Source organism: Oryctolagus cuniculus, chromosome 7, assembly GCF_964237555.1.
Source record: "Oryctolagus cuniculus chromosome 7, mOryCun1.1, whole genome shotgun sequence".
Classification (NCBI taxonomy): Eukaryota; Metazoa; Chordata; class Mammalia; order Lagomorpha; family Leporidae; genus Oryctolagus; species Oryctolagus cuniculus.
In genome coordinates, this window is record NC_091438.1 from 46495019 (window position 1) to 47618910 (window position 1123892).

The window sequence follows — 1123892 nt, forward strand, 5'->3', positions numbered from 1 at the left end:
GTAGCAGGCCAGCTCGAATCCAAACACAGAGAGATATAAAACAGACAGAAAGGTTACAAAGCTCCCACAGGCATAGGCAAGTTTGGGCCTGGAATCCCAGTGAGAGGGAGGAAAGAGCTGGGCACGCAATCAGGCCCAAGTGGTAGATTAAGTCATGAGGACTCCTGGCTTCCTTTGTCCTGCGGTATGAAACCCGGCCACCAAAACCCCGTCAGGACGTTCATTACCCTGGCATGAGCTCTCCCTGGTCCCAGGTCCCAGAGGGTGCCAGGGGAAGAGGATTTTGGCAGAAAAGTCACAGGCACTGTAGAGTTCAAAGTCGCTCTCACTGCCAACCCACAGAACATGCTAAACCAGAAATTACTCACCTTTAAGGAACACCTCTTTCATCCTCAGCCTGGAGAAAGAGGGGCTAGCAAATATTTAGGTCTCTGGCATTTGAATTTCAAGGGTATGGAGCTTAGAACTGGGACAGGCAAGACGGAAAACAATTTCTCCTTGCACAGCTCAAGTTCCACACCGGGGCATGGAAAAGAGGCCAAGGGCCCTAGGCAAGCGTCTGCTGGGGGGTCGCAGCCTGAGCGAGCTCAGGCCAAGCCCAGATCGCCCGACTCTGAGGAAGGAGGGAGCACAGGGGGTGGTTGGAGGCCCCCCGAGAGGAGGGAGCTCTGCTTTCCAAGGCAAAGCGCGCGCCCCTCCCCTCCTCGGTCAGCACAGAGCGTCTTTCCAAAGTGGAAACATCTCGCAGTGAAAGGTCCTTTGGAGCAGAGGTGGAAGCGATCCAATCTGTTTTTGGCCTTAGAAACTTAGTCTCAAAACAGCTCCCGGGAACCATTTGGTCCCAGTGCCACGTCACTGCTGGGCTAGTTTCTGCGCAGGAACCAATGAAGGCAGCTGTCCAGGAGGCAAGGAGGCCGCTGCGGCTTTGCTCCCCTCGTCGGGCCAACGCTCTGCTGCGTGTCCGGGCAGCTCTACATGGCCAGCTCACAGACGTGGGCCTGCGTGGCTGAGGTCCCGGGGAGCCGACACAACCCTCCTTCCAGCAAGCATGAGAGCAGCGCAGAGGAGCTGGCCTCGCAGGGACAAAACACACGACCAGGCTGGGGAAGCCAGGCCCTGTGTGCTGTCCCCCTCCTCCATCTCTAATTGAAGACATGGTCAAGATGTCAGCTGCTTGTTCCCCAGTGACTTCGCGTCCCAGGGAGCTCCTTCACCCCTGGGCCGGGCCCCTGTTCCTTTTGGCAGTGGCATAATTGAACTCTGGGAAACAGAACCAGAGGCATTTGTTTGTCCAAAGCATTTCTTGGAACCAGGGTCCCAGGCTCGGGAAAGCCTCCAGACCATCTCACTACCTCCACCCCAAGTCTCCGCCACCCCTCCATTCCTCCCCCCGCCCCAAGCCCAGGAGGCCCCACAGCACAGCCTCCCACTCCCAGGCTCCTGCAGCCTAGCCAGTGTTCTTGGCACCTGAGCCAACCCCACCCTCCTTCCATCCTGCCAACAAGCAGTCTAGATCTCCCCAGGCCAAGGGAGCCTGCCAAGCGAGCAAGGAGGGGATCCCAGTGACAAATCCCAAAGACAAATCCAGGTCCAGAGCGGAAGGAGGGCCTCGATGCATCGTGAAGCCCGCAGTGCGCATGAGCCGAGCAGCAGCAGGGGGATGACAACGGATACGAGAAAGCGCCACGCTTAACTGGAGAGGAACTAGGAAGCAAGCAGGGCCGGGGCTGAGGGGCTGCCTCGCCGTTGGCCCGGGAAGGTCGTGCAGATCAGCTCCTCCTCCTCTGGCTCTGGAGTCAACTGCCTTCTTGGCAGAAAGGAAAAGGGGGAAAAAACCCTCACTGCACTCATTGAATGACGCCTGGAGAGTCAGAGACTAGATCCTTGAACCGGCACAGTCAGCACTCCAGTGCCTTTCATCCCTGCCAAGGGCGCGAGTTACACCCCTCCAGTGCAGACTGGCACCTCCCCACGGGGTCACGGGACCTCTGCCCTTTACAAATGAAGACACTCCCCCAGGCAGGGCTGGAGCTCAAGGCAGGGGCCACCTCCTACCACAGGGACTCAGTTCACGGAGCTGTGCTGCTCCTGACCGCCCGGAACGCCACCAAGGCCTCCTATCACGGTGGCCCATGCCTCCCAGATGTGGCCAATCAGGAGGCTCCACTCAAATTACGTTTTTTCATCCTCCCCAAAAGTGAAAGGAAAGCAGGCCAGGAGGTCAGAGAGACACATAATCATAATTTATTAAATCCACCATACAAAGAGCGGCCAGAGAACACATCAGGACCAGAAGGGGTGAGGAGGCCATCTGGTCTGACTGCCCCAAGTGCGAGAAGGGCAGCGTGGACGAGGCCAGGACGAGAGTCCAGTCCTGATACCCAGAAACGCACGGACCCGAGGCTTCTGGTTGTGAGCCAAGGAGAGCCTGAACACTTAATCCATGATTATTTCTAATCCCTCTGCTTCCTTTGGTACCACACTCTGATGCTTATCTACTTCTTGAGGCTGCAGGAAGAGCCCTAAAGAAAACCTGACGAGCTACAGTATAAAGAGCCCCTTTCGAAGGCGAGTTCACAGGGCTCAGGGGAAGAACCCAGCCCTGGCCCCGGCACGAGAGGTCCGACTGCCCTCTTCCCCCAAACAACACACCCTCAGACCCCACTGCCCAGGGCACTGCACCTGCCCTTCCGAGGCACACAGCAAGTCTCGGGCAGGAAGGGGGAAGCAGCAGGTAGAGGAAAGGGAGAGAAAGATGCATCACGAAGTTGCTCTGAAGTCAAGTTCAACGGAAACACTTTTCCCAGAGTCGGGCAAACCTGTGGGGCTCTGCTGGGAGCCCTCTAGAGATGAAAGCAAAACACCAATAACTTAGCAAAATAAATACACTGAGGGTTCTCCCAGGACTCAGGAGACCCACTGGAAAGGTTCTAGGCTCTGGGACAAGAAGGCTGAGGTTGTGCCTTGTGAGGCACCTTAGGGGAAAACCCTATGAGATTCTAGAAGCTTCCATGGCAAAGAGAAGTCACACCTGACTATCTGTGGCCCTGGAGAGTCTTTCTGCTAAAAGCTGTTCCCTGAATGCACATCCCCTTCTCCCCAGAAGGACGAGGCCGTGCAGTCCAAGTTCAGGTTCAGGTTCACGGACTGACCAGGCCTCAACGGGAAGCCCTTATTGACTGCCCACAGGAGGCCCAGGTCAGCACAGGCAGAGGGTGGAGCAGGGAGAAAAACAGCCCATGGCTAAGAACCGAGCCGTCTGCAGAAGGAACTTCATTCCCCTAGGACACACTGGCATCCCCCTGGACATCCGTGCCAATCTCACCCCTCCAGCTCTGACGAGGGCCTGCCTCTCAGGCAGCTGGACTCCCCCATGCAACATAAGAGAGGCTCTGCCACAGGGAGAAGAGTGGACGATGGGAATCAGGATGCTGCCCTGGCTCCTGCTGGCAGATCCGGCCTCCCACAGGGCCACAGTGTCCAGAGGAGGTGCTCGTGCTCCGTCTGCCCAGCAGAGGCCGCAAGCCCTGGGTGCAGCCGGGAACAGCGAGGAAGTTAAAGTCAGTGCTAACAGCCTACAGGGGTGGTGGGCTCTCCCCAGCAACTGCGGCGTCCGTCTCCCGGCAGCTCAGGTTTCCACCACGCGGATGAGAGGCATGGGCTTGGGGCTGGGGGGCTTGGATATCCTGACGCTGGAAAGGAAGGTGGAAGGATTGAGTGCTGTGGTGTCGCCCTCCCTTCCCACAGCCTCCCCTCCACACCTGCCTTTGGAATCTCACACGTCAGTGCCAGCTGGCCTCCAGGCCCTGGAGCAGCAATAGCCAGGGACAACTAAGAGAAGCCTGGGGAGCGGGGATGGACACTTGTGTCTGGTGGCAGGGGTGGTGAAAAGGAAGGGGCAGTTAAGTAACCAAGAGTGCACAGAGCTGTGATTCTTGACCTTTTCCAAGTTTTTGTGCCTTCTGTGAGTCTCCTGGAAGCAACAGAACCTCTCTCTAAGGATGGGCAATACATACACACACATTTATGTAATATGCATGTAGTACAAAATGCAGTGTGCATGTAATTTCAGGCCAGTCATACAGCTCTATGAGCCATTCACGGGGCCCCCTCGAGCTCATGGTTATCAGGCTCTACTCTCGGTGAGAAAATGGTTCTGGGGGAGAAAGGGTCAGACTGCAGCTCGGGAAAGGCCAGCTGGGTTTCAAAGAGCCCCGCCCTTAGTTTAGCATGAAAGGTTTCACAAGCTCTGTCTCTCCCCCCTGCCCCTCCTACCTGGGACCACTCGATACAGGTACACTCACCTGCCCAGGTTCTCTGTCTTGGCCCGGGTCTGGGTGCTGAAGTTGCCATGACTGACTTGTTTTTCTATGAGGTGTTCTATCCGGTCATGCATCTCTAAATTCTGAAACACAGGGTTAGGAGGGGCCTTATTCCAGCCTGCCCACCTGTCACGTTTAGCTGGCTCCCTCCAGGCTCTCCAGCTGTGTATGCCGCTCTTGCTCCCACCATCCGGGTGCCCTCTCCCCTCGTTTTCATCACGACAGACTGCTTGCTTGCTCTCTTTCTCCAATCCCTACTCCTCAACAACTCTGGGTAACACTGATCATTTCCCATATATAATTTCTTGTCATCGGCTGAGCTATCCACTTGCCTTGGTCAATATGCTATTGTATAAAGCATCCTTAGGTCTTCCTTTCTTTCTTTTTTTAATGTGTGCTATCGCTAACCCTGGACTGCAAACTCCCTGAAGATAAGCAACCCTGTTTCTCCTTTATCTCCTGCACTGCAAGGGGTCTTTGCACGCATTCTCTGCACAGTCATTGGGCAGGAATGCCCTGCAGCAGAGTGGACCTTAGACCAGGCAGACAACTCATTAGCTAACCGTGCCCATCCCCGTGGCCATCACGCCGCCTCCTGCTCCAAAGTCCCCAGCCCCCTTGTCAGCCAGCTCCTGGGCAAAGCTCTCCCTCAGGTCAGAACGCAGAGCTGGCCTCTGTGCTGCCCAGGTATGCGGCTTGCACCAGGATGACCCGGGCAGGTTTCACCATTGTTAGCAACTCCCTGGGGTTCTCAGAAAATGTTTACCCAGCCGAAGCGAGTATCAAACAACTATCCCAGAGCCTGCCTCCCGAGCAGCAGCAGGATCAAGACACCCTCTGCCCGCCAGGACTCCCCCTCCAGCACACACACCTCTGCCTCCAGGTAGGCGACTTTCTCCTTGAGCTCCTGGATGGTGGTGTCCTTGGACTGGATCACAGCTTTTGAATTCTGGAGCTGCAAAAATGTAGTAGGAGATGCTGGCGCTCATTCTGCAGTGGCTCATTGCACACTGGCCAAGCTTTGCCCCAGCTGCTGGGGAAGCGGTTGGCGAAAGGTAGCACCTGCAACTCTCAGGGACCTGATGAGCTTTTCTACGGAAGCTTCACTTTTTTTTTTTTTTTTTTAATTTATTTGAAAGGCAGAGTTATAGAGAGACAGAGGGAGAGAAAGACAGACAGACACGGATTTTCTATCCATTGGTTCACTGCCCAAGTGGCCACAATGGCTAGGGCTGGGCCAAGATAAAGCCAGGAGCCTGGAGCCTGGAGCCTCTCCCACGTGGATGCAGGGGCCCAAGCACTTTGGGCCACCTTCTGCTCTGCTGCTTTCCCAGGCACGTTAGCAGGGAGCTGGAGCAGAAGTGGGGTAGCCAGGTCTTGAACCAGAACTCATATGGGATGGCGGCATTGCAGGTGATGGCGTAACCTGCTACGCCACAGTGCCAGCCCCAGAAGCTTCACTTGAACTAATATTAAACTCTGGATTGTCCTGGGGCTGGGGTGGGGAAGGGTGAGGAGAACACCACCTTGAACATCCAAAATACATAATGGATGATCCAAAACCATTGCAGTCGGCTTAAGAAAATACAAATTATTTATTGATTCAAGAAATATCAAATGTGGACTCTATGACAGATCCCACTGTAGAGAATGGGAATGAGCAGTAAAAAAAACAGATAGAAATGGGACTGACATGAAGCAACAGGCCCTTCCCATAGTGGGCCTTACATTCTCCAAACAGTTCTGCAGACCGGCACATCCTGAGTCTCCTATCCTAAAGCTCAGGCGCGAAAAGTCAGGACACCTGCTACGCGGCACAAAGACCGATAATCTGCGCCTCAATAATTCATTCACCAACACTCGCCACAGAGTCTGCAGGAGACTAATCTCTTCCTTCCTTTTCCATTGGCAAGTAAACGCCAAAAAGAGTGGGAGAAAGATGGGAGATAAGCAAATCCCCTAAGCAAAGACCCCTAGTATTTGGTAACTGCAAATGTTTTCCAGGAGACACGAGGCTCTAAGCTAAGCTCCTCAGGAGGACAGATAAGTGAGGCATGGACCTGGGCTAACAACCCGGGCCGGCTGAGAGCCCACGCTGCTCACCTGCTCTATCATCTGCCGGACCTTCCGCTGCTGGCTCTTGAGCATGTCATCCAGGTGGTGGATCTTCTCCCGTAGCCCAGCGACTTCCTTTTCCAGGCTGGCAGCCCTGGGGAGAGAACCAGGGGGCTGAGGCCACACCAGTCACAGCAGGGCCCCGGGCATGGGAGGGTCTCACCAGGGGTGACTCCCTCAGCACGACTCTCCAGGGGACCTCAGAGCATCCTGAGATCATCTAGTGCAAAGAAGGAAACCAAGGCTCTAGAGGGTAAATCAGAACCAGTGGGTGGTGGTTCCAGGGGTCTGAATCATCAAGGCAAGACTTCCTCAGTAATAAAGTTACCAGAAAGAGGGCTGCTGCCTGTGTGATGAGCTCATTACCTGAAAAATTCCAGAAGAAGCTGGGATTGCTACCTCCAACACCATCGAGACGCTGCAGGCATTTTACAATGATGGGGAAGGAGACAGGATTTGAGGAGCCCTAAAGCTTCTTCACACAGTTCTGTTTCTAAGTCTCCTGATTCTCAAACCACTGCTGCTTCCTTGCATCTTCCAAGCAAACTGAGCCAAGATACCCAATGGCCAGTGTGACATAACACAACGTGGGTATTTGGTCCCTGTCCCAGTTTCCAACACACAGCTTCTAAGACCCTTGCAAACTCTTGGGTTCAGGGGTGACAGAAGGGGTTCAGAGAGCATCCAGGCTGGTGAATGCGTCCGCATGCCAAGGGAGTGGCACACCCCAACTCCACGGCACAGAAGCTCCTGCACCCTTCTGCACCTGGTCCTATGTAGCCCTTCATCTGTTCACCTGAATTCTTTAGGATTTTTTAATAATGAACCAGTAATAGTAAATAAAGTATTCCCTGGGACCTAGAAGCCATTAGAGCAAATTACCAAACCTGAGTAGGAGGCTGTGGGAACCCCCGGTTTGCAGCCAGTTGGACAGCGGTGCAGGTACCCCTCGACCCAGTACTTAACAACTTGTGTCTGATATGGGAACGGTCTCTGAGTAGTCTCAGGACTGAACCAAATTGTAGGATACCAGTTGATGGCAATAGAGAATTATTTTTTAAAATTAATTTATTTAAAGATTTATTTATTTGAAAGCCAGAGTTACAGTGAGAGAGGGAGAGACAGAGAGAGAGAGGGGAGAGGGATCCTCCATCTGCTGGCCCACTCCCCAGATGGCCGCCCATGTGGGTGGCAGGGGCACAAGCACTTGGGCCATCCTCTGCTGCTTTCCCAGGCACATTAGCAGGGAGCTGGATTGGAAGTGGAGCAGCCAGGACTTGAACTGGTGCCCATATGGGATGCTGGCACTGCAGATGGTAGTTTAAACTGCTGAGTCCAGTGCCAGTCCGAAAGATTGTTTGGTGTGGAAAAGCCACACATTTGGTGTCAGAGGAGCTGGAGTAGAGGACACTTTTCCTTTGGGAGGGATTCCAGGAGTTTGGACCCGGGGAAAACTGCTGGTACCAACCTTTCCACAGCTCTGCCTGGAAGATGACAACTGAACTGAAAGAGGATGGGTGGGGCTGGGGTGCAGTGGGCTACCATTTAATCTGAGCCACCTCATATACTCCCAGAACTTCAAACATGCTGTTTCTGGGGCTGGGGCTGCGGTATAGTGGCTGAGGCTCCTCCTGCAGCACCGGCATCCCACATGGGCACCAGTTCATGTCCCGGCTGCTCCTCTTCCAATCCAGCTCCCTGCTGATGGCCTGAGAAAGCAGTAGAAGATGGCCCAAGTCCTTGGGCCCCTATACCTGCGTGGGAGACCCAGAAGAAGCTCCTGGCTCCTGGCTTCAGACTGGCCCAGCTCCAGCCATTAGGGCCATTTGGGGGAGTGAACCAGCGGATGGAAGACAGGACTCTCTCTCTCCCTCTCTCTGTTACTATGCTTCTCAAGTAAATAAATCGTAAGAAAAAAAAGTATTTATGATGCATAGCTGTCAGCTGGCAGTCCCAAGCCTGGGTTCCGGATTATCTAGTCCTTTTTGTCTCCCTTGCTCCTCCCCTTGCTCTGCCACGAGTACCTCCTCCACCACAGAGGAAGAAGGGGCGGTGAGCAAGGTCCTTCCCCGCACTCAGGTGGTGCGGGGGTTGGTTTCAGGTCTGCTCACCCTGTGGATACAGAAATCCACCTGTGCACAAGTCCAGTGCCCACAACAGCCTGCGCTGGGCCAAGCTGAAGTCAGGAGCCCAGAATTCCACCTGGGCCTCCCACGTGGGTGGCAGGGTCCTAAGCAGTTGGGCGGTCATCTGTTGCCAACCAGGGTGCACATTAGCAGGAAGCTGGATTCAAAGGGGAGTAGTGGGGACTTGAACTGGCACTCTGACATGGGAGGCAGGTGTCCCAAGCAGCTTAACTGGCTGCACCACGGTGCTCTCCCTCCTCTTATATGTGAATCATCTCTAGACTACTTGTGTTAGCTAATACGGTGCAATTGCTATGTAAAGCGTTGTTAGGTTGTATCATTTAGAGCATCATGACAAGAAAAAGAAGTCTGTGCACATTTGGTCAGACGTAATTTTTTGTTTTCCAAATATTTGATTCTCAGTTGGCTGGATGAATCTGTGGATACAGAACCCACAGATATGGCGGGCCAAGTGGAACTTAAAAGTGATTCTGCTATGACGTCAGATCAGAAAGAGAGCTCTCCTAAGATGTCGGCACCTTTCTTTCATGCCTGGCAGGTCAAATCCAGGTTCTCCTAAAAGACAGAACACACCCCAGCAGAGGGCTCCTGACAGGCAAGGACTGTGCCTGTTAACCCAGCAATTCCTTAGATGGCCCATCAGGTAATGGCTGTTGAACTAAAAAAAAGAAAGTTCAACTTATGCATTCAGTGGAGATTAGACCCCATATGCTGATGTTAAATTTGGTTTACCACTGGAGGACTTTTTTATTAGTGGCCAACAGCATAAAGAATTTCCAAATTCCTGAGGAGCCAGCAGGTGCCATTTTTTTTTTCCTGCAGGTTTCACTGGTCTGGGGCCTCTGACCCCTGCTGGCCACAAGGAATCGGCATGACTCTAACTGTGGAAGTGAAAAGGAGTATAGTGCTTCTCAGCTTCTACCTGAATCACTTCAGGAAAAGGAGGATCAGCGTCTCGCAGGCAACCCACACTGAGTTCCCACCGGCCCACTTGAGGTCGCCAGTGGGTGTCACCCACAGGTAGATTAGAGTCGGGATTTTTGGTAGGGGGAGGGCTTGGGGTGGAAACTGGGGTAATATGATGGTATTTTTTTTACATGATTGAGGTTTTATATTTTTTCCCCAGAAACCTTTTATTTAAGGAATACATACTTCATGATTTTCATAAATACAATTTTAGGAATATAGTGATTCTTCCCACCATACCCACCCTACCACCTACACTCCCACCCCTCTTCCTCCTTCCTCTCCTATTCCCATTCTTATTTTTTACTAAGATCTATTTTTAATTAACTTTATACACATACGATTAACCCTATACTAAGTAAAGAGTTCCACAAATTGTATGAAAAAAAAAAAAAACTGTTCCTCAACAATCAAGACAAGGGCTGTTCAAAGTCATTGCTTCTTGAAGTGTTAATTTGACTTCCACAATTTACTTTTGGGGTGTTCTATTAGTTATCACAGATCAGGGAGAACATATGATATTTGTCCTTTTGGGACTGGCTTATTTCACTAAGTATGTTTTCCAGTTTCATCCATTTTTTTGTTGCCAAAAAAAAGGATTTCGTCATATTTTTTTTTTAGTGCTATGTAGTATTCCGTGGTATCTACATACCATGATTTCTTTATGCAGTCTTCAGTTGACAGGCATTTGGGTTGATTCCATATCTTAGCTATTGTGAGCTGCAGTAAATAGGGGGTGCAGATAGCTCTTTCGTATGCTGATTTCATTTCCCTTGGGTAAATTTATAAGAGTGGGATGGCTGGGTCATATGGTAGGTCTATATTCAGATTTCTGAGGTGTCTCCATACTGTCTTTACCAGTTTACATTCCCACCAACAGTGGATTAGGGTATCAAAAAACACCACATCCTCGCCAGCATTTATTGTTTGTTGACTTCTGTATGAAAGCCATTCTCATAGGGTGTGTGTATCTGTGTGTGTGTATGTGGCAAAACCTCATTGTGGGCCGGTGCCATGGCTTAATAGCCTAATCCTCTGCCTGCGGCACCAGCACACTGGGTTCTAGTCCCAGTCAGGGTGCCAGATTCTGTCCCGGTTGCCCCTCTTCCAGTCCAGCTCTCTGCTGTGGCCCGGAATTGCAGTGGAGGATGGCCCAAGTGCTTGGGCCCTGCATCTGCATGGGAGACCAGGAGAAGCACCTGGCTCCTGACTTCGGATCAGCGCAGTGTGCCGGCCACAGTGCGCCAGCTGCAGCGGCCATTAGAAGGTGAACCAACAGTAAAGGAAGACCTTTCTCTCTGTCTCTCTCACTGTCCACTCTGTCTGTCAAAAATAATAAAAATTAAAAAAAAAAACCTCATTGTGGCTTTGATTTGCATTTCCTAAGGGCTAGTGATCATGAGCATTTTTTCATGTCTCTGTTGGCCATTTGGATATCCTCTTCTGAAAAATGCCAGCTTAAGCCCTTTGCCCATTTCTTGACTGGATTGTTTGCTTTGTTGTTGAGTTTCTTGATCTCTTTATATATATATATATATATATATATATATATATATATATATATATTCTGGTTATTAACCCTCTATCAATTGCATAGTTTGCAAATAATTTCTCCCATTCTGTCATTGCCTCTTCACTTTGCTGAGTGTTTCTTTTGCAGAGCAGAAGCTTCTCACTTTGATGTAATCCCATTTGTCAATTTTGGCTTTGGTTACCTGTGCCTCTGGGATCTTTTCCAAGAACTCTTTGCCTAGGCCAATGCCTTTCAGGTTTTCCACAATTTTCTCTAATAATTTGATAGTATTGGGTAATTTATTTAGGTCTTTAATCCATTTTGAGTGATGTTTGTGTAAGGTGTTAGGTAGGGGTCTTGCTTCATACTTCTGCATGTGGAGATCCAGTTTTCCCAGAACCATTTGCTGAAGAGACTGTCCTTGCTCCAGGGATTGATTTTAGCTCCTTTGTCAAAAATAAGTTGGTTGTAGATGTTTGGGTTGATTTCTATTCTGTTCTATTGGTCTATTCATCTGTTTTTGTACCAGTACCAGGCTGCCCTGTAGTATGTCTTGAAATATGATATTGTTATGCCTCTGGCTTTGTTTTTGTTATTTAAAGTTGCTTTAGGTATTTGGCATCTCTTACATTTCCATATGAATTTCAGCATCATTTTTTCTAGATCTGAGAATGTCCTGGGTATTTTGATTGGTATCGCACTGAATCTGTAAATTCCTTTAGGTAGTATGGACATTTTGATGATATTGATTCTTCCAATCCATGAACATGGAAGATTTTTCTTTTCTTTTTTTTTTTTTTGTATCTTCTATTTCTTTAATATTTTGCAATTCTCACTGTAGAGATCTTTGACCTCTTTTGTTAAATTTATTCCAAGGTATTTGATTTTTCTTTTGGTAGTTATTGTGAATGGGATTGATCTTAGAAGTTCATCTCAGCTATGACATTGTTTGTGTATACAAAGCTGTTGTTTTTTGTGTGTTGATTTTATATACTGCCACTTAACCAAATTCTTTCATTAGTTCCAATAGTCTCTTAGTGGAGTCTTTTGGATCCCCTAAAGCTTCCAGGACTATATTGAATAGAATGGTGAATGTGGGCTTCCTTGTCTGGTTTCAGATCTCAGTGGGAATGCATTCAACTTTTCCCCATTCTACAGGACACTGGCTGTAGATTTGTCATAAACTGTCAGGATTGTTTTGAGGAATGTTCCTTCTATACACAATTTGCTTAAAGTCTTTATCATGAAACGGTGTTATATTTTATCAGATACTTTCTCTGCATCTATTGAGATAATCATATGGTTTTTGTTCTTCAGTTTGTTAATATGATGTGTCACATTGATTAATTTGTGAATGTTGAACCATCCCTGCATACCAGGAATAAATCCAACTTGGTCTGGGTAATATTATGGCATTTCAAAAGGTTCATGGAGGGGCCAGTGCTGTGGAGTAGTCGGTAAAGCAGCTGCCTGCTGTGCAGCATCCCATTAGGGCACTGTTTCAAGTCCTGGCTGCTCCACTTCCGATCTAGCTCTCTGCTATCGCCAGGGAAAGTAGTGGAGGATGGCCCAAGTGCTTGGGTCCCTGGGCCCACATAGGAGACCTGGAGTAGGCTCTGGGTTCCTGGCTTTGGATCAGCCTAGCTCCTCTGTCTTTTTTTTTTTTTTTTTAAAGATTTATTTATTTATTTGAAAGGCAGATTTACAGAAAGGCAGAGACAGAGAGAGGTCTTCCACCCACTGGTTCACTCCCCATATGGCTGCAATGGCTGGGGTTGCACCAATCTGAAGCCAGGATCCAAGAGCTTTTTCTGGATCTCCCATACGGGTGCAGGGGCCCAAGGACTTGGGCCATCTTCTGCTGCTTTCCCAGGCCATAACAAAGAGCTGGATTGGAAGTGGAGCAGCCAGGACTCAAACTGGCACTCCTATGGTATACCAGCACTGCAGGTGGCAGCCTTAACTGCTACGCCACAGCACTGGCACCCTCTGCCTTTCAAATAAAGAAATAATAATAAAAGGTTCTTAGAAAATGGAATTAAAAGATAAGTTAATTTTGGTGCACCAAGTGTTGAAATCCCTGCCGTTTTTCCTATGTGCACTTTCCACGAACTTTGTGAAGTCCCCTCGCACATGCATGGTGGCCCTCTGGGGGAGGACAGGCTGCAACAGTGGATCTTGGCCACCCTCACCTGATATTGGCTCCAAAACCAGAAAAGCCTTCTCGCTAGGTTAGCACCCTGTGGAAAATGAGCTCCCCGGAGACGGCAGCCTCGTCCCTGGGCAGGGCTCCTACCTGAGCAAGCGCCTTGTGAGTCAGCGCTGTAAGATCTGACATCAGCACCAGCTTCCTCCCAGGCCTGGCCACCACAGGAGCTGCAGGCTGCACCCCGAGTTCACAGTGAACAGGGCCCTTACTTGTCTCGTTCCGCTTGACAGTCAGTGTTCTTGCTCCGAAGTTCCTCCAGGGCCATCTCCCCTTCCCCGACTTTTGCCAGCAAAGCCTGGTGCTCCTGGGTGGGCCAAGGGAAAGGAGATCACGGCTGAGAAGATGGCAGGAGCGTCTGGGTTTGGAGCGAGATGGGCACTCGGGCTGGGACTCAGTCCCTGCTGGGCCTGGGACAGCTGCCAAAGAGCAGCAGGCCAAGCTGGTTTGATGGGCGCCCTCCACTGTCAGGGATTGCCCTTCCCACCCTCGGCACAGACACTTCCCAGCCTCACCCAGCTGCAGGGAGGGAGGACCTGGTCCACCTGCAGGCACGGCCGCCAGGCCCTGCAAAACCAGCTCAGGTAGCTTCTTAGGAGCAGTCTGCAAAAGGCCCAAACGGGTACCTGCACGTGAACCTCAGGAGGTGGCAGTGGGCTCCACTCCGGTTAGGAGCAGACCAAAGTTAAATGGAAGACCTTTCCATTCCTTAAAGGCTAAAAGGTTTTCAAGGCGCCTTCCCTCGAGAGGCAGCTGTTGCGTGTGCCTGTGCGGAGCTGCTGGCAGGGGCAGCCTGGGCAGCTATGTTCAGCATGTGTCTCCTTCCGGGGCAGGGGCCCGGGCCCCAGTAAGCAGGACACCACCCCCCCACCCAGTAATCACCGTCTCCATCCCCAGCAAGCGCCTCTGCAGCTCTCCGATCTCTGCCTCTTTCTGCGCCACTCTGTCCTCCTCTCTCTGAAGGGCCAGGTTACTCTGTTCTGCTTCTCGCTGGTACCGGCTGAGTGTGACCTATGACACAGGATGCAGAAAAATTCAATGACGGTGGAAAAAAAGAGCTAGTGTGGACAAAAACCATAGAAAAGAACCCTGGGCTTCTGGTGGGAAAAGGAGGCAACTCTGACGAGTACGTGGTCCCCTCCCTTCCTGTGCGGGAATCCAGCAGACCAAACATTTCCAAGGTAACTGGCACATAGTTGATTACTCCACTTTAAATTTTTGCTGACCGATTTATTTATCTTCATTGTTTATTTGATAGCAGAGAGACAGAGAGATGAACAGAAAGAGATCTTCCATCCACTGGTTCACTCCTCAAATGCCTGCAACAGCCAGGGCTTGACCAAGCTGAAGTCAGGAGTCTGAAACTCCATCTGAGTCTCTCATGTGGGTGGCAGAGACCCAGGTGCTTGAGCCACCATCTGCTCCCTCCCAGGATGCTTATTAGCAGGAAGCTGGATTGAAATTGGAGGCGGCACTCGAACCCAGGTCCTCTGACATGGGACGTGGCGATCTAACCACTGCGCCAAATGCCCACCCTGCTTGCTCCACTTTGGAAGCCACCAGCACTGCTTTTCGGTTGGGCTGGCTGACTTCAACCCTGCCTGAATCCTCCAGTGCCACTCACGCTCAGCCCAGGTTGTGGCTTTCCTAATGGTGCAGCAGTAAGCAGTTGATGAAGAGATACGGCCTTCCTCCCCCTTCCTCTTGTTTTCCCTACTCCTCCTCACTTTCTTGAGAGCCCACATACAAAGGCCAAAGGGGCACCCGGCAGAGCTACTGAGCCCTAGGAAGAATTTGTCTTTTATCAAAGCTAAGAGACCACTTTGGAAAGGAAGTTGAGAACCTGAACATGAGAAAGTCAAGTTAAGAACTTGCCTCACTCCTTTCTCCCACCTACCTTGGGACCACTCCTACTAATTCTTCAGGTCTCTTTCAGTCTCCCCTACTCCCAGGGAGCAGGGGAGCCCTGGGAGCCTTGGCAGGAACCCCCAGAGGACTCACAGCCCATCCGTCTTGCAGCACGGAGCAGATTTTGCCCAGGCACTGTGTGCAGCCAGACCAGTGCCGCCTGCCGGCTTCACTATGGCGTAGACCTTGAGTGCCATTGCATTCCAGCTGTCTGCACGGGACCGAACTCTCAGTAACTGTCAGATAGAATCACCAACGGAGCTGATGTACATCTAGTCCAGACCTTTCCTCTCACAAGCGGCTCAACTGAGCTCTTCAAGGTTTGATGGCTGGTGAATGACAGAGCCGGTCCTGGGACTCAGCCACTCGCCCTCTGTTCCAGGGCTCCCCTGCTTCCCACGCTGACTCACTGCATACAGGGCAGGAGGGTGTGTTTAGCAGTTAGGATGCCTGCAACCCACGTCGGATGTTCTAACTGTTTAACTCCTGATCCCAGCGCCCTGCGAATGCAGACCCTGTGAGAGGCAGCAGCGATGGCTCAGGTAACTGGGTCTCTGCCACTCACCAGGGAGATCTGCATTGAGTTCCTGGCTTCTGGCCCCGGCCAGTCCTGGCTATTGTGACGAGTGGATGAGGGTGCTCTCTGTCTCTGTCTCTCTAATAAATTTTAAAAAAATAATTTTTAAGCATTAAAAAATAAATTCAGGAGGGGAGCTGCACAGTGCTGTGACCCAGATGATAATCAAAGGGAAAGGAGCCACTGCTGCTGCAGAAAACTAAAAAAAAAAAAAAAAAAAAAAAAAGTGGTGGAGAAGCAGTCACTTGTGGAATGCTTAGCCAGGCCTGGGAAGCAGAAGGCAGCTGCCAGTTCGTCTAGCTCCTCCGGAAGCCAGACTCAGGGAGGAGAAGCACCACACAGGGTGGCGTGTGCCAGGACGTGTCCGCAGCAAACTCACTGCAAGTCCTCCCTGACAGCAAGCAGCCGGTCCAACAGGAAACCCACGCTAATGGCAGGTTGTTTTCATGGTAACTGACAACCCTGCCCTTCCTCTCCCACATTCAGAAAGGTGGACCGCAGAGTCCAGCTCACCAGGAGAGACAGAGAACTGCACTAAGTGACCCACGCTGGCCTGAAACGGACCAGTTCCATGGGCGGGAAGTTAAAAGCAAGGGCCCTCACTTTCTGGACATAAACACCATGGCCAGCTGACGTGTGCTCAGAACTTGTCTTAACAAAAACATGGTCCAGTGCTCGAAACCCTCTCCCTGCTCCTATCTTCCCACTCCGCCGGAGAATCATAAACCTCAGGAGAAAACAAAATAAACTCCCTTTTCACATCAGTCCCTGTAGCTCCAGCCAGTCTGGCCACCAAAGGAACTCCTTAACTGTGCGAGGGGGTGCCATCCAATCCAGCAGTGGGGACAGCCCTGTGGGCACTCCCTATGGCCGGTGGATGCGGGCCATGTTCTCTAACCATGGGGTTAAAGAGAACAACCCCTTCTGCAGATTTTTTTTTTTTTTTAAGATTTATTTACTTATTTGAGAGGCAGAAAAACAGACAATGCTCCCAGGGACTGGTCCACACTACAAATGCCCACAATGGCCAGGGCTGGGCTGAGGCCAAAGCCCGGAGCCAGGAGCCTAACCTCAGTGTTCCATGTGGGTGGCAGGAACCCAATCATTCGAGCCATCCTTGCTGCTCCCCAGGGTTTGCGGTAGTAGGAAGCAGGGGTCAGGAGCCGCAGGCTGGCACTGAACCCCGGCACTCTGCCATGGGATATAGGTGTCTGACGTCCACCCCGAGAAGAGCCCCCTTCTAAGCCATGGGCAGTGGGGGACAGCTGTCAGGAGCCTTCCAGGCCTATGACTTAGGGCATTTTTGCTCAGGCTCTGGAATCCAGAGCAGTGGATCAGATCCCTCAAGCCCTTTGTGTGTGGTCAAAACCAGAAAGTATTTCTGGAATTTCTGCTACTTCATAATGCCTGGAAATGCAGATTTCTTTGCAGTATTCACAACCTAGTCAGTGCTATAGCCTCTGGCCTCACCCGCCCCTTCCTCCTGCTTTGTTCCTAACGTGTGGGAACCGCTGATGACCAAACTGATACATCACCAACCAAATCATCCAAACTGTGGATGCAGTGGGGCCGGCACTGTGGCCTAGCAGGTTAGGCTGCCCCCTGCAGTGCTGGCATCCCATATGGGTTTGAGATCCGGCTGCTCCACTTCTGATCCAGCTCTCTGCTATCACCTGGGAAAGCAGTGGAAGATGGCCCAAGTGCTTCGGCACTTGCATCCATGTGGGAGACCCAGAAGCTCCTGGCTCCTGGCTTCAGAGTGGCCTGGTTCTGGCCATTGTGGCCATTTCAGGAATAAACCAGCGGGTAAAAGACCTCTCTCTCTCTCTCTCTCTCTCTCTCTCTCTCTCCCTCTCTCCCCTCCAGCCTCTATAATGCTACCTTCCAAATAAATAAATAAATCTTTAAAAAGAAATAGATGTAACTCTTTACTACATAGCTACTTTGGGCTAAATCCACAAACTAACCTTAGTATTACCCTCAGTCTAAAACACATACAATAGGAGAAGCTACTCATTAAACTGATCAGAAAACATACAATAACTTATATTTGTAAAATCTTTTAGTCATAAAGTGCTCTCGCATTCTCCCCTCAGTCCAAGTGTGATGTGTATTTCATGTTTTTTTGCAAAAGTTGAAACCAATGCTTAGGTTAAATCGCTGAAATAAGACTTTACCCTGGACACAGTTTTATCATTCGCAGTGCCTTTCTCCATCACTCCCCTCTTCTCAGAATGTTCCAGGGCGAAGTAGAGCTCAGGTTGACCTTCCTCTTCCACTGGCTCCTAGCATGCCTAGGCAGCACTCAATGCTCCCATAACATAATTATGACATCAAAAACACCGCACTGTGAATGAACAACAGCAGGTAACCGATGGCTAATCTCACGTAGCGTAGTTAGAAAACTGCCTCGCAGGGACAGTGACATGGTGTAGTGGGTAAAGCCACAGCCTGCCATGCTGGCATTCCATATGGGCGCTGGTTCGAGTCCTGAATGCTCCACTTCCTATCTGGCTCCATGCTAATGCACCTGGGAAAGCAGTAGAGGGTGGCCCAAGAACATGGGCCTCTGCCACCCACACAGGAAATCCGGAAGAGGCTCCTGGCTCCTGACTTTGGACCAGCCCAGCTCCAGCTGTTGTGGTCATTTGGGGAGTGAACCAGTGAATGGAAGACCTCTCTCTCTCTCTCTAAATTCTGCCTTTCAAATGAAAAAGTCTTAAAAAAAAAAACTGCCAGTGTACTTCATTTTATACTGAAATAATTTTCTAGAAAGTATGGAAGACCTCAAATACTTTTAATAGTAGGGAGCTTCTATTCTCTAATTATAAATTTGTATTTTTAAAAAAATTTCCATAATAACATAGTCTCAAAAAAAATCAGTTACTTTTATAACACTATCACAGACCTCCACATAGTGAGGCTAAGTCCTCTGATTCCTTGACCGCCCTTCTTTCTACAGCACAGATTCATTCATTGTACAGTTCACGCTTAGGAAGCAGCAGACACTGCGAAGTCAGTGGTGACGACAGCCAACGTCCTTGCCCGCATGGAGCCTTAGAGCTCACACAGAAAGGACTTCTGAACACCTGCTGTGCCAGACCAGTGCTACCTGTCAACTTCAGTAGAGCAGAGAATCAAGAGCTGATCTTTGGGGCCGGTGTTGTGGCACAGCGGGTTAAATGGCCACCTGTAGTGCTGGCATCCTGTATGGGCACTGGTTCGTGTTCCATGTGCTCCACTTCCCATCCAGCTCCCTGTTAACGGCCTGGGAAAGCAGCAGATGATGGACCAAGTACTTGAACCCTTGCACTCAAGTGGGAGACCCAGATGAAGCTCCTGGCTCCTGGTTTTGGCCTGGTTCAGCTCTAGCTGTTGAGGCCATTTTTGGGAGTGAACCAGAGGATAGAGGATCCCTCTCTTTCTTTCTCTCTCTGCCTCTCCCTGTCTCTCTCTGTAACTCTGCCTTTCAAATAAATAAAAAATCTTTATTAAAAAAAAAATAGAGAGAGCTCATCTTTGAACTGTGGGCCAGACACAGACCGCACACACTATAAATGTCCAGGAGAGAAAAAAGCAGACAGGAAGAGCTGTGGGCCTCAAAGCTTTGCCTTTGCAGACGGTGGCTCCCAGCTAGAAAGACAAGAATTCCACTCTGGGAAAGTCACTGGCACCTGCCTCCAGTAGCCCATCCCCTGGGGCACCCCCTCCCTGCGCCCCAGACCTCACCTCAAAAGCCACGCGGTCTGCCTGGTGCTGCCGCTCAGCCTCCTGCAGCTTGGCATTCAAGTCCCGCACGCTCCTCCTCAAGCTCTCGACGCCTTCGTTTGTGTAGGGGTCCGCCTCCAACCAGAAAAGAACAGGGGAGGTGAGGCCACCCTATCTGTGACACTGTAAGACAAGGTCCCCTCCCCAGCACGCCGTGGTTGGCGCCACTTGCACAAGGAGAGGGTGAGTCTGAAGCAGCCAAGAAACCTGAGTTACTCAAGTGCAGAACATTCTCCCTCCCCAAGGACAGAACTTAGCTAGCCTCAAGTCACCCAGCCGACTCAGGACATGCTCAGCATCTCTCACGCCTACCACCCAAAGGGTTTCGTAACAGGCGCGTGTCTCCGCCTTGGCTGTCCTGTTGCCTTCCCTCCATCAGACTGGTGGAAGCGGGTTCTCCAAGGACAGGGCCTGGGCCACACCCGTCACAGAGGAGCAGCCTCCAGCCACGTACATAAAGGCTACTCAGCCCGCAGCAGGGAGACCGGCATATTAAGGGTTACTGACGGACGGACAAGTTTAGGGCCAAAGGACCCAAGGGAGTGCAGGGATCCAGCTGTGGAAAAAGGTGTCTCATCGAGGTTACTGCTCCGTCTCTCTCCCAGACACACCCAACCGTGGGCTGGTGCTTAGGGCTCCGCTGACGTGTAGGGGCTTGCCCCACCTCTGCTGCACAGGCCCCAGACTCCCTGCGAGTCTGCCAGAAAAATCTCTCCCTGTCTCGCACAGCAGGGAGAAGCAGCACCTCCAACGCAGAGTCGGAGGGGGCTGGCAGGGTCCCCGTGGCTGCACTCCCGGGTGCTGTGGGCCTGGCTTTCCCTTCCTCATGGAAACAGTGAGAAGATGCCCCACGGGCAGCCCCAGAAACAGGCAAGATAACATCAGGTGGAGCTTTGAGCTCTGAGAAGAAAGGCTGGAAGGATTTCACCAGTTATTATTATAATTTGTTGCCAACGATGTATTTGCCAAATACGGTGATTCAAAGGAAAGGAAACATTGAAACTGCACATCCAGAACAAGTAGCTTGAATCACCTTTTAAGTCTAGATGTCAGTAAGTTATCTGGTTAATTACCTATATCCTCACCAAGGCTGCTGAGGTGGTTTTTTTTTTTTTTTTTTTTTTTTTTACAAAGGTTCCTGGAACCATAAATATTTATTTCAAATAGTGTTCTCATTAGACTATGTAATGGCATGGAAATTTTTTGATGAAAATATAATCTCACGATATGAAGGAAAAGGAATTATAACTTTTTACATGTAGGACATAGAAACAATAAACTAGATTTGCATTTAGCAATGAAGATAGATGCTGAAAGCATACTGTTGGGGAGAAAAAAATGCAGCACGGTCCCTCACATGAACTGCAGCCAGGGAAAGCTCTGGGAGGGCCTGGGGGGACTCGCGGTGACGCTGGGCCAGGACTCATGGAAGTCAAAAACACCGGCCCCCAGATACCCAACCAAAGGGAACAGAAAGCAAATGCTATGTAGAGGACAATCTCAATGTTGCCAAATTGGCTATTTTTCTAGGTAGATTAAAATTGGTATTTTTTTATTCTTTCACTTTTTGTGTTTCTGAATTTCTCAATAATAATAATTTCCCTAATAATACACATGTCTTATTATATCAGCATAAGAAATAAAACAAACATCATTTTTAAAAGTCTCGGCTGCTCTACTTCCAATCCAGCTCTCTGCTATGGCCTGGGAAAGCAGAAGATGGCCCAGGTCCTTGGGCCCCTGCACCCATGTAGGAGACCCGGAAGAAACTCCTGGCTCCTGGATTTGGACAGGCGCAGCTCCAGCCGTCATGGCCAATTGGGGAGTGAACCAGCAGATGGAAGACCTCTCTCTCTCTGCCTCTCTGTCTCTCTCTGTGTGTAATTCTGACTTTCAAATACATAAATAAATTTTTAAAAAAGACTATATATGATACACTCTTCATTTAAAAAAAAATTAAAACAAGCAAGGAATAATGTATTCACCATGACCCTGTGTCTGTGAAAAGTACGTACACATTACATACATTTATATATATGGCATGCTTAATACATTGTATTTAACATATAATATTCAGGGGCTGGTGCCGTGGCTCACTTGGTTAATCCTCCACCTGCAGCACCAGCATCCCATATGGGCACCGGGTTCTAGTCCCAGTTGCTCCTCTTCCAGTCCAGCTCTCTGCTGTGGCCCAGGAGAGCAGTGGAGGATGGCCCAAGTGCTTGGGTCCTGCACCCCCATGGGAGATGGAAGCACCTGGCTCCTGGCTTTGGATTGGCGCAGCGCGCCGGCCATAGCAGCCATTTGGGGGGTGAACCAATGGAAGAAAGACCTTTCTCTCTGTCTCTCTCTCTCACTGTCTAACTCTGCCTGTCAAAAAAAAATAATAATAATAATGCACAGGGACAGCCGCTGTGGCATAGCGGGTAAAGCTGCCACCTGCGGTGCCAGCATCCCATATGGGTGCCAGTTCGAGTCCCAGCTGCTCCACTTCCGATCACACTCTCTGTTATGGCCTGGGAAGGCAGTGGAAGATGGCCCAAGTCTTTGAGCCCCTGCACCCAGATGGTAGACCCAGAAGAAGCTCCTGGCTCCTGGCTTTGGATCGGTGCAGCTCTGGCCATTGTGGCCAACTGGGGAGTGAACCAGTGGATGGAAGACCTCTCTCTCTGCCTCTCCTCTTTCTGTGTAACTCTGACTTTCAAATAAATAAATAAATCTTAAAAAAAATAGTGCACATTTTTCACATACTGTATGAAGTACTTAGTGATGAGAGGGAGAGGGAGGGAGGGGACAGAGGTCAGGGAGGAGGTCCTGCCCCCGGCCAGGCAGCAGTCACCAGAGTCCACTCTGCGGCCTACCTCAGCTGGGCTGCTGCACGGGGCCGTGGGGCTCTGACTCAAGCCGTTTGGCTTGTCCAGCACCACCTGTTCAGAGAAAAACAAAACTGGTAGTTAAAACAGACCAGCGTGATCAACTCGGAAACATTATTTTCCCAAGACCTCACATCTTAGAAGCAGGAGGGATGAAGGAAGGGAGGGGGTAAGGACCCCCAGTGCTCCATGGAAAGACAGTAGCCAGGAGGGGTGGAGGATGCCTGCACGTGTGGCCTGGGGAGGGAGGAGGAAGGCAACCCTCAGGCTACAACTTTTCCAGTAGACCATTCCCGGAAAAATTCACCGGAGGAGCACAGGCAGCTGCTTGCCGTCTGCCTTGCCCTCGGGGATCCTGACAAGGTTTGACAAAGCCTAGACCAAAAGCGGAAGTGCTCTGGTTACAGTTCTTTCCACCCCATGCTGCTGATCTGGGCAAACAAGGGGCCCCTCTCTGAGCAGTCACCTGACAAAGCACCTCCCTGCCTTCCTTTGGAAAAGCAGGACGACTTGGAGAACGTTGGCCGCACAAGCCCGGCGCATGCCCAGGACAGAGAGGAACTTGTTTGGTCCCAAGTGCAGGACACCGTCTCCCTGCAGGGGATTCTGGGGTGAGCCTACTGTGAAAACATGACTGTACCCTAACCAAAAGGTAAATGACGGAGGCACAGCCGGGAACCTAAGGAGGATGAGGGGAAGTCACAGAGGGCGTGCTTCTCTCCTAAGGACGCTCCTGTCCTCCACTTTTGTCAAAGCCGAGAGGCAGGATGCCAGGATGCCAGGATTATCCAGCTCTGGAAGGACTTTTCCAATCTGTCCAGTCTGACAGGTGTTTATCTATATCTTCTGTATCCTAGACCCGGGGCCAGGTGTGGGGATACAGAGATGGTGGCGGGCTGGGAGGTAGGGGTGAACCCTAAGCTCTGTCCCAGGCTAGGGACAGCCATGGGCACCTGCTAGAAGCCAGGCTCCAAATTAAGCAAGAGCAACTTACAGGAAGTTCGGATTTACAGGGGACTGTCTGTTTTAGAAGGCTGTATTACAAGAAGATTGATCACAGATTCCTTATAGAGAAGATGCTTTGCCAATAACTCACAAGAATTTAATTCATATCAATTCAAAGTTTCTACAGTGTTTTAGGAGCAGGTTGACAAATGTAAGTGCGAGTGCCTGTCTGCTGGACAGCCCTAACTAGATGGTGAGCGCTCAGAACAGCCAGCATCACGCGCATCCTCTCCCTTCCAGGCAGTGGGGGCGGAGCTGGCACACAGCAGTGAGACACAAACGGGACTGCCTGGTGCACTCCCCGCTCTTCAGAGGCAGCCAGCCAGGACCACGGCCTATTACCTGGATCTCCTGTCGGTGGACAGTGTCTCCGGGATCCCTGTCCAGCTTGCTGCTTATATCCTCCCGGAGCTTCTGCAGACAGTTCCTGGCCTGGGAGGGAGGACAAGAGCCTTGAGTTTTAGGGGAGGGACAGAGGACACCAACTCATGCCCACCTATACCTCTTCCATAAACAGCAAAGTAAACAAAACCCCTGCCCTGCCGGTGTGAATGTTCTAGCTGGGGAGACACACTCACATAAGACACGAGTAAAATGTGTAGTGCCTTACATCCTGATATGGTGCTATGTGCCAAGGAGACACATGAGCCTGCCAGAGGGTTAGGGAGTGCTGGGGAGAGTGGCTGACAGTCTGATTGGATGGCTGGGAGATGGTGCTAGGCAGGTGCTACTTTATGAGTATTTGTTGATTTGGGTTACACCGAAAGGGTAAAAAATGGGAGCTAGGAGCCAGTGTCGTGGCACAGTGGGTTAAGCTGTCCCTTACGACACTAGCATCCCACTGGAATGCTGGCTCGAATCCTGGCTGCTCCACTTCCGATCCAGCTCCCTGCTAATGCAGATGGCCCAAATTCTTGGATCCCTGCCACCCATGAGGGAGACCAGGATGTAGTTCCTGACTCCTCGTTTTGGCCTGGCACAACCCTGGCTGCTGTGGCCATTTGGGGGCAAACCAGCGGATAGAAGATCTCTGTTTCTCTTTCTCTCTCTTTTTCTGCCTTTCAAGTAAATAAATCTTAAACAAAAAAAAAAAAAAGGAAGCCCAAAAACTATGAGATTTACAGAAATGGTGTGGATGCCCCTCCAAGGCAGGGACGCCTACCTCCTGGATATACTGGACCTCACTCTTGAGCTGATTAACACTCTTCTCATGGGTCATCTTGTCTCCAGACCGCCCCTTCAAGTACACCTGGAATAAGGAAGGCAACTCCATGTAGTTCAGGAACCACCAGTCAAATTAATTTCATACAAACACACTGCTGGTAGCAGGTAAACTATTACCACCAGTTTACTAGGTGACAGTGCAGTGATTCAGATTAGAAGGCTGAAAATATAAAATGCTAACTTTTTGACCGTATCAAAGCTACTTCTGGAAACTTCCAATGAATACATTTAGCTCAAGGATACACAGCTATACTGGCACAAGTAGGCAGAGCGCAGGTAAAACCACGGAAAGGGGAGGACACTCCAAGGCACTGCTCCTTCTCCTGCAGCAAGGGCTCTAACTGGGGATTCAAATACTCTGCTCTAACTGCTTGAATCTCTTACAGTTGAGAAAATATTCCTGTCATTTATATTTTAAAGCACACACACAATTTAGTATTCAGCAGAATATCACATATTCTGCAAAAAGTGAAAACAGACAAAATGTTCGACAACGGGTGAATAATTAAACAAATTATGGTAAGTCTAGAATAGAATAGAAAGGAGCATATTAAAATGCCAAATCTTTACATGTGTAGACACAGAAGACATTATAATTAAAGGGTGTGTTTGTGGGGAGTAGGTTGTAGAACAGACTGAATGATAAAAGTTTTTTTAAAAATACATACGTATGAAGGTGGGAGGATATAGGCAAATATGTTAACAATGCTACATTGATAGCAAGATGGGTTAGTTTTATTTTCTTCCGGGATATGCAACGACTTTGAGTAACAAAAATTAATTGTTTAAAGGCATTCAGACAGGAAAGAAGCAAAACTATCTCCATTTGCAGATGACCTAATCTTGTATTCATATATAGAACATCCTAAGAAATCCACTAAAAATCTATAAAGTTAGTAAACAAATTCATTAAGGTTGAAGGGCACAATATTAATATAAAAACTGAGTCACATTTCTGTATACTAGCAAGGAACAGTCCAAAAATGAAATTAAGAAACTGATTCTATTTACAATAGCACCAAAAAGAAAACTTAGAAACAAATTTAACAAAAGTCCAAGGTGTGTACTCCAAACATTAAAAGAAAACTGTTGAAAGAAATAAAAGACAGAGAGAGAGAGAGACCATCCTGGGGCCGGTGCTGTGGTGTAGCAGGTAAAGCTGCCATCTGTAGTGCCAGCATCCCATATGGGAGCCAGTTCGAGTCCTGACTGCTCCTCCTCCAATTCAGCTCTCTGCTATGGCCTGGGAAAGCAGTAGAGGATGGCCCAAGTCCTTGGGCCCCTGCACCCACATGGGAGAAGCTCCTGGCTCCTGGCTTTGGCTCTACCCATTGTGGCCACTTGGGGAGTGAACCAGTGGTTGGAAGACTTTTTTCTCTCTCACTCTTTCTGCCTCTGCTTCTCTAAAACTCTGCCTTTCAAATAAATAAATCTTCAAAAAATAAATAAAATAAATCCTTAAAAAAAAAAAAAAGAAAGAAAGAAAAGGGGCCGGCACCATGGTGCACTAGATTAATCCTCCGCCTGTGGCGCCAGTGTTCCATTTGGGCGCTGGATTCTGTCCTGGTTGCTCCTCTTCCAGTCCAGCTCTCTGCTGTGGCCTGGGAGGGCAGTGGAGGATGGTCCAGGTGCTTGGGCCCTGCACCCACATGGGAGACCGGAAGAAGCTCTTGGCTCCTGGCTTTGGATCAGCACAGCGTCAGCCGTAGCGGCCATTTGGGGGGTGAACCAACGGCAAAAGGAAGACCTTTCTCTTTGTCTCTCTCTCTCACTGTCTAACTCTGCCTGTCAAATAAATACATAAAAATCTTTAAAAAAAAATAGAAAGAAAGAAAGCATCCCACTTCAATAGACTGGAAGACTCAGTGTCGAGATGGCACTATTCCCCACACTGACTGATGAGATACAACATAATTCTTATCAAAATGCAAGCTGGCTTCTTTGAAAAAATTGATTCCAAAATTCATGTGAAAAATGAAGGGAACCCTGAATAGCCAAAAAAAGCTTGAAAAAGAACAAAGTTGAAAGACTCCCATTTCCCAGTTTCAAACTAATTCAAAGCTAAGGGGATCAAAATAGTGTGGTAACCACGTAAGGACATAGTGGGGGTAGGGGAAGGAGGGACTTGTCTTTTCCAAAAAATGTGCTAGAACTACTGGGTATCCAGAAGCCAAAGAACAAAGCTGAACCCCTTCTCATTCCATCCCCAAAACTTAATTGAAACTGGATTATAGACCTATTCATAAGAGCTAAAACTATAACTCCATGAAGAAAATACAGGAATAACTCTTTGTGACCTTAGGTTAGACAAAGCCTTAGATATGACACTAAAACAAAATCAATAAAAGAAAAAATAAACTGAACATTGTTAGAATTAAAAACTTTTGGAGGCCAGCACTATGGTACAAAATCCCATTTTGGAGAGCTGCTTTTGAGACCTGGCTGCTCCACTTCTGATCCAGTTCCCTGCCTATGTGCCTGGGAAAGCAGTGGAAGATGACCCAAGTACTTGAGCCCCTGCCACCCACGTGGGAAACCCAGATGGATGGAGTTCCAGACTCTTGGCTTTGGCCTGGCCCAGCCTCATAAAATATTTGCAAAGTATATCTAATGTGTCTTATATCCAGAACATATTAAGAAATCTTGGGGCCGGTGCTGTGGCATAGTAGGCTAAGCCTCCGCCTACAGCATGAGCACCCCATATGGGCAGCAGTTTGTTGCAGCTGCTCCTCTTCCGATCTAGCTTTTTTTTTTTTTTTTTTTTTGACAGGCAGAATGGACAGTGAGAGAGAGAGACAGAGAGAAAGGTCTTCCTTTGCCGTTGGTTCACCCTCCAATGGCCGCCGCGGCCGGCGCGCTGTGGCTCCGATGGCAGGAGCCAGGAGCCAGGTGCTTTTCCTGGTCTCCCATGGTGTGCAGGGCCCAAGCACCTGGGCCATCCTCCACTGCACTCCCTGGCCACAGCAGAGGGCTGGCCTGGAAGAGGGGCAACCGGGACAGAATCCGGCACCCCGACCGGGACTAGAACCTGGTGTGCCGGCGCCGCTAGGCGGAGGATTAGCCTAGTGAGCCGCGGCGCCGGCCCCGATCTAGCTTTCTGCTATGGCCTGGAAAAGCAGTAGGAGCCCCTGCACCATGTGGGAGACCAGGAAAAAGCTCCCAGCTCCTGGCTTCGGATCGGCTCAGCTCCAGCTGTTTCTCCCTCTCTTTGTAACCCTACCTCTCAAATAAGTAAATAAATAAATAAATAAATAAATAATCTTAAAAAAATCTTTCTAACTCAGAAATTAAAAGACAACTGGATTTTTTTTAATGAGCAAAGGATTTTAGTAAATCCAAGAAGACACACAAATGGACAATAAGCATGTAAGAATATGCTCATTATTTTTGATTATGAAAATTATAAAACACAAATTTAAACCACAACAAGATACCACTCCACACCCATTAGAATGGCTATAATCAAGAAGACAGGTGATAACAAGTGTGTTGGCCAGGATGTGGAGGAATTTCAACCTCATACATTGCTGGTTGAAATGTAAAATGCAGCTGCTCCATTGGAAGACAGTCTGGCAGTTTCTCAAAAGATTAAATAAAAAGTTACCATATGGGGCCAGCACTGTGGCGCAGCAGGTTAGCTGCCATCTTAAGCGCCAGCATCCCATATGAGTGTTGGTTCAAGTCCCAACTGTTCCGCTTCCAATCCAGCTCCCTGAATTGGTATATGCGGTTATATAGAAAAGAGTAAGTACTAGCACACTATACCACGTGGATGAACTCTAGAAATATGCTAGGTGAAAGAAACCAGACACAAAGAGTTATATGCTGTATGATTCTGTTTATAGGAAACTTCCAGAAAGTCAAGAAAGGCAGAAGCCAGGAGCTGGGAGGAGTCACTGACATGGTCTGGAATTAATAATGGTGATGGTTTCACAACTCTGCAATTCAACCTCTGAACTGTATATGTTAACTGTGTCAACTGTGAATATATCTCAAAAAGCTGTTTATTTAAAAAAAAATGAAGAGCAGGCATTTGGCACAGCAGTTAATGGCTGTTTGGGATGCCTGCACTCTGGCTGGTTTGCAGCTCAGCTCTTCTACTTCCAATCCAGCTTCCTGCTAATGTGCACCCTTGGGGCAGCAAATGATGGCTCAAGTATTTAGGTCCCTCCACCCAGGTGACAGACCTGGATTAAATTCTGGGCTCTTGGCTTTGCCCTGTTCTAAACCTGGCTGTGGCAAGCATTTGGGGCATGCACCAGTGATGGAAGATTTCTTTTTCTTTCAAATAAAATGAAAATCAAAATAAAAAAAATGAAGTACAGGTGTTCAGCTGGGCAGTTAAGATGCCCATGTCTTGGGGCTGGCACTGTGGTGTAGTGGATAGGGCTACTACCTGCAACACCAGCATCCCATGTGGGCATGGGTTCGAGTCCCGGCTGCTCTACTTCCAATCTGGTTCCCTACTAATGAACCTAGGAAAGCAGCAGAAGATAGTCCAAGTGCCTGGGGCCTTGCACCTATATGGGAGACCTGGATGAAACTCCTGGCCCTGGCTGTTGTGGCTGTTTGGAGAGTGAGACAATAGATGGAGGACTTCTCTCTCTGCCTCTACCTCTCGTTCTCTATAATTCTGACTTTCAATAAAGAAATAAATCTTAAAAAAAAAAAAAAAAAGATGCCCACATGGCCTTGGTTCCTGAATCCACCTTCCTGCTAATTCAGATCCCAGGAGGTAGCAGTAATGATAGCTCAAGTAACTGGGTTCCTGCCACCCATTTGGAAGACCCAGTGCGAGTGCCTGGCCCAGGCATGGCTACTGCAAGCACTTGGGGAGTAAACCAGCAAACAGGAGTTCAGTTTCTCTCTCCCTCTGCCTCATAAATAAATAAAATAATGAAAAACTCTTAATGTATTTTATTTGAAAGGCGGAGAGACAGAAACAGACAGAGATCTTCTGGCCTCTGGTTCACCAAACAACCACAAAGCTGGGGCTGGGCCAGGCCACAGCCAGGAGTCAGGAACTCTATCCAGGTCTCCCGCATGGGGAGCAAGGACCCAAGTACTTGAGCTGTCACGACTGCCTCCCAGGGTCTGCATCAGCAGGAAGCCAGAATCAGAAGCAGAGCCAAGACTCGGTCTTAGGCAACTCCCATATGGGATGAAGGGATTCCAAGCAGCATCTTAACCACTGTGCCAAACACTTACCCCAGTTGCGTTCTTTTTTTTTTTTTTTTTAATTTATTTGACAGAGTTAGACAGTGAGAGAGAGACAGACAGACAGAAAGGTCTTCCTTCCATTGGTTCACCACTCAAATGGCCGATACAGCCAGAATGCTGCGTCGATCCGAAGCCAGGAGCCAGGTGCTTCCTCCTGGTCTCCCATGCAGGTGCAGGGGCCCAAGCACTCGGGCCATCCTCCACTGCCTTTCCCGGGCCACAGCAGAGAGCTGGACTGGAAGAGGAGCAACCAGGACTAGAACCCAGCACCCACATGTGATGCCAGCCCCGCAGGCAGAGGATTAACCAAGTGACCCACTGCGGCAGCCCCTGTGTTCAGTATTTTTTTTAAAAAGTTCTATAAACAGACCTCCTACCTGTCTCCATAACCTCTAGAAGCAGAGCCTGGACCATGGGCAGGCACCTGAAAGACTCGTCCCAGCCCCCCCTCCTCCCGCCTCCGCAGCCAGGGCCAGGGTGCACCAGGCCCCTACAGGCAGACTGTGGTCTGCAGGAGGTAGGCAGGGCCTACCCTCTCAGGGCTAGTTCTTCCCGTCACACCGCTAGTGCCCTGTGGCACTGTCAGCTGCTCCCTCTCCGGCACCTGCAGGGACAGAGGCAGGAGAGAGAAGAGGTAGAGGTGAGGCACGCTTACCTTAATGATCTCCTCATGCCCATCGTTGGACTCCACCAGTTCTGAGGCCAGAGAACGACCGGCCGCGTGGCTGGACACCATGGCGTAGGTCTTCCTGCCCGCCTGCCAGAGACACACACACAGAAGTGGCTCAGAAACCACAGGGCGAGCCTGCGACGCACCCCCCTCAGCCGGTACAAAAGTCCTGCTCCTCCAAAGATGGTTAGTCTGATTTTCCACTCCAGGAATTCATCTCCACAGAAGCCGCACCACCGCGAGAACCCCAGATGGAGAAAATGAAGAGACACCGCAGGTTAGTTTCATTTTAGTGGGCGCCTGTCTCCCCTCCCATGAAGCAGCGCGAGCTGCGGAGGGCAGCTGGACGTGTCACGGGGAGACGCCCCCAAGCTTGCAGCAGCGGAGGTGGCCCCAGGCAGCACGGGGGCGGGGGTCGCCAGCAGGAAAGGAGGGCAGGCAGCGCGGAGGAGACCTCGCCCCGTCCGCAACCTCAGTACCTTCTGGGCTATGTGCTCAAGTTCCTCTCCTGTCAGTTCGCTCTGCAGAGTCAGCCTGAGAACATCCACGTCGCCCTAGTAATGACAATGACAGCGAGGATAGCCCCCGCCCTCCACAGACCACAGCGCCAAAGCACTGGCACCCAGACAGCTGTTGCCACCCTGTGGGGTGGGCCTCATTACCACCCCCTACAGACAAGGAAAACGAAGACGTGCCAGCAGCTTGCCCAGCATCAGGGCACTCCTGGACGCCGGTGTCTCTGGGAACGCCTGACCGTTCTCTCCCCAGGGCCCGGCGGCGGTGACTGCAGCTCAGGGCTCCACGCAGCCCTGGTTCTCAGATTACAGGGAGCACAGGGCACTGGCTGCCCTCACCCCAGGCGTGGAGTGTGGAGCCGCCCTCTCTGGAACACCTGCTCTAGCCACCAGCCAGGAAGCGCTGGATGCACTTTCCAAGACTGGGCACACCTGCAGGCAGGTACTGGAACCCAAATCCCCATTTCTGTGAGGCACGCAGGAAATTATCCAAATGGGAGCAGGTCAGAGAGCGTGCGTTCGTCTGGAGCGCAGTGCAATTTCCAAGAATGAAGCAGGTTTTGTATCACAACTCAAAGAAGGTTAAAAAAAAAAAATACCAGTTTGTGGGGAACACTAAAAACTTGAAGGGAAAAGCATGTAGTGAGAGGGAAGGGTAAGGGGCTGGAGATTTGGGAAGACGACAGCGTTGAGACACAGCGAGAGGGCCTGCAAAGCAGAGGGGCTCCGCCTCCGCCAATAGCCTGTTCTGTGCGGAGGACGAGGCACCCGGCCACCGTGATGAGGCCCACGCCGGGGAGCCCGGGGCTTCCTCACTGCGACAGCGCGAGGGGAGTGGGCAGGAAAGGCGGGTGGGTGTTGGGCTATCCTCAGATGAAAGTGACCTTGAGGCGGCCCTGGTCAGTCTCGCCGAAGGCCCAGTAGCATAAATGTCATCTTACCCTAGCAGGTTTTTAAGGAACCCTAGGAACCTCCCGAATAGCTGGAGAAGACAGCCTTCCTACTTGGGGGAGAAGATTCCAGTCTTTAGTCACATACACAACTCTAGGTGTTCTCACCTGTGAAACGGGATACAGCCATCTTGGCTGAAGATTAACTGAAAACCTATTCAGGGGGCTCTCTTGCCCGTAAGAGGGAGGCACTCAAACATCATTAGCCTCTTCCTGCTTCCTGGACCGAGTTCAAATGTAAGACAGACAGAAGACTCTGTCACGTGGCCCTAAAGCCTTCCCAATTGTGGCCAAGCAGCTGGTTTTACAACAGCAAATGAAAGCCAGATCCTTCGTATGACACACACGGCTCTCCTCGGGCTGGGTCAGCCTGCTTCTCCCACAGTGTCCCTCAGTGTCCCTGCCCGATAGCTGCATTCCTTCCCACCTCAGTGCCATCACTCCCCTCATTTCCTTTCTCTTCCGTATCTTTCCTTCCAGTTTTCACCAGAGAAATCTGTAGGTCTCTCCACGTTCACGTTCAAATGCCACATCCTGCACGATGCTCCCCTGCCTGCTACGGGAACGCCTTCCTCAGGATCACGAGGCCCCTGTGTCTCAGGAGGAATTGCCCCTTCTAACTGCTAACTCCCCGAGGGCTGGCGTCTGCCACAGCCCTGAGCACAGTGAACGTCTGTGAATGTGCAGTGAGTGTTCCGTGACATCCAGGTCAACAGAGCATTACAAAACAGAGAGGAGGAATTGGTTTTCAGAGTAGCTGCCAGTTCTTTTTCCCCAGAATGCAGGTGTGCACTTGGACTGAAACACCATCTCCTGCACCTGCAGACAGCTAGGGAGAGCCAGAGCACCCTTAGTCAGAACAAAGGGGTTGCCACCAGTGAAGATCATCCAGTCCAATTTATTTTACAAGCCAGGTGTCCTGATTGTAAGAACACAGAGAAGTAGGCTGGGTTGGGGCCATGAGAGATAACCCTATCTACTCTTGTTATCAGAATCCCAGAGAGAAATGAGGAAGGGCAAGTTATGAGTTGAATAGGTATGGTGTGGGGGTGGGGGGTGGGTGCTGGCATAGCAAGTTAAGCCACCACCTGTAATGCTGGCATCCCATATGGGTATTGGCTCAAGTCCCAGCTGCTCCTCTTCCAATCCAGCTCACTGATGCATCTGGGAAAGCAGCAGAAGATGGCCCAAGTGCTCCCTGGCTCCTGGCTTCAGCATGGCTAAGCTCCACTCCCCAACCCCATTCTAGTAATCTGGAGAGTGAAGAGCCGACGGAATGTCTCTGCGTCCATCTTGCCCTCTCCCTCTCTGTAACTCTGCCTTTCAGATAAGTAAATAAATCCAAAAGAAGAGATGAAACACAGGAGCATGTATTTGGTGCAATGGGTTAAGTCATTGCTTTGGATGTCCACATCCCATATTAGGGTGCCTGGGGGCACTAGTGCTGTGGTGCGGTGGGTTAAAGCCCCAGCCTACAGCACCAGCATCCCATGTGGGCACTGGTTCTAGTCCTGGCTGCTCCACTTCTAACCAGCTCCCTGCTAATGTGCCTGGGAAAGCAGCAGAGAATGGCCCAAGCCCCTGGGCCTCTGCACCCATGTGGGAGACCTGGAAGAAGCTCCTGGCTCCTGGCTTTTGCCTGGCCCAGTCCTGGCCATTGTGGCCATCTGGGGAATGATCCAGCAGATGGAAGATCTCTGTATGTTTCTTCCTCTAACTCTGATTTTCAAATAAATACATCTTTTTTTTTTTTAAAGTTTATCTAAACAGAAAGGAAATAAAAAATGAAGCCAGGAACATTAAAACAAAAAGAGACATGGACAGGAAAAAATATGGGTAAAATCAATAGAGTTTCCTTCCCCTGTTAGGTTTTCTGAATTATGTTTGATGAGTGAAGCTAAAATTATAACACTGGGGCTGGCACTGTGGCATAATGGGTAAACCCATGCCATGCAGCACCGGCATCCCATATGGGTGCTAGTTCAAGTCCCAGCTGCTCCACTTCCAATCCAGCTCTCTGCTATGGCCTAGGAAAGCAGTAGAAGATGGCCCAACTCCTTGGGCCCCTGTATCCATGTGGGAGACCAGGAGGAAGCTCCTGGCTCCTGCCTTCAGATCAGCATAGCTCCAGCCATTATGGCCATCTGGGGATTGAACCAGCGGATGAAAGACTTCTCTCTCTCTCTCTCTCTCTCTCTCTCCTTCTGCCTCTCTCTAATTCTGCCTTTAAAATAAATAAATAAATTTTTAAAAATTATAACACTGATGTGGTCTCATCAGTGTATGCAGAGGAAATTTTAAATTAATATCATGAACATGAGAGTGATGAGATGTGAAGGAAGAAAAGATTTCTTCACTCAAATGTGGTAAAATAACTACCAGTGGACTATGCTAAGTTATGCGTATATATAGTAGAATACCACTAAAAAGGCCGTAGACAGGGATAACACCCAAACACTTTGCAAGAATCAAAATGGAATTCCAAAAAGTCTTCAAGTGACTCATAGGAAACCAGCAGAAAAACAGAGAATTAACAAATAGGACACACAAAATACAAAAAACAAATGGTGATTTACACACCAGTAATTACATTAAATGTAAGGCGTCTAAACATACCAATTAAAAAAGAGATTGGGAAAATAGATTCTTAAAAAATGACCCATTCTCACCACAAAAATGATAACTATGTGAGGCAGTGTATATGTTGATTAGATTTAGACATTCCACAATGACCAAAACAGTATATTGTGCATGCTAAATAAATGATCCAATAACCTCATATGCTATCAACAAGAAACACCTTTTCAAAGATAAAGACCTAGGCACTTTGAAAGGATAGTTAAAGACGTATCATGTGAACATCAAAGTGGCTGAATTATTCTCAGGTAACTTTAGAACAATGACTACCAGTGACAGAGAGGGACATTATGTAATGATAAAGGGTCACTTCACACACACAAAAATAGCAATTGCAAATGGATATGGGGCAAACCACAAAGCTGGAAAATGTGACACAAAACTGGAGAGAACTGAACGGACCAGAGCACAAACCCACAATTATAGCTGGGACTTCAGCTCTCATCTCTTAGGAACTGACAGAACTAGACAAAAAAAAAAAAAATCAGCAAGAATATATAAGAATTCAACATCGCCACCACCGACAGGATCTAAACAACATTTATAGAACACTCCACCCAAAACCAGCAGAAAATACATCTTTTCATGTGCCTGTGAAGCACAAACTGGGCCATGAAACGAACCTCAATAAATTTAAAAGAATTGAAATCATAAACAGTATATTATCTGATCCAGTGGAATCAAACTAGAAACCAACAGCAGAAAAGTAACAGGAAAATCTGCAAATACTGTAAATACAGCACACTTTTAAAAAAAATATTTATTTATTTATTTCAAAGTCAAAGTTACATAGAGAAGGGGGGAGAGAGAGAGAGAGATCTTTCATCCGCTGATTCACTCCCCAATTGACTGCAATGGCCGGAGCTGTGCCGGTCCAAAGTCGGGAGCCAGGATCTTCTTCCGGGTTTCCCGCATGGGTGCAGGGGCCCAAGGGCTTGGGCCATCTTCTACTGCTTTCCCAGGCCATAGCAGAGAGCTGGATCGGAAGTGGAGCAGTTGGGACTTGAACCAGCGCCCATATGGGATGGCAGCACTGCAGGCAGAGGCTTTACCCGCTATGCCACAGCGCCAGCCCCACAACACACTTTTAAATAATCTTTGGGTCAAAGAAGACTTCTCAAGGAAATTTTTAAAATAATTGAATGGAGGGGCTTGGCTCTGTGGCGCATAAGGTTAAGCCACTGTCTGCAGCACCTCCGTCCCATATGGGCGCCAGTTTGAGTCCCAGCTGCTCTGCTTCTGATCCAGCTCCCTGCTAATGCTCCTGGGGAAGCAGCAGAAGATGCCTCAGGTGCTTGGGCCCCTGCATGCACATGTGAGACCTGGAAGAAGCTCCTGGCCCAGCCCTGGTCATTGCAGTCATTTAGGGAGTGAACAGCGGATGGAAGATCTCTCTCCTCTCTCTCTCTGTAACTCTGCCTTTCAAACAAATAAGCAAATATTTAAAAAATAATTGCATGGAATGAAAATACACAACATCGAATGTTGTAGTACACAGTAAAAGCGGTTCTCTGTGAGGAATTCATAGCACTAAATGCCCACAGAGGAAGACAGAGGTGGGCACTGGTGCAGGGGGTTAAGCCGTTGCTTGAGATATCAGTGTCTCATACAGGAGCACCAGTCTGAGTCCAGCTCCTCCGCTTCTGATTCAGCTTCCTGCAAATGCACCTAGGAGGCAGCAGATGACTGCCCAATAACTGAGCCCTTGCCGCCCCTGTGGGAGACCCAGACGGAGCTGCCGGTTTCAGCCTGGCCCAGCCCTGGCTGTTGCAGGCATTTAGGGAGTGAACCAGCAGATGGAAGCTGGCTTGTCTGTCTCTGTCTCTATCTCTTTCCATCTCCCTTTCTTTCTCCCTCCACTTCCTTCCTTGTCATACTTTCAAATAAATAAATAAATTCTTAAAAAAGAGGAAAATTGCTAGTCAATAATTTAGGTCCTCACTACAAGGGTTTAGAACAAAAAAAAAAAAAAAAAAAGTAAACCCAAAGCAAGTAGAAGAATGTAATGATGAGAAGAAATTAGCACTGTTTAACAGAGAAAACCAACAGAGAAGAATCAATGGAAAAGATAAACAAGGCTTTATAAGACTGGCCAAAAAATAAGAGACACACACATTCTACCAATATCTGCAATGGAACAGGGTGTTTTTTCACCGACCCTGTAAATATCAGAAAGATAAGGTAATACTATGAACAATTCTATGAACATAAATTTGATACTTTACATTAAATGGCCTAATTTCTAGAAAAACACAAACTACTACAACTCCCCTATTACGAAATGGGTAACCTGAATAGTCTTGTAAGTATTAAGGAAATTAAATTCATAATTTTAAAACTCTCAGAAAACAAACCTCCATGCCCAAATGGCTCCACTGAAGAATTTTACCAATGTTTCAAGATTTAACACCAATTCTACATAATCTCATCCAGAAAATAGAAGAGGTGGGAACACGTCCCAGTTCATTTTGTGAAGCTACTCTAACTCTGGTACCAAAACCAAAGACAGTACAAAAAGAGAATGGGGAGAGAGAGGGAGGAGGAGAGGAGGGAAGAAGGGAGAGAGGGGAGAGAGGGAGGGAAGGAGAGAGAAGAAGAGAGGGCAATTACCAATTACTACTGAGTAATATTTCGCACAAATACACATTCTATTCCTTATTGTCTTGTTATACCATGAAGAGGTATTTCACAGAAGAAGATGCATAGATGGGGGCCAGCACTGTATTGTAGCGGGTAAAGTCGCCACCTGCAACACCGGTATCCCATATGGACACAGGTTTGAGTCTCAGCTGCTCCACTTCCAAACCAGCTCCCTGTTAATGACCTGGGAAAGCAGTAGAAGATGGCCCAAGTTTTTGGGCCCCTGCACCCACATGGGGGATCCAGAAGAAGGTCCTGGCTCCTGGCTTCAATCTGGCCCAGCCCTGGCCATTGTGGTCATTTGGGGAGTGATTTCTCTCTCTCTGTCTCTCCCTCTGTAACTCTGCCTTTCAAATAAATAAAATAAATCTTTAAAAAAAAACACACACAAAGAAGTCACATAGATGGCAAATAAGCACACAAAAATATGTTCAGTAGCACCAGCCTTCTAAGAGATGTAAATTAAAACCACAGCGAGACACCACGGTGACACACGGATCAGAATGGCTAAAACAAAAATCTGTGACAAGACTGTGTGCTACACAGGATATGGAGAAACTGGATCGGTCACACATTGCTGGTGAAAATATAAAATGATATACCTTAATTTTGGAAGACAGGCAGTTTCTTTAAAAATGAAATGAGCAACCACAACAGCAATCGCACTCCTGGGCATCCAGAGAAATGAAGACAGGTTCACACAAAAAACAAGCAGATGCCTAAACGTGAATATTCATAGCAACTTCGTAATAGCTGAGACCTGGACAGCCCGAGTGCCCTTTTTTTTTTTTTTTTTTTTGACAAGCAGAGTGGACAGTGAGAGAGAGAGACAGAGAAAGAAAGGTCTTCCTTTACCATTGGTTCACCCTCCAATGGCTGCTGTGGCCGGCACACTGCGGCCGGTGCACCGTGCTGATCTGAAGCCAGGAGCCAGGTGCTTCTCCTGGTCTCCCATGGAGGTGCAGGAGCCAAGGACTTGGGCCATCCTCCACTGCACTCCCGGGCCACAGCAGAGAGCTGGACTGGAAGAGGGGCAACCGGTACAGAATCCAGTGCCCCAACCGGGACTAGAACCCGGTGTGCCGGCGCCGCAGGTGGAGGATTAGCCTAGTGAGCCGCGGCGCCAGCCCCAAGTGCCCTTCAATAGGGCAGGTGCTGTGCTCAGTGGGTTAAGCCGCTGCCTCTGATGCCAGATCCCATGTGAGCACTGGTTTGAGTCCAGGTTGCCCTGCTCCTGATCCACCTCCCCACTAACATGCTTGGGAAAGCAGAAGAAGATGGCCCAAGTACTTGGACCCCTTCCAGCCATGAGGGAGCCCTGGATGTTGTTCCTGGCTCCTGGTTTCAGTCTGACCCAGTCCCGACCTTCCTGCCCATTTGGGGAATGAACTAGCAGGTGGAAGATCTCTTTCTTTCTGTCTCTGTCATCGTGCCTTTCAAATAATTAAATATTTTGGTAAAAATCTGTGACATCCATTATTGTAGAATGCTGCTCAGCAACAAAAAGGCACAAACCACAGGGACACGCAACAACAATCTCCAACCACGGGGACACGCGACAACAATCTCCAACCATGGGGACATGTGACAATCTCCAGGCTTGCGCTGAGTGAAAACAGCCAGCCACACAAGGTTACCTATTCTGTGGTTGTTTACATAACAGTCCTTGAATGACAAAATAAGAGAAATGGAGATTAGGGATTGCCAGGTGGAGGCCATGGCAGCAGTGGTGCAAGGAGATGGGGTGGCAGGGCCAGGGCACCTCTCTGGAAGGCCCAACAGAGGTATGAGGAACATAGCGCGTTGTCTGCAGAACATTGTAGCAATTGCCAATGAGAAGCCATATCACTGTGGAAAACTGTAGAATTTGTCAGGATTGGTTCAAAGGAAGAGTCTTCCTACTGCTTGAAAAGGAGCATATGCTTCACTAGGCTAATCCTCTGCCTTGCGGCGCCAGCACACCGGGTTCTAGTCCGGGTCAGGGCGCCGGCTTCTGTCCCAGTTGCCCCTCTTCCATGCCAGCTCTCTGCTGTGGCCCGGGCAGGCAGTGGAGGATGGCCCAAGTGCTTGGGCCCTGCACCCCTTGGGAGACCAGGAGAAGCACCTGGCTCCTGCCATCAAATCAGTGCGTGAGCCGGCCGCAGCATGCCAGCCGCAGCGGCCATTGGAGGGAGAACCAATGGCAAAGGAAGACCTTTCTCTCTGTCTCTCTCTCACTATCCACTCTGCCTGTCAAAAAATACAAAAAATAAAAATAAAAAAATTTTTAAAAAAGGAGCATATGCCTACCTATGAGTCCTCACAGAAAACACGAGGGTATCCTCGCAGAACTGTCCAGTGTTTTGGAGGTGCTGTCGCTCAAGTCTTGCCAGGCGGAGCCCTCAATGGTGATGCCATTGTGAAGAAACATGGCCACTGAGTCTGCCACTCAGGTATGCCCACAGCCCTGGGACAGTGGGGTGATGCGGGGCACAGACTCCAATGCCCTCAAGCATCCTGCAATGGCTGTGATGGATGGGCCACAGTCCAGTTCCATGCCTTAGGCATGATGTGTGAGACCATTGAAGCCTACAACACAGCTCACACTGGAGGATGCAGAGTTTCATGGAGTCAGCAGCGACCAAACTATACTTCCCTGGAAAACTCAGCATTTCCTTCGTAGTCTATTGTCATAATGCATCGTGACCTGTGCATTAGACTTTATGTGTTTTGTACTAGTATCACAGCGTAAAATCAGTTATATTACAAGTACTTAAGAATTCAGAATCTCTGGGCCAGCACTGTGGCACAGCGGGTTAACACCCTGGCCTGAAGCACCGGCATCCCTTATGGCTGCTCCACTTCCAATCCAGCTCTCTGCTGTGGCCTGGGAAAGCAGTGGAAGATGGCTCAAGTTCTTGGGCCCCTGCACCTGTGTGGGAGACCTGGAAGAAGCTCTTGGCTCCTGGCTTCAGATCAGCGCAGCTCTGGTCACTGCGGCCAATTGGCAAGTGAACTAGACCTCTCTCTCTCTCTCTCTCTCTCTCTCTCTCTCTGCCTTTCCTCTCTCTGTGTAACTCTGACTTTCAAATAAATAAATAAATCTTTTAAAAAAAGAATTCAGAATCTCTTTAAAACAATGATAGTTCTATATTGATTGAAAGCCACAGAACTTGCATTTTGATTGAAATTCCATTAGTGTCAGTTATTTAGAAACAACAGTGTTTGCCAGCGGTATTGACATTCACACGATTATGTAATATTTTCATGGTTCTTTAAGAGGCACTATGCACAGAAGTTTATTTCTAGTTCTTGATAGAACTGTACTCGATCCTCAGTATATTTTAAGTTATTGTCACAATTTATCTACATTTATAACCACATTATTGTATTCAAATTAGTGATCTATTTTATTATACAACCGAAACAGAATAACCAATTAACAATCAACTAAGATAAGGTTTTAGACAATATGAAATAAGAAACACTTCCACTAGTCATGGGTTTGCCTCATAAACCAAAACAAATTAGATTTTCTAAATCTCAGTAGTATTCTTGACTTTAAAGGCTATGTAACAATAAACTCTGCCTAATTGTTAAAATTCAATTATATATGTTTTAGAATTTCCTAAGATGGTCCTTTGGGGTCTATACATTAATTCTGATGTAATAACGGTTAATAAAACCATACTGAAACCAGACAAGAAGATGAGGCAGGAAGGAGTGAGTGTGGCTCTAATGGGCGACAGTGATGCAGATGTCCCGTGTCGTCTCCTAACAAGGCCAACACCCGGCCGTGATAGTGTGCTGCGGTGTTGCAAGCTGTCACCCCCGGGGGAACTCAGTGAGGGGTGCAGCAGATTTCTACTATCTCTTGTGACTGCATGTGAATCTACAAAAATCTTTTTAAAAAACAAATTCAGGCCTTCATGCATTTTTCAGAGAGAAAAATTAAAGAATATAATGAAGAAAATAAGCTTTAGTAATCCTACCACCTGGACATTGCCTCAATTAAAATGTTTATGTATCTCTTATCATTTTAACGCATATTTTTAACATATACCATTATATACAGTTTTACATATATATGCTTTTTCCCCTTTAACATTTCATTTTTAATTTCTATCATATTAAATATTTCTCAAAATTGGCTTTTAATGGCTAGGAGACTCTACTCCATAGATTAAACTAATGTGTTCATTTAACCCCTATGTCAAGTTACCAATTTCTTTTTATTTCATGTATGTGTGTGTAAAATGTATAGCATCAAAAGGCACCTTTCATTTCAATACTGTGCAGGAGAGGACACACAGCGGAACCCAAGGAACCACCAGACCTCCTCCCTGCTTCACCGTCCCTCAAGCCCAGCCTGAACCACTCTCCTTTGCAGGAAACAAAATGGCATTTGGCACACTTAACCCTTGGTTCAAACAGGCTCTGGTTTTCATTTGTTGTGTGTTTTGACCTTACTCTCCTTTCGCCTTAGGTTTTTAGTTGGTAGGGTGGATAGTATGATGCTTAAGTGACAATAAAGGGACTAATATAAGCAGATATGCAAAATTGTCAATTCTTAAAAAATTTTTTTTCAAAGCACAAAGCATTTCAACTTTAATTTCTTTTCACTTTTGCTTTTTTTAAATTTTTTAAAATTTTGTTTTTGACAGGCTGAGTTAGACAGTGAGAGAGAGAGAGAGAGAGAGAGGAAGGTCTTCCTTCCGTTGGTTCACCCCCAAATGGCCACTATGATTGGCGCGCTGCATCGATCCGAAGCCAGGAGCCAGGTGCTTCCTCCTGGTCTCCCATGCGGATGCAGGGCCCAAGGACTTGGGCCATCCTCCACTGCACTCCTGGGCCACAGCAGAGAGCTGGACTGGAAGAGGAGCAACCGGGACAGAATCCGGCGCCCCAACCGGGACTAGAACCTGGGGTGCCGGCGCTGCAGGTGGAGGATTAGCCTAATGAGCCGCGGCGCAGGCCTCTTTTCACTTTTGAATTAAAAAAATCAGAGAAACAGAGATCTTCCATCCACTGGTTCATTCCCCACATGCCCACAAAAACCAGGGCTAGGCCAAGTCAAAGCCAGGAGCCCAGAATTCAATCCAGGTCTTCTGCAACGGTGGCAAGGATCCAAATACTTGGGCTGTCACTCTGCCTCCCGTGGTGTGCATTATCAGGAAGTTGGATTGGAAGTGGAGTAGCTAGGACTCAAATGAGGCACCCCAATAAGGGACACAGGCATCCTACGCAATATCTTAACTACTGTGTCCAAATGTGCATCCCTGGCTCCGGTGCTGTGGCGTAGCAGGTAAAGCTGCCTCCTGCAGTGCTGGCAACCCATATGGGCACCAGTTCTATTCCCGGCTGCTCCACTTCCAATCCAGCTCTCTGCTATGGCCTGGGAAAGCAGTAGAAGATGGCTCAAGTCCTTGGGCCCCTGCACTCCTGTGGGAGATCTAGAAGAAGCTCCTGGCTCCTGGCTTCAGACTGGCCCAGCTCCAGCCATTGTGGCTATCTGGGGAATGAACCAGTGGGTAGAAGATCTCTCTCTCTGTCTCTGTGTCTCTCTCCCCCTCCCTCCGTCCCTCCCCCTCTCCCTCTCCCTCTCTCCGTAACTCTTTCAAATAAAAGAAACAAATCCTTAAAAAAAATGCCCATCCCTAATCCTCCAAATTTGACAGGCTGCTCCTCTTCAAACATTTTATTAACTCTATATGCTTAAAGTAAAAAGTCCTCATTTTGGAAAGAGATGTATATAAGTCCTACATCACACTTTACACAGACATCTATTCTAGGTGGACTGCAGATCGGATGTAAAAAGCAAAACAACAAATGTTTTATAGGAAAATATCTTTACAACTTTGGCAAAAGCAAAACTTTTCTTAAACATGGCTCAAGAAAATTCTCCCTATAAAATTAAAAATTGATAAACTGGACTATAGGAAAATTTAGAACTCTTATTCATTAAAAGACACCATTACAAAAGCACACAGCAGGGCCAGCACATGGTACAGAGGATTAAGCTGCCCCCTATGGTCCCAGCATCCCATGTCAGAGAGCCAGTTAGGTCCCAGGTGCTCTGCTTCCAATCTAGCTGCTTGCTAACCTGCCTCAAAGGCAGAAGAGAAGACCAGCACCGAGCCTCTGGGTCCTGGCTTCAGCCTAGGTCATTTGGGAAGTGAATCAACAGATGCAAAATCTCTCTCTCCTCTCTCTCTCTCTCTCTCTCTCTCTCTGCCTTTCAAACAAATAAATAATTCTTTTTTTAAAATATAAGTACAATAACCCACAGAAGAAATTTCCTATACGTGTGTCTAACAAAGGATAACCAGAATATATAAAAATTCCTACAAAATAAAAAGAATAAACACAACATGGAATCCTAGACTGAGAAAAGAACACCAGTGGAGAAACTTAAATCCAAATAAGGCCGATCATTTAGCTAATACCAATGTGTCAACACTGATTCCTTAGGTGTGACAAATGTGCCACGGTAATGTAAGATGTTAACGTTGAGGAAAACTGGGTGAGGGGCACGTGAGAGCTTTCTGTACTATCCTTTCAACTTTTCTGTAGATCTAATATCCTTCCAAAATAAATGATTAAAGGCAGAGTCCAATAGAAAAATGGGCAGAAGATTTTAACAGACACACATGTAAATGGTAAATAAACATATGAAAAGGATTCAATTTCATGGATAGTGACAAATGGAAAAGACAAATATCCACCTGCAACCATGTATCTCAGGTGTCGGGGGAGGCAGGACGGTAACTCTCGTATGCAGATGAGGGGAGCACTCCCACACTCTAGGACACAGCGGTTCTACTCGTTATCCTCTCCAACAGCTCATTCTCCTTAGAAATATCCACCACAGTGTTCACAGCAGCACTCTCATAATAGTCAGAAGCTAGAAATTATCCGAATGTTCATCAGGAGGAGAATGGCTAGATTGTGATAGATTCATCCAAGAAAACACTGTTCAACAAAGAAAAAGAATTACGTGTGTGCAACATTAGTCAGCTGCACAAAAATGTTAAGCAAAAGACACTGGACAGAAAAATATACTATATGTTCCATTTACATAAAAAATGCAACAACGAGCACAACTAGCACGCACTGAGGCAGTTGGGATAGCGGTGACCCGTGGGTGGAGGGAGCTTGTGAACAGGAGGGGACTTGAGGTTCTGCAGTGCCTGTGATGATGTGCTTCATGATTTGGGTGCTGGTTACAGAGTGTGTCCAGTTTATGAAAATTACTTGACTGTGCATTTATGATATATGTACTTTTGAGTGTGTATGTTACTATCAACTAAAATGCTTTTTAAAACAAAAACTTCGAACTTCCTTATCATGGCATGTATGTCCTTCTATGGTAAGGCGTCTCACTGTCCCCACCACATAAGGTTTTGGCTCGCACCCTGCACTCTATCCCACCCTATCTTTCCTGGTCCAATTCTAGCAAGGCACCCAAATCCAAATCCACTTTTGTGGATGAGTCTTCCAATGCAATACGTGCTCCGTCTCCCCACAGAATGCATGCACTGTTTTCTCCCCTCCCTTGTATTCCTGGAGAGTTCCCACTCAACCTTCCTTGTCTTTCTGCAGGTCCTATTCCAGCACCCCTCCCTCAGCCACAGTCTACCTCCTGTGCCTACGCGGCAACACTGACACCATTCATTGTAACTGCGTCTTCATTCACCTTCCCCAATGCTATGGTTTGAGCTTAAAAGAAATGAAGAGTGACAGAGAGAGGAAGAGAAACATGTACACAGAGAGAGAGAGAGAGAGAGAGAGAGAGAGAACACAAAATTAATGTCACATTTAAAAATTAGCTTCAAAATACAAATATGCAGATAGTTTAAAACATGCCAAACTAGGGAATATATCATTTGAGCATATAATAAAAGTATAATACAAAACAAGGAAATCAACACAAAGTTCAGGACAGAGACCTCCTTAATGATCCAGAAAGGATCCTGGAGGTTTCAAAAGTATTGATAAGGTTTTTTTTGTTTTTGTTTTTAGCTAAATATTCTACACACACATGTCCATTTTATTACTATGCTTTAGAATTACATGAAGGGGTAGCGGGGCGGTGTTGTGGTGTAGTAGGTGAAGCCGCCCCCTGCAGTGCCGGCATCCCATGTAGGTGCAGGTTCAGGTCTTGGCTGCTCCACTTCCAATCCAGCTCTGCTGTGGCCTGGGAAAGCAGTGGAGGATGGCCCAGGTGTTTGGCCCCTGCACCCACATGGGAGATGCGGAGGCAGCTCCTGGCTCCTGGCTTCAGATCAGTGCAGCTCCGGCCGTTGCGGCCAACTGGGGAGTGAACTAGCGATGGGGTCCTCTCTGTCTCTGTCTCTGTCTCTGCCTCTGCCTCTCTGTAACTCTGCCTTTCAAATAAATAAATAGATCTTAAAAAAAAAAAAAAAAAGAATTACATGGGGGACCCGGAAGAAGCTCCTAGCTCCTGGCTTTGGATCGGTGCTGCTCTGGCCGTTGCGGCCATCCAGGGAGTGAACGAGGAAGGCTTTTCTCCCTTTTTCTCTATAACTCTGCTTTTCAAATAAATAAAATAAATCCTTAAAAAATAAATAAAATAAGCCAAAAGAGTCCACATTCGTCATAAATCCTTTGATCTAGTAATTGTATTTTTAGGAGTATGCCCTATGGAAATCCATGTTCATGTGACCAAAGATATGTGAATAACGGTTGATTGCAATACTATTTATAGTCATGAAAACTGGAAGCGACATGGACCTTCTCTGGAAGGTTAAGGAGTGAGCAGAGTAAGATGGATGGTAACTTTCATAACATGAATTACTGCACTACCAATAAACCTCCAAAAACTCTCCACGTCATATTAACTGGGGAGAAAAAGCCAATCAGACACTAATTCATAAGCCTTCTCATTTATTTAAGTGTACACATGCGGGTTCACAGTACAGCATTAGTAAGTGCCCAACCTTACCTATATGTAGTAATTGCTTCTTGGAAGGCCCTGCTGGGCCCTGTTCCAAGTGTATTAACTCATTTAATCCTCACAACAATACTGTATAGTGGGTAGCATAATCAACATTCCCATTTTCCTTTTTTTTCTGTTTTATTTATTTAAAAGAGAAAGAGCAGCTGGCACTGTGGCACAGGAGGTTAAGCCACTGCCTGCAGGGCCAGTGTTGTGGTGTAGTGGGTTAAGCTGCCAACTGTAGCACCAGCATCCCATATGGGTGTTGGTTCTAATACTGCTGCTCCACTTCCAACCTAGCTCCCTGCTAATGCGCCTGAAAGCCGCGGAGGATGGTTCAAGTCCTTGGGCCCCCGTACCCACTTGGGAGACCCAAAAGAAGCTCCTGTCTCCTGGCTTCCAGTCCTGGCTGTTGGGGTCATTTGGGGAGTAAGCCAGAGGATGGAAGATCTCAATCTCTCTCTCTCTCTCTCTAACTTTCCCTTTCTCTGTAACTCTGACTTTCAAGTAAATAAAGTAAATCTTAAAAAAAAAAAAAAATCACTACCTACAATGTCAACATCCCATATGAGCTCTGGTTTGAGTCCTGGCTGCTCCACTTCTGATTCAGCTCCTTGCTAATGCACCTGGGAAAGCAGCAGAAGATGGCTCAGGTGCTTGGGCCTCTGTACCCACGTGGGAGACCTGGATGGAGTTTCAGGCTCCTGGCTTTGGACTGGTCCAGCTCTGGATGTTATGTCCATTTGGGGAATGAACAAGCAGATGGATCTCATTTCTCTCTGTCTCTCTGTCTCTCTGTCTCTGTCTCTCTCTCTCTGTAACTCTTCCTTTCAAATAAATAAATACATCTGAAGGAAAGAGAAAGTAAAATCCTCTGGTTTACTCCCCAAAGACCTACAACAACTGGGGCTGGGACAGGCTGATGCCAGGAGCCAGGAACTCAATTATCTGAGCCATCATCACTGCCTCCCAGGGTACACAACGGCAGGAAGCCAGAGCTGTGACTTGAACCCAGGCACTCTGATAGGGCAGGCATCCCATGATGAGTCTTAATTGCTGCACCAACTGCCCGCCCCAACATCCCCCTTTTATACATGAGAAGACTAAGGCACAGAATAACTTGTCTGAGGTCGCACAATTAGTGAGGGGAAAGCCAGGATTCAAACCCAGGCCCTGCAGAGCCAGGATTCAAACCCAGGCCCTGCAGCCCCAGTCTGGGCTCCTAACCACCATGCTGCAGAGTACTTCTTGGAAGCAACCCCTAAGAAAAGCACTGAATTCATGCACGCTAAAACTTTAGCAACAAAAATGTATGTGTGCAACACTCCCGTCATCAAGCATCTACATAAAGAGAAGGAAAGCAACAGTACTGAACTTGGAGTCTGAGGCCTGACCGACACCCGTTAATCCTTCAGCAAACACTTGGCTTGTGTGTGCCTCAGTTTTCTATGTGTAAAATGGGCGCGATGATACCCAGCTGCCACTTTAGGCGGGGAGGCAGACACAGCAACACGTCACTTCCCAAAGGCGAGCCAGCATCACTCTCCCAGGTAACTCTGGAAAGTCTGCAAGGAGGGGGGGCGAGGGGAGCAAACTGTAGAAATGGAGCCAACGAAAAACCCTGGGGCTCTGGGGGGCACCTCATCCTCCAGAACCAGAGAACGCTGTGCTGCATACACGGGCACAGACCTCACCTTGCAACCGAACCCAGAGCCAGGGAGCGCAAATTTGGGGCTCCTCTCTGCTTGGTGCAATTAGTTGTTTTTAGGAGCTGCAGTTGGGGCCTCCGGCAGGCTCCAGGGAGCTTCACAGGCACACCCCTGAAGCCTCTGGCGGGGTGGTCCCCACTAGAGACCCTGAAGGGGAGGATGGGCAGTGGAGCCTTCTCTAGGGAAAAAGGAGCAGCGCTAATCACAAGGCAAGCGGCCTCTAACCTCATAAACATTCTCAGGGAGAAGCAAACCACCTCCCAATTAGGGCGGCCTCTCTGCTCTGTTCAAACAAATCTGCTGCAGTGACTCACTCCTCCGAGCAGGGAGGGGTAAACACGTAGCTGAGGGGTTAGAGATCAAGACGCTGAGGAGAGATAGGGAGATAGGCAGGGATGCCCCAGGGGTTCTCACACCACGGGCTCCTGTGAGTTGGGGGAGACCCCTGTTTCCCCAGCTCCTACTCCCCAGGCTTCTGGGGGGGGGATCACTAGGACTGGGTAAGGGGTGGAAGCCAAGGTAAGGATCTTCCTGGAAGGAGTAAGGGCAGAAAAATTGCCCCCAAGCTGGAAACCAGCATCCGGAAATGCATCTCCCACCCTGTACCTTACTCCTCCATCACTTTGTCCTGGAATGGGTAGGGTCGGGTAAGCTGCCCCAGTAGGGGCCACCTCAATTTCCCCACTCGAATAGCCAGCCCCTTGTACACGGTAACTCCCAGGAGGCTGGGGGATGAGGAAAGCCCCAGGAAATCAAAGAGGGGACAGGTGTTGGGTGTGATCCTCTCCTGGGTTTGGGTACTTCCAGGCTCTTTAGGCCAGAGATAGCCCTTTATTGCACCTGACACAAAGAATCACTCCCTTTCTTCCTCCCCACAGATTAGCTAACAAAATAGGTGTTTGCTTTTGATCTGGCTACCTACCCAGAGGCAGGGGCTGGACAAGATCTCTGCAGAGGGCTGACCTGGAGTGACCAGGAGGTGAAATGAGAAAGAGGGGTTTAGGGTGCCACCTTCTCATTACCTGGAGCCCCACAGAAGGAAACACAGGTGCCTAAGTGTGAGAAGGAGACACCGTGTCCCTGAGCCAGGCTCTCCCCAGGACACCTGCCTAGTGCCCAGCCAGTGTCCCCTCCCCTCCAAGGACTGGTGCAGGTGAACCTGCCCTCTGCAGCCTCAGACTACCTTACCTGTGATGCTTGCCTTCGTGCCCCAGGCCTCAGAACGCCACTGTCTTTTTCTTCCTTCATCTACTCAGCCCCACCCTACCCTATCCTACACTCTACTCTGGTCTCCTCTTGCCTCTGCTTCAGTCTGGTCCTGCCTCTGCTGGCCAGGCTTAAATCTGGGCCACCTGCCTTCAGGGTACATACCTGTTCCCCCGACTAACCGCTCCCACTCCCAGGAAGCAAAGGTATTTCACAAGACTCTGCATTTGACCCAAAGAGACAGGTACCATAATTACCAGGCGGTGGGGAAGCTCGTCCCACCTGCTGTGAGCACATGTGTCTAGAATCGAAACCATCTGGGTGCACACCCCCCTCCGCCCCAGAGAAATATGGGTGAACGTTGGTGCCCAGCACCTGGTGACTCCTCTCTCAGATCCTCCCCTTGCTCCTCCTCCCGCAAAGCCCAGCATTCCCCAAATTCCCAGCATCTTGGAGACATCCGCTGTGCTGCTCCTGAAAGTGAGAACCTGGCTCTGAATGGGGGAGACAGAGGGCGTGTGGAGGAGTTTATGGCTGGTGTGGGGCCAGTCTCGTGAGCGGAAGGGGCAAGCCTGAAAGGCCTCTCTGCCCTCCCCGGTGTCACAGAGTCAGGACTTCCACCATTTTAGAATCCTTCCACTCCTTTGGAGTAAGCAGCAATGACTCCAGATGAATCCTCTTATAAAATGCAACGATTCGGCGGGCGCTGCGGCTCACTAGGCTAATCCTCCGTCTTGCGGCACTGGCACACCAGGTTCTAGTCCCGGTTGGGCGCCGGATTCTGTCCCGGTTGCCCCTCTTCCAGGCCAGCTCTCTGCTGTGGCCAGGGAAGTGCAGTGGAGGATGGCCCAAGTGCTTGGGCCCTGCACCCCATGGGAGACCAGGAGAAGCACCTGGCTCCTGCCTTCAGAACAGCGTGGCGCGCTGGCCACAGCGCGCCAGCCACAACAGCTATTGGAGGGTGCACCAATGGCAAAGGAAGACCTTTCTCTCTGTCTCTCTCTCTCACTATCCATTCTGCCTGTCAAAAAAAAAAAAAAAAAAATGCAACGATTGTGATGCAGCAGTTCCATGCCAAGGCATTTCTCTCCAAGAGAAATGAAAGCATTGGTCCACATAAAAGCTGGCCAAGTGCATGACAGCATTACCCAACACAGCCAAATAGTAGAAATAACCCAAGTGGCCTCCAACGCTTGCCCAGGAACATGTCTGTGACAAACAATCCATTCAGTAGAGTATTACACAGCCGTAAAAAGGAATGCAGTACGATTTGTGTCCTAATGTGCATAAACCTTACCAAGTCACGCTCACTGAAAGATGCCAGTCACAGATCAGGTATCATATGATTACATTTATGTAAGATGCTCGGAACTGGTAGGTCTATAGAGAAAGAAAGCAGACTAGAGGTTGCCTAGGGCTGGGGAGATTAAGGAGGAATGTGAAGTGACTGCTAATGGTTGGGATTTTTTTATGGGCTGATGAGAACATTCTAAAATTCATGTAGTGATGACTGCACAACTCTGAATACATATTAAAGTGAGCTGTACACTTTACATGGGTGAATTGAATGATATATAAATTATATCTCAAAGCTGTTATAAAAATACATTAAGTTCAGGGGCCAAAACTGGAGTTCCAGGGGTTAGGCTGCTGCCTGTGACCCCAGCATCCTGTATCAGTGCTGGTTCAAGTCCTGGCTGCTCCACTTCTGATCCAGCTCCCTGCTAATGCACCTGGGAAAGCAGCAGAAGATGGCCCAAGTTGCTTGGGCCCCTGTACCCACGTGGGAGACCCAGATGGAGTTCCAGGCTCCTAGCTTCAGCCTGGGCCAGCCCCTGCTGCACAGGCCATTTGGGGACTGAACCAGAGGATGGAAGATCAATCTCGCTCTCTGTCACTCTGCTTTTCAAATAAACAAATAAATCTTTTAAAAAATATATGTATAAAGTTCATGGTCAGCCTTTAATAACTCACAACTCTGGTTTAAAAAAAAAAAAAAAAAAAAAAAAAGAGGAGCGGGGCTCAGGAAAAGCCTTCATATCCCGAGGTCCTACAGGAATGTCACCTATCCGGCATAAAAAGGCTCGGGTCGCAGCTAATGGAAAGTCCACATCACAAAGCTGCTGAAGGAATTTCTCCGGCCAAGACAATGAAAACAATAACTAGAAGCGTGGAAACAAAAACGCAGACATTGGAAGGAGGGGTAACCTGGCAGGTTAATTCCTGAAGAGCCCAGAGCTACAGGGGCTACCGGCTGCCTCTGCCACAAGGTCAGAAAAGGAAAGAGGAGGGGAGGGGCCAGGTGGGAGGTCAAGGAGGGCCCCAACCACTGCCACACTACCTCAGCCCCATCCTGGCTGCGTGACGACTGCCAGAGGTCACTCAGTCCTCGCCCTGGGTCTAGCCACAGTCCCCTCCCATCCGCAGGAACTTCTACCATGAGAGGGGCCAGAACCATCAAGGAAAAGGCAAAGGGACAGATGAGACGAAACAGGTGTCAATATAATGAGAAGGAGCAAAGCTTGACTGAAGCAGAGAGTTTCTAGATTCTTCCTCTATCCCTTGGCCAGGATCTCAGAGGACGTTAAAACAGTCTGGCTCAGGCCCGTAGCAAATGGAAAACAGCGGCAAATAGGCAGGCACGCACCAGGCGCTGTGCTTAATGCTTCCTGTGTATTACCTTAGTTAATCCTCACGGCCACCTGTGAAAAGGGTCTGGTTATCGCCACTGTTTTACAGACCAGGAAGCTGAGATGCGCCAGAGTAAGTAATTTACCACAGTGACCTCGGGCAAAGCAGAGCCCTGACTCTGGCCCATCTTAGCTTCCCAGAGCCATGCTCTTAACCACAAGGCTATTAACAGAAGTTACAGTTTAGCCAAAAATTGTAATGTAATTACATTGGGAGGGAAGGGCAGGGAGCACCTTAAATCTTCCTTAAGCTCCCACGACCGGAGGTCAACAGATACCCAAAACTAATACATCAAGAAATACCACTATAAGTATGTTATTCAGAAACATGGAGGCAAACACCACACAAAGGAACTAGAAAAGGAGTTGAAAGCGGTTACTTTCCTGGAGCAGAACCTGGAGTAAGGATTGTTAGTCTCTTTTAAAAGTATTTTGGATATTATTAGATCTTTTTATTTTTTAAGATTTTATTTATTTGAAAGTGTTACAGAGAGAGGAAGGGAAGGAGAGAGAAAAAGATTTTCCATTCACTGGTTCTCTCCCCAAATGGCCACAATGGCCACAGCTGGACAGACTGGAACAAGGAGCCAGGAGCTTTATCTGGGTCTTCCACCCAGTGCAGGGCCCCAAGCATTTGGGCCATCTTCCACTGCCCTCCCAGGCCATAGCAGAGAGCTGGAATGGAAGTGGAGCAGCTGGGACTCAAAGCGGTGCTCAGAAGGGGTGCTGGTGTTACAGGCAGCGGCTTAACCTGCTGTGCCACAATGCTGGCCCCGATTAGATCTTTTAAAAATCATACACACATATTCCTTTGATGAAAAATGATGGAAGTAAAGAACAAGGGAGGGGGAAGAGGGTGAAACATCATCCATGACGAAGCCCAAGGTCATAGACATCTGCTCTTTCGCCATACAGCTTCTGTTCCCCTCCACGGCTACCAACACGTGTGGGGGAGGCAGAGGCCAGCAGCCCCCTCTCCCTGGAGCCCAGAGCAAAAAGTCCTAACACAGCTGGAATCCATTCACCTAGAAGCAGAAAGCCTCCATCACTGCCTCCCAGGCCCCAGGAATCACTGGTTAGAACTTTTTATTAAGCTTTCCCTTAAATTCTGTGAGCTGACCCATTTCTTTCTCATAGATTCCTCTTCTGTTGAAGCTAGCTGGGCCCACTCTCTGTTGTCTACTGTAACCAAAGAAATTTAATGGAAATATCTAATGAAAACAAGCTTAAGGTTTATTCATTTCCTTCAGTATAAAGATACTATAGTGGCTTGCAAACTTTGACTTAAAAACACAGTTTACATCAGGATCCAGTAAGCAAACACACATAGGTAACATGTATGTATATAATATACATACATGATATGTATGTGTGTAATATGCTTATGATTGAAACAAAGGTTTTGCCAAAAAGTCCTACCCTTGCTAACACTCCAAGAGTACTAATTCAATTTCTTTTTGTTTGCTGGTTCTGACCCACTAAGTTGAGTTCCAGCCCACCATGCTTATATGATCTGCAACTGAAAAACACCAGCTCCTTGTACCTACTGCATTTGTCTCCAACAGTAGAAGTAACCTGGAGAGTGTATCGGCCACATTTCCATGTCTACATGTGGCATGTTAAGTAAGGCCTGGCTGCTGGGGAGACACCAACAGGGTCCCAGCATGCCAGCTCCCACTAGGATACCTCATCAGTTCAACTGCAGAAGAGACATCTGCGCATATTTCTGTCCACTCACTTTGTACATGCACTGAGCACTGGTTCAATGGTCTGAATATACAAGAACTTCCTGGGGACTGTGCAGGGTCATAAATTCTATCTGTAGGCTGGCTCAGAAGAGAGGAATCCAGGACACAGCCTGCTTCCTGACTGATTGATTGTTTACCATCTCCTCCCCTTCCTTAAGGGCCCAGGAATGTCTCCCCGATCCCGGCGATGGTTATTTCATGACCAGCCTGAGAGTGAAGTAAGTCCCAAGTCCAGGCTCCGAAGAGAATGAGTGGAATTTCTGCCTACCCCTTGCTCTAGAGGTCCCTAGCTGTACACTGATCTGTGGCTGGAGACTGAATTCCTTGCTTACTATGTTCCTACCTTGTCTGCCTGCCCCAACAGACAAGCTGCGAAAACATGACAGGATAGCAAAAGGTGACAATTCATTCCAACACTGCCAATGCCTGGATCGCAAGACGGCCTCTGGACCTACAGCAAGCAAAAAGAAGTCCAAGCACACTCTCCTTTGATCCATCTCATAACCATCTTCCCTGCTTCAACCATCCCAGAACAGTGAGCCGCAAGGAGGATGGTTTCCACCTCTCCAGGGTCCCACGGCTGAGGGAGTGGGCGATTGGGCAGTAGCAAGATCTGTATTGCAATGTGGCAGAAACGAAGGGGGGACTGTGAACACCATTAAATGATCCTCTGGACCTTAAACTTGAAATGACCACCTATACCACACACGCTCTTTGAAGAAGAGCCCTAAGTCAGAGCAGCTAGATAAACTCGACCTTGAGGCAGGCGGAGACCGGCAGAGAGCCAGGAGATCAGATGGAGGAGGTGGCACAGACCCCCAATCACCTGGCACCCGCAAAAGCTTGGAAATCGATGGAATGCACACACCCATGCTAAGTTCCCCAGCACAGCCTGGAAACGCTCAGCCACATATGGTAAGTTGGGGTGGGGAGGAAAACTGGGAGGGAGGCCAGGCAATGCGGGGAGGGGGCCTATGGCCTTGATCGGCATTAGCCGCACCTCTCCACAACCCTCACGCCAACCGGAAACCCTCGCACGGGTCACTTCCCTCCTTTCTCAGTTCAGATTCTAATCCCCTTCATCTACCTGCCCAGGGTTGGGCGGCTGGAGACGGAAGCAAAACCGACAAACCGTCCCAGAAGCTCTGGGTTGGCCGAAGGGGGGGCGGGGGGGGGGGGGGCAGAAAACCGGCAACAGGGAAGAAGGAGAAATCCGCGAGAGGTGACCCCCGGGTGGAAAGCTCCATCCCGGTTAACGAAAGGCAGAGCTGGCCAGTCTCTCGGAGCAGCAGGAGTGCTACCGCTCCCATCCGCCTCGTCCCGGGCCCTCCATTCCCAAGCTTTCGGTATTCACCCTCCGCCCAAAGCGCCAGGAGATTCTCTGAAGGGTTTCTGCGGTCCCCAGGACCGACGGAAAAGCGCGGTCTGCCTGGTGGGACACGATGTCCGAAAGGGTACAAGGATCCCGCCCCCTGAGCCTACACTCACAGGACGCCCGAGAACGCGGCCCAGGCTACGGGCGCCGAGTCCCAGGCGGCAGCCGCAGTGTCCTCCTAAAAGGGCAGGGACGCCTTGGGCCTCAAAGGTCTTCATCCCGCCACCCCCAGGGGCTCCCGCTGTCCGCCGCGAGGCGACACAGAAAGGGAAGCGCCGCGAAGGGCTGAGCGCACGGAGACGGCCACCAGGTGATGTCAGCGAACTCGGCGCGGGGCATCCAGTGGGGAATCAGACGCCGGGCAGAGCACACGAGGACAGCGCCGAGCGCCTTCTTACCGCGGGCTGGCCCTCCGGCTGCACGTCCACCAGTGTACACCAGTTCCGCGTCCCGTTCATCTTCTTCCTGCGGGGGCCCGCAGCACACAGCCTCAGCCCCCAACCCCACTTCTCCGGCTTCTCCTAGGCTGGCGCGCGACGGGTTGCCCCCTTGTATAGAAGCGTCGGGAGGCGGCCTGAAGATAGGCCACGCCCCCGGGCGCTGTTCGCCAATTAGAACGAGCGAGAAGGTGAGATGGGCGGAGCCAAGGGGCTCTCGTTCACGCCCCGTGGACTCTCGCTCGGATTTACGTAGAGGTGTGGCTTGGAGCGTCCTGGGCAGCTTAACTGAACAGTTTCGTCTAGGAAGTGTGCTTGTACCCCAATACGCTTCGTTAATCTTGTCTCCTTTCAACTCCAACATCAGAACTGGTCAGAGGAAATCACTCTTGTCTGCCCCTGGCGAGCTGGAACCTGTAGAAGCTTCCCTACATCTTCCCATTCCTGTATATAAGCCAGCCTGTAGGTTTTGCGGAGCTGAGACAACCTTCCCTCAGCCACAGAAAGGCGGGCACCAAAGGCCAGCTCATTCAGACTGGCCTAAGCCAGTCTGGCAGGTGCCCTTCCCTGGCAAGCCGCCCAGGCCAAGTCAAAGCCAGCTAGGCTCTGGGTGGGGCTTGTTTTGCAGAGGCTATTATACCAAAGCTGCCCTTATATGGTAGGGAGAGGCGGGACACATGGCCTTTAAAGGAATCTGTGGTTTTGAGGAAGGCTGAGCCTCAGCCTTCCAATGGCATTTGCTCCCCAAGCTTAGGCTGGGATCTTGAGGCCTAGGTTAGCCAAGCAGAACCTGGAGCCTCTTCCCAGCCCAGCTGCTCTCAGCAGGGGGCTGCTCCACTGGCCTATGACCCACACCAACAGCCCCCAAATATGTCAGAGGCAGGTCTGACCCCCCACCCCACCCCCCAGAGTGGACAGCGTCCCAATATCTGGCAATAGGCTCAAGTGAAGGGTTCACTCCCTTCTTCAAGGCAACACAAGGGCAGGATTCCCCAACACACAAGGTAAAGACTACGTCCCAGGCCAATCGGGAATGGCTGGTGATCTTTTTACCCAAGAGGTGAATGCTGGAGATATCTTTGTGACTCAAGGGAATAAAACCTTATTCTGGTGTGTTCTCCCTCTAACTCTCAAAGAAGGCATCTTTTTCTTTTTTTTCTTAAAGATTTATTTATTTGAAAGGCAGAAATAGAGAGAAGGAAAGAGACAGAGATCTTCATCTGCTGGTTCACTCCCCAAATGACTGCAATGGCTGGAGCTAGGCAGATCCAAAGCCAGGAGCCAAGAGCTTCTTCCGGGTCTCCAACGTGGGTGCAGGGGCCCAAGAACTTGGGCCATCTTCCACTGCCTTCCCAGGCCATTAGCAGGGAGCTGGATCAGAAGTGGAGCAGCTGGGACTTGAACTGGCACTCTCATGGGATGCTGGCACTACAGGCAGAGGCTTAACCTTCTACACCATAGCACTGGCTCCCAAAGAAGGCATTTTCTGGCCTTGCTATTCCCAGAAGGTTATTCAGGAGAGAATGGAGAATGCTATGAACACTTCCTAAGCTCCAAGGTCCCATTCTATCTGTTGTAAAGGGCCTTTGAAAAGCACTGTCAAGAAAACTCCAGTTTCAGCCTCTGAGCTGTTCAATAAAATTACTTCTTCCTGAAACATGGACTTCCAAATAGCCCAGGAAAAAGAATACGAAGCCAAGAATCTCAACGCAGATATATAATTTTAATATTTAATTTAAAGTACAGTCAAGGTTGCATTGGATTGGAAGAGAACGTCTGATTTGCAGAAGAAAATAAGAGTTTTTTAAAATCATGAAATTACAAGTCGTTGGTGAGAACAGCCTCCTTCTTCAGGCTGCCCACAGGACCTGCTCAGGAAATGCGAGGTGAATCATCCCTCTAACCCCCTCCCTGCCAGGGCTTCAGTCCCCCCAAAACCCAAAGGAGGAGGAAGTCTCCCATCGCCTCGTTCCAGTTCTGTCAAGAGTCACCTTCTGGGCCCAGGAAAAAACCCTGAACCAGGGCCAAGTTCCTGAGAAAATGAAGGTCCCTTGGTTCCCTACTGAGACTGGGGGCATCTGGGTAGAGAAGCCACAGGAAGACTGCAGAGAGTGGGACCATTGCTTTGGAACTGGTAAAGACCGCAGTCAGGGCTCCCAGGTGCAGCTCCTTCAAAACCACCTCGGTAGTCACAGAGGAGGGAGGACGGAAGCCCTGAGCAGACCCCAGCCCCCACCACCTTCTCACGGCCCTACACAAAGTCCGTCTGCCAGAGAAGCAGGTGGCTCTCGATTCGTCACCGGGGCAGCGGGGAGAGCTGAGGGTGCCAGCAGGCGACAGGCTGGTCTTGGCAGAGGTATGAATGTGCAGATACAAAAGGCAAGAAGAGCATCCTTATCTCCTCACCCTGGCTAAGGCACTGAGAGGGAAGGAGCAGCATAGGAATGGCCGAGATGGGAGGAGAGGGGATAGAGGGTCCCTTGGACCTGCTGGCTTGGAGGAAACAAAAACAGAGGAACTGGAGGGGCATGGGGGCACCACGTGGGCCCCCGGGGCTGTGCAAAGAGGAGCATCTGCGAGGTGGGCAGAGCCACGCCTGCGTGGCCGTTACCTGTCACGTCTCCCTCACCTTGCTCCCAAGGAGGAAGAAATGGGTCGTAGGAATTCAGGGAGACTATCACAGGGAATCTCCCCGAGCCTTGGGGTGAAGGGCTAAAGAAATAAAGCTATATACACATGGCAATTTCTACTCCCTCCTCTCCTGCTCAGCACTCCCCCTCCACCGCAGGCTGCGCGCTCACTATCCTCCCACCGCGAGGGCAGTGAAGGGGGGATCGGCACTTAGGGGAAGGGCTCGAGCGACCTCCAGTGGGGAGAGGAAAGCCCAGGCATCCGCTTATAACTGCTGTCTTTCTATCGCCATCACAGAGCCCTCCGGATCGGGGAGCTGAGTAACCAGGCCACCCCCAAGGAGGAATGTGAGACGCGCAGGGCAGAGGAGGGCTGGCCAGGGTAGGCCTCGAGCCTAGTTTCTGGACCCATGAGGCCCACAAGCTAACAGGAGCTGGTCTGCAGGTTGCTCTCCGTAAGCAGAGAGGCGATGGACGAGGGGTCGTAGACACTGTCGAACTCCTCATCTGAGCTCAGCCCCTCGTGTTTGAGCGTTGACTCAGCAGCTGAGCGGGAAGCCTTGCGCCTGAGTGAGAGAGAGGACACCAGTGAGGGAGGGCGATGGGAAAGGTTGACACAGCCACGCTTTGCGTGCTAAGGCCGCTCACATGCTTCTGAGGCTTGAAGAAATGCACAGTCGGAGGTCTGGAGAGACAGGGTGCAGGACGGGGGCTGAGACACTCAGAAACCAGCACGCCGGCTTCCAGCCAGGACCACGTGACCACGTAGTCGCAGCTTAGAGCTGCCACTCATCCAGCGTGGGAGAGGCTGGTCCCCTCCTGCTCCAGCTGCGGCGGGGCGGGGTGGGGGGCGGCCCTTACCAGGAGTCCTTCTCCAGGGACTTGATCCGGGCCTGCAACTGCTCGTTGACCTCGTGCTGCTCCTCCAGCTCGCGCTGGGCCTTCTTCCTCAGGCCGTCCAGCCGCTCGATTTCCTCTTCCGCTTCATCCACCTGCCGCTTCAAAGCCTTCACCCTCAGGCTTAGCTGGGCAAGACACCAAGTCCCCGCATTAGAAAAGCGCCTGCTGCCGCGGCCTGGGACCCTGCTGGGATAGCTGTCCTTGGAAAAATGTGGTGACCTTAAGCAAGCTCCCTCACCACATGGGGCTGTCTCTGGGAATTAAGATGAACGAATAGGGGTGGGTGTTTGACTCAGCAGCTTCAGTCAGGTGCTTGGCATGCCTGCGTCCCATGTCAGAGTGCCTGGTTTGAGCCCTGGCTACTCCACTTCCAATCCAGTTTCCTACTATATTATAGTCTGAGAGGCAGCAGATGATGGCTCAAGTACCTAGGTCCCTGGCACCCACATGGGTGTTCTGGGCTCCTGGCTTTGGCCTGGCCCAGCCCTGGCTTTGGAGGGCATTTGAGAAATGAACCAGCAGGTGGAAGATCTCTCTCTCTGCCTTCCAAAAAAAATGAAAAGAAATAAAATTTTTTCATTAATTAATCAACGAGTGCCATAACACTCTGAAAGAGAACCTTGGACATCACAAGCACTCAATACATATGCTCTCTCTGTCCTTATCCAAGGAAAGTCTGACTTTGAATGACTTAGGGAGATGGGCACTCTCTTGGACTTTAGGCAAATGTATAACATACATGTTGCTCATGGTTGCTTGGCCCCAGGGTGCCATGGTCTCACCTGGTCTTTTTTTTTTTTTTTTTTTTTTTAATGACATTGGAATTGCTCCTTCCTGTTTCCCTTCCTGGGCCTGCCTTCCTTCCTTTCTTCCTTCCTCCCTCCCTCCCTCCTTCCTTCCATTTATTTTTAAAGATTTATTTATTTATTTGAAAGGCAGTTACAGAAAGGCAGAGGCAGAGAGAGATCGTCCATCTACTGGTTCACTCCCCGAGATGGCCGCAATGGCCAGAGCTGGGCCAATCCAAAGCCAGGAGCCAGGAGCCTCCTCCTGGTCTCCCACGTGGGTGCTGGGGCCCAAGAACTTGGGCCATTTTCTACTGCTTTCTCAGGCCATTAGCAGAGAGCTGTATCAGAAGTGGAACAGCCATGGCCGGCGCCGTGGCTCAATAGGCACACCCGGGTTCTAGTCCCGGTCGGGGTGCCGGATTCTGTCCCGGTTGCCCCTCTTCCAGGCCAGCTCTCTGCTGTGGCCCGGGAGTGCAGTGGAGGATGGCCCAAGTGCTTGGGCCCTGCACCCCATGGGAGACCAGGAGAAGCACCTGGCTCCTGCCTTCAGATCAGCGCGGTGCGCCGGCCGTGGCGGCCATTGGAGGGTGAACCAATGGCAAAAGGAAGACCTTTCTCTCTGTCTCTCTCTCTCACTGTCCACTCTGCCTGTCAAAAAATAAAAAATAAAAAATAAAAAATAAAAAAAAAAGAAGTGGAACAGCCGGGACTCGAACCGGCGTCCATATGGGATGCCAGCACTGCAGGCGGTGGCCTCACCCACTACACCACTGCACCAGCCCCTCACCTGGTCTTTCTGGTCGTTGACATGCTGCCGCTCGTCATCAATCTGGATGGACAGCTCTTTCACTTTCCGCTCCAGTTTTCGGTTGGTGGACTGTAGAACCGTCTTCTCCCTGGGAAAGTGAGGTGGAGGGATGGTCTCCGGCTGTTGTCATTGCTGGTGAAACCCTTGCTTGGCCCCCTGCCGTCTCCAAGGACTTCTCTGCGGGAGCCCCACCTTTGGACTGGGAAGGACCCAGGACAGATCCACACACAGGGGAGGCCAGGCTGGCCGGATCTGAGGTGAAAGACGGAGAGAGGGCCAGAGGAGCAAAGCCCAGGAGGAAGGAGGAGAGGGAAGAGGGGAGGACAGGCTCGGGTCACCTCTCTTCGGCCTGCAGTCGCTCCTGCAGCAACTGATTCTGGGTCTCGAGCTGGGACAGGCTGGCACTGGGCTTCTGGAAGCCTTCTGAGCTGGCTAAGCGGTTCTTCAAGTCCTTGTTCTGAGGAGCACAGAGGCCTTCGAGGTCAGCACTCGGCCTAGTCGTTCCAGCCACCCCTGGGGCCCACCCCAAACTCCAGACCACTCCCCCTCACCTGTCTCTCTAAGGAAATTTTGTCACACTCCAGGTCCTGCCGAGCAGACCGCTCCTGCATGAGCTCTGCCCTCAGCTGATCCACCTGGGGGGATGGGTGGGGGAACCAGGCGTGACGAGGGCTGAGGACGAAGCGCAGGCTCACCTGAGTGAGGCAGAGGCCCCGAGGACTGGCTCTGAACCTCAAAGCCCCCAGATCCCCCGCAATGAAGAAATCACAGCCTATTCAGATGCACAGAGCCACAGGATGTTCGACGGGCTTCGTCGGTCTCACCAGGAGCCAGCATCCTTCCTGAACCAAAGCAGCCAGGCCACCAGGATCCCTCCCTCCACACGGATTCCCAGCTCCTTCCCAGCTGAGGGGTCCTGCCAGCTCCCGCCGCAGCGGACCAGACACTGGAGCAGAGCCAGCCATGCACAGATTCCGCAGCCAGAACTCCCCAGGTTGTGAGACAGGAGAGGGCCACGGGGCTGTGGACGCAGGGGTAGCCACAGACGGGGGCTGAAGAAGCGGTTACCTGGTCCCGGCCACGATTCACCCGGTCGGTGAGCAGCTCCACAGTGCTCTTCTCCTCATCTAACTCCGCTTCTAGCCGGGAGACTTTTTCCTAGGGCACAAGGACACATTAATTCTGCCTCATACCACCAAGTTGTAAAGATGTGTGTTTCTAACTGGACAGTTACACCACAGGTACAATGTCAAGTTGAAAAGAATAAATCAGGCCGGCGCCGCGGCTCACTAGGCTAATCCTCCGCCTAGCGGCGCCGGCACACCGGGTTCTAGTCCCGGTCGGGGCGCCGGATTCTGTCCCGGTTGCCCTTCTTCCAGGCCAGCCCTCTGCTGTGGCCAGGGAGTGCAGTGGAGGATGGCCCAGGTGCTTGAGCCCTGCACCCCATGGGAGACCAGGAAAAGCACCTGGCTCCTGGCTCCTGCCATCGGATCAGCGTGGTGCGCCGGCAGCAGCGCGCCGACCGCGGCGGCCATTGGAGGGTGAACCAACGGCAAAGGAAGACCTTTCTCTCTGTCTCTCTCTCTCACTGTCCACTCTGCCTGTCAAAAAAAAAAAAAAAAAAAAAAAAAAAAAAAAAAAAAAAAAAAAAAAAAAAAAAAGAAAAGAATAAATCAATAGATTATATTTGGTTTTTTTTTTTTTTTTAAGATTTATTTATTTATTTGAAAGTCAGAGTTACATAGAGAGAGAAGGAGAGGCAGAGAGAGAGAGGTCTTCCATCCACTGGTTCACTCCCCAATTGGCTGCAATGGCCGGAGCTGCACCAATCTGAAGCCGGGAGTCATGAGCTTCTTTTGGGTCTCCCACGTGGGTGCAAGGGCCCAAAGACTTGGGCCATCTTTTACTGCTTTCCCAGGCCATAGCAGAGAGCTGGATCGGACATGGAGCAGCCAGGACTGGAACCAGCGACCATATGGGATGATGGCACTGCAGGCCATGGCTTTACCTGCTATGCCACAGCACCAGCCTGGGATTAATTTAATTTTAAAAACAAATATAAGTGGGGCTGGTGCTGTGGCATAGTGGGTTAAGCCACTGCCTACAGTGCCGGCACCCATCCCATGTGGGCACTGGTTTGAGACCCAGCTGCTCTACTTCCAATCCAGCTCTCCACTGTGGCCTGGGAAAGCAGTAGAAGATGGCCCAAGTCCTTGGGCCCCTGCACCTGTGCGGGAAACCCAGAAGAAGCTCCTAGTTCCTGGCTTCAGGTTGGTGCAACTCCGTACATTGTGGCCATTTGGGGAGTAGACCAAGGTATGGAAGACCACTCTCTCTCTGCCTCTGCCTCTCTGTAACTCTACCTTTCATATAGATAAATAATTTTTTTTTTTTTTTTTTGCCAGGCAGAGTTAGGCAGTGAGAGACAGAGACAGAGAGAGAGTTATAGACAGTGAGAGAGAGACAGAGAGAAAGGTCTTCCTTCCGTTGGTTCACTCCCCTAATGGCCACTATGCCCGGCGCTGTGCTGATCCGAAGCTAGGAGCTGGGTACTTCCTCCTGGTCTCCCATGCGGGTGCAGGGACCCAAGCACTTGGGCCATCCTCCACTGCCTTCCTGGGCCACAGCAGAGAGCTGGACTGGAAGAGGAGCAACCGGGACTAGTACTCAGCACCCCAACTGGGACTAGAACCCAGGGTGCTGGCGCCACAGGCGGAGGATTAGCCAAGTGAGCCACGGCGCTGGCCAATAAATAAATCTTTTTAAAAATTAATTAATTAATCCTTGATAAAAGTTGCATTTTTTTAAGGAGCTAGTCCTGACCACTAGGGTAACAGCACCTCCATCTTGCGTGACCTGTCACCAGCAGGCCGGCACTCTCCATGACTGGGTCAGTGCTTGTAATGGAATAAATTCTTTTTCAAAATTAAAAAAAAAATCTGCCCCAAATGCTAGATACCCGAATGCCACAGTCAGACCTGGCCCCTCTCAAAGCCCAGCCTCTGTAAGCTTCTCTCTGGCCACAGTTAACTCTGGGCCTTGGCCCTGCCCAGAGCCAACATGGAGTTAGTGCCCTCTGCTGACCAGGTGTGCTCAGGGAGGGCGGCTCTGGTCACGGCCCCCTGGCAGGAAGACAATCCCCAGGAATCATGAGGGGGCTTCAAAGAGTCTGTATGAAAATAGAGTTAAAAGATTATGTGGGAGCTGGAGTTGTGGGGCAGCAGGTTAAGCAGCTGCCTGTGACGCTGGCATCCCGTAAGAGCACCAGTTCAAATCCAACAGCTCCACTCCAGCTCCCTGCTAATGTGCCTGGGAAAGCAGTGGAAGACAGACCAAGTACTCAAACCCTTGCCACCCATGTGGGAGGCCTGGATGGAGTTCTAGGTTCCTGGTCTTGTCCTAGCCCAGTCCCAGCCATTGTGGCCATTTGGGGAGGAACCAGCGATAGGAGACTTTCTCTTTCTCCCTCTCTTTGTCTTTCTCTCTCTGTCTCTCCTTCTCTCTAACACTCTGCCTTTCAAATAAATAAATAAAATCATTTTTTAAAATGATAACATAGGCTGGCATTGTGGCATAGCGGGTAGAGCTGCTACCAGCAATGTTGGCATCCCATATGGCCGCACTGTCCTGGCTGCTCCACTTCCAATCCAGCTCCCTGCTAATGTGCCTGGAAAAGCAGCAGAAAATGGCCCAAGTGTTTGGGCCCCTGCACCTATGTGGGAAACCCAGATGGAGGTCCTGGTTCCTGGGTTCTGCCTGGTTCAGTCCTGGTTGTTGTAGCCATCTGGGGAGCGAACCAGTGGATGGAAGATCTCTCTCTCTCTCTAGCTCTTACTGTCAAATAAATAAATAAGTCTTAAAAAAAGATAATCTACATTTTCCACTAGCTTTTTGAAGCTCCTTATATGACTCTGATCTCCAGTATTTGCATTCCTCATTAGAAAATCCTATTTCCCTAATGGGAAGACAGAGAGAAACCCAAGTCCACAGACCAAGACTGAAACAGACAGGCTCAGAAACTGAAGCAGCAGAGTACAGGTGGGAGTGAACGCAAGCCAGGAAGCACCAGGTCGGGGCTGAGTATGGATCTGGGGCCAGACCTGGGTTTGCAAGTCAGATCTACCACTTCCTAGCTATGGGACCACAGGCAAGTTACTTAATCTCTCTGTCCCTCAGTTTTCCTTGTCCGTAAAACAGAGAAAACAAGACTACCTAGTCCACAGGGTAGGATTAAACGAGTCACGAGTGCCTGGCACGCAGCATAACCCACGTTTGCTGTTGTCGAACTCCATTGCGCAGCTCCAGCTAACTACTGCCATGCGGAACTCAGGACTAGAAGTTCACATTTTCCAAATACAAAAGAAGCCAAAAACCCAAATTTTTCTGTCTATAAATTTCTCAACAGTGGCAATTAAAAGTTGTTTAAAACACTGCAGCAAGGAGACAGCCCTGTGGCATAGCAGGTAAAGCTGCTACTTGCAGTGCTGGTATCCCATATGGGATCCCAGCTGCTCCACTTCCCATCCAGCTCTCTGCTATGGCCTGGGAAAGTAGTGGAAGATGGCCCAAGTCTCCCTGCATGGGAGACTGGGAAGAAGCACCTGGCTCCTGGCTTCGGATTGGCGCAGCTCCAGCCATTGTGGCCAATTGTGGAGTGAACCAGCAGATAGAAGACCTCTCTCTCTTACTCTCTCTCTCTGCCTCGCCTTCTCTATGTAACTGTTGACTTTCAAATAAACAAATCTTTAAAAAAAACAACAAAAAACACTGCAGCCAACTGTAACTCATCAGCTGCGAGCCACCAGAGTTGATCTCCAGTACAGGAAGAAGCGTGGAGAGCGCTGGCTCCTCTCCCCACGGAAGTCGCGCCCATGCCAGGACCGGTGGTCCTGAGTCCTTACCTCAAGGCCCTTCAGCTGCCGGGCCTTGTCATCCTGGGTACGCCTTTTGTTCTCTGCCTCTTGCTCCAGCCCCTGCAGCCGCTGGACCAGCAGCTCTTTATCCAGCCGAGCTGTGTCCCGCTCAGCCTGGGATGCCTGCAGGGCCTGCCGCAGCCTCTGGGTCTGTGGAGAAGGACAAGTGCAAGGGCTCAGCATTGTATCAGGAGGCAGGGTTGAGGGGCGGCTCGGGTGTAGCCTGCCCCCGGGCGGCAGCAGGATGGGATGGGGGGGGGGTTTCATCAGGAACATTCTTTGGAATTACTGGCACATGATAGTAATAAAAAGCAGACTGACTTTTTAGTCCATTTTCTTTGTTGTTTTATAATCCTCTACACAAATTCAAGTCACCTGAGCAATTTTTAAAATGACTGATCCTGGTTCCCACCGCCAGAGATCAGGACTTTTTAAAAAAATTTTTGTTTTAAATTTTAATTAGTTTTTAACAGATTCAATATAGTTCATAGATACGATTCTAAGAGCTTAACAATATTCCCTTCCTCCCTCCCTGCACTTCTCCTCCACCCCCACCCTCTCTCCTTCTCCCTTTCTTCCTTTTAGTAGTTTCTGAGCAGAGACCATGATTGAAGTGATACAGGGCACAGCTTGGGCACTGTGATTTTTTAGTCTCCCCAGGTGACTCTCACAGGCAGCAAACTCGATAACCACTGTTCCACAGAGAACGCACCCCTATTACCTATACCTGCGGTGCCTGGCTCCCTCCACCCTCTCCCTCCACCCTCATCCCACAGGGGTGAGGCCCAAACCCAGGTCCAGGGCCCCTGAGCACAGGGCCAGTGAAGAGGCACCGATCTTCACACCCAAGGACACTGAGGTGGTCCCATCCTCAGGCCCTGTAGGCTCCCACCTCATCCTGCAGCCGGCTCAGCCCCCCGGAGGTCTTCTCAGCCTCGCTGGCCCAATCCTTGGCCTGACGCTGGGCATCTGCCACTTCCCGCCGGGCCTTTTCCTTGTAATCCTCCAGCTGGGCCTGGAGCTGCTGCAGAGCTTGCTTGGAATCTTCCCCGATCTGCTCCAGCTAACGCACAGAAAAGGAGTTTTCAGCACCGTACCCCTGTAACAGGTGCTCCTGTCCTAGCTCCGGACCAGACGCCCAAGCCCCCAGCACGGGACTGCTTCCTGCCGAGGCAGCCCTCTCCCATGCTCCTTCCACTAGGTCTCTCGCGTGGCTAGTAGTTACCCACGGATGCCTCGGTTCAAATCCTAGCCGTACCACCCACGAGTGACCAGAGCCAAGTCACACACTCTCTCTGGGTTCTGGTTCCCCACCTAGAACTAAAACATCTAAAATGGGATGATAACTGTATCCGTGTTAGAAGGCTGTTGTGAGAACTATGTTAGTTAATTACATATTTACAAGTGCATGACACAGTAAACCTTAAATGACCATATTTCAGCAAACCTAAGGTGCCAATCATTCTAACACGTACTACTAAGAAAAAAATCTGTCAATTGAAATATGACATAACATCGATTACAAGACACAACCCAATTTCAGAGATTAAAACATGTACTTTGGGGCTGTTGTGGTGCAGTGGGCTAAGCCACCGCTTGGGACATCAGCATCCAACAGGAGTGCTGGTTCAAGTCTCAGCTGCTCCACTTGGATCCAGCTCCCTGCTAATGGCCTGGGAAAGCAGTGGGAGATGGCCCAAATATTTGGGCCCCCGCTACTCATAAGGGAGACTTGGATGGAGTTCCAGGCTCCTGGCTTTGGTCTAACCCCACCCTACTTATTGCAGCTATTTGTGGAATGAGACGGCAGGTGGAAGATCTTGCTGGTTCTCTCTCTCTCTCTGTGTAACTCTGCTTTTCAAATAAATTTTTTTTTTTAAAAAAAGCCATGTACTTTAGTATGAGCATTAAGTGTTTGCTCGTTTCATAAAAAGATGGACAAGAACCTTACCAGCCAAAAGCAATGCATTCCCTTTCTTTCCTTTCTCCTTCCCCTCCCCCACACTTAAAATTCAGCCAGTGAAGACTCCTGGGCTGTTATCCTACAGCCCCCTAAGGAAGAGTCCCAGGGCTTACTCTCCAAGAAGGAAGACCACAAATAAAGGAACGGGGTGGGGTGGGGGGCAAGAAGACGGAGGTGCAGTTGAACCCATGCTGCTTTGGGGAAGTTCTGCGTTGGCCTTCCCAACAAGGCATCTGGGGAAAGTCAAGGCCACACAACCGGGCCCACCGCCCACCGCCCACCGCAGGGCCCAGCCACCCCTGCACACCTCCTTGTTGAGTCGGTCCACAGTCCTGTCCAGCAACCGCTTCTGCTCCTCCAGCTCCGCCTTGCCGCGGCGCAGCACCTCGCGCTGCTTGCCCTCTTCCTCCAGGGCTCGGTTCAGCGCCTGCTGCTCCTGCCCCAGGCGGGCCAGCCCGCGCTGCGCCTCGTCCAGCCGGGTCTCCAGGGCCCGCTTGGCTGTGGCCAGGCTCACCTCCTCCTCCTGGGCGGCATTCAGGGCCTCCTGGAGCCGCTGCTTCTCCGCCTGGAGGCGTGGGGGCGGGGGGGGGGGGGGAGGCGGGGTTGAGCTGAGGCTCAAGTCTTTTGGGGGTGGGTGGACTAGAGAGGCGATCATGGACAAAGTGGGCAGTGCGCACTGGCTTAGAGGAAACGCCTAGAAGCGGAGACCCAGTGAGCAAGCCAGGGGTCAGTGCAAAAGTGTGAAACCCTCACACAAGCGTACACTCCAGGAAACAAACCCAAGGCGAGCCAGCGATGCCGGAGCACTTGGCATGGGCGATAGACCTTACTCACCTCCAGCCGCTGCACCTTGTCCCGAAGTCGCGCCTCCACCGCCTCCCCGCCCTCCGCCAGGCCGCGCGCCTCCTTTAGCTGCTGCTCCAGACCCAGGATGCGCCGGCGGAATTCATCGTTTTCCTCCTGGGTCTCGCGAAGCGTGGTCTCCACTGTGGCGCGACGCTGTCCCAGCACCGCGTAGTCCGCCTCGGTCGCCAGCTTGGCCTGCGGGCGGTTCGGGGAGCGGTGGCTCAGACCGCAGGCGGCCGTGGGGGACGCCAGAGGCCTCCCTGGGACTCCAGCCCCTCCGAGAGGCTGTGCACTCCCCTGGCCGGGCCACGCCTGCGTGCACACTCACACGGAAGACCGGGCAGCCGGTCGGTACCTACCCGCCAGAGTGTGCGCGCCCTCAGCCCCTCCGCCTGCACCGCCTAAGCCCTGGGCCCACTCCCCTTGCCTTGGAAGCCTCTTCACAGTCCTGCCTCAGCTGCTGGACGGTCTTCTGTAGCTGGAGGTTCTGCTGCTCCAGCTCCTGGCCTCGCTCCGCCTCCACCTTCAGGGCTGCCAGCTGCGTCTCCAGCTCCCGGTCGCGTTGCCGCCCCGCCACCTCCTGGCTCTGCAGCTGGGCCTGCAGCTCTCCCAGCTCCTCCTGGGTCTTGCGCAGCTCCTGCGACAGAAGGGCTAGACTGAGACAGCAGGACGTGGTGAAAGGGAAGCCCTTGGGGCTGGAGCTGGGGCAGGGGTAAAGCTGCCGCCTGCAGCGATGCAGGTTCCAGACCCAGCTGCTCCACTTCCAATCTGGCTCCCTGCTAATGAGCCAAGGAAAGCAGCGGATGGCCCAAGTGCTTGGACCCCTGCACCCGCATGGTAGACCTGGATGCAGCTCCTGGCTCCTGGCTTCTACCTGCCCCAGTCCTGGTTGTTGCAGCCATTTTGGGGAGTAAACCAGCAGATGGAAGACCTTTCTCTCTGTCTCTGCCTCTCCTCTATAACTGTGACTTTCAAATACATAAATAAATCTTTTAGAAAGAGAGAGAGATAAAAGAAAGGAAAGAAAGGAAGAAAAAGAAAAGCCCTCACCCACTGCTGGGGGAATGTGGAATGGTGTGGCCACTTTGTAAAAAGCTGGGCAGCTGTTCAAACATTTAAACACAGAGTTACCATACAACCCAGTAATTCCACTACTTTGCTATACACTCAGAAGAACTGAAAATATATGTTCCCACCAAAGTTTGCACGTGCATAGCAGCATGATTCGTTATCATCCAAATGCATAAACAACCCAGTCACATGTCCACCAAATGATGAATGGACACAAGGCAGTGTATCTGTGGGGAGGAATATTAGCCACGAAAAAGAATGAAACACTAAAATGTGCTACCACTTGGAGGAACGGGACAATATTCTGCTACAGGAAAGAAGCCAGACTCAGGAACTAGCCAGAGGAGTAAGTCCAGGGAAACACAGAGTAGATGAATGGTTGCCAGGGGAGGGGAAGAATGACAGCTAATGGGTACGGGATAGCTTTCTAGGATGATGGAAACATTCCAGAATTAGGTAGCGGCAGGGTTTTATGAATGTACTAAACTTTGTGAATATATTAAAAACCACTGAACTATATACTTTAAGAGAATGAGTTTGGTGGCATATTAAATATGATTCAATAAACATGTGGAGGGACAGTGGATGAAGATATGAATAAATTAATTTTGGCTATTTAGAGAAATATATTGAAGGGGGGCTGTCGCTGTGGCATAGTGGGTAAAGCCATCGCCTACTGTGTCAGCATCCCATATGAGCGCCAGTCCAAGTCCCGGCTGCTCCTCTTCCCATCCAGCTCTCTGCTATGGCCTGGGAAAGCAGTAGAAGATGGCCCAAGTCCTTGAGCCCCTGCATCCACATAGGAGACCTGGAAGAAGCTCCTGGCTCCTGGCTTTGGATAGGCGCAGCTCCAGCCATGACAGCCATCTGGGGAGTGAATCAGCAGATGGAAGACCTCCCTCTCTCTCTCTCTCACCCTTTCGAATAAATAAATACGTTCTGATTCTAATTCTTTTAGCTATTAGCTACTTCTGAAATTCACAAAGAACCCCAATTAGGCTAAAGGAATGTGTAATATGTAGTGATTCTTCAATGTAAGACACTAACAAAACTAATTACAAGAAAAAGCATATGGTCCATGTTGCACTTGGTGAATTTGCTTTCCTAATGTATATTTTGTTTCTTAATTAAATGCTTGATAAAATATACTTGATGTATGAGATCAGTGAAACACTAGTGCTTTTTAGCTTTATTCAGCATAATCAATCAGCAGACTGGCCCGAGGACTCTCGCATTCCTCTGTCAGCTTATAGAGTGAGCAGACTCCAAACTACCCTGGATAGTTAAGTTCAAAACAACGCAGTAAAAGTGTAAGAGTAATTTCAACTTCACCGCTCTTTCAGGAGTTTTTCTGAGAAAACAGAATTTTAAAGTACATAATGCAACAATCACCAAAGGTTATTTGGTTAACATTTATTATGTTTTTTCTCCACCAAATATTTTGTGTAATTGGTTTTTATTCATCTGGAAAAAAGTCATTTACAGTTCTATCTTTATTACAAAATATGGTAATCTTGATTACAATTAAGCTGTCTTATGGTAGAAAAGTAATAAATATAGATCAATTTACTAATGCTAACTAAGCACCTGCTACCTATGTACCACAGTGAGTCCTTAACATGCACAGCTAGAAGGCTCTTCAGCAGGCCAGCAATGCCAGCTTCCAATTAATGAAAAGATTTTTAAAGATAGCTAAATCATTCAAAAATAATTAATTGCCTTTTATCCTTCAAAAACGAAACACCAGGAACATAAGCAAATTATTTGAATGTTCACTTCAATTTTATGACCTTATCATTTGTTGTTCTTTTTTTTTTTTTTTTTTTTTTTTGACAGGCAGAGTTAGTGAGAAAGAAACAGAGAGAAAGGTATTCCTTCCGTTGTTTCGCCCCCCCAAATGGCCACTGCAGCTGGCGTGCTGTGCTGATCTGAAGCCAGGAGCTAGGTGCTTCCTCCTGGTCTCCCATGTGGGTACAGGGGCCCAAGCACCTGGGCCATCCTCCACTGCACTCCTGGGCCACAGCAGAGAGCTGGACTGGAAGAGGAGCAACCGGGACAGAATCCAGCACCCTGACCAGGACTAGAACCCAGTGTGCTGGTGCCACAGGCAGAGGATTAGCCTAGTGAGCTGCGGCCCCGGCCCATTTGTTGTTCTTTTATAAAATATCATCCACACCCATGCATGATAAAAAAAAAAAAAAAGAGAATTAACTTAAAAAAAAAAAAAAAAAGACCAAAGAGGGAATCTTGACATCAACTTCAAGTACCAGGGGCCCATGAGCAAGACTGCGCCTTGGAGACTGGGGAAATAGATGTGTTAAATACCGGATCCTTTAATTCTCCATGTCCAGATTGTATGTTCTCTGAACAGCTTTCAGATAACAATTTGGCTTCCATGTAGGTCAGCTGGCCATGCCAATGCAAATATTCCAGTTCATGCGATGCCATTTCTCTTTGTAAATTAATCAACTGGCATTCTAACTGTAAGCATTTCTTCATAAACACAGTTAATAATCCCCACCAAGAAAGAGCAGCTTTTGCTATGCTGACCTAATTAGTTTCTGAGCCTAGAAAAATGACCCTGGAGTTTCACAAATCCACCTAAATGCTGCCAGCCATGAAGGCTCTTGGGAGGCAGCCAGCAGCCTCTGGCCATTCCCCAACCTCACCACTGACAGCCCTTCCGGTTAGAAAGCTTCGGTTCAATGGGGGGAGGCCAGCCCTGCTGTGCTGGAAGGACAGCACACAGGACAGGCCCTAAAGCTGAGACCCAGGAGACGTCCCCTCCAGGAGGGAGACCCTGGTAGATCTGCCATCCTGCCCCCCAACTCCCAAGTACCTTCTTGAGCTCGTCAACCTGGCGGGTGTCTCTAGCCCCAGCTCGGGCCTGCTCCAGTTCTCTCTGCAAGGCCTCCATCTTCTCCCCAAGTTCCTCCTCCATCTCCTCCTTCTCCATCCGCAGTTGCAGGAGCCTGAGCCGGCAAAGAGAAATAAAAGGCAAACAGCACAGGGTCAGGCATCCTGTCTGGAGGTTAGTAGGACAACAAAAACCACCCCCACTGCGCACCCACTCAGGGGGAGGAAGCAGGATATGGAGAGGAGCAGTCTGAGAAACGGGCCAGCAGGGCCCAGAGTGGATAGGAAGTCCTGGGCGCGGGGCAAGAGCCTCACTCCTGCTTGGTGGCTCTAAGCTCCTCCTTGTTCTTCTGGAACATGTTCTGCCAGTGGCCTGTCTCCTCTGAGGTCTCCTCCAGCTCCCTCTGCAGCCCCCGCACCAGGGCTGACATCTTCTGCCTCTCAGCCTCCAGCACTGCGTGGTCCTGGGGAAGGGAGGAGTCGGATGCCAAGAGGCTCAGGAGGGAGCTCTCGCTTCAAGCCAGAGTGTGAGATGGAGAGGGGGAGGCTCGGGCCCAGAGGGCACCAGGCCAGCTGCACCCTGACACCTTAGTGGTAGCCGGGGCTCTGCTGGCATAAGGCTCTCTCCCCAGATCACAGTGCTCCCCTCTAACACCTCCAGGAAGATTCCCCCGCTTATGTCCCTACGGGACTTCAGTCACCCCTCCTCAGGGCCACTGCCCTGCACTGCCTCCTGCCCTTACAGGTTTCCTACATCTCACAGGTATCTTTCGGGGGAATTCCCAGTTGCAACCAGAGCAAGTCCAAAAATGGAAGACCCTGAGCAGCCCCATCCCCCGACAGTGCCCCTCACTCCCAGCCCCCACCCTTGCCACGTGCCTGGGTCGCGTCTTGCATGCTCCGGCGAAGCTGCTCTGTGTCTCGCTGGTACTGCTGCCGCACGTGCTCCACTTCCTGGTCCCGGGAGGCCACCTCCTCCTTCAGGGCGCCCTTCAGAGCCGTGAGCTCCCGCTCCCGGAGTCTCAGCTGCTCCTCCACGCGCTGTTTGCCCTCCAAGACCTCTTCCAGAAGCTCCCGGGTCTCAAACAGGTCCTGAAGAAAGGGAGGGTAGAAAACACAGGGGCGACTGTCTTAAGAGCCATCCTTCTAGGAATTCACTCACTCATCTGTTCAAAAAGTATTTAACAAGGGACGGGTGTTGTGGTGTAGCGGGTAAGAGCCCCTGCCTGCAATACTAGCATCCTACATGGCTGTCAGTTCCCAGCTGCTCCACTTCCAATCCAGCTCCCTGATGATGGCCTGGGACAGCAGCAGAGGGATGGCCCAAGTGTTTGGGCCTCTGCCACCAATGTGGGAGACTTGGATTAAGCTCCTGGCTTCTGAGTTCATCCGGGCTCAGATTTGGTCATTGTGGCCATCTGCTGAGTGAACCGGTGGATGGAAGATCTCCCTCCCTCTCTATCCTGGTCTCCCCTCTACCTGTAACTCTTTCAAAATAAATAAATCTTTTTTAAAAAAATAGTTGTTCATTTGTTTATTTGAAAGTCAGAGTTACAGAGAGAGAGAAGACAGACAGAGAGAGATCTTCCATCCGCTGTTTCACTTCCCAAATGGCTGCAATGGCTGGAGCTGAATGGATCTGAAACCAGGAGCTGGGAGCTTCTTCTGGGTCTCCCACATGGGGTGCAGGGGCCCAAGCAGGGGCCCAATCCCATATGGTCACCAGTGGCTGCTCCACTTCCAATCTGGCTCTCTGCTATGGCCTGGGAAAGCAGTAGAAGACAGCCACAAGTGGTTGGGCCCCTGCATTCATGTGAGAAACCCAGAAGAAGCTCCTGGCTCCTGGCTTCAGATCAGCCCAGCTCCAGCCATTGCAGCCATTTGGGGAGTGAACCAGTGGATGGAAGAGTTTTCCGTCTCTCCCTCTCACTGTCTGTAACTCTACCTCTCAAATAAATAACAAATAAAATATTTTTAAAAATTCTGGAGCACCTGTGTGAGGCACAGTACCAGGTGCCATCTGTCCTCCAAGATGCCTAAATAAGGTCAAGGAAACCTACTATTCTGGGCTCCAGCCCACCCCACCATGGAAGCTGCCCAACAGCACACCCAGAGCACCCACCATAAGCTGCCTGTTCCCATACTCTGGGGCAACCACGAGCAAGCAGACGGGGGCTGCTCCCGCTGAAGGGAAGCCAGGCCAGAGCACGGCAGGCCACTCCCTACCTTCAGGAGCACCTCCTTGGCAGGGTCAGGCCCCTGGACCTGCTTCAGCCTGTTCTGCAGCTCCGCCACCTGCGTCTCCAGCCCTCGGCGCACGCTCTCAGCCTGGTCCAGGAGGAGCTTCACGTTCTGGAGCCTGATGACAGGGAACACAATGGGGCGCTGTCAGGCAGGCAGTTCCCTGCACACTTCCAAGGTACGGTTAGTCTGGACTTCCTTTTCAGCTCAAATCTCTTATTTTTTTTTTTTCATTTAAAATTATCTTTAATATCTTATACTTGACTCTCACTGGGATTAAACATGACAATAGGTCTGATCTGATTTCATCATCATTTAAAAAATCATCTATCATTTTTCACTTTATGTTTCTGTGTGGGAGCAAACTGTTGAAATCTTTACTTAATGTATGCTAAACTGATCTTCTGTATATAAAGAGAATTGAAAATGAAAAAAAATTATCTTTAATATCTTATTTATGTTTTTGAGATAACATATTTTTAATTTACATTACAGTCAAAGACTTGATGGCTCTCCTACATAAAGACTTATTGTTCAAACCCTCATGAGGCCTCCCCCTGACTCCCCGAGTTAACACCACGCCCTGCTCCTCTACACCAGGCCCTCCTGGTCTGCTTTAACCTGCTCTGCGCACGCCTTCTCGCATGTTACGAATGCACCTACATAACAGCTTTGTTTACCGTCTGTGTCCTCTCACTAGAAACTGGGCCTCTGCGAGCACAGAGCCCTTCAGCTGTTTGCTTCGCTGAGGCACCTCGGGAGCCTCGCTCAGCACCCGCCACTCCGCACTCACTGCACAAACAGCCCCTGGAGGGATGGGTGAAGCCTCATGGGAGGTGGGAACGGGCATGAAGCCCATTTTACAGATCAGGAACCTGAGGCGCAGGTTCTGAATCACCATTATCGATGGAGGAGGGATCTGGAGCTTCAAGAGATGGTGTTTCCTTCCACCCTCGCACCGAGGGCTGACCTCCAAGTCTGGCCCGTGCCTCCCAGGGGGCCCCGCGTGCGCCCACGGCTACACTCACTCCTGGGTGCTCTGCTGCGCCTCCCCCTTCTTCCTCTCCAGCAGGTCCTGCAGCCGCCTGCATTCCTCTGCCTGCTCCTCCAGCTGCCGCTCCAGCCCAAGCCGGGATGGCTCCAGCTTCTGCCTCTTCTGGGGAGAGCGTACAGCAGGAGGGAGTGGGGAAAGGCTCCCAGGAGGAACAGGATAATGGGGATGGGTAACGTTTGCTAGACATTCGCTATATGACAGCCACTTTATCCAGGCCATGTGAGTATTATCTGCATTTAACCCTCCTAACAATCCTCAGGATGCGTGATGGTTTCAGATGTGTCCACAAACCCTTTGACATCGCTTTCAAAGGGCGAAGCCTAACTCTGCTCTGAAACATGCATGGGCTCAGGGACTCCCTCTGACAAACAGGAATACGAGGAAGCGGTGCATACGTTCTGAGCCTGGGGCGTAAGAAGGCGCAGCAGCTCCCTCCTTACCGCTTCTAGAAGCTTGACTTACTCAGGCCGAGGAAAGGTAGCTGGCGTCCTGCGAGGAGCACAGCCCCGAGAACAGGTGTACATGGCTGGGAACTGAGGCCTCCAGCCAGCAGCCTTGTGAGGCCCTCCAGCCCTGCTCAGTCAAGTCTTCTGATGATGACAGCCACAGCTAAAGGCCAGGCTGATACCCCCACAGCCAGAATTACCCAGCGAAGCTGATCCCAGATTCTTGGACCTTAGACACTGGGCAACGCTTGTTCTAAGCCAGGGTTGGGGAACGTCCAGCCTGCAGGCCATAGCAGGCCCTCGATGTCACGTGGTCTGGCCCTGCCAAGGCAACCAGAGGTGGGCCTCGAAATTCAATACATCTGCAGCAGGCTAAGTTTGAAGTTGATAATTTTGTATGGCCCACGAGCGATGTTATAAATGTCCACATGGCCCTTGGCAGAAAAAAGGTCCCCAACTCCTGTTTGCTTTGTTTGTTAGGGTGATTGGTTACCCAGCAATAAACAAGTAAATAATAAATAACGCTACCATCATGATTCCCATTTTGCAGCTGAGGAATCAGAGGCTAAGAAGATTTGGAGAACTTGTCCAGGATCAGTTATACACCAACAAGTAATGGTACCGGGATAGGACCCCAGCTCCCTCCACTTTATCATCACACAACATTGCTCTCCAGGAAACAGTTACAGTCCAACACTTACTGAGCATCAACTACACAGAAGGCAATTCTGTGAAAGAAGGAGACAACATTTGAAAAAAGGGTATATAAGCTCTGGAACAAAACTGAGCTGGGGGCAGACATTTGGCACCATGGTTAAGATGCTGCTTGGGACACCCACATCCCATACTGGAGTGCTTAGTTCAAGTCCTGCCTCCACTTCCAAGTCCAGCTTTCTACAAATGCACACCCTGGGAAGCAGTAGATAATGGCTCAAGTATTTGGGTCCCTGACACCCACATGGAGACCCAGATGGAGTTTCAGGCTCCTGGCTTCACCATGGTCCAGCTCAGGCTATTGTGAGCATTTAGGGAGTGCACCAGTAGAAGGAAGGTCTTTCTCTCTCTCTCTCTCTCTGCCTCTGCCTCTCTCTCTGTGCTTCCTAAATAAATAGAACTTTCTAAATAAATAAGACTGAGCTTCATTTGTCCATTCGTTCTCTGCAACTCAATACCACGAATGATTCACTTGACCCCTCGGACACTCGGTTTGTTCATCAGAAAAAGGTCAAGGATGCCTGCTTTCCATGGTTGCTGTAATGATCCCGTATCACCAGAACAGTACCTACTACAAAAATTGTAATCAAAAAAAAAAAATGGAGCTCCTATTATTCAGTCATTATTGTGAGGATGAAAAGAATGGAGGCACAGAGAATTGAAGGAAATTTCTCACACTTTACACAGCCAAGAAATGGCAGAGCCAGGACAGGAACTCACAAGGCAAACACAGTGGAAGCAGTTGGATCTCTCGTGAGCTGAGCCTCGCTAAGCTCCAGGACGCCCCGCGGGCCCTTGCTGGGCCTAGTGACTATGCCTGTCTCTCATCTCACAGGACGCAGGAGTGTTCAGTCCACTGCTTGGAAGAGCCAGCCCTGTGCTGCCCAGGCCAATGTTTGTTCCCTGTAAATCCTTCACCCCTCACCTTGGCCTCTTCATCCAGCTTTTGCTGTAGCTCCTCCACTTTGCGGCTGAGCTCCCCCTGCCCTGCCAGGCCCTTAGCAGAACCAGAAGAAACCATCTGCCAAAGAAATTGGGGGTAGGCGGTCAGCAGTGAGTCTGCATCTGGATCCCCTGAGCCCTCAAAGCCCTGCCCCGAACCCTCAGGCCCACCCAGAGACAGCCACTCACCCCTAGCGGCTGCACCTGCTCCAGCACCAAGCTAACCTTCCTCCTCAAGGAGGCTTCACTCTCGGAGCTTCTGCAGGATAAAGGGACGGTGTTGAGGCTTAGGGGAGGGGGGAGGCACCCCAGCCGAGGGAAGTAAAAACAGGGGAGACAGGGGCTGCAGCTGAAAGGGAGGTGAGCGAGCCACTCACCCCTCCCTCAGGATGCCAAGGATGGTGGCCTTCATGTGGTCCACACTGCCCGGCGGGGCTGCCTCCTGCTGGTCTCGGAGAAGGTCTGGCGTTGATTTCAACTGCAACTGCAAAAAAAAAAAAAAAAAAAGAATGAAAGAAATAGGGATGCTGGCTAGCAGCCTGCGTGGGGTTCAGAGGAAGCAGGGGTAGTGGTGAGCGTGATGAACAGGCCTGCAGAGCAGGAGGGAGGCAGCGTGGCCACGGCCTGGGCCGCATGCCAGGCAAGGTCCAAGCAAGATGCGGCTCTGTGCTCTGGCTCCAACCACGTTTTCCTCAACAAGCAGACCTCAACCAACTGGCAGCTGTGTCACCCCTAACTCATCGCTAATGACAGCTGCCGTGTCAGAGTTTACGAATGCTTCACATTTAGAATGGCCTGAAGCTGTCTCCAAGTGGAGTCGCTGCCCCACTTGCATTCCTGAGTGGGAGACAAAGGTGTGGAATGCAGCCAAGCACCAGGGAGCTGCGCTGGGCCTGCCGCACACCTGGCAAATGCCAGGACCGAGGCCCAGTGAGGGGTGGGGGTCGTGACAAGGAACTCTGCACACTTCTTTTTTTTTTTTTTTTTTTTTACAGGCAGAGTGGACAGTGAGAGAGAGAGAGACATAGAGAAAAGTCTTCCTTTGCCATTGGTTCACCCTCCAATGGCCACCGGGACCGGCGTGCTGCGGCCGGCGTACCGCGCTGATCCAATGGCAGGAGCCAGGTGTTTCTCCTGGTCTCCCATGGGGTGCAGGGCCCAAGCACTTGGGCCATCCTCCACTGCACTCCCGGGCCACAGCAGAGAGCTGGCCTGGAAGAGGGGCAACTGGGACAGAATTCAGTGCCCCGACCGGGACTAGAACCCGGTGTGCCGGCGCCGCAAGGCGGAGGATTAGCCTAGTGAGCCATGGCGCCGGCCCCTCTGCACGCTTCTTAACAGTGATTTCCTCCATAGGTCCATTTTCTTTAGAATTCTCCCCCTGCGAGTACCTGGTGTGTGTGCACAGCACCTCGTAGGTGGCTGGACAAAGTGCAGAGTGAAACGTGGAGATTTTTCTGCCCTAGGTTATTTGGTTTAGTGAGGAGTCCCAGGGCTGACAAGAAGGGGTAGGGGTGGGAAGCCAGGGAGGGGCTGGGTCTGACCTGCAGCATGGCGGGGTCCTGTGGTCTCCCACGTGGCTCCTCAAAATTCTGAAGGACCCAGTCCTGAGTCTGCCGTGAACGGCTAAAGCCACTGAGAGCGCTCTGGCTCTGGGCCGCCTGCTTCGAGCTGCCCACGTCGTTGTCGTATTTTGTGCCAGAGTCCCAGTGGTTGGGGGACTTGCGCTCTCGCTCCTCCTGGGTGTCCCGAGGCAGCCGGCTGTCCAGGCTCTGGCTCCGTTTGCGCTGCTCTGGGGCCAGTGTCCGCGAGCGGCGGCCCGTGCGGCCCCGGGTCTGGCCCCCACCTTTGCTGTCAAATTTGTTGATGAGTGAGTCCACGGAAGACAAGGGAGCAGTGTCAATGGTGCTAGCTGGGGAGGCCTCTTGGGGCGCTAGCTCCAGCAAGCTGGCGCTCCTGTTGCTGTAGCCCCCAGGGCCCGAGCCTGTCAGGGAGGCCTGGGACTGGGAACGGAGGAGCCTCCCATTCCAGGGGGGCCCCAGCTCCTCATCAGATGTGCTGCCCTGCGAGGGTGCAGAAAGCCCCTTGACGTGAGAGTACGGGTTCTCAGGGAGCTCTGAGTCAGAGCCCGGAGCTCCTGAGGCCCCTTGGTTGTTGCCTCCTTTGATCTGCACCCCAAAGGAGTCACCACCTTTCTCCCCACTGTTGAGCACCACAAAGGGCTGCCCAGCAATGCCCTGCACGCGCACGGCGACCCCGTAACTACTGGCTCTTGCGTCCTTCGCTGGGCGTCGCGCACCACGACGGAGGGTGATCGGGTCCACACCGCCTTCCGGCTCTGTGATAAAGCGAATCTGAACTCCATGGTCTACGGGGCCCCGGGACTCAGCCATGGTGGATGCCTGCTCCATGGGAAGAGGAATCCTAGAAAACAAAGAAAAGACTTTCATCCGAGGAGCTTGAAACAGAAGCTCAGAAACCTGGGGTGGGGGCTGGGTGCTGTGGTGGAGCCGGTTCAGCCATCGCCTGTAACGTTGGCATCTCATATGGGCATCAGTTTGAGTCCTGGCTGCTCCACTACCAATCCAGTTCCCTGTTAATGCGCTAATGCGCCTGGGAAAGCAGTGGAAGATGGCCCAAGTCCTTGGGCCCCTGCCACCCACGTGGAAGACCCAGAAGAAGTCTTGGCTCCCAGCTTTGGCGGGGCCCAGCCCCAGCCATTGCAGTCATCTGGGGAGTGAACCTGTGGATGGAAGACCTCTGTCTCTCCCTCTCTCTGTAACTCTGATCTTCAAATAAGAAATCTTGGGGAAGGCATTTGAATCAGTGGTTGAGCTGCAACTTGGGACACCCACATCTCACATGGGAGTGCGCGGCTGGGGCGCCAGCTTCTCTTACTTGTGATCCAGCTTCCTGCTGATGTGCACCCTGGGAGGCAGCACATGATGACCTAAGTACTTGGGTCCCCATCACCCCCATGCGAGACCTGTGTTCTGGGCTCCTGGCTTCAGCCCAGCCCAGTTCTGGTTATCGTAGGCATCTGGGAGTGAACCAGCAGATGGAGGCTCTCTGTCTTTCCCTCTCTTTCTGTCTGTCTGCCTTTCAGATAAAAATGAGGGGAAAAACCACTCAGAGACCTCTAGCTGCCCAACCGCTGACTACTCTGTCAGTGCCCTGCATACAGGGATTCTCATACTTTATCTGAGCAGCAGATCAGCTGGAGGGCCCATTAAGACACAGGTTGCTGGCCCTGGTCCCAGAAGCCGCTGACTCAGGAGGTCTGGAGTGGGACCTGGGAATCTGCATTCGTAACCTCGTTCCCAGGTGATGCTGCTGCTATTGGTCCTGAGACCCAAAGGCCAAAAAGAATCTATTTCCTGTGATACAGTCCTGGGGAACTTGGCTCCATTAAGAGTTTAAAGAGTTTGCTCGACTTTTCACATGTACTAAATATATAAGTCACCACAATCCCCTCTCCTCCCCTGAGTGAAGGCAGCCCCCAGGCCCCACCTAACAGACACCTCCCTCCCACAGGAGAAAAGGGGCCTTCCTCCGAGCACTCATTCAAATACTGAAGGCCTCAGAGTGTGGCCTCCCCTTCCAGGGAAGATACTCAGAGAGACTGACAGCTGTGATGCCTGGCGGAAGGCAGGGTGGGAGGACAGAGCCAGGGGAGTCAAAAGGGTCTATTACCTACTTAAGAAAAGATTTGGACTTGTCCTATCGTTTGCAGGTCCAGCCCCCCAGGGCCACACTGCCCAAGCTCAGAGATAGCAAATGGAATGTGTTCCAGGGATGCTCTGGCTCCAGGAACCTGGGGAGAGGTTCTCTTCCCAGCCAAAAAAAGCCCAGCATCCCCACCCCTTCCTCCACCGGAGCCTAGCACCAAACGGGAGGAGGAGCCTCTGCTGTGCCAGGCAGAAACAGCCCCCGCTCAGCCTCTCCATGGAGCTCTGGGCCCAGGGAACCTGGCAAGGTCCCTTCCAGGGAGTGCAGAGGTGTGAAGAAGCCAAGGAAGCAGGGGGAGCTGAGGCGGGAGAGGGAGGGGCGCAGCCGCAGGTAGTGGGGGAGATGGGCTCCAAGGCAGCAAGAGCATTCCCGGCATTCCCAGCCCTTCCCCTCAAGGAAAAGGGAAGGAGGAGCCCTTTAGTGGGAATGGCTCCGGGACTCCATTCCAGACAGCTTCCTGCACAAACTTCTACCGCGGACCCTTAGAAGGGTTGTGAAGGCAGGGGGTAAAGCAGTTCTCCAAACCACACACCTGGTAGAAAAGGCACCGGACCAGAGCTCAGGGTCAGGCTTGGAAAACCCTAGCTTTGCTCTGCACGGGGGGAAAAACTTTGCTGAGCCTCAACGTTCTCATCTGTGAAATGAGCGCAACATCTCCCACGTGAGCACCTGTGAGTCAGACCATAAGCAATGACAGTGTGTACCGAGTGGCAACACTGTCTACTGGTTCACTTTCGACTTCACATGATTGTACATGGGTTCCACTTGAATAAAAATGGGAAATGACAAGATAGCCTGCACGAAAGCACCTGGCGGAGTGTGGCTGTCACCAAGCTGACAGCAATCGCTACCCTTCACACACGCTAGTCCTGCCAACGGAGCTGCCTGGCTTCACCTTCTCCAGAGAAGGAAGTCACCTCCTCGGAGAAGCCCTCCTTGACTACCTGCTCCCACAGCCTAGGGCCAACCTCACGCAACAGCCTCCCAGATCCATGTTCTATGACCCTCACTCTGTCCCGTGCTTATTTGCTTCCTGTCTGCCTCTCCCACTAGATTATAAGCTCATGGAGGGCCAAGACCATGGCTACTCCCCAATCATGGTGTCCCCAGCACCTGCCACCTGATAGATGTCAATACTCATTGGGGGTTGTGTCCTGAGCCAAGGCAGATGCACACAATACGCAGATTCGCCCAAGAAACCCTCGCAGCCACTTGCCCCACACCCCAGCTGCAGGTCCTGATCCTGGCCTGGGCTCCCTGCACGAAGCAGCCATGATCTCTCAGAACCAGATGTGCCTGGCGGGTGAGGGGGGCTCTCAGGAGTCGTGATTTCTCCCTGGCACAGCTCTCCTCTGTCAGTGCTTCTGCAGGTCTTCCAGATCCAGGTCAAGGCGTTCCCAGCCTAAACCCAGCACGGTGCACAGTGCATCTTGGATCAGAGTGCCCAGTCGTTGGGAGGCACCACCAAGCGCTCCTCTGGGCCCAAGCGACTCCCCAGCCTCAATCACCTTCAGTCCCAGGACCTGTGGGTCAGGGGCCAGGAGGGCTGAAGGGATCCATGGGGGTGAGTCGGAAAGCAGAGTTCTAAATGATTCAACACGGAAAACCCGAAACCTACCCGCCTTCAGTTACAGAGGACAGTGGGGCGGGGCCGAGGGGGCAGGGCAGCTCCAAGGTCTTGCGTAAGCCCTCAGAGGCAGGTAAACAGCAATCCAGCACCAGGCAACACAGAGTCCAGGGGCCTGGGCTCCCACCAGATGTCTCGGCCTGCTTTTGCCTCCTTGGCCCATGCCCAGGGCTCTTCCCACCGTCTGTACTCTGGGAAGAGCCCGGGGCACAAGGTAACTCCGCTTCAGCTGTCTGCCTGTGCCAGCAAGGAGGGGGAGGAGACTCTGCCCCTGTGCCAGACAGCCACTTCTCCCCGAGTTACTCATTAGCCTGCCCTGCCCCAATTCCATCACCTCTGGCCCAGCCATATGCATCTGGCTTCCAACTAGGAGTGACAGGGTCCCTGGACTTCTAGGAGGAAGCGGGGGTGGGGTGGTTTCGAGTGTGTGGAGTTAAGAAAGATAAGCAGCAGGGCCGGGCAAAAATATGCTAGATGTTGAATAACTGGCAGATTTGGAAAACGGGAGAAGCAGAGGGAGAGAGACTAGAATCCCCTCGGAGGCAGCGGGAAAAGCAAATGGTCAAGTTAGAAAAGGACGCTCTGTGACCTTGATCACATGGCTCCCTCTTCCTCCCAAAGAGTCACATAGGTAAGACGGGTCCCCTGGTTCCAAGAAAACCCCCCCAAGTGGACTCCTGGCCAGGTCCGAAAAAGCAGAAACCTGAGAGCCAGGCTAGAGCGGCTTGGCCAGTGGGGAGAGAAACAATGAGGAACTGGGCCCCCGCAAACTGGCTGGACTGGTTTGAGAAGCAAGGGGAAGGGGAGGACCGGGGAGACAACTCTGGCAGCCAGAAAAGCCGATCAGAGAATTCCACACCACAGGGGAGGCCCAGGGACAAGACCATGGGCAGGGCCTCCGTGCAGCCTGGATGCCAACGCCAAGTCCGAAGGAGGAGGCACAAGGTAGGAGGGAACGGGCAGGAGTGGCTGCTATACAAAGAGGCTGCTGAGTGACAGGCAGTGTGTGACAGGAAGACTTTGTCTCTCTCTCCCCCTCCTCCCAAGGTCCCAAAGTCGCATTCCTGATCCCACACTTCCCCTGGCCGCTTCCCTGGACTTCAGTTCTCCCTTCCCTGACCAGAGGAGCTGCAGTCCTACCACCCTTCCACCCCCACCGCCCACCGCCCACCGCCCACCGCCCACCAGGGTAATGGCATGCGGGCCAGCCTGGGAAGTGCAGGAAGCATTCTAGGAAGCCAGAATCCTCTTAAGGGCGGCAAATCTCTAGATTAGCTGGCCCCCAAATCAGCCCCCCACACACACACACACACATACACACACTCCCAAATACCCAGGATGAAAGAAGAGGCACGGAGGCACGTGTCGGCAACCTGTCTACAAACAGAGCACTTGCTAATTATTTCCCAATTACAGCAACTTTCCTCAGCAGGGCATCAAAGGGGCCAAGCTGAGGCTGGCTCCAGTTCCCTCACTGCCTAAGGCAAGGAAATTTGCCTCAGAGGGCTTGTCTGGGCCCCAGTGTGCACCTGTCACCTGGCCCAAGGATTTGGAGGTGTAATTCCCCTAGTCTCGGGTCTCTGGAGGAATCCTGTCTCCGTTGGGCATCAAAGCACCTGCTACCAGGCTGACAGCCATCATGGACCAGGAGTCAGGCATGCCTGCAGGGGTTTCAGGGAATCACAGGGATTCTGGGAGACATCCAGGAAATTGACTGGGCTCCCAGACTTCACCCAGTGTTCCCCATCCAGAACCAAAGAAGAAAATACATGTGCTTGGATGAAGAGTTTGACACCCGCACGAGAAAGAGGTCTCGGGAGAAGTAATTCTAGATACTCTGTAGGTCCAGGGATCTGCGCTTCCTCTCTTGGGGAGCGAGTGGGCTTGCTCTCTCTGGAAAAATTCCCCCTGGCATGAAAGCAAAGGACGGAAACGAAAGCCTTAGCTTACCACCTAGGGAAGAGTTGGGGGGGGGTGCCCGCTTGTTCTGCTTCTCAATGTCCCTTACTAGCAATCACCTTCACCTGTAAACAGTCAGAATAAGATCCCACAAGTCCGAGCCATCTCAAAGCCAGAGGGAGGTGGCAGCCAGCTGTGAACCTCGGGAAAACAGCACCTGCGGATGCCCCACCTCCCCAACCTCGGGCAGCAGCTCCCTCCTCCCCCTGGGACTAGCTCCTCGCCCCCACCTCGTGCTCTCCACGAGAAATTCTGCCCCCAGGGCTGGTGTCTGACCTCCAGGGACATCCTGGCCCCGAAACGCTTTCCTGCCCTAGGAACGGCCTCGGCTTCAGGTGCAGCTTGCTTGGCATCTTCCCAGCCACCTGCGTCTGGCACCGCCGAGTAGGGGCCAGGTCTCGTGCAGGACTGCCACCGTCCTCCGATCTCCCCCCTCCTCCCCTTTCCAACTCCGCACCTGTGCCCCGGAGCGGGGGATTCTGATCTTCCCGCCCCCCGCCCCTCGAGGAGTCCGTGTGCCTCCCAGGGACCCTGGCCCCCACCCAGTTCACTCACCCCGGGCGGGCTCGGCGCTCCCGGGCTCGCGCTCCCGGTTCGGGCTCTGGCTTGGGCAGAGCTGCACGCGCCTCTCTGGGGCCCTCCCTCTCTGTCCCTCCGCGTTCCCTCCTTTCTCCCCCTCCCACCAACCTGTTACTCCCCTCCCGAGCTCCACCCCCATTGGCCGTCACCGCCCGCCCCGCCCAACCCTGCCTCCGGTTGGTCGGCTCTTCTGCGGGGGGCGGGGCCGCCGCCGCGGAGACCCGGACCCGGGGTCGCGAGCCCGAGTGGCCGGGAGGGGCAGGCCGGGTCACGTGGACCGGCGGGCTCGGGGCGGGGCGGGGCAGGGCGGCGAGGGGTATCGGAGGCCATTTTGGGGGCGTAGGTTTGACAGCCCCCCGGGCGCCCCCCGGCCCGGGCCTGAAGCCGCGGGCGGAGCATCTCCTGGGCTCGGCAGGGAGATGGCCCCGGCGCCCTTCCTGCCCTCCCCCTACCTCCACGTCGCCCCGGGTGTTCTTCGGGAGCTGTCCCCGATGTCTGAGCCTCCGCCGCCTGGCTCGGCTCCCTGTCCCCTGCCAGAGCCCGAGCCCCATCGCTGACGCTCTTTCCGTCTCCTGGCTTCCACAGTCGTTCTCCAGCCTGACACCTTTTTCTGTGTAATTTATCACCTTCCAACTTGCATGGCTTCTCTCCTAGGATAAGCTCCCCCTTATACGAGGGGGGATACGGCAGGAGTCCTGTGTTTTGTTCGCTGCTTTCTCCCAGTCGCCTACAGCAGGCTCTGGTGCCTGATATTCGTGAATGAACACTGGGAATCAGGGCTGTAAATTTACATGAATTGGAAATGGCCTTCGTGTTACACGAAAGGGGACTCAACCCCAGATGGTAAATCCACCTGGAATTAGCCTCTCAAGGGGCAGGGATATTGCTCCCTGCTCCCACGATGAAATCCGGGGTGCTCTTCCAATTCCAGACGCAGTTAACCTACACGCTTACTTCCTGGTGTAAACCGCTGCGGAGGCTGAAAGGAGACAGACTTAGCGTAGGTGGCGGGCTCCTGGCTATGGCGCTTGCTTATTTGTTCCACAGGTATTTACGTTGTATCTGAGGCAGCCGACAGTCCAGTGACTCCGCCAGAACCCATTCCTTCCTTCCTCTTCCCCTGAGCCCTCAGAAGCTAGGTGTGGGTCCCCGGGGCAAAGTCCAGCCTGCGTTCCAGAGGAGGCCTTAGGTAAGGAATGGAGCCATCCAAGCAGCAGCGGCCTGGGGGGGTGGGGACAGCAGAAGAGGACGTGCCCGCCCGCATGGTGTCTGCCTGCAGACCCCTGGAATGGTTTCATAAAGAGAGTCGCTGGAGGTTCTTGGGTTTTTTGTTTGTTTTGTTTTTTAATGTGAGGTTGTTGACTTGAGCCAGACATTGGAAAAGTGGAAGCGTCTGGATTCTCCTAGGTAACACCTTGATAATCAGGGTAGTTAGTGTACAGGTAGTAAATGCAGAGTTGGGTGGTTACCCACACACTGAACTTAGGTTACAAGGAAAACCTGGAGTCTCTGAATCACCTCTTAGTCATCCTTTAATCAAGGAAGCACTCTGTCGGAGAGGGACGTCATGAGGCACAGGTGACATTGTGGGCTCTTTCCAGAGTTCAAAAGAGAGGGGCCAGCGCCGTGGCTCCGACCGTTGCAGCCATTTGGGGAGTGAACCAATGGAAGGAAGACCTGTCTCTCCCTCTCACTGTCTGTAACTCTACCTCTCAAATAAATAAATAAATAAATCTTTTTGAGAGAGAGAGAGAGAGAGAAAAGTGATCCCCCTCCTTAAATGTTACAGTTTGGCAAAATTGGCTGGTTTATAAATACTGTAAAAGCAGAACATTAGAATAAACACAATATCCAGAAATAAGAAATAAATAATATTGGTATGCATTCAAGAGAGTGTTTTTATTTTGTGACATATGAGAGGTTTCATCAAAGGGCTGAAATCTAAAGCCAAGTTCCTGACCCACAATTCTTTCCTGAAGGCTTTGCAAGGTTCTCCACTACCACTAACAACTCTACTGAAACTGTCTCTCAAGATCACCTACTAAAACATAACTGAGGGCAGGCATCTGGCACAGTGGTTAAGGTACTCAGATTGCCTGGGTTCAAGTCCCAGCTCCTACCCTGCTCCTGGCTAGCTTCCTGTTGCATACCCTGGGAGGGTGTGTACTCAGGTCCCTGCCACATGGGAGGCCTGGATGGAGTTCCAGGCTCCTGGTCCTGGCACGGCTCAGCCCTGGCTGTTGTAGGCATTTGGAGGAGTGGACCAGTAGATGAAAAATTCCCTCACTCTCTGACACACACACACACACACACACACACACGCTTTCTCTGCCTTTCAAATGAAATGAAAAAAGTTTTTTAAAAAAGCACATTTAAAGAAAATAACTGAAATTGATGCTGCTGGCTGAGACTGAAAAAGTAAGAGGGGTGGGCATTGTGGTGCAGCAGGTTAAGCCACTGCTTAGGTTGTTCATATCCCCTATCAGAGTGACAGATCAAATGACTGGGGAAAATGTCTGTTTCTGATCCAGCATCCGCTAATACACACCCTGGAAGGCAGCAGGTAATGGCTCAAGCACTTGAGTTCCTGCAACCCAGGGTTGTGAGTGAACCAGCAGATGGAAGATCTCTCTTTTCCTCCCTTCTATCTCTCTCTCTGCCTTTCAAATAAATTTTAAAAGAACAGCAGCAGCAACAACAACAACAAAAAGAATGGAGACAAAAGGAATTTGGGGAGGACCCAGAAGAGGAAGAATATGATAAATAACTTTGGAATTTACCATCTTGGAAAAGTATGTGGGATACCCATACACACACACACACAACTACCAAACAACTGGAAATGAAGCTTAGAAGAGAAGTCAGGGCTAGAAACAGTTAAAAATCATCTTCATGAAAGTGAAAGTCTGCAAAGAGGACCAAAATACAAAGTGTGAGTAGTGATAGTAGGACTAGTGATGAGTATTCAGAGACTCAGGTGGGAAAGCGCCCAGAAGAGAGGTGTGCAAGGAGAACGGGCTGCAACTGGGCATTTGGGAGTTATGGCCGATCTTCCAGACGTCAGTTTCAGCACGGTGGGAAGCTCTCAACTCAGACTGTGATCAAACATGCACATCCATAAAGGGGAAGTTGAGGGCGGGTGCCAGGCACAGTGGGTTAATCCTCCACCCCGTGCTGTGCCAGCATCCCCTATTAGAGCACTGGTTGGAGTCCCAGCTGCTCCACTTCCAATCAAGCTCCCTGCTAATGTGCCTGGAAATGCAGCAGAAGATGGATTACCTGGACCCCTGCTACCCACATGGGAGACTGGGATAGAATTCCTGGCTCCTGGCGGTTGCAGCGGCTCACTAGGCTAATCCTCCGCCTGCGGCGCCGGCACACCGGGTTCTAGTCCCGGTCAGGGCACCAGATTCTGTCCCGGTTGATCCTCTTCCTGTCCAGCTCTCTGCTGTGGCCCTGGAGTGCAGTGGAAGATGGCCCAAGTGCTTGGGCCCTGCACCCGCAAGGGAGATCAGGAGAAGCACCTGGCTCCTGGCTACAGATCAGCACAGTGCGCTGGCCTCAGTGCGCCTGCTGCAGCGGCCATTGGGGGGTGAACCAATGGAAAAAGAAAGACCTTTCTCTCTGTCTCTCTTTATCACTGTTCACTCTGCCTGTCAAAAAATAAAAATAAAAAATTAAAAAAAAAAAAAAAAAGAATTCCTCGTTCCCGGCTTAGGCCTGGTCCAGACCCAACTATTGTAGACATTTGAGGAGTGAACCAGTAGATGGAAGATCCATCTCTCTCTCTCTTTCTTTCTCTCTCTCTGTGTACCTCTGCCTTTCAAATCAATAAATCTTTTTAAAGTAAAGAAGAAGGGGAGAGGGTACCTTGACTTAAAATAGAATGAAAGAAAAAAGAAGTTTGTGTTTTGAACTGGCGCCCACCACAGTGCTGGCGCCATTTGTTTTGTGTTAAGGAGAGACTTGAGGTCAGTGCTGTGGCGTAGCAGGTAAAGCTGTCACATGTAATGCCAGCATCCCATATGGGCACCAGTTCCAGTCGTGGCTGTTCCACTTCCAATCCAGCTCTATGCTATGGCCTGGGAAAGCAGTGAAAGATGGCCAAATCTTTGGGCTCCTGCACCCGTGTGGGAGACCTGGAAGAAGCTCCTGGCTCCTGGCTCCTGCCTTCAGATTGGCACAGCTCCGGCTGTTGTGGCCATCTGGGGAGTGAACCAGCAGATGGAAGACTTTCTCTCTCTCTCTCTCTCCCTCCCTCCCTCTGCCTCTCTGTAACTCTGCCTTTCAAATAAATAAATCTTTTTTTTTTTAAAGGAGAGACTTAATTATGTTTTGAGAAGAAACAGAAAAATTGTACAATATTCAAGAAATAAGAGGGGCCAGAATTGTGGCATAGTGGGTTAAGCCACCACCTATAACACCAGCATCTCATATGGGCACTGGTTCAAGTCCTGGCTGCTCCACTTCTGATTCAGCTCCCCGCCAATGTTCCTGGGAAAGCAGTGGAAGATGGCCCAGAGCCTTCGCCCCCTGACACCTATGTGGGAGACCTTATGAAACTCCTGGCTTCTGGCTTTGGCCTGGCAACGTAAGTTGGAAGAGCAGGTGTGAAGCAGTGAGACTTGGAGAAGTGGAGTCAGATAACTGGTTCGCCAGACTGCTGGACTTGCCAAAGAGAAGACTGATTCTCCCTCTCTTTGAGGCTATAGAATTTGTAAACAAGGCTAGAAATGCTGGAAATCTGTACACACCTAAGGAAAGATATGATAAACATCCGAAGAACGGCAAAATGAACTTTTCACGGGAGAGTCTCCCTTTCAACTAGAATAGAGCAGCATCTAATCTAGACCCGGACAAAACAGGTAGAGGAAAGAGAACAAGAAGCCGTGGAAAGGCCCTGGGGCAGAAAGGGACCAGAGAGGTGAGGCTACAGATGGAGCAAAGAGAAATCAGATGAAAGTTCTGGGGTGGACCTCATAAGACTTTGAATATCAAGATAAGAAATGACTGCTTTATCAGCAGGTAATGGAGAGATAGTTAAGGTTTTTGAACAAGAAAGAGGCAGTACTTCCGAAGATTAATCTAGGTGTGTATAATAAATGCAACAGCCAGGTTTGATGGAGGTGGTGGCAGAGAGGGGGATACCAGGGAGCAGCGCCCCGGCACCTGTTTAGTGCATCACTCGTCCTTTCTCTCTTGAGCTGTGCTCACAAATCCTTGGCTCCTTCATACCAATAATGATGTGTAATTATACCAACGCTTGGGGCCTTTCCCGGTTGAGTAGAATTTATGTTGTGTGCATGGTAAGGGAAGACGACAAGGGATGGTCGCCGTAGTGACTCACTTTCTGGACTTTCAGACACAGGGTTCAGGATCTCCAAGAGTCGCCGCAGGTATTTCCTTCTGTCTGATCTGTGTTCTTCACCTCTTGCTCCATCCACCTGGGCAGGCAGAGCCTTGGCGACGTTGAGTGGACATCCCTGAGGCCAAGCGCCGAGTCAGGAACCCAGGGGCCTCTGTTCTGATTTTATTTCTAGAGAGGTTGTGCTCCTGGCTAAGTCTTCCAAAATCTCTGGCGCTCAGTTTCCCCTGAGAATTAAGAAGATGATCCCAAATTTCACAAATATATTGTTTCCTTTGGACTTCTTGGAGAGAAGAAAAAAAAAAAAAACAGTCATGTTCTGTCTTTCAGTTCCTGCCTTTATCATCGGCTGGGAACATGAATGAGAGCAACCTTATCTGGTGCATAACAGGGCAGCTGTCTGGGACAAAGGATTCCAGCGACTCTGTCCAGTCCTGATCAGATTCACTCCCTGCCAAGGAGCTCCTTGTGCTGCCCTGCACCCTACAGCCCGTGATTCCCCCGCAGCCCACCTCTACTGCTGGGAGCAGCTAAATCTCAGCGTGTCCAAAGTCTCCAGGACACATTCAAAACAAGGGTGTCCTTTGAAAGAAAAAGAACGGGGCAAGAAAGGCCACGTATTCCCATCTCCAGGGAAATTAAAAGAAACAGATCCCATCCGAGTAGTTTCTTCTCCTGAGTTGTTGAACTGCCAGAGGGGAGAGAGCCAGCTCTCTTCTGCACACCCAAATAACAGCTGATTCCACTTCCCGCCTCGCTTTCCCTCATCAGCCAAGGAGACAGAAGCTTGGCAGCTAAAACCCGTACACAGATTCCCAAAGCCCCAAGATGCCTCCAGTTCTCAGTGGCTCCACAGCCTCCTGTGGCAGTTCTGGCAGAAGCCACTGCCTGCCTGATTTGTTTAGGTTCTTTATCTAAAGCATCAGCCATTCAGCAGCAGGAATGCAGGTCGCTGTCAGCCTCCAGCTATGGCGCCTTTGGATCCACTAGTGCCAGAGATAAGGCCACCTGGACAGCCCCTAGCCAATGCCTGGGCACAGTGTGGGCATTAGAAATGGCCTGGCCACTGTTTCTGCCCACTGCTGGGGACTCTGCATGCGTCTTTGCTCTGGAATTCTCCGCTGGACACATTGCAACTTGGGTGGATATGCATCATGGCCCGAAGTTCTGTGTCAAGTTTTGCTTCCTAACTCCTTTCCTTTCTAAGGTATCATATCTGTACCGCCATCCAAAGGCTGTCTCTGTCCATTCCTGCTTCCTTCCTCTTTATCTTCCACAACTGTTAACATCCAATACGCCTCCTGCCCTCCTAACTTGGAGCTGACTCTGTTGGTTCTAGGAGAGGTCTGAAAAAATGGGCAGTAAAATGGGGTTTCAAAGCTGCATCCCCAGCAATAAAAATCCCCCCTGGATAGTGTGGGCTACAGATAGTCTGTGGGACAAGGTGGTGGCCCAGTCGCTAAAACTTCCACCGGCAGCAGAGTGAGAGGATGTGCCTATGGTACAAAGATTCAGGCATGTGGGGTAGACAGAGGAACTCGGTGAATACAGGAACAATGGAATTGGCTGGCTGTTATTAAGTTGCATTGAGCCCTGTCAAGAGATAATGAAAAGCTGAGCACAGTTAACCAACACTGAAAATTAACAGTGACGGCCAGAGGGCTCTTCGAGGGCTTACAAAGAGGCCCTTATCTGCAGCAGTGGGGAAGCAAAAGTGCTGAAGCCCAAACCCCAGATGCAGATCTGCAACCAAGGTCAGGGCTCAGACTGGGAAAACCTGGGACCCTGACACACAGAGTAGAGATAGCTGGGTGGCTGGCCCCAAAGCTTTTGGCTCCCTACACTCACTGAACCCTCAGAGTCTTGGGAGGGAGCCCACGGCTCCTTGTTAAGAGCCAACATGCCTTCCATGTGGAAAGGCACGGTCCTTCCCCACCCAGAATCTCCTGACAGTATCTGCGTTAAGATTAAGCACAGCACAGTCCAGCAAGAACAAGCCGGCCTGAGAAAGGAGGAAAGGAAGTACACCCCCCGCCTGTCTGCAAGAACTTGCCAACATGCGGTGATTAGAGCCGGGAGTACCCATGAGGTTGGATTTTGATGATATCTAATCAAGGGACTAAAGCACAGGAGTGAATGAGGCAGACTGCATTGACTTGGGGGCCACTTTCTTGGCACGGAGGTTAACTTCCTGGTAAGGGCTTGTTCCAGTGACTCCTACAAGCATGGAGGAAAGATAATCCTCGCTGAGCGAAGGTCGAATGCTTGAATTGTCATGGCAGGTGGACGGGGGAGAGAAAGCATCGATGGCTGAGTGAAGTGGGCAGGCTGGACTCAATACTAGGGGGTCAGAGGCCCAAAGGAGCCCCATTCACCAAGGCCATCAGGAATGTGCTGGATAGAGGCGTATCGTGAAGCCCAGCCGTGGCTTGCTTGCTTCTGCAAGCCAGAGCCCGTGGGAAGAGTCGCTGTCACAGGTGTGGTTCCTTTACAGCAGGTGGTGGGGTCCCGTAGCAATGGAGGCCAATGGCAGCATTTCATTGCCAGAGATCTGGGGAGGGAGTTAGAATTGTCGTAGCGACTGGAAAATGGCACAGTGGTGGTCAAGGAGTCTTGACTCAAAGAGAGAATATAGTTAACAGAACATTCCTCCGGGAAAATAGATGGACCTCAAAACAAGGAGGCTGCCGAGTGTATGTAATCTAAAGAATGTATGCTCGGATGAGCAGGAACCCAAGCAAGGAGGTCCCAGCTAAAAAAAAAAAAAAAAAAAATCATTGAGGTGACTGACAGCCTCAGGTGACTGTGCCCAGACAAGCAGGAATGTTGGACACGGGTTCTGAATCGACACTGATCCCTGGAGATCCAAGTGTCCTCCTCTCCGCTCCCCTGTCAGAGGGGAAACTTTGGAAGGCCAGGTAATAAGCACCGTCCTGGCCCACGTCTAGTGACGGCAGGCCCACCTTGTCTGTCTGAAGCAATCTGGACGGGGCATCCTGCCACACATCACTTTGATCCATCATCGATGAGGTCACACGGATCAGTCAAGATGAGCAAGAGTGGCCAGCACGCTAGAGACCTTGGTAAAACACATCCTGCACAGCGCGGAAGACACTCTCTGAGGTTCAGGGGACTTCCGCATCAGCGACGTTCTTAGGGGTCCAGCGTTTAAGACCTGGACGTTCTTTCCAAAGTAAAATCAAAATTGCCACAAAGAAGGGATCAGAGTTCAGGCTCTGGGGGCAGCATTTTCTAGCCTGGAAACTCTGCTATCCAATCGGTAGCACAGAAGCCTGCCAGCTCTGCGTGGGACCTGGAGCAGGAGGGGTGGGCTCTCCTACCACCCCTCCCAGGGACCCGCTGGGGGATTCATGCCTCCTGGTCCTGCCACTCTTGGCTCTGCAGCTAGAAGTTCTGATCCCCAAAGGACCATGTTCTTTCCAGCAACGGTAGCAAACTAAATTACACGCTATGGCTACCACTTGGGCACTTTGAGCTCCTAAATAAAGGGATACAAGGGAACTTCAGAGTTCGTGAAAAAGGGTGGCTGCTCCTTGAGGTGCCGTCATCTCATATTGGTGGAGTTCCTGGTTCGAGTCCCACCTTCGCTTCTGGTTCAGCTTCCTGCTAATATGCACCCTGGGAGGCAGCAGATGATGACTCAACTACATGGGTCACTGCCACCCACATGGGATACCTGGGTTGGATTCCAGGCTCTTGGCTTTGACCTGGCCCAGCCCTGGCTGTTGTGGTATTGGGGAGTGAACCAGCAGGCAAAAGATTCTCTCTCTCTCTCCTGCCTTTCAAATAAAATGAAAATAAATAAATAAAAGTATTTTTTTAAATTAATGGGAAAATGAAAGATAAGTTTATTTCAGTGCAACAAATTTTGAAAACCATGCCTGTTTTTTTTTTCATAATACTCACTTTTCACAAACATTTTAAAGAATCAAAAAATTGGGGGGCTGGGATTTTGGCACAGTGGGTAAAGCTGCTGCCCGTGATGCCAGCATCTCCTGTGAGCACCGTTTGAGTCCCAGCTGCTCCACTTCCAATCCAACTCCTTACTAACGGCCTGGCAAAAGCAGTGGAAAATACCCAAGTGCTGAGCCCCTGCCACCCATGTGGGAAACCAAGATGAGGCTCCTGGATGCTGACTTTGGTCTGGCCCAGCACTGGCTATTGCAACCCTCTGGGGAGTGATCTAGCGATGGAAGATTTCTCTTTTTCTCTTGTTCTCTCTGTAAATCTGACTTTCAAAATAAATAAATGTTAAGAAAAATTTAAAATTTCATTTGATAAATTTTTGCACCAAAATAAACTTTCTGAATTCCATTTCCCATTTTTTTTTAACATTTATTTTTTATTTATTTGAAAGAGTTACAGAGAGAGGTAGAGACACAGAGAGAGAGAGGTGTTCCATCCGCTGGCCCACTCCCCAAATGGCCACAACTGCCAGAGCTGAGCTGATCCAGAGCAAGGAGGCAGGAGCTAGGAATTTCTTCCTGGTCTCCCAGAAGTCCAAGGATTTGGGCCATCCTCAGCTGCATTCCCAGGCCATTAGCAGGGAGCTGGAATGGAAGCGGAGCAGCCGGGACTCGAACCAGCACCCATATGGGATGCCGGCTCTGCAGACAGCGGCTTTACTCGCTACACCACAGCTACACCTTGAAATACTTTTTTTTTTTTTTTTTTTGACAGGAAGATTTAAGACAGTGAGAGAGAAAGAGACAGAGAGAAAGGTCTTCCTTTTTGTTAGTCCCCCCCCCTCCAAGTGGCCACTATGGGTGGCGTGCTGCGCCGATCCGAACCCAGGAGCCAGGTGCTTCCTCCTGGTCTCCCATGCAGGTGCAGGGTTGGGCCATCCTCCACTGCCTTCCCGGGCCACAGCAGAGAGCTGGACTGGAAGAGGAGCAACCGGGACAGAATCCGGCGCCCCAACTGGGACTAGAACCCAGGGTGCCAGCGCCGCAGGCAGAGGATTAGCCAAATAAGCCACCGCGCCGGCCATGAAATACTCTTGTATTAGTCAACTTCTCCTGAGACAAGGTACTTATGAAAGAAAGAAAAGTTTATTTAGCTCACAGTTTTGGAGATTCAAAGTCTCGCAGCGCTGCGCAGGCTTTGGCTCTGAAGGCGGTGCACTACCAAGAACTGCCTTTGGGGGGCACACTCCCAGTGACTTAAGTGACCAATTGTCACACATTCAGTGATTAAAACAGTATGAATTTATCATTTTACAGTTATGAAGGTTGGGAATCCTAAAACGAAATTGTCAGCAGGGCTTCTTCTGGAAGCTCTAGGAGAGAATGTGTTTCCTTGCCTTTTCTGGCTTTCAGAAGCCATCTGCATTCCTTGGCTCATGGTCCCTTCCATCATCAAAGACAGCACAGCACTGTGAAATTAGATGTTCAGGAGCCATTAGCCTGAGGCTGTACTTTGGAATTCCTGTGTGACAAACTGCAATGTAACTTAGTATGCAAGCACATCAAAACCATTAGGTTTCAGCCAATCATAGGCAGGCAACTCATTAGATCATGCAGATGTCTAGCTAGAAACAAACTCAATATTCCACTTTGCTTCTTTTTTAAAAAAATAAAGATGTGTTTATTAATTTGAAAGGTAGAGTTACAGAGAGGCAGAGAAAGAGAGAGAGAGAGAGAGAGAGAGAGAGAGAGGTCTTCCATCCACTGGTTCACTCCTCAAATGGCTACAACAGCCGGAGAGTCGGGCCAATCCGAATCCAGGAGCCAGGAGCTTCTTCTGGGCCTCCCATCTGGTTGCAGGGGCCCAAGCACTTGGGCCATCTTGTTTTCCTTCTCAGACACATTAGCAGGGAGCTGGATCAGAAGTGGAACAACCAGGACTCGAACCGGCACCCATATGAGATGCTGGCACTGTAGGCAGAAGCTTTACCCACTACGCCACAACGCCGGCCCCAAGGGGGCATTTTTTGAGCCAAAAACTCCATTCACTCCATTCCTCCAGGGTTCTGTGAAGGTTTGTGGCACATCTGGGAATCGTGAGTTCAGGTACTCAGTTGTCTTTTACTCTCTCCATACATAAATGAACTGTGGTAGCCAGAGCCATTCCCATTACAAAGCAGATATTGACTGGCTTCTCCCTCCTAGGGCTGTCAGTTGCCAGCCTTTCTGAACGTCAACCTTGTATGATTAAAAACAGCACCCAGCACTGTCTTATGCATTTTATCTGGAATTAAAGCCCAGTGGTAGAGACCAATTCAAATTGAAGCCATTCAAATTGAAGTCCTTTGGAAACAATTCCCAAAACCTCTTCAGTAAACTAGACTTCGCACAGAGTGGGCCTGGTTCCTTGCTGAGTGCTAGGGATAAGGAAACCAGGCTTTGGATCCTTTTTTTAAAAAAACTTATTTATTTATTTAAAAGATGAAAAGAGAGGTCTTTCATCTACTAGTTCATTCCCCAAAATAGCCACAACATCCCCAAATGGCCACAATAGCCAGGGCTGAGTGGAATTGAAGCCAGGAGCCTGGAACTCCATCTGGGTCTCCCATGTGGGTGGCAGGGACCCAAGCACTTGGGCCATCTTCTGCTGCTTTCCCAAGTGCATTAGCAGGGAGCTGGATGGGAAGTGCAGTAGCCAGGGATTGAACCAGAGCTCATTTGGGACACCGGCACCGCAGACAGCCCCTTAACCCACTGTGCCACAGCACCAGTCCCCCTTAGTCCCTCCATCAGGTGGGTTGTAGTAGTGCCTCCCAGGTTCTGTAGCACACCCGGAGGAACCCTGGGGCCTGCAGAACGGCAGAACACCTGCTTCCCTGGGCTGTGAAAGGGAGTGGCTTCTGTACATTGAGATAGGAAAGGTCGATCTCCAGAAGCCTCAACCCGCTAAATAAGAAATCACAAAAAGCACGCAGCATTCTCATCCCAGCTAACCAAAGACGTCTTCCTCTTCGCTAGGAAGTGGCTAGTTTATCCTGGTATGTTCTAGAACCTCTACAATGACACTCTTTGTATTCTGTCTGCCTGAGTGGTCCTTTGTTTTCCCAAAGTATTATTTGATCTTCTTCAAAATGACTTTCTCTTTGACTGTAAAGATGAGCTAGGTAAGTTTATTTATGCACGTAAACATATATACATATCCAAACTCCGTGATTTTAAAAACTTTATGCATGAGATTCTTTTTTGCTTCCTTTTAGAAAGCAGCCATATTGAGATGAAATGGATAGGCAAGAAACTGCATGAATGTAAAGTGTACAATTTGATAGTTTTGACTTAGGTGTGCATCTGTGAAATCCTTGTTACAATCAAGATAATGAGCATATCCATGGAGCAGAAATTGGGGGTGTGGTGGGGGTGCAGAGCTGATCTGTTCTCCCTGAGTTTTGACCTCAGCCCACAAATCTGTACTCTGAGAATGAAACAAGGTGAGTCATTCACAAAAAATTTTTTCAAAAAAGTGGGCAGAGAAAAAAAAAATTTTCCCACCTACTTGGCAGGTGATCAGCAACTCATTAACTTCAATCATGTCACCACATTGTCACTTCTCTTTCTCCATTGTACACGGAGCCCAGCTGGATGGCAGAGGGCTGGGAAAGGAGCCCCACTGGTGTCCCTTGGCAGCCTGGGCTGTGCCGTGTGGACCAGGAGGGGCTTCCCGCCCCCAGGTCCCTCACAGGCCTGGCCTTCTGCAGTTCGTCCTCTGGGAACCACCCTGGTGGCCCAGGACTCCCCAGCTCCACAGCCTTAGTTCCTTGCCTGTCTCTAGCCGCTCCGTCTTCCTTGTGATCTGAGAGGAAGAGGCGCTTTATCCCGCTGTTATCTAAAGCCCACCTCTTCTCGAATTCTCATTCTTCTCCTCTACTGCTTTGCAACGTTTATCAAATTCCTGCCAGGCGCCAGGCCCTGTGCTGGACTCTTGGGATATAGCAGAAGTCAAACAAAACGGTAATCACTCCTGCTTTTGCGAGCTTACGTTGTAGTGGAAAGAAAGCTGCTAAAAGCAAAAACGAAGTGGCACCTCCTGGAAGCACACCTGGGCTGTTTTCCTTCTGCCCTTGCAATGCACGCAGACTCTGAATCTAATCCCTTTGCGACTTGTAGCTGCTCTCCTGTTTCTGCCCCACCTATTTGCCATCACCGGCAGTTTCCATTCATTGGTTCCAAGTTTGCTTGTCTCACCCCTGCACTTGAACTCAGAAACTGAGCCCAGCCCCCTTCCACTGCATGTCTCTCCTGCCCCTGTTCCCTGCGTTTCCACATTCTCTCCTCCTGGGGTTTCTCCCCTCTGCTCTGTGTCTTCTGTGGGAACACCTCCCTGTCACCTGCCCACGGGAGAGTTCTTTCCTCCTCTCTCCCCTGCCCTCTCCTCCTTCAGTGGCTCATTCACTCTCCACTTTCTACAGCCGTCTCCAAAAGCACACACCCCTCACATCCCTTCTCTACACACTGACCTCACCCGGGCACCAAAGTGGTATTTTCAGTCTCTCCCAGGATTTCTGCACCTGTAGCTTTACTTAGGACATAGGAACCAGGCATTAAGCCACTCCCACCCCACCCCCCGGCCAGGGGCACCAGCTCTCATACCCTACAGTAGGTCTTTCCGCTCTGCCTACCTTCTCTACCTGTTGTAGCCCCTTGAGCTCACCAATATTAGATGATACCGCCCCTTGCTCGGAATTGTGCCAGAGACTTGCTCCTAAGAACACCTGCCAGCTACACAGGGTAAACTATTCATTAAAATAAATAATTATAAAGCAAGTTTATGGCAATTTGTGAAGGTAATCTCAACCTTTGGCAAAGAAGCTCAGAAAGTGGCCTTCAACTTCAAAGGAAGACTTCCCACTGCAGGGTTGATGTCCCACGATGAAGAAGGAATGAGCAGGGCACTCAGGTGGATGTGCTGGGGAGGGGAGGGTGCCCGAGACCTCAGAGAGAGAGGATTAAAGCAGCAGGAAGAATGGGATAGGGATCTAGACCCAACTATTTGCTGACCCTGTATCCTGGGTATAGCCAGCTTAAAGAGGGTTTTGCTCCCGTTAGTGAATTGATGTGTGAGAACAATGATAAAAGGCGGAAACTCAGGGTCACAGCAAATAGGAGCCTAAAAAGATATTATGAATAAACATAATGTGACATCCTGGATAGGATCCTGGGCCAGGACAAGAAATTAAGGGCATTTGGTGAAGTGTGAGCTTTATTTCTTTTATTTCTTTCTATTTATTTGAAAAGCAGAATGAGAAAGAGAGAAGAAGAGAAAGGCAGACACACGCACAGAGAGAGAGAGAGACAGAGAGCAGAAAGAGATTGTCCATCTGCTGGTTCAGTCCCCAGGTGCCAACAACAGCCAGGACTGAGCCTGGCTACAGCAGGAACATGGAGATTCATCCAGTCTCCCACATGGGTGGCAGAGACCCAAGTACTTGAACCATCATTTGCTGGCTCCCAGGGTGTGTATTAGCAAGACGCTGAATCTGAAGCAGAAGTGGGACTCAAACCCAGCCTCTCTGGTATGGAATGTGGGCATCTCAATGTTCAGCTTATCCGCTGTGCCACAATGTCCACCTCAGATCAAGTATGGCCTGTATTGATAATAACATATCACTATTGCTCATTAACTGTGATAAATGTGCCACAAGAACACAAGGAGTCAGGAAGAGGGAAGGCATGGGCATTGTGACACAGAGGGTTAAGCCGCTGCATGGAACACTCGCAGCCCGTATCAGCGTACCTGCCGTTAACCCCCGTCTCCACTTTCAACCCAGCTAACTGCTAATGCGCCCGGGAGGTTACCGGTGGTGGCACAGACTTGGGTCCCTGGCACCCATGTGGGAGACCTGAATGGAGTTCCTGGCCCCTGGCTTTTGCTTGGCCTAGCCCTGGTTGTTGCAGGCACTTGGGGAGTAAGCCAGCAGATGGAAGACCTCTCTCTCCTGATCTCTCTCTCTCTCTCTCTCCCTTTCACATAAATAAATAAATAAATCTTTAAAAAAAAATCCTAGGGAAAACTAAGCATGGGATATATGAGAAACCTTTGGATTATCTTTGCAGCTTTCCTATAAATTCAAAATAATTCTTCAACTGTAAGAACACTATTATTATTCTCTAAGCAGAGAAATGCCGGGGTTGTCTTTGGTGTCTTCCTCTCCCAGGTCCTCTATGTCTAAGCTGTCATTAACTGCTGTTGGTTGAATGTTAAAATAGCCTTCATCCAGAAGTTTCTGTTTCTGTATAGGTGAAAAATGCTACAAGTAAAAAGATTCACAAGTTAGGAATAATATTTATAACTCATGAGATAAGCAAAGAACTAATTTCTTTAATTTGTATAAACACTAAAGAGAAGCAATAGGAAAATAAACAAAGGATCGCATGATGAATTGGATGACTGTGTCTTCCAGTGGTTTACATGTTCAAAGCCTGGTCCCCAGTGTGGCGATTTGAAAAGTGGAAGAAACTTTAAGAAGTAGAACCAAGATTGGTACTGTGGCATAGCAGGTAAAGCTGCCACCTGCAGTGCCGGTATTCCATATGGGCGCCGGTTCCAGTCCTGGCTGCTCCTCTTCCGATCCAGCTCTCTGCTATGGCCTGGGAAAGCAGTAGAAGATGGCCCAAGTCCTTGGGCCCCTGCACCCACGTGGGAGACCCAGAAGAAGCTCCTGGCTCCTGACTTCAGATCAGCATAGCTCCAGTCATTGCAGCCAATTGGGGAGTGAACCAGCAAATGGAAGACTTCTCTCTCTGCTCCTCCTCTCTCTGTATAACTCTGAATTTCAAATAAATAAACCTTTAAAAAAGAAGAAGAACCTAGGGACTGGCCCTGTGATGCAATGTGCTTATTCGAGTTCCAGCTGCTCCACTTCCAATCCAGCTCCCTGCTGGTGCACCTGGGAGGGCAGTAGAGGATGGCTAACCTCCTTGGGCCTCTGCCCTCACATGGGAGACCCAGAAAAAGATACCGGCTCCTAGCTTTGGGTTGGCTCAGCTCCGGCAGTTGCAGCCATTTGGATGGATGGAGGATCTCTGTCTCTACCTCTCTCTGTAGCTCTTCAAATAAATAAAATAAATCTTAAAAAAAAAAAAAAAGAAGTAGAACCTGGTTGTGGCTGGCACTGTGGCACTGCCTGCAATGCTGCCATCCCACATGGGCACCAATTCATGTCGCAGCTGCTCCGCTTCTGATCCATCTCCCTGCTAATGGCCTGGGGAAAGCAGTGGACCCCTGTACCCACGTGGGAGAACTCTGCTCTGTCTCCTCTGCGGGCATGAAGTTCTTGACTCCTGACTCCTGGCTTCAGACTGGCTCAGCCCAGGCCATTGCAGCTGTCTGAGGAGTGAACCAGTGGATAGAAGATCTATCTTTCTCCCTCTCTCTCTGTAACTCTTTCAAATAAATAAATTGAAAGGAAGGAGGAAGGAAGGAAGGAAGGAAGGAAGGAAGGAAGGAAGGAAGGAAGGAAGGAAGGAAGGAAGGAAGGAAACAGAGAGAGTGAAGTCAAGTGCAGAAGAGCTTGTATAATAAAATCTCATTTATGAAATTAAATATATAAACACACATACTTACAAGACCAGCTGCATACTTTGTGGCTCAGTGCAAAATGAAAATATTGAGGGGGGGCAGCGCTGTGGTGTAGCAGGTAAAACCACCACCTGCAGTGCCGGCATCCCATATGGGCGCTGGTTCAAGTCCTGGCTGCTCCACTTTTGATGAGCTCTCGTCTATGACCTGGGAAAGCAGGAGAGGATGGCCCAAGTCCTTGGGCCCCTGTACCCGCATGGGAGACTCGGAAGAAGCTACTGGCTCCTGGTTTTGGATCTGCACAGCTTCTGTCATTGCGGCCAATTGGGGAGTGAACCAGCAGATGGAAGACCTCTCTCTCTCTCTCTCTCTCTCTCACTTTCTCTCTCTCTCCCTCCCTCCCTCCCTCTCCTTCTCTCTCTGTGTAACTCTGACTTTCATATAAATAATAAAATATATCTTAAAAAAATGATGAGGGCCTCTTGCTCAAAAGTTGGGAATTTAAAGACAGGAATGACAGCAGAGTGTTAAAGCCAGCCTAGGGCCTGTCCGAGTCCAAGGGCGACTCCACACTCATATGCCCTCGGAGCTGGCCCTCTCCGGATGCAGAGCTGAGCCTCACTATAGGCACATTCCATATCTGCCAGTTCACCTACTCACTAACACCTGCTGCTGGCCCCCAACTTAATACTCCTGGTGCTTTCACAGTCACCCAAGGACACGCACATAGTAGCAAAAATATTTGAGTCGTGTACAAAGTGGACAAGTACATCAGCAGCTGAGATCTGACAAGGCAAGAGCCTGGCTGCTGTTTCAGCTCTCACACTGTAAACAAGCATGTTTCTCATGGCCTATCTAATGCTACATTTTTCATGCTTTTCAAGGAAGTGAAGTGTTTTTTTAATTAATTTATTTATTTGAAAGGCAGAGTCACAGAAAGGCAGAGGCAGAGAGAGAGAGGTCTTTTCATCCACTGGTTCATTCCCAAAATGGCTGCAATGGCTGGCTGGAGCTGGGTCGATCTGAAGCCAGGAGCCAGGAGATTCTTTTGGATCTCCCATGTGGGTGCGGGTGCCCAAGCACTTGGGCCATCCTCCACTGCTTTTCCAGGCTATAGCAGAGAGCTGGATCAGAAGCAGAGCAGCTGGGACTCGAACCGGCGCCCATATGGGATGCCAGCACTGCATGTGGCAGCTCTACCTGCTACGCCACAGCGCTGGGCTCATGAGGTGATTTCAGTGCTTAAAATGCCCCCAAGTGTAGTGCTGCAATGCTGCCAGGTATTCCTAAGACTGATGGGTCTCGCAGAGAAAACAGAAGTGTTCCGTCAACTTCACTCGGGCGTGAGTTACAGTGCTATTGACTGAGTTCAATGTTGGCGAATCAACAATGCAAGTCTTTAAACAGAAACATACATGAAACAGCTTGGGTATTGATCTGTTGAAAATATTGTAACCAGAGACTTGTAAGAACTTAACCCTGAATTTCCTGCAGGAGCAATGATTCGGTATTTGCTAATTTGGCATTTGTAACAACTTTGTAGAGCGTAATAACCAGGAATAAAGAGCCAACTGTTTGCATGTGTTTATATGTGTGTGCACACGAGTACTATTCATATATTTTCTTACTCTGAGTACAGTCTTATCTTTTAAAAAATGGATTTATTTATTTGAAAGACAGAGTGAAAGAGCGAGAGCAAGAGCAAGAGAGAGAGAGAGAAATCTTCCATCCTCTGATTCACTCTCCAAATGCCAACAACAACCAGGATCCAGGAACTGCAGCCAGGTCTCCCACACGGGTGGCAGGGATCCAAGCTCTCCAGCCATCATCTGCTGTATCCCAGGCACGTTAGCAGGGAGCTGGACCCAAGCATGGAGAAGTCAGAACTTGAACCAGGCGCTCAGACAAGGGATGCAATGGTTTAACCCACTGCAACACAGCACCAGCTCCTTATCTTACCTTTATTTATTTATTTATTTATTTATTTATTTATTTTGACAGGCAGAGTGGACAGTGAGAGAGAGAGAGAGACAGAGCGAAAGGTCTTCCTTTTGCCATTGGTTCACCCTCCAGTGGCCGCCGCGCCCGGCCGGCGTGCTGCAGCCGGCGCACCGTGCTGATCCGATGGCAGGAGCCAGGTGCTTCTCCTGGTCTCCCATGGGGTGCAGGACCCAAGCACTTGGGCCATCCTCCACTGCACTCCCTGGCCACAGCAGAGAGCTGGCCTGGAAGAGGGGCAACCGGGACAGAATCCGGCGCCCCGACCGGGACTAGAACCCGGTGTGCCGGCGCCACTAGGTGGAGGATTAGCCTAGTGAGCCACGGCGCCGGCCCTTACCTTTATTTTCTAAAGCATAAATGTAAAAGCACGTATTTCTCAAATTCCTCTCACCTTCTCCGTGCTCAGTGCGACATCAGATGAGGTCCTTGCTGCCTCAAGCTGGAATTACGGTAACTATCAGTGCTCCCGTCTTCTAATCTTTAGTCTTTCCAGAAAATTCTTGCTGGATGAATCTTCCTAAAACACCACTTTCGTATGTCATTTTCCCCAGAAAGGTCCCACCAGTCTCCATTGCCTATTCTGGCAAATTTAGCTTTCAGGATCTTTCGTAAACCTTACCGCTCCCTTACTCCTCCGTTCTGGCATCTCTTCCCACTCCCACCTCATCTGCCCTCCAACCACAGCAGTTTCTGCCTTCCTATCTTTGCCTGTTGATCTCGGAATCTGGGCCACACCTCTGTGGCGACCCAAAGCCTGCCCATTGGTTATTCTCATTACTTCAGTGAAATCCTTTTGAATTTCTTTTTTCTATAATGTCCCCATGTTTGAATTTCTACAGAGCTAAACCATACGGTTAGCATTTCATTTCTATATTTACGAATGTCTAATTAATCTGTGTATGTTTATTTAGAAAAACACTCAAGTACTTACTATGATTATTTTAAGTGCTATTTTAATTACTTTACAAATGTTACCTCACTTGATTTTCATAATAACCTTATGAGGTAAGTATTATTATCACCCCCATTTAAGTGAAAATATTGCAGTGCAGAGAAGGCAAGGGAATGCCAAAGCTGACAGAGTGAGGAACGGGACTCACATGCAGAAGCTCTGACTCTAGAATCATGCTCTGAACCAAATCCAATCCTGCCTACCAACTGCCCAAATGAGGCAATTCTATGGTAAGGCCCTTGGGGAGGGGACTGTATCCCCCATTTCTTTTCCAGAGAGCTTCAAGCCATGCTTAAGATCAGGGCTGGCAATTGGCTCAGCCACTGGTATGCCCATGTCCCAAATCAGAAAGCCTGGGTTCGATTCCGTGGACCCTGGAAGGCAGTGATGACGGCCCAAGTGATTAGGTTCCTGCTACCCACGTGGGAGAAAGCGATTGCATTCCAGTGCAGACATCTGCTGAGTAAACCTGCAGATGGGTGCTCTCCTTTCTCTGCCTCTTGAATAAAAAAACATTTTTTTAAAGGAAGTCTTATCAACTGCCTGGAGTCTTCGGGCCTCATTTTTATGGGAGGCCAACGCCTGGGGATGGGCGTGGGACTGGGGAGCTAGACAGAGATAAGCCTGCCTTCTCCTTGAACATCCACCCTTGTTTCTCCCCCAGACAGGCCACGCCAACCGCTTGGCGGACTTTAGTCCACCCCCCCTCCCCCTTCTCACTTCCCTCTCTCGCACCGGAGTGAATCCTTCTGCCACAAGGGGGCGAGACGGACCTCAGCTCCTCTATCAGGAAGACATCAGTTACAGAAGCGCAAAAGCGGGACTTGGTTCTGCTAGCTCGGCTCTGGCCCCTCTGCCCTGCAGCCTACCCACACTGTTCTTCCTGGCAGAAAGGCACAGCTTCAAGTCAGCTCTGGGTTTGGATATGGAACCTACTAATTACTTAATAAGTCATCTTAAACACCTCACTGAAACTTTCTCTCCCCTCCTCCAAATATTTATTTGAAAGGCAGAGTTAGAGGCAGAGGCAAAGGCAGAGATAGAGATAGAGGTGATAGAGATAGGGAGAGAGAGAAATCTTCCAACCACTGGTTTGCTCCTCAAATAGATGCAACGGCCAGAGCTGGGCCAATCCGAAGCCAGGAGACAGGAGCTTCTTCCAGGTCTCCCATGAGGGTACAAGGGCCCAAGCACTTGGGCCATCTGCTGTTATCCCAGGCCATAACAGAGAGCTGGATTGGAAATGGAGCAGCCGGGACTCCAACTGGTGCCCACATGGGATGCCAGCACTGCAAACAGAGGCTTTACTCTCTACGCCACAGCGCTGGCCCCATTGAAACTTTCTTTAAAAAGACTGGAGGCCAGCATTGTTGCCTGCGGATAAAAGCCATCTCGTGCAACTCTGACATCCTACATGGGCTCCAGTTAGAGTCCTGCCTTCTCTACTTCCAGTCCAGCTCCCTGCTAATGCATCTGGGAAAGCAACGAAGATGGCCCAGGTCCTTGGACCTTTGCACCCATGTGTGAGACCTGGAAGAAGCTACTGGCTCTTGGCTTCTGTCTGACCAGCCCAGTCCCATATTTTATGGCTATTTGGGGAGTGGACCAGTGATTGGAAGATCTCCCCCACCCATGTAACTCTACTTTTCAAGAAAATAAAATAAATGTTTTAATTTTTTTTATTTATTATTGTCATCTACTTGAAAGGCAGAGTGACTGAAAGCAGGAGCCTGAAACTCAGTCTCCCGCATGAGTGGCAGGGAACCAAGCACCTGCGTCATCATCTGCTGCATCCCAGGATGCATCTGCAGAAGCTGAATCAAAAGCTGAGCATCTGGGCCAGCGCTGTGGCACAGTGGGTTAAGTCACTGCTTGTGACACTGGCATCCAGCATTGGAGCACTGGTTCAAGGCCTGGCTGCTCCACTTCTTATCCAGCTCCCTGCTAATGCACCTGTGAAAGCAGTGGAAGATGGCCCAACTACCTGGGCCCCTCTACCCATATGAGAAATCCAGATGGAGTTCCACGCTCCTGGCTTCAGTCTGGCCCCGCCTTGGGGAGTGACCCAGTAGATGGAAGATCTCTCTCTCTCTCTCTCTCTCTCTCTCTCTCTCTGTTACTCTGCCTTTCAAGTAAATAAATCTTTATAAAAAAGAAGCAGAGGCTGAGCAGCAGCTGGGTCTTGAACCAGCCTTTCCAGGTGGGATATGAGCATCCTGTGCAGCAGCCTGACCCGCTATGCCACAACACCAGCCCCAGGTCGCTGAAGCTCTCTGACTATAATGATACCTTTGCTAATACAGCAATGGCACCTGTTCTCAGTGCCTTTACACATATGAACTTCTCCAGTCTTCACAGCTCTAGGAGGAGGTGCTACCATTGTCTTCATGTTATAGATGAGGAAATTGGGCACAGGGACTTAAAGCAACTTACTAATGACACAGAGTGGCAAGGAGCAATCTGGCCAACTTGTGTAGCCTTAGCATGAAGGTGAAAAAAAGGTAATATGTACAAAGTACCCGACATTGGCAGGCCCTCCGTGACTATCCCCCCATGAATTAGTTAGGATTTGGTTTGGCTGCAGAAAACAGAAAATCTAAATAAGAGTGGTTTAAAGGATCTCAAGGTTTACTTGTCTCTTCTGTGCAAGAAGTTCAAAATGAGCAGCCCCAGGCTGGGTGGGTGGCCTCCCCTCACAAGGGGCTCGGGGTTCTTCGAGCTCTCTGCTCTGCCATCCCTGTCTTGTGCTTTCCATCCTTAGGGCAGCCTCTGGCAGCTGGATTTGTATCTCCAGGCACTGCCTCCATAATGTGGGCAGCACAGCGGGAACAGGGGTGTAGCTAGCCTGCCTTAAAGAGCTTCCTGTGAAGCCTACCCAAATGCTGCCCCCTGCACCTCACTCTTAGTCTGCATGGAGCCCGGTCAGCTGGTCCCATTGCCAGCTTCAGTAACATAAGGAAGTGCACCCAGCTGGCTGTTAGCAAGGAAATACAAAAGACTGGATTTTTAAAAACAGATTTATTTTATTTATATGAAAGGCAAAGAGAGAGGGAGGAGGGAGAGCATAAGAGAGAAAGAGAGAGAAGGGGAGAGAGAGAGAGAGAGAGAGAGAGAGAGAGAGAGAGAGAGAAATCTTCCACCAATCAGCTGAATAACTGCCCAAATATCCACAACAGGCAGGAATTGGGCCAAGCCAAAGCCAGAGCCGAGAGCTCCATCTGGGACTCCCACATGGATCTTCTTGTGTTGTCTTCCCAGGTGCAGTAGCAGCAAGCCAGACCAGAAGCAGAGCAGCCAGGACTCCAACCAGCGCTCTGATATGAGATGGAGGCGTTGTTGCAAGCAGTACATAAATCCACTGCCCCAAAACTCCCACCCCAAAGGATTGGCTATTGAGTAGCAACTAGCAGACTCCTCTCTCTGGGCGTGGACCTGTCACAGCCCATCCTTAACAGATACATTTCCTTCTTCTCATTGACAGTCCTTCTGACATCTAGCGTTCGTTTCTCCCACTGTCACCTCACATACTTGTCTAATCTTCCTCAAACTCTGATTCTTAGACAGGGGATGGCAAGAAAAAGAATCTCTACTCTCTTGATGGTCCCAGGGTTGAAACCATTCATTCATTTGTTTGACAGCTATTCACCGAGTACCAACTCTTGGCCAGAAACTGCAGGCAGCACTTGAGATACACGGATGAGAAACGTGTTCTCAGGCCTCAGAACTTAGCTTATTGCCTCAGGAGGGGAGAGCATGTTCTTTACCAGGAAATTATGGCCTTCATGGACAAGGTGCTTCACCAAGCAAAAAGGAATCCAGGCATTTTCACAGGTGAAGCAACATGACACAGAGGGCTGGCGGACAGCAAGGACACACAAGAGCAAAGCAAAACGCTGTAACCATGCATGGAGTGCTCCGGGAATGACCAGGAAGTCTGAAAAACTGGGGCACAGAACACCCAGGGCACAGTGGGGAGACGGGGCCCAGGAAGGAGGAAGGGACTGGATTGCCAATGGCTTTCCAGGCGTTGATGATAGAAGTTTAACTCATGCCTGTGAGCAACAGGGAACTATTGAAGAGTAACACGGTGAGTGCCACATGTTAGGTGGGGAGCAGGGGGTGTGGAATTAGGTTAGCGGTGAGAGACTATTCTGATAGTTTAAGTATGAAGCTATGGATTAAGGCACAGTGGGGAGAGTAAAAAGAAAAGCCAGGATGTGGGAGAACTGAGGACAGTGAACACAGATGCTGTTGCTTCTTCTGACCTTGGCTGCTAAGTCCTTCTGGACTGTAACTAATACCAGTGACTGGTGACCATCTCCAGGCTGATTAGAAATCGATGGATACACCTCCTATAGCACAGTCTGCTTCCGGGAACTCAGCCCTTTCTCCTCCATTTCACACTCAAGGCCACGCCTCTGAGTGTGCAAGCCAACCATGCCTCCCAGTGCTCAGCGACATCTGTGTCCTCCCCTTTCCCTTTTCACCCAGCTAGACTGCATTTCCACCTCCTCATATGGTTAGCTGTGATCCTAAGAATGAGTTCCAGAGCCAGCACTGTGGCGCAGTGGGTTAAGCTGCTCCTCACAATGCCAGCATCCTGCATGTGTGCTGGTTCATTCGGGTCCTGGTTGCCCCACTTCCAATCCAGCTCCCTGCTAATGTGCCTGCAAAGGCAGTAGATCATGGCCCAAGTTGGGCCCCTGCCACTCATGTGGGAGACCTGGATGGGATTCCTGGCTCCTGGCTTCCACCTCTCCCAGCCCCAGCCCCAGCTGTTGAGGCCATTTGGGGAGGAACCAGCAGATGGAAGAGCTCTTTCTCCCTCTCTCTCTCTCTCTCTAACTCTGTCTTTCAAATAAATAAACAAAATCTGAAAAAACAAAATTTTTAAATAGTCACAAAATAATTGACTTAAGTAGTATATGATTCTATCAATTTGACAAGTATTTAAAAGAAAGTTTGACAAAACACTTTATTTGCAGAAGAAGGGATATACTCAGGCATTTCTTCCTTCCTTTCTTTCTAACTTTAGCTCCCACAGATAAGGGAGAACATGCAGTATTTGTCTTTCTGTGTCTGGCTTACTTCACTCAACATAATGTCCTCTGGTGCCAACCACTGTGCTGCACAAGACAGAATTTCATTCTTCTTCAGAGCTGAAGAATACTTCATTGTGTGTGTGTGTATATGTAAATATTTCTTAATCCAGTCATCCGATGATGGACACCTTGGTTGATTTGTATTCTGACTGTTGTGAACAGTGCTGCTATAAACACGGTGGATCAGGTATGAATAAAATTATTTTAAATAAAAATTTAAATACTGTTTTAGGTAGAAAAAAACATTAAAATTATACTTTAGTGAAAAGTATATTTTGGCCGGCGCCGCGGCTCAGTAGGCTAATCCTCTGCCTTGTGGCGCCAGCACACCGGGTTCTAGTCCGGGTCGGGGCGCCGGATTCTGTCCCGGTTGCCCCTCTTCCAGGCCAGCTCTCTGCTGTGGCCAGGGAGTGCAGTGGAGGATGGCCCAAGTGCTTGGGCCCTGCACCCCATGGGAGACCAGGAGAAGCACCTGGCTCCTGCCATCGGATCAGCGCGGTGCGCCGGCCGCAGCGTGCCGGCCGCAGCAGCCATTGGAGGGTGAACCAATGGCAAGGGAAGACCTTTCTCTCTGTCTCTCTCTCTCACTGTCCACTCTGCCTGTCAAAAAAAAAAGTATATTTTGAGATTTAACTGATTTTTTGTATTACTTTAGCAAAACATAACCTGTGGGGCTGGCACTGTGGTACAGCAGGTTAAGCTGCTCCTTGCTGTCTGGGAGGTAGAAGAGTGTTGGTAACTGGCAAAGCTATGCCTGTTGGAGCCATAGACAGAGAGGTGAGTGCACAGAGGGTAACCCATCCATTTTCTCAGAACCAAAAAGGAATGGTCCCTACGCCGCCATGGCTGTTCTTTCAAGAGAACTAGTCCACCAACGAAAGCATGTAAAGGTAAGGAAATGGCCAGCTTTCAACACCCGGAAGGTTTGCTTAATTAGGTATTTCAGTTGTTTATTGACGTCCACAGACACTGAATACTTGAGCTGCCTCGCTGCTGTTCTGCCAGGAGGTAGCCACCAGGTGCAGCTGTGGCAAGAACCTGGGTTCTTCTGACTCGTTGCAAATCCTTAACTCAGCCTCTGTGAGCAACCGCACCATTTTCTCCTCTACAAAATGTGGAAGGGATTGCCTTCCTCCCGGAGGAGAAGACAGTGCGTAATCTCCAATAGACGCTCTCAAGTCAACAAGAAAGTTAACTAAAGACCATGCTGAAGCAAAAAATCATCTGCATTTTGTCCTGACAAAAAGTCAAGTTGTTCTGATTTTTAAATGAAAAACTTATGAAACTCATAAGAAAATAATTATAACACAACTCTTAAAACATGCTTAAATTCAATATTATAATATTGAAGCAGGGACCAGAGCTGTGGCGTAGCAAGTAAAACTGCTGCCTACTGTGCCGACCAACATCCCATATGGGCACAAATTCAAGCCCCAGCTGCTCCACTGCTGCTCCAGCTCCCTGCTAATGCACCTGAGAAAGCAGCGGAGGACACCCCAGGTACATGGGCCTCTGCACCCGTGTGGAAAAACTGGAAAAAGCTCCTGGATCCTGGCTTTGGCCTGGCCCCTGCAGTTATTTGGGGAGTGTTGGGGAGTGAACCAGTGTATGGAAGATCTCTCTCTCTCTCTCTCTCTCTCTTTCTCTCTCTCTCTCTCTCTCTGCGTCTTTCTCTTTGTGACTCTGCCTTTGAAATAAATAAATAAATCTTAAAACTGGAGCAAAAGAAGAAAATTTGAAGGAAGAAAAGAAAACGCGGGAGAATGGAAGGCAAGAAACAAAAGGAAAATTCAGGTAACAAAAGACTGATAGGTGATAAGAGGAAAGCAGCAGTGGAGGTGGTGCAGGATAATGACAACCTCAGTTTCTGCTTCATGCCAAAGAATTTCCATGTGATCAGACACAGTGAGCAAACCTATTGAAAGCAGGACTGTCATGGGGCAGGTGCTGTGATGTAGCGGGTAAAACTGCCATCTGCAATGCAGGCATCCCATAGAGGTCCCGGCTGCTCCATTTCTGATCCAGCTCTCTGCTATAGCCTGGGAAAGCAGTAGAAGATGGCCCTAGTCCTTGGGCCCTGCACCCATGTGGGAGACCTGGAAGAAGCTCCTGGCTCCTGGCTTTGGGTGGATGCAGCTCCAGCCATTGCAGCCATCTAGGGAGTAAACAAGCAGATAATGGAAGACCTCTCTCTCTCTCTCTCTCTCTCTAACTCCACCTTTCAAATAAAAAACCTTAAAAAAGAAAAAGAAAGAAAGCAGGAGTGTCAGTCAGGAGAGGGACTCCAAGAAAGGAGTTACCAGCGAAGTCTCCAAGAGCTGGCTCTTTTATACACAAAGTGGCTTTCTCTGATTGGCCTCTTTCTGAGAAGTGAGTTCGGATTGAACCAATGGGAGGGGTGCAGAATAACAGCCAATCAGGAGGCCAGAATAACAACTAATCAGGGAACTGACATTGGAGTAGCTGTTTGCACAGAAGTGTACAGAGTGCCCAATCAGGTCCTCTGGGCAATTTCAACAAACATCTGAAGATTATATTGTATATTACATTGTATATGTCCTCCCCTGACCCCTGGTCTCTTGTCTCTCCATCCTTCAGGATTCCTGGAGAGTTGCATCATGTGCTTTTTTTCTTCCCTATGTTTTTCTTTCCTTTCTAGGGGCCCCTGCACCCCCTATTGGAGGCAGACTGGAAAAAAAAGCTGAAGAGGGAAAAAGAGGCATAAAGAAGTGAGCAAAAGGAAGAAGTGGAGAGAACTAAACCTGGTGAACAGAACTCTGAGGCCAAGTGCTGCATGCACATCACCTCACATTTGTTCAATGGGCATTCATCATATATTTAAGGTTTTAATTGGCAGAGACATGGTCTCATGTGCATTTTAAAGTGTATGCTTTTTAAATTGTGTATTTATTAGTTGAAAGGCGGAGGGGAGAGGGAGAGAGAAAGAGAAAGAGACAGACAGAGGGAAAGAGAGCTCCTATCCAGTTTCACTCACCAAATGCTTGAAATGGCCCAAGGTAGGATGGAAGCTGGGAGCCAGGAACTCATCCCAGGTTTCTCACACGGGTGGTAGGGACCCAATCCTTGAGCCATCACTGCTGTCTCCCAGGGTTGGCATTAGCAGGAAGTGCAATCAAGAGCCATAGCCGGGCATGGACATTAGGCGCTCTGATAAAGGATGTATAACTTGTAATCCCTAGGCTAAATGCCACCCCAATTTGAATTTTTTAAAAAGATTTCTTTATTTGAAAGTTGGAGTTATACAGAGAGAGAAGGAGAGGCAGAGAGAGAGAGAGAGAGACAGACAGACAGACAGAGAGAGGTCTTCCATCTGCTGGTTCACTCCCCAACTGGCCGCAATGGCCGGAGCTGCACCGATCCAAAGCCAGGATCCAGGAGCTTCTTCCCGGTCTCCCACAGGGGTTCAGGGGCCCAAGGAATTGGGTCATCTTCCACTGCTTTCCCAGGCCATAGCAGAGAGCTGGATCGGAAGTGGAGCAGCCAGGGCTCAAACCAGCTCCCACATGGGATGCCGGCACTGGAGGCAGCGGCTTTACCTACTATGTTACAGTGCCAGAACTCCAATTTGAATTTTTAAAAGATCACTCCAGGATCCAGTGCTGTGGTGTAGTGGGTAAAGCCGTCGCCTGCAGTGCTGGTGTCTCACATGGGTGCTAGTTCAAGTCCCAGCTGCTCCTCTTCCAATCCAACTCTCTGCTATGGCCTGGGAGGGCAGTAGAAGGTGGCCCAAATCCTTGGGCCCCTGCCTCCATATGGGACACCTGGAAGAAGCTCCTGGCTCCTGGCTTCAGATCAGCACAGCTCTGGCTGTAGCGGCCATTTGGGGAGTGAACCAGTGGACAGAAGATCTCTCTCTCTCTCTCTCTCTCTAACTCTGCCTTTCAAACAAATAAAGAATCTTACAAAAAAAAAAAAAAATCACTCCAGGGCCGGCGCTGTGGCATAGCAGGTAAAGACGCTGCCTGTAGCACTGGAATCCCATGGTTCAAGTCCTGGCTGCTCCACTTCTGATCCAACTCTTTGCTAAAGCAGAAGAAGATGGCCCAAATACTTGGGCCCTTGCACCCATGTGGGAGACCCAGAAGGAGCTCCTAACTCCTGGCTTCAGCCTGGCCTAGCCCAGACATTGTGGTCATTTGGGGAGTGAGCCAGCGGAGGAAGATCTCACCTTCTCTCTCTATCTCTCTTTCTTCTTCTCGCTTTTTCTCTACCTTTCAAATAAATAAATAAATCTTTAAAACAAAACAAACAAACCAACAAAAAGGAGTGGCAGGAAGGATGCAAAGAAACAATGAGAACGATGGGGCCTTTAGCAGGAAGAACTAAAGGAACCAAGCCCCCTTTATATTCACTCGTTGTACCTTACATCTCTCCTGTCACAGTCTTTATTACACTGAGTTGGAATTACCTGTTGAGCGGCCAGCATTGTGGCACAGCAGGCTAAGGGGCCACCTGCTACGCCGGCTTCCCATCTCAGAGAGCCAGTTCAAGTCCTGGTTCCTCTGCTTCGGATCCAGCTCCCTGTCAATGTGCCTGGGAAAGCATCAGGAGACAACGTGGGGCCAAGATAAGAGTTCCTGGCTCCTGGCTCTGGCCTGGCCCACTTCTGGCCATTGCAGTCATTTGGGAGTGAACCAGCAAATGGAATATCTCTGTCTCTCCCTGTCTCTGTGCCACTCTGCCTTTCAAAAAAACACACATAAATAAATCTTAAAAGAAAAACAAACAAAATGAGCTGTTGACCTGTCTGTATTTCTCTCTGCACCTGGACTGTCCAGTTTGGTAGCCACTAGTCACAAGTAGCTTTTGAGTACCTGAAACGTGCCAATATAATGTGAGATGTACTGTAGATGAGCTAAAAAAATTTAATTCAAAGGAAGGAATATGGAGCTGGCACTGTGGCATAGTGGCCAAAGCGGCCACCTGCAGTGCCGGCATCCATATGGGCTGAGTCCCGGCCACTCCACTTCCAATCCAACTCTCTGCTGTGGCCTGGGAAAGAAGTAGAAGATGGCCCAGGTCCTTGGGTCCCTGCACCTGCATGGGAGACCAGCAGGAAGCTCTTCAATTCTGGCTTCAGATTGCGACAGCTCCAGCCATGGCGGCCATCTGGGGAACGAACCAGCGGATGGAAGACCTTTCTTCTCTCTGCCTCTGCCTCTCTGTAACTCTGCCTTTCAAATAAATAAATAAATCTTAAAAAGAAAGGAATTTAAAATAATTTGTTAATAATTGCTATAGTAATTACATGCTAAATAATATTTTACACATATTTGATGAAGTAAAACTTATTTATTAAAATTCATTACCAAAAAATCTTTAATGTGGCTACTAGAAAACCTTAAGTTAACTTTGTGGCTTTCATTACACTTCTATTGAATAGCATTTTTTTAAATATTTATTTTTATTTATTTGAAAGTCAGAGTTACACAGAGAGAGGAGAGACAGAGAGAGAGGTCCTCCATCCACTGGTTCACTCCCCAGATGGCCACAACGGCCCGAGCTGCACCGATCTGAAGCCAGGAGCCAAGAGCTTCTTCTGGGTCTCCCATCTGGGTGCAGGGACCCAAGGACTTGGGCCATCTTCTACTACCTTCCCAGGCCACAGCAGAGAGCTGGACTGGAAGTGGAGCAGCCGGGACTTGAACCTGCACCCACATGGGATGCCAGCACTGCAGGCAGCAGCCCCACCCACTATACCACAGTGTGTGGGCCCCTTGAATAGCATTTTTATAGATCATAAAAACTAAGATATCTCCAGGATCAAACACTCAGTAAATATGCATTGAATGAATGATGAACTATAATCAATGAGGGCACATCCAGTAACTCCCTATAGGCATGTATTAATGATAATGGCTGTCAGCTTCCATGCTGGCGTTTTTGAGAAAAATCACATACTTTCTGAACCAGCTAGACCTAAACATTGCCCAGCATTTGGCCAAAGTGTTTAGAACATGTGTGTCATTCATCTACTTGTCTCTGCAATTACACAGACAATTGTTCCGTGTGGGTGCAGCTCACTTTCATCTCCGCTAATCACTCTGGAAATTGAGTGGCACAGATAGGGCTCCATAATTGAGAACTACCTCAAGGTGAGCCTTCCAAAGCACCTGCTGCAACATGAAAGGATGCCTACACATCAAAACCTGTGAAGTTCCCGCGAAGTCGTGACTTCATCTCCACCACACAGTGCAGCACCTTGTCAAAGTCTTTGCGTCTCCCAAGCTCAGGGTGCCTGAGTAAAAGGAAATGAATCCTGTGCCCAGGGGGCTTGTCTGAACACCTGTTTGTCTTTGAACACATCAGCACTGCAGCTCAATACATGTTGTGCTTAGCTGCCCTGCCACTCTGTAAGACAGTACAACTTTTGTTTTTGTTTTGTTTCTTCTTCTTCTTCTTTATTTTATTTTATTTTTTTTGTCAGGCAGAGTTAGACAATGAGAGAGAGAGAGAGAAAGAGAGAGAGAGAAAGGTCTTCCTTCAGTTGGTTCACCCCTCAATGGCTGCTGCGGCCGGCGCTGCGCTGATCTGAAGCCAGGAGCCAGGTGCTTCCTCCTGGTCTCCCATGGGGTGCAGGGCCCAAGTACCTGGGCCATCCTCCACTGCCTTCCCGGGCCACAGCAGAGAGCTGGCCTGGAAGAGGAGCAACCAGGACAGAATCCGGCACCCCGACCGGGACTAGAACCCAGTGTGCTGGCACCGCAGGCTGAGGATTAGCCTAGTGAGCCACGGTGCCAGCCTGTTTCTTCTTTTTTAAAAATAGAGAAAGAGAGGGGAAGAGGCAGACAGCTTTCTCCCCAAATGCCCACAATAGCTGGGTTTGACCAGGCTGAAGCCAGGAGTCTGGAACTCATTCCAGGTCTCCCACATGAGTAGCAGGGAGCCAACCACCTGAGCCACCACCTGCTGCCTCCCAGGGTCTGCATTAGCAGAAAGCTGGAATGATGAGCGGAGCTGGGGCTCCAACCAAATACTCAAATATGGGACGGGGCATCTTAACTGCTAAGCCGAACACTTGCCCCAGGAAGCACAACCTTGTATGCCAGCAGGGGTCTGGCCAGCTGTACCTCTCAGAACTGTTTACATGAGCTCACTGAAGTCTTCAAGGAAATCTCTCCATAAACCCCTTCAACGAGTTTCCACTCTCCAACAGCATGAAGATAAGCTAGATCTCCATGTTCTGCTTCAAGCTTTGCCAAACGCTAAAAACCGAGTATGGTAGAGGGCAGAAGCAGAAAGAAAATCCAGTCAATCCCTCCACAAGGTCGTGTGGCTTTGCAGAGCTCCTCCACCCCCTTTGGCTGTGAATGAATTGAGTAATGCACAGGAATCTCTTATTCCCTCGTCTGTGTCAGGTGAGCTTCAGTTTTCCATGTTTAGACAAACTTCTCAAGTTCCATACTGGTAAGAATTTAATGGCCGGCACCGCGGCTCACTAGGCTAATCCTCCGCCTTGCGGCGCCGGCACACCGGGTTCTAGTCCCTGTTGGGGTGCCGGATTCTGTCCCGGTTGCTCCTCTTCCAGTCCAGCTCTCTGCTGTGGCCAGGGAGTGCAGTGGAGGATGGCCCAGGTGCTTGGGCCCTGCACCCCATGGGAGACCAGGATAAGTACCTGGCTCCTGCCATCAGATCAGCGCAGTGCGGCGGCCACAGTGGCCATTGAGGGGGCGGTGAACCAACGGAAAAGGAAGACCTTTCTCTCTGTCTCTCTCTCACTGTCCACTCTGCCTTTTAAATAAATAAATAAAAGAATTTAAGCCATACCAGCTAATTAAGCAGACTTTTCTCCTGAAGAAAACTTTTTTAGAATTTTCTTGTTTTTATTTCAGAGAGAGAATTTCTAGCTGCTGCCTCCAGTGATAAGGATTGGGCTGGGGCCAATACCAGGAGCTGGGAATTCAATCCAGGTGTCCCATGTAGGTGGCAGGAAACCAATTACCGGAGCCATCACCACTGCCTCTCAGTGCCTGCACTGACAAGAAGATGGACTTAGGAGCCAGGAATGGAACCCAGGTACGCTAATACAGGATGTGGGAACCTTAATTGCTGGGCTGAACACCCACTCCTTCCCCAAAATTTCAAGTGTTCCATATTCCAAGGCCAAGAGAGCCTGTGTCTGGGGAAAGGGCTGCGGGGTGTGACTCCACACGGGGCTTCCTTGTGCCAGGGCAGCCTATCCTGGTGCTTCCTCGGCATGCACAGTGTGGGCCGTGGCCCCTGCGGTCAGTCAGCACTTACTGAGTGTATGCCATGTGCAAAGCACTTGGGAAGGTATCACGATAACTAATACTAATAGCAATCATTGACTGAATCTCCGATCCTAGACCAGGCAGAGATTAACTGCATTTCACTGAAGAATAAAACAGAATCCCAGCCGGCACTGCGGCTCACTAGGCTAATCCTCTGCCTTGCTGTGCCCGGCACACAGGGTTCTAGTCCCGGTCAGGGCGCCGATTCTGTCCTGGTTGCCCCTCTTCCAGGCCAGCTCTCTGCTGTGGCCAGGGAGTGCAGTGGAGGATGGCCCAAGTGCTTGGGCCCTGCACCCCATGGGAGACCAGGAGAAGTACCTGGCTCTTATCGAATCAGCGCGGTGCGCCGTCCACAGCGCGCCGGCTGCAGCGGCCATTGGAGGGTGAACCAACGGCAAAATTGGAGGGTGAACCAACGGCAAAGGAAGACCTTTCTCTCTGTCTCTCTCTCACTGTCCACTCTGCCTGTCAAAAAAAAAATTTTTTAATTAAAAAAACAAAACAGAATCCCTACATTTAGGGAGTTTCTATTTTACAAAGATTCCTGGTATATACATGGTATAGATTATGTCTATGGAGTCCCACACGCTGTTTCTAATGAAAATAATAAGTATGTCAGATCGCTGGTTCTGCCGTACCCAGCAGCACCCTGAACTAAGCACTCTCCACATACTTCATGACAGCGCCAACTGCCGGATATGGAGGGCTCTTCTACCTGCACCAAGAATGGCAAGGCGGAAACAAAACAAAACAACCCTTAAAATGCATATAGTAAAGCAAAATTTCCTAAATTGGAATAAGTAGAAACAAGGTAAATTATTTATCACTGACTTCTTTAAAAAAATAACTGAAGGCCGGCTTTGTGTCACAGCAGGTTATGCCGCAAATTGGAAGCGTTGATTCGAGTCCCAGCTGCTCAGATTCCCATCCAGCTCCCTGTTAATGCTCTTGGGAAACCAGGGAAAATGGCTCAAGTGCTTGGGCCCCTGCCACCCACATGGGAGACACAGATGGAGTTCCAGCCTCCTGGCTTCAGCCCAGCCCAGTCCTGACAGCTTGTAGCCATTTGGGGAGTGAACCACCAGATGGAAGATCGTGTTCTGTCTCTCCCTCTCTCCGTGTCACTTTCAAAAACATGGTTTTTGTTGTTTGTTTTTTAAATCTGACTGGGAGTAAACTTCCCCACCTGAAACAGGGACATGCTTTTGAATGAACTGACACAAACACTGCCAGCCGCCAGCACCTATGGAAGTGCTCACCACTGACCAGGGCGCAGTGCGGGGGTCGCGCTTGCTGCCCTCTGGCAAAAATCACACCAAAGTCTCATTCTACTGCCAAGTGAGGGCATAAGGCAGAGCCTGGGAGCCTGATCGCGGTGGGTGATCAAAACGTGCACCTAAACTAATTTGCCTCAGAAAAAAGGAAGTAGAAAAAGCATTATATAGCATTTTTATTTTTTCCTCAGCTGGCTTCATTTCTGCACGCCCACTAAGGCCCCCTGGGACGCAGTCTGAGACCAAGAGACCATGATGACAGAAATCATCAATAAGAAAAGACGGTTCTCGAAAACCCAATGGCACTTGAGTGTTCAGGAGACCCGCGCCTTCCCGAGGCGGGCGCTGCCCTTTCCCGGACTTCGGGGCTTTCTCCTCGCGGCTCCTCCCGGCCGCTCCCGCCGCCCGCCGCCCGCCGCACGCGCCGCCCTCCCGCGCTGCCCACCCACCCGCACGTCAGACGCCCTGGTTCCCCTGAAAAGTTTCTAGACGGGAGGGACTATTTTCTTCTACTGTAACCTTCCACCACGCTGGAGGGAAAAGTTAGCCGAGGCAGGAGAAGGGCTGGGGCGGTGCGGGGAGTCCGCGGGAGCCAGCCCCTGTTCCCGCAACGCGGGGAGCTCTGCTGTGAAAGTGGGTCGTTGGAGCCCCCAAGCTACAGTCTTATTTCTCGGGTTAATCGTTCAAGGTGCATGTTGATGCTAAATATTTAAGATTTTTTTTTTTAATTACACAGCCCAGCGCGATCAGGCTAGTCGAATGGTTCTTCCCTCCAGACTCGGCGGGGCTTTTTGTGGATTCTCCTGTGGTCGATCCCTCCTACCCCGGCTCTTCAAGCCCTCGGGTCCATCTTTAGGACTAGTGGAGAATTTCGTCTGAAATCCTGGGAAGTCAAACCCAGAAGCTGCTCCTGTGCAGGCAGTCTGCTGAATTCTGTACTATTCTGGATGGAAAAGGAACCCTGCGGACATGGCTGATGGCTGGGGAAACCCACCAGATTTGCAGTTTCCAAACTGCAGGCAGCCAAATCCATTTGACAAGGGAGAGTGGGAAGAACGGAGTGGGGAGGGAGGGAGGAGCTGGAATCAAAGAGACAGGGTGTTAGAGGGTGAGAATAAGCGTTCTCTCCCAAGCCCCTCGTGTGTGTTGGTGCTACTGAGTGGAGAGGGAGAATATATTTTTCCTGTGGGTTACTGTTGGAAAGTGCTTGAGAATCACCGTGTCAGTGGAATGTTTTTTTTTAAGGATGTTTATATTGAAAAGGTTTGCAAAATCATTTAACTTATTCTATGCTTAGACAGTAATTTCATTTCAAAAGTAGTACAGACCTTATCTCTCCTCGATATCATCTTCTTATCCCGACATTTGCCATGTGTGAATAACTTGTCTCCTTAAAGCGACCATCTCAGGAAAGAAAGCTATCACCTAGAGTGCGGGGGCAAATCTGCCAAGCTCCCCTTTTCCTCGTGGCTCCTCCTCTACCCTCTCCCCCTGGGCCACAGACAACCACTGTGGCCATCCAGGCCAGTCCCAGAGAAGCCTGGGTCGCTGGGATGTCATATACCCAAATGCCCTTGGGTGTCTATTTTATTGAATTTATTTTTAAATATTTAACTATTTTCCTTATTTATTTATTGAATTGATTCCTCAGGACAGGTGTGGCGCCGCAGTAGCCTATTGAGCTGCGGTGCCGGCCGTGGTGGCCCCGCTTCTGATCCACTTTCCTGCTAATGGGCCTGGGAGGCAGCAAAGGATGCCAGCCATGTGGGAGATCTGGACAGAGTTCCTGCCTAGCCATGGCTGTTGTGGGCATTTGGGGAGTGAACCAGGGGATGGAAGATCTTTCTTTCTCCCTGTCTTTCTGCCACTCTGCCTTTCAAATAAATAAATACCTCTTTAAAAAAAAAAGGACTAGTTTTTTTTAGTAAAAGGAGGTATTTATGTATTTATTTGAAAGGCAGAGTTACACAGAGAGAGAAGGAGAGGCAGAGAAGGGGGGAGGGGAGAAAGAGGTCTTCCATCTGCTGGTTCATTCCCCAATTGGCTGCAATGGCTGGAGCTGCGCTGATCCAAAGCCAGGAGCCAGGAGTTTCTTTCAGGCCTCCCACAGGAGTGCAGGGGCCCAACCATTTGGGCCATTTTCTATTGCTTTCCCAGACTATAGCAGAGCTGGATCGAAAGTGGAGCAGCTGGGACTTGAACCAGCACCCATGTGGGATGCCGGCACTGTGGGCAGCAACTTTACCTGATACGCCACAGTGCTGGCCCCAATAAATCTTTTTCTTTTTAATTGTGTCCTTGTGTATAGGTAATATCAAAGCTGAACTGCATGAGTTTGACTTTATCCCTTCTTAGTGATGGAACTCTCCACTGTGCTCACCAGGATGTCAGTTTGTGATTGAACTTTATACTCATTTTCCCCTCCCCTATTCCATACCCTCACTTCACTCCTGCTGCTTTTATTAGCTCAACATTTGGATCAGAAGGCCCATATGGGGCCAGTGTTGTGGCACAGTGAGCTAAGTGGCCAGCTGCAGTGTTGGCATCCCATATTTGAGTGCTGGTGTAAGTCCTGGCTATCCTGCCTGCAAACCAAATTTCTGCTAATGTGCCAGGTAAGTCAGCAGAAGATGGTCCAAATACTTGGGCCCCTGCCACCCACATAGGAACCCAGATGGAGTTCTAGGCTCCTGACTTCACCCTAGTTCAGACCTCACTGTTGTGGCCATTTGGGGAGTAAGCCAAAGGATAGCAGAGCTCTGTGTTTCTCTCTGTTGCTCTTGCTCTTTCAAATAAATACATCTTAAGCAAAAGAAGAGAGAGAGAGAGAGAGAGAGAGAGAGAGAGAGAGAAAGAGAGAGAGACATCTTAAGGTGAGAAATCCAGAAATTAGGGAAGGAATCAGAGAGGGAGTCTATCATCTATGAGCATGGTCAAACTTTATGTCCAACAAAATATTTACATTATGATATAGGGTATTGTAATAAAAGCTACCACGGGGCCAGCACTGTGGCATAGTGGGTAGAGCCGTTGCCTGCAGTGCCAGCATCCCATATAAGCGACGGTTCTAGTCCCGGCTGCTCCACTTCCGATCCAGCTCTCTGCTGTGGCCTGGGAAAGCAGTAGAAGATGGCCCACGTCCTTAGGCCCCTGCACCCACGTAGGAGACCTGGAAGAAGCTCCGGCCATTGTAGCCAATTGGGGAGTGAACCAGTGGATGGAAGACCACTTTTTCTCTGCCTCTCCTCTCTCTATGTAACTCTCACTTTCAAATACATAAATAAATCTTTTTTTAAAAAAAGCTACCATTTCTGGAGTAAGTGCTGTAAGCCATTTCTGACCTACACATTTTAAATGCTGTATCTCTAACATAACAACCCTACAAGGTAAGTAATGTCTAGCGCCATCTAGTTCACCACCCTATCTCCCATTATTAACTATAAAAGTGTCCTAGGAATTTCTTATTTTTTAATCCAACCTTTATATCAGTGTATTAACCAGTATAATTAGGCTGTGTTGCATTAACAAATTAATCCTAGAATCTCAGTGACTTAACACAAAAAAGGTTTTTTGTTGTTATTCTAGGAAAGTCCAATGTGTACTAGGCACTCACTAGTTCAGCTCTCCTCCGCATGGTGACTCAGGGGCCCCAGGCTGTTTTCATATTGTCATTCTACCATCTCACTGAGTGGGAAGGGAAGCAGAGCAACCTTTAAAAGCTCTGGGCTGGAGGCCAGCGCCGCGGCTCACTTGGCTAATCCCAGGTTCTAGTCCCGGTTGGGGCACCGGTTCTGTCCCGGTTGCTCCTCTTCCAGTCCAGCTCTCAGCTGTGGTCCAGGAAGGCAGTGGAGGATGGCCCAAGTGCTTGGGCTCTGCACCCCATGGGAGACCAGGAGGAAGCACCTGGCTCCTGGCTTCAAATCGGCACAGCGTGCTGGCCGTAGCAGCCATTTAGGGGGTGAACCAACGGAAGGAAGACCTTTCTCTCTGTTTCTCTCTCTCACTGTCTAACTCTGCCTGTAAAAAAAAAAAAAAAAAAAAACAAAAAAAAAAAAAAAAACTCTGGGCTGGAAATAACCCATCACTTGCATTCACAAGAACTCAACCTTGGGGCCCTGTTGTAGCCGCAAGGCAGGGGAATGGTGAGAACACACGAAAACTCAATGAGTCACAGCCAGAGGATCAGCCAATGAAGCGGAACCAGGCATCCCATGAGAGCCACTATAGCATTTTTTTTAAAGATTTTATTTGTTTACTTGAAGGAGTTACAGAGAGCCAGAGGCAGAGAGAGAGAGAGAGAGAGAGAGAGCCTTCCATCCATTGGTTCACTCCCCAGATGGCCGCAACGGCCAGAGCTGTGCCGATCCGGAGCCAGGAGCCAGGAGCCAGGAGCCAGGAGCCAGGAGCCAGGAGCCAGGAGCCTCCTCTGGGCCTACAGTGTCCATATGGATGGCAGCACTGCAGGCAGCGGCTTGACCGGCTACACCACAGCGCCGGCCCGCCCCTATTGTATTTTCTGAGTTGGAGAATCAGAGACAACCTCCTTAGGACCAACGAATCCAAGAACCTGGCTGAAGCAGCCACAGCATCTGTTCATCTTCCAGGTCCTGGAGGCTCTCAGACTTTCTCAGATATTCAAGAACATTTTGAGCAAAAATAAAGGAATAAGTAAAGTAGTAGCAGTAGTAGTAATAGAGTGAGAAGACTCTCTAGGTATGTGGGCACACACGTTCATATGAATTTTGAGAGGCGTAGCCTTTTTCTAGGAAGAATGGGAAAGAAGCATCTTCTTCAATGAGTCCAGGGCCTGAGGTTATTTCCCAGGTTATTTCTTAAAAGAACAGGCCCACAAACAGGCTCCAAGCCAGAAAGTGCTTGCGAAATTTTGTGTCTATGTGCAGATGTGCATTTTTCTGGGGGAAATACTCCATAGCTTTCATAGATTTTCAAGGAGTTCATAACACAGAAAAGGGCAAGATTCTCTTTTTCCAGACTAGAAATAAGATCTCTGCATAAGGGAAGCAGAAATCAGTGGCTGCCAGGAAGAGGATTTGTGGAAAGGAGGAAACTCACGTTCACACCCGATTCACTGTACTTACACACTCAGCTACATCTACATGCAAACCTAGAAATGGGAATTCTTTCCTGGCTGAATGAAGTCATTTTTCTCCTCTAATATGAATTTAAATTGGTGAATGTTAGCACTTTCACAGTTAAGCTTCTATTTATCACCTTTATGCTTCAGGCAACAGAAAAGGCATCACAAGTGGATCCTTGGCTGTCCTGACCCCTACTATGTACAGGCAAAAATAAGAGACGATCCAAAGAGATCTGACTGCTTTTCTATACCAAAAACCTTTTTAAAATTATTTATTTATTTATTTACTTGAAAGGCAGAGTGACAGAGAGGAAGAGACAGAGAGAACGCAAGCACTTCCAACTCCCCAAATGCATGCAACAGCCAGGGCTGGGCCAGGCTGAAGCCAGGAGCCAGAACCTCCATTAGGGTCTCCCACGTGGGTGGCAGGGACCCAAATATTTGGGCCATCTTCCTGTTTCCTAGGTGCATCAGCAGAAAGCTGGATCAGAACAGCAGGAACTTGAATCAGCGCTCTGACTACAAAAACCTTGACAACTTAAATTCTAAAGGATCTCATTCTCATCTATAAGACAGTTGTACTAATTCTCATATTCCTCTAAAGAATGAGCTGATGAATTACTGTCCACAGCTGTATTCTAGAAATTACCCATGACTATAAAAATGCAAAAACTTAGAAAAGAATGTGTCCATAGTGTGCAGTGGATTAAGCGTCTATTCTGACGCTGACATCCCATATGAGCATGGGTTCAAGTCTCAGCTGCTCCACTTCTGATCCAGCTCCTTGCTAATGTGCCTGGGAAAGCAGTGGAAGATGGACCAAGTGCTTGCACCCCTGCCAACCATGTGGGAGATCTGGATGGAGTTCCTGGCTCCTGGGTTTGGCTTGGCCCAGTCCCAGCCATTGTGGCTATTTGGGGAGTGAACCAGCAGATGGAAGATACTTGTCTCTTTGTTTCTCCCTCTCTCTCAGTAACTTTGCCTTTCAAATAAATAAAACAAATCTAAAAAAAAAAAGAATGGCCTAGAGAAAAGAAGGAGCTCTTATTCTGTAATCCATTAAAATGAACAAGTCAGATATCGAGTGTGTCTTTAAAAATAGTCCAACTCATTTTTCTATGAAGTTTTATGGAATCAATTTAATTACTAGATAATCATATCTGGTCAACTAAATAGCAACAGCCTATATGAAACAAGTATAGCTTTGCTTCTGGGTGTCTGTTAAATAATATTAATTTAATTCAAAATTAAAATAAATCACTATCTCCTATAAAGCAATGCAGCAACTCACAGCAAAGCCTTGATGACTGATGAAGGTGCTGCTAATGTATTTCTTACTAAATGTATTTTGAAAATGGAGACTTTTAATTGCTTCTTACTGAAACATGAACTTTGCTTCCTTCACAAACCCAGCCTGAAAACTTCCTCAGGCTTTTCCACACCTCCTGTGCCTCCAGGGAAGTCCCAGCTCTTTTAAATATGCAAGACCCCGCAGCAAACATCATCCCTAAATTAATCCAGCCATGACTTTGACGTTCACCGTTTTGATTCATCACTGGTCAAACCCAGATCTGCACTGGCCCTTTATGTCACCACAATATCCCTGTCAAGTCCAGCATTTATCCCAGCGTCCTCCGGTGCACATAAACGTATTGACTTCCCCTGACTCCCAGGCTCAGTGCTATCAGATGTCAATCTTTGCAGTCTGGGAGATGCATAGCTAGTAAAAATGTTTCCACTGTTTATCAGATTTCTCAAACTCTTTTTGAGCTTCCAGCCTCGACTGCCCTAAGTGTGTGTGTTGCAGAGGGTGGGATGCCTGCTTTTTAAAGAAACCTGACAGTGTCCCCTCCAAGCTGCTTTCTACCTGACTGACCTTATGAACTGGTTGGAAAGAAGTGACCGATTGGGTGTGTGCATTAGCACAATGACACCAAAGAGGGCACCCAGGACTCCCTGCTTGTGAAGATTTGTTGAAAGCATTTGTCTCTTTGTCCTGACACTCTCTAAGCTACAGGTGGTTCCAATTTCAACTCGTGGCAGAAGCCATAAGCCATGAAAGCAAATAAGTGTTTCCATAAGCTATAGAAGAGAAACACTCCCCTGCTACCTAACAAGGAAAAGCTCAGCTTGTGACTTCCTTTAATCATTGATTTTCTTTCATAGAAACCCATACAGAGATTGGTGGTGTGGCCAGGTAAGGCTGCAGCATGCGAGGTTGGCATCCCACATGGGCACCGGTTTGAGTCTCAGCTGCTCAACTTCCAGTCCAGCTCCCTGCTAATGCGCCTAGGAAAGTAGCAGAAAATGGTTCAAGTGCTTGGGCCCCTGCACCCACATAGGAGACCATGAAAAAGCTCTGGGCTCCAGGCTTTAGCCTGACCTAGCCCTGGTTGTTGCTGCCACTTGGGGAGTGAACCAGGGAATGGAAGATCTCGCTCTCTCTGTCTCTCCCTCCCTCTCTGTCTCTGTCTCTCTCTGTGACTGCCTTTCAAATAAATGCATCTTTTTAAAAAGAAGAAGAAACCCACATGGAAAGTATTCAACTTTCCTAAGGTGGCTACTGAAGAGAGGGTAGCTTTTTTTTTTTTTTTTTTTTTTTTTTTGAGAGGCAGAGTGGATAGTGAGAGAGAGACAGAGAGAAAGGTCTTCCTTTGCCATTGGTTCACCCTCCAATGGCTGCCACGGCTGGCGCTCTTCGGCCGGCGCACTACGCTGATCCGAAGGCAGGAGCCAGGTGCTTCTCCTGGTCTCCCATGGGGTGCAGGGCCCAAGCACTTGGCCATCCTCCACTGCACTCCCGGGCCACAGCAGAGAGCTGGCCTGGAAGAGGGGCAACCGGGACAGAATCCGGCGCCCTGACCGGGACTAGAACCCGGTGTGCCGGCGCCGCTAGGTGGAGGATTAGCCTATTGAGCCGTGGAGCCGGCGAGGGTAGCTTTTTTAAAATATATATTTATTTTATTTATTTGAAAGAGTTAGAGAGAGAGGTAAAGACAGAGAGAGAGGTCTTCCATCCACTGATTCACTCTCCAGATGGCTGCAATGGCTGGAGCTGCGCTGATCTGAAACCAAGAGCCTGGAGCTTCTTCCGGGTCTTCACGTGGGTACAGGGGCCCAAGGACCTGGGCCACCTTCTACTGCTTTCCCAGGCCATAACAGAGAGCTGATCCAGAGGAGGAGCAACTGAGACTAGAACCGGTGCCCATATGGGATGCTGGTGCTTCAAGCCATGGCTTTAACCCGCTGTGCCACAGCACTGGCCCCGAGAGGGTAGTTTTTAAGAGTATCACTAGGCGGGTCCAGCTTCTTCAATGTATGAAACTGGACAGGCTTTCAGACCACTCCCCAGTATGTTACAGAGGCCCGTGTGACTTGATTTCTAAGGATTTGATTCAGGTTACTCTACTGCTTCGGTTTCTCATCATTACCAAGACAGTTCAAAAGAGAGAGCTCAGCTATCAGCCGTATGACCACTCTGGAGACCTGTGTGCTAGCTGATGACGCTGTCCAAGTTAACATGGGCATTCCCTCCTGGAACAGAGACTACGGGTCTGGAAATACACCTTTCTGAAATGCTGCTCCAGTGTTGTAAGGTGGTGGAGTTTGCCTTAGAGGTTTTTAAAAACTCCCCTCTGGGGCCGGCGCTGTGGTGCAGCAGGTTAAAGCCCTGGCCTGAAGCGCTGGCATCCCATTTGGGCACCAGTTCTAGTCCCGGCTGCTCCTCTTCCGATCCAGCTCTCTGCTATGGCCTGGGAAAGCAGTGGAAGATGGCCTGAGTCCTTGGCCCCTGCACTCATGTGGGAGTCCTGGAAGAAGCTCCTGGCTCCTGGCTTCGGATCGGCACAGCTCTGGCCATTGCAGCCATCTGGGGAGTGAGTCAGTGGATGGAGGACCTCTCTCTCTGTCTCCACCTCTCTCTGTAACTCTTTCAAATAAATAAAAATAAATATTAAAAAAAACTCTCCTCTGAAGTTATAAAATCCCTTTGCCTATCATTTCTTCCAGTTATCAGTCATTCAGCTGTTCATCAATTTTCCCTGCAGAGGCGCACTCAGGATACTGCTCCCAAGCTGTCCGCTGATCTCTTCCCTCATCCCTTCTCTCGGTGTGCCTCCAGACCCTGAAAAACCCCCATTTTCCCCTTCAGCACAATATTCTTCTTTTATTTCTTTGTGGCAGGCATAGTACCATTGTTCACACACATTTTCTTCACCATTATGGGTCAAAACTGACTACCAGGGCACAAACTAAATGACTGAAAAATGGGTTCCCGAGGAGTAAAGAATGCTCGGCAGAATGAACTCAGCCCAAGCAGCAGCTGCACCAGCTTCACCACTGCACCGGGCCCTGCCACCGTCGTCTCACCCGGCTCTTCTCGCTCGGCCCCCGACTGCTCTCCAGTACAGGGCCCTGGCCCCTGCCGGTTATTCTCATGCTCGGCCAGAGCAAGCCGTCAGAAAGGGCAGGTCGTTTCCCTCCTTGCCTCAAAATCCTCCAGTGGCTTTGCTTTCACTACTGGTAAAACCTGAATTTGGCTGCACCTTTTTTTTTTTAACTTTTATTTAATGAATATAGATTTCCAAAGTACAGCTTATGGACTACATTGGCTCTCCCCCCCCACCCCCGATGACTTCCCTCCCACCCACAACCCTCCCCTTTCCCGCTCTCTCTCCCCTTCCATTCATATCAAGATTCATTTTCAATTTTCTGTATATACAGAAGATCAGTTTAGTATACATTAAGTAAAGATTTCAACAGTTTGCACCCACATAGAAAAACAAAGTGAAAAATACTGTTTGAGTACTCGTTATTGGCTGCACTTTCTTGAGGTCTTTGCCCACATGTCACCTTAAGGATGGAGACTTCTCCAACCACCCCACATAAAACCACAACTTCCCCACTCCCGTGCCACACCCCCTCTCCCCCCTCTGTAGCACCATCACCATATCCCAATTACATATTTGCTTATCTAACATATGGCAGACTGCATTTTCCAGGTTTGTCTCAACAAGATTTCCCATTCCACATGCTTTTCTTTGAGTGCAACATTTCCACTGCTCTCTTCGAACACCCTCCACCCTCCTTGAATAGGGAAGGGCCTGGAAGTGTGCTGGAAGTGATGCTACGTGACCTCTGAGGCTAGATCATTAAAAGACAAAACTCTGCCTGGCCTTCTAGGGACACTCCTGGAACTCAGCCACTGTGAAATGAGGAGGCCCAGGCTGCGAGAAGCCACTTGTTAATGTTCCACCCAAGGGGCCGGCGCTATGGCATAGCAGGTAAAGCTGTTGCCTGCAGTGCCGGCATCCCATGTGGGAGCTGGTTTGAGCCCTGGCTGCTCCACTTCTGATCCAGCTCTCTGCTTTGGCCTGGGAAAGCAGTGGAAGATGGCCCAAGTCCTTGGGCCCCTGCACCCATGTGGGGGATCCAGAAGAAGCTCCTGGCTCCTGACTTCAGATCAGCACAGCTCTGGCTGTTGCAGCCAAATGGGGAGTGAACCAACAGATGGAAGACCTCTCTCTCTCTCTCTGCCTCTCCTTCTCTCTCTGTGTAACTCTTTCAAATAAATAAATAAATGTTCAGAAAAAAAAAAAGTTCCGGCCAACTGCTCCAGTTGCAGTCCAAGCCACAAGTCAACACTGACTTCATGACACATAGGAAGCTTCTGATAGGACTTCAGCCCTAGCCACTGCCTCAGAGACTCCCTGTGGGAACCACTAAGGTAAGCCTAATCACTTCCCAGAACCATGAGAAATACTGACAAATGATCATTTTGAGCCACTAAGTTTTGGAGCCATTTGTCATGGAACAATTTGTTTACTTATCTATTTTATATCTCTTTCCCACTAGTGTGTAAATCTCATGAGTGCAGAGATTTTGTTCTTCATTGTTGTTCTATTCCCAGCATCTAAAGTGCCTGGTACATGACAAGTATTCAAGAAATATCTTTTGAATGAATGAGTGCACAAATGTTGCTTTTTCGGTGTGGCAGGCTAACGGCCATTGGTGAGCAGTGCAGGCCCCGTCTGCTGGGCTGGCTCTCATAGGCTCTGAGCACGTGCTGGCACACAGAGCAGGGGACACTCAGAGGCAGACGCTGGCTGTAACACATAGAATGTACACAGAACATATATGATGGACTACAGTAATTACAGGACAGCATAACATAGGATTCAAGTTTTATACAGAATCAGTTTTTTGGTGATTGATTCCAGATTTGGTCTACAAAGGCTTCAGAAGTATTGGCAGGATTAGGGAATTCTTTCAATTCAAATGAAGTTCTTCCTAAGAGTGACTAGTTGGAATCACTCACGTGTTTTTGGTATGAAATGGGGTAAAAATGGGTGATGGCAGTGTGTGCGTGTGTGTGTGTGTGCACAAGAGTGTGCATATCTGTGCATGCAAGCACTATCCGGAACGCCTACTTCCACGGCCTATTTATCTGTTGGTTTGAATGGAACGTGTGTATAAAAAGAAGGAATAAATATGGCTCCAGATCTCCTCATTCCTGCACCAAGTCCCTGGATCCAGCAAGTGGTTTCAAGCAAATATTAAAGGGCAAACATTCTCAACTGTCCAAGGAAAGTACTAAAATTTTATCATCACAGGAAGCAATAAAGGACAAAATTTTTTAGATACCTGGAGAAAAGGTTAGTTTTTGTTTGGGAAAAGTAACAGGTAGAAGGTCTTGAGTGGATTAATCAATTTCTTTGGGCCAATCCATGGAGCATAAGGCAACGGATGCACAGTCTGGTTTCTTAGAATTGGGGCTCTCCGTGAGTCTGTTCACAATGGTCCCCACGCGGTTCCCATTACAAGAATCACCTTGATAAGCAGCCGTGTTCAACTTCTTTCCAGAATCTAGATGGCTGGAAGGTAAAAATGGTTTTTAAATGTTCTTCAGTTAAGGCCACTGCCAAAAGGCTACGTGGTCTAGCGTGCCTTGAGAGTGCGTGCGTGCCATCTTGCTCCCTTTATCCCAATGACAGTTGTTGGTACCATTGGGCCTCACCATCAGGCCCGTGGCATGAAGCTCCCCTCTTGACTGGGTGTAAACCTTGAGTCAAAAGTGGGGGAAGACTCCCCAAATTTCCCTGGGAAGTCTAGACAAGTAGCCTGGGAATATTTTCTTTGGAAATCCCATTTTTCTCACCAAAATTTAGATATTGCTTCTGAAGCTAATTAGTCTTTTTCATAAAAAAATTTTTTTTTATTTATTTATTTGCAGCCCCAGCCAAACTTGACTAGAAAAGAAGCCCGGGCACGGGTTAGGATGAGCCCGTGACGCGCCGCGCGCGGCGACCAATTGCAAGGCCGCGAAGGGGGGAGGGCGGAAGTGACGAGCCGTATCCCTCCGCGGGGCGAGAGGGTCGGTGGGGGGAGTCGGCGTCTCTCTCCCCCGCGCCAGCTCCCGTACACGGAGCCGCATTCCTCGGCCCCCCCACCCCCCTCCCTCGGGGCCCCCCCGCCCCCCTCGGGAAAAAAAAATCCACCCCAAACCACTCGAACCCGAGGGAGGCTTCCTTTCACCCTCGGGGAGAGGAGCCTTCTGCGGTTCCCTCTTCCTCGTCTCCCCCAAGCCCCCGTCCCCTCCCCTGCTCCCACCCCCTTCTCCCGGCGCCGGGTGCAAGGTCCCTTTAAGGCGACGGCGCCTTCCTCGGGTCAGACTACCGGCGGCGACGACCACGGGAGGTGAGTGAGCGAGCGAGCCTTCGCTCTTCCCCACCCCCTTCTCCCGGGGGTTCCGTTATCTTTTCGCTCGGCGAGGCGTTCGGCGCCAGACAATGAGAGGGGGGATGGGGCGGGCGGGCGCGCGCGCACGGGGTGGGGGCGGGGACCGGGGGCGCGCGCCCGCGCCCTCCGCGAGTGGCGGCGGTCGCGCGCGGCAGTGGCGGCCGTGGGGCGCGGCGCGCGAGCGCGTGTGTGCGGTGGGAGCGCCCTGGCCGCGGGAGCTGCGCGGCGGGCCGGCGGCGGCGGAGGGGGCCCCTGCCTGCCTGCCTGCCGCCCCCGCCCCCCGGCGCCGGCCGCGGCGCGCGCGCGCACTCGCGCCCCACGGCCCCGCACACACCCGACGTCCACACGCACGCCCGGCGCGGGGCGTCTCGGAGGAGTGGGCGGCGCGGGCGCCGGCGCTGGCGGCCCGCTGGGGAGGGGCGGGGGCGAGGGGGCGAGGCCGCGGCGGGGCAGCGTCTGCCGGGGGTGCCCGCGCCGCCCCGCCCCCGCCCGGGGAAGGAGCGGGGCGCCCGTTTGGAGCGGGAGGAGGAGAAGGATTGCTTGGGCGATCCCTTGTGTTATGTAACCCCCGCTCGCTCTGGTGCGCGGCGGCTGCTCCGCGAAGTCTGCTCGCCTGGCCCCAGGCTGCAGTGGGGGGACCGCGCCGTGATTTATAAAATGGGATGGGGCGGAGAAGCTCTCTTTTCTGGGGATGATGATGATGATGTCCTGCCGCGGTGGGCGCCATGTTTATCCCGGGGACTACTTTCTCTAGCCCTCTGCACCTACTACTGGAAAGGAGTCCTGTCATCGATCCACCTGCTTTTCCTCCTTTCTGCGTCTTGTCCTGATTTCCTCCCGCGGCAGATGTGGGATTCCCCGCACACTGTTAGTGAGATAACACTGGGCATTCCTCGGCTCACTTGTCAGAGCTGAAGAATCTTGTAAGTCGTTGGGCCCAGTCTCGTTTTACTCGAGATGGAAATTAAGATGCAGTTGTACCAGTTGCTGTCTCTGAACCGTGCGGGCGGTAGCCGGGTCACCACGCTCTCTGAGACACTTCCCTCCACAGCGCGGAACTCCACAGTTGGAAAGGGATTTTCCCGACTAGATGGGGGGACCCGGGAGGGCTGGGCGTGGGGGGGCTGCTGCTTGACGAACAACAGCGAGACGGGTTGCTCTGGGACTGGGAGCCTGGATTCTGAATTCCAAGCTGCTTCACCTCGGGGTGCGTGAAAGGTGCCTCGGAGACCAGGAAAGTGCGGTGTTGGGGGCCTCCTCCCTGGAATTCCTGTGGGTAGGGTAGGCAGAGTTTGCTGTTTCTAGGTCTTAAAGGCAGTCCCCGTTGAGGGTTACTGGTCTGATGTCAAGATGCTGAAGACAGTCGTGAAAACGGGTGAATGCTAGTCTGCGCTCTTCCTGAAGTGTGTTGATGGTGTAGCTCCCAACTAAAAGAGTAGAAGGAACTCCTGGCGATGAGCAGGATTTTGTGAGTTTTTCACTCATCTGGAACTAGTGGTGCGGTCTAGGAAAGAGGTTCTCAAAGTGCGATCCTCTGGGGATACCCCCTCCGAGCTTCGCTGGGGAGTCTTGAGGTCATAACTTTTCAAAATCTAAGATTTTTTTCTGATGTTCGCACTGATAGCCCAAAAGCAATGCTAGGTAAAACTATTGTTGGTGTCTTACCATCGAGTAAGGCGATGGTACCAGGCTGCTGTACAGATGGTCCTTGATGAACCAGTAACTGATTAACTCTGAGCTGTTTTTGAGACTTGGAAGATGGTCTGTTGATGTTACTAAGTTTTTCTTTTCCTTTTTTTTTTTTTTTTTTTTTCTTTTTAATTTATTTGAAAGGTAGGATTGTCAGGCGGGAAGATAGAGGTATCTTCCATCCACTGTTTCTACTTCTCAAATGGCCACAACATCAGCTGGGAATGGGCCAGGAGCCAGAAACTTTGTTCAGGGTTTTCCACATGGGTAACAGGAACTCAAGTACCTGGGCCATTAGCTGCTGCTTCCCAGGTGCGTTGACAGGAAGCTGGGTCAGAAGTGGAGTATCAGGCACTCTGATACGGGATGGAGGTGTCCCAAGCAGTGGCTTAACCATTCGCCACAGCACTCACCTCACTGTTGAGATGTTTTCAAGTATTACTACAAATCTCAGCTTCTGAGTACACCTGTTAAATTTTTTTTGAGAATCTCTGATGACATTATCAGCTTGCTTTCTTTCTTTCTTTGTTTTAAGATTTATGTATTTATTTGAAAGTCAGAGTTACACAGAGGAGAGAGAGAGAGGTCTTCCATTTGATGGTTCACTCCCCAGATGGCCGCAACTGCCGGAGCTGTGCCGATCCGGAGCCAGGAGCTTCTTCTGGGTCTCTCACTTGGGTGCAGGGGCCCAAGGTCTTGGGCCATCTTCTGCTGCTTTCCCAGGCCATAGCAGAGAGCTGGATTGGAAGAGGAGCAGCCAGGACTAGAACTGGCGCCCATATGGGATGCTGGCGCTTCAGGCCAGGGCGTTAACCTGCTGCACCACAGCGTAGGCCCTGAAATGATCAGTTTTCATAAAGCATTTATGCTGCCTACCGAAGTATGATTGTTGTCAAAAGGAAAAGCATTTGTGATGTTGTTTTGTGAGCTGTTTATTTCCTGGAATGGCATTTTTACTTGAAATAACGACTGACAAACTACTGTTTTTCACATTGAGTATTTGAAGATACTTCTTGAAAGTGAATGAAGTAAGCTTATCATTTATATGAAAGCAATTGACCATATTTGTTACCAGTGATAAATTTGAATGGAAGATAGAATTTTTCAAAAGTTGACTGCATCCCAGTACCTGAAAGACTTTGCTTACATTATTAGTGATTAACAATTGTGATTTTTAAAAAATATTACATAATGAAATGTGTCATTTGGAAGATGGCTTAACTCAGTAAATGCACATTTTTTGTACATATTTTCCAAATGACCAGTGTATGATGCTGCAGAATTACAAGAGTAATTCAAAATATGAAATATGGCAATGAATAAATATGTATGTATATTTTATTTTTTGAAACAGACAACTTCCATCCACTGGTTCACTCCCTAACTACCTGCAACAGCCCGGGATGGGTCCCATGTTGGTGGCAGGGACCTAACTATTTGAACCGTCACCTAGTACTTTCCATGGTGCATATTAGCAGGAAGATGGAATTGGAAGTGGAGCCAGGGACTCAAACCTAGGCACTCTTGATATGGAATGCAGGTGTCCTAAGCAAGAGGCGGCTTAACTGCAGCACGAAACACCTATCCCTATAGCCGTGGATTTTAATGTAGCAATGTATGAAAATTTCACCAATAGGGTTTCAGATTCTAAGATGCAGATATCCTTTGAGAAACTATCATTTGTTCAGTTCTAGTGTTTATAAATAGTGTTATTGTTTAGTCATCTGAAAAGGTTATTAAAATACTCCCTGGGGCCAGTGTTGTGGCATAGCTGGTTAGACTGCTGCCTGTGACAATGGCATCCCATATGGGCACCAGTTAATCTGTTGGCTGCTCTGCTTTGAGGGCAGTGGAAGATGGCCCAAGTGCTTGAGTCCCACACCCGCATGGGAGACCTGGAGGAAGTTCCTGGCTTTAGCCTGGCCCAGCCCTGGCTGTTGTGGCCATTCGGGGAGTGGACCAGCTGGGGAAGATCTCTCTGTCTCTCCCTTTTCTTCTGTAACTCTGGCTTTCAAATAAATGAATAAATCTGAAAGAATATAATTCATCTCCCCTTTTCCACTAGATATCCTGTACAAGTCCAGAGTTTTGTTCTGTACTTAACCAAAACATCTTGCGGCAGACCAGATGCAGAAGCAGCCGTGAGAATCCATCTGTCATTTATTTATTTATTTGAGAGGCAGAGAGAAAAATGGAGCTGCCATAAAAAGTTATTTTATTCCCCAGATGCCCACAACAGCCAAGACTTGGGCCAAAACTGAGAGCTGGGAACTCAGTCCAGGTTTTCCATGTGGGTTACAGAAACCCAGTTAATGTGAGCCATCACCACTGCCTCCCTGGGTCCACACCAGCAGGAAGTGGGAATCAGGATCTGGAGCTCAGTATTGAACCCAGGAACTCTGGAATGGGACTTGGGCATCCTAACTAGCATCCTAACTATACCCACCCCCAATGATTTTTTTTTTTTTTTTCCACAGGCAGAGGGGACAGAGAGAAAGGTCTTCCTTTGCCGTTGGTTCACCCTCCAATGGCTGCCGCTGCCGGCGCACTGCGCTGATCCGAAGGCAGGAGCCAGGTGCTTCTCCTGGTCTCCCATGGGGTGCAGGGCCCAAGCACTTGGGCCATCCTCCACTGCACTCCCGAGCCACAGCAGAGAGCTGGCCTGGAAGAGGGGCAACCAGGACAGAATCCGGCACCCCAACGGGGACTAGAACCCAGTGTGCCGGCGCCACAGGCGGAGGATTAGCCTTTTGAGCCACGGCGCTGGCCCCCAATGATCTTCTATTAAGCTATACAAAAAAAGATTTATAGACATGTAAAATGATTTTTTCCACACTAGTTTGGGGAGAGATTGCTTTTTTTTTTTTTTTTAGTAAAAATGTTAAACTGATAGTTTTTTTGTTTTTAAATGTGCTGATGTTTAAAATTTTTTTAATTTCTAAGTTGGTAAATATGGAGAGATATAACCCACATAAATAAAACTCTTTGGAGTCATTAATAACTTTAGGGAACCAAAAAAATTGAGAATTAAGGGACCAGAATGTTGGGAGAATCACTTTCTTTGACCCACTGTTCTGCTCTTCAGGTCATATAAATCTGCTTCCATTTATCTGGTGAATTTGCAGGTTACTTGGAGTTGATGAGGCACTGACAAAGGGAAGAGTCCTAGAGCAAAACCAGCTTGTTTTGAATTCTGGTTGAGATATTTACTGACTATAGCCTCAGGAAGTTACTTGGTCTCTCTAAATGTCTTGTTTTGAGCTCATCTGGAAGGAGGAATACTTAGGAAATACAATTAATACGAGAATTCATTGAAATACTAAGTGTATTTCCAGAAGTTACTTTTTTTTTTTTTTTTTTTTTTTTTTGACAGGCAGTTAGAGAGAGAGACAGAGAGAAAGGTCTTCCTTTTCTGTTGGTTCACCCCCCAAATGGCTGCTACAGCCGGCGCATTGCGCCAATCTGAAGCCAGGAGCCAGGTGCTTCCTCTTGGTCTCCCATGTGGGTGCAGGACCCAAGTGCTTGCGCCATCCTCCACTGCCCTCCCGGGCCACAGCAGAGAGCTGGACTGGAAGAGAAGCAACCAGAACAGAACCGGCATCCCAGCCGGGACTAGAACCTGGAGTACCGGCACCGCAGGTGGAGGATTAGCCTAGTGAGCCACGGCGCCGGCCTCCAGATGTTACTTTGGTCTTTATTCTCCATATTTTGACCTTTTAATTTTTGTTGAAGGTAGGAATTCCTGATTTAAATTACATACCCTATGTCTGCAGTGCCAGCATCCCATATAGGCACCAGTTCAAGTCCCGGCTGCTCCACTTCCCATCCATCTCCCTGCTAATGACCTGGGTAAAGCAGCAGCAGATGGCCCAAGTCCTTGGGCCCTGCACTCGCATGGGGGACCTGGAGGAAGCTCCTGGCTCCTGGCTTCAGCCTGGCCCACCCCCAGCTTTTTTTGACCATTTGGGGAATGAACCAGCAGATAGAAGATCTGTCTCTGTCTCTCTCTCTCTCTCTCTCTGCCTTTCAAATAAATAAATATATCTTCTAAAAAATTAGAAAGATTACATATCCTACAGGTTGTTGATGACTTTGTCATATTATCACTGTAATAAGAGTGATAGTCGGTGCTCGCTGCGGCAGCACATATACTAAAATTGGAACGATACAGAGAAGATTAGCATGGCCCCTGCGCAAGGATGACACGCAAATTCGTGAAGCGTTCCATATAAAAAAAAAAAAAAGAGTGATAGTTGTTGGTAATCTGACTTGTGATATTAAGCCAAATCCATAAAAGCATATTTGTACATGTAACTAAAAGGAGGCATGCAGAAGGGATAGAGATTAATTTATTGCTAGGAGTTATCAGAGTTAATGGAATCGAGGGAGTTAGAAATGGAATTTAGATAGCAGACAACTGTCAGTGAAGACAGACTTTACATGTTAGGTAGTTTGCTTGGGAAAAGGATCTTGAACATTGAACCCTTTCAAAGGGTAGGCCTTTGGTACAGTGATTAGAACGCTGTACAGGACACTCAACATCCAATATCAGAGTGCCTGGTTCTTGTCTCAGCTCTTAATGGAAGCCCTGGGAAACAGATAGATGATGGCTCAAATACTTGGCCCAGTTGTTGGAGGCATTTGGGAAGTGAACCCTCAGTCTCAATCTTTCAAATAAAACTAAGTATAAAATTTATAAAACACAGGGATGTACTGCTTACGTTAGTTATTATTTTAGTAAAGAACACACAAATAATATTTAGGTGCTTCTTGATATAGAATTTGCTGCCAGACAAGTAGAAAGTAATCTGAGTTTGGGATTAAGGTGCTATAACAGTTAGATGCTGTGGGGGACAAAATGAGCCAAGTTAAAGAATGGATACATAGGCCTGCGCCGTGGCTCACTAGGCTAATCCTCCACCTGCGGCGCCGGCACCCCAGTTTCTAGTCCCAGTTGGGGCGCCAGATTGCCGTGGCTCACTAGGCTAATCCTCCACCTGCGGCGCCGGCACCCCAGTTTCTAGTCCCAGTTGGGGCGCCAGATTCTGTCCCAGTTGCTCCTCTTCCAGTCCAACTCTCTGCTGTGGCCCAGGAGTGCAGTGGAGAATGGTCCAGGTCCTTGGGCCCTGCACCCACATAGGAGACCAGAAGGAAGCACCTGGCTCCTGGCTTCAGGCCGGCCGCAACACGCCGGCTATAGTGGCCACTTGCGGGGGTGAACCAACAGAAAAAGGAAGACCTTTGTCTCTCTCTCTCTCTCTCTCTCTCGCTGTCAAAATATATATATCAATTAAAAAAAAAAAGAATGGATACATAAAAATCTATTAGTTTTTCTGGAATTAATCCTCTTTAAAGTAAAAAATTTAGGTAATTTGAAAACATAAATGCCAGTGGTTTTGAGGATTATCATTTATTTTTCAAACTTGGAATAAGAGTGGCATTGTTAAAATTTTTGTTTACAAAAAAAAAATGTTTTTCCTGTCCTAGATGTTCTTTTTATCTTGCTTTATGGACAGGAATGTACTAGTGAATTGCAAAAATTAGATTCTGGAATTTACAGCTATGAAAAAAATCTAGCAAATTAAAGGCATTCAAAGCTTCAAAACTAAATATTTCTGAAGAGATGTATTAGAATACAGATCTTTTCCTAATCTTGGATTGAAAACAAGTAAACATTTCTTGCTCATTTCATACCTTAAACATAGGCTGATGAATTTGCAGTATTATTTTTGCTCTAAGAGCCCATTTGTATCTTGTCTTTTAATTATATAGACTTTTACTGATTAGCTGATAATGTAGGATCTGAGTATTAAGGAGGCCACTGTATTTGCCAGCAAAAAAAAGGTATTTTGTACACCCATGTTATAGGTGGAAAGGTAAGTGCCAAAGACAAGAGACTGGGTATTGCTGACAATCCTGTGTGAGTTCAAGTGTTACGTAAAACCTGTTGAGTATGTTAAAGGCATGTTATTAGTACAATTAGTATTATAAAGTACAAAAACTGGGTTACCAAGTTGTCAAATAATGGATTAATGAAAAAATATAATGTTCATCTCTCAAAATACCTCCTCAGGAGCCTGTATAATCCACCTAAGGGTCCTTGCTGACTTCTTATGTAATCATTGTGTTTCATCTTTAAAAAATGTGTGTATGCAAGCTATATGAAAATTCTCCTGAAGGGGTCGGTGCTGTGGCATAGCAGGTAAAGCCCCAGCCTGGCATCCCGTATGGGTGCCAGTTCTAGTCCTTGCTGCTCCACTTCCAATCTAGCTCCCTGCTGATGACCTGGGGAAGTGGCAAAGGAGTGGCCCACGTGGGAGAACTGGACAAAGCTCCTGGCTACCAGTCAGCCCAGCTCTGGCCATTGCAGCCATTTGGGGAGTGAACCAGTGGATGGAAGATCTCACTCTGTGTGTATGTGTGTGTGTGTGTCTCTAACTTTGCCTTTCAAATAAATCTTGTTTTAAAAAATTCTCCTAAAAATAAGAACAGATTAACAATAAATTTAGCCAACAAAGCTACCAATAATTCAGTAAGTGCCAAAAAGATAATGGTAGAATAGTGATACAAAATATCACAGCTAAGATATCAGTAGATAGCTTTCCCCTCTACATTTTTACTTTTTTTTTTTTTTTGACAGGCAGAATGGACAGTGAGAGAGACAGAGAAAGGTCTTCCTTTGCTGTTGGTTCACCCTCCAATGGCCGCCGCAGCTGGCGCACCACGCTGATCCGATGGCAGGAGCCAAGTACTTATCCTGGTCTCCCGTGGGGTGCAGGGCCCAAGTACTTGGGCCATCCTCCACTGCACTCCCGGGCCACAGCAGAGGGCTGGCCTGGAAGAGGGGCAACCAGGGCAGAATTCGGCGCCCCGACCAGGACTAGAACCCGGTGTGCCAGGGCCGCAAGGCGGAGGATTAGCCTAGTGAGCCGCGGCGCCGGCCCATTTTTACTTTTTAATTTTTTAAAGATTTATTTATTTGAAAGAGTTACAGACAGAGGGAGAGATCTATCCACTGGTTCATTCCCTAGATGTCCACAATGGCCCTGGGCTAGGCCAGGCCAAAGCCAGGAGCCAGGAGCTTCATTCAGGTCTCCCGTGTGGGTGGCAGAGGTCCAAGCACTTGAACCTTGTTCCACTGCTTTCCCAGACCATTAGCAGGGAGCTGGATCAGAAGTGGAACAGTTGGGATTAGAACTGGCGCCCAAATGGGATGCCTGCAGGTGGCGTTTTTTACCTACATCACAACACTGGCCCCTATTAAAAAATTTTTTTCTTTTAAGATTTATTTATTTGAAAGAGTTAGAAGGACAGACAAGGGCTCTTCTGTTCGCTGGTTCACTCCCCAGATTGCCACAAAAAAGCCAGGAGCTAGGGGCTTCTTCCAGGTCTCCCTCTTGGGGGGCCAGATCCCAGATACTTGGGTCATCTTCCACTGCTTTCCCCAGGCTACTGATGGGAAGTGGAGCACGGGGGACATGAACTGGTGCCCATATAAGATGCCAGCATCACAGGCAGTGGCTTTACTCATTAGGCCACATGGCAGACGCCTCTAAATTTTCATTAAGAAAAGTTCATGTATGTAATAAAGGTGAAAGAATAATACAAAGAGCGCACACTATGAACCCACCACTAAGAATCAGTGATTTTGGTGTATACCAAATATTTTAAAAAGTTGACATATTGGTATCTATAAGAAAATGCTGAAATATTGGTATATTTGCCCTCATTACATTTCTACTAAACATTTAATATATTTGCCTAAAAATAAATATAGCCTCCTACATAATTATAATACTATTGTCCTAAGAAAATTAAAAACAATTCCAAAACATTGTCTATTATCTAGTCTATATTCAGATATTCCAGTTATCCCTAAAATGTCTTTTTTACTTTGTTTTATTTTATTTATTTATTTTTTTGACAGGCAGAGTGGACAGTGAGAGAGAGAGACAGAGAGAAAGGTCTTCCTTTTGCCGTTGGTTCACTCTCCAATGGCTGCCGCGGCCGATCCGAAGCCAGGAGCCCAAGAGCCAGGTGCTTTTCCTGGTCTCCCATGGGGGTGCAGGGTCCAAGCACTTGGGCCATCCTCCACTGCACTCCCGAGCCACAGCAGAGAGCTGGCCTGGAAGAGGGGCAACCGGGACAGAAGCCGGCACCCCGACCGGGACTAGAACCCAGTGTGCCGGCGCCACAGGCGGAGGATTAGCCTATTGAGCTGCAGCACCGGCCAAAATGTCTTTTTTATGAACCAGGATCCAGTAAAAGTTCACATACTGCATTTGGTTATGTCTAGAGTGTCCTTTAATGTAGTATGATATTTGTGTGTGTGTGTGTGTGAGAGAGAGAGAGAGATGGGGGAGGAGAGTGAGAGAGTGACTTTTTTTTTTTTTTTTTTTACAGATAATAAGATTTATTTATTTATTTGAAAGGCAGAGTTACAGAGAAGCAGAGAGAGAGAAAGGTCTTCTATCTGCTGGTTCATTCCCCAAATGGTCACAATGGCCAGAGCTGGGCTGATCTGAAGCCAGGACCCAGGAGTTTTTTCTGGGTTTCCTGTGCAGGTGCAGGGGCCCAAGAACTTGGGCCATCTTCTGCCTTCCGAGGCCATAGGAGGAAGCTGGACTGGAAGTGGAACAGCCAGGACTTGAACCGGCACCAATATGGGATGCCGACCCTGCAGGCAGCAACTTGACCCATTACTCTGCAGTGCCCACCACAAGAGAATGATACTTTTAAACAGACTGTGTTAGTTGTTTTATATAATGTTTCATATTCTGCATTTGTCTAATTATTTTCTTATAAAATGTTCGACTTTCAGGATTTGTCTGTTTCCTTGTGGTAGTACTTAATTTGTCTATTGCTGTGTTTTCTTTAAACTCAAAAATAAAAATACTGATGTGATTTGGGTTAAACCTTGTAAGTAATATTTTATAAGTAGTTTTTTGTTTGTTTGTTTTGGCACAAAAGAATAAGCTGGAGACCAAATAGCTAATGACTGATATTTAGATTATTAGCCAATAATTTGGATTATTTGCTAGCATTTTTCTATTTAAACTTCCCTGGCATTATCTCTGACTTTTGAAATTTAGAATTACTATTATAGGTTTAAGTTCAAGCTTAACAATAAAACTTTGAGAAGGAACATAGAAATAATGTTTGCATTGTGTCATTTGGGTTTACTCTCCTCTGTGAAAATGGTTTGGAAGTTGAGGCAGAAAGAATTGATATATTTAGCAAAAGCAGCTCACAGAGAATTGGACAGGGGGCTACAACTAGAAATTTTTAGGAATAAGGATTAGGGAACAGCATTGTGGCACAGAAGAGGGTTAAGCCACACCTGCAATGCTGGCATCCTATTATGAGCTCCAGTTTAAGTTCTGTCTGTTCCACTTCCCATCCAGCACCCTGCTAATGCACCTGGAAAAGTAGAAGATGGCCCAAGTGGTTGAGCCACTGCCACCCACGTGGGAAACCTGGATGGAGTTGCAGGTTCCTTCCTGTCTTTGGCCTGATCCAGCTCTGGCTATCGTAGCCATGTGGGGTGTGAACCAGCAGATAGATGATCTGTTTCTCTCCAAGGCTCTTTCAAATAAATAAATTTTTTTAAAAAGAAATAAAGATTAGAAAGACTTGGAAATTATTTTCACAAAAATCATTCAATAGTTACTACTTATAGTATCAGAACCATAATTTTAGGGGGTTAACATCATGACACTCCAGTTTTAGAAGAAACTGTGTACTTGGGCAAGAACAGGAGTGACACAAAAGTTGTCAGATGGGTTTGAAGGTAAAATCAAGTTTCACAGGTCGGTGATAGAGTAAAACAAACTGGGTGTATTTGGGTTTTATAAACCTTTTTTTTTTTTACTTTTTTAACCATTTGAGTAATTTATAGGAACCATGTTCTCTCCAGGAGAGGATATTTTTGGAAGAAATAACTATGCACAGATTGTAGGGTAATTTTTTTTAAAGTTCTCATTCAGAACATGTATTCAGCCTGATTAGTTTTTTTGTTTGTTTGTTTTGTTTTTTTGTGTTTTTTTGTTGTTGTTGTTGTTGTTTTGACAGAGTTAGAGAGAGAGAGAAAAAGGTCTTCCTTTTCCGTTGGTTCACCCCCCAAATGGCTGCTACGGCCGGCGCATTGTGGCCGGCACTGCGCCAATCTGAAGCCAGGAGCCAGGTGCTTCCTCCTGGTTTTCCATGGGGTGCAGGGTCCAAGGACCTGGGCCATCCTCCACTGCCGTCCCAGGCCACAGCAGAGAGCTGGACTGGAAGAGGAGCAACCAGGACAGAATCCGGTGCCCCAACCGGACTAGAACCCCAGGGTGCCGGGGACTAGAACCCCAGGGTGCCGGCGCCGCAGGTGGAGGATTAGCCTAGTGAGCTGCGGCGCCGGCCCTCAGCTTGATTCGTTTTTATTAATTTTGGCACTATGATGTTTTGAGCCGGATATCATCCAGGGTGTCTTGTGCATGAATGGAATGTTTAGTAGCACTCCTGGTCACTACCCACAGTATGAATTGTCAGTAGCACCTCCCTCCCACTCCATCCCAGTGGGGACTATCTAAAGTGCCTCGGGACATTGCCAAATGTCTTGAGTTGGGGGGCAAAACTGGTCCTGTTTCACGCTCCAGAGTTAGAAAACATCCACCAGGAAGTATGAAGGTTGTTTAACGACATCATTCATAAACTAGAGCTCTCTTTACATAAGCTGTGGGCAGTTGTTGAATCCCGTCTGCGGGTGGATTGCACAGTCTGATAGATGTTGGAGCTCTAGTGGAAATGCTATTGAAGGTAGAAATGAGCTCTTCATTTCAAAGTCAGGGTGTTTGTAGTCTTTCTGCTGAATCGAAATCTCTGTTTCCACCTCCTCATCACCCCCCAAGCATTGTTCTGGAAACAATTCTTATTAACTCTGTACTGTAGATAAGTTTTTGTTGAAAGTAATTAAGAATTTTGTTTGGTATCTTTGAGGTGGTCTATATCGTGGTATTCAAGAAAAGACAGTCTTAAAAATTACTTAGTAAAAGGCTCGATTAAATTAAATGTGTTCTTGGTTAACCTTTGATTGTTTCAGTGTATTGTCTTTGAAATTTCTTAACTATATATAATTTTTGCCAGTAAGGAAAGTCAGATTGGGAAAGGGAATCGGGATAGAATAAGAGTGGAAGTAATGAGACTTAATGCAAATTTTGAGACTGAAATCATTGAAATATTCAAGAAAATTTTCTTTTTACGTTTCCAAGGCAAGTATTATTTGCGGATATAGGATTTTCCTGCCTGTGGACATAGGGGCAAAATTGAAGACAGCTAGCTAATAGTCAGGGATTGGTATGGAGAATTTAAGAAGAGCAGAAAGGGCTCACATAGTAGACTGTTGTGTGGAGTATTGTTCCCCACCAACATTGTTCCTTAGAGAAATAACAGGAAGTATATGAGATGAGCCTAGAACATCTTGTCAATGAGATCAAGAATTTTATCGGACACTGCTAGGGTTGTGTCAGGACTCAGGAGCCAACTGAAGAAGTTCCCACTGTCCAAAATAGGACAGAGTATTCACTAAAGATAACTGCCTGGATCAAATCTAAACCTTTGATAATGATAATTTAAGAACAAGCTTATTCGTCACTTAGGAGAAATTCTGCTGAAGCAGGTCATTATTTTGAAAACTGGTAAATAAAGGGAAAGAATCAAGACTTTTCCCAAATGAACTGCAGCACAGGGGAACCAAATAGGTAGTAAGGATTTAACTTGAGAGAGACAAATGAGCTTCCATTCACTGGTTCACTCCTCTAATGCCTGCCTCTGCACGCTAACTACTGCTGCCTGGGGCTGGGCCAGGATGAGGCCAGGCAGTGGGACCTCAATTCCATCCCCCGCATTGGGAGGCTGGAGTCCCAGCTGCTTGAGCATCACTGCTACCTCCCAACTGTGCAGTAGCAGGAAGCTGGAATCCAGAGGTGGGAATCAAACCCAGGCACTGCAGAATAGGATGTGGGTATCTTAACTGCTAGGCAAATGTCTGCTCCCTGTTTTTTAAGAGAAGTGTTCAGCTAATGCACAATGAAGGAGTGATCTAGAATGACTGTATGTAGGCCTCCTGATAGAAGAAAACACTGCAGGCCGGCGCCGCGGCTCACTAGGCTAATCCTCCGCTTTGCAGCACCGGCACACCAGGTTCTAGTCCCGGTCGGGGCGCCGGATTCTTTCCCGGTTGCCCCTCTTCCAGGCCAGCCCTCTGCTGTGGCCAGGGGAGTGCAGTGGAGGATGGCCCAAGTGCTTGGGCCCTGCACCCCATGGGAGACCAGGATAAGTACCTGGCTCCTGCCATCCGATCAGCGCGGTGCGCCAGTCACAGTGTGCTGGCCGCGGCGGCCATTGGAGGGTGAACCAACAGCGAAGGAAGACCTTTCTCTCTGTCTCTCTCACTGTCCACAAAAAAAAGAAGAAGAAGAAGAAGTAAACACTGCCCCCAATAGTAGTCTGGGGAGAGAAAAAAGCTAAACTTGCATCTAATCAGGCCTCTAGATGCAGCTATCAATTGGCGGGGTCTCTAGAGGACGGAGGTGCCTAATCATAATGCCACCTGTATGTAGTCAGCAGTAATCCCAGGTGTAGGCAGCTACAGGAGGTGGCTTGGTTCCTTCACACACATTACAGGGAGGAAAATAGCCAAAAGTTATGGACGTTATTTGGATCCTAACTCAGACAGACTTTTAAAAGTATGATATTTGAGAGGATTTGAAATTTGAATGTTAACTAGATATTTGATTTTAAGGGAATATCAGTGTTTTAGGCACTGATTTTTTTTATTATACTCTTTAAGTATTTATATTCTAGAGCTGAATTCAAAATTATTTACAAATATGATGTTAGGGGTTTGTTTTAAAATAATAGGAAGATGGGTATTATTTGAAAGTCAGAGTTACACACACACACACAAAAATAATAGGGAGATGGGTGTAGAAATAAAACAAAATCAGTTTTGAGTTGATAATTTCTGACCTGACAGATACATTTGTCAATATTTTTATATTTAATTAAAATCTATATCTCAATACAAATGGCAGGAAAGGAACCACTACCATCTTGATTTAGAAACTCATAGTTGTAGTATGATGAAAATTTTCCCCTTCACTGAGTTACAGTATGAGCCTCAGATTTACAGTCCATCAGGGTTTTTCTCCTGATGCAGCACTGTGGCTGACCTTGAATTCCTGAAACTCATATTTTTATCTGATGCATTTTTTTCAGAAGAAATAAAAATGCTCCTAAATTGAGTAAGGATTGATTATCAAACAAATATTTTATATATATATGCTATGGGATTTATTTATTTTTTGGTATGGTGGAATCCATGGCTGTGAATATATCTATCCTTTGTAGCAGAATCATAGGAAAGAGGTGGGAAAATTTGTGTTTGTTTTTTTTTTCTTGTGAGAAGTTAATTTAAAGGTTTGTCATAGTAAGAGGTTAAATGTGAATGGAATAGTAGTTTGGGAAGAGCTGCACATTTTAATACTACATAATTAATAATCACTTATTTTATTTGATAAAAAATACTTGAAAGGTGATTATATGCCATGGGTCACATCAAAGACTATAGAGAATGATGTTTCTTGGAAGAAATAGTAAATGCTACATTTCATCACACTGATGAAGACTCTTTCTGATAACTGGACAATTACAAGAGGTATGCCACATTTGCATTTTTTGTTTAAAGTGTGTCAAGTATATAATTTAGGTTGATGTTTCTATTGTGGCATGACCATCTTTTTGACCCTGAACTGTAGATGAAAGGAATTGATCACAATCTGAGCTAACAGTCTTGGTCTTGAGAACTGTTTGAAAACCTTAGTTTCAACATCTTTGAGAAATGTTTTGTGTGTAAGTCTGTAAACTGTGCTTGGTCAGCAGACTTGACTATTTTCTGGGTTAACTCTTTATAAAAAATATGAAATATTTCCCAATAAAATGGAATTTTCTTTCTCTTTTGAGTTTTAATTTACATTGGTGTCTCTGCAGTACTTAACACCTGAGGAGAGGAATTAATTTTCTCAGTTGATTAAAAAGTAGTTAGGACATAAACATCTTTTCAGATTTCCCTTTCATCTCTTACCATTTCTTAGAGTTCCTTTTTTTGTGAGAAGAACATAATTTCACTTTGATGGCTAGATAAGGAAATGTTCAGGGTCTTTATTAAAATTCATTGTTTCACAAGATAAAACATAGGAAACTTAGTATTTTAGATAGTATAAATATTTGAATTAATACTAACCGTTTGGATATGCTAATAAAATATCCAGGGCCAGTGCTGTGGTGTAGAGGGTAAAGCTGTGGCCTGTGATGCGGGCCTCCCACATGGGTGCCCGTTCGAGTCCCAGCTGGTTCATTTCAGATCCCACTCCCTGCTAATGCACCTGGGAAAGCAGCGGGAGATGGCCTAAGTGCTTGGGCCTTTGCACCCACAGAGGACATCCAGGGGATGTCTCCTGTCTCCTGGCTTCAGACCGGCTCAACTCAAGCCATTGTGCCCATTTGGAGAGTGAACCAGCAGATGGAAGATCTCTGTCTCTCTCCCTCTAACTCTGCCTTTCAATTAAATAAATAAACAAATCTTTAAAAAAAATAATCCATACTGTGACATCATAAGCCACAGTTTACATTCTGATGGCTGTGTTTATTCCAAAGGAAGGTTGTCAGCATTATGTAAGGAGAGCTTGTAGCTGATCAGAGCTTGAAGGGAGTCCTGAACTGCCTGCGGAGGTACCATCACAATTGTTACTCCTCATTCTGTTGCATGTTTGATGTTTATACATTATCTATTGACTCTGAGCTCTAAAAAGTTATGGGATAAAATTAGGGAAAGTTGTTTAGAATGTAATATTTCCCATGATACTACATTGGAAATTACAGTCTTAAGCTCGAAGAATGCCTATAATATTGAATTGATTGCTTTTTAACTCAATTTCTGTTAACGTTGTCTTGCATATTTTAAAATGAGAGAATTTAAGGTGATAACTTAAATGCCCTCCCCTCTTTGTAGTTTTAGTTGGGAGAGACAAAATAATTAAAGTAGAAAATTGGAGACCAGTTACAATCAACTTAAGCACTTTACCAATTAAAACTGGTTTCCCTGGGCTGGGGTTGTATAGCACAGCAGGTTAAGCCACTGTCTGCAGTGCTAGCATCTCTTATCCAAGTGCTCGTTTAACTCCTGGCTTCTGTGCTTCTGATTCAGCTTCCTGCTGATGCACTTAGAAGACAGGGAATAATGATCCAAATGCCTAGGCTTCTGCCACCCATATAAGAGATGGAGTTCCTGGCTCCTGGCTTCAGCCAGACCCAGCCCTGGCCATTGCAGCCATTTGAATCAGCAGCTGGGAAGTCTGTCTCTGTTGCTCTGCCTTTAAAGTAAATAAATACATGAATCTTTTTTTTTTTTTTTAATATTTATTTACTTAATTGAAAGTTACACAGAGAGAGAAAGAGAGGCAGAGAGAGAGGTCTTCCATCCAATGGTTCACTCCCCAGATGGTGACAACGACTAGAGTTGGCACCGATCCGAAATCAGGAGCTTCTTCCAGGTCTCCCAGGTGAGTGTAGGGGCCCAAGGACTTGGGCCATCTGCTACTGCTTTCCCAGGCCACAGCAGAGAGCTCGATCAGAAGCGGAGCAGCCAGGTCTCGAACCCGTGTCCGTATGGGATGCTGGCGCCTTCGGCCAGGGCATTAACCCACTGTGCCAGAGCACTGGCCCCAATAAATGAATCTTAAAAAAAAAAAACTGCTCCTGGTTATTGATAACTTACTAGGACAATGCGGGACATTTTGTTTTCAAGGGGAATAACGCCATCTGTTGGGCACCTCCCAAACTGCTGCTGTCAGGTTGTGACAACCTAGCTACTTGATAAACAGAAAGGGTATGTTGGTTTTGGTTTTCTTGACTTATGGATAGGGTACAAAAAAAAAAAAAAAAAATCAAGGGCGCTGGAAGCCTTTGCATTAAAGATTTTATTTGAACATTGAATAGTAATGCTGTTCCCATTCCTTGACACAAACTGAACCACCATCAGCTAACGTTGGAGGGCAGAATAGCAACAGTTTTTATTTGCAATGCAAAGATGTATGCTTTACTTTACAAAGAGGTATTTTTTCAAATTAATGTAGGCTCCAAAATCATGGTGAAGTAGCTTCCAGCATTTTCTAGGCTCGAAGTACAATGTAGTAGGACTGGGACTACAGTGCGACAAGTAAAATTTTCAGGTCCAGAATTTAAAGGAGCACAGAGAGGCTCGGTAGTCACAAATAGAGTATTTTGTTGTGTCATTTTAAAAAGATCGGTTTTAATATAAAATAATTCAGAATGAACAAAATACTAATTTTAAATAAAGACTGGATCCAACCTACACTTGTATGATACCTCCTTGCCTCATTCTGTAGGTATTGTAACCTGCCATAGATATTGTACAATAAACTCTCAGGGGCTGGCACTGTGGCATAGTAGACGAATCCTCCTTCTGCAGCTCTGGCATTCCATATGGGCGGCCGTTTCAGTTTCAGCTGCTCCACTTGCAATCCATCTCTCTGCTATGGCCTGGGAGAGCAGTGGAAAATGGCCTAAATGGTTGGGCCCCCTGTACTCATGTGGAAGACCTGGAAGAAGCTTCTGGCTCCTGGCTTCAGACTAACCCAGCTCTGGCCATTGAGGCCATTTGGGGAGTAAACCAGCATGTGGAAGACCTTTCTCTCTGTCTCCCTCTCTCTGTAACTCTGCCTCCCTCTCAAATAATTAAATAAAATCTTTAAATACTTTTCTGTGAGATTCTAATATTTGAAAATGAAAGATGTAATTCCAAATCCTTGAAGATGGGAGGAGGTTAAGGAAAATGATAGAAGGAGCTTAAATGGAGTAGATTTCCAGTGGAGGCAAGACTCTGAATCTGTATTGTGTATAAAATTATTTATTCTAGGCCGGCGCCGTGGCTCACTAGGCTAATCCTCCGCCTGCAGCGTTGGCACCCCGGGTTCTAGTCCCAGTTGGGGCACCAGATTCTGTCCCAGTTGCTCCTCTTCCAGTCCAGCTCTCTGCTGTGGCCTGGGAAGGCAGTGGAGGATGGCCCAAGTGCTTGGGCCTCTGCACCCGCATGGGAGACCAGGAGGAAGCACTTGGCTCTTGGCTTTGGATCAGCGCAGCGCATCAGCCGTAGCAGCCATTTGGGGGGGTGAACCAACAGAAGGAAGACCTTTCTCTCTGTCTTTCTCTCTCTCTCACTGTCTAACTCTGCCCGTCCAAAAAAAAAAAAAAAATTATTTATTCTATTCTTAGATCAGTACTTACTTAAGTTTTTCTTATTGTAGCATGGCGGACACCGACTTATTTATGGAATGTGAGGAGGAAGAGTTGGAGCCGTGGCAGAAAATCAGTGACGTCATCGAGGACTCTGTAGTTGAAGATTACAATTCAGTGGATAAAACTCCTGCAGGTAACAAAAGCCCTTTGATCATAGATTGCTGTTTAAATAAACTCACAGGCGTTTTGGTTAAGTGTGAGGTGGAGAAGGACTTTAAGAATCCAGGGATGCCTTATTGTGGCACTGGTCTTCCCGTCTTTTCCTTGCACTAGCTTGTGAGTGTATCAGTTTTCTCATCCGTAAAATTAGAAAAGCTGTATTTATTTCATTAAAAACATTGAGAGGTTGGATTAACTAATGTTCATCAAGCATTGAGCAGTCCTCTTACCAGATGATGTGTGAATGCAAAGTGGTGATACGTGTCAGAGCTCTTTACAAAAACAGGTTCCTATAGTCTGCTTTTGTTTTTGTTTTACTTGAACTTGGTTTTATTTGTGAGCTGAGCAGAAATTCCTTTGTGTTTGTCTTCAAGAACAGTTCAGAAATTTAGGTGTGTTAGCTTCTCTTTCATAAAGTTGATATTATAGGATCATGTTCTAGGTTACCCTGAATTCAGAAAGTGGGTTGCAGTTCTTTTTCTCCCTTAAACTGTACCATAATCTTCCCTTCCTTGAGACCTGAAGATGGCATTGGTTTAGTCTGAAACAGGACAGAGTTTAGGGTCTTGTGGATGGCTTAATACGTGTAGTTACAAATAATAGTAGTGGTGACGATAAGCCTTTGAGTCCTAGCTTGTTTGTGCTGTGTAAGCAAAACAGTAAAATCCTGCTGCAGTGGCCCAGTGTTCTAACTTAATTAAGCAGGAAACGTAAGACAAGGAGATTGCATCTAAGTGGTAGACTAAGGGACAACTAGAAGGAGAAAACATATGAACAGTTGGGGTCTGTGAACGAGATAGGAATCTCTGGTTATAGGTTAAAGGGAAAACTAGAGCAGTATCCTTTAGTGTCATCTGTCCCTGTCTCCGAGTGACTATGCCTCCCCTTCCCCACAGTTTCTGTGAGCCAGCAGCCAGTCTCGGCTCCAGGGCCCATCGCTGCCCATGCTTCTGTTGCTGGGCACCTCTCTACATCCACCACCGTTAGTAGCAGCGGGGCACAGAACAGCGACAGTACAAAGAAGACTCTTGTCACACTAATTGCCAACAACAATGGTAAGTGGGATTACTGGGAAATTCCTCCTGGGCTAGAGGGGTGAGAGAATAAAAAAGGTCTCAGGGACAGCTATCCTTGTTCAGTGTGGTGCTGGTGTGGTTCCGCTAGTTGGAGAATGAACTTAATAATGGTTTTCTGGTATGGAGGTGATTCTGTAGGTGGTGCTGTTCCTTTTAAGTTGGTGCTGAATCGATGCTGGTGTTTCAAGGAAGAGGGCAGCAGGTTCTTGATACTGATCATCTCTGGGAGACAAAATATAAACTTAAAATTCATGCTGAAAAAAGAGATCTGGGGCTTTTGTTTGGTTGGTTGGTGGTGTTTTTGCTTTTGTTTTCTCAATTAGAAGGATCCCGTTAGTGTGGAAGGATTTTCCCAGGGCAGTTTTGTTCTGTGATTTCTCTGGGCACATTCATTTATTGAATTCCTGGATATTGGTTTATTGGTTCCTGGGTATGCAAGGTAGGATGAGGTTAGTGCTGACCTGGAGAGAGTGGCTAAAGAGTAGTGTTTGTAGTATATTTATTGGCTAGAGAGATGACAGAATATTGGTTTGTCTTTCATTTCTGGCAATTTTTACACTCTGAAGAAGAGTTATTGACAGGTTATTTCTCAATATTTGTAACTAAAATACGTACTTTCATAGAATCATTGCATTGCTACAAGGGTCTTGTTTTTTAATTATTTTATTAACTTGAAAAATAAAATAGTTCTATTACTGCAAGAATAGTATGTGTACTGTAGAAAAACCAGAAAGTAAAAGAAAAATCTTAACTGTAATCATACCACCTGGAGATAATATTTTATAACGTTCATTGTGTATGTGTACTTTTGTAAATGTTTATATAGTAAATGTAGTGATTTGCTATTTATAAAAAATGGGATCATATATGCTGTATTACTTTCTTTAGCTACTTTCCCCCTTCATATGAGGTAAATAAAACATTTTTGAGGACTCACTGTATTTCCCATTACTTAACATATTCACAGTAGGTTATAAAAGAATATATCGCTATTTTAAAGCATTACAATGAACATCCCTCTGAATCTTTTTTTTTTTAAGATTTATTTATTTATTTGAAAGGCAGACCCATAGAGAGGCAGAGGCAGAGAGAGAGAGAGGTCTTCCATCTTCTGGTTCACTCCTCAAATGGCTGGCACAGCTGGAGCTGTGCTGATCTGAAGCAGGAGCCAGGAGCTTCTCCCAGATCTCCCACACAAGTGCAGGGGCTCAAGGACTTGGGCCATCTTCTAGTGCTTTCCCAGGCCATAGCAGAGAGCTGGATTGGAAATGGAGCAGTTGGGTCTCGAACTGGCACCCATATGGGATGCTGGCACTGCAGGCGGCAGCTTTACCCGCTACGCCACAGCACCAGCCTCTAAATCTTTTGTTACATTTAATCCTGAGAATGCATTTATAAGAGTCATTGTTGGATCAGAAGTCATAATTTTTAAAAAGGATTTTGGTAGATATTTTTTCTAGATTAGCCATCCCAGAATGTATCGGCTTGTATTTCTACTAGAAGGGTATATGGAGTTCTTATTTTTGGATATAACCATTTACATATGGCATTCCCTTATTGTTTGACATTTAATAGGATCCTAATTTTTAGTGATTTAAAAACAACACTATGGTGAGCATCCTCAGGCTTAGAAGTTTATGTGACAAATAAAAACTGCATATATTTACGGTCTACAACATGCTTTGATATCTGTTTATACATTGTGAAATGATTGAATCAAGCTATTATCTATCACCTCGCATATTTGAAACACAGAGAGCGAGCTTCCATTCATTGGTTTATTCCCCAAATGCCAACGACAGCCAGGACTGGGCCAGGTCAAAGCCTGGCGTCCAGAACTCCATTCAGATCTCCCACATGTTTGGGACCCAACTACTTGAGCACCAGTATGTCTCAGGGTACACATTCATAGAAAGCTGTGTTGGAAGCAGAGGAGCTGAGACTCAAACCAGGCACTCCAGTATGGGATATGGGTGTCCCAAACAGCAATTAACCACTGCACCACATTCCCATCTATGAGTTCACCTCTTTTGGATTCCACATGTAAGTGAGATCATGCAGTATTTGTAATTTTATGCCTGATTTATTTCACTTAGAATGACAGGATTTTCTTACTTTAAACAAATGCTTTTTATTTGAAAGGCAGAGAAGCACAGAGAGACACACACACAGAGACAAATACAAAGAAATATTACATTTGCCAGTTCATTCCCCAAATGTCTGCAACAGCTGACAGGGTTGGGCCAGACTGAAGTCAGAAACCAGGAACACAATCCCACGTGGGTGGCAGTGACCCAAAAACTTGTGCCATCACAGCCTGCCTCCTAGGGTGTGTCTTAGCAGGAAGCTAGATTCAGAAGTGGAGCCAAGACTCAGTTGCAGGTACTCATACAGGATGTGGAAGTCTCAAGTGACAGCCTAACCCCGTACCAAATAACTGCCTGACCCTTCCAGCTTTTTTGAGATACACAGAATCATTATCAGTAGTCACCCTATTCAAGGTTTATAAGTTTTAAATGTCTATTTGAGAAGTTGTCTAACTTACCTTACCATGAACTTTTCTTTTCTTTTTCTTTTTCTTTTTTTTTTCTTTTTTTTTTTTTTTTTTTTTTTTTGTGACAGGCAGAGTTAGTGAGAGAGAGAGAGAGAGAGAGAGAGAAAGGTCTTCCTTTTTCCATTGCTTCACCCCCCAAATGGCCGCTACGGCTGGCGCGCTGTGACAATCCGAAGCCAGGAGCCAGGTGCTTCCTCCTGGTCTCCCATGCAGGTCCAGGGGCCCAAGCACTTGGGCCATCCTCCACTGCCTTCCCGGGCCACAGCAGAGAGCTGGACTGGAAGAGGGACAACCGGGACTAGAACCCGGTGTGCCGGCGCCACAGGCAGAGGATTAGCCTAGTGAGCCGTGGCACCGGCCCTACCATGAACTTTTCTAAAAAAATATTTATTTATTATTTTGAAAGAAATTTGTTATTTTGAGACAGAGAACTTCCATCTACTGGTTTGCTCCCTAGATAGCCACAACGCCAGCACTGGGCAAGGCTGGAGCCAGGAGCTTGAGCTTCATCTGGGTCCCCTACATGTGTGTCAGGGGCCAAGCACTTGGCCCATATTCCACTGCTTTTCTCAGACTATTACCAGGGAGCTGGATCGATAGTGGAGCATCCGGAACACTAACAGGCGCCCATATGGGATGCTGACTTGCAGGCAGCAGTTTAACGCACTGTGCCACAATGCTGGCCCCCTTAACTGTGAACTTTGTGCCTGAATTCCTAAATACTTTCCACCAAAACAATCTTGTCTTTTAATTCAATTTTCCATGAACTTTTTAAAAGTTTTTTAAAAGCATTTATTTATTTGAAAGGCAGAGTTAACAGAGAGAGTGCTCTTCTATTTGTTGGTTACTTCCCAAATGGCCACAGTGGCCCTGGGGTGGGTCAGGCCGAAGCCAGGATCCAGGATCTTCTTCTGGTCTGCCATATGGGTGCAGGAACCCAAGCATTTGAACCATCTTCTGCTGCTTTCCCGCCTGCATTAGCAGGGAGCTAGATTGGAAGTAAGGCAGCTGGGACTTGAACCAGCATGCATATGGGTTGCTGGTGTTGCAGACAGTGGCTTAACATTGCTGTGCCACAACACTGTCCCCTCCATGAACTTTCTGAGGTAATCAGAAATGACACATACCAAATAGGCAGATTTGTCAAGAATAAAGGTTGCAAGTTCAACATGAGATAGGTGGAGAGTAAAGAATCTGTCTCTCCCTCTCTTCCTCAGGTAAAATGTAAAACACTTTTTTAAAGCTAGAAGACAGGATTTTCAATGTTTTCACCACAAACAAATGATAAATAGTTGAGGAGATGGATATGCTTACCCTGATTGGAAGATTACACAATGTATACATATATTGAAATATCACTGTGGTAGCCCATAAATATGTACACTTTTTGTTTCAATTAAAAAACTTTTAAGGGGAAAAAAAAGGTTGTGAAACTTAAGCTGGATGAAATTGACATAAGGGTCTACAATATAAGGACCTATGCACATATGGAAACTTAATAGATGACAAAAGTGGCACACAGATCATTGGAGAAGAAGGAATGAGACTATAAATGCTGTTCAGGTTCATGGTGAAAAAATGGTTCCCTACTGTTACACATACACGAAGCAGAGCTTGAACACTTTTAGAAGAGGGGCCAGCTCTGTGGCATAGTGGATTAAGTCATGCCAGCATCCCATATGGGCTCCAGTTCACAGCTCAGCTATTCCACTTCTGATTCAGCTCCTTGGTGATGGCCTGGGAAAGCAGCAGAGGGATGGCTGAAGTGCTTGGGCCCCCGCACCCATGTGGGAGATGCAAAAGAAGCTCCTGATTCCTGGCTGTTGCAGCCATTTGGAGAGTGAACCAGCAGATGGAAGATTCTCTCCCCACTCCCCGTGCTCTAGCTTGCTCTAACTCTGCCTTTCAAATAAATAAATAAGTCTTCACAAAAAAAAACTTTGAGAAGAAAATATGAGGGGGCCGGCACCACGGCACAGTAAGTTAATCCTCTGCCTGCAGTTCTGGCATCCCATGTGGACACTGGTTCGAGTCCTGGTTGCTCCTCTTCCAATCCAGCTCTCTGCTGTGGCCTGGGAGAGCAGTGGGAGACCGGGAGGAAGCGCCTGTCTCCTGGCTTTGGATAGGCGCAGTTCCGGCCATTGCAGCCATTTGGAGAGTAACCAGTGGAAGGAAGACCTTTCTCTCTGTCTCTCCCTCTCACTGTCTGTAACTCTACCTCTCAAATAAAATAAATAAAATCTTAAAAAAAAAAAGAAAATATGAGAATGTTTTTGTGGTCTCATAAGAGGGAAATATCTTAAACCAAATATAAAAATGGGCTAACCATAAAGAATAAGATTAATAAATAGAACTACATTATAGGCTGGCATTGTCGCTCAGAGGGTTAAGCCACCTCTTGTGATACCAGCATCTTATATAAGAGTGCCGGTTTGAGTCCTGGCTTCTCTGCTTCCTATCGAGCTTCTTGCTAATGCACCTGGGAAGGCAGCAGATGATAGCCCAAGCATTTGGGCCCCTGTCACCTGTTAGGAGATCAGGATGGAATTCCTGGCTCCTGGCTGTTACAGCCATTTGGGGAGTGAACCAGCAGGTAGAAGATATCTTTCTGACTGTCCTTCTATCACGCTCTTTCAAATAAATAAATAAATAAATACATCTTTAAAAAAAATAGAGGGGCTGGGGTTGTGGTATAGCAGGTAAGCCACAGCCTGTGACGCTGGCGTCTCATCTGGTTGCTGGTTCAAGTCCTGGCAGCTTTACTTTTTTTTTTTTTTTTTATTTGAAAGAGTTACAGAGAGAGGTAGAGACAGAGTGAGAGGTCTTCCATCCGCAGGTTCACTCCTCAATTGGCTACAGTGGCCGGAGCTGCGCCGATCTGAAGCCAGGAGCCTCCTGTGGTTCTCCACGTGGGTGCAGGGGCCCAAGGACTCTGGCCATCTTCTACTGCTTTCCCAGGCCATGGTAGACAGCTGGATCAGAAGAGGAGCAGCCGGGACTAGAACCGGCATCCATATGGGATGCGGCGCTACAGGCCAGGGCTTTAACCTGCTGTGCCACTGTGTCGGCCCCATGCAGCTCCACTGCTGATCCAGCTCCCTGCTATTGCGCTTGGGAAAGTGGGGAAGATGGGACCTGCACCCACGTGGGAGGACCAGATGAAGCTTCTGGCTTCAGCCTAGCCAAGCCCTGGTTGTTGTGGTTTTTTGGGAAGTGAACTTGTGGATGGAAGATTTCTCTGTTTCTCCCTGTCTTTCAAATAAATAAATAAATAAATCTTTTTTAAAAATAGCATTACATTAAAGACATGGTTAAAAAGGAAAAAAAAATACTACAGCACTGGCCTCAGGAAAAAAAATTTTTAAAGAGCCAAAAACTAGAGGAAAATATTTACAACATCTATTACTTTACAAAGGATTAATATCTAGGATATATTAAAAATCTGTAGTAAAAGGATAACTCAAGAAGAACGGGCGGGGTCTGGTGCTATGTCGCAGCGGGTAAAGCCTCTGCCTACGGGGCCGGTATCCCATATGGGCACTGGTTGAGTCCCTGCTGCTCCACTTCAGATGCAGCTCTCTGCTATAGCAGAGAAGAAGAATGGGTAAAGGACAGGAACAGGAATTTAATGGAATAGGAAGCAAGAATGACCAGTCCCTATGTGAAAAAATGTACAGCCTCAATAGTAACTTGGGAAATGTAGATTAATAATACAATAATACCATTTCAGAAATTTTTATACTAAACCAAACAATATTTAATTGCATTTTCATGAATTAAGTTTCTGAAGTACCCTCATTATTACTCTAATAAAATCCAAAAACAAATACAACTAAAATACATATTGTTCATGTGTATAAAGCTAGTAGGTTTTTTTTATGATTTATTATTTATTTGAAGGGCAGAGTTAAAAGAGAGAGATTGATCTTGCATCTGCTGGTTCACTCCCCAAATGGCTGCAATGGCCAGAGCTGAGCCAGTCTGAAGCCAGGAGCCCAGAGCTTCATCCGGTCTCCCACGTGGATGCAGGGGCCCAAGCACTTGGGCCATTTTCCACTGTTTTCCCAGGCCATTAGCAGGGGGCTGAATCAGAAGTGGAGCAGTCAGGATTTAAACTGGCGCCCATATGGGATGCAGGTACCACAGGCAACGACTTTACACATGGTACACCACGGCGCCGGCCTCAAAACTAGTTTTTTAAAAAAGAAAATTTGGTGCAGTGGTTGACACTGCTTGGGATGCCCACTTTCCACATTGGAGTGCCTGAGCTCCAGTCATGGCTCTGCTAAAGCTCGCCTTGGGAGACAGCAGGTGATTGGTACAAGTGCTTGGGTACCTGCCACCCATGTGAGAGATCCAGATGGAGTTCCTTGGCTGCTGGTTTCAGCTTGGCCCATTCTTAGCCATTGTAGGTATTTGAGAAGTGAACCAACCAGTGGTTGGTAGATGTCTGTCTCTTTCTCTGTCTCTGCCTCTTGAATACAAATATGAAATAAATAAAAATTTTCAGAAAGCAAAAATGATAATCATAAATTGAGGAGAGGGGTCCCTCTGGGAGGTAGGCCAGGGATTGAGAAAGTGTAGGAGAATGTAGATGGTATTAATAACAGCACAGCTCTAAACTGGGTAGCAAATTCAAGAGTGTTTTAGCATTGTGCCTTGTAATTTACATTTTTAGAACATTTTATATTGGCTAAATGTTAACAATTTGTCTAGGAGGTGACACAGTTTTGTCTTCTACCCCAAAATACCTATTGTTCCATGGAAGGTAATGTGTTTAAAAAAAAAAATCTGTAATCCTTTCCTAGTTATTAAATTAGGCGCACAGAAAAGTATATTTCAGGGGACCACAATGCCTGATTCTTGTATTTTGTTTCATTTATTTAATTTATTTGAAAGGCAAAGAAATGTTCTATTTATTGATTCACTTCCCAAATGCGTGCAACAGCCAGGGTTGGACCAGGAGCTGTGAGCTCAGTTGGGGTCTCCCATGTGAGTGGCAAGGACCCAAGTACTTGAGCTATCCTCTTGCTGCATCCTAGTGTGCACATTAGCAGGAAGATGGTTGGGAAGTGGAGCCAAGACTTTAACCTGGGCACTCTGATATGAGATGCAGGCAGGCATCCCAAGCAGTGTCTTAACCACTGTAACAAATATGTGTTCCTCCCAGTTCTGTTCTATGTCATATAGTTCTGTACTAGTTATACAGGTAATCCTCAAACATTTATTTATTTTGGGGAACAAGAAAATATTTTTTAAAAAAACAGTGTTGATTAAAAGAGAATATCATAATTATACACAAAAATAATCTTGAAAAAAGAAAATTGGAGGACTCACACTTCCTAATTACATAACTTAATACAAAATTTATAGTAATCAAGACAGTGTGGTGCTTGTTGATTTAAGGGAAGACAGAATAATGGAATACAATTGAGAATTCATAAATAAACCTTCACTTCTTTGATCAGTTGATTTTCACCAAGAGTGCCAAAACAGTTTAATGGGGAAAGTTGGTTTTTGGCTTTTTGGGTGTTTTGTTGTTGTTGTTTTTGTTTTGTTTTGTTTTGTTTTTGACAAATGATACCAGGATGACTGGATACTTGGTCAACGTGGAAAAGAATGTAAATACACCCCTACCTCATACCGTAAACAGATTTAACTTTAAGGATATCAAAGACCTAAATGTAAAAGCTAAAACTGTAAACCTGTTAAAAATTTGTATACATTTTTATGACCTTAGGAAGGCATTTGGCAGAGAGGTTAAGATACTACTTGGGACATCAGCATCCCCTATTAAAATGCCTGGGTTCAAGTCCTGGCTCCATTTCTATTTCCACATTCCTACTAATGGGCACCCTGATAGGCAACAGATGATGATTCAAGTAGTTGGCTCTCTGCTAACACATGGAGAGCTGGATTGAATTCCAAACTCTGGCTTCAGCCTGGCCCAGATCTGGCTTTTCTGGACATTGGAGGAATGAACCAATGGATGAGAAATTTCTCTCTCTGTCTCTCAAATTAAACAATTTTTTTCATGACCTCAGGTTATATAATGGTTTCTTTTTTTTTTTGACAGGCAGAGTGGACAGTGAGAGAGAGACAGAAAGGTCTTCCTTTGCCATTGGTTCACCCTCCAATGGCCGCCGCGGCCGGCGCACCGCGCTGATCCGATGGCAGGAGCCAGGTACTTATCCTGGTCTCCCATGGGGTGCAGGGCCCAAGCACTTGGGCCATCCTCCACTGCACTCCCTGGCCACAGCAGAGAGCTGGCCTGGAAGAGGGGCAACCGGGACAGAATCCGGCGCCCCGACCGGGACTAGAACCCGGTGTGCCGGCGCCGCAAGGTGGAGGATTAGCCTAGTAAGCCGCGGCGCCGGCTATATAATGGTTTCTTAGGTATGATGTTAAGAGCCTATGTTACCAAGGAAAAAGTACACAAATGGACTTTTAAAAAAAATATTTATCTTATTGATTTGAAATATAGTGTTACAGAGAGAGGGAGATTCAAAGAGGTCTTCCAACCACTGGTTCACTCTCCAGATAGTCGGAGCTGAGTGGATCCGAAGCCAAGAGCTTCTTCCAGATCTCCCATGTGGGTGCAGGGGCCCAAGCACTTGGGCCATCCTCTGCTGCTTCCCCAGCTGCATTAGCAGGGAGCTAGATTGGAAGTGGAGCAGCCAAAACTTGAACCGGCGCCCAATGTGATGCTGGTGCTGCAGACTAGGCCTTTAACCCTGTGTGCCACAACACTGGCCCATACAAGTGGACTTTAGAGCAAAATTGAAACCTATTATGGGCCGGCGCTGTGGCTCACTAGGCTTCTAGGTTCTAGTCCTGGTCGGGGTGCCGGATTCTGTCCCGGTTGCCCCTCTTCCAGTCCAGCTCTCTGCTGTGGCCCGGGAGCGCAGTGGACGATGGCCCAAGTACTTGGGCCCTGCACCCGCATGGGAGACCAGGAGAAGCACCTGGCTCCTGCCATCGGATCAGCGCGGTGCGGCCATTGGGGAGTGAACCAATGGTAAAGGAAGACCTTTCTCTCTGTGTCTCTCTCTCACTGTCCACTCTGGCTGTCTAAAAAAGATTTAAAAAATTAAAAATAAAACCTATTATGCTTCAAAGTACACAAATAGAAAAGTAGAAATACAGTCTATTCAATGAGAGAAGATTTTAACAAATCATATATATCTGGAAAGTATATAAGGACATATATTTAGAATATACTGAGAACTGCTACAACCTCATAATAAAAAGACAAATAATTCAGTTCAAAAAGGATAAAGTGGTGTGGGCATTTGGTCTAGCAGTTAAGACACCAAATTAGGATATTCATGTCCCATATCTGAGTGCCTAGTTTGATTCCTGGCTGTGGCTCCTCATTCCAGCTTCCTGCTATTGTAGATTCAGGGAGGTAGCAGCAATGCTAAGTAGTTGGGGTCCTGCCACCCATGTGGGAAACCTAGATGGAAATACTGACTTCTGGCTTCAGACCACCCACCCAACTGCCTGTTGCAGGCATTTGGGGAGTAAACCAGCAGACGGAGTCCTCTCTTTTCTGTCTGCCTTTCAAACAAATAAAAATTTTAAACAAAGGACCCAATAAAAGACATTTCTCCAGAGAAGATATACAATGGCCTGTAGAATCATGAGTTTTTAGAGAAATGTCAATTTAAAATGTCAGGTATTTGGCCTAGTGTTCCTACATTGAAGTCCCTGAGTTTGATTCCTGGCTTTTAACTCCAGCTTCCTACTACACAGACCTGGGAGGCAGCAGGTAATGATTCAAGTAATTGAACCTCTGCCACTCATGTGGAACACTTGGATTATGCTCCCAGTTCATGGCTCTGATGCAGCCTCTGCCATGGGAGGCACAAATGGGGACCTTTCACTGCCTGCCTATCAAACACACATGCGCGCGCGCGCACACACACACACACACACACACACACACAGATACCACTAGGATAACTGAAGTTAAAAAGCTATCTTATTGTTATGAACAAGAACATGTATTAGGAATGTAAGAAATGTAAGAACATGTATTAGGAATGTAAGAAAACTGTTGTGAATTTCTGGTAAGACGGTAAAACAGTGTGGTCACTTTGGAAAACAGTTGGCAGTTTCTCACACATTTAAACAGAAAATTACTGTATAACCCAGCAGTTTTTAAGTAATTAATTGATTAATTTGAAAGGCAGAGAAACAAGGTCTCCCAACTTCTGGTTCACTCCCCCAAATTCCTAAAATTGCCAGGGCTGGGCTAGGCGGAAGTCAGGAATTGGGAACACAGTGGGTCTCCTGTGTGGATGACAGGGACCTAAACTCATGAGCCATTGTTTGCTGTCCCCCAGGGTGTACATTAGTAGTACTCAAATCCAAACATTCCAGTATGACCCAGCAGTTCTACTCCTACTGTATATCTAAGGAATTGAAAACTCTCACACAAATATTGTGCATTCACACAAATATTGGCTAATCCTCCGCCTGTGGTGCCAGCACACTGGGTTCTAGTCCCGGTCGGGGCGCCGGATTCTGTCCTAGTTGCTCCTCTTCCAGTCCAGCTCTCTGCTGTGGCTCGGGAGGGCAGTGGAGGATGGCCCAAGTGCTAGGGCCCTGCACCCGCATGGGAGACCAGGAGGAAGCACCTGGCTCTTGGCTTCAGATTGGCACAGCGCACCAGCTGTAGCAGCCATTTGGGAAGTAAACCAACAGAAGGAAGACCTTTCTTTCTGACTCTCTCTCACTGTCTAACTCTGCCTGTCCAAAAAAAAAAAAAAAAAAAAAAAAAAAGTTCATAGCAGCATTGTTCATTATGGTCAAAAAGTGGGAAGTACTTGAGTATCATCCAATTGGTGAATGGATAAGCAAAATGTTTCCTATCCATACAATGGAATATTATATAAAACAGAATAAGGGGCTGGAGCTGTGGTGTAGAGGGTAAAGCCGCTGCCTGCAGTGCTGGGATCCCATATGGGCTCCGGTTCAAGTCCCAGCTGCTCCACTTCCAATCCAGCTCTCTGCTATGGAAAGCAGTAGAAGATGGGCTGCTGCACCTGTGTGGGAGACCCAGCAGAAGCTCCTGGCTCCTGGCTTCAGATAGGCGCAGCTCTGGCCGTTGCAGCCAACTAGGGAGTGAAACATTGGATGGAAGACCTCTCCCTCTCGCTCTCCCCCTCTCCCCCTCCCCCTCTCCCTCCCCCCCCCCCCCCCCCCCCGCCTCTCCTCCTCTCTCTGTTTAACTCTGACTTTCAAATAAATAAATAAATCTTAAAAAAAAAAAAAAACAAGGCCGGCGCCACGGCTCACTAGGCTAATCCTCCACCTTGCGGCGCCGGCACACCGGGTTCTAGTCCCAGTAGGGGCGCCGGATTCTGTCCTGGTTGCCCCTCTTCCAGGCCAGCTCTCTGCTGTGGCCAGGGAGTGCAGTGGAGGGTGGCCCAAGTGCTTGGGCCCTACACCCCATGGGAGACCAGGATAAGTACCTGGCTCCTGCCATTGGATCAGCGCAGTATGCCGGCCGCAGTGCGCCAGCTGCGGCGGCCATTGGAGGGTGAACCAATGGCAAAGGAAGACCTTCCTCGCTGTCTCTCTCTCACTGTCCACTCTGCCTGTCAAAAAAAATAAAAAATAAAAAAAATAAACACAGAATGAAATGGTGACTTAGGTCATAACATGGAGGGACCTTGAAAACATATCCAGTGACAGAAGCCAGGTACAAAAGGTCACATTGTATGATTTCATTTTTATGAAATGTCCAAAATAGACAAATCAACAGAGATAGAAAGATTAGTGGTTGCTAAGGGGCTGGGAAGAAGAAAATGAGGAATAATTGCTAATGGATATGGAGTTTCTTTTTGAGATGATAAAAATATTCTGGAATTAAATAGGGATGATAGTTGCATAACCTGTGAATATACCAAAATCCACTGAGTTGTGTACTTAAATGCATAATACGTAGATTATATCCCAATAAAGCTAGGGTTTGGAGGATTTTAAGTGTCTGGAGTAAAATTTTGGGATATTTACAATGTATTATGAGAGAAGCTGCTGATATTCCTCCCTTATTTCATGAGTGTATGGTTGTGGTCCCAAGTTTATTTGAGAGTAAACTTGGAGGTAGAAAACTGTCTAATTCTTCTAAAGGCTCTTTGTTGTTAAGCCCTAGAACTCTGCTTCTTTTTCTCCTCGGGAAATCTGTGTAAGATACTTGAATGGTTAGATATTCTTTGAACAAAAATGAAGATGACAGAAATCATTTAAAATGCTTCTAAAATAAATAAAAATGCCCCTAGATAAATAAACATACTTTCATTTACCCGGTGTGTCTTGCCATATGCTGATACTTACTTTCCATTGAATTGTGGATATAATCTAGATTTAGAAATTCATATTTTATTTGCACTGTATGTTTGGGAAAGTCCTAACAATCCACCCAAATTGAAACATGACCCTGATGTAAGAGAGAATATTAACAGAAAATGCTATATTACAGTTTTCATGGGAACTTTGCCTGTCTTTATAGACTTGCTAATTACTTCCACATGAGTTTTTTAAAAAAATTATCCTTCCCTCCCTTATTTAATTGGGAAACTGAGCCAGTGCTTATCTGAGAGTTTAAGGCTTAAGGCAAATAATAAATAAGAGATTATTTCCTTTTGCCCTAGCAGTTAAAATAATGATTTAAAAATATGTATTTTTTCTTGACCTGTATTTTTCAACCATAAATTTCAGAAGGATAATAAGAGATGGATAGGGAACCCATAGATTAAGAGGCATAAGAAATATATCTATCACTTGAACTTTTCAGTAATTTTGTAACCTGATTCAGATGTTTTTAAAAAATATAGACAGTTATATATTTGGTTTTTTTTTTTTATTTTTTTATTTTTTTTGACAGGCAGAGTGGACAGTGAGAGAGAGAGACAGAGAGAAAGGTCTTCCTTTGCCGTTGGTTCACCCTCCAATGGCCGCCGCTGCAGCCGGCGCACCGTGCTGATCCGATGGCAGGAGCCAGGATCCAGGTGCTTTTCCTGGTCTCCCATGGGGTGCAGGGCCCAAGCACCTGGGCCATCCTCCACTGCACTCCCTGGCCATAGCAGAGAGCTGGCCTGGAAGAGGGGCAACCGGGACAGAATCCGGCACCCCAACCGGGACTAGAACCCGGTGTGCCGGCGCCGCAAGGTGGAGGATTAGCCTATTGAGCCACGGCGCCGGCTACAGTTATATATTTGAATTCTAACTGGGTATTTGATATTGAAGAATTACTACAAAAGTTTAGCAGTAATAATGGTGATGTGATTCTTTCTCCTTTTTGTATAAATTTCAGAAGGATAATAAGAGATGGATAGGGAACCCATAGATTAAGAGGCATAAGAAATATATCTATCACTTGAACTTTTCAGTAATTTTGTAACCTGATTCAGATGTTTTTAAAAAATATAGACAGTTATATATTTGAATTCTAACTGGGTATTTGATATTGAAGAATTACTACAGAAGTTTAGCAGTAATAATGGTGATGTGATTCTTTCTCCTTTTTGTCAGTCCCTACCTTATAAAGATACATACTGAAATGTTTACAGATATGATCTGGGACTTGATTCAAAATAATATGGGAAATTTTGAGTGTAGGCAGTATAGATGAAATATGATTGACCATTAATTAATAATTATTGAAGCTGGGTGATCTAATGTGAGGATTTATTATATTTTTATTTGTGCTTGAACTTCTCCACAATAAAACATTTAAATTTTAAATATATATAGTGAATAAATTACCAGGATAGTGAGCATAGGTAAAACCTGCTAGTTTGTGTGTGTTTATCTGTCAGCCTCTGTAATCACCAGTCTGCTGGCCCAGTAACTGAAGGTCTTGTGTACTAATGAGCTCTTAATTTGTAGGAGAGTTTGGGACAAGGCATTGTTGGCCTGTTGATATCTACCTGTGTACCCACTCTTTGGTCATCTCTGTAGTAACACTGACTACATCTGTCAAGTGGAACATAAAGTTCAAAGGACCCATTCCATTCTGATAATTTGGGGTGAAAAGTTGAGGCAATATTATACTTGAATCTTTGGCTTAAGTATATTGATTGGTTCTCTGAAATTTTCTATCCAGTTTTAAGTATTTGTAAATCAAGCTTAGTATTAATGATTTTTTAACCTAATGATATTTATTAATACTTATTTATGAAGAAATCATTATCTTCTGAAGTATCATTTTCATTTAGTGTGGGTTAATGTTTGACCAAGTCTGACTTCTATTTTCAGCCCTGATGACATGAGACAGAGAGAGAGAGAGAAGCCTGTTAATTGTCTGCATTCACACCCCTCTAAAGGACAGTGGCTGTTTAGAGACTCCCACCTTTCTCAGACTTGACTCGCTAGGAAGAGATGTCTTTCTTTAGATTCTGTATACTTGCTTAGTTAATGTTTTGCTGGTGAACATTGCTTTTTCAGGAAGATTAAGAGAGATTAGCTAACAACAAGTTAGATTTTGACCAAATAGTTTTACTTAGCTAAAATATGAAAAAGACTTACATATTCTTTTATTCCACCGATTTGGTGTGAAGACCGTGTGGCCACTTAAATTTTCTTAATCAAGGTAATAGCCACGTAGAAATCTAAAGATGTCTTTCGGCCCTACTTAAGACATACAGGTGGGATATTAGTGACTCTTCCCTACCCACCTCTTTTTCTGTCAGTTGTATATTTGGGTGAAGCTTAAATTTCTGGTGAGTTTGGTGACATTAAAGCAGAGGTGAGTGACTGTCTTGACTATTTGATATGTGGGACACTATTGCCTTTCTAAGACCAGAATGTTTATAAAATGTGGGCTTCGCATTGTTTGTAACATTGCTTTCTCCCCTGCTTCTCCCTTTTACTCTTCAGCTGGCAATCCTTTGGTCCAGCAAGGTGGACAGCCGCTCATTCTGACCCAGAATCCAGCCCCAGGCCTGGGCACAATGGTTACTCAGCCAGTGTTGAGGCCAGTTCAGGTCATGCAGAATGCCAATCATGTGACTAGTTCCCCCGTGGCTTCGCAACCAATATTCATCACTACACAGGTGAGTAAAACTGAGTTCTGGGATTGGTAGAGCAGGGAAAGACTGCCTTGCTTCGGGTTCCTGAGACTTGTCCTTTGACCAGCTTTCTCATTGGCTGTGTGGTAATCGGATACTGATCTTTGTAGAAAGCCTAGCATAGCTTCGTGGCTGTGTTATTGGCTCCTCCATATCCCCTTAGAGGTCTTTTAAATGATTGAATGAAGGTCTGGACAGAAATTAATGGGAAAACTTGGATTAGGAAGCCTTCACACGTGGCTCTAAAACGATTCACCCTTTGCCTTGGGGTTGCTTTTCTTCCCGTGGGGTGAGTTAATTGACTTTTGGAGGTCTGTCTATGAAATTGGGAATATGATGGAGATCTCTGGAAGAGGAGGAGGATGATTTATGTGATATATAATGTGGTGATTTGAGGTTAAAATCCTGATTCTGAGTATGGAATCTAAAGGTGAGTATTTTTCCTGGGGCTTCCTGAGTTTACCCTTTTCATAAACTTGCCAGAGATTTATGGGCTTGAGGCTGACTTTGGTAACAGTTTCTTAGGATTGCTTATGTTGACTCATACTGATGAATACTCTTAGTATTTTTCCTTTTATGCTTTTTAACAGTTTGGAGGCCATTTTGTGGTTACGTTTTTTTCAGCTGCAGCTCTCTTAAATCAGGAAATAGGTTTACATTTTTTGCTCTTACGTGCCAAAGCTCCAGTTTTGGTATTTTGTCACTCAAAAATTTGCCAAATCTCCTAAATTTCTACATCTCAATCATTTAGAAGCTCTTAACTCTAGAGAGAACCGTTAGGTTAAAAGTGTGAAAATTTTTTTGGATACAGGTCATACTGCAGTCTTTGCTAGTGTTAGTGGACTCCATATTAAAGATCATTTTGCTTTTTAATACAGGGATTTCCTGTAAGGAATGTCCGGCCTGTACAAAATGCAATGAATCAGGTTGGGATTGTGCTGAACGTACAGCAAGGCCAAACGGTTAGACCAATTACACTAGTCCCAGGTAAGGAAAAATGTCTCTCCACTTGGAATAAACTGGCATCCAGATTTGCTTTTATTGTTGGAAATATTCTAGGTCACTTAAAAATGTACTGAAAAAAATAACAATCTTAATGATTTAAGCCAAAATTAAAAAAAGTTTCTAACCTTTGGCCAGGGTGGTGGCTTTATTTATTTTTCTGTTTAGCTTTTCACCACCCTTCATGAGGCACTAAAATGGGTTATCTAGTCATCTTCAGTAACTGCTGTTTCAGTCAGCTATTACGTCTATCCTGAAGGAAAATTATCAATACAAACTACCAAATTCTGTACTCCTCAGACATCTGCTCACCTGGTGGGATTATAAACTTTATTTTGCTTTAATTTTATACACAAATTTTAGATATTAATAAATGGAATATATACCCTTTGAATAATACTACCAGTGACTAGATAGAATTTTAGGAATCTAAAGATTGGATTTTTAAAAATCTTACAAATTCCTCCACACATTTCTTGTGTGTAAGTTTACTGTAATTTAGGCCAAAAAAAAATTAGTTGCTTGTAAAGGTATATCTGTAGCTTATCTTGTGAAATATTTGAGTGTTTTCTCAGAACCTGCAGGGTTGTTTTTTTGGCCTTCAGTCTAAGCAGCTTAGCCTATCATGTTCTGATATTTCTTAAATATTTCTCAGTGGAATTGTCTCCAGAGATGTTCTCCTTTGGGACAGTCTACTGGAATGGCACAGTCTGTCTTCTGTGAGTGTATGTATGAGAGAGGACTTTTTCAGTGTTCTGAGAAAGAAGCATCCCTTTTTTCAGGATCAAGTCTGCCCTTTGGCTTATATGCACCCATACTGTCTCCCACCCTTTGTTCTGCAGTACTGCTCTGAAGCTACTGATTGTGTTTAAGGCAGTGTGGTAAGGTGTTTGGGTAGGGGGGACTTGATGGGAATCTTACTCGATTTAATGGTTTTAGGTTACCTAATTTCTGTTAGGGGAATGTATTTCACCAATGTGGACACCTGTATTTTTAGACTTTAGAATCTGTGCTACTCCTAGTAACCTGACAGTTGTCAGTTTGGGGAAATAATCTTTCCCTGTCTTAGTATTTCCAGTCAAGGCAGGGAGCATTTGTTGTAGGTGAGCTTACTGATCAGTATTTGTCTCTTCTTTGTCTCTCTTTTGAAGCCCCAGGCACCCAGTTTGTTAAGCCGACAGTTGGAGTTCCCCAGGTGTTCTCTCAGATGACCCCAGTGAGACCAGGCTCCGCAATGCCAGTGAGGCCCACCACCAACACTTTCACCACCGTCATCCCAGCCACTCTGACCATTAGGAGCACCGTCCCACAGTCCCAGGCCCAGCAGACCAAGTCTACACCCAGCACTTCCACCACTCCCACTGCCACACAGCCGACCTCACTGGGACAACTAGCTGTTCAGCCTCCAGGCCAGTCCAACCAGACCTCAAATCCCAAACTAGGTAAGGCTTGGGAAGACAGTGGCAGAGCTGGGGTGAGGTGGCGGGTGGAGAGCAGATGATCACCTGGTCAATGTAGCTCCCTCCTTCCCCTCTCCACCTGCAGTGAGCATTGCCAGCTTTGTCACTGTGAAGCGACCTGGGGTGACAGGTGAAAATAGCAATGAAGTGGCCAAATTGGTGAATACCCTTAACACCATCCCTTCCCTGGGCCAGAGCCCTGGGCCAGCAGTAGTATCCAACAACAGCTCTGCCCACAGCTCTCAAAGAACCAGCGGACCTGAGTCTTCAATGAAAGGTACAGTAGGCTGAGAACCTCTGAGCAGCAGTCATTGAAAAATTTTAATAAAGTATTTATTTTATACTCTGAGGGAAATAAAAAAGAACATAGTTGCTGCAGTCTGTTTTCACAGATACTAATGTAGTGAAGAGTACAGCCAGTTGTGAAAAGTGTAACCAAAACAGCTCCAAGGAATTCTGTGTATGGATTGGTGAAATGGATTGACTGATCAGAGATGGTTGGAATAATCAAAGGTGGCTTCATGGAAGAAATAGTTTTCTGAACAAGACTTTAAAGTTGGGATTTGGATAGAGGTTTTTGTTTGTTTTAAGATGTATTCATTTATTTAAAAGACAGTTACAGAGAGAGAGCTCTTGCGTCTGCTGGTTCACTCCCCAAATGGCCGCAACGGCCGAAACTGGGCTGATCCGAAGCCAGGAGCCGGGAGCTTCTTCCAGGTCTCCCACATGGGGCAGGGGCCCAGACACTTGGACCATCTTCCACTGCTCACCAGGCACATAAGCAGGGAGCTGGATCAGAAGTGAAGCAGCGGCCGGCGCCGCAGCTCACTAGGCTAATCCTCCGCCTAGCGGCGCCGGCACACCAGGTTCTAGTCCCGGTTGGGGCGCCGGATTCTGTCCCAGTTGCCCCTCTTCCAGGCCAGCTCTCTGCTGTGGCCAGGGAGTGCAGTGGAGGATGGCCCAGGTGCTTGGGCCCTGCACCCCATGGGGAGACCAGGAAAAGCACCTGGCTCCTGGCTCCTGCCACCGGATCAGCGCGGTGCGCCAGCCGCAGCGCACTGGCCGCGGCGGCCATTGGAGGGTGAACCAACGGCAAAGGAAGACCTTTCTCTCTCTCTCTCTCTCTCTCTCTCTCACTGTCCACTCTGCCTGTCAAAAAAAAAAAAAAGTGAAGCAGCTGGAACTTGAACCAGTGCCTGTATTGTATCCTGGCACTGCGGGTGGAAGGTTAACCTTCTATACCACAGCCCTGGCCCTGTGGATAGAGGGTTTCAGTAGGAGGGTAAGAGCATAGTGAGGGTTTTCAGTGGTCTAGAGCAGCAGTTGACAAACTTTTTGTCTAGGGCCCAGCATATTTTAGACTTTGTGCATCATCTGAGCTCTGTTGCAGCTGTTCATCTGTGCCATGTAGTATAGAAGCAGCCACAGATGACCCATAAATTAGTGAATATGGCTGTGTGCTCCACTGAGAATACTCAGGGTCTCTGAAATTTCAGTTTCATGTAATTTTCTGTGTCAGAAAATTTTATTCTTTTATTTATTTATTTATTTATTTATTTATTTTGACAGATAGAGTTAGACAGTGAGAGAGACAGAGAGAAAGGTCTTCCTTCCATTCTACGGCCGGAGCTACGCTGACCCAAAGCCAGGAGCCAGGCGCTTTCTCCTGGTCTCTCATGCGGGTGCAGGAGCCCAAGCACTTGGGCCATCCTCCACTGCCCTTCCGGGCCACAGCAGAGAGCTGGACTGGAAGAGGAGCAACCGGGACCAGAACCCGGCACACATATGGGATGCCGGTGCCGCTGGCGGAGGATCAACCAAGTGAGCCACAGCAACGGCCCCAGAAAATGTTATTCTTTTGCTTTTATTTCAGCTATTTAAAAACATGGAAACCTTTAACCAACAGTGCTGGGAAAACTGGATATTAATTTTTCAGATAATGAAATTAGGCCCATACCTTATACCAAATACAAAAATTAACTCAAATTGGATTGGATCAAGATTTAAAAATTCAAGAAAAACTGTAAAACTCTTAGGAGAAAATAAGTGAGAAAATCATCGTGGTACTGAATTTGACAATGTTTATCTTTCTTGGAGATGACTCTAAAAACAGGCAAGAAAAGGGAAAAAAAAAGATAAATGTATTACATCAAAATTTAAGACTTTTGTGCAGCAAAGTACTGTTACCAACACATTGAAAAGACAACCCACAGAATGGGAGAAAATATTTGCTAATTATATATATGTAAGTGGTTAATATCTAGAAAAATGCAGTACTCCTACAACTCAAGTAAACTGGCAATTAAAAAATGGGCAAGAGGCTAGCGCTGTGGCCTAGCAGGTAAAGCCACCGCCTGCCATGCCAGCATCCCATATAGGTGCTGATTCAAAACCTTGCTGCTCCACTTCCGCTCCAGCTCTCTGCTATTGCCTAGGAAAGCAGTAGAAGATGGTCCAAGTCCTTAGGTCCCTGCACCTGTGTGGAAGACCAGGAAGAAGCTCCTGGCTCCTGGCTGTCTCCCTCTGCCTCTCTGTAACTCTGCCTTTCAAATAAAATTAATTAATTAATTAATTAATTAAATAAATCTTTTTTAAAAATAGGCAAAAGAGCAGGTGTTTTAACTTTATGGCCAAGATGCTAGGGCAGATACCTGTGCCATATCAATACCTGGGTTCTGACTCCAGCTTCCTGCTATTGTAGACCCTGGGAGGTGGTGGTGATAGCTCAAGAAATTGAGTTCCTGCCACCCACATGGGAGATTGGATTGGGTTTAGGTTCCTTGCTCCCACCTTCAGCCTGGTCAGGTCCCAGCCATTATGAGCATTTGGGCAGTGAACCAGCGGATGGGAGAATATCTGTTCATTTGTCTATCTCTGTCTCTCTGCCTCACAAATTTTTTTTAATGGACAGAAGACTTGAATAGACATTTCTCCATAGAAAAGTATAAAATGGCCATAAGCATATTTAAAAATCTCAGCATCACTATCATTAGAGAAATGCAAATCCAAACTACAGTGAAATAACTTATTAGCATAACTACCATTAAAAAAAAAAAAAAAAAAAAAACAGAAAATCAAAAATGCTGGTGAGGATGTCGAGAACGTAGAACCTTTCCACACTGTTGGGGGAATATAAATGATGCAGCTACCATGGAAAACAGTGTGGTGGTTCTTCAAAAAATAAAGGTACAGTTATCATATGCACTGGGAATTCCACCTCTGGGTATATCCCCAAAAGGATTGAAAGGAAGGACTATGGGCTGGCACTGTGGTACAGGAGGTTAAGCTACCATCTGCAATGCTGGCATCCCATAAGGATGCCATTTCATGTCCCGGCTGCTCAACTTCCAATCCAGCTCCCTGCTAATATACCTGGGAAGGCTACAGAAGATGGCCCAAGTGTTTGGGCCCCTGCCACCTAAGTGGGAGACCCAGAGGAAGCCCATGGCTCCTGGCTTCAGCCTCTCCCAGCCCTAGCTGTCATCGTCATTTGGGGAGTGAACTAGCAGATAGAATTTCCTCTCTTTCTCTTTCTCTTTCTCTGTGTGTGTTTGTGTGTGTGTGTATGTGCGTGTGCACACGCACACACTTTTTCCTCTCTCTAATTCTGACTTATAAACAAATGCATAAATCTTAAAAAAAGAGGAATTAGAACAGATGCTAGTACACTCATGTTCATAGCATTATTTACAACAGCTGAAAAGTGAAAACAATCCAGGTACCCGCTGATTGAACAGATAAGCAAAATGTGACCCAGACATCCAGTGACATACTAGGTTCCAGAAGGAAGGAAATCTTTCCTTCCTTCCTTCCTTCCTTCCTTCCTTCCTTCCTTCCTTCCTTCCTTCCTTCCTTCCTTCCTTCCTTCCTTCCTTCCCCCCTCCCTCCCTCCCTCCCTCTCTCCCTCTCTCCCTCTCTCCCTCTCTCCCTCTCTCCCTCTTTCTTCCCCCTTTCTCCCTTCCTCCCTCCCTCTCTCTCTCCCCTCCCTTCCTCTCTCTCTCCCTCTCTTTCTTTCTTTTTCCCCCCAAAGAAACCTTTTATTTAAGGAATACAGACTTCATGCATTTCTTAAGTACAACTTTAGGAATATAGTGATTTTTCCCACCTTACCCACTCTCCCACCCCTCCACCTCTTCCCTCTCCCATTGCCCGTCCCCTTCTCCACTAAAATTGATTTTCAATTAACTTCATACATGGAAGACCAACTCTACTGAGTAAAGAGTTCAACAATTTGCAGAGTAAAAATAACCAAAAACAAAACAAAAAACCGTTCCTCAACAGTGGAGAGGAAGGAAATTCTGACATAGACTACAGCACTGGTGAGTCTTGAGGACATTGTGCTGAGTGGAATAAGCCAGCCAGTCTTAGGACAGATACTGTATGACCCCATTTATTAAAAAAAAAAAAAATCCTTCCTAACCAGAAAAATAATGTAAAAGTCAGTCTTTCCTCACAGGCCAAACAGAAACTGGTGACTGCCTTGCCTTTGATATACAGGCTACAGCTGGCCGACTCCCAGCCTAGAATTAGAAGAGTAGAAGGAGTGTGCTTCGAGCGTGGTGATCTCATGCTTCCTTACCTAGTGCATACTTGTCAGGGAGTATGTATGTTCTTGCCAGTATTGTCACATTAATCTTATCAATTCTTACTTCTTGCAGTGGCCTCTTCCATCCCAGTGTTTGACCTCCAGGATGGTGGACGGAAAATTTGTCCACGGTGTAACGCTCAATTCCGTGTCACTGAAGCTTTGCGAGGTCACATGTGTGTAAGTCATCCTGCCTGTGATGGGGTCCCGCCTAAGTGGCTGCCACGTCATAGACCTCCTCCTTCACATGGGGAGCCTAGGAAGCAGGGGCTCTGAAATGACCCAGAAGCTTTTGGAAGTTTGTCTTTCTCTTGCTCTGTTCTAAAAGAGCTGCATACTTTGGAATGTGACAGGAAATATTTAAAGACCCTTCAGTAGAACATATGTGACCTTACTTTCTTAGCATAGGAGAACAGGTTTGTTAAATAACCAGAACCGTCTACCAGAGAGCTTGGGGCCAAATTATGTGAGTGGTTAACAGATATAAGACAGGCAGGGGTAAATATACACTGTAAACCCTGTAGAAAACTGAGGCATGAAAGCCGGCTGACAATACCTAGAACTAAAATATTACCAAGGAATGTTATTGAAATGAAGGAGTTAACACACCCTGGCTCTCAGGATAATGATTCCATATCTTCCTTCTTTATAGTACTGTTGCCCAGAAATGGTTGAGTATCAGAAGAAAGGAAAGTCTCTGGATCCTGAACCCAGTGTCGCATCAGCAACAAAGCCACCGTCCCCTGAGAAAACAGCTCCTGTTGCTTCCACACCCTCTTCTACACCTATTCCTGCTTTGTCACCACCTACCAAAGTACCAGAGCCAAATGAGAATGTGGGGGATGCTGTGCAGACCAAGCTCATTATGCTGGTAGATGACTTTTATTATGGACGGGATGGTGGCAAAGTAGCCCAGCTCACGAACTTCCCTAAGGTCGCCACATCTTTCCGATGCCCACACTGTACCAAGAGGCTGAAGAACAACATTCGGTAAGTGTTGAAGAGCCTGGGAGGTCGCCTTGGACAAGAGAAGACTTTAATTTTCTTTTATGTTAAGTCCTTGAATTTGAAGAATGATCCCAACAGTTATGCTGTCTTGCTGGGAATTGTTATAAAACGGTAACTAGTTCTATAGAAGGAGACATTGTAATAAAAGTTAACTTCAGATAGAGTAAAGGAGGCCAATGCATTTCCTTCCATAGTGTTTTCTTAGTTTCAGGAACCCGTTGTCTTTCTGGGCTCCAAAAAGGACTGTCACAAACGAGAAGTTTGTGGGGTACCAGGGAGCAGGCAATGTTTGTTCTGTGATGCTACCATATATTTATCAAAGGATACTGATTTTTTATGTTTTCTGTACTTTGTGCTGTGCTACAGATTCATGAACCATATGAAACATCACGTAGAACTTGATCAGCAGAATGGTGAGGTAGATGGTCATACTATCTGCCAACACTGTTACCGCCAGTTTTCCACTCCCTTCCAGCTCCAGTGTCACTTGGAAAATGTTCATAGTCCCTATGAATCTACTAGTAAGTTTGGGAACTCTTAAACTCTAGGGGGATATACCTTGCTCTTCACACACTGAATAGCACTGGGGGAGCCTGTTCTGTTGAGTCACATGTGGGTAACAGTATAGAGGAGATACTTCACACATCACAACTGAGTTCTACTGACCCTGTTTTCTTACTGCCTACTTTGTTCAAGCATGAGTTGAGTTTAGTGCTAGATTCTAATTTATTAGGGGATTTGTTCAGGAACCACTCTAGAGAAACACATGTCAAGGATTTATTGCTTAGGCTGTTCTTATTTGGACCTCCACTTAGTATCCTGATGGGCTATACGTAGGATAAAATACACCATGATAAAGTACTTCATCATTAAGACAGTGCTTTCAGTGAAATACTTGATGAGTTTGGGGTGTTACCTACACTGTACACCTCACAGATGAGGGAACTCAAGCTCACAGTATTGAGACCCTTGCTTAAGAGAATACATCTCCAGTAAGATGACACTGAGAATTTGAACCCAGACTTAAGAATATATCTAATAACCTTTAGGAGATGTCCAGTTTTGTTGAAAAGATAAAAATTATGTAAATGTAGGAAAATCTGAGAATAAGCTAGTATATTTGAATGTTTACATTGTATGAAACCAGTGATAGGGGCCAGCACTGTGGCACAGCAGGTTAAATTGTCTCTTGAGATGCCGGCATCCCATATTGGAGCTCCAGTTCAAGTCCCAGCTTCTCCACTTCTAACCTAGTGCTCTCCTAATGTACCTGAGAAACACTGGATAATGGCCCAAGTGCTGATGTCCCTTCCACTCACATGGGAGACCCAGATGGAGTTCCGTGCTCCTGGTTGTGACTTAGCCCAGCCTTTGCCATTGCAGCCGTTTTGGGAATGAACTAGCAGATGAAGGATCTTTCTGCCTCTCTATCACTCTACCTTTCAAATAGATAAATAAATAAATCTTTAAAAAAGGGAGGAAGGGGGGGAAAAGGAAGGGGAAAGGGAGGAAAGGAAAGAAAAGGAGGGAGGGAGGGAAAAGAAAGAAAAAACAGAAGTGGTCCTAATGGCCAGGTTTCACAGAAAATGCTGCCTAAACTTTTAGGATTTAAGTGGGTGCGAATTAGTAAGACAAGTTTTTAGATGATTGGAAGCATGTTGAATAATGAAAAGAATAATAGAGAAATGTGCATGTTTTCTTTATAAACCTGCAAATTAACTAAAAATGAATTAAGCAGTAAAGACATCTGTTAGGTCCTGTATTTGAGAGATCTAGTGGGGAGCCGGCTTCAAGTTCAGAGCTTGACTGTCTTGCTCTGTTTCTTCATTCTTTTGTGTGGATCATGAGCACGGTAGCAGTTAATCTCATGTTCTACACTCAGGCACATAATTGTCCAAAGAAGAGAACATTCTTCCTCTGTCTTCCTGCATCTGTTTCTTGTGTGTAAGGATTGGGTCGTAGGGCTGTTCCTGAACCAACTATAGGCAAGGTGAATGAGATTCTCGTGAATGACTTAGATGCTAGTTCTGGTCAGTAGAAATACAATGTGAACTTATATGTCATTTTAATTTTTTCAGTAGTCATTGTAAATAAATTTTTTAAAAACAATTTTAATAGTATATTAAATCTATCAAAAATATAAAGATACTTCAAAAATGGAAATATTATTTTGGTGCAGAGAAATTTTAAAATCCATGCTTAGTTTTTTTTTAATAATGCGCATTTTCCATGAACATTCTGAAGCACTCTTCTATGCTTAGATTTCAAAAATTTTTTGCACCAAAATAAACTTGTCTTTTTATTTATTTGAGAGAGAGGAATCTTCCATCCACTGGTTCACCCTTCACATGCCTACAACAGCCAGGACAGCGAGACTGAAGCCAGGAACTTAATCAATGTCTCCCATGTGGAAGACAAGCCATCACTTGGCTGCTTCCCAGGTTGCACATTAGCAGGAAGCTGGAAATGGAAGTGGAGCTGGGAATTGATCCAGGTACTCCAGTATGGAACATGAGCTTCCCAAGCAGTATCTTAACTACTGTACCAAATGCCTGCCCTGTAGACTTACCTTTTAATTCAGTTTTCCACTAACATTTTGAAGTACTGTCAATCATTTTGAAATGTAGCAGAAAGTAAAAATTAATGTGACATCTTAACATTCTTTAATTTTCTGAAATACAGTTCTCATTCTGAATATGCCATATTTCAGGTGTTCACTAGCAGGTAACTTCCATATTGGAATACAGTGGAATTTAGGACTAATCCTGTAGGATTAGAATGTGTAATGCAACCAGTCATGCCACTGTAATGTGGTGCCAAGGTAGCCAGTTTGGTTCAGATGAGGACCCAAAATCCTTCATTCTCTGTAATTTGAAGCCAGAATAATTCATTTGCCACCTCCCACTGAAAATACCTGACTCATTTTGATACCTAACTATTGGTAGTGATTTTAGCATTCTAGGATATGTTGTTATATATTGAGTTTTCCTTAAATAAAAGAAACAGATAATGCTTACCCTCATTGATTTTTTTTTCCTCTTGGATCCCACTCTGTTATCCCTGATTTTTAATTTTGAGTAACTTACAACTAAAAAGAAGTTGTTGACCCAAACAGGTGGACACCTTTCCTTAGATACGTCAATTTTGTTCTTAGATTCTTTTGTTAACTCCCTTTCAGATTCTTATCTTCCAAAGTGAAAATGACATTGTAGACATCATGACATTTCACCCCTAAATCCTTTTATATGTATCTTTAAAAACTAAGGATATTTTTCTGTGTATAGCTATTAATACCTTTATCAAGACCTAACAATCATAAGCCCTCAATACAGTCTGATACCTAGTCTGTTTTCAAATGCCTGGAGTTACATTTCACTGTGGAAACAGTATGATCTGAATAGCATTGTGTGTTTCTTCACACGTGTTTAAGGGCATTGCATGACTTTTTAGGAGTCTGTGTGACTTTAGAGTTCTTTCATGGGTTTGCTCAAAGCTGCTTCATAGTTTAGTATTGGATACAGAGACATTAGCCTGCTTGATGGTTAGGTTTCCTGTGAACCTCTGGAAATCACATGGAAACATGGCAGATTGTGTGCATTTGTCAGGGGAGAGGCTGCATAGCTTTCATTAGTCCCATAGGGGTTCAACACGCATAGATGATTACAACTCTTGATTCATTTTTTATAAGATTTATTTATTTATTTGAAAGGTAGATTTATGGAGAGAGAGTGAAACAGAGGTCTTCCTTCCATTGGTTCACTCCCCAAATGGCTGCAGCAGCCGGGGCTGGGCCAGGCTGAAGACAGAAGCTCAGGAGTCTCCCACTTGGGTGGCAGAGGCCTAGGCATTTGGGCCATCTTCTGAGGCCTTCCCAGGTGCATCAGCAGGAAGCTGGATTGGAAGTGCAGCAGCTGGGACTCAAAACAGCGCTCATATGAGATGCTGGTGCAGGCAGTGGCTTAACCTGCTGTGCCATGGCACTGGCCCCAGCAACTCTTGATTCTTATTCCTGTTTTCTATGGTGGCTATCCTAGGCTAGGATATTTTTTTTCCAAAATATTTAACACTGTTCCCCCGGCATCATTACCTTGGCATACACACACCTACCTCCTTAGCATCCAGTTAAAGGTAACAGATGTAGATTACCCTTCTAATCTTTCAAAAATATCTTAATATTCATAGAAAGGAGAAAGAGCAGTACACTGAGGAGGATGCAGGATCGAGGGAAGGTTGCTGGAGAGGACTTAATAACCATGTTCCAATGTCCTGAGGACGAGGCTGTGGGAGAGGCCAGAGAGTGAGAACTAACTAACTGACAGTTTTAGAACGCATAGAGTAAGAGTTGGATGACTCAGACAGACATAAAGGAACTAGTCTTCCATAAATTAGAGGACAGGAGACAGAAGCTGTAGTTAATCTTGTTTTCTCAAAGTAGCAGACTGTTAGGTGTCAAGTAGGTGAGGATGACGGTGCGAGGAGGGACAGTGTTAGAAGAGCTACTATGAGGACTCAGTTCATTCTCCGTTTTGAATCTTTCTCCACACCAGCTCCTTCCCTTTTAGAATTGATGTGTCAGGGGTTGCTATCATATCTCACTAACTTTCTTAGAATGAGATACGACAGATGTTATTATCGATAATGTATGACTGCTATGACAATAGAGCTTGCTACATAGGTCATAGGAAAAGCTTTTGAGATTGAATGAGATTACCTGGGAAAAACAAATTGGATAAGAAAGGCTTAGACAGAAGGTTGGAAAGCACCAAGTGCTTAAATGTGTTCTAGAAGCTGGCGCCACGGCTCACTAGGCTAATCCTCCGCTTTGCGGCGCCGGCACACCGGGTTCTAGTCCCAGTCGGGGCGCCGGATTCTGTCCCGGTTGCCCCTCTTCCAGGCCAGCTCTCTGCTGTGGCCAGGGAGTGCAGTGGAGGATGGCCCAAGTGCTTGGGCCCTGCACCCCATGGGAGACCAGGATAAGTACCTGGCTCCTGCCATCGGATCAGCGCGGTGCGCCGGCCGTGGCAACCATTGGAGGGTGAACCAATGGCAAAGGAAGACCTTTCTCTCTGTCTCTCTCTCACTGTCCACTCTGCCTGTCAAAAAATAAAAAAAAAAAAAAAGAAAAGAAAAGAAAAGAAAATGTGTTCTAGAAAAGAAATAAATTAAAAGTGAATTGCAGGCCGGCGCCGCGGCTCACTAGGCTAATCCTCCGCCTAGCGGCGCCGGCACACCGGGTTCTAGTCCCGGTCGGGGCGCCGGATTCTGTCCCGGTTGCCCCTCTTCCAGGCCAGCCCTCTGCTGTGGCCAGGGAGTGCAGTGGAGGATGGCCCAGGTGCTTGGGCCCTGCACCCCATGGGAGACCAGGAAAAGCACCTGGCTCCTGGCTCCTGGCTCCTGCCATCGGATCAGCGCGGTGCGCTGGCCGCAGCGCACCGGCCGCGGCGGCCATTGGAGGGTGAACCAACGGCAAAGGAAGACCTTTCTCTCTGTCTCTCTCTCTCACTGTCCACTCTGCCTGTCAAAAAAATTTAAAAAAAAAAAAAAAAGTGAATTGCAAAGTGGGAGGAGGAGAAAATACTGTCAGGCTAGTTCCTGAGAGCTTCCCAGACATGCCAGGAGCTCCCATACACACATGCCTTTGCTCTCGTCTCCTGGCTCCTCCGACTGGCATACCCGTTTCTTTTGAGGGTTCAGCTTAGGTATGAAGGTATTTCAAAAAGTTTGTGGAGGGTCAGGCATTTGGCCTCGTGGTGAGGATGTTGGTTATAACACCCACATCCCATATCTGAGAGCCTGGCTTTGACCCTGGCTCCTGACACGAGCTTTCTGCTGGTGCTTACTGTGGGAGGCATATCTGTCAAGGATGTCGTGGATTGTGTGGTCGGGGCTCCGTCACCCGTGTGGGAGACAGATGAAGTTCCTGTCTTCGCTTGGCCCAGGCCTGGCTCTTGTGAGCATTGGAAGAGTAAGCCAGTGGATGAAAGGTCTCTCTTTCCATCTTTCTCTCCCTGTCTGTACTCTGCCTTTCAAGTTGATAAAAAAATAAAGCTTTTTTAAAAAAGGTAAGTTTATGTTGGCACAAAGAATTTTGAAATCCATGCAGATGAGGGGGTCTTCAAAAAGTTTATTAAATGCATATTATGAAAAACCTGTGTGGATTTGAAAATTTTTTGCACTGAAATAAACTTAACCTTTAATTTAATTACATTTTCCATAAATTTTTGGAGTAGTTTCATATCTTACAGCTTTTCCTCATTCCGCAAGGTAGAATTTCTTATTTCTTACCTTATTTCCCCCTAGGCATTGTTTCTAAATGTATTACAGAGCAATTTGAGAGTAAATAAAACCTGTGAACCTTCCTCCTAGGAAAGTACACACTGACTCTTTGGCAAATAATTTCAGAGGATACCTGGGTTCCCTGAGGTCTGTTCCTTGGACCCCAGAAGAACCACTGGCGCTTTTTTTTTCTTTAATTCAAGAGGCAGACAGTTTCCATCCACTGGTTATTCCCCAAATGCACACAATGTCCAGAACTATTCTGGACCAGAACCAGCAGCCAGGAACCCAATCCAGGTCTCTCATGTGGAACTCCTTGTGTCATCACCAGTGGCTTCCCAGAGTCTGCCTGCAAGAAACTGGAATTGGGAGTAACGCATCAAACCCAGGCACTCCAAACCACTAGACCAAATACCCACCCCAGAACCCCTGACTTTTGCATTTTTTAATTTATTTTTGTATTTATTTTTTAAAGATATATTTGTTTATTTGAAAGGCAGAGTTACAGAGAAAGAGGAAGAGGGGCAGGCAGAGAGAGATCTTCATCTGGTTCACTCCCCAGATGGCTGCAATGGTCAGAGCTGGGGTGGTCCAAAGCCAGGAGCCAAGAGCTTCCAGGTCTCCCGTGTGGGTGTAGGGGGACCCATAGACTTGGGCCATCATCTGCTTTCCCAGGCCATTAGCAGGGAGTTGGATCAGAAGTGGAGCAGCTGGGACTCGAACCAGCACCCATATGGGATACCGGCCCCTGTTTTTAATTTTTTAAGATTTAATTATTTGAAAGAGTGACAGAGAAAGATCCATCCCCTATTTCACTCCCCAAATGCTTCCAACAGCCAGGGATAGGGTAGGCCAGAGCCAACGCCAGGAACTCCATCTGGGTCTCCACCCAGTGTCTCTCGCATATGTCATGCAAAAAAGTTGGATCCACAACCTAGAGGAGCCAGGACTCAAACTAGGCACTCCAATCTGGGATGTGGGCATCCCAAGTGGCAGTTTAACCCCCTGTACCCCAGTGTCTGCCCAAGTTTGTTTTACTTTAAATAAATTATTTCCATTTCACGTATCTTTGGGAGGTATTGAACATTGTCCAGCAAATGCTTAAAGCTTTAAGGTTACGTTTCTATATTTGCAAAACTTGAAAATCAAATGAAAGGAAGAAAAATATGTAACAGTGTAAAGTTTTTTGCCAAAAAGTTAGAATTTGCATCCTGATAGGGTTGACGAATGGCCAATTTCAAATTATAATTATCTGGGAATTGTTAATACTTAAAAAAAAAGAATCTGTAGTCCTTATAGCAAAGCAAGAACTTCTGTTAGTAGTTGTCTATCTTTTGAGGGCAAATTCTTAATTTGTACTCATTTAGTGGGTGTTTAGTGAGTAGAGGATAATCACTGTCCTGGTAGAGGAATGAAGTCTTGTAGTATTTTAAAACAATTCATATGGCAATGGTGTATTAAGAATAGCAGCTGATTCATTGGGGAGAGGAGAAAGGGAAGGCAGCTGACTAGAAGTCGTGTGGATTTCTGCCAAGTTTTTGAATGAAAGAACAGAGAAATAACAATTTCTAGGTACATTTTGAAATAAAAGTTACAGAATACAGAGGTTGGAGCCCTCAACAGTACCTGAGTTTTGAACTCAGGAAGAAATGGGGAAGTGAGAAGGGAAATAGAGGTGAGCAGGAGGATGGCGAGTTAGAGCTGATGGATGCATATCTGGTTTTCAGTATCTTGTAGGTCACTCACAGTCTAGCCTGGAGCTTTGGTAAGAAGGTCTGAGCTTATAAAATTGTTACAAGCAATACAGAGGTTAAGATGGAAGCATTTTAAAGACTAGGAGAACCTAAGGGTGACTTACTGTTGAGAAACGGGAGTGAGAGAAAATGAAGTTTATGAGCCAGCAGGACTTTAGTCTTATTTCCAGAGGATTTATTGATTATTTTTCTCCTTACAGCCAAGTGCAAGATCTGTGAGTGGGCGTTTGAGAGTGAGCCACTGTTTCTCCAGCATATGAAGGATACTCATAAGCCTGGAGAGATGCCTTATGTCTGCCAGGTATTGCCTTCCCCCAGCGAGGCTCAGCCCTTTCACTCCAAGGCTGAAGACAAAGCATCTACTGGTTGAATATTGCTAACCCCCCACTGCATGCACACAGCTCAAGAACTCTGAGGAGTCAGATGAAGCAGCAAACGTTTTTCTGTGCAGGAAAAAGCATAAAAGGACATAACCACAAGTATAATACTTACCCAGCCCAGGAATGTGGCCATGTCCTAAGGCAGTGTCCATCTCCGGAACTTGCCTTTCAGAGACAGAAACAGCTTTACCCCTCTTAGTTACAGAATGTGGATTATCCTCAGATTTTTCCCATCGCCCATTTTTATCATAAGTCACAGCTAAATCTTTGACAAATATAGCCCTGCCATCAAACTCAGAAAAATAATTGGACTTCTATGCATTTAGGAAACCTTTTTTTTTTTTTTTTTCAAATTTTAAAATTTTTGTTGCTGCCTCTTTTTTGAGGCCTTACTTGTTCACTTCACTCTTAGCCTTATTTTCCCTCTTATGTGACTCAGGTGTGTCAGTATCGCTCCTCACTCTACTCTGAGGTAGATGTCCATTTTCGGATGATCCATGAGGACACCCGGCATCTGCTCTGCCCTTATTGCCTGAAGGTCTTCAAAAATGGCAATGCATTCCAACAGCATTACATGAGGCACCAGGTACCAGGCACTCGGCAGTCCCACATGCTCATCTGTTGATTTATGGATGCTGGGCCCAGGGCGGAACTAGGCAGACAGTCTTGGTAGAGAAGATAATGGACGTGTTCATAAAAATGTATTAAATTACAGTTACATGCCATGCACTAGGCTGGAGGTGAAAATGAGCTGATGAGCTAGGACAGAAGACAGTGTGTCCGGGCCCCGAGCAGGAGTGTCGGGGCTCAGGAGGCTGAGTGAGGCTCAGCGGGTCAGGAGTCAGCCAGGGATGGATCGTGGAGAGTCTTGTAGCTAGCCCATGAAAAGGAGTCACCGGGAGGCCAGTAAAAGGTTTTAAGCTCTTGAATTGATGCATTCAGATTGTCATACTGACAGTACTAAGGCAAATGGATTCAAGGGAATTAAGACCGGAGTTGCAAGACCAGCCAAAAACCTTTTCGGTAGTTTAGGTGAAAGGTGAATGTGGCTGTTAGCTTCTGAAATGAAGAAGAAAGAGTCCATGGGAAACATGATGAGAATATCCATGGTACTTACCATTCAGAGACGGGTTGGGAGAAGGTGGCAAAGGAGTGGTTGAGGATAGCACCTGAGGTTCTCTTCTGGGCACCTGGCTGTTGGCTGAGGTGGAAGACGCTGGGGAAAGCAAGCTTTGGGGGAAGGTGGTGAGGGTCAGTGTTCGGAGCTCTGGTTGATAATGGGTGATGCCTGGGAGAGAGTCATCTTCCAGAACAGATGCCTGAGAATCGGCCTGTAAATCCAGACGGCTTTACACTTCTTGTCAGGAGTAGGAGGAGCAGGCATCCTCAAGTCTGTCCAAAAGGGCAGCACCTTGGCCCTGGGAGGGCCCTGGGAAAGCTGGCGTCGGCGAGGCTGAGGAGAAAATGTTCTGGAGAGAAAGGTGTGGCAGGTGCCGAGCGGCGCAGACTGGCAGCAGGCCCTTAGTCAGCAGCGAGCCGCTTGTCGCTGTGGAAAGTCAGTTCCGCAGGACCGGTACGCAAGAGGTAAGGAAACAGACAGTTGACCTGAAGAAGTTTGTTTATGAAGGGAGGACTGAGGCCGGTGGGTCCAGGGGAAGCAGCAAGGGAGAATGTTTTGTTGTGTTTTAAGATGGAATAGATATGACCTTGTTTTAAAATGCTACAAGAATGGGGCCGCTAGAGGAGAGTGAAGGTGTATAGGAGAGGATACAAAGTGGAGAACCAGACAGGTGCACATGTGCTTAGTGGTCACACACATGCGCACATAGCCTTGCACACGCCACGTGTAAGCACTTCCGTAATGCTCACCCTCTCCTCTGCACAGATGTGACTGCTTGGTCATCTCCCACAAATGTATTTCCTAATAGGGACCTGGCAGCTGTCACTTGTGACTTAGCCTGAGGCTGTAGATCCTTGCTAACCTGGGAAGGAACATCATAGGCACGAGTCTTCTCTTTGAGGGACTTCAGTACCAGGCAGACAATCCTGAGAGTGGTCTCAGAAGAAGATACATCTGTGTGTATTGAGGTGTTGGGGGAGGGGGAGCTGGATCTCATTTGCATTTTAAAAAAAGAAAAACAGGTAGGTGGTGGTTGGATATGAATGCGTTCATTATGATTATGTGTGCAGACAGAATACTCAAACTTACAACAGGTTGTTTCTGTGGAAAGGGTCTGTGAGAGCTGCAGGCAAACTTACAACACGAAGTAGTTGTACAAGTATACAGAATAAAAAGTGATTTTTCTTTTTTTACCATGTACATTTATTGTTTTTATGTAAAACAAGATTAATGTCCAGGAACAGGTGGTACTGTCTGCATGAAAAGTGAAAGCAGGAATGGCAGTAAAGCCTAGGCCACCCATCCAGATTCTTAAACCAAGGCAAAAAGAGAGGGTTTGCGGACTAGTCAGCCTGGTCTTCCGTTCTTGGGTAAACCATGTGGTGGTTCTCTGTGGATCTGTCACGTTGGGTATTCATTATCAGCAGAAAGCTGGGAAGATGATTGGTTGGCATTGACCTGCCTTCTCCTAGAAGAAAATGCATTGGGAGCCTTTAAGGGATTCTGTCTTTTTCCCCCTTTAGAAGAGAAATGTTTATCACTGCAACAAATGCCGGCTGCAGTTTCTCTTTGCCAAGGACAAAATTGAACACAAGCTTCAGCACCATAAAACCTTCCGTAAACCCAAGCAGCTGGAAGGTTTGAAGCCAGGCACCAAGGTACTGCTTGCCAGGGTTTCTTAGGCAGACCGGGAGTTTCGGTGTTGTGCGGCTGGTTGTGGGTGGGATCTGATTGTTCCTTCCTTTGACACTCAGGTGACCATCCGGGCTTCCCGCGGGCAGCCACGAACCGTGCCTGTGTCCTCCAGCGATACGCCTCCCAGCACGCTGCAGGAGGCGACCCCACTGACCTCCTCCACGGACCCTCTGCCTGTCTTCCTTTATCCCCCTGTCCAGCGCAACATCCAGAAGAGAGCTGTTAGGAAAATGTCAGCGCCTTCTTCTCAGTGCTGGGCGGGTGGGGCCTGTGGGCATGCCTAGTGCTGGGAGCAGTGCGGTCATGTAGCCTGTCAGCAAGGTCTGCTTAATAAGCGACAACTTGGGGATCCCTGAGGGAATAATGAGAATTTTCTTTTCTTTTCTTTCTTTTTTTCTTTTTGCAGGAGCGTCATGGGCCGGCAGACTTGTCTGGAGTGCAGTTTTGAGATCCCAGATTTCCCCAATCATTTCCCTACTTACGTACACTGCTCTCTGTGTCGCTACAGCACCTGCTGCTCCCGAGCATACGCTAACCACATGATCAAGTAAGTTGGGATTAAGCCGGCGTTTCTCTTCGGGAGTTCAGATTCTATAGAACTGACTTCATTCCCTCTCCTCCTAGCCTGTTTTCCTCCTTCAACTTTTGTAGCTGTTTGTCCATCTCTCCTGGCATGGTGAGAGGTCGGGTCCCTCTGTGTGCACCAGGGACCAGCAGTGTTAGCTGGGAGCTTGTTGGGAACACAGTCTGAACCCGACCATAGGCCTGTCGAGTCTAAGAGTGTGCGTTTGACTAGATCCTTGGGTAATTCATGTGCAGACTGAAGTTGCAGAAGCATGGTACAAAGGAAAGCTGGCCTGGGGAGAGAGGGGCTGAGGAGGTGTTGTCTCTTGTGTAAGGCGTTGCCTCTGGCTGGTGATGTCAAGTCAGCCAGCGAACCCCATAACTCAGACCACTTCTTTATCTTCCTCAGCAATCATGTTCCACGGAAGAGCCCCAAATACTTGGCTTTGTTTAAAAATTCCATGAGGTAAGTAAAAACTTACCTGTATGCTTAATTTTTCAAGTTTTTACATTAAATCCCTTCATTATTTTGGTGCATGGCTACGTGACTTAATTAGAGAGGAGAAAGTTTCGCTTTGGACACGCCATTGTGTCTGTCTCACTGTGCTCTTGACTCTTCCTCAGTGGAATCAAGCTGGCCTGCACTGCTTGTACCTTTGTTACCTCCGTGGGAGATGCCATGGCCAAGCATTTGGTGTTCAACCCCTCTCACAGATCCAGCAGCATCCTGCCGCGGGGTGAGTCCGGGGCTGAGGTCAGTCAGGAGAGGGGAACAAGAGACAGGCCATCAGCAGCTGGGCGTCAGGCCCCGCTCCCGGCCTGTGGACGCGGTGCGCTGATGAGAAGCGGTCTCTAACCTCAGGTGTTTGACACGAGCCTGGGAAGGGTGGTCACTGGAGAGCATGTTGTGTGCGTTGGTGGCCCAGAGCACTCGTCTGTGGAGGGCTCCTCTCCTCACTGAGCTAACGTTTCCCTGTCTCCTTCTCCGTAGGACTCACTTGGCTCTCTCACTCAAGGTAACAAGCTCTCACTTCATGATTTCCCATTTGGCAGTGTGTTTACATTATTACCACCGCTACCTGGACCCTTTTTCACGGAGCTTTCTCGTCTGCTTGCTCCCCGCTCCTGCCCCTTTAGGCATGGCCAGACTCGTGACCGAGTGCATGACCGGAACTTGAAGAACATGTACCCTCCTGCTTCCTTCCCCCCTCACAAAGCCGCCACTGTGAAATCTGCGGGGGCCGCCCCAGCTGAGCCTGAAGAGCTCCCGCCTCCCGTGACCCAGGCACTCCCCTCGCCAGCCTCCACTGCAACCCCGCCCCAGACCCCTGCCCACCCACAGCCTTTAGTCCTCCCACCCTTGGCCACAGAGGGGGCCGAATGTCTGAATGTCGATGACCAGGAAGAAGGGAGCCCGAGCACCCAGGACCCTGAGCCCGCATCAGGTGGTGGTGGCAGTGGGGTAAGCAAGAAGGAGCAGCTGTCTGTGAAGAAGCTTCGGGTAGTACTGTTTGCCCTGTGCTGCAACACGGAACAGGCAGCCGAACACTTCCGAAACCCCCAGCGACGTATCCGGCGCTGGCTTCGGCGCTTCCAGGCCTCTCAGGGGGAGAACCTAGAGGGCAAGTACCTGAGCTTTGAGGCCGAGGAGAAACTGGCTGAGTGGGTGCTGACCCAGCGAGAGCAGCAGCTGCCTGTGAATGAGGAGACCTTGTTCCAAAAGGCCACCAAGATAGGACGTTCTCTGGAGGGGGGCTTTAAGATCTCATACGAGTGGGCCGTGCGCTTCATGCTGCGACACCACCTGACTCCGCACGCCCGGCGGGCCGTGGCCCACACCCTCCCTAAGGACGTGGCCGAGAACGCCGGGCTCTTCATAGAGTTCGTACAGCGGCAGATCCACAACCAAGACCTGCCCTTGTCTATGATCGTGGCCATCGATGAGATCTCCCTGTTCCTGGACACGGAGGTGCTGAGCAGCGACGACAGGAAGGAGAACGCCCTGCAGACGGTGGGCACGGGGGAGCCCTGGTGCGACGTCGTGCTGGCCATTCTGGCCGACGGCACCGTCCTCCCCACCCTGGTGTTCTACCGAGGACAGATGGACCAGCCTGCTAACGTGCCAGACTCCATACTGCTGGAGGCAAAGGAGAGTGGCTACAGTGACGACGAGATCATGGAGCTGTGGTCCACCCGCGTGTGGCAGAAGCACACGGCCTGCCAGCGCAGCAAAGGCATGCTCGTGATGGACTGCCATCGCACTCACTTGTCGGAGGAGGTCCTGGCCATGCTTAGTGCCTCCAGCACTCTGCCTGCGGTGGTCCCAGCAGGCTGTAGCTCCAAAATCCAGCCACTAGACGTATGCATCAAGCGAACTGTCAAGAACTTCCTGCACAAAAAGTGGAAGGAACAGGCTAGGGAAATGGCAGACACTGCATGTGATTCTGACGTGCTGCTCCAGCTGGTGCTGGTCTGGCTGGGGGAGGTGCTGAGCGTCATAGGGGACTGCCCCGAGCTGGTGCAGCGGTCCTTCCTGGTGGCCAGCGTGCTGCCAGGCCCCGACGGCAACGTCAGCTCCCCCACGAGAAACGCAGACATGCAGGAGGAGCTCATCGCCTCCCTGGAGGAGCAGCTGAAGCTGAGCGGAGAGCAGTCCGAGGAGCCGTCCGCCTCCACGCCCCGGCCCAGGGCGTCTCCTCAAGAGACAGTTGAGCCCGAGAGCCTGCACCAGCTGTTTGAGGGCGAGAGTGAGACCGAGTCTTTCTATGGCTTTGAAGAAGCTGACCTCGATCTGATGGAGATTTGAGTGCTGGGTCACGAGGCATGTGGAGTAGGGGTGGGAAAGCGAGGGAGGGTGGCGGGACTTGGGAAAGGGGACATACCAGGTGGGGTATTTGGTCTATATTTTTTAATTTTATGCCACCACTCCCCAACATTGACTGACAACTTCCCTGTGAATTTGTGGATTAGGAAAACCAATAGTGATCACGTCTGAGCCGAGGAGCTGGCCCATTGGTCATTCAATTCTGCTAAAAACAGGTTTTTGTGACTTTTTTTTAAATTTAAATCACTGTGTTTGGTATTTTTCTGACAAAATCAAGAAAAAGACAAAAAAATCCTTTGTGGGCGAATGTTAAATTGTTTTGTTTCCCCTCTTACCTCAATTGTATCATAGTACTTCTAGAGTTTTTGTTTGTTTTACTGTGTGGCCGACGTCTTTGGGCATGATGCTATCTAACCATTGTCAGTGTGAGAACATTTCTGATGATGAGAAAGACAAAAATATGTAGCTCAAAAACTGGTTTATTATATATATGGATAAACTTTTTTCATTGTGGTCTTAACACTTTTATATAAAAATGAAAATGGAAAAAAAATCCCACTGAACTCTCGCTCTTCCTTCTCCTTTTCTTGCCTTCCCTCTCCAGAGATGTTGGTTTCTACATCAACCCTAGATATGAAATTGTGGCTTTAAAAAAATGCATGAAACCACCTCTGAGCATCCAGAACGATGAATAATTTGTCTTTCCCTCACCATGCTCCTTCCGACAAAAGCAGTATTCTTTGCACTCGCCCCTTCCCCCATTCTCGCCCCCCTCCATCACTCTGGACAAAGGACCATACATGTATCATTAGTGAGCAGGAGGTGCTGAGGTGATCAGAGCGCATGCTAGGGTGCGAGCCATGCCCAGTTTGAGCCTTCATCCTGCAAGCCCCGGGCAGTACCGGCCTTGGTGAGCTTCAGCCTGGGACGTGGACAGGTCCTACAGCCAGGAGCTAATTGCATAAAAAGCGAAGTGTCGACTCTACACAGGAAAGAAAGCCCACTTGTGGACGTTCTGCGTACCCTGTGGCCTTCCCCTATTTTTCTCTTACCACTTAAAGAACCTGACCTGAGAAACAGCACGGAGTGTGCACGGAGAAAAAGACATGAATATTTTTCACTGCCAGCTTCAAGGGAAGAAAATTTTTTCTACAATTTGCATGAGGGATTTTTTTTTAAAGAATTGTATGTATTCGTGGATACAAACCAAAATGTACTGCACCAGAGAAAAGGAGTGCGCAGCACGCCCCCTGTCCCGCAGCTACGCCGCGCACCTGTCCGTCCTGAGGCGGCAGCAGCATCCCCCTCTTGGGAGCCGAGGAGGCAGGCTGCAGGAGCTTCTAAATGCCTCATCTTTAAATGTACGTAAGTGGAACATTTAATAAAATGAGGGGAAATGGATTTATAAGCTTTGTTTTTCTAGGTAGCCCTGTTCAAGGTAGGCTTTCACAGACTGGGAGATGTCGAGAGGGGACAGGCGCGGTGGCGCAGGCTGACACTCTGCCCACTCCTGCCAGTGTTTTTGTTTTTGACCCCCAGTACACTATAATATAGTGAACTGGAGCATCCCCGCAGCACGGCCAGCGTTTGTCATCTGAAGACGACCAAGGATCCATCTGGGCTTCTCATCCCCAGCTTTTTGCCTGATGCCATTTTACTGACAGACTGTGGACTTCCAAGTCAACCCTTTGCCTCGGAGAAAGTTCAAGAACTACGGTCACATCTATCTACAGCAACTTAATCCTCCTCTGGTAGTCTCTGCAGCAGCCACAGCCTTAGCAGAGCTGGGTTCCTGGCCTCTGCACACTGATTGACTTTGTTGATGGGCAGTTTTTTTAAAAAAATAACCAACAGTGGATCAGCTGGGTTTTGGCCAGGAAGTTGTCTTTGTGGACTCTGCCTGCATGGCTTAGTAGTAGAAGGAAGGTTTTTTTGTTTTGTTGTTTTTTATAATTCAGTTTAATCAATAAACACATATTTATTGACTACTGTCCTGTGTTCAGACTGGATTTGTGGAGATTTCATGCACTTAAACTTAGAGGTTTCCCATCACAGAGCTGGCTTGCTTTCTGTCAGTTCTCACCTGACTCAATAGCTGTAATGGTTTTTGAGTTTGCTGTACTTTCTCAAGAAGGTTTGGACTAGATACACATCAGAATCACTTAGGGTTCATGTTTAAGACAGGTTTAAAATCATTTCAGGGATGGAACATGGCTAATGGCCAACTGGACTTATAGCTAACTCTGACTTTTTAATGAACACACAACACTAATAAGTTTTCTTAAAGTGCTAGAAATTGAGGTTTGCACAATATGCATGTACACGAAACGTTTACTTAGTATTCCCTGTATGAAAGGTGAGGCTGGATGGGTCAGGTGCAGGTTGAAGTAATTTCACACAGAGCAGCTCGATACTAGACACTACATTCGTATCTGAGACAGCAAACGCTAACCAGAAAATCTGTAGCAGTTTAGAATTTAGTATAGCAGGAGAAAATGTTTAAGAAAAACTTCTAAACACAAAAGCCGGCTACATTACCCCGCAGAGATCATCTTCCACATGCAGCTGCCTCTCTGGTAGGCTCAGGTGTTTTCTGTGTCGACACACATGGCATTCTGTGGCTGCTAACCAGAGCTGCAGAGCTGCGCGGTGAGGGAGGTGGCATGTGGCAGCACTCTGGACAGTTCAGCTCTCGCCATGACCCAGTCAGAACAAAACCACTCAGCGAGCACTTAAAAGTATTTGTTTATTTTACAAAAGAAAAGTCTACCTTTGAACCAGGCCAAGTTCAAAGTTAAATGTGTCTAAATTCAGTTCTGGATACTGCATCTGTATTTCATTCAAAGCCACTATAAGGAAGAAAGCATAATAAAATAATGAACTATAGAGAGAAAAGCTCCACCCTCCAACCAAAATCCCACCACCAAGGGAGTTTTTCTGGTTAAGCCCCTCAGAAGGGCTCAGCTCAGTACAGGCCAAGGGGCCTTGCAACTTTTCTACCATCTAATTTTCACTCACCTGATCATGTGGGCAATATCCCAGTTGGTCTCTGCAGACAGTGGTCCCTCGATTTCAACACCTTTTTCAGTTACCGTGGCAATTTGATACTGAAAAATAAGCACAGCTTACAGTGAAAATGGGGGCCCAGTGTTGTAGCACAGTGGCTTAAATAGGTTAGGCCACTACTTATGTCAGAGTACTGGTTCAAATCCCAGCTGCTCCACTTCCTGCTAGCATGCCTGGGAATGTGGCAGAAGGTGGCCCAATTGTTTGGGCCCCTACTACCCATGTGGGAGACCCACGGGGAGTTGCAGGCTCCTGGCTTCAGTATGGCACAGCCCCAGCCGTCATGGCCATTTGGGGAGTGAACCAGCAGATGGAAGAGAGAGAGTGTGTGTGTGTGTGTGTGTTTCCCTCTTGCCCCCTCCCTCCCTCTCTCTTCAAATACAGCTCTTAAAAATAACCAATAAAAAGCCGGCGCCGCGGCTCACTAGGCTAATCCTCCGCCTAGCGGCGCCGGCACACCGGGTTCTAGTCCCGGTTGGGGCGCCGGATTCTGTCCCGGTTGCCCCTCTTCCAGGCCAGCCCTCTGCTGTGGCCAGGGAGTGCAGTGGAGGATGGCCCAGGTGCTTGGGCCCTGCACCCCATGGGAGACCAGGAAAAGCACCTGGCTCCTGGCTCCTGCCATCGGATCGGCGCGGTGCGCCGGCCGCAGCGCGCTGGCCGCGGCGGCCATTGGAGGGTGAACCAACGGCAAAGGAAGACCTTTCTCTCTGTCTCTCTCTCACTGTCCACTCTGCCTGTCCAAAAAAAAAAAAAAATAACCAATAAAATGAAAATGCCCATCCCTGAAGCCTGGTCAAAGGTCAACTAGAGGGTCTCTTCCCCCAGCTCCCCCAGTCCCTAAATAGCAGTCACAGAAGTGAGGCAATGCGCTCCTCAAAGCGGAGCCCCTGAGGATGCCAGCCACCCAGCGCCCACCGCTTAGACGGCCGGCACTTCTGTCCACAGCCGTCCTCACCCTGTTGTAAGAACGGGCGTCTCGATAGTACAGCACTCGCATGCAGCGCTCCACCAGCTCGCGGGCCTCGGCCTGGCTCAGCACCGGCTGCTTCTCCAGGACTTCTCGCAGCAGAGGCTGGATTGGGGGAAACGCACGAGGGTTGCTATCAGGCACTGAGCACCAGGCTGCTTGTCTCAAACCCACAGTGCAAACAAGTGGATGACGGAGCGCCAAACATTGGACTCCCTCGCCAGCAGGAAGGGCTGAGGAGCTGCAAGATGCACTGGAAGGGAAGTCCTAGGGCGTCCTCCCTCTGCACTTAATCTGCTGACTGCTAGAGGAGCCGCCTTGGTCCCTGGAGTGCAGGTGGCAACACTTCAGCCTCCAGACACAAGCAGCTGCTGCTCATATGGATTCCAGGGGAAGAGGCAGACAGCCCCTCTCCTCCTCCCTCCTCCCCTCCCCCTCCCCACTTCTTTCCCCCTTTCCCACTTCCAGATCCACTACTTACCTGAGCCAAGTATGCACCATAACCAGTGGCCAGCGAAGGGGCTTCATAGGCCACACCAAGCATGTCCACATAACCGAGGAAGCTAACAGGACACAACGATTTAAGTGAGCATTTAATCAAAGCTCTCAGCTAAAGGACAGGGCCACGGGGTCTGGGTGAAAGGTGGGATTCACTCGGGGAGGAGAGACGGAAGGGACGCGAGACAAGCTCTACTAGGTCGGGTGGGCAAGGAAGTGGTACGTGTACGCAACCTCTCTCCATCAGCGTAGCCGCCGATGACCATGGTGTTCCACAGAGGGTTCATCTTGGAGCGGCGGCTGTACATGGCCCTGGTCAGCCACGAGTGAATGGCTCTGGGGCTATAGCTGTGTCCATCTCCCAACAGCTCCTCATCAATGCTTCAAAGAAAGGGGGGAAGAATGGAAGTCCTAACCGCCACCCCTCTCCCCCCATCCACCCAATGGCAAAAACTGCGCCCGACCCTTCCACTCCCAACACCTCTCCCCGGGCCCGACTCCGGCCCGCCCCCCGCCCCCCACTCGGGAGCTACTCCCTACTCTCAACTTACACCATTTGGCCGAGCACTTGCTTCAAGTACTGGAAATCAGCGTAGTCTCCGGAGGCACCCAGCATGGTGCTGTTGTTGACCCGCATGATTCGAGAGATGTTGCGGAAACGCGCCAAGGAGCCGTAGGAGCCCAGCATGTCTGCGGCAATCACCACCCCGCCATCGAACTTGACGCCGAGGACCGAGGTCCCGGTAACCATGGGGTTCCTGCGGAGTGCAGAGTCTGGCGACCGCAGCGCAGAGAAGGAGCCCGCGCCCTAGGTCCTTCCAATTACTCTGCCTCCTCCGGGACTCTACTGCGCGGTCCCCGCCTCGCCTCCCCGGGCTCCGTCGCACCCGGCCAGCGGCACCGGGCCCTCGGTCCCTCCCCTACACAGGCTAAGGCGCCGAGGACTTACTGGGTCCGCGCGATCGGACTCCCGCAGAGCGCGGACGCCGGATCCACGGAGGAAGCAGGAGTGGACGGGATGCGGTAAAACTGTCCAGGAGCTGGGCCCCCGGCCCAAAGCCCGGCCCGCGACTCCAGAAACGCTTCCATCTTAGTCACGGTAGCAGAAGCAGTGAGTGCGCTTGCGCCGACGGAAGCGGAAGTGATCTTTCGGTGCCACACTTTTCTGCTTCCGGCAAGCTACTTCCAGCGGGCATCTTGAGGAGGTCATTTCGTAGGCTTGGGTGGCGACCGAGGCGGAAACTGGGCGTGCCCTGCTCCGCCTCTCGTCGCTTCGCCGGGGAGTCTGGAGTGAAAAGGAGTGCTCTGGCACGCGATTCTACGGGAGGGAGCGCGGAGCCAGGCTGTGGGGCTTCGTCAGGACACTTGACGCTGAAGCAGTGAGCAAGTCTCATACACCTTTTGGCTTATTACCAAAAAAGGCACGTGAAAGTAGCACGGAACCCAGGATCTCTTTTTTAAAATGTTTGTTCATACGAAAGACAGAGTGACGCTTTCACTTTCCAGATGCCTGCAACAGCCAGAGCTGATGAAGGCAGGAGCCTGGAGCTCCACCCGGTCCCCCACGCGGGTGGCAGGGGCTCAGACACGTGAGCCAACCCCGCTACCTTCCAGGGTGTGCATTTCCAGGCACCTGGGTCGAGGAGGAATAGCCCGGACAGGAACCGGCACCCTCATAGTTACGGGACGCAGACATCCCAAGCCACGGCTTGCCCACTGCACCCCAGAACCCAGGGTCTGTACCTTCCAAGTAGCCCCATGGGACAGGTATTATTCCACTCATTTCATAGATAAGGAACTGAGGCTTTTGGCTTAGTGATTCCCTGGGTCATGCAGGCAGGAATTGTACAACTGAACCTTAGGATAAAGAAAGGGATCCGCAAAGTTGTGTGTACCCTGTGAGTTAAGATGTCTCAAGCAGGGCCGGCGCCGCGGCTCACTAGGCTAATCCTCCGCCTAGCGGCGCCGGCACACCGGGTTCTAGTCCCGGTTGGGGCGCCGGATTCTGTCCCGGTTGCCCCTCTTCCAGGCCAGCTCTCTGCTGTGGCCAGGGAGTGTAGTGGAGGATGGCCCAGGTGCTTGGGCCCTGCACCCCATGGGAGACCAGGAAAAGCACCTGGCTCCTGGCTCCTGCCATCGGATCAGCGCGGTGCGCCGGCCGCAGCGCGCCGGCCGCGGCGGCCATTGGAGGGTGAACCAACGGCAAAAGGAAGACCTTTCTCTCTGTCTCTCTCTCTCACTGTCCACTCTGCCTGTCAAAAAAATAAAAAATAAATAAAAAAAAATTATAAAAAAAAAAAAAGATGTCTCAAGCAGGGGTCAGCACTGTGGTATAGCGGGTAAAGCTGCCCCTGCAGTGGCAGCATCCCATGTGGACAGAGTTGGAATCCCAGCTGCTCCACTTCTGATCCAGCTCCCTGCTAATGTGCCTGGGAAAGCAGCAGAAGATGGTCCAAGTTCTTGGGCCCCTGCACCCACATGGGAGACCTGGATGAAGCTCCTGGCTCCTGGCTTCACTTCAGCCAGTCCTGGTCCAGTCCTGGCTGTTGGGGCCATTTGGGGAGTGAACCAGTAATGGAAGATTCTCTCTCTCTCTCTCTCTCTCTCTCTCTCTCTCTCTCTCTCTTTCTCTTTCTCTTTCTCTTTCTCTCTCCCTATTCTCTAACTTTGCCTTTCAAATAAATAAAAAAAAATCTTAAAAAAAAAAAAATCTCCAGGAGATCACTCACTCCTGTGGGACCTTAGACAAGACTCTGAACGTTCTTATTTTCAAGTTCCCTCCCCAACCCTTCAAGCAGCAGAAAAATCCCAGTGAGACTAGGAGTGAAAGTGATTCCAAGGGTTCCCTTTTCAATGTGACTCTCAAGCAGGCCTGATGAGCCTTATCAAAGATAAAGCCAGGGGCCAGCGCTGTGGCATAGTGGGTAAAGCTGCCACCTTCAGTGCCGGCATCCTATATGGGCTCCGGTTCGAGTCCCGGCTGCTCCACTTCTGATCCAGCTTCCTGCTAATGCAGATCCTTGGAGACAGGGGTAATGGCCCAAGTGATTGATTTCTGCCACCCACGTGGAAGACCTGGACGTTTGGGCAGTGCATGGGGGAGCATGCTTACTTCCATTCATGCTCGCTCTCTCTCTCTCACTCTCCCCCGGCCTCTCTCCCTCCACTAAACAAGATAAACAAAGCTGGGCACTAAAGTGATAACCAATATTTTTGTCTTTTAAAAATACTCCATTTTGGCCGGCGCCGCGGCTCACTAGGCTAATCCTCCGCCTAGCGGCGCTGGCACACCGGGTTCTAGTCCCGGTTGGGGCACCGGATTCTGTCCCGGTTGCCCCTCTTCCAGGCCAGCTCTCTGCTGTGGCCCGGGAGTGCAGTGGAGGATGGCCCAGGTGCTTGGGCCCTGCACCCCATGGGAGACCAGGAAAAGCACCTGGCTCCTGGCTCCTGCCATCGGATCAGCGCGGTGCGCCGGCCGCAGCGTGCCGGCCGCGGCGGCCATTGGAGGGTGAACCAACGGCAAAAGGAAGACCTTTCTCTCTGTCTCTCTCTCACTGTCCACTCTGCCTGTCAAAAAAAAAAAATACTCCATTTTATCCCCTAATTGGTGACTGCTTTCTCCCCAAACTTCATATTCCACTTGACTCGGGCAACTCAAGTTCGCCTGGACAAATGTCAGGTGCTCAGTTTGTGCTGACAAGTGGGATTACTGGGATTCCTCAAAACCCCTGGGATACCTGGCTCTTCTGATTTGCCAGAACCACGGTCGTATGAACTTGTTGTTAATCAGCCAGCAGTGAACTAGCTATGTCCTTGTTCAGAAGCCCGCAGTGGTTGGTGAGTCTGTTGTCTCACTCCTGTTTAGGTCCTTACATTAAGACCTGTTCCTTCTATTGTAAGAGCAGGCCTGGCATAGTATAGAAAATCTTTAAAGTGTACCAGTCTTCTGTGGGTGGCTATTTATTACTTTGAGTTTAACCAGCATTGAACTCCCCCAAAGTCCAAGCATTTCAGTCAGTTACGCTGGACTGGTTTTCTGACATGTCAGGATGTCCCTGCAATTCTCAGAAAGAACCAAAACTAAACTAGAATTAATGGCCCCTGTCCTCACCCACTCACATTTTCACTACTCCACTTGGAGGGAGTGGAATTGGAACCTTCAACTCCTAAACAGGCTAAGGATCGTTTCTGGACATGTTCAGTGTCCGGCCCCCCGGCTGTAACAGAAACATGAGAGGCAAAGGATGTCCTGCTTGTTCATGGCTGCAGTCCCCTGTCGGTTCCCGCCCCGCCGAGGATGCTCGCGTTGACATCTTCATGGTTCAGTTCTCTGACACCTGCCTCAGCTTTCCCCACACTCGTCTGAAGACTGCCTGCCTTACTGGACTAAATGCCCCATAGAGGCAGGAGCCGCGTCTACCCTGCAGCAGTGTCCTGTGCGGCGGTCTGTTTATTTTGTTGTTGTTGCCATACTTTTTGTCATAGCCAACAAAGCATTGCCAAGTGCAATATCATGAACCTTCCCCCTATGTTTTCTTCAGAGTTTCCCAGTTTTCAAAATATTTAGTTATTTGTTTGAAGGGCAAAATGACACAGAGAGAGCGCCTCCATCTGCTTGGTTCACTCCCCAAATGGCTGCAACAGCCAGGACTGGACCAGAAGCCAGTAGCTAGGAACTCCATCAAGGTCTCCCACATGGGTGGCAGGGACCCAAGTAGTTGGGTCATCTTCTGCTGCCTTCCCGGGAACATTAACAAGAAGCTGGATTGGAAACAAAGGAGCCAGAACTCAAACCAGCACTCTGATATGGGATGTTGGCATCACAAATGGTTGGCTTAACCCGCTGAACCAAGATGCTGCCCCCTAAATTTTTTTTCTTGATTCACTTTATAGTGTTTATTCTGCATCCCTGTTTGGCTTGTTTCTTTTTATTATTGTTATTAAAATATTTATTTATTTGAAGACAGAGTTACAGAAAGGCAGAGGCAGAGACAGAGACAGACAGACAGAAAGGTCTTCCATTCGCTGGTTCACTTTCCAGTTGACCGCAACAGCCAGAGCTGTGCCAATCCAAAGCCAGGAGCCAGGAGCTTCTTCTGAGTCTCCCATGTGGGTGCAGGGGCCCAAGGACTTGGGCCATCTTTTACTGCTTTCCCAGGCCATAAGAGAGCTTGATCGGAAGTGCAGCAGCCAGGACTCAAACCGGTGCCCATAAGGGACGCCTACACTGCAGGCAGCGGCTTTACCCGCTATGCCACAACGCTGCCCCTCTGTTATTATTTTTAAAAGATTTATTTATTTTATTTGAAAGTCAGAGTTACACAGAGAGAGGAGAGGCAGAGAGAGAGAGAGAGGTCTTCCATCCGATGGTTCACTCCTTAGATGGCTGCAACGGCCAGAGCTGTGCCGATCCGAAGCCAGGAGCCAGGAGCTTCTTCCAGGTCTCCCAGGCGAGTGCAGGGGCCAAGGAGTTGGGCCATCTTTACTGCTTTCCCAGGCCACAGCAGAGAGCTGGATCGGAAGAGGAGCAACTAGAACTCGAACCAGCTCCCAGAAAGGATGCCACCGCTGCAGGCAGCAGCTTTACTCGCTGAGCCACAGCACTGGCCCCTCTTATTTTCAACTTGAATGTTTCCTTACCTCCGTTTCTCTGAGGGCACTATCTTAGTACTTATTCAGAGTTGCGTCCCTTCTACTTTAGCCTTCACACCTGAAAAGCTTTTTCCTTTGGTTCCTAATCATTTCCTGAGTTACTCACTTCATAGCTGCGTCTTTCTGATCCTGATTCCGTTGCTCTTTATTTCCTGAGTCATGCTCTCAACATCTCCAGCTGACTTTGGAATAGTGGACTGCAGTTTTCTCCGTGGGCACGCGCGCCTGTCTGACCACCGCTGTCAGTACGGATGCTATTCTGCTCCTTATTCTTTTTTGTTTGTTTGTTTGTTTGTTTCCTTACCGGAACTTTGAGTGGGAGCTGCCCAGATCTGCTGTGCCACTTTTGGGAAGGCAGCAGGAGCCCAGATAGCGCGCCCTCTGCTGTCGTGTTTGTGTAATGGTTCAAACACGGGCTGCCCGCGCTCCCGCCTTTCCTAGCCTGTGCGCTCCTCCACTTTGACTTCCTCTTCTTTTGTCTTTGTTGCTCCGGTTCTGATTCTTTTTCTTCTACTTCCAGCAGTTTCTCCTCACTGTGGGGCTTGGTGCTAAAAAGGAGCCGTGCTGGGCAATTCAGGGTTAGTGGGACCCTGAGTGTCCCAGCCCCTTGGTCAGCCAGGCGCTGGGCAGAGCCCGGCTGTGCTGCCCTCGGTGAGCCTGCAGCGCTTTCCAGGGAATGCCCGTGGGCTCTCCTGGGCTCTTCTGGGCTCTCGGGTGCTCAGTCTGTCAGATGCCCTCTTGTTCCTTTCTGCTCGCTCTCATTCAAATGTAGAAACCACCCAGATCTTCTGGCTGTTGCTGTGTTTGGGGTGCCATGGGTGTTTTGTGTATAGTATTTTGGTTCTTCTGTCTACTTGTTTCATTTTTATGATAAAATCTGATGACCTTCTGGGGCTGGCGCTATGGTGCAGCGGGTTAAATCCCTCGCCTGCAGCACCAGCATCCCATATGAGCGCAGGTTCAAGTCCCGGCTGCTCCACTTCCCATCTAGCTCCCTGCTAATGCACCTGGGAAAGCAGTGGAGGATGGCCCAAAGTGCTTGGGCCCCTGTACCCACGTGAGAGACCCATAGGAAGCTCCTGGCTCCTGGCTTCAGATCAGCTCAACTCCTGCCAATGGGGTCATTTGGGGTGAATGGAAGACCTCTGTCTGTCTTTACCTCTCTCTCTGTAACTCTGTTTTTCAAATAAAGTAAATCTTTTAAAAAATTGATGAGATTCAAACACTGTGCCACCACCACTGTCCCGGAATCCTGTGATTCATTTTTTTTAACAAAGAACTCTTCCACTTTATTTATTTATTTACTTATTGGCAGGCAGAGTTAGACAGTGAGAGAGAGAGAGACAGAGAGAAAGGTCTTCCTTCCGTTGGTTCACCCCCTAAATGGCTGCCACGGCCATCGAGCTGCGCCAGTCCGAAGCCAGGAGCTAGGTGCCCCCTCCTGGACTCCCATGCGGGTGCAGGGCCCAAGCACCTGGGCCTTCCTCCCCTGCCTTCCCGGGCCACAGCAGAGAGCTGGCCTGGAAGAGGAGCAACCGGGACAGAACCAGCACCCCAACCGGGACTAGAACCCAGGGTGCCGGCACCGCAGGCGGAGGATTAGCCTAGTGAGCCACGGCGCTGGCCCTGTGATTCATTTTTTTACAACGCACAAATAAAACAACTCACCCTTCAGTGAATTTTATGGTGTGTAAATTATAACAAAGTTGACTTTAAAGGTGAAAAAATGAAACCTGACCCTTCACCCCACTATCCAGAGATCACTCTTTTCCACCTTTTGACATAGTTCCTTCTAAGCTATCTACAGTGGTTGGTTTTTCCCCTTACTAATAGCATTTACTTCTTTATTTTGAGAGGTATTTTTACTTAAAAGGTAAAATACAAGGCAAATAACAGCAATATGTTTTTTTTAAAAATTACCACTTGGGAGCATGCAGCTAGCCTAGCAGTGAGGGACACCCACAGCCCACAGCTGAGTACCTGGGTGCAATACTCAGCTCCAGTCCTGAGCCCAGCTTCCTGACAGCGCAGCCCCTAGCAGGCAGCAGGTGATGGCTGAAGTAGATGGGTCCCTGCCACCCAAAAGGTAGACCTGCGGTATGTTCTTGGCTCCTGGCTTTGAGGCTGGTCCAGGCAGTGTGCGCATTTGAGTTACCAGCAGATGGGAGTGCGCACACTGTCTGTCTGTCTATCTATCTATCTATCTATCAAATAAATGAATAAATAAGGGTGCACATTGTGGTACGGCAGGTTAAACTGCTGCTTAGCATACCCACATCCCATAGCAGAGTGTCAGTTTGAGTCTTGACTACTCCTTTTCCTGTCTGGCTTCCTGTTAATGTACCCTGGGAGGTAGCAGGGTGCCTAGCTATCCCATGTTCATGGATTCTCCCATGTGGAAGACTGGATGGAATTCTGAACTCACACTATTGTGAGCGCAGGGGAGTGAACCAACAGATGGAAGACTGAACCCTCTCTTTCTTTCAAGTAGATTAAAAGAAATAAATAAAAACATTTATAAATAAATTAACAAATTGTATGTTAGTAATTGCTTTCCCTCTCCAATTCCATTGGTCCAAGGTAAACAATCTTAAAAACTGTGGTATATATCCTCCTACACCTCTCATTCAATGTTAGAAATTTGGAAGGATTTTTCTTTTTACAAAAATAGCATTTTATATACATTTCTTAATAGTGACTTTTTTTTTTTTTTTACAGGCAGAATGGACAGTGAGAGAGAGAGACAGAGAGAAAGGTCTTCCTTTGCCGTTGGTTCACCTTCCAATGGCTGCTGCGGCCAGCGCACCGCGCTGATCCGAAGCCAGGAGCCAGGTGCTTCTCCTGGTCTCCCATGGGGTGCAGGGCCCAAGCACTTGGGCCATCCTCCACTGCACGCCTGCTCTGAGCACCTCCCCTGCTGGGAAAGCTCGTGCCAGCAGTGGCCAGAAGGAAAACAAGCCGGTGACACAGCGGCTTTGTTCCCTGGCTCCCTCCTCCAAGGGTTCGCTCAACTGGGAGTGTGGGAGGGGCAGAGACGATCTCATCCTCTGGGCAGTGAACCCTGCCCGGTTACAGGTATTCACAGTTCCTCCTAATCCCCCCAAATCAAACAATAAAAGGGCATTGTCTTTCGGAAACAAGAGGAAACCAGAGCTTCCTACCTCCAGGCAGAGGCCTCTGAGCCAGAGGCAGGGAGAGCAGAGGAAATGCTCAGGCTGCTACACATAGTCCTAAAAGACAACCAAATGTTAGCAAATGGAATGGAACAGTGCATTAGGTAATAACGCATCATGTCATTCACCAGATTTTTTAAAAATATTTATTTATTTATTTGAAAGGCAGAGTTACAGAGGCAACGAGAGAGAAAGAGAGACAGAGACAGAGAGAAGTCTTCCATGTGCTGGTTCACTCCCCAAATGGCTGCAATGGCCAGAATGGGGCCAGTCTGAAACCAGGAGCTTCTTCCAGGTCTTCCACACAGGTGCAGGGGCCCAAGATTTTGGGCCATCTTCACTGCTTTCCCGGGCGCATTAGCAGGGAATTGGATTGGAAGTAGAGCAGCCCAGACGTAAACCGGCACCCAAATGAGTGCTGATACTGCAGGTGGTGGCTTTACCCGCTATGCCACAACACAAGCCCCCACCAGATTTTTTAAAAAAAGAATTTATAGTTATTTCAATGGAAGCAGAAAGAGAATTTCTTATCATTTAATAGCCATTCACTAACAAAATGGGAATAGAGGGAAATTTTTTTAGCCTAATAATGGGTGTCCACTAAAATCTGACAATAGACATGATGAGTGGTAAAACTTTCAATGTAGTCTCATAAGGTCATTGCAGTAAAGAGCAAAGGGAGAGGATTTGGTACAACAGTTACGAAGCTGCTTGGGACGCCTGCATCCCATGTTGGCGTGCTTGAGTTCAAGTCCCAGCTCCACGTCCCATTCCAGCTTCCTACTAATGTGCACCCTGGGAGGCAGCAGGTGATGGCCCAGGTACCTGCGTGCCCAGATTGAGGATTTGCGGAGTGACCTCACAGGTGGAAGATCTCTCTGTGTCTGTCTCCATCTCTGTCTTTCAAATTTAAAAAAAAGAAAAAGTAAAGTATAAGGAAAGGAAGCCATTGTCACTGCTTCTGATGGACTGGGAGCCCCAGCTCACAGATAAGATAAAAGGAGAAGGCAGGAGAGAGGGATCAAGCAAGGGAGGAGAGAAAGGAAAGAAAAGATGACGAAATGAGCCATAGGGATGGCGAAAGAGCGAAAAATTGTGTGTAGGAAATTGATGACAGCCTACACAGGGTCCTGGAGAGTAATTAGACACACTAGCAAAACTGATGGAGCATAGAAAATCCCTCCAGATCATAGAATATCAAGAAATAACATTATTAGGAGAGCTAAATACTTCAATTCAGCCTGGATTAAAATTAAAGAAAGATTATAAATCTAGAAAGAATAGCGTAATGAGAACCCTACAAAGAAAGATGTACAAACAAAAGTTTTTTCCAGTACGTAAGTCTCTGAGTTCATTCATCACCTTTAATCAAAAGTCGAAAATGAAACTACCTTATCCTCCACATTCCTGCCAGCGCTGGCTGTAATTGCTCCCCCATCTTTTGCCTGACAAGGTGGAATGTGCTATCTCACTATAAGTGTACAAGACGTCTCCTAGGCTCCCGTGAGGTTTTTTGAGAGGTAGAGTTATAGACAGTGAGAAGGAGAGACAGAGAGAAAGATCCTTGATCTACCTGTTCACTCCCCAAATGGCCACAACAGCTGGAGCTGAGCCAATCTGAAGCCAGGAGCCAGGAGCTTCTTCCAGGTCTCCCACATGGGTGCAGGGGCCCATGGACTTGGGTCATCTTCTACTGCTTTCCCAAGCCACAGCAGAGAGCTGGATCACAAGAGGAGCAGCCGGGACTAGAACCGGCGCCCATATGGGACACTGGTGCCACAGGCAGAGGATTAACCTACTGCACCACCGTACCGGCCCTGTGAGGTTTTCATATGTAATTTTTGGCAGAGAGTTTTTTCCTCCATGCATTGTGTATTCATATTATTTGCCCATTCTCCTACTGGATTGGATATTTTTTCTTTATCAATTTATAAGAGCTTTTTGTGTATTACGATATTCTTTATCTTCCTAGATAATTACCCTTCCTTATAAATTCTAGGATCATTTATCCAATTAAAAAGAATACTAGATCTTTTTAAAATTATGTTAAAATTATATATTATCTGGGAGACAATATTTCTGTGATATTAAATAAATTTCTTAAATGTGATTCAAACTATAAAGGAAATTATTGACAAATTTGATAGCATCAAGATTTAAAAATTGTTATGGGGCTGGTGTTGTGGTGCAGCCATCTAAGCCCCCACCTGAAACACCAGTATCCTATACTGGAGTGCTGGTTCAAGTCCTGGCTGCTCCGCTTCTGATCCGGCTTCCTGCTAATGGCCTAGGAAAGCAGCAGAGGATGGCCCGAGTGCTTGGGCCCCTGCCACTCACATGGGAAACCCGGATGGAGTTCCAGGCTCCTGGCTTCAGCCTGCCCTGCCCTGTCCATTGCAGTCATTTGGGGAATGGAGAAGCAGACGGAAGATCTCTCTGTTTCTCTCTCTCTCTCTTTTTCTCTCTCTATCTCTCCATTTCTCTATGTATCTATCTCTGCTTTTCAAATAAATAAGTAAATCTTTTTAAAAACTTATTAATCAAATTACCATTAAAATAAAATTATGGTAGACTAAGAAACAAAGGCACCATACCAAGGACGAGAATTCAGAACACTTTTTCATGTTAGTAAGAAAAGCATAACCAGGGGCCGGCATCAGTGTCGTGGTATAGAAGGTAAAGCCACTGCCTGCAACGCCGGCATCCTATATGGGCACTAGTTCAAGTCCCAGCTGCTCCACTTCTGATCCAGCTCTCTGCTAATGGCCTGGGAAAGCAGTGGAAGATGGCCCAAGTGCTTGGGCCTCTGCACCCGCATGGGAGACCCAGTGGAAGCTCCTGGAACCTGGCTTCAGCCTGAGCCAACCATGGTTGTTGTGACCATTTGGGGAATGAATCAACAGATGGAAAATCAATCTCTCTCTCTCTCTCTCTCTCTCTCTCTCATTCTGTCTTTCAAATGAATAAATAAACCTTGAAAAAGAAGAAGAAAAGAAATTCACAGAACTGGGGCATAGGGTACCTTGGAAGGCTACACGGGGGTGGGGGGTGTGTGTGCTAAAAATGCAGATTTAAATACAAACAGCATGACCAGAGACCCGCCAATGCTGGCAGAGTGCTTCCCGTCTGAAGGAGGAAGAAACATCCCTCCTCCATCAGACAGTTACATCAAGCACTCTAGGGAAACACCGGGGAGAAATGAAAACAGGCGCCCACGCAAAAGCTAGCGCAGGGATGAACGCTCATGGCAGCAGCATTGCTAGCGGCCAAAGAAAGAAAACAACTGACATCCCAACCTACCGGTGAATGACAAACAGACCGCGGCGGGCCCCCGGTGAAGCCGTACACACAAGTAAGTGAAGCATGGCCGTCCACTCCCCATGAGCGGGTCCATGCAACAAGCCAGGCCCGCAGGTCACACGCTGCCCGGAGACTCCATTCATAGACGGACGTTCAGAGGGTTGCCCAGGGCTGGCACGGGGAACGGGGGTCGCTGCTCATGGATGGAGCTCATTTCTTTTTTTTTAGATGATGCGGGTGTTCTCAAATCAGATGGTACTCACGGTCACAAGACTCTGAGCACCGCAAACTACCGAGCTTACTTGTCATGTGGGTGAACCGATGGTGTAGGAATTGCACTCCATAAACCTGTTGTAAACAGTGACTCAGAGGCATCAGATAGTGCAGGACATAGGCGAACGCTTCAGCTGCCGTCTTCCCTATCTGAAACAAGCCTTCCGGACACCGGGTTCAGCCCACGTGGGTCTTCTCTGAGGACCTAGCCTGTTCATTCTCACTGGGGTCATTTCTGATCTAATTGCCAGGGTTGTTTTCTTTCTTTCTTTCTTTCTTTCTTTCTTTCTTTCTTTCTTTCTTTCTTTCTTTCTTTCTTTTTTAGTGATTACCCTCCCTATCTGTTTAAAAAAATGTATGTATTTATTTTGTTTGAAAGAGATGGAGAGAGACAGACATCTCCTATCCACTGGTTCACTCTCCACATAGACACAATCACTGGGCAACAGGCACTTGGGAAGTGCACCAGAGGATAGGAGATGCTGTATCTCTCTCTCTCTCTCTCACTCTCTCTCTCTCTCTCTGTGTGTGTGTGTGTGTCTGTCTCTCAAGTAAACAAAACAAATACCTTTTAAAAATCTGGTCATTGTTTCACCTTTTTTTTTTTTAAATTTATTTATTCATTTGAAAGCAAGAGTTGCAGAGAGAGAAAGGAGAGACAGAAAGATTTTCCATCTGCTGGCTCACTCCCCAAATGGCCACCATGGCCAGGGCTGGGCCAGGCCAAAGGCAGGACTTCTTCCAGGTCTCCTACATGGATGCAAGGGCCTAAGGACTTGGGCCATCCTCCACTGCTTTCACAGGTGCATTAGCAGGGAGCTGGATTGGAAATGGAGCAGCCAGGACTTGAACTGGTGCCCATATGGGATGCTGGCGCTGCAGGCAATGGCTTTACTCGCTATGCCAGAGCTGACCCCTGGTCATTGTTTTGAAAAAGAAAAAAACAAAGATATATAAGTATACAAATAAAAACAACTCAATTTTATTCTTTTTCCAAGGTGTAATTATCATACACATTTTGTTGTTTCTTTCCAGACTCTGTTGTTTACTTATTTTTGTCAATGGAATTATGTTATTGTATGGTGCAGCAATCTACTTTTTAAAAAAAATTTATTTATTTATTTGAAAGGTGGAGGTACAGAAAGGCAGAGAGAGAGAGAGAGGTCTTCTATCCACTGGTTCACTCCTCAGATGGCTGCAACAGCCAGAGCCAGGCCAATCCAAAGCCAGGAGCCAGGAGCTTCCTCCAGGTCTTCCCACGCGGGTCCAGGGGCCCAAGGACTTGGGCCATCTTCCACTGCTTTCCCAGGCCACAGCAGAGAGCTGGATTGGAAGTGCTGCAGCCGGGACTCGAACTAGCATCCACATGGGATGCCAGCACTGCAGGCAGTGGTCTTACCTGCTATACCACAGCAGCAACCTACTTTTCACATTAAAATACCTTGGCTTTCCTTCCAAGCCAGCATGTCTGGGCTACTTTATTTGTTGTAATTGCTTCATAGTATTTCATAGGAATCCAATTACTTGAGCCATCGCTGCCTCCCCAAGCTCTGGGTTCTCCAGACAGCTGGAGCCAGGAGCCAGGGGCCAGACCTGCGCAGCCAACCCGGGCACTTTGATTATCTTAGCCATTAGACCAAAACGCACCTCCTTATTATTAGTCAAGTTTTTATTTTGATATAATTATAGATTATCAGGGGCTGCTGCTGAGGGCACACCAGAATCCCATGTGGGCGCCAGTTCAAGTCCCGGCTGCTCCATTTCCAATCCAGCTCTCTGCTATGGCCTGGGAAAGCCAGTAGAGGATGACCCAAGTCCTTGGGCCCCTGCACCCACATGGGAGACCCAGAAGAAGCTCTTGGCTTCTGGCTTTGGACAGCCTAGCTCCAGCCATTGCAGCCTCTGGGGATCTCTGTCTGTCTCTCTTTCTCTCTCTGTAATTCTGCCTTTCAAATAAAGAATTTTTTTTTTAAAGTATAGATTCCCATGCAGTTGTAAGAAATTATACGGGCGGCCAGCATTGTCAGCCTGCAGGTTAAGCTGCTTGTGCTGCCTGCATCCCACACACAGAAAGCAGAACCGAACCCCTTGCTAATGCACCTAGGAAGGTACAGAAGATTGCCCAAGTACTTGGGCCCCTGCACCCACGAGGGAGATCAGATGGGAGTTCTAGGCTCCTGGCTTCAGCCTGCTCCAGCCCAGACTGTCATGGTCATTTAGGGACTGAACCAGCACATGGAGGATCTCTCTCTCTCTCTGTCACTCTGCCTTTTGAATAAGTAAATATTTTTTTAAAGAAACAATAGAGAGGGGCGGGTGCTCTGGCATAGCCCTGGCCTGCAGTGCCAGCATCCCATATGGGCGCCAGTTCAAGACCCGGCTGCTCCACTTCTCATCCAGCTCTCTGCTATGGCCTGGGAAAGCGGAGGATGGCCCAAGCATTTGGGCCCCTGCACCAGCATGGAAGACCTGAGGAAGCTCCGGGTTCCTGGCTTTGGATCGGCACAGCTCCGGCCGTTGTGGCCATCTGGGGAGTTAATCAGCGGATGGAAGGCCTCTTTCTCTCTCTGCCTCTACCTCTCTCTCTGTAACTCTGACTTTCATATTAATAAATCTTAAAAAAAAAAAAAGGAACAATAGAGAAAGATCTGGTGTACCGCTACAGTTTCCTCCAAAGGTAAGAGCTTGTAAAACTACAGTACAACATCACAGCCAGATTGCTGATGTTGACACAGTCAACACACAGAACATTTCTCTCTCTCTCTTTTTTTTTTTTTTTTTTTTTTTTTTTTTGGTCATCAGAGTTACACAGAGAGAGGAGAGGCAGAGAAAGAGAGAGAGAGAGAGAGCTTCCATCTGCTAGTTCACTCCCCAAATGGCTGCAACAGCCAGAGCTGCACCAATCCAAAGCCAGGAGCCTCTTCCAGGTCTCCCACATGGATGCAGGGGCCCAAGGACTTGGGCCATCTTCTACTGCTTTCCCAGGCCATAGCAGAGAGTTGGATCGGAAGTGGAGAAGCTGGATCTCAAACCAGCGCCGATATGGGATGTCGACGCTTCAGGCCAGGGTATTAACCCACTGTGCCAAAGTGTTGGCCCCCAGAACATTTCTAAAACCACAAAGATCTCTCATGCTGACCCGTCAAAGCCAGACTCATATCCCTCTTCCCCCGTAACCTCCTTAACTCTTTTCTAAAAAGATTTATTTATTTATTTGAAAGGCAGAGTGACACAAAGAGAGAGGCTGAGAGAGACAGAGGGGGTCTTCCTCCATTGGTTCACTCCCCAGATGACTGCACCAGCTGGGCCTGAGTCAGGCAGAAGCCAGGAGCCATGGACCGCAACTGGGTCTCGACATGGCTGGGCCATCTTCCACCACCTTCCCAGGCGCATCTGCAAGATTGGAAGTGACAGAACTGGGACTTGAACCAGCACTCCCACGTGGAATGCCAGTGTCGCAGCGATGGCTTAAACTAGATGCACCACAACTCCACCCCTAGACTCCTGGCGACCACTAATCTGTTGCCCATGACTGTAATTTTGTCATCTCCAGAAAGTTCTGTATAAGAATCACACGGTGGGTAATCTGGCAGTTGGCTGTTCTCCCTGGCACGATTCTGGGGAGACTCAGCCGTGTTGGTGTGTGTAGCAGGCGCTCATTTCCGTGTGTGCTGGGAAAGCACACAGCTGGTGTTGGCACGCACACGCTGCAGGGTGTCCGTGTTGCCTTGCCCCCAGTTCTGGCCGTTACCAGCAGAACCTGTGTGGGCATCCCTGCACGGGCTTTTGCGTATGCCAGTCTCGTTTTCCCAACTGATCCCGAGCCTGTGGCTAGTATGTACGACTTTCCTCTTTTACCTCTTATTCCTTTGCCTTAATAATAGCTAACATTTATAGAGTGTTTATTACATGCTAGACCCTGTCCTAAGTGCTTTACAAGGATTAGTCACTTAATTCTCATAATTACCATTTGAGGTAGGAATTAGGATTATCCCGTTTTACAAATGTAGAAACTAAAGATGAAAGAGGTGCACAGCCGGCAGGTATTAGCACTTCGATTTGAACCCAGCTTCTCTGGTGCCAGAGTTCAGCCTCTTAGCCTCCGTATGTCGCAGCCAAGACTAAAGATGGCCGGGCATGGTCATTGCTGGAGGAGCCCAGCTCAGGTATCTCTTGCTGACTTTAACCTGGGACCCGAGGCCTCAGGGTGTTCCTGGGATTTGCCCTCGGGCCACCCCTCCTCCTCCCAGCACACCATCAAGGTGTCAGGATCAATCACCTTTTCTGCGTGTGCACTCAATGGCATAAAGAGCCCAAATCAGCCAGGTCACCGTCTTAGGTTCCAGGACAACCTTGTTGGGGGACCAACTCCCTAAGGCAGCAGAGCCCAGAGTCGTGGGACCGCAAACACAACCGCCGTGAACAGGTGAGCAGACACAGCCATGAGAGCCCACTGCTACCTCCGCTCCTGGACCCACAGGGACATCTGGTTGCTGTGAACTGAACCTGGAATGGTTGCCAGCTCAGAGCAGGAACGGCCTCGTGCAGCCAGCGCTCCAACCTCAGAAGGCTTTGCTACATGGAGTTTTCTGCAAGGCACGCTGCTTCTCGGGATGACATGCGTGCCAAGACCCGTGATTGCCAAGGGCCTTCGTGGCGTGGCTGAGAGCAGGACTGTGGAGCCACACTGTCTGGGCTAGAGTGCAGGTCCCCCACTCACTTACCTCCCATTGCCTGTGGGCCGCTCATGAAACTCTGCAACAAAGCCTCAGGATCCACAAGCTGCAGATACTAACAGGACACAGCTCTGTGCAGGGGCTCCTGAACACAGAGCAAGCCTCACGCTGGGCCTGCCACCAGCTCTTCCCTGCACAGCTCGGCTCAGTTATCAGAATCCACAGGGTGGTGCTGATGGCAGACACAGGGGAGCAGGGAAATGAACAAACGCAAATGCAAAGAACGCACCCAGAAGGGAACCCGCAGCAGCACCGTTCCCCAGGCGGTGGTACCCCCTGGGTCTGCCTTGGGCAGGCAAGGCCTGCGCTGGGAGGGCCACATACAGCCTCTGTTGTCCAACACGACCTCTGCGTCCACAGCGTATCTGGGGAGCAGACAGAATGGCATCCCCTGAGCAGGACGTGCTGCCCTCTCTCTCAGCTTCACTTCAGGAGTGGCTCCTGGGGAGAGGGCCTGACGGTGAGCGGCCTCGCTCCACACAACACACCTCAGCTCTTCCGGGGAGGTCCTTGCAGACTTTTTTTTTTTTTTTTTTTTTGACAGGCAGAATGGACAGTGAGAGAAAGAAAGGTCTTCCTTTTGCTCTTGGTTCACCCTCCAATGGCCGCCGCGGCCAGCACGCTCGCACCACGCTGATCCGATGGCAGGAGCCAGGTGCTTCTCCTGGTCTCCCATGGGGTGCAGGGTCACAGCAGAGAGCTGGACTGGAAGAGGGGCAACTGGGACAGAATCCAGCACCCAGACCGGGACTAGAACCCAGTGAGCCGGCGCTGCAAAGGAGGATTAGCCTAGTGAGCCGCAGCACCGGCTCCATGCAGACTTCTTCCCAAACCCCTTTCCTCGGCCCTCCAAGTCTGTGCTCCCAGACAAAGCCTTGGCCCCACACGTGAACAGTGCAGGTGCCAGGGCTGTGTTTCCTCCAGCGCAGCAAAGCCAGTGCGAGGACACATCCTGCTGGAAATTCTGCCCATCGGATGAGTTTTTGTCACCTTTGACTTCCAGGGCAATCTCTCCAAAACCTTTGCTTTAAAAAAAAATTTTTTTAATGAAAAAGCTCTCATTAATTACCAGCAACCAAACAGAAAGAACACCCATTTTCTAGATTTGAACGTCAATACCTTATTCATAAAAGCTCCATGTTTAAAACATCTGTTTTCATGTTTCAGAACTTTTTCCATTGTGGTAAAATCATGCAACGCTTAATTTATCATCTTGACCATTCCTTTTTTAATTTGAGAGGCAGAGAGAGAGAGAGAGAGAGAGAGCTCCCATTGGCTAGTTCACTTTCTGAAGGCTGGGGCTAGGCCCCGCTGCAGCCAGGAGCCCAGAACTCCATGTAGCTCCCCTACGCGGGTGGCAGGGACCCCAGTCCTCCACCTGCTGCCGCCCGGGCTGTGCATTAGCAGGAAGCTGGATCAAAAGCAGAGGAGCCAGGCCGCCAACCTCGGCAACTCGACTTGGGTCTGGGACATCTTTACTAGCCCAAACGCCCACCTCCATCTGAGCCATTATGTGTTTAAGATTTATTTTATTGGAAAGGAAGAGTGACTGAAAGAGAGGGAGAGACAGAGTGAACTTCCATCCACTGGTTCACTCCCCAAATGCCCACAACAGCCAGGGCTGGGCCAGGCCAAGGTCAGGAGCCAGGAACTCCATCCTGGCTTCCCACATGGTAGCAGAGGCCCCAGCACTAGGGCCGTCTTCCACTGCCTTCCCTGGCACAGCAGCAGGGAGCTGAATGGGAAAGAGGAGCAGCCAGGACTGGTACTAGCACCCGGACATGGGGTGCCAACGCTGCAACTGCACCACACCGCGGGCCCCGTCTTAGCCATGCTGAAGCACACGGCTCGGTGGTGTTGAAAACACTCAGTTCCACAGTGCATCTCTAGAGGTTTTTCTAAGAAGGGATTTCTCGCTGTATTAATAACACTTAGGGCACACACATTCTGCGTGCTTTTCTGAGTGCTTTATGTATCCTGTCATTCAATTTTCCAAACGACCTGTGAGGACAGGCACTCCCATTTTCTCTCTTTCAGAGATGAGGAAACCCGGGAGCAGAAGGATTAGATAACTTTTTCAAATTCATCCAATAAAACAACCTGTGGAACCAGAATTCCAACACAGGCGCTCGGGTACAGTTTGCTATTAATCTCTTAATGATTGGCTGCTCTGGCTGGAGAGAGTGTATGGTGGAAAGCCAGCCACCTTGCAAGCCGGGCTAGAGTGTTCTCTCTCCTGCCTATCTTCCATGCATGACTTCTCCTGTATCCCCTGGTGTGGAAAGAGGAAGGAGAAGCTACCGGCAAGCCGGGGCAAGCTGGGGAAGCCAGGGGTTCTGCAGCTTCTCTCTGCTTTCAGGGTAATCCCAGGCCCTGCCCATCCAGTTCTGCTCAAGGACAAGGCGCTCCCGGGCCTGTACAGCCCTGTGCTGGCCAGGTGGACCCCACAATCCCTGATTCATAAGGTTCCTTGAGCCATAGGTCCCCAGGGGTCCCACAGTCCCAGCTCTGGGTCCTGCTGGGACTCAGACGCTCGCAAGAGGCTATTGATCGGGAGAACTGCGTCTCATTGAAGTGGGCTGGGCCTTGATCCCCTTTGGGCCAGCCTGGGGACCCTCCTCTGGGACTTGCCTGCCACAGCTTCACGTTCACCCCCAATCTGCCCAAGCACCATTGGACCTGCTGAGTCACAGGTCCCCGAGGCAGATGAGGTTGAACTGCAGCCAGGAGCAGCCAGAGAGCCTTTCCTTGTCCTGGGTCCCACTCCAGACACTGCCTGTGCCTCCCAAATCCCACACGCCAGCCCCAGTGCCCCGGGAGCTTCTGCAGCATTGCTGCCTACCCATCCACACTGGCCCGACATGCATCAGCCGGCCCACTGCCCGCTGTCTCTCCTTCCCGTGTCCCAGTTCCGAGCGAGCGAGTCACGTGCTGGCTTCTAGCTGCAGAGGCCTGGCAAGGTGAGTGGCTGACCTTTCGCCCGCCTCTGAATATAAACAAGACGTCTGTGTTGGCCAGCCCTCCAAACAGTAAGACGCGAAGTCTGCGTCCAGGGGCAGCCGCCAAGATGACGTGAAACCGCACACACAGCACGAGGGCCATCGGCACGGAGTCTGAAGGCGCCTGCCCCGATCCAAGTCCTGCTACTCACAGCCGCGTGAGCCAGCGAGCAACTTCCTCTTTCTATGCTCTAAGTCGCCTATCTGCAAACTGGACCCAATGAGATTCCCTGCTTCATAGCGTGTTAGAAAGACTAAGTGAGATGACACATAGAGCCCAGAGATACCTGGCACCCAGTAAGCTTTATATGAGGTAGGTGTGTTTCATTTCTCTTTCTGTGTCCCTAAGTTCTTAGAATAGTACTAAGAGCATAATAATACGGCCGGCGCCGCAGCTCAATAGGCTAATCCTCCACCTAGCGGTGCTGGCACACCGGGTTCTAGTCCCAGTCAGGGCACCGGATTCTGTCCCAGTTGCCCCTCCTCCAGGCCAGCCCTCTGCTATGGCCCAGGAGTGCAGTGAAGGATGGCCCAAGTGCTTGGGCCCTGCACCCCATGGGAGACCAGGAGAAGCACCTGGCTCCTGCCTTGGGATCAGCGCGGTGTGCCAGCTGCGGCGGCCATTGGAGGGTGAACCAACAGCAAAAAAAGACCTTTCTCTCTGTCTCTCTCTCTCACTGTCCACTCTCCCTGTTAAAAAAAAAAACCATAATAATAAGCATTTAATAAATGATAGCTTTTATTAAAAAATTTTTATTTGAAAGGCAGAATGACAGTGAAGGAGAGAAAAAGAGAAAAGAGAGTTTGCATCTCCCAGTCACTCCCCAAATGGCCTCAACGGCCAGGGCTGAGCCAGGCTGAAGCCAGGGACCTGGAAGGGTATCAGGCTCTCCCATGTGGGTGGCAGGGGCCCGAGTACCTGGGCCATCATGCGTTGCTTTCCCCGGTGCATTAGCAGAGAGCTGGAGTGGAAGCAGGGCAACCAAGCCTCCATCACCCTAGCCCCAGTAGGTGATGGCTTTGATAGTATACTGCTCCCTATTTCTCGCCTACTTGTTCAGGGAGCGCTGCGGGACTGCATCCCAGAAGTGGAATTCCCAGGTAAAGCAGTGTGCACACTTGGCCTGTTGCTAGGTATTGACAAATGGCCTCAATAAGGCCCCAGCTGACACAGTCATCAGTCCTGAGTGAATGTGCCCTTTTCCTAGCATTGTCACCAATACTGGAGTTTCAGCCTCTTAAATTCTTGCCCAGTGGAAACCAAAACGGTTAGGCAGGAGTAGTAGGTTCAGGCGTTGCACAGCGCAGTGGGGCTGCCGTAGTTCAGAGCCATGTCCTACATATTGTGCGAAGATCCAGAAGACAGGAGTGCTGGGCTCCAGACACAGAGGGAAAATAAGGAAACGGCAAGGCCAAAGGCTTGACCTGCTCAGCCTTGCTGTATACGTGTTGAAATATTACACATTTCCCATAGAATGTACTAGTGCTGTATGTTAATCAGAATGTTTTTAAAATTTTTAAAAATTAATATAGGAAAGAAAAAATTTGCCCATCAAACAGACAGTATTGTGTTATCTTGGTATTTCAATTGTAATTATGCCTGTATTTCAAGTTTAATAGGAAATTTTTAAAAAATATGTAATTGAGGGGCCAGTGCTATGGTGTAGCAGGTAAAGCCACTGCCCACAGTGCCAGCATCTTATAAGGGCACTGGTTCGAGTCCTGGCTGCTCCACTCCTGATCCAACTCTCTGCTGTGGCCTGGGAAAGCAGTGGGAGATGGCCCAAGTCCTTGGGCCCTGCAACCACATGGGAGACCCGGAAGAAACTCCTGGCTCCTGGCTTCGGATTGACGCAGCTTCGGCCATTGCGGCCAATTGGGGAGTAAACCAGTGGATGGAAGACCTCTCTCTCTCTCTCTCTCTCTCTCTGCCTCTCCTTCTCTCTCTGTGTAACTCTGACTTTCAAATAAATAAATAAATAAAACTTAAAAAAATAAAAATAAAAACATGTAATTGATATCACAATTACTTCTAGGGCTGGTGTCGTGGCACAGCCAGTTAGGCCACAGCTTGTGGGGCTGGCATCCACTATCAGGGCACTGACTCCAGTCCTGGCTGCTCCTGGGGAGGCAGCAGAAGACGCCCCAAGTACTTGAGCCCCTGCCACCAGAGATTTCTGGCTCTTGGCTCTGGCCTGGCCCCAGATGTTGCAGGCATTCAGGAAGGGAACCAGCGGATGGAAGCCAGAGGCGAGCATGAAACCCAGGTATCTGATACGGAACACCAGCATGGTAGCTGCTAGGCTGCCAGCTCCCTGGATTTCCATTTAAATGTTGCTGGGTATTGCTACATCGCTTTCTAAAAATGTCCCATCATTTTATACCTTTGCCAACAGAATATGAATGTCCTTTTCCTTGTATTCCTTCCAACCCTGGATCTTATCAGTCTTTTTATTTTTGAAAATCATCTTATTGGTACTTTTACAAGAATCCCTCCAATTGCTAGCAGATTGGGTACTTTTTCTTGTGTTTCTGGGTCATTTTGTTTTCATTTTCATGCCCTTGGAATAATTTCTTGTGTTGTCTTTTTCCAGTTGATCAATCAGAGTGCATTGCATGTTAGGAACAGTCACTATTTCTCCGTGTAACCCCATTTAAACTTTGCTTTCTTCGGAGCAGGATTTGATGAGGGGAGAAAGGAAATGAGGCCCCCACGCCCACCCCCACTTAGCGCTGTTAGCACCCTGTGGAGACGCAAGTGGAAAGCAGCGGGTGAGAGCCAGGGTGGACCGTGCACCTCCCTCCCAGGCCTCCTCCTGGTCGCAGGTAGCACTGCGGACACGTCGCCCACAGTCTTAGACACTGGGAACAGCATCCCTGCCTTCTTCCCAGGCGGCACGCAGGTGCCAAGGTGAGAAAGCAGAGGCCCTGGGCTCCCCGAGGAGGCAGGATTTGTCTCTGCCCGTCCTGAGACACGGTGACTCAGGGAGCTGACTCCAGGGACCAAAGGTCCTGCCTGGCTCCAAACGGAAGGGTTTTTATTTTCCTTTGGATATTTAATTTACAGTTTGTAACCAGTCCAAAATGGAAACTTTATTAGGGGTTCCGATGGCTTAATTTGGGCCATTAACCAAGACTGATGCAATTCTTCCTTCCCAGGGCTCCTGACTGAGAGGGTGCTGGCCAAGCGGGAACCTGTGAAGGTGGGGATTACTGCACAGAGGCCGTTTTATGGCTCCCGGCTCAGCTCCTCTGGAGCCAGCCTTGGCACGAGAAGAAGGCTGGAGGGGCTGGCGATGGCCAACTGTCACCTGTGTCCTCGTGACCAGAGCTGCAGCTGCTCCTCCTGGAGGGCGTCGTTGGCTTCCAACCCCGGTTCACCTTTCCTTGTAGAGCAGACCTGCAGCCAGATCCACGCCTTCTGTTCTAGGCAGCTCCTTCTTGCCCTGAGCAGGGGACCAGGCTGCAGGGGCCTCCCCTCCCACGCACAGAATCAAGGAGATTTATCAAGAGATGACAGAGGCAAGAACCTCCCCGAGATGGGGAATCAAATAAACACACCCTAAAACCCAACTTTATGAGCCAACAGGGGAAATGGGGGCTCGGGTTGAATAGCTTACAACAGTCAGGCCTTATTAATTAGGTGTGATTATGGCATTGTGGTTTAAAAAGAATTCTTATCTCGGAGAGAAGCCCACTGAAATGTTAACACAAGAAATACCATCTTGGGCTTGTTTTCGAAACGGCAGGGTGGAGTCAAAGAAGTATATTTGAAACAAAAGGCACTATGAGTTGAGTTGATTTTATAGAAGCTGGGTGCTGTCTCCCAAGGATTTTACTATACCGTGTTCCTCTGCTTCTGCACATTACGAAATTTTCCACTGGGAGAGAGGAAGAGGAGAGCTTGCCTCTCCCCCTCTCTCACTTTCTCTCTATTCTTCTCTGTATATGAAAGATAAGGCTAAATGACAAGAAGGTACCAGCTGTGGTTTAAATATCACCACCACCAGCAGCAGCAGCCACCACTGTAGCATCTCCCTGGCGGCCACTCCTGCTCAGGGCTTCCCCCAGGATGCCTCTGATAAAACTGAGCCGAAGGAGCTCCTGCCCGCCCACAGGACGCCTGGCAGGGGCCATCACCGCAGTTTTTATTTTTCCCTTTTCCTTGAGCGGCATGGCTGCACTCACTGGGTGACTTGGAAACACTCCGTGTTCCTCATTGCAAAAAGAAGAAAAAAGCCATTTACCTACGCAGCTTCCCCGGGGCTGCCCCTGTGCTACCTGCAAGCCTACAGGGCAGGCCTGGCGCCAGTCACACCCAGTAAGAGGTTGCCGGCCAGTGCTACTCCCTGAGAGGTTGGTCTGTTAATGCTGGGAGGGATGAGCAGGACTGAGCTCAGAAACTCTGCTTAGCTGGGAAAAGTGCAACCTGTCCAGCCAGTCCTGCCTCAGGCCTCGACAAGCCAGCCGGCCGCTACCTTTACAAGCTACAGGTGACTTGTATGCTTACAAGCTACAGGCTGCTTGTATGCGTTTGTGGGTTTGGGGGTTGTTTTGTTGGCATTTAAACCTGTACATGAATGCACCAGACAGCGTTACCTAATGCCACACTGGGTCACCCTTACATTCTCCTACTTTCCCCACTGACTTGTCCAAAATGATCTTTAGTTAGGTGATGTCTGCTTGACTTATGGTTGGGGGGGGGGGGGGCGCAATGGCTGGAGCTGAGCTGAGCTGATCTGAAGCCAGGAGCCATATGGGTCTCCCATGTGAGTGCAGGGGCCCAAGGACTTGGGCCATCTTCCACTGCTTTCCTAGGCCACAGCAGAGAGCTGGATCAGAAGTGGAGCAGCCAGGACTCAAACTGGTGTCCGTATGAGATGCCAGCACTGAAGGCGGGGGCTTTAAACCACTGTACCACACCACTGACCCCCTACTGGTGATTTTTTGAAAATGTCATGTCCTGGGGCTGGCACTGTGGCATAATAAGTTAGGTCTCTGCCTGCAGCGCTGGCATCCCTTGTGGGTGCTGGTTCGAGTCCTGGCTGCTCCACTTCTGATTCAGCTCTCTGCTATGGCCTGGGAAAGCAGTGGAAGATGGCCCAAGTCCTTGGGTCCCTACACCTTCATGGGAGATCAGGTGGAGACTCCTGGCTTCGGAACAGCTCAGCTCCAGATATTCTAGCCATTTGGGGAGTGAACCAGCGAATGGAAGACCTCTCTCTTTCTCTGTGTCTCTCCCTAGAAAGAGAGAGAGAGAGGGAGGAAGGGAGGAAGGGAGGAAGGGAGGAAGGGAGGAAGGGAGGAAGGGAGGAAGGGAGGAAGGGAGGAAGGGAGGAAGGAAGGAAGGAAGGAAGGAAGGAAGGAAGGAAGGAAGGAAGGAAGGAAGGAAATGCCATCCCTCTCAAGGCGGAGCAGGGCCTGGCTCACCACTTAGTCTACCACACCTGACTCACAGCAGGGTCTGCAGAAATATTTGTGGAATGCAAAGGTGAATGACTGAGTGGCAGAAGGAAGACGGTGCAGCTGTGTCTTCCAGGGGATGGGGGCGTGCAGAGGTGCAGCATGGAGGGCACCAGGACCAGGCCCTCCTCCCAGCGTGGCCCTCACCTGGCCCACAGCTGACCTTCAGTCTTTCCTTTCTCCTTATATGGTTTTCTGTTAATATCTTTATCTGAGCTTTTAGTTACAAAAGTAGCACATGTTTTTTGTTTTAAAAATATATAAAGTGGGGCCGGCGCCGCAGCTCACTAGGCTAATCCTCCGCCTAGCGGCGCCGGCACACCGGGTTCTAGTCCCGGTCAGGGCGCCGGATTCTGTCCCGGTTGCCCCTCTTCCAGGCCAGCCCTCTGCTGTGGCCAGGGAGTGCAGTGGAGGATGGCCCAGGTGCTTGGGCCCTGCACCCCATGGGAGACCAGGAAAAGCACCTGGCTCCTGGCTCCTGCCATCGGATCAGCGCGGTGCGCCGGCCGCAGCGCGCCGGCCGCGGCGGCCATTGGAGGGTGAACCAACGGCAAAGGAAGACCTTTCTCTCTCTGTCTCTCTCTCACTGTCCACTCTGCCTGTCAAAAAAAATAAAAAAAAATATATATATATATATATAAAGTGGGGCTGGCACTGTGGCGCACTGGGTTAACGCCCTGGCCTGAAGCGCTGGCATCCCATATGGGCGCCGGTTCTAGTCCCAGCTGCTCCTTTTCCAATCCAGCTCTCTGCTGTGGCCTGGGAAAGCAGCAGAAGATGGCCCAAGTCCTTGGGCCCCTGCACCCACGTGGGAGACCTGGAAGAAGCTCCTGGCTCCAGGCTTTGGACTGGCATAGCTCCGGCCGTTGCAGCCAATTGGGGAGTGAACCATCGGATGGAAGACCTCTCTCTCTCTCTGCCTCTCCTCTCTCTGTGACTTTCAAATAAATAAATAAATCTTTTTTTAAAATAAATAAAAATACAAAAAGTAAAAAATGAAAAATCACCTCCCTCCTTCCCTTGCCTCTCTCCAAAGGTAGCTTTGGTTGGCCCTTGGATTTGTGTGCAAACACTTCCACACCCTTCCAGACCCTTCCATTCTTTCCCATATTTTCCAGCCTCTTTTTTGCAGCATGGGGAGGGTGGGTCTCACCATGTTCCTCCCTTGTCACTGCTCCTCTCCCACTTCAGAGGAACAGCTTGTTCAGGGCTGCCGAGAAACCAAACCAAACCGCAAGTTTTCCACATTCCTCTGGGTCCTTCTCCTCCCCACTCTGCCTTCTCCCCAAACAAAGCAAAACAAAACACCATACCCCCCCCCCCCCAGCTTAGCTGAAGGGCACACCCCTGCGGCCCGCCCTGGGGCTGGGTGGATCTGGGGGGTTGGGAGAATGGATTCTGTCACGCCATCTTTCCGAGGCCTGGGCCCTCTCTGCACCTCCACCTCCTCTGGGGGGTAGACTACAAGATCGCGGGAAGGCGAAAGGGCTGCCGCGCATGCTCATTCTCCCTTGAGGTGGATGCGGCTCCCTGTAGCTGGACTCCGACTGCTTCCCTTTCATTCTGGTCTTGCTCCAAGTGGAGATCGCCAAGTTTTTGTTTTTATTTTTCCACTTTGCATTAATCTAGAGACTGCAACTTCCTGAACCACCCCCCCCCCCCCGTGTCTTCCCCGCGGTTATGTCCCCTTCCCTCACTTCCCTATCTCACTTTTCGGTGGTCTTGGGACCTTGGTCAAGAGGCCCAAAATAATCTGCCTGAGGGTAGGAGAAAAGCCGGGACCCAGCAGCTGTGGTCCCCCCATCAGCAAGGCCCCGCAGCAGCCGGCCTTGGCCGGGGAGCAGGCAGCCACTTCCTGTTTATGGAGGCAGGGCTAAAGTTCAGGATCAGCGGTTACGTAACCTGCTGGCCTCCTCTAAGGCTGTGCTTTCCTGGGACTGAAGCAACAGAAACAAAGTCGCCCCCCACCCCTACCAGGGGCCTTCCCAGGCAGCGCTCTGCAGGGAAGTGGCGCTCAGTAGGCTGGCACCATTGTTAGCTCCAGACTAAGGAGCCTTGCACGAATGAATCCTCGAGTCACCCAGCTCAGGTGCGGCTCTGGCTAGGGAAGGGGAGGTCAGGTGGGGGAGGGAACCCTGGAGCTCCTGAGAAGCAAAATGAGGGGTATTTATGAGATAACGATGCTGATTGGGGTGCATAACCTGTTCATGAAAGCCCAAGTTCTCTCTGTGCCACAGGCAACAACAGAGGCTGAGGGGGCACTTCTCCCGGTCGGCCTCCAGCTCCAGCCCACACGGGACGATACGCCCCAGCTACCACTTTGCAGGCTGCAGAGCAAGAGCACCGTGGGAAAGCAGCAGGCCGGGCATGGGGATGCCCTGGAGGCACCAGGGACCAGCCAGGGCAAAGCAAGGGACAGCAAGAAAGTGGCAGTCAAAGGAAAATTCTAGAACAAACCAAGCCATGGGGTTTTCTGGAGTTACTGACTCAAGAAGGTGTGCGGGTGGGGTTTCTTCATCTTTCAGGTCTTGGATGGTGAGCTTCCCCGGGCCAAGGAGCAGGACAGTAGAGGGCAGGAGGAAGGCCAGGGGGCAGGAGCAGGCAGGGTGAGTGGAGACAGCCTGGAGAAGAGGAAGCTGACAAAGCAGCAGCCTGCGGGGCAGCAGCTCGCCCGAGGCTTCCTTTGGTGCTTGGCTGGCTGATGAGAGTGCCAGGGCCTAGGGGAGCGAGGGTTGTTGGGGATGAGGGACCACCGAGGCCTGTGCAGCCTCCGCCTTGGGTCTGTGATCTCTCACCTGTGGGAACCAGGAGAGCAGACAGTGTTGTTCCTTTCCCTCCACTCTGGTTTGGAAACCCGGTAGCTCTTTCTACTGGTCCACTCAAACCCAACGATGCCCTCTTCCCTGTACAATAAAAACTTCAGCCCAGAGCGTTTCTCCAAGGAGGCGAAACAGACACACTGCTGCAGACACACTCAGCAGGTCCCAAGGAGGGTGCAGCAGGGCTTTCCCTGGGCAAGCAGCCAGTTTGAGAAAGAAGAGGCTGTTGGCTTCAGGATGGAGACCAACTTGGGTGGGTTCCCTTGCCCTCTGTCTTGGCCCTGTCAACACTGGGGGTTAGGGCTGCCCAGAGGGAGTTAACGGGATCAAGCCTCAACCCCAGGATGTTACCCCTCGGCCTGAAGCCATAGCTCTGCCCTGGGGTATTGTGTTAGCAGGTGCTACAGCCATGGGCAGCTCCTGACCCTCCAGCCAGAGGGCTCCTTCCTGGACAGACAGAGACCCTGAGGGTTTTAAGACTTGTCCTGAGTGACTTGGGAACAGAGGCACCATGTTGGGCTGCCCCTGGGCCCTGCCATCCAGCCCCTGGGAGCCCCTGAGGCACCAGGCTGGGAGATGAGGGGGAGGAACTCCACTTTCACCTCCTGAGGTTTATGAGGTTAATAGGGGTAATCATGGGCTACCGACTTCCCTTCCACTTCAAAGCTCAAGGGGAAAGAATGGTTCTAGAAAACCTGGAAGGGCAAATCCTGGGCCCTAGCTCTGCGGGGCCGCCCAAGCAGGAAGACCTGAGTGAGGAGTCCTGGGGGCAGGGGGGACTGTGCCTTGGAACATGGGTATCTGGAACAAGAGGACAATCTTAGGGACGAGCCCATGGCCCTGAGTGCCCCAGATGCCAAGAGATGAACCTAAAAACATGAGAGAGCATTTGGAGGCTGAGGGTCATGGATGCACACGCTCACACACTTACACACTCTCCCACGTCATACACACAGACACGTATGCATGAAACACACTGGCATAAATGCTCGGGCAGGCACATTCTCACACGGGTACGTGCCCACACACACACACACACACACATGAATGCTAACACACAAGCACCCTCCCCAGCACAAACACACACACACACACTCATGCAGGCACTTATATCAAGGCTCACAAGTGGGCAACACATGGCACAGAGGAACACACGCATACAAACACAGACACACCAATTCACATGTCCTCAGGCACCTATTCTTGATATTAGCCAAAAGGCCCAGAAGCGACTGGAAAAGAGATCCGTGCACAGGCACAGACATTCCTGCGTGTGTACAAATTTGCACAATGCGTGCTTGCACACATACACCCCCCGTAACTCAAACACCAGCTGCCAGGCTACTTGAGAGCATCCTGGCCAGCTGCCTGGTGGTTTCACCCTGGGCTGCGGCCGAGGCCCGCCCCTGGCCTGCCCCGCCCCCAGTGGGCTGTGTATAAATTCCCTCCCTTTGCCCCTTCCCAGGCACAGGCAGCCTGGACACCAGCACAGCTCTCCGCCTCACCTCTGCCCCGTCTCTGACCGCTCCGGCAAACCTGTCAGGGCCAGAGTGAACCAGCGACAGCATGGGTAAGGAGGGGGTTCCAACAAGCCGTGTTGCTCACCCCTGGCCTGCTTCTGCTCTGCAGGGGGCAGGGAGGGCTAGACTTGGCTCCATGTCCTTAACCCTGCACCCCCACCTCCACTCCGTTCCCCTGCGCAGCCTAAGTGTCAGAGGAAGGAAGACAGCCCTCTGTCTGGGAGGGTGTTGCTGGGCTACAACCCAGCTCCCCTCTGCAGGAGCCTGGCCAGGGTGGCTTTTCACCACTGAGAAAATCAGGTGGGGAGAGGGGGACTCTTCGGGGGAGCCTCTGTGCTCTTGGCCATCACCAAAGGACACAGACGATCCTGGTTTCAGCCCTGGGCCCACTTCTGTCTCCAGCAGTAGAGATCCCACACCTTCGTGCTTGGGTCACTCCCTAGCTGTCCCACACACCCAGTCACTTTGGGAGGGAAGGCAGGGACCCCATCTGCTCCCTGGGGACCAGTTTCATCACCGCCTGCCCTCGGCAATCCCACAGTCCCCGTCTCCTTCCATGCGTGGTTTCTTGCATGTCAGGCTGAAGAGGATCTGGATTTGGTTGGGAGCGCTGGGGTCCTTGCCTCCCTGGAGCTGTCTCTTGCCCAGACTGGCAGAATTCCCATGAACCAGCCTGGCATTCAAAAGCAAACTAATGGGGCAGGTGTCTGGCACAACAGTTAGGACACCATTTGGGATGACCACATCCTGTTATCAGAGTGCCTGGTTCAAGTCCCAGCTCCTCTGTTTCCAACCCAGCTTCCTGCCAATGCAGACCCTGGGAGGCAGCAGGTGATGGTGCAAGTGTCTGGGTCCCTGCCACCCAAATGAGAGACCCAGGTTGAGTCCCTGGCTCTTGGCTTCAGGCTGGCCCAACGTAGGCTGTTGTGGGCACTTAGGAAGTGGAGCAGCAGATGGAAGATCTCTCTGTGTCTAGCTCTCTGTCTCTCTGCCTTTCAAATAAAATGGAAAAATATTAATATACAAAATTTACTCTCTTGGCAATTTTAAAGGGGGGGCAGGCAGAATTGTGATATAGTAGGCTAAGCCACTGCTTGTGACTGGCATCTCATAGCAGAGTGCCAGTTATAGTCCTGGCTACTCCACTTCCCATCCAGCTTCCGGCTAATGTGCCTGGGAAGACTGGGATAGAATTCCTGGCTCCTAGCACCTGGCTTCTGCCTGCTCCCTACCTGGCTTTTCCAGCCATTTAAGGAGTGAATCAGTGTATAGAAGAGCTCTCTCTCTGCTTCTCTGGCTATCAAATTAAAAAAAAAAAAAACCACCTGATCTTTCCCCACGTTCTTCTTAAGCCCAGAGATGCTCAGAGACCTGGCTTTAGACCCTTAATGCAGGGGTATTTCCCAGAAAGAGGAAAGATGCTCCCTGGGGCCTGAGTGGCATGGCCTGATCCTAAAGTGGCCGGAGGCAGGGGCTGGCAGGCAATGCTGTGGAGGGGGTGACGTCTCCTGGCACCTTCCCTTCTCTCCGAGTCTCTTTGGCGGTGTAGTTTTTGCATCTCTGTTTCGATACCTCGGAGTTTTCCTTCCCCTTCTGCGGCCAGCAACCTCCTTGCTGTCCCCCCAGCGCCGTGTGCCAAGCCTGACCCAGCTTGGTGGGGGAGCAGAATGACTCTCCTCAAGCTCTTCGGTCTGGACCTGCCCCCTTTCGCCAGCTGGCTCCCGGCACAAGCTCTGCAGGCATTCTCCCCCTCCCCGGCACAGCCCGTCCAGACTGTTCCACGCTTCCCTCTTATGAAAGTGCCTCTGCAGACCGGGACTTTGCCTGTGTTTATGTAACACTTCTAGAGTCTTTTGCTGGTTTCATTTACATACAAGTACTTCTGGATACATTGTTGTGACCTTGATCTCTAGGGCAGCAGGTAGCAGAGTCTAACCCCCTCTTTGTAGCGGAAGGGGACAAAGCAGGGAGAGCAGGTTCCAAAGCTGGAACTTGAAGCCAGGTTTTGCAGCTCTAAGCTATGCCGCTGCTGCCTCTCAGCTTCCCAAGTCACAGACTGCTATGAACGGGGTCCCAGGCGCTGGGGCAGCTTCCACGCTGGCCGCTGGCCACCCCTGGCTCCTCACTGCCTCCCCCACTCCCCGCTGTCCTGGTGGTGCCCAGACAGGCACAGCACAGGGCAGAAGGTGGCGCCCAATCCTGTTGAATTCCACTCCAGGATTTCTTTCCGCCTGCAGCTCCCTGGCTGCTTCCCGGTGGCACTTTCTCCCTTGTGAATATCCAGGCCTTGGTGGAGCCCCAGCCGCCACTGGGCTCCCGCACAGCTGTGTGGCCTCTCTTGCCAGACATCAGGGACTGCGTGGCCGCTCCCTACAGCTCCCTGGACCTCCAGGCTTTGCAGAGTTGGGCCAAATACTGTCCTGAACCCCTGCAGGAAGTGGGGCCCACCCACAGCCTCTGAAACTGGCCTTAGGATGTGCAGCTGCCATCAGCTCCCCCCTAGCCTGGAACTCCAGCCCCCTGTCCCCTGTCTGGGTGACCAACCCTTGGTTATGCAACCGCAAGCTGCAGCCCACACCGCACCAGGAGAGCAGGGCACCAGGAGAGCAGGAGTGGCCAGGCCCCTGGCATGGATCCATTTGGTGAAAGGGGTGGGGCAGGTTCCCTGTTGCGCTATTCTTACCATGCTCCCCTCCCCATTTCACAGAGACTGAGGCCTGGGGCTTAAGTAAGTCCCCACCTTCCCACAGCTCTTCAGCCTCGGACTGCAGTTGGAACCCCAGTGGGGGTCATAACCACTGCACTTCAAGGCCTCTCCTGCCCCGCCCCACCCCCTCCCCAGCTGTCCGCCTAGGTCACCTCTGTGCAGCTCCTCCTGCCACACCCTCACACTCAGGGCTCTGAAGGGGTGGGCTGTCAGGTGAGTGTTGCAGGATGGGGGGGTTTCAGCCTCCAGAAGCTGCTCCCTCCCACCCGTCCCATTGTCTCTGCAGCCACAAAGTGTGTGAAGTGTGGACCCGGCTACTCCACCCCTCTGGAAGCCATGAAAGGTATCTGTTCATTATCCGGGGGCCTGAGTCCCCTCTGCTGATCCATGGGAGGTGGGGTTAGGGGACCTCAGCCCTGGCCTCTACCTTCTGCCCCTGCCTCCTGGGCACAGTCCACGCTGCCACTGTTCTTCCCCACTCACCATGCCCACTGCCTGCTTCCACCCTCCAGGACCACGGGAGGAGATCATCTACCTTCCCTGTATTTACCGAAACACCGGCATTGAGGCCCCGGATTATCTGGCCACCGTGGATGTTAACCCCAGGTCCCCTCAGTATTGCCAGGTGAGGCAAGGCTTGGGCACCGGTGCACCCCGAGACTCCCGTCTGGCCCTGGCACGGCACTTTCCCAGCTCCATCCTTCTTTGCCTTCTCTGGGTATGGTTGTGCAGGCTGTTCACTGCACAAGGGCAGCCTATGCTGTGCTGCCAGCCAAAATGGGCCTCCAAGAGCTCACGGAGGAGCAGCCTGGGCAAGCCCCGCCCCCTGTCCTCCACCCCAGGTCATCCACCGGCTGCCCATGCCCTACCTGAAGGATGAGCTGCATCACTCCGGCTGGAACACCTGCAGCAGCTGCTTCGGTGACAGCACCAAGTCGCGCAACATGCTGGTGCTCCCGTGTCTCATCTCCTCCCGCGTCTATGTGGTGGACGTGGCCTCGGAGCCCCGCGCCCCGAAGCTGCACAAGGCACGTCGTCTGCCCTCCCCCAACTGCAGACCCTGGGCAGCTTATAGGTGGGAAACACACACACACACACACACCCAGGCTCAACTGCTGCCGCACCTGCCCCTGACGTAGCTCAAAAGCAGGGAAGGAGGTCAGACTCCGGAGGAGTTAGCTGGCCGTGCTGGGGTCACCACTGAGCACCACACACCCAAGGGTCAGGGCACAGCAAGAACAGGGAGGAAGCTTCCTGTTTTCTGAGAAGCAGAGAAAGCCACCCATCTCAGCACCCAGTTAGGAGCGCCAGGCTGCCCTGGGGCAGGAGCCTCCTGGTGCCAGACACTCACTCTGCTGCCTACCGGACAATGGCATGGCACAGCCCCAACAAGCTTAAGGTGTCCGTGGGCGGAGCGCCGGCAGGACGGAGCTGGGCGGAGTCCGTGCTTTCCTCCTGGGGACTCTCCTGCCAGTCTCTGTTTCCCTTGATGTTCTTTAGACATAACCAGACTGAATCTCCCCCTGGGAGGGTTGGGTCCATGTTTTGAAGGACAAGAGGACAGGTCAGCAGATAAGACAGTGTCGTGGTGGGGAGTGAAAGAGCCTGGTGCACTGTTCCCCACCTGTCCCCAGGTCATCGAGGCCAAGGAGATCCAAGACAAGTGCGGCCTGAGCTACCTGCACACCAGCCACTGCCTGGCCAGCGGGGAGGTCATGATCAGCACCCTGGGAGACCCTAAGGGCAATGGCAAAGGTACCCAGCAGCACTGCTGCTCATGGGAACGTCGGTGGCTGTGACACATGGGAAGCATTTGTCAGGCCACGCCTGGGGAGGGATGGAATGACCTCCCAGGGAGAACCAGCCGCTAGCTCCACTGCGATACTGAATACGTTAGCAGTGGCTTTGGTTGCTTTAATGATGTCTTTGTGGGGAATGCACACAGACGTGGCCCCCAAAAATACAAGCACTGAACAGCAACCTTTGTGACTTCAGGAGTCAATCTAACAGTCCCTGCTGTTCTTAAACTTCCTATTTGCCAGTTCATTTAGGCAAGATCAGAATTGACATCCGCAAAACATCCACCGTGTGCCAGATACAAGCTGTGAGATAGGTGCCGTTGTGAGCCTGGTTGGCAGATAAGAAAGCCGAGGCACAGATTGGTTAAGAAACTTACCCAAGGCTATGCGGCTAATAAATCACAGAGCTGGAACTCAAACAGCACAACCTGGCCCTGAAATTTATGTCCTATTCATCGTTCCGTGCTGCCTCTCAGAGTCCTGGCTGCGATACCAGGCCCCTCCATCCAGGGCAGGTGTTGTGGTACAGCAGGTTAGGCCACCGCTCAGGACTTCCACATCCCACACCCAAGTACCTGGTTCAAGTCCTGTCTGTTCCGCATTTCCGACCCAGCTTCTTGCTGACATGCCTGGGAGGCAGTGTGTGATCATGGCCCAAGTACTTGGGTTCCTGCATGCAATCCTGGCTTTGGCTTGGCCTAGTCTTGGCTGTTGCAGGCATTTAGGAAGTGAGCTAGTAGATGGGTGATCTCAACCTCTCTCTCTCTCCTCTCTCTCTCACCACTTTTCAAATAAATATTTTTTTAAAAAAAAAAGGCCAGCCCTCTTCCATCTAAGAGCAGCTAAGGTTTCTGTGCCGGAGCCCATCTGACAGCTTTGGCTGAGAGATGGGGGGAGTGTGACATTCCTAGACTTAGTAAGGCTTGGAAAGAGACATCTGGTTGTATTTGCAAAGATGTATCAAGATGTTACAACATAGTAAGGATGCAATATGTTGGCACTGGTGTTGAATTACAAATAAACATAAATTTTCTGCATCATTAAAACAAAGCAGTGAGAGGAATGGAACTTAGACCCTGGGGAGGATCCTCCTCCAACTGTGGGGGCAGGGGTGAAGTCTGTGGGAAGTAGAGGCACAGGAGTCAGAGCCCCCGCCTCCCCCTTGGATGTGTGGATTTGGGGCACTGGCAAATGTAGCAGGAGGAGGGGGTCAGGTGCAGCTTCCAGCCTCCCAGGCATGCCTGGGGAGAAGCATGGCCGGGAGAATGAGCCTCACACCCTGCTTCCTTCCCTACCCAGGGGGGTTCGTGCTTCTGGACGGGGAGACTTTTGAGGTGAAGGGGACGTGGCAGCGGCCTGGGGGCGAGGCGCCCCTGGGCTACGACTTCTGGTACCAGCCCAGGCACAATGTCATGATCAGCACCGAGTGGGCGGCTCCCAACGTCTTAAGAGATGGCTTCAACCCTGCTGACGTGGAAGCCGGTGAGAGACCCCAAAGGGGCAGGCAGCGGCCTCAGGCCAACACCCCTCTGCTTTCTGCTCCCAAACCCCACACCAAATCTTCCCCCTGCTTTACTTCCCTCTTGTGGCCCCCAGGTTGGGTGTTCTGAGGGTCCCTCCCACCCCCTCACCCCCACTCTAGTGAGTGGCTGGCCTGCCCTGATCCTGAGCCCACCCTCCTGTCCCACCCCCACCACAGGGCTCTATGGGAGCAATCTACACATTTGGGACTGGCAGCGCCGCGAGCTGGTGCAGACCCTGCCCATGAAAGACGGGCTCATCCCCCTGGAGATCCGCTTCCTGCATGACCCGGCAGCTTCCCAGGGCTTCGTGGGCTGTACCCTCAGCTCCACCATCCAGCGCTTCTACAAGAACGAGGTACTGCATGCCATGGGCTCCCCTCCCGGCAGCCTTGGCAGCACCCCTGCCCAGGCATCTACTCCCGGCTCCACCAGCCCAGGCTTCTCCAAGAATGCAACAGAATGCAGGCCCAAGCCCCACGTGTGCCCCCGCAGTGCCAGGCTCCTTCTCACCTGTCTTAGGAAATGCGCTGTAACTGAATGGCAGACTGGGGAACTGATAAAGAACAGAGGGTTTTTTAGCTCATGGTTCTGGAGGCTGGGGGTTCCCGGATCAAGGGGCCTCATCTGGGTGAGGGTCTTCTTGCTGGTGGGGACCCTGCAGAGTCCCAAGCAGTGCAGGGCATCACGTGGCAAGAGGAGACACACCAAAGACAGACCCACTCTCCAGACAACCCATGAACCCCTGAACCCATGAATGCCTCCCCGGCCCCATGAATGGAGGGCACGGCTTTCTGACCCAATCGCCTCTTCCAGGCCCCGCCTGGCCCCGCCTTTTAACCCCTTACAATGGGGCTTAAATAGCACACCTGAAGCCTAACTGGTCCTGTGTATTCACTCAGTCATTCACAAGCTACTTAGTGAGTTTCTGTTAGGTGTCCTGGGCTGGGAGCCGGGAATGCAGTAAGGAAGCAGACACAGCCCTGCCCTGGGGACTTGCATGGAGGCAGGCCCTAGCCCAAGAAGGCCCTGGGGAGACCTAGTTCAGACCCTCAGCCCCCGGCACTGACAGGCTCTCCTCTGCGCCTTCCACTCCCCAATGTAGGCAGGCTGTTGGTCAGTGGAGAAGGTGATCCAGGTGCCACCCAAGAAAGTGAAGAACTGGTTACTGCCCGAAATGCCAGGTGAGTGCCGACGGGAAGGTGGGGATTGCAAAGTTCATTCCTGGCCTGAGAGTAAGAGTCCTTAAAGTGTCTGAACCAGGCTGAGCACTTGGGCTAGCCAATAAGACACCCGCATCCCTCGTCAGAGGATCTGAGTTCAAGACCTGGCTCCAGCTCCAGATTCCAGCTTCCTGCCAGTGCAGACCCTGGGAGGCAGCAGGTGATGGCCCAGGAATCAGAATGACTGAGTTTCCGGTTCCCACAGCCCAGCCCCAGGCCACTGCAGGCATTTGGGGGGGTGAATAAATGAGTGGTAGCTCTGTCTCTCTGCCTCTCAAATAAGTAAAGAAATAAATTTTCAATTTTTGATGAAAGCCCCTCAAGTAGGCATTGGGCGCAGCAGGCGTTGGGCACCACATCCCGTACCAGAGCATCTGGCTTAAGTCCTGGCTCTGCTCGGGATTCCAGCTTCCTGCTCAGGTGCACCCTGGGAGGCAGCAGGTGATGGCGCCAGGACATGGGTCCCTGCCACTCACGTGGGAGACCTGGATTTCATTCCAGGCTCCTGGCTTGGGGCTGGCCCAGCCTCAGCTGTCGTTAGCATTTGGGGAGTGAACCAGAGGATGGAAAATCATTCCCTGTGTATCTCTGTCACTTTGCCTTTCAAATGAATAAAATATAAGTAAGTTTAAAAAAATTTTTAAAAAGCCCCTGAACCCTTCCGCTCCCAGGCCTGATCACCGACATCCTGCTGTCCCTGGATGACCGCTTCCTCTACTTCAGCAACTGGCTGCACGGGGACCTGCGGCAGTATGACATCAGTAACCCGCAGAAGCCCCGCCTCGTGGGCCAGGTGCGGGCCCCTGCAGAGAGGGGACAGCAGGAAGGACTCTAGCAAGTCCCGGGGGTGGGGTAGAGGGGGTGAGGTAGCTGGGGGATGCTAAAGGAGGTGAGGAAGAAGCAAAAATGTGGGTGGGGGTGGTGCGGGCCCAGCACTGTGGGGAGCCTTGGCTGGACCTGGGGAACGCGTCTGCACGGCTACTTCTCCTGCATCGTCCACTCCTCCCACCCCTGTCCTCCCCACCCAGATCTTCCTCGGGGGCAGCATCGTGAAGGGAGGCCCCGTGCAAGTGCTGGAGGACCAGGAGCTCAGATGCCAGCCGGAGCCCCTGGTGGTCAAGGTGAGGAGTCCTCACTCCCCAACCCACAGGCCCCCTCAGATGCCTGCTCAAAGATGCAGGGGGTGGGGGGGACATCTCAGCATGCACTTGGGATTTGGGTGGTGCCCACGATACCTCATAGGACCTGTGTGCCACCCTGGGGTCTGACGTCTGCTCTTCCCAGGGAAAACGGGTGGCTGGAGGCCCACAGATGATCCAGCTTAGCCTGGACGGGAAGCGTCTCTACGTCACCACATCGCTGTACAGTGCCTGGGACAAGCAGTTTTACCCTGATCTCATCAGGTGAGAAGCAGACAACCCACTGATCCTCCTCTCCCAGCACAGTCATACAGCTGCCTGAAGACTCCCCAGGGACCTGGCGTGGCCCCTGCAGACCCCACACCTCCTCCTCCTCCCTCACGCCAGCTTGGGGAAAAAGCCGCACACCTCTGACATCTCCCTCACCCCTTTCCTCTTCCCCACCAGGGAAGGCTCCGTGATGCTGCAGGTTGATGTAGACACTGAAAAGGGAGGGCTGAAGCTGAACCCCAACTTCCTGGTGGACTTTGGGAAAGAGCCCCACGGCCCAGCCCTGGCCCATGAGCTCCGCTACCCCGGGGGTGACTGCAGCTCCGACATCTGGATCTGAAGCCCACTCCCCCATCGCCCCTAACCCACATTCGGAACCCTCACCTCAAAGGGACCTGGCTTCACTCTCCTCGCTCTTGACCCCCGGCCCCTGGCAGCTTGTCCCACCAAAGCCAAACCAAGACTGTAGGAGCGTTGAGCGGTGTCTCCATTTACGGCCCACTTGCTGCTTTTGCTCACTTTCGCTGTTTTTACAAGTGCTCTTGCAATCACCAAGAAATAAACTGGTGAACCTCTTGCTCAGACTGCCTTGCCTTTGGGAGCTTGGGGCCTGTGACTCCCTGGGGAGGAGGAATGCAGGGGTGGGGTAACAGGTGACTGGTTCACACCAGTGATTCCAACAGGAGCCCGCCATGCCCAGTACAAGGTGATTGTCACAAGGACACCTGGGGGGACACAGTGTCAATTGCTCTAAGCTTTTTTCTTTTCTTAAAAAAAAAATTTATTTATTTGAAAGGCACAGTTACCAAGAGAGGAGGGAGAGGCGGGGGGGTGGGGGAAGTTCTATGCACTGCTTCACTCCCCAAATGGCAGCAATGGCCGGAGCTGGACTGATCCAAAGCCAGGAGCCAGGAGCTTCTTCCTGGTCTCCCATGAGGGTGCAGGGGCCCAAGGACTTGGGCCATCTTCTACTGCTTTCCCAGGCCATAGCAGAGAGCTGGATCAGAAGTGGAGCACATGAGAACCAGTGCCCATATGGGATGCCAGCTCCGCAGGTGGCAGCTCCTGATCTCTCTCTCCACCCCCCTCCCCGTTTGTATGTGTGTGTGATTTTGCCTTTCAAGTAAATAAAATGTTAAAAAAAAAGTCATACTGTGATATCACCACACACTATTAGACTGGCTAGAATGAAGAGTAGTGAGAATGTGAAAGGGTGAGAATGCAGAGAAATCAATCACTCAGCCACTGCTGGTGGGAATGCAACACGGAACAACCGCTCTGAAAACTCACCTGATGGTTGTTTGTTAACCCAAACGTTCACTTCCCTATGACCCAATAATTGCTCTTGTTGTACCTGAGCAAGTGCAAACAGAGGAGCCCCACACATGGATAAAACCTGATGGCCCTTTGTTGCTGGCAGTGGAGAGTTGGCTCCTGCTCTAAAGAACTCTGGCCCCGAAGCCCAAAGCAACCGGGTTTATAAAGGCAAAAACCACAAAATTGGGAGGGGAATACAGGGTTGCTAGGATCGGGGGGAACACATGGTTACCGGGGTCAAGCTGTTGAAACTAATATCAATCATAATCTTGACAATACCAGTTACAATCTTAACAATTCCACTTATAATCTTGACATTAATCCAGGTATTAGCTTAAATCATATGTAGGACATAGACAAATTACATTTTCATCATGAACCCAGGAGCAGCCTATCCACTTCCAAGCTTGAGCAATCGTGCTAGGGGGTTTCTATGCTCTGCCAAGTGTGGTGCAGGTTGCCAGGTGTGATGTAGTGGACGGCTATTGTCCGGGTGTTTTATATCATAGCTTCAGTCCAGAGTCTCACAGGGGGTGAGGGGGCAGTGCTTTCTCAAGATGGAGTCTCAGGTGCTCCAAAATGGAGTCCCTACTGTCAAGGTGTTATTTCATTCCCCGCTTTGTGTTTTGACAATAATCGAATCCTTGATTCAGCCACATGGTATGGATCAGGAAGTGTAGAGCAGAGGAATAGGTATGCATATGCATGAGTTTAGCAGAAGCTATACTTGCCTAATGCGATTTAGTAACTGGTTAAGAATGCAGGCCCTGCAATCAGGACCGCCTCTTTAAGAGGTTCCACCCAGCTGTGTAACAGATCAATAGAAGGCTGGAGCTGGCTGAGGCTGGCGTCTGGGAAGCACTTAGCTCACCCAGAACCCAGGCTGCTGTGCTGAGGGCAGCAGTGCCCCACGCTGAGCCCAACTAGGACCAGAACCACCATGGGGCCTTCTGGTGAGAACTGGAAGGGGAGGTGCTAAGAGCTGGTGTTTGCTTTGGTGGACCAGCCCTCCTGTTGCTAGTTTTGGGTACAGAATATCACAGTGGGGAGAGTTGGGACCAGGTCTCAGAGTAAATCTTTTGTTCACAGCTTACAGCCTGTATGTACAAGACATTCTGTTAGAGCCTGAGGGGCCCACAGACACTGAGCCCAACCAGACAGCCTCAACCTCCCCCTCTTTTAATCCACACCCCACTATTGTAGAGATCCAGGCTGTCCATCTCATCCTGGCTGCTTCCTGCTGACAGGGGGTCGGTGTCCTGGGGGCCCCTTTGGGTGTGGAGTGGGAATGGCAGTCAAAGCAGGGTTCCAACAGGAGGCGGCCTCTCGAGGGGGCTGCAGTGTCAGCTTGCAGAAACTGTTTTAATCCAAGATTTTATGTGCATGGCCATCTAGAGTTGTACTGCTTTAAATCTGGAGAAAACAAATCTAACAAGCAGATTAAATACACAAGGTCTAAAACAAAGGACAAAGTCATTATTACAGGACCTATGAAAGGTGCTGTCCAAACCAAGAAGGAGGTTTTTTGTTTTGTTTTGTTTTGTTTTTAATTTAGAGGCAAACAAACTAACAGGAGAGACTTGATAATTATATGGGGTACTGGAAGAGACAACATAACGGAGGTGTGAACCTCCTTAGGGCAGGCTCCCTGTTGACTCCCATTGCCTAGCTGGCCTGGGAGCAGAGCCGGCCTGAATGGGAGGTCAGTATAGAACAGACAGGCTCTCTAAAAGCAAGCCTACAGCTCTGTCTGCAATGTTACTGACCCTAGGCTGTCCCCCTGATGGCAGTGGTCACGTTGGAAGCTGGGCAGAATGAAGGGCTTTTCAGGTTAGAGCCAACAAGACCTGCGGTTCTGACCCAGGAGTCCTTCGACTCCAGGGCAGTTCCATTTCTAGTGACCCAGCTTTGGGCTGGCAGAGCTGCCAGGGCATTTCAGAGGCTGGCTTCTGCCGTGACTGCTGTATGTCTGAAGCCCTGGCTTTTTACACTGAAAGCCAATGCCATTTAGGGTGGACTGGTCTGTTGGGTCTCCTTGAGGGCAGATCGCTGTGTACAGCTGTAATTAATTGGCCTGGCACCTGTCCTTACATTGCTCCTGTTGTCTAGCTCACTCCTCTTTTTCTGGTCCTTGTTAAAGTAGACCACAGAGGCCTTTAGGATGTTAGCCAAGGGGTGCTCGATCCCATCCCTAATCTTTGGTGGCCTGGGCTAGAAATGTGCTGTCACAGGCATGTATAAGATCAAACATGAAGACCACTTTACCTAACCCATTTTGAACCAATTAGTAAGACTTTGTATCTCTCCGTTAGTTTGGATTGAAAAGGGAGGTTTTGCCTGTTTACTGTATCCATGGCAAAATAAATCTAGCTGTTATACGTGGCCAGGCATGATGACAGAAAAATGTTAGCCACTACTTTTATAAGGTCTGAAGATCAAACTGTGTAACTGTTACCGGTGAATGGCAGGGTTCTTGTCTTCACGCAAGAAAGAATTCAGGCGTGACACAGAGCGTAGTGGAAAATAAAAGGTAGCAAAGTTTATTAGGGTAGGGACATCCGGAAGAACAGATGGGCACCTCTCCAGACAGGACCTGGGAGAGAGTGCCCAGTCGCTCGGCGGGGGGAAGGAGCGAGGTTACATGGTTGAGTGGAGAGATTACACCTGGCCAGGCAGGCGGGTGGCTCAGCAGAGAGGCAGAGGGCTGAGCGCGCAGTCCATTGAGGCCGGGATGTTTAAGGAGATGGGTCTTTGTCTTCACACATCTCCTCCTGAAACAAAGGATTTTATGGATGTAAATATTAAGAATTTCCTATCTGAGCTTTCCCTTGAAGGTATCAGACAGGAGGAAGGCTAGCTGGCACCGCCGTCCTGAGTTACAGGAAGGGTGAGCAAGACCCCATGGCGAATCAGGATCGGAGCAGGGTGTTTGAAATGCAGATACTGGGCTGCATCTGGGAGATTGTGGAAGATTTGTCAGGCAAAAGGGGTGGGGACCCCCACCTGGCAGGTTAGAAGGGGGCAGGGCAGGATGCAAATACTGGGCTGCCCCTGAAACATTATCCAGATGACTTTGAGATGCAGATGCATATGCTGGACATAGACTTCTCTTTAGGCCTGTCACACACACATAAGCTCATATCTAACTTCCTACCTAACATAACCTGATGGAAAGTTTAGAATAAAATCAGTTTCTCATCTTGAAGAGAATTCAGGCTTTTTAGATTACTTACTGTCAATAATTTAATATTAAATGAAAACTTAGCAAGCAATTTTAACGGTCAAATAACAACTTATGAAAATATTTACCAAAAAGTCTAAAGTCTTTTATAAATTAGAAGAGTACCTATAGTTGGAAATATATTTTGAATATCTAGTACAAGTGTAACTTGTTTGACTAGCAAACCCATGCATAAACATGTCAATGACTTGAAAAAATCATTTCTGGTTTCTCTGTACCACCAAGTTTAAAACACCTGATATAGAAGTTTATTTAGGGCTGGTGCTGCGGCTCACTAGGCTAATCCTCCACCTAGCAGCGCCGGCACACCGGATTCTAGTCCTGGTCAGGGCGCCAGATTCTGTCCCGGTTGCTCCTCTTCCAGGCCAGCTCTCTGCTGTGGCCAGGGAGTGCAGTGGAGGATGGCCCAAGTGCTTGGGCCCTGCACCTGCATGGGAGACCAGGAGAATCATCTGGCTCCTGGCTTTGGATCAGCGCGGTGCGCCGGCCGCAGCGCGCCAGCCATGGCGGCCATTGGAGGGTGAACCAACGGCAAAAGGAAGACCTTTCTCTCTGTCTCTCTCTCTCACTATCAACTCTGCCTGTCAAAAAAAAAAAAAAAAAAAAAAAAAGAAGAAGAAGAAGAAGAAGAAGAAGTTTATTTAGGTCACATGAACCAAAAATGCATTTTGGGTTAACTTAGTAGTTTAAATTTATGAGCAATCTTATATCTGTAAGTCAATTAAGACAGAGCTATTAATATATTTTATGTACATACAATATGTAAATATATAACACATAATATACATTACAGGATAGAACAATAAAGCAGTCTTAGTAACAGCTTTTTAAGATCTTTAACTGCTTTTTTAATTACCAATTAATTAGAATTGCTCTCTGTTTTTAGTAACCTGAATTAACCATACTTTTTTAGTGGGAACCTGTTAAACTTTGGCTTTATCTATTTGTAGAGCCATACCAAAGTACTGAATACAATAAAGGTAGGAAAAAAAAGTCCTTTGAAGCCTAAAAGAGCACACATTTAAACACAGTACCAACAATGTTTTAATTTTTATGCGCAGTATATCTGATTTTTAGTGTTCAGAGGAAAATACAAAACTGTGAATGACAAAAGGCTTTAAAGGACCATGGTTAAAATTATAAAACTTATTAACCAACAGGAAGAGGCACTTGTTTATTCCACACAGTATTTTAGAAAGTACCTATAAGATTTTATTAAACATGTATCCCTTTTCAGTCCTCTGGGCCTATTTCATTAAGACAACCACTGTGACTAATAACACAACAAAATTATTAGACTTTTGTAACTCTTGGACATTTGTATGAGTAGCGCTGATACAGACCAGATTTTCTTGGTGTTACAAAACGATCATTTAAATGCTTTAGAATGAGTATATACTTAACCAAACCACCATTCTTTTAATAAAAACACGGCTGTTTTTAAACTATCAGAATTTAAGAAGAAACAAAGAAGCCAGCAACGCAGCTCACTAGGCTAATCCTCTGCCTGCGGCGCCGGCACACCGGGTTCTAGTCTCGGTCAGGGCGCCGGATTCTGTCCCGGTTGCCCCTCTTCCAGGCCAGCTCTCTGCTGTGGCCCGGGAGTGCAGTGGAGGATGGCCCAAGTGCTTGGGCCCTGCACCCCATGGGAGACCAGGAGAAGCACCTGGCTCCTGCCATCGAATCAGCGCGGTGCTCCGGCAGCGGCGGCCATTGGAGGGTGAACCAACGGCAAAAGGAAGACCTTTCTCTCTGTCTCTCTCTCTCACTGTCCACTCTGCCTGTGAAAAAAAAATTTTTTTTCACATAAAAAAAAAAGAAGAGACAAAGGATAACAATAGGATACAAAATTGATGTTTCTTTGCCACTAAAATGGGAAATAAAATCTTATATATAAGTTAGCACGTGGAATCATCCCGTAACTTGGAACAATTGTAACAGAGTCAGAACTAGGAAGAGAAGAGAGCTCACTGGGTCTGGTGAGAAAACTGACAGAGTCCCCAGTTAAATAAAAACTCTTAAAAGGAGATGTTGCAGTTTTTTAACAGATTTTAAAGACTATTTTAAAATATTTACTAACATATATGTATTATGTGTTTACTAACATATATGTATTACAAAATCCTCATTGTTTTAACAGAGGATCAGATTTTAATTGTATCCAGAAAATTTTTCATTACCTTCTGTGACTTTTTCACATTTTACAACTTAATTTTTTTTTTTAAATTTTTTGACAGGCAGAGTGGACAGTGAGAGAGAGAGACAGAGAGAAAGGTCTTCCTTTGCCTTTGGTTCACCCTCCAATGGCCACCGCGGCCAGCGCACTGCAGCCAGCGCACCGCACTGATCCGATGGCAGGAGCCAGGTGCTTCTCCTGGTCTCCCATGGGGTGCAGGGCCCAAGCACTTGGGCCATCCTCCACTGCACTCCCTGGCCACAGCAGAGGGCTGGCCTGGAAGAGGGGCAACCGGGACAGAATCCGGCGCCCCGACTGGGACTAGAACCTGCTGTGCCAGCGCTGCAAAAGGAGGATTAGCCTAATGAGCCGCAGCGACGGCCCTTAAATTTGTTTTTTTAACCTCTTTCTGCAACTTAAATCTGTTTTTTAAACCTCTTTCTTTCTTAACCTTCCTTGCTGAGAACAGTTTTATATTTGTGACCCTTTTTTATCTGCTGATTTCTTGATTTATATCGAAATAATCCTTTAAAAATCTGTAAATTAAAGAAACATTTTTAAAATAAGATTCAAATTTTAACCTTCGTTATTTTTAAGCAGTCTTGAATTATTCTTTATATATGGGCTCTAATGAAAACATTTTTGTTAGACACATTTATCTCATTTACCTTTACCCAATTTATTTTTGGCAGTTACACCTCGGTGACTTAACATGTTGATATTGTATCATACCTTTATCTGAATTAAGGTCAAAATTACATTTACATGGACTTTTACTCTTTTTATAAAACTCCAGCTAGAAATCAATGACATGAGGCCGGCGCCGCGGCTCACTAGGCTAATCCTCCGCCTAGCGGCGCTGGCACACCGGGTTCTAGTCCCGGTAGGGGCTCCGGATTCTGTCCCGGTTGCCCCTCTTCCAGGCCAGCCCTCTGCTGTGGCCAGGGAGTGCAGTGGAGGATGGCCCAGGTGCTTGGGCCCTGCACCCCATGGGAGACCAGGAAAAGCACCTGGCTCCTGGCTCCTGCCATCGGATCAGCGCGGTGCGCTGGCCGCAGCGCGCCAACCGCAGCGGCTATTGGAGGGTGAACCAACGGCAAAGGAAGACCTTTCTCTCTGTCTCTCTCTCTCACTGTCCACTCTGCCTGTCAAAAAAAAAAAAAAAAAAAAAAAAAAAAGAAATCAATGACATGAACCAGAGACTGAAAAAATCCATGTCAGGGCTGATCACCCATTGTTATTTCATCCAGATCTGTAAAACCAAGCCACAAAACTTTGGCAAGGTACAAGGCAATTTTTAAGGAAGCAATCTTTCTAGATTTAAAAGAGAGAAATTTTTGAACATACACTGAAAGGTGTCCCCTTAGACTGAGCAGAGCCCATGCTCAGGGAAGGGAGAGAGAGACCCCACAGACAAGGGAATAAAGGAGACAAACGGGCAGTACAGGGAAAAGAGTTTACCTCCCAGGATTATGGATGCAGACAGTACATCAGAAAGTGGCCACAAATCAGGAACAGGCATCCAGGAAAAGCCTTTCTTTAACCAGACCAGAGTCTCCCGTCCTAACGCCATCGCACTCAAACAGAACAGAGACTGTATTGGCATCTCGTCAGACCTCCAATACCCAGGAGGTGCCACCAGAAAACAGGAGTCGCCTTACCAGAGGACCTAAGGCCAATTGGTCAGTGAAGAGGTCGAGCCGAGCCTCCCAGGTGGATGAATCGGAACCCGGGGCCCTGGAATATCATCAGGGGCGCCTCCCCTATGGCCAGAGCACCAACCTGGAAGGATCGGAGCGAGGTCTTCCTGGAGGTGGTCTCCACATCTCGCTGGGGCCTCCAAAATGTTGTACTGAGTGAGTGTAAACAAAGAAGCACCACACATGGATGAAATCTGATGGTCCTTTATTGTCAGTGGAGAGTGGGCTCCTGCCCTAAAGAACTCTGGCCCCGAAGCCCAAAGCAACAGGGCTTATAAAGGAAAAACCCACAAAATCGGGAGGGGAATACAGGGTTGCTAGGATCAGGGGGAATACATGGTTACTGGGGTCAAGCTGGCGAAACTTATCAATTATAATCTTGACAATACCAGTTACAATCTCAACAATTCCACTTATAATCTTGACATTAATCCAGGTATTGGTTAAATCACATGTGGGACATAGACAAATTACATTTTCATCATGAACCCAGGAGCAGCCTATCCACTTCCAAGCTTGAGCAATCGTGCTAGGGGGTTACTATGCTCTGCAAAGTGTGATGCAGGTTGCCAGGTGTGATGTAGTGGATGGCTATTGTCCAGGTGTTTTAGCTCATAGACCATAGTTTCAGACCAGAGTCTCACAGCGGGTGGGGTGGGGTAGGAAGGGTGCTTTCTCAAGATGGAGTCTCAGGTGCTCCAAAATGGAGTCCCTACTGTCAAGGTGTTACTTCACTCTCCTGCCATTTGTCCCTGAGAACTGAAAATATAGGTTTGCACCAAAGCCTGTGCACGCCTATTCACAGCAGCTTAACTGGTAATAACCCCAAACTGGAGACCACCCAAATGCCCTTCAGTGAGCAGATAGTTAAACAAACTGTGGTACATCCACACCGTGGAACACCACTCAGCAAGGAAAAGGAACATGATAGATACACACAACTGGGACAGATCTCAAGGGAACTGTGCTATGTGGAAAGAGTCCGTCTAGGGAAGGCGTTGTGGGGCAGCAGCTAAGTTGCTGTTTGGGATGTCCACAACCCGTATCAAGAGTGCCTAGGCATGAGTCCTGGCTCCACTTCTGATCCAACTTCCTGCTAACGCAGACCCTGGCAGGCAGAGATGATGGCCCAAGTACTCTGCCACTCACGTGGAGACTCAGAGTTCCTGGCTCTTGGCTTGGGTCTGGCCCAGCCCTGGATGTCGCAGGAAGCTAGCCAGTGAGTAGAAAATATCTCTCTGGGCCAAGGACCTAAATAGACATTTTTCAAAAGAGGAAATCCAAACGGCCAACAAACACATGAAAAAATGCTCAGGATCACTAGCCATCAGGGAAATGCAAATCAAAACCACAATGAGGTTTCACCTCACCCTGGTGAGAATGGCTTACATACAGAAATCAACTAACAACAGATGCTGGCGAGGATGTGGGGAAAAAGGCACACTAATCCACTGCTGGTGGGAATGCAAACTGGTAAAGCCACTATGGAAGACAGTTTGAAGAATCCTCAGAAACCTGAATGTAGCCCTACCACACGACCCAGCCATCCCACTCCTCGGAATTTACCCAAGGGAAATTAAATTGGCAAATAAAAGAGCTATCTGTACCTCAGTGTTTATTGCATCTCAATTCACAATAGCTAAGACATGGAATCAACCTAAATGCCCATCAACAGAAGACTGGATAAAGAAATTATGGAATACTGCCTGGCGCTGCAGTTTAGTAAGCTAATCCTCCACCAGTGGCACTGGCACCCCGAGTTCTAGTCCCAGTCGGGGCGCTGGTTCTGTCCCGGTTGCTCCTCTTTCAGTCCAGCTCTCTGCTGTGGCCCAGGAGTGCACCTCATGGGAGACCAGGAGAAGCACCTGGATCCTGGCTTCAGATCAGCACGGTGCACTGGCCACAACGGCCATTGGGGGGTGAACCAACAGTAAAGGAAGACCTTTCTCTCTGTCTCTCTCTCTCTCACTGTCCACTCTGCCTGTCAAAAAAAAATTTTTTTAATAAATTATGGGATACGTACTCTATAGAATACTACACAGTGGTTAAAAAAATGAAATCCAGTCATTTGCAACAAAATGAAGGAATCTGGAAAATATCATGCTGAGTGAAATAAGCCAGTCCCAAAGGGACAAATATCATATGTTCTCCCTGATTGGGGACAACTAAATGAACACCTAAAAGGAAACCTGTAGAAGTGAAACTGATGCCTGATGCCATGAGAAACAATGACTTGGTCAGCCCTTGTTCTGTCAAGGAACAGCTTACTATTTTATTCTTTTTAGTATTTCTTTTTCTACTTAATACCATTGGTTGAACTCTTTAATTAACACACAATTATTTTTAGGTGTTTAAAGTTAACTGAAAATTGGTCTCTGTTAAAAATAAGAGTGGGAATAAGAGAGAGAGGCGATGTACAGTTCGGCAACACTCACTCGGACTTACCCCTAATGGTAGAGCTCAAAACGTGCCATGTGACTCCAAATCTCATTAAGTCAGCAGGTACCAATGCCATCTTACTAGTTTAAGTGATCAGTTTAAGTTCATGATTGATCATAAAGATAGGATTAAGTGTCAAAGGGATCACATAAAAAAGACCGGTGTCCACTAATAATAACGACCCAACATGGGAAGCAGGATACACAGCAGACTCATAGAATGGCAAATGCCCTAACAGCACTCTGGCCTCAGAGTCAGCCCTTAAAGCATTCGGATCTGGCTAAAAAGCCCATGAGAGTTTCTCAGGCATGGAAAGCCAATACACTGTGGCAAAAAAAATGACCTAAATAAAAGATCTCTGTGAATGAGATCCCAGTGGAAAGAACAGGCCATCAAAGAAGGAGGTACCTTTCTCTGAAGGGAGGAAAGAACTTCCACTTTGATTATGGCCTTGTCTAAATAAGGTCAGAGTTTGTGAACTCAAGAGGCTTCTATAGCCTTGGCAGCTCATGAAAAGAGCTTCGGGTGATTACTGATGTCATAAATAAGAGTGTCAATTGTTAAATCAACAACAGAAGTCACTGTGCAGTTATTCCCCATGTATGATCTCTGTCCTTAATTTGTTGTACTATGAGAATTAATGATAAAACTAGTATTCAAACAATACTTTATGCTTTGTATGTCTGTGTAGGTGTAATCTGTTGAAATCTTTACTTAGTATATACTAAGTTGATCTTCTGTATATAAAGATAATTAAAAATGAATCTTAATGAAGAATAGGATGGGAGAGGGAGTAGGAAATGGGCTGGTTTGAGGGTGGGAGGGTGGTTATGGCGGAAAAAAACTGCTATAATTCAAAAGTTGTACTTTCAAAATTTATATTTATTTAACAAATTTTCTAAAAAAAATCTTTCTCTCTCTGTGTCTCTCTCTTTCTCTATTACTCTTCCTTCCAAATAAATAAAAATCTAAAAAAAAATCAGTCTCAAAGTGTCCCATACAGAAAGATTTGATTTATATAACTTTTTGCATTTTTTAAATTTATGTAAAATGTAGAGTAACAGAGAGAGGGGAAGAGACAGAGAGCAAATGGGCAGAGAGGTCTCCCATCTACTGGTTCACTTCCTCAACGTGCACAACAGAGGGCTGGGGCTAGGCTGAAATCAGGCACCCAGAACTCAAACCAGGTCTCTCACTTGGGTAGCAAGGACCCAAAGTCCTTGGCCATGGCACACATTAGCAAAACTGGGTCAGGAGCAGAGCTGGGACTCAAACCAAGGCACTCTGACACAGGATGCAGGCATCTCAAGCGGCGTCTTAACCTCTGGGCCAAACATCCACCCCATAGAACATTCCTGAAATGACAAATTCATAGAATTGGAGAAGAGATTAACTGTTGCCAGGATTAGGAACTGGAGAGAGGTGGAGGAGGCCAATGCGGCTACACAGGGTAGCATGAGGAATCCTTGTAATGAAGAAATTGCTCTGTGTCTTCACCTGGGTGGTTCCTCAAACATACAATGTGAGAAAACTACAGAGAACCAGGGGCCAGTGTTGTGGTACAGCTGGGTAAGCCACTGCTTGCGATCCTGGCATCCCATATCAGAGTGCAGATTTGAGTCCCAGCTGTTCCACTTCTGATCCAACTCCCTGCTAATGCTCTTGGGAAGACAGGTTTCATGACCCAAGTAGCTGGGTTCTGCCACCCACGTGGGAGACCTGGATGGAGTTCCAGGCTCCTGGCTTCAGCTGTTGCAGGCATTTGGAGAATGAACCAGTGGATGGATGGTCTCTTTCTACTTTTCAAATAAATAAATGCTTTTTAAAAACATACACAGGAGCTGGCACTGTGGCCAAATGCAGCAGCTTAAGTTGCTGCCTGCAATGCTGGCAAATCATAGGGGCACCAGTTCAAATCCCAGCTACTCCAATTCCAACCCCACTCCCCACTAATGTGCCTGGGAAAACAGCAGAAGATGGCCCAAATGCTTGGGCCCCTGCCACCCACATGGGAGACACAGATGGATTTCCAGGCTCCTAGCTTTGGCCTAGCCCCGCCCTAGCTGTTTCGCCATTTAGGGGAGTGAACCAGTAGATGAAAGATCTCTCTCTGTGTCTGCCTTTCAAGTAAATAAATAAATCCTTATTTTAAAAAAAAATCTACAAAGACCTAAACTTATATGCAAACAATTGAAGAGGTATAAAACTGGGGAAATCCAAGGAAGTTTGGTGGTTGTAACAATGCCAATTTCCTGGTTGTTATATTGTACTATGATTACACACAACGTGCCACTAGGTAAAAGGTACATGAGATCTCTCTGCATTATTTCTCACAACTATCTTAAAATAAAAAGTAGTGCAGGAGTCAACTTAAAACTTAAAAAGAGGCCGGCGCCGCAGCTCACTAGGCTAATCCTCCGCCTAGCGGCGCCGGCACACCGGGTTCTAGTCCCAGTCGGGGCGCCGGATTCTGTCCCGGTTGCCCCTCTTCCAGGCCAGCTCTCTGCTGTGGCCCGGGAGTGCAGTGGAGGATGGCCCAGGTGCTTGGGCCCTGAACCCCATGGGAGACCAGGAAAAGCACCTGGCTCCTGGCTCCTGCCATTGGATCAGCGCGGTGCACCGGCCGTGGCAGCCATTGGAGGGTGAACCAACGACAAAAGGAAGACTTTTCTCTCTGTCTCTCTCTCTCACTGTCCACTCTGCCTGTAAAAAAAAAAAAAAAAAAAAAAAAAAAAAAAAAAAAAAAACTTAAAAAGAGCATCTGCTTAGATGCAGATGGGCAGAGGGGTCTCCCATCCACGGTTAACTTCCTAAATGTGTACAACAGCAGGGTCTGGGCCAGGCTGAAATCAGGCACCAGATGGCCCCTGGTTCTATGTAGCATCAACTTAAAAAAAAATCTGCAGGGCCGGCGCCGAGGCTCAATAGGCTAATCCTCCGCCTAGCAGCGCCGGCACACCGGGTTCTAGTCCTGGTCGGGGCACTGGATTCTGTCCCGGTTGCCCCTCTTCCAGGCCAGCTCTCTGCTGTGGCCAGGGAGTGCAGTGGAGGATGGCCCAAGTGCTTGGGCCCTGCACCCCATGGAAGACCAGGATAAACACCTGGCTCCTGCCATCGGATCAGCGCGGTGCGCCGGCTGCAGCACGCTGGCTGCGGTGGCCATTGGAGGGTGAACCAACAGCAAAAGGAAGACCTTTCTCTCTGTCTCTCTCTCTCTCTCTCACTGTCCACTCTGTCTGTCAAAAAAAAAAAAAAAAAAGAAAAAGAAAAAAAGAAATCTGCTGGCCAAAGATGGAATAATATGAATATCAAAAAAGTGATAACCGAAAGGGGTTGAAATGCCTCAAATATATTACAATCCAAAACTTAATAGGGGCTGGCACTGTGGCGCAGCAGGTTAAAGCCCCAGCCTACCGTGCCGGCATCCCATATAGGTGCTGGTTTGAGTCCCGAATGCTTCACTTGCAGACAAGATGGCCCAAGTCCTTGGGCACCTGCACTGGCGCGGAAGACCCGGAAGAAGTTCCTGGCTCCTAGATTTGGATCAGCTCAGCTCTGGCTGTTGCTGTCATTTGGGGAGTGAACCAGCAAAATGGAAGGCCTCTCTGGCTCTAAACCTCTTGCTGTAACTCTTTCAAATAAATCTTTAAAAAGTGAACCAGCAGATGGAAGATGATTTTTTTAAAAGACTTGTTTATTTGAAAGGTAGAGTTACAGAGAGGGAGAGGCAGAGGCAGAGAGAGAAGTCTTCCATCCACTGGTTTTCTCCCCAAATAGCTGTAACAGTCAGGGCTGGGCCAGATGGAAGCCAGGAGCTGGGGGCTTGTTCCAGGTCTCCCAAGTAAATTCAGGGGCCCAAGTACTTGGGCCATTCTCTGCTGGTTTCTCGGGCATATTAGCAGGGAATTGGATCAGAGTGGAGCAGCCAGGACTCAAACTGACGCCCATGTGGGATGGCAGCTTAACCTGCTACACCACAGCGCTGGCCAGGGAAGATCTTCTGTCTTTCTCTCTACCTCTCCCTCTCTCTCAAATAAATAAATATTAAAAGAAAAAAAAAAAAAAGCCTGACCTGAAGCCTTCTAGCAGCTAGACGGGCACAACCTGAGCCCTCTGATCAGCCTTCCACCACAAGTCACCCAGACACTGTGTGTGTCCTGAGACACAACAGGAAGTCCAAAGCATCCTCTAGGAGGTATTCCTGTCAAAGACTCAGAATGACTCTGCTCAAGTCTCTGGATCTCACAGTCCATATACAGGAAATACATGAAAGTGGGGGCAGAAAAATGAGTGTAAGAGCACTATAAAGGTGCAATAATAAAAACACAGTATGTGGTGAACGCGCTAAAAGGCAAGTGACCTGTTTCCTCAACAAATAGATTGAAAGAGACAGAGAGAGGCTATGGATGAGAAAGACTTCCCAAAACTCATCCACGTTACTTCCTGTGGGAGCCGGCAGGCTGAGAAGTATGGCGTCTCTACTCACCACCGGTACTCACAGAGAGGGGGAGTCATCTGCAAAAAGGTCACTTTGCCTGCCATGCTCGGGGCTCCCACTGGACCAGATACTGTGAACTTTGTTCACACCAATTTGCACAAAACAACAGGCAAGCCCTGTGCTGCCCACAAATTAGCAGGTCATCGCCCGGTGCTGAGTCCTGGGGCACTGGCTGAGCCGTGGTGCCAGTTCTCTGAGTTCAAGGTGATGGGATTCACCAGTCTGGCCAGGGGGTTTCTGGGAATGTGTGCCAAGGAGGCCTCCTGCTTGCACTAACCGAAACCTGGCGTCATTGGCCCAGTAGAGTGAACAGGGCCCCAAGCATCCCTCCGTACGCTCTGCCCTGGCTTTGCCAGCCTTGCCAGCACTGGTCACATCCACAGGGCCTCGTATTGAGGAAGTGCCTGAACTTCCTGGTGGGCAAAGATGAGGTTAAACGCTACCAGAAGACCAACGAGACTGTTTAGCTTCTAAAGAAACTTAAGACCTGGGAGGTCAGGCCGGCGCCGCGGCCCACTAGGTTAATCTTCTGCCTGCGGTGCCGGCACACCGGGTTCTAGTCCCGGTCAGGGAGCTGGATTCTGTCCCGGTTGCCCCTCTTCCAGGCCAGCTCTCTGCTCTGCTGTGGCCCAGGAGTGCAGTGGAGGATGGCCCAAGTCCTTGGGCCCTGCACCCGCATGGGAGACCAGGAGAAGTACCTGGCTCCTGACTCCTGGCTTCAGATCAGCGCAATGCGCCGGCTGTAGCACGCCGGCCGCGGCAGCCATTGGAGGGTGAACCAATGGCAAAAAAGAAGAACTTTCTCTCTCTCTCTCTCTCTCACTGTCCACTCTGCCTGTTTAAAAAAAAAAAAAAAGACCTGGGAGGACATCAAAAATGTCTACGTAGGCCAGCGCCGCAGCTCATTAGGCTAATCCTCCACCTTGCAGCGCCGGCACACCGGCTTCTAGTCCTGGTCAGGGTGTCAGGGTGCCGGATTCTGTCCCGGTTGCCCCTCTTCCAGGCCAGCTCTCTGCTGTGGCCTGGGAAGGCAGTGGAGGATGGCCCAAGTGCTTGGGCCCTGCACCCCATGGGAGACTAGGAGAAGCACCTGGCTCCTGGCTTCGGATCGGCGCAGTGCGCCGACCATAGTGGCCATGTGGAGGGTTAACCAACAGGAGGAAGACCTTTCTCTCTCTCTCTCTCTCACTAACTCTATTTGTAAAGAAAAGAAAAGAAAAGAAAAGAAAAGAAAAGAGAACCTCAGCATCATGCTGAAGCTACACCCTGATGTCAAGACCGTGCACCACATCACCATTCTTCACCAGGCCAGGCGGCAGCAGCACCAGCATCCACGTGAGGCCAGAAGGGGGTTGCAGGCAAGAAGCTGGTGCCAGTGCGGAAAGGAAGGAAGGCTGTTGGTGGCAAGGTGCAGAGGAAGCCGTGAGCGGCTGCGCCAACAGAGACGCAGCAGAGAAGCTGCCACGGAAGAGAGGTCCGCTGCAGAGACTCTTAACCTGTGTATTCCGTGAGGGTCAAATCCTCCGGGACAGCTTATTTTGAATAAAGGACTTGTCAGAGACAGTGAGAAGAAAAAAAAAAGAAAAGAAAAAAGAAAGAAAAGAAACATGTTAGTGAAATGCAATGTATCATTTTTGTTTGATCTTTATTTCTACCTATCAATGAAAATTCTTTTAGGAAAACCAGAGAAATTTGAACACTGTCTGGATGCTTGATAATAATAAGAAATTATTTTTATTTTTTAAAATTTATTTGAGAAGCAAACAGGTAAACACACAGAAAGAAAGAGAGAGAAAACCACCTGCTGGTTCACTTCCCTAAGTGGCGGGGACTGGGCAGGGTCAAAGCTGGGAGCCAGAAACCCAGTTCATGTGGGAGGCAGGAACAGGAACCCAACTACCTGAGCCATCACCACTGCCTGCCAGGCTCTGGATTAGCCAGCGCTGGAGTAGGAGCAGGAGCTCTGTATCAAACCCAGGTATCCCACTCTGGGATGTGGGGGTCTTAACTGACATCACAACTGCCAGGCTAAACTCCCTCCCCTATTTTCAGTCTTTTAGATGTGATAATGGCATTGGGGTAATATTAAAAGAAATTCCTTATTGTTTAGTCACAATGCCATACTTACTGTAAATATTGAAGTATTAAGTGAAATGGTACAATAAAGGTCTCCACACTGTAATTTAGAGTACGCTGGAGCACAGGGAAGATATGAGTACAACAAGATGACCAGATGTTGAAATTGTTAAAGCAGGAGATGGATGTGTGTACTCACTTACAGGAGCTAATTATATTTTCCTTATCCTTTTGTTTGTTTGAAATGTTTTCATAGTTTTTAACATATTTTATTTATTAAATTTTATTTATTTGTGAGGCAAATGGAGAAAGAGAAGAACTCATCTTCTAGTTCATCCCTCAAGTGCTTGCAACATGTTGGACTGGGCCAGGCCTGAAGCCAGGAGCCAGGAACTCAGACCAAGTCTGCCAGGTGGGCAATGGGGACCCAGTTACTGGGGGCCTTCATCACGGCCTCCCAGGGTCTGCACTGGCACGAACCTGGAGCCAGGAATCAAACCCAGGCACTCCGACGTGGGACGCAGGCATCTTCACCACTGGCCAAGTGCCTGCCCTCTTCTCATAGAGTTTCATCGTTCTTGTCACAAAACCAAAAAGATAGCTAATGATTATAAGTCAACAGAGATGTTGATTTGCTTCGCTACAGTCCATTTTTTTTACTATATATATATATATATCCTGTAATATCATCCTTGCCTGAAATATAAACAATAGAACTTATTTTTAAAAAAAGAATTTTTCCATAATAAAAACCTTAGAAATAAAATCTGGGACGGATACTGTGGTGCAGCAGGTTGAGCTGCCTCTTGGGATGCCTGCAAATCCTATCAGAGTGCCTGGTTCGAGTCCCAGCTACTCTGCATTTCCTATCCAGTTTCCTGCTAATGCACCTGAGAGCAGCAGATGATGGTCCAAGAACCTGGATTCTTGCCACCCACATTGGAGACCTGGACGGAGTTCCCAGATCCTGGCTTAGACCTGTCCTAGCTCTGGCTATTGTAGGCATTTTGGGAGTGAATCAGCAGATGGAAGATGGCTCTCTCTGCCTCTCTGCCTTTCAAATAAATAAATAGATATTTTAAAGATTTATTTTATTTATTTGAAAGGCAGAGTTACAGAGAGGCAGAGGCAGAGAGAGAGAGAGAGAGAGAGACAGAGAGAGAGAGAGAGAGAGAGAGAGGTCTTCCATCCGCTGGCTCAGTCCCCAGATGGCTGCAACAGCCAGAGCTGTGCCAATCCGAAGCCAGGAGCCAAGAGCTCCTTCCGGGTCTCCCATGTGGGTGCAGGGGCCCAAGGACTTGGGCATCTTCCACTGCCTTCCCAGGCCATAGCAGAGAACTGGATTGGAAGTGGAGCAGCCAGGACTCAAACTGGCACCCATGTGGGATGCCAACACTGCAGGTGATGGCCTTACCCACTACACCACAGTGTTGGCCCCAAGAGATCTTTTTAAAAAATAAAAATAGGGGCCAGAGTTGTGGTGTCATGGATTAAGTCACCACTTGCAATGCTGGCATTCCATATCAGAGCGCTAGTTCAAATCCGGCTGCTCCACTGCTGATGCAGCTCCCTGCCAGTCTGCCTGGGAAAGCTGCAGAAGATGGCCCAAGTACCTGGGCCCCTGCCACGTGGGAGGCCCACATGGAGTTCTGGGTTCCCGGCTTCTGCAGCTGTTTGGGAAGTGAACCAAGAGGATGGAAGACCTTTCTCTCTCTCTCTCTCTCTCTCTCTCTCTTTCACTCTGCCTTTCAAATAAATAAATAAATCTTTAACATAAAAATAAAACCCCATTCACTTTTATCCTGATCTTGGCTTCATCTCACTCCATCCAACCCTACCTCACTGAAAGAGACACTGTGAAAACAAGAGAGGCCTTTCTGTCACAGACAAGCCAGACAGCAGCGATCTGCGGCACTTCTGCCACACTTACTCTGACACCTCTCTCTGCTGCACTCACAAAGATCTGAGCCCCGGGCCCAGCACCAGAGAGATGAGCCAGAACAGTCAGGCTGATATGCCCTGGGAAAAGCCTAGGCTATCAGAGTTTTGTGACAGCACCATGGCCAGCTCCACGTGTGGCCTATGAGGTCACATGGAAGACCCCAGAGTTTGGTGTGTTCAGGGACATCCCCAGAAAAGCTGTAACCTCAGCCCTTCAGGACAAATGCCACGAGAGAGTACTGGGAGATGTTCACCCTGTCGCTGGTTCTCTCATCAGGACCACCCCTATCACATGCTGTCATCTGGAAACTGGGTTCCTGACATCCACATGGAGTTGAGTTTCTGGTTCTCAGTTTGGACCTTGCCCAGTCCCGGCCATTGTGGGCCTTTGGGGAGTGAACCAGCAGGTGGGAACTTTCTAAATATTTGTGCCTGGCCATCCGTGGCATGCTGTTGGGAGTCCCTTCCCAGATTGCTGATGTTCATGCCTGAAAGACATTTCAACACCCCCAGGCCTTGAGGAATATGGACATCAAATTGGTAAGTGGAAAAAAAAAAAAAAAAAAAAAGGAATGTGTCTGGCCCACCTGTGGCACAGAGGGTTCTGCGCAGTTTGCAACACTGACATTCCATGTTGGAGTGCTGCTTCAAGTCCCACCTGCTCTGCTTCTGATCCAGCTTCCTGCTAATGTGCCTGAGAAGACAGCAGATGATGGTTCAGGCTCTTGGGCCCCGGACACCTATGAGGGAGACCCAGGTGAAGCTCCAGGCTCTCCCTCTCTCTGTGTAAGTCTACCTTTCAAATACATTTTTTAAGTTTTTTTAAAAAAAAAAAAAAAAAGAGTAATTTGTCAAGTCACATGTATAATCAAATGGTATAATCCCCCCTTTTTTTTAATCATGCCTTTTAAATGGTTTATTTATTTGAGAAGCAGGGGAGGGGTGGGGGAGAGAGAGAGAGAGAGAGAGAGAGAGAGAGAAACAGACAGAGCCCCATCTGCTGGTTTACTTCCCAAATGACTGCAATGTTCAAGGTTTGGCCAGGACTGAAACTGGGAGCCGAGAACTCAATCCAGGTCTCCCACAACGGTGGTAGGAACCAGTGACTTGAGCCATCACCACTGCCTCTCATGGTCTGCATGGGTGGAAGGCTGGAATAAGCCAGAGTGGGAACTGAAGCCAGGTACTCTGATGCAGAATATCCAGGTCTTAACTGGTGTCTTAATTGCTAAACACTGGCCCCCCAGCCCCATTTTATTTTTTTTATTCATTTATTTATTATTTTTTTTTTGACAGGCAGAGTGGACAGTGAGAGAGAGAGACAGAGAGAAAGGTCTTCCTTTGCCGTTGGTTCACCCTCCAATGGCCGCCACGGCCGGCGCGCTGCGGCCGGCGCACCGCGCTGATCCGGTGGCAGGAGCCAGGAGCCAGGTGCTTTTCCTGGTCTCCCATGGGGTGCAGGGCCCAAGCACCTGGGCCATCCTCCACTGCACTCCCTGGCCACAGCAGAGAGCTGGCCTGGAAGAGGGGCAACCGGGACAGAATCCGGTGCCCCGACCAGGACTAGAACCCGGTGTGCAGGCGCCGCTAGGCGGAGGATTAGCCTAGTGAGCCGCGGCGCCGGCCCCCAGCCCCATTTTAAAAAATAAATTCTGGGTTCCAAAAGTGAGTGCCCCAGAGAGCGTGAAGAAGAAGCTGTAGCACCCACCATAACCTAGACCAGGAAGGCACACAGCACCCCTTCAGAGAGTCACAAAAGCCTTGTCAGCAAGGTGAGGGGAACCAGAATCCACCTCTCCGTGGGGAAGTGGTAAGATTTTGGAATAGCATGTGGAACCAGGAGTCTTATTCTGGTCACCTTTAGAATATACAATCTCCAGCTCTCTGCTGTGGCCAGGGAGTGCAGTGGAGGATGGCCCAGGTGCTTGGGCCCTGCGCCCCATGGGAGACCAGGAAAAGCACCTGGCTCCTGGCTCCTGCCATTGGATCGGTGCGGTGCGCCGGCCGCAGCGCGCAGGCCGCGGCGGCCATTGGAGGGTGAACCAACGGCAAAAGGAAGACCTTTCTCTCTGTCTCTCTCTCTCACTGTCCACTCTGCCTGTCAAAAAAAAAAATAAAAAAAAAAATAAAAGAATATACAATCTTCTGGGGCCGGCACTGTGGAGAGTTGTGCTGCTGCTTGCAATGCTGGCATCCCATGTCAAAGTGCAACTGAAGCCCTGGCTGCTCCACTTCGTATCCAGCTCCCTCCTAATGTGCCTAAAAAGGCAGCAGAGGATGGTGCAAGTGCTTGGGCCCCTGCCATCCACGTGGGAGACCTGGATGGAACTCTTGGCTCCTGCCTTTGGCCTGGCCCAGCTCTCGCTGTTATTGCCATTTGGAGAGTGAATCAGCAGATGGAAGCACTAGTTTCTCTCTCTCTCTCTCTCTCTCTCTCTCTCTCTCTTTCACTCTCACTCTCACTCTTGCTCTCTCTCTCTCTGCCATTCAAACAAATAAATAAATCTTTTTAAAAATACAATCTTCTGGGGTCGGCACTGTGGCACAGCAGGTAAACACCCTGGCCTGAAGCACCAGCATCCCATGTGGGCACCGGTTCAAGACCCAGATGCTCCACTTCCAATCTAGCTCTCTGCTATGGCCTGGGAAAGCAGCAGAAGATGGCCCAAGTCCTTGGGCCCCTGCACCCATGTGGGAGACCTGGAAGAAGCTCCTGGCTCCTGGCTTTGGATCGGCGCAGCCCCAGCTGTTGCAGTCAAGTGGGGAGTGAACCATCGAATGGAAGACCTCTCTCTCTCTCTGTCTCACTCTCTCTCTCTCTGCCTCTCCTCTCTGTGTAACTCTGACTTTCAAATAAAAATAAACAAAGCTTAAAACAGATAAAAAAATAAATAAATAAATAAATAAAAATACAAGCTTCCATATAGAGAAGTACTCTTTTTTTATATGATTCTTTTTTTAAAAAAAGATTTTATTTGAGAGGTAGAATTACAGAAGGAGAAAGGGAGAGACAAAGGTTTTCCATCCACTGATTCACTCCCCAAATGGCTGCAACAGCCAGAGCTGCACTGATCCAAAGCCAGGAGCCAGGAGTTTCTTCCAGGTCTCCCATGCGGATGCAGTGGCCCAACCACTTGGGCCATCTTCCACTGCTTTCCCAGGCCACAGCAGAGAGCTGGATCAGAAGTGGATCAGCTGGGACTGGAACTGGTGCCAGCATATGGAATGCCGGCACTACAGGCAGAGGCTTAGCCTGCAACACCACAGCACTAGCCCCTGAAGTACTCTTTTCAATTAACAAAACTAATCATAGAAAAAATTCAGCATCAGTTATCAAAACATTCTATGAGGAATCTTCAAAAAAATCCATGGAAAATGCATACCATGAAAACACTATGCATGGATTTCAAAGTTTTTGGTAACAAAACAAGCTCATCCTTTCATTCCATTTCCTATAAACGTTTTGAAATGCCCGCTTATATGACATGCATTACCACAGTGTGTTACAGGCAGAGGTACAGGAAGTAGAATCAACAGAAGAGAACAGTGGGACGGACGTTTGACCCAGTGGTTAAAACGGCAGTTAAAGCACCACGTTCTGTTTCAGAGAACCTGGGTTTCGTCCCCAGCTCTGCTCCCAATTCCAGCTTCCTGCTAATGCAGATCCTGGCAGGAAGCAGTGATGACTCAAATAACCGGGTTCCCACCACCCACATGGAAAATCTGGACCTGGGCCAGAGCCATTGCTGTATCTGGGAAGTGAACCTGCAGATGGCAGATCTCGCTCTCTCTCTCTGTCCCTCTGCCCATCAGATACATTTTATATATATGTATAAAAAAAAGAGCCCCAAAACAGACCCAACTATACAGGGAAACTTGGCATTAGCTAAAAGTGTATGATAAAATAACAAAAGGAAGCTTATTTATAATAAGAAGGAAATGATAAATATATGGAGATGACTGGCTGTCCATATTTTTGCACAGCTGCTTCAGGAAATATTATGATTGGCTACTGAATAACTGTTCCCAAACCTCTTGCCCACCACAGATAACTGCTATCCTTAATTATTTTTGTTTTTCCTTTTTATTTTTTAAAATTTATTTGGGGGCCAGGGCTGCAGCATAGTGGGTTAAAGCCCTGGCCTGCAGTGCCCCCATCCCATATGAGTGCTGGTTCAAGTCCTGGAAGCTCCTCTTCCAATCCAGCTCTCTGCTATGGCCTGGAAAAGCAGTGGAGGATGTCCCAAGTCCCTGGGCCCCTGCACCCATGTGGGAGACCTGGAAGAAGCTACTGGCTCCTGGCTTCGGATCAGCTCAGCTCCAGCCATTGTGGCCAGTGGATGTGAACCAGTGGATGAAAGACCTCTCTCTCTCTCTCTCTCTCTCTGTGTCTCTGTGTGTGTGTGTAACTCTTTCAAATAAATAAAAATAAATATAAAAAGATAAAATTTATTTGAAAGGCAGAGAGAGGTAAGACAGAGCGAGTGATAGACAGAGGTCTCATACATTTTTGCTCCGCAAAAGCCAGGGTTGGGCCAAGCTGAAGCCAGTAGTCTGGAAGTCCATCCAGGTCTCTCATGTGGGTGCCAGGGACCCCGAGCACTTGAGCTGACTCCTAAGGTATGCAGTAACAGGAAACTGGACTCGGAAGCAGAGCCTGGACAGGACCCCAGGCAGGCTGACGGGATGTTCATGTTCCAAGCAATACCTTAACCACTGTACAAATGCCCACTCCTTTCTGCCCCTACTTTTATGGTAATAATTGTTGTTGCTCGTGACTTAATATTTTAATCTTCTGTGTATTTATCTGCAATCCATAAATTGTTCAGTTTTGCTTGACACTAAATATTCATAAATTGCATTGCACTACTTTTTTTCTGTTTTAGTTCTTTCAGGTTCTGCAAACATCCATGTGAATGTGTGCTGCTGTGGCTCATGCATTCTCACTCTCTGACAGTCTGTCAAATGAAATCTACCACAACCTACCATGCTACTGTTGATGCACATTTTTTAAAAAATATTTACTTAGGGGGATAGCACTGTGGCGTAGTGAGTAAAGCCACCGCCTGCAGTGCCGGAATCCCAAACGGGCGCTGGTTCAAGTCCCAGCTACTTCACTTCCTGATCTGCTCTCTCCCATGGCCTGGGAAAGCAGTGGAAGATGGCCCAAGTCCTTAAGCCGATGCACCCATGTGGGAGACCCACAAGAAGCTCCTGGCTCCTGGCTTTGGATTGGCACAGCTCCATCCATTACGACCAATTGGGGAGTGAACCAGCGGATGGAAGACCTCTCTCTCTGCCTCTCTTTCTCTCTGTGTATAACTCTGACTTTCAAATAAATAAATATATCTTTAAAAAAAATATTTACTTGGGGCCTTCACTGTGGTATAGCGGGTAAAGCTGCTGCCTGCAGTTCAAGACCCGGCTGCTCTACTTCCAATCCAGCTCTCTGCCATGGCATGGGAAAGCAGTAGAAGATGGCCCAAGTCCTTGGGCCCCTGCCCCCACGTGGGAGACCTGGAAGAGGCTCCTGGCTCCTGGCTTTGGATCAGCACAGCTCTGACCATCGTGGCCATCTGGGGAGTGAACCAGTGGATGGAAAACTCTCTCTGTCTCTCCTCTCTGACTTTCAAGTAAAATAAATAAATCTTTTAAAAAATTTTACTTATTTGAAAAGCAGCGTTACAGAGAGAGAGGGAAAGATAGAGGCAGAAACAGAAAGAGAGAGAGACAGAGAGATCCCCCATCCACTGGTTCATTCCCCAAACGATCACAACAGCTGGAGCTGGGCCAAGCTGAAGCCAGAAGCTTCTTCTGGGTTTCCCACATGGACGCAGGGGCTCAAGCATTCCACCATCTTCCGCTTTCCCGGGCCCTTAGGAGGGAGCTGGATGGGAAGTGGAGCAGACCTGGCACCCACACGGGACCCCAGTGATGTAGATGGCAGTTCACCCACTATGCTGCAATGCAGATTCCTGCTGATGCACGTCTGGATTGTTTCCAGTTTTGCTGAAGCAGGGGAAACCCTGCAAGATGTTGGCATAGGCAAAGAGTTCTTGGAAAAGACCCCAGAGGCACAGGCAACCAAAGCCAAAAATTGACACATGGGATTACCTCAAATTAAGAAGCCTTTGTACCGCAAAAGAAGCACTCAGCAAAGTGAAGAGGCAACAGAGAGAATGGGAGAAATTATTTGTAAACTATGCAACTGATAAAGGATTCATAACTAAAATATATAAAGAGATCAAGAAACCCAACAACGAAACAACAACCCAGTTAAGAAATGGGCAAAGGACTTAACCAGGCAGAGTTAGACAGTGAGAGAGAGACAGACAGAAAGGTCTTCCTTTCCGTTGGTTCACCTCCCAAATGGCCAATACAGCCGCCGGCGCGCTGCGACCAGGCTTTTTTTTTTTTTTTTTTTTTTGACAGGCAGAGTGGACAGTGAAAGAGAGAGACAGAGAGAAAGGTCTTCCTTTTGCCGTTGGTTCACCCTCCAATGGCCGCCGTGGCTGGTGCGCTGTGGCCGGCGCACCGCGCTGATCCGAAGGCAGGAGCCAGGTGCTTCTCCTGGTCTCCCATGGGGTGCAGGGCCCAAGCACTTGGGCCATCCTCCACTGCCTTCCGGGCCACAGCAGAGAGCTGGCCTGGAAGAGGGGCAACTGGGACAGAATCTGGCACCCTGACCGGGACTAGAACCCGGTGTGCCGGCACCACAAGGCGGAGGATTAGCCTAGTGAGCCACTGTGACGGCCAGGCATTTTTCAAAAGAAGAAATCCAAATGGCCAATAGACACATGAAAAAAATGCTCAGGATTACTAGCCATCAGAGAAATGCAAATCAAAACCACAGTGAGGTTTCACCTCACACCCCCCCCCACCCCCCCACCCCCCCCACCCCCCCCCCCCGTTAGAATGGCTTTCATACAGAAATCAACAAACAAATGCTGGCGAGGATGTGGTGTTTTTTGGTACCCTAATACACTGTTGGTGGGAATGTGAACTGGTACAGCCACTGTGGAAATCAGTAAGGAGACACCTCAGAAATCTGAATATAGACCTACCATATGACCCATCCATCCCACTCCCAGGAATTTACCCGCGTGGGAGACCCACAAGAAGCTCCTGGCTCCTGGCTTTGGATTGGCACAGCTCCAGCCATTACGACCAATTGGGGAGTGAACCAGTGGATGGAATAGACCTCGCTCTCTGCCTCTCTTTCTCTCTGTGTGTAACTCTGACTTTCAAATAAATAAATATATCTTTTAAAAAAAATATGTACTTGGGGCCTTTGCTGTGGTATAGCAGGTAAAGCTGCTGTGCCTGAAATCAGCACATGAAAGAGTTAGCTATACCCTCATGTTTATTGCAGCTCAATTCACAATGGCTAAGATATGGAATCAATCCAAATGCCCATCAACTGAAGACTGGGTAAAGAAATTATGGGATATGTACATCATGGAATGCTACACAGTGGGGAAAAAAAAAACAAAAGTGAAATCTGGTCGTTTGCAACAAAATGGATGAAACTGAAAAACATCATACTTAGTAAAATAAGCCAGTCCCAAAAGGACAAATACCATTTGTTCTCCCAGACTTGTAATAACTAATAAAGCATCTAAAAGGAAATCTATAGAAATGAAATTGACTCTGTGAGAAGCAATGACTTTGAATAGCCCTTGTCTGGACTATTGAGGAAGGTTTTTTTTTTTTTTTTTCATATTATTTGTTGAACTCTTAACATAGAGTTAATCATGTGTATAAAGTTAATTGAAAATAGAGCTTAGTAAAAAAAAAAATAAGAATGGGAATAGGAGAGGGAGGAGGAAGAAGATGGGAGAGTGGGTGGGAGGGCAGGTACGGTGGGAAGAATCACCATGTTTGTAAAGTTGTAATTACAAAATGTATGAAGTTTGTATTCCTTAACTTCTTATGGGGGGAAAAATAAAATGAATCACAAATTTTAAAAATTTCGTTGTTTATCTTTTCCTTTGTAAGAGGTCTATTTTAAATTAATTATTTATTTATTCATCCATTTGAAGAGCAGAGAGACAGAGACAGACCAGAGAGAGATCTTTCATCAGCTGGTTTGCTCCCCAAATGCCTACAACAGCCAGGGCTGAGCCAGGCTGAAGCCAGGAGCCTGGAACTCAGTCCAGGTCTCCTGCATGGGTGGCAGGAATCCAAGTACTTGAGCCATTGCCTGCTGCCTCCCAAGGTGGGCATCAGCTGGATCAGAAGTGGAGGCCAGGGCTCCAATGTGGAATGCAGGCATCTCTGGCAGAGACTAACTACTGCACCAAATGCCTGCCCCTGTAAGAGACTTTCATAAACCCCAGAAAATAGTCCTTTGTCAGTTACATGTCTTGAAAATATCTTCCCCCGATTTATAGCTTGCCTTTGTATTCTTTTTATAATGTATTTTTAAAAAAAGATTTATTTATTTATTTAATAGAGTTACAGAGAGAGGGAGTGACAGAGAGATCTTCCATCTACTGGTTCAATCTCCAGATGGCTGCAACAGCCAGGGCTGTGCCAGGCCACAGCCAGGAGCCAGGAGCTTGCTCTGCGTCTCCCATTGGGTGACAAGCACTTGGACCATCTTCCATTGCTTTTCCAAGTGCATTAGCAGAGAACTGGATTGGAAGTGGAGCAGCCAGGTCTCAAACCAGCGCCCATGTGGGATGCAGGCATCGAAGGTGGCAGCTTTACCTGCTATGCCACAACCTTAGCCTCAAGGCCATATTTCTTGGTTAGAGCAGGCCAGTCTGAGCCGACGTGGCAAGAGCAAGAACCCTGGCTGAATTTTTGTAGTAGAGCTGGTGGTGACCCATCTGATTTTCAGAGGTACCATGAGGCAAAAGTCCCTAAGAAAAAATTCTGAATCCTGACAGCCTAAATTCAGATCCTGGCTCCATCCCCTACTATTTGTGTAACCTTGGGCTAATTACTAACTTTCCAATTGCCTCAGTCTCTGGCTGTGAAAGGGGACCAGTCACAGCTCCTACCTAATAGAGCTGCTATGAGATAGACAGGTAGGTAATGTGTGTAAAGCCCTTACAACAACCCAGCCCAAAGGAGAGACCTCTATGACACAGAGCTTGCCTCACGCTCTCTGGAAGCATCTGCTATTATGATGATGTGTTTCAGACCATTTTTATTGTTATTTCACAGGGCAAGGACCTGACCTGAGATTCAGTTTTGTGTCTCTTAGCACCAATGCCTGGGAGAAATAAGTCAGTGCCTGTCTTTCCTATCTCTAGCCTTCGCCCCACTCAGGCTCACCTGTGAAGGTGAGCTAGCAAGATAATCTCTGTAGCATAGCAGGTTAATACCCTGGCCTGAAGCGCCAGCATCCTATATGGGCGCCGGTTCTAGTCCCAGCTGCTCCTCTTCCAATCCAGCTCTCTGCTCTGGCCTGGGATAGCAGTAGAAGATGGTCCAAGTCTTTGGGCCCCTGCACCCACCTGGGAGATCTGGAAGAAGCTCCTGGCTCCTGACTTCGCATTGGCGCAGCTCCAGCCATCTGGGGAGTGAAGCAGCGAATGAAAGACCTCTCTCTCTGCCTCTACCTCTCTCTGTGACTCTGTCTTTCAAATAAATAAAATAAATCTTTAGGGACTGGCAATGTGGCACAGTAGGTTAATCCTCCACCTGCAGTGCCAGCATCCCATATGGGCGCCGGTTCTAGTCCCGGCTGCTCCTCTTCCAATCCAGCTCTCTGGTATGGCCTGGGAAAGCAGTGGAAGATGGCCCAAGTGTGTGGGCCCCCACACGCACATGGGAGACCCAGAAGACACACCTGGTTCCTGGCTTTGGATCAGCACAGCTCCAGCTGTGGCGGCCATTTGGGGAGTGAACCAACAAAAAGAAGACCCTTCTCTCTGTCTCTCTCTCACTGTCTGTAACTCTACCTCTCAAACAAATAAATAAAATCCAAAAAAAATTAATCTTTAAAACAATAATCTCCTTTGTGTAGCTACGATATATTTTCTTCTTTTACTAAAACTTCCCATTTATCCCCTGTCACCTGCAAATTTTTAAGCTAGCCTACTGTGCCCACTTCAGAGAGCTGCTATGAGCAGCTGTGAGCTTTGGTGCAGTGCCTGACACCCAGTGAACACCTAAGAAGTTTTAGAAGTCATCAGGAAACCTTCTTGCCAGTATATCCTAATCCCCGCTGGGTTCCCCCAGTACCACAGGAGCTGGCAGCACTGCCGTCTCCTTCTCAAAAGCACGTTGGTGATGCGCCTGGAGAACGTGCTAGAAGTCAAGGCTGCAAACGCAGCTCCGAGTGTAACCCATTTTCTGTGCAAAGCAAACTCCATCCACTTGCCAACCCGAGAGCGTGAGCTCTCTGAAACGCGATGCAAAAGCTTGGTCTGTGCGCACAGAGGGGTCACTGCTTCCATCTGATTCGTGCCTAAGAAAGTCTTAACGAAGAGGACTGAGAACCCCTGCCGCACTCGGGTCAGCGCTCTGCGGGGCTGAAAAGTTTTCCGTGGGCAGCCCACACCCGCTGCGGCAGTCAGTGGCTGAGTGCTGAACTGCGGGGCTGCAGAGGCATCAGCCTGCCTTTGCAAGGAAATGATGCACACGCGGGGAGCCCGGGAGCACGAAGGGGGGAGCGGCTGCAGCTTCACGTGGCGCGGCCGCCGCGGTGCGGGAGGGCTCGGTGCCTCTCCCTTCAGCAGGGGGCTGCGTGAGCTTAGCGCGAACGTCCATCTCTGCTACCCATACTTTGCCACTTACGTTACCCTCCACTGCTTATTTCCTCCTGGCAGCTCTGACAGCTGAAAGCAAAACCGAATCACGGGAGGACGCGGCCAAAGAAGCGAAATCTCCGCGGGGAGCCGAGCGCCCGGGCTTCCGTCCTGCGGTCCCTTTAAGAGAAGAACCTCTCGGGACCGACGGTCCCAACCGACCCCAGTTTTAACCGAAACCCAACCCGGACTTCCCCCTCTTGACTCAAATAAGCCCAACTTTGGATTTTCCCTCCCCTGCTGACCAATCAGATTCTGTTGCCAGGCAGACTTCGGCTGCCACCGGCGCGCGCCCTGCGCCCCCTGTCTCCGGGCGGCAGCGACGGCCAATGACGGAGCAGGCCGCCCGTGTATCTAGGCAGATCGCGGCCGCCGCGACCATTCAGAAAAAGGAAAATAAAGCAACGCACGAGCCCGCCGGGCCGGGACCGCGGGGCTGGGCTGGAGTGAAGGTGGCTGCGAGGTAGTTTCTCTTTCTCCTCACCTTTATCGTGGCGCGTGTTGGCAGGCGCCGGCCCGGGGCTGGGGAGGGGCGACGTGAGCCGGGAGCAGAGCTGGAAGAGATCCGGGCTGTGTTTCCAACAGCTTCTTCGCCCCTCTGCACGTGCCGCGGACCCGGGTTTCCCGCGGCCGGCCCCCGAGTTCCGCGGCCCTGCGCCCCCCGCCCGGCCGCTGCTGGGGCCCGGGGCGCGGCGGCCGGGCGGGCGGTGGGGGGCGCGCCGCGAGCCGCGAGGCTAGGGGAGAGGACGCCGGGGCCGGGGGAGCGGCAGCCGGGCCGTGGCGAGGTTGAGTCATGGAAACCCGGGCCCAGTTGGTTTTCAAGCCCGCAAGGCCAGAGGACGGCCGGATTCTTTCCGACCTCCCGAGCCGACGCGCTGGTGAGGAGCGTATCCAAGAGAGAAACAGGGAACTTTGTTTAGTGGTCCTCGTTGCTTTTGAGGGAGAGGAGGCCAGGTTGGGGTGAGAGGCAGAAATGACAGTGTCTTTCTAACGGCAGCTCCCAATCCCCCTGCCTCTTCCCGTACGGCCTCCTGGGTTTAGGAGACTTGAGAGAGGTGGGTGCAGACAGCATGGAGTTCTCTTTAGGTACGTAGATGGGCCTGGCGAAGCCATGGATTGATTTCTAATTTTCGGAGAAGGCCAGGTAGGTGGTGAGGGAAAGACCATCAGGGGGATCTGCGGGTTTTGTTGAGATCAGGAGCGCCCTGGGGGTGTCCAGGGCAAGGGCTGGCCAACAGGGGTTCAGTCTCACCACCCTCTCCCCCCTGTCGCCCCAGCCCTCATGCCGGCATGGCTGAAGATGAGCCGGATGCCAAGAGCCCCAAGACTGGGGGCCGGGCCTCCACAGGTGGAGCTGAGGCTGGGGAGCCTACCACCCTTCTCCAGAGGCTCCGAGGTACCATTTCGTAAGTACCCATCTCCAAACCCCGTTGTAGACCAGGCTGGAGAACCATCTGGCTTTCCCCAAGTGCCCCTGAGCAGGACAAGCGAGGTTCTTGCCTCTGGGAGCGATTGTCCAGCACCTGCGAGGTGTCTGAGTTCTCTTCCCTTCCCAGCAAGCTGACAGAGGGGTGGGGGAAAACCTCACGGGTGACCTCCAGCATTTTCCTCTCTTCCCTACAGCAAGGCCGTGCAAAACAAAGTGGAAGGAATCCTGGTAAGTGTGTTGGGGCTGGGCAGTAGCGAGCTGGTGTTGGTGGGCAGCAGGCTCCCAGCCTCAAGTGAATTCTTGAAAGTGAGGTGTCTTTGCGGTCCTACCCCTAAGCCAACTAGGCATTGTGGTGAGGGGTAGAGGGTCCTCTATCAGGTCCAGCTTGGCCTTATTATTTCTCCTGCCTCTGTCACCCCCGACCCCACCCCCAGCAAGATGTACAGAAATTCTCAGACAACGACAAGCTCTATCTCTACCTTCAGCTGCCCTCAGGGCCCAGCACCGGAGACAAAAGGTAGGCTTGGGGGTAGGGTTTTCGATTCTTTAGTGAGAGAGGCTCACTGGGACAGGAAGGCTCCTAACTTTTGTCCCCGATCAAGGGCTTGGTACCAGGGAAAGGTGGATCCCGGCTGAACTGATTGGATCCAGACTACTGAAGTCGTCGTCTGGGGAGAGCCAGCGTTGAGTGCTGGGTTCTCAGTCATGCCTGTCCCTTTTCCTTCTCCTGCAGCTCGGAGCCCAGCACGCTCAGCAATGAGGAGTACATGTATGCCTATAGGTGGATCCGCAACCACCTGGAGGAGCACACGGACACCTGTCTGCCCAAGCAAAGTGTTTATGATGCCTATCGGTGGGTGGAGGGGAAGGGGGGGTATGCTGCTGGGCACAGGACTGGCCCCTCCCCTGGAGAGCTCCTTGCCCTGATAGGGTTCCCAGGGACCCTGGCTTCCTAAAGGGTTCCCAGGAACCCTCTGAGCCTACCCGCAGCCTCCTTCTCTGAGTGTCTTCCCACTCTGCCCCCCACTTGCTCAGGAAGTACTGTGAGAGTCTTGCCTGTTGCCGCCCGCTCAGCACAGCCAACTTTGGCAAAATCATCCGAGAGATCTTCCCTGACATCAAGGCCCGAAGGCTTGGTGGCCGGGGCCAGTCCAAGTATCCTTGACTGGAGAGGTTGGGCCTGGAGCAGCTGGGGAGGAGAACCGGGCCTGGGAACAGCCCAACTTGGCTAAGGGGCTTCAGGCGCACCAGGCGTTGGCTGCACCTTAACTTGCATCAGATACTGCTACAGTGGCATACGAAGAAAGACCTTGGTGTCCATGCCACCCCTGCCTGGGCTCGACCTTAAGGGTTTTGAGACCGTAAGTAACAAAATGACCCTCCAGCTCTGTTCTCTCCTTGGTGGAAAGTCTGAGGACTTGGGGCGTGCTTTGAGAGCTAACACGGCATGGGCCATTATGTGCACAGCTTCTAGTACCTTCTGCCTGCCTTCTGGTTGAGGCAGAGCATGAGGAGGATCTGTGGGTTTCTGGGATGGGATAGGTAAAGGCTACTCAGGTCTCAGCTTGGCCAAGAGTAACGTCAGAGAGGGGGCAAGGGTCACCTGGTCACACCTGGAGTGTGATGGCTGTGTCCTTCCTAACCATAGCCGGAAATGGGCCCAGAAGTCACCCCTGCACCTCGAGATGAGCTGGTGGAGGCAGCCTGCGCCCTGACCTGTGACTGGGCTGAACGAATCCTGAAACGCTCCTTCAGTTCCATCGTGGAGGTCGCCCGCTTCCTGCTGCAGCAGCATCTCATCTCTGCCCGGTCTGCTCACGCCCATGTGCTTAAGGCCATGGGGCTTGCTGGTGGGTGGACCCTCCCTTCCCGCTCCCAATGCCAAAGGCCCGCCCACACGCTACATTAGTGACACCTTGGCCTTGCCTTCTGTTCCCGGCCACCCTCCTAAGACATGCTTCAGAGCTCCCTCTTGGCCACGTCTCTCCCTGTCACTCCTCCAGCCCTCGGCCTTCTCCTCACCCTCACTTTACTCCCTCTTCTGGCACCTGTGCAGAAGAAGAGGAGCATGCCCCTAGGGAACGGTCTTCGAAGTCCAAGAATGGTGTAGAGCACCTGGAGAGTGGAGGCCATAAGAAACCAGAGAAAGCAGCCCAGGTGAGGCGATGGATGGGGCTTCCAGGGGCTGGAGGCTTGGCATACCCTTCCCCTGGAGGCTGCAACCCATGTTTGCTTCCAGCACCCACCCGTGTTGGCTCTGCTATTCAGTCTTCGTGCCTTACCATGATCTTGTTTTCTCTTTTTAGCCTCCCAAGGAGCTGGAAGCCCGGGCTGGGGCTGCGGGACGTGGAGAGCGGAAGAAGAATGTAGTTGAGAGCTCGGCCCCAGCAGCCAATAACCCTCAGGTTAATGCCCTGGTGGCCCGGCTGCCTATGCTCCTTCCCCGGGCCCCTCGCTCACTTATTCCTCCAATCCGAGTCTCTTCGCCCATCCTGGCCCCCAAGCTTCCTTCAGGCACCCTGAAAGTGGCTACACTGCCCCTGCCCAGTAGGCCTGGGGGACCCCAGGCAGCTGTGCCCATCATTAATATGATCTTGCCAGCTGTTCCTGCTCTGCCCGCGCCTGGGCCTGGACAGGCTCCTTCCGTGGGACTCACTCAGGCCTGGGGCACAGAGCACAGAGAGGTAGTCATGGGTCATGGTGACCCCGGAGCCCATGACAAGAGTGGCAAGAGGACAGCTGAGGTACCCGTGAGTGAGGCCAGTGGGCAGGACCCACCAGCTAAAGCAGCAAAGCAGGATATGGAGGATACAGCAAGCGATGCCAGAAGGAAGCGGGGGCGCCCTCGGAAGAAGTCAGGTGGAAGTGGGGAAAGGAATTCGACCCCCGACAAGTCAGCAGCTGCCGTGGACTCTGCCCAGGCCTCGGCGTCACCGTGGGAAACGTGGGGCTCCCAAAGGGAAAGCAGCTTCGTGGCAGGGTCAGGGTCAGAGAGGCCGGGGCCAGGGGGAGGGGCCGAGAAGCGCGCAGCGCTTGCCCCCGGTCAGGAAGATGGCACTGTGTCCAGAGCAGGAAGGGGCCCCAGCTCTCGGCATGCCAAAGAAGCGGAAGAAAAAACTCCCCTCGCTGCCCCAAAGGTCAGTGTCATCAAGGGCAGCAGGAGCCAAAAGGAGGCTCTTCAGCTGGGGAAGGCAGAAGCAGGCACCGCCGCACAGGGCACTAAAGACTTCAGGGGGCACGGGCTCCAAGCCTCCCTGGCCCGTGAGCGTAAAGACCCCAAAGAGGCACCCCCATGACGGCTGTGCGGGGAGGAGTTCCTGTCCTTCCGTGAGCTCTGCCTGTCCGCCTGGTAGAGGCCCTTCTCTGCACTTGCTTCTCGTGTGGCTGCTCTGCCCTGAAGGGAGTCCATTCTCCTCTCATGGACAGCGGCATCACCCAGTCTCACACACTGCCTGGCTGCCACCTCTGGCCTTCCCAGCTCAAAACCTTGACTTTATAGTGTAACCAATAAATCCATAGTGACCTCTTACCTGGACCCCTGTGCTATCCTGTGGGAAGATAGGGATGGGTAAGTATAATGAATGTATAGGTTAGGGCATCTTCTGGTTTTAAATCACAGAAAACCTAACTCAAACTGGGTTAAAATAAAAGTTAAGAAAAAAAAAAAAAGACTTACTGGCTCACGTACCTGGAAAGGCCAGAGGGAGTGCTGGCTCCAAGTGACGTTTGATTCAGTGGCTGACCGTGTCCCTAAATACCTGATTTGTTTTCTCACTGCTCTTTCTGTAGCTACCTTGTGGCTGCCAGTACTCCCAGGATTACATATTCCCTCCATGTCAACCAAAAAAGGAGAAGGCTTCTTTGTTCCCTCTAGTCCTAGCAAAAAGCCCTGCACATGGGTCACACGCCACAGCTGAGCAATCACTGCAGCCACGATGTGTGCGAATCGGCCTGTTTTATAATGTGGACTGCTCCTTTAGGGAAAGGGGGCGCAGCCTCCTGAGAAGTATGCAGATGGCCTGAGTGGGAACTTGGGGCAGTTACAGGGAAGCAGCGGCCCCCCAGCTACTCCCAGGAGGTACAAGTGCTAGCTTGCTAGGCTGAGGTGAGCACCTGCTTCCCTTCGCCCTCAGGGCTGCGCTTCCCTTCCTGCAGCTGTAACCTCGCCTCTTGTTCTGGTCTCAGAAGGCAGGAGCAGGCGTTCGCTGTCCTTGAGGGACTCTCTTCAGTCTCCTTGAGATGACAATCTCTTTTCACCTACATCTCAGAAATGGAGCTCCCTCCTTTTCTGCATTCAGAATTTTCACATTCACCACATTCCTGCTTCCCTTACCTTTCACCCTATTGCCACTTTGACCAACTAGTCATTTTGCTAAATTCATTGTGTTTCCACCAGGTGTCAGTATCCTGTCACACATGTAACAGGACTTGGCCAGCAAGTGGGCTTTGGACTAGGAGTATATGGAAGGAGACAGTTCTGCACCTCAGGGAGCACCGATGGGAAGGGAATCCAGCCCCCCACCAGGTGTATCCTTGGGGAAAGCAGTGAACCGATACTTATTGAGGACCCACTTCGTCTTCTACATAGGGTAGCTTCTGTCAGGGAATCTTGGTTCTTCCCAAGAAATACAGATTTTTCTTTCAGGGAGACTTCATGAATTTCCACCACAGCAAAGTTTTTTAAATTATAATATGTAATATTTGATATCTATAAAGAATATGTAATGTGTATAAATTATAAAGCATAATAAAATGAGTACCTATGGCTCATCACTCAATTTACACATTAAAGCATTAGAAATACCATTGAGTTTATTTGCGTTCCTCCCTATCCTATCCCCATGCCTCTTCTTAGAGGTAACCGCTGTCCTTAATTTTTTGTTTATTAACTGCTATATATATTATCACATATGTATATATTCTTTTAAAATGTACTTAGCATCACTTGTTTTTTTAGCTTTACAAGAACATTATACTCTTAACTGTCCCCTACAGTTTGCATTTTTCTCTCTACATTGTTTCTAAGATTCATTCACGTTGTTACTGAAAGCTGTGCTTCATTCTTTTCATCTGTATACTGCTCCACCAAGTACATGAGCCACAAGTTATCCATGCACCTACCACTGGATATCTGGGCCGCTCCCAGTGCTTGGCTGTTATGGACAATGCTGCTATGAACATTCTTGGGTATGTTAGTGCCTTTGTGCTCAGTAGGATTTCTAAAGAGGTTTCTGTAAGGTTCTTTTGGTCCTTACACCTTCTGAGTGGCAGATTCCTCTTGGCTTCTCTGGAAGAGATGGGATGAGATTAAAATGAAGTGTCCTGTGAAAGTTTGGTAAAACACTTGAGTTTGGCAAAGCTACCTGAGCTCAGTGTTTCTTTGTGGAAGCTTTTGTAATTAATTTGTTAAAATTTCTTTAAATCGTGGACTGTTTGGGCTTTCTGTTTCTTCCTGAGTCAGTTTAGGTAAAGTGCTTCTTTAGGATTCTGGCGTCATGGTTTTTCTTTGTTTCTTTACATGAAGTCCATATATTTATTTTCTTTTTTACCTCTGCTCTCTGGGTAGTCATACTTTTCATTCCTACTGTTTACTTGTGCTTTCTCTTTTTTATTCTTTGAGCCATTTTACCAGAAATTTGTTTATTTTACTTGTGTATTTTCAGATACTATTTTGGGCTTTGTTGATCCTCTCCCTTATGTGTTTTTTTCCACCTCATTAATTATGGATTTTATCTTTAGTATCAATTCTGCATTCTTTATGTTTAATTTGCAAGCTGTCTTCTTTCATATTTTAAATTTTCAAGAACCTTCTTTATATTCTAGAATTTTTTATGTATTGTACAATGTTTTAATTATCCTAAAAATATTTGAATTTACCCTTGTGGCATTTTTAACTCATAAATTTAGAAAAGTTTTATAACTGTCTGGAGATTTTAAAAATTATCTTTTTGATAGTGATTTTAAATTTATTTGTATTCAATGTGGTATCTATTATACCATTTTTTAGAAAGATTTATTTACTAATTTGAAAGTCAGAATTAGAGAGAAGGACAGAGAGAGAGAGATCCTCCATCTGCTGGTTCCCTCCCCAGATGGTCACAATAGCTAGGGCTGGGCCAGGTCATAGCCAGGAGCCAGGAGCTTCATCCAGGTCTCCCATATGGATGTCAGGGGCCCAAACATTCGGGCCATCATCCTCTACTGCTCTTCCCAGGCCACCAGCAGGGAACTGAGTCAGAAGCAGAACAGCTAGGAGACAAACCAGCCCCTACAGGGGATACCAGCTTCATAGGTGGCAGCTTTTATCTACTGTACCACAATGCTGCACCCACCCTGATTTTTTTTAATGTTTATTTATTTTCAATTATTTGAAAGGTAGAGCAACAGAAAGACAGAGATCTTCCACCTGGTGGTTCACTCCCCAAACATCTCCAACAGCCAGGGCTGGGTCAGGAGCCCAGAACTCCATCTGGGTCTCCCACATCGGTGGCAGGGGCCCACCTCCCAGGATGTGTTAGCAGAAAGCTGGATCAGAAGTGGAGGTAGCAGGACCTGAACCAGTACTCCCATGTGGGATGCAAGAGTCCCAAGCAGCAGCTTAAGCTGCTGCACCAACAACACCCACCCTTATGTTGCCGAATTTCTTTGAAATTTGTCAGGAGTATTATTTTATATTCTGTGACTAAATCTCTTTTCTGCTGACTCCTGCCCATAGTAGCTTGTGTATTTTGAACTCATTACTTTGTTAAACTGAATGTCAGGAAATTGCTGGGACCTAAACCAAGGGTACTTCCCTCTGCTTCTGCCAGGGTCCTTCTGACCTGAGACTGTGTTAGCCCCTTCAAGAGTCAGACCTTTCCATACTTTCCTGGGCTAGACCCAAGTTTGTTTGAAGGGCACAGAGAGACAGAGCATTCCCATCCACTGGGTCACCATCCAAATGCCTGCGACAGCCAGGGCTGTACCAGACTCAAGCCAGGGGCCAGGAACTCAATCCAGGTTTCCATAGTGGGAGGCCAGGACCCAAGTACTTGAGCCCTTATCTGCTGTCTCCTAGCAGGAAGCTGGAACTGGAGCAGAGCTGAGACTTAAAGCTAGACTCTGAGGTGAGGTGAGGTGCACACATCCAAAGCCTGTCTCAGCTGCTATGCCAAACACTTCCTCTGGCCAAGGGTTAGACTCTTCACAACGCTGATGGTGGCGTCTGTCCTCAGAGCCAACCTGCTTCTACTACTGCATACTACTCTTCCTTCATATAGATCTCTGCATAATCTTTATATAGATTTCAGCTACTTTTTTTCTTTCAGTGATTTCACTTACTTTTTTTTTTTTATTTTTATTTGACAGATAGAGTTATAGACAGAGAGAGAAACAAAGGTCTTCCTTCTATTGGTTCACTCTCCAAATGGCCGCTACGGCTGGCGCTGCACCGATCTGAAGCCAGGAGCCAGGTGCTTCCTCCTGGTCTCCCATGTGGTGCGGGGGCCCAAGGACTGGAAGAGGAGCAACCAGAACTAGAACCTGGTGCCCATATGGGGTGCCGGCACCGCAGGCGGAGGATTAACCAAATGAGCCACGGTGCCAGCCCTCCCTTACTTTCTAATAAACCCAGCAATGTGCTAAAAATTATGTTTGCTACAATTTATCCAGGATCTGGTTACAGTTTAATGGAAGAGCCCTTCCTCTTACTCATGTTGCCAGAAATAAGAGTCTATGTCTGTGGTTTTAATACTTTCTCTCTTTGTCTTTAAAAAAATTAAGATTTTATTTATTTATAAGAAAGGCAGAGACACAGATCTTTGTCCGCTGGTTCATTCCCCAAATCGCCACAACCACTACCCAGGCTGAAGCCAGGAGCCTGGAACTCTATCTGGGTATCCCAGGTGCCACGGGCCTGGATATTTAGGCTGTTTTCCACTGATTTCCTAGGTGCATTAGCAGGGAGCTAGATCAGAAGTGGAGCAGTGGGGCTGGCGCTGTGGCATAGTTGGTAAAGCTGCTGCCTGCAACTCCAGCACCCCATATGGGCACTAGTTTGTGCATGTCCTGGCTGCTCCACTTTTTTTTTTTTTTTAATTTATTTATTTGAAAGGCAGAGCTACAGAGAGGCAGAGGCAGAAAGAGAGAGAAGTTGGTTCAGTCCCATGTGCTGGTTCACTCCCAAAATGGCCGCAACAGCCGGAGCTGTGCCGATCTGAAGCTAGGAGCCTGAAGTCTCCTCCAGGTCTCCCATGTGGGTACAGGGGCCCAAGGACTTGGACCATCCTCTACTGCTTTCTCAAGCTATAGCAGAGAGCTGGATTGGAAGTAGAGCAGCTGGGACTCAAACCAGTGCCCATATGGGATGGTGGCACTGCAGGCAGTGGCTTTACCTGCTACACCACTGCGCTGGCCCCATGGCTGCTCCACTTTTAATCGTGCTCCTTGCCAATGGCCTGAAAAAAGCATCAGAAGATAGTCCAAGTGTTTGGGCCCCTCCCACCCACGTAGGAGACCCTGATGAATCTCCTGGCTCCTGGCTCCAGCCTGGCCCAGCCCTGGCAGTTGTAGCCATCTGGGGAATAAACCAGCAGATGGAAAAGGTCTTTCTGTCTCTCTCTCTCTCCGTAACTCTGACTTTCAAATAAATAAATAAATAAAATAATTTTAGAAAAAGAAGTGGAGCAGCCAGAACTCAAACCGGTGCTCCAATAAGGGATGTGATATCCCAGGTAGTGGCTTAATCCGCTGTCTCACAACACCAGCCCCTCCCTCTTGTTTTTTAAGTGCTATACACTTATTAAACTCTGTGTTTAAACATGCTGGCTGGGGAGAGTGACAAGTAAGTCATGATCCCAGCACAGTGCGAGTGCCGTGAGAAGGAAGCCCAGAGGGCTAGCATGTAGGTCAAACGGCAGTCAGAGACGACTTCCCAGCAGAGGCGAGCAGGAAGTAGATGCACAAGTTTAACGTACAAAGCAAGGGCTGAACGACGTAAGCTACGTGGTAAAAAGAGCCAAGCCGTGATGCTGTGCTGCAGAATAGCTGTCAACCCAGAGACGTCAGTGTGCACTGGGAAGGCTCCGTGGAAAAGACAGGCTTGAGTTAAGCCTTTAAGGTAAGTAGAGCTGGCAGAGGCGAATTCCAAGGAAGGCAATTCCGGAAATGCAGGGTTGCAGGGATGCGGCACGGCAGTGCCACCCAGTGAAGAGACCTGTCGCGCGGAAGAGACGTGTGGGAACAGTAGAGCCGTGGGAAATAAACTCGAAGAAGGACACCAACCAGTATAGTTCCCTGTTGAGTGAATAAATTAATGAGTGAAAGGTAATGGAGTGGGGCTGGCACTATGGCGTAGCCAGTAAAGCCACCGCCTGATCTCTATTTCTCCCTCTCTCTGTAACTCTTCCAAATAAATGAATCCTTTATATATATATATATATATATATATATATCCTTTATATATATATATCCTTTATATAAATATATCATTTATTTATATATATCCTTTATATATATCCTTTATATATATTTAAAAGGTGGGCTTGGCACTGTGGTGTAGATTAATCCTCCACCTGCAGCACTGACATCCCATATGGGCACCGGTTCGAGTCCCGGCTGCTCCACTTCCAATCCCGCTCATTGCTATGGCCTGGGAAAGCAATAGAAGATGGCCAAGTCCTTGGGTCCCTGCACCTGTGTGGGAGATGCAGAAGAAGCTCCTGGTTCAGCTCTGACCATTGCAGCCATTTGGGTAGTGAACCAGCGGATGGAAGACCCCGTCTCTGTCTCAACCTCTCTCTCTAACTCTTTTGAATAAATAAAAATTTTAAAAAAAGGTAATGGAGTTTGCATTCGAGGATGGAGGAAATGGAATCCAAGGACCCAGCCAAGCAGCTGTTGCCCATGTGGGAAAAGATGAGGGCCAGGTCCATACTGCTGACAGATTCGAGGTAAGAGGCCCAAATAAACCTCTTGTGACAGAATAGACGCTCACCACTGAGGACTGCGGAGTTGATAAAACATCCATTCACTTTGGGAGACTCAGATACCAAGCCACTAGGTTGTTCTCAGATTGGCATGAGTGCTAAGGGATTATAATAAAGTAGCTTTCCATCCTGTTTTCTGTTTTTGTTTTGTTTTGTTTTCTTTTGTTTTTAGATTTAGGACTTGGGCCATCTTCTACTGCTTTCTCAGGCCATAGCAGAGAGCTGGATCGGAAGTGGTGCAGCCGGGACTAGAATCGGCACCAATATGGGATGCCAGTGCTTCAAACCAGAGCATTAGCCCGCTGCACCACAGTGCCGGCCCCTCCATCCTGTTTTCAAAAAGTGTAACATAAGCAGGTTATTCTTCTATACTTTTCAGTTGGTGGAGAGGAGCTCAGCTGAGATTTGGGAGCCTGCCTAGGGCTTCCTACTCTCCTGCTTCTCCACAGTCCCCTTCCCACTCCCATTACCCCCGCCCCACCCGCCGGTGCTCTCTTATCTGGGCCCTCTCATAAATTACATTTACTAAAATCTGAAATAATACATTGCTATTAAACTCACATGCCCAGTCTATGGTTCTAAATAAATGAAAGTGGTGTTTATTTTTGTAGTTAACAATCAGCTTTCTTTATAAATTAAGGCAAGTGCTATGTTTATAGAGTATACTAAGTGAGGGAATTAGGGTCATATTTGTCTATATGTTATGCCTCATGTCAGGGTTCCTCAGTAGGCCTATGGCTTCACCTGGAAACATCCTGGGGATTCAAAGCTAAGCATTTATATATGTAGATAGACGGATGAAAGGAGATTTCTCCAGAAATGTTCATGGGGCTGGCATTGTGGTGTAGCGGGCTGGGTCACTGCCTGCAACACCAGCATCCCGTTTGAGCACCAGTTTGAGCCCTGGCTGCTCCACTTCCAATCCACTCCCTGCTAATACACCTGGGAAAGCAGCAGCTGCCACCCATGTAAAAGACATGGATGAAGCTCCTGGCTTTGGCCCAGCCCAAGCCCCTGCCATTGTGGCCATCTGGGAAGTAAACCAGCAAATGGAAGATTCTCTTTCTCTCCCTCTCTCTCTGTAACTCTGCCTTTCAAATAAATGAAAAATAAATCTTTTTTTAAAAAAGAAGTTGAATGAAAGACAATTTTTAAAAGTAATGACAACCGGCTGGCACCATGGCTCACTAGGCTAATCCTCCACCTGCGGCGCCGGCACACCGGGTTCTAGTCCTGGTTAGGGCGCCGGACTCTGTCCCAGTTGCTCCTCTTCCAGTCCAGCTCTCTGCTGTGGCCAGGGAGTGCAGTGGAAGATGGCCCAAGTGCTTGGGCCCTGCACCCGCATGGGAGACCAGGAGAAGCACCTGGCTCCTGGCTTCGGGTCGGCGCAGCGCCGGCTGCTGCCATTTGGGGGTGAACCAACGGAAGGAAGACCTTTCTCTCTCTCTCTCTCTCTCACTGTCTAACTCTGCCTGTAAAAAAAAAAAATAGTAAAAAAAAAAAAAGTAATTACAGCCATTCTGACATTCTGAAGCTCACTTTCCATAAAATGGGATAAAATCTCCTCTGTGGAGTTGTATTGAGAAATAAATGAAGTAATGTTTTCATCCATACACAGTAAGGGGTCCAAGAAATAGCTGCTAGTTTCCTTTTCATTTCCTCTGAAAAAAAAGCCCATAATATCTGTAGTTCAGGGGGAAAAAATCACTGTTTATGAAAACGTCTTTAACCATAAGATTGCTTAAAATATAATTTGAGCTATCTTACAAGTCCTCTAGTTTTACCAACTTTTGAATAATAAGCCAACTTCTTTCTCCAGTTTGATAAAAGTTGAGACAAATAAATGACATTATCTCTTTTTTTTAAGATTTATTTATTTATTTGAAAATCAGGGTTACAGAGAGAGGAGAGGCAGAGAGATAGAGAGTGAGAGGTCTTCCATCCGCTGGTTCACCCCCCAATTGGCTGCAATGGCCGGAGATGCACCGATCCGAAGCCAGGAGCCAGGAGCTTCTTCCAGGTCTCCCACATGGGTGCAGGGGCCCAAGGACTTGGGCCATCTTCTACTGCTATCCCAGGCCATAGCAGAGAGCTGGATCAGAAGTGGAGCAGCCAGGTCTTGAACCGGCGCCCATGTGGGATTCTGGCACCTCAAGCCAGGGCACTAACCTGCTGCGCCACTGCACCGGCCCTAAATGACATTATCTTACTTTCTTGGTACTTTTTTGCCCTTCCCCTCCCCCTCTCCCCCCAACACAAAGCAAGAGGCTTCCCACACACACAGGACAGGATGGGTACCTATAAGTCTATCTCTCAGCCATGGGCCACATTCTACACCCATGCTGACTCCCTGAGATCTAAGGAAGAGGTGAATGATATTTTCATCTCTCAAAAGAGAATTTTTTAAAAGATTTATTTATTTATTATTTGAAAGGCAGAATAATCCCTGCTGGATTACCTTGGAAAGCAGCAGAAGATGGCCCAGCTCCAGCCATTGCAGCCATTTGGGGAATGAACCAGCAGATGGAAGATTCTCTGTCTCTCCCTCTCTCTGTCAATTCTGCCTTTTGAATAAATAAATCTTTAAGAAAAAAATCTCAGTAGGGTGAGGAATTTTAGAGAACATCACAAATGTTACATGTTTTTAAAATTTTTTTAACATTTATTTGAAAGGCAGAGTTGGAGAGAGAGAAATAGATATAGAGAGAGAATCTTCCATCCACTGGTTCATCACCATTCACAACAGCCAGAGCTTGGCCAGGCTGAAGCCAGGAGCCAGGAGCTTCTTCCAGTCTCCCATGTGGGTGTAGGGGCTCACGCACTTGGCAGAGAGCTGGATCAGAAGTGGAACAGCTGGGACTCGAACCAGCTGGAATGCTGGCATGGCAGGCAGTAGCTTAATCCACTATGCCACAGCACCAGTCCCACATTATAGTTTTAATATGGGAAAAAGAATGATATTCAGTTTTATGATTTGACAATTAAGAAAACTGAGGAGAAAAGAATAAAAGAAGATGGGAGGAAGAAAAAAATACTTTGGTCAAAATATTTATTTTTAAAATGTTTTAATGTGTTCATTTTAGGAAATAACTCTATTTTCCCAAATAAAAAAATTACTGAGACAATTGGCATTGTTTACAATTTTGGAAATCTTTTTAATGCCTGATTAGATTCTTTTATCTGCTTCTGCATTAAATCTGTTGCTGTGTTAACAAATATCAAGTTTTTTTTTCCTGTAATAGAAACTAGGGATACAGTTAGAAAACAAAGATGAATACTCTCCTACCCTGAGGAGCTCAAACAAAAGGCACCAAAGACTGACAGAAACTGAGAGCAACCAAAAAATACTCCAGGCTGGGGCCAGGGATATAGCGTAGTAGGTTGAGCATCCACCTGTGGCACCAGCATCCCTTGTGGGTACCAGTTGGAGCTCTGGCTGCTCCACTTCAGATCCAGCTCCCTGCTCATGGCCTGGGAAAGCAGTGGAAGATGGACCAAGTGCTTGGGCCCCTGTACCCGTGTAGGAGACCTGGAGGAGCCCCCTGGCTCCTGGCTTCGGATTGGCTCAGCTCTGGTCATCGTGTTATTTGGGGAGAGAACCAGTAGATGGAAGACCTCTCTCTCTGTGTCTCCCTGTTTCTGTAACTCTAACTCTCAAGTAAATAAATAAATCTTAGAAAAAAATACTCCAGAAAAACACAGAAAGGCAAAGTCATAAAGAGATACAAAGACATTTACATGTATAAGCCCTGAGAGCTACACACACAAAAACAAACTCTTCTAGTTAATACTGTGTGTGTATGTGTGTGTGTATTGGGGGGGGTACTCACTGGATTAATAAGGGATTTTTTTTTTTAATTTTTTGCCAGGCAGAGTTAGACAGTGAGAGACAGAGAGGGTCTTCCTTCCATTGGTTCACTCCCCTAATGGCCATTAGGGCCATCACCGCACCGATCTGCAGCCAGGAGCCAGGTACCTATCCTGGTCTCCCATGTGGGTACAGGGACCCAAGCACTTGGGCCATCCTCCTCTGCCCTCCCGGGCCACAGCAGAGAGCTGGACTGGAAGAAGAGCAACCAGGACTAGAACCCGGGGTGCCAGCGCCACAGGCGGAGGATTAGCCTAATGAGCCGCGGCGCCAGCCCTGAGAGAGAGAACTTTCACCTACTGGTTTATACCCCCAATGCCAGCAACAACTAGAGCTGTGCCAGGCTGAAGCTGGGTGCCAGAAATTCAATCTGACTCAAGAAGTGGCAAGAACCCAACTACGTGAACCAGCACCTGCTGTCTCCCAGCATCCACACTAGCAGGAAGCTGGAATCAGGAGTGGAGCCAGGATTAAAACCCAGACACTCAAACATGGGACACAGGTGTTCCAAGTAGGTTTTTTTTTTTTTTTAAGGGAAAGGGTTTATTGGGGGAAACCCAACAGACCAGAGGGAAGGGACAAAGAAGGAAAAGAGGAAGAAGGAGAGCGTAAGAGAGAGAGCGAGAGAGAAAGAGACGCAGAGGGAGAGAGATCAGGAGACAGAGAGAAAGAGCCACGTGCTCAGGAACAGATCCTTTTAAAACTTTGCTGGGGCCAAGCAGGTCTTAACCACTGTGCGAATGCCTGCTCTTATGTGACATTTTAAACTCCAGGCTAGGGTGGATGTTCAACCTGCTGATTAAGACACCAATTAAGAAACCTGTGTCCCACAACAGAGTGCCTGGGTTTGACCCCCAGCTCTGGCTCCTGATTCTAGCTTCCTGCTAAGGCAGGCTCGCTCTCTCACGCGCGCTCTCTCTCTCTCTGCCTCTCAGATAAAGATAATAAACTCCAGGCTAAAGCAGGGTCATCACCTGTTGATACTTACATGACAGCTGCTTGGCAGCTGGCTAAGAATGGCTGGGCCTAACAGGTGGACTGGAGAGTCCTCCCTCCCCAGAGCAGTGGTGACAAATTTCAACTATCTTTGGCACTCCTGTCCTCGTTCTCTGCTCATCTTTCATTACTGTACTCCTGCTTTAGCCTAGCTTATCACTCGCCCTCTCATGATTTGAGCAAACTCCCATTTCTAGTCTTCACACATACAATTGTTTGGCCTTCAGAACACTCTCTCCTCTTTTTTCTCCTGAATCATATTTAATGTCTCTTCTAAGACTGATTCACAATATTGCCAAGAAACCTTCCATTCATTCATTCACCATTTACTGGGTGGCCAGGCCTTCATATTAATGTAACCAAACTCTGCTCTGTTCATTCAGCAATCGGGTATCCCAGTTGTTCTAGTTTTGCACATACTGCATTTTTTAAAAGATGTGTTTGTTTATTTATTTGTAAGACAGAGTAATAGAGAGAGAAGGAGCAACAGAGAGACAGCTGGTTCAGTCCCCAAATAGCCATAATCAGGGCTGGACCAGCCCAAAGCCAAGAGCAAGAAACTCTATGTTTGTCTCCCACATGGATGGCAGGGACTCGAGTACTTGAGCCATCATTGCAGCTTCCCAAGCACATTACATGGAGCTGGATCAGAAACAGATTACCCGGGATTTGAACCAGGCACCCCAATATGGGATGCAGGCACCCCAAGCAGTAGCTTAACCCACTACGCAACAATGCCAGTTCCTATACTGAATGCTTTACATGGGCATTTTCAAGCTTTTATTTGTTCTTTAAATTTTATTTACTTATCTGAAAGAGAGAGACAGAGACAGAGATATCCCATCCACTGGTTCACTCCTCAAATGCAGGCTGGGCCTGGGCCAGCCTGAAACCAGGAGCTGGAACTTAATCCAGGTTTCCACGTGGGTGGCAGGGACCCAGTTATGTGAACCATCACCACTGCCTCCCAGCGTCTGCATCAGCAGGAAGCTGGAGCCAGGTATCGGACCCAGGCACTCTGATGCAGGACACGGACCCAGGCACTCTGATGCAGGACACGGCGTCCTAGTAGCCTTGTCAACCCCTAGGCTACAGGCCCACCCCCAAGCTAGTCCTCTTTAGTCCACCTCCCACGTCAACACTGAAACAGTGACCCTCTTTCCTCTCATCCTCTATTCTGTATTATTGCCCCAGTAGAAATGTAGATGAACAATCCGTACCCTCTTCATCCCCCACAAAACCCTGTAAAGTGTTAATATTACTGTATCCACTTTGCAGACACGGAAACTAAGGCCCAAAGAGGTTACCTCAGTCGTCCCAAATCAAACAGCTTGTAAGTGGCAGAGAAGGTGCTGGCATTCCAGATCCAAAAAAATTAGCCTAAACATAGAATAGCAAGCCAAGCCTTACGTAGTGTGGGGAGCAGCCCGGACTGGACTGAGTTACTGGAATTAAGACTTATTCTATGCATCTGCTCTCCCACAATATGGCGCTGGGAGAGAAGTAAACAGCTTCCGCACAGCTGCCTCCAGTTCAGCTAATAAACTGTAGGACTTGCTCCTGATTGGAGGAGAGCAGCGTACTCGGCGTGTGGGCAGCCGAGTTAGGATTGGCGGAGGAGGACTATAAAGGAGGAGAGAGACGGCATGCACCAGGAACATCTAAGGGGAACATCTAGCTGAAGGAGCACCTGTGCAGCCCCCCCAGAAAGCCGGCCGGCGGTGTGCCGCTCCCCTGCGGAAGTGGGGAATGTGGCCAGGGGGAACTGCCCTTCCACGGAGGTGGAAGGGATAGTAGCCAACCCGGGAAGAACCAGCAGCAAACCCGGGGAGGGCCGAGCAGACGAAAGAACAGCGCAGGGTCCTGTGTTGCTCCTCCACGAAGAGGGGGAGCGACACGTAGGGTGTTGAATCCTGAGTAAAGCCCCAGGAAAAGGCTTTAGGACACAGGCTCTGAGGAAGAGGAGGGCTCTCAATCAACAATGCAAAGGGACAGAGGCACAAAGTCAACACCAGAGGCCCATTCGCAGGCCCTGTTTTTATTTATTTATTTAGTCTTACATGGTTGCGTTTTACTTGGAAGAGGAATTAAGACCCCTTAATCTCTTGTCATTTCACTCACCTCTCCCAACCTGGCCCTGTCCAGCCCCTCCCTGGAGGGCTCAGCCTCTGAATGCTGGGGGTCAAAGGCCGCCCAGGCAGAGGCTGACCTGGAAGGCAGCTAGCGGCGACAGACTGACGCGGCGGACAGCACCATTCCCAAAGCCATAAGGGGTGTCATCTTGGCCTCCTTCTTAAAAGATGAGTAGGAAAAGGGTGGTGAGGGTCACAGTCTTTCCCCACGGCCCTCTCGTTTCCCTCCTGGGTCCCCAGGGTCCGGCCCACGGCCTGATCTACTAAGAGGTAGGGGAGGGGAAAAGCTGCTAATTGCAATTACGGTAGCTCGGCGGCGAACTCCGAAGGCTCATTTACGTGTGATTTGCATGATACTGTACTTATCGAAGTACGCAGTGTGTCAGCAGTTCTCCTGAGAGGCCACCCACGCCCAATGCCCACTCTGCCACTGATCCTGCAGATTTTATTTCCTTCCCTCTCGGCTTCCTTAGTCTCGCAGGACCTTCTCGCTTAGACCCGCCTCCCAGAGGCTGGCTCCGCCTCCCACCCGTAAGCCCCTCCCTCCGCCCGCTCCTCTCTCCCTAGCTTCCAAATAGCACTTCCACGCCCCCTTTTCTATTTCTGAACAGGCATGTCTCGGGCAGCTCACTGGAGTCCTTAGATTACTATGAAGCCGTAGGGTCCTGAGCAGGACCGCAAATCCCAGGAAGAAGGGCTTGGACTCGGGAGAAGACTCTTACGTCAAGACCTGCTTGGGAATTTCTTTTTTTTTTTTGGGGGGGGGGGGGTCTTGGTTGTGCGGAGGGAGGACGAGGAGGTGTGTGGCACGGTCTAACTTGAGGCCGCGTGAAGGCCCCCTCAGGCGGCGCCGCGGGCAGCCCCGCAGCCGGGGCCTGGTGCAGCCGCCGCGGCCGCTGTCAGGGAAGCGCAGGCGGCCAATGGAACCCGGGAGCGGCCGCTGCTGCTGAGGCGGCGGTGTCGGCAGTCCGACCCCGACCGCCCGCACCCCCTCCGCGGGGGTCCCCCGGAGGTGAGTGACCCCTCCCCCATGAGTCACCTTTGCCCTGTTGGGAGGGTCCCTCTCCAACCACGTCCCGCACAGCCTCCCTCAGCCTGGGTTCGATCACAAAACTGCCCTCCTGGTGGCAACTGCACCCCGAGTTCCTTCTCCACCCTTGCCCTCGGGCCTGGGGTCCTCCTCTGTTTTTTGGCTTCCTCTTGAGTTTAGCTCCTCCCTCTGCCTCGGGGATTCCCCCCTCCCTCGCTCTTACCCCTGTTGCCTTCATCCCAAATTATTTCATTTTAACTCAGGAATCTTTTCCACATTAGACGTCTCCCATAACGTCCATCCTTGACTGTCGCTCCTTGGCTGTGCTGTGCCCCAAACCTTCCCGTAGACTCCGCCTTTACCCCTTTTCGTGTTTGGCCTCTCATCTCTGAGGCCCGTGCAAGCTCACGGCTGGATTCCCGTTTCCCTGAGATAAGGATTGGATCCCTGTCTTCCTCTGCTTCTGATTCCATTACCTCACCGCCACCCCCACCCCCCAGCTCCTGGCTTCCTCTGTCTGGAGGGATCGCAGGCCTTCATCCCTTGGGGGCTCCGCTTCCCCCTCCTCGCCCCCAACCCCCTGGAAGTTGGTCCTTTTAGGAGAGAGGAGATCTGACAGTGCTCGCTCCCATTCAGGATTTCCAACTTTGACACTTCCCTCGAGTTGCAAGGATTTTACCGATCCTGTGACACTTGGTTGTTTTCCCTGTGGTTCTTTTTTGGGGTTTCGGTCACATCGTCTCCACACAGCACTTATTTCAGGATCAGCTAAACCTTGAGCTAAGAAAATGCGTTGGTAGGAAGGGGAGTGTCAGCTGTCTCGGGCTTTTCTGGACAGGAGGGTGTTTCTAGAAGTCGGAGGAAGTTGTGAAGAAGGCCCTATCAGATTACTCAGGGGCAGCGACTGGGAGGGATGAACAGGCCCGCATGGAAACTGAATGAGGTCGGGGGAAATTTAGTTGGGCTTATTGACTTTGGGGCTCACAGAGAAGAGTGTCTTTTTGATCCAAGAGGAATCAATTTACTGTCTGTGGTTTGCTGGCATAGTTTTGGTTGATTTCATAAGAGCTCAGGCCCATGGTGGGTTTGGGAGGTAACTGGGGAAAGGAGCATGAGACAATGGAAAGAGCTCGTTCGTTCAGCATCGGACTTGGCTCCGGCATGTGACTGCCTCAGCAGACCTCTGGAGGGGTCTTGTTAGGAAAATGGCCCACTCGGAAGGCATCAGTGCAGTTTATAGGCTAATAGCAGGACGTGGGTTGGGGGTAAAATTAGACTTGATTGAATTGTTTACAAAACATTCCGGTTCCTGGACCAATAGGTCTTTATTCTTAGTGATGGAGTTGTCCTAGGAGTTTTTCTTCACCTTGACCTTTCTGTTGGATCTGTGTGGTTTGAGCTGTGGGTCTGTCACTTTGCGAGGCAAGGTGGAGCCCTGCCTCCTCCATCTGCCTTGCTCATTTTCCTGGGTGGTCAAGTTGCTGACCACCCCTGCTGTTCCTCCCATGCCTGATCCATGACCAGATTGAGTGGAAAGTGGGTTTGTGGGAAAGTCCTATAAGGAAGATGGCTGCAGAGGGAATCTGGAGTGAGCTGCAACTTGGGAAACCAGTTGCTGCCTTGTATACCACGTCTCTTTCTTCGGAAGTTCCATTCGTTCTCTACCTGCAGGCCTGTTTGGAAGTAGTTATGCCATCCTGTCCTGCTAGTCCTCTGTCTCCCTCATCATTAGTCAGAATGCAGTTTCATAATCTCCCTTTTTAGGAGAAGCTCGCTCCTTGTAAGCACCCCCAACCAGAAATCATATTTCTCCTAGTTTCCCTGGGTCCCACACTGCATGAGAACATGTTTGCTGAACACCAAGCAAAGCAGCAGACTGATTTGGGGTAGAAGTTTGGGAGGAACCTTTCAGTAATTGGCATGGGACAAGAGAGGGCCTAGTCCAGGTATATTTGGGATTTGCAGCAGGGAGGAACAGCGCAGAGAGAGGTGAACATACAGGTTCCTTTCTTTGCTATCTGTCTGTCTCTTCAGGGGCTCCCAGAGCTGGCTTGGGCTGTCAGGCTGGAATCTGCTTATACCAGCTTTATGGCCCTATGCATAGAGTCCTCAGCTTGATTCAATATTGACTTAACTACCATGAGACCACTGTTCTCCCTGCCCGCCCCCTGGTAGCTTGGGAATGCCCTCTCCCCTGATGCCAACTCTCTCTTGGGCCTTGTGATATGTGAGCCAGCCTGACTGCTCGGCCCTGAGCTTCTGCAAGTACTCAGGAATGACCTTTACTATTGAGGTCAAAGGGAAGGGATAGATTGAGACCTCCTTAAAGAAAAGTTTGGGAGGCTGGCATTGTTACTTAAGGCCTTAACACCAGCATCCCATATCAGAGTGCCAGTTCAAGTCCCAGCTACTACTTGCAATCCAGCTCCTTGCTACTGCAGCTGGGAGGCAGCAGCAGATGATGGTCCAAGTATCTGAGCCCCTGCCACTCATGTGAGAGACCAGGATGGAGTTCCTGGTCTGGCTCCAGCCTGGCCCAGAACTGGCTGTTGCAGCCATCTGGGAAATGAACGAGCAGGTGGAAGATCTTTCTCTCCCTCTTTTTCTTTCACTCTCTCCCTCTCTGTCTCTCTCTCAAGAAAAAGAAAATTGAGTTAGACCTTAAAAAATGAGGACCTCAGCAGCAGAAGCAGTACCTGGGGGTGATATGCAGTCCGTTATGAGAAGCGTCCCCTGTTTAAAAATTGCTATTCAGGGAGCGCTCTTAGCTTACTGGTTGAAATGCCCACATCCCACATAGAAGTACTTGAGTCCCACACCTGGCCCAACTCCAGATTCCTGCTAATTTGGACCCTTGGAAGAAGTGAAAAGATAGCTCAAGTGATTGGATTCTTACACCCACATGGGAGACCTGGATTGAGTTCCCGATTCCTGGCTTTGGCCCCAGCCCAACCCCTCCCATTGTGGGATTTGGGGAGGGAAGGAGGGAGCTTGCACACATTCTCTCTGACTCTCTACCTCTCAAATAAAAAATTAATATTATTAAATAAGTACACAATACTTAAAAATAATTTCAATGCTACTGAAAAAGTTTATGATGAAAACCAATAGTCCCTTCCTATTCCTTCCTATTCATACTCCCTCAGAGTTAACCTCTTGTGTTCTGAGATCATTGAAGAAATTAACTCTGAGGAAATAGCTTTAGATAAAATGTCTGTGCCTCTATTAATTTTTTAAAGATTATATTGTTATTTGAAAAGCAGAGAGGGAGAAAGAGAAAGATGTATCTTTTTTTAAAGGTTTATTTTATTTATTTGAAAGAGTTACAGAGAGAGGTAGAGACATAGAGAGAGGTCTTCCATCTGCTGGTTCACTCCCCAATTGGCCACAACAGCTGGAGCTGTACCGATCTGAAGCCAGGAGCCAGGAGCTTCTTCTGAGTCTCCCACATGGTTGCAGGGGCCCAAGGACTTGGGCCATCTTCCACTGCTTTCCCAGGCCATAGCAGAGAGCTGGATTGGAAGAGGAGCATCCAGGACTCAAACCGGCGCCCATAAGGGATGCCTGCACTTCAGGCTAGGGCCCTAATCCCTGTTTCGCTCCGCAAATGCCCACAAGTCCGTACTGGGTCAGGCTGAAGCTAAGAGCTAGGGGCTCTATCCTGGTCTCCCACGTGGTGTCAGGGGCCAAGTGTTTGGACCATCATCTTTTGCCTTCCTTGGTGCACTCGCAGGAAGCTGGGTTGGAATCAGAGTAGCTAGCACCCAAACCAGCACTCAGGTACAGGATGCCCACATCACAAGTGGCAGCGTAACCCCCTGTGCCACACCACCCTTCTCTTTCTTGAATTATTATTTGTTACAAAAGAGGATGTATAGCTTTAAGGGATTTATACCTCTTATTTATGTAGTTATACCATTTTTAATTTTTCTGCTTGTTATCTGTGTAACTTTAAATAATGTATTTGAACCTCTCTTTTCCATTAACTTTAGACAGTCTCCTCTAAATACTCCCTTATAGAATGACGATTTTGGCCCCCTCCCCTTTTTTTCCTCACCTCTCATGATCTGTCTCAAAGGGTTCGTTAAAAGGAGGAGAAAATTGAACTTGTCTGCCTGCTTGGAGGCAGAACGCTTTATCAGATGATATCTTAAAGGCCATTCTGTGAGAATACAGGAACATGTAAAAACATCAAGATTGCGGGCCGGCGCCGTGGCTCAATAGGCTAATCCTCCACCTTGCGGCGCCGGCACACCGGGTTCTAGTCCTGGTCAGGGCGCCGGATTCTGTCCCGGTTGCCCCTCTTCCAGGCCAGCTCTCTGCTATGGCCAGGGAGTGCAGTGGAGGATGGCCCAGGTGCTTGGGCCCTGCACCCCATGGGAGACCAGGAAAAGCACCTGGATCCTGGCTCCTGCCATCGGATCAGCGCGGTGCGCCGGCTGCAGCGGCGGCCATTGGAGGGTGAACCAACGGCAAAGGAAGACCTTTCTCTCTGTCTCTCTCTCTCACTGTCCACTCTGCCTGTCAAAAAAAAAAAAAAATCAAGATTGCCCTGAACCAATCATATTCATTTGGCCATGGAAAATGATTTGAAGAAGGGAATGGTGACTAACTGGGTGAGGGGATTGATTTGGGATCCTTTACCATCTTGTCCTAGGAGAGATCAGCCTAGGAAGTCTTTAAATGGACATCGATGGAAAGTTGTTCACCGAGAACCTTTGGGTGCTGAGACGTGGGAAGCCAGGCTAAGTGGTAGCATCCCCTCCCTGCAGATTGCTCTTCAGACAAGCACCTAACTGCTCAGTCACACAGAATACTGTGTGTGTGTGTGTGTGTGCCCGCCCTCTCTGAACTTCCCAGCCATTGCTCTGCCCCACCCCAACCTGTTACAACCTCAGACACTCAGGCTCATTCCCCACTTCACCCAGATCCTGGTCAACACTCCCTCTATTCTCAGTCCCCTTTTCCTAGGAGCCAGCTGCTAGGCTGGGGCAGGGGAGGCCTCTTCCATTTCCCTCCCAGTCTATCTAGAAGCAGAGTTTGGGATCCCAGTGTGGAGCCGGAGTTGTCTGAATGTCCTGGAGGGCCATAGGAATCATTTGATAGTAAAGGCTTGGAATTTCTTCTCTCACCTTTTTCTTAGTCTCTGACTTACCTGGGAAAGGGTGGTCAGTACAGAACGTTTGCCTTCTCTTTGGCTCTCTAGTTCTTTGACTTTATTTAGAACCCTGGCTATCAAAGGTCTATTTTCTTTGCATTTGAAAATGAATTGATGTGGAGGACCATTCTGGGATTAAGTTTTGGAGAATCCCTTTCCTGTATCTTACTGTCTAAATTGCTAAAACAGTCTAGCCTATGCTTCCCACATCTCCTTCTTCTCCCCATTGCTTGCTTTGGATGGAGGAAGTCCCTGAGCGACAGGAGCGGGGCCCAGGTTCAGTTTGTTGGTTTCTAGTGGCAGATCTACTTATTTTTATTCTTATTTTATTTGGAAAGGGTGCCTGGTTTTCCTGCAACTCTAGACATCTGGTTTCCTGGGGAGTAAAGACTGCCAGATGAGGGAGTCTGTTTGTTGGGGAAGCCCTCTGAATACTGTGATATGGGATTCTTAGCTGAGCCTTGATAGTTTTCCTTCTTTTGCCTGTGGGATAAATGAGACGATGGTTTCCTCGCCTCCACTCCTGGTGTACCAGTAACAACCCCAGTTGTAATTCACTGGGGCAGGACTCTACTGAATTTCCTAGTCAGGTTCAAGATGTACGTGGGAGAATGTCCGCACTTCATTCTGTTTAAAAGCTTTGAGAAGTGGGCTTTTAGGAGCTTTTGGTGACTTGGAAATCTCTGGAGTACAGACAAAGGGAAGGATGTACCAAGTGTAGAGAGACTGAGAAAAAGAATTGCTCGTATTGGATTCTTGAGGCTGATGTGCAACCTAATCTAAAAGGTAGCGGTCCCAACTGAATTACAGTGACCCTCTGTTGAGAGCTCGCTATAAGGTATGGCAGGGAATGACTACAGTTTCTTCCTTATTCCTGGGCAAGCCATAGTTGTGAATCAAGACATATAGGCAACCATGCTGGCTTTACTGCTCAGGAGGCGCTGCCTAATTTTGGAAGAGCGCAATGGTGAAAGCGTTGCCACCTTCTTGCTGGTACCCAGCTCAGACTGGATCAGGGACATTAAATTCAGACATGAATTTCTTGCTTGACAGAGATGGAAGAAAGATAAACAAAAGTAGTCTTTTTCTTTTCTAAAAATGATCTCTGAGAACTGAAAGGTTTCCTTTCCGTCTTCCTGCAAAACTTTAGTTGTGACTGTAGGGAGGCAGGGAACTGGACCATATGATATGAGGCAAATGAAAGCAACCTTGACACTTACCATTTTATTTCAGAGATGCAGAAAGAGGCCCAGGAGGGTAGCAGTAGAAAACGGGCTTCCCAGAGTGACAAGAGAGACTGTGTATGTTGAGCCTCTTTCTTCCACTTACCCAAAATATATGTATCCAGGGTCACCAGGGCCAAAGGATGTCACTCATGTTTGGAAATTACCTGCATTCCAGTTCTTGAGTGTGTCCTAGACTCAACCTGTTTGCTTTTTTGGTGGAGACGCCTCTGAGTCTGTTGTTGGCTATAGCCGGATTCTAGAGTCAGGTTGGTCTCGTGGAATTTCTTCCTGTTTTTTGCTGATTCTCCCAGTCTGGATTTGGTAAGGCTCTGAAGTATCACTCTTAGAGGGCAGCGGCTTTTGTCAGCAGTGTTCTCATTGAGTCTCCTTCCAAGAGTGTCCCCAGAGAGGGGTTCTTAGTTGTGTAATTCCCACTCCTCCCTGTTCTTTAGAAGTTCTAGACCATGAATCTCAATCTGATTCCTTTTGCCTTCTCAGAGCCCCTCTAGTTGTGTGTGTGTGTGTGTGTGTGTGTGTGTGAGTGAGAGAGAGAGAGAGAGATAGTGGGGAAAGTAGTGTTAGGGTGAGAGCACTGTCATAAGTGTCCAGGAGATTCTCAAATGAAGGTAACACAAATTCACTTCCTGTATAAATATGTGTGTGCATGTTCACACAAGTGTACACAAACACTGTTTACTAGCCTTTCAGGTGATTACAAATTAACTAGCATTTATTGAGTACTGCTGTGTGCCGGGGATTCCACTAAATCCTTTCTCACAAGTGAAGTTATATATTCCACACAGCAGCAATGAGATGTAAGGTCCCTCTACCCCAAGTTTATAGTTGAGGAGACTGAAACCCAGAAGATAACGTGGCTTGCATAGGTTTGTACATCTCATAAAAGCAGAGTGAGGATTTTGAACCCAAGGCTATTTGCCTCGAAGTGCAGGGCTCTTTCCTCTGTACTTCATATGCTATCATGAAGTCAGAGAAGCAGAGAAGTGACACAGCTTCAGCAGGGTTGATGACAATTGTCTCAAAGCTGACTTCCTCTGAATGAAGCCCTTATGTCCTGGGAGCTTTGAGTCTAAAAGAGAAGGTAAAAAAGTATCTGTAACTAGAAAAATGCATCAAAACTTAATACTCTATAAAGGTGAGGTGTGTAGGACCTACGTGTGGAGTGTTATATGGATAAGGAAATAACAGTTTAAAGGGGAAAGAAAAGTTTATGGCAGGCATTTAAATGGAGGCACAGGAAGAACAAGGGGATAGAAAAATATTTGAATAGTTAGGGACAAAGGAATGAGACCCAGATTGCTCCCCCGTCTAGCTGAAGAATTTATAAATCTATATAAATATAACACACATAAAGTAACATTTGGCAAATACAGGCTAGGAACAGAGGCGACGCTGAGTAAGTGCAGAAGGAATGAAGAGTAATGCAGTGATCACAAGTGGAAGTAGTGAGGGAAAGCATCCTGGGAGGAGATTTTTCACCTGATTTTGAAAGGAGTCCAGGAAGACAAAAAGAGGAAGTGCCTGGGAAGGTTTCATGGCGAAGGGAAGACTTGAGGATGGCACCACTAACCAGTGTGTGTATGTATCTCCTTCTCCTTCCTTCCTCCTGTAGCTTGGAAGCTTGAAGTCTGGCTGTGGCCATGGGAGACACGGTAGTGGAGCCTGCCCCCCTGAAGCCGACTTCTGAGCCTACTCCTGGCCCGCCAGGAAGTAACGGGGGCTCCTTGCTAAGCGTCATCACGGAGGGGGTCGGGGAACTATCAGTGATTGACCCTGAGGTGGCCCAGAAGGCCTGCCAGGAGGTGCTGGAGAAAGTCAAGCTTTTGCATGGAGGCGTGGCCGTCTCTGGCAGAGGCACCCCGCTGGAGTTGGTCAATGGGGATGGTGTGGACAGTGAGATCCGTTGCCTAGATGATCCACCTGCTCAGATCAGGGAGGAGGAAGATGAGATGGGGGCCACTGTGGCCTCGGGCACAGCCAAAGGAGCAAGAAGGCGGCGGCAGAACAACTCAGCCAAACAGTCTTGGCTGCTGAGGCTGTTTGAGTCAAAACTGTTTGACATCTCCATGGCCATTTCATACCTGTATAACTCCAAGGAGCCTGGAGTGCAAGCCTACATCGGCAACCGGCTCTTCTGCTTTCGCAATGAGGATGTGGACTTCTATCTGCCCCAGTTGCTTAACATGTACATCCACATGGATGAGGACGTGGGTGATGCCATTAAGCCCTACATAGTCCACCGATGCCGGCAGAGCATTAACTTTTCCCTGCAGTGTGCCCTGTTGCTTGGGGCCTACTCTTCAGACATGCACATTTCCACTCAACGACACTCTCGTGGGACCAAGCTACGGAAGCTGATCCTCTCAGATGAGCTGAAGCCAGCTCACCGAAAGAGGGAGCTGCCCTCCTTGAGCCCAGCCCCTGACACAGGACTGTCTCCCTCCAAAAGGACTCACCAGCGCTCTAAGTCAGATGCCACCGCCAGCATAAGTCTCAGCAACAACCTGAAGCGAACAGCCAGCAATCCTAAAGTGGAGAATGAGGATGAGGTAAAAACCTGGGGAGGGCCAGAGAGGAAGGCGGCAAGGGCTGCATGGAGCCAGGATGTCATACATAGGGTTACTGTGTCCTTTCTGTACCTCCCTCTGTCTCATTTCACTGATAAAGGCACGGAATGTAAGAATGGAAAAACACCTGTAGAATCCACGTATTCCAACTGCGTCATTTTACGGAGGAAGGACTCAGAGACCCAAAGAGATAAAGTGACTTGCCGTGGGTCATATAGCCAATGGCAAGGCTGATACCCCTGTGTCCAAAGTTGTTTTTGTTAAACTGCACTGCCGTTCCATTAACCACTTACTGAGAACCTTGGCTTGAGACCTGGGATAGCTGCCAGATTCTCTCAGAGCAGCAGCCGTGGGGGAAGGAAAAGGGGCTATGGTCTCGTGTGTGCTGGGGGAACAAGACGTTAAATAGAATATCAGCTTCGTCCTCCTGGCCACTCCTCTTCATAATCCCTCTCCCCCACTCCCTGAAGATCCTGCCTTTTGCTTAAACAGGGTAAGAGGTATCTTCAGAACGCCCTCCTGCCTGCTTTGCCTTTGCGGGGAGATGTGCCTTGCTGGTAATCTTTCCAGTTCATGTGGGAGACACACAAAGGACAGAGAGAAGCCATCTTGGTGTATAGTGAAATCTAGTGCCTAGAGTAGATCAAGGACCTGAAAACTGGGAAGAAGAGAAAGCTACAACAGTGGTTGAGAATAGCCCATGTGGAACGCAGAGCGTGGGGGAGATGACCATATCACTAGGTTATACCCACCTTCCATTCCACATCTGGACAGACAGCAGGGAAAGCTGCCTAGTGGACAACCAAGTTCGGTGACCTGGTGTCCCATCCAGACAATAGTGCCCCAGTCCTTCCCTCTGACTCACCATTGGCCAGCCTCCCATCCTGGCTGCCAGCCCAGCCTACGAAAAAAAAAGGGAGGAAAAAAAGGAATTTGCACTGCTAGAGAATGTGTATAGCCATGGTGCTGGCATCTGCCTTTGTAGGGCACATAGCCCACCCACTGTTTTGATACAATGGTACATCTTTTAAGGAGAGAGAGATCAGAGTGACAAGGGGAGACTACAGAGCCTGCCCTCTCTGGAATCTTTGTACTTCATTCTGATAACTTAATAATGAGAAAGCTAAAGGCACCAACATGTTATTGAGCACTTATTATGTGCCAGGCATTGTACCAAGTACTTTACATTTAATCCTCACAACAAACATAAGAGACAGGTATTATTTTATCAGTGAGGAAAAGGAGGCTTAGAGAGGCCAGGTGATTTGCCCGTGGCTCTCAGCTAGTGGTGAGTTTGAGCCCAGGGCCCAGACCCACAGCCGGTGCTGGAAATCATTCCTGCCTGGGTGGTGCTGAGGCATCTGCTACCCTGGGTCCCCAGCCGGCAGAAGTCACTGGGGAAGAACAGCCCAGCCGTGGCCATCTAAGCTTCCACATCCGTCCTCTGGAAAAGCCCAAGCTTTTCTCAGAACTGGGACAGACCATTTTCATTTTCTTTTTGTTTTTTTTGTTTGTTTGTTTAAGATTTATTTATTTATTTGAAAGGCAGAGCCACAGAGAGGCAGAGAGAGAGAGAGAGGTCTTCCATCCGTTGGTTCACTCCCCAGATGGCCACAATGGCTGGAGCTGTGCCAATTCGAAGCCAGGGGCCCAAGGGCTTGGGTCATCTTCTGCTTCTTTCCCAGGCCATAGCAGAGAGCTGGATCAGAAGTGGAGCAGCTGGGTCTCAAACTGGCACCCATATGGGTTGCCAGCACTGTAGGCTACAGCTTTACCCACTAAGCCACAGTGCCGGCCCCCATTTTCTTTTTGAACTTGGCAGCAGAGCCCAGGGTCATGAAGGGAGGTTGTTGCAGAGGAAGAATGATCCAGATTCTGCTGGATCTGAGATAAGAAAGGTTTGAGAGCTACCTCATCTTGGGGCAAGCCTATAGCAGTATGAGTGTGCACAGCTAGAAGTGAATTCCTTGGTGCCTCTTATCAGGCTTGGCTTTTCCCTGTGCATTTTGTAGTCCTCATCCTAGGACCAGAAAAGCTGAGGCCTCGGGGCTTTTCTTACTCTGTATTGGTCCCTGGCCCCGTGCATCTGACTTCTGCTCCCACATGAGATTTTGGAGGACACTGTATTCTGTAAGTGCTCAAAGCCCTCTAGGGGAGGTTCTATCCAGCTGAACTCCTTATCTTGAGTCACTAGATCCTGGAAAGGAAGAAGATACCATGGCCTCAGGCATTCCTAGGTTATCTGATGCTCCCAAAATGAGATACCTGAACCCACTCTGGCTTCTCAGGAAACAGAGAGAGAAAGAGAGAAACATAAATACATATATGCACAGCACTAGATTTCTAAGCATTGGAGTCTGCAGCCCAAGGGTCTCTCACATCCCCTTTGGCGTTTTGAGGGTACATCTAGGAAAGCCTGTGTCCCAAATACCAAGACACTTGGTTTTCCTTCTTGTCCTCACTCACTTTCCCTTATCCTGCAGCCTTCATTCACTCGACAAATACTGATCTTGCACAATGTGCAAAGCCCTTTTGGAGAGGCAGTGGAGGAATGAAGACAAAATGCCGTCTTTCCCTCTAGGAACTGAAAGACACGGAAACCCCAGTGTCTAGGGAGCCGTTTAGCTTGTGACTCTCCTGAAGAGTTGTTTCGCGCCCGTGAGCAGGAAGTACGAGCATTATTAAAGCAATGCACACAGGTTCCTGGGGCCCAGCAGAGGCACTATATGAGAATGTCTGGGTGGGCCTGGACGCTCTGCTCCCAATCTCTTCCTTTCCTTTTAGGTTCTGAGCTTAATTCTCTGCTCCTGCCACCCATAGAGGAGCTCCAGAAGAGGCCCAGGGGCTATTTGTGTTGCTCTCCTCTTGCCTGGGGTCACCCTACAGAGTTTGTGTGCCCAAACCTCACGAAGGTTCCGGTTCCGTTTCCTTTTCAGGAGGAATCCTTTGCACTCTTCCCCCACAATAGAGGGGTCTGATACTGATTTCTCCCATCTGCCACCATTCCTCCCCACTCCACAGCCAACCCCCTTTAAAGCAGTTTTTGTCAGTATGGTTTCTCTTCCACTTGTGACCAAATGGTACATATTTTGGCATAGGGTGAGGGTGAGGGAGCAGGGAGTGATTTATATACCACTCCCGCCCCTTGTAATGACACTCCTAGAAGATCAGCTTTGTCTTTTCAGAACTGCAACCTTTGTGCAGAGAAATCTGCTGTATGTCACCCTGGAATCCCCAGTGGGCTTTGCGGCCTGATACTGTGTGATGTCAGCTTTTTGGCCTCAGCTTTACTCCCTGGAGCTGACTCAGTGTGAGTGAGTCAAGCCCAGGGAGTAGGAGGAGAGGAGCAGGTCATGATACACCTCCCTTCCCCCAAGGCTGTAAATGCGTCCAACAGGACCTGTCTGTGAGAGAAGCAGCTGGAGTGCTGCTCATGGATCCAGTATCCTGCCGGCTGTCACTTCCTTAACCAGCTCATGTGTAGAAATTGAGCCACTAATTTGTGGGCTTGCTGTCTTCGCTTTCCTTCCTACTTCTCTCTGAAGTGGAAGAGTTGTTCTTGTAGGAGAATGTATCCCAGGGTGGCTTCTTCTTCAGGGTGCCTTCTCCCTAGGTTCTTCGAGCAAAGACCTGACGCTAGGACCTGAAGCTAGGCTAGAACTTAAATTGTGGCACCGAGTGAAGCAGATGCCTGCAGTGCTGATTCCGCAGAAGCAGCTCGGTGACCACTGCCCTCCCCCGCCCAGGAGCTCTCGGGACTTTGCCTCGAGTCCAGGCCCTTCCCCTCCTGCAGATGTGTGCACGCGGGCTGCCCGCTACCCTTGGACAGAACCCAGGAGGAGCCCTGGGCATGAGCTCTGCTGCAGAGCTGCTGAATGAGAGTTTGAGTACCACCTCTTTTCCCTCTTGCTCAGGGACACCAGTAAGGAATAGGGTGATGTTTAGATAAATCCCATGGGCTAGGGGTAGGACAGCTGCTACCCTGCTTGTCAGCTTTGTCCGTGGAATTTAGCCAAAACCTAACTTCCCAGCTGATGTCAAAAAATTGTAATACATTGAGTGTCATATGAAATAGCCTGATAAGAAGCCTAAGGAAGTTTGCTCAGAGTGAAATCATCAGTGTACTCTTGACTCCCACCAGCACCCCAGCCCAGAGGTTTCAAGTTCATAGACTCCGTCATGCAGGTTCAAGGTCGGGATAATGAGGCTGAATATACTTGGCACTGGAAGTTTAGCTCTTCTTCCTCCCTGAGGTTCCAAGAAGCTGGAGGAACATGAGGGTGCCAGTATGGGGGCCATGCTGCTTATTAATCCAGTCCCTCTGTGGTGCTCCCCCCGGAGAAGGGTTTCACGGGGAACACGCAAGTAGGTAGATGAAGGGAAATAGCAGGGACACTTGGCAGTGTAGAGTTACCACCCTAGGGTCCTAGCTTTAGGCTTTTGTCCTAGAATGAAAATTCATTTAGGAGAGAGTAGAATGGAATAAAATGAAAAGCAAAGGCTGCCTTGTCCCTGAAATCCTTCTGAACCTCGAAGCCTGAGCTGGCCCTCCTACCTCCCCAACAAGTGTCAAGAATCTGGACAAGTTGGCATTTCTGGATTGACTTTCTTTCATTAACACCAGAAGGTAGAGCTACAAAGAGAAGCAGTTATGATCCACGTTGGAGCTAAATTCTCTGCCTTTGTCTCTCTCCTCCTTCCTCCCTGCCCCCTCCTCTCCCCCTCGTCCTCCGGCCCTTTCCCAGGCGCTCTCCTCCAGCACCGAGAGTATTGATAATTCATTCAGTTCCGTAAGTGGGGCCAGGCTGGGGCTGGGTGGCAGGCTCCCCCCATGGCCGCATTTCCTCTCCGTCCCCAGGCCTTCTGAGCCCCCAGGCCAAGGTTAGAGTTAAAAGGCCCCTTTTCTTCCAGGGAGATCAGCTTCTTCCTCCCAGGCATCACCCTGACCTTTGCTGCCCACGCCCTGTACCCAGGTTGAGACAGCCGGGCTGCAGTGCCACGCTGCCCCCAGCTTCTGGTCTCGGGAGCAAACAGCTGGGAAAGAGGTAGAATCTACTCCTGGATTATAGTCCAAAACTGCATGGCAGAAGCCCCCAGGGTCCTGTTTCTGCCACCCAGAATCCTTTCCCCATGGCTCATGCTATCAGACCATCAAACATTCACTCAGAGACTTCGAGATGCTAGGCCCTGTGCTGGGTGAGCTGAGTCCGAAAGCCTTAAGGAAAGTGTTACCTTCCCACAACTGATGTCTTTTTTAACTTCAACCGCGTTTCTTCCAGGTCTGAGTTCTCGCTTTTTCCCCAGCTCCCTGCCCAGGATGTCCCTTAATCCCCATTCTCCTTTCTTGTTCCCTCTGGACTAACCCCTGACCCTGTGGTCCCCCAGGGTCTCAGACCTTGTTACTGGGCAAAGACGTGAGAGGAAATGCTGGACCCTCTGGGAGTTTGGATGACTTTTTTACTTTTGATTTTTGATTTGTCTATTCAATCAGTTTTCTGTGTTCTGTGCTGATCCCCATTTCAATCATGATTCCTGTCTCCTCCCATGTGGCAGAGCCTCTCTCTCAAGGCCTGGGGTCACATTTCCCACATGTCCGTATAACTGAGGGGTCCAAATACTGCTTCGAGGATGGAAAGGCATTCGGCCTTTTGGCTAAGATCAAGGGTGGAATTCAGCCTTTTCTAGTCTGAGATGACGATGAATTGGTTGCGCCTAGGGCCCTTGGGACAGCACTATTTGCCACTTGAATGGATGGGTCAGGGAATCAGGATGAAAAAGCAATGAGTCTTCAAATTTCTTCTTCTTTTCTTTCTCTGCTGGGTCCCCAGGATATTTCCAGGGACCATAACAGCCCAACCATGCTGTCTTCCTTTTCTTTACCTCTTTTCCACCCTGCCCCCTAAAGCCCTGGTGACTCAAACAGATACCCTGTTTCGTTCGTTGTGTGCTGCTCTGAGCCAGCCCCCTGTGGGATGGAGGCCGAGAGATGAGCTGTTTCTTTGAATCCTGGCTCTGCTGCGCATGCAGAGGCATAGCTGGTACTGCCTAGGTTTCAAAAAGAAGCTTTTTTTTTTTTTTTTTTTTTCGCAATGTGAGAGATTGAAGGTAGGAATTTCCAGTCAGGAAACTAAGCATGACACATACAGAAAGGGAGAGGAAAGCCTGGTGAGTGAAACATTATTTCTATAAGAGGAGGAGGTGCTGTTCTTACGGAGCTGAGGGGAGGGTGGGTGGAGAGCTGGCAGCTATCTTGATAAAATGTCCCTTACAGTAGGACTTAGACTAGGAAAAGAGCCCTTCTTGTCTGTCTGCCCCCAGTCCAGCTTTACGCCCCAGACTAATGTGCCCTTCTTGGGGGTGACTGAGGCGCCCAGGGTGAGGAGCCAAACCCAGAGCAGGGAACTAAGATGGGGAGCCTGGTCGCTGAGCACGGGAGAAGAGGACCTGAGGGGAGCCACTGCAAGAGAGGCCTCAGGGCCGTCAGCAAGGACTAGAAGGAGCCACTGCTTCCTCCACGCACTGACACAGCTCCCTTCTTCCACCTACTTTCTCTTTCCCTGTTGTTTGTTCCCTCATTGGTGCCTCCTCTGCTCATCCTCTGCATGTGCATGGATCCTCGGAACGAGATTGTGGGGTGGGCCAGGGGATGCCATGGAAGCAAGCGAAGTTGTTGGATGAATAGCATCCTCCTTCCTTGAAAGGGAAATACTGACTTGGAGCTCCCTTCCCTAGCTTGTGGGCCCTGGCAGAAATCCAGCCTGAGGATCCAGACGGGAAGAGGGATGGCCCTGTTCTTGAGATGGGTGAAGCACTTCAGCTGTAAGCAGCTCTTCTCTGGGGCCCTGGCTGACTTCTCCGGAAGTCGTCCCGCTGCCCATTCTGAATCCTTGGGGCAGTCCTTGAGGATCTCAAGTCCAAGAGCAGAGTGGCACATTCCAGTGATCTGGACTTAGAGCCCCTCACCTTGGAGAAATAGCCTGTAGATGAGGAATGTGCTGACTATTATAATTCAAGCCGAGAGGCTAGGGCGGAATCACCCACTAGGGCAAAAGGCAGCTCCTTCTGGAGTTCTCTGGCCCTAGGGTCCCTGGCCTACCTGGCTAGGAGTGATTGAGTAGGTGGGTCACTTTTGTCTGTGGTTTTTTCACCATCTCTTGTTTCACTCCAACCTTCTACAGCCGGTCCGACTGGCTCCTGAGAGAGAATTCATTAAATCCCTGATGGCAATTGGCAAGCGACTGGCCACACTCCCCACCAAAGAGCAGAAAACACAGCGGCTAATCTCAGAACTCTCCCTGCTCAACCATAAGCTCCCTGCTCGAGTCTGGCTGCCGACTGCTGGCTTTGACCACCACGTGGTCCGCGTGCCCCACACACAGGCTGTTGTCCTCAACTCCAAGGACAAGGTAGGTGGGCCGCAGCCCAAACCCTGCCCCTGTCCTGCTTTGTGTTCGAATGACTCTTGAGGGTTTATGTATACGCCCAGCGTGCGACACATCCACCATCCCTTCAGGGTTCCTCTGGCTCTACCTCAGTGCTATTGTATTTCTGAGAGCCGTCCTCTTCTGTCCCCTTCTTGGACTGTTTTCTCTAATCTCTTGAGCATGCCTCCTGCAGTGGCTTAAGAGAATTGCTCTCCACCCTCTCCTTAAAGTCACTGTGGTAGCTCTTCTCCAGCCCTGCTCTACCTTTTAGGCTTCTCAGGCCTGGCAACCGTGAGGGTAAATGAATACTTTGTTTCTAAGACCATCCCTGATCAGAGTGGGCAGAAAGAAGGAGAGGAGGATGTCCAACTCATGCTGGAGAAAATTAGCTGAATTTGTCTGCTAGTTGGAATGAGGATGCATGGTGCAGAGTTTTCTTCCAGAGGAAGTACCGAAGGTTAGAATCCTTGCTGGGTCAGTGCCAGGTTTTGTTCCAGTCTTTCTGTCTGCAGAAGCAGCTCCCTGAATTGTGTCTTTAGGACTAGCCCACAGAAGCTTCCAGGCCTCTCTTACAGGCTGTAATTGATAGACTGGAATAGTTTTGCTAAAGTGCATCTTCTGTACATTTTAAAGCTCAACTGAAACTTTTTTTTTTTTTTAAGATTTATTTATTTTATTTGAAAGGCAGTTACAGAGAGAGAGGGGGCCGGAGAAAGATCTTCCATATTCTGGTTTACTCCCCAAATGGCCATAATGACCAAGGCTGGGCCGGGCTGAAGCCAGGAGCTTCTTCCAGGTTTCCCATGCGGGTGCAGGGGCCCCAGCACCAGTCTGTCTTCTACTGCTTTCCCAGGCACATTTGCAGGGAGCTGGATCAGAAGTGGAGCAGGGGCTGACACTCTGGCATAGCCAGTAAAGCTGCCGCCTACAGTGCCGGCATCCTGTGTGGGCACCAGTTGGATTCCCAGCTGCTCCACTTCCCATCCAGCTCTCTGCTATGGCCTGGGAAAACAGTAGAGGATAGCCCAAGTCCTTGGGCCCCTGCACCCACATGGGAGGTCTGGAAGAAACTCCTGGCTCCTGGCTTCAGATCAGTGCAGCTCCAGCCATTGCAGCCAGTTGGGGAATGAACCTGCGGATGATGGAAGACCTCTCTCTCTCTCTCTTCCACACTCCCCCCCCCCCCCCGCCTCTGCCTCTCTGTAACTCTGCCTTTCAAATAAATAAATCTATTTTTTTTTAAAAGTGGAGCAGCCCGGAATTGAACTGGCACCCATATGGGATGCCAGCATTGTAGGTGGCAGCTTAACCCACTATACCCCAGCACCAGCCATCAGCTGAAACATTTTAAAGATTTGTGTACTCAGCTCTGGCCATTGTGGCCAATTAGGGAGTGAACCAGTGGATGGGAGACCTCTCTCTCTCTCTCTGCCTCTCCTCTGACTTTCAAATAAATAAATCTTAAAAAAAAAAAAAATTTGTGTATTCTATTACCCAAATTCTTTAAAAAATGAAAAAAAAAGTATTTTATTTGAAAGGCAGAGTTACAGAGAGAGAGAAAGACAGAGATAGAGAGGGATCTTCCATTTGCTGGTTCACTCCCTAAATGGCTGTCATGGCCAGCACTCAGTCAAGCCCAAGCCAGGAGGCAGGAGCTTCATTCAGTTCTCCCACTTCAGTGGCAGGGGCCTAAGCACTTGGGACACCTTCTACTGCTTTCCCAGGCACGTCACAAGGGAGCTGGATTGGAAGTGGAGCAGCCAGGACTTGAACCGGCACCCACATGGGATGCTGGAGTCGCAGATAGTACCTTTACCTGCTATTCCACAATGCTTGGTTCCACCCAAATTCTTTATGTAGGTGATCACAGGACAACTTCCTCCTTCCCTAGATATGTTTATGGACGACATCAGGGAACCTGTGGATGAGGGTTGGAACTTGGAGTGGGCATCAGGAGGAACTGTGTTAAGAGTTGAGATTTTGGGGTTAATGGTGGTTCCAGCTTCGCAAGCACTGTCCTCACTTTTCCCCTCAGGCTCCTTACCTGATCTATGTGGAAGTCCTCGAATGTGAAAACTTTGACACCACCAGTGTTCCTGCCCGCATCCCAGAGAACCGAATTCGGAGCACTCGGTCTGTGGAGAACCTGCCCGAGTGTGGTATCACCCACGAGCAGCGGGCGGGCAGCTTCAGCACTGTGCCCAACTATGACAACGATGACGAGGCTTGGTCAGTGGACGACATAGGCGAGCTGCAAGTGGAGGTGAGGGAGCCCCGAAGAGGTGATAGTGGAGCACAGCACCCATTCCCCAGGAGCTTTCAGTAACCGTGAGGCAAGGTCACACACCCCAGCAGGGGGAGGCGAGGTCACACACACCCCCAGCAGGGGGCAGCGAGTGCAAAATGAGCCGGGTCGGTAAGCAGGGGAGGAGAGGGGAAAGCTCGGGGCAGCGCGGTTGCGGAATAGACTCCGGTGGAGCTTGTTCTTCTGCAGAAGGAATTTAGGTGAAGTGTAAGGAGGAACTTCTGGGTCCAGAGGAATGAGCGAAATGTAATGAAGATTTTTATTGAATACCTGCTATACACAGTTGTCTTACAGTAGCTGGGAATGATAAGTCATTCAGGAAATAATTATTGAGGACTTTCTATGCCAACTTGAGTGCTGTGTGCTTGTGAAGGCGAGGCCCCAGCCTGCTAGGAGGTTGTGCTCCGATAGGAAAGAGAGTAAGACTGGGAAGTAGGTAGCTGTGGTAGGGTGTGATCCAGGTTGTGGAGAGGAAGTCAGCGATGTGGGAGCACCAAAGGGTGGGGGTAGTGCCTATTACACACCTGGGGCAGGTGTCATGAAAAATTTCGTGGAGGATCTGATCTCTTGCTGGAACCTGAAATGTATAGAAATTATCCAAAGACTTGAAGACAAGAGGTAGGCCCATTATAAACGCTGAAAGAAACTGTGAGGCTGTGATATGTGAATGTGAAGCGAGAAGTGGTGAAGGAAGAGGCTGCAGATGCTGGCACGGGCCAGGGTGAAACTTGAACTTCATTCTGAGGTTATGGGGGCCAGAGCAAGATTTTCTTAAGATTTATTTATTTACTTATTCAAAAGGCATGCTACAGAGAGAGGGAGAGGCAGAGAGAGATCCTGCATCTACTGGTTCACTCCCCAAATGATTACAACAGCCAGGGCTGGGCCAGGCAGGAGCCAGGAGCCAGGACCAGTAGCTTCTTCCAGGTCTCCCACATGGGTAACAAAGGCCCAAGTACTTGGGCATCTTCCACTGCTTTCTCAGGGGCATTAGCAGGGAGCTGGATCAGAAGTGGAGCAGCCAGGACGTGAACTAGTGCTCATGTGAGGTGGCAGCACTGTAGGTTAACCCACTACACCACAGTGCTGGCCCCCAGAACAAGACTTTATGGAAGGTCATTAACACAACCAGATTTTACTTGGTGAAAAGGCAGAATCTCAGGGCAGTGTTGTGGCACAGCAGGTTAAGCCACTGCCTATGGCACCAGCATCCCATATGAGTGCCCGTTCTAGTCCCGGTTGCTTCACTTCCAATCCAGCTCTCTGCTAATGCTCCTGGAAAGGCAGCAGAAGGTGATCCAGGTGCTTGGGCCCTACTCATTCAGAGACCCAGATAAAGTGCCTGGCTCCTAGCTTCCATCTGGCCCAGCCCCAGCCATTAAGGCCATCTGCAGAGTGAACCAGCAGATGGAGAATCTCTCTGTCTCTCTCTCTCTCGCTTTGCCTTTCAAATAAATAAATAAATGTCTTTAAAAAAAAAAAAAAGGCAAAATCTCTGTCTTTGAGCTTACAGTCCAATGATTAGACACAGACATTTAAAGAGAAAGAAAAAAGATACTTACCTGGCAGGGGAGACACCATGATCAGGCAGGTGATTCTCCCAGGGCGAGGCTCTTCCATTGCACTGCGGCTGCACTGACCCCTGCGATTTCCCCAAATGTGGGAAACTCGACTGCAGAGTTTGTGGTAGTGGGGACTGCGTTCATGCTCTCCCCTAAAAAAAAAAAAAAAAAAAAAAAACCTACCCAAGGTAGTGTGCATGAGGTGACAAATGGTATGAAGGCAAAATGAAATGGTCTCATTCACAGCAAGACAGGAAGGAGAGAAGGAACTTAATATGGGCTTTGGGGTCTGCTAAAATATTTCATAGTTGGAAATGGGGAGAGAAGAGTGGAGAAATGACCAGAGGAGTCTAGTCTTGGAGAATGCTCTGAATGCCAGCGAAGCACGGAGTTGTCAGTATGAGCCTGAAAATTCAGGTGTCTGTAGTGGTCTGAGAACTTACTGACAATTTAGACTTCAGAGTTCATTCCCATTCCTTCTAACTCTCACTGGTGGTGGGACCTGGGAATCTTCATTTTATCAAACACCCCTAGGTAATTCTGATGCAGATAAAGCCACACCCTGAGAAATAGTGCCATGGGGTCTATGTGAATACCAGGCACTTTGGGATCCAAGTAGTTGGGAAGGCTTGTAACCAGGGGCAGCTTTTTTGTTTTTTGAGGCTTTTTTAAATTTTATTTTAAGAGTTATTTATTTATTTGCAAGGCATAGTGATAAGGGGAGAGAGAGAGAGAGCCAGCACTTCTATCCACTGGTTCACTCCCCAGATGGCCATCACAGCTGAGGCCAGACCAGGCGGAAGCCAGAAGGCAGGAACTCCATCTGGGTCTCCCATATGAACGGCAGGAACTCAAGTACTGCTGCTTCCCAGGCACATTACAGGAAGCCAGGTTGGAAGCTGGGTAGTAAGGACTTGACCCGGCACTCTGGTGTGGAATGGAGGCGTTGCAGTTGGCTTACCCTGCTGCACCACAACGCCCAGGGGAGGCTGTTTGAATCCAAGTCTGTTTGAATCCAAGGGAGAGGAGAATATGCCATGGGGAAGGCAAGCCAAGCGCTTCTGACCAGCACTCCCTGCTCTTCCCAGCTCCCTGAAGTGCACACCAACAGCTGTGACAACATCTCCCAGTTCTCTGTGGACAGCATCACCAGCCAGGAGAGCAAGGAGCCTGTGTTCATTGCAGCAGGGGACATCCGGTATGGCCAGATCCCCACATCTTGCATCCGTCTTTCAGGCACTGCCTGTCTCTTTGTCCCCTTTCTCCCTGTCTTAACCATCGGTTGTAGGCTGTGTCTTTCCCTTTTCTCTCCTTACTCTGTCCTTGTCCTTGTCTCCAAATTTGAGTCAGTGAAGATGCAGATTGAGAAGTTACTTGGTCTACCACAGAAGGAAAATAAAGTTTAAAAGGGCTCAGATGAATAAAAGCATTAGAGGAAGGAATTCAGTGTTTCTTGAAGTGGAATCTCAAAGTAATATGTGTTGGAATCAAAGAGGAGGCAGGAGACCTCAAAAATGCAGATTCCAGGCTCACATCTCATTATGAATCAATCTTGGTAGAGGAATGGGTAGGGCCTGCTAATCTGCATTTCTTAAAAAAATTTTATTTATTTATTTGAAAGGCAGAGCAACAGAGAAGGATGGAGAAATAGCTTCCGTCTGCTGATTTACTGCCCAAATGCTCGTGACAACCAGAGCCAGGTCAGGCCAAAGCCGGAGTCCGGAGTTCATCCAGGTCTCCTGTGTATGGTAGCAGGGGCCCAAGTACTCGGGCTGTCTGTCACCTGCTGCCTTCCAGCCGCATTAGCAGGGTGTTGACTTGGAAATGCAGAGGAGCCAGGACTGGAGCCAGCACTCAATAGGGGATGCGTGCGTCCCGAGTGGCTCCGCAAAGCCTGCATGATTACAGACCATCAGGTTAGCGAGGAAAGGACCACTGGTTAGGTTTCCTTCCATGATTTTCTCTCAGTTCCTCTTTGTGTGCCCAGAAACTGGGAAACAGGACAGAAAGTGCCATCTAGACAGGGGCCTGAGGCTCTGGGTAACTCCTCCCAGCAAATGGTCTGTTTTCTTCCTCGTAGACGACGCCTCTCAGAACAGCTGGCTCACACCCCCACAGCCTTCAAACGAGACCCAGAAGACCCTTCTGCAGTTGCCCTCAAAGAGCCCTGGCAGGAGAAAGTGCGGTGAGTTGGGTGGGCAGTGACCTCTGTTCCGTGCACCTTCTCTGTAGTGCATCGGCCTCCACAGAGTCCGGCAGGTGCCCTGGCAGTCGGAGTCCTTGCCTTGAAGAATGCTAGATGTGGATTTTTGGTAGAAGCTGTGCCTTTCTCCTCACTGGGGTTGGGGTGGCGGTCACCCTTTGACACCCTTTACTTCTGTCCTGACAGGCGGATCAGAGAGGGTTCCCCCTATGGCCATCTCCCCAATTGGCGGCTCCTGTCAGTCATCGTCAAATGTGGAGATGACCTACGGCAGGAGCTACTGGCTTTCCAGGTGTTGAAGCAGCTGCAGGTAAGAGAAGAGGAGAAAGTAGAGGAATTTGGCTCAATTCCACCTCACGCGAGGTGACCACATAGGTTGTCCTGCAGGGAGCTCTGCTGGGGACCAGCTTCCTGTCCAAGTCCAAATTGGAAGCAGATTAAATTAAAGCCGGTGCGGTTTTCCCCTGGGAAGCACAGCCACAGGAACAGCGCCACAGCGGCCTCTTTTGACCCTTTTGTGAATTGCATCTGCCTCCTCCCAATGACAGACCTTCAGGGTGCTGTGCTGGGTTTGTCGTTTTACATCACAACTTTCCAGAGGGTCTGCAGCAGGTGGGTTACGCTGTGCCAAGATAGTGATCCCTTGGGCCCACTGGGTTTGTCACATACTAGTAAGTTCATCTCTTACTCATTTTCTCTGGAGCTAGCATTCGGCACGGTGCTTAAGATGCTCCTTGGGACACCCACATCCAGGATCAGTGTGCCTAGGTTTGAGTCCCAGATCTGCTTCCAATTCCAGTTTTTTTTTTAAAGATTTATTATTTATTTCTTTATTCTTTTTTTGAAAGTCAGAGTTACACAGAGAGAGGAGAGGCAGAGAGAGGTCCTCCATCTGCTGGCCCACTCCCCAGTTGGCCGCAATTGCTGGCCCAGGTCTCCCACGTGGGTGCAGGGGCCCAAGGACTTGGGCCATCTTCTACTGCTTTCCCAGGCCATAGCAGAGAGCTGGATCAGAAGTGGAGCAGCCAGGTCTTGAACCAGCACCCCTATGGGATGCCGGCGCCTCAGGCCAGGGTGTTAACCCATTGTGCCACAGAGCCAGCCCCAATCCAATTCCTGTTTCCTACCAAAGTACATCTTGAGAGGTAGCAGGTAATGGCTTAAGTACTTGAGTTCCTGCCCCCAGGGTGGGAGACCCAGATGGAGTTCCAGGCTTTCAGCTTTGGCCTAGTTCAGCCTGGCTGTTATGGGTGTTTGGGGAGTGAATTAGCAAATGGGAGCTCCTCTTTTTCTCTTTCTGCCTATCAAATCATTTTTTTAAAGATTTATTTTATTTATTTGAAAGGCAGAGTTACAGAGAGAGGTAGAGACAGAAAGAGAGAGGTCTTTCATCCACTGGTTCACTCCCCAAATGGCCACAACAACCAGGACCGGGCCAGGCTGAAACTAGGAGCCAAGAGCTTCTTCCAGGTCTCCCGTGTGGGTGCTGGGGCCCAAGCCCTTGGGCCATCCTCTGTTACCCTTCCAGATGCATTAGGATGGAGCTGGATCAGAAGTGGAGCAGCTGGGACCTGAACCAGTGCCCATATTGGATGCCAGGGTTTTAACCCACTGCGCCACAATGCTGGCCCCTAAATACATTTTTTTAATTATTTTTTAAGACTTCTTTATCTACTTTGGAAATTTATACTTACTAAATAAAAGTTTAAAAAAAAAAAAGACTTCTTTACTTGAAAAGCAGAGTGAGAGAGAAAGATTCCATCTACTGGTTTACTCCCCAAATGCCCACAACAGCCAGGGCAAGAGCCAGGAGCCAGGAGCCAGGATTCCATCCAGGTCTCCCTCGTGGGTGGCAGGAACCCAGGTGTCTGGGACAGGTTCCACTGCCTTCCAGGTGCATTAGCAGGAGGCTGGATCCAAAGCATGGACTATCCAGGACTAGTATGGGATGTGGGCATCCCAGGCAGCACCTTAACCCACTGCACCACAATACCCTTAATAACCCTGCTAAAATAAATACATAAATATGTCCTTTTTTTTTTTAACAGAGAATCTTTCTTTGGACCTAAATTCTTTTCTTTTTTCTTACTGTTTGAAATTATATTAATAGCCCCCACTGTACCTGTTGTGAGGTGATCATGAGGTTTCCAATTCTCTGCTTTCCTCCTCCTTCTACCAGTAAGATACCTTTCCCCACATAGCTCCGACTGTGGTTTCCTGTTTTTGTTTGGCCCTGGTCCCCAGGAAGATCAGTGAGCCTTACTCATTTAATGACCTAAAGATCATCAGGATAAGTTGGGGAAAGAAGAATTTTCGCCCTCTCCTCTGGTCTGGAGAAAGATGAGCTTCCTAAAACCGCTGTGTCTCCTTACAGTCCATCTGGGAACAGGAGCGAGTGCCTCTCTGGATAAAGCCATACAAGATTCTTGTGATCTCGGCTGACAGCGGCATGATTGAACCCGTCGTCAACGCCGTATCCATCCACCAGGTGAAGAAACAGTCACAGCTCTCCTTGCTCGATTACTTCCTGCAGGAGCATGGCAGTTACACCACTGAGGCATTCCTTAGTGCCCAGCGCAATTTTGTGCAAAGTTGCGCTGGGTACTGCTTGGTCTGCTACCTGCTGCAAGTCAAGGACAGGTAGGTGGCTTCAGCCCCTCGGTCTCTCCTTTCTCCAGGGTTCTCTCTGCCCCTTCACATGTGGCTCTCACTCACTCATACCATCCTCCATTGCCTGGATGTAGAGACAGACATGTTCACATCACACTGAGCCAGGGAGGCAGACTGATAGGGGCTAGGGTAAAAGAGCAAAGAAATGCAGGGTTTATGGGAGGAGCAGAGGGTTTGAGAGAGCAGGATCTCAAAGGACAAGGGGAAGGGAAGGCAGAGAAAGCTGGGGGGGAGCACACTCCAGGAGAGGCAGGAGTTCAGTGGGATTAAGGCTTGGGCCACACTGCATGGCAGGGGAGCAGCGGGCAGTGACATCAGGCCGTTCAGAAGAGGCGGGGCTAGAAGGGGCTTCTCTGCAAGGCGGAGGAGTTTCATTTTGCCAGCAGAGCAATGACAGCATCTTGCCTTTTTAATAAATGCCCACTGGCACCATCAGTGAGAGTAGATGTATTTGGGCCTTTAGCAACATCGTGAGAAGTAATGGGGCCTGGCATGAGAGCAGAAAGGAGAAGATGAGCAGATGGGGGTCAGGGGCATGGCATAGAGGTTAGACCACCATCTACGATGCCAGTGCCCCATTGTCGGAGCACTGGTTCGAGTCCCTGCTGCTCCACTTCCATCCAGCGCCCTGCTAAAGCACCTGGAAGGTGGTGAAGGATGGCCCAGGTACTTGGGCCCTTCCCACGTGGGAGACCTAGAGCAGTTCCTGCCTTCAGTCTGGCCCAGCCCCAGCCGTTGTAGCCACCTGGGGATTGAGCCAGTGGATCGAAGATTTCTCCCTCTCTGCTATTTTGCCTTTCAAATAAATCAAATAAATCTTGGGGGGAAAAGGAAAAGGTAGGTATGAGACACATGGTGGAGAAAAAGTTGAAACTTCGAGCCGGGAGCTCTCCTTACTTCTTAATCTAATCTTTGATTAAGTCTTATAAGTCTGGTATTTTGCCCAGAGATGCCATTTCTTTTAACATCACATGAAGAATGGACATTTGGCTTAGCAGTTAAGATGATGGTTAGGGGCCGGCGTTGTGACATAGCAAGTAAGGCCTCCTCCTGCAATGCTGGCATCCGTATGGGCACTGGTTCATGTCCCAGCTGCTCCATTTCCAATCCAGCTCCCTGTTAATGCACCTGGGAAAGTAGTGTAAGATGACCCAAGTGCTTGCGCCTCTGGCCCCACATAGGAGACCTAGAAACTCCTGGGTCCTTGCTTCAGCCTGGCCCAGCTCTAGCCATTGTAGCCATTGGGGGAGTGAATGAGTAGATGAAAAATTCTCTCTTTCTGTCTCTATAACCCTTTCAAATAAATAAATAAATCTTAAAAAAAAAAAAAAAAGAAAGAAAAGAAAAGAAAAAGTGGCAGCCATGCTTCCTGCATCTTACCGGGGAGTGCCTGGGTTCAGTCCCCAGCTCTGGCTCCTGACTCCACCTTCCTGCTCATGTGCACCCTGCACAGCAGAGATGACTCAGTTAATGGGTTCCTGCCACTCACGTTGAAGACATGGACTGAGTTCCAGGCCCAGCCCTTGCCACTGTGGGAGTTCTCTCTCTCCCTGCCTTTTTTTTTTTTTTTTTTTTTTTTTTTTTTAAGATTTGTTTGATTATTTGAAAGAGCATGAGAGGAGGAGAAACAAGAGAAAGAAAGAGAGCTTCCGTGTGCTGGTTCATACCCCCAGGTGGTTGCAACAGCCAGGGCCAAAGACAGGAGTCAGGAACCATCCTGGTCTCCCACTGGGTGGCATGGACCCAAGTACTTGAACCATCTACTCCTGCATTCCAAGGGCATTAGCAGGGAGCTGGATCAGGAGTGGAGCAGCTGGGACTTGAACTGGCACTCCAATGTGGACTGTGGACTTTGCAGGTGACAGCTTAACCCTTTCTGCCACAATGCCAGCCCCTGTCTCTCTGCCTTAAAAAAAAAAATTGCATGAGCTTTGTGAAGCCTGGCCACACACAGGTGGAGCACGTGTGTACTGACCACCCGGGCCTGCCTTCTGGGACCCCAGCAGGGACACGTGGTCTGTGTCCTGGGAGCTCCTGTGAGTCCCACCTCACCCTGGGCATAGGGCAGCTGTCCTGGGAGGGTGGAAATGCAGTGGCCTGCACTGCCAGAGCTCCCAGTGACAACGCGGCCAATTAAGATCCAGCTAACAGAGCTCACCTCTGGAATGCCTGCGTGGCCTGCCACTTTTATATTTAAACCAGACGAAAGCCCTGTCAGACCAAGGTTTCCTCCTGAGGGAAGTGTACAGGTCAGGTAGCTCTTCGCTCACTCATCCCACCCTAGCAGCCCACAGATGGACCAGTAGAGGCTCCGCACTTGAGAGCTACAGAGAAATGTCATTAAAGTGTCCCTGAGGTATCAGGATTTGGAACCCAGGAGCCTGTGATTGAGTTACCCAGCTCCTGCGAAGGCAGGAGATGCTTGGTAGATGAGAGTCTGTCCTTCAGGGCGTTGGGGTGGACAGGGATCTGATAAATCATTCATACCTCAACAGAGAATAGGTGTGGTCTAGCCATGAATAGAATCAGCCACTGGGAGGAAGGGGCAACAGTGGATGGGGCCCCAAACTGGGAGCAGGTTTTGTTATATTACGTTAATTCTTTTATTTGAAAGGCAGAGACAGACAGATCTCCCATACACTGGTGTGCTCCCCAAATGCCTGTAACAGCAGGCTGAAGCTGGGAGCCCAGAACTCAGTCTGGTTAATGGTGTCAGGGACCCAAGTACTTGAGTAATCATTGCTGCTCCCAGGGTGCACATTAGCAGGAAACTGGCATGGAAAGTGGGGTCAGGGGGACAGTGCTGTGGCCTAATGGGTTAAACCACTGCCTGCAATGCCAGCGTCCCATATGGGCAACAGTTCAAGTCCCGGCTGCTCCACTTCTGATCTAGCTCCCTGCTAATGCGCCTGGGGAAGCACTGGAAGATGGCCCAAGTCCTTGGGCCCCAGTACCACATTGGAGACCTGGAAGAAGCTCCTGGCTCCTGACTTCAGCCCAGCCCAGCCCAGCCCCGGCCATTACAGCCATTTGGGAAGTGAACCAGTGGACGGAAGACCTCTATCTCTATTTCTAACTCTGCCTTTCAAATAAATAAATCTTTACAAAACAACAAGTGGAGCCAGGACTCAAAGCCAGGCACACCAATATGGGATGTGGGCATCTCAAGCAGTGGCTTGACCCTGAGCTAAGCACCTGCCCCTGTTTTATTTACTTGAGAGACAAAGCTCCCATCCACTGGTTCACTTCCCCAGTTCCTACAGAGGCAAGGGCTTAGCCTTGCTGAAGCCAGGAACCAACAAGTCAATCCAGGTCCCCCAGTGGGTCATAGTACCCCAGTTACTTGAATCGTCAGCACTGCTTCCCTGGGTCTGCAATAGCAGGAAGCTGAAATCAGGAGCCAGAGCCAGAAATCAAACTGGCATGCTCCAGTTAGGACATGGGCATCTTTGTTTAAGATTTATTTATTTGAAAAGCAGAGTTAGAGAGGCAGAGGCAGAGAGGTCTTCCATTAGGAAAAGAGAAAGACTGCTCCTCACTAGCCTTGGGTCCTTGGGTCCTTGGGCAAGTTAGTCTGTTCCCCTCTCCGGGCCTCTGCTTCCTCCTTGCCTGTGACCTGAGAGTGGATGAGCGCATCACTAGAACCTTCCTGGCTCCCCAGGTTGCGCCTGTGCTGCTAAATCTTTCATTTTTCTCAGAGGGGAAAGGACTCTTCCCTCTGGGACTGTTCCCTTTGTGCATCCTCTCTGGATCAGACACCCCAGCAACCCCAGAGGAGGTGGCCCTAAACAAAGCTGCTGTGACACTCGGGTCATTCATGCTGACGAGGCCAGGCCTCACGGGCAGAGCTTGCTCATTGCTCCTCTGCTGGCCATTCATGTGGGAATCGCCCAGGCCTGGGCTTTATCTCTTCTCCCCTCCAGCTGGCCTGAGTTCTTACTCCTGAGACTGTTAAGGAAAAATGACTGAAAATGGACCCCGTGAAGCCCTCGCACTATTTTGCAGTTAACCTCCACGCAGTCGGCTTGCCTCTGATTGCCGCTTCCTGCTGCCAGGGCTGTGGTGTGCAGTGGGCTGATGGGAGTTAGGTCACACACAGGTAGATGGGTTCTGCGTGAAGGCCCTCCACCCAGCACAGGGCTTGGCCTCTGGGACTTTCTAGCCAGGATTCTGGATTCTCTACTAGGTCATTTTGGATACTGGAAGTGTGACTTTTACAAAACTGTCCATTTTGATTAAATAGTTAATGAGTCATTTCATCCCCACTGCCTCTATGGCGCTTTATTTGCTTCCTGTCTTTTTCCCTGCTAACTTCAGGTCCTAGGAATTGGATTGAGATGCAGGCAGCAGCAGACACGGCAGGGGTCTCCCCTGCCTGGTGTCTGTGGCCTCGGTGAGACTTACCGTCACCTCCTCCTCTCCTCCCCTCCTCAGACACAATGGGAACATCCTTCTGGACGCAGAAGGCCACATCATCCACATCGACTTCGGCTTCATCCTGTCCAGCTCACCCCGAAACCTGGGCTTTGAGACATCAGCCTTTAAGCTGACCACAGAGTTTGTGGATGTGAGTCAGGGAGGAGGGGTGTCGCTGTGTTCTTTCCTGTCCTGGGAATGGGGGCTTGTGGACCCCCTGCCGGAAATGGCAGTCAGCCAGGATGAGACAGGGCTTCCTGGGAGTTCCCTGCCTGAGAAGGAAGTGACTGCCCCAAGAGAGGGAGGAGGAGTGCTGGCAGGCCTGTGGGGCCAGAGAGGCCGTTCCCACCGTGAGGTGAGGCCCCAGTGCACGCAGCTCTTGTCCTCGTGCAGGTGATGGGCGGTCTGGACGGAGACATGTTCAACTACTACAAGATGCTGATGCTGCAAGGGCTGATTGCGGCTCGGAAGCACATGGACAAGGTGGTGCAGATCGTGGAGATCATGCAGCAAGGTGGGCTGGGCAGGGCCGGGACCTGGGGCTCAGGGCTTCCAGAGAGGCGACTCCACCTGGAGACGCGGGTGGGGGAGGGCTCTCGGCTGTGTCCAGTGCCTCGTTTCTCCTTCAGGCCACTCTCTCTGACCTGACACAGCTGGGTCCAGGGGAGAGTGGGGAGAGAAGTCCCACTTACAGCCGCCTGGTCCCTTCTACTCCCTGTCCCAGGCCCACCTCTCAGTTTCTGTTTCCTCCTTCCGTCGCTTGGCTCTTTCCCGACTCAGGTTTCCAGTCGCCATGTGCCTGCCCATGACCCTCTGCCCCAGCTGCCCTGGCCTCAGCTACCCTTCCTTCCCCCCACTGCTCACCTCTGCTACCCTGAGCTGGAAAACATTTCCTGTCCCTCCTTTCTCTTCCTCCGCTGTGCTGCTGCCTCGTTGCCTTGCCATCTAGTCTTTTGCCCAGGATCCCCTCCTCTCCCAGCTCCTCTGGGCCCCTGTCATCCCCCTGAGGTTCCAGGTGTACCCCAGATCTGAGCTGCCAGTCTCCTCCTCCTCCCCACCCCTGCCCCTACCCCACAGGTTGTCGCCGTTGCTCAGGAGCATCCCCGTCTGGCCCCGTGATGACGGTGGCCCAGGTCATCTGTGAGTGTCAGACGTAGCATAGGCAGAGGCCTGCAACCAGATAAGTGCCCAGCTCAGGGCCCATGCCCCAGAGCCTCTTCCCGGCCTTCCCTCAGCCCTAACTGGGGGAGAGGTCCCTTCTCTGCCCATATGCCTGCACCTACAGAAGGGCTCAGCGTGGGATGAAGGTGGGCTCAAGACAGGGCCTCCCACCAACTCCTGCTCCCTGCCCACAACAGAATCGTACCCACACTGCCAGGGGCCCCTGAAGGGGGAGGAAGGGGCAATGCAGAGACCCCTGGCTCTGTCTGCAGTGGCTGTTGCTGCTGTTCCTCTCTCCTATCCGTCCACGACCCTGAACCCCCACTGCTTCCCCCAGGTTCTCAGCTTCCTTGCTTCCACGGCTCCAGCACCATTCGCAACCTCAAGGAGAGGTTCCACATGAGCATGACGGAGGAGCAGCTGCAGCTGCTGGTGGAGCAGATGGTGGACGGCAGCATGCGCTCCATCACCACCAAGCTCTACGACGGCTTCCAGTACCTCACCAACGGCATCATGTGACCCTCCTCCTCCTCCTCGGGCCCGAGGCGCCCCTCCCGGGAGGACCCTGGTTTGCGAAACCCCACCACCCAACCTTCCACCTGAGGGGAACAAGGCAAGAAATTAAAGGATCATGTGGTAACGGCCAGAGCTTGCGGGGGTGGGGGGGTGGGAGGCCGCCGCGGGTGCAGACAGGCCGGGGCGCCCCGGCCCGCTCTGTGTCGGTGTTACCACCTGACACACTCCAGGACTCACTGCCCTCCAGAGCAGAGGTGACGCATGCCAGGGACACCGGGGCCTTCCGCTTCATCTGTCCTGGGTCCCAGAGAGGGAGGGAGGAGTAGGTTCTTGGTACTTGGGACTTGATCCTGTGGTTGGCCTTTGGCCATGCTGCTGCCCAACTCTGTCCCCTCCCAGGGACTGACCCCAGGCCGAGCTCTTTCACAGCGGCTCTGCTGTGGGGTCCCGCACTTGCTGAGCTGCCCCGAAGCGGGGGTGAGGAAGGGAATCACCACAACCCCCCAGCGTATTGAGGGTATCGGCCTAGCTGTGGTTCCTTACCCTGGTCCCTTCCCCACACCCAGGGAAATGGCTCTCAATTTTTTATTTTTAACTCTTGTTTGAAATAAAGTCCTTAGTTAGCCATCTGTGTCATCCAAGTTGGGTCTTTTGGGGCAGGAGGGTAATGAGTGAACAGATGCCCTGGCGTCCAGGAGACAAAAGGCACCACACCCGGGAGGGGGACTCCTTTTCCCTGGCTGTCCTGGCCAGAGCCACCTCTTCCCGGAAAAGGGCCTCCCCAGTTCTCACTCGCAGCCCCCCCTGGCCAGTCCACATTGTCCAAGTCACAAAAAGAGGAGACTGAATGGGGATTAAACCACGAGCAGTTTTAATGGTCTGGTTCTCTCCCTCCTGTTTTCTCCCACTGTTAGTATTATTATTACTACAAGAATAAAGGATTCCTGAGAGCCTGTCCCCTCCTCTCCCTGGGCCCCCCCGACAGGACTCATCCCCACCGACCCCCCTCCCTGGAATTTCTGCGGGGGAAAAAAAAAGACAAGTGAAAGGCACTGCAGGAGTGGGGGGCTTGAGTGCCAGGCGCGGGGGAGGGTGCTGGGGCCGGGCCTGGCCCAGAGAAGGAAGGCTACAGTCCATGCCTGGGAGTCCCCTGACAGCCCTCCCCTGGGTCCTCCCTGTGCCTGTCAGCAGATGCACCGCAGTCCCAGCCGCCCAGCTCCAGTTCCACACTGGGCATCTGCAGCAGGAGCAGAATTAGTGTCGGGTTCAGAAGGGAGGAATGGAGGGCCACTCTACTAGGACCTGTGGGCCGAACCCCAAGGGGTGTGCGGGAGAGGGGGGCTTTGCAAACAACTATAATCCTCAAAAGCTTTCTCCAGGGGAGAGGAAATGAACAAAATGTGAATGTTAATGAAACATCCCAGTCCAGGGACCAAGAGGCAGCAGCAGTGAAACCCAGGCTCCTGGGAAAGACGGAGGGGCTGACTAGTCCCAGGCTCGGGGCTTAGTTGTCCCCACTGCCCCCCTGCCGTGCCCTGATGAAGGCCATGCCATGTGTGCGGAAATGGGTCTTGAGGTTGAGCGGGCTGTCGCAGCTCTTGCCGCAGACCTTGCAGGTCAGCGGGCCTCCAGAGGCAGCCAGGGGTGAGTCTCCACCCTCTGGGTCAGACCTCGCCGGAGGGGGGGCCTCTTCCTCCCCATCCCCCAGCCCCAGGGCACTGGCTCTACCCACACCCCGTCTCTTCTTGTGGCTGATGAACCGGTGCCGGCTCAGGGAGCCAGGGGAGGCGAAGCACAGGCCGCAGTCGAGGCACTGCTGGGCACCGCCGTCCACCCTCAACCCCACCAGGAGGCTCTGTTCCGTTGAGCCACTGCTCCGGTAGCGCAGGGGGCCATGGTCTCCTGACCCAGGGCCACCCCTGGGGGACTTGGCCGGAGGTGTTGTGCTGTCAGGCTCCTCACTGCACGAGTCCGAAGACGGGCGGCGTTTCCGTCCCGGCCCCTGGGGAAGAGCAGGAGAGACGGCCTCACCATCACCCGCACTGTCCCTGTGGTCTCCCACCTCCGAGTCCCTAAGAGCAGGCCAAGCCTCTGCCTACCTGGGCTCTGGCACCAGGGCCCCGGGCCAAGGCATTCCCTCGGCCAGGGGACTGGGCCCCGAGCTGCAAGCCGTGCCGGACCTGGACGTGCTTCTCCAGGATCAGGCGGCTGCTGAAGGTGCGCTTTCCCTCTGTGCAATACCTGGAAGGCCAAGAGTGAGCAGGGTGGCAGCGGGCACAGCCCGCACGCAGTCAGGTCCCACGGCTCCTGAGGAAGGAGCCACCGGAGCAGAGGGAGGTCTCAAATTGAAGTCTGCTTCAACCAGAGGCGACTGAGGGGGTACTTCAGGGGTGAGGGGCAGGGCTGGGGCTGGGCAGGGGGTACCTGCAAGGATAAACTCTCTTGATGCCCTCGTGGTTGACCCTGACATGACGCCTCAGGCTGGGGGCAGAGCAGAAGGAGCGCTCACACAGGCGGCAGGGAAACTTCTTCACCGACTAGGAGAGCAGGGGGGCCCCTCAGTGCCTGGCCCATCCCAAAGCCGCCCTCCGGCCCACCTCGCCACCCGCCCACTCACCTTGCCATGCTCCTTCTTCATGTGCGCCACGTACTCGTCCCGCTCAGGGAACCAGGAGTGACACAGGCCGCAGGTCCAGCCTCCGGGCCCCCCGCCCCCGCCCTTGATGCCTTTGCCCCCTAGCTCCCGCCGGGGCCGCTTGGTCGAGCGGGGGGGCTCGGGGGAGCTAGGCGGTTCCTCCTCTTCGGAAGATGAAGACGACTCCTCGGTAGCAGCAGTGGCGGTGGCGGCAGCCGCCCCTCCCTGAGACACGGCCAGCTCCTCAGGCTCAGTCTTGGGGGTCAGAGGGGCACCCCCAGTCCCTTTCCCTGCAGTCTCCTCCCCCACGCGCCCAGACTGATGAGTGTTCTGTAGGAGGCAGACAAGGGGGAGGGCTGCTGTGGGGGCAGGCCTGCCTTTGCCGGCCCCCTCCCCCACCGAGGGTTGTGGGGCCCTAGTCCAAGTCGGCTGGTCCAGGGCCCTCACCCCACCCTTGTACCTTGAGATGTTCCAGCATGGTCCTTTTTTGAGCAAAGAGCAGAGGACAAGACGGACACTTAAAGACGCTGACGCGCTGGGGCAGCAGGTGCTGGTCGAAGTGTGAGGAGAGGAGGGGCTTGTGCGTGAAGACCGTGTCGCACATGGCGCATTTGTAGATCTGCCTGTGGTGGGCAAGGACAGTGCAGACATCAGGCAGGGCTGGCTGGAGCCCACCCCCGCCTCCCCCAGCTCCCCCCGCCCCCCGGCTCTCACTTGGCCTGCTGTGAGAGGAAGCTGGGGTGCTGGGAGTAGAGATGGGCATGGGCACTGGGTGCAGACTTGAAGGCCATGGGGCAGATGGGGCACTTGTGGAAAACCTCGCAGTGTGACGCCTGGATGTGGGACTTGATGGAGTTCACACCCCCAAACACCACCGCGCAGCTGGGGCACCTGGGGGAGGAAGCAGGAGGCCCTGGGGTGAGAGGGTGGAGGGCGCCACCCTTCGCCCAGCCACGCTGATCCTCAGGGACGGGGCAGGCTGAGGAGGAAACTGGCAATGTGGCGTGAGCAACACGGACAACGGAAGGGCCCGGAGGCCCAGGCCCACCAGGGAGGCAGAGCCAGGGCTCCAGAGGGGGATGACTGGAAGGCGGGAAGAGGAAAATGGGGGTGCTCCTTGAGGGCCCATCTAGCAGGCTGTTGCCGGCAGACAGGAGACCCTCGAGGACTGCGGGGGGGAGCAGGAGGCACCTGTATCCTACACGGCGAGAGAAATGCAGGCAGGCCTCGCGGAGATGGGCCTGAAAATTGGCTTGCAGGAAGTTGCCCCCACACTCAGGACAGACGTGGGGGGGTCGGTTCTTATGCATGCGCTGGTGGGCGCTGAAGCTGCAGCGATTGGGGAGCGTCATGGGGCAGGTTGGGCAAACCTGTCGAGGGGGTTAAACAAGGTAAGCAGGTGAAGGGAGGCCTGGCCCCCCCTTACTTTCCTAACGAAGCCCCCGGCGGCTTCCTAGACCCTATCCCCACAGCATCTGGCTGTCCCCTCCCCAAATGAGCGGTGAAAAGCAACTCACATTGCTGGTGGCCCCGGGGGCAGGGGGCCCGAGCTGCTGGAAGTGGGCTGCCATGCCAGCCTTGTCCCGGCACTGCTCCTTGCACTCCAGGCAGCGGAAGCACGTGTAAGCAGAGCTGGCAGGGGCGGCGGGCGGCTCTGTCGTGAGTGGCAGCACAGGGGCCTCAGCAGCAGCTGTGGTCATGGCAGCAGAGGCGATGGCCCCCTCACCCTTGCCCAAGGCAGGCAAGAGCAGCGGTCCAGGGGCAGGTGGGACAGCCACAGGGAGCAGGGGTGTGATGTCCGGCTGCCCCACCATCTGGTCGAGGGCCACGGGCCTCATGACCAGATGCGAGCACTGCATGACAAGCCCCTTGTCCTTGTGCTCGCGAGCATGGAGGAGCAGGCTGCACTTGTTGAAGAAGACCAGGCGGCGGGCACAGTGGTTGCAGGTGACCTCAATGCGCATGCTCCGGCGGTCGTAGTGCCGGGCCAGACTCTTCTCCAGCGAGAAGGCATCCCCGCACTCCAGGCAGCGGTAGCCCGTTGGAGGCAGGGCCAGCCCGGCCTCAGCAGGTGGGCTCAGGTTTGGCCTGTAGGCAGGAAGCAGGTTCTTGCTGTTGAGGATCTTGTTGAAGGCCTCCACCAGGCTGGACTGGGTCCGTGAGATCACTGTGCCGCCCCCCGCAGCTGGCCCAGGGGCCGGCTTTGTGGGCTGCACCATCACCACTGAGGCCCCATTCACCTTCTGTCCCCCGGTCCCCAGCCCTGCCCGACCCTCAGCCTTGGGCAGCGCTTGGGGCACCAGGCCGAGCACATTCTTAGCCATCGTCTTAGGGCTGGCGGCAGTCCCCCCGGGCAGAACCACGGCTTTGCGGGCCACGCTGGCGGCCATGAGCATAGCAGTGCTGGCGTTCTGGATGGTAGCCACAGGTAGCACAGTGCCCTTCAGCCTGGTGCCGTCACCCAGCTGTACGCTCACCACCTTTGGACCCTCAGGGGTGGGGGCCGCAGGGGACAGCTTCAGGAGGCTGGCTTCAGCCAGGAAGGCCCCTTCAGCCAAGTTGGGGCCAGGAGGATCAGGGTCCGAGGGGACCCGGGTGACAGTCCTTGTGATGTTTCCGCAGGACGTTTTAATGGTCTTGATCCGCACCTTGAGAGGCCTAGAGGAGCTGGAGGAGCCAGGGGAGTCATTGCTGTCCTCGTCCGCAGCCTCGGCGCCACTGGAGGGGCTCTGGGGACTGCCCGGGGCAGACTTGTCCGCTTGTCCCCCATCTTCTTCCTCCTTCAGGGGCTTACAGCCGGGTACTTTAGGGGAGGCAAGAGGGCTCTGGTGCCCTGGAGACTGCTTGAAGAAGGGCACCCCAGCCACCCGGGGAGGTGAGGCACTGGCAGGGATGCCTGTGGCCTCGGCGCCAGCACCTCGCTGCGGGAGGCCCTGGGGGTGGCGGGGGCTGCAGCTGCCTGGCTTCAAGGCCCCCAGCAGCGGGGAAGAGCCAGGCGGCAGCAGGGCGGGGCCATTCTCAGGGGCCAGCTCAAAGGGAGAGGAGAAAGGAGGTGGGGTCATGGCCCCCTCCCGAGGTGGGGACGGTGCAGAGGGAGGCAGGGGATCTGGGTGCTTCTCTGGCTCAGGCTCGAAATGAGCAAAGAGGTCCAAGGGCGCTTTGCCTTCCATGGCTTTTTCTTTCCAGACCCCCACGCTGGGGGGAGCTGGGGAGCGGGGGGTTCCCGGGAGGGATGGCTCAGGGCCCCCAAAACCATTTTGCATCAGCCGAGGTCCCACAGGCCCTTCCTTGCTTACGCCCCCAGGCCGGGCCCCTTCCGCTCCGGAAGCCCCGGCCAGGTTCTCAGACTGTTCGGGACACACAGTGTTCTTGACAATGACGCTGACCGTGGAAATGTCTGGCGGCGGCAGGCCGTGGTCAGAGGCCTGGGCTGCAACTTCAGGGTCGTCCCCAGCGGCTGCTGCTGCTTTGTCTCCAGATGCACCTCCCTCACTGGGTTCTGGCTTCCCTGGGCCTCCCGGCCCGTCATTTTCTTCCGGTCCCGAGTGGATGGCTTCATTTGCATCGATGTCAGGGATGTCAAAGGCAGCAAGGAGGTCATCGAAATCAGGGGTCTTCATGTCCCCCATAGCGGCAGGTCCCAAACCTGATGCAAACAGGGAAAGGGAAAACTGAGAAGTCTGGCACAGAGGCCCCGGGGCTCCTCCCTCAGGTTCTCCCCACACATACTGCCATTGGCTACAGCTGAATCCTGGAGAGCTGCTTGTTTTGCCAACCCCCCCACCCCACCCCAAATCAAGAGAGGGTCAGTGTGCAAACCCAGGGCATGCGCCCCAAACCACAGGCAGACTTCAAGGAGACAGAGATGTGGGGTCCAGGTGGGAGAGGACACCTGCTCACCCCGTCCTGTGGCCAGCTCAGAATCAAGAACTGACATTACTATTAAGGACACGCTGGGTCTCAGCAGTCCTCCATGTCAGCACCGGAACAGTTCACATTCTCCATGGATCTTCTAGGTCTACCAGAGACCTGAAAGGCCACGCATGCACAAGGGCAGAGACTTAAGCCAAAAGAAACCTGGCTTGGTCACAGCCTGCCGGGCAAGAGAGCCACTTCACGGCCTTCCTTTTGCTGTTTGAAAGAAGGGACAGGAAATCCACACGTCACAGGTTATTCTCAGCGCAGAATGAAATCGCAAACGTTCAGACCCAGGACGCGATGTGTTATTACGGCTGGGCCAAACACCACGTCGGGTCATGGAGAAGCTGGGAAGGAGCGCGCGCTGGGAATCCAGAGCTGGGCCAGAGTCAAGAGTCACAAAAGATCAAGCTGGGGACACTTGGTGTCATCGCTGCCACTTAGGGACCCACTTGGCCAGAAGGGAGAAATCAATGCCGGGAAATCACTCCAAAGACGAAGATGGGAAGAGCAAGACGCAGGAACAAAGTGGGGGCGGGGGGAGCCGGTGACGGCAGCCTGGTCACAAGGGCCCCAGCCTAGGCTTCTCCTGTCGCAAACACCTGCTGCTCGCTCACCTACCTTCCCCAGAGTGCGCCTCCCTGCCTCCCTCCCTCCCTCCCTCGCGAGCTCTCCCAGGTCTAAAACTCCAGGGGAAAAGCTTACCCAGCACAGCTGCCACACAGGGAAAAGCCGCGCCCTGGGCCCTATCCTCTGTGCTGAGCTCCTACCCCGGCCTACCCTGGCCTACCCTGATTCAGACACCACAGCCTTCCCATCTTCCTTTGGTAGCAGTACTACAGGACTTCTTACCCAGCCCCAACCTGGCCTCCTGCAAAAAGAAAAAAAAAAAAAAAAAAAAAATCCCGCAGCCCCATGTGGCACAAAACCAAAGAGGAGGCCATGGTGCTTCTCGTCTGGGAGGAAGCAACTAAAGCAAGCCACATTCTCCAACATTCCCTGCCCAGGAGGCAAGCCACTTCCCAGGGCCAATTCTCTCACCTCTTTCCAGCCTGCAGACTGTAACTGGAGATAGTCCCAGCAGGTGGCAGCTGGCATTGCTGGGACCAAGGTGGGGGTGGGGGGGAAAGGGTACCAACTAGAGGAAGAAAGAGGAGTCGGGACCAGGCCCTCTCTACTGAATTTTGCGGCCTCTGGGTTTAAACAAAGCCCTCAGCCCTTGCCTCTGACCTAACAAATCGCTGGGCCCTGCTCAGCCTGGCTCCCTCCCCATGGGAGAGGCCCCGGGCGCCCTTCCCCTTCCCGCCCTCAGAGAGGTGGGCTGGGGGAGCTCAGGCCCGTGGGGACCAGGAGAAAACACCTGCGAACTCGCCTCCCCCTTTCGGCTTTCAAGTGACTTAGAGGTCATCTGATAGCCACCAGCACGAGCAGACAGTCGGCCAGGCGGCAGAGCTCAAGGCCCGGAGCGCCCCCCCACCCCACGGCCCAGGCCGCGCTGCGGCTGCTCTGCCCTGTGTTAGGGCCCCCGTTCCCCCGCCTCCTTTTCCCAGTTCTTCCCCAAAAGCCAACGGAAGGCATTCAACAGGAAGAGGGCGAGGAGGTCTGGGTCCGCTGGGGGCCCAAGGCCTGCTGTGCCCACAGTAGAACGAGGGGCCGGCGCCCGGCCGGGGGCGATTAGGTTGCGGCCAAGCTGGGCAGCAGGCGGAATTAAGTCCCTGCCATCTGCCGAGCGCTGGCGCTGGGAGCAAGTCCGAGGTTGCGGGGAGGAGGTGGGGTGTGCACGAGAGAAGCCACACGGGAAACTGAGGCGCGCGGAGCTTCTTTCGCTACCACCGGCGTGCGAAGGCAAGGCCGGGCCTCGGCCGGGCCGGGCCCCTGGGGAGCCGCCGCGCAGCACCCCGGGGCCCAGGACTACGCGACAGCCGGGGCTGCAGGTTAACAGCAGAGTAGGGAGGGGCGGCCTCTGCATGCCCCTCGGCTCTGCAGCCCGGCTCGGTCCCACCTCGGACCTCGTTCCCCTCCGCAGCGCGGACTTCCAGAGGCTCTCTCAGACCAGGGAGTGATCGGAAGGCGCGCAGAGGGCCCCGAGGCGCGAGCCTGAGTCCTGCCCGGGCCCGGACGCTGACCTGCACCCAGCCAGGGTGCCGGCTCCGCGCCGGCCTGGCCCAGTTCCTCCCGCCCCCACCCCCGGGCGCGGACACCATTTTGGGTCGCGACATCCCGCAAGCTTCCAGTCCCGGGCCGCACTTCGGGCGCCTCTCGGGCTGGGGCAACAGGACTTGGGGTCCCCGACCCTCCTTCCACGTTTACCCGACTAGGGGACTGTGCTTTCAACAGGCTGGGAGTTTCGCCCATCCGCCCAAAGGATGGAGGCGGTGTCCGGGCCTTCCTAGAAGCCGCCCCAGGGGGCGGCGCGGAGAAGGGGGTAGTTGACCAAGTGGGGGAGGGGCGGGGGTATTTACCCGCCCCCCCAGGGGGCGGAGCCTAGGGCGGGTATTTACCCCAGGCACGCTTACTTGCTTCGTTCCTAGCGCGGGCCAAGACCCAGCAGTCTATCCTGCTCCAGCCGCCACCGCTGCAGCCACCGCTGCAGCCGCCGCCGCCGCCCTCCCCGCGGCCGCCGCTACTTCCTGCTTCTCTCCGGTTCGGCCTCCCCCCTCCCTCCGCTCCCTCCGCGCTCCGGGTCTGAGCTGCCCGCTTTCACACTCGCCATTGGCCGGCACCCCCGTCGTTCAGTGCTGCGCCCCTCCCAGCCCCGCACTGGGTTGGCCTTAAGTACTGCCGCTCGGAACGGTCCCCGCACAGTCCTCTTCTCCTCATTGGCCAAGAAGCCTGGGCCCTCTGAAGATAGCTTTCCCCATTGGCTAAGCCGAGGTCCACCTGCCCTTTCTGCGCATCTCAAAAACAATTGGCCTGCGCTACTGTCTCTTAGAAAGAAGCCAGCCTGACTCCGTGCCTTCCTCAGGGAGGAGGGGCTATCCTGACTGCGCCCCGCCCCCTCACTCCCTATTGGTCGCTGGAAGCTTGAAGCGTCTCCTCGCTTAGGCAGATTTAAAGAACTCTCAGCGCCTGTATGGTGCGCACTTGGAGGAGACGCTTAAAGACCCGGAGGCTGGCCCGGAGCGGTGGTCTTTTTGCAGTGTTTTCTCAAGCTAAACCCAACGTCGGGGATCCAGAAGTCCAGGATGGGGCGCCACCTTCAGCATGACGTCATCGCGATCTTCCCGCTGTCGGAATCGCCCCGTAGCCCGTGTGGCGGGGGTCGGCGCGCGGGCCAGCTGCGGGCGAGAGTGTCCCCCGGTGTCCTCCCTCAGAGAGAGGCCCGGTCGGGCTTGCGGCTTGGAGTTTGGAAGGAACGGGGACCTGATGACTGGGACCGGAAGTGGGGCTGAGGTGACGCTAGGAGTGCTGGCGTGGCCTGGGCCGCTTCCTAAGGGACCTTCAAGCAGCACGAGAGGGAGAGACCCCACCTCCGTTTCCCACTTAAGAGCCCTTCCCTGATCCCCGCTCCCGGCACGGGGTGGGGGTGGGCGCGGGGGGCGAGTTTTCCCGCGCTTTTTGGCCCCGCCCCCTGGAGGCGGGGGACTCGGCGGAGTTGCTGGGAAAATGAGCCCGGGTCGCCTCTGCTGCACTCCCCTGCCTCGCGCGTAGTCGCGTGGTTTTCTCGGGTGGTTCTTGCTACCCGGCCGGGGGGGGGGGGGGGTCCCAGGACTGTCGGGCGCGCCTGACTGCCTCGGCGTGTGACTCAGAACCTCTGAAGGGCAGCGTTGGGGCCATCACTTACCGTATGGTGGCATTGGGCAAATCACTCAACCTCCCCGAATTTTTTTTTCCCATGGGTAAAATGGGAATTATAGTATCCACGGCCAAGATTACTAATTGAGGATGAAGAGTTCACTAGGTTTAAGTGTTTTGCAGAGTGATTGGCGGGGCCGCCGCTGTGGCGCAGTGGGTAAAGCTGCCACCTGCTGTGCCGGCATCCCATATGGGCCCCCGCTGCTATGGCCTGGGAAAGCAGGAGAAGATGGCCCAAGTCCTTGGGCCCCTGCACCCGCGTGGGAGACCTGGAAGAAGCTCCTGGCTCCTGGCTCGGGATCAACTCAGCTCAGCTCCGACTGTTGAGGCCATCTTGGGAGGAAACCAGCGGATGAAAATCTCTTTCTCTCTACCTCTCAAATAAATATAAAGTCTTCGAAAAAGAAAGTGATTGTCAAATGGCCCTGGGTGCCCGCACTCCAGCCGCTGCCGACGTTCTGGGGCTGCCTTCCAGTACTCCAGCTCCTGGGAGGCTTCCCCTCAGGAATCTGGGGTCACACTACTCATATGGGTCCTAGGATTAGAACTTCATGTCCCCAGTGTCCGAATTTCACTAAGAAGGCAACCGGGGGAACCGGCGCTGCGTTAAAGCCCTGTCCTGCAGTGCCGGCATTCCATATGGACACTTGTTCCAGTCCCAGCTGCTGCTCTTCTGATCCAGCTCTCTGCTGTGGCCTGGAAAAGCAGTAGAAGATGGCCCAAGTGTTTGGGTCCTTGCACCCATGTGGGAGACCCAGAAGAAGCTCCTGGTTCCTGGCTTTGGATCAGTGCAGCCCTGCCTGTTGCAACCACCTGGAGAGTGAACCAGAGGATGGAAGACCTCTCTGTCTCTACCTCTCTCTGTAACTCTGTATTTCAAATAAATAAAATAAATCTTTAAAAAAGAAGAAGGCAACTGGGGCACAAACAGCTTCGACAGGGTGACTTTCATAAAGCCAAGAGCAGTGGAGTTAAAATTCTAAAGGTCCCAAAAGCGGAACACTATTTTACAGGTTGCCTTGCCGTGACAGTTCTCAATACAAGCTTTTTCTTTCTTTCTTTTTCAATTAGATGTGCTCTTCATTCACTTAAGAAATATTTTAATTCAACTAGTAGTTTTGAACACCATCTATGAGTGAAGTCTGCCTCAGCCTCCAGATATACACGGTGAATGATGCAGAAAAGAATATCACAAAATATTCTTGTGCAGAAGACTACGATAAATAAGTGAAATACATTGAGGCATATTAGAAGGATAAGTGGGGGCTGGTGCTGTGGCGCAGAGGATTAAAGCCCTGGCCTGCAATGCTGGTATCCCATATGGGCACCGGTTCAAGTCCTGGCTGCTCCACTTCTGATCCAGATCCCAGCTAATGCACCTGGGAAAGCAGTGGAAGATGGCCCAAGTTCTAGGGGCCCTGCCACCCAATTGGGAGACCTGGATAGAGTTTCTGCAGTCTCACCCTGGCCCAGTCCCAGCCACTGGGGCCGTTTGGGGAATGAATAAATATGGAAGATCTTCTCCTTGTCACTCTGCCTTTCAAATAAATAAATCTTTAAAATAATAAGCCGGCGCCGCAGCTCAATAGGTTAATCCTCTGCCTGCGGCGCTGACACACCAGATTCTAGTCCCAGTCGGGGCTCCAGATTCTGTCCCGGTTGCCCCTGTTCCAGGCCAGCTCTCTGCTGTGGCCCGGGAGTGCAGTGGAGGATGGCCCAAGTGCTTGGGCCCTGCACCCCATGGGAGACCAGGAGAAGCACCTGGCTCCTGGCTTCGCATCAGCGCGATGCGCCGGCCGTAGCGGCCATTGGGGGGTGAACCAACGGCAAAAAAGAAGACCTTTCTCTCTGTCTCTGTCTCTCTTTCTCACTATCCACTCTGCCTGTGGAAAAAATAAAATAAAAATAAAATAAAATAAAGGTCAGGGTCGGGGAGATAAGGACAAGCAAAGGAGATTGAGCATGAAAAGCAAGGAGCGAACTGTTTTGAGGGGAGTGTGGTAAACTGTCAGCTACCACCAAAATATCCAAACAAGTCCAGAAAATTGACCAGTGGAGTCCAGGGAGACCACTGGAGACCACAGTACAGACATTTAAATGCTGCGTACAGTGGGTTCAGAAGAATGGAGGAGGAAAGATGATAAGGAAACAATAACCGTGGGCAGCTCCTTCAAAGGAGAAAGGGAGAGAAAATGGTGGGGACTGAAGGCAACAAAATTATCAAGACCAGACGATCTCTGGATGAGGAAATTGTGTCGGGATGCTGGTAGGAAAGATCCCGCGGCGAGGGCGACCTGATGCAGCAGAGAAAGTGCCTGGAGGGGTCTAGTACCCGAGTGGAGGAGGTGACTCACGTACAGGACTGGAGAGAAGGCAGAGTAGGAGCCTGTGGGCCTGGAGCTTGAGAGAAAACACAGGATTCCGGAGACAGCAGTAAATGTAAAATGGCACAGTCTAATCTATGGTGCCATCTACACCCTGACACCATCCCAGGCGCTGGCCCCCGCCACCATTGCTGGAAGCCAGGTGGCCACATGGCCCAAGCACCGGCGTCAGCTGCACCCCTATCCTATTGGGATTCACTGCTGCTACTTCCCTGCCCACCCCCCTCCCCAACAAAGTTTTAAAGGACCTGTTCCTGAACATGTGGCTCTTTTTTCTGTTTCCTGATCTCTCTGTCTCTCTCTCCCTCTCTCCCCACCCCCTCCATTCTCTCATTCTCTTTTTTTAAAAAGATTTATTTGAAAGACAGAGTTACAGAGATAGGTAGAGACAGAGAGAGAGTCTTCCATCTGCTGGTTCACTCCCCAACTGGCTGCAATGGCTGGGACTGTGTTGATCCAAAGTCAGGAGCCAGGAGCTTCTTCTGGGTCTCCCACATGGGTACAGGGGCCCAAGGACTTGGGCCATCTTCTACTGCTTTCCCAGGCCACAGCAGAGAGCTGGATCAGAAGTGGAGCAGCCAGGACTCGAACCGACGTCCCTGTGTGATGCGGCGCTTCAGGCCAGGGCGAAGGCGTTAACCCACTACGCCACAGCGCTGGCTCTCTTTCTCTCTTAAACACTCTCCATCTCCCTCTTTTCCTTCTTCGCCCCTTCCCTCTGGTCTGTCGGGTTTCCCCTAATAAGCCCTCTCCCTTACTTACTCCGGTGTTTGGTGTGTTTTGTGGCGGCCTTACAGCAATGAGCCAGGGGCTAGGAGGCCAGCTGGAAGCTTGTTTACATGGATATTGAAGTCCTGAGAGGAGCACAGGGAGAATGAGCTTGTTTGAGGGGGCTGCAACAAGGAGAAGGGATGCAAGTTATAACCAGAAAGAACTGGACACTGCGAGTGCGTGCATTTCCCCAAATTTCCTTCTCGTGCTTCTATCACCACTGATTTACTTTGCCTGTTCTTGAACCCGGTATAAATAGAATCATACACCATATAAGCTGTGTGTCTAATTTCTTTCTCTGAGCATTTTGTCTGTGATATCTAATGCTGTTGTAGGGGGCTGGCACCATTGCTTAGCGGGTAAAGCCGTTGTCTGCAGCACCAGCATCCCATATGGACACCAATGTGAGTCCCTAGAGTCCCGGCTGCTCCATTTCCGATCCAGTATTCCTGCTAATGGCCTGTGAAAGCAGCAGAGGATGTCCCAAGTGCTTGCACCCCTGGCACCCATATGGAGGAAGCTCTGGCTCCTGGCTTTGGATCGGCCCAGCACCAGCTGTTGGGGCCATTTGAGGAGTGAACCACAGGATGGAAGACCTCCCTCTCTGTGTAACTCTGCCTTTCAAATTAATAAATAAATATTTTTTAAAAAATGATGCTGTATTGGCCGGCGCCGCGGCTCACTAGGCTAATCCTCCGCCTAGCGGCGCCGGCACACCGGGTTCTAGTCCCGGTCGGGGCGCCGGATTCTGTCCCGGTTGCCCCTCTTCCAGGCCAGCCCTCTGCTGTGGCCAGGGAGTGCAGTGGAGGATGGCCCAGGTGCTTGGGCCCTGCACCCCATGGGAGACCAGGAAAAGCACCTGGCTCCTGGCTCCTGCCATCGGATCAGCGCGGTGCGCCGGCCGCAGCGCGCCGGCCGCGGCGGCCATTGGAGGGTGAACCAACGGCAAAAGGAAGACCTTTCTCTCTGTCTCTCTCTCTCACTGTCCACTCTGCCTGTCAAAAAAAAAAAAAAATGATGCTGTAGGCTGGCACCATGGCTCAATAGGCTAATCCTCTGCCTTGCGGCGCCGACACACCGGGTTCTAGTCCCAGTCGGGGCACCGGATTCTGTCGCGGTTGCCTCTCTTCCAGGCCAGCTCTCTGCTCTGGCCAGGGAGTGCAGTGGAGGATGGCCCAAGTGCTTGGGCCCTGCACCCCATGGGAGACCAGGAGAAGCACCTGGCTCCTGCCATCGGATCAGTGCGGTGCACCGGCTGCAGCACGCCGGCCGTGGCGGCCATTGGAGGGTGAACTAATGGCAAAAAGGAAGACCTTTCTCTCTGTCCCTCTCTCTCACTGTCCACTCTGCCTGTCAATAAATAAATAAATAAATAAATAATGCTGTAAATAATAATAAATAAATAGCTTTTTCACAGAGAGGAGAGGCAGAGAGAGAGAGGTCCACCATCCGCTGGTTCACTCCCCAATTGGCCGCAACAGCCAGAGCTGCGCAGATCCGAAGCCAGGAGCCAGGAGCTTCTTTCAGATCTTCCACGCTGGTGCAAGGGCCCAAGGACTTGGGCCATCTGCTTTCCTAGGGCATAGTAGAGAGCTGGATTGGAAGTGGAGGAGCAGCCGGGTCTTGAACCAGCGCCCATTTGGGATGCCAGCATTTCCGCCCAGGGCGTTAACCCACTGCGCCACAGCACTGGCCGTGAGTCATACCTTTTTTTAAAAAAAGTTTTATTTATTTATTTATTTGAAAGACAGAGTTATAGAGACAGAGGGAGAGACAGATCTTCCACTTGCTGATTCACTCCCCCAGATGGCTGAAATGGTTGTGGCTGGGCCAGGCCACAGCCAAGAGCCAGGAGCTTCATCCGGGTTTCCCACATGGGTGCAGGGACCCAAACACTTGGGTCATCTTCTGCTGTTTTCCCAGGCCATTAGCAGGGAGCTGGATCGGAAGTGGAGCAGCCAGGATACATGCTGGTGTTGCAGGCAGCAGCTTAACCCGCTGCACAACTGCACCGGCCCTCCTGGCTTTTTTTTTTTAATTGTTATATAGTAATTAATTTTTTTTTTTTTTAATTTTTTTTTTTTTTTTTTTGACAGGCAGAGTGGACAGTGTGAGAGAGAGACAGAGAGAGAAAGGTCTTCCTTTTGCCGTTGGTTCACCCTCCAATGGCCGCCGCTGCAGCCGGCGCACCGCGCTGATCCGATGGCAGGAGCCAGGATCCAGGTGCTTTTCCTGGTCTCCCATGGGGTGCAGGGCCCAAGCACCTGGGCCATCCTCCACTGCACTCCCTGGCCATAGCAGAGAGCTGGCCTGGAAGAGGGGCAACCGGGACAGAATCCGGCGCCCCAACCGGGACTAGAACCCGGTGTGCCGGCGCCGCAAGGTGGAGGATTAGCCTATTGAGCCACGGCGCCGGCCCTATATAGTAATTAATTTTATAAGTAAAATATTTCCATTCTGTTGATTAACACTTCAGGTGTATCCAACTTTTTACTCTTTTTTTTTTTTTTTTTTTTTTTTTTTTTTTTTGACAGGCAGAGTGGACAGTGAGAGAGAGAGACAGAGAGAAAGGTCTTCCTTTTGCCGTTGGTTCACCCTCCAATGGCCGCCGCGGCCGGCGCGCTGCGGCCGGCGCACCGCGCTGATCCGATGGCAGGAGCCAGGAGCCAGGTGCTTTTCCTGGTCTCCCATGGGGTGCAGGGCCCAAGCACCTGGGCCATCCTCCACTGCACTCCCTGGCCACAGCAGAGGGCTGGCCTGGAAGAGGGGCAACCGGGACAGAATCCGGCGCCCCGACCGGGACTAGAACCCGGTGTGCCGGCGCCGCTAGGCGGAGGATTAGCCTAGTGAGCCGCGGCGCCGGCCCCAACTTTTTACTCTTATGAATAAAACCAGTATGGGGCTGGAGCTGTGGCGTAGCAGGTAAAGCCACCGCCTGTAGTGCCCATATCCCATTTGGGCACCAGTTCAAGTCCTGGCTGCTCCACTTCTGACCCAGCTCTCTGCTATGGCCCGGGAAAGCAGTGGAAGACGACCCAAGTCCTTGGGCCCCTGCACCCGGGTAGAAGACCTGGAAGAAGCTCCTGGCTCCTGGTTTTGGATCAGTGCAGCTGTGGCCGTTGCAGCCATTTGGAGGGAGTAAACCAGACAATGGAAGGTCTCTCTGCCTCTGCTTCTCTGTAACTGTGCCTTTCAATAAATAAATAAATAAATAAAGCTTAAAAAAAAGCTAACCAAACTTTGGCTTTTTTTTTTTTTTTTTTTTTTTTGACAGGCAGAGTGGACAGTGAGAGAGAGAGACAGAGAGAAAGGTCTTCCTTTTGCCGTTGGTTCACCCTCCAATGGCCGCCGCGGCCGGAGCGCTGCGGCCGGCGCACCGCGCTGATCCGATGGCAGGAGCCAGGAGCCAGGTGCTTTTCCTGGTCTCCCATGGGGTGCAGGGCCCAAGCACCTGGGCCATCCTCCACTGCACTCCCTGGCCACAGCAGAGGGCTGGCCTGGAAGAGGGGCAACCGGGACAGAATCCGGCGCCCCGACCGGGACTAGAACCCGGTGTGCCGGCGCCGCTAGGCGGAGGATTAGCCTAGTGAGCCGCGGCGCCGGCCCAAACTTTGGCTTTTAAAACCCTTGATTCTCTCCGATCGCCTGTATGACAAAGGCAGAACTCCTTGGCAGGCCACAGCGCTCCTGAGCCTCCTCTCTTTTCGGCCTCCCGCCTTGCCGCCTCCCACACCCTGCCCAGAGCCGGAGTCCCAAACTCCCCATGGTGCTGGATGCCCTGGGACCAGAGCTCTCTTCCTGCAGTTCACTTGCCATCCCTTATCTGCCTGGCAAAGCCCTCTTCCCCGGGACAGCGGAGGTGGAGCTGTGGCGTTGCTCACTCAGTCTGCCGCCGCCCCTGGCCTGGCCTAACGGTGCCTGTCTGGCCTTTGTCTTCCTCCTCAAGCCTGAGGCGCTCTCAGGAACTGTCTTGTGCATCGCTGTCCCACCTGCACCTCCCGCAGAGCCTGACTCAGAGCAGAAGCACGAGAAGCGTTTGCTGAGTGAGTGCGTGCAGGAATGAGCGGACACGCAGGGAGCTGAGGAAGAGGTCTCTACAGAGCAGTTTTTGCATTTGCAGGAGGCAATAACTTCTGGCAGAACCCGCTGAAATGGTGGGTGTGGGGCCCAGCATTGTAGCCCAGCAGGTTAAGCCACTGCCTACACTGCTGTCATCCCACAGCAGCCCACGCAAGCCCCGGCTGCTCCACTTCTGATCCAGTTCCCTGCTAATGCGCCTGGGAAGGCAGCGGAAGAGGACCCAAGGCTTGGACTCCTGCCTCCCATGTGGGAGACCTGGATGGAGTTCCAGGCTCCTGGCTTCACCTTGGCCCAGCTCCAGCCATTGTGACCATTTGGGGAGTGAAGCAGCAGACGATCTCGTTCACTTCCCAACTCTCCTCCCCCACCATCATTCTGCCTTCCAAATAAATAATTTTAAAAAATATAGTGGATGTGACAATGCTTTTTTTTTTTTTTTTTTTTTTTTTTTTTACAGGCAGAGTGGACAGTGAGAGAGAGAGAGACAGAGAGAAAGGTCTTCCTTTGCCGTTGGTTTACCCTCCAATGGCCGCCACGGCCAGCGCGCTGATCCGATGGAAGGAGCCTGGTGCTTCTCCTGGTCTCCCATGGGGTGCAGGGCCCAAGGACTTCGGCCATCCTCCACTGCACTCCCTGGCCACAGCAGAGAGCTGGCCTGGAAGAGGGGCAACCAGGACAGAATCCAGCACCCCGACCGGGACTAGAACCCGGTGTGCCGGCGCCGCAAGGTGGAGGATTAGCCTACTGAGCCGCGGCGCCGGCCTGTGACAATGCTTTGTACACTGGAAAGAACTAAACCTCCCAGTACATTCCCGTGCAGTGGACACAGGTCTTCAGCAACCATACTTGTCCATTTTTCAAAAATATATTTTTGATTGATCTTATTTTTATTTGAAAGGCATAGAAACAGAGACAGACAGACAGACAGACAGAGGTCCTTCATCCACTAGGTTACTCCTTAAATACCCTCAACAGCCAAGGGCTGGGATGGGCCAAGCCAAAGCCAGGAGTGCAGAATTCAAATTGGGTCTTCCATAGGGGTAGCAGGAATTCAAGTACTTGAGCCAGGATACGAGGAGGTGCATCAAGGGGAAGCTGGTACTGAGGCAGAGTGGGGACTCGAACCTAGGCACCCCAGTAAGGGATGTGGGCGTCCAAGGAGCATCTTAAACGCGCCACCAAATGCCTACTTCTTTCATTTTCTGGGACAAAGACCACAAACCATGGATCCATGTGCTGGGCATATACAAATTTTCTAAATTCTAAGTCATTCTTTCCCAGCTATGTAGCGAATGGAGGGTCACTGAAATCACAGTTGGTCCCAGAGCACCTCAATATAATATTTTAAATATCTTTTCTTCAAATTTTATTTTATTTATTTATTTTTTTTTGACAGGCAGAGTGGACAGTGAGAGAGAGAGACAGAGAGAAAGGTCTTCCTTTTGCCGTTGGTTCACCCTCCAATGGCCGCTGCGGCCTGCACACCGCGCTGATCCGATGGCAGGAGCCAGGTGCTCCTCCTGGTCTCCCATGGGGTGCAGGGCCCAAGCACTTGAGCCATCCTCCAAGGCATTCCTGGGCCACAGCAGAGAGCTGACCTGGAAGAGGGGCAACCGGGACAGAATCTGACACCCCAACAGGGACTAGAACCCAGTGTGCCGGCGCCGCAGGCAGAGGATTAGCCTATTGAGCCGCGGCATCGGCCTCTTCAAATTTTAGAAAATATTTTGAGGATCTAGGGGCTGGCACTGGTGTAGTAGGTTAAGCCGCCATCTATGTCCCACATGGGCACCGGATCCCATCCCAGCTGCTCTGCTTTCAATCCAGCTCCCTGCTGATGTGCCTGGGAAAGCAGTAGAAGATGGCCTAAGTGCTTGGGCCCCTGCACCCGCATGGGAGACTTGGAGGAAGCTCCTGGCTCCTGGATTTGGCCTGGTTCAGCCCTGGCTGTTGTCGCCATTTGGGGAGTGAACCAACAGATGGGAAGATTTCTCTCTCTCTCTCTCTCTCTCTTTCTCTCTCTCTCTCTGTTGTGTGTGTGTGTAACTCTGACTTTCAAATAATCAAATAATAAATATAAAAAAATATTTTGAAGATCTGGCATCATGATACAGAGGGTTAAGCTGCTGCTTGCGACACCTGCATCCCATATTAGAGCTATGGTTTGAGCCCCAACCACTCCACTTCTCCTCCTCCTCCTCCTTTTTAGATTTATTTTATTTATTTGAAAGAGTTACAACAGAGAGAAGTAGAGACAGGAGAGAAGTCCTCCATCTGTGGGTTCATTCCCCAAATGACCTCAACTGCCGGAACTGCGCTGGTCCAAAGCCAGGAGCCAGGAGCCTCTTCCGGGTCTCCCATGTGGGTACAGGGGCGCAAGCACTTAGGCCATTTTTTTTTTTTTTTTTTTTTTTTTTTTTTACAGGCAGAGTGGACAGTGAGAGAGAGAGAGAGAGAGAGAGAAAGGTCTTCCTTAGCCGTTGGTTCACCCTCCAATGGCCACCGCGGCCAGTGCGCTGTGGCTGGCGCACCGCGCTAATCCAAAGCCAGGAGCCAGGTGCTTCTCCTGGTCTCCCATGGGGTGCAGGGCCCAAGCACTTGGGCCATCCTCCACTGGACTCCCGGGCCATAGCAGAGAGCTGGCCTGGAAGAGGGACAACCGGGACAGAATCCGGTGCCCCGACTGGGACTAGAACCCGGTGTGTCGGCGCCGCAAGGCGGAGGATTAGCCTATTGAGCCACGGCGCCGGTCTTTAGGCCATCTTCTACTGCTGTCCCAGGCCATAGCAGAGCGCTGGATGGGAAAAGCAGCACCCGGGACTGGAACCGGCACTCATTTGGGCTGGCAGCGCTGTAGGCCAGGGCTTTAACCTGCTGCGCCACAGCACTGGCCCCTACTCCACTTCTCATCCATCTCCCTGCTGATGTACCAGGGAAGGCAGAAGAAGATGACCCAAGTACTTGGGCCCCTGCCAACCCATGTGGGAGACCCAGATGGAACTTATGACTGCTGGCTTCAGCCTGGTCCAGCCCTGGCTGTTGGGGTCATCTGAAGAGTGAACTAGCAGATGGAACATCCCTCTCTCTCTCTCCCCTTCAAATAAATAAATAGATCTTAAAAATGTTTTGACATTCTGAAAAACTTCAAATACATTTAAAAATAAACAAAGTATAATGAACCTCAGGTAATCACCAGCCACCTTCAACAATGACGAAGTTAAGATTATTGGGGCCAGTGCTGTGGCGTAGCGGGTGAAGTTGCCACCTGCAGTGCCAGCATCCCATATGGGCACGAGTTTGAGTCCCGGCTGCTCCACTTCTGATCCAGCTCTCTGCTATGGCCTGGGAAAGCAGTAGAAGATGGCCCAGGTCCTTGGGCTCCTGCACCCACGTGGGAGACCCAGAAGCTTACTGGGGCAGTAAAGACCACGGCATACAACAATGTGTGCGGTTGAACAACACCTCCTATTCCTCCTCCTTTACACCCCAGACTAAATCTCTTAGCTGCAGAAAATCTTTATGACCCACACTCATCTGGAATAACCATTTTCTTCCTTAACTCTTAGAGCTTCTACTATTTATACCACTCAAGGGGCACTTAATTGCAAACTCTATATAGCACCTGTCTTTCCCTATGTTTGCTCCGCTAGATTGTGAACTTTACTAGGGCGTGGCTCAACTGTGGGAGCGCATGGATCTATCATCAGACTCAGAGGTGAAGCGCAAGTTGGCCCTCTTATTAGCAATATGATCTCAAAAGTTTCTTAATTCTCCTAAGCTTCAGTTTCTTCATCTGGCACATGGAGACAACAGCAGGAACCTCCTGAGGTTTTCACGAGAAGGAAATGAGAAATGCAGATGTGCCTGGCACCAGGCAGGGCACCCAGTGCTGCACTGCCCCGCCCCCTCCAGGAGCCAGGGCCTAACCAGGCAGACGACCCTTGCTCTAACACAGGATTGCCTCAGCTGAAGGGAGTGCCTCTCCCGAGGTCCCACTCATGTTTGTCCTGGTGAACTGCACCCAATGACTAATGTGACATGGTTGTATAAAAGGCCAGTCCCTCTTGCCTCAGTTCAGAATATAATGATTAAAAATGCAGATTAGGAGCAGGTGTTTGGTCCAACGGTTAAGACACCACTTGGGATGCACATCCCATATCAGAGTCCCTGGGTTCAAGTCCCAGTTCTGCTTATGATCCAGCTTATTGCCAATGCACACCGTAGGAGGCAGTGTGTGATGGCCCAAGCACTTGGGTTCTTCTCACCCAAGTGGGAGATCGGGGACAACTTCCAGGCTCCTAGCGTTGGCTTGGCCTAGTCCCAGCTGTTGAAGGCAGTTGGGTAGTGAATTAGCAAACGGGAGATCTCTTTCTGTCTCTCTTCCTTTCAAATAAGTAAAATATTTAAATTACTGTACCCAGTATATCTCTGAGAACATTTGACTGAATCCCAGAGCGACTTTCAGGCTCAGTCATGGGACCTATTAGAAAAGTTCATTCTGGACTACTCTGCTGTATTTCCAGCTGCAATCATTTGTATTGCATAACATTTGTTCTCTTAAGGCCAGCATTATGGTGCTACAGATAAAGCTGCTGCCTGCAATACCAGCAACCCATATGGCAGCCAGTTCAAGTCCTGGCTGCTCCACTTCCCATCCAGCTCCCTGCTAATGTGCCTGGGAAAACTCAAATCCTTGGGCCTCTGCCACCCACGTGGGAGACCCAGATGGAATTCCAGGCTCCTGGCTTCAGCCTAGCCCAGCCCTGGTCATTGCAGCCATTTGGGGAAGTAACTAAAGGTTGAACTCTCTCTCTCTCTCTCTCTCTCTGTAACTTTGCCTTTCAAATAAATAAATAATTGTTATTTTTTTCAGTGTTCTCTCAGGATAGGAAGTTACCTTTCTCTGATAGGTCTAAGGTGTAGAGAGCACTAACTCTCCCATCAGTGTTCCCGACAATCCCTCATGCTTTTGTTTCAGCGTGATAGTCTCAAACTCGTTTGTCAGATTGCTCTGATTTCTGTCTCCTTACCCAAAATAGCCTTGTATTTTATTCATAGTTTAATTCCATTCCATTCTCAGGAAGACTAGAAGAAAAGTACTGGTGAAAATAGGATGTTAGGGTATAAAATTAAATCTGAAGGAAAATATGATTTTTATTTTTTAAAAGATTTATTTATTTATTTGAAAGTCAGAGTTACACAGAGAGAGGATATGGAGAGAGGGAGAGAAAGAGAAAGAGAGGTCTTCTATCCGCTGGTTCACTTCCCAATTGGCTGCAATGGCTGGAGCTGCGCTGATCCAAAGCCAGGAGCCAGGAGCTTTCTCTGGGTACCCCACGCAGGCGCATGGGCCCAAGAGCTTGGGCCATCTTCTACTGCTTTCCCAGGCCACAGCAGAGAACTGGATCAAAAGTGTAGCAGCCGAGACTTGAACCAGCACTCATATGGGATGCTGGCACTGCAAGCGGAGGCTTTACCCGCTATGCCACAGCGCCAGCCCTGGAAAATATGATTTTTAAAAATAATTTTTTAAAAGCTGTGTGTAGGCCGGCGCCGTGGCTCAATAGGCTAATCTAGCGGCGCCGGCACACCCGGTTCTAGTCCCGGTCGGGGCGCCGGATAAAAAAAAAAAAAAGATAAAAAAGCTGTGTGTGTGTGTGTATGTGTGTGTGTGTGTGTAGCACAGTGGTTAAGACGCTGCTTGGGAAACCTTCATCCCCCATTGCAGTGCCTGGGTTTTGAGTCCCACATGTACTCTACATTCCAGCTTCCTGGGAGGCAGCAGGCAATGGCTCAAGTACGTGGGTCTCTGCCACTCATGTGGGAGACCCAGACTGAATTCAGGGGTTCCGGCTTGGGACTGGCCCAGCCCCAGCTGTTGCAGCAGATGGGGAGTGAACCAGTTGATGGGTGATCTCTGTCTCTCTCTTCCTTCCTTTAAAATAATAAATACATAAATTTTTTTTAAAAGCCATATAAGGGGACGGCGCTGCGGTGTAGCCAGTTCAAGTCCTGGCTGCTTCACTTCGATCCAGCTCTCTGCTGTGGCCAGGGAAAGCAGTAGAAGATGCCCCAAGTGCTTAGGCCTCTGCACCTGCATGGGAGACCCGAAAGAAGCTCCTGGCTCCTGGCTCCGGATGGGCTCAGCTTCAGCCATTGCAGCCATTTTGAAAGTGAACCAGCAGATGGAAGATTTCTCCCTCTTTTTCTCTCTCTTTCTTTCTCTCTCTCTCTGCCTCTCCCTCTCTGTAACTCTTTCGATGTAAATACAAAAACTTGAATATATATATATATATAAATTAGAGTAAAAATGAAAAGAAATATGCAGTGAGTACAAATAAGTGATTTTTTTTTTTTTTTTTTTGACAGGCAGAGTGGACAGTGAGAGAGAGAGACAGAGAGAGAAAGGTCTTCCTTTTGCCGTTGGTTCACCCTCCAATGGCCGCCGCTGCAGCCGGCGCACCGCGCTGATCCGATGGCAGGAGCCAGGATCCAGGTGCTTTTCCTGGTCTCCCATGGGGTGCAGGGCCCAAGCACCTGGGCCATCCTCCACTGCACTCCCTGGCCATAGCAGAGAGTTGGCCTGGAAGAGGGGCAACCGGGACAGAATCCGGCGCCCCGACCGGGACTAGAACCCGGTGTGCCGGCGCCGCAAGGTGGAGGATTAGCCTATTGAGCCACGGCGCCGGCCCAAATAAGTGATTTTTATGTCTTTCTCTACAAGAAAGGTAGTCTATCTTACACTTAAAAAAAAAAAAAAAGATTTATTTGAGTCCAGCACTGTGGTGTAGCAGATGAAGCCACTGCCTCCAGTGCCCGCATCTCATATGGGTGCCTGTTCAAGTCACAGCTGCTCCATTTCTGATCCAGCTCTCTGCTGTGGCCTGGGAAAACAGTGGAAGATGGCCCAAGTCCTTGGGCCCCTGTATCGCAAGGAAGACCTGGTTGAATCTTCTGGCTCCTGGCTTCGGATTGGCTCAGCTCCAGCCATTGCAGCCATCTGGGGTGTGAACCAGCAGATGGAAGATTCTCTCTCTCTCTCTGCCCCTGCCTTTTAAAAAAAAGATTTATGTATTTATTGGAAAGGAAGAGGCAGAGAGAGAGAGAGAGAGAGAGAGAGAGAGAGAGAGAAGATCTTTATTTTTCTTTTTAAGATTTATTTATTTTACTTGAAAGCCAGAGTTACACAGAGAGAGAAGGAGAGGCAGACAGAGAGAGAAAGAGAGAGAGAGGTCTTCCATCTGCTGGTTCACTCTCCAATTGGCCGCAACGGCTGGAGCTGTGCTGATCCGAAGCAAGGAGCCAGGAGCTTCAACTGGGTCTCCCTCGTAGGTGCAGGGGCCCAAGGGCTTGGGCCTTCTTCTACTGTTTTCCCAGGCCATAGCAGAGAGCTGGATCGGAAGTGGAGCAGCCAGGACTCGAACAGGCCCACATGGGATGCCGGCACTGCAGGTGGTGGCCTCACCTGCTGCGCCATAGCACTGGCCCCAGGAGATCTTTCATTTACTGGTTCACTCCCAAAATGGTTGTATTAGTTAAGGCTGGGCCAGGCTGAAGCCAGGAGGCAGGAACTTCATCCAAGCACTTGGGCCATCCTCCACTGCTTTCCCAGGCGTATTAGTAGGGAGCTGGGTTGGAAGCAGAGCAATTGAGGCTATAAAATGAGCACTCCGATATGGGATACCAATGTCCAAGTGTTGGCTTTAACCGACTGCACCACCACACTAGCACTTATTTTACACTTTGCAACATTCATAAAAACAAAATCTGAGCCGGCGCTGCGGCTCACTAGGCTAATCCTCTGCCTGCGGCGCTGGCACACTGGGTTCTAGTCCTGGTCGGGGCGCCGGATTCTGTCCCGGTTGCCCCTCTTCCAGGCCAGCTCTCTGCTGTGGCCAGGAAGTGCAGTGGAGGATGGCCCAAGTGCTTGGGCCCTGCACCCCATGGGAGACCAGGAGAAGTATTTCTGTCTGTTACTCTTTCAAGTAAATAAATATTTTTTTTAAAATTTAAAGATGTGAATTTCACACGTCTCACAGTTTCATAAAATGATTTTCTTTTTTCTTTCTTCATTTATTTGAAAGGCAGAGTGGTGGTGGTGGGGGCTCTTCTGTCCATAGGTTCACTCCTCAAATGTCCCTAACAGCTGGACTGGGCCAAAGCTGGGATCCAGGAACTCCCTCTGGATCTCCCATATGGGCAGCAGGGATCCAAGGACCCGAATCAGTCCCAGTTGCCACACATACTAGCAGGAAACTGAATTGGAAAGGGAGGCAGAACTTGGTTGATCCCAGGTGTGTGCATCAGGCACTGGCTTAGCCTGCAGCGTCACAATGCCAGTAGCCACACAACTATTTTCTATAAAGCTCAAAAACAAGCAAAACTAAACACATCCTGGCCAGGAACAGGTATGTGAGCAAATTATGAAAGTGAAAAGCAGGGCCGGCGCCGCAGCTCACTAGGCTAATCCTCCGCCTTGCAGCGCCGGCACACCGGGTTCTAGTCCTGGTCGGGGCGCCGGATTCTGTCCCGGTTGCCCCTCTTCCAGGCCAGCTCTCTGCTGTGGCCCGGGAGTGCAGTGGACGATGGCCCAAGTGCTTGGGCCCTGCACCCCATGGGAGACCAGGAGAAGCACCTGGCTCCTGCCATCGGATCAGCGCGGTGCGCCGGCCGTGGCGGCCATTGGAGGGTGAACCAACGGCAAAGGAAGACCTTTCTCTCTGTCTCTCTCTCTCTCACTGTCCACTCTGCCTGTCAAAAAAAAAAAAAAAAAATGTGAAAAGCAGAAATGATAAATGTAAAATTCAGAAAGGCTACCTCTGAGGACAGGACACAACAGGTAGGTTCAGCCAGGCACACCCAGATACAGTCAGCCCTGTGTCCTCAGGTGAGGAAGGCCTGCAGGGGCTCAACCAACCATCAGAGGAAAACAGGAAAAAAAACCTGAGTCCGTACTGAACACGTAGACTTCTTTTCCTCATCTAAATAACATAACAACTATTCACACAGTACTTGCGTGCATTAGCTATTATAAATAATCTAGATGACTTAAGGCATATGCAGGGGGTGTGTGTGTAGGTTATATGCAAACATGACAACACTTCATAGAAGGAACCTGAACATCCCGAAACTGACTGCCTATGGAAACCAAGGACAATGGCATACAGCAAGGCATCAGTGATAATTCTGGCTCTTAAACTGAAAGGTTTCATGGATGTTCATTTTGCTGTTATACTTCTTGTCTATATATGTTTTGCTTGCATATGTCAAGTATTAATCACTTTTTTAATATAATAAGGGAGACAATAGACAAGGGGAAGCATTACGTGAATTTTGCACCCTACTCTCTAACCTACAAGAAAAACTTCCTTTAAGCTTGGTGCTTCAGGAAGATAAACCAAGTGTTCTTGTTTTTTAAGATTTTATTTATTTCTTTGAGAGGCGGCACGGGAGACAGCAGTCAGTCTTTCATCTGCTGGTGCATTCCCCAAATGGCCACAATGGCCAGAGCTGGGCTGACCTGAAGCCAGGAGCCAGGAGCTTCCTCCAGGTCTCCCACATGGGTGCAGGGACCCAAGCACCTGGGCTATCCTTTACTGCCTTCCCATAGCAATCATAGCAGAGCTGGATAGGAAGTAGAGTAGCTGGGACTCGAAATGGCTCCCATATGGGATGCCAGTGCTACAGGCAGAGGCTTAGCACACTACACCACAGTACCAGCCTATCTTGTTTTAAAAACATTTATTTATTTATTTATTTGAAAGTCAGAGATTGGGCCAAGGATGGGGAGAGGGGGAGATTCTATCCACTGGTTTACTTCCTAGATGGCCATAAAGGCCAGGGTTGGGCCAAGCTGAACCAAGAGATCCTTCCAGGTCTCCTACATAGGTGTAAGAGTCCAAACACTTGCGCCATCTTCTGTTGCTGCTCCCCGGTCATTAGCAGGGAGCTTGATTGGAAGTGGAGCAGCCAGGTCTTGAACCGGCGTCCATATGGGATACCTGTATTGCCGGCAGCAGCTTTACCCGCTCCACCACAACCCTGGGCCCAAGATGCACCATGGTCTGCAGTTTCAGACCCCACTTGTAAAAGTCAGGCCCAGGCCGGCACTGCGGCTCACTAGGCTAATCCTCTGCCTGCGGCGCTGGCACACCGGGTTCTAGTCCTGGTCTGGGCGCCGGATTCTGTCCCGGTTGCCCCTCTTCCAAGGCCAGCTCTCTGCTGTGGCCCGGGAGGGCAGTGGAGGATGGCCCAAGTGCTTGGGCCCTGCACCCCATGGGAGACCAGGAGAAGCACCTGGCTCCTGGCTTTGGATCAGCGTGGTGCGCCAGCCACAGCGCACTGGCCGCGGTGGCCATTGGAGGGTGAACCAACGGCAAAGGGAAGACCTTTCTCTCTCTCTCTCTCACTATCCACTTTGTCAAAAAAAAAAAAAAAAAAAAAAAAATCTTACAAAAAAAAAAAAAAAAAAAAAAGTCAGGCCTAAAGGATTCCTGGTGTTTAGGGCCCTCATCTTTGCCCATTTTCCCATCTTCCTCTCCTGCCCCAGAGGTCTGAGCAAGTCAATTGCTCAGAGACCTGCGCCTGCATCAGTACATCCTGTTCCTGTGACTGGAGACATTCTCTTCTCTTCTGCACCTGCTGACGACCTCGCACCCTCTGGGGCGCTCAATGGTTCCCCCAGGAGCCTCCCGACGCTGCCAGTCTGGCTCTTTCTGCTCACTGTCCCCACAGTGCTTTGTTCCCACCTCTCTCCTTCTCTTTTTTTAAAATATATTTTCATCTATTTGAGAGACAGTGACAGAGAGGGAGGTATCTTCCATATACTGGTTCACTTCCCAAATGCTCGCAAGTCAGAACTCCATCCAGGTCTCCCTGTGGGTGGTCAGAGCCAAGCCCTTGAGCCATTATCTGCTGCCTCCCAGACACCTTAGCAGGGAGCTGGACTGGAAGTGCTAAAGAGCCAGGACTCAAACTGGCAGTCCAATATGGGTCCCAACCCAAGCAGGGGCTGACCTGCTGCGTCCCTGCTCCCCCACCACACCCCCACCAACTGTATCCGCAGAATTGTTCCATACACTCTGTGGTCTTCCCCAGATCCCAAGGGCCAGCGTGGCTTTCAACTTCCTTCTGGGGCCCCAGGCCCAACACAAAGCAGGCTCTGAGCAAAGTTTTCCTCGGTGAGAAAGTGAGGCTGTGCACTCTCCCTTCTTAACTCAAAGTTACCACTATTTGACGCAAAAAAGAAAAAATTTACCAAGCTTTATTTAGGGTGTAATGGTTACAGACGTCTCCCTAGCCCTACATCCCACGTCCCAGGCAGTCGGCCACCCCTGCCCTCAGTCTCACTTCTTGTCCTCCTCCTTCTTGTCTTTCTTGCCATCCTTGGTGGCCTGGGAGGCCAGGGAGCCCATGGCATTTCGAATGGCTTCGTTGTTGGGATCCACACCAGGAAGGTTCTCTAGAACACTCTGAAGGAACTCGGGGTCCTGCATCACGTCGTAATCATCCTCCTCCTGAAAAGAAGGCAGTGATGGCTCGGGACAGGGCAGGGGCAGGCGGGGGCAGGGGACAGCAGCACGCTCCCGCCTCAGCCCTGCTTCCTCCTGTCGATGAGGCCCGGGGCACCGCTGGCCAAGAGAAGCAAAGCACATGGCAGGAAAGCACGCAGTGCCATCACACGAGGTGGGCACGAATGCAAAAATGCCGGCTTGCTACTGTGCAAGCAGAGAAGTCGGAGAGCTTTGCTAACGGAGCTCAGTGGGAAAAACAGACGCCTGCGGTCCCACAGCCCGGCTCCTTTGTCTTTTTTCCCAGACCCTCTTTCCACCCTCCTGGGAAGATGATGACCCAGAGACCTGTCCGGAGTCCTCCCGTCAGCAAGGACGGAGAATCTGGAAGACCGGGGCACTTCTGCAACTGACTAGCAGCGCACCGTGGCCTCAGCAAGGTTTACACGTGTTGCCTTCTGCTCCTCAAAGTTCTCATCTACGAAACCCTGGAGGAGGAACGGTCCTCACCCGAGAGGCCTGAGGACCTGAACACACGGGGGTCCCGCACCGGTCAGGGCCGGCGCTCACCTTGGCTGGCTCCGATGTGTCCATGGCTGAGCTGGCATCGATGTCTGCTGACTCTGCCTGGCCAAACTCTGAGGACGAGAGAGCAGCCTGCTCAGTGGCGCTTCCCGACCCCGGCCACAGCACCGCCCCGGCGCCCTGCTCACCGGCGCCCTGCAGGGACATCTGCATGGCGTAGGCGATCTGCTCTTCCTCGGTCATGCTGCTCAGGTCGGGGAGCCCGGAGCGGCTGAACTCCTGCTGGCTGATGGTCATCTTCAGCAGGGCGTCGTCCGAATCTAGGCAGGGAAGAGGCGCTGAATGGACCTGGGGCTGCATCCCGCCGACCCGCTACAAAGCCACCGCTCCAGGCCGGCCCTCCGCCCCTCCTCCTCTCCCCGCCACCCCTACACCACACTCTGCAGGGTCTCCCCCCGGCTCCCGCTCTTGAGCACCCTCAGGCCAGGGACGTCAGATTCCACCTCTTTCACCTTCAGCCCCCGCTGTGGGAATCCCAGCCTCAGCGGCGGAGGCTGCCGCGGCCCGCCGTGCCTCCTCCTCCTGCCGCTGCCGCTGCTCTTCCATAGAGACCCGCAGAGCCTGGAGAAGGGCAGGACAAAGTCCGATTTTCCCCCAGCCTCGCTCCTGCTGGGGGCTGGCGGGGGGGGGGGGGGGCAGCTGAGGGCAGAAAGGGCGCACAGGGGGGCAGCTTCTGCACGTGGGAAAAGCTGCAGGGCTAACAGGTGGTGTGGCCTGGGGTCTGATCAGGAGATGGGAACACGGAAGAGTCCAACAGAGACGAGACAGAACGACGGGAGGGGGTAGTGCGAGTGGGGGCACTGGGGAAGGACCAAGGGTGACGGCAGTGTTTGGGGCTGCAGCACTAGGGGGTGCTGGTCTGTAGGGGGGCTCCAGCTGGGGTCGACCCTGGCTCACCAGGGCCAGCTCAGGATCGGCACTGGGATCCACTCCAAACTCGAAGTCACTGGCACCAAGACCCAGCATGGCGCCACCTTCACCAGCCAGAATCGGGGAGCTGATGAGGGCATCAGCCAAGCTGGGCCCGGGGGGCACTGTCACCAGGTGGGAGCCAGTTCCATCTTTGCCGTTCAGGGTGTTTACAAAGGCTGTCAGCTTTTCTGTGTTCACTTCCTGGGGAGGGAAGAACACAGGACGCCCTCTGAGGCCTCGCCCCGCACTTTCTGCTCGCCCACAGCTACTCCCCCCCAGGGCAGCACTCCTTAGGCTAAGGGCTATCTGGTTTGTAACCACCAAGTCAAGCCAACGGCCCCTCAAGGCCCTACTCACCTCTTCCCCAAAATTGATGATGTCAACATTTACTTTCTCCTTCTTGAGGCGTTTAGCGAGTTTCACCAGCTGGGAAGAAGGAGAGAGATCAAGAAATCTGTTCCATGCTGGGCAGGGAAGCACTGCCTCATCAAAGCACGCAGAAACATGGGGACCGCCCCGAAGTTCCCCGGCAGAAACGCAGGTCCTGCACGTCCACTTCCCCCCAGACCGCTGAGTCCAGCGCGTCTGCCAGGCTGGGCTGCAGGCTGGCAGAGCTCGCCCCCACGCACGGGCGGCTCCCCCTTGGACTCACATCCTTTTCGTTGTCCTCCACAGGGCTCCCCACGAAGGCGATGATGCGCATCTTGTGATTCTTGCCCTGTCGGTGCTTCAGAGCCAGCTTGTGAAGGAAGAGGAAGCTCTGAGTCAGCCCAAGCTCTCGCCCAGCTCTTTCCTGTGTCACTCTGGGCCCTGTTCTCTTACCGTCTCAATGCACTCCAAGTCGACCTTCGTGCTCACACAAGACCCAGCCGCCACCCACTCCCACCCTGCCTGCTGTGCCTCTCTGCGGGTGGGGTGGTGGGGTGCCTCAGGGCCAGAGACTTTCTCCTCCAGCGTCTCCATGATGCTGGCACGCACACCACCACGTCCTTCCCAACCCAAGTTAGCTCTGTCTCGGCCCTCCCTCTCCCCCTGCTCTGGTTCTAGCTGAAGAGTCTCGGGGAGAAATGAGTGATGTTGGAAGAACTCGGAGCAGGGAGGAAGCATCGAGGGGACCCGTCAGGACTCACGTGGGCCACGCGGATGCCAGTGCAGAAGGTGATCTTGCCCTTGGGCTGCACAGTATGGAGCTTGGAGAGGATGCGGCCGGTGTCGGGGGTGAGCGTGGTCAGCACTTCACAGTCACTAGGATGTGGGCAAAGTGCTTCAGGGGGATGCAGCTGCCTCCAAACTGTGGCTGACTTAGGTTTCGTTTTTTCAGTTTTATTTATTTATTTGAAAGGCAGGCAGACCTCCCATTTGCTGGTTCACTCCCCAAGGGCCAACCACAGCAGGGCTGGGCCAGACCAAAACTAGGAGCCAGGAGCTCAAACCCAGTCTCCCACACGGGTGGCGGGGACCCAACAACTTGAGCCATCACCTGCTGCCTCCTAGGGGGTGCATTAGCAGGGAGCTGGAACGGACAGCAGAGCTGGGACCTGAGCTGACGCACGCTGATGGGGATGCCAGTGTCCCAAGCAGCATCCTAACCACTGCACCAAAGGCCACACCCTGGCTTACCCTTTCCTTAGAAACCCTGGAAGGAACTAATCTCTGTTCTCCTTAACCAAACACCTGTGCTTAGTGGACCCCAGCTACAGAAGAGCTACGTGACTTTAGGAATCCTGTGCTCCACCTCCAAGTGTTGTCCCCAGCTCCTCTTCTCTCTCTCAGGGCTGCTTTCTATCTTTCCAGACCATCTTCTACCTGATTGTGCACAAACGCCCAGAGAGGTTCTCACATGAGGATCGGCAGTTCCTAAAACAAATCATTTCAGGGGTAACAAGATGTGCGGATCAGGGGCTATCATCCAAAATCACGTTTCCTGGACTTTGTGATACACTGGGGCATAGCGAGTAAGCTGCCACTCAGGACACACGCCCACATCATAGTGCATGCCCTGTGTCCTGGCTACTCTGTTCCCCATCCAGCTTCCTGCTAATACCCCTGAAAGGCAGCAGATGTAGATCCAAGTGCTTGAGTCCCTGCCACCCACTCGGGAGACACGGATAGAGTTCCTGGCATTTGAGGAGTGAACCAGTAGATGGAAGATCGTTCTGTCTTGTCTTCTATCACTCTGCCTTTCAAATAAATAAATCTTTACAGACATACATATCTTGTTGTACGTACTTTCCTGCGAAATTTCATCCTGAGATTTAGCTTTCTAACTATATGAAATTCGAGTCACTACTAAAAACAAGCGTTATTTATACTGACTAGTGAAGGACGTTCTTAGGAAAGTGATGGGCAAAAGCAGTTTCAGGGACTCTGTGAAAGGTGAGCCACTTCCTGGTGGGACAGGCAACTCGTAACAGCGGGTCACCCGTGGGAAAACCACTGCCCACCCCCCACCTCCTCCGTCCCACGTACTTGGCCAGCGTGATGAGGCCCACGTTGTTCTCAGGGTTGCTGCGGGTCTTTGAGTGACACACTATGTTGACGGCGTCCTGCTGGGCCTGCAGCCGGGTGGGCAGGAAGTCCCCATTCCGCATATACTCACTGTTGTCCACGCTGTCAGATTAGGGGAGGAGGAAAGAGAAGAGTTACAGGCGTCTGAGATCTCCACTCCACCCCTCACAGAGGCAGTTTTCAGACTTTGGGGAACTTACAATCACAGCAGTTTCTTTTCTTTCTTTCTTTCTTTTTCTTTCTTTCTTTCTTTTTTTTTTTAGATTTATGTATTTATTTGAAAGTCAGAGTTATACAGGAAGAGAAGGAGAGGCAGAGAGAGAGAGGATAGAGGTCTTCCATCCACTGGTTCACTCCTCAATTGGCTGCAATGGCCGATTTGCACCGATCCGAAGCCAGGATCCAGGAGCTTCTGCTAGGTCTCCCACGTGGGTGCAGGGGCCCAAGGACTTAGGCCATCTTCTACTGCTTTCCCAGACCATAGCAGAGAGCTGGATCGGAAGTGGGGCAGCTGGGACTCAAACTGGTGCCCATATGGGATGCTGGCACTGCAGGCAGCAGCTTTACCCACTATGCCACAGTTCCGGCCCCTGCAGTTTTTCTTTAAATAAAACACAGACCAAGCTTTACCAGGCATGTGACTCAAAATGACCAGAGGAGGGAAAATTTTTTAAAATTTCCACAAATCATTCTGATCAGATTTGGTCTACTGATATCCCACGTGCACTTTCTTATAAGCTGTGTTTATTAAGTGTAAGGAAGCTTAATAAGTTTAATAAGCCAAGGATGCACATTCCATGGGGAACATTCCAAATGTGGGGAATGAAGAAAGTAATTTAAAACACTTCTATAGGGATGGGTATTTGGCCCAGTGGTTAAGAGGCCAGTTAGGGGGCTGCGTTGTGGTGCAGTGGGTTAAGCTGCCGCCTGTGACAGGTATCCCATGAGTGCCGGCTGGGGTTCCAGTTGCTCAGTTTCTAATACAGCTTCCTGCTAATGCACCTGGGAAAGCAACGGAAGATGGCCCAAGTGCTTGGACCCCTGCAGCCCATGTGGAGACCCAGAGGGAGTTCCAGGCTACTGATTTCGGCTTAGACCACACCTGGCCATTAGAGCCATTTGGGGATTGAACCAGCAATGGAAGATAGAGCAATCAATCTTCATCTCTTTCTCTAACTCTGCCTTCCAAATAAAATACATAAACTTTTTTTTTTAAAGGTTTATTTGAAAAGCAGATTTATGGGGAGAGAGAAGGAGATACAGAAAGAGATCTTCCATTCACTGGTTCACTCTTGAAATGGTCACACAGCCAGGACTGGGCCAGGCAAAGCCAGGAGCCAGGAGCCAGGAGCTTCATTCCGGTCTCCCACATGAGTGCCAGGGCCCAAGCACTCTGCTGCTTTCCCAGACACATTAGCAGGGAGCTAGGCCCAAAGTGGAGCAGCTGAGACTCAAATCGGTACCCATATGGGATGTGGGCACTGCAGGTGGCAGCTCAACCTGCCACACCACCATCTCCAATCAATTATATATCTAAAATATATATCTAATATATATATATATATATATATATATGTAAAAGGCCCATATCCCGAATTGGAATGTCTGGGTTCAATGCTCGCCTCTGGCTCCTGACTCCCGCTTCCAGCTAACGCAGACCCTGGGAATCTTTGGCAGTAGGACTGAAATGCAGAAGTGAGGTTTCATGGACTTGGGGTCTCACCTCTTCTATGCAACCTCTCTCACTGTAAAAGAATCCAGACAGCATGAAGTACAGGCTATTGCTCCCCACAGACCAGAGGAAGGCAGATTAAGCGAAGCGGCTGTGTAAGCCCTGCGGATGACGCCCAAGGTCCCTGGGAGCTCCGATCGTCAATGACTGTTCCCACGCTCATGGAAGAGGCAGAGACCTGGACGAGCCGCCTCCTCTCTACCAGCAGGTAAACACAGGTTAGACGGGGCGGGCAGCTGGCCCGGCGAAGACAGACGCACCCCACTCTGGAACGCCGCAGTTCAAGTCCCGGCCCTGCTCACAATTCCAGCTCCCTTCTCATGCTCACTCTGGGAGACAGCAGGTGATGATTCAAGTACTGGGGTCCCTGCCACTCACAGGGGGGAGACGCATTAAGTTTCCAGTGCCCAGCTTCAGCCTGCCCCAGCCCTGGCCATAGCGGGCATCTGCGGAGTGAGCCAGTGGACAGAAGCTGTTTCTGGTCTCTGTCTATCCACCAGTCTGTCTGTCTCTGCTTCTCAAAAAAAAAGAAAACGAGCTTAGGGTTTTCTTCTTTAGTGTGTTTTGTCTAGCAATAAATACAAATCAAAAACAGTACAGAGGTAATTAAGAAGCTCCTGGAAAATAAACAGAAAAGGGAATACAGGGTAGTATCCAAACCCTTATTCTATTTACTAATTCTACGATCCTAAATTGCTTAATTTTTCCAAGGTTCAGCTGCCTCATCTGTAGAACATAAACAGACTCCAGGGTTGCTGTGAAGAGTAAATGCACAGTACTGACATTTAGTAAGCATGGAGCGGACTAGTTCTTATAGAAGCTCAGTCAGAAACCTCACACACTCTGTGTAAAGGAGGTCAAGGGCCAACTCTCTGACTATGCAATCTACCATCTTCCCCACACAGTGTACCCAAATATCCTCCCAGCAGGGAAGAAACTGCCTCTAGCTTCAAATAGAGCAGCCAGTCCAACCACAGAAAACCAGAGACTTTGAGCACAGCCCAGAGAGAATCACCACGAAGTATAAGGATTGTGGGAGAGATCAGCAGGTGGATAGAGCGGGGACAAAATATCAGAGTAAAAAAGGGGGCCTGAGGGGCTGCCTTTGTGGTGTGGGTTAAGCCACGGCTGCCACGCTGAGTGCTAGTTGGAGTTCTGGCTGTTCTACTTCTGGTCCAGCTCCCTGCTAATACACCTAGGAAGGCAACAGAAGATGGCCCAACTGCTTGGATCCTTGCCATCCCTGTGGGAGATCTGGATGGAGTTCTTGGCTCCTGGCTTCCTGCTGGCCCAGCCTGAGCCGTTGCGGCCATTTGGGGAGTGAAGCACCAGATGGAAGATCTGTCTCTCTCTTTGCCTGCCTTTTAATAAGTAAATAAACCTTCAAAAACAGTGGGGGTGGGGAGCAGCCACTGCTGGCCATGTCACCATCCCATACTGGAGTACCACTTCCAGTCCTGGCTAATTTGCTTCAATCCAGCTCCCTGCTAATGCACCTGGGAAAGCATCGGAAGATGGCTCAAGTGCGTGGCCCGTGCACCCACGTGGGAGACCTGGATGGAGTTCCTGCCTTCTGGCTTAGGCTAGAACTAGCTACAGCCGAGGCAGCCATTTGGGGAGTGTATCCGTGGATGGAAGATCAACCTCTCTGATTTTCCTTCTCTCTTTCTCTGTAGCGCTGCCTTTCAAATAAAGAAAGAAAAAAATTCTTTAAGAAAAAAAACGGGGTGGGGGCAGGTAAGAACAGGGAGATGTGACAGGGAATCAGGCAACTGTCCCACTTTTTCACATCAGAACCACTGGGGGGCAGTGTTGGCACTGGCAAAGACAGATCCCGTGCTTCCCACACTTCAAAGAGCTGGTGGAAGGCAGATGTTTGGCGCAGCTGTTAAGAGGCTGCGTGGGATGGCTACATTCCATGTTGAAGAGCCCGGGTTTGAGTCTAGCTCTGCCTTCTGCCTCTTGCTAACGCACCATCAGAGAGCAAGCAGGCAACAGCTCCAGCGTTGGGGCTCCTGCCACCCTGTGGGAGACTCAGACCGAGTTCTGGGCTGCTGACTTCAGCCTGGCCCAGACCCAGATGCTGCAGGCATCTGAGAAGTGAACCAGCAGGTGGGACATCTGTATCTCTATCTCTTTTCTTTCTTCTTAAAGATGAATTTACTCGCCGGCGCCACGGCTCACTAGGCTAATCCTCCACCTTGCAGCGCCGGCACACCGGGTTCTAGTCCCGGTCGGGGCGCCGGATTCTGTCCCGGTTGCCCCTCTTCCAGGCCAGCTCTCTGCTGTGGCCAGGGAGTGCGGTGGAGGATGGCCCAGGTGCTTGGGCCCTGCACCCCATGGGAGACCAGGAAAAGCACCTGGCTCCTGGCTCCTGCCATCGGATCAGCGCAGTGCGCCGGCCACAGCGCGCCGGCCATGGCGGCCATTGGAGGGTGAACCAACGGCAAAGGAAGACCTTTCTCTCTGTCTCTCTCACTGTCCACTCTGCCTGTCAAAAAAAAAAAAAAAAAAAAAAGATGAATTTACTTATCAATCTACCAAGCTATTTGAAAGGCAGAGCAAGAGAGAGAGGAGAGACACAGAGACAGATCTTCATCCACTGACTCACTCCCAGCTGAAGCCAGGAGCCAGGAATTCCATACTGCTCTCCCACATGGGCGGCAGGGGCACAGCCACTCAGGCCATCTTCCCCATCTTTCCAGTGCCTTAGCAGGAAGCTGGAAGCCGGTTTGGAAGAACAGCCAGGACTCAAAACGGAACTTTCTTTTTTTTTTTTTTTTTTTTGACAGGCAGAGTGGACAGTGAGAGAGAGAGACAGGGAGAAAGGTCTTCCTTTTGCCGTTGGTTCACCCTCCAATGGCTGCCGCAGGTGGCGCGCTGCGGCTGGCACACAGCGCTGATCCGATGGCAGGAGCCAGGTACTTCTCCTGGTCTCCCATGGGGTGCAGGGCCCAAGCACCTGGGCCATCCTCCACTGCACTCCCTGGCCACAGCAGAGAGCTGGCCTGGAAGAGGGGCAACCAGGACAGAATCCGGTGCCCCAACCGGGACTAGAACCCAGTGTGCCGGCGCCGCAAGGCGGAGGATTAGCCCAGTGAGCCGCGGCGCCGGCCAAAACGGAACTTTCATACCTGCTGTACAACGCTGCTCCCCACCCCCATCTCTTCCTGTTGCTCTGCCTTTCAAATAGATAAAAATAATGAATAAACATTTTACAATATTTTTAAGGGACCGGTGTTGTAGCACAGCAGGTAAACTGCCACCCAGGATGCCAGCATCCCATATGGGCGCTGGTTCGAGTCCCAGCTGCTCCACTTCTGATCCAGCTCCCTGCTAACGTGCCTGAGGAAAAGTGGAAGACGGCCCAAGTGCTTGGGTCCCTTTCAGACCTGAGGGAAACCCAGCTGGAGTTCCAGGCTCCTGGCTTTGGCCTGGCCCAGCCCCAGCTGTTGCAGTCATTTAGGGAGTGAATCAGAGGATAGAAAACCTCTGTCTCTCTTTCTCTCCCTCTCTCTGTAACTGCCTTTCAAATCAATCAATCAAAAAAATTGTTTGAGGTGTCATTTTCTAAATCGTCATTTATCTACTTATTTATTTAATTTATTTGAAGGACAGATCTCCCACCTGCTGGTCCACTCCCCAAATACCCACAAAAGCCAGGACTGGGCCAGGCCAAAGCCAAGAACCAGAAACTCTCCTGTGCGTGGCAGAGGCCCAAGTACCGGAGCCATCACCTGCTGCCTCCCAGGCTGTGCACATCAGCACGAAGCGACCAGGACTTAAACCCAGGCACTCCTGGGGTGTGGGAGTCCCAAGTGAAGTCTCAGATGCCACACCACACGCCCGCCCTTAAATACCACTTGAATTCAGCTCTGTCTCCACCACCCGTAGGACTTTGTCAATATTCCTCTAAACAGAGGTGCCGGACAGAGTTCAAGCTCCTCGGCTTGGCATTCATGATCTTCAACTGAGCTCATCTAAGTTTCCAAAAAAATAAAAAATAACGGAAAAACCTTTGAATCACACTATCTACTTCCCATTCACTAACATGTTACCTGTCTGCACTTCAGCGACTCTGTAGGTGCCCGTCCCCCTACCCCTTCTCATCATGTCTAAGGCCCCGCGTACTTATCTTAGGGATCCCCTAAGTTCCATGGTAACTAACACTCACACAGTGCTCCAGTTTAGAGACCATGACGCATGTTTTATCAGCTATGCTATAGGACAGGTAGATGTCACTCTTGTTCCAATTTTATAGAAAAAAAAAGTGAGAGATTTCAAGTCCTGGCTTCTCCACTTCCTATCCCGCTTGGGCCCTTGCACCCCCGTGGGAGACCTGGAAGAAGCTCCTGGCTCCTGGCTTCAGATCAGCCCAGCTCCAGCTGTTGCAGCCATCTGGGGAGTGAACCAGTAGATTGAAGACCCTTCCCTCCCACCTCTCTGAACTCTGCCTTTCAAATAAATAAAAAAATAAAATAAAATAAATCCTTAAAAAAAGAAAACAGGTTTTTGTGTTTTTCCAAATTCTGTTCTCTTTCTATTAAGACATGCTTGCTTCCAGAGGTTGCCAGAATTAGCAAACAAAAACACAGGATTCCCACTTAAATCTGAGTTTCACATAAACAAGCTTTTTAGTATACATATACATTCACAGTCCTTTTTTATACAAAAAGTTATTGCTGGGGCCGGCGCTTGGTGTAGCAGGTAAAGCTGCTGTCTGCGATGCCAGTTCGAGTTCTGACTGCTCCACTTCAGATCCAGCTCCCTGCTAATGGCCTGGGAAAGGCAGCAGAGGAGTACCTGGGCCCCTGCCACCCACGTGAGAGACCTGGCTCCTGGCCTCGGCCTGGCTCACCCTGGTTGTTGCAGCCATTTGGGGAGTGAACCAGCAGATGGATGACCTCTCTCTCTCTCTCTCCTGCTTCCTCTCTCTCTCTCTCTAACTCTGCCTTTCAAATAAATAAACAAATCTTTTAAAAAAAGGAATAAGGCTCTCAGGTATGTCCCACCCAACTCACGACTTCTGCTGGGTTCATGTGCTACTCTGCATTCGCACCTAGAAGGAACCCTGGAATTGCTGCACACGTGCATGGTCTCCGTTTCTAAGTAGACTCTTACTAGCTGCTCAGCCTAGGGCTGGGACTGAAGAAAGCTGGTCTCTGGTTAAGAGCCTTTATTTCAGGTAGCCCGGGGGTTACATCTTGTCTCCATCACTTAAGCTGCAGGATTTCGGGCAAGTCACGCAAAATCGCTGAGCCTCAGTATCCTTCCAAAATGCAGGTGTATTTACCTCCAAGTGACGCTGTGAGGCTTAAGCGACATAAAGTAAACAAGCAAAAATGCCTGGCGCATAGGAAGCAATCTACAAACGGAGACGATACAAGGAAGGCAGGGGAGCCAGAGCTGAGGCAACTGACAATCTCTCCTCCAATACCCACTATTTTGAGAGGAGGACAGGAAGACAGAAGTCTGAGAAGCAGGACTCCGGTGAACAACAGACCTGGGGCTGGCCTACAGAGGACGACGCGGGAGTAGAGAGAGGCAGCAGGGCCCCGCTGGTCCGGCTTGGAGCGGGTTCCCGGGCCTGTCCTCTCTCGGCCCAGGGATGACTCAGGAAGTCCACAGAACTCCCTCCCTCCGAGCTTCGGGCTGCATCCCGTCCATCAGTCCCCCGCCCCCACCCCAGGCCCGCCGGCCTCGGTGCAACACGCGCTCCCAGCAGACCCAGACCCAGACCCGTCCCTACGGGTCCCGAGGTAGTTCCTCACCAAACCATAGTGCTTTCCAACACCATCTTGCCACCTTCCTCCCTCCCCGACCGGCTCGCCGACTGTGTAACAACAGCTCCTCCAATTGGACCTACGCTCGTCACCAATCACAGATCTCGGCGCTTCGAGCTAGTTCCGCCTCCAACCCCCATTGCCTTCTGGGAGTTGTAGGCGCAGCCAAAATAAAAGCGACGTTGCCGTGGGCGGGGCAGGAGTGGAGACGGTTACCGCGGCAACCCTAGGACGAGGGCCCGCCTCCACCTTCCTTGCACTTTCGGTTCCCAGGGTGGGGGCGTCACCGCTGGAAGGATCTCAGAGAAGCTGTGGATATGTCTTTTTTTTCTTTTTAAGATTTTTTTTTTTTTAATTTAAAGGCAGAGTTACAGAGAGGCAGAAGTAGAGAGAGTGGTCTTCCATATGCTGGTTCACTCCCCAATTGGCTGCAACAGGCCGGAGCTGAGCCGATCTGAAGCCGGAGCCAGGAGCCAGGAGCCAGGAGCCAGGAGCCAGGAGCCAGGAGCCAGGAGCCAGGAGCCAGGAATCAGGAGCCTCTTCCGGGTCTCCCATGCGGGTGCAGGGGCCCAAGGACTAGGGCCATCTTCCACTGCTTTCCCAGGCCACAGCAGAGAACTGGATACGAAGTGGAGCAGCTGGGACTCCAACAGGCGCTCTGCAGGCCCTGGCTTCACCTGCTACGCCACAGCGCCAACCCCAGGTGGATGTCTGTTCCAGCATCGCCATTTAAAAAAAGTGACAGGAGGGGCTGGCGCTGTGGCGCAGCGGGTTAAAGCTCCTGGCCTGAGGCGCTGGCATCCCATATGGGCGCCAGTTCTAGTCCCGGCTGCTCCTCTTCCGATCCAGCTCTCTGCTATGGCCTGGGAAAGCAGTAGAAGATGGCCCAAGTCCTTGGGCCCCTGTACCCACATGGGAGGCCAGGAAGAAGCACCTGGCACCTGGCTTCGGATCAGCTCAGCTCCAGCCTTTGCGGCCATCTGGGGAGTGAACCATCGGATGGAAGACCTCTCTCTCTCTGTTTCTAGCTCTCTCTGTAACTCTTTCAAATAAATAAAATAAATCTTAAAAAAAAATGACAGGATAATCCAGATTCCCCTCCCCCATAGCACTTGGTTCTTCTACTACAAGCCCTTATATCAGCCAATTGAATTTATTTTCATTATCTGTTTGTTTTATTTTTTATTTTTTTATTTTATTTATTTATTTATTTTTTTTTGACAGGCAGAGTGGACAGTGAGAGAGAGAGACAGAGAGAAAGGTCTTCCTTTGCCATTGGTTCACCCTCCAATGGCCGCCGCGGCCGGCGCGCTGTGGCCGGCGCACCGCGCTGATCCGATGGCAGGAGCCAGGAGCCAGGTGCTTTTCCTGGTCTCCCATGGGGTGCAGGGCCCAAGCACCTGGGCCATCCTCCACTGCACTCCCTGGCCACAGCAGAGGGCTGGCCTGGAAGAGGGGCAACCGGGACAGAATCCGGCGCCCCGACCGGGACTAGAACCCGGTGTGCCGGCGCCGCTAGGCGGAGGATTAGCCTAGTGAGCCGCGGCGCCGGCCTCATTATCTGTTTGTACCATTTAATCAAGAGCAGTAAACATGTCTTAATCTTTGCAATCCCTGAGCCCAGTACAGAGCCTTACACCAATAAGCTACTCTATTGATCAACATTCAAAAATACTTTGGATTAGCTCATCCTCTCAGTCTCTTTGTCTACCTTTCTCTCTCTTTTTGTTTAAAATAAGTACCTATTTATTTTTTTAAAATATTTTATTTATTTATTTGAGAGGTAGAGTTACAGGCAGAGCGAGAGAGAGAGAAAGGTCTTCTGTTAACTGATTCATTCTCCAAATGGCCTCAATGGCTGGAGCTGCGCCGATCCGAAGCCAAGAGCCAGGAGCCTCTTCCAGTCACCCACACGGGTACAGGGGCCCAAGGACTTGGACTGTCTTCTGCTTTCCCAGGCCATAGCAGAGAGCTGGATTGGAAGAGGAGCAGCCGGGACACGAACCGGCACCCATATGGGATGCCAGTGCTGCAGGCGGAGGATTAACCTATTGTGCCAAGGCACTGGCCCCCTATCTCTGTCTTTCTCAAGGAAACTGGGAAGCCCCAGTCTCTATCTTGAGGAGGAAGAGGGAAGAAGGGTCGGATCAGGCATGGCTACAACACAGAGACTGATGAGATGAATGCCATTGACACTGATGAGGTGTTGGTAAAGCTTTAACGAACACATTCAGAAGTTATTAGTGGGGGTCAGCGCTGTGGCATAGCGGGTAAAGCTGCCGCCTGCAGCGCCGGCATCCCATATGGGCGCCGTCTATTTGAGTCCAGCTCTCTGCTATGGCCTGGGAAAGCAGTGGAAGATGGCCCGAGTACTTGGGCCCCTGAACCCACATGGGAGACCTGGAAGAAGCTCCTGGCTCCTGGCTTCAGATCAGCACAGCTCTGGCCATTGTGGCCAACTAGAGAGTAAACCAGTGGATGGAAGACCTCTCTATCCTCTCTTTCTCTCTCTGCCTCTCCTTCTCTTTGTGTAACTCGGACTTTCGAATAAATAAATAAATCTGTTTTTAAAATAAGTTATTAGTAGTGGCCGGTGTCTTGGCATAGTGGGTTAGGCCACGACGCTGGCCCCAGCCCAAGTGTCTTAACTGAGGCACTAAATGACCACCCCTTCACATAGCTCTTAACTGAAAAGTTTGACATAGTCATAAGAGGGCACTTTTTCTATTTGAGGAAATCATAAGTTTTCCCTCCTCCCAGTGGAATCAAAGCAATCTTTTAGGACCTTATTGTCCCAGTTCCATTATTATGCTCACTATAATCTGCATCCTTTTCAATTTCTCTGTAAAAAGTGTTGGAGCTTGGGGCAGGTCTTCAGTACATGTCAGCATTACCTATCGGAGTACCCAGATTCCAGCCCAGCTCTGCTCCCAATCCAGCTTCCTACCAGCATGCAACCTGGGAGGCAGCAGGTGATGAACCAAGTGCTTTGGTCCCTGCCCCATGTGAGACCTGGATGGAGTTCTAGTCTCCTGGCTTCAGCCTGGCCCCGCCCAGGTTATGTGACCATTTGCGGAGTGAACCAGCAGATGGAAGATCTTTTCCTCTCTCTCTCTGTAACTCTACTTTTCGAATAAATAATCTTTTAAAAATCATATTTTTAAAAACACAGTTACGGGGCCGGTGCTGTGGTGTAGTGGGTAAAGCCACTGCCTACAGTGTTGGCATCCCATATGGACGCCGGTTCGAGACCCAGCTGCTCCACTTCTGATCCAGTTCTCAGCTATGGCCTGGGAAAGCAGTAGAAGATAGCCCAAGGCCCCTGCACTGGTGTGGGGGAACTGGAAGAAGCTCCTGGCTCCTGGCTTCGGATTGGTGCAGCTCCGACTATTGCGGCCATCTGGGGAGTGAGCCAGCAGATGGAAGACCTCTCTCTCTGCCTCTCCTCTCTCTGTGTAACTGTGACTTTCAAGTGAAATAAATAAATCTTTAAAAAAAAAAAAAACCACACAGCTACAAGTATTCACCCCAAACAAATGGACAAGAACTGAATGAATGACATTATCCCTGGGGGAAACATGATCCATGATATTTGGGTAGGGAAGTGTCACCTTTTAAACATTTTTTTTAAAGATTTATTTATTTGAAAGGTAGAGTTAGAGAAAGGGAGAGAGAGAGAAGCTTCCATCCTCTGGTTCACTCCCCATGAGGCCAAAACGGCCACAGTCGGGCCGATCAAAAGCCACGAGCCAGGAGATTCTTCCAGGTCTCCCATGTAGGTGCAGGGGCCTAAGCCCTCGGACCATTCTCTGATGCTTTCCCAGGCCATAGCAGAGAGCTGGATCGGAAGTGGAGCAGCCAGGACTTGAACCCGGCGCCCATAGGGGATGTTAGCATTGAAAGCAGCAGCTTTACCCGCTATGCCACAGCGCTGGCCCAAGGTGTCACCTTCTAAGCTTTAGTCAAACACAATAGATTGTGACCAGTTTTTAATTACTTTTTTTTTTTTTTTAAAAAGATTGTCTTCAGTTTATTTGAAATGCAAAGCCAGAGACAAAGACAGAGATCTCCCGTCTGCTGGTCCACTCTCTGAATGTCTGCAACAACTGGGGCTGGCCCAGGCCAAAGCCAGGAGTCCAACATTCAATCCAACTCCAATTTTTATTTTTTCTTCAGTTACATAAGTTCTACAAATAGACTATATTTATATTTGAATATAAATGTGTAGAGCTGTAGAATCAACACGAGTTGCTTCTCACCACTAGGGGGCCTCCCTGAGCATAAGCCAGCTACTCCACCCAGCCAGCAGCTGGGGAGAATGAGATCGGCCCAGCAGAAAAGATCACTTAGGCCTAAAACACATTCAGGTGCAACTCGTTGTCGGGAAGTTTTCTCCTTATCCACCCTGAACGAAAGCTGAGCCTGTGGGTTAAACACTCAATTCAAAATTAAGAATCCCCGAGTTCCTCTTCCGATCCGGTTGTTCTACCATACTTGTTCTGTTTCCTCTCAACACTCTCTTCCCCTCCAGATGTTGCCACCATCATTCCAGACTCACCTCACTCCATGTGGTTAGTCTACCATTTCCTATCCATTCTGATAGAACTTGGTTAACAGGTTAATCTGAATGGATTTCATCGTAGTCCACTTAGGGGCAAAAAAACCCTCATGGCTTCCTATTGCCTACAGTTTAAAGTCAAAAGTCCAGGCTGGCATTGTGCCGTGGGTTAAGCAGGAGCCTGTGAGGCCAGCATCCCATATCAGAATGCTAGTTCAAGTCCCAGCTGCTCCACTTTCTCATCCAGTTCCATGCTCATGCACCTGGGAAAGCAGTGGCAGATGCCCAAATGCTTGGGTCCCTGACACCACATGGGAGACTAGGGTGGAGTTCCTGGCTCCTGGTTTCAGCCTTGTCCAGCCCTGGCTGTTGTAGTCCTTTGTGGAATGAACCAGCACATGGAAGATCTCTCCTTCTTTGTCACTGTGCCTTTTCTTTTATTTTTTTCTTTCTTTTTTTTTTATTTTTATTTTTGACAGGCAGAGTTGGACAGTGAGAGAGAGAGAGAGAGAGACAAAGAGAAAGGTCTTCCTTTTTCCTTTGGTTCACCCCCCAAACGGCCGCTACGGCCACCCCATTGCGGCTGGAGCGCTGCGCTGATCTGAAGCCAGGAGCTTCCTCCTGGTCTCCCATGCAGGTGCAGGGCCCAAAGATCTTGGCCATCCTCCACTGCACTCCCGGGCCATAGCAGAGAGCTGGACTGGAAGAGGGGCAATTGGGACAGAATCCAGTGCCCTGACCTGGAATAGAACCTGTGGTGCTGGTGCCACAGGTGGAGGATTAGTCTAGTGAGCCGTGGCACCGGCCCACTATGCCTTTTAAATAAACCTTTTCCTTTAAAAAAATTCCATTTTTTTAAGGATTTGTTTATTTATTTGAAAGGCATAGTTACAGAGAGGAAGAGGCACAGAGAGAGCCTTCCATCTGCTGGTTCACTCCCCAAATGGCCACAACAGCCGGAGTTGTGCTGATCTGAAGCCAGGAGCCAGGAGCTTATTCTGGGTCTCCCATGTGAATGCAGGGGCCCAATGACTTGGGCCATCTTCTACTGCTTTCCCAGGTCATAGCAGAGAGCTGGATGGGAATGGGAAGTGGAGCAGCCAGGACTCGAACTGGCACCCATATGGGATGCTGACACTGCAGGCAGCAGCTTTACCTGATATGGCACACTGCCAGCCCCAAGATTCCTTTTTTTTTTTTTTTTTTTTTTTTGGACAGGCAGAGTTAGACAGTGAGAGAGAGAGAGAGAGGTCGGTCTTCCTTTTTCCATTGGTTCACCCCGGAAGTGGCCACTATGACTGGTGCGTTGCAGTCAGCGCGCTGTGCTGATCCGAAGCCAGGAGCCAGGTGCTTCTCCTGGTCTCCCATGGGGTGCAGGGCCCAAGCACTTGGGCCATCCTCCACTGCCTTCCCAGGCCACAGCAGAGAGCTGGCCTGGAAGAGGAGCAACCGGGACAGAATCCTGAGCCACGGCGCCAGCCTCAAGATCCCTTTATCTATCTATCTGTCTATCTAGCTATCTATCTAGCTAGCTATCAATCTGAAAGTTACAGAAAAAGGAGGACAGAGAGATCTTCCACCTGTTGGCTCACTCCCCAGATAGCCATAATGGCCAGTGCTGGGCTGATCCTAAGCCAGAAGCCAGGAGCTTCTTCTGGGTTTCTCAAGTGGATGCAGGGGCCCAAGCACTTGGGCCATGTTCTGCTGCTTTTCCAGGCCATCAGCAGGGAGCTGGGTCAGAAGTGGAGCAGTCAGGTCTCGATCCAGCACCCATAGGGGATGACAGTGCAGGCAGAGGCTTAACCTGCTAAGCCACAATGCTGGCCCCAGCCTTTTAAATAAATCTTTAAAAAAGTACAAGTTCCTCAGCCTAGCAGTCAGGTTTCCCACGTTGCCTTGAGCTGTATCTGCTATGACATCCTCATCATTCACTTTTCCGCCTGTAGGCCCTTGTACTGACGTGAGAACCTCCCCAACACATCCAGCTCCCAGTAGTCTCTACTGTTCGTCCACTTCCATATTCTACACCTAAATTTTAAAATTGTGTTCATTTGAAAGGCAGAGTTAGAGATTCTTCCATCTGCTGGCTCGTTTCCCAAATAGCCACAACAGCAGGGGATGGGCCAGGCTGAAGCCAGCAGCCAGGAGCTGCATCTGGGTCTCTCACATGGGTGCAGGGACCCAAGCAGTCACTGCTTTCTTAGGCGCCTTATCAGGGGGCTGGATGGGAAGTGGAGCAGTGGAGACAGGAAATTGCAGGGTGCCGGCAGTGGGGGTGATAGTTTAACTGGCTACGCCTCAGCGCCAGCCCCATCTGTACCTCAATCTTTAGCTGTACTACACTTAACATGTTTTCATCCTGTATACTATATTCTTGAAGAACAGTTCTTTTGACCTTCAAATCCCCTCCTTTCATAGCAAACAGAAATTGAAAGACTTTGTGGCCACTCGTCCGGCCCTGCAAAAGATACTTAAAGATGTGCTACACTCAGAAACACAGAAACACGGCCATCAATATGAAAGAAGGGAAAGGAAGAACACCTACCAGTAAAAGAGCATGGGAAGCTCAAAGCATATACTAGAAAATATTTCCGGGAAAATGGCAGGGCAAAGTCACTACGTATCAATAGTCACATTGAACATTAATGGTCTGAATTCTTCAGTTAAAAGACACCGTTTGGCTGACTGGCTCACAGAACACAACCCAACTATTTGTTGCCTACAAGAAACACATCTCTCTAACAAAGAGGCATGCAGACTGAAAGTGAAAGGTTGGAAAAAGATATTCCATGCCAAGATACCAAAAAAAAGCAGGTGTAGCCATATTAATATCAGACAAAATAAACTTTAATACAAAAACTGTTAAGAGAGACAAAGAGGGACACTATATAATGATTAAGGGTTCAATTCAACAGGAAGATGTAACTATTATAAATGTATATGCACCTAATTACAGGGCACCGGTCTATTTAAAAGATATGTTAAGGGACTTAAAGGGAGATTTAGATTCCAATACAATAGTACTGGGGGACTTCAATACTCCACTCTCAGAAATAGACAGATCATCCAGACAGATCAACAAGGAAACAGCAGATTTAATTGACACTATTGCCCAAATGGATCTAACAGATATCTACAGAACTTTCAACCCTACATCTACAGACTTCACATTCTTCTCAGCAGTGCATGGAACCTTCTCTAGGATTGATCACATACTAGGCCATAAAGCAAGTCTGAGCAAATTTAAAAGAATTAGAATCATACCATGCAGCTTCTCAGACCACAGCGGAATGAAGCTGGAAATTAGCAACTCAGGAAACCCCAGAAAGTATGCAAACACATGGAGACTGAACAACATGCTCCTGAATGAACACTGGGTCATTCAAGAAATCAAAAGAGAGGCCGGCGCCGCGGCTCACTAGGCTAATCCTCCGCCTAGCGGCGCCGGCACACCGGGTTCTAGTCCCGGTCGGGGCGCCGGATTCTGTCCCGGTTGCCCCTCTTCCAGGCCAGCCCTCTGCTGTGGTCAGGGAGTGCAGTGGAGGATGGCCCAGGTGCTTGGGCCCTGCACCCCATGGGAGACCAGGAAAAGCACCTGGCTCCTGGCTCCTGCCATCGGATCAGTGCGGTGCGCCGGCCGCAGCGCGCCGACCGCGGCGGCCATTGGAGGGTGAACCAACGGCAAAGGAAGACCTTTCTCTCTGTCTCTCTCTCTCACTGTCCACTCTGCCTGTCAAAAAAAAAAAAATAAATTAAAAAAAAAAAAAAAAAGAAATCAAAAGAGAAATAAAAAACTTTCTGGAAGTAAATGAAGACAACAACACAACATATCAAAACTTATGGGATACAGCAAAAGCAGTATTGAGAGGCAAATTTATAGCAATAGGTGCCTATATCAAGAAATTGGAAAGGCACCAAATAAATGAGCTTTCAGCGCACCTCAAGGACCTAGAAAAACTGCAGCAAACCAAACCCAAATCTAGTAGGAGAAGAGAAATAATTAAAACCAGAGAAGAAATTAACAGGATTGAATCCAAAAAAACATTACAAAAAATCAGCCAAGCGAGAAGCTGGTTTTTTGAAAAAATAAACAAAATTGACACCCCATTGGCCCAACTAACTAAAAAAAGAAGAGAAAAGACCCAAATCAATAAAATCAGAGATGAAAAAGGAAACGTAACAACAGACACCACAGAAATAAAAAGAATTATCAGAAATTACTACAAGGACCTGTATGCCAGCAAACAGGAAAACCTATCAGAAATGGATAGATTCCTGGACACATGCAATCTACCAAAATTGAACCATGAAGACATAGAAAACCTAAATAGACCCATAACTGAAACAGAAATTGAAACAGTAATAAAGGCCCTCCCAACAAAGAAAAGCCCAGGACCAGATGGATTCACTGCTGAATTCTACCAGACATTTAAAGAAGAACTAACTCCAATTCTTCTCAAACTATTCAGAACAATCGAAAAAGAGGGAATCCTCCCAAATTCTTTCTATGAAGCCAGAATCACCTTAATCCCTAAGCCAGAGAAAGATGCAGCACTGAAAGAAAATTACAGACCAATATCCCTGATGAACATAGACGCAAAAATCCTCAATAAAATTCTGGCCAATAGAGTACAACAACACATCAGGAAAATCATCCACCCAGACCAAGTGGGATTCATCCCTGGTATGCAGGGATGGTTCAACATTCGCAAATCAATCAATGTGATTCACCACATTAACAGACTGCAAAAGAAAAACCATATGATTATCTCAATTGATGCAGAGAAAGCATTTGATAAAATTCAACACCCTTTCATGATGAAAACTCTAAGCAAATTGGGTATAGAAAGAACATTCCTCAATATAATCAAAGCAATTCATAAAAAACCCACAGCCAGCATCCTATTGAATGGGGAAAAGTTGGAAGCATTTCCACTGAAATCTGGCACCAGGCAGGGATGCCCACTCTCACCACTGCTATTTAACATAGTTCTGGAAGTTTTAGCCAGAGCCATCAGACAAGAAAAAGAAATCAAAGGAATACAAATCAAGAAGGAAGAAGTCAAACTATCCCTCTTTGCAGACGATATGATTCTGTACTTAGAGGATCCAAAGAACTCTACTAAGAGACTATTGGAACTCATAGAGGAGTTTGGCAAAGTGGCAGGATATAAAATCAATGCACAAAAATCAACAGCCTTTGTATACACAAGCAATGCCATGACTGAGAAAGAACTGCTAAGATCAATCCCATTCACAATAGCTACAAAAACAATCAAATACCTTGGAATAAACTTAACCAAGGACGTTAAAGATCTCTACGATGAAAATTACAAAATCTTAAAGAAAGAAATAGAAGAGGATACCAAGAAATGGAAAAATCTTCCATGCTCATGGATTGGAAGAATCAACATCATCAAAATGTCCATTCTCCCAAAAGCAATTTATAGATTCAATGCAATCCCAATCAAGATACCAAAGACCTTCTTCTCAGATCTAGAAAAAATGATGCTGAAATTCATATGGAGGCACAAGAGACCTCGAATAGCTAAAGCAATCTTGTACAACAAAAACAAAGCTGGAGGCATCACAATACCAGATTTCAGGACATACTACAGGGCAGTTGTAATCAAAACAGCATGGTACTGGTACAGAAACAGATGGATAGACCAATGGAACAGAATTGAAACACCAGAAATCAATCCAAACATCTACAGCCAACTTATATTTGATCAAGGATCTAAAACTAATTCCTGGAGCAAGGACAGTCTATTCAATAAATGGTGCTGGGAAAACTGGATTTCCACGTGCAGAAGCATGAAGCAAGACCCCTACCTTACACCTTACACAAAAATTCACTCAACGTGGATTAAAGACCTAAATCTACGTCCTGACACCATTAAGTTATTAGAGAACATTGGAGAAACCCTTCAAGATATTGGCACAGGCAAAGAATTTCTGGAAAAGACCCGGGAGGCACAGGCAGTCAAAGCCAAAATCAACTATTGGGATTACATCAAATTGAGAAGTTTCTGTACTGCAAAAGAAACAGTCAGGAGAGTGAAGAGACAACCGACAGAATGGGAAAAAATATTTGCAAACTATGCAACAGATAAAGGGTTAATAACCAGAATCTACAAAGAGATCAAGAAACTCCACAAAAACAAAACCAACAACCCACTTAAGAGATGGGCCAAGGACTTCAATAGACATTTTTCAAAAGAGGAAATCCAAATGGCCAACAGGCACATGAAAAAATGTTCAAGATCACTAGCAATCAGGGAAATGCAAATCAAAACCACAATGAGGTTTCACCTCACCCCGGTTAGAATGGCTCACATACAGAAATCTACCAACAACAGATGCTGGCGAGGATGTGGGGAAAAAGGGACACTAACCCACTGTTGGTGGGAATGCAAACTGGTCAAGCCACTATGGAAATCAGTCTGGAGATTCCTCAGAAACCTGAATATAACCCTACCGTTCGACCCAGCCATCCCACTCCTTGGAATTTACCCAAAGGAGTTTAAATTGACAAACAAAAAAGCGGTCTGCACCCTAATGTTTATTGCAGCACAATTCACAATAGCCAAGACCTGGAACCAACCTAAATGCCCATCAACGGTAGACTGGATAAAGAAATTATGGGATATGTATTCTTTAGAATACTGTACCGCAGTAAGAAACAACGAAATCCAGTCATTTGCAACAAAATGGAGGAATCTGAAACACATCATGATGAGTGAAGTAAGCCAGTCCCAAAGGGACAAATACCATATGTTCTCCCTGATCGGTGACAACTGACTGAACACCAAAAAGGAAACCTCCTGAAGTGAAATGGACACTATGAGAAATGGTGACTTGATCAGCATAGCCCTGTTAATGGACAACTTAATACATTATCCCTCTTAGTATTTTTTTGTCTGTTCTACTTAATATGACTGGTTTAATTCTGTAATTATCACACAGTTATTCTTAAGTGTTGAAAATTAACTGAAATGTGATCCCTGTTAAACATAAGAGTGGGAATAAGAGAGGGAAGAGATGTATAATTTGGGGCATGCTCGGGCTGACTTGCCCCAATTGGTAGAGTTGGAAACATACCAGGGGATTCCAGTTCAATCCCATCAAGGTGGCATGTGCCAATGCCATCTCACTATTCCAAGTGATCAATTTCAGTTCACAATTGATCATAATGAAAGGACTAAGAGTCAAAGGGAGCACATAAACAAGACTAGTACCTGCTAACACTAACCGATAGAATAAATAAAGGGGAGAGTGATCCAACATGGGAAGTGAGATACTCAGCAGACTCATAGAATGGCGGATGTCCTAAATAGCACTCTGGCCTCAGAATCAGCCCTAAAGGCACTCGGATCTGGCTGAAAAGCCCATGAGAGTATTTCAGGCATGGAAAGCCAAGACACTCTGGCAAAAAGATCTCTGTGAGTGAGATCCCAGTGGAAAGAACAGGTCTTCAAAGAGGGAGGTGCCTTTCTCTGAAGGGAGGAGAGAACCTCCACTTTGACTATGACCGTGTCTAAACAAGATAAGAGTCGGAGAACTCAAGGGGCTTCCATAGCCTTAGAAACTCATGACTGGTGCATAGGGAGATTACTGATGCCATAAACAGGAGTGTCAATTTGTAAAGTCAACAACAGGAGTCACTGTGCACTTACTCCTCATGTAGGATCTCTGTCCTTAATGTGCTGTACATTGAGGCTTAATGCTATAATGAGTACTCAAACAGTATATTTCACTTTGTGTTTCTATGGGGGTGCAAACGATTGAAATCTTTACTTAATGTACACTAAACTGATCTGTAAAAAAAAAAAAAAAAAAAAAAAAGAAAGAAATTATCAATTCCCAACTTGACTCTCATTGGGATTAAACATGACAATAGGTCTGATCTGATTTCATCATCATTTAAAAAAAAAATCATCTATTATTTTTCACTTTATGTTTCTGTGTGGGAGCAAACTGTTGAAATCCTTACTTAAGGTATACTAAGCTGATCTTCTGTATATTAAGATAATCGAAAATGAATCTTGATGTGAATGGAAGGGGAGAGGGAGTGGGAAAGGGGAGGGTTGTGGGTGGGAGGGACGGTATGGGGGGGGGAAGCCATTGTAACCCATGAGTCGTACTTTGGAAATTTATATTCGTTAAATAAAAGATAAAAAAAAAAAAAAGAAGCTCCAATTAAAAAACAGCAAAGACGTGTAATGTAAACTATAATTAAATAAAATTGAAATCAATAAAAATTGTAGAACATCAAAAAAAAATGTACATGTCTGCACAGGTGCTCAGGACAGTCTTCTCCAACACTGGAGTGAGCCAGTGGGTGCCAGCTACATGAGGGTGAGCAGCAGTAGCTGTGGGGGTACCACAAACAGGTGTGAAGATGCAAGGCTGGGTTGCCGAGCAGTCTTGTACAGTGCACAGTGGCTCAACTTTATCTGCATGTTAGTAACACCAACTGCAATTATGAGCATAATCCAGAGATAATCAAAGGCTCCACCACGGACCTGGTATACCCACCTGGACAGCACCCAGCCCTCCAAGAAACCTGTCAGGAATTATCTCGGGAGTCTGGTGACTAGCTGGCAGTAGCCATTTGGACTACTGCTTCGTGTGGAGGATGGGATTAGTTTAAAATTAAGTATTAATATATAAAAAAGGGAAAACTGCAATGATCTTAACAGGGGTAGTGGTATGGAAAGGCACAAGGTTTAGTTAACTTGCTTTGCTGTGCCTCCGAAGGGGCCTCCCCCTGCCACCTTGTCTAGTTCCTATCGCAGTAAAAGTTTAAACAACCACACAGCCCAGAACTGAAGTAAGCAATCTCTATGAATAGCACCCGGTGGCCAGGTCAGGGCGAGGACAGGGAGGGAATACCAGGGCTACCAACAGGAAACTTGTTTTTCTCAAAGTTCCTCTCATTTCCTCCTAAATCTTAGTAAACTTCCAGCTTTGGGCTCCCAAATCCCTCAATTCAAATTTGCCTGCAGTCTAGGCAAGAGAACTGTCATAATCCCCTTCATATTAATTCACAGCTTTTCCTTGTTATTAAATGGTGGGCTGGCTGAAAATAGGGAATGAAGCTGTCTGAGCTGGAGTCAGACTGAAGATGCAGGGACACTGCAAAGTATGCAGCTTTTGTTCATTTGCAACACGAACAAAACTGGGCCTGGGTGGTGCAGTAGGAGGCTGGAGCAGATGGTGTATGAAAAAGAACCATTTGGAAGAAATAACAGATCTCAATAACTGATGAAAGCTGACTCATTAAAACCAGATATTTATTACTTTTATATTGCATTTGCCATTTCTGAACAATACAAAGTAGAGGCAAATAGTGACACTTCATAAAAATGTTGATTCCCATTCCTCTCCTCAAGACCCAGACCCTCCCTCAAATATTCCCTCCCACCCCTTACAGAACTCTGTCCTGAATAAAACACTTAAATACATCATAAATAGTTATTATGAAAAAAAAAATAGCAAGAACTGTTTCTTTCCTTCTTGTAAAAAAGAACATGGCAGCAAAGACAGGCAGCCAGAAACTGGCTGGGGGTGTCTAATATAGACAGTTACTTGGGTATAAGCTAACCTACTATCATGGTAGGGTGGGAGAGAATGAAAATTCAGTCTGCCTGAGACACCAGGCCCCTTTCTTGCCCTTACAAGAGTGGAAGTGTCAGAGGGAGAACCACAACTCCTAGAGATGGGCAGACAGCTTATACAGCCCCCCATTCCCAAGTTCCCCGCGTGAGAGAGGGGGCAGGGTAGCAGGGTATGCAGCACAGCAGGGATCTCACCGAAGCAAGAATCTGCTGGCTGTCCACGAGTTTAAGAGAATATTCTTGAGCCTCAAAAACTCCCTGTTAAACAGACACAGATGTCCCCACCTCCACCTACGGCAGAACATTACTGAAAAAGATGGGAAAAACAACGATGAAATCTCCTTTGGAGAATGATCTAAAATTCATTTGATAAAGTCTTCATATTTAGAAAAACCACCAGAATGCATTAGAAATTGAAAAATCGTAATCACCACGGCCTGGCAGTGAGCAGGGCCCTGCCTGGAAGGGATCCTGAGTCCCATGGTTGCCCCACTGTTGTCATAAAAGGGGTGAAGATTTGAACACCACGCCCGCTCTTTCATTCCTTCAGCCTTAAGAAATTCATCGAGAGGATGCGAGAGGAGCTGCTCCAGGCAGGGCATTCACCACACTTCTGCTTCACAAACACCAGGGCTCTTCTGGAGTTCTGACCTGAAACTGGCTTGAAACCGTGTCCGGTGTGCTGTTCGTTCTTTTCCTAGAAAGTTGGGGAGGTGGTTAAACACTCCTATTTCTCTGAACACCTTTACAAAGATCACAGGGATCTTCTTCCAGGGACTAGAAGGAAGCAGCTAAGGTGGGGATAATGTGCCAGCCAGTGTGTCCTGAGCAAGTTAAGAGTCCAGCTCCTGGTGAAAGGTAGATGAGGAAGAAGAAAACCAAGTCCAGCAACCCCACTTCCAGCACAAAGAGTGGGGGTATGAAAGCAAGTCAATTGTAGACGTTGACACTGGTCAGTCGAGAAGTCATGCCACTCTGGAGTAGAAAGGATGCTGCTGTCCTCAATTGTCCAAGGCTCCAAGGCCCATTCATGAGAAGGGGAGGGAGAGGAGGTTCTTCTTCAGAAAGGAGACAGCTCCCCATCCTCCATATTACACTCCTTTTTTGATGGCTAAGAAGAAAACTCAGCATTCCTGGGGCAAGGGCTGACATCTTGAGATCACGGGATGGTAAACCTTGTGTCAGGTCTTCTGAGTTTTTAGTGCTCACTGAAAAAGGGAAACAGTATAAAATTAAGGATGTAGAATAGCAGACAAGTAGGTAGGAATGGAATTCAAGTTAAATTTCAACCAAGCTGGCAAAGTTTTCTATTTCTGTCTCTGCTTCCAAGAACAAAGTGCCAAACCCATCACATTTTAAAAAAATAAGATTTAGGGGCCAGGCGCTACGGCATAGTGGGTAAAACCACCACCTGAAGTGCCAGCATCCTATATGGGCACTGGTTCAAGTCTAGGCTGTTCCACTTCTGATCCAGCTCTCTGATGTGTCCTGGGAAAGCAGTAAAAGATGGCCCAAGTTATTGGGCTCCTGCACCCATGTGGGAGAGCTGGAAGAAGTTTCAGGCTCCTGGCTTTGGATGGGCCCAGCTCCAGCTGTTGCAGCCATATGAGGAGTGAACCAGCAAATGGAAGACCTCTCTCTCTCTCTCTGACTCTGCCTTTTTTTTTTTTTTTTTTTTAAGATAGATAGCTGGCGCCACGGCTCACTAGGCTAATCCTCTGCCTTGCGGCGCCGGCACACCAGGTTCTAGTCCTGGTCGGGGCGCCGGATTCTGTCCCGGTTGCCCCTCTTCCAGGCCAGCTCTCTGCTGTTGCCAGGGAGTGCAGTGGAGGATGGCCCAAGTGCTTGGGCCCTGCACCCCATGGGAGACCAGGAGAAGCACCTGGCTCCTGCCATCGGATCAGTGCGGTGCGCCAGCCGCAGCGCGCCGGCTGTGGCGGCCATTGGAGGGTGAACCAACGGCAAAGGAAGACCTTTCTCTCTGTCTCTCTCTCTCTCTCACTGTCTACTCTGCCTGCCTGTGGGGGGGAAAAGAAAAAAAAAAAAAGATAGATAGATAGATGATAGATTTGTTTATCTCTCGGCCTCTCTTCCTTTTTTTTTTTTTTTAAGATAGACAGATGATAGATTTGTTTATTTATCTATTTATCTATCTATTTATTTAAAGGCAGAGTTACAAAGAGAGAGAAAGAGGCAGAGAGAGAGATGTCTTCCATCTGCTGGTTCACTCCCCAGATCAACACAATGGTCAGTTTGAAACTAGGAGCCTGGATCTTCTTACAAGTCTCCCACGCAGGTGCAAGGGCCCAAATTACTTGGGCCATCTTCTACTGCTTTCCCAGGCCATAGCAGAGAGCTGCATCAGAAGTAGAGCAGCCAGGACTTGAACTGGCGCCTATATAGGATGCCAGCACTGCAAGTGGCAACTTTACCCACTATGTCACAGCACTGGCCCCAACTCTGCCTTTCAAATAACATTCATCTCCCCAACATACCAGACACTCACAGAGGTTAACTCCGACTCCACAACTTCAAGCTTCTCCAAGGTCAAACTGATGGGGGAAACAGAGGCAGAGAGAAAAGAATCAGAAGATACAGAAGACTCTAACATCAAATTTCATACTGCTTCTCCACATTTCACTTCATAATCAATTTAGGATCCAGAAACGGGCTGAGAAGCTACAGATTCAGATGTCCATTAGTATTTGGGAATGGCTTTGGAAAGGGGAGTAGCTTTGAGGAGAGTTTTAATTAAGACTTACAGGGTCCCAAATATGCTGTTCAAGAATTCTGGACTTAAAGGAGGTTGGCAGTGAGGGATTAAAGGAAAGTGAGAAAAATATTACTGGAAACTGAAGAAGAGATTCTTTTTTTTTTTTTTTTTTTTTTTTTTTTTTTGGTGACAGGCAGAGTGGACAGTGAGAGAGAGAGAGAGAGAGAGAGACAGGTCTTCCTTTGCCGTTGGTTCACCCTCCAATGGCCGCTGTGGCCAGCGCACTGCTGCCAGCGCATCGCACTGATCCGAAGCCAGGAGCCAGGTGCTTCTCCTGGTCTCCCATGCGGGTGCAGGGCCCAAGCACTTGGGCCATCCTCCACTGCACTCCCTGGCCACAGCAGAGAGCTGGCCTGGAAGGGTGCAACCAGGACAGAATCTGGCTCCCCGACCGGGACTAGAACCCGGTGTGCCTGCGCCGCAGGCGGAGGATCAGCCAAGTGAGCCGCGGCACCAGCGTAATATACTATCTTTAAATCATAATATAAGCCGGTGTCACGGCTCAATAGGCTAATCCTCCACCATGTGGCGCCGGCACACCGGGTTCTAGTCCTAATTGGGGCGCCGGATTCTTCCTGGTTGCTCCTCTTCCAGTCCAGTTCTCTGCTGTGGCCTGGGAGCGCAGTGGAGGATGGCCCAAGTGCTTGGGCCCTGCACCCGATGGGAGACCAGGAGGAAGCACCTGGCTCCTGGCTTCGGATCGGCGGAGCACGTTGGCAGTAGCGGCCATTTAGGGGGGTGAACCAACGGAAAAGGAAGACCTTTCTCTCTGTCTCTCTCACTGTCTAACTCTGCCAGTCAAAAAAAAATTAAAGATAATATATAACAAAAAATAAGTTCACAATCCATACTAGACTCTTTTGAAAGATAGACTGTTGTTTTTTTCCACCCAGCAATCTTTTCAATCTTAGATACTAAGTTCAGAATTCTCACTTTATTGACCAGAAATGAAGGGTTGGTGATGATACTTGATTGAATACCAGAATATATACACAAAAAAGATTTCCCCCACTTCCTAAGGAAGCACATATACTGGTAAACATTTCTATACAGCTAAAGATGACCAACTAAGGAAGGTAAACCTGAACAAATCTACTGAAGAGCAGAAGACAAACAACAATCACTTGAAACACAAAATTAAGGAAGTTCCAAAAGACTGGAAGAGAGAAACGAGAAGACGATATAAAGAAAGGGGCCAGGGAACCAACCTTGTATTTAGCGCTTGTGAAGTTTCTCCAGCTACAGGTGAGAAACTAGGGTCAGGAACAGGTGAGCCCTCACAGATTTCCTCCAAAGGTGGAGTCTGAGGTAAAACATCAGGACGACCAAGGTGGGCATCTGGAAAAAAGAAAGGAAGAAAATGAATAAACGAAAAAAGGAGAAAACAGGGCGAGGGGACTAAAGTAAACGCATGCAGCAATTTGGCTTTTCCTGAACAAAAATGAGGAGTATAGGTCCTAGCTAGAGGAGACAAGGGCTCAGAAGGGAGGGAGTGCCCAATCCACATGGGGACCCCAACCCTGGCGCTGACCTGGCTCCACTTCTGCCTTTGTTGTCACTTGTGCCTTGTGTTCCCCAGAGACGGATGACTGGTAAGTAACGCAGGAGCTGCTGCTGGGGCCTGCTCGCCGAGAGAAGGATGAGCCAGACCGAAACTTTTTGGAAGGAGAGGGCTTCACTTCAAAAGGGAAAGAGAAAGCCTACTTAGCACCCACCTCAGAAACCATCACCAAGACACAGATACAAACGGCTAGTGTCCCCAACACACACCCAAAGTTGTTCTCCTGCAAAGGGGGAGGGAGGGTTAATGTCAACAAAGATGGAGGTAGAGGTGGTCTCTGTTCACTTTGGAAAGAAGCAGAAAACCTAGAGCACAGACGACACATACACATCTCCCCGATCCTACACACACTCTCCCTGGCTTTCTGTCCACGTGATGAAATGTCTTCTACTCTTAATTCCCTTGTTCTTTTTTTTTTTTATTTTTTTATTTTTTTATTTTTGACAGGCAGAGTGGACAGTGAGAGAGAGAGAGACAGAGAGAAAGGTCTTCCTTTGCCGTTGGTTCACCCTCCAATGGCCGCCGCGGTTGGCGCGCTGCGGCCGGCGCACCGCGCCGATCCGATGGCAGGAGCCAGGAGCCAGGTGCTTTTCCTGGTCTCCCATGGGGTGCAGGGCCCAAGCACCTGGGCCATCCTCCACTGCACTCCCTGGCCACAGCAGAGGGCTGGCCTGGAAGAGGGGCAACCGGGACAGAATCCGGCGCCCCGACCGGGACTAGAACCCGGTGTGCCGGCGCCGCTAGGCGGAGGATTAGCCTAGTGAGCCGCGGCGCCGGCTATTTCCCTTGTTCTTGAGTAGTACCTTGCAGCAAAACCTTAGATGACCTTCTCACTCTGAATCTTTTTGGCACCTATGTACAAAAGCACTAAGGAAATTCACGCTCATTTGTTTATCGCACTGCAAAGACTGAAAGGCTTTTCCCATGCCCCTTAAGGCTATCTGATGTGCACAGCTCCTTTCTGCTTTACCAAATGCCTACTGAAGTCTATGATGAGGAGACGGGAAGGAGGAGCTTGGACGTGCTGGTGGCAATAGCACAGAAGACTGCGAAAACAGAACACTGGCACTCTACCCTCCCACACCTCCCCCAAGAAAGTTGCGAGAAGAGAGTAAGAACACTTGCTAAGCAAACATTTAAAAAAGCTTCAACCACTTGGTCTAGTCTGAGAATTCCTTGGCACTTAGGCTATGAACAGAAGCTACAACACTGGTAACATCCCTGCCTATTTCTGACATAAAAATCAGGCTCTGCCTATCTGAGTCTTTAGCATGAATCCTCCATCCACAACTATACATTTTTTGCAATCCCAGTTACCCAGAAGTGGCCCTCACCTCAGTGACACATGGAGGGAGAGCCAGGGGGAAAGCAGCAACTCGGAAACGACTGGGACAGACAGAGTGACTGACATAGGACGAGAAGTGGCTGTCACAGGACGTAGGCAGAGCAGGAGAGACCTCTGGCCTTGGCAGCTCCCTGACACAGGTGTCCTGCCCCCCATCTCTTGGGGTAAGGGAGCCACTGGGGGGTCATCTGGTAGAACCCACTTACAGGGGATCTTCTTGAACACTGTATTGCACATGAAGCGCTGGAACCGTTCAGCATAGAAGCTTGGACGATGCACCGATACGGTGTCCTGAAAAGCAGAAGAGATAGCTCCAGAGTTAGAGCAAGGGAGGCGCCCAGCAAGGGGACAAAACCCAGAAATGAAGGGGAAAAAAAAAGGAAAAAAGCGAGGGGCAAATCACAAGTGAGGAAGGAGACCTCTTCTACTCACTCCGTCATGTACCAATGCTTTCCAAGAGTGCTCCAACTTCTTAACAAACCTGCCAAGAAAATTTTGTATTACATGCTCACATCAGTTTTGAATGAATGATAGTAGTATTCTATTTTTGGAAACTACTAAAGAAGCAAAGACATTAAAAACCCTGAAAAGGAGCTGGTGCTGTGATGTAGCTGGTGAAGCCGCCACCCACAGTGCCAGCATCCCACATGGGCATTCGCTCGAGTCCTGGCTGCTCCACTTCCAATTCAGCTCTGCTATGGCCTAGGAAAGCAGCAGAGGATGGCCCAAGGCCTTGGGCCCCTGCACCCGCATGGGAGACCTGGAAGAAGCTCCTGGCTTCGGATTGGCACAGTGCTCTGGCCGTTGCGGCCACTTGGGGAGTGAACCAACAGATGGAAGACCTCTCTCTCGCTCTCTGCCTCTCCTCCTCTCTGTGTAACTCTGCCTTTCAAATAAATAAATACATAAATCTTAAAAAAAAAAAAAAAAAAAGCTTTCCCTTTTTAAAAAAAAAAAAAAAAAGCTGGAGGAATAAATGGACAAGCCTGGAAAGGGTAGTTAAATCTGCATAATATTCTCTAGGCCGGCGCGGTGGCTCACTAGGCTAAGCCTCCGCCTGCGGCGCCGGCACACCGGGTTCTAGTCCCAGTTGCTCCTCTTCCAGTCCAGCTCTCTGCTGTGGCCCGGGAGAGCAGTGGAGGATGGCCCAGGTGCTTGGGCCCTGCACCCCATGGGAGACCAGGAGAAGCACCTGGCTCCTGGCTTCCGATCAGTGCGGTGCGCTGGCTGCAGTGGCCGTTGGGGGGTGAACCAACGGCAAAAGGAAGACCTTTCTCTCTGTCTCTCTCTCACTGTCGACTCTGCCTGTCAAAAAAAACCAAAGCAAAACAAAACTGCATAATATTCTCAGTCAGTAAATCAAGTATTGTCAAGTCCTCAACTAGTACATGACACTTTATCAGAACAAAACTGGGGTCTAACATTTCCAATACCTCCCTTACTATTACTTCACTGACTCCACTGACTCCTTAATTCCACAGGCTAATACTGTCTTTGTTTTTATTTTTTTTTTTAAGATTTATTTATTTATTTGAAAGTCAGAGTTACCAGAGAGAGGAGAGGAGAGGGAGAGAGGAGAGAGAGAGGAGGGAGGCGGGGCTCAAGCACTTGGGTCATCTTCCAGTCCTCTAGTCCCAGCTGTTCCTCTTCAGATCCAGCTCTCTGCCTGGGAAAGCAGTAGAAGATGGCCCAAGTCCTTGGGCCCCTGCACCTGCGTGAGAGACCCAGAGGAAGCTCCTGGCTTCGGATCAGCACAGCTCCGACTGTTGTGGCCAACTGGGGAGTGAAACAGTGGATGGAAAACCTCTCTCTTTCTGCCTCTCCCTCTTTCTCTGTGTAATTGTGACTTTTAAGTAAAATAAATAAATCTTAAAACAACAACGACAACAACAAGGTAAGCTGACAGACTAAAGAACTTGGCAACAAACTTATCTAAAACAAACTGTGAGTGGCTAACTGCACCTACCCTGTCTCCTAATTTGAGTTCCAAATGCTGCTCACCTGTATGACTGCAGAATATCAATGATGCCAACATACAGCAGGAGCCTTTCTCCTTTATTATTCCGGGCAGGGATGCCACCCATACTAGAGGACAAAAGGGAAAGAGTAAGAAAATTTATTGTAAATAGGTAGAGGCTTCTCTTAATCTTGAGTCAGGGACATGGAATTGAGACCTACTTAACTGTCTCACCCCCATAAACTAGGAAAGAGCGAAGTCCTTCCTCCAATTCCAGGAACCTTTCTGGAATATGTATTATAACCTCGTTATCTCCTTCCCTTTGCCTGCTTCTCCTACCCCACTTCTAGCAAAGAGAATCTAAGATCATCATTACGTGCAAATGTGGAAGTGTCCCATGATCTTTACACTTCCCCAGTACTTTTCATTTGTGCCCACTAAGACACTTGAGAGTCATGTCATAGGATACCTTATTAATGGAACCACCTGAAAGTCATTTACGATGTCTAATAGGTGTACCTCATGAGTTCTATGATGGTTAAGAAAGATGTCTTCTACAAAGAAGTCAAAATAGTTTGTGATAAAATCCTAATGTAATTCATAGACATGTGCCTAAGTTTCCAAGTGTAATGCTTTTTTTAAATTTTCTTTATAAAAATCCAGGTCTCATTCGGGTGGCAGGAACTTGTATCTGAGCCACCACCACTGCCTCCCAAGGTCCATTTTAGCAGAAGGATGGAATCAGGAGTCAAAATCTTGATATGGGACATAAGTGCCCTAATCAGAAGCTGAACTCTCAGGCCAAATGCCTATTCAAATTGTCTGTGTGCGCTTCTTCATTCTTGCAATCTTGGAAAGCTCTCCTTCCAAGACATATTACAAGCCCCAATTAAAGATACTTTCCTTTTTATGGTTTTAAGAAAGCTTGTTCTGCAGTTCTGAGAGTGTTAATGTTGCTGCTGACTTAATTGCTGAATCCAAGCTACTCCTTCGGGGCAGGTGATTAGCCAAAGGTTAAGATATCTGCTTCCTATATTGGAATATCTGGGTTTGGATCCCAGGTCTGGTTCCTAACTCCAGCTTCTTGCCAATACAGACCTGAGAAACAATACTAATCTTCCAAGTGATTGGGTTCTTGTCACCCATGTGTGAGACCTGGATTGAGCTGTTGTTCTGGGGTTCAGCCCAAGCAAAGCCTGGCCCAGCTCTGGCCACTGTGGGCATTCAGGGAGTGAGCCAGCAAATGAGAGATCTCTCTCTCTCTCTGTTGGTCTCTCTCTAGCTGCCTACAAATAATAAATAATTGTTTTCTAAAGAGCTACCCCTTTCCAGGAACTAGTGTCCATCCCCAAGAAATACCTATGCTCTCCTCTCTGGCGCCCCTGAGCCTACTCACTGGTCATCAGTCTCCATAGTGCCACCCCGTCGAGCCTCGCCCTGGATGGATTCCATGGCTGTGGAGTACAGAGCCTTTTGGGGTGCTGGTCTGCGAGAGTCAACTGAGTACTGTGTTTCACTGCTTAAGGGCTCCCGTTGTGCGTGGTCTATATTGTGGATTGACATCAAGAGGCTGTAGTCCATTATCTTGAAGCTCTGGAGAACCTAATGGAATGGAAAAGTATGATCTGAACCTTGGGAGGTTTGAAAATTTTTTCCCAGATATCAGAACATTAATGAATCCTGATAGTGAAACTTCAGGGCTAACCAGAGGTTAACTCTGCTCTTCCTCCTCCTTGGAGAAGAGTATATTACCCTCCCCTGATTAGTAAGTATTCACACATCCTTAGTTCTCTCTTTAAAAAAATACAAATTACTTTTTCCAAGTCCCAATGCCTAGCCCAGAAGATCCTCTGTTCTTTCCTCATATCTATTCATGAAAAGAATTGTAATTCTCAAGGAAACAAGGAATAGGTAACTGCACTGTCAAGAATCCATAATGAAGGTCTGGTAAATACACAGTGTGACAGAGTAGATCTGTTGCAGCTCCTTATAAGATCAGCTTCCATTCAATAGCTAAATCCCCACCATGTGTCATCATGTCTGCTTAAAGGGATAAAAAGACACTCAGTATTTCTGTCTTCAAGGATATGGTAACTTTAGCAACAGTCTAATTCTCAAATGTATAACAGAAGTGTTTAAATGATAGAAGAAAGAGTATAGAGGTCATCAAGAAATCATTAAGAAGTGTACGTAGGGGCCAGTGCTGTGGCATGGTGGGTTAAAGCCCCTGCCTGCAGTGCCGGCATCCCATGTGGGTGCCAGTTCGAGCCCCAGCTGCTCCTCTTCTGATCCAACTCTCTGCTATGGCCTGGGAAAGCAGTAGATGGCCCAACTTCTTGGGCCCCTGCACCGGCATGGGAGACCCAAAGAAGCTCCTGGTTCCTGGCTTCGGATCAGCTCAGCTCTGGCCATTGCAGTCATTTGGGGAGTGAAACAGTGGAATGGAAGACCTCTCTCTCTCTCTCTGGCTCTACCTCTCTCTGTAACTCTGCCTTTTAAATAAATAAAGCAATTCTTTTTTTTTTTTTTTTTTTTTTTTTTTGACAGGCAGAGTGGACAGTGAGAGAGAGAGACAGAGAGAGAAAGGTCTTCCTTTGCCGTTGGTTCACCCTCCAATGGCTGCCGCTGCAGCCGGCGCACCGTGCTGATCCGATGGCAGGAGCCAGGTGCCAGGTGGTTTTTCCTGGTCTCCCATGGGGTGCAGGGCCCAAGCACCTGGGCCATCCTCCACTGCACTCCCTGGCCATAGCAGAGAGCTGGCCTGGAAGAGGGGCAACCGGGACAGAATCCAGCGCCCCGACCGGGACTAGAACCCGGTGTGCCGGCGCCGCAAGGTGGAGGATTAGCCTATTGAGCCACGGCGCCTGCCAATAAAGTAATTCTTAAAAAAAAAAAAAAAAAAAAAAAAAGTGGTATGTAAACAAGTTTATGAAGGATCAATTAGAAAGTACATCAAAGTACATAAAGGAAGGAAAGAATAATGTCAGATTCTGGAGTATGAAACAGCTTATTTCACACAGAGAGCTATAATTCAGTATCACTGCAACATAAAATGCAAAGGGTAAGTGCAACAGATTAGAGGTGAGGAGGCAAAGCAATGACAGGCAAAATGTGTCATCAGGAGGAGCCCAGACTGCCTTCTATTATCTTCAATCCCTTTTTGCACCCTAGAACGGTCTTGGAAAGGGTATATGCCTATCAGCTCCAACAGTTCACCACGAAGTACAGCTCAACCAAGAATGTCTCAGCAGGTGGTGGCATAGGGATGAAGAGAGCTTAGGATTGATTCTTGTGTACAGTTTGAAAAATCTGTAGGCCTCATTAGCTGAATAAGCCTCTTTCCCTGGCAATCCCAGGAGATGCACCAAAACAGGTTTTACCCTGGAAGCAAGCACAGAATGAGTAAACGAGGGCAAGGATGGACAGTATTATGGACTGGGTAGAGGAAGACAATCCTGCAAAAGCAATTTGAAGAAAAACAAACAGATTAGAAAAATCAATAGGGAAATGTGTCAACAAAAGAAACCCAAAGACATGTTAAGAAAGCAGTCAGCTGCCAAATGTCAAACATTGCTGAAAATGTAAAGAAGGCCTGAGAAGTATTGTGTTTAGCATCTGGGTGGTCTCAAAGAGGTGAGAGCACAAGGCAGGAGGACATAGTGGTTGAGGCAGGAAAAACAGAAAGGAAAAGCAGAACTGGAAGCATCTTTAGTCAAAAGGCACTGAAAAAAAAAATCCTCCTAAATGTAAGACAGAAGAGAGATTGCTTGCAAGTAGAAAGAAAACACGGCAGTAGGAGCTGAAGGCACAGAAGGACATAAGAGAAGTAGGTCCTGAAGAGGAGGAATTGAATCTAGAGCACAAAACAAACTGGCTGGATATAAGCCACCAAGCTGGGAGGAAAGAAGATAATGCATTTTTTAAAAAAGATTTATTTATTTATTTGAAAAAGTTACAGAGAGAGAGACAGAGAGAAAGATCTTCCATCTACTGGTTCACTATCCAGATGGCCACAAAGGCTGGAGATGAGCCGATCTGAAGCCAGGAGCTTCTTCTGGGTCTCCCACATAGGTGCAGGGGTCCAAGGATCTGGGACATCTTCCACTCAAACCAGCGCCCCTATGGGATGCTGGCACTGCAGGCAGGGCTTTACCCGCTACGCCACAGCACCAGCCCCCTCCAGCTTCCTCTTAATGTGCAACCTGAGAGTAACAGGTGATAGCTCAAATAATTGGGTAGCTGCCACCCCTATGGAAGATCTGCACTGAACTCTTGGTTCCTGGCTTAGGCCTGACCCATCCTTGACTGTTCCAAGCATTTGGGGGAGTCAACCCAGCAGATGGAAGATCTCTGTCTCTCTGCCTTCCAAATAAATAAAAAACAGATGAAACAAAAATATTAAAAGAAAATGGTTTTAAGAGTGTCAACCACGGGTCAGCACTGTGGTGCAGCAGGTACAGCTGCTGCTTACAGTGCCGGCATCCCATGTGGGCCCCAGTTTGAATCTCGCTGCTTCACTTCCAATCCAGCTCTCTGCTATGGCCTGGGAAAGCAGTGAAAGATGTCCCAAGTCCTTAGGCCCCTGCCCTCGGATCAGCCCAGCTCTGGCTGTTGCAGCCATTTGGAGAGTGAACCAATGGATGGAAGACCTCTGTCTCTCTCTCTCTCTCTGCCTCTAACTCTGCCTTTCAAATAAACAATCTTTCAGGAAAAAAAAAAAAAAAACCCTCAACCATCTAAAATTCCTACTGAGAGGAAAAGGAAATGGATGCTGGGCAACACTGCAAGGCCAGGTGGGACTGGATAACATGCACCTGTAGATATGCCAGTGATTGTTTTCAGCAGCACTCAGCCTCTATGGGATAAATCTAGATTTGGCAGGCAGGACCAAGATCTGAGGAATGAGGCGGTGGATGTGAAAGTGAGCAGAATGCTTGATGACGAGGCCCAGGATGGTTAGAGAAGGAAATCAAGCCCAGTGGGGGGATGAAAAACAGGGAGAAAGTGAAAATGCGAAGTTATGGCAAAGAGCCAATGTAAAAGTTATTTTAAATGAAGTTTAAGGCATATGGAGCTAAGGAACAGAGTCTCATCTCCCACAGAATTAATGCCCAAGAACCAAGTTATTTTAGTGGTTGAGATTTTTGGTGTCTGAGAGGGAAATATGACAAACTTACCAAACAGTCACGCTGCAGGGTCTTACACAGAGCATTGTACATGTCAGCATCCAAAAAAAGACCATCAGGGATGTCTTGCAAGAAGTCCAGGTCTTTAAATGTGGGGAGAGGCTTCTCTCGCTCTTTTTGGGAAGCCCGTCGTTTGTAGGTTGAGCCCTTGAGGTCATATTTGATATGCATCTTGACTGATCGTGGTAAGAGATTGTTCATCACCACAATTCGAATATTCTTGCCTCCTGCCTGCACACAGTACAGTCCATAGAATTTAGGCAGCAAAGTGCGAGGATTCTGGTTGAGGTTCTGAGAGCACAAAAGTAAAAACAAGAAGTATTTCAAGTTAGTTAATTTTCAGTGAAACTCAAAGGAAAAAATTGCGTTCCACCCTTCATTTGTCTTCTTTGGCATAATATGTCCACTCATACAATCACATGACATTTATTTAAAATTTTCCAATCTGTCTATCTCATTGACAAGATCACCATCAAGCCAGGCCACAGATCCTCTAACATAATCAGCAGTCAGGATCCCAAACATATAATGGATACACCTTCCTTCAGAGAGCTTTAAGAGAAGACTGCATTGGAAAAAGTCCTAACCCTTAATTCTGAGCATAATGTATTTTTGGGGTACTACAGGAGGCAAAAAGAGTTCCTAAATTCCTCAGAACTTCCAAGAGTAATCTGTCAGAGTGAAATGAATAGGGTCCTATCAAGGAAAGTAACCTATCTCATTCTCCAGATTAGGATCTGGACTAAGAACAGGGAAAAAAAATCTTGATTCTTGCCTTGGCAGTCTAAGCCAAGAATTAAAAGCAAGATACTGCTTTTATAATGCTGTATTTTAGCAGATTAAGCCACCACCTGCAATTCAGGCACCCGACATGGGAGTGCTGGTTTGAGTCCCAGCCGTTCCATTTATGATCCAGCTCCCTGCTAATGTACCTGGAACACAGCTGATGATGGCCCAAGGACTTGGGCCCCTGACATCCATGTGGAATACCAGGATGGAGTGCCTAGCTCCTGGTGTTAGCCTAGCCCACTCCCAGCAGTTGTGGCTATTTGGGGAGTAAACTAGCAGACAAACGATCTTTTTCTCTGTCTCTCCCTCTGTCATTATGCCTTTCAAACAAATAAATTTATGTCTAAACTTTTAAAAAGTAGGATACTTTCACAATAGCGAAAATATGGAATCAACCAAAGTGTGTCCATCATCATCAGATGAATGAATAAAGAAAATGTGGCATATATGCACAATGGAATATTTGGCTATAAAAAAATAAAATCCTGTCATCTGCAGCAAAATGGAACTGGAGGACACCATATTGAGTGAAATAAGCCAGACACAAAAAGACAAATACCACATATTCTCTCTTACATGTGGAACTTAAAACAAAACAAAAACTCAATCTGAATACAGAATGTTGATTAGTAGGAATCGGTGCTGTGGCATAGTGGGTGAGGCCGTTGCCTGCAGTGCCAGCATCCCATGTGGGTGCCAGTTCGGGTCCCGGCTGCTCCACTTCTGATTCAGCTCTCTGCTATGGCCTGGGAAAGCAGTAGAAGATGGCCCAAGTCCTTGGGCCCCTACACCCACATGGGAGACATGGAAGAAGCTCTTTTCTCCTGGCTTTGGAACGGTGCAGCTCCAGCTGTTGCGGCCATTTGGGGAGTGAACCAGCAGATGGAAGACCTTTCTCGGTCTCTCCCTCTCTCTGTCTATAACTCTACCTCTCAAATAAATAAAAAAATCTTTTAAAAAATTAAATAAAAGGACAGACATGGGGAGAGGAGGAATATTTGGCATGGCAGTTATGAGGCCTGAATTAAATCATCACAGTGCTTGGGTTCAAGTCCAAGGCTCCAGCTCCCAATTCCAGCTTCCTCAAGTGCAAACCCTGGGAGGCAACAGGTATGGCTAAAGTGGCTGGGTTCTTTCCACTGATGTGGGGACCTAGACCTAGACTCCCAGTTCCTGGATTCAGCCTGGCCCTGCCCTGGCTGTTGCAGGGATTTGGGAAGTAAACCAGCAGGAGAGAGCTCTTTCAAATAAACAGGGACAGACGTGGTACAGTGGGTTAAAAGCTGCCACTTGAGATGCCTGCATGCCATATCAGAGTGCTGGTCTGAATCCTGCTACTCTGTACTTCCAATCCAGATTCCTGCTAACATGCCTGGAAGGCAGCAAATGATGGCCCAACTGTTTGGGTTCCTGCCATCCACATGGGAGACTTCCTAATGGAGTCCTGGCTCCTGGCTGCAGCCTGGTCCATCCCTGCCTCTTGTAGGTATTTGGGGAATGAATCAGTGGATGGAAGATCTCTTAACTATCTCTCCTTCTCTCTCCATATCACTCTGCCTTTCAAATAAATCTTAAAACATCTCTTTTAACCATAGAGGGTTTGTAAAAGAACAACCACATTCTCAAGACAGAAATACCATTTTACTCAACTGAAGATAGCCTCCCTGGCCTTGTCCAGGAGTAGGGAATATAGACAGCTGGTGCTCCTACAACCCTTACCATGTAGTATCCTGGAAGCAGCTTCTGCAAAAACTCTGCCTCTTTATGCTGGACCGTCTTGATGATAAACTCGTCATCGCTTGACACATAAAAAAGGGAACCACTTGCCCCGGAGTTGCAGAGTTCGATCAGTGGCTCACTGCAGAGGGAGTACTGAGGCCAAAAGAAGGGAGTAAAGAAATTTAGATATACCAGGGCCTGCCCACCACAGAAATCAAATACAGATGCAATTTTAAGAAAGCAACAGCAAGACAGTAGAGAAAGGGGTCTTCCTTTGGGAATATCCCTACCATAATGGAGTAACAGGGTCCTGAAACCCAGAGGCTTACCAAGTAATCATCAGGCCGGATGCCAAATAGCTCTCGGAAGTAGCGGAAGGCAACAGGTGCATAGGTCTTAAAACGGAAGTCATTGTAGTGATGAGCAGGAGTCAGGTTGCTCCCTTCACTGTGGAGTTAAATAGAAGAAATCTTAACTTTCCGATTCTTGTCATCCAGGGAGTCCACCCTGGGAAGACACAAACACCCAGTGCTGAGGCAAGGGGAACAAATGCAACCCTTCTCAGAGAATTAGAGGGATTAGATGAATCACTTCCTCAGTAGGATAAAGGCACAATGTAAGGACCAAGACACGGGCATAGGGAATCACAATGCCTCCTATTCAATCCATTAAGCTATCCTTTAAGGGGTAACTCCATGGACCAGAGGCTCATGGAGGCATTAAAAGGAAGCATCTGCTCACCAAATTCTCCAGTCCCACAACATCCTGATTATCATCAGGGTGAGGACTGGACACATACCTTAATTAGTCAGCTTTGAACTTTTAAAACTATCCTGGGTTGACTTGAAAAAGCAGGGTAACTGCAGTTTAGAATGCCCATGTCTCACACTGGAGTGCCACGGTTTGACTCCAGCTTCCTGATTATGCAGACCCTGGGAAGCAGCAGTAATGGCTTGAGTAACTGAGCATCTGCCACCCATGTGGGAAACCTATATAGAGTTCCCATTTCCCTACTCTGGTCCTTCTGGTTATGGGCACTTGGAGACTGAACCAGTAGATTAGAGTTCTTTGTCTCTCAAACAAAAAAAAAAAAAAGAAAGAAAGAAAGAAAGAAAGAAAAAAAAAAGTCACATTTCCAAGCCATTTGCCTGAACATTAATTAACCTCTATACCTGGGGAAGAAGATACTCTCCACCACATAGAAGTCTTGCATGAGGACGTCTCGTTCTGGTTTGGTACTCAGGCTCCCCACAGTGTGAGTAATGCCTAACTGGATGGCACCTTTCAAAGCTGATGAGGTTGTCTAAGGAAAAAAATTAAAGTTTCTTGTATTAAGTCCAACCATAGCAATAAAAAGGGAGGGAAGAGCCAGAAGGAACACTTGAAAGCAAACACTCTTCAACTACTTCAAACTAAACTGGGGCAATCCAGTTTCCCCATTCTCATGCTGCACATTGCAATCAGCATGACAAATATTGGAAGGTTAGTAAAGACACAGAGTAGCAAAGATGGGACCATCCAATCCACATTCAGCTGGCAAGGTGTTCCCTACTATCAGCCTGCTTAAACAAGTTTCCTATCTGTATTTGGAAGATACACTGTACTGGGAAAAGCATCTTAGTCTTACTCTTAAGGTTCCTGTCCCCATTATCTAGGGCCTTCCCAACATGACTACTGGCTGCAGAAGATTCCCTCCAAGGAAGAGCCTGACAAGGACAAGAGTGGCAGCAAAGAGTTTCTAATCAAAGCAAAACATCAAAGAGTCCATTTTTTCTGAGAAATAATTAGATTTAGAATTATCACAGTACAGAAGAAACACAATTACAAAAGCCCCTACCGTACACTCTAGGAAGTCAATCCAGTGGGAATATATCACATCATCTAGATCTGTGCTGCTCCACACAGCAGCCATCTGCCACACATGGCTGTTTAAATGTACCCTCCTCAGTCTTCCTTGTCACAGTTCATATGTGGCTAGAGGTTAACAACTGGATGGCATAGATACAGAGTATTCTGATACTGTATTAATTTCTACACTTGATCTAGGCCAAAGGGCCAAGTGTATTAAGTTTTTTTGTTTGGTTGGTTTTTGTTTTTGTTTTGTTTTGCCTTTTTTTTTTTTTTTTTTTTTTTTAACGTTTTAAGCTTTTATTTAGTGAGGAAAAATGCATAGGAGAGTGAGAGCTTTATTTAGAGGTGAATAGAGGTTCATACCAAACACCAGGAACCAGCCATGTGGAAGAGCATCTAGGCCTGTATCTGGGCCAGGAAGCCTAGAGCCATGGCCAGAAGGCCATGTACCCTGGAGGCGTGGGGCTACAGCAAGCTCCCTCCCGGACAAGAGGCCAGGGAACAAGAGCCCGCCGTATTAAGTTCTATTAGACAGCTTTGTCCTAAATTTTTTCCCTCACTCCCAACCCCAACAGACATTACTTATCTTTCTACTTAGTCCTCACAGGCTTTGAAACTATAACAAGTCTTTGAAGTGTTTGCCTCCCCAATCAGACTAGAAAAACTGACCTATTTATCTCAAAGTTCATCACAATAAAAGAGCTCTATAAAGGCCAGGGATGTGGCCTAGCAGGTAAAGCCACCACCTGAGATGATAGTAGCCCACAAATGAGCGCCAGTTCATGTCCTGGCTGTTTTTTTTGTTTTGTTTTGTTTTAAGGCAGAGTTATAGAAAGAAATAGAGAGGGAGAGAGATCTTCCATCTGTTGGTTCACTCCTCAAATGGCAACAGCTGGAGATGGGCCACACTGAAGCCAGGAGCCTAGTCTGGGTCTCCCATGTGGGTACAGGGCCCCAAGCACTTGGGCCATCTTCCATTGCTTTCCCAGGTGTTAGTGGGAACTGGATCAGAAGTGGAGCAGCCAAGACTCAAACCAGTGCCCATATGGGATTCTGGCGCCACAGCAGCTTTACCCACTACACCACAATGCTGGCCCCTGCTCCACTTTTTTTTTTTTTTTTTTTTTTAAGATTTATTTATCTGAGAGGCAGAGTTACAGAAAGGCGGAAGTCTTCCATTTTCTGATTCACTCCCCAAATGGCCACAACGGCCACAGCTGGGCCAATCTGAAGCCAGGAGCTTCTTCCGGATCTCCCACACAGGTGCAGGGGCCCAAGGATTTGGGCCACCTTCTATTGCTTTCCCAGGCCATAGCAGAGAGCTGGATCGGAAGTGGAATAGCCAAGACTCATACCAGTGCCCATAAGGGATACTGGAATCATAGGTGGCATCTTTACCCATTAAGCTACAGCACCCTGCTCTGCTTTTGATGGGAGATTCTCTCTCTCCCTGTCCTCTTTAAATGTGACTTCCAAGTAAATAAATAAATCTTAAAAACAAACAAACAAAAAACTACTCTATAAATGTCTGTTGAATAGACATGGACCTCAGAACCCATTCCAGAAACAGGGCCCTGACTGAGTAGATGCATCAATCTCTGCTACTTGGAACAAGCAATGAAAGCAGAACAGATGTAAAATGTATGTGGGCTAGAAAAGCCTCAAAGAAATCGTCACACCGCACACCAGACTACTACAGACTCTGAAAGGGCGGCTGAACTTTCCCTGCCCCTCAGGAAGCTTAAGCATCTCCAAACTGAAGAGCTGGGATCACCCCAGGACCCAGGAGGCTTCTCTTGGCTTTCTTGTACCATTCTCTCTTCTTAGCAACTGCTACTGTCTTTCCAGTTCACTTGATATCTAGAGCTCAAAAAAACCATGTGTTCTAGAAACTATTCACTAGTTAAAACTACAATCTTTGGGGGAAAAAAGGAGAAAAGAACAGGAGAGAAAAGGGAAAAAAATCTGACTTGCTGCCTATGTCTGCTGCTCACCTCTGTGTCACTTCATAAATATTCTACAATCTGGATGGAGGAAAAATATCTCTGGCTGTCGCTCCCCCTCTTCATGGAGGAACGACACAGGACCCTGCGCTGTTCTTTTGTCTGCTCGGCCCTTCCCGGGTTTGCTGCTGGTTCTTCCCTGGTTGGCTGCCATCCCTCCACCTCCGTGGAGGGGCGGGCCCCCTGCCACCTTCCCTACTTCCGCAGGGGAGCGGCACACCGCCGGCCGGCTCTCTCGGGGGCTGCACAGGTGTTCCTCTTAGATGTTCCTGGTGCATGTTGTCTCTCTCCTCCTTTATAGTCCTCTTCCACCAATCCCAACTCTGCTACCCACACGCCGAGTACGCTGCTCTCCTCCAATCAGGAGTAGGTCCTACAGTTTATTGGTTGAACTGGAGGCAGCTGCGCAGAAGCTGTTTCTCCCTTCTCAGCGCCATATTGTGGGAGAGCAGATGCATAGAATAAGTCTTAATTCCAGTAACTTAGTCTAGTCCGAGCTGCTCCCCACATCTGGCTGCTCTGCTTTCTGATCTGGCTCCTTCCTAATGCAGCTGGGAAGGCAGCAGAAGATGGCCCATGTACTTGGGCCCCTGCTACTCACACAGGAAACCTGCAGGGAGTTCCTGGCTCCTTTGGCCTGGCTCAGCCCTGGCTGTTGCAGCCATCTGGGGAGTGAACAAGCAGATGTAAGATCTCCTTCTTTGACTTTCCCTCCACTCTGCCCTTCAAATAAATAAAATAAAGGTTAAAAAAGAGAGAGAGAGAGAGAGACAGACAGACATGGTTCTCTGTGGCAAAATTCTTCTGTGGCAGGGTTCTTTAAGACATGTTTATATCTAACAGTGAAATTTCATTTCTTTAGCTCAGTGAAATAGAAATAAATACCACATTTGTTCATTAACAGCATTCTTATTTAGCCAACAGGCTGGGTTCCCTTGTGACTCCAGCATCCAATATTGGTACCAGTTTGAATGCCAGCTTCTCCATCCAGCTCCCTGCTAATGCATCTGGGGGAACAGTGGAAGATGCCCCAAGTGCTTTGGCCCTGCTACCCACATGGGAGACCCGGATGGAGTTCTTGGCTTTGGCATGGCTCAGTCTTGGCTGTTGTAGCCATTTGGGGATTTGGGGAGGGAACCAGCAGATGGAAGACCTATCCCTCTCTAACTCTGCCTTTCAAATAAATAAATAAATCTTCAAAAAAATTAAGGGCATTCTTATTTAAAAAACATTTATGTGACAGGAGACAACTGACTGCTGTAAAATAAATTTTTAAAAAATATTTATAGCCGGTGCCGCGGCTCACTAGGCTAATCCTCCACCTAGAGGTACCGGCACACCAGGTTCTAGTCCCGGTTGCCCCTCTTCCAGGCCAGCTCTCTGCTATGGCCTGGGAGTGCAGTGGAGGATGGCCCAAGTGCTTGGGCCCTGCACCCCATGGGAGACCAGGATAAGCAACTGGCCCCTGCCTTTGGATCAGTGTGGTGAGCCGGCCACAGCACGCCGGCCATTGGAGGGTGAACCAACAGCAAAAGGAAGACCTTTCTCTCTGTCTCTCTCTCTCACTGTCCACTCTGCATGTCAAAAAAAAAAAAAAATATATATATATATACACATATATATATTTATGTAAAAGTAGAGTTATAGGAGGGGCAGGGGAGAAAGAGAGAGAGAGAAAAATCTTCCACCTGCTGGTACACTCCCCAAATAGCCACAACAGCCAGGGCTAGGCCAGGCCAAAGCCAGGAGCCAGGAGCTTCAGCCAGGTCTCCCATGTGGGTGCAGGGCTTGCAGACTTGAGTCATCCTTTGTTGCTTTCCCAGACACATTAGAAGTTCTTGTTCGGAGCTGGAGGGACCGGCACTGTGGCATAGCAGTGCCAGCATCCCATATGGGTGCCGATTCTAGTCCTAGCTTCTCCACTTCTGATCCAGATCTCTGCTTTGGCCTGGGAAAGCAGCAGAAGATGGCCCAAGCCCTTGGGCCCCTGCCATCTGTGTGGGAGATCCAGAAGAAGCTCCTGGCTCCTAGCTTAGGATGGGCCCAGCTCTGGCCGTTGCAGCTATTTAGGGAGTGAATGAGAGGATTGAAGAGTTCTCTCTCTCTCTCTCTGCCTCTGCTCCTCTGTAACTCTACCTTTCAAACAAATCTATTAAAAAAAAAAAAGGGGGGGGGAGGGAGCTGGATAGGAAGTGGAGCAGCTGGGACTTGAAACGGCACCCATATGGGATGCTGATGCTGCAGGCAGTGGCTTTACTCATAGCACTGGCCCTATAAAGTGAATTCCTTTTTTGTTTTTTTTTGTTTTTTTTTTTTTTGTTTTACAGGCAAGAGTGAACAGTGAGAGAGAGACAGAGAGAAAGGTCTTCCTTTTCCATTGGTTCACCCCCCAATGGCCGCTGCGGGCGGTGCACTGCACTGATCCGAAGCAGGAGCCAGGTGCTTCTGGTCTCCCATGCGGGTGCAGGGCCCAACGACTTGGGCCATCCTCCACTGCCCTCCCGGGCCACAGCAGAGAGCGGGACTGGAAGAGGAGCAACCGGGACTAGAACCCGGTATGCCGGCGCTGCAGGTGGAGGATTAGCCTATTGAGCCACAGCGCCGGCCTCCTTTTTTGTTTTTAAAGATTTATTTATTTATTTCAAAGAGAGTTACAGAGAGGCAGAGAAAGAGAGAGAGAGAGAGAAGTCTTCGATTCGCTGCTTCACTTCCCAAATGGCCACAGCGGCCGTAGTCAGGCCAATCTGAAGCCAGGAGCCAGTAGCTACTTCTGGGTCTCCTTCATGGGCACAGGGGCCCAAGGCATTGGGCCATCTTCTACTACTCTCTCGGGCCATAGCAGAGAACAGGATTGGAAGCAGAGTAGCCAGGACTCAAACTGGAGCCCATATGGGATGCCAGCCCTACAGGCTGTGCCACAGCCCCAGCCCCAAAATGAATTCTCAAGTCCAAGTTGCATGATGGCTAATTGCACAAAGGCCTAGGTCATCAAGAAATGAGACAGCGGCTGGCGCCGCGGCTCACTAGGCTAATCCTCCGCCTAGCGGCGCCAGCACTCGGGGTTCTAGTCCCGGTCGGGGCGCCGGATTCTGTCCCGGTTGCCCCTCTTCCAGGCCAGCCCTCTGCTGTGGCCAGGGAGTGCAGTGGAGGATGGCCCAAGTGCTTGGGCCCTGCACCCCATGGGAGACCAGGAAAAGCACCTGGCTCCTGGCTCCTGCCATCGGATCAGCGTGGTGCGCCGGCCGCAGCACGCCGGCCGTGGCGGCCGTTGGAGGGTGAACCAACGGCAAAGGAAGACCTTTCTCTCTGTCTCTCTCTCTCACTGTCCACTCTGCCTGTCAAAAAATAAATAAATAAATAAATAAATAATAAAAAAAATAAAAAATAAAAAATAAAAAAAGAAATGAGACAGCTGCAGAGAGTAACATAAAGAGTACGGTTGCCCCTGCTGAATTCCTGGAATAAATTGGGAGGGTTCTGTGGGGAGCAGCTCGGACTAGACTGTTACTGGAATTAAGACTTATTCTATGCATCTGCTCTCCCACAATATGGCGCTGGGAGAGAAGTAAACAGCTTCCGCACAGCTGCCTCCAGTTCAACCAATTAACTGTAGGACTTGCTCCTGATTGGAGAGCAGCGTACTCGGCGTGTGGGCAGCCGAGTTGGGATTGGCGGAGGAGGACTATAAAGGAGGAGAGAAACGGCATGCACCAGGAACATCTATGGGGAACATCTAAGGGAACCCGTGCAGCCCCCGAGAGAACCAGCCGGCGGTGTGCCGCTCCCCTGCGGAAGTGGGGAATGCGGCCAGGGGGAACTGCCCTTCCACGGAGGTGGAAGGGATAGTAGCCAACCCGGGAAGAACCAGCAGCAAACCCGGGGAGGGCCGAGCAGACGAGAGAACAGTGCAGGGTTTAGTGTCGTTCCTCCACGAAGAGGGGGAGCGACATAATGGTGCCGTGACTCGGATAGGAAACCTAGCTTGGATTGGAAACCTAGGACAAGATAGCAAACTTAGGAGGGAAGAAACGGGAAGAACTGGGAAAATATCGGAGAGAGAAACTAGCAAACAGCCTAGGGAAATTACCGGAGAGAGAGACTAGCAAACAGCCTAGGGAAAAGCCGGACGAAAAGGGTGCCGGAAGAAGCTATTGAAAGCCTAGGCATAGACTCGGATACGGACTACGGGGGGAAGCTGGGAGAAATCTCTAAGGTCGAAAGCGAAAGTGAAAGCTAGAACAAACAGATTCGGACGCGGACTGTGGGGAGAGGCCAGGAGAAATGAGGGAGGAATATCGTTGGAGGAAAGCTTGGGGAAACATACCGGGTAGAGAAAACTGTTAGGGAAATTGAAGCCGCGGGGGGCAGGCCAAGGCGGAAACGAAAGCCACTTTGGGATTCTCAAGTTAGCCCGGGAATAGGGGGCGAAAAGTTAAAACCAGAAGCTGAGACGCAAGCCAGATTGGGATCCGTCTGATTAGCCCGGGGAGCAAAGGACGGGAAGCCAAACCGTGGGGCGGAGACGTACGCTGGGTTGAATTCGCCAGGCTAGCCCGGGGAACTTGGATTGAATGCTAGTGGTGGAGACGCAAGCTACGCTGTGTTACTCGCGGAAGCCGCCGCGTGCAGAGAGAGCACGGGGCGTGAATAGATAGGGAACGCTGGCGTAGGCCGTGGTTCAGACGCGAAAGGGTTAAGCGTGGAGACCGCGGAGCCGCGCAAAGCCGGGAAGCTGCGCAGATGAGAGAGGCGCGCGGGCTGAAGCGGCGCAGAGCCGGGAACCCGCCGGCGGGGCGAGGTGCCGGAAAGCCGCGGGGATAAGAGAAACAGAAGTTTGGAAGTGAAGTAAAAGAGAAATGGGAATGCTGGAAGATAGAAGTGAAATGGGAGAGGTAGGAATGCCCGGAGATAGAGAAATAGAGAAAAATAAGGCCTCCCCTCAACATGCCAATTAGAAGGCTTGGATTCGGTCTGCCCGATTAGTGAGGCGATGAGCACCTGGGCGGCTAGCCGCAGGTCACCGAAGACAGGCACGAATTAACATCAGTAAAGCTTCCCCACAATGCAACAATTAGGAGGCTTGGATTCGGTCTGCCTGATTTAAGGCGGTAAGCGCCAGCAAAGCTCGACCAGAGTATGAGCTGCAGGTCACCGAAGATAGGCACGAACCAACACTAATAAGTCTCCCCCACAATAAGGCAATGAGAAGGCTTGGATTCGGTTTGCCTGATAGGTTTTGTAAACACCTGCAGGCAGTTCTAGCAGAGCAGAGTATGCGCTGCAGGGCACCGAACACAGGCACGCATCAGCGCCTAAAAACCTCCTCACAACATGGCGAAGAGAGGACCCGGATTCGGTTTGCCTGATGGATAGGACTTGTAAGAGCCTGTGGCAACTCTAGCAAGTAGAGCAGAGTGTGTGCTGCGGGACACCGAAGACAGGCGCGTATCAACGCCAAAAAAATAAAAAGAAAGGGGGATCTGTGGGGAGCAGCTCGGACTAGACTGTTACTGGAATTAAGACTTATTCTATGCATCTGCTCTCCCACAATATGGCGCTGGGAGAGAAGTAAACAGCTTCCGCACAGCTGCCTCCAGTTCAACCAATTAACTGTAGGACTTGCTCCTGATTGGAGAGCAGCGTACTCGGCGTGTGGGCAGCCGAGTTGGGATTGGCGGAGGAGGACTATAAAGGAGGAGAGAAACGGCATGCACCAGGAACATCTATGGGGAACATCTAAGGGAACCCGTGCAGCCCCCGAGAGAACCAGCCGGCGGTGTGCCGCTCCCCTGCGGAAGTGGGGAATGCGGCCAGGGGGAACTGCCCTTCCACGGAGGTGGAAGGGATAGTAGCCAACCCGGGAAGAACCAGCAGCAAACCCGGGGAGGGCCGAGCAGACGAGAGAACAGTGCAGGGTTTAGTGTCGTTCCTCCACGAAGAGGGGGAGCGACAGGGTTCAACTCATACACACCTTTTTATATGTGGTCTCTCCTGAGGAATCAACACTTCGGTGGCCTATTTTCTTGATGGTCATGCCAGATGCATAAGGCACCTACAAGTAAAAAGTCAAGGTTACTAGGTATAGGATTGTCATGTAATACCAAGCATTTATTATGTGGTATATAAAACCAAAACATTCAATATCGTCTTTCTAGATTAAAAAAATTTATAAAGGAGCTGGTACAGAGATACAGTGGCTTAAGCTACCACCTGCAACACTGGAATTGCATGAGCGCTCTGTTCAAGCCCCAGCTGTTCTACTTCCAATCTATCTCCCTGCTAATGCTATCTGGAAAGGCAATAGAAGACGGCCCAAGTAGCTGGGCCCCTGCCACCCATGTGGGAGGCCTGGATAAGTTCCTTGCTCCTGGCTTCAGTCTGGCCATTGTGACCATTTGAGAAGTGATGGTAGAGGGGGTATCTCCTTCCTTCCCTCTTTCTCTCTAACTCTGCCTTTCAAATAAATAAATCTAAAAAAAAATTTATAAAATCCTCAGAAGAAGCCGGTGCCGTGGCTCACTAGGCTAATCCTCCGCCTAGCGGCGCCGGCACACCGGGTTCTAGTCCCGGTCGGGGCGCCAGATTCTGTCCTGGTTGCCCCTCTTCCAGGCCAGCCCTCTGCTGTGGCCAGGGAGTGCAGTGGAGGATGGCCCAGGTGCTTGGGCCCTGCACCCCATGGGAGACCAGGAAAAGCACCTGGCTCCTGGCTCCTGCCATCGGATCAGCGCGGTGCGCCGGCTGCAGCGCACCAGCCACGGCGGCCATTGGAGGGTGAACCAACGGCAAAGGAAGACCTTTCTCTCTGTCTCTCTCTCTCACTGTCCACTCTGCCTGTCAAAAAAAAAAAAAAAAAAAATCCTCAGAAGATCCATCCCATGTAAACACATATAGTCTACTCCTTCAATCAATTAATTGGCTATAAGATCACCAAAGAAAATCAGAAGGATATATATTTCTCCTTTAGACTCCCAAAAGATAACATAGGAAATAAAAATGAGAATCATTGAAGTAAAGTAAAAATGGGACACAGGGAATTCTGTAGCCTCAGAAAGAGGTTCACAAAAAACAGGCCAGGCTAAAAGTTAAGTTTCAAAGACCCCTTCTTTTTTTAGTTGCTTTCTTTCAGAAATTACTGCTCCTCTAATTCTCAACCCAACCTCAATGCTTTTGCTTAAACTGAATTCACATATGAAACATATGAAAATGTTAATTCATATTTTACATATAAAGAAAATGAGGATTAGAGGTCTAACTTGTTCAGTGTCATATAATTAGTGAAATAAAGGTGGGATTCAAATCTAGGCAATCTGACATTAAAGCTCATTGTTTTGCTGTCTCTGCTAATTTTCCAAATTCCTCTTTTTCTAAGCAAATTATCTTCAGTTTGCTTAACTGTCTTCCTATAGAGTATTTCTCAACCCTCCTCTCACTTCTTGCCTCTCTCCTGCATTTTGTGTCAAGGGTTTCAGAATGCTGACCCTCCTGGCATACAAAGGCAGAACTTGAATATCAAGTTTAAAGATTGTGACATCCTGTTTCTACTAGTTATTTTGCCTAGCTTCTTCATTTAACGATAGTTATCATCATGAAGAGTGCCTATGGTGGTGCCATCTTGACTCTTGGGAATAACCTTATAGATTCTGCTCTACTGGTCTTACTATGTCCTTATTTCAGGGTCTGTTTTGCGGGTGGAAAACAGACATATCGTGTTCTCAGGAATCTGTTAAAAGGCACCATCTCAGAGAAGTCATCTTATTATCTGAGCCTTTCAATTCTTGGGGTATAGAATTATTTGATTTGCCAGTGGCTAGATCATGCTAAATTTTTTTTTAAAATAAAGTAAGTTCTCAGGGCTGGCATTGTGGTGTAAGGAGTTAAGCCACTGACTGTAATGCCAGTATCCCATATGGGACAGATTAAGACTCAGCTGCTGCACTTCTGATCCAGCTCACTGCTAATGCATATGGAAAAGCAGCAAAGGATGGCCCAGCATTGGATGCTGCAGCCATCTGGGGAGTGAACCAGATGATGGAAGACCTCTGTCTTTTCTCCCTCTCTCTGTAACTCTGCCTTTCAAATAAATAAATAAAAATAATAAATTATCAATAAGTATGAGATACTAATTAAAAGAAACCACAGCAAAACTAGAGTTTGATGATTCCTTGGCTATCAACAAGGTAAAACACTTTTAGCTTTCCATGACCTAAGTAGGCAGATAACCAAGACATTATAAACAAGTATTCTATCACAGAACTAAACTTTCAGTAACTACTATATTAATATGAAACTCACCTCAGACGCCATAGGTTTCTTAATTCCAGTTGCTGCTGCTAAAGGCAAACAAAAAAAAACACAAAATAAAACTGTAAGTAAATATACACTCACACACTTTGTACCAAACACACTGGAAGAATCAAACTCGAGTCAAACTAAACGTGACCAAGAGCTCCTGCCTCTTGCTCAGGAATACCAGACCCTTCTGAATACGATTGTGTGTGTCCCTTCCTCCTCCTCCTCTACACTCACAGAGGCCTTATGTGAACTCCATTCTTTCTCTAGCCCCCTTTTTCCACCCAAGTGCTCCTATCTTCTCTGAGAAACATAACTTTTTTAAAAAATATTTTATTTATTTGAGAGGTAGAATTATAGTGAGAGGAAGAAACAGAGAAAGGTTTCCGTCTGTTGGTCCGCAATGGCCAGAGCTGTGCCGATCCGAAGCCAGGAGCCAGGAGCTTCTTCCCAGTATTCCCACGCGGGTGCAGGGGCCCAAGCACCTGGGCCATCTTCTACTGCTTTCCCAGGCCATAGCAGAGAGCTGGATTGGAAGAGGAGCAGCCGGGACACTAACCGGATACCCATATGGGATGCCAGCACCACAGGTGGAGGATTAACCTACTGTGCCACGGCACCGGCCCCAAAACATAACTTCTTAATATGTTTACCCATCTGAGTAAAGGGGCTCACTGATCATTACCATGATTAAAAGAGAAAGGGCAGGGCCACCACTGTGGCATAGCGCATAAAGCCTCCACCTTCTCAAATAAATAAACCTTAAAAAAAAATCAAATATATCAAGTATTTGTTCAGTGCCATTATATAATTTGGTTTTGCTTAAATTTCACAAGTATTACTTATGACTTTTTATTTACTTAAACTTATGTAAAACTTCAAGAACATGTGTATTTAAAAAGTGACCACATCTAGGGCTGGCACTGAGGCGTAGCAGGTAAAGCTACCGCCTGAGACGCCAGCAACCCACATGGGCACCGGTTCATGTCCTAGCTGCTCCACTGCTGATCTAGCTCCCTGCTCACGTGTCTGAGAAAGTGGAAGACGGTCCAACTCCTTGGGCCCTTGCCCACGTGGGAGACCAGATAAAGCTCCTGGCTCTTCACTTTGGCTCAGCTCTAGTCATTGTGGACATTTGGGGAGTGAACCAGTGGATGGAAGATCTCTTTCTCTGTCTCTCCCTCTGTCTGTAACTTTACCTCTCAAAATAAATAAGCAAAATTTTTTTTTTTTTTTTTTGACAGGCAGAGTGGACAGTGAGAGAGAGAGAGACAGAGAGAAAGGTCTTCCTTTTGCCGTTGGTTCACCCTCCAATGGCCGCCGCAGCCGGCGCGCTGCGGCCGGCGCACCGCGCTGATCCAATGGCAGGAGCCAGGAGCCAGGTGCTTTTCCTGGTCTCCCATGGGGTACAGGGCCCAAGCACCTGGGCCATCCTCCACTGCACTCCCTGGCCACAGCAGAGGGCTGGCCTGGAAGAGGGGCAACCGGGACAGAATCCGGCGCCCCGACCGGGACTAGAACCCGGTGTGCCGGCGCCGCTAGGCGGAGGATTAGCCTAGTGAGCCGCGGCGCCGGCCATAAGCAAAATATTTTTAAAAATTAAAAAGAGGAATCCAGGGACTTGGGTCTTTGCCACCTACATAGGAGACCTGGGATAGAGTTCTATGCTTCTAGTGGCTTTGGCCTGGCCACTGCAGCCGTTTGGGGAGTGAACCAGCAAATGGAAGATCTGTTCCACAGCTTTCTCTTTCAGATAAAATGAAAGAATAAAACAATGAGTAGGAAGAACCCAATTCACAGAGGTTAAGCTGCTATCTGCAGCACCAACATCCCATATGGATGCTGGTTCAAGTCCTGGCTATTCCACTTCCAATCCAACTCTCTGCTAATGTGCCTGGGAAAGCAGCAGAGGATGGCTCAAGTGCTTGGGCCCCTACACCCATGTGGGAGACTACTGGCTTCAGCCTGGCCCAACCCTGGCTGTTGTGGCCATTTGGGAAGTGAACCAATGGATGGAATCTCTCTCTTCTGTCTCTCCCTTTATCACTGTAACTTTCAAATAAATAAAAAATATTTTAAAGGATTAACAATGGGGCCGGCACTGTGGCACAGCGGGCTAAAGCCTGGCCTGAAGCGCCGGCATCCCATATGGGCGCCAATTCTAGTTCTAGCTGCTCCTCTTCTGATCCAGCTCTCTGCTATGGCCTGGGAAAGCAGTAGAAGATGGCCCAGGTGCTTGGGCCCCTGCACCCACGTGGGAGGCCCACAAGAAGCTCCTGGCTCCTGGCTTCAGATAGACTCAGCTCTGGCCGTTGCAGCCATCTGGAGAATGAATCAGCGGATGGAAGACCTCTCTGTCTCCACCTCTCTCTGTAACTCTTTCAAATAAATAAAATAAATCTTAAAAAAAAAAAAAAGGATTAACAGTGAGGCAGCAATAGAAACACAAGGGATTAATGACCAGACAAAGTTCTAAGTGTAACTGTTTAAGACAAAAACAACCAATAACCTCTTGAATTTCAAAATACAGCTAGGCTCAGAGGCTGTGATAGCTCTTAGTAGAAAGGTTACAGACTAAGCATTTATGGTACCAATAAGCAGAGTAGCAAAATTTCCTTCCTGGTAATGAGTCAGGGTGGAGAAAAAAATGGAGAACAGATGGTTTGCATTCCTTTTCCCAAAAATGAAGACAAGAGAAATGTCATCTAGCTGTTATGAAGATATGTTGCACAAAATGACCGAGAAAATTAGAAAAACAGATCAATTTTTACCGCTACTTCTCTGCAGCAGAGCCCATGATGTAACACCCTTCCTAGGATGATTTATTCAATCAGGAGAGCTTCAGCTGGGTTAAAGACTAAACAAGTTAGGGCTGAAGTTTTAAAGGAACAGTAAGTCAGGCAAATTCATTTATTACTAAAAGTGCTGATGGCTTACTGCAGAATTTAAAGTGTCCACTGTCAAAAAGTCAAATCTCTTCTATCTTAAAACTTTTTGGCTGGGTCAAAGTACTGAATTTCCCCCATTCTCAGAACAGGTCACACAGGACCTAAAATCTGAGCTCCCACAGTTTGGATGTCTAGAGTCCCTGGACACTCTCCTGTGCAATGGAGGCTTGGACATGGACCACACCACAGGCAGAATCAAGTGCCTGGCGTAGGCCACTCCTGGAGGTAGGATAGCTCTATGCTCAGATATGTCCCATCTGAGAGTAGCAAAGTTGTCACATATCCTTTAAAAAGATACTAAGCCGCGGCGGCCACTGGAGGGTGAACCAACGGCAAAGGAAGACCTTTCTCTCTGTTTCTCTCTCTCTCACTGTCCACTCTGCCTGTAAAAAAAAAAAAAAAAAAGATACTAAGCTATTTAAAATTCAGAAGAGCTGGGTGCTGGCATTGTGGCAGAGTTAAACTACTACTGTGACACCTGTGTCCTATATCGGAGTGCTGGTTTGAGTCCTGGCTACTTCTCTTCTAATCCAGCTTACTGCTAATGTGCCTAGGAAGGCAGAAGAGGATGGTCCAAGTACTTAGGCCGCTGCCACCCACCTAGGAGACCAGGATAGAGTTCCTGGCTCCCAGCTTCAGTCCAGAAGATGTGAATGTCTCTCCTTTTGTGTTGCTTTGCCTTTCAAAAAACAAAAAATATCAAAAGACCTGGGCCCATATGTTATGTCAAACTGTTCTCTAACTAAAATAAGTTTATTTTAAAATGCTTATGTAACGATTACATTAAATAAGCTTAATCACATATATGATTTCAAATGCAAGAAAAAAACTGGGCCCCTAGCAAGGTTCAGTGATTGATCACCTAGACCAGCAGTAAATTCTATTTTGCATCTCAAAGTACTTGGCTCCTCACAAAACTCTCTGCTGGGGGCCGGTGCTGCAGTGCTGGCATCCCTTATGGGCATCGGTTCATGTCTCACTGCTCTGCTTCTGATCCAGCTCTCTGCTGTGGCCTGGGAAAGCAGTAGAAGATGGCCCAAGTGCTTGGGCCCCTGCACCCACGTGGGAGGCCCACAAGAAGCTCCTGGCTTCGGAATGGCACAGCTCCGGCCATTGTGGCCATCTGAGAAGTGAACCAGAGGATGGAAGATCTCTCTCTCTGCCTCTCCTCTCTGTGTAACTCTTTCAAATAAATAAAATAAAATAAAGTTCTACCTATGCTATCTCTTCTAGTTTTATCATACAGACATGTAGCTCCAGGGCTGCTACACTCTTGCAAAGTATTCAAAATGAGGACAGGAAGACTCCACTCAGTAGAAATTTTGTTGCCAACTCTTTAGCTATCTGCAATTGCAAAACTGGAATTAATCCCATCCCAAGAGCATTAAATCTGAAGCAAAAGAAAGATACGGCATGTAAATAATAAAACTCAGACAAAGTGACATGGGTGAGGCTTAAAGTGCCTAAAGTACAGCCACCAGGACATACCTAAGAGATCTAATCTACCAAAAAGTATAAAAGAAGAGAAAAATACCTAGAGTTTTACCAATGACACTGTTAACAGCGTTTATCCAAAAACCCAACAAAGGGCAAACAGAAAGTACAGGGAACCAGATACCACCTGCTAAGGATCTGCCAAAGAGAAATTATCTATTGAGGAAATCTGTGAAACTCAGAGTCATGAACACTGCATAAATAAGCTTTCTCTTCGATAAGTACAGGAAGACACTTAGGCACTGAGAGAGAACAAATGAAAAAGAGAAAGAAAAAGGGGTTTAACCCCACTCAGCATGGCAACACCAGCCGTAAAATTTTTAAGAATATGATTCATCCCTATGGATAAAATCAGAATATTGATCAAGAGAAAATTTGTTTTTTACCACCTTTGTGCAAAGTACTCTAAATATAGATCTATCATCTTAAAATAAATATGTAATTATAATTTCTGATGAAGAAACTGACTATGGGGGCACAGTTCTTCTAACATTAAAATTTATTCTTCCCTAGGAAGAACTTTTTCTAAGGATTTGGGCCCTGCCTCTCCCCGTCTACATCAAAATTCTGAATGGAGGCTGGCGCTGTGATGCAGGTTAATCCTCCGCCTGTGGTGCTGGCATCCCATATGAGCACCAGCATCCAATATGGGCGCCGTTTCTAGTCCTGGCTGCCCCTCTTCCAATCCAGCTCTCTGCTGTGGACTGGGAAAGCAGAAGATGGCCCAAGTCCTTGGGCCCCTGCACCCATATGAGAGACCCAGAAGAAGCACCCGACTCCTGGCTTCAGATTGATGCAGCTCTGGCCGTTGCTGGCCATTTGGGGAGTGAACCAACAGAAGGAACACCCTTCTCTCTGTCTTTCCCTCTCAGTATCTGTAACTCTACCTCTCAAATAAATAAAATATTTTTTAAAAAATCTGAATAATCACTGTTCAGATGACTACATTATCATCAGTCAATACTTGGAAATGTGGCATGTACACAATACCCAAAGGTGGGTATAGAAGCTGACAGTTGGCTATAAATGGTCTTAGCCCAGTTTCTCCTCACTGGCTCAATTTTTAAAATATTTTTAGTTATTTGAAAGGCAGAATGACAGAGAAAGAGAGATAAAGAGAAATTATGTGCCACCCATTTGCCAAATGCCTTTAACAGCCAGGGCTGGGCCATACTGAAGCCAGGAGCCAGAAATTCCATCCTGGTCTCCCACTAGGGCGGCAGGAACCCAAGTACTTGGGCCATCATCCACTGCCTCCAGGCTCATTAGCAGGAAGCTGGATTGGAAGTATGGAGTAGTCAGGACTAGAGCTGGGACTCTGATATGGGATATGTCATGCAGGTGTCCCAACCAGAAACTTACCTTTCTATACCACAATGCCTGCCCCACTGGCTCAATTTTAATACTTATCACTGTTGAATTACATTTTTTATCTCTGTATCATTCAGGCCATCTCCACACTCTTCTGTTTCTCCTGGACACTGACTATAACACTACAATGCTGATACCATTTTAAAAAGGTTACTTTTCCCCATGACCTCTTGTATATAATAACAACCTGGGCCGGCGCCACGGCTCACTAGGCTAATCCTCTGCCTTGCGGTGCCGGCACACCGGGTTCTAGTCCCGGTCGGGGCGCCGGATTCTGTCCCGGTTGCCCCTCTTCCAGGCCAGCTCTCTGCTGTGGCCAGGGAGTGCAGTGGAGGATGGCCCAAGTGCTTGGGCCCTGCACCCCACGGGAGACCAGGATAAGTACCTGGCTCCTGCCATCGGATCAGCACGGTGCGCTGGCTGCAGCACGCCGGCCGCAGCGGCCATTGGAGGGTGAACCAACGGCAAAAGGAAGACCTTTCTCTCTGTCTCTCTCTCTCTCACTGTCCACTCTGCCTGTCAAAAAAAAAAAACAAAAAAACAAAAACAAAAAAACCTGTATAACTCTTTAAAAGCTGAAAAACATACCTTACTTGGCCTTAAAATTGAAATTACAGACAGTGGGAATTATTTTAATTAAGGACATAAGTAACGTATCTACCAAATATTGTGTGTGAGTCTCATCTAAATGCTGATTAGAAAAAACTGTAGGCCGGTGCCGCGGCTCACTAGGCTAATCCTCCGTCTGCAGCACCGGCACCCCGGGTTCTAGTCCCGGTTGGGGTGCCAGGTACTAGTCCCGGTTGCTGCTCTTTCAGTCCAGCTCTCGGCTGTGGCCAGGGAGTACAGTGGAGGATGGCCCAAGTGTTTGGGCCCTGCACCCGCATGGGAGACCAGGAGGAAGCACCTGAATCCTGGCTTTGGATTGGCGCAGTGCGCCGGCCATAGCGGCCATTTTGGGGTGAACCAACGGAAGGAAGACCTTTCTCTAAGAAAAATATAAAAAAAAAAAAAAGAAAGAAAAGAAAAGAAAGAAAAAACTGTAACAAGACATTTCTGAGACAGGAACCTTGAAAGAGCAATGGTTAATTTTTTAACTATAACAATGCTGCTGTGGTCATGTTACAACCTTTAACTTCCACACCCCAAATACTCATATCTGTAGAAATACATTTTGAAATACTTATGGATGAAATTACATGAGACCTGGACTTGCTTTAAAATATTTCAGGGAATGGATGAAGGAGAATGGGTGAAATACAGATGCAATGATTGGCAAAATATTGCTACTGAAGCTAGGTGATGAGTACATGGCAGCTCATTAAACTATTCTCTAGATTACCTTGTATACGTCTGAGAAAAAATTTTTTAAAGATTCATTTATTTTATTTGAAAGGCAGAGCTACAGGGAGAGAGAGAGAGAGAGACAGAGAGATCTTCCATCCTCTGGTTCACGCCCCAAATGTCCACAATGGCTAAGTCTAGGCCACACTGAAGTCAGGAGCCAGAAGCTTCCTTCAGGCCTCCCATGTGGGTACAGGGGCTCAGAGATTTGGCCCATCTTCCACTGCTTTCCCAGGCACATTAGCAGAAATCTGGGTCAGAAATGGAGCAGCAAGGACTCAAACCAGTGCCCATTCGGGAGGCTGGCATCACAAGTGGCAACTTAACCGGCTACACCACAATAACAATCCCTGACAAATTTTATAATAAAAAGTTAAGGAGGGGGCCCAGTGCCATGGTGTAGTGGGTAAAGTCACCGCCTGCAGTGCTGGCATCCCATATGGGCACCAGTTCGAGTCCCAGCTGCTCCATTTCTGATCCAGCTCTCTGCTATGGCCTGGGAAAGCAGTGGAAGATGGCCCAAGTCCTTGGACTCTTGCACCATGTGGGAGACCTAGAAGAAGCTCCTGGCTCCTGGCTTCAGATCAGCCAAGCTCCAGCCATTGCAGCCATTTTGTGAATGAACCAGTGGATGGAAGACCTCTTTCTGCCTCTGCCTCTCTGTAACTCTGCCTTTCAAATAAATAAACCTTAAAAAAAAAAAAAAAAAAAAAAAAAAAGAATACCTAGGAGAGCCTAAGCATATGTGTACTTTGGGAAATTTCAAAAATTCTGGCCAGGGCACTGCTCAGTCTTGCTGAATTCTACAGCGTTATTGAAACAGGATTTTTAAACAGACCATGTAGAGAACTTAGTTCATTCAGCCAATAATGAAGCTACTTGACTTTTCATGCTAACAAATCAATAACCATTCATATTGGGAGAAAAATTCCGCAAGAGCCTGAAATTTTTAGTGTAATTTTTTTCTTTTTCTTCCTATTCTCTTTTTTAATAAATAAGAGAACAGAGGGACAGAGAGGTTAAAGGACATGCTCAAACATCACACAACAAAGACAGTGACAGAACCAGAACTGGAAGCTGCATTCTTAACCTTTAGCTCAATTCTTTCTTCTAAATCATTGTTTTCAAAAATTTCTGACCACCTAGAGTGACGCCAGGACAAGAAAACTCAAACTAGAACACTCTAAAACTAAATAAATTTCAGATCTGCTAACGGACAATACATATTTTCTTCCTTTGGGAAAAGGAAGCCTTTCATTTTCATTGATAAAGGATTAAGAACCCAATTTTCCCTCTTCAGTTCCTCTCAATGAAATGAAGAGTAACAACATTCCCTTCCTCTAGCAACAGTCATCAGTGTCCCTGGCAAAAATAGAACATAGCTTTCATTTCTTTTGATGAGATTATTGTTATTCTGAATCAGGAAATGCCGGTATTCCAGAGAAGCAAAAATTGTCTTTTAAAATCTCATACTTCAAAGAGCAGTTTCCCAGTTTTATAGGTGTTAAGGTCCTCACTGGCAGCAATAAGTACCATCTTGTCTTTGTAGTAAGACATGAACAATTTTAATAGGAAAAAAAAATGCTCCATTTATCTCTTTTTGGTATATGGGGACCATGAATTCTGATTAAAAAGCCAAAGCACTATGCTTGGGCTATTAGTGATTGGCAAAAGTTCACATTAATTTCTAAGATAGTTTCTAAAAGAATGATTAGAAATTTCACACTTTGCTCATTGCTTTTTTAGAAGGGCTAATACCACAAAGGCAAATTTCCTTCCATATTCTTCTCTCCTTTACCAAGGACTTCTGGTTCAGTTTCCATTCAGCAACAAATATTTAATCTGGTTTAAAGTCAAGTTAGTTCACATACAAACTTTCAGATTAGTGAAGGGAACAGACACAGCACAGTGGTTCGGATTGTGGGCTCTGTAATTGGAACACCTAAGTTACAACCTTGGGTAGGTTGGTTAAAATTTCTCTGGGTCTTGGTTACCATATCTATAAAATATGGAAATAATATGTACCTCTATAGGATTACCAGAATTAAGTCATGTATAGACTTAACATATAGTAAATGTTCTATAAATATAAGCAATTATTACTCTGAATTATAGAATCTCACCTACAGGATGGGAAAGGTCAGGGAAAATAAGAGGTACAACAGAAAGGGAAAAGGAAGAGCTAAGACTAGCTTTAGTGAAACAAAGCTGAAGTTACAGGGCAATTTCAAGGGAGACAAAACTGATTTATATTATACTGTGGAAGGATGAGAAAAGGTATTTCAATATTAGAGAAGATACTTCAATATTAAGATAGCATCTTTCCTAGAGAGGGAAGAGGGATTTGGGAGATACAGTCAAATAATGCTTGCAAGACATCCACAGCCTCCTCAGAAGACAGCACTGCCAGTGCAAGTGTTATGGGGAAGAGGCGCTGGCTGCTAGTTACTGCGAGGAGCTCATGCTTCTTCAGCACAAAAACACATCAGATCTACCTCTCTTACGGTTGACCCCACAGCACAGAAAGTTGAAACCTAATAAGGAAAAACAGAGAGTTATCACTTACTTAGGGGTTCCACTTGCTTACAGTAGCAGGATAAACATAAGTTTTTTTAAAAAGATTTATTTTATTTAGGCCGGCGCCGCGGCTCACTAGGCTAATCCTCCGCCTAGCGGCGCCGGCACACCGGGTTCTAGTCCCGGTTGGGGCGCCAGATTCTGTCCCGGCTGCCCCTCTTCCAGGCCAGCTCTCTGCTGTGGCCCGGGAGTGCAGTGGAGGATGGCCCAGGTGCTTGGTCCCTGCACCCCATGGGAGACCAGGAAAAGCACCTGGCTCCTGGCTCCTGCCATCGGATCAGCGCGGTACGCCGGCCGCAGCGCGCCAGCCGCGGCGGCCATTGGAGGGTGAACCAACGGCAAAAGGAAGACCTTTCTCTCTGTCTCTCTCTCTCACTGTCCACTCTGCCTGTCAAAAAAAAAAAAAAAAAAAAAAAAAAAAGATTTATTTTCTTTATTTGAAAGTCAGAGTTACAGAGGGAGGTAGAGATAGAGAGAGAGGTCTTCCATTAGCTGGTTCACTCTCCAGATGGCTGCAACGGCCGGAGCTGCACCAATCCGAAGCCAGGAGCCAGGAGCTTCTTCCAGGTCTCCCATGTGGGTGCAGGGGCCCAAGGACCTGGGCCATCCACCACTGCTTTCCCAGGCCATAGCAGAGAGCTGGATCAGAAGAGGATCAGCTGGGACTAGAACTGGTGCCCATAGGGATGCCAGCGCCTCAGGCCAGGGTTTTTAACCCGCTATGCCACAGCACCAGCCCCAGACATAAGATTTTATGTGTGTGTGTGTTTTTTTTTTTTTTTTTTTTTTTTTTGGACAGGCAGAGTGGACAGTGAGAGAGAGAGACAGAGAGAAAGGTCTTCCTTTACCGTTGGTTCACCCTCCAATGGCAGCCGCTGCCGGCGCGCTGCGGCCAGCACACCGCGCTGATCCGATGGCAGGAGCCAGGAGCCAGGTGCTTTTCCTGGTCTCCCATGGGGTGCAGGGCCCAAGCACCTGGGCCATCCTCCACTGCACTCCCGGGCCACAGCAGAGGGCTGGCCTGGAAGAGGGGCAACCAGGACAGAATCCGGCGCCCCGACCGGGACTAGAACCCGGTGTGCCGGCGCCGCTAGGCAGAGGATTAGCCTAGTGAGCCGCGGCGCCGGCCCCCAGACATAAGATTTTAAGTAGAACTTGGTCTGATCCCTAGCACCATACTGTGAAATGAGATGTTCTAGGTAATGTCCAGAAAACAGAAGGAAATCCTCTACAAAAGCTGCAGGAGTGGTCACAAAATTAATACTCCAAGTCATTTCACTCTGCAATGAATCCAGATCAGCAAATTTTTCAGTTATAAGGTTCCTTGGTGGGGGCCGGTGCTGTGGCATAGCGGGTGAAGCCGCCGCCTGCAGTGCCAATATCCCATATGGGCACTGGTTTGAGTCCTGGCTGCTCCACTTCTGATCCAGCTCTCTGCTATGGCTTGGGAAAGCAGTAGAAGATGGCCCAAGTCCTTGGGCCCCTGCACCCGCGTGGAACACCTGAAGAAGCTCCTGGCTTCGGATCGGCACAGCTCCAGCTGCTGCAGCCAATTGAGGAGTGAACCAGCGGATAAAGACCTCTCTCTCTGCCTCTCCTCTATGTAACTCTGACTTTCAAATAAATAAATAAATCTTTAAAAAAAAATAGGCTCCTTGGCATACAGGAACCTTACTAGGGTATTATATAATACTGTTAATCCATAGATACTAAAACTGGAATGAACCTAATGAACAAGAAGAGATTGGTTATATAAATCATGGTGCAATTGTAACATGGAATATTATATAACCATTATTTTACGTACATTTATGAGTAGGATATCACAATAAACTTCTGAAGAGAGAAAAAGTGAAAAAAAGATATCATTTTTGTGAAACATTTTTCTAAAAGCTAATAGGTACTTACACACATAAAGTCCAAATGACTACATATCAAAATGTCAAAATATCACCATCTCTTGATAGGTTCATTTTGTAACTTTAAATTTCTCTTTTCCCTTTACTACCTAAACCTTCTTTAACAAGTATTTTAATGCATACATTATTTAATAAATAAAAATGATAGGAGCTGGCACTGTGGCACACTGGGTAAAAGCTCTGGCATCCCAAATGGGCTCCAGTTCCTGTCCCTGCTGCTCCACTTCCCATCCAGCTCCCTGGGAAAGCAGCAGAGGATGGCCCAAGTGCTTGGGCCCCTGCACCTACACGCAAGACCTGGAAGACTCTCCTCGCTTCTTGCTTCTTGCTTTGGCCTGGCCCAGTCCCAGCCATTGTGCCATTTGGGGAGTCAACCAGTGGATGGATGATTCATTTTCTCTTTCTCTCTGTCTCTCTCCCTCTCTCCCCCTTTCTCTGTAACTCTGCCTTTCAAATAAATCAGTCAATCTTAAAAAAAGAAAAGGATACACAGGGAAGACTTTATTCTCATTCATTTAGCTTTATAACCTATTCTTCCCACTAAGCCACTACTTAGTCCCATACATATAAACCATGGACATTCCCCAAAAAAGATTAACTCAAGCTCATTATAATGTTAAACTGTTACAAAGATAAGCTAGAAAGAAAAATGTGAGATGAAATTGCCTACAATGCTGACAATCCCAAACTAAAAATAAGCATGATTCCTATACATACAGCCACTCTTTCTCAGCTACATATTACTTTGAGATGCCCATATAGCTGGAAACAAACCTGTATTAGGACATATGACAGAGGCTCACTTTGGAAAAGGGAACCTTATCTCTCTGAATATCAATGGTCTCTTACAAAGGGGAATGCTGAATTCACAGTATTTTATGGAAACCAAGACTTCAAAAAATATTAAAAAAAAGAACAACCCTAGCCTCTAAATTATGAAAATCAGCTATGAAATCATTAATGCTACTAAAGTAATTTCAGAAAGTTGAAGTGGAAACAACTCTGTCGATTCTTGTTAAAACATAAAGTTGAATCATCATACCATGTCACCGAAAATTTTTCTGAGTAATTGTACCAGTCATAGGGAAGCACTCCATTTTACTCCTTGGCCCCACCCTAAATTGTTTGTGGTGAAAAAAGCACTAAAAGGGCTGATCTCTGGTCACTTGGCAAAACACCACTGTGATTCTACATGAATTTGCTTGTTATTACTAAGCCACTAGCGATTAAAATTTACCACTGAAAGGAAAAAGTGAAGGAAAAAAAACATCAGCATAGTTTCAAAAAATATGAAAAAGGCAACTTTCGGAGAAATGTGCTAGCCTTAAAAAGAGGAGCTAATTTACACACAGATATTTTCAGATAGTGAACAGCTCTGAAGTGAGCTGCCCTTCCCTCCAGCATGTAAAACAAAACAGAGTTGGCCTTAATAGCAGAGCCTCTCCCTGCGCTTTCAGAGCAGAAGCCTTTCCGTCAGAGACGAGATGACATCATCTACCAGATGAGAAACCAAGCAGTGTGTGGCTGACTTCCATGTTTGAAGTACCACGTATAACTGGGAGACGCCAGAGGCTTGCCAGATATACATTCCTCACCCAGCTGGAGGTTAGGTAATTGAGAAACTACCCCAGGGAATTTATTCAAAGATTCACCAACGATCTACACAAACCTGTCAATAATCCCCGTATTAAGAGAACAAAGAGATAAGCAGGTTTTTTTGAAAGCAAAATGTTAATTCTTGGTTGACAAAATTAAGAGCCAGAAACTTTAAAAGAAAAACAAAAAGCAAAAACAGCCTCCCCCTTTACAATAAAATCAAAACCAAAATCAACTTAATTGTTCATTGTACTATTTGAAGCGATCTTTCTTTATGGTCCTGGTTAACTTGGACTACTGAAAGTTATCCTGACTACACTCTCTACACCCTTGCACGTGGGAAGTACAATATTTCTCCAAATGAAAATACTCATTCATGTGTGTGAAATGTCAGCCTGCCTACTGAGCACACGACTCTAAGCAATAGCACTTAAAAAAAACTGTACCATCACTACATGACTTAAGAAAACCAAGCCACATCTCACAGAAAAGCTAAGTCCTGGCAGTGTCATTTTTCCCTAAGGATCTTTTAGGAAAAGTCAGAAAGGCAAGGATGCTCCTAGAAACAAACGCTCAAAAGCAGTTTCATCTACTAGTCCCAGGGTTATCTCAGCTAAGAGGTAACAAAAAGCATTACAAAGAATGAGCAGCAGATTCGTTAATATTTACCTTGATAACACATACTGTATGTATCACCTTTTTTTTTTTTTTACAGGCAGAGTGGACAATGAGTGTGAGAGAGAGAGAGAGAGAGAGAGACAGAGAGAGAGAGAGAGAGAGAGAGAGAGAGAGAGAGAGAGAGAAAGGTCTTCCTTTTGCCGTTGGTTCACCCTCCAATGGCCGCCGCGGCCGGCGCGCTGCGCCCATCCGAAGGCAGGAGGCAGGTGCTTATCCTGGTCTCCCATGGGGTGCAGGGCCCAAATACTTGGGCCATCCTCCACTGCACTCCCTGGCCACAGCAGAGAGCTGGCCTGGAAGAGGGGCAACCGAGACAGAATCCGGTGCCCCGACTGGGACTAGAACCCGGTGTGCCGGCGTCGCTAGGCGGAGGATTAGCCTATTGAGTCACGGCGCTGGCCTGTATGTATCACTTTACAACTAATATCTTTCTGAACCTTGGTTTCCTAATTTGGAAAATGAGAGAGTTAAATTAAAATAGTTGTGTATGGTCTCCTCTCCCTCTTTTTTGCTTCTAGTTTTACAAAGGCAAATTTTATGTTTCATAGACCTCAAATATGTATCATTTGGCAATAGAATTTGGAAATTATGAAAAAAAAATCTTGAGTCTCCTGAATAAACACTCATGGCCAAAAGGCATTTGAGATACTTGGCAGATGGCCACCTCCTAATTCTATTTCCAAATCTAGCTCTACATATCTTGAAAAGGTAATGAATGCATTTTGCTGAATTAGAATAGACATATTTCAGCACAGAAACTCTAACTTTAATGATATCATAAGAAGCATTAATACACTTCAAGACAATTATCTCCTTCTACAAGAAATCAGAAGTATGGCCAAGTTACCTCCCTGCCATTAGTGCCCTTTTTTATAGGTCCTTATCAATGAGAACTTGAAGTTTACCAACACTATGCACAGAAAAGCTAATATACTCTACATAACCATCCTCAAAACAAAACAAAACCCTTCCCATTCCCACCACCCAACTTTCCCACCTCACCTTCCCTTAGCCCACACTTCCAAAATATCCCCTATCAACTACACTGAGCCTTTGGAATAGTGATTATGGGTTCATTTCATATTGCTGTGTTAAGTGTACAAAGCAAATAGTACGATATATTAAACTCCTTAAAGGATCCTGTCTGCCTATCTTTTTTATAAATTAATACATAGTATATGCAGCCATTACAAAAAAACAGACTGGAATTTACAAGAATGAAAAAGAGACTGGAGGGGCCAGCACTGTGACCCAGTGGGTTAACACCCTGGCCTGAAGCACCAGCATCTCATATAGGTGCCGGTTCGAGATCTGGCTGCTCCTCTTCTGATCTAGCTCTCTGCTGTGGCCTGGGAAAGCAGTGGAAGATGGTTCAAGTCCTTGGGCCCCTGCACCCACGTGGGAGATCCGTAAGAAGCTCCTGGCTTTGGATCGGTGCAGCTCTGGCCAATGCAGCCAACTGGGGAGTGAACTAACAGGGAAGACCCTTCTCCCTCCCTCCCTCCCTCTCTCTCTCTCTGTAACTCTGACTTTCAAAAAGTAAATAAATCTTGAAAAAAAAAAAAGAAAGAAAGAAAAAGAGATTGGAGACAGAGTTAAGAAAGATGGAGGGAATTCAATTTAAATTAAGTCCACTTCAAACAGAAAACAATAGAAATAAAGCTTACAGGAGATATGAAAAGGGGCCAGTGCAATGGTGCCGCCATTTGTGATGCTGGCACCCCACATCTGAATGCCGGTTTGAGTCCCAGCTTCAGCCACTGTGACCATCTGAAAAGTGACCAGTGGGGTCAGTGCTGTGGCATAACACGTTAAGCCGCTTCCTGCAACATTGGCATCCCATGTGGCATATTGGGTAAGCTGCCACTGTGACACCAGCATTCCACAGGGGCGCCAGTTTGAGTCCAGGCTGCTCCACTTCCAATCCAACTCTCTACTAGTGTGTCTGGGAAAAGCAGCAGCAGCAGATGGTCCCTTGGCCCCTGAACCTAACATGGGAGACCTGGAAGAAGCTCCTGGCTCCTGGCTCAGGCCTGGCCCCACCCTGGCTGTTGCAGCCATTTCGAGTGAACCAAGGGATGGAAGATACCTCTGTTTCTCCCTTTCTCTCTTTTTAAAGACTTATTTATTACCTTGAGAGGCATAGTTACAGAGAGGAGAGACAGGTTTTCCATTGGCTGGTTCACTGCCCAAAGGCCGCCATGGCCACAGCTGAGCCGATCGATCTGAAATCAGGAGCCCGGAGCTTCTTAGGGGCCTCCCAGGCAGGTGAGCATTTGGGGAGTGAACCAGAAGATGACAGATCGCTCTTGCTCTGTCACTCTGCTTTCAAATAATAAATAGATATTTAATAAAACAAAAGACACAGAAGACAAAAACAAAAAACCAAAACCACAACATCCACAAGCACCTCTACCACTGGAATTACCAGATTACAGGAGAGTTTTCTTTTTCTTTTTCTTTTCTTTTTTTTTTTTTTTTTTTGACAGGCAGAGTGGACAGCTAGAGAGAGAGACAGAGAGAAAGGTCTTTCTTTGCTGTTGGTTCACCCTCCAATGGCCGCCGCGCTGATCCAATGGCAGGAGCCAGGTACTTCTCCTGGTCTCCCATGGGGTGCAGGGCCCAAGCACTTGGGCCATCCTCCACTGCACTCCCGGGCCACAGCAGAGAGCTGGCCTGGAAGAGGAGCAACCGGGACAGAGTCCGGCACCCCAACCAGGACTAGAACCCGGTGTGCTGGCGCCGCAAGGTGGAGGATTAGCCTAGTGAGCCGCGGCGCCGGCCCAGGAGAGTTTTCTAGTGGGGTCACCACAATAGACTGATGAGGCTAACACTACGCACCTCAAGCAAAAACGCTTCAATCTTGTGCCTTCTGGGGTTGGGGAGATGGGGGGAGAGGATTCAGGAAAAGAACTGTAGTTATTCTAAATCATCTGTGCTCCTGATAAAAATCATATAGGTGAGTGGTAACTATTTCAAACATTCTGGTCTGAGGCAGAGGGAGCTACAGTTCCTGATCAACTAAGGTTTCAAGTGTTTTTCCTTGGGGGACTAACATGATTTTATCACCTGGCTCTTATTTCAGGGGAGCATCCTAACTTTCCTTTCTAACCCTCCTACTAACTTCAAGTCAGCTCTCCAAAACAAACTTTTGCCTTTATAGTAAAAGGGGATTCAGCAGATGAATTTCAAGCTCTTGATGGACCACAGGAAGTTAAACTAGAGATAAAGAATATCTGAAAACTGGTTTGACAGACAGTGGCACTGTTAACAGCACCTCATCAAGGCTGATTTTATTAAGAGGTGCCATGTTCAACTATAAGGATGGAGAGCACAAAGGAATAAATTTCCTTTATACACTAAGCAACTGAGATCACACAGCAAACTGCACCATGTTTATATTATAACAATCAAAGTGCAAGCATGAACACAGCGTGACTGCACAAGGAGTTAAGCCACAAGCTTACAGTGCCAGCATCCCATACTGGAGTGCAGGATCAAGTCCCAGCTGTTTTGCTTCCAATTCAGCTCCACGTTGGTGTGCCAGGGAAGGCACACGTTTCTGGGCCCCTGCCACCCATGTGGGAGATCAGATGGTGTTCCAGGCTCCTGGCTCTGCCCCAGCCATGGCTGTTGCAGCCATCTGCCTTTGAATTAAATATTTTTATAAAAATGAACATATGGGGGCCAACATTGTGGGTAGTGGGTAAAGCCACCGCCCATGACACTGGCATCACATATAGGTGCTGGTTCGTGTCCTGGCTGCTCCACTTCCCATCCAGCTCCCTGCTAATGGCCTAGGAAAAGCAGAAGATGGCCAAGTGTTTGTGGATTCCTGTCACTAACATAGGAGATCTCAATGAAGCTCCTGGCTTTGGCCTGGCTCAGCCTGGTGACTGAAGTCAACTGAAGAATGAACCAGCAAACCGAAGATCTCTCTCTCCCTCTATCTCTGTAACTCTGACTTTCAAATAAATAAATCTTTTTTTAAAGAATGAACATGATTGGCCGGTGCCACGGCTCAATAGGCTAATCCTCCGCTTGCAGCGACGGCACATCGGGTTCTAGTCCCAGTTTGGATGCCGGATTCTGTCCTGGTTGCCCCTCTTCCAGGCCAGCTCTCTGCTGTAGCCCAGGAATGCAGTGGAGGATGGCCCAAGTCCTTGGGCCCTGCACCCGCATGGGAGACCAGGAAAAGCACCTGGCTCCTGATCAGTGCAGCGCGCCGGCCGCAGCGGCCATTGTGGGGTAAACCAACAGAAGGAAGACCTTTCTCTGTCTCTCTCTCTCACTGTCCACTCTGCCTCTCAAAAAAAAAAAAAAAAAAAAAAAAAAAAGAACATGATTATGGTTACTGTAAGCTGATTTCATTTATAATAGTCTCATCCAAATTCAAACACAGTAACAATTCCATTGGAAAAAATGTTAAACATCTCTTAGAACTTATGGCTTGCTCTATCCTCTGCAGTTCACTTGTCAGCTGTACAGAAGACCAGCTGCAGCCCAATGCTTTAACAATTTAGATAAGGGTTTATTACGGACAAAATAATTCCTTAATTTGAATGTCCCCCAATTTTCTGAACTCAAAGGTTATGAATGCCTTATCAAAAACTGTCAATCTGTCCCTGAACTATGACAGTCATTTCACATCCACTTTCTACATCAAGAGAAAATCATGGCCGGCGCCATGGCTCAATAGGCTAATCTTCCGCCTGCAGCGCTGGCACACCGGGTTCTAGTCCCAGTCGGGGCAACAGATTCTGTCCCGGTTGCCCCTCTTCCAGGCCAGCTCTCTGCTGTGGCCCGGGAGTGCAGTGGAGGATGGCCCAAGTGCTTGGGAGACCAAGAGAAGCACCTGGCTCCTGCCATCGGATCAGCGCGGTGCACTGGCTGCGGCAGCCATTGGAGGGTGAACCAACAGCAAAGGAAGACCTTTCTGTCTGTCTCACTGTCCACTCTGTCTCTCAAAAAAAATTAAAAAAAAAGAGAGAGAGAGAGAGAGAGAGAAAATCATGTCTTTAGGATTTCAGTGAAACATCCAAGAACAAAAAACCGGTTTCAGGATGGGTAAAACACATGAACCTGACTTTCTGGCTTTCCTCCCTTGATTTCTACAAGGCTAGCCTCGAGTCTTTAACAACTCAGGAGATCATAAGCCACTACTTATTTTTGCCAATTTCCTAATTCCCCTGTCACCATCCCAACAGAAAAGCACTCTCCCCTAATCACAAATAAAACCCTTAACCTTTTCTGCACTAGAATCAAACATGCTATACAATTCAAAAACCTATCTTTAAAAGAAAAAATTCTATTAAATTTACTGAAGCAGGCAATTGGTGCAGTACTGCAGTATTTAAAATGCTGCTTGGGATGCTCATATCCCTCATCTTGAGAGCCTGGTTCAAGTTCTAGCTCTTCCACTGGCTTCTGATCCAGATTCCTGCTAATGCACAACCTAGGAGGCAATGATAATGACTCAAGTACTTGGGCCTCTGCCACCCATACAGGAGACATGCATTGGGTTCTGGGTACTGGTCTGGTTAGGGCCCAGCCCTGGTTGTTGTGAGCATTTGGAGAATGAACCAGCGGAAGATATATCTCTCTCTCTGCCTTTTAAAAAAAATGAAAATAAATTTTTAAAAATAAGCGAACATGCAGATACACAAGAAAAGGCAACACTGCGTATCGCATACAATAAGTATAATGTTTTCAGGTTTATTTACAAAAAGAATTTTTTCTTAATCCAGCTGTTCCAGAAGTCAAAGGAGCACAGGAGGACCTACAAAACAAAAGATAAGGGGTAAAGCCACAGCCTGCAGGGCCTATGGGCGCCAGTGCAAGTCCTGATTCCACACTTCCAATCCAGCTCTCTGCTATGGTCTGGGAAAGAAGATGGCCCAAGTCCTTGGGACCCTGCACCTGCGTAGGAGACCCAGAAGAAGCTCCTGGCTCCTGGCATACGGCCTGGCCCAGTGCTAGTTGTTGTGGCCATTTGGGGAGGAAACCAGTGGATGGAAGACTTCGCTCTCTCCTTTCCTCCCTCTGTCTCTGTCTCTCTGTAACTCTGCCTTTCCAATAAATACATAAATCTTTTTTTAAAAAAAGTAATCAGGCAGTTTTTAAAACGTATTTATGTATTTATTGGAAAGGCAGAAGTTACAGAGAGGGAAGAGGGAGAGAGAGGCCAGGGCCACAAGCGAGAAAGAGAGAAACAGAGACAGAATTTTTGATCCACTGGCTCACTCCCCCAATGACCAAAACAGGCCAGGGCTGGGCCAGGCCAAAGCCAGGAGCTTCATCCTGGTCTCCCACCCAGGTGCAGGGGCTCAAGTACTTGGACCTTCTTTCACAGCTTTCCCAGCCACCCTAGCAGGGACCTGGATCGAAAGTGAAATAGCAGGACTTGAACAAGAGCCTATTTGCAATGGCGCTACAGGTGGTGGCTTAACCCACTGTGCCAGAGTGGCACCCCCAGGCAATTTATTTCTAACTCAGACTTTGTTTATATCTTTACTTAATATATAAACACACTAAGAGTCAAGGAGCTGTAAGTTTCACTGAAATGTATTTTTAGACCTTCTGCTGAAAACACAAAAACATTTATAACTGGTAACCCTAGATCTGGCACTAAACATAAAAATATTAAATAGTAACATCTAAAAAATATAAAGACTATCTGAAATTGGAGTAGAGGCAGAAGAGGAGAAAAATATATCAAATAATTCCTTATTACTCCTAAACCTGCCTGGTCGGTAGGTACCTCATGAGACTCAAACTGTGGGACATAAACACTGCTTTTAAGATTTAACCTGGTTTCTGGTTCCTAACAGAGAGAATACATGACTTGATGGTTGAAAAATCTGATTAAAGACCAAACACAACCATTCTTCCTTCTGGGTTGTGGAGCAGGAGAAACAGGTTTCAAGTTAAGAAGTTACTATAGGGGCCGGCACTGTGACGTAGTAGATAAAGCTGCTGCCTGCAGTGCCGGCATCCCATATGCTTCGAGTCCAGCTGCTCCACTTCCAATCCAGCTCTCTACTATGGCCTGGGAGAGCAGCAGAATATGGCCCAAGTCCCTGGGCCCCTGCACCCACATAGGAGACCTAGAAGAAGCTCCTGGTTCCTGGCTTCGGATCAGCACAGCTCCGGCAGCTGCGGCCATCTGGGGAGTGAACCAGCAGATGGAAGAGCTCTCTCTCTCTCTCCCTCTCACTGTCTGTAACTCTGTCAAATAAATAAATAAAATCTTTAAAAATAAAGTTACTATATAAAAATTCTATCACTTTTACCTTATCCTTTTAAGTGCCTGGAATTTAGCCTGAATTGTTGCAGCCCTCTAATATTTTGTAAGGGAAAAATCGTCTCAAGAAACTAAAAAGAGATGCACATAAATAAAACTACAGCTTATGAAGAAGATACTTGCGACTATGAATTCCCCTCACTTGAACTGGAATGTTTAAGGTGGAACCATCTACTTAGGCAAGGACGCAATCTAGGGCAAAGGTAATGTCAAAATCTCAAGTCAAGTATCCAGCATCTGACAGCCTCTCCCGTTCAGCACAAAGGCAGCAGTCACTGAGGGACTCCAAGACATTTCTGACAGAAGCTCTAGAACAGTGTCTGACTCACATACCACCCCCCCACACCCCGACACATTTTCCCTCCTCCGCAAAATCTGCTGCTTTTCTTGTGGGCCCCCTCAGCCCTCCCTCCGCCTTCCTTAGCTCCCAACTACCCGAAGCTCTCTATATTCTCTGGCTCCATTCTCCAAGTTCCAGTTTCCTGACACATCCCAAGCATTCTTCCCATCCATTTCCTATTATGCAACATTCCCCTCCAGCACTTGGAGCGCGCACACACACACACCCATCCTTCTTTCTCAGGCATTATCCCCAACATCACTTCCCTACTGCACCTGCAGACTCCAGTCCATCTTCTCCAGCTGTTTTAATGCGATTTTCCCACATTCCTCCGGCTCTCACAAAACTTCTCATTATTTCCCAAACTTGGGCCAATCTAGAGACAGCACTCACCAAAGCAGTCATAGAAAACGAGGGGGGGGGGGGGGCAAGTGTGAAGGAATGACGCAGTAAGGGGTCTCTGAAAAAGTTCAAGTAACTCCCACATCCAACAAAACTCCTAATTCCCTCACTTTCCCAGTAATCGAGAAAGGGTCCAACGGCTTTTCCATACCTTTTAAGTTCCATGGCTTCTCTTCGACATTTTCATCCAGCTAACTCCACCATCAACTTGAAACTGACCTGCCTCCCACGCCAAGCAGCTCCCCTCACGCAACAGGCCTCCATTTTCCTAACACTCCCCCCTGCCCACTCAGAAAAGCGTCCTAGTTGAAAGTCCAGCCTTCCGTCCTCCTTACCGGGAATCCCTCGGACATTCCCAGCCACAGGTGCCCTCCCACGTCTTGCTCTTCCCCCCACCGCACAGCCCTCACCAGCCTCCTGCCCACGCCCCGCCCGGCTTACCTGAGATCGAGGTGCTGGAAGGGATCCCGGAATCCAAGGCTGAACACCCGACCGCCGACGGCCCAGAAGAGGCCGACGCCATCTTGGCAGCCCCCTCCCCGTCAGCGTCCTCGCTCCCTGTGAATCGGGCTCTTCCTCTTCTCGGAATCGAATCTTCCCCACGTCTCTTCACAAAACCCACGTTCTGAAGGCCACTTTCCCGCCCCCTCTGGGGCCTCTCAGACTCGTCCAGCCAACTCCTGGACCAGCTCAGGGCCGCACCATTCGCCTAGCATGGGGGGAGAACTCCTGTCTCGTGCCCCCTACGTAACTTCAACCGCCTTCCGCAGGAGCTGCTTTCGCCTTTCACAAGGGAGTAGCCTCAAGCTGGCTGCCGAGACCCCACGTCCGGACTAAACCACACCTAAAAGAAAAACGAAGCATGAGAGGTCCCGGAGCAGCGAACGCCCCCGCCCCCTCCTTCCTAGCCACAGCCTGTTTATCGCCCAACCCCACCGCTCCACTCGGGTGGCTAAGGAAATCCGCGCACTGCGCATGCGCCCAATCATCTCCGCGCTCCACTCAGTGGCGAGGACAGAGGAGTAAAGCCAATCAGGAGACTCTTGGTGGTCACGTGAGGCGAGTAGCTCCCGCCCTAACGCCTTCTCGGGTGAAGAAGACATGCGCGCGCCAGCCGGCTGACTGCTCCTACGGTGGCTCGGCGGGGCAGCGCTTTGAGAGGACCCCGTGATGGGGGCTCTGAGCTCCGGACGCGAGTCGACCCGGCCGGTCCTCTTCAGTTCCCAGCCCGGGAAAGAACTACGGACAGAACCGCTGGTTTCAAGGCACAGACGTTAAACAGTCGAGTATCGCAAAAACGATGTATGCCCCTAAAATCTTCCTAGCACTTTTCCGGGTTTACTACCTTGTTTACTGTTTGATTTAACGTGCGTGCGTGCCTTACTTTCCTCCTAGTGACATTTGAAATAGATCTATGTTTTGTTTGCCTCAAACAGTGCTGGGCACAGTGACAGAAGTCAGTAAATAGGCCATAAATGAATATATAAAGGCCTGTTCAAAGGAGCCACACAAGGTGATCAGACCGTATGACAGCCTTCCCGCGATCCAGGCCCTTAGCCGGCAGCAGTCAAAGATCCATGCTCCAAAGGGCATCTAGATACACAGGAAATCTCCCTCCCAGCCCCATTCTAGACTTCGTACTAACTGCTTAGTGCTGACAAAGGTCTCTGGAGGTGTGAGCACTAGCGGGCAACCTGAAGACTCGTCTGTCTCTGTAGGGAGAGCCAGGACCGTGTGGTTCACTCTTGTATCGCAAGCTCCTCCTGTGACTGCACAGATTAGGAGCCCAGCAATGGGGAAATCCTAGGCTTTGTAATCCCAAAAGTGGTTTGGTTATCATCTATCTAGATGTCCAATGGGCCCACGTAGGAACCTAGGACCTCCAAAATTTGTAGAATATCCTCTATGCGTTTATCTCAGCCTTCTACTCCCTCATCAAGATCTGAAATAATTGTTTCCTTGCTGCCACCTGCTGGCTAATTGGTCTTCCTTTGGATATTAAAGGTAGACGAACTTCAAAGGATTGGATTATCTACAGCAGTGGTATTGTGTCATATTGACACTTTATGGTGGCCAATTCCTACATTTCCCACCCAACTAAACAGGACAGGAACTAGACGGTGTGGGGTACAAGATTTGGCTCATTGACCTTCGGTAAATAAATATTTCTTGATAAATTATTCTTGTTTCCAGAAAAGACATGGGGTTGCTACAGTTCCCTGAGTTACTTTACAAATTAGCTAATGCAGACAAAGCTGTTTGTTATTTAAACATGAGAAGTAGCCAATAAATTCCTGAATGACCAAAATCTTCAAAGAGGGGAATCTCCTCCCTGGCATCTGATCTGTGAATTTGATTTCACCCCTCCTAAAAGAAGAAATCCCTATTTTCTTGAAGCTTCTTATGGGTCTTTGTTTATTGCTGTGCACCATAAAAAAAAAAAAAAAAAAAAAAAACTGTTCCACATACTACCTTGTATTATCTCAATCTGTTTACCTGTTTATCTCCCTTATAAGACTGAACTCTTGAGAGCAAAGATCACATCTTATCCATTTTTCTATCTCAAGCATCTAGAACAGTGCCTGTCACAGCATGTCTCCTGACTGGATGGCTAGATGCAGGCAAAAGTAGAGTTATGGGCGTTTTAGAAGCAGGTATCTTCCATCTTCTTCTCCTACACTTTGTCCCTGCTTCTACTCCCTAGGGTGCCCTCTGAGTCACGCAGCCACTCTTCTCCAGTAACATTCCTGGCATAGCAAAACTGGGGTGACGTGGCAGGGTGTGGAAGCAGGGGCAGAACAGGACATGTTGGCTTAATGCCCCCAAGGAAACGGAAAAGGGAGTTGACTAAATACGTACTTTGGGAAATGAGGGCAATGTGGTGAGCCTATAAGAGAGACACACACACAGACTTAAGTGCACGTGAATATGCACACACAATCTTATTAAGGCATCCTCCAAGGTGTAAAGCGGTTCCTAAGCTCGGGATGAAGGGGCTGGTTATTGGCAAGAGCAGTGCAGAGGCAAGAATAAGAGGATGGGTACTTTATTCACTTAGTCATTCATTCACTGAATTATTATTTAGCCCCAGCTGTGTCTGAGGTACTATGAGCGTTCCTAGTATACAGAAATGAAGATAAACCCCTTGCTTTCGAAAAGATCTTAAACTAATGAGGAGGAAAGACACACAAATCTTTTTTTTTTTAAAGATTTATTTATTTATTTGAATGGCCAAGTTACAGAGAGGTAGAGGCAGAGAGAGAGATCTTCCATCCACTGGTTCATTCCCCAAATGACTGCAATGACTAGTACTGGGCCAGGCCAAAAGCCAGGGGCCGGGAGCTTCACCTGGTTCTCCCACACAGGTGACAGGAACCCAAGGACTTAGGCCATCTTCTGTTGTTTTCCCAGGCACATTAACAGGGAGCTGTATTGGAAGTGGAGCAGCTGGGACTTGAACAGATACTCATATGGGATGCAGGCACTGTAGGTGGCAACTTAACCCAATGCTCCACAACACGGGCCCATACACACAAATCAGTGTCATTTTAGAGTATGCACTGTGCAATGGCTTGAGAACCATATTTTCAAAATTAAAAAAAAGATGGGAACAGAAGATGATTCCTAGTTTTGACAATGCCACAGACCATTTGAGATTAACTATTCCAAAGAATCCGGCAGACATGCTGTATCTGATTTATGGCAACTGTGCCTGGAAAGAAAGGAATTAGTGTTCAGGAAGACTTCACTGTCCCATAAAATTAGAATTTTGCCATGTAGAAATGAAAGGGATTCTAAGGAGGACCGGCACAGAGGCATGACAGTTGGGTGTGTCAGGGGAGTGATGCTGGAATAGGATGACGTGGCAAGCAGTGAGGCTAGATAGACAGGGAGAGGCTAAATTACGAAGGATCGTGAATGCCATAGTAATAGTAGTTATCACCTCCGAACTTTTTACTACAGGATCACTAAACACTGTGTCAAGCAGTTTTCAAGGATCATATCTCTGAATCTTCTCAACAGTCTTTAAAACATGGATATTATTCTTAGTCCTACTTTACAGGTGAGAAAACATTCAAACAAAGTAACTCATTCAAGGTCATGCAGTTAGATCTTAAAGCTCAAACTCAAACTGTGTTCTTAGCCATAACACCATGTTTTATGCCTTGAGAATTTTGGACTTTATCCTGTAGATGAGTCATTAAAGATTTTTTTTTTAATTTTTTTTATTTTTTGGCAGGCAGAGTGGACAGTGAGAGACAGAGAAGAGAGAAAGGTGTTCCTTTGCCGTTGGTGCACCCTCCAATGGCTGCCGCGGCCAGCGTGCTGCGGCCCGGCGCACCGCGCTGATCCGATGGCAGGAGCCAGGTGCTTCTCCTGGTCTCCCATGGGGTGCAGGGCCCAAGGACTTGGGCCATCCTCCACTGCACTCCCTGGCCACAGCAGAGAGCTGGCCTGGAAGAGGGGCAACCGGGACAGAATCCGGCGCCCCGACCGGGACTAGAACCCGGTGTGCTGGCGCCGCAGGCGGAGGATTAGCCTAGTGAGCTGCGGCGCCGGCCCGAGTCATTAAAGATTTAAAAAAAAATTATTTAGGGGCTGGCGCTGTGGTCTAGAGGGTGGAGCTTCCACCTGCAGTGCTGACATCCCTTGTGGACACTGGTTCAAGTCCTGGCTACTCCACTTGCAATCCAGCTCTGTGGCCTGGGAAAGCAGTGGAAGATTGCCCAAGTCCTTGGGCTCCTGCACCCACATGGGAGACCTGGAAGAAGCTCCTGGCTTCAGATAGGCTCAGTTCTGGCCATTGCAGCCATTTGGGGAATGAACCAGCAGATGGTGGACCTTTCTCTCTTTCTCTCTCTCCCTCTGTAACTCTCTCAAATAAATCTTTAAAAAGATAAGTTCATTTTTTAAAAAAGATTTATTTATTTGAAAGGCAGAGTTACAGAGAGAGAGAGGGAGAAACAAAGAGCGATGACTCCTCCATCTGCTGGTTCTCTCCCAAACAATTACAGCAGCGAGGGCTGGGCCAGGCCAAAACCAGGCGCACCGGTCTGTTCTCTCACCTGCGTGGAAGGGGCCTATCTTTTTCCAGGCAAATTAGCAGGCAGCTGGATTAGAAATGGAGCAGCTGCGAATTAAACTGGCACCGATATGGGATGCCGCTGTTGCAGGCAGTGGGCCACAACGCCAGCCTCCATTAAAGATTTTTGAGGAGAAGATTAATTCCATTTTTAGAAAAGTTACTACCTACAGCAGAATGAAAGACTGGAACATAGAAACATGACCTCTGAAAGCATATTTGTTGGGGTCAGCCTTGTGGCCCAGTGGGTTAAGCCACCACCTGCAATGCCAGCATCCCATTTGAGCGCCAGTTCAAGTCCCAGCTGCTCCACTTCCAGTAGTGCTCCCTGCTAATGCGCTTGGGAAGAAGAGTAAAGGAAGGTTGGAGTGCTGGGGCTCCTGCCACCCACGTGAGACCCCGATGGAGTTTCCGGCTCCTGGTTTCAGCCTGGCCCAGCCCCCGCCATTATGGCCATTTGGGGAGTAAGCCAGCTGATAGAAGATCCCTCTCTGTCTTTATAATTCTGCCTTTCAAATGAATAAATGAATGAATCTTAAAAAAAAAAAAAAACTTGTTCACTACAAAGTCTGTACTTAGTCTTGGTGTCACGGGCACGGCATATACTCATTCAGCAAGACAGGTCGGAGGTGGCTTGGAGGCTCAGCGCCAGAGTGGGCGGGGCTGAAAGGTAAAGAGGGCTGTAGGGGGCGGGACCAGAAGGCATCGATGTTCTACTGCTTCTGCCTGACGCCTGACTTCCGCCAGCTGAGGCCTCCCTCCCGCAGGTAGTGGTGTCGAGTACCGAGCTCCGAGAACCGAGCTGGGTGAGGGGCCGCTGGTGGCGGCGCAGTCTCCGTAGGCGATATGAGTTTGGCTGGGGGCCGGGCCCCCCGGAAGACCGCTGGGAACCGGCTCTCTGGGCTCCTGGAGGCAGAGGAAGAAGATGAGTTCTACCAGACGACTTATGGGGGTTTCACAGAGGCAAGAAGCGGGCCCAGGAAGAGGGAAGGGAGGAAGCGAAGAGAAGGAGTCTTGCAAGGAAAAACCCTGGACAAAGAAGAAGGGGGCGGGGAATCTCTACCGAGGAGCTCTGGGAGCTGATACTCGAGTCAGGGTGGGTGGGAGGGGGTGCAGTGGAGTCCTGGAAGAGACAACCCTTGGCCGGGTTGGGGTGGGGGTGGAGGTCTGGGATGGAGAAGCCCTCTGGAGGCACCCCGCAGTGTGGTAGAAACCTACAGTGCACATCTCCAGTTTCTCTGCACTGTGACGTCTAGCATGCGGAAGGCACATCGTAGGCAGTCCCTTGGTATGTATTTGTGCTGTTTGGCGCACTGCTGGGTTATGCAGAGGAGTATGGAGTATGCAGAGGAAGCCGCTCCAGAAAACCGGGGCTCTTAGGCTACCCTTTTTTCAAATTTCGAGCCCCAGTGTCAATGTTTTCCTAGATAACCCTTCCGTGACTGTTCTAAAAACTTCTCCAATGACTTCCGTCCCAGAAGCTGTTTCTGTGAAGTTTGTAAATAGACTTGGCTTGCTTATTTGTTTATAGTTTTCTGTTAGATTGTAACTTCTGTAAAGTTACAGGTAGTCTTTCTTCAAATGTTACTCTTCCCGTCGGTGGTCCAGTGTCAGGATTGGGCTGACACTTGCTACATTCTTACTTCCTGAACCTGTGCAGTTGATACATATTGAACACATGGAGTGTGGCGGTGGGTGGTGATAGATCTACACAGTGTTAAAAACACTTCTCTGTCCTTATATATCCAGATTCGGGGTCGGGGGGAGGGACTGACCGGGTTTACAGTCTCTTAAAATTCTGTGCGATAAACATGTTACGGGAACGTGTAGGATCCAGAGTTGTTGCTCAGGATAAGGATCCCTGTGGGGATGATGTTTAAGCAAAGAAAGTATGAGTAGTAGGACTTGACTGGATGAAGAACAGAGAACAGGGAATGAGAAAGATTATTCCAGGAAGGGGTTGGAGCACAGTGTGGACAGGCACTGGGATCCTGATCTGGGACCTGCAAGTTTACTTTTATTTTCTATCCTGAAGGAAGAATAAACACTGGTAAGGCTGGAGGCAGTGAGCATGAGCTGGATCACATAGGTCCCTGAGAGCCACAGTAAGGAATTTCGCTCTTCATCCAGAAGATTGAGAAGAGTCATCAAATTTCTGAGATTAAATTTGTACTTCAGAACTGTTACTCTGTAATAAGGGACATGGGGGAATGGTTTGAAGGGGGCAGGAAACATGGATGGGAGAGTTCAAGAGATATTAAGAAAATAGCACCCACAAGGCTCAGTGACTTTCTGGGAGTCATTACTTACACAAGCCTAACCAAGTAGTTTAAAATAGAACTTTCTCATCCCTCCTCCAAAGTCATTTTCCTATTTCTGTCATTTTACGAGTCGTTATTTAATATGTACTCTTCATGCTTCCAAAAAGGATTTAAAGAGGCTTATGATATAAACAAAAAGTAGGAACAGTAAAAATAGAGACAGATCATAAGTCATTGTACCAGGAGCCTATGCTAAAATGGTAAGAGCAATTGATATTAAATTTAGCTGTGAGTTTTGTGGCTTACTTAGCCAAACTAAATTTCTTTTTACGGTAAGAAAGACGCATACGTGTTCTTTTAGAGAGACAAACCTATTCAGCATAAAACTCTAGGGAAAATTTATTACTTTTTTTTTTTTTTTTTTTTTTTGAGGTCTTCCCTCCACTGGTTCACTCCCCAAATGGCTACCACAGTTGGGGCTGAGCCAGGCCAAAGCCAGGACCCAGGAACTTCTGGGTCTCCCACATGGGTGTAAGAATCTGGGGACTTGAACCATCCTCCACTGCTTTTCCCAGGCACATTAGCAGGAAGTTGGATTGGAAGCAGAGCAACTAGAACTTAAACCAGTTCCAACTTAAACCAGACTTTGGTCTGGCCTAGCCCTGGCCATATCGGCCGTTTGGGGAGTGAACCAGCACATGGAAGATCTTTGTCTCCCTACCTCTCTCTCTTTAACTGTGCATTTCTTTTTTTGTTTTTAAGATTTTATTTATTTACTTGAAAATCAGAGTTACAGAAAGAGAAAGAGAGGCCTTTCATCTGCTGACTCCCCAAATGGCTGCAATGGCCAGAGCTGAGCCGATCCAAAGCCAGGAACTTCTTCCAGGTCCCCCACATGGGTACAGGGGCCCAAGGACTTGGACAATCCTCTACAGCTTTCCCAGGCCATAGCAGAGAGCTGGATTGGAAGTGGAGCTGCTGGGACTCAAACTGGTGCACATATGGGAGGCCGATACTGCAGGCAGTGGCTTCACTTGCTATGCCACAGCACTAGCTCCTGTGCCTTTCAAATAAAGTGAATTTTTTTAAAAAATACATAAATATATATATGTATACATATATACATATACATATATATATAAATATGAAGTAACGGGGTGGTTATATAACCCCACCCTGTAGGTGATATAAAAACATTCTGTTATCCAGTCATTTATAAATGACTGGATAAAAGATACGGGAATAGTAATTCTTAATTTGTTGAAAGCATTTTGATTAGGCACTAAACTAATATGAAGTTGATCTATTGCTCTCTGGAGATGGCTTACTACCAGGTTAGAGTCAAGCCCAGGGGATTAATGTGTTCCTAGGCTGTCTTTCACAGAGATCAGTGGGGAGGAAATGGTAGTTGTGAGTGCAAGATTGAATTCTGGCTGGCTTGGAGTGTCAACCATTTGTTGACTTTTTTTAAAGATTTATTTATTTATTTGAAACTCAGAGTTACACACAGAGAGAAGGCGAGGCAGAGAGAGGACTTCCATCCACTGGTTCACTCCCCAATTGGCTGGAATGGCCGGAGCTACACCGATCTGAAGCCAGGAGCTTCCTCTGGGTCCCCCACCATGGGTACAGGGGCCCAAGAACTCAAGCTGTCTTCTGCTTTCCCAGGCCATAGCAGAGAGCTGGATTGGAAGTGGAGCAGGCAGGACTCGAACCAGAGCCCAAATGGGATGCCGGCACTGCAGGCAGCAGCTTTACCCATTACGCCACAGCGCCAGCCCCCCATTTGTTGATTAATGGACAAATCTGCATCACTGATTGGAGAAAGAGCTGCAAGTCTGAGGTGTTGAGCCCAGTCGACTCCTCTTTCCTAAAGTGTTTGGGCTTTTTCCCCACTTTCTTTCCAAGGTGGCTGCCATTCTAGCCCTAATGTATATTACATTAGAGCTAACGCTTCAGATTTTCTACTCCAGCTCATCAAACTGAGCTCTGTAACTTTCTTAAATATACTTTGTACGTACTTTTTACCCTTCTACCTATTTTTCTCAGTAACTTTACCTCAACAGTGATTATCATGCTGGGACAAGTAAGGAGGAGGTAGTTGAAAATCATTGGCCCTCAGGTGTTTTTTTTTGTTTTGTTTTGTTTTTAAGATTTATTTTAGGCCGGCACCGAGGCTCAATAGGCTAATCCTCTGCCTGCGGTGCCGGCACACCAGGTTCTAGTCCTGGTTGGGGCGCCGGATTCTGTCCTGGTTGCCCCTCTTCCAGGCCAGCTCTCTGCTGTGCCCTGGGAGTGCAGTGGAGGTGGCCCAAGTCCTTGGGCCCTGCACCCGCATGGGAGACCAGGAGAAGCACCTGGCTCCTAGCTTCAGATGAGTGTGGTGAGCTGGCCGCAGCACACGGCCACAGCGGCCATCGGAGGGTGAATCAATGGAAAAGGAAGGAAGACCTTTCTCTCTTTATCTCTCTTTCACTGTCCACTCTGCCTGTCAAAAAAAAAAAAAGATTTATTTTATTTATTTGAAAGACAGTTACAGAGAGAGGTAGAGACAGAGAGAGAGGTCTTCTATCAGCCGATTCACTCCCCAGATGGCTGCAACGGCCAGAGCTACAGCAATCTGAAGCCAGGAGCTTCTTCCAGGTCTCCCATGTGGGTGCAGGGGCCCAAGGACTTGGGCCATCCTCCACTGCTATCGCAGGCCATAGCAGAGGGCTGGATCAGAAGAGGAGCAGCCGGGATTAGAACCAGCGCCCATATGGGATGCCGGCGCCTCAGGCCAGGGCTTTAACCCACTGTGCCACAGTGCCAGCCCCTGGCCCTCAGTTTAAAACTGAAAGTTTATTATCCTGAAATTGTAAACCTCTGCAGAGACAAAGTATAACCTTCTTTTCAAATCTTATAGTCAAAGTGGGACAATTACAGGATAGTCAATGTGGAAAGGTGGCTTCTTGCCAGAGATAAACCAACCAACCAACCTTCTTTCCTTCCTTCCTTCCTTCCTTCCTTCCTTCCTTCCTTCCTTCCTTCCTTCCTGTTGTTGTTGTTGTTGTTGTTGTTGTTGTTTTTTAAGATTTATTTATTTGGGTACGGCACTGTGGTGAAGCGTGTTAACGCCCTGGCCTGAAGTGCCAGCATCCTATATGGGCGCCAGTTCAATTCCTAGCTGCTCCACTTCTGATCCAGCTCTCTGTTATGGCCTGAGAAAGCAGTAGAAGATGGCCCAAGTCCTTGGGACCCTGTACCCATGTGGGAGACCCAGAATAAGCTCCTGGCTCCCGGCTTCGGATCGGCACAGTTCCAGCTGTTGCGGCCAACTGGGGAGTGAACCAGCAGATGGAAGACCTCTCTCTCCCTGCCTCTCCTCTCTCTGTGTAACTCCGACTTTCAAATAAATAAATCTTAAAAATAAAAACTTTATTTTTTAAAAAAGATTTATTTATTTATTTGAAAGTCGGAGTTACACAGAGAGGAGAGGCAGAGAGAGAGAGAAAGAGAGGTCTTCCATTTGATGGTTCACTCCCCAGTTGGCCGCAACAGCTGGAGCTGCGCCGATCCAAAGCCAGGATCCAGGAACTTCTGGGTCTCCCACGTGCGTGCAGGGGCCCAAGGACCTGGGCAATCTTCTATTGCTTTCCCAGGCCATAGCAGAGAGCTGGATCAGAAGTGGAGCAGCTAGGACTCGAACCAGTGCCCATATGGGATGGCGGCACTGCAGGTGGTGGCTTTACCTGTTACATCACAATGCTGGTCCCAACTTTTTGTTTTTCATTTTTTGGATTCTAAAGTGTTATCCACCAGACTAAAACCTGTGCCCCAGATCTGGCCCACTGTTTTGTTGTTGTTTGTTTTTTAAAGACTTATTTTGAAAGAGTTACAGAAAGAGAGGGAGAGACAGAGAATGAGAGAAGAGATCTTCCATCTATACTGGTTCATTCTGCATATGGGCACAATGACTAGGGCTGAGCCAGGCTGAAGCCCAGAGCTTCATCTGGGTCTCCCTCATGGATGTAAGGGTCCAAACACTCGGGCCATCCTCCTGTGGTTTCCCAGGCACATTAGCAGGGATCTAAATCAGAAGTGGAGCAGCCAGAACTTGAAACAGTATCCATGTGGGATGCCAGCATCACAGATGGCAGCTTTACACCTACTCCTGTGCTACCTGTTTTAATCTGGCCCTTTATAGAAAAAAGTTTCCTGATTTGTGGTCTAAAAGATTAAAGTTTAGACCGTTTCCCACCACCAACTGGTAGCAAATATGCCTTCCTCTGATTTGCCATAGTTGCCGTGTTGTACTTTATGTGTTGCCGTGTATTAAAACTTCTGATTGTGTCCTGTCCTTCACTAGACTGTGAACCCACTGAAGGTAGGAACCAAACCGTATGCTCTTGTTCCGCAGTACTTACCACAGTGTTCTGCGGGTAGAGGGCTGTCTGTGGATGTTGCAGGGGCGTGCCAGTAGAACCAGAGGTTGGCTAGGAAGGCTTCTCCCCTAAAAGGAAAGAATAGCTCGGTTGGGAAGGAGAGTGAGGCAGCCCTTATCAGGAAGGTGAAGAAATTCTGTTCCTCGTGCGTGCAGGGGCATTAACGAGTCTGCTCCCAGTAAGCCCTCGCCTCCTTGTGTCCTCAGGAGTCGGGAGATGATGAATATCAAGGGGACCAGTCAGACACAGAAGACGAGGTGGATTCTGACTTTGACATCGATGAAGGGGATGAGCCATCCAGTGATGGAGAAGCCGAAGAGCCAAGGCGGAAGCGCCGAGTAGTTACCAAAGCCTATAAGGTGCAGGGGATTCCTGGTTCCCTTGGACTTTCTGAATTCCTACTCTCTTCTTCATCAGGCCCAGAACGCTCCATATCAGCCCCATTTCTACAGTGCCAGTTTTCTCCCTCTCTTTTTTTTTTAAACCGTGCACAACAATTTATTTATTTATTTATTTTCCGAAAGAAACCTTTTATTTAAGGAATACAAACTTCATGCATTTCATAAGTACAGCTTTAGGAATATAGTGATTTTTTTCCCACCATACCCACCTTCCCCCCAACATTCCCACCTCTCCTCCCTCTCCCATTCCCAGTCCCATTCTCCAAATAACTTTATACACAGAAGACCAACTCTATACTAAGTAAAGAGTTGCCAGTTTTCTCTTGTTAAGATCCTCATCTTTCTCCCTACGTCTTCTGTTCTCTGGTATCTGATTCCAATCTGTCCCCAGGAGCCTCTCAAGAGTTTGAGGCCTCGAAAGGTCAGCACCCCAGCTGGTAGCTCTCAGAAGGCCCGAGAAGAGAAGGCACTGCTGCCACTGGAACTACAGGATGATGGCTCTGACAGTGAGTACAACATTTGGGTCAATTAACAAAACTGGAAAATGGTCATGAATTATTTTATCAGTATTACATTTTCTGAAGTTGATAACCTTACTTTGGCTATGTAAGGAAAATCTTTATTCTTAAGAAGTAGACACTGAGGTATGTAGAGATTAAAGCCATGATGTGTCTAGCTTAACTCTCAGATCATTCAGGGAAAAAATTCATGGAATGCAAAGGGAGCAAAATGTTAACAGTTGGTGTGTGGGTAAAAAATACACGTGTCTTCTTTGTACTATTTTTGCAACTTTTATGTAAGTTTGGAATTCTTTCCAAATAAAATTTTAAGATAGGTAAATAGATAAAGGAGATAGATATGAATTCAAAAATTGCTTCCCATCTGATTCTTCCCAGGTCGCAAGTCCATGCGTCAATCTACAGCTGAGCATACACGACAAACATTCCTTCGGGTACAGGAGAGACAGGGCCAGTCACGGCGGCGAAAGGGACCTCACTGTGAGCGGCCACTGACCCAGGAAGAGCTACTCAGGGAAGCCAAGATCACAGAGGAGCTCAACTTACGTTCACTGGGTCAGTCTGTCATTTCAGGAACAGCAGAGGGACTGAGGAGCATGAGGAAGAGTGTGAGACCTGGATGACCAGAGAACAGGGGAGGTAGAGATTTGGGATGAAGAGATCAGAGGAATGGAGTGGAGAAATGGAGCAGGTGATCAGGAGCAAGGGACTAGGCCCCTATGAGGGCTCTGAGAAATAAGCCATATTCAGGTTCTCTGGTATAAAATAAGAGTTGTGTAGAAGTGAATTCAAATCCTTGTCTTGCTATTCACTTATGTTAAAGACTGCAGGCAAATTATTTAGCCTACTTGTATCTTGCTTTCCTTTTCCTTTTTTTTTTTTTCAAGATTTATTTATTTATTTGAAAGTCATAGTTACACACAGAGAGAAGGAGAGGCAGAGAGAGAGAGTTCTTCCATCTGCTGCTTCACTCCCCAATTGGCTGCAGTGGCTGGAGCTGTGCCAATCCAAAGCCAGAAGCTTCTTCCAACTCTCCCACATGCATGCAGGTGCCCAGGGACTTAGTTCATCTTCCACTGCTTTCCCAGGCCATAGCAGAGGGCTGGATCAGAAGTGGAGCAGCCGGGACTCAAACCAAGGCCCATATGGGATGCTGGCACTGCAGGCAGCGGCTTCACCCGCTACACCACTGCACCAGCCCCTTGCTTTCCTTTTTTACAAATGGATGACGGTGCTTATTTTAATGATAAACAGGAGAGTGGAAAGTCAGTAGAGTTACTCAGATCACAAAATTAAAAAAATACACATTCTTAAATATCTTTTCACCTTAGATGCTACTGGGTATACAGTTGTGTACAGTAACATACTGTAAAAAATACATTTCTTTATGAATGGTAAATCTCAACTTACGGGAGGTACTTGAGAAACTGAGGAAATGGCAGATTCGCATCTACCATTACATGCTCTCTGGTATGTATTTTTCATTGGATGAAATGGTGGGTGGAATCACTTACAGTATATAATATTCTTTGTCTCTTTCTGAATCTATTTTCTTTTTTTTTTTTACCAACCATGCATGGATATATGTAAATCTATATGCATATATATATAGGCTTATATATACCTGTATATATTATTTGTATAAACATGTGTAAGTCACATATGTATACTTCACCATGGAGTAGAAGATTATTTACTTGAAATATCTAAGTCCCAACCCTTTCCCATTTAGTGATACTTTTGAAAATTAGATAACTTGATTCTGAAAGGATACAAATTTTTTTTAATATTTATTTTATTTATTTGAGAGGCAGAGTTACAGAAAGAAAGAGGGACAGAGAGAGAGGTCTTGCATCTGCTGACTCACTCCCCAGATGGCTGCAATGGCTGGAGTTGGGCTGATGCAAAGCCAGGAGCCAGTGCCAGTGCTATGGCATAGTGGGTAAAGCTACCACCTGCAGTGCCAGCATCCCATATTGGTACTAGTTTGAGTCCTGGCTGCTCCACTTCTGATCCAGCTCTCGCTATGGCCTCAGAAAACATAGAAGATGGCCCAGTCTTTTCCCAATATTGCATTTGCACCTGAGTGGGAGACCTGGAAGAAGCTCCTGGCTCCGGATCAGCACAGCTCCAGTCATTGGCAGCCATCTGGGGAGTGAACCAATGGATGGAAGACTTTCTCTCTCTGCCTTTGCCTCTCTGTAACTCTGCCTTTCAAATAAACAAATAAATCTAAAAAAAAAAAAAAAAAAAAAAAAAAAGGCCAGGAGCCAGGAGCTTCTTCTGGGTCTCCCACATGGGTACAGGAGCCCAAGCACTTAAGCCATAGCAGAGAGCTAGATTAGAAGTGGAGCAGCTGGGACTTGAACTGGTACCCATGTGGGATGCCGGCACTGCCATTAAACTACTACGCCACATCGCCAGCCCCAAAAGAATGCAATATTGGGAAAAGATTAAGGTCAGCCCCAACATCTTCAGGATGTATTCTCATGATTTTATTTCTCATATTGTCCTTAAAATAGGATATATGATTTTTTAAAGTTTTATTTATTTATTTGAAAAGCAAAGCTACAGAGAGGCAGAGGCAGGGAGAGTGAGAGGTCTTCCATCCACTGGTTCACTCCCCAGATGGTTGCCAATGGCCGGAGCTGTGCTGATACAAAGCCAGGAGCCAGGAACTTCCTCCTGGTCTCCCACAGGGGTGCAGGGGCCCAATGACTAAGGCTGTCCTCCACTGCTCTCTCAAGCCATGGCAGAGAGCTGGATCAGAAGTGGAGCAGCCGGGACTTGAACTGGTGCCCATGTAGGATGCTGGCACTGCAGGCAGTGGCTTTACACGCTATACCACAGTGCCAGCCCCAGCAATTTTTATCTATATAATAGAAATTCAATAGTTTAAAACAGTATCTACTCCTCAAAACATATAATGACTGAGAACTATCATGAGTGACAAGGTCACCAAGGTGTCTGTACTTAGAATCTGCATCCTTTGTGCACATTGGTCGGTTTGGACCACTCTAGGAGAGTGACTGTGGACTTCAGAGTTACCAGGGTGATAGGAGTTGGGGTGGAGAGGAAAAGTAGAAACCACTGCCCAAGCTTGAGTGAGTAAGGGAGTGCCTGTGGTGACTAGGAAGGGGAAAAGTGAATCTAGACTTTGACAGCTCTCAAGTGGATAGAAGAGTAGTGATCAGAAAGCTGCAGTTGCACTCAGGTGCAGTGAGAATGAGCAGCTCCAGAAGGCTGCAGAGTGCTGGCCTCAGTGATGACCAGGTGTCCCCTAAGGCAAGTTGTGGAAGGAATGCTAAGTGAGGAGCATGAAGATACGGGCGAGTAAGCTGAGTACAGAGCAGGACTTCCAGAGGGTACAGGGAAGGTTTTGAGAGAAAGACAGAGGTTGGAATGATGGCTCAAGACAGACAAAGCAACAGGTTCAGTGGAGAGGGTTTCCAGAGGATCCTTTTTATTGAAGAAAAAAAAAATTATTTGTAAGGCAGAGAGAGAGAGCTTTCATCCAGTGGTTCACTCCCCAAATGCCACAACAGCCAGGGCAGAGCCAAGCTACAACCATGATTCGATAAATCCATCTGGGTCTCTCATGTGGGCAGCAGGGACCCAGGAACTCGTGCCATCGTCTTCTGCCTCCCAGGATGCACATTAGCAGGAAGCTGGATCGGAAGTGGAGTAACCAGAACTCAAACCAGGCACTCCAGTGTGGAATACAGGTGTCCCAAGCAGCAGCTTAAGCCACCGGAACAAATGCCTGTCCCCAGAGGATCCTTTTATGATCAGAGTTTAGAGGATTGTGTTCACAGTGCCCCCAATTAAGGACACAGAAGTTTGGAGTTCGTTTAGAGGAAAAGGACCAGGAATAGTTTGATGTATTTATTTCTTAATAACAAATATTTACTGAGTGCCTGTAATGTATGGAATGCTGCATGACCCTGATAATGTGTAGATAATGTGAGTCACAGGCACCACCTTAGGGAAGAGACATTCATAGCAGCAGTGAATTATCATAGAGCAGTGTCACGCGGTCCAGCAGGTAACATGCAGCATGTAGTCAGTCGGGGGACTGAGGTGAGCTGGGGAGGAGTGCCTGAAGCAGGAACATTGGCTTAGCTCAGCTAATTGTCACCCAGTGGGAATGCAGACCTGCGGTTGCCAGGTTTCCTCATTGTTCACGAAGGACCAGAAATCTATATACTTAACATAATTTCCTAATTTGTAAATGTCAGTTAACAAATTCAGATTTTTGCTGGAAACGTACAGATCAAACAAACTCTTAAATGGGCTTCCATCTTCAGCCTCTTCCAGAAACTGACAAATGCAATAGTAGAAGAGTATATTAGGTACAGAGATCCCCAAATTAAGGGAGTGACTCAGAACCGTGTTGCATGAGGAATGATTCAGTGTGATGGTGTTGTGATCAGCCTGGGAAGGACCCAGTGGGGACATGGACATTCGGCATTTAAAGGACTCCCATATGGAAGCCAGATTGTATCCTTCATGGCCTTAAAAGGGAGAACTGATCAGAAAGTATATGTCAGCTCAAAATAGGAAAGAACTCTTTTTTTTTTTTTTTTTTTTTTGACAGGCAGAGTGGACAGTAAGAGAGAGAGACAGAGAGAAAGGTCTTCCTTTGCCATTGGTTCACCCTCCAATGGCCACCGTGGCTGGCGCGCTGCCGCCGGCACATCGTGCTGAGCCGATGGCAGGAGCCAGGTACTTCTCCTGGTCTCCCATGGGGTGCAGGGCCCAAGTACTTGGGCCATCCTCCACTGCACTCCCTGGCCACAGCAGAGAGCTGGCCTGGAAGAGGGGCAACCAGGACAGAATCCGGCGCCCCGACCGGAACTAGAACCCGGTGTGCCAGCGCTGCAAGGCGGAGGATTAGCCTAGTGAGCCGTGGCACCGGCCGGAAAGAACTCTTAATGATGTAGTGTGCTGTTGGGGCTGGAGTGAGTTGACACGGCAGTTGTAGAGGAGATTCTGAATCTGGGGAAGTGAACAGCTCTTTGTCAAAGGGTCTCTTCTAACTCTGATGTCCCACAGTTCTGAGTGTGCTTGGGAAATGAGATGCAGAGAGAATGTCAGGAGAGACAAACAGAGGTGAACAGTTAGCCTAGCGGTTAAGACACCCACGTCCCACATCAGAGTGCATGGGTTTGGCTTTCAGCTCAGGCTCCCGATTCCAGATTCCTGCTAATGCAGACCCTGGGAGGCAGTGGTGATGACTCAAGTAGCTGGGTTCCTGCTGCCCACGTGGGATTGCGTTTCTGGTTTCCTGCTTCAGCCCCGACTGGGATTCATTGCAGGCATCTGGGGAGTGTCCCAGTGGAGGGAAGCACTGTCTCTTTGTCTTTATCTGTTTCTGCGCATATCAGTCTCTCTCTGCCTCTCAAAGAAACAAACAAACAAACAAAAAACCAGAAAACTTAGGTATTGGAAGTTGCCAGGGGGCTTTAGGGGATGTCCATAGTTGGCTAGTTGGCTGGTATAATTGGCAATAACTAGATGGTTAGGAAAATGATTGAGAAACCATGGGACAGAAATAGGATATGAGAAAAAGGGAAACTGACCATCCCTCATTCCTTCCTTTGATCCTGAAGAGACATACGAACGACTTGAAGCTGACAAAAAGAAGCAGGTTCACAAGAAGCGGAAGTGCCCTGGGCCCATAATCACCTACCATTCGGTGACAGTACCGCTTGTCGGGGAGCCGGGCCCCAAGGAAGAGAATGTCGATGTGGAAGGGTGAGTGGAGCCCATCTGTATTCAGCTGTGTTTTCTCAGCCCTGTTTCACTTGCTTTCCTCACACAGTGCTTGCTCCCTAACACCTGGAGGTTCCCAATTCCTGCCTCCCTTCAGCTCTTTATTCTTTCTCGTCTGGCCGCTCTCGCTCTCTCTCTCGCTCTCTCTCTCTCTCTGTTGGCTTTCTGTCGCTCCCCCTCTTCGTGGAGGAGCGACACTAAACCCTGCGCTGTTCTTTTGTCTGCTCGGCCCTCCCCGGGTTTGCTGCTGGTTCTTCCCGGGTTGGCTACTATCCCTTCCACCTCCGTGGAAGGGCAGTTCCCCCTGGCCACATTCCCCACTTCCGCAGGGGAGCGGCACACCGCCGACCGGCTCTTCTCGGGGGCTGCACAGGTGTTCCTTCAGCTAGATGTTCCCCATAGATGTTCCTGGTGCATGCCGTCTCTCTCCTCCTTTATAGTCCTCCTCCGCCAATCCCAACTCGGCTGCCCACACGCCGAGTACGCTGCTCTCCAATCAGGAGCAAGTCCTACAGTTTATTGGTTGAACTGGAGGCAGCTGTGCGGAAGCTGTTTACTTCTCTCCCAGCGCCATGTTGTGGGAGAGCAGATGCATAGAATAAGTCTTAATTCCAGTAACTCAGTCTAGTCCGGTTGCTCCCCACAGCTTTCTTTTCCCATCTGTCCCTTAGTAGAGTCTTCAAATGTTCATACGTCTCTGCCTCCCTTTTCTCCTTCCTCATGCCTGTGAGTTTTCTTCCCGAGTCTTGTTATCGTCTCTCCTCAGCTCTTTGTGTTTCTCTGTTTTTTTGCCCTCAGACTTGATCCTGCTCCCACGGCTTCTACGTTGACTCCCCATGCTGGCACTGGACCCGTCATCCCCCCTGCTCGCTGCTCACGTACCTTCATCACTTTTAGTGATGATGCGACATTTGAGGAATGGTTTCCCCAAGGGCGACCCCCTAAGGTCCCCGTTCGTGAGGTCTGTCCAGTGACCCATCGTCCAGCTCTATACCGAGACCCTGTTACAGACATACCCTATGCCACTGCTCGAGCCTTCAAGATCATCCGTGAGGCCTACAAGAAGTACATCACTGCCCACGGACTGCCGCCCACTGCCTCTGCCCTGGGCCCTGGCCCCCCACCTCCTGAGCCACTCCCTGGCTCTGGGCCCCGAGCCTTGCGCCAGAAAATCGTCATCAAATGAAGAGATGTCTAGTGCTTAGAAGCCACTGTCCTGCTTGGACTTTCCCTCTCCTCTCCCTGCCTCTCCCCCTTTGTCATCTCTGATGTTTGCCCAGTCCTCCTCTTTCTCCATCTTTTCCCCTAGTTCCTACTGGTTTTGTTGTGTTTTTTTTTTTTTTTTTTTTTTTTTTTACCTAATAAAATAGAAAGATTCCTTTTGTCTGGTGTCTAATCTAGGGTTGGGAACAAGGAGTACTTTTTGGTGAATGAGTTTATTGAAGTCTTTGCATTTGTTAGATAGCCATTTAATATGAGCTGTCCTTAAATTACTTTTTTTTTTTTAATTTATTTATTTAAAAGAGTTACACAGAGAGAGGAGAGGCAGAGAAAAAGAGCGAGGTCTTCCATCTGATGGTTCACTCCCCAGCTGGCCACAACAGCCAGAGCTGCGCTGATCCAAAGCCAGGAGCCAATTTCTTCTTCCGGGTCTCCCACGCAGGTGCAGGGGCCCAAGGACCTGTGCTAGCTCTGCTTTCCCAGGCCATACCAGAGAGCTGGATCAGAAGTGGAGCAGCCGGGTCTGGAACCAGCGCCCATATGGGATGCCAGCACTGCAAGACAGGGCATTAACCTGCTGTGCTACAGCACTGGCCCCAAACTGTCCTTAATTGTAAAATATTCATTCCTCCAACTAGATTGTATCCATCTTAAAAATAGACACCAAAACTAACATCCTTACATTTATGTCATCTTACATCTGCTGCTTTGAGTGTAGCAGGCACCAAGTAAGTAGGAACTATCTGGTTCTTGTAAAACTCCGGTGTCTGAGACGCTTTTCTATGAGGAGATGGGGAGGTGGTGCCATGGCTATTAATGGCCACTAGAGGCTCTCAGGGCTGGGCAGGGTATGGGGGCTGTGTATATGTGATCTCCCACTACCCCCCACCTGGCCAGAGCTAAAATAATAAAATGCTGAGCTCACTGTTCCCCCACCCTCTCCCCCGGCACTGGGCTCCTCCTGCTGCTGGGACAGTGCTCCGGTAGAACAGACAGACTGACTGACGGAGAGAAGGGAGGTGGCGGCTGGGACTGGTAGGTGGGGAAAACAAGGGGCGAATGGATGAGAGCCTGGTGGGAGATGGGAGGAGAAGAGTGGCTCTGTGGGAATGATACGGGATCTGTCTCTGTCTCGTCACGCAGTGGATGTTTCTGCCATTGTCCTGTCCCTTAACTGGATAATTCCCATTCTCAGTGTGTCTCTCACATTTTTCTGGGTCTTTCCTGTTCAGCATGGTCTATATATGTTGGTTGCATGTATTTTTTGTATTGCAAAGTATTGTGCAAGTTTAATCTTTTTAGAGAACTTTTACTCCATTTAGAAGGTATTTTCCACTCACTGGTCTGGTGTCACCTTCCTGTCCAAAGCCAGGGACAAATTATGGGGACTCAGTCCCTTCTCCTGAGGGCCTAGCACCCTTCCCCCAACCTGGAAGTTCCCCAGGTTGTCTAAGCCCTTGCCTTCCTTTAGGGTTAGAATCTTAGCAAACAGAAAGTGAAATCTGGATCCCCCACAATAAAAGAGGACAGGAGGGTGGGGTAAGAGATTGTATGCTTCCCCCACACTCAACTTTCCTGGCTTGCTTTAACCTAACCAGCTTGGGAAAAAAGGCTGGGTTACGGGGAAGACAAGAGAGACTGCCCTGGAGCTGGCTGCTGCCCCCCTCCCCCTTTTGATAGGAACTGGGCATGGAGCCAGCTGTACTCTGGCAGAACTTGGAGCAGCTGTGCTAGGGCGAGAGGAACCGACGGGTGAGGTTATAGGGGAGGGGTACTGCCAGGGTTTCTCTCTTACGCAGTGGGAAGACAAACTCAGAGTGGATGCCTGGAGTCCCCATCCGAGTGACTGCAAGCTGGGCAATCAGGAAGAAGGAGACTCCAGTTCTAACTCTAAACAACCTAATCTTCCCCATCTTCTCGTCCCCAGGTAGATTTTAACATCTGAAATACCCAGTTCTGTGTTCTCCCCTGTGGCTGGTCTCTTTTGTGTCACTACTTTGTCCTTGTGTATCTTTCCACTGTCCAACCACTTTTCCCATGTCCCTCAGGCTCTGAGTGCCACACAGTGGGGAGGGGGTGGGGGCCACCATGTCATCGTATCTGAAGGAACTGGAGAAATACAGAGATATAGATGAAGATGAGATCCTAAGGACCTTGAGCCCCGAGGAGCTAGAGCAGCTGGACTGCGAGCTACAGGAGATGGACCCCGAGGTAGGGGCTCCAGCACAAGGAACCAGGGGCAGTTCCCAGGCATTTGGGAAGGGTGCTGGGCTCTGGGTGGCTGAGATCAGGGCTACCTGTAGGGCCTTGAATCCTAAGAGGGCCAGGAAAAAATGTGTTCTGGAGATGTTTAGGGGGCTTTAAAGGTACTTCAGGTCAGAGGGGAGTTCTGACTTGCTCCCCAAAACTCATCCCTAAGAACATGCTCCTGCCAGCCGGACTAAGACAACGTGACCAGACAAAGAAGAGCCCAACAGGGCCACTGGACAGAGATGCCCTTTTGCAGTACCTGGAGCAACAAGCACTGGAAGTCAAAGAACGTGAAGACTTGGTGCCCTACACGGGCGAGAAGAAGGGTATGCGGATCCTGGCATCCATGCCTCCCAGAGTCCAAATAACTGTCCCTCGTATGTCCCCTCTCCAGCTTCCCTCTTGCCTTCCAGTTCCTACCTGTCCAGGGACCCAGGTGCCCTGACACCTGTCTGCCAGCTTGCACTCCTCAGCTGTTAGGAGAGATCAGAGGACCATTGAGTCCTGAGCTAGTCCAGGACTTGAGCTTTCCAGTGTGCCTCAGTAACCCAGCATTCTATCTGCTGGAGAAGGAAAGGGAGCTGGAGGCCAGGGTCTTGGGAGAAATGACCTCTGCCTGAACCATCCTTCATCTCTCCATCAGGGAAACCCTATATTGAGCCCAAGAGGGAGATCCCAGTACAGGAGCAGATCACCCTGGAGCCTGAGCTGGAGGAGGCCCTGGCTCATGCCACGGATGCTGAAATGTGTGACATTGCAGGTGGGCAGCTGTGGACACTAAGGAGGGTTGGAGGCCCAGGGATGGGAGGATCCTGGCCTTGAATTTGGACTACTGGGGAAGGTCCTGATCCAGGATGTGGACATCTGAAAAAGGCTGACAGTGGTTTTTCATTTTTTCTTGTTTGTTTATATGCATGTTCATCTCTTAGTTCAATAAGTTAGCATCTCTTGAGCAATTTTTGGGGGGGTTGTAAAAGCAATAGTGGAGCCTGTCTGAATCAGGAGTGTGCAGGGCGTGCATCTCTGCACACTCCCTCCTCTTCTGGCTGCTCCTTAGGAAGCTTCCCTTAGCCCTATCTCAGTGCTTTAGAAACTACTGCTTTGGGCCGTTTCTGGAGGGGACCCCTTGGGGCTGAGGGACGATCAGAAACCTCTTTGGGAGAGTGGAAGTGATCAGGCTTTAAAAACGCAGCAGACTTACAAAGGGGCAGGAGGAGGCCCCTTCTCATTCTCGGTGCCTCCTCTGCTCTCCCTCTCCAGCCATCCTGGGCATGTATACACTGATGAGCAACAAGCAGTACTATGATGCCATCTGCAGCGGAGAAATCTGCAACACTGAAGGCATTAGCAGTGAGTGATTGGGAAGCGTGGCTCCTGGGGCTCTGGGCAGGAAATCCTGGAATCTGAGAAAAGGTAGCAAAGGGTGCAAGAGGTGAACCCGGGAAAGGATGTAGTGCACAGTACATGAGAACCAATGCAGAGATTGTGAGGGACATGTTGGGGTTCCCTTCCTGCCCTCACCCACCAGGTGTGGTACAGCCTGACAAGTATAAGCCAGTGCCTGATGAGCCTCCAAATCCCACAAACATCGAGGAGATACTAGAGAGGGTTCGAAGCAATGACAAGGAGCTTGAGGAAGTGAACCTCAATAATATACAGGTACTCGTTTCCATCCTCCCAACAATCACACTGGGATAACCCTGCTGACATGAGTCCCATAACCCACCATCTCCTGTGCTGCCCTGACAGGACATCCCAATACCCATGCTGAGTGAGCTGTGTGAGGCGATGAAGACAAACACCTATGTCCGGAGTTTCAGTCTGGTGGCCACAAGGAGTGGTGACCCCATCGCCAATGTAAGGCTAGTTGGCATCCCCAGCCCTCGGCTACACCTTGACGTGTTCCCCTGGCAGGGTTGGCATAAAGGGTTGTGTGACGTGATGCTGTTCCCACCATGCTTTCTTAGGGACACCCTCATGGAGACTCCCATCCTCAGTCCTAATGCTCCCATCCCTGAAATCCCGGGAATCTTCCCCAAAGGGCCTCAACCCTCTCTGATATCATCACCAAACTCCTCTGCACACTGGACCTCCCTGTTTTTGCCTACTGGTTTCTTGTCTCCTCCCGCCCTACCTGCAGCTCCTCAAGGACTCTTCTCAAAGAGCCATGATCCCTCTTGCTCCCGTTCTTTCTCTCCTCAGTCATCTGTGAAAATGTCCCCTAATCCTAACCCAAGTCCCTACTACCCAGGCCGTGGCTGACATGTTGCGTGAGAATCGTAGCGTGCAGAGCCTGAACATCGAATCCAACTTCATTAGCAGCACAGGGCTCATGGCTGTGCTGAAAGCAGTTCGGGAGAATGACACACTCACTGAGCTCCGTGTGGACAACCAGGTCAGCACCCCCTTTCTTGGGCCTTCACATTGAGCTAGTAACTTTTTGAGCCTCCTCCCCTGAGCCAGCCATGGTTGCTATCTCGATTAACCTTGTTTGGATTCTCCTCTTCATCATCTCTCTGCACCCACTCTGGACAAACTAGCCTTTGTGACCTCCTGAAGGGGTCTTTGGTCTAGGATGGTAAACAGCCCACACAAGTGGCTGACAGCTTTTGCCTCTCCCCTCCAGCGCCAGTGGCCTGGTGATGCGGTGGAGATGGAGATGGCTACTGTGCTAGAGCAGTGTCCCTCTATTGTCCGCTTCGGCTACCACTTTACACAGCAGGGACCACGCGCTCGGGCAGCCCAGGCCATGACTCGGAACAATGAACTACGTGAGTAACAGCACACATGGCGTGTTGGGGAGACAACAAGGAAGTGATTTCCATGTGAGACTTTCATGTGAGAAGCTCCAATCCCAGAAGTGATGAGAATACAGAAAAGTCTCCCTGTCCCAAATATATACCAGCAGAGAGGAGGAAAGGAAGTTAGACATAACAATACTTGTTTGGAAGCATGATGTTTTTATTTGCACTGTGGCTTCTTGTTTTGTTTTGTTAATGCAGGATGGGCCTGTCAGGTGGCCTAACACGCTACCAGTTTATGAGTCTGGCTAAGGAACTGGAAAGGGCACAAGTGCCTTTGCCAGAAGCAGGAAATAGGAGAAAGGTTTGTGCTTACTCTGCTTCTTCTACAGGTCGCCAACAGAAGAAGAGATAACACAGCCTTTCCCTTTACCAACTGGAGTTGGAAGCCGTGGACATGTAAATCCTCATCTATCCCGCTTTCCTGTAAATAAAGGCCCTCTGTCCTTTCTGCCTGCCTCTTTTCTTGGGCTTTGGGGTGGGAATGTTGGCGCTAACCCCCAAGGGTTACTGCCAGTTCATCAAGGGATTATTTATACTCTGGGGATCAGCAGGCAGGGAGGTTCAGGTTACTAGGAGGAGGTGGGGGAGCGCCCTCCCTTGGTGTTCCCCATAACCCTGCCAATACCTTTAATCTCTCCTACCTTCACAGGATACTTAGCCTCAGCCTGGGTTTCAGATGTGGCCAGGCCCCCCGGGGCCTACCCACAGTTCCCATGTGATTGGAAGAGGAAAACTCTGAGTGGAGGTGGGGAAGGAGGCAGGCAACGTGAAGGGCAAAGACCTCTTTCCGACAGACTTATTAATAGGGCACCGGGCTGCATGCAGCTGACGCCTGGCAGGACTTTGGTAGAAGCTGGGGGAGGGGCTGGAAGTTTGGGGAGCTGTGTACATTACAGGAAAGATCAGCCAGGCTGAGAATGGACAGATCTAAAATCCTGAGATGGGACAAGGAACCAGACTCGAGGAAAGTTAGGCTCCCAGTGCCCACCAGTTTATTTATGAAATGAATGGGGAAAGAGAGTATTAGTCCAGGGGCAGATCAGGTGGTTCTTCTTCATCAGAGTCAAACTCAACATTTTCATCTTTTACCCATCGACCTCTTCCATCCGGGATCCATCCAGAGCTAGAAACATCAGAGAAAAACAACTGGTCAGGAAAAAGGTTTATTTTTTATTTATTTTTATTTTTATTTATATTTTATTTACTTATTTTTGACAGGTAGAGTGGACAGTGAGAGAAGAGAGACAGAGAGAAAGGTCTTCCTTTACCGTTGGTTCACCCTCCAATGCCTGCCGCGGCCAGCGTGCTGCGGCTGGCGCAGCGCGCTAATCCGAAGCCAGGAGCCAGGTGCTTCTCCTGGTCTCCCATGCGGGTGCAGGGCCCAAACACTTGGGCCATCCTCCACTGCACTCCCTGGCCACAGCAGAGAGCTGGCCTGGAAGAGGGGCAACCGGGACAGAATCCGGCACCCCGACCGGGATTAGAACCTGGTGTGCCGGCACCGCAGGCAGAGGATTAGCCTATTGAGCCCCGGTGCCGGCCAGGAAAAAGGTTTATTAAAAAGTCAGGGGGCCAGTGGCATGGCACAGCGGGTTAAAGCCCAGGCCTGCAGTGCCAGCATCCCATATGGGTGCCGGTTTGAGTCCCAGCTGCTCCACTTCTGATCCAGCTCCCTGCTAAGGCGTCTGGGAAAGCAGCAGAAGATGGCCCAAGTGCTTGGGCCCCTGAACCCACATGAGACCCAGAAGAAGCTCCTGGCTCCTGGCTTCAGACTGACGCAGCTCCAGCCATTGTGGCCATTTGGGGAGTGGACCAGCAGATGGAAGACCTCTCTCTCCGTCTCTACCTCTCTCTGTAACTCTTTCAAATAAATAAAATAAATCTTTAAACAACAGTAAAATAAAAAGTCAGCAGTGAGGGGTCAGGGTTGTGGGGTGGGGAGCTAAGATGCCGCCTGTGATAGCAGCATCCCATATCAGAGCACTGTTTCTAGTCCTAGCTGCTCTGTTTCTGATCCAGCTATCCAGCTCCTAGTTAATGTACCTCTGGGAAAGCAGAAGATGGCCCAAGTACTTGGACCCCTGCACCCATGTGGGAGACCCAGATGGAGTCCCAGGCCCCTGGCTTTTGACGTGGACCAGCTCTAGCCATTGCAGCCATTTAGGAAGTGAACCGGTGGATAGGAAATCTCTTTCTTTCTCTCTCTCTCTCTGTCACCCTCCTCTTCAAATAAATACATAAATCCCTTTCTTTTTTTAAGTTTTATTTATTTGAAAGACTTGGGGACGACATTATGGTGTAGCAGGTTAAACCGCCACCTGGGATGCCAGCATTCCATATGAGCACTGGTTCGAGTCCTGGCTGCTCCACTTCTGATCCAGCTCCCTGCTAATGTGCCTGGGAAAACAGTGGAAGATGGCCCAAGTACTTGTGCCCTGGGCCCCTGCCCAAGTACTGGACCTGGATGAAGCTCCTGGCTCCTGGCTTCAGCATGGCCCAGCCCTAGTCCTGTGGCCATTTGGGGAGTAAGCCAGAAGATGGAAAACTTCCCTCTCTGCCTGTCCCTCCTTCTCTGTTCTCTGCCTTTCAAATCAATAAATAAATCTTAAAAAAGAGGACAGATAGATCTTCCATCTTTTGGTTTACTACCCAGAGGGCTACAACACGTGGGCCATCTTCCACTGCTTTTTCCAAGGCCACTAGCATGGAGCTGGATCAGAAGTGGAGCAGATGGAACTCAAACGGGTTGCCCATATGGGATGCCAGTGTTGCAGGAGGTAGCTTTACCCACTATGACACAATGCCTGCCCCAATAAATAAATTTTTGGTCTGGCGCCACGGCTCAATAGGCTAATCCTCTGCTTTGCAGCGCTGGCACACCGGGTTCTAGTCCCGGTGGGGGCGCCGGATTCTGTCCCAGTTGCCCCTCTTCCAGGCCAGCCCTCTGCTGTGGCCTGGGAGTGCAGTGGAGGATGGCCCAACTGCTTGGGAGACCAAAAGAAGCACCTGGCTCCTGCCTTCGGATCAGTGCAGTGCGCCAGCCGCGGCGGCCATTGGAGGGTAAACCAACGGCAAAAAGGAAGACCTTTCTCTCTGACTCTCTCTCTCACTGTCCACTCTGCCTGTCAAAAATAAAAAATAAATAAATAAATAAATAAATAGAAAATAAATATTTTTTAAATCAATTTTTAAATGGTAATAAAAAAATAGCCAAACAGGTCTGAAAAAGGATCAGAGAGAAAAGAGAAAATCCGAAGAAAGTGGTTTGGTGTACTTACCTTCGAAGAGTGAGGTAGTGATCCAGGGCCCGTCTTCTTGAGGGGCTCATAGGTGCAGGGGCTGAGACAGTTGCTGACTCCTTGGCCTGTGGGTCAGCCGCACTCTCAGGTTCCCTACTGATTTTCCCACTTTGGAGTTCCAGCTCTGCAGCTGATGGCAAAGGAGAACGAGAGACAGAGGAACCAGGAACTTCTGGTCTTGGTAGAGGAGAATAAAAAAACTGTAAAACCAATAAAAGGGCCCACTTTCTGGGACTCCCAACCCTTTAAAGCAGTGTCTCCTAAACTGTGTTCCTGAAGATATTGACGTGTTTTGCATAGAAAAAAATTTGGAATCATAAATTTGGGAAAAGCTAACTTAAAATGTTTAAAGATGGTTATATGAAGACTTTGTAGAGCCTTTCAAATATACAACTATTCTTTAAGTCAGATTATAAAGTACCATTTCCAAACGTTTCTTAAAAATCAAAAATTATTTTTCCTGAAACAGCAACCAACATCCCCAGAACACTGGTATTCTTCAGTTTTAGAGCCATCATCTCCTTCCATCCTCTCCTGCCTTTCTCGCCCCACACACCTGTACTTGCGGCGGCAGCAACTGTTATAGTGGGGAGCTCTGTGCAGAGCACTCTGGGTGATAAGGCGAGTCTGGGTTAGCAGAGGAGCCTGGATGGAGACAGGAGACAGAGGCAGAGCCTTCAGAGCTGGAGGGAAACCAGGCCTTTCAAGCCCGGTGAATGCAGTGCGGCCCCACCTGGAACACACCCTGGCCCTCCCCAATTACTTCAACTGTGGTCTCTTCCCTCGATTCATTCTGCTGTCTTGGATTTTGCTCCACGTCCTTTCCTGGCTGTTTCTTTCCATAAAAAAGCTGCAGGCCTGAGGAGAGAGGGAGAGAGAATTACAAGCCTAACACTCAGAGTGGTCTGCAGAGATCTGGCTTATTTCTCTACACCGTCCTACTCCACACTTACTGGACAGATGTTTCTTGCCTGCACGGTGGGCAGTCAGCATGGCCAGGGTGTCCAGGACAGGTCGGTGAGGGCAGATGGCACATGCAAAGCTGGGAGAGAAGAGGATGGCGGGTTCATGGGCAGGAAGGTGGGGATTTCCTGCCGCAGGACCCAACCTGTCCCAGCAGAACTTCCCAAAGTCCAACTCCAAGGTGTTCCAACCTCCACCACTTCCAGTCCTCACTTCTCTCCAAAGGCTCCTAGATACTGCTGATCACCTCCAGAGCTTGCTGCCTCTAACCACAGAGCCCTCGGGCTGGATCCGCTCCTCGCCCTCACCGTCCATCCCGTAACATCAGCGCCTCATCTTCCGGGATGTAACTGGCCAACAGGTCTCCCACTCTCCGTTTCTGCAGTGGGCAGAGGGCAGCGTCGGAACAGGGTCAGCGGGATGGGAGGGAAAGGAAAGGAATGGGCAGTCATGGGGGATAAGGACCACAGACAGCGATCATGAGGCGAAGGGGCCGCTACCCCAGCTCTCGCGGGGCTGGTTCTCGGCGACATCACCGCCCCACCCCCAGCTGTTGCCAGAGCAACGAAACAAAGCTCCCGCAAGCCTTCGGAGGCGGCTGAGGTTACCCCGGAACCACTCTGCTTGCGCTTACTTTGAGCACATTGAGCTGACTCCAGTCGTCCCCTTCTCTCTTGAAAGACATCGCGAGTGCAGCTCCCAGAAATGATAAATTCCCTCGTAATCACTTCGCCGCTCCTTCAGGCCACCGTAGGAGAAGTGGCGCACCGTCTTGCCCCCTTCCGCTCTCTTTCCGGGCGGCCGCCGTACTTCCGGTGACGCCCCTCACGCACGCCCGGCGCGCCCGGAAATCCCGCCTCTCGCGCGCTGAAGAGAACTGCATTTCCTATGGTGCCCAGCGACCCCGCGATGCGAAGCCTTTTGGGAAATGAAGTTTTCTTTCAAAGAACTTGCCACTCCGCTGGATCCGGGGCCCTTGCATCTTGGCGGATTCGAAGCGTCTGAAGGAAAAAGAACTCTGATACGGACTCCGAATTTGAGGGTGTGACCCGTCTGACGCGAACTGAGCGTTCTCTTGAGTGGAAAGTGTGCTACAAACTCGCAGTCTCCTCGCGCTTCGTCCGTCCGCGGCTCTGGAGTGGGCCTGATTTTTTTTTTTTCCAGACCCTAGCAGATGAGCCTTGGGACCGGACAGAGCTGCGATGTGGGGGCGCCCCGAGGCCGGGCTACTGGACTTGGGTGCAAACTGAGGAAAGAGTGTTGAGGAGGGTGTCCAGAATTCAAAGGTCAGAGGTCGGTGTAGCGAAGAGTTGTTGGAGGTCGAATGTCGGAGGGTGCTAAGGCGAGACAGCGAGGGACGGAATACTCAGGAGACAGATTGGTGGGAAGGGGCTTGGAGGGAGCAGAAGCTGCGTGAGTGTTGAGGGGGCGGGCACAGTGCCCAGGGAGGCGGGGAGTCTTAGGAGAGGAGAGGGGAGGGGAAAGGGATCCCCAGAATATCCATTTCCAGATTTGGGTGCTGTCCCCCTCAGGTTGCAACTCCAGCTGTCAGCAGGGCGAGGAGATGGCTTCTCCCTCTAGACAGCCCCCTGTCGGGGGGTCAGGACTGCTTCAAGGTAGCCGGACTCGTTCTTATGGAAGCCTGGTGCAATCGGCCTGCTCCCCAGTGAGGGAAAGACGCCTGGAGCATCAGTTGGAGCCCGGAGATACCCTGGCTGGACTAGCTCTCAAATACGGGGTGACGGTGAGTCTTCCAGGATTGGGGTGCCGACAGCCCGATAGAAGAGCTTTATTCCTCAGGAAAATATAGTCCTTGTAGGCAGACGCCCCTGCCGTTTTCCTGATTGTGTTGTGGTCTGTTCTGCTGTATCTTGTTTTCCCGTGTCAATGTTGCACTGTGATTGGTACAGATCCTGCCCCACTATCCCAACAGAGAGGAGCCAACACTATGCTAGGGACTTTGCATCTGGTAGCCTATTGGAGCCTCACATCCCTGTCAAATAGATAGCTCTTTTCCCATCACACAGCTAGAAATAATTGAGGCTTAGATTGGTTAACCAATCTGACTAAGGTCAAGTAATGTCAGAGTTGGGTTTCAAACAGATCTGTTTTTAAAGCCGGTAGTATTAACCACATAGAAAAATTCTAATTGAGAATGAGAAAGCATTCACAGCAAATAAAGCTGTTTTTTATTTTTTTTAAGATTTATTTTAAGAGTTACAGAGAGATAGAAGGAGAGACAGATCTTCCATCCACTGGTTCACTCTCCAAATAAGCCACACTGGGACTGGGCTGGGGATCTCCCATGTGAGTGGCAGGGGCCCGAGGACTTGGGCCGTCTCACAGTGCTTTCCCAGGTGAATTAAAATGGATCTGGATCAGAAGTGGAGCAGCCAGGTCTCGAACCAGCACCTATATGGGATGCCGGAACCATAGGCAGTGGCCTAACTGCTGTGCCACAGTGGCAGCCTACAGTGCTGGATTTTAGTTTTAAGTTCATAATGTGCCTGTCTTTTCTTGTGCTTGTTGCCTAATACTTTTATGTACTAAAATGAAAAGCAGATGCTCCCCACACCAAGGAGTTCAGGTTATACATAGAGGAGATTTGATAGATGTAAAAATATGTTGCATTAAAGTTGATGGGTTTCCCCCCTCAAATCTTGTTCCATCTCACACAAACAAATGCTGGGTTTAGCTAGCTTAAAATATTTTTTTAACAATTTGCTTTTCTTTATTTGAGAGGCAGAGAGAGAGAGAGAGAGAGAGCGAGCGCTCCTAGTCACTGTTTAGTCCTCCCAAATGCCAGCAGTAGCCAGGGTACTCTAATTTTTTTCCTTAATTTTTATTTATTTTTGTTCATATGAGGGAGAAAGAGTGTTAGCCAACATTTGTATACTTGATATATATATGTATATGTATGTATGTATATATAGATATATATGATTTTAAAAATTTATTTGAAAGAGCATTACAGAAAGAGATGTCTTCCATTTGCTAGTTCAGGGCCCAAATGGCCACAACAGCCAGGGCTGGGCCAAGCTGAAGCCAGGAGACAGGAATGCCATCCTGGTTTCTTATGTGAGTGGCAGGGGCCCAAGTACTTGCACCATTTTCTGCCTTCCCTGGCTTATTAGCAGGAAGCAGGATCAGAAGCAGAGTAGTTGGGACTTGAACTGGAACTCCAATATGGGATGGCAGCATCACAGTCAACAGCTTAACCTGCTGCACCACAACACCAGCCCCTATACTTCCCATGTGTAAAGCACTGTGCTAACACTTTTGGGAAATAGAAACATAAATCGAGGCCCGCACCGTGGCTAATTAGGCTAATCCTCCGCCTTGCGGCGCTGGCATACCAGGTTCTAGTCCTGGTCGGGGTGCCGGATTCTGTCCCGGTTGCCCCTCTTCCAGGCCAGCTCTCTGCTACGGCCTGGGAGTGCAGTGGAGGATGGCCCAAGTGCTTGGGCCCTGCACCCGCATGGGAGACCAGGAGAAGCACCTGGCTCCTGGCTTCGGATCAGCGTGATGCGCTGGCTGCAGCGCGCCGGCTGCTGCGGCCATTGGAGGGTGAACCAACGGCAAAAAAAGGAAGACCTTTCTCTCTGTCTCTCTCTCTCACTGTCCACTCTGCCTGTCAAAAAACAAACAAACAAAAACCATAAATCATATGGTTGTTGTGTTCATGTAATTTGTAGTACCTTGGGAAATGGGTAGGGACACAAAAAAATGATTATAGGTTTCAATGTGGTAAGTTTATAGCGGTATTAACAAAGAATGGAAAAATCAGAAAAAAATTAGTTTCACTTCAAAGAGGGCAGGAGTGGCCATTTAAGGCAGCCATCTCTAAGACCTTAAAAATACTTAGAACTTCTTCCTCTGTGCTCTCTTCTATAAACCTACAGTTGTTTACATTGTCTTTCCAACAGTCTATGTATTCCTTCAGAGTAGGAAGTATGTCTTGTCAACTTTATATCTCTAAAATATGGCATAGTCCCCAGCATATAACATCTTAAAATATTTTCTAAGGTTAATTTATTTGAAAGACAGAATGAGAGAGAGAGAGACAGAATATTCTGTACGCTGGTTTACTCCCACAACATTCAGGGCTGGGCCATGATGAAGCCAGGAACCTGGAACCCTACCCATGTCTTCCACATGGGTGGCTGGGGCCCAAGCACTTGGGCCATCATCTGTTGCCCTCTCAGGTGCAATAACATGAAACTGGATCAGAAATGGAGCAGCCAGGACTAAAAATGGCACGCTGATAGGGAACGCTGGTGTCACAAGTGGCAGCAGTTTAACCTGTTGCACTGTGCCAGCCCTAAAATGTATGTTTGTTAATTAATAGAAGCATAGATAGCATTTTAACGCATGGAAATTGGGGGTGTAAGAGAGAGAACAGGGGCCAGTGCTGTGGCACAGTAGGCTAAGCTTCCACCTGCAGCACCAGCATCCCATATGGGCACCAGTTCGTGTCCCGGCTGCTTCTCTTCTAATTCAGTTCTCTGCTTATCGCCTGGGAAAGCAGTAGAAGATGACCCAAGTGCTTGGGCCCCTGCACCCAGGCAGGAGACTTGGAAGAAGCTTTGGATTGGCCCAGCTCCAGCGGTGGCAGCTATTGGGGAGTGAACCAGTGGATGGAAGACTTTTCTCTCTGTCTCTCCCTCTCTTTCTCTGTAACTCTGCCTCTCAAATAAATAAATAAATAAATCTTAAAAAAAAAAAATTTCAAGGAGAGGGAATGGCCCTAAGCAAAGAAAGTGGGTTTGAAAATACTGGTCACCCTCTGGGGTTCACCAGGGGCTCATCAGTATGTAAAGAAAGGAAGTGGGCTGCCAGTGAATCAATAATAATTTATTGAGGCTTTATTTTTAAAAAAATTTTTTTTAATGTTATTTGTATATTCAGAAGGCAGTGATGGGGAGAGACAGAGAGAGATCTTCCAGCTACTGCTTCATTCTCCAGATGCCAGTAACAGCTGGGCCAAAGCCAAGAGCCAGGAACTCCATCCAGGTCTCCCACATGGGGGTGGCAGGGACACAGGTATTTGGGGCATCATCCACTGCTTTCCCAGGTACATTAGCAGGAAGCTGGACCAGAAGCAATACACTCCTATATGGGATGCCAGCATTCCCTATTGATACAGCCCCCACCCATAGAGTGCTGAAACCTCTGAGTATAGGAAAGCTCCAGTCTGGTGAAGAAGAACTCTATTTAGGCTCTGGTTCCATTCTTCTGCTTACTAACTGAGTCACTTCCCCTTTGTGAGACTTCAGTTTCCCCACACCATTTGTAAAATGAGGAAAATGTATTTATGATAATTACTCAAGTTATTACCTACCTATCATTTAAGCAGTGCTTTTTCTTCTTTGTCGTCATCTTTTTGAAGATTTATTTATGTATTTGGATGTCAGAGTTACAGAGTAAGTGGGAGAGACAGAGAGAAAAATAAAGATCTTCCATCCACTGGTTCACTCCTCAGATGGCTGCAACAGCCGGGAGTGGGCCAAATGGAGTCAGGAGCCAGGAGCTTCTTCCAGGTCTCCCACGTGGGTGACAGGGGTCTAAGCACTTGGGCCTTTTCCTGCTGCTTTTCCCGTGGCATTAATAGGGAACTGGAGTGGAAGTGGAACAGCTGGGATGCAAATCAGGGCCCATATGGGATGCTGACATTACAGGCATGGGCTTTAGCCACTATGCCACAACACCAGCCCCTCACAATTTTTTCTTAGTGCCATAAAGGCCTGTGTATAAGAGATGTCTGTCCATTCCCTGTGCTCACAGCAGAATAGATCTAGTTGTAAAATGGTATTATAATCTAAAGTCCTGTTTGCTGACCAGACTCCTTGGTCACCTAATTTATATTATGTCCAGAGAAATTAGCATTTTCTTTTTTTTTTTTTTTTTTTTTTTACAGGCAGAGTGGACAGTGAGAGAGAGAGACAGAGAGAGAAAGGTCTTCCTTTTGCCGCTGGTTCACCCTCCAATGGCCGCCGCTGCAGCCGGCGCACCGCGCTGATCCTGGCAGGAGCCAGGAGCCAGGTGCTTTTCCTGGTCTCCCATGGGGTGCAGGGCCCAAGCACCTGGGCCATCCTCCACTGCACTCCCTGGCCATAGCAGAGAGCCGGCCTGGAAGAGGGGCAACCGGGACAGAATCCGGCGCCCCAACCGGGACTAGAACCCGGTGTGCCGGCGCCGCAAGGTGGAGGATTAGCCTATTGAGCCACGGCGCCGGCAGCATTTTCTTTAATGCCTTGGGATCAAGCTGTACACCCTAGTAGAGAGTCCCACAGAATAGAAAATCAGTTGCTCATCACAGCTCTCATTCTTGTCCCATCTGTGTCACCAAATGTGCTACTGGGGATCAGCTGCTCAGGGGTTCTTATCTTCACACAAGAAAGAATTCGGATGTGAGACAGAGAGTAGAGTAAGCGAGCTAGCAAAGTTGAGTGAAAAGAAATAATGAAGAGAATGCACCTGACAGACCAAGCAAGCATCTCAGGAAGGAACTGAGAGCCTTAAGCAATACTTAATAAGAGCCAGACTGCATATTATCTTTATAAAGGAGGTAGCTATAATTATTCTCATTTAAAGATGAAGAAACATAAGCCGGCGCCGTGGCTCAATAGGCTAATCCTCCACCTTGCGGCGCCGGCACACCGGGTTCTAGTCCCGGTTGGGGCGCCGGATTCTGTCCCGGTTGCCCCTCTTCCAGGCCAGCTCTCTGCTGTGGCCAGGGAGTGCAGTGGAGGATGGCCCAGGTGCTTGGGCCCTGCACCCCATGGGAGACCAGGAAAAGCACCTGGCTCCTGGCTCCTGCCAGGATCAGCGCGGTGCGCCGGCTGCAGCGGCGGCCATTGGAGGGTGAACCAACGGCAAAAGGAAGACCTTTCTCTCTCTGTCTCTCTCTCTCTCACTGTCCACTCTGCCTGTCAAAAAAAAAAAAAAAAAAAAAAAAGATGAAGAAACTGAGGGTTAGGGATGTAAGCTAATTTGTTGTAGACCACAAACTAATATAATTGGTGGAGTTATTAATGATACCATGCTGTCTCATTCTAAAACCCTCACTTAAAAAAAAAAACTAAGATAATTTATTTTTTATCAGTTCCTGTGTTACTGTGATATTAATACAAAGGGAACAGATTCCATGTAGTTCATAGATATAATTCTAAGAATAAATTGATATTTCCCTTCCTTCCTTCCTTCCTTCATCTCTCTCTCACTCTCTTTCTTAATTTTTGAGATAATGTATTTTTAATTTATATTATAATCAAAGGCCTAATGCTCCACTAAATAGAGTTCCACAAGGAAAAAAGAACACAGTTCAGCAGGAATATAGGCAAGGGCTATAAACAATAATCAAGTAAAAAGATGTCCATTTTGGGGCTGGCGCTTTGGCATAGCGGTAAAGCTGTCGCCTGCAGTGCCGGCATCCCATATGGGTGCCAGTTCAAGACCTGGCTGCTCCATTTCCAATCCAGCTCTCTGCTGTGGCCTGGGAAAGCAGTAGAAGATGGCCCAAGGCCTTGGGCCCCTGCACCCGCGTGGGAGACCTGGAAGAAGCTCCTGGCTCTTGGCTTTGGATTGGTGCAGCTCTGGCCATTGCAGCCAACTGAGGAGTGAACTAGCAGATCGAAGACCTCTCTCTCTCTCTCTCTGCCTCTCCTTCTCTCTCTGTGTAACTCTGACTTTCAAATAAATAAATAACTCTTTAAAAAAAAAAAAAAGTCCATTTCAGGGCTGGGGTTGTGACATAGCAGGTTAAGCTACCACCTGTAATGCCAGCATCCCATGTGGCCACCGGTTTGTGTCCCAGCTACTCCACTTCCTTTTCAGCTCTCTGCTAATGTGTCTAGAAAAGCAGCAGAAGATGGCCCAAGTGCTTAAGCCCCTGCCACCCACCTGGGAGAACCAGGTGCCTTCAGTCTGGCCTAGCCCTGACCATTGCAGCCATTTAGGGAGTGAACCAGTAGATGGAAGATTTTTCCTCCACACCCCCCGTATAAAACATTTTTTAAAAATTAAAAGATAAGGCCGGCGCCGTGGCTCAATAGGCTAATCCTCCACCTTGCGGCGCCGGCACACCGGGTTCTAGTCCCGGTTGGGGCGCCGGATTCTGTCCCGGTTGCCCCTCTTCCAGGCCAGCTCTCTGCTATGGCCAGGGAGTGCAGTGGAGGATGGCCCAGGTGCTTGGGCCCTGCACCCCATGGGAAACCAGGAAAAGCACCTGGATCCTGGCTCCTGCCATCGGATCAGCGCGGTGCGCCGGCTGCAGTGGCAGCCATTGGAGGGTGAACCAACGGCAAAGGAAGACCTTTCTCTCTGTCTCTCTCTCTCTCACTGTCCACTCTGCCTGTCAAAAATTAAAAAAAAAAAAATTAAAAGATAAGATTTATTTATTTGAAAGATAAGAGTTACACAGAGAGAAGGAGACAAAGAGAAGAGATCTTCCATCCATTTGTTTATTCCCCAAATGGCCACAACAGCCAAGGTTAGACCAGGCTGAAGCAAGGAGCCAGGAGCTTCATCAGGGTCTCCCACGTGGTGCAGGGGTCCAAGGACTTGGACCATCTTCTGCTGCTTTCCCAGGCACATTAGCAGGGAGCTGCATCAGAAGTGGAGCAGCCAGGACTCAAAACTCACCCATATGGGATGCCAGTGTTGCAGGCAGTGGCTTAACCCATTATGCCATAGCAGTGGCCCCCTATTTTATTTATTTTTTAACCTTTATTGATTGATTTGAAAGAGTTAAATATATAGAGAAAGATCAACCATCTGCCAGTTCAGTCCCCAGATGGCTGAAGCCAGGGGCCAGGAGCTTCATCTGGGCCTCCTGTGTACTTGGGCCATCTTCAGCTGATTTCCCAGGCTATTAGCAAGGATCTCGATCAGAAGTGGAGCAGCTGGGACACAACCAGTGCCAAGGCAGCAGCTTAACCAGCTACACCACAACTCCGGCTGCTCCCCACCCCTGGTTTTATTTTTAAACACATTATAGTAAGATTTTATTAGTCAAGTTTATTGTAATGATCTTTCCCAGAGTAGAAAGAGCTTTGATATTTCAACAAATAGCAGAAATATGACTGTTCAAACTGGTGCCAATATTAGGTGAAGTTTTAGTAAAACTGACTGGTTTCAATCTTAAAATACCGATATTATCTGTGGTTTCTGTATTTTAGTATCTGATTTAATTCATAAAGCGTTAATGAGGACTGTCATGTGCCAGGTTCTGTGGGCTGCTAAGGAGCACCTTGCAGACACAGAGATGGCAGTCATCATCCCTGCTCTTTTTATTTTTTTTTAAAGATTTATTTATTTATTTAAAAGGCAGTTACAAAGAGGCAGAGACAGAGAGAGAGGTCTTCCATCTGATGGTTCACTCCCCAATTGGCTGCAATGGCTGGAGTTGTGCAGATCTGAAGCCAGGAGCCAGGAGCTTCTTCCAAGTCTCCCACATGGGTGCAGGGGCCCAAGGAGTTGGGCCATCTTCCACTGCATTCCCGGGCCATAGCAGAGAGCTGGATTGAAAGAAGAGCAGCCAGAACTAGAACCGGCGCCCATATGGGATGCCAGCACTTCAGGCCAGGGCATTAACCCGCTGAGCCACAGCGCCAGCCCCCATCCCTGCTCTTAAAGGATTCACAGGTTTTAGGCAAGATAAATATCCAGTGAGGTGCATAACAATATAATAGGGTAAGTATTATGGCAGTTATTATAGTGTGCATTTGAAGTCGTGAAGAAAGCAACACAAAGGGGGTGGTAGTTATGAGTAGAAGTTTACCAAGCACAGAAGAGTAAGGAAGCATTTCAGACAAAATGAACAGGATGAATAAAGACACAAAAATGTGAAAGGGCATGGAATGTTAAAAGAGAAATAAAAACTTCAAGAGAGCAAAATATATATAAGTGGCAGAGAGAGAGATGAGACTATATATTTCTTGTGGGGGCTTGATTGAGAAAATCCTTGAATGCTAATTTAGATCTCATCTTTTAGCAAGGAGGAGCTACAGAAAGGTTATAAGTAGGCTAATGGATTAATCAGATACATTTTTCTAGAAAGATAGTTGTCAAGAGGAGGATGAGTAGAAACAGAGAAAGACCAGCTAAAGTATTGAATAACCCAGATGAGAAATATGAGGTGGGGCTGGCACTGTGGCCACCGCCTGCAGTCCCATGTCGACACTAGTTTGAGTCCTGGCTGCCCCACTTTCAATCCAGCTCCCTGCTAATGTGCCTGGGGAAGCAACAGAGAATGGCCCAAGTCCTTGAGCCCCTGCACCCACGTGGGATACCTAGAGGAAGCTCCTGGGTCCTAGCTTTGGATCGGCCCAGCTCCAGCTTTGTGGACATCTGAGGAATGAACAGTGGAGGGAAGACCTCTCTCTCTGTGTCTCTACCTTTCTGTAACTCTGTCTTTCAAATAAATAAAATAAATCTTTATAAAAAAAAGTAGAATAATCAGGTCTGAAACTGGTACCCAAATGGGATGCTGGCATCACAGACGAAGGTTTAACCTGCTGTGCCACAACACGGGCCTCAAGGGATATTTATAAAGCACTTTTGTTGACTATTTTGGTATGGGTAATGAAAAAAAGTATGAGTTGAGGATGCCATTGACATTTCTATTTGAGAAATTAGGTAGGTAGATGGTGATGCCAGTCACTGTACTCAGTGATTAATAAATTATTTCAAAATAAATATTGAAAGAATGAAATTACAGTGTGAAAAGCATTCCTATGAGTGAAATGACCCAGGATTCTGGTTCTAACTCTGTCATTAACTTGTCAGATAATCTTAGGCAAATAGTTTAACCTCTCTGGCCCTCAGTTCCTCATCTTTAACAGTGACTTTTTTTTAAGGTTGATTTTACTTATATGAAAGGCAGAGTTATGGGGTGGAGGGAGAGAAACAAAGAGAGAAGGTTCTTCTATCTGCTGGTTCACTCCCCAAAGGACCTCAACATCCAGGACTGGACCAGGCCAAAGCCAAGAGCCTGGAATTACATCTGGGTCTCCCATGTGAGTGGCAGGGGTCCCAGTACTTGGACCATCCTCTGCTGCTTTCCCAGGCACATTAGCAGGGAGCTAGATCAGAACTGGAGCAGCTGGGACTCAAGCAAGCACTCATAGATGCTGGCATTGTGGGCAGCAGCTTAACCTGTCACAACACCAGCCCCAACAGTGATTCTTAAAAGGGGTCCACAAGATCAAAACTATTTTCATAGTAATAATAAGACATTATTAACCTTTTTCATTCTCATGATATTCTGAGTGCACAGTGATTTTCAGGGGCAGCATGATGTGTAATATTGTAATAGATTGTAGAAGCAAACACAGCAATCCTGTTATCTTCTTAGACATTAAAGTTATTTGTAAAAATTCAAAACATTGGGGCCAGTGCTGTGGCATACTGGGTATAGCTGCCACCTGAAGTGCTGGCATCCCTATGGGTGCCAGTTCGAATCCCAACTGCTTGCCTGGGAAAACAGTGGAAGATGGCCCAAGTCCTTGGGCCCCTGCACCCACATGGGAGACCTGGAAGAAGCTCCTAGCTCCTGGCTTCAGATTGGCTGAACCCTGGTCATTGCACCCATTTGGGGAATGAACCAGTGGATGGAAGACCTCTCTTTCTCTCTTTCTGCCTCTCTATAACTCTGCCTGTCAAACAAATAATCTTTTTTAAAAAATTCAAAACATTGCTTCTCGCTACATTTTTTGTTTTGTTTTGGAAAAATATAGTGATTTTCATTAAAATATGTATATTAACATTTAATGGGGAGGTTAGCACTGTGGCGTAGTGGGTTAAGCTGCTGCCTGCCGTGCCAGCATCCCATATGGGTGCTGCTTCGATTCTTGGCTGCTTCGCTTCCGATCCAGCTCCCTGCTAATGTGCCTAGGAAGCAGTGAAAAATGGTCCAAATGCTTGGGTTCCTATACCTACATGGGAGACCTGGATGAAACTTCTGGCTCCTGGCCTTCTGGCTCCTGGCTTCAGTCTGGCCCGGCTCCAGGCATTGTGGCCATTTGTGGAGTAAACCAGCAGATGGAAGATCTCTCTCTTGATCTCTCTCTCTCTCTCTCTGTAACTACCTTTCAAATAAAAAAGTAAATCTTTTAAAAAATGTAAAGGGTTCATTATTTTTAAATAAATACTTAATAATTTTATAATATTTTAAATACTAACAGCTTCTAAATAAATAAAAGCTTTTTTTTTTCTATAATTTTTAAAAGGTAAAGAGACCCTAAAGCCAAAAAAGGTAAAAGCTGCTGATCTGTAAAATAGAAGTGATTTCAGCCCTTTGTACTTGGGCATGGTTGTTTTGGGGCCAGATACGATTCTATACAATCACTTTAAAAAGCTTGAGCTGCTACGTGAGATCAGTCATTATTACCATCATTAATTTTGGTGCCTTTTTTTAAAAGATGGAACAGATTAAGCGTGCAAACCGCCTTTATACAAATGACTCCATCTTCCTGAAGAAAACCCTCTACATCCCCATCCTGACAGAGCCCAGAGACCTGTTCAATGGTTTGGATTCTGAGGAAGAGAAGGATGGAGAGGAAGATGTACACCCAAATAAGGATGACGTCTGGCCACACCCAGCTGAGAGGAAGAAACAAGAGACAGGTGCAGGACGTGCCAATGGTGAAGTCCTCCCCACACCCACCCAGGACCTCTCTGCCTCTGACTTCCTTAAGAAGCTGGATTCACAGATCAGCCTGTCAAAGAAAGCTGCTGCTCAGAAGCTGAAAACGAGGGAAAGCAGGTGAGTCTCACGTGGTTCCTGGGAGTTCTCCCAGAGACTCCGTCTTGCCCAGCCGCTGGTACGAATAAGTAAGCACAGCACCCACAGAAACAAGGTGACCCTTTCTGCCAGGTGGCCCCAAGACCAGAAGCAGAGCCAGTGGCTGCTGGAGTGGGTAGAGGCAACAGGAAAGTGGGTTCTGTGTTCTCTTTGGAGTAAGACAGGTGACGCTTTCTGGTGATTCGTGAAGGAGCGTTAGGGTTGATTTATCACAGAGTATTGAGTCTTCACCCTAGAAGCAACCCGTTCAGCTATTAGGTGAGGAAGATGGCTTCCCCTGTTCCTCTCACTTGGCCCATTTGCAGGTTCTTCCCTTGACCTGGCATTCTCTCCCCTACAGGGTACCTGGGGAGGATGCAGGCCTCCATCTGAACTCCCCTCGGATGCAACAACGAGCAGTCCTAGGTCCTGTGCCACTGACCCGGACCTCTCGGACCCAGACACTACGGGACCAGGAGGATGAAATCTTCAAGCTCTGATGTCCCCAGAACTGGTTGAGAGAAGCAGTGTGTTGAAGGAGCAACTTGAGGGGGAGAGGAGCCTGAGGTGAGGCTCAAGAACATGGCTTCCCAGCTCGCCTCTCAGCTCCTGCCACCTTCCCCAGCCCCCTTGCCTATCAAGAGTTCGTTGACCTGGGGCATTTTTATTGGCAAGAGTAGGGGGTGGGTACTAGACCTCTTCCTGGTTCTTGGGCTGAACCTAGACTTGTCCCTTAGATTCAAAAGGCTCCTTTTACACCCTTGCTGCCTTCCCTACCCGGTTACCATTCCCTGTCGTTAGAGCAGGGAAGCAGAGACTCCCCCTCAACTTCCTCCTATCTCCAGTGATGTCACATAAGTTATTTGGTGCTATATTCAAGTAATATTTATTTGTTTTATCTTATTCCTTCCCATTGTTAGCTGACAAGTGAGATTTTGGTAGCCCCTTGGTGGGGGACGTCTGTGAACAGTGAGCCAGTGACTGCTGGCTCCCCACCTCCTTAGTCAACCATGTTCCTGGGACTGGGGCAGCCAGTGAACTAGTGCTGCCGCCAAGAATGGCAGGCTGTGCCGGGCCTTCTCCCCACTGGCAAAGGACTTACGCTCAGTCTTGACTGAGCAGCTCCCCGTAACTTTCACAACTCTCACTCTGAGGAAAAGCAGAGTGGAGGGAGGGGCCTGAACTCTCCATTCCACCAGTTCACCTTTCTGATGTGTTCCTCTCCTCAGCCTGTCCTGGGGCTGAGAGATGGAAGAAGGAACGACGGGGTTTGAAGAGGGGAACAGCTGGGGGAGTCTCTTTGTTATGCCCCTTCCCCAGTAGAGCCCACATGTCTATCCCTTGCTCCTCACTGCATAGTTATTTGCAATTTGTAGCACTGATCTGCAGTACAGTTTGTTTGTTTCTTAAACAGAAGAAGTAGGCAAGGGTACCCCAGTGATGCTGGAAAATATGCCTCAGTCTCCTGTATGGAAATGGTAAGAGGTGAGATAAGTGGTGTTTACATCCCTCCTTTCCTGTGCTGATCACACGGTCTAAGAAGCTGGAGATATTAAACATTGAGCCCTGTGCATGTTCTAGTAGTTTTATTTCCCCTCCCTGTGAAAGTCTCCCCTGCCCTAGCCCGCTTTCTTGCACTTTGAACAGAGCTTCTGGAATCTTCCTAGTTGGAGGATGAGGAAGTCTCTAAAGATCACCCTCTCCCTTCTGTTTTTAGTGTCCCCAGAGGGGATACATAGGCTGTGCCCCCTTCCCCTGAGTCATAGGCTTGGGGGCTTCCCTGTTTCAGATGTCCCTTATTGGAGAAATAGAGACCCAAGTTTCACTTCACCTTTTTCAGGCAGCTTTGTTTCTTCTCCAGGGGCTGGAGAGGGAGAGAGACCTCACCCTTCAGCATTGCTCCTTCTCCAACAGCTTGAGAGTGAAATGTTCTCTGAGTCAAAAACACTCTGGGGAAAGAATGAAGCCTGAGGATTGAGAAGCATTAGTGCCGAGGAGCAGGGTTAGCAAGCCCTTTGTCTGTTCTCTCAGTCAGCCATTTTGCCCAGGTGGAAGTCGCTAGGGTGAGGACTCTCAGAGCTTCCCCTCCTCCAGCAGCTTCCTGAGCCCATCACAGATCTTGCCAAGGTGCTGAGTGAAGTCAGGGCCATAGAGGGCAGTGAGGAGGCCTGGGTCAGAGAAGTGATCGAACACGTGGCGGATGCGGCCATGTGACTTGGGCGTGAGATGGTTCTCTACCAGCTCCAGCAGCACATCCCGGCACTCAGTCAGCAGGCCAGCCAGCACAGCGGCCTCAAAGGTGAAGTCCACCTCGCCAAAGCTAAGGGCCGTCATGGCACCCTGCCTCAGCTTCTGGCGAAAGCGGGTAGCCAGGGCCAGCTCACTGGGGCCAAAGCAGCCACTGCGGTGCAGCACGGCCACCTTGACAGCCACCTTGATGAGGTCCTTGATGACTCGCTGGGCCTGGGGCCGGCTGTGTGTGTACTCTTTGGACACACGGTAGAGCTCATCCAGCACCTCGCTGCTTGTCTCATCGATGAAGAGATGAGCTGCAGACCGGCCCACCATCTTACTCAGTAGCTTCTTCTCTGCTTGCAGTGCCAAACTCTTTGAGCTGAAGGACTCCATGGTTCCTGGGGGGTGGGGTATGTGACCAGTCACTAGAAGAAAGGCCACAAGCTTCCTTAGAAACAGAGAAATGGCTTTTCCCCTTTCTGTTGCTTCTTTGGTTTCTGTCTCATCATCATCTTTGTCAACTTTCCCCCGCAGGCCCGCTCAGTGCTCTGTCTTGCTGCTGCCTGGGTCCTCTAGTGCTGTAGGAAATCTTGCTCTCCACAGTAGCGCAAGCAGCAATGACAGCTGTGGCTAGAGGAATATGGGCACACAGGAGGCTGGCCTACCACGAGGGGTAGGAGGCTGCCACAGTGCAGAAGAGAGGGCCTCACAGCTACCATTTCTGCACACAGAATGTATACCCTACATCTATGATAGTATAGAAATTACTATCCTTATTTTACAGTTCAGCAAACTGTATCTTAGGTCAAATAATTTACCTTTGATCAAACACAACTGTTTTTCTGACTCCAAAAACCTATGTCAGCTACAGTGCTGTACTGCCTTAAAGAAGTAAGACACATATTCATGGGTGTCAAATGTCCTAATCACTGACATTTGCTGAGAGCCACTGTGAGCCAAGTGCTTTATATGCATTATGTGTCTTCCCAATCCTCTGTAAGGTAGATAATCCCATTCTGCAATGAGAAAACTGAAGCTAAGCAAAATTAAACAACTTGGCCAAAGATACTAGTAAATGATAGCAATGGCCTTCAAATCAAACAATCTGAAGAAATCTCTTACCCAGAATGCTCTCGGTGATGTTGGCACACACTGAGGAAGTGGGAGAAACAAGTGGTCTAAGGTCTTCTGCTGGGCTGAACCCAGGACCCGCCTGGCAGCGTAGCTGCTGCGCATGCCCATGGTTCTTGCCCCGTGGTCTTTGCCTGAGGTTCCTCTGGTTGTTTTGCTTCTTACTTCCCCCTCCCCTGCCCTGCAGGATGTGGCTGTGACCGCAGTGAGGAGCAGCCTCGCCCTCTCCCCCAAACCAAAATAGGAGCCAGAAGAGGCAGGGGAGAGATGACATGGTGGGGTTCTTCCCCACCTGACTGACTCCAGTGGGAAGCTGGAGCCTTGCTTTGTCCAGCTCGCCTAGGACTTTTGGGGCCACGTTCCACGGCCGGAAGAGGAGATTGCTCCATGGGAGCTTTCCTTCCTCCTTGGCCTTCCTGTTACCCAGCTCTCCCCTGTCCTGTTGCTATCTCGTGTTTGGTTCACTGTCCTCTCTCTGCCTCCTGTTTCAGTCTCCCTTTTTCTATCATCCGAGTCCTCCCTGTGATCCTCTGGCTTGGCCTTGCTCTCCCACTGCTCCTGACTCCTCTAGCTCCATGTTGCCTAAAAGTCCCTTACATCTCTGAGCACTCTGTCACTGACCCACATCCACATGTCTCTTAGCCCTGCCCACCATCCCCATCCCAGATGAAATCTTTGTTGTAGAAGCTGCTTAGCCCCAGGGAAAACCAAGCTGTACTGGGAACCCACGACTTCTACAAGTGAAAGATTCACAAAATGGAAAGCTAAGGCAGAAAGAGCCAGAAGTCTTCTGCCACCATCACCCTTAAAACCTACCCTTCTGTCTTTGTCGGCCCCTCACCTGCTGTCCTTTGGGTGCCAGTCTTGCCTTGGATGTTCCCGGAGAGCACACAGAATGGAGAAGCTTCTAAGTGAGAGGCCCTTTGGCCAGGCCCCACCCCTTAGGCCCCGCCTACCTACTCTGCTCAACCTCCGGTTCATCACTGCTGTCACCCAAGGTCTGTGGCCCAAGAACACCCTAGAAATAAGACAAAGGTCGAAAGGAGTGGAATTTAGTAGGAAAAAGTCTTGATTCTTTGAGACGGGGAGGAGGGATTACACATCCCCTGTTCCCAAATTGTTTCTTTCCTTCATGCCTTGTTCCTCGAGATCCTGTTCTTGTATTTTTGTGGTCCTGGGAAAACATAAATTTCATATTTCCGGAGTGTGGTTCAGTGAACAAAGTTCTGAAGATTTAAAGGTGGTGCTGTGGGGTAACGTTAGCATAAGCATCTTCTTTCAGTGGCTGGCAGGGAAGGATTGCATGGACAGCCCCAGCCCTGGAGAAAGGAACATACCATCAGCAGGGCTGATGAGCCGTATGTGACCAGCAGATGTCAGCACAGCACCAGATCACTAGCTTTGCAGCTGCTAAACTAAAAGGATTTTAAATGAGACTAAGTCTGTAATTGAGTGAGGAAGAAATACTCATATTTACTATCCAAAATCTGACAGGATGGCCAGGGATAAGCACAGATAAGTGTAATACATGTCAAATGATGTCATTAACTCTAACAGAGGCTTAAAAAATTATGAGGGGCTTGGCATGGCACCACTAGTTAAGCTACTGCTTATAATGCCAGCATCCCATGTCAGAGTGCCTCTTTCCTTTTTAAAATATATATTTATTTATTTGAAAGGCAGAGTTAGACATAAAGAGGGAGCCAGAGAGATCTTCCATCCACTGGCTCACTCCCTGATGGCTCTAGTGGCAGTGGTTGGGCAAAACTGAAGCCAGGATCCAGGAACTCCCTCCAGAGTCTCCCATGTGGGTAGCAGGGAGCCAAGCACTTGGGCCATCTTCTGCTGCTTTCCCAGGTGCATTAGTAGGGAGCTGGACTGAAGTGGAGCAGCCAGGAGTTGAACAGGTAATCATATGGAATGCTGGCATCATATCACAGGCGTGGCCTAACCTGCTGTGCCACAACACCACCTCTTCTCTCTCTCTCTTTCTCCCCCCACCCCGTCTCTGCCTAACTCTGCCTTTCAAATAAAGAAATAAATCTTAAAAAAAAAAAAAAAGGGCTAGATATGGGGAAGAAATGCTTCCAGATGATGAGAGCAGCACAAACACATCCAAGGGATAAAACAAATACAAGACATTTTCAGGAACAGGTGCTTTCATTCTGGGTATCTAGAGCATAGGTTGAGAAGAAAAAAGTGAAAGAGGAGCAGGACCAGATCATGGTGGCTTTAAAAAAGTCACTCAAGAATTCAGACTTGCTATAGACAGTGGGGAGACATTGTAGGTGACTGATCATGGGAATGAAGCACTTAGCTCAGTGGAAAAGTATTGAGCTGAGGAAAGAAAGTTTTTTGTTGTTGTTGGTTTGTTTTTTAATTTAAGGGGGAGAGAGAGCTCCCATATGCTGGTTCACTCCCCAAATGCCCACAATAGCCAAACCCTAGAGCTGGGGGCTAAATCCAGCTCCCTCGTGTGGGACAAGGAACCCAACCACTTGAGCCATTGTTGATGCCTCCCATGGTCCACGCCAGCAGAAAGCTAGAATCTTGGACCAGAGCCAGGGCTTAAACTCAGGCACTGTGATCTGGGACACTGGTGCCTTAACTGCTAAGCCAGATGCCTGCCCTCAAAAGGGCACAGGCTGAGGATCATCAAAGACAGTGGATTTGGTAATTTTACAAGAAGTTCTAAGAGGAAGGGGAAAACTGGAAAGATGGGTGGTTGTGAAAAGCTGGAGAGTAAGCTGAAGTCAGATGTAGAGGTGGTTATGGGTTCTCCTCCTTGGAGGCAGTGATTGGGTCTTGGCTGCTTTCTCATCATCACTCCCAAGGTCCAGATCACTGATCGCACACTGGAGACGATACTAGGTGATCCTACCAAAATCGCAGGAAAAGTAAGTGTTTTGCAAGAAGGTTATAATCTAGTTGGAAAATAAGAATAAGGGGGATTAAAATGCAGGAGGCAAATACATAATATCTTCTAAATTCAGAATTCTGCTTATCTTTCTCTTTTTTATGTTTATTATTATTATTATTATTGACAGGCAGAGTGGACAGTGAGAGAGAGAGACAGAGAGAAAGGTCTTCCATTTACCATTGGTTCACCCTCCAGTGGCCGCAGCAGCCGGCGCGCTGCAGCCGGCGCATCACGCTGATCCGAAGCCAGGAGCCAGGTGCTTCTCCTGGTCTCCCATGGGGTGCAGGGCCCAAGCACTTGGGCCATCCTCCACTGCACTCCCGGGCCATGGCAGAGAGCTGGCCTGGAAGAGGGGCAACCAGGACAGAATCCGGCGCCCTGACCGGGATTAGAACCTGGTGTGCCGTCACTGCAGGCAGAGGATTAGCTTATTGAGCTGCGGCGCCGGGCCTGTGTTTATGATTTTTAAGATTTATTTTATTTATTTAGAATGCAAAGTTAGAGAGAGAGAGAGATCTTTCATCTATTGTTTCACTCCCCAGATGACTGCAATGGCCAGGACTGAGCCAGGCCAAAGCCAGGAGCCAGTAGTTTCTTCTGGGTCTCCCATGTGGGTGCGGGGCCCCAAGCACTTGGGCCATCCTCTGCTGCTTTCCCAGGTGCATTAGCAAGCAGCTAGATAGCAAGTGGAGCAGCCAGGGCTTGAACTGGCCCCCATATGGGATGCCAGCATTGTAGGTGGCAGCTTAACATACTGCGCCACAATATCAGCTTCTATGTTTATTTATTTTAATCTACTTGAAAGTCAGAGCTAGAGGGCCAGTGCCATGGCTCACTTGGCTAATCCTCTGCCTGTGGCACCGGAATCCCATATGGGCTCCGGGTTCTAGTCCCGGTTGCTCCTCTTCCAGTCCAGCTCTCTGCTGTGGCCTGGGAAGGCAGTGGAGGATGGCCCAAGTGCTTGGGCTCCTGCACCCACGTGGGAGACCAGGAAGAAGCACCTGGCTCCTGGCTTTGGATTGGCGTAGCTCCGACCGTGGCGGCCATTTGGGGGGGTTGAACCAATGGAAGGAAGACCTTTCTCTGTCTCTCCCTCTCACTGTCTGTAACTCTACCTGTCAAATAAATAAACAAAAAATCTTTAAAAAAAAAAAAAAAAAAAAAAAAAAAAAAAGAAAGAGGCCGGCGCCGCGGCTCACTAGGCTAATCCTCCGCCTAGCGGCGCCGGCACACCGGGTTCTAGTCCCGGTTGGGGCGCCGGATTCTGTCCCGGTTGCCCCTCTTCCAGGCCAGCTCTCTGCTGTGGCCAGGGAGTGCAGTGGAGGATGGCCCAGGTGCTTGGGCCCTGCACCCCATGGGAGACCAGGAAAAGCACCTGGCTCCTGGCTCCTGCCATTGGATCAGCGCGGTGCGCCGGCCGCAGCGCGCCAGCCGCGGCGGCCATTGGAGGGTGAACCACCGGCAAAGGAAGACCTTTCTCTCTGTCTCTCTCTCTCACTGTCCACTCTGCCTGTCAAAAAAATAAATAAAAAAATAAAAAAAAGAAAGAAAGAAAGAAAAAAGTCAGAGCTAGAAAGTTCTTCCTTCTGCTGGTTCACTCCCCAAATGACCACAATGATTGATGCTGGGTCTTGCCAAAAGCAGGAGCCCAGAACTCCATCCAATCTCCCACGTGAGTGGCAGGGGCCTAAGCTGCCTCCCAGGATGCATTAACAGGAAGCTGGTTGGGCATCCCAGCAGTGCCTTAATCCACTGCACCATGACACCTGCCCCGGCTTCAACTCTTGTCTGTCCCTTGTACTCTGCTCTTGCCATGTTGGAATTCTCTGTTTCTCCAGTATGCATTGTGTGGCTCCTCCTTCCCTCAGCCCCTTCCTCTACCTGTTCCTCTGCCCTAGACCTTTCCTGTTCTTATCCCGCTGCCTGGAACTCTGTTTTCAGACAAACCTCTTTGCCCTCTGAATTCTTCCTCATCCTTCGGGTTCCAGCTGGAAAGTCCTATCTTAAATGAAGCTGTCCATGACCCTCCAAGCCACATGTCATGTAGTCCTATGGAATCACTTAGCTCCTCTACTGGAATTATCACTTCTCAGTGTCTTTTGTGATTTCTTGTTCATTGCCTTCATACTAGACTGGAAACTCCATGAGGGCAGAGATCATGTTAGAGCCTGCACAGTGCCCAGCACAAACTCTGCTCAATAAATATTTGCTGAAAAAAATTCAAAACACACCCAAGAGTCAGGAGATAAGGGGAAAATGGCAACAGGATATCAGTCACATACACTGTTCATTTAATTCACTCATGGAGAAGTCTGTCTTTTATTTTCTTGTAATCTATGCTAATTTCTAGTAATCTCTGAACCCATAGCATTTAATTAGCAGCAAATTAAAAGAGCAATGAGGAGCTTTTAGAAGAAGGAACACTGATAATAAGAACAGCAGCAAAACACTAGGAAAATAAAAAGCAGACAATTTGAGAGCTGCAAGATTTTTTGGCCTTGTAAAGGAGGCACAAGCAATATTCATTACATATATTCTAGGCTTTAGGGTTCTTACTGTTTTCCTTGATCACTGCCCCTGCCTCTCTCTTTCTAAGGATTTATGTATTCATTTGAAAGGATGACAGAAGGGAAAGATCTCCCATCCGCTGGTTCACTATCCGAATGCCTACAACATTCAGAACTGCGCCAAGCCAAGCCCAGGAGTCCATCCAGTCTTCCACACAGGTAGCAGGAACCCAAATATTTGGGCCATCGTCTGTTGCCTCCCAGACCCGTTAGCAGGAAGCTGGGTTGAAAACAGAGGCAGGGCCGGCGCTGTGGCACAGCGAGTAAAGCCACTGCCAGCAGTGCCGGCATCCCATATGGGCTCCAGTTCTAGTCCCTACTGCTCCACTTCCAATTCAGCTCTCTGCTATGGCCTCAGAGAGCAGTAGAAGCTGGCACAAGTCCTTGGGCCCCTGCACCTGTGTGGGAGACCTGGAGGAAGCTGCTGGCTCCTGGCTTCCGTGAGTACGACCAACTGGGGAGTGAACCAGCGGATAGAAGAACTCTCTTTCTCTCTCTCTCTCTCTCTGTCTCACTGCCTCTGCCTCTCTGTAACTCTTAAAAAAAAGAAAAGAAAACAGAGACGACTCAATCCCAAAAACTCTGATATGGGATGTGGATATCCCTAAAGGCAGCCATAATGCCCAAACTGAAAATATTTATACATACATACATATATATACATATATATTTGAAAGGTATATGTGTGTGTGTGTTTGTATTTGAAAGGTAGAGTTATAGAGGGAGAGCAAGAGAGAAGTCTTCTATCTGCTGGTTCATCCCCAGATGGTCTCCACAACCAGAGCTGCACTGATCTGAAGCCAGGAGATAGGAGCTTCTTCTGGGTCTCCAATGTGGGTTCAGGGGCCCAAGGACTTGGGTCATCTTCCACTGCTATCCCAGGCCATAGCAGAGCTGGATCAAAAAAGGAGCAGCTGAGACTTGAACCGGTGCCCGTATGGGATACCGGCGCCCATATGGGATGCTGGCACTGCAGGCGATGGCTTTACCTGCTTTGGGGCAGTGCCTTCTCCAGAAAATGGTTATTTTAAATGTGTGAAATGCTTTTGAGTTTACAAATCATTTTACCTACACCATCTTCATCCTGTGAAGTAAGCAGGAATGTAATGTATGTCCACTCACAGATGACTGACAGCCCCAGAAATAATCCAAAGCCATGCTCCAGAGGTGAATCTAGATTACTCTAAATTTTGGTCTTTTTAATGGGGTGGGCATTGTGGTACAACAGATTAAACTGCCTTTTGGGTTACCCACATCCCATATCAGAGTGCTGGTCTCTGCCTCAGGTCCAGCTTCCTGCTAATGTGCCTGGGAAAAACAGCAGTTGATGGCTCACTGTTTGGGACCCTGCCACCTAGAATCCTGAGTGGAGTTCTGGGCTCCTGGCTGCTTTATCCTGGCTCAGCCCCACCTGTTGTGGGCATGTGAAGAGTGAAACAACAGAAGGAAGATCTCTCTCTCTTTCTCCCCCACCCCTTCTCCTTCCTCCCTCCCACCCTCCCTATCACTCTACCTTTCAAATAAATATTTTTAAAATGTTTATTTTTTATTTACTTGAAAGAGTTACAGAGAGAGGAGGAGGAGGAGAGAGATTTCTTCCATCGGCTGGTTCATTCCCCAGATAGCAGCAACAGCCAGAGCTGGGCCAGGCTTTGAAGCCAAAGAGCCCGGAGCTCCTGGGTCTTTCATGTGGGTGCAGGGGCCCAAGTACCTGGACCATCTTCTGCTGCTTTCCCAGGCACATTAGCAGGGAGCTGCATGAAAAGTGATCAGCTGGGTCTTGAAGCAGCACCCAAATGGAATGCTGGCATTGAAAATGGAGGCTTAACCTGCTATGCCACAATGCTGGCCCCCAAATAAATAAATATTTTTTAAAAAATACCTTTCTAGGGTCCGGCACTATGGCATAGCAGGGTAAAGCCCCAGCCTGAAGTGCCGGCATGCCATATGGGTGCTGGTTCAAGTCCTGGCTGCTTGACTTCCAAGCCAGCTCCCTGCTAATGTGCCTGGGAAAGCAGCAGAGGATGGCCCAAGTCCTTGGGCCTCTGCACCCACATGGGAGACTGGGAAGAAATTCCTGGCTCCTGACTTCGGATAAGCTCTACTCTGGCCATTGTGGCCATTTGAGGAGTGAACCAGTGAATGGAAGACATCTCTCTCTCTCTCTCTCTCTCTCTCTCTCTCCATCTCTTTCTCTCTATATAACTCTGTCTTTCAAATAAATAAATTGTAAAAAAAAAAAAAAAAACAAAAAAAAAAAAAACCTTTCTGAATAATCTGTTTGCAAGAGAATGAAAATCCTTGATACTTAGCTGGATAAACTTCAGTTATCTGAAAAAAAACCCTTCAGAATGGCAGTTTTTTTTTTTTGGTTTTGCTGAGGTTTTAGCATGTTTGAGATCAGTACTGTGATAGCTCCAGAAGAGAAAGTTCTGTGTGCCTTGCAAGAGGCAAGCAAGACTTTGGCCTTACATAACTGGAGACAGTTATGACAGCTTTGAATCTTCAATGCATTTATTTCTTCCTCTACTTACTGGATACCAGACTTTATGACTAAGTGCTGGGGTTAAAAAGACAAAAGACAAGCTTCCTGTCTTCAGACAGTGCTAAATAAGCAACCGTATAAAGAGTTTGGAGAAAGATCTAAGTTGAAGACTACGATTTTATGGTGAACAGCATGTAAAAAGTTAATGTGACTGTTGGTGTAAATTATCTTGATCACTGAGAATGTGTGAAGCAAGAAGAAATGGCTAAGGACGTGACCTTAAGGAGCCCGGTGATGAAGAAGAGGTCAGAGAAAGAAGACTGAGAAAGGCCATATTAAGAGAAGTGAACTCTTTCATTCATTAATATATATATATATTTATATAATATATATAATATATAAATAATATATATTTATATATAATATATATAAATTTATATATATTATATATATTTATATAATATATATATTTATATAATATATAATATATATTAGTCTCTGTCAAGAGAAGGAAGGACCGAAGGACCCCAGGAGCTTAAATAGGAGACCACTTCAAGGCAGGAGAAGTCAACAGGGTCAACTGCCACAAAGAGGGCCAAAGGATAAAGACTGGAGAGCTGTTTATTGAATGTGACCAGGAGGTCATTAGTCTTCTTGATGGGAAGAATCTCAGTGGGCTGGTGGGGGCAAGAACTGAAGTGATTGAGAAGGGAATCAGAAGCATGCAAATGGATATAATGTGTATAGGTGACTCTACATGCTGAGCTGTGAAAGGAAAAGAGAAATTAAAGGATTAAGTAAATACAGACAAGAATTAAGAGAATGTTTAGAATTTTTTTCTTTGGATCACGAGAGATACCTGAGCATGTGTATACGCTGAGAGGAGAATGTCAACAGAAATGGAAAGGTTAAAAATAGTGGAAAGACAGGGGCCAGCATGGTGGTGCAGCAGGTTAAGCTGATGCCACGTTAAGAAATCCATATCAGAGTGTGGGTTTGGCTCCTGGCTGCACTGCTTCTGATCCAGCTCCCTGTTATTACACCTGAGAAAGCAGCAAATGATAGCCCAAGTGTTTGGGCCCCTTCCACCATGTGGGAGACCTGGATGGAGTTCCTGGTTCCTGGCTTCAGCCTGGCCTGAAGCTGGCTGTTGCCGCCATTTGGGTGTCTGTCTGTCTGTCTGTCTTTCTTTTCCCCTCTCTCCCTCTCTCTGTCAATCTGCATTTCAAATAAATCTTAAAAAGTAATAAGAGAAAGAGAAAGGATCTGTAGCCATATGCAATTACACTCATATATGGGAGATAGAGTACAGATGTACTCAACTAAGGGTTCATAGTCAACTCTTCCCACTCTGTGCTAAGTGGAAAGGATACTGTCGCTCCCCCTCTTCGTGGAGGAACGACACAGGACCCTGCGCTGTTCTTTCTGTCTGCTCGGCCCTCCCCGGGTTTGCTGCTGGTTCTTCCCGGGTTGGCTACTATCCCTTCCACCTCCGTGGAAGGGCAGTTCCCCCTGGCCGCATTCCCCACTTCCGCAGGGGAGCGGCACCCCGCCGGCCGGTTCTCTCGGGGGCTGCACGGGTTCCCTTAGATGTTCCCCATAGATGTTCCTGGTGCATGCCGTCTCTCTCCTCCTTTATAGTCCTCCTCCGCCAATCCCAACTCGGCTGAGTACGCTGCTCTCCAATCAGGAGCAAGTCCTACAGTTAATTGGTTGAACTGGAGGCAGCTGTGCGGAAGCTGTTTACTTCTCTCCCAGCGCCATATTGTGGGAGAGCAGATGCATAGAATAAGTCCTAATTCGAGTAACTTAGTCTAGTCCGGTTGCTCCCCACAGATCCCCCTTTCTTTTTATTTTTGGCGTTGATACGCGCCTGTCTTCGGTGTCCCGCGGTACACACTCTGCTCTACTTGCTAGAGTTGCCACAGGCTCTTACAAGTCCTATCAGGCAAACCGAATCCAAGCCTTCTCATTGCCTTATTGTGGGGGAGACTTATTAGTGTTGGTTCGTGCCTATCTTCGGTGACCTGCAGCTCATACTCTGGTCGAGCTTTGCTGGCGCTTACCGCCTTAAATCAGGCAGACCGAATCCAAGCTTAATATTGTTGTATTGTGGGGAAGCCTTACTGATGTTAATTCGTGCCTGTCTTCGGTGACCTGCGGCTAGCCGCCCAGGTGCTCATCGCCTCACTAATCGGGCAGACCGAATCCAAGCCTTCTAATTGGCATGTTGAGGGGAGGCCTTATTTTTCTCTATTTCTCTATCTCCGGGCATTCCTACCTCTCCCATTTCACTTCTATCTTCCAGCATTCCCATTTCTCTTTTACTTCACTTCCAAACTTCTGTTTCTCTTATCCCCGCAGCTTCCCGCTCTCATTCCATTTCTAAACTTCTGTTTTCTCTTATCCCCGCGGCTTCCCGGCGCCTCGCCCTGCCGGCGGGTTCCCGGCTCTGCGCCGCTTCAGCCCGCGCGCCTCTCTCATCTGCGCAGCTTCCCGGCTTTGCGCGGCTCGGCTTTGCGCGCTCCGCGGTCTCCACGCTTAACCCTTTCGCGTCTGAACCACGGCCTACGCCAGCGTTCCCTATCTATTCACGCCCCGTGCTCTCTCTGCACGCGGCGGCTTCCGCGAGTAACACAGCGTAGCTTGCGTCTCCGCCACTAGGATTCAATCTAAGTTCCCCGGGCTAGCCTGGCGAATTCAACCCAGCGTACGTCTCCGCCCCACGATTTGGCTTCCCGTCCTTTGCTCCCCGGGCTAATCAGACGGATCCCAATCTGGCTTACGTCTCAGCTTCTGGTTTCAACTTTTCGCCCCCTATTCCCGGGCTAACTTGAGAACCCCAAAGTGGCTTTCGTCTCCGCCTTGGCCTGCCCCCCGCGGCTTCAATTTCCCTAACATTTTTCTCTACCCGGTATGTTTCCCCAAGCTTTCCTCCAACGATATTCCTCCCTCATTTCTCCTGGCCTCTCCCCACAGTCCGCGTCCGAGTCTGTTTGTTCTAGCTTTCACTTTCGCTTTCGACCTTAAAGATTTCTCCCAGCTTCCCCCCGTAGTCCGTATCCGAGTCTATGCCTAGGCTTTCAACAGCTTCTTCCGGCACCCTTTTCGGCCGGCTTTTCCCTAGGCTGTTTGCTAGTCTCTCTCTCCGGTAACTTCCCAGTTCTTCCCGTTTCTTCCCTCCTAAGTTTGCTATCCGTTCTAAGTTTCCTATCCGAGCTAGGTTTCCTATCCGAGTCACGGCACCATTATGTCGCTCCCCCTCTTCGTGGAGGAGCAACACTAAACCCTGTCTAGGCTTCATATCCGAGTCACGGCACCATTATGTCGCTCCCCCTCTTCGTGGAGGAACGACACAGGACCCTGCGCTGTTCTTTCTGTCTGCTCGGCCCTCCCCGGGTTTGCTGCTGGTTCTTCCCGGGTTTCGGCACCATTATGTCGCTCCCCCTCTTCGTGGAGGAACGACACAGGACCCTGCGCTGTTCTTTCTGTCTGCTCGGCCCTCCCCGGGTTTGCTGCTGGTTCTTCCCGGGTTGGCTACTATCCCTTCCACCTCCGTGGAAGGGCAGTTCCCCCTGGCCGCATTCCCCACTTCCGCAGGGGAGCGGCACCCCGCCGGCCGGTTCTCTCGGGGGCTGCACGGGTTCCCTTAGATGTTCCCCATAGATGTTCCTGGTGCATGCCGTCTCTCTCCTCCTTTATAGTCCTCCTCCGCCAATCCCAACTCGGCTGAGTACGCTGCTCTCCAATCAGGAGCAAGTCCTACAGTTAATTGGTTGAACTGGAGGCAGCTGTGCGGAAGCTGTTTACTTCTCTCCCAGCGCCATATTGTGGGAGAGCAGATGCATAGAATAAGTCCTAATTCGAGTAACTTAGTCTAGTCCGGTTGCTCCCCACAGATACAGTGGTGAGCAAGACAGCTGCTGACCCTGCCTGCCTGGAGCTTACAGTCAAGTGGACAGATGACGTATGTGGCTGCCTCATCCACTGGGGTATGAGAGACAAGACAATGTGCCTTGGTGCATCTGTAGGTGGCAAAAAATTGGTGAAATTCTCCTTTTATGACCTCTCTTTTCTCTGAACATGGATGTGGGTTCTGCTGAGACGAGCAAGGAAGTGGAAAAGAAAGAATCTTGAGAAAAAAGGAAGAAGCTTGAAATAATTGCTTTTGGGGGCTGCCGCTGTGGCGCAGCAGGTTAAAGCCTTGGCCTGAAGCACCGGCATCCCATGTGGGCGCTGGTTCTAGTCCTGACTGCTCCTCTTCTGATCCAGCTCTCTGATGTGGCCTGGGATAACTGTAGAGGATGGCCCAAGTCCTTGGGCCCCTGCACTCTCATGGGAGACTGGGAAGAAGCTCCTGACTTTGGATCGACGCAGCTCCAGCTGTTGCAGACATCTGGGAAGTGAACCAGTAGATGGAGGACCTCTCTCTGTCTCTACCTCTCTCTGTGACTCTGTCTTTCAAATCAATAAAATAAATCTTAAAAAAGAAAAAAAAAGAAAGAACTGCTTTTAGGGATTGGGAAAGGGTGATTTTCCAAGCTTGGAGATAGTGAATTTACAAAGACTTAATCTTTGAGATTATGTGATTTTCTTCAGAACACCAGGGAAATAGGAACAGAGTCACCTTGATTTGTCTTTTTTTCTTTAAAGATATATTTATTTGTTTAAAGACTGGAGAGAGAGGGAGGGAGAGAGAGAGAACTAATCTTCCATCCACTGGTTCATTCCCCAAATGGCCCCATTGACTGGGGCTGGTCAGGCTGAAGCCAGGAGCCTAGAACTCCATCTGGGTCTCCCCTATGTGGGTGGCAGGGCCCTACAACTTGAGCTATCTTCTGCTGCTTTCCCAGATACATTAGCAGGGAGCTGGATTGGAGTGGAGCAACTGGATTCAACACTTGCTCTGATATGGGATGCTGGTGTTGTAAGGGGCATAAGGGCAAACGAACAAACGCCCCCAATTTGTCTTTTTTTTTTTTTTAACAGGCAGATTTAGACAGTGAGAGAGAGACAGAGAGAAAGGTCTTCCTTTTCCGTTGGTTCACCACTCAAATGGCCACTACGGCCGGTGTGATGTGCCAATCCGAAACCAGGAGCCAGGTGCTTCCTCCTGGTCTCCCATGCGGGTGCAGGGCCCAAGGACCCGGGCCATCCTCCACTGCCTTCTCAGGCCACAGCAGAGAGCTGGAGTGGAAGAGGGGCAGAATCCGGCACCCAACCAGGACTAGAACCTGGGGTGCCAGCGCCACAGGTGGAGGATTAGCATATTGAGCTGCGGTGCCGGCCCCAATTTGTCTTTTGACGTAGCTCTCAGATACATCATTTCTTTCCATCCCCAGTACTATCATCCTTGGCTGATTGCCCTCTCCTTTCATCCTTGGATGAGCTTGTTTTCTTGCTAATAGTTTTCCTGGTTAAAAACAAAACAAAAAGAAGAGTTGCAATAGCATCCTACTCCTATCAGATTATTTAAGCTACTCACCTTAGCATTCTAGGTCTTCTGCAATTTGTCTCTGTCTTTCCCTTTCTCTTGCTCCTGACTAATGCCTTTTTACTTATCAGCCTCACAGGATCTTTTGCTCTGCATGCTTTAGGCTCCATGCTCATCAAAGAAAGCTTTTGCTTAAGCTATTTCTCTGGAACATTTTCTTCTTTCTTTTGCACCAAACCAGCTCCCTCCAAAGTTCTCATGTCCTCCATGATAAAATGTATCTATCATCCTTCATCATGAAGAACATTATCTTTTTCTTTCCATTTAGAAATTTATGTCTAATGTAGTTTTATTTTTAAAGAAAGATTTATTTTATTTGAAAGAGTAACAGAGAGAATGAGAAGCAGAATGAGATCCTCAATCTGCTGATTTACTCCCCAAATGCCTACAAAAGTAGGGGTTAGGCCAGGAGCTTCATCTGGATCTCCCACGGTGCAGGGGCCCAAGCACTTGGGCCATCTATCACCACTTTCCCGAGTCATCAGCAGGGAGCTGGATTGGAAGTGGAGCAGCTAGGACTCCAACTGGCACCCATATGGGATGGGCTTAACCCACTGCATCATAGTGCTGGCCCCTGCTTTAAAAAAAAAAAAAAAAAAAAAAGGTGGGGCCTGCATTGTGGCACAGCAGGTTAGATTGCTGCTTGCCATGCCAACCAGCATCCTTTACCAGAGTCCCAGATGCTCTGCTTCTGATCCAGCTCCCTGCTAATCGTCTGGGCAAACAGTGGAAGATGGCTCAAGTGCTTGGGCCCTTGCACCCACTTGGGAGGCCTGGATGGAGTTCTAGGTTCCTGACTTTGGCCTGGCATATCCCCAGTTGTTGTGGCCATTTTGGAGTGAACCAGAGGATGCAAGATCTATTTCCTCTCTCTGTCACTCTGCATTTAAAATAAGTAAGTAAATTTTAAACAAAAACAGCCAGAATTGAAAGATGAGTTTATTGGCTGGTGCCGCGGCTCACTAGGCTAATCCTCCGCCTGTGGCGCTGGCAACCCGGGTTCTAGTCCTGGTTGGGGCGCCAGATTCTGCCCCTCTTCCAGTCCAGCTCTCTGCTATGGCCTGGGAGTGCAGTGGAGGATGGCCCAAGTGCTTGGGCCCTGCACCCACATGGGAGACCAGGAGGAAGCACCTGGCTCCTGGCTTCGGATCGGCACAGTGCTGGCTGTAGTGGCCATTTGGGAGTAAACCAATGGAAAAGGAAGACCTTTCTCTCTGTCTCTGTCTAACTCTGCCTGTAAAAAAAAAAAAAAAAAAAAAAAAAAAAAAAAAAAAAAAAAAGGTTTATTTTGGCTCAAAAACTTTAAAATCAACCCGTTGTTTGTTTGTTTTTTTGTCTGTTAAGATTTACTTATTCATTTGAAAGACAGAGTTACAGAAAGATAGAGATAGAGAGAGAGAGATATCTTTCATCTGCTGGTTCACTCCCCAAATGGCCACAATAGCCGGAGCTGAGCTGATCCAAAGCCAGCAGCCAGGAACTTCTTCTGGCTCTCCAACATGGGTGCAGGGGCCCAAGGACTTGGGCCTTCTGCTGCTGCTTTCCCAGACACATTAGCAGGGAGCTGGATTGGAAGAGGAGCAGCCAGGACTCAAACTGGTGCCTATATAGGATGCCAGCACTGGAGGAGGTGGCTCTACCAGCTAAGCCACACATTGCTTTCATAATGCTCACTTTCCTTGAACTGTTTGAAGACCCCTCATATTTGAGTATCTAGCCCTGTGCTAGGAACTGTGGAGATTGAACTCCTGAGTGCCGGTATATATATCTTTCTCCTAAAACTATTTTCCAGTCTTTGAAACAACCCCAGCTGTCTAATGAATTGCCTGGGATGCAGGATCTCTCAGCAACTCATCATTGTTGCTGATTCCTTTATCTCACTGGTTCTCCTGGTCTTAAATATCTGTCTGTCTCTCAGCATGTGTGTTTATGTGTCTTGCTTACTCACAGTGGGGTTTAACCCGCCCTGATCCCAGTCCTGTAAGGCTGGCCTAGAAGTGCAAACCTCTGCCTCTCTTTTCCTCTAGTCCAGATGCCAACATGTGGGTGGAAGTGCCCACTCAGATAAAACTATCCAAGAGTGCCAATGTCTCCTAGGCCACCTACTTTCTTGGGAATTTTGAGAATGTCATTTGTCCCAGCTCCACGCAGGGAAGAATCCTAGCAGGCAATACCAAGGTGGAAGCCTCATTCTTCCTCCTCATTGACATTCTTAACATCAAAGGGTCTTTATGGGGGGTAGGGATGGAAAAGGAGCAGTTTTTCTGTTTGGAAGGCTGTCCAGGGCCCTCTGAGGAAAGACGGGACATCACTAATCCTCAGTCCATGTGAGGTTAGGGCAGCTGGTCACTTCCACCCTCTTTCAGGTCTCTCCATGGCTCCTCTTCCTGAGTGAGTCCATTAGTCAATCGGTCTCTTGGCTCCAGCCCCTCTCACCTGTCCTCTTCCATCAACTAATAGCCTGCCTGCCAGCCACCCTGGCTTCCTGGCTCCCTCATTCCTGCTGCAGTGGCCCAAGTCCATCCTGCCACGACTGTAGAGGAGAGGGGAGCTGATGGGGACCAGGGAAACCTCCTGTTGACACCGTCTTGTCCCCTTCCCAGACCTCTTTTTTGGGGTCAGGATGAACCAGGGGCAGCACATGAGGAGAAATAAGGAGACTGAGGTAAAAAAAAAGCCCAGTGAGACGGTACAGAGTAGGGCTGGGGCGGAGCAGGAGAGAGGCGGGAGACTCCCTAGGCGGCAGGGTCGCCAAAGCCTTTGAGGGGAAGGAGAGGGGAGGAGCGCGCAGGCTCCGCAGCCCAGCCCCGCCGAGGCCCCCGGGTTTCCTGTCTCTTTTGCCAGCTTCTCCTCCGTCTTTGTGAGATTTGCTCCCAGAGCCTCTGTCAGCCTGCCTGTGTCTTGTGTGTGTGTCTCCTTCTCTGTCCGCGTCTGGGAGGCTGTTTGCGGGTCTCTCCATGTCTCGCCTGGCTCCGCTCTCCCGCTCGCCCTCCCGGCCTGGCGCTCTAGGTGGACAGGGCTCCCGGCGCCCCTCCCCGCGCAGCACCATTGGCGGAGAGGTGACGAGAAGGCGGTGTTTAGCCGACCTCCGAGGGCGGGATTAGTTGTGGCGACCTGGAGGCGGGCCGGAGGCGGGTCCGGCTGGGAGGCGGGCGGGGCGGCTGGGGCCGAGCCCAGAGCTCCGGGCGGTCGCATTGTTTTCCTCCGCGGATCCGCGGACAGAGTGGGGGGCTGCACTCGGACCCAGGGCTCTCCCGACCCGACAGTAACCCGGAGCCCAGATCCAAGCACTGTCCATTTGTGACGCCCGTCACACATCTCCTGAAGCCCAACTAAGGATTGCGAACTCCGTGCAGCGCGGGGCCGCTGGCCGCCCACTGCGATCTCTCTCCCGCTGACCCGGATCTCGGAGCAAGTACCCGGGGACAGGGATGGGGCTGCGGGGACACGGGGAGGGATGAGTGGGCGCCACCGGCCCGGGGCAAGCTTCCGAAGTGCTAGAGGGATCTGGGCGGGTGCGGGCGCGCTGTGAGCCTGGCTGGCGGAGAGGGCCGTCAGAGTCGGGGTGCGCGGGGGACGAAGGGATCGTGGCCGAGCCCCATCACTGCACTGTTGGGCAAAGGGGCTGGGCGCCTTTTCCGACAGGGCTTTCTCCGAGTCGCATCGAGCTGGATGGGGGAGCACGACAAGGGATTGTTGGAGGCACGCACCATGCAGAGGGTGGAAAACCTGGCTCCTGCCCACCCCCCTCCCCAGCAGGGAAACTAAGGCTCCCAGACTTTCGGAGAAGCGGCCGCTCTCAATGCCACTGCGGGGATGGGGAGAAGGATGTTCCGGACTTTGGTGTCAGGGCTGCACGTCTGTCCTTGTGCAAGCGGGAGACCGAACACTCCCCAGAGGACTGGCTTGGGCACAGAGTCTGGGAATGGGGCCCTGAGACACATCAGTCCCAGCGCCCATCTCCTTCCTTCACCCCACTCCGCTCGGGGCTTTGTTAGACTGGTCTCCGAAGGAGAAGAGCCCAGCTGGTGACTGCATCCCGAACCCACCGACCGAGCTCCGCGCTGGCCTCGGGCCCGCCCTCGTCGGTTCCCAGCCTCTGGCCCTGTTTCCTGGCCTGTGAGACCCGCCTCCGCTCCCCAGCCCCCCGCTCCCAGCCCCACTTGGTCTGCGCCTGCAGGCCCCTCCAGCCCCTCCTCCCGCTAACGTGGCTCTGGGACCCGGTCCCGGCCCAGACTCTGCTACACGCCCCTCGTCGGAGCCCTGGATCCAGTGAGGGGGAGACACGTCGAGCCCCTGGCCTCAGGCCCACCTCTTGCAAGGCTCCAGACACCTGGATTACCCTCTTTGGGGGTTGGGTGGGAGGGAGGGTAGGTGCTGAGCCTGGGACTGAAAGCCAAGCTAAGGTGGGGGAAATGTCTTGGAGAAGGGACCTTGTCGTCCTGCCAGGTCCTCGGAGCGCCCTCGCTCCCCTGAGGAAGGTGGACGGGGGGCGGGCAACCAGCCCAAGGGCTTCCTGCTATTGTCCCCAGCCTGGTCTCCCCTTCCCCGTCCCTTCCCCAGCTCCGCTAGACTCTGGCTTTGACCCTGGCCACTCCCCAGAGGTGGCTGCTGGGCCAGGAGGAAAGAGAAAGGCTGTTTCCTCTTCCCAGCAAGGGAGGATCTAGAAGGGGGAGAAAGAGTGGGCCAGGTCTCTCCCGTTGGCTTCAGAGGGAGGGCGGGAAGCAGCTGGGATTCCTCCCGGGTACTGTGAACCTTTCTCCAGGCCAGCGGTTGGGTGGGAGCCGCCCAGATGCTACTCCCCCAAAACAACCATGGGCATCCCTCTGAAAGATATGTCACAGTTGAGTGTGTGTGTGGGGGGGCAACACAAAGTGTTATTACAGGCTGGATTAATCCAGCCTAAAGTGAAGAGGGGTGGGGGCCCAGGAGTAGACAAACTGGGGGCAGGGAGACAGGGCCTGCTCTCTCCGGGAAGAAGGAAGGGGTTGGGGGTGCTCGCTATCAGAGCATTTTGCCTGGAAATGAAAAGCATGTAAATGAGATGCAAATTAGCCTCTATTGTCCCTAGCTAGAGCGCTTTTGCTAAGGAAGGCTGTTGGATTCTGAGGGTTTTAACATGGGAGTGGTCCTCTTGCCTTGCAAACTCTCCCAGGGTCCCCTTTTTCCAAGGCTGGCCCTGCAGCTCCAGGAGTTCCCAGCTGGGAAGTGTCCCCTGCCCTCACATCTCTGCACAGGAAGCCACTAGTGCCAGTGTAATGTAGCTAATGCTAAATGTCATCGCCACCCCTACCCTGCCCCTAGGGCAGCACCTGGGGGTGGGGGGAGCGGCCTCCACAGACTTTCCCTGAGTTTTACATTTACTTCTAAGGTAAAGGACCCTTAACTCAGGCTCTTCCCTCCTTTTGTCCCTTGTTTCATCAGGTCAGAGGTCTCCTATCCCCCTCAAACCCCCCAGGTGTCACCATCCCAGGTAAGGAAAGGACAGCAGCTCCTGAGGGCGGGGGATGGAGGCAGGCACGGCCTGGAGCGGGAAGAGGGTCTGGCTGCACTCCCCGCTTGCCAGGAAGCAAAGTTGTTTCCAGGGTGAAGATACCAGTTGCCCAGGGCAACTTGGGGGGGGGGCAAGGAGAGGAGACAAGCTGTGCCCCTTCCTCTTCCCCTGGGAGGCTGGGCATCCGGAAACCTGGGATGGGGACCAGGAAGGAGGCTTAGCCTTTCAGACCAGAGGGTCGTTAGCTTGCTGACGCTGAGGACTGTGCCCCTGGGGAAGGGGTCATCATTAGGCGTTCCTAACCCTTCCCCTCCTCCAAGTCTCTCGGGACCTTACCTGACGTCAGCCTCCCCACCAGTGACGCTGGATTGGGGGTGGGGGACGCTTGGGCCTTGCCTCCAGGACTGGAATTACTGGAGAGAAAGAGGAGGGCTGGGCCTGCCCTGGAGTCCCCGGTTTCTCCTTTAGTGTTCGTAGTGGCATGGGGAACTACTGTTAGCACTTCACGAAAGAAAGATTCTTACCTTTCGTGACCTGATTTCCAGAGCCTGCACAGCCCCTCACTTCAATTCCAGGGGAAGGCAGGAAGCTGACAGGCACCTTCCTCTGTGGGTCCCCGCCAGGGTCAGCTGGCTGGGGGAGGCTGTCGGGGGGGAAGGAGACCTGTCTCATCATCTCTCCCACCATATCCATCTTTTCCTGGACTTTGGGCTACAATTGCCTGTCATTGAATTATTTATGTTTCAATTTTACAGGCAGCCCCGATGAGGGGAGGAAGGGAAAGAGGGGCACATCAGCCATCTCGCCTCACCAGTCCCTTTTATCCCTGGCTCCTCGGAGAGGGGGTGGGTCTGCTTCCCCTCCCCCCCCCCCATTAAGTACATGCATTGGTTCTTAGGAGCCAGAGATGGAACAGGGGGCTAGAGAGGCTGGGAGGGGGCACAGTGGTCGAGGAGACAGCTGCAGCCAGAGCTAAATTTAGCCTCTGATCTGGCTTTGATGCAGATTCATTTTTGGCTGAGACAGGCCCCCTTCCCCTCCCTATCCAGCTTCTTCCCTAGCCGTGGGAAGGGCCCCTGAGGCCTGAGTTTAGACCAGGACGATGACCCCTAGGCTGCTGCCCCCTGCACCCTGGTCTTCCCTCAACCCTAGCAAGGACCCTGGCTGCCACCCAGCTGCCTCTGCCTGGGCTCAGTGCTGCATTGCTCCCAGGGTGCTTTGGGGGTCTGCAGGGGAGGGGGAAACTGACTTGATGCCCTCTTCCTCCTCCTGGTGCCAAGGAGTCACTATTTATACTTTTAAGGCTTGAGTGTCTAATTATAGCTGAGATGGGGTAAGCACAAGGGGGGCCAGGAGGTGTCACCTACCGAACGTCCCAGCCCCAGCCAGGAGAGGGGAGGAAGGGCTGGGTGAGAAGGCAAGGAGGGGTGGCAGGCGCGCGCTGTCCTTACCTGGGGTCATGCAGACACGCCCCACAGCAGCCAGTTTGGGCTGGCTGCAGAGGGAAGGGCCTTGAGTGACAGTGACAGCCGCCTGGGTCTAGGGCAGTGCTGGAGAGAGCGCGTTCCCCCACCGCCCCGCCCCGGGGTCTTCTGGGGGTAGACTGTGAGAGGAGCCTGCCTGCGTCAAGGCTGGAGGGAACTTGGCCCCTTCCCCTACTGTTCTCTGTCTCCCCTTTCAGGGCCAGCATATGGGTGAGGGGGCACCCCCTGGGGCCTGAGCTGCCCCGCACAGGATGCCCCGTGCCCCCCACTTCATGCCCTTGCTGCTGCTGCTGCTGCTGCTCTCACTTCCCCACACCCAGGCCGCCTTTCCTCAGGACCCGCTCCCTTTGTTGACCTCTGACCTGCATGGTGAGTGCCCCAGAGCGACCCTGCCCCCTTAGTGAGCAACACTGAGAGCCCCCCCCCAGCCCCCACCCCGGGTGGGAGGGCCCCAGCATCCTGCGAGCACACAGAGAGCTGGCACCTCCGGGCTGCGGCTCCTCAGCCCTGGGCCTGCTTTCTCTCTTAGAGGCAGGGTTATATGGTCGACAAGAAGCCAGGTTTGAATCCCTGCTGAGTTACTCCCTGGCTGTGTGACCTTGCTTAGGTTATTTAACCTCTCTTTGCCTCAGTCTCCTCATTTCCAAAATAAAGACAATAACAGGAATCAACCTCTTGGAGATATTTAAGGATTGAATGCATGTAAAGTGCCGAGAACCCTGGCGCAAAGTGCATCCTTTACATTTGTCTGCTATTGTTCTTAGCTACAATGGAGTCTGGGACTAGTTCAGTGGTTCCCAGCACCTCTCCCCACCCTCCATCCCACTTGCGCCACCAGTAAGCCTAGGTCCCGCCGTGGCAGGAAGTGTAAACCCACGTTTCTGAGAAGCTCCTTTATCTACAAATATCTGTAGGATTTTTAAGGTTACGTAGCATTTTAAGGCTAAGTGTAGTTGGGTTATTGGGAGTTGGGAGATAGGTAAGAATAGTAACCACTTACGCGTGCCAGACGCAGGTCTGAGCACGCTGTGACCCATACGACGCCTGTGCCTGCACTGGGCCCCCCTGGACCACTGAGGACTACAGTTCCGTGGTCAGGCTGGGGGCATGCAGGAGTTGGTCAGAGGAGGTAGAAGCTTGGAAGTGCCAAGGTGGCCTATAAAGAAATTGAGGGGTGGGTGCAGAGAGGAAAGGAGTGAGTGAATGTTCCAGACGGGACGGTGTCCAGGGTGGGCGAGAGAGGGAACTGCCAGTCCCAAGGGGTTCTGAGACGGGAGTAGGCTCAGCTCTGGAGTCGGACAGTCCTGAACTTGAATGCTGGTGCCAACCACTTCCACGAAAAATGAGCTTGTTCACATTTGTGTGAAACTTCAGGCTCTGCATCTGTAAAATGGGCCCGTGTTAGTACTGCTTCGTAAGGGTAATGAGGTAAATGAGACAGTGCACCTAAGGTGCTAACGTGGGCAGGAGTTGTGGCGTGGCCGCAGCTTCAGGGATCAAGTCCTGCCTCTGCTTCCCATCCAGCTTCCTGCTAATGTGCCGGGGAGGCAGCAGATGATGCCTCAAGTGCTTGAGTCCCTGCCACCCATGTGGGAGACCTGGGTGGTGTTTTTGGCCCATGGCCTTGGCCTGGCCCAGCCCTGGCTGTCACAGACATTTGGGGAATTGGTAATGAAAGACCTCTCTTGTCTTTGTAGCTCTGCCTTTTAAATAAATAAAATGAATAAACATTAAAATAATTTTTTAAAACAATAATAAAGCGCTAACACACACTGCCTGGAGGAGATTAAGTGCTCAGCGTCACTGATACTATTTTTATTAATAGTGTTCGGCCACCTCACATATCCAGCTGTCCATGGCCGGCTTCCATCTGCTGGAGGCAGTCAGGGGAGACGTGGGTGCTCTGGCTGGCCCTCAGCACCGCACCTCTCCCTGTCCTCCAGGTGCTCCCCCGTTAGCCTGGTTCCGGGGCCTGGAGGATGATGCTGTGGCTGCAGAACTTGGGCTGGACTTCCAGAGATTCCTCACCTTGAACCGGACCTTGCTGGTGGCTGCCCGGTAAACTGGCCGAGGCACAGTTATGAGGCAGACTTGCATGCGGCTGGGGAGACATGGGACCCACATGGAGGGGACACGTGCAGGTGCACAAGCCATGGGACACAGACGCGCTTGGACTCGGGGCACAAATGCCAAGGCGTGGGGGGAGGGGCAGGAGGCCGTACTGTCTGCCCTGAGCAGTGACCAGGGGTGAGGCGGGGGCTCAGGAGCTCAAGTGGGCTAAGGAGCCTTGGTTTGACTCTCACGCCTCCTCGCCTGCTCTTGCAGGGATCACGTCTTCTCCTTCGATCTCCAAGCCCAAGAAGAAAGGGAGGGCCTGGTGCCCAGCAAGGTGAGGTGCTGCGGCCGGAGGGCGTATGGGCCTGGGCACGAGCCTGAGACGGGTCTAACGGGGGCCCCGTGGGTGGGAAGAAGGAGCCACAGCGTGAGGAGGGGTGAGGTTCTGCCCCACCATCATCCCTCTGCTACTTCTCCTCAGTATCTGACATGGCGGAGCCAGGATGTGGAGAACTGTGCGGTCCGGGGAAAGCTGACGGTGAGGAGTGGGCTGAGACTGGGGAGGGAAGGAGCGGGGCAGCGAGCCCGCAGCCTCCACCCTGCAGGCTTCAGGCATGCCCAGTGCCCTGCCCGCCTGTCCCAGCTCAGGCCCCAGAGGAAAATGGGACGGGCACGAAGTCGGGGTTTTCCTTTCCTTTGCACTCCTCGCAGAAAAGGGGGGGAGGCTTCAAAAGGCCCAAAGACTTGCCCCAGACTGCGGGGCGAGCGACAGCCTGGCTGCATCTTTACCCCACAGTGCTGTAGCTGGCTCAGGGGCATCCCCGCCCCCCCCCCCCCCAGTCCCAGTCCCAGGGACCCCTGTCGTTGACTGAGAATTTGGGCTCTTTAGGACGAGTGCTACAACTACATCCGTGTCCTTGTTCCTTGGGACTCGCAGACGCTTCTTGCCTGTGGGACGAACTCATTCAGCCCAGTGTGCCGCAGCTATGGGGTATGGAGGAGTGGGCGGGGTCAGGACGGATGTCAGTTTGATGGGGGAAGGACCAGGGCCTGGGGGTGGAGAGCAGCAGTGCCCGGGCTGCAGGGGGTCCAGAGGACTCTGGATGGGGGCACGGAGACATGAGGAAGCGGGCTATGGAGCCAAACTCCAAGACCCCGAGGGTTCCAGGAACTTGCTCCCTCTGCCTCCAGATAACTTCGCTGCAGCAGGAGGGTGAGGAGCTGAGTGGGCAGGCTCGGTGCCCGTTTGATGCCACCCAGTCCAACGTGGCCATCTTTGCAGGTGCGCACTCGGGCATGTGGCTGGAGGGAGCACCCTCTTCCAACTTGGTCTTTCCCTCAGGCCCCCAAGTGGAGGGCGGAGGTGGGGGCGGGGGCCAGGCCTCGGTAGGAGGGGCGAGGTACAGATCCCTGAGCCCTGGCCTGAGCCCTCCCCCGCCCTCCAGAGGGCAGCCTGTACTCAGCCACAGCCGCAGATTTCCAGGCCAGTGATGCTGTTGTTTACAGAAGCCTGGGGTCTCAGCCCCCACTCCGCTCCGCCAAGTACGACTCCAAGTGGCTCCGAGGTCAGGGCGGGCCTGGGGGAGGGGGACTGTTCTTGGGGAGAAGGTTCAGATAGTGTGCCGGGGGTGCGCTGTGCGAGGGGGAGAGACAAAGTGGAAGCGGGGTGGGGGACCCCTGAGCAGCCACGGGTCCTCCCCCATAGCCTCACCTGTCGCTCCCCACCGCAGAGCCGCACTTTGTGCACGCCTTGGAGCACGGAGAACATGTCTACTTCTTCTTCCGAGAGGTCTCTGTGGAGGACTCCCGGATGGGCAGGGTGAGCTCGTGGGCACCGGCGAGAGGATCTCGGGCTTCTGTTGGTCCTGGAGGAGCCAGTCTGAGTCAGGGGAGACCTCTCGACCCTAATCTGCACACCAGAATGCCTTGGGCTCTGAGCCCCCCAGTGGGCCTAGCCTCCAGGCCTCTGCCCCCACATCCTGCGGGCCCCCCCGCCCCCGTGCTGACCCGGCACCCCATGCCCTTCATGTGCTGTGATCCTAACGTGTGTCTCCCGTGCCCTGAAGCACCACGTCCCTCTCACCCAGCCGGCTCTCGTCCCTTCTCCTCCCTCAGGTGCAGTTCTCCCGTGTAGCCCGCGTCTGTAAACGCGACATGGGCGGCTCCCCTCGGGCCCTGGACCGCCACTGGACCTCCTTCCTGAAGCTGCGGCTCAACTGCTCCGTCCCTGGGGACTCCACCTTCTACTTTGATGTCCTACAAGCCTTGACTGGGCCTGTGAACTTGCATGGCCGCTCTGCTCTCTTTGGGGTCTTCACCACCCAGACCAATAGGTGGGTTCTGGGGTGGCCCAATCTGTCCCCGCCTCACTGGCATCCAAACCCCCCTCTCGAAGCCTGATGATGGGGATGGAGAGGGAAGCTCCGAGCAGAGCCAGTTGCGGTCCTGCCCACCTTTGTCCCCCTAGCATGGCATCCAGTGGCCGCCTCGCCTCCTCAGTCTCAGGGAGCCGCGGCTCCTACCTGGGAGAAGCCCTGCAGTCCCTTTAGCACCCACCCCACTTCTTTTCTCACTCCCCCAGCATCCCTGGCTCTGCGGTCTGCGCCTTCTACCTGGATGATATTGAGCGTGGGTTTGAGGGCAAGTTCAAGGAGCAGAGGAGTCTGGATGGGGCCTGGACCCCTGTGTCTGAGGACAGGGTACCCTCACCCAGGTACCCAGCATGGGGCTGGCTTTTGCCAGGGGGGTGGGGGGGAGGTAGAAGCAGTGTCTGCTTCCGAGACGGCACTGTGAGGAGGGGGTCAGGTGTCCAAGGCCCAGGGAGAGGCCCCAGTGGGTTGGCAGTGGGCCTGGAGAGCTGCAGCAGGGAGGGGAGCGGGGCGGGGCGGGAGCAGGGGCAGCCCAGGTCCCCGTGCTGAGCGGCCCCTTGCCGTGTGCCCACCAGGCCGGGCTCCTGTGCAGGAGTAGGTGGAGCGGCCTTGTTCCCCTCCTCTCGAGACCTCCCTGATGATGTCCTGATCTTCATCAAGGCTCACCCACTTCTGGACCCCGCTGTGCCACCTGCCACCCATCAGCCTCTCCTCACTCTCACCAGCAGGTACGGGGCTAAAAGCCGCTGCCCCTGCCCACCAGGTGAAGCATATTGGTGGGAGGAAAAACTCATGAAGCTGGAAGGGAAAGAGCTAAGGAGGGAGCTCTGGGGTCCCGGGGACGGGCACAGGAGCGGGCTCTCCTCCCAGAAGGGCGCCGGCTCCCACTAGGCAGGCTACCCTGACCTGAGGCCTGTCCCTTCAGGGCCCTCCTGACCCAGGTAGCTGTGGACGGCATGGCTGGTCCCCACAATAACACCACTGTCCTGTTCCTCGGCTCCAACGACGGGACAGTGCTGAAGGTGCTGCCCCCAGGGGGGCGCTCCGGGCGAGCTGAGCCTGTCTTACTGGAAGAGATTGACGCCTACAGCCCCTCCCGGTGAGGCCTTTGGAGGGCGCAGGGACGGGATGGGAGGTGGCAACATGGGAGACGTGGGGATGGGTTGGGACCTCCAGCACTGGCCTTTGTGGGACAGCAGCTGTGGCGTGGACAGAGGGGCTCTGTGGGCTGTGCTCAGCTGGCTGTGCCCTGCCCACTTTCTGCTCTTCAGCACACCCAGGGGACAGGCAGCGTCACTTGCTCCTCTGATCCATGGTGGCCTCACCCTAGGTGCGGTGGCAAGCGGGCCGTCCAAACAGCACGACGCATCATAGGGCTGGAGCTGGACACGGAGGGTCACAGGCTCTTTGTGGCCTTTTCTGGCTGTATCGTCCACTTCCCACTCAGCCGCTGCGCCCGGCACGGGGCCTGTCGCAGGTGAGAGGGGTGCGGGGCAAGTTCGCTGGGCCAAGAGGAACGCAGAAGCGGAAGTCCCGGTGTGGCAGGGCGATGAGGGGGGCTGTGGGATGAAGGGGTGCTTCGCCCGTTCTCAAGGTGGGCAGCAACCAGGGTGGAAAGCAGACTGGGGGGAGTGGGATGGAAACGTGGGGCCGGGAGCCTCCTGCGGGTCAGGTGAGCAGAGCGGCAGCAGGATGCATGGGACTGGGGTGGAGAGGGTCCCAGCCTCGCGTGACTGTTTTCCCAGGAGCTGTCTGGCTTCTCAGGACCCCTACTGTGGATGGCATAGCTCCAGAGGCTGCGTGGATGTCAGAGGTGGTGGGTAAGTGAGGGCCCGGCGGGGGGCCGGGGATGAGGCGTAGGCCTGCACTGAGCCCCTCCCTCTCCTAGGACCGATGTGGACTGGGTTGGGAGCCAGGAATCCCCGGAGCATGGTGACTGCCAAGGTAACCGCGGTGGCTTTCTGTTTTCCTCCCTGTCACTCGCACCCGTTCTTCTGGAAGCTGGCCCCGGCCCCCATCTTCACCCCGCCTCTCCTTCTTTGTAGATGGGGCCACCGGGAGTCAGTCTGGCCTGGGGGATTCTGCTTATGGTGAGTCCACCTGTCCCAACTTCTCCCCTTGCTTAGCCCCCACACCACGTGTGCGCCCCCTAGCGGCGGCGGCCCCCCCCAGCACAGAGCTCAGAGCTTGGCACACAGTAGGGTGCCTAATAAATAGTTTTTAATAAACAAATGAAAGACTGTCCTGCATGGTGAGCCCATCCCCACACCGCAAGTTCCAGATTCCTGTTCGAGAGGAGGGGGTGGTAAGGCGGGGGGCGGGGCTTGAGAGCAGGAGCCTCACTGGCTCTGACCTGGTCTTTGTCACCAGTGCTTCTGGGTCCTGGCCCTTCCCCTGAGACCCCCAGTCCCCCCAGTGATGCCCACCCCCGGCCCCAGTCTTCCACTCTTGGAGCTCACACTCAGGGTAAGGGGGCTTCCCGGGAGGGACAGGAGTGAAGCGTGGGGCTGCTGTCCCTGGGGCTTTTTCCGGCTCCTGCCTGATCGGGTTCGGTGCTCACTAACGCCAGTTTGGAGCCTCCCTCCGCAGAGCCGGGCATCCGGCCTGCTGCTGCACCGGCAGTGTGGCAACTGCTCATGGCATGGCTACAGGGGCCAGAACTGGGTTGGGGACTCCCAGGCCCAGGCGGGTGGTGCGACGGGCTGCGTGTGTTGAGGGGGCCCGGGGAGGCGAATCCTGAGGAAGGGTCCGGCTTTGTGGCGTGTACCTGAGCAGCAGCAAATGTTGAGCCTTCGGAACTTGCCAACGCGCCCCCTCTAGGCACTGCCCGGTCCCGCGCACCCCCTACCCGAGGCTGAGCCTCCCTCCTCCTCCCTCTCGGTCGGCAGGCGTGCGCCGGGACCTCCCCCCAGCCTTGGCCTCCCGCTCGGTCCCCATCCCACTCCTCCTGGCCAGTGTGGCCGCGGCCTTCGCCTTGGGCGCCTCGGTCTCTGGCCTCCTGGTCTCCTGTGCTTGTCGCCGCGCCCACCGACGTCGTAGCAAAGACATCGAGACCCCCGGGCTCCCGCGCCCTCTCTCCCTTCGCAGCCTGGCCCGGCTGCACGGCGGGGGCCCAGAGCCGCCGCCGCAGCCCAAGGACGGAGACGCCGCGCCTACGCCGCAGCTCTACACCACCTTCCTGCCTCCTGCCGACGGCGTGCCCTCGCCGGAGCTGGCCTGCCTGCCCACCCCAGAGTCCACGCCCGAGCTGCCCGCCAAGCACCTCCGCGCTGCCGGGGGTCCCTGGGAGTGGAACCAGAACGGGAACAACGCCAAGGAGGGCCCGGGCCGCGCGCGGGGCGGGAACGCGGCGGGCGCCCCCGCGCAGCGCGTGCTGGTGAGGCCGCCGCCGCCCGGCTGCCCCGGGCAGGCGGTGGAGGTCACCACCCTGGAGGAACTGCTGCGCTACCTGCACGGCCCGCAGTCGCCCAGGAAGGGGGCCGAGCCGCCAGCCCCAGCCCCTTTTACCTCGCGGCCGCTCCCACCGGAGCCTGCGCCCACCCCGGCGCTATTTGCAGACCCCAGCCCCTTACCCCGGGAGTGTGCCCCGCCTCTGAGGCTGGACGTGCCCCCCGAAGGCAAGTGCGCGGCCCCCAGCGCCCGACCCGCGCTCTCCGCCCCCGCTCCCCGCCTGGGGGTTGGGGGCAGCCGGAGGTTGCCCTTCTCCACCCACCGTACGCCACCTGCCCTGCTCACTCGGGTGCCCTCGGGAGGGCCCGCCAGGTACTCTGGGGGTCCCGGGAGGCACCTCCTGTACCTGGGCCGGCCCGAGGGGTACCGAGGCCGCGGCCTGAAGAGGGCGGACATGGAGAAGTCCCCGAAGCCTCCCCTCGGCGGGCCCTCTCACCCGGCCGTCCCTAGTGGCAGCCATTTTAACTTTTAAAGAGAACAGCTCCACGGCCTCAAATGGCACCCTCCAAGGCCGTGGCCGCGGACGCGTCTCCACGGACAGGCCACCTCCTCCTCTCCCGTTCCCCACCCCCAGCGTTCCTGGACTCTGAGAGTCTCCCGGGGTCCCCTGTCCCCTCGGGTTTATTTATTGACTGTCGACTGTCTTCCCCCCTGTCCTCGAGAGAGGAGTGGGAGGTGAGAAGCTCGTCCCCTCGGTGAGCCACAGCATTTCGGGGGGCACCGGCAGACTCCCACTCCCCGCTCCCAAACAGCCAAGCTGCCTTAACTCGCCCCTCTGGGCTTCCTCCACAGACTGGGCGGACTGACGGACGGGGCTGGGGCCACGCGCGCGTTGTGTACAGAGTTCTCGGGCCTCCTGGGACTGGGACGTGCCTCCTCCTACTGTGTAGGAGCCTCCGCTTCCCAATACAGCTGTGTCCCCGAGCCGCTGCCTGCCTTCACTCGCGGCGGGGGAGGGAGAGGTCGGCGGGGAGGGAGGGGTGCGGAAGGGAAGGGGCGGGGTCTGCTCGCCCTGGCTCTGGGCGCCTGTGCCCCTGAACCCCGGCCCTCATCTTGGCCTTGAGCGCTCTCCCGAGGGATTGGGGTGGCTGTCGTTCCCTCCGGGGTTAATCAGGAAAGGTCTCTTGAAGGAGGCAACCGAAGAAATGGTGCGTGGAGATGAGCCAGGGCCCGGGAGACCCAGGGGAGCGTTCAGGTGGGGTTGGGGAAGTCAGAGGACGTTTCTGCGTGGAGGTAAGAGGGGCTTTTCACGGCCTGGGATGGGAAGGGGGGGGAGGGAATTTCTGGAGTAAGAAGACGAAGCTGCTGCGTAAGAGATTATCAGGAAGTCTTGCCCTAAAGAGAATTTGGCTGAAAGTTTGACGGGTAGGCTGCAAAAAACGGCCAAAGACCCAGCCCCGCTGGAGGCGAGGTTCTGCAGGAGCGGTTCCCCTGCGCGGAGCGGGAGGGGGTGGTCAAGGCGCATTTCCTCGCACGCATGCGTAGTCTCCCCTCCAGGGTCCTCCCGGCCGCCCTCGAGCCCCGTGCCGGGGATCAGGTGGCGGCGCGCGGCTGTCGTGAGGCTCCTCTCCTCTGGCTGGGGCTGGTGGTAGATACCTGTCTATTACTGCCGGAACCAATGGTGGGGAGGCACAGTGCCTCTTGCCCCGCCCACCACCCTCGCGCTAAGGGCACTTAAGGCCTGGCGCGGGCGGTGGCTGCGTTTGCGGATTTGCAAATCGGGTTTTTTCGTGGGCGCGTGGTCGGAGATCCGCCCAGCTGCAACCCTAAACCATCCTCCCGTTGGCGCCGCCTGCAGGCCGGCCCAGCCCCTTTCTCCGCCAGCTACCCGAGTTGGGAAGCCGCGGAACACAGTTCGGCGAAGCACCCGCAGGCTGTTTCCAGCCCTGCGATCGTGACAGGGCAGAGCTCTGCCCTAAGCCTGAAAAATGAGTTTGAGAGGCTCAAGTACTCTGGCGTGCAGAGGCTTTCTCCAGGAGAGGGCAGGGTGCCTGTGAGAGTGATTCCTCCACGCTTCCCAGCTTCGCTCGGCGACCCATTTCCCCTGGTAGCCTTCACTTCCAGACCCGACCCTCGTGGTTGTCAGCTGTCCTCTCAGTGAACTAAGTTTGGGCATAGAGTTTCGAGTGGTCGTTTCGGTCTATTTTGCTCTCATTGGGTACCTTATTTAAACCGCGACGTGGGGCCGGGCTATTGAGGTGCAGCGGTGTAGCCTCCGATGGCCATGCGGCCCTGCGGGCATCCCACATCTGATGGCCGGTGTGAGTTCTGGCTGCGAAGGCAGCAGAGGACCGAGTGCCTGGCCCAGACTTGGCTGTTGTGGCCATCTGGGGCGCGACCCAGTGGATGGAAGGTCTCTCACTCTGCTTCTCAAATACATAAATCTGAACAAAACAGAACAGGATGTTTTGGGGCTATTGCTAGTTTCCTAGACAGCAGACAAGAGTAAGGAAGCAGTGGAGGATTATTCTGGTCACCTGACTTAATTATCCTCTTCAAACACCACGCTACAGTGAGGACAAGGAAAAATTTCAAGGCTGAAGACTTGTCCCCAGTATCACAAATAGAGTAGCTGCCCTGAAGGCGGCTGGTCACAAGCAAAATGGATAAGTGGTCCTCATGTTTAATTTCTTTTTTTTAAAGATTTATTTTATTTATTTGAAAGAGTTACAGAGAGGGGTAGAGACAGAGCTTCCATCCACTGGTTCACTCCCCAGATGGCCGCAACGGCTGGAGCTGTGCCAATCCGAAGCCAGGAGCCAGGAGCTACCTCCGGGTCTCTCACGTGGGTACAGGTGCCCAAGGACTTGAGCCATCTTCTACTGCTTTTCCAGGCCATAGCAGAGAGCTGGATCGGAAGAAGAGCAGCCGGGACTAGAACCGGCACCCATGTGGGATGCCGGCGCTCATATGAGATGCTGGTGCCCCAGGCCAGGAGTTTAACCTACTGCGCCACAACGCCGGCCCCACTTATGTTTAATTTCAGACCTTGGAGAGCAGTAGATGCAATGGAAATTTAATTTGTGTCTTTGCTGGCAACAGCAATTTACAGGTTAAAGTCTTGCTTGTAGATTAGTTGTGGAGGATATTCATTATTTACTTATTTATTTGAAAGGCAGAGTGGTGAAGAGAGAGAATCTTCATCTGCTAGTTCCTTCCCCAAATGCCCTCAGCAGCTGATGCTGGACCAGGCCAAAGCCAGGAGTCAGAACTCCATCCGGGTCTCCCCCGTGGGTGGCAGGAACCCAAGTACTTGGGCCATCATCCACTTTGCAAAGGGCATGATAGCAGGCAGCTGGCCGGGAGGGAGGCGCCAGGAGAGAAACAGCACTCCATATGGGATGCGAGCGTTCCAGGCAGCCACGTATCGTGCTGCCACACGACGGCTGCCCCAAGGAGGGTCGTTGTTAGTACTGATGAGTGTGCTGACTTCTCCAGCCAAGAGGGACGACTCGGTGGAAGCAACCGTGTGGCACTGTCAGCAACAGTTCTTGAACTCTACTTGGTCTGGGGGCTTCAGCTACCCTCAGTTCATTCTGTAAGGAATGGAAAGGACATACGCCAACATGGATTTGTAAAGCACCATATAAACATGTAGGTTTAAATTCAGTGCTTTGTGGAAAATTGTTATTAGCCCAAAATAAAAGACCACTATCAAGTATACAGTTAATTAATACTCACAGAGTACCTCTTTCTGACAGAGAATAGCGAGTAATAAACAAAGAAACCACTGCCAAAAACAGGAATAAACATGACCTCATTTAAGGGATCTGCTGATAGTCATTTTTACAAATCAGAACATTAGCTCAGGCTTTATCTTGAGGAAAACCAGAATTCCTACCAGGAGGATAGACTCATCGTCCTTGGGGATTTCTAAGCTGATTTCTCAGAGGCGTCCTGGGAGGTTGTGGAGAAACCAGGGCCTCAGCAGGCGGAGTCCATCAGCTTGTGCAAGGCCTTGGGGACCTGAGCCACGGAAGGCTCCGCAGTCACAGTGCTTAAAAAGCTGTGCAGCAGCTTGGCTTCTTCGGGGGCGAAGTCACAGGGGCCTGGGCTATTACTGTCTCAGGTTTGTCTCCCGATGCCATCATCACCCCAAGCTTGGGAATGAGTCACTCTTGGCTACTTAACCCGGCAGCTGACCCTGCAGAACTGTTGACTCCTAAGGATTTAAGGTTCCATTTATGAGAGTAAGGCTCGAGAACAAGGGTAAAACAGGAAGCCTATCCATCTACGAGATCACATTTCCCAGGTATACTGGACAGCATCCCAAGAGGAAGTGAGTAACACGCTCAGAATAATGAAGGGCTGTGTATAAAAGGAATGGCAGAGAGCAGTCAGTACACAGAGGCTACTCAGTTTTAGGCATGAAAAGGCAAAGGGAGGTGGTGTGACTGGGGCCTGGAGGGAGACATGGCCTTGAGAGGAGTGACTGAATCAAGGGATGAAACTAGGCTGACGCGACCTTGAGGGAGGGAGCCTGGGAAGGCGATACATGAATTTCAGCCTTTTCTCTCCCCCAGTCTCCCACTAGGGCTCCTTATTGGCTGACCGGAAGCCAAAGCAGGAAAAGGCAGAGAGGCAGAGAGAGAGAGAGGGAGATGTCTTCCATCCACTGGTTTACTCCTTAAATGGCTACAACAGCCGGAAAGCTGAGCCAATCCAAATCCAGGAGCCAGGAGCTTCTTCTGGGCTTCCCATGAGGGTGCAGGGGCCCAAGCACTCGGGCCATCTTCTAGTTCCTTCTCAGACACATTAGCAGGGAGCTGGATCAGAAGTGGAGCAGCCGGGACTCACACTGGCGCCTGTATGGGATGCTGACACTGCAGGCAGCAGCCTTACCCGCTACGCCATAGCGCTGGCCCCCAAACATCATCTTCATTGCTACATCAAACACCCACTCTTCACCAGAATTTTAAAGATTTATTTATTTGAAGGCAGGGTGACAAAGTGAGAGAGGGGGACATGGACACACAATCTTCCATCCACTGGTTCACTTCCCCATGTGCCTGCGACAGCAGGGCTAGCTGGGTCAGTCTGCAGCCAGGAGATACAGACTCCATCTGGGTGTCCAATAAGTGGCAGGGATCCAAGTGCCTGGGCCACCATGTGTTTGCTCCCAGGAGGCATTAGCAGGAAGCTGGATTGGAAGCAGGAGAACCAGGGCTGGACCCCAGGCGCTCAGGTGTTGGATGCAGAAGTCCCAAGTGGCAGATTAACCTGCTGTGCCAAAATGCCTCCCCCTGCCAGGACCTTAATTCACTAACACCACAGGTTCTTAGCTTCTCAAAGCTCTTCAAGTTCCCTCTGTTTTTCCCTCAGCACAGCAAAGGCTGCATTTATGAGGGTCTTCAGAAAGTGTGCAGAAAATGCATATTATGAAAAAACTGAGTAATTTCAAAAAATTTTGCAACAAAATAAGCTTTAATCCATTTTCTAGGAACTTTCTGAAGTACCCTGGGATTGACTTGGACAGCTTGCCTGGAGGTTCCGGCTTTGGACATGGATTATGGATTATATGCTTTTATGTCCCCCCCCCCCCTTTTTTTTTTTTAGAAAGATATCCTTATTGCCAACAGGGCAGCTTTTAAGGGAACTAACTATATACTAGGTGAGGGCAACCATCCAGCTGGCCAAGCCGGTCAGTTCATCCCTGGCTACCGATAGAGACTGCTACAACTGCTCCTATTTGCTTAACAAATGTGTGCTGAATCCCGACAGTCATAGCAGCAAGCACCTTCATTAGGAGCAGCTGAGAAGGGAGTGGGAGCTGACCAAATCTCTTTGCAGCCCCCTGGGCCCATGTGCTAACCGCTGCGTCTCAGTGACTTTACTCCCACAGGCACAGAATCCTTTCCTTCAGCTACTGATCTCCTGTGGTTTCTAGGGGAGGGAAGGAAATGTACATTTTTTAAAACAAGATTTATTTATTTATTTGATGAAGTTACACACAGAAAGAGAAGGAGAGGCAGAGAGGGAGAGAGGTCTTCCATCTGCTGGTTCACTCCCCAAATGGCCACAACGGCTGTAGCTGTGCTGATCTGACGCCAGGAGCCTGGAGCCTCAGAGTTGGCTCCGGAAATGTACCTTTAACAGGCCAGTCAAAAGTTCTCTGCAGGGACCGGTGTGGCACAGGTTAAGCTGCTGTCTGCAACATGCCAGCATGGCATGAGCAGTGGTTCAAGTCCTGGCTGCTCCATTTCAGATCCTGTTCCCTGCTAATGTGCCTGGGAAAGCAGCAGGAGATGGCCCAAGTGCTTGAGCCGCAGCCACCCATGTGGGAGAGACCTGATGGAGGTCCTGGCTCCCGGCTTCAGCCTGGCCCAGCCCCAGCCACTGTAGCCATATGGAGAGTGAACCAGAAGACACAAGATCTCTGCATCTCTCCCTCTAACTCTGCCTTTCAAATAAATATTTTTTTAAATCAGTGATTAAAAAAATTATTTAATCTACTGCATCACAACACTGACGCCTAAAATAAATCTTAAAAAAAAAAAAAAAAAGTTCTGTTCTAAGGACAGGTGGTGTGGTGGAGCAGGTTAACTCACCAGCTGGGACTCCCACATTCCTATCACAGCACTAGTTTTGAGTCTTGGCTTCTGTTTTGAGTTTCTGCCTCTGATCCAGCTTCCTGCTAATACACCTGAGAGGCAGTGGATGATGGCTCAAGTACTTAGGTCTGGAACCCATGTGGGAGACCTGGAGGAGATCCTGGTTCCTGGCTCCTAGCTGTTGTGAACATCTGGGGAGTGAACCAGTGGGTAGAAGATCTCTTGCTCTCATGGCCGGCGCTGCGGCTCACTAGGCTAATCCTCTGCCTGAGGCGCCGGCACACCGGGTTCCAGTCCCGATCGGGGCACTGGATTCTGTCCTGGTTGCCCCTCTTCCAGTCCAGTTCTCTGCTGTGGCCCGGGAGTACAGTGGAGGATGGCCCAAGTACTTGGGCCCTGCACCCCATGGGAGACCCGGAGAAGCTCCTGGCTCCTGGCTTCGGATCAGCGCGGTGCGCTGGCTGCATTGGCCATTGGAGGGTGAACCAACGGCAAAGGAAGACCTTTCTCCCTGTCTCTCTCTCTCACTGTCCACTCTGCCTGTCAAAAAAAAAAAAAAAAAAAAAAAAAAAAAACTCTTGCTCTCTTACTCCACCTTTCAAATAAATAAATATTATTTTAGAAAAACATACATTCTTTTTAATTAAAAAAAAGTTTGCTTTTATTTGAAGGACAGAGTTAGAGAGAGTGATTGATCTTCATCCTTTGGGTCACTCCCCAAATGGTTGCAATTGCCGAGGCTGGGCCAGAGTGAGGTGGGAGCCTGGAATTCTATCCATGGGTACGGGGGCCCAAGCACTTGGACCATCTGCTGCTGCTTTCCCAGGTGCATTAGCAGGAAGGTGAACTGGAAGTAGAGCAGCTGGGACTTGAACCTGGACTCATATGGCCACTTAACCCACTGTGCCACAGTGCTGACCTCCAAAAAACCAACTTATTCTTGATTTTCCTATGATTAGAGAATAGATAACATTTTTGCTCAGAAGATGAATAAAAAAATTCAAAGACACCATGAAGTGGTAAGACTCTGACATTTTATTAAGAAACATCTTCATTTTAAATGATAGTACAAAAACTGTAAATATAATATAGATCTGTATAATATATACACACATAAATGCTGACACACATACAAACTTGGTAATCAGAATCAAACATTTTTATCCTAAATAAAAAGGGACATATATTTAAGTTTTCCTAAAAACACTGTACATAAAGCTGTCAGATAATCTGAAAAGTTGAGGACACTGTGAGAATAATCTGTGTGCATCCCTTTCCTGCAACACACACAGACACATGCACACAGACACACGTACAGACACACACATGCATCCACACACGCACACACACACACGGCCTGGGCAGACGGAGAACACATGGGGCAAAGCCAGGGAAGAGAGCTGCTCCGTCACTGTTGTGGAAAACGCTGAAACCAACTGGGAAGTACAAGATGCAGGGTGTGACCTAGATTAATCCTCAGAAACAAACCAAGTCTGAATAAAGGAAAAGTACATGGTAGTGAAGGGGGAGTGGAAGGAGAAAGGACAAGGCCCATAGATTTGAAATGATCTACTAATTAAATCGAGTGCCTGGGAAAGTCTCAGCAGATAGAAACAATGGGGTCACAGAAGCAGAAGTATCTGTCTGCTGGCGTGGAGGGTGGAGGGGAGATGGAGATAGGTAATCACAGTTTCCCATCATTAACAAACTCTAGAATCTAGGAATGTCACTCTACCCGCTAGTTCTAGGGGAAGTTAAAACAAACAAACAAAAAATTTGGAAAAGGCAGCATGAGAAGCTCAAAGTTATTTAATTCTAATTCATATCCTCGCTCTGGCCTCTTGTTAAATAAGCTGGTGCAGGAAACAAGGCACTAACTCGGAAGGGGGACATACTCATGCCCAAGCAGAGCTTGGTAAGAGCCTAGAACAGTCAGGCAGCCTTGGCCCGTATTCCATTCTCACTCTCCTTTCGTAGCCGCCCAGGGTGGGTCTGCACGAGTAGAGAACGGACAAGAAGGGATTCTCTGATAAATTAACAAAAACAGATTCCCATTCAACATTAAACTTCTAGGAAGAGTCACTATTTGCCTCAAATCCCCTGGCCCTGCAGGCCTAGACTGCTGGGGGAGCTCTCCCACAGGAGCTCTCAAGAGACGTGGGAGCTAGGAAAGCGGACGTAGAGGACGTCCCTGACCTGGAGGTTCCTTCCTGTCAGAGGCGCAGGACACTGCCCAAGGGCAGGTCAGAAGCGCTCTCACAGGCGAGGAGCCCCCACTGTGCACAGGAGCGCCACCTGCACCCCTGACACAGCTCGGAACCTGTCGGCACCCGTGCTGTCTTCGCAGGATATGCTCAGCACACCCCTGACAGCCAGGACGGCTCTCGGAGCCTGATTCTTGGGGGTTCTCCTTACTGCCTGTTCAGGGAAGGCCCAAAGTAATGCTTTTTGTTCCTCAGCCCATTCAGCGAGTACAATCTTTACATGTTCAATACAATAAAAATATTTCCAGGTTACACCAGGTATTTTATAGAGTTGAACCTCAACTAAGCAAAGAAAAACTGAAAATCCCTATGTATTTACAAACCTAGATACTAACGTATACCCAACAAAGGGGTATAAAACCTGCCACAACCCTACAATATTCAACTTCAATTACAGAGCCCTCTGATAAATTCATTTGTTTTACATCAATATAAAGAAAAACAGTAATTCTGTATGCCATAGATTTCTAACATTACTATACAGACACAAAAATTTTACTAATGCAATGTTAAGGCTGAAGAAAAATGCAAAGTAAAAAATAACCCAATGCTTATTTGACAGAGAAAAAGAACAAGGTACTAAGTTCAAAACACAGAAAATCTAAATCAAGTTGTCCCATATTTCAATTAAGAGACCTCAACTCTGGTATTATAATTGAGAGATCCCAGAGAGGTAGTGATGGGAAGGGAATGCTCATGTTATACATTTATTTATTTATAATTTATTTCCCTGAAGCTAGGAATAAGAACAGAAGCATAAAAAATTCTTTATCTTTTTTTTTGGGGGGAAGGCTTAAGAATAAAATGCAAATAACAGGCACTAAAATTCCTGACATTAATACTGATATTGCTAAAGCAACTTTTTTTTTTTTTTTTTTTAAGATTTATTTATTTGAAAGGCAGAGTCACAGAGAGGCACAGGCAGAGAAAGAGAGAGAGAGAGAGAGGTCTTCCATCCACTGGTTCACTCCCTAGATGGCTGCAATGGCTGGAGCTGCGCCAACCTGAAGCCAGGAGCTTCTTCTGGGTCTCCCATGCGGGTGCAGGGGCCCAAGCACTTGGGCCATCTTCTACTGCTTTCCCAGGCCATAGCAGAAAGCTGGATCGGAAGTGGAGCAGCTGGGACTAGAACCGGCGCCTATATGGGATGCCAGCACTGCAGGCAGGCTGCTTTACCCGCTACGCCACACTGCCGATCCCTAAAGCAACTCTAAAGTAGACAAAGCCCCAAGTCTCCTGCTCAAGGACCAACCTGTTACTTAATTCCTATAATCCAACCTTGCCAATAAACCACTTAGAATCCCCTAACCCAGAAGATTTAAGCAACATGTTTCCAACTTCCATGAATGATTCAGAAACAGCTGCAATAAAATGGTACTGCCACTAATACATTCAATATTCAACTTCCAACCACTTCAAGGCAGCCTGACCTACCATTCTCTCCATGGCAAATACAACAGATTAGATCCTAGTTCCCTTCCCTGGGATACAACCTGCCCCTTGTTAGACATTTCTCCTCTCTCCTTCCCTATTCCAGTGTCCTCCTAACAGACCCCTATACCAGAGAACCTATCATCAAAAGTGACTTGGCCTATATTAGAGATACCAGTGGGGCAGGGAATGATTGCTTTACAGAAAGAGAATAAGAATGACCTAAACAGGTTTCCAAAAGGGTAGGGAGTCTGAAGGCTCAGAGAGGAATGGTGGATGGACATTCCTGCCCTCCACCTGTAGCTACCCCAGACAGTGAGGTGGCTGGGCCTGGGTATCTTCTGCAATCAATCTCCACTTCCGTAACAGGGAAAAAAGGAACTAAAGTCAACATATGCACCACAACCATAAACAAATGGTATCTTAGGCTAAGGCTCCAAAACAGCCACATATATCACAACCGGATAGCACCAGTCCCCAGAGAGACTCACAAAAAAGAAAACACTGAATACAGGAAGGAGACGCTTTGGCAGCAGACACGGGTTCATCCTCACCCTCACCTGGGCTCTCCGCACTCAGGTGTCAGGTCAGCTGGGAAGCGCTGAGGACTCAGATCTGAGGAGAAAGCCTAGCTGAGGTGGCCGACAGCCAAAATTAAATCCAAAACTGGTATTTTTTGCCTATAAATTTCTAATAGTCAATTCTGTTTGTTAAATTTTGTTTCAGTAATTAATTATGTTTTCAGTCTATTTAGAACCCAAAATGATTCTGCACCTCTGGAACACTGCAGTAAATCACTTCACTAATCAAGGTAAATAGAAGCATGTTAACTGTCAAGTTTTTTTTTCCCCCAAATTAAAAATCCATGTTTTCCCCATAATTGCTAATTAAGAAAACCATATTCTAAACAGTCACTCAAATGTTTACTTGGCACATTTCTCTCTGGTTTCTTTTGCTAGCTTTCAACAAAGGAAGCAAACCCGTTTAGAATGATGAGGACCCAATTTCAAAGGCAATAGCCCCTGTCATGTAACCTTTCCACAACCTCTCTCTATCTGTATGCCCATTCTTAGAAAACACTCCATGTTTTCTAATGAAATGTTTTCCAAAAGTCTCTGGGCAAAGTGAGCAGGCATAGTGAGAGAGAAAGGATGGAGGTAGACAAAGTGGCCAGAATCTGGTTCCCTACTTTATGGCACTGATAATTCTTAATCCCTTTGTCAACATACAGTGAGCACCCATACAGCACAAAGCTCTGTGTGAGGCCCAAGGTTAAAGACAGGGAGCAATTTACTCATCCTAAATCAAACAGAAACAAAACTACCCAACATCATTAGTGTTCATCCCCGACTCTGGCCCCCCACCCACTCACCCTTTGCACATTAAGAGAACACTGGAGTAGTAAAAGGATGTCAGCTCCACAGAAAAGCACACATATGTCCTGAATGACACTGAGACAAAGGTTTATAAAATCCAAGAGTCTGAGCTTGGTATTACATAAATAACATGTTTGGAATCAAGTTGTTCTGACAACAGACTACCCTCCTGATTGTGAATTTACAAAATCCAGTCAGAGCAAAGTTTGTATCTAAAGGTCGGAATTTCATAGTCCAGCAGGCCTTGTTTTGGCCACTTTCCAGCACTGTGGAAAACACAGCCTGCAGGACTGGGTTTATATACACTTCTCCCACATAAACAAGTGTTCTCTCCTCTAGGAGTTTTTTGTTTTGTTTTGTTTTGTTTTAATTTTTTTTTTTTTTTTTTTTTTTTTTAATTTTTGACAGGCAGAGTGGACAGTGAGAGAGAGAGACAGAGAGAGAAAGGTCTTCCTTTGCCGTTGGTTCACCCTCCAATGGCCGCCGCTGCAGCCGGCGCACCGTGCTGATCCGAAGGCAGGAGCCAGGATCCAGGTGCTTTTCCTGGTCTCCCATGGGGTGCAGGGCCCAAGCACCTGGGCCATCCTCCACTGCACTCCCTGGCCACAGCAGAGAGCTGGCCTGGAAGAGGGGCAACCAGGACAGAATCCGGCGCCCCGACCGGGACTAGAACCCGGTGTGCCGGCGCCGCAAGGTGGAGGATTAGCCTATTGAGCCACGGCGCCGGCTTTGTTTTGTTTTAATTTTTGACAGGCAGAGTGGACAGTGAGAGAGAGAGACAGAGAGAAAGGTCTTCCTTTACCATTGGTTCACCCTCCAATGGCTGCTGTGGCCGGAGCGCTGCAGCCGGCGCACCGCGCTGATCCGATGGCAGGAGCCAGGTGCTTCTCCTGGTCTCCCATGTGGGTGCAGGGCCCAAGGACTTGGGCCATCATCCACTGCACTCCCGGGCCACAGCAGAGAGCTGTCCTGGAAGAGGGGCAACCGGGACAGAATCCGGCGCCCCGACCGGGACTAGAACCCGGTGTGCCGGCGCTGCAAGGCGGAGGATTAGCCCAGTGAACCGTGGCGCTGGCCCTCTCCTCTAGTTCTTAAAAACTCTTTCAGTGTCTTAAAGTGGCATCTGAGCAATGGATACACATAGACACACATTTTTCAGAAAATCACAAATCTCTTTTCAATGAGAATAACTAGGAGTGCCTGCTCCTTTGGAAGTGGAATTTCTTTTCTCTCACCCAAAACTTCCTTTTAATCTCCTTCCCCAGTAGACACACATCATAAATCTCTAACAGACACACATCATAAATCTAAGGCAAATTTTCAGGTCACTTGATGGTATAGTTATTAAAGGCTCTTGGTATGTATGTATTTAGGAGTGTAAAATCTTTTGAAAGCGAGTTCTTTAAAAAAAAAAAAAAGTCTACTGACAGCACCCAGCAGACTTTATGTCTACACTTAAGGTAATAGCGTGTGCTAAGAATGTGGTCCTTATTCACTTGGTCCCTCCGAAGAAGTGTTTCCTAAATATGGCTTTAATTTTCCAGTTGCATAGAGAGCCTTCCTGAGCTCAAGCATTGTACCCTGCTATTGTTTTCTTCTTAAGGATGTTCTTAATTTTTATACATTTGTCCTCTGTATTTTCTTTTTTAAAAATGTAGTAAGATGAACACAGGTGCGAGTTGTGGCATTTGCATGTTAAGATGAAACCGCTTCCAAGGAAGCTCCCGTGTGGGACTCTGTGGTCTTTCCTGACCCAGTCACTTCTGCTTCTCTTTCTTCTCCCTCCCCTTCTGTGACTACTACAGCATCTACCTCAGCCACCTCTTCGACCAGGGTGAAATCAACTCCATTGGGCTGCTGTCGAGCCATAGCCTCCAGCTTAAGACGGTACCGTTCTGCCTCCTGCTCTTTCTTCAGGAGCTGGTGTCGGTATTCCTGGGCTCTTCGATTGGCCTCCTGGAGTTGCTGCTGCAGTAGCTCTCTTTCGCTGCCTTCCTATAAAAGTACATCATGCCATCACTTAAGAATTCCTGACCACGGGTTATCCAGAGAGTAGACAAAAGAATGAAGAAGGGTTAAAGCCTTAGTAGATTTCGTTTTGAATCTTTCCTTTTGCCTCTCTCCAACACTGATTAAAATATTACCTTTCTTTCTTCCACACTGTGTGTCATCTCTTCTATCCTTGGTTTCTTTGTAACTGGCAACTTCTCTGCTTCTTCTTCCTCTTCCTCTTCAATTACAGTCTCTTCTGCAACCTGACCAGCAGGTACAGTTAGAACTACAAGACAAAGGACACCATCAGAAGTGATGAGTATACAGTAAAGCCAAGAGGTTTTGTTTGCTTTTAACTAGAAAATAACAAATATATTCTCTAATACATTGTTTTTAAAGTCTGTATTTTAGGATCAAGGTAAGGCATGGCCCTACTGACCGAAACAGAAAAGATTAAAGAGGCAGTAAGATGGGTCTGAAAGGAAGGATACAGATTGATAGGTTCAGAAGGCATGCAGCTAAGTCCCAGTACTGACGCTCATACAGACGGGGGTACTTAGAAGTATGTGGATAAGTGGAATTAAAAGACATTTATTTTGGTACAACAATTCCCAACTTGACTCTCACTGGGATTAAACATGACAATAGGTCTGATCTGATTTCATCATCATTTAAAAAAAATCATCTATTATTTTTCACTTTATGTTTCTGTGTGGGAGCAAACTGTTGAAATCCTTACTTAATGTATACTAAGCTGATCTTCTGTATATAAAGATAATCGAAAATGAATCTTGATGTGAATGGAAGGGGAGAGGGAGTGGGAAAGGGGAGGGTTGTGGGTGGGAGGGACGGTATGGGGGGGAAGCCATTGTAATCCATAAGTCGTACTTTGGAAATTTATATTCATTAAATAAAAGTTAAAAAAAAAAAGTTGGTAGGGAAATTGAATTGAGAAAAATCATGTGAATTTTCATCAACTTTTTGAAGCCCCCTCATACATAGAATGAATGTAAACTGGAAAAGTCTCAGTAAAGTTGGAGGACCGTGTCAACCTCAGCTTCCTGGTTGTGATACTGTAATATAGTTATCTAAGATGATACCATTGGGGAACTGGATACTTGAATAGGAAATTTCTTTACTATTTCTCAGATCTGTTCATAAATTTATAATTACTCCAAGTGAAAAGTTAAAAATTTTATTTAGGGGCGGAAACTGTAGCATAGCAGGTAAAGCCACCGCCTCTGGTGCTGACATCCTACAAGGGCATCAGTTCAAGTCCCAGCTGCTCTACTTCCAATCCAGCTCCCAACTAATACACCTGGAAAAGCAGTGGAAGATGGCCCAAGTGCCTGGGCTCCTGCACCCAGGCGGGAGACCAGGAAGAAGCTCCAGGTTCCTGGCTACAGATTGGCTCAGTTCCAGTTGTTGGGGCTATTTATGGAGTGAACCAGCATTTGGAAGATGTCTCTCTCCTCTCTAACTCTGCCTTTCAAATAAATCAATAAATCTTCAACAAAGATTATATCTAAAAGATGCAAAATTACTTATAAAGGATGTCTTACAACTTTTTTATAAATTACTTAAAAAAATATTTATTTATTTGAAAGGCAGAGAGTTATAGAGAGGCAGAGGCAGAGAGTCAGAGAGAGGTCCTCCATCTGCTGGTTTACTCCCCAAATGGCCACAACAGCCAGAGGTAGGCCGATCTAAAGCCAGGAGCCAGGAGCTTCTTTCAGGTCTCCGATGCGGGTGCAGGGGCCCAAGGACTTGGGCCATCTTCTGTTGTTTTTCCAGGCCACAGCAGAGAGCTGGATCAGAAGAGAAGATGCTGGGATTAGAACCAGTGTCCATATGGGATGCCAGCACTGCAGGTAGTGGCTTTACCCACTAGGCCACAGCGCCGGCCCTGTCTTAAGACTTTTTTTTTAAGATTTTATTTATTTATCTGAAAGGTAGAGTTATAGACAGTGAGAGGGAGAGACAGAGAGAAAGGTCTTCCGTCTGTTGGTTCACTCTCCAAATGGCCGCAACAGCCGGAGCTGTGCCGATCCGAAGCCAAGAGCCAGGAGCTTCTTCCGGTCACCCACAAGGGTACAGGAGCCCAAGGACTTGGGCTATCTTCTACTGCTTTCCCAGGCCATAACAGAGAGCTGGATTGGAAGAGAAGCAGCTGGGACTAGAACCGGAGCCCATATGGGATGCCGGCGCTACAGGTGGAGGATTAACCTACTGTGCCACCGCGCTGGCCCCGTCTTAAGACTTTTTAAAACAAAATATTTACTTAGTTATTTGCTTTGGCTGATTTAAAAATTAGCCTGTATTCCTTGATATACATCAATAGATGGCAATGGAAAACAGCTTAGTTAATATGTTGTTCATGAAAATGGGTGTTTAGGGGCTGGCACTGTGACATAGGGGGTAAAGTCACGCTGCCAGCAGTGCCAGCATCCCATATGGGTGCCGGTTCAAGTTCCAGCTGCTCCACTTCCGATCCAGCTCTCTGCTATGGCCTGGGAAAGCATAGAAGATGGCCCAAGTCCTTGGTCCCTGCACCTGTGTGGGAGACCTGGAGGAAGCTCCTGATTCCTGGCTTTGGATTGGCCCAGCTCCGGCTGTTGTGGCCATCTGGGGAGTGAGCCAGCAGATGGAAGACCTCTCTCTCTCTGCCTCTGCTTCTCTGTAACTCTGCCTTTCAAATAAAAAAAAACAAGTCTTTAAAAAAAAGAAAGAAAATGGGTGTTAAGTTTGGATTTAAAATTTCCTGCCAGGGGTCAGTGTTGTGGTGTAATGGGTACAGCTGCCATGCTAGAATCCATATGGGTGCCTGTTCATGTCCTCACTGCTCCACTTCCAATCCAGCTCCCTGCTTGTGGCCTGGGAAAAGCAGGCAAATATGATCCAAGGGCTTGGGCCCCTGCCACCCACATGGGAGACTCTGATGAAGCTCCCGGCTTCTGGATTCCTCCTGGCCCAATGCTGGCTATTGTAGCCGTCTGGGGAGTGAACCAACAAATGGAAGCTCTCTCCCTCTCGCTCTGTAACTCTTTTAAATAAAATAAATAAATCTTTAAATAAAATAAAATATCCTGCAGATAATTCACAAAATCTTAGTTTACCTTCTTTAGGTCTGGTTAAACATATTTATAAAAAGTAATATAGTTCAATTTAGGTAAAAATCTCAACTTCTTTTTCTCCAAAACAACTTAGTTTTCATTAATTTATCTTTATTGTACAAGCAGTCTCTCACCTACCCAGTGAGTCCTAAAAAATTTAGCATGATAACTATGTTGACAAAACATTAGCCACGGGGTTGGCGCTGTGGCCCAGCTGGTTAACGCCCTGGCCTGAAGCGCCGGCATGCCATATGGGTTCTGGTTCAAGTCCCGGCTGCTCCACTTCAATCCAGCTCCCTGTTAATGACCTGGGAAAGCAGTAGAAGATGGCCTAACTCCTTGGGCTCCTGCACCTGCATGGGAGAACTGAAGAAGCTCCTGGATTCAGAATGGTTCAGGCTCCAGCCGTTGCAGCCATTTGGAGAGTGAACCAGCAGATGGAAGACACCCTCCCACCCCCATCTTTCTCTACCTCTCTCTGTAACTCTTTCTTTTTTTTTTTTTTTTTTTAAACTTTTCTTTTCTTTTCTTTTCTTTTCTTTTCTTTTCTTTTCTTTTTTTTTTTTTTTTTTTTTTGACAGGCAGAGTGGACAGTGAGAGAGAGAGACAGAGAGAAAGGTCTTCCTTTGCCGTTGGTTCACCCTCCAATGGCCGCAGCGCGCTGATCCGATGGCAGGAGCCAGGAGCCAGGTGCTTTTCCTGGTCTCCCATGGGGTGCAGGGTGTAACTCTTTCAATACATAAAATAAATCTTAAAAAAAAAAAAAGAGTATTTCAGTGCAGTATTCATTTGTATCTTTCTTGTTATAAATGAAGTAGGTTGGATATATTTTCACATTTTTGAAGGCCAGCAGTATTTTTTTTTTCTGTAAACTATTGGTTCCCCACATTATTTGTTCTTTTTTCTACCAGATCATTGTTTTTATTTTTTATTTGGGAGAAAGGATCTCCCATCTACTGGTTTACTTCCTAAATAACCACCACAGATAGAGTAGGGTGGGATGAACCCAGTATCCAGGAACTCAATTCAGGTCTCACGTGTGGGAGGCAGGGACCCAATCTCTTGAGCCATCACCATGCTGCTTACCACAGTCTGCACTAATAGAAAGCTGGGAGCCAGGACTTGAACCCAGGCACTCTGATATGAAATGGGAGATAGCCATCCCAACCAGTATTCCTAACTGCTAGACAAAATGCCTGCCACAGATCACCAGTTTTTTTCCTCACAAATTTTACATTTATTAGAGAAATTAGCTTTTGCCAACCTGGTTTCTGTTTTTCTTTCTCAGATCTTTCTTTTTTTTTTTTTTTTTTTTTTTTGGACAGGCAGAATTAGACTGTGAGAGAGAGACAGAGAGAAAGGTCTTCCTTTTTCCATTGGTTCACCCCCTAAATGGCTGCTACAGCCGGTGTGCTGTGCCAATCCAAAGCCAGGAGCCAGGTGCTTCCTCCTGGTCTCCCATCGGGTGCAGGGCCCAAGCACTTGGGCCATCCTCCACTGCCTTCTCGGCCACAGCAGAGAGCTGGAATCAAAGAGGAGCAACGGGGACAGAATCTGGCACCCAAACTGGGACTAGAACCCGGGGTGCTGGCGCCAGCCTCTCAGATAATTTTTGCCCCATGTAGTATCCAGCATTCTCCTGCACCCACATTTGTCTTAATGCCTCATTCTTAGGGGTATGTGGAGTCTCTTCAATCTCTCAAAAATTTTAAGACTATGGGAGACCAGGAGGAAACAGCTGGCTCCTGGCTTTGGATAGGCATAGCTCCAACCGTAGCGGCCATTTGGGGAGTGAACCAGCAGAAGGAAGACCTTTCTGTCTGTCTCTCTCACTGTCTATCTGTCAAATAAATAAATAAATAAATAAAATTAAAAAAAAAATTAATGCTAGATATAGAGGCAGAGACAGAAAGAACTCCAAAATGGCCACAATGGCCAGGGCTGGGCCAGACCGAAGCCAGGAGCCAGGGTCTCCCACATGGATGCAAGGACCCAAGGATTTGAGCCATCTTCTGCTGTCTTCCCAGGAGCTGGACTGTAAGTGAAGAAGCTGGGACTCGAACTGGCAGCCATATGGATGCCCAGTAAGACGGTTTCCCAAGGTCTGCATTAACAGGAAACTGGCTGGAATCAGGAGCTGGAAATAAGCATTAAACCCTGGCACTCTGAAGTGGGATGCTAGTATCTTAACCAGTATCTTGGACTAGCATTGTGGCACAGCAGGTTAAGCTGTTGCTTGTGACAGAGTGCCAGTTCCAGTCCTGGCTGCTTTGCTTCAGATTCAGCTTTTTGCTAATGCGCCTGGGAGGGAGGGAGGCCCAAATGCTTGGGTCCCTGTCACCCATTGGGAGACCCAGATGGAGTTCAGGCTCCTGGCTTCAGCCAGGCCTATCCCCTGGCTATTGCAGCCATTTGTGGAATGAACCAGTGAATGACGATCTCTTCTTTATGTTTCTCTCCCTCTCTCTGTTGTTCTGCCTTTCAAATAATAAATACATCTTAAAAAAGAAAGAAAGAAAGAAGTGTCTTAATTAGCAGGCTAAATACCCGCTCTTAAAATATCTTTTAAATTTTTTAAAAATTAATTTGAGGAGCAGAGAGAGACAAATGGAGAGAACCCCTATTCACTGGTTCACTCTCCAAATGCCTGCAATGAACAGGGCTGAGGTGAGGCCGAATCCAGGCGCCAGGAACTCAGTCCAGGTCTCCCACACAGCTGTTAGGTACCAATTATTTGACCCAATACTGCTGCCTCCCAGGGTCTACACCAGCAGGAAGCTGGAGTCAGGAGCCAGAGCTGGACTTTGAACCCAGGCACTATGATAGGGCACATCAGCATCTTAACTAGTATCTTAATTCCTATGCTAAATACTTGCTCCTAAAATATTTTTTAATAAACAGCTGTCTATACAGGGTGACTCACCTTGCTGTCCATCTTGCATAGTTACTATAAACGGCTGGCCAATGCCTGCAGTCGGGATTGCAGTTTGGATATTACCCAGAGGGACTCCATCAGTCACTATGGTGATGACCCTCTGGCCTCCACTCCCCACCACTTGCTGGATTGATGAGTCAACAGAATTTGCCTCCACAATTTCCTCTGAATTGGCTAGAAATGATAAAATAAATTTAAATTTCAGCTTTTTGACAAACAGGAGTATAGCAATTTCAGCCTCCTTGACAATGACAACAGAGAGAAAAATCGAAAACCAGCATTAGATTCAACAGTTCACAAAACCTTCTGTGAACAATGCTAAGTCAGAGGAGAAAAGAAAGTAGGGATTGCATTAGAACAGTATTTTCTAAAATGTCTCCACTGAGATGTTAATAGATTTCAATAAAGATAGATTCTGTATATAAATACATTTTCAAAATGCCAGTTTATTTCACAGGCTTAAACTTGTTTATTCTGTTGGAAGTACCAGAGACTTCAATAGGCTAATGAGAGGCCAGCACTGTGGTGTAGCAGGTAAAGCCGCCACCTGTGCCGCTGGCATTCCAAATGGGTGATGGCTTGAGTCCCAGCTGCTCCTCTTCTGATCCAGCTCTCTGCTATAGGCCTGGGAAAGCAGTAGAAGATGTCCCTAGTCCTTGGGCTCCTGCACCCACATGGAAGACCTGAAAGAAGCTCCAGGCTCCTGGCTTCGGACTGGCCCATCTCCAGCCATTGCGGCTATTTGAAGAGTAAACCAGTGAATGGAAGATCTTTCTCTCTGTTTTCACCCTTTCTCTGTCTATAACTCTGCCTCTCAAATAAATAAATAAATAAATCATAAAAAAGTTAGGCTAATGAACATTGTGGTTCTCCAACAGGGTGTAAGATATGCTCTTTCTCCAAGATACTTGATCTTGGAATTCTTTTTTAGGGAGCATCTTAAAAAATCTAAAGAAATCTATGGAACTTAAAATAACTACTGGGGCTGGGTACTGTGATGTAGCGGGTAAAGCCACAGCCTGTGGACTGGTTCGAGTCCCAGTTGCTCCAGCTCTCTGCTAATGCGCCTGAGAAAGTAGAAGATGGCCCAAGTCCTTGGGCCCCTGCACCCACATCCACATAGGAGACCTGGAAGAAGCTCCTGGCTTTGGACCAGCCCAACTCTGGCTGTTGGCGGCCATTTGGGGAGTGACCTAGCAGATAGAAGACCTCTCTCTGTCTCTCTGTAACTCCGCCTTTCAAGTACATAAAAAAAAAATCTTAAAAAAAAAAAACACCACACTATAAATTAGAGTAGATCATTTACACAAAAACAAAGGCATTTCATAATGAATTAACAAAATACTGTGTCAAGTAGTCAAACCATGGATGTTTGACAGGCAAAAATGGTGGGTGACTCCTCATCTGACAAATCAATGAAATGTGTAATAGCTAACAGGTACTGCCTGCTTATTATGTGCCAGGTACCTCTCTAAGAGCTTTAAATGTATTACACTGACTGAAGATCTTCAGTTTGTTTAGTCAGTATTCCAATAAACCAAACACTATTAGGGAAAACAATTTGTGTCATGATGGAGTTTATCTGAAGAGTCAAAGGTAGACTCTGCAATAAGTGAGGTATGGATAACCCATATGAGACACGATTAGGTAGTTCAATGGAAATAAAGTATTCACACTTAGAAACAAAGATGGTTAAATGGCATAGCTCAAAGGACCTTGACAGATAATCTAATCCAATCACCCATGCCAGAGATGAGGAAACTAAGACCTGAAGAAGCTGAGTGATTTCTCTGAGATCAAAGAGCAAACTGAAACAATAGCACAAGTTTAATCCCTTGCCATGCTGCTCAGTTGTACACATCTGAGGAGAGATCTTTATGATTATTGCCAGTTTGAAAAATAGGACTGGAATTAGAGGAATGTTCTTACCACCCAAATGTCAATGGCAGAAAGAAATCAGAACAATCTGCTTTCATTTATGATGGAGCAGACTGTTAGAGGGTTCCAGAAAGATTTCTGACTACTGAGCCCTACCTATAACTGTCTGTCCCTCTCATGTGGAGCCCTAATCTCTCACACTGCTAGCCCTGGCTAAGTGGATTGAAGCCTTTTGTTTTAAATATCAGAAGGTACTATATAGCATGTATTTGCTCAATTGCACGAAATGCCAAAATAATTTCTAGTAGAAATAAAAGCCAATATGAAATCCACAAGATGTGACTATGAGAAAGGCAGCAATCCCATGTATTTTTTGATACACTAACATATCTAGGTTGCTATTTTATATCACTCAATGATAGCACCAGACAAAACATGACATAGAGTATCTCCAAAAACATCTGCTAATATAAGACTAAACATTTCCATTTGAAGAAACTGGAGTCAGGGCAAACAAGCTTCAAACTAACTCAGTCATTCCCTGGCATTATGTAGCTGCCTGATAATACCACTTAGTGATTTTTCTTTCTGATGCTTGACAACACTACATCTCTTTTTTCCTGCTGCCTCTAATTAACTATAATTCCTTAATATTTCATGCAAATATGCTGGCGATTTTTAAACAAAAGAAGAAATGGTGATTCACCCAGCAGATAGCCCTTACCTACCTGTGGCTCTGTGTGAACTGGAGAGGGGCGCTGATGCTTCAGCAAGAGCTGCAAGAGTGGCCAGCACTGAGGTGGTAGAATTTGAGAGCTGTACTGCTGAGGCATGGGGGTCACCTATTTCAGTAAAAAAGGCAAATGAAGTCCAATGGAGAGAATAAATTAAGGCAAACTAAAAATGGCCTTTTAAATTAAAAAACCTCAGCTTTTCCCTTTCATGTCTTTAATCTGTCCTCTAATCCAAGCTGATGCAAATTATCATACTGTTAAAACTCCTTTAAGGTTTAAATAGTTTTCCTTTAAAATGGATTAAATGAAAATGCTTGGTACGGGGCCACTACATTCCCCTCATTCGATCAGCTCTCTTAGCACTGCCAATGCTGAATATTAGTAGCAAACAGACAACAGTGCCACCCACTCACAAGGCTGGCTGTGCAGAGCTCTAGTTGGCAGTAGGCAGTCGGCTTACGAAGCATGCCTCACCGCACCCAAGCAGTGATGAGGAACCAACGCCCCCTGGGCTTCCCTCATCCCCGGTACCTCTGTTCATCAGTTAGATAAGTGAGAACCACAGGCTTGGCTTCTAGCACAAGGACAGTTAAACACCTGAAGGTCAAAGGGTGGTATCATGGATCAATGCTAAAAACAGCAGTACTTTATGTCATGATGTGTCTTTAAAAAAAAAAATCTTTGTTCATCATCTTTTCATCTTTTCTTTTTTAGCTATTCTCACAGCTAAGTTTTGTTTTTTTTTTTTTTTTTTTGTTTTTTTTTTTTTGACAGGCAGAGTGGACAGTAAGAGAGAGACAGAGAGAGAAAGGTCTTCCTTTGCCGTTGTTTCACCCTCCAGTGGCTGCTGTGCCAGTGCGCTGCAGCCGGCACACCGCGCTGATCCGAAGGCAGGAGCCAGGTGCTTCTCCTGGTCTCCCATGGGGTGCAGGGCCCAAGCACTTGGGCCATCCTCCACTGCACTCCAGGGCCACAGCAGAGGGCTGGACTGGAAGAGGGGCAATCGGGATAGAATCCGGCGCCCCAACCAGGACTAGAACCCCGGGGTGCCGGTGCCGCAGGCGGTGGATTAGCCTAGTGAGCTGTGGCGCCGGCCCTCACAGCTAAGTTCTAAGATGGAAAGACAGAAAGACATTAGGTCAAGCAACAGGCATGTCTAACTATGAACCTCAAGTATTACTCAACAGTTTTTAATAAATTCAACTTTTATAAAATGAATTATATTTCCTTATTATCTTTCATTATAATTTCAGATATAATTATTGTGCTGAGCATAAATTTATTGCCTCTCAGCTCTAAATCCACCCTACTTTGTGATGTATGTACCTTGTGTGTGTATGTATCTTGTGATGCTGGAGCGGCCCCTATAAAGATTTCTTACCAGCTGGCATTAGCTTAATCTTTGTCAGTACGGAAGTGGAGGCCGCTCCCTATATTAGCTATTCCTGTATTCTTCAGAATTCTCCTTACCCCTTAGTAGTTAACCCATTGACCTAATTAATAATTCTCCATACATTATACACATTAAGCCTATAAATTACATATGTTAAAAATTTGGCAGCACAGGCCGGCGCCGCAGCTCAGTAGGCTAATCCTCTGCCTGTGGTGCCGGCACATCGGGTTCTAGTCCCGGTCGGGGTGCCGGATTCTGTCCCGGCTGCCCTTCTTCCAGGCCAGCTCTCTGCTGTGGCCAGGGAGTGCAGTGGAGGATGGCCCAAGTACTTGGGCCCTGCACCCCATGGGAGACCAGGATAATCACCTGGCTCCTGCATACGGATAGGCGTGGTGCGCCGGCTGTAGCGCGCCGGCCACGGTGGCCATTGGAGGATGAACCAACGGCAAAGGAAGACCTTTCTCTCTGTCTCTCTCACTGTCCACTCTGCCTGTCAAAAATAAAATAAAATAAAAAATAAAAAAAATAAAAACAATTTGGCAGCACACATCCTAACATTGGAATGACAGAGAAAGATTAGCATGGGCCCTGCACAAAGATGACACACAAATTTGTGACGAGTTCCATATTGTTTTCATTCTCTAAACAAAAGGTTTCCTGTCCTTAGATTTTTTTTGTCTTATTTAAATCATGATGGTCTGTAACAGTTATAAAAATCAAAAAAGTATATCTTTTTAACAAAAAATTAAGCTTATATAGTTACACTATACAAGTCACTATGTCCTTCTGATTAGACTCTGAATGATATACTTATTTTTTTTTAAAAAAGGAGGTGTTTTTCTTTTCTCTAAATGTTTATTTATTTTCATCTACTTGAAGGCAGAGCAGCAGAAAGAAAAAGAGAGCAAGGGTGAGAGAGACCTTCCATCTTCTGGTTTATTCCCCAAATGCCCACAACAGCCAGAGTTGGGCCTGGCCAAAGCAATGAACCCAGAACTCCATCTGGGTCTCCCACATGGATGGGAAGAACCCAAGCACTTGAGCTATCATCTGCTGCCTCTCAGGAAGCATTAGTGGGAAGCTGGATCAGAAGCAGAGAAACCAGAACACAAACCAGGCACTCCTAGATGGGAAGCAGGTGTCCCAAGCAGCACTTAACCCACTGTGCCACAAAGCCTACCTTTTCTTCTTTTTTTAAATTTATTTTATTCATTTGAAAGGTAGCAAGACACAGAGAGAGAGAGACCAGTCAGAGATCTCCCATCTGCTGGTTCACTCCTCTAATACCCACAACAGCTGTGGCTAGGCCAGTCTGAAGCCAGGAGCTAGGAATTTAATCCAGGCTTTCTATGTGGGTGACATGGACCAAATATGTGAGTCATCATCTGCTGCCTCCAAGGGTGCACATTAGCAGGAAGCTGGAACAGGGAGTGGAGCCAGAACATGAAACAGGCAGGATGGAGTTCCAGGCTCCTGGTTTGGTCTGGCTCAGCTCCAGACATTGTAGCCATTTGGGGAATGAATCAGTGGATGGAAGATCTCTATCAACTAAAATAAATAAATACAATTTTTTTAAAAAAAGATCTATTTATTTGAAAGGCAGAGTTGAGAGAGAATAACTGAGTGAGTGAGTGAGAGAGAGAGGGAAAGAAAGAGATCTTCCATCCATTGGTTAACTCCCCAAATGGTCACAAAGGCCAGAACTGGGCTGATCCAAAGCCAGGAGTCTGTTCTCGGTCTCCCGTGTGGGTGCAGGGGCCCAAGCAGGGAGCTGTATCAGAAGTGGAGCAGTTGGGACTCAAACTGGCGCACATGGGATACTGGCTGGTGCTGTAGGTAGTAGCTTTACCGACTACGCCACAGCACCGGCCCCATAAATACAAATTTTAAAAAAGAATGATAACTGCTTCCTTTCCAGTATAAGATCCAACATAAAGTAAAGTAAAATATATGTGGATGCTGTTTCTGGAAAGGAAAGGCTTTATCAATGATGATTCTTGGGGCCCTCATTGTGGCACAGTGGGTTAAGCTGCCACTTAAGGTGTGGCTCAGTCCTGGCCATTACAGCCATCAGGGGAGTAAACTAGCAGACGAAAGGTTTCTCTCTGTCTCCCTCCCTCCCTCTGTGATTCTGCCTTTCAAATAAATAAATCTTTTTAAAGAAATGATAATTTCAGAATGTGACTTATAGACTCTTCAGAGGATTTAGTAGGATGAGCCATGGTAGAATAGACAATCTCAGTGAAAACCAGACCCTGAAAGACGAAGTAACTCACATTAGGTCATGCAGCATGTGTCAGATCCCAGATTAGAGCCTGATCCATCTTCTGTTTTGTTTTTGTTTTCTTATTTTTTGTCTTTTTCTTTTGCCCCCCCCCCTTTTGTCATCTGATTCTAAAGAAAATGCTTTTGTATGAACCAATGCAAAAATATCTGACTTCAGAATAATCTTATGATTGTGCAGAAATAGGAAATTCATCTTCATAACTTTGTTTTGCCTGATTAAGGTTTAAATTCATATGCTTTCCTAAGTCCCTGCAGTTTACTGATGGCATTGGTGATGACTGATAATCTTGTATTACAAAGAGAAAATTTGAAAGTATACTTTGTAATCTGGATTTTTATACTAAAAATATCCATTAAGATGATAAATATCAGGATGTTTTCTGTTAGTTCTCAAAAATATTATTGGATGATGGGGAACAAGAAGCCCACTCACTATTCCAGAAAAGAAAATCCTTTAACCCAATTAAATAATACACAATTTGAATTTGTCTTACAGCTTTTCTCCTTTCTTTTATTTGCACTGAATAGGTAATTGGGCTAGGCCTTAATCCACTGAGCCACAATGCTGGCCCCAAAAATCATCATTGATAAAGCTTTTTCCTTTCCAAAAATAACAGCATCCATACACATTTTACTTTACTTGATGTTGGATATTTAAAAAAAAAAGATTTCTTTTTTATTATTTGAAAGGCAGAGCTACAGAGGGAAGAGAGACAGAGAGAGATCTTTCATACACTGGTTCATCCCAAATGACTGCAACGGCCAGGGATAGGCCAGGCTGAAGCCAGGAACACAGAGCTTCTTCTGGGTTTTCCATATGGGTGGGGTGGCTCAAATATTTGGGCCATCTTCCACTGCTTTTCCAGACACATTAACAGGGAGCTAGATTAGAAGTGGAGCAGCTGGGACTCAAACCAGCACCCATATGGGATGCTGGCATTGCAGGTAGAGGCTTAACTCACTACACAATGCTGACCCCCTTGATTTTGGATCTTATACAGAGAAGGAAGCACTTAGCATTCTTTTCTTTCAAAATTGGTATTTGTTATTTTAGTTAAAAGGTAGATTGGTAGGCCAGTTAGCTTAAGGATGCTCTATAGATGGAATTGGTTCATGAGTAAGATAACATGGGGAGTGAGTTCTAAAGTGGGATGATTTAGCAATTTTAGTTTGTGGTTGTCAACAGGAAAGGCAGATTCACAGGGCTCCCAAAAGCTACATGACAAACATGATACTGGCCCATGGAAAACAAGGCAAAGAATCTCTATCCTGAATGTGTTCAACTTTGCTTATCATTCCAGATAAGGTCTGGAGAATTTTCAAAGTCATATTAAAAATCAACTCTAGGCCGGCGCCGCGGCTCACTAGGCTAATCCTCCGCCTAGCGGCGCCGGCACACCGGGTTCTAGTCCCGGTCAGGGCGCCGGATTCTGTCCCGGTTGCCCCTCTTCCAGGCCAGCCCTCTGCTGTGGCCAGGGAGTGCAGTGGAGGATGGCCCAAGTGCTTGGGCTCTGCACCCCATGGGAGACCAGGAAAAGCACCTGGCTCCTGGCTCCTGCCATCGGATCAGCGCGGTGCGCCGGCCGCAGCGCGCCGGCCACGGCGGCCATTGGAGGGTGAACCAACGGCAAAGGAAGACCTTTCTCTCTGTCTCTCTCTCTCACTGTCCACTCTGCCTGTCAAAAAAAAAAAAAAAAAAAAATCAACTCTAACTACTTTCTCATGTTTATGAACATAATACTTTATTGACTTCCAAAGGCTCTGGGGTTATAAAAACACTTGCTTTAACCTGTGTGACCTTACAGACTTCAAATCCAAAAGGTTGTAAATGTTCTGATTATATGTGTGTGTGTGTGTGTGTGTGTGTGTGTGTGTGTTAAGATGTTTATTTTCATCTGCTTGAAAGGCTGAACAATAGAGAAACAGAGAGGCAGAGACAAAGATTTTTCCATCCTCTGGACCAGGACAAAGACAGGAACCCAAAACTACATCTGGTCTCCCACGTGGATGGCAGAGCCCCAAGTACCTGAACCATCGTTTACTGCCTCCCAGCATGCATTAGCAGGAAGCTGGCTCAGCAGCAGAGCAGCCAGGATTCAAACTGGCATTCCAATATGGGATGAGGGTGTCTCAAGTGGTGGCTTAACCCATGGTGCCACAACACCCATCCCTAAGCTAAATTTTAAAAAAAAAAAATATTTATTTATTTGAAAGGCAGAAATACAGAGAAAGGGGAGAGAGAGATCTTCATTTACTGGTTCACACCCCAAATGGCTACAACAGCCAGGGCTGGGCCAGGCTGAAGCCAGAAGCCTCTTCCGGGTCTCTCATGTGAGTGCAGGATCACTGCTTTATCAGGGAGCTGGACTGGAAGTGGAGCAGCCAGGACTTGAACCAGCACCCATACGGGATGCTGGCGCTGCAGGCAGAGGCTTAACTTTCAATACCACAGTGCTAGCCCCTAAGTTAAATTTTTTTTTTAAAGACAAAGTTACAGAGAGAGGTAGAGACATGGACAGAAAGATTTTCCATCTGCTGGCTCACTCCCCAAATGGCTACAACAGCTGGAGCTGTGCTGATCCAAAGTCAGGAGCCAGGAGCTTCTTCCGGGTCTCCCAAGTGGATGCAGGGGCCCAGGGACTTGAGCCATCCTCTGTTGCTTTCCCAGGCGTATTAGCAAGGATTGGAAGTGGGAAAACTGGAACTCAAACCAGCATCCATATGGGATACCAGCGCTGCAGGCCGGGGCCTTAACCCTCTGGACCACAGTGTGGGCCTCAAGCTAAAATTTTTTAATTGGTCAGCAGAAAGCAAATGATTTTAAATGACTTCCAATAGGCTATAAAATGAAAGTCACTACTGCCCCCTTGTGGACATAACAAGGTCAGCCTTCATTGAGAAGTTTCATTTTCAATTAATAGCTATTATTGAACTCTCTCTATAAAACAGACTGAAATACAAAATCTCAATCTCAAAACAACCTCATAAAATAAGCATTTCTTTTAAAAAAGACATTTATTATTTGAAAGGCAGAATTATGAGGAAGAGACAGAGGGGAAGATAGAGACAAAGAGAGTGTGCTTCCACCCACTGGTTCACTCCTCAAATGGCTGCAAATGCTCGGGCTGGACCAGGCCAAACCCAGGAGCCTAGAACTCCATACAAACCTCCCACATGGGTGGCAAGGGCCCAAATAACTAGACCATCTTCCACTGCCTTACCTGGTGCCTTAGCAGGGAGCTAGCTGGAAAGTGGAGCAGCCGGGACTCAGACTGGCATAGGGGATGCCAGCGTTGCAGGTAGCAGCTTAATATGCTACACTACATGCTGGCCTTAAGTAGGCATTATTATATCCCAATTTCACAGACAATCAGACAAAGGTTAAAGAAATAGTTTTCCCAAGGTCAAGCAGCTGTTAGTCAATAAACAGTATCCGAGGGCCAGTGTTGTGACACAGGTTAAGCCGCTGCTTACAATGCCAGCATCCATATGGGAGTGCTGGTGCGAGGCCTGGCTGGTCCACTTCCAATCCAGCTCTCTGCTAATGAGCCTGCGAAAGCAACAGATGATGGCTCAAGTTCCTGGACCCCTGCACCTGCATGGGAAGACATGGAAGAAGCTCCTGGCACCTGGCTTCGGATTGGCACAGCTCTGGATGTTGTAGCCATCTGGGGAGTGAACCAGCGATGGAAGACCTCTCTCTCTCTGCCTCTCCTTCTCTCTCTGTGTAACTCTTCCAAATAAATAAATAAATCTTAAAAAAAAAAAAAAAAAAAAAAAAAACAACCCTCAAAAATAAACCTGCTATAGATTTATTGAATTTTGAACCCCACCTGCGATTGCCTTGGTAGGGCTGACCAAATGACTTCACAGGCTTTATCTGTCCTGTGGGCTGGACGTTCTCCACCCCTGCTTTAGATTATAAATACCACACTGAGATACTCTTATATTTTAATTTTAGGGTCAAGAATAACCCTTTAACAGAATAATCTGCAGAATATTTTAACAACCTATTCACTTATAACAAAGTATTCACTTAAAATCTTCTCCCTGGCTGGCGCTGTGGCTCAATAGGCTAATCCTCCACCTTGCGGCGCCGGCACACCGGGTTCTAGTCCCGGTCGGGGTGCCAGATTCTGTCCTGGTTGCCCCTCTTCCAATCCAGCTCTCTGCTCTGGCCCGGGAGTGCAGTGGAGGATGGCCTAAGTCCTTGGGCCCTGCACCCGCATGGGAGACCAGGAGAAGCACCTGGCTCCTGCCATTGGATCAGCGCGGTGCGCCGGCCGCAGCGCTCCAGCCGCGGCGGCCATTGGAGGGTGAACCAACGGCAAAAGGAAGACCTTTCTCTCTGTCTCTCTCTCTCTCTATCCACTCTGTCAAAAAAAATCTCCCTGCCCCCAAATAAATGGCTTGGTTTTAAAATCCTGCAGATCTTCTGTTCGGGGACTACTTTAATACAAGAGTAGGTATGAGAGTATCTTTGCATCTCTAGGAAAACCTGGGGGTCTGTTCATTATTAAAAGTGAAAATCAAATGTCATGTTATTGGAACATTACCTGAGGTGGTTTTGGTGTTGTCTGAAGAAACAAGGCTAGCAAGATTAACAACCTCCCCCGATGTGAAGATGAACGGAGCAGCCATAGCCACAGGGTTAGTCACAGGGTTGCCTCTCTCAGGATTAGCATTCACCTGATTCTGCATTGCTTCCTACCAAACAAGGCAGGATATTTCAGTCAGAACACTTATTAGACTTAGTTATACAGTTACTGAACAGCATTAACCTTGCTCTCCCCATGCTCTATCAAGCAGAACTAGTTCCGGCACACAATGTCCCAGGGAGCTCAGTGCCCTCATTAAGATGACTACTGTTTTTTTTTTTCCCCTCTGACCAGGAAAATAGAGAGGTTAGGTTGCTTTCCCAATCTTGTACCTACTTGAGAAGAGCAAAAGTATACTATTTGCAAAAGCTGCTAGCAATTCACTTAAACTATCTAAATCTTTGTTTTTAAAATCGAAAATGAGGTAATTGACCTCAGTAGTCTTAAAAAGTAATCTCCAGCACTAACACACACTATGATCTCCAATCCGCAAGTCAGTGTGCTGGCAGATCCCTGCAGAGAACCCACAGGGAACACAGTTCTCTAGAGTTTTATTCAACTATTTGTTCCATGAAGAAATTCCTAAGAGAATATATAACAAGCAAGTAAATGAATGCCAGATTTTAAAGTCTAGTTCCACATGCTGCATTTTTTCTCAATTCTGGTGAAAAGATGCTTATCTTACTTTCAGAAGCAGTTTTCTACAAACATGATCACTACTTTAAAAGTCCATTTGTGAAAGGACTCTAAACAAGGAACTGAAAGCTGAGGAGGATAACCAGTCTATAGAGAACTGAATGTCAGGAAAAATAAATAAAAAACTGAAAATGCAGCAGAAATGGTTGTTTTTCATATATATGACTATCCCATGATGAATAATTCCCATTGAAACAGATTATCCAGTCTCTGGATACTGTTAAATTCCTTCTTGAATTTGCCCCTTCTGCCTTCCACTATCACTTCCTTGTGTCAGGCGCTCATTGGCTCTTGCCTGGCTTAATGAAAGTAAAATATGCTTATACAGCACTAAGTGTCTTCTTCCCTAATCTCTATGCCTCACCATAAACAATCATCATTTTTAAACAAATCTAATCTTAGCCTACTATTTAAAAGCTTCTGCTGGGGCCAGCGCCGCGACTCACTAGGCTAATCCTCCGCCTGCGGCGCCGGCACACTGGGTTCTAGACCCGGTCAGGGCGCCGGATTCTGTCCCGGTTGCTCCTCTTCCAGGCCAGCTCTCTGCTGTGGCCCGGGAGTGCAGTGGAGGATGGCCCAAGTGCTTGGGCCCTGCACCCCATGGGAGACCAGGAGAAGCACCTGGCTCCTGCCATTGGATCAGTACAGTGCGCTGGCCACAGCACACCGGCCGCAGCGGCCATTGGAGGGTGAACCAACAGCAAAAGGAAGACCTTTCTCTCTGTCTCTCTCTCTCACTGTCCACTCTGTCTTGTCAACAACAACAAAAAAAGCTTCTGTTGGATCTCCACTGCCCACATAATAATTCACTTCTTTGTATGCCCCCTTAACAACCCTGTTCAGAACTCATCCTTAGCATCTGCCATCCTCAAACTCCGTTTCCTTCACCCATTCCCTAGTAACACAACTTACTATTTCACACTCCTCGTTCTTTCACATCAATCCTTGATAAGCTTTTTCTAGCCTAAGAATGTAATTTTCTCATTTCTCCTTCAAAACTTAGTTCAAACTTTATACATACTTTAATCTTTATTAATGTATCATTTAAAAAAGATTTATTTATTTATTCAAAAGGCAGAGTGGGAAAGGGAGGGAGAGCTCTTCAACACCGGTTCACTACCCAAATGCCTGCAATAGCTGGGGCTCGATCAAGCGGAAACCAGGAACCAAGAACCCCACCTTGTTCTCACACAAGGGTGGCAGGGACTCAAGCACTTGGGCCATCATCCCCTGCTTTCCCAGGTGCATTAGCAGGAAGCTCAATTAGAAGCAGAGCAGCTGGGACTCAAACTGGCACTGATATGGGAGGCTGATATCGCAAGCCATGGCTTAGCCTGATATGCCACAATACTGAACCCTTAAAAACCATTAATTCTCTATCCCCCATACCCCTGTAATACTTGCTAAATTTACCACCTGGTATTGTAATGCCTTATTTCTTGTCTTTACTTTAATAATGCTGTGAACACTCCCCAGGCTGGGCTATGCCCCATCAATCTTTGTACCTTCCATCCTATTGTTCCCTAATATACAAGTGCCAGCTTAAGAAATTAATGGATAAGGGGCTGGTGGTATGGTACAGTGGTTTAAGCTGCTGCTTACAATGCCAGCATCCCATACTGGAGTGCCAGTGCCAATCTCAGCTGCTCTGCTTCAATCCAGTTTCTTACTAATGTATCTGGAAAGTCAGAAGAAGTTATGCCAAGTACTTGCCACCATTTGGGAGACTTCACTGGAGTTCTTAGCTGTTGCTTTCAGCCTGACCCTGGCTGTTGTGGCCATTTGGGGAATGAACCAGTGGATGGAAGATCTCTCTCTCTCTCTCTCTCTCTCTCTTTCTCTCTTTCTCCCTCCCTCCCTCCCTCCCTCCATATGTATATATAAAAAATGGCATCCATATATCTTAAAAAAAAAAAAAAAAAAAAGGGCCGGCGCTATGGCATAGCCGGTTAACACCCTGGCCTGAAGCACCAGCATCCCATATGGGCACTGGTTCGAGTCCTGGCTGCTCCACTTCTTTTTTTTTTTTTTTTTTTTTTTTTTGACAGGCAGAGTGGACAGTGAGAGAGAGAGAGACAGAGAGAAAGGTCTTCCTTTGCCGTTGGTTCACCCTCCAATGGCCGCCATGGCCGGCACGCTGCGGCCGGCGCACCGCGCTGATCCGATGGCAGGAGCCAGGAGCCAGGTGCTTTTCCTGGTCTCCCATGGGGTGCAGGGCCCAAGCACCTGGGCCATCCTCCACTGCACTCCCGGGCCACAGCAGAAGGCTGGACTGGAAGAGGGGCAACCGGGACAGAATCCGGCGCCCTGACCGGGACTAGAACCCGGTGTGCCGGCACCGCTAGGCGGAGGATTAGCCTAGTGAGCCGCGGCGCCGGCCTGGCTGCTCCACTTCTGATCCAGCTCTCTGCTATGGCCTGGGATAGCAGCAGAAGATGGTCCAAGTCCTTGGGCCCCTGCACCCGCGTGGGAGACCTGGAAGAAGCTCCCGGCTCCTGGCTTCAGATCGGCACAGTTTCGGCTGTTGAGGCTAATTGGGGAGTGAACCATCGGATGGAAGACCTTTCTTTCTCTCTCTGCCTCTCCTCTCTCTTTGTAACTATGACTTTCAAGTAAAATAAATAAATCTTTAAAAAAAAAAAAAAGAAATGAATGAATGAAATAATTATAGCTAATTTTTGAGATGACTTCCATATCACTGTCTTACATCAGTTGATATACATTCAGAAAACATAATATGCTTCTGAATATTGCCTCAAGTCAAGTTTAATTAGAAACGGAAATTTTCATGGAGAAAAAAAATTCTAAAGCCAAATGATATTTTTGAACTGCCCATAACATTATTCTTTACTCATCATGAATAATTCAGAGCTTTATAGAATGTTATACTTTTTTGTAAAAAAATACTAATGAGACTGAGTCACAAGATTCAGACACTTTAGAAATCCTACTTTGAAGGGGTTGGTGCTGTGGCAACCACCTCCTGCAGTGCTGGCATCCCATATGGGTATCCGGTTCGTGTCCCGGTTGCTCCTCTTCCAATCCAGCTCTCTGCTATGGCCTGGGAAAGCAATAGAAGAAAGCCCAAGTCCTTGGGCCCCTGTACCCATTGGGTGATCCAGAAGAAGCTCATAGCTTCTGGCTCCTGGCTTCAGATCAGCTCAGCTCTGGCCACTGTGACCATTTGGGGAGTGAATCAGCAGATAGAAGACCTCTCTCTCTGCCTCTGCCTCTGCCTCTCTGTAACTCTGCCTTTCAAATAAATAAATAAATCTTTAAAAGAAAGAAAAAAGAAATACTACTTTGATAAGATAGGGAAAATTCAGTTTTGATTCAATACCTACAAAAATCCTTAGTTTCTTTTTTTTTAATTTTTTTTTATTCTTTTTTTTTTTATTTTTTGACAGGCAGAGTGGATAGTGAGTGAGTGAGAGAGAGAGAGAGAGAGAGACAAAGGTCTTCCTTTGCTGTTGGTTCAACCTCCAATGGCTGCCGCGGCCGGTGTGCTATGGCCAGTGCACCGTGCTGATCTGATAGCAGGAGCCAGGTACTTCTCCTGGTCTCCCATGGGATGCAGGGCCCAAGTACTTGGGCCATCCTCCACTGCACTCCCGGGCCACAGCAGAGAGCAGGCCTGGAAGAGGGGCAACTGGGACAGAATCCGGTGCCCCGACCGGGACTAGAACCTGGTGTGCCGGTGCTGCAAGGTGGAGGATTAGCCTAGTGAGCCACGGCGCTGGCCAAAAATCCTTAGTTTCAATTGAAGTATATTCTGGGGAGTATAAACAGAATCACACCTGGAGGATGACCAAAATCTCAGCATTGTTCTTCTCTAATGCTATGTCAAAGGCAGATTTATCAAATTTGCTGGAAGCATGGACATCTGCTCCATATTTGATGAGTAACTCCACAACATCTCGATGGTGGTGCTCTGTGGCCCAGTGCAAAGCTGTCATCTTCAGCATGTCCTTGGCATTCACATCTGCACCATTCTGTCAAAGAAAAGCAAGTTTTCAACAGAATACTGGTTATCGTAGCACAGGTGCAAGATCCCATCACCAAATACAGAGGATTTCCTTAAAGATTACGCATACTTAAATTCAGACCACATGTAAGAAATATCAAAAGGAAAACACTTCTCAAATTCTCCTGAATGCTGACAGACTAATACTCTCAATGAGAAGGTCTTCTAAGGACATCACTGGGAAATTATAACAGATGGGAGAGGAAGGAGGAAAGAACAGAGACTTTTGTTGCATTTATTAACAGACAGTTGAGTGCCTGAAAAATACAAGCATAAGTGCAGAGAACACCTGTAGAAAAAGAATGAAGAAAAATCAATGTCCACTGAACTTTTAAAAAAAGAAAACAAACTCCTCATAGCCACGTAGAACTCTTAAGAGAGATACAACTCAATGTTATAAACTGTGCTCAACTACATCCTACCCGACCAATTTTCCTTCCATCCATTTAAGAAAGAAAACAGGGAGAGAGATGGGTGTTTCTCTGCTGCTATCCTTGTTTTACCCTAACAAGCAGTTCCACGATGTGTGCATGTCCATCAGCTGCAGCCATGTGCAAGGGGGTCCTGTCCACTTTGGTCCGTGCGTCCCTGCTTACGCCTGCACGAAGGAGCACTTCTGCTGTGGAATAATGACCATACTGGGCTGCGAGGTGGAGGGGTGATGTTCCAAGCTGTGGGAGAATAACACTCATTGAATAGCTGCAGTGTACATAGTCCTAGATCATTCTCAGAGAGACACAGGTGGACAAGACGTGAATTCTATGGCTCCTGTTCCTGGAGAGAGAATCTAGTTAGGCAAACAGGACTGAAGAAATGTTTTACTTTAAAAATTAATATATCAGAACAGAAAAAACCCACCAATCAAATAATTGCAAAGCATAATGGCTTTAAGTCAGGTAGATTTATAGGTAAGATTCCCTAAAATATGATTTAAGTAAGGCTTAGAAGGTGGTTAAAAAAGGGAAGGAGGGGCACAAAAAGAATATTCTGAGTCAGGGAAAGAGAAGGGGTAGACAGGTTCAAAACAATTCTTAAGGGAAGGACAGAGGTACAAATTTAACTGGCTGGAACACAAGTTTGTTGCTACACTAAAGCAGAGCAAAAACATCTAAGAGATGAGGAAGCAACAAATATTTAACAGTGGCCTGTCAACAGGAGTAAGCACATCTGTGTAATCATCTCAAGCTAAATCTTACAAGAATTATTTAGCAGCACTCACTTGGCCAGGAAGCTATTCCTTTCTTTGTGTCATGTTCTTTTTTAAAAAACAAAAAACAACTGTTCATTCTTTTCTTTTCATATTCTCATCCTCTCTGTCTGACTGGATTTAATTTACATTGCTCTTCCCAAGTATATTTATAGAAATGCTAATCTCATGGGTTTCCTTTTCTCCCTTTTTGCAAAGTGCTAAGAACTGCTTGGCCTTTGAAGTTATGAATTAATCACACCAGAACAGAACTCACTCGCTGATCAAATCTGTTAAAATGAGGCAATGCTTCTAAGACCTGTGAATGCTTAGAAAGCCACATGACAACTTGAACCCAGAATTTCTGAAGTTTTCTGGTCTCCTAGTGGTTGTCTAGGCTCATTAAATGGCATCTTTACTGCTTTTTAAGAGTGGTAAAAGGCTGGCGCTGCGGCTCACTAGGCTAATCCTCCACCTTGCGGCACTGGCACACCGGGTTCTAGTCCCGGTCAGGGCGCCGGATTCTGTCCTGGTTGCCCCTCTTCCAGGCCAGCTCTCTGCTGTGGCCCGGGAGTGCAGTGGAGGATGGCCCAAGTCCTTGGGCCCTGCACCCCATGGGAGACCAGGAGAAGTACCTGGCTCCTGCCATTGGATCAGTACAGTGCGCCGGCCGCGGCGGCCATTGGAGGGAGAACCAATGGCAAAGGAAGACCTTTCTCTCTGTCTCTCTCTCTCTCACTGTCCACTCTGCCTGACAAAAAATTAAAAAAAAAAAAAAAAAAAAGTGGTAAAGGAAACAAAACAGACACAACTATTCCTTATTCACCAGGACATATTAGAGAAAAGAAACAAGGAGCTTATTAGTTTAGAAATGCACTCTTCCTTTACTGATTCTGCTTAATTTCTAGATAATTACAGAAGCCTATAACCCAAGTAGACTCCAGAGAGAATTAAGCCTTTAGAAAATACGCTAAAAAAACATTATAGAAATATATTATACTTTACAATTACCATCTACAGATTCACAGGAGACTCTTTTAATTTGGAAACTAAAAGAAAAAGAAAGCCACTTATTCAGATGAGACCAATAAAACTTTGAAAGGGGTAATAAGGTAGAAAGGAATGAAGAAAAAAGATTCTTTTGTGTTTCATAAGCCCATGACTGGGTTTTCATGCCAGTGTGTGAAATGTGCTTCCCTCGAACTTTGTTACTTTGTTGGCACATTACCCAACTGACATGGGGGGAAGAAAGGAAAATCAATAAAATCGTTTAATCATTAAGAAAAAGATTGGTAAAAGCACATTATCTTAAATAATTCAGAGATCTTTCTGCTAAGCTTACCCAGTCTGTGGTGAATGGGGCACCATTTGCCATTAATGTTCTCACTTCATCATCTTGGCCTTTTCTTGCTGCTTCCAGCAACCTCTTCCCCAAGTCCACCAAAGACATCTTTATGCATGGGAAAAAAGGTTTTCAGATAGCTGTAACTCAAACACAAGGGAAACTGCCTGTAAAACATATTTAGATTTTTTGTACTTGAACATGTAACACAGCTGGAGTTGACTATTTGGTAGGTTACTTCCTTTCCACTTCATCTAACACAATCAGATATTTGGGAAAGTTTCCCCTAAAGGACAGTTCTTTCACTTTCAATTTCCAGAAAACTATTTTGGAAATATGTGCAACATACTATCACCTTTCCAGTTTAGGGAACTGATAAAATAAATTCCATCCCCTTGAAAAGACCCGGAGAAGACTATTACGTTAAGGAACATGGTAAAAAGTAATAAAACATACACCCTACCCTTACAAACAACGAACTACTCTTTTTGGAGGTTTCCAAGTTTCTAGGTGGCAGAATGAAACAAGACAAATCAAGATTTCTAAATCTAAGTCCATCTGTTAATTTTTTTCTTCTGACCATAGGCTGGTGCCATGGTGTAGTAGGCTAAGCCACCACCTGCAGCACCAACATCCCATATGAGCACTGGTTGTGTCTCAGCTACTCCTCCTCCAATCCAGCTCTCTGCTATGGCCTGGGAAAGCAGTAGAAGATGGCCCAAGTGCTTGGGCCTCTGCACCCACATGGGAGACCCAGAAAATAAGCTCCTGGCTCCTGGCTTCTGATCAGCCCAGCTCAGGCCATTGCTGCTTGAAGGAATGAACCAGTGAATGGAAGACCTTTCTCTCTTTCTCCCCCTCTCTTTCTGCAACTCTGCCTCTCAAATAAATAAATAAAACCTAAAACAAAACAAAACAACCTTCTGACCACAGTGTAAATAAATATAAATGATGTTAAAACTTTAAGGAGAGCAAGCTCTTACTGGTTAAAACTAATCTGCTGAAGTCAGCAGAATAAAAAGTGTGCTTCACAGGACATGCATTGTGCAGCAATGGGCTAAGCTGCTGCTTGCAACACCTGCATCTCACATAGAAGTGCCCACCTGGATGGAGTTCCCAGCTCCTGGCTTCAGCCTGGCCTAACCCTGGATGTTTTAACCATTTAGGGAATGAACCAGCAGACAGAAGATCTCTTTTTCAAATAAATCTTTAAAACAAACAAACAAAAACCAGTGTACAGGGCCAGCATCATGGCCCAGTGGGTTAAGCTGTAGTTTGCAATATTGGCATCCCATACTGAAGTGCGAGTGTAAGTCCTGGCTGCTCCACTTCCAATCCAGTCTCCTGCTAATGGACCTGAGAAAGCAGCAGAGGATACCCAAATACTTGGATCCCTATAACACATGTCAGAGACTAGGATGGAGTTCCAGGTTCCTGGCTTCAGCCTGGCTGTTGTCCTCATTTGGGGAGTAAACTAGCAGATGGAATATCTCTTTCTATTGCACTTGCTTTCAAATCAATCTATCCATCCTTAAAAAAAAAGTGTGGTTCATGGATCCCTGGTAGCCCCTCACACCCTTTCAGGGATCCATGAGGTTAAAACTATTTTTCCTGTAATACTAAGATATTATGCTTTTTTAAAAAAATCATGTCAATGTTTGCACTGAAGGCACAAACAGAACAGTGGCTATAACTGTGGTACCTTTGGACAAATCAAACAGTACTAATAGATATTTTTTTTTTTAAAGATTTTATTCAACAGGTAGAGTTACAGACAGTGAAAGAGAGACAGAGAAAGGTTTTCCTTCCATTGGTTCACCCCCCAAATGGCCGCCACGGGCCGGCGCTGCGCCGATCCGAAGCCAGGAGCCAGGTGCTTCTCCTGGTCTCCCATGCGGGTGCAGGGCCCAAGCACTTGGGCCATCCTTCACTGCCCTCCCAGGCCACAGCAGAGAGCTGGACTGGAAGAAGAGCAACCAGGACTAGAACCCAGCGCCCATATAGGATGCGGGCGCTGCAGTGGGAGGATAAACCAACTGAGCCACAGCGCCAGCCCGCAGTACTAATAGATATTGTCTGAGTATTCTTCACTGTCAAGTACTCTCACTGAACAAAAAGCCAATTCTATCAAGAATTTCCTTGGGGCCAGCACTGTGGTGTAGCTCATAAAGCCACCACCTGCAGTGCAGGCATCCCATATGAGCACTGGTTCAAGTCCCAGCTGCCCCACTTCTGATCCAGCTCTCTGCTATGGCCTGGGAAATCAGTAGGAGATGGCCCAAGTCCTTGGGCCCCTGCACCCATGTGGGAAGACCTAGAGGAACCTCCTGGCTCCTGGCTTGGGATCGGCACAGCTCCGGCCATTACAGCCAACTGGGGAGTGAACCAGGGGATCGAAGACCTCTCTCTCTGCCTCTCCTCTCTCTGCGTAACTCTGACTTCCAAATAAAATAAATAAATCTTAAAAAAAAAAAGAATGCCCTTTTGATGAAGCAATAAATTATGTTATTAAATCTCAACACCTGAATACAAGTGTTTAAATGAGGGTCTTGAAAAAGTTCATAGAAATGTAATTAAAAGATGTTTATTTTGTTTTGAAAAAATTTAAATCCAAGCATGCATAAAGTCTTCAAAAAGTTCATGGAAATTTTATATTATGAATATTCTATGCATGGATTTCTTAAAAAAAAAAGATTTATTTGAAAGGCAGAGTTACACAGAGGTAGAGGCAGAGAGAGAGAGAGATCTTCCATCTGCTGGTTCACTTCCCCTCTGGGATTTCAAACATTTTACACAAGGAGCTGGCACTGTGGCATAGTAAGTTAAGCCTTTGCCTGCAATGCCAACATTTCATATGGGTGCTGGTTCCAGTCCTGGCTGCTCCAGTTCTGATCCAGCTTGCTGCTAATGGCCTGGGCAAGCAGCGGAAGATGGCCCAAGTGCTCGGACCCCTGCATCCTAATAAATAAATCTTAGGAAAAAAAAAACTGAAGTGAAAATAGGCCAATGGGTTTTAAGGTAAGAGAGTATAAAAGTTCATTGATAAGGTTTAAGATTTCTCACTACAAGTAACTTTTAAGAAATTACCACTTGTCAAGGTTTTGTGTAGCACCAAAGTATTTCCACAATGATCAGAAAAGCTGTTAAAATACTCTTTTCTTCCCCAAGTACATATTACAATGGATTGAATACAGAAGTTGGTATGAGAATGCAGCTATCTTGTATTCAGACAGAAGTTAAAAAGACTTACAAAAATAAAAACAATGCCATTCTTCTATGTTTTCTAACTTGCTCCTAACTTGATCTAGAGGTCTTCCATCCGCTGGTTCACTCCCCAATTGGCCGCAACGGCCAGAGCTGCGCTGATCTGAAGCCAGGAGCCAGCAGCTACCTCCAGGTGTCCCATGTGGATGCAGGGGCCCAAGGACCTGGGCCATCTACTGCTTTCTCAGGCCACAGCAGAGAGCTGGATCAGAAGAGGAGCAGCCAGGACTATAACCGGCGCCCATATGGGATGCCAGCGCTTCAGGCCAGGCGTTAACCTATTCCACTACAGTGCTGGCCCCTTAAGAATCTAATTTAAAAGAAAAAAAAAAAAAAAGTGTTTTTGAGGGATTATGTGTCATGCTCCCAGTGTCCTATATTAATGGGGACAGAATCCACCAGACAAGAGATGTAGCCCAAAATAACAGAGAACAGTCTAGGCACTTCTGACTTCACACTCCCAGATTGGATGTGCCTCCACTTTCCCTCTATACACAGTGAGGAAACAAAATCTGGTCCAACTTGAGGATGAGTGAAATACAAATCACCCCTTCCCCTACCCAAACACAGAGATTTTCAGTGATTGTGTTTTGACAACCTATGAAGTGCCTGAGCTCTAGAAAATTATCTGCTGTATTATCAGAGAGAAATTAACTTGTTTCTCTAAAAATCTGGGTGGGGCAGTTCTCTCAGCGTCATCAAAGCATGCATGAAAAGAAACACTTAAGAGTATCTCTACTGGAAGGGGCAGAGCAAACGGTATGGTGAAAACATGGCCCCAGATCATCCAACGTACTGCTAAGCTGCTTAAGGTTGTCACAGAACGTCCTTTTAAAGAGAAGTTACAAAGAAAGGGGGCAGGGGGAGACCCTAGAGAGAGGCCCTTTTGGTAAAGAGGAGAGGAACAGGGTGACATCTGGCTCTTGGAAATCAGTGAGACTGGGAGAAACGCAACAAGCATCACCCACGGTCTGACAGTCATTCTTTTTCTCTTTTTGTATTGCACACGTCCCCACCCGGCGGCCAGCTGTACCAAATGGAGGTTCAGCCCTTACTGCTCGTGTTCAGTTTCTGAGCTCACGAATAATCTTCAGTTTATTATTGGGACCAGAGACTTGGAATCCCCCCTCCCCATCAGAAATCTCGCAACTTCTCACACCAGGATCCTTCTGCAAAAGGGGAGGCAGCCACCTGGGGCAAACCCAGCCAGCCCGTGGGGCTGCCCTCGGCCCCGACTCCGCGTCGCCCCCTAGTGGTCACCTTTGTGGCCTCGGTTCCCCTTGGTCCAGCTCCCCAGCCTCAGGTCTTACAGCCACCCCCTCCTTCACCTCCTCCCAGTCCCCTCCCCTTCCTCCCGACAGCATCCCCTTCCTCTCTGTCCCCCTCCCCCCGCTGCCCCCGCTCGGTCTGCACCCAGAAGTTCGGGACTGGGCTGCGCAGCGGTGCGACTTCTCACGGCACTTTCCATTCCAGCCCTGACGCCCCCCCAGAGTCCACGCATCTCTCCTTCCCCCTCACCTCTTCGTCCGGGACGTTGCCGGCTGCGCTTTCGCCGAGCCCGCCAGTTTGGTCCCGTTTCCTTCTCAACTTGACTCCCTGTCAGTGGCAGTTACTTTTTGGCCTTTTCATATATGCATATTTTGGGGGCCTTTACCCCCCCTCCGGGAGAAATGGAAGCAACAAAATGGCGGACCCGGAAGTGAAGGCTCAGCGGCTCTTTCTGGCGGAGGAATCTGTGGAGGGGGATTGACCGCAAAACCTACATTGCCTTTCGAATGGAAATAAGATGTATACCCGAGGCTCATTTCTTATCTAGTAAAGGCCTCTGGAGGTGGTAGAGTATGAATCAGAGGCCTCCTGGGCGGGACTACTTAACGAGGCGGAGGGTTACCGACTGCGCGTGTTACGTGTGGTGTAGTTCCGGCTGGGGACGGCCCCCGAGCTTTTGGCTTTGGCGCCAAGAACCCGGGTCCTGCCTCGCTAGTGGGGTTTGCGTCCAAGTTTTAGCTGCTGCTTCCCGAGGCTAGCGTTAGGGTTGGCGGAAAAACTTACTGCCTAGTCCCAACCTCGGGTGAAACTGTTTAGGGCTTCCATGGCCTTGCGCGTTGGTGGGGCGCCGCTGCCTGACGGCCATGGGTTTGTAACTCCCGCCGGAATGTGGAGACCCCGCAGGCAGGCAGTCGGCTTTTTGGGGTCTCTGGCAGAGGATGGGAGGGGGGCTGTGTTTGCAGATCGTTCTAGTCAAGTATTTTACAAACAGCTGGGCCCTGTCCCCACCCAATTTCCTACTGAAGGACTGAGAAGTCAGGACAGAAGTCCTTCAAAAATCAGGCAAAACAGTAAAGGACATCACTGCGCCTTTCAAGGCTTAGGGGGAGGAGTGTCTTCCGCTCTTCTGAACCTGTTTAGCTACTATTCTCGTCATTTTTAAAGTATTAACGTAATACTCTCCGCGTTGGTGTTTACACATTTTCGTAAGATCTTGTCTCATTCCTATTTATATCCTCTTACATGTTCTGAATCAATGTGTTAAAAATTACTTGGAAGGCAGAGACAGATGGAGATCTTCATCCCTAAAGCCAGGAGCCTGGAACTCCAATCGCAGCTCCTAGGTGGGTGCAGGAGCCCCAGGACTTGAGCCCTGTTCTGCTGCTTTCCCAGGCGCATTCGCAAGGAGCAGGATAGGAAGTGGAGCAGCCAGGACTCCCAACTGGCATTGTCCCAGGTGGCAGCTGAGCCCAATGAGAGAATACGTAATTTTGGTATCAGTGGGCAAGCAGAGTTGTTAGTTGCATCTGACTTCTGATTGTAAATTGATTGCGCATTTGTTCCTTTTCAAGCTGAAGTTCCCCATTGAATGTTTAAATGCTATTCAAATCATTCCACTAAGTGGAATATTAAGTAAAATGTACCAACACAATGTGAAAGCAAGGCTAACTTCTGAGATGCATACTGCCTCTCTGCAAAGAGAGAGAAAGCCGGAATCCAGTCCTGGGGTTGAATGTCTTTATTATATAAATGAGGAAATGGCAGCACAGATCAGCAGCAATAATTTTGGTGTAGGATGAGAATGTACTCGTTTATTTCATGTGCTGGAGGCCCACTGATGACTGACATTGCAAGTGCAGGAGGGCAAAACAAAAATACTTTTAGAAGTTAAAACCTTACAGATTATCGTAACACTCAGCAAGATTGCATTTTGAGATTAGAAATCTGATTTTCCTCAGAGTTTTTTAAACCATTAAGAACAAAGTTGTGAAGTGAGTAGGCTTACAGAAGGAACACTCTTTGGAGAAAGAAAGAGTTTAGCTATTTCTGATTGAATGCTTTCCCCAAATTCATTTTCCATGACATATTCTCATCTTTTATACCTTTACCCCTAGTTTCTTTGAGAAAAAGTATTTTTACAAGAAGGAGCAGGATCAAAAATAAAAATAAAAATAAAAATAAAAAAGGACCTTTTAGAAATCCTGTTTGGTAACAGATCATCTCAAATTAAAACTTCTAAGGTTTTCATCAACCTTTAAGAAGTATTTGCTTACTGGCCTGGAGCGAGAAACTAAGAAAGTCTGAACAATTTCTGAAGCTGATCAAAATGGAATAGAAAACAGTCTCACATGTTGCCCTACTATACTACTCTCTGGCATCCCCTGCTAGCTAGAGTTAACATTTGAGGGAAAAAAGGAGGAATCCCTGTGATCCAATATTCCATTGCCTGAACCCTTTACTTTGTGCCTTGAGGGCTTTTGAGAGAAACAGATAGATAAATAATAAATAAATAAATAAATAAATAAATACAACTCAACTCTGGCAGATTCATCAGCACCACCAACACAACAGAGGGAGAAAGAACAAGATTAAAATGGGAGAGGGATGGAAAGGCAAGACAATGAGGGAAAGGTGGTGGGAGAGAGGTCTCGGCCTTAGAGCAAGTCCAGTTCAAAGGAGTGGATGCTGGCAATGGGAGCCCTCCAGAAGTTGAAGGTGCTGTACTCAAGGAGCGCGTCACCCTCAAGGTTCTTCTCCCGCTCTGCTCCAGGTGCTTGCCCGGTCACGTTGCCAGCGCTGCTGTCCTTCATCTTGTAGGTGGGTGTATCTGACAGACCCAAGCCTTCCAGCTCCGACAGATCCAGTTCTGGGATAGGCATCCTCCAGAAAAGAAAGGAGCTGTACTGGCTACTCACGGGGTCCCTCATAGCTTCCTGGATGGGAACAATGACACATCAGTCTTTTGATGGCCCGTGCTCTTTGCTTGCTTAGAAACTCCACATTCCCATTTGCCTCCAAATAATCTAACTTCCCTACCATTTCCTAAGGTCTCCCCATCATGGGATGAGTTACTTATTGCTTACAGCATCAAGTTGATCCTGGCTTTCATCTTTGCCACCTTAAATCTGGCCCCATACTTCCTTAGCAGTAGTACAACCTCTGCATCAGTTATACTCATTCCTATCTTGCTTGACTCTCCTCCCAAGTTTCAGGGTTCCATTCAAGTCCCTGGAGGAGTCTCCCCTCCCCCAACTGCTATTATATTTACAAATACTTAACTTCTGCCTACTTTTGGTGTGATAGGCCGTGATGCTTCTGAAAAGGCCTGCACGAGACTTCTGTTTCCTTTTTGCCTTGTAAACCCTGTTACAAGCTCACCCACCTCTTGCAGAATGACTTCCTTAAACTTAACCCATCTCGATCGACCCTATTTTCTCTAGCATCTCCCCGCAACACCCTGTGGAGTTTTATCCAGATCGATTAATTCGGGGTCACAGATCACGGTTGTATCTCTTAGGCGGTCTGTTCTTCAACTGGAAGGCTAAGAATCAGTGTACTCTCTGGGTACCACAAGTGCTAGGTTTTGCACACAAAGGCATTCAACACTGCTGTTAAATTTTTCCTCACTATTTAATAGAATTCGCTGCCATTTCCATCTATTAGTCCACAGATAAGCCTGAACAGTCTGTTTCTCTGTAGCCTACTTCTTCTGAACAAAAGCCAGGTACTAGAACAATTCTCCTGTGCTATAACAGGATCTCTCCTGTGAGCCCAGTGCTTACATATACCTGATAATAGTGAAAGCAAATGCATTGTCAATTCCAGGTGAGGGAGTAAAGTTTAGATTAGAAGTCGGTCCCTTTCAGAATCAGATACTTCCCAGCGCTTTAATGAGCAGTTCAGTCACCTTTCCTGCTCATCCTACCCACACCTTGCCCAGTGGTACATGCTGGTTACAACTCTGTAGCCTCCACCCTGCTACTTTCTAGCCAAGGTAAAAGGGCAAGATTCATTACTTGACATGTTCCCAAAGGAGCAGAAAGAACATTCTACCACGTCCAAAAATAGAACTCCCAAGTTTCAGGTCTTTCTCCAACAGGCCCTGTTGGCTCTCACCAGCCCCGAGTCTCCTAAATAGTCAAATAGGCCTCCGAATGCCTCCATATCATAGAAAACGTCTCTACTGAGGCAGGAGAAGAAAGCATAGTCTGAGTGTGTCGGAGTGTAGAGACTTTAGTAGGAGAGGTGAGTGAGTAGGCTAGGAAGATTTTTAATATTACAAATGAATCCTGAGTTGTTCTTCTTCTTCTCAGGTTCAGGCTCCAAAATAAACCCTGGGAACTGAGCATTACTCAGCAGAGAAGCTGCTAGGAAGGAGGAGGATGCAGGGAGTGGAACAGGGTGGAGCAGTTGGAAAGGTGAGGTCATTGTCCTCTGACACTCACCTCGGATCATCTCCACGGCAATTTGCAGACATGTGCACAGAGAGGGAGCTACCAAAAATAGTTACAACAATTGACCAAAATAATCCCTACTTAGGTCTGGGTCTGGGACTGTAGACTTCCTAATTAGCAAACCTTAGGAGTCAACAGTTACTGATTTCCTCCAATGCTGTTTACTACATTACCAGTTATTTTTCTAGTGACCTGACTTGTTTTATAGCCCATGCCCTGCAGGTATCCTCTAGAGAGAGCTTAGGATAATGCTGGACACATACTAGGCTCTTTAAAAAACAGACTCATAGGAGAAAAGAATCACAGAATTTTAAAACTAGAAAATACCTTAGAAATTATAGTGTGACTTGTGAAGCCTTCCAGCCAGTTTATATAAAACCCAGGCTCATAATTCCCAGTCTGATTCCTTGTTGTGCTGCACATACACAGTTGCTTTATAGCTTGATATGACCCTATCCTCAAAATCTGTAAGAATTCTTAGTTGCTGAAGAACAGATATTCTGTGGGTTAGGTACCGGTTATTGCTGTGATTCTGATCTGAGTGGTTAGATGCAAAAGGCAGTAGAGAGCAAGCTAGAATGTGAGAAAGGGATTGTCTCTGACAAACTGACTCCTTCTCTTAAAACCTGAATAGGCATGAAACTGCCCACATAGTCCCTAAGTGTGTGACAAAGCTGTCTTACAATTTAAAAAAGCTAAAGGAAATTCTATAAAATATTAACTCAAGACCTAAACCCCCTGGCTATGCGACTAACCCAGACACGTACAAACAGTATAAAATGCATTCCAGAAAGACACTCATATAAGCCTATACGCATTAAAATAGACAAGAACATACATAGAATATTGAAGCTAAAAAAAAACCAGGGTATTTACTAATGACATTTTTTATTTAATACAGTATGGATTTAATTCCCAAGCCCTCCAATTTTTGCAAAAGTTCCCTTTTTCAGGTAGCCACCCCTTCCTTTCCCCAAATGCTCTCCACCCATAAGTTCTCTCTCTTCAGTTATCATTTACTTGTCTATCATTTAATACTTAGCATGAAAGCTGTGGACAGTGCTTTGCACTACAGTATACTTGTATGCTCATAAATGCCTCCCACTATCCTTGATTTTACATTGTCCCATCTTTTTTAGGCCAAGGTAGTTTCACTGTCTGTTATCAGAGACACTTGCATGTCAGTGAATACAGAGGTTAAGAAGAGACACTCTGAGCCACACAGACACACCCAGATACTCTTTGTCCAGACCCCTATAAGCTTTCAGGGCCTGCTCCCGCTGGGTCTTGCTGTGTCATGCTGCCACTGTGGAGAGGGGAAGGGAAGCCCTTTGGCACCTCGTTGGAAGTGCCTCCTTCTGCGCTTGGATTTTTGTATTCCCGATTTCCTTTCCCGTTATTCTGAGTTGCAAATAAGCATTCCCTTTCCAAAATCTGTCCCCACACCTAGCTCCTGTGGGCTGTACTGATTTCAGTACAGGATCGGGCTCCCATCTTTCCTACTTCAAGCTGCCCCCTTTTTCAGTGCAACGGTTTGAGATGGGGAGAAGGAGACTGTTAAAGGTCAGGATTACAGAGCCCTTCCCCCCAGAACGCCCTCCTACTGAGACCCAGCGGCTAGGAAGGTACAATAGTTGACTAAAGTATCATCAAATAACTGGTAGAAATTATAGCTTGAAAAAGACCGTATAGACGAATAGGCTGAAAACATTAAATTCAAATAGTCAAAATGAGGCAAGTGCTGATAAATAACTGCATTTGAATAGTTAGGAATTAATGCCTGTGTGCAGAAGGAGGCATGGCCCAAGCTCTTAGTCAAGATGCGAAACGCTGAACAAATCACTAGCCATTGTTCACAGCGCCCTCCGCCCCACACGCATCCTTACTCGGAGCCTTAAATCCCAAGACAGCGGCTCTGCTATCTGCAGCCCCCTTCCCCCTCCGTCAGTTTAGTTTACCTGTTATTAAGGAATTACTAGCGTTCTGCAGAGACGGAGGGAGTGCCTCGGGGGCTGGGGTCCGCTCTGGGCTGGAGAGGAGGACCGCTGTAGGGAAGTGACGGCTTTGTCTTCTCACTCCCTCTCCGGCTTCGGTGACTGAGCCTGTCCGCCCAGGCTCCCCCTGCAATGCAGCCCCTCCTAAGAAGAGCGGAAGGACTCCCCGCCCCCTCCCTGCCTGACTCGGCTAATTCAAACGATAGGTTCCAGAACGCTTTATGGAGGGCGAGGGGATTGAAGAAAGCATCTCCGTAGGCTTGATTTATTATTCCCAGTCGGTTCCAACACCTCCCAGGTGCAGTGAATGAGCAGCCAATTGTCCTCTGATTTTTAGGTTTAAGGATCAAAGATCTTAACTCTAGACAGCATTGGAAAGGAGTGTCCCTGTCTCCCCAGCGTAAGGACTTCATGTTACCAGGTGCTTGTGAGAACCATAAAAATTATTGACCCCTCCCCCAGTCCCTCTGTTCAGCTCTCCTCTCCACCCTCACAATGGTAAATCTAGCCCCGTTCCCGTTTGGATGGAGCAGAAGAGATTGGGGTGTGGTTCCTGCGAATCGTGAACTTGGTTAGGTCTGGGGGGTACTGGGGTGGGGGCGGGGGGAGTGACCCGCTACGTTTTGCCCCTCAATGCCTGGCGAGCAAAGGGAACGCGCGATTCCGGGGGCCTGGCCCGCGTGCCAGACCCTCCACGAGGTATCCACGTTCTCCAGTCGGCCAGGCGGGCGCGGCAGCTGAGGCCCCTTCCCACATCCCTCCACCGTGCAGATTTTCAGCAGCCCAGAGGGAGCTGTGCGCTCCGCTCCCAGCCGGACGGGTTTCGTAATCGCGTCGCTGCCGTTTCCGCCCTCGGCAGCTCCACCTCTGCCGGCCCGCCCTCGGCTCCCCTACCGCGTCGAGAGCCAGCCCGGGAGCCCCGCACCGGCCAGCACCGAGCGGGAGCCCCCGACCGGCTGCAGCTGGACGCCTCGATGCCGGAGAGGAGCAGGTGAGACCGCGGGTGGGCTCCCCGGCCGCGCGCCCAGCCTGCCGGGCCAGGCCGAGACTCACCGGATGCTGGGGGTGGGGAGGGTGAGGAAGGTGGCTCTGACGATCGAGATGCTGGGTGGGGGGTGAAGGGGCGCCCCCAGGGTGACATTTGTCCTCCAGGCCCGTGCCGTGCGCTGGCTGAGGTCGAAGGGAAAAGAGGCGCTGGAGTGCTAGGGAGGTGGGAGGAGACAGGGGCTTTCTGAGCCAGACACAGTGGATCTGGGTCCTGGATGGTCTAAACCTGAGACTGAGGCAGCCACGGAAAACAGAAAAATTCACAAGAGAGGTGTGCATCCTAGCTGAGGTTGCTGGCAGCAGAGAATTTCTGGGTGGGGGGAGGACGGGCAGAAGCCTTGAGTCTCTGTGAGCGAACATACTGGGGGAGGGGAAGCCTAGGCCCTAGTTCTGTTTCCTCTTAAACCCGGGCAAGACCTCTCCCCGGGAAGGGCAGGGGTGATGCCAGGGCAGAGGCCTGTCCCTTGACTACCCTGGGACCCACGGAGCCCCCCATGTCTGGGGGTGGCCCCATAGGGACCAGCTGCTTCTCTGGGCCCACAGCCAGAGTTGCCCACTCCATTCTCTCAGCTCTTTCTCTGCAGCTGCTTCTTGTGAAGGCTTGTCAGCCAGCGGGTTGCAGGCCTTGGGGCAGGAGGCCGCGGGACCGGGAGAACCGGTTTGGGGCTACAGCAGGACCAGGGAACCACCTCTGCACATCCTACCATTCCTTCTGCCCCCCCCCCCCCAGCTTTGAGGCTGCTGAGTCCAGCTGTGATCTTGGTGGTGGTGATGGTGTGTGTGTGTGGGGTGTCTTCCAGTTCTGTGTTTGAGTCTGGGAGTCAGAGGGGCTCAGTTGTGAGTACTGACTGCTCGGCCATGGGGATGTGGCCTTGTGCTAGCTAATCCTGCTCCGGAGCCCTCCCTTTCACCGAGAGTGGCAATGGAGGTGGGCGCCCCTTGCTCCTCACTTTACCGGTTCAGGACCTCATTTTTCCTGCACGCACTCTGTTCTGAGTGCTTTATAGGAGAGTGACAGCCAATTGCTCTTACTTCCTTTTCTGTCCCAGTTCCCTTCCCCCCACCCTGCACCACCACCATCATCACATTCGCCCTCACACTTTGACCCCACCCCCAAGCTTCAGACACCCAAATGTCCTGGGGAATGGAATTTCCTGGTCACTTCTCATCATCAGCGGTCACTTATGCCAAGTCTCTCTCTCCCTCTCTCTTTCTCTCTCTCACACACACACAAACCCGTCTTTCCTTCCACCCAGCTCTGGTCAAGTCCCTGGAAAAGAAACAGAAACGTCCTTGTTCCTCCACTCCACTGCCCCCCCCCCCTTCCCAGCATCACCCACCCCTGTCCACTCAGCGTTGAGCAGGGTGGGGAATGCTGGGAGAGTCCAGTCTCAGCACAGCCTGTGGTGGTGTTGGGGGTTTCCTCTGATTCTCCATTGTTTTCTCCCTCCCCCCCCCCCCCCGACCACCTGCCACTACCACCACTGCAGAGCCTGTGACTGACCGCCTTCCCACAGAGCACACCCCTCTCAAGGCAGCCGCTGCCGACTTCCGCCCTGTGTGCTTACTCCTCCCTTCCAGTGGTGGGAAGGGAAGCGGGAGAGAGCCCAGGCTCCTGGGCTCTTCCCTCCCCTAGAAGCTGCGTTTCAGTGTTCCTGTGATCTCATCTCAAGGCTGTTACAAAAATAAAAAGACCCTCTGAGTTTTAGATCAGTGTAGGAAGCCTGAACATCAGGATTCCAGGTTTAGAAGGAAGGGGAGTCTTGCTCCTGCTGAAGTGTAACGTGCCTGAAACTGCCCAGCTAGGAATCCTTGAGGTAGGATGGGGCTGGAGGGTGAGGGGGCAGATACAGTGAGAACAGAGGAACCTCAGGTGGGCCCTGGCTGGCAGGGGTGAGAACGGAGGACCTTCTTTCGTAGACACCAGTGCTATTGGAAAGTTCCTGTGTCTGGTTGGCTGATGAAGGTGGGGGGTGGAAGTGGTGAGGAGGGAGGAGAGAGCAGGTCACAGCTTGAGGGGAGGGAGCAGGAGGCCGGCCACGTAGGGTGTCAGGCAGAGCCGAGCCACACAGCTGGGCTTGTGAAGAGTGGGGAGGCCGATAGGCCTTTCCCCGCGGGACGGAAGACCACCAGCACCTGGGCCTCCAGCCTGTACATAGGTGATCTCGGCAGGACCCATGAGGTGTGGCTGTGCAGTGAGTGAGAGGACACGGATGAACTGGGCATGCACGGCCTGCCGGAAAGGCTGTCAAGGTCAAGTAGTAAAAGCACTGCTGAATGGCTTCTGGGAGGGGTTGGATCTCAGTGGAGAGAGAGGAGGCGGGACAGGGCAGTGAACTGGGGAAGAAATTGCTCACCGCGGAAGGGTTTTCTTGAGGTCTAACCTGCTGCAGTTAGTCTCCTGGGACCTAGGTGGTCAAGGTCCCTTTTCATGTAGAAAATAACAGCTGTCCAAAGGCAAGGTAAGGAAAAAGGGAGGGGCAGGGTGGAGTCCTTGTTTGTGAGAACAAAAACCACTATTTCCTCTTCAGAGTCACTTACTTGCCCCTCCCCTCCCCTCCTGCCCCAGACCCTGAGGGAAGGGAGCTGGAGCTCATACCACAGCTAGACTTCCTTCATGTCTGCCACTGTCCTCTGGTCCTCTCTTGTCCCCTCACCCCGAGAGCCCCTCACAGCCACTGCTCCTGACCTCCTGGTGTTCTGTTCCCTGCTTAGAGAGTCAGGCTGTTCTGTGTTTGAAAAAGATTGACGAGAGGGTGTAGGATTGGCGCCGCAGAGGGAGCGCTGAGAGGCTGTGGGCTCATCAGGGGCTCCTCAGGGCCCAGGGAGCCCTGGGATTTCTCACTAAACTCTGCTTTTACTTTCTGCTTGCCCAGGCTTCCGCGTCTGATGAAGACACAGCCTGGCTCCTGGCTGCCCTGTTAGCCTCTCAGGGTCCGAGGCACTGACCTTCCCTGCGTGGCGAAGGGTCCCGAGGATCCCACCTTCTCTAAACCTGTCCTGCTGAGTGAACCACAGCACATCGTTGCACAGCGAGGAGTGGGTGGTCCCAGCACCAGAGCAAGAGCCCTGTGGGGCCCCAGGCAGAAGAGTGAAGCTGGAACCTTCAGGGAACATGAGTGAATTTTGGCACAAACTGGGCTGCTGTGTGGTAGAGAAACCCCAGCCGGTGAGCCCCCCACCCCCACCCGGGCAGAAATCAGTTACCGTGTACTGCGAAGTAGTCTGCCCGCGCCTCTCCCTGCCTGGATGATCTGTGTGGCCAGGGCTGCAGGTGGAGGTTATACCTGCCTGTGTTCCCCATTGTTTCCTCATCAGCCACAGCTGACTTTGACACGTCCTTCCCTTGCTCTGTAGTCACCCTGCAGGCCACCGCCTGCACCACTCTGGCCCTGTGTCTTTTGTTTGTTATTCCAGCTTTGCCTTCATTCCCTGGTGATTGCCCTGTTGTAATGCCACTGGCCCTCTTCCCACCCGGCCCTTAGCACCTTCCTTAGTAGTTTTTAAGACCCTTTTCCCTTCCTGTGCTGTGTCTGGAGGAGGGGGCTTCAGACATGACTCCTTGTCTTCTCCAAGCAGAAGAAGAAGAGAAGACGGATTGACCGGACCATGATTGGAGAACCAATGAATTTTGTCCACCTGACTCATATTGGCTCCGGCGAGATGGGGGCAGGAGACGGACTTGCCATGGTAACAAGGGGACGGGGAGAGGTGTATATGGGGGGTGGTCTGTGACTGTTTCCCTTTCTGAAAGTTCAAGTAAGAGGCATAACAGAATGCTCAGTAGGGAAGCAAGAAATCTGGGATTCTCGTCCTGGTCACAAGTTGTGTAAACCTGATACTTGGGATTTCAGGCCTGGGGGGCTAGGTTCCTTCATATTTACACATAGCAGATTGTTTTTATAAAAAATGTATTTATCTGAAAGGCAGAGTTATGGGGTGAGGGAGAGACAGAACTTCGATCCACTGGTTCACACCCCCAAATGACCGAAATGGCCAGAGCTAAGCTGTTCCAACGTCAGGAACCTCCCCCAGGTCTCTCACTTGGGTGCAGGGGTCCAAAGACTTGAGCTATCCTCTACTGCTTTCCCAGGCACGTGAGTAGGAAACTGGATCTGAAGTGGAGCAGCTGGGGCTTAAACTGGCACCTATATGGGATACCAGCACTGCAAGCAGAGGTTAACCTTCTACACCACAGCGCCAGACACTAAAAAAAATTTTATTTTATTCAAAAGGCAGAGGAACAGTCAGGGAGCTCCATCTACTAGTTTCTTTAATTTCAATCACTTTGACTTTTTCTTTCAAGACTTATTTATTTGAAAGGCAGAGTTACAGAAAGAGGTAGAGACAGAGATCTTCCAATCACTGGTTCACTCCCCAAGTGGCCCCAATGGCTGGAACTGGGCTGATCTGAAGCCAGGAGCCTGTGCCAGGGCCCAAGCACTTGGGCCATCCTCCACCGCTTTACCCAGGTGCACTAGCAAGGAGCTGGATCGGAAGTGGAGCAGCTGGGCCTCAAACTGGCACCCCTATGGGATGCTGACGCTGCAGATAGTGGCCTCACCCACCATGCCACAGCACTGGACCCCCATCTACTAGTTTCATACCCTAAATGCCCTCAACAGCTGGGACTGGGCCAGGCCGTAGCCAGGAGTCTAGAACCCAATCCAGGTCTCCGACACGGGTGACAGGGATCCAAGTACTTGGGCTATCCCCTGCTGGCTGCCTTCAGAGTGTGCATTAGCAGGAATTGGGAGTAGAACCCAGACCTAATAGGGGATGCAGGCATCCCAAACACCGTCTTTTATATTTTGAAAGGCAGAGAAGGGAGAGGGGATGGACAGAGATGAAGAGATCTTTCATCCCCTGCTTAACTCCCCTCATGCCCTTAACAGCTAGGGCTGGGCCATGCTACAGCCAGGAGCCAGGAAGTCATGTGGGTGGTAGGACCCCAAGTACTTGGGCCATCAGCTGCTGCCTCCTAAATGCAGTAGCAGGAAGCTGGATCAGAAGTAGACAGGGTTCACTCCATTATCAGATGCAAACCCGCTCCACCACAATGTCCACCCTCCAAGGCTTAAGCCATTTCAGAACAGCCACCCCCAAGCAGCGTCTTAACCTCTAGGTCAAATGCCACTGCAGATTGTTCTTCCTTGGGGTGGGGAGTGTGTGTGTGTATGTATGTATATATCTATATCTATATATGTGTATATATATAATCTATGTCTTAATAGAGACTTCTTCCACAAACCTCAACCCTCCATTCTCTTGGGAATTGCTGTCTTAGTGTCAGTAAGTCACATTGTGCTTGGGAGTATTGGGGAAGGGAGTACTGAGTACCTCTGTCATAAGTAATGTCTCTGATGCATTTCAGAATAAGAATGGATCTGGCATAGTTGGCTAAGCCTCAGCCTGCAGTGCTGTCATCCCATATGGGTGCTGGTTCAAGTCCTGGCTGCTTCTCCTCTTCTTTTTTTTTTTTTATTTTTTGACAGGCAGAGTGGACAGTGAGAGAGACAGAAAGGTCTTCCTTTTTGCCATTGGTTCACCCTCCAATGGCCGCCGCGGCCGGCACACCACGCTGATCCGATGGCAGGAGCCAGGTGCTTCTCCTGGTCTCCCAAGGGGTACAGGGCCCAAGGACTTGGGCCATCCTCCACTGCACTCCCTGGCCACAGCAGAGAGCTGGCCTGGAAGAGGGGCAACCGGGACAGAATCCGGCGCCCCAACTGGGACTAGAACCCGGTGTGCTGGCGCCGCAAGGCAGAGGATTAGCCTAGTGAGCCGCGGCGCTGGCCAGCCTGCTCCTCTTCTGATCCAGCTCTCTTCTTATGGCCTGGGAAAGCAGTGGGAGATGGCCCAAATGCTTGGGCCCCTGCACCCACCTGACTCCTAGCTTCAGCCTGGCCCAACCCCAGTCATTGCAGCCACTTGGGAAGTGAACTCACAGATGGAAGATCTCTCTCCCTCTCCCTCTGTAACTGTACCTCTCTCAAAATAGATTTTTTTTTTTAAGAGTAAGAATGGACCTACAGGTGGGGATGGAATCCTTTTACCAAGTGTGAAGCTCAGCTATATACGGGGAGTCCTTTCTGAGATCTTACCAGTGAAAGACCCACTTTCTCACATCCTCATGAAGGCCGGGGAGGGCCGTGACTTCCTTGGGAGGACTGACAGGTTAGCTTTAACCTTTTCAGATGGTGTCATTGTCAAGGAGATAAGGCCCACCTCCTCCCTGCAGTGCCTAGGGCAGACCTCATGTTGTGACGTGAAGATTTTGAGGGTGTCTCCAATGTGTTCTCTCACAGACAGGTGCAGTTCAGGAGCAGATGAGATCCAAGGGAAACCGAGATAGGCCATGGAGCAATTCTAGGGGCTTGTAGCTCCCAGCAGGAATGGTGAGTAATGATTAGAGGAAACCCTCCCAGCACCTCAGCCTTGTACCCACACACCCTGACGCCCCTGCTCAGAACCCTGATCCTTTGATGTGAGAATGGGAAGGGGGTGAGAGGGAATTAGAATGGAAGATTCCAGACTATAAGAACCCAAAAAGAAGATAGGGGGTCATGTAGACAGAAATAAAAGAGCATACCATGGAGGAGTTAAAAGTCTGTACCAGTTGGTGCCTTCTCACTAAGGCCTCTGCTTTCTTTGGGCCAGTTCTTCCTTTTAAAACAAAACAAAACAAAACAAAACACTTTTTTTTTTTTTTTTTAATTTAGGTTCTGCCATCTTGAAGTTCCCATTCTGTGTCCAGCCCAGAAGAAATGCTGCCCCCAACCCAGAACCCTCCTAGAACCAGTGACCCAGAGGCTCTTTTCTCCCTATCTGCCTGACGGGGCCTCAGAAGGCTTGGGGGCTGGACTCCCTGCACTCCCTCTGGCCACAGCCCCTCCTGGAGATGGGGTCAAGGCAGCAGGACTGACATTGGCCAGGGGAGCTCAGCTGAAACCCTGCGTATCCTCAGATCTGAGAAAGGAGTTCTCTGGGAACCTGCAATGAGTTCCTGTTCTCCTGAATGATGGTCTGGGTGCCACCGTTTTTTAACTCTTAACCCGGAACTCCTTAAACCCAGTAGGTCGGCAAGAATACCAAAGCTGAAGCCGACTTTGCGGAAAAGCTCCCTGCCTCCCTGGCCCTCTGTTTCCTCCTGGAATGAACTAAAGCAGACATCCTGCAGGGGCTGGGCGGGTGACCGCCGTCTAATCCACTCATTTTTCTGTAGATTTCAGAACTTAAGCTCACAGCCCTTTAATGTCTTTCAATACCAGGGTCTTCTCTCTAGTTAGGCCTTTAATTCTGTTCCTGCAGCATTGCTAGCTTCCCAGCAACTTTCCTTTAAAAAAAATTAAAAGTTTGGAGTTCTCTTAATTACCCCCATCCTACTACCTCTGTGTTTAACCTCCCCATCCTTATTAGGAACCTTATTGCTTCCCATTGAATAAGAGTTAAAGAGGTGGATCTTAACCTGATGACATTCCATTTAAGCCTTGGGGGACCTGGCCTGCCCTCTGCCAACCTCCCTGCTGGCCCAGGTGAGAGGAAGAGGGGTCTAGAGAGAAATCCTGAATGCAGCAAAGCTGGGAGTTTTATCTCAAGATGGATTTCCTGGGCATTGAGGAGGAGAAGGGTGTTGAGATACATAGGGGAAGTGAGCTTAGGGGCCTTAAGATCCTCACAGCACAAGAATAGGAGGGGGCTCCGAAACAAGGTTGTTCACCCCGGACACATAGGACATTTGGGCTGGATGCTTCTTTCTAATGGAGGGCTGTACTGTACGTTGCTAAATGTCTTCCTTCTAAAGGCAAAGTTGCCCACAGCTGAGAGCTGCAGCTCTGTTGTTCAGACTCTGAAGTGATTTCCGTCCCCTACCCTGCACACACTCATCCACATTAAGCCTGTGCCGTGGGTGAGCTAGGACTCCTTGTCAGGTGGCCTCAGTTGGGCTGCACAGATCTGCACACAGTGACTCAGTGCATTGCTTATGCTTCCACAGGCTCCTGTCTGATGGACATGTAACCATGTTTCTCTGTTCTTGCTCTCTGGGGGAGAGGGGGTCCCTGCAGGGTAGACACATGAACAGAGAATGGGATTGGTGGGGGGATGAAAGCATTAGGAACATCCCAGCTATCCTCCCCAGATTTTTACTCTCATTTCTGTACCCCAGATCTGAAACCAGATACAAATACGACTCAGGGAGTTTTTGTCTGAAGACCAGGTTCCATCCCTGCCTGGCTGAAGAGTCTGCTTTAGGTGGGAAAGCAGCGTAGGAGCAGAATCTTTCGGCCCCTTCAGTGTTCTCAGGTGTTCTTGTTCTGGCTGGCCCTGCTGTTGCAGGTTAATTACATTAGGAAGGCAGAACAAGACAGAGGAGCACTTGCCTGCTCTGAAAGGAGAAGGCAGTGAGGGTGTGTGTGTATGTGTGTGTGTCTCATCAGCTTTGTAGCAGGAAGCATCCTGTTTTATGGTAGTGGGAGGGGGTCAGGAGCGGGGGAACTGGGATCCAGCTCTCCAGTTCATCCCCACCTGTGGTGACTGAGGTTCTAATTTTTCCTGATTTCAGTGTGTTTCCCTCTAGTTTTTCAGGGTCTAACATTGGACATGGCGACACATTTCCAATTTCCTCTGTCAAGCCAGTTGCTCTGAAAGCCCATCTTGTTGCCTGAGGGATCTGGAGACCTAAGGGGTTAACAGTACAGGGTAGAATGGTGGGGGCTCCTGGAATCCGGTCCTCCTCACCTCCAGCCTCATTCTAAAGCCAATTCTTTGGACACAATCTTCCCTTTGGTGCTCTCTATCCTTTAGCTACATTGTCTAATACGTAGGCTACTGTCACTTTAAGAATAAAGTGATGGAAACGGAGAGTCATAATTTATATTAAAAAATTGTTGGACTTTTAAATACATTTTTAAATAAAAAATGGAAGCAAAATATTTGCAGAGTAATCACTTCAGGTGTGTGTGTTACATTAAAGAACATGGCTGCTGAAGATACCTCCTTGAAAATGACTGAGCTGGAATTCTGTGCCCACACTTGCCTTTTCCAAGGAGAGAGGCCGAGCACTGGGAAGACAAGAGTGCCACCATCTTTCAAGGGCTCAGTTCCTTGTTACTCCTATTCCTTGGCATTTATTTGAGATTTAAAAAAATAAAAGGATTGGTTTAAAAACAACGTTGGAAATGAGGAAGATGAGCAACATTTTATCCTGGAGACAGAGTAGGGGAACAAGCCAGAGGCTGCTAGGTGCAAAGTTCAGTTTTAGGGTTGAAAAGATTGATGGAGTCCCCTTCCTCAGATACCTCTATAAAAAGAAATAAGCCCAAATAATGTGGGGGGTTTTTTTTTAGTACTAAAAATATATAGTGGGTGCTGGGGTCGGAAGGGTAGGAGAGGCTGAGATATGGACACCTCCTGTGGATGAAGTGCGCATCATGTCCGGTTCTTGTCTATCTGGGTAGAGGGAGAAAAATGGAGAAATTACAACCATGTCCATATTTTCCTTTCCTTGCTTTGTGCCCCCTCATCCCCCACCGCCATAAGCAAGCCCTCTTCCTCAGCCCTTTTTTTTTTTTTTTTTTTTGGACAGGCAGAGTGGACAGAGACAGAGAAAGGTCTTCCTTTACCATTGGTTCACCCCTCAATGGCTGTTGCAGCCAGCGCACCACGCTGATCCGATGGCAGGAGCCAGGTGTTTCTCCTGGTCTCCCATGGGGTGCAGGGCCCAAGCACTTGGGCCATCCTCCACTGCACTCCCTGGCCACAGCAGAGAGCTGGCCTGGAAGAGGGGCAACCGGGACAGAATCTGGCGCCCCAACCGGGACTAGAACCCGGTGTGCCGGCGCCACAGGCGGAGGATTAGCCTAGTGAGCCGCGGCGCCAGCCAGCCCTGCCTTCTTTAGATTCAGTAATAGTATTGGACAAAGAGAAACCAGTGGCAGAAGGACCAAGTTACTTCTTGTTTGTTGCCTTTCCCTCTCCCCAGAGGTCCTGACCTCCAGTTCAATTGAAACTACCAGGCAATTGGGACCTTTGGTGGCTCTTGGAAATGCAGGGGACTTGTCTCCCATGTGCATTAAGTTGCCAGGAAGGATCCCAGGACAGTTCTTTGGGATGGTGGTGGTGAAGAGAATGGGCACTGGTGTCAAGCAAACCTGTTTTAAAACAACTTGTGGCTCTGCCACATACTAGCTTTCGTTGTAACGGGATGAGAGTTCATAAGGGTTGTTACCATTCCGCTGCATTCATTAGGTCAGAACTACCCATCAGTTAACGCCCTCCATATCCATTCATTGCCTTTTCTAATTGAGTCTACAGTCCTATTTGGTCAATGATCATCAAATGACCAATACCACATATTTCCTAATACCCAACCAGCAATTGCTCAAGAAATCGTAGGTAGAAGTAATGGCTAACAATGTGGGTAGCCCATGTCTGTTATAAGTCAGTAACCAGACAGATAAGTCAGTAACAGTTCATGCAAGCACACTGGCTGGCTCAGCGAGGGGCTTGGGGGTCAGGATTTGTCAGGCTCATCACCCAACACTTACTGGTTGCATCTCTGTGAACACTGAAGACAGGCTGTTCCAAATATCCTCCAGGCCAATCCTGACCCGTTTCCAAAAAGCCAGAGCTGGGCTGGGGCTGGGGCTGGGGGGCGGCATGAGCGGTCTGCGTCTGAGGTGGATGGGGGGCATGGTAGGGGTGGTGGTGGTCTGGGTGGTGGTGGTCGGAGAGCAGTTGGTGTCAGGACAGAGGCCTGAGTCCAGGGGGCACTCCTCCCGAAGCCGGTTGCAGGGACACTGCTGGTAGGTACAAGGCCGGTGCTCCGTGCGGAGCTGGCTCAGTGCTCCCACTCGAAGGCGTCCCGAAAGGCCCTGCAGCTTCCCGGACCGGGTCCGGCTCATGGTGCCTGACTTGCAGTGACAGTGCCACGGGCCCCAGGGCATCAGCACCAGTCGCAGATCCTCAGGAGGTGGCATGGCTGTGGGTGAGGGTGCCGGCCACCGGCTTGGGGTGGAGCCTGGTGTCGACCAGTGGCTCAGGGTGACCTCGGAGGTCAGAATGTCTTTAGGTTTCATGGTGGTGCGCGGCAGGTTTGTGGTCAACCTGATCTCAGGCTCTTGGGTGTTGGCCACGAACCTCCCCGAGGTGGAGCTCCTTCCGGTATTTGTACTGGGGGCGGCACTGGGAATCAGCATCCTGCTGTTATTCTTTCTGGCATTTATCACAACCCCCTCTTCCAAAGTCTCATCCTCACCGAAGCTGGCCTCAGAGCCCCGGGCGATGCCTGTCACCGTGGCCAGGAGCTCGGCAGCCGCAGGGCCTGCCAGGCGGTCGGCGGTGGCCACGGCGTCATTCTCATCCTCCAGAGTTATTTTAGGCCTCCGGGGCCCGGTGCGGGGGGGACCGATGGTGCTCCGGTGGCTGCGGGCAGGGCCGGGGCCCCCAAAGCGGAAGCTGACCCGCTGCATCCCGGTGGACGTCTGGGTCTGGCCTTGGGCCCCCGCCGCCAGGGGCTCCAGACTCAGCAGCAGGGCCCAGAGCAGCGCGCCGGCGGCGGGGACCATGGGGCTGGGCGGCTTGGGGCTGGAGGGAGGCCGGTGAGGCGGGCCCAGGCTCCTACCTTCTCTCCCTCCCTTCTGCTCTCCGCCAACCCGCCGACCCGCCGGGGTCGTTTGAACCGAGGCCACGGGGCGCTCGGCACGTGCCACGCCCCTCCCCCGCGTCCTCCCCGCGGGCGCTTCCCCAGCCCCAGGGGCTGAGCTAAAAAACCCAACGGAACCTTTGCGTGAGAACTCCCGCAAGCCAGAACCGAAGGCCGGATTGTGATGTAAGGGGTTGTAAGGGGTTCGGGGAGAGCCATTCGCTTCCTCGGTGCACACTTAAATCTCTCTTCGCAGTTTATTAACCGCTACAGGTGTGAATGTACCAGAGAGGGCGGAAATACAGGTTTTGAAAGCACTCCTGACCAGGCTCACAGGCGGCAGGGACGACTTAGAAGGAGGAAAGTAGGGCCCCTTCCGGGGGTCTTCACGGCTTAGGGAACTGACTGCTAGCTCCTAGCAGGCAGGCAGGCAGGGGTCTGTGGAGCCCTTCCGCCGCCCCTCACCCCTCACCCCTCACCGGTGGCTGCTGGAATACCTAGGGGGCAGCATTATGGGCTCCCACACTTACAGGGCAGGAAAATAGGGCCCAAAGAGAAAATTATTTGCCCAAGGTTCAGTAGTGAAAGCAGGTTTAAAACCCAGAGCTCTGCATTTGCCATGCTAAATGCCTTCCACCCTGTCAGCTAGCAGATCAGGTTCCCACCCTCAGAGGCCTGCTGGAGGGGGGGGTAGGGGAGGCTGCCGTGCCCTTGGGGAGAAGATCCAGTGGTGAGGGAGACAAGATTTACACGATAGCTTGGAAGTTTCAGGAGCCAGGCAGCGCAGATCGCCATCTTTGCTTGGTTCTGAGCGCTTTACCCAGTCCGGTGCTAGGCACTTGCTGAGCCGTGGAGATCCCGGTCGAGCCTGTGATTGAGGAGGAGAGACAGAGAAAGAGAAGTGGTTCAGGAGCAGGCCTGGGGCTTCTCTCACTGCTTGGGGAAGGAAGCCAGGCCATTCAGAAAGCTGGAAGACCAAGTGCTGAGTCATCACGTAGCATCTTCTCGCCCCCACAGCTTGTGCTCTCCTATTCACGGCCAGACACAGCCCTCCCTTGTTTCTAGGGCTGCTGCTCTCAGTCATCTCTAACCTCTGAGCTGGGACTATTTCATTGCTTGTCACCTCTTGCATATCTATGTAAGGTTCTTTGATTTGTTCTTGTGGAATGCAGTAGCGTCCTTAATTTTTTCTGTGTCTCTGAGATTTCCCAGATTGATTGGTTTCACACATCCCAGCCCAGTCCCCGTACCCCTGAGTCTGGGACTCACTGTCTGACAGCTTCAGGGATGTGGACTTGATCCAGGGAGATAAGTTTGGCCAGCTCTCCCAGACTGTCCAGAAAACGGATCTTCCGTGTGAACTTGGAACTGAAAGAGAGGGTAAAGCACTGGTGTTTTGTTCTGGTAGGAGAGGGGTTCTGAGACCCCTGAGAAGGGAACCGTAAGGGGCAGAGTGATTAAGGCTGGAAAAATCAGGCTGCGGCAATACCTTCTCCATCTTTACTTGAAAATGGGGCGAAGGGGAGGGAGCCCTTGTCCCAGAGCTGGTACCTGATGAAGGGCCGAAGCAGTGCCAGAAACGCCTTCACGTACCACGTGGCGTGGACCACCACCAGGGCGCGCAGGTTCTTCCGGAGCCTGAAGAATATGGTGAGGTCATCCGACTTCGTCTGCCTGCTCACCCAAAGGTCTGGAGGCGCTACCTTTGGTTTTGTAACTTCCTTCACTTCTCTAATTTCTAGAATTCTCAGGCAGCGGCAAGAAGCCCCTGCTCCTTCAGCTGCAACCTCAGCCTCACCCACCCTGTCCAGCACTGTCTACACTCCTGGCTTTAAGGAAATCCTTCAAGACCACTCTACTACGTCTCACCCAGTGCCTTGTGCACACCTCTCCAGCCCTCCAGGACCGACCGGTTATACATCAATCAGCAGAGGCCACAAAGGGAGGGGCAGGAAGAAAAAGCAAGGTGGGGGAGACACGGGGAGAAGGGAACATGAAGGGGACAGGCGTAGGGCAGGGATGCAGGCAGCGAGGAAGAGACAATGCAGGGGTAAAGCCCCGCCTGCAGCGCCGGCGTCCCACGTGGGCACCAGTCCTGGCTGCTCCGCTTCCAGTCCAGCTCTCTCCTGTGGCCTGGGAAAGCAGTGGGGGGTGGCCCAAGTGCTTGGGCCCCTGCACGGTCTGGGAGACCCGGAAGAAGCTTCTGGCTCCTGGCTTCAGATCAGGGCATCTCCAGTCATTGTGGCCAGTTGGGGAGTGAACCAGCAGATGGAAGACCTCTCCCTTTTTGCTTCTGCCTCTGCCTCTGCCTCTCTGTAATTCTGCCTTTCAGATAAATAAATAAATCTTTCTTTTTCCCAACGTTCTTAACTCCATTAAGCAACAGCAGAATGGCACAAGTCAGCTATGCAACTGACAGAGCCAGGAATTCTTTTGCACTACAGCGTAACCAAGAATAAGGAAAATTCTCATCGGTAGGTTTAAATATAGTGCTGAATAAATAAATCTTAAAAAAAAATGAAAACTTGGCCGGCCCCACAGCTCACTAGGCTAATCCTCCACCTGTGGCACTGGCACCCTGGGTTCTAATCCCGGTTGGGGCGCCAGATTCTGTCCCGGTTGCCCCTCTTCCAGGCCAGCTCTCTGCTGTGGCCCGGGAAGGCAGTGGAGGATGGCCCAAGTGCTTGGGCCCTGCACCCCATGGGAGACCAGGAGAAGCACCTGGCTCCTGGCTTCGGATCAGCGCGGTCCGCCGGCTGCAGCGGCCATTGGAGGGTGAACCAACGGAAAAAGGAAGACCTTTCTCTCTGTCTCTCTCTCACTGTCTAACTCTGCCTGTCAACAACAACAACAACAAAAAAAAAAAAAAAAAGGAAAGAAAGAAAGAAAAGCTAAAGAAGGTCCTTATTAAGTCAAGTGTTGTCCTTAAATTAAGTAGCATTATTTAAAAAGAGGAAGGCGAAGAAGACAGTGCAGCTGTGGAAATGAAATACAGGGCAAGATGGGAGAGGAGGCAGACTGCCTTCCACATGCCAGAATGTGCCTCCGCGTTAACTCCACTTTCACAAGTGCCCAACGGCAAAGAGACGACTGTTGCTATTTGCAGATAAGGAAACTGAGGCCCAAAAAGTAAAGTGGCTTGCACCCATCATGCAGCTGGTAAATGGTAAAGGTGAGATTTGAAACCTGATCTCCTTAACTCCACGTGAGGACAGGCGGGGCTTGGAAAGGGGTGGAGAGGGACAAAGGAATGAGGAAGCAGCTAAAAAGAAGAAAGAATGAGAAGATGGAGAAGAAGAAAGACAGAGAACTGCGGCGCCCTCATCCTGGGGTCTCACCGCCGATCCAGAGTGCGGTAACACTGGCGTATCCAGCCCAGAGGTGGAACCTGGGCCCTGCTTGTGCCGCCGCTCAAGTGAACCAGCAGGTAGTTTTCAGCCACCAGCAGCTCCAGGGTCCCCACCATATACCTGGGGGACAGAATTACAGGGGAGCCCTGTGTTGTGGGTCACAGGGAGCACGAGGACTATTACTGCAGACTCCGAAATCAGTACAGATGTTGGAAGGGGACTTTTTTTTCTTTTCCTCCCATAATACCCTCTGTAGCCCCTCAGGCCTTCCACCTCACCTAAACAAGTGTTCCATGACATAGGCATAGTTGGGAATGCTGCCTCTGGGTAGATAACAGGAAGCAAAGAGTATGACAGCATTGAGTCCATCACCATGGTAACCTGGTGAAGAGAAGTATGTGTTGGCAAGACAGTACCTCTGAGGGGCTGTACAGGTTACAGGAAGGAGTTTTGAACCCAATGACCGAGTCTCCAGCTTGGTCTGTTTATTCCAGAAGTCACTGTTTTTACCCCTCCGTCTACACTAGCCATTACCTCCATGAGACAGGACTTTCTTGTAGGGCTCAATGGCAGTCATGTCCACTCGCTGCTCCCGCTGTCCTGTTCGGAACACCCTCCAGCGATGCCCGTCTTCTCCAGCCACGTCCCACACGCAACCCCGGCCCAGCCTTTCCGCAGCCTCACTGGCCGCCAGACCCTCTGCCCGGGGCAGCTCATCTGAAAGAGCGATGTAGAGGGATCAGCAGGATGATTCTCACCTTCAGTATCTTGTCAAGTTCCCAGATGCCTGGAGTCTGTTACTGAATCGCCTGGCCCTCAGTTGTTTCCGTCCCTTTAACCTCAGTTTGTCCACTCACCCCACTACCACCATCCTCCTAGGTTCTCTCCTGCGCCTCCTGATCCTCTCCTTTTCACTAGACAATGGCCTCAGGGTCCCTGCACCACGGCAGGTCCGTGGCTCTCACCAGCACCTGGCTTTTTCTTTTTCTGGATTCAGTTTCTGTACACGCTTTCCCCTGGGCGAGCATATCTAGTCCCCGGGTTCAGTTACTGTCAGAAAGCTGAGGACTCCCGGATCTGCCTCTCTAACCCAAACTTCTCTCCTAACTCCAGATTCATATCTCTGACTGCCTGGAGTGCACTTCCCTCCTTTATGTGTCCCTGTCAGGTCCCAGATCCAAAATCATCCTCTTCTTCCTCTCCCTCGTTTCCTTTCTCTCTCTCTCTCTTTTGCTTTAAGATTTATTTATTTATTTGAAAGGCAGAGTTACAGGGAGAGAGAAGGAGAGACCGAGAGATAGATCTTCCATCTGATGGTTCACTCCCCAAATGGCCATGACGGCCAGGGCTGTGCCAAACCAAAGCCAGGAGCCAGGAGCTCCATCCAGGTCTCCCACATGGCTGCAAGGGCCTAAGCACTTCTGCTGCTTTTCCAGGTGCATTAGCAGGAGCTGGATAAGCAGTGGAGCAGTCAGGATTCAAACAGGTTGCCCGTATGGGTGGCCAGCAGCTTAACCCACTGCGCCCCAATGCCAGCCCCTCCCTTGTTTCCTTTCTTGACGAACAATCCCATCCATCTAGCCGGGTGTGAGAGAACACTGTTCTGACATTCCTTCTTCTCTGTCTGCCCTCAAACCAGCTGGACCCCACATCCTCTTCCATCCACCTTCATTACGCCCCTTTATTAGCTTTGCCACTATCACTGTTCTGGCTCACTTGTGCTTGGTACTAGCCTCCTACCTGCTCTCCCTGCCTCTGGTCTCTTTTCCTTCAATCTACTCTAAAGACCACAGAGCAAGTTCTCTTTTTTCTACTTCTTTTTTTTTTGACAGGCAGAGTGGACAGTGAGAGAGAGAGACAGAGAGAAAGGTCTTCCTTTGCCGTTGGTTCACCCTCCAATGGCCGCCGCGGCCGGTGCGCTGCGCTGATCCGATGGCAGGAGCCAGGAGCCAGGTGCTTTTCCTGGTCTCCCATGGGGTGCAGGGCCCAAGCACCTGGGCCATCCTCCACTGCACTCCCTGGCCACAGCAGAGAGCTGGCCTGGAAGAGGGGCAACCGGGACAGAATCCGGCGCCCCGACCGGGACTAGAACCCGGTGTGCCGGCGCCGCTAGGTGGAGGATTAGCCTAGTGAGCCGCGGCGCCGGCCTGTGTGGGGTTCTTAATTGGTGTATCCTCCTTAGAGGCTTATGGGCAAAGTTTTGAATATGTCTACTCCTTAGATCCAGTGAGACATTTTCAGAAATTTGAGTATATAGAAATACTGGCAGCTGTGCCAGAAGAAGATCCTGGCTCCTGGCTTTGGATTGGCCCAGCTCTCCAGCCATTGCAGCCATTTGGGGAGTGACCCAGTGGATGGAAGACACATCTCTCTCTCTTCTCTCTCTCTGACTCTGCCTCTCAAGTAAATAAATAAATCTTTAAAAATAATTCCATAGTGTTAATGCCCTGTAGTAAACATTATTTTACTCACGGATATTTTGGCCATTTCTAGTCTTTTCAGTCATTAAACTTGATCATGTTAATTCCATGATTAAAATCTTTCTGAGACTCCTCATTGCTTACAAGATAAAATCTAAATTCCTTAGTGTAGCAGCAAGGGCCTCCGTGACTAGACCACTGCACTATCTTTTCATATTTCCTCCTCACCTGCTGCCCTTCTTTAAGGAAAAAAAGGTCGGGGGGAACTTATTTATTTTTTTGAAAGGCAGAGTTACAGAGAGAAAGAGAGAGAGAGGTCTTCCATCCACTGGTTCACTCCCCAAATGGCTGCAATGGCCGGGACTGGGCCAGGCCAAAGCCAGGAGTCTGGAGCTTCCACATGGTGGCAGGGGCCCAGGCAGGTAGTCCATGTTCCACTATCTTCCCAGGTGCATTAACAGAGAGCTGGATTGGAAGTAGAGCAGCCGGGAATCTGACTAGTGCACATTTGGGATGCCAGCATCACAGGCACAATTAATTAATTAATTAATTTTAGGATTTATTTATTTGAGAGGTAGAATTACAGAGAGAGAGAGAGAGAGAGAGAGAGAGAGAGAGTCTTCCATCTGCTGGTTCATTCCCCAAGTGGCTACAATGGCTGGAGCTGGGCGATCCGAAGCCAGGAGCCAGGAGCTTCTTCCGGGTCTCCCATGCGGATGCAGGGGCCTAAACACTTGGGCCATCTTCTACTGCTTTCCCAGGCCATAGCAGAGAGCTGGACCGGAAGGGGAACAGCTGGGACTCAAACCAGCACCCATATGGGATGGCGGCACTGCAGGCAGAGTTTAACCCACTGTGCCACAATGCTGGTGCCCCCCCTGCTGGCCTTCTGGATATGTGTCCTACTTCGAATTCCCCATCATGCTATGCTAATAACTAGAGCTGTTTCTTTAACCTAGAATGCTCTTCCTCCAACTAAGTGACAGACGTCAGCTTCAGTCTCCTACACCCAGCCCAGAAGTCTGTGAAGTCTTTCCTTTTTTTTTTTTTTTTTTTTTTTTTTTTTTTTTTTTTTGACAGGCAGAGTGGATAGTGAGAGAGAGAGACAGAGAGAAAGGTCTTCCTTTGCTGTTGGTTCACCCTCCAATGGCTGCTGATCCGAAGGCAGGAACCAGGTGCTTCTCCTGGTCTCCCATGGGGTGCAGGGCCCAAGCACTTGGGCCATCCTCCACTGCACAGCAGAGAGCTGGACTGGAAGAGGGGCAACCGGGACAGAATCCGGCGCCGCGACCAGGACTAGAACCCGGTGTGCCAGCGCCGCAAGTCGGAGGATTAGCCTAGTGAGCTGCGGCGCCGGCTGAAGTCTTTCCTAAATCAGACAGACTGACCTCTTCCTTCTGTCCGCCTGCACTGGAGCCTATGCATTGGAGACTATGACCTCTGCCGGCAGTTATTTGTGATGTACTTCCAACCTATGGTGGGGGGAGGCAGTCGGGTGCAGGGGTTAAACAGCCAGGACCCCTGCATCCCCTATCAGAGTGTCTGGGCTTGAGTCCCGGCTCCACCTCTGACTCTCACCGCCTGCTGAGGCACACGCTGGGAGGCAGCAGGCATTTGGATCCCTACCACCCTGTATGAAACTTAGGATTGAGTTCCAGGCTCCTGGCTTCAGCTTGGCCCAGCTCTGGCTGTTGCAGTCTCTCTTTCTTTCTCTCTTTCAAGATTTATTTATTTTATTTGAAACACAAAGTTACAGAGAGGCTGAGGCAGAAAGAAAGAGAAAGGGAGAGAGAGAGATAGTGTCTTCTATCCATTGGTTCACTCCCCAGTTGGCTGTAATGGCCAGAGCTGCGCCGATCCAAAGCCAGGAGCCAGGAGCTTCTTCTGGGTCTCCCCCATGGGTACAGGGGCCCAAGGACTTGGGCCATCTTCCACTGCCCTCCCGGGCCACAGCAGAGAGCTGGATCGGAAGTGGAGCAGCCAGGTCTTGAACTGGCATCCATATGGGATGCTGGCACTGCAGGAGGTGGCTTTACCCACTAGGCCACAGCACTGGCCCCTCTTTCTTTTCTTTTAAAGATTTATTTTAGGAGCCGGTGCTGTGGCCTAGCAGGTAAAGATTTATTTTATTTATTTGAAAGATAGAGTTACAGAGAGAGAGAGAGAGAACCTCCATCTGCTGGTTCACTCCCCAAAAGGCCACATCTGCCAGAATTGGGCCAGGCTGAAGCCAGGAAGCAGGAGCTTCATCCAAGTCTCCCACGTGGGTGCAGGGGCCCAACCACCTGGGCCATCCTCCACTGCTTTCTCAAGTGCATCAGCAGGGAACTGGGTCAGAAGTGGAGCTGCTGGGACTCAAACCAGTGCCCGAATATAATGCCAGTGTCACAGGCAGCAGCTTAAGCCATTATACCACAATGCTGGCCTTATCTCTCAACCTTTCAAATAAAAATAAATAACTAAATAAAATTAAAAAAATAAATAACACAGGGGACCAGTGTTGTAGCATAGCAACGGCAGCATCCCATGTGGGTGCCAGTTTAAGACCCAGATGCTCCACGTCCAATCCAGCTGCCTGCTATGGCCTGGGAAAATCAGTGGAAGATGGCCCAAGTGCTTGGACGCACCCCTGTGGGAGACCTGGAAGAAGCTCTTGGTTCCTACCTTGAGAATGGCCCAGCTCCTGCCATTTTGGCCATTTGGGGATTAAACCAACCAGTGGAAGATCTCTCTCTCTCTCTCTGCCTCTCCCTCTCTTTCTAACTCCACCTTTTAAATAAATAAATAAATCTTTAAAAAAAAAAAAAGTTTGACTTTTAATTGCTTTTCCCATGAACGTTTTGAAGTACCTTTTAAGTATTTTCTACTAAACAGAAAATTCCCTGAGGGTAGGGCCTGTCCTATTTATCATTGTAATTCCTGTCCTAGCTCAATGGTAGCATCTAACAGGCAGTCAGTCACGTTTCCCTTAATCAGCAAAGGACTCCCCTCCTCTCCTGGCCGCCCTCCCATTGGATCTATCAGCTCTATGTAGGCAGGCGTGCGTGCGGTGTGGTGGTTAAGTTGCTGCCTGGATACTGCACCCCCATCGGAATGTCTGCTTCAACTCCTGGCTACCCTGGTTCAGGTCCAGCTTCTTGTCAGTGTGCATCCTGGCAGGCAGCAGATGATGGCTCAAGTACTTGGATCCCTTCCATCCACATGGGAGACCCGGATGGAGTTCTTGGCTCCTGGCTTCGACCTGGCCCAGCCCTGGCTGTTGCAGATATTTGGGAAGTGAACCAGAAGATAATTGATCTCTGTCAGCCTTTTACATAAAATAAGAATATAAGCTCTACTTTTCCATTGTGAGGAAACTAGTTTTGCTGGCCTTACCTTTTGGCCCCATGTATTAGTTCTTCTTCTTCTTTTTTTTTTTTCCTGTTTTTTCTTATCCATGTATTAGTTCTAACTTCAGTCCTTGTATGTCCACCCTGAGCCTCACGCTCACCTCTGCCTCTACCACCTTTGTCCCTGGTTTGTTTCCCACCTTCCCATTCAAATTCATGGCCGCTGTCCAGCTGCTCCGAGTCTGAAGGTGTTTCCAGCCCTTCTAGCTCCAGATCAGAACTGCCGTCGGGAGAGGACGGTGCAGAGTGGCCAGGGGAAGCCGCACTGCCTCCGGGCTCCTGGGTCAGATTCAGCTGCAACTCTGGGGCAGAAAGACGCTTCCTCATGGGGCGCCGGCCACACAGAGCCAGGGTGCTGGGGGTACCTGGGTTGGAGGAAGGGAAAACAAAGCAACCAACCCTGAAACTTGGATTGAGTTTCAAGGAGGAACTTCGATGAAAGAGGAAATGGGTCCGTAAGTGGATGGCCGACTTTCTAGCTTACCTACCTGCCTGGGGGTCTCCTTTAAGGTCTTCAGGAGCTTCAGAAAGGCCAACCTCCTCAGGAAGCAATCTAGAGGAGAAAAGATGGAAAGGGGGCACGGGGGCCTGCGCTGTGGCGTAGGGGGTAAAGCTACCCCCTGCAACACTGGCATCCCATCTGGGCGCTGGTTCAAGTCCTGGCTGCTCCACTTCTGATCCAGCTTCCTGCTAACGTGCTTAGGAAAAGCAGTGGAAGATGGGCCAAGTACTTAGGCCCCTGCCACTCACATGGGAAACCCAGATAAAATTCCTGGCTCCTGGCTTCAGCCTAGCCCAGCTCTGGCCATTGTGGCCATCTGGGGATTGAACTAGTGGATGGAATATGTCTCTTTCTCTCTCTGTATCTCCCTCTCTCTCTCTCTGTAGCTCTTTCAAATAAACAAATAAATCCTTAAAATGTAAAACAACAAATCAGGCACCTATTTTTTAAAAAGACAAAGCAAAAGGGGGATAGATACCAGTTAAGGCATCACCAGGTATCAATTTTCCAGTTCTTGTCATTTTTATCACCTCTGCTTCCTCTTCATAATTTTACTTTTGTTTTGTTTGAAAGGTAGAGAGACAGAGAGAGAGAGAGAGATCTTTCATCCACTGCCCAAATACCTACAACAGCCAGAGCTGAGCCAGGTTGAGGACAGGAGCCTGGAATTCATTTCAGATCTCCCATGTGGGTGGCAGGGACCCAAGTACTTGAGCCATCATCTGCTGCCTCCCAGGGTACACAGTAGTAGAGAGCTGGATGACAGGGCAGCAGCCAGTACTCAACCAGACACTCCCAGTGTTTGGCGTTTGAAGCAGCGACTTAACAGCTGCACAACTCTGGCCCCTTGGCTTTCTTTTTTTGCACCTCTTCCCTGCAAGTCCTAATCCACCATTCCTGCTGCCCTCTGTGGCCATCCCTCCCTCCTCCCAGCCTCCTCACCTAGGGAATTCTTCATCCTGCCATTCTTCCTTCAGCTCCAGTTCCCCAAGTCTCAGGGCTGCTCCTGGTTCTGCTTCTGCATCCTTCCTGACCCTAAGATCATCCCCGGATGAAAAGACAATCATGAGACAACCTAGGCAGTGTCCTAAGGGAACTGGACAGCCAGCAGGAGACGCTGGAATGAGCAGTAATGAAGGCAGAATTCCCACTTTAAAACGTGCTCAGATCTCGTCTCTTCTACAGGCGTTTCTCGCCCTGCCACTCCTGGCAGGAGCAGATAAGCACTGCTGGGTTTAGGAGCAGAGGAACGCTCATCAGCATATTTACCACTGCAGCCCTTGGCTCCGCTTACCAAATAGGGATGAGAGATGTCACACATTGCAACTGGCTGGAACCCAGGCAGACGCGCCCAGGTATTACCCGGCAGAGCCGGAGAGGTGGCATTTAGTCAGGCCTGCCTTTTCTCACTGCTGGGGGGTGGCCAGGGGACATCATGGCTGAGGTGGAGAGATGAGATAGGAGGTAAAGAGAGAGGGAGAGATTTGCTGGGAAGGAAAACCTGGGCCTGAACTCAGTTCTGGGTTAGCTTTCCTAATGGCCATTCTGGAGGCAGCAGTTGGAAAGTAAAGACGGGATGGGAGTCTGGCGCAACGTGTAGAGCGCCGCCTGTGACACTGGCATCCCATATGGGCACCGGTTCAAGACCTGGCTGCTCTACTTCCAGTCCACTTCTGCGCTATTATACCTGGGAAATTCAGTGGAAGATGGCCCAAGTGCCTGGGCACCCACAGGGGGAGACCCAGATGAAGCTTCTGGCTTTAGCCTGGCACAGCCCCATGTGGACATTTGGGGAGTGAACCAGTGGATGGAAGATCTCTCTCTCTCAGTCTCTTTCTATGTAGCTCTGCCTTTCAAATAAATAAAAAAACTTAAAAAAAAAATGAACATTAAAAACAAAAAACAAAAAAAAAGAAAGACAACAAAAAAAAGAAAAAAAATGAACATGGACAGATTTATCAGATGCAAAATATAGGAACCTCATATATATATGTATATACGTATATACATATACATATATATTTTATATATATATACATATATATATGTAAAATGAATTTGAAAGGCAAAGAGACAGACAAGAGATCTCTCATTTGCTGCCTCTCTCCCCAAATACCCACAACAGCCAGGGCCAGGCCAGGCAGAAGCCTGGAGTCCAGAGCTCCATGTGGGTCTCCCACCTGAGTGACAGGGACCCGAGTCCTTGAACCATCACCGCTGCTTCCTCAGGGTGTGCATTAGCAGGAAACTAGAGCCGGAGGCTGAGCTGGAGCTGGGAGTCCAAGCCAGGCCCTCCTCATGGGATGCAGGCACCCAAGTGGCAGCTTAACTACTGCGCCAAAGAGCCCGTGGTTTCTTTAGACCAGGGAATTACCTGGAACCCACATCATACTGACATTTCCTACCTAAAGCCAACCCCATCCCTTCTCAGCAAATTAATTCTTTCAGTCTCATTTCCTCTAGCAGCTGGTGAGCTCTGACCTGCTAAGAGCTGGAGACTGGGAAAGTCCCTCAAGACTCGTCACTCCCTGCTTCGAATCAAGCGAGCCCAGGTCTCCACTCACCCCAGATCCGGCGTCTTTCTTCCGGCCTCTTGTGTGGTTCCCATCTTCAAGTCTTCCTTCTCGAAACGCAGCGGCCGGGGAGCTGCTCATCCCACCTCCAACCCTTCTTCACCCCCTTTCTCCTGCGCTTGTTGTTGTCCTTGCTCCAAGGCGGGAGGCGTGGGAGGGAGGTAACCTCTTCTTCAAACAGGTTTTGCCACCTCCCTTCCCAAGGAGCAGGTTTGCCCAAAAGAAAAACCCTGCCTCCTGCGTGGGGGCGGGCTCTGGGGAGGAGAGTGCGTTTCCTAGGGTGGCAGTCATGGGTGGGTTTATGAAGGCACTTTGTTCTCCTTTTGGCCTTCCTGATTTTTTTTTTTTTTACTTATTAGAAATGTAGAGTGACAGAGAGAGAGGGAGAAACAGAAAGAAATCTTCCATCTGCTGGTTCACTCCCCAAATCCCCAAATGGTTACAACAGCTGGGGCTGGGCCAGACCCAGGCAGGAACCGGAGAAGCCCAAGCACTTCTTCGTTGCTTTCCCAGGCACATTAGCACAAAGCTGGAAGTAGAGCAGCTGGGACTTGAATCTGTGCTCTGACATGGGATGCCGGCATCACAGGCAGTGGCCTAACCTGCTGTGCCACAATGCTGGCCCCTGCCTTTTTGTTTTTTTAGATTTATTTATTTGAAAGGCAGAGTTACAGAGAGGCAGAGCAGAGAGGAGAGAGAGAGAGAGGTCTTTCATCTATAGGTTTGCTCCCAAATAGCCACAATGGCCAGAGCTGGGCCAATCTGATGCCAGGAGCCAGGAGCTTCCTCCAGGTCTCCCACGTGGGTGCAGGGGCCCAAGGACTTGGGCCATCTTCCACTGCTTTCCCAGGCCATAGCAGAGAGCTGGATCGGAAGTGGAGCAGCCGGGACTCAAACCAGTGCCCATATGGGATGACAGCACTGCAGGCAGTGGATTTGCCTGCCATGCCACAGTGCCGGCCCCATGGGATGCTGGCATCTTAAGCAGCAGCTTAACCACTATGTCACAATGGCAGCCCCCTTTTTGTTTTTAAGGAAAAAGCAACAGTGGAAACCATTTTAGTTGAAATCATTTTTGTTGTAAGACAATCTTGGGCCTACTGTTCAAGCATAAGCAAAACTGGGGAGATAGCAGTATGTTGCAAAGAGGGTTCTTAAAGGCTAAGGAAGGATAAGGAGACAGACGCTTGCTGTTCCTTATTCCTAACAGGAATCGACAGGTGACAATAGGGATGAAGCGAGATGAAGCCTTAGAAGGCTGAAACAAGTATCAGAGGGAAAGGCCTGATTACAGCTGTAAAAAGACACTAAGACCCCAAACAGGAAAAAAGTATTTAATACTTTAACAAAATGCAAAAGAAAGTACCAAGTTACAAAACAAATGCCTTTGGTTCAGTGATTAAATCACTATTTTTACCTTCCAATGGCTACAGATATCACACCCTTCAAGCCAGACTGTACCCCTCATCCTCGAAGATGCCACGCCAAAACCATCACATACCCCACTGTGCACTGAGAACCGGGGGCAGCTTCCATGGAATACAACTGTTGGGTGGGAAAAGGGGGGACGAGTGGGTCTGAAGAGAAAAGGGAGACTCTACACATGCAGAACAAGCCAGGGGGACGGAGCTATCTGGGGACCACTAGGGCATTACGAGCCACACCCCTGTACATGCTACCTGAGGCCAGGTCCCTCGGTACAACCACACAATGCAGACCATCTAGTGACACCAAGCACTCCCAGAGAAAACAGAAAAAAATAAAATAAAATACAGAGGCGAGGAAAGGATGGCAGCAAAGGCAGATCACAGAACAGCAGGTGTGTCTAGTCCAGACCCTGTGCGAGGCCCAGAGTAGGCAGTGTACAGCCCAAAAATGACAACACCGCTTGTGGCAGTCCGCATTCTGACTCCACGCCCCCTTCTAACGTGAACACGAGCAAGGGACGGACAAGAAATCGACAGAGCCCCAAGGCAGGGGACGGCCCCGGGGCTCTCGTTGCCGTTCTGCTGTCTTGGGGACAGTGCCGGTGCAGCCTTCCTGGGGTACCTCCTGAACCCTTCAAGAACCAGGCTCTGCAGGGCCTTTCCAGGGTTCCGTGTGGCTCTGGGACAGAAGTGTGCACAGAAGCAGAGAGCCAGTCCTGATCAGGACAGTCGTAACAGCCTCCAGTCTGCTCCCGACCCAGACCTGGAACAGTCCCAGTTGGCTCAGAACCAAGCTCTGGCCAAGTCGGAACCAAACGCCCACTGGCTGCAGACGCAGCCGAGGGTCAGGGCGCTGCGAGTGTGCTGAGGACACAAAACTGGAAGGGGCGTTTCCAGAGCACGCTCTTCTCTACCTGACTAGAAGCAGGTGGTCCATGCACATTTGAACAAGTGACTACGTGGTTCCGTGACAGACACTGGTCCTGTTCAAGAGCCTCACGGAGGGCACTCTGGGGGCCTACATTCTTCGACCCACCCTGCAGGGGCTGCGGGTGTTGTCACCGTGTCCCTGGCACATGAAACAGAGGAGTCAGTGCACATTTAAATAAAACAATTAAATAATAAAACTGTCTGATGGGCAGACCGGAGGGAGACGCAAAGTCGCTCTCACAGCAGCCGCTCCCTTTCGCCTCCCAGTTTTATGAGAACAGCACCCCAGAGCCTGGAACGGGGAAGACAGAGTTGCCGAAATCGCCAAACATCTCAAAACATGCACTTGAGGTGGGTTGAGCCACCTCCTCTCCCACCACCTCTCCCTCCCCGCAGTCACTTCTTTGACAAAGAGGACTGTGACAGCGAGATCTGACTGCACTTTTCGAAGACCGCCTCCGCGGAGAGCCTGGGTAGCCCCTGATCCAGAGGGCACTCATCCACCAAGCTGTTCATGGGCGTGGGGGGCAGCGGCGGGTCCTCCTCGTCCTGACTCAGTCCAGCGATCAGCGAGTTCCCCGCCCTGTCCAATTCCTTGTCGGCCTGCTCCCTGGACGCTCCCGCCGTCTCGGGCTGTCCTGACGGTATCTGCACGGAGTCAGAATAGGCCGACAGGGCTTCCTGCAGCAGAGGCAGAAGTTTCTTTCGGGAAGCCTGCGTGTTGCCTTGAAGATAGGCTTGGAGGTTAGGGTGGGTGCTTGGAACAGGGGTCAGCTTCAGGGGCGGAGACTGGGAGCGTTCCAGAACCCCACAGATCTGCAGAGGAGATAAAATGGGGAGATGAGACATAACATGGCATAGCAATGAGGTGAGGTTCCAAGTGAGAGGCTTCCTTTAGAGAATAGAAAGCTTTTTTTTTTTTTTTTTTTTTAAAGATACGGCCACGGCCTCAATGGCCAGGGCTCTACCAGGCTGAAGCCAGGGACCATGTGGGTACTAGGGGCCCAAGGACTTGGGCCATTGTCCACTGGCTTCCCAGGCACACTAGCAGGAAGCTGGATTGAAAGTGGAACAGCTGGGACACCAACTGGTGCCCATATAGGATACTGGCGTCACGGACAGCAGCTTAACATGCTACACCACAATGCCAGCCCTCCAGAAACTTTTCCTAATTAAGTCATCAGAGTTTAGTTTAATTGCTTGCAAGAAAAGGAATGTAACTTAGAGTATGTTAGAAAGCAAAGAAATATTTTAGATTATATACTTCATTTTAGCTTTAAGGAAACCAAAGCTTGAAGAAATTAAGCATCTTAAGCAAAACCACACAGATGAGGACAGAGTCATCTGATAACAGATCCCAGGGCCCCCAGCTCCTAACCTAACGTTTCTAAGTGTATACTCGTGCTCAGGAACTTCAACTCTGACCCTACCTGAGATGAGACTAGCGTATGTGTAGAGGTCAGGGGAAGGACTGAGGCAGAAAGAGAGAATAGGACAAATGGGAATGAGAGTCAGGCAAGCACAGGGCCAAAGTCTGGCCATTTACAAACAGCATCTCATTTAATTCTCACAACTGCCCTGCAAGGCTGGCATTACCAACACTCTCATTTACAGGCAGGAAAACAAGCGGTCAATTAGGTGACCCACCTGAGGTCACAGTTTGCATCGAGCAGAACTGACACTCAAACCCAGGAATGTCACCAGTGATGGAGTTCTAAATCTATGCTGCCATCCCCACGCGGGAGGACGAGAGGAGATGGCAGAGCACACCATGAAGAGGGCCCCGCTCCTCAGCCCAGAGGCAGCCCGCGTGATGGCGGGGTCCTCAGACCTCGTGAGACACCTGCACGGCTTCTGAGAGCAGCACTGTGGAAACCAGATCCAGGGAGAGGAGACAAGCACTGCTATTTATCTATTTATTTGAAAGAGAGAGAGAGAGAGACAGACAGAGAGAGATCACTCCCCCAAAACTGACAAGAGCAGGGGCTGGGCCAGGCTGAAGCCAGGAGCCCAGAACTCAATCTGGGTCTCCCATGTGGTTAGCAAGGACCCAAGGACTTGAGCCATCAACTGGTGACTCCCAGGGTGCGCAACAGCAGGGAGCTGGATTGGAAAGGGAGCAGGGACTGGAACCCAGGCATTCTGGTATGGGGTGCAGGTGCTCCAGGTGGCATGTTAGCCACCAGGCCACTCCTGTCTTGTGAGAGGCACTGCTTAGGGTTCAAGCACCCTTTCCTTCCTGACACGACCAGAACGAGCCACCCTCTGCCGAGTGCTTACGCTATGCCCATATGGCATACGGCATTATGTCTGATGATCACATCAGACTAATCAGCAGGTACTGTTAGACCTTTTATAGACTCCAAAGTCAAATGCTTTGCCTTAGCTCAAAGGGCAAGGAAGTAGCAACCTGGGACAGAAAAGGATGTTTATTGACTTTAAAGGCTAGAGTTCTTTCCACAACGAGAAACTGCCTTGCATTTGGGGAAATCACATTTGCTTCCGGGGAGAAGACAAAGGCAAAGAGAAGGGTGAGGGCAGGCGTACCTTGTACATGCAAAGGATTACCTAGCCGTATTCTGTCTTCAGCAGTCCTCACATTGCCCAACCAACCTAAGGAGTCCCTGGACTGAGTGCCTTCAGCCCTGGTTTAAATTCTTTCCTGGCTAATTGGTAACCAAGAGAGGAAGAAAAAGAGGAGGAGGTTGGAAAGATGGTCAAATGGAAGGTAAGGGGAAAAACCAACCCAATCTGAGATCGCTCCTCTGTGAAGTCATGCCACACAGAACTGTAGGCAATAGGAAAGGTTTCTCTGTGCTTCTAACTCCCAAGGCAACAGAACAGAAAAGAACTGCTTTTCCAGGGTAAGAAATGAATGATTAAGTCAAGTTCAAACTCAAGATTTATAATCTTTCCTTCTAGCCAACCTTCAAGTTCTGCCCAAGTAGAGACTATGTCTCTGATTCTCTGGAATCCCCTGTCTTCAACTGTATGATTAAGGATATTCAGATACAGAGAGTGAAAAACAAAACAAAACAAAACAAAACAGGGAGGGGAGGTTCTGGCAAGTCAAAGAACTTCTGTGTAAACCTAAGAACAAGGAGAGGTTCTTACAGCACAGAGGGGCACACGGCAAGCCCCGGGAGGCCGGCCTGTTGCAGGAGGCCTGGAGACTCACCGTCGTCCGCAGCGCCACTTGGGTACAGAAAACAGCCAGCTGCCGCACTGGCTCATTTTGAGTGTTGAAAAAGATAGTCATGGCGACCAGGGCGTCACAGTTGTGAGCGTGGCAGAAAGCGTGGAGGTCTGCAGAGAGGTTGGGTCTCTGTAGAAAGGCCTGCAGGGAAGACATGGAGAGAGATGAGGGCTACGGCTGGACCCTCCCCGTCATCGCCAACCAAACACGTTAACTCAGGACTTATGCACCACGAGCAAGGTATCTGGTATTTGTGCTATCTGTGCAGTGGGGAGCAGAGTGGCGGGATGGGGAGAAAAGACAGGCCTGGGATTAAGACAGAATTGGTTTGAAAATCAGCTGCATTACCCATTTTAACCTCCCTGGACTTAAATGTCCTTATCTGTGAAACAAGTTTGTAACATTTACCTAACTGATGGTGACAGGGATGAAAATACTGTAATGCGTGTGATGTGCCGGACATGCTCAAGGCTCTCCTGCTCTTGCAACCAAACAAGCAAGGCTTTTGCCCTGTGGCTATTTTTATTCTAAAACAGATCAGTAGAGCAAACGGATGTGGAGTCGCAGACAAGCAACAACCACAGCCTCCGTTCTTTCTCTGTGGATCCAGTCTCTTCTCCAAAGTCTCAAGTGGTGCTTCCTCCAGTGACTACCACCACCACCTAGTTCAGATCAGGGCTTTGCTCCATCCTTGGCATTTCTTTTCTTTTAAAGACTGATTTGAAAGGCAGAGTTATAGAGAGAGAGGGAGAAACAAAGACAGAGAGAGAAAGAGAGAGAAAGAGAGAGGGAGGGAGGGAGGGAGGGAGGGGGAGAGGGAGAGGGAGAGAGAGAGAATCACTGGTTCACTCCTCAAAAGGCTGCACACCCAGGGCTGGGCCAGGTTGAAGCCAGGAGCTTCATCCAGGTCTCCTTCATGGGTGGCAGGGACCCAAGCACTTGAGTCATTCTCCTCTGCTTTCCCAGGTGCACCAGCAGGGAGGGGGCTGAATCAGAAGTGGAGCAGAGGCTGGCACTGTGAAGTTGCCACCTGCAGCACTGGCATTCCATATGGATGCAGTTTTGAGACCCAGCTATTCCACTTCTGATCCAACTCCCTGCTAATGTGCCTGGGAAAGCAGTGGGACATATCCCAAGTCATTGGGCCCCCGCACCCACGTGGGAGACCCAGAAGAAGCTCCTGGCTCCTGGCTTCAGACTGGCCCAGCTTCAGCCATCACGGCCATTTGGGGAGTGAAACGGTAGATGGAAGATCTCTTTCTCTCTGCCCTCTTCCTCTCTCTGTGTAACTCCACCTTTCAAGTGAATAAAAAAAAAAAATGTTGAGCAGATGGGTCTTGAGCTGGCACCCATATGGGATGCTGGCCTTGCAGGTGGCAGCTCTATCACACAACATTGGTCCCCATCCTTGGCTTTTTTTTTTTTTTTTTTTTTTGGTAAAGACTTATTTATTTGTTTCAAAGTCAGAGTTACAGAGAGAGAGAAAGAGAGAGATCTTCCATCTGCTGGTCCATGCCCCCGATGGCTGAAGCCAGGAGCTAAAGAGCTCCCTCAGGGTCTCCCACATGGGTGGCAGGGACCCAGTACTTGGGCCATCCTCTGCTGCTTCTCTCAGACCACTAGTAGGGAGTTAGATCAGAAGTAAGGCAGCCAGGACAGGAACTGGCATCCATATGGGATGCCGGGGTTGCAGGCGGTAGCTTTATCTGCTTTACCACAATCTTTTTTTTTTTTTTTTTTTTTTTTGGACAGGCAGAGTGGACAGTGAGAGAGACAGAGAAAAAGGTCTTCCTTTTGCTGTTGGTTCACCCTCCAGTGGCCACCATGGCCGGCGTGCTGCGGCCGGCGCATCGCGCTGATCCGAAGGCAGGAGCCAGGTGCTTCTCCTGGTCTCCCATGCGGGTGCAGGGCCCAAGTACTTGGGCCATCCTCCACTGCACTCCCTGGCCATAGCAGAGAGCTGGCCTGGTGGCCTGGAAGAGGGGCAACCAGGACAGAATCCGGCACCCTGACCGGGACTAGAACCCGGTGTGCCAACGCCGCAAGGTGGAGGATTAGCCTATTGAGCCGCGGCGCCGGCTTTACCACAATCTTAAAAAAAAAGAAAAAAATTAAGTTCATGGAAAAAAAGAATTAAAAGATAAATTTATTTCAGTGCAAAAGATCTTGAAATCCATGCATAGTTTCTCATAATATATATTTTCTATGTTCCTTGAAGACCCATTGAATAGACGCCAAACAAGGAAACCATGAGACAAGATCATTTCAGTATGTTAAGTGCTATGGGGAAAACAAAACAAACTGCTAGAGGTTTCCTAAACACAGGAAATATTACAAAATAATAACAACAGAAAGCATGCTCAGGACACATCTGCACTGATGCTGAGTGATAAGGAGGAACCAGCTCTGCTACAGGAAAAGCAAGTTCAAAGCCTTGACTTAAGTGTGAGCTCACTGCTCTGAGGAACAGAAAGAAACCCAGCCTGGCTGTGGCACTGTGAATGCAGGAGTGGGGCTGGGAGGAGATGGGCTGGACCTGGGCCCTACTGTAAGCCAGGCCTTTAGCTCTCGTTAGGAGGACAGAGAAAGGCAGTGAAGGCAGGAGGGGTCGGCCATGATCTGATTCACACCTTAAACAGATTACTCTGGGTGCTGTTGGAGCACAGTTCCCAAGGGTGAATGAGATCTCATCCGTAATGAGAGGAGGTTACCGCGGTGGCCAGAGTGGAAGTGCAGACAAGCAGACAGGCACGAGAGACACCCTGGAGGGGAACGAGGGGCAAGGTGCCACCGTGACTAGAGATTTCCCTCCCCACCCTCCTCCACCTCTTGCTCTTACCTCCAGATCCATATATATTGCACTAATGGCCACCTTGCTGCCTGGCCTGTAGATGGTCTTCAGGTCCTTTCTCAGCATCTGCTCAGTGGTCAGTCCTAGAAAGTAGATGTGATCCTAGGGGTCAAATAGGGGAGCCCGGGTCCCAAGACAAGGAATGCCGGAACACCAAGAGGGGTTAATGGAGAGGAGAAATGTGGTCTTTCTTTGGAGGACATGAAGCAGAGAGATGATGGAAAATGCATTTATAGGAGCTGGCGCTGTGGCGCTGTGGCACTGTGGTGCTGTGGTGTAGTGGGTGAAGCCACCACCTGCAGTGCCAGCATCCCATATGGGTACCAGTTCGAGTCCTGGCTGCTCCACTTCTGATCCAGCTCTCTGCTATGGCCTGGGAAAGCAGTAGAAGATGGCCCAAGTGCTTGGACCCCTGCACCCATTTGAGAGACCTGGAAGAAGCTCCTGGCTTTGGATTGGCATAGCTCTTACCATTGCAGCCAATTGGGGAGTGAACCAGCAGGTGGAAGACCTCTCTCTCTCTCTTTGCCTCTCCTTCTCTCTGTGTGTAATTCTGACTTTCAAATAAATAAATAAATAAATCTTCAAAAAAAAAAAAAAAAAAGACTACAATGAGCAAGGCTTGCCTACTTGTCTTCTCATGCAGGAGGTAGGGAAGTCACTGTGCCACTTCCTACCTGACACATCAAACTTTGCCTTTTGGAGGGAATCAAAGATGTCATCTCTCTTGGGCAGATCTGGGAAGAGGGCCTCCAGTTTCTCTACATATTGGTTGTCCTTTAGGGTTGCCTTTCCAATTTTAGGGTCCATGTTGACACAGTCCAGGATGATGGTTCCTGTGCAGACAGAGAGGGAAGAAGTCAAATCCTAAGATCCTCCACTCACAGCCACTAGAACACACGTAACCAGGGCTGGCACTGTGGCGTAATGGGCTAAGCATCCATCTGCAGTGCAGGCATCCCATGTGGGTGCTGGTTCTAGTCCGGGTGCTCCTCTTCCAATCCAGCGCTCTGCTATGACCTGGGAAAACATCAGAAGATGGCTCAAGTGCTTGGGCCCCTGCACCTTCCTGGGAGACCCAGAAGAAGCTCTTGGCTCCTGGCTCCGGATCAGCCTGGCTCTGGCTGTTGTGGCCATTTGGGGACTGAACCAGTGGATGGAAGACCTTTTTTTCTGTCTCTCCCTCTCTCTGTCTGTAGCTCTGCCTCTCAAATAAATAAATAAATCTTAAAACACACACACATACACACATACCCTTCAAACCACACTGACAAAATACAGAGGAGACTTGCATGGCAAACTCACTGAAAACAAAACAAGAAAGTGCGATGGTCTTTGTTCTGAGTAAGACCTTCCATATCCAAAATAAAACGGAGCTGGGGAAAGGGAGAAAGGTGGAAAGGAAGTCTGAGCGTCTCAATCCTTGTGGATTTCACAACCTAGTCAGAGAGAGATGACAACTCTTCAATAGGCCAAAGTCTACCAAAGAATCTTACCATCTGGAAGAAAGTCTATTCCAACTGTAACTTGTTTTTAAAATGGAGAAAATGGCAAAAGAAAGGCTAAGAAATTTGCTCAAAGCCATACAACTATTTCCTGGCAGAGCTGGCATTAAAATGTGTTCTAGGGTAAGCATTTGGCCTCATGGTTAAGCTGCCAGTTATGATGCCTACATTCCCTATCAGTATGTAGGCTCAACACCTAGCTCTGGCTCCTGACTCAGTGCCTTGCTAATCCAGGCTGTAGGGGGCAGCAGTGATGGCTCAAGTCATTGGTTCCTGCCACCCACATGGGAGATGGAGACCTGGATTGAATTCCTGACTCCTGGCTACAGCCTGGCCCAGCTCTGGCCATTTTGGACATTTAGGGAGTGAATCAGCAGATGGGAGCGCTCTCGCATGCTCTCTCTCTCTCTCTTGCTCTCTCTCTCTCTCTTGCTCTCTCTCTCAAATTAACTAAAAAAAGTTTCCTTCTGGTTTAGCTAGTTATGCAATGCTGCTAAAACAAAGTACCTAGGTCTATTGCTCTGCATTTCAAATAAATAGTTTTCAGGGGCAAGCGCTGTGACAAGTGGGCACTGATGAGTCCCAACTGCTCCACTTACAATCCAGTTCTCTGATGGTGCTCCTGGGAGGGCAGCAGAGGATGGCTCAAGAACTTGGGCCCCTGCACCCATGTGGGAGACCCAGAGGAAGCTCCTGGCTTCAGTGTGGCCCACCCTGGCCCTTGCAATCAATTGGGGAGTGAACCAGTGGATGGAAGATATCTCTCTGCAACTCTGCTTTCAAATAAATAAATCAATCTCTTTTTTATTAAAAAGATTTTATTTATATTTGAGAGGTAGAGTTACAGGGAGAGGCAGAGGCAGAGGCAGAAAGAGAGAGAGGCAGAGATAGGTAGGTCTTCCATCTGCTGGTTCACTCCCCAGTTGGCCACAAGGGCCGGGGCTGCGTGGATCCGAAGCCAGGAGCCAGGAGCTTCTTCTGGGTCTCCCCCGTGGCTACAGGGGCCCAAGGACTTGGGTCATCTTCCACTGCTTTCCTAGGCCACAGGAGAGAGCTAGATTGGAAGAGGAGCAGCTGGGACATGAACCGGTGCCCACATGGGATTACAGAGCCACAGGTGGAGGCTTAGCCTACTATGCCACAGGGCCGACCCCAATAAATCTTTTTAAAAATATATTTTTCAAAAAGGGTGGGTGTTGTGGTGTAGCAGTTTAAACTACCCACTTACAACACCAGTATCTCATATCAGAGTGCTGATCTGAGTCCTGGCTGCTCTGCTTCCAATCCAGCTCATGTCAGAGACCAGGATAGATTTTCTGGCTCCTGACTCTGGCCTGGCCAAGATTGATTGTTTTTATTTTTATTTTTTGTATTTTTTTAAAGATTTATTTTATTTATGTGAAAGGCAGCATTACAGAGAAAGAGAGGAGAGAGAGAGAGATCCTGCATCTGCTGGTCCACTCCCCAAATGGCCACGATGGCCAGAGCTGAACCGATCTGAAGCCAGGAACCAGAAGCTTCCTCCTGGTCTCCCATGTTGGTGCAGGGGCCCAAGCACCTGGGCCATCCTCTGCTGCTTTCCCAGGTGCATTAGCAGGGAACTAGGTCAGAAGTGAAGCAGCTGGGACTCGAACCAACACCCATATGGGATGGTGGCATTGCAGGTGGCAGCTTTACCGCTATACCACAATGCTGGCCCCCAGACTGGCTGTTGCAGCCTGGCCAAGACCTTATTGTTGCAGTCATTTAGGGAGTGAACCAGTAGATGGAAGATATCTCTCTCTCTCTGCCTTTCAAATAAATAAATAAATGTTTTGAAAATAATTAGGGGCCAGCACTGTGGCATAGCAGGTAAAGCCACCGTCTGCAGTGCTGGCATCCCATATGGGTACTGGTTCTAGTCCCAGCAACTCCAACTTCCGATCCAGCTCTCTGCTATGGCCTGGGAAAGCAGTGGAGGATGGCCCAAGTCCTTGGGCCCCTGCACCCACATGGGAGACCTGGAAGAAGCTCCCGGCTCCTAGCTTTGGATTGGTGCAGCTCCAGCCATTGCAGCCATATGGGGAGTGAACCAGTGGATGGAAGACTTTCTCTCTCTCTCTCTACCTATGCCTCTCTGTAACTGTGCCTTTCAAATAAATAAATCTTAAAAAAAAAATAATTAACAAATAAAAAACATAATAAAGAGAAAGCAGAAGTGAAGTGCACAGCAGCAGACCTAGAAGCTTCCTATCAGCAGCACTGTACAATGGAAGGAGAACCAGCCAGAGAAGCAGGAAACTTTTTTTCAAACTTACTAGAGAGACAGATGCTAAATACCCGCCCCTCTTCTGCTTTCTCCAACCAAGTACCCTGAAGGTCCTTAAACAAGTGCTTCATTGTCCCCTGCCCCAAATCCCATTCTTTGGTGTGAGCTGAACATCTATGGGAGCACATGGGAGAGTCTAGACGTTTCCACGCTCCCCTGTCTTGGATGGAAAGAGGAACCAGTCAGGTCCCAATTTCAAAGCCACCCTTACCCACCGTGCAGAAGCGCTGCAGTTGTCCTATCCAGGATCTCTGGTGCCCCCTGCAGGATTCTCTCTGCCACCAGGGTAGCGCAGGACCCCACCAGCTCAACAGAAACAGGACAGGGTGGGCAGTGCTTCTGCTCGATGGGGCGATGGTCTAGCACCTCTGCTACTGCCTCCTCCAGGGCTGCATCGCTCCTGTGGGGTGGGGGAAGGACAGGGGAAAGAAGGACGGGTCAGGGCACTCCAGCAGCTTCTAACCAGTCCCTCCTACCCAAAGGAAAGTGGACATGCCTTAGGCAAACCGTTAGACTCCTGGTCACTGCAATCTCTGCTCACCCCTCCCAACCGTTTTCTTTGATATTATGACTGAAGCTGTCTTTAAATGGCACACACATGAATTTTGTGAATTTTTGGCTGCAAATACCTCACCTGCATTTGTTTGTCCTTTACGGTTGCACGTTCAATGGACAGACCCTTGATGCCCAGCATCTAAATCCCTTCCTGTCCCCTCAATCCACTCACTACCTAAAATTCTCTGCAGGGCACTGGGTCTGTGGCTTCTACCTCAATTCCAATCCATGTCCTCCTTTCCAACCCTTATTCCAAGTCCTTAATATTCCTCATCTGGACTATTCCAGCAGTCTCTTAACCAATCGCCTGCTCCCAACCCAGGCTACTACTGAGCTGTCCTTCATAAAGCTCCCTGAATGGTTATTTGAAAAAAAGCAAACCTGATTCTATTAGGAACTGGAATAAATATAATTAACAATAGCTCCTTGCTGCCTAAAATAAAACCCATCTCCTACAAGGCCTCCACGGCCTGCCCCCTGCCTACTCTGGTCTCATCTTTTTCCATGTCCTCATATTTTACGCCCCAGCTGTGCTGAACAGATTCCAGTCCCTGTAACTCAGCCTGCTGTTTCATGCCTGCTTGTGTTTGCTTCTATTAATGACTTCTGTTGCCTGGAACGCCTCTCCTGACCACATTCCCTCCCCATTCACTGAACAAACACCTAGTCTTCTTTCAAGACCGAGACCAAAGATCAAATCTGCTAGGAAACCCTTCCCCACGCCCTTGACTCCATCCTCTGTGTACCCACTGTCTCCTAGAGCAACAATCATTGCTCAGTGTCTAACACCCATTAACACGATCTGCCTGCCTTGCTCCTACTACTTGACTGAAAGCTTCATGAAAACAGGTCATCTGTGTCTCACCTTCAGCCTCTAATTGAAAGTTTGTTGTTGTTGTTTTTAATATTTAGTTTATTTTTATTTTTAGAAAGGCAGAGAGAGAGAAAGAGAGATCTTCTATCTGCTGGTTCACTCCCCAAATGCCCACAACAGTCAGGGTTAGGCCAGGCTGAAGCCAGGAGCCCAGATTTCAACCTGGGTCTCCCACATGGGTGGCTGCAACCCAAGTACTTGAGCCATCATCTGCTGCCTCCCAGCATGTGCACTGGAGAAATCGGAGTCAGGAACCAAACCCAAGTACACCAATATCAGATGTGGGCGCCCCCGCCACTCACGTGGGAGACCTGAATTGAATTCTTGGCTCCCAACTTCAACCCTGGCTGTTGCAGGCATTTGGGGAATGAATCAGGGGATGCAAGTTCTCTCTTGTCTCTGTCACTAAAATAAAGAAAGAAAAAGAAAAAGATCACCAAGAGTTTATGTAGGAAATACTTCTAAAAATTAAAAAACCTTTTTCAAAAGTTTCTATTACAATAAATCTGTCACAAAAATCTTAATTTAAAAAATATTGATTTATTAATTTGAAAAGTCAGAGTTACACAGAGAGAGGAAGAGAAGAGAGAAAGATCTTCTGCCTGCTGGTTTATTCCCCAAATAGCTGCAACGGCCAGGGCTGGGCCAGGCCAAAGCCAGGAGCTTCTTCCGGGTCTCCCACGTGGGTGCAGGGACCCAAGCACTTGGGCCATCCTCTGCTGCTTTCTCAGGTATATTAGCAGGGAGCTGGATCAAAGGTAGAGCAGCCAGGTCTCCAACCAGCACTCATATGGGATACTGGCATCACAGGCAGTGACTTTACCTGCTATGCCACAATGCCAGCACCTCAAAGGCAGATTTAAATGATTTTTTAAAAAATTACCATTCAGTTTGAAGTCACCATGCTTCTATTTCTTTCACTATGGTCTATGTCTTTACACATTAGATGTACATATAACTGGAAAACTGATAATATTTTCTGTGTCTGATATGATCCACCAGTTATGATTAGCTTGTGAGACTCCTACAAAATAAATAAATAAATAAATAAATAAACTCTTGAGGCAGGTATTGCGGCAGTGGTTAAGATGCCACGTGAGGGGCCGGCAGACGAAGCCACCACTTCACTTTTGACATCCACATCCCATATCACAGTGCTGGTTGAGTCCTGGGTACTCTGCTTCTGGTTCAGCATCTTTGCTTACCTATCTGGGAAGGCACTGGAAGATAGCCCAAGTAGTTGGGTCTCTGCCACCCACACACCCATATGGAAGACCTGGATAGAGTTCCTGGCTCCTGGCTTCAGACTGGCCCAGTCCTGGCTATTGTGGCCATTTAAGGAATAAATCAAATCTCTCTATTTCTTCCTCTCTCTCTCTGTATACTTCCTTTCAAATAAATAAATAAATAAATTTTTAAGAAAAAAATGCTGCCACCAGGGATGCCCACATCCCATATCGGGGGGGGGGGGGGGGGGTCTGAGTTCCAGCCCTGACTCTGCTTCCAATCCACTTCCTGCTAACACACACCATAGGTGGCAGTGGGTGATGGTTCAGGCATTTGGGTTCATGCCACCCGGGTTCATGCCACCCAAGTGGGACACCTAGACTGAGTTCTGGGCTCCTGGATTCAGACTGGCTCAGTCCTGGCTGTTGTAGGCATCTAGGAAATAAACCAGCAAATGGAAGTGCTCTCTCTTTCTTGCTCTGTGTCACTTTTTCAAATAAAGAAAAATAAGTACATAAAAAATATTTAAGCCCTCTTTCTTCACTTTAATTCACTCTTCAGAGCCTGACATGGTACGTGGTAAGTATCACTTTCATCTCCTTCTACTTACTTGGGTAAGACATGATGGTCAACAAGGACAAGGCTGAGCTGGCTAGCCTGGTGCAACGCGTGGAGGTCAATCTCATCCCGAAAAATTAAGAGAGTCTCTGGAATGTGAAGCTTCTGGAGGAAGAAGACGTTGTCGCCTCGCAGAGGTAGCTCAGAACGTTTTATATTTAGAACTGGCACGAAGATTTCCTCGGCCTCAGTCGTCTGGGTAGAAAAATCAAAAGATGACAGAAGGAAACAAGGCCACTGACACCAAAAGATGTGGCCCTGCTAAGTCATCACCTTTCTCAGTCACAATTACCCAGTCTATAAAAACGAAAGGGTGACCTGCCCTCCCTCCAGCTTAGCAATGACAAGAAAGTCAACAAGGTATCGCAGTGAAAAAACCCCAGTGCTACAGAGACAGGATTTGTGGTTCTGAAGAGCTAACCTGGGCAAGAAGAATACACACTAGATAACTGATACCCATAAGGAACTCAATAAATAATACACTGTTTAAATATTGCCTTATAGTTTATAAACCCCTCAAAATATAGTTGCTTGTTTGTTCCTCATGGCAACACTGTAAAATATTCTCATTTCAGATTTTATAGACGGTGACATGAGACTCAGTAAAGTTAAGGGGTTTTGCTTACCCAAGGCTAAGTGCCGCTAAGTGGCAGAGCTGGGTCTTGAATGCACATCTGTTCGTCCTAAGGGACTCAGCGCCCAGTACTCACCTTTGCCAGGTAAAAAGCCAGGGTGAGAGCAGACACCATGGAGTCCAAGTCACAGGCTTCATTTCCCAGCACCACATGGAGAGGTCGGGACTCCTGGGAGAGAAGAATGGGAAGCAGCGGCGTCCCTATCTATTCCCGCGCACCCTATCCTCCCGTCCTCAGGGAGGGCTTCACTCCCATCCTCTCCCCGAGCTTCATGGAGCAGGGGGCTCAGACCGTCTTCTGAGAGGACCTCAGCATCCTAGCAGGCAGGGCTAAGTGTTTCAGCCACACTGTAACATCCCATACACACCCAGTTACTGGGAAAGTCTTCTTTCCTCTCTACTAAATTTGACTTACAGAAGAGCAGTAAATAATCCTCTGACTTCTTGTGCTTCTTTGGACACCAAAATAGTCAAAAGTAGGCCATTTAGAATAGGTGATATATTCCAGCAACACTCTTAGGCATAACAGTCCTTGTTTGTCCCTTCCATCCCCATTTACAAAGCAGGAAAAAGAATTCTTACACCTCTAAGTCATGAAAATAGGGGACAGCCCATGTGGCATAGCAGGTAAAGCTACTGCCTGCAGTGACGGCATCCCATGTGACCACCAGTTCGAGTCCTGGCTGCTCCACTTCTGATCCAGCTCTCTGCTCTGGCCTGGGAAAGCAGTAGAAGATGGCCCAAGTGCTTGGGTCCCTACACCCACGTGGAAGACTCAGAAGAAGCTCTAGGCTCCTGGCTTCAGATCTACCTAGTTCCAGCCGATGCAGCCATTTGGGGAGTGAACCAGCGAATGGAAGACCTCTCTCTCTCTCTCTCTGCCTCTCTGTAACTCTGTCTTTCAAATAAATAAATCTTTTTTAAAAAGAAAAAAATGGATCAGTGTTGTGGCACAATGGGTTGAGCTGCCACCAACAATGCCAGCATCCCATATAAGCACTAGCTCAAGTCCTGGCTGTTCCACCTCTACTCTAGCTCCCTCCTAATGAGCTTGGGAAAGCAGCAGAAGATGGCTCAAGTGCTTGGGGCCCTGCACTCTTATAGGAGATCTGGAGGAAGCTCCTGACTCCTGGCTTCAGCCTGCAGCTATTTGGGGAGTGAACCAGCGGATGCGAGATCTCTCTCCCAACCTGCCTCTCTGTAACCTTGCCTTTCCAAATAAATAATTTTTTAAAAAAGATTTATTTTATTTATTTGAAAGACAGAGTTACAGAGAAAGGTAGAGACAGAGAGGTCTTCCATCTGCTGGTTTACTCCCCAAATGGCTGCAACGCCTGGAGCTGTGCTGATCCAAAGCCAGGAGCCAGGAGCTTCCTCCGGGCCTCCCACAGGGTGCAGGGGCCCAAAGACTTGGGCCACCTTCCACTGCCTTCCCAGGCCATAGCAGAGAGCTGGATCAGAAGTGGAGCAGCCGGGACTAGAACTGGTGTCCATATGGGATGCCAGCACTTCAGGCCAGGGCTTTAACCTGCTGCGCCATAGCGCCAGCCCCAATAAATAAATTTTTAAAAATTTCAATAAATCAGTCAAAAAATGGGCAAAGAGGTTAAAAAATAGATCTAGTCCTTTGGTTGTCTGAGAAAACGCCCACTGCCCTGAGCAGGCCTAATGATAACTACGTATAACCAAATACCTCGCACAGCCCGAGAACAGACGCTTTCCCCAGCAGGTTCGGATTAACGCAGGAACACATGCTACTGCTGGAACTTTTTTTTCTGAAAATCCCAGCTGCTGATAAGAACTCCGAGGAGGGAGGGATATCTGCTATTATTAACTTTGTTCCCTTGCAACGATCTCCCCAGCTATCAAGTCTTAAAATACCACAGTGTCTACAAGAGCAGAGTTGTTTTTTTTTTTTTAAGATTTATTTATTTGCAAGGTAGAGTTATAGAGTGATAGAGGGAAAGGTCTTCCATCCACTGGTTCACTCCCCCAATGGCTGCAAGGACTGGGCTGGACTGATCCCAGAAATAGGATTTTGCTTTTTGTTTTAAATGTTTATTGATGGGGCCGGCATTATGGCCTAATAGGTTAAGCCATCGTCTGTAGCACCTGCATCCCATATGGGCGCCGGTTCGAGTCCCGGGTACTCTACTTCCTATCCAGCTCCCTGCTAATGTACCTCAGAAAGCAGCAGAAGATGGACCAAGTCCTTCTTGTGGGAGACCCAGATGAAGGTTCTGGCTCCTGGCTCCTGGCTTTGGCCTGGCCTAGCCCCAGTCATTGCAGCCATCTGGGAAGTGAACCAGCAGATGAAAGACCTCTCTCTTTGTTTCTCCCTCTCTGTCTCCATAACTCTATCTTTCAAATAAATCTTTAAAAATATATGTATATATAAACATTTATTGATTGTGCCAGGTATTATTACAATATTTTTACATGCATTAACTAATCATTTAATCCTTAAAACAACTCAATGAGGCAGATACTTTAAAAAATTTATTTAGTTTTAGTTATCTGAAAGGCAGAGACAGAGACAGACAAACAGAAAGTGGTCTCCTATATGCTGGTTCATTCCCCAAATGCCCACTACAACCCGGGCTGGGCCAGGCCAAAGCTAGGACCTGAGAACTCAGTCCAGGTCTCCCACTTGGATGTCAAGGACCCAACTACTTGATGTATCACCTGCTGTCTACCAAGATGTGTATTAGCAGGAAACCGGAATTGGGCACAGAGCTGGAACTCAAACACAGGCTCCCCAATATGGGATTGAGGCGTCCCATGTGGCATCTTAACAGTTAGGGCAAATACCACCCCAAGGCAGGGTGAACGAATTATTTCATTCTCCGTGTGAGCATTTTGCTGGTGGAGTAAGACCATAAAGCCTACAGTTCAGCTCAGAAGACAATTCCTTCTTATTAGTTTACTTCTGAACTTCTATCTCTGCCTGCTTCTGAGAGAGGATAGGCTGAGAAACAAAACGACTCACATAGCAGGGCTCCTCAACTTTAGCATCACTGGCATTTTGACTAGATAATTCTGTTGGGGAGGGGCTGTCGTGTGCATTATAGGATATTTGGAAGTATCCCTGGTCTCTACCCACCAGATGCTGACAGCACCCTCAGTCATGACGATCAAAAACATCCCCACAGAAAGGAAAAAAAAAAGAAGAAAGGAGAAGAAGGAGCAGAAGGAGAAGGAGGAGAAGGAGAAGAAGGAGAAGGAGAAGAAGGAGAAGGAGAAGAAGGAGGAGAAGGAGGAGGAGGAGGAGGAGGAGGGAGGAGAGAGGAGAGAGGAGAGAGGAGAGAGGAGAGAAGAGGAGAGAAGAGGAGAGAAGAGGAGAGAAGAGGAGAGAAGAGGAGAGAAGAGGAGAGAAGAGGAGAGAAGAGGAGAGAAGAGGAGAGAAGAGGAGAGAAGAGGAGAGAAGAGGAGAGAAGAGGAGAGAGGAGAGGAGAGGAGAGGAGAGGAGAGGAGAGGAGAGGAGAGGAGAGGAGAGGAGAGGAGAGGAGAGGAGAGAAGAGAAGAGAAGAGAAGAGAAGAGAAGAGAAGAGAAGAGAAGAGAAGAGAAGAGAAGAGAAGAGAAGAGAAGACTAAAAACACCTCCAGGGGCTGGTGTTGTGGCGCAGTGGGTTACGCCACCTCTTACAACACTGGCATCCCATACCTAAATGCCAGCCTGAGTCCTGGCAGCTCTGCTTCCGATCCAACTCTCTGCTAACGTGCCTGGGGAAAACAGCAGATGATGGACCAAGTGCTTGGACCCCTTCCACCCGTGTGAGAGACTCAGATGCAGTTCCTGGTTCCTGGTTTCAGCCTGGCCCAGCTCTGCCTATTGTGGGCCTTTAGGGAGTAAACCAGCAGATGGAAGACCAATCTCTCCTCACTCCCCTCTCCTCCAGGCACCCCCCCACACACACACCTGTCTCTCTGCCTTTCAAGTAAATAAATAATAAATCTTTTTTTTTAATGTCCCAGAGTTATCGAATGTTCCCCCTTGAGAACTACAGAGTACAGGAAGGTGAAAATCCATACACTCTGGCTCCTACAAGCAGAGGAGCTTTGTCAGACATAAGAGTTTAGCAAAAACAAAACAAAAAAATCAGTTCAGCAATATGGGAAGGAAGTTCAGAGAATAAAACAGCAATGGACAGTTATCAAGTAATGTAACTTCAGGAATCAAGAGTCTAGGGATATCTGGACTCATCATCCTTAGATAGGCTATTACCACTCCTCTTAGCCCACCAGAAAGACAGAGCCCCAAAGCGGCAATTTCAGAAAACCTGAGGTGGTAGAAATTGCACTGACTCCGGGAGACAGACTTAGGTTTCTGTCCCCATCTCCATTCCCAGCCCTCCAGAGAAGCAGAGAGAGCCCTGGGCAAGTCTGCTCTCAGGCTCTCCCCACGTCCATTTCTCCACGCTCACTTCAAGAGGGTGGACGCTAAGGCCCACCCAGACTCAACAGTACTGGGGAGGGCGATTCTTTCTCAGCATGAAACCCTTTTCTAAACCAGTAAGAGAACTCTGTACCCAAGACCCTAGCCCTAAATAAACACCTCCGACTTGCGATTCTGCCTCCTGATCCCAGAGAAGGCCCCTGTTTCCTGGATACCAGGAGCTGCCCAGATGGCTGTGGACCAAAGTGACAACCAGCTCAGGAGAAAAGTGGTGGCGGGGACAACCCACGCACTGGAGCAGGAAGGGGCCCCAGGGCAGGGACTATTTAAACACCAGGGGCCGCATGGTCCTGACTCTGGGGAAACAAAGGTAAGAAGGACAGAGCAAGGGGGAGACCCACTGCTGGCTACAAGCAGGCCCTCGGAGGAGCCCTCCAAGACGCACAGGACGACGCTGCTTTGGGCAAGGGGCAGCTGAATCAGGATCAGCGTGCTCCCTGGCATGACGGAAGGGCAAATGGAAAAGCAGAAACTTGGGGCCAAACACAACCTCCTGATTCCAAGGCGAGGAGCCATGACCAGAAGAAGATGAACAACTAAGCCCTTGTGCTCAGCCCAGCCCAGACAGCAGCCAAGAGGAATGAATGCAGAAGGAATACTCGGAGTCTTGCAGGCAGGCTTGGAACTGGAGGGACCCAGGGGGGTGGTAGCATTCCTTTCCCTGCTCCGCACCCACTTACCCCAGCCCGGCGGACCACTCGCCGCCCCCAAACCATGGTGTGCACATTCCCAGCTCTGCCCTTCACACAATTTGTTGTTCTCAGTCTGAGAGCCGCAGAGCTGCCTTTCACAAAGATCAGACTTTGGGGTTGAATCCCAGCTCTGCTTCCCTAAGCCTCGTTTTCCTCCTATAAAACAGAGACTAACACCGTCAACAAGTCGCACAAAGTCATCCTGAGGATTGCGTGAGAGCGCGCACAAGGGCCCACGCTATACCCTTCCCTGCCCATTCCAGTCCTACCTAAAGCCCACCTTCTCCGTGCAGCCTTTCCTCCCGGCCACTCAGGCCAGGGGAATCCTCCTGTGAGCCCCCAGCTTCCAGCACTGTGCGCTCAGCTTATACTGAACTTGTGCCTTAAGGAGCTCACGGACTTGTCACAGCCACCTATCCCTAACCCTTAACATAGCTTATGCAATGGGTGACTGGGTGACTATATACTTTGTTGTTCAAACTGGGACACTTCTGAGAATGAAGAGAAGCATGACTCATGATTACACTGGGGAAAACTAATATTATCCTAGGCAAACTGGGTGCACAGCCGCCCAGCTTATAAGGCACCGTTCTCCTCTTCATTTAGGGAAAACATGTGCAACCCTTAACCTCCCCCATCCCCCATTCCCCCCAGCTGAAAACACAAGCCAGCCAGCCTCAGTTTTCAGACAGAAGAGTTCGGGGGAAACACAGCTATACTTAGCAGCATGAGAAAGCATGAACTGCAATGGGAGAAATACAATCTGAGAGCCACAAATAAATATAAATGTTTTTTCTTAAAAAAAAAAAAAAAAAAGCACTAGCTGAAATGAGTCTCATCCTGATGTTTTCTTTGTAGCTTTATAAGGGCAGGGAGAGGTTCTAGTGCTGGCAAAGGAAACCACTTCCCTCCTGAAGTGGAATATGGTCTGATAACTGCTCTTCAAAATAGTTAATGAGAGGGGGGAAAAAATGACAAAGGGGCCGACAGAGACAGGCCCTCCCAAGAGAGATAATGGGGCTGATAGTGGTGCCAGGACTGCAGATTTCTAAGTTCCTGCCTCCTGCTGGAGAAAACACGTACAACACATCATGCAAAGGCTCCTGGGTGTGTACCTACACAGGAACGTTGCACCACCCAGAAGTGAAGATGAGTCACCATGAATAGGACATTTAGAGAAATAGGATTTCTTTGATTGATTTGTTTTTAAATTTTTATGTATTTACTTGAAGGCAAAGACTGACTGATTCACTCCTCAAATGCCCACCACGGCCCCCAGCTGGGGCTGAAGCTGGAAGCCGGGAACTCAGTCCAGGTTCTCCCCTGTGGTTGGCAGGAACCAAACTACTTGAGCCATCACCACTGCCTCCCAGGGGCCAGAGCTGAGTGTCGAAGCCAGCTACTCTGACACGGGACATGGGCATCTTAATTGTTTTTTTTTTCCCCCAAGATTGATTGATTGATTTGAAAGTCGGAGTTATACAGAAGAGAGATCTTCTATCCTCTGGTTCATTCTTCAAACAGCCAGGGCTGGGCCAGACTGAAGCCAAGAGCCAGGAACTTCATCCAGGTCTTCCACTTGGGTGGCAAGGGACTCAAGTACTCGGGCCATCTGCCGCTGCTTTTTCCAGGCCATTAGCGGGGAGCTGAACCAGAAGTGGCGGAGCCTGTCAGTGAACCAGCACCCATATGAGATGCTGCCGGCTTAACCCACTGTGGCCCAACGTGGCCCCTTAACTGGTATCTCGACCGCCACGTCCGCCCCTAGCATTTCTTTTAAATAGAACATTCTATTGTGGCTGTGGCAAAAGCTACAGAAAATGTCCCTGGTATTATATGCTAAAAATATGGTATCAACTGGAGACTTGGCTGAACTATCAGCTGTCTCTACCCCATGCAAAAGCCAAGCATTCACAATTCCCTGAAGTTTTCAAGCTTAGTAGCGCATCTGTCTAAATTATGTCTCTCTTTACAACAGAAATCTCACAGATAGAAGGGAAGAAAAAAAAGATCTTTTTCTTTTTCATTTCATATCTTTTTTGTATTTAAACATTTCTACTTTGTGTATTTAATACTACTCTGTAATTTAAAGCAATCTAAATGGTTGGCATCGCTGATATGTCTTGCCACCAGCTCACCCACTAACACTCCTAGAATCTAACAGTCTCATTCTCCCAGCCCTGGCATCGCTGGTGATAATAAAAGCTCCTAGACACATTCTCACCTTTACAAGTGCAGGAATTTTCACAGGAGGATCTGGATCTTGCTCCTGGGGAGATGAATGTACGGAGGGAAAGGGCAAGATACCAGTAATACTGGAAAAATCATGTATTTTCCAGCTCTGAACTGGTGTAGGAAACACACTGCTAACCCTGAGAGGGGTGCTGTGGAGGGTGCGTGCCGAAGAGCAGATATATGCATAGAAATGCTACTTGGTGAGGTTTCAAGTCAAGTGGGAAAGACCAGTCAACTCCAGTTACTGGGGGGAAAGACCCAACTGCTCACCACATAGACTGGTGATACAAATACTCTATAAGTCCTTCAGCGAGCAACCTGGGGTGGAATCCGAGGAAACCAAAACTAACTGGCTCCAAACTGCCACTATGCATTAAAACAACTTCTCTTGGGGGCCGATGCAATGGTATAGCAGGTAAAGCTGCCGCCTGCAGTGCCGGCATCCCATATAGGTGCTGGGTCAAGTCCTGGCTGCTCCACTTCCAATTCAGCTCTCTCCTGTGGCCTGGGAAAGTAGTAGAAGATGGCCCAAGTCCTTGGGCCCCTGCACCTGCATAGGAGACCTGGAAGAAGCTCCTGGCTCCTGGCTTCAGATGGGCCCAGCTCCAGCCGTTGCAGCCATCTGGGGAGCTAGCCAGTGGATGGACGACCTCTCTGTAACTCTACCTTTCAAATAAATAAGTCTTTAAAAAACAAAACAAACAAACAAAAACTACCACCACCATCAACAAAAACTTCTCCAAAACGTGTTTTTTCACAAAAGAAAAATTTGGTATAACTGATACTGAAATTGAACTTCTCCGCAATTCAGTATGAAGACATTCATTTATCTCACAGTACCCGAGCCTGCAGCATGCATTGGATGACTTTTAGGATTTGTTTAAAGACCAGAATCTATGGGTCAGAGGAACCCGTAGTTTAAGAATCTATATTTAAGGCAGCCGACCATTTGTTCAGGTGTGCTGAGGGGCAGGTGACCTGGAGCCTCTCTCTGGCTAACTTCTTGCTGCTAACCGGGTACAACAGCCTAATGCTGCATGACCAGTGAGCCTAGGCGGTTAGTCCAACTGGCTCAGGGAACACCAACAATAAGACACAAAGCATTCAGGAGTCAGGCTTCTGTTTTGGTTTCAAACAAACTCTGCTTATCCCTTCCACACGGGGGATTTTTATGTAATTTGTGCGCATTAAGGCCAAGGGCAAAGGAATGCAGGTTGTGGGTCAAAGAGAGATACCCGATGTATTCACTATGTTTGACTTAAAAACAGACCTAAAGCGAAACACCGTGAGCACCTCTTATCTAGGAATGAGTTGGGCCCGTCCGAGAAAAACCGAGGTCCAAAGGGAATAACGCGTGGGCACAGGTTCCGTCCACACCCGCGAGGTTCACCTGGAGGCCAGTGGGCCACGCCAGGCCCCGCGAGCCGCGAACTCAAAGAGGGGCGGGGAGAAAGGAAAAAACGCGCTAGCTGGGCAAGCCTGGCGGCGGCACGGCCCCTGTCCTTTTTGACAGAACTGACTCCGGCGACCGCAAGCAGAGACTCAAAGGCAGAACCCAGCCCCAAGCCGGGAGGGGCTCCCGGCTCTCAGGTAGACCCCCAAAGGCGGGGAGCAAAAACCCGGAGACCCAGCGGCATTCTCACGCTCGCAGGCTGCGTTCCCGCTCCTCGCTCCCCACGACCCAAGCCCGACCAGGCGCCAAGCCCCCTCCCTACAACTAGGTGTTCCCTCCACACGGACCGTGGGGCTCCCCCCAGGTTCCCCGTTTTCGTCCTTCCAGACCCCATGCTTCATGCCTTAGTCGTAGACAGGGATCCGTTACCTGCAGAGCGGCTCGACAACCCTGCAGGTAGTCCTCCATGGTGAAGCCCCAGGTATGCCGTCGCCCCTCGTGGAGGAGAGGATGCCAGGCAAATGCACCCCGCCCAGCACTCGGGCAGGAGGTGAGGGTCAGGAGGCGGGACTCGAACCCGCCACACAGCGATTCGGGTTCCCCCCCCTCCACCCCGGGAGGAAGTGCGTAATTGGGCACTCCCGGAGTCCGACGTCGCCCCGCCCCCAGCGGCGGAGGCGGAGTTCTGCGCCCAGAGACTCACGGGGCGTCTGTTGGGAGGAGCGAAGGGGGCGTGGCGCAGGGTGTTCTGGGAAACGTAGTCCCCAAGCTCCGAGAAGTCCCTAACAATTGAGGGGAGGGGAATATTCTGAGGAATCATTCATTTGACACACAAATGTGTATGTGTCATAATGACCCATCTTTGTGGCATCTGAACTTTCTTTTTCCGATCAGGCTAAATTTAACAGCTTTCCGCCTGTTACACCGAGCGTCTGGCTGACATCTTAAGTTACACATGGCCAAACAGCTGTCCTTACTTTCTCAAAGTCTACCCTCTACCAAACGGAGGCATTGCCACCAATTTTGTGGTTGTCTGTGTTAGAAAAACATCAGGATAATCTTTGACCCCCTTCGTCATACCTGCCTCTGCCTAAGCCGGCTGCTTCTTCCTCTGCAGACCTCCTCGCGTGTCTCCGCACGCACGGCTTTCTTGGTCTGTCCTAACCTTGGCCCTTTGCTGCCTGCCTCTCTAATTGTTCCAACTGCTTTTTGAAGCCTCCGGAGGGGCTTGAAGTTTCATTCTGTGGCCGTCTTCTAAGCGGAGTTTGGAGGACCCTTCAGGATGTAGTTAGATTCCACCCCCTGCCCTTAACTGCCACTTAGGAGCGCAGCTCCGGATACATGTACCCCTGTCATCAGGGGCTTCTTCCACGCACTGCCAGGTGCACAGCCCAACCAGTTTCATTTCTAGATGAAGACAATGATACAGCGACGACTTGGAAGGGAGAACTCTCAGCGCTCCAAGCAGGGCAGGAGAAGGGTTTTTGTTTTTTGTTTTTAATTTTTCCATTAAATGAGTAAACATGCAAATATCGTATCTTTGGCCCTGGCTCTGCGGATCCAGAGCGAAGGACTGCCACAGAGGGAGAGAAAGCCCAGATCCCAACAAGCTGCTGCTGTCCAGCGCGGCTCCTCCCCGCTGGGCAAGGGCACTGTTCTCACCAGAGAGGCACAAGCGCTCCGTCCCCTCCAGAGGCAGGCGCAGGGAAGAGAAAGGGGCTGTTGTTTTTCTCTCCTTGTTTCTCTCTCCCTCGCTGCTGATCACCATCAGAAAGCCCTGATGGAAAATCCTCCAGTGCTGGGCAGGCCCCTCCTCCGCCGGGGAGCTTGTCCTTGACAAATTTTTCTTTGTCCCGATGGGAAAAAGAGAGAGAGAGAGAGAAAGAAGAAAAAAAAAAAAAAAGGAAAGAAAAACCACAAACTTCCTTTAAAAGCAGCTTGTAGTCAGGGCCTGGAGTGCACGCTCCAGACTGGCGACTCAGGAATCCAGAAGCCGCTCTGAGCGACCGATCCGGAGCCCCTGGGCTGTGTCGCTGCCTGCCTGCACCCTCCTTCGGTGCCCCTGTCCTGGGCGTGAGTCCGGAAGTGGCCGTGACCCAGCCCTCACTGCGCGCGCGCGCTCGCTCGCAAACCTGTGTAAACCTATATCGCTCTGGCGTTGACAGCTGGACGGCAGCTCGCCGCGGTGGGTGCCCCTCCTGTGCCCACCTCCCCCACCCAGCTGCCAGAGCCGCGCCCGCCTTCTCGGTGCTGGGACTGCACCCACTTCTTTCAGGTAAAAACTTTGTTTTAACCATCTTCTTCACCTCCACTCCCCCCGCGGCTCTTCTCTCAGCTCCGGGAGATTGACACCTGGCGGTCCCCTCATCTTTGCTGTCTACAAGTCGGATTGCTTAGGGGAGCTGGAGCCCAGGAGGGTGTTCAAGAGATGTTTCTTGGGCCCTGTCTTGCCTCCAGCGAGACGCATCCGCTCCGCTCGTGAGCGGGTGCTGTTTGACTTATTCAAGGGGAAGAGCTGAACCCTGATTGTGGGAAGACTCGGGACAGTCAGGGACTTGAGAGAGGACAGTTCTGGGGAAGGAGGACTGTCTTCTATTTTTTTCTTCTTCTTTTCAATTTTTTACCTGAAAGGCAAGGAAACAGAAGTGTCTTCTCAAACTGATATACCTATTCTTGATGCTTCTTCTAAATTTTGGCTATTTACTGCCACTGTCTGGGGAGGAGCTGGGGCTATTTTAACTCCCTCACCCGAACGATAATTACCATAGGATAATTCCAGCTGGAAAGAAAGTATAGGATTTGAGGAGCTGAAAAGGAGGAGGGAAAGAATGGAATCCCGACTCACGTGAGTGCCCTCCCCTCATCCTTTCCTACTCAAACAGTCCACGCCTTTGCCTCCAGGAGAGCACCTTGTCAGTGCAAGCCCTCCCCCTGTCTCCTAAGACTGAGCCCACTTAGCTCTGCACAGTTCCTCCTGAGACCCACTCCCTTGGGTGCCTGCCACACCTGCTTTCTTGGGGCCTCTCCTGCTGGCTGGCTAGGTGCCCAGCCCCCACTTAATTACTGATCATTTTTAGCAGTGTACAGAAAAGGTAAGAAATGAGCCGTGCTTTTCTTTGAGCTTTTTTAGATGTTACCAGGCTCCGGCCTCTGTTCGGAGGCTCACCTAAGTGTCATTCAGGAGGGGAGGGAGGAAGCAGAGAGGCCTCGAGGCGATTTCTGCTGCTCTCTTCCTAAATTATAGCATGCAAATGAGATGCAGCTAGCATAAATTATACTTGAATCAGGAGAGTGATCAATTTGGGCGCAGGCTGATTTTACCTGAGCAGTTTTATTGTTCCTCAACTCATCTCCTGGGCCTTCTCCCAGCCCCAATTTCCTGAAGTTTCCTTAGAAGGAGGCATAGTCTCAGGTTAGCAGGAAGCTGCAGAAAAAATTTCTAACTAGTTTAATTTGCCCCCTTTTCTTACTCTAACTAAAGAGAGGAGAGAGGAGCAAAGAGATTCAAGGGAAATGTTTCCCAGTGGGCAGGGCGTGTGGCTTTTTATCATTTGCTGTCCCTGTGTTAATTAAAGGTCTCCCATAATGCAGATAGAGATCAGGTTAAGCAAGTTTGCTGTTCACATCTAAAATGACCTGACTGTAAATAGACATAAAGTACAGGAAAATGTAGAAAGGGCATTTAAAAAAAATTAAGTTTGTTTGAAAGGCAGAATGATAGAAGGAGAGAGAACTCTTCCAGCCATTGTTTCACTTTCCAAATTTTTAGAACAGCCAGGGCTGGGCCAGGTGGAAGCCAGGAACTCTATCTGGGTCTACCTCCTGGGTGGCAGGAACCCAATTCCCCCTCTCCCCCCTATCCACTGCTTTCCCACACCCATTAGCTGAATCAGAAGCATGGAGTACTGAGACTCCAGCACACCCTCCCGCATGGGATGTGGGCATCCCAAGCAATGCCCAGCCCAGAGAGGGTGTTTTTTTTAAAAGATGTATTTATTTATCTGAAAGGCAGTTAGAAAGGCGGCGGGGCGGGGGGGGAGAGGCCTTCTATCCACTGGTTCACTCCCCAAATGGTCACAACAGCTGGAGCTGAGCTGATCCAAAGCTAGGAGCCAGCAGCTTCTTCAGGGTCTCCCACACAGTTGCAAGGGCCCAAACACTTGGGCCATCTTTCACTGCTTTCCCAGGCCATAGCAGAGAGCTGGATCGGAAGTGGAGCAACCGGAACTTGAACCGGTGCCCATATGGGATGGCAGCGCCACGGGAGATGGCTTTACCTGCTATGTCACAGCACTGGCCCCAGAGGACCAGTAAATATTGTAAATCAATAACCAGCATTTTCATATTCCATATAAATAGAGGGAAAGAGAATATCTCTAGGTTGAGGCAGAGTTTGGAACCAGGAACAGAAGTTACGTCTCATCTCCAGGCTGTCAAAGGAAGCTTGCTGGAAGAATTTATGGGAAATGGAGCTGGCACTGTGGCCTTTTAGGTTAAGCTGAAGTCTGCAACACTGACATCCCATATAGGTGTGGGTTCAAGTCCCACCTCCTCTGCTTCTGATCCAGCTCCTTGTAACATACCTGGGAAAGCAACAGAAGATGGCCCAAGTGCTTGGGACCCTGCACCCGCATGGGAGACCAGGAGGAAGCCCCTAGCTCCTGGCTCCTTGCTTTGTCCTGATCCAGCCCTGGCCATTGTGGCCATTTGGGAAGGGAACCAGAAGATCTTTCTCTTCTCTTCTCTCTGTAACTCAGCCTTTCAAATAAATAAAAATAAGTATTTAAAAAAATGCTTTAAAATATTTTTAAAAAAAGATTTATGGGAAATGCTTTTGGTGCCTCTAATCCGAAGTTACTTTTCAGAGCAGCCTCTGATTCAAGGCCCCATGACCTACGTTTCCCCCTCCAGCCTGAAGGAAGCCCCTCCTGGTGGTTTGGGATTGTGTAAGCTTCAGTAGAGTCCCCTGAGAAGAAAGATTTCCCCTTCCTCTCCAGCTTGTCACCCTTATTTATCGAGTTACAGAGAGAGGGGGAGAGTCAGAGATCGTTCATCCACTGGCTCACTCCCCACGACTGGGCTGGGCCAAAGCCAGGAGCCAGGAGCCTCTTCTGGGTCTCCCACATGGGTTCAGGGGTCCAATCATTTGGGCCATCTTCTACTGCTTTCCCAGGCATATGAGCAGGGAGCTGGATCGGAAGTGGAACAGCCAGGGCTTGAACCAGTGCCCATATGGGATGCTGATGCTGCAGTGCTGACTTTCCCTGCATCAGCCTGTCAGCTTTAGGTACGCCATACCTAGCCCTGCATCCTCACTCTTCACCCCAAGCATTCTGTGACTATGAAAGTTTTCCTCCTCGGTGTGAGGTAGAGAGGTGTGCGTGTGCGTATGCTCAGGATGGATCTACAAAGGGGCAGAGACGGGGTCCCCGATGCACTTCATAGCTAGAGAGCACCACGTTAACCACATGCCATAGTAACCTGTCTTTCTCCATCTCTTCCCTACTGCCATTCTGCTTTGCCTTCTCCCTCTCTCTCTTCTCCATTTCCTGTCATTATCTATTTCAGGGAAGCTGACTCCATCTCATGTCTTCAATCTCAGCAGAATCGTCCCTTCCAAGCCTGGAAGCCACATGCCCTCACGCCCTTGTTGGTCCCATCTGATCACAGCAACTTACAGGTGGAGGACTCAGCCTAGAGCCCTTGCGTTGCCAGGAGCTGAGAGAGGCATGTACTGCCCGTAGCCAGGAGTGACTGTGCAGACGCAGCCAGCCTGCCCTACTGCCTTCCTATTCCAGGACTTTTCTGGCTCCTTTGCTATCCAGCTCAATGGTTTTCCTCTAATTGGACAGTACCTTCCTTTGCCTACCAAGCCTGGCTTGGGCAAATCCTTGAGTTTGGTGAACGACTTCATTGCCCCCCAGCTGCCGTCTTTCCAGCCATGGAACCCCGTCATCCTGAGCATCTGGCCCCTGATGAGGCTAGGACAGCAGAAGCAGTCACCCCCACAAACCCGGAGGTGCTGCCAGGGCCAGATGAGCACTGCCAGGACGCAGAGGCCAAGGAGGCTGAGAGGGCAGCTGGAGAAAAGGAACCAGCAGAGCAGGCTTTGCTACCTGCCCAGGGCGAGGATAATCTGGAGTCCCCCCCACCTGAAGATAGCTCCAGTCAACCTGGGCCAGCCCATGAGACCTCACTTGAGATAGAGACAATAGGGGCGTGCTCCAGGCCCCAGGAGCTCCCCCCACCCCCCAGGGCCCGCCGGCCTGAGCTCGATTTCTACTGCGTAAAGTGGATCCCCTGGAAGGGAGAGCGGACGCCCATCATCACCCAGAGCACCAACGGCCCTTGCCCTCTCCTGGCCATCATGAACATCCTGTTTCTGCAGTGGAAGGTAAGAGCGTGTTCCGACGGGGGCTCAGGACATAGTGGGCTGGCCTCACCTGACCCACCCCTTGATTTCTCTCAAACCAGTTAAAACTTTCCAGATTTTTCTCTGCATTTCTCCCGCCTGATGTTCCTAAAACATAGAAGAAAAGATCTGTCCTACCCCTGTGTCTCCTCCTCTCCAGAAGATGGGAATGCCTTGCAGTGTTTCCCATTCGTCCTCTTGTTCCAGTTGCAAGCCATTCTTCTCTCCTCTCCTCTACCTCTGGCCCCTGTCCCCCAGTGCCCACCCTGCCCTGCTGTGGGTTCCTCCTCCAGCGGTATGGGGAGGGGGAAGCACACACACGCTCAGCCCTTCTGCCTTCAGGTGAAGCTGCCCCCGCAGAAGGAAGTGATCACCTCAGAAGAGCTCATGGCCCACCTTGGTGAGTGACTGGGTCTTCAAGAAGAGTTACCCCAGGGGGTCCAGAACTAGCCATTCAGCCAGAAATCCAGACCATAGAGGGATGCCCGTTTGGGGCTCTGAAGTTGCAGATGGGTCAGGGTCCTTGGGGGTCTCTCTGCAGGGCTGGATAATGAAAAGCAAAGGTCGGGGGCGGGTGTTGTGGCACAGCCAGCATTCCATACTGGAGTGCGACTTTGAGTCCCAGCTGCTCCACTTCCAATCCAGCTTCCTGCTAATGCACGTGAGAAAGCTGTGGATGATGGTCCAAGTCCTTAGGTCTCTGCCACCCATGTGGGAGACCAGGATAGAGTTCCTGGCACCTGGCTTCAGCCTGGCCTAGCCCTAGCTGTTGTGGGCTTTTGGGGAGTGAACCAGTGGGTGGGAGACTCTCTCTCTGTCTCCCTCTCTGTCACTCTGCCTTTCAAGTAAATAAATCTCTTTTAAGATCTATTTATTTATTTGAAAGGCATAGGCAGAGAGAGAGAGAGAGAGAGAGAGAGAGAGAGAGATCTTCCATCTGCTGGTTTACTCCCCAAGTGGCCACAATGGCTGGAGCTGGGCCAATCCGAAGCCAGGAGCCAGGAGCTTCCTCCGGGTCTCCCACAAGGGTGCAGAGGCCCAAGGACTTGGGCCATCCTTTGCTGCTTTCCCAGGTGCATTAGCAAGGAGTTGCATTGGAATTGGAGCAGCTGAGATTCCAACCGGTACCCATATGGGATGCCAGCACTGCAGGCGGCAGCTTTACCTGCCGCTTTACCACAGTGCCAGCGCCTCGAGTAAATAAATCTTTAAAAAAGAAAAGAAGGGTCAGAGCGTCAGGAGTCCTGGGTTGTAGCCCCAGCTCCACCCTTAGCTTTAGTGCATGACCTTGGATGGGCCCTCTCCTTGGTGAGCCCACTTCTCCCCCTAAGAATGAAGGGTCTGCATTAGACTGTGAGGTCTCCCCAGCTCTGACCATCTGGTCCCGTGACATTACCCCCATTCTCCAGGGGAAGGGGAGGCTGAGCTTCAGGGCTGATTGGCAGGCAGGCTGCTAAGGGCTCCCGTTTTATAGGAAACTGCCTCCTGTCCATCAAGCCCCAGGAGAAGTCAGAGGGACTTCAGCTTAATTTTCAGCAGGTGAGGAAAGGTTGTGGACAGAGGGGCTGGCAGCTTTGGAAGGGGACGCCGGCAGCTAGGAAGAGAGGCCTTTCTGCTCTTCGCAAGAGGGTTCCTTGAGCCACGATTTCCTTCTGCAACAGCAGCACGACAGGATGCCTCTGTCCTAGGAAACGGGGCTCACCCAAGGGGAAGAAGGGTTGAGGCGAGGGGGTGGGTGGGCGGGGCTTGCTATAGGAAGACCCGGGGAAGGAAAGCAGCGAGGAGCAGTGGGAGCCGCGTGGTGGGAGGGGAGGCTAGAAGAGCCGTCCTTTCCTTTTCTGCCCCCAGAATGTGGACGATGCAATGACCGTGCTGCCCCGCCTGGCCACAGGTCTGGATGTCAATGTGCGGTTCACAGGTGTCTCTGATTTTGAGTACACGCCCGAGTGCAGTGTCTTTGACCTGCTAGGCATCCCTCTGTACCACGGCTGGCTGGTTGATCCACAGGTGAAGGCGGGAGGACCCCAGTGACTCGTAACCTGAGAGAGGCAAAACTGTGTGTGTGTGTGTGTGTGTGCGTGTGTGTTGGGGAGGGGAGTGGGGAAGTCGAGGTTAGATTGGCGGGGGGAGGGAATAGGGTTTAGAGACTGGACCCAGTGCAGAGCAACAAGAAGTCACATGCTCATAGGACTAGTTCTTTAGACATCAAAAATTCAGAAACTTTTGGTCAAGGGTTGCAGTCCTTGTAGGTTTGGTTCATTTCCTTCCTTCAAAAACAACCCAGGTTTTTTTTTTTTTTTTTTTTTTTTGGCTCCACCCTACCCTCCTACCTCTACAGAGCCCTGAAGCTGTGAGTGCAGTTGGGAAACTGAGTTACAACCAGCTGGTAGAGAAAGTCATCACCTGCAAACACTCCAGCGACCCCAACCTGGTGACAGAAGGTGACATTTGCTCCCTGCTCATGGACCTTACGTGGAGGGAGGGGTGGCTGCCTTGGCTGCTCAGGAAGTTCCCGTGGAATGAATGACTCCACCCCGGCTTCCAGGAAGGGGCTTCAAAGGGAGGACGGTGCCTAGGGCTCCTGACAGGGGCCTCTCCTGCTGGGACTTTGGATTCGAGCCAGGTGCCCCCCATCCCGGGTCCTCCCCGCAGGCCTGATCGCCGAGCAGTTCCTGGAGGCCACGGCAGCCCAGCTGACGTACCATGGACTGTGTGAGCTCACAGCAGCGGCCAAGGAGGGCGAGCTGAGCGTCTTCTTCCGAAACAACCACTTCAGCACTATGACCAAGCACAAGGTGAAGAGGGCTCGGGACTGGGGCATTGGCGAGCAGTCTGCCTCAGGCCTGTGTTCCCCTGGTCAGGGTCTCACTCAGGCTGAGGAAGATGTAGCCATGGTAGCAAAGGACCCCTCAGTCCCCTGGGGTTGGCTACCTTGGAGGTTTCTTCCTCACTCGCTGCAGGCCCGCTGTAGATTGGCCATGGTTCTGTCCCACACCGTCCTTACGCAGGGACTCCAGCTGACAAAGGAGCCTTTAGCTGGACTATGTGAGGGAAAAGAGAGGCCTTCTATGTCCTCACTGCCAGTGCTTCTGTGTGGAAAGGACGCATGGCCTTTCCGGCCACACTGGGTAAGCCTTCATCCCGTGTTGGAGAGCTGGCTCTGCACTTCCAATTCAGCTCCCTGCCCGTGCACCCTGGAGGCAGCAGAAGGTGGCCAGAGTGCGTGGGATCCTGACACCCACATGGGAGACCTGGAAGATCCTGGCTCCTGGCTTCAGCCTGGCCCAGCCCTGGCTGCTGCGGAAATCTGGGGAGTGAACCGGCAGATGGACAATCTCTCTCTCTCTCTCTCTCTCTCTCTCTGTCATTCCACCCTTCAAATAAATATGCGAATCTTTTTTTTTTAAAGGATAAGTTTACTTTTGTGGAAAGAATTGAAACCCATGCACGTAAGGTTCATGAAAAGTGCATGTTATGTAAGAACCATGCTTGGGTTTCAAGATGTTTCTTCAACAAAAGACTTTCTCTTTGTTCCAATTTCATGAGCTTTTTGACGTATCTTTGTGTGAACCTTTTCCATGAAGTGGCAGTGGCAGTTTTGAATTTTGAACAGTCTTCCAAAGTTAGAAAGCGTGGAGATGTTCTAGGAATTGAGTTAACGAGGAAAAGCTCTATGGTTCTCAAAGGATTTATTCTCATAGCCATCAGGTGAGCCCAGAGAACCCTGGGAAACAGCAGGAAGCAGGAGCTTTGCTTTTGTATTTCAGCAGGTGTTGGGGGAAGGAGAGATGTTATTTGCTAGTTTATTTCCCAAATGCCCACAGCAGCCAGGGCTGGGCTCAGCTGTGTCTGCAGCCGAGAGCCAGGAACACAATCCATGTGGGTGGAAGAAACCGAACTACTGGAGCCATCACTGCTGCGCCCCAGGGTCTGCATTGGTGGAAAGCAAGAGTCGGGAACTGAACCCAGGCACTCTGCTGTGGATCTGGGCATTTCATTTTATTTTTTAAAAAAGATTTTGTTTATTTAAGAGGTAAAGTTACAGTCGGAGAGAGGGAGAGACAGAGAGAAAGGTCTTTTGTCCATTGGTTCACTCCCTAAATGACCACAACGGCTAGAGCTGGGCCGATCCAAAGCCAGGAGCCAGGAGCTTCTTCTGGGTCTCCCAAGCAGGTGTAGGGGTCCAAAGACTTGGGCCATCTTCTACTGCTATCCCAGGCCATAGTAGAGAGCTGGATCGGAAGTGGAGCAGCCAGGACTTGAACCAGTACCCATATGGGGTGCCGGCATTGCAGGCAATGGCTTTACCCACTATGCCACAGCGCCAGCCCCTGCCTGGATGTGGGCATTTTAACTGCTGGACTAAAAATCCTATCTGGGAAGCAGGATCTTGTGTGGCGCCCAGCCCTGAGGCCGCCACACTTGACCAAAAATGCCTGCCATACTCACACCCGACTGGACATCCACTGACACCCACGGTCCCACATACTTATAAAAGGTCTACACTGACATGTTCCAGCTAGTGTGCCGGCTTACTCAAATGGTGTCCAATCGTGACTCTCGGATGATCTGTGGCCAGTAAACTGCCCCAGTATTGCTTAGCCCACCACTTAGCTGCGTGTTTTCCTTTGCAGAGTCACTTGTACCTATTAGTCACCGACCAGGGCTTCCTACAGGAAGAGCAGGTGGTTTGGGAGAGCCTGCACAACGTGGACGGCGACAGCTGCTTCTGTGACTCGGAGTTCCACCTAAGTCACTCCCTGGGCAAGGGGTCCGGAGCACGAGGTGGGAGCAGCTCCCCAGAGAAGCAGCTGCAGGTGGATCAGGTGTGTGGGGCCCTCGGGGTAGGCACAGACAGCCTTTGCCATAGGCGAGCTGCGTGCATTTGATCATCCGGAGGCCACAGCATATAGCACCCACGCCCCTTTGCTCTCTGTTACCATTGGCGCCACGAAGAATGCACTTGGCTGTGTGCTTTGCTCTGGAGAGAGGAGCTGCAGAATTTCAAGAATGGGGAAAAACTGGCTTGGAAACCCAACCCGAACAGCCATCCTCCCAGGCCGGAGCCCACCTAAAGCTCTCACTCTCTCTAGGACTACTTGATCGCCCTGTCCCTCCAGCAGCAGCAGCCGGTGCCGCAAGGCACACTGGGCCTCAGTGACTTGGAACTGGCCCAGCAGCTTCAGCAAGAGGAGTATCAGCAGCAGCAGGGGGTTCAGTCCCTGCAGCCTCGGACCCCCGTCCCACAGGTGAGCCCCACACACCAGCCCTCCTAGTTTCCCCTCAAGGCACTTCTCAGGCCTGTCCCTGCCCCCCCAACACCCCTTCCTATCTTTCTGTGTCCACTGTACCTCCTTCCTACCGGAATCTCTAGCCTCGGGCTCTCCTGTGATGACCAATCCTTACGTCCCAACAGGGCAGAGGAGCCGCATCGGGCCGGCCAGCCGGGGAGCGGCGGCAGAGGCCCAAGCACGAGTCGGACTGTGTGGTGCTGTAGCTCTACCCGCGGCGTGCGGCTGAGCCATCCCTGCCTCTCGGGGCGATGGCTCCCAGGCTCACTCTCGGACCTCAGCCCCTGAGATCCGCTGCAGGCTAACTTATTTATGCACCGCGGGCGTCCCAGCAAGTGGTGAATGCCAAGGTCAGGCACACTCATATCCTTGCCCTCACATGCTGCCACCTTCTCTTCCTCCCGTCCAGGGCAACACCAGGGTGGGTGGGGTGAGGACTTCTGGTTCCCACCTGCCTTGCCCAGAACACTCACACAGATATGCAGACTCAGGCTCCACGGCGAGGCGCCCTGTCTGGAACGCATCCCCCTACCTCTGCTCCCTGATTCCCCTGGGCACTCCTGGCTCCCCAGCAGGCCTGTCTGTTTCAGGGTCTGGTATGGGTTTCTAAGTCCCTTGTTTGTAATGCCTTCCTAGGGGTTGGGGAATAAATCTTCTTTGCTGAGATCTACTGTTTGCCATACACGGGGTGGACTAGTTGACCCAACTGAGGAATGCAAAGGAAGGTGTGGTGGTTGAACAGGTGGAAGCAGGCTGCCTGTCGTTTCCAGCAGGACCAGCAGGGGGACCCCACGCCTGCCTTTTCTCTTGTCTGTGTTCCAGTGTTTCTGTGAGAAACAGTGCTCCCACAGGAGGTGGGTGTCGGAATCCCTGTGTGGACAGGTGAATGTGGGAGTTGTACTCGGAGCAGGGCCAAGACTTCCCCGGCTGGGGAGGGCCACTGGACCCTCCGCGTGCTTCCAGGTCCATACTACTGGGCCTTTGCTACCTCTGACCATTCCTGACTTGCTCTGGTGCCCGTTTCTCGATTATTTTGCCTGTAGTTTCCTGGGGAAGAGAGAATAATGAGAGGGGAGGGGAGGCCTGAGGTGGGGACAGCACAGGGCTAAAACAGGATTCCTGTTGAATGGCCCAGCGCACATCAAAGGTGCCTCCATGGCCAGGGCCTCTTCCTGGCCCGTGTCCTGCTCCACCCAGACTTCAATCAGGGAACACAAACAACAGTGACATTTGCCAAAAGAATTCAAGAACCAGTGAGACATTCTGGCCAGGATACCAGAAAGATGAGAGAGGCAGAAACTGCCTGAAAGCCCCCATCAGCCCCCCACCTAAGACCGAGTGGGGGGTGGGGGGAAACCTAGGCTAGACATCATTTTGAGATAAAAGAGATCAAGAGATTTAAAAGAAAGGTGGAGTTCCACGCTCAGCAGGAAGCTGGATCCCGAGGTCCTGGGCAGGTGGGGGTGGGGGGCCCAGCTGGTCTCCCGCAGGCTTCTCCGCACATGGGATTCTCAGATCCTTGAAGGCTGCGTGGGGTGGAGTGGGGGCTGCGCTCTCACATGTCTTCAGCCCTGCACAGGGCCAGCAGCGCCGGGCGGCAGTCCCCCTTCACTGCATCCTATGGCGGGGGGAGGGGGGGCAGGGGAGCCAAGTGTTAGCGAGGTTCACCACCACCACGGCCCGGCCCGTGACTCAGCGGGGTGGGAAAGAGCCTCCCCAGGGTTTGGGGTCCTGCATGAAGTGAACCAACGACTTGTGAGTCCTACGTGACAAGAACACGTAGTTTTGTACAGGGAGTGTGGGTAGATGTGAGGTGTGAGGGGGGAGGCTCCTGGGCTCCAGGTTAAGAACTAGCCAAGTTTCACCTGGAGAGAAGAGTAGAGGGACTTCCCAAATTTCTTCTTGAACTCGGCTCGGATACTCAGAAGGTCAGTTTCACTGCGAGAGATGAGGATGCGCGTCAGGGCTTGATAATTGGGCTCGGCTTCCTAGTAGAGAAGAAACAGGCTGGGGGTAAGGACAGTGAGAAAGTGGGATTCTCACGGAGCACGCTGGCCTCTGAGGGTCATCGCAGGGAGTGAAGGGGAGGTGGGCGTGGAGAGAGGGAAGAATACTCAGATATTATCTCTGGGCAAAAAGCTTCTTTGTCGCAGTCCCAGCTTCCCCGAAGGTGATGCGGGAGGAAATATTGGTCTCTGTGGGGACAGCTCCAGTATTGCTTCCCCACACCTTTCCCGGCCCCTACCCGAGAGCCTGGCTTCTCCCTTGCTGGGCGGTGGACGGCTCCAAAGACAGACACATGAGGGAGACTAGAAAAGACTTGCTGCCAGGGCTGGCGTTGTGGCGCAGTGCCTGGTTCACCCCTGGGGACGCCGGCATCCCAGATCAGAGTGCCTTGGTTTGAGTCCTGTCTGCTCTGTGTCCCATCCAGCTTTCTGCTGGTGCGCACCCGGGGAGGCAGCAGGTGATGGCTCTAGTACTTGGGTCCCTGCCACCCACAGGGGAGATGGAGATGGCCCCACCCTGGCTATTGTAGGCATTTGAGAAGTGAACCAGCAGCTAGAAGATCTCTCTCATCTGTCTGTCTCTTTTCCTTTAAACCAAATGAAAATAAGTAAGTAAAGGAGGGAAAGAAGGAAGGAAGGACTTGCAGCCTATAAAGGCCACCAGCAGGGCCGGTGCTGGGGCATAGCAGGTTAAGCTGCGGCCTGCAGGGCCTCCATCCCTTATGGGTGCTGGTTTGAGTCCTGGCTGTTCTACTTCCAATCCAGCTCTTTACTCATGTGCCTGGGAAGGCAGCAGAGGGTGGCCCAAGTCCTTGGGCTCCTGCCCCCATGTGGGAGACCCAGAAGAAGTTCCTGGCTCTTGGTTTCAGCCTGGCACAGCTCTGGCTGTCGCAGCCACTTGGAGAATGAACCAGTGGACTGAGGATCTCTTTCTCCCTCCCTCTCTGTAACTCTGCCTTTCAAATAAATAAATACATTTTTTAAAGTATAATGACCTACAGTCGAGGGGTGTGGCTGGATGGTAGAACAATGCAGGTGGATACCATTAACAAGGCACGATGGCTTCGCAACTTCTCTGCAGAGAGCTATTCTATCGGCCAAAATGGTAACTACTTTTATCTTTTCCTGCTTCTTCAAGTAGTTTCTTTAACTTGGTAGGTTTTTTTTTTTTCTTTATTGATAGGTTTTGGAGGCCAGTCCTACTAACAGGAGACCTAAGCAGAATGACTAGGTCCTGTTGGTGGAATTATTCAAGCCAAGGCCCCCAGTTTGAGTATGGACAACAAGGGACAAAATCTGACCAGTGTGGAGAGCACTGATGTGACCGCTGACAAGGAGTTGACCCAAGGCAGGCAGTGTTCTGAATCATAAAGTTTAGCAGGGGCATTGTACTAGCTGTGTGACCTTGGGTTAGGCAGTGTACCTCTGTGTCCCAGATTTTTCACGGGAGGATTAATTGAAATGTGTGTAACCCTAGCACACAATGAGCACCTTAGTAATGCTGGCTCTTGTTATTCTTGCTGGTGCCATCAGCCTCGCCATAGACAACAGCAACTAGACAAAGCCCTGCCTTCCAGAGCAAATTCTTACCTATACGTGGCCAGCTAGGCCTTAATGAAGCCAAAGCTTTCGCTTTAGTGCACTTAGGGGTCCAACTGAGTTCTCTACCCTCAGCAAGACTGTTCATAAGTTTAGGGAAAAATGAGATTTTTTTTTTTTTACATTAACAACAACCTGACAATGTGTCTGTCCTCAGATCTTGTCCCAAAGAGAGGGAAAAGGGGCGCCCCTCTCACCTGGAGGGCTTGATGAAGTTTCTCAGCAAAGTAGAGTGGTGTGTTCCTGACCACCGAGGCTGGAAGCACACAGCGGGGGACCGAGGGTCACAGGCAGGGAGTAGCTCCCCCCCCCCCCCCCCCAGATATCCCCGCATTCCCAGAGCAGGTGCCTACCGAGGCTGAGCAGGGCCACCTGGGTGTCTCCATGGAAACGGCTCCGGACAGCATCCTCCAGCCCCTGCCCGGTGCCTTGGTGGTACTGTTCAAACACTGCAGCAGGGACAGGGTGAGGAGCACAGACCCGGAGGGGCCCTCCCCACAACCTGCTGTGGAGTCGCCCTCAATACAACCAGGGGGACAGAGGCTGTGCGTACCTCGAATGAGGTGCTCGGGGTTTCTCTGGGTGAAGATTCGGACCCATGTCCCCTCGCTGTGGGGTCCTTGGTCCTGCTGTAAGGCCTGGTGGAAAGGAGGAAGTGTGGGGGGTGAATCAGCCACACTGGGACCCAGGGAGCCCCAGTTACAATGTTCCCAGAATCTATCGCCATGATGATCCAAATGGGATGAAGGGTGGACAAGGTTATTGTAACCAGTAAATTAGTTGGTTTTATTTATGCTTTAAAAAGAGAAAGAAGGGTAGGTGTTGTGGCACGGCAGGCTAAGCCGCATCCCAAATCAGAGCGCCCATGTTACAGTCCCCGTTTCTGCTTCAGATCCAGCTTCCCGCTAATGAACACCCTGGGAGGCAGCAGATGGCGGCTCAGGGGCTTCAGGCCCTGCCACCCTGTAGGAGACCCCAGTGGAATTCAGCTCCTGGCTTTGGCCTGGCCTTGCCTTGGCTGTTGGGGGCATCTGGGGAGCAAACCAGCAGATGCAAGATCTCTCTCTCTCTGTGTCACTCTGCCTTTCAAATACATAAATGAATAATTTTTTGAAAAATGAATAAAATAAAAAAGTAAAGAAACAAGGCTACCAGGCCCTGCCCATATACTCCAGGATCTGGAAAAATCCCAGTCCCCAGTCCCCAGTCCCCAGGGAACTAAATAACCCGCGGGTGGCTTCCCCACCCCAGTGCCCCTGAGGGAGCTTCTCTGATGAGCTCGGAGGCCGGCTAGTGAAGAGGCCTGTGCTGTGACAGAGCCAGCGCCTGCCACTCATCACGTCCCCAAGGGCAGCAGGGTTGCAGGAGGAATGAGCACACAGGTCACAGGCCCCAAGACGTGGTAGAGGCTTGTGTCTTTTTTCTTTTTTTGAAAAGCTTTTTGGCGTGACCGCAGCGCGCCAGCCGTAGCGGCCACTTGGGGGGTAAACCAATGGAAAAGGAAGACCTTTCTCTCTGTCTCTTTCTCTCTCACTAACTCTGCCTGTCAAAAAAGAAAGAAAGGAAGAAAGAAAGAAAGAAAGAAAGAAAGAAAGAAAGAAAGAAAGAAAGAAAGAAAGAAAGAAAGAAAGAAAGAAAGAAAACCTTTTTGGGATTGGTGCTGTGGTATTGAAGGCTAAGCCTCTGCTGGTGTTGCCGGCATCCCATATAGGTGCAGGTTTATATCTCGGATACTCCTCTTCCAATCCAGCTCTCTGCAATAGCCTGGGAAAGCAGTGGAAGATGGCCCAAGTGCTTGGGCCCCTGCACCAGTATGGGAGATGCAGGCTTCTGATTGGCCAAGCTCCAATCGTTGCAACCATTTGGGGAGTGAAGCAGTGGATGGAAGATTCTCTCTCTCTCTCTCTCTCTCTCTCTCTCTGTAACTCTGAATCTCAAATAAATAAAATCTTTAAATTTTTTTTTTTTAATTTGAAAGGCGGAGTGACAGAGAGATATTAGGACTGGTATGGCGTAGCAGGTTAAGACTCTGCTTGCAGAAAAAAAAAAAAAAAAAAAAAAGGATCTGCCTGCGACTCTGGCATGTCATATGGGCGCTGGTTCCAGTCCCGGCTGCTTCACTTCCAATCCAGCTCCCTGCTAATGTGCCTGGGAAGGCAGCAGAGGAAGCTCCAGACTTCTGGCTTTGGCCTGGCCCAGTCCTGGCCATTGTAGCCATCTGGGGAGAGAACCAGCAGGTGGAAGGTTTTCTTTCTCTTCCTCTCTCCATATCTCCTCTCTGTAACACTGCCTTTCAAATAAATAGATATAGCACATTTAGGCCAGGCCAAAGCCAGGAGCCAGGAGCGCTTCTTCCAGGTCTCCCACGTGGGTGCAGGAGCCCAAGCACTTGAGCCATCCTCTGCTGCTTTTTCAGGCACATTAGCAGGGAGCCAGATCAGAAGTGGAGCAGCCAGGACACAAACCAGTACCCACATGGGATGCTGGCATCGAAAGCAGCAGTTTTACCTGCTATACCACAACACTGGCCCCCCAAAATAAAATCTTAAAACTTGCACCCCCTGCTTCACTTTCCAAATGCCTGCAAAAACCTGGTCTGAAACCAGGAGGCTGTAACTCCATCTGTGTCTTCCACGTGGGTGGCAGAGACCCAAGCACATCATGAACCATCATTTGTTGCTTCCCTGGTGCATTAACTGGAAGGTGGATCAGAAGTGGAGCTGCCAGGGTAGGGATGGGGAGACTTGAACCAGCCCTCCAATGGGGGTGGGGGACGGGGATCGGGGGCCTCCCAAGCAGCAGCCTAGCCCGCTGTGCACCCAAGCACCTGCTTGTGGCTGTGCCAACTCCTAAGCCCTAGCTCACCTGGGCGTCCTGTTCTGCCAGGTTGTAGTCAATGACTCCAGAGTAGCTCTCACGGCCCCCCTGGGAGAAGAGACTCTCTTCAGGAGGCTTTCTTGAAGGGCAGCTTTCCCCCTGCAGCCCGGCAAGCCTAAGCCTGCGCTCCCCTAAAGCCCGGCTGTCACTCACTATGCGACTCCTGGTCTGCCTGTCCCTTGCAGACCAGACCGCCTCACCTTGGCCAGGGCCAGCAGCAGGTCCCGCAATGTGCCGCTGGTCTCCGACTTGATGTCCTCCTCTGCCTCCACCTGGAAGTCTGGGAGGGGTCCTGGTTTTTGCTAGTGTAGCGCACCCCAGGGCAGCCCACCCCGCCCTGCTCCAGAGCTTGCTGGAAGCGCTGGTTTCCCAAGCACCGTCCTGGCAACCCTGAAAGCCCCTCTAAGCAGGGAGGTAGGCGTGGCCTCATTCCAAGCACTCCTGCCAGGCAGGAGGCATCCTTGCAGTGTAAAGGGGGCCCAGACCCAGATGATGAGGTCGGGTTGGAGGGGAGGGAGAGTGTGTGACAGGTGGGATGGGAAGGAGGGAAGGACAGGGAGAGTTGGTGTGGTGCAGTGGGGGGTTACGGTGCCCCCTGCAACACCACAAGAGTGTCAGGTAGAGTCCCAGCCGCTCTGCTTCTGATCCAGCTCCCTGCTAATGCACCTGGGAAAGCTGTGCACCCTGTGGGAGACCCAGATGGAGGTCCAGCCTCCTCAGTTCGGCCTGGCCTAGCCCAGCCGTTCGGGAGGTGAACCAGAGGGTAGAAGCTCGCTCTCTCGCTCTCTCTCTCTGTAACTATCTCTCTCTCTCTGTAACTATGCCTTTCAAATAAATGAATCTTCAAAAACAGGGAGGAAGGGAGGAGAGGGATTAAGAACACAGGCTGAGATTTCAACATCAAAGACAGAGGGGCGGGGAGGGGTGAGATGAGGCTGGGAGACCTGGTCCCAGATCAGGGCTGAGGGATGCGACGGCCCGGCCCACAGGGGCGACACCAGCACTTACAGGGAGCTTCGCCCTGCCCCCCGGCTGCCAGCGCTGCAGTCAGCTTAGCCTGTGGGGCGATGGCAGAGACAGCAAGGGGCTGAGAAGGTGACATGGGCACCTTGGGACTGTCAAGGCGCCTAATGTGGTTATGACTTTGCAATCTGCCCCGGAGCCCCAGACAACAGGGTTAGTCATTGTTTTTCTTTAATAATCACATCTGGCCCTCTCCCCTGGGGAAACTGAAGCACTGGTGGAGGAGGGAGAGCCCCAGGGAACAGAACAGCCAGGTTCCCAGGTGGCTTGTCGGGAGCAGAGGGGACGGAGGTGTTCTAGGACGGATCCTTCTCCAGCTCCTGGGGGCCCCCACCCCGCCATATTCTCACCACGTTTGTAAACCGCCAGGCATTCCTGCAGTCGGGCTGGGGCTCGGGTGGCGAGAATTTCCGTGGCCACCTCCTTAGCAGAACCTGAGGCCTATAAGAAATTGGGAGGCTGCTCTGAGACCAGGCCACATGTGTCATCAGGGTGGCAGACAGAGCTGGCCTCTGCTCCATCTAAGGGTCCCTGTGGGCTGGCTCGAGGAAGCCTCTGCCAAGACCACCCTCTGGAGCCGTCAAAGGCAAGGAGGCAGTCAAGCCCTGTTCCTCCCTCAGGGGCGTCCTCAGCCCTCAGCACCCCCTCCAGCAGGTGTCCTCCCCCCACCACCTTCAAGGCTGTCCTCAACTCCTGGGCGTCCAGCTGGGCTGCAGGCTGCAGCAGAGCCACCACGATCCTCTCCAGGTCACCGCAGAGTGCCGCCTGCAGGGACTTCAGCAGCTCCTGCAATAGACACTCCCCACAGGAGAGGCCCCAGCCGCATGGCAGGCCGGGAGAACATTGGCTGTTCCAGCTCAGGCCGGAAGCCCCAGCCCTGTGATCCGGGAGGCAGAGGCTGGCCTCAGCTGCTGTGGCTGTCCTGCAGCCCTCTGCGCCTAGGAAGTCGGGGCATCTCACCTGCTGGGTGCGCTCCTGGAAGGTTCTGGAGATGAGCTGCCTCTGCTCTCTGCTCCGATTGGTCAGCACTTCCACAATGGCGCCGTGGTCCACCCCTAATCGGAGAGAAGGGCGGGGCTGTACTCAAGGTCTGTACAGTGCTGGAAGCCCCAACTCCCGGCAGAAGACTGCGGGGCGTAGGGGAGAGCTCAGGAGGAGAGGATCAGCACGCCTCCTTTCCATCTTGGGAAAAGATGCAACCAAAACACCAAAACAGCACGCAAAGCTGGCCCAGGGTTAAGCCACGGCGGCCTGGTGTGAAATGACTTCTTGGGGTTGGCTGACTGAGGGCGTGAGCTGTGTGACCTTGGGCGGGCCTCCAAACCTCGCTGAGCCCTGGTTTCCGGACCTGGAACGTGGATGTGAAGTCTTACTCATTACTCACCGGGCGCTGTGGAGGTGGGGAGCACACACCCACCGCGGTCCTGACACCTTACAAGCATTCCCCACGCTGCTAGCTCCTCCCATTGGCCGGTTCCCCAAGGGCAGAGGGGCGGGGCTCACCTTGGCCTGCGATGGCCCTCAGCAGCCGCTGCACGTCCTTGTCCACGCTGAAGCTCAGGAAGGTCCTGAGGACGCCCAGGGTGCCCCACGCCGCAGTCTGTGGGGGCGCAGGGCGACGGGGACATCCCGGTCTGTGCGAACCCCTCCTCACGCCCCAGCCAGGCCCTTGGCACAGCCTCAGGCCTGCTCTCCATCTGCCTATCTGCCCACCCGCACCTCACAGCCCCCAGCATGTACATTGAAAATGGTCCCTCAAATCCCAACAGCCCCTACCTTGCTGGCAAGGCCCAGGTGGCTGAGGATCTCCTGGGTCAGGGTTGGCGCCGGCTTCCCGCTGCTCGCAGACATGGTGCTGCGGGCTAGCCTGGGGAAGCAAAGGGGAGCAACTGAGCAGGATGTCCCAGCCTCTCCACTGGGGTGGCTTCAGGACCTCAGACCCTGCCTGTTCCTGCCCCTGCTGGCAGGAATAAAGAACTCAACCCACTTAGTTAACAGGTTCAGGAGCCAGAGCTGGAGCAGGAGAGGAGGGGACATGGGTCCCAACATCCCTGTGGGAAGCAGGGACCCTCGTGGGAGGTGTCAGGATCAGGCCCAGCCAACCCTGGGCACCCTGGGGCTGTCCCAAGGCTCTTCAGCCCTGGGTGAGGTGGACGCCCTCCCTTCCTGGCCTGGCTGGGTCCTCCTGGAGGAGCACAGAGGTATTGAGGTGAAGTGAAAGGATCAAGTACAGTGGGGTACAATGGGGTGAGAGGCAGCTCCTAGCGGCACCTCCCTGGGGCTGGTGCTATGGAGTAGCAGATAAAGCCACCACCTGCGACACCTGGGCACTGGTTAGAGTCCCAGCTGCTCCTCTTCTGATCCAGCTCCCTGCTGATGGCCTGAGAAAACAGTGAGAGATGGCTCAGGTGTGTGGGCCCCTGCTACCCATGTGGGAGACCTGGAGGAAGCTCCCGGCTCCTGAATTCAACCTGACCCAGCCCGGGCTGTTGTGGCCATTTGGGAAGTGAACCAACGGATTGAAGATCTCTCTCTCTCTCCCCCTATTTCTCCTTGTAACTCAGCTTTTTTCAAATAAATAAAACAAATCTAAAATAAATAAATAAATAAAAGCACCTCCCACCACCTGCTGCCCAGGCCTAGAAGCAAGGCCAGCACCTGTCAGCTTGTCTGCCTTCTACTCTGGGGTCTCGAGCTGGAATGGTTAGGTGAGCAGGTGCAATCTCCAAGCTGGCGAAAGTGTTGTTGTTGGGACACAGGTGCCTGTTCAAGACAGCAGGCACTCTCTTGTTGGAAAAGGAAGGCTCATTCCTCCCCGGCCCCCACCCCAGCATGCAGGCCCCGGCCCAGCACTTACCCAGAGGTGCGAGGGGTGAGGCGGTGTTGGTGTAGTGGCCGGGTGGCAGCTCCCGTGTGGCCTGGGAGAGGTGAGGGGGCGTGGGCAGCTGGTCAGATGACCTCCTTGCAGGGCAGAGCAGCTGTTGTCTGGGGCTCTGGCCCCTCCCACACGTGGGAGAAGACCAGGCTGTACCAGGTCTCCTTCATGCAAACACCTCTCTGCTCGCATCTAACCTCCCAGGCACCGGGCTCAGCTGGGCTCAGCCTCTCAGCAGCTCAGTCACACAGAGGCGCCTTTGTGCAGTGCTGTCTCCCTGTGGGGCCAGGTGGGACCACAGAAGCCTCGTTCCTGTCCAGTTTCTGGCCTGGCTCTGCCTCTGACTCCAGCTGCCTAAGGGGGCAGGTCAGACAGGCTCCGGGCCGGGCTGGATTTCAAGGTTGATAGAGAAAAACCTGTTGGGGCACATACTAGCAGGGCACCCCAGCCTGCACCCCAGAGGGGGTCCCAGCCCAGAAACTCCCTTGCCTTTTTAGAACCAGCCAGCCAGCCGGGTGGGGAGGGTGAAGGCACTGTTTGTGTCTGTGGCGAAGGAAGGCACAGGTATTTGGGGGTGGGAACAGAGCAGCCAGTCAAGAGAAAAAAATGCAGAGGGTGTTCCCGGAGGATGGGCGCACCATGCTCCCAAGAGGCAACCCCGAGAAGGGGGAGGCTCCCTGGGCCCCGGTTTCCTCCACTCCTTCTGCAGCCTTTTGGCTGCCAGGGCTCCCTGGCTGCTGTAGCTGTGGGTGATGCAACCCCAGCAGCTGGGCAACAGCTGTGAGCGTGCGGAGCGGCAGGTGAACAGTTCTGGGGAGCCGCCCGCCTGGGGCCCTGAGCTGCTGCTGCTCAGACCTCGCAGCCGGCTCCCTAGGGTCTGGATGCAGCCTCTTGTCTCCCTGGAGAGGGCATCCCATGGGGGCTGGGCACAGACGCTCCAGAGCTGGCCCACTCCCCATCACTCCCCCAACCCAGGCTTTTACTCCAACCTCCCCCTGAGGTGCCACCCAGAAGAAAGACACCTGTGGGAGTGATCACCACACCCCACTTTTCTGTCCCGTTAAAGCAGAAAACACGCACCAGTCTTTGAATTGCCGAACGCAGGACAGGTCTGCAGCTCTGCTCTGTGACCTTAGTTGGTCATCTCAGCTCTCTCAATGGGAATACTGGGTGAGGTGAGACGGGGGACCTGCTGGGGCATCTGAGGGTTGATCGCCTGGGAGGATTAAGTGAGGTAATGTGGGGCCGGCACCATGGGCTCACTTGGTTAATCCTCCGCCTGCAGTGCCGGCATCCCATATGGGCACCGGGTTCTAGTCCTGGTTGCTCTTCTTCCAGTCTAGCTCTCTGTTGTGTCCCAGGAGTGCAGTGGAGGATGGCCCAAGAGCTTGGACCCTGCACCCGCACAGGAGACCAGGAAGAAGCACCTGGCTCCTGGCTTCGGATCAGCACAGCGCTGACTGTAGCAGCCATTTAGAGAGTGAACCAATGGAAGGAAGACCTTTGTCTCTGTCTCTCTCTGTCTATAACTCTACCTGTCAAAAAAAAAAAAAAAAGTGAGGTGATGTGTGTGATGGTAGAGAAAATGCCTTGTAAACTAGGGGTGTTCAATTAAGTAAATAAAAATGCAGGACACCAGTTAAACGAGAATTTCAGAGAAACAATGAAAACAATGTTGGTATAAGTATAACCCAAATACCTTCTAGTCCCGGTCGGGGCGCCAGATTCTGTCCCCGTTGCCCCTCTTCCAGGCCAGCCCTCTGCTGTGGCCAGGGAGTGCAGTGGAGGATGGCCCAGGTGCTTGGGCCCTGCACCCCATGGGAGACCAGGAGAAGCACCTGGCTCCTGGCTCCTGCCATCGGATCAGCGCGGTGCGCCGGCCGCAGCGCGCCAGCCGCGGCGGCCATTGGAGGGTGAACCAACGGCAAAGGAAGACCTTTCTCTCTGTCTCTCTCTCTCACTGTCCACTCTGCCTGTCAAAAAACAAAAAACAAACAAACAAACAAACAAAAAAAAAGTATAACCCAAATACTTCACAGAATGTATTTATGCTAACAAACGATTTCTTATTTATCTGAAATCATAACCTAAATGCATCCTGTGTTTTACCTGGCAACACACACACACACACGGGACTCAGTCTCAGCATGGTGGCTAAAAGCAAGGGTTCTAGAGCAGAATTCTTAGAGCCAGAATCCCAGCTTTCTGTGTGACACTGGGCAAGCGCCTTGACCTTTCGGTGCTCAATTTTGTCATTGTCAGAAGAGATGATAGGGGGCCTATGTTGCGTTCCATTTGGGAGTGCTGGCTCAAGTCCCGGCTGCTCTGCTTTTGATTCAGCTTTCTGCTAATGTGCCTAGAAAAGCAGCAGAAGATGACCCAAGTGCATGGACCCCGAGTGACAGACTGGGATGGGATTCCTGGATCCGGGCTTCAACCTGGCCCAGGCTGGCTGTTATGGCCATTTGGAGAGTGAACTAACAGATGGAAAAATCTCTCTCTCTCTCTCTCTGTCTCTCTGTCTCTCTGTCACTCTGAATTCCAAATAAATAAGTAACTAAAAACCACAGAGATGAAAACACTATTTATGTTATAGGTTTTTGAGAGAATTACATTAATACATACAAGGCATTTAGGAGAGTGTTGGACACAGAATCAAAATGTTCTGAAATAAAAATATATCCAGAGGTTAACTGATATTTAACTTAAACATGGTTGCAATGTTATTTTTAATGGTAACTTTTATTGTCCAGTCTTGGCTCTTCCTTGCCAATCCCCGATCTGGCCACAAGAGGGCATCAGCAGCCCCTGAACCTCTCGAGCCCTCTAGTGGGCACTTGAGGCCTTGGCTACATTCCCAGATCCAAAGGGGCTCTCTGGATCCACTTGTTGCGAAGTGCATCCTTCCGAGGACATTGGGTTCCTGGGTGGACTTGACGAGAGGGCAGCGTCAGCCTCAGTGTTTATCTGCTCCGGGCTGCAGGGGTGGCGGAGCTGTGGACACGCGCAGGGCACTCTTCACCAGTTAGGCTGGGTCACCAAAGTTCAGCAGCTGCCTGGCCCAGGTCCCCGTGCCCTGGGCTTTCTGAACCCTTCAGGGTCTCTTCTGGCTATGTGTGCGGAGCTGGCTTAGGAGGAAATGAAGGGAGGGTCAGGGTTCTTGTTGGTCCAGCCTGAGCCTCTCCGAGGGACTGCTGGTCTACCTACATGGCTGAACTCCGAACCTGGAGTCGTGGGCAGAAGCCCAGTCACCTGGCAGAAGCGACGCGCTCGCAGCCTGGGTGTGAGGAGTGCTTGTGTGTGCGAGGCATTCACAATTGTTCCACTGACACCTGGATGGACTCTCGGGCCTTTTATCTCTGGGTTTTGCTTTGTTCAGTTCCAGGGCGACTGTGGTTGTTTTCAGATTTGCTAATCACCTTCCACCTCCCTGCTCTATAATTTGAGAGTTGGAGGAAATCTGAGATGATCTTATCTGTCACCCTTTCATTACCGACTCAAGGAAGGTGCCAGGCCAAAGACTTGGAACCAGAATCCAGGCTTCCTAACCTTTCCTTGGCGTTTTCTTTGTCACTCGGTGACGGCAGGTTGACTGAAGATCTCTCTTAGTGGAACACAGGGGAAAAACCCCAATAGATGGCGCCTCGGCTGTCGACTCACGGACAGGTCTTCAACACTCAACCTCATATTACATTTCTTTCTTTCTTTTTTTTTTTTTTTTTAAAGATTATGTATTTATTTGAAAGACATGAGTTACAGAGACAGGTAGAGACAGAAAGAGAAGTCTTCCATTTACTGGCTAACTCCCCAAATGGCCACAAATGCTGGAGCTGGGCTGATCCAAAGCCAGTAGCCAGGAGTTACTTCCGGGTCTCCCCCATGGGTGCAGGTGCCCAGGAACTTGGGCCATCCTCCGCTGCTTTCCCAGGAGCATTAACAGGGAGCTGGATTGGAAGAGAAGCAGCTGGGCCATGAACCAGAGCCCAAATGGGATGCCAGCACTGCGGGCCAGGGCTTTAACCTGCTGTACCATAGCGCCGGCCCCCTCATATTACTTTTCTGCAAATGCTTTGCATTGCAGACTTCAGAGTACATAGAAATTCCTTCTATTTTACCTCTTCTTTAAATAAACATTTATTTATTTATTTGAAAGGCAGCTCAACAGACGGGGAGGGGAACACACATACACACACACACACACACACACACAGAGAAGGAAGGAGAGAGACCAAGAGAGAAATCTTCCATCTGTTGGTTCAGTTCCCAAGTGGCAACAATAGCTGGGGCTGGGCCAGGCCTAAACCAAGAGCCTAGAATTCCACCTGGGTCTCCCACACAGGTGGCAGGGACCCAGGTATACCTGGGCCATCTTCCGCTGCCTCCCAGGCACATCAGCAGGAAGCTGGGTCAGAAGCAGAGCCACCGGGATTCAAGCCGGCGCTCTGGCATGGGATGCAGGCGTGGTAAGTGGTGGCCCAACCCACTGTGTCACAGCACGGGCCCCTATTTTACCTCTTGTTAGGAGACGTGTTCTTTCTTCCTGGGCCTCCTGGCACCTGCATCTCTTCTTTCAGGCAGGCCGGGTTCTGTGCAGTGCAGCTCACCCTGACCTGCAAAGACCTTCCCCTGCTGGGCTCCCTGTGTTGCTCCATCGCAGGGGCCTCCCTCAGTACCTAAACTCTGGCCTGTCCTCTGCCTTGGGACACCTCAGCAGCCCAAACAGAGGAAGTGAGTCACCACAAGGCAGCAGCTTGGGGCACTGAGGGCGTGGCCGTGCCAGCCTTTGGGGGGATGGGTTGGAAGAGTGGGGTTGGGACTGTCCTGGTCCACCCTCGCACTGGCTGGGGCCTGTTTCCTCTCCTCCATCCTCCTCTTCCTTTGTCTCCTGGGGGAAGGGTGCACCCTCTTATCTTTATTTCTCAGGCCCTCATTTTTCCAACTTCTGCCCCCAAACTTCCCTTCCCTACTACTAATTTTCAAAACAAAACAAAAAAGCTAGACAGTTTTCAGGCCTTCTGAGGAAGCATTAAAAGGCCTGGGTCACCTAGGAGAGCCACCTGTGAAAAGGGTCAGGAGGTGGGCGGGGTGCAGAGCGCCCCAAGGTTGGCTGGGGCGCAGACAGAGACCCTGGGACGCTGCGGGGAAGGCATGTGCATAGCAGGTGAGTGGCAGAAGGCACTGGGGACCAGCAGAGGGAACTTTGGAACTGGAAGCCTGAGAGCTCAGGAGTTAGAAAGATATCAGATATGCTCACAAGGGAGGAGGAGTCAAACGGGGGCAAAGGAGAGGTTGCTGGGAATCGGGATGATTGGCAGGCCTGGAGCTGGAGGAGCTGGGAGAGGCCCCTGGGGCAGGGCAGGGGATGGGCTATCCTGCAGTGGCCTGGGCTGGTGATGGTTGGTGGTGGTGGGGGGTGTCCCAGGGCTAAGAGAAAATGAGCAAACAGGTTGGCTGTCAGTCCTGCCTCTCTACCCCTCCAGAAAGAGAGGAGTGTGTGTGTGTGTGTGTGTGTATGTGTGTGTGTGTGAGAGAGAGACTCCTGAGGGTAGCTGTCAGAGAACCCACACTTGCCTAGATAAGCCATGACACAAACCACAGACACAGGTTCTAAATGACAACATAACAAGGCCATTTCATCATGGAGAAGCGTTTCAAAAGTACCTCTGCGTGGAGTAAGCTGTCAGTCTCCCGGAAAGCAAAGCCTCAGAAGCATCCCAGACAAACTGTCAGGCCGGTCAATGGCCAGCTTTCTAGCATAGACACTTTGCATCTTCCTGAAACATTAATCCTACTGATTTAAGGGGAACATATTTTTAAAAACAGATTTTTAAAAAGTTATTTGAAAAAAAAAAAAAAACTATTTGAAAGGCAGAGTTACAGAGAGAGGGAGACACACACACATCTTTTATCTGAAGGTTCACTCCCCAAATGGTTACCATTTCTAGGGCAGGGCCAGGCGAAGCCAGGAGCCTGGAACTCCATCTGGTCTCCCACGTTGGGGCAGGGGGCCAAGGATTTAGGCCATCCTCCTCTGCTTTCCCAGGCACATTAGCAGGGAGCTGGATCAGAAGAGGAGCAGCCAGGACACCACGCTGTGCCCACAAGGGATGCCAACACTGCAGGCCATGGCTTAACCCACTGCACCACACACCAGTCCCAAATATACAGTGGGCCTGGTGCTGGGTATAGTAGGTTAAGCCTCTACCTGCAGTGTCAGCATTCTATATGGGCTCTGGTTCGTGTTCTGGCTGCTCATCTTCCGATCCAGCTCTCTGCTAATGTGCCTGGGAAAGCAGTGGAGGATGGTCCAAGGAGACCTGGAAGAAACTCCTGGTTCCTGGCTTTAGTCTGGCCCAGCTTCCACTGCTGTGACAATTTGGGGAGGGAACCAGCGTATGGGAGACCTCTCTCTGTTGCTCCCTCTCTCTCTAAGTGTGCCTTTCAAATAAATAAATCTTTAAAAAAATGTATTGATTTGAGAGACAGACACAGAGGGCACTCCTATCTGTTGGCTCACTCCCCAAATGCCCTCGAAAGCTGGATTGGGGCAGACTATGTACGGAGCCTGGATCTCAAGCCTGATCTCCCACGTGGGTGGCAGAGGGCCAGGTACTTGAGCCACCACCTCCCAGGATGCCCGACAGCAGGAAGCTGGATTCGGGAGAGGAGCCAGGACTCCAACAAAGGCACTCCGATGGGGGACGTGGGTTTGTTAGTAGCTGCACCAATGCCTTCCCCAAGGGAAAACGACTTTTATTGATTTATTTGAATTCAAAGACGGACATAGGGTATAGATTGAAAACTTAAATTCATTGTGCAAAACAGAAGTTGTGTCTGTCAGCCTCTCTTTTCTACGGGGAGGTGTGTGTGCAGGAAGGGTGTACGGTTTTCTGGCCCACAGCCCTTGGGTTGCACGGGCCTGGAGGGAAGGGTCGTGGCTGCGCTGCGGTCGTGGACCGAAGTGGGGGGCGGGCAGGGTGCGGCAAGGGCGCGGCCACCTCGGGCCCCACCCCTGGGAACCTCGTGGGGGGCCTCTCTTGGTCGATCGGAGGGCCAAAGCGTCTGTACGAGCCGCACGCGGCCTGCCCTTCCCGGACGCTTCTCCCCGGGGCGTCCGGAGTGCGGCCGCGGCGCTGGGGCGCAGCTGCCCTCCCGGCCGCAGGCCCACGCCCAGACTCCCGCTCCCTGGCTGCTCGCGGCCTTGCTCTCCCGGGCTGGGCTCGCTCTCGGCTCGACTGGGCTCGGCGGGCGGAGGAGGAGGAGGAGGAGGCGGTGGAGGAGGAGGAGGAGGAGGAGGAGGAGGAGGAGGAGGGAGCCGGTGGGAGGGCGGAAGGGGGAGGAGAGGAGCGAGAGAGCCTGGCGGAGGGGGCCCGGAGCGCCGACCAGAGGAGACGGAGCAGCGGCCCCCGGCCCGGCCAGCCCCGTGCCGCCGCCGCCGAGTGAGTAGGGACCCCCGGCGGGCGCTGGGGCGCGCGCGAGAAGGGCCGTGCCGGGGCTGCGAGAGCCGGGCGGCTGGGACGCGGCTCCGCAGAGAGTGCCCGGCCTGGGAGGGCGCGAGGGGCGAGGCGGGAGCTGGCCGGGCGCACGCCCTAGGCAGCCGGGCGGGGAGGCAGCGGCCGGCCCGGGGGCCCTGCCCGGCGCGCTCATGGCGGCGGGCCTGTGGCGGGCGGGCCGAGCGCCTCTCGGCCGCCGCGGCCGGGCCCCCAGCGCCGCCCCGGGCAGGCTGGCCGGGCCTCAGCGTCTCCAGCGCGCCGCCCCGGGCCCCGGGCAACAGGTGGGGGCTGCTCGCGGAGGGCCCCGGGCCCTCGGCGCCCTTTGTTGGGCAGGAGAAAAGCTTGGTGAGCGTTCGCGCCAGAGTCCCCAGCCCGGCAGCGGAGCGCCGAGGTGCCCCGGCCTGGCCGGCCCCGCGGCCGGGGTGGGAGCGGAGCAGAGGTCTTGCTGCTTTTTCTCCTCCTCGGTCCCTTGTGCCCAGCCCGAGAGCGAGCTCAGGGCGTCCATGTGCTTAACGGGAAACAGGAAGGAGTGGCTCTGAGTGTCCGCCCTGGCCCCCCAAGGCTAAGGCTCCTATACCGTTATGGGGTGTGTGTGGCTGGCTGGGGAGCTGCTGGTGGAACTGGCTTTTTGGGCGGGTAGCTGGCTAATTACCGCCTCAGAGGGCCTCCAACTACAGGTGTGTGGCACTCATCTTTGGCCCGAGCTTGGGAGTTCTCCACCTGAGCCAGGCTGCTGGCATGCAAGCCGGGTCTGAGTCACCTGAGCTGCCCGGCCCTGGCAGGGGTACTGAGGAGCCTGAGGCCATGGGGTGAGCCCCTGTTCCCTAGCACGGGTGTCTGGGACAGTCCCAGCAGGCAGTGAGGGGAGGGGGAGGGTCGCTGTCCCAGGCCGGAGTTGAGGGGTGACTGGGCCTGCATGTGAGTGGCGGACTGCACCTGTGATGGGGTTTCCCAGAGTAAGGACTTGTCTGCGGCCTGCGCCTTGATCATACAGTGCCCTGCACATCCTGTGTTCTGCACAAAGAGGGAGGTAGGGAGAGAGAGAGAGAACCTCCCTCCCTCACTGAGACCCTCTGGCTAGGCTACCCCCTCCCCCAGCCCTCCCACTGGCTATTGGCTGGCTGGTCTCCTGTACCCTGCTGCCCCTTCCACCCCTGGGGGCTGTAGTCTCCTGCAGGGGTTGCTGTGTTGGGGGTTTAGGTGGGACATCTCAGACAAGCCGTAGGCAGGTGAGGCCTGAGCACCACAGTTCTAGCTTCCTCCCATCCCCATCTTTCCCACAATCTGACCTCAATTTTGGGGCAGTGCTGTAGCCTGGAGCAGTGACACACCTCGCTTGGCTTCCTCCATTGTTTGCAGCCTTCTCCTTCTTGACCTGCCACTGTGGTGTGGAGAGAAAGTTTTCAACCAGGAAGACTGCTGGGGACTTCTTCCAGCTCTCTTCTGCCCCAGGCGTCTGTGAGGCCGGAGGGAAGCCTGTGGGGTTCTCCTCTCCTTTCTGTTGTCCTTAGTTACTCCTCCAAAAGAGGGCCGGTGTGGCTGCCATGCACTGTACACTGCGGCTGTGGGAATGCCTTCCCCTCAGGCTCCCAGCACTCTGCTCTGCCAGCGGCCACGGCGGACCCTCTGCCCCCTTTCATCCACCAGGAGGGTCCTGGGGGCTGATCCGTCAGAATGGGAGCAGAGGTTTGGGCTGGGCCGAGCCTTGCTCAAGTCCCCGGTAACCCAACGCCAGTGAAATCCCTGCTCCACTGGCCTCTCTCCAGCCTCTGCCACAGGAGCGGTGTCTGTGTCTCTGGGGCAGGTGTGTGAGACCTGGGGGGGGGGGGGGGGGCACATGGACACGCCCACCGCTTCTCTGCAGGGGTGGGGGCAGAGTTTCCATAGCAGGAAAGTGTAGGTGGGAAATCAAGTTTGTGTCCCATGTTCCCAGGGAGCTGGGAGAGGAGGGCCATCCCTTTACCCGGCCCCGGTGTGCACAGCACCTTTGCTTGCCTGGCCTCTGGTGGATGGGATCCTTGTTTGGCTTGGTGTGCCGGTGCCAGCGAGCTGTCAGGGCTTCCACAGGGAGCAGGCGGCTTGGTTCTGTGGGGCTGTGTAAGCGGAGCCGGCTGAAAGCCCTACTTGTTGTGAGTCACAAGTCCTGACCCTGTTGAATCTGGGCCTCTCCCTGCTGGGCCAGGCCAGCGGGGAAGGGGCGCAGATGCTAATGGAAACACAGGGCCGCTTGCGAGGCCTGCCCCCCTGCCCCGCCAGGGCATCTCCGCTTCGGCTCCTGGTGCCTGCTGCTCTCAGGCATGCCTGGCTTCCACTCCCGCTGCTCTCTGGTTCTGGGTTAACCAGGTGCTGGCCTTTGGCCATTTTCCAACAGCCACCCTGCCCACCTCCCTGGCGAGGGATGGGGCGAGGGGGCACAAGGCATTCCCGGGCCCCAGGAGTCCAGGGAGCCATGCCCCTCCCCCAGGACCCCAGCCAGCCCTCTGCATCCTTAACTCTCAAAATGCTGTATCCCTGCCAGTGTCCGCTGAGCGGGATGGGGAGGGACCCCAAGTCGAGAGGTCCCTGCACCCTTGGCTTTAGCTCTCACTGAAGGAAAAGTTAGGCTGCTAGAGAGGCAGCAGTCAGGTGCCTGGCTAGGCACACTCCCCCACCTCCTGCAGGCTAAGCGAAGAATCTTAGCTGCGAGCAAGAGGGGCAGAAGGCAGATGCTTCCAGGGGTGTTGTGTTGTGCATACTCTACTCAGTGTGTGTGTGTGTAGAAAGTTCCATTGTGGGCAGTTTTATCTAATTTTGTTCAGTTCAAAAGGCTTCCATCTCCTTAGCTAATTAAATATTTATTCTGGCTAAGGTGGAGGGGGAAAGGGCAGTGCCCTGGGGTGCGGGAGAGCCAGGGGCCGGCGGGGGGAGGGGCGGGGCTGAAGCTGCTTTATTGTCAGTGCTGACCTCTGATTTCATCCGGGAGACAGCAGTGACCAGGAGAGGGTAAAGTCCTTGAGCTGGAATACTGACCCGTGACAGGCCGAGAGGATTTCGAAAGTGCTTCCGTGGTGGTGGTGGGGGCGGAGCTGAGGGGAGGCTGGGGCAGGTCCAGCCCAGCTCTCCGTGGTCCTGGGCTGCAGCCTTCATTCAGCCGGGCCACTGGCCTCCCGTTTGCCCTGCAGAACAGCTTCTCGCTCTTTCCTCCCTGGCTGGGACGAGGCCACCTTCCTACTGCCTCAGCTGTGGGTCTGCAGCCTGGCCTGCACACCACCGCCGCTCCTGGCTCCTGGGGCCCGAGGACCTGCGGCAGGGCCCTGGGAGAGGCCGCCTGGCCGTCCTGCCGGCAACCGAGTCCTGGGACCTCCAGGTGTTCCTCAGGGCCATCTTCTGCCTCTTTCAGCTCCAAGCAGCGGCTGCTGTTAAAGGAGCCCCAGGCCACTGCCACCCTCGGTCTCTACCACCTGCGGCCCCTTTTCCTTTCTGTGTGTACGAGGGAGCCGGAGGTGTTAAGCAGCGGCTCTTTCCTGGGCTGAGGTGGGGGGCTCCCTTGCAGGTTAGTATCTATTTTCTGGGTGAGCTTTGATGAGAAACCGCTCTTGCTTCCACCAGACGTCTGGGTCTCCCGGTCCTGACTTGGAGCTACTTTGCCTTCGCTTTCTTTCTGAAGATGCTTGCAGATCAGGCTCATCTGCTCATGTGTAGGGACTGGATGGCTTGGCACGGGGTGTCACCCTTTGGTGCAGTAGTTCCTCACTCTGGAACTCAACATCATTTGGGGACATGATTTTGCTTTACCATGGCCTCCTACTTTTTCCTAGAGACTTGCCAGATGCCTTGTGGGAGAGAGGAGGAAGCGTTCATTCTGGCTATGCAATCTGTTTTGGGGCCTCCCCTACCCCACTGGAGAGTCTTGCATCTGTGGGTTGGCTGGGGGTGAAGGAGGCAGCTGGGGAGAAACGGAGAAGGGACGGTGCTTCTGACTGCTGCTTAGGCTGTTGGCCACAGCTCTTAGGGCCAGGTCCTGCCCATCCCCCAGGTTAGGACAGCAAAGTGCTGGGAAGACTCCGATGTCCTCAGGGCCAGGGCGACAGGGCTTCTAGGGCACCTGCACCCCCCTGGGCTGCTGTAAATAGTGAGAAGTCACCGTCTTACAGGTACGGCAACGGGTCTGCCCAGGACCAGGTTCCCGGGCTGGAGTCTGTGCCCTGGCTGTGTCTGATGAGCGTCTCTCTCCTCTCCCCTAGCTGTGTCTGATGAGCGTCTCTCTCCTCTCCCATAGCTGTCCCCTCCTGATGCCCTCTACCTTGTCCCTCCTCCAGGATGCTCCAGACCTTGTATGATTACTTCTGGTGGGAACGGCTGTGGCTGCCTGTGAACCTCACCTGGGCTGATCTAGAAGACCGGGATGGACGAGTCTATGCCAAAGCCTCAGACCTCTATGTCACACTACCCCTCGCCTTGGTCTTCCTCATCATTCGATACTTCTTTGAGCTGTGAGCAACCTGCATGCCTTCTCCAGCTGCCACTCACACACTTTCTTGGACTTCAAGTTTGTCTTTTGCTGTTCAGTCCTGGACCCTGGTGTTCTGGCTATGCAGGCCCCTGCCCACGGTGCCCCCCTGCCTGCCAAGGCACCATTGTCTTCCCTTCAATGCTTATTTGTTCTCAGCCCCACCCGCCACCCTGCCTGGCCGCTACCGAACACAGCCAGCTTTGTCGGCTGTGGCAGCCCAGGAGGCTAGACAAAGAATTGCCAGGAAACTGGGGAAACTGAGGCCCAGAATAATGTTGCCTGCGTGCAGGCCTCCCCCACCCCATCCCCTCCAGGTTAGGGGCCGGGAGGGTTCTGAGAGCAGGTACCTCACTCCCATTCCTCCTGCAGTTATGTGGCCACTCCCCTGGCAGCCCTCCTGAACGTTAAAGAGAAGGCACGGCTTCGGGCCCCTCCCAATGCCACCTTGGAGCATTTCTACCTGACCAGCGGCAAGCAGCCCAAGCAGGTATGAGCCACAGCCTCAGCTCCGGGAGTTGCTGAGTTCTGGTGGGAAGGAAAAGAGAAGGCTTGAGTGGCGCCTGCAGTGCTGCCGACTTAGGCTGTTCCTGGAGAGGCTGGGAGAAGGGTTGCTGGAAGTAACCGGCTTCTTCACTACCCCAGGCAGAGGTAGAGCTTCTGTCCCGGCAGAGTGGGCTGTCTGGCCGCCAGGTAGAGCGCTGGTTCCGCCGCCGCCGCAACCAGGACCGGCCCAGTCTTCTTAAGAAGTTCCGAGAAGCCAGGTGGGGGTTGTTGGGGCACGAGAGTGGGTGGCAGAGGAAGGTGTGATGTACCTTGCTGGGGACGGGTGGGCCACAGCTATATGCAGAGGTGAGGTGAGTTACTAATGGTGGCTTCAGACTCGGGGTCTGTGGAACTGCCGGGGGGCTGGGCCATCCCCCACCTCACCTTCTCCATTTCCTTCTAGCTGGAGATTCACATTTTACCTGGTTGCCTTCATTGCTGGCATGGCTGTCATCATGGATGTGAGTGGGGATTACTGGGAAGCAGGAGTGTGTTCTCCGGCAAGGTGGGATGAAGCCAGGGAATCCAGGTCCTCCTTCTAACTTCTCACCATCTCTGCAGAAACCCTGGTTCTACGACTTGAAGAAAGTGTGGGAAGGATATCCCATCCAGGTATGTGCTAAGCCTTGCTCCTCGCGTGGGGTGGGCCTAGACAGACACCACTGGGAAGAGGTGGTTGCCATAACTCAAGGCATAAGCTCAGGGCCGACGGGCCGGGCTAGGAGAGGTGGGCCCCTGGGTCTCTTGCTCTGGGGTCCCTTAGCCCTCTCTTCTGTCCCAGAGCATCATCCCTTCCCAGTACTGGTACTACATGATCGAACTCTCCTTCTACTGGTCCCTGCTCTTCAGCATCGCCTCTGACGTCAAACGAAAGGTGGGTGAAGGCGCTCTGCAGTTAAGCCAAAGCCAAAATGAGCGCTGCCTGAACAGCCTCTCTGACTTCTGGATGGAGTGGTTGGGATACTGGGGACTAGGAACAAGTCCTCTGGGATCTTTCCTGCAGGATTTCAAGGAACAGATCATCCACCACGTGGCCACCATCATCCTCATCAGCTTCTCCTGGTTTGCCAATTATGTCCGAGCAGGGACTCTCATCATGGCCTTGCACGACTCTTCTGACTACCTGCTGGAGGTCAGGCTTCCTCAACCCTAGAGACCCCAGGGCAGGTTCTTCAGCTCCTTTCTCTTCTGGGGGATTGTGTATGGGAGGGTGACCTTCCTGGGACATAGGACGAGTGCCGCTAACTGGGGTGTGCACATGAGTGTATGTGGGAGACAGGAGCCCACGATGATGGCTGGGGGCTATTTATGCAGTCAGCCAAGATGTTTAACTACGCGGGATGGAAGAACACCTGCAACAACATCTTCATTGTCTTCGCCATTGTCTTCATCATCACTCGACTCGTCATCCTGCCCTTCTGGTAAGGAGGCAGCCAGGCTGTGCCCGTTCTCAGGAAACCAGGACTCTTGCCTTTTACCCCATTTATCTACCGTCCACCTTAAGTCCCTCTTGTCCGTGTCTGTAATTCGGTCTCTCCTTGAACCCTCAGGATCCTGCACTGCACGCTGGTGTACCCACTGGAGCTCTATCCTGCCTTCTTTGGCTATTACTTCTTCAACTTCATGATGGGGGTGCTGCAGCTGCTGCATATCTTCTGGGCCTACCTCATCTTGCGCATGGCCCACAAGTTCATAACTGGAAAGGTGAAGGAGGGCTCCATCCCCATTGTGTAGGCCGCAGTACTCAGCTCTAGAGTTCTGCAAACTTCTTGTCATACCCACAACCCTCTAGAGAACTACAGGGGGGCCTGGGTACGGCAGGATCAAGCCCTGGGAGTGACATTCTAAGGGGTTTGAGATCAGTTAACTGTCCTTATCCCTTTTCCACAGCTGGTAGAAGATGAACGCAGTGACCGAGAAGAAACCGAGAGCTCAGAGGGGGAGGAGGCTGCCGCTGGGGGAGGAGCAAAGAGCCGGCCCCTTGCCAACGGCCACCCCATCCTCAATAGCAACCATCGTAAGAATGACTGAACCATTGTCCTAGCTGCCTCCCAGATTAATGCAGAAAGCCAAGGAACTGCCCCACCCTCCCGACAGGGTCACTCTGAGCTCTGGGAAGAAAGGAGAAGGCAAGGAGAGTTCTTCCATGTCCTCCTCTCTTGCTTCTTTGTCACCCAGATGCCTTTAAACCAAATTCTAACCAGCTTTTCCCCAGGAAGAGGGGAGGCTGGTTATTTCCTTTGTCAGAGGGGAGATGGTTTTATTTCCCTCTCTGTCTTCCAAGTTGTCCTTTCTATTGCTTTCGGGACCCTTCCTCAGCTCTGGGGCAGAGGTTACAGATCACATTCCTCCCTCAGAATCTGGCCCCAGCCATTTGCCTTTGACTCCCTGCCCTCCAGGGCCAGGGCTGTGCCTTACTGTCCCATCTGTGGGCCTCATTCTGCCAAAGTTGGACCAAGGCCCACCTAAACTCCCTCCCTTCCTTGGGCCAGAAACCAAAGCTGAGCTTTTAACTTTTTCCCTCCTAAGACACAAATGAATTCAGTGTAGGAGGGTGCACATGACCCTTACCCTACCTCTGCCAAAAAAGCAGGGGCCATCCTGGGGCCTGCTCAGATGGTCCTCGTGTTACTCCTCTGCCAGTTGTCCCTGCAGCCACAGGTCCCAGACCTTACTGCCGCTTCTCTTCTCTTCAGCTAGGCTAGCTGGTTTGGAGTAGAATGGCAACTAGTTCTAATTTTTATTTATTAAACATTCGGGGTTTTGGTTTTAAAGCCAGAATTACAGCTAGCACCTGGCTGGCTTTTCAGCAGAGGGACCATTTCAGACCAAAATGTACTGTTAATGGTTTTTTTTTTTAATTAAAATATATTAAAGATTAAATAAAACATGGCAATAAGTGTCAGACTATTAAGAACTGAGAAGTGGGATCAACTAAGTAAACTAAGGTAGTCTTTCTTACACCTTCCTTGCAGTTATATAAATTTCCTTTTGAATTTCTTATGACCAATATGAAAAAACAAAGGTAGCAGAGGTACAAGATAATGACAGCTGCCCACTGGGGAGGGTGGGAGAAACAGATTTCTCTTTCAGATTTCCAGAATTGGGAGAAAAATTAAATCACGACCTTCGTTTTATCATCTTGTTAAAAGATTTTCTGGATACAATACAAACCGGGGTAGCAGATACACAGTCCCCATTCCAGGAATAACGTCTGTTGGGAGCATCAACACTTGAACCGATGTGGGACGGGAGGGACGTGGCAGGGCTAAAGGGAGGTCAGGCCTGGGTTAGAGTGGTCGTCTTCTCCCACCTCCTGGTGCCTCAGGAGGATGAGAAGGAGCCCTGCCTGCTAGCACCATGAAGGGCGGGATCTCCTGACCCAGAACCCCTGTTTCTACCTACTAGGAGCTGGGGGAGTAGCTAGACTAGAGACTAGGGGATCAGTGTTCAACGGTCAGGAAGACCCAGTTCCTGAGGAAAGGCCAGTTCAAGAAGGGGTCTGCAGGGCAGGAGGAAGGCAGTCCTCTAGAGAAGACGCCCTCTGCATTCGATGGCGCCACAGCAGCAGAGCAGCTCCTTGCCTTCCACACTGCCCACCTCGTAGTTGTAGTCCCACGTCAGTTCCGTCCCAGCCCGGATTCTCCTGAGGAGGAAGAAAAGGATGGGGTGTGGTGAGGCGGTAGACAGTAGAGGCACCTGGGGTCACAGTGTGTGCAGGTGAAGCTGGGTCACAGATGCAACAGGGGCCCTCAGGGTCTCCACGGGTGCTTACTCCTCCCCAGTCCTTCCCTTTGGTGACTCTGTCTTACTTGCTGGCAAAGAAGGCCACCCAAGGGAAGCGAAGATCATGGGTGTCCACGAAGACATTCTGGACAAACAGGTTGGGGCTGCAACTGTGCTGTAGATTTAAGGACAATAAAGTAAGAACCAGGGAAACAGAATCCGGCCTGTGGAGTGAGAGAGAACTCAAAGACAACTGATGCCATCTGACGCTATCATAGCTCAGAGGTCCAGAATTTACAAAAGGGAAAGGCAGGTTTATGTAGTAGATTCAAGGAATTAGGAATCTGAGGACGACAGGATAATCTATACATACAGGTGGTAGGAAGGGGGTCTTACATTGAGGTAGCGGCCCAGGTTGCCTTCAAGCTTGGCGTCAATGATGTAACAAGACTCCTCACCATCGTAGAACTGGCGTGTGTTCTTACGAACTGGGGCGCTATCTCCCTTCTCCACAGAGGCCATGTTGGTTGACTTAATAGCAATCCCATGGGTTGATTTAAGAGCAAAGCCCCGGGTTGACTTTACTGCCACCTGGCGCTTGGTTGGACCTGGACAGGAAAGAAAATGGGGTTAGGGCACATCCCAATTCATGAACGGACACTTCACCCCCATTTTTGTCCCATAAATTGCAGCTGGAGAATACCGATAACCCAGGAGTCAGTCAAAGATCCTGAGTGGCAGAGTTTTCAAGCAGGATTAGATGTGCTGGACAAAGGAGCTGAGGGAAGAGTCCTTTTCTGGAAAGATGTGAGGAAGGGGACATGGCAAGCCCTATTAATTGTTTAGTCTGGAGTCAGAGAACCCTCCAGATAAGCCTCAGTTCTTAGGTTCTGAATTTTCCCTCCTTTTAGCTTAAAAAATTGCTCCATCCCAACTTTCCTACTGTTTCTTTACACGACTCCCGCAATTTCTCAGGCTACCAGACATGTTCTTTTTGTCCTCAAAGTCATCTCCTTCGGAGCCGGAGGAGATGGTCTGGATGTCATCACTGTCAACCGCCGTGGCTGCAGTCTGACCAGCGGTGGGCTTCCGGCTGGTCCCACTTTCCCCCTCACTCTCTGTGCTGCTGGACAGTGTCAGAACATCCTGGGGAGGCAGAAGGTGGAACATAAGGAAGAGTGAGTGGAGAGGGGCCTCAGAGTCCACGCTCTACCCTACGGTTTGACAGTGGGCCGAGACGGTAGCAAGAGCAAGATTAGATGTTGGATGGAGAACACAGGGTAAGAAGTTAAGGACAAAGAAGGAAGAAAAGACCTAAAAGTAATTACGGACTTTAAGTCAGACTGTTCCACAGTCCTTTACTTGCATTCAATAAAACAGAAGGCTGGGTAAGAGACGGCTTTAGAAGGTCACTCACATCAGTGTTGGCCTGAGCAGAGGCCATGAGTCGTCGGCTCTGATGTAGATTTGTCTTACTCGGTGGGCGGCGAAGTCCTTCTGGCTTCATGGGAGAAGGATTGTAACCATAATTTCTAGAGCTTTCAGTAGCTCTGATGGGGAGAGAAGGAATGAGAGAGGGTCAGGTTATTGGCTGTTTCTTGGGCTTCTTTCAAAGGCTTGAGAGATGGTAGGTTTGGAAACAGAAAAGAACAGGCACTTACCCTGATGTCTTGCTTCGGTCATCAGGTTCCTGGAAAAGGGCAAGTGATGGGTTAAATGCTTTCATGGTCTAAAGTAATAAATATGGTAATTACACTTTGTTTTCAAATGACCTCCAAAGACAATATTAACCAGTCACAGTAAACCAGTAAAGAGAGATGGGGATAGGGAAATCATCCTATAACTTGACACTAACAATCATTCTCAACAATAAAACCCCCACGGCAGGGGTCTTCAGCCTTTTCCAAAGATGAGGCATAGCATTCATGGAAAAAACGCCATGAGCAATCATACATGGATCAGACATGTACTAAGCTTCAAGATCATGAAAGATATATTTAAATATGTATATATATATATATATATATATTTTTTTTTTGACAGGCAGAGTGGACAGTGAGAGAGAGAGAGACAGAGAGAAAGGTCTTCCTTTGCCGTTGGTTCACCCTCCAATGGCCGCTGCACCGCGCTGATCCGATGGCAGGAGCCAGGAGCCAGGTGCTTTTCCTGGTCTCCCATGGGGTGCAGGGCCCAAGCACCTGGGCCATCCTCCACTGCACTCCCTGGCCACAGCAGAGGGCTGGCCTGGAAGAGGGGCAACTGGGACAGAATCCGGCGCCCCGACCGGGACTAGAACCCGGTGTGCCGGCGCCGCTAGGCGGAGGATTAGCCTAGTGAGCCGCGGCGCCGGCCTAAATATGTATATTTTAAATTTATTATTTGAAAGGCAGGGCAACAGAGAAAGAGGGTGAGAGAGAGAGAGCCTCCATTCACTGGATAACTCCCATATGGGTGGCAGGGGCCCAAATACTTGGGCCATTATCCGCTTTCTCACACACATTCGCAGGGAGCTGGATCAGAAGCAGAGAATCTGGAACTAGAACCAGCACTCTGAAGTGGTATGCTGGTGTTGTAAGTGGTGACTTAACCTGCTGCGCCACAATGCTGGCCCCTAAAATCAGTTTTGGTTTCTGTAGCAGAAGGAAGCAATGACATATATAACTTGAAATGCCATTTAATTAAAAAAAAAATCACTTAGAGAAATCCTTTATTTTGGAATGAATCATATATCCTCTGATCCCCAACCAAGTAAATCCTAAAAGAATTTGGTTCTTTAAACTTTTTTTTTTTTTTTTTTTTTTTTTTTTGGACAGGCAGAGTTAGACAGTGAGAGAGAGAGAGACAGAGAAAGGTCTTCCTTTTCCTTTGGTTCACCCCCCAAATGGCTGCCACGGCTGGTGTGCTGCACCGACCGGAAGCCAGGAGTCAGGTGCTTCCTCCTGGTCTCCCACACGGGTGCAGGGCCCAAGCACCTGGTTCATCCTCCACTGCACTCCCGGGCCACAGCAGAGAGCTGGACTGGAAGGAGCAACCGGGACCAGAACCCGGAGTGCTGGCACCGCCGGCCTCTTTAAACACATTCTAGAAATGTGCTGAGTAAAGGGGGAAATAGGTTTCCAAAGAAATACCCGTCAAGTAAGTTAGGTTACTAACATCAACACTAACAGCTACTGCTTACCTCCTTCTTGGTCTGCTTGACGTCCCCCTCGTCCTTGATGCCCAGTGCCGAGGCGGTGGCTTTCTCAGCTTCCCCTCGGCCTCCCCCAGCGCTACCTTCACCAGTCTTGAAGGAGGAGCGGCTATCAGAGTCAAAAGCACCGTCACTGATACTATTGCAGCTCAGCCACGAGGCCACCTTGTTCTTGGGTGTCTCCTCGGAGGAAGGTGGGTTGCAGACACCTACAGGGACTGAGGGAGGGACAGGCATATGTGGTGGCCCAAGGTCTGGGGGACGGGAGTCTTTGGCAGCCATCTCAGACAGTCCATTTTCCTTCTGGCCTCGGGTCTGCCTCCGGGTAGCATAGCTGCGCCACACTGAGCTGGTGCTGAAGTCCTCATCCTTACAGAAGTTGTCATCTGAGCTATCATCATTGGACTCCTCAGCATCCTCTGTACCACTGTTACCATCTTCCTGGTCCTTTAAGTCTACACCACTGCTGTCAGAGGAACAGGGGGCATCACTCTCATATCCTTCCTTGAAGTTCTCCACGCTCTCGATATGGTCCAGATTTGCAAAGTATTCATCACCCATTTCCAAGCCTTCCTTGTCTGCAAAGTCATCTGTCAGGATCTTGCCTGAGGAAGAGAATTAAAGGCTTTCTAGGGTTATGGGGCCCTTTTGGAAAGATTAAGTGTCCATCCACCCACACCCAGTGCTCCAGCACAGAGGTAAAATGCCTACATTTTGGTCTCTTGTGTCTCTCTTCGATGATACCTCCTTTACTGTAGCTTTAATCTTGTCCTCTCTGTCCTCCCATTTCCTCCTCTTCTTTTTTTTATTTTTATTTTTTGACAGGCAGAGTGGACAGTGAGAGAGAGACAGAGAGAAAGGTCTTCCTTTGCCGTTGGTTCACCCTCCAATGGCCGCCGCGGCTGGCATGCTGCGGCCGGCGCACCGCGCTGATCCGATGGCAGGAGCCAGGAGCTTCTCCTGGTCTCCCATGGGGTGCAGGGCCCAAGCACCTGGGCCATCCTCCACTGCACTCCCTGGCCACAGCAGAAAGCTGGCCTGGAAGAGGGGCAACCGGGACAGAATCCGGCGCCCCGACCGGGACTAGAACCCGGTGTGCCAGCGCTGCTAGGCGGAGGATTAGCCTAGTGAGCCGCGGCGCCGGCCCATTTCCTCCTCTTTAACAACAGTTCTCAGCCATGCTAAAAAAAAAAATCTTTGGGTGGAGAAACGTGGGAGGACAATACATTGGACTCTGCAATCATGTCTCTCCCCTGGAACATCATCACGTCTAAAACATTACCCCTTTTTTATTTCTGTCTTTCCAAAGCCCTGTGTCCCTCTCTGTGAACCTCCACAGGTTCTCTACAGAAGCGAGCCCTGGCTCCTCTCTCTCTCAGTTCACATGTCCAGCACATTATTCGTAAGCTCAACTTGCATCTGGTTCATTTCCCCACCACATCCCAGACCCAGGAAACAACCTTTATATCCATCACCAACCTGCATAAATACAAACAAAAGAGCCTTTGGCAATGTCATCCAAGCAGCGGATACCCCAGCCCTTGTTCTGTGTCTTGAATAGCTGTAGGCGAACCTGTAGTCCATGCTGCACCAACCGGTTTGTGCACATGTTTGGGTCACATTTGCAGCGTTTGTTACACTCATATACCCTGGGAGATTAGAAAGATCAACCATGAGATGAGCAATAGAAACGCACAAAACAGTTATAATTCTTAAGCTATCATTACTTACAATGTGTCCTGGGTAAAGATTAAAAATTAGGTAATGATCTGAGTGGATTTACTGAACTGTCTATGCTGTTTCATTTATTTGGGAATATAGCTCACAGAAATAACTTAGAAGGGAATTAACGATGTTTATAGCAGTGTTCTAATAGTGAATGCCAGAATTCCTAACACCTGGAAAGAGGCTAAGAAAACCATGACGTGAATACAGATTACAGAGCCACTAAAATAAGTATATAGAGTCCGTCAATTTTCAGAAAAAAGATGCATAAAGATACGTAAGAAAAGCAGAGGCTGATATACTGATTTTATATATATATATATATATCAATATATATATATTATACACACACACATATAATGTCTAAAGAGAAAAGAGAAGGTGGTATGGATGTTTATGGGGACTTTTCTTTGGTAAAGTTGGTTTTCATCATATCATTCAGTAAACACTTATTAAATAATAATAGTTGTGCTAGACACTGGGAATAATCAAAGAGGTCATAATCTCTACCTTAAAGGAATTAATCAGTTGAAGAATTTAACAACTTAATTACTTTTAAAACAAACTATTAAAGTTAATCAGAGGGATCTAGCAAATATGAACATTAAAGGAAGAAAACAGCTATGCTGATAAGACTGGAAATGTTACGGGTACCAATGCTTCTGCTTGATTTGCTTTGCTCACTGTTAGGATTATACTTCTTGGTATAAATTGCAGGGAGACATTTACTTTTGGGAAGAGGATAATAAAACAATTTCTTGGCTAATGACATTAGTCACATCCTTCTGGATAAAGACAGTAAGAGCAGTTCTACTTACTGAACATACACTTTGTTTTGTTGCTATGTAAATTGCATAATTTACACTCTCTTATTCTATCTATCTTCAAAGCAGTGCTATAATGGTATTTTTTAAAAGTTTTTAAAGAAGATTTTCAAAGTATAATATACATAAGAAAAATATACAGAAAAGTTCATAGTCAATGGATTTTCAGACTAAACATACTGTGTTAACCAGCACCAGATAAAGAAAGAGTCTGTTAGGTCATTTAAAACCCTTTGGGGATAGAGTGTGGGTGTCAGTATTAATATCTCCTATTTATAGCTGATAACAGGATTAGCTCCAAAGTGGAAGACCAGAACCTGAACTCAGGTCTAATTACTTTTTTTTTTTTTTTTTTTTTTTGACAGGCAGAGTGGACAGTGAGAGAGTGACAGAGAGAAAGGTCTTCCTTTACCGTTGGGTCACCCTCCAATGGCCACTGCGGCTGGCGCACCGTGCTGATCTGAAGGCAGGAGCCAGGTGTTTCTCCTGGTCTCCCATGTGGGTGCAGGGCCCAAGCACTTGGGCCATCCTCCACTGCCTTCCCGGGCCATAGCAGAGAGCTGGCCTGGAAGAGGGGCAACCAGGACAGAATCTGGCGCCCCGACTGGGACTAGAACTCGGTGTGCTGGTGCCGCAAGGCAGAAGATTAGCCTATTGAGCCACGGCGCCAGCCCTAATTACTACCAATAACTCTTCAGAGTAGTAATGCTAAGTATCTTTCATTCCTTTTGTGGAACCATTACCATGTGCCAGACACTGGGTAAGCTAGCTCCTGTGATACAATGGTGAACAAGACAGAGCCTCTGCCTTCTAATGGAAAAGAGAAAATCCAGTCAACAAATGAAATTGTCATAAATGCTATAAAGAACACACACATGAAGTTCAGTGAGAGAATTAAGGGGGTGAAACTTAGATTTAGAGTGACCAGGGAAGATGTTTCTGAGGAGGTGAGTTTAAAACTGAGAGCTCAAGGTTAAAGAACAGTGGAAGGATGCCAAGAAGAGGGCACAGCATGTACAAAGGCCCCAGAGGCAGGCGGGACACATGGGGTGAACTGAATCCAGGAACCTTGAAGAACATCAGCGTAGCTGGAGCAACTCTGGAAGGAGTGAGGATGGGGGAGGGGAGGTAGTACAGGATTTTATAACCCACGGTTAAGAGAATAAAATTCCAAATGCAGTGGGAAGCTATTTAAGAGTTTTTAAGCAGGGGAGTAACATTGTGGTTATTAAAAAATTTTATGCATTAAACATGTAAAAAAGATGTAATGAACACCATGTAATTACCAGCATTATGAAATCTAAGCATTATTGTAAGATACAGAATTTAAAATTAAAATATAAAGGGGCTGCTGCCTGCAGCGCTGGCATCCCTTATGGGTGTTGGTTCAAAACCCGGCTACTCCACTTCTGATCCAGCTCTCTGCTATGGCCCTCGACAGCAGAAGACAGCCCAAGTGCTACCCACGTGGGAGACCTGAAGCAGCTCCTGACTTTGGAGAGGTGCAGCTCTGGCTGTTGCGGCCATTTGGGGATCTTCTTTGGATCTTCCATCCAACCAGTGGATAGAAGCTCTCTCTCTCTCTGCCTTTGCTTCTCTGTAACTCTTTCAAATCAATCCATTAAAAAAAAAAAAAAAAAAACCAGTAATCTAAAATTAGTAACTGTCTTTCCCTTGCTTAGCTGTCTATATATTTCACACAAATTCACCCCGTCTCCGCAGTAGTCTCAATCTCCTCTGAGATCCCTGCTCTCCTGCACTGGCACTGGCTATAGGCTGTCAGCTGGATGTCCTCCTTCCCCCCACTATCATCTGGGGGGATTTCCTATGCTCCTCTTTTGAGTTGTACTCTGTGTCCCCTGAACTGTATACCTCCCTCTTCTTGGGTTTTTCTCCTCATTTTGGTAAATATGGCCAGTAACTTTTTCTTCCCTTCCTTTTGTTAGTACTTTTTGAAAAGAAAAATAATGAACAACTTTACAGTGCATCTAAAAAATATCCTTAGCCTATTTTAACAATTGAGTTTAGAATTCTATGTTGGAAATAATTTTCCTTTGGAATTTTGAATAATTAATTGCCCTCTAGCTTCCTGTGTTATTTTGGAAAGGCTAGAATTTCAAACTTTTTTAAGATTTATTTATTTATTTGAAAGACAAAGTTACAGAGAGGCAGAGGCAGAGGCAGAGAGGTCTTCTATTCACTGGTTCACTCCCCAAATAGCCACAATAGCTGGAGCTGGACCAATCCAAAGCCAGGAGTCAGTAGCTTCTTCCAGGTCTCCCACGCAGGTGCAGGGCCCGAGACCTTGGGCCGTGTTCCACTGCTTTTGCAGGCCATAGCAGAGAGCCGGATCAGAAGTGTAGCAGCCAGGATCTGAACCAGCGCCCATATGGGATGTTGGCAATGCAAGCAGCGGCTTTACCCGCTACACCACAGCGCTGGCCCCCAAATCTATTTTTTAATGTGGTCTATTTCACTCTTCTAGAGGCTTTTAGGATTTGTTCTTTATCCTCAGTGTTCTCATTTTTTTCCTATCTCAGTGGAATTTATTTACACTTATTATGCTAAGACCTCATTGGCCCTTTAAATTGGGAATTACACACTTTTCAATTATGACCAAATTTCTAAACTATTTAATCAATGCTTTTCTCCTCTTCTGTTAATTATATATCTGCACACTGGATCTGTTAGTCACATGTTCATATACACCAACTTACCACGACACCTCCTTCTCTTCTGTTGTCTGTCCTTTCTCTGACCTGTCCTTCTCTGTCTCTCATGCTGCCTCACCTCCTCTGCTCACCCACCCAATGTTGGAGCACCCAGGGCTTATTCCTGGGCCTCCTTCTCTATTGTCAACATTCTCTCCAGGGGAACACGTGCAAGCTTTAAATATTACATTTGTGCTGATAATCACTAAACCTTTTTGTCCAGCTCCCATACCTCTTTCCAGAAAATTCCATTGCCTCTTGACATTTCCACTTAGATTCCCCAAGAAGTTTCTAAAATTTAAGATGACCAAAACAAAAGCTGAATTTCACTCAAATTTCAACTCATTTGTCCTGACACCCATCCTTCAGTAAAAGGTGACAACATCTACTTAGTTGTTCAAGCAAATTTAGAAATTGTCCTTGATTCCATTCCTTCCCTCCTATGCCAGTCCATCTACCAAGTTCTGTAGCTCACCTCCTAAGGCATCCCAAATCTTTCATCTCCACTGCCACCTTCATTCTAGTATAAACTCCACTCACTACTACCTTTCCCTTGCCTATATTCCTGTAATCATCCCCTAACCTGTCTTGCAAATCCTGCTTTTGTTGCCCTAAGAAATATGCTCTGCAAAGGAGCCAGAGTCACCCTGAAAAGGCAGATCACATCACTTGCCTGCTTAAAATCCTCCAAAATCCTTCTTACTGTACCATAAACTTGATTCTAATTTTTTATTCTAGCTTACAAAGCCCTATATAATCAAATCCCTGCTTACTTCTTTGAACACATTTCACTTGCTATAGTAAATCACACTTGGTTAATGCATTCATACAGCTATGAAATTAAGATCATTTCCCACAACAAGAAATTACTAGATACTACTCAATCATTCTATATTCTCATTTCAAAGAAAGCCAAAAGAAAAAACATGCTATATAAATTTAAAATTAATAAAATATCTGTTTCTGTATTCTATTTTTTGTTCCAATTTTTATATTTCTGATGGTTCCTTTAAGCACAGAAAAATAAGAAAATGCTCTTCAATCTCTGAGGTAGCCAATCCCCTGACACTTACCCTGTGGGCAGACACTCTTCTAGTCTCTTGTACTGGTAGCCAGAGTTAGGGTTGATCTGACCCCCTGGGGTACAAGCAGTAGCCTGGATAGTTAGCTGATGGCAGACACACTTAGACCTGTGTAAGAAGGATATGACAACTACAGTGTTGAGAAATAATAAAAGGATGGAGATGTAGTAATAAATTTCTTTTTTTCTCAGAGTACCAACAGAGAAAGACAAGGAGATAGAATGAAACAAACAGGCAGAGTGAGAATAAAACAGAGACAGAACGAAACAAAGTGGCAACTGGAAGTATGATGGAGAGAAACAGGAAAAGGGGGAGAATCAGAGAAGCAAACAGGGACCAGCAGGATGGCACAGAGAGTCAAGCTGCCGCCAGCATTCCATTTCAGAGCTGCTCCATTTCCAGTCCAGCTCCCTGATAGTACACCAAGATGGAGTTCCTGGCTCCTGGCTGTTACCTGGTCGAGCCCCAGCTACTGCAGCCATTTTGGGAGTTAACTAGATGGAAGTTCTCTCCTCTGTCACCCTTCCTTTTAAATAAATAAATAAATCAGAAACAACATAAAGCACAGGTACCCGGGGTTACTCACTGGGGCCTGTTGGACTTCAGTCTCCCTACCTCACAGCTTTCATGGTGGCCTTAAGGCTGGAGTTCCTGCTGAGGAAGGAGGTGAAGGGAGGTGGAGAAAGCAATACCGACAGAAAGCAAAAGAAGTGAAAAGAAAGGCAACCACAAGAAACTGTGGCAGGAGCAGCAATTCCTCCACCAACTCACTTGTCCCGACACCCATCCTTGCAGTCGCAGCCGACCAGAAACTCAGGGCCCGTGTTAATGAAAACACCCTTGCCAGGGATCCGTTCCTTGCTGTAGGCCACCTGTGGTGGAGGAGTTGTGTCAATCTCATTGACACAGGATAGGGGAACATCTTCCTTCCCGTAGGTGATGTCCAAGATATAGTAAAAAGGTTTATAGGGCTGAAACTTCCGGTCCACAAGAACATATGGATCTAAACAGAACATCTCCAGAAAGAGGAAGTCACAGCCAGTCTCAAAAAGGTAGCGTTCAATCTCCTGCATTGTCCGAAGGCAGAGGCCGCAGGGTGTCTTATAGATAACATGAAAGCCCATTTTGCGATTAACCCGGCGCCGGGCTGTCATTCGCCGGAAGTCGTACAGTAGTGGGACCAGCAGAGGGTTCTTGCCCCGGTACTGCTCATTCCTCATAGGTCTGATCCGAGACAGACAAGTATAGCTGCAGACGTGAGGTAAGTAGAAAAGCTTCTCCATGGGGGCACGGTAGGAGGGCTCTGCAGGGGCCCGCTCCAGCATACCATGGAAGGCTGGGGGTGCTGGGGGTGCTGGGGGTGCTGGAGGAGCCGGGGGTGCTGGGGCAGAGGCTGATGAACCTAAAGGTGACCTGCAAATGAGATGCAAAAGATGAGGTAAGAAGGCAACCAGGGTGTTCGTACTGTATAAATACCCCTCCAGCTCGCGAAGCCATTTCTTTCATCTTTTAAGTAGCTGTGCCCTTAACACTAATGATGACACAAGAAAGTCAGATCTTGCCTTGCCGTAACAAACCTGAATAATGAAAATTGGTTACTTGTCACTGACTGATAGCTATCTCTCTCTCTTTCAACAGTACACCTTTTCCTAAAATGTATTTGCCCGTGAATTATGGAAGAAGAAGTCAGTCTTCTACCAAAGTCCTTAATAGCTCCTAGGATTCAAGGAAAGAGACTACAGTATTTTCTTTCTATTACAGCAATGATAGCAAGAAGTTTAACAAACAGGCTGAAATTGTGATGCTGTGGGTTAAGCCACCACCTGTGACACTGGCATCCACTATCAGAGCACCAGTTAAGAGTCCCAGCTGCTCTGTTGGTGATCCAGCCCCCTGCTAACACATCTAGGAAGGCACTGGCAGATATCCTAAGTGTCTGGGCCCTTGCCACCAACATGGGAGGCCAGGATGGAGTTGCTGGCTTCTGGTGATAGCTTGGCCCAACCCAGGCCATTGGGGGAGTAAATCAACAGATGAAAGATCCTTCCCCTTTTGTTTTCTCTCTGTAGCTATCTTTCAAACAACTAAATAAGTAAATCTTTAAAAAAGAAAACACAAGTTTTATTAAAAGCCTACTGGTGATTACATATTTCCAGGTACCAAGTTCCTAATTCAATTATTCTTACTTTCTAAAAAGCTTCTAAAGCGAAAGCTTCCTTTTTAAGTCCAAACTCCTTACCATCACACCCTTAACCTAACCCCCTTGGAGCCAAGGACTTTCTACTCAGCTCATATCGCCAACCTGCCCCCTGACAACCCAAGCTTTTTCTCACCTATACGTCTGGTTGACTGCAGGTTTCCCACCAGGGGCACTTTCACTGAGTGCAGGGGATGTAGGGGAGGAATGACCAGAGCCCACAGATCCTGGTCGAAAGGATGTGCTCTTTTTGGCTACCTGCTTCCGTGATTGAGCAAGCTGGCTTTCCAAGCTTCTAGGAGATTCGAGAATAGATCATATAGTAAGGGATGCAGGAAATGTAATATGAAAGAAACTGAAGGAAAAAAAAAAAAACAAGAAATAGCACTCACTCAGCGTCACCTGCTTGAGGCGACAGAGGTGAAGTAGGTGGGATGGGTGGGGCAGGTGGGGCTGTAGGCTGTGGGGGCTCCATTGGCTTGAATTGGGTCCCAGTACTGGTCAGATCCTGTGTATACTGGACAACAGGGCCTTTACTTCTCACCGCACCTACAGGAAAAAGGAAACTGATCGCTGAGAGGATGAAAGCTGTGTGACTTGTTCTCATTCACACACCTGATTCTCAACTTATACAGTACAAAAAGCAGCAATGGAAACATTAAGGGGCCAGTGTTGTGGCGTAGCAGGTAAAGTCACCGCCTCTGCAGTGTTGGCATTTCATATGGGTGCCAGTATCAAGACCCGGCTGCTCCACTTCCAATGCAGCTCTCTGCAATGGCCTGGGAAAGCAGTAGAAGATGGCCCAAGTCCTTGGGCCCCTACATGCACATGGGAGACCTGGAGGAAGCTCCTGGCTCCTGGCTTCAGATCAGCACAGCTCTGGCCGTTGCAGCCAATTAGGGAGTGAAACAGCGGATGGAAGACCTCTCTCTCTCTCTCTCTCTGCCTCTCCTTCTCTTTCTAACTCTGACTTTCAAATAAATAAATAAATATTAAAAAAAGAAACATTAAATGTATATGAAGACTCAATTCCCATATACCGTGACTGGAGATGCTAGTATATTGCTGGTTTTTTTTTTTTTTTTTTTTTTTTTTAAATTTTTTTTTGACAGGCAGAGTAGACAGTGAGAGAGAGACAGAGAGAAAGGTCTTCCTTTGCCGTTGGTTCACCCTCCAACGGCCGCAGCAGCCGGCGCACCGCGCTGATCCGATGGCAGGAGCCAGGTACTTATCCTGGTCTCCCATGGGGTGCAGGGCCCAAGCACCTGGGCCATCCTCCACTGCACTCCCTGGCCACAGCAGAGAGCTGGCCTGGAAGAGGGGCAACCGGGACTAGAACCCGGTGTGCCAGCGCCGCAAGGCAGAGGATTAGCCTAGTGAGCCGCGGTGCCGGCTTTTTTTTTTTTTTTTTAAATTTTGACAGGCAGAGTGGACAGTGAGAGAGTGAGAGAGTGAGAGAGAGAGAGAGAGAGAAAGGTCTTCCTTTTGCCGTTGGTTCACCCTCCAATGGCCGCCACAGCCGGCGCGCTACAGCCAGTGCATCACGCTGATCTGAAACCAGGAGCCAGGTGCTTCTCCTGGTCTCCCATGTGGGTGCAGGGCCCAAGCACTTGGGCCATCCTCCACTGCCTTCCCGGGCCATAGCAGAGAGCTGGCCTGGAAGAGCGGCAACCGGGACAGAATCCGGCGCCCCGACCGGGACTAGAACCTGGTGTGCTGGCACCGCAAGGCAGAGGATTAGCCTATTGAGCCATGGCGCCGGCCAGTATATTGCTGTTTTTGTACTTAAATAATACTTTTAATCTTCCTGCCTCAGGCAATTTACATCATTTATTAATTATGTCACACTTTAAAAAATTATTTTTGACCAAACAGCATTGGTGGAAGAGGAAATCAGATATTGCGGGAACACAGGGAAACAAAAGCAAAAACTACAAACAATACTCAAAGCAGACAATTATATAGAGTGCTAACTGCTACATCCTAACCTAAGAAAACTTCATCAGACTTTCACGTGATTGTTTAGGATGAATCAGAGCCACAGCATATGGAGGGAGCACCACAAATCCATCAACACTACTGGAAACAACTCAGGGCACACATCCTGTGTTTCCACTGAGTCTGCAGTGCCACCACAGTGAACAAAGGGTAGCCACAGTATATGGTCTCCTTTGCTGTCTGGCTGTATCTTCCCTCCCCTGGGTACCTCTCAGGACGTACCCATATTTGGACGTGTCCTGAACTGTCCCCCTTGCTTTTTTTCCAGTGCAGAGGCCGAAGATGTCTTCATGCTAAACATGGGCTCCAGCCGTGTAGAGCCTCGATAGATCCACTCACATCTTTTGTCATCCTGGGGAGACAGGAGAATGGGGGTGGGGGAGACAGGTTAAAGGTAGAATCTGTCCTGTCAGTTGTGGAGAATATTCCACCTACCTGGGAAATCTCCCCAGTGAACCCTGAATGCCCTATATTTTCAATAAACTTAGGTACCAGGTTCCATGACAGGTATCAGAAATAAAAAAGAATACACTCATTAAGAAATTATAGGGGCCGGCGCTGCGGCTCACTAGGCTAATCCTCTGCCTTGCAGCGCCGGCACACCGGGTTCCAGTCCCGGTCGGGGCGCCAGATTCTGTCCCGGTTGCCCCTCTTCCAGGCCAGCTCTCTGCTGTGGCCAGGGAGTGCAGTGGAGGATGGCCCAAGTGCTTGGGCCCTGCACCCACATGGGAGACCAGGATAAGTACCTGGCTCCTGGCTTGGGATCAGCGTGGTGCGCCGGCTGCAGCGCACTGGCCGCGGCGGCCATTGGAGGTTGAACCAACGGCAAAGGAAGACCTTTCTGGCCGGCGCCGCGGCTCACTAGGCTAATCCTCAGCCTAGCGGCGCCGGCACACCGGGTTCTAGTCCCGGTCGGGGCGCCGGATTCTGTCCCGGTTGCCCCTCTTCCAGGCCAGCCCTCTGCTGTGGCCAGGGAGTGCAGTGGAGGATGGCCCAGGTGCTTGGGCCCTGCACCCCATGGGAGACCAGGAGAAGCACCTGGCTCCTGGCTCCTGCCATCGGATCAGCGCGGTGCGCCAGCCGCAGCGCGCCGGCCGTGGCGGCCATTGGAGGGTGAACCAACGGCAAAGGAAGACCTTTCTCTCTGTCTGTCTGTCTCTCTCACTGTCCACTCTGCCTGTCAAAAAATAAAAAATAAAAAATAAAAAAAAGGAAGACCTTTCTGTCTCTCTCTCACTGTCCACTCTGCCTGTCAAAAAAAAAAAAAAAAAAAAAAAAGAAATTATAGGAAGGACAGATGACTGAGTGTTAAGAAGTATCGCAGTGGTTATAAGGCCTTAGGAACAAAAGGCTGAGATAACACAGAGAGAAGAAATCTAATTTTGAGGAGGGAAAAAGGATGAGCCTAAGAGATCTAAGACTTAAACTGAGCCTCGAAAGATCATCAAGAACTCCAGTTCCTCAATCCATCTTCTTTGTCCCATCATGCTACCAAAACCCTCACCCTGGAAAAGCTCTCTAAAAACATCAAAACTATGCATGGGTTGGTATCATAATTAAACTTAGGAAACTAATTTTTTTGCTATTTATTTTTTTATTTTTTTGACAGGCAGAGTGGACAGTGAGAGAGAGACAGAGAGAAAGGTCTTCCTTTGCTGTCAGTTCACCCTTCATTGGCCGCCGCAGCCGGCGCACCGTGCTGATGGGACAGCAGGAGCCAGGTGCTTCTCCTGGTCTCCCATGGGGTGCAGGACCCAAGCACTTGGGCCATCCTCCACTGCACTCCCGGGCCAAAGCAGAGAGCTGGCCTGGAAGAGGGGCAACCGGGACAGAATCCGGTACCCTGACTGGGATTAGAACCTGGTATGCCGGCGCCGCTAGGCGAAGGATTAGCCTATTGAGCCGCGGCGCCGGCCTGCTGTTTATTTTTTAAATATTTATTTATTTTCGAAGTCAGAGTTACCAAGAGAGACAGAGACAAAAAGAGATCTTCTACCAGCTGGTTCACTCCCCAAACAGCTGCAATGGCCAGCCCTGGCTAAGCCAAAAAAAGAAGCCAGGAGCTTCATCCAGGTTTTCCATGTAGGTGGCAGAGACCCAAACACTAGGGCCATCTTCTGCTGCTTTCCCCAGGCCATTAGCAGGGAGCTGTATTGGAAGTGGAGTAGCTGGGACATGAACTGGTGTGCAAAGGGGATGCCAACATTGCAAGTGGCACCTTTATACTCACTATATCACAACACTGGTCTTAGGAAACTAATTTTGAATAACCATCCATATAAAACCAAGAGAAAGGCAAAGTAAAATTTGACCAAAGACATGGAGAACAAATAAGAGGATAAGAAAGGAAAGCTGGGTTAGCACTATGGTGTAGGAGGTTCAGCCACTGCTTGTGACACTGGCATCCCTTACCAAAGTGCCAGCTTGAGTCCCATCTGCTCTGCTTCTGATCCAACTCCGCTAATGTACCTGGGAAAGCAGTGGAAGTGCTTGGGCCCTGCTACCATGTGGGAAACCAGGATGCAGCTCCCATTACCGGTTTCAGCCTGGCCCAGAATTGGCTATTGTGGCTAACTGGAGAATAAACCAATGGATGGAAGATTTTTCTCTCTCCTTCTGTCTCTGTTGCTCTTTCAAATAAATACATCTTCTGGGGCTGACACTGTGGTGTAGCAGGTAAAGCTGCTACCTGCAGTGTTGGCATTCCATATGGGTGGTGGTTCAAGTCCTAGTTGTTCCACTTCTGATCCAGCTCTCTGCTATGGCCTGGGAAAGCAGTAGAAGATGGCCCAAGTGCTTGGGCCCCTGTACCCGAGTGGGAGACCTGGAGGAAGCTCCTGGCTGCTGGCTTCAGATCGGAACAGCTTCGGCTGTTATGGCTGTCTGGGGAGTGAAAGCAGCAAATGGAAGACCTCTCTATAATTCTGCCTTTCAAATAAATAAATCTTAAAATAAATAAATAATAGATAAATCTTCCCCCCCAAAAAAAGAGGGAAGCTATGGAGTAACTATAAAATCATCTCATTATAGTTTCTTATGCCCCACCCCTTAGCCTCTTGTCTCCAGAATTCTAGGAAAGAACAGTACCAGGAAGAGGATCCTGACTAGGCTGCCGTCCACTTCCTCAACTCGTGACTTCCACCATGTGCCCTCCCACTCAGTCTTGATAAGCTGTCCACTCTTGAGCAGCACCATGGGTCGGTTGGGGTAGGCAGTGATATACTCCTCTATGAAGTCTCGGCAGGAGACGTCTTCTATGTCCTCCCAAGTCTTCTTCACTGTCCCAAGGAAGAAGCAGAGCTAAGAGAGGGCAGGCAGGCCATGTTGCAATAGGAAAAAATGGACAGCAAGGAGACATTTGGTATTTTTCAAGTAGGGAGGGAGAGAAAAAATAAAGGAAGAACCATAACCTCAAGGGAAGCAAAACCAAGACTAAGTACTGAACCTAATGAGTAAAGGTACATACAAATCAAGGAGTATCTGAACCGCCAGGCCAAATGCCTGCCCTGTATTTAGAGGACTCTGAATGTGTTTACCGCCATACTATGTGGAAACACAGCAGTGTCAGCTAACTCTTTTGTAAGTAAAAACAGAGGCTGTGGCAGGAGTCTGTTACTAAGCCAGAGTAGTGAGCATGGAGGACACTTAAAGCTCCATCTAGCACTGCTTCTATGGAAAGCACTGTACAGACTGCAGATTATACAGAAGACTAGCACAGAAGTGAAAAACTTCAAACCCACATCACTTAGAGGTGAAAGCAAAATCCATGTGTAATATGAGCAGCCCACCCAAAGTCAGTCATAATCTTCTAGTGTCTCACTCTTTGGCTACTAATATCCAGCCTTAGAGATAAACATTCAAACTGTACCTCCCAAAGGACATCAATCAAATTTATACTCTTTTGAGACTGAAGCATTCAAAACACTGGGACTTTTTTTTTAAAAACTGGGAATCTTAAGAAAAAACACAAAGTAGAGGAGAAAACAATAGAGCTAGGGAAGGTAGGAGGACACTCACATGGCCGGCAAATGGGATACAGTTCAGACTGTGTGACATAGGATGCGTAGCCATCATCGAAGAAAATGAGAAACCTGGAAAGGATGACTAGCGTTAGAAAGGTCTGGGGGCTATGACATTCCCCGGGACCAACGTGAGCTCCCAGGCCTCTGGATCATAGCAGGAACTACAGAGAACTACCACTTCCTTCCTTATAAGAGTTAGGAATTTTCTTTTAATCTAACCAATGCATCCCCACTTTTATAAAATCCACTTATTCTTGTTCCTCTAACATAGTCCTATGCTGCTAACCTTTTATCTCCATTTCTTGCTTCTACATGAATTTCCTATTCTCCTCATCATTTATCAATTTTGATTACTCTCCTAGTTTTTCTCCAAGTTTTCTCCTTAACAGAAAAATAAGAGGAAAAAGAAAAACAGTTCACTTATTTGGTTCCTCTGACAAAGAAAGAGAAAGGGTTTCTGGCCACTGGGGAGTAAGAACACAAAAGCTAATTGTGGGATCTAGAGGTGCTGTGCTCCTGGCCTCTACTCCCTTTATAATCCTCTGCCCAAGTACCTGAGCTTGTTTTTGACGTTTGGTGTTTCGGCTACAATGCCAGCATAGAGCCAGACCTGGTTCCCATCTTTGTACTTGGCCACCACTCGACTGCCCACGAACAGCTTGTCAGCGGGAGGGTGGTAATCATAGGCAATATGGTTCCCTGACAGCAGACTCTTTCCTTTGTTGTCAAATTTCACCTTGTACTTCTTCCCTGGCCCTGAGTACAAGGGAAAGAAACAAATTTTTTTAAAAAGCTGTCAGTTTCTGAGGAGCTTCTGGCTGCTCTGTAAGATACAAAGGCAAAGGCTGTAGGGAAAGGAAACAAACAGCATGGAGACCTGCAGGTGCCCTTGCAGCAGTGCTCCCTCTAGCTGGAACATACCGACCGTCTGGATGGCAATCAGGGTGCCTTTGTGCCACGTCTTGGTCCTCTTCTTGCCCAGAATCCGCATGCTGACTATCAGGTCACCATCTTTGCTCAGTTCACCCGACATCTGACTCAAGGTTCCTATGGAAGAAAGCAAGTTGTTTTAACCAGCTCCACCACAGGTCCAATATAAAAAATGGAAAGGTAAAAATGACAGTACAGTAATCAGGGAAAATGAGGCTATCTTTGATCCTTCGCCACTTTGGTGCTTCCCCTGGCCAAGGGCAGAAACACAGCACTGTACTAACAGGAGAAACTTGAATAACAAAAGTACACAGGTAATTCAAGAATGTCTCACCTAAACGTAATGTTCCCAATTTCTTAACAGTAGAAATAAGGCCACTCATTAGATACTAAGTAGCATCTATAAAACATTTTCCTGGGTGATATCTATGAATAGCCCATTCTATAAAGCTTCCCTCAGATCTCTATGCGAGTCCAATTTACTCTCCCCCCCCCCAAATCTACATGTTGAAGAAGTAAACAAGGGCTTGGAAAATGCCTAAATGTAAAAAAATAAAAAGATATTAAGATAAAACCATCACAGACTAGAAAACCAGCATCAGCATAATTGGGACCTGACAAGTACTGAGGACAGTAAGTCTGGCATATCACAACCAGCTGATCAAAAACACTTTAAGTGATAACAAGGAAAAATAAAATCACATATAATCATATACTGACATGGCCATACAGCCAGCTTCTACTAACAGGTAACAAAGGATTCTGAAAATGCTAAAGCAAATCAATTTTATCTATTAAATCTCTACAGAAATTCACCTTCCATCTATACCAGATACTTCATGACCCTAACCTTTGTGTAGATCCTGGGAACTGCTCTTCTTGTTGACAGCATCCATGAACTTCTGGACATCTTGAGCTGATTTTCTTAAAGCAGCCATAGCTTCACGGAGCTACAGGGACGGTAATGAGGGAAACAAATTTTGTAGCATGAGTTAGAAATAACTTGAAAATAAAAAACCTAACTTTCAAAAAATAAAATGGAATGAGTTATGCATGGAATCTCAAGCAATATTGTCTTTTCTTATAAACCTTGTTCAGAAATCAACTTTAGGAAGATTTTGTAGACTAATCTCAAATAGCTGAACACTGCTAAATTTTATTTTCATACAGCACCAGTGTGTGCATCTCTTTTTTAAGGATTTATTTTATTTATTCGAAAGACAGAGTTACAGAGAGAGAGGCAAAGACAGAAGTCTTCCATCTGCTGGTTTATTCCCCACATGGTGAAGCTGCAATGGCCGGAGTTGAGCCAATCTGAAGCCAGGAGCCAGGAGCTTCCTCCGGTTCTCCCATGTGGGTGCAGGGGCCCAAGCACTTGGGCCATTCTCCACTGCTTTCCCAGGTATATTAGCAGAGAGCTAGATCAAAGTAGAGCAGTTAGGACTTGAACCAGTGCCCATATGAGGTGCCAGCGCTGCAGGCTGGGGCTTTAACCCACTGCACCACAGTGCCTGTCCATGTGTGCATCTCTTGTTAATACCTTTTTGGATTCTTATAACGTTTATTAGAGGACTAAAACTTACAGGGCTGATGACAGGGTGAACATGTCAATGGTTAAAATGACAGGATGGTCAGCCAAAAGTTCTTCCCACTTTCATACTCTCATCCCTCACTCTTCCATTACCCACCTTCTGATCTTTAGGAGTTCTGCTCCCAGCATCACCTACAGATGAAAAGAACTCTACTGAGTGTAAAAGACTTACAAGAATTTCCAAGAAATCAAGATCTAAGTTATTTAAAGAGTTATCATGGAGGCATTATCAATAATACTTGAAATATATATATAAGTACATATATATATATATATATATATATATAAGTACTCAACAGACTGGAAAGATTCACAATAAATGAATGACAGTGCTTACTTTTGGATAAGTTACTCGGACAGGTGTTGGTCCAGAGGATTTGCAGTTTTCATTCTGTATCTGAATTCTTACGACTAAAATCAATGCAATTTAAATAAAATGTGGAAAATGAATGAAGCAAAAATATTTATTCTTTTTTCCCCCAAAAGATTTATTTATTTATTTCAAAGGCAGAATGAGAGAGAGAGATTTTCCATCTGTTGGTTTACTCCCCAAATGGCCGTAATAGCCAGGGTTGGTCCAGGCCAAAGCCAGGTACCAGAACTCCACCCAGGTCTCCCATACGGGTTGCAGAGGCCTAAGTACTTTCCTAAGCAAATTAGCAGGGAGCTGCATTGGAAATTGAGCAAGAGGGACTTTGAATCAGTGCTCCAATATGAGATGCCAGCATCACAGGCAGCAGTTTAGCCTACTGTGCCACAATGCCAACCTCAAAATGCTTACTTTTTTCTTTTTTTTTTTGACAGGCAGAGTGGACAGTGAGAGAGAGAGAGAGAAAGGTCTTCCTTTTTGCCATTGGTTCACCCTCCAATGGCTGCTGCGGCCCCACCGCGCTGATCCAATGGCAGGAGCCAGGTACTTATCCTGGTCTCCCATGGGGTGCAGGGCCCAAGCACTTGGGCCATCCTCCACTGCACTCCCTGGCCACAGCAGAGAGCTGGCCTGGAAGAGGGGCAACCGGGACAGAATCTGGCGCCCCGACCGGGACTAGAACCCGGCGTACCAGCGCCGCAAGGCAGAGAATTAGCCTAGTGAGCTGCGGCTCCGGCCCTACTTTTTTTTTTTTTTTTTAAAGATTTATTTATTTATTTGAAAGGCAGAGTTACAGCAGAGGCAGACAGAAAAGTCTCCCACCCACTGGTTCACTCCCCAGATGACTGCAATAGCCAGAGCTGGGCTGATCCAAAACCAAGAGCCTATTTTGGGTCTCCCACATGTGTACAGGGGCCTAAGGGCTTGGGTCATCTTCTACTGCTTTCCCAGGCCATAGCAGAGAGCTGGATTGGAAGTGGAGCAGCCAGGATTTCAACCATCCATATGGGATGCTGGCACAGCAGGCAAGGGTTTTACCTGCTAAGCCACAGCACCAGCCCCAAAATGCTTACTCTTGAATAGCACTAAGGGAACTATGTATGACAGAAATGTTCTATATCTGCACTGTTCCATCTGTTGGCATTTGACCACTAAGTGCACATGAAATACGGCTAGTGAAACAAATGAATTCCAAATTTCAACTGAAGTTTAACTCACATTTAATACTTTGTTTTGCTCTTATTTAATTATTTCAAAGGCAGAGTTAAAGAGAAGGAGAGATAGACATACACACACAGATCTTCCATCCACTGCTTCATCCATCAAATGGCCACAACAGCCGGAGTTGGGCTGGTCTGAATCCAGCAGCCAGGAGCATTCTCCAGGTCTCCCACGTGGGTATAAGGGCTTAAGTAGTTGGGCCATCCTCTGCTGCCCTCCCAGGCACACTAACAGGAATCTGGATTGGAAGTATAGCAGCCAGGACTTCAACCAGCGTCCATATGGGATCCCAGTGGTGCAGGTGGCGGCTTCACCCACTATGCCACAACTGGTCCCGATAATTCTTTTAAATGCATATATTCACAAGACTGAAAATATCATCAGCTGGAACAAGAACCAGTGCCCAAATGGGATGCTGCAGTAGAGGCTTAGCCTACTACAGCACAGTGCCAGCCCCAGCCTCTCAGCTTTCAATCCAGCTCCCTGATAATGCCCCTGGGAAAACAGTGGAGGATGGCCCAAATACGTAGGCCCCTGCAACCCAAGTGGGAGACCTGGATGAAACTCCTGGCTTCAGCCTGAGCTAGCTCCAGCCTTTGCAGCCATTTGGGAGAGTGAACCAGCAGACAGAAGATCAATTTCTCTCATTCTGCCTTTCAAATAAATAAAATAAATCTTAAAAAAAAAAAAAAAAAAAAAAAAAAAAAAAAAAAAAAGATGGCCAGAGCTGCAGCTCACTAGGCTAATCCTCCGCCTGCAGCACCGGCACACCGGGTTCTAGTCCCAGTTGGGGAGCCAGATTCTGTCCTGGTTGCTCCTCTTCCAGTCCAGCTCTCTGCTGTGGCCCGGGAGGACAGTGGAGGATGGCCCAAGTGCTTGGGCCCTGCACCCACATGGGAGACCAGGAAGAAGAAGCACCTGGTTCCTGGCTTCGGATCAGCGCATCACGGCGGCCACTGGAGGGTGAACCAACAGAAAGGAAGACCTTTCTCTCTAACTCTGTCCCAAAAAAAAAAAAAAAAAAAAAAAAAGCTTAATTAAGGCTACAGGCAGCAAGATTAACACAATGAATCAACTTTATCCTCAAATAAAACTAAGAAAATAATTTCATTCACATCAGCACCAAAAATGCTTAGGAAAAAATTTAACAAAAGTGCAAGATTACAAAACACTGTTCAGAGGCCGGCGCCGCGGCTTACTAGGCTAATCCTCCGTCTGCAGCACCAGCACCCTGGGTTCTAGTCCCAGTTGGGGCACTGGATTCTGTCCCTGCTGCCACTCTTCCAGTCCAGCTCTCTGCTGTGGCCCGGGAGTGCAGTGGAGGATGGCCCAGATCCTTGGGCCCTGCACCCGCATGGGAGACCAGGAGGAAGCACCTGGCTCCTGGCTTCAGATTGGCACAGTGCTGGCTGTAGCGGCCATTTGGGGGGTGAACCAACAGGAAAAAGGAAGACCTTTCTCTCTGTCTCTCTCTCTAACTCTGCCTGTCAAAAAAAAAAAAAAAAAAAAAAAAAAATTGCTGAGAAAAACCAAAGACCTAAATAATTGGAGAGATATACCATCTTCATGGATAAGTCAATACTGTTAAAAAGGCAGTATTTCCCCAGCTGACCTCTAGATTTAATATAATCCCTATTAAAAAATCCTAGCAGGTTGTCGTGTGTGTTTGTGTGTGTGTGTCTGTGTGTGTATGGGTGGAAGTTTTTAGAAACTGACAAGTTGATCCTAAAATTTATATAGAATATGTATGAAATAACAAATAAATGTACAGGACTTAACAATAATTGATTTCAATACTTACCATAAAATTATAGTAATTAAAACACTGTGATGCTGCTAGACATTTAGATTAATATGACAGAACAGCATTCAGAACTAGCCCATTTACTGATCAGTCAGATGAGTTTTTTATTTAAGATTTATTTATTTGAATTGCAGAATTACAGAGAGGGGAAGGGAGAGACAGAGAAAGGAGAGATTATCCATCTACTGGTTCACTCCCCAAATGACCACAATAGCTAAGGCTAGGCCAGCCTGAAGCCAAGAGCTTCTTCCTGGTCTCCCATGTGGGTGGCGGGGGCCCAAGGGCTTGGGCCATCTTTCACTGTTTTCCCAGGGCTTTAGCAGGGAGTTGGATCTAAAGTGGGGCAGCCAAGACTTGAATTGGTGCCCAGATGGGATGTTGGCACTACAGGCTGGTAGCCTAACTCATTGAGCCACAGCAACAATCCTCATATAAGTTTTTTTTTTTTTTTTTTAATTTTAAAAGATGTATTTATTTATTTGAAAGGGGAGTGGGGAGAATCTATCTTCCATCCACTGGTTCATTCCCCAAATGGCCATAATGGCCATGATCTGGCCGCGCTGAAGCCAGGAGCTTCTTCCAGGTCTCCCATGTGGGTGCAGGGACCAAAGTATTTGGGCCATCTTCCACTGCTTTTCCCAGACCATGAGCAGTGAGCGGATCAGAAGCAGAGCAGCTGGAATTTGACGCAGGGACCAAATGGGACACAGGCAGCAGCTTAACCCATTACATCACAATTTGGCCCCCCAATGTGTTTTTAAAATCTTTTCGATTTTTTCGAGAGGCAGATATATGTGTGCATATATATCTACCTGCTGGTTCCTGGACTGAGCCAAAGCTGGGAGCCAGAAACACCATATAGGTCTCCCACGTGGATGTCAGGAACCAAATTACTTGAGCCATCATCATTCCCTTCAGTGACTGCAGCAGCAGGACAGTAGAGTCAGGTGCTGGAGTCAAGAATTGAACCTAGGTACTCCAATGTGGAACACAAGTGCTTCAGCTGGCATCTTAACTGCTTGGTTAAATGCCCATCGGTACTAAACAGATAGTGCTTTAACAAATGGTGGTCGAAAAATTGGGACTGGTGTTGTGGAACAATGGGTAAAGTCACTGCCTCTGATGTCAGCATCCCATATATGAGGGCTGGTTTGTGTTCCAGTTGTTCCACTTCTATGCAGTTCCTGCTAATGGCCTGGGAAAAGCAGCAGATGATGGCCCAAGTGTTTGGGACCCTGCCACCCATGTGGGAGACCTGGATGAAGCTCCTGACTCCTGGCTTTGGTCTGCCCTAGCATGGGCCCTTGCAGCCATCTGTGGAGTGAACCAGTGGATGGAAGACCTCTGTCTCTCCCTCTCTAACTCTGATTTTCAAAGTAAATAATCTTTTCTTCTTTGTTAATATTTATTATCTGGCTTTTTGTTTAAATATTTATTTATGCATTTATAAATAATCTATAAATGAATAAATTTATAAATTATAAGATTATAAATAAATCTTTACCAAAAAAGATACAATTAAGAAAACGAGAAGATTAGCCACATGGAGAAAATAATTATAAGATGTATCTGATAAATATAAATTGCCCCTACAATATGTAAGTATTCTTAGGGGCAGGGGTTTGGTGTAGCAGCTAAGCCACTGTTTTGAATGCCCACATCCCATATCAGAGTGCCTGGGTTTTAATTTTGACTGTTCTCTTTCAGTTTTCTGCTAATGTACACCCTGAGATGCAGCAGTAACAGCTCCTGCAGCTGTCAATTATGTGGGAGATCTGGGTTTAATTCTGACTCCTGGCTTAAGCCTGGCCCAGCTCTGGCTATTGCTGGCACCTGAGGAGTGAATTAGAGGGAGATAGCTCTCCTTCTCTCTCTCGGCCTTTCAAATAAATAAAAGTATATAAAAAAAATTCAATTTTTTTAAAAAGGGAGAACACTTGCAAATGACAAAGTAAAAAAAAAAAGTTCAACATTAGCTATTAGGAAAACATAAACTAGAATGACAACATGATACCACCATGCACCCTCTCTAACTTTGCCTTTCACTTAGAAAGGCTACAATCAGGAGCAGATGTTGTGGCACAGCAGGTTATACTGCTGCTCAAGACGCCCACATTCCACATCAGAGTGCCAGATGGAGTCCCAGTTGCTCTGCCTACAATCCAGCCTCCCACATCCCACATCCTGGGAGGCAGCACATGATGGCCCCTGCCACCTACACGGGAGACCCAGATGTAGTTCCAGGCTCCTGACCTTGACCTGGCCCAGCCCTGGCTCTTGTGGGCATTTGGGGAATGAACCAGCAGACGAAAGATCTCAGTCTCTGTCTCTCTCTCTGATACTCTGCCTTTCACGTAGATGGAAAAAAAAGAAACAAAACCAGAAAACAAAAATTGCTGCACTAAAAAGAAGCCTCAAATTTCGTTTAAAAGAAAAAAAAGAAAAGCTAAAGATGAAAAATAGCAACGAGTACTAGCAACAATGTAGTCTTGAAATTCTCAGTTTACTAGTGTGAAAGAAAAACTGTATAACTGCTTTGTCTATAGCCAACAGCTTCTTCAAGTCAAACATATACTTAACCCTAAGACCTCGCAATTATGCAACAGAGATGAATTTCAAAAAGAGTGACAAATGCTGAACCCAGAATACTAGATTTTGTATAATTCTATTTATACGAAATTTCTAGAAAAGGTAAAACTACAGAAAAGAAACAGATCAGTTGGGGTAACAAGGGATACTGAGGGCAAACTAGCAAATGGAAGTTTCTGGGAAGATGTAAATGTTCTGAAATTAGATTACTGTATCAATGTACTAAAACTCATATCATGCAATTAAAATGGACTAATTCTATGGTATGTAAATATCTTATTAAAACTTCTAAAAATAGAAAAAAAAATCCCAATCTATTGTTTTTGGATACATACACAGGTACTAAGCCACCAATAAAGAAAAAAAAGGAATTCGGAACAGACATCACAGAGAACTGGGCGGGGGGGGGGGGGGGGGGGATATGCAATCAGGGTATAGCACATAAGCAACACCTATATTAATAATGTTGTACTTTTTCTGTACTAGACAAGTAATTTGTAATATCAAGTTACTGACAATGGTTTCTCACCTCTTATTGTCTTCTAACTGTCCATATTCCAGTGTTTCTACTTCAGTCCTTAGACTTTCCTATCCAAAACCTCATCAATTACCTGAATCAATACTAAGGACATCATCATCTTCATCAGGAATCTCAATTATTTCTGTAGGCCGGGAAGCTTCGTCTTCAGAGCTACTGTCTCGATATTGTAGTCCCAGCTTGGAGTAGAAGTCCTTCACCAAAGACTCACAATTAGTCACTGCCCTAATATTGGAACACATATAGAAAAGGTCAAAGCCAGCAAAGAAAGTAAAGGCATAGGACCCACTAGAATTTACATATATAATTAAGTACAGACTGTCCTCAACTTAAATGGACCATATTGCAAAGTGTCTTGGTTTAGAATTCAGGATGCTTTTCCCACAAAAAAATATTTTAAGTAGCAGTTTCATCTTCAGACTAATTCCTCAAAACTCCAAAGTATAGTCAACTCATCTCTCAGTATCTATGTGGGACTGGTTCCAGAATTCCCCTTTGGATATTCAAGCCCCTTACATGAGATGGTGTAGTATTTGCATATAACCCACGCACACCTTCCTGTATACTTTAAATCATCTCTAGATTATTAATATTACCTAATAAATGTAATTACCATATAAATAGTTGTCATGCATTTACAATGTAAATGTGAAGTAAACAGTTATTATATGGCTGTACTGTTAAGGGAATAGCAACAAGGAAAAAAGCCTGCACGTGTTCAGTATAGAAGGAATTTTTTTTTACTATTTTCCAAGCACAGCTGAATCCATGGATACAGAACCCACGGATACTTGGGGTCAGCTGTGCTTTAAACGCTATATATTTATTTATTTATTTTTAACAGCCAGACCGAATTTATTCAGAGAAAATAAATTTGCAGAGGTGGGTGACCAACTGCCAGCGTGGACATGATGGAACACGTGGCAGAAGGTCTCACCTTGTTATCTGAAAACATATTCTTTTTTTTTTTTTTAATAAGTTTTTTTTTTATTTTTTTTATTTTTTTGACAGGCAGAGTGGACAGTGAGAGAGAGAGACAGAGAGAAAGGTCTTCCTTTGCCGTTGGTTCACCCTCCAATGGCCGCCGCAGCCTGCGCACTGCGGCCGGCGCACCGCGCTGATCCGATGGCAGGAGCCAGGAGCCAGGTGCTTTTCTTGGTCTCCCATGGGGTGCAGGGCCCAAGCACCTGGGCCATCCTCCACTGCACTCCCGGGCCACAGCAGAGGGCTGGCCTGGAAGAGGGGCAACCGGGACAGAATCCGGCACCCCGACCGGGACTAGAACCCGGTGTGCCGGCGCCGCAAGGCTGAGGATTAGCCTAGTGAGCCGCGGCGCCGGCCTTCTGAAAACATATTCTAAGTGGAGCAATGGAAGCAAATCTTCTGGGGAAGTTTAGGAACTTAATTGATGTTCCACAATTACATTAATACAGTAACTGTTTACAATTCTCATTCCCCAAAAGCTCTTATGAGGCAATCAAAGCAATTATTTTAAAATAGAGCACAAGAAGAAAGGGGCAGGCAGTGTGGTTCAGTGAGTTATGCCACCTCTTAGGATAATGGATCTTATATCACAGTGCCTGGGATTGAGCCCTGACTCTGCTTCCCATCCAGCTTCCTGTTAATGTGCCTGGGAGGCAGTAGATGATGACACAAAACTGGGTCCTTGCAACCTACATAAGAGATCAGATGGAGTTTTTGGCTCCTGGTTTCAGTCTGGCCCAGTCTCAGTTGTTGTGGGCATTTGGGGAGTGAACTAGATGGAAGATCTCTCTACTGTTCTGCCTTTCAAATAAATGAATAAACATTTTAAAAATAAAGTACAAGAAGGGCAAGTGACTCAAGTCGCTCACCTACTTCTAATGATATATTAGCCTTTGATAGATGAAAATTCTCTATATAGGTAATTCTAAGGTCAGATTTTGGACCACTTTGATATAAGGTAAAATTCTACACAGCTGTACTTTGTAAAGCATAAAGTACTTAGTTCAGGATCATGAATAATTATACTCAAAGTGTCTGCCAATGGAGAGGTCTCCTCTTTCTCAGGTAGTCCTCACCTGGATGCATCATCAAAGAGCTGGTCAACATGAGCCACCTCAGACTCTTTCTGTATTACCCACGTCTCCAACTCGGCTAGCTGCTTCTTGCGCTGCTGGACACAGTCCATCTTCTCCAGTTCTTCATCAATGAACTGCCGGAGTTCCTCCATGGAGATACCCAGCTCTTCAACCACTGCTTGCTGCAGCTCTGCAATCTCTTCCGACTCCACTGCGGCTGCGGCTGCACCCAAGCCAATACACCCAGGCAGGGATGCCATGCTTCCGTCCTCTGCATGGAACAGAAAACTAAAGAGACATTATAATCACAAAGCAGAATGTCATTCTCCTGATAAAACTGCTTTCTACTCTGCTACCTGTTATCCCAACGGCCTATGTTCTCTCTCCTCATTCTCCAAAATCCGATGCTGAGATTTTGTAAAGTTCTCACCATCCGCTATCAACTAACAGGCCGGACTAAGAACCTTTTGCATTAGTGAGCTACTGGAAATGTTTTAAGAAACCGAGGAGAACCAATCTGCAGAGAAACACATTTCTGTGATCTGTCTGTCGTGTTCCTTAACTAACAAGATAAATCTTACGCGCCATGTAATTCCTAATGTGAACAACCTGGCCACAAGTGGGGAGTTGATTTCAACTCAGTACTGCGGCATTTTCTTTTATTACTTGTTTACCACACATTACTTCGTTTCCGTGCAATTTTTTTTTAAGTCTAAAATATTTACGAACACAAAAGCTTGCAGCGAAAAGATTTCCCCAAGAAAAGATAAGTAAAACAATCTGGAAACAAAGTGTGGCTTCCTAATATCCACAATCCAATAACCCATAGAGTAGCGTTAACTGATTTTCTGATCAAATGGTTAAATCAAAACTGATGCCAGAACGCCGTACGACCCTAGCGCCAGTTCCCAGCGCCTCCATTTTTCCTTTGCCGACACACCGACCCTCGGCCCATCACCCGTTTGAGGGGTGCATCCCACTTATTTGCAAGTCCCCCTCAGTCCGGCGGCCGCTCGCCTCTCGGGAAGACTTTCTTCTCACCCCGGCCAACCTCTTCCCACAACATCCCAGATAAGCGTTCAGTCTCCGAATACCTCAATTACCAGTACTCCTCACACCTCCGGGCTTCCAGCTTCAGGGGCTCTTCTGCATCCACCAGACCCCAGACTCAGAGCCTGGAGCCGACCTCCACCAGAAAAAGAGAAACTGAAGGGAAACGGGAGCAGGGGGAGGGGAAAAAAACGTGAGGGAGGGAAGGGGGAAGCAAAAGGGAGGCCCGGAAGTAAATCTCAAGCGCCGTTCCGGTCACCACGACGGTAGCCTGAAGGGGTCAAATCCAGAGCGGCGAGGCGCCCCTCAGAGGATAAAACGAGCTGAGGTGACTACGCATGCGTTAAGCAGGGCCTTCCCGGGCTCCGGTAAAACGTCCGGCAAAGCACAGTGGGCGTGGCCAGGAGTAGATTACAGAAGTTCCGCCTCTCGCACCGGGCTCCAACTAGTGGCCGTTAAACTGCATTTATTGCCTACAAACAGTCGACCAACACTCAGTTTTTTTGTCAATTTTACTGGAGTTTGTTTTTATTACACAAGTTGTAGAAATTGTAAAGGAACTCAAAGGATATTAAGGTAATAACAAACACAACATAATAACTTTTCCTTCCTCCATCATCGTTCCGCTCTTTTGAGGTAAAACAGTTTAGTTTTCTAGGCTTATGTGTACAAATCCATGATATTTATTGTTTGCTTTGTTTTTAATTAATATGTTCACCTGAAGCCAAAAGATAAAATTTGTCTTTTTGATAGCTGCATAATACTTCATTGCATGATTTAACCGTATTTAGAAAGCTAGATTGTTTTCTGTTTTTAGCCACTACAAATGATGCAACAATAAAAATTCACATCCTTTGGGGCTGGTGCTGTGGTTTAGCGGTAAAGCCACCACCTGCAGTGCTGGTTCGAGTCCTGACTGCTCCTCTTCCTATCCCACTCCCTGCTATGACCTGGGAAAGTGGTAGAAGATGGCTTAAATGCTTGGGCCCCTGCACCCACGTGGGAGCAACTCCAGGCTCTTGGCTTTGGCCTGGCCCAGCTCCAGCTGTTGGGCCATCTGGGGAGTGAACCAGCTGATGGAAGACCTCTCTCTCTCTTTCTCTCTCTCTCTGCCTTTCCCTCTCTGTAACTCTGCCTCTCTGCCTTTCAAATAATAAATAATCTTTTTTTTAAAAATTAACAACCTTGGGGTGGGTTCTGATTAAGATGCCCCTGTCCCAAACTTGGTTTGATACACACCTGCCTCCTGATTCCGGCTTCCTGCTAATGCGGGCTCTCTCTCTCTTTCTCTCTGCCTCTGCCTCTCTGAAACTCTCTTCCAAAAGGTTATGGCAATTATTAATGATTCTACTAGCAAACCTCTGAAAGTACCTATTTCCTCACATGCTCATTAGAACTGAATGTTAGCTAAGTCTTTTTTTTTTTTTAAATTTTTTTTTTATTTTTTTGACAGGCAGAGTGGACAGTGAGAGAGAGAGACAGAGAGAAAGGTCTTCCTTTGCCGTTGGTTCACCCTCCAATGGCCGCCATGGCCGGCGCGCTGCGGCCAGCGCACTGCGCTGATCCAATGGCAGGAGCCAGGTGTTTCTCCTGGTCTCCCATGGGGTGCAGGGCCCAAGCACTTGGGCCATCCTCCACTGCACTCCCGGGCCACAGCAGAGAGCTGGCCTGGAAGAGGGGCAACCGGGACAGAATCCGGCACCCCGACCGGGACTAGAACCCGGTGTGCCGGCGCCGCAAGGCGGAGGATTAGCCTAGTGAGCCGCGGCGCCGGCCAGCTAAGTCTTAAGGATTTGATATGTGTTAGTGTCTGGGAGTCAGGTGCTTGGAGCAGTTGCTTCATTGGACATTCTCATCACATGTTGGAGTGCCTGGTATGTAGCAAGCACTGGGCAACTATCATGTGTGGGTTTATAGGGAGTAGTAAGTCTAAAATTCCTAGCTCAAGTTAGAAGCCAGGAATTTTATTGTTATTTTAGTATATGTGCTGCCAAAGCAAGCACAGAATTTTATTGTTATTAATTCAATTAATACTCATATTAATTCTATGAGGTCAGAATAATAACCCGTTATTACTGTATCTTTTTTAGGTCTAAGAAAACTTGGACACAGAATTTAATAAATTTCCCGAAGGCACATAGCTAAAAAGAGCCGGGAAGCTTCAATGTATAGGTGGTATTATTGAATCATTGTTCAATATTGCTTGTTTATCCTAGTTTGGAAATGTCTATTATTACATATTACCCTATTTTATGGCCTTTGTTTAGCTCTTTTTAAAAATATTTATTTATTTATTTGAAAGGCAGAGATACAGAGAGAGAAGGAAAGAGAGAGAAATAAATCTTTCATCTGCTGGTTCACTCCTCAAATGGCTGCATCGGCCAGGGCTGGGCCAGGCTGAAGCCAGGAGCCGGGAGCTTCATCCACTCTCCCCCATGAGTGCCGGGGCCCAAGTACTTGGGCCATCCTCTGGTGCTTTCTCAGGCTCATTAGCAGGGAGCTGGATAGGAAGTGGAGCAGCAGGGACTCAAAACAGTGCCTATATGGGATGCTGGCCCTGTAGGCGGAGGCTTAGCCTTCTACGCCACAGCACTGGCCCCTAGCTCACTCTTCCTTCCCTCCCTCCCTCCCCCCTTCCTTCCTTCCTCTCTTTCTTTTTAAAGATTTATTCATTTATTTGAAAGGCAGAATTTCAGAGAGGCAGAGAGAGAGAGAGAGAGAGAGAGAGAGAGAGAGAGAAACAGAGAGGTCTTCCATCTGCTGGTTCACTCCCCAAATGGCCACAATGGCCTGAGCTACGCTGATCCGAAGCCAGGAGCCAGCTTCTTCCTGGTCTCCCACACGGATGCAGGGGCCCAAGGACTTGGGCCATCTGCTGCTTTCCCAGGCCATAGCAGAGAGCTGCATCAGAAGTGGAGCAGCCAGGAATTAAACTGGCGCCCATATAGGATGCTGGCATTGCAGGCAGCAGCTTTACCTGCTACACCACAGCACCAGCCCCTCTTATTTCTTGCCAGGACAAAATAACCTCATGATTGGTACAACTTACTCTTTTTTTTTTTTTTTTTTTTTTTTGGTACAACTTATTCAATGATCAATCCTGCACATAGTTCTAACGTGCAGTTCTGACCATGTTACATACTCCTGCTTTTTTCTTTTTTCTTTCTTTTTTTTTAAATGAGTTTTTGTGTGCATTTTAAGATTTATTTATTTGAAAAGTATGTGGGAGATCTGAAAGGAGCTCCTGCCTTCTGGCTTCGGACTAGCCTAGCTGTGTCCATTGTAGCCATTTGGGGAGTGAAACAGCGGCTAGAAGACCTTTCTCTCTATCTCTTTCCCCCTCTGTTTGTAACTCTGCCTTTCAAGTAAATAAATCTAAAAAAAGAAAAGAAAAAAAAAAGAAAGGGTTACAGAGGGAGAGAGAGATCTTCCACCCACTCGTTCACTCCCAAATGACCACCATGGTCAGGGCTGACAGGCCAAACAAGGAGCTAGGAGCCTCATCTGGGTCTCCAGTGTGGGTGTAGGGGCCCACGTCCTGGGGAGATTTTCTTCTGCTTTCCCAGGAGCATTAGCAGGTAGCTGGATCAGAAATTAAGAGTCACTGCCTTAGACCATTACTTACCCCCTGAAATGAACACCAGCCTTGGGGCTAGGATTACCTTAGTTGATTTCACTTGTGCCTTATCAGTGTGTGGCTCTATCTCCCCTGCTGGTGTCTGGACAACTTAAGGCTGGATCCTGGGTTTTTGTTGCTTTTATTATTGTTTTCCAGAAGATTTATTTATGAGTCCAGTGTTGTGGCTTAGCTTGCAGCGCTGGCATCCATATGGGCACCGGTTCTAATCCCGGCTGCTCCACTTTTGATCCAGCTCCCTGCTAATGGTCTGGGAAAGCAGCAGAGGATGACCCAAGTGCTTGGGCCCCTGCACCCATGTGGGAGACCCGGAATAAGCTCCTGGCTTCTGGCTTTGGTCTGGTCCATCCCCTGCTGTTGTGGCCATTTAGGGAGTGTGAATCAGTGGATGAAGGATTCTCTCTCTTTCTCTCTTCCCTCTCTGTGTAACTGTGCCTTTCAAATAAATACAAATATAATCTTAATTTTAAAAAAGGCTTACTTACTCATTTGAAAGTCTGAGTTACAGAAAGAGGAAGAGACAGAGAAAGAGATTTTCCACCTGCTGGTTCACACCCCAGATGGCTGCAATGACTGGGGCTGGGTCAGGCTGGAGCCAGGAGCCAGGAGCCTCCAGGAGTTTCATCCAGGTCTCCCATGTGGGTGGCAGGGGCCCAAGTTCTTGGGCCAAGACTGCTGCTTTCTCAGGCTCATTAGCAGGGAGCTGGGTCAGAAGTGAAGCAGCCAGGATTGACCCAGCATTCATATGGGATGCTGGCACTGCAGGAGGTGGCTTAATCCACTGTGTCACAACACCAACCCCTGAGATCCTGTTTATCATCTTTGTTTCTCCTAGCACCTGATATATTTTCCCTGCATGTATGGTATCACATAATGTATGATGAATGAGGGCAAATCTGAACCCTACTCGCGTTCAATTCCATTCTGTTAGGTTCTTTCTGCTTTCCAGGATGCGGCGGTGGGATGGAATGTTGAATAGGATGCTATTTTTGGAGCATCAGATTCTGGTATGATTAATTCATCATCCTGAGAAAGCTGAAGGAATCAGTCCTGAAGAAATCAGCTGAAGAACCTAGAAGTGTCTTCTAAGGCCTTGTAATTCAATTAAGTCTCAGGTCCTACTCAAGATACTGAATTAGAATCTGCATTTTGGGATTGGAGCTGTGACACAGCCGTTAAGCTGATGTGTGGGACACCATATCCATAGGGGAAGTGCCTAGTTTGAGTCCCGGCTATGCTGCACTTTTTTTTTTCTTCAAGAAAGGCAGTATTAAAGAGAGAGAGCCACACACACACACAGAGAGATCCTCTATCTGCTGGTTCACTCCCCAAATTGCGGCAATGCTAGGGCTGGGCCAGACCAAAAAACCAGGAGCCCAGAGCTTCTTCCGGGTCTCCCATGTGGGTGCGGGGGCCCAACCACTTCAGCCATCCTCTGTTGCTTTCCCAGGAGCATTATCAGGGAGCTGCATCAGAAGTGGAGCAGCCTGGACTTGAACCAGCGCCCATATGGAATGCTGGCATCACAAACTGTTTTACCCGTTATGCCACAATGCGGGCCCCAGTGCTGCACTTCTGATTCAGCTTCCTGCTAAGGTGCCTCTTTAAGGAAAGAAAGAATCTGACTTTTAATAAGACCTCTAGATAATTTATTCACTAAAAGTTGAGTGGCACTATAGGAGAGGCAAGTTTGAACTGCATAACCCTATATAGGACAGAGTCTCACTAATTAGGAAGTCAAGCTCTGGTTTTCTGCTTTTAAGGTCTGAAGACTACCTCTTAATCTGGTCTTAACATAAGTGACTCACATTATTAAAATTTACAAGTCATTATAGACAGCTGAGTGTCATTATTAATAAAATGTAATAAGTAAGTGGTACACCAACCGGGATACTCAAGTGGTACGCTCAGCACATTCGGTCTTTTCCTTTGTGTACAGTGGGAAAACCACAGCTACACACCACTGAATACCTGACTGTGAGGAATCATAGCTCAGGGGCCAAAACCTTAGGATGCCAAGTAATCCTTTTCCTGCAGACAGACTCGAAGGGAAATCAGAGCCAATGTGCAGATTGTTGAGTGATCTCAGGATCAAAACCTTTGGATTGAAAATTCAAAGGTTTATAGGCACCAGGAAAGTCATGGAAAGGAGCAAAGGGTGACAGACAAAGGCTGGCCAGCTGGGGAGTACGTATTTCACCTCGGGAGCAGTCGCCGCTTAGCTCCAGCTAGTTTTTGTCCTGTCCGATATAGTGTTGCTAGGCCTTCCCATTTTTCAAGTGTATTTAGAAATCCATGTCTGGCGGGCGCATGGTCCAGCAGGCTAGACTGCCACTTGAGGCAGCCATACCCTGTATTAGAGCGCTGGTTTGAGTTTTGGATGTTCCACTTCCAATCTGGCTTCGTGCCAATGTGTTGGGAAAGCAACAGAGGATGGCCCAAGTACTTGGGCCCCTGCTACCTATGTGGGAGACCAGAATGGAGTCCTGGAGTCCTTGCTTTAGCCTAGCCCAGCCCTGTTGCAACCAACTGAGGAGTGATCCAGTGGATGGAGGATCTCTGTCTCTCCCTCTCTCTGTCACTCTGCCTTTCAAATAAATAAATCTTTTTTAAAAATCCAATTTTGTACGAAAGCTTCTGAATTTAAATATTGACAATTAAAAATTTTGTAGATTCTGCTATACTTTAAAAAAAAAAGATTATTTGAAAGGCAGAGTAACAGAGAGGCAGAGGCAGAGGCAGAGAGAGAGAGAGAGAGATGAAAGTCTTCTATCTGTTGGTTCACTCCCCAAATGGCTGCAATGCCTGGAACCAGGCAGATCCGAAGCCAGGAGCCAAGAGCTTCTTCTGGGTCTCCGACACGAGTGCATGGGCCCAAGGATGTGGGCCATCTTCTACTGCTTTCCCAGGCCATAGCAGAGAGCTAGATTAGAAATAGAGCAGCTGGGGCCGGCACCATGGCTCAATAGGCTAATCTTCCACCTTGTGGCGCCGGCACACTGGGTTCTAGTCCCAGTTGGGGCGCCGGATTCTGTCCCGGTTGCTCCTCTTCCAGTCCAGCTCTCTGCTGTGGCCCGGGAGTGCAGTGGAGGATGGCCCAAGTGCTTGGGCCCTGCACCTGCATGGGAGACCAGGGGAAGCACCTGGATCCTGCCTTCGGATCAGCATGGTGCGATGGCCGCGGCGGCCATTGGAGGGTGAACCAACGGGAAAAGGAAGACCATTCTCTCTGTCTCTCTCTCACTGTCCACTCTGCCTGTCAAAAAAAAAAAAAAAAAAAAAAAAGACAAATAGAGCAGCTGGGATTGGAACCAGTCCCCATATGGGACAGCACTACAGGCAGCGGCTTTACCTGCTACACCACAGTGCTGGCCCGTGCAATACTCTTTAAATGAGCAATTCAGCTTCCACAAATTAAACTATATATCTTTGAAAATATAATAAAATATATATATTTGAAGTAATATAATTGCTAAATTATCTTTTGCAATTTCTGAAATAGCAATAGATTTAGAAGCAATGTAAATTTCTCTTGACAGGAGTTGAAAAATCATGGCACCCCAAATAATGGAAAACTTTGATTGTATTTTTAAAAGCCATTCATTATTGCCATTCATTCATATGGAAGATCTTCAAGATACTATGTTAAATGAGAAAAGCAGGTGCAGAATATAGTATATAGCATGGCATTATTTACACTAGAAAAATATATTTTTCCCTTATAGATACACAAAACATCGCTGCAAGTGTACATAATAAATTGTTAACACTGGTTATCTCTGAAATGGGACATGGAAGACTGGGGGTGAGGAGAAAATTGTGACTGTACACCATTCTGTACCTTTTAAAAATTGAAATTTTAGGGGCCGGTGCCGTGGCTCACTTGGCTAATCCTCCGCCTGCGGCGCCAGAATCCCATATGGGCACCGGGTTCTAGTCCCGGCTGCTCCTCTTCCAGTCCAGCTCTTTGCTGTGGCCCGGGAATGCAGTGGAGGATGGCCCAGGTGCTTGGGCCCTGCACCCCATGGGAGACCAGGAGGAAGCACCTGGCTCCTGGCTTCGGATCGGTGTAGCTCCAGCCGTAGCGGCCATTTGGGGGGTGAACCAACGGAAAGAAGACCTTTCTCTCTGTCTCTCCCTCTCACTCTCTGAAACTCTACCTGTCAAATAAATAAATAATCTTTTAAAAAATTGAAATTTTAAAAATTGAAACAGGGAGTGGGTAGCCTGTTCAAAATGTTACATTAAAAAGAAAAGGATGGCCGGCGCCGTGGCTCACTAGGCTAATCCTCCGCCTAGCGGCGCCGGCACACTGGGTTCTAGTCCCGGTCGGGGCGCCGGATTCTGTCCCGGTTGCCCCTCTTCCAGGCCAGCCCTCTGCTGTGGCCCGGGAGTGCAGTGGAGGATGGGCCAGGTGCTTGGGCCCTGCACCCCATGGGAGACCAGGAAAAGCACCTGGCTCCTGGCTCCTGCCATCGGATCAGCGCGGTGCGCCGGCCGCGGTGGCCATTGGAAGGTGAACCAATGGCAAAGGAAGACCTTTCTCTCTGTCTCTCTCTCTCACTGTCCACTCTGCCTGTCAAAAAAAAAAAAAAAAAAAAAAAAAAAGATGATGTTCAGGAGGGTATAATACAGATATTGCAAAATTGAATGAGCTGAATAGCAGTTAGCTCTGGGAAGAAGGAATGGGAAACATGGCAGTGGTCTGGGATTTTTTGCATTTTTAACCTTAGGTAATGCTTGAAAAGAAATTTTTTTTTTTACCATGTACATGTATTACTTTTATGATAATGGGATTAAAAGATTGAGTGAAAACACACATGCAGAACCTAACACACACCCACGTGCACTTTATAGAGTAATACTAGAAGGGTTCCGGCCAATAAAAGCTTTGCCGACCGACTGGGCCCCTAAGCTGGCAGCTTAGGTGAGGTGGGGAAAAAGGAATGTGCAAGGATATGAGATTCGCAGTGATAACGTGGGCAACAGAACCAGAAAGCCCAGCGTCCATGCGCTGCAGCTCCCTGAACCTCCATGTCAGGGCCCTCTGCCCCTGGCACTGGAGGTACTCTACTGTCCAAGGGCTAAGCTGCCCTTTCTCCTGAATAACATTCATATCAGCCCTGGGTGAGTTTCCTTTTCTTTTAGCTGCTCCACTCTTTTTTTTTTTTTTTTTTTTCTTTTTTGACAGGCAGAGTGGGCAGTGTGAGAGAGAGACAGAGAGAAAGGTCTTCCTTTGCTGTTGGTTCACCCTCCAATGGCTGCTGATCCGAAGGCAGGAACCAGGTGCTTCTCCTGGTCTCCCATGGGGTACAGGGCCCAAGCACTTGGGCCATCCTCCACTGCACTCCCGGGCCACAGCAGAGAGCTGGACTGGAAGAGGGGCAACCGGGACAGAATCCGGCGCCCCGACCGGGACTAGAACCCTGGGGTGCCGGCACCGCAAGGCGGAGGATTAGCCTATTGAGCCATGGTGCCGGCCTAGCTGCTCCACTTTATCTGCTCCCACAGATGCTGTTTTTTCTTTTCTTTTATTTTTTCCTAAGGTTCCTGGAGAAAGCCAGATAATTGTCACGCCTGTGCTTTTCTAGTGACTGCATATTGATGCTGTCTTTAATCATGTATTTGTCTTGCAGCTTAATTTTAAGAGATGGAGAGAGGCCAACATTGTGGCTTAACAGGTTAAGCTGCTACCTGCATCTGATATGGGCTCTGGTTCGAGTCCCAGCTGCTCCACTTCTGATCTAGCTCCCTGCTGATGTACCTGGCAGCAGAAGATGGCCCAAGTCCTTGGGCCCCTACACTGCATGGGAGACCCGGGTGAAGCTTCTGGCTCTTGGCTTCAGCCTGGCCCAGCACTGGCAGTTGCAGCCATTTGGGTAGTGAATCAATGAATGGAAAAGTCTCTCTCTCTTTTTTATTTATTTATTTTTATTTTTGACAGGCAGAGTGGACAGTGAGAGAGAGACAGAGAGAATGGTCTTCCTTTGCCGTTGGTTCACCCTCCAATGGCTGCCGCGGCTGGCGCGCTGTGGCTGGCACACCACGCTGATCTGAAGGCAGGAACCGGGACTAGAACCCAGTGTGCCGGCACTGCAAGGCGGAGGATTAGCCTATTGAGCCACGGCGCCGGCCAAAAGTCTCTTCATATTCTCTCTCTCTCTGCCTTTCAAAAAAAAAAAAAAAAAAAAAAAAAGATGGGAAGAAGTTAATTTGAGTTCCTAGAGGGGAATCAGAGCAGTCCTCATGTCCTGACAGCAATTGTAACATGCTTTTACTTGACCTACACTTTGCCTTGAGTTTCCTTCCATCAAGTCAAGGTAGAAAACACACACACACACACACACACACCCCAGTTAACCAGTATAGCATCTTCTGTTATGGTGCAAAGATCAGTGTTTCCCTTGTCAGGCTTTGTTTCTCCTGCCCCATATGCAGAGAATCCAAGAGGCTTCCTTCAGTGAATGAAGGGGCACTCCTACTTCCAAGAGTCAGGAACCGAGACAGTTAACAAGTTCCTGGTAACAAGGAGAGGCTGGAATTGTGTCTCCATGTCACATGCTACAGTAGTCCCCTTTTACCTGTGGAGGATTCATTCCAAGACCTCCAGTGTATGCCTGAAACTGTAGATAGTACCGAGCTCTATAAATATGTTTTCTCCATACATATAAGCTCAGCTTATAAATTAGAAACAATAAGAGATGAACAACTACAAATAAAATAGAACTATTATAGCAATATATAATATAATGATTTTTGTAGCTAGAAGGTTCATTCTTACTGTAGATCATAGCAACCTCAGGAGGACGTTCACCTTTTCACTTAAAGTAAGCACTTTATAGCTTCTCTTTGGCATGTGTGAGTTACCACCATGATTAATCTGTGTGCTTTGAGATTATTAAGACAAGCGTTACCTGAGCACCAACACTTCAATAACAACACACTTAATTGGATAAGCAAAATGGCTACTAAGTGACTTGGCTCCAGGATCCCCATAGATATCAAAATCCTCATATGCTCAAGTCCCTTATGGAACATGGGTTGGATTGGGCTGGTGCTGTGGTGTAGTAGGTTAAACCTCTGGCTGCAGTGCCCACATCTCATATGGGTGTTAGTTTGAGTCCTGGCTGTTCTACTTCACATCCATCTCTCTGCTAATGCACCTGGGAAAACAGCGGAAGATGACACAAGTGCTTGGGCCTCTGCACCCACGTGGGAACCCAGAAGAAGCTCCTGGCTCCTGCCTGCAGCCTGGCCCAGCTCTGGGCATTGTGGCATTTGGGGAGGGAATCAATGGATGGAAGACCTCTCTCTGTCTCACCCTCTCTCTCTCTCTCTCTAACTCTACCTCAGCAATAAATAAATCAATCTTTAAGAAAATGGTGTAGTATTTGCATATAACTTGTGCACATCTTCTCACATACTGTATCTATCTTTAGATTATGTATAATACAATGCAAATACAATGTAAATAGTTGTTACACTATTGTTTAGGGAAAAAAATCCATACATGTTCAGTGCAGACACAATCATTTTTCCAAATGTTGATCCACATTGGTTGAATCTATGGATGTAAAGCCCATGGATAAAAAAGTCCATTGTATTGTGTAGATACATGTCTCCTCTGAAGTAACTGCTTGCTGGCCCAATTTCCCTACAAAAATCCGATTGATGCCTCACCATTTAGAGTCCAAAGTTACAGTTCTCTGTCCACATTCATCATGCTAGGTTACTGTTGCCTAGAATTAGATGTGAGGGCTTTAATTCTCCATCACTTGCTGTGTTAGAACCAATGCTCTTCAGCCAAAGCCACACTGCGCCTTGGTCAGCAACCCAGATGGACTTTACTGCCAATTGGACTGTAGCCCACTCTATACGTTTCCCTAACTTCGGACTCTGAACAGAACACACTATGATTTCCTTCTCTTTTCTCTTTAAAGGTCCCTGGACTGATGATCTCTGTGATCATAACATATTATGCAACAGCTTCCAGGGACTGCCATAGCAAATTACACACTGGGAGGTTCGAAGCAACAGAAATTTGTTCTCTCATGTTTCTGGATACTAGAGATCCAAACTTAAGGTGTTAGCTGTATGGTCACCAAAGGCTGTTTCTGGTGGTTCTGGGCACAGGTTCCATCACTTGGGGCTGCATCAGTCCAATCTCTGCCTCCATATTCACATGGCCGTTCCCCCTGTCTCCCTGTATCTTCTCCTCTTTTATGCTTTTAAAAGATTTGTTCACTTATATATTTGAATGGAAGAGTGAGAAAGAGAAAGAAAGCGCTCTCTCCCCAAATGGCTGCACCAGCCAGGGCTGGGTGAGGTCAAAGCAAATCCAGAACGCCATACCGGTTTGCAACATGAGTGCCAGGGGACCAAGTATTGGGACCTTCATCTGCTACCTTCTTGGGCGCATTAGCAGAAATGCTGGATGAGAAGTAGAGCGTTGAGACTCAAACGGGAGTTCTGATATGGGATGCCAGCGTCTAAAGTGGCAGCTTAACCTGCTGATCGGCAACTCCAGCCCCTCTTTTCCCTCCCCTCCCCTCCCCTCCCTTCCCCTCCCCTTCCTTAACAAGGATACTTTCATTGGATTTAGGGATCACCTAGACAACCTAGGATGAGTATATTTTTATTCATTTGAGAAGCAGAGAGAGAGGAAGGAATTAGCAGGAAGAGGAGAGTGCTCCCCCATCTGCTGGCTTGCTCCCCAAATGCCTAAAGTGGCAGGGTTTGGCTGGGGCTGAGGATGGGAGTCAGGAATATTATCTAGGTCTCCCACATGGGTGGCAGCTATCACCACTGCTTCCCAGGGCCTACATTAGCGGGAAGCTGGAGTCAGGAGCTGAAGTTGGAGCTAGGGCCAAGTATCAAACCCAGGCACTTTGCTGTGTGATACAGGTATCTTAACCACTGGGCCAAATACCTACCCCAAGGCTCAATTACCTTAAGGTTCGTAATTATATCTGCAAAGATTGTTTTCCAAATAAGTTGACATTCTTAGGTTCTGGAGTCCAGATTCAACTCAATACATGGTATTTTATAGAGGACGATATTTGAGCAGAGAGAAATTATGGGATTCATCCGAGACAAATTTCATTCTCTTCTACTATAGAGCTCTACTCACTTGAGAATAGTGGAATTTGCAAAACTTCTCATGCTAGAAAGGTTTTGGTAGACTCTTGTCATAGGGCACTGCTGATTTTATTTTTTTATCAGGTAAAGGAACCATTCACGTCTTACCCTGGGTAAGCTAGTTTAAATGGGCCTTACCAAACATGATATATTGTTACATTGCATCATAAAATTATGACCCACTGTCCCATCCTAAGGACATTAGATACCAGAGAATTGAAACTCATGGCCTCACTCGGGCCAATAAGTTCAACCTGTCTTTGACCCATTTTTGTAACCATTTCCCTGAAGAGGAACAATGCAAACTGGCTTGTATTTCATTTCCTCTTATTATTCTTGACTCACTCTCATGTGCCCATTGTGGAATGCAAGACTGAGAAGGCTGAGAAACAGGGAGGTGAAATAATACAAAGTTTGGATCATAAAAGTCTATATAAAAGCTTCCAGATCTCCGGTGAGAAGGGGTCCACCAGGCTTAATACTTCAGCTCAGAGATGATTCTGCGGTGGTGGAGGTGGCCTCATAGGGATTCTTCACCAACTTGGCACACCGAAAGATCATCACTATTAGGAATAGAAACAGAAGAACAACAAAGGCGATGGCAAAGCCTTTGTCCACGTCCACACTGCTAGCCAGGCTTGAATCTTCCATGGAGAGATGCACCTCGTTACTGTCATCCAGCAGCAGCTACCTCCTCACATGTATCAGATGCGTCATATTCCTAAACAAAAGACAATAAGGCAAGTTTACCAGCCTGTATGCATTTCCTTACGAACACTGTGTAGGTAACCAAAAATGACCAAGGATTGAAAAAAAAAAAAGCCAGATTTATTTTAGAAGCACTTGTAGGGTGCTAATAACTTGCAGTGTTTATTTCAGTTCATTCAAATGCATGCACCTATTTCAAGTGGATAAATTCACACCCAGTTCAGTCCAGGTTTAATGCATATTTTTTAAAAAGGTTTATTTTACTTTTGTTTATTTTTAAAGATTTATGTATTTATTTGAAAGTCAGAGTTACAGAGAGAGGGAGACACACACACACACACACAGAGAGAGAGAGAGAGAGAGAGAGAGAGAGAGATCTTCCATACGTTAGTTCACTCCCCAAATGGCCACAACAACCCAGGCTGGGCCAGGCTGAAGCCAGGAGCCAGGGGCTTTATCCAGGTCTCCCACATGGGTGGCAGGGCACAAATATTTGGGCCATCCTCTGCTGCTTTTCCCAAGCCATTAGCAGGGGGCTGGATTGGAAATGGAGCAGCTGGGACATGAACTGTTGCCCATATGGCATACTGGCATTGCGGGTGGCAGCTTAATCCTCCATACTACAACGCCGGCCCCAGAAATGATTTATTTTATTTCAAAGAGTTACAGAGAAAGAGAGGGAGAGACAGAGAGAGCAAAAGATCTTCTATGTGCTGGTTTATTCCTAAAATGGCTATAAAGGAGCCAGGAGCCAGTAGCTTCATCCGGGTTTCCCACATGGTTGGCAGAGCCCCAAGTACTTGGGCCATCACCTGCTGCTTTCCCAGGGGCGTAAGCAGGGAGCTGGATCAGAAGTGGCAGCCAGGACTCAAACCAGCACCCATATAGAATGCCAGTATCTCAGGTGGTGGTTTAACCTGCTATATCACAATGCTGGCCACATAAACTTTCAACTTTTTTTTTTTTTTTTAAAGATTTATTTATTTGAAAGACAGAGTTACAGTGAGAGGGAGAGACAGAGGAAAGTTTTCCATCTGCAGTTCACTCCCAAATGGCCACAACAGCTAGAGCTGCACTGATCTGAAGCCAGGAGCTTCTGCCAGGTCTCCCACATGGGTGCAGGGGCCCAAGAACTTGGGCCATCTTCTACTGCTTTTCCAGGCCATAGTAGAGAGAGGGATCAGAAATGGAGCATCTGGGTCTTGAACCGGCACCTGTATGGGATGCAGGCTCTGCAGGCCGGGGCTTTAACTCATTGAGCCACAGCGCTGGCCCTACCTTTCAATCTTTTAAAAAGATTTATTGGCGGGGTCGGCACTGTGGCGTAGCGGGTAAAGCTGCCGCCTGCAGTGCAGGCATCCCAAATGGATGCCAGTTCAAGTCATGGCTGCTCCACTACCAATCCAGCACCCACGTGGGAGACCCGGAAGAAGCTCCTGGCTCCTGGCTTCGGATCAGCTCAGCTCTGGCTGTTGCAGCCATTTGGGGAGTGAACCAACGGAAGGAAGACCTTTCTCTCTCTTCCTCTGCTTCTCTGTTAACTCTGCCTTTCAAATAAATAAAATAAATCTTAAATTAATAAAATAAATCTTTAAAACAATTATTTGAAAGTCAGTCAGAGAATAAGAAAGAGACAGACATCTGGATGGAGGTGTGGCCTCCCATCTGCTGGTTCACTCCCCAAAATGTCCCAGTGAAGCTGAGAGCCAATAATTCAATTCAAGTCTCCCCCATGGGTGGCAGAGATCCAACTACTTGAGCCATTACCTTGCCTCCCGGTGTGCGTATTAGCAAAAGCTAGAATTAAGAGTGGAGTTAGGACTCAAACCTGTGCACTGGGTATCAGATGCTGGCATTCTAACTGGCATCTTAACTGCTACCAAACCTCTAAATTTCTAGCTCGTCCTCCTCTCCCATGCTCCAGCTCCTCTAGTGTGTAGGACCAGGGAGGAATGCAGGAGAGATGTGAAGCATTTCTCTACTTAGTGGATTCAGTTGTGGCCAACTGTGAGTGAGTAGGTGACCTGAGTGAAAGGTGTATTTGGCCGGTGCCGCGGCTCAATAGGCTAACCCTCCGCCTGCGGTGCTGGCACACCAGGTTCTAGTCCCAGTTGGGGCACCGGATTCTGTCCCAGTTGCCCCTCTTCCAGGCCAGCTCTCTGCTGTGGCCCAGGAGTGCAGTGGAGAATGGCCCAAGTCCTTGGGCCCTGCACCTGTGTGGGAGACCAGGAGAAGCACCTGGTGCGCTGGTCGTAGCGGCCATTGGGGGGTGAACCAATGGCAGAGTAAGTCCTTTCTCTGTCTGTCTCTCTCTCTCACTATCCACTCTGCCTGTCAAAGAAAAAAAAAAGGTGTATTTTTTTTTTCTGAGTAATGTTTATCTTCACTCTGAACTTTTCTGTCATTGAAGACCCCATAAATTGGTGCTGCCTATTTCTTATTCTGCCACCCTAAACTCAGGTTGAATGTCTCATTGCTGGATACAGTGGTCTAGCACTGCCCACTGCTCCTGCTCCTGCTCCTGCTCCTCCTCCTCCTCCTCCTCCTCCTTCTTCTTTTTTTTTTTTTTTTTTTTTTTTTTTTTTTTTTTTGACAGGCAGAGTGGACAGTGAGAGAGAGAGACAGAGAGAAAGGTCTTCCTTTGCCGTTGGTTCACCCTCCAATGGCCGCCGCGGCCGGCGCGCTGCGGCCGGCGCACCGCGCTGATCCGATGGCAGGAGCCAGGAGCCAGGTGCTTTTCCTGGTCTCCCATGGGGTGCAGGGCCCAAGCACCTGGGCCATCCTCCACTGCACTCCCTGGCCACAGCAGAGGGCTGGCCTGGAAGAGGGGCAACCGGGACAGAATCCGGTGCCCCGACCGGGACTAGAACCCGGTGTGCCGGCGCCGCTAGGCGGAGGATTAGCCTAGTGAGCCGCGGCGCCGGCCTCCTCCTCCTTCTTCTTTAAAGATTTATTCATTTATTTGAAAGGCAGAGTTACAGAGAAGCAGAGGTAGAAAGAAAGCAAGAGCAAGAGCTAGAGAGAGAGAGAGAGGGGTCTTCCATTTACTGGTTCACTCCCCAAATGGCTATGATGGCTGCAGTTGGATTGATCCAAAGCCAGGAGCCTGGAGCTTCTTCCAGGTCTCCCACATGAAAGCAAGGGCCCAAGAACTTGGACCATCATTAACTGCTTTCCCAGGTGCACTAGCATGGAAGCTGGATTGGAACTGGCGCAGGTGGGATCCTGAATGGGATGCTGGCACTGAAGGCAGTGGCTATACCTGCTATGCCACAGTGCCAGCCCCTCTGCTTATTCTAAGATACTTTGTGTTGTGTGGATTTTGTTACTATAATGAAATAATTAAGACAAGCTGCTTATGAAGGAAGAAGGTTTATTGCAACTCAGCTTTGAAGGTTCAGGCTCCAGCATCAGGCAGCCCATTACTTTGGTATCTGATGTCATTGTTGCTGATAGATCCTGGAGGTAGTACAGGCTGTCACAAGGCAGGTGGAGAGCATGCATCCAGTATGTATGTCTTTTTTTAGTTTTATTTTTAACACATTTATTGGGTTATAATTTATAAAGTTCACCTATTTAAAGTATAGAATTAAATATTTTTAGTATACTCAGAACTGTGCAATCATCATAATCTAATTTTAGAACATTTTCATCACCCCAAAAGAACCACAACAGTGTTATCATTATCTATAGTCACCCTTCTGTGCAATGGGACACCAGGATTTCTTACTCCTGTCCAACTATAGCTTATACCCATTAATCAGCTGTTCCCATCTCTTTCCCCCCTTGTCTTTCCTTGTAAGTCACCGTGATTTGATCATTGGGGCTCCCCTCTCACACACAACCTAATCCAATCTAATCATTTCTCAAAGGCCCCACCTCTAAACGCCACGATTGGATGAAGTTTCTATCCTCCTAGTACCATTAACTATGACTTTGGGGTTTAAGATTCTGTGGAAGCCAAATCATGCTCAAGCTATAGCACATCTGAAGTCCTTCAAGATGATACGCTGGACTGGGATGGGTCAGGGGGAATGGCTACCTTTTCCTCCTAGCATGCTTCAGTAAGGAACCTACAAAGCCTGCTAGCGCAAATTGTTCTAAAGTCTTTCCAACTTCAGAAATCTCTAATGGGGCCAGTCCTGTGGCATAGCAGGTAAAGCCACCGCCTGCAGTGCCAGCATCCTATATGGGCACCAGTTCCAGTCCCGGCTGCTCCACTTCCAATCCAGCTTTCTGCTATGGCCTGGGAAAGCAGTGGAAGATGGCCCACGTCCTTGGGCCACTGCACTTACGTGGGAGACCCAGAAGCAACGCCTGGCTCCTGGCGTCTGATGGGTCCAACTCCAGACATTGGGGTCATTTGGGGAGTGAATCAGTGGATGGAAGACTTCTATCTCTCTCTCCTTCTCTGTCACTCCGCCTTTCAAATAAATAAAATCCTTTAAAAATGAATAACATTGTTGTGACCATGAACTTTTTTTTTAAAGATTTATTTTGTTTATTTGAAAGACAGAATTACAGAGAGGCAGAGATGAAGAGAGAGGTCTTCCATCCGCTGGTTTGCTCCCCACTTGGCTTCAATGGCCAGAGCTGCACCAATCTACAGCCAGGAGCCAGGAGCTTCTTCCGGGTCTCCCATGCAGGTGCAGGGGCCCAAGGACTTGGGCCATCTTCTACTGCTTTTCCAGGCCATAGCAGAGAGGTGGATGGGAAGAGGAACAGCTGGGACTAGAACTGGCGCCCTTTTCACGGGATGCCGGTGCTTCAGACCAGGGCTTTAACCCGCTTGCCATAGGGCCGGCCCCTGAACATGAACACATGTGTTCATTTTTCCTTGGTGTGCACCTAGGAGTGGATTACTAGGTCATATAGTAAGTAGCTCTATGTTTAATCATTTAACAAAGTTGGGCCATCTTCTGCTGCCTTCCCAGGTATATAAGCAGGAAGCTGGATGGGAACTCTTAACAGGTGCTCTGATACAGGATGCAGGTATCTCTAGTGGCAGTTTAACCTACTGCACCACAACAACCACCCTACGCACCTCAATTTTAAATGTTGTGAATATAGTAGGTATGTTAGGACTTAACATTTGGTATATATTGTAAATCTCTTCTTCTATTTTTCAGTTGTCTTTTGTTTTTGTGTTTTTTTTTTCCAAAACATAATGAAATTTATCATTTTCTTTTTTTTTCTTTGTGATGAGCAATTAATATACAGTGCTGGAATTGGAGGGTCTCAAAGACATCTGCCTATCCTTAATGGCTTCAACCACTCTGATGAATCCTTCTGATAGTTTTCTTTTTTTAAAATTTTTTTTATTTGGCCGGCGCCGCGGCTCACTAGGCTAATCCTCCGCCTAGCGGCGCCAGCACACCAGGTTCTAGTCCCGGTTGGGGTGCCGGATTCTGTCCCGGTTGCCCCTCTTCCAGGCCAGCTCTCTGCTGTGGCCAGGGAGTGCAGTGGAGGATGGCTCAGGTGCTTGGGCCCTGCACCCCATGGGAGACCAGGAAAAGCACCTGGCTCCTGGCTCCTGCCATCGGATCAGCGCGGTGCGCCGGCCGCAGCGGCCATTGGAGGGTGAACCAACGGCAAAAGGAAGACCTTTCTCTCTGTCTCTCTCTCTCTCACTGTCCACTCTGCCTGTCAAAAAATAAAAAAATAAAAATAAAAAAAAATTTTTTTTTATTTGACAGGTAGAGTTATAGACAGTGAGAGAGACAGACAGAGAGAAAGGTCTTCCTTCTGTTGGTTCACCCCCCAGTGGCCGCCATGGCCGGTGCTGCGCCTATCCAAAGCCAGGAGCTGGGTGCTTCCTCCTGGTCTCCCATGCGGGTACAGGGCTCAAGGACCTGGGCCATCTTCCACTGCCTTCCCGGGCCGCAGCAGAGAGCTGACCTGGAAGAGGAGCAACTGGGACTAGAACCAGTGCTCATATGGGATGCCAGCGCCGCAGGCGGAGGATTAACCAAGTGAGCCACAGCGCCGGCCACTTTCTGATAGTTTTCAACTTTCATTTCCTCTATCTTCAAGGAGAGCTTTATTCATTGATTCACTCATTTGTTCATGAGTATATTTTTTTAAAAAGTTTTGTTTATTTATTTGAAAGGCAGAGTTACAGAGAGGCAGAGGCAGAGAGAGAGAAAGAGAGAGAGAGGTCTTCCATCTGCTGGGTCACTCCCCACATGGCTAGCCAGAGGACAGACATACTGACTCTGCGGTTAGGTAAACCTGATGGGGGAATTTTGGAGGAATCCATAAAAATCACCTCATGAGAAAAAGAGGCCTGAGCATTTTCCCAGCCTAGAGTGAAAAATTGTTGATAGGTTTGTTTTGGAGAATAGTTTAATGGGCCTTTTGGTTCATACAGATAAAGCTAAAATCTTACTTGGTAAAAGATTAATTGGGCATATAGGAGCTAAATTGCTGTCTGAAACAATATCAAAAGTTGTGGAGAGTTGTGAGTTGGCAAAGAATTGCAAGGAAGTGGTCCAAAGACAGAGAAAATTATTAATAGAAAATTGGTTTGGAGCCCTCCCAATAGTTAAAAAATATGGGAAGATTGGTAGATATTTGTACCATCTTTAAGGCATATACATTATTGACACATATATAACATTATTTGTGTGTCTTATTTCTTCTACAGTCTTCTTTCAGAGCATGGTCAGATGCACTTTTTCCAAATTGAAGTGTCTGTCAATTCCCTTCTGAGCTTGCTGTGAAAATATCTTTCAAATCAATTCCTGTCTCTGTATCTCTATTTCCACTACTGTACTCTAGACCATCAAATGCCAGGCTCCTGTAAAAAAAAAAAAAAAAAACACCCTTAACTTTCCTATAACACTCTTATTCCCTTCCAAAGCACAGTGATAAAGGCAAATTGATCTGTCATCTGATCAAAATCCTTCCCCAGCTTCCTATTGTCTTGTCTTTCTTTTAATTAAAATATTTATTTATTTATTTGAGAGAGAGAGAGAGAGAGATAGAGAGAGAGAGATATCAGCTCTGGTTCACTCCCCCCAGGTAGCCACAACAGCTGGGGCTGGGCCAGGCTGAAGCCGGGAACCTGTAACTCCATCTGAGTCTCCCACATGGGTGGCAGGATCCCAAGTACCTAGGCCCTCTTGCACTGCTTTCTCAGGTGCATTTTCAGGGAGCTGGATCGGAAGAGGAGCAGCTGGGACTCAAACTGGTGCCCACTTGGATGCTGGCGTAGCAGGTGGCAGCTTAATCTGCTGTGCCACAATGCCGGTCCCATCTTCAGTCTTCTTAATGGGCTCCAAGACTCTCCACAAATCGGTCTAACCTTGCTTCTTACCTCCTTCTCCTTGTACTTTTTGACCCAACAATGCTGGGAGGCAGCAGATAATGGCTTTCTCATATTTCTATGAATTTTGTTTGATCCCACTTCGCCTTCAAGCCTTTCCCATTAACATTCTCTTTGCATTATTCTCACTCTATATGCAACTTTTAGGCTTTACCTTAAGTATTAAATTCCAGGGAGATCTATTTATAAGTTCAATATAGTTTATTATAAATACTTTAATGTCTGTGTTTTCTGGAAAAAAAAAAAACAGTAACCCAATATGATGATAGGGACCATACCTAATTTTTTTTTTTTTTTTTTTTTTTTGACAGGCAGAGTGGACAGTGAGAGAGAGAGACAGAGAGAAAGGTCTTTCTTTGCTGTTGGTTCAACCTCCAATGGCCGCCGCAGCCGGCACACCACGCTGATCCAAAGGCAGGAGCCAGGTACTTCTCCTGGTCTCCCATGGGGTGCAGGGCCCAAGCACTTGGACCATCCTCCACTGCATTCCTGGGCCACAGCAGAGAGCTGGCCTGGAAGAGGGGCAACTGGGACAGAATTTGGTGCCCTGACCAGGACTAGAACCCGGTGTGCCAGCACTGCAAGGCGGAAGATTAGCCTGTTGAGCCACGGCGCCGGCCCCTAATTTGTTTTTTATTCTAAAAGTCTGGGATCTACTAGATATTCAATAAATATCTTCAGTGAATAAATATAACCTTGCACCTTCCAGATTTCTGTAAAGATGCTGGGAACTGAATGACTTTGAGATGTAGCCATGGCCTTGAATTAAGACAAGAGAAGGCTGGCGCTGTGGCTCAATAGGCTAATTCTCTGCCTGTGGTGCTGGCATATCGGGTTCTAGTCCCGGCCGGGGCACCGGATTCTGTCCTGGTTGCCCCTCTTCCAGGCCAGCTCTCTGCTGTGGTCCAGGAGTGCAGTGAAGGATGGCCCAAGTGCTTGGGCCCCTGCACCCGCATGGGAGACCAGGAGAAGCACCTGGCTCCTGGCTTTGGATCAGTGCGATGTGCTGGCCGCAGCGCGCCAACCCGGTGGCCATTGGAGGGTGAACCAACGGAAAAGGAAGACCTTTCTCTCTCTCTCACTGTCCACTCTGCCTGTCAAAAAAAAAAAAAAAAAAAAAAAAAAAAAAAAGGAAAGGGAAGTGTGATATTGAAGACGCTAAGATTTTAAATCATTTATGAAAAATTCCATTAGGACAGAAAGAAGAGAAATAGAATCACTGCTGAAAGGCTGCCACAGAATCAAGGGGAGGATTCCTCCTCAGAGACAAAATAGAAAGGTGTCAGGTAGGATGCTTTTGGTTGCACGTGACAGAAAAGCCCACTCAAGTGAGACTTAAAAAATACATGGAATCTATTGACTCATGAGGCTAACTTTAGATCCAGAGACTGAAGGTCTTACCTGGGTTCTGCCTTCACATGTTTATGGCGCTTTTTTTTTTTTTTTTTTTTGACAGGCAGAGTGGACAGCGAGAGAGAGAGACAGAGAAAGGTCTTCCTTTGCCATTGGTTCACCCTCCAATGGCCGCTGCGGCCGGCGCACCGCGCTGATCCGATGGCAGGAGCCAGGAGCCAGGTGCTTTTCCTGGTCTCCCATGGGGTGCAGGGCCCAAGCACCTGGCCCATCCTCCACTGCACTCCCTGGCCACAGCAGAGGGCTGGCCTGGAAGAGGGGCAACTGGGACAGAATCCGGCGCCCCAACCGGGACTAGAACCCGGTTTGCCGGCGCCGCTAGGCGGAGGATTAGCCTAGTGAGCCGCGGCGCCGGCCCTATGGCTTTTCTTAACCCTGTCTTTCTTTCACGTTGATTTTTATCCCCAGGTTCATTTTCCTTATGGTATTAGGAATGGCTCCAGCAAATCCATCCTCACATACATCCCCTAGGTATCATCTCTCCCTTCTCCATTCCAGAGGGAAAAAAACAAGCATTTTTGTATCAGTCAGGATTCTCGTTTGCAAGCAACAAAAATGGGATCTCTCCCTTACCCAAACAGAAAAGATATTTATTATAAAGAAATCAAACAGCTCTCAGAAGGACAACTAGTCATATAAATGGGGAGAAAGCAAGAGAAGTCAGCACTAGGAACCACGGTCAAGGTCAGCAAGGGAAGAGTGTGGTTAGGGCAAGGCTGGCACCAGACATTGACCACCAGACACTGCTGTGGCAGAGGACTGTTGCTACCGTGACTGGATACTGGTGCCTCTGCCATGCCTGAATTATAAATTGTGTCATCTTTGTGTCACTCAGTATTCCAGGCCCTGGCTGGAGCATCCGACTGATCACGGCTGAGTCACGCACCAGCACCTTGGCTGCCAGGGAGTGGAAGAGGCAATATTTGGTTTCTCTAGGCTTCTGTAGTGGGAATGAGGTTCTGGCTCTCACAGATTCCTGTAAAGGAAGCCTCTCCTTTAGCAGGAAGCATTTGTGGACGCTGGGCAGACCAAAAAATGCTAAACCTCCACCTTTTGGGTTTTGGCCCGAATCCAGCCATGTGCTGTTTAAAAAAGAACCACTTAAAACTTGTATGCATAGAATGCTGGCAAATAAAAGGTATAGAAAGAGACATACTGGGTTAATATTTACCAAAACAAAACTGAGGAGCTAAATGAGTATCAGAGAAAATGGACCTCAAGACAAAAAGCATTCACAGGGATAAAGAGGTGTAATAGATAATGATAAAGGGTTTAATTCAGCAGGACAATATAATAGTTCTAAATTGTATGTATCTAAAATAATAGCTCAAGAGAAACAAGTAAACAATAAAACTAGAGAAAGAAATTCATAAAATCCACCATTATACTTTTCAAATATTAATAGTTCAACCTATACAAAAATCAACATAGGATGTTTTAATAATGTAATTAACAAGTTGGATTTATTGAACATCTGTAGAGCCTGGGGCCTACACGTAGCAAATTCATGCTTTTATTTATATTGTGTAATCCTTTTGAGGTTCTTCTTTTTTTTTTTTTTTTTTTTTGATGTGCTCATTTGTAACTAAACATATTGTTTCTGTTTTTTTTTTTTGGTTTATTTACTTTTTTTTTAAAATTTGACAGGTAGAGTTATAGACAGTGAGAGAGACAGACAGAGAGAAAGGTCTTCCTTCTGTTGATTCACTCCCCAAATGGCTGCTATGGCCAATGCTGTGCCGATCCGAAGCCAGGAGCCAGGAGCTTCTTCCTGGTCTCCCATGTGGGTGCAGGGGCCCAAGCACCCGGGCCATCCTCCACTGCCCTCCTGGGCCACAGCAGAGAGCTGAACTGGAAGAGGAGCAACCAGGACTCAAACCGGCACCCATATGGGATGCCGGTGCTGCAGGTGGAGGATTAACCAAGTGAGCCACGGCGCCCCTATTTTTTTTTATATACAAAAGATGGGAGGTGGAGAGAGAGAGAGAGAGAGAGAGAGAGAGAGAGAGAGAGATCTTCATCCACTGGTTCATTCCCTAAATGCCCACAACAGCTAGGGCTGGACCAGGCCAAAGCCAGGAGCCCGGAACTCTATCCAGGTTGGTGGCAGGGACCCAAGTGCTGCTGCCTCCCAGGATGCACAGTAGCAGGAAGCTGGATCAGAAGCAGAGTAGAAAAGTAAATTACTGGGGGCCTGGAGTTGTAGCCTAACATGTCAAGCTGCCAGCTGCGATGCTGACGTCCCATGTAAACTCTCTCAACTTTATAAAATTAAAGGGAAAAATATACATTTTTCTGAAAGACAAATAATTAACAAACGAATTGCTGCTAAAAATGTGAAAGGGGCCCAAAAGAAGAATCCAAGAAGGTTTTACAGGAGAGGCAAGCACATGAACTGAACTGAGGCCTGATGACTATGTTTACCAAACAAGTAGAAGTGAGAAAGGGGGAAGGAAGGGAAGATATTCCAAGTAAAGACGTGAGAGGGAGAACTGAATAGCATCTTTGAGAAACAAAATTATTCCCCAGGCATTTGAGATGAATTCACCTGCTGAAGAACAGGCACGAGGGAGAAGCCATGGCTGCCTCTCAGGGGTCCCGGGATGCACATTAGAGACTCTGGATTCAATTTTACAACCAGCGGGAAGCTTTTAAACTTGAAAATCACAGAATTAGATTTTTGTATCAGATTGGAAAGAATCTGGCAGGCATATGAGCCTACAATTAACTGGATATTCTTTCATAAATATGAACTTCTAGAGGATCAAAATCCATAGGTACTGACTTTTTCAATCGTCTCATAGCATAGGATAGAAAAATGCCCACACCTAGTGTGAACTGTTTGTTGGTGTGGGGGTGTCAATGGCCAAAGAAACACTGCTTTTCTTGGGCTTAGAGAATGTTTAACAAACTCCGCTGGGGGTTGGACTAGTCGTAGAAGTCTGTTCATAGGTAGTGGCTGAAGTCTATCTGGATTAAGGAAAGAGTGGGCCAAACGAGGCAACAGTGATAGAGATGAGGAATCCTAGGACCTTTTAAAAAAAATGGTGTTTAGTTTAATGTGGTAGGGCTCGTAATACGTGAACATGAAAGGTATAAAATCCTAGACTCTCACATTGGAAAGAAACTTTTAAACTCATCTTGTTGTACCGGCCTTTTAATCACTCCTGCGAAGTCCCTGCTTGGATTCCTCGGGGAACAGGGGGGTCAGGCACTATCTTCCAAGACGGTCCATTCTATTTCAGAAGTTTCTGTAAGGAAGTTATTCCCGAGGTGGGTGTTTAGCCTAATGATTAGGACACAGTTTTAAGACATTTGCATTCCATATAGGAGTACCTGGGTTGAATACTCAGCTCCAGCTTCTAACTCCAGTTAATGCAATCCCTGGGAGGCAGCAGTGATGGTTTGAGTAGCTGGGTCCCTGCCACCCATGTTGGTGACCTGGATTGAGTTCCTGGCTTCTGGCTTTGACCTGGGCTAGCTCTGGCAGTCGTGGGCATCTGGGGAGTGAACCGGAGGATGGGAGTTCTTTCTGTGACTTTCTCTTTAAAATAAATAAGTAAATCCCTAAACTACAGGGCTTCTGACTCAAGGTTCAGGAATCCAGTTTAATGAAATAAGGAAAAGGAGAATCAAAAATGCTTGATGCCTTCTGATTTCCGGATTCTAAAAGTTTTCTATCTTTCTGTAGTGTTTGAAGGTACTGACAAAGACCTTCCTCAAATCCTTCACTGCCGCTTTCCCAGGTATATTAGCAGGGAGCTGGATTGGAAGTGGAGCGTCTGGGACTGGAACTGGCGCCCAAATGGGAAGCCAGCATTGCAGGTGGTGGATTAACCCTCTGTGCCACAATGTTGGCCACAATTTCTAGTAATTTAAATATGGCTATCAAGTACTTGTTAGTTTTGTTAATAATTTCAACATTTTATCATTTCTCAGAGGATAGGGTCTATCATTTTTATTTATTTCCACAGAGTATGTTCTAGTTTGTCGCTACCCCTTTTAAAATGTAATGTCCAGGATGGGTGTTGTACACCTGAGTTAAGCTGCCACATGGGACACCCACATCTTATATTGGAGCTTCTGGGACTAAGGGGTTGCCTCTGTTTTCCCCCCAGCTCTCTGCTAATGCACCTGGGAGGAAGCGGGTGGTGGCTAAAGTATTTGAGTCCCTGCCATCCACCTGGAAGACCCAGGTGGAGTTTCTGGCTCCTGTTGTGGACATCTGGGGAGTGAACCAGAGGATGGAAGATCTCTCTGTCATTCTGCCTTTCAAGAAAATAATGTCTTTATAAAAGATAAAATGTAGTGTCCAATACAGAGTAAAAGACCTACACAAACTCAAGATCATTCAGCTAGATAATGAACTTCTTTTGTGTGAGATAGTATCAAATTAAACCTTACAAAGCAAGGTAAAAAATTTGAACTTTACTCTTTCAGGCATAAGGGAATTATCAAAGGTTTTTGAGCAGATAAACCTCTGAGCACTGGGGTCATATCTTACTGTGTACCCCACTGACCCTAATTAGAATGTGTCAGGTGTCTGTCATATCCATGGCATAGCTTCTGTGCCTAGGAGAGGGCTGGCACATTGTAACAATGTGGTATACTCACATGAATTATTGCCTGTATCAGTGCTTGGGGTTTGTGCACACACAATTCATGCCTGTTGAATGAAGGAAGGTAAATTATTAAAGCTGTGCTTTAGGAAAATAACTGGCAAGAGCATGTAAAAGGTATTGGAGACAGGAAACAACACACAACATGAGAAGAACATTTGTAGTTATTCCAACAAGAGAAAACATAACAGATATTTTAAGAGACTATGATAAATTCCTTCTGGGGTAAGTTGAATTTAAGGTACTGATTAAACATGCTCAGGAGGCAGAAATACGGGACTGGAAGTTAGGGGTAGAGAAGAGCAAGACGGGGGCCAGTGTTCAGGCCCATCAGTGACCGGGCTGCCATGTGGGATGCCTGTCCCTTATCAGAGGCTGTGGGTTAGAGTCCCAGCTACTCTGCCTGCCACTTGCCATGCAGCTTCCAGCTACAGCGCACCCCAGGAGGCAGCAGGTGATAGCTCAATACTTGAGCCCCTGCCACCCACGTGGAAAACCCCTATAGGGGTCCAGCTCCTGGCTTTGGCCTGGCCCAGCCCCAGCTATTGCAAGCACTTGGGAGATGAACCAGCAAATGAAGGGTCTTTCTCTGAGCGAGATCTTTGGAATTGAGGGTCACCCACGGATAGGATAAGGGAAATCATAGTAAGTGAGATGGCCACAGCAGAATTGGAGACAAAGTCATGCCTGCATTAATGAAGAGTAAAGATATCAAGGAGCCACAGAAGGCACAGTTACAAGTAGAAGAACCCCAAGAGTGCAGGGTCATGGAATTGATGAGACAAGGGATTTGAGGAAGGCCTTTGTCAGTACCTTCAAACACTACAGAAAGATAGAAAACTTTTAGAATCCGGAAATCAGAAGGCATCAAGCTTTTTTGATTCTCCTTTTCTTTATTTCATTAAACTGGATTCCTGAACCTTGAGTCAGAAGCCCTGTAGTTTAGGGATTCAGACTTCTCACCCACAGCTGCCAAGTTCTAATAAACTGATCTGGATCCTATTAGGTTGCTATTTTTCCACCTACCCCTTAGAAAGTAAAATACAATTCTTTGGGGGATAAAAAAGGAAAGTAAAAAGGCTGATATAGCTGGTGCCGCGGCTCACTAGGCTAATCCTCTGCCTAGCGGCACCGGCACACTGGGTTCTAGTCCCGGTCGGGGCGCTGGATTCTGTCCCGGTTGCCCCTCTTCCAGGCCAGCTCTCTGCTGTGGCCAGGGAGTGCAGTGGAGGATGGCCCAAGTCCTTGGGCCCTGCACCCCATGGGAGACCAGGAAAAGCACCTGGCTCCTGGCTCCTGCCATCGGATCAACGCGGTGCGCCGGCCGCAGCGCGCCGGCCGCGGCGGCCATTGGAGGGTGAACCAACGGCAAAGGAAGACCTTTCTCTCTGTCTCTCTCTCTCACTGTCCACTCTGCCTGTCAAAAAAAAAAAAAAAAAAAAAGGCTGATATTTAGGGCCGGTGCCGTGGCTCACTTGGCTAATCCTGCGGCACCGGAATCCTATATGGTCCCGGGTTCTAGCCCCGGTTGCTCCTCTTCCAGTCCAGCTCTCTGCTGTGGCCCGGGAAGGCAGTGGAGGATGGCCCAAGTGCTTGGGTGCCTGCACCCACGTGGGAGACCAGGAAGAAGCACCTGGTTCCTGGCTTCGGATCAGCATAGCTCTGGCCGTAGCAGCCATTTGGTGGGGTGAACCTTTCTCTCTGTCTCTCCCTCTCACTGTCTGTAACTCTACCTGCAAATAAATAAATAAATAAATCTTTTTTTTTTTTTTTTTTTTTTTTTTTGACAGGCAGAGTGGACAGTGAGAGAGACAGAGAGAGAAAGGTCTTCCTTTGCCGCTGGTTCACCCTCCAATGGCCGCCGCTGCAGCCGGCGCACCGCGCTGATCCTGGCAGGAGCCAGGATCCAGGTGCTTTTCCTGGTCTCCCATGGGGTGCAGGGCCCAAGCACCTGGGCCATCCTCCACTGCACTCCCTGGCCATAGCAGAGAGCTGGCCTGGAAGAGGGGCAACCGGGACAGAATCCGGCGCCCCAACCGGGACTAGAACCCGGTGTGCCGGCGCCGCAAGGTGGAGGATTAGCCTATTGAGCCACGGCGCCGGCTCAAATAAATAAATCTTTAAAAAGATAAAGGCTGATATAATTTTGCTTCTAAGTATGCCATGTATATTCCTGGCTCTCATTTTCATATGGGGGGATCCCAGGTTTTATGAGGAGGGAAGTCTCTCTTTAAGAAAAAGAATACAATGTTTTGAATACAAATTGAGGTCAAAAACTTTTTGAGTGGGAGAAAAAGGTCACAGCAAATTCTTGGAACCTGGCTATTCTGTTTCCTTTCTTCAAAGACCTCTTAGGGAGCAACAGCTTGTCTTGAGAGACTCACTATCCTGACTGGTAGATCCAAAAATCTGCTTTCCAAAGAGAAGACCGGTCCTAGGATTTTTAAAAAAGTGCTTTTGAAGGTTTCTGTTTTGTTTGAGATGAGTAGCAGCACTGTTCAGGACTAAAGGAGGGAAAAGGAGGCGGGGCATCCATCTGCTCATTCATGCTAATGTAAGAAACAGAGCAACAGCATTATAAAGCCTCAGGAAAGTCACTTCCTCTCTCACTTCCAGAGAGATCCATCACCTCTCTCTTTCCCAGTGTTCCAATCCTAAATCACTTCATACTTCCCACCTCCAGGGCCCTGTTACCCTTGAAGAAACTCCCAAGCTAAAATGACCCAGCTCTTCTCTCCTGGCTATAGGTTAGTGTGAAGGGAGAGGTGATGGGTCAAGAAATACAATAAAAAGGTTTTGAACTATAATCCTTACAAAGCAAAGTTATTCTCTGGCTAATAGAAATCATCAGAGGTCCCCCCACCCACAACTTGCTTTATAGAAGACTATGCCCAAGACGTTCCCTTTCACATGGAAGTTTCTTTTCCAGAAAAGCTCTAAATAATAATAATAATAATAAAATTCTTTACATCCCATAATCATTTCCCCAGTATTCTCCAAGCTCATAGGAAGGTGCTATGAAGCTTGGAAAACTATTCCATTTTTTCTCAGTGAAAACTCCACTGGAAGGCTATAAGGGTAGTTATTTACCTTGTGGGGGAGTGATATCCAAGGCGGGATTTGGCTGCTGTCGGAGGAGTCTCCTGCCTCTTGAGCACATCTCTTGGCAGCCTCTCCTCTTTTTATCAACCCCCTCTTACAAAAGGAGAGTGGTTGGTAGCTCTGTCCCTTCCCCACTCCCACACTGAGCTCAGAAGCTTCATGAATAGTTCAACTAAAACAGGATCAAGTTTCGGACACTCCCACGGTGAGTGAGAAAACGATCCCACTAGATTAAATTGGAGCCTAGATCAGTGGAGGAATATTTCCATCACTCTGTCAGGGCTGGGGCAGCCAAGGTTAATATCTCAGGTAATACCTCTTAAGTAGGATCACATGGGTGGTAGAGGATGGATCAGTAACCAGGTTTTTGGTCTGTGCAATGGGTCTCTGGATTAGCAGCATCACCCTAGTAACTCGTTAGATATTCAAATTCTCGAATGCCTGTTCCAATCTTAATGAATAATAAGTCTTGGAGGTGTTAACAACTATGTTTTAACCAGGTCTTCTAGGTGACTGTGTGATGTATACTCAAATTTGAGAACTACTTGTCTATAGGATCCCTCATTTCTTAAAATAATTTACTTATGGCATTTGGATTAGAAAAATCAAAATGATTTCACTGTTACAAGTGTTCATAAACAGCTCCAATACATACTTTACTACTATTTCCTCAAAGGTTTGATTTGGCTTGTATTTGGTTCATTAAAAATACTTGGTGTGTGTGTGGGGTGGGTAGCATTGTGCATAGCGGGTAAAATCCCTGCCTACATCTTCAGCATCCCATATGGGCATCTGTTTGTGTCCTGGCTGCTCCACTCCCAATCCAGCTCCCAACTAATGGCCTGGGAAAAGCAGCTTGGGTCTCTGTACCCATGTTCGAGACCCAGCTGGAGTTCCTGTCTCCTGGCTTTGTCATGGCTCAGCCCTGGTCATTGCAGCCACTTGACGAGTGAACCAGATGATGGAAGATTCTCCCGCCCCCCCCCACAACTCTTTCAAGTAAAATGAATAAATCTTTAAAAAAAAAAAGAAGAAGAAAAGAAACTACGCTGGGGGCAGACATTTAGCCTAGCAGCTGAGATGCCAGAGTCCCATATTGGAGTGTTGCGTTCAACGTGTGGCTCCAGCTCCTGACTCCAGCTTCCTGAGAAGCAGCCTGATGGCGCAAATGGCTGTGTTCCCGCTGGCCATGTGGAAGACACGGACCGAGTTCCCAGCTCCAGCTCCAACTCCAAGCTTCAGTGTTTGAGGAATGGGCTTGCAGATGGGAGTCTCTCTTGCTCTCGCTCTCGCTCTTGCTCTCCTTCCGTATCTCTGCCCCTCAAAGAAAAGTGGCTATGATGCTCATGTTCCACACAAAAGTGCCTGGGCTGGATTTCTGACTGTGGCTCCTGACTCTGGCTCGTGTGGACTTGGGAAGCAGCCGTGATGGGTCAAGTAATTGGGTTCCTGCTTCCCGGGTGGTGGACCCGGCTTGAGTACCTGGTTCAGCTCTGGCTGTTATGGGTATTTGGGAGTAAACCAAGAGATGGATCTCTGTCTGTCTGCCTCTCTGTCTGTCTGTCTATCTGCCTCTTTTTCTGCCTCTCAAATGAAAAACAATTTGTTTTTTTTTTACAGGACACCTATGTGTATTTGCTTCTAAGTACATAGAATTTTCTGGAGGCAAAATTCCAGGGCTTTTAGGAGACAGATTGATTGGGTGGTAGCGACACATTATCTACTTAAAATTTCTTTTTTTTACAGTTGATAATTCTTGGAAATATTATCAGACCTTAAAGTAGAAACTCTCGTGACAAGTGTTCTCTCTTTAATATTTACTGAATGTTTACTAGTGTTAATCATGGTGCTGGGTGCTGGGAATAGAATGCAAAGTAAGATATAGTCCTGGCCCTCAACTTTTTTTTTCTTCCTAAATAATAATACATATAGATTTAAAAAATATTTTCTGTTTCCAAGTTTTTCTTGCCATTGACCATGCTATTTCAAATTGTGTGGGAGAGCTGTGTCAAGGGAAGGGTAACATCTATTTCTTTCCAGCGTGGGGGGAACTAAGCTAGAAACAAAACCAGGCATGGGAGGGCCAGCACTGAGGTGCAGCAGGTTAGTTCTCTGCCTGCGATGCCGGCATCCCATATGGGTGCTGGTTCCAGACCCGGCTGCTCTGGATCGGAAGATCCAGCTCTCTGCTATGGCCTGAGAAGGCAGTGGAAGATGGCCTGACTGCCTTGGGCCCCTGCACCCACGTGGGAGACCTGGAAGAAGCTCCTGGCTCCTGGCTTTGGGATTAGCTTAGCTCTGGCTGTTGCGGCAATTTGGAGAGTGAACCAGCGGATGGAAGTCCTTTCTCTCTGACTATCCCTCTCACTGTCTGTAACTCTACCTCTCAGATAAATAATAAATAAAATCTTTTAAAAAACAAAGAAACAAATTAAAGCCGGAGCCACGGCTCAATAGGCTAATGCTCCGCCTGCAGCGCCGGCACACAGGGTTCTGATCCTGGTTGGGGCGCCGGATTCTGTCCTGGTTGCCCCTCTTCCTGGCCAGCTCTCTGCTGTGGCCCAGGAGTGCAGTGGAGGATGGCCCAGGTTCTTGGGCCCTGCACCTGCATGGGAGACCAGGAGAAATACCCGGCTTCTTTTTTTTTTTTTTTTTTTTTTTTTCTTAATACCCGGCTTCTGGCTTCGGATCAGCACGGTGTGCCGGCCGTAGCGTGCCGGCCGCAGTGGCCATTGGAGGGTGAACCAATGGCAAAAGGAAGACCTTTCTCTCTATCTCTCTCTCACTGTCCACTCTGCCTCTCAAAAAAAAAATTTTTTTTTAAAAACCCAAATAAAACCAGGCTTAGGGTCTTACTATGACATCTACTGTTTACTTAGTGATGGATTTTTTAAAAGAGAGATCTCCTTTTCTTTCTTTCTTTTCTTAAAGATTTATTTTATTTATTTGAAAGAGTTACAGAGAGAGGTAGAGACGGAGAGAGAGAGGTCTTCCATCTGCTGGTTCACTCCACAGATGGCTGTAATGGCCGGAGCTGAGCCAACCCAAAGTCAGGAGCCAGGAGCTCCTTCCAGGTCTCCCACGTGGGTGCAGGGGCCCAAGGACTTGGGCTATGTTCTACTGCTTTCCCAGGCCATAGCAGAGCGCTGGATCGAAAGTGGAGCAGCCCGGACTAGAGCTGGGGCCCATATGGGTTGTCAGTGCTTCAGGCCAGGACTTTATCCTACTGCACCACAGCACTGGCCCCATTATCTACAACTTTTTGTGAGATATGTTTTCCCAGTGCCTATCTTCAGCTACTCCAACTCCTTCACTTTTTTTTTTTTAAAGACTTATTTTATTTATTTGAAAGCAGAGTTACAGAAAGAGAGAGAAAGGGAGAGACACAGAGAGAGGAAGATCTTCCAACCACTGGTTTACTCCCCAGATGGCCAGAGCTGCGCCAATCTGAAGCCAGGAGCCAGGAGCTTCTTCTGGGTCTGCCATGTGGGTGCAGGGGCCCAGGGACTTAGGCTATCCTCCGCTGCTTTCCCAGGTGGATTAGGAGGTGGTGGCTTAACCCATGAAGCTATAATGCTGGCCCTCATTTTTTTAAATATTTATTTATTTATTTTGAAAGTCACAGTTACAGAGAGAGGGAGAGGGAGGGACAGGGGAAGGAGGGAGAGACAGAGATCATCCATCCACTGGTTCACTCCCCAGATGGCCACGAATGGGCAGCCCTGGGCCAGGCCAAAACCAGGAGCCAAGAACTTCATCCGGATCTCCCGTGTGAGTGGTAGAGGCCTAAATACTTCGACCATCTTTTCCCAGGCCATTAGCAGGGAGCTGGATGTAAAGTGGAGCAGCCAGGACATGACCTGTGGCCAATTTGGGAGGCCAACACTGCAGGCAGCAATGTTACCTGCTATCCCACAATGCTGGCCTCTTCAGCTCCTTTGTTTTCAAATCTGCTCCCTTCCAACATCAGTTTCCAGAATTCTCCATCATTTCTCAGGCCAATTAACTTCCTGCTTCCCTTGTTTCTCCAGTCAGTTCATTGCCCTCCCATAGACTTAAACTGTGCTGTGTTTGTAGCTGTAGAATCTTCCAGGCCCAGGATATGATTCTGATTTGTCAGTTTGTAGGATCAATTCTGGGTAAACTGTTCTGGCACGTTCTTTCCTCAGACAAGGTGATAACAGTGCTCTGTGGTTTCTTGAAAATTTGTGCCTCAGAACCTTCTGCAATGGTTTTATTCTTCCCCATCTAACTTCTCAATCGATTGCCTACAAGGCTGTAGCCACAGCCAACCTCATTTCTACCTCAGAACTTTCACTAGTAATGCTCTTTGAGAAACAAAATCATCACACTGCTGACGTCAGTTTCCTTTCCTCCCCTTCAGAATGTCTGCGCGTCACTCCTGACCGTGTGCCTTGGTTTTCTGAGCATAACCCTTGCGAACGCAAGCCTAGCCCGATCTCCTCATTTCCCCCATGACTCAGTCCCACTTGTGTTTTCACAGGCACGTATCTTTTCTTGCCATCTGAATTTCCCCCTCTCTGTGAGCTCAGTCCATAGATGTGTGTTATTATTTCCCACTCATACCGTAGCTCCTGCCCCAGCTACTGTTTTTCTTCAAGGGCTTGTCTTCATGGGCATGTTTCTTGAGAAAGTGATCTATGCTAATAAGTTGCCTCTATTTTCTGCTCACTTCTCACCCACCTGCAATCTGGTTCCCGTTCCTTACGGTTACTCATCTCTCCTCCTCTTCCTTAACTAGTCAGAACAAGCTGTTTCATCTTGAATGTCCTTTGGCTTCTGATGCCATAGTCTTTCCTGGGTGTTTCTTTACCTTCCTCCATAATCTGAAACAGTCATTTCTTGAGGCATTATTTTTCTTACCTCCTTCTTATCTCTCTCTCTCTCTCTTTCTCTCTCTCTCTCTTTTTAAAGGCAGAGAGAGGGGCTGGATCTGTAGAACAGCAGGTAAGGCCACCACCTGCAGTGCCAGCATACCATATAGGTGCCGATTTAAGTCCCGGCTGCTCCACTTCTGATCCAGCTCTCTGCTGTGGCCTGGGAAAGTGGTGGACTATGATCCAAGTGCTTGGGCCCCTGCATCTGCATGGGAGACCCAGAAGAAGCTCCTGGCTCCTGGCTTTGGATCATCCCAGCTCTGGCCATTGCAATCATTTGGGGAGTAAACCAGCAGATGGAAGACCTCTCTCTCTTTCTGCCTCTGCCTCTCTGTAACTCTGTAACTCTGCCTTTCAAATAAATAATCTTAGGAAGAAGGAAGGAAGGAAGGAAGGAAGGAAGAAAGAAAGAAAGAAAGAAAGAAAGAAAGAAAGAAAGAAAGAAAGAAAGAAAGAAAGAAGAAAAGAAAAGGAGAGAAAGAAAGAAAGAAAGAGAGAAAGAGAGAGAAAGAGAGAAAGACATAGAGACAGAGCTCCCATCCACTGGTTTACTCTCCTAGTGCCTGAAACGGCTTTGATTGGATTGGGCCAAAACCAGGAACCAGGAACTCAATCCAAGTCTCCCATGTCAGTGGCAGGGAACTAAATACTTGAGCCATCACTTGCTGCTCCACAGGATCTGCATTGGCAGGTAGCTGCAATTAGGAGCTGGAGCTGGATCACAAACCAAGGTACTTTGATATGGAGAGTGGGCATTCTAACTGAATTTTTTTAAAAGATTTATTTATTTATTTTAAAGGCAGAGTTACAGAGATGCAGAGGCAGAGAGAGAGAGAGGGAGAGATCCTCCTCCACTGGTTCACTCCCCAAATGGCTGCAATGGCCAGAGCTGGGTGATCCAAAGCCAGGAGCCAGGAGCTTCCTCCAGGTCTCCCACATGGGTGCAGGGGTCCAAGCAACAGGGCCATCTTCTACTGCCCTCCCATGCCATAGCAGAGAGCTGGATCAGAAATGGAGCGTCTGAGCCTCAAGCTGGTGCCTATATGGGGTGCTGGCACTGCATGTGGTGGGCTCACTTGGCTATGCCACAACGCCGGCCCCCATAACTGGTGTCTTAATTGTCAGGTCAAACATTAGCCCCTTATCTTAAAATATATATTCTTATCACTTGTAATATTAGTGGTTTTTTAAAGATTTTTTTAAAATTTATTTGAAAGGCAGAGTTCCAGTGAGACAAGGAATGAGAGAGAGAGAGAGAGAGACAGAGATCTTCCATCTACTGGTTCACTCCCCCAGATGGCCACAATGGCCAGGGCTGGGCCAGGAGCTTCTTCTGGGTCTCCCATTTGGGTGCAGGGCCCAAGAACTTGGGCTGTCTTCTGTTGCTCTCCCGGGAGCATTAGCAGGGAGCTGGATCAGAAGTGGAGCTGCGGGTTCTTGAACCAATGCCTGTATGTGATGCCAGCGTTTCAGGTGGAGGCTTAATCTGTCTCACCACAATGCTGGCCCCCAGCATCAGTGTTGTCATTCTCTGGAACCATGAATCTTTAATAGTCAATGTACAAGTTCAGGTCTTGGTCTCACCTCTTTTCTAGGCAAGTGCTCTGTGATTTCATATGCATAATAACCATTTTTTTTTCTAATGATCTTACCAACCAATCCAACAACTGAATTTGAATAGGATAAATTTGAACTTCCACTTTGCACCTGTATCTGTTATTGACATATAAAGGTCTTCTTTGACAATAGAGATTCCTTTCATTCCATCTTCAATTACATGGTTGTATTTGTGGCAACCATTTTCTTTTCAGTTTTATTGATATATGTCAAGTCCATGTAATCTCTCTCCTGGATTTCTGCGATAGCTCCTTACCTATGTGAATTTCCTGGTTCTAGTCTCCTCCCTCCCAAAAAAGACTGGATCAGTGTTCCTTAAAATTTTAACCTCCTGGAGCCAACATTGTGATGCAGTGTGTTAAGCCACTGTGTGTAATGCCAGCATCCCATATCAGGGCACGGGTTCAAGTCCTAGCTGCTCCACTTCCAATCTACCTTCCTACTAATGTGCCTGGGAAGGCAGCAGAAGATGGTTCAGATTCTTGGGCCCCTGCCACCCATGTGGGAGATCTGGATGGTGTTCCTGGTTTCTGGCTCCTGGTCCTCCTCTACCTATTATGACCATCTGGGGAGTGAGCCAGTAGATGGAAGATATCTCTCTGTCACTCTGCCTTTCAAATAAATAAATCTTTATAAAAATTCTTTTAACTTTCAGGAGTTGGGTTGCATGTAGAATGTGAATAATTCTTTAGCATAAATATGTCCTAGTGTAAAATTTAAAAGATCAACTTGTTGATCCAAAATTCAAACTGAACTGGCCTACCTGTATTTGCTAAACCTGACAACTCTATCTAAAGACACTTAATAAAATTTTGGCATATCTGCAAATTGCTGTTCTAAGTAGTTAAAAGGTCAGTTTACCAAGTATAAAATGCTGCAGCACAGCAGGTTAAGATGCCACTTGGGATGCCAGCCTTCCATATCGGAGTGTTGATTTGAATTCTGGCTGCTTTGCTTCCTATACAGCTTCTTGCTATTGTGCCTTGCATGCAGCAGATTACAGCCCAGTAGCTGGGTTTCTGCCAGCCACCTAGCAGAACCTGATGGGGTTCTGGACTCCTGGCTTTGGCCTGGCCCAGCCCAGGCTATTGGAGGACATTTGGAGAGTGAACTAGTGGACAGAAGATCTCTATCTCTCTCTCTGTTTTTCTCTCTCTTTATCTAGAAAACAAAGCAAAACAAAAAACAGTTTACCATAATAGTGAAGAGAACAGAACCTAAGTAGTTTAAAAAATAGTAGTAATATTAACTGTTTAGTCATATTAATAAGCTGAAAACATGTAGGTCAGGCTTCATTATTAATTTCTTTTTTTTACAGATTTATTTACTTATTTGAAAGGCAGGGTTATAGAGAGGCAGAGGCAGAGAGAGAGAGAGAGAGAGAGAGAGATCCTCCATCCACTGGTTCATTCCCCAAATGGCCGCAATGGCCAGAGCTATGCCAATCTGAAGCCAGGATCTAGGAGCTTCTTCTGGGTCTCCCATGCAGGTGCAGGGGCCCAAGGATTTGGGCCATCTTCCACTGCTTTCTCAGGCCATAGCAGAGCAGCCAGAACTTGAACTGGTGACCATATGGGATGCCAGCACTGCAGGCAGCAGCTTTATCTGCTACACCATGGTGCCGACCCCCCATAATCAATTTCTTATCTTGATTTCCACGAAATTTAGAAAATAAGAAATTCACAATGAATTTAGCAGATATGGCAAGGAGTTTTTGATGGTTACTAGATAATTCTGAATCATTGAAGTGAATATGGATCTACAAGTTTTATCATGGAGAGAGTTTCTTCTTCTTTTTTTTTTTAAGATTTATTTTATTTATTTGAAAGGCCAAGTGAGAGAGAGAAGAGACAGAGAGGGGAGAAAGAGATCTTCCATTTGCTGGTTCTCTTACCAAATGGCTACGATGGCTGGGGCTAGGCCAGGCTGAAACTAGGAGCCAGGAACTCCATCTGAGTCTTCACATGGGTGGGAGGGGCATCTTCCACTGCTTTCTCAGGAGCATTAGGAGGGAACTGGATTGGAAGCAGAGCAGCTGGGACTTGAACAGGCGCTCTGATATGGGATGCTGGCATTGCAAGTTGTAGCCTAACCCACTAAGCCATAATGCCAGCCCCATAGAGAGTTTCTAATTGAAGACAGCTTTCAATAGTTTGTCAGATTCTAAGCAGAGGAACATAAGTAACCTCAAAAGTTGAATGTTTTTCAGTTTCATTGGTTGCCTTCAGCTCTGGAATCTATTTTTTCCATTTTGTTGCAACATTTGGATGTGGTTTAGAATATGTTCAATGTGTCATTTTTCCCTCTTTGATGAAGAAAGAAAATTATGTGTTGGGAAATAATAAACTCTTGGCAATGAAGGCATTTTCATCACAGTCTTGTTTTCTTACAAAACCCTGATTCTTTGTTCTTAACATTAAAAATTATGACTTTGCAATTCACCCTCTGCAGTAGAATCGATGGAGATGTTCATAAAAACTTTATGAGCAGCTGGCACCGCGGCTCAATAGGCTAATCCTCCACCTAGCAGCGCCGGCACACCAGGTTCTAGTCCCAGTCGGGGTGCCGGTTTCTGTTCCGGTTGCCCCTCTTCCAGGCCTGCTCTCTGCTGTGGCCCAGGAAGGCAGTGGAGGATGGCCCAAGTGCTTGGGCCCTGCACCCCATGGGAGACCAGGAGAAGCACCTGGCTCCTGGCTTCGGATCAGCGTGGTGCGCTGGCCACAGCATGCCGGCCATGGCGGCCATTGGAGGGCGAACCAACGGCAAAGGAAGACCTTTCTCTCTGCCTCTCTCTCTCACTGTCCACTCTGCCTGTCAAAAAAAAAAAAAAAAAAAAAAAAACTTTATGAGCAAGACCATCAGTCTCTAAGTTGAACCCTCTGATACAAGGGAAAATGTAAAGGCATTCCAAGGTAAGGAAGAAATTCCTGTTGAACAGTGAAGAGTGATCTTTGATGGCAAAGAATTGGAAGACGACCTCAAAAAGAGGTCAAACTTCTTCTTATGTTCAGACTACATGGTGGAGTTAAGGAAGAAATTTTACCCTACTGCTAAGACAAATAAGCATAAGAGAAGTGGAAGAGACTGGCAAAATTCAGCACCTTTGTTGGGAGTGCCTACATTCTTATGGCCAGCTACTTTTTTGTAAAGATTTATTATTATTATTATTTTTTTTGAAAGACAGAGTTATAGAGAGGTAGAGGCAGAGGCAGGGAAGAGAGATCTTCCATTCGCTGGTCCACTCCCCAAATGGCTGAAATGTCCAGGGCTGGGCCAATCTGAAGCCAGGAACCAGGAGCTTCTTCCAGGTCTCCCATGCAGGTGGGAGAGGGCCCAAGGAGTTGGGCCATCTTACTACTTTCTCAGGCCATAGCACAGAGCTGGATCGGAAGTGGTACAGCTGGGATTTAAACCAGAGCCCATATGGGATGCCGGCACTGCAGAAGCGCCGCCCTCTGGCTAGCTACTTTGACAGATGTGATTGTGGTAAATGTCATGTGACTTACTGCTTCAACCAATCAAAAGACAAGTAATCGTGGATTGGTTAATAAAAAACATGAGCTAGAAAAAAATCATGGCATTTAGAACTTGATGTAAAACATTCCGATTAACAAAACCATAGCTCTGGGCTGGCGCCATGGCTCAATAGGCTAATCCTCCGCCTAGCGGCCATTGGAGGGTGAACCAATGGCAAAAGGAAGACCTTTCTCTCTCTCTCTCTCTCTCACTGTCCACTCTGCCTGTCAAAAAAACAAAAAAACAAAAAAACAAACCATAGCTCCGATGTGAGCAAGTGTACTTGAAATAACAAAAATGGATTCTATTATTATTAGCACAAAGAAGGGACTTTTACTCCAGCTGTTATTTATTTATTTTTTATTTATTTATTTATTTTTTTGACAGGCAGAGTGGACAGTGAGAGAGAGAGAGACAGAGAGAAAGGTCTTCCTTTTGCCGTTGGTTCACCCTCCAATGGCCGCCGCGGCCGGTGCGCTGCGGCCGGCGCACCGCACTGGTCCGATGGCAGGAGCCAGGAGCCAGGTGCTTTTCCTGGTCTCCCATGGGGTGCAGGGCCCAAGCACCTGGGCCATCCTCCACTGCACTCCCGGGCCACAGCAGAGAGCTGGCCTGGAAGAGGGGCAACCGGGACAGAATCCGGCGCCCCGACCGGGACTAGAACCCGGTGTGCCGGCGCCGCTAGGCGGAGGATTAGCCTAGTGAGCCGCGGCGCCGGCCTACTCCAGCTGTTATTAAAAAATTTGTGACTTGGGGCTGGCACTGTGGCATAATAGGCTAAGCCTCTACTTGTGGCCCCGGCAGCTAACCTGCTGCACTACAATGTCAGCCCCAGAACTCAAACATCTTAACTGGCCTCCCATACCACTGCTGTACTCACTGAGTGTCCTTTGCTAAGTCTCTTTGTTCTATTGCCTTATTTTCAAAATGGAAATAATACTATGATCTACCTTATTATTTTATTGTGAGTATTGAATAAATATGTATAAAGGATTTTGGACAGCTTTTTTTTTTTTTTAATTTATTTGAAAGTCAGAGTTACAGAGAGGAGAGGCACAAAGAGAGAGGTCTTCCATCCGCTGGTTCACTCCCCATTTGGCTGCAACGGCCGGAGCTGTGCGGATCTGAAGCCAGGAGCCTAGGGCTTCTTCCAAATCTCCCACATGGGGGCAGGGACCCAAAGACTTAGGCCATCTTGTACTGCTTTCCCAGGCCATAGTAGAGAGCTGGATCAGAAGTGGAGCAGCTAGGTCTCTAACTAGTGTCCATATGGGATGCTGGCACTTCATGCTGGGGCGTTAACCCGCTGGGCCACAACGCCTGCCCCAGGCAGTTTCTTATTATTAGAAAAGAAACCTGTAGGAGCCGGCACTGTGGCATAGTATGATAAGCCTCCACTTGCAGTGCTGGCATCCCATATGGGCACGAGTTCGTGTCCCAGCTGCTCTACTTCCAATCCAGCTCCCTGCTTATGGCCTGGGAAAGCAGCGGAAGATGGCCCAACTGCTTGTGCCCCGCACCCATATTGGAGACCCAGAAGAAGCTCCTGGCTCCTGGTTTCGGATTGGCTCAACTCCGGCTGTTGCGGCCATCTGGGGAGTGAGCCAGTGGATGGATTACCTTTCTTTCTGTCTCTCCCTCTGTCTGTAACTCTACCTCTCAAATACATAAAATCTTTAAAAAAAAAATCTGTAAAGTCCTCTTCTTACCACTCCCCTACTAAAAACGTATCATTATGTTCCTATGACTAAATGAAGTTACAAAGTTACACTGCTTTCTTTTCTTTAAATTAATTTATTTGAAAGGCAGCGTGACTGAGAGACAGACACAGAGAGATCTTCCATCTACTGGCTCATTCCCCAAATGGTCAAACTGAGGCTGGGTCAGGTGGAAGCCAGTGTCCAGGAGCTCCATCCTGGTCTCCCACATGGGTGGCAGGGACCCAAGCACTTGGTCCATCATCTGCTGCTTCTCAGGCAAGTTGGATCACAAGCATGGAGGAGCAGAGACTCTAACCATCACTCTGACAAAGGGTGCAGGTGTCCCAAGCCACAGCTTAACCTGCCTTGCCACAACAACCACTGCACTTTAAATCAAAGTATCTTCCTTGTCCATTGCCTGCAGTTTTGGCTATTGGTATCTTTTATCAGCCTGTAAACACTGAGATCTTTTTAGATCACCACTTTAATAATAAGCATTCAAAAATTAGTTATTGGGCGAGTGGGGGCCAGTGGTTAGTCTAACCATTACAAAGATACTTAGCCTCCCATCCCACATCAGAGGGCTTGGGTTGCACTGCTGGCCGGATTCCAGCTTCCTGCCAATGCAGACCCCGGGGAGGCAGCAGAGATGGCTCAAGCAGTTGGGTTCCTGCCACCCACGTGGGAGCCCCGGTTTGTTACTGGCTTCTTCCACACCTGTCTCAGACATTGTGGGCAACAAGGCAGTGAACCAGCAGGTGCGATCTGTCTAATTAAAAAAATTACCTATTGAACTGTTTTCGGCAGGGACAAATGTCTTTTAAAGAGGGAGAAAAAACACCAACAAGGACTACAAATCACATGAGAAGTTAAAAGTATTAGAATCCCTAAGGACGATTCACAAAAGTAGTCTGCAGGGGGACCTCACGGCTGAATCCACCACTAAGAGAAGCTTTTTAGTAAAATACACACTTTGTTTTTCACTGATGTCACTTGGTCACCGACTTCTGACGCAAGGAAGGCAGGATTACGGAGACAGCTGGACTTCTTCCTCGCTCTCTCTCCAGTGGCCGGCCTAGCGCACTGACCAGCCCTGCCCCTGGTCGGCTTGGCGTTTCCATTGGCCCGTGCCCACAGAGGAGGCCGGACGAGGAATGACCCGGCCCATCGAGTGGGCGGGGCCTAGCCACCACTGGGCCGGGGACGGCGGGGGTTGCCGCAGCCGCCATCTTGGATTCCGCGGTAGCGGTGGCGGCAGTAGGGCGCCGCTGCTGGGGAGTGGCTCGTCCCTCCCCCGCCCCCCGGCGTTCGGTGGCGGCGGCTCCTCCCACTGGGGGGGTGGCGCGGCGGCGGTGGCATCTAGGGCCATGGCGGCGACTACTGCTAACCCGGGTAAGGAGACGGAGGACTGGGGCGCCTGTAAAGGGGGAGGAGCTGAAGGGGCTGACAAGTGAGGAGATCTAGGGCAGAGGGTCGGTAGCGGGGGTTTAAGGCGCTGGGGCGGGAGTGGGCGGCCGGGGAGAGGTGGGGGAGGGGAGTGACCTGGGGGAGGGGCCCGGGGACCGGGGAGCCCCGGGCTGGAGGGAGGGAGCGGGCGGGTGGGAGTTGGGGGTTCCTTGCGGGAGCCGGGTTGGAGCTCGGCGGGCCCGCCTCCGCTCCGCTGGCGGCGTTGTGGTCTGTGATGTGGTCCTCTTTTAACCCGCTGGCCCCTCAGGCTGCTGGATGTCGAATAACTGTGGGCAGAGTGGCTCGGTGCACTTTAAAAGTAGTTTAGATTCATAAACACGGGAGTTCGTTGCTGTTGGAGGTTGTTTGCAAACATTGTAGCGTTTGGTTTTAAGTTTTAAAATCGTGTGACTACTGTACGCTCAGATTCTGTAGGCTGTATCTCCGGTCCCCCCTTCTCACTCGGGGGCTATACCTTGAAACTTGATGTGTTAAAAGGGCCTCTAGTGTCTTGAGCTAATGAGGGCGAGTTTTGTAATGGTTGTGGGTCAGGAGAGATCTTTCGTCCAGAATCCCAGGTTTAAATCTCGTGAGGCCTAGGTCGAAGCAGTTACCATTCTTTCTGCGAAGTTTAGTTCCATGCCATTTCTCAGTGAACATTAAAAAGATTTAACCAGTCATGTTCAAGTGTTGGGGGTGGAGCTTGCTGTGCCGGTCTGGAGATGGCAAATCTTTGATTCTTAGTACAAGTCCTTTTCGCTGTTATAGATACTTCTCCTTAGGAAGCATTTCATTTTAGGGCGCCTAGTTTATCTTCCTGACCTTGGCCATTCCCTTGCAAAATAAAAGCTATCCTTTCCCAGAAATCCAAATCTTTGATAGCCTTAAAAAGGGCTGAAGATGTGTTTGTGTGTATCTCTGTGTGTAATTTCTTGAACATTAATTTTTTTTTCATGTCTGGAAATGTAATACTATTTTTGCAATACTCAAGTTTTGATATCATAGTTGAATCGCTGAAATTTACTGTCTTTCCATGTTTCTAGGAGCAGAGCTATTTTAAGAAATGATTTGGCACATGCCAATATCATTAGAAAACTTGTAAATTATTTTTAAAAGGAAAAGGATATGAAATTAATGACTAAAATTCCTTGGAGGAAGTCCTGAGTGATGAGCTGAAACTATAAAATTGGAAAAATGCTGTTATGGCAAAGCTGACCTTGTAGTAAGATAATCTATCTGTGAACTAGGGAGTAAATAAACAAGATTTTAAACTGATCACACATTGCAAAATACTTATATAACCCTAGTCAAGTTGTAAAGTATTTCTCTTATTAAGAAGTGGTCTGGGTAAACAAGTTTTAGGGCATATGTCAGAAGCTTTTTCCCAGCTGTGGGTGGGGTTGTTTTGTTTTGTTTTGTTTTGTTTTAAACAACAGCCAGCTGAATGAAAATCTCTTGACCATATTTTCATTAGCTGATCAATATCAGCTTACATGTCTTAAAAGAAAACATGTTTTTGGGACCGGCGCTGTGGCGCAGTAGGTTAATCCCCCGCCTGCGGCGCCAGTTCTAGTGCTGGCTGCTCCTCTTCCAATCCAGCTCTCTGCAATGGCCTGGGAAAGCAGGAGAAGATGGCCCAAGTCCTTGGGCCCCTGCACCCACATGGGAGACCTGGAAGACGCTCCTGGTTCCTGGCTTCGGATCTGCACAGCTCCGGCCATTGCGGCCATCTGGGGAGTGAGCCAGTGGATGGAAGACCTCTCTTTCTGCTCTACCTCTCTCTGTAACTCTGTCTTTCAAATAAATAAAATAAATGTTAAAAAAAAAACCACATTTTTGGTGCAGAATCTTTGTTAATCGCAGCGCCCCCGAAAATCACTTTTTTGTTTGTTTGTTTTTTAAGATTTAGTTATTTATTTGAAAGACAGAGTTAGAGATAGAGATAGAGAGAGAGGTCTTCCATCTGCTGATTCACTCCCTGTGTGGCCACACTGGTCACAGCTGAGCTGATCTGGAGCCAGGAGTTTCTTCTGGGTCTTACACGTGAGTGTTGAGGTCCAGGGACTTGGACCATTTTCTGCTGCTTTCCCAGGTGCAATAGCAGAGAGCTGGATCATAAGTGGAGCAGCCGGGACTCAAACCAGCACCCATATGGGATGCCAACGCTGCAGGTGAAGGCTTAACCTTCTATGCCACAGTGCTGGCCCCTCCATCAACTTTTTGAAATACTCTTGTAACTGTGTTGTAGGTTTTTGAGAAGCCTATTGCATTTTGGGAAACGAGATCCATGAATGGAGGGACATTGGGTGGAAATTTACTGTGCCCAGTGAAAAAGTAAATGGTTTTCAGGTCAGAATTCTTTACTGCCTCAGCACACCTTTGCTTAGAATCATTTTAGGGACTGTGGACATGATACCTATTTAAATTTTTTTCTAGTTTGTATTTTTGCTGGATTACTGGTTAAGTTTCCGTACAATTCTTGATTTATCTTTACATTATGTCTACAAAAGACTTTTAAAATAATCCACTCTTCTAAGGTTCAGTTTAGTTAATCCTTAGACTTAATAACAGTGCTTGGTCATGTTAATTGTATTTGGAATATAATTTAGAGATTGCTGGTCGTTTTTCAGTGTCTTTAGGGATCCTGTTTCTTCTGTATTTTTTTTTTTTTGGTAAGATTTATTTATTTATTTATTTACTTACTTACTTGAAAGTCAGAGTTACACAGAGAGAGAAGGAGAGGCAGAAAGAGAGAGAGGTCTTCCATCCGCTGGTTCACTCCCCAATTGCCTGCAACGGCTGGAGCTGCGCTGATCCGGAGCCAGGAGCCAGGAGCTTCTTCTGGGTCTCCCATGCGGGTACAGAGGCCCAAGGACTTGGACCATCTTCCACTGCTTTCTCAGGCCATAGCAGAGAGCTGGATCAGAAGAAGAGCAGCCAGGACTAGAACCGGTATCCATATGGGATGCTGGTGCTTCAGGCCAGGGCATTAACCTGCCACGCCACAGTGCCGGCCCCTCTTCTGTATTTTTCATTCTGGCTTGACGTGGTACTGGATCAGAGGAAGAGTAAGATCTGATATCCTGTCTCTAAGAGTTGTATTGAAGTAATACTTTCTAATGTGATGATGACTTTTTTCTGCATGAATTGATCATTCGTCATGTTCTATCAATTTTAACTAGTTCTGCTTACCAATGGCAAGTAGAAGTGGGTGGATAGGTGGCTCAGGAAATCTTGGGCTATATTTTTCTTACCTATGGATTACTAAAGCTTGAGAAACACTTTTTAAATAGGATGTGCAGTTTGTAATGCATTGGCTAAAAGACTACTTGGGAAGAGAGTAGGTTTGCTTTAGTTTACAAGTCAGTGTGCAAACCAAAGTTGTGAATAAGTCTGTAGTGAGTATAGATTTTTCCTTCGAGTTTCTCATTAGTCCAGAACTCTTTTTGTGCTATTATGTACATTTTTTTTTTTTTTTTTTGTGGATGGAGAATGAAATAGAAGGTAAAGTAGGGAGCACTGGGTTTGTAAGGCTGACAGGAAATTTTTTTTATATATAATTTTGATCTATATAAATTATGGTTTTAAAATCGTGAATTAGGGGCTATTTTGTGGCACAGTGGGTTAAGCTGCCGCCTGTGATGCTGACATCCCATATGGGTGCCAGTTCCAATCCCGGCTGCTTCACTTCCAATCCAGCTCCCTGCTAATGTGCGTTTGAAAGCAGCAGAGAGTGGCCCTAGTGTTTGGACCCCTGCACCCATGTGGGAGCTTCAGAGGAAGCTCCTGGTTCTTCGGCCTGGCATAGCTCCAGCTGTTGTGGCCTTTTGGGGAGTGAACTAGCGGGCAGAAGATCTCTCTCTCTCTCATCCTCTCTCTCTAACTCTGCCTTTCAAATAAAATTAATCTTTTAAAATCATCAATTAACAAAATTCATGTTACCTTTAATTGCCTTTGTGAGATATAGAAAAGTAGAAATTTAAGCATTATAAAATTAAGATGTCAGGACTATGGTGTACTGCAAAGACCTCTTCAAAAATTATTAGATAGGGTACAGTGTTGTGGGGCAGTGGGTTAAGCTGCTGCTTCTGATCCAAGTTCTTGCTATTGCGCCCAGATGTGCAGTGGACGATGGCTCAAGTGCTTGGGTCCCCACTGCCATATGGGACATCAGGATGGAGTTCCTGGCTCCTGGCTTTGATCTGGCCAGACTTGACTGTTAAGGCCATTTGGGGAGTGGACCAGCAGGTGGAAGATCATCTCACCTAGCCCCTCTCCTTCTGATGCTGTGCCTTTCAAATAAAGAAATAAATTTTAGAAAGAAGTATTAAATGTATTTTATTCAGCAGTTGAAATACAATTAACATGTTGAAAGGAACCTCTTTGCATACTTCTTTTGCAGTAGATCTGTGGCACCAACCTGAATCTTCTGTTTTCTTCAACATTAAGAAGTAGATATTTCTGCATTCTTGAAACTGGGAGATGGATCAAACCAGCCGGCAACCATATGGGATGCTGGCCCTGCAGGGGTGGCTTACCCTGCTATGCCATGATGCCAGTCCCTGGATGCCTTCCTCTACCCCCCAAGGCTTTAACAATAGGGATTACCACAGTGCTAGGTGGTGATTAATCTCCAAAAGCTAAATTGTAATATTTCAAGAAACTAAATATCTTTTTCTTGATTTTACTTAGGCCATGGCATTTTGAGTGTGTTTAATTCCAAAACTAGTAAAATTTGAATCGTTGATGTGGAAACTCTTTGGAGACATCTTTGTTTTTTTTCCCCCCAGACGAGTTACAAGCTTTATTTTAAGTGTTAATTCCCTAGTGGTACAGTTACATAAGGGGTATTTCTGTGGTTGTGTAGCTGATTTCATTTACTTGTAACAATAAAATAACTAGTTTTAAAGCCATTCTGAAACTCAGGACCTGAGCCCAGTGAGATCTGGGCTTACCACCCACTTCAGTGATAGGCCCTGCTTGTAGGTCCATCTGTTTTTAAGAATGCTGCCCAATATGCCCTGATGACTTAATAAGTAAGTAGATGTCAATGAATATTCAAATGGGAAACAAGGCATTCAGTCTCATTTTACACATGAGGAAACCCCGAAAAAGGAATGGACATATTTATTAAACTTTTATTAAGCTCCTGTTACATGCTGGACTATATTGTTGGCTAGTCTCTAAGTTATACTAAAACAGTTTGCCAGTTTCCCACCTTTCAGATAAATTCTCTCAATTTATGTCTTTTATCATTTCCTCTTATATTTTCCCTCTGCATTTTCACAGTAGTTGAATAGACAAGAGTAAGATTATGGCTTCAGCAGTATAGTAAGTATAAGTTCCATGCAAATGAGATTTTTCTTCTTTTTCTTTTTTTTATTTTCTCCAGAAACCTTTTATTTAAGGAATACAAACTTCACATATTTCATAATTACAACTCTCCCACCCCCACTCCCTTCCTCCCCTCTCTTGTTCCCATTCTTATTTTTTACTGAGATCTATTTTCAATTACTTTATACACATATGATTAATTCTATATTAAGTAAAGAGTTAAATAATAGTATGAAAGAAAAAAAAAAAAACTGTTCCTCAACAGTCAAGACAGGTGCTGTTCAAAGACATTGCTTCTCAGAATGTCAATTTCACTTCTGTAGATTGCCATTTAGGTGTTCCAATAGTTTTCATAGATCAGGGAGAACATATGGTATTTGTCCTTTTGGGACTGGCTTATTTCACTAAGTATGATGTTTTCTAGTTCCATCCATTTTGTTGCAAATGACTGGATTTTTTTTTTACTGTTGTGTAGTATTCCATGGTGTACATATCCTGTAATTTCCTTATCCACTCTTCAGTTGATGGGCATTTGGGTTGATTCCATATCTTAACTATTGTGAATTGAGCTGCAATAAACATGGGGGTACAGATAACTCTTTCATGTGCTGATTTCATTTCCCTTGGGTAAATTCCCAGGAGTGGGATGGATGGGTCATATGGTAGGTCTATATTCAGATTTCTGAGGTGTCTCCTTACTGATTTCCACAATGGCTGTACCAGTTCACATTCCCACCAACAGTGGATTAGGGTACCAAAAAACACCACATCCTCGCCAGCATTTGTTGTCTGTTGATGGCTGTATGAAAGCCATTCTAATGGGGTTTGTGTATCTTTGTGTGTGTGTGTGGTGAAACCTCATTGTGGTTTTGATTTGCATTTCCTGAGGGCTGGTGATCCTGATTTTTTATGTGTCTGTTGACTATTTGGATTTCTTCTTTTGAAAAATGCCTGTTTAAGTCCTTTGCCCGCTTCTTAACTGGGTTGTTTGTTCTGTTGTTGTTGAGTTTTGATCTCTTTATATATTCTGGTTATTAATCCATTACCAGTTGCATAGTTTGCAAGTAATTTCTCCCATTCTGTTGGTTGCCTCTTCACTTTGCTGAGTGTTTCTTTTGCAGTACAGAAGTTTCTCAATTTGATGTAATCCCATTTGTCAATTTTGGCTTTAATTGCCTGGGCCTCTGGGGTCTTCCAAGAACTCTTTGCCTATGCCAGTGTCTTGAAGGGTTTCTCCAATGTTCTTAATAATTTGATGTATCAGGTCTCTTCCTTTTTTAAAAAAAAATATTTATTTATTTGAAAGAGAGAGATCGATCTTCCAGCTGTTGGTTCACTCCCTAAATACTGAAACAGCTGGAGCTGGGCCCATCTGAAACCAGGAGCCAGGAACTTCTTCTGGGTCTCCCATGTGGGTTCAGGGGCCCAAGTACCTGGGACATCTTCTGCTGCTTTCCCAGGTACATTAGCAGGGAGCTGGATGAGAAATGGAACAGCTGGGATTCGAACTGGTGTTCATATAAGATGTTGGCACCACAGGTGGCATCTTTACTCACTATGCCACAGTGTGGGGTGGGGGTGGGTGGTGGGCAGGATTTTGCTTTTCTTATTCACAGTACTCCCTGATTGCTTACTGTAGTGCCTAGTATATAAGATTATAGTTAAGTAAATTGTTTAGTAAATAAATGAATGTAAAACCTAGCATTGGAGATTCATTCCTTTATACACTTCTTTTTGTTTTTTAATTTATTTGAGAGGCAGAGTTACAGACAGAGAAGGAGAGACAGAGAGAAAGGTATCCGTCCACTGGTTCACTCCCCAGTGTTCGCCGTGGCCGGAGCTGGGCTGATCTGAAGCCAGGAGCCAGGAGTTTCTTCTGGGTTTCCCACATGGGTGCAGGGGCCTAAGCACTTGGGTCATCCTTCATGCTTTCCCAGGCCATAAGCAGAGAGCTGGATCAGAAGAGGAGCAGCCAAGACACAAATGGCACACATATGGGATGCCAGCACCACAGGCAGAGGCTTAACCTACTGTGCCACGTAACAGCCCCTCTTTATGCACTGTTAACTTGAAAATACTTTGAAAGGATAATACTGTCAGTGATGGCATGAATTAAATTAATGTAGCTATAATAATAAACAGCACCAGCATCCCATATGGGCACTGATTCAGAAGTCCCAGTTCCCATCCAGCTCCTTGCTGATGGCCTGGGAAAGGCAGCAGAGGATGGCCCAAGTCCTTGGGCCCCTGCCAGCCATGTGGGAGATCTGGAAGAGGCTCTTGGCTCCTGGCTTCAGCCTGATCCAGCCCTGGTTTTTGCAGCCATTTGAGGAGTGAACCAGCAAATGGAAGATTTCTCTGTCTCTTTCTCCTCTAACTCTGCCTTTCAAATAAATAAATAAACCTTTTAAAAAAAAAACCTTGTATCTGTATTTGCCTAATCTTTAACATGTTATATGAACACTCACCATTGTTTTCTTTATCCTTCATGTTTGGCGCCCTTCTTAACTTTTCTGTATCTTTCATGGCTATCAGGTTTTCCATTTCCCCAGGCTAAGCAACTAGAAGTACATTATTTGGATATTTTAGATTTTTTTTTTACTTTCACTGTGTTTATCTCAGTGGTTATCACATCATCTTAGTTCCTTTAAATTAAAAAGTAAGTATGTGTTAGTTTAAAATTATTTAAATCAAAATTATACCTTTAGAACAGTATTTTTCCATACAATTTGTTGAACTCTTAGTATAGAGTTAATCTTCCACATATAAAGTTAATTCAAAATAGAGTTTGTAAAAAATAACACTGGGAATAGAAGAGGGAGGAGGAAGAGGGGTGGGAATATGGGTGGGAGGGTGGATACCGTGGGAGGAATCATTATATTCCTAAAGTTGTATTTATGAGATGAATGAAGTTTGTATTCTTTAAATAAAAGGTTTCTTTGGGTGGGGGGAGAACTGTTTCCCCACCCAGGGTCATCAGCAAGATGGACATTACCTGGCCTCCATGAAGGGAGTGGGAGAGCTGAATTACATCAATGGGGAACCTGAACACAGGACCCTGCCCCACTCCCTGTCTGAAATCTGGAAGATTGCCAAAGAGCCTTCCAGCAGCAGTGAAGGAGAGCAGAGCTGGTGTTGGGGGTAGCAAGGCAAAGGAGGGTTAAGGCACTGCTTGTGTCGTTGGCATCCCATACCTGAGCACTGGTTCAGCTCATAACTGGTCCACTTCCAGCTCAGCTCCCTGTTAATACACCTGGGAAGGCAGCGGATGACAGCCCATGCTTAGGCCCCTGCCACCCACATGGGAGACCCAGATGGAGTTCAGGGCTCCTGGCTTCAGCCTGGCCCAGCCCTGATAATTGCAGCCATCTGGAGAGTGAACCAGCAGATGGAAGATTGCTCTCCATCTCTCTGTCACCCTGCCTTTCAAATAAATAAAACTTTCTTTAAAAAATTATACCTTTACTTGTTCAGACTTTGTTTTATAAGGTTTATTAAGAAAAATAGTAGTGCTCTACTACTCTCATTTCCTTTCCCCAGTGCTAATTCTTTTAACAGAACTTTATGTTTTTGTTTAAATAAAATGTCTCAAAGTGGAGCTGATTCTATGGCACATTAGGTTAATCTTTCACCTACAGTATCAGCATCCCATATAGGCACCGGTTCTAGTCCTGGCTGCTCCTCTTTCGATCTAGCTCTCTGCTATGGCCTGGGAGGGCAGTAGAAGATGGCCCAAGCACTTGGTCCCCTGCACCCATGTTGGGGACCCAGAGGAAGCTCCTGTTCTGACTTCAGATCAGCCCAGCTCTAGTTGTGGCCATATGGGGAATGAGTCAGCAGACAGAAGACCTTTCTCTCTGTCTCTCCCTCTCACTGTCTATAACTCTACCTCTCAAATAAATAAATAAAAATCTTTTTAAGAAAATGCCCTGGAAGTGAAAGATACAAGTTTCCACATCAAAGGGGCCAGACCAGTGGATGAAAGCACCTACAACAAGGCATGTTAGACTGAAGTCTCAGCACTAGCTACAAAGAGGATAGCCTATAAGCTTCAGAGAGAGAAGTACTGGTCACATTAAAGAGTATTATGAATCAAATTGGTTTTGTTTGTTATTCACTCTACTAAGTAGAAGACAACAGAGTAATTCCCTCAAAATTCTGAGAGAAATAAAATAATTTCTAATTTAGAATTCCACACCCAGGCATACTACCAGTGAAGTAGAAGGAAGATATTTTATACATCCAGAGTGCCCCTACTACCTTTCCTAGGAAACTGCTAGAAGATGTGCTCCACTAGCAGGAGAAAGTAAGTTAAATGGAGGTATAGAATACAGGAAAGGTGCTGAACAACACGAGAGACCAGTGAAGTATCCAGTAGGCACACATTAGCATTAGGTTCCCTGTTTTCAGTGTGGTGCCATCACTTTCACCTTTACCTGGTGCTCTCCCAATCAGAGGACCTTCAATTTAATACTCTGCAGAGAATAAATCTACTGACAGGATAGGACGTGCCTTGGCTAGAAAGAGTGGAGGAGGGGACCTGGAAAACTACCTCCTTCTTAGCACATGTTGAGCTAATTCTTAATATTTTAACTTTCATTCTCCTTATCCTGCATACCCAGAGGTAGCTGGAACCACCAGCTCCTGAGACTTTGGGGGATTCCATAGTTGTAAATTGGGTTGCTCTTCTTTTTCCCTTGTCAGTTCAGGGTTAAGTGCTTGTGAGTGTACTGAGGCAGTGGTCCATCTGATCTCTGGTTTCAAAAAACTTATTGCTTGTTTTATGTCATAATTTTTTCCTTCTTTGTTATGATTTTTGTGTGGGAGAGGGGAGACAAGAAGTAGATGCAGGGGCTGGCACTGTGGCATAGTGGGTTAAGCTGCAACCTGCAGCACTGGCATCCCATATGGGCACTGGTTTGAGTCTCAACTGCTCCACTTCCAATCCAGCTCCCTGCTGATACTCCTGGGAAAGCAGTGAAGATGGCCCAAATGTTTAGGCCCGTGCACCCACATGGGAGACCCAGAAGAAGCTCCTAGTTCCTGGCTTCAGTCTGGCCCAGCCCTGGCCATTGTGGCCATTTAGGGAGTGAATCAGCAGATGGAAGACTTCTCTTTCTCTGCCTGTGCCTCTCCCTCTCTGTAACTCCACCTTTCAAATAGATAGACAGATAGATAAGGAAAAAGGAAGTAGATGCATACATTTAATCAACCATCCTTGCTCAGAATTATATAGTTTAAAATTTCCAAGATGTCTTTATTTTTTTTTAAAGATTTTTTATTTATAAGTCAGATTTACATAGAGAGAGAGAGAGAGAGAGAGAGAGAGAGAGAGAGAGGGCTTCCATCCACTGGTTCACTCCCCAGTTGGCTGCAACGGCCGGAGCTGCACCGATCCAAAGCCAGGAGCCAGGAGCCAGGAGCTTCTTCCCGGTCTCCCACGTGGGTGCTCAAGGACCTGGGCCATCTCCTGCTACTTTCCCAGACCACAGAATAGAGCTGGATCGGAAGTGGAACATCTGGGTCTCGAATGGGTGCCCATATGGGATGCCGGCACTTCAGGCCAGGGCATTAACCCACTGTGCCACAGCGCCAGTCCCTGTCGTTATCTTTTCACCCTGCCATCCTTATTTAGGCTTTTATCACCTCATTTTTGATTAGTCTGATTCATATCCCTACTTCTATGACTTTGAACTTTAAGTCAGATTAATATTAATTTATGTTTTAAAACTTATCATGGGCCAGCACCGTGGCTCACTTGGTTAATTCTCTGCCTGCGGTGCCAGCATCCCATATGGATGCCGGTTCTAGTCCTGATTGCTTCTCTTCCAGTCCAGCTCTCTGTTGTGGTCCAGGGGGGCAGTGGAGGATGGCCCAACTGCTTCGGTGCCGGCATCCGCATGGGAGACCAGGAGGAAGCACCTGGCTCCTGGCTTCAGATCAGCGTAGCTCCAGCCATAGCGGCCATTTGGGGGGTGAACCAACGGAAGGAAGACCTTTCTCTCTCTTTATCTCGCTAACCCCATCTGTCAAATAAAAATAAATAAATAAGTAAAAATAATTAAAAAAAATCATTCAGACTTCTAGGTATTTATCTCTTGGTTGTTTGTTGGATCATATCCAAGCATGTCGTCCCGGTATTTAAGGCTTCATTTAATCAGCACTTGAGATCTTTTCTCCCAAATATGGACTGTGTACTACTGTATAGGCCTGTTTTCCCTACAGCTCTTCACAGCTGTTTGCATATATGCCATTAGGATTTATTCAAATCTTTTTATCTATGTGGACTGTCTTTTCCCTTGCCTTTATTTATTTATTTTTATTTGACAGAGTTAGACAGTGAGAGAGACAGAGAGAAAGGTCTTCTTTCCGTTGGTTCACCCCCCAAATGGCTGCTACGGCCGGAGCTACGTCGACCCGAAGCCAGGAGCTGGGTGCTTCCTCCTGGTCTCCCATGAGGGTGCAGGGGCCCAAGCACGTGGGCCATCCTCCACTGCACTCCTGGGCCACAGCAGAGAGCTGGACTGGAAGAGGAGCAACCGGGACTAGAACCCGGTGCCATATGGGATGCTGGCGCCGCAGGGGGAGGATTAACCAAGTGAGCCACGGCGCCAGCCCCTCCCTCGCCTTTATTTTTTCTGAGGCCCAGTTTGACCTACTTTTTGAAATTTTCAGATTGGCTGCTTTCTTTGTTTCCTTTAGTTTTTCTTTCCTATTAAGCACCATCTTCAAGATATTATGCCATACCTTGATTTAAGCCAATCTCAGAATCATCTTTTCTTTATCCGAATTCACCTGGAGCTATTAGTTACTGTGTACACCTGTTACTAAAAATATGAACTTTATTTTTTATGGAAAAAATTGCTTTTTCCTGGCACAGTAACATATGCTCATTCTTTAAAATTTACAGGTGAAATAGAAAAAGTTAATAAAAATAACATAAAAGTGTACCCTTTACTAATAATAGACAAATGCACATTAAACCAGCAGTTACAATCGTTTTATATCTAGAAAAGTAGCAAAAATTTGAAGGATTGCCAAAGTGCGGTGCTGATGGGGGGGTATAGATTGATACTGTGGATGAAATTTTTTTTTTTTTTAAGAGTTATTTATTTGGAAGTCAGGGATGGAGAGAACGATCATCCACTGGCTCAATCCCCAGATGGCCTCAATGGCTGGGGCTGGGCCAGCCCAAAACTAGGAGCTAGGAGCTTTCTCCAGGTCTCCCAAGTGGGAGGCAGGGATCCAAGCACTTTGGCCGTCTTCCACTGCTTTTTAGGCCGTTAGCAGAGAGCTGGATTGGAGATGGAGCAGCCAGGACTTGAGCTGTTACATGTATTGGATACCAGTGTTGCTGCAAACGTTGGCTTTACCTGTTACACAGGATGCCTGACCTCCCCTTTATTTATTTATTTGTGTGGGGTTCTTTTTTTTTTTTTTTTTTTTGGACAGGCAGAGTGGACAGTGAGAGAGAGAGACAGAGAGAAAGGTCTTCCTTTGCCGTTGGTTCACCCTCCAATGGCCGCCGCGGCCGGCGCGCTGCGGCCGGCGCACCGCGCTGATCCGATGGCAGGAGCCAGGAGCCAGGTGCTTCTCCTGGTCTCCCATGGGGTGCAGGGCCCAAGCACCTGGGCCATCCTCCACTGCACTCCCTGGCCACAGCAGAGAGCTGGCCTGGAAGAGGGGCAACCGGGACAGAATCCGGCGCCCCAACCGGGACTAGAACCTGGTGTGCTGGCGCCGCTAGGCGAAGGATTAGCCTAGTGAGCCGCGGCGCCGGCCTGTGTGGGGTTCTTAATTGGTGTATCCTCCTTAGAGGCTTATGGGCAAAGTTTTGAATATGTCTACTCCTTAGATCCAGTGAGACATTTTCAGAAATTTGAGTATATAGAAATACTGGCAGCTGTGCATAATGATACACAAGTGTGTCCATTGCAACAGTATTTGTGATAGTGATAGTTTGAATGTCATAAATACTGTCCTGGTGCTGTTTCCAGCATCTTTATTTTACATGGAAGAAAAAGGGTTCAGAATAAGTATGATTTCCCTTTCCTCCCTTTATTTTACTTTTTTTGTAAGATTTATTTATTTATTTGAAAGGCAGAGTTCCAGAGAAAGAAAGGTAGAGGCAGAGAGAGATCTTCTATCTGCTGGTTCTGTAAGCAGTGGCTTTACCTGCTATGCCACAGTGCTGGCCCCTGCAAGCAACATCTTAACTGCTATGCCAGGTACCCTCTCCTTTCCGTGAAGATTTGAAAAAAAATTTATTTATATATTTGAGAGGCAGAGTTACAGACAGAGATAGAGAAAGAGGTAGAGGTCTTCTATCTGCTGGTTCATTCTCCAAATGGCCGCAACGGCTGGAGCTGGGTCAGTCCGAAGTCAGGAGCTTCTTCAGGTCTCCGATGTGGGTACAGAGGCCCAGGTACCTGAGCCATCTTCCACTGCTTTCCCAGGCTACCAGCAGGGAGCTGAATTGGAAGGAGAGCAGCTGGGACTGTAACCGGTGCCCATATGAGATGCTAGTGCAGATGCTTAACCTACTGTGTCACAGCACTGGCCCCATCCATGAACTTTTCTATGTTCATTTATATGACCTGTTGTTACCAACATTTCTTTTTGAACATTTTATTATTTATTCAATTTATAATACTTTGTCACTTGTTTTTGTGTCATATGTTTTCAGTGAGTTAATTTTACCTATTTCAGGAAAGTGAGTATATTTAGAAATAATTTTGATGTGAACTTGGAAGAATAGGTTGACTGATTAAATTATGTTGTGTTTGCTATTTTTCGATTATTTCTGTCAGTGAGATTGCGATTTTTTTCTTTATAGAAGGTACTTGAGTTCAGTGCACTAAAAATATGCCTTAACTGTACTACCTTTGTAGCACACTAAGTTATTTTTCTACTTAGAAGGAGCTAATTTTAGCAAATCAAATCCAGCAGTATATTAAAAGAGCCATACATAATTATTGTATTAATGTCCCAGGGATGCTGTAATAAATAACACACACTAGAGGTGCAAAAACAGTAGAAATATATTCTTTCAAAATTCTGAGGCTCCAGGTCTAAAATAAAGATAATGCCAGGGATTGTTCTGTCTGGAGGTTCTTAAGGATAAACCTCTTCCTCTATTCTAGCTTAGAGCTGAGTCCAGTCTCTATGTCTCCATATCCAATCTCCCTCCCTTTCTCTTAAAGACAGGAGTCTTTAGGTTTAGAGCCCCTCCTTATTCCAGTATGCCCTCAAGCTTTACTAATTACAGTAAAATAAAAATAAAATTAAAATTAAAAATTAAATAAAGTTTTCCATTTTTAAGGAAATTGAGAGGGATCTCCCATCTGCTGGTTCATTCCCCAAAGACCTGTAACAGCTAGGGCTTGGCTGGGCTGTGCCTGGACTGGGGCCAGGGGCAGGGAATGCAATTTAGGTCTCAGGTGGGTGGCAGGAACCCAGTTACTTGAGCTATCACTAATACCTCCCATGTCTTCATTGGTGAGAAGGTGGAGTCAAGAGCCCAAGCTAAGAATCAAACCCAGGCACTGTAATGTGGGATGTAGGTGTCTGTTTCCTAAACTCATCTTTTAATTGCCTTTCTTCACTAACATTTTTAAGTACTCTTCTTATATGTGAGGGTATGTTTTTGGGTTCCGTTGATCTTTATATCTCTCTTCTAAGACCAAACATAGCTATGTAAGTCCTGAATTTGAGTTGACTTTATTTTTTTTCCAAGATCGTTTATTATAGTTCTTTTATCTTTAGGATAGTCTTGTTTATACTACAAAGAAGTCTTGCTGGAATTTTTATAGGAATTGTGTTAAACCTATGTATTAGTTTTGGGAAAGTTGACATCTTTACTGTGTTGAATATTCAAATTTGTGAGCATATTATGTTTTTGTGTTTATTTATATTTTTAATTTGCTTCTTTCTCTAAAATATTTATTTATTTATTTATTTGAAATATGGAGTTACAGAGAGAGAGAGAGAGAGAGAGAGAGAGAGAGCCTCCAACTTCTGCTTCACTCTCCAAATGGCCGCAAGGGCCAGGGCTGGGCCAGGCCAAAGGAGCTTCATTTGGGTTTACCATGTGAGTGCAGGGGCCCAAACACTTTGGCCATCATCTGCTGCTTTTCCCGGGCATTAACAGGAGCTGGATTGGAAGTGCAATAGTCAGGACTTTAACCGGTGCCCAGTGGGATGCTGGCTCTGCAAGTAGCAGCCCAACCTGCTGCCCCACAGCATTAGCCCCAGTCTGATTTCTTTCATCAGTGTTGCATAGTTTTCATCATACAAGCCCTGTGTGTGTTTATTAGATTTATACCTAGATCTTTTTAAAAAAATAATTGTTAATGGATTTTATTTATTCATTTATTTGAAAGAGTGTTCTCACTTGCTGGTTTACTCTCCAGATGCCTGTCACAGTTAGGGCTGGGCTGGGGCTGACACCAGGAGCTCCACCCACATCTTCCACACAAGTGGCGAGAACCCAATTTATTTAGCTGTCATCACTGCCTCCCAGGGTCTGCATTAGCAGGAAGCTGAGTCAGAAATCAGACCTAAGCACTCTGATATCAGATGTGGATGTGCTAACTGGTGTCTTTAACCATTAGGTTAAATGCCAGCCTGGATTTATATTTTTGTTTATTAATTTTTTAAAGATATATTTATTTATTTTTATTTGACAGAGTTAGACAGTGAGAGAGAGAGAGAGACAGAAAGGTCTTCCTTCCGTTGGTTCACCCCCCAAATGGCCGCTACGGCCGGAGCTACGGCCAGAGCTACGCTGATCTGAAGCCAGGAGCCAGGTGCTTTTCCTGGTCTTCCACGCAGGTGCAGGGGCCCAAGCACCTGGCCCTTCCTCCACTGCCTTCCCAGGCCACAGCAGAGAGCTGGACTGGAAGAGTAGCAACCGGGACTAGAACCGGCACTCATATGGGATGCCGCGCTGCAGGGGGAGGATTAACCAAGTGAGCCACGGCGCCGGCCCCCAAAATATATTTATTTATTCAAAAGAGTTACACAGAGAGAGGAGAGGCAGAGGGAGAGTTCTTCCATCCGCTGGTTCACTCCTCAATTGGCCACCGTAGCTGGAGCTGCGCTGATCTGAAGCCAGCAGCTGTGCAGGGCCCCAAGGACTTGGGCCATCTTCTACTGCCTTCCCAGGCCATAGCAGAGAGCTGGATTGGAAGTGGAGCAGCCAGGACTTGAACGGGCATCCATATGGGATACCAGCACTGCAGGTGGTGGCTTTACCTGCTGCACCACAGTGCAGACCCCTGTTTTAATTTTTTCAAAAATTTCTTATTTATTTGAATGATAGAATGTTAGAGAAAGAACTTCCATCTTCTGGTTCACTCCTCAAAAGCCTGCAACAGAAAGGGAGGGAGGGAGTAAGGGAGGGAGGGGAGAGAGAAAGAGAGAGAGAGAGAGAGAGAGAGAGAGAGAGAGAATCTTTTCCATTCACTGGTTCACTTCCCAAAAGCCTGCAACAGCTGGAACACTGGGGCAGACCGAAGCCAGGAACCAGGAACTCCATTCTTCATGTGGGTGGTAGGAGCCCAATACTTGGACCATTTTCTGCTGCCTTCCCTAGCACTTTGGAGGAAGCTGGATCAGAAGTGGAACAGCCACAACTCAAACTGACACTCAAGTATGGCATGCTGGCATCACAGGCAGTGCCTTAACCCACTCTGTGCCACTATGCTGGCACAGATTTATATTTTAATTTTGGTGTCTGTGTATTTATTGGGGGTATATAAAATACATACTTTTAAAGATTTATTTGAAAGGCTCAGATAGAGAAGAAGAAAGAGTGAGATTTTCCATCCACTGATTCATTCCCCAAATGGCTGCAATAGCTGGGGCTGGGCCAGGCTGAAGCCAGGAGCCAGAAGCTTCTTCCAGGTCTCCCACGTGGGTGCAGGGGTCCAAGAACTTGTACCATCTTCCTCTGCTTTCCCAAGTGCATCAGTAGGGAGCTGGATTGGAAGTAGAGCATCCAGGACCCAAACCAGCACCCATATGGGATGCTGGCACCACAGGCAGAGACTTAGCCTTCTATGCCACTGTGCTGGCCCCCAAAATACATTTTTTTTTGAAAAGATTATTTATTTGAGAGGCAGAGTTACAGAGAGAGGAAGAGACAGAGATCTTCAGTATGCTGGTCCACTCCCTAAATAGCCGCAATGGCTGGAGCTGGGCCAATCTGAAGCCAGCAGCCAGGAGCCAGGAGCTTCTTCTGGATCTCCCATATGGGTGCAGGGGCCCAAGCACTTGGGTCATCTTCCACTGCATTCCCAGGCAGTAGGAAGCTGGGATTCCCAGAACGGAGCTGGATCGGAAGTGGAGCAGCCAAAACTTGACCTCGTGCCCGTAAGCAATGCTGGTGCTGCCAGTGGAGGCTTAACCTACTGCATTTTTTTTTTTTAAAGAATTTATTTATTTGTTAGAGTTACACACACACACACACACAGAGAGAGAGAGAGAGAGAGAGAGAGAGAGAGAGAGAGAGAGAGAGAGAGAGATCTTTTATCCACGGGTTCACTTGGATGGCCACAATGGCCAGCACTGGGCCAGGCCAAAACCAGGAGCTTCTTCCATTTCTCCCAGATGGGTGACAGGGACCTAAGCACTTGGGCCGCCCTCTAGTGCCTTTCCTAGGCCATTAGCAGTGAGCTGAATTGGAAGTGGAGCAGCCAGGACTCGAGCCAGTGTGCACATGGGATGCCAGTGTCGTAGGTGGCAGCTAACCTGCCAGCTCCATAAAAATACATTTGATTTTTGTATGTTTATCTTGTATATTGCAGGTTTGTTGTATTCACTTATTTTAGGAGGGGTTTTTTATTTTTATTTTTTTGGTAGATTCTGTAGGCTTTTCTACATAAACAGTAATGTCATCTGTATATAGGGATAATTTTTGTTTTCCTTTTGGATCTACATGCTTTTATTTTGTTTTCTTACATTATTTGCATTTCTTACATTTGTGCTGTAATTTCCAACATCATGTTTATTTTTTTTAAGATTTGTTTATTTGAAAGGCAGAGCTACAGAGAGGCAGAGAGAGAGAAAGACAGAGAGAGGTCTTCCAATCCACTCGTTCACTCCCTAGATGGTCGCAACAGCTGGAGCTGTGCTGATCTGAATCCAGGAGCCAGTAGCCTCTTCCCGATCTCCCACGTGGGTGCAGGGGCCCAAGGACTTGGGCCATCTTCTGCTTTCCCAGGCCATAGCAGAGAGCTGGATCGGAAGTGGAGCAGCCGAGACTCAAACCGGTAACCACGTGGGATGCTAGCCCTTTAGGCAGCGGCTTTACCTGCTACGCCACAGTGCCAGCCCCACACCGTGTTTAAATAAGTGGTAAGAGTGAACAGTATTGGCTGGCGCCGTGGCTCACTAGGCTAATCCTCCGCCTTGTGGCTCTGGCATACCGGGTTCTAGTCCCGGTCGGGGCGCCGGATTCTGTCCCAGTTGTCCCTCTTCCAGGCCAGCTCTCTACTGTGGCCAGGGAGTGCAATGGAGGATGGCCCAAGTGCTTGGGCCCTGCACCCCATGGGAAACCAGGATAAGTACCTGGCTCCTGCCATCGGATCAGTGCGGTGCGCCGGCCGCAGCACGCCAGCCACGGCCATTGGAGGGTGAACCAACGGCAAAGGAAGACCTTTCTCTCTGTCTCTCTCTCTCACTGTCCACCACTCTGCATGTCAAAAAAAAAAAAAGAGTGCACAGTATTGTCCAGTTTCCAATCTTAGGGATAAACTGCTCACTTTTACTGTAAGTAGGTTAGCTACTTTTTTTCTTTTTGAAGATTATCAATTAAGAATGATTTTCTTCCTATTTTTCTGAGCATGTTTGAAAATCAAGAATGGATATTGAATTTTGTCTAATGATTTTTTAAAAAAGAATTATTTACTTATTTGAAAGGCAAAGTTAGAGAAATCTTTTTTCCGTTGGTAGGTCCTACTCCAAATGGCTGGGCCAAGCGTGAAGCCAGGAGCTAGGAGCTTCATCTGGGTCCCCCTGTGGGTGTTAGGAGCTCAGGCACATGGGCCATCTTCTGCTGCTTTTCCAGGTGCATTAGCAGATTGCTGGATCTGAAGTGGAGCAGCTGGGACTGGAACCAGTTGCCCATATAGGATGCCGACGTCACAAGCAGCGTCTTAACCTGCTGTGTCACCATGTGGGTCCCTCAAACTTCTTTTTTTTTTTTTTTTTTTAAGATTTATTTGGAAGAGTGATGGGGTGTGGGAAAAGAGAGAGCGAGAGATATCTACCATCTGCTGATTGACTCTCCAAATGCCTGCAACAGATGGGTCTGGACTAGGTTGAAACCAGGAGCTAGGAACTTTATCTTGGCCTTCCACATGGGTGGCTGCGGGCTCTGAAGTATTGGAGCCATCTTCTACTGCTTTCCCAGATTCATTGTAGGAAGCGGGATCACAAGTGGAGCAACCTGTGCCTTTGTCACAAGTGGTGGCTTAACTCACCTCACCACAGTGTCAGCCCTTGTCAAATGATTTTTATGCATTCATTGATAAACTGATTTTTTTTTCTTCTCTGTAGTGCTAATATGGTAAATTACACTCATGAGAGTGTAGGGGCCTAAGCACTTGGGCCATCCTCCACTGCTTTCTCAGGCCATTAGCAGGGAGCTGGATCTGAAGTGGAGTGGCAAGGACTCAAATTGGCTTCCATATGGGATTCTGACATCACAATCAGTGGCTTAACCTGCTACGCCACACTGCTGGCCCTAATGATTTATTTATTTTTATTCAAAAGACAGAGTTACAGAGACATACATATGCGCATGCACACACTCAAACACACATGCACACAGGTATCTCTATCTACTGGTTCACTCCCCAAATGGCTGTAGCATCCAGGGCTGGACCAGGCTGAAGCCAGGGACTCCATCTAGGTCTCTCAGTTGGTGGCAGGGGCCAAGTACTTGGACCATCTGCTGCTGTTTCCCAGTAGCATTAGCAGGGAGCTGTATTGGAAGCAGTAGAGGCAGGACTCCAATTGGCGCTTCTGTATAGAGTGCTGATGTTGCAAGTGGCAGCTTAACCTGCTACACCATGATGGTGGCCTCTCCATCAAAATTTTAAATTTTTATATGCTTGGATACAATGAATTCCACCTTTAAGGATCTATGCTAAATAGCAAAAAAACCTTAAAGCTCTGTAATTAAATATTCTTGGAGCATTATTTATAATAGTAAAAAGTCAGTGAGAACCTAGATGTCAGTCAGTTTTGGACTGTTGAATAATGTGATATTACATTATATAATATGAAGTAAAAAAAGATGAAGCATATACGTGTATGATTGTGAGTATGTAGGTAGAATTCATGATGTATATATAAATAACAAAAGCAAGTTGCAGATCAGAATTCTGTTTTTACTAAGAAAAAGTATGCCTATTTTTGATTTCATGACAGGTGTATATAAATTGAATAAAAAAGAAGGGGGACTCAGCTATGAGCAATAGTTACTGTGTGTGACTGACATTGAAGGGAGAGGGAAGGAAAGAGACATAATAAGGGGCTTTCAGTTTTATTCTACATAATTTTTAAGTTGTGGCATTTAGGTGATTTTTACTTTTTTTCTGTGTTTTCCAATTGAAATAAATAAAAAGAATTGCATGAATGAAGTCTGTAAGCTAACTTGTATATGTATTTTAAATTAATATTATAGTTATAAGCTTTTTTAAAAGATTTATTTATTTATTTGAAAGTCAGAATTACACACAGAGAGAGTCGAGAGGCAGAGAGAGAGGTTCACTCCCCAATTGGCTGCAACGGCTGGAGCTGCGCCGATCCAAAGCCAGGAGCCAGGAGGTTCCTCCGGGTCTTCCACGTGGGTGCAGGGGCCTAAGGAGTTGGGCCATCTTCTACTGCTATCCCAGGCCGTAGCAGAGAGCTGGATCAGAAGAGGAGCAGCCGGGACTCGAGCCGGCGCTTAGATGTGATGCTGCTACTGCAGGCCAGAGGGTTAACCCACTGCGCCACAGTGCCGGCCCCTGTTACAAGTTTTTGAAAGTGAAGGTTGCAGCACATACTATTCTCTCTTCCAAACTCTGTCAAGTAGGAAGAGCTGAAGTGTGGAGAAACACTTTATCAACTTTAAGAAGAGAAAACTAGAAATGAATATTTGGATTTTCTAGCATACTACTAAATTTTTTTCTACTATTTGAGCCTTTCTTTTAGCCAACTTGATACTTATGTTAAGCAAGTGCCTTGTTTTTTAAGGGCCTCCTTTTAAAAAATGTGTATTTCCTGTTTTTGTTTTTGTTTTTTTTTTCCTGACAGAAATGACATCAGATGTACCATCACTCGGTCCAAACATTACCTCTGGAAACCCTGGGCCAGCCATTCAAGGTGGAGGAACCATTGTCCAGAGGGCTGTTAAGCGGCGACCAGGGTGCGTTTGAGTATGGTGTGTCATGAGAGTCCCTTCTGTAAATCACTTGATTTAGTAATTGCTGAACCCACTTGGCTGTTTCTGACCCTCTCACTTCTATTGGTTACTTACTATACTGCCAACATGTAACTCTCCTCAGTCCGTGGTTTTTATTTTTATTTTTATTTTATTTATTTTATTTTGACAGGCAGAGTTAGACAGTGAGAGAGAGAGGGAGAGACAGAGAGAAAGGTCTTCCTTCTGTTGGTTCACCCCCCAAAGGGCCGCTACTGCCGGCACGTTGCAGCCAGCGCTGATCCGAAGCCAGGAGCCAGGTGCTTCCTCCTGGTCTCCTATGTGGGTGCAGGGCCCAAGGACTTGGGCCATCCGCCACTGCCTTCCCAGACCACAGCAGAAAGCTGGACTGGAAGAGGAGCAACCGGGACAGAATCCGGTGCCCCGACTGAGATTAGAACCCAGGGTGCCGGTGCCGCAGGCGGAGGATTAGCCTAGTGAGCCACGGCACCGGCCAGTCTATGGGTTTTACTTTATTTTTAAAAATTCTTTTTTTAAAAAAAGAACATCTATTTATTTATTTGAAAGGCAGAGTGACAGAGAGGAAGACAGTGGCAAAGAGAGAGGGAGGGAGGAGATAGATTGATCTTCCATCTGCTGGCTCACTCCCCAAATGCCCACAACAGCCTGGGGTAGGCCAGGCTGAAGCCAGGAACCAGGAACTGCATCTGGGACTCCCATAATGGGTGGCAGGGATCCAGACAATAGGGCCATCATCTGCTGCATCCAGGGTGCATTAGCAGGAAGCTGGATCAAAAACACAGCAGCTGGGACTTGAGCCAGCTCCTATATGAGATATGGGTGTCCCATGTGGCAGCTTCCATTCCTGCCCCATTTACTTTATATAAAAGTGATGCTTTTATCCAAGTCTCTGTAAGCAGTTTTTTTCCCCCAAACCAAAAAGGCTCTGCAAGATCAAAGACTGTGGCTAAGCTGAAGGATTTACTATTGCTGAGAAAACTGTTCACTGCTTTATCTGCATTCTGCAAATCATTTTGTTGGGTTTCTTTTCTGAATTTAGAGAGTGCTGAACTCTACAATAGTTCTTTTTCAAGTTACTGGTATCTTGTTTGGTTTATATAATACAGAGTCCAATCTGTTCCAAAGTATTTATTTAAAAATTTAAATCTAATTTTATTTATTTGAAAGAGAAAGAAACAGATCCAAAGAGTTTGCCCATCTGCTAGTTTTTTTTCCCAAATGTCTATAATAGCTGGAGCTGGGCTAGGCTGAAGCTAGGAGTCCAGAACTTAATCCAGGTCCCCTACACAGGTTGTAGGAACCCAAGTATTGGAGCCATCACCTCCTGCTTTCCAGGGTGTGCATTAGGAGGAAGCTGGAATTAGAAAAGGAGTCAAGACAGAAACCTAGGCACTCCAATATGTGATATGGGTGTCCTAAGCAGTGTCTTATCTGCTGTACCAAATGCCCACCCCCCAGTAGTATTTATTAAATACCTAATAAATATATGGCATTATCTGATTGCTAATATGATACAAAGATAAACAAGATACAGTTGTATGTATTCTTTTTTATTTTTATTTGAAAGAGTTACAGAGAGAGGTAGAGACAGAGGGAGGTCTTCCATCCACTGGTTTACTCCCCAGATGACTGCAACTGCCAGAGCTGTGCTGATCCAAGGCCAGGAGCCAGGAGCTTCCTCTGGGTCTCCCTTGCGGGTGTAGGGGCCCAAGGACTTGGGCCATCCTCCACTGCTTTCCCAGGCCATAGCAGAGAACTGGATTGGAAGAGGAGCAGCCGGGACTAGAACTGGCACCTATATGGGATGCCGGCGCTTCAGGCCAGGGCTTTAACCCGTTGCGCCACACCACTGGCCCCAGTTGTATATATTCTGAATTCTGATAGAGATAATCATTACACACATAAATACAAGATAGAATATGTCAAGTTTTTTTTTTTTTTTTTTTTTTTTTTTTTTAAGATTTATTTATTTGAGAGAAACAGTTGCAGAGAGAGAGAGAAGAGAGAGAGAGAGAGGATGGCCTTCCATCCTTTGGTTTGCTTCCCAAATGGCAGCAACGGCCAGAGCTGGGCCGATCTGAAGCCAGGAGCTTCTTCCTGGTTTCCCATGTTGGTGCAGGGACCCAAGGACTTGGGCCATCTTCTGCTGCTTTCCCAGGCACATTAGCAGAGAGCTGGATTGGAAGTGGAGTCATCGGGACTCAAAACAGGTGCCCATATGGGATGCTGCCACAGCAGGCAATGTCTTAACCTGCTGTACCATAGTGCTGGCTCCAGAATATGTCAAGTTTTATAGGAAGGGAACAAATACAGTGTTTTTCAGTGTATGGATGTAACACATTTGATTGGTATAGATTGGGAAAAGCTTCAGAAAGGAGGTTGCTTTTAAGGGCCTGGAAGAATGGATAATATTTTAGCCATATATTGGCATTAAATTTCCCTTTCTCTTTTAAAAAATATGTAGCTAATATTATAACTATTCTTTTAGTTTTACCACTAATAATGTAAGAGTGATCCCTGGGTTAAGTGGTATCATGTGTAAATATTAAGCCATGTTATGTGTTCAAGAACTTTACACATTTTAATTCATACACTGAGTCATAGGGTGAAAAAGTAACCCAACTTTCTAACTTTCTGACATTAGTAAGTGGCAGACCTGGGATATGAACCTTAGGAGTTTGGCTTTAGAGTCTTACTCTTTTTTTTTTTTTTTTTTTTTTTAACATTTATTTATTTTGAAAGTTAGTTACAGAGAGAAAGAAGAGAGAGAGAATCTTTCATCTGCTGGTTCGCTCTCCAGATGGTCGCAATGACCAGCATTGGGACAGGCTGAAGCCAGGTGCCAGGTGCTTTATTCAGGTCTCCTGTGAGGATGGCAGGGGCCCAAACACCTGGGTCATTTTCTGCTGCCTTTCCCAGGTTCATTAGCAGGGAGCTGGATCGGAAGTGGAGCAGCTGGGATGGCTGCGTTTCAAGAAACAGTTTTACCCACTGCACCACAATGCCAGCCCCCTAATTGGCATTTTAACCACTAAGCTAATTGCCCATCTGTACCATTAATTTTTTAGTATATTTCCTTCAGTCTTTTTTCTGTATATAAATCCCTTAATAATTATATGATGTAATTATATAGTTTTGTGTAGTTGGCTTTCTCATCTAACCCAATATATTTAATAACCTTTTACATATTGTTGCATAGTCTATGTAGAATAATTTTTAATGATTGCATAAAATGATGTGATTAAATTTTTAAAAAATATTTGTTTATTTATTTGAAAGGCAGAGTTAGAGGGAAACACACACACGCACACACACACACACACACAGAGAATCTTCTATCCGCTGGTTTATTCCCTAAATGGCCAGAAAGGCCAGGGCTGGGCCTGGCTGAAGTCAGGAACCTGTAACTCCATCCAGGTCTTACACATAATGGCAGGGGCCCAAGTACTTGGGCCATCTTTTGTTGCCTCCCCAGGTGCATTAGCAGGACTGGATCAAAAGTGGAGCAACTGGGACCTAAACCACTGGAACCTGGCACCCATATGTGATGCCAGCATCCCACATGGTGACTGAATTTGTTGTGCCACACTCTGACACCATGTAATTAATTCTTGGGCATTCTATTTTGAAGATTTTGCTTTTGTTAAGTAATAATGCAATAAGCTTCTTTGTATTGCTTCTCTCTTTCACATTATTTCTTTAGAGTAATTGTAAGGAATAGAGTAGGGGCCTAGGATTTTGATAGATAATAAGGGGCTTCAAGAAGGAGGAGGAGGAACAAATGTTTTCAGAATTGATGCCATGTGTTCCACATGCAACCCACCCAGAGGCTCCTAATACCAGGTTATCCCACTCGCAGATACGCCAAGAGTTATCACTGGGTTATGGTGGTAACAAGAACAGCATTTTGGCTTAATTAAGTACAGAGATTAATAGGAGATTGGCCTACTTTATTACCTAATACTTTCTCTAATCCCATGAAAGTCACCTTTCCTTTCACTAATTGTAGCATATTGATTGTGCCATTCCCATGGTACTTTCCCTTTCTCATTTAGTTTATAATTTGTACTTGCCTAGCCAAAAAGTCCCTTGAGGGAAAAGTTCTTATTTTTGCTTCACCTAGCACAGTGTCTTGAATGTGGTACCTATTGTATTGTGTATTAAATGAGTGAAGGAAAGAAGCATTATCTAACAACCTTCTTAAGTCTTGTATAATTCCCTTATGTAACATCACTGTTTTGAAAGATGTTTCAGAGGGGCAGACATGGTGCAGCGGTTTAAGCCACTGTTTGGAACAACTGTGTCCCATGCTGGTTCAGGTCCTGGCTACTCCACTTCCAATCCAGCTTCCTGCCAGTGTGCCTAGGAGGGTAGTATTTGATGATCCCAGTGCTTGAGTCCCTGCCACCGTGGTGGGAAATCTGGATGGAGTTCCTTTTTTTTTGACAGGCAGAGTGGACAGTGAGAGAGAGAGACTTCCTTTTCCGTTGGTTCACTCCCCAATGGCCAGTGGCGCACCGCGCTGATCCAAAGCCAGGAGCCAGGTGCTTCCTTCTGGTCTCCCATGTGGGTGCAGGGCCCAAGGACTTGGGCCATCCTCCACTGCCCTTGCGGGCCAAGCAGAGAGCTGGACTGGAAGAGGAGCGACTGGGACAGAATCCGGCACCCCGACCGGGACTAGCACCTGGTGTGCCGACGCTGCAGGCAGACGATTAGCCTAGTGAGCCGCGGTGCCAGCCTGATTGGAGTTCTTGCTCTTATTTGGCTTTGCCCAGCCTCAGCTTTTTCAAGCATTTAGGGACTGAACCAACAGATGGAACATCTCTCTCTCTCTCTTTCCCTCTCTCCTCTCTTTGTCACTCTGCCTTCCAAAAAAAGGAAGGTAGAAGGTGTTTAAGAAAGCTGGCAGCATGGCTTAGAGTAGACCATAGAAATGAAAAATGGGCCTGAGGTAATCATGTTGATTTTTTTTCTTGTCCATTTTGAGTGGATTCCTGCTCCTTTCATAGAGATTGCTATACTTTGAGGCAAAAACTTTGGCAAATGGGGACTGCTACCCAGGGAAGTGTTGAGGTAGCTGTAGGTGTTCCTTTAGTCTAGTGCTCAGCTTCTTTGCTTATCTAGGCACTATGACATCAATGTGGTGGAGATCTTTTGACTTCTGCTTACTTTCGCTTTTTCCTTTTCTGTTTGAATGTGTGCACAGATAGCTTGTGTTCACAAATCTTAATTTTTTTAATATTTTGTAGTATTAGTAGATTTACAATATTTATTGTTGGTTTTCCTAGGCTGGATTTTGATGATGATGGAGAAGGGAACAGTAAATTTTTGAGGTAAGATTTTGAAGAACTTTCTCTACATTTCTGATATTAAACATTCAGTAAAATTAAAAATAAATTAAAATGCACTAAAATTAAAAATACTTTCATCCTTAGGCTTAAGGAGAATGTTTTATCCTAAAACTTAAAATTTTTATATTATGTACCAGAAAATTTTCAAGCATTCTGTTAATAATTCCAGAGAAGAGACTTGGGGAGAAGCACATAGTTTACAAGACCTTCTGTATCAATTATCTATAGGTGCATAGCTTAAAAAGAACAACAGTTCATTATTTCTCACAGCTCTCTGAATTAACTGTGTGGTTTTTCTGTTGATCTTTCCTAGACCCACTCTTCAGATGGTATTCAACCAGCTGGTCAGCTCTGAGCACTTGACTCAGCTGGGCTGGCTGGTATCCGCATGTGGTCTTTTGTCTCCAGGGAGGCCAGGCTTCACTTGGCCATGGCAGCATTCTAAAGGCCACTCTCAATGCGCAGTGCTTATCAAGCCTCCTCATGTATGACATTTGCTAACATCTCATTGACCAAAGCAAATCGTATATACAAGTCCTGAGTCAGTGTGGGAGGAGGCTATACGAGAGAGTGGATACTAGGAGGTATAACTTATTAATGTACTACTTTATCACACTCTTTGATACCAGTTCACTCCTACAGGTATCAGGAATTGGAATTTGTATCCTTGAGTGATGAATCTTCTGGAACAATGAACATGGGCTTTTCAGTATATTCATGAATGGATTCTTTCAGAAAGGGGGGATATTCTTGATGAATACCAATTGCTTACCTTGTTTTCAAGTAAGAAAAGCTGTAAGACTCAAAGAAGGAAGATAATCTTGACTGCAACCTGTGTTTCACTTCCCAGAGTTGAAAGTATTACCCAGGTAGTCTGTATATTGCTGAGAAATATATTTGATAAGTAAAGGAACCTTATTTTTATTTTTTTAATGATTTATTTATTTATTTGAAAGAGTTAACACAGAGAGAGAAGGAGAGGCAGAGAGAGAGAGAGAGAGTGAGTTCTTTCATCCTCTGGTTCACTCCCCAATTGGCCACAATGGCAGGAGCTGGGCCAATCAGAAGCCAGGAGCCAGGAGCTTCTTCTGGATTTCTCACGTGGGTGCAGGTGCTCAAGGACCTGGGCAATCTTCCACTGCTTTCTCAGGCCATAGCGGAGAGCTGGATCGGAAGTGGAACATCCGGGACTGGAACTGGCGCACATATGGGGTGCCAGCACTGCAGACGGCAGCTTTACCCACTATGCCACAGTGCTGGCCCCACGACAGTAGTCTTGTAAAATGATAGTGGAGGGGCTGGCATTGTGGTGCAATGGATTAAACAGATTAATTGCTGTCTATGACTTACTCTGTATGTGCGCTGATTGGAATCTTGGCTGTGCAGCGTCTGATCCAGCTCTCTGGTAATGCTCCTGGGAAAGCAGTGGGAATTGGCCCAAGCGCTTGGCCCCCTGCCATCCATATGGAAGATCTGGATGGAGTTCCTGGCTCCTAACTTCATCCTGGCCCAACCCTTGTCATTTCTGGGGAGTGAACCAGCAGATAGAAGATCTTTCTGTCTGTCTTTCCTTCCTCCCCTGCCCCGTAAGTCTGACTTTCAAAATCAATAAATCTTTTTTTTAACTTTTATTTAATGAATATGAATTTCCAAAGTACAGCTTATGGATTACAGTGGCTCCCCCCCCCCCCTTAACTTCCCTCCCATCTGCAACCATCCCCTTTCCCACTTCCTCTCCCCTTCCATTCACATCAAGGTTCATTTTCAATTCTCTTTATATACAGAAGATCAGTTTAGTATATATTAAGTAAAGATTTCAACAGTTTGCACCCACATAGAAACACAAAGTGAAAAATACTGTTTGAGTACTAGTTATAGCATTAAATCACAATGTACAGCGCATTAAGGACAGAGATCCTACATGAGGAGTAAGTGCACAGTGACTCCTGTTGTTGACTTTACAAATTGACACTCTTGTTTATGGCATCAGTAATCTCCCTATGCTCCAGTCATGAGTTTCCAAGGCTATGGAAGCCTTTTGGGTTCACTGACTCTTATCTTATTTAGATAAGGTCATAGTCAAAGTGGAAGTTCTCTCTTCCTTCAGAGAAAGGTACCTCCTTCTCTGATGGCCTGTTCTTTCCACTGGGATCTCACTCACGGAGATCTTTCATTTAGGTCATTTTTTTTTTTTTTTTTGATAGAGTGTCTTGGCTTTCCATGCCTGAAATACTCTCATGGACTTTTCAGCCGAATCAATAAATCTTTTTTTAAAAAAAAAGTGAAAATGATGCACTTTATGTTCCGTGTTTGTTTTTGCCACACACAGAAGTAAACTATCCCAAGCTTTAGAGTGGTGCTGAGAGGGCAGTCAGCTGTGTCCTCATGAAATCTTCATCTTTTTGGTGGGTTTGATAAGTAAGGGTAATGAAGACATCAGAAACCTGACAAATAATAGTTGTCGATTTTTAGAAAGTTTGTTATTTATCTGAAAGATAGAGCAGCAAAGAGCAAGGGAAATACTTTCCATTCACTGGCTGTTCAGGGCTGGGCCATACTGAAGTCAGGAGCTGGGAAGTCCATCCAGGTCTCCCATAAGGGTGGCAGTGACCCAAATACTTGAGCCCCAACATCTCTTGGCTCCCAGGGTGCACATCAGCAGGAAGCTGGATTGGAAACTGAGGTGGTACTTAGTCCCAGGCATTCCAGTATGGGATGCCAGCATCCCAAATGGTGGCTTAACAACAGTGCCACAACACCCTCCCCTAGACACAGATTTTTTTTAAGTTCTGTGGGATACTGTTATTATCTCTATTGATTTGTGAATCTTTTCTGTTGGCTTTTTTTTTCTGTTGAGTATTTTTTGCTCCTTTCTGCTTTTCATTGCATTGTGAAATAGATATGACAAATACAATGCTTTGAACTAATACTGTTTTTCTTCTGCAGGTGTGATGAAGATCAGATGTCTAATGATAAGGAGCGGTTTGCCAGGTAATGTAGTAGAGTGTCTTGGTTGATGGTGTGTGGGGACATGGCAGCTCAGTCATATTGAATTTTAATTTTATCTGGTTAAGAATGAATTTCTGAGTCCATTCTCTTTCCTCTTTTGAAAGGTGCTAAAATAGTGTTATAATGATCATTTATTTTTAGGTACATAGCTTCAAACTAGCAGTGTGTGTGTGTGTGTATGTTTTAAAGATTTATTTATTTAAAAAGCAGAGCAGCACAGAGGCAGAGAAATCTTTCATGTGGTGGCTTAATCTGCTGTGCTATTACACTGGTCCCTAGGGTATGTGTGTGTGTGTGTGTGTGTGTGTGTGTGTGTGTATATATATATATATATTTAAGATTTTATTTATTTATTTGAGAGATAGAGTTACAGACAGTGAGAAGGAGAGGCAGAGAAAGGTCTTCCTTCTATTGGTTCACTCCCCAGGTGGCCGCAACTGCTGGATCTGTGCTGATCTGAAACCAGGAGCCAGGAGTTTCTTCCTGGTCTCCCATGCGGGTGCAGGGGCCCAAGGACTTGGGCCATCTTCTACTGCTTTCTCAGGCCACAGCAGAGAGCTGGATTGGAAGAGGGGCAGCTGAGACTAGGACTGGCGTCCAGATGGGACGTTGGCACCTCAGGTGGAGGATTAACCTACTGCGCCATGGCGCCGGCCCCACCCTAGTGTATATTTTATAGTGTTTTTCTCTGTATGTGATAGCCAAAGGAGTGTGCTTGCTAGATGTTTATGGAAACAGAAACTATGGAATTGTTCCACTTACTGTTAAATTGCTATGCAAAATCTGTGCAGATAATGGTTTTGTCTTTTAAAAATGACAATAGAGACAGTTTTTTGGAGACTAGAGTTTTGGCTGGAACTTAAAAGTTGTTGTTGTTTTTTTTTTTTAAGATTTATTTTATTTATTTGAAAGAATTACAGAGAGTGGTAGAAACAGAGAGAGGTAGTCCATCCACTGGTTCACTCCCCAAATGGCTGCAACAGCTGGAGCTGGGCCGATCCAAAGCCAGGAGTCAGGAGCTTCTTCCGGGTCTCCCATGTGGATACAGGGACCCAAGGACTTGGACCATTCTCTGCTGCTTTCCCAGGTGTATTAGCAGAGAGCTGGATTGGAAGTGGAGCAGCCATGACTCTGGGATACCAGTGCTGCAGGCTGGGGCTTTAACCTGCTGTGCCACAGCGCCAACCCCAACTTAAAAGTTTTAAACATTGCTTGTCAAGATGATGAAATATATTTTTTACCTTTTATTAAACAATAAATCTGTCTCACTCTGGTTTTCTTTTTAGAAATTAATATATATTACTAAGCAATAAATTATTTCTTTTTTAAAAAATTAAATTTATGACTACCTCATAAAAATTGAATAACCTATTATTTTAAAATATATTACTTAACTGAGTTCTTACTATTTATTCCTTGCTGATGTTGCCAGTCTGTGGACCATACTTTGAGAACCACTGATGTAGAGGGCTAATACATATCAGGCAGAGTAGTGTTTTTTTTAAAGATTCATTTATTTATTTGAAAAGCAGAATTAGAGAGGCAGAGAGAGAGATGCCCTATCTGCTGGTTCACTTCCCAAGTGGCTGCAATGGCCAGAGCTGGGCTCATCCGAAGTCAGGAGCCAGGAGCTGCTTCCGGGTCTCCCACTCGGGTGCAGGGACCCAAGAACCTGGGCCATCTTCTACTGCTTTCCCATGCCATTAGCAGAGCTGGATCGGAAATGGAGCAGCACTGCAGGTGGTAGCCTCACCCCCTCTACCCAGCGCTGACCCCAGGCAGAGAATTTTTGAACACTGAGAAAATAAAATGCTTTGAGCATTGGTACAGGAAAGGAGTGAATTTAAGAGTGTTTAATTTCTTCCCTCCCCTGCCCTCCCCTCCCCTCCCCTTTCTTTTTCTTTTTTTTTTTTTTAAATATTTATTTTATTTATTTGAAAGACAGAATCACAGAGAGAGGTAGAGACAGAGAGAAAGGTCTTCCATCTGCTAGTTCACTCCCCAGATGGCTCCAATGGCCGGAGCTACACCAATCCAAAGCCAGGAGCTTCTTCCGGGTCTCCCACATGGGTACAGGGGCCCAAGGACTTAGACCATCTTCCACTGCTATCCCAGGCCATAGCAGAGAGCTGGTTTGGAAGAGGAGCAGCCGGGACTAGAACTAATGCCCATATGGGATGCCGAGCTACAGGCCAGGGCTTTAAACTGCTGTTGCACAGCGCCAACCCCCTATTTTTCTTATCTTGAGAGACAGAGAGAGAGGGGGATAGAGAGAGTTCCCTACCTCCTGGTTCGGTCCCCAGATGCCCACAGTGGGCTAGGACTGGGCCAGGGCTACAGCCAGGAACCAGGAACACAATCCAGATTTTGAATGTGGATGCCAGGAACCGAATTAATTGAGCATTACAGCTTCACCCTCGGCATTTGCATGTGTAGGAAGTTGAAGGGAAGAGCCAGAGCTAGGAATTGAACCTAGGCACTCCAGTGTAGCATGTGGGTGTCTTAATGGCTAAGCTAAATGCCTACTTCCTAAGAGGGTTTTGAAGAATTTATTTATCAAAGCTGATCGAAATAGATACTTATAAAGTCTTCAGTATGTGAACCTTCTGAAAAAGAAATTAATATAGATATATAGGGAATGGTTTTTCAAGCTGCATAAAAAGTTAAAACATCAGTTAATATGAGTGGTGTAGGTTCAGTCTCTTGACTGAAATTCCAAAAAGCCGTTAAATCATGATCTGAGCTATTTTAGTCTTCTTTTCTCCTGTTTTTTTTTTTTTTTTTTTTTTTAATACAGATAGAGTTAGACAGTGAGAGAGAGAGAAAGGTCTTCCCTCTGTTGGTTCACCCCCCAAATGGCCTCTTCGGTCGGAGCTACACCGATCCGAAGCCAGGAGCCAGGTGCTTCTTCCTGGTCTCCCATGTGGGTGCAGGGGCCCAAGCACTTGGGCCACCCTCCACTGCTTTCCCGGGCCACAGCAGAGAGCTGGCCTGGAAGAGGAGCAACTGGGTCTAGAACCTGGTGCCCACATGGGATGCTAGCGCCGCAGGTGGAGGATTAACCGAGTGAGCCACAACGCCGGCCCCTTTTCTCCTGTTTAGTGTGAATATTTATATGCTTATGCACTACATTTAAAAATATTGAAGTAGATAAGAGGTTGTGGATCTGTTGTAATAATAGCAGTAGTAATAGAAATTTTAGATATTTAACTTTATTTCGAACAACAGAAATCATTCCTTTAAGATATCATTTGTTAAGGTATTTGACCTCATGTCTCCTTGGAAATTTAGTTCAGGGTGTTCAAATGCTGAAAATGTATCAACTTCTTCAGCTTTTTGAATAAAAATGTTTTATAGTTTGTCAGGGAACTTCCTAAAGGAAATGATCCAAGGAACATTCTAAACTACTTAAATCATTCCATTTTCTGTCTCTTCAGAATATATGAATAATTTGTACATGCTTCTCATTATTACAGTGTTACTCTGTGTGTGTATTTGAAGATTTATTTTCTTTATTTGAAAGGCAGAGTGATAGGGACAGAGAGAAAGAGATCTTCCGTTCCCAGGTTCACTGCCCAAATGTCTGCAACAGCTGGGGCCAGGCCAGGCTACAGCCAGGATTCAGGAACTCCATCCCTGTCTCCCATGTGGGTGGCAGGGACCCAAGTACTCGGGATCATCTGCTGCCGCTTTCCCAGGTACATTAGCAGGGAGCTGGATTGGAAGCATAGAAGCCTGAACTTGAACTGGCATTGCAAGGGTGGCAGCTTAACCTGCTATTCCACAGCACTGGCCCCTATTTTGTGTTTTCTTACTGGCCATTTTATTGAAATTTTCCCTAAAGTCAGTATAATTTTTAGTGGTGAAATATTTCAGCCTGTTAATGTCATGCTTTTATTAGATGCTTTATGGGAGGCTTCTTTATTACATATATGTGTATATATGTATGTGTGTATGTGTATATATGTATATAAATACATACACATATATAAAATCAAATTAAATACTGGTACACTGACCTTCCAACACTATGCCATTCCTTTACTTGCCACTCATTCTTAAAATATCTCAGTTTTCCACAAAAATTTAGTGATAATATTTTGTATCCTCCATCAGGAAAGAGAGAGTTGGTACTGGAGATTTAGTCATGTTGTGACTTTACTACAGAGAAATGTGAAAATGACTGAAGCGAAATTATGAGTTACTGTAGGAACAAATCAGTGATAGAGGACATATGTCAGAAACATTGCTCTCAGTTTCATTTATCTGATTGCTCTGGTGAAATCTGGTTGGTTATTTTGTCTGAGTGTGTGTGGGGGGTGGGGAAGAGATATTTGTAACCATTTGTTTCACACTCATCTTTACCTTTTTCAGTATAGAATAGCATACACATTCGGATGGAATTTCCTTTCCAGGTTGGGAGTAGTGTATGAGAATGGTTTCCTGAATTCTCTTGATTGGTTCTTGTTCAATCTCTGTATATCCTTACTCTTTACAGAGACTGATTGGCAAAGTACTTTCTGTGTTCAGGATCATAATAATTTATAGTATGTACTGGACTTGTTTTAATGTTGCCTTTGTCTTGTAAGTTATTTTTTATCCTAACAGATGATTTTACAGACTTACAGGCAAGGCTCCTGCCTGTGTTTCCAGTTTCCCCACCTATACTCTGCATCCATATTGTTCTGTTTCTTTTTCTTTTTTTTCTCTTTCCTTTCCTTCTTTTCCTTATTAACCTTTTTCTTTCCTCCTTCTTTTCCCCCCATCCCTCCCTCCCTTTTATTTTAATTTTAGCTTAGTTGATTAATTCTGTTTTTAGGTCGGATGATGAGCAGAGCTCTGCGGATAAAGAGAGACTTGCCAGGTAGGAGAACGGTGTCTTTTAGCATGATGAAGTGGACGATGCTGCTTTTTCTATCCTTTTTCTTACTCTGTCTTTTCTTCCCCCTTTCTCTTTGTGTCTTTCCTTATCTGTGGCAAGAGAGGACAAGAGTTTTTAGAAGTTTGGGTGTAACAGGAACTTTGGCTTCCCTCATCAGAAAGTTGGTGAGTTGAGGGAACTTTACTTAGGGATTTAAGAAATTACTATTAGTTTTTTCTCATTTTCACTTATGTCAATACTAAGTTTGACAGAACCCAAAGGTTTCAGAAATAATACAGCAATGCCAGTTGGTGCTTTAACAAGAAAATGTCCTTCTATCAGAAAAACAAAAAATATGTCTGTATTTGGAATTAACGCCAAGTATTTAGGCCTCAGCATTTGTGCATCTCTAGGAAACTCACTGTTCTTTTCCTGGTAGACTCCCAGCTAGATTACTAGGTCACAGTAGAACTGTGTAGTTGTGGTGACTGAATCCTTTTTGTGGTTTCCCAGAGAAGTCTTAGCTGCCTTGATGTGGCTGTTTAAAAGATCTGATTTCTGGACTTTAGTGTCAGAAACCTGTCAGATACAAGGAAGATTGAGGCTTTAAGCTAGAGTAGAATTGTGTGTCCTAGACAAAGTAGCTACATATGGCACCATTAGAATTTTCTTTGGAGACTTTTGTCCATAACATAGGAATATTATGCAAGAAATGTGCCCAAGTTTCTATGTTTTCTAGTCTTTGTGATTTGGGATACTTTAGTAGGAACTAATTCATTAATACCAAACCTGTTTTTAGTGTTTTTTTTTCCCCTTTATCTATCATTTATGTCTTTAAGCTGGGCCACAAACTCATTTTGCTGCTGTTTCAACTCATGTCTCCTACTAATACTTTCCTCTTTTTTTTTTTTTTAAGATTTATTTTATTTATTTGAAAAACATGAGTTACACGCAGAGAGAGAGGTCTTCCATCCACTGGTTCACTCCCCAAATGGCTGCAATGGCTGGAGCTGAGCCAATCTGAAACCAGGAGCTTCTTCTGGGTCTCCCATGTGGGTACAGGTGCCCAAGGCCTTGGGGTCATCCTCCTCTGATTTCTCAGGCATATTAGCAGGGAGCTAGATCAGAAGTGGAACAGCTGGGACTCGAACCAGCACCCATATGGGATGCCAGTGCTGCAGGCCAGGCTTTAACCCACTGTGCTGCAGCACCAACCCCAAATACTTTTCCCTATAGAAAACTGATTTGGAATAATGTGAGGAAATCATTGCATTGGGAATGATGTCAGCCCTAGGAAAAGTCACTTAACACTTGACCTGTTAGCTTTTCTCAAAAAAAAAGACATGTGTATTAGATTAATCATCCCTCTCCGCTTTTGACAAAGAACTTTTGTTTAAATAAGATCCTTGGGGCATAGGAGGAAAAGCTGCCACCTGTAGTTGCCACCTGAGCTGGATTGGAAGTGGAGCAGTCGGACGCAAACTGGTGCCCACATGGGGTGCCGGCACCACAGACAGTGGTTTTACCCGCTATGCCACAGCACTTGCCCCAGTGGGTAGTGTTTTACAGTACCTTAAGTTTAGTGCATTGGCACTACATTCACATAAAGACAGTAGGACTTTGTGCATTTGTGGTACAAATAAATCTTCAAAACTTTGCAGTTCTGCCTTCTAATGTTATGAGATAAGCTTAACAACAAAGCAACATTTTATGAATCAACAAAATCTATACTATCAGCTCTTTTATCAGCTATTAAGCAACATACTTGAGTTTGCAAAAATTGGTTGTTTTATTTTCTAGCCTAAACAATTGAGCTATTAAACGTGTAGTCAACCAAATTGAGATTATTTGTCCTTTAGAAATTTAATTAAATCAACATTTTAAAGTACTATTGTTTCATAAAACATCTTTTTTTCTGAAAAAATGGTAATGTTCATAGTAACTGAAGTTTCCAGGTCATGGAGGAAATTTGTTATCTGTTTGTTCTGCCTGCCTTATTAGTTTCTGTTCTATGCTTGCTCTGCATGAGGTTGGCAAACCCTTATTTTAACTTCTGAGACTTAAGCATCATTAAATCAAAATATCACATTGTTCAACAGCCTACTTGGTATCCATTTCATTCTTCTTGCTACCAAATGACCAGATGTGACTACCTGGATGGGACTTCTCTCTCTTTTATACAGGGAAAATCATAGTGAAATTGAAAGGCGACGGCGGAACAAGATGACAGCTTACATCACAGAGTTGTCAGACATGGTACCCACCTGTAGTGCCCTGGCTCGGAAACCAGACAAACTAACCATCTTACGCATGGCAGTTTCTCACATGAAGTCATTACGGGGAACTGGCAACACGTCCACTGATGGCTCCTATAAGCCGTCTTTCCTCACTGATCAGGTCTCTGGGGCTTAAAACCTAAGAGTCTAGAATCTGGGTGAATCTGTTGCAAGTTTTGATTTTTTTGTTGACAACAATTCAGCTCTTCAGGAAGAGCTTAGGTCATGAGGAAACGAGTTTCAACCCTTGGCCCATAGCATTAAGTGACTTGGTACAGTGAGAAGCAGAGAAGAGTTTTGAAAACTGTTTAGCAAGCTGATAGATATTTTGGAACTTAACTTACAAATACAATAGGGTTGAAGAACAGTAGTGGAATCACAGAGGGATTACCACACCAATGGAATAAGTCCTCTTCCTTGCGTTTAGGGTTATAGACGATGAATCTGTTTTTAATTCCTGAAAGCAGTTTCTAGATTTAGTGATAGAAGAAGTCTCAGAGACCACCATTGTTCAGAGATGTGCTCTGTCACATTCAGTGCACCGTGAGAGAAATAGAGGAGGTAGACTCTTTCTTTTTTTTCTTTTTTTTTTTTTTTTGACAGGCAAGGTTAGATAATGAGAGAGAGACAGACAGAGACAAAGTTCTTCCCTCCGTTGGTTCACTCCCCAAATGACCGCTACAGCCGGCGCTGCGCCAATCCGAAGCCAGGAGCCAGGTGCTTCCCCCTGGTCTCCCATGGGGTGCAGGGCCCATGCACTTGGGCCATCCTCCACTGCCCTCCCGGGCCACAGCAGAGAGCTGGACTGGAAGAGGAGCAACCGGGACAGAATCTGGTACTGCAACTGGGACTAGAACCTGGAGTACCAGCACCACAGGCGGAGGATTAGCCTAGTGAGCCACGGCGCTGGCTGAGGCAGACACTTTCTGCCTTTCAAACTCAATCTGAATATAAATATGTGAGTGACAGAATACACATGCAAGTGAAATATGAGAAGAAAAGATAGAGAACGAATACTTTTCAAATTAATAATTTCTGTGGGAATAGATACATAGTTGCGGGATGGCTAAAGTTAATGGAGTGGCCAGACTTGAGTGAAAGTGGTTAGGGAAGTTTTTTCAGAGTACTGTGCTTCTTTTTTGATTATTAAAAATAAAACATTGTGGGAAAATTTGGGAAATACAGAAAATTTAATGAAGAAAACAGTTTACCTAAAATGCTGCTATTTTGTCTTTATTTTTAAATTTTTTAAAAGATGTATTTGTTTATTTGAAAGACAATAGAGGCCGACATACAGACAGACATGGAGAGAGTTAGAAAGAGATATATGTATCTGCTTGTTCAAGCCCCAGATAGCTGCAACAGCTAGGGCTCGGGCCGAATCCAGGAGGCTTGAAGTCCATCTTTGTCTCCCACACGGGTAGAGTGCCCAAGGACCTAAGCCATCTTTACTGCTTTCCCAGCTGTATTAGCATACAGTTGGATCAGAAAGGGAGCAGCCAGGACTTGAACTATCTCTAAATATGATAGTCTATTTTATTTCTAAATAGGATAGTCTAAATAAGATATCTATTTTAAAACACATATAGTACAGATTTTATAGCTGTGTTTGTTATTTTAATTTGCTCTGATAGTACACACACAGTTATTGATTCAACACACTCCGGGTAGAGAAACCAAGTGTTTTGTGCCTTCAATAATATAAAAAATGATGAACTAGTCATTGGTAGAAACAGACATGTAAATAAAACAATGAAGAACCATTTCTGTAATAGAGGTGTAGTAATAAGTCCTATAGAAATACACATGTGGAAAATTGAGGAATTTGGAAGTAATATAGATTTGGGAAATCAGTTAAGCAGAAACTTAGAAGTACAAAAGTAATTGGGTTATTCAAGGAAAGTCAAGTGGTAGTTTAGCATGCTTAGGCAATAATAGGAAGGTTGTCTGGATCCAATGATAGAATGTTTTGGTGTTATTTAGATTTCAGTTTTTTAGGCAATGGGAAGCAAGCCATCAAAATAGATTAGATCTGGTAGCAAAGGATGGATGGAGGGAGTAAAAGCAGCAAGACCACTTCATCAGTCTTGGCATCAGTCTTGGTGATGATGACAGTGAAGAAAAAGTAGGGCGTTAAACTGTCACTAGAATGTGAGGGGGAGAAGTTAGATGTTGAGGTTTCTAGCCTGGGAGGATGCTGTTAATCAAAAGGAGTTCTAGAAGAGTACAGTATTGTTTTTTGTGCAGGGAAATAATGATTGGGGATTTGAGATATTAACATTGCATTGCTGGGATAATATCTATTTGGGAATGTTTAACAGACTCTTCACACTCAGGTCTGAAAGTATAAGCTTAAAAAGAAAACTAGGCGGATACACATCTGGGAAGGTAGATATTAGAAGATATTAGAAGAAGGGAAGAGTAGATATTATTTCCCAGAAAGAAACTATTATATGAGAACAGAACTTAAAATAAGAACCTTGGAAATATCTACATTTAACGAAGCCTTGAACAAAGAGGAACCTGAATCAGGGGAGGAAACAAATGTGTGGTCTCATTGGAACTAAGTAAAAGTACAATTTAAAGAATAGAATGGATGGCAGTGTTAGAGTCTGTAGGAAGGTTGAATAAAGAAGACCCAGGAAGGGGACTCTAACTGGCACTTAGGAGAACATTCACAAGTTCCTTAAAAAAAAAATGCAGTGATTTGGAGTGAGGATTGCAGTACAATTTAGATATAATTGAAAAGTAAGATAATAGAACCAGTGAGTATAACATTCTTAGTATAAAATTGGCACTGAAAAGTAGAGATGAGTTGAGCTTAGTTGAGGGAAGATTTGTATAGAATTGAGAAAATTTGATCATGTTTAAGATCTGAGGGCAAAAAAAGATAAAGTGGGAATATTTGTTCAGCAAGAGCTAAAAAAAGAGACCAGAAAGATTGGGATGAAGGAGTCTGTGGTTGTTAGTAGTAAGCTTTTTTATTATTCTTTTTGAATACTGAGAGAAACAGGAAGAGGTAATTAGTGACGTAGAGAAATTGAGGAAATATCTATTGGCAATAACTTTCTTGTCAATGAAGGTTACATTTAGGGTAGAAATCTGGCAGTGAATCAAGCATGACCCACAGTTGCTTATGGAAAAATACATATGGCGTGAGTAGGAATATTTGTTTTTTCAGATTTCAGTATTAACTTTTATTTCTTTTCCTTGGGCAGGAACTGAAACATTTGATCTTGGAGGCAGCAGATGGCTTTCTGTTTATTGTCTCATGTGAAACAGGACGAGTGGTATATGTCTCTGATTCAGTTACTCCTGTTTTGAACCAGCCACAGTCTGAATGGTTTGGCAGCACACTTTATGATCAGGTGCACCCAGATGATGTGGATAAACTTCGTGAACAGCTTTCCACTTCAGAAAATGCCCTGACAGGTGAGAGTTATGTGGATGGGGAATGAGTGGGAAGTCCTTCTTTTCCTGAAGTGTAAAGGGATATTTTAGCTCTTTAAATTGGTTTCTTGACTGTGGCAAGGTTTCTAGAATTTTCCCCTTAATTAATATCAGTTCTTTTTATTCACATGCAGATTATCTAGTTTGTAGCTAGTCCTTAGAAAGTGTTTCATTAGTGATAATGTTAATTTGAAAGTTTATTATGTTAATATCATATAAAGGAAACCATAAAATCCAAACCTACGACAGGTTTTTTTTTTTCTGTTATACTAAAAGAATCATTTGGATAGTAGTCTTGTTTTCTACCCTCTTGAGCTTGTCTTTATGCTAGATTCTGTGGTAACAAAATTTTATTTCAAATGGGAGTGCTTATTCGTCTGTATACAAGGTATTTGTTATTGCTCTGTTCCTCCTTCCTCCCACTTTAAAGCTTTTGTTCTTTTTGCCATCATTTGTCTAGGGGGAAAAAAGTCACATCTGGTTCTGAGCAACTCTAGGAAAAGTTTTTAAGTGGAAACAAATAAAAATTGATAATTAAAATGCAAGAAATTCCAATATGGTTCTATTGTTCGGAATTGTTCCTATTGCTTCTATTCTATTGTTTCTATTGCTGCCAAAGCGAGCATTCCAGGATGGTTATTAATGTTGGTCTTTAGTTTTCCCTTCTTTTATGTTTTTATGCATTTGGTTTGCTTTGCTTTTTGGTTTTAGTTTTCCATTTCCCTAAAAGCTTGCTGTTTGTTTCTGTTTAATAAAGAAGAGAAACAGTTTTGGTTTGAGACAGATGTGTGTTTCTGTAGCATATAAAATTACTTGTTTTTAAATTGATGACATTCAATGTGTGTGTGTGTGTCTGTACTCATTGTACTCATGTGTATAAATAATCAGGCACAAGAATATAGCTTTGCCTCTTGCTGCTTTCCACTACACATTCCACTCCTACCTTCCTCTGCATAAAGTTATTTTCAGTGCTGCCTTTGGACTTACAGTGAGACTCATTGATGAAAATTGAAGTATTTCATGCTTGGCTTATTCTGTCATAAGGAAGGAGATCAAGGGGGCGCGAATATGATGCTTATTTTTGCCTCTGGTATCACCCTCTTTCCTACTCAGAAGAATGCATTTCAAACTGGTGTTCACGTTCTTCTTCAGGGCGTATCCTGGATCTAAAGACTGGAACAGTGAAAAAGGAAGGTCAGCAGTCTTCCATGAGGATGTGTATGGGCTCAAGAAGATCCTTTATTTGCCGAATGAGGTGAGTGTCAGGCTGAGGATTATCGTTTGGCATAGAAATAATCAAGAACTGAGCGTTTTGTTTCTGTCAGTGGAGTTAAAGTTTTAAATCAAAGTTTCAGTTAGTTTTTTTTGTAAGATTTATTTATTTGTTTGAAAGACAGAGTTACATATTGAGAGGAAGACCCAGAGAGAGAAAGAGATATCTTCCATTCACTGGTTCACTCCCTAAGTGGCTGCAGTGGTTGGGGCTGAGCCAGGTTGAAGCCAGGAGGCGGAGCTCCGTCTGGGTCTCTTACATAGATAGTAGGGGCCCAAGGACCTGGGCCATCTTCCAATGCTTTCCCAGGCACATTAGCAGGGAGTTGGCCCAGAAGTGGGACAGCTTGAAGTTGAAGCAGTACTCATATGGGATGCATCGCAGGTGGAGGGTTAACCCACCATGCCACAACACTGGCCCTCCTAGATTTTAAATTTAACTGTGAAGACCTAAGTGGGTTGTAACACGAATAAAATCTTTGTTAAGGGAGTCAACATTTACTGAACAATTACTGTGTGAAACACTGTGATACATGCTTTATTTCATCCCCAAACTGCCCTAGAGCATAAGATTCATGGTTACTATTTTGCTGATGAAAAAAAAGATGCAGAGAGCCGGCGCCGTGGCTCAATAGGCTAATCCTCCACCTTGCGGCGCCGGCACACCGGGTTCTAGTCCCGGTTGGGGCGCCGGATTCTGTCCCGGTTGCCCCTCTTCCAGGCCAGCTCTCTGCTATGGCCAGGAAGTGCAGTGGAGGATGGCCCAGGTGCTTGGGCCCTGCACCCCATGGGAGACCAGGAAAAGCACCTGGCTCCTGGCTCCTGCCATCGGATCAGCGCGGTGCGCCGGCTGCAACGGCGGCCATTGGAGGGTGAACCAACGGCAAAAGGAAGACCTTTCTCTCTCTGTCTCTCTCTCTCACTGTCCACTCTGCCTGTCAAAAAAAAAAAAAAAAAAAAAAAAAAAAGATGCAGAGAAATTAACTTCTCAAGGTTACAACAGATAGTATCTCATAAAGGGATTTTATTTTAATCCATAGTAGTCTGGCTCCAGAACCTATATTTTGTTCCCATTGCATCACAAGGCACATCCATATACTGAGACCATTTCTGCATTATTTGGTTTTGAAATTTTTTTGTGTCTTTCAGATAGTATTTAGAGTTTATAAATATACGTTATGCATTTTAGGATTTTGTAGAAAGAATGATAGTTCTTTCTATATAGCTAGCTGAAACATCTCTTCAAGTTACAAAATAAGTTCAGGTTCTACAATGGAACTTGTCATTGAACATATACATTGTTTATATATATGTAAACATGTACATAAATACTGGGAGTATACCTATTAGAAATGATCAGATTAAGGAAGGTTTTCCGGGAAAGGTGTAACATTGAGTATTATGTGGCTTAATGGTTTCTTTTTTTATTTTTAAGATTTATTTATTTATATTTATTTATCTGAGAGGTAAAGTTACAGTGAGAGGGAGAGACAGAGACAAAGGTCTTCCTTCTGTTGGTTCATTCCCCAAATGGCCACAACAACTGGAGCTACACTGATGCAAAGCCAGGAGCCAGATGCTTCTTCCTGGTCTCCTATGCGGGTACAGGGGCCCAAGCACTTGGGCCATCTTTTACTGTTTTCCCAGGCCACAGCAGAGAGCTGGACTGGAAGAGGAGCAGCCGGGACTCGAACCGGTGCTCATATGGGATGCTGGCGCTACAGGAGGAGTATTAACCTACTGCGCCATGGCACCTGCCCCTAAAGATTTATTTATTTATTTGAAAGAGTTACATAATGAGAGGAGAGGCAGAGAGAGAGAGGTCTTCCATCTGCTAGTTCACTCCCCAGTTGGCCACAACAGCAGGAGCTGTGCTGATCTGAAGCCAGGAGCCAGGAGCTTCTTCCAGGTCTCCCTCACAGGTACAGGGGCCCAGAGTTGGGCCATCTTCTATTGCTTTCCCAAGCCATAGCAGAGAGCTGGATCAGAAGTAGAGCAGCCAGGACTCAAAACTCATATAGAATGTCAGCAATGCAGGCGGCGGCTTAACCCACTACGGCACAGCACCGACCCCAAGGCTTAATGGTTTGCAATAGCCTCTGGACTCAGTCTGCTGGAGTTAGTTTTAGTCCATAGTATTCTGTGGTTTTTAATTCTTAGCTTCATATATCTTCTGAAATCTTGGTCAGATTACAAGCCTACTTTGTGCTTTGATTTTATCATCTAATGTTGGAAGTAATACTGATACTAAACTCACAAAGTTATGAGGATTAGATGAATTAATATATGTGAAGATATTTAGAACAGAGCATGGCATATATTAAACAGTAGAAGTTTTATCTACTGTTGTTATTTTAAAGAAATGAAAGAGGGGGTGGGTGCTGTGGCGTAGCAAGTAAAGCCGCTGCCTGCAGTCCTGGCATCCCATATGGGCGCTGGTTTGAGTCCCAGCTGCTCCACTTCCAAACCAGCTCCCTGCTTGTGGCCTGGGAAAGGGTTGGAAGATGGCCCAAGCCCGTGGGGCCCTGTACCCATGTGGGAGACCTGGAAGAAGCTCCTGGCTCCTGGCTTCGGATAGGCGCAGCTCCAGCCTTTGCAGCCAGTTGGGGAGTGAACCAGTGGATGGAAGACTGACCTCTCTGCCTTTTTTTCTCTCTCTGTGTGGTTCTGACTTTCAAATAAACAAATAAAACTTTAAAAGAAAAAAAAAAGAAATGAAAGAGAGAAAGTTGAGTTGAAGGGACCATTCCAACATATGGCCATGGCCAATGCAAAGACATAGGCAAGAGAAGATAAATAGCCTGAATTAACAAGCCACTGCCCTTCATTTGTAAGAAAGTTTTATTGGAACTAGCCATGCCCATTTGCCTATATATTGTCTTTGCTGATTTTATGCTATACTGCCAGAATTGCCTAGTTACAATAGACTAGACTGTATGATCTACAAAGCTGAAAATATTTACACTCTAGTCCTTTACAAAGTTTGCCAACTCCTGATATAGAGAATCTTTGCATTTGGAGAGCATATAGAATATTTTTTACTTCAAATTTTAGAACAGTTATATTTTTGAAGTACCAAATGTGACTTCCATTATCCCTCCTTGGTGTTAGGAGCATTGTTACCAATTTTCTGTGTCAAGATGCATTTAAAGCCTGTTACCGTACTTCACTAAAGAAGGTTCTTTCAGGAGACCAGGAGGAAGCACCTGGCTCCTGGCTTTGGATCGGCACAGCGTGCCAGCCTTAGCGGCCATTGGGGTGAACCAACGGAAGGAAGACCTTTCTCTCTTCTCTCTCACTGTCTAACTCTGCCTGTCAAAAAAAAAAAAAAAAAAAAAAAAAAAAAAAAGGTTCTTTCATTGTGCAAGCTGACTGCTTTGCATCTCTCTGCTCATTGAAACAGGTGTGGCAATAGCTCCGTGGACCCAGTCTCCATGAATAGACTGAGCTTTGTGAGGAACAGATGCAGGTGAAGTCCTAAGCAGTGAAAACCAAAGGGGTAACCAAAGACCCAACAGAGCATAACTTTCTCACCTGACTTACTGTAATACTTCCTTTCGTAGTCCTCACCCTCTTCCCTCGCCTCCTAGGTACTTTTTTCTGGCAGTATTTTTCTGAACTTCTAAAGTTTTTCTTGTTTTCCTGTTAAAGGAAGTTTACTTACTGTTTTGCCTGCTTTTCCTTGTGCTGTAGTTCTTTTCAGTTGTTTTCCTTTGGTAATGGTTGAAATTATGGTGGTTACTTTCGGGTGGGAGAGGTCCCAGCACTGATTGTCCTACTTTCAAAAACCAAGACTCTGAAGTTGAAGTTCCCAAGCCAGCATTGTCCTTTAAGAAATTTCTAGGTATGATTTTTCTTCTGACTGATACCACTCTTCTAGGAATGGACTTGGCTCTGTGAAAGATGGAGAACCTCACTTCGTGGTGGTGCACTGCACAGGCTATATCAAGGCCTGGCCCCCAGCAGGTAGGAAAGTTGGATGGTGATTCTTTTCGGTGCGTTTGGTTCCTCGCCAAGTCTAAGAAAGTTATATTTATTATGTGTTTGGTGTATGAAATGTACTTGGATGGAACCTGAAAGAAACAGCAGACCCCTTCACATACACTATTGAGCTTGTATTCCACTTGGGGAGATGATATACTCAGATTTGAAAATGTCTCACTAATGGCTGTGTCACAGCATAGTTTTTAAATGTACAAAATCATAATTATATATACTGAATACCTATGCTTTTAAGCAGTGGTTACTAAAAATCATTGGGATTATTCACTTGAGAAGTCTTTCTAAATTAGTTACAAAACTTTGAGGGAAATGGTGAAAATGGTTTGATTGTAGTAATTAGAAGGAGATGCTCTCTGCAAGGGCCTTAAATGAAGTTTTAAGCTGATTAGCTTTATTAGAACTTGAGGTCACAGAGATTATAAGAAAGGTGTTTTTTGCTGGGATCAGTTTGTTTTTTTTTGTTTGTTTTTTTGTTTTTTGTTTTTGTTTTTTGTTTTTTGTTTTTTTTTGACAGGCAGAGTGGATAGTGAGAGAGAGACAGAGAGAAAGGTCTTCCTTTTGCCGTTGGTTCACCCTCCAATGGCCGCCACAGCTGGCGCGCTGCGGCCGGCGCACCGCGCTGATCTGAAGGCAGGAGCCAGGTGCTTCTCCTGGTCTCCCATGGGGTGCAGGGCCCAAGCACTTGGGCCATCCTCCACTGCCTTCCCGGGCCACAGCAGAGAGCTGGCCTGGAAGAGGGGCAACCGGGAAAGAATCTGGTGCCCCGACCTGGACTAGAACCCAGTGTGCCGGCGCCGCTAGGTAGAGGATTAGCCTATTGAGCCGCGGTGCTGGCTGGGATCAGTTTTTTTTTTAAAAAGATTTATTTATATATTTGAAAGGCAAAGTTACAGAGAGGCAGAGGCAGGGAGAGGGAGAGGGAGGGAGGGAGGGAGGAAGGGAGAGAGAGAGAGATGTCTTCCATCCACTGGTTCACTCCCCAGATGGCTGCATCAGCTGGAGCTGTGCTGATCTGAAGGCAGGAGCCAGGAGCCTCTTCCAGGTCTCCCACACAGGTGCAGGGGCTCAAGGACTTGGGCCATCTTCTACTACTTTCCCAGGCAATAGCAGAGAGCTAGATCGGAAGTGGAGCAACTGGAACTCGAACTGGTGCCCTTGTGGGATGCCGGTACTGCAGTCGGCGGCTTTACCCACTATGCCATGGCGCCAGCCTTGGTGGGGGAATCAGCTTTTTAATTGACTTTTTTTTTTTTTTTTTTTTTTTTTTGGACAAGCAGAGTGGACAGTGAGAGAGAGAGACAGAGAGAAAGGTCTTCCTTTGCCGTTGGTTCACCCTCCAATGGCCGCCACGGCTGGCGCGCTGTGGCCGGCTCACCGCGCTGATCCGATGGCAGGAGCCAGGTACTTACCCTGGTCTCCCATGGGGTGCAGGGCCCAAGCACTTGGGCCATCCTCCACTGCCTTCCCGGGCCACAGCAGAGAGCTGGCCTGGAAGAGGGGCAACCGGGACAGAACCGGCACCCCGACCGGGACTAGAACCCGGTGTGCTGGTGCCGCAAGGCGGAGGATTAGCCTAGTGAGCAGCGGCGCCGGCTTAATTGACTTTTAAGAGTTTGCAAGCCTTAGAAACTTTTTACTTCCCTGCTAGTTGGGTGTCACTGTGAATTAAGGATTTGGGTAAGACAGAAACTAAGGAAAAAAAAAAAAAAACAGGCAGCAAGGTTTTATGTTTAGAAAAGACATTCAACTTTGGATTTGGAAAAACCTGGGTTTGATTCCTGGCATTGCTATTATTATTGCTATTTATTAGTGATATAACCTAGGATAAGTTGCTTGACTTTTATAAACTTCTCATCTGTACTTTGGAGAGAATACATTCCATAGAGGGTTATTATGAGGATTAGATTTAGTGTAAGGAAAGCATCCAGCCCAGTACCTCATATATGGTAGCCATCAATAAATACTAATACAAAAAAATACCAATAAGTGGAAGTTAATATAATTAAGGAAAATATTTTAAGGAATGAGGTAATGACATCTGAACTTTGTGATCTTTGTATTGCATAAAACATAGTTTAAGGTACATAAGATCTTTACTTCTTTTGTGTAGCTATCAACAGAAGTACTATTTTTGTGAATAAAAATAAAATAGCTATGCAAAGAATAAGGAAGAATTACATTCTTCTTCACTTTCCCATGTAAAATATTATTTTTCTCTTTTCCAAGGGACACAAGTAACTCTTAGTGTTTGGCATAAATTCATTTTTGGTTGTTTGCTTACTTCAGATCACAGGTTGGGCAAGACATCTGTTCTCTGGTCACAGAGGGGCTGCTTCACATGTGTTTGATTTAGCTAGCATAGTGTTTGGAATACCTCGAGTGAGCCTTATAGTCTTTAATTTATTATAGTTAATATGGCTGAAATATATGAATTTATGTATATATTTTATATCATGAGTAGCACATATAGTAAATTTTATGTAATTGTACCTTTATTTTTAACATTCTCATTTATCATTCTCTCATGCAAAACATTTGAGTCTGAGAGTTCAATTAAACTTTTTAACCTCACCTTCCTGAAGGTGTTTCCCTCCCGGATGATGACCCAGAGGCTGGCCAGGGAAGCAAGTTTTGTCTAGTGGCCATTGGTAGATTGCAGGCAAGTGTGAATTTTCTACATTTACATCCCTTTTAAGTTAGAAAAAATCTTCAGGACTTGTTCAGGTTAATTTTCTTTCATTCTCTGAATACAAGTAAAGAATTCTGTAAGACTCCAAAAATTTGAAGGAATATGACATTCATAGTAAATGTTGGTAATCTTGAGTTTAGCATAAGTTGGAATATTGCGGGGGATGAGGGGGAGATCTTTTCCCCTTATCTTTCTTGTGTTTAGCTTTATAATATTGAATTTTCTATTTCTGATGAATTTCCTTTGTCTCTATGCGAAAGAAGAAATATCCTTTTCATTATATCATTACATGACTGACAATAGAGAGGTGGAATTAGCTTGATTCTTCTCACAAGTATAGATAAGTTTCTTGGTTAGTTGGACCTTAATGATTTTTTGATCTGGGTAGTGAGCACAGCCTAAGCAGGTGAAAGCAGATTTTTAAAAAAATTATTTATTTTGAAAGACGGAGTGTCAGGGAGTAACAGAGAGATAAGTCCTTTATCCACTGATTCTTTCCTCAAATGGCCACAACAGCTGAGGCTGAGCCAGGTGAAAGCCAAGGAGCCTGGAACTCCATCTGGATTTCCTATGTGAGTAGTAGGAACCCAAACACCTGAGCCATCATCTGCTGTATCCCAGGCACTCTCCAGTATGTGATGTGGGCATCCCAAGTGGCAGCAACATGTTGTTGTTTTAATATTACTTACTTATTTGAGAGACAGATACTCCCAAAGGATGCTTCACTCCCCAGATGTCCATAATGATCCATATCTGGGGCTGAAGCAAGGATCCAGGAACTTAGTCCGTGTCTCCCATATGAATGGCAGGAATCCAGTCACTTGAGCCATCAATCCAGGGTCTGTATTAGCGAGAAACTAGAGTTAGGAGAACTGGATAGTGAACCCAGGAACCCTGATAGGGAACATGGGCATCTTAACTGCTAGGCCAAATATGCCTGCCCTAGCAGTAGGTGAGTTTTGAGTTGAATTCATTTTTTTCCCCTTACTTTTTTAATTTGGTGAAGCATATGGGAGTCATGCCAGCTCTCATGACCTCTCTGAATGTGATGTCAATTTTCCTTTGGATGATACATGGAAGTTGGGAAGTTCTTAAAACTGGCATTTTCTTTGTCTATGCACTGATGATGAGTAGATGGGGGAATACATCTATAAAGAATGGTATCATTTTCATGGAATCAACTCACATGTCCATAAATTGGCAACTGGATGAAGAAATTATGGTGTATATACGTGATAGAATACTATTCTATCATTTTCCATCCTGTCTTTTGCAACAAAATGGATGCAAATGGAGACCATTATGCTTAGTGAAATAAGCCAGTCCCCAAAAGACAGATACCATATGTTTTCCCTGATTTGTGGTATTAATACAAAGAGTACAAAAAAAGTAATGTGTATGAGCGAAATTGACATTTTGAGATTGGATTAGTGTTTATAGCCCTTGTCTGTACTCTAGAGGAATAGTGGTTTTTCTACTTAGTACTTGTTGAATTATTTTTTTTTTTAAGATTTATTTACTTATTTGAGAGTCAGAGTTATAGAGAGAGGGATAGACAGACAAAGATCTTCATCTGCTGGTTCACTCCCCAAATGGCTGCAATGGCCAGAACTGAGCCAGTCTGAAGACAGGAGCAAGAAGCTTCTTCCATGTCACCTGTGTGGGTACTCGGGCCCAAGCACTTAGACTAACTTCCGCTGCTTTCCCAGGCCATAGCAGAGAGCTGGATTAGAAGAGGAGCAACTGGGACACAAACTGGCACCCATATGGGATGGCAGTGTAGCAGGCAGAGGCTTAACCTACTATGCCACAGTGCTAGTCACTGTTGAATTCTTTATTTAATGGAGGGTTAAGCTTATGATTATAAAGAAAACTGAAGGTGTGTCACTGTGGAAATTCAAAGAACAATGGGAAGGAGGGAGTAGAGAGGGTGAGAATGAGTGAGGGAGGGCAGAGTGGGAAGTATCATTATGCTAATAAAACTATATATGTGAAATTTCCATATATATGTATATATATGTACATATATATTTGTGTATATGTGTGTATATATATATATATATAAGCATTAAAGTATTTTCATAGAACAACAAGAAAAAAGAATGTTGTCATTTTACCTCATTTTATATCTTCACTCTCAGGTAACTAGTTCTCCCAACTGTACAGACATGAGTAATGTTTGTCAACCAACAGAGTTCATCTCCCGACACAACATTGAGGGGATATTCACTTTTGTGGATCACCGCTGTGTGGCTACTGTTGGCTATCAGCCACAGGTGAGGAGCTGGAGCTATTAATTATATTACTAATACTTAGGCCTCTGTTTTCCCTTGCTGTGTTGAGATTACAAAATCATGTAATACCAGAGATAGCAAAAACATAGCAGCCCCAGTTCAGAGAAAATGATACTATTCGGTCAATACCTAAATTTATTTTTAGCTTCCTGCCAAGGCTGATATCCCATCTACAGAAATAATGTTTGTGAAGTCAGGTGGGAGCAGTAGGTACAGATGTGTATTTGTTTTCTGTTACTGATATGAATACAGATAATGATACATTTTAATTAGTTATACTTGTATGGTCACTTTTTGATAATTCATGTACATACCCAAGTAAATAGTAACACATAAAATATGCAAGATTAGCACCTATCATAATTTACTCATTCAGGTGACAAATTAACTATCCTTGAATTGACTTGTTATATAGATTTTCAAAACTATCAAGACCAAGGGAACGTTTGGCAGTGACTTTGTAAAGAGGTCAGTAAGAAAGAGATTTTGAAAACAAATAACAGAATTGAATTGATACTGTCTGATTCAACATTTCCTATTAAACAGTTATTACCAGGACAGTGTTGTGGTAGTATAAACACAGATACATAAATCAATAAATCAGAATAGATTCTGTTCTCATATTTATGGGCAACTGATTTTCATCAAAGTTGCCAACATGCTTAAATGGGGAAAAAGTCTTTCTAACAAGTAGTGGTAAAACAATTAGATATCTAGATGCAAAAAAGAAAAGGACTTAGACCTTATCTCACACCATACACAAAATCAATTCAAAGGCTTAAATATGTAGGAGCTAAAATTAAAATAAACTTCAAAGAGAGAATCTTTGTGATCTTGAGATAGGCAGAGGTTTCTTATATGATGCTAACATCATGGTTCACAAAAGAGGAAAACTGATAAATTGGATTTTATCAGTTAACATTTGTCCTCTAAAAAGGATATTATTAAGAAAATGAAAAGACCAGATGCAAACTTGGAGAAACTATTTACAAATCATACCTATAAGAAAGAGTTTTTATCTAGAATATGTAACTCTTATAACTAATTAAAACAAATAGCCATTAAAAAAGGTCACAGGATTTGACATTTCACTACAGAAGAAATAGGAATGGTGTATAAAGAGATGTTCAATATCATGAGGCATCAGGAAAGTGAAGATTAAAATCACAACGAAATGTCACTGTGTAATACAGTCACTGTAATCAGGAAGTTTTAACAAGAATAGAATCCTCCTAAATCATTGACAGACATGTAAAGTGGTACAGCTACTATACAAAATATTTTGGCAGTTTCATGAAAGTTAAAATTGTACTCACAGCCAAGCAGTTCCACTCCTGGGTATCTACCCATACCTAAGAGAAGTGAAAACCTGTTCACACAAAAATCTGTACACAAATATTCAAAGCTCTATTACTTGTAATAGCCAAAAAGTAGAAACAATCTACATATCTATTAACATTTTATGAATGAATGTAGGCTGTGTAAAGTTCATTTTAAAGTGCTGCTGAGCAAAGCAGTAGAGAAAACTATTGATGCATGAACTTCAAAAACATGCTAAATTAAAGAAGTAAGACCCAAAAGGTAGCACAGTATATATAAAATTTCTAGGAAAGACAAAACTAAAGAGGCAAAAAGCAGATCAGTGGCAGCTTAGAGTAAGGATTGACTTCATATGAGCACAACGGAACTTTCTGAGGCAATGAACATTTTTTTTGGTTAAGATTTATTATTTATTTGAAAGTCAGAATTACAGAGAGGTTGGGGAAAGACAGAGATCTTCCATCTGCTGGTCCACTCCCCAGATGGTCAAAACAGCCAGAGCTGGGTGAGTCCAAAGCCAGGAGCCAGGAGCTTCCTCCGAGTGGCAGGAGCCCAGGTACTTGGACCATCTTCTTTTGCTTTTCCAGGCACATCAGCAGGGAAGCTGGATTGGAAGTGGAGCAGCCAGGACTTGAACTGGTGCCCATATAGGATGCTGGCGTCGCAAGCGGCAGCTTTACCACTGCGCTACGATGCCAGCCCTGAGAACATGTTTTAAAACTAAATTTTGGTAATGGTCACACTGTAAATTTACTGGAAGTCATGAAATTGTGTACTTATGGTAAATGAACTGTAAATGTAAATTATACCTAAAAAATTGGAGCTGGCACTTTGACGTAGTGGGCTAAACCTCTACCTGTGGCACTGGCATCCCATATGGGTGATAATTGTAGTCCCAGCTGCTCCTCTTCCAATCCAGCTTTCTGCTATGGCCTGGGAAGGCAATAAAAGATGGCCCAAGTGCTTGGGCCCCTGCACCCATGAGGGAGACCTGAACGAAGCTCCTGGCTCCTGGCTTTGGATTGGCCCAGCTCTGGCTGTTGTGGCCATTTGGGGAGTGAAACAGCAGATTAAAGACCTTTCTCTCTGTTTCTCCCTCTCTCTGTAACTCTACCTTTCAAGTAAATAAATAAAATCTTTAAAAAAAATTATACCTAAAATTGGTTATATGCAATTAAAATAAATGAATAATATTCTGATAAGGGAATATATCCTGGAAGCTAGTTTAGGAGATTCCATCTTTTCTTTTTCTTTCTTTCTTTCTTTTTTTTTTTTTTCTATAAGATTTTATTTATTTGAGAGGTAGGGTTACAGACAGAGAGAGGAGAGACAGAAAGTTCTTCCATCCACTGGTTTACTCCCCAAATGGCCACAATAGCAGGAGCTGGGCCTGGCTGAAGCCAGGAGCCAGAACCTTCTTCCAGACCTCCCACGAAGGTGGAGGGGCCCAAGCACTTGAACCATTTTCCTCTGGTTTCCCAGGCCATAAGCAGAGAGCCAGATCAGAAGAGGAGCAGCTGAGATACAAACTGACGCCCAAATGGGATGCTGGTGTCACAAGTGGAGGCTTAGCCTGCTATGCCACAGCATCAGCCTGTTATTTCTCTTCACAATTAACTATAATCTTAGGATAAAAACAGAAGTAGTAAAACTCAAGTCTGCAGCTAATGGTCCAAGAAAATTAGATGATCATACAAATATAAACCTTACTCTTATTTTTTCCTTTTTAGGAACTCCTAGGAAAGAATATTGTAGAATTTTGTCACCCTGAAGATCAGCAGCTTCTAAGAGACAGCTTCCAGCAGGTAACTTTTGTTCCTGGTTTGGACTAAAATAAATATTTTTATTTATGACATTCATGCTACAACTGTTTACTGACCTCTGATTAATTGACCACTGTGGCAGGCACTATACTTTTATGCTTTTAATACTTGACCTGTAAAAACTAGATCAGTAGTTTGAGACTATGGATAACATCCATGGTATTTCTGTTTGGCTCTGCCTACTTACTGTCTTGTGCTTAACCAACTGTACCATAGGAGCTATCTTTAAAATATTCAAGCTATTGTTTTCTTTGTTGAGCTGTAGATTATTGTAGAGAAACTCACTTCACAGAGTTCTTTGGTAGATAGTTGAGAGTGAATTGTATGCTAACTTACTTGTAATTTTCAGGCCCTTGCCCTGAAAATATATGGTGACTTTTTAAGTTTTTTTTTTTCCAAAGTCATCTTTATTTCAGTTCACAATAAATAAATATAATTTCTTTAGAGCTGTAAGCATTTTACATCAGAAATACATTGGTTCTCTAAAAAACTCCAAAACCTCATGAATCCAGAAAATCTTTAAAATGTGCTGTTTTTTAAAGAAATTCTTTACCAACTCTTGCTAAATAAAGGAGCTGATGCCCAAAAGTCAAGTGTGGCTTCTGTTCTCTCCCCGAACAAGTTGTTTGGAATCCTAAGAGAATTCTGCAAGAACAAAATAATTTATCAATGCAATGAGACAAATAGGAGGAAGTCTTCCTCAGACTGAATGTTCCAGGCAGCTGTTTCCTGCATGGTTTGTCTGCCCAGTCTTTATCCACAGGACTCTGAGAAGCTGTAGGAATATGCAAGTGCAGACTCAAGGCCCAGCTTCCTCTCCAGCGGCTTGGGAAGGGACTGTACATCATCGGACAGGGCCCTGTGCTCCCCTATGCCTCATGGGGTGTCCACGTTGGATTTTTTTTTTTAAGTTTCTAAGGATTTTATTCAGTGGGTGAAATGCACAAGAGAATGAGGGTTTTATTTAGGGGAGAAAGAGAAGTCTAGAGGCTAAGTCGGGTCCATACCAAGCAGAGAGCAGTCACGTACAGCAAGCATGCAGGCAGGAAGGCAGAGAGCGGGCAGCCTGAAGGCACGGGGCAACAAGCAATATTTGGTGACTTTAAAAGACTTAGCTTTAGATAGCAGCTCTTACTTTATATAGGACAAGGTAAATAGTTTCTTTAAGTCTCAGTAGTATCCTTGCAGATACACAGTGTATATAATAATAGTACTTACATTCAGAGGATTGTTGGGAAGATTAAATAGATAATGCATATAAAGCACATAGTCCAGTTCTTGGTACATGATAATTAGAAAATAAATATTAGCTGTTAATCCTTTTTTTATTGCAAGGGTGTATCAAAAGATTATATTCAATTCTTGAGACTAGAAGCTCAAATCATCTAAAATTACTTACTTTTACAAAACAAAAGAAAACAAGACTAAAGCCAGCTTAGGTAAGCCTCTATGGATACTGTGAAAACAGAAATTCTCATGTTTGCAGGGAAAGCTGAATCCACTGTCATTAAAGTTAAATTTTGGGTATGGATTTGTAAAGTATCTTTAGTAGGCTTTTAGGAGCAGTAGGGAAATAATCTTTTCCCTCCTCCAAATGATTGTTGTTGTTGTTTGATTTTGACTGGAATGGTCAGAAAGTTTTGGATTCCTAGAAAAAAGATTTAGTGACTTATTTTTTACTCTTTTGTGTTGTTTTAACATTGAAAAAAGATTGGTGTTTCAAGGACAATGACATAAGCGTTTTACAGTTGTAGAAAGTTTATTTAATTTTCTAAGGAAAGTTTTCTTTGAGTTCGACTGATGGTATGAAAACCTTTTCAGGTGGTGAAGTTAAAAGGCCAGGTGCTGTCTGTCATGTTCCGGTTCCGGTCTAAGAACCGAGAGTGGCTCTGGACGCGAACCAGCTCCTTTACTTTCCAGAACCCTTACTCAGATGAAATTGAGTACATCATCTGCACCAACACCAATGTGAAGTATGTACCTTGCAGTCCTTTTCCAGTGTTGGGATTTTTTCATGGGCCAAGTCTGCTTCTTTTCTAACCAAGCTGTCTTCTTTTCTGCTTTTCCATTGGGAAACATTTAGAGTTGGAAGTTTCTCATTATTCAGATTCTCACAGGATTTGGGCTAGTTGAACGAGGTAGAAAGAGATTTTAACAAACAATGCCCTGCTACCCATGTGGAGACCCAGATTGATTTCTGGGCTCCCAGACTGGTCCTGTCCAGGCTGTTCACTTGGGGAGTGAACCAGCAGATAGGAGATCTTTCTCTTTCTGCCTTTGAAAAAAAAAAATAAAAGCCAGTTAGATCTTTAATTTTTTTTTTAATAAAAAGTGCTGCTGTGAGTGTTCCTGTGCTAGTTTTTACATGAATGCACATTTTCATTGTCTTCTGTTCTCTTTACCCAGGAGTGGAATTTCTGAGTCAAATGATAACCCTATTTTACTCTTTTTTGTTTGTTTGTTTTTTAGATTTATTTATTAGTCCAATGCTATGGCATAGTAGGCTAAGCCTCTGCCTGTGGCACTGGCATCCCATATGGGCACTGGTTCGTGTCCTGGCTGCTCCTTTTCCAATCCAGCTCTCTGCTGTGGCCTGGGAAAGCAGTAGAAGATGGCCCAAGTGCTTGGGCCCCTGCACCCACGTGGGAGACCCTGAAGAAGCTTCTGGCTCTTGGCTTCGGATCAGCCCAGCTCCTGCTATTGCAGCCATTTGGGGAGTGAACCAACAGATAGATCTTTCTCTCTGTCTCTCCCTCTCTCTGTAAGTTACAGACAGAGAAGGTCTTCCATCCGTTGGTTCACTCCCTAGATGGCTGCAACAGCCAGAGCTGGGCCAATCTGAAGCCAGTAGGCAGGAGCTTCTACCAGGTCTCCCACATAGGTATAGGGGCTTATGCACTTGGGCCATCTTCTGCTACATTCCTAAATCATTATCAGAGAGCTGGATTGGAAGTGGGAAAAAAAAGCAGCCGGGATTTGAACTGGCGCCCATATGGGATGCCAGCGCTACAGGCAGAGGCTTAACTTCCTATACCACAGTGCTGGCCCTCTCTATTTTACTCTTTGAAGAACTGACAAGTGGTTCTTTAAAGCTGTCTCTTCAGCACTGTAGGAGGCTGTGGTTTTTCAGCATCCTGTAAACACTTATTATTGTCTCTCTTTTTTTACTGTAGCCATCCTAGTGGGTATCAGTTGTCAGATTACTTCCTTACCATTTCATCTACTGTAAAATTGGCATTGAGTGTAGCTCTTGAATATTGGAATACAGATAATTAGCATGTGTGAATAAGACTTGATGACAGTGGTTAGTCAGTGAAATCCAAGTTTTAAAGCTTATAAAGTTTAATTAACAGTAAAATTCATGAATTGAGTTAGTAATTTTTATTAATTTAGGCCTCAAGCTTATAGTCATGGTCATGGTAGATTTTGTTCTTGTCTCTTTTTGTATTTTTATGTTACACAACAACCATCATTTTGTTTCCATTATGTTTAAATTTTGAAGTTTTTAAGTTCTTTTAAGGATTCAAGTTTCTGGAAATAATGGCTCTGCCTACTTTTACACATAATCTCCCCAACCATGATTAATTTTAATTGTCTTTTAATAATTTTTGAAAATATTTTCTTTATCTAAAATTTAGAAAGTATTCAAAAGTATAGGGGGAAAGATAAAATTCTCGTACACCAGATAGTCTGTGTTAATGTTTTAGTGCAGGGGCCGGCGCTGGTTAATCCTCTGCCTGCGGTGCCAGCATCCCATATGGGCGCCGGTTCTAGTCCTTTCTGCTCCTCTTCTAATCCAGATCTCTGCTGTGGCCTGGGAAAGCAGTAGCAGATGGCCCAAGTGCTTGGGCCCCTGCACCCACATGAGAGACCAGGGAGAAGCACCTGTCTCCTGGCTTTGGATCAGCATAGCTCCAGCTGTTGGGACCATTTAGGGAGTGAACCAGTAGAAGGAAGACCTTTCTCTCTGTCTCTCCCTCTCACTGTCTATAACTCTACCTCTCAAATAAATAAATAAAATCTTTATTAAAATGTTTTAGTGCATATATTTTCAATTTTTTGCTTGTACTATTTAAAAACACTAAGAATATATACACATCCACAACTAACAGGTATTGATTATCTAAGAGTTAGAACCCAAAGAAATGAACCCTCGTGCCTGTGGACATAGTGTCTTATACCACATTGTCCATAATGTGAATTATTTGCTGAAACTGAAGTCCTAATTTACCTGTAGAATTAAACCTTAAAGTTGATTTATTAGTGATTGCCCTACCTACAGATGAATCAGCAGAGCTTTTTGTTCAAATTTTTTTTTCTTTTTATATTTGTCCTCTTTATTTTGTTTTCCCAGAAACTCAAGTCAGGAACCACGGCCTACGCTGTCTAACCCAATCCAGAGGCCACAGCTAGGTCCTACAGCTAACTTACCCCTGGAGGTGGGCTCAGGGCAGCTGGCCCCCAGGTAAGAAGAAGTGGAAGAATTATCTCTTGAGCCATTACTAGCCTAGAGAATAGCCAGCTGCAATCCTCCCCCCCTTTTTTTTTTGTTAGATTTATGTTTTTAAGGCCTGTTCCCCAGATTGTTCTTTAAAATCTTTTTTCCCTCATTTCTCTCCTCTCTCACACTGGTCTTTAACAAATAGGCAGCAGCAGCAAACAGAACTGGACATGGTTCCAGGAAGAGATGGACTGACCAACTATAATCATTCCCAGGTGAGTATCTGTTTTCTTCCCTGAAGAGTACAGTAAGCTTAAGAATTTCCTCCAGTGCCAGTTAGAATGTGTGTGCATTTTGTATGAATTTGAGGGTATTGGATTGCCATATTAAACCTTTAATGATCATTTTTATCATTGTGTTCCACAGATTTCTGTTCAGCCTGTTGCAACTACAGGGCCAGAACATGGCAAGCCCCTTGAGAAGTCAGATAGTCTATTTGCCCAAGATAGAGATCCAAGATTTTCAGAAATGTATTCCAACATCAATGCAGGTATTTTCTTCCTCATTCTCCTCTTAAAATCTCATTTAGATCACTTACTGATGGGCCTGCTGCTGCCCAGTCAGTAACCTTCCAACATATTCCACTCAATCATAACACCTCATGAGTGAGTAGGAACTTGGTGAACTCATACACTACAGCCCCTTGACCGGCCCTCCCGCAACTCCTTTTGGTCCACAGATCAGAGTAAAGGCATCTCCTCCAGCACTGTCCCTGCCACCCAACAGCTATTCTCCCAGGGCAACACATTCCCTCCTAACCCCCGGCCGGCAGAGAATTTCAGGTGAGCCCCATGTACGTGTGCTGCTTGACAGGGCACAGAGGTATTCAGTTGCTGAATCCAAGTTTTATTCTCCCCTTGCTTTCTCTGGTCTTTTCAGACAAAGTGGTGGAGCTTTTAGGACCTCCTGTTTCTTTGCACCTCTCCTATTTCCATGTTCTAGTTCCATCTCTGTGTGTCCTGTTCAGTGTATGTTCGCAGTCTTTCTTGTCTTTTCCAAAATCTGTTATCGATTTTCCCTTAACACCAAGGAAGTCAAGGGGATCCAGGGGTAGCACTAGATTGTCCTTTGTTCCAAGCTCCTGTGGTAAATCTATTTTAATAAGTGACTTCACTATTTGTTCACTTCTAGGAATAGTGGCCTGGCCCCTCCTGTAACTATCGTCCAGGCATCGGCTTCTGCAGGGCAGATGTTGGCCCAGATTTCCCGTCACTCCAACCCCACCCAGGGAACAGCCCCAACTTGGACCCCTAGCACCCGCCCAGGCTTCTCTGCCCAGGTACAGACTCTCACCTGTCTATCCCATGTGTGTTGTTTTGTTCGGTTCCTTGGGCTTTTTCCACATGTAAAATTATTGTTGTCTATCTTAGATAATTTCTTCCCTGTCCTTGGTCCCTACCTTCTGATTTTCATCTTTGTTGAGAGCAGCTAGATAATTAAGACATCCACAGATAGTCCAAAAATCTCATCCAGTTCGTAGTCCATTGTTTTCACAGATTCACCTGAGGTCAGAATTGCTCTTCTACAATATTTTTTTTTTTTTTTTTTTTTTTTTGACAGGCAGAGTGGACAGTGAGAGAGAGAGACAGAGAGAAAGGTCTTCCTTTTGCTGTTGGTTCACCCTCCAATGGCCGCCGCTGCCGGCGCGCTGCGGCCGGCGCACCGCGCTGATCCGATGGCAGGAGCCAGGAGCCAGGTGCTTCTCCTGGTCTCCCATGGGGTGCAGGGCCCAAGCACCTGGCCCATCCTCCACTGCACTCCCGGGCCACAGCAGAGAGCTGGCCTGGAAGAGGGGCAACCGGGACAGAATCCGGCGCCCCAACCGGGACTAGAACCTGGTGTGCTGGCGCCGCAAGGCGGAGGATTAGCCTAGTGAGCCGCGGTGCCAGCCCTTCTACAATATTTTAAGCAAGTTTTTTTTGCAGGTCTTTTTGGAATAAATTATTTTTTTTTAAAGATTTATTTATTTGAAAGAGTTACACAAAGAGAAAGGAGAGGCAGAGAGAGAGCTGAACCGATCTGAAGCCAGGAGCCAGGAGCTTCCTCTGGGTCTCCCACATGGGTGCAGGGGCCCAAAGACTTGAGCCATCTTCGACTGCTTTCCCAGGCCATAGCAGAGAGCTGGATCGGAAGAGGAATAACCAGGACTAGAACCGATGCCCATATGGGATGCCGGCATTTCAGGCCAGCGCTTTAACCCACTGTGCCACACGCCAGCCCCAAAAAGTGTTTTCTTTACATAGAATACGAGTATACTTCAAAAAGTTGGTGGAGAGTATATTAAAAAATATTCATAGAAATTCATAGAATTCAAATTTCATGCATTTGGAAGTCTTAAAAAAGTTCATGAAAATGCGTATTACTAGAAAACTGTGGACGAAGGGGCCCAGTGTTGTGATACAATGGGTTAAGCAGCCGCTGCCTACACTGCCAGCATCCCACAGAGTACTGGTTTGAGTCCTGACTGTTCTACTTCTGATCTAATGTGCCTGGGAAAGCAGCAGAAGATGGCCCAAATGCTTGGTCTCCTGTACCTGCATAGGAGACCAGGATGAAGCTGTCATCTCCTAGCTTCAGCATGGCCCAGTCCCGGACATTGCCATCTAGAATAGTGAACCTAGTGGATTGAAGTTTATTTTCTCTCTATCTCACTCTGTGACTCAGCCTTTCAAATAAAGAAAAAATCTTCTTACACATGTTAAATTTCAAGTAAGCTGCTGCTGCTTTTTTTTTTTTTTTAGATTTATTCATTTAGGGGCCAGCACTGTGGCATAGCTACCACCTGCAGTGCCAACATCCCATATAGGCACCGGTTCGAGTCCCAGCTGCTCCACTTGATCCATCTCCCTGCTAATGTGCCTGGGAAAGCAGCAAAAGATGGTTCAAGGTCTTGGGCCCTGAACCCACATGGTAGACCCAGAAGCTCTAGGCTCCTGGCTTCAGATTGGCCTAGCTCTGGCTGTTGCGGCCATCTGGGGAATGAACCAGTGAATGGAAGACCCCTCTCTCTCTGCCTCTCTCTAACTGTGCCTTTCAAATGAATAAATAAATCCTTAAAAAAAGTACATTCTGGGCCGGCGCCGTGGCTCACTAGGCTAATCCTCCGCCTAGTGGCGCCGGCACACCGGGTTCTAGTCCTGGTTGGGGCGTCGGATTCTGTCCCGGTTGCCCCTCTTCCAGGCCAGCTCTCTGCTGTGGCCCGGGAGTGCAGTGGAGGATGGGCCAGGTGCTTGGGCCCTGCACCCCATGGGAGACCAGGAAAAGCACCTGGCTCCTGGCTCCTGCCATCGGATCAGTGCGGTGCGCCGGCCACAGCGCGCCGGCCGCGGCGGCCATTGGAGGGTGAACCAACGGCAAAGGAAGACCTTTCTCTCTGTCTCTCTCTCTCTCACTGTCCACTCTGCCTGTCAAAAAAAAAAAAAAAAAAAAAAAAAAAAAGTACATTCTTTAAAAATTAAAAATTATTCATTTATTTGAAAGGCAGAACAACAGAGAGAGAAAACACTTATGTCCACTGGTTCAGGTCTCCCACTTGGGTGGCAGGGTCCCAAACACTTGGGCCATCTTATGCTGCCTTTCCTAGGCTATGAGCAGGGAGCTGGATTGAAAGTAGAGCAGCTGGGACACAAATTGGTACCCATATGGGGTGCTGGTATTACAGTCAGTGGCTTTATCAGCTGTGTGACAATATCAGCCCCATAAATCTTTTTTTTTTTTTTTAAGCAAACTACAGATGAAATTCAAAAATTTTTGCACCAGCATAAAATTATCTTTTAATTGCATTTTCCATGAACTTTTTGAAGTATCCTTATATTATTAATTCTTTAGTTTCATATAATTTCATAGTTTTTTAAAATACTTTTACTTAATTCTCACTTTTTATCTATATTGTTATTTTATTTATTTGAGAGATGAGCAAGAGAAGGAGAGTGTTCCCATCTACAGATTCATTCCCCAGATGCTTGAAACTATAAGGGCTGGGCTGAGCTGGGCTGGGCTGAAGTGAGGAGCCAGGGATGCATTCCAGGTCTCATGAGTGGGTGGCAAGAATTCAGTTACTTGAGCCACCACTGATGCCTCATAGGATCTGCATTAGCAGGAAGGTAGAATCAGGAGCTGGAGACTGGAAATGAACCCAGGTATTCCAGTATGGGACATGGGCATGCCAGCAGGCAGCTTAACAGCTACGCTAAATGCCTTCCCCTCTTACAGCTTGCTTTTATTAGTCCCATAATTCTTTGCTTTTTGTACGTTTATCTCAGCTGCCTAAAAATAATGTCAGGAGAGACTGAGAGTTAATCAGAAGAAATATACAGTAGGAAATAAGCGATGAGCCTTATTCAATAGAATGCAGTATTGACTGTGTTCATTCTAACATGAATGTGCAATAATGTTAACATTCCATTTATCGTGTTTCCTCGTATGTATTTAGCAGGTGGCTTCCCAGGCTACAACCAAGTCTCGTTCTTCCCAATTCGGCGTGGGCAACTTTCAGTCTCCGTCCTCCTTCAGCTCCATGTCCCTCTCCAGCACCTCTACTGCATCATCTGGTGCTGCTGCCTACCCTAGTCTGACGAGTCGTGGATCCAACTTTGGTTAGTTTTTTTTTTTTAAGATTTGTTTATTTATTTGAGAGGCAGAGTTACAGAGAGAAGGAGAGACATAGATCTTTTTTTTTTTTTTTTAAGATTTATTTATTTTTACTTGAAAGAGTTACACAGAGAGAGAAGGAGAGGCATGGGGTGGGGGGGCAGTCTTCCATCTGCTGATTCACTCCCCAGTTGGCCACAATGGCCGGAGCTGTGCCGATCCGAAGCTAGAAACCAGGAGCTTCTTCCGGGTCTCCCACATGGATTCAGGGTAGCAGAGAGCTGGATTGGAAGTGGGGCAGCTGGGACTTTTCCTGCTACACCACAGCGCTGGCCCTGAGAGAAAGAGAAAGATCTTCTATGCACTGGTTTACTCTCCAAATGGCTGCAATGGCTGGAGCTGAGGCAGGCTGAAGCCTGGAGCCATGAACTTCTGCTGGATCTCCCACATGGGTGGAGGGGCCCCAAGTGCCTGGGCCAACTTTTGTTGCTTTCCCAGGCCATAGCAGAGAGCTGTATCAAAAGTGGAGCAGCCAAGACTCAAACTGGTGCCCATATGGGTTGTGAACGCCACAGGCGAAGGGTTAACCTACTCTGCCACAGCACAGTTCCCAACTTTGGTTAGTTGACACCAGAGGGAGGGTAATAGGAAAATCATACCACTAAAGAGAAAAGATTTGGTAGTCAAAATTATTTACTTGTGTCCTATGTGCTTTGATGTAATTGTAGGGAGATGCAGTATGACTAGTCCATTTGTAATTTAAAACCTACCCACAAGCTGGTGTTATGGTGCAGTGGGCTAAGCTGCCACTTGAAATCAAAGAATCCTATATTAGGACGCTGGTTTGAGTCCCTGCTTCTGTGCTTCCAGGCTGACTCCCTGCTACCCACTTTATTTTTTTTATATTATTTATTTTTTTGGACAGGCAGAGTGGACAGTGAGAGAGAGAGAGAGAGAAAGGTCTTCCTTTACCGTTGGTTCACCCTCCAATGGCCACCACGACCGGCGCGCTGCGGCCGGCGCACCGCGCTGATCCGAAGGCAGGAGCCAGGTGCTTCTCCTGGTCTCCCATGTGGGTGTGCAGGGCCCAAGGACTTGGGCCATCCTCCACTGCACTCCCGGGCCACAGCAGAGAGCTGGCCTGGAAGGGGCAACCGGGACAGAATCCAGCACCCCGACCAGGACTAGAACCCGGTGTGCCGGCGCCGCAAGGCGGAGGATTAGCCTAGTGAGCTGCGGCGCGGCTGCTACCCACTTTAAAGACCCAGATGGAGTTCCAGGTTCTTGGCTTCATCCTGGCTCAGCCTGACCATTCAGCCATTTTGGAAATGAACCAGAGATGCAAGATGTCTTTTTCTCTGTCTCTCCACTCTGTCACTCTGCCTTTACAATAAATAAAGTCTTTAAAAATAAGTAAAATAAAACCTACCCACATAAAATACCTTAGCACATGTAGCAAAGGACATGTAAAATATTATAATTAGTAGCATGCATTTTTTCAAGATGTATTTATTTGTTTGGAAGAATTACAGAGAAAGAGGTAGAGACAGAGAGAGAGATAGAGATATCTTCCATATCCTGGTTCAGTCACCAAATGACTGCAATGGCCAGGGCTGGGCCAGGCCAGAGCAAGAAGCTTCATCTGGGTCTCCCATGTGGGTCCAGAGGCCCAAGGACTTGGACCATCCTCCACTGCTTTCCCAGGCACATTAGCAGACAGCTGGATCAGAAGTGGAGCAGCTGGGTCTTGAACCAGTGCCCATATAAGATGCCGGTGCTGCAAAAGGTGGCTTAACTCGCTGTACCACAGTGCTGGCCCCAGTAGTGTACATATTTAATCTATGAGCAAATGACTCTTTGGAAAGGCTACCTATGGAAGAAAAATTAATTTGGGGCTAGGTTTTGAAATAGAAGAGGCATTGATTGGCTATAGAGGACAGGAGGTATCCTAGGTAAAATAAATGGCTTGCTTATAAGTTTGAGTCAGTTTCTCCTCTCCAGTTGAATTAGTAGATTGAAAATTTTTATTCTTGTTGTATTTCTAGCTCCTGAGACTGGGCAGACTGCAGGACAATTCCAGACACGGACAGCAGAGGGTGTAGGTGTTTGGCCACAGTGGCAGGGCCAGCAGCCTCATCATCGTTCAACTTCTAGTGAGCAACATGTTCAACAGCCATCAACACAACAACCTAACCAGCCTGAGGTCTTCCAGGTGAGAGACTGAGAAGACTCCAGACAATTAGAAAATTAGAAAGAAATTAGGAGAGAAAAGGTCAAGGAGAAGAGACTGAAAAGGAAACATGCCTGGATTGAGGTGTTTGTTAGGGGTTGGGTGGGAGAAAACAGAGGTGTGTATAGGGACAAATGTCAGGAATTGGAAAGATTATGAACTTAATGTGAGTCACAACCTTTAATCACACAGACTTGATGGTTTCCACAAACTTTTTGAAGCACCCCCCATACTGATGATAACTGAAATTCTGTTTGTGTAAGTCCTGAGAGGATTGCTAGAATAAGTGGAGTAATCTCTGGCAGGACAAGAGCTTGTCTACAGCACAGGTTGAATGAAGGCAGATGGCTGTTGGTGGAAACATAAGAACATAGGATAAGAAACACTCCATACAAAGGGTCTTTGGAAAGTTCATGGAAAATGTGTACTATGGAAAATCTCCATGGATTTCAAGATTTTTTTTTGTACTGAAATAAGCTTATCTTACAACTCTGTATTTCCCTTATGCTTGTGAAGTACCCTTATATGTGTCTGTTGGGAATTACATGAAATGTGGTAGGCAGATTTTCCTGCCTTTGAAAAAGAAGAAAAACTAGAAAGAAGAAAAATGTGGAACTGTAGGAGGAGGACAGCTGGGGGACAGGGAAAAAGGCCGTGGTGTAAAGGAGTCCCGCATGCTGGGAGAAAGGAAGGAGGAGAGCACTTGGCACAGCTAGGAAGGCACTGGGCAGGGTGGTGGTGCAGGGGAATGTCAGGTGGGAAGTGATGCGGTGTGTGACCTGTATTAATCTTTTCCTCTCACTAGGAAATGCTGTCTATGCTGGGAGACCAGAGCAGCAGCTACAACAATGAAGAATTTCCCGATCTAACTATGTTTCCCTCCTTTTCAGAATAGAACTGTTGGGGTGAGGATAAGGGGTGGGGGAGAAAATCACTTTGTTTTTAAAAAGCAAATCTTTCTGTAAACAGAATAAAAATTCCTCTCCCTTCCCTTCCCTCACCCCTGATGTGTATCCCCTTTCCCTTTGGGACTCCCCTGCCCTTCTGCCTCTCTGACCTAACATTTATAGAAGATATGGAATGAGTCTCCAAGGATTTTAGGACCCTTTGAAAATTTGAGGCTAGATGAGATTAGAATGCCTTTCTTTATGTCTCCTGACTATAAGTTGTATAGTTTTTATTTGAGCTAGCGTCAAGGGGCTAGTTAGAAAAACCAGACCTCCACTGTTTGCCTTGGATACTGTGGTGTACTTTTTGAAAGAAATTCTGAGTGGAGGAGAGAAGAATGGTCCTCATATTTGAGGCCCGTGAAGCATGGTAGGCATATTCGGAGCTTTAGGAAATGAGCATAGACTCTTTCTATTGCCTGTGAGCAGTTCCCCTGGAAAGAAACATGTGAGTAAGTGAAAGAGAGACAGTGTGTGTGTGTGTGTGTGAGCAAGTGTGTTTCTGTGTTTGTTTCTCCCTTTTAGGGAGTTATGCAAAAATTTGTCCCAGATTTTATCTTTGTCTTTCTGTGTGCTTTTCAAAGAGTCCTAAGGAGTTAAATCTTCCTTCCACTTAGAATTGCAGCTAGAGTATTTAAATAAATGTCCTTGCTGCACTATGTCTATGCCCGGCCCTACTGTAGGCAGATACATAAAATCTGTTAATGTGGTTGATCTATTATCAAACATATTCAGTGATAAAGCTAAGTTGCTACCACATTTGGTGCTCTCACCTTATCTGGAAGATCTGCAAACATTATCAAAATAGGCTGGCTAGATAAAAACTTTCAGAAACCCTGGACGTGGCCATAAAGATAATGCTGCATTTTCTTCAGAATCACACATGATTTGTGTGTGTGTTTTCTATAGAGGTTATTTCTGCATGGAAACTCAACTTCTTGGATTAGCAGTCCTAGTGAAAATCCTCACTGTCAGAGTATAAGCCAAATATAAATTCTTCTGCAAAGTAGCCTCTTCAATCCCATCCTCAAAATACCCAGGCTATCGAGAAACATTTGGGTCTCTCCTGAGCCTGTAGTTCTTTTCTCTTTGCTCTTTCTCCAATCTTGAGATTGGGTTTTGCTTTAGAATGCAAGCATAATTCCATGTGATAGATGGGACTTGGACTCCCGTCCCAACAGGGTCACTTGGTAATTAACTATAGCCATATAAAAGTGGATACAGGTTTCTATTCTCACCTTTTACCTTCCTCAGGTTAGTTATGAATATCAGCCTTTTTAAAAAAAAAAAAAAAAATTGGCTCTGGCCAATATCTAAGTGCAAGGCTGAATTAATTAGGAGAAGGCATATTAAATGTAGTCACAGGGGACTGAAGATCACAAATGGCCTTGGAGAGTCTGAGGGAATGTCGTTTTCTGGGTTTCCCTCCCTTTTGTCTCCAATCCAGTAAGAGGTAGTGAGGTGGAAAGGAGACGGTTTATTTTTTTATTCTATGTGCACACATACAGTATACATATATATTTATATCACAGTTTATGAAACCAAAAAGTTGAGTTTCCAATGGAATCCTTGTTTTTTTAATAATCAACTGTTTTTAAATATGATCAGGACTATAATATTGTACAGTTATTACAGGACTTTGGGGAGAGGGGAGGGTGGGAGAAGATGCTCTGGGGGTTTTGTTTCTGCTTTTCCTTCAGGGTTTTATTTTTGATTTTTTTTTTTTTCTCGTTGGTCATTTCTGTTTTGCTGGCATCTGTGCTAAGCCTTACAGTGGCAAAAATAATGACATGTAGCAAAGATTTTAAAACAAGAAATTTTTCCTTTTGTAAAATTTGTGTTGTGTGAACTTGATTGCGACTTTATTCCTTTCCAGCTTATAAGAAGCACCCAGAAGTAGAGGAGACCATAGCTTGCGCTCGAAACAAACAGGCATACACCACAGTGTGAATCGCTCATTTTAGGAATCAGAAATCACAGGATTCTAGTCACTCAGCACCACTCCTCCTCACTGTCCTCCTGACCCTGACGCATTCTGAGTAAAATCAGCAGGAACATTCTAACCACAAGGTTGGGGGTGGGAGTTACCAAGGCTCTTGGGAGAGAGGGAGGGTATAGTTGGAACTTGAAACCACTAGGGTGCATAATTGATGCCTTAAAGTCCTTGGTTACGTCCTGTTCTGGATTTAAAGGAGTTAGTGATGGGGAAATTTGTTCAGGTCTAGAGCTGATTTCCCTCTAAGGACCACTGTGGTTTATTAGCAACTCTTAAAATCTAGAGTTTAAACCTGTGTTCTTTAGAGTCTCTGTGTGGAATCCAGCTAGAGACTGAATCCAAATCCTATGAAATATCTTTTCTATTCCAGTGACCTTTTTTTCCTGTTTCTTCATAACTGTTTATGGAAGGAAATAGGGGTGTGATTTGGTGACTGAGTTAGATTCTTATGATGTGTCACATGTTTTTTTGCTGGGGAAGCATTTGGAGACACTCATGTGACTGGACTTAGATTGGAGATTTTAATAATGGAGACATAATGTTCGCCAGGCTTCCCAACATCTGAGAGTTATAGCAATACCGTCAGTCACATGAATCCATCGTAAGTTAGGGCATTGATTCTAGTGCTGTCATAAACCAGGAATGTTGGCTTTGGTTACTTTTAGAACCAGTTTCATCTGGATTTTCTGGGCATTTCCTCCCTCACGAAAACCATATTAGGCTAGGAAAGCTAGTCTCCTGCCTGGAAGTGATGACAGCTTTTCACCAACTTAGAAATTACAATTTTGGAAGCTATGGCTTTCCTTATGTTACCCTTTCCTAGCCTGTTACATTTAATTCCTTTAACCCAGAAGTGAGAGAGTCAAATCAAATGTTATGGAGGTGGATCATACAAGGAAAATACTAGGAAAAGATTATAATCCCTCAATAATGGATGTTAAAGAAGAAGGATGGGAGAGAACAAAGCTGTGTCCTTCCATTTTCCTAACTCCTTGTATTTCCCCACCAGAGAAGAAGGTAAGTTCCAGCTTGGTTAATGAGTGTCATGGTCTTTTTTTTTTTTTTTTTTCTGTCTGCTCCAAAGACAGTCATGCGAAACTAAATACTTAGCAACTCTCCAGCCTGGTACATATATAACACTGCACGCACACAAACACAAATGCTGTGCAAACCCGCTGTCTCCTTCCTTCTTAACACCCCTTCTCAGCATTTCTATCCCCGCCTCCCTCCGTTATCCAAAATTTCCAGCCGACTGCTAGAGCTGACTTCCGCAATCTTGATGGAATAAATCTAGCACCCCTAGTCATCCACCCACATTACGCACACTTCCTGGCTGAAAGGAACCATACACAGCCATCAGCAGGTAAGATTTTCAACTTTTTAGATCCTGTAGCCTCTCTTCCTTGCTAGTTCTTTGTTTTACAAGTATTTGAATTTAGTGAGTTGGGGAATAAAAATAAACTCACTAGGTGCTGCAGATGAAAATAGATGCCTTTGAATCCTTTCCTGGCCAAATGTGCCTAGAAATCGTAACGTTCCTTGTACGATTGTATGTATGTGAACATGGTTGAAAATAGAATTGATGGCGTGACCTTCAGAAGTAGCCTCATACAGTTTTCTGCTTTGGCCAGGGGAGCAAAAGAGTTAACTTGGAGGATTGGGGGGGAGGAGGAGTGTCTGAAAGTGATAGCTCAGTGCTTTCTACTCTGAGGCATCTCCCAAGTTCCGCTGTGTTTTGCAAGTCTGCAAAGATTGCACAAAAATGGACTATAGACTCAGAATTGTGCAAGTCCTGTGACTTGCTGCAGACAAGCAGTCCGATGCAGGAGATGAATCCGCTTCTGAGAAGCTGTGAATTTATTCAATATATAACATTGCTTTTCCACGCTACATTCTAACAAACCTTGGTCCTGAGGCTTTTTGTTTTATCAGCCAGTCACAGAGGTTTTTTATTGCTGGAAACAGAAATGAAACTTTGCTAAAACTTTGCTATTGACAGCATCTGGTTGAAATTAAGACCGCTTCCTGCCTAAGGAAGGGGAAGCATGAAAAAAGAGGAAGAAAGGCGTACATAGAGAGTGAAGAGATGGTAAACATGGATAATAGGAAATACAGGGAACTTTAAAATGTTCAAGGAGAAATGCATGTTTATTTTGGTGCAAAATTAAGAACCACATAGGGTTTTTTCACAAACCACATTTTCTGTGAACTTCTTGAAGATTCCTTGTACTGTTAATTTCCTTTCGCCTTTCCTGGCAAGATCTAGACAAAAAAGAAAAGAATGTCTCGAAAATTGATCAGGAAGCAAACAGCTGGGAATGTCTCCTTTGTGTATTCTCTAACCCCACTCCCACCTTGTCTGTGTCCATGCCTGCTGAGGACCCCAAAAGAGACAGATGGTGAGCCCATCCTGATTGTCCAGTTGCTACCTCATGTCTGATTGTACAAGTGTGTGGGCGCTAGTTGAATCTCCTTGGTCAAAATACTTGGAACCAAATGTGCCAGCATTCCAGACAAATCTAGTGCTCGCCTGTTTTTTGTTTTAGCGTATGAAAATCACCTTTAGTTTTCTGCTGTCCTCACAAAGGCAAGTTTCCCTCTGTTTTGTGATTCAGAGGAAAGGGTTCTTAACTTTGAGTTCATGTATCCTCTAGGATTATTGTTTGGACATGGATTTTTCAAGTAAGAGAGACTAATATATTAGCTCCTCAAAGGAGGCTATGACTCCTAGCCCCTTTCTGGGAATACCACTCCAGCTGTTTTCCTGATGCCAAGCAAGGTAAGCTAATTACCACCTTTCCTCAGGATGTGGGGACTCAAGGTTCTGCTGCTACCCGTGGTGAGTTTTGCTCTGCACCCTGAGGAAATACTGGACACCCAGTGGGAGCTATGGAAGAAGACCTACAGCAAGCAGTATAACAGCAAGGTGCCTGGGGACCTGGAGGGGAGCATGGCAGATGGGCTGGGACTTGAGATCTCCAGTCTTTGGCCGGTGCCGCGGCTCACCAGGCTAATCCTCCACCTGCGGCGCCGGCACACCGGGTTCTAGTCCCGGTCGGGGTGCTGGATTCTGTCCCGGTTGCCCCTCTTCCAGGCCAGCTCTCTGCTGTGGCCCGGGAGTGCAGTGGAGGATGGCCCAAGTGCTTGGGCCCTGTACCTGCATGGGAGACCAGGAGAAGCACCTGGCTCCTGCCTTCGGATCAGCGCGGTGCACCGGCCGCAGCATGGCGGCCATTGGAGGGTGAACTAACGGCAAAGGAAGACCTTTCTCTCTGTCTCTCTCTCACTGTCCACTCTGCCTGTCAGGAAAAAAAAAAAAAAAAAGATCTCCAGTCTTGCTTCTTCCATACAAAAGTACTTTACTCCAACTAAGCAACCTTATCCCTGTTCTGTAACAGCATATGGTTTTCATTGCTGTGCCTCAACTCACTGAAACCAAGACCTGTCCTTCTGGGGCCAGTGTAGTATAGCAGGATAAGCCTCCACCTGTGATGCTGGCATCCCACTTAACAACCCAACTACCTGCTAATAAGCTTGGGAAAGCAGCAGAAGATGGCCCAAGTGCTTGGGTCTCTGCATCCACATGGGAGACCTGGAAGAAGCTCCTGGCTCCTGGTTTCAGCTTGGCCCAGCCCTGGTTGTTGCAGCCATCTGGGGAGCGAACCAGTGGATGGAAGATTCATATTCATTCTCATTCTCATTCTCTCTTTTCTCTCTTCTCTCTTTGGTCTCCCTCCCTCCCTCCCTTGCCCTTTCCCTTTCTTTCCCTCCCTCCCTCCCTCCCCTTTCTATCTCTGCCTTTCCAAAAAAAAAAAAAAAAAAAGCTATCTTGTGTTTCTCTTTGGGAAAGTCTTCTCAAATGAGTACTATTAATAAATAAGCAGTTTCTCTATGTCTTTCCAGATGTTTATGTTGCATTATTTGTGTTAGTTTACATCTTTCTTTTTGCCTGATCATAATAATCCATGGTTAGTTCCCAAACTTGATTGTAAAATCTATAATTGTAAGTTTCAGCTTTCCTCCTAAAAACCTGCACAGTATTACCTATGTCATTTTGCACACAGTCTATGCAAGTACTGACTATGCTCTGTTTAGGTGGATGAAATCTCTCGGCGTTTAATTTGGGAAAAAAACCTGAAGCATATTTCTATCCATAACCTTGAAGCCTCTCTTGGTGTCCATACATATGAACTGGCCATGAACCACCTGGGGGACATGGTAAGTTGATCTTAGAGCCCTTGACCTACCTGCTGTTTTTGCCGTAGTTCCCTGCTGATGCCTGGATTCTTCCTTCTTTGTCTCAGACCAGTGAAGAGGTGGTTCAGAAGATGACTGGCCTCAAAGTACCCCCGTCTCGTTCCCACAGTAATGACACACTCTACATCCCTGACTGGGAGGGCAGAACCCCAGACTCCATCGACTATCGAAAGAAGGGATACGTTACTCCTGTCAAAAACCAGGTACTCTCCTTCTGGGTGTGGTCATCTAATCAGTATGACCCTTCTTTATTCTGCTGCTTTGTTCCTAATGTAGGAAGCCACCAGGCAGAGGGGAACAAGAGGTTGGGGTATGTCTCCTCATGCTAAGAGAATATAGCCTATTCCATTGTTCAGTTTATGGCCTGTTTTTATACATTTAGGTTAACAGTGTTGCAGTAAACATTCTTGTGTATACATTTTTGTGTACTATGCAGGTATTTAAGCAAAACAAATCCTACAGTTAAATTGATGTCACGGAGAATCCTTTCCAAAATGTTTTTACAGTCTTAAATTCTTAACCAGCATGAATATGCGAGTTTTCCCACAACCTTCACAACAAAGGATTGCATTAGTAAGCTGAATGATTGATTTAACATTCAACACAAGCTCCCTGCCACCCTTCCCCAGCAGCCTGCCAGGTACAGTGCTAGGCAGTAGAGATTCAAGATGACTCAAAACATGACCTCTATCCTCCTGAAATCCTTGATCTTAAAAAATAGAAATCATAGGAAAGAAAAAAATTACAATCTACCTAAACATAATAGCACTTTTGAGAGATTATTATATGTGAGAAATTTCTAAGTTCTTTAATCATCACAACAATTGCACTAAAATGTATCCCATTACTTACAGAAAAGGAAACAGAGACACAGGGAAATTTTAGTAATTTGTTCAAGGTCACACAGCTAGAGGGTGCAAAGCCAGGGTTAGATAATCCAGTAGAATCGCTGCTGAAGCAGATACTCCGCCCTGCTCTGCTTTACTGCAGCTTCTGGTAACAATAGCAATATCAACAATAGCAATAGAACCACGTAATAGGTGTTAGATGTAGGGGAACTTAAAGCTTCACAAGAAAGGTAACATTTGTGCCGGAATTTATAAAAGCGTAGAATTTTCTTAGGCAGGTAAAGATACAGATCGCGTGATCAGCAGTGACTGACAGCTTCTCTGTGTGCCTCTTAAGGGTCAGTGTGGTTCCTGTTGGGCTTTCAGCTCTGTGGGTGCCCTCGAGGGCCAGCTCAAGAAGAAGACTGGCAAACTCTTAAACCTGAGCCCCCAGAACCTGGTGGATTGTGTGTCTGAGAATTATGGCTGTGGAGGGGGCTACATGACCAATGCCTTCCAGTATGTGCAGAGGAACCGGGGCATTGACTCTGAAGATGCCTACCCCTACGTGGGACAGGTGAGACCGCCCCCTCCCCCCTGTCAGGCTCAGCTCTGTAGTGGCGCCTCCTTCCCTGCTTTGAAACTTGGTACTGAAACAGTTCCACAAACCTTGTATTTTGTTATCTTGTTCTGCTTTCTTTATTGGATAACTTACCACAATCTGAGAGAAATTTTGAGAGCTTAGGCTACTGTACATCCTATTTGCCTCTCTGCCTTAAAGAGCAAAATGTTTACAGTTCTGTATAACTTTCTGTCAAATTCTCCACTCCTGCAGCAAACCCATAGACCCATTACACTCCTTTTTTGAATCAGATGGCTTTATTTTATATGATTTCAGTGTGTGGGTTTGGGGAACATTTAAGCAAATTAGGGAAGTTAACATGCTAACATATAAAATGACAAGAAAAAAATGCTGCTTCATACTGTAATTTTAGAGATACAGCATTAACTCACTTCCTCTTACTTGATCCTTTTTTTTTTTTTTTTAAGATGTATTTATTTGTTTGAAAGGGTAAGAGAGAGAGAGACATACACAGAGATCTTCCATCACTGGTTCACTCCCCAAATAGCCACAATGGCCAGGCTGAAGCCAAGAGCCAGAGGCTGCTTCTGGGTCTCCCATGTGAATGCAGGACTCCAAGCTTTTGTTCCATCTTCCACTGCTTTCCCAGGTGTATTAGCAGGGAATTGGATTGGAAGTGGAGCAACTGGGACTCGAACTAGAGCCCATATGAGGTTCTAGCATCTCAGGCAGAGGCTTAATCCACTAGGCCTCAACTCCAAGCCCCCTACATGATCTTTAATAATAGGAAGATCTTCATTCTCTTAAAAGGAGGTGATCTGAAGTTTTAAAATATATGTATTTCTTATATATTACATATATAATATATAATACATAGATATATACATACTTAACACTGGTTATTAAAATAATATAGGACCTTTGTAATAGGAAGCATTGGAATAAGAACAGCAAGTTTGAAAATAAAAAAATGATCCTTAGGGCCGGCATTGTGACATAGTGGCTAAAGCTGCAGTCTGAGGTGCCAGCATCCCATATGTGCACCTGTTTGTGTCCTGGCTGCTCCACTTCTGATCACTTCCTTCTCAGAGCAACAGGGAAGGGGAGAGAGAGAGATCTTCCATATCTGCTGGTTCACTCCCCAAATGGCCATAATAACTGGGGCTGGCCACACTGATGCCAGGAGCCAGAAACTTCATCCTGGCCTTGCTCAAGTACTTGGGTCATCTGCTGCTGCTTTCCTAGGCACATAGCAGGAGGCTGGATCAGAAGCAGAATAGCCAGAACTCTGGTGTCCTGATATGGGATGCTGGATTGCAAGAGACAACTCAACCCCCTGCATCACAACACTAGCCCCAGGAATTTCTCTTTTCTTTCTTATTTCTCTTTCTCTCTCTTTAATTTATTTTTGTTAGGCAGAGGGCAGGGCCCTGTGAATACTCCCCTTCATTGGTTTACTCCTCAAATGTCCACAATGGCTAGGATTATCTGAGGCCAAAGCCAGAAGCCAGAAACTCATTCTAGGTCTCTCATGTGGGTGGCAAGAACCCATTACTTGTGCCATCACCACAGCCTCTGATGGGCTGCATTAGCATTAAACTAGAATCAAGACCCAGAGCCAGGAATTGAATACATGTGCTCTGATGTGGGATGTAGACATCTTAAGCACTAGGCTGAATGCCTGCCTCTGCAAGAATTCCTTAGTAGATAAAATGCCTTAGAACAGAATTGTCTGGGACTTAGGATAGATCATCTTCTCAACTTTATTATATTATGTCAAATTGTTTATCAAAGTGTTTGAAAAAATTTATATTCCCACCTGCAAGGTAAAAGAAATCCCATTGATTTACCTCTGGCCACTTACATTTCTTCATTTTTAAAAAAAAAAGATTGATTGATTTATTTCAAAGTCAGAGTTACACAGAGAGAGAAGGAGAGGCACAGAGAGAGAGAGAGAGAGAGGTCTTCCATCCGCTGGTTTACTCTCCAGTTGGCCACAATTGCAAGAGCTGCGCAGATCTGAAGCCAGGAGTTTCTTCCGGGTCTCCCTTGTAGGTGCAGGGGCCCAAGTTCTTGGACCATCTTCGACTGCTTTCCCAGGCCATAGCAGAGCACTGGATTGGAAGTGGAGCACCTGGGACTCAAACCAGCGCTCATATGGGATACTGCCACTGTAGTGGTGGCTTTACCCACTACACCACAGTGCCGACCCCTGCATTTCTTCTTGAATGAATTGAATGTTTATATATTTTGCATATTTTAATGAGTTGTTTTTCCTCTTACAGATTTTTTAGGAATTTAAAAAGATACTTGAAGGCTGGCGCCGTGGCTCACTAGGCTAATCCTCCACCTGCGGCGCCGGCACCCCGGGTTCTAGTCCCGGTCGGGGCGCCGGATTCTGTCCCGGTTGCCCCTCTTCCAGTCCAGCTCTCTGCTGTGGGCTGGGAGTGCAGTGGAGAATGGCCCAGGTCCTTGGGCCTTGCACCTGCATGGAAGACCAGGAGGAAGCACCTGGCTCCTGGCTTCGGATCAGTGCAGTGCGCCAGCCGCAACGCACCGACCGTAGCGGCCACTTGGGGGGTGAACCAACGGAAAAAGGAAGACCTTTCTCTCTGTCTGTCTCTCTCACTGTCTAACTCTGCCTGTCAAAAAAAAAAAATACTTGATACGAATATGTATGTTAAGTCAATGTTTGTCTTTTCATTCTATTTCCAATGCCATTCAATCCAGGGAAGTTACTCATTTGAATGCAGTAAAATTATTATTTTTTTACTTTGCAATTTAAGCCCTTAAAATTCAATAGCAGTGAGTTTTATTCATTCATGTTCAGTGATAAATAGATGTCTGCTGCAAAAAAAAAAGCTATTTAATCTGAATGACTGAACAATTTATTTTTTATGGATATTGAACAAACTATTTGGTAAAGTTATTTCAACACATCTTCATAACAATGACCACATCAAAATGGTATTTTATTTTGTAAATTTCATCTCATCATTCCATGTAAATGGTTTTTAAGATGTCAGTTGTACAAGTCAAAGGAAAGGGTGGTTGTACCTAGAAAAAATCTAATCTACTGTTCGTGTTGAGGAACAGGCTTTTTTTCAGACTATTTGTTAAACTCTTCACTTAGTATAGAGTTAATCATATATGTATTAAGTTAATTGAAAATGGATCTTAGTAAAAAATAAGAATGAGAATAGGAATAGGAGAGGGAAGAGGGAGGGTGTGAGTGGGAGGGTGGGTAGGTGGGAAGAATCACCATGTTCCTAAAGTTGTACTTATGTAATGCATGAAGTTTGTACTCCTTAAATAAAAGGTTTTTTGGTGGGAAACATATATAAAGTTAAGGGGGAAGTGAAAAAAAAGTCTAATCTACATATAATTTTCAGAACTGCTGGGTCCCACCAGGTGCATATGTGGCCTTTGGCTGCTTATATTAGGTGCAGTGTACTAAAGGTTTGCTTTAAAAATCTTTTTTTGAATTTTATTTCCAGAAATCTTTTCAGATTAGTTTTTTGATTCAGAATACATCAGGTCAATTGTTGAGACAGGCTGAGCAAAATATTTTATAACTTTTTGTTCTCATTTGATGTCAAAAATGAAACAAATCCTGATGATATATGCAAAAAACATATTTCACTGAATTGATTAATCCAGACAACCAATTTAAAAGTATATGTAAATATATTCAAGGAAAATAAATACTACCAGAAATAATAGTTGATTACTCATCTGTTGACAGCTTGTGTCATTTGTTTAGTACTACATTAATCAGTTTGTTGAGAAATAGTTTAATGCATAGCTCGGAGAACAAATAATTTAAATGAAAATAAGAAATATTTGAAAGTGTTTGACTTCTAATTTCTATTCTCTGCCTCCTCAAATGATCTCGTCAATATTTTTGAACAGTGTGGAGTAATTTTAATTTCTTTCTTTTTTTTTTTTTTTTTTTTTGACAGGCAGAGTGGACAGTGAAAGAGAGAGACAGAGAGAAAGGTCTTCCTTTGCCGTTGGTTCACCCTCCAATGGCCGCCGCGGCCGGCGCGCTGCGGCCGGCGCACCGCGCTGATCCGATGGCAGGAGCCAGGAGCCAGGTGCTTTTCCTGGTCTCCCATGGGGTGCAGGGCCCAAGCACCTGGGCCATCCTCCACTGCACTCCCTGGCCACAGCAGAGAGCTGGCCTGGAAGAGGGGCAACCGGGACAGAATCCGGCGCCCCGACCGGGACTAGAACCCGGTGTGCCGGCGCCGCTAGGCGGAGGATTAGCCTAGTGAGCCGCGGCGCCGGCCCAATTTTAATTTCATTATCAGTTAAAGTGAGGAATTAGCCATATAAGACACATTTCTTTTTTTTTTTTTTTTTTTTTTGACAGGGAGAGTGGACAGTGAGAGAGAGAGAGAGACAGAGAGAAAGGTCTTCCTTTGCCGTTGGTTCACCCTCCAATGGCCGGCGCACCGCGCTGATCCGATGGCAGGAGCCAGGTACTTATCCTGGTCTCCCAGGGGTGCAGGGCCCAAGCACTTGGGCCATCCTCCACTGCCCTCCCGGGCCACAGCAGAGAGCTGGCCTGGAAGAGGGGCAACCGGGACAGAATCCGGCGCCCCGACTGGGACTAGAACCCGGTGTGCCAGCGCCGCAAGGCGGAGGATTAGCCTACTGAGCCGCGGCGCTGGCCCTCTTTTTTTTTTTTTTTAACATTCTGAATCTTGGACAATTTTCTCTTGCATTACTTTACAATGTCTAAAGCAGTTACTATCCAAAGCTAAAAGAACGTCTCTCCCCAGATGAGCATGTGATGAGTAGAGGGAATTAAGTAAAGTCAAATTTTAAGAATACATTTGATAGGGTAATAGCTAAATAAGAACATTTTAAAAGAACTGTAATATAAGTTTAATTCAGTGATAATTCAGGTATGTTATTCTGACTTTAATGTACCATCTCATGATATTCTTCTGAGTTCATTCTCAAGATACTGTTTTAGTTATAAATGTGTACAATTTTTGTCACCATGAGGCATCAGCTGCCACATGGCAGGGAACAAAGAGATCCTGAGAAATTATTGAGGCAATGGACAGTTGTAACCTTAGAAAATCACATTAAATGCTGCCTTTGGGGCCAGCACTGTGGCGCAGTGGTTAAAGTCCTGGCCTGCAGTGCCATCATCCCATATGGGCTCTGGTTCCAGTCCCAGCTACTCCGCTCCTGAACCAGCTCCCAGCTAATGTGCCTGGGAAAGCAGCAGAGGATGGCTCAAGTCCTTGGGCCCCTGCACCCATGTGGTAGACCTAGAAGAAGCTCCTGGCTTCCAATCGGCTCAACTCTGGCCATTGCAGCCATTTGGGGAATGAACTAGTGGATGGAAGACCTCTCTCTCTCTCTCTCTCTCTCTCTCTCTCTCTTTAACTCTTTCAAATAAATAAATCTTAAAAAAAAAAGGCTTAAAAAAATGCTGCTCTTACTGTTTATATTTAAATAGTGTATTCTTGTAGATGTTATCTTAGTGTTTTTGAAGTGGCAGTCTATAGGAACATAAGTGCCAAAAACAATATACCACCTTGACATCAGCTGCCAGATTCCCTAACTGTGGCTTGGCAATGACACAAATTGTAACTTACCTGCTAAATACAATGTCGGAAGGTCACAGATTAAATTGCTAGTTATTAATCTATTTTAATGTCATCTTGCATGCTTTTATATTTTTCTGTGATGAGAGGACAAATGTCCATTCAAGACTGTCTCATACTAGCTTCTCTGATACAGATGCAAATGGCTCAGGTCCTCCTCTTAGCTCGCTTTAGCCTTTCCTTTCTGTCCACGCTGCAGCTGAGAGAAACTCTGCACTCTGAGGCATATACGTACTGCATGGTCAGAAGATGATTTATGCATTTTAAAAAATCTTAATTCAGAATTCTTTCCATACCCTGAAGAAATCCAACTATTTTCTCCTTTTAAAGTGTTCAGTTTTTCTTCTTGATTTCTGTCTTTAAGCCACCTGGAGTGAAGAGGAATAGATCCTCACTGGAGACTCCAGCTGGCTCCCTCTGTTAGTTCTCTGATGTGACTCAAAACATTGGTTGGATTCCTCACTTATCAACTCATCACTTGTTGCTTTGTCCTCGTTCTTTTACAACCTTGTTTTTTCCAGGATGAAAGTTGTATGTACAATCCGACTGGCAAGGCAGCCAAATGCAGAGGGTACAGAGAGATCCCTGAGGGGAATGAGAAAGCCCTGAAGAGGGCAGTGGCCCGAGTGGGACCCGTCTCTGTGGCCATTGATGCAAGCCTGACCTCCTTCCAGTTTTACAGTAAAGGTAAGTCATTCCTATAGAGCACTACTTGGGTGGTGTGGGCTTGAGGACTTCTCAGAGGGCCTGAGGGTCTTCAGCAGTCAGTTTCATTTTCAGACTGGGTCTGCCAGAGAGAAACTGGCAGCTCCACAGTGCAGAGCACCTCTGTTGTAAACCCTCCTGGTGGGGACACGTCACAGGGGAGCCAGAGGATGGCAGAGAACCTCATCTTAACAATTTCTTTCCTAGGTGTATATTATGATGAAAACTGCAGTAGTGACAATGTGAACCATGCGGTTTTGGCCGTGGGCTATGGAATCCAGAAGGGAAATAAGCACTGGATAATTAAGAACAGGTACTGATGGGAATGCTCACTTAGCCACTCACACTTGGAACATTCGAGCTCACCTCCAGCTTCCTTTCTTTCTCCCCAGTAAAGGGAAAGTTGTCACAGGCTTCCTGGCCAGAGCTTTGAATTCTGAAGCTAACATTCAGTGGCCAGACTTAGCGCATGAGTCAGGCAGCTGCTCCATGTGTAGGATGCTTAGTCACATATACACACAGATGAGCAGATGTCTGCCTTCTGTGATCTCAGCCCGGAATAACTAGCTGTTACATAAAGTTGCCCAGAGAACCAGCAGGAGCTTTGGAGTATTAGGGAATAGGAGAAGTTGGGGAAAAAGGACAAAAAGCTCATGAAAATAATATAGGAAGATAAATGAGGGCTCCAGAAACTTCATGGAAACATGGAATTAACAGATAAGTTTATTTTGTTGTAAGAAATTTTTGAAATCCATGCCATAATTTTCTCACATTATTTTTTTCCTAAGACTTTTAGTCTTCCAGTCTGTTCACTCATTTCCCTGGTAATCTCATCCACTCTCAGTTTCTTCTGTCTCTCCTAGGGGTTTACTCCCAAGTCACAATCATCAGCTTCAGCCTCTCTTGCCTTTTTCTTATGCTGTAGACTTATATTTTTAAGATTAATTTTCTCAAAATACAACTCTGATCATATCATTCTCCACTCAAAAAACCTTCACTGGCTGCTCCATTATGGTTGAGCCACAGAGTAAAGGGCAGACTTCAGCTTTGCAGTCAAGGTACTTCCACCTTATCTCACTCCACCCTTCCAGGCAAATCTCCCGCTATTCCTGCCAGGCACCCTGCATTTCAGCCATGTGACCCTAATATGTTAATGCTTTCCTGCCTCTGTTGTCTCATTTCATACCCTCCACTGAGATCCCATTTCCACAAGTCCAAATCCTACCCAGCCTTTGGGCTACCTCCTCTTATATCAAGGACTCTCCCGCTTTTGAGACCTGTAGCATAATACCTTCTCTCCACTTCTTGACTTTTAACTCTCTTTTAAAAAAATATTTATTTATTTATTTAAAAAGCAGAATTACAGAGAGGCAGAGGCAGAGAGAGAGAGAGAGATCTTCTATCCACTGGTTCATTCCCCAAATGGCCACAATGGCCAGAGCTGGGGTGATCCAAAGCCAGGAGCCTGGAGCTTCTTCCAAGTCTCCTACATTGGTACAGGGGCCCAGTGACTTGGAAATCTTCTACTGCTTTCTCAAGCCATAGCAGTCAGCTGGATCAGAAGTGGAGCATCCGGGAGTCGAACCAGCGCCAATATGGGATGCCGGCACTACAGGTGGCAGCTTTACTGGCTGTGCCACAGTGCTGGCCCCATTGACTTTTAACTCCTTAAATGTAAAAAGCATCGTACTCTTTTATGCAAACCATCAGTATGTAGCATATACTCAGTGTTTTAATGAATAAATAAACTGAGGGTACTAAGAATTTTTCTTGATTGGTCCTACAGCTGGGGAGAAAGCTGGGGAAACAAAGGCTATATCCTCATGGCTCGGAATAAGAACAACGCCTGTGGCATTGCCAACCTGGCCAGCTTCCCTAAGATGTGAATCCAGCCAGCCAAACCCATCCTGCTCTTCCCATCTTCTACAATGATGCAGTGGAATGATACTTGTTGGTAGGGAGTTGGTGTGCCACTCTTGAAGTAAATGGGGTGTTCCTGATTGTTTGGTTTCCCCATTTGTTTGTGCCTGAAGTGATACCCCTACCTCTTTCCTTCTCTCCACCAAGGCCTTTTTCTTTGTGGCCACAGCAAGAATTCCCCTGACAAAGTGTGTACTCTTAGTTTTAAGAGAGATGACCACAGCCTGACCTGACTATGTTATCCTGAGGCTGATATGCAAATAGAGGCCAGAGATCTTCAAGTAGGCTAGATTCTCATTGACTGGGACTAGGTAGCCTTAACCACCCTAGAGGACTAATGTCATCTCACTTCTCAGGTTTCAAGTTTCCTTTCTTTTAATCTTTAATGTGGAAATCTCTGTGTTTTCCCCTCTGATTCACAAGTTTATTCATAAGTCTTTAGTACAAGTTTACAAGATACAAGAAATATGTATACTTTTTCCTTTGTTGTATTTTTGAAATAAAGTATTAATCTCTTGTCTACAACTTAATAAACATGTAGTACATGTTCATTCTATGTTGGATACTGTGCTAGGTGCTAGAGACAACAAGATGAATAAAACATGTTCTCTGGAGAGACGTACACAGTTCATCCCAATTCATTTGGTCATTCTGTCAACCATTTATTAAGTGCTGATAACCACTTTTAATAACCAACATTTAACAAGAATTACACTAAGTTTCTGGAATTAAGTGGATGTAAGGAGCTCTCAGTATCCCAGGCCTGTGAGGGGACCAGATTAAATGACATGTTTATATGGTCCTTTTTTTTTTTTTTTAAGATCTATTTATTTTTTTTTACAATTTTTTTTAAGATTTATTTATTATTTATTTGAAAGTCAAGAGTTACACACAGAGAGAAGGAGAGGCAGAGAGAGAGAGAGAGAGAGGTCTTCCATCCGCTGGTTTTCTCCCCAATTGGCTGCAACGGTCGGTGCTGCACCAATCCAAAGCCAGGAGCCAGGATCTTTTTCTGGGTCTCCCACAAGGGTGCAAGGACCCAAAGATTTGGGCCATTTTACACTGCTTTCCCAGGCTATAGAAGAAAGCTGGATTGGAAGTGGAGCAGCTGGGTCTTGAACCGGTGCCCATATGGGATGCTGGCACTGCAGGTGGTGGCTTAACTCGCTATGCCACAGCGCCAGCCCCAAGATCTATTTATTTTGAAAGGCAGAATTACAGAGAGGAGAGAGAGAGTGAGCAAGCAACCAACAGATCTTCCATCAGCTGGTTCATTCTCCAATGGGCCACAGCGTCCAGGGCTGGGCTAGGTTGCAATCAAGAGTCTGGAACTCCATCTGGGTGTTCCATGTCATCTTTCAGTGCTTTTCTAGGCACATCAGCAGGAAACTGGATCAGAAGCGGTACATCTAGGACACTAACCAGCATCTGTATGGGGTACACCTGCTATGCCACAGTGCCATTCTTAAGCAATCAATTCTTTTTTTTTCTTTCTTTCTTTTAAGATGTATTTATTTATTTGAAAGGCAGAGTTACAGAGAGGCAGAGAGAGAAGTCTTCCCTCACTGGTTCACTCCCCAAATGGCCGCAACAGGAGCTGAGCTGATCTGAACCCAGGAGCTTCTCCACGTCTCCCACCCTGGTGCAGGGATCCAGAGACTTGGCCATCTTCTACTGCTTTCTCAGGCCATGGCAGAGAGCTGGATTGGAAGTGGAGCTGCTGGGACTCAAACTGGCGCCCATATGGATGCCAGCACTGCAGGCAACAGCTTTACCCACTATACCACAGCACCAGCCCCAACCCATCAATTTTTAGTGGGATTTTCTTCATTGAGAATAGGACTTTAAGAGCTGCTAATGGGCAAAGAAGGGTGGGTGCACATCAGTCTGCAGGTTTGAGGTGAATGAAGGCACAGAGCTATGTGGTGAGATGGCTCACTAAAGAGTTCAAAGGCATACGTGGTGGGGCTGAGAAAAGCAGATTGGAAATGAATCTTGGAGGACCTTGAGTGCCCAGTACGTCCTAAGAAAACCATCCTTTATTTTGTAGACATGGGTGTTTAGTAGGCATCAGATATTTTTGACCAGAAGACATGTTCAGATCTATAGTTTAGCAATACTCCTCTGACAGTGGAATAAAGAACAAACAAAAATGAACAAAATGGAGACACAAGAGATTGGAGGAAAGTCAGCATTTAGGTGGCATTACACATACCCTAATGCTTCTCAAAGAAAGGATACTTCACAAAAGACTAACTCCAGAATTTATAGCACTCGAAGTCAGTGAGTTTGGCAGATGCAGATAGAGAACGTAGGAAATAATCTAGACCCAACAAATGGTGTTTCACATGTGTAGGCTTGTGAGATCATGCACATTCAGTAACCACATATATTAAAAATTTATTTAGTTGTTTCACTCCCTAAATGCTCATGATGGTTGGGCCACAGCCAGGATCCAGGAACTCAATCCAGGTCTCCCACTTGGGTGGCAAGAACCCAGTCACTTGAGCCATCATTGCTGCTTGCCAGGGTCTGGATTAGCAGGAAGCTGGGATCAGGAGCCAGAGCCAGGGGTCAAACCCAGGCCCTTCAATGTGGGTTGCAGGTGTCCTAACAAATAAGCCAAACACCTGCTCCTATAAGTATTTTTTGTTGAGATTTGAAAGAACCAAAGACAAACTAGAGGGATATCTGAATCCTTAAAAGATGAATCTCACAGTTTTGTTACTTTGATCTGGAATTTTTCCTCCCTTTTGCCTAGAAGGATTTATTTTTGTGTATATATGGGAGTAACAAATTAAATCCATTCCTAAATGTTTTGTGGGTTTACTTTTAGTTTTTTTTTTTTTTATTCTAGTCCATTAATATGTACTTGAGCAGTATCACATTTAATTAATGGAGCGCTATGAATTTTTTTTTTTTTTTTGCACATCCTACACTGTAGCCATCTTTTTTTTTTTTTTTTTTGGACAGAGTTAGACAGTGAGAGAGAGAGAGACAGAGAGAAAGGTCTTCCTTCCGTTGGTTCACCTCCCAAATGGCCGCGATGGATGGAGCTGCGCTGATCCAAAGCCAGGAGCCAGGAGCTTCTTCCTGGTCTCCCAGGGGCCCAAGCACTTGGGCCATCCTGCACTGCACTCCTGGGCCACAGCAGAGAGCTGGACTGGAAGAGGAGCAACCAGGGCAGAACCGGCGCCCCAACTGGAACTAGAACCCAGGGTGCCAGTGCCGCAGGCGGAGGATTAGCCTAGTGAGCTGGGGCGCCAGTCAGCCATATATTTTTTAAAATTAATTTTTATTTATTTGAAAGGCAGAGTTAGAGAGAGAGACAGAGTGAAAGAGATCATCCATCCAATGCTTCACTCCCTAAATGGCTGTAATGGCTGGGGCTGGACCAGGCTGAATCCAGGAGCCAGGAGTTTCATCCAGATCTCCCACATGGGTTCAGGGACCCAAGCACCTGGGCCATCTTCCACTGCTTTCCCAGGCACATTAGGGAGCCGGATCAGATGTGGAGCAGCCAGGACTTGAACCGATGCTCATATGGGATGCTGGCATTGCAGGCCAGTTACAACCTGCTACACCATAACACCATTCCCTTTGAAGTATTTTAAAATCGAGTAGTCATCACTTTGCTTTTCTAGAATTTTTCTTTGATATTTTTACTTTTTATTTTTCTAAATGGTATTTAGAATCAGCTTGTTAACCTATCAGAAATCTTGCTAATATTTTTATTTCGATCACATTAAATTTTTATCCTAATTTAGGGAAAACCGACCTCTTTGAACCAATGCATATTCTTAAGAATAAGAAATACCTTATGTTTTCTTCAAGTATTATTTTTTTTAAAGATTTATTTATTTATTTGAAAGTCAGAGTTACACAGAGAGAGGAGAGGCAGAGAGAGAGAGAGGTCTTCCATCCGATGGTTCACTCCCCAGATGGCCGCAATGCCCGGAGCTGTGCCGATCTGAAGCCAGGAGCCAGGAGCCTCTTCCGGGTCTCCCACATGGGTGCAGGGGCCCAAGAACTTGGGCCATCTTCTGCTTTCCCAGGCCATAGCAGAGAGCTGGACAGGAAGTGGAGCAGCCGGGTCTCAAACTGGCACCCATATGGGATGCCAGCGCTTCAGGCCAGGGCTTTAACACATTGCATCACAGTGCCGGCCCTTCTTCAATATGTTTATAAACTCTTTTCATAGATCTTGCTAAGCATTTTTCTAGGAAGTTTACCTTTTTAAAGATTTGTTTATTTGAAAGAGTTACAGAGAGAGGTAGAGACGGGGTGGGGGGGAGTCTTCCATCCGCTGGTTCACTCCTGAAATGGCTGCAATGGCTGGAGCTGTGCCGATCAGAAGCCAGGAGCTGTTTCTGGGGCCCATGCACTTGGGTCATCTTCTAGTGCTTTCCCAGACCATAGCAGAGAGCAGGTTCAGAAGAGGAGCAGTCAGGACTTGAACCGGCACCCACATGGGATGCCAACGCTGTAGACCTGGGCTTTAACCCATTGTGCCACAGCACCAGCCCCTGTACAATAACAAGTATAGTTAACAAGTATAACTAACATTGAATTTGCTATGCAACCACACATGTTAAGTGCTATACACTCTGTACCCTAAGGTCCGCATTTTATAGCTTCCCCCACGGTAAGCTACCTAGCATGTGGCTGAGCCAGGACTCACAGCTGGGTTGCATAGTTTTTTTTTTTTTTTTAAATACATTATTATTTTTAATTTTCTCCTGTGGACCGTTTTGCACACCTTAAACAGAGAAAGGAGTACTGTGAAGCCCCATGTCCTCATCCCACCTCAACAATTATCAACATTTTGATCTTTTCCCATCTATCCCTCCCCCATTTAAAAAATATTTTAAAGCAAATCTCAGGTATCATTTAATTCATAAATACGTCATTATATATATATATTCCTAGCTGAGTGATTTTTTAAAATGTAACTGCAGTGTCATTAGCACACCTAACAGTTGACAGCTGTTTCTCAATAGCATTTAAGCCACTTCTCCAGTTGTTTAAAGTTGACTTTTCACTGTTCATGCAGATCAGAATCCAGTTTTACACACTGCATTTGGTTATGAAGTACACTACATTCTTTAGCGGCAGCTTCTTCTGCCCCCAGCCTCCCTTCTTGTCATTGACTTCGTGGATTAACTGGGATTTGTCCAGTAGCGAATGTCCCACACTCTGGATCTGGCTGATCGCTTCTGCTTTTCTGGATCCAAGGTTCAGACGCTCTCCACTACTACAAGATACCTTGTCTCTGCGTCCTTCATAGAATGAGAAGGAGAGGAAAACATACAGTTTTCCTTTGAACCTGTGGTTCCACAGGCGTTACTGAAATCCCAGTCTTATGTGATATGTCCTTTTGGCTGGACTTTGAAGCTCGGCCAGGGAGAGGCCATTAGGATCATCCGTGGGCTGTGTGATACTTAGAAGCCAGGTTTGTCAAGGACTACGGGAACTTGCTGCTTCACCTCTGGGTCCTGATAGCCTCGAGTCTGGTTTCCTGAGACTCTCAATGGATTTGACAAAGATGCTGTGCTTTCACAATGACAAGCTCTTCAACAGGAGTACTTCAGAAATTCATGGAAAATAGAATTAAAAGATAAGTTCATTTTTGTGCAGAAAAATTTGAAATCCATGAATAGTTACTTCATAATATACAGTTCCCATGAACTCTTTGAAGACTCCTCATATGTGTAAAATTCTGACGTATCCTGCAATATAGATGAACCTTGAAAACATAACTGAAGAAGAAATACAAATGACAAATATTGTGCTTCCATTTACATGAGGTGTTTAGATTAGGCAAATGCGTAGAGGCAGAAAGTACGAAACAGGTTACCAGCGGGTGGGAGGGGATGGAACTGGGGAGACATTGCTTAGTGGGTACATAGATTCTTTTTGGGGTGATAAAAAGTTCTACGTGGGAGAGGTTTGGGTGTGTGAGGGCAAGGCATAGATTGAACTCTGTACCATCTGCTCTACTTTGCTGTGAATCTAAAACTGCTCCAAAAAGCCTTCTGGAAATAGTGGTGATGGTCATCTAACATTGTAAATAGATTTATGCACTGAATTATGTACTTGAAATGGTTAAAATGCTGAATTGTATGTATATTTTACCACAATTAAGACATTGTAAAATAAAGAGAAATTCCAGCAACTCTTCAAAGCTTTGTTGTCCAGCTGTGTGATTTTAATTAAACATTGCTCAATCACTATTTTGTTATTCTTGTCTTTACTTCTCTTAGGGCCCAGATTAGCAAATCCTGTCCCTCCCTCTTCAAAATATATGAATCTGGCTACTTCTCTCTACCTCCACCATGACCAGCCATTTAAGTCCCCGTCATTTCACCACTCGGCTTTTTTTTTTTTTTTTAATTAAAGATTTACTTATTTATTTGAAAGGCAGAGTTACAGAGAAGGAGAGGCAGAGGCAGAGAGAGAGAGAGATCTTCCAGCCACTGATTCACTCCCCAAATGGCTGCAACCGCCAGGGTTGGGTCAGGCAGAAGCCAGGAGTCAGGAGCTCCTTCTGGGTCTCCCATGTGGGTTCAGGGGCCCAAGGACTTGGGCCATCTTCTACTGCTTTCCCAGACATTAGCAGAGAGCTGAATCAGAGGTGGAGACTCTGTTCTCTGTATGGCGCATTTCCATACTCCCTGTACAAAGTCCTGCCATTGCACTTGCATTTAACACATGTGAAATATTGGCAGGGCTGGCACTACGGCCTGGGAGGTTAAGCCTCCTCCTGCGGTGCTAGAATCCCATATGGGCACCAGTTCGAGTCCTGGCTGTTCCACTTCCCATCTGGCTCCCTGCTTATACAACTGGGAAAGCAGCAGAGGATGGTCCAGGTGCTTGGGCCCATACATCACATGAAAGACCCAGAAGAAGCTCCTGGCACCTGGCTTTGGATCTGTCTACCTCTGGCTGTTGTAGCCATTTGGGGAGTGAACCAGTGGATGGAAGACTATTCTCTCCCTGTCTCTTCCTCTGTCTGTAACAGCCTCTCAAGTAAATTAAAAAAAAAAAAAAAAGTATCTGCCGTATGTCAGGAACTACTCCAGAGACTGAGCAGTGACAAAAAATCGAGGGTCTCATGGAACTTCTGTTTTAGTGAATTTAGAATATAACAAAATTCCTAAGTGGCCTACAGTATGATCTGGGCCCAAGCTACCTCTCTGACTTAAATTTTAGCTCATGGTCCTATGGAGGGTGGTTATCTAAACAAAATTGTAATTATGTTGGAAATGAAGTAAGGCGAGAGTGATTGTTGGTTTAAAAAATGTTTATGCCTATATAAAAGAGTACTTAGCAAGACTTCTCCCCAATGAGAGACAACCCAAGACTTGAACTGGTTACTGTGTGTAGCTCTAAGACCAGGATTTCTGGCTGACGTAGTCTTCCCTCAGTTTGGATAAGTTTCCTTAAGGCCTGGAAACCTATGGCTGACTTACTTGTATCTGGCACAACTAAATATTAACAACAAGAAGAGAGTAACTGCAGTGAAAACTAATGCTAGAAAGAGGATCAGACTGGAAAAGAGCACATACCGTATACTCCAGCCAGGAGGGAATGTGGAGGACTCCCTCTGGCAGGAGAGAGAGTTCTTAGCTAGCTAGCTGGGAGCCTCTGGCTTTGCTCCATGTCCACCATGACCCTTTGTCTTCTTGCTGGAGGATACAGGTCCCCTTTTCTCCATGGCTGTCCCAGAGGTGGGTCTGGGAAGGTATCCTTTCCTGGACTACTCATCAATCTTAGCTATGGTACAGGTTGCGAACCTAGAAAGTACAATACGAGGTAGGGATCTTCAAACATTTTGCAGAAACTGCATATTATGAAAAAACTTTGAGGTTTCAAATGGTTTTTGCACCAACATAAATTTATCTTTTCATTCCATTTCTCCCACAAACATTTTGAAATACCCTCATAGATTGCTAAGCATGACGTTTCTGTGGCCAAAAAGTTCCCATAAAAGTTCAGAAGCCTTTAGCCTGTTTGCTTCTACAGTCAAAGATTTTCTTTGTAGATACAATGTTTAACCCTGTTCTGACTCCTAGGAAACACCCTGAGTGCTCCACCATCACCTGGTTCCGTTTCGTGGTATTTACCCTAAGTAATTCAAAACAGAAACCTTCTGTGCTGATGTACCATCTGTAGGTTAGCTAGACCTCTCTTCTGAGAAAATGATTAACTGCGTATGTGTGAGAACAGCCTGGAACCCCAGTCTTATTTTCTGCCCAGTCTTTTTGCCTCCACCTTAATGTTTAGTTTGGGGCTTTTTCTACCCCATAAGCTATGGGGTTGTATATTGCAGGCCATATGCAGCGAGAGCCTGTTTTAGTAAAGCCATCTCTTATTCTCTATTTTAAATATACTACTTTCAGACTTACTTTTTTTTAAAAGATTTATTTATTTATTTGAAAGAGTTACACAGAGAGAGAAGGAGAGGGAGAGAAAGAGAGAAGGAGAGAGAGAGAGAGGTCTTCCATCTATTGGTTCACTCCCCAAACTGCCAGAGCTGTGCCGATCCGAAGCCAGGAGCCAGGAACTTCTTCCAGGTCTCCCACAAACATGCAGGGGCCCAGGCCATAGCAGAGAGCTGGATCAGAAGTGGAGCAGCTGGGCCTTGAACCGGCGCCCATATGGGATGCCAGCCCTGCAGGCGGCAGCTTTATCTGCTAAGCCACAGTGCCAGTCCCTAGACTTACTTTCTTATATTTGTACTGAAACCTATGAAAGGAACAAACATGCTGAATTTTGCCCTTCAGTTCTAATATCACACTCCAGTGGGCTTGTGCCCAAAATAATATGCAACAAATGGCTTCATAAATTCATAATTTCCAGTCTGGACTACAGTCCTCACTGTCTTCTGCCCTATCTCTCCCATTCAGCTACTTCTGCATTTTAGAGTCTTTACTTGTAGTCCCAAATGAACTTGGGAACAAAGAGCATGTGATATAGGCTTTGTAGACTATGGCTGTGTCACACTCTCATTCCTGAATCAGTCTTTCTAAGCAGAGGGATGCAAAGTTTTGAAGGGCTAGCCTTGGGACCTGTGCCGACCCCAAAGCTATGGGTAAGGTTGGTTCTATCTTAAGCCCAGGAGAGTGTGTGGGTGTGAGGGGAAGGGAAACCTCATTTTAAAATCAGAATGCTGTTACCACAAGAAGGGGAAATGGAAACTAGGTGGCAAAAACAGTGTACATTTCACATTTTAGACATTCTTTATTTTTTTTAAAGATTTATTTATTTACTTGAGAGGCATAGTTACGGACAGAGAGAAGGGGAGATGAAGAGGAAGGTCTTCCATCCCCTGTTTCACACACCAGATGGCCGCAATGGCCAGATCTGAGCCGATCTGAAGCCAGGAGCTAGGAGCTTCTTCTGGGTCTCCCACGCAGGTGCAGGGGCCCAAGCACTAGGGGGCATCTTCTACTGCTTTCCCAGGCCATAGCAGGGAGCTGGTATATAAGAGGAGCAGCCGGGACACAAACTGGCACACATATGGGATGCTGGTGCTGCAGGCTGCGGCTTATCGGACTGCACTACAGCACCAGCCCAGAAAACTTAAATGAAGCACAAATATTATAGGTCCAAAGGAGAAGCTGAATAGAATTTTCTACAAGTTTATGTAGAAAAAAGCACTATAAATAAGGTTAAAAGACAAATGGAAGAATGACAGATATTCTTAGCTAATCTGTCAAAGAATAGTAGCCAGAATTAAAAAAAAAAAAAAAAACAACTTCTACAAATCACTAAGGAAAAGCAATGGTACAATAGAAAAATCAGCAGGCCGGCGCCGCGGCTCACTAGGCTAATCCTCCGCCTTGCGGCGCCGGCACACTGGTTCTAGTCCCGGTCGGGGCGCCGGATTCTGTCCCAGTTGCCCCTCTTCCAGGCCAGCTCTCTGCTGTGGCCAGGGAGTGCAGTGGAGGATGGCCCAAGTGCTTGGGCCCTGCACCCCATGGGAGACCAGGATAAGTACCTGGCTCCTGCCATCAGATCAGCGCGGTGTGCCGGCCGCACTGCGCCGGCCGCAGCGGCCATTGGAGGGTGAACCAACAGCAAAGGAAGACCTTTCTCTCTGTCTCTCTCTCTCTCACTGTCCACTCTGCCTGTCAAAAAATAAAAAAAAAATAATAAAAAAATCAGCAAACAAAATGAACAGGCAATTCACAGGACACTCAAATGATTAATAAATATGTGGAAAGATGCTCAACCTCATTATTAATTAGGACAATGAAAATTTAAAATAATGGTAGTTCATCTTGCTCCCACTTCACCCTAGCACACTAGCAGTTAAATGTATATGCACGAATCTCTTTTCATGACCATACTAACATACATGTGTATTTTTTGACAGGCAGAGTTAGTGAGAGAGAGAGAGAGAGAGAGAGAGAATGGTCTTCCTTCCGTTGGTTCACCCCCCCAAATGGCCACTACAGCCAGCGCGCTGTGCTGATCCGAAGGCAGGAGCCAGGTGCTTCCTCCTGGTCTCCCATGCGGGTGCAGGGCCCAAGGACTTGGGCCATCCTCCACTGCACTCTCGTGCCACAGCAGAGAGCTGGCCTGGAAGAGGGGAAACCGGGACAGAACCGGCACCCCAACCGGGACTAGAACCCGGTGTGCTGGCACCGCAGGCGGAGGATTAGCTAGTGAGGCGTGGCGCCGGCCCATATATGTGTATTTTTAAAAAAGGTATTTTAAGGGTGAGCATTTGGCACAACAATTAAGATGCCACTTGGGATGCTTGCATCCCATATCGGAGTGTCTGGGTTCGAGTACTGCCTCAGCTGCAGATCCAGCGTCCTGCACCCTGGAGACAGCAAGCTGATAGCTCCTGGCTTTCACCCGGCCCAGCCCTCCTGGCAGGTGTTTGAGGAATAAACCAGCTGGTGGAAGATTCTCTCTCTCTCTGTCTCTCTCTCTCTCTCTGACTTTCAAATAAATAAAGGGGCGGTGTGTGTGTGTGTGTGTGTGTGTGTGTGTGTGACAGGTTTAGTTGCCCCGGCACCTGCAATACAAGTATCCCATATGGATGCCAGTTGGCATCCTGGCTGCTTCACTTTCAATCCAGCTCTCTGCTGTGGCCTGGGAAAGCAGCAGCAGATGGCCCAAGTGCTTGGGCACCTGCACCCACATGGGAGACCCATAGGAAGCTCCTGGCTCCTGGCTTCAGTGTGGTCTACCCTGGCCCACCCTGGCTGTTGCAGCCTTCTGGGGAGTAACCCAACAGATGGAAGTTTTCTCTCTGTCTCTCCCTCTTTCTCTGTAACTCTGACTTTCAAATAAATAAATACATCTTTATTTTTAAAACAATTCCTCTCTTCATGAATGGCAAGGACCTGAAATAAAAATTAAACTCCACTTCCCTCAATTTAGTAAATCATGGATGTACTGTGTTAAAGGGATGAGAAATCATAGAAGGAGCTCAGATTTCAGGAGTTTAATCTTTATCTCTTCCTAAATTTTTTCCAACTCAAAAATGGCATTGATAATAAATTTAATTAGCAGTAAACTTAATGGAGGAGTAAACTCGTACTGCCCTAATTCACTGAGTTAGTTCTATTGATCTCTTCTACTGGGGGCTCTTTCTGATGACTTACTGTTCCCACGTTGTCCCTAACACCATAGGAAGTGGCCCAGGGCAGCTGATCTCATCAGATTTGAAATGAAACTGAAATGAAAGTGCAGTTCCTCACTGTGCACGTCTCATGTGACAGGTCCCATTTTCTTTTTGAAGTTAGTTCAATTGGAAATCTCCTTGCTACCCTGGAAATCTTTGAAGAGAGCACAGCAAGTCATTGGCACTACTATGGGAACACCTGCTGGCTCTGTTCTGTATGTACTGTATTATTTTTCTCTCCTTTGGTCCTTAAACACTCTCTGTTTATATTTTAGGCGGGCTTGCCTGCCAGATTTTAAATCTTTGGTTTCAGGAACTAAAGTAAAAAACCATGCCACTCAATGTGCCTCTTCTCTTTCTAAATAAAAAGAATTTATTTTTGAAAAGTTAATGTCTGACCACCTAACCTTGAGGCTGAAGCAATGTACGTTCTTACGGGGTTAAACTTCCAGCCGTTTTTAGAAATGGAAAAGAAAGTAAAATTCCGGTTGAGGAAGTCAGTTACTGAATATCTGTTAAGGTCTCTTGGACTTTAGAAGTGGTGTTTTAAAAAATGATCACCTTTGAAATAGACAATTGAGCACTGAAAAAAAGGTTACAAAAGGAACATGACTTAAGGATGTTAAAGCAGTAGTCGGGAGTTGTGTTCCAACCACCTCTAAAAGTGGTGGCTATTTAAACAGATCCATGAACAACTCATGTGCTCAGAACTTATGAAAATACACTGATTTTTCAGAGGTCGGTCCTCTTCTCGGAGATTATTTTTTGTTTTTTGAAAGGAGGGAAGGATTTCTCTTGATTTGATTATTTGGCCAATTCTGGGAAGCCCCTGCTTTGTAACCTCCTTGATGTATTTGGTTTGCTAAACATTGGGAAATCTCCGGAAGCCACTTTTTAAAAGTATTACTGTTCAGTCGGAATAGTCCTTCAGACATAATTCTGCAGTTATTCCCAGTGACCTTACACCCCAGGAACTTTCCTGTAGAATTCTGATTTAGAATTTTCAGTCCCTTTGCTGACTTTGCATTGCTGTTTTATGTGACAAAAATAGGAGTATATGGTCACACTAGAGGCCGCTAATAGCTATGAATTCTGCTACCTTTCCTTAAACAGAATGAAATGGCTGGTCTGGGCGCTTCTGGTGTGTTCCTCCACAGTGGCACAGTTGCACAGAGACCCTACCCTGGATCACCACTGGCATCTCTGGAAGAAAGCCTACGGCAAGCAATACAAGGAAAAGGTACGCAGGATTGCCGCTCGAGCCACGCACCTTGGCCCCGGAACCCTACTTTCTCTCTCTCAAAATTTTGTTCTTACAAGGAGTGTTTTCAATAAATATTGTGTATTCATTTATTGCCAAATCCTTCAGTACTATAAAGCAGGAAACAAAACAAAGTCCTTATTATGATGGTGTTTACATTGAAGTCAGAGAAAAAGGAAATAAGTACGTAAACAGGCAGGTGCAGAGCGTGTTGGAGGAGAGCTGTGGTAGAGAAAAACAAAGCAAGGCATGAGTGGCAGTGCGAGAAGTTGCACCCAAGACAGGACCAGCAGAGAAGGCCCCGCCGCCGTGAAGGTGACCTTTGAGAAGAGAATTGACTGGAGCAGGAGGGACAATGGAAGGAAGGTCCCAGGCCAAAGGAAAGGGAGTGCACAGTTCTGAAGAAGGTGCGCCCTGGTGTGTTTGAGGAACAAAAGTGCTGTATGGCCGGCGCCGCGGCTCACTAGGCTAATCCTCCGCCTTGCGGCGCGGGCACACTGGTTCTAATCCCGGTCAAGGTACCGGATTCTGTCCCAGTTTGCCCCTCTTCCAGGCCAGCTCTCTGCTGTGGCCAGGGAGTGCAGTGGAGGATGGCCCAAGTGCTTGGGCCCTGCACCCCATGGGAGACCAGGATAAGTACCTGGCTCCTGCCATCAGATCAGCGCGGTGCACCGGCAGCAGCACGCCGGCCGCGGCGGCCATTGGAGGGTGAACCAACGGAAAAGGAAGACCTTTCTCTCTGTCTCTCTCTCTCACTGTCCACTCTGCCTGTCAAAAAAAAAAAAAAAAAAAAAAAAAAAAAAAAGTGCTGTATCTAGTCCCTGGCACATGGAAGTGCTACTGCATGGTCTTTCTTCACTCTCACTTCCTACTTTGCACTTTGTTTTTTATTTCAAAGCATACATGTTTTTTTTGTTGTTGTTGTTTTTTGTTTGTTTGTTTTGTTTTTGACAGGCAGAGTGGACAGTGAGAGAGAGAGACAGAGAGAAAGGTCTTCCTTTGCCGTTGGTTCACCCTCCAATGGCCACCACGGCCTGCACGCTGTGGCCGGCGCACCGCGCTGATCCGAAGGCAGGAGCCAGGTGCTTCTCCTGGTCTCCCATGGGGTGCAGGGCCCAAGCACTTGGGCCATCCTCCACCGCACTCCAGGGCCACAGCAGAGAGCTGGCCTGGAAGAGGGGCAACCGGGACAGAATCCGGCACCCCGACCGGGACTAGAACCCGGTGTGCTGGCGCCGCTAGGCGGAGGATTAGCTTATTGAGCCGGCTCGGCCACGTGTTTTTTTTGTTTGTTTGTTTGTTTGTTTTCACTTTTTCTTTTTATTTAGTAAATATAAATTTCCAAAGTACAGTTAATGGATTACAATGGCTCCCCCCCCATAATTTCCCTCCCGCTCACATCCCTCCCATCTCCCGCTCCCTCTCCCATTCCATTCACATCAAGATTCATTTTCAATTATCTTTATATACAGAAGCTCAATTTAGTATATATTAAGTAAAGATTTCATCAGTTTGCACCCACACAGAAACACAAAGTGTAAAATACTGTTTCAGTACTAGTTATAGCATTACTTCACATTGGACAACACATTAAGGACAGATCCCACATGAGAAGTAAGTACACAGTGACTCCTGTTGTTGACTTAACAATTTGACACTCTTGTTTATGGCGTCAGAAATCTCCCTAGGCTCTAGGCATGAGTTGCCAAGGCTATGGAAGCCTTTTGAGTTCGCCGACTTCGATCTTATTCCGACAGGGTCATAGTCAAAGTGGAAGGAAGTTCTCTCCTCCCTTCAGAGAAAGGTACCCCCTTCTTTGATGGCCCCGTTACGTGTTTGGTTTTAAAACTTTAACTCTAGGCTTCAAATAGCTGAGTCTTAGAACTATATATTATGTGTTCACTTGCAAACTAGCATAATATATTTAGTTGATATAATTATGTATAAAAATGACACTTAGCAGGTCATGCACTCCAAATTTTCTGTTTATTTGTGTATTTATAAAGAACAAATGATAATTATATGTATTTTGGAGTACAATGCAATTTTATGCTACATATGTACACTGTGGTACGATTAAATCAAGCTAAGTTTCATCCATCACCTCACATACCCAGCCTTTCTTTGTTGTATGTTTAAAAATCTACTCTTTTGGCAGTTTTGAAATATGTATTATTACTGAGCTAGTCTCCATGCTGTGCAGCAGAACACTGGAACCTGTTCATCCTCACGTCTGGACTGCCCTCTCTCCTCCCTCTCCACTCGTCCCCAGGCCGCTAGTAACCACCATTCTAGTCTCTGCGTCTATGACCCTGACTTGTTCAGATTCTACATGTGAGATCATCTGGCACTTGCCTTTATGTCCCTGGATGATTTCATGTAGCATAATGTCCTCTAGATTGACCCATGTTCTTCTCTCTAAAGGCTGAACAGTACTCCATTACAGTATATACTATAGTCTCTCTCTCTCTCTTTTTTTAAGATTTTATTTATTTATTTGAGAGGTAGAGTTACAGACAGTGAGAGGGAGAGACAGAGAGAAAGGTCTTCCCTCTGTTGGTTCACTCCCTGCAATGGCTAGAGCTGAGCGGATCTGAAGCCAGGAGCCAGGTGCCTCCTCCAGGTCTCCCATGCGGGTGCAGGGGCCCAAGCACTTGGGCCATCTTCTACTGCTTTGCCAGGCCATAGCAGAGAGCAGGATTGGAAGGGAGGCATCCGGAACTAGTACCGGTGCCCACATGGGATGCTGGCACTGCTGGCGGAGGACTACACCGTAGTCTCTTTATCCGCTCACCCACCGACTGACACTAGGGTTGAGTCTGTGTCTCAGCTACTGTGAACAGTGCTGCAGTGAATACGGCGGTGCAGATCTCTCTCCGTCACACTGATTTCATTTCATTTGGAGACAGAGCCAGAAGTGGGGCGGCTAGATCATATGATAATTCTATATTTAGTTTTCTGATAAGCCCATTTTCCAAACTGGCTGTACTAATTTACATTCCCACCAAGAATGCACAGGGGTCTCTTTTCTCTACATCCTCACTAAAGCTTATCTTCCCTCCTTTTGATTATAGCCGTTCTAACACATGTGAAGTCATAGCTCATCGGAGGTTTAATGTGCATTTTCCTGATGATTAGTGATGCTGGAGAGGACTTCCTGTACTGTGTTTGATAGAAATGGCGATGGGCAGGTGTTTGGCTCGCAGTAGAGACATCCACAGCACATATTGGAGTGCCTGGGTTCAATTCCCAGCTCCAGTTCCCAGTTCTAGCTTCCTGCCAAGGCAGATCCTGGAAGGTCGTGGTGAGGGTTCAAGTAGTTGGTTCCCTGGCATCCACATGGGAGATCTAGACTGAGTTCCTGGCTTCTGGCTTCACCCAATACAGTCCTGGATGTTGTAGTCATTTGAGACATAGATTAGCAGATGGGAACTATATCTGTCTCTCTGCCTGTAAAATAAATATAATATATAATAGATTTTTTAAAAACAGGAGCAGGGGACAAGCATTGTGATATAGTGGGCTAAGCTACTGTGTAGGCCACCCACATCCCACATAAGAATGCCTGGTTCGGCCAGCGCCGTGGCTCACTAGGCTAATCCTCCGCCTAGCGGCACTGGCACACCGGGTTCTAGTCCCGGTCGGGGCATCGGATTCTGTCCCGGTTGCCCCTCTTCCAGGCCAGCTCTCTGCTGTGGCCCTGGAGTGCGGTGGAGGATGGCCCAAGTGCTTGGGCCCTGCACCCCATGGGAGACCAGGAGAAGCACCTGGCTCTTGCCATCAGATCAGCGCGGTGTGCCGGCCGCGGCGGCCATTGGAGGGTGAACCAACGGCAAAAGGAAGACCTTTCTCTCTGTCTCTCTCTCTCTCACTGTCCACTCTGCCTGTAAAAAAAAAAAAAAAAAAAAAAAAAAAAAAAAAAAAAAAAGCCTGGTTCAAGTTCCAGCTACTCCGTACTCTGATCCAACTTCCTGCTAATGCATCTGATCCCATTTCTGCTAAAGGAAGGCAGTGGGAGATGGCTCAGTTTGAGTTCCTGCCACCCACACAGGAGACCTGGCTCCTTGCTTTGCTCTGGTCCTGTCCTGGTTTTTGCAGGCATTTGGGGAGTAAACCAGTGAATGGAAAATCGCTTTCTCAGTCTGTCTCTCCCTCTTTCTCTGTCACTCTGCCTTTCAAATAAATAACAAATAAATCTTTTTAGAAAATAGGAGTGGAAATTTGGCACAGCAGTTAAGACACTGCTTAGGACACTCATACTGCACTTCAGAGTGTCTGGGTTCGAGTCCCAGCTCTGCTCCCCATTCTAGTTTACTGCTAAGGATCTGCCGTTGTGGGAATTGAGAATGAACTACAAAAGGGAAATCTTTCTCTGCCTGCTTCTGTCTCTCTGCCTTTCAAATAAATAAAAATAATTAACTAAAGAATACAAAAATCAACTAGCGATATTAAAAAAAAAAGAAATGGAAGAATGGGCTTCCTAGTCTTTATCTTAAAAAAAAAAAGAAGAAAGAAATTATTTGTCCTGAAAGTCAGACTTAATGAGAGACAGAGAGATCTTCCAGCTATTAGTTCATTCCCCAAATGGCTGCAATGGCCAGCACTGGGCTAGATGGAAGCCAGAACCCAGGAGCCAGGAACTTTATCCAGGTCTTCCCACATGGAGACACAAACACTTGGGCCATCTTCCGTCGCTTTTCCCAGGCCATTAGCAGTGAGCTGGATTGAAAGTGGAAAAGCTAGGACTTTGAACCAGCGCCCGTATGGGATGGCCAGCATTGCAGGCAGCAACTTTACCTGCTAAGCAACTACGCCGGCCCCCCTAGTCTTTTCCTGATCTTAGAGAAATGGCCTTTAACTTTTCACTGCTGAGTATGATGTTAGCTGTGGAACTGCCAGTCATGGCCTTTATTGTGTTGAGGAATATTCCTTCTATAATTAATTAATTAATTTGAAAGGCAGAGTTACAGAGAGGCAAAAAGAGAGAGACAGAGAGAGATACTATTTGCCAGTTTATTTCCCAAATGCCCACAGCAGCCAGGGCGGGGCTCCACCCATTGATTCTCTCCCCAAGTGGCTGCAGTGGCCTGAGCTGCGCAGATCCGAAGCATGCGTGCCTATTACATGCATCACTGGGGTAATAGTAAAACCTCGCTCCCAGGGACATGGAACTGCAGCCATACTTGCCACCTGGAACCAGGTTCTGGGTCTGGGCTCACCCAGGCAGTGAAATGTGGCAATACAGAGTTGTTAACAGCTCACTGGGGTCACAGCTTATTGGAAATTCTGGCTTTAGTGGTGATGGTGGTAGGATTTCAGGTGTTCTAGGATGCACTGCTGTACATTGTATTCTATGTAAATGAAGATCCTAAAGGACAAGAAAATCAGCTGCCAGTATATGAATTCACTATGGTAAAAGGAAAGCAATAGGGGGCTGGTGCTGTGGCATAGCAGGAAAAACTGTCGCCTGCAGTGTCGGCATCCCATATGCGTGCCAGAGTGAGTCTCAGCAGCTCCACTTCAGATCCAGCTCCCTGCTCATGCACCTGGGACAGCAGCAGAATATGGCCCAAGTGCTTGGGCCCCTGCACTCATGTGGGAGATCTAGATAAAGCTCCTGGCTCCTGGCTTCAGTCTGGCCCTGCCCTGGCTATTGTGGCCATCTGGGGAGTGAACCAGCAGATCCAAGACCTCTCTCTCTCTCTCTCTCTCTCTCTCTCTGCCTCTGCCTCTCCCTCTCTGTAATTCTGACTTTCAAATAAATATTTTTTTGAAAATGAAAACAATATAAGAAAAATTACTTCAAAAGTTATAGATGGGGCCAGCGTTGTGGTATAGGGAGTAAGCCGCTGCCTGCAGCGCTGGCATCCCATGAGGGGTCTCAGCTGCTCCACTTCCAGTCCAGCTCTCTGCCGTGGCCTGCGAAAGCAGTAGAGGATGGCCCAAACACCTGGGCCCCTGAACTCCCATGGAAGACCTGGAAGAAGCTCCTGGCTCTTGGCTTTGGATCACCCCGGCTCCGGCCATGGCTGCTATTTGGGGAGTGAACCAGTGGATGGAAGACCTCTCTCTTTTTGTCTCTGCCTCTGTCTCTCTGTAGCTGTGCCTTTCAAATTAATAAATAAATCTTTAAAAAAAATCTATAAAGATGAAATGAGGGACCAGCATTGAGGTATGGTGGGTTAGGCCTGCATGCTGCATCCCATATGGGTGCCAGTTTGAGTCCCAGCTGCTCTACTTCTGATCCAGCTCTCTGCTGTGGCCTGGAAAAGCAGCAGAAGATGGCCTCAGTCCTTGGGCCCCTGCACCCACATGGGAGAGCTGGAGGAAGATACTGGCTCCTGGTTTTGGTCTGGTCCCACCCTAGTGGTTGTGGCTACTGGGGAGTGAATCAGTGGACGGAATCTCTCTCTCTCTCTCTCTCTTTCTCTGTCTCTCCCTCTCTCTCTTTAACTTTACTTTAAATGGATAAAATAAGTCTCTTTAAAAAAAAAAAAAAAGATTAAGTGAGCTTATCTTATCACCTATAAAGAATAGGCTTCAACAGACAACAGTTACTTTAAAAAAAAAAACTGGGTCTATATCAAACTCTAAAGTTTTTTGTGTTAAAAACTGGTGAGAAGTTTTTTGTTTTTGTTTTTTTTACAGGCAGAGTGGATAGTGAGAGAGAGAGACAGAGAGAAGGGTCCTCCTTTTTGCCGTTGGTTCACCCTCCAATGGCGCTGTGGCCGGCGCACCGCGCTGATCTGATGGCAGGAGCCAGGTGCTTCTCCTGGTCTCCCATGGGGTGCAGGGCCCAAGCACCTGGGCCATCCTCCACTGCCTTCCCAGGCCATAGCAGAGAGCTGGCCTGGAAGAGGGGCAACCGGGACAGAATCTGGCGCCCCGACCGGGACTAGAACCCAGTGTGCCGGCGCCACAAGGCGGAGGATTAGCCTAGTGAGCCGCGGCGCCGGCCTATTTTTTCTTTATTTTTAAGATTTATTTATTTGAAAGAATTACAGAGAGGCAGAGGCAGAGAGAGCGAAAAGACTTCCATCTACTGGTTCACTCCCCAAATGGCTGCAATGGCTGGAGCTGGGCTGATCCGAATGCAGGAGCCAGGAGCTTCTTCTAGGTCTCCCATGCAGGTGCAGGGGCCCAAGCACTTGGGCCATCTTCTGCTTTCCCGTGCCATAGCAGAGAACTGGATCAGAAGTGGAGCAGCCAGGACTTGAACCAGCGCCCACATGGGATGCCGGCACTGCAGGCAGTGGCTTCATTTGCTACTCCACAGTGCTGGCCTCAACAGATTCTTAAAAAAAAAAAAAAAAAAAAAAAAAAAGCTTTTTAACTTATTAAGGTAGAAATGTATTATGTATATAATAAAATGATACTAATCACCATCAAAACAATTAAGGGCAAGAATTAAGATTATTATGTGATTTTAGCAGCTATCTTGGATATATTCATTTATTTCCATTTTCCTAGACAGGCTCACATTGGATTTTAGAATGCTTCCTAAAATACTGCTTTCATTGTTGGACACTTACTTGTCCAGGACACAGTATAACTATATTCTTTTTCTTTACATTGTAGAATGAAGAAGCAGCACGGCGTCTCATCTGGGAGAAGAATCTGAAGTTTGTGACGCTTCACAACCTGGAGCACTCCATGGGAATGCACTCGTATGACGTGGGCATGAACCACCTGGCAGACATGGTGGGTGAATCACAGATAACCCTGCTTCCACGTCTAGGAAAGCACGATTTCTGCCCGCCCACCCCTGGCTCATGACAATTCAAGTTCAGTACAAAGAAGGGCATAGTCACCTGTGCACTGGGTTAGAAGACAGTAGAATTCAAGCACACAAGAATTTGTAAGGAAATTCCTCACTTAATTCCTATGTCGATCACTTTTTCTTAATAATTCTCTGATTTATAGGAAATTTTAAACTCACAGTTGTTGAATTTAGTTATTTGTTTATTTACTTATTTTTTATTTAATTCCAGAAAGCATTACCTAAAGACAATTCATGGTGTTTTATAGTAAATGACCAGACTTACTTAAGTCTAAATAGATATTTTACTGGAATCTATCTACTTTCTAAATGGGAGCATATGGCTTTTTAAAATCACAATCAGCCTTGAGTTTTTAGATTCTGTTCTACCCCACCGAACTTCCCCATTGTGGCCAAAGTTCAGAATCATAGTGCTCTTTGCAAGAGAACACACTAGGAAGACCAAATTCCTACTTAAATGCGAGAGGCTCCTTCGTAATTCTTTCTCACAAGGGAAGCCGACTTGGCCCACTTTTTAAACACCTCTTTTATAAAATTCTGCCTCAATGTAACTTCCAGTTTTTACCATTTTCTTTTTCCCTTTCCCAGTGAGGTTGCCTAACTGGGTGCTGGCGCAAAGTGCAGGACTAGAGAGACGCTTGCCCCGCCTCAGCAGACAGTCAGGAGAACCTGTATTGCTCACAACCACAGCTGGTTTTTCTTGGTTTTTAGTTGTATTCACAATTACAGTTACTAGGATAGTTTAAACAGGAAGTAGAATATAAGTGAAAGGGATGTATATTTGCTTTGCAGACCAGCGAAGAAGTGGTGTCTTTGATGAGTTCCCTGAGAATTCCCCACCAGTGGCCGAGAAACGTCACTTACAAGTTAAACCCCAATCAGAAATTGCCTGATTCTGTGGACTGGAGAGAGAGGGGGTGTGTCACTGAAGTGAAATATCAGGTGAGTATCATCAGCCCCAACCTCTGCACCCTAGGGAAACCTCTCTTCCCTAATGCTTAGTCTCGTCACATCGATTGACAGTGAATCTCACAGCCCCTTCCTTGATTTATTAATTAATTTTCTTATTAATTTTGCTATTCTCCTCTTTCCAACTAAATTGTAACTCTTGGAGTGCAAGGATTACACATTAGATTTTATGTATAACCTCCACAGTGCTTAAAAGGCCAGTGATTAAGAGCCACCTTCAACAAAGCTGTGAACTAAGCAGGTAGGTGTCCAAGGCAAACTTCCAGTGCTCCTTGTATCTAATGGCTGTGTTGGCCTCCCGCTGAGCCGCTTGCCTGAGACGGAGTATTCCTTGTGTGAGAGAAGCCTGCGCTGAAAGCTCTCTCTCCATCTCACTTACAAACGTCAAGGCTGAAGGAGAGGAAATAGAGATTCAGTGGCCTATAAATTGTACCAGTGAAGTATAATTTGAGGCTAGGCTTGTGGTATTAGAATAGGAATTATGTGCTTTGTAAAACTGTTGTTCCTATGTTGTCATATTTTCCCTTAGCTTGCTTTGGATTGATTGATTGATTGATTGATTTGGGGGTGGTGCTGCTGTGCAGGCATCACAGTTCAATTCCCAGCTGCTCTACTTCAGATCAGGCTCCCTGCTAATGCTCCTGGGAAAGTAGCAGAAAATGGCCTGTGTGCTTGGGCCGCTGCACCACGTGGGAGACCTGGAGGAAGCTCCTTTCTCCTGGCTTCAGCCTGGCCTAGCTGTAGCTTTTGAGGCCATTCAGGGAATGAGCCAGCAGATGGAAGATCCTCTCTCTGCCTCTGTCTCTCCCTCTCTGTAACCCTGCCTTTCAAATAAATAAATAAATCTTAAAAGTAAATAAATAAATACATAAATAATGAAGATAAGTCAGAAATCCTTTTTTTTTTAAAGGAGGGGGGAAAGATTTATTTGTTTATTTGGAAGTTAGAGTTACAGAGAGCAAGGGAGAGGCAGGGAGAGAGAGATCTTCCGCCCGCTGATTCACTACCCAAATGACTGCAATGTCCAGGGCTGGGTCAGGCCAAGGCCAGGAGCCAGAGGCTTTCTCTGGGTCTCCTAAGTGGGTGACAAGGGCACAAGCACTTGGGCTATCCTCTACTGCTTTTCCCAGGCCATTAGCAGGCTGTTGGATCAGAAGTGGAGCCAGCCGAGACTTGAACTGGTGCCCATAGGGGTGCTGGCATCACAGGCAGCAGCCTGACCCACTACACCACAATGCCTGGCCCCAGTTTGCTTGTTTTTAAAAAAAGCTACAAAAGGGGCTGGCACTGTGGTGAAGCTGCCACCTGCAGTGCCAGCATCCCATATCAGTGCTAGTTGGAGAGAGACCCAGCTACTCCACTTCCAATCCAGCCCTCTGCTATGCCCTGAGAAAGAAGTAGAAGTCCTTGGGCCTCTGTACCACGTGGCAGACCCGGAAGAAACTCCTGGTTCCTGGTTTCGGTTCGGTGTAGCTCTTGCTGTTGCAGCCATTTGGGGAGTGAACCAGTGGATGGAAGACCTCTCTCTTTCTGTCTCTCTCTCTCTGCCTCTGCCTCTCTGTAACTCTGCCTTTCAAATAAATAAGTAAATCTTTAAAAAAAAAGTTTAGGAAGATTCAATTAACTATATATGTAGTTGTTAACTCTGAGTAATTTTTTTAAAAAGATTTATTTATTTATTCGAAAGTCAGAGTTACACAGAGAGAGAGAGGCAGAGAGAGAGAGAGGTCTTCCATCCACTGGTTCACTCCCCAGTTGGCTGCAATGTCCGGAGCTGTGCTGATCCGAAGCCAGGAGCCGGGAGCTTCCTCCGGGTCTCCCATGCAGGTGTGGGGGCCCAAGGCCTTGGGCCATCCATCTTCTACTGCTTTCTCAGGCCATAGCAGAGAGCTGAATCGGAAATGGAGCATTAGCGCTCTTATGGGATGCCGGTGCTTCAGGCCAGGGTGTTAACCTGCTGCGCCACAGCACTGGCCCCAACTCTGAGTAATTTAATGAGCTCCTTTCCCTGGCTACTTGAATTTTTAAAATTTTTATTGATTGATTAATTTGAAAAGGAGAGAGACAGGCAGCAGTCAGAACTTCCATCCATTCATTCACTCCCCAAATACTCACAATTGCCAGGCTGGGCCACAGCCAAAGCTAGGAGCTGGGAACTCAATCCAGGTCTCCCAAGTGTATAGCAAGAACACAGTTACTTGAACCGTGACCTGCTGCCTCCCAAGGCGTACATTAGCAGAAAGCTGGAACCAGGAGCACAGCCAGGGTGAACCCAGGCACTCTAGTGTGGAATGTGGTGGGTATTCCAATCAGAATCCTAATGCTAGGCAAAACATGAACCTTTGCTTGCATTTTAATGGACATTTTTGCTTTAACCAATAGAAATTTGCTTCCTTTGGGTAGAGAGCAAGATGGGAGGAGGGGAGAAAAGAGAGAAAGAGCAGTTATGATGGGTGCTCTACACCTTTTTAAACTAAAGCAGCTTTGCATTTTTCTGCTTATGCCTCCTCATAAAATAACATTTCATCACATTTCTGAGGATAACAATGTTTGAAAAACACTAATTTGGGGCTGGCATTTGGCCTAGCAGGTTAGACCACCACCTGTGACACTGGCATACCATATGAGAGCTGGTTTGAGTCCTGTTTGCTCCACTACTGATCCAGCTCCTTGCTAATGCACCTGGGAAAGCAGGAGGGGGTGGTCCAAGTACTTGGGTCCCTGCTGCCCACATGAGAGACCTGGATGAAGCTCGTGGCTCCTGGCTTTGGCCCAGCCCAGTCTCAGGCATTAAGGCCATTTGGGGTGTGAACCAGCAGATGGAAAATCTCTCCTTCTCTGTGTCTATCTTTCCCTCTCTCTATAACTCTGCCTTTCAAATAAATAGATAAATAAATAAATAAATAAGTAAATCTTTTTTAAAAATAAGGTTTCCTTCCTTTTTAAATTAAAATAAAATGCTAATTTGAAGTTAAATCTTGTATGTTTCAGATGCCATATGGCAGCAGGAAAGGTATTTTAGGGCAAGTAAGTCATCCAGACTCCACTAAGTCACTTTACTATAGGTATCTATCCTTACTTAGGAGTGAAGAGGGGTGGAATTTGAACATGCTCAGGGAGTACTGTTTCTCAACATATTTTCATATGTCCATTGTACTCTGAGTTGTCTTTTGCAGATCTTTTTTGTTCCTTCAAATGTATTTGAGAGGCAAGGAGACACGCAGATAAATATATATATATATATATAGAGAGAGAGAGAGAGAGAGAGAGAGAGAGAGAGAATGCTTTCATCTTGTGGTTCACTCCCCAAATGCCTACAACCCTCAGGGCGGAGCTGGGAGCCAGTAATTCAATCTGGATCTCCCACTGGGTGGCAGGAGCCCATCACTTGAGCCATCACTGCTGTTTCCCAGCATCTGCGTTGGAGTCCAAGAGGTAGAGTTGGTTACCCAATCCACAAATTATGATAAGGGATAAGGGTATCTTACCCAGTGCCCAACCACAAGGCTAAATGCTTGCCACCATTTGTAAATCTTTATCAAGGTTGGACCTTGCCTAGAGAACAATTAAACATTGTCTAAGAGAAAAGGAGACTGGGAACTGTCAAGAGCTCTTCACACAGCCAGCCCTGTTGTGTTATGGAAATCACCTTCTCTGACGCATTGCCTTTGCGACTTCGCCTCTGTTTTAGGGTTCTTGTGGTGCTTGCTGGGCCTTCAGTGCCGTGGGGGCTCTGGAAGCACAGCTGAAGCTGAAGACAGGAAATCTGGTGTCTCTCAGTGCACAGAATCTGGTGGATTGCTCAACTACAAAGTACGGGAACAAAGGCTGCAATGGTGGCTTCATGACAGAGGCGTTCCAATACATCATCGATAACAACGGCATCGATTCAGAAGCTTCCTATCCCTACAAAGCCATGGTGTGTCACAGGCAAACATTTGGTGCTGCATCATGACCTCGTGCTGTCCCCTTGTCTCACCACCAAACCAATTGCTTGGGAAAGGGTGTGTGAGAGAACCGCATCAGGAATTCTTCAATTTTGCAGAGTTCTCTTTCTATGCAGTAGCTTTCTTAATTTATCAGTGGAATAATGCTTTTTTTAAAAAATAATTTATTTATTCGAGAGTTACAGAAAAAGAGGGACACACACACACACAGAGAGAGAGAGAGAGAGAGAGAGAGAGAGAGAGAGATCTCCCACCTACTGGTTCATTCCCCAAAGGCCTGCAACAGCTGGGGCTGAGCCAGGCCAAAGTCAGGTGCCTGGAACTCCATCCAGGTCTCCACATGGGTGGCGGGGGCATAAGCACTTGGGCCATCTTCTGCTGCTGGATCAGAAGTGGACTATCCGGAACGCAAACTGTCACTCCAGTATGGGACATGGGCATTGAAAGCAGCAGCTTAACCCACTGTGTCATACTGCCTGCCCCAGAATAATGCTTTCAAACAAACCAGTAATCTGTTTTAAAACAGACTTTAAGCAAATCATCCTCAATATTCTGTGTATCTCCCTAGTTTTTTTTTTAACTTTTTTTGTTTTAAAGATTCATTTATTTATTTGAAAGATGTGTTACAGAGAGAGCGTGAGATATATATATATATATATATATAGAGAGAGAGAGAGAGAGAGAGAGAGAGAGAGAAATCTTCCATCTGCTTTCACTCCCCAAGTGGCTACGATGGCCAGGGCTGGGCCAGGCTGAATCTAGGAGCCAGGAGCTTCATCTGGTTCTCCCATGTGAACAGGGACCACATGTAATATGCCCATATTATAGAAAATTTAGAAAATATTAAGATATCATTCAAAAACTTAACCATTAGTATTTTGGTTTATTTCCTTCAGACTCTTTTCCTGTTTAGCATTTAAAAAACATAACTGTATAGGGCCGGCGCCGCGGCTCACTAGGCTAATCCTCCGCCTAGCGGCGCCGGCACACCAGGTTCTAGTCCCGGTCGGGGTGCCGGATTCTGTCCCGGTTGCCCCTCTTCCCGGCCAGCCCTCTGCTGTGGCCAGGGAGTGCAGTGGAGGATGGCCCAGGTGCTTGGGCCCTGCACCCCATGGGAGACCAGGAAAAGCACCTGGCTCCTGGCTCCTGCCATCGGATCAGCGCGGTGCGCCGGCCGCAGCGCGCCAGCCGCGGCGGCCATTGGAGGGTGAACCAACGGCAAAAGGAAGACCTTTCTCTCTGTCTCTCTCTCTCACTGTCCACTCTGCCTGTCATAAAAAAAAAAAAAAAAAACAAAAAACTGTATATACAACAAATATGAATTTGTAACTTCCTTTCTCCCAATTGAAGTATTAGCATTTTTAATATGTATATAAAACATATGTTATTATGTTTATAAACATATATATGTCTATAAACCAACATTTAACTTGTGGGTCCTCTTTCAGGCATTACATCATCAAAAATATTTTAAAGCTCTAGTCTGGACTTTATGTCCTCTGTGTAGCATTCCTTGGCAAAACATCTCAGAGGAGAAATTGTCCTGGCAGGTTTTGCAAGTATGGAAATGTTCGTAACTTAAAACAAGAAAATCATTCAGTTTTTCCTGTCATTGGTAAAATCTAGAAATGTTAAGAAAGAAGATTCGATTTCTCTTTCTTTAAAGGAAAAAGGAGACTTAGACACTTGAAAAGGTTAAAGTGAGGAAAGATCTTGTATTTTAGATCCAGACTTAGAATACTGGTGACTTACAAGGAAGTTAAAGTATCCTTCCTTATCTGATTCATACATATTTATTATTATTATTATTATTTGCAGGATCAAAAGTGCCATTATGACTCAAAACATCGTGCTGCCACCTGTTCAAAGTACACAGAACTTCCCTTTGGCAGTGAAGAGGCCTTGAAAGAAGCTGTGGCCAATAAAGGACCTGTGTCTGTGGCTATAGATGCAAGTCATTCTTCTTTCTTCCTCTACAGAAGTGGTAAAACGTCAGATATATTATTCTCTCTCTCTCTCTTTTTTAAAATATTTATTTGTTTATTTGAAAGGCAGAGTTATGGAAGGAAAGATAGACAAAGAGAGATCTTCCAACCTCTGGTTCACTCCCCAAAAGGCCACAACAGCTAGGGCTGGTCCAGACTGAAACCAGGAGCAAGGAGCTTCTTCTGGGTCTCCCACATGGGTGCAGGGGCCCAAGCACTTGGGCCATCTTCTACTGCTTCTCCAGCCAGCTGGATCGGAGGAGGAGCAGCCAGGAGATGAACTGCTGCCCATATGGGATGTTGGCACCACAGGCAGCAGCTTTACCTGCCACAGCACCAGCCCCCATTCTTTTTTAAAAAAATTTATTTTATTTATTTGAAAGGCAGAGTTACACAGAGAAAGCAAGGAGAGACAGAAAGAAAGTTCTTCATTCTCTGACTTACTCCCCAAATGGCCAAAATGGCCAGAACTGGACCAATCTGAGGCCAGGAACTTCTTCTGGGTCTCCCACATGGGAGCAGAGGCCCAAGGACTTGGGCCATCCTCTACTGCTTTCCCAGGCCATGGCAGAGAGCCAGATTGGAAGTGGAGCTGCTGGGACTGACTCTAACCAGTGTCCACCCTGCAGGTGGCAGCTTTACTTACCATGCCACTGCGCCAACCCCTAATATTTTCTTATCATATCCTACTCTTGCACTATACAAAAGAATATTCTCCTTTGCCATCACTCTATTCCTCTGAATGTTTCCATGGGTTAAACAGACTCCTCCATTTCACAGAAGTATTTTATATCCAGTTCTAGTTAGTAATAGTAATACTTATCCAAACTTCTAACACTACATACCAAGTACTGTGTTACATTCTTTATCTCACTTAAGCCTCACAATAACCTTAATTTACAGATGAAAAAATAATGAGAAGAGTTGATTTGCCTAAAGCCATACAATCTAAAAGTGGTTGAACTAGGATTAAAACTGTATAACTAGGGACCAGCACTGTGGCATAGCGGGTCAAGCCACCGTCTGCAGTGATGGCATCCCACATGGGCAGTGGTTTGAGCCCCAGCTGCTCCACTTCCTATCCAGCTCTCTACTATGGCTGGGAAAGCAGTGGAAGATGGCCCAAGTCTTTGGGCCCCTGCACCTACGTGGGAGACTTGGCTTCTGGCTTTGAAGCAGCCCAGCTCCAGCCATTGCGGCCATCTGGGGAGTGAACCAGTGGAGGGAAGACCCCTCACCCCGACTCTGCCTCTCCCTCTCTGTAACTCTGCCTTTCAAGTAAATAAATATTTATTTTAAAGAAACTGTACAAGTAGACTGCAGAGCCTGTGCATGAACTTTATATAGTAGGTAGAGCACAGCAGGATGTATAATATAACTATACAAAACTGAAGTGTATTTTCTGAGCAATCACTAAAGGTAGGACATTGTATTAGATGAAGTTGAAGGCTATAATATATATATATATTTTTTTTTTTGACAAGCAGAGTGGACAGTGAGAGAGAGACAGAGAGAAAGGTCTTCCTTTTCCATTGGTTCACCCTCCAATGGCCGCTGCAGCCAGTGCACTGTGGCCAGTGCACCGCGCTGATCTGAAGCCAGGAGCCAGATGATTCTCCTGGTCTCCCATGCGGGTGCAGGGCCCAAGGACCTGGGCCATCCTCCACTGCCTTCCTGGGCCACAGCAGAGAGCTGGACTGGAAGAGGAGCAACCGGGACAGAATCTGGCGCCCCGACCGGGACTAGAACCTGGAGTGCCGGTGCTGCAGGCAGAGGATTAGCCTATTGAGCTGCGGCGCCGGCGGCTATAAGATATTTTTAAAATCTCCACTTAGGTATTTAATTTAGTTAAAAGTGAAAATATATGGAGCAAACAATTCAGGAATATATGCAAAGAAGTACAATAACTGACTGCATATAGGTTGAAATAATTATTAAAAGGTTGTAGATTATCAAAGAAAGCTTTTGAGGGAACTAAAACTGATGTGACTATAAGAAAATTGACAAATACAGTTTTGAAGGGAAAGAATTTTGAACTCTGGAGAGTTTAAGAGTTTATGTTCCTAACATTTTAATTAACTTTTGTCATATATCCAAAACAATATATTAAAAAGTAATAGCATTCTCGCCGGCGCCGCAGCTCACTAGGCTAATCCTCCGCCTAGCGGCGCCGGCACACCAGGTTCTAGTCCCGGTCGGGGCACCAGATTCTGTCCCGGTTGCCCCTCTTCCAGGCCAGCTCTCTGCTGTGGCCCGGAAGTGCAGTGGAGGATGGCCCAGGTGCTTGGGCCCTGCACCCCATGGGAGACCAGGAAAAGCACCTGGCTCCTGGCTCCTGCCATTGGATCAGCGCGGTGCGCCGGCCGCAGCGCGCCGGCCGTGGCGGCCATTGGAGGGTGAACCAACGGCAAAGGAAGACCTTTCTCTCTGTCTCTCTCTCACTGTCTACTCTGCCTGTCAAAAAAAAAAAAATTAATAGCATTCTCAAATGTCCTTTATTACCAGATAGCATTCGTCTTTCCCACCATTTTTCATTGGCAGGTGTCTATTATGAACCATCCTGTACTCAGAATGTGAATCATGGCGTACTAGCAGTTGGCTATGGTAACCTTAAGGGGAAAGACTACTGGCTTGTGAAAAACAGGTAATATATTTGTATAATAATGTGTTTTTAATTAAAACCAAGGATTCTAGGTAAACTCAACCAATGCTGTTTTGTGACTATGGTAACGATAATCATATTCCCAATGATAAACACTTACACTTCCTACAAAGTGACATTTCAAATCACTCAGTAGCCCCATTTCTTCACTTTTTATTCTGCCATCTTCTCCTTGTTTTCATAGTTTATCTTCTGCAATACTTCTCTAATTATCCTTGTTAGTCTCCATGATGAACACTTATTCTACTTAGCCCCTACATGTTGGTATTTCCCCCAGGGCTTTATTCTCTGCCTATAGGTGCTGGTTCAAGTCTCGGCTGCTCCACTTCCAATCCAGCTCCCTGCTAATGTGCCTGGGAAAGCATTGGAGGATGGCCCAAGTACTTGGGCCCCTGCACCCATTTGGGAGACCCAGATGAAGCTCCTGGCTCCTGGCTTTGGTCTTGCCCACCCCTGGTCTTTATGACTATTTGGGGAGTGAACCAATGGATGGAAGATCTCTCTCCTCTCTCTCTCTGTCTCTCCCTCTCTCACTGTAACTCTGACTTTCAAATAAATAAATGTCATACCAAAAAAAAAAAAAAAAGAAGAACTTTTTTTATTTTTTATTTGACAGGTAGTTATAGACAGTGAGAGAGAAAGAGACAGAGAGAAAGGTCTTCTTTCAGTTGGTTCACTCCCCAAATGGCTGCCACGGCCGGTGCTGCGCCGATCCAAAGCCAGGATCCAGGTGCTTCCTCCTGGTCTCCCATGCGGGTACAGGGACCCAAGCACTTGGGCCATCCTCCACTACCTTCCTGGGCCACGGCAGAGAGCTGGACTGGAAGAGGAGCAACTGGGACTAGAACCCAGTGCCCATATGGGATGCCAGCGCCGCAAGGTGGAAGATTAACCAAGTGAGCCACGGCGCCAGCCCGAAGAAGAACTTTTGAGCATGGTTTGACACACCATGTATTTTAGGATTTCTCCATACCTGAATAGAATAGAATCTGAATTACAGCAAGGCCACTGGGGATGGAGAGAAGAAAATACACATAAAATATGATTCAGAAGCTGAGTGGACAGGGTTATGTGGACTGAGGGAAAGGAGGCTGCCCGAACTGATGCCAAGGCTTTTGTAATCAGGCCATGGTGATGGTGATACATTACCCAAAACAGGGAATGATTTTCCCTTGAGTTTCTTCCAAAATCCTTTTTGTTCTAAGCATTTTTTAAAGATTTATTTATTTATTTGAAAGGCAGAGTTACAGAGAACCAGAGGCAGAGAGAGAGAGAATCTATCATCTACTGGTTTACTCCCCAAATGTCCACAACAGCCAGAACTGGGCCCATCTGAAGCCAGGAACCAGAAGCCAGGAGCTTCTCCCAGGTCTCCCATGTGGGTCCAGGGGCCCAAGCACTTGACCCATCTTCTAAATGCTTTCCCAGGCCATAGCAGAAGTGGAGCAGCCAGGTCTCGTCCCGGAGCCCATGTGGGATGCTGCAGATCATGGTTTAACCTGAGCCACAGTGCTGGCCCCTGTGCTCAAATATTCTAAAAAGTTTAACATTGTCTTCAAAATTAAGCCTAAACTCCTGGCCAAGCATTCAAGGTTCTCCATTATCTAACTTCCCATATAGCTTTCTAGACATTTTCTCACTATGTTCTATTGTCACACTCATTCTGGCCACAGTGAATTACATACTGATTACTCCTTAAATTTGCAAATACTTGCCTGTCTCTTTCTTTATGTGTGTTTTTCATCTTTCTGAACTGTCCTTGAAGGCCATTGCTGCCTACAGAATTTCTACTGGTTGAGGGTGAACTGGGCACTGTCATACAATCTGGCAGGAGAGGAAATTGTTTCATTTCTCCCTGAAAGCAATTATAAATAAACAACATTTAAAAATGTACAAATTCTTTGTCTTATTATTTTCATTTCTTGGAATCTATATGAAGAAAATAATTCTAAATATGGGAAAACCTTTATTAATGTAAATTGTAGCTTTTATTATTATTTAGTTCAGATGGAGAGAGATAAAGAGAGAACAAATGGAGAGAAATAGATAGATAGATAGATAGATAGATAGAAAAGTGAGAAAGAGATCTCATCATTTGATTCAATCCCCAAATACCTACAAAAACCAGAACTCAATCCAAGTCTCCCATGGGATTGGCAGAAATTCAATTACTTGAGCCATTGCCACTATCTATCAGGGTTTGCATTGGCAGGAGCCAAAGCAGGGGATCAAACTCAAGTACTCTGATGTAGAACTCTGTCATCTTAACTACCAGGCCAAACACCATCCCTACATCCACTCCAACATTGCCCTCAGAGTTACTTCACATTCAAATACAAGCAAAACACATTCAAATAGGACCAGTTTGTTGTGATTGCTTTCCTTATCCAACCAGATATGAAAAAAGAACTGTATACATTGTTAACAGGTGACAGTGGAGTTTGGGTTTTATTGTAAAGGTGTTAGGGAGCCATTAAAGGGTTTTTTTTTGTTTATTTTAAGATTTATTTATTTATTTGAAAGACAGAGACAGAGAGACCTTGCAGCCTCTGGTTCACTCCCTAAATGGCTGCAAGGGCTTGGGCTGGACCCGGTCAAAGCAAGGAGCTAGGAACTTCATCTGAGTCTCTCATGTGGGTGGAACGGGCCCAAGCACTTGGGCCATCTCCTGTTGCTTTGTCAGACACATTAGCAGGGAGCTGGATTGGAAGTGGAGCAGACAGAACACAAACTAGCTCCTACATGGGATGCAGGCATTGTAGCTGGTGGCTTAACCCGCCAAGCCAGTTCCCATTAAAAGTTTTTAAGCAGGGGAATAGCAATTAAGGGAAAGAAAGCCCCAAAAAGAAGCCTATGAAAGAATCTGAGAAAGAGAGCCTACAGAGAGATTAGAAAATTCAGGACACAATAGTGTTGTAAAGACAAGAGAGAACGCAAGTGGGAATAGATAACTGTGTTAAACAGTACATAGGGGCCGCCTCCGCAGCTCAATAGGCTAATCCTCCACCTGCGGCACTGGCACCTGGGATTCTAGTCCTGGTCGGGGCGCCAGATTCTGTCCCAGTTGCTCGTCTTCCAGTCCAGCTCTCTGCTGTGGGCCGGGAGGGCAGTGAAGGATGGCCCAAGTCCTTGGGCCCTGCACCCGCACGGGAGACCAGGAGAAGCACCTGGCTCCTGGCTTCAGATCAGCGTCGTGCGCTGGCCGCAGCGCGCTGGCGGCAGCAGCCATTGTGGGGTGAACCAACGGAAAAAGGAAGCCCTTTCTCTCTGTCTCTCTCTCTCACTGTCCACTCTGCCTGTAAAAAAAAAAAAAAAAAAAAAAAAAAAAAAAAAAAAAGGCAAAAAACCAGTACATAGGGAGAAAAACAAGCCCTGAAAAGCATTCAGTGAGGGCTGACATGTGGGATATTTAAGGCCTCTGAATGCACAGCCTCTAGATTATGCCACTTGTCTTCCAGAAACAAACACACTTAGCTTCTCTGCTGCATGCAAAAACAACTTCCCTTTGAGTCCTGAGCAAAAAATTTGCAAGGGCTTCCCTTTGCCTATGGAATTGAAGCACAAATTCCTCAGCCCGCTGCTCTCAGCTGTTCACAGCACGGCCCTAAAACAACCTTCTATCCTCTCTTTCCCTACTGCACCTCTCAAGATGACCAGTCTCCCTTTTCAACTAAACTTGCTGCTCTCCATCACAGTATGCATTTTCTCAATGTGCTGCTTTTATTTGTATCATAGTTATAGCCCTCAATGTGTTCTGCCTGTTATCATTTGTAACTTCGTGTTATTTCTTTTTCTAAAGCTGGGGCATCCACTTCGGTGAACAAGGATATATTCGGATGGCAAGAAACAGTAAAAATCATTGTGGGATTGCTAATTATCCCTCTTACCCAGAAATCTAGAGAATCTCTCCGTGTTAATGACAAATCAAGAATGATGAAGCACTTCTCTTCATTTTACCTGCTGCATCCAGAAAAAATGAGTGTGTCATGATCAATGAATATATTAACCAGAATACAGCTTGACTTTTCACTTTCTAAACTTAGCAGATCTCAGAAAGAAGTTTGCTAAGTAATTAATAAAGTACTGCAGATAAAACTATATGAGAATTGGTCAACCTAAGACAATCTGTTGTATTTGTTCTTGTTTTATTTTCACTCTTTAAGTCTCCTAACAGCCTTTTGTAACTTGATGGTCTAGAAGTACTTAATAAATTTGTCATTTCAAATTTCTTCCATTGCTATGCTTTTCTTATTCTCAGGTAACTGTTACAATCTATCATGAGAATGTTAATTGTGGTATGCTGGTGATGGCAACTTTAATGGAAGAAAATAATAGTTTATAAATGTCCTGAGGGCTGATACAGTATCTTTACACATAAAACGAGTGAATTTTTTTAAGGGAAAAGGTTTATTGGGGAAAACCCAGCAGACCAGAGGGAAGGGGTGAAGAAGGAAAAAGAGAGTAAGAGAGAGAGAGAGGAGAGAAGAGAAGAGGAAGCTAGAGAGGAGAGGAGAGAGAGAGAGCGAGAGAGAGAGGAGAGGAGCGGAGAGAGAGGAGCAAGAGAGAAAGAGGCTAGAGAAGAGAGCAGAAAGAGAGCAAAGAGCACAGAGAGAAAGACAGAGAGAGAGAGAGAGAGACAAGTGTTCAGGAGCAGGTGCTTTTAAAACTTTGCCTGGTTTTGGATTGGCCCAACTTCAGCTGTTGCGGCCATTTGGGAAGTGAACTAGAAGATGGAAAATCTCTGTCTCTGCCTCTCTCTCTCTAACTCTGCCTTTCAAATAAATAAATAAATAAATAATTTTTTTGGTAAAAGGACCGTCTGTTTTTAAACACTTTGGAAGAATTGTAATGATCAACAATTTAATATACTACCTAGTTAAAATTATTTTTACCTAGTTATCAACAAGCTGACCAAAACTTTTTTGGAAGGAATAATTAAAATAATCTGAATAAAACAACACAAGTGAATTTATTTTCAAAATATTTAACTACATGTTTTTATGAAAAATTATTTGAGAGAGAAAGAGAAGGGTGGTGTGTGTGTGCGCACATGCGTGTGTGAGAATGCTCCCATCCACTGGTTCACTCCTCAAATGTCTGCGAAGGCCTGGGGCAAGCCAGGCCCAACGTCAGGAGCTGGGAACTCAAGCCAGGTCTCCCACAAAGGTGACAGGAACCCCTGTCACCATCACTGCACTACCTCCCAGGGTTTGCATTAGCAGAAAGCTATGGCGTCAGGAGCTGGGGGTAAGTATCAAATCTGGGCACAACAATATGGTTTGTGGGGTATTAATATGGTTTGTGATCAAACACCTGCCTCCCACTACTGCTACTCATATTTCTATCTAATTCAGGTGGATCTTCCTCACAACTTCTCTCCATTAGTACATGGATCTGAACAAGCAGCAGGAACTTTGAACTTTATAATTTCATACCTACGACATGAAAATTGCCTGGGATGATATTAAAATGCCTAAACTGATCTTAAACTAATTTCACTATCTCTGGCTCCTTCTCCATAAGTAGCACATTCTAAAGAATAAGAATGGTTAAATGTTAAAAAAAAAAAATAAAGATGGTCATAGGTTCAAAATGGTTAAATGTAAAAAAAGGTGGCCCCTATGACCTGCAATGCCAGCATCTTATATGGGTGCCTGTTTGTGTCCTTGCTGCTCCACTTCTGATCCAGTTCCCTGCTAATGGCCTGGGAAAGCAGCGGAAGATGGCCCAAGTGTTGGGGTACCTACCCCCAATGTGGGAGACCCTAATGAAGCTTTTGGCTCCTGTCTCCTGGCTTTAGCTTGGTCCAGTGCTGACCACTGTGACCATCTGGGGAGTGAACCAGTAGATGGAAGATCTCTGTCTCTCCCTCTCTAACTATGATTAAAAAAAAAAAAAAAAAAGGACCATAATACAGTAACACAAGACTATCATCAGAAATATAAAGAAATAAAGAAATGCTACGTTAAAAGGTATGAGAGTACTTCAAAAAGTTCATGGAAAATTGAATTAAAAGTTATGTTTATTTTTCTGGGAAAAATTTTGAAATCAATTTATTCTGGTATCTACTTTCATGTTTCTAATATATTTGTATTGCCATTTTTTGTCTTAATGACTTTAGATGACTTCTATTAGACTTCATATGTGGTAGTTGAAGTTTCAGATCTCCTGCACCAACACCACACGTTTCTTCACGCCCATCCTCAAAATACAGTTAGTTAGTGATGGCCAGTGCCACGGCTCAATAGGCTAATCCTCTGCCTGCAGTGCCGGCACCCAGAGTTCTAATCCCAGTCAGGGCGCCGGATTCTGTCCTGGTTGTTCCTCCTCCAGTCCAGCTCTCTGCTGTGGCCCGGGAAGGCAGTGGAGGATGGCCCAAGTGCTTGGGCCCTGCACCCTATGGGAGACCAGGAGAAGCATCTGGCTCCTGGCTTTGGATCAGCGCGGTGTGATGGCCGCAGCGTGCTGCCGGAGTGGCCGTTGCGGGGTGAACCAACGGCAAAGGAAGACCTTTCTCTCTGTCTCTCTCTCTGTCTACTCTGCATTTCAAAAAAAAAAAAAAAAATACAGTTAGTGATATAGTTAAAGCATTAGTTAATGATTGCATTATTATGATTCTAAATCAAAGCTGAACTTTCTCTTTTTTTGCAGCTGTCAATGGATCAAATAAATTTAATATACAGTACTATATCATAAATTTAACATGTCATTTATTTATTTGAGAGGGAGAGTTACAGACAGTGAGAGGGAGAGACAGAGAAAGGTCTTCCTTCCATTGGTTCACCCCCAAAATGGCCACAAAGGCTGGAGCTGCGCCGATCCAAAGCCAGGAGCCAGGTGCTTCCTCCTGGTCTCCCACATGGGTGCAGGGGCCCAAGAACTTGGGCCATCTTCTGCTGCTTTCCCAGGCCACAGCAGACAGCTGGATTGGAAGAGGGGCAGCCGGGACTAAAACCAGCACCCACATGGGATGTCAGCGCCACAGGTGGAGGATTAACCTACTGTGCTATGGCGCAGACCCAACATGTCATTTTAAGGTGGTGTAGCAGTCCCTTTGCCAACACTGAAATTTGTTATGATCTGGGGAAACCAACTTTTCCTGGGCCTGTTTTCTCATCTCTAAAATAGGGGTAACATCTGTATCTTCCTTACAAGGTTCTTGGTGGAACAAAAGTAATAAGATATTGAACGTAAAATCCCTTTGTAAACTTGAAATTTGAAAAAAAAAAAGATAAAATAATTATTAAAGATTTCACTATTTTTGATCCTGAAAACAGAGTATTAATCTTCATTCTTCTCCTAATTGAATGACTGACAAACCTTTTCATATCTTTTCATTTCTCCATAATGAAGACTTATCAAGGTTTGTGAATGTTCCAAATATACACACAACTTACTTGAATATATAATAATCTGTAAACTAAGAAGCTTGTACTAATGGAAAATCTCCAACAGCCTACTCAGATTTTATTTTACTTCTACATGAGGCATAAATTACTTTGAAAGTCACGCATTGTCCTCCCAGACATAACACATAAAAATATCTAGGTGAGAGACCACTAGAGCAGCTTGCTTAGTGACAAAGACATAGGAAGCTGGAAGTCGGAATGCATATGTGATATAGCCACAGCAAAATCCTAACAAATAATGTCAGAAAGCAATCAAAATTAATATGACGAAGTAAATGGCGGCAAAACTTCCATCACTGCAGCAACGCTACGTAAAAGAGACGGCGGCCCACGTGCCACTGAACCACACCTCGCCTCTTTTCTGAGGTTCCCGGCAAGCCTTGCGCTTCTTCACGCGGGAAAGGCGACGTCGGCGGCGCGTCGGAAGGCCGCACGAGCGACCGTTGACGGAATGCGCATGCGCGTCAAGCCGAGCCGCGTGCCGCGTCGTGCCTCTCCTCTGGTTGTGGGCGCCGGTCCTTCAGACTTTACGTAATATATAAGGGGTCTTACTGTGTTTTCTTTTTAATCTCATATTTTTTAAAATCACCTTCTGTCCAATGTTTCTTAAGGGCTTAATGATGAATCACTTGGGAAAAAATATGTAACTTCTTATTTTCCAGGAAAGGTTCCTCAGACAGGGTTCCCGCTATTGGCTAGGCCAGGCGTGTGTGTGTGTGTGTGTGTGTGTGTGTGTGTGTGTGTGTGTGTGTGTGAAAAAGAGCCGGGAGGCAGCGGTCAGCGCCCCCCCCCCCCCGGAAAAGGGGGCGTGCGGGGCGCCCGAAGGCGCGCCGTCGCCACCTCCCTCGAGCCCCGTCCCAGACCCGGGGACCCTGCCCGGGCAGGGCCGCGGAGGAGGCGCGACGCCGGCGAGAAGAGGGGCGCGGAGGGCCGGGGCTAGGCCAGGCTTTACGGGGCTAAATAAATGAAAACGTTTCCGTTAGATTACTTCTGGGAATCTTCCCGTTTAATTTTCTGACTAGAAAAAGTGAAATTGGGACAAAAACATTGAAAGTTACATTAGCCTGGCTCACTAGGCTAATCCTCCGCCTGCGGCGCCGGCACACCGGGTTCTAGTCCTGGTCGGGGCGCCAGATTCTGTCCCGGTTGCCCCTCTTCCAGGCCAGCTCTCTGCTGTGGCCAGGGAGTGCAGTGGAGGATGGCCCAGGTGCTTGGGCCCTGCACCCCATGGGAGACCAGGAAAAGCACCTGGCTCCTGGCTCCTGGCTCCTGCCATCGGATCAGCGCAACGCGCCGGCCGCAGCGGCCATTGGAGGGTGAACCAACGGCAAAAGGAAGACCTTTCTCTCTCTCTCTCTCTCTCTCTCTCTCACTGTCCAATCTGCCTCTCAAAAAATAAATAAAAAAGAAAGTTACATTAGCCTATGAAGGTTATAATAGAGAAACAGAATCAGGCATAAAAATATATTCTGTTTCTCTTTTATGCCTATTACACTAAGTAGACAGTATTTAGAGCCAGAGCCATGATATAGTTCAGGTAAGGAAGTTACCAGATCCATTTATTTTGAAACTACAATTAAAAAAAAAATTTTTTTTAAGGAGTTGGAAGAGTTTGCTGTGAGCAGATTTTTGTTGCTTTATGCCTATGATGCTGTCGTTCTTTGAATACTGTAGAGTGGAGAAAACTAGGAAGGTGGTGTTTTCTTGAAAAGTTCTCCTGAAGAGTTCTTAATAACCCATCTGTGTGAGGCACGCTAGTCAAAGGCCTTCAAATAGGATGTACAACCATATGGGTCATTATGTTTCTGAAAATTCCATTGGAAGTAAAAAAATGCTCATATTTATTCATCTAAAATTCTTTGTACTACACTAGCACGTTAGAGATTTAAGAAGTTCAGATCTGAAGTTAAAGCTACTGTTTGTGTTGAAGGTTGAATTAAAGAAAATATTTTATCAGAAGATGGCCACTGCACAGTTGCAGAGGACTCCCACGGTATGATTGCCTGTATTTTATTTAATTTAATATTTAGCAGATTTTATGCTTTTCTTGAAGTCTTAATTACTTTTATATCTGAAAGTTAGAATCAAGTGTTTGAGGCTTTAATGACATCAGGAAACTCCATGTTTTGAGAAATAAAAATATTTGCTAAACTTTTGAAATAATGGAGATTTCTACCAGATGTTAAATTGCTGGTTCAAGTTAGTTTACAGTTGGTATTAATGAATGCTATTCTATTGCTTTGATGAATTTACTCATAGCAGACCCCCAGATGATGAATGTCTGTGATTCAGAGACAGAGATAAAATTATTATCTTTGTATAACATCTTGCATTATAGTTAACCTCTTTTGAAGCAACCCATGAAGTGACAAAAGAGAAAATCAGTGTTATCTATCCATATATTACACATAGACAGTAAATCTGCAAGGGCATTCTTAAGTACTTACACATTATCTTTGGGCTTCACCCTAGAAACAGCTTCACATTTTAGAAGCCATCCTGACTTTCTGGGGGTTTATAACCACCATGCAGAGTTCTTTGGGATAGTACTATGCATACACAAAATTGGATTTGTTTTCTGTCCAAAGGAATTTTATATTTGATAAATATAAGATGTTTTAATTCTTCTTGAATTTTAGAGTGCAGTGATATTTCCTAATAAGATAACAAATGAGCAGCAATCTTTGATGTTAGTGAAGCGGCTCCTAGCAATTTCAATATCCTGCATCACGTACTTGAGAGGAATATTTCCAGAATGTGCTTATGGAACAAGATATCTAGATGGTAATATAATATTTACTTTAAAACTTTAAAACGTTAATTTTATTTTGCCTTGCTCTACAGCTATAAGTTTTGACTTTTAAGATTGTGATTTTTAGTAGCAATTTTTAAGTAAATCATGTACCTGGCAGTTTACTTCCTCAAAGTGTACTATTCAATGATTTTTAATATAGTCACAAAGTGTGCAACCATCATCACAATCAATTTTAGAACAGTTTCATCACTCTACAAAGAAACCCAATATCCATTACAGCCCACTTCCTCCCGAACTTCCCAGTCCTAGGCATTAAACTTTTTATTTCTATGGTTTTACCTTTTCTGGACATTTCGTATATAGGAATCATACAATATGTGGTCTTTTGTGACTGGCTTTTTTTTTTAAGATTTTATTTATTCTTTTGAGTGGTAGCATTACAGATAGAGATCTTCCATCTGCTGGTTCATTCCCCAAATTTCTGCAACAGCCAATGCTGGGCCAAGCCAAAGTCAAGATCCAGGAGCTTCTTCCAGATCTCTCACACTGTGCAGGGGCCCAACCACTTGGGCCTTCTTCCACTGCATTCCCAGACCATAGACAGAGAGCTGGATCAGAAGAGGAGTAGCAGGGACGCGAACTGGCACCCCTGTGGAATGCCAGTGCCGTTGGCAGAGGCTTAACCTACTATGCCACAGCACCGTCCCCATGGCTTCTTTCAGTTAGTATATAGTATTTTCAAGGTTTCTCCAAGTTGTAGTACAGATTAGTACTTTCTGTTTCATTGCTGACTAATGTTCCATTTTATGTCTGTACCACATTTTAGTTATCCATTTATCTGTTGATGAACATTTAGGTTGTTTCCTCTCTTTGGCTACTATGTATAATGCCACATTTATGAACATTTATCTGTTGATGAACATTTAGGTTGTTTCCTCTCTTTGGCTACTATGTATAATGCCACATTTATGTACAAGGTTTTGTTTGTATTTCTTATTCTGAGAATCAGAAAAGGAGAGATTTAAACAGCCAGCCAACCAGAGTTCCCATCTGCTGGTTTACTGCCCAGATGCCCACAACAGCTGGAGTTGGGCCAGGCAAAGCTAAGAATCAGTCTGGTTCTCCCATGTGAGTTGCTCAGATTCAACTTCTTTCACCATCCCCTGCTGCCTCTCAGAGTTTGCTTTAGCAGGGAGCTGGAATCAGGAGCAGAGCTGGGACTCAAACCCAGGCATTCTGATAAGGATTGTGGGTGGTGTCCCAAATGGCATCTTAATTGCTAAGCTAAATGCCTGCCTCTAAATGTTTTTTCTTTTCTCTCTAAGTATATTGAATACCTTTGAAAGTATTTGCTTGTAAAATTGTCTCTCAGTTTCTCATTTAAGTTTCACCTTATATTACACTTACAATGAAGTAAATAGATAAAAACATCCTGTTCTTTATAACTTTGTACAGTGCTATTATATGTTTTTGTGCTATTTTAAGGAAATAAAAATAATATAGACAGTTTATACTACAATAACAGCTAATTTCCAGAAATAAAATATGTGTATAATATTATGTACAGACAATGTGCTGGGAGAAATGTTAAGTGTTACATGTTGCTTCTTTGAAAAGCTCTTTGTCTTTGATAGCCAGATCATTTCTTGACTTTTTACATTTGTTTTATTGAAATAAAAGTCCATAGCAAACATTCTAAGACTCTTGAATAATGATGGCATGAAAGCATTGTATGCAATTTAAAATTTATTTATTTATATTTATTTGAAAGAGAGACAGAATTAGACAGAGAGGCAGAGACCTCCTGTTTACAGATTCACTCTCCAGATGCCTGCAACAGCTGAAGCTGGGCCAGGCTAAGACAGGAACCAGGAATTCAACCAAGGTCTTACACATGGATGTCAGGAATCCAACTGCTTGAACCCTCACCTGCTGCTTCCCATTGTATGAGCAGAGCAGGGACTTGAACCAAGGCACTCTGATATGGGGTACAGATGTCTCTAGCAGTCTTAACCATTATGCCAAATGCCCACCCTGTATCCAATTTTATATTCTATAATCTTTAAAAATGAAAATTTTTCTACTCATAAACTGACATCTTAATCATTATGAAGCATTTTATAATAAGGGTAAATAACTTATCTTTCCTTAATTAGATTAATAATACCTATGATCTATGCATGGTCATTAATAATGTAACTGTAATACCTGGCTGAGGAAAATAATCTTTCCAAATTTCTAGTTTACTGTTTTTGAGTAACTGTTTATTTCATCATTTTGTGTTTAGATATTTGTGTCAAAATTCTGAGGGAAGATAAAAATTGTCCAGGGTCTTCACAACTAGTGAAGTGGTAAGTAAAAGAATACTTAAAGATAGAAAAAAAATGTATAACCAACTTTTAAAATTTAATTTTTTTTAAGATTTATTTTATTTATTTGAAAGGCAGAGTTAGAGAGAGCAAGAGAGACAGACAGAATTATCTTCCATTCACTAGTTCACTATCTAAATGGCCCCAGTGGCCAAAGCTGGGCCAGGGAAGCCAGAAGCCAAGAACTTCATCCAGGTCTTGCATAAGCATGCAGAGGCTTGGGGAATTGGGCCATCTTCTGTTGCTTTCCCAGGTGCATTAGCAGGGAGCTGGATAGAAAGTGGAGCAGCCAGGACTTGAACCAGCACCCATTTGGGATTCTGGTGTTACAGGCAGTGACTTAACCCACTGCGCCACAAGGCCAGCCTCTAACCAACTTTTAATGATTCATCTTTTAATGTTGAATACCATTTTTGTAAGTTTGAATTTTTTCATTAAAAGTTGTCCTTTTTTCTGTGTTCTGTGTGAACAGGTTTCATTTACCTATTATTACTCCCCATAAATAGTTGTCTAATATTTTATATTTTCTCTTCCATCCCCTATCATTTTATATATTTTTGAAGATTTATTTGTATTTGAAAGAATAATAGAAAGATCTTCCATCTGCTTGCTCACACCCAAATAGCTACAATGCCCAGGGCGGGGCCAGGCCAAAGGCAGGAGCCAGGAACTCCACCCAGGTCTCCCAAATGGGTGGCAGGAACCCACATACTTGGGCCATCTTCCACCATCCTCCCAAGTGCATTGGCAGGGAATTGGAATGGAAGTGGAACAGTGAGGACTCAAACTGATGCTCTGATACGGCCTGCCAGCATTGCAGGCTGTAGCTTACCTTGCTGTGCCACAATGCTGGCCTCATCATTTTATATTTCTACCATATTCTTTTTTGTTTTAATATAGGTAATAAAATGTTTTGTGTTATTTAGCAATGTGACTATGGAGATTTATGAAAGGTTTATTTCTGAACATACTATTCTAAAAAGAATCCTTGAATTTTTTTTAGGATGCTGGGATGTTATGATGCTTTACAGAAGAAATATGTAAGTTTTTCAATCTCTTTATTCTTTTTTCTATAGTTTCTATTGTACAAGCCTTAAAAGAATTACCATGTAATAAAACATTAATTTAAACTAACTTGGGCAAAGGTCAGTCTGTATTACTGAAAAGTCTGAAAATTTTAAAGCCTAATATTCAACTCATTTAAAGCTAATGAAATTAATACTAAACAGATTTTTCTCAAGCTAGTTTTGGTTAATTAGTACTCATTTGTATTAATAACATGTTAACTTATTAAAAATTAATGAATTTAAAAGTCTTACAAAATAATTCATTCTTGGTTTCACATGCCTTCTGCAATTTTTATTGTACAATGTTTATACTAATAATTTTTTTTATTTGAGAGGCAGAGAGAGCTCCTGTCTACTGGTTCACTCCCTAAATGCCTGCATTGGCTGGGGCTGGGTTAGGACTGGAAATTATAGATGGGAACACAATCTAGGTCTCCCACACAGGTAGCAGGAGTCCAGTTATTTACTCTAGCTATTTTTCTTTCTTTCTTTTTTTTTTTAAATATTTATTTGTTTACTTGAAAGTCACAGTTACACAGAAGGAGAGGCAGAGAGAGAGAGAGAGAGGGAAAGAGAGAGAGAGATCTTTCATCCACTGGTTCACTCCCCAATTGGCCACAATGGCCATAGCTGCACTGATCCGAAGCCAGGAGCCAGGAGCTTCTTCCGGGTCTCCCATGCAGGTGCAGTGGCCCAAGGAGTTGGGCCACCTTCTACTGCTTTTCCAGGCCATAGTAGAGAGCTGAATGGGAAGTGGAGCGGCTGGGACTCGAACTGGTGCCCATATAGGATGCTGGCACTTCAGGAAGCGGCTTTACCTGCTACACCACAGCGCCAGCCCCCTACTCTAGCTATTACTACTGCCTCCCAGGGTCTGCATTGGCTGAAAGCTGGAGTCAGGACCAGAGTGAGAAGTCAAATGCAGGTATTCTGATGTGGAATGTAGGAGTCTTAGGAAAATAGCACTTAGGCCATTACTGTAGTTCTAGTGAGAAATAACGGTGGCTAAGATCAGGACGGCAGAGGAGGAGATTCAAGTTAGATTTGACAGTAGAACAGTTTGGAATTTGTTCTTAAATTGGTTCTGGAGTGTAAGGAAGAGATCACAATCAAGGATAACTGTTTTTAGCATATCATTTGAGCCAGTGATTTTCTGTTTTTCTGCTATTATGGTCTCCAAAGTCTTTTCCCTTTGTTAAATGCATAGCCTCAAACTCTCTACTTCCTCTGTTTTCAAAATCAGTTCTCATATTGGTAAGTTTTAATGTGCTATTTAATAATATATATTTTCTTTATAACTGGCAGCAATGTCCTATTTGACTAAGTCAATATAGTAAAGTGCTGGCATGAATTTCAGTCCAGTATGTCAAGTAGAAAGATATTTTGGAAATATATAAGCATATCTAAAGTATTGTTTTATAGGCATGATTTGAAGTCTGTCTTCTGCATTAGTTATTTGTTATTAGAAATATGTGTTGAAATAGGACGAAGAGTTCTTATTATCCATCATGAAAAACTATTTTATAGTATACAAGTAAGAATTTTGTTCTTTGTTGTATTTCAGCTAAGGATGATTGTTCTAGCAGTAAGTATAACTAACTTGCATGTTCTTTTTTTTAAAGACTGTCAAATTCAGTCTTGCTTAATTAAAATGACACTGTTGATTGTCACTCTATTCAAACAGCTGATCATTGGGGGGAAAATAATAAACTAATGTTTTGTGGGTTGTTTTTGTTCTTTGTTTTGCTGAGTTGTTTATAGTTTAGTGTAAACATCCAATTTAATTTTTCTTAACTACTTAGCCTAAAATAATTCAATTGTAAATTATTTTAAAATAGGTTTACACCAATCCAGAAGACCCTCAGGTGAGTGTGCTTTGGTTAGTAAAGAAGCATAAAGCTTTTGATATCAAAAACAACATAGACATATACTAATATTTATGATTTTATCTATGCTTTAATTAGCATACTGTTCATATGTTTTCATGCTTGAATCTCACAAAACTCTTCTGAAGTAAAGCAAGACTTACATCTTGAAACAGATTAATACAACAAGAGAGATTATGTAACTGATACTAGGCAGCAAAGCTTACAAACTGTTAGAAATAATCTAAATCACCCAATTTCTGATTCTTTACAATACTCTTTATCTAGAATTATAAAAGGGCTTGAGTTTAGGGAAAAATGAGAAACTCATCCTTGAACCTTGAATACTCAGTGCAGTTGCATCCACCTGTTCATTTGACAATTATAGGAGATAAGAGAGGATAAGAAAAGAAAGGGAAATTCAGAAACAAGGGAGAAAGATCTATGGAGTGTTTACTCTGTTTAAGTATAAGGCTTTGTTGTTTAAGTATAAGGTTTGTTGTTTTTCTTTTTTTCATTATCTTATTTATTCATCATAATCATTATGAGGTAACTACCATTATTATCTCCACTTCACAGACTAGGAAATCTAGGTACAAGATTTCTTGCCCAAAGTCACAGAGGCACAAGTGACAGAACTAGGATTTGAAACTAGGAAGGACTAGTTCCTGATCTGGGAGACTAATCGTAACACTACAGCTGTTAAAATACAAAGCTTTACTCAGTCATGGAGATGCAGATTTAAATGTATTTAAAACGCGGAAAGAGAAAGAACTAATGCCCATCTATGTAAGCACCGAAATGTAAATAAGACAAAGTATTAAGGTATTTGAGCTTTAGGAAGGCTGGGAATGTGTATTTTCTTTGATACTCAACACTGTACTTAATGTTTAATGTATAATTAATATGTATCATCACAAACTAGATCATTTGGGCAAAGGCTATAAAGTAGTTTATTGCTCAGAAAACTTAGTGATTATTTAGAAAAATATTCATTTTAAAATATGTTCTATAATGCATGTTTCTATCAGTAAATAAGCTATCTTATTGATGCATTAAAAGTATTTATTGAGTGTTTACTGTGTCAGGCACTTTAAGTACTCTGTATAAATTATCCATCATATTTGATAAATATTCACAGCCACTAATGAGATAGGTACTGTCTTTAGCTTTCTTTTTTTAAGATTTATTTATTTACTTATTTGAAAGAATAACAGGGAGAGAGGGAGCTGGTTTACTCCCCAAATGGCCGCAATGTGCAGGGCTGGGCCCAGCAGAAGCCAGGAGCCAGGAGCTTCTTCCAGGTGTCCCACTTGAGTACAGGGACCTAAACACTTGGGCCATTCCCTGCTGCTTTCCCAGGCACATTAGCAGGGAGCTGGATCAGAAGTGGAGCAGCTGGGCCTCAAACTGTTAGCCATATAGGATGCCAGCACTGCAGGCAGTGACTTAACCTGCTACACTGGCCCTCTTCAACTTTTTTAACTGAGGAAAATGAGACTTAGAAGGCTTAAATGGCTTATCTGGTTACAATATAGCAAAAATGTAAGCCCTATGCTTCTATTTTCTGTTGCCATAATTAAATACTAAAGCTGGGTATTTCTAAAGAATAAAAGTTTGGCCGGCGCCGCGGCTCACTAGGCTAATCCTCCGCCTTGCAGCGCCGGCACACCGGGTTCTAGTCCCGGTCGGGGCGCCAGATTCTGTCCCGGTTGCCCCTCTTCCAGGCCAGCTCTCTGCTGTGGCCAGGGAGTGCAGTGGAGGATGGCCAAGTCCTTGGGCCCTGCACCCCATGGGAGACCAGGATAAGTACCTGGCTCCTGCCATCGGATCAGCGCAGCGGCGGCCATTGGAGGATGAACCAACGGCAAAGGAAGACCTTTCTCTCTGTCTCTCTCTCTTACTGTCCACTCTGCCTGTCAAAAAAAAAAAAAAAAAAAAAAAAAAAAAAAAAAAAAAAAAGAATAAAAGCTTATTCATGTCATGGTTCCAGAGGCTGGGTAGTTCAAGATTGAGGGACTGCACTTGATAAGGGTCATTTTGCTGGTGAAGACTACGTGAAGTCCTTAATCAGTGCAGGGCATAATATAGTAACGGGTGCATACAAGAGAAGAGCTAAACTGAGTTTTATAGAAGACCCACTTTTTTTTTTTTTTTTAAGATTTATTTTTATTTGAAAATCAGAATTGCCCAGAGAAAGAAGGAGAGGCAGAGAGAGAAAGAGAGGTCTTCCATCTGCTGGTTCACTCCCCAACTGACCAGAGCTGTGCCAATCCAAAGCCAGGAGCCAGAAGCTTCTTCTAGGTCTCCCACACAGGTGCAGGGGCCCAAGGACTTGGGCCATCTTCTACTGCTTTCCCAGACCATAGCAGGGAGCTGGATCAGAAGTGTAGCAGCCAGGACTCAAACCGGTGCCCATATGGGATGCCAGCACCACAGGCTGGGGCTTTAACCCACTGTGCCACAGGACCAGCCCCCACACCCTTCATTTCCATTTGACTTCTTTAGAATGGCCTTTTCTATTTATATTTCTAATGTTCTGATCATAATGACTTATTTAATCCTTAGAAAGATTTGGGGTCCCTCTTCAGTTTTTTTCTTCTGACCTCTTAACATAGCCACCCTTAGTGCTCTGTTTGTGACATTGTAGACTTTGTGTATCTTGCTTGTCCAAATTCTTTCAGCCTCTACCTGTTAACCAGTTCCAAATCTGCTTCCATGTTTGCAGGTATTTATCATAGTAACAGCCCTACATCTTGTTACCAAATTTCTTTGTTAGTCCATTTTATGCTGCTATAATAATTCCAGGGACTGGGTAATTTTTAAAGGGAGAGATTGACTTCTGATTAGGGCCTTCTTACTGTGTTCCGCCTAATAGTGAAAGGGGGAAGGTCAAGAGAGCACCAGAAATGGGAGGGTTAGAAAGGAAAGGGGCTGAGCTCATCCTTTTATCAGGATCCCATTTCTGCAATAAATAAACTACTCCTATGGTAATTAACCAATTTCCATAATAACAGGATTAATCCATTCAAAACAGCAGTGTCTTTGTGACACAGTCACTTTTTGAAGTCCTACTTCTCAGCTCTTGCTCTGGGAATTAAGTTTCTAACACATGAACTTTTGAGGACACATTCAAATCATAGCACTTAGCTACTCTGGTGAGTAGCTGTGAGTACTCTGTGCTTCCCTTACCTACTTATTAAGGAGTTCTTTATCTGGTATACATAACATATTGCAATGAGTGTAAGAATAAATTTCTCTCCATGGCTGGAGCCATAATTTCCAAACCATGGGAATTAACTAAAAGGGCTTGAAAGTATCCATGTACCATTCGGCACATGCTCCCTTGGACTTACCCCTAATGATCAGGCTAGAAACATGCCATGGGACTCCAAATCCGATTAAGTCAGCAGGTACTAATGCTATCTTACTAGTTGAAGTGATCAGTTTAAGTTAATGATTGATCATAAAGATAGGATTAAGTGTCAAAGGGATCACATAAATAAGACCAGTGTCCACTAATAATAAATGATAGAATTAAAAAGGAGAGAACGACCCAACATGGGAAGCAGGATACACAGCAGACTCATAGAATGGCAAATGCCCTAACAGCATTCAGGCCTCAGAATCAGCCCTTGGGACGTTCGGATCTGGCTAAAAAGCCCGTGAGAGTTTCTCAGGCATGGAAAGCCAAGACACTGTGGCAAAAAAAATGACCTAAATAAAAGATCTCTGTGAATGAGATCCCAGTGGAAAGAACGGGCCATCAAATAAAGAGGTACCTTTCTCTGAAGGGAGGAGAGAACTTCCACTTTGATTATGGCCTTGTCTAAATAAGGTCAGAGTTTGTGAACTCAAGAGGCTTTCATAGCCTTGGCAGCTCATGACAAGAGCCTCGGGTGATTACTGATGTCATAAATAAGAGTGTCAAATGTTAAATCAACAACAGGAGTCACTGTGCACTTACTCCCCACGTAGGATCTCTGTCCTTAATGTGTTATACTATGAGAATTAACGGTAAAACTTTCAGTACTTTCTACTTTGTGTGTCTGTGTGAGTGTAAATTGTTAAAATCTTTACTTAGTATATAATAAGTTGATCTTCTGTATATAATTAAAAATAAATATTAATGAAGAATGGGATGGGAGAGGGAGTAGGAGATGGGATGGTTTGCAGGTGGAGGGTGGTTATGGGGGGAAAACTGCTATAATCTAAAAGTTGTACTTTCAAAATTTATATTTATTAAATAAAAGTTTTCTAAAAAAAATCCATGTACCAATATAGATTAGCATGAGAGAAAAAAATTATGGGCACATATGAAGAGTTATACAAAAGCAATACCTAATTATTTTTCAGCCAGTACTATATATCAGATATATAACTGCACTGTTTTCTATTTAAGGCAATTTCAGAATGTTACCAATTTAAATTCAAGTACACCAGTAATGGACCAATCATGGACTTCTTAAGGTATTATTCTCTTTGTGTTACAGATTAGCATTTATTCATTAATGCTATATAGCAAAACTTCAGGATTAATTCAAAAATCCTGAAATATTCCAAATTAGCCATAAAGATATAGCTATATAAAATGGAGTGGTAGCTTGGAGAAGTTGCAAGCCAGAATTTTGTGGCTAATTATGTACCATTTGACTTATGGAAACCTAATTTTAATGATTAGAAATATAATTTAAATCCATTTGTTTCCTTTAGATATCTTATAAAATTCATATTAATCTTATTTATGTAAGATTAGGTTTTGCTTTAGAATAGTAATTAAAAATTTCATAATAATGACATTAAAACACAATGCATATAAAAAGAATAGTAATCAAATACTTGAAAAATGAAGTTATGATATTAAAATCCACAGTTTTCAGGAAGGATATTAATGTGTTATTCTCTTCTATTGAAAGCCAAAACAATAAATCTAGCACATCACCTGCTGATACCAAGAAAGCAAGTATTCTCCTCATTCGGAAGATTTATATTCTAATGCAAAATCTTGGACCTTTACCTAATGATGTTTGTTTGACCATGAAACTCTTTTACTATGATGAAGGTACATCCTGTTTCAGTTGATATCTTTATTTTTTTTTTTTAAGATTTTATTTATTAGGGCTGATGCTGTGGCATAGTGAGTAAAGCCACCCCTTGCAGTGCCAGCATCCCATATGAGCACCGGTTTGAGTCCCAGCTGCTCCACTTCCGATCCAGCTCTCTGCTATATCCTGGGAAAGCAATGGAAGATGGCCCAAATGCTCAGGCCCCTGCACCCATGTAGGAGACCCCAAGAAGCTCCTGGCTCCTGGCTTCGAATTGACCCAGCTCTGACCATTGCAGCCATTTGGGGAGTGAACCAGGGGATGAAAGACCTCTCTGACTCTCTGCCCTCTCTGTAACTCTGCCTTTCAGATAAATAAATAAATATTTTTTAAAAAGACTTTATTTATTTGAAAGGCAGAATTACAGACAAAGAGAGGGAGAGACAAGAGAGAGAGGTCTTGGGGCCAGCGCTGTGGTGTGGGTAAAGCTGCTGCCTGTAGTGCTGGCATTCCATGTGGGCACCAGTTTGAGTCCCAGCTGCTCCACTTCGATCCAGCTCTCTGCTATGGCCTGGGAAAGCAGTAGAGGATGATCCAAGTCCTTGGGCCCTTGTACTTGCATGGGAGACCTGAAGAAGCTCCAGGCTCCTGGCTTCAGATCAGTGCAGCTCCGGCTGTTGCAGCCAATTGGGAGTAAACCAGCAGATGGAACACTTTTCTCTCTCTCCTTGCCTCTCCTCCTCTCTCTGTGTAACTCTTTCAAATAAATAAATAAATCTTTAAAAAAAATAAAAAAGAAGAAGAGAGGTCTTTCCTCCACTGGTTCATTCCGAAAATGGCTGCAGCAGCCATTAGCTTCTTCCAGGTCTCCCATGTGTGTGCAGGGATTCCCAAGCATTTGGGCCATCTCCTACTGCTTTCCCAGGTCATCAGCAGAGAGCTGGATCAGAAGTGGAGCAGCCAGGACTTGAAGAGGCACCCATATGGGATGCTGGCGCTGCAGGGAGATGCTTAAACTACTATGCCACAGCAATGGCCCCAGTATCTTTATGTTTTATTATTATTGAAATAATTGGTTTCTATCCCAAATTTTTTTAGTATCTAAATTGTTATATACTTATTGAAATTTTAAAAATTATGTTTAATATTAGTATTTGAAAAAACTTACAAAAACAGACTTTAAAATATATACTTGTCAATTATAGGAACATTTCCATGTGAAATATAACCTCTCTTATAATTGTAAAGAAACAAAACATGGAGATACCAGTTTTTACTTATCATATTACTAAAACTTGTAAACTCATTATTGACAAGGATATGGGGAAATAGGCACTTTTATACTTTTTTTTAGAAAAAGATTTATTTATTTAATGGCAGAGTTAGAGAGACAGAGACAGAGAGTGAGAGAGAGATCTTCCATCCTCTACTACGCTCCCCAAGTGACCACAGTGGGCAGGGCTAGGCCAGGCCAAAGCCAGAAGCCTTGACCTCCATTTAGGTCTCCCATGTGGGAGGCAGTGGTCCAGCCCAAGCACTTGGGTCATTTTGTGCTGTTTCCTCATTTGCATTAGCAGGGAGCTGGATTGGAAGTGGAGTAGCAAGGACTTGAACCAGTGCTCATATGAGATGCCAGTGTCAAAGTCAGCTGCTTAACCTGCTATGCCACAATGCCAGCCCTGACATCCTTGAAGAAATGTATATGGGTTGAACATTTTTGGAGGATGGTATAGCGGTATCAATGTCTTTTTTTTTTTTTTTTTTTGGTACAGGCAGAGTTAGACAGTGAGAGAGAGACAGAGAGAAAGATCTTCCTTCCATTGGTTCATCCCCCAAATGGCCACCACGGCCGGCGCGCTGCACCGATCCGAAGCCAGGAGCCAGGTGCTTCCTCCTGGTCTCCCATGCAGGTGCAGGGCCCAAGGACTTGGGCCATCCTCCACTGCCTTCCCGGGCCACAGCAGAGAGCTGGACTGGAAGAGGAGCAACTGAGACAGAACCGGTGCCCCAACCAGGACTAGAACCCGGAGTGCCAGTGCCACAGGTGGAGGATTAGCTTAGTGAGCTGCGGTGCCAGCCAGTGTATTTTTTAAAGGGATGCCAGCTGCATAAGCAGTAGCTTAACCTGCTATGCCACAATACTGGCCCTGTCAGCCTTTAAAACAATTTTTTTGTTTCTGTTTTTAAAGATTTATTTATTTACTTACTTGAAAGGCAGAGTTACACAGAAAGAGAGACTACACAGATGTGTGGGATGTTCCATCCACCATATCCCTCCTCAAATGGCTTCAACGGCTGGAGCTGAGCCAGGCCAAAGCCAGGAGCCAGGAGCTTCTTCTGGGTCTCTCATGTGGGTGCAGGGGCCTAAGGACTTAGGCCATCCTCCTCTGCTTTCCCAGGCATGTTAGCAGGGAGGTTGATCAGAAATGGAGCAGCTGGGACATGAGCTGGTGCCCATATGGTTTATCAGGTAGCAGATTATCTGCTATGCCACACTATCAAAATTTTAGATGCACCTTCTTTTGAATCTAAAAACTTTTTTAAAAATTATTTATTTATTTGAAAAGCAATTTCAGAGAGAATCTTCCATCTGGTGTTTCACTCCCCAGATGGTCACAATGACTGGGGCTGGGCCAAACCAAAGCCAGAAACCAGGAACTCTATGTGGGGTCTCCTACCTGAGTGCAGGGGTCTAAACACTTGGGCCATTCTCTGCTGCTTTCCCAGGCACATTAGCAGGGAGCTGGATCGGAAGTGGAATAGAACTTGAACTGGTACCCATATGGAATGCCCTTATTGCAGGCAGTGGCTTAATAGCTGTGCCACAATGCTAGCCCCAAATCTAGAAATTCATAAGCTAGAAAAATATCTTGAGAGTATACTTGCACAAATATACAAGGTTATATATTTATAAGGATTTTCATTATAACATTGGCTAAAATAGAAACAAACTGGAAATGTGTCTTTCATTGAAGATTGAGTAAATTATGAACCATTTATATAATAGAATACTGTGCAAGTTGTTTAAAAGAATAGACTGAAAAAATTTTAAAAAATATAAAAGAGTTGACTGATAAATTATCTGAGAGATAGGAAGAATAGCTAGATGCAGAACAGTATGATCTCATTTGTGTTTTTAAAGCATGTATAAAGAGAGGCTGGAGACACACACACACATATATACTAAAATCTATGTAAGTATGAAATCTTCTATTACATGTAATGTCTCCTCAAAGACTTAAAGCATTAAAATACCAACCAACATTTTTGAAATACTCAGTGTATGCCTGTTCTGTCCTGAACATTTTACAATGCTTTATTTAATTCATTTGATACCAATAGTGATCTTATGAAGGTAGGTACTATTATTTTCCTTATTTAATGAATGAGGAATTCAAATTAGGGATGAAAAATAATTTACTCAAGCTCACACAGCCAGGTAAGTAAAGAAAACAGAGGTTATCTTTGAGAATAAAATGGGGAGTTGGAAATAGTAGGACGATTTTGACTTTTCAGTTTATGCCCTTCTATACTATTTGAAATTTCTTAATCTGCATGTATTTGTATAATATTAATACAATTTTCTTCAGTTCATTAACAGCACAGTTTATACTTCTTTGCAGTTACACCCCCAGATTACCAACCTCCTGGTTTTAAGGATGGTGATTGTGCTGGAGTAACATTTGAAGGGGAGCCTATGTACTTAAATGTGGGAGAAGTCCCAACACCTTTTCACAACTTTAGAGTAAAAGTCACCACTGAGAAAGAACAAATGGAAAATATTGATACACTTCTACTATCATCAAAACAATTAAAAACACCCTTTCAAAAAATCCTGATGGATAAAGATGATCAAGAAGATGAACAGGAACATTATATAAATGTGAGTGTATTTGAAGAGTTATAAAGTAAAATAGTAACAAATGTTTGACTCAATTCTGATAATGTTTCTAGCTTTCATTAATATTTGTATTAATACTATATTATCATAAACTCAAGGTTGGAAAGGACCTTAAAAATAAAATCTGGTACTGTGGTCTTAAACCTTTTTAATCTTCCTACAAAAGACATCCTACTCAGAAATTGAAAGCATGATTATTCTTTTTTAAAAAAATTTTATTTTAATTTTAATCCATTTTTAAACATTCAATATAGTTCATGGATATAATTCTAAGAATATAATGATATGTCCTTCCTCCCTCCAATTGTCTTCCTCCTACCCAAAAGCATAAATATTCTAACTAAAGCAAGAAATGGTCCTGGAGGCTCAAGAAATCATCTGTCCTCATAGTGGGCCCTGAGGAAACCCCTAGGATTCTAGGGAATAACTTAAAAATTATTGAACTCAGGGCTAGTGGTGTGCTTCAGAGGGTTAAGCTGCCACCTCTGATGCCAGTATTCCATGTGGCACCGGTTTGAGTCCTGGTTACTCCACTTCCCATCTATCTCCCTGCTAATACGTCTGGGTAAACAATGGAAGATGGCCCAAGTTCTTGGGCCCCTGCTACCCACTTAGGAGACCCAGATGGAGTTCCAGGCTCCTGGCTTCGGTCCAGATGATTGCAGTCATTGGGGAGTGAACCCACATATGGAAGACCTCTCTGTCTTTCCTTCTCTCTGTATAACCCTGCCATTCAAATAAATAAATTTAAAAAAATTATTGAACTAGTCCAGTCCCCAACTAATGACAGAATATATAATATCCAGCCAGTATATAATATACATAATAGCCCTACTGAGTGTTCATTTTAGCCTGTACTTGAATTTCTTTAGGGCCTGGAGTGTCACTGTCCTGAAGCAGTCTGGAAGGCAGGAAAAGGGTCTTCATCATCTTTTTTTAATGTTTATTTTTATTTATTTTTATCCATTTGAAAGGCATGGTGACACAGAGTTGGGGAGACAGAGAGGGAGATTTCACGGGCTGGTTCACTCCCCGAATGCTGGCAACAGCTAAGCCTATTCCAGGCTGAAGCCAGGAGTCTGGAACTCCATCTGGGTCTCAGATGGGTAACAAGAGTATAAGCACTTGAGTCATGATCTGCTGCCTCCCAGAATGCATTAGCAAGAAGCTGGATCAAAGCATAGTAGCCAGGACTCTCTAACTAGCACTCCAGTATGGGATGGGGCATCCAAAGTGGTGACTTAACCCACCACACCACAACACCTGCCCCTTACTCATCTTTTTAATCATCCAGTGCCATGCCTAGCACTTAGATTTGGAGTCAGTGTGTCTCAGTATTGGTTGAATGAATAGATGAATAGAAGTTGGTTATCTCACTGCCAGTAAATGTCAAAGTTACTGCTTTAGTCTTTCTGCATTACAATTTGTCTTTTAATTTTCCCTCCCTCCCTCCCTCCCTTCCTCCCTCTCTCCCTCCCTCCCTCCCTCCCTTCCTTCCTTCCTTTCTTCCTTCCTTAATTCCTTAATTCCTTCCTTTTTCCTCCCTCCCTCCCTCCCTCCCTCCTTCCTTCCCTCCTACCTTTCTTTCTTTCATTCATTCATTTTTACTTATTTGAGAGGCAGAGTTATAGACAGAGATAGATGTCTTCCATCTGCTGGTTCACTCCCCAAATGACTGCAAAGGCCAGGGTTGGGCCAGGCTGAAGCCAGGAGCCAGAACCTTCTTCCGGTCTACTTCATGGGTGCAAGGGCCCAAGTACTTGGACCATCTTCTGCTGCTTTCCCAGGCGCATTAGCAGGGAGCTGGATTGGAAGTGGAACAGTGAGGACTTGAACCAGCATCCATAGGGGATGCATGCCCAGCAGATGGTGGCTTAACTTGCTACACCACAGTGGTCCCCAGAGGCTCATAATTCTGAATTATGCTTTGTGTCAATATCTTTACAAAGAGAAAATTCAGTCAACTTTCAATGAATTCAGTCAAAAAAGAAAAACTTTCCTCAAGCCTAAATCCCACTGTTTTATAAACAGATATGACTGGGATTTTTTTATCATTCTTTAAAATATTTAAGTCTCTTTCACATACACTGCAAAAGGTATCAGTAAATACAGATGTTAATGCTTTGTTTTTCCACCATACCATGACTAATTCTATCCTTTGTTAACCTCCCTCAAGAGAGTTGGGGCATATTCAGAGTTTAGGTTAGCATTTGTATGGCGATTCTAGAGCATGTGTTAACATGTGTAATTCTGTGCCCTCAAACAATGGTACTATCTAAAAAGATTCTTAAAATTATCATTCATTTGGAGAAAGTTGTATATTTTTGTCATTTTAAGAAAAGATTTATTTATTTATTTATTTGAAAGGCAGAGTTACAGGGAGACAGAGGCAGAGAGAGAGAGATCTTCCATCTGCTGATCCACTCCCCAAATGGCTGCAATAGCTGGAGCTGGGCTGATCCCAAGCCAGGAGCCAGGAGCTTCCTCCGGGTCTCCCACGTGGGTGCAGAGGCCCAAGCATTTGGACCATCCTCCACTGCTTTCCCAGGCAATAGCAGAGAACTGGATTGGAAGTAGAGCAGTCAGGACCTGAACCAGGGCCCATTTGGGTATCCGGCCCTGCAGGCAGCAGCCTTACCCACTATGCCATAGCACCACCCTTGTCATTTGTTTTTAAAGCAGCTCTACAAAGTGAAGAAAAATCATGATTTTGACTTTGCTTAAATAAAGAAATTGTGTTGTGATAGTAATTGTAGGACCTTTTTTATTTCTAGGATTCATAAAAGCAGTCCTAGTTTTATTTTATATTTAGCCTTCACATAAAAAAAATTTGTTCATAAATAAATATAATTGTTTCAATTATTTTTTAAATGTATCCATTTTTTACATATAATTATGTAGGATGATTTTGACATTGAAACTAAAATGGAAGAGCAGAAAAAACACCCTGGATGTTCTGAACTTGGAGGTAAGATGTGAATGAAAACAAAAACTAACTTACTTTAATTAAACTTTATACCATTTTAACTTTAAAAAAATTTTTTTATAGAACCAAGTTTAGTTTGTGAGGAGGATGAAATTATGAAGTGTAAAGAAAGTCCAGACCTTTCCGTTTCTCATAACCAGGTACAAACTTGATAGTTCCAACTCACTTGTAATTTGTTTCTCAGATTTTCTTATTCTAGCTCTTTTAGAATAGAATTAGGTGTTTAGAGTACTTACTGTTAACAAAATCTGGCAATTATGTGTTGAAAATTTGTGAGTATAATACTGGAGAATTTGCTTAGTAACAAACCTAGAATTTCAGAGCTAGATAGAGATGCAATTATTTATTCCACGCTATTTCATGTTTAAAAATGGGGCATCTGGGCAGGCCATTGGCCTAGTTGAACACATCTGTCAGGATACTCACATCCTATTTAGGAATGCCTGAATTCAACCCAGCTTTGTTTCTGATCCAGCTTCCTGCTAATGTGCACCCTTGGAGGCAGCAGGTAATGGTTCATGTAGTTGGGTTCCTGCCAACCACTTGGGAAACCTGGACTGGGTTCAAAGCCCCTTGCTGTGGCCTGGGCAGGCCATTGTTAGTGTTTGGAGAGAGTGAAACCAGTGGATAGGAGCGCTCTGTTTGTCGCATCTCAATTTTTTAAAGATTTATTTATTTATTTGAAATAAATTTTGTTTATTTATTTATTTGAAGTAAATTTGAAAGGTATATATATATGTATATATATATATATATATATATAGAGAGAGAGAGAGAGAGAGAGAGAGAGAGAGAATCTTCCATCCATTGGTTCACTTCCCAAATGGCTGCAACTCCAGGGCTGAGCCAAGCCAAAGCCAGGAGCAGGAGCTTCTTCCTGGTCTCCCATTTGGGCACAGAGGCCCAAGAACTTGGACCATCTTCCAACACTTTCCCAGGCATATTACCAGGGAGCTAGATCAGAAGTGGAGCAACTGGGACTCTAACCAGCAGCACCCATACGGGATGCCAGCACTGTAGGTGGAGGCTTAGCTTTCTAGGCCACGGTACCAGCCCCGCATCTCAAATTTTTTTAAAAAATTTAATAATAAAATAAATGAAGTATATAATACATTTTTGTTGCCTTGGAGCAGAGATTGTTAATTGTGCTTTCCATATATAGTACTGTAAAATTCTGAAATAACACATTTAGATAATATGAACTTGGAAATAATGGGATTTGTGATTGTCCCTCTTCCTCTGCCCAGCCCCTTTCCCAAATGAGATTGGGCAAAAATTCTTATCTTCTGGATGTATAATGCTTAGTGTTCATTTGGGATTTTCTCAGTTCAGTAAATGATCAGTTGTGTACAGCACTGGTTTCAATATCTTCTGTGCTTTTGGTGGAAGTGTGAACCAACTCAAAATTGTTCGATGTCATCAGCTTAATATAAAAAGACTCTAAATTTTATGTGATTAAATTTTTGGACTCCATGTATTATAAGAATTTTATTATGTTATCTATTTTTGTGTAACTATTTTCTTTTTTAGGTTGAGCAGTTAGTCAACAAAACATCTGAACTTGTTATGTCTGAAAGCAAAACAAGAAGTGGAAAAATCTTTCAGAATAAAATGGTAAATATCTGTAGGTTTGTTTTCCATTCTAACCTTATAATTCCCCCCACATGAGTTTATTTTAATACCTCATTTGTTGGACTGACATTTATTAAATACCTATTATGTATCAGGTACTTTACTCGGTGCTATGACTATAACCTGAATAACACATAGTGATTGATCTTAACTAAAATTTTAGTAACTAAAGGTAAACAAGCAATGTACAACAGGCCTGTTAGAGAAGTCTAAATAAGCTTTATTGGGGCAGAAAGGAAGGGATGATTAATTTTTCTTAATGTACATTAGAGAGTAAAAATCCAGGAAGGGCTTTGAGAAATATTACTAGTATTACTAGTAACCAGACTCCCAAGGGAATTTATTAGAATGCCAGAAATTCCCATGTTCTATATTATAAATTATCTTGTTAATAAAACATTATAAAATTATCTTTTGTATATATCTTGTATAAAAATAATCTCATGTTCTTAAGCAAAAAAACTCATTGCTTTATTTCAGTTTTCAGTATGCATTATATGAATTCAAATTTCACACTTGATTTTAGATCTTTGTACTACTCTCTAAGGTTCAGGTATAAAAAAGCATTCTGTAAAATATAGTATAAAATACTACATCCAAAGATATGGAACAGATAGCTCACTCTATCAGTGGAGGGCCAGAGTATTTCTTCCCAATCTCCCATTCATTGATGTCCTGTTGGACAAGGTAGTAATAGTAAGAGCTGGAAATCAGCAAACACCCCAGAGCTTGTTTCTTAAGAGAACTTGGTAAATATTTACCAAAATAGCACTGATTATAATGAGATGTTTAGGGGCCTTGTGTTCCAAACACATTCTCAAGGAAATTAGAACTTACAGAAGTCAGCGTTCAAACTAAAGTGCTGGTGAAAGAAAGAAATAAAGGAATGTCAAAAAAAATTATCACTTCTGGTAGCAAAATGTTCTTCCTAGCCAGTTTCTGTTTAGGATGAGTATCCTTTAATAAGAAATAGGGAGAAATTATTAAACAAGATTTCCTTGTAATTTAAGAGGTTTTGGAACATGAATTCATTTCTGAAATTGCATGTGTTTTTGGATATAAACTCAGAGTACTTCTCATTTTGAGACTCATGACTGATGTATGCTTAAGAAAGGGCATTTCAAGTATCAGAAAAGAATTTTCTTTTAGAGAATAATGTGGCAGCTAATTGTCATCTTCCAATATACAATATTTTAACAGCTGTCTGTATAGCAGTATTCACAACACCCAAAATATGGGCAAAAGCTAAGTGTCCATTGACAGATAAATAGTGGTATATCCTTACAATCAAAAATGATTCATCGGCCGGCGCCGCAGCTCACTAGGCTAATCCTCCGCCTAGCGGCACCGGCACACCGGGTTCTAGTCCCGGTCGGGGCGCCGGATTCTGTCCCGGTTGCCCCTCTTCCAGGCCAGCTCTCTGCTGTGGCCCGGGAGTGCAGTGGAGGATGGCCCAGGTGCTTGGGCCCTGCACCCCATGGGAGACCAGGAAAAGCACCTGGCTCCTGGCTCCTGCCATCGGATCAGTGCGGTGTGCCGGCCGCAGCGCGCCGGCTGCGGCGGCCATTGGAGGGTGAACCAATGGCAAAGGAAGACCTTTCTCTCTGTCTCTCTCTCTCTCACTATCCACTCTGCTTGTCAAAAAAAGTCCACATACTACATGATTCCATTCATAGGAAAGTCAGAATTGGGAAAGCTATTGAGGCAGGAAGTCTTAAGGCTAGTGGGAGGATGAAGGAATAGAAGCGTGAGAGGTAAAGGATATGAAGTTTCTTTTTGAAGTGATGGAAGTATTCTAAAATTGTCTATGGTGACAGTTGCACAACTCAGTAAATATACTTAAATTCATTGTTTTGTATACTTTTGGATAGATGAATCATAGAGTATCTGAATCTTCATAAAGCTTTATAAAGCTGTTTTTAAAAAACTATGTGTAGATGCATATAAGGTTGAAAAATTAAATATTGACTGTTCTTTGAGAGTAACAAAGTACTGATTATTCTCATTGTGGAGGCAAATGAAAATCAGCCAGTAAAATCTTCTAAAGAAAATCGGAAGAGAAGTCAGCCTGAATCTAAGAAAAATGTAAGTCTTATGATAATATATGGGTGAAATAAATTAGTAAGTATCAGAATGTCATTACTATACATTAAATTTAAAATGAAATAATTTGATAGTGTTTCTGGATATGCCTTGGAGTTCTGCTATTCAAATCTTGCTTAAATTATTTTGTTCTAAAAAATTAGGCTGGGCAGGTGTTTGGTGTAAGAGTTAAGATGCTGCTTGAGACACCCATATTCCCGATTGGAGTGTTTGGGTTCAAATCTCGGCTCCACCTATTCCAGCTTCCTGTTAATGTGCACTGAAAGGCAGTAGGTGATGGCTCAAACACTTGGGTCCTTGTTACCCATGTAGGAGCTATTGTGAGGTCTGGGCTTCTGTCTCAGCCTGACCCAATCATTGGAATTTAGGTCATTTGGAGAGTGAACCAGAGGATAGGATATTCCTTCTCCCTCTCCCTTCATATATAACTAATACATATGAATAAAATAAATAAAAATATAAATGAAATTCATAAAAATAAAAATGAAACAATTTATAAGTAAGATACACTGTGTTGGTTAATTGTTTTCAGTGTACATATCTGCTGTCTTGTTTCACAAATGATTTAAAGAAATTAGAAGAATTCATAAAATAGAAATCAGGGCTGTTGCTGTGGCGCAGTGGGTTAAAGCCCTGGCCTGCAGTGCTGGCATCCCATATGGGTGCTGATTCAAGTCCCAGCTGCTCCACTTCCGATCCAGCTCCCTGCTAATGCATCTGGGAAAGCAGCAGCAGATGACCCAAGTCCTTAGACCCCTGTACACATGTGGGAGACCTGGAAGAAGCTCTGGTCTCCTGACTTTGGATCAGCTTAGCTCTGTTGTGGCCATTTGGGGAGTGAATTAGCAGATGGAAGACTCTCTCTCTGTCTCTGCCTCTCTCTGTAACTCTTTGAAATAAATAAAATAAATCTTTAAATAAATAAAAATCAGCATTAGGAAAAATGTGAGTAGACTAATATTCAGGCCATTTTTTATGTAGAACTGAAATTGGGCCTGAAATCTAAGCTTTCTATAGGCCAAAACTAAAGTAGAAATAAAGTAAGTTTTCAAATTTATGTGTTTTCTAAAAATGTAGAATTTCCTCCTGGTACCTCTAGAGAAAGAAAACTTTTCCTCATCTAAATCCTATAGTGTTTGTTTGTTTGTTTGTTTGTTTTATTTATAAGAATTACAGAGAGAATGGGAGAGACAGAGATAGAGACAGAGGTCTTCCATCTGCTGGTTCACGCTCCAAATGGTCACAACAGCCAGGGCTGAGCCAGGCTGAAGCCAGGAGCCAGGAGCATCTTTCAGGTCTCCTACATGGGTGCAGCGGCCCAAGCACATGGGCTATATTCCGCTGCTTTCCCAGGCACATTAGCAGGGAGCTAAATCGGAAGTGGAGCAGCTGGGACTTGAACCAATGCCCATATGAGATGTCGGTGCTGCAAATGGCAGCTTTACCCACTGTACCTTAATGCCAGCCCCAGTTGTTTTATACTTGTAACCTCTTTTTACCAAATTAGACAATGTATTTAACATTTCTGAAATAAATATATTTTTCCAACTAAAATTTTAGTATTGTAGTAGTTTAAAATTAGGCAATTGAAAACTTAGATTATTTTATAAAAATCAAATGTTAAATGGGTAATCTCAAAAATATATTTGGTTAATATTTTTGTCTATTTATAGAACTTACAGGCCGGTGCCGTGGCTCACTAGGCTAATCCTCCGCCTTGCGGCACCGGCACACCGGGTTCTAGTCCCGGTCGGGGTGCTGGATTCTGTCCCGGTTGCCCCTCTTCCAGGCCAGCTCTCTGTTGTGGCCAGGGAGTGCAGTGGAGGATGGCCCAATTCCTTGGGCCCTGCACCCCATGGGAGACCAGGATAAGTACCTGGCTCCTGCCATCGGATCAGCGCGGTGCGCCGGCTGCAGCGCGCCGGCTGCGGCGGCCATTGGAGGGTGAACCAATGGCAAAGGAAGACCTTTCTCTCTCTCTCTCTCTCTCACTATCCACTCTGCCTGTCAAAATAAATAAATAAATAAATAAACTTACAAATGGAATGAAATGGAACTACCTGACATTCCATTACTACATTAGATTCTTTAATTTTTCCATTGTATTAAGTCTTGATTTTTTTCCTATAAAATCATAATCTGTTACTCTCAATGAGTTTTTTTCCAGGAAAATTAAAGTTCAGTAACTCAGGAGATCTTGTTAGGAATTCCTTGAATTATCCTCCTATTTATTAAAAAAAAAAGTGCATTAAATGTTTACTGTCAAGCCCTGCTAAGTACCAGAGGAATAAAAATCAAGACATAATTTAAATCTTCCATGGTGCCAAGAGAAAATGTTTCTCTATTTCTAATTCATTTAAAAAATTTTCTCTTATTTAACTATTTTGAGGACATAGATGAAATCTATCTCCTAAACCCCACAGCAGCCCTAATGAGGATCTTACACTTTGTGTGTATGTGTGTGTATATGTGTAGAGTTTCAGCAGCCATTGGAAGCAATAATAAATTTTATCCTATATTTAAAAAATCCATATATCCTGGGGTCAGTGTTGTGGTGTAGTAGGTTAAGCCTCCACCTGTGGTACTGGCATTCCAAGTGGGTGCTGGTTCATGTCCTGGCTGCTCCTCTTCTGATCCAGCTTTCTGCTGATGGCCTGGGAAACCAGTGGAAGATGGCCCAATTCCGTGGGCCCCTGCACCTATGTGGGAAACCCAGAAGAAGCTCCTGGCTCCTGGCTTCAGATCAGCCCAGCTCTGGCTGTTAAGGCCATTTGGGGAGTCAACCAATGGATGGAAGATCTTTCTCTCTGTCTCTCTCTATCACTCTGTCAAAATAAAGAAAGAAAGAAATAATCCACATATCCTACTCTTAGTAATTGTTTTCTTTTGACAGGTACACCATGACTTTGATTCTCCTAGTCAAGAGTCAATCCCAAAAAGGAGAAAGTTTAGTGAACCAAAGGAACATTTGTAAACATTATTTCTTCTACACATTTGCAAAGTTCTCAACATTTAAATTAAGAGACAGTATATTGCTATGTTAAGGTGTGTTTTCCCTACCTCTGAAAATGTATACATAATTTTAAGCAGTTCATTCAGTAACATGAAGTTTTTAGCTGTCATATTGTACTCCTTAATATTATGTGAGACAAGTTCAAAACTTTGTACACAACCAAAAATACAGATGTCATAATTTATTCCATTCATTATCTGCTCAATATTGATCTATAATTTTTTGGATATTTCCTTTAAATATGTATTAATTTTTAAGACCCTCTAAGTCCATTTTTGAAGCAAATAATGTTTTTGGTATTAAAATATTCACTTTTTACTTATGTTAAAACTACAATTTAACTTGCTTTGCCATTTTGTTATTAAAACAATATTCTTTAATACTTTGATATAATGTTAACATGATAATATATGATGTATGGTTTAAAAATGAGTGCTTTGTCTGTTTTTACATTTTTCACTACAGATCAAAAAGATGACTGATTTTTAAGGCCTAGTGTTTGTAGCAGAATAAAGTGTTTAATATGTAGGCTCTTTGTTTGCTTCTAATTTTTACTAGCAGAAAATGTTAGGTACTGATTTTGAGATCATTTTGGTAGATATTACTTTACAAGAGCTAAGCATATTTCCTAGAACTTTTGAATGGTATTGTGAAAGATACTGTACTTTTAAGGAAAAATCCAAGAACTAGTTCCAGCCTTGCCAATTTCCTTTGCCTTAGAAAAGAAAAACTTAAAACTTGGTGTGTTTGCCTCGTCTAGTTTCAGCAGCCATATCCCCAAAACATACATTATTCATAGGCTTGTCAGTAACAAGCCCTATAGGAAATGTTGATAAATATGCAAAATACGTGTACCTATCCTGCTTAATGTAAACCAAACAGATCGATCCAGGTCAGGTTTTTTTAGTCAAGTCGGGGATAAGCTTTCTATCAAAAACAACCAATTTTAAGATGTTTGTTTATTCTTAGCATTATTCCCTGGATCCCAACATTTCTCAATTAATTGTTCCAATGCTACAGTAACACACCTGCTACGTTCAAATTGACCAACAGAAACTACAAGATTGGCAGCCCTTGTTAGCTCACTGAATGCTTTGATTGGCCGGTTTAATAGGGGTGGGGAGCGCAGCCCTCTTTCCTCTCTTCCACCGCGGTTTCCTTCGTTGGATTGACCAGCTGTCAGATTGAACCCAAACCTGCCTCCTTTTGGTGGTGTTTGTCTGGATCGCAACACAATAGCCGAGGGGGAGAGCCTCCCCTTGCAAGCTCCGGTTGGCTGGACTCAACCGTGGGGATTTCTGATTGGTCCAATGAAGGAACACCAAGATAGGTTGCCTAGTGATCCTTAGGAAGCTGATGTGTTATTCCTTCTCTGCATCGAAGGATCAGGAAGTTTGTGTTCTCTGCGTGGCTAAGAAGTTTTTCATCTACCGAGACGGGGATTGGGAGGGGGGAACAGGTGCCCTGCTAATATAGAACGCAAACCACCGCCTGCGTCCAGCGTAACCCAGGATTAATATCAGGTAAGCAATGGCTAAATTTCATTTCCCAACGTCCAAAAAAAAAAAAAACACCTCAAATTATTTATTTTATTTTATGGGGAGAGGGAGGTTTTAGATATTTGGGACCATTTGGTTTGTTTTTCTAGATTTCATTTTTAACTAGTAAATGCCCAGGGTAAATAAGTTTCTCAAAGGAGATTCTCCTTTATTGTTTTCCCAGAGGGTTTAAAGTTTTTTGGATTGAGTTAAGAAATAGCCCCTATTCACAGTGCCAGGTAAAGGTAGTGCCCTTAAACATTTATTTCATGGTTCTCTTCCTCCTTCACTCTTCTTCCTGCCTCCCACCAAAAATATTTGAAATATACGCTTTTACAACCTGCCTTGTAAGTCACTTCACTTGTATTTTTGTTTTCAACGTCCACATGCATTGTGAGTATTCGTTTTAATCAATATATATTTATTGAGCAATTGTAATGTTAAAGATGTGCTAGTTGCTATGGAGGATATAAAACCCCAAGAAGACAATATTCCTGCCCTCAAGAAGTTTACAGTTGAGAGAACCATACTAAAAGACAGACTATAATAAATGTTTTAAGGAAGTAAGTATAAATAAAGTTCTACAAAAGTACAGGTGAAGGAGAGATGAATTCTGGCCATGGGACATATGGGTAAAGATTCACTTAAAGTTTCAGTGAGTCTTCAGTGGGCCTTTGAAGAATGGGTAGAATTTAGAGAGGAAGGGAAAAGGGAGAGAAGCACAGCAAAGACAAAGGAACAAAGGCAGAAAGAAAGCACAGGACAGACGTATTTGATGAAAGTATTTACAGGGAGTGTAATAGGAAATATTGCCGGGAGGTAGAACTGGTTCCAATCTTAGTGGCTGTTAAATATTGTCCTTTTGTTCTCAAAAAATATTTTCTTTATATAATTTCAGCTTAAAAATCTTTGTTGTATAGCATCTTAAAAATGAGCATCTAGATTTGTATAAAATGTAATAACTTTATCACAGATTATTTAATGCAGTTTCTTTTGACAAGATTTCTTAAACTGGTGCTTGGTGTAAAAGGCATGTGTGTTGATTTTTTTTTTTTTGATTGAGAAAGAATTGTTACAGTTTGATACTGTCTTTCTGGTTCTATTTGTTAGCAACTGTGTACACAAAGTCTGCAAGATGGCTAGCTAAAGCTAGGGATCTGAGTCTACTGACTGGAATTACTGCATGTGATTTTCTGAGTGTTGTTCTCTAGACAGGTGATCTCCAAATTGAGTGCATGATACTAGTTATTAGTCATTACATAAGCACACACATACGGATTTTAATTTTATGCCACTCCCTCCAGAAACAGGTGAGAATGACCACTTTAACTCACCGGGCTCGTCGCACTGAAGTAAGCAAGAACTTTGAAAAGAAGGTAGAAAGTGAGGAAGACTGTAATCAAGAGAGGAATCCAGACACTGAAGACCCTGGAGACTCCAAGGATATACGCCTCACCCTTATGGAAGAAGTATTGCTCCTGGGACTAAAAGATAAAGAGGTAATGCTATTAGGTTTGCTAGGCTATCTCAAAAGACTACAATATTAGAATGGGTTATCAAGTAATCTGATGAAATCTTTTTGTCAGTGGTTAAGTTGGCCTTAGAATTGTGAACCAGCCATCTGGGAGAGGAATTTGGCAGGGTGGATGATACTTGGAAATTAAAATCCTGAAGTGGAATGATATGAAGTGTAATTAAATTTTGTTTGTTGATTTGAAGGCTAGAGAAAGGGAGAGACAGAGATCTCTTGTCTAGTGGTTCACTACCCAAATGCCTGTAACAGCCAAGGCTGGGCCAAGCTGAAGCCAGGAGCCCAGAATTCACTCTGGATCTCTCACATGAGTGCCAGGGACCCAAGTATTGAGCCATCGCCTGCTGTGATCCAAAGTGTGCATAATACCAGGAAGCTGGAATTGAAAGTGGAGTCACGGCTGAAACCCAGGGATACGGGATGCCACTTCACCAAATGCCCATCCTTGAAGTATAGTTTAATTTCAAAGTTACTCCAAAATTTTAGAAGATACAGAAGAGGATAATACACTATGTAGTTTTATACTTGTAGCTTCCCAAAACAATTTGATAGTGAAATAATAATCACATTTAAATAAGAAATAGGGCCCACATGTTGAAGTCTTTTTGAGCTTTGGAGAGAAAAAGTCTTAAATGAAAAGATAAGTAATAAGTGTGATTAGCTATCTTACAGAAATAAATGATGGATAGATTTTTTTGTAGTGTAGTATAACAGTAGTAATTTTTTAATTCTCTTCTCGAAGATCTTTAAAAGATAAATGAGAATTATTTTAATTTTAGAAAAAATTATAAATAGCTTCAGCGTAACTTTTTTTCTAAATTTTTCTGTATTAATAGAATTATGTGGTTTAAAGTAGAATTGGTCTTGAGGTAGTATGTTCTGGCATATAGCCAAATATCTCTGGTTTTTCTACTAATACTGTACACTATCTTTCGCTTGTTATCTAACTTTTTACTATGTTTTCCCATCTCTCTCTTTGCTCATAAAGAGGTTATGAAGGCATTTAGATGTAATATTTTAAACATATAGATGTGGCCGGCGCCACAGCCCACTAGGCTAATCCTCCACCGGCGGTGCAGGCACCTGGGGTTCTAGTCCCGGTTGGAGTGCCAGCTTCTGTCCCGGTTGCCCCTCTTCTAGGCCAGCTCTCTGCTGTGGCCCGGGAGTGCAGTGGAGGATGGCCCAAGTGCTTGGGCCCTGCACCTGCATGGGAGATCAGGAGGAAGCACCTGGCTCCTGGCTTCAGATCGGCGCAGCACACCAGCTGTAGCAGCCACTTGGCGGGGTGAACCAACGGAAAAGGGAAGACCTTTCTCTCTGTCTCTCTGTCACTGTCTATCTCTGCTTGTCAAAAAAAAAAAAAAAAAAAAAAAAAAAACCACACACACATAGATGTAATATTTTAAACAATATGCTTTCTTTCCAAGGAAGTCTTTTTTTTTTTTTTTGACAGGCAGAGTGGACAGTGAGAGAGAAAGAGAGAAAGGTCTTCCTTTGCCGTTGGTTCACCCTCCAATGGCCGCCGCGGCCGGCATGCTGCAGCCGGCGCACCGCGCTGATCCGATGGCAGGAGCCAGGAGCCAGGTGCTTTTCCTGGTCTCCCATGGGGTGCAGGGCCCAAGCACCTGGGCCATCCTCCACTGCACTCCCTGGCCACAGCAGAGGGCTGGCCTGGAAGAGGCGCAACCAGGACAGAATCCGGCGCCCTGACCGGGACTAGAACCCAGTGTGCCGGCGCCACTAGGCGGAGGATTAGCCTAGTGAGCTGCGGCGCCGGCTCCAAGGAAGTCTTAAGTAAACAGAGGAATATTTATTATTAGCCCTCAGTTTGGAAAACTTAGACAATTAAAATGTTAGTTTATATAGGAAAATACTGTATTTGGTTTCCATAATTGTGCTAAGCTAAAAATGAATTGGCTGTTTATACCTCTAGTACCATCTCTTCCTTTCTACATTGATTCCTCAGCTTTGCATTTTGTTTTTCCTTCTCAGTTTTTTGTCATGTCAGATTACCAGCCTGAATAGAACTTAGAACTGTTATAGTCTCTGTATTGTTAATATTAGGAACACGTTCATATGCACTTGACCAAAACACAGTATATGAAAGTGTTTCCATCCATGCATATGAAGAGTACTCAAAAAGTTCATGAAAATGCATTTTTGAAGCAATTCAGGATTTCAAAATTTTTTTGTAACAAAACATCTTTTAATTTCTTTTTTCCTTGAACTCTCTGAAGTACTCTTATATTAGAAAATTTCGCCTAGAAGTTATTTTCCTCTTTGCTAAGAAAGTTGATAAGGCTCCAATTTTATAAAGAGCAAGTAAATGAAAAGGCAAAACCAACTCTGCAAAAGAATGTTAGAGTACCACTGAAGATTAGGTGGTATAAATACTGTTTTGAGATGTTTATACAATGCATAGGAAACATTCCCTGACTGTAGAATATTTTAGAACTAAAAGCTACTTGATTTTAGTTTTAAATAGCTAGTTTTGATTAATTTCCTTATGACCTGATGCTAGACACTAGGAATTTTGCTTCTTTGATGTAGAAGAATTGCCCTTGTATTTGTCTTTCTATATTTATAAATTTATAATAGTTAATAACTAATACAATTTTTAGAAATAGAATAAAGGACCTCATTAAGATCTCTGGCCATAATGAGTACTCAGCATATTGGTGGTACATTATACAAATGGGGAGATAATAATTAGCCACCTTTTGAATTGTTCTAATTTTATTTTAGAAGATACTTGACAGATTTTTTAGCTTTCATTTGCCTCAGAAAGAATGAGACCTGGATTAGGTTCCCAACTCCTGGCTTCAGCCTGGCACAACCCCACTGTTCTGGGTATTTGGGGAGTGGACCAGTGGATAGGAAGCTGTCTGTCTCTATTTCTCTCTCGCTCACTGCCTCTCAAATAAAAATTAATAATAAATATTTGAAAATAAGACAATTTAAAAATGTTTAGACTCTTTCATTGTGGTATTGGATGAAAAATTTAAATGTCTTCCCAGAAGACTGAATTTCTTAAATTTTGTTTTCAACTTTAATCTAGAATTCCTCCTTGGTAGAGTAGTAAAAAGTGTGCTCTTATTTCTGAGCCTCTATTTTAGGTGGTGCTTTGGGATAGTCAAGAAGAATATTGGAGATATATCACTACTGCTCATTCTATGTCAGCATCTAGTTGCACTGATTATGCTTTCTATAACATTTAAATCTTTCCCAAAACTGTCGTCCTTTGCCATTAGAAGTAGTATTGTTAATAATTAAGAGTGGAAAAAGGAGAGAGAGGAGAAGAGTGGGAGTGTGGACAGGAGGGAGGGTACAATGGGAAGAATCACTATGTTCCTAAAGCTGTATATATGAAATGCATGAAATTTGTGTAACTTAAAAAAACTGAAGAAAAAACAAAAATAAATGCTTGTGCTTTTTACAAAAAAAAATTCACTTTAGTTATAAGGATGATTTAAAAAATAGAGTAGGACTTTGAATTGTAAAAGTTCACACTATTATTTTCCCTTGTGTGTTTTGGGGGAAAAAGTGTAAAACTCTATTCTTCATATTCATAAAGAATTTAAGCAATAGAGAGAAGAATAATTAACAAAGTAAAAAAAAAAGAAATCTTTCCTAGATATATTGGTAGGTAAATTTTAGTTGTTAAACATTCCCTTTTTTCAAGAATTATGGATAATTCATGCATATAAAAATGTATAAAAATAATATAATGAATTCCAAGTAATCTACATCAAGCTGAGTCTATACATTTAGATAAGATAGAAGTATAGTGAATTATGGTTATTAAATATAATATACATGTCTTGATAATCATATATGTCTGAAAGTCACAGTTTAAAAATTTGGAAGTAAGTATGGGAAAGATTTTAAGAGTCTTTATTTGAAAGAAAGTGACAGAGAGGAAGGGGAGGGAGAGAAAGAGAGAGAGAGAGATTGAGTTTTCCCAAATTCCTGCAAACAGCCAAGGCTGGGCCAGGCTAAAGCCAGGAGCCAGGAACTACATCTGCTTTTCCTATATAGGTTCAGGAACCCATGTATCTGAGCCATCATTTGCTTCCAGGTACATTAGCAGGAAGCTGGATCTGTAGCGGAGTTGGGACTCAATCCCAGGCACTCTGATAGGATATGCTAGTCCTGAGTGGTAACAACCCACTGATCTCTAATGCCCTCCACAACTTTTATCTTTCGTAGCAAGAAGTCAATTAGATATTGCCTAAAATTGAAACATTTAGTTAAAAAAGTTACCTGAACCCCATAATAACTTCTTCTGTTAACCGTAGAAAAAAGTATTTTAGGAAATATCTCTAGTAATAAATGTCTGAAAATCAGTACCTTCATCAATTTTACTTCATTTTTATTTTCTCTTATTAACTGTAGATCAAATTCTATTTATTACATTTTACTTTAGAAATTATACATATAGAGATGGACACTTTGGATAGTGGTTAAGATACCACTTGGGATGTCTGTATTCCATATCAGAGTTCTGGGTTCAGTTCCAACTCTGCTTCCAATTCCAGCTTCCTGCTAATGTGCATCTTGGAAGGGAGCTGGTTATGGCTCAAGTAGTTGGGTCCATGCCACCCACATGGAAGATCCTTATTGAATTCCTGGCTCCTGACTTTGCCTTAGAAAGCCCTTGCTGTTACAGGAATTTTTTTTTTTTTTTTTTTTGACAGGCAGAGTGGACAGTGAGAGAGAGAGACAGAGAGAAAGGTCTTCCTTTTGTCGTTGGTTCACCCTCCAATGGCCGCCACAGCTGGCGCGCTGCGGCCGGCACACCGCACTGATCGAAGGCAGGAGCCAGGTGCTTCTCCTGGTCTCCCATGGGGTGCAGGGCCTAAGCACTTGGGCCATCCTCCACTGCCTTCCCAGGCCACAGCAGAGAGCTGGCCTGGAAGAGGGGCAACTGGGACAGAATCTGGCGCCCCGACCGGGACTAGAACCCCGTGTGCCGGCGCCGCTAGGTGGAGGATTAGCCTATTGAGCAGCGGCGCCAGCTGCTGTTACAGGAATTTATGGAATGAATTAGTGGAAGGGAGATCTCTCTCTCTCTCTCTGCCTTTCAATTAAAATAAATGAGTAAACATTTTAAAAAAGAAATGGGAAAGAAGAAATGGCTACAGATACCAACCATAAAAAAGATACATATTATCACCCATACATTCCATCACACTGTTAATCATTTGACTGTATGGAAAATCAGATGTTTTTCTATTTATAAAATATATATATCTTCTCCCCCACCCACCAACTTTCCCATCTGCTTCTCTTCTAACCCCAATTCTATGTAGAGAAAATTCAGATTTTTACATACATCCAAATAAAAATAAAGCAATGAAATTTATAGGTGATTTTATTTTAGTTTTTATGATTTTTTTCCAAATTTTCTTCAATATGTATGTGCTACTTTGTAATCATGGAGGAAATTTTTTTTAATGTAATAAAAGTAATTTTACTTGAATTTGACAAAAGGAAATAACAGTTAACCTGTATATTAATTTGCTTCATTACAAGATATCACTTAAGAACTAAGGTTAAGAAAAGAGCTAATAGGGCTGGCATTGTGGCACAGAGGGTTAAGCTACCACTTTCCATACCAGCTTCCCCTATTAGCGCTGATTTGTTTCCTGGCTGCTCATTCCCATCAATAACAGCTTAAAAAAACAGAAGACACTGTGTGGCTTTGGCTCCTGATTCAAACAAACCAACTATTAAAAAAAAAAGTATTTATTTTTATTTTTTAAAAATATTGGAACTGGCACTGTGGTGTAGTAGGTTAAGCCTTTACCTGTGGTGCCAGCATCCCATATGGGTACTGGTTTGTGTCCCGGCTGCTCCTCTTGCCATCCAGCTCTCTGCTTATGGCCTGGGAAAGCAGTGGAAGATGGCCCAAGTGCTTGGGCTCCTGCATGCAGGTGGGAGACCCAGAAGTTCCCAACTCCTGACTTTGGATTGGCTGAGCTCCGGCCATTGCAGCCATTTGGTGAGTGAACCAGTGGTTGGAAGACCTCTTTCTGTGTCTCTGTCTCTGTAACTCTGCCTCTCAAGTAAATAAATAAATCTTTAAAAAGAAAAAGATCTATTTATGTATTTGAAAGGAAGATTGAGAGGACGAGGGAGAAAAAGAGGGTGGGAGAGATTTTCCATCCACTGGTTCACTCCCCAAATGCCCTCAATGGCCAGGGCTGAGCCATGCCACAGTCAGAAGCCAAGAACTCTGTCTTGGTCTCCCACATGAGTGGCAGGGATCCAAATACTTGGAGCCATCATCTGCTGCCTTCCCGGGCACATTAGCAGGGAACTGAATCAGAAGTAGAGTAGCTGCAGCTTGAACTGGTGCTCCCATATGGGATGCTGGCATTGCAAATGATGGCTTAACCTGCTGCACCACACCACCAGTGCAGTATTTATTAAGTTGACAGAATGAGAAGATTTGCTGAATATATGATAATATTAAAGGATAATATTAAAGAATTCTTGTTAATTGTGTTCAAGTTCGATATTGGTATTACTTAAAAAAAAAAAAAAAAAAAGCCTGATCCTTTAAGGAGAGTACTGTAGTATTTTATGACTAAAATGATAGATATATAATAACTGGTATTTAACAGAAATAATCTGGCTTAGTTGAGGTGAGAGGTATATTGGTTGGCTGTCTTTGTGTAAGAAAACATTAAACTGAATTTTTTTTTAGGATTTTTTTATTTTACTTGAAAGTCAGAGTTACACAGAGAGGAGAGGCAGAGAGAGAGAGAGAGAGAGAGAGAGAGAGGTCTTCCATCCGATGGTTCACTCCCCAATTGGCTGCAACAGCCAGAGCTGCGCCAATCCAAAGCCAGGAGCTTCCTCCGGGTCTCCCACGTGGGTGCAGGGGCCCACAGACTTGGGCCATCTTCCACTGCTTTCCCAGGCCATAGCAGAGAGCTAGACAGGAAGTGGAGCCACCAAGTCTCAAACCAGCGCCTATATGGGATGCCGGCGCTTCAGGACAGGGCGTTAACCTGCTACACCACAGCAGTGGTCCCTTAAACTGAAATTTTTTAAAGACATTGAGGTCATGTTTTCTTAACCATATGATTCAATTTTAGATGATATCCTAGTGACTCCTTGCTTTGAAAGATGGAGAAAATAGGACTTTCACAGTTTGTTCTACCTCTATTCCCCAATAATTTATGAAGGTTTATAACATACATCATTTTGTTTTTCCATAATTCATACCAGTCTTTTCTATTAGAGAAAACCCCAGAATAGTGATTGGGAGAAAAGCAAATTAGGAAATTAGTGGAGATAAGAGGAAAAGAGATGTCTGTTTTATATATATATAAAGAAAGATCTTGGCTGGCACCATGGCTCAATAGGCTAATCCTCCGCCTGCGGCGCCGGCACACCAGGTTCTAGTCCCGGTTGCCCCTCTTCCAGTCCAGCTCTCTGCTGTGGCTCAGGAGTGCAGTGGAGAATGGCCCAAGTCCTTGGGCCCTGCACCCGCATGGGAGACTAGGAGAGGCACCTGGCTCCTGGCTGCAGCGCGCTGGCCGCAGCAGCTATTGGAGGGTGAACCAACGGTAAAGGAAGACCTTTCTCTCTGTCTCTCTCTCTCTCACTGTCCACTCTGCCTGTCAAAAAATAAAAAAATAAAAAAAGATCTGACTTTACATATTCCTAAATGGTAACAGTGTGATTAAATTTGTCAGAGATTTTTTTTTTAAAGATTTATTTATTTATTTTGAAAGAGTTACACAGAGAGAGGAGAAACAGAGAGAGAGAGAGAGAGGTCTTCCATCCTACCATTCACTCCCCAATTGGCCACAATGGCTGGAGCTGTACCAATCCGAAGCCAAGAGCCAAGAGCTTCTTCCTGGTCTCCCACAGGGGTGCGAGGGCCCAAGGACTAGGGCTATCTTCTACTGCTTTCCCAGGCCATAGCAGAGAGCTGGATCGGAAGTGGAGCAGTTGGGTCTTGAACTGGCATCCATATGGGATGCTGGCACTTCAGGCCAGGGCATTAACCTGCTGTGCCACAGCGCCAGCCCCCAGAGATTTTTATGAATTATTTTTCTTTCTAAATTTTCTATAACATATATGCTTGTTTGTAATCAAGGTGAGAAAATATATTTGAAAATAAAAGTCACATTTACATTTCCTAGTTTTGAGCTTCTAAGGTTTGAGCATACCATAATTTCCTTTAATTGTTTCTAACTGTATTAAAATCATTTGAGTAGTTGCAGGCAGATAGATCTGAAGCCTGTATACATTTTCAGATTTTTGCTTCTCCTTTCTCAATTCTCTTGCTTCTTCTATTCTTTTTAAAACATTATTTACTTGTTTATTTTCATCTGAAATGCAGAGAGGTAGTGAGAGATATCTTCTATCTGCTGGTTGACTCTCCAAATGTCCCCAACATTCAGGACTGGGGCAAGCCAAGACCAAGGGCCTGGAACTCAATTTGGGTCTATCACATGGATGTCAGGGACCCAACTGTCATGGTATGGCTGGGTCCAGGTTGTTGTCACCAACATAAGATTGAAAGAATGAAAACATAGGTAAAAGTTAGCAGATAAATAACAAGATTTTTTGTTAACCAAGCAAAACTACACCCTTGAGAGGGAGTGCAGGTAAGCCCTAGAGTTAGCGGTACCCAACAAAGTGTTCAGGATCATCCCTTTCAGAGGTGGGGAACCTTTTTTCTTTTAGAAGCCATTTGGATACTTATAACATCATGCAGAGGCCATACAAAATTGTCAACCTAAAAATTAGTCTGCTGTAGATTTATTGGATTTTCTGCAAGGACATTCTTCACCCTTGATATGATCTGGAGCCTGCAGCTTTACCTAGGGCTGGGTTTGAGCCCTGCCCATTTCCTTGCCTTTCTTTAGGAAGTTTCAGAAGTGTCATAGCATTGTATGCATGATGGGACTAGGAGTATCAGCCATGGTAATTTGATTATAATGGTATTACAATTAGCTATAGGTCATTGCAGGGGCACAGTCAGTTGCCATGATGGTTATTTTTGGCTGGAACCAGTTCTAAATTGTGATTTTCCGCAATTCAAAAGATGGAGTAAGGAGGGAGGGACCTGTGTGGAGCAGGTAGAATCATAGGGAATTCTGGTGACCTCAGTTCCTCCTTGCTGGTTCCCTTCTTTTCCATATCACAACTCCTTGAGCCATCACCTGCTGCTTCCCAGGGTGTGCATTAGCTGGAATCACAAGTGGAGCCACAATTTGAACTCAGGAACTCCAATATGGGATGCAAGTGTCCCAAGTGGAGTCTTAATTACTGTGCCAAATACCCACCCCTCTTCTATTCTCTTTGGACAGTATATAGCAATGAAAAGTACTTTTTTTCCTAAGTAACAGATTTGGGGGTGGGTTGGTAGGAAAATCATAAAAGTTACTGTTTGTGCGTGATTAAATCACATTTAAGTTTTTTTTTTTTAAGAGTAAAATTTGAGGATATTTTTACTGACCAGAATAAGATTTAAAGTTTAAACAATAGTGTTCAAAGATTACCATTTGCTTTCCTTTATTTTTTATTTTCTTTTCACTGACAAAGCATTACTATGTCATTTTATTTTCTGAACTTTTGGCAGTGGCTTTCTATTAATAATAAATAGTCTCATCATTATATAGCTCTGTATCTAGCCACTCAGTTTTTAAAACAAGCCTGAAAGGATATAATCTTCTTCTAGTTCATTGGGAAATTTTGTCTATTTGTATAGATTTTTACCCCATTAGGCTGAAATAATCTTTTAAACCAAAAACATCCAGGTTACAATTCCTCATTCCCCAGTATGCTTAAACAGGGTGAGGTTTTGATGCTAGATCTAGTTAATGAAATGTCACTTTGAAAATATGCAGACATAGACATATAAATATGAATTGGAGTTAGGATGGGTCACATTAATTTGTAAAAGAGGAATTTAGATAAATCTGGAAAGCCATTCTTTGAATAGAGCACTTTAAGGGATAACACTACATTAATTCTTCTTATAGTAACTTTTTGGAAGAAAAGATAATAAAATTAGTATTACTTGTAGAATTTTTTTGATAACTCTGAGACCATTATACTTTGGATAAGCATATAGATAAGTCTCTAAGAGATGCAGTAAGATTTCTTCTCTTATGGAAGGTATAGCAAATTTAATATTGACTCTTCAGATATGGGGAAAGGGAGAAGCTAGTTTTTCTGAAATTTTTCTTTAATAACATTTTTTACTATGGATAATTTGGAAAGGCTAGAAAACACATTTTAAAGTAGATTTTAGGAGCCAATGTTGTGGCGTAGTAGTTTAAACCTCCACCTGCACCGCTGGCATCCCCTATAAGCACCAGTTCGAGTCCTGACTGCTCTGCTTCCCATCCAGATCCCTGCTAATGTGCCTGGGGAAGCATCAGAAGATGGCTCGGGGCCTGCGCAGTGGCTCACTTGGTTAATCCTCCGCCTGCAGCGCCGGCATCCCATATGGGCACTGGGTTCTAGTACTGGTTGCCCCTCTTCCAGTCCAGCTCTCTGCTGTGGCCCGGGAAGGCAGTGGAGGGTGGCCCAAGTGCTTGGGCTCCTGTACCCACTTGGGAGACCAGGAGGAAGCACCTGGCTCTTGGCTTCGGATTGGCATAGTGCCGGCTGTGGCGGCCATTTGGGGGGTGAACCAACGGAAGGAAGACCTTTCTCTCTCTCTCTCTGTCTATAACTCTACCTGTCAAATAAATTAAAAAAAAAAAAAAAAAAAAGATGGCTCAAGTCCTTAGGCTCTTGCCACTCATGTGGGAGATCAGATAGGGCTCCTGTCTCCTGGCTTCAGTTTGGCCCAGCTCTAACTGTTGCAGCCATTTGGGGAGCTCTCTCTCCCTCTATCTCCCTCCCTTTCTCTTTCTGTAAATCTGCCTTTCAAATAAATAAAAAATAAAATAGACTTTATTTTATATAATTATGATAATTCGGGTTTGTTTTTAAAAAATTATTCATTTTTATCTATTTGAAAGGCAGAGAGAGACAAACATAGAAATATCTTCCATCTGCTGGTTCACTCCCCAGATGCCTGCAGTAGTGAATTGTGAGAATGGAGGAAGGGATAGGGATTCTAGCTAGGCTAGGCCAAAGTCAGGAGCCTGGAACTCAAGTTTGGTTTCCCACATGGGTAGCAGGGACCCAACTACTTGAGTCATCTCCAGATGCTTCACATGGTGTGCAGTAGCAGGAAGCTGGAATCAGGAGCTGAGCCAGGACTCAAACCCAGGTACTCCAGTATGGAATGCTGGCTTCTCAAGTGGCATTTTAAGTACTATGCCAACCATCTGCACCTAATTGTGATAATTTTGAATACATGATTATGTATCTGGCTTCTTTCATTCAACTTTATCATAAACATTTCTAATATTAAATATTTTTAAAACTCCTTTATGCATAGTTTCTAATGATGTTTTAAAGTTTCTTTGTTTTTGTTCCTCTTTTTTTCTTTGAACAGGCAACTTTAAGATCTTTAACCTTCATAGTTGTCTTAAGGTGTGTCTTCAAGGAAGCTTGAATAAGGAAGGGTACTTTGAATACTTGAGTAAACAGAAATTCAGCATAAAGTACTGACTGGAAATTTGGCATAAAATGTTGACTGTGTGAATTTATTGAGCTCCGATTGCCCAACCTTTTACAAGAGCAAAATGACATCATTAATTTAAAAATTTTTAAATGTATAGTATTTCATCTCAGATTTTCTTTTAGGAATTTATTCCACAGAAATACATACACAAATGAATATTTTTATAGCATCACTTTGAAAGGCATAGTGTCTGGCCGGCGCGGGGCTCACTAGGCTAATCCTCCGCCGGCAGCGCCGGCACCCCAGGTTCTAGTACCAGTTGGGGCGCCGGATTCTGTCCCAGTTGCTCCTCTTCCAGTCCAGCTCTCTGCTGTGGCCCAGGAAGGCAGTGGAAGGTGTCCCAAGTCCTTGGCCCTGCACCCGCATGGGAGACCAGGAGGAAGCTCTTGGCTCCTGGCTTCAGATCGGCGCAGTGCGCCGGCCACAATGTGACTACCGTAGCGGCCACTTGGAGGGTGAACCAACGGAAAAAGGAAGACCTTTCTCTCTGTCTCTCACTGTCTAACTCTGCCTCTCAAAAAAAAAAAAAAAAAAAAAAAAAAGAGTGACAGAGACAGAGATATAGAGAGACAGGAGAAAGAGCTATTCCCAAATGACCTCAACAGCAAGGGCTTGTCCAGGTCAAAGCTAGGAGTTCAGAACTCCATCCAGGTCTCCCACATGGGTGGTAGAGGTGTCAAGTGCTTGGGCTGCCATCTGCTGCCTTCCCAGGTATATTAGCCTGGAGTTAGCTTGGAAGCAGAGCAGCGAAGCAGAGCAGCCAGGATTCAGATAGGATGCCAGTGTCACACAGGGTGGATTAATTCACTATGCCACAATGCGATCCTATCACAGTAATCTCTTTCTATAAATAATATTAATATGTTATAGAATATGTATATAAAAACTAGAAAAACATTTGCTAAGCTATAATAGTAGTCATCTGGAAGGAGTAAGATTATACTTTCTCAATTATACATTTCTATCATCTGTTTTTTCTTTTTTATAATCACATATTTTTATAGTCAGGACAAAACAAAATCCTCTATCCAAAAAATACCCTTCTCCCAATCCTCCAAGATTCTCTGCTGGTCATGAGACAGTGTGCAGTTCCATCTGTTTTTTTTTTTTTTTCTCAAATTTTCTTCTCTTTTTCCTTGTATATGTAGTTCTTAATAATGAAATGAGTGATTGAACGGTTACATCTTCATGCTCATGTACACCAAAGTATTGTCTCTTAATCCTTATTATAGATGCTTTGAGAGTTCACCAAGGACCATAGAAATGTAAAATAACTATATTTCCCCTACCTCCAGGTTGTTCTACACCTGGAATGGTGTCATGAGTTTGTTCTATCCTACATTGCCACAGATGATATCATGGTCTCTTTCAGTCATTTGTATACTAGGACACAGGGCACATTTACTGTCACCTCCTTTCTCAGCGATTTTCCTTTTCTAAATCTAGTCTTTTTCTTGTGGTTATACAGTTATTTGTTTTATAATTATTTTCTAAAAACTGTACATGTATACTTTTATATTTTTCTATTATTGCATATTACTTAATAAAATGAAGCTTAAAAACTCGTTTGGAGAGTTTTATGTGTTTTGAGATGCTATGATGGGCAAGGATGAAATTCATAACTACAGTTTCTATATCCTGGTCTCTATGTGTTTTTTTTAAAGATTTATTTTATTATTTATTTGAAAGGTAGAGTACAGAGAAGCAGAGGCAGAGGGAGAGAATGGTCTTCCATTGGCTGGTTCACTACCCAAATGGCCTCACTGGCCAGAGTTGGGCCAATCCAAAGCCAGGAGCCAGGAGCTTCTTCCAGGTCTCCCATGCAGGTACAGGGACCCAAGTACTTGGGAGTCTTCCAATGGTCCAGGCCATAGCAGAGAGCTGGATCAGGAGTGGAGCAGCCAGATCTTGAACCAGTGCCCATATGGGATGCTGGCACCGCAGGTGGTGGCTTTACCTGCTACAGCTCTGGCCCCTCCATGGTTTCTTTCTTTCTTTCTTTCTTTTTTTTTTTTTTTTTTTGACAGGCAGAGTGGACAGTGAGAGAGAGAGACAGAGAGAAAGGTCTTCCTTTTGCCGTTGGTTCACCCTCCAATGGCCGCCGCGGCCGGCGCGCTGCAGCTGGCGCACCGCGCTGATCCAATGGCAGGAGCCAGGTGCTTCTCCTGGTCTCCATGGGGTTCAGGGCCCAAGGACTTGGGCCATCCTCCACTGCCTTCCCAGGCCACAGCAGAGAGCTGGCCTGGAAGAGGGGCAACCGGGACAGAATCCGGCACCCCGACCGGGACTAGAACCCGGTGTGCCGGCGCCGCAAGGCGGAGGATTAGCCTAGTGAGCCGCGGCGCCGGCCCATGGTTTCTTTATATAAAGTGCTTCTTATTTATAGCTCTGTTGATGATCTGATACCACTGTCACTGAAAAAGAAGTTATATAGGAAGAAATGAACAAAAAGACACAAGGAAAACTTTCCTCCAATTACTTTAATACTAGCTGAAATGTTTGCACACCTGTTGAACTTTATAATCCCTTGACTTATATGTAAACTATGTCTAAGTAAGTTACATGTTCTGAAATAAGTTATAGTTTAACCTTAATTGGGCAGTTCGATTTTATAAAATTAAATATTAATCTAAAAATGTAGCCTATTCTCTCCTTAAAGAAGAGTCTCAAATATGATTCTTGGAGACAGGCAGGGAGGAGACCAATCTCAGTGTTGGGCTGCAGATCAGATAAGGACTTCCGGAAATTTGGAGCTGTCTAAGGGGTCTTTATGGCTTGGCTTGAACTTTTGCCAACTTAATGTATATTTACTTTCAATCATATATGTATACTTCATAGAGGATGTTCTCTTCTAAAGAAATGTATAATCTAGTAAGGACTGTTGATTGCAATGTAATATTCTAGAAGATGTAAGAGAAGAGTATGTAGGCACACCCAGGTGAGGAACGTAACCCAGAGGGTGGAGTGTAAGGTAAGATAATATTAGAGAAGGTTATATGGAAGATGTGACTCTTGTACTCCATCCTTAATCACAAGGAATTGGGGAAGGAAGAGTATTTGTTCTTCCAGACAAAGAAAACTGTGTGTGCAGAGGCCAATAGGCAGAAATGATGCATTCAAGGCACTTAAAATAGTTCAGGATAGCCAGAGAAAGAGTTCTAGGGGAAAGAGGCCAGATGGGAGATCAGTAAGCAGCTTCTTGATTTGAGCGCTATACAAAGACTCAATCTTTTTTTTTCTAAGATTTAATTATTTATTTGAAAGAGTTACATAGAGAGAGGAGAGGCAGAGAGAGGAGAGGCAGAGAGAGAGAGAGGTCTTTCATCCTACCGTTCACTCCCCAATTGGCCACAATGGCCAGAGCTGCACCAATCCGAAACCAGGAGCCAGGAGTTTCTTTTAGGTCTCCTGATGGGTGCAGGGGCCCAAAGACTTGGGCTATCTACCACTGCTTCCCAGGCCATAGCAGAGAGCTAGATCGGAAGTGGAGTAGCTGGGTCTCGAACCGGCACCTACATGGGATGCCCGCGCTTCAGACCAGGGCGTTAACCTGCTACATCACTGCGCCAACCCCTAGACTCAATCTTGAAGGCTGAGAGGAGTGTTTGAAAGATTTTAAGCATAAGGGAAGGGAGTTATATAATTATACTTGAGTTTAAAGATCATTCTGGCTAAAGGGAGAAAAATGGAATTGGAAGACCTTTGCTTCTGGCACTGTGGTGATCAGACTTTTTGAAAAACTTTCTAAAGTTTATTTGAAAGAGTAAGGCAGATATAGTGATCCCATCCACTGGTTCCAGGACTGGGCCAGGCTGGAGCCAGGAGATGGGAACTCAATCCAGTTCACCAATATGGGTGACCAGGACCCAATCACTTGATCCCTCACTGCTGGTTCCAAAGGTCTGCATTAGCAGGGAGCAGGAGTGACCCCAGAGCCAGGCACTGAATCTAGGTGCTCCAATATGGGTATCTCAACCACTAGGATAAACACCTGCCCTGGTGATCAGATTTTAAGTCCTGAATAAGCTTAATTTTTAAGGTATTATGAAACCTTAGAAGGTAGAGGTAATCTCCAAGAGCCCCCAAACACTAAAATTAAATTACAAGGATGAACAATAAACCAACATAAAAAACAGATTACCCCAGGACAAATTACTAAATCAGTCCTGATATTCAAAAATTGGATGGTCAGGAATGACCCCTGGGTTTGAGGTAAAGTGAGGAAACTAGCTTGAAAAGTATTCCTAGTTGTGTGGCATTTCTCATTCCCCCTACACTTGACTCTCAGTAGAAGTAAATGTAGATCTTCCTTTGGAAGAGAGCCTCAGTTTAGTTGACAAAATCTCAGATTCACACACACAAAAATATGAATCCCTTAATTAAAGATTGTCATACAAAGGAACAATCTTGAGAGAGAATCAGCAAAAGTAACAAATAATAGAGTGTATTACTTACCTCAGCTCAGCTTGTTGGGGGTGGACGGTAACCAGGATCTGCTCTCTGCTCTTATGGACTTCGCCTTTGACTCCTCACCTGTAGCCACCAGGCATGAGTGCATCTCCAGCCACATTGGCCAGGCTGGTGTCCAGGTCAGTAATGCCTGCTGGGAGCTCTACTGCCCAGAACACAGCATCCAGCTGGACAGCCAGATGCCAAGTGACAAGACCATGGTAGGTGGAAATGACTCCTTCAACACCTTCTTCAGTGAGAGCAGCACTGGCAAGCATCCGCCCAAGGTAGTCTGTAGAACTGGAATCCACAGTCATTGATGAAGTTTGCACTGGCGCCTACAGCCACCTCTTCCACCTGGAGCAGCTCATCACAGGCAAGGAAGATGCTGCCAATAACTGTGCCTGTAGGTACTATGCCCTTGGCAGGGAGATCATTGACCTCATCTTGGACCAAATTAATAAACTGGCTGACCAGTGCATAGGCTTGCAGGGCTTCTTGGTTTTCCACAGATTTGGTGGGGGGACTGGTTCTGGGTTATCTTACCTTCTGATAGAGCATCAGTCTACTGATAACAGCAAGAATTCCAAGCTGACATTCTCCCTACCCAGCCCTGCAGGTTTCCCCAGCTGTGGTGGAGCCCTGCAACTCCCTCCTCATCACCCACAACTCCCTGAAGCACACACTCTGACTGTGCCTTCAGGTAGGCATTGAGGCCATCTATGGTATCTGTCAGAAAGCTCCATATGGAGCGCCACCTACACTAACTGAACCACCTTATTACCCAAATTGTGTCCTCCATCACTGCTTCCCTCCTATTTGACACACCCCTGAATGTTGATCTGACAATTCCAGACCAACCCCAGTGCCCTTTTCCCACATCCACTTACCTCTGGCCACATATGCCTCCATCATCTCTACTGAGAAAGCCTACCGTGAACAGCTTTTTGTAGCAGAAATCACCAACAAGTGCTTGCTTTGAGCCAGCAAACCAGATGATGAATTGTGACTCTCATCATGGTCAATACATAGCTTGCTGCCTGTTTTACCATGGTGCCATGGTTCCCAAAGATGTCAATGCTGCCTTTGCCACCATCAAGACCAAGTGCAGCATCCAGTTTATAGATTGATGGCACACTGGCTTCACGATTGGCATTGATTACCAGCTTCCTGTTGTACCTAGTGGAGACCTTGCCAGGTTCCAGCGAGCTGTGCGTATGCTCAGCAATACCCCAGCCATTGCTGAGGCCTGAGCTCAACTGGACTACAAATTTGACCTGATAATATGCCAAGGGTGCCTTTGTTCACTGGTATGTGGGTGAGAGAATGGACGAAGGAGAGTTTTCTGAGACTCATAATGACATGACTGCCCTAGAAGGGATTATGAGGAAGTTGGTATGTGTTCTGTTGAGAGAGAGGATGAGGAAGAAGAAGAGTGTTAATTTTTCATTACTTTCAGCCCGTCAGCATGTCACATTCATTGAACTTTAGCTTCAATATTAGCTGACAGCCTAATATTTCTGGTTACATTGTCTTCCCTCAGCTGTGAGCATGTCTGTCTTTTCCATGTGTACCTCTAAGATTTTTCCATCATGTCTAAAAGTAAAGGCTTTACGAAAAAATTTAATAGGTCCTCAGGTATTATCAAATATTAAAATAATCAGATAAAATATTTATGACATTCTTAAAGGAATTCACAAAATGGATAGCAAAAAGATTCTCACAAATAACCAGGATAATGTAAAAAAAAAAAAAAAAAAAAAAACCTCAATGGAACTTTTACAAATGAAGAATTGTTGATATCAAAATCACAGAATTAGTTTAACATGTTAGATACAGATGAAGAAAGAATTAGTAAACTGGAAGCCAGACATGAAATTACTCTCCAGAAAGCAATACAGAGAGCAAGCAAATGAAAAACATAAAAAGTAAGACTAAAAGAGATGAGAGTTAAAATAGGAAAGACTGAAATCTCAGGAAGAAAAAGAAAATAAGAAAATATGGCTTAAGTGCTTGCTCAGTGCGACCTGGTACATTTTGTGAAGCAGCAACTGAGAAGACTCCAGTGCTCGCCATAGCCCACGAAAAGCCCAAGAGAGGAATCATGACTGAGAACAACAATCATATTAATTAGAAGGTGGTGGGGCAGGATGGTTCTGTGGTGTAGTTTAAGAGGCAGGGGCCAGTGCTGTGGCGCAGTGGGTTAAAACCCTGGCCTGAAGCGCTGGCATTCCACATGGGTACCGGTTCTAGTCCTGGCTGCTCCTCTTCTGATCCAGCTCTCTGCTATGGCCTGGGGAAGCAGCAGAAAATGGCCCACGTCCTTGGATCCCTGCACCCACGTAGGAGACGTGGAAGAAGCTCCTGACTCCTGGCTTTGGATTGGCACAGCTCTGGCTGTTGCGGCCATCTGGGGAGTGAACCAGCGGATGGAAGACCTCTTTCTCTGTCTCTACCTCTCTCTATAATCTTTCAAATAAATAAATCTTAAAAAAAAATATTAAGAGGCATATACCACTTAGTAAACTAATGAAAGCTTGCTGTAAGCGACAGGGTTTGTCAATGAGGCAGATCAGATTCTGATTTGATGGGCAGCCAATCAATGAATCAGACATACCTGCGCAGTTGGACATGGGGGACAAAGATATAATTGATGTGTTCCAGCAGCAGACAGGCAGTGTCTACTGAAAAGGGAACCCGCTGCTTACTCCAGAACTCTGTCCTTACAAACCGAGAACACACTCTCAGCTAGAAAACTGCGATTGGGTTCCATCACATCCTGACCACTGCAGCACAGTTTTCTCTAGTCTTTCATTTCCCATCCCCATTCCTTTATTGTACATAAGGTAACTGGTGTGTGTGCACGAACATATTGCATTTTTTCTTTTCTTTCTCTCCTTTTTTTTAACTAAATGGCCATGGGTATGTGTGTTTTGTTTGTGTGTGTGTGTGTGTGTGTTTTTTTTTTTTTTTTTTTTTTTTTTTTTTTTTTTTTTTTTGACAGGCAGAGTGGACAGTGAGAGAGAGAGACAGAGAGAAAGGTCTTTCTTTGCCGTTGGTTCACCCTCCAATGGCCGCCGCGGCCGGCGCACCGCGCTGATCCGATGGCAGGAGCCAGGAGCCAGGTGCTTTTCCTGGTCTCCCATGGGGTGCAGGGCCCAAGCACCCGGGCCATCCTCCACTGCACTCCCTGGCCACAGCAGAGAGCCGGCCTGGAAGAGGGGCAACCGGGACAGAATCCGGCGCCCCGACCGGGACTAGAACCCGGTGTGCCGGCGCCGCTAGGCGGAGGATTAGCCTAGTGAGCCGCGGCGCCGGCCCATGGGTATGTTTTGATTGACATTAAATGGAGATGGAGTAGGGAAAAATACTGGTTCTGTGAAAATACCCCCTTTCTCCATGAGTGGCATGCTCATATAGCTCTTTTCTTTATATTCCAGTAAGTTATTTTGCTTTCACTGTTTTAACAACAACAACAAAAAAAACATAAAAATCCTTGCATATCTTGTTTGATTGGAGAATTTATTGTTTTTCATTTATCATTGTAAAACCAAGGACAATTTTATAGCTTCTTTGTACGTAGCTGTTACATGTAGTGCGATCTGTCTTTAAGTAGGGGTAAGTTACTCTTTAAAAGAATTGAATCCTAGATAGTTTTCTGTTCAAGTCAGGCGTCTTGTTTAAAATGAAGGAAAAAAAAAAAAAGCCAGCACCGTGGCTCACTAGGCTAATCCTCCGCCTGCGGCACTGGCACCCCAGGTTCTAGTCCCAGTTGGGGCGCCAGGTTCTGCCCGGTTGCTCCTCTTCCAGTCCAGCTCTCTGCTGTGGCCCGGGAAGGCAATGGAGGATGGCCAAGTGCTTGGGCCCTGCACCCGCATGGGAGACCAGGAGGAAGCACCTGGCTCCTGGCTTCAGGTCAGCGCAGTGTGCTGGCCGTAGCAGCCATTTGGGGGGGTGAACCAACGGAAGGAAGACCTTTCTCTCTCTCTCTCACTGTCTAACTCTGCCTGTCAATAAATAAATAAATAAATAAATAAAAATAAGAAAATAAAAAAAATAGATGACAGCCAACTAAAAAATGAACCTACTTATACAGGAAGCACAACATACATTAAACAAGATCAATAAGTTCACACACTGTCACACTGTAGCTGTACTGAAAAACACCAAGAGAGAAGATTTGAGCAGCAGTGGGAAACATCGGGCTACCAGAGTCACAGAATCATTTGGTCTGGCCCTGCCAGGGCAACCTCAGGCGGGACTTGAAATTCCATAAATCTATAGCAGACTCATTTTTAAGCTGATAATTTTAAATGGCCTGTGAATGCTATTGTAAAAATCCAAATGGCCCTTGGCAGAAAAAAGGTTCCCCAGCCCTGTACCAGAGGAAAAGAATATAATTCACCTACAGTCAATAATAATGATAGATTTCTCCACTTCAACAATAGAAACTAGAATCTTCAATGTGATAAAACTATTAACTTAGAATTTTATGTCCAGAGAAACTGACTTTTCAGAATGATGGTGAAATAAAAACATTTCAGAGAAACAAAATAGTTTGCCTCCAACTTACTTTTGCTTAAAGAAATTCTGCTTTAAGAAGAAGGAAAATAGTCCCAGAAAGGAATGGTGGACAAATTGGTGAGCATCTGAATAAAACAAGCACTGCAGGTTTAAAATGATAATGGTCATTAATGATGTCATTTGTGACTTTAAAAAAGATAACTGGACAACTAGGACAGTGGTTAAAATATTTTTAAAATTTAGACTTTGGGTTCATTTTCAACTGATGATCATGTATGTTAAAATTTTCAAGGATAAACTCCTGAAAGAAAAGAGTACATAATTTCCAATCCAATAAATAGGAAAAAAATGGAATTTAAAAAACTTAAAATAAAAAATTCATTGTCACTATTTAGCTTTGTGACGTCTTATATGCTATATAACTTTTGTAAGCCTTAGTTTCTTTTTTTTTTATTTAGTAAATATAAATTTCCAAAGTACAGTTTATGGATTACATTGGCTCCCCCCCCCCCATAATTTCCCTCCCACTTGCACCCCTCCCATCTCTCGCTCCCTCTCCCATTCCATTCACATCAAGATTCATTTTTGGGCCGGCGCCGCGGCTCACTAGGCTAATCCTCCACCTTGCGGCGCCAGCACACCGGGTTCTAGTCCCCGTTGGGGTGCTGGATTCTGTCCCAGTTGCCCCTCTTCCAGGCCAGCTCTCTGCTGTGGTCAGGGAGTGCAGTGGAGGATGGCCCAAGTACTTGGGCCCTACACCCCATGGGAGACCAGGATAAGTACCTGGCTCCTGCCATCGGATCAGTGCGGTGGGCCGGCCGCAGCGCGCAGGCTGCGGCGGCCATTGGAGGGTGAACCAACCACAAAGGAAGACCTTTCTCTCTCTCTCTCTCACTGTCCACTCTGCCTGTCAAAAAAAAAATTCATTTTCAATTATCTTTATATACAGAAGATCGATTCAGTATATATTAAGTAAAGATTTCATCAGTTTGCACCCACACAGAAACACAAAGTGTAAAAATACTGTTTCAGTACTAGTTATAGCATTACTTCACATTGGACAACACATTAAGGACAGATCCCACATGAGAAGTAAGTACACAGTGACTCCTGTTGTTGACTTAACAATTTGACATTCTTGTTTATGGCGTCAGTAATCTCCCTAGGCTCTAGTCATGAGTTGCCAAGGCTATGGAAGCCATTTGGGTTCACCGACTTTGATCTTATTCCGACAGGGTCATAGTCAAAGTGGAAGTTCTCTCCTCCCTTCAGAGAAAGGTACCTCCTCCTTTGATGGCCCCGTTCTTTCCACTGGGATCTCACTCACAGAGATCTTTCATTTAGGTCTTTTTTTTTTTTCCCCAGAGTGTCTTGGCTTTCCATGCCTAAAATACTCTCATGGGCTCTTCAGCCAGATCCAAATGCCTTAAGGGCTGATTCTGAGGTCAGAGTGCTATTTAGGACATCTGCCATTCTATGAGTCTGCTGTGTATCCTGCTTCCCATGTTGGATCGTTCTCTCCCTTTTTGATTCTATCAGTTAGTATTAGCAGACACTAGTCTTGTTTGTGTGATCCCTTTGACTCTTAGACCTATCAGTATGATCAATTGTGAACTGAAGTTGATCACTTGGACTAGTGAGATGGCATTGGTACATGCCACCTTGATGGGATTGTATTGGAATCCCCTGGCACGTTTCTAACTCCACCATTTGGGGCAAATCTGATTGAGCATGTCCCAAATTGTACATCTCCTCCCTCTCTTATTCCCACTCTTATATTTAACAGGGATCACTTTTCAGTTAAAATTTAAACACCTAAGAATAATTGTGTGTTAATTACAGAGTTCAACCAATAGTACTAGAACAAAAAGAAATACTAAAATGGATAAAGTATTAAATTGTACATCAACAGAGAGGACAAGAGCTGATCAAGTCACTGTTTCTCATAGTGTCCATTTCACTTCAACAGGTTTCCCTTTGGTGCTCAGTTAGTTGTCGCCGATCAGGGAGAACATATGATATTTGTCCCTTTGGGACTGGCTTAATTCACTCAGCATAATGTTTTCCAGATTCCTCCATCTTGTTGCAAATGACCAGGTTTCATTGTTTTTGACTGCTGTATAGTATTCTATAGAGTACATGTCCCATAATTTCTTTATCCAGTCTACTGTTGATGGGCATTTGGGTTGGTTCCAGGTCTTAGCTATTGTGAAATGAGCTGCAATAAACATTAATGTGCAGACAGCTTTTTTGTTTGCCAATTTAATTTCCTTTGGGTAAATTCCAAGGAATGGTATTGTAAGCCTTAGTTTCATCACCTTTAACATGTTGTAGTACTAGAACCTCCTTTATAGGGTTGTTGTGAATATACAAAACTGTGTTAGAACCTCCCTGCCAACATCTCACCCCACTTTCCTCTTCAGAGAGAGAATACTAAAGCCAACACAATATAACCCAAGAGCAGTGAACAGTTCTGATAATTCTAATGGGTCTTCTTTGTAGTGATCACAACTCCTTGCTCCAAATCTTCAGGATTCACTATTACCTTTCACTTTTATTGAAAAGTTCAAAACATCAATACTTTTCACAGCCTTAATCCAACCAACTTGATACCATAATTTCTCTTTAAAACCTTGAGTCAGATCTATGCAAACATATCTGGTAATTCCCTCTTTGACACTTTCACTTAGAATGACCTTTTGGAGAACAGGTAGACTTTGGATGATTTCCTTCATCTGAAAACCCTCCTCCCCTCTGCCAAATCCAGCCTATTCTTTAAACCCTAGCTCAAGTCACATAAAGCTTCCTGACTACTATATCCCTCAAGTGATGTATGGCTTGAAAAACTGTCATCCAAACCAAACATTTTTATTTAAACATTTATTTATTTATTTGAAAGAGTTACAGAGAGGCAGAGACAGAAAGAGAGTGGTCTTCCATCGGCTGGTTCACTTCCCAAATGACCACAATGACTGAAGCTGGGCCTATCTGAAGCCAGGAGCCGGGAGCTTCTTCTAGGTCTCCCACATGAATGCAGGGGTCCAAGGATTTGGGCCATCTTCCACTGCTTTCCCAGGCACATTAGCAGGGAGCTGGATTGGAAGTAGAACAGCCGGGAATCGAACTGGTGCCTATATGGGATGCCGGTGCTGCAGATAGCAGCTTTACCCGCTATGCCGCATATCAGCGCCTGCACCCCCCCCAACCAAACTTTTAAGTCATTTATGCGTATCTCTTCTGTTTCATTTGACCTTTTACTTAAATTTTAAGTTATAGAATTTTGTTCAAGTTTACATGTTCTTACCAGCTAGATTTTTCAGCACCTTAAGACAAGTAGCTCTTTCTTACATGTCTTATGGAAAGGAAACCAACATTAAAGTGCATTCTGTATTCCAAACACTGTACTAAATGCTTTCTTGTATATTTTATCTCATTTAATCCTCACAATAAACTCATGAAAATAGATATTACTGCCACCATTGTACAGATGAGGACATTGCATTCTGAAAGATTAAGTAACACACCCCAGGCACTTAAACTAGTCAGTGGCAAAGTGGATTCATACAATACTTCCCATAAAAAGAACTTGCAAATAATACATACCTTGGAGGAATTAAAAAGCTTAAATGGTTTATACTGGGGCTGGTGCTGTGGTGTAGCAGGTAAAGCCACAACCTGCAGGGCCAGCATCCCTTATGGGTGCCAGTTTGAGTCCTGGTTGTTCCACTCCTGATCCAGCTCTCTGCTGTGGCCTGGGAGAGCAGTGGAAGATGACCCAAGTCTTTGGGCCCCTGTACTCATATAAGAGACCCAGAAGAAGCTCCTGGCTCCTGGCTTTGGATTGGTTCAGCTCTAGCTGTTGCAGCCATTTGGAGAGTGAACCAGCAGATGGAAGACCTCTCTCTCACTCTCTCTCTCTCTCTGCCTCTGCCTCTCTTAACTCTGACTTTCAAGTAAATAAATCTTTTTTAAAAATGGTTTATACTTTTTAGCTTACAATTTTATATGATTTACTTGTACCCCACTCAAATTTAGAGTGTTATGAAAACCAATTTCAAAAAAGCCAAGATTCTTATCAAAAATTAAAATTTGGCATGCCAGTGATTATCAGCCAAACCACAGGAAATTAAAGTTAAAAAAATCATTCTTTGGAGGGTTTAGATTAGGGTGTTAAAGAAACATTATAGTCTCACTCTATATTTTCAGTTCATGTAGTGTGGAACGAATCATAACAAAGTGGCCCTTTCTTAGGGTGCTGGCTAGAAGTCAGTATCCCTTTTAGGACATTCTTTCTTGTCTGTTTTCCCCTTTTCCTAGGGTTACACATCTTTCTGGAATGACTGCATATCATCTGGCCTGCGAGGGGGCATCCTGATAGAGCTGGCAATGCGGGGTCGAATCTATCTGGAACCCCCCACCATGCGTAAGAAGCGACTGCTAGACAGAAAGGTACAGCATCCTCTGTGAGCATCCTCTTGTACAAGGGCGAATACCAATAGTACATTTGGGAAGAATCAAAAGATTTTAATAGTAATACAAGATGAATACCATTAACTCAGCATTCCCATTATCTAAACAGATTTAATTATCCTATAGTAAGGAGAAACTCAAATATTAATCTTAAAAGTTATAGGAAGCTCTCTCTTTTTTATGTAGGAAAATCAATTTGGGATGCTGTTGATTGTTTCTCCTTGTATACCTATAGCTATAACAGCATGAAATGGAGTATTATATAGGTGGAAGGAGTCATGTGGGTCAGGTCAGTCTTTGCTTAAACTTGGTTATTCTCTGATAGCTGTTCAGTTTCTCTCTTACATTTACTGCAGGTCCTCTCCACCATATGTACTATACCCCTGTATCTATTTTCTTACTAAGTTTTTCTGATCACACCTTCTTTACAAGTTCTCTGCTTCTCTAAGCACTCTGCTGATATCACCAGCTGCTTTTCAGTCTTCAGTTTACTTTGCTATTTTAACCTGTGTGGCATTTGACACTTTTGACCACCTCTACTTGAAACTTTGTCCATTCTTGTCCTTTGTTATATTCTCTGACTACGGCCTATTTTCTCTACTTCTCCATTCTTTAACATCCAAGTCTCAAGTTTGTATACCTTTGCTTGAATTTCTATCCTTTTGCAGCTGTTATTTGCCTTTAAGCTTCATCTATCACTTTCATGAGATAGACTCCTGAATTTCTAGTCATGCCTTCTTTTCCTGTCTCCAGAAATGTATCTAACTATGACTAGATATTTCAACTTGGCTAACCAATATCAGTTACAGTGCAGTTTAACAACTTTTTGACAAAATTGGCTTCCTTTCCTAACTTTTTCTACTTATTTGTTTGCCTATATTTTTTCCCTTATTCATTTGAGAGACAGAGATAGAGAGAGCTCATATCCACTAGTTCCCTCCCAAAATGCCCCCAATGGCCAGGCCTGAGCCTGGGCCGGAGACAGTTACTAAGAATCAGGAACGTAGACCAGATCTCCCAGGTGGGTGGCAGAAGCATGATTAATGGAGCCGTCACTGCTGCCTCCCAGGGTCTGCATTAGAGGGAAGCTGCAGTCCAGAACTGAACCTAGGCACTTTGATATAGGATTTGGGCATCTTCACTAGGGCAAATGCTGCTGCCTCCCACCTTTATTAATGGTTTCAAAGTTTGTTGCCCAAATTCAGGAAAGAATTACTATTGAACCTTTTCTCCATTATCATTTATATCCAGTTTGTCACCGCTGTCCATTTCAGAAGTTACTTTTGTCTTCCCACTGCCACCCCATACTGGATTTTAAACTTCCTGAAGACAAGGACAGCATATTATGCTTCTTTATATTTCCTGCAACAGTTTACCAGAAACGTTTTTATGACCTATTGAAAGATTGCAGCTTGAATGAAGTGAGTGAAGTCCTTTGTTTCTTCCTTCCTTGAAGGTATTGCTGAAGTCAGACAGCCCAACAGGTGACGTTTTACTAGATGAAACTCTCAAACACATCAAAGCAACTGAGCCCACAGAAACCGTCCAGACATGGATAGAGCTGCTCACTGGTAAGATGACTCAAAATGTTGCTCAAATTCCACACTTGTCATCTTTATCCTACCCTTAAAATTGGGGGAAAAGTGCAGGAATAGATATACAAATAGTCCACTAAGTATGCTAATAACAGAAAAAAACGTGGATAATCAATGCCTAAAGTATTCTAAAACTTCACTTTATCTTCTCTTCTTCTCAAGAAGCTTTTTTTTTTTTAAGATTGATTTATTTATCTGAGAGGCAGAGTCAGAGAGAGAAGTTTTCTAGATTATGTTTCACTCCCCAAATGGCCACAACAGACAGGGCTGGGCCATGCCAAAGCCAGAAGCCAGGAGCTTCATCCAGGTCTCCCACATGGGAGGCAGGGGCCCAAGGACTTTGACCATCTTCTGCTACTTTCCCAGCACAGTAGCAAGGAGCTGGATCAGAAGTGGGGCAGCCAGAACTTGAACCAGCACCCATATGGGATGCCAATGTTGCAGGCTGCAGTTTTACTGGCTATGCCATAACACCAGCCCCTACTTTTTTTGTTTTTATTATAGCTATCCAAGTAGATGTGCAGTGGTATCTCATTGTGAGTTTCATTTACATTAATTATATGACTAATGATATCAAGTATCTTTTCATGTGCTTATTAGTCACTTGTATATCTTTTGGAGAAACGTCCAAGTCCCTTTCTTACTTTAAAAAAAAGAAAAAAGCCTTTATTTAATTGAAAGGCAGAGTTACAGAGAGAGATCTTCTATCCTTTGGTTTACTGCTCAAATGGTCAGGATGGCTGGGACTGGGCCAGGCCAAATCCAGGGGCCTAAACTCCATCCAAGTCTCCATGTGGGTGCAGAGGCCCTAGCAGTTAGGCCATCTGCCACTGCTTTCCCAGCTGCATTAGGAGGGAGCTGGACCAGAAGTGGAGCAGCTGACACTCGAATTGGGATTCAGGCATTCCAAGTGGTGATTTAACCTGCTGTACCACAATGCCTGCCCTAAATCCTTTTTCCATTTTTAAACTGGGGTGTTTTCTTGTTAGTTAGTTTTAGAACTCCTTTATAAATTCTGAATATTATTAATCTCTTATCAGATGTATGATTTGTCTTTTCACTCTTTTGATAGTGTCCTTTGAGGCACAAAATTTCTTAATTTTTATAAAGTCCAATTTATTTTTCTGTTGTTGCTTGCACTTTTCATGTCATATTCATGAAATTGTTGCTATGTCTAACATCTTGAAGATTTCCCCAATGTTTTCTTTTTTTTTTTTTTAAGATTATTTATTTCGAAGTCAGAGTTATACAGAGAGAGAAGGATAGGCAGAGAGAGAGAGGTCTTCCATCCACTGGTTCACTCCCCAATTGGCCGCAATGGCCAGAGCTGTGCCAATCTGAAGCCAAGAGTCAGGAGCGTCTTTTGGGTCTCCCATGCGGGTTGTAGGTGCCCAAGGACTTGAGCCATCTTTTTTTTTTTTTTTTTTTTGACAGGTAGAATTATAGACAGTGAGAGAGAGACAGAGAGAAAGGTCTTCCTTCTGTTGGTTCATTCCCCTAATGGCCGCTAGGGCCGGTGCAGCAATCCAAAGCCAGGAGCCAGATGCTTCCTCCCGGTCTCCTATGCAGGTGCAGGGACCCACGTACCTGGGCCATCCTCCATTGCCCTCCTGGGCCACAGCAGAGAGCTGGACTGGAAGAGGGGCAACCAAGTGAGCCACAGTGCCGGCCCAGACTTGAGCCATCTTCCACTGTTTTCCCAGGCCATGGCAGAGAGCTGGATCAGAAATGGAGCAGCCGGGACTTGAACCAACATCCATATGTGATGCCGGCACTGCAGGCAGTGACTTTACCCACTACGCCACAGCACCGGCCCCTAATGTTTTCTTCTAAGAATTTTATAGTTTTAATTCTTAAGTTTGGGTCATTGATATATTCTGAGTTAGTTCTTATATATGGCTCAAGGTAAAGGTCAAACTTTATTCTTTTGGATGTGGATATCCAGTTTTCCAGCATCGTTTGTTGAAAAGAGATTTCTTTTCATCATCAAATGATGTTAGCAACCTTGTCAAAAAACAACTGACCATATAGGTAAGGGTTTGTTTCTGGGCTCTTTTTCTATTGCATTAGTCAATATGTGTGTTCTAATGCCAGTAGCAAACTATTTTAATTATTCTATCTTTGTAGTAAGTCTGTGTCAAGAAATGTGAGTCTTCCAACTTTTTTCTTTTTCAAGATTGTTTTGGCTCTCCCAAGCTCTCTGCAATTCTATATGAATTTGAGGATTGACTCTTCCATTCGTGTGAAAAAGGCTGTTGGAATTGTGATAGGGACCGTGTTGAGCCTGTGGATCACATTGGGTATACTAACTATGTCAAGTCTCTCTATTCATTAAGACAGGATGTTTTTCCATTCTTTAGGCCTTTGTTCTTTTTTTTTTTTTTTTTTTGCTCTTTTCTTAATGTAAAGAAAAAAATTATTGAAGATCTGAGAAACTATTCCTAAAAGGTCAACTTTTCCAGAAAACTGTAGCTACACAATGCATTGCATCTATTGTGTTAAAACATGAATTAGATACAAATACAAAAACCTTGAAATAAGCTATCATTCTTCAACAATTTGGCACTAAGAATCAGAGCATCTTGTCATATAGCATTAACACGTATTATAAAAGTGAATAGTGTCAAAGGAATAGAATCATCAGCATTCAAAAGCAGCTTTGTCAGCTAAGCAATAAGTCTACAGCCTGCCCCTCTGTTGTCTTTCACTGAATGCAATGGTAATGATACAGTCAGGCAGATAGGATCAAATTGATTAGATTTGTGAGCTGGAGACCATGCCTTCGCCCTGCCCCTTTCATGATCTCATGTCCCTACCTGACCTCCCCTTTTGGAAGCAGGTAAAAGGTGTGGAACGCCCACTGCCTCTCTGCCTGTGCTAAGCTACCTGTGGCTGCTCCTAATCATATGCTTTGCTCCTTGTGGCTCCCAGCCTGCTCTCTGCCTGGTATGAACCCAGCTTATGCTTCTAGACTTCTTTCTCCCTTAAATAAAGTCCTCACTTTCCTATGTATTTCCTTTCACTGAATAAATGTTAGAAACTCACAATGTTGCCTGGATTATTTGAGCTGATACGCAGAATTCTTATCAGAATAGACAGCAAGAACTTTCAAAATATTAATATTAAAAATTATTAAAAAGTTCGACGATTTCAGTAACAATTTTGAAAATTTTAAAAAAAGGTAAGAAAAGAAGAAAAGGAGCTGCCACCCCTTTTATTTTCTCTCTTTAAAATCAGAAAGAGGGGGCTGGCGCCACGGCTCACTAGGCTAATCCTCTGCCTGCAGCGCTGGCACACCGGGTTCTAGTCCCGATTGGGGTGCTGGATTCTGTCCGGTTGCTCCTCTTCCAGTCCAGCTCTCTGCTATGGCCCAGGAAGGCAGTGAAGGATGGCCCAAGTGCTTGGGCCCTGCACCTGCATGGGAGACCAGGAGAAGCACCTGGCTCCTGGCTTCGGATCAGCGCAGTGCGCCGGCCGCAGCGGCCATTGCTGGGTGAACCAATGGAAAAGGAAGACCTTTCTCTCTGTCTCTCTCTCTCACTGTCCACTCTGCCTGTCAAAAAAAAAAAAAAATCAGAAAGAGGGGCCAGTACTGTGGCATAGTGGGTAAAGCCACAGCCTGCAGTGCAGGCAACCCATATGGGTGCCAGCTCAAGTCCCGGCTGTTCCACTTGGTTTGTTGATGATTGGGAATTCATTACCAGAGAAAAACAGCTCTTTTATCTTCCTACCAAGAAGAAATGTGGATTCCATGCTAAGGATTCTGCAAATTACTTGAAATATGGAAACACAGATAATAAGGAGTATGCTGTTAATGGAGTTGTGGCAGGGATAAAAGAATACTTGGGGGTGGGAGGAGGAGCAGTGTTGTGGCATAGCTGTCCCCTGGGATACCAGTCCCATATGGGCACCAGTTCTAGTCCCTGCTGCTCCACTTCAAATCCAGCTCTCTGCTATGGCCTGGGAAAGCAGTAGAAGATGGCCCAAGTTCTTGGACCCCTGCACCCACGTGGGAGACCTGGAAGAAGCTCCTGGCTCCTGGTTTCAGATCGGCACAGCTCCACCCATTGCAGTCATCTGGGGAGTGGGCAGGCAGATGGAAGCTCTCTCTTTCTCTCTCTCTCTCTGCCTCTGTCTCTCTCATTCTCTCTGTAACTGTCTTTCAAATAAATGGATAAATCTTTGAAAAAAATTAGAATTAGCCAGCTGGACTCAGTTCAGGTGATCCCGATTTTGTTAGCAACATCTAAAGCATCATAATCAGCAGCCAGTGGAAGACGTGCCTGCCTCTCTCCGTCAGGTCTGATCAGGGTGTTGGCCTTGGCCACACCAGCGTCAGGGTTTCTTCACAGCTTGTTTGAGCCGGTGCTTGGTGGCCTTGACATCCACAGTGAACACGAGTGTGTCATTGTTTTCCATCTTCATGGCAGACTCAGTGCTCGGGAAACTTGATGATGGCAGAGTGGTCAAGCTTCTTTCTCCTGGGGGTGCTATTCTGGGACGTGGGTGATGTGCGGATCTTCTTTTTTTTGTGGTTGTGGAAGCGTTTCAGCATTGTCTTCTTGGCCTTCAAAGCCTTTGCTTTGGCTTCGGCTTCAGGAGGGGCAGGAGCTTCCTTGTTCACCTTCAGCAACGTGTTGGGGACAGTCAGGGGACAGCTTTACCCAGCTATGCCACAACACTGCCCCCCCCCCCATATTCTTTTATCCCTGCCACAACTTGATTAACAGCATTCTCCTTATTATCTTTGTTTCCAGATTTCAAGTAATTTGCATAATCCTTTAGAATGGAATCCACATTTCTTCTTGGCTGGAAGATAAAAGAGCTGTTTTTCTCTGGTAATGAAGTCCCAGTCATAAACAAACCATGGTTTTAGCTCTTCAGGAATCTTTAACTCCACTCTGTTTATGAATGTTTCTTCATTTTTTTTTTTAAGATTTATTTATTTATTTGAAAGGCAGAGTTACAGAGAGGCAGAGGCAGAGGCAGAGAGAGATCTTCCATCTACTAGTTCACTCCCCAATGGCCGAAACAGCCGGAGCTGGGCTGATCTGAAGCCAGGAGCCAAGAGCTTCTTCCTGGTCTCCCACGTGGGTGAGGGACCCAAGGACTTGGGACATCTTCTACTGCTTTCCCAGGCCATAGCAGAGAGCTGGATTGGAAGTGGAGCAGCCAGGACTCGAACCAGTGCCCATATGGGATGCCGGTGCTTCAGGCCAGGACTTTAATCTGCTGCACCACAGCGCCAGCTCCTTGAGATCTTTTTTAACAGAGGCATTCCCAGCTTTGAATTTCTCTCTGAAAATTGCTTTTACTGTATCTCATACATTTTGGTATATTTTAATTTGTATTCATATCTAAGTACTCTCTAATTTTCCTAGTAATTTTTTCTTTAATTCAGTGATTATTTATGTTGTTTATACATGTATGTGAATTTTTCCATTTTCCTTCTGTTATTGATTTCTAGCTTCATCCTGTTGTCACCAAAGAGGATACTTTGTATGATATCTATCTCTTAAACTCTACTGAGGAACGAGCTTTGTGGTTCAGTGGATTAAGCCACCAGTTACCACACCATCATCTCATATCAGAGTTTCACTTTGAGTCCTAGCCACTTGGCTTGCAGCCTAGCTCCCTGCTGAAATACCCAGGAAGGCAACGCAAGACAGCCAAGTACTTGGGCCCCTGAAGATTCTCTCTCTTCCTGTCTCTCCCTCTTTCTCTCTCTGTCACTCACCTTTCAAATAAATAAATAAATATTTTAAAAGAAATCTATTAAGACAGGCTAATCCTCCACCTAGCGGCGCTGGCACACCAGGTTCTAGTCCCGGTCAGGGCACCGGATTCTTCCCCAGTTGCCTCTCTTCCAGGCCAACTATCTGCTGTGGCCCGGGAAGGCAGTGGAGGATGGCCCAAGTGCTTGGGCCCTGCACCCCATGGGAGACCAGGAGAAGCACCTGGCTCCTGGCTTCAGATCAGCACGGTGCGCCGGCCACAGCGCGCCAGCCGTGGCGGCCATTGGAGGGTGAACCAACGGCAAAAGGAAGACCTTTCTGTCTCTCTTTCTCACTATCCACTCTGCCTGTCAAAAAAAAAAAAAAAAAAAAAATCTATTAAGACTTATTCTGTGACTTAATATATGACCTATTCAGGAAATATTTCATGTGCACTTGAGAAACTATGTATTTCTGCTTTTGTTGGGTGGTGTGTTCTATACATGTCCATTAGAACTAGGGGCTTATTATGTTGTTGAAGTCTTTTAGTAGTTATTTTCTGTCTTATTCTATGCTTTATAGAAATTAGGGTATTATTGTAAAACTCTCTATTTCTGTCAGCGGTAGTCTCTCCTAGTCTGCAGGAATATGTTGCAGGACCCCCCAGTGGATGCCTGGAACAACAAATAATACCAAACCATGTGAATACTGTATTGTTTTCCTATATACTTGATAAAGCTTAATTTATAAATTAGGTTCAGAAAGAGATAAACAATAGCTAATAATAAAATAGAATAATTATAACAATATACTGTAATAAAAGTCATGTGAATGTGGTCTCTCAAAATATCTTTTTTCTTCTTTCTTTTTTTATTAGGACAATTAGCAGTTAGTCCATTTTGAACAAGGAAGTGATATAAGCTACTCAGAGTATGCCCCATAGCATAAAACTTTTCCTCCATACCACTCTACCCCAAGGCTATAATTTTGGGAGAAAAATATCTTTCATCTGGTTAGGTATGTTATCTACTATTACACCTTCTTATAAAGCAGGCATGATATCAAATGCAGGTCAAGCATCTAAAAAATTTCATTTTGGGAAGTAAAACTCATTTGTGTTGAAAATGAACCCACATATTGACACAGAGCTTCTATACTAGAAGCCTTTATAGCATTAGAGAAAATTAAAGTGAGTTGTTTATATTTCCATAGTTTTTTCCATGTAAAAATCAAATTTATAGCTCATTTCATTGAAAAATACTCTTTCTTAAAAAGATTGTTTAGGAATCGGCGCTGTGGTGTAGCGGGTAAAGCCTCCACCTGCAGTGCTGGCATCCCATATGGGCACCGGTTCAAGTCCTGGCTTTTCCACATCCAATCCAGCTCTCTGCTATGGCCTGGGAAAGCAGTAGAAGATGGCCCAAGTCCTTGGGCCCCTGCACCAATGTGGGAGACCTGGAAGAAGCTTCTAGCTCCTGGCTTCAGATCCGTACAGCTCTGGCCATTGTGGCCATCTGGGGAATGAACTGCCGCCTCTGCCTCTGCCTTCCAAATGAGTAAATAAATCTTTTAAAAATGTATAAATAAATAAATAAATAAATAAGATTCATTATTTATTTATTTGAAAGGCAGAGTGACAGAGAGGGAAGGAATGACAGAGGTCTTCCATCTGCTCATTTACTCCCCAAATTGCTGCAACAGGCATGTCTGGGCCAGCCTGAATCCAGGAGCCAGAAATTGCATCTGGATTTCCCACATGAGTGGTAGGGGCCGGCACTTGGGGCATCTTCTGCTGCTTTCCCAGGCAAATTTTCATGGAGAGCTGGATCAGCAGCAAAGTACCCAGGACCTGAACCAGCACTCTGATTTGGGATGTGGCTGTCACAATGGCAGCTTGGGGGCTGGCGCTGTGGTGCAGTAGGTCAAGCTTCCGCCTGCAGTGCTGGCATCCCATATGGGTGCCAGTTCGAATCCAAACTGCCACTTCTGATCCAGCTCTCTATTAATGGCCTGGGAAAGCAGTGGAAGATGGCCCAAGTGCTTGGGCCCCTGCACCCATTTGAAAGACCTGGAAGAAGTTTCTTGGCTCCTGGCTCAGCTTCAACTGTTGTAGCCATCTGGGAAGTGAACCACTGGGTGGAAGACCTCTCTGCTGTCTCTCCCTCTCTCTGTCTATAACTCTGCCTCTCTAAATAAATAAATAAATAAATAAATAAATAAATATTTTTTTAATAGCAGCTTAACATACTGTGCTACAATGCCAGTTCCTTCATTGAAAAATATTCTGGGGTCAAAAATGGAGCAGCAGGGGATGGTGGAATAGGGAAGGAGCTTACTGATCTAGTCCAGAAGAAGATAGTAAAAATAGTGTAGATAGTGTAGTCTCAGGGAAGAGTTAGGGAAAAAACGGCAGAGGAGACTCTTCCGAAATTAGAGGGACACATTGAACCTACGTGGAGAGCGTGGGCGCACACAGCTAAGGACTCCAGTAGCCGAGAGCCTACGCACCAGTGCTGGAAAGTAAGCTCTCTGCTATGGCCTGGGAAAGCAGAAGATGGCCAAGTGCTTGGGTCCCTGCACTTGCATGGAAGACCTAGAAGAAGCTCCTGGCTTCGGATCAGCACAACTCTGGCTGTTGCAGCCACTTGAAGAGTGAACCAGCAGATGGAAGACCTCTCTGTAACTCTGCCTTTCAGATAAATAAATAAATAAATCTTTAAAAGAAAAATATTCTGACCAAATAATTTTGAAAAGGAAAGATAACCTATCTTCTAGTTTAAAATATAAATGCAGAGAGAAAAAAAGTCATATCTGCTGTTACCATGTTTAGGAATTTTACAAGGCATGTGCTGTTTCCAGGGAGCACTGCTACACTGACTCCCAGAAAGTCATGCACTATCCCTGGGCATCAAATGGCCATGTGGCACAGTAGGTTAACTTGCCGGTAGGGATGCCCACATCACAGGATTGATGTAGAGTAGCCTAGGAATGAATTCCACTTCTGTTTCTGATCCTGCTTCCTGATAATGTGCCTGGGAGACAGCAGATGATGGGCTAAGTACTTGGGTTCCTGCCACCCACATGGGAGACCCAGATGGAGCTCTTGGCTCCTGGCCTCAGCCTGGCCCAACCTGAGCTATTGTAGGTATTTGGGAATTAAACCTGCCTTTCTCTCTCTGTCTCTCTTTCCTCTCTGCCTTTCAAATAAATAAATAAATACAACTTAAAACAAATAAATTGTCAGCTTACCTGTTTTATGCTATCCACCCTGGTTCTCCCACAAACAGCTGCATGGCTTCTACCACACATATTATCCAGCTTGAAGCAATGATAAATCCCTTACATAAAAGTACTTACATTCAAGATGTGGTGAATCTCTTCTTCCAAGTGTAAATGCTCTTCATAAAAACATCTTAATCATTTCTTCTGATAATTTGTAGTTTATCTTTGCATATGGTTATGCTGTTAATTAAAGAATGGTTTCTCTCTCTTCAGTTCTTTTCTGTCTTTTCTATTCTTTTTTTTTTTTTTTTTTACAGCCAGAGTTAGACAGTGAGAGGGAGAGACAGAGACAGAGACAGAGAGAAAGGTCTTCCTTCCGTTGGTTCACTCCCCAAATAGCCACTATGGCCGGCACGCTGTGCCGATCCAAAGTCAGGAGCTAGGTGCTTCCTCCTGGCCTCCCATGCAGGTGCAGGGCCCAAGCACTTGGGCCATCCTCCACTGCCTTCCCGGGCCACAGCAGAGAGCTGGACTAGAAGAGGAGCAACCGGGCAGAATCTGGCGCCCCAACCGGGACTAGAACCTGGGGTGCCAGTGCCGCAGGCGGAGGATTAGCCTAGTGAGCTGTGGCGCCGGCCTCTTTTCTATTCTTAATCATTCTCATATTTGTCAGCATTTAGCTTCTGTTAGAGCACCTTGAGCTGGTGTAGTTGATTCAAGTCCACCAGGTGCAGTGGGGCCACCACAGGTCATCTCTGGACTTGTCCATGTACCAGACCTGAACCCTAAAATATCTTATTGTACTGTACTCTCTCTTCGTGATGTGGGTTGATACAATACCTACATGATGAGATTAAGTGAGGTGAATGACCCTAGGCATTGTGACTAAGCATAAGGCTACTGTGCAAGGGTTACTTGAACATAAACCCTGTAATACTGCAGTCAATCTGATAACTGAAATAGCCACTAACTGACTAACAGGCAAGAAGATATAAGCATGGATACGCTGAAAAGGATAGAATCCCATAGAATTTAAATTATTAATTGTTTATTTCTGGAATTTTCGAATTAATAGTTTCAGGCTATGCCAGACTGCAGTTAATTGACACCATGGAAAACAAAACCCTGGATAAGACAAGACTACTATATTTTGTTAAATTTTTGTTTTGCACAGATGCTCCTTTACTTACAACAAGGTTATATCCTAATAAATCCATTGTAAGTCAAAAAATATAAGACAAAATACATTTAATATACTAATCTACTAAACTTCATAGCTTAGCCTTTCTTAAACAGGCTCAGAATACTTACGTAGCCTATGATTAGGCAAAATCCTCTATCACAGAGCCTATTTTATAATATAATAAAGTACTTAATATCTCATGTAATTTACTGAATACTGAAAGTGAAAAATAGAATGGTTGAGTCGGCATTGTGGCACCATGGGTTAAGCCTGAGACGTCAATCGGATCCCATAGTGGAGCGCTAGTTCAAGTCCTGGCTCCTCTGCTTTCTGATCCACCTCCCTGCTGGAGGCAGAGAGAGAGAGAGAGAGAGAGGTCTTCCATCTGCTGGTTCACTCCTCAAATGGCCACAACGGCCAGGACTGGATCAGGCTGAAGCCAGCAGTCATGAGCTTCTTCCAGGTCTCCCACATGGGTGCAAGGGCCCAAGGACTTGGGCCATCCTCTGCTGCTTTCCCAGGCCATAGCAGAGAGCTGGACTGAAAGTGGAGCAGGGGCCAGCACTGTGGCATAGCAGGTAAAGCCGCCACCTGCAGTGCCAGCATCCCACATGGGCACCGGTTTCGAGTCCTGGCTGCTCTACTTCCGGTCTAGCTCTCTGCTGTGGCCTGGGAAAGCAGTAGAAGATGGCCCAAGTCCTTGGGCCCTTGTGCCCCCATGGGAGACCTGGAAGACTCCTGGCTCCTGGCTTCAGATCAGCTCAGCTCTAACCATTGTGGCCATTGGGGAGTGAACTAGCAGATGGAAGACCTTTCTCTCTCTCTGCCTCTCCTTCTCTCTCTGTGTAACTCTTTCAAGTAAATAAATAAATCTTTTAAAAAAAAAAAAGAAAGAAAGAAAGAAAGAAAGAAAGAAAGAAGGAAAGAAAGAAAGAAAGAAAGAAAGAAAGAAAGAAAGAAAGAAAGAAAGAAAGAAAGAAAGAAAGAAAGAAAGAAAGAAAGAAAGAAAGAAAGAAAGAAAGAAGAGCAGCCGGGACTCAAATCAGCACCCACATGGGATGCCGGGACTGCAGGCAGTGGTGTTACCCACTATGCCACAGTGCTAGCCCCTGTAGTTTTTTTGTTTGTTTTCTTATTTGTTTTTTGTGATACCTTTTTCTGATTTTGGTATCAGGGTAAAGTCAATCACATAAGTTAAAAATGTTTCTTTCTCTTCTGTTGTTTTATTTCCCCCAATTTTTATTTATTTATTTTGCTGGCTCACTCCCTAAATGCCCTCAACAGTTAGAACTGGGCCAAGGCCAAGTCTGGGAGCCAGGAATTCAATTCAGGTCTCCCATGTGAATGGCAGAAACCCAATCACTTGAGGCAACACTGCTGTCTCCCATGATCTGCCTTAGCAAAAAGCTGAAGCCAGGAGCCAGAGCCAGGTATTGAACCCAGGCACTGTGATACAGGACACAGGTGTCTTGACCAGCACCTTAACTCCTAGGCCAAATGCCTGCCTCTCTTGTTTTTTTAAATGAAGAGTCAGTATTAATTTTTCTTTTTTAAGATTTATTTTAGGTGCCAGCTCCATGGCACGTAGGTTAATCCTCTGCCTGTGGCTCTGGCATCCCATATGGGTGCCAGTTCGATTCCTGGCTGCTTCTCTTCCGATCCAGCTCTCTTCTATGGCCTGGGAAAGCAGTAGAGGATAGGCCAAGTCCTTGGGCCCCTGCACCCACATGGGAGACTGGGAAGAAGCACCTGGCTCCTGGCCTCGGATCGGCGCAGCTCCGGCCATTGCGGCCATCTGGGGAGTGAACCAGTGGTAAGGAAGACCTTTCTCTCTGTCTCTCCCTCTCACTGTCTGTAACTCTACCTCTCAAATAAATAAATAAAATCTTTAAAAAATATATTCATTTTATTTATTTTCAAGGCAGAGTTACAGAGATAGAGACAGAAAGAAAGATCTTCCATCAGCTGGTTCACTCCCCAAAAGGTTACCACAGCTGGGGGTTGGCTAGGCCGAAGTCAGGGACCTGGAACTCCATTTGAGTCTCCAACATGGATGGCAAGGCCCAAGTACTTGGGCCATCTTCCACTGGTTTCCCAGGCGCATAAGCAGGGAGCTAGATCTGAAAGGGAGGAGCCAAGACTCCTCCCAGCATTCTTTTTTTTTTTTTTTTTTTTGACAGGCAGAGTGGACAGTGAGAGAGAGAGACAGAGAGAAAGGTCTTCCTTTTCCGTTGGTTCACCCTCCAATGGCCGCCATGGCCGGCGCGCTGCGCTGATCCGATGGCAGGAGCCAGGTACTTATCCTGGTCTCCCATGGGGTGCAGGGCCCAAGAACTTGGGCCATCCTCCACTGCACTCCCTGGCCACAACAGAGAGCTGGCCTGGAAGAGGGGCAACTGGGACAGAATCCGGTGCCCCAACCGGGACTAGAACCCAGTGTGCCGGCGCCGCCGCAAAGTGGAGGATTAGCCTAGTGAGCCACGGCGCCGACCCTCCCAGCATTTTTATGGGATGCTGGCATGGCATCTCAGGCAGCAGCTTAACTTGCTGCACCACAACACTAGCCCCTATTTCTCTCTTAAATTCTGTCCATTTTGCATCTTATATTTTGGGATTGGTCCCTTTCTCATTATTAAATATCCTCCACCTTTTTTAAAAGACATTTTTTTAAAAGTCTATCTTATCTGATATTAGTGTAGCCACTCCAGCTCTCTTCTTGTTGCATTTTCCCTTATTTTAGTTTCAACATATTTGTATGTTTAAGTCTAAGTGTGTTTCCTATAGATTGCATATAGTTGGATCATATTTTTTCATTCACTCTGACAGTCTGTCTTTTGCTTGGATTGTTTCATCTACTCACATTTAATGTTATTACTAATATGGTAAAATTTACATCTGTAATTTACATCTGTCTGTCTCTCTGTTATTGTTGTTGTTCTGTTTCTCCTATGGTGCCTTCTTTTGTATTAAGTGGATGTTTTCTAGTGTAGTGAGTAATATTTTGTTATAATATTTTAATCTTTTAATTATCCTTAAGTTGTTTTTTAGGCTATTTGCTTAAGTGGTTACTCTAGGGCTTACAAATATACATCTTGACTTACAAAAGCTACCTGGGATTTATTAAAAAAATTAATTTCAATGTAATTCAAATAATGGATTTTACTTCCATAGAACTCCATTCCTCTCCCCACTTTTGTGTTAATATTGTTACATGTATTGCATGTGTGTAATGTATGTAAAACAAACAATACTCATTGTTATAATTATTACTGAAGAAGAAAGGTCAGGGGCCGGAGCCGTGGCACAGTAGGTTAATCCTCCGCATGCGGCGTTGGCAGCCCCTATGGGTGCTGTTTCTAGTCCTGACTGCTCTTCTTCCAATCTAGCTCTCTGCTTTGGCCTGGGAAAGCAGCAGAAGATGGCCCAAGTGCTTGGGCTCCTGTACCCACGTGGGAGACCTGGAAGAGGCTCCTGGCTCCTGGCTCCTGGCTCCTGGCTCCTGGCTCCTGGCTTTGGATCGGAGCAATTCTGGCCATTGCAGCCATTTGGGGAGTGTAAGGCAGAGTAGTGGAGCTCTTCATCTTTCAGGCCTGCCTCCGCTCTTAGACAGAACCTCTGCCCTACACTGAGGTAGAGGTGGGGACAGTGGCTCCTGCTGTATGAGTAGGCACTAGGCAGTGGGTGGTAACCCTGGTCTTCTTGGTTTGACCTTTCCAGGGCAGAACCTCTATGAGCAAGCTCAAGTGGAGCAATTGAGGTTCCAATACAACTGGCCTACCACACCTGGGAAAAGCTTCTGCCCTATAAGGAAGGGAAGGGAAGGGAGTCTCAGGGCTCTCAGCCACACCAGCCCAAACAGAACTTCTATAGAAATCATGTAGGAAAGACTGGTGTCCCAAAGAGAACATCCAAAGTACAGAATGATTAACAGTGTCACAGAGAGGTCATATAAGTAAGCGTGGAAATAAAATCCATAAGCTCTAGTTATAGGGGTCCTTGATAAGATTTTGGGTGAAGGTGTTTTAATGCGAAATATAGTTGTAGTCAAAACCAGAGTATTAAGGACAAAAGATTAAATGGATTGGGGAATTAATAGAGATTACGCTTTTGAAATTTTAAACCACTCAAGGTTCCACATAACTAGGTTACATTTTTTGTTTTTCTCTATTTATTATGTCTTATTTCTTTTCCCCACAGGTGAGACCTGGAACCCCTTCAAATTACAGTACCAGCTAAGAAATGTACGAGAGAGAATTGCCAAGAACCTTGTGGAGAAGGGTATTTTGACCACTGAGAAGCAGAATTTCCTGCTTTTTGACATGACTACTCATCCAGTGACCAACACAACCGAGAAACAGAGACTAGTGAAAAAACTTCAGGATAGTGTTCTAGAGCGGTGGGTAAATGACCCTCAGCGGATGGACAAGCGAACACTAGCTCTCCTGGTGCTTGCCCACTCCTCTGATGTGCTAGAGAATGTCTTCTCCTCTCTGACAGACGACAAGTATGATGTGGCAATGAATCGAGCCAAGGACATAGTAGAACTGGACCCTGAAGTGGAGGGGATTAAGCACAGTGCCACAGAGATGATCTGGGCTGTGCTGGCAGCCTTCAATAAATCCTAAAGCCAGTAGGTGGGTTCTCCTATCCCCTTGCTGGTTGTTGACCGTCAGAGACCCATACTGAGTTTTCTGTGATGAGCTGTTTTCATGGCTTTTTTTCCTCCCCTTCTCTTGAATCAGACTCGTGATTGGAGGAGAGCAACTTCAGGGCTTCTTCGTAGACTTTGGCCATTGTAGTAAGCAGGTTTTATTCTCCCTGTCCTTCCATTCCATAGGTGAATGAACTGGGTGAACCTATACACACCCAATAAACACTTTCTTCCATTTCTTGGCTTAGTTTCATCCACCGTGCTTTTTGATCAACAGAAATATTTAAGCAAGATTTGAGATTCTCCAGCAACAAAATGTGAATGAGATGAAGAGCAAACCATTTATTATACTGTTCTGTTTTCTGTCTTAAATAGATGTTTTCACAGCCTTTGTCTCTCTCAAATTCTGCTGAATAGTATAGCTAATTGAAATAATTGTTGGAGCAGGCATTTAGCTTAGTGGTTAAGCTGTCAGTTAGGACACCTGGCATAGTAACTGGTTTGACACCCAGCTCTGGCTCCTGACTCCAGGTTCCAGTCAACAAAGACCCTGGGAGGCAGCAGTCATGGCTCAGCTAACGTGGGAGACCTGAATTGATTTTCCAGCTTCCAATTTGGGCCAGATCCACTCCCAGCTGCTGTGGGAATGTTGGGGAGTGAACTAGCAGATGGGAGTTCTGTCTGTTTCTATCTCTGTCTCTGCCTCTCAGAAGAAAAAAAAAAGGAAGGGAGGAGAGATGGAAGGAAACAAGGCTGGCTGCCAAACTATCTTTGGATGGAGGGCCGTGGAAACAAAACTAATTTTTGGAGCAAATAGTCTCTGAGATTATATGCCTTGCTAGTGATTTTCTCATCTTTCCTTTTCTGTGATAATGAGAAAGTCCCAAATGTGATTGCCTAGATCTCATAGTATGCTCCCTCTTAGCATTATCACACTTCCTCATTTGCTGAGACAAAAAAATCTAACAGAAAAAAAAATGTATTTCGCCCACCTCCTTCATGTAGTCCACATTAGAATTAGTAAAGGAAGGGGGGGTGGGGTGGGGCATGAGAATGTGCATCCTTCGGCAGGAGTGTTCTGTTTCTCCAGACTACTGTAAATGTGTCTTCTCTGAATGAATGGAGTGAATTGTAAGCTTCAGTTGCCGAATAGCAGCTCCTTGAGTACAAACAGTAGATCTGATCTTCAGATCTTCTTGTTCCTTGGGGTTTCTTTGTTTCTGCTTCATGTATAAATTGATAAATCCTGTCCATACTTTAGAGTTCTGGGAGGTGGTTTTTTTTTTTTTTTTTTTTTTTTTGACAGGCAGAGTGGACAGTGAGAGAGAGAGACAGAGAGATAAAGGTCTTCCTTTGCCGTTGGTTCACCCTCCAATGGCCGCCGCTGCAGCCGGCGCACCGCGCTGATCCGATGGCAGGAGCCAGGATCCAGGTGCTTTTCCTGGTCTCCCATGGGGTGCAGGGCCCAAGCACCTGGGCCATCCTCCACTGCACTCCCTGGCCATAGCAGAGAGCTGGCCTGGAAGAGGGGCAACTGGGACAGAATCCGGCGCCCCGACCGGGACTAGAGCCCGGTGTGCCGGTGCCGCAAGGTGGAGGATTAGCCTATTGAGCCACGGCGCCGGCTCGAGTTCTGGGAGTTTTATCTATATGTAGTCATCCGTCTTGTTTACACATTAAAACACCTTCACCAGCCGGCGCCACGGCTCACTAGGCTAATCCTCCGCCTTGTGGCGCCAGCACACCGGGTTCTAGTCCCAGTCGGGGCGCCGGATTCTGTTCCAGTTGCCCCTCTTCCAGGCCAGCTCTCTGCTGTGGCCTGGGAAGGCAGTGGAGGATGGCCCAAGTGCTTGGGCTCTGCACCCATGGGAGACCAGGAGAAGCACCTGGCTCCAGCCATCGGATCAGCGTGGTGCGCCGGCCGCAGCGCGCCGGCCGTGGCGGCCATTGGAGGGTGAACCAACGGCAAAGGAAGTGTCGCTCCCCCTCTTCATGGAGGAACGACACAGGACCCTGCGCTGTTCTTTTGTCTGCTCGGCCCTTCCCGGGTTTGCTGCTGGTTCTTCCCGGGTTGGCTGCCGACCCCTCCACCTCCGTGGAGGGGCGGCTCCCCCTGCCACTTTCCCCACTTCTGTGGGGGAGCGGCACACCGCCGGCCGGCTCTCTCAGGGGCTGCACAGGTGTTCCTTCAGATAGATGTTCCCTGGTGCATGTTGTCTCTCTCCTCCTTTATAGTCCTCTTCCACCAATCCCAACTCTGCTACCCACACGCCGAGTACGCTGCTCTCCTCCAATCAGGAGCAGCTCCTGCAGCTTGTCAAGTTGGTGAGAGGCAGCTGGGTAGAAGCTGTTTCCTCCTCTCCCAGCGCCATATTGTGGGAGAGCAGATGCATAGAATAAGTCTTAATTCCAGTAACAGTCTAGTCCGAGTTGCTCCCCACAGGAAGACCTTTCTCTCTGTCTCTCTCTCTCACTGTCCACTCTGCCTGTCAAAAAAAAAAATAAAAAATAAAAGAATGATCCTATTTAGCGGGGCAATTTGGCATCATAAAGTCCAATGTTTGGGGTTATAAAGAGGACAGGCACTAAGTTGTTCTAGGTGCTGCCTATTGGTCACTGCAGAGAGACAGACTAACAAAGGGCTGATACAGGTGACCCAGATCTGCCATCGGATCCTCTGATTAGAAGTAATGAAATGTGGGCCGGCGCTGTGGCTCACTAGGCTAATCCTCCGCCTTGCGGCGCCGGCACACCGGGTTCTAGTCCGGGTCGGGGCACCGGATTCTGTCCCGGTTGCCCCTCTTCCAGGCCAGCTCTCTGCTGTGGCCTGGGAGTGCAGTGGAGGATGGCCCAAGTCCTTGGGCCCTGCACCCCATGGGAGACCAGGATAAGTACCTGGCTCCTGCCATCGGATCAGCGCGGTGCGCTGGCCACGGCAGCCATTGGAGGGTGAACCAATGGCAAAGGAAGACCTTTCTCTTTGTCTCTCTCTCTCACTGTCCACTCTGCCTGTCAAAAAAAAAAGAAGTAATGAAATGCTTTTAACTTCATCTACCCAATCTAGCACCAAAAAACTCCCCAATTCAGTTAACATCTAAAAAATGTTTCCCCTCAAGTGTCTGTCAGGTGAATAGAGATATAAATGCAATTGAAACAAATTCTGAATGTGAGGCTGGGTCAGGTTTTAGTCTGACTCTGAAAGTGCAAAAGCCAGTCCACGTGTGGTCTCCGTGGGACTTCTCTTTTCGGCCCATTTGAATAATTTGGCATGAACTGAAATCGGGTTTTTCGGTGGAAAGTTTCAGCTTGACTAGGGGTAGAAGTTGAGTTCTTTCTTGCAACTCTTAGTCAGTGTTCATTTTTATATAGTGTCAATAAGAGGAGGATGTCTTTAGTTTGGATCTGCATCATGTTCACTGCCAAACACCTTCTCATTTAATGCATATGGTCTTCACATTTCTGTATAATAAAGATCAGCTATTGCCTCTCTGATTCCTCTGTGCACAGTTTTATAACTTCATTGTTTTAACTGGAAATAAGAGCTTTCCATGCAATGCTAGTGAGGCCTCCCCCTTAACACTAGCATATCATCCTCTGTTTTGTCCTGTGTAGAAAACAGAGAAAAAAAAAAAGAAAGTTTATTGTAACATTGTATAGACTGGGGGACACTGCATACCAGTGCTGACCTGAACACCAGCTGATGTAAAGTCTGCATAGTATCTCCATCTCAGTCAAAGTAAGTTACCCAATTATACCATAACTACCAGGAAGAAAGTGAGTATGACCTGCCCTCCTAATGTCTACTTGCAAGTGATGCCTGAATTTATCTAAAAGCTAAAAGCCTGAGATCCGAAAGGTAGATAACACATCTATCACAGAGTTAACATGTAAACATACCATTGTGCTCATAACTGGCTTATTGTTCTTCCTTTCTTTACAAAGGAAAAACAAGTAGTTTATTTATTAGGACTGTTTATACTTTCCTGCTATTTTTATTTAAGACAAAGCACTGTCTCCATAGTCGTGTTCATGCAATGTTTTGTAAAATGTGTTACAAAACCCCCTGAATGCACGTGCACAGTGAGGTACCTTGCTACAATGCAGGTTTCTAGTAAATCAGTCTCTGGGGTTAGTACTTTAGAAAGATTCATTTTCAACAAGCTCTGTAAAAGCTTGCATGTTAAAATTTTAGAATACCAATCTTATTTTATTGCCTGCATTTTCATTCATCCAAAAAAATGAGAACTTAGAAACTGACTGGCACTTGCTAGGTACTGACATAACACATGCTTCTAACTCCCAAGAATGCATATTTAAATGAGCAAGAAAGATACTTTGTGATAAATACTCAAGTAAAAGTATAAACTTAATACTTCGAAGCAAAAACAAAGAACTTTCTTCCTGGGAATATTAGGAAAAACATTGAGAGTTACATTTCCTTATAGTGGTTATCATATGCTGGGCACTTTTGTTGTCAGGTACCATGCTAATTGGTTATTTTTTTTTTTTAATTTTTTTAGAGAGGTAGATACAGAGAGTGAGGTCTTCCATACACTGGCTCACTCCCCAGATAGCCGCAATGGCCAGCCGAAGCCAGGAGCTAGGAGCTTCTTGCGGGTCTCCCACGTGGGTTTAGTGGCCCAAGGACTTGGGCCATCTTCTACTGCTTTTCCAGGCCATAGCAGAGAGCTGGATCGGAACTAGAGCAGACAGGAGTCGAACCAGTCTCCATATGGGATGCTGGTGAAGGCCAGGGCTTTAACCAGCTGTGCCACAGCACCGGCCCCCCCAGTTGGTTTATGTTTTATCTCATTTATTCCTCACAACCCTAAAAAACCCTTCAAGGTTCTTTTAAAGAAAACTCGAAGGCCGGCGCCGCAGCTCACTAGGCTAATCCTCCGCCTTGCAGTGCTGGCACACCGGATTCTGTCCCGGTTGCCCCTCTTCCAGGCCAGCTCTCTGCTGTGGCCAGGGAGTGCAGTGGAGGATGGCCCAAGTCCTTGGGCCCTGCACCCCGTGGGAGACCAGGAGAAGCACCTGGCTCCTGCCATCGGATCAGCGTGGTGCACCGGCCGCAGCGCGCTGGCCGCGGAGGCCATTGGAGGGTGAACCAACGGCAAAGGAAGACCTTTCTCTCTGTCTGTATCTCTCTCTCTCACTGTCCACTCTGCCTGTCAAAAAAAGAAAGAAAGAAAGAAAGAAAGAAAGAAAGAAAGAAAGAAAGAAAGAAAGAAAGAAAGAAAGAAAGAAAGAAAGAAAGAAAGGAAAAAAGAAAAGAAAACTCGAGAGGTGATAGGCTTGCCTGAAGACACAGTGCCAAACGTGAGTTCAACCTAATACTCTCCATTTGAACTCAGTCTTCTAAAAAAAAAAAAAAAAAACTGATTGATTTGAAAGGCAGAGTTACAGAGAGGCAGAGGCAGAGAGAGAGAAAGAGAGTCTTCCATCCTCTGGTTCACTCCCCAGATGGTTGCAACGACTGGAACTGTGCAGATCTGAAGCCAGGAGCCAGGAGCTTCTTCTGGGTCTCCCACACGGGTGCAGGGGCCCAAGCACTTGGGCCATCTTTTACTGCTTTCCCAGGCCATAGCAGAGAGCTGGATCAGAAGTGGAGCAGCTGGGACTTGAACCAGCACCCATATGGGATGCCAGCACCGAAGGCGGAGGATTAACCAAATGAGCCACAGCGCCAGCCCCCTAAGTAAAATCTTAATTATCTCCTACCTAAAGTTTTCAGGGGAACCCTAGCTAGACTATCCACCTCTAGTATCTTTCAGCTTGGAATTCTGAATATTTTTACTTATTAGTAACAAATTTATCTTCCAAAAGAGCAGTCCTGATCTGCCATTCTCTGGCCTAAAAACCTTAAATGTCTTTCATTGATCACTGAACTATTCAGAAGTTCCTTAACCTGGCATTCAAAGCCCTCCACGTACTGGCCTCGAATCTGTTTTTCTAGACTTCATGCAATGCCTGTGACCTATTATACCCTACCTTCTTTCATCTTGACCTGAAAAACTCCTAGGTTCTTTAAAGCTCATTTCAAATACCATTTCTGTTATGAAGGCTTTTTTAGACCCTAAACTGACCATAAACCTTCCTTTGAACCCTGAAGCACTTCATTAATGCTTTTATTTGGATGCTTTTCAGATTTCACTTTGTGTGGTAGTCATTTCTGTAGGCCAGTGCTCTTCAAACTTTCCCATTAGCAGTGCACCTAACTGGGACAGCACTATGGCACGGCTAGCCGCCACTTAGGATCCGCACAAGTCAGACTGGAGTGACAGGTTGAATCGATGGCCCCCAAGTGCTTGGGTTCCTGCCACCCATGCGGGAGATGCAGGTGGAGTTCCAGATTCCTGAGCTCCTTGCCATTTGGGGAGTGAACCAACAAACAGAAGATCTCTCTCTCTCCTCCTTTCTCCTTTTAACTAAATAAAGCTTTAAAACCAAAACAAAACCTGTGCTACCGGTTTCAAGATTTGTCCGCCCTGAAAAAATGTCAGACCTATCCTAAGGGTTAAATTGTGGAACACCAACCAGTGTCCTGCAAAGCGACGGTGGTGGGGGGGGGGGTGGGGGCTAGGAACCAAGTGATACACCGGAACACTGTTGAGTCCCCTTTTAAAGTCCACTCTGACCTCTAAATTATCCTCCGGAAGACCAACAGTTTTCTGCTAACATAATGCAAAGCTTAAGGTTTACAACCTTTGGCCCCTCGGACGGTCTCCAAGCTCCCAGAGCACGGGGCGATAGAGCCCACCAAAGCAGCAAAAAAAAAAGCCCAAGCTAGCAGTCCCACCCCTAGGATCCCCCGCAAGCTTCCAATTGGTTCCTGTGGTTCACTGTCTTCCCAGGTTGGTCTCCCAGCTTGTCCGTCGCCTCCAAAGAGCCCACATTTAGCCAGCGACTATTGGCAGATAGTTACGTCATTGCCCCTATCTACCGCACTGCCATTGGCTCCCATAGGAAGGGGCGGTCGTAACGTCACGGGCGAGGGCCGCCATTTTGACTGAGCAACCCTAGTGACAGGAGCCGAAGCAGCAGCGCAGGTTGTCCCCGTTTCCCCTCCCCCTTCCCTCTGTGGTTGATTTCCCGGGCCCCCTACACTCCACAACCCCGGCTCTGCCATGTCCCAGAAACAAGAAGACGAGAACCCTGCGGAGGAGACCGGCGAGGAGAAGCAGGTGAAATGGAGGGGGTGCGGGCGGGCGAGCCAGGGGCGATCGTGATGGGGAGGGAGACGGTCTCCCACCGGTGCGGATTGGTCGCCATGGTCTCAGACTCTGCAGGGGTTGGCCACTTCTTGCGTCACGCAGAGCAGGCGTCTGCACGGCCTGGTGCTTTGGCATTGGTTAGTTGGGTCTGTTGTCAGTCAGTGCCGTACCCTTCCTGATTGGTCAATAGGACTAAGGCTGAAACCATGGAAGCAGCGCTGTGATTGGCCTGGCTTGGGCGCGGGGCGGGTGTTTGGAAAGACTGGGTGAATGAAAGGGGGGCTGGTGGTCCTGAATGCGATAGGTGTTGAGGGTTAGTAGAGGTGAGTGACCCGTGCACCAGGCAGGGCCCCCTGTCCCCAGTCCGCAGAAAGGTACAGAACGGCGTAAAGACGTCTAAAAAGGACCAGCGGTAGGGAAGCAGAGCAGAAGAGTAATCCTGGCTGGCTTAGGCGGCAACTTTCTCAAGAGGCCTTATTTTTGATAGTTGAAGATGGCCTATTGTTCGCCTTCTGTGAGGACCGAACTAGATCGAAGAGGACTAGCGTTCCAAACTTAGTAATGGAGGTTAGACCTGGCAAAGACGCCGGCAGTGGTGACGAGAGACACCATCTTCTTCCCCAGACTTCCAAGGCGGTGGGACTTAGTCCACCGGGATTCTGTGATGGAAACACACGCCAAGTAAACCCCCCTGGGGCTTGTATTTGACTTCCAACATTTAGTGCTGGACTCGAGGACCCGTGATGCTCCTGGTGCTCAATGTATGCCTTATTTCCGAGAGAAGGGGATGAAATCTCGCTGCAAAGAGCCGCCCGTTGATTCCAGGCCCTTCTAAAAGGCCACCAGCAAGGGGCAGCAGGGTCCTACGAACCAGTTGAACTCTTGGCATTTCCCCAGACTTCCACCATTTCCCCCCTTGGGGTAGGTGTTGATTTTTTGGTGAAAACTGGTGGGTACATACTAGTGAACCTACTGATCATGTTCATCTCTGGTTACCTGTCAGCTTTCTACCACGATATTATGGAAATATTGAAGCAGTGCTGCACTGCCGCCTAGGTGGAAAAGGCCACACAGCTAGTGTGCAGGGAGCCTTACCAGATGGCTGTCCTACCTTAAAAAGAAGGGAATATCTCAGCAGACTTAGCCCTTTGATTTCCCATTTGACCTGCGGGACAGCCTAGGAAACCTACTCACCTTGTGTCACCAGAAGTCCTGGCTAGCTCTATTTTTCCCTTGTCTTTCCTAGTGTCTGTGCTGAGTGAGCCATGACCTGCTCTGTGATTACTATGTTTAGTTATTACCTTTAATCCAGTACTGACAGATACTGGGTGGTTCCTTGGGCAAAGTGTGAGAAGTAGCGTGTCTTTTTCTTCTCATCATACAGTCATCTTGAACTTCAGGGATTTGAACAAAGGTCTAACTTAAAGTGGATGTGCTGGCGCTGTGACATAACAGGTAAAGCCACCGCCTATAGTGCCACCATCCCATATGGGCACGGGTTCAAGTCCTGGCTACTCCACTACCGCTCCAGCTCTTCTGTGGCCTGGGAAAGCCCAAGTCCTTGGGTCCCTGCGCCCTCATTGGAGACCTGGAAGAGACTCCTGGCTCCTGGTTTCGGATGGGCTCAGCTCCAGCTGTTGGTGGACATCTGGAAAGTGAACCAGTGGATGGAAGATCTCTCTCCTTCTCTCTGTCTCTGCCTCTCTGTAACTCTACCTTTCAAATAAATAAATAAATCTTTTAAAAAGATATATGGATATAGATATATAAAGAGCGGAGTGGAGATAGCATGTTTACCAGTAGGTGGATCTCCAGGGAAGTAGATCATGTAATAATCAGATATTAAAAGCAGTTATTTCTCGGTCTTTAATTCTATTTGGCTCATTTGTTTCTTCCAGGACACACAAGAGAAAGAAGGTATTCTCCCTGAAAGAGCTGAGGAAGCAAAGCTAAAGGCCAAATATCCAAGCCTAGGACAAAAGCCTGGAGGTTCTGACTTCCTCATGAAGAGGCTCCAGAAAGGGGTATGGGGCACAATCTCTTACCCTCTTACTTTGGAGCTAAAGTGGACTCGGGATAAAGTCTGTAGAGGTTCTGCTGGACACTTTTCTGAAGGTTCTGTTGTGCAGCGATATGAATTAGAAACTCGCAAAGAGCATGGCATATTATTATTGTAAATGCCTGATACAGTATCAGTTCTCTTCTAGTTTCCCATCTAGGGAATTAAGACTTCCTGTAAGAGCACTTGGATATGTGAGGAAAGGGGGAAAAATGTTGAAGGCTGGAATGCAGACTGCCACCAGACATTTGCCCAATTGGGGATAGTGCTTTTTAAGGATTGGAGATAAATTTTAGGGTACATCGTATCAGAAAAAGATCAAGTTGTCTGCCTACAGAAATCCTCAATTTGAGATGAACAGGTTTCTTCAGTCCTTGAAGTTAGCAGCAGCCATCAGTTAGACTCCCTCAAGAGAATTAACTGTTCCTGCCCAGAGTGGTTCTCACTTAGAGAAAGTCTGCCCTCAAAGCCATCTAGCGGCTGCTCGGGTCTCCAGTCCCCAGGAGCACCTGCAGCTGACAGAGGGGTTGTAAGTCATGAAGCAGGAGTGTGCCCCTCTGTGTGGGGGAAATGAAGAGTTAAACCTGTCCCTGTGGAGAATCCCAGTAACTGAGTCTTAGTCATAGATGATAATGCGATGCTGGTTTGCAGCTTACCTTGCTGTAGGCAAAGCAGGCGTGGGCAGGCTGTCACAGCCACGGAACATGTGTGGGAGTGGCAGGAGTCAGCACATTATCCTCATGAGCAAGCCCAGTTTCTGTTCCTAGTCTGAGAGAACAGTTTTGAATTTTGAAGGTGTTGGCTTGGATTTGATCTGCCGTTTGCTAGGACAGCCCTAGCTTGACCCTTCTCGTCCATCTTACTCATTTCTGGTTCCTTGGCACTGATCTGTTGCTTTGGACTTGGTAAGGTTCTCATTAAGCCCTTATGAATGAAGCAACTTGGGATGACCCATCCTGTACTGAGGAGGGTACAGAGGATGTAGGGAGTATCCCTTGATTCTGCAAACACATACTGTTGCTAGGAGTCTGATGCATACCTGAAAAAGGCAGAGCGCACTGGGGAGGAGCAGTAAGTGTGTGTGATGTTAAACGGTGTATGCGTGAAGTTAATCAAAGATGACTTCTTGGAAAATGTGAGTGTGGTTTCTTTATATTGGATGTGAGATGTCAGTCTCCTTGCTTTTGAGGAAGGCCAGAACTCCTCACTCACCTAAACCTCATTCTTATCTCTTAGCAAAAGTACTTTGACTCAGGAGACTACAACATGGCCAAAGCCAAGATGAAGAATAAGCAGCTGCCAAGTGCAGGACCAGACAAGAACCTGGTGACTGGTGACCACATCCCCACCCCACAGGATCTGCCCCAGAGAAAGTCCTCACTCGTCACCAGCAAGCTTGCGGGGTAACCTGGGCCCCCCTCTCCTCCCCTTCCTCACCCGCTGGACTTTATGTATTATAGGCAGGGATGGAATTGGGCAGCTAGTCAGATCCTCCCAGATTGCTAGCCGAAAATGCTGCTGCCGGGGCTCCCGAGGAGTTCATGTGGGTTGAAGAGGGGCTCTTGAGTTCATTTCTTTGGTTACATGGAGACTTCGCACCTTCACTGTAGCCCAGGTAGGGGCCGGGAAATAGGAAAGACCAGGATTGGATGATGCTGCAAACTTTTTCTCGGTGAGAAACTGGAGAGAGGTCATTTCTCCTCTTGGAAGATAATATCCCAAAGTGGTTAGGCTGAGCCTTGGGAATAATATGGCAGGTTGAACAGCCCTGGGCTAACCTGACGTGTTGGGAAAGGTAGATGGGATGAGATGTGTTTTCTGTGCTTCTGAGTGTTGTGTCCCTCGGGCTGCTGTTGCTTTGTGTGTTCCCTGCGGCAGGCAGAGAGAGTCCTCACCCAGGCCTGAGTGGTCTGCCTGAAACTGCAGTGCCCAGTTAACCTCTACTTAGTGTGGCTTACAGATTGCCCTGGCTCTTAAATAATGTAAAGATTGGCAGACATTGTTCACAGAAGATGGGCACCTTCTCTCTCTCTCTCCCTGCATGTTGCTTTTCAGAGTGTCATGGGAAAGTAGGAAGAGCAGTGGTGTAGGAGTCTAGACATCTGGGTTCTGGGTCCACTTGGCCTCAGCAGTACTGATGTAGAACCTCAGTCAAGTCATTTAGTCTCTTTGGATTTCTATTTCCTCATTGTAAAAATAGTTATTAAATATACATAAAATTGATGGTGATTGTAAAATCCTATAACTGCCAGCAGAAAAATTCTGTGCTGTGCGTTGGGTGAGCCTCTGTGCTGGGCAAGTGCAGAGGGGACCCTCCATCAAGGACAGAAGAAGTTGGAGTTTGCAACAGAACCTCATAGTCCTGAGCGTCAGATTCTTAAGAAGCTAGCCACGGGCCCCACCCACTTTTTCCCACAGCCCACGTCTGGACCTTAGCTGCTCAAGAACTGCTCCAGCAGCAGAGTTCTTGGCTGTGGAAACACGCTTGGTCATGCACACGTGGAGAGCCGTGCTTCAGGTGTAATTGGGTGCCAGGTGTATTGTTAGGGAGAGAGAAAAGGAAGGGGTAAACCACTGCAGGGCTGGAGCAGCAGGTTTTAGGAGATGATTCACCTTGGAGGAAGCTGGGGGGACGAGGGAGGGAGACAGAAATCCCTGCCTTCCTAGAGCGCAGTAACGTAGCTCTTGTGCAGTGAGGAGGGGTGGCAGTGGTGAGCCTGAACAGGTGGAGGAAAGGGGCTGCCGGTGGCACCGCTTGGCCTGAATCTTACTGAGTGTAACCTGCTTGATATGGCAGGAGGGCCAGGGTGAGAACTTACTGTTCGAAAGTGCAAGATTCTGGAATCCTCTCTTGCTCTTTGACCTCACAATTCTGAAATGCCAAACATTTGGCTTGATGAGGATGCCTGATGAATTTGCTGGTGTACATGTAGGAGAATAAGGTGTGTATCTGCTTCTTCCTGACTGGCCGTTCGATGTTCAGGCTGTCACTCAGATTGGATAGGAAAAGGTTGGTGAGGAAGGCATGGAGAAGAGAGCAGGCTCCCTGGCCCCCAAATTCCTTGACTGTCACTTGTAATTGTATATAATTTTTGTGTTCCTTGCTCCATTTCCTCATGCTGTCATCCTTAATCAAAAGTCCATGTGGGAAGGGGAAAATGCTGAACATCATTGTATAGTTTCCTTGACTGTCCCGACCATAATGTACATAAATATGTCATGTTATTATATATATAAATATATATATAATTTTGTACGTTTTCTTCATCTCTGATCTTCTCGAATTCTGTACTTTTTCTTTTCTGTGTCAGCTGCCTTCTCTCTCCGTCAGTTTGAGTCCTCAAGAGTTATGGTCACACAAGTCTGATTTTAGCAAAGGAGCAGGGAAATCAGAAAAGCTGTTGATCTCACTCCCTTCCTACCTAGTCATCTTCAGGGCTGAGAAAACAAAGAAACGCGCTGCATTCTGTATATGCCACCTGTTTCCATAGCTTGAAGCACAGAGCATCCTCAGCAAGGAAAAGTCATTTTATAACCCAAATGCAGATTGCTTTGGTTAAATTACTAAATCCACTCGAAATATCGTGTGTGTGGTCTGGCCTTGGCCTCCAGGCAGTGACCACTGTGCCACCTCAGTGTCGGTGCTGCAAGTGGCTGTGGCCAAGCTCTGCAAGCAAGCCCGCTTTGAGCCAGGCTGTGCACCTCCCTGGAAACCTCCAGCAATTTTGATCTCGTCTAAAGAATTGTTTTTCTGTGTTTGTTTTCCATGAGTAGTTCCAAAAAGGTAGAAAACATTGTTCTTTAGATAGGGAAAGACTAAAATATTCTTTTTTTTTTTGATTACTTTTTGCAACTTCCTTATAGATAGGAATGAGACATATGCCAGGTAGCCTAGTGATTATTAAGTATGAAGGAATCATGGGGTAGAATCTGGGATGGAATTCAGGGTTTTTCCCCTATTACTTGACCTTGTTTTTTGTTTTGTTTTGTTTTGTTTCTTCTATGTTCGTTCACAGCGGCCAAGTTGAATGATGCTGCCCGGGGCTCCGCCAGATCCTGAGACGCTGCCCTCCCTGGGTCCTGTGCTGGCTCCTGCCCCTCCCTGCCTTTGCAGCCAGGGGTCAGGTGGTGGCCCAGGTGCGGGCTGGAGAGGCAGAAGCCCCTGCCCGTTGGTGTCCCAGCACATGGAGCCCCTTGGGCCGAGCACCAAGACCTTGAACCTTTTTTGTTTTACCTTTTTTCCAAATAACTGTTGGGAAAAAAATCTCAATGAAATCCTGGGGGTGGGGTTGAGAGGGTGGGGTGGGAGATTTGGGGGGATATGAATTAGGGCTTGAAGTCGATCAAAACATTCCTGACTAGCCTCCTTCTTAACTGCGCAACTGGTGTGGGCTGCTGTGAGCGGGAGGAGGTGGAGCAGACTGGAGCTGAGGGACCACTTCAGCTCTGTAGATACATGCCTTGTTCGGATGTGGCTGGAGACCTGGTGTTAGGTGAGAGAAACTGTCGGTCTACGCATGACTCCTGCAGACAGCTCCTCTGGGTGCGCAGAGCAAGCTGAGAACTCATGTCAATTGTTCATTTGAAGAAAGTTCTATCCTTGAAATAGACTTGTTGTGGGGAGAAGGGCAGTGAGTGTGGGGAAAAGGAGCGATGAGCGTGGGGAGCCCCACGGAGTCCAGGGGACTTTTTCAGTATTTGAAATAAACAACAAAAAGACCCACAAAAAAGAAACTCAACCTAGAAATACTCTGAAGCAGTTGGTGTGTTTTATTGGGGTTTGGGAGAGGGAAGAAAACCATATTGAAGACACCATTCAAGGGAGAAGCTGGTGTGGGTGCCTGCGTTTCTGAGGAACTGGAATGTGGATGTGGCTGGGCTGCCCACTTCCGTCACTCAGGGAGAGGGAGGAGTGCTGGCATGTGCAGCAGGGCTCCCCCCCCCCCAACCCGCCCTCCACCCCTCCTGTTTCTGTAGCTCGTGTAGAAGATGCATCCGCCTCAGGGAGTGGCCCTGGATGGTGATCTGGATGGTTCCTGAAACCTAAAGCTTAGTCCAGGCCTTTAGTGTACTGTTCCTTCACAAGCTCCCCTCTGTGGCCGGCAAATGTGACCTCTTAGTGAAAAAACAAAAGAAACTCGGGTTTTTCTGCATGTGGCCAGCAGAAGGCAGAGTGACTCCTTTCTTCACGCGGTCCCCACCGGTACTACTGGAGTCGGTCCTGCCCCTGAAAGTAGTTACAAGCTGTTCGTGCAGTGTACAAAAGAAAGGTTACCACAGGAGAAACAGCCTCACACCAACAGCCCCCAGCCTGCCCCCCAGCACCCCCTGTGGTAAATCGAAACTACCTGCCCATGTCGCCCCACTTTGACCAAGAGAATGATCGTGCTACGTTCCCTAATGTGCCTGGTTCTCAGATGAGTGTGCTTCAAGGAAAATGGACAGGGTCCAGGAGACAGAGCTCTTCTTATCCCTGAGTGGGGACCACCTTCCAGACTGCAGAAAGCGGTGCTCTCGGTATCTGGCTCCTCTGTTTCTCCCTCCTTAATCAGAAACTTCCCAAGTAAAGCTTCATCTCTTTGTGATGTTAAGCTCTGCTCTCTCCTGATGTAGCCAGTGGATTGTGATTCATCTTAACCTTCTGCTTTTTTTTTTTTTAATTAGTTGAGAGACCGCTCCCATTGCCTGTCCTACTCCCCAAATGCTCACAAAAGTTGGGGATGGGGGCGCACCAAAACTGGGAGCCAGGAACTTAATCTCGGTCTCCCACCTTGGTGGCAGGAGCTCAGCCATCTGAGTCATCACAGCTGCCTCAGGATCCACGTTAGCAGGAAACGAGTGAAGCTGGCGCTGAAGTTGAACCCAGGTGCTTCAGGTTGGGACACAGGTGTCCCGGGTAGCATCTCAGCTGCAAGAATGAATGCACACTCCTCAAGTCGTAGAGCCGCATAATCTGGGAACACAAGGGAGCCTGTGGTGGTGGGGTTAGTGAGCTTTTTTTTTTTTTTTTTTTTTTAAGATTTATTTGAAAGGCGGAGTGATGGGGTAGAGAGAGAGAGATCTTCCATCTGCTGGTTCACTCCCTAGATGACTGCAGTAGCCAGATCTGGGCCAGGCTGAAGGCAGGATTCAGGAACTTCATCCTGGTCTCCTACATGAGTGCAGGGGCCCGAGCACTTGCGCCATTATCCACTGCCTTCCAGGGTACATTAGCAGGGAGCTAGATTGAAAGCCGAAAAGCTTGAACTTGAACCAGCAGTTTGGTACTGGATGCTGGTGTCACAAGCGGCAGCTTAACTTGCTGAGCACAATGCTGACCGCAGCCTTCTTAATCACCTCGAGCCCATCCTGACTTCTTTCTGATCATGTTATCCCTGGTTTCTGTTCGCAAGAAGGACGAAGCCGAAGATGGGATCATTCATTTTAGTACAGGTAAAGAAGTTGAGGTAGAGAAGTAAGTTACTTGTAAGGTGGCAAAGCTAGTTAGCTGAACAACTTTAATTAGTATCTAGGCTTTTTTAAATTTATTTTTGCCCTCTATTCTTGGCCTCCTTAGATCATAATTTTGGTTGGTAGTCTTAGGAATCCTGGGATGCCAAGAAATGTTTGTGGCTGGATCTGTATTTCAGTTGAACATTTGCCATTCCTCCTTCTTCACTCCTGTACTACAGGGCTAAGCAGCCAGGGCAGGCTGTTTCTGCAGTGCCTCAAATAGCTACTCCTGCTCTTTGTTGCAGCTGTTTTCGAAAGGCTTTCTCCCCAAGAGCTGAGTTGGGTTCTTCCACTGTGCTGACAGGCCTCTCAGCTGAGCCATCTGACATGCAGGGTGGCAGGGATGAAGTCACCACCGTCCAGCATTTATTTTAAGCTTCCATGGCCTGGGCATGGAAAAAGCACGCCAAAGAAAAGTAACTTGGAGAGTTGACATTAAGGATATCTGCGGTGAGAGCTAGCAGCACCCACACAAGCAGTCCTGGTGTGAATAGTGTTCTCCACGGAGCCTTGAGGGAGGTTCAAAAGGAAAAGGAATAAAAGCAAATTAACAGTCCCAAGAGCTCAGGAAAGGAGAGGCAGGAGGTGGGTTATTGACTGGGTTTTTTTTACATGACTTAACTAGTAAAGCTATGGTGGGACTCCCCATACATGTGATTTTTAATTCACAAGTAATGGGTAAACACTCACTTTGCAGTTAGAGATAATAGCTGTTACTGGGCAGATAAACAATGGAAGAAATGGTGTCTGCCCTAGAGGAACTTACAGCCTCATTGAGACACCATTTAATGGCAAGACAGCATAGGCAGTACAGTTGTGCACAGGGAAAACCCAGCTGGACTCATTAGATGGTGGGGGAAATGGGAATTAAAGTGGGTCTTGCAAGGTGGCTGGTATTTAAACAGTCCAGTTCAATTATCGCTGAATAGTGCCTACAACACGCCAGGCACTGTGGTAAAACACAGGTGATGTGCGGCTGCTGTTGCTTTCAAGGAGATGATACCCTGGTGGGGAAGCTACACACAGGAAGTGATACTGCAGTGCTGTACGGGGGCGTTGGCAGTCGAGACGCTACTTAGAGGAATAGGGATGAGTAAGAATTGCTAAATATTTTGTGGGTTTTGTTTTAAAATGTTTTATTTGAAAGGCAGAAGAGGGAGCTCCAGTCTGCTAGTTCATTCCCCAAATGCCTACAATGGCCAAGGCAAGAGCCAGAAGCTGGAAACTCAACCCAAGGCTCCACGTAAGTGGCGAGAATCCCAGTACCAGAGTCACTGCCACTGCCTCTCCAGATCCGCGTTATCAGAAGATGGAATCAGGAGCCAAAGCCAGGCATCGAAACCAGTTTCTCTGCTGTGGAATTGCAGACCCCCTAGCCAGTGTCTTAACTGTAAGGCCAAATACTGGCCCCTAATAATTGCTAACTATTTTGAATGCCATGCTAAGTTCTTACTTTACATGACCTCATTTAATTCTTAATAACTCTATGAAGTAGCTCTTTACTATTTCCATTAAACAAAAGAGAAAAAAAAATTTAGAAAACAAAACTAAAAGAAAAAAAGTAGGGCAAAGTAACTTCCCTAAAACCCCAAGTCCTGTAGCTGCTGAGAGCAGAAGCAGGATTCACTCCACTGACTGCAAAGGCTGGGGGAAACTGGTGAGACAGTCTCATGGAGTAAGTTCTGAAGGATGAACAGGATGTCTCCAGAGAAGTGAGGTGGACAAGGAAGCACACCTTGAGGAGACAGAGTGGATGCTGGTGTTTCCTGAAGTGGTGTGATCAGTCAGTCCTGGAGAATGGCTGGAGGCCAGGCCAAGAAGATAGACAAGAGCCAGTGGCGTGCAGGCAGGTGTAGGGACCAGGAAGGGGACACTAGCCAGATCTGAGTTAGGCCATTGTCAAAAAAACCATGTGGAGAAGAGACTTAAAGGGATGTACAGTGACAGACTAGTTCTAGTATTAGGCCACCTGGTTTTAAATCATCATTTTGACAACTCTGGACAAGTTTCTTAAACACTTCCTAGGGGGCCAGCATTGTGATGCAGTGACAAGGCTGGCATTCCAGCCATTCCAGCTCCTAGCTAATGTGCCTGGGAAAGCAGCAGAGGATGGCCCAAGTACTTGGGGCCGTGCCACCCACAAGGGAGACTCAGATGGAGTTCTTGTACTGGCTTCAGCCTGGCCCAGATGGGCATTGTGGCCACTGGGAAGTGAACCAGTGGAAGGAAGATTCATTCTACCTCCCTCCCTTCCTGTCTCTCTGTTACTCTGCCTTTTGAACAAATCAATCTTAAACAAAACAAAAAACACATCTCTCTTCTTCAGTCTACTTATTTGCAACATAAGAATGATGTGTCGGCCAGCACTGCGGCTCACTAGGCTAATCCTCCGCCTTGTGGCGCCAGCACACCGGGTTCTAGTCCCGGTCAGGGCGCCGGATTCTTTCCCAGTTGCCCCTCTTCCAGGCTAGCTCTCTGCTGTGGCCAGGGAAGGCAGTGGAGGATGGCCCAAGTGCTTGGGCCCTGCACCCCATGGGAGACCAGGAGAAGTACCTGGCTCCTGCCATCGGATCAGCGCGGTGCGCTGGCCACGGTGGCCATTGAAGGGTGAACCAACGGCAAAGGAAGACCTTTCTCTCTGTCTCTCTCTTTCACTGTCCACTCTGCCTGTCAAAAAAAATAAAATAAAATAAATAAATAAATAAAAGAGTAATCTGAGGAGTAGGATTTATTCAGGTAAATGGTTTAGACTGGAAAAGGGGGTCTTCCAGGTGGGAAGAACACTATGTAAAAGGATTCAGAGCAGTTACATTGTGGAAACTGAAAATTCAGCCACAGGAAACATGGGAGGGTGAGGCCAGAAGAAGGAAGCAAGATTCAGATCAACAAATAGGCCCTTTGGACTTTGTCCTAGAGGCAATGAGAAGCTGCTGTTCAAAGATCTTTTGCAAGGCAGTGGCATGATCAAGTAGGCTCTGTAGAGTAATCTGACTGCAGAGAAAGGGACTGGCAAGAGTAAAACGTATGTGGTTGTGCTAGTAGTGAGATGGGAAAACAGAGGGGGCTGGCTGCGTGAGGAGAAAGAGGAGTTCACTCTGGAGCAAAATAAGTTTAAAGTAAGAATAAAACTCTTTAGGTGGAGAATTCTCTGCTGCACTTCACTTAGCGAGTTGAATAAAGAGCCAGACACTTTATTATGTTGGTACAATACTGTGGGTGAGATAAGAATAGGAGCTGAATAGTGACAGTGAGGAAAAGGAGTGAGTAGTTAAAGAGATCTATGGGAAATACAGTGAGTAGGATTTGGCGTGGGATGTGGGACTCGGGAAGATGAAGGAGTCTAATAAAAACCGGGTTTCTGGTTTGGATTATTAAATGATGATGCTGAAACCCACATTGGGAATACAAAGGAAAGAACACATTTGGCAAGGAAGATAATGAGTTGAATTTTGCAGAAAGGTTGATTTGTCCCATAGGACATCCAGGACTAGTTGACTAATAGGCTGTTGGATTCATGAGTCAAATTGGAGCAGAAATCAAGATAGATGCATGGAGGCTGGCATTGCAGTGCAGCTGCCTGCAACACAGGCATCCCATGGAGCACCTCGGTGACCCTGCTCCCTAATGATGTGCCTGGGAGTCCAGCAGAAGATAGCTCAGCTTGGGCCCTGCCATCCACAGGGGAGACCCACACAGAGTCCCAGGCTCCTGGCTTCAGCCTGGCCCAGCCATGGCCATCTGGAGAGTGAAGCAGTGGATGGACTGACGTTTTCTCTCTCTCTCTCCTCTCCTCCTCCTCTCTCTCTCTCTCTCTGTGTGTGTGTATGTCTATCCCTCTTTCTGTATCTCTGCCTTTCAAATAAATAAACCTGTTTAAAAAAGGAAAAAGATAGGAGATACATCTTGTGGACTTCAGGATACACTAGCAAAGCCATGAAGTGAAAGCACTTAGAAAGAGTGGAGAGCTGACCCTAATGAACGCTAACATCTAAAGGGAATAGAGAAGGGCCAGCATCATGGTACAGCAGGTAGGCTGCTGCCTGTAATGCTAGCATCCTGTAAGAGCATCCGGAGGGCTCCTGGCTTCAGCCTGGCCCAGCCCCAGCTGTTGGCAGCCATCTGGAGAGTGAACCAGAGCTAGATACAAAAAGTCATCTGACAAAGGAACAAGGGGTATAAAGGTGGTGAATGACAGTTTAAGTAATCCACCTAATTCAGGCCACATTAGGAAGTAGGCCAAGGAAAGTGTAATCAACTCAGGTTAAGAAAAGTCTTCATGGGGCCAGCGTTGTGGCGTAATGGCTTTAACCTGCAGTGCCAGCAGCCCATATGGGTACCAGTTCATGTTCCAACTGCACCACTTCAGATCCAGCTTGCTGCTAATAGCCTGGGGAAAGCAGCAGGAAATGGCCCACGTGCTTGGGCCCCTGCCAACCACGTGGGAGACGCAGAGGAAGCTCCTGGCTTTGGCCTGGCTCCTCCCGGGCCATTTGGGAAGTGAACCAGTGGATAGAAGATATCTCTCTGTAACTCTGACTTTGAAATAAATGAATAAGTCTAAAAAAAAAAAAAAAAAAAAAAAAAACCTTCCTAAGGTCAAAGAGCAGATGATACAGAAGCACAGGATGTGAGTAATCTGGAAGCTCAGGACATTATAGTCAGAATGATGTTCGAGTTTATAAGATTCTGGAGTTGGAACTCTTCTGTGTTAAGGTCAAGGGTAAGGGGGTGGTGAACTGGAGGAAAGGTAAAAGTCACTGGAGTGTTAAAGAACTAAGGGAGTTCCCACATACGGCACTGAAGGTAGGTGGCACATTTAGTGGGGGCTTTACTCTGTTATCTGTTGTTTAAAATCAGCTGTATGTTTAAGTTTTTATTTATTTGAGAGACAGAAATAGACACAAAGAGAGAGAAATCTATTCGGCTAGTTAGCTCCCCAATAGCCAAGATTAGACTGAGCTGAAGCCAGGAGCCAGGAACTCAATCCCGGTCTCCCATGTTAGCACAGGAACCCAACTACTTAGCCACCACCACTGTTGCCCAGGGTGTGTATTAGCAGGAAGCTGGAATCAGGACCCAGAGCTGGCAATCAGACCCAGGCGCTCCAGTGAAGGACATGAGTATCCTAACTGACATCTTAACCACTAGACCAAATGCCTGCCCATGTAGTTATTTATTTATGTACTTACTTACTTAATTACTTACTTATTTGGAAGGCAGAATTACAGAGAGGCATAGGCAGAGAGAGAGAAGTCTTCCACCCGCTGGTTCACTCCCCAAATGACGGCAATGGCCAGAGCTGAGCTGATCTGAAGCCAGGAGCTTCCTCCGGGTCTTCCCATTTGGGTGCAGGAGTCCATGGACTTGGGCCATCTTCTACTGCTTTCCCAGGCCACAGCAGAGAGCTGGATCAGAAGTGGAGCAGCCGGGACTTCAATCAGTGCCTATATGGGATGCAGGCACTGCAGGCTGGGGTTTTAACCTGCTGTGCCACAGTGCCAGCTCCTAAACATCACTCTCTTCTTCTTCTTTTTTTTTTTTTTTTTTTAAGATTTATTTATTGGGGCCAGCGCCGTGGCTCACTTGGTTAATCCTTCGCCTGCGGCGCTGGCATCCCATATGGGCACCTGTTCTAGTCCCGGTTGCTCCTCTTCCAGTCCAGCTCTCTGCTGTGGCTCGGGAATGCAGTGGAGGATGGCCCAAGTGCTTGGGTCCCTGTACCCACATGGGAGACCAGGAGGAAGCACCTGGCTCCTGGCTTCGGATCAGGGTAGCTCTGGCTATAGCGGCCATTTGGGGGGTGAACCAACAGAAGTAAGACCTTTCTCTCTGTTTCTCTCACTGTCTATAACTCTACCTGCCAAATAAAAAAATATATTTATCTATTTATTTTAAAGTCGGAGTTACACAGAGAGAAGGAGAGAGAAAGAGGTCTTCCATCTGCTGGTTCACTTTCCAATTGGCTACAATGGCCAGAGTTGTACTTATCCAAAGCCAGGAGCCAGGAGCTTCCTCCGGGTCTCCCACGTGGATACAGGGGCCATCTTCTACTGCTTTCCCAGGCCACAGCCGAGAGCTGGATTGGAAGTGGCGCAGCTGGGACTCAAACCGGCGCACATATAGAATGCCGGCACTGCGGGCGGCGGGCTTTACCCGCTTTGCCACAGCACTGGCCCCTAAACATCACTCTTGATCTAGTGCCAGCTGCCTATCTTAGAGTATCAAACACAATTTAACTTCTCCTAGTGTATTTAGATTTTTAACTGGAGACAAAAGTCTCATGGTAGATTTTCAAACATCAGCATTCTTGCTGGAAAATTTGGGGGTCAGAAGTAACTTACTGTCGCTAGAGTCATCCCACGTGGATACCACGTACATTACAGGGGAAAACCCCGTGTCTTTCAGTGATCACGGGTCTTGGTTTGACACCAAGGCCTATGTCTGAAGTGCTTTTTTACGGTTAGGGAAGTGTGCATCATCCTCCAGCTTCCTCCATTGCATTTCTGAATCATTTCTTTGCCACTGATTTAAACTAAGTTCAACTATTTACAGGAATTAACCACAAGTAGAGATCACGGAATTCAGTGTCTTCTTTGTCCAGAGAATGGAGGCTAAGGTACCCTGCCTTTTGCGTTGTACAGCCCGGATCAGGCAGGTTTCCTGTACCCTCGTCTCTAGAAGCAGCTGACTCCCCAGCAAAGTTGGACGCCATCTCACGTTTATTTTGCTAGAAGTAAACTAAATACTTGTTTTGCAAATTTAAGAAGAACTCAGGGTGAGGGGAACAAGCAAACTCCCCTGACACCCCCTTCAAGTAGCTTACTTATCACCAGTGCCCCTGCAGAGGACCACGGAGCTGCCTGTGCATGCCAGCGTCTCTTAATTCAGGGTTTCTCAGTCTTGGATTCTGACATTTTACATCAGATGAATCTTTGTTGTGGTGGGAGCTGTGCTGTGCATTTCAGGATGTTTTAATTTCTTTTTAGTGCTCTACCTCCTAGTTGCTTAACTGGGACGGTGAAAAAAAAATCTCTAGACATTGTCAAATGCCCTCCTGGGGACCCTTGGTTAAGAATTACCAAGCTAACTTAAGGAAGGGCCTTTTGGATCCCTGGCTTGGGCCCATTGAGCCCTCACAGCCATGCCTGTTTTTACTCTTGGACTCTTGGCTTCTCTGCCTCCATTTTACTTCTGGGGCTGCCACATCTTCATCAGATGAGTGCCTTCATCATCCAACCTCTTTGTACCCTCACTGGCCCTGAAAGTGGCACCTGGGTGAAAAAATAGGAAGCAAAAGCTTCTACCTTTCCCCTCTTGCACCAAGGGGATCCCCCAGTTGCATAGGAATTTGCATAATTGGTAAAAAAAAAAAAAAGACAGAACATGTGCAGGGCTCAGCAGGTGACTGCTGTGAATCAAGGAAGAATCAGGGCTGTAAGGCCTTTCCTACCTTGTGGGGGTGCTGGTAGGGAACAGATGCGGGCATGCCACGGGAATCTGCATTTTCAGCACAATTTCCCCTTGACTCAGCGGTCCCACTTCCCCTCCCAGTTCAGATTATCCACAGTGCTCATATTTTGACACTGTGTTGTCATAGAAACAAAGCAGATGGTTGCTATGGAGATTTGTTTAAACACAGTCTAGAACGTGAGCCAACCTGAGTGGTGGTATGACTGGCAGTTCTCACAAGGACCTGTGTTTTCCTTCCTCTTCATCTGCCATTTCCCTTTATCTTCTCTTCTCTCCACGTTTTCATGCTTCTCCCTTCTGTTCCCAGATGCCACTTCGTACTCCTCAGCCCTGTTCTTAAACCTGTCCTTTCCTCAGGAAGTCACAGTTTAAGAACAGGATTATTATTAGGGTGGGCATTGTGACAGAGTGGATTGAGATTCTGCTTGAGATGTTTGCATCTCAGGTTGGAGCACCAGTTCAAGTCCTGGCTACTCTGGACTTCTGATCCAGCTTCCTGCTAATGCACCTGGGATGTAGCAGTTAATGGCTCAAGTACTTGGTTTCCTGCCACCCATGTGGGAGACCTGGATGGAGTTCCTGGCTCCTGACTTCAGACTGGCCCACCCTGTCTGTTGCAGGCATCTGGGGAGTGGGCCAGCAGATGGAAGGTCTTTCTCTCTGACACTCTGCCTTTGAAATATTTAAAAAGCACAAAATTATTTCACTCTGACCTTCAGACCTTTCATTATGATAATGACAATAAAAATCTTATATGGCTTATGAGATTTTAGAATTAAACTGAAGATACGAAATTCTTATCATGACTGGCAAAGCAGATGCTCAGTAAATGACATGTTTGCTAGAATAAAATCCTGCTCTGGGGAACCTAGAACCAGCCAGTTGGAAATCTGTGTTTCCTCTCTCTCTCAGTAGGAAAAAGCTACTTAGTGGGATTGTTCCTGGTCCTATGGAGTGACGAGCAAAATTGTGGAGAAGGGGGTTTGCTTTGTTTGTCTTTATGGTACTCAGCTGGAAAGCTATTTTGAGAAAGAATCTGGGCATAGGATCCCCTCCTTTCTGCAATTTGAAATGAAAGCCACAGGGAACGGAAGACATGAGACGCAGCGTCATCCTTGCCTGGCTGAGACGAGAGGAAAAGGAAGCAGACTGCTCTCTGGGCTTGGGCTTGGGCTGCCCTCCTCCAGCACCAGTGTCCTGGGCTGGGCCTCATGCCTACTGCAAAATCTACGTGTAATATCTGTTGAGTTCTGGGGGAAAACAGAAACTAAAACCCATGTGTTTTTCTTTTTCTTTCTTTTTTAAATATTTATTTTATTTGAAAGGCAGAGTTACAGAGAGGCAGAGGCAGAGAGAGAGAGAGATCTTCCATCTGCTAGTTCACTCCCCAAATGGCTACAAAGGCCGGAGCTGAGCTGATCTGAAGCCAGGAGCCAGGAGCTTCTTCCGGGTCCCCCACGTGGGTACAGGGGCCCAAGGACTTGGGCCATATTGTACTGTTTTCCCAGGCCATAGCAGAGAGTTGGATTGGAAGTGGAGCAGCTGGGACTTGAACCGGCACCCATATGGGATGCCAGCATTGCAGGCTGTAGCTTTAACAGCTGTGCCACAGTGCTGGCTCCGTGTCTTTCTAATACTGCAGAGAGAGCAGGTAATTCCATCCCTGAAAATAAGTAAGATCATCTCTTCTTCAGCTCGAATTTAGTGTATAGTTCTTTTCTTTATATATATATATATATATGTATGTATATATATTTATTTATTTATTTGAGAGGTAGAGTTACAGATAGAGAGAGTGAGAGACAGAGAAAGAGGTCTTCTATCTGCTGATTCACTTCCCAAATGGCCACAATGGCCGGAACTGGGCTGATGCAAAGCCAGGAGCCAGGAGTTTCTTCCAAGTCTCCCATGTGGGTGCAGGAGCCCAAGCGCTTGGGCCAGCTTCCACTGCTTTTCCAGGGCATAAGCATAGAGCTGGGTCAGAAGAGAGGCAGCCAAGACTAGAACCAGCACCCATATGAGATGCCAGAACCAAAGGCAGAGGCCCAGCCCACTATGCCACAGCACCAGCCCCTGTACAACTATTTTCCTGCAGTGCATCTCAGCTCCTGTCAACACACTGAGGTGCTAAAAAGAAGAGAACATTATCTAATTTGTGGCTGGCCTTTGTTATTTTTCTGAGATAGATGATTATTGTCTTGTTTTTACAGTCAAAATAAAATTTTTTAAAAAACGGATCATATTGGAAAAGGTCTGGAAGAATAAATATTAAATTTAGAATTGCAGTTACATTCAGGGGGAGTTAGGGAAATGAAATTGGAGGTGGTAGCTAAAGGAACTCATCTATAATGTTTTTACTTTTTTTTTTTTTAAAGATTATTTATTTTTTTGAGAGGGAGAGACAGAGAGAAAGGTCTCCCACCCACTGGTTCACTCTCCAGGTGGCTGCAAAGGCTGGAGCTAAGCCAATCTGAAGCCAGGAGCCAGGAGCTTCTTCTGGGTTTCCCATATGGGTCCAGGGGCCCAAGCACTTGGGACATCTGCTGCTTTCCCAGGACATAGTTGAGTGCTTGATCAGAAGAGGAGCAGCCGGGACTCACGTCGGCACCCATAAGGGAATCCAACACCACAGGCAGAGGCTTAGCCCACTGTGCCATAGCGCCGACCCGATGTTTTCACTTTTTTACAAGAATATTCATGTACTAATTGACTGGTAAAAAAAATTAAATTTCAAAGCAGATGTTTGTCCTGGCAGTTAAGACATCAGCTGGGATGCCCCCATTCCATTCCAGAGAGCCTGGGTCCTGTGCCCAGCTGGGCTCCTGACTCCGGCTTTCTGCTAATGCAGCCCCCCGCCGGCAGCGTCACCTGCTCAGAGGGACCGGACTGGCTTCTCAGCTCCTAGTTCAGCTCGCCTCAGTCCTGGCTAGTGTAGGCACACAGGGCAGTGAGCCAGCAGGTGGGAGTGTGTGCACTCTCTCTCTCTCTCTGCCTCTCAAAAAAATTGTTTTCCAGTCAATTTTCAAATTAAAAGTAAGGCTACTGTTTAAAATTTCAGAAAAGGCAATTTACCTAAAATCACTTAGTAAATGACAAATGCCAACGGACATGAGCAGATCGTGTTGTACCAGCTTGATGACTACCCTCTGACTGGGCCAGTGTGGTGTGCCCAGGTCACAGTCCAGATGAGGAAGGAGGAAGGACGTTTGACGTCACTGACAGAGGAGATTAGGTTTCATACTTCAGAGTTTCAGCTGGTGGTACCGAGGGAGCACACATAGCAAACTGCAAAGAGAGACTTCAGATAGAAATTTATGTTATCGAGGACCAGTTCCACACCTCTTGAACATCTCCCCCACTTCAAGACTACACAAAGTGGGGATAGCTTGTATAAATCATTCTCTTCCGAGGGAGCCACTGCCATGCTGTGTGCCTCATCCAGTGCCAAGGAGAAAGAGGGGCTCCGGCCGGCACCATAGCTCAATAGGCTAATCTTCCGCCTGCGGCGCCAGCACACCAGGTTCTAGTCCCGATTGGGGTGCTGGATTCTGTCCGGTTGCTCCTCTTCCAGTCCAGCTCTCTGCTGTGGCCCGGGAGTGCAGTGGAGGATGGCCCAGGTGCTTGGGCCCTGCACCCCATGGGAGACCAGGAGAAGCACCCTGGCTCCGGCTTCAGATCAGTGTGGTGCGCCGGCCGCGGCGGCCATTGGAGGGTGAACCAACGGCAAAGGAAGACCTTTCTCTTTGTCTCTCTCTCTCTCTCACTGTCCACTCTGCCTGTCAAAAAAAAGAAAAAAGAGAAAGAAAGAGGGGCTCCAAGGGACCGCTGAAGTATCTGATGTATGTACCTGGGCAGGGGGTATCATTAAGCCACTTGATTCATGGTTGAGGGATTTCAAGGCAAAGGCTAAGGTAACAAAGTAGACAGTTACTTACATCTTAATAGGATGCCAGCAGTGCAGCTGGTGGCTTTATCTACTATGCTACAGCGCCAGCCTATTTTTGCTTTTAAAGATTTATTTATTTGTTTGAAAATCAGAGTCACAGAGAGGGAGAGACAGAGAATGGGAGAGATCTTCCATCTGCTGGTTCACTCCCTAGATGGCCATAATGGCCAGGGTTGGGCCAGGCCAAAGCCAGGAGCCAGGAGCTTCCTCTAATTCTCCTACAAGGGTAGCAAATGCCCAATCACCTGGGCCATCCTCAGCTACTTTTCCCAGGCCAGCAAGGGAGCTGGATTGGAAGTGGATCAGCCGGACACAAACTGGTGCCCATTCAGATACTGGCACTGCAGGCAGCAGCTTTACCTGCTATGCCACAGCACTGGCCCCAGCTGTACTCACGTCTGTCAAAGGATCAAAGATCCCTGAATCCAAGGCTGGTGTTGTAGATTAGCATGTTAAGCCACAGCTCACAGCTCTGGTACCCCATGTTGGAGCACTGATTCGAATCCTGGATTCTCTGCTTCCAGTATAGCTCCCTGCTAACACACCTAGGAAGGCAAAAAGAAGGTGGCCCAATCCTTGGCCCCCTGCTACCAATGTGGGAGACCAGGATGGAATTCATGGCTCCTGGCTTTGGCATGCCTCACACCAGGCTGTTACAGCCATCTGGGGAGTGCCCCAACAGATAGAAAATCCCTCTCTGCCAGTCACTCTGCCTTTCAAATAAAGAAATCTTAAAAACAAAACCAAACCAAAACAAAAAAACATGAATCTTGGAGAGCAAGTACGGAGCTAGTGTAACTGTGACCCAAGAGAACTGCCTGAAAGTGTGGTGGAGCCCTTGATAAATAGTTCCCTGTGGAATGGATCCCTGGGAGACAAAAGTGTGGGGTATGGTAGCCAGGGATAGAAGCATCAGCTCGCTTCAGGAAGCTGCCATTGCCACTGGAAAGGGAAACTTTTACGGACCCATGCTAATGCTTGTGTCGCAGTCAGGTTTCACCGTTAGCCAGGCCTAGGAGCACGAGGCCACCAACAGCCTTCCTCCCTCTTCATTCTGTTCAGTGTCAGCAGTGGAGAGGAGAGGAGACACCAGCCACCCCTCTTCCACAGAGGCAAGCTGCGAGCTTACACTGACCCTCGCTGTGGGGTGCAGGATTCTGATGTCAGGTGAAGACTGGTGTGCTGCTACACGTCTGAATCAAGAGAGTGTTTTGTTAAACTGGTTGGAACTACTTTTACCTAAAGGTTAAAAAAAAAAAAATAGAGGGCATGCTGGAGTTTTCATCTGGGTCTGAGCAAAATCTCTCCCATTAAAATTTTGTAGAGGCAGTAGAAGACAAAATTAGCTTTAATGTTTATTACATTCCTTTAGTCAGTGCTCACTAAGCATTCCTGGTATAAGCATCTGTATTTTCTGAGGCATTTAATGACATTTGTGGAGCTGGGACTGTTCGTCACTTGGACTGTGCTCAAGTACCTTTCAGTTAACGTCCTCTCCATAACTCCTCAAAAGACAAGAGTTTTAGAGATTTAGAGTTTGGCAGATATGGCAGAGACTCTGAAAGTTAGTTGCGACTTGATCATCATGTAGTTCCAACTAATGCCTCTTCAATTAATCTTTTCTATAGCATCCCTGGCAAGCAAATGGCTGGTGTCTCCTTGAATAACTCCAGTGTCCAAAATTACTATCTTCACCCTCATTAAAACCTCAAGAATTTGAAGACCACTTCTCTGGGTTTTTTGGTTTTAGTTACTTATTTGTGAGGCAAAAAGACAGAGAGAATGAGACAAATAAACTGGTTCAGAGGCTGGGATTTGAGCCAGCTCAAAGCCAGGAACAAGGAACTCAATCCAGGTCTCCCACATGGGTGGCAGGGACCCAACCACTTGCTGCCTCCCAGGGTCTGCTTTACAGGAAACAGTCAGAAACTGGAGTTGGGGCTCAAACCCCAGTACTGCAGTGTGAGACATGGGCATCGTAACTAGCTTCTTAACTGCCAGCTGGGAGTGGACCGGCGGATGGAGGACCTCTCTCTCTCTCTCTCTCTCTGCCTCTCCTTCTCTCTCTGTGTAACTCTGACTTTCAAGTAAAATAAATAAATCTTTAAAAAAAAATTAACTGAGCCGGCGCCGTGGCTCAATAGGCTAATCCTCCGCCTTGCGGCGCCGGCACACCGGGTTCTAGTCCCGGTTGGGGCGCCGGATTCTGTCCCGGTTGCCCCTCTTCCAGGCCAGCTCTCTGCTATGGCCAGGGAGTGCAGTGGAGGATGGCCCAGGTGCTTGGGCCCTGCACCCCATGGGAGACCAGGAAAAGCACCTGGATCCTGGCTCCTGCCATCGGATCAGCGCGGTGCGCCGGCTGCAGCGGCGGCCATTGGAGGGTGAACCAACGGCAAAGGAAGACCTTTCTCTCTGTCTCTCTCTCTCACTGTCCACTCTGCCTGTCAAAAAAAAAAAAAAAAAAAAAAAAAAAAATTAACTGAGGTGGGCATTTGTCTTAGTAATTAAGATACCGCTCAGGATGCCAGTATCCCACACCAAAGTGCCTTAGTCCAGTGCTGGCTCTGCCTCAGATCCAGCTTCCTGCTAATGTGCACCCTGAGAGGCAGCAGGGATGGCTCAAGTCCTTGGGTCCTTGCTATCTATGAGGGAGACCTAGAATGAGTTCCAGGCTCCTGGCTTTGGCCTGGCCCAGCCCCAGCTATTGCAAGCATTTGGAGAATGAACCAGCAGATGGAGAATATTCCACCCCCCACCCCATCTCTCTACTCTATCTCTGCCTTTCAAAAAAAAAAAAAAACTTAATTGGAAGACCTAAAGGCCAAGAGTAGCCAAGACACCCTTGAAAGAAGGAAGGAAAAGGGGGCCCGCGCCATGGCACGGTAGGTTAATCCTCCGCCTGCAGCACCGGCATCCCATGTGGGTGCCGGTTCTAGTCCCAGCTGCTCCTCTTCCAATCCAGCTCTCTGCTGTGGCCTGGGAAAGCAGTAGAAGATAGCCAAGTCCTTGGGCCCCTGCACCCACGTGGGAGACCCGGAAGAAGCTCCTGGCTCCTGGCTTCGAATCAGCACAGCTCCGACCGTTGCGGCCATTGGGGAGTGAACCAACGGATGCCAAGATCTTTCTCTCTGTCTCTCCCTCTCACTGTCTGTAACTCTACCTTTCAAATAAATAAATAAAATCTTTTTTTAAAAAAGGGGAAGAAAAAAAGAATAATGTGGGGCAGGGAGGTACTTAACATGCTGGACATCACAACTTACAAATCTATAGAAAAAATGACTGCGATAGTAACAGAGATAGACAAATGGACCCATGTAACAGGACAGGGATCTCACAAATAGACTTCCACGTACATCAAAACGTGACAGCAGAGGCAGCATTCCAGATCAGTAGGGAAAAGATAGGTTTGCTCTATACACGTGCAGCTAACTGAATATTTATATGGGGAAAAATGGTATTCACTTCATATTATATATAAAACACAAATTCCAGGTGGATAAAAAACAAAAATTAAATATGGAAGAATTCAGGGTAAGAAAGGTATCTTAAAATATAAAAAGCAATAACCATAGGGGCTGGCATTACGGAACAGCAGGGCAAGCTGCCACCTGTAACACCAGCATCCCCTATGAGCACCAGTTGGAGTCCTGACTGCTCCACTGCTGATCCAGCACCCTGCTAATGCTCTGGGAAAGCAGCAGAAGACGGCTGAGTGATTGGACACCTGCTGCCCTATGGGAGCCTGGATGGACTTCCAGGCTCCCGGCTTTGAGTGGCTCAGACATGGCAGTTGCAGCCATTTGTGGAGTGCACCAGCACGTGGAGCATCTCTGTCTCTCTCTGTCTCTCCCTCTGTCTCCTGTAACTCTGCCTTTCACATAAATAATCTTAAAAAAGTATAAACATATAAGCAAATCAAGTTATTAAGAAGTTATCTTCACCAGGATATTGAGATTTGCAAAAATATAAAACAATGCCACTTTCCTCACTATTTTGTAAAAAATATATCATTTATATCAACTTGCAATTTTCTTAAATTTTTTTTAGTTTCTCAGTTTTAATTTCTAATATAAATATTGATAGGTACAACCTACATAAATATAAGCTTTTTGGGGTCCTCAAATTTTTTTTAAAGATTGATTTATTTATCAGAAAGAGTTACAGAGAGAGGGAGAGTCAGAGAGAGACATTTTCCATTTGCTGGTTCACTCCCCAGATGGCTTCAACAAAGCCAAGAGCCAGGATCTTCATCCAGGTCTGTCACATGGGTGGCAGGAACCCAAACACTTGGACCATCTTTAACTGTTTATCCCAGACCATTAGCAGCGAGCTGGATCAGAAGTGCAACATCTAGGATTTGAACCAGCATTCATATGGGATGCCGGCATCATAGGCAGTGGTTTTACCTGCTATGCCACAACATTGGCCCCTTGGTAATTTTTTTTTTTTTTTTTGACAGGCAGAGTGGACAGTGAGAGAGAGAGAGAGACAGAGAGAAAGGTCTTCCTTTGCCGTTGGTTCACCCTCCAATGGCCGCCGTGTCCAGCGCGCTGTGGCCGGCACACCACGCTGATCCAAAGCCAAGCCAGGTGCTTCTCCTGGTCTCCCATGGGGTGCAGGGCCCAAGCACTTGGGCCATCCTCCACTGCCTTCCTGGGCCATAGCAGAGAGCTGGCCTGGAAGAGGGGCAACCGGGACAGAATCCGGTGCCCCGACCGGGACTAGAACCCGGTGTGCTGGCGCCGCAGGCGGAGGATTAGCCTATTGAGCCACTGTGCCGGCGACCTGGTAATTTTTAAGAATATAAACAGATTGGGGCCAGCACTGTGGCGGAGCGGGTTAAAGCCCTGGCCTGAAGTGCTGGCATCCCATATGGGTGCCGGTTCTAGTCCTGGCTGCTCTTCTTCCCATCCAGCTCTCTGCTATGTCCTGGGAAAGCAGTAGAAGATGGCCCAAGTCCTTGGGCCCCTGCATCCATGTGGGAGACCTGGAAGAAGTTCCTAGCTCCTGGCTTCGGACTGGCGCAGCTCCGGCCGTTGCGGCCATCTGGGGAGTGAACCAGTAGATAGAAGACCTCTCTCACTATCTCTTCTCTGTGTGTAACTGACTTTCGAGTAAATAAATAAATCTTAAAAAAAAAAAGAATATAAACAGATCCTAAGACTAAAATGTTTGAGAATTGCTGATTTATAATATTATATATATATGAATATAATTTATCCCAAGATCTGACAAATAAGCCCTCAAATAAATAGCTATTAATATGCAGTAGGGGGGCCGGGGCTGTGATGTAGCAGATTAAAGCCCTGGCCTGAAGCGCCAGCATCCAATATGGGCTCCAGTTCTAATCCCAGCTGCTCCTCTTCTCATCCAGCTCTCTGCTATGGCCTGGGAAAGCAGTAGAAGACAGCCCAAGTCCTTGGGCCCCTGTACCCGTGTGGGTGACCAGAAGAAGCTCCTGGCTCTTGGTTTCAGATCCTTCGGATCAGCGCAGCTCCAGCCGTTGCGGCCAACTGGGGAGTTAACCAGCAGATGGAAGACCTCTTTCGCTCTCTCTACCTCTTTCTGCAACTCTTTCAAATAAATAAATTAAATCTTTAAAAAAAAATGTGCAGTAGGAACAGAGAGCAGTGGCAGCTGCTAAAATTGAAGTTTGGTAACAGATCATGTAGGGACTTCAGTGCCACTGATAGGATTTTAAACAGGGGACGGCATGACTGAATTTTGTATTTTAGAGAGGCTAGAGGTACAAGAAGCTGGTCCTTGGGAATCTAGGAAGTCGTAACTTGTCTGGGAAAGGTTTGACAAGGATTTGAATGAATTTGTCAAGAACTGAAAAAGAGGAAAAAACCTAGATTTAAGAAACATTTCTCAAGGCAGAATGAGCAGGGTTTTATACCCGGCTAGATGTGTGAAAGAACAGAAGGAATCTAGGAAAATTGCCAGTTTCTGTCATGGGAGACTGGGTAACCAGCAATGCTGTAAAATGGAATAAAGGTATACAGATGCTCTTTATGATGGGATTACATCCTGATAAATCCAGCAGAAGTTGAGAATATCATAAATCTGTCAGCTGTCAGTGGATGGAAGAGCTCTCTCTCTCTCTGTCTCTCAAGTAAATAAATCTTTAAAAATTATACTTCTAACCTTTGTTGCTGGTATAGAGAATACATACATATTTTTATTGATCAAATAAATTTCCTTGTAAGTTCCAGCAATTTTAATTTTTTTAAAAAAGATTTACTTATTTATTTGAAAGGGAGAATTACAGAGAGGCAGAGGCAGAGAGAGAGAGAGAGAGAGGTCTTTCATCTGCCAGACCGCTCCCCAGATGGCTGCAACGGCTGGAGCTGAGATGATCCGAAGCCAGGAGCCAGGAGCTTCCTCTGGGTCTCCACATGGGTGCAGGGGCCCAAGGACTTGGGCCATCTTCCACTGCTTTCCCAGGCTGTAGCAGAGAGCTGGATCGTAAGTGGAGCAGCCAGAACTCGAACTGGCGGTACCAGCCATGCAATTTTAATTAAAAAAAAAATTCCTATGGGTCAACACTGTGGCATAGAGGATAAAACTGCCGCCTTCAGTGCCAACATCCCATGTGGGCGCCAGTCCTTGGGCCCCTGCACCCACGTGGGAGACCCAGAAATGGAGAAGCTCCTGGCTCCTGGCTTCAGATCAGCTCAGCTCCAGTTGTTGTGGCCATCTGGGGAGTGACCCAGCGGATGGAAGACCTCTCTCTCTCTCTCTCTCTCTGCCTCTGCCTCTCTGTAACTTTGCCTTTCAAATAAATAAATACATCTTAAAATTTTTTTTCCTATTTATTTGAGAGGCAGAGAGAGACACAGAGAGAAAGACTGAGCTTCCACCTGCTGGTTCATTCCCCAAATGCATACAATAGCCAAGGATGGGTTGGGGTGGGAGCCAGGAGGCAGAAATGCACTTCAGGTCTTCCACGGGGGCAGCAGGAACCCAATTATTGGAGCCATCACTTCTGACTTCCAGGGTCTGCACTAGTGAGTTACTTGTTTTCTGTTTCTTTTCTTTTCTTTTTTTTTTTTTTTTTTTTTGAGATTTTATTTATTTCTTTGAGAGGTAGAGTTACAGAGAAAAAGGTCTTCCATCTGCTGGTTCACTCCCTAAATAGCTGCAACAACCAGAGTTGAGCCGATCTGAGGCAAGGAGCCAGGAGCAACTTCTGGGTCTCCCATGCTGGTGCAGGAGCCCAAGCACTTGGGCCATCTTCTATTTCTTTCCCTGGTCATAAGCAAAGAGCTGGATTGGAAGAGGAGCAGCCAGGACTACAACCAGCATGCATATGGGATGCTGGCACTGCAGGCGGCGGCTTTACCTGTTACGCCACAGCATCGGCCCCTGCATTCTTTTTAATAATGCAAAAGTGTTGAATTTTATTGACTGCTATGTTGGCTTATAATTATTAACTATAGACCTATCTCCAGCTTAATAATTGACAGATGAACAAATGATTGCTTCTCTCCAAAACCACAAGGCCACTTCACAACCACGGTCATTTTATCAAGATTTTCAGAATGGCAAGGGAGTTCAGGAAAGCTAAGCACACTCTGGATTCCAGAAGAAAAAAAATGGGGCTCTATCAGAAAGAAGAAGGGGAGCATGAACACTGGATGGGGCAGCTGGTGGTGTCCCTCAGACTTTCTGAGAGACTACTGAAGCCTACTTACCCCTTAGACTATGTGTGAAGACCAAGGCCTGGGATTATGATTTGTACATAAGGATGATCTCATATTCAACAGCGTTGGACTGTGATGAGAAGGTAGAGAGATACTGATGCTGAGACACAGTATGAAAGAGTATGGTATAGGCCAGCGCCGCGGCTCACTAGGCTAATCCTCTGCCTTGTGGCGCCGGCACACCAGGTTCTAGTCCTGGTCGGGGCGCCGGATTCTGTCCCGGTTGCCCCTCTTCCAGGCCAGCTCTCTGCTGTGGCCAGGGAGTGCAGTGGAGGATGGCTCAAGTCCTTGGGCCCTGCACCCCATGGGAGACCAGGATAAGCATCTGGCTCCTGCCATCGGGCCATTGGAGGGTGAACCAATGGCAAAAAGGAAGACCTTTCTCTCTGTCTCTCTCACTGTCCACTCTGCCTGTCAAAAAAAAAAAAAAAAAAAAAGAAAGAAAGAAAGAAAGAAAGAGTATAGTATAGCGGCCAGTGCTGTGGTGTAGCAGGTAAAGCCACCACCTGTAATGCCAGCATCCCATATGGGCGCTGGTTCAAGTCCCGGCTGCTCCTCTTCTGATCCAGCTCTGTGCTATGGCCTGGGAAAGCAGTGGAAGATGGTCCAAGTCCTTGGGCCCCTGCACCCACATGGGAGACCTCGAAGAAGTCCCTGGCTCCTGGCTTCGGATCAGCACAGCTCCAGCCGTTATGGCCAATTGGGGAGTGAACCAGGAGATGGAAGACCTCTCTCTCTCTCTCTGCGTCTCCTCTCTCTGTCCACCTCTTTCAAATAAATAAATAAATCCTTTAAAAAAAAAAAAAAAGAGTATGGTCTCTCTAGCCTCCTCTTCTCCTCTCTCTCTAGCCTCCTCCTCTGGTCCCCTCTCTCTCTCTTCTCTCCTGCTCGCTCTCTCTTTTCTCATCTCTCTCTTCTCTCCTCTCTTGCCCACTCTCTCTCTGTGCTCTAGCCTCCTCTTCTCCTCTCTCACTCCCCTCTCTCCTCACCTCTCTCCTCTTTCTCTCTTACTCTCCTTTTCCCTCTTCCCCTTCCCTCTGGTCTGCTGGGTTTCCCCCAATAAACCCTCTCCCTTAAAAAAAAAAAAAAAAAAAAAGAGTATGGTATAAGAGGCCCAAGGCAAAAGACTTACATCAGGTTAGAGGATGAGAAAGAGTACTCTAGTAGTTCTGGAAATTTCTATCAGCAAAGTGGACAGCCTCCCAGAATAAGTCATATATATATGACCTAGAAAGAGAAGAAGAAGAAAAACCACAGGTTTTAGCAGTGTTTTTTTTCCAAAATTTATTTGAAAGGCATATTTATAGAGAGGCAGAGAAAGAGGGAGATAGCGAGAGAGGGCTCCCATCCGCTAGTCCACTCTCTAAATGGCTGCAACGACCAGAGCTGCGACGATCTGAAGCCGGGAGCCAGGAGCTGCTTCTGGGTGTTCCACGCAGGTGCAATGTCAGCCCCTTAGCAGCATTTGTAAAGGATAGGATAATTGAGAGGCAGTAGGGATAACAGAAAAGATCTTTAAGAAGAATGGGGGAAGGGGCCAGCGCTATGGGGTAGCAAGGAAAGCTGCCACCTGCAGTACTGGCATCCCACATGAGTGCTGCTCCATTTCCAATCCGGCTCCCTGCTGATGTCCCTGGGAAAGCAGCAGAGGACAGTCCAAGTCCTTGGACCACTGCACCCACATGCGAGACCCGGAGGAAGCTCCTGGCTCCTGGCTTTGGATCTGCTCAGCTCCGGCCTTTGCAGCCATCTGGGCAGTGAATCAGCTAAAGAGATTATCTCTCTCTCTCTCTCTCTCTCTCCCCCTCTCTCTCCCTCTCTTTCAAATAAGTAAATAAATCTTAAAAAAAAAAAAAAAAAAAAAAGAGTGGGGGAAGGCAACATGAGATATTAAGTACTCCCAACCTCCAGCCCCAAAGACTGGAGAACAAGGCTCCACGTATCAGGTCTGTCTTAGTTCTTAACACTGGGACCCAACATTTTTTCCTTCCTATTTTTGAAAAAAAAAATGATGTCAACAAGTTGTCTGAAACAAAGGCACATTTTGAGGAGGAAATGTGCTCACGGTTTTGGAACGTTCCAAAGGAATCAGTAGTGCCTGGAGAAAGACTGGCATAGTCAAATGTCAATTTTGATTTTGTTTTTGTTTTTTTGAGGTTTGGGACTGTGGCCAGCATATTTATGCTAAGAACTACAAGCCATGCTGCTATGGAATGTGGACAGATCTAGAGCTTCCTCTGACTCTGAATAATAGTAAGGATCTGGAGACTTTGCAAGTGAACTAGAAAGCCCTGAGGACAGATGACCCCGGTTCCTTCCTCCATGCTGCACAGACACTTCACCTGCTGTCGAGAGCAGCTGCTTTCGAGGCTGGTCTGTTCTAGTCTAGCATGGATGCCTACCTTTTCATAATATCACACTCCCCGTTCTGTCGTCCTGCCTCCAACAGAGTTTCTAAATGTATCTTTTTAATTCTCATTAACATTACCCAACTACAGGCCAGGGCCTGGCACTAGGCTAATCCTCCGCCTGCAGCGCTGGCACCCCGGGTTCTAGTCCTGGTTGGGGCACCGGTTCTGTCCCGGTTGCTTCCTTCCAGTCCAGTTCTCTGCGGTGGCCCGAGAGTGCAGTGCAGGATGGCCCAAGTCCTTGGGCCCTGCACCCGCATGGGAGACCAGGAGAAGCACCTGGCTCCTGGTCTGGATTGGTGCAGCGTGCCGGCCATAGCAGCCATTTGGGGGGTGAACCAATGGTAAAATAAATAAATAAATAAAAATATTACCGAACTACAGCTCATAATTATTTTTCTTTTTCTTTTTTTCTTTTTTTTTTTTTTTTTTTTTTTTTTTTTGACAGGCAGAGTGGACAGTGACAGAAAGAGACAGAGAGAAAGGTCTTCCTTTGCCGTTGGTTCACCCTCCAATGGCCACCGCGGCCTGCGCGCTGCGGCCGGCACACCACGCTGATCCGATGGCAGGAGCCAGGTACTTATCCTGGTCTCCCATGGGGTGCAGGGCCCAAGCACCTGGACCATCCTCCACTGCACTCCCTGGCCACAGCAGAGAGCTGACCTGGAAGAGGGGCAACCGGGACAGAATCCGGCGCCCCGGCCGGGACTAGAACCCGGTGTGCCGGTGCCGCAAGGCAGAGTAGTATTAGCCTAGTGAGCCGCGGCGCCGGCCCAAAATTGGCAGTAGCCTCCAATCTAGTGCCTCCAATCCCTTCTTCCTTCACCCATTCTAAAAGTCACAACTGGAGCAATGCAATTACAGTATACATCATGGTACTCTAGTGGTTCCCAACTGCCTAGATAGATGTTCAGTGCTGTTTCACTGCTTTTCAAAGCCTTCATTAATACGAGCCGTCCCTTTCCCGGCTCTACACATCCCACATCTGCGAACATTCAGAGCCATCCATTTAATAGTGGAGCATCTGCCACGGTCTATCTAGGCTTACATACAGGTTTACCCACCTCTCCACCCCAGTCAAATGTGCCTTATTATTCAAGATTTTATTTGAGGGGCCAGCACTGTGGTGTAGCTTAAGGCTCTGCCTACAATGCCAGCATCCCATATCAACACTGGTTTTTAGTCCTGCTGCTCCACTTCTTTTTTTTTTTTTTTTTAATTATTTATTTATTTGAAAGTCAGAGTTACACAGAGAGAGGAGAGAGGTCTTCCAGCCGATGGTTCACTCCCCAGTTGGCCGCAACGGCTAGAACTGTGCTGATCTGGAGCCAGGAGCTTCCTCCAGGTCTCCCATGTGGATACAGGGGTCCAAGGACTTGGGCCATCTTCCACTGCTTTCCCAGGCCATAGCGGAGAGCTAGATTGGAAGTGAAGCAGCCGGGACTCAAACCGGTGCCCATATGGGATGCCGGCGCTTCAGGCCAGGGCATTAACCCACTGTGCCACAGCGCCAGCCCCCTGCTGCTCCACTTCTGATCGAGCTCCCTGCTAATGCGCCTGGAAAAGGAGAAGATGGCCCAAGTCCTTGGGCCTCTGCACCCATGTGGAGATCCGGAGGAAGCTCCCGGCTCCAGGCTGTTGCCACCACTGGGGGAGTGAACCAGTGGACGGAAGATAGCTCTCTCTGTATCGCTGCCTTTCAAATAAATAAATCTTTACAAAAATTTTTATTTGAAAAGCAGAATTTTTTTTAAAGATTGTTTTTTATTTATTATAAAAAGTTACAGAGAGATGTATATACATATAGAGGTCTCCCATACGCTGGTTCACTCTCCAAATGGCCACAACACCCGGAGCTGGGCCGATCTGAAGCCAGGAGGTTCCTCCTGGTCTCCCGCGCTGGTGCAGGGGCCCAGGAATTTGGGCCATTTTCTACTGCTTTCCCAGGTCATTAGCAGGGAGCTGGATAGCAAGTGGAGCAGCCCACAGTCGGAATTAGGGTGCCCCAAGGATGGCCACAAATGCGCCTTATCAATACAGAAATAAATGCTGTCAAGCTCTCAGAAGCAGTGCTAATGGAACAAGGCATCCGTGTAGGTAGCACGAGACACTGGATTAGAGAAGCCGGGTGGGAGAAACCGGAAGCAGGTTTCGTTTCCACAGGATACTGCTGAATCCAGTTATATATAAATAGCTCTTCAGGTCAGCCCTAACGCGGCTGGGCAGAGAGAGCTGATGTGCAAAATAACTAGATTCCAGCCAGGGCCTCCTGTTGACGCGAATCCTCTAAGACTTCCGCTCCCTCTCCTCGCCCCGCAACCACTGGGTAACTCACTGGTTTGGTAAAAACAAACACAATGCAACACACACAAAGCACCCTCGGGCTCAGAGCGGCAGCCGCGAGGGAGCCGCGGGGGCCGCGCCGGGGCCGCGCGCGAGCCCACCCCGCCGGGCGCCGCAGCGGCCGTTACGTAACCCGCAGCCGGCGGCTCCGACGGCCGGAAGGTCCCGCCCCGGCGGCCGCAGGGTGCCGTGCGCAACTCCGGAAGCTTCCGCCCCTTTCCCCTTTTATGGGACGAGGGGTTTCGTTTTCTTTCTTTTTTTTTTTTTTTCCTCTTCTTGAGTTTGCGGACGGCCCCGCCTCAGACCTAACACTGTGATCTTTGAGTCCTCTTTTAGTTGGGACTTCCGCCTTCCGAGCGAGCAGCTTCGGGTGGGCCCTAGCCCTGGGCGGTGGCGGCGGCGGCAGATGGCGATGTTTAGCCTGAGAAGAAACGCGGTAATCGGACTCAACCTCTACTTGGGGGGGCCCGGGTTGGGAGCCGGTGGCGGCGGCGTCGCCCCTCCGGCAGAGCGGCTTTTGGCTGCGGAGAAGGAGGCCGCGGCCCGGCTAGAGGTAGGGGGAGGGGAGGCCGGCGCGGTGATTGGCGGAAGCCCGGGCGCTAGCCCCCCGGCCGCGCTGGCGCCGGACGCCCGGAGGGTCGCGCGGCCGGCGCCCATTGGCGCCGAGCTCCCCGACGTCAGCGCGACCCCCGCGAGGCTGCTGTACTTGGCGCCCACCCGCCGCGCGTCGCCGCTCGAGGAGATGGAAGCCCCGGCTGCGGACGCCATCATGTCGCCCGAAGAGGAGCTGGACGGCTACGAGCCGGAGCCCCTTGCGAAGCGGCCGGCCGTCCTGCCCCTGCTGGACTTGGTGGGGGAGGCCAGTAAGGTCCCTAGCACGGACGGGTCGCTGCCCTCGACGCCGCCGCCCGCAGAGGAGGAGGAGGACGAGTTGTACCGGCAGTCGCTGGAGATTATCGCCCGGTACCTTCGGGAGCAGGCGACCGGCGCCAAGGACGCGAAGCCGATGGGCCGGGCCGGCAGCGCGAGCCGGAAGGCGCTCGAGACCCTGCGGCGGGTCGGGGACGGTGTGCAGCGCAACCACGAGACGGCCTTCCAAGGTAAGGGGGTGGGAGGCCCCGAGGCCGCGCGCGCTCGCCCCCGCCGGCCCCGGCACTCGCCCAGCCCGGCTGGGTGGAAAGAGTTCGAGACCAGTCGGTGTTGCCACGAGCCCGCATATTCTGGCCGTGAGTCATTGTTTCCGCCCTTCTCGGTCCTCTTGGAAAGGGCAGCTCTGTTCAAAGAGCGGAAGGGGTGGGATGTCAGTTTCCAAGTGGGGTCGGCCTGAGGTCTGTGGAGCCAAAGAGCGATTTCCCCCGCCGTGGGTGGGCCAGCGAGTCGCGGCCGGGTGTAGACAAAGGAGGCAGTGAGGACCTGCGTGCTTTTATTCCTCTCAGGAATGCTTCGGAAACTGGACATCAAAAACGAAGACGATGTCAAATCTTTGTCTCGAGTGATGGTCCATGTTTTCAGTGATGGCGTAACAAACTGGGGCAGGATTGTGACTCTGATTTCTTTCGGTGCCTTTGTGGCCAAACACTTGAAGAGCATAAACCAAGAAAGCTGCATAGAACCTTTAGCGGAAAGTATCACAGATGTTCTCGTCAGGACGAAACGGGACTGGCTAGTCAAACAAAGAGGCTGGGTAAGTGTGCAGCTTGCAGAGGGCCCTGCGGTGGAAGTGGAGTGTAGAGAAGTGGGGTGGATCTGAAGGGTTGAGTGACGCACGCCTCTGGTTGCGTGGTGTTGACGGAGGTAGTGAGTACCTAGAAGTACGGCTGACCTGAGTGCTATCAGAAGTCCTGGTTCTGTGCAGGCTATTTTTGCCGTAATTCGGTAGGATACCCTCGTTACCCGCCAATCAACCCATGAGGAATTAGGAGTCAGTCACCTGGGGAGATCCCACGACGTTCTGCCCCTCCCACCCCACCCTACTTTAATAGTGTAGATACCGGGTGGAGCCTGCGTTTTGAACGGACCCAGATGGCTTTGCTGGAGGATGTGCTTAACCACATGGAGAAATACTGTTCTCTGCAGTTGATATTCTAGTGGTGGGTTCTGAGTGAGGGTTTTTCCTTCTAAATCCCCTTGTTCAGGTTGTCCTCATGGGAGCAGGATAACAGTATTGGCCAAGTGTAACTATTGCCTAGTGCCCACCTAGTGAAGAACTCTGGAGATAATGTCTGTTGCTTCCCCCAGGCCCATCTTCATTTTCAGGGGAACCTTAGATAGGTTAGATAGGCTAATTAATCTTTTCTCTGTATACAGTGTTTTTAAGACAGTGGAAACCCATACTTGAAAATATGCTTTCTTTTTTGTTTTCTAGGATGGGTTTGTGGAGTTCTTCCATGTAGAGGACCTAGAAAGCGGCATCAGAAATGTGCTGCTGGCTTTTGCGGGTGTTGCCGGAGTAGGAGCGGGGCTGGCTTATCTGATAAGATAGCCTTCTAAGTGCAATAGTTGACTCTTAACCAATTCCAGGCACCGAAACCACACACTTCTATGAAACTGAAGGTATTTATGAAGTTGGAATTCAAACTGCCCAAGCTGTAACCAAGAGGTTCATTCTAGTAACCTAGACAGAAAAGCAAGCTACAAGAGGACTGACTGTAGATAACAAGAATAAACGCATGGGAAAAGTAGTTCCCCTTGAAGAGTCACTGTCTACCGAAGCCAAATTCAGTTTCAGCAACAAGCAAACTTTGTGTGGGAGGCCATGGAGGAAAGCTTCTTGATTTAGTGAAGATGGTAGTGGAAGAACTTAATGTCCTTGTCTAGAACAGGAAATTTGTTAAATACGTTCAGTGAGTTCATTAATTTCCTGTAGTGTTGAAAGAAAAGCACTAACAATGCCAGTGACCTGTATACAAAATGAATTTAAGTTAGAAGTAATGGAAGTATGCCTAAGAGCCTCAGTACTGTACAACAGTGTGTGAAGGGGAGCATTTTTCTCTCTGGTTCCCCAGGTTACTCCTTGAAGAGCAGGCAGTCCCAGGTGTTAAGGACTCTTACACCTGTTCTACTTTGGCTTGCTTTGAATGATTCTTACTTTGTTAGCCTAGTAATGTCCAAGAATACTTGACTTGTGACCGCTCAATAATTAGTTACAAATATAGAATATCCTTGATTTTTGAGATAGAAACAACTTGTAAATGTCTGTAAAATTGTATATATTTTTACAGAAAATCTATTTCTTTGTAACATAAAGGGAGGGGGAGTATCGACTTTACATTTTTTTTCATATCTTTTTGAAATTTGCATCTTCTCTAGTTAAAAAATTTTCTTAACGGCTTTTCTATCCTAAACTTCGTCCCAGTCAATTTTAGAGTGTATCCAGAACCAACTGATGGAATTGTATGAAACCTGATTTAGTGGAACAAGTCTGATTCATAACTATGCAGCTTTTTAATTTTCCTATCTGATTTTTGGTTTATATTCCTTAGATAGATTTTTCTTTGAAAACCTGGGCTTGAGAGGTTGAGAAATGGAAATAAGTGCTTTCACTTTGTTATAGGTAGTTTTTCAATAATTGAGTCAAAAGTGGTGTTTTAAAGTTGTGGGGTGGGGTGGGGATGATGACTTAAAAATTATGGGCTCTGATTGGGCACTTCTCATTTGCATTCCTTCCATTTGACCTAATTTAACTGGTGAAATTTAAACTGAGTTCATGAGCTCATCTTTAAGGCTTTTTACTAAAAGGTTTTCAGCTGTTCCAAATGGGACTTGTTAGCAGTGTGTGTATAAAAAGATCACATCAGGTGGAGGAGAGACATTTGATCCCTTGTTTACTTAATAAATTGTAAAATGATGGCTTGGAAAAGCAGGCCAGAGTCTAACCATGGTGCTGTTATTAGGCTTGGTTGTTAAACAAGGGCTAAGCCTAGTGTGTCAATAAAACAAACACTTGTTTCATTTCTACTGATGGTTCCCAAACTTTGTTTCAGGTTTTTGCATTTGCATATTTTTGGATTTCAGACTCCATGTTCTTTCAAATTTACATTTTCCTGTCCATCCTTGAAAATGTGCTGCTTGTTCCCATTATGAACCCATACTGGATAATTAAGTGGACCCCTCCCCTACCCCCCAGCAATCCCAGGAGTCACCTGCATCTTTAATGAATTTTATCCTATTGGGAAGTGGTAATATTGTGGGTGCTGTACCAAGAGGCATGGGATGGGAGACCCTAGGACTGCTATCTTCAGTTGTTGCATTGTAATGCTGTCTTTTCAGGGGGGACTTCAAAAGTCCCCTTAGGAATTTTTGGAGTGGGGAACATCTTTTGTGGCTTTCTCTAGTTTTTTTTGCATTTGAATATGCTCACTTAAAGTTATAGAAAGAAGTGGGCTCTGTTAAACCTCAGAGCTACAAGTGAAGAAAGCTTCAGCCTCTGAGCCTGGACCTTTAGCCTGGACTCCAGATAGAAACGGGCGTGAATAAAATGACCAGGAATGTAATGGGGAAGAATCACCCTGCCTGCCTGGCTAGGAGCCATAAGGTTATCTTGCTAGAGCTATTTTTATCTATGTATTTGTCGTTCTTAATCATAAACCATTTATTTATATCATGTCTCTCTCTAAGGACCTAAAAGCACTTTATGTAGTTTTTAATTAATCTTAAGATCTGGTTAAGGTGACTTAAAGGCCTGTCTCTCCTCCATCTAGTTATGGAAACAAGGGCAGAAATGTAAATTGGTGTTCAGGAGCCCCACTTGCAGATTCACTAGCCAGGACTGCTGAAATGCAGACCAGGATCTTAGTTGATATTTTGGGCCTGGGGCAGTGAGTGTTTTAGGGAAGAAGGGTTGGTGTGTGGGGCGGGGAGGGGGCAGCACAGGGGTTTTTCAGTCTTGACTAGCTTCAGAGTTCAGGCAAATCCTCCAAAGTAGAAAGGGAGGGGCTGCTTGGAAAGATGGCTCTCAGCGAATTCTGTTTGTCTTAAGCTTCTCTCAGGGAAAAACATGCAGTCCTCTGGTCGTGTTTGCGTACCTTACTGGAGGAGTGAACTCCTTAGTTCTGGTTACACAGCTAGTGCTTTGGACGGCTGTGCCAGGCTGCGTTAGGACCAACTACAAATTAATGTGGGTTGTAAAATATGGTTTTCCTAATTTCCTGTTTTTCCTGAGAAATAAATCTTTATTCAAATGTAAGGTGTGGTGTGGGTCTTTTCTAATCAACACTGTCTTCTTCCTCTTAGGCCAACTTTTGTCAGCTGAGAAAATATGTACAGGTGGATTAACAAGCAAAACGCAGAAAGCTGTTTTATCTTAGAGCAACCGACAGTCCCTTATTTCACTCAGATCAGGGGTGTTGATTTTTCCTAACATCACTACTGTAGTTAAGAGTAGTTACTGTACACTGGAATATAAAAATCAGAATCCCTGTCCTGATTTTTCTTGGAGTCACCAAGTGTTGGAGGAATTTTGGGGTAGAAGCATTTACTTCAGCAGTTTTCTCTTGCCTCTTAACCTTTTGAGATTGAGCAAGGAAAACTACACCTAAGGATAATAAGATGAAGTTCTTGATACAAAACAGTCATAAGCAAGTCCATTTCAAAAACTCTGCCTTTTATTTTGCAGTGACCTTGAAAGGAAGCTGAATCACCATGGAAATGTGCAAATTGAAGTTTTGCATGCTGGTTTTAAGCCCTGAGCACCAAATACTAATCATGCAAACAGGATTCTGTGCCTCCCCCCATTCAGTCTTGTTTCACTTAATAGTGACTTTGATTCAGAAGCCCCTCTTTCTAGACCATCAGAAGCTATCAAGTTGTTTGTTTTGTTTTGTTTTGTTTTTGTTTTTAACCATTACAAAATGACTTGTTTTGTAAAAGTGCACTCCTGAGTAAGGGGGGGCCAGGGGAAGTAGCACACACAGACGCCAGAGCCCAAATGCTGGCCTGAGTCAAGTTCTGCTCCGCGCTGTTGCTCCACACTGATGTCTTGTGAGGTGGTTTCTGTGGTGATACTCAACATAACAAAACCTGGATCAAACAGTAACCAGGTAACCTGCATCACTGGAAGAGGCAGAGTAATCAACACTTTTATTATTATTTGACACAGCCAGATTCTTCAGTTCCTGTTTTGTGAGTTTAGAGTCAGGTCTTGCTTTGTATTGTTTCCTTTCAGAAAAAAAAAAAATATATTTTCTTTAGAACCATTGTGACAGGAGGAGTTTATAGAAATTAAAGTGAAATAAAACTGGTGTGTAGCATGTCTCCAGCCAGGTGTCCAAAGTACAGGCTATTAATTCCTGAAGTTCAAGATGGTCCATTGAGTCCGTTTTGCTTCCTTTGTTAACTGATTACAGAGCTTTTGTCTTTTGAAACCCCCCTCCCCCCATACTTCAGCTGCTTTTTAGTTTGAAGATATCTGTTCCTCTTCCTTAGTGTCAAAGTTACAGTGTTGTCTTTGTTATATGAAGGACTTGTGAGGGTTGGGAATCAACCTCCAGGCAGGTAATGACAAACACCTGAGAACTCAGTTCCCACACTACCTATGTCTAGTATGCAGTTCCTTTCTTTACTTTCATGGACTAGTTTGTGACTGCTAGGAAGCAGGGCCCCTTAGAAGTGCAGGTGGTTGTTGGTAGCAATACCGGTCAGTAGGAACTGCTTTGGATTTTGATCATTTCCTAGGCTAGCAGTACGTTAATACTATTCTCCTGTGATGTCAGGAACTAGAATTGTCCGCAGTACTTGTCACATTAGCAAACAGCTGATACTCTAGTGTCAATGTTGCTACAATAATGTTCAATAGGTAAGGTATATTAAATGCACTTGTGACTTAACATATTTCGAATTTGGGGCCAGCGCTGTGCCGTAGTGGGCTAAGCCCCTGCCTGTGGAGCTGGCATCCCATGTGGGCGCCAGTTCGTGCCCCCCCCCCCCCCCCCCCCGCTGCTGCTTTTCCAATGCAGTTCTCTGCTTTGGCCTGGGAAAGCAGTAGAAGATGGTCCAGGTGTTTGGGCCCTGCACCCCTGTGGGAGATCTAAAAGAAGCTCCTGGCTTCGGATCAGTCCAGCCCCAGCCGTTGGGGGCATTTAGGGAGTGAACTAGCAGATGGCAGACCTTTCTCTCAATTTTCTCTGCAACTGCCTCAAATAAATAAATCTTTATTTCCAATTTATGATGTGTTTATTGGGATTTAACTGCTCATATATTGAGGAGCATCTCTGAGTCCATGGCTTGTTTCTGTAATTATTTGAGAGACGGAGGTCTTCATCCACTGGTTCACTCCACGCAGGTGCCTCCAATAGCCAGAGTTGGGTCACGCTGAAGCCAGGAGCTCCATCCAGGTCTCCATAAGGGTGGCTGAGACCCAAGTTCTTAAAACAGTCTGTGGCTTCCCAGGTGCATTGACAGCTGGGTCAGAAACAGGAGCTGGGAATCAAAGTCCGCCCTCTGATACTGGATGCAGGCACCCCGAGAGGCAGCTTATCCCGCTGTGTGGCCTTCAGTGTTAAAGTTCATGAGTGTGTTGTATTGTGGTTAGTTAAGACAATGTCTGTTCTTAGATAACATATGCTGAAGAATTTATGCCTGCCAAATACAAAAAAAAGAAAAAGCAAATGTGGCCAAATAAAGTTCATGATTTTGTCAGAGTAAGGCATGGAGAAAGTCAACCTTAACACAATGCGCAGAGCCATGATAAAAGAGTAGAACAAAAAGCAGAGGGAAAACTGGAAGTAGGTGGTAGCTAAAGTTTCAGGAGAAGCATTGGAGGTTGAACCTTTATGAGTGGGACAAGTGCTTAGATCTCTGCCACGCACATGGGTGACTGGGATTCAAGTTCCGGGCTCTTCTCTAGTCTTGCCCAGCAAACCCTGTTAGGTAGGCATTTGGGGTTTAACCAGAGAGTAGACGATCTCTGTTCCCCTTCCCAGCCCCCCATGAAATGAATATAGAAAATCCTAAATGAGTAGGAAACAACCTCTGGGTGTGTGGATGGAATTTATAAATAATTGTTTTGTCTTTCCTCCTTGTGCCATTCTTGGTCCCAGAATGTGATGTGTCTTCTGTTTGAGGTTTGTATAAAAATACTAGAAAACATTGCCAGGATGAAAAGTTAGCTCTTTAAGTAGGATTCTGAATATGGGTGTTGTGTTTATTTTAGGAAGTGAAAAGGTCTCCATTGTTTCCTCTATTATGTTAAAAGTGGTGGCCCTAAACACAATCTCAGGATCATAGATAGCCATCTTTGGCTCTAGATTGGAGGAGTAGGCACTGGACTACATGCTTTGAATAAGTGCCCTATTTTAAAAATTCAAATGCCCACATCCCAGGAACAAAATTCAGGGCCTCCCATATGGGTGGATAGTAACCCAAGGTATTGGGATGTGGGACAAATATTAACTGCTAGGCCAAAGACCACTTCAAGTTGCCCCTATTGCTGTAAGAGCACCTAGGATAGCTGACTCTCAATCTGATGAACCGTCTCATCCTTCAACTTCTAGGCTCCTTATCCATGGAAATGAACCAAGTATTTTGACTGGACCTAAGAGCTGTACAGCCCCTGCTGAACGGAATTTCTTAACTGGACCCCAAAATGCTGAATGGTGGCTTCTACGCCCCTCCTCTTGTTCCCGTGGGAGACTCAATTACTGCTATTCCCATCTTGATTGAAAAAAATGCATTTGCTCTGGCCACCCAGACTTCCCCACAGGCTGCATTCTTGCCCATGAGCTCATTGTTTTGGCTTCTTTGCCTGTATAAATCCACAGGCAGTGCCAGAGGTCTTGGCCTAGGGCCCCCTAACTAGCTGGGGCTGCATTCCATTGAGAATTTCACCACCCCCACTTGGTGTTCTTCCTGCCCCGTGTGGTCACATGTATGTTTATTCAAGTTAGCCTGGGACAAGGTGTGCTGGGAAACAGCCAAGGAGACAAGGAAAGAATTTTTAACTGTTGTTTCACTGTGGCTTAGACAGGTTTTCCACTTTGAGAAATGCCTTCAGTTCTGTGCTCCAAACATTAGGGTTTTTGCCTAGTAGCAGCTAGTTTCGAAAATTTTGCCATACCTTGCAGTGTCCCCTACTCTGGTTATGACTCTCAGGTCCCACTTGCCTTGCATTCCTGAGTCTCCTGTGCCCAGATCTACCTTCGCTCGGCAGCTCACACCTCCATCTGTTAGCTGCCGGGAGCAACTCCCACCCTCCTGTCCTTGGTGGGAGGGAGGAGACAGCTGGGCTGCAGCTAGGGAGCAGCTGTTGGGTTTCACTGCTCCATTACTGAAATTTCCTGAGGGGAGGATATCTTGTTTATTTCCTTTTGACCCTGAGAACCTAGATCTAAGGAAAGGTGGGGCTCACCTCAGGTGCCGGCTGGGAAAGGGTGTTTGTGTCAAGTTTGGATTAACACCATCTGCTTAAGTGGTGTGCTCCTTTCCTCTTCCCCCTCCTCTTCAGCATTAAAAAAAAAAAAAAAAAACCAAAAAATAAAACTGCAAATGAGACTGTGGGTGGTGACTTTTTTTTTTTTCATTTCTCAGAAATCCCTCATGAGGCAAAGTAGAGAAACAGAAAGAAGGAAACAAGTTAAGTGTCGAAATGAGGTTGGGCTACAGCTCTGCAGAGGAGCTTGCTGATGGGGGGAGGGAAGTGCATGGTTACCTGCTTCCTTGCCCCTCCCCCCACTTCAAAGATTGGTGGTTGAGGTGGGGTCTCAAACTGGGTGGAGGGCTATCTTTCTACCTTGAAGGCTATATCAACACTACTGAATGGGGGGGGGGGGGAGTATAATGTAGAATAAGGAGTAAGAAGTTCCAGACAGATTTTTAGAAGTACATTCTCATTGATTTTAAGTGAATGTTAACGTAACACAACTGAGTGTGTCCCAGAAAAAAAACTGACAATTAATACTAGTTGCTTACAGTTCTATTTATAAGCCTATGTTTGCATAACAGTATACCTTAGAGACCATATATACTGTAATTGTATTTATCTCCTGGAGCCAAATATTGATTGAATTTGAAAGGATTAATTTCTTGAAGCTTCAGGTTGAAAATTAAAGTTTAGGGGCCAATGCTGTGGTGTAGCAGGTAAAACCACTGCCAGCAACACTGGCATCCCATATGGACACTAGTTAGAGTCCTTGCTATTCCACTACCAATCCATGTCCCTGCTAATGTGCCTGGGAAAACCGTGGAAGATGTCCAAATCCTTGGGCCTCTGAACCCGTGTAGGGGACCTGGAAGAAGAAGCCCCTGGCTTTGGCCTGGCCCAACCCTGGCCTTTGTGGGCATTTGGGAAGTGAACAAATGGATGGAAGATCTCTTTCTCCCTCTCTCTAACTCTGCCTTTCAAATGAATGAATGAATCATTTAAAAAAAATTTAGAAACCATCTTCCGAAAATGCTGAAAAGTCCTAAAAAAATAATTGAAAACAACAATTAAAATTTAAAAAGTTCTACCTGAATTTAAGTTTAAAAACTTAAAAAGACTGGATCTCAAGCCTTAAATTTCTTCTCTGTAAATTGGATTTAATATTTTCTAAAAATATACTGTCTTCATTATCCTACTGTTGTGAGGATTGAAAAAGAATACAGATAATTTCAAGAATCTCTTTTGGAGCCGGCGCCGTGGCTCAATAGGCTAATCCTCCACCTTGCGACGCCGGCACACCGGGTTCTAGTCCCGGTTGGGGCGCCGGATTCTGTCCTGGTTGCCCCTCTTCCAGGCCAGCTCTCTGCTATGGCCAGGGAGTGCAGTGGAGGATGGCCCAGGTGCTTGGGCCCTGCACCCCATGGGAGACCAGGAAAAGCACCTGGCTCCTGGCTCCTGCCATCGGATCAGCGCGGTGCGCCGGCTGCAGCGGCGGCCATTGGAGGGTGAACCAACGGCAAAGGAAGACCTTTCTCTCTCTGTCTCTCTCTCTCACTGTCCACTCTGCCTGTCAAAAAAAAAAAAAAAAAAAAAAAAAAAAAAGAATCTCTCTTGGGGCCGGTGCTGTGGCCCAGCAGGTTAAAGCCCTGGCCTGAAACGCCAGCATCCCATATGGGCGCCAGTTCTAGTCCCAGCTGCTCCTCTTCCGATCCAGCTCTCTGCTGTGGCAAAAGAATCTCTCTTAAGGGACAGCCGTTTTGACATAGTGGGTAAGATGCTCGCATTTCATACTGTGAGTGCCTGGTTCAAGTTCTAGCTCCTCTGCTTCCAATCCAGCTTCCCACTGTTGTGCACCCTTAGGAAGCAGCAGAAGATGGCTCAAGTACTTGGGTCCCAGTCACACGGGAGATCTGCAGTGAATTCCAGATTCAGCTTTGGCCTAACCAAGTTCTGGCCATTGCAGGCATTTGGGAAGTGAACCAGATGGGAGCTCTTCACCATCTACCCTAGAGGTCAAGGTTGCTCAGCTCTACTAGAGCTAAAAAGGAGTCGTCATTTCCTGATGAAAGAGGCAGTGGGGAGAGATGGAAGACAGGCAACAAAAAGTTCCAGGGGCAGCTTGAGAGAGACTGAGCAAGATCTTCCATGGCCACAATGGCCAGTGCTGGGCCAATCCAATGCCAGGAGCTTCTTCTGGGTCTCCCACAGGGGTGCAGGGAGCTGGATTACAAGTGGAGCAGCCAGGACTCAAACCGGTACCCATAATGACATGCTGGCACTGCAGGTGGCAATTTTACACAGCGCCTGCTGGCCACCTTATTAGAGAATCCTTGGGGAACAGCCGGCTCCTTTTTATGAGTCACCCCATCCTCTTTCCTGTTTATCTTCCTCTTTATTCACACTTCTGTGGTGCTCTTAAGCTCAGAAGAGGGCAACACACCCAGCCCCAGCCCCAGCCCAGACCTTGCCCTCCTACTAGGAAGGCATCGCAGGTGGCACCGCATGGTTCTCAGGCCTCTTGTTTTTAGTCATCTCTGCACCTCTGCTCTGACAGGCTGCCATGTCGTGTAGGGACTAGTCCTTTCTTCTTTTTTTTTTTTTTTTTGACAGGCAGAGTGGACAGTGAGAGAGAGAGAGAGACAGAGAGAAAGGTCTTCCTTTGCTGTTGGTTCACCCTCCAATGGCCGCCGCGGCCAGTGTGCTTCGGCCGGTGCACCGCATTGATCCGATGGCAGGAGCCAGGTGCTTCTCCTGGTCTCCCATGGGGTGCAGGGCCCAAGGACTTGGGCCATCATCCACTGCACTCCCGGGCCACAGCAGAGAGCTGGACTGGAAGAGGGGCAACCGGGACAGAATCCGGCGCCCCGACCGGGACTAGAACCCGGCGTGCTGGTGCCGCAAGGCGGAAGATTAGCCTAGTGAGCCGCGGCGCCGGCGGGGACTAGTCTTTTTTTCTTTAAATATTTATTTATTTATTTGAAAGAGTTAGAGAGAGAGGGGTCTTCCATGCGCTGGTTCATTGCCTAATTGGCTGCAACGGCTGGAGCTGCACCAATCAGGAGCCAGGAGCTCCTTTTTTTTTTTTTTTTTTTTTTTTTTGACAGGCAGAACTAGACAGAAAAGTCTTCCTTCCGTTGGTTCACCCCCAGATGGCCACTAAGGCTGGTGCGCTGCACCGATCCAAAGCCAGGAGCCAGGTGCTTTCTCCTGGTCTCCCCATGTGGGTGCAGAGCCCAAGACTTGGGCCATCCTCTACTGCCCTCCTTGGTCACAGCAGATAGCTGGACTGGAAGAAGAGCAACTGGGACAGAATCTGGCACTCCAACCGGGACTAGGGAAGATCAGCCAAGTGAGCTGCTGCGCCAGCAGGAGCCAGGAGCTTTTTCTGGGTCTCCTTCTTCTGGGTCATCTGCTTCCCCAGGCCATAGCAGAGAGCTGGATCAGAAGTGGAGCTGCTGGGACTCGAACCGGTGCCCATATGGGATGCTGGCAATGCAGGCAGCAGCTTTACCCACTACACCACAGCGTTGGCCCCCAGGACTAGTCTTGTACATTCTCTTGAATCCTTCCTGAATTCAGACCTTGGCTCCAAAACACCCTTTTCTAGAAATTTTCCCCATCTCCTAGGAGGTCAAAGAGCCCCAAATCAGACGAGGGTCTGTGCTGGCTACTCTGAGGTTAATCCAACCTGTTTCTCTCTTGTTGACAGATTTAGACTTAGGTACTTTCCTGAGACTTTTCTACTTCCTGTGAAAGGTGCCTCCACCTGATAGCATGCCACCTCTGCTCCAGCTTCCCCCAGCCAGCTGCCTCCCAGCACCAGAGATGAGAGATGGGGGGAAGCCCTGCCTGGCCACACACACCTCCCCAAACCATACTCTCTAGCAAGATTCTCCGTGGGAGTCAGGAGCCTCCTGGATTGTTTTCTGTGCAGGGGGAGTTAAGTTGAAGTCTTAAGACAGGAGAAGGGGACTGGGAGAAGTGAAAAGAGGATCTGGAAGGGAGTTTCTCCTTGCGTTTTGTTCTTGCTGTGTCCTGTCGCCCTCCTGTCTCCTAGATGTGCAGCCGGAGAAAGCTGAGACTCATGTACTGGGCCAGTATCTGAGTCCCTATTCTGTGTGTGTGTCTGTGTGTAAGGCAAATATGTTCTCTTTTTTCCTAAGATTGATTGATTGATTGATTGATTTGAAAGGCAGAGTTACTTACAGAGAGGCAGAGAGAGTTCTTCCATCTGATGGTTCATCTCCCAATGGCCACAATGATCAGGAGCTTCTGCCAGATCTCCCATCCGGGTGCAGGGGCCCAAGCATTTGGGCCATCTGCTTTCCCAGGCCACAGCAGAGAGCTGGATCGGAAGAAGAGCAGTGGGGACTTGAACCGGCGCCCACATGGGGTGCCAGCACTACAGGCAGTGACTTTACCCACTTCGCCACAGTGCCAGCTCCCCTACGCTGTTTCACTCCTGGTTACCAGAGAGCTTGAAAGTGGATCAGTGGAGGTGAAGGGAATGTTAAAACTCCCCCACCAGACACACCCCTGCAGCTGTGAGCACCTGCTGAAGGGAGGCCTAGGGGTTGGGGAAGTCTAGGAGCTAAATTTAGTCCAAAAGCTGCAGCTTACACGGTGGGTATTTACCCTGGGGAAGCTGCTGGGGGAGGGGAGAGGAAGCCTGAACCAGCTCAACTTGGTGAGCCCTCATGGTTCTCCCCCAGGGGCTCTGCGTCCAGAACCCCAACCCCCTCCCCCAGCAGGTCTCAGCAGTTTGCTAGTGTTTCCCAGGTCTCAGCAGTTTGCTAGTGTTTCCCACGCTTGATTTCTCTGGTTCTACCAGTGTGTTCCTATCACTACCCCCACCTCATCTCGGTTCTCAGGGGTCCAGTTCCTCTGAGCCCTTCCCTAAATTCTCCGCAGCACACCAAACCTGGGGCCTGGCCACCACAGCTCCTTGCCCCTGGGTCGCAGCTTCCTCCCTCCCAAGTCCCTCCAAGGGTTTCAGAGGTCAACAGCGGCCTGGCCACACTGCTCCCCTCTAAGGGGCCAGGCAGGGGGTTGCCTGAGGTCACCTTCCCCTTCCTGACAACGGCTGATTCAGGAATCCTGAATCCCACCTTTAAGGGGCGAGAGAGCGATGCTGAAACTCGGGGGACCCTAAGAGGGAAATGGCTGCATTCGCCACCTGTGATTGGTTCTCAGGCTCAGGCCAAACTCCAAACCTGCCCAGCGACCGGCCACAGCCCTGAGAGGCCTGCAGAGGGAGGAGCACTTCGGGGAAGTTCCGCCCAGCTCCGGCTTCCAGGAATCGCTGGGAGGGCCTCAGGCACGCACCACCACCCGCCTCTGCCGCAGGGCCGTCAGCCTTCATCCTACAGGGCTGGCCCAAGTCCCCTTCTGTCCCTCGCAGTTCTGACTCCCCCTGCCGGCGAGCCAGAGAAAGCAGCGTGTCGGCCATCTCCTCCCCCTGCTCTCCCCACTCCCTGTCCTGAGCCAGCCAGTTTCCTACTCTCCCTTCAAACCCTTTTGCATCCTTCCTCACCCACTCTGCTTCCCAAACACCCAAGCTCGCCCTGCTCAGCCACTTTGAGCTGGGGAAGGCCCCAGTCCCGAGGCCGCAGTAAGAGGTGCGGGAGGCGGCTGGTGTGGAGATGCAGGCTCTTCAGGCGGCTGGGGGCCTTCCCAGGCTCCAGGGAGCTCGGAGCGCGGGAGGCGCGAGTTGAGCGGCCCGCGCAGACGGAGGAGGGCCCCTGCCTGTCCCGGGAGGGGCACCGGCCCCCTGCCCGCACGCCCTCACACTGTAGGGGAAGGAGGAGCCCAGAGTGAGACATCTCTCAAGAATGGCTCTGGCAGAACATCCAGTACCGCCTCGGCCCCGCCTTCACCGCCCCAAGGCTCCTCCAGCCATTTCCGCCGAGGGAGGGGTGGGCAGAGTCACTTCTCTATCCCCCACCCCACCAAAAGCAATAAATAGGGAAATGGGTAATAGCAAAGAGGATGGGGGAGGTGGGGAAAGCAGGGCCAAAGCAAGGGAACAGGAAAACGACCCGTGACAAGACAGCTGCCATTTGCTCAGCCCTAAACTGAAACGGGTATTCTTGGACTCCAAGAGACTTTACAAAAAAACCCAGCCTACCAGGAAACCGCCACAGCCCCAGCCTTTGCCCTGGCTCGCCACGCAGGCGCGCAACCCCACATCCAGACTGGGAGTGCTGGCGATCTCTAGTGGTCACCGTGCAACCTGCAGGCCCGGGCTGGCTCACAAGGGGGACCTCTCTTGTCTCAGGTGATCCAGACCCACCCCCCTAAGCCCTTCTGGGCCTACTCCCCTGTCGCCTACATTCTGCCCTCACACTGCTTAGGTGGCTCGTCTGGCTGGCAATGAACAGCACATTTCTCGTTTGACATAACCATCTTTAATAAAAATAAATTAGTTCTGGGGTGGGAACCACTTGAAGTGGGATTGGGGCCAGGGGCTCGGGTGTCTCATGCTAACATTTCTCTTTCCCATCCTCTGCCAACCTGCTGCTGCTCCAAGCACACAGGCAGTCCCTCCTCATGGGGTAAGGCAAGAATGGCAGTGGCTGCCCCCCCATCCCTAACTAGGGAGGCAGGATGGAGAGATAGAGAGGAGGGTCAGAGACAGGAGGGTGTTTGGGAAGATGTGAGGCCTGAACCGAGTAGTGAGGTTGAGGACACCAGGCTGGAACTGACGGGGAGACCACCCAGATTAGGAAGGAGCTGCAAACTTGCTTCCCTCGCAGCCGAGGCACGTCTTGGGGGCAGCCCCTTCTCAATCTGCACCGCTGCGTTTTGAGAAGTGATACACAAGTATGAACGAACACACATCCACACAGGCCCACATACACATGCTGGGGCACAGGTGCACACCCACTGTCACAGCACCACACACACCCAACCCCAGTCTTCGAGTCCCTGTCAGTCCCCCTCGAGGACATCCCTGGTGAGACCTGGACAGGCTGCAAAGCCAGGGCATACAGAGTGGATGGCACGAGAAAACCACGAGGACAGGGCCTCCCAGACCCATTTCAGGCGGGCTCCAGCGGGGGCCGCTCCAGGACATGGGCGCAAGACCGGCAACAGGTGGCTGTGTAGTAGGGGTAGACGCAGAGCCTGGCCTGCACCACCAGGGGGCAGTGTGGAGAGCTGTCCTTGCACTGATCATCTGGGGACAGAGGGGGGCCCAGCGGCACAAGACAGTCACTGAGACCTGGTTGTCTGGAGTTATGTCACCCCCTCCCACTGGTCCCTTCTCTCTGCCCATTCAGTTACTGGAGGACTGGGGAGAGGGGACTCTGTTACCAGGACGCTGGCTGCAGGGTTGGCTGTTACAGGGTCGTTTCCTGGAGGGTCGCAGGTGAGGAGGACATCGGGTGCTGAGGGTCTGATTGGCACTCAGGCACTGGACCTCTCTTGTCTGCACGCCTCCCTGGCAGGAGCGAGAACACTGTGGGAGACCCCGGCTATTGAATCAGACCTTGGCCACGCCCCGGGCTCCTCCTGCACCCCTCCCTCTCTGGAATATTATCTTGGGACATGACGATAGCCCAAATGGAAGGGACCGCCTGTCCTCCATGCTTGTAGGAAGTGGAGCAGTGCCCAAGCTCAGCTGGGCTCTCCTGGGGCTCAGGGAAACATGCATGGGGTGCAGAGAGGAGCCCCCCCTTCCCCGGGGGCCCAAGCAGAGCAGAGCACACCCACGCCAGACACTCACCGGACCCCATGGTGTAGAGAACCACCGGTCCTGGCAGGCCTGTCCCTGACACGGCTGCAGGGTAGGGGGCCTGGGCAGGTGGGAGCAGTGGCTAGGAGAAGTCACATTGAAGTCAGTCCCCAGCTTGGACACACAGATGACATCTCTGCGTTGTGTGCCGGAGCCACAATCTGACGAGCACTGACGGAGGGGATGGGAGAACAGGGGTCACTCCTGAATGCCCATGTGGAATCCCACTGGGACCGGCCTCCCTCCTGCCCCTCCCAGGCCGCCAGCTCACCTCAGCCCAGGGCCCTGTGTACCAGCGCCACGTCCTCTCACAGGGCCCCAAGCTGCAGGCACGCATGTCGGGGGGGCGGCTGCCTGGACAGCTCTGCTCACTGGTTTGGGCTCCTGCTTCCTCCTGGTCCACCCTGAGGGTGTCCCCACTCCCCAGGCAGACCACAGAACGCCGCTGGATTCCCGTCCCACATTCGGCTGAGCACTGTTGGGAAGCAGAGTGGCCCGTGTGCAGGGAAGGGGGCGGGACAGGGGGCCCAAGGATGGAAGCATCCTGGGTCCTGACCTGGGGCTCAGTGTGCCCCAGGGGTCCCGGTCAGCTAAGCAGAGTCTTAGGCAGGGAGCTAAGACCCAACTGTAGGTCTGCCTCCCTCACCTGAGTCCCCGTGGGAAGCACACAGCGGGGTGCTCACTGAGCTACGAGGGGAAGGCTCTGAGGGCGGGAGACTTGGTGGAGGGGCTGCAGGTGCCCACCTTGGAGCTCCAGTCGCTGTGGAACCAGGCTGTGGTACAGGGCCCCATATCGCAGGCCTCTCTGCTGGGGGGCTTTGGGGGGCCCGACGCGCACTCTCGCTCACTCACGTCCTCACCGTTGCTTCCAACACAGCGGACCTGCCGGCTCCTCTGGCCTCGCCCACACCGCACTGAGCACTGTGGAGGGCCGGAGGGGACGGATGGGATCCACGCCGCCCTCCAGCCCCTGGGCTTCTGAACCTGACCCTGCCTTGTCTTTAGGGGGCTGAGGCCGGCGCCCCCGCCCCCAGGCCCCGCTTGGGAGCTCTTGTTGGTGAAAAGTTTCTGCTGATGAAGAAGTTGGACAAAAACCACTGCTCTCGCCCATCGGTGCCTACTCCTCACCCTCCGCCAGCCGAGCCACCCCGGGGGCCACTCACCTGGCTCCAGGGGGAGCTAACCTCCCAGCGGCCGCAGAGGCGCAGCTGACAAGGCTGGGTGGTGTTGGGCCGGGGGAGGTGCCCGCAGCGCTCCGGGGGCACTGAGGAGCCGCCGCCTCCAAACTCCTGCCGGCAGTGCAGCTGGCGGTGCTGGGTGCCGGGGCCACAGGAGCGGCTGCATGACATCCACTCGCCGGCCTCCCAGCTGCAGGCAGGGGAAACGGTGTTGGGCAGGGCCCCTTGGGCCGCTGGGGCAGGCACACTTGGCTGGGCTCCTGGTGGGAGTGCACGGGCTGCCTGAGGGTTCTGGCTGGCTATGGATGTCACCTTCTCTAGCCTAATACTGTCTCTGAAGCCAGGAGCTGTGGCCGTGGGTGCAGGGTGTGTGGCCCCCGGGGCAATCCTAACCCTCCCCGTGGGCAATACTCACTACGGGGGACATGGGGGGCCGTGGCAGGGCTCGACGGAGGCTGGGGGCCTGGCACCCACGGCACAGCTGTGTTCCTCCAGTCCCTCTCCCGACTCACGAGAAACGCAGAGGAAAATGGGACGCCAGACACCTGGGGGGACGGCGAGGGGCGGGGGCACAGGCAGTCTCAGGGAAGGCACAGCCCCGCCATCCAGGGCAAGGCGGTGGGGGCTTGGGCAGGGGTGCCGGGAGGAGGGCGTGGAGCCTCACCTTTCCCACAGGACACCGAGCACTCAGAGTACCCCACTCGTTTCCAGTACCCGGCTGGAGACCCCGCGGGTGTCCTGGGCAGCGGTGGGCTGGGCACCTGGGGAATGCGCACCTGACGCTGCAGGATGCCTGGGGTCCGGGCTGAGCGAGGGGCGGAAGCGGCCAAGGGCGCCCCTCTCAGCATCCCTGGGCAGGGGAGGCGCGGGCCAGGTCAGATGCACCCCCTCAACCTCACATCCCCCCCTCCCGTGCCTGGGGACCAGAGTCTCACCAGGCTGGAGCTGGTGGCTGGGGGGCTCTGGGGTGGGGCTCTCGAGTGTGGGAAGAGGTGACGAGATGACATACTGGTAAGAAACACCTGGGTTTTCCTCCTGAAAAATCATCTGGGGAGGAGAGAAGGCAGCGGAGGTCTGTGGCAGCGGGAAGGGATGACACCGCCTTGCTCCCAGCGTCTCGAGCCCACAGTCCCCACCCTGGCCGCCGGCTTCCCCAGGCCCCCGACTCACGTAGACATCCACGGGCTCAGTGGTGGGGCCCGCAGCCGACAGGCTCTCCCCCTTGGCCTCCTCCCGGGGAGGCCGGCTGTAGTGGAAGACAGTCCCTCCGGCTGGGTAGGCCCCAGGGGGGTCCACAGCCCAGTTTCCGTTGATGATGGACCGGCCCCCGGGGCCCCGAAGTGCTAGAGGGAAGCCATCAGGAGACCCGGGTTAATCCTGCCACCCACATCTCTCACCACCTCCCAAACCTGCAGGAGTGGCCCACCCAGAAGCCACGCCTCCACCACGGGCAGAGAAGGCCGCGGACTTCTGCCTGGTTGGCCTGCGGGCTGTGCTGGACCAGGAGGCCAAGGCCAGAGCAGAGACCAGGCACAGAAGGGGGACGCAGGCCCCCCGGGGCAAGCCAGGATGCTCACCAAGGTAGTTGGAACTGGGCCGGAGCTGGGCAATGTGGAGCCGGGAGGCCCCCGCGGGAATCCACAGGATCTTCTGATAGCCCAGAGGGCCCCCTCGCTCAGTGAGGTTCCCCGAAACAAAGCGGCAGGTAGAGTCGTCACCCCCACAGACGCCACAGCCATCTGGACGCCTGCCAGAGCCAAGGATCCCATCACAGCCGGGGCTCTGGGGAGAGTGAGGTGAGGCAGGGGCCACACGAAAGCCAGAAACCACCTCACACCCCGCCCTGGTCCACGTGGGACCCTCAGCTGGCCGCTGCCGGGCTCACTCTCGGAGCTACAGGCAGAGCGCATTTCCTGCCGGCCGCGCTCAGGGGAGGGGTCTGCGCCTCTTGGCGCCCCCACCCCCACCCCGGGCCAGCGTGGCAGGGGCTTCGTTGTCACAGCTTACCAGACAGCGCCCGGCCACGCAGATGTCCGGGGCTCCGGGCTGACAGAGGGTCCCGTCCTGTACCTTCTCCGTGTGGCGGACGTAGAAGCGGAAGCCGCGGGGCCGGCAGTTCAGTTCACAGCGCTGGGAGCCCTGGACTAGAGATGAGGCGGGAGGGTGGTGGGTGGTGGGTGGTGGGCGGTGGGTGGGCGGGAGGGGAAGCGGATGGAAAGGGCCCAGGGCCCCCGCAGAAGCTTTGCTCAGGAGGCCCCTGAAAACGTTTGTGGCAAAGTGGAGTTGAAAGGTGTTTACTGGGGTGCAGAAAATGTTGAAATCCATGCATAGGAAGGATCTTCAAAAAGCTCCTGGGAGGGAGCGCTGTGGCACAGCGGGTTAAGCCACCACCTGCCATGTGGCCATCCCGTATAGTTTGGTGGCTATACATTAAAACAAAAAAAAATTATTGTATTTAGTTGAAGGAGAGAGTTAGAGACGTAGGGACAGAGAAAGAGGTTTTCCATCTGCTGGTTCACTCCTCAAAAGGCCGCCAGGGCCAGGGCTGGGCCAGGCAGGCTGAAGCCAGGAGTCAGGAGCTTCACCTGGATCTCCCATGTGGGTGCAGGGGCCCAAGCACTTGGGCCATCTTCCACTGCTTTCCCAGGTGCATTAGCAGGGAACTGGATGAGAACTGGAGCAGCCAGGCGTGGAACTGGCACCCATATGGGATGCTGGTGCTGCAGGCCAGGGCATTAACCGGCTGTGCCACAGTGCTGGCCCTGGTTACTACACTCTTACATCACAAGAACCTATGCCCATTGGGGCCAGTGTTACAGTGTAGTGGATAAAGCTGCCGCCTGCAGCGCCAGCATCTCCTACAGTCACCGGTTCAAGTCCTGGCTGCTCTACTTCCAATCCAGCTCTCTGCTAATGTGCCTGGGAAAACAGCAGAAGACAGCCTAAGTCCTTGGGCCCCTGCACCCACACGGGAGACCTGGAAGAAGCTCCTGGCTATGGATCGGTCCAGCTCCAGCAATTGCAGCCATTTGGGGAGAGAACCAGTGGACAGAAAATATCTCTCTGCCTCTGCCTCTGTATAACTCTATCTTTCAAATAAATGTATCTTTAAAAAAAGAGAGAGAGAGAGAGAGTCCTTGGGCCCCTGCACCCATGTGGGAGACCAGGAGGAAGCTCCTGGCTTCAGATCGGCACAGCTCCAACCATTGCAGCCATTTGGGGAGTGAATCAACAGTCGGAAGACCTTTCTCTCTCTCTCACTATCTGTAACTCTATCAATAAATAAATAAAATATTTTTTAAAAAGAGATATGTTTATTTTTAAAAAAGAGTATCTGTCTCCCTCTGCAAACACCATACCCTGTGCCTCTCTAGTAGATAAGGAAGAGACACGCTACAAAGAGAGCAGGAGGGGCCGGCGCTGCAGCACAGTGGGTATCGCGGGCATCCCGTACGGGCGCCGGCTCCAGTTCCAGCGTCTCCACTTCTGATCCTCTCCCTGAAAGCAGCAGAGGATGATCCAAGTGCCTGGGCCCCTGCACTGCATGGGAGACCAGGAGGAGGCTCCTGGCTCCTGGCTTTGGATCAGCGCAGCTCCAGCAATTGTGGACATTTAGGGAGAGAACCAGCGGATGGAAGATTTCTCTTTTTCTGTCTGTCTGTAACTCTTTCAAATAAATAAATAAATCTTAAAAAAAAAAAAAAGAAAAAAGCTCATAGGAAATATGTGTTAGAAAAAAAAACTATGCATGAATTTCAAAATCATTTTGTACCAAAATAAACATCTTTTAATGACATTTTCGCACTAACTCTGAAATCTCCCTCATGCCAGCTCTGGGACACCCTGAGGCTGCTGGGTCACTGGACATAAGCTGCTCAGGTCACTTGGGGTCACTGAGGCCACCAAGGAGAGAGCTTCCACACCTGTGATTGTGTGCACTGAACTCAGGAGGTCTCATCTGGGTGTCAAGGTGACACAGGCCTAAACCAAGTGGACGGTACCCTGGGAGCAGGACACGGTAAGCACAGCCCAGCCTGCTGCCGGGTGGCAGGATCTCTTGGGTCATAGCCACCCCGTTCCTGGGATGTAAAGGGCACCTCTGGACAGCTCTCCCTCCCTCCCCGAGCCCCCTGCAGACCAGTCAGCACCATCTGGCAGCTCAAGGCCTGGGCCAAGTCCCCTCTGTCCTGGGTGACGCAGAGAAGGAGAAGGGCGGGAAATCTTCCAGGGTGGGAGTGACTGGTGTTTGCTGACCCCATGACCCCTGCCCAGGGGAGGGGCCGGAGCACTCACCTTGGGTGAAGGGCTCCCACTGGTAGAGCTGGCCCATGAACTCCTGGGAGTCGAAGGCAGCACACTGCAGTGCCCTGGGGTCTGGCTGCTCGGGCGGGCAGGGCTGCGGGGAGGGACAAAGGAGTCAGGGTCAGGGAGGCAAATGGGGCTCAGGGCCAAGGCTGGGCCTGGGGGGAGGGGTCCACAGAAGACTTCCAAGGCCCCTTCCCCAAGGAGGTCAGAGGCCGGGGCCTTTCTCCGCCCTGCTGGGTCAGACAAGCTGAGTGCCCCGCCCCAGATCAAGGGGACAGAGTGGAAGCTGAGTTGGGCAGTGAGGTCCAGTGAGGAACTCACCACTTGGCTGCAGGCTCTCAGCTGCTCGGTCTCCCCAGAACATCGCGGGACAGGGCTGCTGGGGGCAAAGAGGCTCCAGAGAGAACTGGAGGGGGGTCCGTCGCTCAGCAGAGGCAGCCAGCCATTCGGCTCCGCGGGGGACCCCCGGAGGCTCCCCCCAGGCCTCCAGGGCCCCCAGCTCTGCTGGCCCCAGCCCCGAGGGACCGAGGGGAAAGGGTCAGGGGGTCTCCCTGGCTCCCGGGGGCGGGCCCAGCCCTGGGAGCTCGGTATTCTTGGCTGAGGGGACAGGTGGAAGGGGCGACTCTCCCCGGAGAGGGTGGGCGAGAGGGGCTCAGTGCGGGGGGCCTGGGCTCCACGGGACGGCTGCGAGGAGGCAGCCCTGGCTCGGGGCAGGGCAGCCTCGGTCTGAACAGTCCCTGACCCTGTGGGGTGTGCCGGGAGGGATGAGGTGTGGGCAGGCAGTTCTGTGGGGGGCAGTGCAGAGGGCAGCTCGGCCCCGGGAGTCAGGGGCGGCCGCCGGGGGTGCCTGCGGTGGCGATGCAGCGGCAAGGCAAAGGGCACTCTCCCATAGCCGAACATCCCAGGCTTGATGGGCTCTCGGACCCGGGACCTGAGAAGGTGTGGCAGACATGAGTCACACACATGAGTCAGACACGCGGGGCACGCTCCAGCTGTCCCGGAGCCTGTCTCCCCATTCCACTTCCTGGCACCCGAGAGAAGCCTCTGGAAGCCGCGTGTCCTTTGCTCCCCTTCCCTCCACATCAAGCCCAGCCCCTCACCCAAGGCCCGCCCCTTCCCGCAGAGCCTCACCTGCGGGCTCCTGCCACCTCCTGTGTGTCCTCCCTGCCCGGCAGGGAAGCAGGACCTCGAAGCGGGCCCCCCCTTCCCCGTGGCTGTGGCCTGTACAGGGGGTGGGTTTCTCCCAAGGTGTGGGGTCTGGAGCCCTGACCGCGGGGGAGTTGGGCTTCTGGATGCCTTGGGGGCCGGGGAGGGGGAGGCAGGTCCTGGCGGGGCTGGCATATCCGGCTCCGGCGCTGTACCCCCACCCCACAGGGCTGGGAGCAAGAGGACCACTGGTCCCAAGGCCCCCAGACCCCCTCAGGGCCCTGGCCCTCCTCTGGCGGCATCTGTAGAGAGTGTCCAGACAGCACCTACAAAGAGAAAAAGGCCAGAGAGGATTCCAGTGACTGAGTGCCTACCCAGTCCAGGGCTTGAGGCTCAAGGAGTCTGAATGGCTCAAGGTGCCACTCGGTGACAGCAGTAGGACTAGAACTCCTTGATGGTGTTTGACAGGGAGCCAGGGGGTCGGTGGGGGGTGGGGGATGCTAGGTGGGCCGAGTAGGAGTGAGAAGGACGTGGCTCTGAGGCTGGGGGACATGGAGATGGCCTGGCGAGGTCGGGCATGCGACCAGGGACAGGAGGCTGCCAGGCAGGCAAGCAGGGCCGCTCTTATCCAGGGCTCACCTGATCCAGGCAGAGCTGAGGAAGGGACAGAAGCAGCATCAGACACAGCCGGGGCCTGCAAACCACAACCAAAGGCAGGAGGGGCCGTCAGAACCGTCAGAACCGAGTCAGGGCAGGCGTTGCGACACTGCCCCTCCCCGCCCCCCAACACCCACAGGCTCCCATATCCTGACCACCGAGGTCTTGGAAAGCAGAAGTCACCACTTCCCCCAGCCCTCCCAGGGGTCCTTTTCCCGCGCCCTAGGGCCGAGGCCACCCCTCCCTCCCCCCGGGGTCCCCCCATCCCATCCAGGTGGCCCCCCTCTTACCAGCCTGCCCACTTCATCTCTCACCCCTGGCAAGGGAGGAGGGGCCTGGAGGTGCACACTACTCAGGCATCAGGGCGTGGAGGGGTACGCTCTGCGGGAACACAAGCCTGGCGTTTACCTCCCAGCCCCCAGGAAACAGGGAGGCCGGGAGGGAGGGCGCCCCCACCTTCCTTCGGGATGTTTAGGGGCTGCTGCCCTGGCCGCGGGCTAGGGCTGGAGGGTGGGGGTCTGACCTCAGCCTCCCGACTCAAGCTAGGCTCAGGCCCCTCCCCCTTGGCCCTTGCAGGAACTTCTCAGCCCCTCCCTAAGTCCCCTCTAGGGGCAGTTCCTAAGCCAACATCCTCAGATGGGTCCCTCTGGCCCCACTCCTCCCTCCTGGAAAGCTGAGGGAGGCTCAGGTGAGCACGGGCCGGACGCCGCACCTCACCCTGACAAGTCCCATGAGCTTTCCGAGAACGAGCCCCTTCCCAAGCCATCTCTGCATCCTTCCTGCCTCCCAGCCTTGTCTTCCCTTCTTAGCTAAGCTCCTTAGGAACAGTCAGGCACAGCTCGGCCTGCCTCAGACACTTTTTGGCCAAGGGATAAACTGAGTGGGTTGGTGGTTTAATCTCTATAAAGAAGAAGCAGGTGACTCAACCTCCCCTCTAGGCACCAGCACCCCTCCGGCTTGAGGCTTGCTTTGTGCACAGCCGGGAAGGCTGCAGGGACCTAAGCAAGGACAGGTGCAGAACTGCCCCTGCTCCCGCAGAGCCGGGAAGTCCATCCTGCAGTCTAGCCTGCTCTCAGCCTGACTCTCCCTGCCCCTGCAGGCCCCCCCAACACCTTCTGACTTTGAGCCCTTCCTGCCCCCACTCCTAATCCTGCTCTTAGTTCTGCTTTCCAGGAAAAAAAAAAAAAAACCCAACCCTGTTTCTGTTGGATCTGAAAGGCACCCGGGAGAGGGTTCCAAGGAGCCATTGCGAGGTGGGCCGGCTCAGGGGCAGCAGAAGCACCATGGGGAGAGCAGGAATGTGCCGGGGGTGGCAGCCCGCGGCCCTGTTCCCCTCCCTGAAACCCGGAGTGGGCAGGGTCCCCCTGCTGCTCGGGGCTGGGGAGGGGCTGCTGATGGCCCTGGCTGAACTGACCACTGAGGTCAGCCACCCCGCCCTGCTGGGCGCCGGGAGGCGGGGGCCCATGTTCTACGCAGACCTTCAGCCCCAGGCCTGTGGATGAGGCTGAGGGGAGGAGAGGTGGGTGGGGGTCACGCAGGGGCCCCCTCCACGCCCGCTCTGCCTCTGCTTCTCTCTGCCGGTCTCCCCAGTACATATAATCCTGTCCCGAGCGGGGCTTGGCTTCGGCAGTTCCCTGGAGAAGTGAGGGGTGGGGGTGACGTGAGCTCCCGGGGCGCGGGCCAGGCCTGGCTCCCTCTCTGGAAAAGTCCCACCCTGCCCTCCCCTGCACAGCTGGGCAGGGGGCCGATACCCCCTCCTCTGCGAAACAGACACACATTTGTGCTTTTTCACCCTTTGCACGCCCCTCTTCTGGTGTCTCGCTGCCCTGGGTAAGGAAAGAAAGCAGAAGGGGTCACTCCAGTGCCAGGCTGGATCCTGATCTGGAAAAACCTGGGCACCTCCTGGTCACACCTCCTCACGCTGGCCAGTGAAGATCAAAGAACAGACCTGCAGGGCCGGCCCCCTCACGAGGCAGGAGTCACTGAGAGGGGAGGGGCTGGCGGTGGACAGCCCCTGTCCTGGGTCAGAATCTCTTGCTCCCACCCGGCCCTCAACCCTGGGTCCTGGGGGAACCATCGCAACAGGTGTCTCTCTTTTCCGTCAACCTCTTTCGCCATCAGGCTGAGCGGCATCAAGGCGCCCATCTGCATCCCTCCCAGCGACCTTATTCCCAACTGCGGGAGTGAGGGGGTGTCAGGAAGGACACGTCCTCCGAGAGCAGCAAGGGCAGGAGGCGAGCGCGCCTGCAGGGAGGTCTTGGGTATGTTTTCCAACTTCACTATGTGACTTAGTAGGAATCTTGGCTCATTCCCCGCGCGGGTGATGGAGCCAGAGTTACACGGGATCAGACCCCCTCCCCAGGAATTCGACCCCAGGGGTTAGAAGATCTTCCGAGACCATCAGCGCCGGGGCCGGGGTCCCGGCGGGGGCGCGACCGCGCGGAGCTGGGGCCAGGGCGGTGCGGGCTGGTGCGCGGGCCGGGTGGTCTAACGGGACCCAGTGGGCAGGGGGCGGCCGGGGCCGGGGCTTGGGGAGGGTCTCTACCTGCTCGGCGCGCCCCCGGCGGCACGGTGGCCCTTCTGCGCCCCGGCGCTCCCTCGGGGCAGCCTTGCTCTGCGGCGGCCACTCCAGCCCCTGAGCCCGGCTCCGGACGCTGCCGCCTCCGGCCGCGGCTCCGCCCCGCGCCCCGCCCCGCCGGCGCCCCGCCCCCCCGGCCGCCGAGCGCCCCTGCCCGCGGTCCCGGGGTGGGGACGGTCGACCCCACAGCCTCCGCGCGCCAGTGCCACCCACCCGGGGCTGCGTCTTGAGGCAGAAGTCGCTCCCGGGGCTCAGGACCCCAGCACCCGCTGTGCCAGCGCTGCGCCCGTCCGAGCGGGGTGACCTCGAGGGGCGGCCGGGATCCAGGTGGCGCCTGGTCCTGAGTGACCTGGGCGAGGCGCGGGCCCGGAGGGAGGCCGCACGCAGGGTGCATGCAAATGGTCCTGTGCGTCTCCCGGCCCCCGTCGGCCAGGGCGCGCTCCTGCACACAGACCAAGGTCAGTCGCGGCCGCCTCTCTGGGCCCTGGCGGCGAACCAGGTGGTTCTGGGAGCCTGGGTTTCCTCCACCATAAAGTTTTACATGCAGGGCGTAGCGGAAGGAGCGCGCGCCGGTGTATGCGTCGGGCCGGCCTGCCGCCGAATGGCAGCTCCGGCGCTGTCCGGTTCGCTCTCTGTGCTGCAGAGGCCAACCGGACGTCGGGGTCGGTGACGGACCTGGAGTCGGCTGTCCGTCCAGTTGCATCTAGAAGAACGCACCCCGACCTCGGCAGCCTTGGGGACGCTGGGGAGGAATGCGTCTTTGGAGCAGGGAAGAGAAAGGGTTTCGCGTCTTAACACTGCGTGTGCTGTTTAGATTTTTAAGCTTGAAGCGTTATCCGTGTATTATGTTAAAAAGGAAATTATGTAAAATGACTGACAGAGTAGATGATGATACATGGTCACTAGTATTTAATTTTTTAAAACGTTTTTATTTGCTACTCATGAATTGCATTTTGGTGAGTCTATTCAATGTTTTAAATTTATTTATTGGGACCTGTGTTGCGGTGTAGCTGGCGAAGCCGCCACCTCCTGAGACACTGGCATCCCATTTGTGGAAGATGGCCTGAGTGTTTGGACCCCCGCTGCCCACATGGGAGACCCAGCCTGGTTCAGCCTTGGCCTGTGTGGCCATCTGGATGGAAGATCTCTGTCTCTCTTCCACTCTCTGTAACTGACTTTCAAATAAATAAATAAATAAATATGTTTTCCAAGTTGTATGTGTTTGAGAGAGTGTATTCCCACCCACTGGCTCACTCTCCAGATGCCAGCCTCTGCCAGAGCCGAGGCTGAATTGAAGACTGGGCACACAGTCCAGACCTCCAAAATGGGTCCTCAGGGACCCCACTACTTGAGCCCTCGCTGCTGCTTCCCAGGCTCTGCATTAGCAAGAAGCTGGAGTAGGAGCCAGAGCCAGGAATCTAATCCAGGTACTCTGATGTGAGAGGCAGGCCTCCTAACCGGCATCCTCTCTGCTGGGTTTTGCTCCGCGACCCAGTGCTACAAAGCTGCTTTTTGGGACCAGAAGTGGTGCAGTCTGTTAAGTGGCCACTTGTGTTGCGGGCATCCCATAGGAGTGCTGGTTCCAGTCCTGGCTGCTCCAGCTTTCCATCCAGCTCCTTGCTAATGTGCCTGGGAAAGCAGCAGAGGATGGCACAAGTGCTCGGGCCCGTGTACCCACGTGGGAGACCAGAATGGAGTTCTGGGTTCCTGGCTTTGGACTGGCCCAGCCCTGGCTAGTGCAGCCATTTGGAGAGTCAACCAGCAGATGGAAGATCTCTGTTTCTCCCACTCTCTCTCTCTGTAACTCTGCCTTTCAAATAAATAAGTTTTTTTTTTTAAGGAAATCTGCTTTTTTCCTTTTTTAGTCAATATTTTCCAGCCAGTGTATTTTATAAAACTCAAAAAAACAAGAGTACAACAATAGCAGCTCTCACCGGATTGCCCTGCATCCCGACAACGTCACAGGTGCTGTTTGTGCCCTCTCTAACCTTTCTCAGGCAGCCTCAGCATTGGTATTGAGGCTGCAGAGAGCTGCCAGTCACTGGCCTCACAGAGTTGGCTCTCATTGGGGATAGGCAGTACAGGTAACAGGGGCCATAGGGAGGTTCATACTGGGCTCCACAGAAGCAGATGTTACCACAAAGAAGGTGCTGGATGTGAAAATATAAATTGATTTTAAAATGTAAGAACTGTGTCCTTGGGATTGGCACGGTGGGTAAAGCCACTGCCTGCAGTGCTGGCATCCCATATGGGCACCAGTTCGAGTCCTGGCTGCTCCATTTCCGATCCAGCTCCCTGCTGATGGCCTGGGAAAAGCTGTGGAAGATGGTGCAAGTGCTTGGGCCCCATACCCGTGTGGGAGACCTGGAAGAAGCTCCTGGCTTCAGCTTCAGCCTGGCCCAGTGCTGGCCATTGTGGCCCTCTAGGGAATGAATGAACCAGCAGATGGAAGATCTCTCTCTCTCTCTCACTCTCGCTCTCCCTCCCTTCCTGTCAATAACTCTGTCTTTCAAATAAATGAATAAATCTTTAAAAAATAATAATAACCTGCATCCTTACTTGAAGTTTAATATGTGAATTTTTTTTTATAAAAAAGATTAATTTATTTGAAAGGCAGAGTTAGAGAGGGAGAGAGAAAAAGAGAGATCGTCCACCCGGTAGCTGCAACAGCCAGGACTGGACCAGGATGAAGCCAGGAGCCTGGAACTCCATTCACGTGTCCCATGTGAGTTCAGGGGCCCAAATACTTGAGCCATCTGTCCCTGCTTTCATAGGCACATTAGCAGGGAGCTGGATCAGAAGTGGAGCCTCTGGGACTCGAACCGGAGTCCACATGGGACGCAGCATTGCAGATGGTGACTTATCCTGTGCCACAAGCCTGGCCCCTGGATTTGTTTCCTAATAAATCTCTGAATTCTTTTGGGGCAGGGGTTATTTATTCTCCCTTGTATCGTCTGTATTTTTTCATATTCTGCATTCATGTTTTGTCATTGTATGTGGGGGGTTAGGGAGCAGGAGGTTGGGTCCCAGGCCCCCAGGCCTCTCTCTTGGCTTCCCCACCCAAGCTGAGAAGTCCACAGGTGGGCAGGAAAGCTGGCCGTGGTCTTCTGTGGCCCCTGCTGCTTTGCAGGGATGCAGGACAATGTTTTTGTGTTTCTGTCTTCAAGGAACAATTATAAAATACCTTGGTCTGGGGGCCGGTGTTGTGCAGTTGGTTAAGCTGCTGCTTACAACACAGGGACCCCTTATTGGGATGATGGTTTGAGTCCCAGCTGCTCCATTTCTGAAACAGCCCTCTGCAATGGCCTGGGAAAGCAGTGGAAGATGACCCAAGTCCTTGGGCCCTGCATCGGCATGGGAGACCTGGAAGAAGCTCCTGGCTCCTGGCTTTGGATCCACAAAGCTCCAGCCATTGCAGCCACTTGGGGAGTGAATCAGCAGATAAAGGATCTCTCTCTCTCTTTCTCTCTCTGTCTCTCTCTGCCTCTGCCTCTCTGTAACTCTGCCTTTCAAATAAAGAAATAAATATTTTTAAATTTTTTAAATTTTTTATTTATTTGACAGACAGTGAGAGACAGAGACAGAGAGAAAGGTCTTCCTTCCATTGGTTCACCCCCAAGTGGCTGCTATGGCCGGCGTGCTGTGCCGATCTGAAGCCAGGAGCCAGGTGCTTCTCCTGGTCTCCCATGCGGGTGCAGGGCCCAAGCACTTGGGCCATCCTCCACTGCCTTCCCAGGCCACAGCAGAGAGCTGGACTGGAAGAGGAGCAACTGGGACTGGAACCCGGTGGGATGCCGGCGCTGCAGGCAAAGGATTAATCAAGTGAGCCATGGCGCTGGCCCCAAAGAAATAAATAGAAAGAAAGAAAGAAAGAAAGAAAGAAAGAAAGAAGGAAGGAAGGAAGGAAGGAAGGAAGGAAGGAAGGAAGGAAGGAAGGAAGGAAAGAAAGAAAGAGAAAGAGAGAAAGAAAGAAAGGCCCATGCAGATGGGCTGCGGGGCAGGGATAGGTGTTTCAGGCCAGAGGCCCTCCAGGGCTGCCTCTGGAGCTGTGAGCTGCAGCGCCCCCCTGTGGGAGGACCAGCGCAGGGCAAGGAGGGTGTGGAGAGAGCCTGGGAGCAGGGACAAGGTCCACCTCTGACATTTATAACTGCCCAGAACTGAAGGTCAGAAATAGTCCTTTCCATTAGGAAATGGCTGTGGACCAAAGTGTCACGGGATGGCTTACAGCTGTGACCTCCCGTGGCTCGGTGCTCTGAAAGAACCGCGTCAACACAACAGCTGCCTGCGTCCCGGCTCGCACAGCACCAGAGTTTTTAAAAGATTATGTAATATGCAGCTATGCACCCAAAAGTGTCTCTAGGGATACCACTGATGGAGCACAGAGAGAGGCGACGAGCTGAGTGTTGGTGGCTTTGCACTCAGCATGATGATTTAATAACAGCAATAAATTCATAGTAAAGCTATGATGAATGTCGCACTCCCCGGCAGAACTGTTGGAAGAGCTCCCCACGAGTTACCTCACTCTATTGCACTGTTCACAGATCTGCAAAGACAAATCCACTCATTGGCCAGGATTCGCATCTGGACACTGCGCAGGTGCTGTGCAAGGGAAATGCTTGAGAAACTTAGCTGAGTTTAATTAATACATTTTCTTTCCTGGCAAAAGATGAAGGAGGTGTTATTTGTGTTGAATTAAAGAGCAATGTTTTCAACTAAGGTCCCAAGTGAGACACAGCCTCTGTTCCAAGATAATGCGGGGGCTGATGCCAGCGTGTGCAGGCGGGGCCCCGGGCTGCATGGGAACCCGCGTGTCTCCTGCTTTGTGGTCACAGCAGCCATTTCCACAAAGCCTGGTGCTGCTGGCCTTTGTTCCAGGAGAGACGCTGCGGTCCCAGCCTCCAGCCAGGCAGGCCTCCAGCCCCGATCCCCTGTCGGGTCACATTGTCTCTCACTGTGTTTTTTCCTCTGCCTCTGTGGCCCGGGCATGGCCGTGTCCCACCTAGGTTGTGGGAAAAGCCTGTGTCACCTCTTCTTGACCGGGACTGGTCTCCCAATCGCTGCTCCGTAGACTTAAATTTGATCAGTAGGTTAAGACGCTTCTTGAGATGCCCCATCCCATAGCAGAACCCCTGAGTTCAAGTCCCGCTCCTGCTTCCTGCTAACGTACACCCCGGGGGCAGTGCTGATGGCTCAAGTACTTTGGTCCCTACCATCCACGTGGGAGACCTGGTTTGAGTTCCTGGCTCCTGGCTTCAGCTTGGCCCTGCCCTGGCTATTTATAGGCATTTGGGGCGTGAATCAGCAAATGGAAGATTTTTGTTTGTCTCTGTCTCTCTCACTCTGCATCTTTGTCCCTTTCAAATAAACAAAAATAATTCAATATACATTTTAAAATAAATATATCAAGCCAGAGTTCTTGATTTGATTTCCACATTTCTACCAGTGCCTCTCAGACCAATCTGGGATCCTCTGGGACCCCTGGGTCTGGAGGCTGCCTTGGGCTGTGTGTCTGTCTGTTGACTGGTGTTCCCACAACAGGAAGTGCTCAGTAAGTGTTTATGAAACTGAATGATTGATCGGCCATGACCTTGACAGTCATGAGGTTTACAAAAGCATCGCTATTCCGACAATGTGGAGTGGCTGGAACTCAGTGTGTGTCTGCCCACATCCTGGCTTGGGAAACAAGGCCCTGAGCTGGAGCTGGGTTAGGGGTCTCCAGAGCGCCCGGGGGTGGCCACGGCCTGCTGCCTCGGGGGCTTCTCGGACCATATGACCTTCCTCGGTTACAGCCCCCTCTCAGTTGCTTCCGGAATTTGATAAGATGGCTCCTACGATCCGAGCCAGGGACAGCTCAGGAGGACCGTCCCTCTGACACAAGTCCAGGTCAGCGGGCTCCTCAGGCTGGACACACCCAGGCCGGCCGGCGGAGCCCACGCGGGCAGGCCCCGGGCAGAGGCTGAGATGCGGCGTCCACGCGGCAGGCACAGCAGCCCAGCGGCCCGCAAGGCCCCAGCTTTGCCTTTTTTTGGACAGGCCCAGCTTCAGCTCTCCCGTCTGTAAACTTGGACCAACAACAACAGTACCCAGCTTATCTACTGCATGGGTTATCGTAAAAACCAAAATAAAAATGACGGTGCGCCTGAGGCTGCAGAGTCACGTGCAGCCGTGTGCCTGGGGCCCGTGCTGGGCGCCGTGCTGGTCACGTGGTTCGTCCCGTGCGGCGCTGTCGCGGCCTGTCAGGGTGCCCCCAGTCCTGTCTAATTCACGTGATTTCACAGCAGATTGACGGCCACGGCCCAGACCCCCGGGAGAGGAGGTCGAGCTTCCGGGACCACAGCGTGAGGTGGCTGTGGGCCGGGGTTGGGGCGCCCCCCGAGTTCCTGAGAGCAGATGCCCTGGGTCACAGGAGGACACTGCCTGGCGGAGGGGGAGGGGCGGTGCGAGGCCCGGGGAGGCAACGCATTTTGGGAAAACAGAGCGACCTATTGTTTCATTCCAGAGTCTGGAACTGCACTTAAGCACTGACCACACCAGCACTGTGACCAATTCCCCGATTAACTGCAGATGCTGGATGAAGGGCCAGACAGAGTGCATTTTGTCCCAGCTAAGCAAGGTGATAGAACTCCATCTTCCCTCCCCGAGAGGCTCCTAGGCTACTGGGAAGGCCCTCGGGCTACCTGAGCCCGGCCTCGCTCCAGAAGGAAGGGCAGCCCTCTTCCAAGCAGAGTGGAGGCCTATGGCCAGGTTCGCTGGCCCTGGCTGCTGCGGGAGGAGGAGCCGAGCAGTGGTTCCCCGGCCCGAGCCTGGAGACAGGGCTGCCTTGGGGAAGGGGCTCTGATCTCAGGGCTGCCTTGGGGAAGCGGCCACAGTCACTTTCTCGGGTGCCTGGAAGTTTCCTTGCCTTTCCAGAGAAAGCCAGTTTTGCTGTCAAATTAATCTTGACAGATTGTGCCCAAAGCCTCAGAGAGGCAGACATAAAAGGGTAGGGAGAAGGGTACAGAGCTCCCAAGTGCGGCCAGAGGCAGCAGGGTAGCCAGAGGAGAGGCAAGAATGTCATACATACCAAGGGCTTGAAGTCAGCCGGGGAGCGCCAGGGCCGGCTGGGCAGGGAGCGCAAGTCGAGGCAGGAGGCCATGCGCACCGGCCCAGTGGACGAAAGATGCATGCGAGAGGGGACCGTCCCACCTCTGCCCGCTGCCTTCCTCACCCTGACAGCTTCCGGATCTGGTCCCAGCTCTCAGCACAGTGCCCGGGGCCTCGGCCCGCCTCACTCACTTTTCCCACCGCAAACAGGCTGAGCACCCCCAGCCAGGGCCTGCGTGCTCACCTCTCCGGGGGAGCCAGACACCCGGGATTTGTCCCTGCCCCCTCTCTCCCAGCCCAAGCTCCTGTGGCAGCTCGGTCCATCCCAGGGAGCCTTGCACTTGGCAGTGCCTGACTATGAATGCAGAGGTGCAGGGTTGCATCTGGAGACCTGGTTCAAGTCCTGGCTGCTCGGCTTCCAATCCAGCTTCCTGCTAATGCCCCTGGGAAGGCAGCAGAGGATGGCCCAAGTGCTTGGGCCCCTCACCCACATAGGAGACCCTGATTGAGTTCTGGGCTCTTGACTTTGGCCCAGCCTAGCCACTCGCTGTCATGCACACTTGGGGAGCGAACCAGCAGATGGAAAATCTCTCTCTGACCCTCCCTCTCTCCCTCTGTCACTCTACCTTTCAAATAAGTAAATAAATCTTAAGAAGAAAGCCAAGGTGTCAGGTCCCCTCCTCTGGGTGATCTTGTTGGTGAGTTCCTGGGGGCGGGGGGACTCTGCACACCCAGGAGTGCGGTTTGCCGGTTCAGACCTCGTCAGGAAGTTTGCTGTGAATCAGGCGCTAATTCGGGCCCTCAGAGGGTAGCAGTTTGAGGGCTTCGGAAGTTTCTCAGGACCAACCTAGTTTCCCTGCAAGTGCCCACTTCCCCAGGGTGATGGAAACGTAATTGTGAATGTAGGGGCTCCCTCCCCCTGCTGGCACCCCAGCGCTACTGCAGCCAGGTGGTGCTGCTGCAGCTGCTGCGGTGGGTGTCTTCCCAGGGGGAAGCCACAGACCCCCCCACCAGGGACCAAGGCCAGTCCCTCCTCAGTGCTGGGGCCTCGGGGGACAGAGGCAGCAGGTTCCTATGCAAGGCTGAGATCAGCCTGCGGCCGTGGCCACCAGAACCGAGTGGAGGCCAGGGTCACCAAGCATTCTTCTCCCCAGACCTGCCCGTCTCCTGAATTCACCTGTTCCCCAGAGCCCTGCAGTCCGCTGGGCTCCTCTCTAAGCCTCTTTCTAGAAGAGGAGGGGACTTCACAGGCCATCTGGCCCAGAATCCTTCATTTTGCAGGTGACAAAGCCATGGCTCAGGGAAGCAACGTGAGTCCTGGGCTCGGAGGCAGGCACGGGGCGGGGCCCCCTAACCCAAATCCTGCACCCCCACCTGACTCAGCTGTCCTCGCCTCGTGTGTGGCTGACAGTGACTGATGCCGCTTGGCTGCCGGCACCCATGGAATGCCCTTCTGGCACGCCCATCCCACGCATTCTCCAAGTGGCTCCAGTGCCATTGCCTGCAAGGTGCACATGCCTCACAGCGCCCCCGCCCCCAGCTCGTGCCCCATGGGCTCCTGTCAGCGTCATCAACGTCTCGGTGACTGGAGCATAAATCCCCAAGAGCGCGGCGGCCCGGCGGGACGTGCGTCGGTCGCCCCTGCAGGGCCTGGCATTGAGGACGCCACGGTGGACTCGTGGTCCTGGCCCGTGCAGTGGATGCCAGTGGGGCAGCCTTGAGCAAAGTGCTCGTAAACACCTCCTGAGCCCTCGGCCCAGGTGAACCAGGAGACAAGCTAAGAAGGAAATGAAAAATAGACACCTTTGTTCCTGTTTATTTGACGGGCAGAGACATAGAGGCAGCCACACAGAGATCTCCTGTGCACTGGTCCACTGCCCAAATGCTCGCCACAAGGGCTGGGCCTGGCCAACGCCAGAAGCATGGAACTTGACCCAGGTCTCCCAAGGGGGTGGCCGGGATCCCACTGCGTGGACCATCACGGGTTGCCTCTCAGAAGGTACGTTAGCAGGAGCTGGAACCGACAGTAGAACCAGGACTTGAACCCAGGCGCTCTAGAAGGGATGCAGGTGTCCCAGATGATGGCTTTTCTAAAAAATAAATCTTTTTGAAAGGCAGAGTAACACAGAGAGAGGAAGCGGGAGAGACAGAGAGATCTTCCAGCCTCTGGTTCTTCTCCCCAAAAGGCCACAATGGCCAGGGCCCTGAAGCCAGGAGCTCAGGATTCCATCTGGAACTTCCACATGGGTGCAGGGGCCCAAGCACGTGAGAGCCATCTTCTTCTGCTTTTCCAGGCGCATTAGCAGGGAGCTGTCTGGGAAGCAGAGCAGCTGGGGCTCGAACCATTAACCATATGAGATGCTGGTTAACGTGTTGTGCTGTGGTGCTGGCCCACCAAGTGGTGTCTGCTGCTAGGCCTGGGAAATGTCACACCCAGGGTGTGAGGAAGCTCCCGGGGCGGCTGCAGGTAAGGAGAAGAGCTGGTGCATCAGTCCAGCAGGGCCCACGTTTGGAACGAGAGGGAAGACGCAGCGCATCCCAAGGAGCTGACGTCAGGACTGACGGGTTGGGGACTACAGCGGAGGACGTGCAGGCTGAGGCTGGAGGTGACTCGTGGTGGCCCCCAGGAGCAGCTGGCTCTTGGCTGCCCACACTGGCCCCTAGTGAGCTTCCTGGTGCGGTCAGATGACCTCTGCTCCTCTGGGGCTGAGACGTGGGACCCTGCCCAACATCCTTCCCTGGCCCTGGGGGCCTGTGCCAGCCCAGGACTTCAGCCGGGTTCTCCCCTCTCTTCTCCTCATAGCCACACTCCAAATAGGCCCAACTTCCCATGCACATGGGCCCTGCCTTGGACATTTTCTTTTTCTTAAGATTTCTTTTCTTTTTATTTGAAAGGCAGAGTTACAGAAAGAAAGAGAGAGAGAGCTTCCATCCACTGGTTAACTCCCCAAGTGGCTGCAACAGCCAGGGCTGGGCCAGGCCAAAGCCAGGAGCTTCATCCAGGTCTCCCATGTGGGTGGCAGCAGCCCAAGTAGTTAGACCATCTCCCACTGCTTTCCCAGGCACATTAGCAGAGAACGGGATCACAAGTGGAGTAGCTGGGACATGAACTACCTCCTATATAGGGTGCTGGTGTCTGTGTCAAGGCGGCAGCTTAACCTTAACCCACTGTGCCGCAACATCGGCCCCATTTGGGCTTTTTTTTTTTTTTTTTTTTTTTTTTTGTATTGACTTATTTGAAAGGCAGATCAACAGACAGAGAGAGAGAGAGCTCTTCTATCCAGTAGCTTGCTCCCCAAATAGCCGCCAAAAGCCAGGTATGGCCCAGGCTGAAGCCAGGAGCCGGGAGCTCCATCCAGGTCTCCCACGTGGGTGTCAGGGGCGTGAGCACTTGGGCCATCTTCTGCTGCTCTCCCAGGTACATTAGAGGGAGCTGGACTGGAAGTGGAGCAGCCGGGCCTCAAACCGGTGCTCAGATATGGGATGCTGGCGCTGCAGGCAACAGTTTAACCCTGAGTCACGATGCCCGCTCTTGCTTTGGGCATTTTGGAGTCCATTCTTTTCAGTCATCATATTTAGGGTCTGTTCCTGGAGGCTTTTTCCTCTGCAAGTCTGGTGAGCCAGCCCAGGGTCAGTGTCAGAGACAAACCCTGCCTTCCCAAGCCCCTAAAGGCAGATGGGCTCGCTCTCTGCTCTCCTCCTGCCACCGTGGGGCGCTGTGGCCAGTGAGGGGCCTGGACAGAAATGCGAGAATGGTTTGGAAGCGTGAGGGACCTGGATGCCCAGCGACACTTGCTGCCCTGTCGCTCCAGGCCTGCCCTCATCTCAGAAACTGGGAAACACCTGCAGGTAGAGGCAGAGAAATAAATGCCACAGCCAAAAATTCCCACTGAGCACCGCGTCTCACAGTCTCCATAGAGAGAGACAGAGTGTTCCCATCTGCTGGTTCGCTCCCCAAATTCCCACAGCAGCCAGGGTTAGGCTGGGGCTGGAGTCAGGAGCATAGTCCGTGTCTCCTGTGTGTGTGGCAGGGACCCTGTTGTCTGAGCCATCACCGCTGCTCCCCGGGGTCTGGGTTGGCTGCACGCTGAGGTCAGGGGCTGGAGCCAGAGGGTGGGATGGGGTGTCTAAACTGGCTTGTTAACTGCTAGGACAAACGCCTGCCCCTCTAATAACACCATCAGATCATCTCCCAAACCCTACAAAACGGGGATGGGCTGGGGGACATCACTTCCATTTTTCAAAGAATGAGGCATGGGATAAGTGCTCAACTCCGGAGCAGAGATGGGGGCAGGACCCTGGTCTCGGGATTCCTGACCCGGCCTCTTCCCGCACACTGGGGTGGGGAGAGAAGCTGGGAGGCCCAGGCAGCGCTTGCCCGTCACCACAATCCCAGCAGGAGGGCCTGGAGCTGGCGGCTGTCCTCGGTGACTTCCAGCCACAGGGGCAGTGCGCCCGCAGCAGCGGGAGGGGCCCAGGTCCCCGCCTTCGTTTCTCAGCCCTGCGTGCAGAACTGTCCGCGCCGGGCCTTTTGTTCGCAAGTGTTGGGCTACAGACCCCACCCTCTTCAGTGGGACCCTCCTGTGAGTGCCTTTGGGTTTACGTATGCGCGGCACTGGGCCCCAGTGTGCAGGCTGCCCCGCTGCCGGGGCGGCGGTTAAAGTCCGGTTACGGGCAAGGTTCGTCTGGGCCGCCGTGCAGGCCTCAGGGGGGCGCTGCTGAGCTGTCCGCATTGTCCCCCAGCCAGGAAGGAGCGCAGTCCTAGGGCCTCACCGGGCTGACAGAGCCACCCAGGCGTGGTCCCCAAGTATGGGACCAAGAGGCCCCGTGTGCTCTGTGTCCTGCCAGGGACCTGTCATCAGCAGCTGTCTATTCCCCCGCTCGTGGCCCGGGATCACCGAGGATCTGAGCACCAGGAGGGGCTGACGGCTGAGAACAGGTGGAGCCTGAAGGCTGGCCAGGGCCTGTGTGCTGGGAGCCGCGCCAATCCAAGCCAGGACTCTGGAGAGCCTGGAGCCACCATCCCACATCTCAGTCCCCTCTGCTGGGTGGTGCTGGCCTGGAGCACCAGGCAGGACGAGGTGTCCGCCTGAGATGTCGGTTCACAAGAGCTGCTGGCCCGAGTTTGGGTGTAGGCTCAGAGAAGCCTGGGGCCCTGTGCGGGGGGACAGTGGCTTCGGTGAGCCCAACAGAGGGGATCTGTCTTCAGGCAGCCGCTGCACAAGGTGCAGCTTCCTGAGGCCCTGGGGCAGGCTGAGCTGCTGCTACCTGTGATGGAGACCCCCCCAAGGGCTCCCCCGACCCCAGGTAGCCCAGGCTCTGGCTGTGGCTTCTTACCAGCTGAGCTGTACTCCATATGCTAACGCCCCCCCCTTCCCCGCCAGCTTCTGGGGTCTTGGAAGAGTGCCACAAAGCAGCTCCTCCAAGGCCTTGGGCAAATGAGTGAAGCAGGCCAGCCACTTCGTGCCTCCTGTCAATCGCTTCCTATGGTATTTAAAGTAAAATGAAACTTAAACTCCTGAGGTGACCTGGGAAGATCCCGGACGTGCGGATGGACGCAGGGCCTGGCCTGCAGCTCCTCCCTGGTCTCACCCCACCATTGCCAACGCCCCTACAGCCGCAGTGTCCCCTCTGTTGTCTACTGAACAAGTCCACCCCGGTCCCACCTCGGGGTCTTAGCCTGGAAGATGCCTCCCCCGATAGCTGCGTGGCTGGTTCCTTCGTGCATCAGCTCGTGCGCCGTCATTGCCCCAATCACCTCTCCTAACGCTGTGTACCCCCACCCCAGCGCCCCTTCTGTCTATTGCACCATCTGGCCTGATGCTCCTCGGAGCACGTGCCACTTCGGAAATCATCTTATTTTTCTAGTCACTTACGTCTGCACCTGTCTGCACCGTTAGGGGGCGCACTCCGTGAAGTCTGCCATGGGGCTGCCACATCCCAGCACGCCGCAGGCCCTCAGCAAATACCTGTGTTTGCCGCATCCTGAATCCGGGAAGATCAGATGAGAATCTCAAGTCCGGTCCCCACGCAGGCGCCTCCCAGCTATTCCTGGCTCTTGTTCTAGGTGAATCCCCGACCCCGTCCACCAGTCTCTGCCGCTGGCCGTCCCACCCTTTTCCCAGACCTCCGCAGCCGCTCCCTCCCAATCAGCGCCTAACAAAACGCTTTTGTGATTTGATGCCTGGGGAATTTCATCTGAGTCAATTGGCTTCTCCAGCCCCAGCCAGGCTGAGTCCAAAGTCCTGATCAGCATTTCCAGTGGCACAGCCAAGGGCCCTGTGGTCTAAGGGCGCGGAGCTCCGCCCCGGGGGAGCAGTGCCGACTCGGCGCCCAGCGCCCGCCTCCCTGGGCCCTGTGCAAATACAGACGAACCAAATAAGCAGAGCACAGGACGACGTTTATCCCGAGCTTGCCGGAGCGGAGCAGGGAGTCAGCCACCCGCACTTGCGTTTTGGCACAGCCCCCGAGGCAGACAGAGGAGCAGGAGAGCCTCAGAGAGAAACAGAGGGCTGCAGGTGCGGCCTGAATGGAGGCCGCTGGCCTGGGCAAGCGGCAGGTGGTCTCAGCCCCGTGGGGCATCTTGCGTGATGGCTGGGTGCAGATGTGGGGTTCGCTGGCAGGCGCTCAGTTGCAAATCAGGGAGGCTGTTAGTTATTTATCAAGACGCAGCCATCTGGGACTGTTACATAAGCCTCTTGTGTAGCTTCCCGGATTGTCACCAGCGATAGCAATCTGGCTTCCTGTGAGTCTGGGCCACAGCAGGCTGACCCCCAGGGGACTCACTGTCCACAGTGGGCTGTGCCCCAGGCAGGTGGCTGCCTGTTAAGGACCAGACTTTTTTGTTTTCTCAAGATTTTAATTTATTTGTATTCAAAAGGCACAGTGAGATGTGTCTGAGGGGCTTGGGGGTGTGTGGAAGGATCTTCCACCCACTGGTTCACTCCCCAAATGCCGCAGCAGCCATCACTGGAACAGATCACAGCCCGGAGCCAGGAACTCCATCCAGGTGTCCCACAGGGGTGGCAGGGACCCCAGTCCTTGGCCATCATCCGCTACCTCCCTAGGTGTGCGTTAGCAGGCAGCGGCAGCAGAGCAGGGCAGCTGCCCGGGAACGCGTGCCCTGAAATGGGATGCAGCTTCCCAAGCAGTGCCCAAGCCCCCGCATCACAGCGCCCGCCCCAGAGCCCTGTTGTTTTTAATTGGCAACTGCTCCTTATCTTGTTTTAAAGATTTATTCATTTATTTGAATAAGAATAAGATGAAAAAAAGATTAGTTTATTCATTTGAAAGAGTTAGAGAGAGACAAAGAGGTCTTTCATCTGCTGGTTCACTCCCAGATGGCTGCAATGCCTAGCGCTGGGCGGGGCTGAAGCCAGGAGCCAGGTGCTTCTCCTGGTCTCCCATGCGGGTGCAGGGCCCAAGCACTTGGGCCATTCTCCACTGCCCTCCTGGGCCACAGCAGAGAGCTGGCCTGGAAGAGGGGCAACCGGGAAAGAATCCGGCGCCCCGACCGGGACTAGAACCCGGTGTGCTGGCGCCACAAGGCGGAGGATTAGCCTATTGAGCCGTGGCGCCGGCCGCCAGGTGATTTTTCTGGGTTCCTACAAGGGTAGCAGGCCCTCTAACACCTGGGCCATCTACCACTGCTTTCCCCAGGCCAATAGCAGGGAGCTGAACTGGAAGTGGAGAAGCCAGGAAATGAAGTGGCGCCCATATGGGATGCCAGCACTGCAGGTGGTGGCTTTACCCGCTATGCTACAACACCAGCTGAGAGAGAAAGAGAGAGAGGTCTCATCTGTTGATATACTCTACAAATGACTGCAATAGCCAGGTTTGGGCCAGGCCAAAACCAGGTGCCGGGGCCGAAGGTCTTGGGCCATTTTCCACTGCTTTCCCAGACACATTAGCAGGATGAAAGAGCAGCCGGGACTCAAACCAGCGCTCTGACAGAAGACAGCAGCTTACCCCGCTGCACCAGGGCACTGGCCCCAGAGCTCGGCTTTTATCGGTGATCCAGCTGCCCTCCCCTGGGACGTCCAGCTGCTTAGTCCACAGAGCACACCCGTCCCTCGGCGATTCTGCCTCCCTTCCCCGAGACAGGGAAAGAAGAGTGGCGGGTGTCCCGTCCTGCATTCAGCAGCTCGCAGCCAAAGGCGCTCTCCACGCAAGGGATGGTGACAGGTGCGGTCAACAGGCCGGGCCGGGCCGGGCCAGCTGTGCCCAGAGCTTCAGTGCCAAGAGCTGCTCCACACAGGGATGCTGGTGTGGCGATTTGGAAGGCTTCACGGGTGGTGTGGCTTCTAGGGTCCCGCTACGCACCCACGTGGGATTCTAGAGATGGAAGTTGGGGACAGGGAAAGGGCTCTAGTTAGGGAACTCTGGGAGTGAGGCAACGGCCGGGCGGTGCGGCCTGGGGCTGAACTCTGCAGTGGCAGAGCTGCGGTGGGTGGGCGAAGGAGCTCTGTGACAGCGTCAGCAGGAGGACAGATTGTGGGAACCTGCCTGGAAGGCCCGTCCTGGGGCCTGCCCTGTGGTGCAGCAGGTTAACGCCCCGGCCTGAAGCCATAATGGGTGTTGGGTTCTAGTCCCAGCTGCTGTTCCTCTTCCGATCTGGCTCTCTGCTATAGCCTGGGAAGGCAGTGGAAGATGGCCCAAGTCCTTGGGCTCCTGCACCCACATGGGAGACCCGGAGGAAACTCCTGGCTCCTGGCTCCTGGCTCTGGATCGGTGCAGCTCAGGGCTGTGCAGCCATCTGGGGAGTGAACCAGAAGGTGGAAGACCTCTGTCTCTATCTCTACCTCTCTCTGTAACTCTGTCTTTCAAATAAATAAAATAAATCTTAAAAAAAAAAAAAGAAAGAAAGAAAGAAAGAAAGAAAGGGCACTTCCCATGAAGGCAGGAAGGCTAGGCGGCAATGACAATACCAGCGCTTAGCAACTGTGGTCGCTGCTCCGAGTCCTCCTGGAAACCGACAACAGTCCCACAGGGTGGCGGGGGGGGGGGGGGGGGTCCTGCCTCTGCATGTCACAGATGACGCACAGAGAGGTCAAGGAACAGTGAGTATCAGAGGGGAGACAGTAGCTAGGTTTTGTCCTCTGCTGTCTCCTGAATCAGTGCCTTAAAAATTTTGTTTTATTTATTCAAGAGGCAGAGTTACAGAGATGGGCCAGCGTTGTGGTGCAGCGGGTTAAGTCACCTCCTGCAATGTTGGCATCCTGTATGGGAGTTGGTTTATCTAGCTCCCTGCTAATGACCTGCAAAAAGCAGGAGGAGATAGCTCAAGTGCTTAGACCCCTGCAGCCACATGGAGACCCCAATGAAGCTCCTGCTTTGGCCTGGCCCAGCCCTGGTTCACTCCCCAAATGGCTGAAATGGTCAGAGCTGGGTCAGGCTGAAGCCAGGAGTCAGGAGCTTCATGGGGTCTCCCACGTGGGTGCAGGGGCCCAAGGACTTGGGCCATCTTCCACTGCCTTCCCAGGCCATAGCAGAGAGCTGGATCTCTAGTGGAGCAGCAGGGATACAAACTGGCCCTCACAGGGGATGCCAGTGCTGCAGACGGAAGCAGCTGAGCCTAAAGAGGAAGCCCCAGGCTGGCTAACGAGCTTCCTGGTGTGGAAACCCAGTGCCGCAAGGGCCCGCCCGAGTCCGGCCGAGCCTCGCTCAGGCCCAGCGCCCGCAGGTCCTCTGCCTGCCCCTTCCCACCCCCCGGACTGGTCTTTGCTGACTAACGTCACCTTCTGGAAGGTTCTCCTCTGGCTAGTGCTGCGGGGGCTGTTTGTGGAGCTGGAGTTCAGCCTGGCCTGCTGGATGTACGTGGGCACCCGCGGTCCCCGAGAGAGGCGGGCTGGGGAGAAGAGCGCCTACTCCGCGTTCAGCTTGGCTGCGCTGGAGCGCGCCGCTGCCCTGGACGGACATGCGGGACAGCTGGCCGCTGGCCCCGGCGCCCCGCGTCCTCGCACCTGGGGACTTGGCTGGCTTCTGGCGGGACTCTGGAAGAGGCTCGCAGTGGGTCTGATGCAGTTTGCAACCGCTACGGTCTCGAGAAGGGAGGCCTGCTCCGCTCCTTATGTAGGGCAGGGTGGAGGAGCGCCGCAGAGGCTTTGAGGAATCCTCTGTTAAAACATCCAGCGGTCTGAAGGATGCTCAGGCACATCAGGGCTGTGGGTCAACCAAAACTGTTCTCGTTAAATCTTTCATCGCAAAAACAAACAGAAACAGAAAACCCTTCTATGCCACAACATGTGGCAAAGCCCCGCCCGGGGCCTCAGGACACCACGCAGGGATGTGACTGCCCGGTAGGAGGCCCTGGTTCATGCCCCAGCCCGGGGCTGGGAGCAACCTCCAGCCAGGGTTCTCTCTGGATCAGAGAAATGCACACACGTCACGGATCCCCCAGCAGTCCTTCCGTGGACCCCGCTGGGCAGGTCGGCAGTGGCGGAAGACTCTGGGCTGAACGCCTCCGCCTAGCGGTATTTTCCACTCTGGAACCGGGGGACAAGCCTTTGGGTTGAAAGAGTTGTATTTATTGAGACAATGAAAACCGAGGTCCACATGTCCGTCCGTCCATTGACCTCAGCTGAGAACAGAGCAAGCCGCAGCCTGTGTGACATGCCTGCGTCTCTGGGCTGGGGCAGTAGCCAGTCTCTCTCCCCAGTGGCCAGCAGACGGCGCAACTTAGCGGGGAAATCTCACCGTCCTGCCGACTCCTGCCGGTGCCCTTTTATGGTTTCTAGTCCCAGCTGGGTCTTTAGCAGCACTTGACAACTCTTACTTGTACCAGATTGATAAACACCCACGCCCAGCTCCACAATGGCCATTACAAACTCTTCCCGAATGCCTCATTACGCCTTAATGATTTCCATGCCGTTAAAAAAAAAAAAAAAAAAAAAAAAAAAAAAAAAACTTTTTTGAGAGACACAGAGAGAGCTCCCACCTGCTGGTTCACTCCTTAAATGAGTGCAACAGCTTGAACTGGGCCAGGCTGAAGCTGGAAGCCAGGAATTCAATCCAGGCCTCCCAGGTGGGTGGCAGGGACCCAAATGCTTGAGCCATCACTGCTGCCTCCCAGGGTCTGCATTAGCAGGAGGCTGTTATGGGGAGTGGAACTGGGACTTGAACTCAGGTACATGGGACATGGATGTTCATGTCTTTCAGGGGCCAGTGCTGTGGCCTGGGTTAACGCCCTGGCCTGAAGCGCTGGCATCCCATATGGGTGCCGGTTTGAGACCTGGCTGCTCCACTTCCAATCCAGCTCCCTGCTGTGGCCTGAGAAAGCAGTAGAAGGTGGCTCAAGTCCTTGGGCCCCTGCATCTGCGTGGGAGACCCAGAAGAAGCTCCTGGCTTCAGAAGACCTCTCTCTCTCTCTCTCTCTCTCTCTCTCTCTGCCTCTCCTCTCTCTGTGTAACTCTTTCAAATAAATAAATCTTAAAAAAAAAAAAACAAAACACACACACACACACACAAACTGGTGTCTTTCAAACAAAAATGTCTGTTTATGTTCATCTACTTGAAAGGCAGGAGAGAGAGAGAGAGAGAGAGAGAGATAGTGAGTCTGTCTTCCATCTGCTGGTTCACTCTCCAAATGCCTGAAATAGCCAGAACTGGGCCAGGCCAAACCCAAGAGCCTGGAACTCCAAGCCAGTCTCCCGCATGGGTGGCAGGGACCCAGGTGCGTGAGCCATCATCTGCTTAGCAGGGAGCTGGCTCGAAGGCCAGGCTGGGGCCAGCGTTGTAGCTGAGCGAGTTAAGCAGGCACCTGTGTTCCAGCCAGTCCATATAGGCACCAGCTGGAGTCCCAGCTGCTCCACTTCCCTTCCGGCTCTCTGCCGATACACCTGGGAAAGGATGGCCCAAGTCCTTGGGCCCCTTACACCCGCATGGGAGATCTGGATGGAATTTGTGGCTCCTGGCTCCTGGCTTCAGCCTGGTCTAGCCCAGGCCATCGCAGTCATCTGGGGAGTGAACCAGTGGATAGAAGCGCGCTCTCTCTCTCTCTCCCCCTCTCTACAATTCTGTCTTTCAAATAAATAAATATATATTTTAAAGGTTATTTATTTATTTGAAAGTCAGAGTTACACAGAGAGAGAAGGAGAGGCAGAGAGAGAGTTTTTCCGTTGTCCACTGGCTCACTCCCCAGAGTGAACACAACAGCCAGAGCTGGCCGATCTGAAGCCAGGAGCCAGGAACTTCTTCCAGGTCTTCCATGCAGGTGCAGGGGCCCAAGGACTATGGGCCATCCTCTACTGCTTTCCCAGGCCATAGCAGGGAGCTGGATGGGAAGTGGAGCAGCGGGGACTCAAACCAAGGCCCATATAGGATGCCGACACTGCAGGTGGCGGCTTTACCTGCTACGCCACAGCGCCAGCCCCTCAAATAAATAAATCTTAAAAAGAAGACGAAAAGCAGCAGAAGCCGAAGCAGAGGCAGGACTTGAACCAGGCACTCCGATATGGAATGTGGGCCTCCCAAATGGTGTCTTATGGTTGTATCAAGGCCTCCCTCCAGTTTTTTGCCATTTCTCCCACCAAGTGTATTCATTTTTTCTGCCTGTATTCTTGACCATTCTATCTTATTCTTGACCTTTTAATTTTATGTATTTATTTGTTTTTGTAAAGACAGAGTGACAGGGAAAGAGGGAGAAATATAAATATATATATAGAGAGAGATATCTATATATATCTGTCTATATCTATATCTATATCTATATCTGTCTATATCTATATCTATATATATAGAGAGAGATATCTATATATATATATCTATATCTGTCTATCTATATCTATCTATCTATCTATCTATCTATCTATATATATATATATAGAGAGAGAGAGATCATCTGTCTGCTAGTGCAGCTTCAAATGGCCACAAGGGCAGTGCTAGGCCAGGTGGAAGCCAGGAACCCGGAACTCCATCTGGATCTCTCATGTGGGTGAGAAGGGCCCAAGTACTTGAGCCATTTTCTGCTACTTTCTGGGAACTGGATCTGAAGCGGAGCAGCCAGGACTTGAACCAGTGCTCCGCTATGGGATGCTGGTATTGCAAGCAGCGGCTTCACATTCTGTGCCACAACGCTGGCCATGCGCCTTCTGTCTTTTTTTTTTTTTTTTTTGACAGGCAGAGTGGACAGTGAGAGAGAGAGACAGAGAGAAAGGTCTTCCTTTGCCGTTGCTTCACCCTCCAATGGCTGCCGTGGCCGGCGCACCGCACTGATCCGATGGCAGGAGCCAGGTGCTTCTCCTGGTTTCCCATGGGGTGCAGGGCCCAAGCACCTGGGCCATCCTCCACTGCACTCCCTGGCCACAGCAGAGAGCTGGCCTGGAAGAGGGGCAACCGGGACAGAATCCGGCGCCCTGACCGGGACTAGAACCCGGTGTGCCGGCGCCGCTAGGCGGAGGATTAGCCTAGTGAGCCGCGGCGCCGGCGCCTTCTGTCTTTTTGATATTTATTTAGAGGCTGCTGTGCCTAGCATCAGGCTGGGCTCTGTTGTGGTCTCTGCTCCCATGGAGTTCACGGTCCAGAGTCCATGATGCACCGGATCATCACAAGTCCAACGAGGAGTGTACGTGGAAAGCAGAGAGAATGCTGGAGCATGTTGATCTGAGGTTCAAGGTCACCTTGAAATGAAATTTAAAGCTGAGTCTTGAGGGGTGACATGTCAGCTCGGAATGCTTGGGACTACACACAACAGAAAACCTGAGCAGCAGTAAGACCGAAAGGATGTTTGTTGTTTCCTCAAAAGGCCTGGGAGCGAGCTCCCCGCTCACGTGCCTGGGAAAGCAGGGAGGACGGCCCGGGTGCGTGGACCCCTGCACCCACGTGGGAGACCCGGATGAAATTCCTGGCTCCTGCTTCGCATCGGCCCATTTGGGGAGTGAACCAGCAAATGGAAGATTTCTCTCTCTGTCTCTTTCTCTCTCACTCTTTCCCTCTTTCTGTAACTCTGCCTTTCAGATAGATAAATAAAATCTTAAAAAAAAAAAAAGGGGGGGGGTGCTGGGAAGCAGAGGGTTCCAAGGTTTTAAGTGACTCAACAATATCAACCGCGCTCTCTAATATTCTTGGCTTTTCCTTCAGCTAAACAAGGGTTGCCATGGATGCAAGTATGCCTTCCTCATGTAACATTACCCCAGGCAAAACGAAGAAGTCCTGGTTCCCAGGCTTCAAAGCATTTCTACAAATGAGATTCCAAAAGCAAGGCCGGCATACAATGAGAACCCGAGGGTATAAGATGACACAGATAATAACAGGCATGATAGGTAGCTGAGACAGCATCAGATACTGAAGTCATTGCCAGATTATAAACCAGTTGTACTTGTTAAATTCAAGAATAACATCCAAAATTGGAAAAATTGAGAACCAGAAAATTTTTTTCTATGATAGAGTGGATCTAAACAAGGGGAAAACTGAAAATTCTGGAACTAAAAGTTATAATAGGGGCTGGCGCTGTGGTACAGTGGGTGAGGCAGCTGCGTGTAACGCTGGCACCAAGATTCCTGTCCCGGCTGCTCTACTTCTGATCCAGCTCCCTGCTAATGGTCTGGGGAAACAGCAAAAGATGGCCCAAGAGCTTGGGTCCCTGCACCCATGTGGGAGACCTGGAAGAAGCTCCTGGCTCCTGGCTTTGGAGCAGCCCAGCTCCAGCTGTTGTGGCCATTTGGGGAGTGAACCAGCAGATGGAAGACCTCTCTCTCTCCCTCCCTCTCTCTCTGTAGCTCTGACTTGCAAATAAATAAATAAACCTTCAAAAAAATAAATAAAAATTACAATAAGTAAACTTAAGAGCTAAAACAGGACATTTTAGTGGCATATTAGATATAGCAGAAGAGAAAATTCATGGACTAGAACATAGGTCAGAAAACTGTATGCAGAATGAAGTTGAATGGAGTTGAACAGCAGCTGTAGGGAGAGAGGGAGAGAGGGATGTCGGGACAGGAGGTAAACAGAGTTCCTCAGGGGCGGGACACAGGGTGAAATTCTTCAAAAACTGACACCATCAAATTATAAATACAGGAAGGCAACAAACCCCAGACAGATAAATGAAAGGAAGCCCGCTGCTTAGATGGGCCAGCGCTGGGGGGAGCAGTTAAGCGCTTGCCTGCCATGCTGGTAGCTCATGTGGGCCCAGCTCCAGCCGTTGCGGCCATTTGGGGAGTGAACCAGTGGATGGATGACCTCCCCCCGCTCTGTAACTCTGCTTTTCAAATAAATTTAAAAAAAATGACATGGTTGTCAGACTGAAGTTTTTGGAAAAAATGCAACTTATGCTGTTTACTAAGATAAATGGGAATACCCCATAATTACAAAAAAGTTCAACGTACATTGGAAACATAACTATTTTAAATTTGTTCAACTTTGTGACACGATCTTAATTTATTTAAAACAAAATTTAAATGAACAAATATCCAATCACATTTTTTTTGTACTTTTAGTAAACAAAAAAACAATAAAAATTTAGATTTGAATAACAACATTAACTAATTTTACCATAGATAAATAGACTATTATACTTGAAAAACTAGAAAATTAAGATTTCCTTCAAACATATATATTTATAATAAATGACCATACTGTTACCGGAAAAATTGCAGGGTTCTTGTCTTCGCGCAAGAAAGAATTCAGGCATGAGACAGAGCGTAGTGGGAGGAAAAATAGCAAGGTTTATTAGGGAAGGGACATCTGTAAGGATGGATGGGCACCTCTCCAGACAGAACCTGGGAGAGAGTGCCCAGTCGCTCGGACTGGGGGTAAGGGGGGGGAGGAAGGAGCGAGGTTACATGGTTGAGTGGAGAGAGTACACCTGGCCAGGCAGGTGGGTGGCTCAGCAGAGAGGCAGAGGGCTGAGCGCACAGTCCGGTTGAGGTGGGGGATGGGGGGAGGTTTAAGGAGATTGGTCTTGTTTCCCCACCTCTGCTCCTCTTGGAACAAAGGGCTGTTTGGATGTAAATAGAAAAACTTCTATCTGAATTTTCCTCTGAAGGTGTCAGACAGCAGGAAGCCCAGCTGGTGTCATCCTGGGTTCAGAGGAAGGGTGAGCAGGACCCCCTGGAGAATGGGGATCTGGAACAGGGTGTTTGAAATGCAGATACTGGGCTGCATCTGGGAGATTGTGGAAGATTGTCAGGCAGAAGGGGCGGGGACCTCCACCTGGCAGGTTATCAGGTAGAAGGGGGCAGGGCAGGATGCAAATACAGGGCTGCCCCTGAAACACTGTCAGGATGACTCTGAGATGCAGATGCATATGCTGGACATAGATGTCTTCTCTTTAGGCCTTTATGTCACACACACATAAGCTCATAACTGACTTCCTACCTAACAGTACCACAAATCAAATGATTGAATTAATTCAGAATTTATATTCTTTGGCCACAGTACAATTACATTAGAAATAAAAAACAAGGCCGGCGCCACGGCTCACTAGGCTAATCCTCCACCTTGCGGGTCCGGCACACCAGGTTCTAGTCCCGGTTGGGGTGCTGGATTCTGTTCCGGTTGCCCCTCTTCCAGGCCAGCTCTCTGCTGTGGCCCGGGAGTGCAGTGGAGGATGGCCCAGGACCTTGGGCCCTGCACCCCATGGGAGACCAGGAGGAAGCACCTGGCTTCTGGCTTCAGATCAGTGTATCGCACTGGCTGTAGCGGCCATCTGGTGTGAACCAACGGGAAAAAAAAAAAGTAAGTCCTGTCTCTCTCTCTGTCTAAGTCTGCCTGTCAAAAAAAAAAAAAAAAAAAAAAAAGACTAGCTAGAAAACCTCATATGTTTAGAAATTAAACAATATGCTTTTAAATAATCCATGAATCAAATAAATTCTAAAATATAGTTTGAGCTAAGTAACTTAAAAATACTATATATCAACAGTTGTGGGACACAGACTAGTCTCTGAAACTTATAGTTTTATGTAGAAAAGAAGAAAGACTAAATTAACGAACTGAACATGCCCCTCAAAAAGTAGAAAAATAACAAGTTAAACTTAATCAAATTAAAAATAATAAAGAAAATTGAAAATATACGATAAAATAAAACTAAAACAAAGGTTGGTACTGTGAGAAGATTAATGGAACTGATAAACCTTGGCTGAGACAGAAGAGAAAAGGCACAAAGGGACCCTAATGGGAATGGACACAGAGGACGTCACTATAACCCCGGTAGCTCAGCAAAGACACCAAGGGCACGCTGTGAACTCAATGCAAAGCATTTGGAAACTTTAATGAAGTGGATACATTCCTAGGGAGGGGAAAAAGTTTACACAAATTTCCCTAGGATAGGAACATTGAATAGACCAATAATTTTCAAATGTTTTCCCACAAAGCTTGTTTCAGGGCCATTTTTAAAATTTATTTTTAAGATTTATTTATTTATTTGAAAGGCAGGGAGTTACAGAGAGGCAGAGGCAGAGAGAGAGAAAGTCTCCCATCCACTGGTTTACTCCTCAAATGGCTGCAATGGCCGGATCTGGGTCCATCTGAAGCCAGGAGCTTCTTCCGGGTCTCCCATGCAGGTGCAGAGGCACAAGGACTTGGTCCATCTTCTGCTGCTTTCCCAGGCCAAAGCAGAGAGCTGGATGGGAAGTGGAGCAGCCGGGACTCAAACCGGCACCCATATGGGATGCTGGCACCTAAGGCAGCGGCCTTACTCGCTATGCCACAGCGTTGGCTCCAGCCATTTGGTTTTATCAGTGACTTCTATCAAACATCTAAGGAAGAAATAAAATCAACCTTATGCAAACTCTTTCCGAGAATAGAAGCAAACTATACTGCCACCTCATTTTGAGGTTAGAAGAATCTCGATATCAAAATCTGATAACAGACAATGCAAGGAAGAAAAGCTACAGGGGAATTTCATTCAGGAACAATGACACAGAAACCCTAAGGCAATTCTTGGGACGTTGAATCTGGCAATGGGGCCTTGTCAAGTACAGTCTGAGCAGAAGAGCTGGGTTTTATTGCCAGAGAAGAGCTGAAGTTGTTAGGTAGGAAGTCAGAAATGAGCTTATGTGTGTGTGACAAGGGCCTAAGGAGGTGACATCTACAGTGGTCCAGCATCCACATTTCAAAGTCACCCCATAACCTTCCAGGGGCAGCCCAGTATTTGTACTGCAAAGTCCCGCCCGATCCTGATGACCTTCCAGGGAGTCCTGCCCCTTCTACCTGATAAACATCCTTCCTCTAAGGTGGGGCCCTGCCAGCCAGGCTTCCCCTGTCTGACAACTTCAGGGGAAAACTCAGAAAGGAATGCTCCGTACTTACACCCAACAAGTCCTTCGTTCTGGAGAAGAAGGAGAGGGGGAGAGAAAAGGCGGGAAGGCAAGACCCATCCCCTTAAAAACCCCAGCCTAAACGTGCACTATACACTCTCTGGTCCTGTCTGGAGAGGTGCTTGTCCGTTCTTACAGATGTCCCTACCCTAATAAACTTGCCATGTTGCTTTCCACTGCTCTCTGTCTCATGTCTGAATTCTTTCTTGCGCGAAGACCAGTAACAAAGTGAGCAGAATAAAGAACAATCTGGAGTGAGAGTGGCCCGTGGGCCTGGTGATTGGGATTAGGTCAGTTAAGATGCCCATGTCCCTTGGCCAGCGCTGTGGCTCAGCGGGTTAATCCTTCACCTGCAGTGCCAGCATCCCATAGGGGTGCTGGTTCAAGTCCCTGCTGTTCCTCTTCCCATCAAGCTCTCTGCTACAGCCTGGGAAAGCAGTAGAAGGTGGCCCAAGTGCTAGTGTAGGAGCTCAATTCGGAACAATGTTCTCCTGTAATCTTTATTTAACAGAATAAAAGCAATTTTAAAAAATATTTATGTGGCCCAACAGGTTAAAGCCCTGGCCTGAAGTGCTGACATCCCATGTGGGCACCGGTTCTAGTTCCGGCTGCTCCTCTTCAATCCAGCTCTCTGCTATGGCCTGGGAAAGCAGTAGAGGATGGCCCAAATGCTTGGCCCCTGTCCCTGTCCCTGTGGGAGACTAGGAGGAAGTTCCTGGATCCTGGCTGCGGATTGGTGCAGCTCCAGATGTTGCAGCCATCTGGGAGTGAACCAGCGGATGGAAGACCTCTCTCTCTGTCTCTACCTCTCTGTAACTCTATCTTTCAAATAAATAAAAACAAATCTTTAAATAAAAAAAATATTTGTTTATTTGAAAGGCAGAGTGGTGGTGGTGGGGTCTTCCATCTGCTGATTCACTCCCCAAATGGCCGCCACAACTGAGGCTGGGCCAGGCCCAAGCCAGGAGCTTCTTCCCAGTCCTCCACCTGGGTGCAGAGGTCCAAGCACTTGGGCCCTCTTCCGCTGCTTTCCTAAGCACATTAGCAGGGAGCTGGGTCAGAAGTGGAGCATCTGGGGACACTACTCCAAATGGGATGCCGCTGTCACAGGCCCCAGAAGCAGTTTTCTTAATAAGATGACAAACATCAGGTTAATGATAGTGTTACAGGTTAATGATAGTGTTACAGGTTAATGATAACCAAATTGCACTCTCATTCCGGAGGACAGGCACACAATGCACACAGTTTATTTACGCATGGACTAGACTCCTGTCTCAGGAGTGAAGCCTCAGGGGCCGGGACTGTGGCGCAGTGGGCTAAGCCTCTGCCTGCGGCACTGGCATCTCATATGGGCACCAGGTTCACGTCCCTGCTGCTCCAGCCACTGCTGCCAGTTGGGGAGTGAAACAGTGGACAGAAGACCTTTCTGGAAAAAAAAAAAAAAAAGTCAAGCCCGATCCTCAGTCTTTCCCTAAATGTAGGGAGGCAGGACTGAGGCAGTTTGGGGAAAGCACACTGTTATCTTAGGCCCTCAGGGACTAACACACCACAACTTCAAGGGAAGATATTTTAGGATACAGGAACCAGGAGGCACACAACTATCTTATCTTAAGTATGTGACATGGCCTTTATGGCAGGTGGGAACACGTTTCTAAGTCAGTCCCGGTTTGCTTAGACCCAGCTGACCCTCGATAACAAGCAGGGAGTCTGTAGCATTGCCTCCTGGCTCTTGATGGCAAGCAGGAAGAGGGCTGTGACGACAGAACACCGGAAGCTGCCAGATCAGCAGTTCAGTCCATGTGGCAAATTACCCAGAGGCCTGTTACCCCACAGATTCTGTGCATTGGGAATCTGAGTGTGGCTCAACAGGGTGGCTCTCACTTAGGGTCTCCCAGGAGGTCATAGTTCAGATGTCAGCTGGGGCTGCAGTGGGGGCTTACTTGGGGCTGGAGGACCCCCCTAAAGTCACTCATAGGAACCGACATTGTGGCTCAGTGGGTTAAGCTGCCTACATCCCACTCTAGAGCACCAGTTTAAGTCCTGGCTGCTCTGCTTCTGGTCCTGCTCTCTGCTAATCCCCCTGGGAAACAGCAGAGGATGTTGCTAATAAATATTATAATGCTAATCATAAATCTCTGCTAATAAATCTTATTCCTCTGCAATCGTTATCTATATCTCCTCCTCAGACTCCTTCATGCACTGGAATCAGAGCCTGGGCCCCTCCGCCCCCTTGCTGCTGGCCTCAGAGACGCCGTGCTGTCAGTCACACAACACTGGGTGTGAACAGCAGGGGTGTGGCTGGACGGGGCCATGGTGGAGGCCAGCTTCCTCCATCGGGAGGGAGGGAGTGTCAGGACACATCTGTGCCCACTTCCTGTCCGTATTTCTCAGAAGTCTTTACAAGGTAGAAAACAAGGAAAGGCAAAAGAATTAAATGAAGAAGGAAACTATTATTATTTGCGTGGGATGTGACTGTGTGCATGGAAAATCTCATGGAGTAGGGTAGGCGTCCGAGTAGTTATGACACCTGTGTTCTGTAGCAGAGCGCCGGGGTTTAAGTCCTGGCTCTGACATATTTCCTGCTTCTTGCTAATGTGCACCGTGAGAAGCACTAGGTGATGGTTCAAGTTCTTGGGTTCCTAACCTCCACGTGGGGACTTCTGGCTTCAGCCTGGCCCATCCTTGGCATTTGCCGGCGTCTGGGGAGTGAATGGATGGGTGGGAGACTTCGGTCAGTGTCTGTGTGTTCCTCTCCCTTGCAGTCAAATGAATAAATGTAAAAAGAAGAAAAATAAGTCACACTGCGGTTGAAAATAAAATCCAATAGCCAATATGGCTAGGAGGCGTTTTCCCCTGCGACACCTCCCCCCACTCCTGAGGCAAAGCCCCTCAACAACAATCCAGGCACAGCAAGTGGGAAGTCTCAGGAGACTGGGGAAATGGAGGGACACCAAGGGGAGAGGACAGACCTGCAGATTAAGAAAAGTGAAAGGAGGCAAAGCACACCTGACAAGAAAGAAGAGGGGTCAGCAGGGTGGCACAGCGGGCTAAGCCTCTGCCTGTGATGCCAGCATCCCATATGGGCACCGGTTCAAGTCCCCACTGCTCCACTTCCCATCCAGCTCCCTGCCATGGCCTGGGAAAACAGTGGAAGATGGCCCAAGTACTTGGAACCCCATACCCATGTGGGAGGCCCAGGAGAAGCTCCTGGCTCCTGGCTTCCAATTGGCCCAACTCTGGCCATTGCAGCCACGTGGGAAGTGAATCAGCAAATTGAAGACTTCTCCCTCTCTCCATCTGTAAATCTGCCTCTTGAATAAATAAATGAATCTTTTTAAAAAAGATTATTTCTTTGAAAGTCAGAGTTACACAGAGAGAGGAGAGGCAGAGAGAGAGGGCTTCTATCCGATGGTTCACTCCACAATTGGCCACAACGGCCAGAGCTGCACCGATCCGAAGCCAGGAGCCAGGAGCTTCTTCCAGGTCTCCCACGTGGGTGCAGGGGCCCAAGGACACTTAGTAACCATAGCTCTCTGGGAAAGCAGTGGAAGATGGCCCAAGTCCTTGGGCCCCTGCACCCACGTGGGAGAGCCAAAAGAAGCCTCTGGCTCCCGGCTTCAGATTGGTGCAGCTCCAGCAGTGGCAGCCATCTAGGGAGTGAACCAGTGGATGGAAAACTCTCTCTCTGCCTCTCTGTAACTCTGCCTTTCAAATAAATAAATAAATCTTAAAAAAAAAAAAAACTTAAAGAGATGCAATGATCACTCATATACACTCACATACCCAACACTTGCATTCTATAATTAATGTATTGCTGTATTTTCTTCACAGCTTCCTGTGGGGAGCAATTCGGACTAGACTAAGTTACTGGAATTAAGACTTATTCTATGCATCTGCTCTCCCACAATATGGCGCTGGGAGAGAAGTAAACAGCTTCCGCACAGCTGCCTCCAGTTCAACCAATAAACTGTAGGACTTGCTCCTGATTGGAGGAGAGCAGCGTGCTCGGCGTGTGGGCAGCCGAGTTGGGATTGGCAGAGGAGGACTATAAAGGAGGAGAGAGACGGCGTGCACCAGGAACATCTAAGGGGAACATCTAAGGGGAACATCTAAGGGGAACACCTGTGCAGCCCCCAAGAGAGCCGGCCGGCGGTGTGCCGCTCCCCTGCGGAAGTGGGGAATGTGGCCAGGGGGAACTGCCCTTCCACGGAGGTGGAAGGGATAGTAGCCAACCCGGGAAGAACCAGCAGCAAACCCGGGGAGGGCCGAGCAGACGAAAGAACAGCGCAGGGTCCTGTGTCGTTCCTCCACGAAGAGGGGGAGCGACATAATGGTGCCGTGACTCGGATATGAAGCCTAGCCAGGGCTTAGTGTCGTTCCTCCACGAAGAGGGGGAGCGACAGCTTCCCATTCAGATGTGTTCATTTTTAATTTTTTAAAAAATAACTAATTTTATTTATTCCAAAGGCAGAGACAGCACACAGAGATTTCCCGTCTGCTGCCTCACTCCCCAGATGCCTGCCAGTCACGCACGCTGGGCCAGGCCTAACGAAGCTAGGAGCAGGGAACTCCATCAGGGTCTCCGAGTGGGTGGCAGGGATCCAAGTCCTCCCTGCTCTTTAACAGGAAGCTGTAACTGAGAGTGGAGCCGGGACTTGAACCCAGGCACTGTGATGCAGGATGCGGGGATCTCAGATAGCATATTAAATATTTATTTATCTGAATGGTAGTGACAAAGAGAGACATACACAAATTTTCCTCCTGCTGGTTCACTCCCCAAATGGGCAGAACAGCTGGGGCTGGGCCAGGCTGAACCCAGGAGCCTGGACCTCCATCCACTTCTGCCACATGGGTGGCAGTGGCCCATGTACTTGGATCATCTTCCACTGCTTTCTCAGGCGGCACTTTAATTGCTGCCCCAAATGTGTTCATGTTTCAATAAGCTGAGTTTGTAGTGTTCTGTCCCATCGACACTGGCCTAGAACGCAGAGCTTCCCTTACCAGGAGGCTGCAATGCTGATTCTCTTACTGTACCTCCCACTCCCACTCCCACTTGGTTCCCTACAATGTGGCTTTTGACAGCTTCCTTCGAAGGTGCTGTCACCGAGGAGACCAACTACTCAGAACTCCAAAACGGAATGCATTACCCTAGCATGTAGCCCACCGCTCTCCCGCCTTCAACAGAGTACCATTCAGCGGTACTTCAACAAAGTAGCCGAGCTCTGAGGCTGGAAGTAGACAGCCGAGCGAGTGCCAGCAAGGTGGCTCAGGTGAGGGACGGCTGACTTCTGGTGTCTGCATGTGACAGGAAGGGAGTCAGACGGCTCTCTGAAGTCTCTCTTTTTTTTTTTTTTTTTTTTTTTAGATTTTTTATTTTATTTACTTGACAGGTAGAGTTACAGACAGTGAGAGGGAGAGACAGAGAGAAAGGTCTTCCTTCCGTTGATTCACCCCCAAATGGCTGCTACAGCCAGAGCTATGCCAATCTGAAGCCAGGAGCCAGGTGCTTCTTCCTGGTCTCCCACGCAGGTGCAGGGCCCAAGCACTTGGGCCATCCTCCACTGCCTTCTCGGGCCACAGCAGAGAGCTGGACTGGAAGAGGGGCAACCAGGACTAGAACCCAGGGCCCATATGGGATTCCGGTGCAGATGGAGGATTAGCCAAGTGAGCCACAGTGCCGGCCCCTGGGGTCTCTTTTAAAAGCACACTAATCCCATTTCTGAGGACTCCACCCTCATGACCTAATTACCTTCTAAAGCCATCACGCTGAAGGACTGAACGCATCGGAAGATTGTGGGAAGACACATTCCATCCATAACACTTAGTAACCAAGCCTCAAATCTGGAAGTCAACCGAGACATGTCCCCTAGCAACCAGGTTCTGTGATTCAATCTCCCAAACATCTTTTCAAAATGCACCCTCTTCAATGAAGAATCAAAAAAACTTCTCAGTAATCCCAGTTCCAAGCTGGGAACTGGTCTGCCTGTCTCAACATTTCTTTCTTTCTTTCTTTCTTTCTTTCTTTCTTTCTTTCTTTCTTTCTTTCTTTCTTTCTTTCTTTCTTTCTTTCTTTCTTTCTTTCTTTCTTTTCTTTCTTTTCTTTCGACAGGCAGAGTGGACAGTGAGAGAGAGAGACAGAGAGAAAAGTCTTCCTTTGCCGTTGCTTCATCCTCCAATGGCCGCCACGGCTGGCGCACTGCGGCCGGCGCACCGCGCTGATCCAAAGCCAGGAGCCAGGTACTTATCCTGGTCTCCCATGCGGGTGCAGGGCCCAAGCACTTGGGCCATCCTCCACTGCCTTCCCTGGCCACAGCAGAGAGCTAGCCTGGAAGAGGGGCAACCGGGACAGAATCCGGCACCCTGACCGGGACTAGAACCTGGTGTGCCAGCACCGCAAGGCGGAGGATTAGCCTAGTGAGCCGCGTCACTGGCCTTTCAACATATCTATTTCTATCCACCTGTCCATGCAGTATTTTTCTAAAAAATCAGTCCCCGTCACTTTTCTTTTACAATACCTTCTACAGGCACACATATTGAGATTGGCATGACTTTACCTGTCCTTCAAGATTTCCCAGAACGGGGCCAGCACTGTGGTGCAGTGGGTTAAAGCCCTGGTCTGCAGCGCCGGCATCCCATATAGGTGCCAGTTCAAGTCTCGGCTGCTCCACTTCCGTTCCAGCCTGGGAAAGCAGTGGAGGATGGCCTGCATTCGCGTGGGGAACCTGGATGAAGCTCCTGGCTTCAGATCAGCGCAGCTCTGGCTGTTGCAGCCATTTGGGGTGTGAACCAGCAGATAGACTTCTCTCTCTGTCTCTACCTCGCAAATAAATAAATGAAATCTTAAAAAATTTTTTTTCCAGAAAGCAGGATTAAGTCCAATTCCCTCCCTGCACACTTTCTGCTACTGTGGTGTAGTCTTCAGGTGCGTCTCCCAGAAGGCCAGGCTGGGGTGGGGGGGGAGGGGTGGCTCTCGGCTTCTCAGATCCTCCTACCATTAGCTATTCAAGGCTCCACGGATGCTGAAGTCCTGGAGGGAGGAGTTCTGGTCCCTTTTATCGCCAGAATACTCAGCACCTTGCCTAACACCTAAGACTCTGTTTACTTCCCCTGAGCCCTGCACACAGCCAGTGCTTTGTACATCCTCCCCTCCCTGTCCCACAAACCCCTCCATCCCTTACTCCTTTATCTGCCATCCCTGGACTTCAATTATATTTTAATAGTTTGCTTACTGATTTTGTAAATGTTAACCAGTTCACATTTTCTTTTTAAATTTTATTTATTTGAAAGAGTTACAGAGAGAGAGGGAGAGACAGAGAAAGATGGATGGATCTTCCATCCGCTGGTTCACTCCCCAAATGGCCCCCACGTCCAGGGATGGGTTGGTCTGAGCCAGGAGCCAGGAGCTTCTTCCAGGTTTCTCATGTAGGTGCAGGGGCCCAAGGGCCTGGGCCATCCTCCGCTGCCCTCCCAGGCGCATTAACAGGGAGCTGGATTGGAAGAGCAAGCAGGACTCCAACCAGGGCCCACATGGGACTCCAGTGTCGCGGTCGGTGGCTTTACCCTCTAAGCCACAGTGCCGGCCCCTCCACTTTCTTGCTAACAGCAATCCTATCCACGCTCCCTGGCCTTGTCTAAACTAACCTCCTCCATCTAATAGTTCACTGCGTGCGAGCCAGAGTGTTCTCTCAGCACCGGATGCTTTTATCTGTTGAACACTTGCCCTGCATTCTTTATAGTTGCCTTCCCACTGCTCTGTCCTACTGTTCCCTTCCTGTCCTGTGTCCCTCCCTCCAGCTCTGGGCACTGCGCTTTGCAAACGCAGCCTTGAAGCATCACCCCGGAGTTTCTGCAGACAGGACCCTCCGAAAACAGGAGTCTCTGCCGGCGGATCCTTCCGCTTGCAGAAGAGGCTTTCACGCCCAGGTCTCTGCCCGCCCGGGCCAGGATGAGCAGGTAGGGGCGAGCGGCGGAGGAGCTGGCCCCACCTCCCGGCCTCAAGACCCCAGCCCAAGAAGCTCCAGAGGAACCTCCAAGGAACGCTGACGCCCGCGCAGGCGCAGTGTCGCTCCCGCCCCCGAAACACCAAAGCCGCCGCCGCCAGCGCAGGGGCGGGGCAAAGCGTCCGTCTCTCCCGCTCATTGGCCTCCTGGCTGACGGACCGATGGGGCGGGCCCTTAACGATGCAGCTTAGAAACAGCCATCCGGTCAAAAAATAAACAAAAGGTTGTGAAGGAGAGGAGGGGGCGGCGCGTTTCGGGCTGACAGCTGAGGCTCAGCTTGTCTCGGGCTCACCCTCTGCGCCAGAACGGGGCCGGGCAAGTCCCGCTTTCAGGCGTGAGACCAGAGTGCCCCTCCTGCTTCTTCCAGCCCCAGCCTGAGGGCTCCGAGTTCCTGAGGGCAGTTTCCCAGGGTTTGAGAGTCCCCATTAGAGCGAGGAACACAGGGCGCTTCCCTCTCTCCGGCACTGGCCCCAAGCTCCTGCCAAGCTGTGCACTGAGTATCGTAAAAGACAAAGCTGCCCACGTCCTCTGCTGGAAACTGCCACTTCAGACCCAGCGGACGGGCACTCGTGCTGCCCGAGAGCGGGGCCCGCCCACACTCGATGCTTGTGCAGTGAGGTGTCCCTTGTGCCAGGCCGGCCCCTGCCCCTTCACCCGAAGAACATCGGACCTCGCCGCCCAGAGACTCCGCCGGCGCGCCTGTGCTGCCGCAGCCCTGCTTCACCCGGACTGCGTTCCCGCTGGCACGCTGGCCCCTGTATCGAAACACTACACACCTGCCAGGCTCAGAGGCTGTGCGCCACCTCCGGACACGGCTGTTTCTGGAGTGTGTATCCCCCAGAGCCTTGGACAGCACCCACAGAGAGGGTCTCAGTACGTGAATATCGATTGAATCAATGCACGAATGCCAGGGATCAAGAAGGAAGACCTACAGATTTCAGAGTGAGCTACGGCATTTTTGGATTCAAGGACACGAACCATCTTTTTTAATTTTTTATTTTATTTTAATTTTTTTTTTTACCGTGAAACTCTCAAGGTGGTGCCCCTTTGGAAATGCATGAATCAATTCAAGATGACGAATAATGAAGTCAAGCCGTTCAGCTGCGGTCCCATCACAGCCCGTGGAACATCTGCCCAGCCAGCGCGGGCAGGGCAGTGGGCCAGGGGCAGTCACTGAAGGAATCGGGAGGCTTAGGAGGGTGTGAGGGTGCGGGTGGTGTCACAGACGCCAAGTCCGAGAGGTGTTTACTGTGATGAGCCTTCGAGGGGGTGGGGCGGGCGGGGTTCCCTCCAGCTGATCCTCCGCGGCTCTGGGGTGACTCACTCTTCCTTGGGCTGAGGGGTGGTGCTGGCATGTGCACCCCGAGTCGGGCCCTGCTCCTCCTGGCCCTTGGTGTCCTCAGTGTCTCCAGCCACCAGAGCCACGTTCCTCAGATAATTGATGTTGAAGCAGTTGGTCTGCTCGTCCCCAGGCCTCCGGTCACAGCAGAGGGCAGGGTCTCTCCAGAAGCTTGGTCGGGTGCCACACAGCTCATCGACAAAGGCTGATTTCTGAGGAAGAGTAAAGCGGAGACCGTGGGGGTGAGGCGGGGTCAGAGGTTAGGTGTAGACACTTGGGTGCCCAAGACCCCTCCTGTCGGCATCTGCTTTCCTCCCGGTCCCCTTCCTGGGCCAAGAGAGTGCAAGACTGCTGCCTTGTGCAGCTGGATTCCTTGTGACAGATGTGCACATCTGGAACTGCCAGAGCTGGAGGCCCAGAGAAAGCAGAAAAGGGACTTGGGTTTGGGAGCAGGCCAGGTCAGGAACGAAGACTTCTGAACCAAGGAGAGAGACCTCCCCGGCCAGTCACTTCTGTGGGCTGGCTCAAGGTGCTAAAGAGAAGTGGTAGCCTGTGGCTCTGGCCCCCACCCTCCCGGCGCACGCACCTCCTCCTCAGCGCAGCAGGCCTGTTCGGGAAAGGGCAGCTTACAGCAGCGGGCGGTCATGTTCCGGATCAGCCCAGGAATCTGCTTACTGTGTTGGTGCGAAAGGGGCAGAGTCAGGACCACCCAGGGGCATCCAAAGAGTCACTCTGCCCAGGGAAGGGAGGTTTTGGGGAAGGGAAGAGAATTGGGGAAGAACTAGGCAAGACTCACTGCTTGGTGAGGACTCTTTGGTTTCCACAGAGGTGGCCCATCAGGTTGGGGGTGACCCGGCTGAGGTCTATTGTCAAGATGTCACGGTCATAGTTGGGGTAGGGAGCCCGACGCGCAAAGCACTCGTCCCGAGCGGGGCTGGGAGGGTATTTGCAACAGGCGTGATGGTGGGTCTTTATCGCCTGTTCCTGGTCGCAGTATCCATCAAGGGTGTCCTCCCACTGTGGGCCGGGGAGAGGAAAGTCAGAAGCCTGGACACCTGGCACCTTCTCTACCAAAATCTGCTTCCCTTATCACCCTGGCTGTGAGGGGAGGAGCCAAGGAGGGAGGGCAAAGGACCAGTGGGCCAGGGAGGCAGCTGCGGTGTGGGGGAGGGGAAGATGGAAGGGCAAGGACACAGGTGAGGTTCCGAGCCGGCCGTGGGAGATGAACTGGAACAGCAGGCGGAGAGGGTCAGGTGATGGATGGATGGTGAACGGGGTGCGTGCGTGGGGTCATGTGCAGACGAGGCCGGGACTGCGGGGTGAAGGCTCAAGACGAACAGACTCAGATGACGGACACATGGATGGATGGAGAGTCACAAGCAGGCCAGTGGGTGGACGTGCTCACAGCAGGGAGCACGGATGGACGGGCTGGCGGAATCAGAGCTTGGAGGCGGGCGGGCGGGCGGGCAGGCAGGCAGGCAGGCTCTCGGAGGGGCTGGGACGCCCACTTACGGCCTTCCATGTACAGGTGTGGTTGTTCCCCTGGCGGCAGCAGTGCTGGAACTCCACTTCCAGCCGGGTCAGAGCGCGCAGCTGCCTTTGGATGGGGTCGGTAGGCAGGAGGTTGCGTGGCACAGAGCGGAAGCGTTTCAGGCGGCAGATGTTCTTAACATTGTCCAGTGTGGGTGCCCCGGGGGGGAAAGGAAGCTCGGGGCCCAACGAGATGCCAGGCTGGTGCCTTGGGCAGGCCCAGAGTTGGTAGTGCGGCCGGGGAGCGGCCTCCTGGAAGCAGGAGAATCGAGCCTCCCCCTGTAGTCTGCAGCACCAGTGGGGTCGGGTCTTGACCGAGAACTCGGTCTCACAGAACCGGGTCATTGCGTCCTCCCACTAGAGTGAGAAGGAGGGGTTAACCCAGCCGCCCATGGTCCACATTCCGGCCTTTCTGCCAGGCTCCAGGAAGGGACCCTGGGCAGGTAAGAAAGCAGTGGTGTCCTCTGCTCTCCTGCTACGGGGAGGGGTCGGGGGGGGGGGGGTGACTGCCAAGGCAGGGCCTGTGCAGGGGGCCTGAGGTTTCTCCATACCCAGGCCTCGGCCTCTAGCTCTGAGAACACACACATCCAGTCTGGGGGCTAAAGGACACCCCCTGCGTCAAGAGCCCAACCCTTACCACGAGTTGTGCACAGTCTAGACGTTGTGTATGGCTGCGGCAGCGGCAGCAGCGGGAATATCCAGTCTCCAGCAAATTGAGGGCCTCGCCCTGGCGGCTAAGGTGGGAGAAGCCAGACTGCGGCAGGTTCCAGGGGCCGTACACCACGTGTGGACGGTCAGGAAGGCAGATCTGGTTCAGATTGTGTGGAGAAGGCCGCCCAGGGGGAAAGCCGTCCAGTCGGAAGCCCCAGCCCCCTCGGGCTCGGCCTGGTTGGCAGTGCTGGGATGGATTCCAGGATTGAGGCTCAGGAGGGCCCTGGCCCCCGGAGGGAGCTGGCTCTTCTACAATGAGGGACAGAGTGGGGAGGGTTGAAGGAACGTGGGGAAACAAGCTTTGGGAGGACCCAGGGGGAATGGGAAGAACCTGATCTGTGGCTCTTACCTTCGGAATAACTGATTGAGAGGAAAAGAAAATGCAGGCTTGACAGGTGCCACCCTCACACCCCCAACCCCCATCACTGCTCCCTGCACTGCTTCCCAAGTCCCAGGCTCCTTGCTCCTCTCCCCGGAGTCCTGAGTGCTCAAGCAGAGGGATCGCAGACCAAGGCTGCCACTCACCTTCTGTCTGCTGGAACCGGAAGGGCTTCTGCTCTTGATGGGGGAGAGGTGCGTCTACTGGAGTAGAGGGACACAGGTGAGCATCAAGCCGGGATGGGCACCCTGCTAGCTCCCATTCACAAGCAGGAACTCCACAGAGAAGCGAGTGGCAAGAAATGCTACTTGGAGGCCGTTTGATCAGAGGACTATAGAGCAGGTATTGTTTCCTGAGTTGCACAAGGTGAGGAAGCGAAGGCTTGGCGAGGTAAGTAACCCATGTGCGGTCACACAGGGAGTCAGCGGCAGAGCCCGCACGGCCCGGCCCGTGGGAGAGGACAGCGCGCTGCTTACCTTCCTTCTGCTCAAGGAACGGCTGGGGAGGAGGCCGCTCTTCTTGGAAGGGGACAGCTTCGTGAGGGGGCGGGGGGTCCTCTGCCGGACACGGGTGAGGGCACAGGGAGCAGGGGTCAGTGTCCGCCAGCCGCGGGGGAGGCCGGCGCGGGGGAGGGGGCACTCACTCACTTTGCTTTTCAGCAGGGAGCTGGGCAGAGGGCAGCACTTCCTCTTGTTCGGGGATGGCTGCCCGCGGGGGAGGGGGCTGCGCTGTAGAGGGCCGGGTGTGAGCGTCCTGGTGCGCGATGGGTGGGCGAGCCTTCCGCCCTCCTCCCGATCTGGAGAGTGGGGCGGGGTAGGGGGTGACCTTACCTTCTCTCTGGCCCTCGAAGGGAGGGTCGTGTGGAGAGGTATCAGGGTGATCCAGGAGGAGGCTTTGAGGCAGGGGCGGTGCGGGGGCTGCTGCATAGCCAACTAGAGTAAGAGGGAGGCGGTCAGAGCCTACAGCTCTCCCCAGCCTCCCAAGCCCATGCTGGCCCCCCAACTCTCACCCTCTTGAAGGTGCTGCATGAGGTACTCTGGCCTGAGCTCCTTCTGCTCTGAGTTCCTGGGGCCTGGACAGAGAAAGGATAAGAATCAGGGGCGGTTTCTGTTTTTCTCTCTCTCTCTTTTTTTTTTTTTTTTTTTAAAGATTTACTTGCTTATATGAAAGACAGAGAGAGAGAGAGACAGACAGACAGACAGAGGTCTTCCATCTGATGGTTTTTCCAAAATGACCACAACAGCCAAGTCTGGGCTGGGACAAAGTCAGGAGCCAGGAACTCCATCCTGGTCTCCTACATGGGTGCAGAGGCCCAAGCACTTGGGCCATCCTCTGCTGCTTTCCCAGGCCATAGCAGAGAGCTGGACTGGAAGTGGAGCAGCCAGGACTCGAACTGGCACTCTTGATTTTCACTTTATTTTCTTTCTTTCCTCTTTTTTTTTTTTTTTTTAAACTGACCCTCCTTTTTTTCTTTCTTTTTTAAAAGATTTCCTTATTTCTTCAAAAGGCAGACTTAGAGACAGAGAAACAGAGATCTTCCATCTGCTGGTTCACTCCCCAAATAGCTGCATGTCCGAGGCTGGGTCAAACTGAAGACAAGAGCCCAGAACCCATCCAGGTCTTGTGTGTGAGATGCTGGGGTCAAAGGCAGTGGCTTAACATGTTGCAACACAACGCTGGCCCCTCAGGGGCAGTTTGGAGGGACCCTTTCTTGGGCCTGAACAGGGATAGGGAGTTAGTGGGGGTCAGGAGTATAAGAAAGACCAAGACAAAACCCCCTCTGTATTGCACCTGCCATGTGCACCTAACCCTGCCCCTGCTGCTGCACACGGAGACATGAAGGCCTGGGTTCTGAGAAAGCCTGTGCTATTCTGATAGCTGCACCTGCACCTGGCCTAGAGGGAATGTGACATCAGGGCTGGGGCCGGAGGCCCTCATTTCCTGCGTCTTACCCACAGCCTCCCTGTGCCATGCCTCTGTAGTTTTCAGAGCTACCCTGAGCTGGCTGGAGGCTCACCTGCACCCCTCCTCCACCCCACCTCTTACTCTAAGTCCTTTAGACAGTGGGGTAGGTGTTTGGCACAGTGGTTAAGATGCCACATGGGACACTTGCATTCTGTACCAGAGTGCTTGGGTCAGAGTCCCAGCCTCATTACTGATTCCAGCTTTCTGCTACCATGTACCCTGACAGGCAGTAGGTGACGGATCAAGTCTCTGCCACCCTTGTGGCCGTCCTAGATTGAGTTCCTGGCTCCTGCTTTTGGCCTGGCCTAGCCCTAGCAGTTGTGGGCATTTGGGGAGTGAACCAGCAGATGGAAGATTTCTCTGTATCCTTAAAATAAATTCAAAACAAAACACAATGGCCTGAGGCCAGCGCTGTGGCTCATTTGGTTAATCCTCTGCCTGCAGCGCCAGCATCCCATAAGGGCGCCAGGTTCTAGTCCCGGTTGCTCCTCTTCCAGTCCAGCTCTTGGCTGTGGGCCAGGAGGGCAGTGGAGGATGGCCCAAGTGCTTGGGCCCCTGCACCCACATTGGAGACCAGGAAGAAGCACCTGGCTCCTGGCTTCAGATCGGCGCAGCGCTGGCCATAGCGGCCATTTGGGGAGTGAACCAACAGAAAGACCTTTCTCTCTGTCTATAACTCTGTCAACTTAAAACAAACAAACAAACACAATGGCCTTGCTAAGGAGCCCATTCAGAAGTTTTAAATGTCTCCAGTTTAGCCCCTCCTTAGTTTAGAGTTCAACTTAGGGCCTCAGGAAGGGACCAGCGCAGGGAAAGGAATGACTTGCTGCTGATCTGTAGGCACAAAAGACTAGGAGCTGGAGGCACAATGAGTTAGGCTTTTACAGATACAGATTAGATCTGCTGACATTCTCCTAACAGCTTCCAGCAGGAGTTCCCAATTTTGGTCAGGGTTCAAAGCATGTAAGGAGCACCCCTGTGCTGACGCTGACCTGGGCTGATTTGTGGAAAGACACCCCCTCCTTCTCACCAGTGAGTGAGTCAAGGCTTTCTCGTCAGCAAACCGGTTTGGAGTAGCCTGGGGACTCCCTTCCCCTGCCTTAGTGCCCAACAGTCCCCCACATTTAGCCTCCCTAAGTGTCTGAATTCACTCCCTCTGTGAGCTGTTCAGCCTGCTAAGAAGTTCCAGTGCCCCAGGGCCACTCTAGGCTTGCTCAGAAAAGAGGCCAAACGGAGAATCCGCTGTGATGAGCTGTCTGGACCCAGGCCCCTGCCCACACCAGCCTGGACCAATTCCCAAGTGCTGATCCACCCACACTCACCTCCCTCAGAGGTGGCAGAAGCAACAGCCAAACAGGCCAAGACCAAGGCTGCTCTGGACATGGTCCCCATCCTGGGGCAAGGACTGGTCACTGAGCCAGCACTAAGGTGCTCTCAGGCAGATCTGGATTCGAGGTGCAGGGCTGCTGCTGGAAGCTGCTTCTCTGGCTGCTGCTGTGAACTCGAGGGCCGTCTCCTGGTCCTTTTTATAGGCTGGCTGCTATCTCCCGCCCTCCTCAGCTTCCTGCCATGACTCAGTCCCAGTGGCTCCTCCTCTGGCTGCTGCTCCTCCCAAACTCATCCTGAAGCCTTCTCAGAGGATGGAGAGTGGGCTGAGGGGAAGGCAGCACTGTGATGGCCACAAGAGAAGCTGATGAGAGACTCCCGGGGAGCCCTCGTCCTGTGCCTCGGTTTCTTCACCCCACACTGGGATCAGACAGCCTTTGCCAGAGGGAACAGGAAAGCTCTCGGAGGGAGCTCCCAGCCTGGCCCTTCTATGCCCCTCAGGAGTCAGATGAAGACAGCCAGTGGTTTCCAGTTTATTTATTTATTTTTTAGTTTTTCTCCTCATACCCAAATAACCACAGCTTTCTTCCCCACGTCACTGTGAGGTCCCCAAAGCACGTCTCTGTTCTTGAGAGCACACACCCAGTTCTGAGGCTCCCAGGGGACTCCTGGCCTGTTCAGGGAGGCTGATGGCTCCCACGGGTCTCTGTCTCATCTCTGCACAAAGGCTCAGAAAATGTCTTCAGCATTCGGGACCCTAGTGTTCTGCAGCTCCAGCAGCCGCCTCGTGGCCTCAGCGAGACCTCGCTCACCGAGTCGCTGATTATCTCGTGTCCGAACGTTCACTGTCCTGTTACTTTGCTCTTTCCGGCCAACCACTGCAGGAAGAGGAAGGGAGGTTGCAAACTTCAGGGTAAATTCATCCACACGGTCACTTCCTTTTGCTATGCAAAAACTTAAAAGACCCAAATCTTTAGGAAGGGTGGGCGCACAGCCCTGACAGGTTCCAAGAGCGGCTATATTTAGCCGTGCCTGCTCTTGTCTACTGCTCATCCTGAGAAGATAAGGAAATGCTTGTCTTTACTCCTTATCATTTCTGGGCTGGAGTCCATGGGCCAAAAAGACTAGATTCAGTAGGAGAAAGACAAACAGATAGCGAAGCAGATTCAGAGAGAAACTGTACGTGTGAACGGGTAGGGGAGGCATTAGAGGGAGGGCCCATGGCAGAGTGGAACACACAGAAGCAAATGCCAAACAGCTCGCTCTAGGTGCTGGCAGGTGGGGTGTATATGTGTGTGTGTGTGTGTGTGTGTGTGTGTAAAACTAGAGAATCAGGTAATCTGCCTGGGGAGTTTCTGTTCCTTGCCTTTAAGACAAAACTCTGGACCCTGAGAGCAGCAGGAGCGAGGCCGTGCTAGAATGTTCTCCTGAAGGTCTCTCTCCTCATCCCTCAGGGAGGTCTCCATCCAGGTCTGGAGAAACAAGGCTAATTAATTACTGCCTTGTTAGCCCGTGCTCTCCCTTTCCCTCGTATGTGCCCGTGGTTAACTACCTGAACAGACACCAAGGGCCAGGGTGGAGTTAGTAACAGGACAACTGTGCTCAGGGTCAGAGGTGGTGGCAGTGGTGGTGTGAGGGAACCCACAGCCCAAATGAGTCAGCTTCCTATACAGCTAGTGAGCCCTGGATAATCCAAATATGCAGCTAACCAAACTCAACAGCCTCAAAAGAAGGACTGCAGAGGGCAAGGTGGCAGAACCCGGGGCTCTGAAGCCCTAGCCGGCCCTCTCACCAAACTGGAAATTGTAGTGGGCAAGCTGGGCCCGACGGACTCTCCGACTGAGGGTCAGGCCAGGGTCGGTGTCCAGGTCGCTGGCCAGTCCTGCAGCCTGCAGGGTCTGTTGTACCTGGGACAGAAGTTTGATGCCAGGAGGTTAATTTAAGGGAAAGTTCAAGAGCCAGAACAGCCAGGTACTGCTCATCTCCACCTCCATCTGTCCCTCATCCACAGTTCTTCCTGATAACCTCTATTCTCTACCTCACCTCTATGCCGAGGCCTCCGCTTCACTCCCCAACTTTTTGCCTGCTTCCTATGTGAGATAAGCCCCCAGTCATTCCCTGGCTTTTGCCTGCTTCTAGCTACTCTTCTACCTGACTGGCTGCTCAACTCTGGTACTGTCCATATTCTCTCTCTCTCTTTTTTTTTTTTTTTTTTAAAGATTTATTTTATTTATTTGAAAGACAGTTACGGAGAGAGGTAGAGACAGAGAGAGAGGTCTTCCATCTGCTGGTTCACCCTCCAGATGGCTGCAATGGCCGAAGCTGCGCCGATCCGAAGCCAGGAGCCAGGAGCTTCTTCTGGGTCTCCCATGTGGGTGCAGGGGCCCAAGGACTTGGGCCATCTTCCACTGCTTTCCCAGGCCACAGCAGAGAGCTGGATCAGAAGAGGAGCAGCTGGGACTAGAACTGGCACCCATGTGGGATGCCGGTGCTTCAGGTCAGGGCTTTAACCCGCTGCGCCACAGTGCTGGCCCCTGTCCATATTCTCAATTCTCTTTAGAAAGGAAAAATGGGCTGGTGCTGCCACTTGGGACATCAGCATCCCGTATCAGAGCACTGGTTAGAGTCCTAGCTGATCTGTTTCTAACCCAGCTTCCTGCTAACGTGTCTGGGAGGGCAGCAAATGATGGTCCAAGTACTGGGCCCCTGCCACTCACCTGGTTAGGCCAGGACAGAGTTCCGGACTCTTGGCTTTGGCCTAGCCTTGGCTGTTGCAACCATCTGGGAAATGAACCAGTGGATGGAAGATCTCTCTCTTTCTGTATGACCCTCTGTCATTTTGCTTTTCAAATAAATAAATAAATCAATTTTTAAAAAAGGGATGGAAAAACAAGCCAACATTTACCCAGGCTCACTTGTGTGCCAAAAGCTCTCACGGCAGCAGCAACATTAGATTGTGTTTAACGTTCACACATTCTACAAGGCAGAGCTCAGTCTCATTTTTGTAGATGCAGCATTTCCAGCATACTGCACAGCTGCAACTGAAGCCCAGCTCTGCGGCTCCAAGGGCTATGCCCTTCCACGGCCCCGTCCTGCCTCTTCCTGCCTCGTGTCAGGCACCAGACTTCCTGCTTTGCCCCTCCCTCGCCCCCCTCAGCTCCTCACCTCCCTAGCGTATTCCTCCTGCTCGGTCCCCACCGGGATGACCGCCACTTGAAACGGGGACAGCCACAGTGGCCTGGTTGAGAGAAAACAGAGGTGGGAAAATTATTAATTTCTGCTCTAGTCAGAATTGTGGCTGCAGGGAGCAGATCTGAGAAGGAAACTGAGGCTGGGCTAAGAAGGGAGACAGGATCTGGACATGAACTCTCTGCTGTGAGGCCGTGACAGATATCAGGGTCAGAGTTCTCACCATTTTCCTCCACAGCTTTCTGCAAGAACTCCCAGCAGTCTTTCCACAGAACCGAGCACTGCTCGGTGAATGAGGACTGGACGCTCCAGGTTGCCTGCCTGCCTTGGGGGGAAAAGGGGGACAGACACAATGGCAGATGCATCACAAACTGTGCACTCAAGATCACCTTCCAGTTTTCAAAAAATGTTCAGCTTTGGCAGCAGAGGGTGTGAAGGATTTGGTTTAGTTTTTAGGGTCCAAGGCAGAGGGGGAGCTGTTCACCTATTCCATGGGCTGTCAAGGGAAAGGGGGATGGGCAAGGTTCTATACCCCTTATATTGGAGGTCAAATCTCAGGGGCAGCTGGAAGTCAAGCTGGATTGTCCCACACTGATGGGGTCGACCCAGGGCGTCTCGAAGGTGCACATCAATCTGAGGAGACAGATGGGGCAGGAGAGAAACCAGGACCATGATTGTGCCACCTCACTCGTCCACCTACCTAGGCACGTCCCAGGCTATTTGGAGAATCACGTGACCCAGCTCCTTCACACCCTCTCATCTGAGTAGCTCTCCTAACCCAACAGTGGTGTTTTAATAGTAGGGGTCCACATCCTAACCTCTCAATTCCATGAGTGCCTCATTTTAGAGACCCTCACCACCACCCACACTACAGCCACCCGCTTCGCCCCATAGTCTTCCCCCAGTGCCTGCAACTCGGAGACATCCATCAAACGCTCGGCCCTGATTACTGTCCCACAGCCTGGCTCTGCAGCACAGAAGTTCCTTAGCTCCGCTTTATGCTCCCCATCCACAGCCCCCCCACCCCCACCCCCGCTTCTCTACCCGCGGAAGCTGGGAGCACTCTCTGGTTCCCTTGTAACATTCATTGTTCTGTCACATTCACATGGCCAAACCTGACCCCAGAACCTGACACCTTAGCTTTCTAGCTCCTTGGTCCTGCCAAGAATTAGTGTTGCCCAACTTGTCACAGACCACACAGATGAGAAGGCAGAGAGCAATGCCACCAAGGAAGTCACTCGCTGTCTTGAGACTCAACAGGTTCCTGGCTGCTGCCAGCAATCCTCTGGCTGCCCTCATCAGCTCTCTGCCCTGTTCTCCTCAGGGATTTTCATGCTTTCTCTTTTGTCTCTTAGCAAACAATTAATTAGGTCAATTTCACAGAATACACACTGTATCACTGACTGCTTCCTCTATAACCTTGAGTACACTGTTCAACCTTTCTGATTTTTTTTCTTCTCAGTAACTGAAAAATATTTTCCTTGCCTTGTATTAGTGATAAAAATGAATAAAATTCATTTTCATTATTCATCAATATTTCCATTTACCAACTACTTATTGAGCAGCTAAATAAATAACCTTGTGCTCAAATAGACATTTGGGAGCTAAAAACGAGTAGTACACGTGGTACCTGAGTAAGTGATCCCAGCACGCTGTGTAGCAGCTACTGAGCACCCAAATGGTTTTGGCTACATGGCTCATGTGATAGTTTTTGAATAATCTTTCTCTTCAACCTCCTCAGTGACAACTCTCCTCTCCTCCACTCTTGTCTCAGCAAATGATTCTGCCTCCTACCTCAATGGAGAATTCAGACAACTGATATTATGGGATGGGAAAAATGCTTAACTTTCTGTCACCACTCCTATAAACCTCTGTACATCTACCTACCCCCAGCTCTCCCTCCTGCCCTGGTGCAATGGCAAAGGTGGTTCCTTCCATGGATAGCTCTGGATCCAGCCCAAGCTCCCCAAGAACTCCCCACTTCCTTCTCCTGTAAGCTCTTCTCTTCCGGCTTCTGCTCTCCTGAGAGCTCCTCTCATCAGAGCATCTGCACATTCCCAGCTTTCTCCCATCAAGAAATCTCTTTTGACCACCTACACCTTACTCTCCTTTGTCTTTATAAAGAGCGTCAAAATTCTGGGGCTGGTGTTGGGGCAGAGGGTTAAGCTGCTGCCTGTGATGCTGGCAGCCCATACTGGAGGTGGGTTTGAGTCCCAGCTGCTATGTTTCCAATCCAGCTACCTGGGAGACCTGTGGAAGATGGCTCAAGTGCCTGGGCCCTTGCCACCTTTGTGGGAGACCAGGATGGAGTTCCAGGTTCCTGGCTTTGGCCTGGACCAGATCTAGAAACTGTAACCATCTGCAGAGTGAACCAGCAAATGGAAGGTTTCTTTTTTTTTTGTCTCTCCCTCCACCTTTCAAATAAATAATAAATCTTAAAAAAAAAAAAAAAGGCCGAAAGTTATGGATACATATTTACTTCTGTCTGAATCCATCCCCAGGGCCTCACTTTACCAAAAATGGTTCTTCAACACCTAACAGCCTGGGGTAGGTGTGACAGGTCAAGCTGCCACTCGGATGCCTGGCTGGAGTCCCAGCTCCACTGCTTCCAACCCAGCTCGCTGCTAACGCATCTGCGAGGCAGCAGATGCAACTATGTTGGTTCCTGCCACCCATGCGGGAGACCTGGATGGAGTTCACGGCTTCTGTTTTTGGCCTTTCTCAGTCCTGGCTATTGTGGGAAATTGGGGGGTGAACCAGCAGATGACACATCTCTCTGGCTATCTCTCTCTGTCACACTTTCAAATAAATAAAGCCTTCAAGACTGAACAGCCTTTTTATTGAACCCATTAGATACTTTTCAGTCATTTTCATTGTGACTTTTCATTTATTCCAACCTGCTACACGTTTTCAACCCTACCCTCTGCCTACCCTTATCTCTCCTAATACACTCAACTTTTTTATTTTTATTTATTTTTATTTTTTATTTTTTTGACAGGCAGAGTGGACAGTGAGAGAGACAGAGACAGAGAGAAAGGTCTTCCTTTTTCCATTGGTTCACCCCTCAATGGCCGCTACGGCCAGCGCAACATGCTGATCTGAAGCCAGGAGCCAGGTGCTTCCTCCTGGTCTCCCATGTGGGTGCAGGGCCCGAGGTCCTGGGCCATCCTCCATAGTACTCCCGGGCCACAGCAGAGAGCTGGACAGGAAGGAGCAACCGGGACAGAATCCGGCGCCCCAACCAGGACTAGAACCCAGTGTGCCGGCGCCGCAGGTGGAGGATTAGCCTATTGAGCCACGGTGCCGGCCTTCAACTTTTTTTTTTAATATAAGATTTATTTTATTGTTTGGAAGGCAGAGCTACAGAGAGGCAGAGGCAGAGGCAGAAGCAGAGAGAGAGAGAGAGAGAGAGGTCTTCCATCCGCTGGTTCACTCCCTAAATGGCTGCAATAGCCAGAGCCACATTGATCCAAAGCCAGGAGCCTGAAGCTTCTTCCAGGTCTCCTACACAGGTGCAGGGATCCAAGGGCTTGGACTGCTTTCTCAGACACATCAGCACAGAGCTGGTTAGAAAGTGGCACAGCTGGGACTCAAAGTGGCACCCATATGGGATGCTGGCACTGCAGGCAGTGGCTTTACTCGCTTCACCACAGCACTGGCCCCAACATTTCTTAACTTTGACCAACAATTATTAAGATGCAGGCAGCCCTTCCTGACCTCCCAAGTAACGTGAAGCCCTTGAACTTGCTGTTACTACCTATAACACAGTTTGGATCCAAGGCCTGACATGGCTGATCTGTCTTCCACTGCCTTCATGAGAATGCAAGTCTCACAAGGATTGGAAATTACTGCTCTTCTTTACGCCCTACACAGTTTAAAAATATTTCTTTGCATGTAGTAGACATTTAGTAAAATGAAATAGAAAATGAGTAAATAAAACCAAAACCAGGGCTCACCTTAGGCCCATAGAAGGCGCCATCTCCAGGGCTGAGGTCCCAGGGTTCTCCGAATGCCTCCAGGGACTGTTGGAGGAGCTTTAGAAGGAATGAGGCAGGAGAGCAGATGCAGATCACCTTAGACGCTGTGAGTGACACAGCCCTCCAGGCCCCAGCAAATGACCCCCTCAGCATACACCTCTGTCTGAGGACCACCACCTTCCACTGGAGAGTGGTTTATCTGCCGGTGTTTCCCCGGTTCCTACTCACCTGCTCAGCCTGGTCCCAAAGGCAAGGCTCCCCCAGGAAGCCAGATGGTCGAGTGGACAGTGCCAGGTGGAAGGAGAAGCCCAGGACAGCATAGACAGAACGGAGAAAATCAAGACAGCCGTAGATCTCTGCCTCCAGCTAGGGGTAAGAAATAAGTGTGGGTGAGCCATGTTGTAGTCTAGGGGGGCAAGAGAGGGCAAAAATAGAGAGGTGTCAGGATGCAGCTGGAGTGCAGTACAGACAGACAGCAAGCCAGTGGAGGTTGGGGATGTCGGGGATACACAGGCAGGTTGCAGGGCGCCTTAGAGACTTGCAAAGCTACGGTGGGAATGGGGCAGAGCCACCTGATCTGGTGCACAGAAGATGTGAGCATCGTCCTGCTGGAAGCACCGCAGCCGCGTCAGTCCCCCCAGACTGCCAGAGGCCTCAGCCCGGTGCAGGGCCCCGAAGTCTGCCAGTCGCAGGGGCAGCTCCCTCCAGGATCTGGGCCGGTGGGCGAACATCAGGCTGAGGTGGGGGTGAGGGAGGAATCACGGCTTCGGGGGAACCGGTCACTGAAGCTTGCCCACCCCTTAACCCCTGACAATCTGCTTGCCTTCTTTCTCTATGGCATCAGCTAATACCCTTCCCACCATGGCAGGTCCCCCACCAAGCACTGTCAATCCCATCTACTGTACCCATCCACTGCTGTCTAAGCCTCGCCTGGCTCAAAAGTGAATTTCTTAGTAACACAGAAGCTAACCTGATTTATGGCACCCCTGTTCTGTGGTGGTACTGAGCTCAAAGAGGAATGTTAGGGAGTAACCCCAAATCCCTGATGTTATGTGTTAAGGAGACTGAGACCTAAAGAGGTACCACAGCTTCCCCAAACTCACATGGTTAGATACAGTGAGGGCAGATTCAAGATTCAAACCAAGCAGTGCAATACCCTTTCCATGACTTAATATCTAGCAACCCGACTGTAACCCCTAAACCTAGGAGCAGCCAGGACTCCTGGCTCCCAGCTCACCAGTGCGCAGGGCAATTCATGGGCTTGAGGGCGAGTGTGTCGGGGGGTCGCCTGGTAGGGTGGTCACTCTGGGAGCAGGCGGAGCTGTCAGAATCCGAGGGTTGCAAGGCAAACATATCTTCCTTATAATGCTCCCAGTGCCCTGACTTTTCCCAGAGTTTTGTAGAAAACAGTGTGGGGGTTTTCACTTCCGAGAAACCGCGGTGGGCATACTCAGCCTGGAGAGAAGGGTCAGATGTGGAAGTCAGGGTGGCTGGAAGGAGAGCAGGCAGGGGGGGCAGCTGTGTGATTCTCCCAGGGCCTCAGGCCAGTCAGCCACAGCGGACTAAATACCACTGCAGACCACTCAGCTGTAGCACTTGGCCAAAGGTCACACTCGGTATTTTATGGCTGCACTTCCAATCCCCATCTTTTAACTCAAATGCCTTGGCTTCTCTTAGACTCTCAGTCCTCTCTGGTCTTCTTTCCCCTCGGACTTGGGCCCCTCTTACCCTGATAAAAGCCACCAGTGCATTATACACCCTTGTCCCTCGTGGCAGGAAGAAGCAGCTCCCGGGGCTGAGTTCATGGAAGAAGAAGAGCTCCTGTTCCTGGGGTCAGGGATGGTGGTGATCACTTCAGGGGCAGAAGGCAGAGCTGCTCAGTCTGTTCAGCTCCGTCTGCTTCCAACTTCACGACACTCGCAACCCTCCTCACCATCCCTCCTCTCTCCCCATCTCCCTACCTTCCCAATGCGCCGGTGGTCCCGCAACTCTGCTTGCTCCCTCCACGCCTCCCAGGCCCTCAGCAACGCTGTGGTGGGGAAGGAAATCCCTGACACCCTCTGCAGTGTTTCTGGGAGCCCCGAAGACCTCCATAAGGAGGACGAGTTCTGTGGGAGGACAGAGGGAATCCAAGGGAACATGAGGAGCACCAGAGGCACCCGACTTCTCTTTCAGGCCTCACACGATGCTTTCCGTGTAAACAGCATGGACAGGCCACCTCATCTCTCTCACTGGTTTCCCAGTGTCACCACTAGCAGGATGAATAAGACCCGTCCTGGCCACATTTACAACCCTGGCGTTGTCTGACTCTTGATGCCTACATAAGCCACACCTCAGCTTGTTACCTCCTTCTGTTCCCATACTCACTACCACGGCCCTACCAGTACCCCATACTTAGTTCCCTCCCCCCAATCAGTGACTGCATCGGGGACTAAGCTCTGGTCAAATGTCAGTCTGTCCATCCCCATATCACTATCCCAGACAGCAGCTGAAATAATCAAAATCTTCTACATCATATCCATTCTTGGCCACATGAAATCCAAATGCCTCAGCTTGCTCCTTCCGTTAATAACAGGACTAATAAGAAACAGCCTGCATTTTACAGCACTCTCCTTTAAACACTTTCTCCCATGTTATTTGGTTTTCATTGCCACTTTGATGTGGATTTACCGGTAAGACAAGAAAAAGCCTTGTTTTATAGATGCCTGCCTCCGCCCTCCTGCTCCATCTCTCTTAACACTGACGTCAGTCTAGGGAACTCCAACTGGCTGGCAGAGTGTTCAGTACTTGCCATCAAACTGGGGGTTTGTAGAACTGGGAACTAAGTATCTTTCTCCTTCTGGATTCCCTCCTTAGCTATCGGAGTGGAGGGGGGGCTGAGAGGACGTCCTTCTCATGCCCCTGCTCACTGCAGTGAAAACAGGAGGCCCAACCTAACTGTGGCCTCATCACTGACCGTCAGCAGCTTTATTTCTCCAATCTGCCCCGTATGCCGAAGGTGGGGGCCCCGGCAGAGATCAACCAACGTGCCACACCTGGGAAAAGAAAGAGGCTGGTTAGTTGGATCCAGATTCTTGAGTCTCTAGTTTTCTCCCTCTCATGGCCTTTACTTGACTCACTGTTCTACAGAGTAAGCAAAGACAGAAAGAAATCAATTCTGTGCCCATTTCTCCTTCTGGAGCAAGACTACCTCTTCTCTCCCTTCCCTTGTGTCTGTTCTGACTGCTTCGGTGCCCCCACCCCCTGCCTCCCCACTTCCCTTAATCTTTTCAAAATTTATTTCTATGTATTTGAAAGGCACAGTGACAAAGAGAGGGAGAGCCAGAGCAAAAGAGATTTTCCATCCCCAAATGGCTCCAATGGCCTGGCTGAAGCCAGGAGCCTGGAACTCCATCCAGGTTTCCTACATGGATGGCAGGGGTCCATATACTTGGGCCATCTTCTGCTGCTTTCCCAGGCACATTAGCTGGGAGCTGGATCGGAAGTGGAGCAGCCGGGACTCGAACCATCAAACCTGCTGTGCCACAACGCCAACTCTCATTTCCCTTAATCTTGACAACTCTCACCCGTACACTGTTGCTTGCGGACCTGTTACTTTCTCCTCAATCACATGAAGCTTGAAGGGGTTGTCCTGGAAGGTGGCAAAAAGCAGAATGAAGACAAATGTCTATTCCCACAAAGATATCTTGGGAGAAAGCCACCGTTTCCCTCCAGCCTCTGGATCTTCCCCCCAAAATCATGCATCTCCACCTCACCTTGAAGAGCTGGCGAAGCTGATCCCGGGAAGCTTCCAGCCTCCGAAAAGGCTGAGCACTGGCGGCAAATTCCTGGCAAATTCGCTCCAAAACAGGCAGCTCAGAGCCCTGGACTGTCCTGCCAAGAGCAGAGTTGGCTGGTTCGCAGCCTCTTAAGAAACATCACCTGGTGACACCTCCAGGAAAAGTCCTGAAGTACTGGCAATGTCAGACAAACCCAGAGAAAACGTGAGAAAGAATTCAGGTACAGATTTTACAACTGGAGGAGAAGCTCTACAGAGGAAGACCAAAGTTGAGTGCAGGAAGTCTGGGCAGATAAAATTAGAACAATAGCAACGGTGGGAAGTAAAGTGTGCAGGACTGATGGAGGCTGGAGAAGGTAACTTTCAAGTCCAGCTAAGACAGAAGAGGAGGGACTCGCACACGGCACCATGGAGAAGGTGGCACCAATGTCATGACTGAGGCTTGGGAGGGGCCTCCCCCAGCTTTATCCTCCAAACTGTAGAAACCACACAGGATCACTCTCCTCCTTCCTTACACTACTCACCGCTCCTTGCCCAGGAAGAAATCATGGTAAAAGCCACATTCGGTACTTGGGCCTCGGCAAAGAACAGCACCCAGGAACTGTTCCGCAGCTGCCCCCAGGACATGGGTGCTGGAGTGCCAGAACACCTGGATTCACAAAAAGGAATTCATGAGTTTCCTACTTAGTGCCTACATCTCTGACCCTTTCTTCGGAGAGGCTGATGGGAACACCAGAACGGTCCTTCCAGGATGCACCACCACCACAAAATGGAGAACTTACACCTTGAGAGTGACCACTCAACAGCAAAAATGGTTAAAAGGAAAACCAAAGACCGAGTAGAAAAGAACGCAGGAGGCTGGAGTCCTTTCTTCTTTCAGCACACAAAAGCACCAGCCCCACCCTTTGATGTGTGTTGCTTCCCATTACCCAAAAACAGAACTGGAAAACAGAAGTAGGAGGCCATGAGTCATCTTTGGTTGCTCCTATAATCTTCCAGGGTTTCAGTAAATTGTCTTTTTTTTTTTCTCTAAGGAATATTGTTCACTTCTTTTTTTTTTTTCCCCCACAGGCAGAGTTAGACAATGAGTGAGAGAGAGAGACAGAAGAGAAAGTCTTCCTTCCATTGGTTCACCCCCCAAATGGCCGGTATGGCCGGCGTGCTGCGCCAATCCGAAGCCAGGAGCCAGGTGCTTCCTCCCGGTCTCCCATCCGGGTACAGGGCCCAAGGACTTGGGCCATCCTCCACTGCCCTCCAGGGCCACAGCAGAGAGCTGGACTGGAAGAGGGGCAACCGGGACAGAATCCGGCGCCCTAACCGGGACTAGAACCCAGGGTGCCAGGTGGAGGATTAGCCTAGTGAGCCACGGCGCCGGCCAAAGTCTTTTTTTTTTTTTTTTTTAAGATTTATTTACTTATTTGAAAGAGTTACACAGAAAGAAGGAGAGGCAGAGAGAGAGAGAAAGAGAGCGGTCTTTCATCTGCTGGTTCACTCCCTAATTGGCCACAACGGCCAGAGCTGCGTTGATCAGGAGCCAGGAGCCAGGAGCCAGGAGCTTCCTCTGGGTCTCCCACGCAGGCTCAGGGGCCCAAATGTTTGGGCCATCTTCTCCTGCTTTCCCAGGCCATAGGAGGGAGCTGGATTGGAAGTGAAGCAGCCAGGTCTTGAACCGGCGCCCATATAGGATGCTGGCACTTTAGGCAGGGCTTTAACCTGTTGTGCCACAGCGCTGGCCCCATTAAACTATCTTAAAAAAAAAAAAATTATTTGAAAGGGAGAGTAAGAGAGAGAGAGACTGAGCTTCTCCATTTACTGATTCACACCCCAAATGGCTACAACCACCATGGCTGGGTTGGGTGAAAGCCAGGAGCCTTGAGGCTGGCGCTGTGGTGCAGCGGGTAAAGCCACTGTCTGCAGTGCTGGCAACCCACATGGGCACCGGTTTGAGTCCCAGCCGCTCCACTTCTGATCCAGCTCTCTGCTTGGCCTGGGAAAGCAGAAGATGGCCCAAGCCCTTGGGCCCCTGCAACCTGTGTGGGAGACCCAGAATAAGCTCCTGGCTTCAGACTGGCAGCGCTCTGGCCATTATGGCCCTATGGGGAGTGAATCAGCAGATGGAAGACCTCTCTCTCTCTCTGCCTTTCAAATAAATGAATGAAATAAAAAAAAAAAAAAGTGTAGGTGTCAGGGGCCACTTTCCACTGTGTTCCAGGTGCATTAGCAGGGAGCAGTTATAAGTGGTGTTATAAGTGGTGGCTTAACCTGCTGTGCCACAGTGCCGATCTCATAATCTCTTTCTTTAAGACAGGGGTTCTTTAGAAATCAATTTGGTTTTTTAATTCTATTTTTTGCAACCCAGGAACCTAGTGTGATGCAAGCACTCCTCTAGGATTTGATCACTATCTATACACAAATGACAAGAGAACTCCATGTTTCCAGGATCTGCATCGACAAGATCTTTGTTACCTGAATTGACAAGAAGAGGACAAAGTGGGGAGATGGTCAGATTGTGTGCTTGGTTGTGGAAGCCATGTTAGAATTAAATGTGTAGTGGGGCCGGCGCCATGGCATAATAGGTTAATCCTCCGCCTGCAGCACCGGCATCCCATACGGGCACCGGTTCTAGTCCCAGCTGCTCCTCTTCCAATCCAGCTCTCTGCTGTGGCCCGGGAGGGCAGTGGAGGATGGCCCAGGTGCTTGGGCCCCTCCACCCACATGGGAGACCAGGAAGAAGCTCCTGGCTCCTGGCTTTGGATCGGCGCAGCTCCGGCCGTTGCGGCCATCTGAGGAGTGAACCAAAGGGAGGAAGACCTTTCTCTCTGTCTCTCCCTCTCACTGTCTGTAACTCTACCTCTCAAATAAATACATAATAAAATCCTTTTTTTTAAAAGAATTAAATGTGTAGTAAGGATGACTTATAATGTATAATGTATTATAACTTATAATGTATACTTATAATGTATGTGCTCAATATCCAAGCAGGCTGAATTGGCAAATTATATTTTTGTTTTCAATGTATTCTCTCTCCCTTTCCTTAGCACAAATGTTTGCTTAAATTTCCAGCTTAGGCAGGAACAGTTAAAATACACCATAGTCAGTAGTAGGTCTCCCCCCCAAAAGCAAGTGGGGAAATTGAGGCAAAAGAAATAAACATTAGAATTTCCTGCCTAAGTATCTCTTAGCTCAGTAGCCCTATATTCCTAATAAAGAAGATAACTTACCGCTTTCCCCTCTGGGGAATCGAATGTTAGAAATCTGAGGTCAGAATCCGTCTCCAAGGGCCGCTCCAGATCGTAAAGTTCTCCGTTCACTTGAGCCGCCACTGCAGTGTCTGCCAGCGTAGAACTTCAGCAGCGCAGGTGGAGATGAAGAGAAAGACAGGGTGACAATCCACAGGGGAAACCGGGACTAACCGCTCAGGAACCCAACACTTGCAAAAGGGAGAGTTCAACTATCATTTCTTCCCCCAATAGACAATGGAGGACAGGCAGAGATTCTGACATCAGTGCTGCTAAAACAAATCCTCAGGGAAGATCATGTTGATAGGGATGAAACAGAAGCACGAAGACCACATTCTTTCCCTGCTCGTGCACAGAGGTAGTAAGGGCAGAGGGTAATCCTTGTAGGCACAGGAAGGGCCTGGTACCTGATCTGCTGGGCAAGCTGGTAAGGGGTTGTGTTCCACGCTACCGCATCCACTTTCTGTCCTCCAGGAAGCGATATTTTAATAGTCCTGGATTCCTTCTGTGCCTTGCTTGCTAGCTTCTTTACCTGAACAGCCCACAGCTCCTCAAAAAGGCCAAGCCTCTCTGTCAACCAGGGTGGTGGGGTCGGCACAGCTGCCTGGAGGGAAAGACAGGTTAGCAGTAGGCAACTCAGGTCCCATCGTCCCTTGTTGGGACCGGGGATGGTGATTCTAGGGGATATTTCAGCGGCCTTGGTCCTAATCCCTAGTCTTTAAGGGGACTGGGTGACACAGGCCGTAGGCTGGGGGCCCTACAGGGCTCTGCGTGCCCCTGGTCGCTGACTGGAGAAGCAGATGGCGAGTTTAGGGCTAGTCAGGTAGCCCAGTCCTGGGACTCGGGGATGGAGGGAGAAGTGCTGTGAGGCTAGGCCCAATGCGGTTCGAAACTCTTGGGTATCTCACGTACTGTGCGTAGCCCGCTAGCTTGTAACCCTAGGAGCCGAAGCCGCCGCCATCTCTGACACAACCCCATGTTTCTTCAAATCTGTACCTACATCCTCAGATTATCGCTCCTTCTCCTGCGCCAGATTCCTCATTGGCTTCTGGTCCAACAATTTCCCTTTCTATTGGCCACAGCAGCTGCCACTCTAATAGGACACCACCCCTAGGAACTCCGAAGAAATACGCCCCCCACACAGCGCGACTAGCGGCTAACTGGTTCCGACAGGCCGGAAGACAGAAGCTGTTACACACACCTGCAGTCCGGAAACCCGCGGCATTTTAGCTGAAACCCCAGAACAGCAAATAAGTTGTCCTGCGGCTTTGAGCACCAGGGCAGGAAAATTCTTGAGCGGGAGCGGAAGAAAAAGGCTGCAAGTGGTAGTAATTTCCTTTTAACCATAGAAATTTTAGTACAAAGTCCTTTAGGCAGGTAGAAAACTGTTGTAAGCATAGCCAATGGAACCTGAAAGACCGAGTGTAAATCCTGATCTGCCATGAACTGTGTGATTCTGGGTAAATTGTTTAATTTCTCTAAGCCTCAAGTTTCTCATCTACAAAATATAATAGACCCATTCCCAAGAGTAAAGGTTAATTTTATGTAAATCATCTAGCACAGTGAGTGGTATATGAGCAAGAAGTTTTTGCAACAGAAAAGAATCTACAGAGGTCAATTCTGGGGAGTCTACATAGTCATGGTGCTTACGAGGGACCTCAGAGGCCCTTGGGTCTTAGAAAGAATCTGATGTCAGGGAAGGTAAATGATTTAAGGTCCAACAGTAGTCATGATGCTGGCTCCCAAGTCTTCTACTTTGTCTAGTAATGGACTTCATTCCCAGCATACCCTCCCTCGCCCCAGAAAGGGCGTCTGAGGACTTAGCCCTCTGCTTCCTGCTTTGCCTCTCATTTCCATCACAGCTCTCAACTTCCTTTACTCCTTCCCTTCCCTCTCCTTGTTGCAAATAGGACCCAGGGCCAGGTATATCTTGATTCATTTTAAACAGGAAAAATGGAAACACAGCCAGACTTGTAAACTATTAAAAGGGGACTGGTCTTGGGGCAGCTTCAGGGTGCTCAGTAATTCCCGAAAGTCCCCTCACCTGGGGGGTGGGGATGCTTAGAGCTGGTTTTCAAGTTTCAGTGGTGATGAAATCAAGGGTTGTGGAGGAAGAGCTGTCAGAGAAAACTGTTTAATCTAGGTTTCCAGAAAGGCCGAAGGTGCTGTCTGGGGAGGGTAGCTGATCTGAGTCACAGGCACCGCTCTGGGTCTTGGCTCCATCTTCTGACATGTTAACACCCTGAAATAAAGAGAGAGAGACGAGACAAGACTGTGGGAGAGGAAGATTACTGGTGTGTGTGTGTGTATGTGTTGAGAAGGCAGTTAAGAATTTTAAAATAGCATTCAGAAAGGGTGATGACAGGTAGAACTTTTCTCATGGCTCTGCACTGAGAGAGACAGGGAGTGTTTCATGGAAGGCATCAAGGTTGCTGATGCTCACTAAATACTGAAATTACAGTCACTGAATTGATCAAGGCTCCGAAGGACACATTTTCTTTAATGGTTTTACCTTGTCCTCTCATTGGGATAGTTCCCAGACGGTGGGATAAACAGGATGCCCTGAGACAGCAGCTCCCTACACTCATCCCTCAAACATTATTGATGACTGCTTACTGTGTGCATTGCACTGAGCAGGGTGCTGAGATGCCAATCAGCGACATCACCTGTAACTTGTGTTGCAGTGGAAGGAGGAAGGAATGTCAGAATGACTCCGTCCCACCACTTGTAGCAAGCAAGAACTAGCTAAGGCATATTCGGTAATTAACAGGTACTTCTGCTGACACGCAAATGCCTCAGCCTCAGGGAATTTAACCCGTTAACCTGCCTGGGAAATAGCCTTAAACTGTCATTGCTCCCCCTCACCTGCCAAAATACCAGTGAACACCCACTATGTGCCTAGTGCTACGGTTTCACTATCTTATTTAATTCCTAGAACTCTGTTTAGTAGCTATCCCAGGCTAAAATGGCAAACAAGCTTCAGAGAAGCCAAAGCCTGTATTGTTTGTGCGGTGTGGTACTGCCTCTCAGGGGTCAGGCGCTATGATGCCTTATACTGAACCCTTACCCTTTCTGGGGTGCACGACTCAGATACTTGTGGTCAGAGCCCTTTAACATAGGATGAAGCATCGGCCTCCAATAAAAAGCCAAGAGGCTTCTTCCAACATTTCCCTACTGGTCTAAGGTTAAAGAAAATGCAGCAGGAAGGAAATGCTGTTATATTTTCACAGAGGCATAAAGAAAAGGGAATTCTCACTAAAGGGAATGCTAGACCTGTAGTCAAATTTTAGGGCTCATTTTTACAGTAGACATCCAAGTTGGCTAAAGCCTTGGGTGAGAAGGTATTTTTTATAGCTTTAAGTTATATATAAGAATACTCCCAGGGGCTGGCGCTGTGGTATAGTGGGTAAAGCTACTGCCTGCAGTGCCAGCATCCATATGGGCGCCGGTTCGAGTCCTGGCTGCTCCACTTCTGATCCAGCTCTCTGCTGTGGCCTGGGAAAGCAGAAGATGGCCCAACTCCTTGGGCCCCTGCACTTGTGTGGGAGACCTGGAGGAAGCTCCAGCCATTGTGGCAATCTGGGAGTGAACCAGCAAATGGAAGACTTCTCTCTCTCTGCCTTTCAAATACATAAATAAATCTTAAAAAAAAAAAAAAAAAAAAAAGGAATACTCCCCAGTGAAGGCCAAATACATTTTCCATTTGTCAATACAATCACAGCACATCTCCAAGTCTACATATTTCCCTGCACTGGAGGTAGGGAATATTGGAGGTAAAAAGGAGAAATTTGAAAGATAATATAGAAGGTATTTGTCACTGCCTTAAAATGCTTTTGAGGCCTAAAGTAGCTAAATAGTTAAAAAGGTACAGCAGGTGGTACTGAGGTTAGATTTGCTTAAAACTGTTTTGACTTAGCATTATAACTGCAAGATCTAGGATGGAACTGAGCTTTTAACTTTAAAATGCCACAGTGGTAGAGAAAATCCAGCCAAAATCGCTGACTGCACAGGGCATGGGTGTATATAATGGATTTTGGCTTTGAGAACAAAACCTTAGGCTCACCTGAAAAATTTTCTGATGATTTCCCTTCCCCCAAGACATCTCTTGAGTCTGGAGAAAAGAAAGGAGACACTGACCCCTGCACTTAATCCTGATTGTGTGGAGACCAGGGGAAAGATAAGGAACTCCCCAAACACAGGAGCCAGTGCAAGGAAGTATCAATTTAGTCTCCATGCTAAAGTAAAAACCAAACAGCAAAGTACTCTACAAAAACAAGAGAGGTGCTGGACATATGTACAGAAGGAAGCACACAGGTAAAGCTGGCTCCTCAATAACCAAAATTTCAAATTCAGCCTTTACCAACACCGACTGACCTTGGCCACCCAGAGGGCTGTCAGGTTTAAAGGACTCCTAGCGGGAGGTGGGGGGGATGGTGGTGAAACTGATGGAACCAGACACTGTGCCTATTTCTATCTGTTCTTACTGAAATAACCCAAGAAATACCTACATGTTTCAAGCCTTTTGTTTACACACATTATGTGGCAAAGGACCGGAATAACCCTCAGAAATAAAACAGATACAATAGACCTGATGAAGGAAGTAAATTCACTGGAACACCTAACTTGCTATGAACCCAAACAGGTCCAGGGTGGACTACAGCCAACACCCTTTTGAGTCAAACACAAAACTGCAGCTTCTATTTGTGTTTGTCATTGCAGAGCTCACCAGCCCCTCCACCCACATCTTTCCTCTCAACTTCTCTTGCCTAGGTTAAAACAAAGGACAAGAAAAAAGTGGAATCATAAGGGGACTGCAATTACCGAGTTCTGAACAGCTGTCAGCCACCTTATCCCCATGCCCTCAAACTTGGAACTAAGCAGGTTTCTCCTTTCCTCTCCCAGCAGCTCATCAGAACTTAACCCTGGTATCTTGTCATTGCATTTGCTCTTCTCTTTTAAAGCAGCTGCCTTCCACAAGAAGGGGAACAGGATGTTTACCTAAGAGCTGGTATCTCTTAATGGCGTCCCTTATCCAAGTCGCCTGTGCAGCCTCGATGAGTTATTACGTAGCAATTGTGAACAGCAGCTGACCAGACTTGTGTAGTTACTCATAAACAAGTATGAGAAACGCCCCAATACCCCAAAACCCATTCTGATGGTGTTTGTATTACTGTCTACATACATGAGGGGCTAACTCATTCCTGCTAAACATGACTGGCTTACTTAGAGCCACCTAGGTGGAAGGAGTTATGTGTTTCCATTAACATGCCCAGAAAGGACACTGAGAGCCCCAAAGGTGTTGCTTCCTCAGGGGTAGAGAGGAACTGGGTGGACGAGAGAGGGCAGCCAGCATGGTGGTGCACCCTCCCTGTCAGCTGTGAGCCTAGGCTGCTGCTATTTCTTAAGTATCCAGTGACACAGGGACCAGCTTCGTGCAATCAAGGCTGCTATTTAGAGTCTTCTACTCTGCCAGTGACCAGGCCTGGCTCAGATACAGACTACTCTGCTGCAACCCTTAAAGCCAACATTCCACCTATTCAGCCTCACTGGATTATGGAAAAGAACGGGGTGAGAGGGAAGGGTTAAGTGTGGTTTCTGCACGGCAGATTGCCAATATATGGTAAGAAGGGTAGGTGCGGGAATGAATAGGCCTTGGGGGACTCCTTACCACGCCTTCCCCCCTAGTCCATGCTTCCTTTAAAAATGTTTGTCTCACAATTGTGCAACTTTTTGAAGACACACACAAGTGACTATCTATACACTATATCCCTTTCGTCACCAACCACTCCCTGAACATCTTGATCCCGCCCCACCCATCATCTCTTTCCAAAATTCAATTACACAAAGGATCAAACAAAAAACCCACAAGTCCATGAAGATCTCAGAGGCTCAGATTGCCTTCAGCGACATTAAGTGCGCAAGTCAAAGGGCACAGCTGGACAAGATCAGCGTGGGGGGCGGGGGAGAGTCAACCACACAACAAAGACGACCATACTTTATTAAACTGGAAAACAAAATACTGGGGACAAGGAGATTAAAGAAAAGAGGAATGGCTGCAAGAGAGTAAAGTGCAAGTGGTCACGAGGGAGGGAGGGACAGACAGGTGGGCTACGTTCTGAGTGCGCCTCAGGAACGTGCAGGGACACTCACCACTCTCCCTCCTCCCACATACCCTTTAGGCCAAAAGTGAATATAATCTTCAGAGACACAGCCAGGCTTTTCCTCTGCGTTCTGTAGTTGGTTCCACCTTCAGCCCTGGACAGTCATGTGGGGTCTTCACTGGAGAAGCTTCCGGTTTTCCAACCCTGGGCCTGTTCCATACAGCAGCAGTTTCAGGTCCTGGACAGGTTCCTTCCTATGTGCACTCACCAGTGAAGCCAGGGGCCCTTGATCAAAGCCCGTCTCAAAGAAAAATGTCAAACCTTTAGAACTAGTTATTTTATTAAATGATGTTAATACACATTTCAAAAAAGGATTTGCTGTTGCCTCTAAAGCATGTACTTGTTTTGCTTCCACACTGAACACGTGAGAATATCAATCCAACATATCTAATTTTAATCTTAACAGGCACCCCCACTCATTAAAGAAAAAAGGAAAAAATGGGAGGGGGAGAAGCAGTAATTTACAGCGGCTTCAAAACAATATCAGCTTCAGCTTAATTCTGCATGAACCGGTAATTTCAGGATAGTGACTATCTTGCAGTTAGGAAGTTTAGCATATTCACATTATCTAGATAGGTTTTCTGTACCATGTATATCACACATTGTATTCCTGGTTTCAGAAAGGATAAAAGCCCTACTCTGCTCACTTCACCCTCCCTGGAATCAAACCAAGCGCTATTTACTCTTGACTTGGGGGAGAGCAGAGGGCAGCAGGGAAAGCTCTCAGCAGGCTGAAGAAGGAACTCTTACAGAATCCCAGAGAGCCCTGTTTCTGACACTGCTTCACTGAGTGTAAGTGGTGCCAGTGTCCTCATGACCCCGCCGATCCTCGGTCTGTGATTTTACAGTGGGCACCAAGGACCTCAGTAACAACAACTCACATTCTGCTTTCCCATGAATCATGCCTCGCCAAGACACACTATGCTATGCTTTCTTTAAAAAATATCTTGTTTATTTTTTTAACTCAGGTTGAAATACAAAAGTCAGAGCATGGTCACGGAGTTTTAAATCACAGACACAGAGAGAATAAAACCCCTTTCATATTATGAATACCAGAACTGTCTTTTTTTGTGTCACTATATCACATATATACATTGTCATCGTCATTGACTGCTGTAGAAAGATTTCCTTAAAATGAATAGCTGACAGTTTCATACAAATCCTCACTTCCATCCTGAAATAAACACACTGAGGATTTTGTGGCTTAAAAAAAAAAAAAAAATGAAAACACCTCACACACACATACACACATTAAAAAAGAAAAAAAAAAAAACAAACAACCCCCTGGGTCCACCTTTTCAAGTGTACAACAAAGTTTTCCTTTCGTGTATCAGCCACCACACTTGTGAGGACGGTTACCCTGCCCCAGCATCCAGGACGCCAGTTCCTGACATCCCCACATTTCCTGGTAAAACCAAATGGTCAGAGAGCCTTTCCAAGTAAACACTACTTTTAGCTTAAACAAGAGCAGCAGAAATAATTCACATTCTTTAACTAGGATGAAAAACCACCCACTTAATTTCTGCAAAATTAAAATCTATTTCAGTTCTGAAAGTCAAATAGAACCCCCCCACCCTCCACCCCACTCTGTGTCTCACGTTTTTCCCTAAACAAATGTCATAGGACTCAATATAACTATACTTCCTTTGCTTTGCTACACTATGTACCCCATCCCCCACACAAGATCATGGTATCATGCATTTCTGTAGGGAGAGCCACAGGGCAGAGAGGCCTGAGAGGGTCAAAGGAAGACCACATATGCATTCGGAGACTTGCAGCATCCTAATCACAGAACACACGGTGAGTTCCCATCAGTAACACGGATAAATTACACAAAAACTCCCAAGCTATGCTGCATACCCGTTTTAAGCTGCTCTTTCTCTGAAAAGCAAGTTTATACAAAGAATCACCTGTCACTACATTGCACACCCTCCCTCAACTTTCATATTCTGCTAGATGAACCCCAAGCAACTCCCGTGACTCCTGCTGTTAGCTCCACATTAACTTGGCAGAAAAATACATCAAACTCGCTAGGATTCCCTCAGAAACTCAAAACATACTTTTACTTATTCAGTTGTAGATTATGAGTGTGAACCACGGAGTAAAACACTGTATGCAAACAGTGTTGAGTAGAGCGGTATTGGCTTTTCAGCATTCCCTAGAAACAAACAGTACAAGTACAGTGCTTGTCTTCTTCCCCAGCACTAGCTGTAGAAATACAAACAAGCCTTCCAGTCCAGGAGAAGGAACGCACACCCCTGTTGTGTACATCGACTAAGAGCAGAAACCTTCCCTACTGCTCGGGGCTGGGAGCCTTGAAGTGTGGCAGGCTGCAGTTGGCAGGGTAGGGCACAGTGCACTCAGCAGGGCCTCTGGTTGCCCTGCAAAGGTGCAGGTGGCAATACTCAGCTGCCTCTGAAGAGGGCTAACATAAGTATCTCGTCTGAAATCCCAGCAATGGGGTGGGCATGGCGGGGGGGGGGGGGTACGACGACACAGGACTGAGGCAAGGGAAAAGGAAGATAAAGATAAATGTTTTCTTTTCTCTATTAGTTAACGTCGCTGAAAACCACTAACAAGTAATGCATTAGGGAGGCACCATGGTAAAACTATGTCCACTTCTTATATGAGAAACTGTAGGGATAGTTCAGTTGCACCTTTGAATCAACTGCCCATCACAGTGACTGACTTTCTAGCCAAAGTAGGAATGAAAACTGAGGGAGAAAAAGCAGGAGGCTAGAGGGTGGTGCAATATGTGTGAAAGTCTCAAAACGCTTTCTACTCTTTCCTGTTTACAAAGGATAGGCAAGTCATATCACATCGCATAATTAATGGTTCTTTCCCTAACTCCACATACTGTAGTCATTCCTTGTTTGAAATTATAACTGGCCTCCTCTCTCATTCCAGGACAAAGAGAAAAATTTCTACCAGGACAGAATGAGGCTTGTATTGCCTGATAGTACATAAGAGTAAGAGGCTGACTTAAGAAAAGAAAAAATTAAGATTTTAGAAGGGTAAAGAATTCAACTTCAACGTGCCTTGAAAAACAAAAGAAATGAACTTGACAGGCTCAAGGTCTTCCCCTCTTCCTTGCAACTTCTTGGCTGTCAGCAGGGCCCAAGCCCTGGTTACAGCAGTTTCTCAGCTGGAGAGAGAAGGGGACAGGAATCCTTCCGTAGACTACATGGTAAATCAAGCCCAACATTGCAAGTGTTGTCATCTGCACTGATGGAAGTTTTATTTCAAATGTAATATACTCTTCAGTAGACCGGGTCAAAGAAATGTCACCTGCCTCCCCACTCCCCAAGCCCCCAGCCAAACAGAGTGGCTTTACGTTGTGATTTTTCCTTCCTTTAAATGCAAACAACTTGGGGAAGGTAGATAAGTGCAGTGGGAAGGACTGGATGGAATAGTAAAATGTAAGCATATGTGACTTGTTAATTTAGAAGGGAGGCCCTCTGTCATAATAATAAAAAAATCAAGGGAGGAAAAACAAAAACAGCATTAAACCAAACTCCTACTTCCATTGCTCTCTAGACTGTTCAGAATGCCTTTCCCTTGGTTTCCATCAGTACCTGGGAGGGAAGAATGGGCGTTTTGGTGCAAAGAACGGAGGGCCCCTAGCAAAAGGTGGCCTGGGTCTCTTTAAACTGTGGAACGGGTCTCTGCTGAGAAAAGGTTCCCTAGGCCGAAAGTCTGGCCGGGGACTCCGTAAAATCATACCACTCCGGCCGATGGTGTCTCTGTGTGAGGGACCCAAGGGGGGGCCACTGCTGCTGTTGCTGCTCCCCCCACCTCCTCCTCCATGGGCTGGGCCCAGGTGCTCCAGAGAATGGGAGGGTAGGCTCAGGCTCTCGCGGACACGACTAAGGCCAGGGCCGTTGAGGTCCCGTTGGGTGGGGCCCCCATGGTCCCTGGGTCCTGGGAGTACCCCGAAATGCTCAGCCAGGGCCCCCTGAAGGAGGGCACTATGGTCCTTGGGAAACACTGCCACAGCCCCTGCCACTCCGTGTTCTGCTAATGGTGGGGTTGGGAAGGGCACAACCCCAGAGTGGTCAACAGGGGGTGGAGGCGGGGGTGGAGTAGAAAAGGGGACACCACTTCCACCACTGCTATGTTCCCCAGGGGGAGGAGGAGGGGGTGGGGCAGGGAAAGGAACTCCGCTGTGCTCTCCAGGAGGAGGGGGCGGGGCAGCATGGGTCAGGGCTGCCTCCTTCGCGAAGGGGTTCGAAAGATCCACAGAGGGCAGATGAGTGGGTGCATCTCGAGAGAAGATACCACCATGATCCTTAGGAGGGGCAGGTGGGGCAGATGACGGCCCCACTGGCTCTCTCTGGAAGGGCGTCCCGTGTTCCAAGGGGGACGGGGGGAGATGATGCTCAAATGTTGAGTTGAAACTGCTGGAACGAAAGCTGCCGACACTCTCCTGAAATTGAGGCGCCCGTTCCTTGTACGGTGCTGCTTTAAAGCCAGTGAGGCCTCCGCTGCCCCCACCCCCAAGGGACGCCAACTCAGAGGCACTTGAGGGGCCATTGTCAAAAGTGCTGCCTGATGTGCTCAGATCAAACCAACCCACCCTTGAGGCCTCACGAGGCCCATGTCCTCGGTTTCCCTTCCCAGGAACTCGGATGGACTCTACGGTCTGGATCGGCTCCCCTGACATCCTCCTGTTGGAAGCGTTATGATAACCCAGGGTTTCTATGGGGGCGCCCTTTTCTTCTGTGCTATCAGGCAAGTCTAGGCAGGAGGAAGAGACGCGGGTTTCGATGCGGTAGTGCTCTTCTTGTTGCTGTGAATCAGTGGCGCTCAAGCTGGGCTGGGCGAGGTTTGAGAGACCAACACCATCACTTGAAGTGCCCTTGTTGGGGGTCTGGCCAAAATGCTTATCATCTGAGGGCTTGCGTGAGGCGTTTTTAAGCATATTCTTAAACTCAATTGTCGACGTGGTGGAAATGGTGGAGGCCAGAACTTTCTCCACGCCTGACGTGGATGGGTGGCCCGTGGGAGTGGCAAGGGTGCTCTGCGGAGAGAAAAGGGAACGGTGTGGGACTGGGTGAGGAGAGTCTGGGTACTGCTTCTGTGGCAAACTGAGATGCCCAGTGGTAGACTGAGACAAGCTATTGTGGTTGGAGTCGGGGGCGAAAAACGAGTCACTCTTACTTGGTGATGGTGACCGCTCAGACCCAGGTTCAGTCCCTCTTATGTTGAAGGCACCAAACAGCCCAGGGGAAGACGAGAGTCGTTCACAGTTCTCACTGGAGTCCAGGAGGGCCCTCACAGCTGGAGGCAAGGCAGACTTTACCCCGAACTCCTGGGCCCTGTGGCTGTAACTGGACAGGATTGGCTGGAACTCAGTGGTATCAGAAAGCTTGCTTGATTTCAGAATCGATTTGGCTGGCTTCTTCTCTAGGTTCATCATGGCGGAGGGTGGAGGCCCTGAGTACTCAAAATCTCGGTAATCTTCATCTTCTTGGAAAGAAGTATCTGGATAGAACTTCTCCTGTGAAGAGTCCATCAGGGAAGATGGTCTCTCCATTCCATCAGAAGGCTGCTTATAAGGAGATTCACTGCCCAGGCCAAAAGGCCGATATGTAGATACAGAATTGGAGAGCTCCCGGGGGTAGCTTTCATCTCTCCCAGGGGGTGGTGATCTTGTACTGCTAGGTGTTGAGGAACCAGGGCTAATGATCTTAGAAAGCAGGGACATGGTATCTACACTGCTGGATGTGGGCTTGTCCATCATCTCATCCTGGGTGGGTGTCCCACTCCGTTCATCCCGTACAGGGGTTCCATCAATGTTGTCGACTGAGGTGCTAGTAGGGCCACGCTGGAAGTCTGAGGGATGACTCTCTGATGGGGCACTGGACCCCAAACTGCTCAGGATTGGGATGTTTAAATTTAAGCCACTGAAACCAGGATTACCTTTTAAGAAGTTGTGGATCTTCATTTCCAGGCTTGGGGAGGTGGACTCTGACTCCAGCTTTGGCTTGGAGATCTCTGAGGATTGGCACATGGCAACTTCAGTAGGTGGGACAGCAGGGCTAGTACTGTGGGTACCTGTAAACCCCAGAGAGTTGGATGGTAGTTTAAAAGTAGTGCTTGGGAGCCCAGGGCTTTGCCCAATTGAGGCCTTGCTGGCTGAAGTTGAAGAGACTTCGGAAGTTGATGAATTAGGAGAATAGCTGAAGCTTTTGGAAATAAATGATTGGGTACTGGAGGGCAGATTTCTTCCCTTTACGGTGGAGACTGTGGTGTTGGCAGGGGAGGACGACGTGCTCTGGGGTGCAGCTTCACTGACTGGAACTGGGTTCCCAGTAACACTCTGGAGCAAAGATGATAGGCCTGTAGAAACAAAGATTAGAGGGGTTAAAAAGAATAACTGCCTACCATAGAGTAAAAATAACACAGGCTAACGGGATGTCCTCATTCATTCTGGTGGGAACCAGAGATTAAATATGAGGCCAAAGGGAATCCAGACCAAACAATCAAGGGCTAAATGTCACAGAAAACAGTGGATCTGGTTATCAATATAAAGAGAACAAATCACTGGAATGAGTCCAGTACAGTCCAGAAGTCATTCCGACATGGCACAATAAAAGGCAACAGGAAGAGGGAGATTTTAATGTCAGAATCATTTATAGTTTAAATAAGGCAAAGCAGGAAAAGAAAGGAGGCAAAATTATTTTCAAAACAATGCTTTCAGCCAGTATTTCTTAATGTCTGATCTAGGGAGATGTTTCTCTAAATGCAAATAGGTATGCTGCCCTGCCTTTCCTTTCCAATCTCTATAATTATTTCTGATAAATTAATGTATGCTGTTATTCTCAAGAGGGATACCATATACAGATTTCATTAGTTTATTTCAACAGGGAATACTATTTTTTTTAAAGGTTTGTTCATTCATTTCTTTATTGGAAAGGCAGAGCTAAGGTCATACACACACACACATACACACACACACATACACACACCCCTTCCAGCTACTGGGTCACTCCCCAAATGGCCATAACAACCAGTTCTGGGCTAGGCTGAAGCCAGGACCCAGGCATACCATCCTGATCTTGTACTTAGGTGACAGAGGCCCAAATACTTGAGTCATTTTCCACTGCTATCCCAGGACATTAGCAAGACACTGGATTGGAAGCAGAGCATGTGGAGCAACACTGACATGGGATGCTGTCACTGCAAGTGGCAGCTTCACCTCCTGTGCAACATCAGCCCCACCACTGATCTTTTCACAGGAAAAAACACAATTCACATTTTACAGCTTGGAAAATTTAAGGATTACTAATTGGTCCAATGGACAGTGATGGGATTCAACCTATTGATTGATAGACAAAATCTTCTCAGAAGCATTGAGAAAAAAATTATTTGAGGCAAAAGCTGAATTTCACCAAACTGCTCCTAAAGAAAATGTCTCAGAAGGGTACTTGACAGAGATAACAGATGGCTCCATAAATTCAACCATATTCTGGAAAATTTACTCAGTTTATAGTCATAAATGAAAACCTTAAATATATATTTCATCCAAGTTTATAGCTTTTATTCACTGTATGCATTAAAACTATTCCTTAGCAATAATCCAGTGAAAGAAAACATACTTGATGTATTTCAGGTAATGTTTAAAACCCCAATTTCAACCTGTATTTGTTAACAGACTTAAGATCTGAAGAACTTCAGAGCCATTCTATCCTTGTAACATTTGAATGCCACCTATTTCTAAATAATGTTGCATGCTTTTACTGTAATCCATAGCTCAATATCTAATATCCAAACAACTGGAATACTATTTATTTTTTCCTAAAATAAAAATCCTTATTTTATTCCAAAAAGTTCCTTGAAATTTCCTCCATCTTTACTAGATTAATTCCTAGCAGTTGTTGTTGTCAGCAAAACCTCAAGTCCTTGAGCATTAGAACATGACATAATCATATTATTTGGCTTTTTCCCCCCAGATATTGTAGGATAAATTCTTCAAAAGATCATCTCATTAAAGTAGGTATACTTGTTATTTCTGGTAATAGGTAAAATTATCTTTCACCACTAAACAGTGCTGTTTTTCGATGTCAACAAGCCATATTCTATGCTGTGAATGACAATCAGAAAAATTTGAGGGAGTTCTTTACAGGCTCTGAGGAAACATCTGTTTGAGTTGCTGGACACGTCCCTTTGAAGTCAAGGAGAATTCCACTTTCCATGAGGAAACAAACTTCCCTGTTATCCTACAAATGTTGTTTTCTGGGGTACACACTTCTCATTTTATCAGAATACACCTAGCTCTGCTCAAATTTTGCTGGATGATAAAAACCACATGACCCTGTTGCAGCAGTTTGATGGGGAAGAAAACTTCTCGTTATGATACAGCACTGTATCTATATGAAAATCTAAAATACAAACGAATTTGGGATTTTTCCTTCAATTTATTTGACAGAGTGACAGAGAGAGACATAGGGAGAAGAGGGAAAAATCTTTCATTCACAAGATCACTTTAAATGGCCACATGGGCCAGGCAGAGATAGGAACTACATCCAGGTCTCCCACGTGGGCAGCAGAGGCCCAAGTAACTGGGCCTTCTTCCGCTGCTTTTCCATGCACATTAGCAGGGGGCTGGATGGGAAGCAGAGCAGCCAGGACTGGAACCGGCATTCAGATATGGGATGCTGGTGACATAAACAGTGACTTAACCCATTGTGCCACATCCTAGCCCTGAGTTCGAGATTTCCACTTTAAGAAAGAGGTGATAGATGAGGGATTAAAAGGGAGAAATCAAAAACAATGTCAATTTCTCAAATGAACTGTCCCTTTAGTAATACAAGATATATTACAGTATTACCATCAACTAAAACAAATTATATTTATCTGAAAGGCAGAGCAATATTTTCTGTTTGCTTGTTTACTCCCCAAATGCTCTCAGTAGCTGAAGCTGGGCCGTAAGCCCGGAACTTGAAGTCTCTCACAGGGCCATTATCTGCTGTTTCCCAGGATGTGTGTTAGCAGGAAACTGGAATCAGAAGTGGAGCTGGTATTTCAACCCAGGCATTCTGAAATGGGATGCTGGTGTCCCAAGTGGCATTTTAACTGTACCAAATGACTGCCACCATCAATGTTTTAATTCTTTTAAAGATTTATTTTATTTATTTGTAAAGTGGAGTGATAGAAAAAGCAATCTTCCATTCACTGGTTCACTCCCCAAATGGCCTCACTGCCTGGGGCTAAGCTAGGCAGAAGCCAGGAGCCAGCTGGAATTGGAGCTAGAACTCCATCCAGTTTTCCCACGACGGTGGCAGGGGTCCAAGCACTTGGGCTATCTTCTGCTGCTTCCCCAGGCACATTAGCAAGGAGCTGGATTCGAAGTAGAACAGCCAAGACTTGAACTGGTGCTTCAACATGGGATGCCAGTGTGTCAACAGGTGGCATTTTAGCCACTGTGCTGCAATGCTGACCCACAATAAATTTTTTCATGTTGATGCCAATGGATGGGGGATGTGGACTATTACTTAGTTTACTGTTAGCAGCTGGTTCTGCGTAATCTAACCCTTCCATATATATAGTTTAAGACTTATTTGTCTGAAAGGCAGAGTGAGAAGAGAGTGAGATTCCATTAGCTGGTTCACTGTCTAAATGCCCCCAACAGCCAGGTCTGGGCCAGGCTGAAGCTTGGAGCCAGGAACTCCACTTAGATCTCCGTTGTGGGTGGCAGGAACTGAAGCCATCTATTTGAGCCACCACCTGCTGCTTGCTAGGTGCATTATTTTGCAGTAAGCTGGATTGGAAGCAGAGGTGGGACTCAGTCCCATGTACTCCAATATGGGGTATGGGCATCACAAGTGGCAGCTTAGGTTAACTGCTGTTCCACAATGCTCATCCTAAAATTTTTCTATATCTTAAGACAGAGTTCACTATAATGTTTGATTGATCAACTTACAGGACAGTTTAGGGAACAAAAAATTAATAGATACATATATAGTTCCATTTATACAGAGCAAGGTTTCCCAACCTCAGCACTAGTAACATTTTGGGATGTATCATCCTTTGTTATGGAAGGATGCCCTATGCAATACAGGAGGCTTAGCAACATGCCCCTAGCCTCTACCCACTAGATGCAACAGCACTGCACTTCAGGTGTGACATCCAAAAGTGTCTTCAGTCACTTTCAATGTCTCCTTGAGATCACTGATACAGAGTAAATCACTACAAGGTGCCTAAAAAGCCTTGTGGTGGAATCTCCAGGGTAAGAAGAAATTAGGTTATCTTTATAAAAACAAAAGAGACACAAAACAAGACTTGCATAGGTGAACAGAGAGGTTTAAATGATAGAGCCAGTGCCGTGGCTCAATAGGCTAATCCTCCGCCTGCCGCGCTGGCACACCAGGTTCTAGTCCCGGTCGGGGCGCCAGATTCTGTCCCGGTTGCCCCTCTTCCAGGCCAGCTCTCTGCTGTGGCCCGGGAGTGCAGTGGAGGATGGCCCAAGTGCTTGGGCCCTGCACCCCATGGGAGACCAGGAGAAGCACCTGGCTCCTGGCTTCGGATCAGCGCGATGCGCCAGCTGCAGCGCGCTGGTTGCGGCGGCCACTGGAGGGTGAACCAATGGCAAAGAGAGACCTTTCTCTCTCTCTCTCTCTCACTGTCCACTCTGCCTGTCAAAATAAATAAATGAGATAGAGATTATTGATAAGTGAAAACCAAAAAATACATACCATAAGACAGAGGCCTCTATAAAACATTAAGACACTGGGAAAGAGGTATTAGGAATTTTGGGGGATAGTATATTAACCTTTCTTACTGTCTTCAGCTACAGTTAACATGAAAGTATAGAAAACTCATCATATGCCAACCTTTACTAAAAGCTGGGATTAGTGCAGTCCCTATTGGTGTCATGATATAGATGAAAGACTGGACTCCAGTCAAGAAATTTGCCTTTTAGGGGCTGGTGCTGTGGCATACTGGGTAAAGCCTCCACTTGCAATGCCACCAGTTCAAGTATTGGCCGCTCCACTTCCAATACAGCTCCCTGCTAATGTGCATGAGAAAGCAGTGGAAGATGGCCCAACTCCTCAAGACCCTGCACCCATGTGGGAAGCCCAGAAGCAGCTCCAGGTTCCTGGCTTTGGATCGGCCCGGTTCCAGCCATTGCAGCCATTTGGGGAGTGAACCAGCGGATGGAAGAAGCTCTTTCTCTCTCTGTCTCTTACTGTAACTCTGTCTTTCAAATAAATAAAACTTTGAAAAAAGAAAAGAAAAAGAATTTGGCTTTCAGTCTTGGCTCATTGCTGAACAGAAAGTAGTGTGATCTGAAGCAGGCGAGTACCTCACTGAGCTTTAGTTTTCCTTACCTGAAAAGGTGGATATTAAACCAGATAATATTTAAAGACTCTTTTAGCTTCAACACAGTTCTATTCATTGTCAGCTCATAAATGACACACACACAGAGAAAGATGGATTAACTGTATTATGCATTTCATGGTTTTGAATTTCTCAGAAATGGAATCCTGGATTAAGCCAGAGACAGGCATTCACAATTCAAAGTCCTTCTGACACATGTCAGTTTACCTTGCAGCGCAGGGGCTGACTGTGTCTGGGTTTTGGAAAGAGCAGACAGAATGCTCTCTGGGGTGATTTCCACCTTGGAGAGGATATTTGCCAGAGGGTTGTGAGATGTTGTTGTAGCAGGTGCAGGTGTTTTCAGACCACTGGTGAGGTTGCTGGGACTGGTAGGAGTTCCTGGAGAAGGTCTTGATGCAGGACTGACCCCTGGTGGCAGAAATATGAACTCAAGAAAATGCAATTCATGACTTCACTCCAACGAGTTTGACAGGTTTAACAGGAATTCTTCTGTACCCCACAAATGATCTACATCACAGCACATACATAGAGAAAAAATCTGAAAATTATATTAACATTTGTTCCAATCGCTTCTCGGCCTTTCGGCTAAGATCAAGTGTGTAACATTTGTTCCACCTGGACCAACCTAAGCAAACAAGTACTAAGTTATTTCCAAATATATTCCTTAGTTTTGAGAGCCCCAACACAGAGACCAGACAACTTGGCTCTTTCTTCTCTACCAAATAGCACTTACGCTCATAGCCCTGTGATGCTCAATGCATGCTATCAGATGACTGGATGATCAGAATCACTGCAGCTGTGTTTCTCAGTCACTGCATAATTCAGATATTTGGTAAATTTTTGCTTTTGAAATGGCCTTTAGAACAAGGATATAGAAATAATCTCCTTTTCATTTAAAAATCCTATGATTTTTAATACAGGAAAAATGTATGAGGACAAGAGAAACAAACATTTGATTCTTTTGAAAAAGTGATAAAAATATGAAGTTATTTCACAAAGAAACATAAATGATAAGCAAATGAAAAATTTTTAACCATCTCTTTAATCAAAGGATGCAAATTAAAACAAACATCATTTAGGGTTGAATTTAACACAGGCTAAACAAAGCAAAACAGTGGAGAAGGTGAAGAATAGAAACTTACACAGACAATGGACATAAAATAGTGCACTTCTGCTTATCAATGTAGTGAAAACATTTGAAGATTTCAAAAACTTAAATATGCTGATTTATAAAATCTTTAAGCTTTTAGAAATATGTATTCTCCACTTGATGAAATGAAATGATTAGAATTTTCTTCCCAGTAATCCAGAGTAAGGCAGAAATGATAAAAGATTTGCGATGGTTATACTGTTGGATGGGTGATAACTAGATGGAGGTGCTCTACCTCTGTATACTTTCAGGTGAACCTTTTTTTTTTTTTTTTTTTTTTGACAGGCAGAGTGGACAGTGAGAGAGAGAGACAGAGAGAAAGGTCTTCATTTTCCGTTGGTTCACCCTCCAATGGCCGCCGCGCTGCGGCCAGCGCACCACGCTGATCCGATGGCAGGAGCCAGGTACTTATCCTGGTCTCCCATGCAGGTGCAGGGCCCAAGCACCTGGGCCATCCTCCACTGCACTCCTGGGCCACAGCAGAGAGCTGGCCTGGAAGAGGGGCAACCGGGACAGAATCCAGCACCCCGACCGGGACTAGAACCCGGCGTGCCGGTGCCGCAAGGAGGAGGATTAGCCTAGTGAGTCGCGGCGACGGCCCAGGTGAACCATTTTTAAGTTAACACTTTCTATTAAATAAGATTAAATACTTATTACTCCTTTTAGGAACTATCATAACATTTTAGCATTAGGTTGTTTGTTATAACATTCTTTAACAATCAAAAACTGGAAACATTATGAATGTGTAACAGTATAGGATCAGAAAACATCAAATGCTAGACAGCTATTAAAAATGTATAGATGAATATTTAATGACATAAAATGTTCATGATATGTAGTTAAATAGCTGGTTTTGAAACAGTATATACCAGCAATATGCTTCAATTATTAAAAGAAAAAATATTACAAAGATATAATCCCCCAAGCATACACATATGTACTCATAAAAGCAAACAAGTGGTTTCCTTTGGGGCAGCAGGATTACAAATAATTACTTTTTACTTTCTGATTTTCCTATAATGACCATATATTGATTTTTAAAATCTGAATTAAAAAAACACAAAACCCAGATAGCTGGCTCAATTTACAAAGATGGAAATCAGCTTCCATCCTCTTTCCTGGGCTACTTACCAGTGTTTTTCATGACCGATGTCAGGCTGCTAAGGATGGAACTGATCTTTGCTAGATCCACATTGGCCAGGTTTGGCAAAGCCAACCCTGGGGAAGGGGACAGAAGAGAAGTATTCACAGGCTTTGGAAGAGGTGGGGTTGCTGTCATGGTCACAGGCACTGGGGTACATGGAGAGGCCTTTGAGATACTCTCAGTTGGCTTTGTAGGTACAGCAGTGGATACAGCTGACTTTTCCACAGGTTTTTCTTTTCTGTCCTCCACTGTTTCCACAGAGAAAAGAGACGATATTATACCTGACTACTTCCCAAACTTTGCTTCAAACATGAAAAACAATACATCTGATAGTTCCCAAGTTGGGGGCAAAAAGCACTATACTCCGGAGAAACAACCACTCAAGTCATGTTTTTTTTTTTTTTAAAGTTATACTATACTCTTCATAATTTTTGACACTTCCCATGTTCTATACCGGCTTCTAAAAAAATTTCGAAGTTGTTTATTTTACTTTTTAATGATTTTTCTGTATTGTCTTAGTGTATTAAATGTGCACATTTCTGGATGGGAAGAAAGGAAAGATGGATGGAGGGAGGCTGTGATGGGAGATGAAGGCACAGGAAGTGGGGGAGGAAAAAAAAAAAGGCTGTTACTGTGGCAGTGGGCTTCCCAAAAACCCAATGATATATAACAATCTGGAAATACTACTTGGTATACATCTGTGGTGTCTTTGGGAGATATTTATTATGATTTTCCTAGTCTTTTCCATTAATTTGAGAACATTCTTAGAAACAGAAACTGTATATATTATACTTTATTTTTTTTTATTTTACAGGTAGAGATAAAGACAGTGAGAGAGAAAGACAGAGAGAAAGGTCTTCCTTCCATTGGCTCACCCCCCAAATGGCCACTACAGCTGGCGCTGTGCCGATCCGAAGCCAGGAGCCAGGTGCTTCTTCCTGGTCTCCCATGCGGGCAACAGAAGCCCAAGCACCTGGGCCATCCTCCACTGCCCTCCTGGGCCACAGCCAAGAGCTGGACTGGAAGAGGAGCAACTGAGACTAGAACCTGGTGCCCATGTGGGATGCCAGTGCTGCAGACGGAGGATTAACCAAGTGAGGATTAAGATTAACCAAGTGAGCCACGGTGATGGCCCCCTCCTTTGGTTTTCTAAAACTGCCCTACTAGGAGTGCAATTGGGCATTAACTCAAGCTGCAATTTTTTTTTTCTTTTACAGGTAGAGTTAGACAGTGAGAGAGAGAGACAGAAAGGTCTTCCTTCTGTTGGTTCATTCCCCAAATGGCCGCTACAGCCGGCGCTGCGCCGATCCAAAGCCAAGAGCCAGGTGCTTCCTCCTGGTCTCCCACGTTGGGTGCAGGGCCCAAGCATTTGGGCCATCCTCCACTGCCTTCCCAGGCCACCCAGCAGAGAGCTGGACTGGAAGAGAAGCAACTGGGACTAGAATCCAGCGCCCATATGGGAGGATTAGCCTAGTGAGCCACAGCACCGGCCCCAAGCTGCAGTTTTAACTCTTGATAACTTTACAATGTACTACTTTTACTGCTTTAAAGGCTGGATATTATATTTATTACATTCAACAAAAGTGAAATCATCTAGTAAGAGTAATTATAAAAGCTGGGATATCAGAGAAACAATTCACCAATTCAGGCCGCTTTATGAAAGAGCGGTTGATGAACTGTGGCACTCCAAAATGGGGTGTGGGCATGACAAATGCTTGCCGCAAGTTGTACTTCAAATGCTCAACATTCATATGTAGCTGCTAGTGACTACCATCCAGAATTGTGCATATCTTGACAACAATTCTTCTTAAACTTTTAATTTATTTGATGGGCAGAGAGACAAAGGACATAAAGATAGAGAGCCCTCCCTGGGCCCAGGGGCTGAAGTTGAAGAGAAGAACTCAATCACTGAGCTATCACTACTTCCTCCCAGGGTCTGGACTGACAGAAGTTGTAGTCAGAAGTGGAACTGGGTATCATGAATCCAGGCACTCTGATCTGAGACACAAAAATTTTAATTATCATTTTAACCACCAGGCTAACACCCACCCTGAATAATGATTCTTAAGCTATGTGGCATACCAAATCTTAGACTACTACTCTAGAGAGAATAATGGTATTCTCAAACTTATATGGATTGAACTATGTTTTAATATCTGCTTATGACTGACTTATTGGTGGGAAAGCAAAAGACATATGAAATAAACTATTAATCACATAAGGACATACCAATGATTTTTGATCCATCATCTTCCACGTCTGAGAGTTCCATGTCTTCCACATCACGATTATCTGTCACAGGTTCAGGGGTGGCAGATTTCTCACTCTCCACAGCTGGTGAATGGGATTCCTCACCTCCCATCCCTTGAAAAGGAGACTCAGAACCAGTTGGGGAGGGAGCATCCATGCTTGGGGAAGGAACTGGTGATTCTTCAGGATCAGGAAGAGTTGACTTTAATTGATCCAATTTTTTCTTTAAATTGTTAACTCGGTTAGCAAAGGTTTTATATGCCTAAGAAGAAAATGAAATTTACTTTACTCCTCTGGGAAAAGGGCCAAGAATATAACATTTCGATTCTGATCAGATTTCCTCATTATTATTAACTACACCATTAGAACAAAATAGGAAAATACCATCATGTGTCAAGCATGGAGTAGTTCCTCATCTGCACTGTTTGTGTTCCCTACACAACTGCCTAAGTCAGGAAGCCAGAGGACTTCTGTAATCCATCCTTCTTCGTCTCATCCACTCATTCACCCAAACAATATACTGAGAGCCTAAATGTGCTGTTCTAGGTACTGCAGATATTACAACGACCAAGATAGACAAATATCAAATCCAAAAATAAAGGACAGCCTGGAAAGTTACATTCTAGTCACTTTTAAAAAAATAAACCTTTTATTTTAGAACAGTTTTAGGTTTTCAAAATAAATGTAGGGGTCTCCCTCTATCGGAATACCTCTCCTGACATTGCGGCAGGAGGTTTCTGACTTAAAAATATCTTGTTTTGCTAAAACAAACCAAACTAGATTAAAAAAAAAAAAGTAAAGACAGTACAGAGGTTCATTCCCATATATCCCACACTCAATGTTCCCTATTATTACAATATACTAGTATAGCTCATTTATCACACTAATGAACCCACACTTCATTCAGCTTTGTTCAATTTTTATCTAATGTCCTTTCTTTAATCCAAGACCTCATTCAAGGTAACATTTATTAGTTGAGTCTCCTTAGGATCCTCTTGTTTGTGTTAGACTTTCCTCATTTGTGAAGGCTTTGGCAGTTTTGGAAAGTACAATCAGTTATTTCATACTGTCAATTGAGTTTCTTCTTTCTCATGATTAGACTGGTTACTGTATGTTCTATGAGAGAACATGAGTTTTAGAAGGCCAGGGGCAGAGTGCTATACTTGGAGTATTTGTCTCCCTGAACTCATGCAGGGCTTTCGTCCCTAAAGTCTTATGCTCATGGTATTAAGAGGTTGGAAATGTCACACAATCGTGGTAGGCTGTGGTCTGTGGGAAGTGATCGGCTGAGACGGGGTCATTAGGATGGAGTTCCCTATAACTGAATCCTGGTCTTTTGATTACCTTCCTTCCCTTTGGTTAGTTCAGGTAATTTACAAGAAGTTTAGTAAAATAATATTTCCATTCAATTTTCTGGTTAAATAAAAAGTATATGTGCTTCTGCCTAATTTTATTAACTACGACGAGGTTAGGCAATGGTCAGGGGGTGTCAGTCTGACCTCTAGCATTAGAAAGACCCAGGTCTTAACTTCAACTCCACCACCTGCTGGCTATTTTACCTTGTGCAATGTCACTAATCCTCTTCAAAATGATTTTTTCTATGAAATATGGAGATAGTAATGCTTATTTTCCATAAAGTTAGACAACATATGCAAATAGTCTATAACACACGGTAATTATTCAATATAGGACAGCTTTAATTATTACTTACATTGGCTACTACTTTTACTTCTTTGTACTGTGCTTCATAGAAAATTCCAGCATTTTCCAGTGCTTCTGTTAGTGAGGGCCCATTTTTCACCTGCTTATCTAATCCATTCACAAATTCCTCCAGCTTGGAACTTGCCTCTTCAAATTCTTTGGAGAACTTTTTCCCTCCTGTTTTATCTAAAATAACAGAGAAAGTATTCATTTCAGGATATAAAAATGATCTTCTGAAAAAAAAAAAACCAAAAAAAAAAACCAACCAACCTTCTTTGTTCTTGCTTTTCTTTGACTTTGTTATTGATGCATTATTGTGTTAATATTTTCAGTCTCATTACTGCACCTTAAGGAGGCTTCTTCAAGTCAAAGGCACACTAAAAATATTGTATAGGGCTGGTGCTGTGATGTAGTGGGTGGGGCCACTGCCTGCAGTGCAGGTGTCCATAAGGGTGCTGGTTCAGGTCCTGGCTGTTCCACTTCCAATCCAGCTCTCTGCTATGGGCTAGGAAGGCAATTGAAAATAGCCCAAGTGTTTGGGCCCCTGTACTTGTGTGGGAGACCCGGAGGAGGCTCCTGGCTCCTGGCTTTGGATCAGCTCAACTCCAGCTATTGCAGCCATTTGGGGAGTGAACCAGTAGATGGAAGACCTCTCTCTTTCTCTCTCTCTAACTCTGTTTTTCAAATAAATAAATACATCTTAAAAAAAAAAAACAAAAACAAAAAAACAAAACAACAACTGTTCACAGGATGGGTTTTGGTCTAGTGGTTAGACACCCATGTCCTACATCAGAGTTCCTGGATTTGATCCCAACTCCTGAACCCAGCTTCCTGCTGATGAGAACCCTGGGAGGCAGTGGAGATGGCTCAGGTAGAGGGGTTTCAGCCACCCATGTGGGAAACTTATATTGAGTTCCTGGTTTCAGCCCCTCAACCACTGCAGGCATTTGGAGAGTGAATGAGAGGATGGGAGCTCTTGCTTTTTCTCTCCCTCTCAAAAACAAAAACTTCACAAAGCACATTCATAAATCTGAATGAGAGAAGTAAGTATAAAAGCACATGTATTAAAACCGAGGTAAAAGGCCAGCTCTCTGCTGTGGCCAGGGAGTGCAGTGGAGGATGGCCCAAGTACTTGCACCCCATGGGAGACCAGGATAAGTACCTGGCTCCTGCCATCGGATCAGTGCGGTGCGCCGGCCACAGCACACGGGCCGCGGCGGCCATTGGAGGGTGAACCAATGGCAAAAGGAAGATCTTTCTCTCTGTCTCTCTCTCTCACTGTCCACTCTGCCTGTCAAAAACAAAACAAAACAAAACAAAAAAAAACCCACGAGGTAAAGAGAGGCCGGAGCTGTGGTACAATGGTTTCAGCTACTGTCAGTGACACTGGGATCTCATAAAGGGCACCAGTTTGAGTCCTGGCTGCTCCACTTCTGATCCAGCCCCGTGCTAATGCACCTGGGAAGGCAGTAGAAGGCAGATTGAGTGCTTGGGCCCTTGTCAATCATGTGAGAGCCCCAGATGAATTCCAGGCTCCTGGCTTCAGTTTGGCTTGGCCTTGACTGTTGTGGCCATTTGGGGAGTACACCAGTGGACGGAAGATCTCTCTCGCTGTCTCTCCCTTTCTCTCTGTAACTCTGCCTTTCAAATAGTCTTAAAAAAGAATAAAGGCAAAGAAAGTTCAGCTAAAAGAATTCTGCTAATTGCTTCTTCTGCTGCTACAGTCTCCAAATGGCTGCAACAGCCAAGGATGGGCCAGCCTGAAGACAGGAGCCAGGAGCCTCTTTTGGGTCTCCCACATGGGTTCAGGGGCCCAAGTACTTGGGCCATCTTTCCACTACTTTCCCAGGTGCATTAGCATGGAGCTGGGTTGAAGTGGAGCAGGTGGGACTTGAACTGGTGCCCACTCGGGATGCTGGCCCTGTAGATGGAGGTTTAACCTGTTATGCCACAACGCCAGCCCCTGCTAATCACTTTCTTCACAAATTAGATACCACATTCTACCAAGGAATAACAATGAGGCTCAATTCCATTTATGCTATTTTGCATTACAGCAGATAATAAAAATGTCTTATTTACTTATTTTTGCATTTGACAGGCAGAGGGGGAGAGAAGAGTGCTACTCTCTGCTGGTTCACTTGCCCAATGCATGCAATGGGACAGACTGGGTGAGTCTAAAGCTGGAGGTGGGAACTCAATCCAGGTCTCCCAAGAAGGTGGCAGGGACCCAACCACTTGATCCATAACCAGGACTTCCCAAGATCTGCACTGGCAGAAAGCTGGATTCACTAGTAGAGCTGGGTACTGAACCCTGACACTCTGATACGGGATGTGGGGACGTTTATCATCGAGTTAACCATCAAGCTAAACTAACCTGCCCCTAGATATATCTTTTGGATGAGAAACCAAAGTGAACATAAAGTGGCTTCTTCAATGCTTCACACTAAAATTTTTGTTCTACCTGAAAAAGATCCTTAATAATTAGATATATACCTCTGCCTTACTGACTGCTAGAATATGACTTTGGATATGGGTACAAATGCTGGCCTTGCCTCTTACCAGCTGTGCTATTAATCTCATGACACCTCAGATTTCTCATTTAGAAAACAGAGATTTTTGGCAGCAGTCGTCAGCTTCTAGCTGCCTTACTCAGCTTGCTGTTCCCCCATGGCATGTAGCAGCACCAGCTAGTTGCTAGGTGTCCTGACTGCCCACTCCTCCTATGTAACATGTTCAATAAATCCAACCCTGCTTACTCAAAAACAAACAAACAAAAAGAAAGCCAAAAACTCAGAAGGGTTTTTTAGTATGCTTTTGAGTTGATGTAAAGGCTACATTAGATAAATGTTAAGATATGGTGTAGAGACAAAACAGGCACCCAAATGAAAGCTAGTTGTCATTTACTCATTATTTCAAAACTATGTATCAAATGTTTATTATGTACTAAGATTACCGTAGGCACTGGGGATAGCAATGAACAAATAAAGATGATTTCTGGAGGCTGGTGAGTGGCATATCGGCTAAGCCGCCACATGCAGCGCTTGCATTCCCACATGGGCAACAGTTCAATTCCTGGCTACTCTACTTCCCATACAGCTCCCTGCTAATGCACTTGGGAAGCTTGGGCCCCTGTACCCACGTGGGAGATCCAGAAACACCTGGCTCCTGGCTTTGGGCTGGCCCAGCCCTGGCTGTTGCAGCCATTTGGGGAGTGAACCAGGGGATGGAAATCTCTCTCTGTAACTCTGCCTTTCAAATAAATAAACCTTAAAAAAAAAAAAAAGATAATTTCTGCCTTCATGAGGGTTATACTCTAATAGCTATTTTTTTAAAACTTTACTTAAGGTAGATTAAATTCTTTATTCTTTTTTTTTTAAAGATTTATTTATTTATTTGAAAGATGGAGTTACAGAAAGGCAGAGGCAGAGAGAATCACTCCCTCAACTGGCCACAACAGCCAGAGCTGGGTTGATCCGAAACCAGGAGCCAGGAGCTTCTTCTGGGTCTCCCTTGGGTCATTTTCTACTGCTTTCCCAGACCACAGCAGTGAGTTGGTTAAGAAATGGAGCTGCTGGGACTCAAACCGGTGCCCATAAGGTATGTTGGCACTGCAGGTGGTGGATTTACCTGCTATGCCACAGTGCCGATCTCTAGTATGATTATTTATTATTTACAATGTAAGGAAAAGAGGGCAACTAACAAGATTTTATGAGGCATTAGCGTGACCTCATTAAAAAGCATGCCCCAAACGACAAACCACACATGTGCAACACAAGTGTCTATATATAAGCTCATATACCAAGAAAGACTAGAAAGGAGGGGAAGGATAAGAATTTACTTACTGCTTTCTACAATCTAATGTTCTCTTTATAGACTACCTGAAAATGACATTTCTGGAAAGAAAAATCTGAATTATTCTATTTAAAGGATGTAAGTGGGTTGGGCATTTGGTACAGTGGTCAAGCTGCCACGTGAGACACCTGCAGCTCACATTGGAGGGCCTGGGTTCAAATCCTGGCTTTGCTCTCCATTCCAGCATCCTGCTGGTGCACACCCTGGGAGGCAGTATTTGGGTTGCTACTACTCACTTGGAGACTCGGAATAATTCCTAGCTGCTGGCCTTGGTCTGTCCTAACCCTGGCTGTTGTGACAGATCCCTTTCTGCTTTTCAAATAAACATATAAAAACTAAAAAGATGTAATTATTACCTTTTAAGCATTTGAGAGTTTCTGTGCTGCACACATCCACCCTCATAGTTGATAGCTGCTTTTCCTTCAGTTCTATCTGATCTTCTGAGCGCTTGTATAGTAACAGCTCTTCAATGAGGGCCTGAGACTGAACACAGACCAGAAACACATTTCATTTACAAGCTCATTCAATTATTCTATCTCCTATTAGAACAACAACAACAAAAACCTAAGCTAAAACCTAACAAAATCTTGAGGGGAAACAAAAAACCCTTACTTTTCCTCAATCAATTCTGATGTCAAAACCATAAATTCATTTATATACTGTAAAAGATCCTGCCCCTTATTTAAGGCTAATTTACAGATACAGGATTAAAACTGAAACAAAGGTCCAGTTATATTCTCTTTAAATTTTAATTAGGTAAACATGGTCTTCTGTTACTCTTAAGAAATTTCTAATTTATCAGAGCTTTACAGAAAGATGAATCTGTTTGTTGGCATGAATTCATTACAGAATTTAGCTGGTAATAGATATTCTGGGAGAAGGTTATTTTTGGGGGAACAGATAAAACTTCAAGTAATCTAATCCCAATTTGGAATTCTTTAAAACATAAGTGACAAAAAGAAGTCTTACTGGACCATGTGGGAAACTATAACACAAAACTGAATATATTCTGTAACTTACTCGAAATTCAGCAACTATCTTAGACTTGAGAGCAGCTTTTGGATTTGTGGATGCTGTTGGAATTAAACAAAAGGCTGTTAAGAATATAAACACAAAGAGTTGACTAAAATTAAAGAAAAATTTCAGCTTTTTAGTTATGGGTATACTCTGAATATATGGCAAACATGCGCATTTAAATCATAATATAAATCCTGTATTAAATAATGGACTATGAAATCTAAACACTCTCAAGCATGTTTAATGTCAAAATACACTACTTAATTAGGCCTAACCTACTTACCTCCAACAGACCCTTGAAGCATAAAGTACCTTCTTTTCCTAGTCTGACTGAGTAAAAGGAGATTGCAACACCTCAAATTAAGAGTGTTCAGGAAGAGGACATCCACTTAATCCTGAGCACTGGCAGAAGAAAATTACTTACAAATATCAACTCTATTTCCTACGTATTGAGCTGTGGATTCCTTTTGCTGCTGACTCAATTCATGGCAAACATAAGAAAGTTCTAAGCACATCACCACTGTGGTTGAACTTTGGCTCAAAGGACGACTCTTGGTGATCTTATGCATGCAATTTACGACCAAAAGGATGTCACAGGACTCCCTTAATCATGATGAATATCATACGCTTGCTGGAGCAAAACCATCCTAAGAATCTTGTTTCACCTCCCAATTCTCACTGTCTTTTACCTTGGTCTCTCCACACCTTCAAGTCTCTCTCAATATTCCTCAGTTTGCCCACAGCAGCCTATCACATGCAGTATTCCACTCCCTTGATCTCATGCTGGGTAAACTGGTAAAACATTATAGGAGCTCCAGTTAGAGAACGAGCTTCTGGCCAGGATTTGAGGCCCACGTATAATTTGGCAGAGCGTATCCCCAATCTGAAGGATTTCATGGCTCCCACAGAAATGCTTCTTAATGCCTATTCTCTTCTTCAGCTCTGTTGTTTAATTTCAGCTGCCTCTAACTTCATGTATCTTTGAATCTGAGAATTAGCCTGGGCACTATCAAGTTTTTTTTTTTTTCTTCTTTCAATCCCCCAACTACTCTTGAATCTTCACTCAATCAAACCCTTTTTCTGCATTTCCTTTGTTTAAAGTGGTTTTTAAAGAAGTAACTTCATGATGGCTGGCTTAGTGTAAATCACTGGGAGCCTCCCGGGCCTGAAAAACACAGGCTTGCCCACGGTTTATGCCAGGTGCGATGTCAAATGGTCTACATTTTCTTCTGCTCCAAAAAGAGGAGGTAATTTTATATTAGTTGAGATTTTGTTCCTTACTTTGTGATTTCTTCCACTGCTTATTCGGTTGTTTGTTCAGATTTTCTTTCAGCTGCTTCTGAGTTTTGAAAGTTGTACCTGGAAAACATTTCAGTTTTTGCAATCTGGCATTATGGGAAGCTGTTCTGTCTGTCCACTTCAGTGCCAAAGTTGTAGCATCAAAAAAGGCAATCCAAGACTGTGTGTTGTTTCTTTCTTTCCTTTTCTTTCAATACACCCATCAAATCTAAGAAGCCGTCAAATAACAGTAATTTCTATAATCAATGAAACTACCAATTCTGAAAATAACAGGGCAGGAGGTTTAAACGTACCAGTTATCAAACCCCAAGAAGAATTTAACAGCTTCTTAGAAGATGCTATTTTTAAAGCAAATGAGGGACATGATAGCAGACTATCACCAACTTCTAGTCAAAGATTTACTGACTTACATATTATCTGTTACAAAAGAAGTAATTTTTAAAAACCAGGTACACAACTTAGTACAAATCTAAGTTAAGAGAATCTGAAGACTGTTACTATATCCTTACTACCAAATGCTATGGAAACAAAGCTATTGAAAATCCTGTCCAAAAATTCTCCAGCAGTAAGAGGACAGGGTGGTATTTGTTAAACACCGACAAAAAACGTGTGAAATAATCAATTGAGCAAATACAGAAAAATGATTGGATGGCTACTGTCACTTAATATGCTTCACTTTTCTAGTCAATAAAAAGAAAATCCAACCTCCCACTCCAAAGCCTGAACCAACTTAAACTTTAATGCAAACAGATCTAAATTTTCATAAGCATTTAATTTTAAACAAATAGGGCCAAATCCAAAACTTTATTTTGTACTATTATACAACATCATCATATCTATAAAATATATATAATTATAAAGAGTGACTCAAATTTTCTTTTAGAAAGAAAAGATACTTACTCAAAGCTTCTCTCAATGCCACAATCATTTCTTCTGGGTACACATTTCTATCTTCCCAGATTTTAAAGATTCGTTCTATAGACTTAGAAACAGATGGATCTCTGAAGAGAAGGAAAAATAAAAACTGTAAAAACACTGACTTTCTCCTCAAACTAAACATGACAGCCTGTGAATTATATAACATCATGTATTTACAAAGATTGTTTTATTTTCTCCTAAGGACAGTATAATATATAAGAAAGAGAAGATGGTGCTTCTGGAGGTTTTAAACACAATTTTCTGGAGATTTAACCATAATAGACTATTTCATTTCTTTTACTTTTTAAATAAATTATTTATTTTATTGTTATTTAATTACAGAGAGGCAAAGGCAGAGAGAGAGAGAGAGAGGTCTTCCATCTTCACTGGTTCACTCCCCAAATGGCTACAATAGCCGGAACTGGGCTGATCCAAAGTCAGGGGCCAAGAGCTTCTTCAGGGTCTCCCACGTGGGTGCAGAGGTCCAAGGACATGGGTCATCTTCTATTGCTTTCCCAGGCCATAGCAGACAGCTGGATCAGAAGTGGAGCAGCCGGGTCTTGAAGGCACCCAATATGGGATGCTGGCACAGCGTTGGTTCCTCATTTCTTTTACTTTTTATGCTGAGATGTTTCCTCTCATTAAAAAAAAAAACCCTAAAAATCCTAAAAGCCCATACATCTATTATAGAACACTAAAAAAATTAAGGAAAACCCTAAAGAAAAACTACTCACTTTCACCAAATGGAAATTTACAGAGTAACGATTTCAGCATTATTATCTTTTATCTTTTCCCCCCATGAATGTATTGTATTTGAAAGTATTTATAAACACACACAACTGTACTCTATTGTTTTCACTTGACAAAACAAGCATTTCCCAAAGTTCTGAAACAATTCCTGGCAAACATTTTTCTTTTAATTAAAAAATTTCTTTATTTGGAAGACAAGAGGAAAGCATTCATTTGCTGGTTCACTCCCCAAATGACATCAAAGGCTGGGGCACAGCCAAAGGTCAGTAATGCAATCTCCCACACAGCTGGCAAGAACTTAATTACTTGAACTTTCACCACTGCCTCCCAGGATCTGCATCAGCAGGCAACTGGAATCAGGAAGCAGAGCTGGGACGTGAACCTTTGTACTTTGATGTGGGTTCCAGGTATATTAACCAGCATCTTAACTGCAAGGCTAAATGCCTGCCCCATAAACATGACTGTTAATGACTACATAATATCTTATTAGCATTTAAAAATTTGTATTATTTCCGAGTACAGTTTTATTCACAAAGGTCTAAAAATCTTCCGCTAAGACTGTTCTTAGAGAGATCTTCCATCTACTGGTTCACTCTCCATATGGCTGCAATGGCTGGAGCTGGGCTGATCCGAAGCCAGGAGCCAAGAGCCTCTTCTGGGTCTCCTCTGTGAAAGGAGGGGCCCAAGCTCCTGGGCCATCCTTTGCTGCCTTACCAGGCACATTAGCAGGGAGCTGGATTGGAAAGAGCCCCACATAGGATGCTGGTGCTGCAGGCGGCTGCTTAACCCCCTGTGCTACACACAACGCAGGTCCCTGCTTGGTTCTTGAAAGTAGTTTTGGTTTGCATGCAAATCTAGAATAAAGATTTGTTTGGTAACTGCCAAATGGCTTCCACCACTGCTGCTGCTGAGAAATCTGTTGTCAAACTGTAGTCTTTTTGGATGTCATCTGTCTGCTACAATTATTATTAATTTTTTAACTCTGGTTAAATACATGTAATATTTGCCATTTTAATCATTAAAAACTTCTTATTTGTAAAAAAGCAACTTAATATATTTTAAATATATAGTTTCAAGAGCATAATGATATTTCCTACCCACTCCTCCTTCTTAATTTTTCTTTTAATTTTTACCATGACAAAATTTCAATTTTCTTTATAGTCACAAGCTTAACCTTTCACTAAATACAGAATTCAACAAGTAGTAAGTAGAAAAATGGAGCCCTTGTGGGCAAATCACCCTCCAAAGTTGCTACCTGTTTACTGCTACCACACTGGGGCAAGGCTTCAGCATGGGAATCAGGGGCTCACAGACACTCAGGTACTCTGTTATCCATTCAATAACTCCCTACTACCTCTTCCTCCAGCTCAGGATATTCTCTAATCTTTTTTCTTTCTCCATGGATTTTCCTATTTTATGTATTTTATGTAAGTGTAATCATGCAATATTTGTGCCTGACTTATTTCAGCACAGTGTTTTCAAGGTCCATCCATGAATCAGAAGTTCATTCTGATTAAAAAAAAAAAAAAAAAGCCCTGTGGTATAATACACATAAAATTCATAAAATTCACCATCTTAACCATTTTAAAGTATACAGTTCAGTTTGGTATATACAAATTGTTACATAACAAAACTTTTTATCTTGCAAAATCAAATTCTTTTTCTTCTTTAAGAAAGATTTATTTATTTTATTTTATTTGAAAGTCAAGTTACAGAGAAAGAGGAAGAGACAGAGATTTTCCATCTGCTGGCTCACTCCCCAAAGGCCATAATGGCTGGGGCTGGGCCAGGCCAAAGCCAGGAGCCAAGAGCTTCATCCGGCTCTCCCCAAGCACGTGGGCCATCTTCTGCTTTTACCAGGCACATAAGCAGGGAACTGGATTGAAGAGGAGCATCTGGGACTTGAACCAGTGCCCATATGGGATGCCGGTGCCACGGGCATCTGTTTAACCTGCTGCACCACAGTGCCAGGCCTGCAAAACTCAAATTCTATACCCATTACACAACACCATTCTCCCAGTCCCATAGCAACCACCATTTTACTTTGTCTCTGAATTTGATTATTAAAGGCACTTCAAACAAATGCAATCACATAATACCTGTCTTTTGTGACTAGCTTATTTCACTTAGTATAACATCAGCAACCTTCATTCATGCTGCAAAATGTGTCAAAATTTCCTTCCCTTTTTATGTTGAATAATATTCCATTATATGCAACACCATGTTTTGTTGATCCATTTATCTGCTGATAAGATATTTGGGTTACTTCTCCACTTATGCTATCGAGAACAGTGCTAGGAACATGAGTATACAAATATTGAGTCCCTGTTTTTAGTTCTTTTGGGAATATATTGCTGGATTATATGGTATTTCTATGATTAATTTTTGAAAAACCACCAAACTATTTTCGAGAGCAACCACATCATTTTATATTCCTACTAGAAAGGTAGAAGAGTTTTACTTTCTTTGCATCTTCTCCAACACTTGTGGTTTTTTTTTTTTTTTTAAGGTTTTTGCTTGTTTTGTTTTTAAATTTTTATTTACTTATTTTCGTCAGTTAATTGAAAGGCAGAGAGACAGGGATAGGCAGGCAGAGATCTTATGTCCACTGGTTCATTCCCCAAATGCCAGCAAAGTCAAAAGTGAGGAACTCAACTGAGGTCTCACACATGGGTGCCATCACTGCTGCCTGCCAGGGTGCTCATTAGCAGGGAGCTGGATTGGAAGCGGGGCCAACAACTCAAACTCGACACTTCAGGAATCACTTATGGAGATGTGGGCAATCCAGTGTCTTAACCACTATGCCAAACAACGACCCTATAGTTGTTCTATAAATTGCCTGATAGAAGCCAACTGCTGATAGAGGTAAAACCCCTGATAGGGGTAAAACTACTGCCTGCAGTGCCAACATGCCATATGGGCATCCTTCGAGTCCCGGCTTCTCCACTTCTGATCCAGCTCCCTATTAATATGTCTGGGAAAGCAGCAGAAGATGGCCCAAGTCCTTGGGTTCCTGTACCCACATGGAGACCAGGAAGAAGCTCCCGGCTCCTGGCTTTGAATCAGTACAGCTCCAACTGTTGTGGCCATTTGGGGAGTGAACCAGCAGATGGAAGACTTCTCTCTTTCTCTTTGCCTCTGCCTCTCAGTAACTGCCTTTCAAATAAATAAATAAATCTTTAAAAAAAAAAATTGCCTGATAACCCAGTATCTGAAGCCCATAGTGTATATGTGTGTATCTAAATCTGCTAATTTTTCACTTGTTTCCTGTGTGTTTGGGTTTCTCTGACTGTGAGTACATGTGCATTTGTTCTTAATCTGGGACCCCTGTAGCCTGAACAGGAAATGTGCTCTTCTAAAGTCTACCCAGAAAACCAGGCGGAGCTAATCACACAAGAGCACCTTAAATCCTAGGCTTACATGTGCAGATCATCTGATGCTACTGATACTTGTCAACATCAGCTCTGTCTTTCCAGTATGTCATGTTCCTAGTTGGCTGGTCATTCTGCCAAAAGTCAAGTTATAGGTGTGTAATGTCTGTTTTTTCAACTAGACTACAGACATTTTTCAAGGCAGAAACTGTTAACTATTTATTGTTGTTTCTTTGCTATTACTACACGGTGATCACTAAATATTAGCTGAATAAACAACACTTGTATTTTATCATTTTCAAACCAAACTATTCATTTTAAGTCCCAGTAGTCAGTCACCAAAAAATCTCAAGAAAACATGCTGGAAAAAACAACAACTGCTACCTCTCTTCTTGTGCAACTACAGATGCTTGAAAGTTTTGAACTTTAGTTTATGCTATTATACTAGTTAAAAATATCAAGGAAGAAAGGCCAGGGTTGTGGCACAGTGAATTAGGGCATGGCTGCAATGCCAGCATCCAATATGGGTGTTAGTTCAAAGTCTGGCTGCTTCACGTCCAATCCAGCTCCCTTCTAACGTCCCTGGGAAGGTAATGAAGTAAGGTCGGAGTACCTGGGCCCCTGACACCCATGTAGAGACTCGGATGGTGTTCTGGGCTCCTGGCTTCAGCCTGGCCCAGCCCAGGCTATTGTGGCCATTTGAGGAGTGGGCCAGCAGATGGCAAATCTCTCTCTCTCCTCTCCTCCTCTCTATTTAACTCTGCCTTTCAAATAAATGCTAAGTCTTTAAAAAATATGTATCAAGGAAGAGATCTTTGGCTCAGTTTATGCACCTTCAGTGCAGCTTCTTTCCTTTGTTAGTCATCAGTTACTATCCACATGGGTAACTTTTACAGAAAAATTCATCCTAATACCATGGGAGGAAAAAAGCATGAGTGACAGTATGGACAGAAATCAGTAACAAATCAATGCTGCAAACGCAAACTCAGTTCTAAGTAAGACAAACTCAGTTGTAAGTAAGACAAAACTGGTATAATTTGGATGGCTTAAACTGTAATACTCTTTAAATTCTGTATGTGTTAATGTGGATTTGCTTAACTCATTCATATTTCTTAAAAATAAATTCTGTGATATTCACAGCGACTGGTGAAAATCTCACTTTGTCTTACAGGGAAACTTGTGATTTTATGAGTTTAAAAGTGATTCACCAGTCTAATATAAATTCACTAACAAAATTAAAAATAAGAGTTGGGTATGATATAGTAAAAACAGTACTGCATGCAGAAACCAGAGATTTTAGTCCTGGCTTTAGTAAGAAGTCATTTGAGAGTAGGTTTTCTCATTTATAAAATGATTTTTACAAGGTAATTTCTGCTAGCTAGAAAATTTTTAGACTTATTCCTTATTTACAGAAACACAGAGCTCTCAAATTCCTATGGTTCAATCACCTGGCAAAAGATTTCTTCCAAAACTAAACCAAACCCAACCCAAATGCAGAAGAGCAGTTCACTCACCTTGGAATCCTAGTCCTCTATTTTAGCCACTGCTGATCAGTCTCAGCTGCTACTAAATTTACAATTGCCACACGTAACATAAAACATTTAGTTACAAACTTTTTTTGATTTGTAAGTAAAAAGAAAAAAAAATTAACCTTGCAGAAATGTCAGAACATTCAATAGATGTTTCCTTTGGAAGTCCTCCCTGCCATCCCAATTTAAAACAGCGAGGTCTTAGCAAGTTATTTCAAAGCCTAACACTGATGAACAGTGCAAGAGGAAATACCCAGTTGTCACAGTTAATAGCACCATCTTGGCCATCACTAAGGGATGTGTATCAACACATCATTATAGGGATGTCATCAGACTAACTGGCTGTATTTAACAGGTTAAATGTGTTAAATGTCTGAATGGAATTGAAATAAGGGGTCAGCTCAAGGTGGAGTGAACCAGTGGATGGAAGACCTCTCTCTCTGCCTCTCCTTCTCTCTCTGTGTAACTCTGCCTTTCAAATAAATAAATAAATCTTTTTTTTTTTTTTAAGATGATTTCATAGAAGTTAAAAATATAATGATGGTTACCAGGGGCTGGGAAGGGAAGTGAGAAAGGAAGTTATAGGGAAAGACTGACTGATAGGTACCAGGTTATAACCAGATAGGAATAAGAAGTTCTGGGGGCCAGTGCTGTGGCATAGTGGGTAAAGCCACCGTCTGCAGTGCCAGCATCCCATATGGGCATTGGTTCGAGTGCCGGCTGCTCCTCCCCCCCCCGCCTCTCCTTCTCTCTATGTAACTGATTTTCAAGTAAATAAATAAACCTTAAAAAAAAAAAAAAAAAAAGTTCTGGTGTTCAATAGCATAGTAAGGCCAATATAGATAATGTTAATATACTGTATATTTCTCTATCAAAAACAACCTAGGAAAAAAACTGGATTCTCAGACATTTCTGAATCTTAGTCACCAACAGCTGCCTCTCAGGGTACACATCAGCAGGAAGCTGGAATTGGGACTAACGCATTGTAACATGGGATGCAGGAGTTCTAAGTGGCATCTTAATTGGCAGGCCAAATCTCATATCCTGTTAAGTCCTTTTTTTTTTTTTTTTTTTTTTTTTTTGACAGGCAGAGTGGACAGTGAGAGAGAGAGACAGAGAGAAAGGTCTTCCTTTGCCGTTGGTTCACCCTCCAATGGCCACCACGCTGCGGCCGGCGCACCACGCTGATCCGATGGCAGGAGCCAGGTACTTATCCTGGTCTCCCATGGGGTGCAGGGCCCAAGCACTTGGGCCATCCTCCACTGCACTCCCTGGCCACAGCAGAGAGCTGGACTGGAAGAGGGGCAACCGGGACAGAATCCGGCGCCCCGACCCAGGAACCTTAAGCCTATACAGAAGAAACACTTACGGTATTTCCACCCACCCCTTACCCATTTTACAAACATTACTAATTACCTATCAAGTGCAAAGCAGGCACTGTGCAGGGCATTGGCTCAAAGTCTGACAAAAAGTGATGAAAGAGAATAATGACAAAAATAATTTTGGGGTGGCATTTGGCATAACAGTAAAGATGCTACTTGGGGTACCCACATTCCATTGGATTGACAGTTTGGGTCCTGGCTCAACTTCCAATTCCAACTTTCTGCTAATGTATATACACTGGGAGGCAGCAGGTGATGGCTCAAGTAGTTAGGTCTCTGTTACCCATGTGGGAGTATCAGATTACGTTCCAGGCTCCTGGTTTTGGCCTGGTCCAGCCCCAACTGATGTGAACCAGTGGATGGAAGATTTCTTGCTATTTGTATCTATTACTCTGCCTTTATAAGCACAATGAAAATAAATAAATTTTAAAAGTCATATGAGCTAATTACAGTGCTGTGTAACAGTAGCAAAAAGGAAAAATTATTTAATCTAGATTGGAAAGGGAAGGCAGAGAGAATTTCTTGAGGATATCAAATCTATCAGGAAGGTAGAGGGACAGAGAGAGCAGAACCCCAATGGTTGGGGCCGGCGCCATGGTGCAATAGGTTAATCCTTTGCTTGCGGCACAGGCATCCCATATGGGTGCCAGTTCTAGTCCTGGCTGCTCCCCTTCCAATCCAGCTCTCTGTTATGGCCTGGGAAAGCAGTAGAAGATGGCCCAAGTTCTTGGGCCCTTGCACCCGCATGGAAGACAGGAAGAAGCACCTGGCTCCTGGCTTTGGATCTGCGCAAATCCAGCTGTTTCAGTCATTTGGGGGGTGAACCAACGGAAGGAAGACCTTTCTCTCTGTCTCTCCCTCTCACTGTCTGTAACTCTACCTCTCAAATAAATAAATACAATCTTAAAAAAAAAAAAGAACCCTAATGGTTCCAATTCTCTAACTGGGGATGTGTGATATCACTTTATCATTTAGTGTACAACTGTTCTAGGCTATGAATTCAACTTTCAGAAAGAGTTTTTTTCAATTAATTTACTCAGTTTTATAATTTGAAAAATCATGTTTAGTCCAAATAAGTATTTTTTTTGGTATACCATTTCAATCTCTTTAGTGGCAACATTTTGAAATTATAAAATAAGCATGACAAAAAAGTTGTATAAGACATGTACATGGGGCAGGCGCTGTGGCGCAGTAGGTTCATCTTCCGCCTGTGGTGCCAGCATCCCATATGAGCACCGGTTCAAGACCTGGCTGCTCCTCTTCCAATCCAGCTCTCTGCTGTGGTCTGGGAAAATGGTAGAAGATGGCCCAAGTCCTTGGCCCCTGCACCCACACTGGGACACCCAGAAGCTCCTGGTACCTGGTTTCGGCCTGGCCCAACACTGACCATTGTGGCTGTTTGGGGAGTGAACCAGCATATGGAAGATCTCCCTATTTCTCTAACTCTGCCTTTCAAATAAAAATAAATAAATCTTTTTTTGACAGGCAGAGTGGACAGTGAGAGAGACAGAGAGAAAGGTCTTCCTTTGCCGTTGGTTCACCCTCCAATGGCCGCCGTGGCCGGCGTGCTGCGGCCGGCGCAACGCGCTGATCCGATGGCAGGAGCCAGGAGCCAGGTGCTTTTCCTGGTCTCCCATGGGGTGCAGGGCCCAAGCACCTGGGCCATCCTCCACTGCACTCCCTGGCCACAGCAGAGAGCTGGCCTGGAAGAGGGGCAACCGGGACAGAATCCGGCGCCCCGACCGGGACTAGAACCCGGTGTGCCGGCGCCGCTAGGCGGAGGATTAGCCGTGAGCCGCGGCGCCGGCCAAATAAATCTTTTTTAAAAAAAAACTTAGTTATTTCATATTTAGGTACTGAATTAACAGAATTAATTTTTGTCCATAGGTGGGATCTAAGTTCATTTTTTCTATATAGAGTCAATTGTACCAGCATTACTTATGAAAGTATTATTTTTAGACCACTTGTAGTACTATCAAGTACACAAATACATGACAATACTTTAAAAGTTCTGGACGGGCTGGCAATGTGTTGCAGTAGGTTAAAGCCCTGAACTGCAGCGCTGGCATACCACATGGGTGCTGGTTTGAGTCCTGGCTGCTCTATTTCTGATCCAGTTCCTTACTAATGGCCTGGGAAAGCAGTGGAGTACTTGGGCCCCTGAACCCACATGGGAAGCCAGGAAGAAGCTCCTGGCTCCCGGCTTCAGCCTGGCTCAGCCTTAGTCGTGGTAGCCATTTGGGGATTGAACCAGCAGAGGAAAGACCTCTCTCTCTTTCTACTTTTCTCTGTTAACTCTGCCTTTCAAATAAATAAAAAGAAATCTTTTAAAAGAACCAAGTTCATGGAAAGATAGAATCAAAAAGATAAATTTACTGGGGCAGGCACTATGTTGCAGTCGGTTAGCCTGCCCCAAGGGATGCCTGCATCCCAAACTGAAGAGATTGTGGTTCAAACCCTGGCTACTACATGTTTCTGGTCTAACCTCCTGCTCATTTGCCCAGGGTAGGCAGCACAAGATGGCCCAAGTATTTTGGACCCTTGCCACCCATATGGAAGACCCTAGTCTTGGTTGTTGAAGGTATCTGGGGAATGAAGAGTAGATGGAAGATATCTCTCTCCCCTCTTCTTTCTCAATCACTCTTTCAAATAAATGAATCCTACTTAAAAAAAAAAAAAAAGATAAATTTTGATGCAAAAAAGAATTTTGAAATCCATGCAGACTCTTCTTATACTGGCCCGTTGGGGCTGGCACTGTGGCATAGAGGGTAAGGCTGCCACCTGAAATGCTGGCATCCCATATAGGTGCTGGTTTGACTCCTGGCTGCTCTACTTCTGATCCAGCTCTCTGCTACTGGACTGGGAAAGCAGTGGAAGATGGCCCAAGTCCTTGGGCCCCTGTACCCACGTGGGAGGCCTGGAGGAAACGCCAGGCTCCTGGCTTTGGATTGACACAGCTCAGCCTTTATGGCCAACGAATGGAAGACTCTTGTCTCTCTCTCTGCCTCTCTGTAACTCTGCCTTCAAATAGATAAATAAAATCTTAAAAAATATATATATACTTGTCTGTTTCTAGGCTTTCTTTTACTTTCTACCAGTTTTCAGCAGAAAGCTGGATACATAGTGGAGGAGCTGGGTCATGAACTAGGCCCTCTGGCATGGGAGAGATCTGGGTACCTCAAGCAGTGACTTAACTGCTGCACCAAGTGCCTGCCCCAGGAATGTTCTAATGGAAACACATTTATTTGACTCTTGATTGAATTCATTCAATGGTATAGAAGTCGAAGGTCCTCAATTTTCTGGGACGTCATTTCAGTTACTTCTATATATTTTTTAAAGAAATGTAAACCATTCTGTCTAAAGTTTCAAATTCACTGAGAGTATGCTCATATTATCCTATTCTTATCCTGTGTCTTTTATCTTGATCAATCTAATATTCAATTATTATTTTCTCAGAGAACCAATGGTTCCTTTGTAGAACACTTCTATTGCATATCTGTTTGGTTTGTTTTTTTCCCCAACTTCCTTAATATGGTAAAATATATGGAAGATAAAATTTACCATCTTAACCCTTTTAAGTGTATAGTTCAATGGCATTAAGTAAATTTATATTGTTGTGCAACCATCACCACCATCCCTATCTCCAAAATTCTTTGCATCAGAGTTACACATAGAGAGGAGAGGCAGAGAAAGAGAGGGGTCTTCCATCCGATGGTGCACTCCCCAATTGGCCGCAATGGCCGGAGCTGTGCTGATCTGAAGCCAGTAGCCAGGAGCTTCTCCCGGGTCCCCCACGTGGGTGCAGGGGCCCAGGATTTGGGCCATCTTCTACTACTTTCCCAGGCCATAGCAGAGAGCTGGATCGGAAGTGGAGCAGCCGGTCTCTAACTGGCGCCCATATGGGATGCTGGTGCTTTAGGCCAGGGCATTAAGTCACTGCGCCACAACACCGGCCCGAAACTGTACACATTAAACAAAAAGCTCCATCTTCCCACCCCAAACATTAACAGCCAGCATTCTACTGCTGTCTCTACAAATTTGACTATTATAGGTACCTTATTGTGTATTTGGGTTTTATTTTATTAATTTCTACTCTTATGAGGCAAGATGAAAACCCATGCATATTGATTCTAGTCTGAAATGAAGGAAAAGGAGAAGGGAAACTGGGAAATTAGTTAACAGGCTATTACAATAATACAAATAATAAAAAGAAAAAGAATAATGGAAAATTAAAAGGCATAGAACAAAGAAGAAACATTAATAGAAATCAACATCTGGTAAGAAATAAAGGAGTCCGGTGCTGTGGCATAGCAGGTTAAGCCTCTGCCTGTGACATTGGCATCCCATCTGTGCACCAGTTCGAGTCCCAGCTGCTCCACTTCTGATCCAGCTCCCTGCGAATGGCCTGGGAAAGCAGTGGAAGTTGTCCCAAGTGCTTAGGCCCCTTGACCCACATGGGACACCTGGAAGAAGCTCTTGGCTCCTGATTTCAGCGCCACCCAGCAGCAGCCATTGCAGCCATTTGGTGAGTGAACCAACGGATGAAAGATCTCTCAGAGTCTCTCCTTCTCTCTCTCTTTTTTTTATTTATTTTTTAAAAAGATTTATATCTATTTGAAAGTCAGAGATGCACAGAGAGAAGAAAGGCAGAGAGAGAGAGAGAGAGGTCTTCCATCTGCTGGTTTACTCCCCAATTGGCCGCAATGGCTGGAGTTGTGCCGATATGAAACCAAGAGCCAGGAGCTTCTTCCAGGCCTCCCATGTGGGTACAGGGACACAAGGACCCGAACTGGTGCCCACATGGGATGCCAGCGCTTCAGGCCAGGGAGTTAATCCGCTGCACCACAGCACTGGACCCTAACTCTGCCTTTCAGATAACAACAGTATTAATAAGTAAAGAAAAAAAAAACTAGATTACTAAGGGGACATTAAAAGATCAAAAACCTTGGGGCTGGCACAGTGGTGTAGGGGGTAAAGCTGCCGCCTGCAGTGCCAGCATCCTATATGGGTACCGGTTCGAGTCCCAGATGCTCCACTTCCAATCCAGCTCTCTGCTGTGGCCTGGGAAAGGATACAAGATGGCCCAAGTCCTTGGGCCCTGCACCCACATGGGAGATCCGAAGGAGGCTCCTGGCTCCTGGCTTCGGATTGGTGCAGCTCCGGCCATTGCAGCCAACTGGGGAGTAAACCAGTGGATGGAAGACCTCTCTCTCTGCCTCTCCTACTCTCTCTGTGTAACCCTGACTTCCAAATAAATAAATAAATCTTTAAAAACAAAATCCATAAATTAGATTTAGGAGGGCTATTTGGCAGAACAGAATTAACAGAAGACTAAGAGGCAGGAAAATATGGTCGTAGTCTCAGCTCTTTTACTAAATTGTCATTTTACTCTGGGCAACTTCTTTTCTTTTTAAAAGAATTTTTTATATATTTATTTATTTGATTGAGAGAGGGAGAGAGATCCCATTCACTGGTTTATTCTTCATATGCACAGTTGGGGCTAGGCCAGATCAAAGCCATGATTCCAGAATTCATCTCAGTCTCCCACATGGGTGGTAGGGACTGGAGCCATCACTTACTGCCTCCCAAGATGAATGCTCTCAGGAAGCTGGAATCAGTAATGGAGCCGAGACGTGAACTCAACCATTCTGATATGAAAAGCAGATATATTAACTGCTGGGCCAAACGCCTGCCTCTTATTTGTGGCAATTTCTTACCTGCTCTGGGCTTCAGTCTCCTCATTTTAGAGAAAACTATAAAAACCAATGTGCTACAGTGGACATTGTAGCACAGCAGATTAAAAACCGCTGCTTGGAACACCTGCATTCCATGTCCAAGTGCCAGTTCCAGGCCTAGATACTCTGTTTCCAATCCAGCTTCCTGCTAACATGACTGGGAAGGCAGATGTTACTGGCCTAAATGACTGGGCCCTTGTCACCCATGCAGGAGACCTGGATAGAATTACTGGCTCCTGGGTTTGTCCTGCCCTGGGCATTTAGAGAGTGAACCAATGGATGGAAACTCAACAAAATGTTTTATGGGGAAACCCCACAAAATGTTCTCTCACCCCCCGCCTTTCAAATAAACTAATCAAAACCACCACGTTTGCAAGCTTGGTTACTGTACATCTTAAGTAATATTTATTTAAATAGCAATTTAAAATTTATAACATGGGGGCTGGAGTTGTGGCACAGTGGGTCTGCGACACTGGCATCCCAGATGAGCTCCAATTCAATTCTTGACTCCTGGCTTTGGCCTAGCCCAGCCCTGGCTGTTGTGGCCATCTGGGGGAGTGAACCAACGTATGGAAGATATTTCTCTTTCTCTGTGTAACTCTGCCTTTCAAATAAAGAAATGTATCTATTTAAAAATAAGATTTGTTTATTTGAAATGCAGAGTATAGAGAGGCACAGGCAGAGAGAGAGAGAGAGAGAGAGAGGTCTTCTGTGTAACTTTGAGTTTTAAATAAATAAATAAATACATACATAAATCTTAAAAAAAAAGATATATGTGAAAACTGACGGAGCAACTCTAATCTTACTGTTCCTTTAAAAAACTGTCTTAGATATTTATTCTTATACATTGAAATTGGACTAAACTTGCAATTCATAGGTTACATATTGGGAAAGAAACATTTTGAATAATACTGAATCTTTTCCTTCAAAATTACGTATCTCTCTATTTATCTGGGTTTTCTTTAATATCTTTTAGATTTTTCAAATTTGAGGTAGGGTGTGGTTTGGATAGTTCAGGGTGAGAATTGTGGCTATTCAACCCCAGGTATTTTTGAAAGCTTAAACAAGTTACCTAACCTCTCTAAAACACAGTTGCTTCTTCCTCAAAATGAGGAAAGCAGTAGTAACTACTGTGCAAAGTTGTTTTAGAATTAAATGGTACCTCAATTTGTATAATATTTGGTCAATTACGAGTACTCACATTACTATTATTTTCATTTAAAAAAAAATTTTATTCATTTGAAGGGCAGAGTTACAGAGAGAGAGAAAGAGATGGACCTTGCATCTGCTGGCTCACTCCTTGAATGGCTGGAATGGCAAGGGCTGGGCCAGGCTAAAGCCAGGAACCGGGATCTTTTTGTGGGTCTCAAACAAGGATGCAGGAACCCAAGCACCTGAGACATCTACTGCTTTCCTAGGTGCAAAGCAGGGAGGTGGAACAGAAGTGGAGCAGCCTGCACTTGAACCACTGCCCATACAGGATGCTGGTGCTGCAGGAAGTGGCTTAACACAGTGCCGGCCCCTAATGTGTATCATGTATTTTTTTCTAAATATTTATTGACTTTCAATTAATGTGAAAGTCAGAGAAACAGATCTTCCATCCATTGGCTCACTCTTCCAATGTCTACAATAGCCAGTGTTGCACCAGGCTGAAACTAGGAGCCCAGAACTCAATGCATGTCTCTCATGTGGGTGGCAGGAGTCATCAGTAGCTGCCTCACATGCTGCTCATTAGCAGGAAGCTGGTTCAAAACCAGAGGAGCCAGGACTTGAAACAGGCATTCTGATGTGGGATGTGGCCATGCCACGTGGCAATTTAACTATGAGACAAAATGTCTACTCCGTGTACCTTCAAGCAGAACCAATATTTAATCTTTTGTAATAGTAAAGTGGACAAAATTAACAACACAAAGGAAGGAACAAGGATTATTCACTTCTGAATGGGCTAATAATAACAAATGGACCAATGTTTATATACATATAAAATCTGAGGAAACTTTTAGCTATTATGATTATTTCACATTATTATTTATCCTGTAACTGTAGTCTTTTGAATAACTTACAAATGCAATGTGACACAAAGAAAACACTGTTAATAACTGCAAAAATCACATCAAATAAAAATTTGTATTTATATACCAGAATTCCCTCAAATATGATATTTAGTAGGTATTCAAAAACAACAGCCCCTGGTAAATGTTTCGCTGTTTTGAAATTAACATTGTGGGGCCAGCGCTGTGGTGCAGCAGGTAAAGCAGCCATCTGCAGTGCCAGCATCTCATATGGGCACCAGTTCAAGTCCCGGCTGCTCCTCTTCTGATCCAGCTCTCTGCTATGGCCTGGGAAAGCAGTGGAATATGGCCCGAGTCCTTGGGCCCCTGTACCTGCAAGGGACAGAAGAAGTTCCTGGCTTCTAGCTTTGGATCAGAACAGCTTTGGCCATTGAGGCCAACTGGAGAGTGAACCAGTGAATGGAAGACCTGTCTCTCTCTGCCTCTCCTTCTCCCTGTGTAACTCTGACTTTCAAATAAATAAATAAATCTGAAAAAAAAAAAAATTAGCATTGTAAAGTCCCTGAAATAAAAATTTTAATATAATTTTCTTTAATTTTGAGAAAACATGCTTCTCTTCAACTTTTTTTTAAAGATTTATTTATTTATTTGAAAGGCAGAGTTAACACAGAGATAGAAAGAGATGTGTGTGGGGGGGGTGTCTTCCACTGGTTCACTCCTGATTGGCCATAACAGCTGGAACTGCGCCAATCTGAAGCCAGGAGCCAGGAGCTTCTTCTGGGTCTTCCATGCGGGTGCAGGGGCCCAAGCACTTGGGCCATCTTCTACTGCTTTCCCAGGCCACAGCAGAAAGCTGGACTGGAAGTCGAGCCACCAGGTCTTGAACCGGTGTCCATATGGGACGCCAGCGCTTCAGGCCAGGGTGTTAATCCACTGCGCCACAGCACCAGCCCCAAAAATTTTAAAAATATAATATATAATATATTATATATATAATATATATAATAATATAATTTTAAAAAATCTATTTGCTTAATTGAATGAGAGACATAGATGTAAAGGTGGAGAAACATCTCTCATCCCCCCAGCTCATTCTCCAAATACCGGCAACAGCTTAGGCTGGGCCAGGCTAAATCCAGGAGCCAGGAACTCAATCCAGGTCTCCCATGTGGGCAGCAGGAATTCTCAAGTACTTGAGCCATTACCTGCTGCCTCCTAGGGTGCTCATTAGCAGGAAGCTGGAATGGGAAGTGGAGCCAGAACTTGAACCCAGGTTATTCCAATATGTGGGCACCTCAATGGTATCTTAATTGCTGTGCCAAAGGCCCACCCCAAAATATTGATATAGTAATATTCACTCTGAATCTTCAAACAGAAAGGTAATATGGGTAATTCTCCAAAGTTATTTGAGCATGGAAGCCCTCTTTGTTTGATCACTTCATAAGAATACACTGGTAAATGATGGAAACAAGTTCCGCTAAGAATGAAGTAAATCAATATGGAATGGGGGGGTGGCAGCACTGTGGCGCAGTGGGTTAACGCCCTGGCCTGAAGTGCCAGCATCCCACATGGGTGCCGGTTTGAGACCTGGCTACTCCACTTCTCATCCAGCTCTCTGCTGTGGCCTGGGAAAGCAGTAGAGGATGGCCCAACCCCTGTACCCACGTGGGAGACCCAGAAGAAGCTCCTGGCTCCTGGCTTCCGATCGGCGCAGCTCCGGCTGTTGCGGCCAATTAGGGAGTGAATCATCAGATGGTAGAACTGTCTTGCTCACTCGCTCGCTCTCTCTCTGTCTCTCTTCTCTCTGTTTAACTCTGCCTTTCAAATAAATAAATAAATATTTAAAAAATATATGGTATTGGAAGTATTTCAGATTTATTATTTGAAAGGCAGAGTTACAGAGAGAGAGAGAGAGAGAGAGAGAGAGAGAGGTTGGTTGGTTGGTTGATCTTCTACCCTCTGGTTCACTCCTCAAATGGCCAAAATGGCCAGGGCTAAGCAAAGCCAAAGCCAGAAGCCAGGAGCTTCTTTCCAGTCTCCTACAAGGATATAGGGGCCCAAGCACTTGGGCTGTCCTCCACTGAGAAAGCCCAGGCCCATTAGCAAGGAGCTGGATGGGAAGTGCAGCAGCTGGGACTCAGCACCCATATGGGATGCTGGTGAAGCAGGCAGCAACTTAGCCTACTATACCACAACACCAACCCGGGGAGTACAGTTCTCTTTAAAATACACAGATTTCATCAAGGGCACGATTTCAGAAAGACTCTGAAGGAAGAAATGAATTGTGTTCAAAACAAAACAAAAGCAGAGACAGCAGTTAGAAGTACATCCAGAAACTAGGGTCAGGAGACACAATGGTCAAGTTAGGATGGAGAGACCAACTTTTGAAAAGGAAACAGAGTTTTAAAGAAAAACATGCATATTAGCAGGAAAGTTATAATGAATCATTTTGAGCAAAATATCCTTGATTTTGAAATGTGCAACTATTATAATTCTTATTAATGGGTAAAAATAGACACTAAAATTGTACATTTTCTAAGCTTAGGTCCCAAACAGCTAACAGAGTTTACTCACTTTACTAGAGCAGCTGCTTCAGGAAGCACATCAGCAAACGACTCACGGAATATGATTGCATTTTTCCTTTTACAGTTCTGTATGACATCATTGGCAAGGTAAAAGAGATTCAAACGGTGGGGATATGCAGCTAGAGAAGACAAAAGAAAATAAAGAAAACCAAATGAGTCAATTAATACTTAGCTCAACTTATTCTAAATACAGTATTCTCAAACTGTAACTGCTATTTTTATACAAATGTAAAAGGATGGATGCAGAAACAGACAAATGACTTAGTGGATCAACTTACTGAGTGTACTAACAACTTTGATTACTTCTCTTTACATTTCTATTCAAAGTACTCCTCAAGCAGATTTCTCCTTCACTTTGTAGACATTTGGCACTTAAAAACTATTAACTGTGGAGAGGCTAAAACAAAACAATATTGTCCCCTCAAACATTTGGAAAAACGGAAAAAAAACTGAGTTGAAAAAACTCAACTTGTTGCATAGAGTGCAAGGTTAGTGCAAAGAGTACAGGCTTTGGAATCTATAAGAATGTAATCTTAGATAAATTAATTACTATTATTGTTGTATGCAGACCTTTTTTATCAACCAATCCAGTTACTGTTTTTTTTTTTTTATTTTATTTATTTGACAGGTAGAGTTATAGACAGTGAGAGAGAGAAACAGAGAGAAATGTCTTCCTTCCGTTGGTTCACTCCCCAAATGGCCGCTATGGCCAGCACTGCACTGATCCGAAGCCAGGAGCCAGGAGCTTCTTCCTGGTCTCCCATGCGGGTGCAGGGGCCCAAGCACTTGGGCCATCCTCCACTGCCCTCCCGGGCCCAATCCAGTTACTATTCAGAGAAGACTTAAGTCCTCTGAACTACTGGAAGGCTGAACATCCTAGGAAGTAATTTGATACAAAGGAAACACATCTAGATTAGGTTTTTTCAAAGGTCCAAGACAAATACCAACCAATTAACTGGAACCTTGAGCAAAGCCACCTCCAGATTTTTACAATGCTGGGCAATTTTAATGTCCATGTGGATTAGCCAACGTATTTTCTAGTTCCTTGATCTCAAATTCACTCTTGCACACTTTAAAATTCCCTTCTCAGGGTGGATGTTTGGTGCAGTAGTTAAGAAGCCAATTGGGATGCTCCAACCCATATCAGAGTGCCTGATTTGAGTCCCAGCTCTAACTTCTGATTCAAACTTCCTGTTAATGCACAACTTGGAAGGCAGCAGATGATGGCTCACATTTTTAGGTCCCTGCCACCTGCATGGGAGACCTGGATGGACCTCTGGACTCCTGGCTTTAGCCTGCTAGAGTCTTGGCAGTTGTAGGCAACTGGGGAGTGAACCAGCAGATCAAAGATCTCTCTCCCTGCCTTTCAAATAAAATGAAAATAAACACATTTTAAAAATCCCATTCTGCCGGCGCCGTGGCTCAATAGGCTAATCCTCCGCCTTGTGGTGCCGGCACACCGGTTCTAGTCCCGGTCGGGGCGCTGGATTCTGTCCCGGTTGCCCCTCTTCCAGGCCAGCTCTCTGCTATGGCCAGGGAGTGCAGTGGAAGATGGCCCAAGTCCTTGGGCCCTGCACCTGCATGGGAGACCAGGAAAAGCACCTGGCTCCTGGCTTCGGATCAGCGCGATGCGCAGGCCGCAGCGCACCGGCCGCAGCGGCTATTGGAGGGTCAATCAACGGCAAAAAGGAAGACCTTTCTTTCTCTGTCTCTCTGTCTCACTGTCCACTCTGCCTGTCCCCCCCCCAAAAAAAAAAAAAAAAAAAAAAACAAAAAGTCCCATTCTTGGACCACAATTTCCCAGTTCCATTATGTTTGTCCTTCTATTTCATCAAGATCTCAGTTCTTTATTTTCTCTAACAGTACTCAATTCCTTCTCTATCAGTTACAGTCTTTGATCCTTTACTTACACCACTTTTTTTTTGGTAAGATTTATTTATTTATTTGAAAGTCAGAATTAGAGAGAGAAGGAGAGGTAGAGAGAGAGAGAGAGAGAGAGAGATAGACAGAGATAGAGAGAGGTGTTGCATCTGCTGGTTCACTCCCCAGGTGGCTACAACGGCCAGAACTGTGCCAATCTGAAGTGAGGCGCCAGGAACTTCTTCCGGGTCTCCCACATGGGTGCAGGGGCCCAAGGACTTGGACCATCTTCTACTGCTTTCCCAGGCCATAGCAGAGAGCTGGATTGGAAGTGGGACAGCCAGGTCCTGAATCAGCGCCCATATGGGATGCTGGCGCTTCAGGCCAGGGAGTTAACCCACTGAGCCACAGTGCAGGCCTGCTAAGCTCGCTTGCTTGCTTGCTTGCTTGCTTGCTTGCTTTCTTTCTTTCTCTCTCTCTCTCTCTCTCTCTCTCTCTCTCTTTCTCTTTCTTTTTCTTTTTTTCTCTTTCTCTCTCTCTTTCTCTCTTTCTCTTTCTCTCTTTCTTTCTCTTTTTCTCTTTCTTTCTCTCTTTCTCTCTCTCTTTCTTTCTCTCTTTCTCTTTGTCTCTCTCTTTCTTTCTTTCTATCTATCTATCTATCTATCTATCTATCTATCTATCTATCTATCTTAATTTGACAGGTAGAGATAAAGACAGTGAGAGAGAGAGAGAGAGAGACAAAGAGAAAGGTCTTCCTTCCATTGGTTCACTCCCCAAATGGCTGCTACGGCCGGCGCTGTGCCGATCTGAAGCCAGGAGCCAGGAGCTTCTTCCTGGTCTCCCATGCGGGTGCAGGGCCCAAGCACTTGGGCCATCCTCCACTGCCCTCCCAGGCCACAGCAGAGAGCTGGACTGGAAGAGGAGCAACTGGGACTAGAACCCAGTGCCCATATGGGATGCCGGCATTGCAGGCAGAGGATTGAGCCATGGTGCCGTTTTTTTAATATTTTATTAGCTATCTTCTTTTTCTTCTGACATCTGCATCTAGTCAAAATTTTAACAGCTCATCCCACTCTAATTTAATAAATTTCCAAGTCTAGTCAATTTCGTTTGGACTTATATTTCTCTCAGATATTATCTTATTATCCTTATCTTGCCATTTTTGCTCTTTGCTGGACTCTATCACCTTTGACCTAGATTACAACAGTTTCCCACCTGGATTTCTAGCCTCTAGACTTGATCCCTTCAAATTTATTCTCTATATTGTTGCCAAATTTATCTTCTAATACACAAACATTACCCAATTACTTTTCATATGGAATCTGTCAATAATTTCCCACTAGGAAATAGACTACTTTTCCTTCTTCAGGTCTCAGCTTATCTGTGACAGCTTTTTGAGAAAAGCTGAAACACTTTAGCTTCCTCCTGTGATCTGTATCTTGCCTTTTCTTCCAGTCTTACCTCTTCCTCTTTAAATTCTTTTTTTTTTTTTTTTTTAAGACAGGCAGAGTGGACAGTGAGAGAGAGACAGAGAAAGAAAGGTCTTCCTTTTCCGTTGGTTCACCCTCCAATGGCTGCTGCGACCGGCGCGCTGTGCTGATCCGAAGCCAGGAGCCAGGTGCTTCTCCTGGTCTCCCATGGGGTGCAGGGCCCAAGCACTTGGGCCATCCTCCACTGCACTCCTGGGCCACAGCAGAGAGCTAGACTGGAAGAGGGGCAACCGGGACAGAATCCGGTGCCCCAACCACGACTAGAACCCCGGTGTGCCGGTGCTGCAGGCGGAGGATTAGCCTAGTGAGCCACAGCGCCGGCCTCTAAGTTCTATTTTTAATGAATTATAGTTCTCAGAAAACTTTTGTTTTCACTCATACACATGCTCATTTCTCTTCTCTCTCTCCCGCTCTCAGAATCTTCCTTTGCTATGATGGCCCACTCTGAATAATCTTCAGTAGTTTTCTATTCATCCATAGGAAAAAGTCCTAAATTTAAGATTTAATTCAAATCAGATTCTGGCTCTCTTCCTCATGGTAACTGCTACTTCTCCCCCAACCCAGCCCCAAACTATTTTATCACTACTCCTCTCCAGTGTAAAATTCTACTCTATTCAGTGCACTAGAGAAATTCAGGAAGAACAAGAGAAGCTGGCTGAGGGCATCTAGGAAGATTCTTAAGGGTAGTGGACAGTGAGAGGGTCCATCCTGAATGCTTTTCAAAGCCCACTGTAATGCTGCTTATTTACTTGCTAAACCTGAACTACAGCCACTCTCTCCCCTAAAGCTCCATATTAATGCACAACACTTTGTTCTTTTCTCCAAGTTCCAACTCACCCTGTTGTCTATTTCAATAAGCTAATTCCTTTTCTTTCTTCAGAAAGAAAACAAGATTTTTCTTACTCCATAAAGCTGCACCTTGTATTTATACCTGTCATAGCATTTATCACCCTGTAGTGTTCTTGTCTTACTTGTCTGTATTCCCATTAGATTATAAACTCTCTGAAGACTAGGATTCTGTCTTGTTTACTGAAAGACTAATTCAGTGTCTGGTAGGCACCTAATTAAGTACCTACCAGATAAAGGAGTTACAATTTTCATAGGCAGGGAGGAAAGGAAAGAGCACTTAAGAGAAAAGCTATGAGCAAAGTTGCCAAGTAGAACTGCGCATTGGATATCTTTTGTTTTAGAGAAGGGAGAGGCAGGCTAGAATTTTAAGCTGTTAAAAAATTCTTACATAGTACTTTCTGTGTGTCAGGCACTGTTCTAAAGATGATCCAAATATTAACAAATATTAAATGATAGGTTCACAACAACTCGGTGAGGCTGGTAGTTATCACTCCCTTTTAATAGATGGAATGAAGTGAACTGTCCAAAGTCACAGCAACTAAATAATGGAGTTTGCATTCAATTCCAAATGGATCGGCTCGAGTCCATGCTCTTAATCACCATCTATTTCTGTTTCTGTACAGCCAGGAAAGTTTGTATGGAAGAACAGCAGAGAATCGGTAAAGTTAAAAAAATTCTTGGAGTTAGTGCTGCGGCATAGATAGTTAAGTTCCGCCTATGGCGTTGGCATCCCATATGAACACCAGTTTGAGTCCCCGCTGCTCAACTTCGGATCTAGCTCCCTGCTAATGCACCTGGGGAAGCAGCAGAAGATGGCCCAAGTGATTGGGCTCCTGCACCCACAAGGGAGACCTGGAAGAAGCTTCAGGCTCCTGGCTGCGGTCTGGGCCAGCCCTAGCTGTTGCAGCCATTTGGGGAGTAAAAGAAAGGATGGAAGGTCTGTCTCTCCCTCTCTCTCTCTAAAAAAACAAAACAAAACAAAACAAAACAAAACAAAACAAAAAACAAAAAACAAAAAAAAACCAAGGAAGGGAGGGAGAGGAGAGAGGAGAGAGAGAGAGAGAGAAAGAAATCAGTTAAGATGCCTACATCCCATTTTGGATTGCCTGGGTTTGATTCCTGGCTCTGGCTCTTGACTCCAGCTTCCTGCTAATGCTGACAAAGGACAAAGGTAGAAGCAGACATCAGAACCAGAGCTCCCCTACCTCACTCATAAGACATCAGATGGCCATAGATGAGGTAGGAAGAGAGCCTTGAGCCCTCACCAGAAACTGAACTGGACTTTGACCTTTGACTTTCTAGCTTTCAGAACTGTAAGGAAATAAATTTTTGTGGTTCAGGCTACCCACTCTGGGTTTGTTACAGCAGCCTGAGTTGACTGACATAATTGTATGAAGAGATATCTTTGTTTTTAGGAAATGAACACTGAAGTATTAAACAGATCATCATGTCTGCAACATACTCTCAGAGGCAGTTCAGATCAGAAAAGAGGATGTGCATACAGAGATAATAAGAGAGATAAAACAAATATGGTAAAATGTTAATAAATAGGGAATCTGGGTAAAAGTTACATAGGAGGTCTTTACAGTCTTGGACCTTTCTTTGAATACACACTGACTCCAACCACTACCAACCAGTCCCACCACTGCCTCCCAAGTTACGACCTGATTTTTTGCTTGTTTCAGTGTAGTAGACGCTTAACTGGTCTCCCTGCTTCTACCACTGCCCCTACTTCAGTCTAATCTCAACTCAGGAGAAAAAGTCATCCTAAAACAGGATCCTCATCATATTATTCTAAGGCTTAAATCCCCCCAACAATAGTTCCCCTTTTATGAGTAAACACCAGGGGCTGGTGGTATGGCACACTAGTTGAAGGTGCCACTTGGGACAATGGCATCCCTATCTGGCTTCCAATTCAGCTTCCTGCTAATGCACCTGGGAAGTGGATGATGTTCTATATACTTCAGTGTTTACCATCCCTGGCCATATAAAATAATTTTTAAATAAATAAATAAAGTTGCAACATCAAGCCAACAACACTCTTGTCATCTTCCTTGTTTTATCGCCCCGAATACCGCATAATTTCCCAAAATATAATTCCCTTTAATTTTGCCTATCTCCCCCCAGACTATAAAGTTAATAAATAGATCATGTCCATGACATATTCTCAAATAGCTCCCAAAAAAGTGTGTGTGTGTGAAAAGAGCAATAAGAGAGAAAAAGTGAATACGGAAAAACATTAAATGGGCAATCTAATTCAAAGGGAAAAGCTTTTTGTCAATTTTATTTATTGATCAATTCTTTTTTTTTTTTTTTTTTTTTTTTTGGACAGGCAGAGTTATAGACAGTGAGAGAGAGAGACAGAGAGAAAGGTCTTCCTTCTGTTGGTTCACTCCCCAAATGGCCGCTATGCCGGCACTGCGCCGATCCGAAGCCAGGAGCCAGGTGCTTCTCCTGGGTCTCCCATGTGGGTGCAGGGCCCAAGCACTTGGGCCATCCTCCACTGCCTTCCCGGGCCACAGCAGAGAGCTGGACTGGAAGAGGAGCAACCGGGACTAGAACCTGGCACCCATATGGGATGCCGGCACTGCAGGCGGAGGAGTAACCAAGTGAGCCACGAGGCCGGCCCCTACTGATCAATTCTTAGCATCTGGAATAGTGCCTAACACATGGTGGATTCTCAGTAACTGTATTTCAGATGAGCACACCAGGAAAGAGAGACAGAAAGTCCAAGGAAGTGAAGAAAAGAAAAAAAAATGTGTAGCCCTTATTCAGTTTGGTTAATACTCCAAAAAGGCTTCTGTGTATCCGTATAGGACAGATCTCATCTCGGGGCTGGCACTGTGGTGCAGCAGGTTAAGTCACCATCTGTGATGCTGGCATCCCATATGTGAGCACTGGTTTGAGTTCCAGCTGCTCCACTTCTGATCCAGCTCCCTGTTATACTCCTGGGAAGGTAGCAGAAGATAGTCCAAGTAGTAGGGCACCTCACATACATGGAAAACCCAGATGGAGTTCCTGGATCCTGGCTTTGGTTGGACCAAGCCTGATCAATGCAGACATCTGGGGAGTCAACCAGCAAATGAAGATCTGTCTCTGCCCTTCAAATAAATTTTAAAAAATTTTTTAAAAAAAAGATCTCATCTAATTTACAGTGGGCTGCTGTAGAAGTTAATCTAAAGCCAGTGTTCTTACCATAGCAACTCCTCAACAATCCAGAAGCTAAGTATTCAACTGTCTTATCATTATGAAAAAGAGGGAAGGAAAATGGGTTACTGATTCAAGCTTAAGTATTATCAAAATGAAAGTGTGTCAATCTAGTGGCAGAAGGGATACATAATTTCTTTTGCATTTTTAAATGTTTGTTCATTTTTACCTGCTTGAAAGTCTGAGAGATTAAACAGATAGATAAAGATCTTCCATCCGCTGGTTCATTCTACAAATGTTCACACAGCCAGGGATGAGCCTGGCCAAAACCAGGAGCCCAGATTCCAATCAGGTGGCAGGGGCCCAAGCACTTGAGCTGTCATCTGTTGCTTCCCAGGATGCATTAGCAGGAAAATGGTTTGGAAACAAACTAGCCAGGACTCAAACTGAAGCTACAAACTGGGGTTATATAATTTTTAACTTGAGTTAATATTAATATTTTGTCTACTTTGCCTTGTTCCAAAAATGGGTTAAGACATTTCATATAATATAGAGAGTGCTTTCAATAAAGTAGTCTTTCCATTGTGGCAAACAAGCATTACAGTACACAGGAGAGGACATAAGCATGACAGAAGCTTCACTCCATCTTCACTTGTAAAACAAAGATATTGAAAAACAAGACGAAGAAAAAGCCACCTCAACAAAACCGGTATTTATGACTGCAGAAAAACCCAGAGGCACTTTAAAGAATAGCAACTGGAGAAAACTTAAGTGCAAAGACATCCATACTACATGTGGTTGATAAATCAGTGTTTGTAAATAGGATTTGCTTGTATTAGCTAGTGAAAAATACAGGGAAGAAAAATGTCCACATACCATCTATGTACATACACTATTAAAATGTATAAATCGGGAAGGTATTTGGCACAGCTGATAGAATGCCATTTGGGACACCTGCATCCCATTTGGATGGCACATACCCTAGCCCCCACAGATACCAAAATTTTTGGATGGCGAAGCTCCTTATAAAAAATTGCATAGTATTTTTTAAAATATTTATTTATTTATTTGAGAGGCAGAGTTACAAAGGAAGAGAGAGAAAGAGAGAGAGAGAGAGAGAGAGATTTTTCATTTGTTGGTTCACTTCCCAAATGGCTGCAACAGCCAGGGCTGGGCCAGGCAGAAACCAGGAGCAGGAGCTTCATCTGGGTCTCCCAAATAAGTGCAGGGGCCCAAGCACTTCACCATCTTCTATTGCTTTCTTAGGTGCATTAGCAGGGAGCTGGATCAGAAGTGGAGCAGCCAGGACTAGAACCAGCGCTCATATGGGATGACGGTACTGCAGATGGCAGCTTAACTGGCTATGCTACAGAGCTGGCCCCAAATTGCACAGTATTTGTATACAGTCTATGCACATCCTCCCATGTACTTAATTTTTTTAAAGATTTATTTATTATTTTACTTGAAAGAGTTACACAGAGAGAGGAGAGGCAGAGAGAAGGAGAGAGGTCTTCCATCCAATGGTTCACTCCCTAATTGGCCGCAACAGCTGGAACTGCACTGATCTGAAGCCAGGAGCCAGGAGCTTCTTCTGGGTCTCCCATGCAGGTGCAGGAGCCCAAGGACTTGGGCCATCTTCCACTGCTATCCCAGGCCATAGCAGAGAGCTGGATGTGAAGTAGAGCAGCTGAGTCTTGAACCAACGCCCATATGGGATGCTGGGGCTTCAGGCCAGGGGGTTAACCCACTGTGCCACAGCACCGGCCCCTTAAATTTTTTATTACACATTTCTGAGGGGCACAGGGTGACTGACCAAATATGGTGGCTGATATTTCCATTTTCTTAAACTTTTAAAAAATATTTTGATTAACAAACAACAATGGCATGTGCCTCTGGGGTGCAATGCAGCACTTCAATACATACTTCAATACAGTATAACCAGGGCAATCAACATCTCCATCTCTCACGTACTTTAAATCATCTTTAGATTACTTACTCAATAAAATATAAATAGTTGTTATATTAAATAGAGAATAATGACAAGAAAAAATTCTACATATGTTCAGTACAGGCACAATTTTTTATTATTATTATTTTCAACTGTTTGGTTGAATCCATGAAGGCAGAACTCATGGATAGGGAGGGCCAAATGTTCTTAGCCAGAGTGGAAGAAAGAAAACAATCACAAGGTTTAAACAAATGTTCAGAAACAAAGGCAAATAAACATCAGAAATAAATTTGAGGCTATACAGAAATACTGACATGAAGAACTGAAAGAAACAGTTATCTTCAGGAAGAGACAGAAGAATCTGGAAGTCTAAATTTCCTTCTGAACATGATTCATCCAATGGAACCAAAGATGATCAATTACAAATATACATATACATGTATATGTTTCTGTACAAAGTTTACCAATAAAATCATAAATTATGTAATTAGTAAACAATTTCAAATATTTTCAAATCTAATTTCATTTTATATAGTGATTTTAGAACCTAACGTCTTGGGACTGGCACTGTGGCACAGTGGGTTAAAATCCCACTGCAGCGTCGGCATCCCATCTGGGCTCCCCAGCTGCTCTACTTCCAACCCAGCTCTGCTGTGGCCTGGGAAAGCAGTACAAGATGGCCCAAGTCCTTGGGAGACCCAGAAGCTCCTGGCTCCTGGATTCAGATTGGCACAGCTCCGGCCATTGCAGCCAATTGGAGAATGAACTAGCGAATCGAAGACCTCTCTCTCTGCCTTTCCTCACTCTCTGTGTAATCTGACTTTCAAATAAATACATAAACTTAAAAAAAAAAAAAAAAAGACATAGGTATAAAGATTTTCCTTAGGGGCTGTTGTTATGGTGCAGAGGGTTAAGGCCACTGCCTGTAATGCTGGTATCTGATCCAGCTCCCTGCTAACGGCCTGGGAAAGCGGTCGGAGATGGTACAAATACTTGGGCACCTGCCATTCACATGAGAGATCTGGATGGAGTTCCTTGCTCCTGGCTTCAGCCTGCGCCAGATCTGGCCATTGCAGCCATTTGGGGAGTGAACCAGCAGACAGATGATCGATCTCTCTGTCTCTCCTTTTCTGTCATTCTGCCTTACAAATAACTTTTTATTTTTTTAAGTATTCTTTGCAGTACTATTTCCAACTAAATTCTGGAAATATTCTAAAAGACCATTAAGGGGCTGGTGTTGCAGTGCAGCAGGTTAGGCTAATAACACTTGCTATTGCAGTATCCCATATCAGAGTTCTGGTTGGAAACTTGGCTGCCTGGCTTCTGATCCAGCTTCCTGCTAATATGTGGGGTGGTCAGGGTGGGAGGAGGGTGTGGTGTGGTGCTGTGCATGATGGTTGAAGTACCTGGACCCCTGACACCCACGTGCAAGATCAGGAAATTAGCTCCCGGTTAATGTGCCTAGGAAAGCAGTGGATGATGGGCCAGTGTGGGAGACCTGCACCCATATGGGAGACATGGAAGAAGCCCCCGGCTCCTGGCTTTGACCTGGTCCAGTTCTGGCCATTGTGGCCACTTGGGGAATGAACCAGCAGATGGAAGATATGTCTGTCTCTCTCTCTCTCTCTCTCTGTAACTCTGCCTTTCAAATAAATAAATAAATCTTTAAAAAAAAAAAAAAACAGAAAAGGATAACCTATGAGAAATCAATATATTAACCAGAATATAGTTTGATATTTCAGTATCAACATTACCACTGACAGTACAGAATATCTGAGACCAGGAATTATAAAACATAATTTTATAAAATTTAGAATTATTCATAAAACTTTTATAACATATTACCTAACCAGTTTTCAGTTTTTTTAGTTCACTGATTTTAAAAAAATCAAATAAGGGGGCCGGCGCTGTGGTGCAGTGGGTTAAAGCCCTGGCCTGAAGCACTGGCATCCCATATGGGCACCAGTTCTAGTCCCAGCTGCTCCTGTTCCAATCCAACTCTCTACTAGGGCCTGGGAAAGCAGTAGAAGATGGACCAAGTCCTTGGGCCCCTGCACCCACGTGAGAGACCTGGAAGAAGCTCCTGCCTGGCTCTTGGCTTTGGATTGGCGCAGCTCCGGCCGTTGTAGTCATCTGGGAAGTGAACCAGCGGATGGAAGACCTCTCTCACTGTCTCTACATCTATCTGTGACTCTTTCAAATAAATAAAATAAATCTTAAAAAAAAAAAAAATCGGGCCTGGCGCTGTGGCACGGTGGGTTAAAGCCCTGTCCTGAAGCGCCAGCATCCCATATGGGCACTGGTTCTAGTCCCGGCTGCTCCTCTTCCGATCCAGCTCCTTGTTGTTGGCCTGGGAAAGCAGTGGAAGATGGCCCAAGTTCTTGGACCCCTGCACCCACATGGGAGACCTGGAGAAAATTCCTGGCTCCTGGCTTCGGATTGGCCCAGCTCCGGCCACTGTAGCCATTTGGGGAGTGACCCAGAGGATGGAAGACCTTTCTGTCTCTCCCTCTTTCTGTCTGTAACTCTCTCAAATAAATAAATTTCAAAAATCTGGAAACAACAACAACAAAAAAAAATTTTTTTTTTTTTTGGTCTTTAATTTTAGAAGCAGAGAACCACAGCTTTCATCCACTACTCCCCAAATGCCCACAATGGCTGGGGCTGAGCCAGGCTGAAGCAGGAATCTAGGAATTCAATCAAATCAAGAATTCCATGTGGGTGGGCAAGAACCCAACCACTTGAACCATCACCATCCGCTGTCTCCCAGGGTATGCACCAGCAAGAAGCTAGGATCAGGAGCAGAGGGGCTGGCATTGTGGCACAACTGGTTCAGCTGCTGCTTGGAATGCCAGAATCCCATATTAAAGGACTGGTGTTGAGTCCTGGCTGCTCTGCTTCTGATCCAGCTCCCTGCTAATGCTCCTTCTGGCAGCAGATGGTAGCAAGTACTTGGCCCCTGCCACCCATGTGGGAGATCTGGATCAGCCACTTAGGGAGTGAACCAGTGGATGGAAGACCTCAATCTCTCTCTCCCTCTTTCTCTACCCCAAACCCCACCTCCATTGACCTTTTTTTTTTTTTTTTTAATCTTTGACAGGCAGAATGGACAGTGAGAGAGAGGGAGACAGAGAGAAAGGTCTTCCTTTTGCTGTTGGTTCACCCTCCAATGGCCGCCTTGGCTGGCGTGCTGCGGCCTGCGTATTGCGCTGATCCGAAGCCAGGAGCCAGGTGCTTCTCCTGGTCTCCCATGGGGTGCAGGGCCCAAGGACTTGGGCCATCCTCCACTGCACTCCCGGGCCACAGCAGAGAGCTGGCCTGGAAGAGGGGCAACCAAGACAGAATCCGGCGCCCAGACCGGGACTAGAACCGGTGTGCCGGTGCCACTAGGCGAAGGATTAGCCTATTGAGCTGTGGCGCCGGCCTCATTACCCTGTCTTTCAAATAAATTAATATATGATATGGGCACCCCAATTGGCATCTAAACCACCAGGCCAAATACTTGTTCCAGTGCCTTGACTTTTCTCTCTAGCTATCTAACAAGCAAAAACAGTTTCAAGAAAGCAATATGGCATGCTATAATAGTCCAAATTCTGGCCTTGAACTGTGATTTCCCCTGGTTCACAGAAGAAGGAAAAGAAAAAAGACATTGCTTATTTATCATCAAGCATAAGGTATCCAAATTAAAAGATTATTTTTATTATATTTCTATTTTTCTGGTAATTAAAATCTTTATGAAATTATGGCAACAAACAATATTTTTAATCGGCAATATAAACAATCCTATTTTAGCATCCTTAGTCTTTTTTTTTAATTGGCCCATGTCTAGAAATTATCAGTCCAAGTCCTCTCTGATTTGGACTCACTGTGAACCACAAAAATAAAAGAATATTTAAATCAATAAACAGAACTTCTTTCTTGAGATTATAAGAACCATGATATCAGAAAAATATAAGCAGCTAAAAATAGCATATCTTGGCAAAGAGCTTACGTGGTAAAATATTCTGCAGTATTAAATTTTTAGTAAGCCATTTAAAACTTCATGTTTTCACCAAAATGCACACTGGTTCTTTGGAATTTTCTAACTATTTTGTATGAGCCTGACATTTAGGGTAAACAAGCTTCCCATTGTCCGAACAGGAACAACAGTTACAGAACTGGACTGCTTACAAACTGTAACTTTTCTAATCAAAGGTAAGAAAGCAAATAGAATGGGGAGGGGGGGAAGCTATTGTAATCCATAAGCTGTACTTTGGAAATTTATGTTCATTAAATAAAATAAAATATAAATATTAAAAAAAAGAAAGCAAATAGAGGTACAATGATACTAAAGTAAGTTAAGTTCTGGGCTGAGAGCCTAAAACCTGGGATATCTCTGCTAATAATTCTGCGTGAGTTCCAGGTTCTGCGTTATTTTTTTACAACAATCTATATTCTTCTGTCAGTTGTTATCTTTACCCAGAAGCTGGGAACCACAAAGATCTGTAACAAACCATAACAAATCTAACAAAGCAAAACTCCAAGCATCAATTTCTCATCTCTGCCCAGCAAAACTTTGGAAAAATCTATAAAATACTGGTATGAATTTAATAAACTTTCATAAGCCACCAACTTCATACAAAGCACATAAATATAAGGAAGACAACTTAGTCTGAATTCAAGAGACATTATATTAGGCACTGAAATTGTAATATGTAACACTGCAGAGAAATGCATTAAAGTTACAATACATTTTTTTAAAGATTTATTTATTGGGGCCAGCACTAAGGCATAGTGGGTAGGGCCACCGCCTGTAGTGCCAGCATCCCATATGGGCGCCAGTTCTAGTCCCGGCTAATCAACTTCTGATCCAGCTCCCTGCTATGGCCTGGGAAAGCAGTAAGAAGATGGCCCAGGTCCTTGGGCCCCTGCACCCACGTGGGAGACCTGGAGGAAGCTCCTGGCTTCGGATTGGCTCAGCTCCAGCCATTGTAGCCTATTGGGGAGTGAACCAGCGATGGAAGACACCTCTCTCCCTCTCTCTCTCTCTCTCTCTCTCTCTCTGTAACTCTGACTTTCCAATAAATAAATCAATCCAACCAGTGCCCATATGGGATGCTGGTTCAAGTACTGGCTGTTACATTCCAATCTAGCTCCCTGCTAATATACCTGGGAAAAGTGGCAGAAAATGTCCCAAATGGGGAGACCCAGATGAGGCTCCTGGCTTCAGCCTAGCACAGCCCTGGCCACTGCAGCCATTTGGGAAGAGAGCCAGCAGATGGAAGGTATCTGTCTCCCTCTTTTTTAAACAAATAAATCTTTTTTTAAAAAATGATATATATAACATAAACTGAATCCTGGGTAGACTCTCTTGAATATAAGGTTTATAGATTTTGAAAAAAAAAGTCTGATGAGATCTGACACAGCCTAGTAAAGACGTGCACTTTAGATATAAACAGTCTTCTTCATTTTGTTGTGGCACAGTGGGTTAAGCTCCCACCTGCGATGCTAGCATCCCATACAGGCACCCATACAGGCTACTCTACTTCCAATCCAGCTCCTTGCTAAAGGGCCTGGGAAAAGCAGTGGAAGCTGACCCAAGTGTTTGGGCCCCTGCCTCCCACATGGAGACCCAGATGAAGCTCCTGGCTTCTTGCCTGGCCCAGCCCTAGTCACTGTGGCCATTTGGGGAATGAACAAGCAGATGGAAGATCTCTCTCTCTTTTTCTCTGTTATTCTGCCTTTCAAATAAAGTAAATCTTAAAAAAAACAATATTTTGAACTTAAAAATAATTTCAAACTAATATTTAGCCACAAAACACATGTATAATAAAAACAATGCCGCATGCAATACTGGCATCCCTTATCAGAGCATCAGCCTGAGTCCCTGCTACTTCACTTCTGATACAGTTTCTTGTAAATACGCCTGGGAAGCCTGCAGATGATGGCCCAAGTACTTCAATCCCTGCCACTCATGTGGGAGACTCAGATGAAGCTCTTGGCTCCCAGCTTCAGCCCAGCCCAGCTCAGTCCAGCCCTAGCTGTTGCAGCTATTTGGGGAATGAACCAGTAGAAGATTCTCTCTCTCTCTCTCTCTCTCTCTCTCTCTCTCTGTGTGTGTCTTTTCTGCTCGCTCGCACTCTCTCTCTCTCCATAACTCTTTCAAATGAAATACATAAATCTTTACAAAATAAAATAAGGGGCTGGCACAGTGGCATAGTGGGTAAAGCCACCGCCTCCAGCCCCAGCATCCCATATGGAGGTGCTGGTTCATGCCCCGGCTGCTCCACTTCTGATCCAGCTCTCTGCTATGGCCTGGGAAAGCAGTAGAAAATGGTTCAAGTCCTTGGGCCCCTGCACCCACGTGGGAGACCTGGAAGAAGCTCCTGGCTCCTGGCTTTGGATCGGCACAGCTCTGGCCAATTTGATGCAACTCCAGCTCCAGTTGCAGCCAACTGGGGAATGAACCGGTGGATGGAATACCCCTCTCTCTCTCTCTCCCTCTCTCTCTGTGTAACTCTGATTTTCAAGTAAATAAATAAATCTTTTTAAAAAATAACTAAAATAAGTTTTATTTATTTATATTTACTTATTGAAAGGCAGAGGGGAGGGGGGAGAGACAGACAGACACAGAGAATGCACCTGGTATCTTCCATCTGCTGATTCATTCCCCAAATGCTCACAACATCCAGGACTGTGTCAAGCCAAGCCAAGAGACTGGACCTCCACCCAGGTCTACTATGTGGGTACCATGGACCCAACTACTTGAGCCAGCACTTGCTGCATTCCAAGGTGTGCATTAGCAGGAAGCTGGATTGGAAGCAGAACTGAAACTTGAACCCCAGGCACTCCAAACTGGGATGCAGCAGTTTTCTGTTTGTTTGTTTTGTTTTGTTTTGCTTTGTTTTGGACAGGTAGAGTTATAGACAGTGAGAGAGAGAGAGAGAGAAAGGTCTTCCTTTTCCGTTGGTTCACCCCCCAAATGGCCGCTACGGCCGGCACCGCGCCGATCCGAAGCCAGGAGCCAGGTGCTTCCTCCTGGTCTCCCATGCGGGTGCAGGGCCCAAGCACTTGGGCCATCCTCCACTGCCTTCCCGGGCCACAGCAGAGAGCTGGACTGGAAGAGGAACAACAGGGACAGAATCTGGTGCCCCAACCAGGACTAGAGCCCAGGATACGGGCACCACAGGCGGAGGATTAGCTTAGTGAGCTGCAGTGCTGGCCTGGGATGCAGCAGTTTACTGCCACAATGGTCATAGCAATGAGAATGGTCTTCATGCCCCTGTTCTATACACTTAAAAAGAGCTAAAGTGCTAAATCATTTTCAAAATTTATTATTTTTAAAATATATATTCATCTATTTGAAAAAGTGACCGAGCCAGCGCCATGGCTCACTAGGCTAATCTTCCTCTTGCAGTGCCAGTAACCCGGTTCTAGTCCCAGTTGGGGCGCCAGATTCTGTCCCGGTTGCCCCTCTTCCAGTCCAGCTCTCTGCTGTGGCCCGGGAAGGCAGTGGAGGATGGCCCAAGTGCTTGGGCCCTGCACCCACATGGGAGACCAGGAGGAAGCACCTGGCTCCTGCCTTCGGATTGGCACAGCGTGCCAGCCGTGGCGGCCACTATGGGGGTGAACCAATGGAAAAAAGAAGACCTTTATCTCTGTCTCTCTCTCTCACTGTCTAACTCTGCCTGTCAAAAAGAAAAAGAAAAAAAGAAAAGAAAAGAAAAAGAAAAGAAAAGAAAAGAAAAGAAAAGAAAAGAAAAGAAAAGAAAAGAAAAGAAAAGAAAAGAAAAAGTGACCGAAAGAGAGAGAGAGACACACACAGACATCTGCTGGCTCACCCCCGAAATGGCCACAATGTCCAATGCTGAGCCTAGCCAAAACCCAGGAACTCTAGGTCTCCCATGTGGGCAGAACTGGCCCAAGTACTTGGGCCATCTTCTGCCGCCTTGCCAAGTACATTAGCAGGAAGTTGGATCATAAGCAAATCCAAGAAGGACTAGAACAGGCATTCCAATGTGGTGGCCTAACCTGCTTCACCACAACATTGACCATAATAAATCTTTTCTTTTTCTTGGAAAAAGATTTAGTTATATACTCATTTGAAATTCAGAGTGACACAGAATGAGAGATCTTCCATCCACTGATTCATTCCCCAAATGGCGGAAACAGCCAGGTCTGGGCCAGGCTCAAGCCAGGAGCCAGGAATTCCATCTCTGCTATGGCCTGCGAATGCAGCAGACAACGGCCCAAGTGCTTGGGCCCCTGCACCTGTGTGGGAGACCTGGAAGAAGCTCCTGGCTCCTGCCTTTGCCTGGCCCAGGTCTGGCGGCTGCAACCATTTGGGGAGTGAACCAGCAGATGGAGGACCTCCCTCTCTGCTTCTGCCCCTCTGTAACTCTGCCTTTCAAATAAATAAATAAATCTTGAAAAAAAAAAAAAAATTCCCAGGGCCGGTGCTGTGGGTTAATGCCCGGGCCTGAGGCACCAGCATCCCATATGGGCACCGGTTCTAGTCCCGCCTGCTCCTCTTCCGATTCAGCTCTCTGCTATGGCCTGGGAAAGCAGTGGAGGATGGTACAAGTTCTTGGGCCCCTGCATCTGCATGGGAGACCTAGAGGAAGCTCCTGGCTCCTGGCTTCAGATTGGCGCAGCTCTGGCCGTTGTGGCCATCTGGGGAGTGAACCAACAGATGGGAGACCTCTCTCTGTCTCTCCCTCTCTATAACTCTGTCTTTCAAATAAATAAATCTTTTAAAACAAACAAAAAATTCCATAAATATAGAAGAAAATGTGATGACTAGATATACAGAGAGGAAGAAGGTTATGTGTTGTTTTACAAATATATGTATTATTTGTTATTTACCATGAACTTTTACAATAATATAGTTTTTTTTTTTTTTTTTTTTTTTTTTTTTGACAGGCAGAGTGGACAGTGAGAGAGAGAGACAGAGAGAGAAAGGTCTTCCTTTTGCCGTTGGTTCACCCTCCAATGGCCGCCGCTGCAGCCGGCGCACCGCGCTGATCCGATGGCAGGAGCCAGGAGCCAGGTGCTTTTCCTGGTCTCCCATGGGGTGCAGGGCCCAAGCACCTGGGCCATCCTCCACTGCACTCCCTGGCCATAGCAGAGAGCTGGCCTGGAAGAGGGGCAACCGGGACAGAATCCGGCGCCCCAACCGGGACTAGAACCCGGTGTGCCGGCGCCGCAAGGTGGAGGATTAGCCTATTGAGCCACGGCGCCGGCTTACAATAATATAGTTTTTTAAAATAAAATTGCCTTTGGTTTTTAAAAAATATTTATTTATTTATTTGAAAGGCAGAGTTACAGAGAGACAGAAGCAGAGGCATAGGCAGAGGCAGAGAGAGAGAAAGGTCTTTCATCCACTGGTTCACTCCCCAGATGGCATCAATGTCTGGAGCTGCATGGATCTGAAGCAAGGAGCCAGGAGCCAGGACTTCTTCTGGGTCTCCAACATGGATGTAGGGGCCCAAGGACTTGGGTCATCTTCCACTGCCCTCCCAGCCACCACAGAGAGCTACATGAGAAGTCAAACAGCTAAGACTTGAACTGGCACCCATATGGGATGCCAGCACTGCAACAGCTTTACCCGCTATGCCACAGCACAGGCCCGAAGTAGTAATTTTAAGAACATACTAACTGGGGCTGGCACTGTGGTGTAGCAGGCAAAATCGCTCTATGACGCCAGCATCCAATAAGGGTGCTAGTTGGTGACCTAGCTACTCTGCTTCCAATCCAGCTTTCTGCTGATACACCTAGAAATGCAGCAGAAGATGGCTCAAGTGCTTGGGCCCCTGTCATCCATGTGGGAGACCAAGATGAAACTCCTGGATTCCATCTGGCTCAACCCTGACTGTTGCAGGCCGCTTGGGGAGTAAACCAGCAGATGGAAGATCTATTTCTCTTTATCTCTCTCCCTCTTCTCTGTAACTCTTTTAAATAATAAATAATCTTAAAATTTTTTTAAGTTTTAAAAATAAAAACAACCAGTATCTGATACATTGAAGTAACTAATTTTAGAAAATTATCCTCCTTTAACCTCAAAAATCAGGTACAATTACCTTCCCATTTCTTATCTTCCCTTTTCAACCACTAACTTGGATGGAATTTCAGGCTCCTGGCTTCAGCCTGGACTAGCCTTGGTTGTTGAGGCCATTTGGGGAATGAACAAGAGACGGAAGATATTTGTCTCTCCCCCAACCCCCATGCAATCGCTCTCCCTTTCAAAATAAATAAATAAATCTTAAAAAAAAAATTTGGGCCAGCACTGCGGCTCAGTAGGCTAATCCTCCGCCTGCAGCACCAGCACACTGGGGTCTAGTCCTGGTCCGGGCGCCGGATTCTGTCCCGGTTGCTCCTCTTCCAGTCTAGCTCTCTGTTGTGGCCCGGGAGTGCAGTGGAGGATGGCCCAAGTGCTTGGGCCCTGCACCCCATGGGAGACCAGGAGAAGCACCTGGCTCCTGGCTTCGGATCAGTGCAGTGCGCCGGCCGCAGCGCACCACAGGAGTGGCCATTGGGGGGTGAACCAACGGAAAAGGAAGACCTTTCTCTCTGTCTCTCTTGTCTACTCTGCCTGTCAAAAAAAAAAAAAAAAGAAAGGAGAATGTTAAGGAACAATATACTCTTATGGTACGAAAGTATCATCCCACCGATTATTAATTATAAATTGATAACTTCAGATTATTTTCTTTATATTATTAAGAGAACATTATGTCTTTACAATAGAGAGAGAAATGAATTACGTGCTTGATATGAGGTAATGTACTAGGTGGTACACAATGTTACCAATATGGTGTTCTTGCCAGAAATGTTTAACCTGTCATCTACTCTTGAGAAAACAGATGAACAAAGGTAGGATGTTATGCAGAACAATTAGCTTATATCTTCAAAGATTTAATGTTAAAAAAACAATGACAGGACCAGCACTGTGGTGTAGCAGGTAAGGCCACTGCCTGCAGTGCCAGCATCCCATATGGGAGCTGGTTTGAGTCCTGGCTGCTCCACTTCCGATCCTGCTCTCTGCTATGGCCTGGGAAAGCAGTGGAAGATGGCCCAGGTCCTTGGGGCCCTGCACCCGCGTGGGAGACCTGGAAGAGATTCCCGGCTTCTGGCTTCGGATCAGCATAGCTCCAGCCTTTGTGGCCATCTGGGGAGTGAACCACTGGATGGAAGACATCTCTCTCTGCCTCTGCCTCTCTGTAACTCTGCCTTTCAAATAAATAAATAAATCTTAAAAAAAAAAAAAAAACCAAACTTTATAGTTTCTCTTGGATTGAAAAAACTATAAAGAAGGTAGACATCTGGCACCATTTAAATGTCCCTTGCACAGTTGCATCCCTTATTGAAGTTACTGGATTCAGATTCCCACTCTGTTCCAAACTTCAGCTCCCTGCTAATGTGCACCCTAGGAGGCAACAGGACAATGGCTCAAGTTCTTGGAGGCCCTGTCCTCCAAGCGTAAGACCTGGACTGAACTCCAGGCTCCTGACTTTGTCTTGACTCAGTTTGGCTGTTGCAGGCATTTGGGGGAGTGAACAGCAAATGGGAGACTTTTCTCTTTTGGTCTGCTTCTCCAGCTCTCAAATAAAATTGAGTTAGAACAACTTTTAAAGAAAAACTATGAAGAATTTTCCTTCTTTGTATCTTTCCTTGTTCTCTTTCTTTCCTCTTAACAAGCATCACTATGATCTCAGGGATTCTTGTTTTTAAAAGATTTTATTTATTTATTTGAGAGTAGAGTTATAGACAGTTGAGAGGGAGAGAAAAGGTCTTCCATCTGCGGGTTCACTCCCCAAATGACTGCAACAGCCTGAGCTGAGCAGATCTGAAGCCAGGAGCCAGGAGCTTCTTCCAGGTCTCCCACATGGGTCAGGGGCCCAAGGACTTGGGCCATCTTCCACCGCTTTCCCAGGCCACAGCAGAGAGCCAGATCGAAAGAGGAGCAGCCAGGGCTAGAACTAGGATGCCAACACTGAAGATGGAAGATTAACCTACTGTGTCACAGCACTGGCCTCAGAGATTCTTTGCGTCTTCATTCCTTGTTATCGTTCTTTTTGATACTCAAATTGTCCTACATTTGGTTAGTAAGATCTCCCTCAACTTCTCTGTCTCTTTGTCTGTAACTCTCCTTCTCAAATTAATAAATATTTTTTAAAGAAATCTCCTTCAAGTAAGTTTTTACGTCTTTTTGATGTGGTATCATTCATTTTTACAGACTTCCTTATTTTTTGTCCCTGAACATCCCATGAGCCTGTTTGTTTTGTTCATTTGAAGATATCTTTTTTTTTTTTAAAAGATATTTATTTACTTGACAGGTAGAGTTACAGACAGTGAGAGAGACAGAGAGAAAGGTCTTCCTTCCGTTGGTTCACTCCCCAAATGTCTGAAACAGTCAGAGCAGTGCTGATCCGAAGCCAGGAGCCAGGAGCTTCTTCCCGGTCTCCCATGCAGGTGCAGGGCCCAAGCAGTTGGGCCATCCTCCACTGCCCTCCCAGGCCACAGCAGAGAGCTGGACTGGAAGAGGGGCAACCAGGACTAGAACCGGTGCCCATATGGGATGCCGGCTCTGCAGGCGGAGGATCAACCTAGTGCACCACAGCACCGGCCCCCACTGGAAGATTTCTATTAGCAAATGATTCATTTGGTTAATAGTTACAGATCTACTTGCAATTTTTAAATCTTCTTGGAGTAACTGTTTAATTTTTCTTATAGGAATTTGTTCATTTCATCTCAGACAAGTTTTCAAATTTATCAGTATAAAATGTATACTTTTTTTTTTTAAGATTTATTTATTTAGTTAGTTACATAGAGAAGAGAGGCAGAAAGAGAGAGGGACAGAGAGAGAGGTCTTCCATCTGCTGGTTCACTCACCAATTGGCTGCAATGGCTGGAGCTGAGCCGATCTGAAGCCAGGAGCCAGGAGCTTCTTCCCTGTTTCCCATGAGGGTGCAGGAGCCCAAGGACTTGGGCCATCTTCTGCTGCCTTCCCAGGCCATAGCAGAGAGCTGGATTGGAAGTGGAGCAGCCGGGACTAGAACCGGTGCCCATATGGGATGCCAGCACCACCGGCCCTCCTTGAATTATTTTGACAAAGGTTTACCTTTTACCAGGCTTTATTAAGAATCAAGTTTTGGGGCCAGCGTTGTAGCATAGTGGGTAAAGCTCCTTCCTATAATGCCGGCATCCCATATGGACACGGGTTCAAGACCTGGTTGCTCCACTTTTGATATAGTTCCCTACTAATATGCCTGGGAAAGCAGCTGCACATGGCCCAAGTGCTTGGGCTCCTGCACCACATGGGAGATCCAGAAGCAGCTCTTGGCTCCGGCCTGGCCTATCCTAAGCTATTGAGGCCATTTGGGGAGTAAAGCACTAGATGGAAGACCTCTCTCTCTTTCTTTTGTAACTCTGCCTATCAAATAAATAAAATATCTTTTTTAAAAAAATTCAACTTGGGATGCCTGCACCTTGTTTGGAGTGCTTGGATTTAAGTCCCAGCTCTGCTTCTGATTCTGGTTTCTTTCTTTCTTTCTTTCTTTCTTTCTTTCTTTCTTTCTTTCTTTCTTTCTTTCTTTCTTTCTTTCTTTCTCTCTTTCTCTCTTTCTCTCTTTCTCTCTTTCTCTCTTTCTCTCTTTCTCTCTTTCTCTCTTTCTCTCTTTCTCTCTCTCTCTCTCTCTCTCTCTCTCTTTCTTTCTTTCTTGACAGGCAGAGTAGATAGTAAGAGAGAGAGACAGAGAGAAAGGTCTTCATTTTCCGTTGGTTCACCCTCCAATGGCCGCCGCGGCCAGTGCACTGCGGCCGGCACACCACGCTGATCCGAAGCCAGGAGCCAGGTGCTTCTTCCTGGTCTCCCATGGGGTGCAGGGCCCAAGGACTTGGGCCATCCTCCACTGCACTCCCTGGCCACAGCAGAGAGCTGGCCTGGAAGAGGGGCAACCAGGACAGAATCTGGCACCCCGACCGGGACTAGAACCCGGTGTGCCGGCACCGCAAGGCAGACGATTAGCCTAGTGAGCTGCGGCGCCGGCTCTAGTTTCTTTCTAATGTGCATCCTGGAAAGCAGAAGGTGATGGTTCAAGAGGTCGCCTTCTTGGCTCCTTGCTTTGTCCTGGCTCAGCTGTGAATGTTGTGAGCATCTGGGAAGTAAACCAGTGAAAAAGAGCTCTGTCTCTGTCTCTCTCTCCGTCTCTCAGATATTGAAAACAAACAGTAAAAAACTATACATTCTCACTCTCCCCAAAAACTTATCTACCTAAAGCCTTCATTAGTTAGTTAATGGCAATTCCATCCTTCCATCACCAAGGCCACAAACCTTGCAATCATCTGTTGACTCTTTTTTTCTTTTTTTTAATTCCTACTCCATCATTCAATCTGTCAGCAATCTATCTTCAAAATACACACAGGAGGGGCCGACGCTGTGGCGCAGCAGGTTAAAGTCCTGGCCTGAAGTGCCGGCATCCCATATGGGTGTTAGTTCTAGTCCCCGCTGCTCCTCTTCTGAACCAACTCTTTACCATGGCCTGGGAAAGCAGTCAAAGATAGCCCAATCCTTGGGCCCCTGCACCCACGTGGGAGACCAGGAAGAAGCTCCTGGCTCCTGGCTTCAGATCAGCTCAGCTCCAGCCATTGAGGCCATCTGGGGAGTGAACCATAGGATGGAAGACCTCTCTCTGTAACTCTGTCTTTCAGATCCAAAGCCAGCAGCCAGGAGCTTCTTCTGGGTCTCCAACGTGGATGCGGGGCCCAAGGACTTGGACCATCTTCCACTGCTTTCCCCGGCCATGGCAGAGAGCTGGAACAGAAGTGGAGCAGCCAGGACAAGAATCTGTGCCCATCTGAGATGTCCATCTGAGTGCCTGGAGGCAGTGGCTTTACTCACTCCTACCACAGCGCAGGCCCCATGGCAGCAGGTGATTCTTTTTAATTGCAAGTCAAAGCATATTATTCTGTGTTCAAAATCCTTCAATGGTTCCTCCTTTCAACCTGAGTAAAAGCCACTTTATCCTAGGTGATCCACTATTGTCTTACTTCTCTGACTAATCTACTCTCCCCTCCCTGACTCCATTCCAACCAGTGTTTTTGTTTCAGTGCTCCCTGAACATACTAGACATCCTCATACCTTAGGGTCCTCATTCTAACTGTGCCCTTTGCCTAGAATACTCTTCCCCCATACATCCACATGGCTAATTCAGGACTACACACAATTCTCACTCCCTCAATGTAGTCTATCTTAATTGCTGCTTTTATTTATTTAACTTATTTGAAAGGGGGGAGGGGAGAGAAAGAAAGATAAAGAGAAAGAATCTCTCATCCAGTGGTTTACTCCCCAAAGGCCTGTAACAGCTGAGGCTGGACCAGGCCAAAGCTGGGAGCCAGAAATTTAATCTGGGTCTCTCACATGAGTGCCGGGGACCCAAGCACTTAAGCCATCACCTGCTACCTCCCATAATATGCATTAGCAGGAAGCTGGAATTAGGAACAGAGGTGAGATTAGAACCCAGGCACTCTGATTGGGATGCAGGTGTACCAAGTGGTGACAACTGTACCAGACATCTTGTCCCTTAACTGCTTTTTCTAATTCAGAAAATGCTTGGATCCAGAAATGTTTCAGATTTCAGAGTATTTTGGATTTCAGGTTAGGAACAGTCAACCTGTATTACAATCAGTGACTCATATCAACCATCAATTCCAATGTCCTCTACCCTGCTTTTTATTTTTTTTTTCCATAACACTTTGTCACCCTGTCTCATGCTAGATTTTTTTTAAAAAGACTTATTTATTTATTTGATAGGCAGTTACAGAGAGAAAAGAGATACAGAGAGAGATCTTCCATCAGCTGGTTTACTCCCCAAATGGTGCAACAGCCAGTGCCGGGCCAGGCCAAAGCCAGGAGCCAGGAGCAAGAAGCTTCTTCTGGGTTTCACGTGGGGGTCAGGGGCCGAACTGGGCCATCTTCTGCAGCATTCCCAGGTGCATTAGCAGGGAGTTGGATCGGAAGTGGAGCAGCTGGTGTGTTCTTTGTCAATTGTTCTGAATTATATTTACTTTTCCCTTTTAGATGTCTTTCTGTAGATCTAGCTTTTTTCTTAAAATCTAAAATCATTATCTTTTAACGGGTAGGATTTTTATACTTCCACTTTATTGTGCTCAATGTATTTGGACTTATTTCTACCACCCCATGTCTTGCTTTTCATTTGCCCTATTTTTTCTATACATTATACTTCTCTAGCCTCATTTATGCCTCTCTCGGAAGTTTTTGTTTTTTAATTGTTTTCCCCCTTCCAATGGATAGAATTGTATGTTTCATTTTTACTTGTTTATCACATACATTTAACAAAGTCTCAGGTTAAATAATATCTTACATACTCCCCTACCCTCAAATCATAAAGATCTTAGAATACTTTTAATTTCAATAACCTCTTCTTGATCTGTAATGCTATCTAGTAATTTAGTTCTGGCTTTTTTTTTTTAAATTTTTTGATAGGCAGAGTGGACAGTGAGAGACAGAGAAAGGTCTTCCTTTGCCGTTGGTTCACCCTCCAATGGCCGCCGCACCGCGCTGATCCGAAGGCAGGAGCCAGGTGCTTTTCCTGGTCTCCCATGGGGTGCAGGGCCCAAGGACTTGGGCCATCCTCCACTGCACTCCCTGGCCACAGCAGAGAGCTGGCCTGGAAGAGGGGCAACCGGGACAGAATCCGGAGCCCCGACCGGGACTAGAACCCGGTGTGCCGGCGCCGCAAGGCAGAGGATTAGCCTACTGAGCCACGGTGCCGGCCTCTGGCTTTTTTTAAACTCCACTAATTAAATATTATTTTATAAAGACAGTGTCTACTTGGATTCACGCACAGTTACCAATTTATTTGCTGAGCACTGCATTTCATTACTTAGGCCTCTTCTGGGACTACGTTCCTTTTCCCCAAGGTTTTTGTCTTTTCAAAGGCCAGTAAATGAAGAGCTGCTGGTCTCCAGCTTTTATCTTTCTAGAAGTGTCAAAATTTTTCCCCTTGTTCTTAAAAAGTTTTTGTATGTAGACAATTCTAGATTAATAGTTGTTTTCTCTCTGAACTTTTGAATATTTTATTTCAATGTCCTCTGACTTCCATTGCTGTTATGATTCTAATTGGCATTCCTTTGAAAACTGCCTATCTGGGGCCGGTGCTGTGGCATGGCGGGTGAGGCCTCCGATTATAGCATCGACATCCCATGTGGATGCTGATTTGAGTCCCAGCTGCTCCACTTCCAATCCAGCTTCCTGCTAATGTGCCTGTGAAAGCAGTGGAAGATGGTCCAGGTCCTTGGGCCCCTGTATCCATGTGGGAGATCTAGAAGAGGCTCCTGGTTTCAGATCGGCCCAGCTTTGGCTGTTGTGGCCATTTGGGGAGTGAACCAATGGATCTCTCTCTATCTCTCTGCCTCTACCTCTCTGTGGCTCTGTCTTATAAATAGATAGATAGATAGATAGATCTTAAAAAAAAAAAAAACACCTGCCTATCTGTTCTATCTGGCTAGGTGAAGAGCTAGCTTATCCTTATCCTGATATTTTTCAGCTTGTACTATGTAGGTGTAGATTTCTTCTTAGCTTTCTTCATATATATCACACTTCATGTATTTGTATATTATAATCTTTTACCATTTCTTCAAATTTCTCAACCATTTTCCTCAAAAATTGCCTGTTCTTTATTCTCTCCTTGTGAGAATTCAATAGTACATGTTTTAAACTCACTATATCCTTCCTCTCAACTCTCTCAGCAATCCATTCTTGGAAATTATGTCATCTCTTTTAGTTCATAAATTCTCCCTTTGTAAATTGTCTAATCTGCAGTTCAACTACTGCACTGAGCTTTTAATTTTAACAGTTATATTTTTCATTCCTAACACTATTCTGTTCTTTTTCAAATCTGCAAAAACTGTGTCTGAGAGTCTTTCATTCTTTGCTGAATTTAGATTCTTTTATTCATGTAAATATGTTCACATGTTTTTCTTCTAAAGACTTATTTATTTAAATTGAAAGAGTTATAGAGAGGGAAGGAGAGACACAGAGATCTTCTATCCACTGGTTCACTCTCCAAATGGTCACAAAGGCCAGGGCTGAGCCAAGCCAAAGCCAGAAGCCTGGAACTTCATCTGGGACTCCCATGTACGTGGCAGGGACCCAAACACTTGGGCCATCTTCTGCTACTTTCTCAAGAGCATTAGCAGGGAGCTGGATTTGAACCAGTGCCCATATGGGATGCCAGCATCACAGTAGCAGCTTAAACCCCTGTGCCACAACACCAACCCTACATGGTTGTTTTATATTTTGTATCTTATTCCAATAGTTGAAGTTTTTAAACGTTTGTTTCTATCAAACCTCTCTCACAGAGGCTTATTTCGTGCTTGAGAATTCTTTTGTGTGCTTATATACTTCAAAAAATTGTATCTGTGCAAATTCTGAAGCCCGAGTCAGAGAAAACCTTCTCTCACAATGTTTTATATTTGCTTGTGGCTGAGTCAGGGGTGGCTGCTGACCTTGGTCCTATTTAGTGTCCTTCTCAGAGGGCTCCTCCACTTTCTAGGGGCCTAACGCTTAGTCTCCCCCAGAGCTGATATGGGCATTTGCCCTCAGAACAATCCTGCCTTTCCTATTCCCTCACCAAGTTTGCTCACACTCCTATCCCAGCTCACTCATCACTTTCCTGAGGGAACAGACCTTTGCAGGTTCCCTTCCTTTTCGGCACACCCAGTAGTGCTTAAAAACATACACCTGTAAACTTTCACACAGTAACTTCCCACCCCTTAAGTATGCACTGTGCACAGAGACTTCTTTCCAAAGAGGACAGTATGTGTGTGCTGGGCAGTGGGGGAGGGGATATAGTGATTTTAAAGAGAAGAAACCTGGTAAGAACTACCTCAGGTGCCAGTGCTGTGGTGTAGCAGGTAAAGCCGCTGCCTGCATTCCATATGGACACCGGTTTGAGTCCTGGCTGCTCCACTTCTGATTCAGCTCTCTACTATGGCCTGGGAAAGCAGAGGAAGATGGCCCAAGTCCTTGGGCCACTGGACCTGTGTGGGAGACCTGGAAGAAGCTCCTGGCTCCTGACTTTGGATTGGCGCAACTCCAGCCATTGTGGCCAACTGGGGAGTGAACCAGCAGATGGAAGACCTCCCTCCCTCCCTCTCTCCCTTTCTCTCTCTTTTTCTCTCTCCCCCTCTCCCTCTCCTTCTCTCTCTGTATAACTCTGCCTTTCAAATAAATAAATCTTAAAAAAAAAAAAAAACAAAAAACCCACCTCAGCCCAATGATCAAGGTTAGCAACACTAGTATTACCTAATGTAGAGAGTATACCCCGATATATGATTGTTCCCTTTTACAGAGTTTTCTTTCAATGTCCCCTAGACTCAAAAGACTCCTGTTGTGGTTCACTGGATTACACCCCATCTTGCATCACCAGCATCCCAGATGAGTGCTGGTTCAATCAGCCCAGCTCCGGTCATGGCAGCCATTTGGGGAATGAACTAGCGGGCAGAAGACCTTTCTCTGCCTATCTGTCTGTAACTCTGCCTCTCAAATAAATAAAATCTTTAACACACACACACACACACACACACACATACACACACACATACATCAAACCAGATGACAACAACAAAACCACAAACTCATACTGCAGGACATTCTATTAAATACATGACTTAAATGTTGTATGGAATTCTATTTTAGATCCTGGGACAGAAAAAGACACAAGTCAAAAATAAAAAACTCACAAAGTAGCAGCTCTGTTAATAATTTTGTATTACTATTAGTTCTAACAAATGTACCATGCTGATATAAGATATCAAAAACAGGAAACTGGATGCAGGGCATATAGGAACTCTCTGTGCTATCTTTGCAACTGTTTTTTAAGTAGAAAACTTTGAAAGTAACACATTTATTTTAAAAATGTTGCCATTTCTGCAGAATTTGCTTGCATTTTTAGTGGGAAAGGCTTGCAAATTACCTAGCCTGTCATATCACCAGAAACAGGAGCTCTCCCATTCTGGCTTCAGCTGGTGTGCACTCACCACCTCCCCCAATAATCTTTCTCTTCTCTCAGCTTTTTAGTAACCACTGAGTGGGGCCGGGACTGTGGTACAGCAGGTTAACAGCAGGTTAACGCCCTGGCCGGTTTGAGATCCAGCTGCTCTACTTCTGATCCAGCTCTACTGTGGCCTGGGAAAGCAGAAGATGCCCAAGTCCTTGGGCCCGTGCACCCACATGGGAGACCCGGAGGAAGCTCCTGGCTCCTGGCTTTGGATCGACACAGCTCCGGCTGTTGTGGCCAACTGGGGAGTGAACCAAAGGATGGAAGACCCCTCTCTCTCTCTACCTCTCCTCTCTCTGTGTAACTCTTTCAAATAAATAAATAAATCTTTAAAAAAGAAAAAAAAAAAAGAAACCACTGAGTTCTGATCCTCTCTTTGTCCTAGGATATCTTTTCTTGCACTACTTTCTGAAACTGATATTCACTGGGCTCTTTCTTCAGCCCTAATCTCTTGTGTAACATGCTAAAATTTGAAGCACACATCCATTAACTATGACTACAGCACGCTTATAATTCTCAAACCTACATCTAGTCCAAACCACCCTCCCAATCATAACAAAATGGTTCTGCACAATCTCTTAAATCAGACCTCAATTCAAACCCAGCCCCTAAATCCAACTGCCTGACTCAAAACACTGCTTTCCTCATTTATATGACAGAATTAGTACCTATCTTTTTGGAAGCTGTTGTCAAGGTTTTGTGATAGTACACGTAAAACTCCTAGCAGGGGCCGGCACTGTAGCACAGTAGCTTAATCCTGTACCTGTGGCACCGGAATCCCATATGGGCACAGGTTCGAGTCCCGGCTGCTCCCCTTTCAATCCAGCTCTCTACTGTGGCCTGGGAAGGCAGTAGAAGATGGCACAGGTACTTGGGCCCCTGCACCTGTGTGAGAGACCAGGAAAAAGCACCTGGCTCCTGGCTTTGGATCGGCGCAGCTCTGGCCGTTGTGGCCATTTGGTGAGTGAACCAACGGAAGGAAGATCTGTTTCTCCCTCTCACTGTCTGTAACTCCACCTCTCAAATGAATCAATAAAATGTTAAAAAAAAATCCCTAGCATAACATACATAATTGCCAATAAATATTAACCTCTGTTAGGAGTATGAGCATTATGTAAATGGCTAATTCTTTCCTGAACACCTCTTTCCAGTTGTTCTAACTCCCTATGTTCTAAACTGCTCTTAACATCTCTCTACCTCTTCTTCCCAAATTCCCTGCCACCCTATACAGATTCCTATAACTCATCTTCCAAACTTCCTACTAACCTCACCCCTAACATCAACTGGAAGGCAAGTTCTGTTAAATCTTACTTTCTAAATACTTTTTGGATCTTTTCTCTCTACTACTACTATATTAATTCAAATCTTTGTCATTTGGTTGGATCCTAATATTTCCCCTAAACACATTATTATTTATTGTAAATAACATGGCAGTTTATTGCACTTTTTTTTTAAAAAAAGTTATTTATTTCAAAGACATAAGAGATCTCCCACTCACTGGTTCATAATCCAAACGGCCACAAAAGCCAGGACTGGGCCAGGCTGAAGCCAGGAGGCAGGAACTCAATCTGGTCTCCCAGGTGGGTAGCAGGGACCCAGTTACTTGAACTGTCACCTGCTATCTCCCAGAATGAGCATTAGCTAGAATTAGTAGCAAAGGTGGGACTTGAACTCAGGTCAAAATGTAGCATTTTTGTTGGCATAATACAATAGCCGCTCCATTTACCTTTCTGGATAATCTGAATGTCTTCTCCACTTATTCCAACTGTTTCACCACAAACCCTATCCTACTTACTACTATGTACTCCTCAGCTCATGAAACTCTCCTAAATCACTCCTCTCCACTCTTGTCACCTCCCACTTACAACACTTAAGAGTAAGCACCTAAGAGGAAAACCTTCTATCATAAAAGGATCCCTCCTAGGGTAAAGAAAAGACTTAGACCTCTATTGAAACATCCTTCCCAAGCTGGCCAAGAGAAAAACTAAAAGTTTTGTCATTCTGAACTGCTGAACACAGACAGATGGTTCTGAAAGCACTACTCAGGAAGAGTTAAATATAGCAAAAAAAAAAAAAAAAACAAAAAAAAAACTGAAATCCCAGCCCAACCAGCTACATCACACATGGCCTACAAGGCACTTCATGCAAAAAGACCAGCCAAAGCAGATAAGCCAGTAAGAGCCAATGATTTATATTAAGATAACAATTTACATTTATGTTTTATGTTCTAGAATATGACCATAATTTTTAAATAAGCAGTATATTAAATATCTGGCTTCACTAACTTGATGTCAACTTTCTCAATTCCAAAAACTTTGAATAAAATCCACACGTTATACTATTACTATATTTTATATTATTATAAATAAAATATAACACATATTTATATTATAAAGAATAATCTTTGTTCAGTGTTAAAAGCACTACTTTTGTGACTTTTGAATCTGTACATAGCTGCTTTCTTTTAAAATACATTCCCAGGGCTGGTGCTGTGGCGCAGTGGGTTAACGCCCTGGCCTAAGCACCCCCATCCCGTATGGGCGCAGGTTCTATTCCCGGCTGCTCCACTTTGGATCCAGCTCTCTGCTGTGGCCGGGGAAAGCAGTGGAAGATGGCCCAAGTCCTTAGCCCCTGCGCACGTGTGGGAGACCTGGAGGAAGCTCCTGGCTTCGGATCAGCACAGCTCTGGCCAATGGGGCCATGTGGGGAGTGAACCAGCAGATGGAAGACCTCTCTCTCTTCTCTCTACCTCTCTCTCTGTAACTCTTTCAAATAAATAAAAATAAATATTTAAAATAAATAAATAAATAAAATGAAATAAAATACATTCCCTTGCCCTGTGTGTGTTTTTTTAAAGATTTATTATTATTATTATTATTATTATTATTATTTTTGACAGGCAGAGTGGACAGTGAGAGATAGAAAGGTCTTCCTTTGCCGTTGGTTCACCCTCCAATGGCAGCCGCGGCCGGCGCATCGCACTGATCCGAAGCCAGGAGCCAGGTTCCTCTCCTGGTCTCCCATGTGGGTGCAGGGCCCAAGGACTTGGGCCATCCTCCACTGCACTCCCAGGCCATGGCAGAGAGCTGGCCTGGAAGAGGGACAACCGGGACAGAATCCGGCGCCCCGACCGGGACTAGAACCCAGTGTGCCGGCACCGCAGGCGGAGGATTAGCCTATTGAGTCGCGGAGCCGGCCTTAAAGATTTATTTATTTATTTGAAAGTCAGAGTTAGAGACAGGAGAAGCAGAAAGAGAGAGGTCTTCCATCCGCTGGCTCACTCCCCAACTGGCCACAATGGCTAAAGCTGCGCCAATCTGAAGCCAGGAGCCAAGCGCTTTCCCCGGGTCTCCCATGTGGGTGCAGGGACTCAAGCACTTGGGCCATCTTCTACTGCTTTCCCAGGTCATAGCAGAGGGCTGGATTGGAAGTAGAGCAGCCAGGACTCCAGCTGGCATTCATACGGGATGCCAGCACTGCAGGTGGCGGCTTTACCTGGTAAACCACAGCATTGGCCCAAGGCAGAGCTGGAGCCAGTGCCATGGTGCAGGTTAATCCTCCGCCTGCGGTGCTGGCATCCCATATGGTTGCCAGTTCTAGTCTCAAGTCCTTGGGCCCCTGCACCCACATGGGAGACCAGGAAGAAACACCTGGCTCCTGGCTTCAGATCGGCACAGCTCCAGCTGTTGCAGCCATTTGGGGAGTGAACCAATGGGAGGAAGACCGTTCTCTCTGTCTCTCCCTCTCACTGTCTGTAACTCTACCTCTCAAATAAATAAATAAATAAAATCTTTAAAAAAAAAAAAAAAGAAAGAAAAGAAAGAAAGGCAGAGCTACAGAGAGATAAAGGCAGAGACAGAGAGAGGGGTCTTTTTTTTTTATAATTTTTATTTTTTTATTTATTTTTGACAGGCAGAGTGGACAGTGAGAGAGAGAGAGAAAAGTCTTCCTTTGCCGTTGGTTCACCCTCCAGTGGCCGCTGCGGCCGGCGCGCTGCGGCCGGCGCACCGCGCTGATCCGATGGCAGGGGCCAGGTACTTATCCTGGTCTCCCATGGGGTGCAGGGCCCAAGCACTTGGGCCATCCTCCACTGCACTCCCTGGCCACAGCAGAGAGCTGGCCTGGAAGAGGGGCACCGGGACAGAACCGGCGCCCCGACCGGGACTAGAACCCGGTGTGCTGGCGCTGCAAGGCGGAGGATTAGCCTAGTGAGCCGCGGCGCCGGCCAGGGGTCTTTCAACTGTTGGTTTACTCCCCAAATGGCCACAACAGTTGGAGCTGGGCCAATCCAAAGCCAGGAGCCAGAAGCCTCTTTGGGGTCTCCCACGTGGGTGCAGAAGCCCAAGGACTTGGACCATCTCCTACTGCTTTCCCAGGCCATAGCAGAGAACTGGATGGCAAGTGGAGCTGCCAAGTCTTGAACTGGCACCCATATGGGATGCCAGTACTGTAGGCAGTGGCTTTACCTGCTATACCATGGCGCTGGAGCCGGCCCCCACCCCTTGTGTCTTAAAAATCATGCTTTTTAAATTCCTTCTCTTAGTCTTATCCATTCTCATCTGGCTAGCCATGTGTACCTTCTGGCTGTCACTCTCTGCATCTTTCCTCTGCTTCACAAGCATTTTCTGAAAAGCTATGTCCTCCATGAAGCCTTTCTTACTATACACAAATACAAACTGTATTCCACTCTGGCACTGTGAATTCCTAGGAAAACTTATATAATAAAGTTTCCTAAAACATGTTCCATGAAACACAAGTCATGTGAGAAAGCTACAAAAGAAAGGGACTCCAATATGGGATGTGGGTATTGCAAGCCATGACTTAACCTGCTGTGCCACAACATCTGTCCTTAGTGTGAATATATGAAAGGAAAGGGACTCTATGGTCAAGTAAGTTTGGAAAAAACTGAAAATCCTATCCCTACCCGCCACTGCTTGGAAATTCATGAAGTATTTTATTAAAGATCCATCAGCAGGGGCCGGCACAGTGGCTCACTTGGCTAATCCTCCGCCTGAGGCACCGGCATCTCATATGGGCACCGGGTTCTAGTCCAGGCTGCTCCTCTTCCAGTCTGGCTCCCTGCTGTGGCCCGGGAAGGCAGTGGAAGATGGCCCAAGTGCTTGGGCACCTGCACCGGTGTGGGAGACCAGGAGGAAACACCTGGCTCCTGCCTTCAGATTGGCACAGCTCCGGCTGTAGCGGCCATTTGGGGGGTGAACCAATGGAAGGAAGACCTTTCTTTCTGTCTCTCTCTCTCTAACTCTACCTGTCAAATAGAGAAAGAAAAAAAAAAAAAAAGATCCATCAGCAGCCCAAAAGCAGGTCTGACTTGAATTTGGTAGTTTCTGAACTTCAAAGTGAAATCCTAAACAGCACTTTTTGGGGAAATGCTGCTGTACAAAGTATAAAACAGATCTCTTATTTTGTTTACTACTATGGTATGTATTCTCTGAATCTTTTTAAAGATTTTATTTATTTATTTGAAAGGCAGAGTTACAGAGAGAGAGAGAGGAAGAGACAGAGACGGAGATCTTCCATCCATGGGCTCACTCCGCAAATGGCCCCAAATGGAGTTGGGCAGATACAAAGCCAGGAGTCAGGAGCTTCCTCTAGGTCTCCCACGGGGGTTCAGGGGCCCAAGCACCTAGGTCATTTTCCACTGCTTTCCAAGGCAAATTAGCAGGGAGCTGGATTGGAAGTGAAGTAGCTAGGACTCAAAGTGGAGCCCATATGGGATGCTGGTATCGTGGGCGGCTGCTTTACCCACTACATCACTGAATCAGTCCCTTCTCTGTAACTTAAAACACTTATCAGTTTATATATACGTTCTGCATATGGCATTCTGAGAAATAAAAGATAGAAATGAATTTATAACCCAGTTGATATTAAACATATTATGGATGTGAGAATGTCCTATAAATCAACTTCAAAAGCTCTTCACTTTTCCACTATCAGGTTTTTAAAGTGTTTCAAAACAAAATGGAACTCATCTTGCAAAATGTATACCTTAATATAAAATTTTCTTTTAAAAACTTAAACGAAAATGCAATTCTTGGTCTTTACTGATTCAACTTCAATTTTCAGAAACTCCATGCTTTCTATGTTGCTTTTTTTTTTTTTTATGTTTATTTGAAAGGCAGAAAGATTTTGAAACGTCTAAGACATAACAACTGGGGCTGGGCCAGGCCAAAGCCAAGAACTGGGAACTCCATTTATGTCTCCAACACAGGTGGCAGGGACCCAAGGTACTTGCACTATCACCTGCTACTACCCAGGGTACGTATTAACAGAAAGCCAGAATTGTGAACTGGACTAGAACCTAGGCACTCTGATATGGGTTGTATGAATCCTAAGTGGCATCTTAACCACTGCACTGAATGCCGTTATTTATAATTTTTAAAATCCTAGGACACCAAGAATATCACTGTCCCTTTTAAGATCCTTTACCTGAGCACAACAGTTAGAAAAACATGAAAGATTCTAAAATTCTAAGAATTTCTCGGATTTCAAGATGTTGCTATATGAATAGGTACTTAGTCAAAATAGGAAAACAGTTGCCAAATTACATGTTTTTCTGGTATTCATTAGTATACAGAAGTGCTAGAGCAAATCCATGTTCATTCCTTTGGATTGTTAACTTTACATTCATTTAGGGTATGCAGAATTAATTTAAGAAATTTAAAGCTTGGGCCAGTGCTGTGGTATAGCGGGTGATGTCCCATATGGGTGCCGGTTCAAGTCCCAGCTGCTTCACTTCCGATCCAGCTCTCTGCTATGGCCTGGGAAAGTGGTGGAGGATAGCCGAAGTGCTTGGGCCCCTGCACCTGTGTGGGAGACCCAGAAGAAGCTCCTGGCTTCTGGCTTTGGATCAGCACAGCTCCAGCCATTGTGGCCAACTGGGGAGTGAATCAGCAGATGGAAGACTTCTCCCTCTCCCTTCCCCCACTCCCCTCTCCCCCTCCCTCCCTCCCTCCCTCCCTCCCTCTCTCTCTCTCTCTCTTTCTGCCTCTCCTCTCTGTGTAACTCTGACTTTCAAATAAATAAATCTTTGGGAAAAAAAAAAAGCTTAAGCAGACAGGCCTTTATGAAACATGGTGTGATAAAATGCATACATGAAGCATGGTATGACAAATGTATACTGTAATTGCATTTAAGATCACAAATCACAACTGTTACCATTTGCTCAACTTTCTATGTGTCAGGTAATTTGCAAAGCACTTTATAATTATTTAATTCCCCCAACACTCACATAAGGTAAGCTACACCATTATTATCATCCCCATTTAAAGACTTTAAGAAGTTAAGTAGCATCTACAATATCAATCTGAGTCCAAAGCTCTAAGCTCTTGTTCTTTTTTTTTTTCTTTTTTCTTTTTGACAGGCTGAGTTAGACAGTGAGAGAGAGAGAGAAAGAGACAGAGAGAAAGGTTTTCCTTTTTCCGTTGGTTCCCCCCACCAAGTGACCGCTACGGCCGGCGTGCTGCACTGATCCGAAGCCAGGAGCCAGGTGCTTCCTCCTGGTCTCCCATGCAGGTGCAGGGCCCAAAGACCTGGGCCATCCTCCACTGCCCTCCCGGGCCACAGCAGACAGCTGGACTGGAAGAGGAGCATCCGGGACAGAATCTGGCGCCCGACCGGGACTATGAACCCGGGGTGCCAGCGCCACAGGTGGAGGATTAGCCTAGTGAGACGCGGCGCCAGCCAGCTTTTGTTCTTTACCAGCTAACACTATACAATCATCTTATTACAAATGTAAGTCTAGCAAAACTGTACATAGTTTCTATAGCAATACTTATCAAAGTATGGGCTGGGGTCAGACTTAAGACAGTTCCAATAACAAAACACTTTCTATGTTCTATGCCTTCTACCTACTGAGGATGTACTAAACAAAACCAATTCTCCGCTGTCATGGGCTGAAATTCTAGTCAGGGATATGGAGGTACACAAACCTCAGCAAATAAATATATAAACAAACAAGGCAGAATCTTATGATAAGAAAAGCTATGAAGTAAATGAAATAGGATGATGTAATAGATCAAGGGGGAAAGAGGTGGGCTCTTTGGCAAATGCCATAGGGGACCAACCTCTAAGGAGATGACACATAAACTGAAACCTGAAAGATACGGACCCTGAGGCAAATTTTGCATATGTAGTTTGAAAGTTTATCTAAAATAATGTCTCTTCAACATTTTTGGTATTAAAATACAATATCCTTTATATAAAGTGGTAGTTTTCATTTGCAGTGAGGGGCTAGCCCTGTGGCACAGTGAGTAAAGCCACCACTTGGCAGTGCCAGCATCCCATATGGGCGCCACATCGAGTCCCAGCTGCTCCACTTCCAATCTAGTTCTCTGCTGTGGCCTGGGAAAGCAGTAGAAGATGGCCCAAGACCTTGGGCTCCTGCACCCACGTGGGAAACCCAGAGGAGATTCCAGGCTCCTGGCTTCAGATTGGCTCAGCCCTGGCCATTGCAGCCATCTAGGAATTGAACCAGTAGAAGAAGACTTTCTTTCTCTCTCTCTGCCTCTGCCTTTCAAATAAAATAAATAAGTCTTAAAAAAAAAAAAAAAAAAAAAGGTCCATGGGCCAGTGCCATGGCTCACTTGGTTAATCCTCCACCTGCGGCACTGGTATCACATATGGGCACCAGGTTCTAGACCCGGTTGCTCCTCTTCCAGTCCAGCTCTCTACTGTGGCCCGGGAGGGCAACAGAGGATGGCCCAAGTGCTTGGACCCCTGCACCCGCGTGGGAGACCAGGAGGAAGCACCTGGCTCCTGGCTCCAGATCTGCGCAGCGCCGGCTGTAGCGGCCATTTGGGGGGTGAACCAACGGAAGGAAGATCTTTCTCTCTCTAACTGTCTAACTCTGTCAAATAAATTAAAAAAAAAATCCATCTACCTCACTGAACCTTCAAACACTTTATTTACTATTATTTATAGCACTTATTACTTTGCCTGTCATCTGTGTATTTTACATATACATTATCAAGACTTCCTAATAATTATGCTACTTATCACATGAATTGTATCCAATGAAATCCCATGAAAATAACTCAGTAAATGTTAACTATTCCATTAGTAATGTATTTATGAAGTTTAACTGTATTAATGACTAGAAAATGATATAAAGTGTCATTCAAAATTAAAAAAAAAATTTGTAAGCAACTTGGGCTTTTGAATCTACTAGATTCCTTTTTTGTCTCCCACTTACCCTCATCTTCTGCCTATATAGAGCAAAAATAAGCTTTGCTTTGCCACAATAAAACCAGGTATGGTCACCTTTTCCTCTAAGTGTTCTACTATTTCTCCAAAATAACCTATTAACTTCCCAGAGACTCAGTTTATAAATCTTTTAAGTGGGGATAATTCAAAATGTGCAGAACTAAGTATCAGGATCTAGGTAATAATCATATGGTATTTATTAAGTATGGACAGTAAATAGTATCTAAACTCCTTCTGAGCATCCAGTACAATTTTACATAGAGTAGGCACTCAATCTTTCTAAATTCATTTTTTGAATTCTGAATCCTTTTGGCCATAGTAACACACTATCAAAAGAATCTTTAATTATTCAAATCATACTGCCTGCCTCCTGGACACAGTTCATCATCTTTAAAAAATGTACCATGTTATACTCAAAAAGTAAAAAAAATTTTTTTTGGAAGATGGACAGAGACAGGCAGAGAGACAGAATTTCCACCCACTGTTTCATTCCCCAAATGCTTGCAACAGCTGGGACTGGGCTAAGCAAAAGCTGGGAGGGAACTCAATCCAGGTCTCCCATGTGGGTGGTAGGAACCCAATTACTTAAGCCATCACCACTGCCTCCCAGGGTCTGCATTAGCAGGAAGCTAGAGTCAGAAGTCAGAGCTGGGTATCAAACTCAGATACCCTATATAGGAGGCTGGTGTCTTAACCACTAGGCTAGATGCGCATCCCCACACTACACTATTACAACTCCCACTAGGGTAGCAGTTAACATACCACTAAGGATGCTCCACACCAGACTACTTGGGTTTGATACGTGGTTCCAACTCCTGATTCCAACTTCCTTCTATTGCAGACTCTGGGAGGCAGTGGTGATGGCTCAAGTAGTAGGGTCCTGCCACCACCTGGCAGACTTGGATTGACTTCCTGAAGCTATGGTTGTTACAGGTATTCAGGGAATGAACCAACAGATGGAAGTTCTTTCTGTCTGTTTCCCTGCTTCTCCAATAAACAAATAAAAAATAAAGCTATCATAATAGTAAAGGAACACAAAGGCAGCTCAGATTCTTCTCCATTTTAAAATAAAAATGGCAAACTATAATTCCTAGTTTGTAAGATCTGTTTTTCCTTTCACAGTGCACCTTTTACTAAGGGGTATTTATTTTATTTTATTTTTTTAATATTTATTTTATTTATTTGAAAGAGTTACAGAGAGAAGTAGAGGCAGAGAGAGAGGTCTTCCATCCACTGGTTCACTCTCCACATGGCCGTAACGGTCGGAGCTGCACAGACCTGAAGCCAAGAGCCAGGAGCTTCTTCTGGGTATCTCACGTGGTTGCAGGGGCCCAAGGACTTGGGCCATCTTGTACTGTTTTCCCAGGTCACTGCAGAGAGCTGGATCAGAAGAGGAGCAGCTAGGACTAGAACCGGCGCCCATATGGGATGCTGGCGCTTCAGGTCTGGGCTTTAACCCGCTGTGCCACAGCCCTGACCCCTAAAGGGTATTAAAGGCAATACATCTCTCTGCTAGTGGGTACCAAGAACTAGAAAGTAAAAGTTAGGTGAAACTAATCACTAGAGAGTGAACCAGAAAAAAACAGAGATGAGGGAGAGATAAAGACTCCATCAAACTACAATTAAATTTAAACCCAAGGCCAGCGCTGCGGCTCAATAGGCTAATCCTCCGCCTGCGGCGCTGGCATCCCGGGTTCTAGTCCCAGTTGGGGCGCCGGATTCTGTCCCGGTTACCCCTCTTCCAGTCCAGCTCTCTGCTGTGGCCCGGGAGTGCAGTGGAGGATGGCCCAAGTCCTTGGGCCCTGCACCAGAATGGAAGACCAGGAGAAGCACCTGGCTCCTGGCTTTGGATCAGTGCAGTGCGCCGGCCGCAGCGGCCATTGGAGGGTGAACCAATGGTAAAAGGAAGACCTTTCTCTCTCTCTGTCCACTCTGCCGTTCAAAAAATAAATAAATAAATAAAATAAAATAAACCCAGCATACTAAACATTTCTTTCATCAAAGAGCCTCTATTTCAATGTTTCTCTAAAAAGAGAGTAAGAAGGAGGCATTCTGAAAAACTATCTTTATCTTAGTCAGAAAAGCTTTAATGTTTCAAAGCACAGATGGAATTGTGTTGCCTTTTCCCAAAAGGAGTGACTAGGTTCTACTACTTTCTCCACTAGATGTGCATTTCTCCAGTGTTCTATAATTAAAATCTGTGGGAGCGGTAGAATCTAAAAGCAGTACTAGAACACTAACAACTTTTTGCTTCCTTGAACAAACAGATAAGACAGACAAGTGGGTCTGTACAAGTGCTAAATTCTTGGTAAACTTTCCTATGCTCTCTGAACTCCTTTTTTTTTTTTTTTTTTTTTTTTGACAGGCAGAGTGGATAGTGAGAGACAGACAGACAGCAGACAGAGAGAAAGGTCTTCCCTTTGCCGTTGGTTCACCCTCCAATGGCAGCCGCGGCCCGCACGCTGCGGCCGGTGCACCGCGCTGATCCGATGGCAGGAGCCAGGTACTTATCCTGGTCTCCCATGCGAGTGCAGGGCCCAAGGACTTGGGCCATCCTCCACTGCACTCCTGGGCCATAGCAGAGAGCTGGCCTGGAAGAGGGGCAACCGGGACAGAATCCGGAGCCCTGACTGGGACTAGAACCTGGCGTGCCGGCGCCGCAAGGCGGAGAATTAGCCTATTGAGCCACGTGCTGGCTCTGAACTCCTTCTACAAATTAAAATTCACATATCCCTGAAATTTTAAAACAACTAACCCCATCTCCCTTTGACTCTGTAAAGTACAGCCATACTTCAGATCAGCTCAGCTCTGGCCATTGCAGCCATCTGAGGAGTGAACCAGCAGATTAAATAAATCTTAAAAAAAAAAAAAAAAGTACTGCCATAAAACAGTAACACTGGAGAAGAAATCCTAACCCACTGACAAAAACCTATAGAGAAAACTGACATTTAAAGTGATTCTAGAGTGGCCTGTTTGAGCAAATTTTAGTACTAACATTTTCCCACTGGAATTATAATTTTCCTTTAAGGATATTTCCATGCCACAGAACCATGTGAAGTTTGTTAATATTGTTTCAAACACTGAGTTATGGGAATATTTACTTGCTACAAAACTTAACAATTAGCTTACTAAAGTATCTAGTATAGCAAAGTTGTTATACATATTGCTTTAAACCCACCAAGAGCCATGAATGCAGTAACACCCTTCTGCATGTGACAGACAAAGCAATAAAATAAAGAACAAAGCAACTGACTGTAAAGTCTCAGAATACGGATTTAAGACACGCACTGCACCTAGTAGTTGAAGATACAACTTGGGATGCCTGAATGCCATATCAGAGTGCCTAGCTGGAGTCTTGGCTCTGCTCATGATTCCAGCTGTCTGCTAAAGTGCATCCTGGGAAGCAGCCAGTGATGGCTCAAAGACTTGGGTCCCTGTCACCCACGTGGGAGATGCAGACTGAATTTCCAGTGCCCAGCTCCAAACCGACTCAGCCCTGGCCACTGCAGGCATCTGGAAAGTAAACCAGCACGTGAGAGTTCTCTATGTCTCTCTTATTAACAAAAAATAAATAAATAAATAAATGTCACATTTAGAAAAACATTATCACAGGAGCTGGCATTGTGGCATAGTGACTGAAGTTACCGCCTGTGACATAGGCATCTCGTAAAGGCACAGGTTCATGTTTTTGGCTGCTCCGCTTAGGATCCAGCTCCCTGCTAACATACTTGGGAAGTCAGCAGATGATGGCTCAAGGGTTATGGTCCCTTCACTCGTTGGGGAGACCCAGAAGTTGCTCCTGGCTCCTGACTTTGGCCTGTCCCAGCCTAGCTGTTGTGGCCATTTGGGCAGTGAATCAGTGAATCAAGATTTCTGTGTCTCTCCTCCTCTTTTTCTAACTCTGACTTTCAAGTAAATAAATAAATCTTCAAAAACATTTATTACAATACTTACACTTTAAAACGAAAGTAGTTCCATGTTTTTGAAAAATTACCAGGGGGCCTGCGCTGTGGCATAATGGGCAGAGCCGCCACCTGCAGTGCCGGCATCCCATCTGGGCACCAGTTCGAGTCCTAGCTGCTCCACTTCCAATCCAGCTCTCTGCTATGGCCTGCGAAAGCAGTACAAGATGGCCCAAGTCCTTGGGCCCCTGCACCCATATGGGAGACCCAGAAGAAGCTCCTGGCTCCAGATCAGCTCAGCTCTTCCCATTGTGGCCAATTGGGGAGTGAACCAGCGGATGGAAGACCTCTTTCTTTCTCTTTCTCTCTGCCTCTCCTTCTCTGTGTAACGAGGAGGAGGAGGAGGAGGAGGAGGGGGAGGAGGAGGAGGAGGAGGGGGAGGGGGAGGGGGAGGGGGAAGGGGAGGGGGAGGGGGAGGGGGAGGAGGAGGATTCTATCAATGAAGGGCAATGGAATGAGTAAAGAAAAAGTAATCCAGGTGTTCAAAGAGGAGGCAGGGGACAGTGCAATATTAATTTTATAATTGGGAAATCACTGCTACTGCTCAATGAATCCACAAGTGCCATGACACCCAAACCAGAAGTAGCAACATTCAAGAAATCAAAGTAGATTTCTCATTTCTTCGAGAAGCTGAGATAAAGTTTACCTTGAATCTTAAAAAGAATCTAAACTAAAAACATACTAGATCAAGTAATAGAAGCATCTAAAATACCAGAATGCCCAGAGAGCCTTCTCCTTGGATTTCTTCTTCATACTCACTATCCTAACTTACTACAATGACTTCTCTATCTAAACTTACCCTTGGCCCGCGCCGCGGCTCACTAGGCTAATCCTCCGCCTAGCGGCGCCGGCACACCGGGTTCTAGTCCCGGTCGGGGCGCCGGATTCTGTCCCGGTTGCCCCTCTTCCAGGCCAGCCCTCTGCTGTGGCCAGGGAGTGCAGTGGAGGATGGCCCAGGTGCTTGGGCCCTGCACCCCATGGGAGACCAGGAAAAGCACTTGGCTCCTGGCTCCTGCCATCGGATCAGCGCGGTGCGCCGGTCGCAGCGCGCTGGCCGCGGCAGCCATTGGAGGGTGAACCAACGGCAAAGGAAGACCTTTCTCTCTGTCTCTCTCTCTCACTGTCCACTCTGCCTGTCAAAAAAAAAAAAATAAATAAAAAAAAAAAAAAAATAAAATAAAATAAACTTACCCTCTAGTCAATCTCTTCCAGCCTCCTGGCTCTAAAAATAATCTAGACTAAATAAATCATTGTACAACTCTGAATATACTAAAACAATTAAACTACACAAATGAAATGAATTTTATATTTGTGAATTATATCAAGATATTTCTAGAAACAGACAACCAAAACCAAAACCTAACATATCCAAACTAAATTTATGATCTTCCTCTCAAATCTGCTCACTCACAGCATCCCCCATATCAATAAATGCCAACTCTTTCTGTTCAGGCAAAAAACAAAACAAAACCAGTTATCTTGATTACTCCTTTCATCCTACATTTAATCTACCTAGAAATCCAGCAGGCTCTACCTTCAAAATAGATCTAGAACTAAAATACTTCTTACCACTTCCATTTGGCCACAACCTGGCCCAAGCCACCAACATTTTACATCAGATTACAACAGCCATCTAACTGGTATTGCTGTTTCTGTAGCAACCAGAGTGACCTTTCAAAACACAAATCAGTTCATATCCTCCCTCTACTTAACTGGCTCCCATTTCATTCATAATAAGTCTAAGTCTTTACAATGCCTTAATGATTTGCAACCCCTTCCCTCACCATTTTAACTACTCTTTTCCAACCACAAACACTTCTCACTGTTCCTTGAAATCACAGGCCACACTGTTAACCTCAGGATCTTTGTGTTTTCCTGTTCTGCTTAATGCCTTAGCTCCCTACCCGCACATGACCTTCACAGTAGTGCAGCCCTCCCTCCTCATCTAACGCTGCAACCCCTTTAATACTCTATGTCTTCCTTCCCTGCTTTATAGTTCCCTATAGCACTAACACCCCTCTCACATATTTATATTTTGTTTGTCTGTCTTCTCTTACTAGAGTATAAGCTCCATGACAGCAAACATTCTTGTCTGTTTTGTTCATCTCTTTTATCATAGTGCCTAGACAGTACCTGGCACAGTAGTTGTTTAATATTTTTGATTGTTAACAGATACAAGGACACACTTCAATGAAAGGAGTAACAAAATGTTCTATAGCACAGTAGAGTAATTACAACAATTAATCATGTATTTCAAAATGGCTAGTAGGAAGGAATATGTTACCAACACAAAGAAATGATAAATATTTTGAGGTGATGAACATAACAGTTACTCTGATCTAATTATTATATATTGTATATAGGCACTGAAATATATCACACTGTATCCCACATATGTGTACAACTATAAATTTATTAAAGACACTCTCAGGACCTTTGCTGATTGAAAAATTTTAAAAAATACTTACTAAAGGGCAGGCATTGTGGTACAGTGGGGAAAGCCACTGTTTGGCATGCCTGTATCCCATATTGGAGTGTCTAGGTTTGAATCCCACCTCTACTTCCTACCCAGCTTCCTGCTAATGCACACTCTGGGAGGCAGCCGGTGATGGCTCAAGTATTTGGGTCCCTTCTACCCATATGGGAGGTCAAGAAGGAGTTTCTGGCCTGGCTTCAGCTTGGCCCAGTCCTAGCTGTTATGGGCATTTGGGGAGTGAACCAGCAGATGGAAGTACTCTCTCTTTCTGCCTTTCAAATAAAAACAAAAATTAATAAGTGAACATTAAAAACACTATTGAAAGAACTGAATGTAACCTACAAACTTATAAGCAAAACTCATCTTGGAACTTGAAGTTATAACGTGTATCTAGTTCACCTGTACTAGATGTACATTTATATACATACAATATATGATCTGTTAGAAAGGATAGATCATGAAATGAAAGTAAACAGTTATGGGCTGGCATAGTGGTGTAGCAGGTTAAGCTGCTGCTTGCAGTGCTGGCATCCCATAGTGAAGTGCCAATTTGAGTCCTGATCACTTCGCTTCCTGCTAAAATGCCTGGGAATGCAGTGGATGATGGTCCAAGTACTTGGGATCCTGCCAGCCATGTGGGAGACGGAATTCTTGGCTCCTAGGTTTGGCCTGGCTGTTGTAGCCATTTGGGGAGTTAACCAGCAGATGGAAGCACACTCTCTCTGTCTCTCCTCCTCTCTCTGTAACTCTACCTTTCAAATAAACAAAATAAACCATGGGGGCCAGCACTGTGGCACAGAAGGTGAAGCCTCCACTCCTATAGCTGGCATCCTATATGGACACTGGTTCAAGTCCCAGCTGCTCCACTTCCAATCCAGTTCCCTGTTAATGTGCCTGGCAAAGCAATGGAAGATGGCCCAAGTCCTTGAGCTCCTGCACCTATGTGGGAGACCCGGAAGAAACTCCTGGCTCCCAGCTTCAGCCTGGCCCAGACCCGGCCATTGTGGCCAACTGGGGAGTGAACCAGTAGAAGAAAAGATCTCTATCTGCCTCTTCTTTTCTGTAACTCTTTCAAATAAATAAATAACTTTTTCTAAAAAGAAATAAAATAAATCTTAAAAAGAAAAGAAATGAAGTGAGGTGATCAGAAGGAAAGGTGAGCAGAGAGGTGTTGTATCAAAAATAGTTCTGCAACTGATTAACAATGACCCTTCTAGTTTTCCTTCAAAAACTCAAATTATCCTGACTTCTAGAACAGACCAAACCATTCAATGGTTAGAAATAAGAGGGGCCAAGGGCCAGTGCTGTGGCGCAACAGGTAAAAGCCCCAGCCTGCAGCACTGGCATCCCATATAGGCATCAGTTCGAGTCCCAGCTGCTCCACTTCTGATCCAGCTCCCTGCTATGTGCCTGGGAGAGCAGCAGAAGACGGCCTAAATCCTTGGGCCCTTGCACCCATGTGGGAGACGCAGAAGAAGCTCTTGGCTCCTGGCTTCGAACTGGCTCAATTCCAGCTGTTACTGCCTTTTGGGGAGTGAACCAGAGGATGGAAGACCTGTCTCTCTTTTTCTCTCTCCCTCTCTCTGTAACTCTTTCAAATAAATAAAATAAATCTTAAAAAGGAAGGAAGGAAGGAAGGGGAGGGGAGGGGAGGGGAGGGAGGAAGGAAGGAAAGAAGGAAGGAAGAAGGAAGAGGGGCCATTGCCATGGTACACTGGGTTAAGGCCCCATCCTGCAGCGCTGGCATCCCATATGGGTGCCAGTTTGAGTACTGGCTATTCCACTTTCAATCCAGCTCCCTGCTAATGTGTCTGGGAAAGCAGCAGAGGATGGCTGCAGGAGACCTGTGAGAGGCTCCTGGCTCCTGGCTTTGGATCGGCTCAGCTCAGCTCAGCAAATGGAAGACTCCTCTTTCTGTCTCTACTCTCTCTGTAACTCTGCCTTTCAAATAAATAAAAAATAAATCTTTAAAAAAAAAAGAAAACACAATGGAGGTATCATAAACAGTATTTTCCATTTCATCCTTGAGTTCCGCAGAAGACTAGCTAATTCACTGCAAAGAGGCTGGTCCAACTTATCTGCTGCTGATTGGAAATGTAATTTCTAGCACTAAAAACCAAAACAAAGTTCTGCTACAATTATCTGAACACTCAAGATCCTAAAACTATCTGTATCATTGTCATAATAAATAATTTGAACATTTTCTATGTGCCAGGCCCTATGCTTAAATACACACATTATTTTTTACGTTCAGACAATACCACGAGACTTCATTACTCTCCCTACTTCCAGATAAGAAATCAAGGTTATAGCTTAAGTCTTTGCATAGTATCACCATTTTTTTCTTTATTATTCATTTTGTTGTTGTTTTTCAAACCCTTGTGTCAAGGGCTGACTATCAATAGATTGCAGCGAGGGAGCAGCTCTGCTACACAGGCAACCCTGAGTATCACCAATATTAAATGATGGAATTAAGACTGAACCTAGGGGCCAGTGCCGTGGCTCACTAGGTTTAATCCTTCACCTACGGCGCCGGCATCCCATATGGGTGCTGGGTTCTAGTCCCGGTTGCCCCTCTTCCAGGCCAGCTCTCTGCTGGGACCCAGGAGGGCAGTGGAGGATGGCCCAGATGCTTGGGCCGCTGCACCTGCATGGGAGACCAGGAGGAAGCACCTGGCTCCTGGCTTCGCAGCACCGGCCGGGGTGGCCATTTGGGGAGTGAACTGACGGAAGGAAGACCTTTCTCTCTGTCTCTCTCTCACTGTCTGTAACTCTACCTGTCAAATAAAGGGGAAAAAAAAGACTGAACCTAGGCCTAATATTAAAAGTCTAAGTTCTGGCCAGCGCCGCAGCTCAATAGGCTAATCCTCTGCCTGCAGCGCCAGCAAACCAGGTTCTAGTCCCAGTCAGGGCGCCAGATTCTGTCCCGGTTGCTCCTCTTCCTGTCCAGCTCTCTGCTGTGGCCCGGGAGTGCAGTGGAGGATGGTCCAAGTCCTTGGGCCCTGCACCCATGGGAGACCAGGAGAAGCACTGGCTCCTGGCTTCAGATCAGCATGGTGCGCCAGCCGTAGCGGTCATTGGAGGGTGAACCAATGGAAAAGGAAGACCTTTCTCTCTCTCTCTCTCACTGTCCACTCTGCCTGTCCAAAAAATCTAAGTTCTTCTAGTTCTCTATATTGATACCCATTTTATGTAAAAAGGGAGACAATGTGGTGGGTGTTAAAATTCCCTCTTGGAGGCCGGTGCCGTGGCTCAATAGGCTAATCCTCCACCTTGCGGCGCTGGCACACCGGGTTCTAGTCCTGGTCGGGGCGCCGGATTCTGTCCTGGTTGCCCCTCTTCCAGGCCAGCTCTCTGCTATGGCCAGGGAGTGCAGTGGAGGATGGCCCAGGTGCTTGGGCCCTGCACCCCATGGGAGACCAGGAAAAGCACCTGGATCCTGGCTCCTGCCATCGGATCAGCGCGGTGCGCCGGCTGCAGCGGCTGCCATTGGAGGGTGAACCAACGGCAAAGGAAGACCTTTCTCTCTCTGTCTCTCTCACTGTCCACTCTGCCTGTCAAAAATTAAAAAAAAAAAAAAAAAAAAATTCCCTCTTGGGGGACCAGCACTGTGGCACAGCGGGTTAACGCCCTGGCCTGAAGCGCCAGCATCCCATATGGTTCAAGGCCCGGCTGCTCCACCTCTGATACAGCTCTTTGCTATGGCCTGGGAAAGCAGTACAAGATGGCCCAAGTCCTTGGGCCCCTGCACCCACATGGGAGACCCAGGGGAAGCTCCTGGCTCCGGATCGGCACAGCTCTAGCCATTGCGGCCAATTGGGGAGTGAACCAGCAGATGGAAGACCTCTCTCTCTCTGCCTCTCCTCTCTCTGTAACTCTTTCAAATAAATAAAAAAATAAATAAATCTTTAAAAAAAAAAAGATTCCCTCTTGGGTGGGCCAGCACTGTAGTATAGTAGGTTAAACATCTGCCTGTGGTGCCTGCATCCCATATGGGCAGGTAGCAGTTCGAGTCCCACATGCTCTACTTCTGATCCACCTCTCTGATGATGGTGTGGGAAAGCAGAGGAAGATGGCCTAAGTACCTGGGTCCTTGCAGCAGCATGGGAGACTGGAAGAAGCTCCTGGCACAGCTCCGGCCATTGTGGCCATTTGGAGAGTGAACCAACAGATGGAAAACCTCTCTCTCTCTCTCTCTCTCTATCTGAAACTATGCCTCTCAAGTAAATAAATAAATCTTAAAAAAAAAGAAAAAAAGATTCCTCTTGAGATGCCTGCATCTCATATTGTAGTGGCTGGGTTTGAGTCCTGGCTCCGCTTCTGATTCCAGCTTCCTGCTGTTAATGGCTCAAGTACTTCGGTCCCTGCTACCACGTGGAAGAAGACCTGGTTTACTTCTGGGCTCCTGGCTTTGGCCTAACCCAGTCTAGTCCAAGTTGAGGCAGACATCTGTGAGTGACATGGTGAGTGAACCAGCAAACAGAAGATCTCTATCTCTATCTCTCTGCCTTTCAAATAAACATCTAAAATTAAATAAAAATGAGATAAGAATGAGTGAAATATAGAAATAATAATCCAAAGGGCACATCAAGTCCATGAAAGAGCCATATCTTGCCGGCGCCGTGGCTCAATAGGCTAATCCTCCACCTATGGTGCCGGCACACCGGGTTCTAGTCCCGGTTGGGGTGCCAGATTCTGTCCCGGTTGCTTCTCTTCCAGTCCAGCTCTCTGCTGTGGCCCGGGAGGGCAGTGGAGGATACCCAAGTGCTTGGGCCCTGCACCCGCATGGGAGATCAGGAGAAGCACCTGGCTCCTGGCTTCGGATCAGTGCGGTGCGCTGGCCGCAGCGCACCAGCCAAAGCAGCCATTGGCGGGTGAACCAACGGCAAAAAGGAAGACCTTTCTCTCTGTCTCTCTCTGTCCACTCTGCCTGTCAAAAAAAAAAAAAAAAAAAAAAAAAAAAAAGCCATATCTTGAACCTGCAGACAACCTTGCCTATAATTTCTCTCACCAAATCATAAATGTTTCCTTCTGACAAACAGAAGTTGAAACAATTCTGTTCTTCAAGTTTTTAATTAACTATTTCAAAACATTACGTTGGCAAATATTTACCAATATGCAAGCACTATTCTAGCTGCCTGGGGACCCGGCAGCAAACAAGACATAGTTCTGTTATCTGGTGGGGGAAGACAGACAACAAACATGTAGTACGTAAATAAGGTAATTTCATTGAAAATAGACATGATAGCAACTGAAGGGATCATTTAAAATAAGATGATGTGGGGGGATGGCACTGTGGTACAGCAGGTTAAAGCCCTGGCCTGAAGTGCCAGCATCCCATTTGGGCACTGGTTCAAGTCCTGGCTGTTCCACTTCTAATTCAGCTCCCTGCAATTGTGACTGGGAAAGCAGTGGAGAATGGCCCAATTCCTTGGGCCCCTGCATCTACATGGGAGACCCAGAAGAAGTTCCTGGCTTTGGATCGGCCCAGCTCCAGCCATTGGCCATTTGGGGAGTGAACCAGAGAATAGAAGACCTCTGTTTCTACCTCTCTCTCTGTCTTTCAAATAAATTAAATAAATCTTTAAAAAAAAAAAAAAGTTGATCAGGGAAGTACACTCTGAGGAAGTAACACTCATAGTTCACCTGAGAACTAAATGATGAGAAAGAAGAAGGCAAGAATTGAAGCCTTCTGACAAGACACACAGAGCTGGTGATGTAACCTCTTGAAGAGGACAGTAAAAGAATCCTGCTGCAGTGGGATATCAGTGGGGGGTTTCAAGCAGAGGAATAACTGCTTATGCTACAGAAAGAACATCAGAAAATTATGAGAATGAATGCCACAGTCAAGCAAATTAAAAGAAGCCTGAATTAAAACCAGCAGAACCTACCTTTGGAGTATACCTTCAGGGATGCCATTTGCCTTTTCTAAATTTTTCCTTCACAGTGAACAAGTCTTTATTATACTTTATGAAATAAAGGATAAAATGAAAGTATCTCTGGAATAGATAACCCAGTCACATAAATGTACATGAAGGTCTAAACATAAATCGCAAAAGAAAAAAAAGAAGGGCAAGTGGCATCAGGAAGATGGTCAGAAAGACTGGGAATGCCGAAAACACTTACTTCACAATCCCGCTAAAGCTGACTTAGCAACCTAACTTCACCTATAATAAGTCTACCTGTAAAGAAATGTAAACTTAAATGAAGATGAGGCCCAACAGAGAATGCTATTTCCTTCCTGCCCTATGATACTCTGCTGGTTCTCTCTCATAAAGCTTCATTTACAATTAGATAAATGAAGTTCATTAAAAGAGAATACAAAATGACTACAAACTACCTTTAATAATTTTAATTTTTAATTTTTTTTTAGATTTTTTTTTTTTTTTGACAGGCAGAGTGGACAGTGAGAGAGAGAGACAGAGAGAAAGGTCTTCCTTTGCCGTTGGTTCACCCTCCAATGGCCGCCGCGGCCGGCACGCTGCGCTGATCCGATGGCAGGAGCCAGGAGCCAGGTGCTTTTCCTGGTTCCCCCATGGGGTGCAGGGCCCAAGCACTTGGGCCATCCTCCACTGCACTCCCTGGCCACAGCAGAGAGCTGGCCTGGAAGAGGGGCAACTGACACAGAATCCGGCGCCCTAACCGGGACTAGAACCCGGTGTGCCGGCGCCGCTAGGCGGAGGATTAGCCTAGTGAGCCGCGGCGCCGGCAGCCTTTAATAATTTTAGAAAGTTAAATTCCATCCCACTAGGAAAACAGCATCATAGAAAGCCAAAGGCATTTAACTGTATAAACTATGGAGAATTCACTTCAAATGATGCATTGCCCTTCTTGAGCCATCACTTTTTCACTCTTAAGATATCAACAAAGGAAATAAGCTGGAGCACAGAACAAATATTCTGTTTCCAGCATACCTTATTATTGCTGACTAGAAAAAAAAAACACAGTAACTGTCACTTGTGCAGTCCCACATGGCATGGATAGGGGCTAACCTATTCTTGCAAATGATGGAACTGTGAAGTCAAAGCACCAGAGCCCAAAGGTGGGAAACGTAAAATGTTTACAGAATTTGGTGAAGAATATGTTCTCACACTCACAACAGCACTGCTACCACTGGGGTACTAAGCACATCAAACATCATTTTACAAAGCTACTGGGAGAGTGAAATCCTAACTCCACCACTTTACCAAGTAACCTTAAGCAACTTAACATTCTGAGCTTTAGTTTCCTCATTGTAAATCAGTGATTAAAACACCTCCCCAGGAGATTTTACTGTGCATTTTAAGGTTTAAGAGATAGCTGGACACAAAGCAGAGCAGACACCTACTATGTGAGTCTCTGGTGATGACTGTTAGCATATTTGATGTTACATATTCTAATTTCACCTCTCAACAGGAAAGCAACTATTCGAACTGCTGTTAGTAACTACAGGTAATCTTGTTTTTAAATTCAAAGTAATTATTCAAAGAGCCCCCAAATCTCTCTCTCTCAACAATAACTTTAAACACAAATTGTCTGATGCTTGGGGCCTATAAATCTGCAGGCTGATCCATCTGTTCCCTAAAAGGTAAACACAACAGGGGCAGTGGCAGAAGTGGAATAGTAAAATTAATGTGGATGATGGGGGTCACTAGAGACACAGACAAGAAGCAAGCTGAAATTCAAAAAGATACATGTGGAGTTAGGGTTAACCCTTGCTCCTCATCAGGAAGCAACAGTGACTTCACACTTCCTCCTGTATGATCTGAAATTTAATTCTGCTTTAATAGACCTCTTTTCAGTAATAAAGGAGGAAGAAACCACAGATGAAGACGCAAAAAGAAAAAGCAGTATCGGAGGAAAAAAACACTACATATTTAAAAAAAAAAAGAATTTTTCCTGTTTTGATTACCTATAAGATCACACTCGATTTTGTAAAAAGGTATTTCAGGTGTTTAAAGAGTAGTGGGATACCTTACACTGCAAGACAGAGTGATGATACTCCCTACAGTACAGTAGATGCTTCTGGACAGCATCTACTCATCTACTCGTATTTTATTGCAGCAAACAGTTTACAGAAAAACCTCCCAGGTGGTCGCCTCAGATCAATGTGGGGCTCCTACTGCTCCTAAACACTCATCCAGGTAAGGCTCTCCTTAACACGCATCCCAAGTCATAGTTCAGTGGAATATACAGAATGGTCCAACACCTTCCAGGGAAGTAGGTGGATCTACTACTGCTTAAATCATAGCTTGCCTACCAGCAGGAAAACCAGAAATCGTTAACACGTCAAGGCCTGTAGGAAATAAACGGACGCGACAATTTCCGCGAAGGTTCAGGAAAACCAACAACACACCTCAGAAGGCTGTGAAACGACAGGATATCTAAATCTCTATAGATCTGGGGCCAACGGCCCAAGGTCACACCAAGTCAGGGGCTAAAAAACCCAAGAAACGAGCCGCCAGTAGTTCAGCACAACCTTTGCTGGGAATGGACTCTGGGCTCGGGAATACTCAAGTCACAGCTTTCCGGTGAACACCACCACGAACGCAGGGGCTCGGTGGGAACACCCCAGGCGAATCGGGCCGTATTTCCTCCCAGTCCCCCAGCCTTCCCCTCCCTGGCCACCCCCAACACTCACATCTCCGGAGCCACTTCATCCAATGGTAGACGATAGTACTGTGGTGTTTCTTGTTCTCTATACACCAAGACGACAAGCCTTGAATGGATTCCATGGTGTTGGTTACCGACTGGAATTTTCGATCCAACGAGGACTCCAGAGCCCCCGCCGAAGAGGCCGACGAGGAGGAGGCCTTACTGCTGCCTCCGCCGCCGCCGGCCGCCATCTTCCCGGTTTGCACAAGCGCTGCTGCTTCTCCGGCGGCCGCGGCGGCGACGGCGGCGGCGGGAGCGGGAGCGGCAAAACAATCACTGCGAGTGCGTGAAAGCCGTAGGTGGGGAGGGAGGCCAAGGGGTGGGGATGGTGCACGCGCGAGGCTCTTCTGGAGTGGGGGGGAGGGCTACTGCCGGGCACGCTGGCGTCTCCTACACGCTGCAAGGAGGGGCTGCGGGCTTATCAATGTTGTTGAAGGGGGTAGTGTTTAGACCAGTCAGTAATCACGAAAGAATTACGCAGAAAATAGGACCTGCAAAGCCGTTCAAAACGTCTGGCCCCGAGACTAATATCTTACACTTTCGGCTACGGCCTTTCCCCACCCCTAAACCCACACACACTCCTGTGAGCCAGGGCGGGCGTTAATATCTTAAATTTAATACTACCCGACCGCCCTTCAGTTGCAGAAATCTTTCTCTTTTAGATTCTCTAGCGGAGAAAAGGCCCACGGCTACCTAGTCAGGATTTTTTTTGCAACGCAATAGCAGCAAAGGGACAGCAACAGTATCGCGCACGCGCCGCTTAGCCCCGCCCCTTCGCTTCCTTCCCAACCTTGAAAGCACAGGGAGGCGTGATGGCGGGGCAATCTGACCAATCACAGGAGGAGACCGAGAAGCGCGCGCAGCAGCCCTCAAGCCTCAAGGGCCAAGGAGGCGGTTCGGCTGGTCGTGCGCCTGCGCAGTAGGTCAGCGTGTAGCGGGCAGTGAGCAAAAACTGGGAGGGAAGTGTGACGGTGCCAGTCGAACTACGGAAAGCTTGGGGTGGGGGTTGCCACAGCTCCGCCCCGCTTTTAGCTTCCTAGTGGAGTTGCACTCGTGGGTCTCATCGGCTCACGCAACAGGGCAGGAAGTCCCCACCGCTCAGTCTCTGGCGCCTGCAGTCGCTGCTGCCGGTAACTCCTCAGAACGCCGACGCGCGACAAAATGGCTAGCAGCCATTTTGCAGAAGATGCGCATGCGCCAGCTCCAGCGAGCCTTTCACTACGCAGACTCCTGATCCTTATACTATTCACGCTCCGCTTGGACGAAACCATTCTCAGTCACTTGACTATTTGGATTATAGGAAGAGGAAATAAGTGAGGAAGTGAAGCAAAAAATTTCCTCGTAATATTTTCGAGGCGAGGAAAGAATAAGTGACAAGGTGTGACCTCACCTTCACGAGTTCCCATACAATTCCACAAGGGATAAAACATCGTTTACAGGAACCCTAGGTATCTGTTATGTTGATTAACGCAGCCTCAGATGAACTGTTCCATCGCATGATCCTGTGCAAAGCCTCGGCCGATTAGGAGGCTCCGGCGTGGCCATGGAGCGCAGAAATTACATTTTAATTCTTTAACCTCTCAGCATTATGACCACATATCTTGAGATAGGTAGCCTGTTTGGTCAATTTCATGGCTCATATTCGTGAATCCAACAAAAATGTTTGAAGGTCGTACCGGGTACTGTTTTAGATTTTGGACAGTGAACAGCAAAATGGATACAAATCTCTTCCCTTTGGAGTTAGTGGCGGAAGACCTCAGAAAGTCCTGGAAAGGTGGAATTATAATATTGTACTGGTGCAGGCATTTGGCGAAGCATGATGTTGGGGGGTGTTAGTGTGTGTGTGTAGCGGTAAGCATGTTTAATGAAGAGAGAGAATGAAGAGTACACCTGCCAGACCAAGCCAGCATCTCTAGTAGTTAAGATGCCTTTTGGACGCCTATATCCCATGTTGGGAATACTGATAAAAGTCCTCACGCCACTACTTCTGATCCAGCTTCCTGCAGCTGTGTATTCTGGGAGGAAGTAGATTAATGGCTCCAGTGCTTGGGTCTCTGCCACCCACAGGGGCGACTGGATTGTGTGGGCAGCTTGTAGCCTAGCGCTAGCTATCACAAACATTTGGAAGATGAATCAGCAAATGGAAAATCTCTGAGTCTTTCTTTCAAATAAATAAAAATTTTTAAAATGAAAGTGAATGGAGGCCAGCGCTGTGGCATAGAAAGTTAAGCCTCCACCTGCAGTGTGTGTATCCTATATGGGCTGCTGGTTTGAATCCCAGCTGCTCCACTTCCAACCCAGCTTCCTGTTAATGCACCTGGGAAAGCAAAAACATTTTTTTTTTAAAGATTTATTTATTTGAAAGGTAGAGTTACAGGGAGAGGAGGAGACAGAGAGAAAGGTCTTCCACTGGTTCACTCCCAAATGGCCACGACATCAGAGCTGGCCAATCCAAAGCCAGGAACTTCTTTGGGTCTCCCAAGCTGGTGCAGGGGCCCAAGGACTTGGGCCATCTTCTGCTGCTTTCCCAGGCCATAGCAGAAAGCAGCTAGAACTCCAACAGGCACCCATGTGGGATCCCAGTGCCACAGGCAGAGACTTAGCCCACTACACTACAGTGCCGGTTCCTGATCATATTTGTTTTAAGGAGGCACTGGGATCTTCTCATTTTAATGTTCATTTATTTATTTTCACCTACTTGAAAGAGCAACAGAGAGAGAGAGAGAGAGAATTTTCCAGCCATTCACTGGTTCACTCCTCAAAAGCACGAAATAGCCAGAGCTTGGCCAGGTTAAGGCGTGGAGCCTGGAACTACATCCAGGTGACACATGGGTGTCAAGGACCCTTGCAATTGGCCTATCATTGGCTGCCTCCCAGGATGCACTAGCAGGAAGATGGATCAAAAGCAGAGGAGCCTGGACTGGAACTGGCAATCTGATGCATTCTGATATGGGATGCAGGCATCCCAAGTGGCAGCTTAATCCACTGAACCCCAGTGTCTGCCCCCCAATGTAATTATTTAAAAAAAAATCAAGACACTTTCCAGCAAAGGGATATAGAAAAGTTTTTTATATAAAAATTTCTTTTAAATATTTATTTATTTAAAAGGCGGAGTTACAGAGAGGCAGAAGCAGAGAGAAAAAAGAGAGAGAGAGAAGTCTTCCATCCGCTGGTTCACTCTCCAGATGGTCGCAACGGCCAAAACTGCGCCGATTTGAATCTAGGAGCCAGGATATTTTGGGTCTCCCATGCAGGTGCAGGGGCCCAAGGACTTGGGACATCTTCTACTGTTCTTTACTGCTTTCCCAGGTCATAGCAGAGAGCTGGATTTGAAGGGGAGCAGCTGGGACTTGAACTGGCAACATATGGGATACCAGCACTGCAGATGGTGGCTTTACCTTCCATGCCACAGCACTGGCCCTTAAAAATTAATTTCTTAAAAACAATATTTTTCTTCTTATTATTATTATTATTTTTGGACAGGCAGAGTGGACAGTGAGAGAGAGAGAGAGAGAGAAAGGTTTTCCTTTTCCGTTGGTTCACCCCGCAATGGCTGCTGTGGCCGGCGCGCTGCGGCCGGCACACTGCGCTGATCCGAAGCTAGGAGCCAGGTGCTTCTCCTGGTCTCCCATGCGGGTGCAAGGCCCAAGAGAGCTGGACAGAAGAGAGCTGGACTGGAAGAGGGGCAACCGGGACAGAATCCAGTGCCCCAATTGGGACTAGAACCCGGTGTGCCGGCGCCACAGGCAGAGGATTAGCCTAGTGAGCCACGGAGCCAGCCAAAAACAATTTTTCGGGAGCAGGTATTATGGTGCAGTAGGTTAAATTGCTGCTTGGGATGTCTGCATCCCATATACGAGTGTCTGTTTGATTCCTGGCTCCTCTACTTCTGATCCAGCTTCCTGCTAATGCATCTGGGAGGCAGAAATGATGGTCCAGGTACTTGGATTCCTGATATCCACATAGGAGAGAAACCCTGATGGAGTTCCTGGCTCCTGGCTTTGGCCTGGCCCTGCCCTAGCTGCTGTGTGCATCTGGGGAGTGAACCAGTAGAGGGAACATCTCGTTCCCTCTCTTCATTCTGCCTTTCAAATAAACAAATATTTTTAAGTATTTTTAATGAATATGAATTAAAAATGTTTTAAATTTATTTATTTTCATTTTGTTTTGAAGGCAGAGAGACTAACAGACCTTCCCTCTGCTGGTTCACTCCCTACATGCCTACAATAGCCAGAGCTGGGCCAGGCCAAAGCCAGGAGTCTGGAACTCCATCAGGGTCTTTCATGTGGGTAGCAGGGCCCAAGCACTTGGGCCACCACCTGCTGCCTCCCAGGGTGTGCATTAGCAGGAAGCTGGAATCAGAAGTGAAGCCAGGACTTCAACCATACTCTGATGTGGAACACAAGCATCCTGAGCGGCTGCACCAAACACTCATCCCATAAATTGTTTTTGCTTGCTTCTCAAAGTGCAAGTCATATACAAAAGCATTGAGAATCAAATGTTAACAAGGCAGAAAATGACAGTCAATAGCCACATGCAGTCACTTCCTATTTTATTATTTCAAGATAGTGCAATCAAGTAAGAGAAAGTACTCCAATCAAAACCATCTATTCCTCATAATTTACTAGCACTGACCTTGTTCACATGTTGTGATTCTTCAATGATCTCGGAGTCATTTCTGCTTGTGCCATACCCAAGAAAATGAGAGAAATAAGTTTTTATTGGGTGGGGTTCAGATCATGAGGGCCACACACCATTGTAAGATCTAAGATGTTTTTCATCCCATGAAAGCTGATTTTTTGTCTTCCTTGTGGGTGTTATTTCCCCTATTCATTTATAAGAACTTCTAAGATGAATGAAGTTGTCATGTTCTCAGATGAATCTCGGGCAGAGTGGGAAGACCAGTCCAGTTACAAATGAGTAGTAATTGGGGTTTTGGTTACAGACATGTTGAGTTTGAGATGTTAGACACATAAGTGACACAAGATATGTAACTCTGAAGTATAGTTAGGAAAAATCCACATTAGTAATTGACAGTATAGAAATTATTTTTAAAGACATGAGATGGATGAGGACATGAAGGAAGTGAATCGGTAGACAGAAAAGAGCCCAAAGAGGGGTGACTGTTTGGCACAGAGATTAAGACACAGCTTGGGATGCCCACATCCCATGTTGGAGTGCCTGAGTGACAGGCCTGGCTCCACTTCCAACTCCAGCAAATGTGCACCCTGGGAGGCAGTGGAGGATGGCTCATGTACTTGGATTACTGCACACATGTAGGAGACTCAGGCTGAAATGCAGCCTCCTGGCTTTGGCCTGTCCCAGCTTTTGCTGTTGTGGGCATTTGGAGAGTGAACCAACAGATGGAGGAAGGAGCTAGCTCTCTCTTTCTCTCTGCCTTTCAAATAAATAAAAATAAATTAAAAAAAAAAAGAAAAGGTAGCTCCCAAAGCCAGCATTTGGAACAGCAGTCAAGACACAGGGCTGCTTTTGCAAGTGCCTGGGTTGGAGTCTTGGCCTTCACCTACGACTCCAATTTTTTCTAATGTACACCGTGGAAGCCAGCAGGTGATAGCTCAAGTAATCAGAGTCCTGCCACCCATATGGGAAACCCAGATTGAGTTCCAAGTTCTTGACTTCATCCTACCCCAGTCTGGGCTCTTGCAGGCATTTGGAGAATGGACCAGTGAATGGGACCTATCTCTGCCTCTATTTCTGTCCTGTTTCTCCACCTTTCAAATTAAAAAAAAAAAAAATTAACAAAAAAGAAGAAAAAGAGAGAAAGCAAGCAACTGAGCAGGCCCTAGAGATATAAGTAACAGCTTGCAAAGATGGTTGAAAAGAGTTACCAGTAAAAGGAGAACCCTGAGAAGAATGTTCTAAGGCCAGGTAATGGAAGTGTGTCAAAAGGAGGGAGTAGTTGTGCAGTGGCTTAGGCTGCTGCTTGAGAAGCTGGCATTCCATGGTGGATGGCCGGTTCAAATCCGGGCTGCTTCCCTTCCAATTCTCCCTGCTAATGGGCCTGGGAAAACAAGCTAAGAGGACCCATTGCTTGGACCCCTGCCATCTATGTGGGAGACCCAGCTAGAGTTCCTGGCTCCTGGTGTTGATTGGGCCCAGACCAGGCTGTTCTCATTATTTGGGAGAGTGAACAAGAGGCTGGAAGATCGCTTTCTTTCTTACTCCTCTCTGTTATTCTGCCTTTTTTTTTTTTTTTGACAGGCAGAGTGGACAGTGAGAGAGACAAAGGTCTTCCTTTGCTGTTGGTTCACCCTCCAATGGCCGCCGCGGCCAGCACACCGCGCTGAGCCAATGGCAGGAGCCAGGTACTTCTCCTGGTCTCCCATGGGGTGCAGGGCCCAAATACTTGGGCCATCCTCCACTGCACTCCCTGGCCACAGCAGAGAGCTGGCCTGGAAGAGGGGCAACCGGGACAGAATCTGGTGCCCCGACCGGGACTAGAACCCGGTGTGCCGGTGCCGCAAGGCGGAGGATTAGCCTAGTGAGCCGCGGCGCCGGCCTATTCTGCCTTTCAAATAAATAAAAACTAAATTTTAAATAAGGGAAAAAAGGAGGGAGTAATCAA

At 47.9% G+C, this 1123892-nt stretch overlaps 37 protein-coding genes, 5 long non-coding RNA genes, 5 other non-coding genes and 1 pseudogene across 183 annotated transcripts; 23 read left to right on the forward strand and 25 right to left on the reverse strand.

Moving 5' to 3' along the window:
- Window positions 1–2221: 2221 nt before the first annotated feature.
- Window positions 2222–55526, reverse strand: TUFT1 (tuftelin 1). Of its 2 annotated transcripts, XM_002715358.5 has the most exons (13): window positions 55321–55526; window positions 30994–31068; window positions 30500–30601; window positions 24563–24649; window positions 23743–23832; window positions 22384–22449; window positions 19484–19597; window positions 14152–14280; window positions 13482–13576; window positions 6426–6531; window positions 5194–5277; window positions 4305–4405; window positions 2222–3692 (listed from the first exon to the last, which is right to left on the reverse strand). In XM_002715358.5, the coding sequence occupies exons 1-13, from the start codon at window positions 55378–55380 to the stop codon at window positions 3629–3631; spliced, it is 1173 nt and encodes a 390-aa protein (XP_002715404.1). In that variant the 5' UTR covers window positions 55381–55526; the 3' UTR covers window positions 2222–3628. The 2 variants fall into 2 exon arrangements, with proteins under 2 accessions (XP_002715404.1, XP_008262671.1); XM_008264449.4 differs by lacking the exon at window positions 30994–31068 and having other exon boundaries at window positions 55321–55486.
- A 1537-nt stretch (window positions 55527–57063) lies between these two features.
- On the reverse strand, window positions 57064–85532 carry CGN (cingulin). 2 transcript variants are annotated; one of them, XM_008264044.4, is made up of 21 exons: window positions 85402–85532; window positions 79076–79955; window positions 77909–78015; window positions 77721–77790; window positions 77515–77610; window positions 75404–75531; window positions 74361–74493; window positions 73014–73226; window positions 72450–72598; window positions 72118–72250; window positions 68635–68844; window positions 68196–68402; window positions 67669–67926; window positions 66291–66461; window positions 65387–65548; window positions 61554–61643; window positions 61037–61120; window positions 60824–60942; window positions 60465–60573; window positions 58851–59014; window positions 57064–58555 (listed from the first exon to the last, which is right to left on the reverse strand). In XM_008264044.4, the coding sequence occupies exons 2-21, from the start codon at window positions 79940–79942 to the stop codon at window positions 58414–58416; spliced, it is 3612 nt and encodes a 1203-aa protein (XP_008262266.3). In that variant the 5' UTR covers window positions 79943–79955; window positions 85402–85532; the 3' UTR covers window positions 57064–58413.
- A 46822-nt stretch (window positions 85533–132354) lies between these two features.
- Window positions 132355–193295, forward strand: POGZ (pogo transposable element derived with ZNF domain). 21 transcript variants are annotated; one of them, XM_051856069.2, is made up of 20 exons: window positions 134049–134194; window positions 151779–151903; window positions 152826–152984; window positions 168448–168623; window positions 169517–169625; window positions 170792–171082; window positions 171159–171377; window positions 175759–175865; window positions 176338–176675; window positions 177060–177214; window positions 184924–185024; window positions 185543–185689; window positions 187747–187881; window positions 187978–188150; window positions 188325–188465; window positions 188892–188948; window positions 189107–189219; window positions 189474–189498; window positions 189620–191303; window positions 191911–193295. In XM_051856069.2, the coding sequence occupies exons 1-19, from the start codon at window positions 134181–134183 to the stop codon at window positions 191286–191288; spliced, it is 4254 nt and encodes a 1417-aa protein (XP_051712029.2). In that variant the 5' UTR covers window positions 134049–134180; the 3' UTR covers window positions 191289–191303; window positions 191911–193295.
- LOC127493785 (U6 spliceosomal RNA) lies at window positions 138543–138649 on the forward strand. The gene has a single exon (XR_007924329.2). It is a non-coding gene; the product is annotated as a U6 spliceosomal RNA (small nuclear RNA).
- A 740-nt stretch (window positions 193296–194035) lies between the features above and the next one.
- Window positions 194036–196982, reverse strand: PSMB4 (proteasome 20S subunit beta 4). 2 transcript variants are annotated; one of them, XM_008264042.4, is made up of 7 exons: window positions 196787–196982; window positions 196389–196595; window positions 196072–196218; window positions 195821–195902; window positions 195328–195444; window positions 194325–194413; window positions 194036–194155 (listed from the first exon to the last, which is right to left on the reverse strand). In XM_008264042.4, the coding sequence occupies exons 1-7, from the start codon at window positions 196924–196926 to the stop codon at window positions 194143–194145; spliced, it is 795 nt and encodes a 264-aa protein (XP_008262264.1). In that variant the 5' UTR covers window positions 196927–196982; the 3' UTR covers window positions 194036–194142. The 2 variants fall into 2 exon arrangements, with proteins under 2 accessions (XP_008262264.1, NP_001164776.1); NM_001171305.1 differs by lacking the exon at window positions 194036–194155 and having other exon boundaries at window positions 194321–194413; window positions 196787–196926.
- Window positions 196983–215949: 18967 nt separating this feature from the next.
- Window positions 215950–219543, forward strand: LOC138850544 (uncharacterized). The gene is made up of 2 exons (XR_011390438.1): window positions 215950–216283; window positions 219130–219543. It is a non-coding gene; the product is annotated as an uncharacterized lncRNA (long non-coding RNA).
- A 6136-nt stretch (window positions 219544–225679) lies between these two features.
- On the forward strand, window positions 225680–235007 carry SELENBP1 (selenium binding protein 1). Of its 2 annotated transcripts, XM_051858710.2 has the most exons (13): window positions 225717–225822; window positions 228480–228692; window positions 228766–228822; window positions 228992–229104; window positions 229322–229507; window positions 230114–230234; window positions 231578–231760; window positions 231978–232156; window positions 232904–232982; window positions 233693–233814; window positions 234050–234142; window positions 234306–234424; window positions 234608–235007. In XM_051858710.2, exons 3-13 carry the CDS (start codon window positions 228816–228818, stop codon window positions 234768–234770), a joined length of 1365 nt encoding a protein of 454 aa, XP_051714670.1. In that variant the 5' UTR covers window positions 225717–225822; window positions 228480–228692; window positions 228766–228815; the 3' UTR covers window positions 234771–235007. The 2 variants fall into 2 exon arrangements, with proteins under 2 accessions (XP_008262672.1, XP_051714670.1); XM_008264450.4 differs by lacking the exon at window positions 228480–228692 and having other exon boundaries at window positions 225680–225822.
- A 3254-nt stretch (window positions 235008–238261) lies between these two features.
- On the reverse strand, window positions 238262–264768 carry LOC103350058 (uncharacterized). Its single transcript, XR_518121.4, has 3 exons — window positions 264571–264768; window positions 254406–254512; window positions 238262–238518 (listed from the first exon to the last, which is right to left on the reverse strand). It is a non-coding gene; the product is annotated as an uncharacterized lncRNA (long non-coding RNA).
- Window positions 264769–264866: 98 nt separating this feature from the next.
- RFX5 (regulatory factor X5) lies at window positions 264867–270816 on the forward strand. 6 transcript variants are annotated; one of them, XM_008264047.4, is made up of 11 exons: window positions 264973–265044; window positions 265668–265725; window positions 265859–265987; window positions 266205–266238; window positions 266445–266527; window positions 266744–266863; window positions 267046–267165; window positions 267290–267371; window positions 267659–267860; window positions 268067–268167; window positions 268317–270816. In XM_008264047.4, exons 3-11 carry the CDS (start codon window positions 265872–265874, stop codon window positions 269304–269306), a joined length of 1848 nt encoding a protein of 615 aa, XP_008262269.3. In that variant the 5' UTR covers window positions 264973–265044; window positions 265668–265725; window positions 265859–265871; the 3' UTR covers window positions 269307–270816. The 6 variants fall into 6 exon arrangements, with proteins under 6 accessions (XP_008262268.3, XP_008262269.3, XP_069932809.1 ...); XM_070076708.1 differs by having other exon boundaries at window positions 265011–265044; window positions 265623–265725; XM_008264046.4 differs by lacking the exon at window positions 265668–265725 and having other exon boundaries at window positions 264867–265044.
- Window positions 270817–283820: 13004 nt separating this feature from the next.
- On the forward strand, window positions 283821–315854 carry PI4KB (phosphatidylinositol 4-kinase beta). Of its 7 annotated transcripts, XM_008264038.4 has the most exons (13): window positions 283838–283983; window positions 292016–292952; window positions 297716–297760; window positions 300149–300376; window positions 302430–302657; window positions 305350–305459; window positions 306342–306446; window positions 306651–306774; window positions 308839–309104; window positions 313569–313701; window positions 313944–314064; window positions 314628–314690; window positions 315049–315854. In XM_008264038.4, exons 2-13 carry the CDS (start codon window positions 292044–292046, stop codon window positions 315228–315230), a joined length of 2514 nt encoding a protein of 837 aa, XP_008262260.2. In that variant the 5' UTR covers window positions 283838–283983; window positions 292016–292043; the 3' UTR covers window positions 315231–315854.
- Window positions 304254–304416, forward strand: LOC127493885 (U1 spliceosomal RNA). Its single transcript, XR_007924422.2, has one exon. It is a non-coding gene; the product is annotated as a U1 spliceosomal RNA (small nuclear RNA).
- Window positions 315855–316075: 221 nt separating the features above from the next.
- ZNF687 (zinc finger protein 687) lies at window positions 316076–324436 on the reverse strand. 6 transcript variants are annotated; one of them, XM_008264033.4, is made up of 10 exons: window positions 324091–324201; window positions 322822–322918; window positions 319380–321508; window positions 319054–319232; window positions 318577–318753; window positions 318323–318485; window positions 317845–318192; window positions 317652–317764; window positions 317327–317468; window positions 316076–317229 (listed from the first exon to the last, which is right to left on the reverse strand). In XM_008264033.4, the coding sequence occupies exons 1-10, from the start codon at window positions 324133–324135 to the stop codon at window positions 316732–316734; spliced, it is 3891 nt and encodes a 1296-aa protein (XP_008262255.3). In that variant the 5' UTR covers window positions 324136–324201; the 3' UTR covers window positions 316076–316731.
- Window positions 324437–344056: 19620 nt separating this feature from the next.
- On the reverse strand, window positions 344057–355987 carry PSMD4 (proteasome 26S subunit ubiquitin receptor, non-ATPase 4). 6 transcript variants are annotated; one of them, XR_011390019.1, is made up of 11 exons: window positions 355829–355987; window positions 348287–348427; window positions 346948–347062; window positions 346470–346556; window positions 346175–346243; window positions 345803–346018; window positions 345358–345466; window positions 345034–345165; window positions 344891–344958; window positions 344669–344808; window positions 344057–344326 (listed from the first exon to the last, which is right to left on the reverse strand). XR_011390019.1 is itself a non-coding variant. In XM_008264030.4 (10 exons), the coding sequence occupies exons 1-10, from the start codon at window positions 355852–355854 to the stop codon at window positions 344156–344158; spliced, it is 1134 nt and encodes a 377-aa protein (XP_008262252.1). In that variant the 5' UTR covers window positions 355855–355987; the 3' UTR covers window positions 344057–344155.
- Window positions 355988–369680: 13693 nt separating this feature from the next.
- Window positions 369681–420443, reverse strand: PIP5K1A (phosphatidylinositol-4-phosphate 5-kinase type 1 alpha). Of its 2 annotated transcripts, none has more exons than XM_070077715.1 (15): window positions 419908–420443; window positions 397498–397535; window positions 395177–395257; window positions 386524–386654; window positions 385681–385798; window positions 385352–385504; window positions 382835–383134; window positions 379054–379259; window positions 377702–377785; window positions 376133–376181; window positions 375907–375991; window positions 374326–374472; window positions 374003–374132; window positions 372528–372573; window positions 369681–371229 (listed from the first exon to the last, which is right to left on the reverse strand). In XM_070077715.1, the coding sequence occupies exons 1-15, from the start codon at window positions 419987–419989 to the stop codon at window positions 371227–371229; spliced, it is 1653 nt and encodes a 550-aa protein (XP_069933816.1). In that variant the 5' UTR covers window positions 419990–420443; the 3' UTR covers window positions 369681–371226. The 2 variants fall into 2 exon arrangements, with proteins under 2 accessions (XP_069933816.1, XP_051714669.2); XM_051858709.2 differs by having other exon boundaries at window positions 372517–372573; window positions 419908–420430.
- Window positions 417107–419436, reverse strand: LOC127493752 (uncharacterized). Its single transcript, XR_007924288.2, has 2 exons — window positions 419340–419436; window positions 417107–417200 (listed from the first exon to the last, which is right to left on the reverse strand). It is a non-coding gene; the product is annotated as an uncharacterized lncRNA (long non-coding RNA).
- Window positions 420444–425395: 4952 nt separating the features above from the next.
- On the forward strand, window positions 425396–439114 carry VPS72 (vacuolar protein sorting 72 homolog). Its single transcript, NM_001171300.1, is given in 6 exon segments — window positions 425396–425512; window positions 431441–431593; window positions 432027–432141; window positions 432532–432708; window positions 437766–437910; window positions 438727–439114. Coding segments are annotated over 6 exon segments (1095 nt in total).
- A 782-nt stretch (window positions 439115–439896) lies between these two features.
- On the forward strand, window positions 439897–444651 carry TMOD4 (tropomodulin 4). Of its 6 annotated transcripts, none has more exons than XM_008264027.4 (11): window positions 439897–440184; window positions 440949–441076; window positions 441198–441360; window positions 441569–441725; window positions 442043–442159; window positions 442660–442749; window positions 442928–443058; window positions 443149–443256; window positions 443651–443794; window positions 444026–444170; window positions 444533–444651. In XM_008264027.4, exons 3-11 carry the CDS (start codon window positions 441238–441240, stop codon window positions 444553–444555), a joined length of 1038 nt encoding a protein of 345 aa, XP_008262249.1. In that variant the 5' UTR covers window positions 439897–440184; window positions 440949–441076; window positions 441198–441237; the 3' UTR covers window positions 444556–444651.
- A 577-nt stretch (window positions 444652–445228) lies between these two features.
- Window positions 445229–449150, reverse strand: SCNM1 (sodium channel modifier 1; the record flags this gene model as incomplete). The annotated part of the gene is given in 7 exon segments (NM_001171298.1): window positions 445229–445326; window positions 447482–447679; window positions 448059–448147; window positions 448266–448360; window positions 448456–448544; window positions 448774–448844; window positions 449100–449150. Coding segments are annotated over 7 exon segments (691 nt in total), but the record flags the coding sequence as incomplete, so codon positions are not given.
- Window positions 449151–449334: 184 nt separating this feature from the next.
- LYSMD1 (LysM domain containing 1) lies at window positions 449335–462822 on the forward strand. Of its 3 annotated transcripts, none has more exons than XM_008264017.4 (4): window positions 449335–449751; window positions 449998–450209; window positions 460888–461231; window positions 461611–462822. In XM_008264017.4, exons 2-4 carry the CDS (start codon window positions 450030–450032, stop codon window positions 461747–461749), a joined length of 663 nt encoding a protein of 220 aa, XP_008262239.2. In that variant the 5' UTR covers window positions 449335–449751; window positions 449998–450029; the 3' UTR covers window positions 461750–462822.
- TNFAIP8L2 (TNF alpha induced protein 8 like 2) lies at window positions 462821–465565 on the reverse strand. Of its 5 annotated transcripts, XM_070076691.1 has the most exons (3): window positions 465457–465528; window positions 464607–464636; window positions 462821–463909 (listed from the first exon to the last, which is right to left on the reverse strand). In XM_070076691.1, the coding sequence occupies exon 3, from the start codon at window positions 463875–463877 to the stop codon at window positions 463323–463325; it is 555 nt and encodes a 184-aa protein (XP_069932792.1). In that variant the 5' UTR covers window positions 463878–463909; window positions 464607–464636; window positions 465457–465528; the 3' UTR covers window positions 462821–463322. The 5 variants fall into 5 exon arrangements, with proteins under 5 accessions (XP_069932792.1, XP_008262236.1, XP_008262237.1 ...); XM_008264014.4 differs by lacking the exon at window positions 464607–464636 and having other exon boundaries at window positions 465457–465565; XM_008264015.4 differs by lacking the exon at window positions 464607–464636 and having other exon boundaries at window positions 465432–465544.
- A 15643-nt stretch (window positions 465566–481208) lies between these two features.
- On the forward strand, window positions 481209–493857 carry SEMA6C (semaphorin 6C). 6 transcript variants are annotated; one of them, XM_051856057.2, is made up of 20 exons: window positions 481209–481492; window positions 483506–483554; window positions 485257–485428; window positions 487003–487117; window positions 487385–487448; window positions 487596–487652; window positions 488004–488105; window positions 488306–488396; window positions 488560–488679; window positions 488845–488933; window positions 489230–489447; window positions 489696–489827; window positions 490059–490211; window positions 490409–490582; window positions 490814–490960; window positions 491229–491303; window positions 491372–491427; window positions 491529–491573; window positions 491854–491949; window positions 492372–493857. In XM_051856057.2, the coding sequence occupies exons 3-20, from the start codon at window positions 485311–485313 to the stop codon at window positions 493403–493405; spliced, it is 2886 nt and encodes a 961-aa protein (XP_051712017.2). In that variant the 5' UTR covers window positions 481209–481492; window positions 483506–483554; window positions 485257–485310; the 3' UTR covers window positions 493406–493857.
- A 110-nt stretch (window positions 493858–493967) lies between these two features.
- On the forward strand, window positions 493968–551691 carry CDC42SE1 (CDC42 small effector 1). Of its 3 annotated transcripts, none has more exons than XM_002715571.5 (5): window positions 542485–542704; window positions 545637–545929; window positions 546340–546450; window positions 549069–549158; window positions 549483–551691. In XM_002715571.5, the coding sequence occupies exons 2-4, from the start codon at window positions 545876–545878 to the stop codon at window positions 549141–549143; spliced, it is 240 nt and encodes a 79-aa protein (XP_002715617.1). In that variant the 5' UTR covers window positions 542485–542704; window positions 545637–545875; the 3' UTR covers window positions 549144–549158; window positions 549483–551691. The 3 variants fall into 3 exon arrangements, with proteins under 3 accessions (XP_051713282.2, XP_002715617.1, XP_069933838.1); XM_070077737.1 differs by lacking the exon at window positions 542485–542704 and adding an exon at window positions 544234–544577; XM_051857322.2 differs by lacking the exons at window positions 546340–546450; window positions 549069–549158; window positions 549483–551691 and adding an exon at window positions 493968–494166 and having other exon boundaries at window positions 545637–545896.
- Window positions 495561–497157, reverse strand: LOC138850545 (uncharacterized). The gene is made up of 2 exons (XR_011390440.1): window positions 496775–497157; window positions 495561–496469 (listed from the first exon to the last, which is right to left on the reverse strand). It is a non-coding gene; the product is annotated as an uncharacterized lncRNA (long non-coding RNA).
- GABPB2 (GA binding protein transcription factor subunit beta 2) lies at window positions 500502–535859 on the reverse strand. 11 transcript variants are annotated; one of them, XM_008264456.4, is made up of 9 exons: window positions 535515–535851; window positions 530733–530872; window positions 528708–528875; window positions 527978–528172; window positions 523443–523593; window positions 515202–515315; window positions 512584–512769; window positions 506700–506833; window positions 500502–506550 (listed from the first exon to the last, which is right to left on the reverse strand). In XM_008264456.4, exons 2-9 carry the CDS (start codon window positions 530838–530840, stop codon window positions 506251–506253), a joined length of 1356 nt encoding a protein of 451 aa, XP_008262678.1. In that variant the 5' UTR covers window positions 530841–530872; window positions 535515–535851; the 3' UTR covers window positions 500502–506250. The 11 variants fall into 11 exon arrangements, with proteins under 11 accessions (XP_008262678.1, XP_069933823.1, XP_002715613.1 ...); XM_070077722.1 differs by having other exon boundaries at window positions 530733–530878; window positions 535515–535682; XM_002715567.5 differs by having other exon boundaries at window positions 530733–530840; window positions 535515–535681.
- On the forward strand, window positions 517132–517233 carry LOC127493800 (U6 spliceosomal RNA). The gene has a single exon (XR_011390940.1). It is a non-coding gene; the product is annotated as a U6 spliceosomal RNA (small nuclear RNA).
- Window positions 530526–530628, forward strand: LOC127493873 (small nucleolar RNA U13). Its single transcript, XR_007924410.1, has one exon. It is a non-coding gene; the product is annotated as a small nucleolar RNA U13 (small nucleolar RNA).
- MLLT11 (MLLT11 transcription factor 7 cofactor) lies at window positions 536989–546052 on the reverse strand. 4 transcript variants are annotated; one of them, XM_008264056.4, is made up of 2 exons: window positions 545968–546052; window positions 536989–538198 (listed from the first exon to the last, which is right to left on the reverse strand). In XM_008264056.4, the coding sequence occupies exon 2, from the start codon at window positions 538190–538192 to the stop codon at window positions 537920–537922; it is 273 nt and encodes a 90-aa protein (XP_008262278.2). In that variant the 5' UTR covers window positions 538193–538198; window positions 545968–546052; the 3' UTR covers window positions 536989–537919.
- Window positions 551692–552055: 364 nt separating the features above from the next.
- On the reverse strand, window positions 552056–554478 carry C7H1orf56 (chromosome 7 C1orf56 homolog). The gene is made up of 2 exons (XM_002715362.5): window positions 553308–554478; window positions 552056–552210 (listed from the first exon to the last, which is right to left on the reverse strand). Exons 1-2 carry the CDS (start codon window positions 554325–554327, stop codon window positions 552190–552192), a joined length of 1041 nt encoding a protein of 346 aa, XP_002715408.1. The 5' UTR covers window positions 554328–554478; the 3' UTR covers window positions 552056–552189.
- A 169-nt stretch (window positions 554479–554647) lies between these two features.
- BNIPL (BCL2 interacting protein like) lies at window positions 554648–566876 on the reverse strand. Of its 7 annotated transcripts, none has more exons than XM_008264463.4 (10): window positions 566630–566876; window positions 565008–565100; window positions 564052–564116; window positions 563704–563928; window positions 558289–558471; window positions 558033–558135; window positions 557743–557874; window positions 555956–556042; window positions 555674–555772; window positions 554648–555272 (listed from the first exon to the last, which is right to left on the reverse strand). In XM_008264463.4, the coding sequence occupies exons 1-10, from the start codon at window positions 566671–566673 to the stop codon at window positions 555236–555238; spliced, it is 1068 nt and encodes a 355-aa protein (XP_008262685.3). In that variant the 5' UTR covers window positions 566674–566876; the 3' UTR covers window positions 554648–555235. The 7 variants fall into 7 exon arrangements, with proteins under 7 accessions (XP_008262685.3, XP_008262683.3, XP_051713278.2 ...); XM_008264461.4 differs by having other exon boundaries at window positions 555894–556042; window positions 566630–566856; XM_051857318.2 differs by lacking the exon at window positions 565008–565100 and having other exon boundaries at window positions 566630–566856.
- On the reverse strand, window positions 556763–556898 carry LOC127493842 (small nucleolar RNA SNORA46). The gene has a single exon (XR_007924380.2). It is a non-coding gene; the product is annotated as a small nucleolar RNA SNORA46 (small nucleolar RNA).
- Window positions 566877–567956: 1080 nt separating the features above from the next.
- Window positions 567957–592321, reverse strand: PRUNE1 (prune exopolyphosphatase 1). 3 transcript variants are annotated; one of them, XM_070077728.1, is made up of 9 exons: window positions 591969–592237; window positions 590136–590180; window positions 582840–582932; window positions 582122–582324; window positions 579071–579255; window positions 575720–575878; window positions 575031–575125; window positions 572174–572332; window positions 567957–569811 (listed from the first exon to the last, which is right to left on the reverse strand). In XM_070077728.1, exons 1-9 carry the CDS (start codon window positions 592005–592007, stop codon window positions 569392–569394), a joined length of 1398 nt encoding a protein of 465 aa, XP_069933829.1. In that variant the 5' UTR covers window positions 592008–592237; the 3' UTR covers window positions 567957–569391. The 3 variants fall into 3 exon arrangements, with proteins under 3 accessions (XP_069933829.1, XP_002715618.3, XP_069933830.1); XM_002715572.5 differs by lacking the exon at window positions 590136–590180 and having other exon boundaries at window positions 591969–592321; XM_070077729.1 differs by lacking the exon at window positions 590136–590180 and having other exon boundaries at window positions 582756–582932; window positions 591969–592150.
- On the forward strand, window positions 591615–603908 carry MINDY1 (MINDY lysine 48 deubiquitinase 1). 3 transcript variants are annotated; one of them, XM_070077721.1, is made up of 12 exons: window positions 591615–591736; window positions 593705–593814; window positions 594308–594384; window positions 597108–597933; window positions 598294–598351; window positions 599426–599490; window positions 599800–599958; window positions 600290–600392; window positions 600604–600746; window positions 602586–602777; window positions 603045–603200; window positions 603368–603908. In XM_070077721.1, the coding sequence occupies exons 4-12, from the start codon at window positions 597481–597483 to the stop codon at window positions 603446–603448; spliced, it is 1410 nt and encodes a 469-aa protein (XP_069933822.1). In that variant the 5' UTR covers window positions 591615–591736; window positions 593705–593814; window positions 594308–594384; window positions 597108–597480; the 3' UTR covers window positions 603449–603908. The 3 variants fall into 3 exon arrangements, with proteins under 3 accessions (XP_069933822.1, XP_017201389.3, XP_069933821.1); XM_017345900.3 differs by lacking the exon at window positions 594308–594384; XM_070077720.1 differs by lacking the exons at window positions 591615–591736; window positions 594308–594384 and having other exon boundaries at window positions 593222–593814.
- Window positions 603909–604466: 558 nt separating this feature from the next.
- Window positions 604467–613727, reverse strand: ANXA9 (annexin A9). 5 transcript variants are annotated; one of them, XM_070077731.1, is made up of 14 exons: window positions 613605–613678; window positions 613062–613128; window positions 612524–612614; window positions 612251–612347; window positions 611708–611802; window positions 611420–611533; window positions 611098–611188; window positions 609925–610004; window positions 609713–609772; window positions 607401–607485; window positions 607201–607296; window positions 607045–607103; window positions 605108–605230; window positions 604467–604860 (listed from the first exon to the last, which is right to left on the reverse strand). In XM_070077731.1, the coding sequence occupies exons 3-14, from the start codon at window positions 612596–612598 to the stop codon at window positions 604798–604800; spliced, it is 1038 nt and encodes a 345-aa protein (XP_069933832.1). In that variant the 5' UTR covers window positions 612599–612614; window positions 613062–613128; window positions 613605–613678; the 3' UTR covers window positions 604467–604797. The 5 variants fall into 5 exon arrangements, with proteins under 5 accessions (XP_069933832.1, XP_069933834.1, XP_069933833.1 ...); XM_070077733.1 differs by having other exon boundaries at window positions 613071–613128; window positions 613605–613660; XM_070077732.1 differs by lacking the exon at window positions 613062–613128 and having other exon boundaries at window positions 613605–613727.
- Window positions 613728–620654: 6927 nt separating this feature from the next.
- CERS2 (ceramide synthase 2) lies at window positions 620655–629046 on the forward strand. Of its 2 annotated transcripts, none has more exons than XM_002715574.5 (11): window positions 620655–621061; window positions 625414–625587; window positions 625977–626094; window positions 626250–626368; window positions 626554–626611; window positions 626712–626762; window positions 626932–627024; window positions 627154–627282; window positions 627465–627571; window positions 627701–627854; window positions 628041–629046. In XM_002715574.5, the coding sequence occupies exons 2-11, from the start codon at window positions 625415–625417 to the stop codon at window positions 628179–628181; spliced, it is 1143 nt and encodes a 380-aa protein (XP_002715620.3). In that variant the 5' UTR covers window positions 620655–621061; window position 625414; the 3' UTR covers window positions 628182–629046. The 2 variants fall into 2 exon arrangements, with proteins under 2 accessions (XP_002715620.3, XP_069933837.1); XM_070077736.1 differs by lacking the exon at window positions 620655–621061 and adding an exon at window positions 624218–624647.
- A 232-nt stretch (window positions 629047–629278) lies between these two features.
- Window positions 629279–660110, reverse strand: SETDB1 (SET domain bifurcated histone lysine methyltransferase 1). 9 transcript variants are annotated; one of them, XM_008264468.4, is made up of 22 exons: window positions 659823–660110; window positions 658729–659016; window positions 656742–656893; window positions 650244–650278; window positions 649406–649505; window positions 648547–648672; window positions 648180–648381; window positions 647621–647694; window positions 646691–646881; window positions 643826–643955; window positions 641998–642154; window positions 641742–641900; window positions 640180–640821; window positions 639400–639516; window positions 634546–634715; window positions 633055–633671; window positions 631538–631566; window positions 631294–631426; window positions 630857–631022; window positions 630273–630484; window positions 629963–630051; window positions 629279–629796 (listed from the first exon to the last, which is right to left on the reverse strand). In XM_008264468.4, exons 2-22 carry the CDS (start codon window positions 658986–658988, stop codon window positions 629679–629681), a joined length of 3879 nt encoding a protein of 1292 aa, XP_008262690.1. In that variant the 5' UTR covers window positions 658989–659016; window positions 659823–660110; the 3' UTR covers window positions 629279–629678. The 9 variants fall into 9 exon arrangements, with proteins under 9 accessions (XP_008262690.1, XP_008262691.1, XP_069933817.1 ...); XM_008264469.4 differs by having other exon boundaries at window positions 641742–641897; window positions 659823–660109; XM_070077716.1 differs by having other exon boundaries at window positions 641742–641897; window positions 658729–658999; window positions 659823–660066.
- A 221-nt stretch (window positions 660111–660331) lies between these two features.
- On the forward strand, window positions 660332–771138 carry ARNT (aryl hydrocarbon receptor nuclear translocator). 11 transcript variants are annotated; one of them, XM_051856014.2, is made up of 23 exons: window positions 702681–702845; window positions 722305–722412; window positions 724542–724653; window positions 729978–730022; window positions 732987–733031; window positions 737869–737913; window positions 740094–740307; window positions 743405–743618; window positions 744789–744891; window positions 748312–748377; window positions 748789–748874; window positions 751493–751569; window positions 753741–753875; window positions 756944–757018; window positions 758858–759009; window positions 761391–761501; window positions 761683–761752; window positions 761904–762027; window positions 762217–762319; window positions 762669–762816; window positions 765970–766132; window positions 768173–768339; window positions 769163–771138. In XM_051856014.2, the coding sequence occupies exons 3-23, from the start codon at window positions 724544–724546 to the stop codon at window positions 769250–769252; spliced, it is 2343 nt and encodes a 780-aa protein (XP_051711974.1). In that variant the 5' UTR covers window positions 702681–702845; window positions 722305–722412; window positions 724542–724543; the 3' UTR covers window positions 769253–771138.
- On the reverse strand, window positions 672604–702552 carry CTXND2 (cortexin domain containing 2). Of its 4 annotated transcripts, none has more exons than XR_007923866.2 (3): window positions 702426–702542; window positions 686616–686667; window positions 672604–673274 (listed from the first exon to the last, which is right to left on the reverse strand). It is a non-coding gene; the product is annotated as a cortexin domain containing 2 (long non-coding RNA). The 4 variants fall into 4 exon arrangements; XR_007923868.2 differs by lacking the exon at window positions 702426–702542 and adding an exon at window positions 689711–689929; XR_011390439.1 differs by lacking the exons at window positions 672604–673274; window positions 702426–702542 and adding exons at window positions 679337–680060; window positions 689711–689896.
- Window positions 757757–757932, reverse strand: LOC127493812 (small nucleolar RNA SNORA73 family; annotated as a pseudogene).
- A 630-nt stretch (window positions 771139–771768) lies between the features above and the next one.
- On the forward strand, window positions 771769–785770 carry CTSK (cathepsin K). 3 transcript variants are annotated; one of them, XM_017345490.3, is made up of 8 exons: window positions 771769–772317; window positions 774106–774226; window positions 775396–775518; window positions 775605–775760; window positions 776743–776961; window positions 783116–783281; window positions 783507–783612; window positions 785086–785753. In XM_017345490.3, the coding sequence occupies exons 2-8, from the start codon at window positions 774107–774109 to the stop codon at window positions 785183–785185; spliced, it is 990 nt and encodes a 329-aa protein (XP_017200979.1). In that variant the 5' UTR covers window positions 771769–772317; window position 774106; the 3' UTR covers window positions 785186–785753.
- Window positions 785771–796904: 11134 nt separating this feature from the next.
- On the forward strand, window positions 796905–819696 carry CTSS (cathepsin S). Of its 2 annotated transcripts, XM_002715580.5 has the most exons (8): window positions 796905–797078; window positions 797977–798103; window positions 805703–805825; window positions 806697–806846; window positions 810565–810792; window positions 812639–812804; window positions 815347–815449; window positions 819267–819696. In XM_002715580.5, exons 1-8 carry the CDS (start codon window positions 797053–797055, stop codon window positions 819364–819366), a joined length of 1023 nt encoding a protein of 340 aa, XP_002715626.2. In that variant the 5' UTR covers window positions 796905–797052; the 3' UTR covers window positions 819367–819696. The 2 variants fall into 2 exon arrangements, with proteins under 2 accessions (XP_002715626.2, XP_017201393.1); XM_017345904.3 differs by lacking the exon at window positions 815347–815449.
- A 3560-nt stretch (window positions 819697–823256) lies between these two features.
- On the forward strand, window positions 823257–893828 carry HORMAD1 (HORMA domain containing 1). 2 transcript variants are annotated; one of them, XM_070077738.1, is made up of 17 exons: window positions 823257–823407; window positions 824807–824869; window positions 825516–825660; window positions 827919–827982; window positions 829004–829040; window positions 830632–830652; window positions 830906–830932; window positions 835335–835402; window positions 835849–835994; window positions 839601–839860; window positions 842780–842846; window positions 842928–843004; window positions 844395–844478; window positions 846510–846581; window positions 849493–849644; window positions 852455–852649; window positions 893647–893828. In XM_070077738.1, the coding sequence occupies exons 2-15, from the start codon at window positions 824837–824839 to the stop codon at window positions 849571–849573; spliced, it is 1182 nt and encodes a 393-aa protein (XP_069933839.1). In that variant the 5' UTR covers window positions 823257–823407; window positions 824807–824836; the 3' UTR covers window positions 849574–849644; window positions 852455–852649; window positions 893647–893828. The 2 variants fall into 2 exon arrangements, with proteins under 2 accessions (XP_069933839.1, XP_069933840.1); XM_070077739.1 differs by lacking the exon at window positions 893647–893828 and adding an exon at window positions 850996–851135 and having other exon boundaries at window positions 852455–852498.
- GOLPH3L (golgi phosphoprotein 3 like) lies at window positions 852467–897592 on the forward strand. The gene is made up of 5 exons (XM_070077745.1): window positions 852467–852649; window positions 877583–877714; window positions 879192–879306; window positions 893647–895372; window positions 895741–897592. The coding sequence occupies exons 1-4, from the start codon at window positions 852467–852469 to the stop codon at window positions 894072–894074; spliced, it is 858 nt and encodes a 285-aa protein (XP_069933846.1). The 3' UTR covers window positions 894075–895372; window positions 895741–897592.
- Window positions 897593–901073: 3481 nt separating this feature from the next.
- ENSA (endosulfine alpha) lies at window positions 901074–908123 on the forward strand. Its single transcript, XM_002715583.5, has 4 exons — window positions 901074–901287; window positions 903216–903341; window positions 904613–904779; window positions 907393–908123. The coding sequence occupies exons 1-4, from the start codon at window positions 901231–901233 to the stop codon at window positions 907406–907408; spliced, it is 366 nt and encodes a 121-aa protein (XP_002715629.1). The 5' UTR covers window positions 901074–901230; the 3' UTR covers window positions 907409–908123.
- A 26024-nt stretch (window positions 908124–934147) lies between these two features.
- On the forward strand, window positions 934148–961906 carry MCL1 (MCL1 apoptosis regulator, BCL2 family member). Of its 6 annotated transcripts, none has more exons than XM_070077740.1 (6): window positions 934148–934841; window positions 935178–935425; window positions 936107–953590; window positions 955841–959947; window positions 960239–961153; window positions 961706–961906. In XM_070077740.1, exons 1-3 carry the CDS (start codon window positions 934148–934150, stop codon window positions 936221–936223), a joined length of 1059 nt encoding a protein of 352 aa, XP_069933841.1. In that variant the 3' UTR covers window positions 936224–953590; window positions 955841–959947; window positions 960239–961153; window positions 961706–961906. The 6 variants fall into 6 exon arrangements, with proteins under 6 accessions (XP_069933841.1, XP_069933844.1, XP_069933842.1 ...); XM_070077743.1 differs by having other exon boundaries at window positions 960239–960378; XM_070077741.1 differs by having other exon boundaries at window positions 955841–956027.
- Window positions 940889–960710, reverse strand: ADAMTSL4 (ADAMTS like 4). Of its 3 annotated transcripts, none has more exons than XR_007923848.2 (19): window positions 960663–960710; window positions 958408–958498; window positions 958100–958154; window positions 957446–957786; window positions 956636–957245; window positions 956303–956405; window positions 954017–954153; window positions 953587–953791; window positions 953180–953352; window positions 952945–953056; window positions 952674–952859; window positions 952425–952554; window positions 951995–952199; window positions 951576–951752; window positions 951103–951306; window positions 950823–951002; window positions 950411–950555; window positions 947303–947441; window positions 940889–941316 (listed from the first exon to the last, which is right to left on the reverse strand). XR_007923848.2 is itself a non-coding variant. In XM_008264479.4 (18 exons), exons 2-18 carry the CDS (start codon window positions 958422–958424, stop codon window positions 950137–950139), a joined length of 3117 nt encoding a protein of 1038 aa, XP_008262701.3. In that variant the 5' UTR covers window positions 958425–958498; window positions 960663–960710; the 3' UTR covers window positions 949481–950136. The 3 variants fall into 3 exon arrangements, 1 of the variants encoding a protein (XP_008262701.3); XR_011390441.1 differs by having other exon boundaries at window positions 940889–946582; XM_008264479.4 differs by lacking the exons at window positions 940889–941316; window positions 947303–947441 and adding an exon at window positions 949481–950273.
- Window positions 961907–995009: 33103 nt separating the features above from the next.
- Window positions 995010–1001802, reverse strand: ECM1 (extracellular matrix protein 1). 5 transcript variants are annotated; one of them, XM_070077748.1, is made up of 11 exons: window positions 1001276–1001802; window positions 998998–999060; window positions 998819–998920; window positions 998636–998716; window positions 998465–998545; window positions 998135–998188; window positions 997536–997858; window positions 996881–997255; window positions 996165–996385; window positions 995955–996042; window positions 995010–995580 (listed from the first exon to the last, which is right to left on the reverse strand). In XM_070077748.1, the coding sequence occupies exons 1-11, from the start codon at window positions 1001343–1001345 to the stop codon at window positions 995350–995352; spliced, it is 1689 nt and encodes a 562-aa protein (XP_069933849.1). In that variant the 5' UTR covers window positions 1001346–1001802; the 3' UTR covers window positions 995010–995349. The 5 variants fall into 5 exon arrangements, with proteins under 5 accessions (XP_069933849.1, XP_008262705.1, XP_008262704.1 ...); XM_008264483.4 differs by having other exon boundaries at window positions 998135–998191; window positions 1001276–1001793; XM_008264482.4 differs by having other exon boundaries at window positions 998636–998920.
- On the reverse strand, window positions 1001802–1016491 carry TARS2 (threonyl-tRNA synthetase 2, mitochondrial). 2 transcript variants are annotated; one of them, XM_002715592.5, is made up of 18 exons: window positions 1016375–1016491; window positions 1015870–1016066; window positions 1015445–1015568; window positions 1012748–1012872; window positions 1012201–1012318; window positions 1012012–1012076; window positions 1011402–1011480; window positions 1010407–1010553; window positions 1010174–1010272; window positions 1009683–1009900; window positions 1009018–1009180; window positions 1008674–1008811; window positions 1008425–1008502; window positions 1005001–1005101; window positions 1004692–1004793; window positions 1004445–1004517; window positions 1003072–1003186; window positions 1001802–1002157 (listed from the first exon to the last, which is right to left on the reverse strand). In XM_002715592.5, the coding sequence occupies exons 1-18, from the start codon at window positions 1016438–1016440 to the stop codon at window positions 1002009–1002011; spliced, it is 2157 nt and encodes a 718-aa protein (XP_002715638.2). In that variant the 5' UTR covers window positions 1016441–1016491; the 3' UTR covers window positions 1001802–1002008. The 2 variants fall into 2 exon arrangements, with proteins under 2 accessions (XP_002715638.2, XP_051713269.2); XM_051857309.2 differs by lacking the exons at window positions 1001802–1002157; window positions 1003072–1003186 and adding an exon at window positions 1003477–1003713.
- Window positions 1016492–1024836: 8345 nt separating this feature from the next.
- RPRD2 (regulation of nuclear pre-mRNA domain containing 2) lies at window positions 1024837–1118490 on the reverse strand. 8 transcript variants are annotated; one of them, XM_051857305.2, is made up of 12 exons: window positions 1117293–1118490; window positions 1063651–1063780; window positions 1046280–1046380; window positions 1045362–1045439; window positions 1044084–1044136; window positions 1043420–1043546; window positions 1039222–1039397; window positions 1037490–1037772; window positions 1035248–1035508; window positions 1033174–1033374; window positions 1026784–1027965; window positions 1024837–1026643 (listed from the first exon to the last, which is right to left on the reverse strand). In XM_051857305.2, exons 1-12 carry the CDS (start codon window positions 1117495–1117497, stop codon window positions 1026555–1026557), a joined length of 2886 nt encoding a protein of 961 aa, XP_051713265.2. In that variant the 5' UTR covers window positions 1117498–1118490; the 3' UTR covers window positions 1024837–1026554. The 8 variants fall into 8 exon arrangements, with proteins under 8 accessions (XP_051713265.2, XP_008262711.2, XP_051713266.2 ...); XM_008264489.4 differs by lacking the exon at window positions 1045362–1045439; XM_051857306.2 differs by lacking the exon at window positions 1033174–1033374.
- Window positions 1118491–1123892: the final 5402 nt, after the last annotated feature.

What these genes read in the sequence shown, in the direction of transcription:
- ANXA9 (XM_070077732.1), bottom strand. Translation starts at nt 612,598, where the DNA reads ATGTCTGCGAGCAGCGGGAAGCCGGCGCCAACCCTGACCCAGGAGATC. An exon ending in ACCTGGGCCTTGCCAGCAAG is followed by an intron (nt 612,348 to 612,523) that starts GTAGGGGCTGTT and finishes GCGCCCCCACAG; the next exon opens with ACTGCGGCGTGGGGCACCCT. An exon ending in CCCCGAGCACCTCATTCGAG is followed by an intron (nt 607,297 to 607,400) that starts GTACGCACAGCC and finishes TCCCTGCTGCAG; the next exon opens with TGTTTGAACAGTACCACCAA.
- PSMD4 (XM_008264030.4), bottom strand. Translation starts at nt 355,854, where the DNA reads ATGGTGTTGGAAAGCACTATGGTTTG. An exon ending in GGCCTCATCACGCTGGCCAA is followed by an intron (nt 347,063 to 348,286) that starts GTACGTGGGACG and finishes CCCACATCCTAG; the next exon opens with TGACTGTGAAGTGCTGACCA. An exon ending in CTGGCATCCGCGTGGCCCAC is followed by an intron (nt 346,557 to 346,947) that starts GTGAGTCCTGAC and finishes TTCCTTCACAAG; the next exon opens with CTGGCTCTGAAGCACCGACA.
- TNFAIP8L2 (XM_008264014.4), bottom strand. Translation starts at nt 463,877, where the DNA reads ATGGAGTCCTTCAGCTCAAAGAGTTTGGCACTGCAAGCAGAGAAGAAG.
- MLLT11 (XM_008264056.4), bottom strand. Translation starts at nt 538,192, where the DNA reads ATGAGGGACCCCGTGAGTAGCCAGTACAGCTCCTTTCTTTTCTGGAGG.
- PI4KB (XM_008264038.4), top strand. Translation starts at nt 292,044, where the DNA reads ATGGGAGACACGGTAGTGGAGCCTGCCCCCCTGAAGCCGACTTCTGAG. An exon ending in AAGTGGAGAATGAGGATGAG is followed by an intron (nt 292,953 to 297,715) that starts GTAAAAACCTGG and finishes GCCCTTTCCCAG; the next exon opens with GCGCTCTCCTCCAGCACCGA. An exon ending in CGTGGAGATCATGCAGCAAG is followed by an intron (nt 314,065 to 314,627) that starts GTGGGCTGGGCA and finishes CCTACCCCACAG; the next exon opens with GTTGTCGCCGTTGCTCAGGA.
- CGN (XM_008264044.4), bottom strand. Translation starts at nt 79,942, where the DNA reads ATGGAGCAGGCATCCACCATGGCTGAGTCCCGGGGCCCCGTAGACCAT. An exon ending in GGCAGCTGAAGGGCCTTGAG is followed by an intron (nt 61,644 to 65,386) that starts GTAAGGACTCAG and finishes CTTGTGCCCTAG; the next exon opens with GAAAAAGTCTCCCGGCTAGA. An exon ending in TGAATCGTGGCCGGGACCAG is followed by an intron (nt 61,121 to 61,553) that starts GTAACCGCTTCT and finishes CCATCCCCCCAG; the next exon opens with GTGGATCAGCTGAGGGCAGA.
- ZNF687 (XM_008264033.4), bottom strand. Translation starts at nt 324,135, where the DNA reads ATGGGCGAAACTCCCAGCCTGTTGAAAGCACAGTCCCCTAGTCGG. An exon ending in AAGCACAGTCCCCTAGTCGG is followed by an intron (nt 322,919 to 324,090) that starts GTAAACGTGGAA and finishes TTCTTCCTCTAG; the next exon opens with TTGGTACCCTTTCCCCCCCA. An exon ending in TGAAGAAGGAGCATGGCAAG is followed by an intron (nt 317,765 to 317,844) that starts GTGAGTGGGCGG and finishes CTGCTCTCCTAG; the next exon opens with TCGGTGAAGAAGTTTCCCTG.
- PSMB4 (XM_008264042.4), bottom strand. Translation starts at nt 196,926, where the DNA reads ATGGAAGCGTTTCTGGAGTCGCGGGCCGGGCTTTGGGCCGGGGGCCCA. An exon ending in AGTCCGATCGCGCGGACCCA is followed by an intron (nt 196,596 to 196,786) that starts GTAAGTCCTCGG and finishes TGCACTCCGCAG; the next exon opens with GAACCCCATGGTTACCGGGA. An exon ending in CAAGTGCTCGGCCAAATGGT is followed by an intron (nt 196,219 to 196,388) that starts GTAAGTTGAGAG and finishes CTTTCTTTGAAG; the next exon opens with CATTGATGAGGAGCTGTTGG.
- TMOD4 (XM_008264027.4), top strand. Translation starts at nt 441,238, where the DNA reads ATGTCATCGTATCTGAAGGAACTGGAGAAATACAGAGATATAGATGAA. An exon ending in TGAACCTCAATAATATACAG is followed by an intron (nt 443,059 to 443,148) that starts GTACTCGTTTCC and finishes CTGCCCTGACAG; the next exon opens with GACATCCCAATACCCATGCT. An exon ending in AGCTCCGTGTGGACAACCAG is followed by an intron (nt 443,795 to 444,025) that starts GTCAGCACCCCC and finishes TCTCCCCTCCAG; the next exon opens with CGCCAGTGGCCTGGTGATGC.
- POGZ (XM_051856068.2), top strand. An exon ending in CTTTGCGAGGTCACATGTGT is followed by an intron (nt 175,866 to 176,337) that starts GTAAGTCATCCT and finishes CCTTCTTTATAG; the next exon opens with TACTGTTGCCCAGAAATGGT. An exon ending in AGGCTGAAGAACAACATTCG is followed by an intron (nt 176,676 to 177,059) that starts GTAAGTGTTGAA and finishes GCTGTGCTACAG; the next exon opens with ATTCATGAACCATATGAAAC.
- LYSMD1 (XM_008264017.4), top strand. Translation starts at nt 450,030, where the DNA reads ATGGCTTCTCCCTCTAGACAGCCCCCTGTCGGGGGGTCAGGACTGCTT. An exon ending in CTCTCAAATACGGGGTGACG is followed by an intron (nt 450,210 to 460,887) that starts GTGAGTCTTCCA and finishes TTTTTTTAAAAG; the next exon opens with ATGGAACAGATTAAGCGTGC. An exon ending in CTGAAAACGAGGGAAAGCAG is followed by an intron (nt 461,232 to 461,610) that starts GTGAGTCTCACG and finishes TCTCCCCTACAG; the next exon opens with GGTACCTGGGGAGGATGCAG.
- TUFT1 (XM_002715358.5), bottom strand. Translation starts at nt 55,380, where the DNA reads ATGAACGGGACGCGGAACTGGTGTACACTGGTGGACGTGCAGCCGGAG. An exon ending in GCTTGCTGGGGATGGAGACG is followed by an intron (nt 13,577 to 14,151) that starts GTGATTACTGGG and finishes TGGCCCACCCAG; the next exon opens with GAGCACCAGGCTTTGCTGGC. An exon ending in TCGCCTACCTGGAGGCAGAG is followed by an intron (nt 4,406 to 5,193) that starts GTGTGTGTGCTG and finishes CCTGTGTTTCAG; the next exon opens with AATTTAGAGATGCATGACCG.
- PIP5K1A (XM_051858709.2), bottom strand. Translation starts at nt 419,989, where the DNA reads ATGGCGTCGGCCTCTTCTGGGCCGTCGGCGGTCGGGTGTTCAGCCTTG. An exon ending in TTCCAGCACCTCGATCTCAG is followed by an intron (nt 397,536 to 419,907) that starts GTAAGCCGGGCG and finishes GTTTGCCTTTAG; the next exon opens with CAGCAGCAACTGGAATTAAG. An exon ending in AGTGTTCAAGAAGATCCCCT is followed by an intron (nt 374,473 to 375,906) that starts GTAAGTGGGTTC and finishes TCCCTTTTGAAG; the next exon opens with TGAAGCCCTCTCCTTCCAAA.
- HORMAD1 (XM_070077738.1), top strand. Translation starts at nt 824,837, where the DNA reads ATGGCCACTGCACAGTTGCAGAGGACTCCCACG. An exon ending in CCAATCATGGACTTCTTAAG is followed by an intron (nt 835,403 to 835,848) that starts GTATTATTCTCT and finishes TTCTATTGAAAG; the next exon opens with CCAAAACAATAAATCTAGCA. An exon ending in AACAGGAACATTATATAAAT is followed by an intron (nt 839,861 to 842,779) that starts GTGAGTGTATTT and finishes ATAATTATGTAG; the next exon opens with GATGATTTTGACATTGAAAC.
- ARNT (XM_051856009.2), top strand. Translation starts at nt 702,821, where the DNA reads ATGGCGGCGACTACTGCTAACCCGG. An exon ending in TCCTTTATTTGCCGAATGAG is followed by an intron (nt 744,892 to 748,311) that starts GTGAGTGTCAGG and finishes TCATTGAAACAG; the next exon opens with GTGTGGCAATAGCTCCGTGG. An exon ending in GTATTCCAACATCAATGCAG is followed by an intron (nt 762,028 to 762,216) that starts GTATTTTCTTCC and finishes TTTGGTCCACAG; the next exon opens with ATCAGAGTAAAGGCATCTCC.
- BNIPL (XM_008264461.4), bottom strand. Translation starts at nt 566,673, where the DNA reads ATGGGAACCACACAAGAGGCCGGAAGAAAGACGCCGGATCTGGG. An exon ending in TACCGCACTCTGGATCGGCG is followed by an intron (nt 556,043 to 557,742) that starts GTGAGACCCCAG and finishes CATATTCTTCAG; the next exon opens with GCTCCGGAAGAACCTGCGCG. An exon ending in TTCAAGTAAAGATGGAGAAG is followed by an intron (nt 555,773 to 555,893) that starts GTATTGCCGCAG and finishes CCTCTCTTTCAG; the next exon opens with TTCCAAGTTCACACGGAAGA.
- SELENBP1 (XM_008264450.4), top strand. An exon ending in AGCCCCGCCTCGTGGGCCAG is followed by an intron (nt 233,815 to 234,049) that starts GTGCGGGCCCCT and finishes CTCCCCACCCAG; the next exon opens with ATCTTCCTCGGGGGCAGCAT. An exon ending in CGGAGCCCCTGGTGGTCAAG is followed by an intron (nt 234,143 to 234,305) that starts GTGAGGAGTCCT and finishes TGCTCTTCCCAG; the next exon opens with GGAAAACGGGTGGCTGGAGG.
- SEMA6C (XM_051856057.2), top strand. Translation starts at nt 485,311, where the DNA reads ATGCCCCGTGCCCCCCACTTCATGCCCTTGCTGCTGCTGCTGCTGCTG. An exon ending in TTCACCACCCAGACCAATAG is followed by an intron (nt 489,448 to 489,695) that starts GTGGGTTCTGGG and finishes TCACTCCCCCAG; the next exon opens with CATCCCTGGCTCTGCGGTCT. An exon ending in GTGGATGTCAGAGGTGGTGG is followed by an intron (nt 491,304 to 491,371) that starts GTAAGTGAGGGC and finishes TCCCTCTCCTAG; the next exon opens with GACCGATGTGGACTGGGTTG.
- CDC42SE1 (XM_051857322.2), top strand. Translation starts at nt 494,092, where the DNA reads ATGAGCCAGGGCCCGGGAGACCCAGGGGAGCGTTCAGGTGGGGTTGGG. An exon ending in GAGGACGTTTCTGCGTGGAG is followed by an intron (nt 494,167 to 542,484) that starts GTAAGAGGGGCT and finishes TCCACCGTGCAG; the next exon opens with ATTTTCAGCAGCCCAGAGGG.
- GABPB2 (XM_008264456.4), bottom strand. Translation starts at nt 530,840, where the DNA reads ATGTCTTTGGTGGACTTGGGGAAGAGGTTGCTGGAAGCAGCAAGAAAA. An exon ending in AGATTTTGGTCATCCTCCAG is followed by an intron (nt 523,594 to 527,977) that starts GTGTGATTCTGT and finishes CTTGTTTGGTAG; the next exon opens with GAAGCAATGCAGAATCAGGT. An exon ending in CAGTTCACACAGAGCCACAG is followed by an intron (nt 512,770 to 515,201) that starts GTAGGTAAGGGC and finishes TATCATTTCTAG; the next exon opens with CCAATTCAGAGGAAATTGTG.
- CERS2 (XM_002715574.5), top strand. Translation starts at nt 625,415, where the DNA reads ATGCTCCAGACCTTGTATGATTACTTCTGGTGGGAACGGCTGTGGCTG. An exon ending in GCGGCAAGCAGCCCAAGCAG is followed by an intron (nt 626,095 to 626,249) that starts GTATGAGCCACA and finishes TCACTACCCCAG; the next exon opens with GCAGAGGTAGAGCTTCTGTC. An exon ending in CTTCTGACTACCTGCTGGAG is followed by an intron (nt 627,283 to 627,464) that starts GTCAGGCTTCCT and finishes CTATTTATGCAG; the next exon opens with TCAGCCAAGATGTTTAACTA.
- MINDY1 (XM_070077721.1), top strand. Translation starts at nt 597,481, where the DNA reads ATGGAACCCCGTCATCCTGAGCATCTGGCCCCTGATGAGGCTAGGACA. An exon ending in GCTGGCTGGTTGATCCACAG is followed by an intron (nt 599,959 to 600,289) that starts GTGAAGGCGGGA and finishes CTACCTCTACAG; the next exon opens with AGCCCTGAAGCTGTGAGTGC. An exon ending in CTCGGACCCCCGTCCCACAG is followed by an intron (nt 603,201 to 603,367) that starts GTGAGCCCCACA and finishes ACGTCCCAACAG; the next exon opens with GGCAGAGGAGCCGCATCGGG.
- RFX5 (XM_008264046.4), top strand. Translation starts at nt 264,911, where the DNA reads ATGACGGAGCAGGCCGCCCGTGTATCTAGGCAGATCGCGGCCGCCGCG. An exon ending in GGTGGCCGGGGCCAGTCCAA is followed by an intron (nt 267,166 to 267,289) that starts GTATCCTTGACT and finishes AACTTGCATCAG; the next exon opens with ATACTGCTACAGTGGCATAC. An exon ending in ACCTTAAGGGTTTTGAGACC is followed by an intron (nt 267,372 to 267,658) that starts GTAAGTAACAAA and finishes TCCTAACCATAG; the next exon opens with CCGGAAATGGGCCCAGAAGT.
- ECM1 (XM_008264481.4), bottom strand. Translation starts at nt 1,001,345, where the DNA reads ATGGGGACCATGTCCAGAGCAGCCTTGGTCTTGGCCTGTTTGGCTGTT. An exon ending in CCGGTTCCAGCAGACAGAAG is followed by an intron (nt 997,859 to 998,134) that starts GTGAGTGGCAGC and finishes CCCTCATTGTAG; the next exon opens with AAGAGCCAGCTCCCTCCGGG. An exon ending in CCTGCTGCGCTGAGGAGGAG is followed by an intron (nt 995,581 to 995,954) that starts GTGCGTGCGCCG and finishes ACTCTTCCTCAG; the next exon opens with AAATCAGCCTTTGTCGATGA.
- TARS2 (XM_002715592.5), bottom strand. Translation starts at nt 1,016,440, where the DNA reads ATGGGGTTGTGTCAGAGATGGCGGCGGCTTCGGCTCCTAGGGTTACAA. An exon ending in AAGCTAGCGGGCTACGCACA is followed by an intron (nt 1,016,067 to 1,016,374) that starts GTACGTGAGATA and finishes CTTTCCCTCCAG; the next exon opens with GCAGCTGTGCCGACCCCACC. An exon ending in CCACTACAATTTCCAGTTTG is followed by an intron (nt 1,002,158 to 1,003,071) that starts GTGAGAGGGCCG and finishes CTCTTCCTGCAG; the next exon opens with TGGTTGGCCGGAAAGAGCAA.
- RPRD2 (XM_002715594.5), bottom strand. Translation starts at nt 1,117,497, where the DNA reads ATGGCGGCCGGCGGCGGCGGAGGCAGCAGTAAGGCCTCCTCCTCGTCG. An exon ending in GAAGCAGCTGCTCTAGTAAA is followed by an intron (nt 1,046,381 to 1,063,650) that starts GTGAGTAAACTC and finishes CCTTCTCTTCAG; the next exon opens with AGATCCATCTGTTTCTAAGT. An exon ending in TGATGGATCAAAAATCATTG is followed by an intron (nt 1,035,509 to 1,037,489) that starts GTATGTCCTTAT and finishes CTGTGGAAACAG; the next exon opens with TGGAGGACAGAAAAGAAAAA.
- CTSS (XM_002715580.5), top strand. Translation starts at nt 797,053, where the DNA reads ATGGGAACACCTGCTGGCTCTGTTCT. An exon ending in ACACCTGCTGGCTCTGTTCT is followed by an intron (nt 797,079 to 797,976) that starts GTATGTACTGTA and finishes TTCCTTAAACAG; the next exon opens with AATGAAATGGCTGGTCTGGG. An exon ending in TTTCTTCCTCTACAGAAGTG is followed by an intron (nt 812,805 to 815,346) that starts GTAAAACGTCAG and finishes TTTCATTGGCAG; the next exon opens with GTGTCTATTATGAACCATCC.
- ENSA (XM_002715583.5), top strand. Translation starts at nt 901,231, where the DNA reads ATGTCCCAGAAACAAGAAGACGAGAACCCTGCGGAGGAGACCGGCGAG. An exon ending in AGACCGGCGAGGAGAAGCAG is followed by an intron (nt 901,288 to 903,215) that starts GTGAAATGGAGG and finishes TGTTTCTTCCAG; the next exon opens with GACACACAAGAGAAAGAAGG. An exon ending in TGAAGAGGCTCCAGAAAGGG is followed by an intron (nt 903,342 to 904,612) that starts GTATGGGGCACA and finishes CTTATCTCTTAG; the next exon opens with CAAAAGTACTTTGACTCAGG.
- PRUNE1 (XM_070077728.1), bottom strand. Translation starts at nt 592,007, where the DNA reads ATGGAGGACTACCTGCAGGGTTGTCGAGCCGCTCTGCAG. An exon ending in AACTGCAGCGCTTCTGCACG is followed by an intron (nt 575,879 to 579,070) that starts GTGGGTAAGGGT and finishes CTGTCTGCACAG; the next exon opens with GAACCATCATCCTGGACTGT. An exon ending in GGCAAAGTTTGATGTGTCAG is followed by an intron (nt 575,126 to 575,719) that starts GTAGGAAGTGGC and finishes TCTACTTTCTAG; the next exon opens with GACTGACCACTGAGCAGATG.
- GOLPH3L (XM_070077745.1), top strand. Translation starts at nt 852,467, where the DNA reads ATGACCACTTTAACTCACCGGGCTCGTCGCACTGAAGTAAGCAAGAAC. An exon ending in TGGGACTAAAAGATAAAGAG is followed by an intron (nt 852,650 to 877,582) that starts GTAATGCTATTA and finishes CCCTTTTCCTAG; the next exon opens with GGTTACACATCTTTCTGGAA. An exon ending in AGCGACTGCTAGACAGAAAG is followed by an intron (nt 877,715 to 879,191) that starts GTACAGCATCCT and finishes CCTTCCTTGAAG; the next exon opens with GTATTGCTGAAGTCAGACAG.
- MCL1 (XM_002715585.5), top strand. Translation starts at nt 934,148, where the DNA reads ATGGCGATGTTTAGCCTGAGAAGAAACGCGGTAATCGGACTCAACCTC. An exon ending in CCACGAGACGGCCTTCCAAG is followed by an intron (nt 934,842 to 935,177) that starts GTAAGGGGGTGG and finishes TATTCCTCTCAG; the next exon opens with GAATGCTTCGGAAACTGGAC. An exon ending in TAGTCAAACAAAGAGGCTGG is followed by an intron (nt 935,426 to 936,106) that starts GTAAGTGTGCAG and finishes TTTGTTTTCTAG; the next exon opens with GATGGGTTTGTGGAGTTCTT.
- C7H1orf56 (XM_002715362.5), bottom strand. Translation starts at nt 554,327, where the DNA reads ATGGTCCCCGCCGCCGGCGCGCTGCTCTGGGCCCTGCTGCTGAGTCTG. An exon ending in TGTTCACAGAGATGCAACCA is followed by an intron (nt 552,211 to 553,307) that starts GTAAGTGTTGGG and finishes CCCTCTACCCAG; the next exon opens with ATAGACAAGAACCGGACATG.
- ADAMTSL4 (XM_008264479.4), bottom strand. An exon ending in ACACAGGGCCCTGGGCTGAG is followed by an intron (nt 951,003 to 951,102) that starts GTGAGCTGGCGG and finishes CCCCTCCGTCAG; the next exon opens with TGCTCGTCAGATTGTGGCTC. An exon ending in TCTCTACACCATGGGGTCCG is followed by an intron (nt 950,556 to 950,822) that starts GTGAGTGTCTGG and finishes GGTCTCCCACAG; the next exon opens with TGTTCTCGCTCCTGCCAGGG.
- SETDB1 (XM_008264468.4), bottom strand. Translation starts at nt 658,988, where the DNA reads ATGGCATCCCTGCCTGGGTGTATTGGCTTGGGTGCAGCCGCAGCCGCA. An exon ending in CTCTTTGATGATGCATCCAG is followed by an intron (nt 656,894 to 658,728) that starts GTGAGGACTACC and finishes TTCCAATATTAG; the next exon opens with GGCAGTGACTAATTGTGAGT. An exon ending in TAGTCAGGATCCTCTTCCTG is followed by an intron (nt 643,956 to 646,690) that starts GTACTGTTCTTT and finishes CTGTCTCCCCAG; the next exon opens with GATGACAAAAGATGTGAGTG.
- CTSK (XM_070076664.1), top strand. Translation starts at nt 773,668, where the DNA reads ATGCCTGCTGAGGACCCCAAAAGAGACAGATG. An exon ending in GACCCCAAAAGAGACAGATG is followed by an intron (nt 773,700 to 774,105) that starts GTGAGCCCATCC and finishes ACCTTTCCTCAG; the next exon opens with GATGTGGGGACTCAAGGTTC. An exon ending in TTACTCCTGTCAAAAACCAG is followed by an intron (nt 775,761 to 776,742) that starts GTACTCTCCTTC and finishes GTGCCTCTTAAG; the next exon opens with GGTCAGTGTGGTTCCTGTTG.